Here is a 1029854-nt window from a genome sequence, read left to right on the forward strand (position 1 = left end):
AACATTCTTTACCTGTCAATGGCAGAGAATATAAGGGCGTTGGCTTGTCAAGTTTCAGAAATTCACAAGATCAAAGGGTGATTATTTAAAAATAACCACAATTTGGCTTCCTATCAAGAATTTATGTAGAAACAGAGTGACTTGATATCTGGTGTGTGCACCACCTGCCCAGATTGCAGGAGGTCCAGACCGGTAACAGCAAAGCAGATTGGGGACCAATGGGCACATCATAAAACAGACGTGAGAACTTATTGGACACCCCACATACTCTCATTTTGGACCCCACAAAGAGGAGGACACTAAACTTCCACAATCTGACTGCCTAGTGTGTGTTGTCAAAGGACCAGTAGGCAGAGAAATCCCAATTGTCCCCAGAGCTTCAGCTCAGCAGAGTCCCCAATGCCAGAGGTGGTACACTTGAACTTCTACCCAGCTGCCCTCCTGTTGAATTTGTTCATCTGGACCTGGTCCTGCCCTTTGCCTGTATGTTCTGTGCCTCACGTCCACAGTCCCATGCTTCGGCAGTTCAGTGAGACTCTGGGACCCCAAGGCTCAGCTCTGTGCTTCCAGCAGCTCTCCAGCTGGGTTTGTCAATATCTCATCCGACCACCTGCAGTGACTCTTAACACTGGTATTAACTCTCTGCCTCTGCCTCCAGTATGACTTCTGAACCCTGCAGATCCTTTAACCCTTTGTAGCCAGGCTTTCTGTAACTTACACACATACATATGGATGTTATTGCCGGGTGAGGTGTAATGTGTGATCTGTGAGTTAATATTTGTAGTTAAGATTGGGATAAAAGAACTCGTGTTTGCCAAAGGTCAGATATCAAAACAAATTGGGACACTTGCCAAGATGCAACCAATGGGAACTATGTAGCTTATGAACTGCTTGTTATTCAGTAAATTCCGACATTGTGGGAAGACACGTGTGTCAATGTTCCTGGCACAGTGTGCTCACAGGACTGGGGACTAAACCTAAGGCCTTGCATATGCTGTGTGTCAAATGCTCTACCCCAGCTACATTCCCGGTCTTGTGACTCACCTTTAATGCTCTTTGCATGCAGCATGAGACACATCTCATTTTCAGTGAGGATACTGTGGCCTTACTGCTTAGGTCCCTTCCCAAATCCATGTGTTCACAGTTGCCCATGTGATGGGGTTAAGAGGCTGGGCCAACAGGATGTGCTAAAGTCATGAAGACCAAGCTCTAGTGAATGAGATCATCAACCCCTCTCTCGAGGAGGATTCATCCAGCACCAGGGTGCCATCACCTCAGCAGAGGGCAGCCCTCAGCAGACTACAATGCTAGCACCTTGATCTTGGAGTCCTCTATCTCGAGAACTATGAAGAAAAAAAAATTCTTCTTTTACACATGACCCTGTCTCAAGCATTTTGTTACGGTGGCACAGATGAACTAAAGCAATGGCTACTCAGTTGGCGGAACACCATTTATTGAGAGGACTGCATTCCCTGCTGAATTACCAAGAGACCTTCCTTGTGCTGGACATGTAAACACAGGTGTGTAGTTCTGCTTCTTGACTCTGTTCAGGCAGTTCCTGCGCCAACACGACCCTCAAAATGCCATGTGAGGGTTTGAATCTACAGTATGTTAAAAGGACTTCTGTGAAATTAATCTTTTTCTCCGTAAGTGAAAGCTATCCAGCCTCCAATGTTTTCTTCTGGGGAAGATTTCAAAATGTGAATCCAATTTCTTTATTGTATGTAGGGTTGCTCGGATCTCAGTTCACTTTTGTCAGTTTTAATATTTTTTAAATTAAATTAGCATATTTCATAAGCCCACAAAATTTGTTGGCATGAGATTATTTATAATACCTTCTTATTATCACTTAAATGCATTTGGCATCTGCAGGGACATCTCTTTCAACTCTGATATTGAAAAATGAGGTTTTCTCTTTTTCTGACCTTCATTAATACATTTTATGAATCTTTTAAAAATCCAGCTCAGCTCTGTCAATGATCTCCACTTGTATTTGATCTCCATTTCATTGATTTATTTCCTAATCTCCTTCCTTCCCGCCTCACTTGGGCTCTGCCCACTGTTTTTTGTCCAGATCCTTAGGAAGAACGCTCTCTGCTTGGTCTTCCATCTTTTCCTTTTCTGCCATGTGAATTTACAGCTGCACATTTTCCACTCAGTAGTTTCAGCTTCGTCCCTTCCACTTTCAATCTGTTGTGTTTCGGGTGTAATTAAGTTAAAAATATTCTTAATTATCCTGATAACTTAGCCATGATCACTGGGTATCCAAGAAGGCCACTACTGAATTTCTAATTCTGGAAGCTTCTGTGGCTGTTTCCATGGTGAGTGTTTGGTCAGCTTCTTTTGTGGTAATAATTCCTCTAGAATCTGTGAAAGCCAGTTGGGTCAAGCTGTCAAGCTTTTCAGATCTTCTGGCTATGTCCTCAGCCACCTGAGTGGTGGTTTTGTAAATATGAATCATCATACTTGGCTGTTTGTCTGTTTACAGTGCTTGGAATACAATCCAGGGTCTTGAATGTGCTAGGCCAGTGCCTCATCCCTGGGCTTCATCCTCAGCTTTGGCGTGTCTTACGAGGACACTAAATACATGGCTTGGAACTCAGCTTTAAGATCTCCTTTCATACTATACCCACAAGGTCTGTATCTCCAGAGACAGTCAGTAGTCACTTGGAGCTCATGGGGTGAGCAGGTGTGTGGTGGTAGGAGGTGCAAACAGTCTACAATACCCATGTTCTCCATTGAGGTATTTTCTGTTTCATTACATAAAATGTACCACACACACATATTAATAGGATGCACCTCACATTATCTCGTTGCTTATTTTTTATGTCCTTATTTATTTAATGTTACCCCCTTGATCTGATTTATACTATGAATAATATTTTGAATTCTCCTGTTGTTGGTCTGTCTCTTTCTGTATGTCTTACCAACTTTCACAATTTTTAGTGTATAAAAGATGAAGTGATTGTGGCTCAGGTGTTGATGTTTCAATATTTTTATTATTAATTGTGGGTTTTAACACTATTCTTCTTTGCAACAATGAACTTTTATTTTAGCTCTTGGCTTTTTTTTTTTTTCAATTATGAGGAATTATCCCCAGTTCCTCATGTCTTTCATTTGCTTAGTGTTTTTGCTTGTTTGTTTGCTTGTTTGTTTGTTTGTTTTTGTCTGTCCCTTCATTTTAACCCTCCTAAATCACGGGCCCTGGGTATGCTTGTAAATAGGTCCTTTATATAAACAGTCTAGCTGGGACTTGCTTTGTGAATAAAATTAGGAAACCTTTTGTTTGGGGCAGTGGGTTCAGCTCCTTCACATTCACCAACATAACTGATGCCTTTGGTCACTAATGTGTCTGTGAGACTTCTGTCCATCCATGCCGTGTATGTAAACATCTGTCTCTGTTGCCATCTGTATGTGGTGTGTTCTTGGTATTTAAGACCATCTAGCTTTTGGTTTGAGTGCTTGTGTTACAGATTCAATCCTGTGTCTGGTCATGTGTTTGTCATTGGATGGATATTCCCTTTGGCGTCCCTGACTTCTGCTTCATATCCACACAGTCAGATGAGCGAACCCTCATATCTGTCCCTCTTCCCAATGCCCTTATTTCAGTGGGGTTATTTCTACTCCATCAGATGATACACCATCTGGATGGTGATTTCCTATTTTTGTTTTAATTTTACATCTATAGTTAAATACAATTAATTCCTCCTGTTGTTTTTGCAATATTTACTGCCTAGGACTGCATTAGATTCATGTCACTCATAATTTCAAAGGTTTTAGTCCACCATGAGGAGGAACACACACACACACACACACACACACACACACACACACACACACACACAAATTTCTGAAGACAGATTACAAGGACTCATCTGTGGCTGAATCAGTGGATGGATCAAATTTTGAATAGACTACTGGGAGATGGTAGAATGGTAGGAGGTGGAACCTGATCATAGATGAGTGTGTGTGTGTGTGTGTGTGTGTGTTTGGGCACTTCTCCCGGGCATTTCTCAGCCAAATCCTGTTGATAACAAGATCAGCCATACAAGGAAAAGACTCATTTTCTAGTAAAGTTTTCCAAGAATGATGGGCACAGAATTCCCATTGTTCTTACGTACTTTGTGGCTTAGTATTCAAAGGTCAGCTGGACTGAAAAATCAAGTCTTGAGCTTATTATTCTTTCCTTTGAGTTGATTTTTTTCTTTTAATGCAATCTTGATCACTTATTGACAATTAGTTAATTAGTTATTGTTTCTGTGAAACTCAGACCCAGGGGCGTGCCCACACCAGGCAGGCATCCTGCTGCTGACTACGCACAGCATTATTGCTCTGTTTTGTTCACTGTTGTGGTTTCTATGCTGCTCTTAGAAACCTGACCTTAGCTGGACTCTGTCCCCCTTATAAATAATTAGATCTTTATATTTTAACACTCTCTGACTGTTTTTCTTCACCTTTGCAGCTTAATTCCTTTTCTTATGTATGTATGTATCAGAATTAATCATTCTGTGTCTGTTCTATCAGGTGCTGGGGTAAGGGTATTCCCACTGGGCTGAGTCAAGTTTTCTTTCTAAAAGTTTAACTGGATTCTAAATATAAATTGTAGTTTTCTTTAATTATTTGATTTCCAACTGCCAGGATTCCGTTTATATCTGTGTTGGATCCTCCTTGTCTGCCCGCCAACTACTTTCCTGGCGAGCGTTTCTCCTCACCCTCTTTCCTCTCTGTATGTCTTATTTTTCTCTTTGGATTTTCTACTTTTATTTTCCTTTATGCCTCTGTTTGATTTCCACCATTTTTTCTTGGCCACTATGATTTCTTTTCTTTTTTCTTTTTTTCAGACTGTCCACAGTCCCGTCCAGTGGACCCAGGACTTGCTATGTGATCTCCCAAATGCTGGACTGCAGGTGTGGGCCACCACGCCTGATCACTACCAACTATTTCTGTTATGACATTTCTCTACTTCTCTTCTAATTGTTTTTGCTTTTCTAAATGTAATCATTGTTTCATTTATTCTTATAATTTAAAAAAATTAGTTTTTTTGTTTTTTAGTTACCAAATACTTACTTAATTGCATTTAATTTAGTTTAGGGTTTTTCTTTTCTCTTTTTTAAAGATTGACTTTATTTGTGTATTTGTGTGTGTGTGTTTGTGTGTGTGTGTGAGAGAAAGAGAGAGAGAGAGCGAGAGAGAGAGCGAGAGAGAGAGAGAGCGAGAGAGAGAGCGAGAGAGAGAGAGCGAGAGAGAGAGAGCGAGAGAGAGAGCGAGAGAGAGAGAGAGAGAGAGAGAGAGAGAGAGAGAGAGAGAGAAAGAGAGAGAGAGAGAGCATTCACACATCTGAGTGCAGGTACCTTTGGAGGAGAAGCAGTCTCCTGGAGCTGGAGTTATAGGAGGCTGTGGGTGCTGGGAACCAAACTCTGGCTCTCTGAAAGAGCAGTAATTGCTCTTAACTGCTAAGCCTTCTCTCCATCTTCTAGGACTTTTTCTTACTTATTTTCTGCTTTATGGTTATTTAGGGGAAGAGAGAAGCTTGTGTACTTTCACCTTGAGGTTGTGTTTTTCTCATGGGGTTTCATGAATAAAGATCCCCCATGCTCCTGACCTTTATGTACATGGATGGTGGCTTGGGATGACCCAGCAACACATACTTTCCTTATGCACAACGCCCCCTTCTGTATGGATTGAGCAGAAGGCGTGCACCTTTCTACATTTGGTTTACCTTACAGAGCCCTATATTTCAGTGGTTCTCAACCTCTGGGTCAAGATACCTTTGGGGTGGGGGGGGAATCACATATCATGTAACCTGTATATCAGATATTACATTGTGATTCATAACAGTAGCAAAGTTACAGTTATAAAGTAGCAACGAAATAATTCTATGGTTGGGGGGTCACCACAACATGAGGAACTGTGTTAAAGGGTCGCGGCATTAGGGAGGTTGAGAACCACTGCTGTATTTCTGCACCTCACTGTCTCTCTCCAGGCTGGGCTTGGTCTTCAGTTACTTCCCTCTGGTTATGGCCCCTGTCCACAGGGAGCCTTTGTCACATCTCATACTTGACTTCCTGTTTCCTAACCTTGACTTCCTGTTTCCTAACCTGTTCTTTCTGTTCTTTCCAGAGCGTCTGCTGATCCTTCACAGGAAGGATGATGGGAGAGACTTAGGCGATAGTCTGTGGGATCTTGACATTTACCTGTCATGCTAACCCGGAGTGTTCAGGGCCCCTTTTAATTTTGTATGCTGAATGCCTGGGGCGTAGTGGGTCTGTTTTCTCTTCCTGCTGTGGGGTGAAGTTTGTGGAGGGTGTGTGGAGAGATTTGCCTTTAAGGCATCTCCACTTTCTTCATGGCTGGGAGGCTCCTTCTTGCGGCCTTCCTGGGCACAACTTCCTCCGTTAGCTTTTCCTGTTCTCACGGCACAAAGAAGTTGCATGTGTAGAAGAAGAGGAGCTGCAGCTACAACATTTGACTTGTGTGAAACTAAAACTACTTGGCAGTAATATCCAAAACATGTTTAATAAACTTTTAGGAACAACAATCTGTTCAACTTCCAATAAAACCAGAACCTCAGATGGTATCATCATCACATGCTTACTTAAAATTTCAGTGCTCTAGGGGATTTGAAAGTTTGAACAAAAGGTAAATCCTCTATGTTGAAATTTATCAAGGTTTTAATAATATATCAAAAAAATATTGTGTTTGTTATGTTTTTCAAAGCTCCATACAGAAATGGAAGCAAACAGGGCTGAACAAGGATAAGGCTGTGTGATCCGCAGGTCTTAACCTTGATTGGAACTACTCAGTGCTCCATGCTCATAAATAATTCCTCAACAGTGATTAGAAATGTGTTTATATGATAAAGTTACATTTCATAATGAGTCTCCCCATTCCGCAGATGATAAAGACAACTAGGATACACTTGTAGAAAATGCTGAAGTTTATTAAAGAAATAAATTATGAATCCAGCCAATGTGAAATAATAAGTGTGAAGCATATTATTTATGTACTCAAGTAATTATTCTCCTATTTTCTTCTAATATCCTATTGTTATTAGAAATTTTATACCCTATTAATCTCCCCCTAACTTCTTCCCACAGCATAACATTTGATTTAAGCACACACACATTACCCCCGCCTCTCCCACACACCAGCATTTGCACACGAGCAGGATCCTCCAAAGAAGAGAGACTGGCATTGACAGAATACAGTAGGAAGACTAAGATTCAAGGTGATAGACACATTCCTAGCAGTTCAGTAGGCTAGTTTCTAGCTGTATGTTCAAAGTATGAATTAGGAAATATGGCTCTTGCAGAGGATCTGGGTTTGGTTCTCAGCACCCACATGGCAGCTCACAACCATCTGTAGCTCCAGTTTCAGGGAATCCAATGCCCTCTTCTGACCTCTGTCAGCACTGTGTGCACATGGCACACATTATACACACGCAGGCACAACACTTGTACACATAAGCAAATAAAAATAAAAACTGTTCTTTGTGGCTTTTCAAAGAATGTATGAGTCAGGAAAGCTCAACTTGGAGGGAGCCCACGTACACGTGAAATGAATGACTGGAAGTTGGGGTGATATTTTTTTGTGTGAATCTTTGAACTTGGAAGGAATTCAGATTAAAAGGATTTGAAGCTTGGTGGTGGTAGTGCATGCCTTTAATCCCAGCACGTGGGAGACAGAGCCAGGTGGATCTCAGTGAGTTCGAGGCCAGCCTGGTCTACAGAGAGAGATCCAGGATAGACACTAAAACTACACAGAGAAAACCTGTCTCGAAAAACCAAAAATAAATAAATAAATAAATAAATAAATAAATAAATAAATAAATAAATAAATGAAAGGATTTTGAACAACACCTGACAGCCTGCAGATTCCTTAAGTGTTTCCAGCCACAGAGAAGTCTTGATTAAACACTTCTTCCTCCTGGAACTTTGTAATCCCTCATGAAATGCATGATTCCAATTAGTTTGATGCCACTGGAGGAGGAAGGTGCAATTTATTGACTGAGAGGTAGAGTCAGTGTGGGGCATTTGTTCTCTAACCATGAATAGCCAGGGGCTGACAATAGGATCAGTTTGCCTGATGTTCAATCATACCTTCTCTCAAATGGAAACATACAAATAAAGGGGCTGAAAGGAAATGTTGACAGCTGCCATTTCTGTGATGTTTTAGAGCTTATTTTTAAAAATATTACTTATTTTTAATGTATATGAGTGTTTCGCCTGGGTTTATGTTATGTGCACAATAAGCATGCAGTGCTCAGAGAGGGTACAAGGAACTGGGTTACAGGCAGTTGTGAAACACCATGTGGCTGCTGGGAACTGAATCCAGGTCCTCTGCAAGAGCAGCAAATACTCTTAACTACTGATCTATCTCTTCAGCCTGTTTTTTACACTTTTAAAAGTTAAAGTTCATTTATGGGTCATGAGAGATGGTTCAATTGGTAAAGTGTTTGCTATGCCAGCCTGCGGACCTGAGTTTGGATCCTCAGCACTAGTGGTATACCACTATAACCCCACCATTGGGGGAGGGCAAAGACAGGAGAATAGTGAGCTCCGGGTTCAATAAGAGTCTACCTTAAAAACGTAAGTTGAGGAGCAATCAAGACAGGCAACTGACATCATCCACATGCACATATGTGCATGCCCATATGACACATACATCCAACACACACACACATTTATACACATTATCAATTGAGGCACTGGAATCCTTTGACTTATGCAGAATTGGGGTTACCACCCCTGTTTGATAAGTAAGGACCTGTAGTTAAAGTAAGTTATTAAGAACACTTGGCCAATATTCAGTTGATATTCCTGGGAGGCCTGCTCATTTTTTTTTTTAAGGGAAATGGAGGAGGAATAGATATGGGGAAGAGAGAAAATCGAGGGACTGGGAGGAGAGGAGGGAGGGAGACTGTGGTTGGGATGTAATGTATGAGAGAATAATAATTAAAGAAAAAAAGACATTTGGCCAGCCTTTCAGAATACTTTGCATATGAGATGTCCTGGACAGGGCCATGTGTTAATTGTTTAGTCCTCCAGCTGGTGAAACTTTTTGTTGGGGTGATCCTGTGGCTGCATTCCTGCTGAGCTACTCTTGGCCTGGCTCCAGAGAGTAGCATCTAGCCCTCATCCACCTTTTGTTTAACTGATACCTTTTGTACTAGTTACTTTTCTTTAGATTTGATAAGACATCAAGATTACAGCAATGTACAGAAGAGTTTATTTCAGCTTGTGGTTCCAGAGGGAGAGTCCATAATGACAGGAACATCATGGCAGCAGGTGGCAGGCATGGCAGCAGGTGGCAGGCATGAAGGCAGGTGGCAGGCATGGCAGCAGGAACAGGAAGTTGAGAGCTCACATCTTGAACAGCCAACATGAAGCAGAGAGAGCAATTGAAAAGGTCATACACCTTTAAACTCTTAAAACCTGCCTCCAGTGACACACTTTCTCCAAGGCCACACCTCTTGAACTTCCCCAAACAGCACCACCAATTGGGGGCCAAGTGTTCAGATGCCCGAGTCTGTGGAGGATAGCCTCATTCAAACATCCACAAACGGTATTGCTGTGGAACATTCTTTGGACACTGTAAATATGTATTACTCTCATTGGATAATAAAGAGCTGATTGGCCTATAACTGGGCAGGAGACATTGGGCAGGAGAGCCAGGCTAGGAGGATTCTGGGAAGAAGGGCAGAATCAGAAGAGTTGCCAGGGGATGCAGAGAGAGCAAGACATGCTGGAGGACAGGTAAAGCCACGAGCCCCATGGCAGCACATAGATTAATAGAAATGGGTTAATTTAAGTTGTAAGTGTTAGTTAGTAATAAGCCTAAGCTATCGACCAAGCGTTTATAATTAACATTGAGTTTCCATGTCGGTTATTTGGGAACTGGCAGAAAGGAAAGGAAAGTCCATCCACAGGCTATCTAGTCACTGGCTCTTTTCAGGCTACCTTCTCCCCCTTCTCAACTGTGCCCTTCCACCCTGTGATGGTCAGCCTCCTCTCAGGCCCATGGCAGTAGAAGTGGCTTGCCATGGACTGAAACCTTCAGCTAACGTAAACCCAAATTGCTTCTCTCAGGTGTCTCCACAGGTATGAAAGCCTGACTAAAATACCCTCTGTCTCCTCGGTCATCTCTCAGCTGACTCCTCTGACTTTGGTACTTGCAAACCCACCTAGCATTGCCTATTTAAAATGTGCTTAGGAAGTCAGCATTGAAGTCTTCCAGCCACAGAATGCTAACTGACTCAGTCTAGATCGCCTAGACTTCACAGACAGCTGGGGAAAAGATCAAGAGAAGAAATCACAAGTGAAGAAACAGAACCAGCAATTAACACACAACGGTGGACAAGACTCTTCGTCTTCACACAAATCCAGTAGGGCTGGTGTGAGTTCACTTCATTTTCTGATACCATTCAGATCTGGATGCTCCATCAAAGAAGCAAAAGTCCTTGAAATTTGGAGCCTCTGAGATGATGCCAGAGCAGTTTTCAGTCAACAGAGACTGCGATTTCCAAGAAAGGCTGAAATCACTGAGAGCATTTCTTTTCCAACTATTTTCTGGACTGAGTTTCACCTCTGCTCATAAGTCTTGATCAGGTCAATATGAGACCAGTGCTCACACTTTCTGACACCTTCATCTAAATCATTTTTATTTTTTCTTTCCACTTTGGGGTTAAAAAAAATCTATCTTTAAAACAGGAGCAAAGTGTATTTTCCTGAGTCGAAATAGTGTGCACAGAAAGCCGTTATTATTTTTTTGTCATGTGTAATAAACACTTATTATTTTACGCACAGAAGAGTCAAATTTGATTCCTGTCAAGGAAGGGTCAGTGATAAGAACTTTATGAATCTCAAATCCCCAGTCAGGTTTTGTCAAGTAAGGTCAATGCTTACAGATCTGCTCTGAAACCCACTACAAATGGGCATGCACTTACAGACACACAGACATATGGACACACACACCACAAGCATGCATGCATGCATGCACACACACATACATGCACAAACGTATGTGCACATATATGCACATGCACACATGCAAACACACACAAATATGCACACACAATACACCCAGGAGAATTCAAAGAATTTTAGAGCATAAGACAGATTCGGCAGTCCTTGTCCATTTTTACACTGACTTAAACTGTTATTGGGTTCTAACACCAGTATTTCTGAGATAAAATTCAGACAGGGAGAGTTATTTGGTATTACTCCTTTTATGCCACCCTGGGAGCTGCACACTGGAAGTTAACACCCAATTTCTGGATTCATAGCTTACCGAGAGGAATATATTTCAGACAGATATTTGATTTCTACTATAAGCATTGATTGATTGGAATCCACTTTATGCATTTTTGGAAACAGCTATGAGTTGAAAAATCAGGGGCAGGAATGTTAGTTATTTTGTGATGGCAAGTGTAATTAATATTTTTAAACATGTCCCTCTCAGATGCTTTGGATCATCTGCTGTCTAAGTTGTAGGTAAGTAAATCATGTCTCCTTTGCTGGGCTAAGAGTGAAGTTGGACTCAGGTGCAGAAACACAGCCACCCTCTGCATGCAGCTCGCCCATCTCACCAGACCTGTAACTGCTGTTTGATATGCATTAAGTGGGCTCTTCTGGAATAGCCACACTTTCCATTTATACACAGGTCATAAACTGGCTCCCCCAGCGTTCTCACTGGCTGCTCATGTTGGAAACAAATGACTGAAAGTTTGAAATTGTGGTTAAAAACTCCTTCTAATCAAGAAAACTCATTTCCTGAGATCTAGACCTTGGAATTCTGATACGAATGTAGCTGGAATGTGGCATTCTGATAACCTGAAGTGGCTGGAAAAGGAAGAAGAGAAGAATATGAAGGTACCTGCGTACTCTGGGGTGCTTCCCTCTGGACCCTGGATTAGGCACAGACCACACCAAAGCATCCATTTCCAAGCACAACCAAATGCCAAGAGATCCTTTATTAAGCAAGACAAAGAGACAGGAGGCTGGATCGGCATCGGGCAGAAACAGCAGCAAATGGCTCTGCAAGAGTTAATTTTAAGAGGGATAAAGGAGAGATCTGTGTGTTACAACGAACTTGGATGTGTAAGTAAGTTCTGATTGGGTATTTTAATTAGGTTAGTCAAAATAATGGATTTTGATTGCCAGACCTTGATGTTTTGATAGTTGGACCTTGGTGATCAGCCTCAGGAATGAGTCAGTGGCCAAATAAGGGAATAGACCTTGGTGGCTAACTTTAGGAATGCAATCTGTTAATTTGGCAAGGGAAAGAAAGGTAAAAGGCAAAACCTATGGGTGTCACGTTTGCCATGCTCGGGCCTGCTAGAGACGTTCAGAGTACACCCTTGTTTTCCTTTTGTCTAACGATAACCTACAAGTTGATGAGAACGTGTTTGCTTCATTTCAATGAAACACGGTACAGTGCTGGTTTGTTTCTGTCTTTGATGCAAGGTGAGCTACTCACTCTCTCCTTGGCCTCCTTGGCACACTATCGTAATTCCATTGAGATAATACTAACTTGGAAGTTTTGTGTTTGATATAACTTGGTTCCTGTCTCTGCCCTCTAAGTTGAGGACTTCAAGCTTCCTGTTTTTGTTTTTGTTTTTTTCCTGCGACCATTTTTCATCCTTCCTGAATTCATCATCCAGCAGAAGTTAGAGAGCTGAATTCCAAGCATAAATCCATTTTCTCAAGACTCAGAGGCTCACCTTCAGCTTCCAAATATAGCATTTCTAGCTGCACACCATTAAGGGAGTACTCTAAGTTCCTCAGTCTGTGGATGTTCTAGACCCTGGGACACGGCCCTCCTACTGGTTTGACTCTACCCGGAATAATAATATGAATAATTACTAGAAAAACAATCAACCCTCCAACATTTTAAATTCAACATCCAAATGCTTTGATTATATGTGTGAAGGACCAAAACAGGTGCAACCTTTAGACTTTCAGACATTATACATATTTACATCCTGGAGTGACAGCATTCTTGCTGTATCTAATGGTATCTGATAGTGTAGTGATTTGAGAGCCACCGTCACCCATTGGAAATCTACACAAAGTAAGACTAGATGTGCTCTTACACACCTGCCATCCCAGCACTTGGGAGGCCCGAGACAGGAGCATTGGGAGTTGGTGGACATCTTGAGCTACTAGGGTTCAAGGTCAACCTGAGCTGCAGGGTGAGACCTTATCCCAAGCAAACAGACATGCAGCCAACACGCCAAAAGAGCAATATGAAAGAAGCATGTGTGCTCTTGAACCGTTACAAACCCCATTTCTCCTCAACAGAACTCGTGTTTTCACGGCGGCTTAGAACTGTCTCTAAGCACCATTTCCTCTGTCATTGAGAGTATGCGGCAGCCTTCTCCACCATTTCAAACAGTTTTCAAATGATTGTGGTCAGATTGCTCTGTTAGGCTTATGCTGGTTGAAGATATTTTTAAAAGCTTTGCTAATATACCGTGGACCAAAACAGCCTTAACATAAATTCTAATTAGTAATTCTTGAATTCACATAAAATTTCATTGAGGATATTTTTTTAGTAAAATGGATGAGTACTTCTGCAATTGTTTATATGCCCATGTGTGACTGTGGATGGACATGACACAGGAAAAATGTGATACAGTTCATTCCAAAACAGTGAAGTGCTGTATATACAGCTTGCTAACATAAACCAAGAGACAGAGGAGTTTCACGGGGGTATAACTGGACCTAGTTTTAGTTTTGTGAGGTTTTTTTTGTGGCACTGCTCACAGGAGTCTCCCATATCAATCATCGATCAAGAAAACGCCCCACATATTTACTGTTAGGCCAATCTAATGGAGACATTTTCTTCACTGAGGTTTTCTCTTCCCAAATGACTCTGGCTCATGTCATGTCGACAAAAAAACCAACCGCGGGATATTTGTTCTTCACCTTTTGAGGATTGTCTGTTTACTTTATTATCTCATTTATAGACTGGGTTGTTTGATTTCCAGGCATTTGGTTTTTAAGGTTTTTATATATATACTCCAGATATTAGTCTGTGTCGGTAGCCAAGCTCTTGCTGTTAGTCTCTTTCCTCTTGATTTCACGAAATCCTGGCTGGCAGCTGGCATTATTTCCAGAGCAGTTGACATCCTTGCCTGTGCCCATGTCGTGGAGCCTCTCACTCTTTCCTCTCACGGCTGCAGAGTTTTGGATCCTGTTCCCTTGGAAGCTGATTTTTGTACGGAGAGAAAGATGAGGATGTCACTTCATCCTCTGCACGTGAACACTCAGTTTCCCACTTACTGAAGAAAGTGTCTTTTCTCCAAAGTGCATTTCTGGATTCTTTTGTCAAAAATCAGGCTGCTCTAGCTACAGAGATTCACATCTGGTCCTCTACTCCACTCAGTTGATGTATGTGTCCATTTCTGCGGCTGCTCAGTGTTCACTTTTCAAAAGGCTCTGTTTCCCTGGTGACTTGTGCTCTCCACGGGACAACTTCCATCCACTCTTGTCACTCTGAAGAGCCTCCCTCTCTACGGAGCAGGAGCAGTGAGGGGCCTTCATGGCCACCGTCACCTCCTATTGCTGCAGGTTGTTTTGACTTGTTTATCTTCTCTCTTTCTCTGCATTAACCAGATCCACGCTCACTCTCTGCTTGTAGATTCCACCAAGCCCAGATGGGAAGTGTTGGGGGAAAACTGCTTTCAGTGTTACCACAGCCATGTCTGCAGGGTCACGTGCAGATGTTCTGCTGTCAACCCCCAAACAATCCAGTACAACAGTGCCCACGTATTTACATTGTGTTACCTACTTACGATCATCTAGAGATGGTTGGAACTGTACAGGCAATGAAGAAGGTTGCTTGCAATACTACGCCATTTTACAAGCGAGATGGGAACATCTGTGGATTTTTTAAAATCCTGAAACCAATCCACATAACCCCAGATATTGAGGAGAAGTTTAAGTCTGAGGTCGAAATGAATCTCAATAGTAAGACCAGGTCAGTATTTCTCCTTCCCTCCCTCACTCCCTCCTTCCCTCCCTTTCTCTTTCTCTTCCTTCATTTCTTACTTTCCAGAATCTAGGACCTCATGCTTGGACCCAATTTCTAAAAACATCTATGCCTAGCTCGAGTGTCACCTCACTAAGAACAACACTGACCCCTCATCCCAGTTCAAGTTCAGAGTCCTGACCTCCCACCGCTCCAGAGCCACCTTCTTTTCTAGCTCTTTTTTTTAAAGCAGCAGTTAGTATATTAATATGCTTCAATTAATTTGTATATTAATTCACAGTTTATGAAGTTCCACACATTCAGGAGACTTTGAATCCGGGGTTTGCTAACATATCCCACACAACAAAACAGTGCTGGACACTTAGTGGGCACTCAATAAATATTCGCTGAATGAGCGAATAAGCTGTGAATGGTTCTGCTCACTCCTTAGTAAGTGAGACAGGGCCGACTTCCAATAAGCACATTAGGATTTCCAGTGGCTTGAAGCACAATCGATGCAGGAAGCTTCACCTGAATTAATAGCTTGTCTTCAGAATAAAAGTTTAAAGAGAAACTCTGCCAATGTTGTTTTATGACTATTCCCTTGCAGGAACAGACAGAAGAATAGCACAGGCTGCTGGCTCCCTTCCCAGCCTAGAACTGAAGATGCCGAGGAAGGAGGAAGGCACTGTATGGCTGTAGAGATGAGATCACAGGGAACTGCAGGTAGGCAGGTGAAGATGTGGCCTAATGTCAGGAGCAAATAACAGCCTAGCACAGGCATGTGACGGTGGGCAGCACTCACATGCAAACATATGCCCATGTGCATGAAGACACACACACACACACACACACACACACACACACACACACACACACAGAAGCCAGAAGTTGATGTTGAACATTGTGGTAGTTTGAAAGTGGCCCTATTGGAGTAGGTGTGATCTTGATGGACAAAGTGTATCACTGTGTAGTCAGGCTTTGAAGTCTCAAACATGCTCAAGATACCACCCAGTGTCTCAGACCACTTCCTGTTGCCTGTGAGTCAAGATATAAGAACTCTCAGCTACTCTCTAGCACCATGTCCACCTACATGCTGCCTTGCTTCCTGCTATGATGATAACGGACTAAACCTCTGAACTGCAAGCCAGCCACTACAATTAAATGTTTTCCTTTATAGGAGTCACCATGGTCACGGTGTCTCTTCACAGCAATAGAAACCCTGAGACAGGTATCTTCCTCAATTGCTCTCCACCCTCTATGCTGAGGCTAGCCAGCTTGTTTCAGAGATCCCTTGTCTTTCTCTCCTGAGGGCTGGGATTATATGCCACACCCACCCAGCATTATGGGGGTGTTGCAGATATATACCCCAGTCCTTGCCCTTATGTAGCAAGGGCTTTACCCACTGAGCCATTATCCCATCCTCTCCCTGTTTTTCAGGGTTTCACCAGGCAGCCTTTGGTGGCCTTGAGCTTCTAGCTGCTTAACTGAGTGAGTTTCCCTTTGCAGCACTGGCCTAGGCTGGGGGAGGTATGTGGGACAAAGCCATAATGTCAATACCCCAGCACTAGGGGACAGAGGCTGAGCAACGAGAGTGACAGCCCTCCTGTGTCAGGCAGGGGGTGTTCTGGAGGCCCTTTGAGGTTTGAATGTTAAAAAGAAGAGGAATGTCCCCCTAAGGAAAGTGGCAGTTGATATGGGCAGTGACTACTCATGACCCCTCCAAGGCACAGCAAGTGTGGCTGCCAGTCTTGGTCATGTTTCTATAGGCTTCCTTTTTGGAGAACCCTCGCTTCCTTAGTCTACTTAGAACAGGCAAGCTATGACCTTGGCTCTATTACTCCATAATAAAACTGACCTTCTAAGAAGACAACATTCTCGGCGGGGGAGAACGTCTCCCTAAGAAAAGTTATCCAGCTACTAAATAGAACAGAACATCCAAAGTGAAAGGAAAGGGAAGAGATGAGAGGTGGAGAAGGCGAAATAGAACACTCTGTCCTGGACCAGCAGGAAGAACGGGGACAGAGTGAGCAAGGCTCTGATCAGCAGAGTCCCAGGGAGGAGAGCAAGCACGGCCAAGTGGAAATGTTCCCTGCAAAGCCCTGAAGTTTTGAAACAAACGGCACAGCAATAAAGCAGAGGGTAGGTGAGGCCAAAAATGCATCAGTGACCCAGAAATTCAGATCGGGAAACCCGTCTAGCAGCAGGAAGGGATAAAAAAGATGAAAACTGTAATAGAAAAGTTGAGATGTAAAGGATAATGTGCGTGAGAACACGCCAGAGCACAAGGGACATGCAAGAATGTATACATATAAAGGATAGTATGTGCTCCAAAACCAAAAAAACACACTTTAGAAAGAGAAGCAATTTCTAAGAAGTTAAAATATTTAAGCATCTGGTTGCAAAATCTCATAGGCTCCTAACTATATGAATAAGAAAAGACCTCTACCACCTGTAATTTGACTCAAAGACGAAGATAGAATGCCGCGGGCTTTGGAGTAGGAAAGACTGATCACTCACAGGGTAATGAGGATCAGTATGTTCTACACTCCTACGAACAGTCGGGCAGTTAGAACATGATTCACAGCTAGCTCCAGGATGAGACCAACGTGGAGGCAACGCCAGCCAGTGCAGACGTAAGGCTCAGGAATCGTGTTTTGCAAAGATCTCCGAAAACCCCACTGGAGGATATTCCCCACAAGGGGGTTAAAAAGTCACAACAAGTAACTGAAACAAAGATGAATTACCAGGTAGATAAGTCACTTGATTAAAATAGAGTCCCCCAAACCAAGAAGCCCCAAAGAAAGTTGGGATGGAGGAATGAAGGATGAGGAGAGAATATGCAAGCCCTTCTGAACCCAAAATCCAAAGGATAAAAACTTCAAAAACAGTTCGGCTGAGTTGAGTTTTGATTTTAGAATGATTAGTATACATAAATGTCTGATGATTTCTTTTCAGAATTATTCACACTAAATGTCTTCTTGCCCTTAATCCAAGTCCGATCTCTTTTTAAAGTTCTTTCTAGAAATTAGTTCTTTGAGAATTTTGTACAGTGTGTTTTGGTCATATTCATCCCTCTCCAACTCCTCCCAAATACACGCGCCCCCCCCATACCCACCCTCCCCCAACTCTTCCCAAATACACTCCCCTCTCTCCCCACCCTCCCCCAAATCCTCCCAAATACACTCCCCTCTCTACCCACCCAATTTGTGTTCTTTTCTTTCTTTTCCCCCCACTCATCAAATCCAAGTGTACCCTTGTTAAGAGACATCTCAGGAAGTCGGTCAGGGTTCGATACTTGCTAATGCTCTATCAGTGGGCTTCTCTTCTTGCACTGGTTGACTGTGTACCAGTGTGTTGTCCCCAAGGCCAGGCAGGGATGGATGGGTTTATTTCAGCCCACAGCTCAATAATAGTCCATTATCATGGCGGGGAGGTCAAGTGGTAGGAGCTTGGAGCAGCTGGCTGCACAATGCACATAATCAGGAAGCAGAGAGTGATGGATGAATGTGTATCATGGCTCATGTGGGTCCCAGGAATCAAACCCAGGTCATCAGGCTTGGTAACAACAAGTGCCTTTACACACTGAGCTACTTTACTGGCCCCCCAAAAAAGTCCTTTCAAATTCAATCTGCAGGACCACACAAAGGAAAGACAAACTACTATAATAGCAACAATACCAAACCCCACCAGCTGTTGAAACATACCAAGATGAAGTCCAGCACTATACTACCAATGAACAAAGAAAGTGGTAACAGCAGGAAGGCTGGGAAGCTAAAAACTGATGAACTATGCATTTAAGCTTCACTGTCCAGGTATGTAAAAATTCAGATAAATAGCAGCTTATCAAAATTTAAATCTGACAGCTGACCATAAATTTCATCTTATCTAGTAAGTTCTGGACCTGCTTATCTTGTGTGACACACAGCACCAATTATTTCTAGCAAAATCAACACAGCGAACATTGTGTAAGGGCACATTGGATTGTTAGTCATATCCATGGATGTTCATGCCAAGAGCATCATTGTGTAAGAGTACATTGGTTTGTCGGTCATATCTATGGATGTTCGTGCCAAGGGTATCATGGAGTAAGGGCACATTATTTCGTCACATTCATGGACGTTCATGTCAAGAGCATGAAATCTTAGCTTCCAGTTTCTGAGCCTTGAATGGGCAAAGCATTGGGGAGTATCCCTCTGGGGCCCTAATGCTCAGCTCATAAGGAGGATCCCAGGACATCCACTGAGGGGGCAGCTGCAGCCCCTGCTTCCTGCACAAGACTTTCCAGACTGTTATAATTGTTTCTGATACACAAAGCCCCCAACCTCGTAATTCAAACACATCATAAAATAGCACTTGAGGAAGGAAGAGAAATAAACACAGGGTTATTTAAAGCCCTTTAAGTGGGTCCTAAGCTACAGTCTTGTGAACATTTAATGCTGGGCACAGTTCAGTGGGCAATAAATAAAATGGCCTGGGAAGAAGTGGGACATTTTCTGATAGAATGAGCATTCCCTGCCCCGAGGAAAGGTTCTGTAAAACAAGTGCCTCTCAGTATGTGATATGCAGACCATGCATCTGGCCGCTTCCTCTTATTTGACATTGTGTCCTGTAGTGTTCTGAAATACCACAGTAAGTGATAGGTTTTGGCTTGATGTAAATTCTCTTCTCCCTCCCTCCCTCCTCCCCTCTCTCCCTCCTTCTCTTCTTCCTTTCATGAATATTCCTAAATATACCATATACATTTCAATTTTTAAATTTACTTTCATTTTATGTGTATGGGTGTTTTGCCTTCGTGTATGTGTGTGTTTGTGTGTGTGTGCACTCTACATGTGTGCATAGTACCCATGGAAGACAGAAGAAGGCATTAGATTATCTGAAACTGAAATTATAGTGTGAGCTGCTGCTATGTGGGTGCTGGGAATCAACTCAGGGCCTCTGGAGGAGCAGCCAGTGCTTTTTACCACAAAGTCATCTCCCCAGCCCAAATATGTATAATTTAATATAAGCAATTAGAGTAGCAAGTAAAAAACAAAACTACCTCAAATCCCATGATCCACACAGGAAACCCAATACACAATCCCCTTTGGAATATTTCTCTCACTTCTTCACTTCTTCCCCTTGCTTCATCTCTCTCTCTCACACACACACACACACACACACACACACACACACACACACAGAGACAGAGACAGAGACAGAGAGAGACAGAGACAGAAACAGAGACAGAGACAGAGACAGAAACAGAGAGAGAGACACACACAGAGAACACAAATGTAAATTTCTAAAATAGGATAAGCATTCATTCAAACCTTCCAAATCTAGTCAACATTTAAACTGATTTTAGTTTTTCTAAGTCGTAAATAACACTGTATTGTGTATCTTTATGAAGACAGGTCTTCTTCATGCTCCCATCCGTATTTAGAATTGCTATCTTGGGCTAAATCCCAGCGGGGAATTAATTATTAAACCAAAGACTATAAACAGGTTAGAGTCTTAATACATTGCCCAACTGATTCCAAAGACAGTAACACTTATACACTGCAACCTACCGTGTGTGGGCTGCCCATGGCAACTCACTCTCACCAGCAGAGTAAAATTAAAATGGCCTTTTATTGTAGTGAGGCCATTCATTTAGTACCTGTTCTTATTCATTGCCTGCTGGAGATAGTGAGAAAGACCCACAGTTCTTCTTGAGGGATTTGCTAGCTAGTGGTGGAGACAGGAAGTCTCTGGAGTACAGGGCGTGTCACCTGACATTCATCCTCTCTTCTCCCTGAAACAGCCTGTTGAGTACCACCCCGTTCCAAGTGAGAGCCCTGACTCGGTTTCCCTCTCAAGGCTGCCTCTGCTCCAAAGTTGCTAGAATGGGCAGCAGCATCTTTTGAGGAGGGAGAAAGGGTATGGACACCCATGGCAAAAGAGAAGGCATTTGGGGAGGATGAAGAGTTGGCTCAGGGATTAAGAGTACTTGCTACTTTTGCAGAGGACCTAGGTTTGGTTTCTAGCACCTAGGTTTGGTTCACAGCCAGCTGTGAATTCACTTTCAGAGGATCTGATGCCCTCTCCTGGCCTCCATAGGTACCAGGTATGCATGTGGTGCACATACATGTATACAGGTGCTCATACATACACATAAGAATATTTTTTTAAAAGGAAGACAAGCGTTCTCCACAGTGCAGCTGGCTGGCTACATGAAGCCCACCCCTGAGCCGATGCAGCCCCCTCCAAGCCATGTTCGAGTGTAACCCCACACAGATATGAGTAGAAGGATCCTGCTTCCCTTCCCTAGTGCCAGGTCCTAGAGGACAGTTTGCTCTTTCCCAGATTTTTCCCACAGTCGGCCTGGTCAAAGAAGGTGAGAGAAGTTTTACAAAAACATGGGAGGAAGGTGATGCTGGACCAGGCTGAATTTACTGATATAAATTCAATTCAGCCCCACTAAGTAGAGATTCCATACTTAATGTTGATGTTTAAGGAGGTAGAAAAGGGCTTGTGTCTTTGACTGGATGGCTGATGCATGGATCAGAATGATGAGACCTGCCCCCAAGTTTACTACAGAGGAAGGAATAACAGGCTTGGGAAGTGAGTTTGTCATGGAAGACCTCATGCACATTGGGAAGGTCCAGAGAACACACCTTTTTAACCATGAGTGTGAAGAAAGTAAGTAGTGAAGGACCCTGGCATCTTCAAAGGCATCTGTGATTTCTCTCCAGGAAGCTTACATGCAAAGGGGGAGATTGGATCCTGGGAGGAAGGATTGAAACCAGGAGTAGTGACCAGAATGGACAACAGAGCTAAAGGTACCATGGGAGCTCTCTGGCCTGCACAGAGCACTGGTGTCAGACAATGACTTGTGGTATCTCTAGGAGTGAAATGGGAAAGCATCACATTCTTACTTTCTCTGCTATAGAACAGAAGAGGTCTAGGTCAAATGAAAACAGTCTGATCTGAGTCACTCAAAGTCAGCATCCTCCATCATCAGAACTGGAGCCAGAGAAGAACCATAAACCTTAGATGCAGAGACTAGGTCTCCTTGAGATGGGACCAGAACCTGTGGGTGAGGAGGCAGCTGGATCCCTATAGATGGGACCTACAAATCTTAAATGAGGATGATCTTGAGCCCCATTGAGGTGATCCATAACTCTTGAATGAAGAAGAGGTTGAGTCCCTCTCAAGGAGCCCAGTCACTGTTGCCAGATACTTACTGTGCTCATCTTCATCCCAGACTATTCAAAGGGACCTACAGAATTCCACAAAGGTAGCTGTACACTGGGGAACTGGAAGTAAAGACTTCTTGGGGACTGCTAGAAAAGGGCTGTGAACTGCTCTTCATCCCAGCAGACATGTAATATGATGACAATCCACCAGAGTAGGGCTATGGAGGTCAAATGGTTGTGCAGGTCCATCTAGCAGGAGGCCAGTGGGTCTTCAAACTATCCTGTACCTGTTTCTCCATTCAAGAGGAATACATCACCATAATGGGAACACCTTACTGTGGCAGGATCCCCATGTTATGGTCTTTGGAGTCAGAATGGAGTCAGTGGGTGATCACAGGCCAGTTCCTTAACCTCCTACAGGCTTCCAATCTGTAAGAGGGTGTAACCATCATAGCCACCTCCCAAGTGCTGTAAGGAATTAGTGAGGTCAGGTATGTGTAACTGTCTGTTCAACATTGATAAAACTATACTTCCACCTGCATATACCACAACACACGCAAACACACACACACACACACACACACACACACACAGCATATGGAACAAATCCTAGACAAGTAATTTATTCATAAACACTTTGGTGCATATATAATTAGTATCACCAGAGGGCTGGGCTATTGGACATGCTATAGGGCATTCATTATTTTGATTATGTTAACTGAGGGGGAAGACCTGTCCATCCTGGGCTGAGATCTTGCACTGTTTATTGTAGATGTAACCAACCATCTTATTAAATAAGAAACACAGAACCAATGCAAAGAAGAAAGCCAAGAGATCAGAGCTAAGAGCCTTACCCTGCAGCTAGCCTCTTCAACTAAGAGACCTCTCCGAAAGAGAGCTACTTCCTGTGTGTCTGTCTTTATATAGTCTTTCTGTTCTGCCTTCTCATTGGTTGTAAACCCAAACACATGACTGCCTCGTCACTGCCTGTCTGTAGAGACTTCCAGGTCTTCTATGGTTGGTATTGAGATTAAAGACGTGTGTCTCCAATGCTGGCTGTATCCCTGAACACACAGAGATCTACCTAGCTCTGCCTACCAAGTGCTGGGATTAAAGGCGTGCGCCACCACCGCCATGCTCTTGCTATGGCTCTAATAGCTTTGACCCCCAGGCAATTTTATTTATTAACATACAGTTAAAATCACATTTCAGTACAAATAAAATACCACCATAGTTTATTTAAGTGGAGAAAGAGGACTGAGCAGTGGCAAGCATCCACCACCCTGGGCTTCCAGATTGTGGATATTATGCAGTAATCTGCCCCAGGTTCCTGTCTTCTTGACCTCCCTGCCATGATAACAGACTACTGAAAGGTGAGCTGAAATAAACCCTTTCTCATTGGAGCTGCTTTTGTCTGGGTATTTTTATCACACTCACAGAAGAGTAACTAAGATAGTACCTATCTTTAAAAGTTAAAGTACATTTAACAAACACTTTACAGCCCAGTACATCTTTAATAGCAACTATCCAGAGTTTAAATTTCTACATTGTTAAAATTATTTTAAGTTAGAATATTTTTTTTCATTTCATCTTATGTGTATGTGTTTTGCCTGTGCACTGTGTATGCACCCTCAGAGGTCAGAAGAAGGTGTCTGATCCCCTGGGACTGAAGTTACAGACAGTTGCAAGGCATCACTGTGGGTGCTGGGAGCCAAACCTGGGTCCTTTGGAAAAGCAGACAGTGCTGTTAACTATTGAGCCATCTTTCCTGCCACGTATTTTAGTTTTTTTTTTTTTTTAATCAGGATTAACAGGAACTGGGAAGACGGCTCAGTGGGTAAAGCGCTTACTGTGCAAGCCTGAGGACCTGAGTTGGGATCTGCAGTGGTCACACACAGTGGGCTCAATGAACACACACCAGCAACCCCACTGCTGGGAGTGCAGACACAAACCAATCCCAGAGCCTCTCTGGGCAGCTAGCCTGGCCCAAACAGCAAGCTCAGATTCAGAGCGAGAACTTGTCCCAAACGTAAGTTGGAAAGCATTAGACAAAGATACCCAAAGACAGCTTCTGGCTTCTACACATGCACACACAAGTGATCAAACACATGCCTATACCACAGTACACACACACACACACACACACACACACACACACACACATACACACACACACCATATATATGTATATGTATATATGTACACACATGTCAGTACATAGCAATCAATAGATCAGTTCTCTTTGAATTCTCATTGATCTGTCTATTAATAATTTACTGTCCATTTGTCTGTTTCTATCTCTTTTTTATTTTTGTTTCTCTTGGATAAATGCCCACTTCTCACATGGCTATGTTATACAGTAAGTATATGTACAACTTTGAAAGACATTGCCCAGAAATTATCCACAGTGGCTGCACTGTTTCCCGTTCCACAAGCAGCATCCTGGCAGCCCTTGGCTGTCGGGCATTTTCTTTCAACCATCTGAAAGGTGTGCACTGGAATGGCCTCCCCTGTGACCATCACCAGCTGGGCATCACTTCAGCTGCTTCTCTTCTTCCATGAAGCATCTGGTCAAGGCATTTTTATTTTATTTGAGTTGTTTGCCTTTCATGATTATACATAATATATTTATTAATGCATATATGTCAAAGGGGTCATAGTCTTGCCCTTGCCTCTCTTTATCGTGTCCAGTATATCATATTTTCCTCCATGGGATTTGCCTAATTATTTTCTTACAAATATCTTTTGAATGTTAACATTTAAAAATTTTTTACAAATGGCAATTTATATAATCTTTTCCCTTTATAATTCAAAAGGCTTTCTTTCTTTCTTTTCTTTCTTTCTTTCTTTTTTTCTTTCCTTCTCTCCTTCCTTCCTTCCTCCCTCCCTCCCTCTCTTCCTTCCTTCCTTCCTTCCTGTCTGTCTGTCTTTTTTTTTTTTTGTCCAATTCTATATCTACCAATCTGGCCAGACACATCTCTTTACTCATTCCTGTTTCTCAGCAGCATTCTGAATATTCTCACATACAGACTTGCATTTGTTCTGTTTAATTGACTACTAAGTCAGTTGATACTGCGCTGACTAGTTTTATGTCAACTTGACACAAGGTAGAGTCATCTGAGAGGAGGGAGCTGTAATTGAGAAAATGCCTTCATAAGACTGGGCTGTAGGCAAACCTGTAGGGCAGTTTCTTAGTTGGTGATTGGTGGGGAAGAGTCCAGCGCATTGTGTGTGGTGATCCTGGGTTCTACAAGAAAGCCAGCTGAGCAAGCCCTGGGGAGCAAGCCAGTAAGTAGCACTCCTCCATGGCCTTTGCATCAGCTCCTGCCTCCAGGTTAATTCCTACTTTGAGTGCCTGCCTTGGCTTCCTTTAGCAGAATGTGACTTGGGATATATAAGCCAAATAAACCCTTTCCTCCCCAATTTGCTTTTTGGTCATGGTGTTTTATCACAGCAATAGTTACCCTAAGAATACTTCTGGTCTCATAAACAAGATGGTGTTTAAGTCATTTGTTGTTGTTCTTTTCTGTGTTTTGGGACTATCCCTCCCACCACCACTGCTTAGGTGTTGTCTCACTTGATAACAGAGTGACAGGTTGTGCTTTTCTGCCCTAGTCTGAAAAGACTCTCGCTTCAACCTCCAATCCAGTCACAATAGTTTCTCCCTACTGGAGGGCAGTATTTGGTCTTTGGAACTTAGTTGACTAGCGATGTAATCGTAAAATCAGTTGAAAGAATACATTCTCTTCATTATTACTCATTTCATACACAGACGGGTTTCTGTGATCTCACTTGTTTCTAACTTCAGGGTTTGCTTCTGTTGATTTAATTCTAGCATTTGAATGCAGGGTATTCATGAGTTCAAAGGCGTCTTGCTTCCTTTTGTCCTCCATCATCTCCCATTTAGTGATGACTTTATTAGCTTTAACTTTATTGTCCTCAAGGGTTTTCTTTTAGTCATTATAGTTTTTTTTTTCCAGTTCCCTCCTTTCTTTTACAAATTTAGCATGAAACACACCCCTCTGATTGATTCTTGCAAGTCACAGATCCTGGGGACTGCTTTACTCGTGTGCTCAGGTGACATTCTCCTGCGTGTGGATGGCTGTATAGTACTCCCTTGGTTGACGTGATATTTGGTTTGTGTTCTGACAAATAAAGCTTGCCTGAAGATCAGAGGGTAGAGCTAGCCACTAGTTAACCATAGAGGTCTGTGCAGACAGGAGACAGGAAGTGATGTGATTGGGCAGAGAGAGGAATATAAGGTGAGAGGAGATGAGAGCTCAACCCTTTTCGGTCTGAGGAGACAGAGAGGCAAGAGGTGACTGTGGCTGCCCCTTTGCTTCTCTGATCTTTCAGCTTCTATCCTAATATCTGATTCTGGGTTTTTATTGATAAGACCAATTAGACTTGCACTTCACTTGGTGTGTGTACTGTGATGGTCTTTTGCTGAGAGATACCTGAGTCACCTCAGGTCTGTCGTTAATACAAGCCAAGACGTGACAAGATTTTGGTGTATGTTGTCTCGTTCTTACAGGCATAAATCTTCAAGGTAAACTTCCAGAAGAGAGATTGCTGGCACAAAGGTAAATACATATTTGATTTTATGAGATATTGCCTAATGTCCCTATCAACAGGCTTTCTACAATTTTATGCCATCAGAACTATGTGAAACAGCACCTCCCCTGCATCCAGGGCTACACTGATGAGCATAATGATTCTTTTGGCTATACCTAAAATATTCCCCTAGACCACTACAGTTTCTCAGAACATAGAATAAATTTCACTTGCTGGTAGGTTCCAGTCAGTAAGGCAGTGCCCTAGATTATATGTGCTACTTTAACAAAATACCCAAGACTGAGTGATTTATAAGTAATCGATTTAGGTCTCATGGCTCTGGAGACTGGGAAACCCAAACACTGAGCACCCAGAAGATGGGTGTCAGGTTGCTGCTCCATGACAAAGTCTTGTCGCTGTGCCTTCTAGAGAAAAGGAAGGCTGTCTTCGAAGAACCAGAGAACACTGGCTCCAGCCTCCAACCCTTTTACAAAGGTGCAAAACTTTCAATCACTTGTGAGAGGCCCATATCTCACTCCTGTTCCAGCTTGGGTTTTGGAAGGAATACCATTGTTTTGACCACAGATGACAGGTAAGCCCTGCCCTCCTTGAATATTCAAATTATGTGGATATTTTAAGCCCTGCCCTCCACAAATATTCGAAGTATATGGCTATTTTTTTTCAAGCATTCTCATTAGAAACCTAAAATATTTTATATTTTCAACCTCTTGACACAATGACAAACAGAACACAACAGGCTAGTGGCTGAGCAGATTAGGTGTGGGCAATTCATCACTTTCACCACAAATATGTAGGAAAAGTTTAATTATAAATAATGCCAAGATTAATGGTGCTATTGCTAAGCTTGTATATAATTTTTACTTAATTACATTCTGAAGCCAAATGCAAGCATTGAGCACACAAGCATCTGTGACAGTCAGTTTTGATGGTTGACACAGTCTGGAATCCCCTGTGAGAGTCTCAATGAAGGAAATCATGTAGGCCAGGCTCTCTTGGGATATGCCTTTGAAAGTTTTCTTTCTTCTTTTTTAAAGATTTATTTATTTTATATTGTATGTATGAGTGTTTACCTGCATATTGGTATGTGTATCACATGCACGCTTGGTACCCACAGAGGCCAGAAGAGGGTGTCAGAGCTCCTGGAACTGGAGTGACAAATAATTAGGAGCCGCCATGTGGGTGCTGGGAACTAAACTTGAGTCTTCTGCAAGAGCAGAAAGCTTTCTAACTGCTAAGCCATCTTTCCCCCACTGTGAGGGATTTTCTTAATTGGATTAATTGAAGTGGGAAGGCTCACCCTGGATGTGGCCTGAACCATTTCATGGGACAGGTCCTGACTGCATGCAAAGGAGAAAGCAAGCTAAACACACAAAGGTTCTCTCTGGCTATCCTTGATGATGACTGTGACTAGTTGCTTCATGTCCCCACTGCTATGACTTTCCAGCAATGAGAGGTGGTAACCTGGAATTGTGAGCTGAAATAATCCTTTTCTCCCCCATTTGCTTCTATCAGGGTGTCAGTCACAGCATGAGGAAAGGAGACTAAGACGTCCATAAACATTTGCTGAAGGATGCCATGCCTTTTACTCTTCAACTGGATCTGACATGTAATTACAGTTACATGCCAGTTAATTATTACTATAATTACTTATCAATTTAGCTGCATATCACCGTGTTAATAAAAATTAAGTGATACGACATGACATGCTGATTTGTTTTATTTTAAAAATTAATACGTGGGTTAATGTCTTCAGATCTGTGTCATTTAAACTTAACAAGAGTTATCTATTCTGTAAGATACAATTTATAATTTATTTTGTGGTGATTTTAAAAACACTGTTAGTATTGGGATAAAGAGATGCCTCAGAGGTTAAAAGGACTTACTCTGGCAGATGGTGGTGGTGCATGCCTTTAATCCCAGCATGTGGGAGGCAAGGGCAGGTGGATCTCTGTGAGTTTGAGGCCAGTCTGATCTACGGAGCTAATTCCAGGACAACAAGGGGGAGCCTAGGACAGCACTGTGAGGACAGACACTAGCTGTGCAGGTGAATGCTATGGAATTCCAAGGACCTCCGGCCAACCACTCAAAGCTGGGAAGAGCCAAAGATACATTACAGAGCCTAGAAGGAGCCTGGCCCATACCCACAAGTGTGCTGACTCCAAAACTAATAACAATAAATTCGATTGCTTTAAACAATAATGGGGGAGGTTGCTGGCTAAGTGGGTAAAGACACTCAGCAATGAGACTGATGACCAGAGTTCAATTCCCTGGACCCACGTGATGGAAAGAAAGAACCCAGTCCCACAGGTTATCTCCTGGTCTCCAAGTGTCATGGCATGTACACATGCAGCACAGACACAATTAATTAGTGATGTAATAAAAACATGGGTAAACAATACATTCAGAACCACCCAGTTGTGACTCCTGGCTGTGACAGCCTAAGGAAACAAATAAGTGTGAAATATCCTACCGATCTAACCCACAAAGCAAGTTATTTATGATGGGAAGTAAACCTGAGTTGGCCGAGTTATTTGACAGCAAGGGTTGACTTTGCTGCTTAGGCTGAGTGGAGGGCTGCATCTATAAAATTTAATGAGCTTAATCAGCAGCTTGCATTTGATTATGGATACTTTACACATGGGGAAGGAAATGTAATGTTTTATCCAAAATGTTATCCTGGCAAAGGCATATTAATGAGTTTTAATTTTCCCCGTCTTCTGGATTTATCTTGTTAAGCAAGCTGCCTCTCAGCAAAGGGATAGAAAGGATGTTCAGGAGTGACTAGGTTTTTATTACATATTTTGGCTGTATTCTCCAAGTCTTCAGGAAGTAGTCAATCTTTTGGCAAATTATGATCACCCAAATGTTTTCTTTATTTTCAACAAAACTGAGCAAATCTAAAGCACATGATTACTGATTTGTGATTAAAAGTGTGTTTTATGCTGATCCACTGTGATTTATAGCATATAACTAATTAGTTATTGCTTGAATTTTAGCACTGTTTAGGATCAGTAGATCCTCACAGAAGTGCCCTTGGTGCCCATGAGGATAAAAACTTGACCCAGTTTCTGTCTTCTTCTCATTTCAAGTCACTCACATCTGAAGCAATTTGATAAAGCAGCCATGATTTAATTGGGACACACTTTTCCAACAACATCATGCCTTTCCCTTTAATAATTATGTACATCAAGTTCAAACCTGATTTGAAACAGGCACAAGTGTTTGGAAATGTAGGCATTAACGCTGCTTGTGACTGTACATGGAGACAGAAGAGAACTCTAGAGCCCGTGGTTTCAGAAAAAAACAACAACATTAAAACATTTCAATTCAGATATTCTTTTACTGTAAAGAATGAGGTGAGCAATCATTCTCCATTTATAAGTGTCTATTTGGACAAAAAGAGGGAGAAGCAACAGCAATTCAGGGAAGAGTAGACGTTAGAGTCAAGCTACGAAAGTATTTTCAAATGAGTGATGGGCCTCCACAGTCATCACACAGCACTTTGGTCCCTTGAGATACATGTGAATAGAGGAGACATTTTTAATGCTACTGCTGTGGTTCTTGAGAAGTTATTTTCTTTCCAAATATGTAAACAGAATTTTTAAAATTAGAAAGCAGCTTAACATGTACAAAGAAGGTAGTTGTCTTTCAAAGTCTGTGCAGGAGCTTCGATCCATCCTCCATAATCCATTCTCAGTCTCCTGCTAACAAGGGACTGTCCTTCTTGTTCTTTGTAATTGGGAATGGCAGGCTTGAAGCGGTGTGGGCTGGGCTGCTTCTGTGCTGTTGGGGAGAGTGGGGTCAACCCTGGGCATCTGACTAGAGGTTCTGTACTAGCTGTTCAATTGAAGAACTCTATGTGTGGTGAGCAGGAAGGGAACAGCTCTACGGGTTAGAAACGTATCTAATGAGGGAGAGACATGTTTGGAAAAGAATTCTGGTTAAAGGCAAGCACACTGGGAGAAGCACAGCAAAAATAATCCAAGTATTTGTAAGTGGGAAATGCCTGCCATGTTTCAAATGAAATGATAGGGAAACAATCACAGTTCTTCTCCTTTGGGACAGGGTTTTGCTGTGTAGCCCAAGCTTGGCCTCAAACTCACAGTCTTCCCTGCCCCTGTCTCTGGAGTCCTGAGATGAGAGGGAATGCCACTGCACCTGGTTTAGACTTTTAAAGAGGATATTAAGTTTTTAAAAATCCTAAAATCATCTACATAGACAAGATGTTGCCAAGAAGGACAGAAACCCCAGCGGACCTCAGACTCCATTGAAAAGCCACAGGCCAGAAAAGAGAGTGTGACATCTCATGGATTCTCAAGGGAAAGTGTGTATAGGGGACTAAGGACTGATTTTACACCCAGTCAAATTCTGACCATGTGTAAATGATGTGTTGAATACCGAAGGACCAAGGGATCCTTGTTAGAATTAATGCACTGGCTGGGGCACTGTAGTGATGCTTAGCAGAGAACATGGTTTCTATCTATCTGTGCAAGCATGCATGAGGGGCTAAGTTCAGATCTCAACACCCAGGAAAAAGCTGGGAGTGGAGGCAAGTGCCTGTAATCCTAGTGCAGAGACAGAAGCATACGTGGGCCTCACTGGACAGGCAGTATAGGTGAATTGGTGCACATCAAGTTCAGGGTAGACTATCTCAGTGGTTCTCAACCTTCCAATGCTGTGACCCTTTAATACTTCCTTATGTTGTGGTGACCCCAACCATGAAATTATTTTGTTGTTACTTCATAACTGTAATTTTGCTACCTTTATGAATCATAATATGGTATTTCTGATGATCTTTCGTGACCCCTGTGAAAGGGTCCTTCAACTCCCAAATGGTTGAGATGCACAGGTTGAGAAATGCTGCTCCATCTCAAAAAAGTGGAAAGTGAGCTTCTAGCCTCTACACACACCTGCACATATGAACACATGCGAACGCGCGCGCACACACACACACACACACACACACACACACACACACACACGGGGCGGGGGGGGCAGATCCACATGTAGACAACATCCAATTAGACATCTGTGATTTCATTGAATTCTCCTCCGTGTCGGGAGGTAGTTACAGTGTGTAGGGTAAGCTAACTAAGCAAGACAGCGCCCCCTGGGCACAAGCAGAATGATGGTGTGCAGCGGGTTGCAAAGACAGGTAGATGTTCTTGAGCAGGGAGTGAGACTGTAAAAAGTTCCTATGTTGATAAAAATAGTGATCTTAAACCAAGAATATGCCCGATTCTTCACATATCTGGGACAATAAGGAAGGAGAAGAAATAAACTCCTTCTTGACTTTATAATTAAAGATGTGCAAGTTTTAAAATGCTTCAGGGCATACTCCAGTGGGACTTAAAAACAGCAGACAGAAAAAAAAATTAATTACACAGCCCATGTGGTAAAAGAAAACAAAGCCAACAGGCATAAAGTGAAGCTGTGTGTAAGGCAAGATGAGAGAGACAAAAGTGGATCTTATCAGTCATGTCAAAGGGTGAGATCTGTGAGCAACGCCAGTGTTCCGTGAGCCCTTGGATGTTCCCCCAAGCTGGGTTCAGTGAGAGTGAGGACTCCTGGGTCCTCTGGTGCCTATGAAGAGGAAAGATCTTCAAGAGTAGAATAAGGAGCTGGTGTAGCTCTAATCCCCCCATGACGTCTGCCTGAGACCTTGCAGTGTGTATCTCCCAGCTTGGGGCTTCACGTAAGAAAACCCTGCGGCATGCTGCCTCAAGGCACAACCTATAAACAGCAGTGAGTTGCTAAAAACCTAAGGGTGGGGAAATGTATGTGCCATTAAAGGAAGGGGTGGCCAGATTCATCTAAAATGCTGCAAAATCCATTAAGTAGGAGAAAGGGCAATTTAATATTGACAAATGGTGTTATTTACAAGGGAAAATTTATAAACCATATTAATGCAAATAAAAATACATTAAAGAAATTACCAATGATTTTGGTAAGCACCCCTTACTTTTCTTTCTCTCTCTCCTTCTTCCTCTCTTCATCATTCTTTGTATCATAATTTAGGAAACATTTATAAATGTTAGGAACAGATAATAAATAAGATGAATAAGTTAAATAAAGCCTTAGAAGTCAAAATTAAAGCTTACATCATCATTCGCCATTAAAAGATAAATTACTAGAAAGATGCCCTGTGTCGGCACACTTGAATTTCGGTACAGTAGTTAGGATATCTGCATTATGTTTATTTTTCCATCTGTCCTTTTCAGATAAACAGTATTATTACAATCAATATAAGAAACGTCAATGTGTATGGGTGCTTCAAAATTTGCTCAGTAACACTGTGAAAACGGTTGAGAACTCAGAGCTGGCGGAGCTGACCCAGGCCTTTTCTGCTTCTGTAGCTCATCCTTCTGTTTGTTCAAACTATAGTTCTTCAGTGTCTGTAACAGTTCTTGATGCTGAGGGTCTATGGAAACAGAATTGAGCTGGACTGGCTAAGCAACTCTCACAGACAGTGGGGAAGACAACTGCGCGTGCGTGCGTGCGTGCGTGCGTGCGCGCGCGTGCGTGCGTGCGTGCGTGCGCGTGCGTGCGCGTGCGTGCACGTGCGCGCGTATGTGTGTGAGCGTGTGTACAACACATACTTACACAGATACACAGATACATGTATATGTATACATATATGTATACATTTACACACACATATGTGATTTGTGAGAAGACTAAAAGCAAAAAGAAGTCCGGGGGGGGGGGGATGCCCCATGAGATCTGGGGAGCAGTGAAGAGCCAACATACAGCAGTGGGAAAGGAGCACCCTGCAAGGAGCAGCCTGTGTGGAAGCCTCCGAGCAGGTTTCTCCGGTAAATAAATAGTCACCTCATCAGGAGTTTGCGGGCGAGAGGGAAGGAGGCAGCCCTGAGTGCAGATGGATCAAGGCTTGAGAGAGCCTAAAACTGTATTAGCTTGCTCAAATTTTATTTCAAGCAATTAGGAAGATCTCAGAGGATATTGATCAAGGGTTTAACGTCATCTAATTTATGCCTTGGACTGTTGCCTAGAGAATGGTTGGGAGGGAGAAGGAAGGACGGTTGGAGAGCCTCTCATTCAGTGGGACGGTGGCTGCAAGGGGCTTTGAAAAAGAACAGGGGGACCTGAAGGACTCCCAGCTGAGTGTGGGAAAGGGAACCCAGGGAAAGGAACTCTGTGTTCACCGTGATGTGGAAAGGCTCTTTGCTGTCTGCTCTGTGTAGGTAGTGAAGAATGGTGTGGTTTTCTCAGCTAAGAACCATTACTTAGTATTTTTAAGATACAAAGAAAAACAAATGAGATTACAAACAGCAGAATGAGGTGGACGACTCTTTAAAAAAATATTTTCTGTGTTTGTGTGTGTGTCCACGTGTGTACGTGAGTGTTCTCATTTGTACATGCATGGGCAAGTTGTTGTGAGCCATCCCGTGTGGGCAGCAAGCACTCTTAACCCCTGAGCCACCTCTTCAACCCCTACGAGGACTCTGAAAAAGGGATACCTTTTCTTCCCTCCCTCCCTCCCTCCCTCCCTCCCTCCCTCTCTCCCTTCTTCCCTCCCTCCCTCCCTTCCTCTTCCTTGCATTTTTTTTTTCCATTTTTGTCTTCCTTTCATGGTTTTGAGACAGTCTTACACTGTACATCAGGCTGGTTTTGAACTTACAATCTCACAAAACAGCACCACTGTCTATCTAGCGTGTAGACCAGAAAACAGAGTCTTCCCAGCATCATTTCTCTTCCTTTTTGCTGCTTTGAGACTGTCTCACACTGTAGCTCAGGCTGGCTTCAGACTCACAGTCTCCTCCTTCTGAGTGCTGGGATAACAGGACCTCGCTGCCACGTTTGCATCTTACAATGTATTTTACTTAGTGAAAGAAGCCAGTCCACAAAGGCTAATAGTGGTTTAGATTATAGGACAGTGTCTAAGATGAGAAATATGGCAATAATAAAAAGGACCAGTGGTTTACTGAGGAGACTGGAACAGAATGTGAATGAAAACGAGAGGGTTGTTGTTGTTTGTTTTTGTTTTCAGGGGAGTGGAGCTGTTCTGTATCATGGGGCCTTTGCCATGATATAATGTACCTGTCAAAACCCATAGGATTTTATAGCATGATGTATGAGCATTTGGAAATCACCAGTCAGGCAGTCAGGAGATCCTAGGACACAGTGCAGAATGCAACCATAGTACCTGACTCTTGCAAGCACGTGATCAGTATCACTGAAGGGGCCTGAGAGAGGTGCCGACACAGTGGCTCTGAAATGAGCAATCTGTCCACCTTGCTAAGAAGGGAAATGGATGAAATGCAGGTTCTAGTTTTTAATTTTTACGTGTGTGTATGGGGGGTATAGGCCATAAAACCAGAAAGCAGAACATGAAGGCAGTAGAGAAAAGAGGGTACTGGAATACACGTGTAATGAAAGCAGAAAGGGGTACTGGGAACAAGAAAGGTCATCAGGAGGAATCATTGATTTGGGGCCAGGGCGGGGTGGGGGGGTGGGGGGCAGGACAGGAGGCCCATTGACAATGTGCATATGAAAATGTTCTGTGAAAGCTGTTGCTTTGCATGATATTTTGAAAAACAAACTGTAAACTTTAGAAAGCTCACCTGGGGGCTAGAGATGGTTCAATGACCAAATGGACATATTGCTCTCCCAGAGGACCAGAGTTCAGTTCCAAGCACCAACTTTGGGTGGCTCACAACCGCCTGTAACTCCACTCCAGGTTATCCATCCTCTCCTGGACTTGGAAGGCACCTGCACTTAACATGTGCACCCCACTCACCCATAATTAAGAAAGAAAAATGAATATTAAAGAAAGAGACTAATTGGCAAATGAAATTGTGGAGAGCCCTGTGCCGGAGCCCAGAGAGCGGCTTCCTAGGAGGGCTGGATGGACAGATCCCCTCTGCTGGAGTGATGGATTAGGGGGTAGACTGCCGAAGGGGAGCCTGGCTTCCTGACTGACCTTCAAGTCTATACATTCATTATTTTCTCCTCCAGTGCCGTCTAAGCCAGTGATCTCACTCAGTGCAGCTTTCAACCCATGTGTTTGTTGTTGTTGCTTAATAGCCGAAATTTAGTTTGGGTCTTTTTTCTGTTCTATTTGTCTAATTTTTTCCCATTTTCTTCAATTCTCATCATGTACATGTTCACCTTACCTTCTGAATGATTAGAGCATGGTTTTAATAGACACTAGCATCTGTGTTTGCTGATTCCATCATCTCTATCACTCTGTCTTTGTTGCCATTCATTGAGTCTTTATTTTTAGTTTATAGATTGCATTTTCTTTAGTCTTCGCATGTAAGGCAATGTTTGCTTAGATGCTAGTCGTTAAGAAGTTTGCATTACTGGAGGTTGTTTCCCTGTATTCCTTTTACATATCTTTGGGTATCCTTTGGGGGGGGGTGGCTGTTAATTTGCATGAAACTAATTTGATCTGTTTGCAGCTAGCTTTAAATAGCAGCATTTAGGAAGCAGAATAATTCTAAGAGTATACAAACTTAATAACTAAGATTGAAATTAGCAGAGTTAAACACGAGCAGGACTAAGAGAAGGATGAAAAAAGTATACATTTGCAGCTGGAGAACTCAGCAGCTATCTCTCAGCAATCAATGGAATGAGTTAGATGTAACAATCAGTAGAAGATGGAAAGACTTGAAAACACTGTCAAACCAACTTAGTATAACTAATATCACAGAATGCAGAACTCAATACTGGAAAACGGGGGTGGCTGAAATTGCTAGCCCTGTCTTCCAAATTAAAATAAGGAAAATGAACATGAATAATCAATGGAAAGAGAATAATAAATACAAGAGCAGAGATCAATAACAGAAAACTAAGTCAGTTGCTTGGGAAGCTCAGTGAGTGTCTACTTACATTGAGCAAGGAAAAAAATTGAAAAAGGTGCAGAATACCGTTATCAGAAATGAGAGGACATTTCTACAGCTCTTACCGACTTCCCAACATAAAGTGGGAATACTGTGAACCATTTTAGATCAGTAAACTTAACTTAGGTAAAATGGAGGGAGTGTTTAAAGACATGGAACTTTCTCAAGAAAACTAGATGCCCTAAGTAGCTCTGTGGCCACACATCGTAGTGCCATGGTGGTTTCTACCCAGCATTTAAGAAGGAAAAAGCTTCTATGAAATTCCATGAAATCACAAGTACCATTATATCCAATCAAGAAAAGCCAGGGTGGGAAGAACTCTTCAAACCGTTTTCCTCATGAGTACACATACATACTATCTGGCTACTTTTCTGTTGCTGGCTGGAGAAGAACAGGATGCTGAGATGAAGCCACACACACACATAGCCAAGAAGAATGGACAGCTGAATTAAAAAAAACATCAATAATTTCCAGAATTTAAAATCCTGAATCATGACAGGACACTAGTGGAATTCAGGTGTTTTTGGTACAGGGACTGCTCTCACCCAATGTGACCTTGTGTACATCCTACTTCACAAATGAGTCTGTCAGATACGCTAAGCCTATAGGCTGAAGATGATGCCCCAACACTTCGGAGAAACCTCAGGTGACTGTCCAGGAAGCTGGCTGTTTCTGTCAACTCACATTTTTTTTTGGAAGTTGCTTGCATGCACTTCCTGTTTTATTTTTGTTAGGTAATATTATTTCCTTCTTGGGTCTCCGAGGGAGTTGAAGATTAGTTAGTTATAGTTGAAGATTAGTTAGGATAGAAAGTAAATTAGGTACATTTTGGACTTACCAAAATAGGATAGACAATGGAATTGTTTTCTCTGTGTTTGTCAAATACAAATGGAACTAGACATTGTTTAGGTATTTATTACTTGTATATATTGTATATAGCTATTATACTTTTGTATATAGTTTTTCTTATGGTAGTCATAACCTTTTTCCTTTTTTCTTTTTATTAAAATAGAAAAGGGGAAATATGGTGATATTTTATTTGTACTGAAATGTGATTTTATTTGTATGTTAATAAATAGAGTTGCCCGGGGATCAGAGCTTTTAGCAAGCCATAGCAAAAGCTGGGCGGTGGTGGTGCACGCCTTTAATCCCAGCACTTGGTAGGCAGAGCTAGGTAGATCTCTATGTGTTCAAGGATACATCCAGCATTGGAGACACATGCCTTTAATCTCAATACCAACCATAGAAGACCTGGAGGTCTGTATAGACAGGCAGTGATGAGGCGGTCATGTGGTTGGGTTTACAACCAATGAGAAGGCAGAACAGAAAGTCTTTATAAGTCAGAAACACAGGAAGTAGGTCTCTTTTGGAGAGATAGGACTACCGTGATAGTGAAGGGTAAGGTTTTTAGCTCTTAGCTATTGCTCTGACCTCTTGGCTTTTATCTCTGTATTGGCTCTGTGTTTCTTATTTAGTAAGATGGTTGGTTACTTCTACAGCTGGCTAGTAGCCAATTATGCAAAAGCTAAGGACTGGCTCTAACTTGATGGATGGAGTTGGGGCATCAATGGTGACTGTGTTTCCTGTTAATTTCTTTTCCTAGGCCTATAGCACACCTAGTCTAAAAGCCCTACTACAAGTTCAACATTTCTAAGGGCTAGTGTCAAAATAAAAATGCTAAAAAAAAATGGAAAAAGAAAAATAAAATGCTAATCAGTTTAGAACTAAATTTGAATCCTAATCTTATTAAAGCCATTAACTTGTTATAAAAAAATTAAGACATGCAATAGTCAGTCATCTTATAAATGATAAAATTCTTTAATATATTCAAAACTATGCCCATAACCATGTTAAATACAAATGGAATTTATTTACAGGAATAAGCTTTACTTAGCCTCCTGCATCTGTTTTCAAGGTTAAGCCTAAAGCAAATAACTAAAAACAAATAAGTTTTTAAAAATCAGGTATTCTTAGTAGATGCCCCTCAAAACTTTTCAGAGATTTTCTGGATATGGCATTTAAAATCTTTAATGAGAAAAAGCTTCCCATGATAGACAGAAATTCCATTTCCTAGCAGTGACCCTAAGGTCTCCAAAGAAGATACAGACTTGGATTGTAGTGACAAGAACTACTGGGCAAAACGATCCAATGCCTCACCTGATGCCAAGGTCCTGCACAAACTATGGACACTTTTGTGTCCTACCTACCCTGCCTAAGTCAAAGTAGGCCAATTTTCTCAAGTTCCTCCTCCACAGGAAAATCTCTCAGACCTTCTGGATTTGACAGCTAAAGGCCTATATTATTCTGTGCAGCAGCTAAAGAAGCAATGTTGTCCTGTGTGGCAGTTGAAAACTGACCTCTGCCCCCAGTGAAACTGCCCCTGGAGTCTAGGGTAACTGTCCAGGTAATGGTGGACATTAATCTGCCATTTTAATTGATATAGAGGCCATTTGGATTATACTTCCTGCTGTAATTTATCCTTCTCAGATCTCTGATGTTTTTGATGGCTAATGTTGGGAGGCCCCACAGGTCAGATGTTTCAATCTACCATAGCTTAGCTGCTCCCTCCCCAACCCCAGTGGGGTTTTCCTGCTCTCTACCTAGCCTTGTCTGGAGAATGTATCTAGGCCTGGGTGCCTGGCTTATCTGAAGGATGACCCTTGACACACTTCTCTGCAAACGCTTTTCTCCTGCTGTCCACGTGGTAATTAAGTAACACGTTCTAGCTATTTTCATAGGGCCATGCTGCCACTAATCTAGCTATATGATAGGAGCATGCCACCTAATGCAAATTAGGGTTTGCCCCGGCTACCACCCCGATCCTATGTGTCCCCTGTACTCTGGAGAAAAGTTGAGCTGTCTCACTGAAGTCACATCCTGGACAGCTATTTCCACCACGTTCACAGGCCATCCGAGGCTCTCTGTTGTCACTTCTGACCCTTTGTCCTTATGGAATGGTGGCCAATGGACTACAGTGAAAAAGGGGACCCCACGGGCCAGCTTTATCAACTTAACAACAGCTGCCTGGTTAATGGATTTCATATAAAAAAAAGTCAGCACTTGTTTTTCTAGAGCTATTAGGTCCTCTGATGTAAAAGGCAAGCACAGAGACAGGTTTGCCTTCCTAACAGTCTTCACATTAAAGGATAAACAGTTTTCTTTTTTTTTTCCCTTTTCTTTTTTTTATTTTATAATTAATTTAATTTTACATATCAGCCACAGATTCCCCCATCCTCCCTCCTTCCATCTACCAGCCCTCCCCCCAATTCACTCCCCATTCCCACCTCCTCCAAGGCAAGGTCTCCCTTGGGGAGTCAGCCCAGCCTGGTAGATTCAATTGAGTCAGGTCCAGTCCCCTCCTCCCTGCACCAAGGCTGAGCAAAGTGTCCCAGCATAGGCCCCAGGTTCCAAAAAGCCAGCTCATGCACCAAGGACAGGTCCTGGTCCCACTGTCCGGGGGCCTCCCAAACAATTCAAGCTCATCAACTGTCTCACTTATCCAGAGGGCCTGGTCCAGTTCCATGGGGGCTCCTCAGCTACTGGTTCACAGCTCATGTGTTTCTGCTAGTTTGGCTATTTGTCCAGGTGCTTTTTCCAATCATGGTCTTGATATCTCTTGCTCATATAATCCCTCCTCTCTCTCGCCTATTGGACTCCTGGAGCTCCACCTGGGATTTGGCTGTGGATCTCTGCATCTGCTTCCATCAGTCACTGGATGAGAGTTCTATCATGATAGTTAGGGTGTTCGGCCATCCAATCACCAGAGTAGGCCAGCTCAGGCATTCTCTCAACCATTGCCAGCTGTCCATAGTGGAGGTATCTTTGTGGATTTCTGGGGACCTCTCTAGTACTCTACCTCCTTACATTCCCATGGGGTCTTCATTTATCATGATATCTCTTTCCCTGTTTTCCCACTCTGTTCTTGATCCAGCTGGGACCCCTTGCTCCCCTAAGCTCCCTTTCTCCCCCACCCTTGCCCTCCATTACCTGCCCTCATCCCCAGTTTGCTCCTGTAGATCTCATCCATTTCTCTGTCACTGGGGGATCCCAAATGTAACTTTTTACTATCCCTTTATTTAAAAGAACTTACTTTGCATTGACTGTTCTCAGTAATCAACCACTTGTGTCTAATGATAAATAATTGGATTTTAAAAAATGTGGTTTATATGTTTAAAAGTCTAAAAATAATTTAAAATGTGTAAATGCAAATTATAAACATTTGGGGATATGAAAACAAATAATTTTTAAGGGTCTAAAAGTGATTTAAAATTTAAAAAATGTTTCAGAATTCCTTGCCCCTCTTTGCTTTTCTTATAATAAGGTTTCAAAAGTTCAGAGTTTTAACATTGATCAATGGAGTTCTGATAAACTGGTAAAATACTGACTACTATTATCAGTCACAAGCTAAAGACTTGAAATTTTCTTTACTTGTTTTTTAAGTATAGATTTAAAAGTCCTTCTCATCATGCTAAAATTGTCTATCTAATCTATATACTCATATAATCTATATATGGGTAGAGAAAAGAATATTCATGCTTTTTAATCCAAAGCCATAGCTTTTGCATGACTCAAAGGCATAAATCTACTCTAGTTGTTTTACAGACACCTTTAGATGCTTTTCCTACAATGTAGATTTCAATACAGATGACAAACAATGGTAATGCTTATCTATCTAAAACTTTTATCTTTTTGTAAACTTAAAGATTCATATAAACTTCAGGAAATTACAAATTGAATCCACCTGCTACAGGTCAAATGGACTCCAGATAAGTACTCCTGTCATATCAATCAGCAACATAAGCTTCCCTGCCTATGCCTGAGGGGGATTTTCCAAATATAAGAATTTTCCTTTAAGTTCCTTAACTTTAACTTCTGTCCCTAGTCTAGATCTGTCTCTGCAGATTTCCACTCAGCTGGTAGACACCATCCAGGAATCAGTTGTGGACTACAAACTGCTCCAAATTGTTATGAGCCGTGGACTTACTAAAAACTGATGTGAACCAGTCTAGCTAACATGATTGTTCCCTGTCTCTTCAGCTGGGTCAGTTAACCAGATGCTTCTGATGAATGTCCCATTGCCTGAATCCCCTCCCTGCCTTTAAATAACATTCTAGCCTTCCTAGGCCCTAACAACAACATCCTAATTTCAACTGAGAAGCAGTTGTAGAAGAGAATATATCACCCCTTATCCTCAACAAAGGCTGGAACGTTTGATCCAAAGGAAACTTCCTGGCAGGGAGTACAAAATGGCTGTATATAATGTTTATTGGCATGTCAGGAGCTCTCATTGTCAAAAGGTACTGTTAAAACCAAGTAGATCAAGATCTATCAACAGGTAAATTAATTAGCTAAAAAAATCTACATATAATAAGGCATTCAATCTGCTCTATGTAGAACAAAGAAAATGGCTTTAAAATAACTTATTCTAATCAGTCAGACATAGTCAGAGAGCCCCTAAGCATGATACAAATTTTGTCTCTTACAAAACAGAAAATGCTATCAGCCCCTACAACAGATAAAAATGACTGTTCCCTATGAAGGATTTGAAAGGGACACACAAGAAAAGGGGGGAATAATGGAGGAGCCTGACTCCCTCTTAAGATAAAAAGCCATCTTACTACAAGATCAAAATAAATTCATTCCTGTTTTCTGTAAAACTTAGATTTGACCAGGTCTTGACCCATTTTCTGGAATTTGACATGTTCCACACCCTATACCCTGACATCTACCCTGATAAGATGTTCTGCCAAATAATTTTGAAATGGTCAGTCATGTTCCTATGTAACCAAAATTCCTCTGGAAATCTCCAACCCTTGAAAACCTCTTACTCTAACAGTTTTGAGGGCTATATAAATCCCACTGTCTCCTCTGTTTGCTGCTATTTTTTCAAACCACACTTTAAGGAGATATCTCTGTCTGACAGAAAATAAAGCTTGTGTAACTTAACCAAAGAATCTGGGTAATCGTCTTTATTCTCTTCGGTGGGATTAATAGTATCCCAAGCTAATGGACAAGAAGACTCAAATTGTCAATATTTCTCAAATTGACCTATAAGTACAATGCCATGTATTACCAACTAAAACATAAGCAGCATCTTAAAACAAACTGAGCAAGTGGATGCCAAGAATATCCAAAACAGACTTTGTAAAAAATGAACAAAATTGACAGACTTACTATTTCCAATATCGAGAATTGTTTTAAAACTACAGTGACTGACACAATGATATTTCTTAGGTTTCAAGCCCAGGACAGATCTCACTCAGTACCTGTGCCTCCTCCCAGCTCTCCCAGCATCTCCCAGTATCTCTCAGCATCACTCAGTACCTGTGCCTCCTCCCAGCATCTCCCAGTATCTCTCAGCATCACTCAGTACCTGTGCCTCCTCCCAGCATTCCTCACTCTGGGCCCCCACCCTAAACCTCTTCCTCTGAGGGACTGGGCTTCTACTTCCCTTCCCCTCAGCCTGATCCCTATATAACTACCATTTTGGCTACGCCAGCCTTTTGGCCTCTTGGCCCAGGCTGCTCCCCTTGGTAGGTGCCTCCTCTTTTGCTTCCCCCTCTCTCCTCTCACGGTCTGGTTTAGTCTACTGAAGTCTAGACTCTTCCCTCTGCCTGCTTTCTCCCTGGTACTACAATCAAAATCTTCCCCGTGCTTTAGGGGTAGGCCTGTCCTTCTCCTTTTATTTTGTTTTTTCATTCAGTATTGAGAGTATACAGACAGACATATTAACTGGAGGGACAGAAGAGAGAGCTAAAAAATAAACACACAGATAATATGCAAAAACAATCAGTAATGAAAAGTATGTTTTGAACATATGCTGCCAGAGTAATTGCATAATATGCAAAGGAGGGCATATCTCATAATACATTGCAAAAGTAAGGACAATAGGCTCAAGTGCTGGAAATCACAAAATTTTTAAAGAATTTCTAACACCTTTTGCTTAGGCAATAAATAACTAAAATGCAGAAAGAACCTACTGTTAAAAAAAATTTACTACTTTGGACTGAAATTTAAATGACTTGCTCTCCAAAGGTCACTTTAATGAAATAAAAGGCCAAGCTTTAGATTGGGAGGAAATCTTTACAAGTGGATTTAAAAAAAATACACCACCTAAACAAACACGCACAAAAGTTTGGACAGCAGCAAGAAAGGTGTCCGAAGTGTGGGCGGGTACAGGAAAAGACGCAGCAGCAGCATCGTTGGTTACTTAGGGATGCAGACTCCAGTGGTCAGAGGGTGATGAGACCATGTGTCTAACTGAGTAACTTCAGCTTCCTGAGCCTGAAGTCACAGAAGTGTTTGTGAGGATGCGGAGCAACCGGAAAGCTATGCTTTGCTCAAAGGTATGAAGGAGTGCAAAAACTGGAGAGAAAACTTTGATGGATTTTTTTTAATAAGATAAGCCACCTTTAGGTGTGTGTTTAGTGAGAAGAGAAAACAAAAGATTCCCCAAGGCTGTTAGTGGAAAAGCCTGTCACAGTAGTCCAAAGGTAACAAAACTGACCTAAAAACAAAGCCCCAAACACTTTGTTGCAAATTTGTTCAAGAAAGCATAATAAAAATATCAGCTAGAAAACATTAGAGTCCTTTGGAAATTAATTCTAATATTGAATGGGTAGGTAGTGCCAACATGTTTTAACTTATGCCAGAGTCACTATTTTGTGAAAAATGAAATTTACTTGTTTTCAAGTAAACTTACTTTATTAGGCTAAATATGCAGGAGGTGACTTTAATAATGAGGATGTATTTTAATTAGCCTATCAATTCTGCATGCAAATGAATGCATGGAAAACACTTTGTTCTCCTGAGTAGCTTAAGCATTCCCTGTCTAATCTTATTTACATTCTTAATTTGCTTTGCAAATTTTTCATTACCCAGATAAAATTCAAGTGGTCACAAACTGAGACTAGAAACACCTGAATTAATGAGGCCTTCCCATATCTCGCTTTTAGACCTTGCACTTCAAGGCTTCTTAAGGAGAAGAGTTGGTTCGATGTTCCCCTGGTACCTGGCAGGCTCTCCAGTTTCCACACTCTGTGTATCTCTCTGTGCCAGGCTGATGTCAATGGCCTCGTCAGCAGAAAACAGCAATTTCACTGTTTTCCCCTTAGAGCTGAACTTACACATTATACACAACACAGAAAAGCATAACAAATGATATTTGAGGAGACTTCTCCAAAGATCATTTAGGTTGCACTGTGTTTAAAAATATACTGATTTCAATAAAATATTGACTCAGCTTTCCAGTAATCCTGGATTATTCCCAGCATCCTCATGTCCGTCTCAATTGTCTCAGTAATCTGAGCCCTTTGAATCTCCCCAGCCAGAAGTGCAGACCTCTTACCTGTCCAGGAATGTTCTGGAAGTCTCCTCTACTCCTGAGAAATTTCTTGTCTTGGATCTTCCATAATTCTGTCTTTATTTATTTTATGATTTATCCTCTTGCTGGGGCCACTTGAGAGCAGGATGAAAGTTCAACACTAGTCCAGTGGTTACCTAAATGAAAACTATAGGCTGTATCCCACATTGAGGAAACTTCTCTTTGAGATAGACAGAGACCAAAGAAGAAAAACACAACCAATCAAAATTCAGAGTTGCTGTAAGTTGTGTCTCTTAGAAACATGACAGCCTAAACATGAGCCGAAGAAGGACTATAACAATAGATATGCTTAAGCAGATAGGGGAAAGACCAGGAGGCCTCAACCCCAGACAAAGAACTACAGGCAACTGAAGAATGTTGAGCGTGGGAGAAATAGTCTTCTCCAGGGACGAGCACAGCAGTTAGCTATCCCATACCAAATGGTCAGCCTTGAAAGTACACATACAAGTAAGAGTATATAGATTGAGCAGGTTGTACTTATATATGTAAAAAATATATAATTATGTATAATATATAATATGTATACTATTTATCATAATTAATAATTATACATAATTAATGACAATAGAGGTCATGAACCAAGGAGGGGTATATGGGAAGGATTGGAGAGGGTAAAGTAAAGAGGGGAACAGCATTGCAAATTATATTATAATCTAGTCATCCAACAACATTTTTGTCAGGTTAATGGAATATACCATGAAAAACACATCCTGAATTTCACAGAGTTTTTGTTGGGCATACTAAGAACTGCCAAAAGTCCCTTGCCCACATTCTGGTACCAGGTTTCTCCCACCTTCAATGATTCAGCTCTGACAGCCTGGCCATCACTAACAGTCAACGAGACATGTTTTCACAGTCACTATGCACTTGCTCCATACCCCCTACCCCTATAAGCCTGCCATCATGGCCTGCCTTATTGCTGCCTCCATTCCTACTCAGAGGCAGCCATTTTGCTTCCCCCCACCCAGTAAATCTCTTGTGTGAGGTCTGTTGCATGGTGTGATTTTTTGTGGCATCCCTGGGCTCCCAACTATAGCTCAGATAGGCTCCCCCAATGTTTGTGCTCCCCTCAGGGTCTGAGCCATGCTGGGACCCTACCAGTCCTCTTCACCACCAACCAACTCACCTTTCAGTCCACCGATTGCTCAACCCTCTTTCCATTGCTGGCAATTGGTAAGTGATCCCTCTCAGTTGGTTTACACGCATCCCTAAGTCCGAGGAAGTGACCATTGAGTGTCTGGCACCCCCTAATACTCTTGTACTCTTGGAGGTAGAGGTACTCTAACCACAGTCTTTAAAGCTGTGGCTGGCCCTGTTCACTGACCCTGTTCCCAACCCTTTCCCTTGGGTGAGACTTCGTTCCTGAGCTCTTTTTTTTTTTTTTTTTTTGCCTTTTGGCTTCACTCAAAAGGTCTGGTACCAGGCACCGAGTCTCTTTGGGCTATGTGCCCCAAGCCCTGTTGAGTGTGATGACAACACATCAAGTATCCTGGTCTCTTGGTCCCCCTGAGTCCTGAGGATGCCCTCTACTACAGACTTAGGACCTTCCTCTCTCTCATCCATGGGAATGGCTTTGTCCATGCCTTCTGGCTCTCCCTTGGGATGCCTCTTAAGAACCTCTGACCCCTCCACCTAGTGGCCTACTTACGAGCCTCTAAACTTATCCATCTATGCAGTCAAATCTGGCCTCAGTATCCCTTAGATATCTCCAAACAGCTGCCTAATGGCCCCTTAGTTCCCAATATTATTTGGGACCTTTACGACTACTCTGAGAGTTTTGGAAAATGGAAGAGCTTCCCTACATCCAAGCTTTTTCTTTCCTCTGCTCCAAGTCTTCTCTGCTCTTTCTGTTCCCTGAGCTGCCCTTCCCTATATAATCCAGCTATGTTGGCTACCTGACCCTTTTGTCTACCCTTTACTCTCCTGGTCTCCTGGCTCTCCCCTCTCCTCACATGGCCTGACTCAGGGTTATATTCACTTTGGATTCTCCCACATGTCTCTGCCTCTGGCTATGCTTTCCCTTTTATCTACAATAAACCTCCTCCACCACACCTAGAAGTAGTCATATCCTTTTTTATTCCTTTTATTCATTCATCTGTTGCGGAAACCTGGGATTGGCACATATAAGTTCCCTTCCAAAGAACATATCCTTTCCAAACCAAGCTGCTGGTCTGACTCTCCTAGGGTATGTATGAGTCGTTTGTTTTTTCTGGCTTCTGCCATCCATCAAATTTGACTCTAAATTCTAGAGTCTGCCTTCTCAGCTACTTCTCCCTGTCTGGGCTCTAACCATTCCTCTCCTTGTCTATGCCATAAGTATCACTCTGGATCCTAGAGCCTTCTATACCCACCTACCCGCCTGGGCATCTCTGGTTTCTGGCCTGCTACAGCCACCTGGGTATCTCTACTACAGACACTTACCAGGTCCCTCTCCCTTTCTCTCTAGCTTTCTCTTGCCTCCCACTAGGAAATGCAATCCCACCTGCAGTCCCACTATGTAGCTAGAAGTTTTCCAGTGTCCCACCTGGTCCCGTGGCTGCTCGGTCCTAAGTAAACACACAGAGGCTTATGTTAATTACAAACTGTTGGGCCTATGACTCAGGCTCATTATTAACTAGCCTGTATAACTTAACTCAACCCATTTCTATTAATCTACGTTTTGCCACCTGGCTTCGTGGCATTACCTGTTCTCTCACATCTTGCTTTTCCTGGTCATGGCTCGCAGTGTCTGCCTGACTCCACCCTTCATCTCCGTCTTCAGTTTGAATGTACCACCTAACCTTATTCTGCCTCACTATTGGCCAAACAGCTTTATTTATCAACCAATGAGAGCAAACCACATTCACAGCATACAGAAAGACATCCCACAGCACTGCTATGCTATCTCTTGGCTTCCACCTGTGGTCTACAGCTTCTTCTCTGAGTTCCCTCCTAAAGTTTCCTCTCCCTTTCCAGAGCTACCTGCTCTGTCTCTTCTTTTAAGCCCTCCTAGGCCTCTCCTCCCTCAGGCTGACACCCTCCCAAAGCTCCTCTAAACCCGGGGTCCCTCTGGGATACAATGTGTTCTTTCTCACTCCCTCTTGGACCTTATAGAAATTTCCTCCAGCAGAGTTTCATTCTATGACCCTCTCTCTCTCCTCCTTGGACTACAAACAGCTTGGGCTCACTATAGATCAATGACCAAGAATTGGCTCACTTGATTTCCAAATTCTCACGAATCATAATGACTGCCACTGAAAAAAATAATTGATCTCAAAATTTCTAATACCTAACCTGCTCTGCTCTGCACTTCTTCTGCTTCCCATTCTTACAAATCTTTCATCTCTACAATTTCTGTGTCCTGCTCTCAAAAAGATCTCTCAAGACTATGATGTAAACTCTGTCTCAGGATTTGTAAGTTCATTGGGTATGGTTAAAAAAAATCTATAAAATCTGTAATAAAATTTGGCTTTAAATTTGTAACTAAAGGCTTATAATTAAAAAATCTATATGGTGGGTGTAATTGTTGTTTTTTTTTCTCTCTGGGGGCCCACCACCCATCTCTTAAATAAATACATAGAGACTTATTCTTACTTATGAATGCCCTGCCTTAGCTTGGCTTTTTTCTAGCCAGCTTTTATTACTTAAATTAACTTGTTTCTCTTCTTCTGTGTTCTGCCTCTTGGCTTTTTACCTTTCTTAATTCTATATGTCTTTCTTCCCTTCTTACTCCTTAGCTGGCTAGGTGGCTGGCCCCTGGTGTCCGCCCTCCTCCTTGTCTCATTCCTCCCTCTTCTTCCCTAGATTTCTCCTCCTATTTATTCTCTCTGCCTGGCAGCACCACCTATTTCTTTCTCCTGCCTAGCTGTTGGCTGTTCAGCTCTTTATTAAACCAATCAGGTGTTTTAGACAGGCAAAGTAACACAGAATTAATCAAGTGCAACATAAAAGAATGCAACATATCTTTGCATCATTAAACAAATACTCCACAGCATAAACAAATGTAACACATCTTAAACTAATATTCCACAACATGTTGGTAGTCTTAATTTGCTACAACATACTGTATATGAGATTCAGCTCTTGTTTGGAATATATTGTATACATAACTTAAATTCATTTTTTGTTTAGGAAAATAGATATATTTAAATAGCAACCATGTAGCTCTTCTCCATCTTGACTAATGACCTCATCAAAAATGGAAGCAACTACATGACTGGCAGCCATCTTTACTAAGGTTAAAGGGGCATATCCTATGACTTATGCATCTTATTATGACCACATAGTTTAAACCAACTAAGGCAACACCTGTGTAACTTTTCAGTCCTACAGAGCTCTCTGTTTCTCCTTTTAGACTGAGGAGACAGCAGCAGATCTCCAAAATATTTTGGATTGGTATGGATTTTTTTTATAATAAAAAATTCCTAAGGTTATAAAGGTATACTCAGGATAACAGAACCTAATTTAAGGATGTATGTGTAACCACTTACGTCTTTGGTAACTGCTCAACACCAGGCTTCTAGGTATATTTGATAAATAAGATTTATAAATTCTTAAGGTCTACTCAGGTTCACACTAATATTTGTCTAGCTTCTTTGTGTTTGCTCACTTCATAAGCTTTAGCTATTTTGATAAATTAAGTAAAAAAAAATAAAAATACCCTGATATTCTATAATGGTGCACTATAAAGAATTAGAAAAGTTCCCAGTCTCTCTATGGACTGTATTTATGGTTTAAAGTTTTATTTTGATGCTAAAGGTAATTCAATTAAAACTCCAACTCAAATTTTTAAAGCTCAAACTTAACAGGAATAAAGCTGTAAAATCCTAGTCTTATGAAAGCTATCAATTTAAACTAATAAAGATAATTAAGATTGCTGGGCAGTGGTGGTGCATGCCTTTAATCTCAGCACTCAGGAGGCAGAGGCAGGCAGATATCTGTGAATTCGAGGACAGCCTGGGCTACAGAGTGAGTTCCAGGATGGGCTCCAAATCTATACAGAGAAACCCTGTCCAAAAAAAAAAGATAATTAAGACATTCAAGTTATGTATTTCAAGGTTAAGGCTAAATTCACGTATACTTAATAGATGATCCTCAAACTCTTCAGAGATCTACTGAATAAGGCATTCAAAATGTTTAATGAGAAAGCTTCCTGTAATAGATATGCCAGCTCCTACCAGGAAGCCTAAGGTCTCCAAAGAAGATAGTTGGGACATGAGGACTCCACCGAACTGTGGTAACACTAACCACTGGGAAAAACTGCCCCATGCCTTGCCTGCTGCCAGGGCTCTGCCCAAGTTATGGACACTTATGGGTTGACTGCTCTACTCTATCTGCTCAAAATAGGTCAGTCCTATATCTAAATAGGTATAGATAGATAGATAGATAGATAGATAGATAGATAGATAGATAGATAGATATGATCTAGAGATAGATAGGTAGATAGATAGACAGACAGATAGATATGATCTTTATATAGATAGGTAGATAGATAGATAGATAGGTAGATAGATAGATAGATAGATAGATAGATAGATAGATAGATAGATAGATAGATATGTATACATGTGGTCAGCCCTAAAGCCATATACATACAAACAACAACACTGTAATTTAAATAAGATCTTGCTATGTTGTGCCCAGATTTCGGGGCTCCCCAAAAGACCACTATGGAGACCAAATCCCATATGTAAAAGCAAAGAGCCTTTATTTTTCAAGCTCTGAGGTTGGTCTCTCTGTCTGATGCAGCAGTGAGAGCAGAGAGCCCGGAGCCCAGGCAGGGTAGAGTTTTTATCATAGCAGAGGTTGAGGTGAGGGGATTTCCAGGGTTCAGGCTCCTGATTGGCTGACATTTGTCTAGGGGTATAGGGAATGTTTGGAATGTCAGGTATTTCCCCTTAGATGTAGGCCCTCCCTGGGTGGGGTCAGCTTATGGCTTTTCCTGGATCTGGGTGAAGCCTGTCACAGGAGCTGTGTCTGGGCCTCTAAGCCTGTCATGGCAGCTGTGTGGTCAATGTGTTTGCCCCCTACCCCAACAACTACACTTACAGGAATGTAGAAATACAGTGTGGCTTTCCCTCTTCTAGATGGGCTCTGCCAATCTCACCTGCTTCATTTATTGCCTTTCCCCACAGTTTTGGTAGGTGGACATAATATCATGACTGTCGAACTGTAGCTCGAATTTCTGTTCTTCAGAAAATCTGTTGCTAGCAGCATCCCTTTTTCTAAGTTCTTTTCAGGCTATGGGCACTTGTAAAGAAAGTCCCGTGGCCTCCTTCCCTAGCTGAGTCCATCACATATGCCTTTGTAACAGCCTCTTCTCGCTGTAGCTTAGGGTCTGCAGTAGAAATAGAACCCTTGTACCTGCTGATACCGAAAGGTCTCCTGGCCTTGTTCTAGATGAGCTTTTTCAGGCCAATGCTATTTAGGAGAAATGAAAACTTGTGTCTTTAAGTGTCTACATGATATGCAGATGCCATTCCAGTGCTGCGGATGTGCTCTGCTGTACCTGTGATTAGTTAGATTAGTTTTCTTCCAATAATCACAAAGAACAGTTTCTAGTATCTAAACTTGGAAGTGATTACAGAGCAGTGTGTAGCTATCTTCAACAATCTAACTTAGTGAGCACTTTTAAGTATCTACTATGCGCCATCCTTTATGTAATGTGCAAGGGAGGCTTCTGGGGTGAAGGAAGTGGTGTGTTACCCACCGAGAGGCTAAGGTGGGAAACAGCTCCTCTAACTAAAAGTAGACTGTTCAGACTGTCATGGAACAGGAGGATGAAGGTGCCCCTATAGACAGAGACCTGGGAGGCTCCATGGAAGAACATCATCAGCAAGGCCCTGAAGGGTAGGCAGAGTTTTGATCATCCAGGAAGGAAGTGGAACGACAGAGGCTTAGTAATGGGGAGCTGTTGGTGTCTTCAGGGAATGGGAGGGACAGGAAGATGCAATTATAGATCGGGAAGAGACTTCATTTCTATAGCCAACCAGAGAGCATCAGGCACAGGCTCAAAAGACTACAATCCTCCCCACAGCAGTGGATTCTCCATGCTCTTGCTAGGTCCAGCCTTCCCATCAGTGAAGGTTGCAACAGAACAGCCTCCACTGGAGATTCTCATGCTGAGAAGGTCTGTGCGGCACTCTCAATTTGTCTGACGAAACAGCAGCTGCAAAAACTAAATAAGCATGCATCTTCACACTGTGGGGAGCTCAAAACAGCTTGACCACACAGCCACCATGACAGGCTTAGAGGCCCAGACATAGCTTCTATGACAGGCTTACTGGCAGATGACACCCAGATCCAGGAAAAGCCATAAGCTGACCCCACCCAGGGAGGGCCTACATCTAAGGGTAAATACCTGATATTTCAAACATTCCCTATACCCCTAGACAAATATCAGCCAATCAGGAGCCTGAGCCCTGGAAATCCCTTCACCCCAATCTCTGCTATGATAAAAACTCTACCCTGCCTGGGTTCTGGGCTCTCTGCTTTCACTGCTGCATCAGACAGACAGAGAGACCAAGCTCAGAGCTTAAAAAATAAAGGCTCTTTGCTTTTATATATGGGATTTGGTCTCTGCGATGGTCTTTTGGGTGTCCCTGGGATCTGGACATAACACACATTTGTGGGGAAGAATATACTGGTGCTCAGATGTCAGATCTGGAGAAAGAGGTGTTTAGACTTCAGATCTGGGATAGGAAAATAGAGGTGTTCAGATGTTAAATATGAGGAGAAAGTATAGAGTTGTTCAGATGTCAGACCTGGGAGAGAGACTGGGCAGTTTCATTGTTTTCTCCTTACTCTTAATTTTAATGTATGGCTTTCAGGTTTTAGTATTTAGAATGATTTATGTCACCTGAAGAGGTCTGTAATCCTATCACTTGAGAGACTCAGGCAGGAGGACTGTGTTCAAAACTAGCCTGGGCTACAATAGCAAGACCCTATCTCAACAAATTAAACAGAAGAAACAAAAACTTAGTTTGTTTCTATGCCTGTTGTTGGTTTTAATGCAGCACTTTTACTCTGAGAGGAGAAGTCATGAGGCATGGCAAAACCCATTATCAGAGCAGAGTTTTATTAGGAGAAGGGAGGGACAGAAGAGAGCGTGACCAGGCCTGTGGAAGACATGTGCACAGAGAGAAGGGGTGGGGGAGGAGAAGAAGAAAAAGAAGGGGGAGGGGTCTGTGTCCTGTTTCTTATGGATTCCTCCACACATGTGCATATGGGTTTACAGATTGTGTGATCAGTTGGGTGCAAATTACGGATCATGCAGCACATGGATTATGTAGGACGTAAGGCCCCTTACTTGGCTACTGAACTGTGCATGTGCGATCATGTAGCTGGGGGAGTGACTAGGAATTCCAACACCTATGTTATTATTAAGAGTATTTCAGCCGGGCAGTGGTGGTGCATGCCTTTAATCCCAGCACTCAGGAGGCAGAGGCAGGCAGATCTCTGTGAGTTCGAGGCCAGCCTGGTCTACAGAGCGAGATCCAGGAAAGGCGCAAAACTATACAGAGAAACCCTGTCTCGAAAAACCAAAAAAAAAATTCAGGGGCTGGAGAGATGGCTCACGGATTAAGAGCACTGGCTGCTCTTCAGAGGTCCTGGGTTCAATTCCCAGCAACCACACAGTGGCTCACAATCATCCATAATGAGATCTGATGCCCTCTTCTGGCCTGCGGGTTCCATGCAGGAACACTGTATACATAATAAAAAAGAAATATTTCAAGGATTCAAAACAAAGAGAAGTGCAATAATCACTTGTTCCCAGCACCAATAGTCTCTAATTTGACATCGTTTGCCATGGTATCTGGTTTTAAAAACTCAATCTGATATTTTGTCATTTGTTTATTCTTTGTCTTATTTTTTATTAGCATGGATCAATTCTACTTCTTGAGTTTATAAGTCCTCACAGTAACAACTGTGAATAAAAAAAATCAAGTCATAAACAAATTGGTATGTGACCCCTGTTTGGGGATTCTAGGTCCAGGGCTGTCACACTACCAGCAAATACCTCTAGCTAAGGATTCCCAGCCGTCACCCTGAATTGTCAGACCTCAGACAAGACACTGAAATCACCAAAGCCTTGGTTTCTGCATCCTCCTAATCACTGCAATAAGACCAGCCAGGCATCTCAGGACAGTTGGGAAGGTCAAGGAGAGAACCCATGTGTAACACACATAAGGTGGGAGCTCCAGAGATGGAGGGTCCTGAACTGCTGTGATTGTTATTACCGGGCTATTGTTGTGATGGATTTTTAGCTCCCTTGTTTCTGCGTGCTGTTCCCCTTTCTGCCCAGCAGCCAGGATCAGCATTTGAGACTCAGAACATCCTCCCCATGGCTCTGTTGATGCCACAGTTTCCAATGAGGACTGAATTATGACTCCTCTGCTTGCTGCATGGAAAATGCTCTCTTCCTGCTCTGCTGATGCATTGTAACAGCCCCTCAAATTACACCAGGAAGCAGGGAGCCGATTGTTAGTATTTAGATCAGGTGTCTAGGACCTCAGTGGTGTGATCATTTGCTTTAAATTTTTCAAAATATGCAAATGTGGTGTGAAGGTGCTGCTGTGCCTCCCGTCCCCACTGGCAGCACCCCGGTCTTGTCAGAATTTATTGTTTTTAAACATATGAAACATTTTACAGTGTGACTATAAGTCACCCATAAACATGGCGTGATTGATGTGCACATGGTCAGAATGCCTCCAGAATCATCAGTTAATATTCTGGTCTTCTCCTTGTTCTTATAAAACTTTGAACAGGGTATAGGGAGGACTCTGCATTTGAAACAGGATGTTTCAGGGTATTTAGGCAAACACATGAGGTCATGTGAATGTCATGTTTGTGAATGTGACTACTCACACATCTGAAATAGTAAACAGAAGAAATTAAGGGTGACTTAGCCCACACAAGCTTATACAACTGCTGTGCTCTGAGAAGGTACAGTTCGGAAGACAAGCAAACAACACAGCTAGTGAGTGAAATGCCTTCAGATCAGCTCCGTGTAGTTTCCAGTTCACAGTTAAATTTCTAATTATCTTTTAAAAAGTCACTTTGTTTTTATAATGCTGTGATGGCTATTCTTGGCTGTCAACTTGACTATATCTGGAACGAACTATCATCCAGAAATTGAGGGCACACTTGGGATCCAGACCTTGAGGCAAGAAGAGGCTGGATGACACACACCTTTAATCCAGACCTTGAGGCTGGAAAGCATGCCTTTAATCTGGGTCACATCTTCGGTTGGAAGGACAATGGAAGAAGGAAGGAGGTATGTTCCTTCTTTGCCCTTGCCCTAGCCTTACCAGAACATTCATATCCTTCATTGGAATTAAAACCTACTTCTTTGGGATTCCAGCATATATAGAAAACTAGCTGAGACACCCAGCCTCATAGGACTGTGCAACTCTAGATTCTTGGACTTTCCATTCACAGCTTCCCATTGCTGGATTAGCTGGATTGCAGCCTATAAGTCATTCCAATAAATTCATATAGATAATATATATTTTATTATATTAATTTATATATATATATATATATATATATATAGAGAGAGAGAGAGAGAGAGAGAGAGAGAAATTCATTCCATAAGTTCTATGACTCTAGAGAACCCTGACTAATCCAAATACTTTTCCATTTGCAGGGAAAATGAGAAGCTAGGACAAAGAAATTCCACATCCCTCACTCACCTCCAGTTTTTCCCATGGTGTATCCCTTGAGGGTTGACTCATCTGTTATGGTGACAAGATTGACAGTGATGGCCTTGGCAGCTGAGACCACTATTCTCTTATGTCCTTGGGGTTCACCTACCATCGTTTCTGTTCCAAGATCCCATTGTGAGTCTCACCTTAGATTCCTATTTCCCTAGATATTTCTCGATTGTGGTGGTTTCTCAGATTTGCTCTTGATGACCTTGACAGTTTTGAGGTCTTCACATCTTATTGGCATCATTTGCCACTCATATTTGTTGTTGTTGCTGTGTAACAGGACCCCAGATCTTAGTAGGCTCCTAGACTTTAGCAAAACTGACTCCATGATGGAAGTACCATTCAGGCCATAGAATTCAGCAACGAGGCAGCATCACCTACTAAAGCTGCCCTGGCCAGCAGGGTCTTTAACAGGGACCTGAAGCGAGGGCCGGTGAATGAGAGAGACAAGAGATACAACGAGTGAGAGCAAGACAGGATGTCTGATCAAACTCCAAAATTTTACTTCCCTCTTAAGGCATATATAGGGAGAGGGGAGGGGGGAGGGAGGAGTGCAAGCAGGGAGGGGATTTTCTTAATCATGTGTTGTTCAGCCAACAGGGGATGTTGCTAAGGGGATTATCTATTCTTGCCTAACTGCCTAATCGCAGTGCAGTCACATGATTTCTGAGAAGAGGTTCTGGTATTTCTGAGAAGAGGTTCTCATGCTATGGAGACTTAAGCAAGGCCCAGATCTAGAAAAAGAGGAGAGAAGCCCAAATATGGTGGCATATATGTCAAGGGTCACTTAGGCTTATGGCTCCCATCAAAAACATGAACAAAAATCTAACCTATTAAAGTCCATAGTTCTGGACGTCATTAAAAACCTTGCTTTTTAGCTTCTGTAGTTCTGCTTCTGTCTAACTAACTGTTCTTGTTAACTAGAGTATGTCAACCCAGGGTGTGTGTGTGTGTGTGTGTGTGTGTGTGTGTGTGTGTGTGTGTGTGAAAGGCTCAGGGCTACACTGGGATCTTAAATACCCAGTGCAGTAGCCAGCCAGCTAATAAAGACTTCCTATTGGCTAAAACCCATGTCCAAGCAGTCTTCTCTGGTGGATACTCCACAACATTTCTTGTTTTGTTTTGTTGAAACAAGATCTCCAGGATCTCGCTATGTAGTCCGCTGGCCTGGAACATAAGGAACTCTGACCCAAGCCTCCCAAGCTCAGAGATTACCAGTATACATCATACTTTATCAGTTCCATCCCCTCTTAGAAAACTGGGAGCCCCAGTGTCCTGAGACACTTCGGATGGCCTTTGCAGAGATGCATATTCTAATGTCAAAAGCAACAGTAATTGGCTAGTAGTTCTTTTTACAAATGTGCTTGTGTTGAATAATAGATTAGGGCATTTCTATACAAAACTGCTTTCTAGTAATTAGATATTTTGAGATGTGTCATATAACCCTGATTTTCAATTTACTTAAAATTACAGTTTACTACAATTATAAACATAATCTGTTTATACTGGATTAATCTGGTGGCTATTATGCAATATGGGTACAATTACCATCACCCTGTATTCACTCACGTCTTCCTCACCCTGTCCAAATATACCAACTGCCAAAAATCTATAGTGTGTGTGTGTGTGGGGGGAGTCCTTAGAGGGGCCAGAGGACAGAAGGCACCCCACCCTCCTGTCTTCTTGCTTCCATGTCACTGAAATTCCAGACCCCAAAGCTAATACCAGGCCGTTGTCCCTGAATGGAGCTCTCAGGCCTTCACAGTCCAGTGAACTCTTTCTGTCAATTGTTTAAAATGACTTACTGAGCAGTTTCTCTGTTACAAGTTCTTTGTGAATGGGTCAAACACTTGTCTCTGTCTTCATGGATAAAGCTGGACAAGGAGAGAGACTCAGAGTAAATCAATCGGTAGAGACTTAGCACAAGATAGCTGTTCCCTAAGCTGGGGAGAGTCCCTTAGTGTGCTCTGATTCCATTTTCATCCTTGTGTTAGCACTCCACAGCTGTTACAAATGCCTGACAGGCTCGATGTAAGAAGAGGAAAAACTCATTTTCACGCATGGTTCTGGAGGTCACAGGGCATGGTCTGTTGTGCCCACAGCTTTGAGGCCTGTAGTTGGGGCGGGAAGGAACATGAAGCTGAGTAAAACTTCTGCCCATTTTCTAGTTGAGTACAAAATGAAAGAAGCTAGGACAAAGACCTCCCACACCCCTCACTCACCTGCAGTCTTTCCTGTCGGGGAAAGCATCCACAGGGCTCCTCCAAGGGCGTGCCGAGTGCCTCAAAGGCCTCCCATCAGGCTGCACTCAGAGTTCCCACCACCTTCCAATAAAGACCAAGTCTTTCACTTGGGGAACATGGAGACGTTCAAGATCGAAACTGCGTATCTCTGCTGCTATTTCTCTGGCCCTCACCTGTCACCCACGTGCTTGCCTTTCTCAGCTCCCCACCATTGACTCCCCTCAGCCTGCCCTGCCATGGCCAACCCCTCCAGACCATAAGGAGGGTCCACTTGACTCCACTGAGCCTTCTCAGCTTTAGCTGCACCACAGTTGTGAACCAGGCAACCTGCTGTGAGATGGCATGAGGGGTTACCCAAGGAGAACAGAGCAGTTGAAGACAGGAATGAATGATTCTCCAATGACAGAGAAAGACTGGAAAGCTTATAGAGAATCGGTGAGTTGAAGGAAAAGTCATAGTGTTTTAAGATGTGTAGAGTGGGAACCCTTGAACAGTCACAAAATAGGGGAGACAAGGCAAATAGTGGAATACACATTGGGCCAAGTTTCCCGTATCTGAAGGTTAAGGAGATACAAGGGTAAAAGAAATCAGAGATTATGAAATCACCACTTCAAAATGATTGAGGGATGAATTATTCAAGACAAAGTAACAGTCCTAAACACGTAAGGCCCCTGCAAATGTTCTTAGGAATGTGTGGAGCAAATCTGGTAGAAACAGAAGGAAAAAGAGACAAATTCACAGCTGTTACAAACCCCAGCACTGACTTTAAGTAATTATCAAGAAAACAGAGAATTTGATCTTTATTTTATTCTGAGAGAGCCAATTCAGCTGTCCTTTGGTTTGTGTAAGCATATCTTTTACCATTCAAATACTTTTTTGTGTGTTTTTAGACTGGGTCTCCAGCAGCTCAGGATGACCTTGAACTCCCTGTGTAGCGAAAGATGAACTTGAATTCTTGAACCTTCTGCCTCTACTTCCTGAGTGCTGGGAGTTACAAGCCTGTGCCACCACTCCCAGCTAACCTCCTACTTTTCAGCCACTGTGTGTCTTTATCCTTAGATTGGATTCCTTGTAGGCAGCACATACTTGAGTCCATCATCAACCAAGCTGGGAAATTTTAAAGAGGCAACATAGACAAAACCCATGCTCTTTTAAAGCACACAGGCTAATAACCCAAATCAGCCAAATTCTAAGATACAAAAAATGTCTGAATATATTTAAAGGGATTTGGTTAGTGAGCAATAGGTTACCTGGATATGATAGAATTACATTAGAAACATACCACAGAAAGATAACAGGTAAACCTCCAGGTATTTGCCAACAAATAACATAATTCCAAATAACCTACAGGCTAAAGAATAAATGAAAAGAAAATAAGTATTTTTAACAGAACAAAACTATGCTAATATGTCTGAAAATACAACACAGAACAATGTTTGAGATGCAACAGACTGCAAAGACCAAAGGAAATGTATAGCCCTGAATTCTTATTTGAGAAAAGAGAAAAGATCACAAATCCACAACCGCAGCCTCTGACTTAGGAAACACTTTAAAAGTCCAGTAAATGAGACCCACAGGAAGGAGAAAGAAGAAGCAAGGAATATTAGAGCAGACATATGGGAAACACCAAGCAGGAAATCTCACATTAAAAAAAAAAAATCAATGAAGCAAAAGCTGATTCTTGGAGGAAATCAATACCATTGATAAGCCTCCAGCCAAGATGCCTAAGAAAAAGAACACAGTCAGAAACAACTGATAATGACATTGAGATAGATGGTACCACAAGGGGATGCAGCTACATCTGGGATGATCAGGGGATATTACGAGCAGTTTTGTGCCAGAAAAGTCAACAACTTGGGTAAGACAGATGTTTCTTGAAAGGTGAAAACTCTAACAAAGCTCAGTCAAAACTAAATCCAATTTGTAGTCCTGATGGTCTCAATTGGGCCTGCACAAGCATGTACCAAGGCATAGAGAACAATGTCCTTTAAGTATGCAGAATTCATTGCAACTAAACAACACGTCAGCAGAGGCATTTCTAAGTCTAGGTTGAGTGAGTTAGTTGGCACCTGTAATTCCAGTGCTTTGGAGGCAGTGGCAGGAGGATTGCTCTTAGTTTGAGGCCAGCCTGCTCTACATAGTGAGTCTTGGGCCATCCAGAGATATAAAGGATGACTGTTTCTAAAAAACAAAGAATCTGAGTATTAAATTCGTCTTATCTCAAAATCCACCAACAGCCCCTTTCTGGTTCCCTGGCTATACTATAGAGGCTACAGGGACTCCAGAGCTAAAGCTCTGATGCCAGGATCTACAGGAGTGAGAACATGAGCCTTTGGTCTTTCAGGGTCTGGGTGACTTTACTCACAATATTTCCCAGTTCTACCCATTTGCTTGCAAATTTTATTTTTCTTTACTGCTGAATATCTCATTGTGTAAATACAGCACACTTCCATTGTTCGTTTGTCTGTTGATTGACATCTCGGCTGTTTCTATTTCCTGGTCATTGTAAAGATAGCAGCACTGAACACGAGTGAGCAAGTATCTCTGTAGTAGGATGTAGTGCACTTTGGTATGTACCCAAGAGAGCTAGAGCTGCATGATGCGGTGCATCTCTACCTAACTTTTTGAGAAATCTCCATGACGATTTCCACAGTGGCTACATCAGTTTGCACTTCTACCAAGAGTGAACAAGTGTTCTCCTTTCTCCACATCTACTCTAGCATTTCTTGTTATTTGGTTTCTAAATTATTTTTATTATTTCTTTTATTTTTGTGGCTACTTCCTAACTGTAATTTTGCTGCTGCTATGAGTTGTAATGTAAATCTCTGTGTTTTCCCGTGGTCTTAGACAACCCCTGTGAAAGGGTCATCTGACCTCCCCAAAGGGTCGAGATTCACAGGTTGAGAACCACTGGATTAGAATATAACTACATCATTTCCCCTTTTCCTCTCCTCCCTGCAAACTGTTTCATATACCTCTCCTTGCTCTTTTTCAAATTCATGGCCTTTCTTTTCATTAATTGCTGTTACATACATAAATGTGTATGTATATATGTATAAGTTCCTAAATACAACCTGCTCCATATAGTGTTACTTGTATGTATGTTTTCAGGGCTATTTGGCGTCTCGGCATTCCTTAATTGCCTGAAGTCCTTTGTGTAGAGTGAGGCCTCCCGAGCTTTCCCCCATCCACTTTGCCATGTCTGTTGTTGTCTTTGTTCACTTCATGTTTAGGCAGACATGTTGGTGAGACTTTATGAGTATAGCTTCTGTTATCACTAGGAGACACAATCTCACAGCAAACTCCCTGGTCCTCGGGATCTTACACTCTTTCTACCCCCTCTTCCACAATGTTCCCTGAGGTCTGGGAGTGTTTTGTAAGTGTATCCATCAGGACTGGGCTCCACAACTCACATTTTGATTGGTTGGGTTTTCTGTAACGGTCTTGTCTGTTGCAAAGAGAGATTTCCTTGATGAAAGGTGAGGGCTACACTTATCTGTAGGTACAAGGATATATATTTAGAAAGTAGTTAGGGATTATGCTGGTTTAATAAAATCATGGTTGTAGGTTCTCCTCCAAGACCCATGACTAGCCCTGGATAATTGGTTTCCAGTACCAGGTGTTATTTCTCTCTTGTTGAAAGGGTCTTAAGTCTAACTAGGCAATTGTTGGTTAGTACCAAGGTATGCATGCCACTACTACATCCTTAGGGTTATCGTGCCACACTGTTCGTTCATTGTTGTGGTTCCTAGGAGACATAGTTAGGTAGGACTGTTGGTTGCTTCCTTCTGTTGGAAGCTAGCATGGTACCTCCTGGAACCATGAAACCTAGTTCTCAGGGAGGAAGCTTTCAGGTCAGTTACAGCTTAGGGGCCGCTGAAGTGTGTGGTGTCTTCAAGCAATATGGACTTACCTTTCCTATATGGGGACAATCAAGGACGATAGCAATAACCTGTAAATTTTTTCAGAGTCTCTTGAACAGCCCTGACTAACAACTCAAAAGAGGGCTTCTCATGCCTGTTGCTGGGGTTTTTATTACATGGTCTTTGACTCTTGGAGGGAGCATTGTTAGCCTAGATAAGAAATTTTTATTTAAATTATGTGTACAGAGACTTATGTGTTTTCTTGATGACAGCCATTCTGACTGGGGCAAGATGAAATCTCAAAGTAGTTTCAATTTTCATTTTTCTGATAGATAAGGACATTATAGAGTTTTCAAAGTATTTCTTAGCCTCTTATATTTCTTCTTTTGAGCTTCCTGTTCAGTTCCATGGCCCAATTTTTAGTTAGATTGTTTGCTTTCTTGGTTTTTAATATTTTGAGTTCTTTGTATATTCTAACACTAATCCTCTTTCAGATGTATAGCTGACAAAGATTTTCTCCCATTCTGTAGGCTGCCTCTTCAGCAAATTAATACCTTCCTTTGTTTCTAATGTCATGAGGTTGAACCTGTTGATTACTGGTCTTATTTTCTGCATGACCGGGGTCCCACTCAGAAAGTCGTAACTGAAGCCCATATCCTAAAGTGTGTAACTGGAGAGCTTCTCTCCAGGTCCCACCAAGCCCCCGCAGTCCCACAACCCACGTATAAAATAATCACTCAGACACTTATATTACTTATAAACTGTATGGCCATGGCAGGCTTTTTGTTATCTACTTCTTCTATCTTAAATTAACCCATTCCTATTAATCTATAAGTTGCCATGTGGCTTGTGGCTTACCAGTACCTTACATCTTGCTTGTCATGGCGGCGGCTGGCAGTGTCTCTCTCTCTGCCTTCCTGTTTTCTCAATTCTCCTCTCTGTTAGTCCTGCCTATACTTCCTGCCTGGCTACTGGCCAATCAGTGTTTTATTTATTAACCAATCAGAACAATGCATTTGCCATACAGAACATCCCACAGCAAAAGTGTATTTCCTACTTCTCCCTCTAGAATTTAAGGTCTAATATGGAGATCTTTGATCCACCTAGAATTTGCTATTGTGCAAAGTAAGAGAAGGATCTAGTTTCATTCTTCTACACGTAGCTATCTGGTTTCTCTACTACCATTTGTTGAAGATGTTGTCTTTTCTCCAGTGATTATTTTTGGTCTCTGCAAAAATCAGAAAACTAAGACTGTAGGCTGATACCTGGGTTCTCGATTCTATTCCATTGATCAGTATGTCCATTTTTCTGCCAGTCCCATGTTTTTCCCCCACTATGGCTCTGTAGTATAACTTGAAATCAGGAATGGTAATCTCTCCAGTGGGTTTTATAGTTTAGGGGTTGTTTTGTCTATCAAGGTTCTTTTGTGGTTGCATGTGAATTTTAATAGTTTTTTTTAAAATTTCTGTGGTGAATTGAAATTTTTATCAAGGCTGTATAAAATGTGTAGATTGCTTTTGGTAGGATAGCCATTTTTACAATATTAATCTTACCAATCCATGTGCATGGGAAACCTATTGTTTTCAAGTTATTTCTTCAGTGTTTTAAAAGTTTTCATTGTATAGGTTTTTCATTTCTTAAGCTTATTCCAAAGTATTTTTTAGACTGACTGGGATTCTCTCCCTGGTGTCTTTCTCAGTCTGTCTTTGGTATAGGGGAAGACTCCTTATTTGTATATGTTAATTTTATAAATGATATTTTCCGAAAGTGTTCATCAACTGGTGGAGTGTTTGGGGTCTCTCATATATAGAATCATGTTATCTGTAAACAGGGATTATTTGACTTCTTCCTTTCCCATTTGTATCCCCTTTTATTTCCTTCTCTTGTCTTGTTGCACTAGCTAGCACTCCACGTACTATATTGAATGGACATGGCAAAAATGACACGCTTACCTTGTTCTGTATCTTATAAGAAAACTTTGACTTTTTTTCCATTTGACATGATTATGACTACCTGTTTGTCATGGGTAGCTTTATTTTGTTGATATATGTTCCCTCCACCCCTAGCCTCTCCAGGGTTTTTATCAGGAAGCATTGTTGGATTTTGTCAAAGGTATCTTATGCATTGATGATCTTGTGGTGTCTGTCCTTGGGTCCATTTATATAGTAAACTACACTTATTGATTTACATATGTTGAACCATACCTTCATTCCTAAATGAAACCAACTTGACCATGGTGATTGATCCTTCAGGTGTGTTTTTAAATTTGGTTTGCAGACAGTATTCTCACAAGCGGTCAGAGTGTAGAGAACAATTGTCCGTAGAGTGCTCATCCACAAATATGGTATCATAATCCCAACCCCCAAGACTTAGGGAACATGATGGAAGAGTGGGTGAAAGATCTTAAGAGCCAGAGGTTGAGGGGAACTGAGGCAAAAACAGTGTCCTGTAGACATAACAGGGCTTTTGTACTCACAAACTCACAACATCTGTGGTTTCCTGCATATGACCTGCACAAGATCAAGCCAGTCAACACTCTAGCATGGATGGACAAGGCACATGAGCCCTTACCCCTAGCTGAGGAGCAATTGGCAGGTGATGGCTGTTAAGGAGGGAGAGTCAGTTTTCTTTAGGGATGTGGCCCCTGTTCCAGTAGATGGCCCCACATTCATGCATATATGAGCCACACTGATTGGACTCACTGATTTATAAGAAGAAAAAAGAGGACATGATATTAGAGGGAGTGGTGGGACCCAGAAGAGGTTGGGATGTGGAAACAGAGGTGAATAAGTTCAAAATACATTGTACGTGTATATGGAATCCTCAAAGAATAAAGAAACTTTAAACTTAAAAAGTCATTTATATATATTTATAGGCAGTAATTCCCATTCAAAGATGCTCATCTTTGTATGGACCATGGGAAGGGATGCCACAACAATGATGTCTTATTGATTCAGGAGTGCTATCAGGGCAATGGTGTCTTGTTGATGAATGGGTAGGCACTACCAAAAGGAGGCACTACTATAAGAAGTGGAGCCTGGGGTGAGGATTGGATGATGCCACCTTCATAGCCTGTCCTTTCTATTTAAAGGAGCAGTTTAAGGAGTGTCGCAGTCAGCTCTTCTTTCAGGGTTTGCTGGAACTCACCAGGGAATCAGTCTGGGTCTGGGCTTTTCCTTTGTTGGGAGATTTTTATTCACCCCCCATTGTTTGTTGTAGATCTATTTAAGTTGTTTATGTCCTCTTGATTTAATTTTGGTAGATCCTGCATGTCTAGGAATTATCCATTTCTTCCAAATCTTCCAGTATTTTTTTTTTTAAAATATGTTGTCAAAATATTTTCCAATGATTTGTGGTTCTGAAAAGAGTCTCTGGCTGAAATCTTAAAATTGAATGTGCCATTATGTCCATCAGAGCTCTGGGTGGATGTCCTTGGGCAGGATAGTGATCTGCTTGGTACAGATACAGGAGGTTGGTGTCCTCAAAAAGACCCCGAGCAGGCTTCCCATGCCTCCTGCAGTGCCAAAGTGCAGGTTGGTCATGGAGTCTCGAGCAATCCTGAGCACCGGGCACTAGGACAAGAGCTTGCATTTCAGCAGCTCACTGGGCTTCTCCAGCAGCATCACGGTAATGCCAGGCCATCAGCAGTGGGGCTTCTTTGTGCCACTGCTGGCAAGTGCACTCTTCTGGGCAGCCTCAGGGGCCAGCTGTTTGTGTAGCAGCAAGGTACTGGTGGCTCTGCAGCTTAGTGCCAGCCATTAAGAGAAGCAGCTGGAACAACAAACCTTGAAGTGAGACAAATGGTCTTCAGACTTCTTTCTTAAGGCGTGCTTTCAGATGACTTGGCCAAAGGCAAGTTCCCCCTTTCCCCCACCCCGAAGCTTTGAACTTGGTTGTCAGAAAGTCACAGCAATTCCTGCTCTTACATAGTTTCAGTGATTTATAAAGCAGTGACAAACATTTCAAGGACAGTGGACAGAAGCAGATTTGGAGAGAGTGTCTGGAGCAGATGGCGCAGGTGAGGGAGCAGGGATGCTTTAGGAGCCTTTGGGTGAGTCTGTGGTGGGAGGCCCAGGAGGCACGGCCACCAGCAGCTCACCCTGAAAGTTTGCTCCCCGCAAGGCTCTCAAGCCGGGGAGGTGGTTACACCTGTGTTACCGAAGCTATAACTGGCCAGTTTGCAACACTTGGCATCCAGTCAGCTGATACAACTGTCTTGTTATGCACCAATCGCTCCTTACTTTAAGCAGAATTGAGTGGATACAAATGGTTCTCATTTTCTGTCTTTCTTTTCCAGGGGAGCTTTGCTCATGAAAGCTGAGTAGGGGATTCATTTAGTTTAGGTTGATCGGGCATGTGATGTGCAGTGGCTTTTGTGTATAAACCAGTTTCAAACACAAAGTGAGTCACACCCCAGTTTCTTAGTCTTGTATGCACAGTGGAATCTGTCTCAAAAAGAAAATAGTAAAGAAAAGAAAATGATATTTCAGGATTGTTTCTTTATGAAACCATGATCAGAATATGAAACCACAATCTGAAGGAAAATATGATATACTTTTCTGAATTCTGTGAGGTTTATGTAAAACTTGTCATTTGTGATGATTTTTTAAATCATTTTAAGTGATCGTTTACTCTTAAAACTATTGTTGTGTTTATGATCCTGCATTAATTTTTTTCAAGAAGCACCCATATTGCAACCTGCTATGTGTTTTATTAGTATCAAGAAGAGAGGAGCTTAAAACTGAGATTACAAAAATAAAACCAGGGAGAGGGAAAAGCTGGCGAACCCAGTGTGTAGGTGCACATTGTACGCACCCACGGAAAGGTCACATGAAACCCCACTCACGCATGCAATTATTATGTGCTAACAAAATCAAGTTTAGAAGCACCCTATCCAGGACCATAAACATCAGAGAAGGTGTGAGAGAAGAGGCCCAGCACTGACTAGTGAAGACACTGTCCTGGGGCAAATGAGGGCCGCAGAGCAGAAGCACATAGAGGCCCCTGAGGGAGTTGAAGATTAGTTAGTTATAGCTGAAGATTAATTAGAATAGAAAGTGAATTAGTTACATTTTGGACTTACCAAAATAGGATAGATAATGGAATTATTTCCTCTGAATTTGTCAAATACAAATGGACTAGACATTGTTTAGGTATTTATTACTTGTATATATTGTATATAGTTATTGTACTTTTGTATATAGTTTTTCTTATGTTAGTTATAACCTTTTTCCCTTTTTCTTTTTATTAAAATAGAAAAGGGGAAATATGGTGATATTTTATTTGTACTAAAATGTTATTTGTATGTTAATAAATAAAGTTGCCCAGGGGTCAGAGCTATTAGCAAGCCATAGGAAAGCTGGACGTTAGTGGTGCATGCCTTTAATCCCAGCACTTAGTAGGCAGAGCTAGGTAGATCTCTGTGTGTTCAAGGATACATCCAGCATTGGAGACACATGCCTTTAATCTCAATACCAACCATAGAAGACCTGGAGGTCTGTACAGACAGGCAGTGACTAGGAGGTCATGTGTTTGGGTTTACAACCAATGATAAGGCAGAACAGAAACTCTATAAAAAAAAAAAAAAGACAGACACAGGAAGTAGGTCTTTTTCGGAGAGGCAGTGTGGGAGCCCGTTCTCGGGTTCCTCGTGGCTTTACCCAGCAGGTCCACATAGAGGATGATTAGACCACGGGCCTGAGTGCAGGTGTCTGAGATGGTCTGCACTTGGCTGTGCTGGGGGAGGAGGTCTTTTGCGCCACCCCTTGGCGTCTCTATAAAAACCCTGGGGCAGAGACAGTCGGGGCCGTTGGAATAGGTTCCAGGCCCTCTCGAGGCTATCCTTTATTTTCTATCTGTTTATCTCCGCGATATTCTCCGCAATAAATCCTTCTATCTAATATTTCCTGCTGCTCGCACTCAAGAAAACTCTGGGGAACTGTGGGGGTGGTTGGGTAAACGCCCCACAAGGCAGGACCACCGCGAGAGGAAGGGTAAGGTTTTTAGCTCTTAGCTCTGACCTCTTGGTTTTCTTCTTTGCATTGGTTCTGTGTTTCTTATTTAATAAGATGGTTGGTTACATCTACAGGCCCCACCTTATCCCTTGCCAAGAGGAGGCGCCCCTACCTATGAGGAACCAACACCAGGCAGGGGAAGTGCTTCTGTCATATGAGCTTTGTGCCTGTGAAAGGGCCATGCTCTCTGAGTCCTGGAGGTGAGGTGGGGGTGAGGAAGCACTCTCAGTCCGGATGGTGAGAGGGTTGGAGGACCACTCTGAGTCCCTGGGGGGGGGGAGTGCTCTGAGATGGGGGTGGGGGGGCAGGGCAGGGGAAGAGTGCCAAAGCTCTGAGTTCCAGGATGAGGGGGAACTGAAAAGTCAGACAACTGTTGAGAGATGAGTGCTCATGGCTCTGTGGGCCCCACGTTCAGTCAAAGTCCTTTCTTTCCACAAGCACAGAGCCCAAGGGTCAGAGATAATGAGGAAATGGAATTTCCTTTGCAAATTTTCATTGCAAAGGAGGGAAGAACAGAACATCCCTTGAAAGAAAGAAAAATGTTATCACACAAGAGGCTCTACAGGCCTATGGGCAGCAGCAGCAATAGAGGGAACCAGACACAGCTCACTCGGGCACCTACCTATCCTTACAGGGCAGAGGGGCCACAGGAAACTTTCCAGTAACCAGATTCAAGGATGGTATGGTAAATATGGATTAAGAGAACAAGAGACTTCCTCAGACTGGGGTGTGGACTGCCTGATAGTGGGGCTGTGCTTTTGTGCCTCAGCAGGACAGAGCAAGAGAAGTAAATTGACAACAGTGAGGGTGCCAGGCAGCTCTGGTACAGAACCCCACAATAAACCCCATGAAATGGCCTAGAGTATGAGAATAGTACAGAATGCAGGCTGGAGAGATGGCTCAGAGGTTAAGAACACTGGCTGTTCTTCCAGAGGTCCTGAGTTCAATTCCCAGCAACTGCATGGTGGCTCACAACCATCTATAATGATATCTGGATACAGGCACACATGCAGATAGAACACTATACATAATAAATAAATAAATCTTTAAAAAAAAGAGAATAGCACAGAATGCAAGCATTAGTGCAGTATGTACCCTTTATACTGTTATGCCCAGATCAAGGGGAACCCCAAAAGACCACCATGGAGACCAAATCCCATATGTAAGAGCAAAGAGCCTTTATTTCAAGCTCAAACTTGGGCTCTCTGTCTGATGCAGTGGTGAGAGCAGAGAGCCCTGATCCCAGGCAGGGTAGGGTTTTTATCATAGCAGAGGTTGGGGCGAAGGGATTTCCAGGGTTCAGGACACCAATTGGCTGACATTTGTCTAGGGGAATAGGGAATGTTTAGAATGTCAGGTATTTCCTCTTAGATGCAGACCCCACTGCCTACAGTCAGCTTATGGCTTTTCCTGGATCCGGGTGTTGCCTGTCAGTAAGACTGTCACAGAAGCTGTGTCTGGGCCTCTAAGCCTGTCATGGCAGCTGTGTGGTCAAGTTGTTTTGCCCCCCCCCCACATATACAACCTGTTGCATGGTATGCAAATATTATAGTATGTGTTATCCGTATATAACATAATGCAGGACAGATGTATGTAATGTATATGTACATCACAGGGCATAGTAGAAACTGTAGCATGAATCTTAAAAGTTCTTATTAATAAAATCAAACCCGAGGCCAGTTATTGAGGTCAATGCTGGTAGATCAGAGAGACAGAACAAACCACAGCTAACCTCACCTGGCCAACTTCTCAGCTGGTCTTGTTTCCTCAGACTGGAAGGCTCTGTGTCCTCATATCCGAATGGCTCTCAGCTGAACTGTTGCTCCAAAGCCTGAAAGCTTAACCAGCCAAAATGCTTAACCAGGCCAAATGCTTCCAGTTTCTGGTCCTCGTGCCTTATATACCTTTCTGCTTTCTACCACCACTCCCTAGGGTTAAAGGCTTGCTTTCTGGGATTAAAGGCGTGAGTCACCATGCTTGGCTGTATCCTTGAACACATGGATTTCTGCCTCTGGAATGCTAGGATTAAAGGCGTGTGCTACCACTGCCTATCCTTTATGTTTAATATTGTGGCTGCTCTGTCTCTGACCCCAGATAAGTTTATTAGCATGCACAATATTTGGGGGAATACAATACCACATTGTATATGGCGGCATAGTGTGTAGAACATACATAAGGTATAATATGGGTATATACATATATAATATACTGTATGTAGCATGTAGTAGCGATACATAGTGTGGTGCACAGTAGATGTATGTAGGGTGGTGCATGGAGTATATACATACAGCACAGCACATAGTAGATACATACAGGATTATGTGTAACATATACACATGTATCATAATTCAACTATACTGCATAAGACATATATATATGGTAGGGTGCACAGAACACACATCTATCATGAGACTATGTGTATATAGTATAGTGTATAGAATGATTATATACATAGTTCATAATCATTTATATGACACAGTATGTAGAACATGTTAGTGACATGGTGTTTAACATATATACCACTATGAATATATACAACATATGGACATTAGTTTATAGTATATTGTACAGTAGGTATACATAGCATGAGCAATCTAGATGTGTACAGGATGGTGTAAGATGTGCATCACAGAGCATAGTAGCTGTGTATAGCGTGGTATGTAGTAAATGTAGCCAGCATAGTATATAGGTGCATGTAGCTCACTGTGTAGCACATATGAATAGCATAATATGTAGCATGTAAAAAACACTGTGAATGTGTATATGGTACATGTTTAATGTAAGCATATGCTTATTGTAGAGTGGATATATATAGCACAAAGCAATCTATCTATCTATCTATATACACATGTACACATATATGTGTATATAAATATATATATATATATATATATAAAATGGTGTTAGATGTATACACCACGGTGCATGGTAGTTGTATGTGGTACAGTATGTAGTGCATGTAGATAGTATGGTGTGTGGCATGTATATATGTATGTGGCACATATATATATCTCACAGTGTGTAGCAGATTATATAGCATAATGCACAGTAGATGTATATAGAATGGTGTGTAGTGTACATACACAGCACAGCATGTGGTAGATGAATGTGGGACAGTTGTAATATATGTGTATATATAGCATAGATATGTGACTATCACAGTGTATAGCATATGCATACAGCAGGGTATGTAATATACAAAATGCCATGTACAGAACACATTTACAGTACAGTGTATAAGCTATGCACACAGTACAGTGCATTCTAGGAACACAAAGTGCAGTATACAGCATGTATACATAGTATAGTGTGCAGACTGCCATATGTGACAGCACATGTGTAAGTATATGTTTACAATGCAGAGCTCATGTATGTAGTAGAATGTATAGTATGTTTTTAAAGGACCAAAGGGAAGGGTTCAGGACATAGTTTAGTGGGTAAAAGCACTTACTGTACATGCCTGGTTACCTGAGTTTGGATACTCAGAACCCAAGTGAAAATGGGACACAATTGAAACGTGAACCAAAAGGGTATATATAAGAATATATGTCCATTTATTAATAGGTGCTATGGAAATACAGACTCACGGGGACAGGGTAAGGTAGATCCAGTTGCAGAGTCCTTTCTCTTTGTCCAGAAAAGATGGAGATTGACACACACCGCTTCATACTGCCTGACTCGGTCTCCACAACCCAAGAGAGAGCACGACCCCCTCCCTCCTCTCATATAAAGGTCACATAGGCAGACAAGGAGCACCGCCTCTATCGGGCTATATAGCCCAAGGTCATTGGCTGAGTAATTACTCACTACACCACGTAATAGCACAAGTGCCTGTGATCTCGGCACATCCCAACAGGGAGATGGGAGGAGGAGACTCTCCAGAAGCTGGTGGGCCAGCTGGCTTGGTCTCCTCCTTATCTCAGCTGTCACCCTGACACAGTCCCGAGTTATCTGAGGAAGTCTCTATAAAGGACTTTCCCTGGTCAGATTGGCCTTTGGACATGTCTATGGAGACATTATATCAATTAACTAGTTGCTAGCTAATGTAAGAGGGCCAAGCCCCCTGTGGGTGGTGCCATCCCTAAGCAAGCAGGCCTGGGCTATGTACGAAAAGTAGTGACAAATAAGTGAGCAGCATTCCTCCACAGTTCCTGCCTCAGCTTCCCTTGGTGCTGGACTGCAACCCCTAAGGGGAAACAAACCAGAGCAGCTGGATCACACGACACGGGAGAAACCCTGTTTCTATCAAGGTGGAGAGGGATAGACTTAACACCCAAAGATTATCTTCTGATTTCCAAATATGCACCCTGGCACACATGTGCTTGTATCCACGCACATGAATAAGTACATACACGTTCACACACATCAGAAAAAAAGGTGGGGGGAGAATTTAAAGGGTGAAAGGGAAAGAAGGAGAAATGATGGACAGCTTCATGACAGATGACTAATGTTGCCAATTTGCAGGGAGAGGGCTCAGAAAGTCTGATCGTGAACTCCACTGCACTGTTAAGTCAAGCGGAATGCCTCAGTGGCACACCACTCAATTATCCCGATGGCAGTCATCGTGCCTGACCCCGCCAGTGACTCCTGAGACACTGTCTGTTATTGTGACTCTAAATATGGGGTCTGCCGTGATGCCTCCCTCGCTTCCAGCCCCACACAATCAGCTGTCCACTTTCACTGTCCTTTTCTTCGTTTCTCTAAGTTTTACACTTTTGTTATAGTCTGACTTCAAAATATAAATCTTAAAGCTGATATAACATTTAGAGAGATTGAGCCTTAACTTATTTTATACCCATATTTATATTTCTGTAGTAGATCACTTAGAATTTGATTTCAATTCATTCATCATTTCAACTTTTAATAACATATGAAGAAAATTGTCCCTTTTAAAGTTACTTATCTTATTTTAGAGATTATAACATAGTTACATCATTTCCTCTTTCTCCTTCCTCCCTCCAAACCCTCTCACGTATCCCTCCTTGCTCTCTTTCAAATCTATGGCCTCAGTGTGCATTAATTTATTGTTACATGCATACACACACACACACACACACACACACACACACACACACACACACACTCCTAAATATAACCTGCTGAGTCTGTATAATGTTACTTGGTTACTTGTATGACTGTCCTTTGTTTCCATGGTCTTGACTCATATCTTGGCAGATTTCAGAGTTGGGCAGCCAACCTTAGCACACTGTATTCAGTGCCCATGCAGGACAGTTTACAGACTTCTGACACTGAGAGACCAGCTTTTCTTCCTAGTTCAATGGTTTCCGTGTCCTCGGGGTAGAGCAGAGAACATCTTAGGATGACAGTCACTCCTGAGGCTGTGGCTTAGTGGCCTGCTGTGGTATTTGTACCCATCTTCACCCAGACTGTGCAGAGAGACTGTCTTATCCTTTTTCTGCCTGGGACAGCCCTTCACCTGGAGGGCAGAGAGGTAGGAACAACATAAGGACAAACACCAGATCATTGCTGCTCCATCGGGACTCAGGAGCAACCAGGAGCCACCTCTGCCCACTCTGTCTGAGGCAGTGGACAGACTCCTGCCCGCCTTTTTCTTCTCTGCAGCTTCAACTCCAACCAACCCTGACAAAGCCCACTGAGCCAGCTCTTCCCCAGAACTGAGGACACAGCCTGCTCTTTTCTCCCCAAGTCCTGCCTCCCCACTTATTCCAACCACCTTTGCCTTTTCCTCATCCCCTTCTACTGGTCTACCAGAGCAAAGGGAAGATCTCTTAACACCCACTCCCATTCTTCACTGAGCCTTCTTACTCCTGTAGGAAAGCCCATCTTTAGAGCTCCCTGTTTCTTGTTTCCAGAACCGTTCCCACTGTAGTTATAGGGCACTCCTCTCTATGCCGGGCTAATGCCTCGTTTTGCCGACCCAACAGTAGGAACCACAAGCTTCTCTTCCTTTGACTAGGACCCTCTGTATAGACATTGATGGAGAAAGTCCTAGAGTGTGTTCCAACTGGTGAGAAGAAATCCATCAAAGTATTACACTGATTGATAGCGATTTTTTTCTTTAAAAAAAATCATTAAATCCATTATTCAGAGACAACTTTCCACCCAAGTCCAAGGTCAGACACTTTAGGATGTAGTGGCAGCAGATTTCTCAGTATTCTTTAGTATTTCATATTCCCAGAATATGACAACCAGAGCTTCCTGTGAGATATTTCACGCCATACATACAGCCAGTTTTAGCACTTAGAGTCAGCCCTGGAGGGATGTTTCCTCCACCCTACCTTCCCATGGATGTTTATAGTGGTAAGTGGAGGTCTTGTTTTATAAATGCACAGAATCAGTGGGTTAGCCTGAGTTAGAAGGAAATGCCTAAAAGAAGCAGAAGTGGGCTCTGTTTATAAATATAACTATTGAAATTATAACATGGTAAGGTGAAGAGTCAGATGAAACTAGTTTAAGCAAAAATCAGGCTGTGTTGGTAGTTTCCATGGAAAGAATGGATGAAAGGACCAGCTCAAGTAAGTAGCCAGGATTGTCTCCTTCTGGACTCTTGTGGTTTCTACCCTGGCGCTGCTCTGAATGCTGCATAGACTCCAGCAGCATTGGGTATATTCTTGCAGTCACCAAGTTTCCTCTGCCACTCTCCATATATGACTTCTCATGGTAGACCCTGAGTGACTAGCTGTGGCCACAAGCTCATCCGTGGGTCATCAGTTGGCTGGCACTTGGAAAGGAGGACTGGCCGTGCCTGGGTCCCACCGTCACCTTGTGTTAAAGCAGAAAGGAATCAGGTTGAGTGGGTGAGGGGCAGTCAGGAAAGACCACCAATAGGGTAGATTGTGCAAAGGGCATATGAGGCCTATGAAAACCCAGAAATATCCCTCTGGGTTCAAGCCCGTAGCCAGCGCGGTGTCTGCTGGTCCCAGCACAGGTGCCATCTGGAGCTGCATTAGAAGCTACTGATTAAGGTGCATCTGTGAAATGCCCTCGGATCTCCACCAGACGACATCTATTAGCATTTAGTGCCACTTTGGTTTTTTTCCCATTCCAACCCCAGAAAAAATCTTTGGTCTCTTCCTTGTACACACCAGTTAGCAAAACGCCTGTCAGTGCAGTCATCTGCCACGGACTGCTGAATGGCTTCTCTGCCTGTCAAGGAGCTCCATCACCTTCCTACCGGATGGTTGCAGTGCTCCAGTACAGTGTGTCCTTCTCTGGAACTGTCTCTCTGACACTTCCAAAGCTCTCAGGGCCTGACGTTTTCCTTCTCTGCGGCTGCGACACTGAAGACAGGAATGACGGAACTGGTGAATCCAAAGAAGGAAGGCCCTGAAAAAACTCTGTCTATTCCTTTCAAATGCAACAATCTCTCTCTCTCTCTCTCTCTCTCTCTCTCTCTCTCTCTCTCTCTCTCTCTCTCTCTCTCTCTCTCTCTCTCTCTCTCTCTCTCTCTCTCTCTCTCTCTCTCTCTCTCTCTCTCTCTCTCTCTCTCTCTCTCTCTCTCTCTCTCTCTCTCTCCTTTCTTTTTCCATCATTTGCAACTCAACTTTTATATGTAGAAAAGAATTACTCTACTTTGAGCAGTTTCATACATGTATGTAATATACTACAATCATATTCACCCCCACCATCCCTTTTATCCTCCTCCCATTTCCATCCAATCCTTCTTCTTCCCAAATAGTCCCCCTTAGGCTTTCGCTTTTCCCCTACTCAGGTTAGCTAGGGTTGCTGGCATGAGCCTGGAGGGGAGGTTATTTATTAGAACACCAGCAACCTAGCAGTGGCTACGCCACGAAAGAAAGGGCATTTCCTTTCCTGACACAGTTAACTGCCGATGGCTCCTCGGGGAGGGTTGGGGTCTTATGAGCCACTCCCCAAGCCATGATGAAGGACCCACTCCTGTGCAAATCTTGTGTCATCAAAACTGCTGCACATTTGTGCATGTGACAGCCATGTCATGTCCAGAGGATGGCCTGAAACTCATTTCAAACATGAAGAGCCATGAAGAGTTGAAATTGAATGACACGGTGTTGAACTCAGATTCTCTCTTGTCTGCTTTTCTCTTTTTTGAAAATGTATTATATTAAAATCACGGAATTTTACCCTTTAGGGAACAGGAAGGTCCCCAGAATACTAAGGAAACAAACGAACCCTGGAACCATTTAGAATCTTCCCTGCCTTCATCCAAAGATTCTCTACTGAAGACACATCATCGTGTAACAAGGTCAAGGGCTGCCTGCTTGACTCAACACCTCACGGACCAGCCATCATCTTTTGAGTGTAGAGCTTACCATGAGACTGGTCCCCTGCCAGTTAACTACTCTCAGGGTTCACAACAGCCCCTAAGTTAGGTGTCAGCATCTTCACAAGACAAGAGAGGGCAGTGTGAGTGATGGAGGTGACACATCTTAACCCACATCAGCTAGCCATGATGAGGCCCAGATCCAGGGCCTACATAACCCTGAATGCTCCTTTGTCCAGCGAAAGGTTGTCTGGAGAGGCAGAGCTTCTGGTAGTATTTGGCTTTTAATTCTTTTCTACTTAACAGTTCCCTGCACTCTTCAAAGCGTCTCAGTCCTCAGTGTTTGTTAGCAGCAAAGCAGGTTCTTCATCTAGAGGCAAAGGGGCACCCAAAGAAATCCTGTATGCATCTAATTCTGAAAGAGAAATTGGGACAAGTGCTTCAGATTCTGATTCTGGGTTCAGTGTGGACCCATAGTGGAGCCAGTTGTGTGCCAATCTAGGGCTCAGGGGACTGCAGATTCTAGACTGCAGATTCTGTACTGGAGCACAGAGGAGAATTCCCTCAGATAGAGAATCTTGGACCAAATCATTTCAGTTTCCAACTCTTGTAGTTAAAAACCACACACACACACACACACACACACACACACACACACACACACACTCACACACACTCACTGACATCTCATTTTTAGCTACTAACATTTATGAAGACATAACCAATACAGTGTGATTGATCTGCACTTTCTAAAGTCCTCCTCAATATGAAGATGTGACAAAGGGGAAAGCTTTGACCTGTTAGGAATCATTAATGCTACATGGTGAGCAGGTGTGCTCATGAAGTAAGTTTACAAGTCTCCTGTAAACACCGCTATTGATTAGCTGTGATGAAGAAGAAATGAATGGATATTGGACCCATTAGTCACTATTAAGAAAGAATCATATTTTAATCAATTTATTAATCTTGCAATATTCCCTTCATATGATTGTCACATAGATGCAGAGGTGCTTCTCTGGGAAACTGTCCTGCAGTAGCACCTACCTGGAGTATTATTTTTAAAAGCTCATCTGAAGGCATGTAAAGTGAACGCAGTCTATGTAACTAAGGACACTGGTTGCTCAGTATGCAGTGTGGGGCCCATGTCGGATGAAAACCATTTCTTCATTCCAAAGGCTGTGCTTTTAAAGTACCTCTACCTGGGAAATGGTCTTGGCTCCCAGGTACTCAGTTCCCTTAACAAATAAATGGCGTGTAACAGTTAATCTTCACGGTCAACTTGGTGGACTGGAATCACCTGGGAGACATTTCTCTATATGTCTGTGAATATTACCAGAGATGTTTAACCTGAATGCGAGCAGTAGCACCCAGGGGCTGGGGATAGGGCCCAGAAAAAAAGAAGAAAGTGAGCTGAGCACCAGCATCTATCTGTCTGCTCCCTGACTGCAGACGAAGTGTGGCCAGCTGCCTCGCACTCCTGCTGCTGCTGCGGCTTCCTGCTATGATGTACTGTACTCCCTAACCGTGAGCCAACACAAGCCAATTCCTTACAGAAGTTGTTTTGTTACGGGATTTTTTTTTTTTTTTTTGAGAGCAGCAGAAGTTACTAAGACCCAAGTATTCCTTGTCTCGCTCCGCTTACATGTTGACCCTGATTGCTTGAGTCTGTCTTGTGTAGCCGGATATTTGTGAGCATCTACGGCCCCGCCCCTAGATATTAGTAATAGTCCTACTCCAGGTTGTTACAACCAAAGATGTCTGCATTGCCAAGTGCCCCACATGGGGAAGGAAGCCTACTTACCATTGAGAATCACTATTTGGTACCAGCCAGCACACCTCCTTGCCAGTTTGTTTTCAAGTTTTGACCTAGTGATACCCCTAATATGGAGAGAGAAAGTGTCATTCCCAGAACTTAAGGAAGAAAAAAGATGTGGAATTTTTGTTTTTAAAAGTTCTTTGTTATAAAAGTTCTGAAACTGTTCCCAACTCTAATAACTAAGTATTGTCCAACACCCACCTTCTGCACAGGGCAGAACTTCTCTGCCAAGTTCTTCAGGCTGTTCCTGTATTCTCTGAGCTAACAAATCATTCCCAATGCCAAACACAGACTCTGAAAATACCTCCCAGTTCTGGGAGTTGAACTTAGGGCCTCACACATTCAAGGGGAGTGATCTACCACTGAGCTATATTCCCAGGCCATGAGAAGACTGTTTATGTTTTGGGATGGGGGCTTGGATATTTTTCCGCCCTCCTCAGTGAAATCATTCACTTCCCTTGGAGGAAGAGACACAGAAACTGCCTCTGTGTTTTCAATCCAGGTCCTCTCTCTTCATGCTTTCATTATAACAATTTAATCTTGCAAAGTTTCCTTAGACCTGGCTTCAGAAGTTTCCACTGAAGAGGCGGGGAGAATTATAAATCTCAGAGATGTGCAGAGAGTCTGGGAAGTGCTCACCCATCTCTCATCTGTGTCCTGTGAGCATCACTGTAAGCAGCAGGTAAAGGGCAAGTAACTAAGGATGCCATGAGCCTTTCCCAACAGCTCTTGGACTGAATTTGCTTCATGCACACAGGACACTAGATGCTTCATCAAACAAATAAGGCTAAGGAAGAAATGACATCTGCTTCAGGATGAGTCTAAATCCAGCATGCCTTCCTCTGAAAACTCACTGGGATTATAAAACCAACATTTGTCAGCATTTTTTGCAGAAGATAAAACAGGAGTTTAGGAAGTCAAAACAAAACTTACTTGTTTTATCTGGTTGTGTGAAGACAAGAAACACCATCACAATTAAATCTGCAGAACCAGGAAAAATCTGTTCCTAGAAACAGGCTCAGAACAAGGACACTTTTAAGTTTAGCTCTCTTGATGACCAGTGGGCAAATGTTTCTATATAGTAATTTAATACTTACATAGAACCCCTTTTTCTGACCATCAAAGCATCTTGGGAACCAGTTTTTTTCTCCCCTATGGCCACTTAGAATTAACTTAGTTGTGCTGTGAAAAATTCCATTATGCTTCTTATTTGTATCACTTGTCCACTATGATATGTTCACCCCTCAGCTCCAACCATCTGTTTGCCATTCACCTATCTATCCATCAATCATCTCATCCATCTATCCACCCGTGCATCCATAATTCCATCATCCTGTCCTCTATCTATCTACCTCTACCTATCCATCCAATCTGTCCACCATTCCATGTATCCCTCTATCCTTCTACCCACCCACGACCTGAGCATCTATCATTCCATCATTCTACCTATCGACCATCATCTTTTTATTCATTCACCAATCCACCACCCCATCATTCCATCTATAACCCACCCACCTATCCATTCAACTACCCATCCTCCTTCCATCCACCCATTCATTAATCCATGTATTGAGCAGGAATTAGCTGAGTGGCTTTGTTATGCCCTGTGTGGTTTCTAAGCCAGTCACTGTGAGAGGTTTTGAGATTCAGAGGTGAAATAGACATAACCTAGTGTCTTACTGAGTGTGGACTTTCTGTACTCTATGGTTTCAGAAGATTTCAAGGCCATTTGTTTACTACGAGGAGTAGACATGTATCAGCTGAAGGCCTTTTTGATAGAACTGGATAATTTAGAGTCTTTTCCAACATTACATGAGGAAAGGACTGTCCTACCAATTAGACACCCATCACCTTCTGAGCCCTGCACAGGAGTAGAGGCAGCAACAAGAAGGGATTTCTTCTGACTTGACCTTACAGCTCTCTGCTTCTTGTATAAATTGTGTGTGTGTGTGTGTGTGTGTGTGTGTGTGTGCGCGTGTGTGTGTGTGTAGACACACTTGAGGTGCATATACATGTGTGTGCATATGTGTGTGAAGGCTAGAAGACAACCATAGGTGCCGTTCCTCAGGTGCTTCCCACCTTTACTTTTGAGACAAGGTCTCTCCCTGGCCTGGAAATGTCAAAGTAGCCTTGACTGAATGACTAGCAAGCTCCAGGACTCGCTTGTCCCGCCTCCCCAGTGCTCAGAAGACAAGTGCACACCATCGTTACCTGTTTGTTTGTTTGTTTGTTTGTTTGTTTGTTTGTTTGAAATATGGAGTCTAGGGATCAAAATCAGGTCTTTGTGTTTACAAGGCAAGCTCTTTACCAGCTGGACCATCTCCCCAGCTTCCTTGCCCAGGCCCCTTGACAGACTGGAGATTCAAGACGCTTTTACTTCATGATGATATAGTACAATGTAGATACCACCAATTTTCTCTAGTATTTCAGTGGCTTAATCAACGGAATTGAATGTAATAAAGGAAAGGATTAGTATTGTTTTCAGAATTCATCATAGCATAACTGACTAACCGAACAACTAATTAAAAAAAAAACCCTTCTCCTTCCAGAGAAGTTAATTCAGTGGAGTTCTGGGAAAGCTGAAAACAAACCAGTGTGGAGACAATTTGTTCCAAACAAGAGGAGTATTAGGAGCTTTGCAAGCATTGCATCTCCTCCTACAGCCACTCAGCAGCATCTCCTCCAACAGTATGCCCTCCCAAAGTATGTCCTCTCACAGCATCTTATCCCACAGAATGCCCTCCCACAGTGTGCCCTCCCACAGTGTGGCCTCCCACAGCATCTCCTCCCACAGTTTTTCCATCCCACAGCATCCCCTCCCGCAGCATCTCTTCCCACAATGTCCCCTCCCACAGTGTCTCCCACACTATCTCCTTAAGTAGCCTGTGGAACTTCTCATATAATATAACCTTCCCAGCACTTGATGTTATCAAATCTTAATGGTGACTAATCAGAGGAAAAAGTAAACGTGTCCATTAATGGTTTGTGATGATTAGTGTTAATTGTCAAATTAACAATCTAGAATCACCTGGAAAAAGAATCTCAATGAGAGAACACTAGATCATGTTGGCCTGTGGGCGTGTCTATAGGAAACTGTCATTATTATTATCATCATCATTGATATGGAAGACCTGCCCACTGTGGGTGGCTCCAGTCCCTGAGTTTGGTCCTGGACTGTGTGTGAAGTGGAAAAAGTGAGCTGAGGACAGGAGTGTATATTGTATATACTGATTCCTCTGCTCTTGAGTGTGGATGCCATGTGACTATTTTAAGTCCCTGCTATCTTGACCTTCCTGCTATGATAGATTGTAACGTGGAACCATGAGCTGAAATAAACACTTTCTTCCTCAAGGTGTTTTTTTTTTTTTTTTTTTTTTTTGGTCAGGGGATTTTGTCATAACAACAGAAATGAAGCCAAGGTGCTGTCTGCACACAATGCCCTGATTCCAAAGGAGCCATATTGCATATTCAACATTTTTTTAAATCAATGAATTGCCTGCTAGAAACTTCCATCTTTTTTATACCAGAATACTTGAGTTTTTTATAATTTAATTTTTTTTTTGCATTTTTCAAGACAGGTTTCCTTTGTGTAACAGCCCTGGCTGTCCTGGAACTCGCTCTGTAGACCAGGCTGGCCTCAAATTCACAGAGACCCGCCTGCTTCTTCCTCCTGAGTGCTGGGATTAAAGGTGTGCACCACCACGGCCCTGCTTTAATTTAGATTTTTTTTGATTATACATTCATTTTGTCATTTTTATTCATTATTGGTGTGTATGTGTCTGTGAGGTGTGTGTATGAGTGTAGAGATCAAAGGACAGCTTTTAGGAGTCCATTCTTTCCTTCCATGGTGGGGTCTGGGATGGAACTCAAGCCATCAGGTGTGAGCAGCAAACAACTGATTGCACATTCTCTCTCTCTCTCTCTCTCTCTCTCTCTCTCTCTCTCTCTCTCTCATTTTCCCTCCTTCTTCCCTGTCTCTCTCTCTTTTTCTCTGTAGGTGTCCTCACTACCAATATCAGGTGATTTCTTTAAAATGATGAGAGGAGTGGGTTTTGGTGTGCTGCAGCGTGGTAGAATAGCGAGAGACTACGGTAATATATGTGGCAGTTTAAGATAGCTGGGAAAGGCCAAAGTCCGCCAGCCCAGAGCAGTGCTAGAGGACAGTAGATGCTAACGCCTCTACAATGCCCCCAATGTGATCGTCACTCTGTGTACATCTTTGTGGAATTATCAGACTGCACCCCATAAATACATACAGATATTGTGTGTCAGTTTCTGAAATGCTGCTCTGGATATTCTTGGGACATTCAGACTTCTCAGAGGCATTCTAAGGAGTCAGTTGGTTCTGAATGTTCCTGGTACAGGCTACATTGGCCATTCCACACTGACGGATCAGAACAGAACAAGGTGCTGGTGTGTGGCTAAACCATCCATCTAACAAGCTTCTAAAGGTGCTAGGTTCCCAGTTAGTCAGTCAGTCATGGATATTTGAAGTTCTTCTGAGACAGATGGGTCGTGCACAAACTTCTCTGATGAGTCCTTCGGTTTTCTATTGAGAGCTGAGTTTGCTGAGCTCTTTGTTGATTGGCGTGGCCCAGTAACCCTTTGACGCATGTAAATTTGGAATGAGCTGCTGGCACACGGACAGTGGTTCCGATGGTACCCGGCAGATGGCTTGCTGCTTGCTAGAAATAGACAGTGTTGGGAGACGTTCTTGCTGCTCATCTGTGGTTTGCCTCACTGGATTCTGGAGGGCAGAGGCTGGCTCCTGGTGGCTAAAATTACTCTGCCTGTTCAGAGCTCTGGGATGGGGTTGGCGGGCTTCCCCAGGTGCTGCGCGGGGTGACATAGAGCTGTCAAGGTCATGTTTTCTCCTCCCTCTCCGCTCCCCTAGGCTATACCTAACACTCAGTTAGAATTTGACACCAGGCTCTTTCCCTGCAGGTGGTTCCATTCTGTGAGCGCAGAGGAAGTGATGACAGGGGAAGTGGGGTGGCACCCCACAGAGTCTCTCCTAAACACTATGTTTTCTTAGCCCAATCCCTGCTTTTCCTTTCACCAACTTGGTATCATCTCTATGAAAAGAAAAGTGCCCCCCCTAATTCCAGAACCCTGAGTGTATGGCTGAGTGGGCAGCCCTCTGCCTCAGATCATCCCATACTTGATTCATTGAATACTTCCCATGAACTAGGATCATTTCCTATGAATTCAGTGCATTTTCCTATTGGGTGTGCATCCGTGTGTGTGTGTGTGTGTGTGTGTGTGTGTGTGTGTGTGTGTGTATGTGTCCAGTTGAGCAGGCATGTGTGTATGTGAAGGCCACAGGTCACCCTTGGGTGTTATTCCTTAAGAACCATCCACCTTGGTTCCTGTCCTGGAACTCACCAATTCAGCTTGGCTGGCTGGCCACTGAGTCCTGGGGTTCCTCCCGTCTCTATCTCCCCAATGCTGTGATTACAAAGGCATGCCAATGCATCTGGCTTTGGGGACCAAACTCAGCTCCTCATGTTTGCCTAGCAAGTATTTTACAGACTGTGCCACCATTCTAGGCCTGACTCAATGCCTTTTCTGTTGGAAGGGAGTAGACAGGGAGCTCAGGCTCTCAAGTGGAGCTAAACGATGAGGTTTGGGAACAATGATCTCACCATGTAATGAGCTGGCGTTGAGGGAGAAAGAACCAATTGCTTCACTTTGTGGAAGTTGTGTGGGGCCACATTTGATTGAGGAACCCCTTGACTTAGCTCCAGGTCAGCCCAGGACGTGCCACCATGAACTGAAGGACTCAAAATCAAAGAGTTCTGGGAATTCCCACCACCTTTCCTGGGACATTTAAGGCAACTTCTCAAGTTTATTTTCTTTTGTGATTTTTATGAAACTGTCATTGGAGGTTTATCACGAGGGACCTAAAAACTTGTCCTCACTGTAAAATCTTGAGCCAGAAGCCATTTTTAAAGTGAATTTGTCGCTTGGGTCAGTGTTTGATGATAGAAAATAAAATTGGCCCAGACTAAAAAGTCTGTTTAGCTTCCTGCCATTGTTGTATTGGCTCAACATTCTGTTTACCAAAACAGTTTCCTCTGGTTCCAGCTGCAATGAATTCTCCTGACAGAAAGGACGGCGAGGTCCATACTCACTGCTGGGCGAGTGCCATTCCTCATCGGCTCTGGAAAAGGAGCAGAATTTTAAAGTTATGTTTTCATCTGAGAACCTGAAACATGTTGTTCCGATGAGGGACGTCTGAAAGCTGAGCCTGAAATAAATGAAAACACACCAGGTAATGAAGTTGTTCGGAGCCTCCAAAGTCACGGAGTCTGAAGTCAGGCATGCCTCTGAATGTGATAGCAGAAGGCATTTCCAGCCTGGCTGACACCAGAGCAACAGCAACGAAGGTTGACCTGGACACGTGAGTGTGCTTAGCAAGTCATTTCAGGGATACATTTGACAACTGGGGAAATGCAAACAAACATATTTTGTTGTCTCTTATATATAAAAACAGAGTTACCAAAACCAAGATCACAGAGGTATGTTTGCAAACGAACCCAAAGGCTTCAAAGAAAATCCAAGAATGTTGTAAAAACTGGAAAGGGTGATTTTTTTTTTTAAGTACAAACATTAAGTTTAAAAACATACAAACACTGTAAGTAAAATTTAATACAAAGTTACTGGGCCTGTCTATTGAGAGTCATCTTAGAAATGACTAACAGTGAACACTCCCATTATGAAGAGAAGCTGGTGATGTCCTATAATGTCACTATGATTGATTCTGGCTTGGAACAAATACAAGCAAATGTGCTGGACAATACCCTCTTCTTGAATGATAAGAGAAGAACACATTTTATTCCAATTAAAAGTCAAATAAATGGCTAAGAGACCGACTTTACTCAATTTGTTACTTGCAGTCAGTTGATCTCAAAGATGCTAATGATATAACCATTATATAAATATGTGTTTGCAGTGTTTATGATGATGATGGCTATAAACACAAATTATGCTGCAAAGTGCCTGATGGTTAGATAATGATACAAAAGTCTCTAAGCATGTGTGAGTGTTTTAGTGATTGCAGGATTGATTGGCTGTGGAACACACACATTGGATGTACCTAAGAAGCTAACATTTTGACAGTTGATGTGGTGATTCAGCTTGAGCTCCTGAGAGACTTCCTTGGAGGTGAAGCTATCTGTAGAAAGTTTATTAGGAAATGATCCCAAGAAGCCCTGGTAGAGGATTGGGACTGGGCAAGAAAATCACAGAAGGTGGGCTTCTGTCAGAGGCTCATAGTGTGATTTTGGACTCTAAATGTATACAACTCCCATTTCAGTTACTCCTGTTAGTATTATTTTTTAAAAAAGGAAATGTTTACACTGTTGGTTTTCAGTTGATACTGGGGCATGCATTTTCCCAGGCAGTATCCTTTTCTCCCTGTGAGGATGCCAGGCTCTTAAGCAGCCTCCCAACAAAGGGCCATGGATGCTTTCATGTCAGATTGAGAGTAGGTAGGCATAGAGGTGATGTGCAGCAGTGCCAATCATTTGGTGAACCTACGGCATACTCAGTATACCAAGTATACCTTGCCATGGAGACCTGCCCTAGGACTTCCATGTATAGGATAGGCAGTATCTCTTCCATTTATTTTCTCTCTAATGAACACTGCTTTCATTCTGGGTATGAAGAGCCCAGGTGAGGCATGCATGCTTCCAGGCTCCCTTGCAGCTAGAAGTGCACAAGCAACTCTTTAATACCTCTTGGGCCCTCCCTCTCTCACTAGAGAGTCATGTAGGAATAGTTTGGTCTGTAACAAGGTTAGTGGGTTTCTAAGACTGAAACCTAGGGACACATATGGTATCTGGTTCCTGGGGAACCTTCATCAGTCCAGATGGTTGAGCTCTAGTCCTCCTGAAAGTCAATTCAAGCTAAGCTACTGTCGCATGTGTTTCTTTTATCTCCTTCTGGAAGTATTCATAAACAATGCTGCATTGAGCAGAGATGCATAATAAATTATATGATGACTTTTGTTTCTTTTAGCTAAATATCCACATAATGAGGAGTGACCTTGCATGTGTGTCCTAACTCCACAGATACCAGCTGACATGGTAAAGAGATCTCATCATGGTTTTCTAATTTGTGGTTGGGTTGCTGTTTTTCTTCAAGGTAGATAAATAATAGGCAAATTTGGATAAGGGGAATGAATTCATTGTTCATCCAAATGATAAAGAATGTCTCCCAGATTTGGTTTATTTTAACAGATGTTGAACCGGCTTAATCAACAATCGCAAGGCAAAATGGAATATGTTTATTGCAGATGACAAGATTGTCGAAATGAAGATGAGCTTGGGAATTGGATGAAGACAATTGATCATGAAGACGATTAATCACTGGAGACTCTTGGCTCATTTACATGGGATGAGATTTACTGTATCTGAGGAAAATGCAACACATCATCTATCCTCTTTTTCCACTGAGAAATCATCCTGGTGACAGTGTGAAGGGCTGGCTGGGTGCTCTCCTGTCTGTCTCAGAGTCCTCAGCACCCCACATAGTCACGTGTGGTCACCAACTTAACCCCTCACCACTCACCACCACATCAGGCCTTGAGCTCCAGAAGAACCAGTGGCATCTCCCTGACTTCCTGTCTTAGCTCTTTCTTTGGGTGTGCAATGGGTTCGCATTTATCATATGTTGTTCAGACACACAGAGCATGGAGGCCCCTTCAATCAGCCTCATGCACAGATATGTGAACTCACATTTGCAATATTCACTGCTGAGCCTTCCACAGTGGACACTGACAGGGTGCTGGGACACATTCCAGTCATCCTTCATCAGTTGAGGTAGAGTGAGAACTCTGATGCCAGCCACACATCCTTGGATGGTGAGTTCCAAGTCAGGGAAGAAAAAGGGCCTTCAGATCCCTCTAGAACCCCATAGATGACTGCTTCTGGTTCAAGCCTGGTTCTAGAAATCCGTGGATTCACAGTGTCCGCCTCTTATCTGCTAAGCAGCTGAACAGGAGTCACCTTTGATTCCTGTTCCTCTTCATGGCATTTTTAAAGAATTATTTTCACATGAAATGTCTGGCAGAAAAAAAAATACAACTGAAAAAAAATTTCAGGAGTTTAAAATATCCTCCTGTGGTTGGAGGAATGAACTGGTGCCCCGAGGTGAAGGTGAAAAGGGCCCCACGGAAACCAGGTTCACGGAGATCACACACTTGTGATCTCCATGCACAGGAGACCGAGGCAGGAGGGATCATGAGTTTGAGGCCAGCCTGGGATACATAGCAAAACCCTTTCTCACTAAACAAAAACAAAAGGCCCTAAGACTAATACGAAATCTCCCTCAGAGTCCAATAGGAAAAAAAAATGAACACTGTCTATATATTGTTTCTTTTAATCAATAAAAGCCAGAAGAGCAGCATAAATAGTTTTGAAAGAACAAGAACAATGTAAAGGTTTATTAACTTTAGATGTACAACGTTAAATTCTAGGGACTGAAAGATTGGCAATTAAATGCCCCTTTAATCCAGACTTCCACCAGCAAAGGACGTCTTGCAAGAGCTCGACATCTGGCTTTCAGTTTTGCACTTTGCCAGAAAAAAAAAAAAAAAAAAAACAGCTGACAAACAACGTAAATGGGAGGCGACAATCACCAATCAAAATTACAGTAAGGTCCAGCGCATGCTCTGGAACGGCTCAAGGAAACAGACAGTATTAAATGCTGACGACCAATGCAAACGAATACAACTACTTTGAAAAGTGGTGTGGAGGTCTTTCAAAAGATCAAACGTACAGGCAGTATTATACCCAGAAACTGCAATTTTATATATTTACCTAAAAGAAATGAAGTATGCCGAAGAAGGCACACAAGTGTGTACTATCCCTGAAATTTAGGAACAACTCACATGTCTCTGAGCTAGCAAACGGGCAGATTGTGTAATATCATAAAAAGACAAACCATCCCTGGAAACCACAGCATGGATCACCCCAACAGTTTAACCCCATTTATAATACCTTCTAGGATCAGGCGTGGTGGCGCCCACTTTAATCCCACTGAATCCCCTGCAGAGGCGGCCAGATGGTTACTTTTCTCCCTCCTATGACCAAGTACCTGCCAAGGAGACACATGATGGAAAGTTATTTTGGCGTCATGTTTGAGGGTACGTACACGGTCTCCATGGGGAAGGCATGACATGGGGAGAAACTCTCCGCTGTGGCAGCAGAAACCTGAGGCTACCTGCTCATATGGAGATAGATGGAGAACCCAGGACAGGACAGGAGGTGGGGCCAGGCTAGAAACCTCACTGTCTACCACACAGCAATGAGATTCCCTTCAGGTAGGTCCTACCTCCCCATAGTTCCATAGCCCCAGTGCTTCAGTGCTACTAGCTAGGAGTCACGTTTTCAAACACATGAACCTGCAAGGTAGGTTTTATATCCAAACCTTAACAGCAGGGAAGGGGTCAGACAAGTGAGTGTAGGAGAGCCAGAGGAAGCTGTAGATGAATTTCTAAAACAGTCTTATTAAATAAGAAACACAGAGCCAAATACAGGGGTGAAAGTCGTAGAGATCAGAGTGATAGCCACCAACTAACCTTAGCTTACCACGTAGCTTCCCAAGAGAATCTCTTCCTGTCTAACCTGTGCCTTTATTGCCTTGTTGTTCTGCCATTTCAATGGCTCTTAACCCAGCCACCTTACTTCCTTGTCACTGCCTGTCTATATAGACCTCCAGGTTGGTACTAGGATTAAAGGCGTGTGTCACCATGCTTGGCTGTGTCCTTGAACACACAGAGACTCTGCCTGCCATGTGATCAGATTAAGGGCATGTGCTACCACCGCCTGACTTCTGTTTATGGCTGGCTATGACCTCTGGTCTACAGGAAAACTTTATTTATTAACATACAAATAAAATATCACCACATTTCAGCACCAATAAAGTATCACCACAGGAAGCCCTCAGTATCTTGAAGATGCATTCCTATGTAGAATGCATGGCATCTAAGCGTGAACGGAAGTTATGCAGTGAAAATTCTCCCTCAATATATTTATGTGGGAGGAAGGAATGAGACGTGACAGCAGTGTGTGGCCAGCTCCCAAGCTTACCAGTAAGCACAGAAGCAAACAGCATTTTAAAAACCAGCAGCTACTGTGGTATTATTGGGAGAGGTGGGAAAAGTCAAGTCTGAACTACAGCACCGTTAGTTTCTTCACTCTCAGATTCTTGGATGTGATGACGGTCACGTGGGCAATGAGAGAATGTCCATTCTTTAGAGATATCAGCAGAGCAAACAAAACGTCATGGTGGTCTCCAGCTACTTTTCCAAGATTCAAATTATTTAGAGAAAAGGTAAGGTATATGTGTGTGCGCAAGCATGTGTGTGTGAGTGTGTGAATGTGTGTGTGTGTGTACATGTGTGTGAATATACATGTGTGTGTGCTGTGCATGCAAGAGCATGGTTTTGTGCTTTTGGTCATGTGTACAGAGAGAGGGTAGGGAAGGGGGAAAGAGAGAGAGAGAGAGAGAGAGAGAGAGAGAGAGAGAGAGAGAGAGAACTTAGTGAACACAAATGAAATGCTCATACTATATTTTTGTTTTGATTTTCTATAGGTTTGAAATTTTTCCAAATAAAAAGTTGGCAGAAACATTTGTTAATCTTTGTGCAACCGTGACCAGAAGTGCAGAAGCTCATCCTAATCAAATGACCATACACAGATGCAGAGGGGTAGGGAGAAATAGACTCACCACTTGGACGTACACAAAGGTAAAAATACAAAGACTATGTCAGGCTGTGGTGGTGCACACTTTTAATCCCAGCACTCGGGAGGCAGAGGCAGGTGGATCTCAGTGAGTTCAAGACCAGCCTGGTCTACAGTGTGAGTTCCAGGACAGCCAGGGCTACATAGAGAAACCCTGTCTCAAAAACAAAAGGAAACAAACAAACAAAATAGCAAAATGTTCAGCCACACTCGCTACCTAACAGAGAGTGGAGTTTGCTACATTTTTTTGCCAAACAAGTGGGTGTTTGCCTTAAAGAATCATGAATAAATAAATAATAGTATATAAATATAACAGAATATTATGCTGACTTTAAATATGTTTTGTTAAATATTTAATAACACGGGGAATGCCTATGCCGTGCTAAATGAAAAATTCAGAATGCAAAACCTATATAGATGAAGTTATTCTCTTTAAACCATTTTTAATGCATGGAGAAAAAAGCTAGAAGAAAATGAACTAAAACGTAAAAGGAGGTTTTCTCTAGTGACAGGATTTTTTGCTCATTTCCTTTGCCCTACTTTCCAGTGTTCTCCACTGAATGTATACTTTGATTTTATTTTCTCAGCATCTGAAATAATGCACTTGAGTAGAGCCATGCAAAACACAGGGATAGAAACAAACGCACCTAGAAGACGCTCTTATGTGTGGCAGGTCTGTACAGAGCGGGTGACAACAGGGTGGAGACCACAGGAACACTGACAGTGTGACAAATACGGATGGAAGGCCGGATTCAGGCTCGCCACTTACTATGGTGAAGCCTCCAGATTTAAACTGAGTTGTTTTCTTCTCTTTGCTGAGACAACGTTATCAAACACGTTTTAAAAACTGGTAGCACTTTCCAACTGTGTGCTGCTCCTGCTGTTTAAGTACAGCGCGATATTAAGCCTTAAACTGTGAAAAGGCAGAACAAACACACAGCGTTGTGCCGTCTCCACAGAGCTTCCTGACACCCCTTTGACTATAGCCAGGCAGACTCTATGTGTGTACCATGGAGAACCAGCACCGAGTGTCAGGACGGCAAGCCCGTGAGGCTGCTTGCTCACATCTGGGTAGATATGGAAGCAGAGACTGAACAGAAAGCAGGGCCAGGCTAGAAACCTCAAGACCCACCCCACAGCCACCGACTTCCTCCAGGTAAGCCCTTCTGATGTATTTCCACCCGAGACTGCCTCTGGAAGGGCTGGGTGATGCCCCCCCCCCCCAGCTGTCAGAGCTTGTGTTTCAAGTTGTGTGGCTGGAGGGGATGCGCAGGAGCCAGCCGGAAACAGGGAGCCCAACAGAAAGGTCAAGTGGAAAATGTGTGAAATCGCAGAGCTGTTTGTCAGAATCTTCCTGAATCCTTGTCTCTGCAAATCAAGCCTGGATGAGAAATGGAAGCCTGGGGGTGGGGGGAGTTTCTGATTTCAGTAACAGCCCTTGGCACAGTTGTGGTTACATCATTCTCTGGAGAAAAGGGGGTTGTGTAGGTCCCAGGCTCGGAATACACTAGGAAGGGATTGAACTATCCTGGAGAAACACTGACCTTGGGAGGGTGAATCAGAATCCACAGGCATCTGATTTAAGGAAATTGAGGTGTCAAGAGTGTCTGTTTGGGGACATTCCTGTGGGTGAAGACTTGGCCACTAGAGCAAAAAAGCCATGTGACCAGCTCATGCCCAGTGGAGCTTGGAGGTCAGGACCTTGCTCTGGGTCTAAAATCACCCAGGAGAGGGCCAGGAGCATGTGGAGAATGAGCTGGGGGAAGTTGATATTCAGGGCTTTGTGATACTAAGGCAGTAGAGTGGTATGGTGCTCAGAGGTGGGCAGAGAACCTAGCCCAAGAATTTTTCAAGCAAATTGATTTAGGAACACTATAAGGCCTTATGCATCTGTTACTTTTGTCATTGCTATGACTAACACCCAACAAAAGCAGTTCAGGGAAGGAAGTGCTTCCTTTAGACTCCAGGGTATAGTCCATCATGATGGGGAAGGCAAGGTGGCAGGAGCAACCAGCAGCTTCCTGACTGTAAGCAGAGAGAACAGATGCCCACATTCAGGTTGCTTTCTCCTTTATATTCACTCTAGAACCCTAGCCTAGGGAATGACACCACCCACTTTTAGGACGAGGCTTCCTGCCTCAATTAACCAGGTCTAGAAACTTCCTCGCAGACATGGCAAGAGATTTGTCTTCTAGGTGATTTCAGATGCTGGCCAAGTAAAGAACTTACATTAACCATCATACCTTTTTTTTTTTAAAAAAAAAAACAAACATATTTTGAATGGACATTTTTGGCTAAGGACCATCCTGAAGCCCTGTGGGAAACTCTTACCAGTCAAAACGTTTGCTTTCTTCTCATCTTGACATGAACTACACTGCACTATTCCACTGTTCACAACACCCAGAACTGGACACATGCCCTTAAATAATGCAGTCACACTGAGTAAATACTTTCATGTCTTCAGACTCAAGTATTAAGTGGAAAGGGTCCTACAAAAGCCGTGTGGTGGTTAATAGATGATGTTACAGCTTAACACCAGCACTTAAAAACCTGGGAGACTTTTATCTTCATATTCTAAATACTTAATGATCCCTCCCCCTTTCTTATTAAAGCCACTTAGAGAAATGAATCTTTTTCTGCGGGAAACCCCGAACATTTTCCTCATTAGTTGGAGAGAAAGAGACTCCAGTGAGTTTCTCTCTTTTTCTCCCCATGCCCTTGAGTCTGTGCTCACTTGAAACAGTTAGAACTGAATTTTAGTGTGAACATTCAGTTTGTGTCAGGCTGGGGCATCATCATGGGTCCTCACACTGAAGTCTTCCTGCGGTGAGACCCATGGTGGGATGATTGCATCCACACATGCATACAAACGAGTGTGGGAAACCCCAGGACACAGGAGCAGCTGGATTCTTCCAGAGATCACTCCAGCCCTACCCCTTCCTGTGATCAGAGGGAAAATTGGGGTTCATTGAAGTGCATTGTTGGGTCACCAGCTCGCCTTGAGCATAGCACCGACCCCTTGATCTCTGCTGTATCCAGGAGTGTCAGGGTCGGCAGGATTCATGAGTTTGGATACTGCTTGTTTTCCAACCTCTAGCAGAGTCCACGTGCACCACAGGGAGGGAAGGAAAACACACCTTTCAAGCCTTCTGATGGGCCTCCTGGGAAACAGCTTCTGCAAATGTCAAAGATCACTCAGCCTTCCCCTTCAGGCCTCATTGTGCTGAGGCAGATTGAGATGGAAAAGAGCCATGGGTGAGAAGCACCGTGTGTTACCAGTCTCCTGGCACCTGTTCCTTAGGCAAAGGGACAACTGAATAATTTTAAAGGCGGCCCATCCCTTGCAGATTTTGAATGTTGGAGGTACCATTCAATGTACCAGAAACCTGAAATGAATAAAAAGGAGAAAGTGAGCTGAGAACCAGCGTTCTTCTCTCTCTGCTTCCTGACTGGATGGATGCACTGTGACCAGCTGCCTCATGTTCCTGCTGCACGCCTTCCCTGTCATAAATACCCTCCAACTACACGTGAGAGCAGATCCTTCTTTCCTAATTCGCTTCTGTCGGCAGTTTCGCTGCAGCTTGAGGAAAAGTAATGAATGTGCTGGGCTTTTCCTGTTTTTATGGACAGGAGATAATTGTGGCGTTAACAAGATGAGCTGGCCTGTGTGCTGTAGTGGACTGAAGTGAGAATCACCCACTTTCACGGGAAACCATCAGTGTCCCCGTGGGCTGCCGTGGCTCAGGAAACTGTAGGCACAGGGCCTCCTCAGGTCATTTTTTCACTCTGTAGAGGACAAGGAGGGCGAAGTTCTATGAATGTTTATGGAAAGAGAAAATAGTCTTTAGTACAATTTATGAGCCCCTTTTAAAATAACTCGCTTATTTCAGTCAACAAAAATCTAGTAGAAGCCATTTATTAACCAGCTGGTGGCACTGTTTTCATTAAGAAAAGACGGGGCGAGATTATGCACACTGGTCCTTTGTCAGGAGTGTAGAGGACAGACGTTTAGTTCCTTCTCACCAATGTGCATAAAACCCACCAGTATTTGGTGGGTTCAGCAGAGTCCTGAGAGGAAACAGAGTTTTGACAATTGTTAAGCGTCTAATAGCAGGACAAATTAAATTGTGCAGGTCAAAATTTAAATGTAATGTTTGGTGTGTTTTTTTTTTTTAATTTTAATTTTTATTTTCCTGTTACTGGCCCCTCAATTAAGATCAGTGAGAACACAAACAAGACAGCTAGTCGGGCAGCCCGGCTACTGACGGGCTGTGTTGCCTTGAGCTGCTGGGCAGAACTCATTTTTGACGGGCCAGCCATTCTCCTCTCCTGCTGTCTGTGGAAGATGAGCGCAACAAACGCAGCTTTCTTCTCTAAAATTATCCCGTGAGTTCCTGCCTCCCTCCCTCGCTGCAGAAAAGGAAGTCTGCCTGCGAAGAAGGGAGTCCTACGTCAGACCACAGAATGCCCCGGGTTTTATTTCTGTAACGCAGTCACGTGACGATATCCTTGCCAACGTTCCAATTCTATTATGTCAAAAAGAATTGCCAATCAGGTATGGGAATAATGTTGTCCTCCCACTGAAAAACACCCAAAATACTCACGGCCTTGACCTCTCCATCTGGGTACGCCAGTTCTTTCTTCTCCAAGGGACTGAACCTCCCACCCGACGCTCTGCTGGCGCCATCTGCACCTTCCTCATCTGGGACTGGATTTGCAGCCCTCGGATATACTCAAAGCCGGTGCTTGTACCCGGCAGACCCTCTGACTCCGGAGTAGGGCAGGAAACACTGGGGGCGGGGCACAAAACAGCTCCCGAGTCTGTGTTTACCCACCTTCCTTGGACCCATGCCTTCTTATTCTCCTGGGATGACAAGCTCTTTCTGTGTTCAGTTTTATTTACAAGGGAATGTTGATCTAATTAGCATTGCGTTTAGGGTGATCTTTACTAATTTCTATCGCAAGCCCTCTTGCCCTAGCAGCCCTAGAGAAGCAAAACCCTCCACACCCATGTGGGTGGAGAATGGGGGTCATCTGCCAAGGGTTACACAGCCAATTACAGGAGGATGAAGCTGGCAGCCTTGGATTTGTAGTTTCCAGCCCGTGAAAATCATTATTTGAGAATGAAATGTGTTCTGCTGATTTAATCAAGTAAGAATGCAAAGTCTGCCCCGAGGATAGGGAGGCCCGGCCAAGAGCAGCGGGCCTTGAACACTTTCCTATTGGATGGTTACTCCAATGTTCTCATGGGCCAACCTCATAGGAGCTTGTAAAGATGCCTAACTAAGCCTAATGCATGTAACAAAAGCTGCCACCAGGGCTTTGTGACAAGGCCATCTGAGGGATCAGAGAATCCCAAATCCTCTAGTATTCATGCAATCGCCACCAGAGGAGAACAAGCTTCCAGTATCCTTGAATGGATCTTGGATTCAGGAGCTTCTGCATGCTGGTGCTGGAAGACATCCAGCATTTGGCATGCAGATGGTGAGTCTTAGCTTCAAACCATGAGGTAGTAGGTCAGGGACTATGGGGGGCAGAGTAGCTGCTTTCAAATGCTCAAAGGGTGAGTGCATCAAAGAAGTTAGCCCGCTTTAGTGAGTGGCCTAGTGCAATAACTCAAACTGCCCCTGATAGGCAAAGAACTTTGGAATACAGCTGTAGAATGATTTTGTTCAACTCGTGTGTTCCTGCTGGATAACGTCCTCAGGCCTAATATCTTACTTGTTCTTTCTGCATCTTCTACTGGTCCTGTTAGAATGCGCAATGAGTTCCGGTGAATCATGTCATCATCTGAATCAGTTATCATTCTTAAGAAGAGGGAAGCCAGTGGCTACCAGTTAGAGACAAAGCAATTCCTAGATAATACAGTAGTTTAATTCATTAGTGCTTAACACACAGCCTCACACCCAGCCTCAGTGACACGGCTCCAGATAATACTTCCAAGAAACTTTGAAAGAAGGTTGAGATTCACATCTTTTAGGCAAGGGAGATTGCAGTTTAGAGCCGTGGAGTAAATTGACCAAATGAATGTAAAAATGTAAACCCACATCCTGGGCTCTGATCAGCTCCCCTGCCCCCGGCTGCTCCGGTTTCCCACATACCCTGTAGTAAGGGAAGATGTCTATACCAGCATGGAGAATGAAGGCTACAGGACAGAGAGAAGAAGCACATCTCATTCAAAGTCCCTGCCCACTGAGGTCCAAGGGTATGTGATTTAAGGTCATTTGCTTCTGAGGGGTCCACACAGCTGCCTACAAAGCTTCCCACTAGCCCAGCAGCCAAACCTACAGGTGTCTAAGGCTTGGGAAGATCAAAGGAGTGTCTTCTAAAGTATGTTCTGAATAGCTGTACAATTCTCCTTTAATCCGAATTGTAAATTCTACAAACATAACGTAGACCTCCCAAGTGTACCAGCAATGTGTGAACAGCTGGGCGAACTCCACCGTGGTGATAATTGACTGGCCTCACACAAGTCTGCTTTAGCCCAACGGGAACTGGAAGAATTTTCTCTTGGCTTGTTAATGAGTGATCACGGGCAGTCCAAGAGCAGGCTAAATCTTAAGACCAGTGCTGTGAAGACAGGGGGGGCGGGCTATGTATATCTCTATGGGCTCATGTCCAGAGTCCCATGCAGAACTGAAACCATGTGTTAAGCCAGTGAGACCTGTGTGTCCAGGGAGCTCAATGGTCTTATTGCCTTCCTCTCCCTCCCTTACTCACTTCTGTCTTGCCTCCCTCCTTTTCTTGTCTCCCTTTCTTTTCTCTGTTCCTCCTTCCTTCTTTCTGTCTCTCTCTCTCCTTCCTTTCCTTCTTCCCTCACTCCCTCCATTCCTTCCTTCCTATCTGCTTTCTTCTCTTCCTCCTTCCCTCCCTCCCCCTCTTTCCTCTTCTTCTCTCCCTTCTTGCCTCCTTCCCTCCAGTTCTTCCCCTCCTTCCTCCTTCTTTCCACCCCTCCCTTCCTCTCTCTCTCCCTCCCTCTCTCACTGATTCACCCCCTTCCTTCTAGTCGGTTGACTTCGTCTTGTCACACTTAACACACAGTATAGATAAATGGGCCTGTCGGCCACACACGTTTTCTTGAAAGAATGGCTGCTCCCACCTTTCATTCCTGCTCATTCCTCCTTCTTCCTTCCCAGGGGCTGTAATAATGATTCAATTCATTAATGCCTAATCCAACCGCATTCAACACCTTCGGCTGATCAATTTGATGTTCAGCTTCCCAATTCCAAACATAAACTTATATTCTTGCTCCGATTTTTCTGCTTGGGGAATTTTGTAGTTAAGTAGCTGTTTATTATTTATGCATCATGATTTTGTAACAATATTCACAGGCAATACATTTTCCATAATAGATGTGTCTGAGACTAAAGTTTGTAATGTTAGAACATTCATGTATTTATAAGAGCCAAATAGTAAACAAAGCTATTTTAAGGATACAAAATAAGAGTATCACTTATTAAATAAATCAATTATAATTGGTATATCTTTTCATTGGTCTTAAAAGCTGGCATAGAATGTGCTCCTAGCAACATAAAATGATGCCCAGAGGAGCAAATGGAAACTTAGGACTAAGGATGAACCTGTGAAGACTCTGGATACATTTGGCTATGAAGTTGCTAGATTTCCTAGTTGCAGGATTAAAGGAAAAGCCCTCAAAGTGTGCCCACTGTCTCTTGCTCATCTTGGAATCAGGTGAAGACTTGCTCCCCTAGGCTAGTGGCACTGGGCTCCCTCCTCCCTCAAAAGAAGGACAGAACATTTGTGCCAAGGAGGAGGACCTCAGGAACATCGTGAGGACAACACTGTCGTCCAGTCTCTCAGATCACTTATTGTGCTGGCTAGTCTTATGTCAACTTGACACAAACTAGAGTTATCTGAAAGGAGGGAAATTCAATTGAGAAAATGCCTCTGTAAGATGCAGCTGTAAGGCATGCTCTTAATTAGTGATTGATGGGGGAAGGCCCAACCCATTTTGGGTGGTGCTGCCCTTGGGCTAGTGGTCCTGGGTTCTATAAGAAAGCAGACTGAGCAAGCTATGGGGAGCAAGTCAGTAAGCAGGATTCCTCCATGGCCTCTGCCTCCAGGTTCCTGCCCTGCTTGAATTCCTGTTCTGACTTCCTTTGGTGGTGAACCACGACATGAAAGTGTGAGGTGAATAAACCCTTTCCTCCCCAACTTGTTTTTGGCCATGTTGTTGCATCACCACAAGAGTAACCCTAACTAAGACACTTGTCCTCTCTAAAGAGCTGAGGGGTTGTAATTAGACATATGAGTGGTCAAGTTGGAAAGTCAAGTACAGTCTACATGATATCAGAGCAAGGGGTTGCCTTAATATCTTGTTACTATTTCTTCCTGGCATTTTACTGCTTTGTAGACTCTGAAAAACTCAGAGGAAGCCTGTCTCTGAAAGAAAGGCCATGGACAAAGGACAAACTACCTTAGGAGGAGACTCCCATGGAGTACTCTGCTCTGAAATGCATCCTCACAGTGTCTGTCGACAACATGGTCTCATAGCTGCTAATCATGAGGATGGCTCAGACACACATGAGGCTCATATAGGAGGCTCATTGCATCAATCGATATGTTGATAGGGGCAGCTTTGGGGAACAGTCAAGGTGCCAGGCCAGCCAGGATTCTCCCACCAAGGCTCTCACTCAGAAAGGGCTCAGAAGTTGAGCTCCCTTCCTCCTGAGCAGCTGCAGTGGCTCTGAGCTCCCAGTGGCCCTGTGCCTGCTATGTGCGGGGTGCTCATCCAGAAAAGAGAAAGGGTGCTAAGAAAGAATGGTAGTACATTCTCCACACAGAGCCTACCTGGAACTGGGCCCTCATTCAGGGGCCTTGGAGGCTTACTTAGGCTCAGAACTCCATCCCTGTGGCAAATCTTCTATCCATGAAGTTCTGTTGGTTTGTTCTGGTGGCATGTCACTAAAGGAGTCTCAAGTTGTCTTCCCACCCAACCCAACAAATGCCAAGTGTTGTTCTTCAGGACTACATGTGTGAGTTCTCCATGGTTCTTTCTCCAGGATCAGAAGCCAGTAGCTATCATATTCTCTGGGGCACTGCTTGTTTCTCAAAGCTCATGTCAAGTGGTGCTTCAGTTACAGTAAAGAAGGAAAGAGTGTGTCCTCTGAATGAAACCCACAGAGAATGTCTGTATGATCCAGGACTGGCAAGTGTCTCCTTTGATGAGCAGTCAAGTCCCTTGGGAACTTCCTCCTTGGTCTCCTCAAAGACTCTTGATTGATCACGATGACACTGAGGAAGACACGCCATGTTTCTCCCTTTATTGCTTCACCAACTTTTGTAGCTCACACACTATGTTCACATGCCTCCTACTCAAGGTAGCTGTATGGAGACCGGATGTGCATTCTTGTCTTCCTCCATCTCTTTCCCTTTTGTCTTTAAATGCAGCAACACATAGTAGGAGAGGCACCCAACAGATTTCCACCCATTAATTGATGACCAAAGGTCTTTCTTCATCAAAGGTCTGATCACCATGTATTCAGCCAATATTCCTGATGCCCGTTTGTGTGGAAGGTGAGGGTCAAATTCATGATGATATTCAAGGAGCCAGAACTATTATACTGCGAGGGTTTATATTAATAGCTTCTCCTGCTTTAGTACCCAAGCCTGTTACATCACAGCTAAGGCAGACAGTCAAGACAAAGCCAATCCATGGCTTCAAAGGCTGAAGCTGCAGCCTCACAAAACTTAGGACTGGAGGGTTCATATTTGCAAAGAGATGCTGTGTGTGGACAAGGCAGGGTTGGTAATGGTGTGCTGAGTTTTCTGTGTGTACACTTCTGCAAACTTGAGTGCCATCCTAAAATTAAATGTGGCAAAAGAAGCCTGCACACATAACTTAAACAAGAGAGTGTAGATGGAAATAAACTTATGTCCCACACAGTCATTCCACACTGAGAACTCTAGAACACTTATGGTTTTTAAATATATATACAGTTTCATCTTACAATTGCTTTTTATTCTTTTGGCAACAAAATAGCTTACTATAGAAGAAAGGAAGGAAAGGAGAATGAAGTAGATATTTTAAATGTATTTTGAAATTTTAGCATGTTTTCCTACCATCTGTGTGAGACCATTTCGCCAGGTAGGAAGACTTGCTTTCATCTCATTAAGCCAAATTATACTTTGAAAGTACTAAAGCTGTGGTAGCACGTATCAGGAGTATTTTCTTAGTGAATATACACAGGTGGAGGGATATTCTAAAAGCAAATGATTTTTTAAGTCAGAGGTGCCTTATACATACGTAATACCTACAAACATAAAATTTCTACAACATGTGTTATATGGTATATCATATATATTTTGTGTAAAATGTATGTTCCAGAGAATTGCATACAGTTACATAATATATAATATATAATATATATATATATATTATATATTATATCCAATCGTTACAAGGGGTATTGGCAAAATCACAACAAAAGAAGCATCAGATTTAGTTCTTCAGAGAAATTCAAATACTGAGAAGCTTTTCTTTGTCCAGGGTTGCTACTGTAATGAATTCTTCTTGGACCAGGAAGTATTAGGGTCCCATGAGAAGCTGAAAGAGAAAACAGCATGGGAACTATACTCAGCAAATAAAGTCAATTTTAAGTCACTTGGGATTGTGGCTATAAATGGATTGTACCTACCTGACCCTCTGATTTCATCACACAATATTTGCATTGAGCCTGGATCATACAAGGTACAGTGTTCACATAAAAGTCCTCTCTCTTGTTCTGTTTGATTGTGACTCCTGTGTGGGATGCTGGTAGCTTGTCTCTGTATCACACACAGCAACAGACAAGGTCATGGACGGTGGATATCAAGACTTTAGATTGTGAGTAGCCACAGGATGATCAATAAAGAGAGAGCTGAGTTAGTTTGGAGGGCTCTGACAATGTCAGTGACCTCAGTACTACTGCTGTGATGAGGACCATGCTCAAAGTTCTACACACACTGTTGATCTTCTGTCAGGCACTGGACTGAGTGTTTTATGTGCATCAACTCAGTCTATAAACCCTGCAGAATAGTTATTACCATTCATAGTTATTGTTTGAACTGCGGAGATGCCTCGGCAGTTAAAGCACCTGCTACCCAAGCAGCATTTGTGAGGACAAGAGGTCAGATTTCCGGAACCTGCTTACATGTTGGCTGGGTGTGGAAGCCCGTTCATAATTCTAGCACTCTCAAGAGGAGACAAGAGATCCCCAGAGCAAGCCAATTAGCTCTGTCAGTGAGCTCTGGGTTCACCTGAGTGACCCTGCCTCAGTGAATAAGGTAGAGAGTGATCAAAGAAGATTCCTCAATGTTAGCCTCAGGCTGTCATATGCACATGCACACATGTGTGCACACAGATATGTAGACATGCATACACAAATGCACACACATATACAGACACATGAAAATAAAAGCTGTTGTTTTTATATTTTGCAAAATAAAGAACTCAGTCTTGGAGAGGGGACCTCCTCAAGGCTGCCAGCTAGTAAATGATGAGCTGCTGTTACCGGTGAACTCATAGTACCAGAACCCACAAACCAGACAGAATCTAGATGAAAGCCTACATGTTGCAAATTGACCTGATGTGCAAAAGGAACTACCTCTCTACACTCGTGCAATCCTGTGCTTTAAAGGGGAGATGCCAATCATAGCTCCTCCCACCTGGCACAAGTTGCTGCTTCTGAAATGGAAATCTTAAGTGGACAGCAGGTAGCGCATTTAAATGTCTCAACTGTTATTGAAAAAAAAAGGAAGGAGTGAGGGAAGGAAGGCAGGCAGGAAGGAATGAAAAGGAGAGAAAGGAAAAGAAGATAGTCTTCATAATCAACTGATTTTAAGATTTGCTGGTGAAAGCGGAAGAGCCCTGGGCTGCCGGCCTTTTGTCAAATCCTTATAGAGTCTGAGGTTTCTGGGATCTTGGACATATTCTCCATGGCAAGTTCATGCATAATTCTCTCAAAATCCAGTGCGAAAGCGCTATCTACAAATCAGGTAGTGAGGTTGTGCTTATCTTGAGAGCCCACTGAATACTAAATAATCAGTTGTGTGTCCTGGCTTATTTCTGCAGAGCTCAGTTACATTGCAAACACCTTTCTGCCTGCATCCCAGAACTACAAAGATTAGTTCCAATATGGGTGGGAAAGGTCTTTGCTGTCCTTATTCAGATGGAAGTGATGATGATGATGATGATGATGATGATGATGATGATGATGATTATAACCATAAAGTAAAACAAGTTAAAAGCTCTCATTCAATGCCCCCTTCCCATTTCCTGGGGATGCTGCCTTCTTCCTGCTCTCTGGCAGGAGTTTTAAAGCAAAGATGCACAGCCTTGATTATCTCTCTCAGCTCCCGATCGCTGGCAGGTAAGTACTCTGTGCACACAGGAGATGGAGTGTGCTCTGTAGGCTTTTCACAGTCATCATTCCCTGGGAATATATTAGTATTCCCTCCACACCAAGAAAAGGATGACGCCTCCCACCTACAAAGAAGGCAGCTTCATCTTAATTTTGTTCGTGGAAGGCTTTATGTAATGTTCCTAGTAAAACAACACCCTGAGGCAGGTCCCTGAGCAAAGGAAACATGGCTGAGATAGGACAGAACATCAAAGGAGAAGCCAGGCCATTGGAGGCAGGGCTGGCATGGGACTTCAGTCGAAATAAAGGACTGTGAGGCTTTCTCAAAGCCAGTAGAGCTGGGAGAACCCTCTTTGCCTGCTGCAGAGCCCTCTGCTCAAAGCTGTTCAAGGTAAAAAGATAAGACACTGGGTCACATCAAGTAATAGGTAAGAGGAGGTGAGACTTCACGTATGAAGAGCTCCAGGACTCCAGCCCATGTCTTCAGAGACTGCTCTTTTCCTGTATTCCCACTGTTACTCCCTATTGTCCAACTTTACCTCATTTATCCTGGGAAAATGGATGTCCTTGTCCTAACAGCTCCAACGTATCAGGGAAAAGAATCTTTCTTTCTGACAGGCTCAGCCTAAGTCCGGACTTCACACCTTCATCCTTGACCCATGCCTATGAGGGAGACTTGGTGGGCTGACTGGTCACAGTAAGGTGACACAGAAACCCTAGGACCCAGAGTCTCCAGCATCTCTTCATTATTCAGCACTCTAGGGTTTCTCTCAAGTTTTTCTTGGTCTGTGCCACCCTGGCTGTCCACATTGTCAAAACAGAGACCTCTAACCCCTGCAAAACAAACAAAAGGAGCTACTCACTGAACTTCCCATGGCAAAGGCATCCACATCATGCTTGGTAGAGACTCCAAGGTAAACAGTGGAGGGAGGCTGCAGCGGGGAAGAGGAGGGCTTCAGGGGCACTCTAGATGGAAAGCATCGGTGTGGAGGAGCCAGAAGCGGACTAGCTTCAGGTGATCAGAGTGCACACTTGGCTTTCTCTTCTGCTCTGGGTTGGAAGTGGGGCAGCACCATCAGTTACTGATCATGACTTACTGTTTGGAGCTGATTGCCACAGAGACTGGCTTGCCTTGTGCTGGCTGATTCAGAGATGAAGGTCTGTGTGGCTAGGTACCGGCATGACCATCACCTAATTTTACATTCAACTCCTTAGTGAGCTTCAGGTGATCTATGATTTCCAAAGAATACAGGGCTTTTCCCTGGGGAATCAGCCATGCTGGCACCATAGTAGGCTAGAACTTTCCTTGGGGCAATATTTGGGATAATTTCCACTTTGCATGTCTGTCATCAACAGCCATTATCTGCCTCCAGTTCCCCACCAACGTCGTTTATGATTGTGAATTAGACACCCACTTCTTCTAGTCAACAGCAATCCAGGTGGTCAGTGATGCCCCTGAGTGTGTAGCATCTCTTATTTTACTTTTTCCTGTCTGAGATGCTATTGTGCTATTACTTTGGGCTCATATTTTTATGGACAAGGAAACTGAGGCTGGAAAGATCTGGGAACCTGCCTATGGTTTGCTAAGTGAGTGCCATTTGAGCTTGCATGTACCTGACCACAAAGTCAGTGCTTATAAACCCAAGGAAAGTGAGGTGCCTGTGACGCACGTGCTCTGTCATAGCACACCCCATGGGAGCCTGGGACAGAACTCTGCATCAGCTTGAGCTGCACATCTTACTTCGAGACTATAAAAGAGCCATAACCCATAATTCTTGTATGTACCTGGAGGATTTCCATCATGGTGGCAGGAAGCACGACTCCAGCTAATGTCATTTCTTGGCAGTGACCATAAGTCATCTGATAATTACTGAACTGCTTGCCCAAGGATGTGCAAAGTCGCACTGTGGACACGAGCACAAAGCTCCCGGTTCACTGTAGGCTGGCTTCTCCAGGAGCCTGGTAGCCAGGTGCACAGGACACTGCTCTGTAACTTCTGACTTTTGAGTGGGATCCAGTCGTTTTCTACTTATCCCTGTAGTCCATCCTCAGGGGATACATTCCATCCCGGCTAATGCTTCCTGGACCTCCCAGCATGTCATTTCCTCCTGTGCCCTGGGCTGTCCTTTCTCTTCTTTATTCTTTACTGCCTCTACTGGCCCCTACCTGAGCCAGCTTTTCCTCACAGCCCTTGAGAATAAAAAGATGTTGAATGCTGTAGGAATCCTGCTGTCTTCCCAGAGTCCAAGAGAGTCAGAGGAAGAGCAGGGGAGTGAGGGGTGGGAAGAAGGGGGATAGGGGAAGGGAGAGAGAGGTCATGAATTCCTCTGTCATTCCAAGTGCCCTCAGCACCTTGGATATTGCCCAGTGTCCCTGCTAAAGACCTGACAAGTCATATCACAGCTGAACTGTTTCTGCCAGCTGTGGTAGCGCATTTTTTTTTTTATAACGGCATCCAGGAGGTGGAGGCAATCTAATCTGTATGAGTTCAAGGCCAGCCTGGTTTACACAGCAAGTTCCCAACCAGCCAGGGTCATACAGTGAGACCCTGTCTAAAAGCAAACAAACCAAAGAAGCCTCCCACCAGCCTGGCTAGTCTGAGAACACAATGGGAGCAGGCATGGAGGGAAGGTAGTGTGTGTCCCTGGGTGTCCTTCCTGCAGTGATTAACTTCTACTGTAGTTAGAACTGACCAGTATAAAGTCAGGAAGGCCAAAAACACAGGTCTGCCAGAAACCTTCCAGTGCTTCCCTGTGTCCCTCACAGGAAAAGCGGCAGTCTTATGAGACCCTCCAGAGACCCTCTTACCCTTCTGGCTTCTGTGTACTTTCTGCTTTTTAATCTCCCCTGTAGATACCTTCACTAACAACTATACCTGAAATTGCCCTCTTGCTCTTACCCCACAATCCTCCTGCTGTGAACCCTACTGCTCCTTTCTACTGTCGTCTAAGATACTACTTACATCTACATAATTGAAAATAATCATGTATATATATACATATACATGCTATCTGAATACATGTGCTATTTCTTGTATGTACTGAATATAATCCTCCCTCTGTCAACCCCACTGCTCCTTTTTACCATCATCTAAGATACTACCTACATCTATATAATTGAAAATAATCATATATATATATGATATACACACTATCTGAATACATGTGCTATTTCTTGTATGCATTGAATATAATCTACATATATGTACATGTTAAATAAGATCTACTAATCTATTACATTAGTTTCCCTACCAGTAATGCTAGATACATAATAAATATTAATTTCCCTGACTGATTCCTGCCAGTTGGTCTGTTTTACAGGGAGCACCTTGCTCTATGCTATCTTACGTGTATGTTACATACATCTCCATTTTGTCTAAGAGGTTTTTTTTTTTATTTTCTTCACCTCTGCATTCTCAGTGTCTGGAACACTATGTCTGAGTACAGTACAAGCTCAGCAAATGTTTTGAGCAAATGAATTATCAGTAAATGAAAAACAACCTGGTAAGATTTGTGATATGAGCTCTGACTTGTGCTGGGGAAGCTCAGTGTTAGAAGAATTCTAGAAGCTTGAGTGATGTGGGAAAACCGAGGACCTGTGGCCATGGGCTTTGAGGGCAGCCTGAGGTCAGGGGTTCTTGGCTTTCCTGCCTTCCTTGTCAGCTTTATGCTTAACTCCTCCACATTAGCATCCTCTCTCGGCAGATACCTGTGGCTCCCTCTGGCTCTTGTTCTTCCAAGCCACTAAAATTCTCCAGTAGAACATGAAACTCAATCCTGTTCAGGTAAGTCAGAAGGAAATACATAGGAATTCATTCATCTTGTGGGATGTTTATGTCTCAAGGGCTTCCAGAGCCTCTAGCTAGACAAACAAAATGCTGACCTCTACCAACACCTGTGGTGATGAGGGGGTGAAGGGTCACCAGTACCTTATCATCTCTACCCCGTCACACCAGGCATACAGCTTCTAGAGTAGTGGCCTTGTATGCCTCAGTGACCAAAACCAGTTGACTGTGTCAGGCTCACATTCCCCAAAGGTTTAAGTGACCTTCCTCAGCCACCTCTTTGGTAACTCAAAATATTGTTTTGTTGAAAACACTTCATTCCAGGAATCTGGGAAAGAAGTGTATAACTTTTCTCCCAAAAGAGAACCTCCCTGTCTGCCCATGTACAATCTCCTCTGGTCCTTTGATAGTAAACATTTTTTCATAGTTTCCCCCTTCTCCAAGGTTTAAATATTTTACGTTCAGAAGTGGCAAGAGAAAATTTCCAGTTATGTTTTTGGTGTTTTATTATTCCAACCCACATTAATGGAAACAGCAGAGAATTGGGGAGACTCTTCCCTGGAGTAGTCTTACTTTTCTCACACACAAGGAGCCTCATTCACACCACACATGGATGCAGCAATCTGCTTCCTGCCATTAGGCTGTAAATATCAACCATGAGGTCATCTCGTTAACTTCTCCATCAATAATTCTGAGAAGGCATGAAGCACCCAGCTCCCTGACACACTCCAGCCAGGCTTTCTACATTTTACTGGAAGTGCTTACCATGGTGACCGTCAGGACTCCGGGTGCCGCAGAGCCTCTGACCGCCACTGAAGGCAGATCTCTGGCTGTGTGGACGTTCTGAGAGTAGAGCCGTCACTGCCTGAGGCTTTAGATTTCTGAAGCCACTGCCTCAGACTCAGTAACAGAAAACAAAGGGCAAAGGGCAGTCAGTCCTGGCTGCACCGGGACTCCTTCCTTCCCGCTGTACCCACTGACAGTAAACTAGGAGGGCTGCATCCACTGGAAAGCTTTGTTTATTGTTTTAAAATATTTTAAAAATCTCAACTGTTTCAGTGCATTCCAGGACCCTTAGAAGGAAGGGAACCCAATTCAGATGGTGAAGAGGGGAGATGGTACCACGGGCACACACCAAGTCCTTCCATGCCTCAGGCTAATGTCTCCTTTCAACACCTTTAGAAAGGCTTCTGCCTTCCACCTCAGGTATTCTGAGAGCAGAAATGGCAGCTGAAGGGCTGAAGAGCCAGTCATGGGCTGGTGCTACTTTCACACAGCTGCTGGCTGGAGGAAGGCCCCGGGGAAACTATGGACAACATTGTGGTTGTGACTGAGTGAGCTCCAGGCTCATGGACAGGTGAGCAGTCAGCTACACGACCAATCTTGTGTTTGTTAGCTCTGTGTTTCATCATCACTGTCTGCACTGCCCTTCCTTGTCATGGGGATGATCAGAGGTCATGACCATAAGATGGAAGGCAGAAAGCCTTCCTAAAGCAGGTCCCAAAGCTGTGCCCTTGAAGATGGGTCACATCAACTGCGTATGTGTGTGTTTGTGTGTGTATGCATGTGTGTGGTGTATATGTGGGTATGTGTGTGATGTAAATGTGTATATAGGGTGTGTGTGTGTATGTGGTATGTGTGTAGTGTGTGTATATATATGAGATATGTGTACATGTATGTGGTGTTTGTATGTGTATGTGGTATATATGTTTGTGTGTAAGCTCTCCAGCATGTGTATGAGTGTTTGTATGTATATGTGTCTTTAGGGGGACAGAAATAATGAGTGGGTGGGGACCTTAGAAAGAGAGTGTAGATTTTCTAAGAATATTTCCAAATTGAGGCTAAAGTAAGCACTTACTGCTCTTGCAGAGAACCAGAGTTTGGCTCCCAGAACCTACACTAGCTCACAAAGGTCTCTAACTCCAGGTGCAGGAGGTCTGGCGTCCTCTCTAGCCTTGTAACCACCCTCACTCAGATGCACACACCACAGGCAGAGGCAGACACTTACACAGAAATAAAAATTAATCTAGAGCTAATTGTTTCAAACGATCAGAAACTCCATATGTCCCCTGTTACAATATGTAATGTGTGTTAATCAAAACCACAGCCCAGAAGGTGAAGGTTTCCTTTTCCATCCAAGGAACCAAGGGAGAGCACACCCAGTATCATGGTATGTGTGATGTCATCCTCCTCCCCAGTAGTCTTTCTCTGGGTCTGCCCTGGCACAGCCCTTTGACAGGGGACCCTGCACAGATGGCTCTGTGAACGGGACCAGCAACGAATACCTGACCAAAAGAAACGCAAAGGAGAAGGCCCAGGTATTAGGCACTGGAGTGGGGAGGTCACAGAATGATGCGAAGCTTGGGGCAGATAGACATCACAGGAGAGCACAGTCTTCACACCATTGGGTCCACAAGAAGGGACAGCTGCTGGGAAGACACAAGGGACAGTTGGTTTCAGGTGGGTACACACAGCAGCACACAAGACCTTCCGTTTTTGGATGTTCCCTCTGTGCTTCTCAAGTGTGTCTCCTTGAGGTTCCTAGATCCTGAAAAGCCCCTTTAGCAGGCAAACACATCGTCATGTCACTCCAATCTGAACTACTTCCTGTGTCTCTGGACAGCAAGAGTAAAGTGAACACACACAAACCAGGGAGTTGCTTGCTTGTACAACAAGCACGGCCAAGCGCCAGAGAGCCTTGCAAAGCCTCCTGTTTTCAGGCCAATTCTTCGACCCTTCTCCAGTCTGGAGGCGGCTGCACTCGTGGAGAGCAGGTTGAGCAGACCTGCCTGGCCACTGTGGGACCCGCTCACTGTGAGCTCCGATGCCTGAAGACTGTTTTCTCTCTGAAGCTGGTGACCAGAGACAAAGACTTTCAAAGCTGGCCATGTGAAACCTGTGTGAAGCATTCAGAGAACACGTGCAGTGTGTTCCAGAGTCTGACATGTGCGAACATGCTCATTCTCTTTTCACTTTGGAAGCAACTCCTCCTCCTCAACCAATGTCTGCCTGCTCCATCGCTCTGTGAATGTGTGTGTGTGTGTGTGTGTGTGTGTGTGTACACACATGTGTGTATGTGCATGCATGCCCTTATGGAGGTAAATCAACACCAGGCTTCTTCTTCTCTTGCTCTCTCCTTATTTTTTGAGGCAGGGTCTCCGACTGAGCTTGGAGCTCTCCCATCTGGCTAGACTCTCTGGCCAGTAAGCCCCAGTTAGCCTCCCTCCTCTGCCTCCTCAGCACTGAGATTACAAGCTCGCATTACCGCCTCTGGCTCTTAATATAGGTTCCAGGGATCCAAATCCATCAGCATTTTACCCACTGAGCCGCCACCAGCCCTGCATTGCCCTTTCTTTCTTTTTTTCTTTCCTCCTCCTCCTCTTCTTCTTATTTTTAAGCATCTCTTCATGGAAGAGTGCTTGGCCTGATCTGGCAAGGGTGGGGGTGGGGATCATCCAACAGGAAGGTTTTGGGAAATGTACCCCCTACCACACAAGTATCAGTGAGCTCTCTGGTATCACCATTATGATTGGCAGTGTCTCATGTTTTAAGATTTTGAAAGTCAAGACAAAACAAAATTTCCAAGACAAAACAAGCGGTTATCTTTATATATATTTGGAATCAGAAAAAGAGGGGGGTGGGGAACAGACCCAGAGGGCCCTGGGGGTTAATTGTTACAGGTACCAATTAATCAACTGGTAGATCCAGCTGCACCGTTCATCTTCACACTGGAATGCCACGAGACTCTTAGAAACAGAAGCAGCGCAACCGGCAAGAATCGGCTCAGCTGAGTCATTTGAGGAAATTGTATTTTAAGGGAGAAATAGCATATACCTACCACTGCATTTGGTGTTACAGCACAGCAAGACAGCAAAAGAAGAATCACACAAATATGACAGTAAAAAACGCCCACACATTGCGGCCAACTCAAGATCAAAGCCAGCGTGTCCCTCTGCAGTTGGGGAAGTAACTAGCTAAGCACAGAAATCGTTTTCCACTCACAGGTGGAAGTTTGAGACAGGTTTGCATTTTTTCCCCCAAAACTTAATTTACTCGGAGCCGGTTAGGATAAGAGGGCCTCGTCTGAGGATGAGGGAAGCAACAGCTCATGGTAAGATACAACCACTTTCTAGCACATCAGTCACACTCTACATAGCTTAAGATTAATTCCCAGAGTCCTTTGCACACTTATTCATTGCTTTGCTCTTCGAAATGAAGTTTTTTTCACCCCTGAGCCGACTCCGTTGCGAAAGGACCTTTTCATCGATGTCTTCTCCAAAACTGGCTTTAGAAAAGCTAGTCCGTCGCTCCCCTCCATCCTGGTTGGGCAGCTGCTCAGTAGGATGAGAAAGTAATCAGGTTTCCCAGTCACCTGGTGATTTAGATGGGAGAGGAGGGAGAGGATACAGCTTCTGGGTTAAAAGTTTATTTCAACAGCAACGGTTTTCAAAACCTTTATGACTATGAAGTCACTATGTCTCACCTTCTTAATGGTGAGAAATATTGCTGAAACACAACATGTACTCAACATAGATAGCATCTGGGTTACAGTTGGTTTGTCTACTTTTTATTCTGACATTCAGCATTTACACTGTATATAGTCACATAATGATCACATTGCCATTATTTCATAAGGAATGTTTGAAGGCTCTGATTAGCCCTGGGAATGCTACTGAAAATTCCCTCAGGGGCTAGGAATATGGCTCAGTAGGTAGGGCACCGGCTAGCATACCCAAAGTCCTTGGTTCAAGTCCCAGCACTGTATAAACTGGGTATGGTGGCATACACTTGAAATCTCAGCACTTGGAAGGTGGAGGGAAGGGGATAAGAAGTTTAAGGTCAGGGCTGGAGAGATTGCCCAGTGGCTAAGAGCACTGGCTGCTCTTCTGGAGGACTTGGGTACAACTCCCAGCATCCACATGGCAGCTCACAACTGTTGGTAACTCCAGGGTACCCAAAACCCTCATACAGACATAAATAAAAATAAATCATTAAATTTTTTTTTTAAGTTTAAGGTCATTTTTGGCTACTTAAAACTTAAAAAAAAAAAAAACCTCACTAAAATTGAATGAATTTTAGGCCAGCCTGGGCTGCATGACACCCTCTCGCAAAAGTTTCTATTGTCCTAAGTGTGTAAGGAAGCCTGCTGCTTTATAAGCTAGTTTTAAAATTAAATTAACTAAAAGAAACTCCCCCTGGCAAAACTCATCCAGTGTGACTCAACTCTAGGTTTGTCAAAGCACTGGACTTCCTTCTGGGCTGTCTGTGGCTGCCCACTAAGGTTTCCAGAAAGCGGTACCATTGAGTGACCCTGACATCTTCACCTTCAGCTGCGGTTCCGGTCCTCACCGTGGCTCAAGGCCTGGATAGCACATCATACGGCTGGAGCGCTGAGTGGTGGAATAAACAGATCCAGAACCCCGGAACTCAAATAGGGCCCCGGGAAGCTGCAGTCCAGTCCCACACTGTGTGGATGAGGAGGCAAACACCAAAGCCAAGGCCCCCTCCGGTCACAGCTGCTGAGACCTAGAGACAGCACTGATCCAGGGCTCTGGTGGGAGCTGCTGACACTTGCCAGCTCTCTCTCCCTTTCATGGCTTCAAAAGAAGTCTAACAACTGGCAAGGTGCTAACCAAATCCTGTCCTTGGTAGAGCAGTGACCTTGGTACAGCCTTCTCTGAGTGACACACTTTCTGAGCCTCCTCCCTGCAAAGAAAAGAGCTGGGTGAAGCCAGCACCACTGGCTCCCTGGTTCTCGGTGAGCAGAGCACATGCTTGCAGATGGTGCTGTTTACTGGCTGCTGACTCCAAGCCCTGGTTTCTCAGTTCCAGTAAAACAAGAGCTAAAGCATTTTACTAGAAATGAAGAGACAGCACGAAGTAAAATGCACAAAAGCTTACACCTTTTGCTGTTTGATGTAGAAGACAAGTTTGCCTTGAATTACTCTGTTTGGGTGTTGGGATGAAGCTTGCAATCCATCAAACTCCCTGGAACTCTTTGCCCTGGCTGGGTGAATGACTGGTCTCCAGTTCTCAGAGCTCCTAAGCAAACCTTCCCAAAGGCCCCTGGGGAAAGAAGATGTTCTCCCCACCCCACTGTGTGTGTGTGTGTGTGTGTGTGTGTGTGTGTGTGTGTCTTTCTCTCTCTCTCTGTCTCTCTCCCCTCTGTCTTTCTTTGTGTTTCTGTCTCTCTGTCTCTCTGTCTCTCTGTCTCTCTGTCTCTCTCTCTCTCTCTCTCTGTGTGTGTGTGTGTGTGTGTGTGTGTGTATCTGTCTTTCTCTCTCTCTGTCTCTCTCCTCTCTATCTGTCTTTCTTTGTGTTTCTGTCTCTCTGTCTCTGTGTGTGTGTGTGTGTGTGTGTGTGTGTGTGTGTGTGTGTGTGTGTTGTTGCTGTTGTTTTCTGTTTGATCTGAGAACAGTCAAAGATGGTTTCATAAATATTAGTTATGGTAAAAAAAAACAATAAAAAATTCAGAGTTTTCCCCTGTGTTAACATAACAGATAAATGCTTCCTATTTTAAATCTCCAGCAGGAGGGACCTATGCATCATTGCAGAAAGGAAGCAACTGACTCTTTCCAGAAATGCTCATGATGCTGCTTCTATCCCACGAAAGAAAAGTGCCAGTGCTGGTTATGAGACCCTTAAGACATCCCTAAAAAGACCTCAGCGTACTGGGCTGATCTGAAAGGAGCTGGGCCAACCCATTGTCAGGATACCACTGTGCTCTTGCCTAGCTGAAGGGCTCCATGAAGCTCTAAACAAGAGGATGAAATCCTATGTGATTAGACTACATCGTCACTCACCCCAAACAGTCAGGTTGCCATGAATACCATCCATGGCATTACTGCCTGACAGGGCTGTAACGAGAACAGCATCCTCATGAGCAAAGCTAGAAATATATGGGCAACACAGTAAAAAGAGAAACACTGCCTTACAGCCTAGGAGGTCTCTGCATACTTCAAAGAAAGAATTCTTAATTTAAAAACGGCTACGGACAAGTGCCTCTTGTTCAGAAGTGCTGTGAGCAAACCTTTAGAGCTAAGGAATAGAAAGCAACAGGAAGACACTTGAGAAGATATGCCCATTTACGGCTTGTGAGTCCCACACTTGATCAATGCCATGTCTTAAAAGATCAATGAGTAAATTAGTGTCGAATGCTCATAGGAGGGAAAGGCAAAAGAGAGGCTGTAGTCAGTAAACAGGAAATAGAAAAATGACAGATGCGGAGATCAATGAGAGGAACAGTTATATAAATAACTAGATCACGGTGCTTGAGGGAGTTGTCGTTTGGAATTTCTGTGACCTCTCTTTATCCTAAAACTAGTTCCTCAAATTATGGTGAGCTCAGTAATCACACCGTGACAGGTTAAATTTTAGTGAAGAAAGGTTAAAGTTCACAGTGTCATCAGCAACCAAAGATATTTTAATATTGTAAGATAATGACATAAAAACAAGGACAGATGTTGTAGAAGGGACGTAAATACCCTGAAGAAAGGCGATCATTTTTCTGGATGTCTTGAGCAGCTCCAGAAATATAGTTAGGACCTCCACCAATACTCTTGAATAAATACATGAGTAAATATTTTGGGCAATATTTTATTAGAATCTAACATGTTATCTACATTCTTCATTTGGAAAAAGAGCACACATTTTGGTAAAATTAGGAAATTTCTGCTTCTGAAAAATGACCATTGTGGGTTTTGTTTTGCTTTTGTACAATTTCAATGCAAAATATTTGCTATGATTAAGAGTGTATGCATGTGCAATAAATAAATTATCATGGGCCAAAATACAAACATTTTATATTGGAACTGCCATTTCCACATGCAGGACACAACCATCAAATAATTTACAACAAATTACTACATTCCAGAATTATCTACTGTCTCATATAAATTTCTGCCCTACTAATCTCATGAATCAGTTTACACGTACTTTCCCCTAAAGGTCTAAAAATAAAATAAATGATTTTTTGTCATATATTTCTTGAGATTCTCTTGAATTTGGGTACTCCACCACCCCAACCATTGATCTGACCATCAGAAACAGCCGTGAAACCCTTACCTTAGAAGAGAAAACTGGGTAACACCAAAAGGTGTGCACCATGGACAGCGACAGAACCAAGATGAGGTTGAGTTTTACAGCGCTGAAGAGCAGAAAGGGCAGAATCTCTGGTTAAGTCGCACATAAGCAAAACAAATTTAAGAAAATACAAAAATTCAACATTTCTCTAGGCAGAAATAGGCAGTACTTTACCTAATCATTTTGGATTTTCTGAGATCTGCACAGATGGGTTTTTATTGTCAAATTCCTCACGCTGGCTGTCTGATCTTCCTTGGGTGGCTCTTTTATATCAGAAAAGTTCAGAAGTAGAAATGTCACTGAGATCCATCCTGTATGACTGGTTGGCCTGGCTGTGGCCTTTTGTTCTTGTTAAGTAAGAAAAGGACAGTAACATGGGAGCTGTCGCTGAGTTACCGGGGGTTGACTTCATTCAAAGCTTGCCATTAAGAGTGCCCTTCAAAGGCTCAGTCCCCCACGCAGCTTCCCTGTGACATAGTGGCCAGAGGCCGCAAAAGGAACTTTAAGTATTGTTTTTATCTGGGATTTAAACACTTAGAAAGGATGACAGTGTTTCTTTGAATGTCAGAGTCCAATACAACTGAAATTACTGAGGGACTCGAGTGATCACACAATGATGCACAGATCAGACCTCTACACTCCATCTCCTTCCTTCAAGACTTCAACTGTCAAAGTAAAACAAATGGCACATCTGTTGTCTCTGGTCCCCAAGTCAAGGAATGACACTGTTTGTCCTTTTCTGTAGACACTGTCGAAGTCCTGTGTCTAGACTTCTGTGAGCCTCTACGTCCAACACTTCCTTTTCTCTCCAGGGACAGAGCCTGACTGTCCCTATTCATCAGTGGGTGATGGTGTTAAGAACTTGATTCAGGGGCACTAAGCAGGGACAGATGTTGCTGGGGGACACAATGGAGAAAAACAACAGGGGAGATGCTTCTGCTATTGCTTCTGAAATGGTGCCAATGTTTTCATCATAATAGAAAGATGGAGATGCCAAAGTGCTCGCCACACAAGCATAAGGACCCAAGTATGGACTCCTAGCAACCACATAAAAAAACAGGTGCAGTGGTGCACATTTGTGACTACAGAGCTGGGGAACTGGAGACAAGAAGACCTCTGGAGCTCACTGGCCATCCAGTCTAGACTAGTTGGTGAGCCTCTGGATGATGAGAGACCCCATCTCACACACAAGTAACAAGTCAGTGAGTAACATTAACCTCAGACTTAAACACGCATACAGTGTATAAATGTGTGTGTGCACCCACATACACAACACACACACACACACACACACACACACACACACACACACACACACACACACCAAACAACTGAAGAAAATCTTTTCCTCCTCAGGATCTTCATCTTTTGGAGGGCAAAGGTACCCTGAGTTTGGGACACAGCGACTTGTCACAGCTATATTCACTCCCTTCTCTTGGGAAATGTCTCTCTGTATGACTTTCAGGCAACTGTCAATCATATAGTTCCAGTATGACTACCACAAGGACGAGGAGGTGACCCAGCTCCTGAGAGAACTCAGATCATAGGACTAGAGCCAAGCCAGAGGCCTGGGGCAAGTGTTCCAAACACCTTTCTTAAGAGTTTATTTTGAGGATATCACATAGGCACTGGGAGATAAAGGGGGCCCAAGGAATTGAGGACATATTTTCTCTTTTGGTTATTCCTTAAGACCAGCTAAAATACACACACACACACACACACACACACACACACACACACACACACACACCAATAAACCCCACAAAACAACAAAAACATAATAGAGAAGAATGAGGTTATATCCAGCTGCAACCTTTTGTTGACTGATGAGCAGTAGACTAGCTAGATCTGGGACATGCTTGCTGCCAACTCTTAGTAGACTCCATTATGCTTAGGACTGCAGGCTTTCTTTACATGCAGTAAAATTAACACCAGAAGGAGAGCCAGTAGTAGTGTGCTTAAGGATCATGTAAATGCCACATCACTTCCCTTCTTCTTTGACTTGGCAGGAGACTAGAGAGTTTTAAGGAAGGGCTAAACAGAGGTCTATTAGCTATGTGGAGTCCTAAAAACAAAGGCACAACTCAATGTCATAACCCATGGATCTGTCTCCGATGCAGCTCAGCTCCTAGTACACTTCCAAATGGTCCCTCACCTCAAAACAGATGACAGAAGACCCCTTTCCAAAGCATCTGCCCAAGACAAAAGGAAAGAGCTGCAGGAACTTCAGGGATGCTAAACAAAACCATCTCAGCTGAATGCAGAATGCTAACCTCCCCTGTTGCCAGCTCTGGTAACACAAAACCCTTTTGTGAATGTTTTTAGTACCCGATCTTAAATATACACACATGACCAAGACAGAGGTCCAATAAGCAAAGAACACTTATAGAGCTGTGCCACAGTCAAGAGAAAGAGGATGGAGGACAACCATATGAAAAATTGTGAAGTAATGAAAGAAACAAGAAACATAAAAAATGTAAAGGGGGAAAACTTAAAGAAAACAACTTAATACTCTCAGAAGAAAGACAGAATATATTATATCTATGAAACAAGAAAAGAAAGCTATATAAAAGGAAAACTGCAGGTGACACATTATCAATGAAAATTAAAACAAAAGAAAACTTACAAGTATTGAAAACGAAGGTTAACTAAATCTTCCAGACATTAGACTTAAAAAGACAAAGGAGAAAGTGTGTGGTGCTGAAAGAGTAAGATCAGTGTGATTCCACACAGACATGATGGAAATTCTAGAAAAGAGAGCAGAAGGAATGAGAAGGCAGAGAACCACGGATGAAATATAATTTCTCCCAAAGCTTTCCAGGTGGAAAGGACTCAGCATTGTCTAACACAATGAGTAAAACTCAGCCCGTCCCAAAGCATACCACCAGAAAATTCGGTTCAATTAGCTTCTAAATATCTACAAAAACTCAACTCATGAATACTTTTAAACATCTCAAAAACAACACACAGAATGTAGAGGGCAGTGAAACAATGCTTTCAAAGTTCTGGCAGAATTGTCAACTGTTGTTTCCAATTATTGGAGTCCGATAATTCAGAAATAACCAGACTTTATTCCTCTTCATTAACTGTAAGGCTATGATAATATTTTCATATGTTTAAGTTTTCAAAACAATACTTCCTATAAATACTTTCTTAGAAAGCTACTTCAGGATCTGTTCCACTAAAGTGCACAAAACTATGAAGAAGAAGATGAAGGACACAGTCGAGAGGTAAATCAAGGAGATGAAGGAAATTCCCAGATGGCAGTCAAGAGCCAACCTTGAAAATGAACACTTTGTACTGAGAGCTTGCTGTGGTAGGTTGCATGTACCCAGGCTGCTCTCTGCAGCTCAGATCAATGTCTTCATTGCAGCTCTGGAACGACATGGTTACACCCCACTGTCTTCTACAACTGAGTCTCCGAGACATTAACCAACTTGCCCAAGGTCATGAAGCCAGTGGAGGAGAAAGAAGCTGCCACTCCACTTCTGTGAGACTTCACAGGCTGTCGACTCTTCCATGCATGGCTTTGATCATGGTTGAAATAGCCAGTACTTATGACAGTCAAGCCCTCACTTCCTAGACAACATACACAACACACTGAAGTTTGATTATCTCAGCGTTGAAATCAAGTGCATTTATCCCAATAAAAAATTTCAGATGTCCCCTCCCCCTATCAATACCCTGTCCTTTCTCTAGATCTGATGTGCATATCCCCAGTTGTATCTGTATAAAAGACCTGCAGGACCACAGTCATATTGGGGAGGGATAGAAGTCTCTGAAGGGGCCTTCTGCAAGAGGATAAAAGTCAAAGAATGACAAAATGCCTTGTAAGGAGAATTAGACCACTGGAGAATTGGAGATTGAGTTAGTGATGAGTCTATAGAAAACTAAACAAAAGAAAAAGAGAGATCCTCACTCCAGGGAAAATGGTGCCACATGTGAAGGAAAATAGTAAGCTAACTACTTGACTCAACTGGGAGGAAATGCGCCCAATTATAATGATGTTATTACCAAGGGGCTTCTAACCCAAAAGCGACTTAACTGCACTGAAAGTTATTTCTCGCGTGATCATGTGTCTGGTAAAGTGGATCTACTAATTTCTGTAGAGGGAACTCAAGACATAATGTTGAAAATGAAAATTCAAACCACACTATGTATTCAGAGATAAATACAGAGACAATCAGCTTTAAAAGGTTGAAAGTGGTCGCTCTGGAGGAGGAAACTGAACTGGAAATGGGCTATTACCATAAAGTGCTTCTTGGATGATTTGACTCTTTCAGTAGAGTCTACTGTTAGCTACGATGTAAAAAGTAAAGCTTTGAGAGTTTACAACATTATGAACTAGTTATGTCTGAACATGGCAGGGGTCATCTGTACTGCTGCGTAGAAAAACTTTGCCTGATTTAAAAGAAAAAAGGCCCATACCAGAAATCCAAACCTAGCAATGGAAAGGGAGAGAAAAGGAATAAAGGATGGGTGGACAGAAGGGGAAGGGAGGGAAGAAGAGACAGCTATCGGGAGATGGATGCAGATAAATGGAGAAAGATGGAAAGAGGTAAAAGGGTTGGTGTGGACAGATGCAGAGACAAAAAAGAACTTGAGCTATATGGAGAGGGAAATGAGGAAGTAGGCAAAAAGAGATGGCAAAGGAAGAAAAAAGATGGGGAGAGAGGTGAAGAAGGGACAGAAGGAAGAGAGATTGAGGTTAGCAGACAGATAGATGGAGAAATAGACGGAAGTGAAATTGTACAGCTTTTGAACTTAAATGCTTGAAACTCGTTTTCCTTCGATATTTCATTTACATAAGGCAACTCTCCTTTTAATACAAATTAGCCATTTTAGCTAGAATCATTTGGCTAACACACTAGGCTCAGTACCTAAGAATGGCAGTCAACACTTTGTACTGAGTGATTGCTGTGGTAGGTTGCATGCAGCCAGGCTGCTTTCTGCAGCTCAGATCAATGTTTTCATTACAGCTCTGAGACGGCATGGTTACACCCCACTGTCTTCTACAACTGAGTCTCAGAGATGTAAAGCAACTTGCCTGAGGTCATGAAGCCAACGGAGGCGAGAGAAGCTGTCACTCTACTTCTGTGGGACTTCACAGGCTGTCTACTCTTCAGTGCATGGTCTTGACCATGCTGGAATAGCCAGTTCTTATGACAGTCAAGCCCCCATTCTCTAGCCATCATACATACACAGTAAAGTTGGATTACCTCAGTGCTGAAATCAAGTGCGTTTGTTCCCAAGGAAAAGTTTCAGATGGCACCGCCTCCCATCAGTATCCTGTCCTTTCTCTAGATCTGGTGCGCATGTCGTCTCTTGTTCCCCCACTTCTCTAGGCCAGGCTAGCTCTGTAATTCTAGAATCTTTCCCCTACTTCTTCCCATTCCTTTTCCTCCCTCTTGTTCTTCAGAGACTCCACAAGACATGATCCAAGACACCTTCAGCTTTAGCTTCGATGATATCATCTGGATCCTCAGTCATGTTACCTTGCATGGCTTTGAAACAGTGCCCTTCTCTTTTATAAGCATCTTGCCTTATCCTAATGATTTTCCTTTGGAAGACTCTCATACCTGCAAAGATATTATTAGGTCTTTTGTTGGTGTTTTGTTAATAATAATAACAACAACAACAATAAAAGTTATACTATTTGGAATAATAAAGCCCTTTTTGGTGTCAGCAACCAGGGATCTCTTAAGGTAAGTTGTTAGTAGACTGGACTTTCCAGGCAATTTGAGATCAACTTGCTCTCCATAGGCCCTTGTGATAACTGGGGCCTAACTTGTTTCCTCTGTCCTTCTACACAGAGGAACTGAGACCAGCTGCTCTTAGACCTACGTGAACTGCCATTTTGATCTACATGTAGATGGTGGTAATTTCTCATTTTCTCCCCATCTTTTTCTTTCCTTCCTTCCTTCCTTCCTTCCTTCCTTCCTTCCCTCCCTCCCTCCCTCCTTCCTTCCTTCCTTCCTTCCTTCCTTCCTTCCTTCCTTCCTTCCCTCCTTCCTTCTGTAGTGTGATTTTTTTGAGACAGGATTTCATGTATCCCAGGCTAGCCTTGAATTTGCTATATAGCCAATCTTCTTGCCTCTATCTCCCAAATGCTAGTATCACAAGTATATAATACCATAACTGGTTTTATGTGATGCTGGAATGGAACACATGGTCCTGTACATGCTGGGTGTTCTTCTATTTGAGCCGCATCCCCAGCCTGGGACTGTGATAGTTTAGTAATAATAAAATAGTAATGATGTGGCTGATAGTTAAACACATTTCTTAGCTCTTTGATGCTTCCAGTCTGTATTAGTCTGCTTCTGCATCTCTGTGGTAAGCGCCTGAGAGACAACAACTTGAGGGAGGAAGGGTTTCTTTTGACTCAGTTTCCAGGTCTTGGTCAGTGGCTGGCTCCACTATTTCTTGGCCCATTGAGAGGCAGAACATCATGGTGGGAGGCTGTGTCAGGACAGAGCTGTTCAACTCATAAGATTAAAGACACAGAGTCCACAGGTGGGCTTCTCAGCCCTTGAGTCTCCTGAAACTACACACTGGTTATTGTGTTTATGTCCTTGTGGACATCTAGAGAGAGAAAGCAAGGTTATCATTAGACTTAGAGACTTCCCAAGATTCATGGTCCCTCTCTTCCAAAGAACAGGGCTGCCAGCTTAGGCATGTGCTTATAACCAAATGACTCAGACAGTATTACCTTAAGCCTTTGTGAGATCTTTCTCAGCAATTTGTCCCTATGACTGTTGTTTATTCATCCGTTTGTACAGCAGAGGGGTCAGTGTGTAATGTTTGCAGGGAAGAGAGCTGATGCGGTGGGTCTGGCATATGTTAGGGGTGGTGGATCTTTAGACACACCCATTCTTTCCCTCCTGTCTGCTGCCCCCATGGACAGAGCATCAGTGGATCTTAGATATCAGTCAGCAACAGACACAGGTCACACCTATTCTTTTATGTAAGAAGAAACATCCCACATGGCCCATCGATTCCAGGAGGAAGAGTCAGTCATGGAGCAAAGTTCCCCCATCCAGCCTAGCTGAAATATACCATCCAATTGGCCAAGGAGCCAGGGCTTTGGGCCCCTGAACTTTGGGATGCTTTGGTATACAGAAAACTTAGTGGATAGCTCTTCAGTCAACATTTACTTGTGGAGGAAACATCACGAGGCATCGCCTGCAGCTCCTTTTCAAACTCAGCCCGGGATTCTACTAGACATAGTGGCCATCCTCTAAACCCCAAAGACAACCTCTGTACGACTAACCTTGGTTATCAACAGAACACACCTAGAAAAAGGGAATCTTAACCGAGGAAGTACTTTTAACAGTTGGCCTGTGGGCACGTCTGTGGGATATTTTCTTAATTGATAGTTAATGTAGGAAAGGCCAGTCTAGGATGGGTGATGCCTGGGCTGTGTAAGAAAGACAGCTGAGCGTGAGACTGGGAGCAAGCCAATACACAGTGTTTGTCTATGACCTCTGCTCCAGTTCCTGCCTCCAGGATCCTGCTTGAGTTCTTGCCCCAGCTTTCCTCAAACCCTCTCCTCCCCCAAGTTAGTTTTGGCCAGTGCCTTCTCAGAGCAAGAGAAAGCAGGTTAGGATGCCTGTCACCATGATTCGGGCATGAACCACTCTTTCTGCATTGGCAACTGACCAAAAAATGATGGCTAACACACAGAGAGTCATAGATATGATGATGTGATGAGCGTGTTAAATGAGTTCTTCAAGGCCTGGATCGACCAATTCCACCTTTTACAGGTATTTCAGGTTCCTGGATCCCACAGTGCCATGCCTGGGACTAACAGGAAGGGTGTAGTCAGCCCACACCAAGACCATTGCCAACACCCTAAGTGAAAGCTAGCAGCAGTTAATTGTGTAAGAGGCACTCAGCCTGCCACTTGTCCCTGAAAACATGTTTTTGTGTTCATCCACTATGCTCTGGGCCCTGTGCTAGAAGCTGTGACTTCGAATTGATTATGACACCCTCAGTCCTGTCTTGTCCTCGGGGAATTCCCAGCTCAGATTCAAAAACAAGATTGGCTTTCTGATTCCAAGCTTATTAAAAACAGGTTTCAGCTGGGCAGCTGTTGTGGGGTGGCTGAGCAGAATATGCTCACTGCCTTGAGTTCTAGGCCAGGACTAAGAGCCCAGCACCTGAGCACCCTGACACCCCCCCACCCAGCACTCTTCCTGTAGCCCGATTTCTTATGCATGAGAAGCTGAGTCTTCCATTCCTCAATCTGGGCCAAAAATCAGAAGTCCTAACTCAGCCACAGAGTGCCTGGAGCCGCAAGATTTTCCTTTCAACAGCTCTGTGTGGGGAGGGGAGAAAAAGAATGTTGAACTCTAAGTGCACATAAATGTCAACTGTGCATCCAAAGGGAGGGAGAGAAGTTGGGGGAAGTCAGAAGCCTGGCACAGGCCTCCAAGGATCTCTTTGGATGATGAGTCCCATTGTGTGATGTCTCAGGCAGACAGGGAGGGTGCCACGTGCCAAGAACACTGTCAACACAGAAGTGAAGGTTAGTGCCAGCTCTGCCCTGGACCTCACCAGCCTTCTCATGGAAAGAGCACTGCCCTGTCTGTCACACCCAAAATTGTCTGAAAGTCCCAAGTACCCTTTGCACATGCTTCTTCCCAATGTTAGAGTCAAAGTGGGGGAAAGGAACCAATGCTTTATTTATTTATTTATCTATCTATCTATTTATTTATTTATTTTTCTATTATCAGCTTGATACAGTATAAATTCTTATCTTAATAGTGAAATGTTTCATTGAGGCTTGCTCAGTAATTGAGTAAAACCAAAACTTATTATAAGCCACAGTCATCCTAGGGTCCCCCCTTCTATATATATATAGCCTCCATGATTCTGTGGGTTGCAGTCTGATTGTTCTTTGCTTTATATCTAGAATCCACTTATGAGTGAGAACATACTATGTTTGTCCTTCTGGGTTTGGGTTACCTCACTCAGGATGATTTTTTATAGTTCCATCCATTTGCCTGCAAATTTCATGCTGTCATTGTTTTTCTCTGCTGAGTTGTATATATGTACCACATTTTCTTAATCCATTCTTCAGTTGACGGGCATCTAGGTTGTTTCCGGGTTCTGGCTATTACAAATAATGCTGCAATGAACATAGTTGAGCATGTATTTTTGTGGTATGATTGAGCATTCCTTGGGTATGTGCCCAAGAGTGGTATGACTGGGTCTTGAGGTAGTTTGATTCCCAATTTTCTGAGAAACAGCCATACTGATTTCCACAGTGGTTGTACAAGTTTGCATTCCCACCAACAGTGGAGGAGTGTTCCCTTTGCTCCACATCCTCTCCAACATTGACTGTCATTAGTGTTTTTTATCATAGCCATTCTGACAGGTGTAAGGTGGTATCTCAGAGTCGTTTTGATTTGCATTTCTCTGATGATTAAGGATGTTGAGCATTTCTTTAAATGTCTTTCAGCCATTTGTGATTCTTCTTTTGTGAATTCTCTGTTTAGTTCTTTAGCCCATTTTTTAATTGGCTTGTTCAGCATTTTGATGTCCAGTTTCTTGAGTTTTTTTATATACTGTGGAGATCAGTCCTCTGTCAGATGTGCCGGAACCAATGCTTTTTGACTTTTGTTTCTCATTGGCTGGCTCTGAAACATTCGGATGCATCTGCATCTCTGATGTACATCTCCCATCAGAAATTTGAGGACATCTGTTGAGAAACACTGTGGACAGAAGCCACTAAGGTCACTTTTCTTCTGCATCAAAGTGTCAAAAAAATCTCCTTCAGGACCAGGTTTATTACTTCTGGCTTTAGCAACTTACCAAAACTGGGACTTAGAAAGATGTTTTAATTATTCCATCATAAAAACAAGAAACAGACAGACAGACAGACAAACAAACAAAAAACAGGAAAGGTTATCAATTTGGTGCAATTGAAGACTTTGTTATCTTTAAAAATGTTCCACAATGGATCTCAGCAGCTCTAATTATAATATACATTAGGCCCCACGTCTTTCTGCATGTATGGAAAAATCAATTTCATTTTACTGCTCCTTAATTCATGGAACTGTTATATGCTCTGAAAGTGTAATTAAAACACAGAATGTGTTCTAGTACATTTTGTGGTTTACAGCAGAGTAGGAAGAAGCCTGGGTGAAGCCTAGGTTAATTTATTGAAGTCAGTCATTGCTCTGGTTCATGGCTGCTCCTCAGTATTTTGCTATGGTTTCCAAGCATCTGACCTGAAGAGTTAGTTAGCACCGAGTGTCAGTGTTCTATGGAAATAGGACCCAGGAGATGGTGAGACTCATCATAGCAGAATAAGAAGTGCAAACCACTCTGCCGATTTGCTTTTTTTTACTGTGGTCCTTCAACTTCAGAAGTATTGACATTTGGGGCTAGACATTCCTCTCTCTCTCTCTCTCTCTCTCTCTCTCTCTCTCTCTCTCTCTCTCTGTGTGTGTGTGTGTGTGTGTGTGTGTGTGTACTTGTGGAGGCCAGAGGTCACCTCAGGTGTCCTGCCTCATGAGTTGTCCATATATATGTGTGTGTTCTTTTTTAAAAAAATATTTGTGTTTAATCTTTGTGCAGGAATGTTTTGCCTGCATGTGTGTGTACCCCACTTATGTGCAGTTCCCATAGAGGCCAGAAGAGGGTGTCAGATCCCCTTGAACTGGCATAACAGTGGTTGTAAGCCACCACATGGATTCTGGGAACTAAACCCCAGTCCTTTGGACGATCAGCCAGTACTTTTAATGGCTGAGCCCTCTCTCCAGCCCCAGAAGCTGTCTGTCTTATTCATTGAGACAGTGTCTTTCACTGACCCAGAGCTCACAGATTGGACCAGGCTAACTGGCCATGAGCTCCAGACATCTGCCCATCTCTGTCTCTCCAATGCTGGGATTACAAATGTGCATCACCATGCCAGCTTTTTTATGTGGGTGCTGGGGGTCAAACACAGACAGGTCTTCATTTCTGTGCTGCAAGCTTTGCCCTGGTAGAGCCATCTCCTCAGCCCTGTAGGTTGGCATTCTTGATTGTGGAAGGTGCTTGCATGTATACTTTAAGGTTTTAAGCAGCATCCCTGGCCTACCCACTAGATACTGCTATACCAGCAGTGACAAATGAAAACCTCTCCAGAAACGGCCAAATGTCCCCTGGGGAAGCAGGTACAAAGTCCATGCTCCCCACCCCCCACCCCCACCCTCGACCCCAGTTAAGAACCACATGCTGGACATGAGAACGATATTCCCGGTAGGCATGCAGTTTACACGGTCAAAACAGAAGCATGGCTACCTGCCTGCCTGCCTGCCTTCCTCCTTCCCTATCTTCCTCTCTTCCTTCCTTCCTTCCTTCCTTCCTTCCTTCCTTCCTTCCTCCCTCCCTCCCTTCCTTCCTTCCTTCTTCCTTCCTTCCTTAATGCAAGTTCTCACTATGTAGCCCTGGCTGACCAAGAACTTGACCTGGAGCCAGGCTGGCCTCAAACTCATAGAGATAGGCCTATCTCTGCCTCTTGAATGCTGGGAATGCTTTACTTTCTTGATTATTCACAAACTAAGCAGTGAATTTTTTGTTCATCTGGTCTTAGATTCACTGAAATATGTTTCTTATTTGTGAGATAATACATGTAGCAATCATGACAAATGGCTTCTATGTTGATTGAATAATTAGTGATAAAATATGCTATCAGGTTTTCTCAGTGGCATATGCTCTTAGTTACAAACTTCTACATATAGATCCTGTTTTTCTTAACCTTTTTTTTTTTCTTTTTCTACTGATACTCTGAATTTGCTTCTAAGAAGGCAGATGATCTGTGAGGTGAGGTTTCCATGTATCAGAGCATTCTGTTTCAGGAGCCTCATGGACTAATGAAAGGTCCCTGGAGAAGACTCCTTAAACACCTGGGCAACAGCAGCTGGATCTTTCTGGATAAGCAAGTAGACTTTGTAAGGGCTCACTGTGGGAAAAGGAAACCCTATTGCAAGGAATCTTGTTCTGCCCAAGATGGGACAATCTCTTTAAAGCACTTTCTAGAATATTCTATAATAGCAGCCAAAAATTGCATGCATGGATTGATTTGTCAAAGAATCAACAGGGCCCATTGAATGCTAAAGACTACAGTGCCAAGAAAATACAACGAAGGGTGAAATGCCAGAGATAAGGAATGCCAAGGTCAGGGTGGCATGAGGCAGCACTTACCAGAACTCTGCCTTCACAGTGAGGGGGTCAGAGCTCCAGGGTATCTGAGGCCCTGCAAGTGGCTCCATCTTGCTACTTTTAGGGCCATTCAACAGTTATAGCAGGTTCCCACCTTGCAGGGAGAGTGTGCCAAGACTGGGCATCTGGACTTCATTCTGCCATCAAAGGATCACAGCAGAGGAGGCACCTCTCCGGAGTTGTAATCTTTAAAAAATGGCCAGAAGCAGAGGAAATGGGTATCTCAGCAAGTGTGCAGAGAGGGTCCTCAGTGAGCAATGGATGATCCACCTGAGAAGAGGGGGCGGAGCCCAGGTTGGTGCAACAGAGATGGGAGCGGGCAGACAGAGGAGCGTGTTTACAGACTGGCTGTGTGGGTGTGATGAGATGCTTGGAAGGGGCTGACTTCTTCATCAGCGTGCTGCGCTTACTCAAGAGTATGCCGTCTCCAAAACATCACCTCCACACCTGGCCTTAGCAGTCTTCCCCATGCTGCTTTTTCTTTGCTCCAGGATCTCCTTCAGGGGCTCCTTAACTGCACAAGGCCTCGCATCTCTGCTTTACCTCCTCACCACCCACCTATGCTCTGATCATGTCCTCATTGCCCCAGCTCTGCCGTGACTGCTCTTCACCCCTCATCTCTACTCTGACCACCTCCACACCCCACCTCTGCTCTGAACACCTCCACACCCCTACTTCTCCTCTGAACACCTCCACACTCCTACCTCTGCTCTGAACACCTCCACACCCCTACCTCTGCTCTGAACACCTCCACACCCCTACCTCTGCTCTGAACACCTCCACACCCCTACCTCTCCTCTGAACACCTCCACACCCCACCTCTGCTCTGAACACTTCCACACCCCACCTCTGCTCTGAACACCTCCACACCCCTACCTCTGCTCTGACCACCTCTTCACCCCTACCTCTGCTCGGAACACCTCCTCCACACCCGTCACTCACTGGAGCCTTCCCTCCTGTATTACTAGGAACAGGAATCCCCTGCTTAGGTGGAAAACCTCAGCCTCCCAGATGACCATGACCCGGGACTGTAAACAGGGTGGAAAACACACCCAGCCCCCTACCACCTGGGGTCTGAGGCAGTTTGGTTGTGATCACACATTAACTAAGTCCCTCTTCTCCTATCTGACATCTTTGTCACCTCTGCCATGTAGTCTATAATCCTATTCTCTTACCTTTGTCACATTGTATAGGTCACATATTTAACTAAGCCTACTTACTAAAACATTCAAGAGCAGATATCTAGCTTTGTCTAGAAGGACTGAAACCTATTCCTTTTGACCCCAAAGCTGTGCTGCCTGTCTGATGCCACAGTTTTAATAAATCTTGTACCTGAAGGGCAATTTGATTCAACATCTTTTTAAGTTCCCTTTCTCCTCCCCCTCCCCCAAACATCGCTATCATAAGTATTCCCTGAAACCCTCTGACTCTCCATCCAACACAGCTGTTGACATTGTCCCTGCATCCGTTTTGAGTGAAGCCACATTACCCCATGACGGAGATCCCCTCAGGTATCACCACAGGAAAATACTACATTTCCTAGTAAACATTTCTAGCTATAGATCTCCCTTCCTGGGTCGTACATTAACTGGGTCCAACTTGCCTACCCAGAGGAAGAATGGTTACCGTCACATAAGTCACAGATGAACTAAGCCTGCTTCTCTATCAGGCAAGACCCCCCTTTCTTGAAAACTTTAAAAGAAGACATCTTGCTTTGTCTAGATGTGTATGGGACCATTTCAGACTCCCCGGTCATGTTGCTGTTTGTGTTAGCAAACATCTTACCTAAATGATGTCACCTCAGAGCCTTTCTCTCTGACCTCCTCTCCTCTCCCTCCCTTAGAATGCCAGCTGTGACGGGTTCCTGCCTCTGGGAACGGACGGACATTGGAGAAGTATTTGGAGAGGCGCTTTAGGGACCAGGGAAGCATCCTGGGGTGAACGACTAGATGATCAGAGCAACCTGTGTCAAGCAAGCAGAGCCGGAGGAACCATGCGCTTGAGGGAAGGGAGGGCAAGGCGATATAGACAGAGATGTGCGGTGGGCTGGGCACAGCTGGCACGGACAAAGGAAGACGCTGTGCACCTGGCTTGGGGTTGTGGTGATGCCACAGGGAAATCCAACGGAAGTGAGCCAGGCAAAGCCTGAGTGATGGACAGGTCTCTCCAGAGGTCTGTGTGCTGCTGAGTCAGGTACAAGGCCCTGCTGCGAGGCACCAAATGTTCCCTTCTAATTCTCAGAGGAGCTGCCAGGTGACGGAGGCAAAGAGAACAACCTGTACAGCATTTCATTCTGAGCAGCTCAGTGCTCAAAGATGTGAACCCAGAGGCACAGCTGGACCCCAGCACTAATGTCCAAGGTCCCTCCCTGATCCCCCACCCAGGACCCCAAACATCCCCGCACAAGGAAAGTAAGAATCTGCCAAGACCATTGCCAGCTCCCAGGGCTCAGATCCACCTTCCTTCCTGCTTCTACCTGGAGCCCCAGGTCATCTCCTAAGCATGGTCACACACAGAGCAGGTGACAGGGTAAGGAGTGGTCCCTAGTGGTCCACTAAGATCCAACCAGCCCCTATTGTCTCACAGGCCCAGCTGAAAGGCTCTGAGGAGAACAAGCCTCAGCCCACCAGGACTGCTGAGGGGAGAAGCTGGGCTCTGAGATCCACCCTTCCACGGGGGTGGCCTCCTTGCAGGCCTCAGTAACACTCATCTTATATCCCATCTCTTGTCAGGGATGAACCCGCTAAATGTCTGCTTTAGGTCTCTTCCTTCACATTCTCCCTTCATCCACGGATTCTACTATCTAAATTTTACCAGGGCTGTGGTTATTTTCCTGCTATGTACCCATTTAAACTTTATATCTTTTATTAGGGTTACGTTCATGGATAAATAAACCCCAGGCACTTGAAACTTTATCTACTGGAAGCTTCTGCCTTGGCTTCCAAAATGCTCCTGATCGCCAGCTAAAATCACCAAGTCATTATCTCTGACGGATGGAGCTTTGTGAGTTTCCGACCCTGAACAGGTGAAGATGGATGTCTACATAACTCACACTCTTGCTATTCTGTGGAATTTTTAAATGCTTTTGAATGAGTTGATTTATAACAGTGAAGCTATCATAAAAATTATGTATATTTAATTTTCTATTAAAAATGAACATGACTAGGGCTGGAGAGTTGGCTTGCACCTGAGAGCACTTACCGCTCTTGTATTGAGTGGGCCAGGTTCAGTTCCCAAAACCCACACTGGGCAGCTCACAACTACCTCTAACTCCAGCTCCAGGGGACCAGACACCTTCATCTGGTCTCCACAGGCACCACCACACTTGTACACACACACACACACACACACACACACACACACACACACACACACGAAGTAATTCTTTAAAATATCAACACTACTGTCCAATTTCAAATATGAAATTGATGCTACACATTGTTTGGTTGTGGTGTATGCTAGGTTTTTAGGTGTGTGTGGCATATGCATACATATGTGTTTAGGTATGTGTGTGTGTGTGCATGTGTGTGTGTGTGTGTGTGTGTGTGTGTGCACAGAGAGGCCAGAAGTGCCTTTCTCTCTATCTTTTTCCACCTTTGTTTTGAGACAAGGTTTCTCACTATACCTGGACCTCACTGATTTTGCTAGAAGAGCTGGCCAGGGAGCTTCGGGGATGTGCCTGACTCTTTCCCACCACCTGGAAATAGATGTGTACATTGACACACCCAGAATTTACATGGGTGCCCAGAATCCAGGCTGGGGTCCTCATGTTTGTATAACAAACCCTCCTCATTGAGCTGTCTCCCCAGACCCCGGTGTATTGTTAAAGGTCATGATGTTATCTATAATTACACTACCACTACACTTGTAAACTAGACTATTCAAATGTGGTTTCTTGCCTATGAAAATTTCAAGGGCATTTGGCCAATGTTTTAAGCACTTAATTCCCTCTTAAATAAATGAAAAGTTGCTAAGCCCAACAAAAGCATCCCCTTTGCTTTAAAGACGCACTATGTCTATATTGTCAAATATTTGACTGAGAAACATTTGAAACACAGGGTACATGCAGCCAGGAGGAAAAAAATTTTAAACCTGAGAGGTTGTGGGTGGAGATGAGGGAGATTTGGGGGTCAGGAATGCAAAGCCAGGAAATCTCATTCCCCTGTATACGAAGCCAATGCAGGGGAGCAGCCCTCTCAGGACTGCAAGAGCAGAGTGGGAATCAGGAATTAGTTGTCTTCACTCTTGTTCTTTACTTTGGCCAGCTGGGGTTTCGTGATGCCAGATTCATCCGATCCTTCTCCAGGAATGGATGGGATTCTGTGACAGCTACCAGCTGCTTTTGTCTTTTATGCTGCAAGAAGAGCAAGAGGGCCTAAAAAGATGGCCCAGCAGATAGAGTGCTTGTTGTACAAGCATGGGGAGGGACCTGAGTTCAATCCCCAGGCCCCATGTATAAAGCCATTAAAGACATCTCAGTTGCTGGTGGGTCCCCTAGTTAAGCAGCCCTGTTGAATCAAGGGTGTTTGATAGCGTGACGGCTCTATCTGTGTGTTTCTCTGATTGCCTCCCTTTTCATCCCAGAGGCATCTGGGTAAGAGTGTTTCCAATGAGCTAGCTGGGGTCCCTTGGCTCTATAGAATAATAATTATGAGTAGGTAAAGAGAGACTCTTCCAGACAGTGAGTGCCCAAGCCCTAGGAGCCAGGCTAGTGGACACAGATGCTAGATTCCAGGCTTCCGAAGCCAGAGAGTTGTGCTGTAGGCACTTGGGTTGGATGCTTACTGCCCTGAGCTTTAACGAGGAGCTAACACTTGGCAGCTGCTCTAATTCTAGGCATCCAGGAGTACTGCCTTGCAGCAAGTGCCAAGGAGGTTCCTGCTACGGGCTGGTGTTTCCTGAGCAGGGCTGTCCACTGTAGGCCTACCACTGGCCTGTTCTGTTCTCTCCCTGTCCTGGCCACCCCACTGCATCCTGACTTTCTTGCCCTATACTTTGTGAAGGGGCCTCCCTTTCCTTGTTCTGGCTATCCCAACTAGAGCAATGGCTTCTCCCCTTCACTGCTGTCTATCTTGTGGTGATTTGAATGATATGTCTGCCCTCCCCCAAAGGCACATGTGTTTGAATACTAGTTCCCCAGCTTAGAACCGTTTGGGAGGGATTAAGGGGTGGGGCTTTGTTGGAGGAGGTGTGTCACTGGGAGCCGGCTTTGAGGTCACAAAAGACTGGATTCTCAGGATGCTCATTCCCTCTCTGGCTTCTACCTGCGGATCAAGATGTGAACCCCAGCTGCTGCTGCCACTGTGCTTTTATTCCTCCACAGTAGACTCTGACCCTCTTGGAACTGTAAACCTGATTAAATGCTTTCTTTTTTAAGTTGCCTTGGTCATGCTGTTTTGTCATAGAAATTTAAAAGTAACTCAGACATATCACTTTCTCTGAGAGCAGCAGGAAGGCTGCTGGAAAGCTGAGGCAGCTAGCTGAGGCTCTTTCTGGCCACAGAAACAGTAAGATGTACTTCCTGTTCTATGGTTTCCCACCCTCATTCACAAAGGCAATGGAAAAGTTCCTCAGGGACTGTCTTAGTTGGGGTTTTTATTGCTGTCACCAAACACTGTAACCAAAAAGCAAATTGTGGAGGAAAGGGTTTATTTGGCTTACACTTCCTTATTGCTGTTCATAGTGAAGGAAGTCAGGACAGAAACTCAAACAGGGCAGGATCCTGGAGGCAGGAGCTGATGCAGAAGCCATGGAGGGTACTGCTTACTGGCTTGCTTCTCATGGCTTGCTCAGCCTGCTTTCTTATAGAACCTAGGATCACCAGCCCAGGGATGGCACTACCCACCATGGGCGGGGCCCGGGCCCTCCCCCATTCATCACTAATTGAGAAACGCATTTCCTCAACTGAGGTTCCTTCCTCTCTGATGACTCTAGCTTGTGTCAAGTTGACGCACAAAACCAGCCAGTGCAAGGACTGAACAGAGATGGGGAAATCCATGCTTTTGCATCCTTTCTATGTACCTAGGAATTTTCTACTGAACAACTGCCTTCCTTCCTGGCCTCATGGTGAGTAGAGGGAAGGAAAGAAAGGGACATAGAGAGCTCACTCTGTACCTCCTTCCTTCCCCTAGAAACCAGAGAGTCCATTTGCCTCTCTGATGGTTAGTGTTTGTCAACTTGATACAAGCTAGAGTCACCTGGGAAGAGGAAACATCATTTGAGGAATTGGTGCCCTCAGATTGGCCAGTAAGCAAGTCTGTAGGGCAATCTCTTCAGTGATATAGGAGGCCCAGACTTTTGTTGGCAGTGCCACCCGTGGGCAGATGGTCCTGGGATTTATAAGAAAGTAGACTGAGAAAGCCATGAGAAGCAAGCCAATAAGCAGCACTCCTCCATGACCTCTGCATCAGCTCCTGCCCTGACTTTCTCTCAGTGATGGATTGTGACTTGAAAGTCTAAGTCCAAGAGACCCTTCCTTCCTCAGGTTTCTTTTGGTTATCATGTTTATTGAAGCTCTAAAAAGCAAACCAGGCCATCATCCAAGCTGCCAGACAGATCCTAATGTCAACTTCTGTCTTGTTTTTTGTTTGGAGATTGTGTGTATGTATGTGTGTTGGGGGAGGGGTTCCCAAAGAAATCAGAAGAGGGAATCAGATCCCCTAGAACTGGAGTTACAGACAGTTGTGAGCCACCTGACATTAACAGCGGGCACCAAACTCCAGTCTTCTGCAAGAGCAGGAAGTGCTCAAAACTACCGAATATCTCTCCAGCCCTGACTGCCTCTTGGAAGTGGGGGGGCACTCAATTCCTCCTAATGGAAATGGCAGAATAACGCCAAATGACCTTCCATCTGGGTTCCCTCCCTGGACGGTCTCAGAGTCCATGCTCGTCATCCTGAACTGAAGATTCACAGGCATCTAAAATCTGATTGCAGAGCTCTGTGTCCAGAAGGAAGGGGCGGGGCCACTGCCCACACTGAAGTCAAGAGAGCTTGGCTCAGTTTTGTAAACTGTGTTTGCATGGCTGTGACACACAGCTCAGGTGAAAGAAAAACTGTAATCTGGCTCTTCATGGTTGGAAATGATACAGTGTGATCCTATCCAAGGTCAAGTTGACTTCAAATACTAAAAGGCTGAGAAAGCCCCCGGTGGTCAAAGGAGATTTGGTGGAGAATTCCTTATCTGGGTTTCTGCCAGCTCCACGTTCAGCCCGTACATTCTACAAAGATTCTGCACAGTTCAGCTGAATTCTCAGATCTCAGCGGGACTTGCCAGCCAGAGATTTGCTTGGAGGTCAGTCATGGGGCCTCTGTTTGCTTTTAAGCTTCCCTAAGAGGGGTGTGAGCCTGCTCTTTGCTCCAGCACAGATCTTGCATACCCGTGTAAGACCTCCCGCAGCCTTCTAGATTATGGCAGGGCATGAGTTGGGGGCAACACTCCTGCTGGGATGGATTCCCCCCACCTTACTGATAGTCTGCTTCTTTTGGGGGGAGGGCTCTGCCCGTCCGCCTCAGGATGCTGCTGGCTTGAAGAACAGGCCACAAAAGCCCCCAAGGTGGACTTTGCCAATGAAAGGAGCTTGACAGTGAGGGTCACATTGAGAGGATGCTCATTGGCTTCCTGCCTAAGAACACAACCTGGGTACCACTACCCCCACAAATGTCTCACGGGGTTTTGGGAAGTGCATCCTGGCTCCTCGTCCCCTGCTTCCACCTTCCCGGTTGTTATGATTCCTCTAAGCTCATGGTCCTACAGTCTCATTCCTGGTTGCTTTTGTTTCCTTTCTGAAAATTCAGATTTCAGGGAGATGCCTCAAAACCAGGTGGAATGGAATACAACGTATTACATGAAAACCAGGAGTTTCTAGAGAAGACTATCGGAGACAGTGGCCTGGTGCCTGCTCAGGGCAGAATTCTTAATCTGCTTTCTCTGTTTCCTCACCACCTGCTCCAGGCTTCCCACTGGCTGCCATGTTGGACAGCAGCCAACTGAGAAGACCTTCCAGTTGGTGCCCCAGCCCTATCCTTGAACAGTACAGCTAGCCTGGTTTGGACAGCTTCGAGAGACATCGTTTTTTTCCGCTTTTTGCAATGATTTTCCCTAGGTTCCATGAAAGTCTTGTTAAAGACTCACCCAATCCAATCTAAGAGCACCTGCAGGGCGGTCCACCACTTCCTTCATGTTCATATGGCCACTTAGGGAGGAAGGCAGGGGCATTCAGGCAGAAAACATTACAGTCTTACGCTGGCTGGAGGGTGACATCAGGGATGTGCCACCTCTAACTGGTAGCAGACTGAGAACTGGAGGACCTGTAAGTGCCAGGCAGCATGGTGACAATTGCATGGGCTGCTTGGAGAATGTCTACAGAAAGGTGGTTCTTGAGAGAGAGGTGCCGTCACAGAGATGAAGACACCTGTCAAAGATGAAGCCTCATTTCACGTTAGAACAAACAGCTTCCTTTGGCTTCTCAGTCAAGCATGTGGAAAATGCAGGATTTCTTTGTGGCCACAGCACAGGCTGCCAATACTAATGGCACAAAGAGAAACTTCAAGTGGTGAAGTCCCTAGTCCTTGACATTGAGATCAAATGGCTACAACCATCTTGCTGTAAACATTTTCTGGGGAGGGGCGTACATAGTCAGCATTCTGCCACCAATATCTAGAATAGTAGGGATTGTCACCCATGCTCTGTAAGCAAGCCCCTGAGGTACCACACAAAAGAAGTCTCTGGTATGAAAAGCAGAGCCAGGCTAATTTAGAAGCTAAGTTGAGAGCTCATAGAAGCAAAGGATGAGTTGAAGACCATGCCTGGGGCGGCAGATCCAGCAATCTTGGGAGCCCAAACCCTGAATGTGCAAGATGGCCTTAGAGGAATTCCCAGAAAAGACAGCTGAATTGCTTTAGCTGGGTCATGAGAACTTACCTGGGATCCAGGTCAAGTTAGAACCACCCTACCCGAAACATCCCAAAAGGAGCTGCCTGCAAAGTCCCGCCAGATCACAGCTACTTCTGGAAAGCCAAGAATACTAGACAGTGAGCAGCACTGGCTAGCCTGGGCCGGTGCTTGCCCCAGGGGTCACTGGAGAGTGGGACTGTGAAAACAGACCTGGAACTTTGTGCAGACAGCTCCTAGCTTGGAGAGTAGACAGACGGGGGCTCAACCTCTCTGTGACTTCAGTTCCTCACCTGCAAAGCAGAGCCTGTAAGAGATACCAACCTTAGCTTATTGGCTTGCAGGGGACTCATGGATGAGCAGCTCCTAGTGTTTCTATACCAGGTCACTTTTTTTTTTTTTTTTGAGACAGGGTTTTTCTGTGTCATTTTGGTGCCTGTCCTGAATCTCACTCTGTAGACCAGGTTGACCTTGAACTTACAGAGATCCACCTGGCTCTGCCTCCCAAGTGCTGGGATTAAAGACATGTGCCATCACCGTCCGGCCAGGTCACTTTTTTAAAAAATACCATTTACTCAAGATCCAGGGCTGGTGACACAATTTGCAAAGTCCAGTAAAGATTAGAAGAATGGGGATTCTTGTGCAACAGTTATTAGGAATTTCCAGACATGAGTAACGGTTCATACCTGTAATCTTAGCACTGGGTAGGCAGAGGCAGGAAGACCTAGTGCTAGGTAGACTGTGGCAGGAAGATCCTGACAGCTAGAGCTATACAGTGAGATTTTAGGCCAGTCTGAGTTGTATGTGTCTCAAAAAAAAAAAATTGCAGAGAGTGGTAGCATAGAATTACATCCAAGGGTGGAGCCCTTTCAAGAACTAGTTTCCATGGGACTATGGGCATCCCATGTCCCCAGAGCCAGTCTTGCCTGGATCATCCATAAGGCCAGGCTTCATCTATTCACTGGTCTCCTTGGGAACCTGAGCCTTGCTGTTTTTCCAACAATACACTTTCCTGTGAGGCTTGTATTTCCCTTCTAAAGAACATGGGGAAGTGGCTGTCTTCTCCTTTGGAAGGAGAAAGGAGATAGGTAGGTGCTGGACGGCTCAGTCAGCGGGGGTCAGCTGGATGTCCTGGAGGCTCAGGACATGGGAATCTGGGGGAGAAAAATCTTGTAGGTGCAGGGCCAGTAGCAAGTGACAGGAAGAGAGCCAGGAAGAACAAAGGAGCCCAGCCCCTTGCCATTTTGAGGTGACATGCTTTATTAAGAAATGACTGGCAAGAGAAAGCCACACAACTGTAAATGTCAGCAGGAGGCCAGAGCCGATGCCTGTCATTGTCCATGAAAAGGTCCCTCTCAGAAAAGGCAGCCAGCACAGACAGTGTTCTGGCCCAAGTGATAGCCTGGCTGGCTCTGAGCTCCTGGCTGGGTGTCCACGCAAGAACAGACTCCTGTCCAAGAATATCATACTGCTCCAAGCAAGAACATCTCCCCACCTCACACTCCACACCAAATCCAAGACCTCTGCCTGACGTCTCTCTTTCTCAGGCCTCATTTTCTGGGACAGCCTCCCAGTCCCTAGGAGCACATGATGTCAGGGGCTTGTGTGCTCCAGCTCAGTCCCTACTTCTCTGACTCAGCTCCAAAATCTGTTTGTCAGCTCTACGGCCAATGGGCTTCCCACTGGGCTTCTGTACTGCAATGGGTTTCATGGCTAGCCTGCTATGGGACATTTCATGGAACCTCTCTCTCTCTCTCTCTCTCTCTCTCTCTCTCTCTCTCTCTCTCTCTCTCTCTGTGTGTGTGTGTGTGTGTGTGTGTGTGTGTGTGTGTGTGTGTGTGCAGAAATATAAAAGTTTATCAAAAGGAATCTAAAAAGTGGTATTGTATACCTGTTCAAATCTAAAGACAAATAGATTCCACCATTCGTCTATGCTTCTGCTTCTAAAGGAATTAGAAACATGTCCCTGGGCCAAAATCTCTGCACTGCGCTGCCTAGAAAAGACAGCCCTAGAGCCAGCTCCAGAATTTTCTGGAGCTCACAGCCTGCTAGACTTTCTCGTCCTGCTTGAGCTGCTTCTCTCATGTTCTCACCTGAGAGCTCTAGCCCACCTCCATCCATCCCAGGAGACACTCTATTGAGTTTGTAATGTTAACACCCCACACCTTCCCCAACAGCGACCATCAGTGGGGGAGTCTGCTCCCAACATCAGGACCATGGCTTGTCTAACTGCACAGCCCTAGACAGTGCTGGATCTGTGATAAAAGACATGGGAAAACACCCCAGGAAGGCTTGTTTCTTTCATTCATGAATTCATGAATTCACTCCTCAATCATGAATAATTCTTCGTGACAAACCCTAGCCCTCTGTCCTAGTTAGCTTTCTGTTGCTGCGGTAAGTACCATGACCAAAAGCAACCCGGGGAGGGGAGGGTTTATTTCGTCTTACAGCTTATGGTCTATCATGAAGGGAAGTCAGAGCAGAAACTTAGGGCAGGAACTTGGAGACAGAAATTAAAGTAGAAACCATGGAGGAACACTGCTTACTGGCTTGCTTCTCATGGCTTACTGAACTTGCTTTTTCAAACTGCTTGGGACCACCTGCTCAGAGGTGGCATGGCTCACGGTGGGCTGGGCCTCCCTCGTCAATCATCAATCAAGAAGATGCTCCATAGATTTGCCTACATTCTGATGGAGGTATTTCCTCCATTAATTGCTTCTTCCCAGAGTACCCTAGCTGTGTCAGTCAAGTTGATAAAAATTAGTCAGTACATCCACAAATACTTTATTAACCAAGCATTTTATCTGACTAAACCTTACTTCCAAGTTTGGGAAAATAATAAATATGACTCCTTTGAATGTCCTTGTTGTTCTCAACCATTTAGCCTTGCACAGGGTTGGATTTCACAAAGAGGAACAAGGTCACCAAGAACCAGGGCTGTGAACTTGGTAGGTACCAAACTGGTGTTATTAGGTTGAAATTGAGGCGTGGCAGGAAGCCACCAGAGTGATTTTTTGGAATTTCAGATAATGAGACTCTGACTGCCATGCTCAATTTATTTGAGCATGAGGAGACTCCGAAGGTGATGATTCTGACGGGAATGGGGTTGTACTAAAAATCACATTGTCTCTCCTCCCCCAAAATTGGTTCCATGAAAGCTAGATGCTCACACATGTGGTTCTTTAGGACATGATGGAGTCAGGCGTGGCGGTACACATCTGTAATCCCGACAATTGGGAAGTCAATTTAGGAGAGTAGCCTCATCATGAGTTTGAAGCCAGCCTGTGCTACATAGTGAGTTCTAAGCAAACTCTAATAGTGACCTGAGACCTTGACAACTTCTGATTTCTATAGTGCAGTGGAAATTTGACCTTGTGTGGTTACACACACACACACACACACACACACACACACACACACACACAGATACATACTGCACAGGGGTGGAGGGGTTTCCCCTCCTCAGCTGGATTCCTTGAAGAAGGAGCCATTTCTGTAGGTGTGTTATGCAGACTATCCTATATCCAATACAACTAAATGAGAATTTTCTGATTGGATCACTTGTACCTCTTGACGTTCTCAACTCCTATTCTCAGACTGGGGAACTAACTTGTGAGTTGGATAACAGCCATAGGACCCTCTCCAGCAGCATTTCACAGCTTATGGTCAGCTTTACTCTTTTAAAAGCCTCTTCCATGAGGGTTGGCTTCCTGTAGTATTTCCAACCTGGTGGTCTCATCCACAGCAGGTTCCCCTCCACAAAACTCAGCTAGCTTCCAGTACCCTTGTTCCTATACCATCGTCCTGGTGCAGTTTCTCCATGACAACAAAACAATGATGCAATCAAATACAGCCTGTAATGGTTAATTTGTAGGCTTGACCCAAACCTGGAATGGCTTGTGAAGAAAGTTTCAGTGAGGTGTAATCTACATCAGCTTGGCCTGTGGGGAATTATCTTGATAGCTTCAATTGATGTGGGAAGACTCAGCCCACTATGGGGAGCACCACTCCCTAGGCAGGGGTCTTGGACTGTGTAAGAGTAGAGAAGGGGACTTGAGAAAGCAAGTGAGCATGCATGCTCAGTAAGAGAAATGAAACTGGAGAGATGCACAAAGGATTAACAAGTACCCTCATGTATTGTATTTGCCTTTCTATTGCCGGAGGTGATTCCCTGACAAATACTTCATGGAACACAGGTAAACAGGAACAAATGTTGGGGTGGGTTCATCATCTCGGCAGATCCCATTGCCAGCTAATGAAGGCAGCTACTGCATTCTCTCTGAGAACTTCCTCTTCTTCTGTACAATGAGAGGGGTTTCTGCTTTCCGAAGATAACTTAGGCTCAGGAAGTTTAATTGCTCATCTAAAGAAACAGCTTTTCTTATTTCTAAAAGTTTCTGGAAGTTTCTTTCCTTCTTCACACACCCCAAGGAGTTCCTACCCTTTGTGTTGCCGAGTTGGAAGGTGGTAGGACAGGAAGCTGTAGGAAGGGCATGTGGGGGAGATGTTTGGGGTCCACAGCCTGGGAAAAAAACAGAAGAGGAGAAAGCTTTGAGGGAACTTACCCCACACTGCAGATGTTGCTCACAGATACCGAATATTTGAATTAGTTTGGAATGACTTGCTGGTCACTGAGTTGTTATTAGACCCTCTGAGATTTGGCTTTCTGAATTTTGGCTTCAGCAGAGTTCCATTTCCAACTTCACATGTCCTTGCTTCTCTGACCCTTCACTTCCAAGCTCCATCTGTCTTGGCGTCCTGTGGTCGTTGTCTCCACCCTGGCCTTGCGGTCCTCCGTGGTATGAGGTTCGGATGCTTTTCCTGCTCCATGTGCATGAGAGCAGTCTTCTCACAGTGGCCTCTGCTGCTGTGTCAGCCTGCCTCCCTCCACCTGCTCAGCACCTGCCAGGGACCTTGCAAAAGCCCTGGTCTCATCGGATCATTTGACGGTTTAAGACTATTCAGCACCTTATCACCTTGAATCATAAGGAAAATCCTCCATTTAGAGGCACACTGAGGCACATACCTGTAATCTCAGCAATGGGTAGATAAAGATAGGAGGCTCATAAATTCAAGACTAGCCTGGGCTACATGGTAAGGCTGTGTATGGAAAGGACAGGAAAGGAAAGGAGAGGGACAGAGAAAGGCTGGAGGTGGGAAGATGAGGAGGAAGAGGGAGAGGGAGAGAGAGAGATTCTCACTATGGCAACAAAGGCCTCCATCCATCCCTGGCATGTCCACTTTTGCAGCCTCATCCCACCCCTTCCCCTTTTCCAGGTGTGATTGTGCTCCAGGTACTGTGAGTGATCCAGGTACTGAGAGTCTCTGCAGTGCATTGGAAGCCCAGGCTTCATCTCTCTAGCTCTTTGGCATATCCACAAGAATATCTCTGAGAGACCTTACCATGTTCAAAACTGAACACTGGCCTTTGCACACTCACCTCCCTGCCTCTCCTTCTCACTGTCAACAAACCACCCAGATACTCATACAGAAAACCTAAAAGCTTCCCCTTCTCCAGACCCATGAGTTACCAAGACCTGGGCATTTAACTGCAAAATACAACTCAGTGTTCATTCACTCAGCAGGAACTGAAGTCAAGGCCTTTTACCTCTGACCTCGGTCCCAGCATGTCACTAACTGGAATCCCTGCTTCCCTGTGGGTCTTCTCCATCCATCTGCTAGAGTCCCCAGGAACCACGTGTCTGATGAGGTTCTTCTCCTCAGTGGCCCTTAGGTGAGATCCTAGCTCATGGTCACTTCAGCAATGCCCTGCTGGATCTAATCTCTGTTTTTTTCTGCTGCTTCTTTCTATGCTCTTTCCTGCCTCTGAGCTCTCACACATGATGGGCTTTTTGCCAAAACACTTTTCCCTCCCTATTTGTGACCCTGACCCCTTAACATCCTGTAGAGAAGCACAGACTACTTTTCTGTAAGTTCCTTAACACCTTACCCAAAGCACTGTGCCCACTTTCTCAATGATTTCACAGCACCTGGGGATTATTTTATATTTTTTTATTGATATAAGTTATATCCAACCACCTCTATGTAATTCTAATATCCATAGTGGTGGAAATCATATCTTGCCTACACACCGTGGTCTCCCCAAGGCAATCACACTGTGCATGGCACATTCTTGTTAAATAAATGTCCCACCATTTCCACTTCCAGAACTTGCGTGTGTTCATCAGGGTAGGACAGGATGCAGTGACAGGAAGACCTGCATCTGGACAACAGAGCTTCCCCATGCAACCATCCACATGGCCTTCCTGGGTAGGTAGTAGGACTTCCTTCCTTCTTTTGGTGTTCCTTTCTTTTCTTCCAACAGTGGTTGTAGAGATGAGGGAGAATGGCTCAGTTAGTAAAGTGATTGCCTTGAGAGTGTGAAGACCTGAGTTAAGGTTCCCAGAAGCGATATACAAAGTCAGGTGCCATCAGCTTTGATAAAGAACAGCCACAATATGAACCACAAGGCCCCCTGGGCTAGTAGAAGGGACCTGAAGAGACCCTCATTTTGGTCGCTGCCTACCCAAAGGACCCAGAGCACTTTACCTACAGGGTCTCAGGTGTTGCAGAAGACAGATCAAAGAGCCCATGCCTGAGCACCAGGAACTCTGGTCCCTGCCACACTACAGATGGCCCTGACTTCTTTGAAGCTGACCATTTGAGTCTGTTGTCATGATTGCCTTTTCTTTCTGGATGTCCCTGCTCTAAAATCTGTAGTCGAAATTATCAACTATGTCATGAGCTGCAGTTCTTTTCTGCTCCTATAGGTTTGAGCCCTCGTTTGCTGGGGCCTCCCCTTATTTTACAACCGTATCACCATGCCAGGTCGGACTTTCTAATACAGCTAATGGGAAGTGTGCCTCTCATAGCTAGGCACTAAGTAGAGAACCTGTCCATCTGTTGGCAGAGAGAGCTGGTGCAAGTTTTTTCACTGTCGTGTCTGCCCCTTGTACTTTGGGCAGCAGCCGGCACCATCTGCTTCCAAAATCCACTAATATGCAGTGGAGCAACATGGTGAGAACCTTCCTGGACCAGGTTCAGTCTCCCCCTTTCTAACCAGCCACTGTCCTCCCCATCCCATCTGTGAGCGAGACTTGAGCTAGCAGGCTGGCAGCCCAGAAAGCTTGGCCAGGACAGCCCCAACTTCCTCCCACAACAAAGATGCATCCCACATCCCACAGAAGCCACAGGTTCAGGGAGAACAGAGGTGGGAGAGGGACCCTGAACTCAACCAATATGAAGACATTTGTGTTGCCTGGGAAACGACTCCCTTTGTGTCCTGGGATCAGCTCAGGCATACTCTATGAGATTTTCTCTCTGTGCTACTCACCTTTGCCAGTGCGCAGTATTATCAGAAAAACCCTGACATTAATAAAATGTGGATATCAATCTGCTAAACCTGATTAAGCCTTTTTATCGTTAACTGTGCCTCTCTGACATCCACAGCAACCCTGGAAACTCCAAGCACAAGTTCAACTCATTGCCTCAGTTAGCGCAGCCTTCCCTTCCCCTGAGATTTGTGGGGTGTCAGGGGCAGAGTTAAACCATCTGGTGTGTATTTAGGACCAGGATGAACTCTGAAATGAAACATCTGGTCAGCAGCCAGGCCAAAGGAAGGTTTGGAGGGAATTAAGCTCCATCCATTCATTTAGCCTAATCCCCTGCAAAGGACAGTTAAATCGGGGTGGGTCATTTGGAAGGAGAGTTTCTTTGCTGGCATCCTTGCAGCAGCTGATTCATCCTTCATCATAACATGGTGTAGAACTGGGGATTACCATTTCCATTTATCCGAAAGTCACAGTTACCACATTGCCAGCATCCCATTTCACGTGCTTGATTCAGAATATGTAATAAAAGCTCGATTAGTGAGAACATACATTCTCAGCAGTTCATTCCCCAGATTGCTAACTACTGATGTGTCCGTCCAATTTAGAGATGCTGTCCCAGTGCAGCAGTAACCTGTGCAGACTGGCTCAAACACCAGAATTGGATCTCAGTTATCTGCAAATGCCTTGGACCCTAATAGGAGAGGTTTTGCCTCATGGAGAGCAGAATCGATGGAGCTGAAGTGAGGCGAGGGACATTCAGGAGAAAGACATTAACCACGGTCATTGGTCGGGTCCTTTGGGGCTTTCTTCTTCAGTGAAGAGAGGGTGGAAACCATGCAAGGTGGCTCTATAAGGGCTTTGATATGTAGGATAAGACCCTTCAGTGCTGCTTACTACTATTCAGTGAGCAAAATAATACACATCTATGAAGACCCCACTATGATGATCAGTGGGTAAAGTGCTTACTGCACCAACATGAAGATCTAGTTTGGCTCCACAGCATCCGTGCAAATGTCAGGCATAGAGGCCCACATGGGAAGGGGAAGACAGATGATCCCAGGGGCTTGGTAGTCAGCCAGCCTCGTGGAAGTGGTGGTTCCTGGTTCAATAAGAGACCATGTCTCAAAAAATAAGGTGGAGAACACTAGAAGATATCATCCAACATTGACTTCTGGCTTCCACATGGTACACACACACACACACACACACACACACACACACACACACACACACCAGACCCTACTATGTGTCAAGCATTGTGCTGAGTGCTGGGTGGACATAGAAGTCTATGTTCTGGTTTTGGGCTTCCAAGGCTTTATAATGTAGCTGGAGAGGGGAACCACAAACCATCAATGCTTCAACATAGTATAAAGTGCCCACAGGATGATGTAGAAATGAGAAATGTCACCTCCCCACCATTCACGGTTATGACAGCTGTCAGCCGCTAATAGATAGTGTCATTCCAGTGTGAACTGGAATATAGCCTCAAACATTTTCTCCACCCAGTCCTTCATGCAGCTATGATGGATCCTGAAAGCTGACAGGACACCCATGTGCCATTCCTGGGGTGGCTTTCCACTGCTGTAATGAGGAAGAGAAATCTCCGTAGGTCCATAGCTAGATGCCTCGCTTCTGCTGAACGAAGCCAGAAGTGACTGAGATGGCTGACATTCACAAGAGCAAAATGAGTGAACCCAGAAGGGTTGTCATAGCTACTCTGGACAAACTCTGATTTCCTGGTGCTGTGCTGATGAAGCTGGAGGTGTGGCTCTCATCCCATAAAAGGCAGGGCTGCGCGGACCACAACACTTGATGATCTTGCCTGGTTGTTGGGGGGTGGGGCAGCATTTGAACTGGCTGGTTCAGCATCCCAGACTTAGATGTTCTATGTTCCTCAGACATGAACTGGACCTGCAGAGGAGGGAGAAGACGGGTGTTTTGAGCTTACAAAACATATATGGTCCTGGGAAGGAAGAAGCATATGCCTTGTAGGAACCAGAGGCCTTACCTGGCCAGAGTGAATGGTTACTACACATTGGAGATGACCCACACTGCCTTTGGAGAAGGGACTAGGTCACTCATTAACAAACACTTAATTAATGCTTACCCTAGGTGGTTGAAGACAGCAAACAAGATAGAGCCACAGTCTTCCCTCATGGGATTCTGAACCCGTGAAAAGGAAGACCCACCTGGGCAACAGCGATGAGTCACCAGATAATAATAAAAATTCGGACACATCCCTTTGTTAGCCCCCTTTTCCTGCTGTGAGGAATTCCAATAGACACAGGGGTTAAAAATGAGTTAAAAAAAAATGAGACATCTATCCTGGAAGTTCAGTGGGATGGAGGCTCAGCTCTTTCTGGAGACTCCTTGGAGGAACCTGGGTACTTGCTCTGACCAGTTTCTGGAGGTGCTGAAACCCTTAGGCCCCATCTTCACATCTCTCCAGACAGTATTTGTGTTGTCAACTCTTCTCTTTTCCTAACTTTGTCACCGCCTCTTTGTGACATTGGGCACCCAAGTGATGAACAGTATTTAAATATTTCACCTGCAGATCTCCCTGTCCTACAGGGTGACTTCACTGGTTCCAAGGAGTCATATGTAACCTGTGTGTGTGTGTGTGTGTGTGTGTGTGTGTGTGTGTGTGTGTGTGTGTGTGTGTGTGTATCTGTCTGTCTGTCTGTCCGTCTATCTATATTCAGCTTATAGAAATGATCATCTACTTTTCCATTGGAATTTGTTGACTTCTTGCCTTACTTTCCTACAAAGACGTCATGAAAACTCTCCCAATGAACCCTGGCTCCCTCCAGGAGCACCTGGGAAGAGATGAGAGAGGTTGACTTAATGCCAATCCTGAAAGTCATGCTGTCGCTGGAACCAGGCTCTTGAGAGAGAAGAGATTGATCTGCATTCCAAAAACCTTCATTTGGAAAAAATCAAAGGCTGAAATCTGAGAGATGTGACCATAGAGTTAATCCATATAGAATAGATTAGAAAGAGGACTCAGCTGTTTCTGTCCAGAAGAGGATAAAGCTTTACTGGCTGGTCACAGGACAGAGACCAGAGGGTCCCAGCATGAATTTAGGAGTATGGCTCCCCAAAGGTTCTACAGCTTAGATCTGATGCTAAAGTCAAAACTCCAGATCAAGGACAAGCAATGGGGCTGTAGGTCACCAGGAGGCTGGGAAACTGTCTTCAGCTCACTCTCCCTAGGCAAAGCAAGGGCTTCTAGCCTCCCTAGAGCCTTGTCCTCCTAGGTGCTGGATCTCTGTGTACCCCTGTGGAGCTAAAAGCATCTGAGATGGTGTTACTTCTCTCAAGATGAATTCAGATGGACCTGAAGAGGAACCAGAGGCTCAAAATCTAAGAGCAAGATGGAGTCAGACTTCAGAAGCTACATAAGCACAGGGTCCCATACATCTACCACATCCAAGGAGGCCATGAGGAGCAAATGCAGCCCATGTAGGGCCCAGAATCTGGTACCAAGTGACACAGAGGCCTTCCTTCTACCCTGCTGTGGTGTCTACACTGCAACTTCAAGGAGCTGGAGACAAGGAGAAGGGAGACTTCTGGGACAGCCCAAGAGTAACTAAGTCAGTTTGGACCACATTTAGGGCAGGAGACAGCTGAGCGCTCCTTCACTGTGACTTTGGTGCAAGGGCTCTGGTGATTGGCTCAACATGTTTCTAACTGAAACAGCCCCCACTTGTTTTAATGACATTAGCCCTTCAACAATTCCAATGGTCATGAGTAATAACCTATATTCTAAATTTGTCTGATCATCTCTTAGAGGTGCTGATTAATTGGTGAGCTGCTAAACTTATAAATGATGCTTTTAAATGCACATGTTTGTAACCTTGCAACTGATATGTAATGATTAATAAAGGCATGAATTTTTCTTCACGGGAATTGTGTTGTTTCCTGCATTCTCTGATAAGAGCTTCGTAGTTCACAAAAAAGATATCCAGGTATTTTACCATGTCTGTCTTGAGGGTGACGACACTGGTCTTTGCTCGGTCACTTTCTCAAGACTTCAGAAGAGGGGCTAGGAATGTAGCTCAGTTGGTAAAGTATAAATGATGCCGTGAATCTGATCTGCAGGACCACATAAACTGGGGACAGTGTATGCGTGTGACCCCAGCACTCAGCAGGTGGAAATGGAAGACCGAAGAAGTTCGAGGTCATCCTCAGACTATCCTGTAAAGACCTTGCCTCAGTCACACAGACTTCAGAGGATATGGCTGAACAGGGAGGGAGTTTTAACCCTTCTCTGTCTCCAAATCCCAAACACACTACAGACCCTTGGACCCCAGCAGAGAAGATGATTTCAGTTCATAATGGCTGAAATCTGGGATTCCACATTGCTAAGACCTGGACATGGACATGCCTGAACATGGACTCACCTTGACACACCTGGAACGGGCACATCTGGACTTGGACACACCTGGACCTGGACACACTCATCATACTGTACTTTTGGGATATTTGAAAAGATTTTATGTGTTTGTTTTCTCCTGAGAATACAAAGTGCAAGGATGGCAGGGGGTGGGGAATGGGGCAGATTTGCCGCTGGAACACAGGCTATTATTTGTGGGGTTGGATATGAAATGTCCCCCACAGGCTCATGTGTCTGAGATTTAATCCTCAGCTGGCGATGCTGTTCAGAGAGGTTGTGTAGCCTTTGGAATGTGAGGATCCAGCTAGAAGAAGCAGGTCACTTGAGGGGTAGGCCTTGAGGTTTATATAGCCCTGCCAAACTTCTGATCTCTGACCCTCTCTGCTTCCTGATTCAAGCAAATATAAATTATGACTCTAACTGTGAGATGAACTCCCGTAATAATTTCTCCTACCCATCGTGGACCTTCCTCTCAAATTGTGAGCTACAATACACCTTCCTTCCTTTAAGTTACTTCTTGTCAGGTACTAGGTTAAACCAACAAGAAAAGTAATAAATATATAGGTTCCCTGAGGGTGAGGTCACAATGTAACTGCTCTGACCTCCCAACAACAGATACCTCTGCCTGCCTCAGAGGAGTCAGAAACATGAACACTTAGTTCAGTGCTCACCATACCCTGGAGTGATGCCTAAGACTATGAAATACACAGTTGTTGCATGAATGAATGAATGAATGAATGAATGCATCTTTGGGTCTTTGACTCAAGTAGAGATTTGAGGTAAATTAGTAGAAGACTTGTGGGAGAGCAATGAACAGGTCTGGTTCTCACCCTTGCCCCATGAGGCTATCCCAAAAGAGGATTTGTGTATCTCCAGGATGACAGCCAGAGCCTCCCAGTGATCCTGCAATCCCCGTTGTAAATGTCACAGATCTTTCAAAGAATGAATATCCATGAGTGATCAGGCGGGACACTTAAAATCTTGTCACAAATTCTGTTTCATCAGCCATTTTCTCAAAAAGTTGTATTTTCCTCCCACTGTCCCTGCCTCCTTGGATCCTCAAGAAACAGCACCCATGTGTAGTAGTGAGACCTACCTCCCAGATCAAATGATAGAAGGTAAGGCTTTGGGCCCCAGCAGGATGGATGCTTTCTGCTCAAGATGACTCAGAGGTGACTCCACATTGCTGCGAACTGGAGATGCAGGCATGTAACTGTTCATGTGCAAGACATTTGAAAAGATGTTATGTGTCTGTTTTCTTCTGGGAATATCAAGAGAAGAGAAAAATACAATAGTCTCCCAATAGTCTTCAACAGGCTCCAGAAAGAAGAGGTCTCGGGTCTCGGTGCTGGATTCATTGATGCTCTCCAGCAGGGACCTGCCCGGTGTCAGCCCTGGTCGGTGCCAGGGAACTAAAGGAATGACTTAACATGACTGTAAACAGCCGACTCAAGTTCCTCCTTTTCACTGTTGTTTTCAAGAAAGCAATCTAGACCCCCCACCTCCACCCCCACACATACACACCATCTCTTCCCTGATAAACAGTCTCTTGGGGGCAGTAGCCTTTCTCAGTTGTTGTTTCCATAATCACTGAGCCTTATAGCAGTTGTAAAAATGACTAAGATTTCTGGTCTCTGCTACTCTATGTTCTTATTTAGCAGACTTGGGATTTTACTGAGAAATTTTAGCTTTTAAAACACCATTTGGGATGGTTCAAAGCCTTGTTTGGGCATAACAGATTGATACTTATCCAAAGCCAGCATCGGGGTTCATCCACACTGTAGCAGGATTAATTCACTTTGAGGTGAACTATCCCAGGACCTCACAGTCAAACCAACTAGGCATCTCAGGAAACACTTGAGTCACTGAGGAGCTTTTGAACAACATGATACCTTACCTTCTCAACACTGTAATCAAAGTCCCTGTGGTGAGACCAGGGCTTTGTCAATTTTTAGAGCTGCACTAGAAAAGCCCAGAGCAGCTAAAGGTGAAGGTGACTGAGCTATGCAAAACTCTGAGCAATTTGGACACCTTTTGCAGATGCTTGAGGTCAGGGGTGTAGATTCTCACTTCTTAATTACCCCATGATGTCCTAGACCTTACCAGTTACATAGTATGGAACCTGAATGAGTAAGGCTGATTGTACCAACTCCATTGCATAGATAAAGAAGTGATGTTCTAAAAGGGCAAAAATGTTTCCCAAGTTACTTTAGTGGCCAGGGAGGCCCCAACAGGAGGGGACTGCCACTCTCAGGCTTGGCCATTGTACCATAACCTCTGAACTGGAGGGGCTTTGTGCTGAGTTTGACCTTACTCAAGTAGAGACTGTTTGATCATGGCGATTTTGTAGTTTTAGAGAGAAGTTTGTTATAGACTCATAGATGGATGCTTAAGAGGAAGAGAGGGAGCCGTGCCGTTCATGTTAGACATGGAGGTCAGCAATGGTTGAGATTAAAGAAAGAGTAAGTCAGCACAAAGTACTAGAAAACACACGCTTAGGTCTGGTCAACATCTGAAAGGAAGAAGAGGAAAAAAAGGAAAAGCTATGCTTCTCTGTACCAAGACTCATAAAGACAGGCAGACCCAACAGAATCTCATGGAAATTCTGGGAATTCTGGGAAGGAAGAGCACATGATCTCATTAAAGGATTAATTACTTCTTTTGAATTGCTTAAGGTCCTCAATGAGTCTCTTGGCTTGACTTGAGTGAGGAGTGGGTGTCTAGGGTAGGAATAAAAACTCACATAATCACACACTGTTCTAGAAGACAGCCAAGATGGATGGATGTTATTTGATGCTCCTAATTTACATCTTGTTAAAATATGATGCGAAAAAGAAAAAAAATAGAACCTTCAAAAACAAGCAGTTAAGTGAATGAAAGTTTGCGAGGAAAGGGGTAAACGACTCAGGGAAAGATAGAGTGAAAACAAGATAACATAATATATATATTTAGGATCAGACTTTCCAATTTACTGCAATCTGTGATTCTCCAGATTCGACTACATTGGGTATAATTATTTCTGTCTAAATAATTTTGCAGACTTGCAGCATAATAACTCAGGATCACAAATAAGAATCAGCTCCGCTGTGCTCACAACACAGCAATGATTATGTTCTTGAGTCGGTAGAGCTCTTTACAGCTTGGTACAAAGTAATTATGGTTTTTTCCCCTTGGTGTGAAGCATATTAACCTGCAGAAATTACAAACCAGAAAGTATAAGAAAAGTCTCTGTTTCTGATGGGAAGTACCAATACTGGTTGACTGGAAATTCCAAGCCGAGTGAATTAGGAGGAACTGGGAGATCTCCCTGGCGGAAGCTGCAGGTCATTGGTATAGTTACAGGCTTCCCATGTGGAAAGTAAGATAGTAATGCAGACTTCCATGTGATCAGTAGAGGTAAAAGTGTCTATTTTATAGAGGGGGCAAACACTAGAGTCCTGGAAGCCGGTCCCAACTGATACCTGGGCCTGTAGCCATTTGCCTTCGTGTTGCATATCTACTCTGTGACTAGATCATCAGGGTTTCTTGATTAGAGATCATGGGAATAGCAGGGTTTGTGTGGAGTTTCAAGGAACGTAACTGAAGGGGAGGTAGGCGCCTAGCAGGTTTCTGCTGCATTTGTGACCCTTTGCTTCATGAGCTAGATAATGACTTCGGGGTAGTTATCTTTTTTTTTTTTTTTTTTTTTTTTTTTTGGTTTTTCGAGACAGGGTTTCTCTGTGTAGCTTTGCGCCTTTCCTGGAACTCACTTGGTAGCCCAGGCTGGCCTCGAACTCGCAGAGATCCGCCTGGCTCTGCCTCCCGAGTGCTGGGATTAAAGGCGTGCGCCACCACAGCCCGGCGGGGTAGTTATCTTAATCTCCTTACTTTTTATTCATCTAAAATAATTTATACTTTCTTTTTCTCTTCAAAAATAATCAAAAATGCAATCCCAGAATCATCGAATAAGAGACAGAAAGAGCACAAGGTCAAACCAGGGGTGAAATTGGCAACAATACTAGACAGCAAAGTGTTCTGGCCTCAGGGATGTGGCGAGCCTCCCCAGGCCCCAGACTCTCCGCACCACTGTGGGGCAAAGAAGAAGAAAGTCCTGAGAACGGGAGGCCTCCCAACAGCCAGCTGCCATCCCCTGGGGTTCAAAGCATACCAAACAGTCATGGTTTGGTTCAAAGATGCCAAAAGTCGGGCCATCTGGGACTAGTGCCACCCTTGCTGAGAAGTTCGCAGGGTTGAAGGCTCCTGGGCTCCAGGAGCTCTCAGAGTTGCTCCTCCGGGTGCCCGTCAGGGCGGAGCTGCAAGGTGAGCGTGCTGTTAGAATTACAGCTAAGACGGAGCAGGGAAGGCGACTCTGAAATTGAAAGAGACAGAGAGAGAGAGAGAGAGAGAGAGAGAGAGAGAGAGAGAGAGAGAGAGAGACAGAGAGAGAGAGAGAGACAGAGAGAGAGACAGAGAGAGAGACAGAGAGAGAGAGACAGAGAGAGAGAGACAGACACAGAGAGAGACACACACACACATACACACAGAGAGAGAGAGAGAGAGAGAGAGAGAGAGAGAGAGAGAGAGAGAGAGAGAGAGAGAGAATTAGAGAGAATTGCAGTAGTGGAGAAACAGCCCGAACATGAAATAAAAAACCGAAGCCACATCTTTTTCAAATTTCTTTGATTTATTCCTGTGTCTTCCACATCATGCACCTCGGTCCCATTCGTTTCCCACCCCTGCGTATTGGCCCTCTGCCCTTGCAGCACTCCCCATAAAGTAAGAGAAAAAAGAAAAGGAAAAAAAGGGGGGGGGATGAGGGAGATTCTCGTCATGGAAGCTGTAGTATGGCACATGTAGCAAACCCTTTGCCCATTTATCTTTACTTGCAAGTGTTCATTGTGAAGAGTCATTGGTCTGGCGCGAGGCCTCTGGTTTCGGCTACACTATCGATGCCGGGCCCTCCCTGGAACTCCTCTTGGATATCCTGCTGTTGCCCTGTGTTGTGGAGATCCTGCAGCTTTGGGTCTGTAGGTCAAGCACCTTCACATGCTCCAGCAGAACATGAATGGGGCGGATATTGGAGTAGGCCAATCCATAACCATGGTTCTGGGTCTGAGTAGTTCCAGGGTTGGTCAGCCTGCCTGCCAGCTCTCCCTTGGTGTCACCACCAGGGTGAGCTCAAGGAGCCACATTTTGAAGAACACACTAAAGAAACAGGAGGAATAATACGCAACCAGAAAAACTTCATCTGACCCAAGCTTCCTTCTGAAATCTGGAAATAAACTCTGTGTTTAATATCTGATATGGGGCCAAATAGCATCCTAAAAGACCAAGAAAGTACTCTGTACATCATCGTGAGAAAAAAAAAAACAACCACAAAACAGGTCAAAATGAGTGGGAAAACGTTAAGGAAATAACACAAGACACAAAACAACAGTGTTAGAATTAGGAAGACTTAGGTGGTAAAACTCAATAAACACATAACCAAAAAAATTAATGTAATTTAAAAATGAAGTTTAGACTAGAAGAACGAAAGAGTAAATAAGCAGTTTTTGAATAAAAATAGGTCGTGATATAAAAAGAAATCAAGACTGTTAAAAGCAATTCAAGATGTTGTCAAAAGGCAGTGTGCAGGAAACCTTAAGGAAGAGAAGTATAGAGAAAAGAAGACACAGAATAAATATGACTGACTACAGCACAAGAGACTTCTTTGAGAAAGAGAAACACATATGAAGCTAATTATTGAAAGAGCACACTATTTACCCAAGAATAATGACACAGGACAACAAATAAAATTTGTTTCACTTATGTTACTAGAGTTATTAAAAGAAAAAAAATCTTCTAGCTATGTAGGCAAGAAGAAAATGTGGTTTAAAAATAAAATGAAATTAGATTATTATAAAACGATTTTTCCAGCACTGTTTTCTTCCAGAAGAAAATTAAATAACATCTTTAAGATATTTAGAGGGAAAATGGTCAGGGATTGTGGCACCTTCCTAACACAACACGCTGCAGGCGGAAGCAGGAAGTCTAGCCCAGGTTGGAGGTCAGCTTGGACTACCCACAAGGGTTGGGACTTTCCCTTAGTCAAGATAACCGCCCCTAAGATGTGCCCTCAGGCCAAGCTGATCTAAACAGCCTCTCACTGAGACTTTCTTCCCAGGTTGTAAACTAGATTGTATCAAGTGAACAATTAATGCTAGCAATCACAGACACCTCCCCACCCTCCCTCCCCACCCCAAAAGAAAAAAAAAGTGGGAGAAAAGAAGAGAAAGGAAAATGAAACAAGAAAGGAAGGAACAAGGAAGGAAGATGAGTCAGGATTTTACAACACACAAATCCGCTCCATAAGTACAGAAAGCACACACAAAGGGCTCCTCGTGGAAAAGATGGCAGGAGTATTGTTCACAGGAGAGCTTCCTGAGGGGACAATGGGGAGAAAACAAACCTTAGGCACTGAACACGGCCGGAGATTCCATCACAAGTACAACCATTAGCCGGGCGGTGGTGGCACACGCCTTTAATCCCAGCACTTGGGAGGCAGAGGCAGAGGCAGGCAGATCTTTGTGAGTTCGAGGCCAGCCTGGTCTACAGAGTGAGATCCAGGAAAGGCGCAAAGCTACACAGAGAAACCCTGTCTCGAAAAACCAAAAATAAATACATAAATAAAATAAAATAAAATAACAAGTACGAGCATTAACTATATGCTTCCCTATAACATGAGAAATAAGAAAGAGCAGAGAGAGAATTTTTAGTATACACAGGGCCCCTGCAGTGTATGCTGTGAAGGAGCTGAGATGTACCCAACAGCCCTAACTGGTGATGAGATTGGGTCTGCTGTCATTAGAAACGACAGTGGAAGGGGAACCAACAAGAAAGGGCGGGAGTTCTCATTTCATTCTCAATGGCACCTTAGAACCGAGACTCTTAACGTAATGGGAAGGATTCCTGGTATGACAGCATAAGCCGTCACAGCCCTGGAGCCAGGACTCTGGAAATAGCAGCAGGAACTTCTAAGTTATTCTACTTGTATTTGGAGGAAGGGAGGGAACACACACACACACACACACACACAAACACACACATATATAAATATACACATTCATATACATACACATAAATATACAAACACATACATATACACAGACATATGCATTCAGTCATACATATACATACATAGGTACACATATACACACATACATGTATATGTACACATACACATACAAAATACAGTCATAGACTCATACACACATACATATACAAACACATACAACACTTTTCAACTCTGTCCACTCTAGCTATAAAAACCTATTAGCAAGAATAGAAATATGATTATGGTCTCAAAATATCATCTTCTGTTGAAAGGAAAGGTATTGGAGAAGGAATAAATTCCATGCATAGAGCAGATATGTGGACTATTATGTAACCCAGAATAGCCAGAAAATTGGTGGGGATACTTTCTCTAGCCGAACACAGGACAATTAAAATAAGCTTCAATAATAATAAGAATTACAGTGGGAGTTGAAGAGGTGGCTCAGCAGTTAAGGGTGTCGACTTCTCCTGCATAGAAGTTGAATTCAGCTCCCAGCATCCAGGTTTGGGCAGCTCACAACTACCTGTATCTCCAACTCCAGGCGACCCAACACCACTTTCTGGATGCCCACACACATGTGCCCATACATACACGTAGATCAAACTCCAAACCACGTACTTAAACCCATTACTTCATAACTACTTTTTAAATTGTCATTTGTCCCTTAGCAAACCAGAAACCATTTTGTGATCCTAGAAACTAAGAAAAAAAAAAAAAGAGAAATGAATCAGACATTTCTTCTTTCTTTCTTGTAAGAACCATGCCACAAGATAGCTGCTTGTCATGTGGGAAAAGCACAGCTTTCCTTCCCAGGGAATCCATGCAAATGAAATGATAGTCTCAGGATTCGCCATTCTGCAGCCCCTGAATTATTGGATCTGGGTATGGAACACGATGGCTGCTAGAATTTGAAAAGAGCTTAAATCGTATCTCCTGCAGCCCCAATGAAAGAACACAGCCAATAATCTTGGCAAAGGGTCTGAACAGAGTCAGATTCAGCTGCCAAATTCTGGGAAATGCAGAGGACTAGGCACAGGCCGAGCTGCCATCACCATCATCATCAGGATTACAATCACCATCATCATCACCACTATCAGCAGCAGCAGCACCACCACCACACAAAGCCCATCCTATGGGAAGCTATAACTCATATGCCCTAGGCTCTCCTGGGTACAAGTTATAAGTGTGTATAAGTAACAATGTGCTGGGGCTCTGAACGAAGATGCTGCTGGAGTTGGTGAGAAACTTTGTATAGAACTCCATGTTTTACTAGGAGAAAGAGAAGGAAAAGGGTAAAAAAATGACCTTGAATAAATGCTGAAAAAGAGAAAGGAAGGAAGGAAGGAAGGAAGGAAGGAAGGAAGGAAGGAAGGAAGGAAGGAAGGAAGGAAGGAAAGAAAGAAGAGGAAGGGAGGTAGAGAGGAAGGAAGGGGGAGGGAGAGAGGGAAGAATGGAAGGAAGGAAAGAAAAAGGAAGGAAGAGAGAAAAAAGAGAGGGGGAAGGGAGGGATGGAGAAGGGAGGAAGGGAAAGAAAAAAAGGAAGGGAGGAAAAGAAAGAGGAAGGAAGGGAGAGAAAGAGGAAGGGAGGGAGGAAGAAAGGAAGAAGGAAGATACATCAGTTATACAAAACTTGAAGCATAATTGGAACCAAACTAACCTGTCTCCCAACAAGTGGGTGGCAAACACATCAAAACTCATGGCAGTGCTCATAAAAGCCAGGTAACAATGACTTTTAGAACAAGGAGGTTTGTGAGAGGAATGGCATAGATGGGGTACTCAGAAAGGTCTGGCAAAGTCCTCTTCTTGACTGAGGTGATGGTTGCAAAATAATGAACCTTCAAACTCTTCGTTAAGCTGCTCGGCAGGTGGGTGGGTAGATGGCAAAAGACAGAATGCTTGACATAGATTGAGGACCCAGGGGAAAGCCACGCCTCCCACCCTGTTCAGTTGTTTCCTAGGGCAGGGTTCTCAGCTCTGCTGAGCCTTCATTTCCCCATCATCAGGATGGAGTCCAATTTGCAGTGTTGTGGGTTTTTTTTTAAATGCTTCCTATCTCCATATTTTTGTCAAGATGGAATAAAATGTGATAGCGTAAGTAAGCCTCTCCAAGCTTTGCTGACGAGCAGGAAACTAGACCTGGGAATGATCTTTGAATGTGAATTGGGTTCTTTGCTTTTCTTTGCAAAAGGAGGTCTGAGTGTTCCCACTGGACCCTTGATGGTGATTCTAGAAGAGAAATAAGAATGACACCTGCCAGCCAGATGTGGTGGCACACATCTTTAGTCCTAGCCTTCTGGAGGCAGAGGCAGGTGGATCTATGAAAGTTTTAGTTCAGCCTGGTCTACATAGCAAGTTCCAGGCCATCCAGGGCTACATAGGAAGACTGTCTCAAAATTAAAAAAAAAAAGGTGCTTGTCATTCTCAGTGATTGTGACAACTGAGAAGGAGGTAGGCATAGACACATGGTGAACTGTCATGCCTTTGGAGAGAACAACCTGTGGATATCACCCTCTTGTACCTGAAAAGCGTGGTCTGCCTAAGCTACCGAGGTAGAGAGACTCACTGCAATGCTACAAATGCTCCAGGCTGTGCAATTTCAAAATAGGATGGTTGTGGTGATATTGTGTTCCCCAAAATATTGTGCACCCTAATAAACTTATCTGGCGTCAGAGAACAGAACAGCCACTAGATATAGAGGCCAGAAAATGGTGGCACACACACCTTTAATCCCAGCATTCCAGAGGCAGAGATCCATCTGGATCTCTATGAGTTCAAAGCTACACTGGAAACAGCCAGGCATGGTAACAAGAGCCTTTAATCCCAGGAAGTGATGGCAGGAAGCAGAAAGGTATTTAAGGTGTGAGGACGAGGAACTAGAGACTGGTTAAGCTTTTAGGCTTTTGAGCAGCAGTTCAGCTGAGATCCATTTGGATGAGTTCTCAGAAGCTTCCAGTCTGAGGAAACAGGATCAGCTGAGGAATTGGCGAGGTGAGGAAGCTGTGGCTTGTTCTGCTTCTCTGATCTTCCAGCATTCACCTCAATACCTGGCTCCAGGTTTGTTTTTATTAATAAGACCTTTTAAGATTTGTGCTTCAGATGGTTGGGAACATAACATGATGAGGAAACTTTCTTGAGTGGCACTGTGTTCAGGCAGGAGCATGAGGTCAGATTTACAGCCGAAAACATAAGCAGCATTCATAATACCGTCCTGGATTATGAATGGAGACACTGCCATGTTGACAAAGCCACAAGCTCAGGATGAGAGCTACAGAGAGCTGAAAGCAGGATCCAGTCCCAGGCTGCCTGGGAACACCGCCCAGCTCTTCACATCCAACAGACCCTGGGAAACGAAATGGAAAAGACTGGCTCAGCATGGTGTGCCTGCTGGCTGTTTTGACAGCCCAAGGCTCCCATCCCCAAGCACCCACTGTTGGCCCTGTGGCCCTACAAACACTCTGCTCTTAGCCCTCCATCACCCTGGGGTCACAGTCTTGCTCCAATCCTAAGGAGGGTGTATTTCTCTTTGAATTCACTTAGGAATGGAGGAGCAGAGTCCCGAGAAAGCTGGGTCCCTTTGTGGTCTTTCTCATGGGCACCTTGTACCCTGATGTTTCAACAGGCTTCTGTATGGACATGGGTGGGTATAAGCACCCTCTCACTGGAAAATCTCTAGCTGACTATACCCCTTTTTAGAGTATGATGTGAGTATTACACAAAGGGTTAGATTTCAGGGTCACATTAATTGGAGTTCAAATTCTGTCTCTAGCTCTTGGCTTGCTAGAGGGCCTTGGCCATGTTCCCTAAGTTGTTACATGTCTCAGTACCCTTGCTGGTATAGAACAGTTCTGCTGCCTACTGCACAGCTTTGGTAGGAAGAAAGAACACAAACGTTTTAGCGTGACACTGGGCTTGTGGCAAGGGCTCCTAATGGCTGCTATAGTTTGTTGAGAGGTCACCATCTCCCGCATCTCTCAAAAATCCTCCAAAGTATCACCAGAAAAGCTTTGTCCTTGTGCACCAACCCTAAGAGAGACAATGCTGCCAGCCTGATACTTCCTGTGCAGTATTCACATGACTCTGGAGCAGTGGTTCTCAACCTGTCAGTTACAATCCCTCCGGGGGCCAAATGGCCCTTTCACAGAGGTTGCCTAAGACCATCAGAAATATCAGATATTTACATTACTATTCATAACAGTAGCAAATTTACAAATGAAAACAACTTTCTGGTTGGGGTCACCACACATGAGGAACTGTATTAAAGAGTAGCAGTGTTAGGAAGGTTGAGAAGCACTGTTCTAGATTCTTTAGTTCCATGCTTTCTGGGAGGAGATGTCTGCATCTTGAATCTGAGGTAACTAGTTGAGAGGTGTCAGCAGCTTGAATCTGAATTGTCCTCCTCAGGTTTCTATTTTCAGTGCATGGTCCTCAGCTGGTGGCTCCAGTTCAGGAGGCTGTGGAACCAGTAGAAGGTAGAGTCTACCAGGAAGAAGTGGATCACTAAGCTTCTGAAGGGGACACAGGCTTCTGCTTCCTAGTCCATCCTGTTGTCAACAGCTTCCTCTATGTGATCCTAATGCCCTGAAATGAGTTGCTTTGGCATGCTTCCCTGGAAGGCTGGACTAAAGCTCTCTGAAACTGTGAGCCAAAATAAATCTTTCCTCTCATAAGTTGTCTCTGACAGGTATTGTGGTCAATGATATGAATAATTACTCAAATATGCTAACACATAAAAGTTCTCTTAAATAACACAGCCATAAATTCAGCTTTAAAATATATAAAACACAGATTAGACTAAATAATGTAAGAGAAAGACAAGTAAAAACAATATTAAGTTGTCATTTACTATTCACCATTGTATGAGGAGGTGTAAGAATGATATGGTAATTGACCTATAAAATTGCCATTCTGTAATTCACAATAAATTAATGGAGATAAGCAAGGAGAATCACATGATGCTAAAACAATACTGACACAATGCATCTTTTGGAAGGCTGACTTCTCACAAGGGGAGCCAGCCTTTATAAGGAGAAGGGTTAATTTAAGATGAAAGAGCTAGCTAGCAAGAATTCTTAGCTATGGGCCATACAGTTTGTAATTTTTAATATAAGCCTCTGAGTGATTGTTTTATAAGCGGCTGCAGGACCATGGGTGGGAGAGATTCGTCCCGACTGCAGGGCCGGGCAGGATGGAGACATTATGGCTACATGTATGTATGTGTGCATGTGTGTACACATGTGTGTTTTTGAATGTACATGTGGATGTTTTATGTGTATGTGTGTTTACAATTGTGTGTATGTCAGAGGTTGACATAAGGTGTCTTTCTCAATTGTTCTGCACCTTGTATATTGAAACAGGGCCTCTCACTTGAAGCCAGTGATTTGGCAAGTCTAGCTTGGTCTAGAAACCCCTATCTTCATCTCTCAACATCAGATCCACCCAGAATTTTCATAGTTACTAGGGATTTAAACTCCAGTCATCACTATTGTGTGACAGATGATTTACCCACTTATCCCTCTTCCTAGCACATAAAAACCACTTTCTACTGAGAACTATCAGACACCTACAGAAAGAGGCATAACAAAAAAAGTACAGCTTGCAGAGTTATAATAAAACACTTATGTAAACCCATTCACACTCAAACATAGTACATGACCAGCAGCTCAGAACATTTGTGCCAGGAAAGGCAACCATTGAAAGTAACTACTTCCATGGTAGTTACTTCCTTTACTTCCTTGTTGTTCTTACAATTAACTTTATGACATAAGAATAAATCTCTAACATTACAATTTATCCTTGTCAGATTTTTTAACCCATTTGCCCACGGACTAATGTGATATCTAGTTATATGGATTCATTTCCCCCACATTCCCTCATGTTATTGCTTATGGTTGAAGTTTATTTAAGTTGTTGTACAGGAACATTCATTGTAGGACTATGTAAAAATCATTTATCCCTTTGGGCTCTTTGGGCTTTCTCCGGGTCCTGGTTTTTACAGAAAGTGTCACCACAAGTGTTTTTGTTAGCCACTTGGTGTGTGTGTTCACACCCCTGTGGGGCATCTTCAGAAGAATGTTGTGGGGTCACTGACAGTCATGACGCTGAGGTGTTTCCTTTGTGGATATACCAAGTCAACCTACCTTTGACACTGTCCAAGAGGCCCTATTGCCTCACATTGTTGTCAATATTTGATATTGTTCATTTTGGTTATTCTGCTGAACTAGGGTGTTAATCTGGATTTCCATGATTAAAACGTTTGCATATGTACTTGGCCATTCCACTTTCTATTCTTGAAAATTACCAGGTCACATTTTTTTTTAATTTGTTGTCTGCTGAAATGTCTGCTTTTTATATTGATTCATGGAAGTTTTAAAAAATATTGTAAATGTTGCCTCTTTGTCAGTTTTACTAGCTGCAAATACTTTCTTACTTTTTTTCATGTAGGCTACTACACTATAAGTATGTCTAGATATACAAGACTCATCTGTTTTTTGAAAGGACTCATATTTTGAAGCATTTATGGATATTTATTTATTTATTTATTTATTTGGGTTTTTTTTGAGACAGGGTTTCTCTGTAGCTTTGGAGTCATCCTGGAACTCACTCTGTAGCCCAGGCTGGCCTCAAACTCATAGTGATCTGCCTGCCTCTGCCTCCCACCCAGTGCTGGGATTAAAGGCGTGTGCCACCACTGCTTGGTTCATTTATGGATTTTTTTTTAATCTACTGCTATTTTATAAGTAAAAAATTTTATTGTGACATGTTGTAAATTGATTTAAAGTGAACAACTTAGCATCATTTAGTGTATTCACAGGGTTGCACAGACAGACCCCATCCAATCTGAGAGCACTTGTCCACACTCACTGGCCTTTGGAAACTGACTTTCTTCCCTTAGCTTAAAGTTTTGAAGTGTCACCCACGGTGTAGTGTGCATACAAACCTCATATCTCGCAACAGTGGATTGATACCTTAGTATGTAGAGATACTGTGTTCACATATTTTTTAGGCAATCGACACTTCACCCAGTGACCATCCAAACATCTGAAATTGGCATGACTGACAGCTTGACATGACAGTTTATGTTCCAAATGATCTACCACCTGAATGGCAAACCCACAGGTGAGATGCATTCTGAAACTTGACAATTCTAGTCAGCTGGCATCTACTGCCTTTCAGAGCAAGGTCACCCAGCAGTAACTGTGGACGTATGGGTCAAATTGTGCCTCTCCAAATTCCTGTATAAATATCCCAATGCTAGTGGGTTAGTCTGCGATGGCATTGGAGATGGAGTCTTTAATAAGTAATTGAGGCAAAGCAAGGTCTTATAGTCAGTCCTTAATCCACAATGACTCGTGTTCTTATGAGAGGAGATTAAGATAGAGGTAACGTGACCATGTGAAGCCTTGGGGGAGAAGATGGCCATATGGAAACCAAGAGGAGAGGCATGAAGAAACCAAACTCATCCATCTTGGAGTTGTAGCTGACAGAAGTGTGAGATAATACTTTTTTTTAATTGTTTAAGCCATTCAGTCTGTGGTCATTTGTCACTGAAACCTTAGCAAATTGTACTGTAGCCATCTTTATCCTAATTTTATTGGAAACATTTCTAGTGTTTTCTTCACTGGCCAGCATTGGGTTTCTCATTATAGGAAAGCTTCCATCATTTCCTACTCCAGTAAGAGGATTTCATATTATCAAGCCTGGATGCGAGTGTAAGAAAAAATTTTTAGTACATTTATCTATCTATCTATCTATCTATCTATCTATCTATCTATCTATCTATTTATTTATTTTGGAGGGTGGGTATGCACGTGCCACAGCATGTGTGTAGAAGTCAGAAGATAACTTGAAGGAATAAGGTCTCGTCTTCCACCATGAGGGGCTCAGGAATCAAACTTGGACAACAGGCTTGGTGCCAAGGGCCTTTACCTACTGAATCATCTTGCTGGGCCAATATTATATGCTTTTTAAAAAGTGGTCTTTTGAGACAGGGTTTCTCTGTGTAGCCCTGGCTGTTCTGGAACTCACTCTGTAGACAAGGCTGGCCTCAAACTGAGAGATCCTCCTGCCTCTGACTCCCAAGTGCTGAGATTAAAGGTGTGCTACCATGCCCAACCCTATTATATATATTTTTTTAAATATACACATTTTGCTGCTGGTAGAGGTCAACCAATCATTCTTCATTAATTAATTGATTATCTTAATGAATTTCCTACTGTTTTGTTTTAATTCTGTGTGCATGTGTGTACGCACACATGAGTACAGGTATCCAAGGATCAAAAGTCTTATCCGCCTGGAGCTGGAGTTACAGGCAATTGCAAGCTACCAGATATGAGTGCTAGGAATAACCTAGGGTCTTCTGCAAGAGAAGCACATGCCTTTTAGTATCTAGCCATCTCCCCAGCCCCAAAATTACCCTCTACACAGATGTGTTTCCAGATTTGCATTATTTAATTAGCAGGTGAGGCTTCATGTGCAGAAGCATGAAAATGGCACCTGAACATTTGCCTCTGTTTGTCAAAGATGAGTGTCTCAACAGGAGTCCTGCCCTTTTACGTTCTTTTTGAGTTTCCACTTCTTTTAATTTCTGTAAGCCAAGGAAACCAGGCCATCCCATCTAATACTAACACATCTCATCTAATATTGTATTCATGATTATAGAGTCAACATTTACTGTCCATCCTTTCAGCCTGTTTTTTTTTTTTTCATTTTGCTGGATTTTAGAACTACAGGAGTTCAAATATTATCGATATTCTTAACAAATAAACAGCTTTTATTTCCTTTGTCTGGCACACATCTAATTTGTTCTGTAAGTTTCAACCTCTCAGGTTTTTGTTCTGTGCTGGCTTTTCTTGCTGAGGTCGATGATTCTTGTGAGACACTTTTCTTCTGCTCTACCCTTGGTTAAGCTTTCAGCTCCAGTTGGGCTTTCTCTAAGGGCACCTGCTTTATCATTTGTATCCCATTTGTCTGCCTTCCATGTATCACATGTGTCCTATAATCCTTTCAATTCTTCTCTTTCCCATTTTATTTCTTTGAGTTTCTCTTTCGTGTCTCTGATTGCAGTTTTAATGGCATTGATCTCCTTTTTACTGGTTTAAGTTTGACATCTATCTGTTCAGTGACCTGATTTTTCTCTCCGACCTCTTTCCTAGGCGCTTTCAGTTTGCCTTGTCACCTTCCATGGACTCATTGTGTCTGCTCTTGTGTGCTTGTTTCAGCATAAAAACACTGCCTTGTGGATGGTGCACTTGGAGAAAGTGCTTGCTAGGCAAGTGTGAAGACCAGAGTTTGGATTCTCAGAACCCACATAAAAGGGAGGCAAGAAAGTGGGGCTACTTGTAAACCGAGGACTCAGGAGGCAGACCCAGATCAGTGAACTCTGGGTTCAGCAAGAGACCTTCTCAACAAATGGAGTGTAGAGCAATAGAGAAAGACACCAAACGTCAACTGTAGACCTTGAGGTGCATTTGCACCTTCACACGTGTGAACATGCTTATGTGTATGCATTCCACACAGATATACAAAGACACAGGCCAGACACACAGAGAAAGACACACATACAAATACTACCTTTTCTTCAGTTGGTATTGTACAGAAGTCCTTGTCTACAAACGTCTGCTCTTACAAACATCTGCTCTTTTAAGGCTCAGTTCTTCAGTGATGAATTTTTGTCCTATATTCCATATAGTATGTTCCCTTCATCATTTTATTTTGCAGATTTACTATTGAGTCCTACCAAGATTCCTTTCTCGTTGGACCTCATTTTGAATATGTCCTTTCAAAGCTAGGCATTTCCCAAATACAGCAGAAAGGGTAGGCCAGCAGGATGGGTTGAGGTAGGAACTGAATGCTATGAGTACTAGGCAATCAGCCCTGGAGATGTGTCTCAGCTTTGGGCAGGCAGGAGGTGTGCCTAGCTCCACAAAGAGACCCAGCATGGAAAGGTCCTTCTGGTGTGAACTTGATGTTCAGATCTTGTCTACTGACTGAGATCACCAGCTGCCAGGCTCATCCTCACCAACTGCCTCTCTTCCACCCTGGCACTCACTCAATAGGCTTTCTGTAAAGCTGCTGTGTATGAGTAGGCCTCGGGTACCTCAAAGGGCATTCTGCAATGTCATGACACACTCAAGGACATTCCACCAAAGCCTGTTATTTTGTAGAATAATATTCACTGTCCAGCATTTTTGGAGTCCATGACCTTTCTTGGCATTCACACTGTACTCTCCTGCTGGTAAACTAGCAGGCACACAGGTGTGCATCTTCCCTAAGCATGTGTCCTGGCGAAGAGGAAGCCCTCTCTTTGGAAATCTGCTCTTTCCTCAATAAATCAAGACAGCCTGTGCTAAAACACGGCTTGGGCGTTCTTAATTAGCAGGTGAGGCTTCATGCGCAGAAGCATAAAAATGACACCTGGACATTTGCCTCTGTTTGTCAAAGATGAGTGGCTGAGCAGGAGTCCTGGCCTTTTATGTTCTTCCCAAGTTTCCACTTCTTTTAATTTCTGTAAACCAAGGAAACCAAGCTATGCCTTTTAATACCATCTGTGGGTCTTCCCATGCAGTTACTGGAAACACATGAGACCTGATGAGAGCCAGCTGTGGTGGTGATGTGTCTGATTTTAACCTCCTCAATGGTAATTGGGGAACTGCCCTGACACATAGCATAATGACTGGACATGACAGGCGTGGTAAATGATTACATGTCAGAGGCATCATCAGTAGTGTTCAGTGTCAAGATTTGCTTCCAACTAATGGCCAACGGGGTATCAGGAAGTCAGTGAGAGTTAGACACTGGGTCAGGCGAGCACACCGCAGTGAAATTGATGCAGTGTGAAAATCAAAACACAGCTACAGGCAAGAATTAAAAAGTGTGACTCCAGTAAGCAGAAAGGATGCTGGAGAAACACATCAAGTCAGAGTTCAGAGTCCAGGAACCATGTTCACAGACAGAAATAGAACAAACAGAAGCCATGGCTGCCCTGAGAGGCCATGGTGTGCTTATCCCAGTGCAATACAAACAGTCTTACAAGAATTAACGGCTGATTACAGAGAAGGCTATGCAAGAAATCAAATAGCTACAAGAAACATGAAGACATGCCCATCTTCTGTAGGAATCAGCTTCAGGCTCTGAATCTAGAGGAGACTTGTCTTCCTTTCCATGGCATTGGCCTTGGTAATGCACTTGTTTTGACTGAGGAGGTACCAGTAGATACAATGTGAGCAAAGACTTTGTGTGTGTTAGTGTGGTTGGCTTTGCCTCTTGCACTGTCATTGAAAGCCAAGCCCCATGTAGCTGGAGAAAAAATATGCTGAAAAAAGATCAGAGGCCAGTTCATACCAGGAACTGGGATCATCCCACTCTGATTCACAGGGCCACCCATCCCAGTTCTGTCTAGATCTCCGAATGCACCCCAATGTTTATTCCCAAGGATTTTCATGAACAAACACAAATGCAACTAAACATTCTGATATCCAGTCAAACAGGCTTTGCATTTTGCAATGATTTTACGCTTCATAAATATTCAAAACCTCAATTTCACAAAAGTTTAGTTTCCTTGGTGAGTTCTAGCTGCACTTATTATCTTTTAAAATTGTGATATAATGAGGCTCAAGAAACACCTCAGCAGGTAAGAATGCTTGCTGCTTTTGCAAAGGACCTACGTTTGGTTCCCAGCACTCAAGTTGGGTGGCTCACAACTGCCTGTAAATCCAGTTCCAGTGGGATCTGACACCCTCTTCTGGCCTCTGTGGGTATTGCACACTCCTGTGGCATATACACAAACCACATACATATACATAAAACAAATCTTTTAAAAAGTTTAAAACTGTGATAAAAATATACCTTATGTCAAATTATCCCCTCTGTCATTTTAAGGACTGAGGTTTTGGGGCACTACATGCACTTATATGGTTGAGCAACCATCAACATTGTCCATCCTCAGAACACTTAACCTTGCAAAACTGAAAGTGAGTCCCTGTAAAACAAAAAACCCTCCTTACCTGGGCCCAAAAACCACCTGGACCTACACCATTCTGCTACCTGTCCACATGAATTTGACTACTCTAAGGCCCTCACATGGGTGAAATCATATACAACTTATTTCAGTTAACACATGGCTTCAAAGTTCACCTGTAGTGTGCCAGGGGCCAGAAACCAAGTTTCAAAACTGAGTAATAGCCCACCACACAGATGGACCACATTTTTTTGTTCATCCATTCATCTGTCAGTGGACACTGGGGTCATTTCCACCCTTTTGAAAAATGCTATCTTTACAAGTATATAAATATCCGCTAAGTCTCTATTTTTATTTCATTGGGGTTTACAGCTGGATAGAATCACTTAGAATCATCTAAGTCTAATTCTCCTTCTTGAAGGACAGCCTTACTGTCTTGTAAGTTTTTTTTAAATTATTCACTTTGGGTGGGAAATTGGCTACAAAGACCCCTGGCTAGACCCTGTACATTTAAGATAATTTTAAAATTATTTTATATGTATGGGCATCTTGCCTGGATTTACATATGTGTACCATGGCTTTCATGGTACAGGCAGAGGCCTGATGGGGGCACTGGATCCCCTGGAACTCGAGTTACAGGTGGTTCTGAGACACTGTGTGGGTGCTGGGGATTGAACCCAAGCCCTCTGGAAGAGCAGCCAGTGCTCTTAACTGCTGAGCCATCGCTCCAGCCCTAACCCTGCATATTTTAAGTGAGCAGTTCACTCTAGCTCGCACAAACTTGCATTGCACCATAGAGAGCTAGATCTATGCAGATAGCTGTGCTCACTTGGTTTTGCCAGGGAGCTTTAAAAGCTTTCTTCAAGACACTTCTCTTTCGTGGCTTCTCTTGACTCACAAAGTAGGACAGCCCTGGCTCAGGCCATGACCCCATGTCCAAGTGTGCTCGTCCATCCTGCTCAGATGTGTCATTCTACCAGCGGTAAGCCCTGAGAGGGAGGGGGAGGGACTTCTTGATTTCCTTATTTGTTTTGGGGTTTTGTGTCTTGTGTTTTGTTATTGATTGCATTTTGTTTTCTTTTTAAAAAACTGTTTATATTTATTCTCTCTCTCTCTCTCTCTCTCTCTCTCTCTCTCTCTCTCTCTGTGTGTGTATGTGTTGTGTACATATTCATTCATGCCATGGTGTGCCTATTATGGAGGTCAGAGGACAACTTTCAGAAGTCAGTTCTTATCTTCTGCCATGTGAGTCTCAGGGAACAAACTCAGGTCATCAGGCTTGTTGGCAAATGCCATCCATTACCAGCTGATTCAGCCCACCTGCCTACACTGCCTTCTTTTTTGAGACAGGGTCTCCTTATATAGCCCAGGCTGCCCTTGAACTCGCTATGTAGCTGATGATGACCTTGGACTCCTGATTGGCCTGCACCATCTCCCAAATGCTGGGATGACAGCTATGTGCTGCCATACCTGGCTATCCTCTTCTCTGCATCTCTAGCGATTACCACAGTCTCAAAACGCTGTCCTGACACTTACTGGAGGATTTCTGGCATGCATTAGCTCCATGTCCTCAAATCCCCTCAGCCTTTAGTCCGATAGCATCTGGACACTGCTCTTCACATGCAAAAGCAGCTCTTCCATGACCAATCTCCCGTTTATCATCCCGGCCCACAAAGGAGCCAGGTGGCCAATCCCTCCACTAAAGTCTCTCTGTGAAATCCTCCCTCTCCCGCCTCTTGTCCCGTCTCTGGTTATTGTTTCTCAGTGTGGACCATGCTCCTTCATGGAGACCCTGATGATTTCTGTCCTTCTCTGTCAACTTTTCCTGCAAGCTGACTATCATGTGTCAGTCCCAGTTTCTAACTTTGCACCCTGGAACTCCTTTGTGGGCTCTCGCATCTGTATATCTGCCTGGCTGCTGTGCCCCAGGACCACTTTGTCTGGTGGCACAGCAGAAATGCCACATAAGGAGTCTACCACCTTCACTCTTATCTATGTCTCACCCCTTCCTCTCATCTGGAGCCACATAGGTTTGTTAAGGACCTTACCAGATTCCTTGTCTAGCACAGGGGTAGCTGACACCCCTCTCTACAATAGTAATTGTTTGTGGGAAGCTTTGGCTCATCTCCAGGAGCTCCCAAGCTGCTGGTCCCTTTATGTTGATGCTGCCACTGTGGTAGTTTAGGCATGGGTTGTCCATGCTGTTGCCTCCAGCGGATCCTGCACCTGGAAGCACAGTATGATTAGGCCAAACTGTTCAACTGTACCTGGCTGATTTTGTTCTTCTCTTGCAGGCAGACACCTGATCTGCCAGTGAGCTGGCTTGTCAGCCCTCAGCTGGGTAATAGAGTCAATGGGGAAGATATAATGTCTGTTTCAGGAGCAACTGAGTGACCCAAATCACTCCCCTATCCTAAGAAGATGCTGGTATTTCGTGGGACCCAAAGAAAGTGTGGTAGTTTTCAATGTAGGTTTGATGGGTTTTAGAGTCACTATAACTAGAAGTGTGTCTATGAGAATATATCCAAAGAAGTTTAACTGTGGAGAGAAGAGCTAACCTGAGCATGGGTGGCTTCATCCCATGGGTTGGAGTCCTGGACTGAAACAAAAAGAAGAAGTGATTGGGAAGCCAGCATTCTTCTCTATGCTTCCTGACTTAGGCTGTAATGTGGCCAGCTGCCTCACACTCCCGCCATGATGCCTTTCCCACCATGATGGACTGTATTCTCAAACTGTGAACCAACATGAGGCCTTCCTCCCTCAAGATGCTTTGACAGATATTCAGTCATAGTGACTGGAAGAGTAGCTAATACAAGGAGGTCTCAGAATGCCTTTCAGCTCTGCCCTAACTTCTTTTTGAAAGATTTATTTATTTTACATGTATATGTGAGTGCCTATGTGATGGTTTGAAAAAAAAAAGGTCCCCAAAAGGAGTGGCACTATTAGGTTGTATGGCTTTGTTAGAGTAGGTATAGTCTTGTTGGAGGGAGTGTGTCACAGTGGAAGGAGGCTTTGAGGTCTCATATATGCTCAAGCTACCGCCCAGTATCTCAGACCACTTCCTGTTGCCTATGAGTTAAGGTGTAAAGAAACTCAGCAACTTTTCAAGCACCTAGTCTGCCTACACATCACCATGTCATACCATGATGATAATAGACTAAACCTCTGAAAATGTAAGCCACCCCAGTTAAATGTTTTTCTTCTGTAAGAGTCATCATTGCTATGGTGTCTCTTCACAGCAATAGAAACCCTAAGACGGAAGTTGGTTCCTGGGACTGGGATATTGCTGTCATGGAACTAGCCATGCTTTTGTCTGAAGGAATATGAACCATGGACTATGGATAAGAAAAGCAGTGGAATGCTTTAAGCACTGCTTAGTGGGGCATGCTAGTAGGAGCATGGAAGACAGTGGTGCTGAGAATGATTTGAACCACAGGGGCCTGGCTCAAGAGGTTCCAGAGGAGAAGAATATTAATATGTGGCCCAGAGATTGTTCTTGTGATACTTTGGTGAGGAAAGTGGCTGCCTTTTGCCCTTGTCCAAAGAGTCTGCCTGAGGCTAAAGTGAAGAGTTTTGGATTAATTCTATTGGCAGAGGAAATCTCAGAACAGCATTGTATGGACTCTGTCATGTGGTTATTAGTGGTAACTTTAATGAAGATTTATAATGAAATGGAGCAAGCTGAGCAGGGTAAATTTCAAAATATAAAATTTAAGGAGAAAAGGAGCACCAGGAAGTGGAATGGAGCTAAGTTCTGTGACTCTAGAGAACCCTGACTAATACAGCCTGAGGCTGTCTGAGGTCAGATGAGGACATTGGATACCCTAGAACTGGAGTTACAGGTGGTTGTGAGCTGCCCAATACAGAATCAAACCTAGGTCCTCTGTAAGAGCAAAGTATTTATAACTCCTGAGACATCTCTCCAACCTGATTTGCCTTAATGTCTGTCCTTCCTTACCAACAAATTTTGTGGAGACAAGTCCTGATAGCCCCACTACTGCTGGCAGTTCCTTCTGCCTCAGTTGTCATAAAATTTTATCCCAGGAGGATTGAGATAAGTGTCTTTCCATCACTGCAGATGTTTGCGCTAGTCCTTGAGAAGCAAATTTCAGAAAGGCAGGAGTCTTTGCCATGTTAACCCATACCCTCGCCAGCAGCAGCTCTGGCCTCATGGGGTACATGCTGGAGTGACATAAGGCTGTCCCTGCCCAGTGCCATGCAGACTAGCAAGCATGGATGTACCTTCTCTCTGGAAACCTTCATATGCACTCAGGTCCAGCAGGCATTGTGGGGGTGATATCCTGGGCCTGACCAAAGTGGTTCTCTACCTGGGCGCAGTTGTGAGGCATGGCAGGCCAGGCCTGCAGGAGACACACTGTGACTCTTGAAGGTTGCAGTGGAAGGTCCCAGACTCTGGACTTCACAGTCTGCAATAGCTGCTAGTGTCTGGTGGCCAAGACCTCTTCAATCAGGTAAGGTTCAAGAGGCAAAGACTCTAGGGGGGAAGGACCAAATTCAGGGATGGTGCTTTCGTAGGAGCTGATACCTCTTGTGAGGGTAGGATCACTCTCGGGGTCTCAAATCATCTGCCAGGACCTTCAGGCCCAGAGAAAAAGCCAGAGACAGTGACAGACTGGATCTGAATTGCACCAGCTGGTTATTGGCTGGCATGAGAGAGTCATGTCTAGCCTGACCCAAAGGTGCATTCCAAGAATAAATTCAGCCCAGCAACTTTCTTCCTAGCATCATGAAAAACAGCTAAAGGCTGTGACTAGAAAGAGCAGCCAGGGGGGAGATGCTGTCAATAGGGCAGTGAGTGCCGGGAATTGACTCAGGTCCTCAAGTCTTAAGCGGGTTGAGTGTGGCCAGTGACTACGCATATGAAATCAATTTTTTGATTCTACAGGGGAGTCCTTCCAGACTGTTCCTTGTGCCAGGCTCCTGTGAAGGGAAAGAGCATGGACTATACAAGGGAAGGGAGAATGGGCTAGGTGTCAGATCATGACTTGAAACAGACATCACTTATCCCAGGAGGAGCCAAGACAATGCTTTGCCAGAGTCTCTGAGCCTCTACCGAGAGAAAGACTGACTGGACAAGAAGGAAACCAATGAGCTCCAAGCCCTCACACAGTGTGCAACACAGAGAGAGGGTCCCAAGAACATGATGGGGAGCTAGGGGTGCAAGCAGCAGTGATAACCATGAAAGAGTGATATAAAAGAAGCCTGGGGGTGATTTGGGTGCAGGATAGAAATGAACGACACCCAAGAACAAGGAGAGTGACTGGGACCCAAGCAGATACACAAGGCTCTCAAGGGAACAAGGACCTTGACCTGAGGATAGCTAGAACTCAAAGACCAGCCACAGGGTCCTCCAAAGGGCAGCACATGTGGTACTCCAGGGCAGAGAAGGGAGTCTTCACTGTCCTGTGATGGGGAGTACATGACGTCACATATGGATCAAACCCCATAGAACCATGTAGCACACACAGAAACTGGAGATGACCCTTAAGGAAACCTGCTTTCTGTTCTGTGCTCTCTGGTGAGCTGAAACCTGCTCTAGGATTTCTCTAGTCTCTGAAGAAGACTAGTTTTTTTTAAAAAAAAAAGCCTTCAAAGAAATAAGAGAGAGGCTGGAGAGATGGCTCAGCAGTTAAGAGCATCAGCTGCTCTTCCAGAGGACCTGGGTTCAATTCTCAGCCCCCAGATGGTGGCTCATAACCGTCTGTAATTCCAGTTTCAGGGGATCTGGTGACCTCTTCTGGCTTCCGTAGACACTAGCACACGTGTGGTGCATAAACATACATGCAGGTAAACCATCTATACACATAAAAGTTTTTTTAAATGTTTTGAAAGAACCTAGAGCAGCCACCTGGCCTCTCCCGTGGCTCTGATGAGGCTGCACAAGAACATGGGGGTGCCCCTAAGTGGTCAGGGCAGTTCCCAGCTCATTCCTTCCTTCACCTCAGTCTTGTTGGGAGAATTTCCTGTATTTAGATGTATGTGCTTAACTGAGGGAGCTCAGTTTTGGATTCCAGAATCCTGGAATTGGGATTTAGCATTGTATTTTCCTGGTAGATGTCACCTTGTTTGCCTAATGTCAGTGTCTTGTGGCTGGACACAGAGTAAGAGGGAAGTTTCACAAGTCAGGGGCATCCTTTTCTTATCTGCCAAAGAATGTGGCACTCTCCCCACAACTCAGGTGGAAATCTTCCTACCTGGTGTCTTGTTGGAACTGGACCTTGTTACTGGACTTTTCATCTGCAATCATAAACTAGACTGATTAGTGCCAAAGAGATGGCCCAGCAGGTAAAAAGCTCTTTCCACGTGTCTTAGTCGGGGTTACTAGTGTGTGACAAACACTCTGGCCAAAAGCAACTTGGGGAAGAAGGGATTTTATTTTGCTTACTCTTCCATATCACAGTTCATCGTCAAAGGCAGCCAGAGCAAGAACTCAAACAAGGCTGGAACCTGGAGGCAGCAGCTGATGCAGAAGCCATGGAGACGTACCGCTTACTGGCTTGCTCCTTGTGGCTTGCTCAGTTTGATTCATTATATTCCCTCAGGCACACTTACCTAGGCAGGGGTGGCCCCACTCACAATGGGCTGGGCCCCTCTACATCAATAACTACTTAAGAATGTGTTCCACAGGCTTGCCCACGGGGCAATCTGGTAGGGACAACTTCTCAATCGATGTTCTATTGTTCCATATGACTCTAGCTTGTGTCAAGTTGACATAAAGCTAGTCAGCACACCATGCAAAATAAGTGACCTGAGTTCCTTGCCCCAAATGCACCTATAAAGCCAGATGTGGTGGCACACACATATAATCCCAGCACTCCTATGGTCTAATAAAAGGTGGAGACAAAGAATAGCTTGAGCCAGGTGTGGTGGCACATGCCTTCAATCCCAGCACTCAGGGAGGCAGAGGCAGGCAGATCTCTGTGAGTTCCAGGTCAGCCTGGTCTATAAAGTGATTTCCAGGGCAGCCAGGGCTACACAGAGAAACTCTGTCTCAAAAAAACCCCAAAAGAATAGCTTGGACATTCACAAGCTAGCCAGCCTGGAGTGCAGTACATAGCAGAAACAAGAGAAACCCTGCTTTAACAAGGCAAGAGGAGAGAACTCCAAAGTTGTTCTCTGATCTGACCTCCACTCATACACCATGGCATGCACACACATGCACTCACATGCACACATCATAGACCCACATGCACAACAACAACAACAACAAAAAGCAAGACTGAAGAGAACCTGGCAACATTTCTACAGTCCTGCCTCGGGCTCACAGGTGAGCAAGCATAGCCCTCATCTCCTGAAATTGAGAACGCTATCTTGCATGGCTAGCAATTTGCTGCCAGTGATTATACTGAGCTGGTGTGGGAAGGATAAACAGAGTGGGCAAGCCCCTTCCTCAGGGTGTGTTCCAGCCGCGATCCAGATGTAAGGAAACACCAGGACAAAGCAGCCTGCTCGCCTGCCTGCCCTTGCTTCCTGCCAGTTTGTTTATCGGTCACTGCTGCTTCAGCCCTTCTTTCCCAACGTCAGACTCCTTGGCCTTCCAGTGCAGACTGCCCAAGAATATCCCCGGCCTTCAGCACTGGATTGGGATGGCTGAGGAATCCAGCCTTGCAGACTGAGCTGCTTCAGGGCGCTCAGTCCTTCCAACAGGTATACAGCCATTGTTGGACGACCTAGCCTGTATCCTGTAAGCCAGTCTAATAAGCCCCCTTTCTAATACCTATTCATTCAATCTGCCTTGTTCCTCCAGAAGGCTGTGACTAATACACAGCTCATCCTTCCGATCCACCCTCCGTCTCTACCTTCTGGCTCAGCAGATGCCCTCAGTGCTGAGTCTAGCAACAACAGGGAAGTGTAGGCTCTGGAGGCCTAGGCTCCAGCTGTCATTCCCCCCCTGTGACCACAGTCTGTATGCCTCTCTCTGGGCCTTCTTCATAGTTCTGGGTCAAGGCTGCATCTGTGCATCCAGCTGAGAAACAGCAAGCCCCGAGGCTGGGTCTTCCCCGGTAACAGTGTTAAGCCATGCTTCCCTACTCGAGACATACCACTCAGAAGGCTGCTACTCTTTCCACTTTTTAAAAAGTTGAAAAAGAATAGCTTCATTTTTTTTTACTGTGAAACATTCAAAATAGTGAGATCACAAGGGAAAAATTAAAACATGGTAAGCAAAATTCCTATTGTAATCTACCTAGAGGCCCCTTCTTTGTGTATTTTGAGTTACTCTGTACAATTACTTATTTTTCTAAAACTAGTAAGAAGAAAAACAGGGCACTTCCAGGTAGAGAGAGGGACCTTTCAAAATGGAAGCATTGCACACTTCCTTGGGGTTTCCAGAGGTAATGGTCATTATTGGATTAGCTCTGAATTTACAGAGGACATGAGGAGAACGAGATGCAGAGGAGAGGAGAGGAGAGGAGAGGAGAGGAGAGGAGAGGAGAGGAGAGGAGAGGAGAGGAGAGGAGAGGAGAGGGAAGAAGAATTGTGTCTCATCTCACAGGTGGGACACACCTGGGAGATGCACAGATGGGATGCTTGTGAGATATCTAGGAATAGAAAAAGGAATGTCACCTCCATGCTCCATCTAATCTAACTGAGAAAACCTGGCCTGGAATTTAAATGATGGACGCTATGACACACTGCAGCAGACATCATTGTGAGTTTGTAGTATGGCAGGGTCTCAGGATCAGACATGGTTCTACCCACAGGGGATTCATGCCTAATAGCCAGATGAGGTGAACCACGTGATAGACAGGGTGGGGACAGCACTGTAATTTATTACAGGAAGAGGTTAGTGAGAAGTGCATATGGTCATCTGTATAGGTGCCAGGAAAACAGTTGCTAAAACCACATATCCATTTCTGACACAAAATTTGAGTAGCCAGAGACTAGAAATACACTTGCTAAAATTAAGAGTATCCATTAGAAATATCTAGCAAACATCACACTTGGTAATAAATCATTTGACATTCCCATTAAATTCAGATTGGCAAGCTGCCAAAAGCAGACAGAAATTGGCACCATGTGCACATGTTCCTCTGTAGAATGGCTTTGGAATCTTCGCATCCATCTCCTGAACACTGGCTGGCCTTGCCATGTAGCTTGACATTGGAATGCAGAGAAAGTAATGTGCCACTCCAAACCAATGACCCTGGAGATGCCACACTCTCTGTTCTTGCCTTCTGGGAGCACTGTATGAGCAGCAGTCTGGGCAGGCCACAGCTGGAAGCCAAGCCACATAACACAGACTGCATTGATGCTGGTACCCAGCATTATGCATGTACTGTCAGTCGCCTCAGACACTCTGCCTTGGTCACATTGCAGATGGCTGCAGCTATAATGAGGGAGTCTTTAGAGGAGAGTAATCCAGCTCAGTGTGAAGCTGTGACCACATTGCTGACCTACAGAATGATGAACAGATACAAATTCCTGTTGCTTTGAGCATCTGTGTTTTGGATGTTCATTAGGTATTGTGACGGTTAGCTTTAATTGTCAATTTGACATGACCGAGAACAATGTGCAAAGAAAGTCTCTGTGAGGAACTGCCAACATTGGGTTGGACTGTGGGGGATTGTTTTCATTCATTTATGTGGAAAGTCCTAGCCCACTGTGAGTGTCGCCATCCCCTACATAGGGATGTCTGAACTGTGTAAATGTGAAGAAATCAAGCAAAGCACACACAGGCCGGTGAACAAGCATGCATTGACTTCTCTCTGCTCTAGACTGGATGTGCTTCCAGATTATACCACTGTGACTCCCCTACTTTCGTGGACTGAACCTGGAACTGTGAGGTAAAATAAACCCTTTCTCCCCTCTGTTGCTCTTTGTCAGAGTATCACAGCCACAGAAATGAAACCAGGACACACACACACACACACACACACACACACACACACACACACACACACATTTATATATTGGCTTGTTGGAAATATCATTCAAACCACAAAACAGTGTGGCTCCTTCAGTGGGATCTGGCAGTGGGAATTAGTGTCGGCTTCTTCTGTGGCCAAAGGTAGGACTGAAGGCTGCCTTGCTCTTGCACTTGCTGATGCTGTCCGCTGTTCCAGTGTCAGAAACTGTGTGTGTCTTCCCCAACCTCGACATTTTATAATATACTGATCATATTGGGTTGCTGCCTGCTTTAATGACCTCATTTTAGCTGATGACCTTTGTATAGAGGTAGCTCCAAATAAGGTCACATCCTGAAGCACAGGGCATTGAGACATACGAATTTTAGAGGCAACATCTCGGTGCAACAAGAGATGACTCATAGCTCACACGTTTGGGGACAGGGGTAATTGCTATTATTGATCTTTGCTCTGAAGTCTCTAACTAATATAACAAGACAAGGAAAAGAAGCTGATGCTTAATGCTGGGAAGGCAATGATAAGCATACCATTACTGAGAGATGTCCTTATTGTCTGCATGGAACTTGAGGGCTTAAGTGAAACACCACTATGATGATGCCTTTTAAGATAATTCCTTAGGATTCTGCATATATTAATATGCTTTCAAAGCACCTTTCCTTAGGTTAGAAGTAACTGAACATATAATTTTCAAAGTTACATTCACAAAAGGCATATATCAATGTTCGTATTAGCTTTATTAATAATACAACAATATGTTCTTTAGACCTTAAAATAAAAATAATAGCTGAGAGTGATGATATATGCTTATCATCATCCCAGTGTGTCAGGAGTTCAAGAGTAGGCCTGGCTATATAGCAAGTTTGAAGTCAGCCTGGGATACATAAGATCCTGTCTCAAAAAAAAAAAAAAAAAAGAAAAAGAAAAAGAAAAAGAAAAAAAGAAATGACACAAATAGCAATCAACAGCAGAATGTCTAATGAGCAGGATGGGCACAGTGTTAGTGACATTTCTCCATGTATGCAGGGTGAGTACGAAGATTTGTATATAAATATGTATTCATCAGGAACAGGAGCTCATCAAACTAACACTTAAAATGGAAATGGATACATTCATTTTGTTGCATATAAATTACACTTGAGGGAATAGCGTTTTAAGATTTATTTTTATTGTTTTTAATTTTGTGTATGTGTGTGTTAGGGGTGTGTGCATGTGAGTACAGATACCTGCAAAGACCAGAAAGGGTGCTGAATGCTTTGGAGCTGGAGTCACGGCCATTGTAAGCCTCTTGATGTGGGTGCTGGGACCTGAGCTCTGGTCCTTTGGAAGAGTAGCATGTACTCTTAACCAGTGAGCCATCCTTTGAGTCCCATAAGTAGTGTTTTAAAGTTTTGAATTTTATTAAAAGGATAAATCTTTAGCATAAAAATGAACACATTAAAATGTCCAAAGGAAATTTAAAAGAATGTTGTTAGAAACTTACTGTGAAAATATTTTAGTCAACATGACCAAGAGAAGCAAGACTCATAAGAGACATAAGACTCATAAGACCAAAAACTTAAAATGTTAAATTATGCATAATATATCACATGATTGTATAGCAAAGGATGCCATGAGGCCAGAGGACAGAGTTAAGTCGTAGAGCACTTACTTAAGGTTCAACACCCATTCCAGGAAAAAGAAAGACAACAATTGTTCAAAAATTGCAATCTATTTGCTGAACAATGGGACCACTTGAGAAACATTGTTCTCTGATTGAAGTGGGAGAAGAAAATCTCTGGAACTCCTGGAGCTTAGGATGTTCCCAAGCAGAGCAGGCAGAGACGATGCCTGCATGCAGAGGTCCAGGCTGCTGGGAAGACAGGAGGATGGGCAGAGACGCCTGGGAGCACAGTCAACACTGTTCAACCACAGCAGGAAGAATTGGCTGGAAGTGTCTTCACTTTCACTTTCATTAGTTACAACTTGGACCGAGCAGGCAATGCAATGTCATTTCTGGCCTGTCCTCTCCCAGCTCCTTATCCCTATTGGGAGGTGAAGAATGAGCCGAAAGGTGAGCTGTGCCCACTGGCCTTAGGTCCTTGGATCTCAGGGGCCCTCTCCCTCTAGATAGCTACCAAGGAATGAAAAGAGCTGTGGTTTGTGCGTTGAAGCGACAAGGCTTGCTGTGTTAATTACAAATTAAGACTGAGAATACATCAGAATGTTTGTGTTTTAAACACAAAAAAAGATGACAGAACTAAAGTCATGATGTGTTAACAGCAGAAAACTGGCACATGAAAAAGCATCTGGATTGCATTCACTATTATGAAAAGAGTTTGACCTTAAAGTTCCCCCAAAAGAACATCAGGGGCTTTTGGGGTTCCCATTTCTAGACATTCACTGAAACACTACTCCAAGGAAATCCTCAGAAGATTGGCCAAAGAGGTTTAATCAAGGGGGTTAATCTCAAGACACATACACATACACGCACAAAGAGAAAACAAAATGAATCGAGAAGAGTAGACTTCCTCCATGTTCTCCTAACGTCTGGCTTCACAGAAGACGGTTGGCTTCTCATAGCCACACTGCTGTGATGTGTTGCTTTGTAAGTACAGGAAGGAAGCCAGGCCTTCTGTCTGTAGGACAGTGGAGAAAAGAGGAGTTTTTCTTCATGCCTTTTCAGGTAACTCTAGGTCTTCTCCTTCCACACTTTATCAAATGTCAGAAGTCATAGTCACTCAAAATGTATTCAATGTGGAGGGGCTGGAGGGATGGCTCAGCAGTTAAGAGCGCATGCTGTTTTTTCAGAGGACCACAGTTTGGTTCCCGGCACCCCTGTGAGACAGCCCACAACCTCCTGTAACTCCAGGTGTAGGGGACCTAGCGCTCACTTCTTGTCTGGAGGCAGTGCACTCACACGCACATACCCAAACACAGATACACACATACACTTAATTCAAAATAAAAAATAAACCTCAAAATAAATAAATAAAAGCACTTTAAGATATAAATATGTATATAATTATTATGCACTGTATCAAATCTCAGTCGGCTGCAGGTTGCCAAGATGTATCTGTGGCAGAATCAGATGGCCCACCAATGAACTTGTACCTTGCTAGGGCTTTAAGTCTATAAGGTTATGGACTTCGATATGTTGCCACATGGCATCTTACATTGGTCATCATTAGGTCCCTGAGTTATGCAGAGCTTGCATCTGTTGCTATATTTCTTCATGCATGATTAGAAAATTCTCTTTGTTAAGTTCTCTACTATTCTCAAGAGGAAGGTGCCTACGTACTGGGAGCTGTCAGACTCAGGGCGGCTGCTACAAGTGTCCCAAAATTCCAATTTTCACTTGAAAGCTTGAATTTTATCACTGGCAAAAATATACTGTCAGTTGCTCTCCTTGAAGTGACAGGCTTGCTTCGTTCATTTTTTGAGAAAATGTCTAGCAAATATCCAAGTCTGAAGAGCCGTGGTGTGTCTGTCAGTCACTCTTTGAAATAAAAAACGGCGTTCCAAGGAAGGAGAAGTTCATTCAGCTCAAAACAGAAGCAATCACATGCAAGTGCTTCTCGGGAGAAAGCACAGAACACGTGGGCAGCAGAAACACTTGACGCACACAGCCCCTGTCACCAGGCAGAGGAGGAAGATACGAGCATACAAAGGCCAAGGCTTAATAAAGTTACTTTTTATTGCTTGGTCAAAAGCACTTTTCAATCCCCTTGGTGTATGTGCGTGCGTGCGTGCGTGCGTGCGTGCGTGCGTGCATGTCTGTGTGGAAGCCAGAGGTCAATCATGTGGGTCATTCTTCAGGTACTGTCCACCTTATTTCTTGATAGGTTTTCTCACTGGCATGGAACTCATCAAACAGGCCGGGCTGGCTGGCCAGAGACCACCCACCTATCACCAGGATGGCAAACACTCAATACCACACCCAGCTGTTTTTATATCTGTCCTGGGGATAGAACCTAGGTCTTCATGCTTGCTTGACATGCACTTAAGCTCCTGAGCTATCTCCCCAGATTTCTGAAACCAGCTTTCAGCATTACATAGACAACTGAAGCTAACTAGGACATCTTTCCACCCCTAGAGAACCTGATCCAGAGAAGCATAGGGGCCCAAGTCATGCAGGAGGAATTTGTGTCCCCAAGTATTGAATCTGTACTCTAGATTTCCCAAATGACATCAAGAGCCAAGGCATAGCTGCAGAGGGAAAGGAGGACACAGCAGGTGAGGAAGGATGTCTGGGATACGAGGACTGCTAAAGATAGAGAGAAGGACTCTAGCCGCCATGGGAAAGGCTCAGGCTCTGGGAGCCGACAGTCTAAGTGTGTTACTACAGGGGCGAGAAAGGGCCTCAGCAAAACTAGGGTTTGGCAGAAAGACCTGTCCCTGAAGCTGAGGCTGACAGCAGGGCCAGGGGTGTCATTGGAAGTTTCTAAAGGAGCCATCAATAATTCTGAGCTGCGAGTTGCATCCCAGGAAAATTGAACCAGCACCTCAGTTGTATGGAGAGACATAAAAAGACATAAAGGAAATACATGGATAGGAAATAAGCAAGAAATTAATTTATTTAGAGGGAAAGAATAGAGTCCCATAGCAAAGGAGACCCTTGAAGCTGTTTCAATGACAGTGTTTGGGGATATGATCCTAATACAGGTCCTTTCTGTGTCCAGTTATGCCTGTCACAGAAAGGACCATAATCAGAAAGGATTCACTCACCCCCAGCTAATTCATTCATTCATTCATTCATTCAACTCATTTCTATGAAGGACCTGCCATGTTCTAGGCAGGTGTGGGGTACCTGCGTATGCGTGTGTGAGTGTGTGTGTGTGTGTGTGTGTGTGTGTGTGTATGTGCGCATGCACACATGCATGAACACATGCATGCATGCTCAAGACCAGAGGAGAACATCAAGTGTCCTACTCTGTCACTCTTCACTTTATTCCTTTGAGACAGGGTCTCTCAATGAACCTGGAACTAGGTTTACTGGCAGCAAAGTCGGGTGATCCTCCTGTCTCCACACTCATAGCTTGGAAGTTACAGACACACAGATGACCACACCAGTTTTTTATAGGAGGGGAATGTTCTGGGGCTTTGAACTCAGATGTACATGGTTATACAGCAAGCACTGTTAGCCACTGATCCATCTCCCCAGCCCACTCCCGGCAAGTGCTTGATTAAGCATCACCTTTCAGACATACTTTAATTGTCACGTGGAGGTGACCCGAGAAAATGCTAGCTGCAAAACAAGAGATGGAAGCGTGTGGCCAGGAGCTTGGAGAAGCTTCAGTGGGCGTGACATTTCGTCTTGGAACACAGAGTCACCTCTGCGGAATTATTTCACCAAGAGGCTCATGCCGGAAGTGTAGGATCTACATCTTGTGATTCAGCATGAACAAGTGCAGAGGGGACAACTGGCAGGAGCCACTGACTCAGGGGTTACACCGTGAGGCTCAGCACCCAAAGCAGCCTCTGGGAAACCAGCAGAGCAGCCAGGCTGAGCAGGAAACCCCAGCCACCAAGGCAGAGAGAAAGAAAAACACCATGCTGAGCTGTTCTGGGGAAGAAAGCATGGGGCAGACACACAACTGCCTGGCCACAGGCAAGCCCTCTACTCACGGAAGCATCTGGTCACTCGCTGCACAGCCCACCTGAATACCAAGCTGTGTGCAGGGCTACTAGCTTAGGTAAAGACTGATGAGACTAATTCTTATTCTTGAACAGATCTGCATATCTGAGCTCCTCATCTAAACTGCCTTAGCCCAGGGAAGGTGGCGATAGTGACAGAGGGCTGGCAGAGCTGTAGGAGTCACCGGGAAAGATAATGGAGTCTGGGGATGCAGCTTCAGGGAGTCCTTGGCCTTACAGCTGAGCCCTTGGCCACTGCAGCTGATTCTAGGCAACAGGGGGTGTTGCAAAGAGTCCGAAGTGCACGGCACTTCTCGGCTTTTGAGCACGAAATAGTTTTAACACCTCTCTGTGAAGGTGTGATCCTGCATTGAGATGTGCCTGCTGCCTTCTCCTGTCCCCTAAACAATTGATTTGGAAATCCTGGGCCAAGTCACTGATGCTAAACAGTGCTTTTCCATGTCACCCCCAGGTCAAAAAGCTGCCGTGACTCCGCATTCAGAGTTGTTTTACAAATCGTCAGATCTGGGAAACATCTCAGACAAAAGTGGGACTTCTGCTCAGAAGGCGTGAGACTTGTCAAAACATAAGTCCCCTAAGAACTCAGGGGACAACTGTAGAAAGACTGGAGTGCATACAGGGTCAGACCGCGTCTAGATCTCAGAATGCTGTTAAGTCTGAAAAGTTCTGTGTCCCTCTGCATCTAAGGAGGACATGGCCACCTGGCCTCGCTTGTATGGGGGATACTGATGTGAAAGACTTTGCATGAGAAGAACCTGCGGAAGCTAGACCCCAGAGGGGAGGTGTGGTACCTTCTCTTTGCAGCTCCCCAAAAAGAGGAAGAACCCTGAGAACCAGACAATTCCCTTACTGAGATCCCCTTCCTCGGTGAGTCTAGACTGTGTCATGTGGAGACGTACAACTAACCATCACACTCACATACCTACAATATTTACACGGAGGACAGTTCTTCACCTTGAGTTCTAGGAAATGAGCTGCTAACCGTGACTCTGAGGGATTGTGTGATGGCTGATAGTAATTCGAAGGGCGTATTTACCACACCCTTGTCACATCATATGTCTGATCAGTCACAGCTACTGATGAGGAGGAAGTGGAGAAGGACACACAGCAAACAGCAGCTATGGGAGCGTGTGGGAAGGCTCCCTGGAAGACCTGATATCTGAGTGGAAATATCAAGGATAAGTTGTCATTAACGAGGAGACTTGGTTGCAGGGGTTAGGGATGCTATATTAGAACCAGAAGACACAGGAAACATAGTGCTTCAAAACAACCTCAGCACAGCTGGAGGGATGTCCTTGAGAGAAGATGCTAGGGTGGGAACAGCGATATGGGTTTTTAATCCCAGCACTTGGGAAGCAGGGACAGGTGGATCTATTAGATCAAGGGCAGCTACACAGTGAGAGGGGGGAAAAGCAGAGGGAAGAGAGAAGGATGGGGAGAAAGGAGAGGGCAGGGGAGGGGAAGAGATATACTGGGTACTCATTCAGAGGCATCAGAGTCAAATCATGTGTACTTTGTCCCATGACCAGCAGGAATTCAAAAACGTTGAGGGTTATTGAGATAATAAGGCTTACACAATCAAGCTCAGAAATGTTCTGACTGCTGGGGAGACATCAGAGAGCAGAAGTAGAGGTGGGGGGGGGCTTGTGAGAAGCCACTAAGATCAGCCAGGAGACAAAGGTGGTCTAGCTGAGAGCTGTGGCATCGAGAACCAAGACCTTAGGGACACCGTGTCAGAGGACCCTAGGTGGGATGGAGAAATGGGGTGCAGTGAAAACAAGCCCCAGTTTCCTTCCTGGGGCAAATGGTTGCTGGTGTATCGCTCCCCAAAATAAAGGACACAGATGATCAGGCTGGGCAAGGACTAATCAAGAATAAGAGGTGGGTGGGACCATTGTACTGGGGGCAGGAAGAAGAGGCCAAAGCATCAAGGTAGCTGATGGCGGGCAGTAAAGGCTGTGGTGATGCCGTGGGCAGGACTAAGAAGCAACGAAAGATGGTGGGAACTGCTGGAAACTGGGGATGGGATGCTAGATGTATTCCAGTGCCAAAAGACACTGACCATAACCCTAATCCTAACCGTTATTCCACTTCCAGTGCCCTCTTTCTATTTCCTGATGTGTCAATGAGAAGGGATCAGCCAGCTTCCTGTTCCAGCCGCCTGTCGCCATACTTCCCCATCATTACTGACTTAGCCCTCTGGAACTGTAAGCCAAAATGAACTTTCTTCTTCAAGTTGCTTCTGGTCATGACGTTTCATCACAGCAACTGAAAAGTACCTAATAATGCAGGTCATAACAAAACCCAACTGAACTAACCATGGAGTAAGATGACCCTGAGGACATCTAAGCCTACCCATTAACTCAAGGTCATGATTCTCTGTCCATCGGGTAATGGTAGCATTACATGAGATAAAGATTGTCATGCTGCAGTCAGGAACTGGTGTATCACAGTCCATAATCATGTGAATTGCTTCTCCCATCTCTGCAGAGGTTTCTGCAAATGTTTGCCTTATCTCCTCCGTTGACAAAGAAAAATTTTAAAACTATAAACCCAAAGGAAAGAGCTAAGGGAGATGAGCTAGAGACTAGGTCACCCTTCTTTGGAGATAAGACATAACTACGTGCCTCTTATGGCTTGTTTCGATCCCCAGTCTGCTTAACAGTGGTGCCTAGACCCCCACCAACAGGAGAGAAAGTGCTTAACGGGTAGCATTTCACTGGTACATAAAACAAATGGAATGGCTTTTTAGTTGGGTTAGTGAATCCTCACTTGGGTGTTTTTTTTAATTAGTTCAAGCTCTAGCTACCTAAATCAGAGTAAAATCAATCAATCAATCAATCAATCAATCAACCAATCACATTAGTGAGAGAGACGAGGAGGAGAAGGAGGATGGAGGAGGAGGAGGTTCAGCCACTAACTAAGAACTGAAGAGGACATTCTATTTTTTTCCCAGAATCTTTAAGCCATTCTAGTTTGACAGGAATTATTTTATCGTCAACAGATTTGTTACAGATTTATGAACCATTTTAACCTCTTTCTGCTGCACTGAAAACATTTTCTGGTAAGGAGTTGGAAGAGACGGTGCAAAGCACTTTGGTTTGTGGCAGCTCTCCCATCGTCCCTGGAGAGTTCCCAGGAGGACTCAGCTCTCCACCAAACTTTCCCAGAACCATCCTTCCAGTCTGTGGATGGCAGCAGATTTAGGACATTTGTAAGTCATCTTTATAATACAATAAACAGAACGAGGGCCGTGAGCTCATTCATGCCTACTGACCTATGAAAGTGAAAGAAATGATGTGCCCACATTTTAAAAAAAGGGAGAGAAATAAAGTTTCCTTTATGGAAGTATTTTTTTTAAGCACTTTATATTCCAGCCCTGGTCAAACACCCAAAAATGATCAGCTGATGTACTTTTCTTAACCAAAATTCACCACTGACATTCCACAGAGGGCAGAGCTGCATCAATTAGAAGCTGCTAGAAGGAGAAGTGCCAGAGCTTCAGCTGCAGATTCTGCTGTGCCACAAACTAGTAACCTTTCCAGAGAGTTCCAAAACCCAGAGGAAGGGTTTTACTCCTCACTAGCACTTACACTGCAAGTGGAAACATTTACTTTCATGCACAAATGTCATCATTTCACTCGGGCCTAGGGACTTAGAAAATCATCATTTAACCAACACCTACCCTCTTTTCCCCATAGAGCTAACTATCTCCATTCAAGTTGTCAAGCAATGATTAGATACCTTCTGTATGCCATACCTCTGATCTTATCTTTTCAGGACAGAGTTAAACCAGTGAGCCTCCAGGAATCCAAACAAGGTGTCTGCAGCTTTTCTGTGCTAGATCTACATACAGACAGACCCTAGTGAATAGAAACAAATCTTCATTTAAGAAAAAATCCTTAACATGACTGAGAAGTATAAAGAGGAGCACAATACAATCAAAGTCTCAGATCATAAAAATGTAAAAAGAATTGTGCTCATGCAATATTCAAAGAAATAGTAAGTCTTCTCTCTTATGAAAATACTGTGCATTTGGTTGCAAGGGGTGCATGAAAACTGTAGATCTTGATCCACTTCCTTGTGAACCCCAAACTGCTCTAAAAAGAAACCTCAGTGTCTTGTATATGGTATAAAACAGGACTTGATGAAATCAGTTCAAATCCTCCATTGTTTACAATGTTTACAATTGTTTACACTGCTTACAATGGAGGATTTAAGCCCACTGTGTCCCGGTCCTTGCAGGATTCATCTCATCTGTGGCAAGAAGGCAGGGTGTCTGGGAAAGACAGGAGGTGTCTCCTTCTTTGCTGCCTAGTAGACTGATTATGAGGCTGGCAGGGAGCAGCCTGGCAGGGCACAGGTTAGAAATGCTTCCTGTCACAGATCTGGGGCAGGTCTGAATCCTAACACAGAGCTGACACTGTGCTTTGCTCAAAACATTAGCTAATTCAGGCATTTCTCTATAGAACACAAGCCTGAACAAAGAAAATGCCAACCTATCTGACGTTACAGCCGGTGACCTTGGAGGTGTCTTCTTCCACATTTCCCTGTCACTGTTGGATGTTGAGTGTAGGGCTTAGCCCTGGGCAGGCAACTGGGCAGGAGACTAGCCAGTCTGGGGGCAGGGCAGGGACTCCCATCACAGTAATGGCAGTCAATGTTGCCGAGACTCAGAGACCATTTGGGACAATTATTTTCTACGCTGAAGGTCAGGAAGACTTTACAGAGATGAGGTTTGATTTCATCTTTGAAAGGAGCCTGGAGCCCAGGAACTGCGCAGAAAAGGACAGGTAGCTGCAATCATACACATGTGACATTTACAGTTTTGTATGTTTGTATCGAATCACACAATGAAATAAATGAATGTACACAGATATAAATAATATCTATTACTTAGGACTATTCATGGATTAGGCAAAATTTTTAAATAAGTTTTAGAATGTTTAGGTCAGTTTCTCAGACCACAAGATGATAAAATTGCAAATGTCTAATAATAAAAATTCAACCAGGAAATTAAAATGTTTCTGTCTTACAGATAACATCTGAGACAAGGGAAATCCAGACTGCAATTACAGAATGATTGCATGAAAACTGGAAATGCAAAGCCCATTCAGGCCAACTCACACTCACATATGTTCTTAATTAGTAAACCAAAAAGCTAGGCGTATACATGAGTTAGGGATATGCTTACTATTCACTAAAAAAGTAGGAAGTTTTGGGGTGGTGAGTGAGCACCCTGGGGATGCCATGGCAACAAAATTAAGGTACAATAATGAAACTAGAATGTATAAAAAAAACAAAAGTTCAAGACCTTGATGGACCTAAGCAATGTTTCTATTAAAAACACTCAAAGCCAGGTGAGGTAGTGCACATCTGTGTTCCCAGTATTCATGAGGCTAAGGCAGAGGAGTGCCATGAGTTGCCATGAGTTCAAGGCTAGCCAGAGTTAACAGATCATAAGTTTGCCTTGAGTCAAAAACTAAAATAAAAACAGCAGTGGCAGTAGCCACAACAAAATCAGTGGGACAGAACTTTCTAGAAAACCTAAGCAAGAAAGAAGACCGACAATGGAACCATATCCCAGTGAAGATCAAGAACCAACACACAGTCATTATAAATGCATGTTGTAAAGAATTCTATCATGAGACTTCAAAGTGTGAATGAAATAAGTGATTCTTCAGGAAGGCACGCACAAACCAAAATCAGCACGAAAAGAAATGGAAGGCTCAAATTAAGTCAAAATAATTACTACATCTACCACCCCCAACCCAAATGATCTGGAGGAAAAATTTCAATCTATAAAGGATCTATTTCCGAAGGTCAACAGGAAAACCCACCCTGTTCTAAATAGGCTCCATGAGTTCTGCCTGCATCCCAAGTTTCTGTATAATTTTAACTATTCATGATCAGAGGAAAACAAAAAAATGATTTATTTTCCCATCAAAATAGATTCATATTATTCATCGCTATGTAGAGAATTGTGGCTACATTGAGTGTCCTTAAATGACTACCGCTCATTATTATCACACAAGGCCTGTGGGTCAGGAACTCAGGAAGGAGTGGTGGGCAGTCCTGCCTTGGAGCTAACCCAGGGCTGCAGCTCTTTTCCCTGGTGATTTATTCTCAGGGTCCTTGGCAACACTCCATTTATGTCTGGCTTCTGGCCTCAGGTCTTAACCATGTAAGCTTCCCATTGACTGCTGCTTGAGTGCCCTCATGACATGGCAGTTGACTTCTCCCAGGATGAGGAATCTGAAAGAGAACCCAGGGATGGTCATTGTGGTTTTATGACTTAGGTTGAGCAATCACTCATATCATTCATTGAAGGGCGATCATTTAGCCCAGTTCATACTCAAGGGGTGACTTAAAAAAAAAAGTCTAGCTGTTAAAGGGAGATCTATCAAAGACTCATGGGTATATTTTAATTACTTGAAAATTTCATACATATGTAAAACATATTGATCATATCCACCCCCACTCCCCCATTCCAGATCCTCCCAATTCCTCCACTAGGCTTCTCTCAGCTTCATATTTTAATTATTTTACCCCCTCAAGTCCAATTAGAGCCACCCATATGTGCATGAGTGCAGGCCCATCCACTGAAGCGTGGACAACCTACAGTCCTTGAAGAACATTATCTGAAAATAGCCCCTCTCCAGAGGTGGAACATTTTGTGTGTGTCCCCATCTATGCTGGAAGTTTGGCTGGTTTGATTTTGTGCAGGCTGCCATAGTCACTATGAGTTCATGAATATAGTGACCTTGTTATGTCCAAAGAACACTTCCCCAGCAGTTCTCTGCAACCTCTGCCACTCATTCTGCTCCCAATTACACGATGAAGTGGGATACAGATGCCCCATTTGTGGCTGAGCACTCCATAGTCAATTAACTTGTTCTCTGCATTTTGACTAGCTGTATTAACTACTGCCCACCTTGGGGGCCAGAGCTTCTCTGATGAGGACAGAATGATGATGATGATGATAAATGTGTGGATGCGTTTTTAAACCCCTGCACAGCCTACTGATTGACTGCAAATCACCTACCTTTCTTCCACGTGTGAAACATACTCATACCTACCCTACTCCACTGCCTATTCTTTACAACATCACTGAGCAATCGAGGCTCTCTTCCTATAAGTTGGATCCTCATGGAAGTAGGTTCCTTGGATGTAACTTTCAGCACATCTGGAACACCCTTTCTATTGATGGAACTTGTGCACCAACACATGCAAAATGCAATCAGTGGAGCAGACTCAAACCAATTCCTATCATACTCATATTCAGAAGAAACAGTACACATGTTTAAACCCATCCAGGCAAGCTGTGGATTCTTGTGTGGGACTCAGTCTTGCTTTTGCCTGGGCTCTCTGACCTACCCTCTGGACTTCTGCCTCAACCATACTCCCTTTCTCATAACAGGCAATCATGCTCACACGTGTAATGTGTTGTCCACTTGCTGCCTGGTGTTGGAGCTTGTTGAGTCTGAAAGCGTCTCCTCCCCCTTTATCTGAAGAGCATTTCTGCCCTCTTCAGTCCAAGCTTGTGACATTTATGCCATGTATTTTTTTTTTAATGTTTATGGGTCTTTTACAGTCTTATTTGCAGATTGGATTCGTTAGGCCAAAGTCACAGTCACACATCTTTCTAAGATAAAATCTCTATTGGGTTTCTGCTAAGAGATACCTCCCTTAAGTTTCTTGGGAATCTTACTGTGTTGACCTGTTTTCTGAGGCATTGTTCTGTCCTTTTCACAGCTGAACAAAGAACTGGCCCTGCCCTGATAGGTAGGTATGTCCTCTCCTGCAATCCTCCAAGGCTGTTACCAGGCATCTTTGTTGGCTCTGTCCCCTGAAAGCTAGGGTAGTATGGACTCTGGACTAACCAGTGATCTTCTCACTGACAGATGCTACCCAGGTCTCAGCACTATGTGTTCTTCCCTGGAGAGCTGGTCTATTAATATGGTCTGAGGACACAGCTTGCTGCCTTCCCAAGAGCTCTGCGTTCACGCTGGGCAGAGTGCACTTAATGATCCAGTGAGTCTCAGGAGGCTGTGTAGGAAGGGGACCACGCCTGAGATCAGAGACCAGGGAACCCTGGGAAACCTCTCTGCCTCTGCAAAGCTCAGTGTGAATCAGATTCAGCATCCCTGAGCTGTTGAGGAGTGCTTCTCTGTACGTATGAGGTGGCTTTCACTACGGGCTTCTGAGGAGCTCCTGCCTTGCAAAGCATGGCTCCAGAAGGCCTGCCATGTGGATAGAGAGATGGACCTGATGGGCTCTGCAGAAGTCCTCTGAAAGAGTCAGAAGCCAAAGCTCTGATGGTGGTAGTGTTCACAGACTCTGGCTGGCATTGACCAGAACAGTCATCCTCTTAAATGCCAGGGCTGGACTCTCCATGGTTCAGCTTGTTCTTGCATAGCCAGTTGTTACCTGCTCAGGCCTTGGAGCAAAGCTCTCTCAGCAAGCACACTCTGGGATGGACAAAGGGGAAGAACTGGAGGTTGGACCACTACTCGGTTTCTGAAATGAAAGGCCCTGGATCATGAAGGTCAGAGTGTGGCTATGGATTTGGGCAGCATCTGAAAGAGGAGAGTTGATTGCTAATACTCACATTGTCTGTCTAGGCAGAGCAAATCTCAACATAGATGTACTTTAAATTTTAGATTTCATTTCTGACGACCTTGATATCTCACTATGAGAAGTTCATCTGGAGAAGGACTTAGATCTTTCTAAAGCTGTTAGGCTCATGAAAGAGTCACATGCTAGGGTTTGATTGATTGAGACAGAGTCTTACTACGTAGTCATAGGTGTCTGTACACTTACTATATATGGCTTAAATTCATTATTGTCCTGCTTCAGCCTCACAAATACTGAGATTACAGGCATGTACCACCCTGTCTGACTGGTGATGTTTTTGGCTGATCACAGTTTTTGAGGGTATAGTGCTTAATCTTGATTGCCATCTTACTTGGATCTGGAGTCAACTAAAAGGCATGCTTCTTGTGTGAGGATATTTCCAGGAAGGATTCAGTAAGGTGAGAAGACCCTCTCCCAGAAGCAGTGTTACCTATTGCCTTCACATCATGCTGGTGAGTGAGTCTACCCCATCACCCACCATTCTTCACAGCCGTCAGAACCCAGATCCTTTCAGGCTTCTGTTGGGGACTGAAGACCAGCAGCTCTCCACAAATCCTTCAAGCCTTCATTACCAGATAGGACACTGAGGCATCCAGCCTCCTGCATAACTGAGCAGCTACCGGCTCTCCCTGGCCTCTCGGTGTGCAAATGGCCATCACTGGACTTCTCAGCCCTATTGTGTAAGCTAATTTAATAAGCCGCTTTTATATATAATAGGTCTTTATTCTATCTATCTTGTTCTTCTAAAGAGCCCTGACTAACACAGAGAGTCTGCTTATTGTTGCCAATGGCAATGGTTTCTGATGCTCTTTTTTTTTTTTCTCATAATTTAGCACAATGGTTTACCCATCCAAACCATGGGTTGGCTAGTTTCTGCTGCTGTTCAGAGAACCATACTCTCCTCTGTGGCCTTCACTCACACAGGGTGAGGGCAGGTGTGTACTGGGTGGGCGGAGGGTAGGTTGCTGCACTTCTAGAACCACTCTCTGAGTTCTATGGGGGCATAATCTCTGTTGACCACTCTCCAGGGTATCTTGTGAGACACCTCAGAAGAAGCAGTGCTTGGGCCTGCAGTGAACCTTGCCATGCATTCCTGCTAAATTGCTTATGATTTTGAGTCTCCACTGGGGACGTGTGTGTCTTGTGTAAAACATGGCCTCCCTTGTGGGTGTGTCAGCCGGGACCTAGTCTCAGCTGACAGGACCGTATTCTCAGTGAACACTGTGACTCAGTAATGGGTAAGCAGGCCCCAGGGACTCTCTAAGATTTCAGGAGTAAATCTGTTCCACTGATGTGCAGGACAGGTTTCTAGATACTTTGAGGAACTCACCGACATGCTCAGAGCTCTCCAAGTAGGTGGGGAAATCATAGAATTTCAGACATCTTAGACATCCACGTCCCATCTCAGATACTAACAGCCCCACCCCTGACATCTTGCAAAGATAGTTGCTTTCCATGCATCCAAGCCTCTTCCTTAAGAGAGCACACCCACCCACACAAGACTGAAGGCAGGCGACCAACCAGTCACTTCCAATTACACTGCCCCATCACGTAACAGTCTTTGTCAGGTAGGAGAAGAGCAGTGGAGGCAAGGCAGGTCTATGGAGAAAATTGTTTCTTTTGTGTGACTGTGACCTGGAGAATAAGGAGCCATTCCCAGGAAGATACATAATGATGGGTTAGCAAGCGTTGTCAGAGTTTGGCCACGACTGTCAATGCCCTTGAGGGAAGCTGCCATCCTTCCTTTAGCATCCTACCAGCTCCTGTCCATAAGAAAGCTGTTATTTTGCTTGAGGACTCTCCCCTCCCGATAATGGGGAGAGAAGCAAGGCCAACCTGAACTAGGGACTCTGTCTCAAAAAGAAAAGGACAAAAGAGGAAGAAGAGGAAGATGAGAAGAAAGAGGAGGAGGAGGGGGAAGAAGAAACCAAGCTTAATCACATATCCAAAAATCAAATATTTGCATGCACTTGGTAAGTTTCAAAGCTAGAATTATGACTAGCATGAGGCTCCAGAGATGGGGTCATGAGCCACATGGAAGGACTTCTCTGCTTACCACCCTCCCCAGCACGTAGAGAAACAGGCCTGCGTTGAACAAACGAGCAAGGCCAGGTCCAGCCACATGATAGATATTGAGAGGACTCAGTGAGACAGTGTATGCTCTGAGCATCTGAGTGTATGCCTGCCTGGGCTTGTCGTCGGCCTGCAAAAAGTCACAGCCACATGCCACTCAGACTTGCCAGGGCTTGCACTCTCGTCATAAAGTGAGAAGGAAATACGTTGTTCCTCTTGTATACCCATGACAGTTTTGAGACTCCAATGAGATAATCGATGTGTTAAATATTTTTGGAATTATAGAGATCCATGTCAAAAATAAATATTCTCTTTTAGACACAATAAGAGCTTGCCAACATTATGATTTTTTTGGCTCACCACTAAGTGGCTCCAGGAAGCTGATGAGAGCAATTTAAGGTTTGGTTAGGATTTTTCTACCTTTCTCTCCTTCCCCTGCCCCTGCATTCCAAAGACAGTGTCTCTTTTACCACCAAAGAGATCTCTCAGCAGGAAAAAGTATGGGGCAGGGTGAGAATTGGCCTTCCCAGAGAGAAGCAAGCTGGGGCACTTGGTGGGCACTGGCTGGAGCTTGCCTTCCTTGTCTGCTTCCTCTCTAACTGTGCGGCAGACAACAGGCCCCACAGGATGTGTGAATTAGGTGAGGGCTGTGAACTAGGTGCTCCTTTTGCTCCTTCACCACTCTCTCCCTCACTTCTCTCTTCCCTTCTTCCCTTCACGTCTAACTCCCCATCTTTTCTACCTTCTTACATCTTCTTACATTTCTGCCGATCCTGCTTTCTCCCTGATGGACCAGTTTGTGATAACGAGTTCTCAAAGGTAATTGTCGGCTGATGCATCAGCATCGACTTCGGAAGCCTAGTGATCTTGTTGGTACAGGTACCTGCACTGAAGCAGCTTCCTGAGTGCCTATGGCCGCTTCTACACCTTCCTGACCTGGGTGGGGACTGGGTTAGTTCTTGCAACACGATTGACTGCACAGTGTTTTCATGAAAACGACTTCCTCTCACACTCCAAAAACCTTAGGGCCAACAAGGGTAGAAGTTGTGGTGGTGATGGCCTTGATGGTGGTGATCGTGGTGGTTGTAGTCAGGATGGTGGAGGTAGTGGTGGTGGTGGTGGTGGTGGTGGTGGTGGTGGTGGTGGTGATAGAAGCAATGATGGTGATGGTTGTGAATGTGGTTATTGTAGTAGTGATAGTGATAAGGACGTCAGCAGTGGTGAGGATGGTGATCGTGATAGTGATGATGGGGATGACAATGGTGGTTGGGGTAAAGATGGGGATATTGGAGACAGAGGTAAGGATGGTGATGAGAGTAATTATGGTACTGATGATGGTGTTGGAGGTGAGGGTGGAGATAGAGGTGACTGTGGTAATGATGATGGTCATGGTAGTGATAATGGTGGTGGTGGTGATGACTGTGCGCACAGTATTGATGATGGTGGTGGTGGAGTTGGTGGTAATGAAGATAGTGGTAACAGTGGTAATGTTGACAGAGAGCAACCTGTTTCCTCCTTCTAGTTACGCCTTCCTGATCACCTCTCCCATCCTTCTTCACTTCCCAAGGAGCAACTAGGGCCAAAGTACCTGCCTTCTGCCACTACAACCATAACCACGATCATCTGGCCCTGGTCTGTACATGGAAGTGGATACCTTATCTTAGCCAACAGGTACTGCCTCTACATTCCCTTAATCTTTTGCCTTCTTCTCTTATCTTCTTCCTAGATTTCCAGATGTTCTAGACACTGGTGTGCTGTTTCTTGCCTCCTCAAGACCCGTCCTTATTCTCTGGGGCTTCACTATCCCTGCTGAACCTCCATGCTTCCCCTGCAGGCTTGCAGCTCATGTCCGTCTACCTCACAGAGAATGCCAGAGGATATTCTCAGTATATCATGCCACATTCCCTGACCCAGCTATGACGTCATCACAGCTTAGGAGCTAACAGTACCCACCAATTATCTGGTGTTTGCAGGCCATCTCTGAGGCTGCAAGGTTTGGCTTAAGCTGGTGTGAGGCACAATTAACACCCAGGAGCAGCTCTTAATCTCTAGGACTAGAGTGTAGATGTTCCAAACTCACGGTGTGTAATCAGTATAATTTGTCTAGGGTTAGGAGTTAAGAAAAAAGAAATTATTGGTCATGAAAAAGGAAGGTGGCCTCAGGTTTGGACAGTTGGGACAATTGGACCCTGTGTGCTAAAACTACAGTGTGTACAGGTATATTCTTCCTGCATTAAGTGCCTCTGCCCCTGTGAAAGGACCGGGTAGCTTCCCTCTACAATCACCTAGCAGTAGGAGGCTATACCACCTCTCCAGCAGAAGTGTAAGAATTTGTGGAAGGTCCCAAGTGTGTTGCCCCAAGTGGAAGGGAAGGAGAGGGGCTTCTGGCTGATGGGGGGATTAGGAAAAAGGGGGAAATGAGAGGCACCAAGGCCCTGCTTTCCTGCCATTGTCCTCCTCCTATGCTTCTGTGTACGGTTCCCTCCCTGAATGGAACCCTGTGGTCACTGCTCAGCTCTCTGGGCTCTCCCAGTCTTATTCTGTGGGCTCTCAGCTGTGCTGACAGGAGCCTGGGACCTGAGCTGAGACCTGGAAGGAACAGGGGGCCTGTGACAGGGTGAGGGACACGTGGAGACACAAGTTAGCCATTCAGAACAGGAAGGGTGCTGTGCAGGGACTAGAGGGGATGCCAGTCTACCTCAGCACACCAGGGCACAGCTTACAGCTGTTGCTCAGGGTGAGGACGAGTCAGAATGGAGAAGACAAAGTCTCTGCTGTGTCAAAGGGATGTAAGAACTGTTGCTCCTAACTGTCTCCTAAATTCATGAGATTTCTACGAGCCTTGCTGGTTTTGAGTACTTTTTAAAAATTGAATTATTTATTCTTTGAATTCACCTTTCTCAGAGACTGGCTCACCATCAGACTAGCTGAAGACAGCCTGCCTGGATTCAGATGGAGTAAAGACTCCCCGGGGGCCTTGCCTCTTCCCCAGCCAAGGTGGGGCAGCCTTATTGGCCTTGCTGGAAGAAAGTGCTACCTACATGTAGCCAGAACCTTCTCACCACGAATACAATGTGGTCATCCACAGCAAGCTGTAAAAGGACTGATAGTCTACTCATTGGCAAGCTAGCTACTCAGGGCAGTTTATAGTCACGTGATATGGTGATACACTACAGAGGGAACCTGTGGTCAGTGATCCTCTCTGGCATTCATAGCCTTGGTTCACACTAACACGCTTGTCAGAAGGCGGCTGTATCAGGTAGAGGAGCTGGCTCAGCGGGTGAAGGGCTGCTGTGCAAGCATGAGGACCTGGGTTCCACCCCCCAGAACCCATGCTAAAAAAGGCCAAGCCCGGTGCACATACCTGTAACCCCAGCATTGAGGGGATGGAGACCAGTGGATCCTGGGAACTTTTTGGCCCGACAGTCTAAATGAAACAGTGAGTTCCAGGTTGAGTCAAAGATCCTGTCTCAAAAAAACAAGATGGAGAGCATAGAGACAACAAACAGGCCTTTCTTGAATATACGTACACACTTGAATGCACACACAAAAGCTGCTGTAGCCTGGAGGGTTGCTTTGTTGTCTTGGTAGAGCAAAGGAAGATGGCAGCCTGGTATCCAACACGTAGATGATGGTTGGAGAGTGAGTTGTGTAGAACATCTGTAGGAAAACTGAGACCCTTAAGGGAAGCAGAAGACCTGCCCATTAAACCATCCGTTCCTAACCCAACATGAGTTCTAAAGATGCCTTCACATAGAAAGCCAGCTGTGTGACCCTGGTAAATTGCATGGCCATTCTGTGCCTTGAGCTTCCAAATACTGTGACGAATGAAGAATCTAAAACTTGAGGATATTGCCTGAATCCTGAGAGTCTTTACTTAGAGAAAATTCTGGAATCCATTTTCTACTTTTTAACATCATAAGCTTCTTCTAGCTGGGGACCCAATTTCCTTTCCCCTCTGATCACAGCAAATAATGGAAGGATGCATACGTGAATATGTCTGAGAAAGGGCCTTTGTCTGAGTTAGGGATTCAAAAGCAGTAGAGGCCAGGCTCTGAGGCCCATCAGTCTCTTTTGACACATCCTTGACTCTGAGCTGTGGAGATCTGGGCCTGGAATCAGAGCTCTTCAATCAAATGTGTGCAAATCTGTCACAGCCAGGATGTCCAAGGCACCTGGAGACCACACTGGACCAGCTATGAGGCTTTACATTCCATACTGGCATTCTTCCCTCAAGGGAGTCCATATCCAAGGCTATAAAAACTGTGATCCTGACTCCTGGACACTGGGCATCTGGGCTGCCAATTGAGCACTTTCAAGCCATCAAAACCGAGGAAACTGTGAAGTCTTTACTCCAAGGCTAAAATAATAGGATGCTCGCATCGAAAACCACTCATTTCACTAACACTTCTGAAAAACTGGGGGATGGTTCTACCATAGCTTCACCATTATAATTGCTTTGCTTTTATGAAGTTTGCTTTTCATGTGAAAAAGCCTCCGCCAGGCAGTGAAAGCCTGCAGATGTTGTCTGTATACCCTGCCGAGAAACCAAAAATATGCAGGTGTTTAAAAATAACCCTGCCTTTTGCAGGTAGCTCCTTATTCAATATTAAGTGTCCTCCTCCCCAACAAGAGTGTGCATAATGTTAAATTAACTGTTAACAAGTATTTTTAAATAGCCTAATTTATGCTAATTCAAAAATATTCCGTTCCCAAACTGATTATTTTTGCCTCCCAAATTGCTGCACCTTTCCATTAGCAGCCGAGGAGTCTGGGTGCTGGGAGCCAGCAGCTTCCTGGGTGGCTTTCTGGATTCAGGTGCTTTCTGTGGATGTTTTCCACTGTGGCCACTGCACGGCTCACTTCAGAAGCCCAGAGTGATGATCAATTTGCGGATTTAGTAGTGGGTGGTGGATACGAATTGTTGGAGCTTCTGGGGACTGAGGGAATGCTACCAGTGTGGTGGAGGCAGAGGCTCACAGCATCATAGATGTGGGTGTGTCTTTATCTCTTAATGGCTAGAGCACCCCCAGACATTTTTCAGAGTCCTCACTCTCCTGCTCCACACCCTATCCCCAGCAAGAATATCTAATGATAAATACAAAACCCCAAAGCCAACTTGCACCTCTGGGGTTTCTTTCGCTTCCTCTGAGGTGTGGATGCCAGCTTCATCTAGCGATGGTGGAGATGCTAGGCCTCGTGGCCTGCCCTTCCATTTCCCTGTTATTGGCAGAAGAGCACCCTCCTACAGACCCCTCACCTGGGGTGGGGGGTGGTCACTCTTCTTCCTGCCTTTGAATTGAAATCATGGACAGTAGCTCCCCTCCCCCATGGCCTGGTCTCACTAAGTCTCTGGCCATGACTCTAGGCACTCCTTCCCAGCATGCCTCTCTCACCTCTTCCTCCTGCTTCGGAACCATTTTCTGTTCATTCTCTGACACAGTGCCCTGGATTCTTAGTTCCTTCCACAGTAGTTCAAGGCTCCATTCAAACACTGCAGCTTCAGGGAACAGAGCTCACCTTCCTCCTCACCCATGAGGATCATGGAGTCCTTTTATTTCTGTTTTTTTGCATAGAATAGCCTCCCTCGAGCATTACCTGTTTGCTCCCAGAGGAACTTCAGAGACATTGTTAGTTCTGCTCACAGCAGGCCAGGAGACTGAAGAAGGTTCTTCCTGGCAGGAACCCTGGAACATTTGACAGGGACAGGAAAGAATCTTGACCCTGACTTCACAAGCTCAGGAAGGGACTCACCTTTGCTCCTTGGGGTTCTGAGTGGAGACTTCAGTGTTAAGAGAAGTGTCAGTGGTGACTTCTCATCTGTGGTTCCAATGACACAGAACCTGAGGACTATCCTGAGGGAACTTGTTTGTGGTTGTGCTTAGGAGGCTCTCTCAGAGAAGTTGTTGAAAATCCTATCAATTCTCCTGAGAGAAAAGGTATTTCCAGCCTTTGAGTGATACTCTGTGGTAGGGCACAGTGCATTGCTCTCCCTGAATCCTTTGACGTAAGTTCTCCGCTGGGTAATGCACTATCCCTCTTGCTGTAGTGTGGTTTTTCTTCCAATGAGGATATTTTTGAACATGGCCTCAACATGAACATTAAAGCCAAGAATTCAACTTTGACTGTGTTGGCTTGACTACTTCTCTTTTTCCTGTGACCAAACAGCTGACCAGAAGCTACTTAAGAGAGGAAGGCAAGAGGAGAGAGGAGAGGAAGAGGGGAGAAGATGAGAGAGAAGTGGGGAGAGGAGAAGGAAGGCAAAGAGAGGGATAAAGAGTGAAGAGAAAGGAGTGATGAGAGAAGAGAGATGGAGAGGGAGAGAGAATGAGGAGGGAGGGTGTAAGGAGGAGAGTGGAGAGAGAATGAGGAGGGAGGGTGTAAGGAGGAGAGTCATGGAGAGAGAATGAGGAGGGAGGGTGTAAGGAGGAGAGTCACGGAGAGAGAATGAGGAGGGAGGGTGTAAGGAGGAGAGTGGGGGAGAGAGAGGAGAAAGCAGACAGGTGAAAGGGAAGAAGATGATGAGAAGGGAGTGGGGAGAGGAGAGGAAGAAGAAAGTGGAGAGAGAAGAATGGGGAGAAGGGAGAGAGGAAAAAAGAAGAGAAGGGAGATAGGAGAAAGGAAAGGAAAATGAGGAAAGAGAGAGAGGGGAGATGGGAAAGAGGGAAGAGGAGAGACGTGAGAGAGAAGACAGAAAAGAGATGGAAGTGGGAAGAGCAGAGGGAAAGAGGGAAGGAAAGAGATAGGGACAGAGGGAGAGACAGACAGAGACAGACAGACACAGACAGAGAGACACACACACACACACACACACACACAGAGAGAGAGAGAGAGAGAGAGAGAGAGAGAGAGAGAGAGAGAGAGAGAGAGAGAGAGAATAAATATAAACAGGTTAAGAAATTGCTCATACCCTGGTGAGTTCCAACTTGTGATGGACACCTGAGTACAAATCAGACTGAGAACGTCTAGTCTTAGGGCTGGAATTTTTTCTTCAGAAAATTGTTTTCCTTGTAAGGTCTTAGACTGATTTGCTGATGGCCACCCACATTATCAAGAGACTCCCCTTTATTAAGTCAATTGATTACAGATATTGATCCTGCCTACAGACACCTTCCTGGAAACACCCACCATAGCAATGAGTAAAGGATAAGATGCCAAGGAGGAGCACAGTGGGCCACATCTGTAATCTCAGCAATCAGGAAGCTGAAGTAGGAGGTTCGTCTTGAGTTCTGCGTCAGCCCAGGCTACCGAGCAAGGCCCTGTCCCAGGCTACAGAGCAAGGCCCTGTCTCAACAAACAAAACAACACAACCAAAAACTCAATGAAACCCAAACAAACAAGAAAGACTATATCACCCCTTTAATGTCCAGGGCTGAAACAAAGTCAGTGAATTTCAAAATGAATTCCACCTGAGTCCAACAGGAGGGCCACTGCCACTCTCTTTCAGGCCTAGGACACTAGCTTAGGCCCCAAGGCAAGTGGCAGGGACAGCAGATTTTGTAGGTGAGTCAGCCAAGTTTAGGACACTTGGGTCAAAGGATTAGAGAGTGCCCACTCTTCTGAGCACCCCCAACAAGACAGTAGGTATTTAAAGAGTTCTAAAAGGCATGTTGAGAAGAAAGAGGGAAAGTTACCAAATAGACTTTTAAAAAAGGAAAATAAAGCAATTAAACATAGAACTAAACAGCAAAGGCTGAAAGGCACTAAACCCACAAAGACTTCCAAGAACATGACCCGTGAAGCCCAGTGCCATAGAGGAATCCAGAGCAGAAGATAATATAATCTGTAAAGAATGAAAGAGATCCAATCTTTACATGAAAGAATAATCTTCAAATTGATTTTGAAATAATTTCTTTAGATACTGGGTGGCAATCTTCAGACGCCAAGGGTGGTTTTTAAATAGGAAAAAAAGATTTTTCCATTTATAGGATAAAGCTTATATACTATCTACTTTGAATAAAGATGTGGGGGAAGTGCATATTAAGTTGGGTAGTTAAAAGTAAAGGTGAGTTTTTAATAGGCCAGAGAGCATTCTGGAGGGCCAAGGAAATAAAACCAAAATTTAAGTAACTCTGTGAGAGCTAAATTTGGCCTTGAACTTCTTAATGATCAAAGAAAAATAGAATATAAGAGACTCACCTTCCAGTTTTAGAGTTTGCATTCACAGTGATACAATAACGCACCCTAGAGGGTAAAAACTGAATCTTGGTGAACAAAAGCGTCTTCTTATTCAATATATATTCATAAACCACACACATAGTAGTTGTGGTGGTTAATAACAACTGTCACTTTAATAAGATCTTGAGTCACCTAAGAGACAAAACTCTGGGCATGGCTAGAAGGTATTTTCTAGGCTGGGTTAATGGAAACAGGAAAGTCCGCTCTGAATGTGGACAGCGCCATCCCATGGGCTAGAGTCCGGGAGTGAATGAAAAGGAGAAAGTGAGCGTCTCCATTCATCTCCCCGTCCTTCTGGACTGCAGATGCAAAGTGACCAGCTGCCTCATGCTCTGACTGCCACGCCTGCCTTCCACACTGTGGTGGACTGAACTTTCAGACTGTGAGCCAAAACTCACCCTTCATCCCTAAGCCAGGTGTCTGGTCACAACAATGAGAAAATAGCTAACAAAGAACATTTGAAGAAAAATTTATCATGGGAAATGGTGTGGAAGAAAAGAATGTACTGAAAAGGCTCTCTAAAGGTGACTACGAAGATGTCGGGAACCCTGTCCTAGAGTAGAGGACCTATCACTGTATCCAGAGGCTAACCTTTCATGCAGCCTCATTCCCTGTGGTTTGAGGTTGAAATGTTCCAGATATTGCCCCTACATTAAAAGCTTGGTCTCTGGCCTTTGGTCCCATGGAGATGTGGTAACTGAGTTGGGGCCGAGTGGGATGCACTCCAATCACTAGAGAATTTTCAAAGGAGATATTGGGCACTCTGGGCCCTCCCCTATCTCTTCCCCTTTTGCACCTAGCTGTGAGGTGAACGGTCTTTCCTCCACTCTTGCCACAAAGGCACCATGTTGCCACAGGCCCAAAGTGTCACAGCTAATCTATGATGGGCTGAAACCTCAACTGTGAGGCCAAAGAGACCTTCCCCGTATTTTGGTTCACCTCAGGCATTTCTTACAGAAGGCTAACACAGGCAGGAAACTGTGAGACTGCACAGAGTTGGAGATCCCCCTCCATTTGTGAACATACAAGTATAATAAGCAAGTTCTGGGCCATGCTGGCTGTCTCCCTTTCCTTCCTCAGCAACTGTGCTATGTTCTCCATGTATCTCCCAGCATGGAGTGTGTGGTCTTGGAGATATTTTGGTTTCAACGAGCATGTCCCCCATAGGCTCAGGTATCTGAACACTTGGCCTCCACTTGGCACTGTTTGGGAAGGCTTAGGAGGAAGTACGTCACTAGAGGTGGGCTTTCAGAGTCTAAAGCCTTGGGTTGCTTTCCGGTCACTCTCTCTGCTTTGTACCTGAGGTGGACGAAGTGAGCTCCCTGCATGTCTGCCACTTGACAGAGAACTTAAGGAGTTTTCTGCTGCTAGTAAACAACTAAATAAAAAGGGAAGGGCAAGACCAGGGTAAGACCTCATCCACCCAGCTAAGGTTCCAACTCGTGAAGAATCTCCTTATATAAACTGCCTTGATCATAATGTCTTGACACAGTAACAGAAAAGTAACTAATACAAAGGTGTGTGTGTGTGTGTGTGTGTGTGTGTGTGTGTGTGTGTGTGTGTGTGTGTGTTGGGGGATTCCAGCTGGGGTGTGTCACAGGGGGGTCATCCTGGGAGATCAGGAACAGCCATGGCAGATACCACTCCCACAGTAAAATGCCATTCCCACAGGGGACTGATGCTCACAGATTTGGGGTGCTGCATGTATGAGACAGTGTAACGACACCAGCATCCTCCCAAATGACCCACAGCCAATGGCTGTTCTCTTGACATTCTCCCATACTGGTGTGCAAAAGCTGTTTATTTCAGGACTGTGGGTAGCGTCTTGTTTCTAATATACACGCTAGAGGATGAACGTTTATCTTGGTGGAAAAAAAAAGAGGTTCACAGAGAAAAGATTCCACCTTGACAACTGTCTACAGAGTCCTGGATATTTACATGCACACACACACACACACATACACACACACACACACACACACACACACACACACACACACACGTGTACTGCTCATGAGCTTGTGGGGGGGCCAGAAGATATCAAGTGTCCTGCTCTGTCACTTCCTTCCTCATTTGCTTGAGTTGAAAGTGGAGTCTCTCACTGAACCTAGAGCTGGACGGCAGCCAACAGTCCCCAGTGACCCTGTGGTCTCTGCCCTCCATACTGCTGGGGTTACAGGAACACATAGTCACACATGTATTTTTTTAATGTGGGTGTTGGAGATTCATGTAGGTATAGCAAGTGTTCTTACCATCTGAGGTATCTCTCCAGTCACCCAAACAGTTATATTATACTTAGAAGTTGTTGTAAGTTGTAACTGGACAGCTATTACACATGGGAAACATGCCCCAGGGCATTGAAGCTTCTGCAGAGGCCTCCTCCAGACTGGTGAGGGCAGACACATAAGCACTTTATTATGGACTGAACATGTTTTCAAAGGAGGGAGATGAGAGCCTTCACACTTCATGAAGGACCCACTGCCATCTAACATCTAGGGTGGTAGGTCCCAGAGAAGGCTCTCAAGCCCAATCACACACCTCATGACAAAGTCCTCTTTCAAATTATCAGCAACAGAGGCAGGAGAGAAAGAGGCACTGGTCACCCCCAGCCAGAGAGAAGGCCCCATTGAAGAGCAGGTGGGAGCCCACAGGTCCAGCGGGGGTGAAGTATGGGAGTGTGCAGCTCTGGTATAGACAGTGAGGACATGGACACACTCCTGGATGGGCATTTTGATGTAAACTGTGAAGACATGTTCATGGATGGGCATTTTCTACCTGGGTTCCAAACCAGAGGCAATGAAATGGGGCTGATTCAAAATTATAAGCGTACATATTTAGAAGGCACTTTGACAACATGGCCATTTAGCAATAACAATAGTAGGTTCTATGCTTGGGCCAATGACCTCCCCAGCCATGAGCTTTAGATCAAGAACTATTTATGCTTATTATACCCATAGACCTGGGCTGCTCTCCACCTTGGTCCGAGAAGCTTCTTTTTGCAGTGGGCAGCAGCCAATTCAGAGACACATAACTGATCAAAGGGCTACGAATAAACGATGCCGTGCTCAGCCCTAAGTGGGATATTTATGTTGGCTTCCCACCCTCCAAAGGAAGGCTCAGGGAGTATCACAGAAGAGGAGGCAGAAAGAATGTCAGAGCAGGAGGAAGTGGGGGTGGTGCTGTGAAAGGCTGTCTTCAGGACCTGACACAGCTAATGAGGCCATGAGCACACAGCAGCTGTGGTTACCTGCTCAAGTTCAAGCCAGTTAAAATCCTGGCATGGATAAATAGGTGATCTCTAGGCCCCACCTCTTAATGAGAAGCTATTGGGTGGAGGGAATATTTTTTTTTTTTTTTTTGAGGCTGTGGCCACTGCTAGATTTCCCATGCTCCTATGAATGGCCTCACACTCATGCACATACCAGTAGACTTAGTGTGCTATTAAAATAAAAAGCTGGGCGGTGGTGGCGCACGCCTTTAATCCCAGCACTCGGGAGGCAGAGCCAGGTGGATCTCTGTGAGTTCGAGGCCAGCCTGGGCTACCAAGTGAGTTCCAGGAAAGGCGCAAAGCTACACAGCGAAACCCTGTCTCGAAAAACAAAAACAAACAAACAAACAAACAAAAAAAACAGAAAGAAAGAAAAAAAAGACATTAAGTTGAGCTAGGGTATGTTGGGAGGATATGTATGGGAGGTTGGAGGTGGGAAATGAGGGGTAGTTATGGTTATTTCACTGTATGTATGCATGAGATTCTTAAAAATAAAGAAAAAAATTTTCAAAATTAAACAACGATTATGTTTAAGAGCTGAGGCGACGGCTCAGTTGGGAAAGTGTTGGCCACACAAACATGAGGGGCCTGAGCTCGAGCCCTAGGGTCCGTATACAAAAAGCTGGGGGCCAGTGAGATGTGCTTAGAGTCCCAGCTCTGGGGAATCCGAGACAAGGAGATCCCTGAGGCTTGCCGGCCATCCAGTCCATTTAATCCCTATGAGGTTACTGCTTAGCTTCTCACAGGAGTTGACCTCATTCTAGGCTTGAGGTTCATGAGAGACCTGCCTCAGATAACAAGGTAAAGAACAACTGAATAAGACACATGGGGTTTACTTCTGACCCTACATTCATGCACAGGCATGTGCACCCATGTACACACACACACACACACACACACACACACACACACACACACAATTATGAAAGATGGGTGGGTACACATGCAAGTGTGTTTTTCCATTAAGAAAGTAGTTTCTATATTTTATGTTAAGTGATAAAAGAGACCAGATACTAGGAGTCCTTTTTAAATAACATTTATTTTTTATTTGTCAGTGATTAACTTTGAACTCACCTAGAACAAACAGTATCATGATCATAGTGAATAAAAAAATATAGATGATCAAATAAAATATTAGGTTACACAAAGTTAGTTTTTTGTTTTGTTTTTTTGTTTTTTTTTTTAAGTCATTGTCCACCAAAATTTTTGGGACCTTGGGGATCTGGAAAACAATTTAATGTGTGGGATTTAAAAAACAAATATTTCCAGCAGTTAAACATGAAGAAGACACATTGGAGCTCATTTTCAGAGGCCCACTGGAGTAAACAAGGGTCACAGACACTCCCAGGAGCTCTAGAACCACCGTATATACAAACGTCTGTACACACTGAGAACACAGAGAAGCCACCGAATTCAAACCACCTCTGGGGGTAGACAGGGTCGTATTTAAAAAGAATGAAAATTTACCTTCCTATGCCCGTATTTATTTTCCATTTGATTCAGTACTCTTAATGGTGTCTCTACTCCATATATTAGTATCTCTTTAGTAACCGAGAGAGATCCCTACTTTAAATTATGCCAAGGGAAATCAAGATCTTCTCTGAAGGGGTACACTTAGTTGCTTGATGTCAGCTGAAGTGACACTCAACCACACAAGTCACACCGCAGATGCAGCAAGGATGGGGATGAGCAGTCATCCCTTGGGGGTGAGCTAGGGTCTGGGCTTCGGAGGCAGCGTGAGGATCCTTATAAAAGTTTACTGCATAGCTTCTCACGGGTGGGGACCGGTGGGAGGGAGGAGGGTTGGCCTCCTCCTCCCTCCCACTTGGCTAACTCACATCAGCCAAGCTCTCTGCAAATGAATGTAAGTCATTTGGCACGAAGGAAAGGATGTCAGGGCAAGACTGAGGCCATCTGAAAGGCTGACTGACATGTTCAGAGGCCCCAACTTAAAAAAAAAAAATCCAGAGTATGTATGACTTGGCCCCATTCCCACTGTGCTCTGAGATAACTTAGGGCTTCTGGTCCCGTGGCTAGGAAGGGCTCCTTTCTAGGAAAAGCCATCACACTAAGGTGAGGCATCCCAGGTCCTGGAGGAGGTAATCGTCAGGCACAGTAGATGTAAAAGGGAGGAAGGAGGATGGCTTCCTCATCCCAGGGCATTCACTGCACAATCCCGGAGTCCACTGAGGTCTGCTTGCGGGTTGTCTTCGGAGGGGGAGGAGGTGGCGTTTTGCTGGGCAGTGGAGGTGGCTGTTGCTAGGAAACAGGAGTATGAAGAAGCGGTCATGTTACTGGTGTCCTCGGAGAAGCACCTGTTTTTGTTTGTTTGTTTGTTTTTCTGGGGTCTTCCTTGACATAGCAGTGGGAAGTCAGTCTGAATACTTACGATGGGAACTGATGCCCCCTTGTGATCTGGCTCCACTCTGCCTGGCTTGGAGCCAGCCTGTCAGCACCCTGGCCGCCCTGCAGCCATGGAGTTTTCTGACATCTAAGTCTGTATACATGGTGTGTGAGCATTTGCAGTTTTAAATTCAGGTGTCATTGACCTAGCAACAGATCTGTGTCCAGAGAAAAGGCTCTCCAGGGTGTGATGAGGGACCCTCCTTTGCCTTCTGAACTGACAGCCAGGTTAGCAAGCTTTCCCTGGAAAGTAACGTTCTATGATTTGTGGGTCATGCTTGCTCTCACTCAGACTGGAAAGCAGCCAAAACCTGGACCAGCAGATGCTGTGGTCATAGCTGTGGGTGAAGGAAACTTATGAACAAAAGCAAGGGGCTGGTTGGATTGGTCCATGAACCAAGTACCTAGGGTTCCTGGTACGGTTTCACTGTCAATGTCCCCTCCCTTGCAGGCTCTTGACCCAAGCCAGTGGCACCGTTGTGCGTGTTTGTGTATTAGGGGGGAGGATTGTGTCAATCCTTGGGAGACAGAGCCTTGCTGGAGGAAGGAGGTTGCTGGTGGCAGGGGAGGCCTTGGAGTGTATCTCCAGGTTCTCCATCCTGTCCTTTATCTGCTCCCTGTTCAGCTGGGATATGAGCAAGCATTTTCCACAAGCTCCAGTCACTTCAGGGCTGGCTGTCACAATCCCTTCCCCTCTATAATCGACTGTGAGCCCTAAAACTGTGAGCTAAACAACTCTTCTCTTCCTCTGCTTCTTAGCACACATCATGGAGATTAGAAAAGTATTAAATGGAATATATCTTCCAAAGAAGAAAATGAACACACAGCTAGCTGCAAAGCCGGCAGAAAACCCAAGCACCACCTGCTGGCTGTGAGTGACTCAGGTGGCCACTGCCCTGCTGCTCTCGGGACCCTATGACCATCACAGACACTGACAAAAGATGCCTGGGAGATGTGCCTCTATCACCCAGGGGCACAGTGAGTGAGCAGATAAAGAAACTGGCAGACGGGGGGAGGTGGGAGCCCACTGCAGGCAGAAATCTGAAGAAATGTTCAAGAGCCACCATGTAATCTAAGGGCAAGTGTCCCGGTCTCTCAGCAGAGGCTGGAGTGTGGCTGAATGTGAAAGAAGTTCTCAAGGGCAGAATCATGACACAGGAGTCTCTTACTCACTGCCCAAGCCTGATCCTGATTCACAGACAGGTAAACACACCATCATTCCAGTGCTGAATACAGAGGGAAGGAGATCACCTATAGCTCCTTTACAGAGGGGAGTGGGGGCCTTGGGAGCTAGCTCAGTCATGCTGTGCTTGCCATGCAATCATAGGGACCTGAGTGCAGATCCCTGGAACCCATGTAAAAAACCAGGCACCGTAGCACAGGCCTATAAGCCCTGCCTGAGAGGCAGGAGGATTTGCGGGCTTTGCTGGCCATCCAGTCTAGCCCAATCAGCAAGACTCAGGTTTAGTGGGAGAGATGTCTCAAAAAATAAAATGGAGAGCAATTAAGTATGGCTTCCACATATAGATGTGCACATGTCCATATGCACCTATATACACACACACACAAACACATAACACACACACACACACACACACACACACACACACACACACACACACACCACATACACCCCAAAGGAAAGTAAAGAGTATATTTGTAAGTCTTTTTAAGGTTGGTGTGAACTGTGAAAAAATACACTGATTTGATGGCCTGAGAACATTCACTGTATGTTTATAGGTGAAAGCTACAGTGGTATCCAACAGAGAGTAACTGCTGTCAGGACCAACATGGTCTGAGGAAAATACAGTGTTAGATGCCAGAAGTGCCTTTAATACCAAGCAGGAGAATGCTGGGTTTATCACCATTAAGCAAAATTATAGCTCACATGACTGGTCATACGAACCATTCTGAAATGAATGACAGCTTAAAATGGCAACAGCTAGAGATAGAGTCACCTACAAGCCTGGGGCCGATCGATGGGAGTGACGGGAGGCTATCGATCACCTCCCACAGCAGATGAGCGATCATTATCCAAAAACGGCTCTCAAGGCCCGTGCAGAGGGAGGCACCTGAGAAGATGCCTTAACTAATTATGACACACTAACCACCGGCCTGTCACCCAAACTTGAGCTCAGGCTGCAAATTAAACCAGAAACAAATCGCAAAGAGAGTTGGGTAATTAATCTAATCGAATTTGCACCCGCTTTGTAAATGGAACCGCAGCTAGGGCATGCCGGTCCTTCACTTAATCACAAGAGGCACTGACAACTTAGGATGATAGGTCTGTCACCCCTCTGTGGATGTGTGACAGCAATGGACTTGTTTGCACTTCCAATGTTCAGAGGTTTCCGATTTTAGGAAGACCCGGGGAGGGGTTATTTTTGCTTTTCTAATAAAACAAGGATATAATCAATTAAATAGGATATAACACCCTAAGGAAGTAGAGGTTCCCCTCCCTGAGGCTCCTCGGGTCTCCTTTTGTGCTGGAGAGATCAAGTTTATATTTTAGTAGCTGCCTGAGCCCTCTAGCCTTACAGAATACCCCATTCTCCAGGGTCAGCTCCCCAGCTGGTATCTCTAGGGAGACCCTGTTCCTACAGAAATGACACTTCGGCTTTGGAAAAGCCACCTGTCTCTTGCAGGTCAGAGAAAAAGTCCGATGGCGTGTTTAGTTTCCTCACAGGAACAAAATCAAATGCACAGTTAACAAACACTTTCCTCCCTCACGACTTTCCTTTTGTATGTGCACATGCCTGTCTGCATGCATTCAAACACATGCTATTACAAACGTGTGTGTGCAAACACGCATGGGGCAGCCAGAGGTCAACATCAGGCATCTTCCTAAGTCGCTCTCCACCTTATTTATTTGAGATGAGATCTTCCACTGAACCTGGAGCTCACCCCTTTGGCTGGCATGGCTGGCCAGTGAGCTTCAGGGCCCTTCCTGTCTCCCCAGCGCTAGGATGACAGGTGCCTGCCAGCAGGCCTGGTACTTTCACATGGGTTCTGGTGGATCGAACTCAGGTCCTCTTACTTGCATGGTAAGCATTTTACCTACCGGGCCATCACCCCAGCCCTCCCTTACTGCTTCTACGAGGAAAGAAAAGTTTGCAGAACACCCAGCAAAAGGTCTTCCCCAAGAAAGAGAAAGAAAAGGCACGTAAGACTTTATTTTTACTATGACTGAAGAAAAAAAAAAATCTCTGTGCCTTGTAGTAACCACCAGTCAATTTCACATCAATTTCATATCATCAGGGGCTCTCGAGGGCTCTGGTGGCCATATCATTACGTTAAGGAGGCTGAACAACAAAAAGTATGACCAGTTGTATAAATATGGACTGGGGTGTTTTACTCTTCACCCCGAGTTGATTTAACTTTATAAGGCCATGAATAACGTGGCCTGGGAGTGGGGACTTTGGAGTGGACATTTCTGTCATGACTTGGTAAATCATAAATGTGTCTCCTCCCTGATCTAACCTTGTCTACTCACGTTTTGAGCTCTAAACAAGTGGATGGCCAGGGCCACAGGACCTGAGTAATGCATGACAGCCTCTGTGAGGACCCACTTCAGTGTGGCTGGTGGTTAGGACTTTTCTCTACTGTTTGCCTTAGCAAGCAGGCCTGAGGTGGCTCACCAGGGAGCACATTAGACAGGATTAATGACTTTAAAAACAGTGTCTGGTGGCGACCGGCCTGGGGACCAGTGCTGGAGAGGGAGGGGTTCAGGCTGGCTGCTCATGAATACTGCTAGAAGAAGCCAGGCCCAAAATTTAAATTTGGGGGGCACTTGAGAGCTGATGAAACAGTGAGGTGGGGCATGCAGTCTCTGCACCAAAGTGGACCCCTTCTGTGGACTGTCCCGGCAGCACGTGTCTGTGGTCACCAGGGACCTGTCTGTGTGACGGTAACATGGCCCAGAGGAACTACAGGGCCAAGGTGGCAGGAACAGAGGAGGCCTCCCCTATGGGACAACACTGTTATTTTAGTGTAGTCAGACAGACCTCTTGACATCAAGGCTGCTGGCAGTATTAACAGCTCAAAGATTGGCATTTCCATCAGAATGACTTTGGAGGGGGCAGCAATGGGGACAGCTGCAGCACTGTGTGGGAGGCAGGGCTGCCTGCAGCTAGAAGAGTCACAGATGGTGCACATCCCAGCCCTTACTCCTCAGCTCTTCCCTCAAAATCAAAATCCAGGTCCATCCTGGTTTTTTTTTTTTTTTTTTTACTCAAGGTCCAAGGTAAACCCACTAAGATTTGGAAGGTTGGGGGCAGTAACTAAAGACCCAAGGTTCAGATCCCACTTACCCGCTGTGGGGGTGGAGGAGGCGGAGATGTGGGGGAGCCCATCAAATCCTGGTTTTCCATCAGATTCCCATAATCTGCCATGTTGCCTTTGAGGGGCAGAGGAGGTGGGACGTCGGCCACATCCATCCCCGTCATGCCATTCAACTCCAGACCTGGAACGTGGAGAAACGGTTACAACGGAGCCAAAAAGTCTCCCGGGCCTGAAGGCTCTTGGGCTCCCCTGCTTCCCCGTTCTCCACAGAAACACTTGCCAAAAGAGCAGCGAAGAAGGCAAAGAGGAGTAGAGAATACCAAGTGGAATTTCCTCCTGGTGGAATGTTCTAGAAAAGTAGATTTGAGAGTAGCAGTACTTGAAGCCACATATCAATTCACTGTGTCCATGAGGCTCCTTCTCTTTGGTGGCAGCCACATAGTTGGTGTGACAAGGGCTGTGGACAGAGTGCCACTTGGGAAGCCTGACAGGCTTTGTGATCAGCCTGTTGCAGTTGCTACTGGGAGAGCTCAGTGGGTAAAGTCCAGTGCTGGGGCACACAGCCAGCCACTACCACACAGAGCTCATTCACCAGGGCAATCCCATGACTGTAGACAGAAAGGGGCCAGGGGATGCTCTGCAGAGCCAAGGGAGGTGCAATGGGCGGTTAACGTGGACAAGAGTGGCCATTTATAAACGGAGGGAGGATCACGAGGGTAATCTAATTTCATCAGCCTATGTTGAGACTCTTGGAAAAGATGCTTTATTTTTAAACCAAAGAGAAAATTGGACACATTTACTGGTGGGTGTTTCTGGAGTTTTCTTAAGTGGCTATCTGATAACAGGGAAAGGGCAGGGTAGTTGAAAAGTGAATGTGGAAGCCCTGGAATAGAGCTGGAAGAGCAGTGGTCCTCGGGAGTGGTACTTAGGCGCCTGCGTCATTGCAGTAAAGTGGATGTGACATAACACTTGTCATGTATCCTTTCTTTACCGTACAACCCTTGGTGGTGACAGGCTGACAGTGCTCTGTGGTCATCTGTCATCCCGAGTAGAAATTTCTATGCATTAAGCAATAATTCTTTCACTGTACATCCCACTAGACACAGAGCCTCAAGGCCCCAGAACACACTGGCACCCTGTGGCTCTCAAGACTCCTTTTTGAGGCAGGGGCTCTGGTCCTGGGTTGGGTCCTATGCTCTTTGTTTGCTGAGCTCTGGCATAAGGGTGGGAGGGTGGGTTTCTGCCTGAGTTGCTGAAGTCTACATTTCCCACCACAAACAGAGAGACGCCCCCAGGTGGCAGGTTCTCACCTAACTTTCAGTCTGCTGCTGGGGAAAGGGCCCTGAACAAAGCACCATGGTCAGGGGGGACCTTAAGGAAAAACATCTTAAGTTCCACTTACTGGGCTGAATGCTGAAACTGAGCTTGGCTCTGGGTGTGACGGGAGGGGGTGTCTGCTGCGAGGATGGTGACGTTGGAGACACAGAGAAGCGCCGTTCACTTCCAATGACATTGATGACCTGGCTCTTGGGTCTTTGGGGCCGCAGGGGACTTATCTATGTGGAGGGACAGAAAACACGAAGTTAAGGTCTAGAGAGGCTGATTATATCTTCTCCAAATTCCTGTGCTGAAGCCCCAACCCCAGTATCTCGCAAGCCTATCCAGATGTCGGGGTTTTGCAAAGGAAAGGACTCAGTTAAGATGACGTCAGCATGCCCCGTAATCCAACAGAACCTTATGAGCAAAGGAGGTTTGGACAGCATGCAAACGGGCAGAACACCATGGAAGACAAAAGCAGAGGTGGGGTATGCTGTTACAAGTCAAAGGACACCAAAGATGGCCAGCCAACCCAGAAGCCAGGGGCAGCGTGGAACAAAATCTCTCACTGCTGTGGCAGCAGGCAACCCCATCCACACCTTGATCTCAGACTTGGAGCTTCTAGAACTAGTAGTGAATGGGAAAAATCAGTAGCCCTCCTGAGAGTCGGCCCCCAGCTCAAGGTATCAGCTGACCTGCAAGTGAACCCAGAGCTGACCAGTAGGTGAACTCAGAGCTGACCAGTGACTGAACTGGGACAATAAATCTGAATGTATCTATATCCTGGACCCAGTGAAACAGGATATAGGGAGTAAAAATTTATGTCTCTATAGATGCTCTGCATCCTGTCAGCCATTAGTAATTTCACACTTATAGTTCAGCCAATAACTTCAAAGAACTACCTCACCCCTAGCTCCCTCGTCCAATCCTAAGACACTAAGATATGTAATCCACTGCTCGTAAACTTTTTCCTATATAACCCCCTTGTAATAAGTGCTCAGGGCTTCCTCCTTCACTAGCTGTAAGGGAGTGTCAGATGAAGACACTGCCCAGGCTTAGTTTGAATAAAGAAACCCTTTGTCTTTGCATAGGAAGTCGGCTTCTTGGTGGTCTTGTTGGTGTGTGTGTATGTGGCGGGGGAGGGACTCAAGATGCAGGCATAACAGTAGAGAACAACTTTCTGTTGTCTGAGTTGCTCACAGACAGTATAGCACTTTGTTATGGCAACCTGTCCCCACTAACACAGAACTTCATATGAAACCTCCGCCCAGCCTTTGGGAGTGGGCTGGCCTGGAACTTGCTATGTACCCAAGGATGACCTTGAACTTCTGATCCCGACTGTCTCCACCTTCTGGTTGCATGGAGTTACACCATGTGGGGGTTTACAAGTTATCGGGGATTGAACTCAGGGCCTCATGCATGCTAGGCAAGCACTCTACCCACCAAGCTATGGCCCCCGCCCTTTACAGGCTACTTAAAGACAATGTGAAAGTGGAAGAGTGTAGCTGAGAGCCACTTGTGGACCCCATGACAGCCAGCACCCAGGGATGCCCCCAAAGGATCAGGAATGGAATGGAAAGCCTGGCGTGGGGGGAGCCACACTTTCAGTCCCAGCACCCAGGAGGCAGAGGCAGAGGCAGGTGGATCTCTGTGAGTTTGAGGCCAACCTGGTCTACAGAGTGAGTTCGAGCTCCAGGACAATCAGGGCTACACAGAGAAACCCCAAAACCCAAACCCAAACCCAAACCTCCAAAACAACAACTACAAAACAAAAACCTAAAAGAATGGACCAGGAGTCTAGAGGCCTTGGGCAGGAAGGCAGGCATCTCCTTTGCCCCTGGTTCAGTTTCTTTGAGCTGTGTTATTATCAGGCAGGAATTTCTTTTCTCTCCCCTTCCTGCTGGCCTTGGGCTTTGGGTGTACTTGACTTTCCCCCACCCGAGCCCTTTCCCCTGTTTGTACCATCAGTAAATTTAATTTATATATTTCTTACACATCAGGGAACACCAGCAATTACAAAACATTCTGAGGTAGGATTATTCAGAAACGCTATTAACCTGACGAAAAAGCAGGAGAGGAAGCTGTCTCCCAGAGGGCTTGGCCTTGGTGTTTCAGCTTAATCCTGGGGCATGAGTTGGTTTTGCGGGGGAGGGAATGGCAAGAGCCAGAAGGTCTTTGTATCCACCTTACGAGTGACCCACAAAGCCAGCTGAGACTGGAGCTACTGAAACCAGAAGTAGGGGTGAGGTCCTGGGCAGGGAAGAGGCCCTCTGATGAATGAGGAGCACACAGCCTCAGTTTACACCTCAGAACCATTCCGGGCAGATGGTGTGAGTGCCATGCCCAAGTACTGGCCCTTCTCTGTGGAAATGGAGAGTCCCCACAGCCTTGCTGGGTGAGGTCAGGACTGCCTACATTCCTGTCTCTCTCAGGAAGATGTGCATATGGGCTGGTGAGAGATCCAGCTGTCAGGAGTTTCTCTCACTCTCCCTGCTCCTAACACAAAGCTTCAGGAGGATTTCCTGGGGAAATGCAAATGGGAGCCTGGAGGCCCAGCTTGGAGAGGCTCAGCTAAAGGTCAAGGTATTGTTAATGATGCAAATCAAGAAGGAAGCTGAGCCCAGCCCCAGAGGGAGGGGGGAAAGGTTGCTGAAGTCAGGGAGACCAGTTCATGTGTGTAGGTGTGTTGAAGGGGAGCCATAGCAACAGCAGCGTTCTGGGAACAATAGGGGGCGCTAGAGTCAGCATGGACCATGCAGTTGCTTTCCAGCGTGACTCTTTCCCAAGTGGCCACACAAACACCTGTGCCCAGCAGCCTGGAGGAGGCCTCCATGTGCATAGGTGTGCTGTGCACCATACCTGACCAGTGGGTAGGACTCTGCTTCGGCAGCCCTGGTCATTCTAAACAGCAGGCGCCTACTGATAGCAAAGTCAAGGTTCTGTACTCTGACCTTGTGTGGTTTCTGCGACCTGAGAGGCCCACATGGTGTTGCACCTGGCCCTGTCATCAGCAGGTGTTGTCCCAGGAACAGGTTCATCATCGAGAAGGACGGGAATCATACTGTGATGGCTCAGCATCAGCTGTGTCCTTGGATTTGTTCTCACACAGTTCAACTGTGGTCCTTTCGGACACTTGGCTCTACTTTCCCGAGGCCCAGTTTGAATATCTTAAAACAGAGCTTAAACAAAAACGTCTGCAGGACCACACAGTGCCTGACCCTGAGTAAATGTTTCATAGAAGGAAGCTGAGCCAACCAGTTAGGACGCTGTGGGACCAGGGAGGAGATCTTGGCTTGTGAGGGTGTCTGGAAGCACAGCTTTCTGGAAGAGTAAGCAGAAAATGCAGAGTGGTTCACCAGAACCTCTCAGGTTCTGCCTGAGGCCCAGTGCTCAAGCATTTAGTGCCAGCCTGACCAGCGCTTCCTGGGCCCGATGCCCTTGACCACCAAGGTCTGCACAGAGACACCAGGGCCCAGCTCCAGTGAGAGCACATGTCCACAAGCCAGAGAGCCAATGGCCTTCCTGAGCCATGCCACAGCTCCGGCACCTACATCTGCCTTCCACCTTGAGTCAAGCAGGCCGCAGATGACTGTTGTTGGTGCGGGAACGTTCCCTCAGACATGTTTTCGTATGACTTGTTAAGAAGTGTGACTGGTTCAGAATTTTGGTGAAATGCCCTTAATCACAACCAAAATGGAGCTGCTTCCCAGGGAAACATGTTCTGGCCAGTCAAACACCATCCATGTCTAGGGGAGGTGGCTCTGAGATTATGTCATTCTGGACACTGATGATGTCTGGGTCTCTCTCTCTCTCTTTCTGAAACACTCTCTCATTTCTACACTTAGCCCCTAGACACTAGGGTGCACCTCTGGCAGGCCTAGGTCCAAGACTCATTTTGGGATGAGAGCATGCTTACATTTACTTTACTTACTTTATATATGCATGCATGTATGTTTCCATGTGTCTGCACATGCCATGGGACATGCATGGAAGTCACAGGGCAACTTATGGGAGTCAGTTTTCTTCTATCACATGGATTCTGGAGATCAAACTGAGATCATCAAGTATGGGGCCATCTCACCAGCCCCACACTGAGTAGATTACAACCGTCAGGCAGTGACTATGGCTTCAGAATGCCAGTCAGGAAGGGGCAGAGGGGCCATTCGCTACCTGTGGGCAATGATTTGTGAAAGCAGTATGCTTCTGTTCTCTGAGGTGCTAGGTCATTGGAGGGCACCAAGTCCAATAGAGCTGTAAGGAGCCTAGACATGTGAGGGCCCTTCAGGGAACTGACCCATCCAGCCCCTCTGAAAGAGGATGAAAGCCAAGACAGCATGCATCCTGGGAGAAAAGACAGCTCGGCTCTGCATCTCTGACTGTCGGGCTATTTGAGGTCAGAGATGGGAAGACCTCAGGCTTTTAAGCTGCTATTTTTTTTCTGAAAATTCAATAAAATCCAACTGACAGCCCCCTCGGTTAGATGCAGAGCCCAGGTGGGTCCCAGGCACCCCTGCAGCGCTCCTCAGATCCCCAGTTAAATTACCGTTTCGGAAAGGATCACAGCCTCCGACTGCTGCAAGGAACTGTCAGCGGGCTTGAATTCCTTATCCAATATCTCTTGGTGTTTGCTGTTCCTTTTCTCCTTCTTCTTGTCCTTCTTCTCCTTATCTGGATCGTCCCTGTCCAGCTTGTCCTGGGACCTGGAGTGCATCTTCTTTGGCAGCAGAGGCTCTAGAGCAAACCTAGAAGAAAGAGGCATCTGAATCGATGTCTTAACACGACAGCTACTGCTCTTTACCCGGCCGGCAGAGACATGGAAAGTCAGGCACCACGCACCAGGCTGTCTGGTAACCACAGACTTCCACAAGGAAAGGGATGATTGAGAGAGGGAGGCGGCAGGGGCCTTTAGATGCATTGTGGCCCATCAGGGATGACGTTATAAAAGCACCTGTCTGGAGCGTCAGTTGGGTAAACGCTTTCCTTATAAGCACAAAGACCTGAGCTTGATCCTCAAAACCCCCATGAAAAACCCAAATGCGGTGTTGTGAACTTGTTTCTGGGTTTGCTCCCCAGTCAGTCTAGCTGAATTAGCGAGCTACAGGCCAATACCAGACCCTGTCTAAAAAAAAAAAAACAAAAAACAATGTAGATAGATCCTGAGGAACAACACTTGATCAGGTCCTTCAGCCTCCATGTACACATAATGCACTTGCACACGAGCACACATACAAGATGCACGCATGAACACACACGCACACCACACACATACACACCCACCAAACACACACACACACACACACACACACACACACACACACACATACATGAATGCACACATGATATCTATTGGAGATAATGACCATGGAGTGCCAAATCCCTGTTACATACCTGTAGCCTTTCCTGATCTAACAGAGCTGTGTGATGGGATTCACAGATGAGGCGTACATGCTATTTAAACTGTGATAGTGTTGAATCTGAGCATTGATTACCAATGGCCGCTAACATCACCAAGAGAGAGAAAATCAGCTCCTCTGATGTGCCTCCGAAAGGAAGGACCTAGAACTGCCTATGAGGTCAGCTGGCCCCAAATCAAACCTGAATTACACCAGACCTCTAGAGTCAGCTCCCAATATGTTGTTAGTAGGGAGGGCAAACACACATCAGACAGCACCCACACCATGGGGCAAAACGTCAATACAATCCACTCAGTGCAGACGCGGAAAGGTAAGCAATCGGGATTTTTCAACAAATTACAAGAAAAATGACAGTTTTTAAAAAGTGGATAGAGAGACTTAAGGAGATAATCTCAGCCAAGGGCATGGTGAGGGCTTCACTTAGTCTAGTTTCAGACAAACTATTAAAAAAAAAGTGAGGTAGGACCAGGGAGATGGTGCTGTGCAAAGCTGTTCAGCATCTGTGAGGATCTGAGCTCAAATTCACAGCACCCCCCTGGAGATGGGTGTGGTGTTGCCCATCTGTAATCCTAGCAACAACGAGATGGGAGCAGACACAGGAGAATACCCAGAAGTGAAGGGCAGCTAGCCTGGTGCACACAGTGACAAATGACAAGAAGAGACCTTGTCTCAAACATGGTGGAAGGTAAGGACCAACAGGTGAGATGGTCCTCTGACTGCTACATGCATGCCATGGCCTGTGCATCTGTGCATACTTGTTGTATTCATGCATGTAAGCACACACATACAAACACATACACACACACACACAAAGATACAAGTAATAAAATAAAAATATGATGCATATAAAATGAGAAATGATACCAATGTCATGGTGATTAGGAATTCATGTCAATATTTTATGTGATGTGTGCTTTCTAAAGGGGACTTATCATTTAGAAAGTCACATCAAAATATCAATGGATTACATTGGTACAAAGCTTAAAGCTTGCTACAGAATAAAGATGAAGTTGGGAGTGGGTGAGATACAGATGGAAACAAGATGAGAAGGGAGTTTATAAAGTTAAGGTTGACTGCTGGGGTGAGACACCCTAGATACTATCCAGTTCACACTCTGCATGCCCGAAAAATTCCCAAAATAAAAACTAAACGAAAGCATTAAACATGATTGGTGGTATACATATCAACTCTTGACTTTGGCCATGAAAGATTGTTGTGGCTTGGATGAAAAAAGTCCCCCATAGGCTCATGTATTTAAACACTTGGTGGCCAGTAGGTGGTGCTGTTTGCAGAGGTTATGGAACCTTTAGGAGGTGGAGTCTTGGTGGAGGAAGGATGCCACTGGGGTCAGGCTTTGATGGTCTATGGCCTTGACCCACTTTCTGTTCTCTCTCACTCCTTCCTAAGTGCAATGTGACCGGCCTCCTGCTGCCTCTGTCATGCCTTGGCTTCCTGTTGTCACCTTCCTTTCCATGATGGCTGCTATCTTTCTAGAACTGTGAGCCAACACAACCCTACTTCCCTAAGTTAATTTTTGTCAGGGTATTTTATCACAGCAACAGAGAAGGAACCAATACGAAGGCATTCTTATCTAGCATTCATCTATCTGTCTATTTATCTATCTATCTATCTATCTATCTATCTATCTATCTATCTATCTATCTATCTATCTTCTCTCTACCATCTATCTATCATCTATTATCTACCTATAGTCTATCTTCTATATTTATATATCAACAAATCAACATTCATGAGGCATGAAATATTATGTCTAAAATATTAAGAAGCAACAATAAAAATTTTTATCACTTTATTCCAGGTTTTTCTGAACTTGAGACAATTTAAGTAGGCAAAAGGAGGATTTGTGGCCCCCTTTGGACCCTAGGAGGAGGGTCTGTCCTGGTGAGTATTCAAGGAACTCAAAAGAGACAGGTAGCTATACATTTCTTTGCCTTAGGAGGCACCAGTGCAGCCAGGATGAACTTTATTCTGCATCTAATCTATGCCATTTGAGATCAAGCCTCACTTTGTCCACATTAGTCAGACAGTAAAGCATGGCAACCCAAGAGTGAACACAACTCTGGACTCTAATAGAGACACTTTCCAGTTAAAGGTTGAACAAACGCCTCCTGGGTGAGCTGACTGTAATACACCACTCCATCTAAAACCTCTCCATCAATTTCCACCTAACCCCTGTGTTCTCAGGAATATAAAAACCTCTTCCTAACTAGCCTGGGGATTCTCTTGAAGGGAAGCTGCATTAAATTTCCTTAGCTATCTTGCTCTAAGTGACAGGCACACATGATTTAAATACCTCTAAGTGGAGAATTTCCATATGGGTTTGGCCTGAATATCAGACACTGATAAAAATTACCGTTAAGAAAAGAACATGGGTAGATTTTGCAGTTCTCCATCGGGCATGTCAAATGCTGGAAAGAAAGGATGCTTAGAACTGAGCTGTCCCTGATACTTTCCGGAAGGCTGTGACTACACACCACAGAGGCCAGGAGCCTTCAGGTTTGATAGTGACTGTATTGTCAACTGAAAGGGCTAGGATAAACTGAGCAAAACTAAATGTTCAGAAGTTCTTTTCTGATACGAAAACTGTATGTGATATATTTTTTCTTTTTGCATAATAAGACATTTTTACATGGATTGGCACTCAAAAACAACAAGAAAACGCAAACGTCAAGTAGTCTTTGCAACGGTCTGAGCTAATGTCCAAGCCACACTGAGGGATCATGAGTGTTACTCAGCTCGTAGACTGGCAGGTTCATGCCCGCTTTTAGTTCCTATGAGGGGGTCTCCGAGATGGTCTTGCAGAACTAAGGCAGCCTACATCCTCCATTATGGGTGCTGGACTGGCTAATAAACTCAGTGGCAGAAAGAAGGGTGGCTGTTGCTGGGGGCGGTCTGAGTGAGGGGTGTGTGCAAGGAGTGGTTTCACAATGTGAGGTTTAGTTTTGTAAGATCAAGGAGTTCTGGGGGGTGTTTGTACAATAGTGTGAATGTATGAATATACTCATATATTTAAAGGTGTTTTTCTTTAATTTTTTATCATGTATTTATTTGGTGTGTGTATGTGTGTGTATGTGTGTGTGTGTGTGTGTGTGTGTGTGTGTGTGTATGTGTATGTGTGTGTGTGTGTGTGTGTGTACCACAGCATCCATGTGGTCAGAGGACAACTTGCTGGAATTAGCTCTCTCTTTGCACACATGGGTCCCAGGGATCACATTCAGGTCAGGCTTGGCAGCAGATGCCCTTACCTGCTAAGATACCTCGCCCACTCTTAAAGGTGGTTTTCATGGTGCAACTGACTGAAATAAAAAAGTGTGTGTGTGTGTGTGTGTGTGTGTGTGTGTGTGTGTGTGTGTGTGTGTGATAATATGATTTCTATTCTGCAGAGTAGCCAAATAAAATGGGGGACTTTTTAAAGTAGGGATGTTTTTCTTAGAAGTATTTAACTAAGAAGAATTTCTCTTTAAAAAGTGGTAAATCTAGGGCTAAAGAAATGGCCCAGCAGTTAAGAAAGAGCCTGCAGTGTTCTTGCAGAGGACTGTGTATGTGTGTGCATGTCTGTGTTCCAGAGGATCTGATGACCTCTTCTGGTCTCTGTGGGTACCAGGCATGCATGTGGTGGACATACACCTGTGTAGGCAGACACTCCTATACATAAAATAAAAATAAATCTTTCAAAAAAAGGAACAAATAGAAATAAACAATCTTTCTTTCTTTGTAAAAGAAAGCGAGTTAGCCAGTCAGATAAGCCTTGCTGTGAGAGTTGGCATGGACAGTGGAGGAGCTGGAATTCTGAGGTTTGCCAGACACCTTCCTGGCAATGCTACCCAGAGTAAGATGTTTCACCGTAACAGAAGCCTCCACTGTCATATTGGTGTCTTGGAGAGTCTCCGTTTCCAAAACAGCATGTCCAGGGGTGCTAAGTAACCCCAGGGCACTGGTGGCACTCCATGACACCCCATGCCCAGCCTTCCCTGCTTGAGCTTCCAGCTGCTAAGCCCACTCACCCATCGGAGCCTGGCCGGGAAGGGGTGCTGTCAGAGGAGAGGGAAGAGACGGAAGCCACAGACAGAGGCCGGGAGGATGATGGCATGGTGAAGGACCGCACCATGGACCGTGGACGGCTGCCTCTCCTGTCATCCAGACCTGAGGGCTGAGAGAGGAAGAGAATGTGTTAATACCCAGGCCACTGTGGCCAGATTCCTGTGCTGAGGCCACCTCGGCAGTGTTGGATCCAGACCCTGTGGGCCCACGCTTCATAAGCTGTTTTCTTTCTTGTTCTGAGCCGAGCTGAGAGTGAAGACAATTTCAACATCTTCTGAGACCTGACTCAACCGAAAAGAATACCAGAAAGAGCCTTCTTGGCCTTTTTATTCTAAGTATACTTTTCTTCTCCAAGACACTTCAACCTGTCCTACAATGGCATTACTCAACAGGAAGTTTAATGTGGAGTGCATCTAGAGTGTTGACTAAAGAATGTGTAAGATCCTTGTATGACCTTTGTTCAACTGTGCATTAACACCTGAGCCGGAAGTCCACACTCACAGAGCTATATTGGCTCAAAGGCCTCACTACAGAGGGTGCCTTCCCACACTCAAGGTAGATCTTCTCTGGTGAGTGATGGTGACAGAAGAGAAGCCTGGGCTAGGCTGTGAGATCTCCCCTTCCCGCAAGAGGACCAATGACACATTCCAAGGAAACAGTCACAAGGTGGAATTTTCTAGTCTCTCTGACAACTTGCTGTACATTACCAAAAACCAATGCCAACGGGATACAGCATATATCTGTATCTAATTAGGTAGGAGACACCAGTGTACCTGAGCCTGGAGTCAGATGTTGGCACATCTGGACCACAGCTATTTCCACAAACAATTTCCTTGGGCTGGCAGAAATCACATTTCTGGCTTACACTCCCCTTGTATTGCCTCAACCTTCCCACCCCACCTTGGGATGCTAGCATGTCACACAGCCAATCACCTACAGGACCCCGAGATGCTGGCATGTCACACAGCCAGTCACCCACAGGACCCCCGGATGCTGGCATGTCACACAGTCAATCACCTACAGGACACTTGATCTATATCGTAGTCCCAGCCCTTGGAGGTAGCAAGGTATTGGTTACATATTCTTCAGGGCCTCTGTTGAACTTATCCTGCTATGCTATGGTGGCACCAAGGTGACCATGGATGATGCAGAAGGGCATGTGGCTGTCTGTTAATAAAACTTTATTTATGAAACAAGAGGTGAGCCCTGGTCTAGTGAAGGCCACTGGCTCAATGCAATCAGCATCTGGGTTTGCCAGCAGAGTCATGAACTTAGCACCAATGTTGGTGCCAGAGGGCATCTCCATGGATGTCCACTATGCTTAATCACCACCAGGAGGAAGCTGCAAGGGCTAGGGTGACATGTAGATTCTCTCCACATGTGGAAATGTTTCCTATATGATATCTGGAGACTTGAAGTCTACACCACATCTTCTTCTAATCCTTTTTGAAGCACTTTTGCTGGTATGCAGAGTGGGACCTTGATCTATAGGTTCTCCCCTCTGCCTTGGTCTAGACCCAGAGATGCAGCTGTTTGTCCTTGCTATTCGCATTGATTCCAGGGTAGAGTTCTACCTAGTCCATTCTGACCTGCTCATCACCACCCAAACCCTGTCCTACCTACCAGGAAGCTATCTATTCTCTGGAATCTCTGGGGCCAATGGGAGATGAGCTTCGGAGGGTTGGAGGTAGAGGACCAGTTGGGGGAGGTGATTATATCTCTGAACATCTATCTAGCTGGAGAGGGACTGCTTTCCTGACTCCCATGAAAGTGTTTCAAGCTTGACTCCATTACTATCCATTTGGCGGATAGGTTGAGGAAGAAAGGCACACAAGCAGACTTCAGGCTCTGCTGACTTCTGGAACTTGGGGGTCTGTTGCCTTGGGTTTCACCACCACCTGGGCAGGTGGAGGATCAGCTAGGGAGACAATGCCAAGTGAACAGCTGGGAAGAAACTTGACCAGCTTGGTATGTGGGTGGGGGTGGAGTGCCATGGCACTGTGTGCCCCATTCTTGAGAGCATCCAGCATGTAGGCTACTCTATGCCTGTCATTTTCCCTAAAGACATGAGTGCTCACGAACGGATCCACAGAAGGAGACCGCTGGGGGCCAGAAGGTACAAAGGTCAGGGAAGCAGCTCAAGCCTCCTTTTGTCGCCCAGCAATGGCTGGCAAGGTGACCTTATGTCCTGGTTTGGATGTGCACATGCCTTGGGATGCATAAGAGGAGGATGTCAGGGGGAGGGTCTGGCCAAGGATGGGCAGGAGTCCTAGCTGGAGACTTGTACTTAAAGAGCACTCACTGAGGGGAGCTGAGGGCTCTTCTGGACCATTTGTCTCACCATTTCTTCTTCACTGAGTAGAGCCTCAGAATTCTAGAACCAAGAGGACTTTCATTTGTTCCATCTGAAGCAACTAGAATCTCACTCAGGACCAAGAGATAGGCTCATGGTCACCGTAACAGGAGGGCCTCGCTGTCTGCCTGTTCCAGCCATGGGGCCAAACAGCTTAGGATTAGGATGCTAGATCAGGCTAGATGGTTGTCTTTAGCAACAATTGTGTGATGGTGTGCAAAACATAGAACCACTGCAAGCTTCTTTCAAGACATGCAGAAAGCCCTCTCCCCACTGTGGCTCCAGTGTGAGGATTAACGATGAATGCCTATGGGAGTCATAAAGCTTGCCACAAGGCTGGGTCTGTTGCCCTTGGTATCCGGACAGAAAACTCATTTGGCCTTCCCAGCCAGAGTGCCCCTCTGGCCCTGTTCCTGTACCTCTGAACTTTGCATCTTTGCCTCCTGGCTGAAGTAAACTTTCCAACCATGACTATTGAGTGTTGACTGCCCACTGAGTCATAGACAAGGGGACTTCACGAAGGAAGAGAAGCAGATGCATTTGGGTCTACTTAAATGGCACCTGTGGGCAGGAGACTTGGGCATCATGTTGTTCCTGGAGGCAGCCAGGTTTGGGACCATGAGAAGCAGTCCTGGAGGAAGAGGCTGGTTTGAGTCTCCCACTAGGTAAAGTGGCCCAGCACTGCCCTGGAGATGCCGTCAGAGCTAACATGAGAGACAGATGACTGGACTCTGAAGCTGATAGGTAGAGTTGATGTACTGGGCTATGGGGTGGAAGCCACCTCACAGGGAATGTGTAGGGCCACCTGAGGCAACAGGTCCAGAAGTCCAACCAGCAGCTGGTCTGAATGGTGGTTCGTGTCAAGTGAGGAGATGGGTGGAGGGAAGAGAGCAGAGCCCAGCGAGGTGTCCTGGCCCTCACCAGACTCTAGGAAGAGGACAAGAGGGACAGTACAAAGAAAAAGCTTTCATGTGTGTGGAGGTGAAAGCAGAAGCCGTCGAGGGCTGTGGGCAGGAAAGGGAGAGGCCAGCGCTTGTTCTTTCCACTCTGTGAGTCTCTGGGAATGTGCTCTCTGTTCATCCAGGAGGCAGAGTCTCCTTGGATCTCCAGAATGGACAGAATAGATGCAGAGGGGACAAGCAGGAGAGGCCCTTGCATTATGCAGTCAGAGAGTGTCTAGAGCGTCCCTTTCTGGGGCTTAGGCTGGCTCAGAAAACATTGACAAAATGGCTTATGTCCTTTCTGTGGGTTTTTTACTTTAAAACCCATCCTTTTGGAAAGAGGATGATATAATATTGCTTTTCAAAGTAATCGGAGATGCTTGTAGGTTTCCAAAGTAGGTAAGACAAGACAGGCACCTCCCTCCCAGACCGCCTTTACGACCACATTCCTCATAGAATGACCAGCCGCAGCCTGTGCCATTGTCTACCCAGAAAGACTGGCTGCAGAGCCTCGTGCTGAGGCCCAGGATGGAGTAGGATGCAGAAAGGCTGCTTCCTGCATCAGAGTAGTACCATGGGTGCAAATGCTCCCTGAATTCTGTCTCCAGATCGCACTCTGAAAGCTTCACTGCCACTGGCTGGGATGTCTGGCTGCCCTCACCAAGAGTAGCACGACATTTGGAGAAGGTGATACAGAAATTGCTTGTCTTGAGCCAAGGATGGGTGCCAAGGTATGTGGTGGTATTGTGTTCCCCAAAATATTGTGTGCCTTAATAAACTTATCTGGGGTCAGAGAACAGAAAAGCCACAAGATACTTAGGCTAGAAAATGTTAGCACACACCTTTAATCCTAGCATTCCAGAGACAGAAATACCTCTGGATCTCTGTGAGTTCAAGGCCGCATTGGAAACAGCCAGGCATGGTGACTCACGCCTTTAATCCCAGAAAGCAGCCTTTAATCCCAGGGAGTGGTGGTAGAAAGCAGAAAGGTTTATAAGGTGTGAGGACCAGAAACTGGAAGCATTTGGCTGGTTAAGAATTTGCCTGGTTAAGCATTTGGCTGGTTAAGCACTCAGGCTTCTAGCAGCAGTTTAGCTGAGAGCCATTGGGATGAGGACACAGAAGCTTCCAGTCTGAGGAAACAGGACCAGCTGAGGAATTGGCAAGGTGAGATAGCTGTGGCTTGTTCTGGTACTCTGACCTTCCAGCATTTACCCCAATAACTGGCCTCGGGTTTGATCTTATTAATAAGAAATTTTTAAGAATCCTGCTACAAAGGTACCTGGGAGACCTGCCTGAAAAGCCACCCATAACCTTTATAAATGCCCCCTCCCCCCCACATGACTGCCGCCTTCCTGCCCTAGCTTTCTATTTTGACCTGTACCCAACAGCAAGCGTTCTCAATGATATTTCATAGCAGAGGAGGGATGTAAAGAGTGGTAGGCAAGATTGGCAGGTCTCTTTAATTGTGGAAGATGCACTAGATTCCTGATAAAACAGGAAGCTTTGTACGTAGTTAAAAAACTCGGAGCCTGAACAACTGTTTAATTCTTAGAAAACGTCAAAGCAGCATGAAACTTTGGAAGAGCTGCCTTCTGACACACCCACAAACTTTTTGCCACTCCACCCTGATTGTGACAAGCTGGGGGGCTCCGAGCTATCAAGCACTGCTCAAGTTTCTGACTTGCAGATGGGTCCTCCAGTGCAGCAGGGCGAGGCACCCTGTACCCTGGGCTGTTCTCCTGCAGTGGCACTCCCTGGGCTGTCAGGCTCAGCCTCTCCTAGGCTACTTTGCAGACCAGAGCCCAGGATGATTTTCTTCAGTCAGGCTTACATCCTGCTGCGTCCATGACAAAGCACTGGCCTTGGGTTTGGAGATGCAGGCTCCACCATGAGCTTTGCTCAGTGGGAGCTTGTCTATAAGAGCACATCTGCAGGGCTCTTTGCATTGCTGGAAATCAAAGCTGTCCATCTGTCATGCCTCTGACCCCAGCCCCAGTCCAGGAATTTTTCAAGAACTCATCACCAGGGCCATCCCGCTCCATGTCCTGGGCACAGCCTGCTGCCCCTGAGTGGTGCTTCTGGCTCTTGGAGGCTGCTTGCTTTCCATCAGCAGCCTTTTGTGCTCTTCTGTCAAACTTTGTCTGCACTAGCTCCAGCCTCTCACTCAAATCCCCGCCTGCCTCCCAGCCTGGATCATTTGTGCCATTTCTACCTCCTCCAACAGCTAAGTCTTTAGCAACAATTTAGAACACCAGTAACTCATCTCTTCTCCCTTCCTGGCCATGGTGTGTGTATGTGTGTGTGCGCGCTGATGTTTGAATATGCATGTGGAGGTTAAAAGACAACCTCAGGTAAATTTCTAGGGCTCTGTCCACCGTGTATTTTGAGACAGTATCTCTCACTTTGTCTGGAGCTCTACAAGTAGGCAAGGCTGGTTGGCTAGTGAGTTTTAGGGATCTGCATGTATCTGCCTTCCAAGCATTGGGATTACATGTGTGTGCCATCATACCTGGTTTTATTTTATTTCACATGACAATTGGGGGATTGAGCTTTGGTCCTCATTCTTGCAAGGAAAGCTTGGTACTAATAAGCTATCTCCCGTAGCCTACTGGCCATGATTTTTTGTTTGTTTGTTTGTTTCTTGTTTTCGAGACAGGGTTTCTCTGTGTAGCCCTGGCTGTCCTGAAACTCATTCTGTAGACCAGGCTGGCCTTGAACTCACAGAGACCTGCCTGCTTCTGCCTCCCAAGTGCTGAAATTAAAGTTGTGTGCCACACTTCAACCTCGAGCGAGGCATTGACTCACTCCATCTCTGCTTTGGGGTATCATGAGTGCTATTGCCTGAGGGTTATACAGCTCTCCAGGTATGGCATGTCTGGAGGCATGAGCTCTGTAACCCAAATGAGTCCCAAAGACCTCTGGGAAATTTCTCCATGGCTTTGAGGGACTAGGAGTTAGACAGACTCCCTGGTAGGCAGACAGACAGGGAGAGGGGCCATGACTAGGTAATAAGGGTGGCAAACTTTCCAAGACTGGCTTTTTCCTCACTCACTTGACCTGAGACGAAGGCCCGGCAGTTTAAAACAAAGACCTTGTAGCCTTCTCTCCCACCAGCCGGTCCTCTGCTGATGGACTAACTCTGCAAGTTCAAGGTCTGATGGGGACACAACAGTTGTGGGCCAAGCAGCCATCCTGTTTTTCCTCAAACTGACCCACCCTAAATTCGGGGAGGAAGACTCTTCAGAGACCAAAAAGAAAAAAAAAAAAAAAGAATGAAAGAAAAACAAACAAACAAACAGACAACAAAACAAACCAACTCCAGCTCTGGAGCAGATGAGCCTGGATTTTTCAGCTTCCTAACTCCCCACCTGCTTTGTGGAGGGTCTTTTTTTTTCTCTGTGAGCTGGCTGCATGCGTGTGTTTTCTCAACCCGATAAATGCCTTTCTTCCGCTGCTCTTTGTGGTGTTCAGGATTTCTCCTCTGCTACCTATCATACTCTAGATTCTGTTAATTCTGTAACTGGCCCTATCAAGACCCACGGGCTACATCAACCTCAACAGCACACTACTCAGAGAAAATGAGCAAGGTATCTGGTGACTGACAAATCTCCTAAAATGGGCTGATAAGGAGGTGGAGGTCTCTAACTCCCCATGTCCTAGCAGGCATTACTGAGGCCTCAGCCCCTCTGCTCCAATGGGACACTCCTCTTCTGTGACCTGCCCACTTACCATGGTCCTGACGCCGTATTGCTTTTCTACTTTTTCCTTCAGCTGCTTGAAGCAGGCTTCCATGCGCTCATGGAATGGCCTCAGTGCCTCAGTGACTTTGTCTCCGTGAATCCTAATCCCTTCAGCCAAGAACGGAATCTGAAAAACACAGGTTGGTATTCCTGATTTTGGAGTAAACAGTCTAGACAGAGCAATACAGAGGAGGAGGAGGAGGAGGAGGAGGAGGAGGAGGAGGAGGAGGAGGAGGAGGAGGGAGTGACTGCAGGCTGTTTGCACCTGCTTTTGTTCCCAAATCAGAGCGACTGGTTAAACTCATCAGCAGGCAGGTTACCCCCCAGAGATAGAGATGTAAGTAAGAATTGTTTGGGTCTTGAGGGGATCATATCCAGGGTGGAGCTCCCCACACGACAGGCACTCTGTAACTTTTTGGGGGTGGGAGGAGTCTTGTCACCCAATCTATCTCAGAACAGACTTAACACTAGTGTTTCTCACTGGAGTTGGGGGGACAGATGTGCTTTGAACGTGTTCACATTTCAAAGGTCGTGCCAGAGCCCATTTATCAGCTGAGAAGATTGTATTTATAGGCAATTGAGAAGCCTTACCCCAAACATAACAATCCAATTATGGGTGATCTATAGTCCTGACGGATATTCTTACTTAGAAAGGAAAACTAAATTTATTCTCCCTTAAAACCAAAAATAATCACTTCTCTGCCGACACTACTGTCACAAGACATCCGTGCCAACACTTCACTTCTGTAGAAATGATGCTGACCTTTAAAATCGTCACAGGAGACATTTTCATTCTCTCAGTGGCAGAGACCCCTGGAGCGGTTGTGGCTAGTGGGTGGGGCGTGGGAGCAGGCTCCATTCTGTCCCTGGACTCTGTTTCTCCCCTGGTCCCCAGACTGGAAGTTAGTCAGTCTTCAATGCAATCAAGCTAAGAGGCTTCTTCTTAATAATTTATAATTAAATAAAAATACTGATTAAAAACAGATTTTCCTAATAAGATAGAATACCAGTCCAAACCAGCATATTTATTAGTAAGAGGGATAATAAGTACACAATTGAATTTCATGTGAACAAACTCTAGGAACCTTAGGAAGATGAATCAACCCATGAGCTGTGTCTGCTTCCATTTATAGCACACAGCTGCTGCCTCTCTTGTACTCCAGGAAAGGAGGGGCACACAAGTAACCCCCATATTCAAAGCGCCCAGCCTGCTCAGGAGGCACAGACAGAAAAGTTTGCTCTGCTGATATTTGAGCCTAAACCCAAGGCACGAGACAGTTGTTACCCATTTCTGTCCAGTTATCAGGCCCGTGTGCAGGCGAACTTTCAGAACAAGGGTGTTCTCCTATTCCCTATGAATTCCTCATGCAGATGGCAGCTTCCCAAGAGCTTGCCACCACGCACCCAGGACCAGCCTTAGAAATAGTCACTACTAGTTTTTCTGCTCCCTGAGTTCTGCCTGGGGCGAGATGACAACAGTACTCTGGGACATCTTTGGGTGACACGGCAAATGTGTTGTCTGTGGAAGAGGGGAGGCGAGCTCATATGGGAAGGCAGTCTCTAGGTTAAACCGTAGTCACTGTAGATGCTAGGAGCATTTCTGATTTCCAATGGCTGTCTCAAACATGCAAAATGCAATCTAATCACTCTGGGTTTTGCGGTGGTGGTGGTGACGGTTGGGAGTGATAAAAATAGTCTTTGTATTCAAGAGGCTACGTTGATGGATGACAGGGAGGGTTGAGACCCCTGTTTGCACTGGGAGGGCTGGAACCTGTGGTCTGGCAGGTGAGACTAACAAGGTGAAAGAATACACCCCTCTCCGGCATCGCTGACACTGAGCAGATAAAGCCTTCTCATAGAATAGGATTTGGCCCCTGCTTCTACGTCTATTTGGAGCCGAGCTGCAGCTGTGATCCTAAATGCAAGGAAATAAAAAGCTATTCTGTGCAGCTCAGTCCAACAGACGAGGTGCTTAATATACAGAGGGAAACCATAGACCTAGGGCCTGAAATGGTCTTTGGAGGCTTTTTTGTTCCATATGTTCAAAATATCTCCGGCAGGCAGATTCCTAACCCCATTCAGGATTGTCACAATTGTCGTAGGACCCAGAAACTGTGCCCCACAGTTTTTGAGTCACCATGGGTACATTTTGGAATCTGTTGTTTCTAAAGAGACCCAGACTCTGGAAGAGAGAGAGAGAGGGCTTTCCCAGCCACACCTGGTTCAAAGCCAACCTTCAGCCCTTTCTCCTGAGTGCTCTCCTCAAGCATCATGTTATGTGTGCCCTGTACAGGTTCAAGCCTTGCCAGCGGCAGGGGACATCTGACAGCTTGTTTATCGCTTGAGGGCACCAGTCCCTGCAGAAAGGGGGATGATGAGTGAGGTTGCTCTCTCCTATTTGTACATTTCAAAGAAAATAAGTATGCTGCATAGCAGCTTAACAGGAGAAGGTGTGGGCTCCTCTTGGGACACTCTGCAGGTGGGTTTGAGGAAAGACAGAGGTGAGCCTTTGAGGAAGTAGGCCCTGACTGAGTATCAACCGCAAAGTCTGCAGGCTCCAGGCAGTCTGCATCATGCCCAGCCTTCCAGCTGGTGAGGGCCAGCTCATCACTGCCCTCATCTTCAGAATCGTGAAGTGGAGCTAAGGAGCAGGCTGGGGTTGACCAGCCAGTCTTACTGTTACTGTAGGCACTGGAGACATGCTTGTTTATGACTGTACACCTGTGATATAACTCAGCCAGCAAGTCCTGGGACTCCTCCCAGGAGAAACCCAGCTCTGCCTGGATAGAATTTCTGGAAAAACTCAAACTGAATAAACTAATGAGCAACACGAGAACAAGGGTAACTGTAAAGCTCTCATTTTTTAATGAACATACAACTCAATTACTGATACGAAGATATCAAAACACTTGCAAATGAGAGAAAATCACAGGTAATGTTCTGAATATGTATCTTTCCCTTTGCTCTTTGATTTAATGAAGTTGCTAGAAAACACTCTTTCAACTTTACCATGAGCTGCTTTAAAATTCATCTCTTAATATAGTTATTAGGGGCGATGACATGGTGTGGGCATAAAGTCTCTCTCTGGGGAACAAATTATTTTCCTCTGTATGACTTGAGACTCGTAAAATCCAATTTGCTGTAAAAGCTTACAGGGGGAAAAAAATCAATAGAACTTCTACAGACCAAACTAGTTTTTGTGTTATAGCATTCTGGGGGTATTTTGAGTTCTGTGCCCCCTTGGTTTCTAGGGCCTCAAATGGAATCATCCAAAATTTAAACTCTTTCCCACTTTTTCTTTATAAAACAAAATCCACAGGGAGACTATGGTCACGACTTACATTCTGTGCAAAGGAACCACTATTGAACAATAGTGTCCCTCCCTTGGTGTTCAGAGGGATCTTAGCATGTCACAAAACAATTCCAGGGCAACCAGACTTCAAGAGGTTTATGAAAAAACTCAAAATATCTCCTTTTCACATAATTCTCTTAAAAATATATAAAGCTGCACATGCACAAAAAATAGCCATGATATGAAAGAAGAAAACCCAAATAATAACAAGTCTTGGTGAAGATGCAGAAACTGGAGCCTTATACTCTAGTTTTTTGGTGTATAGGATGACTCAGCCACTGTGGATAAGTTTGGTAATGGCCGGAAACCTCAGTCCTTGAATTTTATATAGAAAATCTAGCCTCCAGTATATGCAGAGTACAGAACGCAGGGAGATGCCGGGCGTGTGTGCACTCCTGTTCACGGCATTAGTCACACCAGCCGCAAGGTGGACACAACCCAAATGCTCACCAACAGATAAATGGCTAAGTGGTGGTGTATCCACACTGAGGAATATTACTGAGCCCCCCAAAAAACATATTCTAATGTAAGTGACAGCATAGATGAACCTTGAAGTCATTATGTGGAGTAAAATAAAACATACCAAAGAACCAACTGCATACAATTCTACTCATGAGAGTGTCTTAGAGACAGCATGATCGATCACACAGACTGAAAGCAGAAGGACAGATGCCAGAAGCGGAGGGAAGAAGGGACCAGGGAACACAATTAAACCTGCTGTGTGTGTGTGTGTGTGTGTGTGTGTGTGCACGCACGTGCGTGCGTGCGTGCGTGCGTGTGTGTGTGTGTGTGTGTGTGTGTGTGTGTGTGTTTCACTGGAAGCTGTGAAAATCCAGTCATCTTATATATCTAGATGCCAAGTTTGAAGACTTCCACCTTGGCTGTAAACCATAACCCAGCCCCATACCCTAAGACATCTCACTGACCAATGTGCTGGTGACAGAGATGTCACAAGGATGAGACTCTTTTCGGAGTCACTATAGAATGCCAGAAAGGTCTCCTAGGAGGGGCAGCTCTGTGCTGAGCCTGGGTGTTCCTAGGCCCACTCAAGAGACGAGGGCCAGACTTAGCCATGTATGCAGCCTGGGCACCTGTCCAATTCTAGCACAAGTTGGCTAGCTCTCCACCTCCTACAGCTTGTGCACATTCCTAACTCCAGCACAGGCTGGCCCACTCTCTACCTTCTGCAGTCTGGCTAGTGGGGTTACGTGTGATGAAGATCATGGGGTAGGCATGTCTTTCCTGACTGTGTGGGATCTGGAGCAAGTTGCTCCAATGGCAGAGCAAATGTAGATGGAGTAAGTGTAGAACACCCAGCCTAGGAGTTCCAGGAAGCAGACACAGAGAAATACAAAGGGCCCTCTGGAGCTCCTTACTCTTGAAGTAGACAGCCTAGAAGGGCTCAGCCTAGAAGCAAGAATAGAAGTAGCAGAACCACATCTGGGCAGACACAAACAAAGATACTCATCCTTCAGAACTGCCTCCTCACAGCGGAAGGAGTGGGCAGGCTGCAGCCACCCTACCATCTCTCTCTCTCAAGGACCACAGTGGCTGAGGCATGAGCTTCTGCCGCTGAGTCCACCTTGATATCTGATAGTCTTCTATTAATTGCAGTCACACATAGGTTTCCTAGCAGATCTTGTTCATTAGTAACAGAACTTTTTGGGTGTTTAAGTGACTTTCTCATTGCCAATGTGTTAACCCAGAGGCCACCATGCTGGTAGGAATGTGTGTGAAGGGGCCCAGGTCACCCATCTTCCTTTTCTAGCCATACAAACCTGCCAGGCTATCAGGTCCTTGAGCCTCTCGATCTGCCCATGGGCCTCAGGATGCTCCTGCAGGTATCGGTCTGTGAAGAAAGCCTGTGGAGATAGGGAAAGCTGTTCACATGTGATTGCCTAGCACACCACTGCGCAACTGCGCACAGGAGTCTTGTGAAGAGATCCACGTACAACCTAGTCCCACAGACCTCATATGGCACTCCCTGTAGACCCAGGGTTGGACTCTTCCCAGGACCCAAGGTCAAACATAGTACATAGAGCACATAGGCATCAGGAGTCCAGAAAGGCCACAGCTGATCTGGACTGCTTGGTCCTATTGAGTAGCAGTGGCTATGGCTCTCTCAGCTGTACCAATGCCTGGAAGTTGACCCTGATAGCTGCTATTCTTCTCTATTGATTCCAGCCAGACAAATATTTGTCTGGAAGACACAGACATAGGGGGAGGGGGTACTAACTTTTGTTCCATGACCATTGTCAGCTCACTAGGAGACCCTTTTGATCTCAGGTTTCACTGTCTGTGTCATCAAGTTTCTTTTGTGTAGGGCCAGCAGACAAATGATTTTAGTCTCGTGGACCACACAGGCCTCTGTTTAGTGGCTCAAATATGTCATTGCTGTATCAGGGAAACTGTCACAGGCACGGAGTAAATAAATTCATGCAGCCCCAGCATTTGCAAAAATGGGCAGGGCTATGGTGGGCAGACCTGATTTAGCCCATACCCCATGATCTTCGATTTCTGCCCATTCCCACTGAGCTACGATGGAGAGAACTCAGAGGCCCCTCCGCTGTACCCATGCCATCTGTCTAGGGTAAATATCTGGACTCTTGTTTATCTCCAGAAGGAAATCTTTAGGTCCTTAATGACCCCAAGAGTTCTGGAAAGTGAAGATGACTCTCCAGGATAGTTTCTGGGTCCCCATCCCAGGTATGTCACATGCCTTCTCATAATTGGCAAAGCCACCCATGACGGCGGGATCCACAATGCCATTCAGGAGCATGGACAGGGGGTTGATGGGAAGGCCTGGGTCATCCAGGTGCTGCTGGACCATACTGCTGATCTTGTCATTGGTCAGCTGCATCGTCTCAATGGCATTCTCCAGCGGGCTGATCTCTACCTGCAGGGAAGAGAGCATGGTGGGCATCACTCGAGCTATTGCAGTGTGCCCAAGTGAGGCGGCCTCCCTGGCCTCCTGCACATTTTCCTTCTAACGCCTGGTTTCTATGCAAATACAGGCATTTGGACTTAGGAAAATCCAGTTGTCTTGTGCATGTTAATGCAGATCTATCTGGAGGACTTTTAACTTGGCTTCCCACCAGATCTCAGCCTGGCCACCCTACATGGTCTCGTTGGCTAATGTCCTGACTGCCTTCTGTCCATGTGGGTGGCCTTGGGATAGAGACTGAAGGTTTCAGGGTGGGAAGTGCTCATGTCCCCAGAAGGGGCAGGCAAAGGGTCCTGAGGGCTCTGAGTAGGGGTGGGGGGTCTCCATCTTGGCTGTTGTGGGGTGGAGAGGTCTGATGGAGCAGGGACATACATGTTCACGCAAGGGCCCAGAGCTCTCATTGGCATGAGCCAAAGAGAGGGGTGGGCACACAGAAGGGAAGAGCCAAATTGGCAAGCATTAGTCAAGTCCTTCAGCCAAGTCACCAGGTGTTTTAGGGACTCACTGTTAATTGAATGGCAGGAGCCATCTCCTGAGGTGGGATCCAGCCCAGTGAAGATACATGAACAAAAGCATATTGTAATTAGTTTTTTGTTTGTTTTTGTTTTTGTTTTTGTGAGACAGAATATCATGTGGCCAAGGCTGGCTTCACATTCAGCGTAGAGCTGAAAATAACGTTGGAACTTCTGATCCTCCTGTGTGCTAGGATTACAGGTGTGCACTGCCACACCTGTTGTATGTGGTGCAGGGGATAGAAGCCAAGACTTTGTGCATACAGAGGATGCATTCTACCATGTGGGCTACTGCATCCTTATTGGATTATTTTATATGGGCAATTGTCATAGGCCTGATATATTTCGGTCTTGGCAATAAACCTATGGCACAGCTCTGTTAGTGAAGCCATCCTGCAGCTCCCCATAAATGTGAGTTTCATGTAAATAAAATTGTCCCATAGTGCTAGAGATGGCTCAGTGGTTAAGAGAGCTAGCTGCTCTTCCAGAGGACCTGAGTTTGATTCTGAGCATCCACATGGTGGCTCACAACTACCTGCAACTCCAATCCCAAGGGATTCAACACCCTCTCCTTTGGCTTCAGCAGGCATTATACACACACAGCGTACACAGGACATATATACAGATAAAATACCTATTCATAAATAAAACCAAACAACAAAAATAACCCTGTCCCATAGCAAGGTAAAGTGTGGCTTATATAAAACGGGAATCATCATGTCTGTAAAAAATATGTCCAAGGAGGAATATAGTCTCACATGAAATGAGTAAATTCTACTCATTTATTTGTCATGCAAATGGTAACAAAACTACCAGAAAGAGGTTTTGTCAGATGTTTACGTCAGTGAGAACGTACTTTATGGTCTCTTCCATTTAGTGAAGAGAAAGAACTATCAAAGCATCGCAGCTACGGCTGACATTACTAATGTGTGAGAAGGAATGAATTTCTTGTCACCTAGCCCTGGGGTGGCCACACAGCTTTAGGAAGAATATGCAGGAGGCGACGGGGAGATATTGATGCTCTGAGGTACATACAAGGTGGTGACAGGCACTGAAGGGTCTGGAGCATGTAACAGGCCACAGTGATCACAAGGCTCTTGAGGACAAGGAGGGCATTGCCAAACACAATGGGAGAGAAAGGCAGGTACTCTCTTCCGGGGTGTCTCCTTACCATGAAGACAGATTTGACTTCAAACCACCTTAAAATTCCTGGCAGCTTGTAGGCCGTAGTGTAGATGGTTCTCTCGATCCACATATTCTGTAAGAAGAGCCCACACAATAAACGTCAGGAGGGGGGTGCCAGCAGGAGGGGGCTCTGTTCCCTTGGGTATCTATGTGACCCCAGCATGTGGGTCTTCTAGCAGGACAAGGTCTGCCTGTGTTCACAAGGGACAGGTGTGTGCTGAGGGAACCCCAGGAGCTGTGTTCCACTTGACAGCCCTAACTCATCAAAGCACCGTATTTCCTGCCTATTAAACATGTCTCTCTGCTGTTCAGCATGGAATTGTAGTGGGTTAGCAGGGGTGATGTAAATACCTCAGAATGATGGGTGTTCCCTCTTAAATTAGTGTGTTTGGGGGAATCATCCAATTGAGTTTTGTGTTAGCCTTACCTAGGATTTAAGAGGCACTCAAAGGCACAAATGCATCAAAAACAAAGCTTCCTAAAACTGACTTTTTAAATGCTGTGGAATCATCCTTTTGTACACTGTAAAGGTTTGTCACTTGAATTGGATTAATAAAAAGCTGACTCTTTGGTAGCCAGGCAGGAAGTATAGGTGGGAAAACCAAACTAAGGATGCTGGGAAGAAGGGTGGAGTCAGAGGAGACGCCATAAGATGCAGAGGAAGCAGGACATGCTGAAAATGAGGCAACAAGCCATGAGCCATGTGGCAGAGGGTGGATAAGAAATATGGGTTAATTGAAAATGTAAAATTTAGCTAGTAACAAGCCTGAGCTATCAACTAAGCATTTAAAATTAACATTAAACCTCTGAATGGTTATTTGAGAGTGGCTTGTGGGACATAACTTCTGCCTACACTCTTGTGTTTTAATAAAATCATTAAACAACATAATTATTATGTTTATATTCTATGGAAACATAGTGTGGAAATAGAAGGGAGACATGTACTACAAAGTACTGTTGAGGATCGACACACTATGGCATCCTTTGTTCAAGACTTCTCTTCTACTGTTATGGCTTTTCACATGCACATTTTGTTTCATCTTTTGAGACAGGATCTCATGTATCCCTTGCTGGCCCAAACTTGTTAGGTAGTTGAGGATAAACTTGAACTTCTGATCCTTAGTGCTGGGATTACAGGTGTGCACTACAATACCCACTCAGTTTATGCAATGCTGAGGATCAGACCTAGGTCTTTGTGTATTCTAGGTAAGCATTCTATCATCCAAGATACAGCCTCTACCCTTGGTATATTTTAAATAGAAGTCTTTTCCAACATGTATTCTTTACAAAGTGGCATCTCACACATTGCAAGAAATATTTTCAAACCAATGAGGCTAATTCTATGCCTCCTTAATGGTTGGTCTATAGCTCTAGCAGAGGGACAAACTATAAGCCACCATACAGCCACCTTCTCAGGACTAACAAGTCATGGGGTGACAATTACAGAAAGCTGGCCTGGCCTTTGGAACCTCTCTTCTGAGATTCTAGAGGAAAGCAATGAGACTGCAGGAGCTTCAGGGCCACAGGTTCTTCTGCCTGTGTCCTTGAGGACTTGCCAGAGAAAGGGTAGACTTTCAGAGCCTGTCCACTTTCCCCTTCATGTCAATACCCTTGTGAATACCCTGGGCTTATCTTGGGCTTTGTGGTCAGTTCTTAACTCAGGCCCCCTATCTTGGCTGGCTCCTCCTCAATGGCCCTTACTCCTGAAGTTTCACCCTCTGTCAGGCTTAGAGATGCTGAGCATAGCTCTTGGCCTCATAGGGCCATTTTCGTAGCATTTGTCCTTGGAGTTAGAAGCCTGTGGAAGAGGCCAGGATCAGGCTTCTCACTGCTGCAAATCATTCTGCTCTTTTCTGGAAGCCTGAACCTTTGTCAGGCTGTGAAGGGCTAAATCCAGGGCTTCTTAATGCTTCATCTATGTGTGAGGACCCAAATGGGGCCATCGGGGGATTTTGGGGCCATCTAGAAGCAGCACAAGCTCTGAGGCTTAGCACAGCTCAAAATGTCAGGTGTCTCGGTTATTCTTAGCTCTGCTGCCAGCTCGCTGAGCACTCTTCAGCAATTTGCTTGGCCTCCATGTGTCTGTTCCTTACAGTGTGAGAATATACATACTGCAAGATGGGGGAGGGAGGGGTGGGGAAAAGTCACTAAATCCCTGGGTCCCAGACACTGCAGGAAGAACAGCATGGTTTGTGGTCGTGAAAGAAATACTCAAGAAGCTGTTAATTCATTGTTAGCATGGATGTCCGGGTTGTCTGTGCCTAGGCTCTGACCCTAGTCATACTGCAAGGACCAGCCACTAAAGGGTTGGTATGTTAGCACTGGCCAAGGAAACCAACCTTCACCTTGAAACAAGGAGTCACCTCACTCCAAGTTCCTGTCAACACACAAAGACATTGGCATGGGGGCCAGAGGGGACATCACTAAGGTGACTCCTGGGAGCTGGGAAGGAAACTCAGGTTTTGCAGCAAGGGTTCCTGTAGAGGGAGGGTGAAAGTCCTCCTGCCCAAGGCAGCCCAGACAGAGGGCTCCAAAGTCGGCTTCAGGTTAGGTGTAGGTGATAGTCACCTTTGGCCTCCTGTGTCCCAAAGGCCTCTAGACTACAAAAGGAAGCTATTTTAGCAGAGTTGGTCCTTGCTGTCACTGAGGGGCTCAGGTCTCTTTGCACTAAAAGTCTGAAGAGGGATTCTGCAGGGAGGAGTTCCAATAAGAAAGGCTTGTCTGATGCCTTTTGATATGGGTTCATTAAATAGATTCACTTGTACAGTTTCTTTGAATGTGAGTGTGTGTGTGTGTGTGTGTGTGTGTGTGTGTGTGTGTGTGTGTGTGTATGTATGTGTGTGTGTGTGTGTGTGTGTATGTGTGTGTATAGGTAGCGAGCAGAGGTCAACCTTGGCTGGGTTCCTCTGGAACTGGTCACCTTGTTTTGTGACATAGGGTCTCTTATTGAGACCCGGGGACTTGCCTAGTAAGTTAGAGTAGCTGGCCAGTGAGCTGCAGTGTACCTTACCCTGTCACCTCGATGCTGGGGTTACAAGTATGCATCACTACACCTAGCCTTTTTGACATGGATTTGGGGGATGGAATTCAGGGCCTCATGTTTGTAATGACAAGCACATTACTGACTGAGCCGTCTCCCAGCCCTACATGTAAAATTTCTAAAAGACTATATGGATGTGTGCTACTATTTCCAGGGTCAATGTGATGTCTACAAAAAGGAAGAAATATCTGGCAGGGTCTAGAGCCCTGACTGGTTGTCATGACCAGGGAGATGATACTGTGTTCAGGTTAGAGATGGATGGCATGGCCCCACAGAGGATCACCCGCTCCAGAATGTCAGTGGGAACCCCGCTGCAGTGGGATAAGCTCCAGGGAGCCTGGTGCCAACCTTACCTGACTGCCATTGTCACCCAAGGCCAAATAAGCCTCTGCAGTTCTGAGCACTGAGACTCACTGGAAAGGAATACTCAGTGCCCTTAATGCCATTGGTCCATTATTAGGTGTCTCAGCGATCTCTCTAATAAGCTGTATGAAATGCTACTAGCTTTACTCAATCTGGAGTGTGATGCTTAGGCTGTCTGCATATAAGGTACAGAGACATTTAACATTGTCTGTGATGGCCTTGTGGGGATGTGCTCTCCGGGTCTTTCTGTGGCTGGGAGGATAGGTGAGGATTTTTGAGTTTTGTTACAATGTTGTAGGTGTTGATTTTTAATTACCGCAAATTCATTGTCTGGGTTCTTCTCCCCTTTCCGGATGGGTCGAGAATATTCAAATCGCTGGACCTCATTCACCCTATAAAAACTGTAGAGAGAGAAAAATCATTAGACTTTTAACCTGAAAGCAGCTGAATGGCTTTTAGACTTAGCGGGGGTGGGGTGGTTGGCTTCAGAACACAGTACTACATCTCAGGTGGGGTGGTTGGCTTCAGAACACAGTACTACATCTCAGGAAGTATCCCCAACCTTGATCTAAAGCCACAGCCTTGGCTCATTTGCCAGCGGGTCCCTGAAGAGAGATGGCAGCAGCAGAGAGATTGACAAGGGTCTCTGCCAGTGTCCAGGGGAGAAGAGATGCTGAGTAAGAGATGCATGCAGGTAGACCTGGCAAAGGCTTGGGAAGGTGATGTGAAGGAGAGAAAAAGGGTCCATGGATTCAATAGGTGTGTTCACATTTTAGTGATGTGTGTGTGTGTGTGTGTGTGTGTATATATATATATATATATATATATATATATATATATATATATATATATATATTTATTTTGAGACAGAGTTTCATTATATAGCCCGGGTTGGCCTGTACTTTGCTACTTGAACTCACAGAGATCCACCTGCCTCTGCCCCAGCTAGCTGAATAATTTAACAGTTAACTTTAGATAAATTGACAATATATTATCTTTTAAAAAGAACGGTATCATGCACTCTAGTTTCAGCTGCTGTGGATATCGCTATATGTAAATAAACTCTGATTGGCCAATAGCCAGACAGGAAGTATAGGCGGGACTAACAGAGAAGAGAATTGAGGGAACAGGAAGGGAAGAGAGAGAGTGCCTGGAGCCGCCGCCAGGAGAAGGAAGATGTAAGGTACCAGTAAGCCATGAGCCATGTGGCAAAGTAAAGATTAATAGAAATGGGCTAAATATAAGAGTAAGAGCTAGACAGTGACAGGCCTGAGCTAATGGCCAAGCAGTTTAAATAATATAAGAGTTCGTGTGTTTATTTTATAAGTGGGCTCTGGGACTGGCGGGACTTGGTGGCGGGAGCTGGAGAGAAATTCTCCAGCTACATTCAGCCTTTTGAGATAGAGATTTAGCAGATGTCCAGAGTGGTGTGCAGGGCCATAAACAGCCTGTTGTCTGTCTTCCTTAGGGAAGGGGTGGGCAGGCTCGTGCTTGTGAAGTGTGTGTGTGTGTGTGTGTGTGTGATTTAATCTTCCCCAAGAAGGAATGTACATGGTGCCATCTGAGAGGCTCCGTAATTCTCTAATTGCCTAATGCTGCATTTCTGTGAACACACTTGGTATAGACAGGCGGCCCTGGTTTGTGTCCATGACCGCCAAGGCAACAGTGATGGGAGGCTAAAGGGCCCACGGAGCTGCGGTAGGATGCCGAACAAATAGACCAGAGGAGGAGCAGGCATCCAAGAGGCTGCAGATCCCACCAGGACAGAGATCAAATGGAGAACTCACCACATCAAAGAGCCACAGAGAGGCTGACTCTCCAGAGCTGCGCCCCAGTCAGTCAGGTGCAGCTCAGCACAGGTGTGTGATCTCACCCCATGGGGCTAAGTGCGGTTTAAATGTCACTGCATGACGCTGTCTTGTGTGTTCATACGTGCGGGTGCACACGTGTGGAGGTGAACGTGGGCATGCGGAGGTCAGAGGACAGCCTTGGAAATGGTCCTTCAGGAACCTTCCACGTTTTGGTTGAGATCAGGTCTCTCAATAGCCTGGAATTTTGCTAAGCAGGTGCTGTTGGCCAAGTAGGGAGTTTATAGGGATCCCCCTGTCTTTGCTTCCCAACTCGCCATTGCTGGGTTAAAGCATGAAGCATCCTGCCCGGTGGTTTTTTGTTTTTGTTTTTAAATGTGGGTTCTCGGTATTGAACTGAGTCTTCAGGCTTGTAAGGTCAGTGCTTTACCAGTGGAATGATTCCTCTAACCCTAGGGCAAAAGGTTTCTATTTCATATGGAGCAAATACTGTGATCTCTGTTCATAAAGGCAGAGTCCACATCCGCCCAGGGCAGGGGCAGGGAGGGGTCTGAGCACTGTTGGGGATTCTATCCCGAATGTGTGGTCTCTAAGGAGACCCAAGGGCGACCTTTTTCCTCCCGGCTTTCATCCTTTCCAGACCCTGGGGGAGGAATCTTCTATGTACCCCTCTAATTACTTTCTTTCTCTTTTTGTGGGTGCCAGCAATCATTACCTTCCCTTGTTCTTGGGAGAAGGTAGAAAAAAAAAATCCAGGATGTTCTTCAAAGGTTAAAGTTCACACATAAAAGGCAGAATTCTTAGCAAGAGACCCATTGTTGGCATCTTGCCACCTCCTATTGGTAAGAAAGCTGGCATGGTTACCTTACAATCTGTTCAGACACTGGCCGGTGAAACTTCGGGGGCAAATCTAGCTTGGGCTTCACTGTGAAGCACTGGATGTCTGAAGGTGGAGAGTTAAGGACCAAATGACAGCATGCATACCAACCAAGAGAAGCCCTGCCACCTGAGGGCACCTGTCCATCACCTGTTCCCAGGAGTGGCCCTCCCGCTGTCTTAAAGGATACACTGGCCAGGAGAAGTCTTAATGTCATCGCCTGGTGGAGACGTCGTCTTCATTTTCTCAGCATTTGGAAACTGAGTTAATAGCCGAGCTTCAAAGTCTTCCCGTCGCTCATATTCCTTTCCTCGGTAAATGAACACTTTCCCCTGGAAACAACGACCTCTGTTAACTAATGCCACAGGTTCACACACAAGAGCGCTGGTCTTCAAAAACGTGTTTGACAGCTTTTTTTTTTCCTTTTTAAGTCACTGCATTTAAGAATAACTTGCAACTGCATTCTCTAATCAAGAACACCCAAATACATATGGCTGAGCACTCCCCATGAGCTTCATTCTTAGCGATAACAAGTTTAAAAAAACTATGGAGGAGGCCAACAGGAGGGCTTAGCAGGTGAAGGCACTTGTAGCCAAGGCTGACAGCCTGAGTTCAATCCCTGGAAGCCACACAGTGCAAGGAGAAATGACACCCACAAGTGATAGTTAAAGCTGAATCCCCCACGGAACTGTGACCACCGCAGGGTCTCTCAACCTCTACTTTCTTCTCTCCTCTTCCTCCTCCTTTTCTTTTCTTTTTTGGAGACAAGGTCTCTCTATTACGTATCTCTGGCTGTCCTGGAACTCACTATGTAGGCCAGGCTGACCCCAGACTCGTAGAGAGCCACCTGCCTCTGCCTCCCAGATGCTGGGATTAAAGGCACGCGCCACCAAACCTGTCAGCCTCTACCATCATTTTCAAGGAAGCAGTAAGGATTCTTACTTGGGGAGCCTTTCACACTCCACCCCAATCACATCGTGGATAACCAGCTATAAAGTAACCCGGGCCCTCCCCCAGCTTCTGTGTCCTGCCCCACCGTCTCTCTCAGTAACATCCCCAGAAGTTACTATCCTGTCAAGAGATCTGTTTGTCCTGCTTTTATTTTTTTAATTCATTGCTCTTTGTCAAAAAACCAAAACAAAACAAAACAAAACAAAAAGCATCAACTCTGGCCATATATCTGGGACACGCTCTCTTGTGACAATCCCCGTGTATATGTAAAATGAATTAATTTTTAAGTTTCTCTCATGTGAATTGAGTCCTGTGTTAACTGGGTTCCCAGGCACAGCAAAGAGCCTGCATGAGAATCTAGCGGCCAGCAGTGGCTGCCTCTCCCCTGTAGGACTCGTGAAGTCATCTTTCTCCTGCCCAAAAGAAGGTAGCACTGCAGGGGACTAAGGAGAGGTCCTAGAGCAGGACCCGACTCCTGGGTGTCACATGGAGATCAGCAGAGATGGAGGTAAAAAGAAGCAGGCCAACCATGAAGACCCTGAGCTCCTGGCCTCCCTGAAGCCTGGAGGCTGGGGACGAGTGGAAAGTAGGACTTCCTTCTGGCAGGAGGAGCTCTCTATAATCCTTAATCAACAATGACAAAGTTTACACAGCCCTTAGGACTGACTTTTGTCATTTCTAAGTAACATTCTCCAATCTAGATTTCACCGGAAGCTGTTATCAAAGGCCAGGTGACTCTGGTGTGGGCTTCGGTGGATGGGCGCTCTCCTTACATGGGCTACACTGTGGAGGTCTTCTCTAGGTGGGCTTGAGGCAGTTGCTCCATGTGCATCTGGAAGGAAGGGTCCTGAGACGTGTAACGGAGCGCTTCAAGGACCAGAGTGTTGTATGTGTCCTCTGAGTCACAAACAGGTGTCATGGCTAGCACAGAACACTGCTACTGTCATTTGAAGGCTGCTGCCTCTTCCACCTGCCTAGTCCTTCCCTTTGTTGCTTCTGTCTCCTCAGAAACGTCTCTGCATCAGCTCGTCATGCTAGGTGCAGCCTTGGCTTATTAGTGGCTGTCCACGGGCAGATACAGGTTGCTGGCAGCGAGAAGGAGGAAGACAGAGAAAGAGGTACAAGAAAGAGACAGAGGGGCAGCATTTTGCTACACACTCTTAGATCTGTGCTGACTCAGCCATAAGCCAAAACTTACCTAATTAACACATTTCCACAGAGATAAGGGGAGACTCCTAGGATATGCAATTAACCACCCCTGCTGCGGCCTAAATGCCCCTGCCACCTGTCTACCCTTTACACACTGAAACAGAGTCACCAAGGCAACGGCAGCTGAGTGGGTGTGAGCACTGGGAAGGGACCAGATCCACAAAGGTCTCAGAAGGTTTTTTTCTCCTACCCTAGAGGGCCACATCAGACACGGAATCTATTGGTCCCTTGAGCCTGGACTTTCCAGCCTCCAGATCTGTGAGCAATAAATTTTTGTTGTTTATAAATTACCCAGTCTAGGGTGTTTTGTTACAGCAGTCCAAACAGATCTGAACAACCCTCCTTTCAAATCTCAATTTATCCTGCAGTTTAACAAATTACTAAGAAAGTAACAGTTTAATGTTTGGATATTCCCCACCTCCCCGCTTTGTGCTTAGCTATGGCTTGAAGTATCATTATGGAAGAAAAAAAAAAATGCCCTATTTTTTTTCTGGAAGAAAAATGTCAAGCAGAAAGCAAAGTAATATGTAGTCTTAATTAGAAATATAAATACAGAGTCTGGGCCTCCTGTGAGGCTCTCGGAAGCCAAACATCTCAGGAAGGCAGAGATTTACTAGAGAGCAGACCACTCAGAAAGTAGCATGCATTTATTAAGCTTTACCCTCAAAGAAGGCACACTAATAAAAATACATAAAGGCTTTAATAGAAAAACACTAGAGTTATAGACGAAAACACTAATAGTATTTTCCAGAAATGTCCACTACTTTGCATTCTGCAGTAGTCCTTCCAAACACGAAAACGAGGGGGAAATGTACGTACAGTCAAAGATATTTATTCCTTGTGAGAATTATAAATATTAATAAGAATGCAAAAAAGCAATGAGCTCGATTTATGGAGAGAAACAGTGCCAAGGGGCCAGCGAGATAGCTCAGCGGCTGCTCTCTCGGCAGCGTGAAGTTGCTAAACATTCCGCCCACTTTTTGGTAACTGGTAATGTCATTGTCAGAGTGACCCCTGCCAGGTGATCTGTGAAGCGTAATGAATATATTGCCGCAGCCCGACAGAGTTATTCAGGTGTGTCGGGAAAGCCAGCTCAATATTAATCAAGCACGTTAAACTCTTTATTCTTACTTCACATTTTGTCCTTTGATGGTGGAAGTGACCCAGGATGGTCCCTGGAGCCGGCAGGAGCCAGTGCTTGAGACTGTATTGCAGTGAGCCTCCCTGGGGGCATTTCATCACATGCTCAGGCAGGCTGCTGTCTCGCGGTTGGAGTTAGATAACTACATCCACAGTTGGTATCACAGGGGGATTCTGTGTCTGGGGCCCGCACTCTAATACCCATGAGCAGGAGTGTGCCCAGCCCAAGGTTGGCCTCTCTTCCCTGGGCCACATACATGTTGGGGCACACATAAAGACACTAAAGTTTTTGTAAAATTGGGCAACTTTTAATCATGCCTTTTTTGTTGTATGTATTTTGTATGTGCATGTGTGTATGTGTATGTGTGGGGTACCCATGTATGTACTGGCATGTAGAGGTCATATATCAACCTTGGCTGTCCTTTCCCAGGTTGTTTATCTGAGGTAGGATCTTTTCCTGATGCATATAACAGTCATAGAAACATGTCATGAGACAGGGAAATCAAGACCAAGAATGTCTTCTTCAGAACTGTGAGCCGATTTGACTCATTGTGGGCAACATTTATTTACATATTCCAGCCTCACCTGGATATTGGGAAATGCTTGTCTAAAAGCACACCACTGCTATTTGTTGTAGAGTATTATTTTAAGGTTTATTACTTTTGTTTATGTTGCATTTGTTTAACTCTGTGAAGCTGTGTTACTTTGCCTGTCTAAAACACCTGATGGCCTAATAAAGAGCTGAATGGCCAATAGCAAGGCAGGAGAAAGAAATAGGCAAGGCTGGCAATCAGAGAGAAGATATAGAGGGAGAAATCTGGGAGGGGAAAAAGAAGTAGGCAGAGAAGGAGGACACCAGGGGCCAGCCACCCAGATTCACAGCAAGTCACAGAGTAAGAGTAAGATTAACAGAAGTAAGAGACACAGAGGCAAAAGGTAGATGAAACAATTTAAGTTAAGGAAAGCTGGCAAGCAACAAGCCAAGCTAAGGCGAGGCAGTCATAAGTAAGAATAAGCCCCTGTGTGTAATTTATTTGGGAGCTGGGTGGCAGGCCCCCCAAAAGAGCAGAAACAACCACAACAGCTATTGCTCTGGTTATGTGCAACAACACTCTGCTTTTCCAGGGAAGGGGCGGATTCAGTTTCAATCACTAGGGTTTTGAAAATCCACTTCCAATTTCTTCTAAAATTAAAATTTTTTATGTTCACAGCATCATTATTCCCATTAGTTAAAAGGTGGAAATAACTCAAATGTCCATCAATGGGTGAATGGACAAAGTATGGTATGTCCATGTAATAGAATATTATCCTACTTTGAAAAGGACTTAAGTTATGATACATGCTACAACATGGATAAAACTTGATGCTATCATGCACAGTGCAAGTAAGACACAAAAGGCCAAACATAGTATGACCCAAGTTATAACTAGGGTGGTTGACTCCCAGGGACAGACATAACAATGCTAGGTCCTAAAGCTGGGAGTAAAGAGATGGGGTACTATTGCTAAGAGGTATGGAGTTTTAGTTATTTTTTTTAAAGATACATACATATATAATATACATATAGATATATACACATAATATATGTATACATACACACATGCATGTATATATACACACACATATATATACATATACACACCACTCACATATATATACATACATGTGCGTATGTGTGTGTGTATGATTGTGCCTGTGGAGGCCAGAGGAAGATAGCTGAACCACTTGAGCTAGAGTTATAGGTGGTTTTGAGCCACCTCAGCTGGGTGTGGGAACCAAACTCTGGTCTCCTGGAAGATCAGCAAGCACTCATAACTGCTATCTCTCTGGGCCTAAGTTCTAGTTTCTTAAGCTGAGGCAATTCTGTAACTAGATGGTGGTGATGGTCTGTGTGTGTGTGTGTGTGTGTGTGTGTGTGTGTGTGTGTGTGTGTTTATGCCACTGAAAAATGCACAACTAAAAATGCCCCAAACAGTAAATTATATTATGTGTGTGTTTATGTGTATGCATGTTTGTGTGTAAATGTGTGTGCATAGAGCATATTTGGAGGTGAGAGGAGCCTTGGGTGTCGGTCAATGTCCTGGACCTTGTTTGAGGTGGGGTACCTTTGTTGTTTACTGCTATATATACCAGATTCGCTAGCCCATGAGCTTCCAGAGTCTCCTGTCTCCATAGCCTATCTTTTGGGAGGAGTGCTGGCATGATAGATGAGCGCCATTGAGTCTGACTTTATGTAGGTTCTGGAGATCTTAGGTCCTCAGACTTGTGGCAAGTGCTTTGCCCAAGGAGCCATCTCCCCAGCTTGCTATGTATATGTTGACACAATTAAACACAAATATAAATCTCTGAGGAGAGTTCTTTCAGAAAAAAAAAATCACACAAAAAGTGCATATGTAACCAGAGTCCTCATATAATTAAAGCAAATATTCTTGGTCCCTCTCTCTAGCACCCTAGAGTCAGCATAGGACTTTGCTGGGCCAAACACCACGACTGGAAGGGGTATCTCTGCTGAGTGAGTGATGCTGGTTCACAGCAAGAAGACTCAAACTTACCCGAAGGAACGAAGGGAATCCTTGCCCATAGTAACCAACAGCAAAATAGTCTGGCTTGGGTCTTATCACCTTGACGATGTTCTCATAAAATTGCGCCTGCTTTTTCTGGAGGGAAAAAATGAAAACTCATTTCAGGGCTGAGCAGAAAATTGGAGCATCTACCCTTCTGGATTCTTCTTGGGGTCCTGAGGCCTGTGCCTGGGAGAATCCGGTAGTTTTGACATTTTTCATACTGTCCAGCAAGGTATCCTAAATGAGCCACATTTGGTCACTAGTTGTGATTTGGGGGTATTTTCAATAATCCAAGGGGATGATTTTCCTTCACTCTTAGTGGTTTTGCTGCTGTTTTTTTTTTTTAAGGATACAGATCAGATACTGGGAGAATTTGAAGAACAGAATTACTCTGCTTTAAATTACATACAAATATTCCACCATAAACATGGTCTGCTGTGCACAGAAAAGGCATGGCTGAGAAGGCAGCGACTGATAACTTAGAGGATGCCCTGGCATGACAAGGCTCTGGCCACCACCTGTCCGCCTCCTCTCGTGGAAAGGGTGAGGGCTTTAAACTAGGTGAAACTCTCAGAGACTCTGGCTGTCAAGACCCCTGTACTTAGACTGTCGGGAGTTTGTAACGCGTCACTAATGGGAGCTTTAACGTCTTGGCCTATTTGAGAATACAAAGTGAATGCTCGTGGGCTGGAATCCACCAGCAGATAAAGGACGACCATTTCCCAAGATGACAAATAGGGAGCAAGTCAAAGCCAAGAGAACATCTGAGGTGGATCCCGATGTGAAGGCTGAAATGAGAAAATCCAGGAAAAAAAACAAAACAAAACCAAAAGCGAAGGCTTACCAGCAATTCACTCAGCTGTTCATAATCAAACATCTCCGTTTCATACTGTTCTGCAAGTTCCTTGCCCAGGGCAATGGCCTCTTCCCACATCTGTGAGTGACATAGATAAAACAGAGAGATCCAAGAATGAATCACGCATCCAGCCAAACAGTAGCATCATTATTCACAATGAGACATCTAGAAATCTGCTAGATTAACAGGCATGGGGCGGTGGGAGACATCAGGCAGGAAGTATACAAGTATTTTCTAGAGGTTCTGGCCTGTGGCTCAGGCCCTGCAGTCTTGACTAAACTGCTCAACCCCAGGCTCATCCGTCACACCACCTCTTACCACGGCATGGTGGTGCTGGCCCATCATAACCTGTCCTCACTCTCCAGTAGCCAGTACTGGCCGCCAAGGACCATCTGTCAGGGCAGCCTTGGAGCCAGGGAAAAGACACCACAGGGTGAAGACACATTGCTAGGAACATCTACTATGTGGCCACTTCCCAAATGTCCCCATTGCATAGCTGTCATGTTCCAGAATGCACACTGCCAGAAATGTCCATTCAAAGCTCCAGAATGCTTGCTTTTTGCAGATGACCTCCTCCTCCTCAGATTTTTCAAATCCTGCCAGTATCTGAAAAGGGACCTTTCCTACGGCAAATAGTTTAAAGGTGCTTCTTCAAGTAACTTACTTTAAAAACATGGATAAACTTTTACTTATTTTATTCGTGTGTGTGTGTGTGTGTGTGTGTGTGTGTGTGTGTGTGTGTGTGTGCTGTGGATATCACTCTATATAAATAAAACACTGATTGGCCAGTGGCCAGGCAGGAAGTATAGGCGGGACAAGGTGAGAGGAGAATTCTGGGAAGTGGAAGGCGGAGAGGGAGAGACACTGCCAGCCACCACCAGGACAAGTAGCATGTAAAGACGCTGGTAAGCCACAAGCCACGTGGCAAGGTATAGATTTATAGAAATGGGTTAATTTAAGATATAAGAACAGTTAGTAAGAAGCCTGCCATGGCCATACAGTTTATAAGTAATATAAGCGTCTGAGTGATTATTTTATACGTGGGTTGTGGGACTGCGGGGCTTGGTGGGACCTGGAGAGAAGCTCTCCAGCTACAGTGTGTGTGTGTGTGTGTGTGTGTGTGTGTGTGTGTGTGTGTGTGTGTGTGCCAGTGCCCTCTGAGGTGAGAGGCGATGAAACCCACTAAAGCTGGAGATATAAGCTGTTGTGAGGGGTACCCAGTATGGGTGCTGGGAACTGAACTTGGGACTCTGCAAGAACAGTACATACTCTTAACAGATGTGCCATCTCTTCAGCCCTTATCATCATCATGATCGCTGTTAGCATTTATTTTTTAAAGTGTGAACAAACTTTTGACATGCAGTAGTTTGATGCTAGGCCTGGATTTCCCCTGGGAAAGGTAAACTAGGAGGATTGAGAAGCATGGGTGGATTTGGGTGTAGAAGTTCCTCTAAGACGCCTCCCAGTTGCTGCTGACTCTTCTCCTTTGGACTTCGGTGACCCAGAACTTTCACTAGCGTATTAAAACTGGAACATGCTTGTCTTCCCTACCCAGACTGTATTCCCCCAAGCCAAGGGCTGGGTGTCACTCATATGAAATTTGAGGACATTTACCACCTGCTCCTCAAGGCTCAGTACACAGAACTGAAGGTTGATAGGAAACGACAAAGCTCAGGCAGTTCTCAACAAACTGTAATCCTAGCCTCAAATGTCTACATTTCCACAGTCCTGCTGTTCCCAAGGGATCACAGTGCTAATCCTCATGGGAGCTACTCATTCCTGCCCACTAATAGCTAGAAAAAGACCAAGACCTACTGGGGATAGTCTCTCCTTGACAAGGGGCATAGATCTTAACCTGTGGGTCCAGACCTCTTTGGGGGGGTGGTGTCACATATCAGATATCCTGCATATCAGATATTTACATTACAATTCACAACAGTAGCATAATTACAGTTATGAAGTAGCAACACAGTAATGTTATGGTTGGGGGTCACCACAACCTGAGGAACTGTATTAAAGGGTCGCAGCATCAGGAAGGTTGAGAGCCTCTGGCCTAGATGATCGAGGTGGGAGCAAAATAAAAGTGGAGCCTTTTAGCAGCTTCTAGCTTACATGATATTCCACCACCTGTGCTCCCTGGTTCAAGCTCTCCAACCACCTGGTAGGAGAATGTCATTTCCAGGCTGCAGACAGGGAAGTTGGGAGTCAGAGAGGGAAAGAGCTTGCTCAAGGTCACACAGCAGATACACAGGAGACTTTCATTCTTACTCTTGCAGGTCACATGCCAGCACTTCCAGGGCTGTCACTCGGCACACTCCTGTCACAGAGCCCAGTATCCTGCCTGCTAGAATGGGCCCACCACAGGTTTGGGGTATTAGTGACTCACTCAACTAACTGAAGGGCACTCCTATACCTACACCTACCAGAGATACTCTTTTCATACCACTACTTTATAAACTATTCCCCTTTGCCTCATTGTGGGTATTGAGAGAGAGACTCATAGAGTCCCAGGCTAGCTTCCAATTCACCATATAGATGAGGATGATGTTGAACTCCTGATTCTTCTGCCTCTACCTCCCAAGTGCTGGGATGACAGGAGTATTATGCATTTATGTCCAAAATCACTTGGTATTCTTGAGGAAGAAAAAAAAAAGATGGGGTTCTGAATTAATGGTTGTATTTTGAATAGTTTGAAAAGCAAAGTAAAAGTAAGTTGCTGTGGACTTCAGACATAGGGAGACCTGTCTGAAGAGGAGTCTAGAAGACAGGAATATTGTGTCTAGGGTCCACACTTCGCCCCTGTTCCCTTTGGGCTGATGTTATTTCATATTCTCTGTGTACTCACACTTGCCTCTCTAGACTTCTAATGTCCTCTTCTGAAGCCTGAGCTCACATTCCCTGAAGAACACTCTCCCCTGTAATGTTTCTTTTAGGCACCAGTGACCCATGTCTCCCTTAGTATATTTGCACTTCAAAGACAACATTCCCTTTCCTTGTAGGTCTCCTTTAGCAGCTTGTTCTTTAGTTTCTGCAAGCTAATATACCTTCTCTTAGCTGCTCAGAGTTTTCAGCCTTCTAATTCACTTCCGAGCAAAAGCTTAATCTGTCTTGATCCTAAATGACAGATGAAGTACTTTAGATACATAGCCAAGTAATTGTTTTTAAAAGAAATATAGGTCTCGAGTAAATATCTTATCCTGCTCACCCTGAGGTCTCATGGTTGTGTTTTCTATCAGATTTCCTATAAATACACACACCTCCTTCCATGCCCCTCCACTTGTGTTAAAGGATTCCACACTGGGCAGATTTTCATCTATCTTTAATTGGACCAGGGCTCTGCCGGGAGTGTGGGCAGTTCATACTTCCAACACGAATGCCTCGGAAAATATTTCAGCGTCACAGAGGAAGCAGATTCAATATGATCTAGATTTAGATTGTCTCTGAGAAAGAATCACTTTGACCTTTGGTGACTGAACCCGGGATCAGCTCCATTCTTACAAGAACTACAGGCTTAGCAGGCTTGAACAGCTCCAAATGAAAATGCCCGGATTTGCAGACAACTTTATTTTCTGATCTGAGGTCTTTAATCCAGTTTATAGCATCTGGGGAATTGTTGGCTAGCATCCAGAGGGGCACTTTGGCCTCTGGGCTCTTCCCCACGGGAAAGGTTCTCCCCTCTTCCTGGACCTTGGTCTCAGGATCTCCCATTTCTTTGAGCCCTGCTTGCAGAAAATATCCTTTTCTGATGAAACACCTTCCTGAGAGTCATGGCAGTGGTAGCAGAGGAGGCTGGGGAGCTGGTGCCATAAGGAAAGTGGGTGGCAGCCACAGAAGCAAGACGACATGTGTTCAAGTCCCAGAACCCTCACACAAAGTCAAGTATGGGACTTGGCAGACAGCTCAGCAGGTAAGAGCACTTGATGTGCAAGCAGGAGGAGCAGAGTTCAAATCCCCAGCATTCATATAAAAAAGCCTGGCGCGTTCTCACCAAACTGTAACTCCAGCTCTGTGAGGGAGTGGAGACAGGAGGATCAATGGGATTTGCTGACTGCCCATCTAGAGCTAGGTTACATGGGAGATCTTGTCAGGTGGGAATAAGAGTGTGTGTGTGTGGGGGCAACAGAGCAAAACACCCCCCCCCCCAGAGTGGTGGTAGAGAATATACCAAGTATTGATTTCTCACAGGCAGACATGAAGTGGATGACAAGGATGCAGACCCTCCAGGGTGGTGGTGGAGCAGCAGCAGATGACGAGACAGGTGTCATCAGACAGAAGGTCCTTCATCCTTAACATGGCCGACTCACCAGGACTCCCACGGGCCACTCTGGTATAGTGCACTCACCAGCTGTGAACAGCTCACTAGCAAAGGTGTTTTATGTGAAGCTTGACTTTCGGCCATTTTTCTACTGCTCATCCGTTTTCCCTGGCAGTTATTGGGAAGAGTCACACTCAATTACCTCCTGAATTTCCAGAGTCCCACACAGCTTTCTGGTGTTTAACGGATGAGGATCAACGGTGTGGAAGAGGCCACAGCTTTGCTTGAGGTCCCTCTGCACCAGAGGGACCAAGTGGCCCAGGACCAGCAGGAGGCCTTCATGCTCAGTGAGCATCTCTAGTCTCCAAATCTGAACAAGGGACCGTTTGCACGTGTGAAGTAGATCTACTCATGCCCACCTGTGTGACAGGCTCAAGGAAAGTTTTGCTATTTATCCACTCTTAGGGAAGTCTGATGCTAGCCACGAATCCCTTGAGTCTAACCATGTCCATCAGGGTGCAGAGTGGCCTGTGGCACACAGTAGGCTTGTTAGTGGAAAAACTTCCTATAGGTTAAAGCACAGCAGCATCGTTCTTAATCCTAATGCCTTAACAGAGAAGAATTCCTTTTAATAGCATCAAATCACCAAGAACCTAAGAGACCTGAATATTCAACACAGGTTGGGTCTGATGAGACAGAGTCTGGCTCACCCCGAGAGCTTGCAGAGTGTGAACACGAACTTAGGGCAGGGTTCTACAAGGCTTACCCACAGCCTTCATAAAGGGGACGTCACAGGATGTGAAAACGTCACCCTACTTAGAAAGAAAATCCAACCAGCTCGCCAAAAATGGAAACACATCTCTGAACTTCTATTTACAGCTCACAAGATGATGCAGGCCACATGCGCTTTGTTTCCCACAAATCCCCCATCCCAAGTTTGGCACAAGGTAAAGCGTGAACTTCATCAACGAGATCTTATTTTAAAGAAGAAACAGAACTCCAGTTGAAAACAGCTGTAGCTCCACATATCATCTGGGCCACAAATTACATATTGTCTTTGTTAATGGCCGACGGGGTCTGGGCTTCAGGCACTCAGAGTCACAGCCACCTGGGCTAGGAGCAGCGCCCATCCTCTAAATTCCCCCAACAGCATGGCTGCTATTTTCAACTCTCGTCCTCCACAGAGAAGCCTGGTAATTTTCAGTGAAGTACTCGGATTAAGGGCTTTATTGAAAATTACTAGGCCTCAGCCAAACACAATAAGACAGACAATTTGGAGCAGCTTCAGAAAAGAGCACTTGCCTCCCCGATAAAGCTGAACAGAGGGTTTTTGCAGGGAGAGGCCCAGGTGGGGGTAAAAATGGAGCAGGAAAGGAGTCTGCAGTAATTGTTGGGCCAAGGAAGGAAGAAATGTTGGAGAATGAAGACGAGAGTGAATGGAAATGACATTTTGTGGAGAGAAAGGAAAAGATTAAGATGCCAAGAGCTAGGCCGAAAGTCATTCAAAACACTAAAGAACGGAAGAAAAGCAAAAATAGAAAAGCGATTTTGTATGGGGGAAACACAGAAAGCTAACAGGTCATAATTTACCAGCCAGAGTGCCCAATATTAAAGGGCAAAAATTCCTGTTGCCCTTGTTGGCATCATGGCGCCAGGTAAAGAGAGAAGCTTTCCTAGAATTTGACCTCAGCCCAGTCCAATGGCCAAGGCTTCCCCACACACAGGATACAGCTGTGGATCGGAGAACGGGGCCTTCCTTCTGGTCCACCAGTAACACACTGTTACAAGTCACATTGCCTGGGATGCGTCGGGCCCAACCTCCCCAGGGTTACCACTCAAAGCCCTGACAGTGCATCAGCTCAAGGGTGTACACCATGTTTATCTAGTAAGCATAGAGTGAAGGTCTCCTTAAGTTCAAGGAAAACCAGACAAAAGGTGACAATCTATGTCTATGAGGTTGTGCTTGAACCATAGTTTGGTGAGACTGAGGTATCATTTAGCTTCAATCTAATCACCCTGTTAAAAATAATTTTAAGATATTTTTATTATATTTTATCTATTTTATGTGTACACACATAGGCATACAAATGAATAAATGTAATAAAAATTTTAAATGCATTTCAAAGTGCAAGATCAAACAAAGCTTGAGGTTTAAATGGTTATAAGCATGCTTGCACACATGCTCAGACACGAGCATGGCTGAGCCTGGGCCGTGAGTGCAGTTCGCAAATCTCATCTGTGTCGTGTCCTCCTGCATGCTTGCTGTCTGCTGATCCACCCAATAAGCTGCTGCCATCACTCAGACTGAAGGTGGTTGCTTTTAGCAGACAAATAGGACTCTATATAGAAATGGCCAGCCCTTCTCTTGCAAGGATCCACCTTTGTCCTATTAGCAACCTCTCTGTGAATGAATGAGGGGCTGGGTGCAATGCTGGTACAAAGGGTAGTACATTCCTTGGGGGACTGATGGGACAGAGCTGATCTGACAGGGTATCAGGTGTGGGGAAAGAAGAGTTATGCATTTGAGGTCTCCCCCAGACTCAGCGGTGGCTTGAAGCAGCAGCATGATCAAGCTATTGTATGAAGAACTTCATGGAATGCCTAAGTGATGGAGCCTCTTCAATCCCAAGGTATTGCTGCTCCAGCAGTGGCCAGAGGGGACTCAGCTGCAAAAATGTGACTGTGTTGACACTCTGGAGTCCTGGGGTGTCGGGCAGGGGGATAACGAAAACTCCATACTTTCTGCCCAGCTTTGCAATAAATCTAAACTGCTCTAAAAACACACTAGGGACAGTGACATAGCTCTGTGGATGGAAGCCCTTGCTGTTAAAGCTAAGGACAAAAGTTTGACCCTGGAACCCACATGGTGGTAGGAGAGAACCGCTCCTACAAGGTGTCCTCGGCCTCCACAGGCTGATGGTTACATCAGGTTGGCCTGTGGGCGTGTCTGTGAGGGACTGCCTTCACTGGTGTGGGAAGCCCCAACCTAAGGTGTCAGACCGGAAAAACACAGGGAAGAAAGCAAGCACTGCCTTTTTTCCTCCATTGATCTTCAGTCTCACTGGTGAGCTCATCTACCCTGCTGCTGCTGCTGCTGCTGCTGCTGCTGCTGCTGCTGCTGCTGCTGCTGCTGCTGATTCCTTCCCTGATATTGGAACCAGCTTCTCTGGGCTTCTAATGTGAACTGAAGATTAGTGGCTCTTCAGGTATCCAGCCTCATCTGCCAAGCAACTACTGGCCTCTCAGCTTCTCTGGTATGAGAATGGCATGGCTGGACTACTCTGAACACACTCTGAAGCCAATCTAGTAAGCCCCCTACTAGTATATGTTCATGCTATTGGTTCTGTTCGTCTAGAGGGCCCTGACTAATACAGACCCCCGTAGGCTCAAGTGGCCTCCAGATGGTGGCGCTGTTTTATGAAGCACTTGAGGAAGTGAGTCACTGAGTGTGGGCCTTGAAGCTTGCTAGCTTAGATTCACTTCCTGTCTTCCTTCTGCTTCCTGTCTTTGGGTCTAGGAGATGTAGCATGACCAGCCACTTTATGCTGCTGCTGAGCCTTCCCTACCATGTTGGACTGTAGTCTTTCTTAAGCTGTAATACAAAATAAGTCCTTCCTCTCTTAAGTGGCCATCTGTTAGGTGTTCATTCAGAGCAGGGAGCAAAGAAACTAGTCCAGTGCCCAAGGCAGAACCTGGTAGAACATGGAGGCAGGAATTAAGAGCAGTCAGTGGGTGGCTGGTGACAGGAGCCTCTTATCCCCTGAAGACAAGAATGCAGCTCTCCAGGAGACAGTGCAACCAGTCCTTACAAGTCCAGGAAATGACAACTGATCATGATGGACTCTGGTAAGCACAGGCAAATATACCATGGAAGGGAACAATTCTCAATCCAAATAATAAAACAGCGCCGTTCCAGGAAATGCCAACACATTCAACAAAATAACATAGCATTCCATGTGTGTGAAAGCACATGGGCACATATGTGTGTGTGGAGGCCAGAGCCCAGTGTCAGGAATCTTCCTATGGCTCTCCACCTTTTTTTTTGTTTTTGAGATAGGGTCTCTCATTGAACCTGGAGCTTTCCCATTTTGCTGGACTGGCCTGCCAGGAAGCCCAGGGGGTCCTCCTGGACTCTCTTCCCCAGTGCTGAGATTATAGCTCTGTAATTGCTCCATGCTTTTTACCTGCATGCTGGGGATGGAACTCGGGTCGTCGGGGTGGTGTGCAAACATCTCACCACCCACACCATCTCCCCAGCCCCGGGGCTGAGTTTCTTGGCTAGTCACTGTCACAGTGGCCTGCATCAGCCTCTCCTTTTTCCTTAGCCTCTGTCTTGTCCTTGTTCTGCAGGTTCAGTGAGTACCCCAGCTCACTCAACCCCCCAAATTCTCTAATACTGAAGACAGCTGTTTCATAATGACAGATATTGGGGTACAAGAGAAGAAAATCCTCTCATTTTGATGCATGCTATGTTTTCTTTTTATACCTTTCTGACATAAATTTTATAGTTTATGTCTTTAGTCTCCTCCTCCATCTTCTTGACACATGGTCTTCCTGTGTAGCTCAGAACTCAAGCTCTGGATTCTCCAGCCCCCACCTACCAACTACTGAGACAACAGGCATGCACCAGCAAGTCCATCCCATTTTCTAATTATTATTTTTATGTTTTTTTAACGATTTATTTATTCTTATCTTATGTGCATTGGTGTTTTGCTTGCATGTATGTCTGTATGAGGGTATCAGATCCTCTGGAACTGGAGTTATAGACAGTTGTGAACTGTCATGTGGGTGCTGGGAATTGAACCCAGGTGCTCAGGAAGAGCAGCCAGTGCTCTTAAACACTGAGCCATCTCTCCAGCCTGCGCGATTTTACAATTCTTTAGGACAGTTTCCAGCTTTTCAAGCACTCTAAAGTGTAGAAAATACATACGGATAGGCACACATGTGGTTCTGACTGCTTGCCATGGCCCTAAAGGACATGCAGCAAACTTTGGTTTCTCATCAGGACTGGATGGAGGTGTTCTATGGCTATGTATGTGATCTTAACTGTTCTACTTTTGACATTAGAAAACATGAAATTAATTTTAGTAATATCTTGTATACTTAAAATACCATTCAATGAGTAGTGAATATAAAAAATTATAATAAATCTAAAAAAATTAATGAAATACTTGACATTCATACTTATGTGCCAAGCCTACTGTAACAGAGCCCTGGTTTGTGGCTACATGCTTGGAGCAATAAAAATTCATTTTCTCATAGTACTAGGGACTCGAAGTCCAAGACCAAGGCTTCCTTCCATCTGTGTCTTCACATGGTTGTCCTTCTATGGATGCGGAGTTCCAGTCTTCTGTTTTGATGAGGATGGCAAACAGACTGGACTAGCATCTATCCTAATGATCTCAATTTGCCTTAGTTAGCACTTAGAAGACACTGTTTCTAGTCCACTCACATTCTAAGCTCCCAGGAACAGTTTTCACATACAGATTTTGGGAGGATACACTCTAACCTATAAGAATACTTATTTTATTTATAGATTTTTAGGGGCTGGGGGGATGGATTATTTGGTAAAGTACCTGACACAAAAGCATGAGGACCTGAGTTAGATCCTCATGAACTCACATGAGCCCCACAACCAACAAAACTGGATGTGGTGCTGTGTACATGTAATCCTAGGCCTGGGGAAGTTGAGACAGGTGCTTCCTGGGTAGCCAGTCTAGTCAAACTGGTAACTTCTAGTTTAGTGAGAGACACTGTTTCAAAAAACATGATGGACTGCCTCCTATGAGGAACAATATCTAGGCTGACCTTTGACCTTTACACACATGGCACATATGTGCACGTATGTACACATACAAAGTAAGTCCTAGAGCTACAATGTGAACTGTATACTGCTGACATACCCCAGCTTGACTGGCTGCACTGAAAGGCCCTGTGGCCCAAACGTGGCCTGTGACTCCGTCCCAGACAGCACAGAGTCCTGCCCAACTCAACGTTTGCAAGTTGTTTCCTCTTGTTGGTGCCAACCTTCTCTGAGGGGCCTCTTCTTGACCACGACCCTCCTTCATGTTCCCAATGGATACATCACAGGCTGACTATCACCTGTGATCCAACTGGGACTATTTTACAACTTAAGTTCAGGGTGAAGGGAGGACAGGTGTGTCTCTGGTCCTCATAAACATCAAAATCCTTAGTCCTCAGCAATGACCTTGGCCGCTTGTCTTATTCCAATTCTTTTAGGAAAGGTGCCCTAGTTACTCTCTGTCACTGTGATAAACACCCTGTCCAAGAGCAACATGGGAAGGAAGGTTTCATTTCACCCTATGGTTTGCAGTCCATCATCCAGGGAAGTCAGGGCAGAGACCTGGAGGCAGGAACTGAAGTAGAGGCCATGGAGGAGTGCTGCTTACTGGCTTGCTCTTCATGGCTTGCTCAGTTTGCTTTTTCATACAGCCCAGGACCACCTGCCCAGGGACGGCCCCCCCACAGTGGGCTAGGCCCTTCCCTATCAATCATCAATCAAGAAAAATTCCCCACAGGTTTGCCTTCAGCCCAATCTTATGGAGACGTTTTCTCAAGGAAGGTGCCCTCTTTTCAGATGACTCTAACCTGTGTCAAGTTGACGAAAACATGACGAAAATAAAACAACAACACAACAAAAGCAATCAGGACAACAGGCATGAAGAATGTCTGTTCTAAATGACTACCATGTGTTCCCATCTATAGCTCAGACCTGTTTCCCAAAGGAAAGTGAGTCAAAATCTTGAATAGTGTGTCAAATTGTCAGCATCTCTACTGTGACCTCCCCCAATCCCTGCCCTCACAGGACACTGGGACCCATTCTGCAGCACTTTTCCTATGTAGTCCTGCCTTCCAAGATCCCTCAAATGGAAGAAAGATACTCAACCAAGGAGAGGCCAGATGAACACCAGAGCCAAGTTCTCTTAGATAGAAGCAGCTCTTGTCCCTATCTCCAGCTGTGAGGAGTCATATCATTAGCTAACAGGCATGGGCACTTTTTTTAGAACATCTGTGTCTCTTGGACAAAGTCCAGATGAACAGTTCTAGGGCTGGTGAGATGGCTTAATGGGTGAACAAGCACAGAGACCTGTGTTTGGACCCCTAACACCCACCTAAAAAGTTAGGAGTTGTGGTTTGCATCTGTAACCCTCATACTGGGGAGACAGAGACAGGTAGACTCCAGGGCCTTCCTCACTACCAAGTCTAGCAAATTATGGAGCTCCATATTCATTGAGATACTCCATCTCAAAAGAAATTAGGTGGACAGTAATAGAGGAGAACATCCCTGAGGGCTTCTACATATGCTCAACATGGGTAAGTGCAACCACACACATATATATATATATATGTGTGTGGAGAGAGAGAGAGAGAGAGAGAGAGAGAGAGAGAGAGAGAGAGAGAGAGAGATATTAACTGCTTTACGTGCCATTAGCACACTTACCTAGAACTCATCTTCCTGATCAAGTGCTGTGGTGCATGGTGGGAGCAGGCTCCCCTCATGCTGTCCTGTCCCCCTAGGCACTTGCCCAGCCATGGAAGGTCTGTATGGCCGTGTGATTTGCCTCAGCAGATGAGAAGAGCAGAAGCAGTTCAGGGAAACTCCCCCTCTTACTCCATCCTTGGCTACATCCCCCTGATCAGAAAGACTCTCAGCCTTCCTGGGCTTAGTGCAGGGGGATGGCCACATAGTCTGAGCAGAAGTGGACCAGTGTTGTTGGGAGCTCTGGAAAGTTCCAGATCAAAACTCTAGAATATTCATGGTCCATTCCAGCCTACATAAAAGATAATGACTTCCTAGAACACATCCTGCTTGCTGATTGTGAGGATGAACCCTTTGCTGCCAGCGAATTACCCAGGCACTTCTCGCCCTACGCTCTGGAGTTCTCTCCAGCACCTGCATTGTGTAGTTTCATGTGGATGGGCGGCTTGGTTCCTTTTTAACATTCTGGTGGAAATGTCACAGGCACTCAGAAGTAGCTTTCCAATCTTCTTGTTTTATCAATACAACTGGAATGGCAGCTGGGAACACAGCCCTTCCAAGCTCACTCTGACTCAAGGTCAGCCAATGGAATACATCACCACGGTCTTCTTTCTGTTTCCACAACGTAGGGACATCTGAGGACAGTCCTTCTAGAAGCTTTCCTTTCTTGTCTATACTAGTTTGTCACATGGATTCTTTAATTTTGTTTGTTTGTTTTTTTAAACTGGGCTTTTGAACCTCAGTGCTATTGACATTCTGGGCTGGATGTTCTCTGTGTTGGGGACACCCTGTGCATTATGGGAAGCTCAGACTCAGCCACAGATTTCTAGTGACACTGGTTCTCACTCATGATAGCAGATGTCCTTGCAGATTGCAGTTGGATACCAACGTTCTAAACTGATTGCATTCTTTTTTGCCCCTTTATGTGATTTTGGTTTTTTTTTTTTCTTTTTTTTAGATGAACTATTGTTGTATAGAAAAAGTTACCAGGTTATCTTTCATCAAAACAAAACAAAACAAACAAACAACACCAAACAAAAGACTCCCCTTCTTGTGTCTCTCATTGCTGAAGGCCAATGGTCCTATTGAAAACGAGCAATTCCCATGGCAGGAAGCGCTGATAACTGCTGAGAATCCATTTGTTTGGTCAGCTAGTCTCCACCCAGCACGAGGCAGCCACTGTTCTGGGCATCAGGCTTGCTGGGGAACGAACAAGCGAGGTTTCTGTTTCTACTGCTCACAGCCTCTTTGGTGGGTCACTACAGAAGCAGCCACTGTTCTGGGCATTAGGCTTGCTGGGGAACGAACAAGTGAGGTTTCTGTTTCTACTGTTCATAGCCTCTTTGGTGGGTCACTACAGAAGCAGGCATGTAAACCTCTTGGAGCAAATTAAAACAAGTATTCCAAAGGAAGACCGAAGGTGGCTTAAGGGTGAGGAAGAGGTGACACTTAGGCTGAGCTGGAAAGGAAAGAGCTGTGGGGTGGGCAATAGATAGCTATTGGGCAGAGCAGGGAGGCTGGTGTACTCCAGACTCCAGCAAGGCTAGAACATAGAGTAAGGTGGACGGTGGAAGAGAGGAAGATAAAGTCAGAGAAACTGTAGGCTTTAAGGCCCTCCAAAGCTGTGCTGCTCACAGAGAGCTTGATTATGACTACCCATAGAGGCACGTGCGCCTCAGATTTGGTGGACCCTTGGAATCCTTGGGCCTCCTGCCTTGGCTCTCTATCCAGGCCTCATTGCACCCTGGTACAACACAAAGCCACAGGTTCAGGCTGAATCCACTGTGTTTCTCTAGCAATTTGCAAGGAAACAAAGTCCCCTTAGTCAAGTAAAGGGAGATGAGTCGAGGCCCACTGGTGAAAACTTCCCATCTCTATATTCTGTTCTACCACAGGGCCAAGCCACCTTCCAAGTGGCCTGAGTGGGGAATTTGGCCTTTTCCTGGTGTTATGAATGATAGGCGACATAGGTCTGTCATCCTAGTTGCTCAGAACACTGAAGCAGGAGGGTCACAAGTTCAAATTCAGCCTGGGAAACTTAGTGAGAAGGTATTTTGAAATAAAAAGGTTAACAGAAGGAATAGACATGTACTTTCGTGGCAAAGCACTTATTTAGCATGTATGAGGCCCTAGGTTCAATTCTCAGCAACACACATACACATACCATGCAAAAAGAAGACATACTATTACTTCAGATACAGAGAGAATCCTGAGCTTGTGTTCACAAAGAGTCTACTAAATGATCACTTTTAATAGGGTTTGGTTCCTGTGAAGGACGACAAAGGGGCAGTGTCCTTCTGTGCAATAGAGGTGCTGCTGTGGGTAGAAATGCATTCTAGAAAGACACTTGCAGTCCTAAGCCCTGGTATCTGTGAGTGAGCGCTTCATATGGAAATAGGCGTTTCAGACATAGTTCAGCTCTCTGGAGCAGGGTGGGCACCCTGCCAGGCCAGTGCCTGGTGTCCTCACAGGAGAAGGAATGTAGACACAGACACACTGTGAGCATGAGGAGGACACAGACAACAGGGTGATGGGTCAGCAAGGCATCAAGTACCGACAACTGCCCACCATGCCTGCCATAAGCCGCAGGCATAAAGCGTGTAGTCCTAGGAGGCCTTCAGAGAGAGCATGGGCTCACATGCACCCGGATTCCAGGCTAACGCTCCAGGCATTGAAAGGCGATCTGTTTATACTGTTCAAAGTGTTCTCTCAAGACAGTCGTAGGAAACAAAACACCAGTTCCTCTTGGGATCCTGCTGGAGTGACACAGAACAGCGTTGATATGACTGAAAACTTCAGTGGAATCCCAGAAGGAGCTTGGAAGTCATCTTGGTTTTATGAATTTTTTAAGCCAGAGTGACGAGTCCTTATATAACTACTATACATCTGGCCATAAGGACAGGGACAAAATATACGACTGTATAACGCTGATGAAAATAACGGCAGCTTTCCCTTAGCAGAAGTCACTTGAATATATCATTTTGCTTAAGCCAATTAATCTACAAACTGCCAAGGTGGAACAAAGCCTGTCTCATCACAGGGTTAATTTTTCAGTGATCACAGAAAAAATGCAAGATTCCAAAGGCATACACCAGCTCCAAGCACCCAGATATGTCCAAGCCACTCTCCCAAGTAGGAGCTATTAAAATAGTCGGATGTCTTCAGGCCTTACTATCCACAGAGGATCTAAAAGAGCTATTGATTTTTTTTTTTTAAATAGAAAGATTTCTCATAAGTACAAGCTGGAGGAACATGCATAAAATACTTCTGCACACAGTATGTAACACATCTCTGGTTCTTCAAACATCGTGTGTTAAGAATGGCGCTTCCGGTGCTGTAGGGGGCACGTGCAAAAAAGAGACCGAGGGACGGCGTGTGTCTTACCTTGCCTTTGTCAAAGTAGTGGATGATTTCTTGGTAGAGCTGCTCTTTCAGCTGTCCTTGTGTTGTCGCCTGGAACCCGTCCCGCTGAGTGAGGTGGGCTGCACACACGTCCTCTGACCACTGAGGCAAAAATGAGGAACAAACAATGCTGAGACAGGGGCATGTTCAATAATACCACTGAGCACCAAGGCAGGCATTGAGTATGTGTATGAGACCGTGATTCCAGAGACCCAGGGCTGCTGTCATTAGACTGCCAGGGCCTGGGAATGCCAGGGGTGCAACCTGCCTCTGGAGGGCCCAGGAAGGACAGATGGGAAGGCAGAGCCAGATATGTCCAGTAGAAGACCCGTGCAAAGCATGGGCTCCCAAGTTTGTATGCAGCTTCATAGTAGTTGGGGGTATAGTATAAGCAGGTGCTTGGTGACTGTCTTCAGTGGAAAACTAGAGCTTTTTCTCCTTGGTCAGAAGTCACTCAAAAGCTTAACAGACACTGTGTGTGGATCACAGGTCATCCAGAAAGGAACTCCATAGGCTACCAAGATCTGTAGGGAGGTAGAGGTATCTCTTCACCACCAGCTGTGGGTACCATTGCTGCCTAGCACAGGCTTCATCAGAAATTGTGGAAGTGCTGGCCAGTTTTTGTGTGAATTGACGAGGTACCAGAGTGGAGGCTAAGGCTATTTGACAGGCAAACCATGTGAACTTCTCAATATGAGCTTAACTAACCAACATGGTTGTTAAGGGCTTCAGTAACAATGAGCAACTACTTCTTGAGGTCCTTCCATGGGTCAAAGATGGGAAAGGAGCCTCACCCACAGGAGCCAACCAAAGACTGTTATCACACAAGTGTGTCATGAAACATAATAACCCTGAAGAAGATTCCATAGACACCTGAGGGTAGGAGGTGTGACTTTGCATGGGGTGGCCTGAGAGGCTCAGAGGAGGGTACAGTTGGAATGGGCTTCTCAGGTGGACCTGCAAGGTGCAGTGTGACCTTGCATTAAGATAGGACAGAGAAGGTATTACAAAGAAGCAACTGACTCCCAAGTCATAGTTTCCAAACAAATGTGGGTGGGATGTCCCAGTGAACTCTGCTAGAGTTAAACCATGGGACCAGGCGTGATGGCACTTGTTAGGAGCACGGCAATCAAGGGGAGCAGGGCAAGGAGTGGGGGCCTGGGTGATGCTGTGACAGAGGATGAAGGGGCCAAATGAACTGGCATGGTAAAATGGGAATGAGGCCTCAGTGAAGGCAGCGACACACTAATGGATGCTTATTTCTGGCAAACATCCTTTCCAAAGCCCTGGGCTACCTCAAGCTCAACTCTGTATACCTGAAGGACTTATTAGGAGCAGAAAGACCTTTCTATGGTCCACAAGATGCTCAGATTAACAGTGGACCTGCAGATCACACCTGCAAGCAAAATGGGAAACTCTATAATCTGACTTGGGTCACAGTTGGCTGTGTTGGAAGTAGACTCGTGGATGTAAATGTAAAATTCTGGCGATTCTGACATGTATCTAGTAAGAACCAGAAGGTTCAGGCTTATTTCAATGATTTCGGATCATAAAAGCAACGTATTGAATAGTGATGGGGAAGTCCCCTGCACTTCCCACTTCAGTTTGCAAATGAATAAATTCACTGCTAAGCTAAACACTCATGCTTTTAGTCATCCTTAGTTTTGGTAAAAAAAAATATATATAGTTAAAAAGAAGAGGACTACATTTAAGAACCTCTTAGTTAACAGATACAACAATACAGACTGTCTTGTTTAGTAAGTTGAATAACCAGCATGAATTCACATTGATAACAATATCAAACATATTTGGGGAAAAAAATCACAAAATGTAATAGTTTAAAAATATGGAGGCAGATCATGTTGCATTTACCACCTAATTGGCAAATTTGGAGCCCAGTGGAAGAGAGAATGCAATTGAGCCTATTGATCGAGGCTGTGGAACAAGTTATCACACGGCCTGTGACAAACCCATCTGTCCTCAATATATCCAAAGATTAAGCAAATGGTATGCTTATGCATATATATATATATATATATATATATATATATATATATATATATATATATATATATATATATATATATGTTTTACATTCATTCAGACTTGCAAAGTTTGTGTTCTAAGAGTGTGAGCAGTCTATCATGCCGTTTTCATTTCCCTGGTGTGAACAACAAGATCTTCACATTTTGCAAAAATACCCTGTTACTGACATTTGGATTTCTAATAAATACAGACATTGGACTTTACAAAAGGAAATGGCTGCTTCCAGAGGCATTCCCCGAAATCTCTATCTTCAGAAATGTTATTCCTTGGGAGAGCTTTAGATGGCCACAAGACGGGAGGTGTCCTTAGGCACCCAACCTCCAGGATTATGGAGGGGGAGCCAGAGGAAGCCAGCTCTTTGCCTTCTGCCTGCCAGGACTCTGCTCATCTCAGGCAAACGCTGCAGATCCACATACGTGTGTGTGTGTGTGTGTGTGTGTGTGTGTGTGTGTGTGTGTGTGTGTATGAGGACAGAGGCTGAAGGAGTCTGTCTGGGGTTTAATCTGTAACACTATCCTCCTTGACTCCCATGACCCAACAGGCATCTCCTAGTGCACATTTAAATGTAATTTTCTCTTGTGGGCCTATCTCTCTACTTCTGGTGTTGGAGGGGCAGGGGCTAGCCTAGATTTGGAAACAAGATTCCTTAACTAAGCACTCTAATGGTTCTTGTTTAGTGCAGGAATTTCTGATCTTTTTATAAGCATGTCATGAGAAAGATAATCAAAAGACTGGCTGAGATTCTCAAACATAAAACTTGAAGTTGCATAGCAGCTTCTCCATCAATTCACCTGTTTATCCACATCTACTACCATCTACCCATGCATCCTCATAGCTTTCATCCATCCATCTATCCATCTGTCTATCCATTCATCCATCCATCTGTCCATCCATCCATCCATCCATCCATCCATCCGTCCATCCATCTGTCAGTCTGTCCATCAACCCATCCATCCATCCATCCATCCATCCATCCATCCATCCATCCATCCATCCAACATCCAGCCATCCATGCATCTATCCCTTTCTTTTTCCACTTTCTTCCCCACATCCATCAATCTGTCTACTTACTAATCCACCCAACCATCTGTGCTCCCACCTATTTTAGTCATTTTATGAGGATCTACACAGTATTATTAACTATTCTGGAATTGGCCATGGGAGAGAACACAGACACATCAGCACAAGCAAAAGGCCAATGCCTTAGAGCGAGTTGAGTAATAAAGGAATCATCTAAAGTTGAAAGTTCTCATGCTACTGATCATTAGCAACACTCCTTAGACACTCAGCCAGCCAACACAGAAACTCTCAGCGTGGCCCGCTCTCCGGAAATGTCGATCTGCTTCCTCCCTCTGCCAGTGTGAGGAGGAGGATGACTTATCCTTCTTCCCGGCTGCTCTACCAGGGCCATTGCTTCTTATTGATACTGTTTGCCATCCTTACTCAGTCCTGTCAGCACAAGTACGGAGCTGTACAATATCTGACTCACTGTTGCTTCACAGCCCACTGAAGGTTTGCAAAACTCGACACCTTGTTAAATCGGCTTTCAGCTGGGCCGACTCTGTAATCAGAGCACTTCTTGAATATTCTTTGTTTATGTCACTGACTGTAGCCAATATCCATAAAAATCTCATGCCAGCGGTTTACTAAAATTTGTCATGGAAAAGGAAAGTTCGGAATCAACTCAGGATGTATAAGAAGAGCTTCACAGACATGTCCTGTGGTTTTTATTACCTTCAGAAGCTTTGCGTGGAGAAGCAAGGTGTAAGCCGCTTCTGTGTAGTTATCACACTCCTTGTGCAGGTCACAGAGCTTGTATAAGTACCTGGTGATGAAATAAGGCTACATTCTTAGAGCGTCACAAGGTCATTTGTGTGGAGGACAGCGGGTGCTCAATTCAACATTCAACAGTAACTCATGGCTATGCTTTCTTTACTATGTTCATAATTCACAATGCCTTGAAAACTGTTGGTGCAGAAATCACTAAAAGAACTGACAGAAATAAATGTAATAATAATAATAATAATACTACACACACACACACACACACACATACCAAACATATATAAATAAAAGTATATATTGGCATACGCATATACAAATATATAATATTAAGTTGTCTTTGTAGGAAAAAAATGTATATACTATATAAAAGTAAGAATTTTATTTCAAGGTTCCTTATTTCTTTCATCTTTTCCAGTTTTATTCCTCAAACGTTTGAAATGAGATCTAGACTGCATTTCTCTTGAGTCAAAATGCACACACACACACAAATCCATAAAGATCCAAATCCACAAGATAAAAAAACAAAAACAAAAAACCCATGATGACAGCAAATGCGATCAAAAGGAATGTCTGTGCTGTGGGAAGAAAGGGATGCTCTTTACTATAAAGCCAGACACATTTTGGATCAAAGAGGCTGGTTGTTTTCCTAAGTTTATTATATTCATACGGTATGTTTTAAAAGGAAAAAAAAAGATAAGAGCTAAAAAAAAAAAAAAAAAAAAACCCACACAAGTACACTCTGTGTAGCTAACAAACAGTCAAGCTTTCTGTCACGTAGATGCAAGGCTAACCTTGTTCTCTAAAGCGGTCCATCACCTTGCTGACAGTGACCACAGAATCTGAAAAGGGACATGAAATACAGTGCACCACTCTAAGAAAGTGCTTTGATCTCCCAGTGATGCTGGGGATCAAATCCAGGTCTTCCCCAAGCTCTACCAATGGTCTACGTCCTCACTATATCTTAAAACCAAAGAAAGAATCAAACCCAGCTGGCCACACAAAACATTTTTCTTTTCTGTGCGAAAAAGACAGGCATGTGGGAATAAGGTACTAGTTAAAGTAAGAGTGGACTGCAGAATTAGATTGTCTACTTTCGGAAACTTTATATTTCTCATTTGATCACATGATTGCTAGGAAACTTTAAGTTTTGTAATATATTTTTTAAATTTTTTTCCAGAACGGCTACATTTGTTGATCAACAAGCATGAAAACCTTAAATAACCATGGAGTTTGGCTTCCCAGCTGGCTAAATGTTGCCCCTCTTGGCCCAAACTTTACGTAGGTATGGACACCCTATATAAGGGCTGAGAGCACATCTGAGGCTCCACCAGATTCCATCTCAAAGTCACCATGATTTTCTACAGAAGACTCTTCAAGGTACAAACCACTAATTCACATGATTTGACACACAGTAATGACAATATGCACAGAAAGGGTGTGGCCTACCACACACACAGGATGCTGGCCAGTGTGGCACATGTGTACCTTATACACATCTCACAAAGGACTGCAATGCACACAGAGGGTTCCAGCCAGCACAGCCCATACATCCCTTATCTACATCTCACAGTGATTACAACACACACACACAGGATGCTGGCCAGTGTGGCACACATAGAGGATGCCAGCCAATATGGCACACGCCTACCTTATATATATCTCACAGTGATCACAATGCAGAGGGTACCACCAGAGTGACTCACACGTACCTTATGTACATCTCTTCTCTTTCAATTTCTTTGTAGAAATTCTGAAAAATTAAGCCATGGCATTGTTTTAAAAAACTCTATTATGTAACACAATACAGAAAACAACAAAGCAAAAATTAAAATAACTCATCAAAATGGTCCCATATTGTGAATCCATGGTTCAGTTATGATTGGCACATCCAGTGGACCAAGTCTATGCAGAGTAGAGCTCTCAATTTACCGGAGCTCTGAGCACCTCACAGTATTCCTGACTTTTGCTTTCGTAATGACCACCTCTCAGATGCTTGCGACACTTGAGGACTAAATCCATATGTGTCATTTGAAAGTCACCCTTCTGCAGTAAAAACAAAGTTCTAGCTGAAAAGAAGATCTCTTAATCATTGTAGTCTCATTTAAATAAACAATCCAAAAATTGGGAGTAAGGAAAGGCATCATCGATGATGTCAGTACTCTGGGATCACCATTTGTGAGAGGTACAGAAGCATGGGGACATTCTTGTCTTCACATGTCCCAAACCTCTAGCTACATCTATTTAAAGGTAAAGATATGTTAATTACATAGCACTGCCACCTACCCTGAGCAGTGTTGAAGCAGAACCCACCTTCCCCACCATCAACCCATATTTCCTAGAGAAAATCCATTGTTTTAGAGAGACAGACCTTCCAAACCACAGTGAGAACAATAGGGATTCACTTAAAAAAGAAAGGAAGGAAGGAGTGAAGGAAGGAGGAAGAAGGAAGGAAGCCCTTTGTACACAACCCTGGTGGGGAAAAGTTGGTTTGTGAATTCCAGTAAGAGGGCTATTTCTACACATTACTGCAAAATATCATCTAATTCAATGTTTATACCAAAATCACACTTCTGGTGAGCATGGCAGTACACATGTATAATGCCAGCACTTGGGAGGCTGAGGCAGAAGAATCATGAGTTTGGGCCAGCAAGGGCTATATAGAGAATCTCAGACTAGTCTAGGCGACACAGTGAAACTCTGTCTTACTCTTTCCTCCTGGTAACATTTCTTCTTCATGTGGACTTTATATACATGACATCATTCACTGGACACTACAAAGGTACAGAGTCAACTCACAGGGCCTGTAAGGATGCATTTCTTATCTGTATTAGTTTTTTTCATTTATCTGGTGAATTTCATATATGCATACAATGAAACATGATCACATCCAATGACTATTTTCCCCTTTAACTCCTTCCCAAATGCCCCCCTCTTAACTTTATGCCTTCTTATTCTCGTTTTAGATAACGCATTAAATCTAATTCATACTGTCACATATACATGGGTGAGGGCCCATCTATTGGAGCATATGAACTAGACTAGTGGCCACATATTCATTCTTTTTCTTTTAAACCTATAGATTTGTTATTTTTAAAGAATGATTTTCCCAGCCAGGCAGTGATGGTGCACACCTGTAATCCCAGCACTCAGGAAGCAGAGGCAGGTGGATCTGAGTCAAGGCCAGCCTGGTCTACAGAGTAAGTTCCAGGACAGCCAGGGCTACACAGAGAAAACCTGCCTCAAAAGCAAAACAAAACAAAAAAGGAATGATTCTCCCTCCCCCACCAGCTATCATCTGGTAATAACTCCTTAGTAAGGGATGGGACCTAGACAGCATCCTCTGCATGAAATTTAGCATCTGAGAATGATACTTCAAGCATCAACATTATAAAGGAACACAGTGACTCAATAAGATGATTTAATTTCATAGGTCAAAAAGGACACTGTTTCCAAGGTACAATCTCTTTGGAAAGAAAGGAGTATGTAGACAGCAGCAAAGAGGGCCATGGTCCAAAGAACCGGTTTTACCTGGTGCAGCACCTGACATTGGAACGAGCTTTGGTTCCTATGACGCACGCAGTAATGAGGATATTTTCGGCTACAAGTCAAAGACCTAACAAAAGATTCAGAGCGAGCACAGCGCTTCCTTCTCACTCACAGGCATTCAAAAGTTATGATGTCACAGCAGCCTCTTTTGTGCCCGTGTTTTCAATTCCCTCCTACTATTTTGCTCACTCATGGATTCTCCTTTATCCTCTGACCCTCACCCGCCTCTCAGACATGGGCTGCCTTTTATCTTCTGCCCTGGCTGGTTTGCTATCCTCTTTGGACTTCAAAACCCCTCTAGAGCTGAATATATAGTAAGTATGTAGTAATATATATGTAATATTATATAGTTATAGGTCATATATTCCTATATATGAGCTTGGCAATGAATGTTTAGAGATAGGAATTGTTAAATTATTATTTATTTTTGTTTTTAGTCTGTGTATGTGTGCGTTTAGTATATGAGTTTGTACAATAGTGGAATGTGCTCTTAGCTGCTCAGCCATCTCTTCAGCCCCTAGAGATAGGATTCTCATCTGTAATAGTCTAGTTTCTTTTCCTTATTCTCCCACATTTACATTCCACATGGACATGTCCAAACAGGGCAGGACCCATCCCATCACCCCTGGGCATGGGGAAAGACTAATGTTTCACTTTTCAGGCAACGACACAAACTGCTTCCAGGTGAAGAAGTTAATAATGTGAGATCACCTCGGGAATTCTGGATGGCTCTCGGCATGAGCCAGAGCTGACTACAGCCACAGTAGGTGGGCACTGAGTGAGTCTCCCAATAAAGGACAAATACACGTCAACATCAGAAACACGGCTGCAGATGTCATTCCAAAAGCCTGTTTCCCAACTGTGGCTGCTGGTGATAAGAACCCAAGTTCAGCATGGTGCCATCTCTCTACCAGGTTTCATGTCCCCCTGAGCAGAGATCTTGCTTAAAAACACACTGAAATCTTAGTCACCCAAGTTGGAAGCCTAATGAATCTATTAATACTTCTTCCTTCCAGATGCTAAGCAGTCTCACAGGCCCTCTTAAGGATCACAGTGCGCACGCACGCACGCACGCACGCACGCACGCATGCACGCACGCTACAAACACACCCAGAGTAGGAAACGATTTTGAAAAGGTCTCCATGTTTTTCCCACAGGAAAACTCCAGTCCGTACTTCATGTCAGGAAGGCTCATCGCTTAGGGCAGAGGTTAGAACGCACAAAAATGCTCAAACCAGGGCCAGCTGCTTTCCTGTGTCTACAGGCAAAGGCCATCTTAGCATTCAATCTACATGAACATAAAGAGCCAGATGGACAGATCTCAGGGACAGACATCACACATGTAGGAGCCATGTGCAGACCTATTAACCTAGTTAAATTTCTTTTTGAAAAACTTTTAACTGTACTTCCTTTTTTTTTTCGGTTGAGAATTACATACAATGAACTTTGATTATACTCACCACCACCCCCTCCAGCCACCCCCCCAACTCCTCCCAGATCCACTCTCCCTACATTCCCAACTTCGTGTCTAAAATTGTTTTAAACCCACCAGGTTATTTGTATTGCCCAGCTACTCCTGGACGGGTGGCCATCCACCAGAGTATGGTTGATTTGTAGGCACCAAACTCCTCCAGGATCAGAGGTAATGGAAGACCACAAAAAAACAAAAAAACAAAAAAAAAAAACCAAAAAACAAAACCAATGTTTTCTGGAAATAAAAGGGCAGTTGCACACATAAACTCTCAGCAATTGTGACAGCATGCACAAGGCTTGCACAAACTCTACCCAGACCCAACCCCAGCCTGGAGAGAGGAGGTGGGCTTGAACTCTTTCCCCTAGCTGCGGAGCTGCTGGCAATTGACAGCTGCTGGAAGAGGGCGAGCCAGGCAGTTTTCTTTAAGGGTGTAACATCTACTTGGACTTTCAAGTTCACTAAATTCTTCCCTGGTCATGTCCCAGTTATTGATGAGCTATCCAAGGGGTATTTCATTGTGTGGAAGTGCTTCAGGTTCCAGAATTTCTTTCTGATTCTTGGATGTTCTGCACACCTCATCCATCTGCTCTTGCACATTGCCACTTTTGTCATTAGCGTTCCCAGTTGTTTTTAATCTTTCTGTATGTGCTTGTATGCCTGAGTTCATATGTATGTGCACACCTGTGCATGCACATGTAGAATCCAGAGGACAACCTCAGATACTGTTCTGTAGATATTGGCCATCTTTTTAAAATATTATTTATTTATCATGTATACATGTGTGAGAATATACACATGTGTGTATGTGTACAATGGCACACTCATCTACCACGGCACATATGTGGAGGTGATGGGATAACTTGATGGGATAACTTCCATTATATGGGTCCTGAGGACTGGACACGGGTTGTCAGATGTAGCAACAGGCACCTGATGAACATCTTGCCCCTCCCACTTTTGAAGCACCAAGTATCTCTTACTGGTCTGGCTCTTGAGCTCCATCTGCCAGGGCTGGGATTACAAGCATGTGCCACCACACCCAGCTTTTTCAGTGTGAATTCTGGGGCTGCAGCTCAGCTCCTCAGCACCCCCAGTCTCCTCAGTCCCCAGAGTTGTCTGGGCCAGGAGCTATAAAACCTCTGTCGTGTCCATGTCTGGCTCTGATGGCTTCTCTGTCACTTAAACTGTGTTCTTTTTGAGTATGGCTATTTCAGGTTGAAAGGAATGTGACATCCAGCCACAGTTTCTACTCCTGGATTTCAGCTCCGACAGCTGTGACAGGGGATCTCCCTGCCTCTGCACCCACAGGAGCACTTGCTTGCCTAGGGAGATGGGGGTTAGAAGAACTGCTAGTCTTCCACTTTGTTCCTTTTTCCTTGCTGCGAAGAGAGTGATGATTCCCAAGCTCTTTCCACAACTGACAGACACAACAGGTCCCCATGTTTATGGAAGGGAAACTCTCCTTATCAGAAATGTTTGTCATCGGCCTTAACAGCTTGCTCAGACAGCATACCGGGGCTGCGATTGCACAGGCACTCTCAGGAGATGTCCCTCATGGCAAGACAGAGACGACACTGATGTTAAGGGAAGTCCCTTCTGCCGATCTTGTTTATTCAAATATCCCTAGGGCTTTTCTTCCTTCCTTGCTTGCTCTAAGATTTACTTTATTATTTATTTATATGAAAGTATGTATGTCTCTGTCCATGCACGAGTATCTGCAGACGCCAGAAGAGGACACTGGATTCCCTAGTGCCGGAGTTACAGGAGGTTCTGAAGTGTCCAATATGGGTGCTGAGAACTGAACTCTGGTCCTCTGCAAGAGCAATAGTCACTCTTAACCACCAAGTATCTCTCCAGCCCCTTCTGATTTTTCTTAATGTATGTGGTGTGTGTGTGTGTGTGTGTGTGTGTGTGTGTGTGTGTGTCTGTGCGTACACCTATGCACGTATTCAGAGGCCACAGGAGGAAGTCAGGTTTGCTGTTCTCCACCCTATCCCAGTGAGATAGGGCCTCTCTGGAGATCTGTTGGCTGATGGTCAGCAAGCCCCAGCAATCCTCCTGTCTCTGCCCCTCACAGTGCTGCAGCTATGAGCACATACGCCACTCTGCCCGACTTTTGAGTGGTACTGGGATACAAACTCAGGGTCTCAGGCTTATACAGCAAGTGCCATTACTCACTGGGCCATCTCTCCAACCCCTTTGGAAGAATGAATGCTGTACCACATTCTTCCTGGCATGAAAGTTCATTCCAGTGACCCTAGAAGACTTGCAAGTCACATAAATGGCAGATACAGAAGTGAGGGCTAAGTGTGTGCATGCTTCTCAATGACTAGGTCATGGCCTGAACTCAGGAGGCCAGTGACTGGAGAGAGCAGTGGAGAAAGTTAGGCAGATAGGAATAGCCTTGTCTTGCATTTCTGCCTAGAGACAGCCGAGAGAAACGGAGAAGAGCCCTCCATGGCCAGGAGTCAGCCATTATGGTTCCTGAGGAGGGTAGGAGTGCATAAAGAATCCGAGGGCTCTGAAGCAGGACTGGGAGGCACATCCACAGAGAGAGGCAGGACGTTGGCGAGCCACTCCTTGGATTTGAGCTTGTGTGTCACCAAGCTCCCTAAAAGTGCACTGGGCCTCAAGTTCTTCCCGGATACAACTTCAGAAGGGAGTGCACCAGGAAGGGTGTCCATAGACCTAACTACATTGCAGGAAAAGCAGCAACACCAAGGTCAACGATGACCAAATTCACCCAGCCACCTTCCACCTGTGCTGTCCTGTGGTGCTCTAACCAATGACCATTAGCGGGGTGGCTCCGAAGGACACAATCCTCATAGTCACGGGGTTCTGAAGTCAAGGTGTCAGTAGGCCAGCCATTCCTGTGAAGGCTCTCGGGGAGACTCAGTCCTTGACTCTTCCAGTGTCTAGAGATTCCTGGAGTTCTGGGGACTGTCTTCACCACTCTAACTGATGCTCTCTGCTCACATGGCTTCTTGTCTGTATGTGTTTGCTTTCATTTTCTGGGGCGGCACACTGAAACACAGTCTTCTGTGGCCTACACCGGTCTCACATACGCTATGTAGCTGAGGCTGGCTTTGAACTCTCGCTCCTCATGCCTCCACTTCCTAAGTGCACCATCGTGCCCAGCTTTTTCTTTTACCTCGTATGAAACTCCTGTGAATGGATTTAACCCTTATCCACCTAGGCATCCCCAGCTAATCTCATCTTAAGCTCAGCTGTCAGTGATTCCTCAGCGGCTGTCCACTTTGTTTTTCTTTTTCTTTTCCTTTGAGATAGAATCTCTCATTGACCTGGAGCATACCAAGCAGAATATGCTGGTTGCCTAGTAAGACCCAGAATGCAACTGCCCAACTGTCTTTTCTTTACCAGTGCTGAGATTATGTGTCACCACACTTGGGTTATTTTTACGGAGTTCTGAAGGATTGAACTTGGGTCTTCATGTTAGTATGGCAAGTATTTTACAGACTGAGCTTAACACCTACCCCCACCTCATCAGCAGAGACTCCTTTTTCCTAAAAGGGCCATATTCACAAAACTAATATATATCTTTGGGATGCTACCATTCAGGACACTCACTATAGTACCTGACTCTGACCTAATAAAAGTAAAGCCTTCACTTCTGGAACTCATGAGGTGCTACCTGGCTATGAAACTAGATGGCTTGCCACCCTCAGCCACAGCAGGTACATTGTGAAAACGTTCAGAAGGGGGCCAAGCTCTCAGCCTGGCTGAGAACAGATATGCAAGCAACTCTCTGTCCTTCCTTCCCTGCACCAAAGAGGACCCTGGGAGGGGGCAGCTCTGCTGTGCTGTGAAGTGTTCTATGGCCAGCTGTCCTCCGGGCTCCCAAGTCCCCTGGCTCCGTTTGCATGCGGCATGCTGTGAAGACGGCAAGTTTAATTGACTTCTGCTCACCAGCACGTTGACTGTGCAGCTCATGCGATTCTCTTTGTTTTCGTCATGCATGATGGTCCTGTAGTCCAGGAGCCTCTCCATCAGCCGCACCACCAGCTTCACGAACGTTTCCCCTGTCTTGGCCAGGTATTTATGCTTCCTGCAGTGCTCCAGGAGGCTGAAAAATAATTACATACACCTTGTGAATCACACGGCAAGAAAGGAACTTGAGGTGAGGTTTAAAATATTTCCCATTATTAACACATTTTAATTATTTCTGGGCTACAAAGTTCATTGTAGTCTAATTACAAGTCTCTCTGTCTCTCTCCTGACATAAATCCCACCACGAATCAACACTTACATTTTATCAAATAACACTTTGTACTGCTCGTCTCCTCTGCCTCCTTCCACTTCATGATCCAGCTTAGTGATGATCTCATTTTCAAACTATAATTAAACAGAGGAAGCATAAATAATTAGCATGGCAGATATTCCATTTGACAACGTGGGCCTCAATCACTTCTCCATCTTTGGGATCACTGTCGCGTGGTGACCCTCTGCCTTTGAAACCTGATTTCATCTCAGAGATGCTGTCCCCGAGCCCCTGCAGACATCTGACTCTCAGCCTCTGAGAGAACCTTTCTCTCCTCTTGCAGCTCCTGGAGCCTGAATGCCTGTCCCTCAATAGCGGGAGTGAGAGGCACGGAAGGAAGGCGAAGCCAACTGTAGGCAACGGAATCAAGGAGTAGCGGAAAGAGACACTAAACTTTATCTCTACCAACCAACACCACGTGAAATAGGGCGCCGATTCCTGGGAGAGCACAGATGGCATTTCATTTGCTAGGTTAGCGTTCTCAGCAATCTGAAAACATCCACGGGGCCACTTCACTGCCACAGCCGTGACGGATCTCCAATTCAAACAGGATTGCCGAAGAGCCCAGAAAGAAAGTTCAGCAGTCACCTCTACGTGGTCTATCTCCAGGCTCACCCTACACTCCAGAGCTGCTGACTGGATAGCGTGAGCATCAGTTGACTGAATATCTCTCAAATTCAGACTTAAAAAAAAAAAAAAACCTCTAAATTCCAGGGAGTCAGAATTTCCAAGAATGTTTCTAGGGCTCACTGGACTGGATATAAACACCTTGATAATGACAATGTCTCCCCATCTCCTTCCCTGATAGCTGGGTGACATGCAGTTTCAAAGAGAAACCAGGGTTACCCAGTGAGGGTGTTGGTAGGAGGAGGGACTAGGGGAGCGTGGGTTCTTACAAAGATGGAGATGTCCACACTCTAAACAAAGGAAGGTGAGCGAGAAGGAAGCAGACAACTAAATTCAAAGTCCAGAAAGAAAGCACGCAATAGCATGGATGTGAGGATCTCCAGGGACCCTTTAAAGATGTTCAACCATTCAGTTCTCAGCAGCAGTCATCAGGTCCCCCACAATGACAAGGTTCTTATAAGAATGACAGCCAGGTAAGAGCAGGCCTCCTCTCTTAGTGACTGCTATATTGAGGCTTTGAGACCAGCCTGAGACAGTTGTCCTCATGAAGTGACTATCATGAAGTGACTATGTTGCCCCTCCCACATAAAATACTTGTTTGGTGTCTTGTCATGTGTTTGGAAATAGGAATCTCATGTAGTTCAGGCTGGCTTCAAAGTCAGTATGTAACCAAGGATGGACTTTGGATCCTCCTGCCCCCACCTCCCAAGTGTTGGGATTATGGATATGTGCCAATATACCAGATTTTATGGGGTGCTGAGGATGGAACCAGAGTTTCCTTTATATCAGGCAAGCCCTTTTTACCAATGAGCTACATTCCTAGGGATGCAGGGAGTTGAGGCTTAACACAGATGGAGCTCAGGAGAGCTTAGTATGTCAGCGAAGAGTGGGCTGGTTGGTACTGAAACAATTGGCTCTCTGGGTCTTGTCCAACCAAGTGGTGACATGGATTAGCCACAGCAATAGACATGAGACACTGACATGGGGCATGCAAAGTGCTACTGTGGCAGTGGCAGCTGATGGTGAGCTCTGGAGAAGCAGAAAGCAAGGCCCAGGAGCCTGCAAGGCGGCATAGACTCTCCTGTAGCAGGCTTTCTTAGACCACCAGGCCCCAAATCAAGACACAGAGACTTACTATTAATATGAATGCTCAGCCTTAGCTTAGGCTTGTTTCTAGCTAGCTTTTTTCCCCCTGCAACTTAAATTAACCCATTTCTATTAATCTATGTGCTGCCCTGAGGCTAGTTTAACCTCATGTACGTACTGTCTATCCTGCCTTCCTGCTTCCTCCCTCCATGTCTGTCTGGCCCCCGGCTAGCTGGCTGGTTCTCATTTTCTGTCTCTCCCACCAGCCCTGCCTATCCCTCCTCTGCCTAGCTATTGGCTGTTCAGCTTTTTATTAGATCAATCATGTGCCTTAGGTAGGCAAAGCAAAACAGCAACATATCTTTACATAGTTAAACAAATGTGGTATAAATCAATGCAACACATCTTTACAATGTTAAACAAATATTCTATTCCACAACTCTCTCCCATCCTCATCAGGATGCCTCAGCACCCAGAGCCTCACTTTCATCCTGCGGCACAAACCTAAGATGGGGCAGGCGGGGTGGGAACGGGGCTGCTTCTTGCTTAGCACTAAGGACTTGGCAGCCTCCCAGCCACCTTGGCCTTTCTCAGCTCCTCATTCTTTCTGATCTTCTCACACTCTCCTCCCAGATAAATACCACTTTTTGATTGTCAGGCTTAAGAAGTTCAAGGCTTCTTTAGAAACAGAGACGGTTCCATTGAAGGAAGAGATTGACTTGGCTTATTTTCCTTTTTTCAACATGGAGCCTTAAGAAAAATACTTTCACTGCAAAATGACCACCTTCTGCTACTTGCCTGCAATGACTCTGGTCTTTACAATGGATTCCTTCAAGCAGCCATTCATTTGGGACTCTAATACAAGGGAGCTCTCTTGCAATTAGCCCTGAGATGGCATTTTAAGGCAGTCCTGTCTTTCAGGGGAAAACAGAGTGGGGTGACAAAGATCAAAAGTGTGACAAACAGGAGTGATTCCCAACAAACAGCTGAGATCTAACAGAGAACCAAATACCTTAATTCAGACACAGCACTCAAACATCCATGTTTGAGGACTACAAATGGGGAAGTAAAGAGAATTCAGAAAGGAAGGACTTATCCGAACACTGGCAAGCACACGCATTCAAAATTGTTCACCCCTCCCCAGTCAGCAGGTATTGGGATGTGGCTTCCACTTTCCAAAAACCTGCTTTCTCTGCTTCCGGGTGTAAACTTAGCTGTCACACACATTAGGACAATGAGGACGTCTTGGCTCCTTAAATACGCTGCTTATCAAACTGGTCTGAGGAATTTAATGTTTTCCAAAAGGAGTGGCCAAAGGGTAAGTGCACCAGAGCACAGCTGATTCTAGATTTACTGAATTCTAGATTTAGGTAGAACATCTGCACAAACAACTGGCAACTCTATCAGGTATCAGCCAGGCTCACGGCACCAGGGCTCTTCAGCTAGCCTCTCACTTCTGAGTCTTCATTCATTTTTACAGAATGTACTAGGATCAATATGCTAGTGTACTGTGACCTGTTATCATAACCAGAATTAAGCAGCCCCATCCTAATAAATTGGAGACAGTCAATTTGCTGACAGAGCAGGGCTGCTTTTCTATAAAGGTTGTGTTTATTGTGTCCCTTGTCAGCTTGCACTGTGGTAACAGGCAGCAGGGCTCGGTGGCTAGGATAAAATTAGAGTGTGTTTATTGTGCTACCCAAAAGGTGGCAGAGGCTCACTCACTGATGTAATAAGCAGAATCATTATATTTTCTTCTCTTTTTTGAATCACCAATATTGCTACAAAAATATCTACAGGGTATCCAACCTAAAATATTGAATAAAGCATCTCAAGTCTCTGATAGCAGTATCCACCTGAGAACATTAAATGTAAGAGATCATCAATTGAAGACATTTGGAAGGATGCTTTTCAACGGACTCTGATAGCCTCACAGTGGCACTGATGTTGTGAATTCAATTAACTCAGAAAAAAAGCTATTGCTTCCCATTCTTACTGCCAAAGTCAGCTCAGGGCTACTGGATACTATTTCAGAGACTACGAAGTAGGGATTCCAGCCATAGATAATCTTAAAGCCAATGATAATTCATTTGAGATGTATAATTTTGGGTTAGGTTTACTGCTATCAAAAATCGTGTGTGTGTGTTTTTACCCACTGAGCCACCTTCCCAGTCTTACTGCTATTGCTATGATATATTTATATGTGTATATAATCAGACCTGCATTGTATCCAGGATTATTTATCATAGAGATCTGGACACAACTAATTCGGCATCCAGATAAAGGCTCAGAGCGTATCACGAGCTGGTTGAAATCATGAACTGATGAGTGTAGCCTGCTGCATCTAATAGCAAAAGAGTTTCCTGGTAAATGTTACCCTTTGCCCAAAGTGCTCTCCTTTTCCCTTGTTTTCATGAAAACAAGCTCAGAAGACACTGCAGGGTAGGAGCTTGGTGCTTGGCCACTTCCTGGTTTCAGAGAACACTGAGGAATCTTCTCTATCGTCTCCTCTACCTCCAGATGGAGCTGGGCCAGCCTGCTGGAGCCATGGAACCTTCCTCATGGGATTTACCAGAGGGTACAAGAAACAGAAAGATGTTTGACTGAGTCTGGGTGGAAAATGTGTTCCCAAAGAAGCCTCCGCAGACATGAGCCATTGCTTAAGAACCTCTGTCTCCCAGCTCTCCCGATGACATCCTGACAGTGACAGGTTCTCCAATCTGTCACTTGGCCTTTAATCCCTGTGCTCAGACACACTAATATTTTTTATTTAGATTGCATTTATCTTCCCTAACCACTGTGTAAACTTAATTACACACTTAATTAATCTCTAGGATTTCATCCCATATTTAAAAACCTCCATATTCCCCATGTCTATTAAGTAGGCAGCTCCATGACCTTGAAGCTTCTCTGACCGGTTCATGAGCTGGGAGACCCCAAAACTGTACCCTTGGGGCAAGGAGGCCAGGCTGCCTGCACTGTCTGGCTGAGACACTCACAACTCAGCCTGGAGAGGGACTTTTAGCTGAGCACAATTACTGTGAACTGAGAGAAAATGGCCGCAGAGAGAGTCAAGGTTGATTTAGTTAAGGGAGACAATGAGAGGTTGAGAATGTCTTTGCTGGAAGGCTTTAAGGAACAGAATTCAATATAATAGGAAGTCTTGGAGTCAAAGGCATTGGTTGTCAGGATCTCTCAGACCACCTTCGGGAATGAACTCAATGAAATCAAATCTACTCCCCTTGCCATGGTTCTTCTAGAAGCCTCCAAAGCAATGTGACCACGCATTCTTTAGAAATGAGGAGCACAAATAAACAAGCCAACAAATAAAACTCCCAATGAATTGGAGAATAAGTAAGACAAAATTTCCACCCAATTTATTCACATTCATCGTATATTACAAATTGTACTGGCTTTTTAACTAAGAGGCAGAAGTTTCCCACATCCACTTGGGTTATTCAATTATTTGCTTAAGGTTAGCAGCATGGGCAGCAGAAGGAGATTATTCAAACAGACACTCAGGAACTGAGTTTTGGATGACACCAAGATTACTCATGTTTATATTGTTACTACTAAATGGGGGTGTCTGGAGGCAGTGGGGCAGTTTACCAAGCCTTGAAAAGATGACATGAAACAGCGCCATGACTGAGCATATGATTTTTCCTTTCCCACTGCAGTTTTTATCAATGGTATGTGGACTGTGTGGCTATTTGCTTACACTTTCTCAGCTGTTAGCACTGTATTTCCCAAAGCTGTAACAAATGGAATTCTTTAAAAAATATGTCAGGAGAGAATTTAAAGTGTAGTAGGGTTTTTTTTTTTCCATTTTTATGTTTTGGAAGTAAAATGCAGTGTGAGGCTAAGACTCTGAGGGTTTTGCATCTGGAAGGCTGTCAGTAAAATTGCAGGAAAGTCAGTGTAAGGCCAAGCGATGGTTCATCATCTCTTTACCAAGGCTGGGTGTGTTGAGGTGGGTGACCAATGGGGCAGAACAATCTGGACGCCTCCCCACCTCTCCTATGCTACTGTAGGATGGGGTGAAAGAGGAATCAGACAGAGGACCATGAAAACAGGGGTGAGTTGAGGTAACATGTTACAATGAGAGTTGTACAATGGACAGAGAATTCCTGGAGGGGAACCAATAGGAGGGAATGATTTAGATGGATGGGTGGGACAACCAGATCATGAAAGGGCCTTAGAGTGGACTGAAAGAACTGGAAAGCTGGAGTTTCAGAAGCAGTCAGAGATGAAGGAGGTAGAGAAAGAAAGAAATGGGCTTCTGCTGAGGGGAGATGGCAGAGCAATGACAGGGGAGTTCCTCTGTCAATGGCAGCTGCCACAGGTCAGGAGGGATCACCCCAGGGGCACATGAGAGGTCCGCAAGCTGAGACCCCCACATGTCTTCTTGCCTCTGCTACTTGGAGCACTCACAAAAAGGAGGAGGACATGCTCCAAAGACAGTATGGGGCAGGGAGGAAGAGTGAGAGTGGGGATGTGGGGATGGGACAGAGCATCTAGCCAACCATGTCTTCCTTCCGCTGCTGTACTGGCCCATAAGGACATACATGCCTACAGCCAGGAGGGATTTCTGAAAGAACCCTAGGCTGCCTTGTATTTCACATGCTTCTGCCTGGTCCAAGACCATGTTGGATCACAGCTCCACCCATTGGGATCCAGTCCCTGCACAACTTGGCCATAAACAGGTGGCTTTTACTTCAATAAGGGACCCTGTGTCCACAGACCTTCCTGTTATTGTTGTTGTTTTGCATTTTCTCGGCCTTTTTTGAGCCAGGGTTTCATGTATCCTAGGCTAGCTTCAAACTTGCTAGGCAGCTGAGGATGACCTTGAAATTTTGATCCTCCTGCCTCCACCTCTAAAGGGCTGGGATTAAACACGTACCACCACGCCTGGTTTATTCAGTGCTGGGGATCAAACCCATGGTTTTGTGCATGCCAGGTAAGCACTCTACCCACTGAGCCATATGCTCAGGTCTATAGACTTTCATAGAGCTGATGGCTCATGGTGAAATCTGCAGAACTGAAGAAACCAAGATGACTCAATGACCCAGGGTAAGAAATGCAGCCCTAGAAAGGTTGTCACAGGTTGCAGGGAGTCATAGTTCCTGAATGGGTAACTCTAGGCCTCCCCATCCTACCACTATAAGAGCCCAGCCAAAGGAAGGACCTTGGAGAGGCTGTACAGGGCAAGGGCACAGGGATCCTGAAGGAAGTTTTCTGTTCTTCCAAGAACTGCATTGGAAAGAACATGCTAATAAAATGCTAGCACTGTGGCTGAGGAGGGCAAGGGCAACAACTCCAGGCAACTCTGGGAGGGCCGATTTGCAGGACAGGCTTCTAAAGCTCCAGTCATGGGTAGATAACAATTTAATCTTAAGTCAAAACGGAGGTTGCCCCCTGAACCTGGTAGGTCACCTCCAAACTCCAATTACAAGTCAACAATACAACCTGGCCACGATGCAGATTTCACCAACATCAGCATATCCACCGCTCTGCTATGAAAGCACAATCTTTAGAAGATGCTGTGGCCTGTGACCAAAGCACTAAAGCTGCCTAAAAACAAAAAACCCTAATGCCTTCCCCTCACTCCATTAGGTTTGTGCATCTGCTATAAAAGTGGAGGCAATTTAAGCCCTCGCTGACGTGACTAATCAGGTTAGATAATTGCATTTGTGGTGGATTAGTTAAACAGCAGCCAACCATCCCCAGCCCAGCAGCTCCTGGATGGAGAGGCAGGCGGAACCAGCTGTTTCCTGGGGGCTGAGCGTGCATCCAGTCAGGGTGTACCCGCAGAGGTTGCCTATGAGGAACAGGGGCCATGCCTTCTGCTTTAAGAGAACAGGCTGACGAGGACTGTCAGACTTTCAGCCAGACTGACAGCAGGAAGGTGCCAGAAGGACAGAGGAAGTCAACAGACAAGTGCTGTGGTCCCGGAGGGAGAGCCCTGGTGTGGGGGAGCAGGGATGGAGAGAAGGATGAAGGTTGGAGATGAGAAAGGGTAAGGAATGGTGAGTCTTCTCGAATGAATGTGATCAGGAGGCAGAGAGGGCAAGCCAAGGACACCGTAACTAACTTATACCAGAAAACCAAATGACCAGGATACCAGCTGAAAAATAAGTGATGGGGAAGGTTTTGGGCACGGCATCTTCCTGGGAGGCTGAGGTAGCTGGTCTTTTCCCAGTCCTCAGGAACAGACTGACACAGAAGAGATCTGTACAGTTAGCACCTCTACAGTGCCCTCAAATTCCACGTGATGGGCGCTTGGTCTCCGGGAAACCTTTAGTGTGGGAGGTGTGTAGGCCAATAAGGTGCACCTTTGAGGGAGATCAGGGCCTCAGCTCTTCCCTGACTTCTTTTCTCTTCCTGGTCCTGGGGTGTGTGGAGGAGTGTGGTACCACTACTTCTCCAGGCCCTTATGATGAGCTGCCCTACTAAGGACCCCAAACAATAGGGACAGTTGATCATGAACAAAAACCCTCTCACGCTGCGAGCCAACACAGGATTGCCTCCTGTCTTTGTTCTGGTGAGGAGGGAAAGCGTGTGATCACGAGATTCTTCCAACAGACTTTATGGATTTTGTCTTTTGGGCTGCTTCACTTAAAGAGTCATCACTGCGTGCAACCCTGTGTCTCAACACAAATGGAAAACAGCCAGTGAGTTTTCCACCAAATGCTGGCGTATGAGAACATGCTTAGCCCGATACGTCTCTTTTGTGGATCTGCTTGCTCATGGCTGTGCTTTTATTTGCCTACATCCAAGCAAGGTGTGTTTTAAGTCCGTGAAATGCTTATAAAACAGGAGTGTGGGTTCAGGGAGCGTTGCTGCTCTGTGGTGTGACTCAGAAGTTTTGCTTCCTGCAAAAACCAAGGACAGAGTCTGAATGCCCCAAAGGAGGAAAGTGTTCAGACTGGAGACCCTGCTTCTGTGACTCTCACTAACTTCTACCATTTTCCAGCAAACCTGGAGGAAATCAGAGCATGGGAAGCACCTCCTTAGAAGATGATTGTAGGGTAGTTAGAAACGTCCACAACACAGCGACCAGACACAAAGACCACGAGGAGGCAAGGGAAACGCAGAAACCCACTGCTCATTCATCTTCATTTCAGCTACCCTTGACCTTTGTTTTGACCCAAAGACTACATTTAAAAATTGAGAAATGGTATAAATGGTTTTAATGGCTTTTGATTTTAGTTTCCTGGACTTGTGACATTTATCTATATAAACACTTTCTCTCCCTTTACCCAAGTTTTTAAATTAATAGCAATTTTCACGAGTCTTTCTTTGTGCTTGGTTCATATGAAATTCAAAAAGTCAGATGAATCTTATGCCTGGGAAAAGTATTTTAGATTATAATTTGTACTTTCAACAAGCCTGGAGTGACACTGGAGCCAGGCTTTAGAGGCGCCAGCAGTGAAGGCAGGTCAAAGCTTGTAGCAATAATATCAAACAATTTGGCAATAATGTCAAATGGTACAAAAGCATTTTGATTCCAAAATTGCATTTCTGAGTATGTATACTGGGGAAACATTCAATATGATTCAAGCTATGTGAATGAGCAGGTGCATAGTACACTTATTGGTAGTGGAAACTGAGCAGCCTAGGGCAAAAAAGTCAATCTGTTTCCAGAAGTGTTCTATCTCCATTAAAACCAGATTTAAAAATTACACACACACACACACACACACACACACACACACACACACACATACACACACCACATATATTAATGTATATTCATATATATTATATGTGTATGTGAGTAGGTATGTATGTGTGGGAGTGCACAGCCCATCTACAGAGGTCAGGAGTGCACAGCCCACCTGCAGAGGCCTGGAGTGCACAGCCCACCTGCAGAGGTCTGGAGTGCATACCCCACCTGCAGAGGCTTGGAGTGCATACCCCACCTGCAGAGGCCTGGAGGGCACAGCCCACCTGCAGAGGTCTGGAGTGCACAGCCTACCTGCAGAGGCCTGGAGTGCACAGTCCACTTGCAGAGGCCTGGAGTGCACAGCCCACCTGCAGAGGTCTGGAGTGCATACCCCACCTGCAGAGGCCTGGAGTGCATACCCTACCTGCAGAGGCCTGGAGTGCACAGCCCACCTGCAGAGGCCTGGAGTGCACAGCCCACCTGCAGAGGCCAAAGGGGGGTGTTGAGTATCCTGTTCTCAGTCTCCACCTTATTCCCTGAGACAAAACATCTCACTGTACCCAAAGCTCACTTTTTTGGTTAGGCTGGCCAGCCAGCAAGCTCCTAGGACCCATCTGTCTCCTGCCCCAGCAGTAGTATGTGTCACTATGCTGGGCTAAGCTTTTTTAAAAACAAGTGTTCTAGGGATTCAAACTCAGGTCTTCATGCTTGCACAGAAAATGCTCTAAACTCATTAAGCCCTCTTTCCAGCCTCAAGGGACTTTAATCTAGGATTTAATGTAAAGTCCATATAAATACCAGTAAGGGACAGCTAGAAACCAAGGACCACCCTCCCCAAAGAGGAAGACAGAAGAGGACAGATTCTTCAGTAAGGATGGTCACGGCCTTTTCTTTGAGGTGCGGAGAACTGTTTGTGTGTGTGTGTGTGTGTGTGTGTGTGTGTGTGTGTGTGTGTGAGACCTTTATCTGTAGAACCATCTGGGAGTGCCTTCCAGTTTTGTTTTTATCTGTCCCTGCAGTCCCCACACTCTTTGCACACTTACATCCTTACCATTTGGAAGCTCCGGGTGGAGTGGAATTCACACTGCATCATGTCAAAGAAGATGGGAATGGTGGCTTTTCGAAGCTCCGTCTCAGGAATCAATGTCATTTCCAATATCGGGCCGACCATTTCTGGGATGAATTTTATCTTATGTTGACCTTTCAATATAGAAATGTGACATCTATTATTTTTAAAAAGAAAGAGGTGGCTTTTCAAAGAGCGTTTAAGAACACAGAACACAGCAGCCCAGACCCTGTGATTTTGAATGGGAGTTTCCACGGTTGTGAACCCGATCTTGCTTGTAAGGAGTCTGAGCACTTCCAGTCATGTGTGGACTGAAGGCCGAGGAGGTGGCTCAATAGGCAAAGCATTTGGCACATAAGCATGCAGACTGGAGTTCAGAATCCCAGTACCCACACAAAAACGGGAGAGGCATGGCGGCACTCATCCAGCACATGAGAGGCAGACACTGGATCCCTGGGGCAGGATGATGAATCAGACTAGCCGAAACAGCAAGCTCTGAGTTCAGTGAGAGACCCTGCCTCAGTAAATAAATTAGAGGGTATGGAGAAATGACACTCAAAGCGAACCTATGGTTTCTACATCCGTGGAACACATGAGCATGCCAGCACCCATATATGCATGCAAAAAAAAAAAAAAAAAAAAGTGGATAGAATTCCTAGTGATACAAAGGAAGCGACTTAAAGACACATTCACTTTAAGTCTATTACAGAAGGGCAGGGAGGGTCCAATCTCCCATCTTAAAGTGGAGTTGAGAAAGTTGAATTGTGAGGAAATCATGAGCAAGCAACGAGACACTATCCTCTACATATGTCTCAGGCCAGCAAGATAGCACAGTAGGTAAAGGTGTTTGCCACCAAGCCTCATGACCCGAGCATGGTCCCAGAACCCACATAAAGGTAGAAGGAGAGAGCCGACCCTACAGGGCTATCCTCTCGTCTCCATTCAGGTACCATGGCATGCATACCACCCCCCCCCCTTATTATGCACACAATACAGTAATAATAAAAAAATACTCAGAAACTTGTTAACAGGGGCTGGAGAGATGGCTCAGCAGTTAAGAGCACTGGTTGCTCTTCCAGAGGACCAGGGTTCAATTCCCAGCACCCACATGGCAGCTCACAACTGCCTGTACCTTCAGGTACAAGGGATCTGGAACACTCTCACAGACATACATGCAGGCAAAAGACCAAGGCACACAAAATAAAAACTTGTCACCTATGGGCACATCTTGTTCAGTGTGTTTAGTGGTACTATCGTATTCTTCTAGAGCTCTTGTTTTGACGTTTGTTTTGAGACAAGATCTCCCAATATATTGACCAGACAGGCTGGTTTCACAAGAAGTCAATTGTAGCTGGTAAGTCAAGGACGTGATCACCATCTGCTGTTCAGTAGACTGAGCAGGGGACAGGGGCTGGGAGCACCAGCATCTGACAAGCATGGAGCTGACACAGGGAGAGTGCAGATGGTATCCTAGGTCCCTTCTGTCTCCGAGATGGCGTGGAAAGGTGGCACCTCCGTGAACGACCCAATGACTTATGAAGCACTCTGAATGGCGGCAGTCAAAGCACACAGAGCCCCTGCGGGGACACGGGACTGCAGAAATTGTAGGGTCTACCACCCCAGGCCACTGCTTGAGAGAGATGCATTAATGTACAGAACAGCTTTGCTGGGCTAAGGAGATGAAGGGTCTGCCACCCTGCAAGCATGGTGATCTGAGTTCCACCCTAGGAACTTAAAATAATGAAAAGCAAAGGTGTGGTGGAATCCACTTGCATCCCCTGCACTGGGGAGGTGGAGGGAGGTGGATTCCTAGAGCTCACTGGCCAGCCAAACCTACTTGGTGAGCTCCAGGCCCACTTGTACGTCACTGAATTCAGGACACCTGGGGAGTGGCATAGATACATGGGGCTTGAGAGCCAGGAAGATGGGGCGGCCGGAGGGGGGGGGGCGCAGCAGTGGCAAGCCCTAGCTCACACCCCTGCTGGTGTGCTGGAGTGAGGCTTCCAGGAAGCTTTCTATACAGATGCAAGGCTGGCTGGGATGGCTAATCTCTGTGGCTCATCAACAATATCTGGAATCAACTCAAGCAGCTGGGCACACCTGTGAGGGATGTTTCTTGATTAGATTATTTGAAGTAGGAAGACCCAGCCTAAATCTGGGCCATGCCTTCTAGTAGCAGTCCATATAAAGGAGCTGGAAGAAGGAAGCTTTTGCTTTTTGCCTGCTTGCCCTTGCTCTTGCTGGCAAGTTCATCTGTTCTGTTGCTGAGGCACTCCTCCGCTGGTATTAGAAGCTGCTTCTTTGAGATTCCAACATAGACTGAAGACCAGCAGCTCCCTAGGTCCTCCCTGGGATACCAGCACAAGACTGGGACTGCGAAGACATCCAGTTTCATGGACTGAACAATTATGGGAGTCTTGGCCTTTGTTTTTTTGTTTTGCTTTTTTTAATTTTTCGAGACAGGGTTTCTCTGTGTAGCTTTGCGCCTTTCCTGAAACTCACGCTGTAGCCCAGGTTGGCCTCGAACTCACAGAGATCCACCTGCCTCTGCCTCCCGAGTGCTGGGATTAAAGGCGTGCGCCACCACTGCCCGGCCGAGTCTTGGCCTTTGTATCATGAAATAGCCATATGCGACTTCTCAAACACGGCCCGTAAGCCACTCTAAAATGCATACGCATGCACACACATGCATGCACGCACACACACACAGAGTCCTTCTATCAGTTCTGTTCCTTTAGAGAACGCTGACTAATACACCAGCTCAGGGCTGAGGGGAGATGACGAGGCAGGAGTGGCGCTCCTCGGCAGCGGTCTCTCCTCTTACATTTCAGAACTCTTCCTTTATCTTCCAGCCACTGCGCTGTAACTAGCACTGTCTCATTCCGGCACGTAACAGGAGGGTGCATGAGAAACGATACGCCTGAGTGAATTATTTGTGACATTTTCTTATTAACACCAGCCAGCTGATCTGGAGTTAATTAATCTTATTAATACTTTGACACAATCGGGAAACACAATACGGAATTTGCTTTTCTTTATGGCTCAACGAACGCAGATTTCTGTCAAGAGAGTCATTAAGCAAATGTGTCTATTATAAATAACCATACATAAGAAAGTAGACCGTCCTCAGAAGCCAGAAGATGTTTTTATGGAATGGACACAGGTACAAATGTAATCTCCGATAAGGAACCTGAATTTAATTAGAATCCAAATTTCCACCTTTGGCTCAATAGTTAGTACCTTGTCTTGAAGCTGCAATGGTGTGATTCTGCCTATTTCCCTTAAGGCTTAGCACTTCTGAAAGGCATGCAAGTGCCGCAAAGTGGTCCCCTGAAAGTGCCATTATATTCAATTTCTCAGGTGACATTTTCCTTGTATTATGCCTAAAAGATGTCAGAGCCAATGCTTCAGAAAACAGGAGATCGTGACAGCAAGTTGTTCATCAACTGTAATTCCGGCATCATAAAGCTCTCTCTGTCACTCGCAGCCTTTACTGTTCCAAGCTGGGAGGATCATACAAGGCAGAGCAAGTGGTGGCAGGGCAGCCACTGGAAAACTAAGCTACAAAAAAATAAGGGCTTCATCCCCATGGATCATCACCCTTCCTTTTGGTACGGAAAACACATCAGGCTGGAGTAACCTGAGACCTCTGAGCAGTAACACCCCTAGGGATAGAGCTGTCACAAGTCCATAGTCCCTGGGCTTTCTGATGCTCACTATTTAATGATGTTTAATTATTTTGGACATCCACATTTTGGGTTTCCCCTGGTGCACATCAAGCTGAAGTCTGTTGACGGACCTAGATGGGGGTCAATGAGAGTCAAGGGCACTCCTGCAGGTTTCTTTTCCTTTGGAGAGAAAGGAGGAACAGGCTGATTGTGATGGTTTGAATGAGCAATGTCCCCATAGCTCAGGTATTTGCACACTTGGTCCCTAGTCAGTGGCTCTGTTTGGGAAGATTATGGAACCTTTAGGAGGTGCAGCCTTGCTGGAGGAAGTACGTCACTGGGGGCGGGCTTTGAGAGCATAGAGCCTTGCTCCACTTCCAGTTGGCTTTCTCTGCTTCCTGGGTATAGATAGGAATATGATCTCTCAGCTTCCCTTTACAGCAGCCTGCTGCCATTATGGGCTGTCTCTCTGGACCCTTGGGTGACACAGATCGTTTCTTCTCTAAGTTGTTTTTGGTCATTGTGTTTTATGACAGGGACAGAAAAGTACCTGAGGCTCTAATAACCACGGTACAAGGCAGACATTCTACCTTCGCCCCCCTGGTTGTATTCTCTACCCATTTAAGACCTGCCTGGAGTTTCTATTCTAGGGACAGGATGTAGTGCTAACTCCTCTGAAAGTGACACCTGGCTTTTCCCTGGAAGCCAGGCATTTCCCAGGCAGTACCTTCCCCAGGATCTGGATGTTCGCCTTGACACCTTAGATGTTCAGGAATAACATCTCTGCACACACAAGGACCACAGAACAGAACGTTCCAGCACCTTCTGTTAGGGTCTATCATGCTCTATCCAGGTTTAATGAAAAGCGGCCAGTTTGCACATTCGCAAAAACACCAGTGAAGGGGATCCTTGCATGAAAAATAGCCCAAGCCAAATAAGGCCCAAACAGTGCCTCTCTGTGAGCACTTTTGTTCCAGCCAGATCGGGTCAGGGAGCATGTGCTGGTTCCTGAGAGCTGGATGTAATAAACAAAAGTAGACGGTGGAACCAAGGCAAGAGGGAGATGAGGTGGCCCCGCAGGTTGCCTCAATCAGCTCCCCCAAACAACAGGAGAGTTGGGTAAATGAACACATTTTCTCCTACTTTTCTTTCAGAAGAGTATGGTTTTGACTTTCTCTTTTACATGCTGAGTTTGGGGAAGAAAAGGCCTGTTGCCCTGTCCCACCCAGCAGGGCTGCTGCAGCACCTCTGTGTGAGACACCCATCTCCAAAGACCCCACACAGCACTGGAAGGGCAGAGGGAAGGCATCCGGTGCTGCGGCGGAGTGGCAGGTGACTAATTCTAAGGTGAGGAACACATCTGATCCGACTTCTATTTTTATTTTCTTGGCAGAACTGGCTGTATGTGCCTGCCAACATATTCCCAAACCTGAGCCCATTGGAAAGAAAGAAAACAGGAAGCTCTGTGGAAAATAGGTTGTGCACATCCTGGGAAATCATGATGGGCTGCTATGAGTTTAGAGAGCAGCGACCTGCATAGTGCCATTGGCAGGCAGGCCTGAGTGCTGGAGAACCGCAGCAGGGAGGGTCCTTGCTGGCTATGATCACCCCACAGAGCGGTTCTTAGAGCCTGCTTGGGGAAGATCCCAGGAGGATCCAAGGACTTATTATTTGTCAAAACAAAAACAAAAACATACAAAATCCCATGAAATTCTCTGTTATTTGCCTAGCAGTTGTCCTTTCTTGTAGATTACAAATCTCTGCTCTTTAACTGGCCAAGGTCATGGCTTCCTTTGGATCTCCTGCTTGTTCTCATGCCCAAGTTGATGTCTGCTGTTGATGAGCAAGCTTTGAAACACTCAGGTGTTAGTCAGGTGTTCACACTAGTGAGTGACAATGGGGGGAGGAAGGGGGCCCGGGGAGGGGGCTGCTCCTCCTCAGTTAGCTTCCTTTTTGGCATGGTGCATCAAAAGTGTCTATTGCTGGGCTCATCTTATTAGAACATGACAGATAGTGTCCACCACTCTGAGACAGAACAAAAAGGCTGAGACTGCAGACTCCCAAGGAGGCTCTGTGGAGAGCCCCACTCTTCCCAAAGCCCATCTTTCCTTCCTTCGTGGCTGTCATGGCGAATGTCATGGAAGGAAATGGAGCTGGGTTCAAGATCAACCTCTGGAGCTTCGGAGGTGCCATTGATAGTACTTAAAGATGAACATGTAGCTTGGCTGCTGGAGGAGGAGAGATATCTTTAGAGATGCAGCTATGGGCAAGGTGCACGTGTTCCTGGAAATCATCCTCACTCATGCTTCTATAAGAGCCTTAATGAAACTCCTTGTGTAACCCATAAAAGATAAAAAATGGGCATAAAAGTGTGTGTGTGTGGGGGGGCAGAAGGGTATTAATGGAAGTGAGAGGGAAAAAGAGAGGGTAGTGGGAGTGAATATTTTTTAAAAAACCATGTATATGTATAAAACAATAAACCCATTATTATATAATTGAGATATTAAAATAAAAATTTAAAAATAAAACACAAAGATCAGGGTCAGTGCTAAAAATATAAGACAGAAAAACATACTAAGGTCAGTGCTAAAAGCAAAACAAAACAAAAACACAACTCTTAAAAAAAAGGTAAGACACAAATTGAAAAAGCAAGAAGACCCATTGGTTAGGATTATCTTTGGCCACCTGGAGCCAGAGCTCAGTACTGAAGTTTCCTTAGTTCCAACAAGTGACCCTGTCACTGCAGGACCACAGCAGGATGCTGGGGACGCCTAAGACAGCAGCCACTGCTTGGCAAGGAAGAAGAGGGCACCTCATTGTACACTGATCCCTCAGACCTCTGCTTGGGTGACCTCAGGATCTCTTTTTCTCTTTTGCTGTACTAGAGACTGAGTCCAGGGCCTTGTGCATGCAAGCCTATGTCCAGAGGAGCCAAAGGGACAGGCTCACACTGCAGCCTGCCAAGTGGAACGGAACTCGGGTATCTCCTTTGTGAATGGTGGGCCTAGAGAGGACCTGGACTCCCTGTCATTCGGCGGAGAACTACAGTGTGAGCCACCCACCTGCAGGCTTCTTTGCCTCTCGTTATTCTCCTTCTCACAGGCTAACACATTGTTTCCTGCCTGGCGTGAGTCTGGCCATCAGCCTTTCCAGGTCAAGTGACATATATGTCTGTCAGCATGTAATTTTGAGAAGGAACAGAGGAAAACTGGTTAAGATGACCCACGGATGGCCCCTGGCCTGTTCCAACAGCCTCAAAAATCTCACTACAGAGTTCATCCTATGTACATGTCACAGGGTCATTTGGCTTCTGGATTGGAAATCTGAAAAATCCTGCATAGTCCCCATAAGGTATAAACTAGATTGTTGAATGAGGGAGGCACAGAAGGATCTCATCACATGACAGAGGTCACAGAGGCAGGGCAGGACAGGGCAGGGCAGGGCAGAAAGAAAACTTAGTATGACTTAGCAAACTACCCACTCCATCCTTGGGTTCCTACACCAACTCAGGGATGGCAGAAAGTCAGGAAGGGCAGGATCATTCCTATAGTGTCCGTGTTGCAGAGATCAGTGGGCTGGAATACCCAAGAGCTAGAACTTAGGTCCTCCAAATACAGCTTGCTGTGGTCAGGTTAGTCTTATAGGGAGTATCCCTCAAGGGTCCTCAGCCTGCTCCAATTCTGATACCCAATACACACCAGATAGTTCAGGTTCTGCATGTACTGGGTGGGTACAGCAGACACAGATGCCTGACAGCTCTGCACTTCTACCAGGGAAAGTCTACCCTGCAACTCTAGGCCTAGAAGTTGAGCTGGGTCCCCAAGTGAAACACTTATGCTATAGGCATTACCTATAAAGTAACAGCACCTATAGAGTACTATCGCCTATAGAGTTTCTCAGAGTCTCATTTTCCCAGGTGTTTCACATTTCTATTCCAGGTGAAGACCCACTCGAGAAACCAAAACCCAAACCAAAATATCTAGCCAGGTGTGGTGGCACACATTGTCAAACCCAACTCTCAGGAAGCTGAGGCAGCCTAGACTGGGGTCCACGGTAAGACTCTTATCTCAAAATTCAACAATAACAACAAAAAGAAGAAAAGGAAAGAGCTCTATTTTTTTCATCTAAGCAGAAAGAAAAAGAACACTGGGGAAGTCTGACCTCCGCTGCAGATGAGACAGGATTTCCCTCCCCACATCTGACGACATTGAGGAGCTTGAAAGGGCGAGGAGTCAAAGGGACAGTGAGAATCTTGTTCACTTTGATCCTGCTGGTCATAGTAACAGGTGCAGCCCCTGCAAAGTCTGCTCCTGCCTGTCACAGAGTGTCCAGGTTTGTGATGGAGTCCAGGACCACACTTCCATCAAAAGCCATGCTTTGCTTTTGTCTTTCTAGACACACTTTCCAGGCACTGTGCTGATCCTGATGATCTCAGGTACCTGGGCAACCCCTCCATGGTCTGGGACACTTTGATGAGTGAGTGTAGAAGGCAGATGGCAATAAGGACCTGGTATCATGACCAGGCTCCCAGTAGGAACATTAAAGACAAAAGTTAAGTTCTTCTCTGTCACTAATTTTTAAGAAATGTATCTATGAGAAAAACATGTCCTATAGGTTTTAAAAAATAATTTTATCACCTTTATGTATCCTTAATATTTTGTTTTTATGTATATGGGTGTTCTGCCTGCATGTATATCTGCGTACCACATGCATGCAGTGTCTGAGAAGGAAGGAAGAGGGTGTTGGATCCCTGAGATTGGAGTTATAGATAGTTATGAGCCATCATGTGGGTGTTGGGAATCAAAAGCAGGTCTTTTGAAAGATTAGCCAATGATCCATCTCTCCAGCTCCCATTTATTCCGCTCTGTGTGTGTGTGTACACACACGTGTGTGCATGTGCATGCATGCACATTTGTGTGCAAATGCATCCTAGTATAGGCAGAGGAAAACTTTCAGGGCTTGGTTCTCTCTTTAACCACATGAGTCTTAGGATCAAATTCAGGTCATCAGGCCTGTTGGGAAGTTCCTTTAGCCCCAGAGTCATCTTACTGGCCCTTGGTTAAGAGTGCAATAGAGAATTCCTTATTCTGAATGATGAAATGCCCTGGGAACATAGTGTTAATGAGTTCATTCCTGGATAAAGTTATCTTCGGTTTATATTATCATTAAACAGATCTCACTGCTTTGATCACATCAGCACACCATGCTACCACCACCTGGTGGCAGGGTAAGCAAATGCAGAGTTTGAGCATGTGAATAAACCTTATAGAAGGTAGATTCTGCACAACTGAATACAAAGGTCATGGCCTGGTAAATGACTTACAGTAAATGTAACTGTAAGCAGAGCAGTACTGAGAAGCAATAGCACTCCAAGCTACGTGTCTACCTGATACCAGAGTGTGCTTTCTTGATTTCCTTATTTGCCACAGGGATACATTTTTCACTCTCTTTAATCTGTTTTCCTTACTGAAAATGGAACTAAGCAAGAAACAGTGATTGCTATCCAAGGAAGAGAAGGAATTAAGGTCTTTGAGATATCCCAAAGGGGCTGGGAAGATGGCTTGGTTTGTAAAGTACCTGCCATGTAACCATGAGGAGGACCGGAGTTCAAACCCAGAACCATATAAAACAAATCTGGGCAAAGCAGCCCATGCCTGTAACCCCAGTGCTGGGGAGGTGGAGACAAGTGGATCCCTGGGGCCTGGTAAGCAGGCACCTAGTCAACTTGGCAAGTTATAAGTAGATGAGAGATCCTGCTCTAAAATCAGGTAGACAGTCCCAACGAACCAAGGCTGAACTATGGCTTACACACACACACACACACACACACACACACACACACACACACACATGCGCGCGCGCGCACTCTCACACACTGTATCAACATTGAAAAATGGGGCTAATGTCACAAGGGAAGTCAAGGTGCTCACTCCATCCCCAAGATGATGCCCAGCTACTCACCCAGGTTGTACCACATGTCTCTTATCTCGAAGCCAATCTGCCTCCTCATGTCTCCATACCTAGAAACCAGGGAAGGAAAGAAGGCATGTCATTCTACAGAGCCATCAGAAAGCAAACCCCATGCTTCCATCACATACTCAGATGAAGGCTGTGTCAGAATTCCAACTACATCTGCCAGCAGCAGGATTTCAAGGAGAGCTCCAGGTGGGACTCAGGCTCGTCCCAGATGACAGTGCATTCCTGAGAGAGCACAGACAAGCTGTGAAGAACAGCCAAAGCATCTTGTGTTCTTCAATCACATGGCTCCTGGGCCCCAGGGAGTTTGTTTTTCCATGCATGCGGCTGTTAGCACATCCAGGCACCCATGAGCATCCTATCTACAGAGGCAGCAGCCTCCCCACAGGAAAACGAAACCCTGGAGTTGGGGAAGGCTGCTTCCAAATTTTCCCCATTCTTCTATATCACTTCAAATGTAAGCAAGAGCTTAACACCCAAATATGTCAACAAACATTCCACTGGTTTTTGTTTATCTGGGAAAATAAATGCTAATTTTCCTCCCGGTGGGCGAAGAGAGGAGGTGTGCATTTCATGAGTAAACAGAATTTGATGCTTCAGAAGATAAACCTTTATTAGTTTGTGAGCAATTTAACTTTTTCTTTTAGTGCCTAAGGAAAAAGCTGATTATATTAAAAATAATAATTTGCAAAATTATCATACAGCATTGCAGCCGAGCAGCTGCATCATCGAGCTCGCTCCCTTCGTTCATCCTTGTGCCGGCTGAGGCGCCAAGGAAAGCTGATCACAGATGATGGTGTCCTGGCTCTTCAGGCAAGCATCCTGGCTGCTAAATCAACAACTCCCAGCTGGCTGCCACCTTATTAAAGTCTCTGGTGCCCTAAGCACCTGCCTGTCACTCACAGCATAAGGGTTACAGTGGCATGTTCATCTCAGTGGTGGAGAAAGAATATAATCCAAACTATGTACACACGCTTTCTTTTTGAAGGATCTGGCATATATACAAACATAGGCATATGTATGTATGTGTTATACAATGTTCCTTTCCATATATATACATATACACACACACACAGGTGCAAGTATGTACATACTCTTCTCCATATTATATACACATATAAAGAAAATAGAAAGCAGGTTATGAGGGGTGATGAGATTTAAAGGGAGGGAAAAATAAGAGTTGGTAATGGTATATATAAGGTTAAAAAAATAGAAGGGGGACTGGATTGGGGGTAGGAAGGAAATCAAAGGAGGGGTCTTGGGGAAGAGCATTGTGGGTGGATAAGAACAAACTGTAATGATTGTGTGTGTGTGTGTGTGTGTGTGTGTGTGTGTGTACAGTCACAAACCCATTACTTTGTATGATAACTAATACGTGTATGTGTGATGTTTATCAGCCATGGAGTGTAGGACATCAAGGTGTAGGTGGAACAACAGAGTTGGGAGGTCAGCTACTTCCTCTCAGGCTAAGCTGGGATCTACAGACCCAGCCCAGCAAGCCAGTGAGCACTGACAGGTGTTCTCAGTAAATCAGGGGTTCTCAGCCAGCAGTGGACTCACGGTCAAGAAGAGTCACTCCCACAGCAATGGGAAGCCTGAGCCAGCCAGTAAGACCACCACCAGCAAAGCCTGTGGGTCTGGGGTCCTGGGTGACAGCGAGATACGGTTCCATGCTTGACTCTCCCTTCAAATTGCTCAAGTGTTCTGGGACCTGAACACATTAAGTTGTCCATCATTTTGAGGTTTCTCAGCAGCCACTGCCACCTGGGCCTGGGCACGATGCAGTTGGCATCTTCTGGCATTTATCAGGGGGAGAGGAATCACATTCAGACCCAGCCTTGACTATTTTTTTTCTGAGATTAATGGACTAGTCACTTTCAGCTCAAGGCCTCAGACAAGACAGGGACACATAGCATCATGGCAGGTGGCTACACAACATAAATATTCTCAGCTCTCTAGCCCCCTATGATCATGTGTTCATACCCTCAGGTGGCTACACAACATAAACATCCTCAGCTCTCTAGCCCCTTATAATCATGTGTTCATACCCTCAACCCACTAATGATGCCAGCGGTACCAAAAGTGGTATCATTAACTCTGGCTTTGAACATCTTGCATCCAGGCTAGGGAGAGGATTTCTTCTCAAAACACAAGAATGTCTAACAGTAGGCTTCATGGGTGTCTCTGTTTCTCTGCCCTCGACTCAACTTTCTTTCAGCCCTCTACTGATTACAATTTTAATAGTTTAAAGGAAGCTCTAGGATTTATTTTGCCAGCAGCAGGTTTAACATTTGTGACTCCGGGTGGTGACCTGCCTTTCTCCAGCTGTTTGGAAATGAAGAGTTCTGTGCCTGCTAGTCAGCACATGCCTTGCTGAAGGATGGTGAGGACCACAGGTTTCCTCTCACTGCTGCTTTCTGGACTCAGGTGATGATTTGGATGGCAGTATCTGAGAGCCAGGAGGCTGGTAGTTATCAGAGCAGGTGATTCTCATGAGAGCCAGGCCTACAGCACAAGGAGCTGAAAATACTGTTTAACAGTCAAATATGACAAGATGCCTGGAAACCCAGACAAGCAAGAGGGAGCTGCATGATGGAGGGCAGGACTGGAGTTCCCCAGCAGCGGGCATGATCCTTCCTTTACATTTAATGAGAAGGCAGATCTGATGAATCTATACATGCTTTTTAGTAATTCCCAAGTGGAGCACAGCAGCTGTCACCAGACCTCAAGAGGGCTTTCAGGGAACGCTTCCACCTTCTTCTCTTGGAAGAGAAAGATGATGATAATTGAGAGTGTCTGGTTGAAGCTCAATTCCTGCAGGCAGGCCTCGGAGCTGGGGGCAACCGTAGAGATCACAGTTAAGTGGCTCTCTCACAGTGTAGAGTCAGGGAGCTGGCCCAAGCCTGGAGGGGAGAAGCCAGATGACTTGGCTTGGATTACAGGGCAAAGAGAGAAGGGAGTCCAAGTCCTCAGATCACAAGCCCACATTGTCCCCTGCACTGTGCTCACTCCTGGGACCGGGTGTCACATCTCCTTCCAAAGTGCTTCCATCTCCTATCACCATTACAGTGCCATGCCACTCTCCCAACAAGGAACCCAGGACTCATGGTCCAAGCAGATGAGCCTAGCTCCACCAAGCTGTAAGGACAAAGAACTGGAGTGACCTCCCTCCTGTGTGTTCACCCACCAAGTGAGCATAAGAAAGTTGGCTTGAGAGGGAGCCCTTCCCTAGTCCAGGAAGCACTAAGTTCCTACATCCAGGCTTAATGCTAGCACATGGACTCCTGTATCTTTAACCCAAGAAGAGAATTACATCTACCACATTCAGCCCTCCTAAGAGATAAAGCAACCAGATCCCAAATCTAAGCACAGCTGGGCAAAGACTCGGGCCCTCTGGTCCCCACTGTCTTTCACAGCGTAGGGAAACAACTCCTGAATGGTGAGAGTAGGGTGGTACTCACTCTGTCCCAGACAACACTCCAGTGAGGAGATGCTGCAATTTAAAGGGCTTGCCTTAACCACAGCATCTTGCTCATGGCTGCAAGGGCCATTTACGGAAAACTCCAACAAGACCCACAGGCCTCGGGAGACACACGTCATGACAGGAGAGACAGACTTCAACTCCAGAATCACACAGGTTATCTACATATCTTCTACATATGATTCCTGTGGGTTGTGACCTTACTTGGAAATAGGATCTGTACGATGTAACCTAGTTGCAATGAAGCCGCACTGGAGTAGAGTGGGCCCTAAATGCAAGAAGTGCTGTTCCTATGTGGAGGGTACACTAAGTCACAGACACAGAAGGGAGCTATGAAAAGAACCTAACCTGGAGACGAGCAGAGCGTGGATTGACAACACAGGCTAGGGGATGCTGAGGACTGGGGACAGCCAGCGGAAGTGAATAGAACCTCCCCCAGCAGAAGAATCTACACTATCGCTTCTGGATTTCAGACTTCTGGCCTCTATAACTACCGGACGACAGATTGTGACTTTGTTGTGCCCACTGTGATGGCAGGGGAACCCAGGAAACATATGCAATGATCCATCTACTTCGTATCTGGCCCAGTCAACAATTAGAATCTAGAACCTGAAAAATGCTTCTCTAAGGAGAGAATAAACCAAGAATACTACGACTGAGGTTGGAGGGGGGTCTGACATGGGATGTGTGGGTCTAGAAATCTAAACCAGACAAGGAACCAGGCTGGAGAGGCAGAAGCAAGCCTAGAATGGAGTTCTAGGAGAGAAGGAGATGGAGTTCTTGAAGATGGAGTGCTGTGATTTGGACACTGTTGTCCCCAAAGGTCCATGTGCTGCAAGTCTGGTCTCCAAGGTAATAGGACAGAGAGATGGCAGACATTAAGACTTCTAGATGTGGTTATATCATGAGAATACTGCCTTCGGGGATGGATAAATGTCTTTCAAGAGACTGGCTTGGTTCTCTCAAGATTGCGTTAGTCAGATCTCTTGAGAGTGAGCTAGATCTCTCAGGACAGAGTTAGGTCTCCAAGAATAGATTAGTCATGGGGAGAGCATGTATTTATAAAGCAAATCTGCCTGCTTCTCTCTCAGGAACACTCCTTCTCTGTACTCCTTGCCCTCTCTCTTCACCACCATGCTGTTAGGCAGCACGAGGCTCTTTAGCAGACATTGGGAACATGCTGGCCTCATGTCCTTGAAGTCTCTTACCTCCAAGGTGATGAGCTAATGGCAACCCTTTACCAAGCAACCACACTCTGTGTGAGTGACCATGACATGAGTGAAGTAAAACAGCACTGAAGGACTTGGGGACAGCAATCAAAAGCACTAAATGTCCCACCCCGATTTAGTGCCTTGTCCCTTGGTCAGAGGTTCTGGAGGAATATACAGCATCGGTGGCCAGAGTGCCAAAGGGTAGATGGTTAGGACAAGAGAGAGGGAAAGGCGGGCCACCAAGAGTGGGGCTCATGGGTAGGATGAGGCATTTCTGTCTTAATGGAAAACAAAACAAACCAACAGAACCCCACAATAGGTAGGAGGGGATGAGACCACTGGGAATGAGCCCTGCTTGATACAAGGCTGATGTGAGCATTCTGTCTGTGTTCAGCTTTATTATGCTCCTCAGGACAAGGTCTCCTCAATGTATCTAATTAGCTTTGCCAACGCAAAGATGACACAGGGTTACTGCTCACACAGCTTGTTTCCCTGGGTCCCCCTCTAATCCTTACTGTGAATTTACTTGGAATAATTCGAATCTTTTGGAAAAAATAATTAGCATGAGGAGTGAATCGATCGTATTCTGCAATACAGAATCCTACCTTCTGATTAGACCATGCTGTAACACGGGACTTGTCACATCACATTTATCTCTTCACAGCTTCCCTCAAAACCCCATCTCTAGTTTGGTACCTTAGAAGCCAGTGTCTGATGAAATGGGGATACTTTTGTTATTGTGATGTTTTGGTCCAGCTGCCAAACACATCCTCTTAGGAGGTTATAGGTTTCACAAGGGAAAATAAGGGTAAGTAAAAGAGTTGGGTTTGTCCAGTCAATTGTCCCCTCCCCCTGCTGTGATGCCTTTGAAAGGAGGAGTCTCTTGTAAATACTTGAAAAAGAATTGTGCTTAGTGACATACACCTTTAATTCCAGCACTCTGGAGGCAGAGGCAGAGGCAGAGGCAGAGGCAGAGGCAGAGGCAGAGGCAGAGGCAGAGGCAGAGGCAGAGGCAGAGGCAGAGGCAGAGGCAGGAGAATCTCTGTGCCTTGAAGCTAGCCTGATGTACATAGTGAGTTCCAGGACAGTCAGAGCTATGTAGAAAGACCCTGTCTCAAACAAAAATAACAATACAAAAATAAACAAACAAAAACATGCAAAAGCAATTCACAAATTCTTTCTATCTCAGAACAAAGTTGGGTCTTGAGCATGGAGCTCTCTTGTAGTCATGTGACATATTAATGTTGTCCAAAAGGCTGTGAATTTAAAGTTAACTCTTCTGCTTTGTATTTCTATTTCCTCGACCCCAATAATGTAAAACGCTTGGGGAGAGTAGATGATAGTCCAAAGCAGCATTCTCCTGACGTCTGTCGCTGGGAGTCACTATCACCAAGGATATGTTCAGGTGGAATAACAGCATTTTATTATGGAGTTTGATTCCTTGCAGTTCCTTACTTTGGGAGTTATAAGCAAATCTTCCTCTTATTCGGGGGTCGATATACTCATTTCTGGGCCTGGTGTATATTGTTCTTCTTTTTTGTGTGTGTTTTATACCCAGGTACTTAGGGCATGAATAAGTAGATCTTCTGCTTCCAGAAATCTCTACTTTTCTGAGCCATGGTGAGGTAGAACAGGCAGGGGAAAAAAAAAGACAGAGGTTGTCCACTCAGATGTGTCCTAGAGAAGTTGACAGGCCAGGCAGAGAGAGTCCCGAGAGCAGGAGTTGGAGGGTCTGAGTCTACCTCAGACCCAAGGCTTTCCTCCAGACATAGTTAAACATATGCATTGTGCCCCAAGTACCTAAGATCAGCTACTACCTCGGGCTACTGGGGCTAACTCCATATCATTTCCCTACATGCTCTGCTCTCCAAGGAGCCAGCCCTTACCACTCCTTCACACTTCCAAGTCAGTGCATCTCTTTGCTAGAAGATCGGGCCATGCCCTTTGGGGTGCCACGTCAGTCAAATGGGCAGACAACTCAGCTTCCATCTAACCCTTGTCTGAAGTCCACACTACCTGGTAGCTTCTGCTCCCTGGGCTGTGCCTTGCAGGCCAGCCTCCAGTTTTCAAGGCCCCGGTGACCACCTTATGTTCTCCTGACTCCACTCACTGCTTTAGCTTAGCTTTCCACTAGACAATGAATATCTTCACCTTGAGATCTGCTTTCCCTCCTTCCCCTGCATCAGGACCATACTTGCCTGAGCACAGAAGAGGCTTAATCCTTTCCCACTAAATAAACTACAGAGATGACATCTAGGTGCTCAGTTCACCCAGTAAATTAAAGAGTTTGGGCAGGACACCCTGAGATACGTCTTAATCCGTTAGCTACTTAAGAATAATGAACTATGAAGCGATAAGTTCTATAAAGAGGCACAATTATCATGAACATTGGTGACACCCTGCATGATGCTGATGTCTCTTGGGGCTTATAAGTCATGTTGGGGAGCACACCATGCCCTCAGTGGCCAGTCACTGCCACATATAGTCTGAGGCCCAAATATCTCATGGAGTTTACAAAGACAACTTCTAATATGGTCAGGCTTTTCCTCTGAGAAATCCTTGAGAACACAGAGGCACAGCTCCAGAGTCTTGTTATTGTGTCCAAGAGAGACAGGAAAGACTGATCCAGAGGCACTGTGGGCTCTGGAAAGGGAGACACCAGATGGCTATGTTTAATTTCCTTTGGCTCTGTGGCCTTTGAATCCATAGAACAAAGACTTTCTCTGGAGAACAGGGGTCCTGCTAAACCAATTCCTGTGGCTGCTCTAGTTTATAAACTGTTAACACAGCAACATGAGGAGAAGCCAGCACAGAGCTACCACGGCAGTCTCCACAGTGTGTGGCATCAAGGCCTCCAGAAGGAGCATCTAATATAAAAGCATCTCTCCTCCAGCAGGCATCTGCGGTGGTTTGAATGAAAATGGCCCCCAGAGGGAGAGGCACTATTAGGAGGTGTGGCCTTGTCAGAGGAAGTGTATCACTGTGGGGGTGGGCTTTGAGGTCTCCCAGGTTCAAGCTATACCTAGTGTGGCACTCAGTCTCTTTCTACTGCCTGAGGATCAAGATGTAGGACTCTCAGCTCCTTCTCCAGCACCATGTCTGCCTGCACGCTGTCATGTCCCCACCATGATGATAATGGACTAAACCTCTGAAACCGTAAGGCAGTCCCAGTGAAATGTTTTTCTTTGTAAGAGTTGCTGTGGCCATGGTGTCTCTTCACAGCAACAGAACCCCTAACTAAGACAGCATCTATTTCTAAAAGCAGGAAGCAGAGGGGCTTCATATTGAATGGGTTCTAAACTCAGCCAGCACTAGGCTTGCATGCCAGAGTCTCCTCTCAGTGCGTACAACCCACATGGACTGCTGGACAAATGTAACAAATGGTGGGAGCCTGTGCTTCAAGGAGCTGAGGTAGCCTCAGTGACCCACACTGAGAGCTGCTAAGGGTACCCTGCTTCTAAAATGATGGTTCTATCACGTGGACAGCCACAACACCAGCAGTCATTCCTCCCTTCTCACAAGCCCTGTGACTGTCAGGAACAGGGAACTTTGTGTAGGGTCAGTCTCCAGCCCGCACAGCCTGCAAAGGTCTGTCCCTGGGCGCTGGGGGCCATGGTGAGCAAGAAAGTCTTGAAGAGGTTCCAAAGAGAGGCAATGTGCCAGCGGTCACAGGTGGGTGCTACTCTGCCCCACTGTGCTTGCTTTGGCAGGCACATCTGTCACTTCTAAATAATAGTCACTGTCTACACTTGTGGCTCTTGGGGTCAACCACCCGAGGGAACCAAAGGCGATCTGGTCAGGCACAGGTTTGCAGACAGGCTCTCTCTGAAAGTCAAGCAGCATAAGTTCACCGTGTGCACAGGGCTGCCTAGGCTGGAATCTGCCACCACGAGCTAGATAAGGTAGGTGGCCCAGGACGAGCCCTCCAGCTGTCTTTATCTTGTTCATATGGAAAACATGGATGATGGAAAGACTTACTGAATGAAAAAAATCATGCTCTTTAATGATTATATGTGAAACACACAGGCAAACAAACAAATGCATACATATACATACAGACATATACATACATGCATACACACACATATATGTATATATATACATATATATATATAATGCATGCACAGTGCTTAGAAGGCTGCTGGCTCGTGAACTAAGCTCAGTATTATATGCAGAAACATGTCTTACACTCCAGGGATCACATGCTTTCCATTTCCCAGTAAGGGAGATAGAAACTGCTGGACCATGAGAAGCAGAGCAGCTTCTCATTCCCAGACCCCCTCTGTACCCTCTGACCTCAGGAACTCATAGGGACTATGCAAAGCATATGCACAGTCAGAATATTGCAGAGGCATTATAAATATGATGACCCAGAAATATGGGCACCATTTCAGAATCTTCTGGGGAGTCCCCATTGAAGGGACACTTGGAACAGAGTGACATTGGTGGAACTGAGGCAGGAGAGGAGCTATAACCTCAGGACACCAAGACCTTGGGAAGGAACCTGAGCAATGATTTTTTTTTCTTTCTCTGTAAATTGTGTGCATGCATACGTGCATTCATGTGTGTGTGTGTGTGTGTGTGTGTATGTGTGTGTGTGTGTGCAGTGTGTGTGTGTGTGAACATGTGAGTGCTTGTGTGCCGAGATCAGAGGTGTTGGACACCCCCTTCCACGTGCTTTGAGGAAAGGTTTCCTGTTTGCTGCTGTAAGCCTGAAAGCTCTGGGGGAATTGTCCTGTCTCTCTTTCTCATCACATTATATGAGTTCTGGAGTGACAGATGTACACTATTGTGTCTGGCTTTACACGTGTTCTGGGGATGTGAACTCGGATACTTATGGTTGAGCAGCAAGCAATTGACCCACTGAGCCATCTCCTCAGCCCATGATCTTCTTTCTTGACGTGGGAACAGGATCATTCAGGATGGCCTCTGGTAGCAAAGAGCTGCCCAAGGATCTTGGCCTTCATGAAGCTTCTTCAATGACACCCAGGCTAATTTAGTCCACTCAAACCCAGAGGAAGACAGGGAACTTTTGTGCCAGAAGGAAACTATGGAGAGCTCTGTTTCAGCAGGCTGGACAGTTCCAGCAGGGCTGACAGCCTTCATCAGAACCCTCTTTTGTAGAAGCAGAATTGGAAAAGTAAGCAATAAAGTAAACCACATGTATAATGACATCAGGAGAGTGCTCAGCAAAAGTCATTATCTCCAGAAACTCAAATGCCGTGTAGCACTAACCATCTCCAATCACACTGACTTTGAACCTACCAGGATGAATCCTGCAATTTTTAGTTCTTGATTCACGGGTTATAAAGGCGACGCCGGATATGTGATTTGAAACCACCCTTCCCTTACACTGTGATTACATCTCAATTTGTATCCAGTTGGCTTAGAGGAGACATGGAAATTAGGGTAATAAGCAGGAGGCTCCTGCCCGGAGCAGCAGAGCTGGGGAGCGACTTACTTGTTGAAGATTTTGGCTCTCTTAGCACTTGAAAAATTCTCCAGCTGCAGGGACTCTTGAGTGAGGAAAGCCACGGCCAGGTGAAAATAGTTGTTCCACAGCTGAAAACCAAAAGACCAGAGACGAGGAGACACTTAAGTTGTGGAATAGCTTAACAATGGATCTCAGAAACGCTCTGGGCGGTTATCATCCTGAAATGCTTAAAACAGAGCATTGCAAGCCAGCCCTCAGGGTGTGATTCATAACTGAGTGTGAGGCTCAATTCACCAGGGCAAATTCCTCTAACCTCTGCTTGTGCCTCAGTTTCTTCAGCAATAACACGAGGTTGTTAGTAGTATCTACCTGGGTAGGCTTCCTGGAAGGCACAGGGATTATGACTTGCAGAAGTAGTGGCTACAGATATGGTGGTGCTGAGCATTCACTGAATGCTGCATGGTTTTAGCTTTGTTAGCATGTGATGGAGGCCCTCTCTGAAGAACAGTATACCCTTGCATGATTTACGACGTTTTATTATACCAAAATTATGCATACACCAGACAATTAGGGAAAACATGTAAAAAGATCAAACCTCCATTTCAAGGATTTATGGACTGTATATGATTTGAAGGATGATCTTTAGAAGACATTGTAGATGCCAGTTTTTCTCATTTACAAACCAGGGATAATATTCAAATGCGATAGCTACAAAGAGTCACATAAAGATAAGACGTTCCCATTACCAACTCTGAGCTTAATGACCTGTGAAAGGTAGGAATTCAAGAGCATTCCCAGGATTTAAGAGTGTATGTGGCCCCCTTTATCTGGCTCTCCCTAGGATGTAGCCTTGCCTACAGTGCTGCTGACCACCACAGAATTAGCCCAGGATGCCCTGATCACCCATCTCAGGATGCTCACAGCTACAGTAGGATGGAAGCCGAGCAGATGTCCCTAATCTCAGAATGCCCAGTGTTTAAGCTAGAGCAAGAAGACCAGCACAGGATGGGAGAAAGACAGACTACAAAAAAAAACCCTCAAATGCTGACACTTTTCTAAGTTCACAAGTCCAGTAATTCCACTTAACATCCAACTTCTCAGAAGAGAGGTTCAACTAGCTGATTTTAAACTACAGGTGCAAGAAGAAATGCACAAAAAGAGCCAGGGCAATTCTTTCTTTCTTTCTATCTATCTATCTATCTATCTATCTATCTATCTATCTATCTATCTATCTATCTTATTATTATTATTATTATTATTATTATTATTATTATTATTATTTTAGTTTTTTTATTTTGAGCCAGGGTTTCTTTGTGTAACCTTGGCACTGTCCTGGAACTCGCTCTGTAGACCAGGCTCACCTCAAACTCATAGAGAGCCTCGTATCTCTGCTTCCACAGTGCTGGAATTAAAGGCACGCACCACCACCCCCTGGCACTTTTTTTTTGGGGGGGGTAAGGCAATTCTTAAGAGAAAATAAACTTGGAGGTGCAGATTCCACTGTCTGTCTACAGAGCTGAAGTAATGAAACCACTGTGGTAAGAACACAGAAAACAGAATCCCTACAAAAGCAGGTTTGCAGTTTAGCCACGGGCAGCAAGCAAACTCACTGGAGACAGAAAAACCCAATCATGAAAGTGGGCAGAAGGAAGACAGACCCTGATCGTAACACTAGCTACAGAAATCTTAGGTGGATTAATAACTGGAAAGGAAAAAAAAATCAATCCATTAAGCAGAACTCTGAAGGTAATTGCTGATATTAACTACATTGCAGATAACTCAATCGACAACACTAAGGCCATTGAAGATTTACTGCACTAAACCTAAGACCACATAATCATAAGAGAAATGTCAGGTCTGACTACAGAAAAGTTAAATATTTTTATATAATAAACTTAAAACCATGAATAGGATATATAGAGTCCCAACTAAATTAAAAACACTAACAACCAACACAAGCGAAATAAATGGCCAGAGAGTTCACAGCAAAAATCCCCACAGCTGATAAATATGCTTAGCTTAATTGGTCATAGAAATGTATCGACCAGAAAAATTCATATAAACAAGAATCCAAAATTCTAAAGAAAGGCTGCAAAGAGCTGCTTCCTTCCAAAGAGGCTAGTGGGGATGTCCTGGTTAGCTCAGTGGGTCAGGAGACAAAACATAAAGACAGGAATGTGAGAAAGACACTTGTAATGTGGAAGGCAGGTTGACAGAGGTGGGAGGGAGCTAGGAGAAGATGGGCTTGACGAGTGAGAGGAACGAGAATGGACTACATCCATGGATGAAATTCTTTAAGAAGAAGATTAATAAAAGTTTTATAAACACACACACACACACACACACACACACACACACACACACACACACGGCCAGTGAAGGTGCTACTGCTAAAACATTTATTTTTAGGACATTTATTTTGAGGGCATTTCGACACTGTCCATCAAGTTTAAATGTTCATCCTGTTTGCCAGCAATCAGTCTTTCCTAGTGGGTGCATGCACTGACATCATGGAAGCCTGGCTCAGGACAGTGAGAAGCAGAAGCTCTGGACCATTTTGCAGGGGCAGCTGAGTAAGTGAAGGCACGTTCATGCTGTGGAGTAGGCCAAGACTGTAAAACACTCGGCATGAGCCAATGCATGTTAAAGGCAAGATGAAATCCTGCATCGGCCCACATAAATGCATCTGGTGTCAGAAAGAGGGCAGAGTGGTTAGTTACAAGTTACTCCTGCAGAGAGGGAATGTTGCAAAGAGTAGAGGAAATATTTCCTAGCAACTTATTTACTGCATGTGAATCTTTGTTTATGACATCTGAAAACAAGCATCAAGCAGAGAAAAACAATAAAAAAGTGAAAAAGAAAAAAAAAAAAGAAAGTAACGCTGCTAGGGCTGAGGATGTGGCTTAGTTGGTAGAGGGCCTAGTTGACGTGCACCTGCCCAGCACCCCTCCACACACACTTAGGCAGGGTGTATACAGAAGAGGTATTTGTGAAACAGGAGGACTCACTATGGACACCATAGGCGGCACAAGGCCAAGAGAGAGTCTGAGGGGGAGAGAGTTTCAGAAGCAATTAGCTCAGTGAAGCACACCCGATTCTCCTCCACTGAACCCTTCATCCTGTCTTAGGACAATTTGAGACGAGGCTGGCAGCCAGGCATAGTGGCACTCGGTGGCCTGCCTGCCTCCTGCCAGGAGAGTCCCTCCTTGCCACTCTGATTCAGTACTTTCTCTTGGAAACAACTCTATTTCCTAACTTGCTAAATGGAGCAAATACAATGGGAGCATAACTTTCACTCCTCGGGTTCCATTTCCACACACCCCCCCCCCCCCCCCCCCCCCGATGAGAGGTCCATTAGGATCCAGGGATTAGAGATACAGATGACTGGAGCTGACCAGCCGTTTGTTTTAACATGATTCTCTCACAAAGGGGCTGTCTACCTCCTTTTACCTGCAGCTCAAAGTTGGCTTGATCCAGAAATTTCTTGTTCAGCATATCTGCATACTGATTAATTGCTCGCAGGAAGACTCTGAAAGATCAAGAGAAAATGGCATAATTACATACTTAGGCTTTGGCACCTTTGTAGGTTTGGCATTTCAATTAGGATTCCAGACTGTCGAGAATGTGAAGTCTCCAAGTCCTGTGGGAAGTTGGGAGGTTTTGCCAGTGAAAAACTCTCAGAATTATATGCAGAATTTGTCCAAAATAATCCAGAAAATCAGCACGTATAGAATGAAAGAAACAGACCAAAATAAGAGCACCTGAAAGAACATTTAAAACGTATCACGAAAATACCCCACCTTTCAAAAAAGGAAGGAAAGGTGTAAATAAAATCCTTCCCTGAAGTTACAAATGTCTTACTGTTTCATAATCAAATCTTCTAGTTAGTTGGCCTTTGGTTTGAAAGCACTCTTTGTGTGTAAGCTATTAGGCTCAGCGCGGTTTGGTACAATGTTACTGTACGTGGAGGTACAGCCACTATCAGTACCTTCTGTCTTTGATCTAATTTCAATCATTATTCTCTTAATAAAAGAAAATTAAAAAGGCTTTAGTAGATAAGAAAGTGATCTGGCAAAGATTTTAGAGGCATGGGATCCTTTGATAAGATGATAAGTATAAGGGTGTGTGTGGTGTGGGTACAGAGAGGCCAGGTGAGGGCACCGGATGTCTGGCTCTATAACTGTGCCTTAGTCCCTTCACACAGTCTTTGACTGAACCTGGAGCTAGGATGGTGGCTGGTAAGCCCCGAGGAGCCTCCAGTAGCCTCTGTCCACTGAGTGCTGGGGTAACCAGTGCACACACCATCCCTAGCTTTTCACATAGGTGAGAGATTAGAACCCAGGTGTAAATACTTGTACAGCAAGGGCTGGACCCCACTGAGCCACCTCCCCAGCCCAAACAATGCCCAACTTCCAGTACATTTTTCAACACCTTGACTTCTATTTTTCTATGATAAAGTGTGCAATTTGGGCTGTCAGGGAGGACTCTGGAGTACTGTCTTTCCTTAGCTTGTTCACTGGTAGACTTGTTTTATAACCCTTGGGAGCATTGACAACAGAAAAGCTTAGTCCAGCTACTTCTTTGTAAATGGCATTCTCCCGTTGCACAAAGCAAGGATGCAAGAGGAATTAGCATTAGGTCACAGATAATAAACTTAATTACCTCTCCTCATTTAGACAGCAGGAAGCAGCTACAATGTGAGGGAAATCTGGGTTACTTGAAATCCCCATTCTCTGACAGCACTATCTCTTTAACTAAGCATGCTTGCAGAAGCTCCCTAGGTCCTGCCACCACAGAGTTCACTATAGATTAGTGGTTTTACGAGTACAGGGGAGGAAGGAAAGGACACTGCACTCGGGGCTTCAAGGGGCCTCTGGCAGTGCCCTTTCCATGGTACTTCTTGTCACTCTTTTTTTAAAATTTTATAATTAATTTAATTTTACATATCAGCCATGGATTCCCCTGTCCTCCCTCCTCCCAACCCTCCCTCCCCCCAACCCACTCCCCATTCCCACCTCCTCCAAGGCAAGGACTCCCCTGGGAATTCAGCTCAGCCTGGTAGATTCAGTTGAGGCAGGTCCAGTCCCCTCCTCCCTTCACCAAGGCTGAGCAAAGTGTCCCAGCATAGGCACTAGGTTCCAAAAAGTCAGCTTCATGCACCAAGGACAGGTCCCGGTCCCACTGCCTGGGGGCCTCCTAAATAGTTCAAGCTAATCAACTGTCTCACTTATGCAGAGGGCTTGGTCCAGTTCCATGGGGGCTCCTCAGCAATTGGTTTACAGTTCATGTGTTTCTGCTAGTTTGGCTATTTGTCCCTGTGCTTTTTCCATTCGTGGTCTTGATATCTCTTGCTCATATAATCCCTCCTCTCTCTCACCGATTCTCACTCTCTTGAATGCAGCACTGTGAGTCAGGAACTGCAAGCATCATTCCCTCAGAAAGCCAAACAGCAGGATGGAGGACCCACACAGGCATGCCGCATGACCCATGGTGGAGCATGCTACCTCAGTCACTAAAGAAACAGTTATCTGTATTCTTTCCTGGAGACATGAAGACATAACCAGATTGGAAGAATGGGTGTTTTTAAGTGTCTTGTAATGGAGGACCATGGGGATCACTGCCTTGTCCATTAACCAAGAGCCCAGACTCGGCAGCAGCATCCACTGTCCAGGATATTGCAAACCTAGGATGCCCAATTACGTTTGAGATACAGCTCTTGGTGGTGAACTCTGTTAAGTGACTTAGTCATTGCATTAAAGCTGAATGCAGGGTATTTGGAGATCCTGATGGATTACTACATGGAGCACAGAACTAAGGCCATTCCTTGTGTATGTATATAAGAAGCATGGCGAAGCTTGCTAGCTTCTAGTCTTGGGCTGGTACATATCACACCAGGCTCAGCCCTCAGGAGTACAACATGGGCCAAAAGAAGATGATCCCTTTATATACCCAAGTCTTGGCCTTTGTGTTCAGACAGGGGCCACATTGTACAATAACAGAATCCACAGACCCTGCCTCAAGCCTCCATGGAACACAATTTCCTGTTCTCACAAGAATGGGCTTGCATCAAGTCCAAGAACTCCAAGCTTATATAGCCGCAATAACTTTTCTATTTTTTTCCTTCAGCTTTTGTGGACATTCCCCAGAGTACCTTACTACCCTTAAGAGCTGTAAGTTGCTGTCCCCAGCCCTTGATGACAATAATGATGGGTTTAGCACAACATGGATTATTATTACAGGGTAATTATTTTGCCTCTAGACAACACCCAAACAGTTGCAATATGCTACTTCTAATTAAGCTCTGGAACAGTTTCAGCTAGTTAAATAAAGATATTTCTCAAATCTGCCCCCCCCACCTACCCTTTAAAGAAAAAGAAACCACATCAGGCTGAAACAATATGAAGGCTGAACACAAACTTTTTTTAATGAACTGTCAGCTGAGAAAGAGCAGTGCTGAAAGATAGATTCTATAATTTAGATTCCCTATAAATTTTTTAAAAAGCCAGGACAAAACTCCAAATAACACAGAATGCAAGTTGCATGAAGAAAACCAGGGGAATGATCAAATAAACACTACAATTAATGCTGTAAACAAGATACAACGGAACATGGGCTCAGTGCAGCAGGCTAGCGCGACTTGCACAGACGCACCAGGGACATGTGTAAATAATATCCGACAGTTCACAGTGATGGCATGCAAAAGCTGCTATGCCCCAAGTCTTCCTGAAATAAACCAATTAGCTAACTAGGAAAAAGGAAACATAAGCAGTGGCTATTTCTGGTAGGATGACCTATTAGGCATTGTAATCCCATGTTGTTTCTAATAAATCTCAAACTAAGAAGCATAAATGCACAAAATATATTAGAAGCTTTTGCACAGCACTTGCTTTGGGGCATAGAGGGGTGTAAAGAGGATCCCAAGTCGTTCAACTAGACTGATTCATGATGCCTTATTAGACTATATAGAATAAAGGCTTTCTTCCATGTGTGCCCAACCCAGCAAGATCTCAATTGGGTTTGAAAGGAAGTGACCATAGGGAAAGTGGACAGGTGAGTAGACAGAGGGGGGTTGCCTTTACACACTGGCGATTCTCTCTCTGCTCTACACTGCTGGAGTGGACTTAGAAGGAGAAACAGAAAAAGAAACACTCCCCTCTCTGACAATGAGTAAATGGTAGGGATTCAAATACACTGGTTTTGTCTGCTTATAAGGGTTGGTTGGACAGGTGGGTAGATGAATAGAAAGGTGGATAGATGCATGAGTGGGTGGGCCAATGGGTAAATGGATGAATAGGTAGGTGGGTGTATGATGAGTGGGTGATTGGTAAACGAGTGGGTGATGGACAGATAAGTGAGTCTATGGATGGATATGTGAGTGGATGAGCATCGGAGTGGATGGATAAATGGACAGGTAGGTAGGGAGATAAGTAGATGAGTGGATGATGAGTGGGTAGTAAGTGAGTGGGCAGTGGATGAATAAATGGGTAGACAGATAGGTGGGTTGATGGCAAATGAATGGATAAGATGGCCTAGAAGATCAAACTGACTCATATCAGAGGCTCAAGTATTTGGCATTTTCTCTCTGTGTCTGCAGTCCCTGCTTTCTAAGTTGATTTTCTATGGCAGGGTTTAATCATTTTCATTTTTGTTACCCAGGTTTCTTATGAGGCTTGGCAGCTGTAGCTGGGCATTATTCCCTTTTCTTCCTCTTCAACTCCAGAGCTCATTCCGTTACTCTCCTTATCTCTGGCTCATTTCTTGATGGAAAGAATCTTGCCTTTTCCACTTCAAGAACCTCCAAGGCATCTCAGTGGATCCCTTGCCAGCATGTATATTCTGAAAGGCTCTGTTCCAAGGAACCATATGTTTGCAAGTACAGTAAGAGATGCCTTTAAGTCAAGGTGAATGTTAGGAAACATCACCAATCCAAACAAAATCCTCCATCCCTCAGCTTGCTCCAGGACATATTAGTGGAGGCCAGGAACAATGTAAAAATATGAGAGCGATGCTTGCAGGGAAGAAGTACCAGAACAGCCAAGTGTTCTATTCGTGCCAAAGAGCTAGAGGCTCAGTAGGGGAAAACCATCAATCATTAGGCAAACAGATCAAGCTCTGTATTGTTTAGAGCCTGGGCTATTAGGTGGTAACTTCTAAACACCTAGCTAATGGTATAAACTTTCAAATGCATTCATAGATGCTCTCCCAAATGATTCAAATGATTAAGAAAAGGGTAAGCTTGCATTTAAATAGAGCTCTTTCCAATCATTTTTAATCTATGGAAGGATTAATTTATAATCTAAAACTTTGGGAGATAAAACCCTACACAGAGATAAATAATACAAAGAGAATCAGAGGCAAATCATGTCATCCTAAAAAGATTAAAAAATGTCATCAGGTCGAGAGCCTGCAAGTTTTATTTTCAAAAACCCAGTAGAAAGAAAATAATCTCCAGGTACTTGGTAAGCTAGTCATGTATCTAGGAATTCAGGCTACCATGCTCAAAGCCGTTACAGTATAATCTGTACACATTGTGTGTGTATGTGGGAGTGCACATACATAGCATGTGTGTAGAGGTCAGAGGATAAAGTAGAGTGTCTGTCCTCAATTGCTTTCTACCTTTTGTTTGAGATAGAGACTCTCATTGGTTGGAACCTCACCATGTATGTCAGGCTAGTTGGTCTGTGAGCTTCTAGATATCTGTCTGTCTCTACTACTGGGATTACATGCATGGGCACAACATAGCTCTTCTTACATGGGTTTTGGGGATCCATATGCAGGTCCACATACTTACAACAGAAGGGATGTACTGATTGAGCTACCTCCCTATCTCATATTACACAGTTGTTGTTGTTTTTTTAATTATGCTAATGAAAAGAAGAATTAATCCCCAAGCCAATATAATTCAACTAACCAAACAACAAAGGAGGTTTCTCTAATAAGCTCTTCTATCTGAGGCAGTCATTGCTGAGGGCTTTCTAGTAGAAACAATGCTCAAGTCTATCCTGTCAATCTCAACTAAGTTTAATTATAGTTGACACATTTACACATTTGTACAGTTAAAGTCTTAATCGAATTGTATCTACATATCTGTCAATCAATGCTTCCCTCTGCATATAAACATTTAGCTATGCACCAAGTAGCTCAACATCACAAAGACACAAGGAAGATATAAGGTGACAGATATATTAATAAGGGTAATTTAACCACTCCACAAGATGTACATATGCCACCAGAACACTCTACATCCTGTGAATATATGAAACAACTGCCAATTAAAATTAATTTAAAAAGGAAATGTTACATCAACTAAAGAGGCAATTTAAGTGTCTCAGTGGTTTATGAGAACACCAGTTCTTTGGTACTTTCACTCTACAAAGTTTGCCTAGGTCAAGATTTTGAGACTGAAAGTGAAGAAGAGACATCACTACATGTCCCACAGTCATCAAACACTGTCATCTCCTGCATGCCATGATGGTTACACCTTGGTTAACTTGGTTGGCTCTGGAAGCTATTGAGACTCACTTTGGGTTAGTCTGTGAAGGCATTTCTAGGAAGGGTTAACTGAGGGGGAAGACTTTCCCCAGAGTGAGTGGCATATTCCAGAGGCAGCCCATTTACAAAGTCGTCTTAGGGCATAGCGGTGCTGTTGTCATCCTTTGCTGACTTGGGAGCCCAGCTTCTCAAGCCTTATAATATGGACTAAAACCCAGCAGCTCTCCAGGAGTTTTCCAGGCCTTCAGCATCAGATTGGGACTACTGAGGCATCTAGCTACTGGATTCTCAACTTCTCCAGTAGCCAATGTTGAATTACCTAGTTCATATCATCTAAGCCAATCTAATAAATCCCCTTTGTACATATATTCACTCCATTGGTTCTGTTCTTCTAGAGAACCCTAGCTAATAGGAAACACTACAAAATCTTAAATTGTACTCATGATTATGTCTATGCTTGAATGTCTTTGTGGATGCACCTCCCAGAGGTGTTTGCTGAGTTCCAAGCCTCCCACCAATGTGAAGTTTGTAGAGAACTTTCCAGTGTTCTGGACTTTCTGCCTTAGTGCCTATTATGACCTGTACAAAAATGGTCAGGGTCAGGAGATTCTTCTGCTCTAGTAAGAGATCATCTGGAAAAGGCTGCCTACTGGGATAAGGCAGGTGATGTATGGAGCGCTAAAAGTAACCCAGCCCCATTCAACTGAGAAAGGAACTTAACAATTGGAAAGTCATCAGAAGCCAGTTTAATTACAAGGACTGGCTCTAAAATGACTATGGTGTCACAGCTTCAGACATCTCCATCGTCTCTGTTACTCAGTGCTTGCTGCTACTAAAACTCAAAACTAGATGCCTCATCACTAAAGAGGAAAAAAAAATATGAAGGATGGTGCAAAGCCTCCGGGAAATGCAAAGCCAGTTCCAAAATTGTGAGGCTGAGGGTTTTCCTAATTTCTTCCCCAAACTCACTTTAACTTATATAATTAGATTGCACAGTTCAATATGAGGGCATTTAAACACTTCTGGCATCAAAACAAGTCGCTTTGTGGGGAAAAACTGCATCCTTTACTAAAATGTTTTGCCCAAAGTGGGTAGAAAAAAACAAAACAAAACAAGAAATAAATTAGAAGTGACAGATCCCATCCCAGCAGGACAATGAGTCAAGTGCAAGAGTTGGAAACGTGCCTTCAAAGAATTTCTGCAGAATTCAGGAATGCTGGGGGGCGGTGGGGGGGGGGGAAAGAGGCAAGCTAAGGAGAAGTAACGAAGGAAAGGCAAAGAACATCACTTCAATTAAACGGGAAGGGGAGGTAGTAAATGCTTTATGTCGGCAAGTCAGTTCTGCTGTCCAGTCCCCAGCTTGGCAGAGCAGCTTTCCTGTCAAGCTAGTGACCAACTGGGGTCAGTGGCTTCCTCTTGTATGACCAAAGGCCTGGCTATCCAACACTGCCTCAGCAAAACTGTGTGGGAAGACCAATGTCAGCAGAGAGCCAGCTCAATTGAGATCATCATTAACTACGAATGTGGGGTAGAATCATGCTTGCACGTGGACAATGGAGGTAGGATGGGGTCCAAGGACTCTAATGCAGGGAAGGGTCATGGGTAGTTGGGAGCTCCAAAACCTAAAGATTCTGTCACCACCATTTCATGTCTGTGCAACTCTTGCTACAGTTCCCCAAGATTTCCTCATTTCTTTTTCAAAACAATGAAGACTTAAACATCCATCAAGCTCTTAACTAAAATCCTAATTGCCCTAAGGGTTTTTTTTCCTACTGGTCAGTGCTGGTAGAAGGCAGGGCTGAGTTGCAGACAGGAATACAGAGAATTTTCTGGGAGGTCCTGCCCTGGACCTAGGTTGTGCGGTCCTCACTGCAAGGTCTCCAGGAGCTGAGATACTGGGCTCTCCCCCTCTAGTCCTGTTCTTGCTAAAGGAGCAGGGCAGGATTCATGCCCAGCCCTACCTTCCACTGAAACACACTCCCCCTCAAGGAATCATGAGGGCTGAAGGCATCTCATGTTTCCTCAACACCTGACTACTCCGCTTCCTGCTGCTCTGCTGTTCCAGGTGTCCTCTCTGTTACAGGCACTGCTGTTACCCTCATACAAATTACGTTATTTAATGAGTTTAGGAGTTATGGGGTATAAATTATCTGATACTTTACACACACACAAATTGAGGCTAAGGGAGGCAGGAGATCACATTCCTGAAAGAGGTAGGTCCAGTCTTGGGTTGAACTCCAATGACCTCACACTGCTTTCCTTAGAACACAAACAGGGTAGCCAGCAGGACCCAAGTCAATTCCTGCACCTGCTTGCCTTTCACAATGTAGTAAGGATAGCTTCCAACAGAAACCTAAGCAGACAGTCCAACATGAGCCCCTCCTCAGGCTTCCAAAATGATTAGACTCTGCCTGTGGCTGCTTCCTACACCTCCATCCTTTATCTCTCCCACATTGTTTTTTATATTTTTATCTCCAGCAAAAATGGACTAGAAAGTACAGAGCTACTAGGTGCTCTGTGATGCCCCTCTCCCAAACAAGTCCAGCCTCTTCTAGTAATCTCCTTAGCTGAATTTTGACAATCTATGAACCTACATCAACTTCTGAATGCCAGTTCTCACCCAGAGTCCATGGTTTACATTCTTGCTCACTCCTTGTGCTGTGTGTTCTGGAGTTCACTAATGTATCGCAGACACCCCCCATTACAGTATCATAAAAATCATGCCCACTGCCCCCAACATATTCTGTGATCCACTTTACTCATTTCTCTTCTCTCGTCCCTGCCTGGCAGCCATCAATCTCATTATCTTCTGCATAGTTCTCTCAAGTTAAGGGAGAAGGGGTTTCTTCTGACTTACAGTTCAAGGGTGCAGTTCATCATGGTGGGGGGTCAGGGCAGCAGGAGCCTGAAGCACCTGGTCCCATCACATCCACAGTCAGTCAGGAATCAGAGAGGAATCAATGTGTGCTGCAGCTCAGCTCCCTCTCTCTACAGGCCAGCATTTCAGCCAGGGGATGTTGCTACCCACAATGGACAGATCTTCCCACCTTAATTAATGCAGTAAAGATAAGATAATCCCCCACAGGCATGTCCAGAGGCCCAAGTCCCAAGTGATACTAAAGTCTCTCAATTTGATAATAAATACTAACCATTAATCTAGGTATACGTGTGTGTTTACTCTTAAAAAAAAAACAGTGCAATATGAATAACATATGTTTGATCATCTTAGCAATTTTAAGGCATGCATTTCAGCAACACTGAACACACATACATCACTCTAAGCCATCATGGCTGTCTATCTGCAGAGCTTATCTTACAGGTGTGAAGCCTCAGCCATTAAACAGTGATTCCCTACTGTATCCATCTCCCTGCCTTTGGTAACTGCCTTTCCACTGTCTGAATTTGACAGCTCTCAGTACCAAATACGAGCGAAATCATAAAGAATTTATATTCCAGTGAGTGGTTTTCTTCACAAGCAAAACACCCTCAAGGTTTGTCTTTGTCGGTTTGGGTGTCACATCCCTTACTCTTAAGGCTGAATAATGCTTTATTGTAAAAGTCATATTGTGTTTGTTGCTGACCTGCTGACTGGACAGGAGTTGTTCTCAGCTTTTGGCTCTGTATAGTTATGAAGCTCAGTGTAAAAGTATCCGATTTCAATGCCTTTGGGTATCTACCTGGAAATGGCACTGGCCACTGTAGTGATGATACCATTACAGGCTTTCAAGGAACTACCATGCTATTTTACATGGTGGTTGCATGCACTATTTTATGCCTCTATTAACAGTACATTAATCCCAGCACTTGGGAGGCAGAGATAGGTGAGTTCAAAGCCAACCTGATCTACAAATTGAGTTCTAGCACAGCCAGTGCCGTTACACAGAGGAAACCCTGTCTCGAAAACTAAAAAAAGAGAGTTCTAACATCGCTAAGTCCTCATCAAGGCTTGCTTTCCCTTTTGAAATTCTGATAGTAGCTATCTTAAGATACCACTTGAGAAGAGAAGCAGTATAAAGTTGTATTAGAACACAGCCATGCCTACTCATTAGAGATGATCCATGGCTGTCTGCCCACCATAAATAGACTATGGCAATGGGTGTGGGTGGGGTGGAATAAAAAAATGCTGGCCAAGGAGTACATAATGAGTTAGGTAGAAAGAGTAGATGCCAAGAGATCTATGTACAGCAGGTGCCTATGGATAAATGTGTTCATGAAAAACCGTGAAGAAAGTGGCTGTTAAATGCCTAGCCACAAAAAGGACACTACTGTGGGTTAATTCATCTGTGAATTCATCTGTGAATCTACAACCCACAGATATTTCAAAACAATTGTGTTGCATAGGATCAAAAAATGCACTGTTATTCCTCAAATAAATAAAAATCCCGAGGGCACAAGCTGCCTTTCTCTCCAATCATCTCCTTCTTCTCACTCTCCTGGGTCTCCCACCCGTGCCCAGGCAACTTCACAGTAAATGCTGTATTTAGTGACAGACAGAGTAGTGAGGCAAATGTGATCCTCCAGTGAACACTGGAAAGCGGGGCAGTCTCTAGTGAGGGTGGAAACAGGGAAGAGAGTGAGTGCATGGTTTGATTCTACGAATCAATCATGGTAAAGAAGAAAGAAGGGTCCTGGCTGCTCCATAGGGTCCCTTTACCAACACCCAATGCCTTCACCCCACCCCTCTCAGGCTGGTCTAGTGGTTCCCCTCATCTCCCAGTTGGATGGTTAAAGGACCATGATGTTAGATGATGGAAGATGGGCTGGCTGGAGGCAGAGGCAGGATCGATGGGGGAGCAGTAATTCTTCAGGCTTAGACACAAGCCCACAGATCTTGTTAGGGTGTGGGTAGCATCCTGACCCATACCCGAGTTTTTTCTGATTTCCAGATACACATGAACGTGGGAGGGTTGGAACAGAGAGTTAGGAGTTAGGAGTTCAAGGAGATGAAATGTTTGGGGACTAAACAGCAATGTTGGCAGCAGAACTCTGCAGATGTAATTAATGCCACTGAACTGCATACCTGGAAATAGGAGAAAGGCAAAATTTTATGGCATATATATTTTAAAATAATAATGAAGAAAAACAGGAGAGGGAAAGGGAATGGCATTTTCTAGAAACTGCAGTAGTGGGAGTCAGGATTTTCCTCCACCATCACTGTGACTCGGTTCCATGCTTTAAAACAAAACAAAACAAAACAAAAAACCCTAACCTAAACAAACCAACAAGCCTGGGAATAAGAATGTGTGTCTTTCACTCTCCAAGCCCCAGGCTGTTCAGGTCCAGGAGTCTGAGGGGCGTTGATAACCAGGCATAAACAAAGATAACACCAGAAACCTAACAAGGATAACAACCAGAAGCCTGCAGCCTTGGGCCCTGGGGTGCCTGTCACAGGGCTCGTGAGAGGGGTCAGCCACATGCCTTGAGGTGCACTGGATCTTATCCCCACAGCAGGCAGCAGGGGGTCCTGTACAGAATCAAGTCTAGTACAGATAAATGCACCTTGTGAGGACCCCCGGGGTCTGCTGTAAAGTTTAAGGTGGAAATTCTTTAGAGAAGCCAGCAGAACAAAGGAGACAGCACCTTTCAAGTCAGCTCCTGCTCTCACAGCCCAGCTCTGCCTAGGACTTGTCCTGGTGCATCTGCAAGACTTGCTTAAGGGCACTTTAATCATTTAGCAAGCTAATGTAACTTGCTCCAGGCTCCTTTGCCACGGGCTAAAAACTGGGACAAGATTCTTTGGCCACTCCAGGGGCCTAGGTGCCTGAGAGCATTCTGTGAGCAGCTACCTGGCACTTGGCATTTTCTACATTTCCCTTATCCTCACTGGAGTGTGGCTAATTCTTCTCACTACCAGCTTCGTTTCCCAGGAACAGTGGCCTGCTGGGTCTCTGTGTGAGAGGAACCTGGAGGGTGTAGGAGGTAGGGGAGGAAGGTGGGGAAAGAGAAACTTCCATACTCCTCAGTATTATATAGACACACCTGCACTCCATATTGCAGAAAAGAATTGAAGGCTACTTTGTTAATAGCTTAGTGCTTTATAGTGCTAAGCCATTCATTTGTTCTGAGTTAACCCCGTCGAACCCCAGCTCCGAGGCCTAGAGGAGTCCAAGGTCAACATCAGCCTACTCTCACTAGGCTCGGGAATTCAAGAGCTGCCAGATTCCAGACATTTAAGGAACAAGGAAAGAGCAGGAGGGGTGACGACCGAGAAGCATAGACACCTCAGGTCTCAGAAAGGTGGCTCCCCACCTGGGCTACTTCTCTCGTTAGTCTGAGAAAAATGTTTGACAAAGCAACGCACAGATGGAAGGGCTGCTTTGGGCTTATTCTTTGAGGCTAAGACACCGTCTGCCACAGTGGGGAAGTCACAGAGACAGGAGCTTGAGGCAGCAGGTCACATCACACCCACAGTCCTGAGAAGAAAGGCAGACGAACGCTGGTGCTCCGCCCATTTTCCTCTTCGTCTCGAGTCTAGGACCCCAGAACATCACATGGTGTGCTCCCACACTGAGGGTGAGCCTTCCAACCTGAATTAACTCAGTCTGCAAACACCCTCGAAGACCTCACCAGAGGTGTGTTTCCATGGTGATTCTAAAGCCAGTAAAGTCGACAGTGAAGATCAGCCATCGCACCACCTGACCAGAGAGGGCAAGACTGAGCTCTGGAGTGACTGACCGCAAAACTGCTGTCAGGATGTTTTCCTCAACCGTTCCTCCACTTTAGTTTTGGAGATGGGGTTCTCTCACTGAACCCAGAGCTTGCTGTATCAGGTAAGAAGGCTGGCTAGTGGGCTCCTGGATACCACTGTCTCTGCCTCCATGCCTGATTTTTATATGGGTGCTGGTTATCCAAACCCAAAGTCCTTATGTTTGTGCCGCAGGCACTTTCCTCACTGAGGTGGCTCCCTAGCCCCTAAGTTGCTTGTTTTAAGGTCTGCTAATCAGTGATCTTAACATGGAAAGTCCCCTTTCAGTGCAAGGACCATTGCTGGCCTAACAATGTACATTATTTATGGTTCTGCCCATACTGAGGTGGTGGTGGATTGCCCCAGGACAAGGGTCCTTGTGGTCATGGTGGAACTCTGCTGACCATGGTAGACTTGCTCTTTTCTGCCCTGGTAACAACAGAGCCACAGAGCTCAAGGCCAAATGTGTTTTATAGGTCCTGCTGGCATTGTCCTGCAGCCTGGAACTCATGCAGAGAGAGGTTCTCCTTTCTTGACCCCAGTGCCGATATGAGTCTTTGAGAGAAAGTGGAGGAAAGGCCAGAAAGAGAAAGCAAGAAATACTAATGTGTACCAGGCTCGAGAGAAGGGACTGGCCCTTTCAGAAGCTGTTGTTCGGCCATCCTCTGAGTGACACTTCTTATTACCAGGCATAACCTTATTTGAAGCCTGTGAGGCCATCTCATTCCAAGCTCATTTGCTGGCTGGATTCAGTGTAGCAGCCTAGACCATGAGAGCTCAGGCATTGAATTATGATTTTGTTTTCCTTGCAGAAAAAAAAAAAAAAAAAAAAAAAAAAAAAAAAAAAAGTGCATCCCCGAAAAAGTTGTTTGTATTTATATAATTGCTCAGAGTCACAAGACAGGGATCAGCCTTCCTTCTTTCAGAGTGTAGTGTGATCTAGTTGAGTCAAAGCACCCTGTGCTGTGCATGTCACAACCCTAAGCAGACAGGAAGCTGGATAGAATCATGTCTCCGAGGTCCTCACACTGCAGCCCACAGACTAAGCCCACCATCTGCTTATATCTGTAGAGAAAATTTCATTGGCATAGAGTAAGCCTGTACAGAGCTGAAAATGTGCTCTATCATTTGAAACAGTTTTATGTAGCCTAGGCCGGTCTGAAACCCTTATATAGCAGAAGATGACCTTGAACCCCTGATGGTCTTGCCTCTACTTGCTGAGTGCTGAGATGAGAGATGGATACTGAAGTGCGCTCAGGCTCTAGTCTGGGGCTTTATGCCTGCCCAGCAAACACTCTATCAGTTGGACTACTATATCCTCAGCCCTGTGGTCTACCAATGATTTAACAAATTCATTTAGCAATTCATTTAACAAATTAAAGGAGAAGACATAGCCATTGACCCCAAACCCAAGATCACCTTCCAGTACTTACCCCAGTAAACTCATGAATCCATCCCCATTTCCAGATGAAAATCTGCTATCTCTTACTATTAAGGCCACTTGACCCTGCTTCATCTATCCCAGACATAGTCTTCTCATCCTTGGAACAAAGCTACCAAATGACCTTGACCTCTGTCTCATGAACCAGTCCTGAGATTTGGAAAATGGATTCCAGTCTTGCTTAGGGCTGAAAGTCAAGTCAGTGTGACAGTTAGATGAACAGCTTGAGATGTAACCCTGAGTGTCTTCATGAACCAGCAAGCTATGAGTGCCCTGACCATGGTCGTTCACTTCTTTATCTATCAAATGGGTCCCAAGTAGCAACAAAAAGTAAGCTAAAAGTGTGTCCAGTACCTAAAACAATGCACTGCACATAGACCCAACTGTAAGTGTGAGGAGCTGGGAGAATTGCTTCCACACAAACAATTCAACAGAAAGTGCTAGTTTAGAGCCATGGCATATTAGTGAGTTGGACAATGACCTTTAACTAGAAAAGTACATTCTAAAATGAGTGGCCTGGGAAGTGCTTTGGTTCTATTTCCTCCACTAAAAGCTGAAATGCGAGCATGATGTTAGAAATTATTTTATGAACTTTGAGCACAACTGATTATAAAAATAGCCATCCTTATTGAAATTGATGCTATGTGAAATATGCGGACACTCTTAGATGTTTTGGAAATTCTCCAGGCTTCTGTGGGAATAGGTTATGAGGATCTAAAGAACTCAGTGTCTGAGGATGGTACCCAAAGTCTGATCATATACTCTAGCATCGAGCCATGGGTCTGGAGGACTCAGCTGGCCTGATGATGACCATCAGTTGAAATCAGTCTTGCATCTGGCATATTTTCTCACCTGCCTGGAATGAGTTCCTTTATAAGGCACAGAAGAGCAGCCATCATGACAGAAGGAGCTTTGGGAAGCCCAAAGACACTGCATATGTATAGAGATATTCAGCTGACTTTGGCCAGAGAGCATCCTTCATGCCTGGTAGCAAAATGATGAGGACACAGCTCAGTAGCACCACTTTTGAAGATGGGCAGCTTGGGGCTGGGGAGATGGCTTGGCAAGTAAAGTGCTGACTATGCAGTATAAGGACCAGAATTCAGATCCAAGCACCCATGCAAAACCTGGGTGGGTCTGGTGGACCATCTGTAAGCCCAGGATGGGGGAGGTAGAGACCACATCTCTGGAGCAACCCAAGTAGCCAGACTAGTTAAATTGGGGTTGAGCCAGAGACCCCGCTTCAATATGTAAGGTAGAGACTGATCAAGAAAGACACTCAGTGTCAACCTCAAGCCTCCACATGCATTCACACACATGTGCATCTACACACTCAAACGTGCATATACACACACACACACATACACAGATAGATACCTCACAGTGTCTTAGCAGATACCACATGTATGTTTCAGCTCTTTGTCACTGTAACAACATATAACTGAGAGAAATTATTTCAGTGCAAGATTACTGATGGGTTCCAATTCAAAAGCATACTGGAAAGGCATGCACAACATGGCAGAAAGCCACTCACTTCATGGTGGCCAGGAGGCAAACAGAAAGCGAGGAAAGGGCCAAGCGCAGGATAAACCCTTCAAAAGCACCTCTACAGTGACCTACTTTCTCCATACAGGCTGCACTCCCTAATAGCTCACAGCTGGAAACCCATCAAAGAATTAGCCCATGCAGGAAGTCAGTGGTCACCTGAGTCAACCCAGCTCACTTAGTGTCACCAGTTGAGCATCATGCCTGACATACATAAGCCTTTTCGGTGGACGCATCTTGGCCAAGCCTCAACAATGACCGATTTTAGGTCCGACAATGGGACAGTCTCCCACACTAGCATCACTTGGGGGTGGCACAAAAGGCTTGGAGAGAATGCTGTTTGAGATGACCCTGCCCTGCCCTGGAACCTGACTGGGACCACTCAGCAGCAGTCCCTCATTCTGCCCCTTAGGAAATCCACCTTCCAGGTGTTTCTGAGTTCTGATATTGGCAAAATGCTTTAATGACTGCCTGATTAATGGTGAGGATGAGACACGTAGATGACAGTGAAGCTCATTCATGTTTCTCAGGAGACATGGCTGGAGCTTGGTTGTCAACTGAATTTGCAGCGGCTGATTTCTGCTCGGCCCATCTCTCTGTCATTTGAGGCTCAAGGGTGGAAGGTACCTCAAACAGATTTTCTTTCCACAAGGGGCTCCCAGGAGACAGTTGTTTCTTGATCCCATGACAACTGGCAGCTATCAGCTAAGCTACGGAGAGCACACAGCTCCCGCCTCTCAAGATCTGCGGCTCCAGATGAACCGCCTCTGCTCACCCTGAAGTGAATGCACCCAATTCTGAGGTACAGTGGCTTGTTGTGCCATTGCCTTTGGCTCCATCCACCAGCCAGGGGAACGCTGGACACATGCTCAGGTGCTGAGATGGACCTGGGAGAGGGGCAGACTCTGTTCTGGAGCAGAGGGAACAGCTCTGCTTGCCACCCTGCCATGCCACCTGCTAAACTCAGAGCTCACTCCGTCTCCCACTCACTCTCCTTGATTATCAGCGGGAGGAGGTAAAGGAGGTTCACTACACATTTGGGCAACCCAGCCAGGAGGTCCAAAACCCAGTCAAGCCTCCCACCTCCCTTTTCTGTACTCTGTGAATCGTTGCTCACAGGGATGAAAGGGGTGCTAAAATCCTGGTCCAGCCCCCTTCCCAGGGAACACCCTACAGACTCACTAAATTGCCTGATGGTGTCACAACGGTGCCTTGTGGGATTAACTCCAGCATTTAGACAACACGGCAGCACAACTACAATCAACCAGTTAACTAATTAATTAGAGACAGGGTGTCTTGTATCCTAGGTTGTCCTCAAACGTACTATGAAGTCAAGGGTGACCTTGAGCTTCTGATCCTCCTGCCTCCACTTCCTGAGGACTGGAATTACAAGTGCGCCGCACCATGCCTGGTTTGTATGGCACTGAGGATAGAAGCCAGGGCTTCCTGCATGCTATGCAAGCAAGCACACTCCCAACGGCTCCAGCGACCCCCTTCCCCATGCAGTACAATGTAAATGCCTTGCTTTTGCTTCAATGCACTTGGCTGGAAGGAAATTTGAGCATTTTGATCAAGTACCGGAAGTGCCCGTAGGAGGGACAGCCCACGCATCCCCAGGTGGCTGGAAGGAAGGCATGGGAGAGACAGAAAGATGCTGAAACAATGACATCTTTCAACTCACTTGGCAGAAAGGCTATGGGGAAGAGAGCAGCCCCAGTGGTCGAATGCTTGTGTCTCCCGAGTTCGGAGAGGGAAATCTTTATAGCATTAGGAAATGGGGCCTCAGGGAAGTGATGAGCTGATTGAGGGTGAAGCCCCCAGGACTAGGATTGTGGTCCTGGTAGAAGCAGTCAAAGAAAACTCTCTTAACCCTTACAGTACTAAGAACTTGTTAAAGTGTTATCTATGAAGCAGAAAGCCAGCATGACCAGATGGGAATCCGTCTCAACTTGACCTTGGATTTTCTGGTCTTTAGAACTATGAGAAATGAACTTCTGCTGTTTTTAACCCTACAGCCTTTGGGATTTTGTTACAGCAGTCCAAATGGGTCAAGACTCTGACCTTCCTAGGCATCATGAACAAGTGTACCTGAGAGCTGGGCTGGCCAGCCAAGCCTCTGCTGTCTAGGCCACTGGGACTCGAGGAGAGAACTGGATGCCTTTATTATTTGTGCTGTATCCCAAGGTGGGAAAGCAGGAGGATGATGGCAGTGGAGGAGGGCAAGTGGAGAGTCAGAAGGCCTGGGCTGAAGAAGGTTGACTTTCAACCCGTGGGAAGTGACTGTGAAGGTCATCGATTGAGTCTGATGTAGGGTGACTGTATGACATCCACAGCATCCACAGCTGGTGATACGGTCTGGGTCAACTCCAGGGAGAGGTACTCACATGGGCTCTAAGGCTGACAGCTTTGTGCCTACTACATGCTGCCCCAGAAAGTGAATAGGATACCTCTGTAGAGGTCAGAGGACGGGAGGGGAAGCAGCTCTGAGCCAGGTTGGGAGGGAGAAGCCACATTTGAAGGGAGAAGGCACACCTGTTGTCTGTTCTTGTCCTGAGTCATCCTATTCTCAGAAATGCTGAACAGGATCAAAAGATACCACCGCAAAGATTCTAATGGCAGAATCGAATGGCATTTCACACCTGGATGAAGAAAACCTCAACAGAATTGCTAGCTAGGGCAAACTCAGAAAGTAAGCCAAATCTACTGTGGGCACAGTAGTCCCTGTCTGCCCCAGTTATTATGAGGGCCATCAGCGGAAGCCAAGGACTGAGCCTCTGCTCCTCAATGGGAAATCAGGTAGCAGAGAAAAGAAAACCAGCATGGTTTCTGCACAGGGGAATCTTATTCTTAAAATAGCTACATAAAAAAAAATTAGAGAATACTTTAATAGTTTGTATAATCAAATTCATGCAGATAAGATCTTACATATTTAATACAGTGTGTTATCCTGTAGAAAAATAAGTTTAATGTTTCTTGACCAACATGGCCAATAATGTCTATATAATGCCAACCCAACATGGGAAACTGGGAGACTTTTTCTGAAATTGACCACACAGTTAAAGTTTCCAAAACTTTAAAGTACATACACACATACACACACACACACACACACACACACACACACACAGTCACTCCACCACTAATAGCACCATGGTCTATCTCGATAGCAGCATTAGCTTCTTGGGTTCTGTTGTCATTTGAGCAAAACTGTAGATATCCAGCATACTTCATTGAAAAAAGCCAAAGCAAAATTCCACAGAGCAGCACAGGTCTGTTACTACTATGGTAGCAGGCACCACTTTATTAGTTAGCTTTTCAGCATCATCTGGATAGTAAGTGCTCCGAGGAACATCATTGCACACAGCTCTGCAGAGGCACAGTCACTCTCATAAAGCAGCTACAAGACATTCATAGGGGTCTGACTTTTAAGTGGGGCATGCAGAGGGGTCGGGCGATCTTATTGAGTGCACTAGAATCCTGTGGTGCTGCGACACATCCTCACAGCACATATTTATGACCTTGTGGTTCTAGGGGTCAGATGTTTCAAAAGGGGCCCAAGTGCTAGAAGGGCTGTTTTCCTTTCAGAGGCTCCCAGAGAGAGTTCATTGTCTTAGCTTTTCCTGGAGGTTCCCATGTTCCACTGGTAACCTGAACACCTCAGGACACACAGCAGCACATTTGAGAGACCTGGGAACTAGGCTGTGCATATTTGGGGGATATCTGTATTTTGCTTGCCCTACTGAATGAGAAGTCACTGGGGATTCAAACTTCACTATGAGACCAAAGCACCAATGTGGAGTCTCTGCACTAGCTGCAGCCATGTGTGTGGCTGTCTGCCTTCCTATCACAGTGCATCGCTTGTTGTCTTTCTGTGGTCAGGGCCTTGTCTCCTGGAAGGCAAGTGGCTTAGTTCATTTCCTGTTGTGACAAAACGCCCTGACAAAAACAACTCAAAGGAGAAAGGCTTTATCTAGCTCACAATTCCAGGCTCCGGTCTATCACTTCAGAAAGTCAAGGCAGGCAGCAGGAACTTGAAGGAGTTAGTCATACCGCATCCATCATCAAAAGCAGAGGGCACTAGATTAATGCATGCTGGCTTGTGCTCAATTCACTCCTTTTGTTCACAGTCCAGGACCTAAATCTAGGGAGTGGTGACCTGGACTTTTAAGCTAGACTTGCCCACATCCATTAACATAATTGAGACAATCTTTCATTGATGCACCCACAGGCCAACCTAATCTAGACAGTTCTCATGAAGACGTCCTTCCCTACAGTGTGTCAAGTTGTCAATGAAAACTAACCATCATGACTGGCATTGACATGGGAGTCATTTCTGCATGCTCCATACTAGGTTTGCACCGGATCACAGCCTGGGGAGAATGTGTCTGTTCTCTGTACTGCATTTCCTCATCAAAGAGTTCAGCCCCAGATCAGCAGACTTGCTCTATTAAGAATCAGACCATAAAGAGATTAAGTCTCCCAGGCCATATGGTCTCTGTTGCCACTACTCAGCCACTGTGCAGAAGTGGCTGCGTGAACATGGATGAGGGGACTATGTGCCAAAGTGGCTGTATTCACAGACACAGAGCTTTGAATTTCATCTAATTTTCAGGGGATATAAAACACGTGGATTCTGACTTTCCTCTCAACCTTTAGGCACACAGCAGTGAAGGAATTTGGCTAACTTATCTACTCCCAGTGCAAGGTTTGTTTTTATTTATTTTAATATGGAAGAGTGTAGTATGTGCAGAGGCCAGAAGATGATATTGGATACCCTGGAACAGAAGTTACCTGTTCTATTGTGAACCATCTGATGAAGGTGCTGGGAATCAAACCTGGGTCCTTTGCAAGAGCATCAAATGTTCTTAACCACTGAGCCATCTCTCCAGCCACTTATTCCTAATGAGAAGTCATGTTGTGTCAGCCTCTGTTGACCCTCATCCTCTCCCACCCTTTGGGAAGGAGATTAGGCACCCTGTGTGTACCAGGATCTGCTGTAGAGTATTATTTTAAGGTGTGCTACTTTTGTTTATGTTGCATTTGTTTAACTCTGTGAAGCTGTGCTACTGTGCCTATCTAAAACACCTGATGATCTAATAAGGAACTGAATGGCCAATAGTGAGGCAGGAGAAAGGATAGGTGGGGCTGGCAGGCAGAGAGAATAAATAGAAGGAGAAATCTGGGAGGAGAGGAAAAGAGGAAGAGGAGCCAGAGAAGGAGGAGGACATCAGGGGCCAGCCACCCAGCTACACAGCAAGCCACAGAGTAAGAGTAAAGATTAACAGAAGTAAGAGAATGGGAAAAGCCCAGAGGCAAAAGATAGACGGGATAATTTAAGTTAAGGAAAGCTGGCAAGCAACAAGCCAAGCCAAGGCCAGACATTTATAATTAAGGATAAGCCTCTGTGTGATTTATTTGGGAGCTGGGTGGCAGACCCCCCAAAGGAGCAAAAACAACCAACAGCAATGATCTGTGCTGGTCAAGAAAGTATGAGAGGCTAAATTCCGGGAAAGGAGAGGGAGGAAAAAAATGCAAAGAGGAGGTGACACAATGGGAGGCAACACTCAGGACATAAGAGCACATACTTCCTCTCGGAATAATGCCTTGTGTTCAGCCCGGGGGACCCCAGGTGTTGTGGAGGTTCCAGTCAGGTGAAAGGAAAGGGTGGGAGGGATGTTGGAACTTGGAAATTGATCTGAATCTACCTGTAAATGGGAATGGATGCAGGGCACCAAGGAAGGGTATTTAGAAGAAGAGGGGGGAAAGAGCAGAACATAGAACCTGTTGGGACACTAGCCTTTCTTCTGGATAGAGGGGGAGGAGCCTGCTAGGGAAGAGAGCGAGAGAAGTGGGTAGGGGGGGAGAAGAGAGATGGGGTGAGGGAAGTGTGCAGTGGGGAGGCAGGGAGAAGAGATATACCAGAGACAGGAAACCAGGGCAATGTGGGTTTATGGGGTCAGGGGAAAGGGTGGGGACTGAGAGCGGAGTCTAGGACTGATGAGACAATGACAGGGCTTACTGACCTCACTGGTTGCATTAGGACAGATGTTAACAGTGGTTGGGGTGTTGTACAGCAGGAAGGAGGCAGAGACCTGGATTGAAGCAGCTCTGGGAAGTCTGCTCTGAAGACAAAGGCAGGGCCTCTGAGCAGAGGGCAGAGGGGAGGTCAAGGCCATGTCTGAAAGATGAGCTTGTACTAACCCTGAAGACACTGGAAGGGAGGGGCAATCTAAAGGAGAGGGTGCCAGCAGAAGCGGAGTCTCAGACGGTAGTTCTGGTGGGCTGGGCCTGGGGCTGACCTGTTTAGTACACAATAAGATATTTCTAGAACAAATAAACACCCAAGTGAGTGACGTCTCGGCCAGCTTTTAAACTCAGGATTGTCACCTTCCCATTGTCTTTGTTCCCATGGTCTCTTCCTCTGTGGTTTATAGCCCCCACTTCTCATATCGGGCTCTGACCTCATTCCCAGTTGGTTCCCCATCCCAGGCTACACTGTCTGATTTGATGCTATCAAACCTGACATGTTCCTAGCCACGTGGCTGGGCATGAGGGAGCCCTGGGCGCCTGTTCTACTTACACAACAGCTCTTCACTGGCACCAGCTCCTGTGTACTGGCTAGGCTGTGCTTCCCAGCCCACCCCGGAAAGGCTCACATTAGCCTTTAAACAATCGTACATCTGCCTCTGCTCTCCCTGTCAGAGTCATGCTCCCAATCTCCTTCTGACTCGCTCTCCTTTGGTCACTCTTCCTTTGTCTCGCCACCCAACACTCTAGTGTTACTCTGATGTCTGTGCTGAAGACAGGAGGAGATCACACAGAAAGCCAGCATCCTCAAAGCCTGAGCCCCTTACGTGGCTTCTAGAAAGAAGAAAGACAGGGAATGAGGTCCATGGGATGGTTACTTCTTATTGTCAACTTGATTGACAGGAAACAGGTGGGTCTTTCATGAGGCCCACCTCTGGGTGTGTCTGTGGTCTTGCCTCAGGGAGGATTAACTGGGGAAATGAGCCCTAGCCTGAATGCTGACACCATGGGGTCTTAACCCGAAGAAAAAAGAGAGAATGGCAGCTAAGCACCAGCATTCCTAGGTCTCTGCTGCCTGGTCTGTCAAGGCGTGAGCAAGCAGCCCCGTGCTCCCACTGCCATAACTTCCTTGTCTTGACTTCCTTGACTCCTAGAAAGAACTGGACCTTCCACTGAGGCTTCAGAGAGCCTGATTAAGTGACTGGAACTCCAATGACTGCTGGGAAAAATGGAATGCTGCAAATTGAGAGCCAACTAATCTTGGGTCGATCTCCAGCTGCCCTCTTAAGGCCTTTGTTAATCTCTTTGGCACTTGACCTAACATCTTTGTGACTGTTAGGCAAACCCTTTAGAATATCCAGATTACCAGAGTCCACCAGCCAAAAGGCTAAGAAGGCTCCAGGTTTCACTGAGGCCTATAGCTCAGATTTCTCTGCCTTTTGGGAGAAAAAAAAAAAACAAAACTACATGATGTTTTTGCCAATATATTTGAAAATCATCTAGTTTTTTTTATTGAATTTGTTCTGTTGCTATTAAAAATCATGAAACTCTTAGCATATTAGAATATGTAATTTGGGGTAACCTAAATCTGTGTTCCTGGGACATGGCTGCTCACATTTCATTTCTGAATAAATCATCTCCTTTGTTCTTTTGAGATGAGAGCTGTTTTCCTTCACTGACAGACCATACCCTCAAACTGTAAGCCAAAATAAGCCCTCTGCCTCTGAGGATGGGAAATGAGCTAACAGAGGGTGAGTGAGGAACTGTGAGCATGGCCTAGAATCAAGGGCGCCACGATCCTTGCTCACTCTTGTTACATGACAAGCCCTGGAGACAAATCCCAGTGATTGTAAAATGGAACTCATATGGTTTCATCTCAATGGTTGGCTTAAGATCAAACATGATCCAAAGCAAGAGGACATGGCTAGCATCTGAGTCCATTAGGCAGTGAGTGAGCAACTCCAAGGTCAGCCAAGAGCAGGCACAGAACAAAGACCAGTCCATCTGCTGCCAAGCCCCTGGTAGACACAATTAGCTAAGCAAAGCTGCCGGGACATAGCCTTCTGCTCAGCTCTGCTCTAGAGAGTAGGACAGACAGAGTCCAAAGACCTGACCATGAGGTTGGGGAAGTAGGCAGGGTTTTCTTGTCCTTTCTTTAAAAGACTTGTTTTTATCTTTTTTAAAAAAAATTATGTGTATGTGTGGGGGTGGGGTGGGGAAGGTGGGTCTGTGCACATGAGTACAGGTGCCCATGGAGGCCAAAAGAGGGCATGGGATTCCCTGGAGCTGGAGTTACAGGGGGTTATGAGTTATTCAATGTGGGCGCTGGCATCCCAATTTGTATCCTTTGCAAGAGCTGCAAGTGCCCTTAACCACCGCACTAACACTTCAGCCCTGAGGATTTTCTTGTTCTGATGAATACATCATGTTACCAATATAATAGGTCTATCTTTCCCATTACTACGTTTGTTACCACTCAAATAAAGCCATAGTAGCTGTGAACATTGACTCTGTTACTAGAGGGAAGCCACTGGGTGATCAGGGCTAATCACCATGTACCTTCTTAATGTTAAGTGACTTATTACCCACAAACACGTGGGAACGTGCTCTGGGAAGGGCCCTGCCAGTCGAACACGGGAACACAGGCACGTTAAGCTTCTTAATTGAAAATATAATCTGTATTGCGGAGATTAAAATATATTGGATTCATTTTGGCTCTATTCTTCCCCATTGTCCCACATACATTTTCTTTATGCTACACAATCAAATTAGTTCCCCTGCTACGGAAATTATTTCCACACAATAAATCAATTTTATAGTGAAGCTATGACTGAATGTCCCATTTAAAGGAAAAGCAAGCCAGGGAATGGAGACAATTTTCTAACTGATGCGATCAGTGTACCTGCCTCCCGCCTTTGGCGATCCCAGTTGCTTTTTCTCGTTTCTCTGCTAGTGCCTTCCTTGAAGAAAGCTTTAGTTCTGCGGGATGGAGGAGGAAGGTGGGTAGCTGCCTGCCCGTGAGAGTGCCAGAGCAAGCCTCCGAGGGAAACTCTTAGCTAGGCTGGCTTCATGATGTCCGTTGCTGGTCCAGGGAAACCCCGTTCTCAGGCCTCTGCAGAAGTTTTCCCAGACCCTTCTGTGAGATGCACATGCTATCCCGGAAATGCTTTACTTACTTGCATGGCAATAGTCCCCGATGCTATATGACTGAGTTGTACATCTGCGGAACCACTGCTCTGAACCTCTACCCATGTAGGAGGCAAGCTCCATGAAGACAGAGGTTTGGTCAGTCTGGTTAGCATTGAAACCAGGACCTGACACTTACATCCGTGAACAGCCAAAACACGTTATAAAATGAGACGGTATTACCACAGCAGAGTGAGCATCATTCTTGCTGGAGAGATGAAACTGGTCATTAGAGGCTGCCTTACGGGCACACGAACTGGAAGGATGGATGCAGCCCAAACTTCTCTTCCATTTCCCCCATGCTCTGGCAATTGTGTTGCCTCTGCTTCACCTAGGTGTCACCCAATTCTTATACATGCGGTGTACACCTTCCAACTTTTCTGCTCTCAGCCTTCCCATATCCATTCCCTTCTCCCAGGCTCCCACGGAACCATGTGAGTCTCTTTCAGGGAGCCCAGGTCACATTTGCTATTACATGGTCACTTGCTTGCTTGTCTGAGCAATGTCCAGGCTGTCCCCAAAGACTCTCAGCGATATGAGTACAGGCTCCACGTCCACCTTTGTCTGTGTTTGCTTAATTGGTGCTTAGCCTACAGCCTGGCCCTTAGGAGGCATTCAACAGCCATTTGAACTGAGAAAAACTGAATGAAGGTGGTATGAGACAAGGCAGCCCATTAGTCATCTATGTGTGTGCATGATGGGTACACATATGTGATTGTGGGCATGTGCCACTCTGCAGATGTGGAGGTCAGACAGTCCTCTTTTACCTTATCTGACACAGGGTCTCTCTGTTGTTTGCCACTGCACACTCTAGGATAGCTGACCTTCGAGCTCCTGGGATTCACCAGTCTCTACCTTCCATCTTAGCATAGATACACTGGGATTACAGGCACACTCCCACACCCCCCTGTACCGGGATTCACACTCATGTCCTCATGCTTGCAGGAGCCACCTGTCTAGCCTAACATTTGTCATGTTGCTATGGATGTCAGTGTAACTATTGTCATGTCAATATGGATGCTGTGGAACCAGAAAGTCAGTGTACATTGCATCCTTATGCAAACATGTTTAATTTGAAGTGGGAAAGAGAAGGGGAGTCACTAATGAGCATGAGTTGCCCCAAGAAAGACTGTCTTCCACATTAAAGAATTTATGACTCCATAGCCAGAACTTCTCTATCTTTGAACACTGTGGAATCAGAGCCTTGGGTGTGTGTGTGTGTGTGTGTGTGTGTGTGTGTGTGTGTGTGTGTGTGTATGCGTGTGTGCAAATTCTACTAATATCAACTAACTACTTTGCACGGATGCAGGATGTTGCTGTTGGTTAAACACTTGAGTGGGTGGGTGGGTAGGGGATTTGCTAAGAACTTAGGGGTTTGGCAGTAATGTACAGGAAAGGGCAGGTACCTCTAGCAGTCTGTGAGTGGCATACCCAGAACACACAAGAGTATTTATAAGCTTGAAAGACATAATGTGCTAATCCAACTGAGCTGGTTTTAACACATAGGCTAAATGGCTGTGTAAGAAACTCTGGTACAGATCGGCATTGGTGAACCAGCTCTTCTCTATCACCTAGTGAGTTAGTGTGAATTTCAACCCCAAGCTCTTTACTTCAAATGCAGTGTATTCTCCTGTGTCACAGTGAACTCTGTGATTAGGAGCAGAACTCTACATGAGGCTCAAGACACCTACATTCCAGGCTGGAGGGATGTGGTTCATATGTGGTAAGCACATGGAAATTAGAAAAAAAAATCTGTGTTTGAAACAAACCAATTCTGCACTGTACTAACACTTGGCAAAGCCGTTGTCTCAATGTCTTTGCTCAAGGTTGTCTTGGAACACCTTCTCTCTTAGTCCAAACTCTGATGCATGAAAATGACCCCCAAGAGTGAGTTGTTTTTGACTTGGGTCTTCTGAATATGAACACAAAAACCTGCCATTCCACCCATGCCCACAGGCTTAAACAAAAATATGCATTTAATGAGGTCACAGTATTAATACTGAAATGCCTAAAATACATGGTGTGAGCCTAGAAAAAAAAACTGTCAGCAAACTCTCAAAATAGCTTTACTAAGGTCTGTCAAGTTTTGGGAAATAATCCAAGAAAATGATCCAAGAATGAACACAGATGACTCAGCTCATTCTAACGACCAGCAGCCCAGGGATTGAGGGCTGGGGCAAAACAGTTCACTATCTAGAAGGAGTCTATGTTCCATGGTGACATTGTTCTTGCTCTTGGGGATGTCTCAGTTCTTGGTTATCTTGGTTTGGGTTTCTATTGTTATGACGAAACATCATGACCAAAAAGCAAGTTGGGGAGGAAAGGGTTTCATCTGGCTTACATTTCCATATCACTGTTCACCCTCAAAGGGAGTCAGGACAGGAACCTGGTGGCAGGAGGTGATGCAGAGGCTATGGAGGGGAGCTGCTTGACAGCTTGCTTCCCATGGCTTGCTTAGCTTGCTTTCTTATAAAACCCAGGACCATTGGCCCACAATTTCTCAATAGCTAATTAAGAAAATGCCTTCCAGTCAGATGTTATGGACACACTTTCTCAGTTGACACTTACCTCCTTTCAGACACCCTGAGTTTGTGTGTCAAGTTCACAGAAGACTAGCCAGCACATTGGTGAAGGGTGATGGTTTATTTCCAAGTCTGCACATGTGCCCTGCAAGTATTTTAGGGCCTGTGGGGCCAAAGTGTGAGTTGTGAGAGGTCTACTAGTGCCCTCGGACCCCTATCTGTGGATTTCTCCATCTCTGCGAGATGATATGTAGACCTGCATGCAGTCAGACCTCATGTCAACCCCACCTTTGCTCTGGGTACCATCACATAGCTTTCCAATGTCCTCTGGGTTCTCCAAAAATAGATGTCACAAATGTAAAATTCCAAGCAGAATGCCTTCCAATAGAAGAATGAAGGAGAAACTAAGTAAAGCCCGTTGCTTTTAAAAGGAACGTGGACGAAAAGCCAAACAATGCAGCAGCCCCTTTCTAATTCTCTCTCTTTCCACATGCTCTTTGCTTTCTAGAGCAAACCATTATCACAGAGCTTTATCAATGGATGAAAAATCCATCAGCTTTCTTCCTGCCAGACTTTAAGCAGTGGTCGCGAGAGGATGTGGTCAGTGGTACAGAGGTGTGGCCATGTGATAGGAAGTTGAGATCTGACATACAATTTGAAGGCAAGAGCTAATGGTATAGATTGTGCACTGGATTTTTGCTAAAAGAGTTTTTAGAAATGTTTATCATACACAAAAAGATACATAATCGGCTAAGCTGGATACATAGCTTTATTTGGCTGCAGTAACCACTTTGCTATAGATGAGTATCAAAACATTGTGTGTAGACCTTACACACACTGCTGTTGTTATTAGTACATCATCATTTCTTTATGTCAATCAATTCGTTGGCTTGGAACCTTGAGAGAGCAGAGCCCAGAACTTCATCTCCCAAGTAGAGGCACCAATCAAGGACTAGAGACATATTTTCTGAGTGCACACACATCTCACAGTGTGTTTGTTCACAGTGCTGGTGAGCTCTGGTCATCAAGCGCCTAGCCCCTTGCCAGGCCCAGGAGGGCTCTAGGCCAGAAGTGCACCTGGATGCCAACAGACAAGCTTCTTTTCCATAGCCATTCTTGGGGAATCTGAGGAGACCCTGAATAATAGCCTCCTTTGAATGGAATTCCTGGCAAGGGAAACAAGTCCTGACTTGAAGGCATGGAGATTTTGTCATGCTGTGAGTCTGAGTTTTCTAACAGAGAGAAACCTGGTCTGCAGACTTACGTGTGACTCCACTATGTCTGAAGGTCCTTACCAAATACACTGTTGAAATTTAACAGACCCTGGAAGGAGTTTGGAAGTGGAAACCAAACCCAGGGGCTACGGCATTTAAGGGAAAAACCAGAGACCTGAACTAGGCTGTTGTGGGTGTGGTCCTGTGATGCTCTGTGCCACCTTCAGACTCGGTAGAGAGTCTCTACTGGCAAGAAGGACCTCACCAGGTACAGTGGCCTGATCTTCAATTTCTCAGCCATCAGAACTGTATGTCAAATAAACCTCTCCCTTCTCAGACTCCCTGCCCTGTGGTGTTCAGTTACAACAGGGAACAGATAACTTCACATACTCCATGTCCCTTGCAGCTCCCAGGGAGCACACACATGGAGCAGCTCAGCACTGGAGGGAGCATGTATACAACAGGGCTGAACTGCTACAGACCCTCCTCAACCCCAGGTGATGCTCATCTTTCTTGTGTTTGAAGCTCGCCCAGAACCTACCTCAGGGAGCTATGATTCATCTCCAAGAGGCTGTTGGCTTTGGCTATGTATTATCCATTTTCCCTTTTCATTTATAGTTGAGAAAAAAAATAATCTATCACCCCTCACAATTCTGTCCAACTCTAAATATTCCCACTCTGAAAGAAATCATTCACATGCCTGTCTTTCCTTGTTTTCAGGATTCACTAAAAATAGATACCATTAGGGTAACTTGGCTCTCTGGGGAATGTCATGTCATGAGCAAACTCATCAGCTTAAGTGTGAAAACAGGTGCATGCTGGCCATCTGAGTTAAGAGAAATACTTCATTCCATTATTTGTAGGAAGGAAAAGTCCCTTTCTCTGAAGGGTACAGAGTTCCCCAAACTACCACATAAAAATCTACTTCACACAAAACCGCAGAAGAGAACAAGTCTGGGCATAGACTGGAGAAGGCCAGATGAAAAATGTCACACATAGGCCTGTATCAAACACAAATATGGATGCAGCCAGGCTGTGAGATCCAAACCACTGAGGGGACTATAGTCCTGGATTAAGTCCTCTGGCTCACAGGAACTGATCTTGGGCAGGTAATCCTAAGCACATCTTTAAAGGGAACTAGAAAGGAGGTGGAAGGAGCCTTGTAGGTATCTGCTGGGGGAGATGGAAGACCATGGTGTGTGCTGATAGGGATTGTTGCCTTTCTCTCAAGACCCGTTTGGGCTAGGGAAATGGCTCAGTTGGTAATGTGCTTGCCATATATGTGTTAACACCTGGGTTTAATTCCCAGAACACATGTGAAAAAGCATGGTATGGTGGACACTTGTAATCTTAGCATGGAGGGAGTAGAGATAGCAGATCCCTGAGGCTTACTGTTCAGCCAGCCTAGCTCAATCAGCAAATTTTATGCCAAATTTTTGAGACCCTGTCTCAAAAAGCAAGGTAAATGGCATCTTAGGAATGACACCCAAGGTCAACCTCTCACCTGCCACACAAACATACACACAGGTACAGGCACACTGCCCTCCCCATACACACAGGTGCAGGCACACTGCCCTCCCCATACACACAGGTGCATGCACACTGCCCTCCTCATACACACAGGTGATTACACACTGCCCGCCCCATACACACAGGTGCATGCACACCGCCCTACCCATACACACAGGTGCATGCACACTGCCCTCTCCATACACACAGGTGCATGCACACTGCCCTCCCCATACACACAGGTGTATGCACACTGCCCTCCCCATACACACAGGTAAATGCACACTGCCCTCCCTATACACACAGGTGCATCAGCACTGCCCTCCCCATACACACAGGTGTGTCAGCACTGCCCTCCCCATACACACAGGTGCATCAGCATTGCCCTCCCCATACACACAGGTGCATGCACACTGCCCTCCCCATATACACAGGTGCATGTACACTGCCCTCCCCATACACACAGGTGTGTCAGCACTGCCCTCCCCATATGCACAGGTGCATGCACACTGCCCTCCTCATACACACAGGTGCATCAGCATTGCCCTCCCCATACACACAGGTGCATGCACACCACCCTCCCCATATACACAGGTGCATGTACACTGCCCTCCCCATACACACAGGTGTGTCAGCACTGCCCTCCCCATATACACAGATGCATGCACACTGCCCTCCCCATACACACAGGTGCATCAGCATTGCCCTCCACATACACACAGGTGCATGCACACTGCCCTACCCATAGACATAGGTGCATATACACTGCCATCCCCATACACACAGGTGTGTCAGCACTGCCCTCTCCATATACACAGGTGCATGCATACTGTCCTCCCCATACATACAGGTGCATGCACACTGCCCTCCCCATACACAAAGGTGCATCAGTACTGCCCTCCCCATACACACAGGTGCACCAGCACTGCCCTCGCCATACATACAGGTGCATCAGCATTGCCGTCCCCATACACACAGGTGCATGCACACTGCCCTCCCCATACAGACAGGTGCATGGGCACTGCCCCTCTCCCCCAAAGGCTCTCTTCTTCTAAAGATGGTGAAGGGTGTGGTCAGCACTCAAGCAAGTCCACAAAAATAATAGATAATAAGAATTCAGCCTGTTGCTTCAAGTAACAACCATTTCACACTTCAAAATCCTTGGTAATAACAGATATGAAATCTGGATTGATTTCTTGTCTTTTTTTACATAATATGTGATTTTCTTGTCATTCCTTACATATCGTGTCCCAAAGTCCAGTGCTAGGAGGTAGCAAGCAGAGATGCATGTTAGTGACCTTCTCATATGTGTGCTCTTCTATTTTGTCAGTCAGGATCTCCTCAGGGCTTGTCTTTGGGTTGGAAAGCTCCTTAGGATACCATCCCTACCTGAGCAACAGGGCTATGGAAAGTGACTGCATTGCCTAAGGGGTCACTCAAGGGGCCGGGGAGGCGTGTCCACACTGTCATAGGAAGGGGAAAGAGGGTTTAGGGAGTGAGAACTTGAGTGAGAATCTGGACTCTGGTTCTCATGATAGAATAGCAAATGTTCTTAACCCTTAGGCACCTCTTCAGCCCTCATGACGCAGGTATTTTAATGAGAATAGACTACAGGTCATACCCATGAGAACTGCTACTATGGAAAACTTTGGAAATAATACAAGGACATGGAGAAGTTGGAAGCCTTGTGCTGCTGGGGATGCGAAACTGACTGCTGTAGAAAATACAAAGATAGCTTCTCAAAAATTCAAACACAGAACTACCATATGACCCAGAGCTTCTACTTCTGGTATTATTACACATCAGAAAGAACCAGAAGCAAAGCCAAAGAGCTCTGTACACCCACACTCAGAGCAGCCCTGCTCCCAGTATCCAAAAGCAAGTGGCAACCCTAGGGCTACTCAGTGATTCCACTGTGAACCACAATGTGGTAGCGGATATGGTGCGATGCTGGTCAGCCTTCACAAAGCAGGAAGGGCTGAGACACACTACAGCATGGATGGACCCTGAGGTCATTATAGCAAGTGAAACAAGTCAGGTGTGGTGTGAGTCCACATATAGGGGGGTCTAGAAGGGTCACCCCAGGAGGAAGGAGAGAGGAGGGTAGGAAGGGACAGGGACTAGTGTTTACGGGGTATGGTGTGAAGTGCCAAGGCTATGGTATGAGAAGGGAGTTATTCAACACCACTACACTGTACACTCGGCATTATCAAGATGGCAAATGTTTTGCATGTTTTATTGCAACAAATTGTTAAGAAGAAAACAGCTAGTATGCCTGTGGCATAAGAACTTTGTAAATGGTACCCGTGCTGTGATCAGCAGCACATGGACCACCAAGTTCATTTCCACTGGGCCCTTTAGTTCCTCTCCTAGGTAAAGAAGGAGCAGGTGATGGCCTCTTTTTCACTGTAAACCGGGGAGCCTCCATCACACTAGACATCAGGGGCACCAAGCAAAGGTACAATAAGACAGGATGAGCCCCAGAGGCTGAAGAACTGGGGAGTCTGTACAGGGTCAGTATGAACTAGAGGTGAGGCTCAAAGAACACTGTCTTAGTCACTGTCCTGTTGCTGTGAAGAGACAGCACGGTCACGGCAACTCTTAGGAAAGAAAGCATTTAATTGGGGGCTGGCTTACAGTTTCAGAGGCTGAGTCCATTGTCATCATGGTGGGGAGCATGGAAGCATGCATGGTGCTGGAGCAGTAGCTGAAAGTTACATCCTGGTCTACAGGCAGAGAGAGAGAGAGGGGGGGGGGGGGAGGGGGAGGGGGAGGGGGAGAGAGGGAGAGAGGGAGAGGGAGAGAGGGAGAGGGAGAGAGGGAGAGAGAGAGAGAGACAGAGACAGACAGAGACAGAGAGAGACAGAGACAGAGAGAGACAGAAAAAAATAGAGAGACAGACAGAGACAGAGACAGGGACAGAGACAGATTGGGCCTGGCATGGGCTTTTGATACTTCAAAGTCCACCCCCAGGGACAAAACCCCCTCTAACAAAGCCACACCTCCTTATCCTTCACATGTAGTGCCACTCCCTGATGACTAAGCATTCAAATACATGAGTCTATGGGGGGCATTCTTTTCCAAACCACCACAAACCCACAGCATGATTATTAACATACAGCCTAAAATCCTGAGAGAAAAGGCAAGGATGTCTGGGCTTGAGGAGAGAAAGGGAAAGCTGGATTTTCATGGTTGAATTTGACCCTGAGTCTGCTGAATGGAAAGGGTAGGCCTCCTTTTTTTTCCCAGTGAGTAGAAGGCACAGCCTGCTGAACAGAGATGAGCTGTCTGGGTTCAAATCCCATTGCTAGCTCAGCATCTACCATGAACAGAGAAGACTGTCCAGAAAGGATGACTAGGCAGGTTTAGAGGTCTGTCAGCCATCCTCAAGGGTGGATGGAACCTCTCTCCTCAAACAGCTCTGAATATTGGAAATCTAGAAACAGTCTCAGGTTCCCTTTGGACCACTAGACCTGAACCTGAATTCTGTAAGATCACGGGGGACTGGTGTACATGGCGAGATCTGGGCGACATCGGGTAGTCCATTTCACAGTCCATCCTAACTGACTCTACCACATTCAAATATCTGTGTACTACAAGGATGAAAACCACCGATAGGGAACCTGGCCCAAGCTAGACTGGAGCTCAAACCTGCCAGAACCTAGGGGACCGCAGGCCCATTGCCCTCCTGTGAGTTTGGTCATCCTAACTTTCCCCACCCCTTTTTCCTAAAGGTCATCTAATGAGACATAACAGAAGATAAATCAGCCTCCTAGTTTGGGACATTAAGAGATTGTAGCAACGTGTTCTAACTGGCCACTAGAGTTTATTTCCTAGTATTTCACGACAACTGGGGCATTAAATGGTCTTAAATCATTGGGCTGTCCCTCCCCTGCTCTGTGGCCACTCCTGTGGCTTTGGAAATCCAATATGAGAAATTATTCTTCATGGCAGACCCACATAGCTGCAAGCAAAGCAATTTAGAGAATGCTTCCACGAGGTCGGTTTCTCCATCCACTGCCTCGGTTACAAATTACTCCCTCGCTTTGACAACGCTTACAAAGTATTCAGTTTAAGTAATACAAATGGGTTATCAAAATTTCATGATGTAAACAGTCAAAAAGTTGTTTCCTATCAACAAATCCATAATCAGGTAGCAATGAAGCCTGGCTATTTACTCAGTGGCTGGTTATTCTAGCTAGTTTGGTCCGTATCTACAGAGGGAGAATTTTATACTTACTACTTCATTTCCCAGAGTAATCTGCTTAATGCTGGGCAAGCTGCTTCACACCCTCCTTATATTAGGAAGGGGAGAGGTTGTGCTGGGTGGAATACAGCAGGCAACTGGCTCTCATCCATGGAAAACCCCAATTTTAATTACAATTGCCACTAGAGTCTTAATAAAAAATATGCAGGATGTGGTATTTCCATAACCTAAGGGGATCTACCTGGGTAGAAGAGGATTTTTTTTTTTAATATTCTGACTCATCTCTTTGATTAAAATCATTTTGACTGATAAGAAAGTCACTGGAAATGGCTAGAGAAACTCAATCACGGCTGTGCACTTGGGGGTAGAGGGAGGCAATTTTAACTTGAGAGTGGGCCCAGCATCCCAGGTTACTGCCACCCATGGTTGGAAAGAAGGAGGCAGTTGCTAGGAGCCCAGCACACAGAGCATGAAATCCTGCCTGGTATTATCTTACTCAGTAGGGCTACAGGAGAGGGAGAGATCATAGGGTTGTCTTGCCAACAGAGAAAGGCAAATACCTCTTTTGTGTCCATAACACATGAAGTCAGTAGAAGGAATCTAGAAATACAACATGGGCTGGCCCCAACTCCTCACTGTAGGTCTTCTGAAATGGAACCAGCTAGTCTCCAGAAGGTGAGTTGGAAATCTGCTCAAATATAGTCTCAAAGGGTCCCAGACCATCAGGAGACTGTTCCATTGCCTCACAAGAGCCATTTACCAAGACTTCGGGCCCAAGCTCTAGCCCACCCTCGATAGAACCTTCCCTTTCATGTCGGGATCAACTCCAGAAAACTGGGAGGCAGAAGAAGCAGAGGGCCCTGCAGAGAAGAGGAACTCCCTGAAGAAAAGACACAGGTAGCCAGCAATAAATGTGCCCTGGGGGTCACAGGAGAAGGGCTAGGAACTCTGCTGAGAAGACTCACCACCACCGAGAGGGTGGCCAGCGGAAGCCAGGTCCTGGAGGGGCAGGACTTCCACCTAGGGCTGCACAGGTGTCGGGCATCTGCTTCTGTGTCAGGCACAGGGACATTATTGACAAGTCACCTCCTTGCATTTCAGAAAGGTGTACATGTTGCCTGGTGAACAGTAGATGTGTGCTTCTCAGTGTGTGTGTGTGTGTGGGGGGGCACTATTGAATAGGCTGATGCAAGGAACACAAGCATTTCCTTTATGGGTTTGGTGTCCCTGTTTAGGGACTTGACTGAAAACACAACCACAGGCTGACAGGAGAGATTGGCTGGCACTACAGAAAAAGTGGATACCCTGAGGATAACAGCAAAACAAGAGGGCGCAGTGCTTTGTGTTACGAGGCTACCCCAAGGCGGAGTCAAAACTGGCCAAATGTGTGAGAGCAAAAGAGATTTTCATCTGTCCTTCACAGCACGACAAAGGGGCCAACACGGAAGATTTACATATTCAAACGAATGGATGAAAGGCCTGGAAAATACAGACTATCCACAATCTGATTAGCACAGCTCCAGAGCAACTGGGAGGTTCCCTGTGCCCACCTTCAAAGCGATATACCGAAGCTATCAAATTAGCATTACGAAAACGAAAACATCGCCTTATAAATGAATCTTCTTTTAATCCTAAAACAAGTCCCCAGTTCGTCTCAGTGTTGCTGTTTTTCAATTATGGACAATCTAATGGCAACACTTTGCATAGAACACATGTAAATATTTTTCTTAATTCTCATCCAGAGAGAGATTTTTTTCTTAAGAAACCCAGACTTTCAGATTTTCATTTTCTTGTCCCTGTTACTTCATTTGGGGTTTAGTTTCATAACAGCTGAATATCTATCACATAAGATAAAGTTAAAAGCCCCCCAAGCACATATGCAGGTTTCCCATAATATAATCAGAACAAACAAACCACATTTCCCTGATAAATTCCAAGGACCACACTAAAGTCAGGGAAAGCTGATTGAATGCTGGCCTGGGGACAAACTTCTGTGTGACAAAAACAAAGTTATCATTGTTGTGAGAAGAAAGGTATTTCTGGGAAGTGACTCTCCTAGGTGCCACCAAGAGTCCCTCAGAGGGGTGAAAAAAAAAAGTCATGCTTTGACAGGTAGGTCGTTTTTTCTAAAAACTTTATTTTAATTATGAGTGGGAGTACAGGTACCTGCAGAGCCCAGAGGATCCCTGAATTTGGGTCCTCTGCTCAAACAGTACACACTGTTAACTGTTAACCTATCTCTCTACCCCTTCCACAGCCATTTTTGAACTGGCACCAAGATGGACATTAAGGCTTGGATCACACAGTACAAAATACCGAACATCTATTTGGACAAAGTCAGTGTACCTGGAGGTGTGTCTCTAAGAAGCAGTGTATCCTTTTTTTAATTGAAAATAATCTCTTCATACAGTATATTCTGATCATGTTTTCCCTCCATTGTCTCCTTCCAGATCCTCCCACCTCCCACCCATCCAACTCCGCACCTTTCTCTCTTTAGAGAACAAACAGGCAAATAAAAAGCAAACAGAACAGAATAAAACAAATCAAACAGAGAGAAAGGAAAACAAAACAAAACAAAGAAAAAGCACAACACACACACACACACACACACACACACACACACACACACACACACACACACACTGTTGATGTAGTTGGTGGAATGCATGAATCACTAGTTTGGTTCTCAGTACTACAGACTGAGTGTGGTGTTGCATGCCTGTAATTCCAGCACTCAAGAGGTAGAGGCAGGAGGATTAGAAGACATTCCCCAGCTACTGAGAGAGTTCGAGGCCAGTCTGGGATACAGGAGACCCCACCTCAAAAGCAAAGTGTCCTGAGACAAAATCTCTCTAAAAAGAGCATTGAGCTTGGTTTTATGTTGGCCATCTACTTCTGGGCATGGGGCCTCCCGTAAGCGCGGTTTATATAACCGGTGAGACTCCATTGGAGAAAAGTAATTTTTCACTTGCAAGTGGTTATCAATTGGACACAGCTCGTGGGTTAGGGATGGGAGCTTATGTCCACTTCTCCTCTTAGCACGGGGACCCATCTGTCTCGAACCCGTGCAGGCCCTGTGCATACTGCCCCGTCTCCGTGAGTTCATATGTGTGTCAGTCCTGCTGGGTTCAGAAGGCCTGTTTACCTGGGTGTCCTCTTCCCCCTCTGGCTCTTAGAGTCTTTCTGCTCCCCTGAGGTTCCCTGAGCCTTGAGGGTAAGGATTTGATGGAGACATCCCATTTAGGACTGAGTATTCCAAGGTCTCTCACACTCTGTACATTATCCAGTTGTGAGTCTCGGTATTAGTTCCCATGCCCTGCAGGAGGAAGCCTTCCTGGTGCTGGCTGAGCCACACACTGAGGTGATCCCCAGTGAGTGTGGACACAGAGGTAGCATTTCTGATTACTTTTCTCCCGATGAAGACCTAAGAGAAGCAGCTTGAAGGAGGAAGGATTTGTTTTAAGTCACAGTTCAGAAGGCTCAAATTCATCACGGTAGGAAAAGCTTGGCAGAAGGTGCTTCTGTTTGTTACATAGTAATGAGAAGGAAACGGCAGCTAGGGGCTGAAGCAAAGCTGGACTACAAACCTTAAGGTCAATCCTCTAGGGACCCATTTCTTGTGACCAGTTTCCCTTTCTACAGGTTCCACAACTTGGCAAAGTAACACTGCCCACTAGGGTCTCCAAATGTCCAAACGTGAGCTCAAGAGGTCACTTCAGATTTAAACCATAATATTACCTAAGGTGGTCATGTCCATCTTCCAATTCAAAATCAAATATTTGGAGCTGGAGATGTAGTTGGTGGAATGCATGAATCACTAGTTTGGTTCTCAGTACTACAGACTGAGTGTGGTGTTGCGTGCCTGTAATTCCAGCACTCCAGAGGTAGAGGCAGGAGGAGACAGAAGACATCCCCAGCTACAGATGGAGTTCGAGGCCAGCCTGGGATACAGGAGACCCCATCTCAAAAGCAACAACAACATCAAAAATTTGTGGTGTATATGAGGTGTGTGTGTGTGTGTGTGTGTGTGTGTGTGTGTGTGTGTGTGTGTGTGTAATAGCTACATAAAACTGTCAACCTTCAACCATAGTATTTACATAGTGGGTGCCACAATCTTGGATTCCAACCACCTGGTCCACTTAGGGGAGCAAAGTCAAGGTCCTGAATTATGAGAAAGTCCTACTCTGAAACCAATCACAAGAAATAAACCAACATGCTTCAACCTTGGCACAGTAGAAGTGTCAAAGCTGACCTCACTTGAGGTCTCTTTGCATGGTTTTCTGCTCCCAGACTGTCAGTCAAGTGCTCTTCTGTTCTTAAGGATGCTTTTGACGGCCTGATCATGAACACAGCTTCTCTGTTTGCTCTTTGTCTTATCTACCCGAGGACACAGCTCATCTGTCACACTGTTCCCAGAATGTCTTCCGTTGCCCCTCGAGGCCCAGCAAGGTAAGCCAGCAATAATGTGCAGCAGGGATCCTTCTAAGTGACTTAGAGGAAAACAAATCCCTGAGTTAACCCATACCCTGTGGTGCCTCAGCAACACACACTGATCATAGCCCATCTCAAAGACTCGGGATGCTCAGGCTCCATTGTGCCCATTCATCGAGCACAGATATCAGCCAAGGCCAGTATGTTTCACCCAAAACCTATTTTCAGCTATTCTTCATGGTACTATGTTGATGTTGGAATACAATATTAATCAATGGATTATGAGGATAAAAAGGGGAAGAATTTTTTTAGTTAGGTGGGTAAGTAGAAACTCAGCAATGCTCAATTGGACTTGACAGACTACTACAGGCTTTAAAAGTGAGCAGGTGGAAGCAAGTTCAAACAGACCTGCGTTTAGCAGGCAACAAAACCTAACAAAGAGGGACTCCTATGAGGTGTGTTTACAGCAAAAGCAAATGCTTAAGGTGTGTGATAGGTACAAAAACAGCTCCTGTTCAACAGTTCAGCTAACTTTTGGCCTTAGTGACGTGGTGTAAAAATCTCTTCTAAAAGGTTTTAAAATTTGGTTGAAAGTCACACGTGGATATAAGAAACTCCAGGAAAGGGTCTGGTATTTTTTTTAATTTGGTGTAGCTTGTGAAAAATACAAAAATAGTAGAATTTGGCATGTCATACAGGGGGAAATTATTAGCTACCAAAGTCATATCTAGTGGCAGAGAGCTGACTAACTGGTGGCCTTGGAAACACCTCCTAGAAGAGCAGGCTCTGGTCCATCTGTCAGGGCTGGCAGGTGCTTCTCTGACTGTCCCAGTCTTTGCCCCTGCCCTCTACTGTCCTGCAGCCCAGGATCAGACGCCCTTGTGAGTGACAGAAATAGAAGCCTTGTGTCTCCCGCAGCCTCATACAGACCATCACCACCGAGGGCCTTTCTGCTTTCAAGGCAGTTCTGCCTTTTATCATGGGGGGAGGAGCTTGAAACCCCCAATGGATGCCAAGACCACTGAAAGTCCTGAACTTGATGCTATGTTTTCTCCCCCATGTATAGGCACAATAAAGTTTAATTTGTACATTAGGTACAGCAGGAACTTAGCAATAACTTCTAATAAAATAGAACAATTATAACAATGTGTTATAGCAATAGTTATTTGAAACTATGCATTGTTCATCTCTGGAATTTTCCACTTAATATCTTTGGCCCATGGTTGACCATAGGTCACAGAATGTAGCTTTAGTGACATCCCACTAGCCTCGAATATAAGAAGTCCTGAGTTCCATACGCAGCAGTGAAAACAAACCAATAAAAAAATGGTAAGCGTGACTACTGTGTTCTCATCTTAGTGAATTGCTAGAACTCTCTTAGGAAGAAACCAGTGCCCACACGGTCTGAAAAGACTAAAAGCACATATATTTCCTCTCTCACTCTCTAACAGACATTTAAAAATATGCTTCAGTCAGTGCTGAACACAAATGATGTTTATTAACTGCAAGTAACTAGACTATGTCCAGACTGACAAAGAACGTCTTCTTGACTTAAGTACTGCCAAGCTCCTCTGGAGACTTTGTCTCCACCACGTCTCCACCTAGGCCCTGACTAGCCACCCCGAATAGAGAGAATTCCCCTTTCCCTATGTCTGTTCAATTTTCCTATCCTCACCCTGACCATCTAAGTCTGAGCCATTTTTTTTTTTTTATAAGAATTGGATGATGTTAGTCTGGAAGCATCACCCTACCCTTGAGGTCTCCTTAGTAATTTTTCATTCATCACCCTTCACCCCTCCTGCTTCTCGGCCATCAATCTCCACTGTTTAGAGTGGAGGCCAACCTCTCTCCTTTATTGCAAACATCCTGACACCTATAGCAATAACAGAATGAAGGCTTCTCTGTCTTTTGGGCAAGTGTTTAATGGTGAATGCGTTTGTTTTTTAATGAAATAAACACATGATTTAATCATTCTATATTTTGGTGAGAATTTTACTATCACACTGGAGTTCTAAAGAGTTACAAACTCAAAGCCCCAGTGCTGCTTCTCTGAAGGTGCCATGCCAGCCTTTTTATTGCAGAGCCATCCACGCTGCAAAGTGCTCTGAGAAGCCTCACTTGGAAATATTTCTCTCCCATCAGTTTTTAAGAATGCACACTCCGACATGCATACCGGTGCGCACGTACACACTTCAGACTTAGTTAGGAAAAGCTTCATCAATGTATGGAAACTGTACCCCAAACTCAAAACACTAACACATAGACATCAGTTGAAGTAATACATTCAGAAAACTAAGTTGTCTAAAATGCTCTTCCAGCGTTCGGTTTCCAAGATACAATTTCCCAGTCCTGTTTCAGACTGCAGGTCCATCACCAAAGACTAATGGATTCCTTTGGAGGAAAGTATCTTTTCTGTCCTCAAATTGCCTTTAAGTACAGACAGCAGGCCCAGCATTTACCCTGTGGCAAGTAGACAGATGTAACAGGATAATAAGCTAGACCCAGACCCCCAGCCAGCAGCTCCCCTCTAGAATCATTTAGCAGCTCTTGTTTCTCAGCACCTTCCTCTTCCTCCTGTATGTGGTGTGGAGAGGCAGGTTCCATGGGCTTCAGATACATGGCATTTCAGATTTGCCACATGATTAAAATTCCAAGAGGGAAGCCCAAAGAGTCCATGGAAATGAGCTGGGCCAGAAAGGAAGCTGAACCAGCTGGAAACACCACGCTGTATGCAGACTGAACCCTGGGTAGGATAGAGAAGCTTGCTAATGAGGGTCTGCCATGCAAAGCACAAGAACCCTGGCAAGAGAAAAGCCTATGAGACCACCCGAAAAGACAGGACCAAAGGCAACAGGCTGGTTTGTTGGGCACTTGGGCAAAAGTTTGCAATTTTTCTGTCTGTGAATCTTTAAGTGGTAGCTCATTATAATACTTGCTCTTGACACACAGGAATTCTTTTTCTTCCCACAAATACTAAACAAAGATGCACACGTGTAATGACCTCATGTCATTATAACAAAATATCTGACACGGGCACCTTAGCAAGCACAGTGGTTTCTTTTAGCTCCCAATGATAGTGACTCAATTCCAAGATTGGGTCTTGTATTGGTTTGGGTCCCTGACTACAAAGTAAATTACCATGGAACATGTGTCTGGGTGTTCATGTCTCAAGCAAGGAAGGAGAGGGAGGGAGGGAGGGAGGAAGGAAAGGGAAGAGAGAGTGAGAGTGAGAGTATGTGTGTGTGTGTGGTGTGTGTGAGAGAGAGAGAGAGAGAGAGAGAGAGAGAGAGAGAGAGAGAGAGAGAGAGAGAGAGACAGACAGACAGACAGACAGACAGACAGAGTTACATCCCTTCCAATAAGGCACCATCTCCTAAACGTTCTATTCCTAAATGTCTACAACACCTATCACCACCACACACTGGGGACAAAGCCTTTATAAATGGACTGCTTGGGAGACACCCATCTGAACCACAGCACCATATTCATGGGTGACCATGCAGCCTTGACAAGCTCTTCCTCTACACTTGACAAGGACAGCAAGGCGAAGTTGGTTTGCACACAGCCTGCATTTTTCCCTGAACAAAAGCATCCGAGTCCATGTTCATTGAAGCTGGCTTTGCTCGAACTCATCTGTTACATCAAGTGAACATTTGGGGTCCCTCTGCTAGGGCAGATATGCATGGCTCCATCGGTAGCAGCCCAAACAATACAAGTGAGGTTTACTTTTTCCAATTCCAGATGAACTAAGCTGGCATGGAAAGCAGCTGTGGAGAAAGCTAATCATTGGACCCCACACTCAAGAAGTACTGAGAAGTAAGGTCCAATGCTAGCTCAGAAGTGGACTTCAGTCTCCCACCAACATGACACAAAGCCTCAAAATCCTAGTCCTTCCCTTTGTAGGTTTTGGTGGCTTTCATGAAGATCAAGTGCCATGGATGTCAACTCCTCTTCCTGGAGTGCTATGCCTTGGACCTCTTTCAAACAGCTTTCAGATCAGAAAAGCCTGGAAGGTCAGGAGAGCAGGAAGCTGTGACAGATCAAAGAGGGAGGACATGCCCAGTCCTCATGTCACTTGGCTGGCTTTGTGTGCTAGATGCTACTGCTTACTGTGGCAGGTTCTCATCTAACTGCCTGGGGGCCTGGGGGCCTGGGGGCAGAGGAAGAGGGTGAAAAAAAAATCACCCTGTTGTCAGCTACCAGGCAGGGGTCAGGATTACCTGTCTCTTTTGAAGTGGCACATCATTCCACAGTTAATGGACTAGCTGTATCACGCCTCCCAACCACCCCAGGGTTTTTTGGAGTTACATTAGAAATTTTTGCTACCCTGAGGCCTTCCATAGCCAGCCCAAATGCAGGAGAATTCATAAAAGTGTGACCTACTCCTTTTCAATAGGGATGGTCCCCTAACTGCAGGCCTCGGGCTTTGTAAATCCAGACAAGTTTGCTAGGTATTGCTTTGAAAATTAACCACAGACCGTTTTTAAACATCTTCACGAGTAGCTCAACAAGGCCCAGACAGAGGATCAGCATCCTCCGGGCTCCGCAGGAGTGGACAGCAATCTTAGTTGGGAGAGGATTTACAGCCCAGTTGGAAGAGGGGAATGCCCAGGAAAATGATTTCCTGTTGACAATGGTCAAGGCAATCACTTGGTTTGTTCAAGGAGAACTGAAGGATAGCCCAGTAAATTTGGAAGAAAGGAAAGCTCGCTAATAACTGAACCATGAGAGGTAATTTAAGGAAAAGATTTCATTTCAGTTAATGAATGATTTATGAAAATGCAAACAAATGCAGCCCTCTGCTACAATTACAGTCACATTTCAAAACAGGGGACTCACTGTCTCATTAATCACAGATTCAAACTAATCCCCCCAAAAGGGACTCAACTGTGAAGCATTTGATTGGCTAACCCACGAATTTGTACACTCATTACCAAAGAGATGTTCATTGTTTGGGAATTTAGGTGCCAAGGTCACAGAACACGCTAGAACAAAGTATGCATGAGCAAATTCTCAAATTATGGTGCTCATAACCAAGAACGAGCTGATCTTCATAATAGTTTTTAAATTCACGTTGATTCATGCTTAATGGATTATTTTCCCTACAGATGGGTTATTACACATGGTGGGAATAATTGCTTTTCCAGTATAATGTTTGGTGGGATTAATTAAGTCCTGTTTGTTTCCTCTCAAGATAATACAAGCAGAATCTTGAAATGAGTAATATTCCGAGGAGGAAGTGGAGGAGACAGCATCACTGTAGGTAGCAGGAAGTGGGATTGCCTGGTCTGGCTCCAACCTGCCTGCAGAATGCATGGCAGCGGGGTGCTATGGCTCCTTCTCAAGAATGCTCCCCTCTTTTCCTCTCTCACTGAATGGATTTCCGCTGCAAGGGTTTCTCAAGTTAATGCCAGGAAGGCGTGTTTTATGTTTTCAATGCTCTGAAGTGCTTAAATAAAGTTGCAGAGAAACAAAATTCATTATTGTCACATAGGCAGGGGGGTATAGGGTGACTTGGAGGAGTCCTGTATGGCCCTAACATTTGTTAACATGTGTTAGTTAATTCTGAAGACTTGAGGAGAATTCCCCACATCGTACTCCTTCCTCAGCCTCATCAGCAAAGCCCTCGGCTGTTTCTCCTCTCCCCTTAACCTCGGCTTATCCTTTCTTCTCTTATTACACATCTCCCCTCTGAACTAGAATTCCTGACTTGGCTGGCCCTTCCATTGTCTCTCAGCCATCAACCAAGTATTCTGGGTGTCCCTTGCTTCTGAGTTGCAAGAGTCCTTCCAGGTTCCCACTGCTATGCCCTACTGTCCTGGAGGCATTGCAAACCACTCATGCCTGCAATGGAATTTCTGACTCAGGCACACAGTGTGCAGTCCCGGATAGCTGATCCAATCTTTCATGTGGAGACAACCACACGGCCCCACCTCTAGCCACCCACAAGCTCATAGGAGCTCATAGAAGATGCTCTGTGCAGATGTGTTTCCAAAGCTGCTCTCCTTCCTCATGTGTACAGACTCAACTCTACCAACTCTTCAACAAATTGCGAATAGCTTCCTTCTCTGTGCATGCTACCCAAGGACCTTCTCTGCTGCCCTGTTTCCGCTGGCCTTTATGGCTTTGACCTAGACCAGTCAGGTATAGGCTTGGCCTTTCTCTGGGCCAGACATTTAGAAATTCAGCACTGAAGTGGACAGAGGAGATGGTGCCTTTCCCAGAGGCTCTGGACTCAGACTGTGTCCTCATCATTCATGATGGAGTCTTGACAGAACACCTGGCCAAGCATTTTGACCTTGACCTAATAAGAGAACAACAGATGCAACCGGGAATAATCTGTCTTGCAAATCAGACCAGTGTCTGGATCAACTCACTGGGAAGTGGCAAGAGAAACAAAGGCCTGGGCCTGAGGACCCCCAAAAAGAACTGACCAGCAGTATTCTGCAGGGAAGAACCTGGCATCAGGTATCACATGTTCTGTCTGTCCTGGTGCAAAAGGGTGACATGTCCTTGTGTGTATGATGTGTGCTACCGCCAAAGGATATAAAGTGAGGCAAATGTACACTTTTTAAATGGGAAGAGGCCATGAGAATCTTGCAGCTTGCACAACACCCACCCCTTTAACAGATAAGGAAAGAAAATCCCAGGAAGATTAAGAAACTGTTCCCAAACTACATATTAGGCTGTAAGAAAGTCACCACCTGCTCCCCTAAACAGATCCCTGCTACATCATCGAGGTTTATTTAAAATCACAACTATCAGCATCCAAGAGAAAGAGATGTAAATATTTATCACAATGCTGACTTCAGCTTTTTCATGTTGTCAACACTTTAGTTACACTTCTAACAGTTTTTCAAAGAACAGAAGGAGCTACGTATATTATAGCAATCCAGTCCCGTACCTAGGCGTGAAGCAGGGATCCTGGCCCTGACTTAGCAGGTAGCTGCAGGCTGTGTTTATTCCAGGACTTCTCTTCCTGGCCCCGAGCCTTTCCCACCATGGTTCTGCATGTGACCTTTATTAAATAGGACAATTCACATAAAATACAACACTTGGTGCAGACTGCAGACTCAGGAATGAACAGGAAGTCCAACTGTAAATAAAACCATTCTCTTCTGTGACAATCCTGAGACATGTTTATCTTAGAATGAGCAGACCCACTGCAAGGAAGAAGGGGACAGACAGTGGGAATTGAGATGGGGTCAGAAGAAATGAGAAGAGACCCAGGTGGCCCCCACACCTGTACTAGAGGGAATATCACTCAACAGTTCTTCGAAAGAAGGGCCCAGTGTTGGAAGGAGAGATAACGACAAGGAAGTACATGACGCCCCACTGAAGACAGAGAGCCTGAGTAATAGATGGGTACTGCCAGAAGGATGGTCCCCTCTGGCATCACCAGGCTGTCAGAAATGAAAGTGCTTCCCACTTTTCTGCTTTCTTTTTCTTTCTCTACCAAGTGTGGTCCCAGCATCTTGCTGCTACCTAGAGCCAGCTCATTTGCTTCTTGAGCAAGCAAGTACTCCTCCTTTTCCTCCCCCGCCCATGACCCATCCCTCTAAGAGCAGACTGGATAGGACATGCTGTGTCATAGAGAGGTGGAGGGGTAGAGGAGCACGTTTTGGTGAAGGGTACATGTCTGTATGAAGGACAAGCATTGCCTCTATGCTCACAGAGAGAGGCCAGGAACCCAGTCCAGGCTGGGTATAGCAAGGGAAGATGCTGGTGACATATGAAAGCAGGAGTGACATTTTAGTGTCCAGACAATGACAGCTGTGTTTCTTCACAGGCCCAAAACAGTTCAGGGAGGGACCTAGGCAGCTCCATTGGTTTCTAGAGGAAGGTAAACACTGACTTCTTAGCTACTGCTCTCCTCTGCAGTGAAGAGTTAGCTTTTGGCTGCAGGGCTCTGTGCCACACAAGCAAGCCACTCCTGTTTGTCACAGGCTTTCTGGAAGATCGAAGATCCTCCAAAGGAGGCTTCGCCATCACCAAAGCCCTGGTACTTAGGTGTCACCAGCTCTCATCTTCTTTGTGCCATGCGTCAAGGCCTCTGTCCTGATACTCCACATCCCTCTCCAGCACTCTTGGAACTCACAGACCCCTCTCTCTGTCTTGCTAGGATTTGGGGCAGCAGGTCCGTTAGCTTCCTAGCTTTGCTATTGGAGACTTTCACATTACAAATTGAACCTGTCAAGAGGAGGCTTCTCATCTCTGTTTTTAATATCCTTAACAACTCAAAGGCAGCAAATGGGTGGCCAGGAGACAGGGCATGAAATCTGTCTGCCGATATCAACTCTCAGCAGGTCAAATGTCACTTCACATCACTGGCAGCTCTTCCTAGGGAAACAGGAAACTTAAAGCCCATGGCTGCAGGCAAGCTGCATGAATGACTTTATTTCTTTTTAAATAAATGTGATCAATAGCAGAGCTGACAAGCAGGCTTGCTATACCTTTAATCAATCAACAGGAATGCAAAGTTTACAATGATGCACACAGCCACTCTCCCAAGAACAAGCCGGTCACAGAGAACGACAGAGAACGACAACAAGCCGGTCACAGAGAACGACAGCACACCTGTATTTTGTTGGCTGTCAACTGTAGTTCCTTCTCAGCCTGCCTTCCACTGCTTTAGCACTATGCTTGATGCTGTCCCAGGCATGTTGCCCCAAAGGCCCTGTGACAAACACTAGTGGCCCATTTCCCTGTTAAAAGCTTGTAAAAGACCCTGTTCATTGTTCCACAGCACTGTGACCCATGAGGCTGACAGGAGAGCTTTTCAACAGCAGCAGCAGGGGACAGTGGATCCAGCACACTGCCTTAGTCTCCAACGTCCTGGGCCCAGGCAGAACACTGAGCTTTCTTCCCTGGAAATTGTTTCATGGGTGGCTAGGACCCACCTACAGCTGAGATGAGTATTTCCAGGCAAACACAGGATCCCCAGCAACCATTCCATAGAAGATTGTAATAGGACAAGAACAACGAAGCAGTGAGCTAGAATGGTCATACTGGGAAGAAGACATAACAAAAACTGTCCCACGTCAGAGCGGTCTATAAGAAGTGCTGTCAACAGCCACCCATGTCTCAGCTCAGACCACAGTGGACTATGTCTGGATGTTGTTGGTTTTTGTTTGTTCTGACTTGTTTTGAGTCAGGGTCTCATGTAGTCCAGGCTGGCCTCTAATTCACTCCAAAGGGGGAGCAAACTCGGAACTTCTGATCTTCTTGCCTCTACATCTGTCCTCTGAGCAAAGCAGCTCACATGTTCATCAGATCAACTGTGCCTTTGTGCAAGAGACTCTCAGTTGCTCTTGTTGACTGCTGGTGTTCCCGGAGAGATGGATGGGAGGGTCACCCGAGATTCCAGCTGTTCCTCTGAGCCATTAGCACACATTTCTGCCCTAATTATATCTGACCTCAAGGTTTTAGGATGTGCTGAAGTATATGGAATGGACAAAGTTAACTGAGGAGCAACCCCAGCTGTGCCTCTGTTGGGAAGTCATCTGTGCTACTAGGTGAGATGTTCTGGTCCGGCTGCTTTGGGTCAGCCATACTCTTGTAAATAACCACTCACTCATGCCCTAAGTAAGGCTGATACATTCACTGGTTCCCCAAGAGGAACTCTGGATGGTTCCCTAATGATCATATAACAGGTGGCTTTGAGTTTCAGCTAGCAATTCCATACTGAGCACATGTGCTTCCCAGGAGAGGGGACAGATGACACTTTCTCCATTTCATCCTTGCAACAGACCAGGGGGACCTACGTTAAAAATATTGCTAAAGCATTGTTCAAAATCTATTAAAATCACTGCTGATATTAATGATAACTTTTCTTTTTATTTTATTGCAAACCCTATCTGACAACCATTTTCCTGTAAAGAAGACAAGATTTGGAGTTGGGGCAAACCAACACTCCCTAATTATCAGCCATTGGACTCTTGAGCAACAGCAATGTCCAAGCAGCCTTGAGCAACAGCAATGCCAGTCACACAGCCTTGAGCAACAGCAATGCCAGTCACACAGCCTGCCAGACTCACTCTCAGTGCCTGTACCAGGCTTCTTAAATGCTCCAGGATGCCTTGAGAAAACTATGCAAAAGACTGCAGCTGCCCGCCTTGGCTCCTGCAGGCAGAGCCTGAGCCAGGACTGTTTGAACAGTTTGTACCAGGCTTTGTGCAATCAATCAGAGCCTGGATGGGTCATTTCCACCTTGGTCAGAGTGGAAGTACATCTCCTGGTGGAAAGATAGTAATTCTTGTGGCAAGGTTGTGATTGGTCTAAAGCACAAGCCTTAATAACTGTGATTGGTCCAAAATGAATAGCTGTGATTGGCAAGCAAATGGAGATTGGTTCCAACATTCCTATTCGGTCTATATAAGCAGGCTGCTCCGCTCACTCAGAGTTGACTGAGAGACACTTCCCTGCGCTGCCCACCTTGATATTGCAACATCAGATCCAATCGAGACTTCTTTTGAATTGTCTTTCTTTGTCTCCTTCCAGGAGTCCACACTGGGCTGGAAATAGGAAGGAGGAAGTGGCAGAAGCAACATCAGCCATGTTAGCAGTGGAGTCAGCTGGCAGCTGAACAAGCACTGGCCTGGGCAAGGGCAAAAGTCCCTGACTATGGCCTGATCCAGCCGATTCAATGAAAGCCCATCACAGGGAGGAACATGCACACTGCTGCCTGGTGCTCAATTGTTTCACAAGTGCCTTTCTCAGGTGACTGCATAGGCCTCTTCAGGTGGCAGCTTAATCCCACCAGCACCACTCAGGTGTCTGTCTAGAGGGGTGGCTTGATTCTGTGGGTTCTGTGCATACCAGATTTCTCTGGTCCAGAACAATGTGCGCCAGCAGCTTGACAAACTGAGTAGCTCAACAAACCAGACACAACCCAGACTGATGTCAGCATCCCTGTAATGGATACTGCTTCCGATGCCCTGTGATGGACACCCAAAGAGCCCAGCATGTATTCCCTAGGCCCTAGGCTCCCTTCTGCAAAAGCTGTGCAACCGTTCAACAGCTGAAGTGGTCCTCTGCCCTGGGGGCAGGGCAGGGGCAGTTACAGTGGCCCGTGTCCAGTTTCTGATACCAGCTTCCAGGTTCCTGAACTCTGAGTCCTAGCTCCTTCATGCGTGGAGCCTGCAACCACAGCTGAAGAAGCGGTGAGGCAGATAAGAAGCAGCTCTCACCTATCCAGGGGTAGGCCCTGCTCATCTGCAGCAAATAAAGGCCTAGAGCCCATGCTGTCTTAGGATCCTATCCTGGAAGCATGCCCCTGAATGCAGAGTGCCTGTCCTGAGTGATCATGGCTAAGTCTGGTGCCCAGGTGGAGCATGCAGATCCGACAGTGACAGGTACCCTGCACTGTTCAGGCAGCAGCTGAAGGGTTTGAGAACATCCTATTGAGAAGGGGGAAGTAGAAGCAGAAACCACAGGAGGCACGGGGGGGGGGGGAGCTGATATAAGGCTGCGTGGTGTAAGCTAGAAGAGAGCTATTAAGTCTTCAGAGCCAAGGGTCTCAGGCTCCAGGGTCCAGGTACCCCAAGTCTGTGCAGACACTGAAATGCTAGAAGGTGCTTCTTGCCACTGCTCTGCCTCCCTACTGCCCGCTTGCTGCTGTCAGACAGTGAGAGACAAAGGCTCCTCAGGACCAGTGTTCCCACAGCTTCTTTCTCGACCATGATTTCTATCAAGGAGAACCAAAGAGCCCTCAGCCAGCGGATCTATGCCACCCTGAGACAGGATCCTTGGAGGTCTGGCTGTTACAGTGAAAGCAGTGGGAGACGTGAAATACCAGGTACAGTGTGAACCCCAAAGAAAGCCCCCCTGACTGTGAGTCACAGGGTCCCAGACCTCTATCTTGATATGGGATCCTGGGCATTTATGCTAGAGAAATGAAAGCTTCTCTTCACACAGAAACTGTTCACAAATACTCATAACGCCCAAATCTTTAAAAAGAAAAATGACCTTCAGTTGTTACAAAAAAGATCATTTTATCCACATTATGAACTATTACTCAACAACACCAAAAGGAGTGAGTTGTTGTTACATCCAACTTAGATGGATTTCAAAGGAAGTATGATAGGTGGGGAAAAAAGCCAGTCTTGAAAGGTGACCAACTGTGCAATCCCATCTACATTCCTAGTCTAATAATGAAAAAATTACAGCTCTGGGGAGGAGACCACAGTTGTTAGGAAAGCAGCAAGGTGAGGGGGAGGCTGTGGCCATGCACACAAAAGGAGAATTCTGTTTCTTGGTGGGGATTCCAGTTATAAAGGATGTTAGCTCTGGAGGGGACTGAGCAAAGAGCTTATGGAATCCATCTGCGTTATTTCTTACAGTTGCAAGGAAACTTACAACTAGCTCTGAATAGAAAGCTCTAAAAATGTAACAAAAACCTGCTTCCCACCCAAAACACCTGTCACCTTCGTTTGGAGGATTACAGAAAAGGCTGTTTTATCTTATATAGATATACGAGACATAAAACCACAGGAAACTAGAGAAGAAGTAGGTTCTATACAAAGGAAGACAATATGATCATCTTTTTAAATGAATTTGTTGTTTGTTTAAAATAGGATCTCTGGCATCTATTTCTGAAAAATCCAGGCATACAGGAAGTCAACACAAGACCATAAGCCAAGACTTTCTCAATAGAAGCAGACCCACAGAACAGAGAAGCCAAGAACCACCCAGAGTATTTAAGAGACTGAAAGACTGAACAGAGAAGTTTAGTGTCTGGTTAGTGAAAACCAAATGAGAATTCTACGACCGTAGTGAGTGCGTTTACTAGCAGATCACAGGACAGGAAACAACTTGTGTATACACGGAAAAAGGATAGCTGGATTAACACAGAGACGGAAAGAATGGTAAATAACAGTAAAGCAAAGAAAGGGTCGGGGAGAATACCTAAAACACATGCTGAGTATGAACCCTCAGAACCCATGTAAAGCATGTCTGTTACCCTAGAGCTCCAATGGCAGGATGGGAGGGAGACAGGAGAATCCCTGGAAGCTTGTGGGCAGCTGGCTGAGTGTCCACAGTGATGAACAAGAGACTCTGTCTCAGACAAGGGGGAAGGTAAAGACAAGGCTGTCCTCTGACCTTCGTATGCACTTCATGGCACATCATATGCGTGCCTGCTCATACACACACACACACACACACACACACACACACACACACACACTTTTAAAAAAAGAAAAAAGGCCTTAGAAAGACATGTGATATGATGCCAAAGTCTACCACGTAAGTATAAGAGTCTCAGAAGAAGAGAAAGAGAATGGGGTAAAAGCAATAACAGATTTACTAGGGTTCTCCCAAGTCTTAATAATGGGAGCATAGAAACAAACACATAAATGTTCACACAGTAAGCCAAGCAAAACCACACTCACTTATAAAGGTGAATATCAGCAAGCTACTGAAGAATTAAATGTGCTTAGTTATTTCTGGTGAAATGATCAACTAAATAACCCTGTGGAGTGGCAGTGACCTGTCCCACCCGCATATCTACTGCAAAGAACCTATCTTAAAGACACACTGTCAACACTGCAAAGATAAATATCCAGGGCCACTAGATAAAGCCCTACCTAGTGAAGTCAAAGACTTAAAATACTAGAAGACTCAGTGGATCACTACACGCACACCCAACAGCCAACAGTACAGAGGAAGGGACAGTGAGAAAAAGCAGCATGCAGCTGCAGACCTGTCTTCAGAGTGCTCATTCACATGAAAGAGGGCAGCAGAAAAACATTGCCCACAAGTGTTGCTTGATGGCTCAACAGCCAGCCAGCCCAGCCCAAGCAGCAAGCTTCTTGTTCACTGAGGGACCTTGTCTTGAACACAATAAAGTGGGAGAGTAATAGAGCAAGACCGCAAATAACATGCACTGACCTCTGAATGTGCACACATGAGTGCATGCACCCACACATCATGTGTACACACACACACACACACACACACACACACACACACACCACTAACATTCAGTCATCTAATCAGAATAAAAATGGGATTGGGATTCTGTGCATTTATTTATATCAAAATTAAGCAGTGATGTATATGTAAACGAAAAACTAATAACAGTAGTTTTCTGTTGAGAAAGAAAGAGACAGAGATGAAAGTAGTGTGCAAACACCTGTTTATTATCTCTGAACCTCATAATTATAACAAAAATGATGAAGACAGAATCTTTTTTGCCCGAAAGTCAAAAGCAATATAAAATCATTCTAAAAGTCAGAATGGTGACTTTCACTCATGGGAATCATTTTGTGCACCTGAAAAGCACAGAGCTGACTGGCAGGATACAAGAAACAAAACAAACTTGGCATGGAGTGATGCGCCTGTCATCTAGAAATGAGTCTGCACCTAAGACATGTATATTTTATATAACATCCTGCATGTTGTGCATTATAATATTCACTATGTGCGACACACATACATACTACATGGAACATCCTAAGGACTGTGAGACACATACCACATATAATACCCTCAACTCTGAGAAACATACCACACACAACACTCTAGTGATTATGAAAAACATACAATATGTAAAATACTGAAGACTGTGAGAAAATACAATACCATGACATTGTGAGAAACATACCACATATAACATCCTAAAAGCAATAAGAAACACACTACATAACACCTTGACAACTGTGGGAAACACACTACATATTGCTTCCTTTTTTATTGTTTGTAGCCTATTTAGATTCTGAATTGACCTAGGAGAGAAAGTATTCATAAATGAACATTTTTTTTTGTGTGTGTGGGGGCAATCGTGCCTTGTGGTGGTGTGATAATCTTTTGTTTATGACAGAGAACTGAAATATTGGTGAATGGAAAGAAGCAATGTCTGAGTGTTCTTTAAAATAACAGTGAAAAAGGAAGGTGGGATAATAACAACAGGCAGCTTAGCTTGGCTTGAGAGTAGTTAAAATCAACAGATGGTTCTAGAAGGTCTTACTCCATCCTACCCTTCTACATGTATGAAAGATCCCTTAATAGAAAGTTATATAAATAAAAACAAAATGCCATTTGGATTAACAACCCCTCACCAGGAGAAAAGACAAACTACCATCAACAGAGATACAGAATCCCAAAGATGGCATGATATCTATAAGATGCTGATAGAAAATATGGGTATAAGACTCAGATTCTAAATCTGAAGTTAAACTGAAGACCTTTATAGACTACTGATGAGGAGAGAATTTCAAATCATAGGATCTTGATATTTCTCGAGCAGAAAAGCAAGGGCCACATCAAGGCTCATCACCTCCTTTATATGAGGAGGGCATGAGGCGAAGGCTGGATGCCATCTGAGAGACTGTAGGGAAGGGAGTATGGCAGTGGGCATCTTGGGGGACCAGTGTCATAGGAAGCCTGCTAGAAAAGCACACAGCACAATCCTATGAGCCAGCAAGAGGGAAACACCTGCTTGGCTTCTGAAAGATAGCTTGGAAGTAGGAAGCCAGCCTAGTCTCACCAGAGGCCCTTGATTTCCAGTCAGCTTATTGATCAGATCAATGTACTCAGGTCGGTTCACAGAGCCAAGATGGTGGCCTATTCAGCACAAAGCCACCACACTCATTCAAGGACAGTCCCCAGTAGTTGTTCCCAGCAACATTATGAAGACCCCCAATGTCTGGTAGATGGTTTGACTTCATGTGCTGAGACGCCTGTGCCGAGGGGACAGTCCCTGCCCTCCCCACTTTCCAGATCCGGCTGTCTCCTAAGGGGGCAGGGCACACTGGATCGCAAGCAGCAGCCCACCTGCAAGTCTGTGAGGGGAAACCAGGAAGTTTCTACTGGAAGCCAGAAGCTGTGGTCTTCTATTTTCTGCTATTACATGGTCATATAATGACTATGAATGCTTGAGGAGACCTAGAATAAGAGACATTGGGCATGAAATTCAGCACTCCAAACTGAGCCACGATTGCATGATACTTGAATGTAAATCCAAGCAGCATTTGAAATTAACTGCTTTCCATGGATTTCTCCAAATGATTTTCAATTTTCTTTGGTAAAACAATAGGCTCACTTATTAAGGAAAAGCCCAGAAGAGGAATAAGGAGGCAGAGCCGGGCCAACAAGCATTTAAATACCATAAAGCCAGAGCAGTGGCCTAACTGGAGAATAAGGGGTTAGTTGCATCTAACTAACCCCGATTTCCTCTAATGTTGTTTCAAAAGTTGAATTGAACAGATCACTTGAAACTACAGTGAGAAATTAATTTCATGAAAGGTGATGTAGTAACATGGACATTTTTAAAAGTTAATTTGACACACTCAGCACCAAATACCAAATTCCAGAAAAGTTAAAAATTAAAATCTATGATTAAAAAATAAAATAGGAAAACCCCAAACTGAATAGTAAATGTGAGGTGGAAGGATACCAATATAGTGAAATTATGCAGAAAAAGAAGGAATATGTGCTAAACATTATACCAGAAATACCAGACACAATTTTCCGGAAGCCATACAAGTGAGATGGTAAAGAGTAACACATACACACACACACACACACACACACACACACACACACACACACACACATCGATATGCAAAGATCAATGCTGGCATCATACAAAGTGCAGGGAAACTGCCTAAAAACAAGGTTCAAGGTTCGAGTGATGGTTCAGTGGTACAGAACACCAGGTGCTCTTGCAGAGGACCCAGGTTCAATTCCCAGCATCCACATGGTGGCTCACAACATCTGTAACTCCAGTTCCAGGGTACCCAACATCCCCTTCTGATCTCTGCAGGCAGGGCACACATGTAGTACACAGACATACATGCAGACATTCATACATACACAACATAAAAATAAATCTTTTTTAAAGGGAAAAAAGATTAAAATATAATCAATACAAAGAGCCAAAGCAGGAGTTATAAGGAAAGTGAGTGAGAACTATTTTATGTTGCAAACAATTGAAGAAATGCTAATTAAATCAATATAAGACAACTTTTATCATGGCATTAAACAAACTTTTCTTGTTTGAGATAATACTGGATTCTGGCACGGGTACAGTAAGTGGGAAAAATCCTTTTGGAAAGCAATTTGACAGTGTGTATCGAGCCCTAGTAATCCCACTTCTGGGAACGAATCCTAGGAAACAATCCAAAGTATAGAAACCATACGCAAGAATGCGCTTTCTACAACGTTATCTGCACCAGATGTAACTCGAGAGCAATTAAATGCACACAGAGAGAAGATGGGCTGGCAAGTGGTCCACCCATTGGACAACTCCTGCAGAGCAGAGGGTGGGGGAGCAGGAATCCAGGATTCTGTAGTGATGATGAAAAATGCTTGGTGCACAGTAAGTAAAAAGTACAGCACACCCAGGTTCCATTGTGATGGTGAGGAAGTAAAATACAGAGGAAAATCAAACTGTAGGAAACCATAAGAGTTGCCTGCATCACCGAAAGACCACACACTGTCCTCGCCTATGTCATCTTCAGACCAGTACAGGGTGGTGTAATTCCTTCTAGACTTAACACATGACCCACTGAAAGGAAACAGACTTCAGTGCTCCTGTACTTTGTAAGGTGTCTTCTACAAGTTTCTCTGATCTCCCTGGTGAGAAATCAAATCAGGACAGCAAAGCAGGACTGGGCTAGCCCCATTCAGCCAGTCTTTGGGACCCCAAATCACTGCCTTGGCAGACAAGAAGCCATCAGTTCCATCCAATAGCAGAGCAGGGGCCTAGCAGCCCAGCCCACAGAGGAAAGCAGGGGTTCCCTAAGCAAAGTCAAGAAATGGAATGCAGGCTGTGCTTCCAGAGACACTGGCAGTGGGCCTTGAGGTCTCTTTATGGAGTTAAGCAAAAGATGCTGTGTTCCAACACAGATTCAGAAACACCTGGCTTTGACAACAGGTCCCCAGGAATATGCTGCCTATCTAACCTGTGTTAGACTCTTGGGACAAAGGCCTGCTGTAGAGAAGGCTCTAGAAGCTGTATGTTTGCTTGTTCTCAGAAGACTGAAACAGAGCAGGGCATGTCCAAGAGTTACCCTGTTTGTTACCCTCAGGTAGTACCCCTCATCCACAGACTGCCTTGTCTCAATTTTCTAAAGTCACATCTGCCACTAAGAAGTGACAGCTGGCTGTCACCAGAACAGAGCTGGCTCTCAGGAAGAAGCTGTGGTAAAGAGACTCTGGGGCTGACTGAATGCCAGTGTCTGCTGAAGAAGCAAGCATGAGAGAGTGAGCAAGAGAAGGGAGGGAGAAAGGGAGGGAGGGAGGGAGAGAGGGAGGGAGGGGGGAGGGAAGGAGGGAAATGGAAGTAGCGTACAGTAGCAAGGGGAGAGAAGCCTCTTCGTGGGTTCACACCAACTTCAACATAATCCTTGCAGAATTCCTACCACAGTTCCTTCCTAGGTGGGCTATCAGCCAGGGTGAAGGCTCGCTCGGTGCTCTGAGGACAACTCTGTTCCCTCAGGCCAGGTTCTGATGACTTGCAAAGCTTAGAGTGAGGAAACCCCACCCTGTCTTAGGCTCACAGGCAGGACTTCATCTCACCAAGGAGCAAACCATCTGCCCTGGGTCTTTGGCCTCTTCCAAAGAACAGCAAGACAACAGCCCAGGCAGTCCCCCTGATGGCCATGGATGAATCCCTAATAGGATCTCTGACCTGGTGTGTAGAAGGACAGGATGTCGCTGGTAAGTCTCGTAACTACCAAAGCAATGGAGTCTTCCTTGCTTAACTTTGGTCAAAGCCACAACCTGGTGAGGTTTAATACGTGCGGGGAAGTCTGGAGTTGATTAAGCCAATAGAAACTAACTCATTTCCACAGAGGAAGACATCTCAGCCTTTCAGGGGCAGAAGAATGACCAGAAGAGGGGGACCTCTGTTGGAGTGGGTGTAGCAGGAATCTTAAAAGTTCTTATTAATAAAAACAAATCTGAGGCCAGTTATTGGGGTGAACACTGGAAGATCAGAGAGACAGAACAAGCCACAGCTAACCTCACCTGGCCAACTTCTCAGCTGGTCTTGTTTCCTCAGACTGGAAGCCTCTGTTTCCTCATATCCGAATGGCTCTCAGCTGAACTGTACTGCTCAAAACCTAAAAGCTTAACCAGCCAAATGCTTCTAGTTCCCGGTCCTCACGCCTTATATAACTTTCTGCTATCTGCCATCACTCCCTGGGATTAAAGGCTCGCTTTCTGGGATTAAAGGCGTGAGTCACCATGCTTGTTGGCTGTATCTTTGAACAGATGGATTTCTGCCTCTGGAATGCTAGGATTAAAGGTGTGTGCTACCACTGCCTATCCTAAGTATCTAGTGGTTTTTCTGTTCTCTGACCCCAGATAAGTTTATTAGGGTACACAATATTTTGGGGAACATATTACCACCACAAGTGGGTGGGGTTTACTTTGTTGCAAAGGAAGAGGGTGGGTCAGTCCACCCATAAACCATGTACCAGAGCTCTCCACAGCAAGGATCTCCAGAGGGAGTTTTAGTGGTAGAAGAGTCAAGGAGAGAGAGGAGAAGGAATATCCATGTTATACCTACCATATGCTCTGCAGCAGCAGGTTTGGGCACCATCCTGTTTTCAGAGAAACAAGATAAACCACAACTGCCTTGGTGAGCAGAAAGATAGCCAAAGCTCTCTTTTTCATCCCTCATGAAGCTTGGAGTGTATTATACCACATGGCAGGGAAACCAAGGCAGCAGGCAGAACTAGGGATGCCACTCAGCCAACAGCATGGTGGAGGATTTTGTCCTGAATCACACTCGTGGTCCCAGAGGCAAAATATGGAGACAGGTGTCAGAGGCAGTGAGTAAAAGAAGGTGAGAAAGATTTTACCTATCCTCTGGCTTGAAGATGGAAGAGGCCATAAGCCAAGAAAAGCAGGCAGCCTCTGGTTACTGGAGATGCTAGACAAGGGATTCTCCCCAGAGTCTCTTGGAACAAACGCCACCTGAGAAAATTTAACTTTACTCATGAGACCCTTTTGGATATTTGCTAATCAGACTGTAGAGAATACAGGTGTGCAATTTCAAGCAAGCCACTAAGATCAGGTACTCCATGATATGAAACTGGTCCACCAGTTTCCTTCAGGAGGAAATGTCACTTCCTGGCTAATACGGAACCATACATTCTGAGCTGGTCACACAGGGCTCCTGGGATGTGGCCCCAGCACTCCTCTATAGGATCTCACCCTGCTAAGTCCTACACCCTCCTGCTCTGGGTTAACAACTCATTACCTAGTCTAGCTGTTGTATATCTCTTGGTACTTGTATGTTCTGTTTCCTCCAACTATGGCAACTGTCCTATCTACTCACATCTATCAAACCTCATCCTTGAAGCTAGCATGCAGTTCAGCAGTAGAGCATCTGCCTAGCATGCACAAGACCCTGGGGTTGATCATTAACATCATACACACACTACTCTTCCTTTGCAGCCCAGGTCCTGGAGCAACTCTGATACTTTTTTCTGAACCCCCCCCCCCCCCCCCCGTGTCAGGGCACCCTGCTTGGGAAGCTTCCATTCAGCCTTAATCCCTTCCTGCACACAATGTATCACCCTTGGGTTCTTGCTTATCTTTCCTGGAACAGGATTTTTTCCAGAGAGAGAGAGAGAGATAGAAAGGGATGGGGGGTGGGGGTGGGGGTGGCTCACACACAGAACAGCCAACCGCTGTGGAATTCTTAAAACCAGTCCCCAAAGTCGCACTGAATCTAAGACCTGCAACTGGGGTAGGTCCAGGCGTCTCATGAGGCTGATAAACACAGGCTTCTCCAAACCAACATCTTCCCCATTTCAATGTACTTCTGAGGTACCCTGTAGGTGGGAAGCTCAAGATGACATCACAGTCCAACCTAGGACAGCTCTGATGCTTTCTTCTGGCCTCTGACAACCACAAGCACTCAGGGTCCCTTCCTAGGTGGTACCTGGGAAGCAGAGGTTCATGGGAAGAGTCTGCTGGCCTCTGACAACCAGGAGCACTCAGGGTCCTTTCCTCATGGTGCCTGGGAAGCAGTGGGTCATGAGATGAGGGGACCAGAAAACCACAAATGGGCAAGTTTTGCCAGGATATCCCATACCTGTCCAGCACCTGTGGCCCTGGGCAGCAAGGCCTCCTGGCCAACAGGGAGACTTTCTTCCTAGGCACTCTGGTATGATAAGTCCTTTTATGTTCCTCTAGGAAGGTCAGGAAATATCATTTACAAATTCTCCCTGCAAAGAGTATCTTCATGTCGAGGCTCTCTAATGTCACTGTATGGGGATGCATGCTAAACTCAGCATCATTTTCTCAACAAGCCACAGAACTACTCAAGACCATGACAATTTGCTATACCATGGCTCAACAAGCTAATCCCTCTTTCTTGCTAACTTCTTACCAATTACAACTTTGGCAGTGCATTTTAGGGCTGCCAAGGCTTTGTGAATTTGCTTCTTGGAGGACATTAAATAAATCCACTTTTCAATTTAAAAATAAAATTACATCAGGGGCAAAGCCCTGGAGCCTCTATTTCTAGCCACGCTGAAAATATAGAGGACCAGGCCCCCTTTCCCCAAATCAAATAAAGAGCCAAGGCAGTTATTGAGAACAAATACTTGCTAAATGGAAATATATTAAATGTGGCCTTACTGTAAATTCCAAAGGAATAGCTGGCTAATCTAAACAGTGTCGGCCATCGCTAACTCAAGGAAAGAAACATGGACCAGGCTGAGACTCATCATCTTGTACTTCTTATAGACAGAAGAGCTGAAAATTCTTTGGTTTGATGAATTTGTGTGTGTGTGTGTGTGTGTGTGTGTGTGTGTGTGTGTGTGTGTGTGGTGTATGTGTGTGCATGTGTGTGTGTGTGTGTACACCTGTGTATGGAGGCCAGGGGACAACTTGAGTTGTCATCCTCAAAAACACAGCCCATCTCCTACAAGTCAGGGTCTTTCACTGGCCTAACCCACCCAGTAGGCTCAGCTGGCTGGCAGCAAGTCCCAAGGTTCTACCTGAATCCTCCACACCAGCACCGGGATTACAAGCTCACTCCCCGACACTGGTTATTTTTTACCTAGGTTCTGGGGGCTCAACTCACATTATTGACTGAGCTCTCTCTCCAGCTTGTGAAATAGTCTTGATTTACCCCACTGTGGAGTCAGATAAAGCCACAGGAGAAAGAGAGCCACCTCTGCAGTATTGGAGCAGCACTGGGAATTGGCAAATCTGTGGAAGGATGGCGCGGCACATCTCCACCGCACACCACACCCTACCTGCCCACAATTCTCCGCACAGTCACGGTCAGAAGATCTATGCCCAAACTCGCTGGTGTCAAAGTTGTCTCCAGGCGCCTGAGTGCCTGCAAGAACAACTAACTGGTTTCCTACTTCATCCCCAGCAGCTCATGGATGGGTGAATTCCCATCACTCCACCTTCAATTTTCCAAGAGTCTGGAGTTGTCTCAATGCAAGGTGATGAGGACAGGAGAACTGGATGCGTGAAACATGAAGTATTTTTGTCTAACTTGAAAAGAAAATCCTTATAAGAAAAGAAAAGATATTCACTACCAGCACATTTTATTCAAAGAACAAAAGAACAAAGGTTTCTCTCCTTTAAAAAAAAAAGTATATGAAATAAATTTCCAAAACCACTGAAATTTTCTTGAAAAAACAAAACAAAACAAAACAAAAAAAACGAATATGTGGTATTTGATTCAATGCTAAGGTCACTTTCTTACAACTCTGCTATAAGGAGATATTGGGGGAAAGCCACTGCTGTGGGCGAATGAGAAATGAGGGAACGAAGCAAATATTGCCTTTGCGTGCGATAATCCTTTATAAATTGCTGGGCACGTCCGTTCCTCCTGAGCCATGAGCAGGAGGAGGAGGGCTGCAGCAACCTCTCACCACTGCGGTCTGGCAGGAGCTGGGCTGGGAGCCTGGGCTGGGAGCCTGCCTTCTGTGCTCCATCCAAAGCGCATTGAGCAAGGTGAGTACAGGCGCGGGCAGTGGTGAGGACCAACAGATTTCTTTGAATCTCAGCTATATATGCACGCCCAGACATTTGCTCAGCTGGCAGAGCAGAGGGGGCAGTGGTACAGAGCAGGGGATACAATGCTTGTCTATGTGACTACGTGGCCTGATGACCTCAGGTCTTGAACTTTCCTCCACCATGGCACAAGAATATGGCAAAGAAGATGTAACAGAGTAGGGGTGAGGGTATGAAAATGAAGTGGGGATTTTAAAAGGGAGGGAGTGTGCTTTGGAGCCAGGCAAACACGGTTCCAGACTGACTGATTAGCCAGGAGACCTTGCTGTGCTCAGAAGAGATTATCGAGGTCAGCTCCGTCACCTCTGAAATAAGGACCACACGACCTGACCTATGCGGCTACTGAGAGGATTTTAAATAAATAGTGCAAAGCGTGAAGAACAGACTAAAAGCTCAATAAATGCTAAATGCTTTGCTATAATTTTCATTATTTTTGATGACAGTCTATGTAAAAGTCACACAGAAATCTAACCATGTTCTCAAACATCACACATATGACTCATTGTGAGAAAACATGCATTTAGACTCATACCTGTATACGAAAAACACCACACTGGAAAATTACCAACTATAAAGCAGGAAGGAGGGTGTCTGTCAGTTCACCAAGTATTTCCCAGGAACCTGGCATGTTAGGGCATCTTTATCAGCTATAGAGAGCACAGGGGTCCAAGAGACTCTGTGCACTCAGATAGGCTTCAGGTTGCTCAATGCCTGAACACAGTTACTGATCTGTTTGGAACTCATGAAATACTCCACATGGTAAACAATGCTCAGAGCATCCTGGAGTTTGCCAAAATGAGTGACTACACATGGACCAGAAAGAACCTACCCAGTGGAAGGAGAACAAAATATTCTTCCCCCAATACCCAGCCCCCCCTCCCCTGCCAGGCAGGAAAGTACTTTACCTTGTCAGGGAGCACTCAGGCTCAGTGCCCTGGGATTAGGGGAGACTAGAAACCTGTGTAGTTATGCTGGCCTCTTCTATGAGTTTCTGAATTTAGTTACCCAGCGCTCCCTCACCTTTCCTTAATTCCCTCAGACTAGGCGGGAGATGTCAGGTGGAAACAGAGAGCTGAACTTCTGGTCCATTGAACTCAACTCCCGCTTCCTTGACAATATTTTCCCACATCTTTAAAAACCATGTTAAGATTTATTTCTGTGATTATGGATATGCTTATGTGTCTGTCTGGGGGTTCGTGCATGTGAGGGAGACACTGCCAGAGGCTGGAGGCACCAGATCCACCCCCCAGTGCTGAGGGACACATGGCTGTGAGGCACGCAAACGCATGCAGGTCTTGTGCAACAGCGCTTACCTGCTGAGCCATTTCCCTAACTCCATTTTCTTGTATCTTAAAGGAAAAATAAAAACTTTGCTCTCATCTTCCTGAGGCTCTAGAAGCTCAGCTGTCACCTTTCAGGGGCTCATGAGTCACGGCAAACCCAGCAGTGGGAGAACTGCAGAGGCTTATTCATTTGAACATATGATGGTCTACTTGGGCAAGGCAAACCCACGGCACTGAGGTCTCCTCCTTCTAAAAAGGAAGGGAACAAATTTAGGGACACCTACCTGCAAAACTGCTCACATTCAGCACTGAGCAAGGAGGTGCCGCCCTAGTTTCATTTCTGTTGCTTGGACAAAACACCCTGGTAAAAAGCAGCTAACGGGAGAAGAAAGGGGTTGTTTGGCTTACAAAGCCAGCTTGCAGTCTATCTTTGGGGGTAAATCAAGGCGGGAACGTCAAACAGCTAGTCACCTCATATACATAGTCAAGAGCGCAGGGAGAAATGAATACATACACGCTCATTTATTTGTGATGAATGTTTCTCCTATTTCTCCACTCTTACACAGTGCAGAACCACCTGCCTAGGGAATGGTGCTGCCCACAGTGGGCTGGTCCCTACATCAATGAACTTAAGATAATTTCCCACAGAAGCACACACAGCCCAGTCCAATGTAGACAACCCCTCAGGGAGACTCTTTCTCCCAGGAGACTCTAGGTTGTGTCAAATTGATAATTAAGTTATCCAACATAAATACAAATTTTATTTTAACAAGACACTTCCCTTTATCCTACACAAAATTGAAACCATAGGGTACCAATAACTAGCGCTGGGTGACAAGAACATGAAACTCCACAGGCGGCACAGAGCACACAGGCACTCTATATGCACAGTCCCCTACCTGATTCATGCAATTACGTCTGTTATTATAAGTTTGTTATTTACAGCAGTCTTATGTAAGACACAACTAAGGAAGTGGTAAAAATCTGCATAGGGTTCAAAGTCCTTTGTGAGTTGCCTTCTTTTCTTACTTGGCTTCTAAGGCATAAGAGTTGGCTTATTGGGGGTACCCAATCCCAGGAAGGCAATGTGAGCTGTGCACCAATATATCCGCACTAAGATCAACAAACCAACAAGGAAGCCGCCTGACTTATCAATGGCCTTTGGGAAGTGGGTGCACATTTATATATGCCGAGGGTCATAATAAAGCCTACCTGAGTTGTATATATTATTTTATTTATTATTTGCAATGATGGGGGTTGAACATAGAGTCTCATGCATGCTAGGGGAACACTCCACCACTCAGCTATGTCCCCACCCTCTATGTATTAGAATTTTTAAAGCTCAACCATCTTAGCAACTCTCTGATTAGCAACTGGGAGTATATATGATTGTACTGGGTGACATGATGCTACAATATATAAGTGCAGAAAGTGCATCAAAGGCCAGTGCCCCAAACCTATCTCTAGACTGTGATCCTTTTCCGGAAGGGAAACTAAGTGTGTGCTTGTGAGCTGGGCTCCCTACACAGAGGCAGCTGAGATAGGAGCCTCTTAGTCATGGCTGCTGGAGCTGGCACTAATAGTGTATAAGCATGATCAGTACAATGCATCTAGTCCAGTGGATTCCCCAGCACAGTGTGTGCTAATCAGCTGCTTGCTAGCTCTAGGGATATACATCATATGTCTCTGGGGAACTAGCAAGGCGAAGTCAGCCATAGGGAATGGTCTATAAAACTTACCCTCATGTGATTTATACATTCCCTTCCAGCACTCTGTAGTAGAGAAACTGGAAACGCAATGGCCTCCACCAAAGAGTGATTGGACTAATCAAAGTTTCATTTTGCTGCCTCCAAGATTGCTCAGCCCAGATGAAGAAGGTCTGAGAAGACATGTGTATTATATACCTCTAAACAAATGGAAAAGTGACAGAGAGTTGTGAGTCACCTGCCTGAAGCACACCATAGCTGGGTCCTGGGATACCCATGAGCCACCAAGCATCTGGAGTCATTTCTTAGTCCTTTGTGAGAATAAGAGGAATGGGAGTCAAGGAAAGACTTGGAGGCAGGGCCTCCCAGGAATTTCAAACTGGGGCAGTGGAGGAGCAGCAAGGCAGCTGGTCTGGGAAGACATCTGAGCATTGTGGAACTGGCTTTGAGAGCAGAAAACTAGCAACAGGATGTTTAAAACAGCCCTACTCCTCAAAGGGGGCATACTAAGGAAAGCCAGAGGCGCTTTAGACACAAGTCACCTTTTTGGGGAACTCTGGTTCCTGCATCCCATCCCAGCCCCAAGGCCAGGCTGCCATATACACCTGCAGAGGAGGAGCCAGAGAGGGCTATTTTGAGACAGCAGTGGGTTTTGATGGCTAATAGGGTTTGTTGAAGCTTAAAAGACAAAATCCATCTAGAAATGTTCATGGGAGGGTGACTTAGCAGCAGTTATTTAAAGTGATATATCTTTTTAGACTCCTGTACTCATGAGTCTCTCCTGGACATTACACAATTATAGCATGAGTCTCAGGGCGACACATGGGGCCATCCATGATGAGGGACACATGGTAAATGACCTAGGCAGAGTTAACATGGGTACCACATACATATAGATGGACCATTACGTCCTTGACCCCTTACTGCTAATGACTAAGCTTCAGTCTTGAGAAACAGAAGCCATATAAAGTTTTACTACATCTGTATACATGTTGACTCTGTCTCTCGAAGGGTCTCAGTAAATCAACTGTCCTTTCCTCAAGGCCAACCCTCTGTCGCTGTTACCATCCTAAATTTCATCAACTCTGCCTTCTGCATCACCTTTTTCTTCCTCCATCAGAGTACTCTAAACCCACACCCCCCCCCCCACCACCACACCAGAAAAGATACAAGAAATATAGAAAAACCACGTTAGTATCACAGGTCCCCAAACACACCCTTTCTATGAGCTAAAACACCATGAAACCCAGCTAGCGCTGCCCAAGATCAGTGCATACTCTTGCTAACTCCATGGGGACAGACATGGCTGACATCAGCAGTGACCTCTACTGTGGCCACTTCCTTAGGTCACATCTCGATTAATTTGCACACCATCTCTTAGGAGCTCAACACTGTCTTCTCTCTTCTGGTTTTCCTCCTGTTACTGGCTCCCATTCCCAGTCCCCTGTGTAAACATTTTTATCTGTCCCATCTACCTCGACTTCCCTTCTCTAGCTACCTTCTCTGCCCAGGGCATCTTGATGGCATCATGTCATTGTTAATGGCACACAAATTGTAACTTCTAACTTCTAGTTTCTCCTGGAAGGAGTGTGGAATGTCAACTTGCTGGCTGAGCCCTTCTACTGACTTTCTCCTCACAGTCCGCAGACCACGTATTCCTTACCTAAGGGCAATGGGTGAACATCAGTTCTTGGGGGGAGCAGCAAAAAGATTACAGATACGATCCTGTTGTGGCCCTCCACCATACACTCTACATATCATCATAGTTCTCAGTATTTAGTTTTCTTCATAATTGTCAACTTAGTGTAATTCCTCTCTGTAGGGAGGTGATAGTCAGGGGAATGGTGGAGAAACACTGAGCAAGATGGGAAAGAGTGCTTGTGAGCACCCCTACCCTGTTAATCTGCATCCCCACAACACTGAAAGACCTGTCAATCACCCTTGGCTACACTTGACAATAGAATGCCTTTTCTCTGACTCTTGGATCTCCTTTTTACTCCTTGTAGTCAGGTCATAACAGGTCCATTGGGTCCTGCTTGGAAAAGACTCCAAATGTCCCATTTTCTCCTCTTCAGAATGAGCACCTCAGTCTAGGACGAAACCATCTGTGATCTAGATTATTCCAGATGCTTCTTGCCAGCTCTCCAGCCTGTACCCCTGTCCATACTCCTTACTTTGATGCCAAGTCTCTAGGGAGCCTAACTTTAATATCATTTTTATGTTCTAAAGTCTGGATTTCCAAACAAACCCTGGAACTGCCTATAGTCGGAGCATCCTTCCTCCTGCCCCAGATGGCTACCTCCAGCTCCTGCCCCCAGGAGTCACCAGCTCCTGTAGACATCTATGTAGATATGGTTTCTTTAGTCTGTGAAACCACTCCAAATCCATCCTGTAGGCAGAACATCAGTGAGAAATAGAGCAATCCCTTTTGAAATAATTTCCGGCAGGTTTCAACCCTCATCACAATACCAGGAAGGAGTACCAGACTGTGACTTAAGAGCAAACCACATTTACTTGTAAGAGCATCTCATAAAAGACCAACACTCTATGCTCTCTGAATCCACCTGATGTCATAGGTTTAACATCAAAGACAAAGACACCTGCCCACTTTTCAGTTTGCCCCTTATCCTCCAAACCACCCGCAGGTTAGTAACTGACTAGAGCCCTTTTCTCCCAATAGTTACTAGCTTTAGTTACCCAGTAAAATTCAGTCTGAAGAAGTGAAGCAGACTCCCGATCCCTTAGTCCCAGGGACACTGGGGAGAGTGGCTAGGAGCCAGCTGTAGGGTTGGCAAGGGCTGTGCTTGGGAGTTTTCAGGAAGAGTTAAAACTGCCACCCACTGCTGCTGGTAGCCTGGCACTCTTCTTTAGGTCAAAGGGAGATGCCTATCGAGGATGTGAAGGCCAAAGGACCTAATGTAAAGCAAACGAAAAGTGGAAGGCCCTTGCAGTTCAGCCCCCACCAAAGGATCCCAGGTTTATAAAACACTAGTCACCACTCCAAAATCTCACAGCCCTCCTCAAGGTATCAGAAGTGCCGAGTTCAAGGTGGCAACCTCATGAGACGCCTTCCCTCTAAACACAGAGAATCATGGGCACAGGAAGGCTAAGAGTTTCACGATGGAAAAGCAAAGGGCTCTCTGACCGACCTTTACCTGTACACTCCAGCCAGCAGCTCCTGTAGGCATCTATACAACTACATCTATGTCGGCATTAAGTCAAGGAAACTGCAGTAACAAGTTAGCCAGACTAGGAACATCGGTACCTTCTTCCTGGAAAAAACATTGAGGCAAGAGGCCAGACATAGAGAGGCTTCCTTCCCCTAATGGGGATGGTGAGTACTTAGTTATATAGACAAATACAAACAGTCAGTGTGATCCAGCTCTTCCCAAGAGCCTGTGCACCCACAGCACGGAGCCGGTTGTCCTGGGTCTACAGTATGAGAAGAGCTTGCCGGCACACCACTTATAAACAGCCAGGGAAGAAAAGCCTGTGGTGTGGGCTTTTGTTTTGGACCATTAGAATCCACTGAACTGAAAAGATCAAGCTGTCAGAGTTCATTTTCTTCCTAAATCAACCAAACTGTAGAATAACACAAAATATTTCACTTTACAACATAATTTGTATCTTCAATTTACTCGCAGCTCTGGGAATTTGACAGGTACAATATTAAGTAAAACCCCTTCTCCGAAGTCTTATTGGAAAGGTTAACCATGAAGCAGCCAGCAGCTTCCTGCAGCTCCCTGCAGCTATGGGCCTGCAGCAGTGAGGCTGGTCTGAGCCACCTCTATGGACTCAGATCTGCAAGCAGATGTCACAGGTAAATGTGGGACAACTTTTGGTTAAGGAAATTCACTAATTACTAGATTGTCAGGAGCACAAGAGGGAGTGTTTGCTCACTGCATACTGGCATCCAAAATAATTTCTTCGTGGACTCAAATATAAAAAGCTTATGCGCACCTCCTTCCTGTAAAGAAGGTTTCATGTGCTTATCCGTTGACTTCTTGATATTTCCCATGGGCTGCAGATGTAACTGAGTTGGCAGAGTGCTTGCTTCACAGGCGCCAAGTCCTGAGTTCAAGCCTGGACACAGCATGAAGCAGGTGTGGTGGTGCATGCCTATAAACCTAGCACTTGGGAAATAGAGGCAGGAGGTTCAGAAGTTCAAGGTCATCCTCAACTATACCAGCAGGATTTCTACTGACGTTAATTATTTTAGATTGTCAGTCATACAACCACTGTGGAGCACCTACTGTGTGGGAGGCAAGGCACCCTGCAGTCTCTGAGGTTGTTGAGAGAGATTTCAAATATCTAGGTGCAACATTCCTACAGCAGTGTCCAGAATTTCCTATAAAACAGTGACTGCCATGTGAAAGGGGCCCATGTGAGAAACATGGACAGAGGATACTGCCACCCCATTCACGCTCTGATTCTCTAAAGGAATTACAGTGAGCACTGTTACAATTTCTTCATTGATTTGGGTATGCATCCCACCTTTAAATTTTTAAAATTTGAGAACATAGGGTCAGGTTGGACTGAAGATGAAGGCAATATATTACTCAACTTTATTTTCAGTCTTGTGACTAGCAGACAGAGAACTATGGACTCTCACGATTAGTATTTAAGACAAGCTCACTGTAAAAATAGCATCTTTTGGAGATGCTGCATTAGAGAAATGTGAAGCCTCACTACCTGGACAGTCACCAGAGGTGACTCCATTCAGTATCTTTCTGCAAGTCTTCATGACAAATTTTAAATGTCAACCAACAGAAACATTATGAGAGGAAAAGCTGCAGTCACTGAGCTGAGAAAAGTGTCTGCAGCACACACACACACAAGGTGCTTGCCTAGAACCTGTGTGTGTGTGAGTAAAGGGCTGTTAGCATAGAAAAGTACACAATTCTGAAGAGAAAATAATAATAATAACAATAACATTTTAAAAATAAATACACAGAACTGTGCTCAAAGTTAGATATCAAAGAAAGATGAGTTCAATGCTGTGATGCTATAGACCACCAGATTGACTAAAACAGAAAATGAATGGTATTAGCTATTACTGAGCATGTGTGGCAACAGAGATGCAGCTCTGTATGTGCATATATGTGTGTGCGTGAGCGTGTGTGCGTGCATGTGTGCATGTGCAGAAACCCTTCTCTGAAGTCTTGCTGGAAAGGAAGATGGCAGTATGTGTGGAAGGTGAAGATCCACAGCCCTCACGACTATAATCAACATGCATCTGTTAGATGGGAGGGAGAAAAGGAAGGTAGAGTAGGGAGAAGGAAGGGAAGGAAAAAGGAAGGAGGGAAGGGTGAATTGGAAGGAAGGAAGGTAGAAAGAAAGGAAGGAAGAGGAGTAGGGAGGGAGGACAGGAACAAGGATTCTATATAGTTACAATACCATTACCAAAATTAGACAGGGTCTATACCACCATCTCAGTAGCACAATACTGACTCCTGATTCCAGTCTTCAGTAGGGATTCACCTATGGCTAAGCCTTTGCCTTTCTCTGTTTCAATGGCTCTTCCCAAGGAGCTGTGAGGGCAGAAGAGGTCACTGGGAGCAAGACTGGGTTCCAATCTGCTCTGCTGCTCACACTTTTGGCAACCGATGTACCCTGCCACATCTCAAAGCCTCTTCTGAAGCCAGAGTAGGGTCATCCTCGGAGCCTGCAGCTCTGACATATTACAACACTGAGACAGGTCCCCGATCTCATAGACCATGCTTGGTAACAAAGGGCAACTGGGTAAGTCCTAGAGCTTTCCAAGTCCCCTCTACTCACACAAAGCTACCCACATGAGGAGAGCCAACAACACTGGCTGGCTTAATTACAATCCAAGTAAATCCGTAAATCGAATGTATTCAGATATCATAAGAAATGAATGGGTTTATGAAAACAAAGAGTTTCATTCTTCATAACACACCTTCAATGCATACAGGAAACATTTTCCATCTCCATGGAGACACTGATGTTCTTAATGATCAATATCTATGACCACTTTCTGGATATGGAGGATCAAAGACATGATATTATTCCCACATCCACAGAAATGGCCATGACCATAGTTCCTGTGGTCACTGTAGGCCAGGCTTCAGTGATCTGCTCTGTTCCCTTTAGCCCATTCATTCCCATGACACTCCTTCCATTTTTGTTCCAATTCTTAGCAGAGAAGTTGCAGCCTAGGATAAATTTTCCAACGGAGGAGTGTGGACTTGGATAGGGTGTTCTAGTTTCCTTTCTGTTGATGTGATAAAAATACTCTGGCCAAAAGTAACTTAGGGGAAGAAAGGATTTATTTCAGTGTATACTTTCAGAGAGCAGTCCATCAGGAACTAGAGGCAGGAACTGAAGCAGAAATCAAGACACTGCTTGCCAGCGCTCTCTCTGGCTCACATGCAGCCACCTTTCTTACACAGTCCAGGCTGACTAGCATAGAAATGGTTCTATCCAGAGTGGCTGCCTCCTACATCAATCATCAATCCACTTATTTTTCAATTGCTATAATAAAACACCACGACTAAAGCAACTTACAAAAAGCTCTTTTGTATTCTATGGGGTGCTGCCTTTGCAAAGGTCAGGAGCATCCCCGAACTGCTCTCAGTAGATACCATCAGCCCTTTCTCACCTACACATAGCAGCCAAAGTATGTCTGGACATAGCCCTCTGTCCTCGATGGGGGGAAAATCTCCACTTGTTCAGCCACTAAAAGGACACCCAAGGTATTATCAGGCAAACCAGAAGGTTTGCGGTTTTGGTTTCCATTCAAGTTTTTTTTTTTGTTGGTTTGTTTGCTTGCTTTGGGCAAGGTCTCACTATATAGTTCACACTAGCTCTCATCCACTGATAGCCCAGGCTGACCCCAAACTCAGATCTTTCTGCAGTAATGAATACTGGATTACTGAGCTCCGTCACCTGGTCATTCATAGCCCTGAGCCAGCTTCAGAGACCCTTCACCTGCATAGATTATTCTAGGTTCCAGGAGTGTAATGAACGAGAATTTAGGAAAGGTCTAACCTTGTGTGTGTGTGTGTGGGGGGAGCTGGTGGGGTTTTCAGATGGCTATGAGGAAATGTTTTCCCTCAATTTGTTTGGCTCTGAGAGATGCTTCATACACAGAACGGAGAGGATACTTGGCTTTTGTCCTCATGAAGTACAGTGCATCCTCCATGGCTAAGTGCCTGCAGGGACAGAGACAGACAGCAGCCAGGAGGTCACACATGGAGTGGGAGTGTGCACAGCTTGGGAATTCTCCAGCAGACTCAGCCTTTTCAAACTCCCTCTGAAGTGAGCGTCCCTAAGTAAGAGTCCTGAGAGCCCTTCATCACTGCCAGCCCTTGGAGAGTGGTTTGATTTTTCATCTTGGAATTAAATAAAGTGGCAATTCGAATCAACCTCACTGGTAGAAAATATCTGTGCTATGTGCAATAAATTAGTGATAAACAGCCAGGTAAAATCAGAAAGTGGTTTGTTTCAATTATGCAAAGAGCAAAACAATTAAAAACAGTCAAAAGAACACAAGGGGAAGAAAATCCCAATAGGTAGAAGGGGGTGGCCTGATAGCTCCCACAACTAAGGGAAGCTGGTTTCACTCTACCGTCCACACCACACACAGGTCCACAAGCTGCTGAGGGAGAATAGCTCACGCCGTTGTCCTCTGCTCCCACCAACTTCTGGGGACAAAAGGAAAACGACTGTGCAGTGCTGGCTTTGGTGCATGCTTTCTGGATGTGCCAGTTCTGGGCCAAAGCTATCTGTCTGGAAAGCCTAGCACACCAGGATGGCCAGTCTCAAAGGAACGTCCTGTGAGTTTGCTGGGGAAATGAGCTAGGAAACTAGGGACCCCTAGAGGACAGCCTGTGGTCTCCACTGGAGCACACCTCAGACCGAGTCAGTATCCTCGGAAAGGGTGAATGTTCCAGAACGCAGAGTGTGAGCCAAGGTCACAGGAAGCACACTGAGTTCCTGGGAATCTTTCTTCCAGAATGTTTGTGACACAGAGTCCCTTAGTGTCTTCCTTCATTGAAAGCCAGCCCCTAGCTTAGGCTGCTATGGTGCAGATGCCAATGACAAGAGGAAAAAGTAATTCTTAGGTGAGCTTAAAACTACTCAGCTGCCAGGAACGCAAAGCCTGGCTACAGCTAGGCAGTGCACATAAAAGTTAGCTAAATAAATACAAAGTAACAAGATAACTGAAACAGTAAAAGTTAGCTAAATAAATACAAAGTAACAAGATAACTGAAACAGTAAAAGTTAGCTAAATAAATACAAAGTAACAAGATAACTGAAACACCGGCTTCAAAGAAAGAAGAAAAGGTAATGTCAAGTCAGAATCCCAGAGCTGCTGCAGCCTGGAATGCTGTAACCAGGCTCTCAAGGTGCACAGAGTTTGGCAGCTGGGGCTTGCAGATTCCCCTCTCCCCATGCCATGGCTGAGGACAGACGCCCTGAGGCAGGTCTCCATTGGGCAGGTATCTCCACCTCCCTGTCTATCTCCCTAAGCTCTCAGCACAGTCAGGCTACCAACTACAGTTCCTCTAAGCAAGGAAGGCAGTGGCCATGTACTTAGGGACAGCTGGTGCTACCAATTTGCTTTCTGGGCACTGACATGATGTATTGTAGAAAACCCAGCATTGCTAAGGTGGAATCCATTCCTAAGGCTTAGGGCCTTTTCCTGTCCTGAGCACATGCCAGATTAACATTGGCAGAAAGATCAGCAAGCATGCCAGCTGGATGCCAACACATCTGATGGGTTTTACCTAAGAGTGGGAAAATATATAATATTTAAAAGGAGAAAAGTTACTACACAGAAAAAGTAGGCATGGCATCTTCCTTCATGAAATGTGATGATGTGTTGATTTGTACTGTGCATATTCAGTTGCTGAAAACCTAAGTGCTATATTCATACAAGGAGAATATACCATGGGCAAATGCTGTCTGAATCTGCAGGGGAAGATGGAGGATGAGGAGGGGAAGAAGTGGAAGAGGAAGAGGACTACTAGAAATTCCAACCCCCTCCATGACTCTATATCCATGGATTTTCAAACTCTTCAAGGCAAATGTGCAGGATATAAACCACGGTTTATAAACAGAGTCTCCTTTAGGCCCCAACTCAGCCTAGAAGAGACCAGTCAGCCTCCAACACAAAATCTACACTGACATGAAGGGATACTTGGAAACTATTGACAATCATAGCTGTCACCAGCAATGGTTCTGAGCAAGGGACAGTGTTGATTTCACTTACTTTCCTCCTGAGAGAGGAGGGCCAGCTCCTAGCAAGGTCTATGGTGGGATTTCAATGGGAGTGGTTTAGGTTTTAAAAATTCTATCCTAAGTGTCAATCATTGTTGACAAATGCAGAAAGTGTTCTGCTACCTTCTCTGCAGTCAGTTTGAACAGGAAGCTAAATTATAAGGGGGTGGAAATTATCCCCAATCCTTTTTCTCACATGCTGCATGAAGAAGAAATGTGCCTCACAGGCCAAATGAAAGCCGTGCAGGACACACATTTCTCTAGAGTGAACAAGAATTGTGTCCCATCTGACAGACTTTTACCTCTTCCCGTCCCATCCATGACAAAAATTCTAGTGTGCATGATGGGTACACAAACACAGTGCCACTGGGGTGAGCCCAAGCCCAGGACCAATGGAGAGAAGGCAAGTGGTCACGTTCCCATCAGCAGCTAACACATCCATGATACACAGTGTGCAGCTGTGTGCTGTGCTATACGCACTCAAAGAAACAATCCAGAAAAGATAGCCATGTGAGAGCCAGGGCAGCGGTAATGCCCAGCAGTGGAATGGAAAGGTGTTGGCTTCCAGTCATCCTGGGGGCTTGCTTCCAAGAAGCAAGCAGCCATGCTGCTCTGGATAAAGCACTTCGCACACAGACATACTCTGATTGCTTTTGAACTGTGTTTCTTTAAACGCCATCTTGCCAGCTGGCACACTCACACCCAAGCTCAGACCCATCATGCCAGGCCATTGTTAGTCCATCACTATCTTAACATGGCAACCGAGGAGGGGCTGGCCTTGGGATCTTCACTCAGTCCCAAGAGCCTTGATTTACAAGCTGTTGCCCCGCATCAAATGGGTGCTGTCTTTAATTCCGCTTTATGAGCCCTGAACACCAAGAGGCAGTTTGTTCACAGACAAAGCCAAAGGAGCACGCGGATATTTAAGAGACCAGAGAGGCTGATTTGGTCGATTTCTAAGCTGCGGGTGGTAAAACTGCATGTCCAGCTGTGCCATTAAAACTTAAATAGAGACTCCGGAAGCTTCTGGGAACCACAGCTTAGCGTGTCTAGGGAAGGAAGGCTACAGCGCACAGCAGGGGCAGTGACATGAGCAAATCTGGCAATGTGGATATAATCAACGACGGACGGACAGACAGACACACACACACACACACACACACACACACACACACACTCCAGAGTCAGACAGGAAACAATGGAGAAACCATATGTGACTGTTAATCTGGACTCTCAGCTTGATGGAATTTAGAATCGCCATGGAGACAAACCTCTGGGCTAATCTCTGAGGCACTTTGAAGACCGGAACAATTAAAGTGGGAAGGCCCACCACGGATCTGAGTGAGTGGGCTGAGGTCCCAGACTCAGGCGAAAGGAGCTGAGCACACAGGAGCTCATCCTGCCCTGCTTCTCGGTGATGCACACAATGTGACCGGCTGCCTCACCGACATGGCATCTCCTGCCATGCCTACCCTGCCAGGATGGACTGCACCTTCGAACCATGAGCCGGAATAGTGCCTTCCTCCCTTAAGTTGCTTCTGTCAGCTATTTTCTCACACCAACAAGAAAAAAATGACCATACCATATTATGTGCTCTCTGTATAGTTTCTGTGGGAATATTGTTTTAGTCCTTGTAAGATTTTGTCCTTGAAGAAACTCACAGCAGGCTGGTAGATGGCATCCTCTCTAGACACACAGCATTCAGTGCTAAAGAAAGGGGACGGGGGCAGGTGGGGGGGGGGCAGCAAGCCTGTGTTGAGCAGAAGTCAGCCGGGTAAGGAGCAAAGCCTTATGGGAAGCCTGTGCTCTAAGGGGGTGAAGGGTACAGTCAGCAAACTCTTGGGCAGATGGAGGCACAGCTCAGGTAAGGAGGGAGGGTACAGCATGGCTTAGAACCTGGCTCTGGGTGGTTGGCCTGGATTGAAACACTAACTCTACTACTTCTTTCTGTGTGCTTATAACTTGCCTCAGTTTCCCCATGTGTGAATCCCAGAGGATTCCAAGAGAACGAGGATACACTGGCATGTGACAGTCCTACCGTGGTCCCGGCACCTATGTGTAGCTCACTCTTTATCCCAGAACAAGTGTATTAGTCAGGACTCTCTAAAGGGACCGGAACTGATAGAATGAACTGATATACAGTACGTATGCAGTAGCTAGATCTGGTAGTTGTTCGGTCCACAGACTGATTATCTCGGAAGTCCCAATCTGATGATGGGAGTCCCAGAGAGGTCCTAGGGAGATGTCAGTTTACAGCCCACCTTGTAATTCCAAAGAAGCAGGTTCTAACACAGCAAAAGAATGGTTCAGGAAGAGGACAGATGAATTTCCCAGTGAAAGAGAGGGAAGCAGGCAAAAACCAAAGTCATGTGGCTCAGATTTAGGGTGAGTCTTCTGACCTTAAATGATCAGATTTAGGGTGGGTCTTCCACCTCAAATAATCCAACTAGGGAAAATCCCTCACAAGAGCACCCAGCTGCTTGGGTATAGATGTGCCCACAATACATGTACAGCAAGCAGCAAGACAGAATACACACACTGTCAACAGTGAAAAACTCTTTCTAGTGAAGCTGACATTTCAGGAAGGTTAAGGGCCACCAAACCAGCTGTCTCCAAAGAGCTGTAAGTGTCTGGCCCTCTAAGCTGGTGGAGGCAAGCAGTTTCTACTTCATTTTCTCTTTGAACTTTTGATCCTCCTGTCTGCATCTCCCAAGTGCTGGGATTACAGGCACATGCTCCCACACCCGGTTTCATGCAGCAGTGCTGGGGTCTGGGGTCTGGGGATCAAGTCTGGTGCTTAGCGTATGGTGGACATGCATGCTCCCAGCTGAGCTACAGCCGCAGCCTGGAAAAAGGCTCCCTTACACAACCTGGCTCGGCTTCTGCTCATCAATGTTGTGTATTCTGGCATTTGCATCCCATGGGGTACGGGAAAAACTTTCACAATCATCAGTGCCCATTTGTGAAGTGCATCAAAAAATGGGTTGTTCTTCCATAGGTCACCATGCTTTTGTATGTGTCCCTGTGCAAATAACTATGGATTTGATGTGACTTTTTAGGGGTTAGAGTTTCTTCAAAGAGAAGAGTCTTCATATGGAGCCAAGTCAGGCACAGATAGATAAGAAAACACACACACACACACACACACACACACACACACTCTTGCACACTAATATATGCACATGTGCACATATCTACAGGAAGCTCCAAGGGAGGAAACAGTGGACCCGGTGACTCAGAGTATTTGATTTTGTGACTAGACAATCTGGTGCAGTACTCCATGTAAGATAGGTCCCAGGCTGTGCAGACTGGACATTCACACTGCCCCCCACCCCCACGATTGCCTTAGGATTTCAGCCTCTATGCACAGTAAATCAGAGGCTGGGGCAGATGTCATTCTCTACACTTGGTGTCACCTATCTTATCCTCAAAAGTTTCAATGGTGCTACAGGAGCATGCAGTGACTGTTTCCTCTCAGCTCATTTTCCTAAAAAAAAAAGCCTGTGTGTAAGACACAATGGACACTTCTTGCTGCCACCCACGACAGTTCATCACATGGCTGGGCCAGCAGGGAGTCTCCAGTGAGCAGGAGAAGGCTGATGCTGCTTAGTCAGTCCACAACTCTGGGGACCACGAATCATACACTTCCTTGACACACAAAAAACAACAAGGCCACAAAGTGTCTTGACATCTTTAGACTCACAGTGGTGTGTGCATGGAGCTATGGGCCACAATGATTCCTTTACTTCGGGGGAAGTGGAGGCTTCCTCCAAGCCAGGGTTGGAGGGAGGAGGTATTTGATGCAGTGGCAAGAAGAGGGAGTAATACAAGGGTGATTTGAAAACTATAAACAAACTGTCAAACTTTTATGATTGGCATCACAAAAATAAATGCACAAAGCATATTTTATGCTCACCCCAACATACTGGTGGACCCTGAAAGGGCACCCTGAGATCAAAGACAGTGAACCAATCACATTTGAGCTTTGTTAGAGAAGTTACCACCCAAGGTATGGAACACACAACCTGAACACTGACTGAGACATGGCTGCCTTCCAGGGAGGCCAGAAACCATGTTCACCCTTGGGGTCAGGCAAGGAGTCCACAACTACTACCTCCTTGACTTGTGTTCAGGGACCTGTGTTCGATAATGCTGCCTGCTATCCCTAAGTCTCGGTCCACAGTACAATGGAGATGCTTCTGTGGACATGGGTCTAAGACAATGGGGGTTTGCTTCAGATAGCAATGTTGATTTGTTTGTTCTGTTGAATGAAAAAGAGGCCTATTAAAAACATTGTGTAGTGTTCCAGAAGAAGCTGGAACTTCCCATCACAAAAATAAATCCTAAGGGCAAAAATGTTGGAGCTCAGCTTCTATAACAGGATGGGGATCTCAAGAAACAGGCAGAGGGCTAACGTGACATGTCGAGTAGAAGGATGGAAGCAGAGGCCAAGACCAGAGGCTCCACAACCATCAGGGATGGCTGAAGCAGCTCCCAGCCTGCTGGCCAGGACTCCCTCCTCCATCCTGTCCACATGAGAGATCTTGGCCACACCAGTCTCTGACTTGAGAAATGCAGCATTCCCTCAGTGGAACTTTGTCAGAGGTCTGCTGGGAATCTAGTCACATGAGAAACACTGTCCCTGCTGTAGCAGGAGAAGAGGAACCCAGGAAAGCTCCAGGGAAGGCCCTGCTGCCATGGGTTTCTCCCTGGGGTGTACAAAAGGCAAACCAGGAAGGTGTGGAACTCCAAAGCTGTTCTCCCAGTGCTTGGGAGCTGGGGGCAGGAGGATCAGGAGTACAAGGCTAGATTTAACTACTTTGTGAGTCTGGGGATAGCCTGGACTACATGGGACTCTGGTGAACACAAAACAAAAACAAGGAAAAAGTCAAAGCCATAGGGAAACTATAAGCTAACATCACAAGGAGAAACACGTACCTATCAGAAGGGCTAAAATATACCCAAGCCTCTCATCTTTCCATTTATAACCAAACTGACCTCTGCCCACCAACAACTTTAATCTGTGGATGCCACTGAATTCTTCTTATCTCAGATTTTGTCAGTACCAGCTGTCCTCTCCAGGGACATAGCCTGATCTAGTGACAGAGCCCTATGGCAGCATAAGGACATTCCCATGATCTCCATATCCACATCTCCACAGAACCATAGGCACCACAGATGAAACAGAGTACATAAGCACAGACACCCTCAGTAGCCGGCCACATCACCTTTGCCACCAGATATGACGGAAGTGGGATGCGGGCTACACTTACTTGTTCTGCATCGTGTTCATTATCACCCAGTCGAAGGGGTAGACGTTCTTCCCAATGAGGTTCTTAAACATGATGAATGTCTCCATCAGAAAATCCTGCAAAGAGACAACATAGCAGTGAGGCAGCCCACCCAGGAGGAGGGTGAACACTCTTCCCGATGATGAGATTATAAAAGACCCCGTTATTTTTAGCTGAAGGAAAACACTCTAGAAGCAAATGAAGATGTATTTCACTGGGGCTGTGTGCTTCCGTCTTTCTGTTTACCTGGGCACCTCCTGCTTGAGATAGCTTTTTCAAGGATAGATGTTGAAACAGTCCCTGGGAATGTCTCACTGGCAGTTAAGAAAAGATCCCCAAGGGTTATAAATATACATTTGTGCCTTTTCTGCTTACAGGAAAACATGGATTTTACAAACCCATCAGCCAGGCTACAGCACTCTCTCATGTTTATCCTAAATCCATTTTTCACTATCAAAACCCCCACAGATTGGTATATTGTGATCCCTACCCTTTCGTTTTGTAATTTAAAGCTCGCCTCGACCCTCTGTACACATTCAGCTTGCAGCTGATCCTGTGAGTAAGGAGCCTATTTGCCCCAACAGCTCCATAGGCAACCACTCAGGGATGCTGCCATAATCTCATGGTCTTTGTGTGGAGCCCCCAGATCAACCTAGGGCAGCAGGATTCAAGGAGTTCCCTGCTGCTCTGTGCCACTCACATGTCCACAAGGAAGCCCCTGGCCACGGTGAGCTGGTAAGGGTGTACCAGCTCCCTCATGCTAGCTGGAATTAAGAGAAGTTCCTATTTGTGAGGGCAATGTAGTTTTGCTCTGTGCTGTTATCCTGAACCCTGGCAAGGTTTCCTGGGAAGTCCTCATGTGTGCTCAGGAACCAGGGTCAGTGGGAGACTGACAACAGGCAGTTAGTTTAGAAAGGGGATGCCATAGCTAGAGTTGGCCGAATGAGTGGGGCTTTCTCATTGTGTAACTTATGAATCATAATGAAGTGTTGGCAATGAAGGCCAAGGGAGAGAATGGAATTTAAGCAGCCAATAAAGCAATTTCCCAGTGGGAAATTCTCAAACCACATCCCTGGCAAAGAAGCACAGGTTGAACTTGATGATAACCATCAGGGGATGGGCAAGGTTCACATTCTTTGGGGACCTAGTCTACTTTCATTTTGTTGCTATGAGGAAACACTCTGACCAAAAGAAATTTGCAGGAGGAATAGGTTTATTTCAACATAACTTCATTATTCTACTGCTTAGCTTACCATTTTGTCAAGACTTCGGGACTTTGGATGGCCAGAGTGTACACTTGGTGAGCTACACCTCTGTTTGCATGGAACTGCTGGCTGTCCTCCCACCCCCCTCCTAAGCCTCATAACTGAGATGTAGCAATGGGTTTACACTCTCAAGAGAGAAGTCCTCTTTTCCCAGTGCCTTTCCTTTCCTTTCTATGAATCACAGGCCAGCACTTAATTAGTATTGCTTAGTTGATAAATGATGGAATTTGGCTAATCAAACAAAATGCGGTCTGAAGTGGGAGATGGCCTCTTGCAAGGGACTCAGTCGTCGGGTGGTCCAGAGGACCAACTGGTCTGGAATAGCTCATGAGGCTTCCCAGACTGCTCTGCCAAAGCCTCTTGTTCAGGAGAATTGAAAGAATGCTTCACTCAGTTTTCATTCACTTCTTCGGCAGTTTGCATTTGACTATTCGTAGGGTGCCCAAGACAGCAAGTGGTCAGCTCTAACAAAACCTGCAGGTAGGTTCTGGAGGCAAACAACTGCTTCTCTCTATCTCTAACCCCATTAATTTGACGAAATAGTCACTCAGAGCTGAAGGGCCTCTCCCCCCAATAAGAGCAGGTACTGCTCTCACAGAGGATCCAAACTCAGTTCCCAGCACCTATGTTGGGTGGGTCACGACTGCCTGTAACTCCAGCTCCAGGAGATTCCATGCCCTCTTATGGCCTCTGTGGGCACTATTCTCACACATTCTTTCTAACACACACACAAACAGTGTCACAGATGGAAGACAGAGAGCAAAGCAAAAATAAGAGCACAGAGACACAACAACGCTCAGTGTGGTGGTTGGCGACTGCAATCCCAACACCTGACAGACTGAGATGGGAGAGCTTCAGTAAGCTTAAGGCTACAAGCAAACTAGACAGGGCAATCTGGACTCTGAGCCTAGGGGGCCCTCTAAGAAAGGAGCAAATGTGGGAAAATAAGGTGTGAGCCCAGTGAGTAAGAGGGTGGCTGTCCCTCCCCTACGTTACGATGGGGACCAATGTAGATGCTTGCCCAGTCCCTTAGCAACAAGCATGCCTCTAGCCATGGCATTCTTTTTAAGGGCTTTGTAACACACACACACACACACACACACACACACACACACAGTGGGAGGGGAGGGGAGGGAGGGAGGGAGGGAGGGAGGGAGGGAGGGAGGGAAGAAGAGAGAAGCTGAAGTGCTAATCATTGACAGCTCAGACACGAACCACGGTTTTTCCAGCTTCTCCATTTGTGTGACGTTTTTTCATGATACATCATTAGGGTAAAGAATACAAGTCGTGCCCACAAGATTTGGATAAGGTGAGTGGATTGTATGAATGTCAAACCCTGGTTTTGATGTTATACGATAGTGTTGCAAGACATTCCTGTCAGGAAAAACCAAGAAAAGGGCATACAGAGTTCATTAAAGCCAACAGTTGTGTGTGACTCCGTAACGGCCTCAGAATGAAGTTCACTCAAAACATAACTGCCCTGCAAACAGATAGTCAACAAAGGATAGAAGGTTGCTAGCATAGCCCGGAGGAGGAGGTCCTGGCTGGTGTGATACCTCAGTGTCCTTTGGGTGCCTCCCGCAGGAAACTCCTGTCCAACATAGGATCAGAAGCCCCTCCTTTCACCTGCAACCCCTTTCCCTCCATCATCTGTCCAGAGAACAAGTCTCCCCACTGACTTAGCCTTGTCTGTTTGTCTGTCTGTTTGGTTTGTTTGCAGAGCTCAGATGATATGGGTTCCCTGGAAACACTATAAGGCATGAGAGTTTGTTCTGCCTGCCGTGGCCTTCCATGATGCTGACAAAAAAGGTCACTGGGAAAGGAATCTGCACCCCTAGATTGATAGTCCAGTGTGGAGAGCTTTCCTGAGGCTGCACTTGCAAGGCAATGTTCCAGGAATAGAAGCAGCAGGTGTGTGGAGCCTGCTTCCTCTTTCCACCTAGGATGCATACTCCACGGAGACTAAGGCAACACCTTCGCTGATGGGTTCTCATGGACAGCCACACCTTGGAGACCTCGAGGGTCTCAACGGCAGAATGTATCTGAAGCAGGCGCATTCACACTCCCGGCATTCTTCCTCACCAGCATTCTGCCTCACCACTTTCTACATCCTGGTCCACTCCAGAATGGGCTGATGGTCAAACGGGACAGACAAGGTAAGGTGCTATGAAGGGGAGGGGTCTGTATCTACCTATGGAGATCTGGACGGGTGTCAGAAAGGGGCTCCCAGAAGGTAAACACTGAAGCAGGTAGAAGTTGGGAAAGGATTCCAGCAAGAAGGCCTGGAATCGGTGGCGGTTCCCAGGCTTGCCTGACAGCGAACAAGCCTGGGGGAACTGCACAAGGAACCCAAGAACTAGGTAGCAGGCGAGAGGGCCTGCAGACCCCAGAGTCGGTATGCACTGTTCTCTCTCCTAACCTTTAACACACCCCTCCCCTCAGCATTGCCTCCAGCTGTTCTGCCCCTGAACACTCCCCTCTTCATCCAATACACAGTTACCAAAGGCACACAGTTACCAAAGGTATAATAGCACAAGGGTCCTAGGAACCAAGGATCAAATCACATCCCCCCCCCCCCCAGTGTCATTGAGTGTCATCACAGGTGCTATATCCACAATGTGCCCTATACATGAGTTCACCTTAAGGAGGTGTCAGGGTGGGGCTGGTCACCAGAAAGACTGGAAGATGAGAGAGCTGGAACTTCCAACCCTACATACTCCAATTGGGGGTAGATTATGCCAAGAGAAGTCGGAGACAGGACTGGAGGAGACTGGGCTTCTGGAGAGGATGCAGATGGTCTGAATGCCCACCCCTGCCCTCTCTGTCCTGTGCACCCCTGCCCTCTCTGTCCTGTGCACCCTTGCCCTGTCTATCCTGTGCACCCCTGCCCTCTCTGCCCTGTGCACCCTTGCCCTCTCTGCCCTGTGCAGCTCTTCCCATTGGTGTTTCTAGAATTGCATCCTTTATAATAAACAGGACAGAATATCCAAGTGTCTCCCGGAGTGCGGTGTGCTAGCTGGGCAAATTATGGACCTCAAGGCCAGGGTCAAGGGCCTCTTATTAACAGCTGCTTTGTCAAAAGCGTAGGAGCCTGGACTCACAGCTGGATCTAGGTGAGCCCTGTCACCTGTGGGAGCCATGGCTGTGTTCAGGCTGACAACACAGGGATGGAACTGAATTGCAGGACGTCCAGCAGGTGTCAGAGAACGGGCTGGTGTGGGTCGGAGTGTGGAGCAAAGAACAGGCTCTTCCAGAGCCACCCAGTGGAGGTCTGTGACACATGGCTAGAAGAGTCTCCCGAGGCTCTGGGCAAGCTCTTTGCTTCTATTCGTGATGCTGAGACAGCCCCAGGGCAGCACCCAGCATTGGGCATCAGTAAAGACAAGTTTGCTGAAGTGCTTAGTCTCGAAGCAACAGCTTGCCTGTCCTGTGAGGGGTGCTTGTGTGGCACCTGTCTGCTCTTCCCTTTCCTAGACCAGTCATTCTATGGAGATTCTCAGGCTACCCTGGGGACAGTGGACCATTTAGAAGGTGACAGCTCCAGCGCTATGGGGATGCTGGGGCAATGATAACTGTGAATCTATGGGAGACTGATTCACCCAGGGTCAGGGTTGGGGTTTGCATCTGAGAACCTGGAGCTGTGCTTGTTAGAAGCAAGCAAGACTCGGGAAGATGGCTTAGGCCATTTTCATATCGGAATACTAATTAACTTCCAATTATTTCACAGGAAATGATCTTTTCATTCTCGTGATAATTGGGAGAGTAGAAAAATAAAATATTCTCCGCATACAGTTGGTAGATGGGAACATATTTTCATGGAGGTTTTGATGAACTAACAACAATCAAAACCCTTGCCCTGGGAATTTGAGATATACAAATAACAATGCCATTTTATAATGGAAATCAAATTGTATGCAAATAATTGATTTTCTGGATGCCTGTGTCTGAGAGGAAAAAAAAAACCATCCCTTGGGAAATTAGACCCAGAACATGGAGTCTATAACTTGATCCTCCATTGTGAGGAAGGAGAGGGTACATGCCCAGCCCGGCAAGGCACACATTTGAACATTTGGTCTCCAGCTGGGAGCACTGTTTGGGGAGGTCTAGGTAGTGCAGCCTTGCTGGAGAGAGTGTGTCACTGGGAACAGGCTTTCAGAGTATCTAGGAAGCTCTCTCTGCTTCACGCTTGCAGTAAAAGATGTGATTTCTCAGCTTCCTGCCCCTGTCGCCATATCCCTGCCATGTGATGTGCCATGCCTCCCCGCCACCATCATGGTCTCTTATCCTTCTGGAACTATAAGCCAGAATACATTCTCCCTTCCTTAAGTTGACTTTGCTCATGGTGTTTTCTAGGAGCGACAGAAAAGCAACCAAGATGCATCCTTAGAAGCTATGTGGTATAACTATGTTTCATTCCACACCTTATCATTCATCTCAGAATACCATCTGTGAAGTCTCACAATGTCATACTATTATTTTCACTGGCCAAAGCAGGCCATAGAGGCACATTTAAGATTTAATGATGAAATTAAATACTAAGAATATAAAATAAGATTTTACTGTGCTATAATTTCAAGTTAATCTTAGGATATTGTGTGGTATTTATCATATATTTGAATATGTCCCTACTGTAAACTTTTCCTTGATAGTGAAAGAAAATTAAAACATATAGACATGAAAAAATGTATACATTTTTATAGCCTTTTATTTAAGGAATACTGCTATGATTTTGAGGTGAAGATTTCTTTTCTTCTTGGATATTATCTATTTGTCTGTCTGTCCATATTTATCTATCCATCATCTATCTATTAATCTATCCCCTACCACCTATCAATCTATCAGTCAATCTAGCTAGCTATCAATATATACATCATCTTGTTGTTTCCCTCCCTTAGCAAGGTAGAGGTCAAGTGCAATAAGCCTCGCTCTGGAAATACTATGCAAGCTAGATGTGCCCCTTGGGAATGTATGAGTATTCTACAGGACTAGTGAGTCCTTAGAAGTGGAATCCAAGAATTCGCATCAGCTTCTCACTAGGAAGCATGCCAACAGGTTTGGTGCAGCTTTACAAAGGATATTCACCATATGGCAGTGTAATTTCAGGCCATTAGGGAGGTAGCTCCTAAGCAATAAATTTCCCTATTACACTCTCCCAATTAAGTTGCATCATAGTTTGCATGAGGAGGACTAAGGAGTTATTAGGAGAAATGCTGGTGAGTGTCTATGATTAGCACTAATTAATAGCAAAGGATAGCTTAAGGTACAGGAGGGTGGCTCACAGGCTACTGTTATAGAGCGTCAATCAAGAAATGACAGGAACTAATGACTATGAGGGACATGATTGTTCATGACCCAGAAGCATGGGAAAAGGATGCTGTGACCAGAACAGATGGGATTTCTCCAGGCTCAGACCCAAGTTGTCTCCAGATAAAGTCCTAGTCAGAAGCTTCCGGGTACAGACTAAGGTGGCTTCAGAAAGCAACCTGAGAAGTTCCATACAAAACTCTATTATAAATGGAAACATGAATGTCGCCCTCCACGTCCACCACTGGCCCTGCGACAGAAAAGAAACGACACTTACCACGACATCTGTCCTCATTTTCCCAAAGGTCTTGATCAGGTGGGCGTAATGGTAGTCTTCCATCTGCCGTAAAATAGCGGTCATGCAAGCCACAAAGTTCCCCTGCAGGAGGATTGGAAGGCAGACTTAGATCTGGAAAGAACGATCCTCACGGGAGCCCGCTGACATAAAATATGGAGCTGGCTCTTGGACCCTTGGGGGAAGACATGGGACCTGGGCAGAAGCCCTAGTTCTGCTACATGGTACTCAAGGCCAACAGGGTCACTTCCTATCTCAGAAGATTGTTTATTTAAGGAGGTACAGTGAATTTTTTCTCTCTAATTGTATTAAATAATTAAGTGCATCTTGATAAAGGTTGTCCAGGCTGGAAAAATAAACTTTAAATGTTTTTTTCCCTTAATTAAGTTCACAAAAATTAAAGACAAGATTTAAACTCCAGTCACATATGTAGCATTCTTGGAAATCAGCAATCTGTATTAGACCAGGGCAAAGAGAGGCATTTTATTTTTCAAAATCTGCCTGTGTCCTCCTTGGTCGATTCAGAGTCAGTCACTACCAAGCAATCCCACGGTGAATTCTGCCCCTCCAGAACAGTCAGAGGAGAAAGGTAGTCTCATTGGAGTGTCCAGTGGGACAGATGGGAATTCTTCGTATCATACAGAGCTGGATAGAAAGGAAAATGAGGAAGAAAACAGAAACTACCGAACAAAAGCAGATGTGGAGAGAGTAAAGGACCAAAGCAATTGGCCAGGGAGTTTGGTCAGTGTGCAGCTGTGGGTGTGTGCACACTGTAACTCGAAAGGTGCATGCTTTGGAGAGAGACTCCAGGGCTGAGCAGTCTTGTTGCCATAAACACAATTTCTCACTTGCAGGCTGGGGAGCTGACATCACAGAGCCTTTCTTGCTTTTAACTATGTACCCATAAGTTAATGACATCTAAAGCCACACAGGACTTACACTAACTTCTGTTAAATTGTATGAGTCTGGCAGACTAATAAGAAGTATATAGTTTGAGACACATCCCTATTTTTCCTCTAGTAAATGAGCTCCCAAATTGCATTCTTTTCACTAATTCCACTTTTTCAAACAATATATTTGAATGCCTAAATGTTTTTTTATATTAATTTGGAACATGCACTCCACAGTGCATGTTAGAGTCCAATACATTTTCTATCTCTAGTATACACAGAGGCTTCCAAATGAGTCCTCAAAGGACACATTTTGCAAATTGAACAAATACAATAATGATGATATGGTATCTTCCATTTGCCCAGAAATGTAAATTATTTGTGAATAATGGTAATTGCTGAGCTTTAGATTCCAAGTTGGTGGTGTTCTGGGAAAGAGCTAAATGATGCTTGTTTTGCATCAGAAGGGCACTTATTTATGAATGGGAACTTTTGAAAGACATAAATATTTGGCACCCGAGTGGGCTCAAAAGAAGCTGCCTGTGCACCTCATCTCCTCCTTAGGAGATGCCATGCCCGGAGTGCTCATCACCGTCAGCTGGCTCACTGGCCAGGCTCTGAAGCCACATTCCCACTCGGTCATGGGAGACTTGCTGCTTGTTCATTCCTTAGGCAGCTAAGCTGAGATTCAGAGAGCATACCTTCAGAGGAGTAGGTGGCAAAGCGAGGTTGTGAAGCCAGTACTCCAGGGCTGGAGTGTGAGTCCTTGGTTGCAGACAACCAACATGAGTGAAAGATTCACCGTGCCCCATTCATACAGTTACCAGAGAGAGTTGGTGGAGGAGAAGGAAGGGCGTCTATAATACTATGCTTCAAATGCTCCTCTGAGGCAGCTGTCTCAAACCTGTTAACTCCTGTGAGAAGAGGGGCTTTCTAGAAAGCATCCATACAGGTGCACCCAGCACATGTTTAAATGAAAGGTGCCAGTCAAGACAGTTCAGCAATGCGCCTCACACTTCAGAATCACCAGAGCCATCCAGTCAGTGATTTAGAACCAGAAGGGTGACACCAACATGCCTGACGTGAAATATCAAACTGCGAGAAGACAGAAAAGAATGACTACCAAAGGGGCTTGAGGAGGTCCAGGGCTCTGGTTCCATAAGAAGAGCCAGCACACCTGAGTAATGCCAGAGGTTAGAAGAGGTGACACAGACGATTGCCAGATAATGCTTGAAAGTCCACAATAAGCAAAGAGAATGGTGGGGGAGGGCCCCCAAACCGAGAAGGCAGTGGTATCCACAAAGCAAGTCCGGGGAAGATATAAATGGCCAGTCCGGAGTCTTCTATCTGGATGAGAACATCTTGAAAAGTGCAGCCAAAGAGCCCCTTATTTAATGGCACTGGGGGCTAATTAAAACAGGCCCTGCAAGGGCAGAAAGAGGGCTAGCCCATGAGCTAGCAGAGTGCTGCCTGGCAGCCTGTGTGCCCCCTTTACTTAACCTAAGGAAATGGGCCAAAAGCAATTTGTACCATTCAGCCACCCCTCTCTTAGAGGAAGCAAGTTTCGCCAGCTCAGCGCAATTGTAAGTTGGAGCATGGGACTCCACTAGCTGAGGGGAAACATGCATACTACACTTCCAGACATAGCCCCTCTTCCATCCCTGCCCTTTGTGAACGGAGCCTCACCTAAGGGACACCAGTACATTATGGGGCAAGTATTGCTCACACCCTGGAGCTTCGTGTCTCACCTGAACCCAGGGCATGCACTTGTCTAGAAGAATGGATGGTGTGGCTTTTGTGAAAATGGAATGTGAAATCAGTTGTACACTAGGGCCAGAACCAGAAAGATCTGTGAAAAAAAAAGGACTTCTAATTCTATAGACTCTAAGGAAAATTACAATACTTTTCGGTTTAATTATTTTAAATGCATTTTAGGAGTCATCGGAGGCTTTTATTTTTAAACAGTATGGTAGGCTGTTTGTACAGAGCCGGTCCTCGGAACTTGAGTTTGGGGATTGAGCTCAAGCTCTAGCCATGGACTAAAAATAATTAACACAATAAAAATAAGAGATATTTCTATGATTTCAAAGTAAGGGCAGAGGAGTCAACTGTACTTAAAAACCAGGACACTGACTGCCTCATAAACAAAAATGTGAACCTCATTAGTAATCAAGACGAAAATGATACACCTTTATCTGCTGGCAGAACAGCAAGGCAGGATTTAAGTGTTGAGAGTGAAGACACAGAGGATGAGGACTCTCACACACATGGCTGGTGCGAGCGTAAATTGCTATAACCTTTTTAAAAAGCAATTTGGTGAGAGGTTTGAAAAGTCTTGGAAAGAAAATACTCATCCCCTGAGTAATTCTCCTTCTAACGACCCACCTGCATAGGTAATTCAGGAGAAGAAATTTTATGTCCAACAGTGTCCATTGCATCTCTGAAAAATATCTAAGCACTCAAAGCAAGAGATTGTGTAAGTCATATATTTTGTGGGGTTGAAAGATAAAATGCAGGATGCCACTTCCATTTGAATCTCGGGTAAACAACAACAAGACCAAATTCTCCAAGCATTGCCTTGGAAATATGACACAGGCCTTGGAGAGGCCAGAGAGAAAAGCCTGTTAGCTACAGTCCATATGCAACAGAGTGTCTGGTCTGTATCTGTTAATTTCCATCAGTCCTATCCCAGTGTTATGCTGGAATATTTCAAAGGCCCTGGATATTAACCACAGAACTATAAAATACTTTAGCAACACAAGAAGAGATAGTTGAGGAACAAAAATAGAGATTTTCTATGTACAATTCCACAGTATAAGGAACCTATAGGACAAGATAGAAGAGAGAAATGCCTAGAAGAAATAGACTTAGGCTGTTGCCAGGGAGGAAGGACAAGCACAGGCTAGTTTTATAAGCAGTATGTATGAGGGACTTTAAAAGACAGAGATGTCACTCATGAGGAAGGAAAGATGTCATCTGAGAAGAGGGAACACCTCTCCCTGTCCCTTTATTCCTACTCGTGTCTTCACATCTATCAAGGGTCTCCTATCTGGGAAGACAGAGCAAACACCTTACACCACTTCTTGACCCCGGAGCAATCACCACCTCCTCCATTTACACCTTACAGCTCCTCCAAAAACTAGCCTATGTGACTGGTTTTAAATCTCCTTGTGTCCTCGGTGCATTAGCAAGGTGGATGGTGTATGGAGGGGTGGGGCACACAGGCAGAATGGAGAAGTGGTCACAGGAGGAGAGAAGGCAGGAGGATCAGAAGCCAGGTAAGCCCGAGGGCAGGTCAAACCAAAGCCGCGCACTAAAGATGGGTGGAATGGGAAGACAGGCAGTACCAGAAACAGGTAGACAGGGCCCTGGTAGAGGTGCAGGGGATATTTTTGCAACAGGATAATTCAGTATAAGATGCTACAACAGGGTAGAACAGCTAGGGGGCAGAGAGGGGAGGGGAGAGGAGAGGAGACTAGGTACAGCAGAAGCAGAAAGAGAGGTGGCCCTAACACAGTGCCTTTGTCAGCTGTTCCCATTTAGGGTTTAAGGTTTGAGGCCAAGTACATGGATTAGAAGGAACCCCCCCCCCCCACCAGGGTATTCACTCCTGGTCTACAGGAGCTGCGGAGGTGCCAGACAAATGGGGGCAGCCTCATGACTGGTGAACTTAGTTTGGTGGTTCTATCAGCCTAGTGTGAGCTGATTCATCGGCCCTGGAGCTCCCACTTCCCATGTGCCATGTGTCTGCTGTCTGGGATGCCGAGCACAGGCAGAAATGTGAACATTTGACTAGGTTCCAAAAATTCCACGAGGTGTTTGAGCAGCTCCAGATCACAGAGGCTGCTGGAAGCAAGGACAGGCTAGTTCTGGTGACTTGAATCTAGGAGGATACTTAATGACGCCCAGCAGGGTCCTGGTTCAAAAAAAAAGCAACATGTTTTCATCAAGACAGTGACTTGAAAAGGAAAATCCCATTTAAAGATTTAAATCTCATTGGATACTGAGAATGGCCCTACCTCATAACCACATGTCAAAGTTAAAGAGACAGTGATCACCAGTGGCATTTAAAACATCTGTTGTGAGATAGCGCTGGGAAAGAACTGCAACCGAGGTGGTGGGGAGATGTGTAACCCAAGGGACTCAGAATGACTCATGCTTTGAGGAAGAGTCAAACTGAAGAATCAATAAGCAAGCAGCAATATGAGAACAGAATATAGGAGAGGGACGTGCCTGGGAGTCGTGCCCTCCACTGAGAAGTCAAAGGCAGCTCAAAATAAGGCCATATGGGTAATGTCTGGGTACTGACGCACTAAACAAATACGGTGCACAAAGGCTTTCTGCTTTTGAGATGAAAAGCCAAGGGTGAAATGTTTCTATGCTCTGGTTCCTAGCAAAAAATTACAAAATGAGAAAAACAGAAAGTCAAGAGTACAAAGAAAATCTCAAAATGTTAGAAACTAGTCCCCAAAGTCCCCAAAGTCTACACAGAGATAACATTTGCCAAAACATACTTGGGAATCCCGTGTACCACACTCAAAGCATAGATCTACCTCTGATTCCTCTCTTCATGCTGACAACAAGGAACATGACTCAGAAGCATAGATCACCTGGGCATGGTAGCGCACGCACACCTTTGATCCCAGCACTCAGGAGGCAGAGGCAGGCTGATGTGCATAAATTCTAGGTCAGCCTGGTCCACAGAGAGAGTTCCAGGACAGCCAGGGCTATGTAGAGAGACCCTGTCTCAAAAACACAACATCAACAACATGGAGTCAAAAGGACCAGGAAAGCCATGGAGGTCAAAAGAATTATGGAAGCTAGAAAGAGAATGATTGAGGTGACCAGGAACCTGAAGGCAGGAAGATGGTGCAGACCTAGCAACATAACCACTGACTCATCTGAATCCCAGAAAGATTTAGAAACCAGAGTTACCAGGAACTCAAACTGAGGCATGAGTTAGAAGCCAGCATGGGCTATAAAAAGGAAACCTTGTTGGAAGGAGGAGGAAGGGGAGGATTTTGGGAGGGGGAAGAAAAGGAAGAAAGAAGGGAGAGAGAGAAGGAGGGAGGGAGGGAGAGGGAGAGGGAGAATAAATTCAACACCATGATGTCTTTATTCAACAACATATGGTTAATTTTCACTCATTTAATTTCCAAAATATCATAATTTCCTTATTTTATGAAGAACCAAAGTGAAGACTATAAAAAGGCACAAAATAAAACTGAAAACAGCATGGTTGATAAACTACATTAATGCCATCTATTAGGGATTTTAAACTACTAGCAACAAAATTAAATATTAAAGTTAAATAGTGTGCTTGGTTGAATTCATAAAGTATTAGTATCTCATTTCATTCCAGACACTCAGAGGAAAGACATCTAATTTTAAAAACAAAATCAATTTCAATTTTACAGAGGCAGTAATTATGGAAAGATGTTTAAAGGACATATATATATATATACCAAAGGGGAATATTTGGATATGAAGTTACCTGTAACAATTATTTGCTGCTGATTGAATGTAATAATTTAAATAGCTATTCCCATTTGTTATAGATAATAAAAGATAAAAAGTATAAAAACTATGTTTTATGTTGTGTGGTGACCTGAGTGAGAAATAGCCCCCATAGGCTCATATACTAGAACACTTAGTCCCCAGCAGGTGGCGCTCGTTAGGGAAGTTAAGAAACCTTTAAGAAGTGGAGCCTCTCGGGAGGAAGTATGTCACTAGGGGTGGGCCTTGAGTCTGTAACCTCTCCCCACTTCCTGTTTACCCTCTCTGCTTCCTTGCTGTAGACTGAGATATGATTTCTGGTGGATTCTCCCTCTGGCACTGTAAGCTCAAATAGTCTTTTTCTTCCATAATTTGCTTTTGTTCATGGTATTTTATCACAGCAATAAAAAGCAACTGATACATGGTGCAATGAGGGTTATATACTATGTATGCAACCTCTTAATAAAGTTCATTTGATGTCAACACTAGAAAGACAGTAAAGCAGGGATTTTATATCTTATTTTTATAAACTCAATAAATCAGGAGATATTAGAGCCTTAGAGAGCTCAGGATTTCCCAGGTCTTAGGACATGACAGACAGTAACAGTGAAACAAGTAACAGAAACCAGAGTAACCGAGCCTTAATAAACTCCTGCTGGTGAATGGGGGAATCACTGTCCACACAGCTCTATAACTGATTTCTGTACACAAAGGGCTCTATTGCCATCACAGTTACAGATAAAATTGGAAACCGGCAAAACAGATGCATAGATCATAAAAATACATTGTCTTCAATTTTACTCACATTGGCTGAACGATAGAGGAAGAGAAATATGTCACATACTAAGTGTTAAAAAAAATCTAATGGGGGCCAGCAAGATGGTCTGACTGCCTGAGTTTGACCCACAGGATTCACATGGTGGGAGAAAAGGACTACCACAAATTACCCTCTGACGTACATGTGTGCTTTCGTACACACATGCAGTTAAATAAGCAACATTTCTAAAAAAATGAATAAATCAGCAGCTGAGTATGGTTGGTTCAAACCTTTAATCCCAGCACTTGGGAGGCAGAAGCAAGAGGATCATGGGTTTAACACCATCCTGGGCTATAAAGTAAGTTCTAGGTCAGCATGTCGTACTGGAAAAAAAAAAAGGACAAAATGAAGGAAGCACAGTGTTGGGAAGATATTCTCACTGCCACATAGACACACTGAGAAAAGTGAAAGTGACCAGGCAAGGTAATTTTTTTTTTGAAAAAAAAAATATTTTTTTCTTTTTTGTATCATGGCCCAAATGAGGTTAGTAAGCACACTGGGACTGGAAGTTCACTTTGTTTTTATTCTGACTGTGGTGACTGTGTCTCATTCCTTGCCTCTCAACCTGATGTGACTGGTTAATTCATTTTAAGTGCAAAGGCGATTAAGCCAAGGAGGAAAGGGTCAGCCACTTGGGGTCATCAAGCTCCAGGAATGCACAGGAGCCTTTTTGTGAACAACATTTTTACTGGGTTGGGGAGAGAATTAAAAGATTTGAGTAAAAGTTTTATAAAATGTTGGGGAGACTTGTGGAGGGCCCTTAGCAGGCTTGCCACTTTGGGAGACAAAAGCATTACGGTGGGTCGATGTTTTGAAATCTGATCTTTTACATAACAGAATGCAGCTATTGTAGGGTAATTCTGATGGAATTCTTATTACTGTATCGTTATGCAGACAGAGATGAGCATGGCTCTATGTACAAATGCTGTACAGCAGATCCGTCAAGAGCTCATCCGACTGAAACCATGTAAGAGAGCAAAGGGGATTTGACAATAAAACTCCCAGCATCTATTTTAAAAGCTGCCCATGTGAGCAGGGTGGTGGTGGTTGAACACCTTCAATCCCAGCACTCTGAGGCAGAGGCAGATGGATCTCTGTGGGTTCAAGGCCAACCTAGCCTAGTCTACAAAGTAAGTTCCAGGACATGCTCCAAACCCACACAGAGAAACCCTGCCTCAAAAAACAAAACAAAACAAAACAAAAACAAAAGAAAAAAAATCACCATTGTGGTGGAGTGTGACTCTGGGGACCCAAGAACAATTTGCTTGGGAAGAAGTGTGTAAAAGATAAGATAAAAGGCAGACACAGACTCAGCATTCCCGCCTGCCACCTCACCCTCCGCTGAGCCCTGAGGCTCTACAGGCCTCTGAGATCCTGTGGCCAGGACTTTACTGTGATGTGCCCTAAGCAACTGGAAGAACTCAGGCTGCAAGACAAGGGCGGAGCAGACTCAGGTGCCATTTTCAACTCATCTCGTGTGCAGTGTAGACAGCACCGAGCTCCTGGAGAAGGCCAGCAAAGAAGTAAAAAGGGCCACTGCCTAGGACGGAGTCATATACTAAGCCTCAGAGACACCCCAAATACCTGTTTCTTTATACCTAACCAACTGGGGCACATCCATGCAATGCAACATAACTCAGCAAAAAAAAAAAAAAAAAAAAAAAAAAACCTAATGACAATAAACAGATGAATTGCAAACACTATGCTAAGTCAAAGAAGCCAAATTTGAAGGTTGACATTGTGTGTATCTTTCTTCAAAAGTGAAAATAAGTGACGAGGGGAGAAGACTGAGAAATAGGGTACAAGGGATGTTTTGAGGGGCCTAGAAATAGGATATGTCTTGTATTTAGTCATAAAAGTGTACATATTATTTAAAGTTGAGAATTTATGCTTGTAGACTATATAAAGCCAGAGGGGGTGGTAGAGAGATTGATACCAATTCCCTATAAGCTATTGCGATACTGATTGCTTCAGCCAATATCCAAACACAGAAACAGACACAGACTAGTTTTAACTTAATTAATACTTCCTATATTAGAGCTGTCCAATGGGATTGTGGCTCATTATTGCAAATCTTAACTCGAGGCTCTTGTTTTTCATACTTTCTCCAGTTTTTCTGCCAATTTACCCTTTTTATAAAAGAAAGAAAGAAAGAAAGGAAGGAAAGAAGGGAGGGAGGGAGGGAGAGAGAAAATGGCCTTGTACCACAGCAGCATGTCTAACTAAAAAAAAAAAAAAGAAGTATTTTCTTTTCTGCACATGTCTGTGTGTATCGTGTGGGTGAGTGTATATACATACACACACACACATAGATAGATACACACACACATATATACATATATATATATGTGCATGCTCATATCATGTGGGTGAGTATATATACATACACAAACACATACATACATACACACACACATATATACATACATATATATATATATATATATATATATATATATATATATATGCATGCTCATCTGTGTGTGTATCTATGTGGTGGCCAGAGATTGATATTTAGTACTTACTAGATCTCTCTCTCTCGCTCTCTCTCTCTCTCTCTCTCTCTCTCTCTCTCTCTCTCTCTCTCTCTCTTATCTATCTTCTATATACTTATTTATTTATATTGAGGCTGGATGTCTCCTTGAGCCCGGAGTTCCCTGGCTCTAGAACAGCTAGCTTGCTATGGAGACTGTGTCTTCACTCTCAGTGTTCTGGGATTACAGCCAGGTGCTCGCAACCACTCAGCTTTCACCTGAGTTCTTGGATTTGAACTCAGGTCCTCCTGTTTGCCAGCCAAGCACCTTACCCTCTAAGCCTTCTCCCCACCCACTCTCAAGCCAATTTTGTCTTGTAAATAAACTTCACAACCACATATTTTAGTTTGATACAAATTCCACTGTGATTCAAACTGGACTTCCATCAAATTGTTACATGAACTGAGGAAGGCTTACAAAACAGCTCTCCCATTTAAATACACACACCAAACTGTCCCAGTCTATTTTTAGGCCCTGGGGGACTATTTCATGGCTGCTACTGGAGGGATCTTTAAAAGACCTTACTATTTCATATGCAAAAGAGTAAAGTGGCTTTTTTGTTTTGTTTTGTTTCACAATAAGTTTTCACTCTTTCTATATATTTGGGGAAACTCTTCCATTTAGTAGGTAATATTTGCATATTTTATGATACAACTTAATGGAATTCTCTTATGACTTTCAAAGTTTTTGCTCTTTCTCTGGGGAGAGTTTGTACATAAATCAAGGTGGTGACCATAAATCCTTTGGTGTTGTCTTTCCACATCTCAGTGTTTCTTGCCTCACTCCAGGCCAGCACCTGTCAGGACAACCTCAAGCTCTAAGTCCAACAGCAAGGACTTTGTGTTCCCAGTGACTTTATTTGTTCACTATTTTGAAGATTTATTTCTATTTGTGTGTGTGTGCAAATGTGTGGCATGCATGTGTCGGTACCTGTGAAGGCTAGAGGGGGGTGTCGGATGCTCTGGAGCTAAAGTTACAGGCAGTTCGGAGCTCCTTGATGTGGGTGCTGGGAACTGACTCGGGTCCTCTAAAAGAGTGAGTGGTATGTGCTCTTAACCTCGGAGCCATCTTCAGAGCACCTTAGGGATTTTTAATGGTCATCTCTTTGGGGGCTAATTTTTAACTACTACTTTGAACAGTAGTTTCAGAAAGAACTGATTTATCATGTTAAGCAAGTATTTATCAGCTAGGGACCAGCCATAATTAAACACAGCAGGCCAAACAAATATGGTCATGGATATTACTACAAAATAAAAATTTTACTATGGAAAAGTAATTAATTAACAGTAAAAGTGAGCACCAAGACATACGGGTGGTCCAGCACAGTGGGGCACACCTGGGTCCCCAGCACTCAAGAGGCTATGGCAAGAGGATGTCCATTTCAAGACCACGCCCGGGCTACACCGCTAGATCATGTCTCAAAAACCAAAGGAAGTACGCTGTAAGGATGCTTCCAACTTCTCGCTCAAATTGTAAAGGTAAGACAAAAAGGCCGAACCCAGGAGATCAGCATCATTTTGTCATTCACAGTCTGCCTACAGTGCCAAGGCCCCACTACGAAAATCTCACAGTCCTCTCAAGAGGCGCAGGGCTTATTGGCAGCTGAACCTAAGCATCAATTTCAATTGTCAGAGCTGACACTAATCAGTATCCTAAGAGGACCATCTGGCACCTGCACCAAGTGAACACCATGTACTGGTGAGCAAAGTTTATAGATGGTCCATGTTATATTTTATCCAGAAAGAAGATCTCGCGAATGTCCAGTCATTGAGTAAAATTCCCCAGAGCATATCTGTTAGCCATGGCCTCCCCATTTTGTACAGCCCCTCCATTTTGCTTGAACAAGGACAGTTCTTGAAATGAAAGTAATTTGGTTCTTATAACCACAGTGATTCATTTTTCTAGATTTCTGCCTGTCCCGCCCTCACAGCTGAATCAGACACTGACCCCTAGTACCTACTATGGACTACCAATCAATAACATGGCAAAGAACCTCCTCCACTTCTCTGAAACATATAAAAAGACTGGGCCACATAGTCCTGAATTCTCCTCAGAGGCTCCCACACCTCTGTCTATGGTATTGATAACTTCTAATAAATCTCTAAAACGGCAATCGGCCTTGGTGTCTTCCATGAACCCTAATATCCTATCCTCTTGATATCAATCTAAATAGGCAGCCCCTGACACAGTGCTTCATAACCGCTATTCATATTTCTAATGCCCACCTTATTATTTCTTACCCAGACACAAAGAAGATACTGGAGGAGGAGAGTCTACCCATTTCATCGAACTTTACAGCAGCTCCTGCAACTGGGAGATGGCCAGGATCGATCGTGATGCCGACCGTTGTAATTTTAATTACAAAATAAAAATGCTGCTTTTACTGAGATTATTCTCCTCAAACAAAATCCCTCTATTTTATAGAATTTCTTTTTTTAGTTATGAAAAGACACAGACATTTCAATCATTCATCCCACACATAAAATGGCGAAAGTATCATAATAACAAGAACCCAAGAAATTGATCTCCCCTCACAGGGATCCCAAACTTCAACCTCAAGTTACATGGACAGATGCAAACTGGAAGTCACTTTGGAACAGATGCTCAGCCAAGATTTTTTATTCCTTATTAATTTTGTTCAGACAAGATCTTAACAGCATGCGGTGGAAGGTAAACCCACAAAGTGGCACAATAATGACTAATTTTAATTACTTTCCAGAATCTCTACTTGTTTGCAAAATTGACTATGTTTCTCACAAGCTAATTATCTAGCTACATAGTTAAAATTTGCAAAATAGAATATTCCCCACTCCTGTCTAGCAGGAGGCTGCAGGCTAATGGGAAGAAGACCACTTGTACTGAATTTCAATGGGCTGCTCCAGTGTCCAGCAGGAGCACAATCCAGACATCCAGGGTGATCAGTCAAAGAGAAACACAGTTATTAGGTGGCATTTCTTTAAAGGAATTACATACCTCAAACGCTGCCCAGGGAAAAATCTTCCACATTTAGGTAAAACCATTATCGTAAGTCAAAAAGAAAAACAGGGCTTGGGAGATGGCTCAGTTGGTAAGGTGCTTGCTGAGGACCTGAGTTTAATCCTTTAAATCTACCTTAAAAACAACAACCAAACCAAAAAAACCGAAAACAAAACAACCACTTAAAAAATAGGGCATGATGGCCCAGCCACAGGAGGATGGCTGAGTCTTGGTGACCAGCCAGTCTAGCCAAACTGGTGAGTGGCAGGTAAGAAAAAGAAATGAGAGACCCTGCCTCAAAAATAAAGGTGAGTGATTGAGGAAGACACCCAAGGTTAACCGACCTTTATATGTAAACATAAATACATCCATGCATATGCTACACACACACACACACACACACACACACACACACACACACACACAGTCAGGACCATGCTAATTTGAACCCATGTATAGACCTATGAAGTCTCCCAGGAACTGTTCTGGCCTTTTCTTTTGCCTTCTCCAACTCAACCCCCTTCTGACCATTATTCTAACCACATTGTCAAATCACATAAATCACATTGTTCTTGCTCTTACCAACTGCATTCTTTAGGATTACTCTTCCTCTGTGTCTCAATAGGAGGTCCCTGTCCCAGACATCATCAGGCTAACCTTCCCTGCCTGCAAAATTGGGTGCCAAAATCTCCTTTGCAAGAATTTTGTCTATTGCCTTCCAACTCAAAGTGGGAGATATGTCTGGACCCAGTACACTCGGATCCCCATGTAGGGGCCACACACATGCAAGCTATACAGCTGTCTTGTATACCATCCATTGGCCCTCTTTACAAGGATGCTTACTCCCCCAGGACAGGCATCTTCCTTTTGTTTACAGACTGCCCTAGAGAGCCCAGAACACAGCTGTCCCTAAGAGGACTCTGCCACTGACCTAGGGGATATGCTGGGTCCTACTATTCTAAAGGCAGGACAGAAAGGAAGAAGCCCTGGTGTGCACAGCTGGAATGGAATTCTGCTCACTTTGACCATGACTCTAAGCAAGGAACAAGCCTGCCAACAATGGAAGGAATATGGCTTCATGTCTAGGCCCTTTAAAAATCTCAAACTAAATGGAATGCTCTAAGATTCCTGCACTGAAGGGCTTTTTGTCATGAATTTAAGATTCATATTGTCCTCTACTACTATACTGAATACACATTTTCAAAATATCTCTGAGAGGGGGCTATAGGGAAGGTAATAAAATATTAGGCAATCATTTCAAATTCAGCCTACCCCCTCTCTAAAGACACCCCTCTCCTCAACCATGTTGCCGTGAGCAACACTGTTTGAAAACTTGGAAATACAACATTTCTAGGTGCTTAATCAAGGACTCCAATAGGAACAATTCAACACACCAGAGAACCAGCTACTAAACCTTGGTTTAGTTTAACTACAATAAGGCAGATCTGAATGTTGTACATGGAAACACTCCTGGTAGATATAATACAAGGCACAGATACAGGGAATGAAACATCATGCTTAAAGCTAAAAGAATTAATTCTGCTAAAATGTTTAATGTAAGCCAAAGTGAGTTGTAGCCTCAATGCAAGCCCAATCAAAATCACAAGGGCAGTTGTCACAGAAATACAAAACAAAAACAAACATTTGTATGATGCCACAAGCAGATCTTGAATAGTCAATGCAATCTTGAGCAAAAAGAGCAAAACTAGAGGTAACATACTACCAGGGTTCAAAATATAAGGCAAAGCTACAGTAATCAAAACAGCATGGCACAGGCACAAAATCTGACACGTTCACCAAGGAATAGATTTGAAGAGAATTCAAGTGACTTTTTTTTGAGATTATAATTTAATTATGTTTCTCCCTTCCTTTTCCTCCCTCTGAACTCTCCCATATATCCCTCCCCACTCTCCTTCAAATTTGTAGCCTCTTTTTTTCATTTATTGTTATTGCACGCATATATGTATTTGCATATATATATATATATATATATATATATATATATATATATATATATATATATATACACACACACACACACACACACACACGCATATATAACCTAAATATAACCTAGTGAGTCCATGTAATGTTTTATATGTTTTCAGGGCTGACTATTAGGCACTGAACTGCCAATTGGTGTGCTCTTCCCTGGGGAAGACCACCTCTCCTGCTCCCAGCTTTCCTCAGTTGCCTGTAGTTCCTTATATAGGGTTGAGGCCTTGTGGGCTTTTTCCAACATAGTTTGGCAAGTGGCTTTGGATAAAGATGCCTAGAACACTCAGGGGAAAGTGATGTCTATTTAACAAAGTGTGGTGAGGGAATAGGAGACTCACCTGTAGAGACGTGAAATTTTAGGCCCTTATACCATAGGCAAAAGTCAACTCAAAGTATATTAAAAACCTTGGCTTGATGGATGGCATGCATACATAATCCGATCAAGAGAACTCAAGTGACAGAGGTAGAATGATCACTGTAGGTACTGGGCCAGTCCAGGCTACATAATGATAGAGTCCCTGCCTCAAAATCCACAAACTTTGTGTATGTGTATATGTGCTAATATATGACATATGTATTACATATAACAATTATATATACTATATATATAATGTATATGTGTGGGTGTGCATGCATATATATACGTATATATGCATACATAGTATACTGAAAGAAAACACAGGGGCAGGGAATTCAGGCAAAAATAAACAAACAGAATTGCATTAAACTAACAGGCTTCACAGCAAAACAAACAGTTACCATAACGAAACCATTTGTTAGACAAGAAATGTTTGGAGCCATCATTTAGAGGAAACTTTACTATCCAAAATGTTTAAGAAACTCGAACAATTCAATAGCAAGAAAACAAATGACCTAATTATCTATTGGGAAAGAATGTGAGCAGACACTTAAGCAGACATGCAGGGGTATGAAAAGATGCTCTGCTCACTCAGGAATGGGAAAATGTAAATCAGAAGCTGAGAAAGACGGATTACATGGGTTTGACTGGCTTATTGGTTCAAAGAGAACAGGAAGAATGCAGGCCAATGTGAGCGAAGAGAACCCCGACACACCAGTGGGGAGAAGGAAAGTTAGTACAGTCAGTATGGAGAACTGAGTTTCCTTAACCATGAAGCCCACTGGAGAAGGAGGCCGGCTATTAGGCATGAACTAAAGGAAATGAGACTGGGATACGTCTGGCTGGCGCACCTGCAAGCTCCCAGAGCTCCCGCTTCCGCTTTCAGTTTTGTCTTCAGAGATGCGGCCTGCCATGCCTGGTTTTCCACACGTCCTGCCTGGCAATTCACACTCACTGTTTATTCACTGAATCATCTCTCCAGTCCTCCACCTTATTTTTGGCACAGGATCTCTCACGGAACCCGGAACTGACTGATCAGATAACCTGGCTGGACCATAAACTGCAAGGATTCACCGGTTTCTGTAACTCCCTCCCACTGGCTGCTACATCCAGCTATTATATGGATGCTGGGATCCAAACTCAGGTCTCCAGGAAAAGGAGACAGACTCGTTACTGACTGAGCTCTCTCCTCATCCCGAGTGTTGCAAGCATGGACAACTTTCTGCAGTGTACAAATGTCTGCTCTCACGGCACTAAGTCTAGTCTATTGGGTAGGAAAGTTCTTCTCCAACGTTCCAAGTGCAGAAAGGGTGGGTTATTCAAGTATAGACAGTTCAGTGAGTGTTTGGGCCATCACCCAGTGTGGCCAGATGTTCCCAGGAAAGGCTACTAGAAAGTGCTTCAAAATGAAGGCAAGGAGAGTGTGACAGCTAAATCTTCACTGTTAACTTGGGGTTAGAAACACCTAGAAGGGGCACTTCAGGTGTATCTGTGAAGATGCCTCTAGGGAGGTTTAAGAGAAGACAAAAGACCTACCCTAAATATAGGTAGCACTTTCTCATGGGCTGGGGTCCCAGACTGAATAAAAAGAAGACAATAGTCTGAACGCCGGAGTTCATCTCTCGGCTTCCTGAGTACAGATACAGTGTGAACCATGGCTCAAGCTCCTGCACTATGACTTCTCTGCCAATATGGACTGTTCCCTTCAACTGTGAACTGAAAGGTACCTCCATCAACGATAAAAGAAAAAAAAAAAAAGCCTAACACAGTGAAGAAGAAGAAGCTTGAGGACCAGCTCACTCCCATCTTGCCTGTGTCTCCTGCCTGGCCAGACAGAGCTCAGGACACAGGGAGGTTTAAGAATGGAGACTCGGGTACCCTAGTGTATAGATATACTGTGTACAGATGGCATAGCCAGACCTGGTCACGATGTCCCCATCACCCCAATGCCATAGGAGCCCCCAGTGGTGGATCAGAAGAGAGGGCATCCAAGATGGATCCTCAGGAGCAGACATACCAAAAACTAAGTGAGGATCAGGTTGGAGAGTGTACCATACACAGGTGTGCTATCTAGAACAAGACCTAAGGCTGCAGGGTGGGCTGAATGAGCCAAAGGTGACCACTGGTTCTCAGGACCATCCACACATCCATTTAGACCCACTATGTTCCTAAGCATTTACTCCACTTGAGTGCTGTACTAAGGCACGGAAACGCACCACCTGGTCTCCCCTTCTGCATCTATTGAGAAATGACCTTTAAAGGGAAATGATACGCAGGGTGGCAGGGTCAAAATGGGGAGAGTTGTGAGCTATGAGGGAACACGATGAGTACCTAGCCAGGTAGAGACGGGTGTGGGAGGGGAGAAGGTCAGTCCTACGGAAGTGTGGCTGTGTAATCATAATGCTAAGGGCCTGAGAGCTGGAGCTCAACAGTGCTGGGAAAGGAGGGGGGGTGCACAGCCCGGAGAGACAGGAAATGACACAGCAGCAGAGGAGGAGTGGGCTCAGTGTGTGCAAAAACCAAGGGACTGGTTGGCAGAATAAGCTGATCCTCTTATGGGTGACCCTTTATCACAAGTCAAGAAATCATAGAAAGTAGGGCTGGGGATGGGAAAAGCACTATTCAATTTTCGTTGACTACAACTGTCCTCCATCTTATGCATAATCTTCTACTGGCAGATACTATATTTCTGTAGTCCACAGCATTCAGTGTGAGGGGGACCAGGCAGCATCTTGGGATGATCACACGCTACACACTAACTGCCAGGGGTATCAGCTTTAAACACAAGTTCCATGCCTGGCAGTTAATGAGCAAGAGGATGGGAAGGATGTGATGGTTTTCCTAAGCTGTATTTCCAACCACTGGTACCCCCAAAGCTAACTTCTCCAAATTACCCCTGCGTAACTCTCAATTCCCTGTTCAGTATGAGGGTTAGACGTGCTTGACTTGATGCTTGGCAGGACTTGGAACTCCCGGTTGTGTCTGTGAGGGTATTTCCAGAGAACTTTGACTAGGCCACCCTAAATGCGAGCTCAGGCTGGGCTCAGACTAAATAGAAAAGATAAAATAAGAGAGCTAGCTTAGCTCCAGCTGCCTACCACTACCTGACTGGATGCACTGTGACCAGTCACCTCAGGCTTCCGTCGTCATGTCTTCCTCACCCTGGTGGACTGTAACTGCAGATCATAAGCAAAAAGAGACCATCCTCTCCTCAAGTTGCCCTAGTCAGGGATTTCATCACAGAAATAAAAAAGTAATTGGTACATATGGAAATCCCCCACTTCGGCGTGTTGATCACTGGACATTGGGAGGGCAGCAGTCTCAAGGCAGGAAGACTTGGAGAAGGGCACACACCAAGAAGAGTGGAGTTCTTGGTTCTAAAGGGAGGGCGGTAAGCTCTCAGAGAAAAATGCCAGGGCTGTCAAGCGAGGAGATGTGCCAGGGGCGAAGTCCCCCTCCATGTTTCCTGGCAGGGAGTCCTTGTGGACACCCTCCTATGCCAGCAGCCTTGATGAGCAGGCTGGGCAAGCCCCGATCCTACGCTTGACAAACTAAACTGCTCATTTTCTATCTTTGCTAGTAAAGTTCGCAATTATGAAAAACTGTCAGTTCAGAACATGGTGATTGCAATTACACTGGACCCATGAAAGGAACTGCTGTTCTTATTCTCTTTCTCTTAGATTGTTTTCTATATTTTAGACATGTAAGAATATATGATGTTCCAACCTCTCTAACTCAGATTGCTAGTATGAAAGGCGTTAATTGGTAGAAAATGTGACTTTTAGGACGTACAAAAACTTTACTAAAAAGTAGACAATGCAGGGTGTAACCATACACTTTGGAGGCGGAGGCAGAAGAATCAGGAGTTTAACATCAGTCTTGACTATAACATGAGTTCAAACACAGCCTGGGCTATAGTAAACCACATATCAAGAACAGCAACAAACAACGGATAGAATGTGAGAGTATAAATGGTGATTCCTACCTGATATCTGCTTATAGTTCTATGAATAAGCATGTTCTTTGTCTCTTCTGAGAACACAAAAATAACATATTCCTACTCCCAATTCTTGCTTCACATTGCTGTTCAAATAACGTAAGCCATGGCTTCTGTAGTTATACATATCTAAACATTCTTATTTCTTTTTCCGTTGTCATTTTTGTTTTGTTTTGTTTTGGTTTTTCAAGACAAGCTTTCTCTGTGAAACATACTTAGCTGTCCTGGAACTCACTCTGTAGACCAGGCTGGCCTTGAACTCACAGACATCCGCCTGTCTCTGCCTCCTGAGTGCTGGGATTAAAGGTGTGTTCCACTATGCAGCAGCACCTTCTTATTTCTAAATAGCTTTTTATTACCTTAAATGACATGGCTTCAAATCACCTCTGGATATAATTAAAACAAAATCTTTTTTCATGCTAAGAAATAACTCAGGGAAAAACCCTTTTTATACACAAATGAGAAGCAAATAAACAGATGTTTTAAAGAGTCATGTCCAGGTTAGCCTCAAACCTGGCCACAGATACAAGTCTAAGTTACTGTGAATGTCTAACTTACATTGGTAGACTGAACACAAGAAAAGGAAAAAAAACAAAAACCCAAAGTACCCCTGCAAATAGCGCCAGGTCAACCCATTTTCATCATTTCCAAATCACCTCCTCATCCTTTCCAGCTGGATGAGATGACTCATATCGCCAGTGAAGATAGCGTGGGTCACTCCTACACAACAAAGGAGAGGTGGACTGAGAACAAAGAAGAGAGAAGCCAATGTCATGAAAACTGCTGGATAGTTATGTGTTCATTTGTTGAGAAAGGGCCTCATGTATCCAAGCCGGCCTCAAATTTACTCTACAGCCAAAGCTGGCTTATGAATGTCTCCTCCTACTGCCTTGAACTCACAAGTGTTGGGATTACAGGTGTGCACCACAGAATACTCTGTCTTTAAAAAAGAAAGAAGAAGAAGAAGCCAGGCAAGACAGCTCATGCCTCTAATAGACGCACTTGGGAGACAGGGAGAGAACATTGTCACAGCTCAGGTCTACAGAGTAAGCGCCAGGTCAGTTTAGTGATGGAGTGGGGCCCTGTCTCAATAAAGCTAAAAACAAACAACAGCCACTTTTTTCCCCATAGATAAGCATCACCCTGGAAGCAGTCAGTGCTCATGAGGCCCAGACTGGAAGCTACCGTCTTCCCATCATGCCTTTTCTAAATAAGGGAACCAGACTTCTACTTGATGAAAATATGTCACCAGACTAAAATTACCAAGCGCAAGAAAAATCCAAGTCAAACATTACCATATTATTAAGCTAAATGATAGTTTTAATGGGACTAATTGATTTTTAACTTTCTAAACAATAAGCACACACAATTTACCACTTAATTTGCTTTTGTATACATTTCTGAGCTACTCTCTTTCCAAATATCCTTGAAAGATGCTAATTTGTGTGGTTCTGAATTTTACAGATCATTAAATTATATAATCAAACATTTTCATAAATGCAGAGGTTCTCAGCAGTTACTTCTTAGCTGTGACCAATGTACCTCAGAATGTTGAAAAGAGGAGAAACTGAGGGGAGTCACATGGGAGTGGGCAGCTTGATCATTCCATCCTTTTTGTCAACCTACATTTTATCTTCATTTCTGTTGCTGTGACAAACACCTTGACAAAAATCAACACAAGGAGGAAAGGGGTTATTTGGCTTACAACCCCAAGTGACAGTATCATTTCAGGGAAGTTAAGAAAGGATCTCAAGCAGCTTGTCCCATCCCATCCACAGCCAAGAGCAGACAGGGAATAAATGCATCCCTGCTCTTTTGCTCTCTCCAAGCCTTCTCCTCTTACACTACTCCAGCCTAAGGAATGGTGCTGCCAACAATGGGCGGGGCCTTACCTTATCAATTAACCATCAAGATAACCCCCCATGGGCATGTCCACATATCAACCTAATCTAATCAATTCTTCATTAAGATTCTCTTCCAGACAATTCTAGATGGTCTCAAGTTGAGAGTTAAAACTAACCATCAAAGCCTACAGAATTATTTTGAAAGCAGAAGAATTGTATTACATGAGGTAGTGGACACCTGTCATTCCAGCATCCCAAGGGTGGAGGCAGGGGGACAATGAGTTGGAGGTCAGCCTGGGCAACATGTAAGACCTTGTTCCAAAGACACTAGGGCTTGGGGGAAGAAGGAGGCTGGGGAGGAGCAAGAAACAGGGCGGGAGGGAATATTGGGGCAGGGGAAAGTCTATATAAAGAGACCATAACACTAATCTCTCAAAGAAATATTTGTTTAGGATATGAGGCTGACAACTTGACCAATTGAGGCATCTTCTAAAAACCAAGATATAATGAAGAAACTGACACTTAAGGAAATATTTAAATCTCACAAAGCAGGTAAGCTGCACAGTTCTGTAGCTCAGTCAGGCTTACTTTAGGGACAGTAAACAGTGATGGTTTGTGGACTGATCTTCAAAGATGTGGAAAGAGCAACAAGAAAGGGGTGATTTAGTGGGTTAATTATACAATTACCTTGTACACCTGGGTTCATGTCATGGGTGCACGTGGAGGTGTATTGGCTGGAGCAAGTACGTACATGGTTCAAAGGTCAGTCTCAGATGTCATTCTTCAGGTACCCTCCAACTTGCTTTTAGAGATGGGGTCTTTTAGTGGCAGGAAACTTGCCAAGCTGGCTAACCTGGCTAAGCCTTGAGGAGCATCCCAGAAACACCTCCCCAGTGCTAGACTCCAGGTGTATACAGCCACACCTGGCTTTAAAAACAAAACAACAATAACAGAAAGAAAAGGGGGGGTTGGTTCTGGAGCACAAGTCAGGTCCTCATGCCTGCAGAGCAGCACTTTATAGACTGAGCTATCCCCAACCCCGAACTCCTGTTTTCTTTATTAATTACTCAGTCTTGGGGGATTTCATCATATCAGCACAAACAGTACTGCAGTTCTCAGAAATTAGAGGAGAAGTGTGGGATTGAATTCCACCTGGAACCAGTTGTGGGTAGCACACAGTCACACGAACTTTGAAATAATTTTGTCACAGCAAAGCGCAGAGGGTCACTGTCTTGAGGATATGCCTTTGATAAACAACAGGCAGAGCACGAGGGCTGGGCTTCTGCAGAGCCAACAAGCTATGAAGTCACCATTTTTGTCATTTAAAGAAGATTGCCCCACCTACCCCCAACCAAAAACATAAAAGATACTGTGCAATCCTAAGTTTGTAGGTTTACATTATTCTGTTTTGAATGTCAATTCTCTGTTTCTAAGGTCAATGGCAGAAAGAAAATGGATAGATGGTTTTTAGATAGAAAAATATTTTCAATTTTGTATCTCATACTGCAGATTAAGCCAAGTTGTGGTTACATTTTCATAAATGAGATCTCCATTCAAATTTATTATTTATTGTACTATTTATTATTATTATTATTATTATTATTATTATTATTATTATTATTATCATTATCGCACATGATGTGTATGTGGAGTACAGAGACCACAGCATCAGTGTGGAGGTCAGAAGACAACCTTGTGGAGTCAGTTATCACCTCCTACCTATACATGGGTAATGGCGATCAAATCAGGTTGCAAGGCTAGGTCAATAAGTATGTTAGCCATTGAGCATTTTCCCTGTCCCCACCATTCAAATATTTTAGTAGGGAATTCTCTTAATCAGTGAGAACCAGTGTGGTCCATAATTTCTAAAACTCATGAAGGTATTTTCCATGAGCTGCTGTTTTCTCAAATCAATGTCATCAAGTATGCACGGAGACTTTATTCTTCATTATGAAAGAGACTATTTGAGCATGCTTAGACTGCCAGCGTGTTAGCATTTCATGTCGAAAGCATTACTTGGCCTTTATTTCCACAGGGGTCTCAGAACAGACAAGAAATTGTTGAATGAAGTCAAACCTTAATAACCAGGAATACTTTAAAGCCCTGCCTTTGCTGTCTGAAGTTTTAAGAGGAGGAAGAGGAATTTCCAGGTGCTCGGAGTTTGGTAGCACATCACAGTGCCCCCTCTCCCCTGCCAGTAGGTTTCTGTCACATTGGTTTCCAGCAGAGCAGCATATTACGAGTCTGTGAGAACTGGAATCCATACATAGAACCACTAATGAAATAAAACCCTGTGTGGAACAACCTCAACCACTTACACTGTACAGTTTCAAAGAGCAATGGGCAGAAACCAATTAAAAAGCCAGTTTTCATTTACTAAACAGGCCGTCAAGGACAGCAGTGGAAGAAGGTGCTGTCAGTAGGTGTCTCCTTGGCACGGAAGTTGGCTGGACACCCGCTGTGATGCCTTGAGATGCCTGACTTTGGAAAGCTCCTGTTGTTGGCTGGTCATGGGCCTCCTCTCTTCCTCCCCTCCTCTGCTGGGATGCACTCAGTGAAGACAGAGAGCGGGCTGTAGGTTACAGACCTCACCATGAGCACTTTGAATATGGGGACACGGTGGACAAGGGGCCAGCCTACACCTGAAGGGATGGGGGAACAGGATGGCTGGTGTGCACCTATCTTCAGAGGAGAGCCAATCAGAGCTATGGTCTGAAAGACATCTGGATCCAAACTCTGTTGTCCACACAGACACTGAGAGGGAAAAGCACTGGATATAGCAGCTACCAGGAGCCCACAGTGCGACTGGAGGCCAGGGCCCCTTCTTAACAAGTAAAGGCATTTCCTCCTTGAAAATTCTGCTCATGCTGCCCGACTGTGGCCAGTTCTAAGCGAGCTCTCTCATCTAGTAACTCAAGCCTTCCATGAACACTTATGTCTGAAGATGGTCGGGAACACGGGGTTCTGAGACCAGTCCCTTGCAGCAGTGAGAAAGAACGTTTAAAAAAATTAATGAGCCGGAAGCCACAGCCAGCTGAGGCCTTCTTTAGCATACAACCCAATCGGAGTTGCGCACTGCACAATTTGGAACCTAGACAGAAAGGACAGGATGGTGGCATGTCATCAGGAGGGAATGGATAGAACTCAAAGACACTCACAGAGCACAAGTTCACAACTACTTACTGAGACCCCCTAACGGCTTCAAGTCAAGTCAACACATTGCTTACAAACAGGGCGAATAGAAACTAGCTATGTATGTAGGCATTTAAGTGTTTTTTTTTTTTTTCTGGTTTCAAATGCCATTTCCTCTTTAGCTTTTAAACATACAGTGTAAATTTAATTTTTCACTGTCACCCATCCACTCTCTCAAGCAGACAGACTAAAGTGCCACTTTTAAAATGCCATTGACTCTGTGGCCCTGCTCATGGGAGTCAATCCTCAGGAAATAAATCTGAACAGAGAATTGTGTGTCAGGGAACCGGGGGGGGGGGGGTCAGGATTCATTCAGCACTGCTGATTCCTGGCAGTAAAATTCTAACTATCTCATAATTATATATTTTTAAAAAGTTAAAATAAAGAACATGCTTTTGGCTGATAGAACAGATCACTTAAAACAGATGTTTGGAAGATAAAGTGATAGCAAAGAAACAAGTCCCTGTCATGGGACCTCAGGTATGTACTTCAGTTGAGAAGAAGCACAGGGGTAGAAATTCCAGAAATGACAGGAAATGTGTGAAGAACAGCATTCTGCACAGGTCAAGATGTGCTCATAAGAAACAGAACAAAGACAAATCAAGAGGATAATGAGTCAGCTCAGCAGTTAAGAGCACTTGTGGCTCTGGTAGATGATAGCCTGGTCCCTAGCACCTACAAGAGATGGCTCATGGCCACCTGTAACTCCAGCTCCTGGGATCTGTCGCCCTCTTCTGGCTTCCAAGGACACCTGCACTCACACTCACAAACCTATTCAGACACACACACATACAGACATAATTAAAAACAAAGTAAATCTTTAAGGAAAGAGGAGAGGAAAGGTGACAGACGACAGGGAGTCAAGGAGATGAGAGGATGCCATCCAAAGACAAGGAGATGCTTCATGCCTGTGACTCTAGCACTTGCAGGGAAGTGAGGCCAAGGTGATCAGGACTCAAGATCATCCTTGGCTCCGTATGAAGCTCGAAGCTCAGCCAGGATGTCATACTCTGTCTCAACATCCACAGCATAGAAGTGGGGTGCAGTGAGAGCAAGTGTTCAGAGAGACAAAGGCGAGAAAGAATTGGGGTTATAAAGAGGGCTCACAGAGAGAAAGGGAAGCCACTAGGGTTTAAGGTACTCTCCTAAACAGGACTTGGGGGCTCCATTCCTGTCTGATATTGTCAGGTTAACATTGGGGTGTCACTCAATCCAAGCACCCACTTAGCTGTGTGATGCTCAGGGTGATTCTTTTTCTTCACAGTTTTTTTGTTTCTGTTTTAAGTTTTTTTTGATGCAGCTCTTGCTGTATAGCCCTGAATGGTCTGACACTTGCTAAGTAGCCTAGGCAGGTCCTGAACTTACTGCAGTCCTCCTGACTAAGCATATTCCACTGTTAGAGAGAACACAGGAGACAGGCAGTCAGGCTACCAATCAGGAAAACTTGAGCATTCTCAAAAGGGAATAATCTACTCTGACCAAACAGATCCCAAGTGAACATGGTGGGGGGAGTATTTCAAACCCATCAATAGGGAGCCAGAGAATGGCTTAGACAAGACCAAGCAGAGAGGAGGAGAAGGCAGAAGCCCCAACCCTCTGGGCCAGTCCTCCTTGAACCAACAGCTTGTGCTTACGGGAGTGTTTACTCTCAGTTTAATCAATCTTGTTTTTTGCATTTTGTGAAATTCTTCTCAACCACCAGGGCAAAAGAACCGAGAGATACCAATGACATCACCACACTCGGTTGAAGGCGATTATTTCTGTTCTTTACTGATGATGTCGATGACAAACGTGTCCTTCTGTCTGGCCATTGTTGAGAAGAAAAAAGTACCAAAAGGCCCTGGGAGTATGAGGCCACTGTACAAGGCTATGAGGAACAGTTAGTGACTCTGGGAAGAAGGGGGCTCTGGTGGGGAGAAGGATCAAGGGGTGCACAGTAGAGGGAACAACTGGATATGAGGAGGCACCGAAGGGTGAGCAGGGCAGAGCACAGCATCAAGGATGAAGGTAAAGCATAGGTAATGCATTCTGGAGCACAGAGAGTACCAAGAAAAGGATGGCCAGGGACAGGGATGCAGCGGAGTGTGAGCATGAAGAGTGAACACATAAAAGCAGGAGGGGATGCAACCTAGGTCTGGAGGGAAGCGGGGAAGCAGACAGAATGCGTTTCCACCTCTAATGCAGGGACGGTGGAGGGGAGCCACAGAAACAGGTATGCTGTTGGGGTGTCAGAGAAGGACATGGGTCACCTGGAACAGCTGGGAGTAAGTGTATCTGTATGATCAAAATCTGTGGAGGGTCCTGTGCAACACAGCACTTAGACGACATGCTAGGGTGTGAATAAAAGTAATAGGACAAAAACACAGTCCCGAGGCAGCCTGAAGAACAGGGTCCAGGGCCCTGGACTCGCATGACTGAAGAAGAGAACTGACTCCTGAAAGTTGTCCTCTGATGACCAAAACAGTAAGAAATAGACAAGTGTAAGTAAAATGAAGGTACCACAGTCCTATTCTGAGAGCCTCTGTCCCCTGCAATGCGACCTGAGCACCTTGTGCAAACTTCTGCGCCTCTGGCGCTCTGCCCTTCACTTGCAGCAGGGTGAAGAAGCTGGGATTTTGGCCCAAGATATCAATGTCTGTCGGAGCTGGCAGACTCTGCACTGCCTGGAATATTGTGGCTACCTCAAAAAGAAAGCAGAAACAGCTTCCTGTACAGACCAGTATTTTTCTAAATTAGCAGTTTGACTTACGGCTTCACAATGTCTAGAAAAGTCCTCAAAATAAGTCAATACCTTTGAGAGCTAAAAGGAAAGGTACTTCTGGTACAAGCTTGTTTCAGGGGCAGTTGGCCCAGTTGCCTTGCAATGGTTCCACTACAGAAGCACGCTATTTGTCCCCATGTGGGAGGGGTGCTTGGCTCATTCGGTCTCCAACTGATTTAAAGGAAAGGTTGCCACTCAGAAGCCTCAGCACACAGCCATCTTGAAAACTCCCGGGCCTCTCTTCTAGCACCAGAATTTCCCTCTGAGGGCCTCCCTATGAAGGTCTTCGTCCCCGAAGCTGGCAAAGTTTATGGAAACACGCAGGAAATCTCTTCATCCAGTGACTTATAAGAAAGCACACTGAGGCTGTTTTCAAGGGTGAGTTTATGTCTCTTGTACTGAATTATCACTTCTGCATGAGGCTGGTAGGCAAGCTCATCTATGGCGGTGTCCCCCCTGGAGCACTGGAGCATCCTTGAAAGGCATGACACCTTCCCACATAGGACTCTTAGAGCTCACAGGTGACTTGGTTTTACTTTCCCTGTAGTCTCCGATGAAGCCAAGGACAACGGACAGCATGGCTTCTAGAAAACAATTTCAAGTCATAAATCCCACAGCCAGCCCCCTCCCTTCACCTTGGAGTATCAAGGATTCTATCACTCCAAATCCCAGAGAGGAAACTCAGCTGCTGAAGCTAAGATGTACTTACCGGGGGAATAACAACCCCATCAGTTCATTTCAGATAGAAGCAGTGGCCACATGGCTTGGGACCAGAGACATACCCCCATATCCAGGGCCAATCAAAGAAGCCTTTGGGCTGAAGGCACAGTGACAAGGAAGAAAGGGGTAGTCCGACTCTCACTGGGCATTTGGATGTTTCTTGTTACTGCTTCCTGGGTTCATTGTCTATTTTTTCCTACTATAGTGAAGGTGGGTTATGACTATTCTGGAAATTTCTATCTATCATCCCAGGTGCAAGTATGAACATTCCTTTTCTCTCCTTTGCCTTCATTTAAATTATCAGGGACTTAACGTTTGGGGAAGCCTGCGTTAGGATGTTAAGTGGGATTCAGGGACAAAGCGTGGCCATCATTCAAAAAGCATTATCTAAGCCATCTTGTCTGTGTCAGGGATTGAAAAACAAGGCAGACTTACGTGTTCAGTCCCACTTATCTGCACCTGCTCACAGAAACTCAAGATAAGCAGGGGCTAGAGCTCAGCTACGGATTCGGGTCTAACTTATCATGGCCATATGCACTGAATCTCTGCAGGAACAGGAGGTCATGTGCTCATGGTCACACCACACAGTTCTGCACTCTGAAGTAGAGCCAGTGTGGACAATGGGCAGGGATAAGCATGGCTGTGTTCCTCCTGCAACCACAGAAATGCCCAATCTGAAAGGATGGAGGGAGGGGGAAGCAGGGGGCAGAGATGATTGGATGCTTTATATCCACTTGCTATGGTATTTTTACTCATTAAAAAAGTATGCATTACTTACTGCTCAATATTTTAATTAGGGAGGAATTTTCTTTTCATGTGAAAGGAAGTGACTATAAGAAGCTGAGAACTAACACTGTGAGAGGCAGGAAGTCAGCGTGCAAGGAAGAGAAATACTTTCCCATCCTTAGTGGCGAAGAAAGGAAAAAGGGATGGGGTGAAATAATGTTGACCAAACACGCCCACTCTCTCAGCACCTCAAAGTCCTCAAGGAAAAAGCCTCTCTCATGGAAAGGTGCAAGTGTGAATTTGGTAAATTCATCCTTCAACGGAGAAAAGCCTGAAGAAGTATGTAGAACATTCCTAAAGGAGACAACTGCTTCAGAAGTGCGTTGAGGGGTGGCAGAGGCTCAGCCCTTGCAGGTGACTGGGAAGCTCAGAAGGTGCTGAGGGAAAGGAGGGGAGGTGCCCGGAGTGGGAAGCCTGGTCCTCCAGAGTAACCTGCAGCAGCAGGATCAAAGGCTGCTTATGTTAAGGAGACATGCTTTCAAAGTCAGTGGATTGTATATTCTCCCAAGCACACACAAACTAATGTGTGGAGAACGAGGACAACTGCATGGTGGTTTGGTACAAGTTTGCTTCTAAAAATACTTCCTTTTTTTTAAAGATTTGAGAGCTACATGACTCTTGAAATAATTTAACCCTTTACATTATTGAATGCCCTCTCACAGACGACTCCAAGGAATCAGTGAGCCAGAGTGAAGAGTTTCGCTTCCCTAAGGAAATTACTCTCAGTCTTTGGGAAAAAAAAAAAATGTACACACAATAAACTTGTACAAGCACTTACAATAGGTAGTTTTAAACAGACAAGTGAGATAAAACTGACTTCTGAAACCACGATGACAAAAACTAGCTTTGAGCAGCACGGAAATACAGATGCCTCGATACTTACGATGTGGTCGCATCCTGATTCATCCACCACGAAGACAGCACAAACTGGCATGCATTCCTTTACATACAGCATGCTAACACCCAGCTTAGTCATACAGTGCAGAGTTCAGTGTCCATGGCTTCCTTGGGGAGTAAGGGACTGACAGAAAGCTGGGTTTGTTACAAGAAAAGACTGTGCCATATGTTCATACTTTGGACAATGTTCAAAATTCAAGAATTGAGGTCTAGCTTCTACTGAATTGTGTATGAGTTTCCCAACATGGAAATGGCTAGAATTCATTAGGCTAACCATCATAGCTGGCAGATAGGTACATACTCTTCCACTGGGCACACTCCTTTTAGGCAGAAATAAAACTGGGTTAGCCAAAGTGAGCTTAATTTTATTTACAGATTCAAATAGCAGAAGTGACACTGGATGGAACAAGAGCCCCTGGGCAGTGTGTCAGGACACACGGATCACGAGGTACAGACAGGAATAGGTTTCCTATACAGTGAGAGGAAGATGGCGTGGGGAAAGGATGAGGGTCTGCAGGCATTCACTGGAATTCAGTGAGTATTTCAGGGAGGGTGCAGGCTCCCAGGCGGGGATAGATGGACAGCGGGAGGGCCCCCTGCTGCCTTTCCTCTTACTCCAAATGATCCTATTCCTGTCAGTGTGTTTTAAAAAGAAAATTATGGGATCAGGATTTTTCTTATTTGACCAATTATCTAATCTATAATTTCTACTATAGAAAAGTCAATGCCTTCAAAATCCAATACTATTAAAGGCTGCTAAATGTCAGAGGCAAGTCTGACAAGAATTAAAAGCACAAAGACTGTCTATGTTCTCTCAGGGGTACCCAGAGCTCAGAGGAAGAGACTGAAGTCCAGACCCCAAATTCTCAAACTTGGCGATGCTGTCTGTTAGAGCAGAAAACAGGGTGCCCAGTAGGACTGCCAAGGTCAGTAAGTGCCAGGAGAGGAGAATTCTCTCCAAATGCCTGAGGGCATCAACCCCAAACCCTAGAACTTTCATTTGGGAAGCACTCAGAGGAATGTGATGCAGATACACAAGACACATAAACACCATCTACCTACCAAGATACACTTGGCTCCCCTGCCCTTCCCACAGTCCAGGGCCTCCCCAACCCATCTGGGACCTTAAAGGAGAGAGGTCTGTCCACTGGCATGCTTCTAGAGGCCTGCCCTTCCAGCTAATTCCTGCAAATCAGCAATACTCTAATGCACACTTCCTGCAAAGAGGTTACATCTCCTGTGAAGTGTCCCAGATAAAATAAAACAATGAAAAGGCTGGCAGAGGGATCGGCAGGTAAGAGCACCTGCTGCGCAGCCTGACAATCAGCGTTGGATCCCCAGCACCCACTTGGTGGAAGGAGACAACCAGCTCCTAAATTGTCCTCTGCCCCCCCCCCCACATGCTGTGGCACCTGCAAGCCCCCCCTCCATAAATATAATAAAATCAAACAGTGGATTAAAAGAAAATAAAGCAAAAATCAAATGGATGACGTAACATTTTTAAGTCATCAGGTCACTTGTCACGTATTCAGAGAAGAGTATCCCAAGCTTTAACTGTATTTCAAAGAACTTAGTAATGCCTAGAGAGGGAAGAGGCAGGGAATTTCCTGAGGTGAGGAGAGGAAGAGAGAGAAAGGGGGAGATGGAGGGAGAAGGAATGTCCAAAGTCATCCTGCTCTTAACTTCTACCAGCCAAGGCAACAGCCAGGAGAGAACTAGGGACTTGACCTGGCCCCAGTACAGACCACAGTCATGGTCGATGGCATCCAGGAAGCAGTTTGGATACAGAGGAAAGGCCAGACAGGAGAACTGAAAATCCATAAGCCAGAAGCTACAGGAGAAAGAAACTGCCCTGTTCCGGCTCCCTACAGATAGACATGCCCCGGTTCTCTGGGAGTTACCTCCTGACATTCAGAGGGAGAAGCCCCTTCCTTATGACTCTACCGACATCAAGTCCCAACCAGGACTACATTTCTACAAGAAATTCTCAGTCATCAGTCCCTTTACAGCCCCTTAAGGCCCCATGTCAGATCCTAGACTCTCCAAGGCTTCAGTGGGAGTCATTTGCAGAGCCAAGCAGGGGCCATTCTTTCCAAGTTGAGCACAGGGGCCACCTTTCATGGCACAAATGATGCCTATGACAGGCTCTGATGGCAGCTGAATGAGGTCTTTATAGTAGTTTCCATAGGTAATGGGGCAATAACCACCAAATTTAAGACGACATAAAAAATTTCATTCTCTCAGCAAGGAAACCAAGGAACTGAGAGAAGAAATCTTTTTCTTTCTTTTTTTTTTCTTTTTTCCTGATTTTGGAAAAAAAAAATAAGGCAGACAGAGAGACGGGCAGTGCACAATAATAGTGCAGAACTGGCAATAAAGAGAGATTTATAACTGATTCCAGGAACACCACAACCGAGTATGGGGTTTCCCTAGCCAATGCTCAGTATCCTCAGAGGGTCAGAAGTACAAGAACTGCAGACCGAGGCAGGTCTGCTAAGGGGAGTGAAAATTAAAACGAGGTGTCACAGAGGCCCTTAGCTGAATTTGCAAGTTCAAGGGGTCTACACGCCTAGGTGGGGGTGCTACTGAAAGTTAGTGTGCATATACTTCTGAACTGCCTCCAAAATCCCCAGGATACTTGTGTTCTTCACATAAATTCAACTGCATCTTCGTGGGGAATGTTTATTTTTACAGCTTTTGATGGAGTGCTTATTGGTGTCAATCACTTTTTGTTGTTATTTTGTGCTGTTATTCTTTATCTATTCCCCAATCCATCATTTTAAAATTTGAGGGCGCTCCCGCCCTTGTAGCACCCACCTCTTGGGGAGCGCCATGACACCCTGGCTCAGCATTTTGATTCTGACAGTAGAAGAGAGATGGACCTTAACCCTCATGCACGCATCATGGAAACCACCAGGCAAGGACAGGTACATACTCTACACTCTCGCTCACCTGCTCTTACATTCTTCCACCCAGCCCCATCCCTCTGTCCAGTCTTCATTCTCTTTTTGTTTGTTTGTTTGTTTGTTTTTTCGAGACAGGGTTTCTCTGTGTAGTTTTGGTACCTGTCCTGGATCTCACTCTGTAGACCAGGCTGGCCTTGAACTCATAAAAATCCGCCTGGCTCTGCCTCCTGAGTGCTGGGATTAAAGGCGTGCACCACCACTGCCCAGCCAGTCTTCATTCCTGAAAGAGATTGTCCATTGTACAATGACCCCAGACTTTGCTCTCTTTCAGGAAAATCCAAGTTACGTGCCCCAACATGCCCCGCCCCCTACACACATACACTTGGATTTTCACTCTAAAATCCCAAAGGCATGCTCAGTCTCTAGACTATATGAGTTAAGTGTTCAGAGCCATCCCGGAAATCTCTGTGTAAGGACCATGAAAGCTGCTCTCCAAGGGACCACTTGATGGCTGAAAGAGAGAAAAATGGCCAAGGATGGTCCCAGGAATCCAAACAGATTTCAGACAAGATAAATGGCACTTGGGTTAGACACACTTGGGAAAATGCAGCGTAGGTAGGAAAGTCCTCACAGCCAGGTAAACAAGAAGCCTTCACCTAATGCAGTCTGTGTTGGCAACCCCTTAGTACTTTAGCGCTCTATGGAGAGGGAGCCGATTTTAATGTATAGTGATATTAAATAGAATTAATGGTAGCAACGCAGGAATACTGCCATATAAATTAAGTTTATCTTATACCCCTAGGGGATACTACATAGCACTACCAGACGACAGAATTTGGAAAAATTCCAAAGTGGGGTGGAAACACTCAAAGATGTCTGGGGAATTCACAGAGCATCATGTCACATTAGGGGCATGTTTTGAAATATATTGGCTGGGCAGACACTTGCCTAGTTGTAGAGCACTTGCCAAACAACTAGGAGGATCTGAGTTTGAACCTCCAGAACCCATGTAAAGTCAGGCACTGCAACCTATATTTATTATTCCAGTGCTTGCTGGGAATGAAGGAAGATGGAAACAGGAGAATCCACAGAAGCCCATGGGGCTGCTATCCTATTGTACATAGCAAAACAACAACAAAAAACAAAACAAAATAAAACAAAAAACCCCAAACCGAAACCAAACAAAAAACCCGGGAGAGACTACTGTAAACAAGGCAGAAGGTCAGGACTGACACCCACCGCTATGCTCTGATCTTTACATTCCAGTTGTGGTCCAGGCACAGCCGCACTCATGAATGAGCACGCATGCACACACACACACATACACACACACACACACACACACACACACACACACACACACTCACTCACACACACACTCACACACACAAGTACAAACTAATGCAGGTTCTGAGGATCTCAGCCTCCTGGAATAAAACTTACATCTATAGTATTAAGCATAACATTAAAAGAAGGACATTTGATTGATTATTGATTCTTACTCTAGTGAAAAAAAATAGGAAGCTTGTGCTTAATAATTTTTCATATGGTTACAGAAAACAATTATAGAAACTTAACTATTTATCTCAATTGTTTGGAAACTATCAAAACAAAAAAATCTATATATCATATCCGTCATCATAATGGCTCCCATATTAAAAGCCTACAGCCAAGACAGTACATTTGGCTGCGTGAAACATTTAAATAAATCAGCTAGAGATGAAAAGCCAATGTTAACAGTATTGTCTAGTGTTCTGGAGGAGCAAACAGCCTCAGCACACACAGATCTCCTTAAAGAGACACATTATTGCCACACAACTCTCCTGGTTCTCACTGAAAGCGATTTCAGGGGCTGACAAATATGGCTCACTAGTTAAGAGTGCTTATTGCTTATGCAGAGGACCAGGGTTCAGTTCCCAGCACCCATATCAGACAGCTCTAGGGGATCTGATGGCCTCTTCTGGTCCCCAAGAATACCTGAAGATACATAGTGCACATAAACTTACAGAGGTTTCTCCCCCCACCTCTCTCTCTCTCTCTCTCTCTCTCTCTCTCTCTCTCTCTCTCTCTCTCTCACACACACACACACACACACTAAATCTTTTAAAAAAGAAAAGAATTCCTCCTTTTGTAGCTGCTGTCTTGTTTTGTTTTCCTGAAAAACCTGAGTTTTGGGGTATGAAAATGTAATTTGTTACCCAAATACTAACAGATGAATGTCTCCATGAACATATGTATGTATGTATGTGTGTGTGTGTGTGTGTGTGTATACAGACATATGCACACACATATCTGACATCAGAAACAATCCTTGACAGAACACACTGTTCTACTGCCCAAATACCAAACGAGTTGGCTTTAGCTCAGAATGCACCGCAATGAGAAGCAAACAAGGAAAAACACCATAGTTTCCTAGGACGAACCAAATCCTTTAAGTCATTCTTAAAATTGGGAAGCATACATGATACCAGAAATGGGTTAAACAACTCGTGCTACGGAGCTCAAGGAGTGTGTGTCTATGCACTAAATCTGGTCTCTTTTCCTGGTTCTGTAGACATTTTTTAAAAAAGTTTTTATTAATTAATCTTCCTCTCTCTCTCTCTCTCTCTCTCTCTCTCTCTCACTCTCTGTCTCTGTCTCTCACTCTGTCTCTGTCTGTCTCTGTGTCTCTCTCTCTGTCTCTGTCTCTCTCTGTCTCTCACTCTGTCTCTGTCTCTCTCTCTCTCTCTGTATGTATGCCTACATGCACACCTGCACATGTATGTGCAGGTTCCTTCCCAAGGAGGCCAGCAGAAGGCACTGGATCCCTTGGAGCTAGAGTTACAGATGGTTATGAATTGCCCACTGTGAGTACTGGGAACTGAACTTGGGTCTTCTGCAAGAACAGCAAGCACTCTTAACCAAATAGCCATCACACCCACCCCACAAATAAAGTTTTATTGGAATGCAAACACAGCTCACTTTTTTACATACTTTCTTTTTCTTTCTTTCTTTCCTTTTTTTTTTTTTTTTTTTTTTTAAGACAGAATCTCTCTATGTAGTCCTGGCTATCCTGCAGCTCACTATGTAAACCAGGCTGGCTTGGAACTCATAGAGATTTACCTATCTCTTGAGTTCTGGGATTAAAGGCATATGCCACCATACTCAGCTTTTTTGTTTTGTTTTTAAAAGGTGTTTTCTATAGCTGTTCTGCTTCATCAGTCAAGACAGGTTCTCATAACAGAGATGTTATGGCCCATAAAGTCTTAGGATATTTTAATTAACATTTTAAGGAAAAGTTTGCAACACCTCTTACAAAAGATTTTTTTGAGCAGAGCTTAGAGAATGCTTGCACTCGTCTCAAAATATATGAGAAATGGCCAAGTCTTTAGTATGGGCAAGAATGCAAGATGCTCTCTTTCCTTGGAGAGGGAGGAAAGCCACAGTATTTTCAAGTCTTCCAAAAGTGCCACTGGTTCACTGGGGCTCATCCATGTTCATGTGGTAGACCTGGACAGCAAACATGGCTAGCTACAGCTATGCTTTGCCTGGCTAGAAGGTGAATTGCTTTATCTGATACTTCTATAGATGATTCTGAGTCCTTTCTGCTCCCGGGGAAGGGGTCTACATAAGATTCTTGATTTTTTTCTTGCTCACTGACCCACCTGAGCTTGCTTCTCCAGCTGGCACCTTGTGTTGGTAACCTTGAACCTGGTTTCACAACTAAGGAGAACTAAAATGTTGACCTCCGAGATTATCAGAAGTATAATGTGCAAAGAACAGAGTAACATGTATAGGAATAGCATAAGGAAGACTGGGGGATAAGGAAGGTGTAGCTTATTTTCCCAGACAAGGTCCAGACATGGATTACGAGTGAGTGGAGAAGTGATGCCTCCCAAACTTGCCTGTACTTCTCTAGGAACAGGACCTTAGATTCCCAAACTTGCAATTTATCCAAAAGACATCACTATGTCCTTTAGGCACCATGTATTAACAAGCTCCAACTCTGCAAAACATGAGAAAGCGGTGCAGACCAAGAATCTTGCCTGTGCTAAGCAATCTGCTCTTCAGTTTTCAGGCCCCATTAACAGTCCCTGGTTCAGGAGATGGCTGGAGACAAGGCTCTCTCTGTATGCCTGAAGGAGACAGACCACTTCCTCCAGAAGTCATGTGCTCTACCAGGTGTACCCAGCCTTTCCAAACCGGGAAGCCAGATTGCTACTACAAAGTTCATATTCACACACTGCACAATAGTATTTTTATTTTAAATCTCACAACATTTAAAGTATGTTTGCAATTTTGTGTTAAGTAGCACTAATAGCTATCCTCAGCTAAAAGCTGCTGCTCTGCACTCAGGTTGGCTACATCTGGTCAACCTCTGCCACTCACTCAACCAGATAAGGTGCTGAACCAAAGCACAGCATAGCCAAGCTCAGCTCCCATCTGCTCACCCCATGTCTTTATTAGCTGTGCTCTACAATATCAAACTGAATTTAAGGAATTTGCTTGTAGCAAGAATAGGGGAGCATGGAAGCCACAAGCTTGAACCCCAGAGCTTAACCAGGCAGTTGGAGCTCCATCCTTCTATCCATGCTTGAGTCAGCAGCAGAGAAATTTCCAGAACCCCAAAACTCTTCATTAACACCCTGAGACCAAAAAGGAAAGAAGCAGTAACTTGAATCCGCAAGTAAAGGAGGTTGCTTCTTCACTATTTCCACAGTGTGAATGAGTCAGAAGTCTTATTTTAAGGGATCTGGAAGCATCGCCAACAATTTCATGTGACAATATTTACTCCACTGGGAAGGAGAGGAAAAGGTGTCATTAAAATTAATTATTTTGTTTTCATACTTGGATGCAGGGAAATAAAATAAATTTCAAAATATTTGATCTTCCACGAGAACTTCAGGGCCTAACATTATTGCCCAAGATATCTAATAAAAGAGTGATTTTATGTTTTCCCATGCTCATCAAGTGTAACCAGATAACCCATGAGTGGACAGACCTGAGTTCAGGACTGCCTATAAGATTTCATCACTTACAAATATGGGGAGCTGAAGAAGCCCCCAGTGGCCACTGAGAACAACATCCATTTCAGTCTCCTGACTCACCCTTCCCCCTTCCCCATTTATTTATAAATTGCTTAACCTTAAGGAATTATTTTCAGTAGCCAATAAATTTTAAAACAAAACTTAGGGATTCATATCGAAAACACTCAGAATGAATCTGAATTAACTGCTGTCTTTACAGCAAGCAACAGACCTTATATAAATGCACGGATGCATGCATGCATGCATGCACACACTCACATCTATGTACATGTGTACATCATACACTATAAAGCATACTGACTTTCAGGTTTCTTTGCTTAATCTACTGAAATACTTAGCCAATGGATGCTAAAAGAAAAGGCCTCCATTACCTGGGGGAAAAAAAAAAAAAGAAGCCCAAGAACCTGGACCCTTCCTACCTTCAAGATTTATGGAGGTTTTGAGGACCCCACTGAAGTTCTCTTGCAGTAAAAGGGCTGTGACAGCTGTGACAAAGGGGTTCAGAATCATATTTTAACTATCCGTACTTCAAATTATTGACACTAGCTATTTATAAATGAAGAATGGTAGGCACCCTTTATCAGCACATTCCCATGCTATTGTTTGAATCCTAGGAGTAAAATTGCATGCAAAATGTGTTCATTGAAATGTTTGATTGTTGCTTTAGCTTGAGGGCACACTTGAACTAGCAGAAGAGCACTAAGACGTGAGGTCTACAGACACATGCTCCTTAAAGTGTAACACACCCACAGGTACCATGACCTGGATTATTAGGCTGAATGGAGAGATCCCTGGCCTGCAGTGCAGGAGGACTGTAGGAATGACCTGCTCACCTAATCCCCAAGAGTTCACAGTAGTTAAAAAAAAAAAATGTTAATGAACAAATTAGAACTGAAAATCTGTGTGTGGACTTAGAGATCACCAAATACAAATAAATATTTACAAAAACATTCATACTGTTTCAATGTGGACTTTGGCACTTAAATGCCTTCCTTTCCCATGCTTGGGAGCCACACTCCTTAGTAAACACAACACCCAAAGTCAGATAATCAATTCCTAGACCCAAATTAGCAAAATAATTTATTACATTGAGTATAAAAATGTCAAGGGTGGGTAATTAGAATTATATGCACAGCAAGCTTCTGGAGGAGGAGGAAGAGGAGGAGGAAGAGGAGGAGCAGGAGAAAGAGGAGCAGGAGAAAGAAGAGCAGCAGGAGGTGGTGCTGTCCAAATTGGCTGGGGCTCAGGGATGAAAGCAGGCAGGAATTCTGTATCATCAGTAAAGGCCACAGTAATAAAATATGACTTTATTACATGTGGCACAGAAAATTTTTGAAGAAGGGCTCTGTGGTGTATACAGAACATGTATGATGTGATGGATCATTTTAATAACTGTCATTCAAGGAAGACAACGTGTGCTCATGTTACTGAAATCATATGGGTGAAGCAGAGTGCTACCTAATTCACAGAGACCCTGGTCTTCTGCTGATTCCATGCCTGGTTTCACTCTACAGTGCAAATGACAGGTACCGTGAGGGAAGGATGTCTACCTAAGGAAGGAAAGGAAAACCTGGCCTGACTCTTACCAGCTTGCAGTGGAGAGCTCAGCAGAGGCAGAAGACTTGACTGGGGGTCAGAGTATGTCCCGGGAGAGCACTGGGCCGCTCCCATGATGGCCTGGAGCAGTGCAGTTTGCTCAGGGCAAAGGTCTCCAGTATTCCTTAGGGCAGGCAAAAACCTCAGAGGGGATGACAATGGATAGGGACATTCCTCACTCCTGAAAGATGCTCAGCCCAAGTCAAGCTGCACGAGCTTACCATATATATTCCACAGGAACGTCAAGGGCAGATAAAAATAAGGAATTGAGCAAAGCAGTTTGGCAATGTGCAGGACCTGCATTTGAGTCTAGGCTCCGGCATGTCCTAGCTGTGTGACCTTGGAGAAATGGCTTACCTTTTCTGGTTAATATCTGTGGAAAGTTGGCCCCTATCTATTTCACAGCCTTCTCATGAGGACCAAAGCAGACAATACGTGAAATGCCAGGGCACAGTATGCTGCAGGCTCATAACCAGAGTGGAGCATCATACACATCTAGTAGGAAGAGTCTAAAGAAGCAAACAAAGGGAACGGGAGACTCCCATAGTCTTCTTCCTGTTCTCCTATCCTCTCCAGCAAGCCCGGTAAGGCTGGGGACAAACAAGGACAAACCAGGAAACCCCTATGCCAGATGCTGCAAGATAAGTGCCACTCGGCTCTACTCTGACCTCAGGCCTCCTTGTCACGCCCCAAGCTGCCACCCAGCCTCTGTCTGAGGATAGACCTCCAAAGGGAAAGCAGAGGACAGTGTTAGCAGAGTAGACTGGAAGACACACACTGAAATTTGAGAGCAATTTTTATCCCTTTTTGACCCAGTTCTGATTAAAGGTGTCATCTTTGGCCTGAGCAGATGAGCTGCTTTATAGAAGCTGAGCTCCAGCGGGCTCAGAGAGAAGGCAGTGATAGTAAACACTGAGAACGGCCCTGTAGCCAGCCACCCCTTGTAGCAAAAGGCTTGCTCCTCAGACTCGACAAGGATGGTGAGAAAACCCTGTTGCTATCATAGCACAGGCTGAACAGAGAGAGGAGAGTCAGCCAAATAGCAATTGCAGACTTGCTTCCTTGGGGAGTCCTGAGGGTGGGGGCCATAGGGTGGCCAACCTAGAAGGGGAAGCCCGGGGTTGTTTTGAGGCAGGGTCTCACTCTGGAGCCCTGCAAGCCTTGAACTCCTGCCCCAGCCTCCAGATAGCTGGAATTACAGTCATGAACCACCATGGCCAGCTGCCTGTGGGTCTGACGAGAGAACCCAGCGCATGGAGGTTTGGGAGAGTGCCAGGAGTCCATGCCCATTCCATCCTTCCTGAGCGAGCACAGCTGCTCCAGTTGCTAAGGGGAGGCTAGAGCCACTAACATCCTCTTTAAAAGGGAAAACATCTCATTTCCCTTGGAAAGTTCTATTTGCACTGATTAGTTTAGAAAACCTGGGATTTTAACCAGTCTTCAAGATGTTCAGCTTTCTCCAAACTAATTAGATTAGCGGCTGATAAAGCATCCCTAGTCTCTCATCTTGGAAAGAAAAGATGGGGGAAAGGAGCATCTGAAGGGGGCCAAGTGGCTCTCCTCCAGAAGGGTAAGATTTGGTGACCAGGACAATAGGTGGTTATAGGTAGGGAGCTGGACACGGATGGAGACTCAAGCAAGACCCAAGTCGAGAAGGAAGAAGGGCAGGTGACATACGAAGTGATTGAGGAGGGCATCTCACCATTCTCCTGAGCTAAGGGGAGGCCTGGTCCAAATGCCTTTTGAGCATTGTGCCTGTCTTGTTGTTGAAAGAGAAAGTAGAGCTTGCATGCGTTACTGCTCCCATCCAACAGGGGCTCATCAGTGTGAGCTCCATCTCACACTGTGAAGGGCACTGTGGGTTGACCATGTCTGCAGCTGCAGCCTCTGAGCTGGAGGAGGTAAACTGCTTACCGCAGACAGGCAGACAGTCCCACCTTGAGTCACTTGAGAACATTAAAGTAGAACGTGGGAAAATCATTCCCAAGTGAGCTCTGTCACAGGGGCATCTGAGAGTCAGGAGGGCCGGGGTTCAGTGGCAGCTTCCCTCAGAACTTTCTCACCTGCAGCTAAGCGTGCAGCGAGTCTGCAGAGCCCTTCCTGTCCCTTTCCCTTGGGTTTTGGCTTCAGTGATGAAAGCTCATCTCACTGATGAATAAGCCTCTTTATTTCAAGAGATGTATTATAAGGCGTAGTGAGGACGCAGTAGCACCAGTCAGACAATATACAGTGAGATGAACGGACACCTGGCTTACATAGGTCAATGAATGTGCAAGGGGGTCCCCAGGCTCTGTGTCATTACCCTCCAAAGGTAGCCACCAGCTTCACACCAGGCACCAAAAACATCTTTCTTGGACTCCACTTGAATGAATCCTATGATACATACTCTCTTTTTCTGTCTTTTCTTTAAAAAAAAAAATGTATACGGGCAGTTTGCCTGCATGTATGTGTGTGGTGTGCACCTGGTGTGCACCGTATGCACACAATGCCCCCGGAGGCCAGAAGAGGGCATCAGAGTCCCTGGGACTGGAGTTACAGACTAATGTGAGATGTGGGGGCTGGGAATCAAGTCCAGATCCTTCCTAAGAGCAGCTAGTGCTCTTAACCACTGCTATCTCTCCAGCCAATTAGTGTTATACACCCTTGGTCTGCATGATGTTTCTAAAAGTCTTCTGGCCTCAGAAGGTAATAATTTTGTAGTGGTTGTTTCTAGATAATACTTCACATTTTGCCAGGATGAAGAAATTCCTACTCATTCACTTCTTGGTAGATATGTAGGTTACTTTCTGTTTGGAATTAAAACTGCTCAGAAAATTCTGGAAAACACTCCACCCCTCTCCCCATTGCAGTTTATCATACTTTTGGCTTTGTTTTCTTGTTTTTGTTTTTTTTTTTTTGAGGCAGGGTTTTTGGTAGTCCAGGCTTTGCTTCCAAATTGCTATATAACCAAGCATGGCCTTGAACTTCTAATCCTCCGTCTCCACCTCTTAAGCACTCATTTTGCATGTGTACACCACACCACCACATCTGGTTTCTGCAGGCTGAGGGTGGACCCTAGGGCTGTGCATGCTAGGCAAGTCCTCCATCAACCAAGCTACATCTTCTGGCCAATTAATTGGTTGGGAATTTCAAGATGTGCACACTTCCAGGAAGTCAAAGGAACAGACTCTATCTATTTGGGTTAGACAGTGTGAATTTCCTTCTAGTTTTATTCTCTGGATGCCTCTGCCTGTGGGAAATCTCTTTTAAAATGGCTATTTTCTTCATTGCAAGACTACCTTTTGTAGTGAAATTCTGAGGTAAAAAATCTAAGAAACCAATTTATACCTAATTGATTCCTAAAATGAGTCCACTTTCTTTTTCTGTGGAAGCTGAACCTAAGGGCTCATTATAAACTCTTAATATATACATCTGTTCTGTCCACGCAAAGACCACGATGCAGAGTATCTGTGGACAGCAAGAAGGCCATAGCTCCTTCCCTACAGACAGCCTGAATGCAAGACTTGCTTTAAGGATCTGAGGATGATGATGCAGCAACCTTACCCAGATGGAATAAATTCATCCCTAGTCAAAAGTCTAGTGAGACCTATTCTTATCAACATCTCAGTTTGTAATGCAATAGGTAAATGGGGTTGTACAATTTAAAAAAAAAAAGGAGGTGTATCAGTGGCTTGCTTATCACTGAGATGGAATTCATGACAAAAGCAACTTAAAGAGGAAGGATTTGTTTGCGCATGGTCTCAAGGAAGAGTCCCTCATGTTGGGGAAGGCTGGGTGGCAGGCAGGCTGCTCTGGGGTAGAAGGAGTTACATGGAAGCAGATGTACAGGGCTGGGACTTCTCAGACCTCCAGTAGGGGATGGGAAGCAAAACACAGCTAGAAACCTCAAGGACCACCCTCATACCCATGCCCCTGCAACCTATTCCCTCCAAATAAGTTCCACCTGCCAAAGCGCCCACAATTTCCCCAAACATCAGCAGCAGCTGGGGACCAAGTGAGGCATTTTACATCTAAACCAGGATAACAACAGACTTAGCAACAGCTGAAGTTACTGGTCCAGCCAAAGAACTCAGAGTATCGGTGGCTCAACTGGAGTCTTCCTTACAGGAGTGAGATTTCTAATCTGCCAACTATGGCATCTCCTCTTTTCCTCCTCTAGGTATCCACTGTGGGGATCTTCACTGACATTGTCTCTGCAGACACCTTCTAACCAGCTCACAGTGCCACATGTGGCTGAGCACTGACCTCCTCTGCAGGCCTTTCTATCTGATTTTATTCATGGACCCCAAATCTCTAGTTTCCATTATCACTGTTCCCATTCCCACATTGCCTGGCAGCTTTACGGTAACATGATTAAGAAATAGAAAGTAGATTTTAATTTTATGGATTTATAGTAGGGTTTACAGAAAGTTTCCTGGACACTGGACAGATTTCCCCAAGGCCAGAGCTGTAAGAGCGTATCTCTGAAGAGGCATTTCAGGCGGGAACCCTTGCCATCTGCTGTTACACAGGCCAAATCCTACACACATGCTTCTGGACCCCATCTGGGCAGCAGGGTCTATTCAGGGTTGCAGGCTGTCTTAAGGTTCGTATTGCGGTGATGAAACACCATGACCAAAGGGTTTATTTCCCTCACAGTTCCAAGCACTGTTCATCATCAAAAGCTGTGAGGGCAGGAACCTAAGCAGGGCAGGAACCTGGAGGCAGGAGCTGATGCAGAGGCCATGGAGTAATGCTGCTTACTGGCTTGCTCCTCATAGCTTGCTCAGCCTGCTCTTACAGAAACCAGAACCAGGAGCCTAGGGGTGGTCCCACCCATAATGGGCTGGGTCCTCCAGTATCAGTTGCTAATTAAGAAAATGCCTTACAGCTGATCTCACAGAGGCATTTTTCTCAGTTGAGGTTCCTTCCTTTCACATAACTTCAGCTTGTGTCAGTTCATCATAAAATCAGCCAGCACACAGATCCCAACGGCCTCCTGGGCCAGAGAAGAAAAGAGGTTATCACTCAGAATTAGGGGAAATCTAGGTTCCAAGGGTCATTTTAAAGAGTGAACGAGACAGAGTCTCGATTCCGCAGGTTTGGCATTCCCTCCCTAACCATCAGGCCCAGCTAGATTATCAGAGAGGACCCTGAGCCTGCAGCTGAGTGTCCACAAAACCAGACACTCCAGTGGAGCTGGGGTAGGGCACACAGCTGCAGGCTCAGGGTCCTTCTCTGATATCTAGCTGAGCCCGGTGGTACATTCTAGGAAACCTTCTCTTACCAGGATCTTGGGTCTGTAGCCCAAGGGATACCGAGAGAGACATGGAAAGGGAGGATATTTCAGAATATTTTCCTTCTGGAACATGTGGACACATGATCTTACATAGACAATACAGCACCTCATAGAAAGCCCTTTTAAAGAGCTGAGACTATATATAAAGCAGGGAGCTAGGTTCTATCAGCACACTGCATGAGGACAGAGCAATGGAGAGCCCTGGAATACTAAGATGGGATACAGAGATAGAGGGATATAGAGGAACAATCAAGAGCCTATCTCCTATTTGGCAAAATGTGGGGGGGGGGGGCGGTGGTGGTGGTGGTGGTGGTGGTGGTGGTGGTGGTGGTGGGAGTAGGGGGTGGATAAGTAAGAGCATTTCCCATCTGAATTCCCAATTCTCTGGCCAAAGCTTACCACTATGCTCTGTCCTTCTCTTGTAAACAGTGTGGCTACTCTCAAGTATGTCCTCGGTAGGGCTAGGAGACCTGCATCCAGGGAGGGATACTTAGTTCCAGGGCCTGCCACTCAGCCCTGCTAGGCATCAGGGAGCCCGCAGCTAAGAGCTCCCAAGACCAGATGACTCTGTTGGAGCTGGGGGTAAATGATGGGAGTTGTTCTTGGTTCATGCTAGAGAAATCTCTTCCCCAGGTGTAGTTAATTTTGATCAAAATAAACACAACTCCTACCTCCCCTCACTGCCTCTGAAGAGGGAGAGGGACAGAGGAACTAGGAGGTCCAGATGAAGGGGTAGTAGAAATGTCCCCAAAATTGTAAAATATGTCCCCAAATTGTCAGCATGCAAGAGACCTGGCAGGAAGGCAGGCACTCTCTACCTTGTCCCCTAGGCCACTAAACAGGTTTGCCTTACAGTTCTTATTTGAAGGCTGAACTCCTGGTTGATCAGACATAGAAATGCAGAAGGGCAATCCTAACCGCCAACCTCTCTAAAGACAGATCTGCAGGTGAGGGAGCAGGCGCCTTGTCCCCATGCCCACTCCCACCTAGGGAATTAACCGTCCAGCAGAGGTAGGTTGGTTGACAATTCAGAAAGCCATCAAGCAGGGTCTCCTGAAGACAGCCTGCTCCTCAGGGAGAAATCAAGAGGGCCCCCGCGCCTGTCTGCAGCTCCTGAGGTGGCTCCGGGGTAGACTCAACAAGTTCCAGGGGCCGCGCAGCGCCGCCTGCAGCCCAGAACCCCAGGATGTGGCAGTGGAGCTCCGCGCGCAGGCGGCAGCCAGCGGCTGCTTCCAGCACCTCCTCCTTCTCCTCCTCCTCCTCCTCCTCCTTCTGCCTGCGATCCGGCTCCGGCTGGAGGGGCTCCTCCACGCGCCGGGCCCCCGCCCCACGCACGCGGCCCGGCCCGCCCCCGCCCCACCCCCGCCCCACGGGCCCCGGGGCTCCGCCCGCCTCGGTGGCAGGCGAGCGCACAGGCGGCTGGCGCGCAGCTCCGGGCGCCCTCTCTTCAGTCCTCTGGCCGCCCGGTTCCACAGAGTGGCCGGGACCTGGAGCGGCGGCCAGGACTCCCTTCCCGCTCCCTCCCCCTCTCCGCCCCCTCCGCCCGGCCCGACTCCCGGATCTCGCCGAAGACAATTGCAGTAAATGAGGACATCTGAGGAGCACGGAGCCGGGTGGCTGTGGCTCGCTCCGCCGCGCCGCGATCGGGCGAGCGCGCGGGCGTCCCCGGAGCCGGCCGAGCCACTGCCTCCCCGCGCGCGTCGCTGAGCAGGAGCCGGAGAGACTCGAGCTGCGGCGCGGGGGCCGGCCGGGCCGGGCGGGCCGGGCCCGTGGCAGTGGAGGGGGCGGGCGGCGGGCACGCAGCTGGCCAAGTCCCCGAAGCCGAGCCTCCTTCGGCGCGAGCCCGGCGATCCTTGCCGTGGATGCTCTGCCCGGAGTGCTCTGTGCCGCGCCAGGCTTGCCAGGGTCCGCGGCAAGACATGCCCGAGCCAGGCGCTGCACCGACCTCCACTTATCAGTAAGCAGCCAAAGGTAAGCGGAGCCCAACATGCCCTCCTCACCGCCCCAGAGCTCGGTGTACTTGACCACAGGCAGATAGGCGCAGACCCTGGCTCGTGCGCACGCACTCGCCCCTAAACCTGCTTCGCCTGGGTCTGGGATGGGAGGACCCGGTGGCGGGCAGGGGCGGGGGTGGGGGGCGAGGTTACACAACTGCATCTGGCAGGACCCTTTCGCCCAGGGGTATCTGGCAACTTTGGCGACAGCCTGGGAGGAGCGGGAATGTGATGTCTGTTCTAGACAAACGCCACAGCCTTGTGAACACAGGGCATCCTTGGCCAGGCAGAACTGGGCAGGAGGGGGGTGAGGGGCTCTGGGGACGACCATCTCTCTGGAACGTTCGAGGTTTTGAAAGTATTATCCAAACTAAAGCGAACTGCCAAGTACAGTATAGCTGATTAACTTCAGGGAGATAGGGGGATAAGTCTGAGCAGAGGGGCCCTGCCGCCTGCCGTTGAGCAGAGACTGAAGCAGGAGCGAAGGCAAAAATGCCCACGTGAAATGTTGGTCTCCTCTCTTGCTTACTGGTATTGGCACCTTCTCCTGGCTGCGGGCTGGGGTCTGCACCCGCTGAGCTTCTGCATGTCTGGCATCCTATGTCTGACCTGCACAAGTGTGGGAAACCAACCGATGCTGCAGAACCTAGGGACCTAGGGAGGGCCGGAGAGAGGAGGGAACACGGGCCAGCCCCGAGCAGAGGCAGAGACTAGAGCCCAAAGTCAAGAACAAGACTCTCTGCATCTTGCTTGTTCATGCTCAGGGTTCCAGGCTAGTGTCTCGACTGCTTGAAAGAAGAGCCTCTCCTTGTGACCTCAACATTCTACTACCCTGAAAATATGCCACAAGGAGATGGAGCCAGTGATAAAGGGATGCCAGGCGTGGGGGAGGAAAGGCGCCCCTGGAGTAAATAAGGGAGAAAATGGGTGCTTTTCACTCTCTGCAGACCAGGGCTCAGGTCCCCTCCCCTCTCTTGGTGCAGGTCTGGGGCTGGGGGGGACTGGCTGCCCTCTTGGGCTTATGAGCTAGAAGCAGTAGCAGAAGCAGTTTAATTTGACCTTGTCTGCATGGGCGCTGAAATTCTGCCGAAGCATCCCGAGGTGAAACTGGCAAGAGTGGGAAGGAACTTTGGGCAAGCCCTGCCTTGGCTAAGAACCTAGAAGATCGTTTCAGAGCACCAAGGCAAGGGCTAACACAGGGTTGAGGTCAGCAGCTTGAAGGTTTTCTCTTGGAAAACGACTTGATGGGGGTTACTTTTTCACAACCTGACCAGGGCGCACAGTCAAGGTTACAGGGCTAGGGACTTGATTAAAAATACCATTCAAATCATAAAGCCTCGATTCTCCCCCCCCCACACACACGAGTAGCTCATAAATAAAAAGGATACCGCCTTATGAAGCTCATGGTAAAGGCTGAACAGACAGTAATCATTTCACTCCGCAGAGGCGGAACATGCTGGCTTTTACTATTCATGGTGTGCTATTTCTTACATTCACATCCTGTTGAATGTTACTTTTCAAAGTTCATATTTATCTTTGCATTTTTTTTGCAACAAGATTAGCAAACGTGCACAAAACAGCTCAAAGGAAAAAAAAATGGAAGTCCTGACATCTGCATACCTCACCAGATATTAATAATTTACTGTCCTTGTTTATTACTTCCATGAGAGGGTACCGCTCTTCAGAATGGGTTTATCAAAGTTGAATTTGGGAGGGAGGGAGCCTAGCAGAGCTGTCATATCACATGATTTGGTATGAATTATGTGAACTACAGAGAGTTTGATTTTCTTCATTAAATCCATCTTTTCCTTTAAAAGGTAGAGTGAATCAATTTATTTTTTAAAATCCGATGCAAAGGCTCCTCTTTAAAGATAGGATGTCCTTGAAAAGCAAAGAATGTCTTAAAATGACAACAGTTGCCATGATTTTCTGTTTTATTATCATGATTAAGACACTGGGGCTTTGATATAAATCAGATCCATTATCCCATCACAAAACATAACTAGTGGTTAAGAAGCAGGCTAATAAGGCAAGTACTAGAAAACTCCATATGAGCCTTCAGGGAGGCTCTCTGAAAATCCAGTCACCCTATTACCTCAGTTTACCACAGAGCTCCTGTGCTGTCACTGTTACTTTGCACCATGAAAGAAAAGGCAATTTTTGACTTCTGTTTTCCTTTTGTAGATAAAAATTTTAGGAGCTACATAAATAAATGAAAGACCCCCCCCCACCTTCTCCGAGGAAGACCCCTGCAGAGTAGAGTTCACAGAAAATAAAGAGGAGGCTGAGACATACCAGGCTATTCCAGTAAGAGGCCAGGTACTTATCCACATCACTAGATATCTGTATCCTCTCTTTTGCTCCATTGCATGGCTATCTAACTGAGAGAGACAGCCACCGAACTCCCTTGTAGAAGCAGATTACTTACGTTGGGGCCAGGCTGCTTCTCAGACAATAATGTTCAAAAATGATCGGAGGCATAGCACAGCACCGTGCAGCAGTTCTGAGGATAGGCCTTGCCGTAGAAGGGCAGTAAGTGGGGTCACCAAAGGCTTTAATTCTAACACTCTAGACCAATCCACCAGACACCTAAGCAAGTGCATGCCAGGGATGCTGTTAACAGATCATCTGGGGCACCACACCGATTATACAGAATGGTAGTGGCTCTCATTCTCCTGGGAATGAAAGGCCATAAGGACTTCCTGACGCAAGAAGGCCTGCTCTTCATAGAATCTTCATAAATGTGACAGCCACGTTCATCACCCTACCCTTTGTAATTCCAGAGACTGGCGTTCTCCAACCCCAAATTAGCTGACATAATTTATGATGTGGAACCTTCATGTTTGATTTTAATATTTCATAACATTATGGAGTGGCTTCAATATTTTAAAGCAAAATTTAATATGATTGATACAACATGACAACACACATATCTCCAAGATGTTCAGAGAAGCCTTTACCCAAACTTAAATTAAGCTATCTTTATGTAAATACAGTAAAACATCATGACCTTTAATCAGTTGACTTAAAAAAATGTTTATCTTATACATTGAGGATGGAATACAAATTTGTACAAGTTACAGTGGCCCTGGCAAATTCAGATAAACAAGTATTTGGACGACATTGCATACTAAGCAGTACGGCATTCAAGGTTTAGGTTTGAACTTCTCAACCATGTCTGAGGATGTAACCGTTTCATCCCCTGAAGGCATAGAAGGCATGGAGGTATCTCCAGGCAACCAAGATCCTGGTTTCAGATTAAGAAATACCGGAACTTCGGAGACATCTCCTGGTTGCTCAGTCACCTGGTTCCTAAGTTATCAGGATATTCAGCTTGAACTGCAGACTCAGTTCAAGCTGGGCATGAGAGAAACATGAACTTGAACATGGAGAAAGTAGAAATGGTTGACAAGAAAGAGTTGCATTTCTAAATTACTCTATAAATCTTTTGGATAGTATACCACTTCATGAGGATTTGGGAAGAGTTCTCTCTGAAGTAATCATTTGGGTATTGGTTTTGTAGAGTATGGAGCTGATGATTTCAAGTACTGCAAATTCATAGATGTGTCCAGTGGCCGCATCATCCTGGGATTAGGAAGGCTGAGAAAGAAAAGGCTGGAGACAGGCTCACCCGTGCAGAGGGAACAGTCACAGAAATTCTGCTGTTTTAACAAAGGAAATGAAGAAGCAATAAAAACAAACAATAGTGATCCTACCAGCATGTCAAAATGGTCCTTCAGGTTTGCACTGGAGTTACTATGGAAAATTCCAGTTCAGCCTTTGATAATCTAGCCTAGGGCATAAAATGAAAGCAGTAAACTATGGACCAGGAGGGGTGGGAGAGAAAGCTGCAGAATGCCGAAGGCATAATAAGCAGCTTTGCAAATGAAAGTTGATTTCTCTCCACTTCAGTGACCCGGAGAAGCAACAGGGCAGGCTGATGCTGGGGCCCTTCTGTCAGCTGCTGTGAAGAGGAAAGTCTCTGAGGAACAGCAGACCCATTGCTAACTTCGTGTTTCTAGTCCATTCCCTCAAGTAACACGGGTCCCTACACATTGTTCCTGGGAGGTATCCTAAACCGGGCAACTGTCGCATTGTAAAATCTCCTCCACATGTTTTCAGTGGTTAGATTCTGGACAGCCCATAGCATCTCCTTCTTGCCTCATGAGATCTGGAGCTTTTTTCTGGTGCTTTTAGCAGTCTTGGAAATTTAGTGGTTCTTAGAAGAGGGTGGACATGGGCAAGGTAGACAGAGAAGCAGGTGGCAGCTAGGAACCTAGGCAATGAGGAAGAGATTCCAAGACTGGAAGATAGGCCTTCAAGGAATTTGGCTCCAGCAGGAAGAGAAGAAGTGACTAAGGATGCGGCAAATATGCAAACACATCTGGACTCACAAGAGAGACTCAGGATGGAAGGTTCAGGCGTGAGTGACTCCAGGGCTGACAGCAAGTGTCAGGTGGAGAAAGGATCCTGGGCCCAGCACACAGAGACCCAGGGCTTAGGCCCAGTGGGTGCTGCAGTGACAGGAAGAGACTCACAGGGGACGGATGAGGAGTGACATTAGGCAAAGGTTTGAGTTGTAGCATCACAGGGTGACCAGACACAGTTTGAAGCCACTTTGAGAAGGAAGCAGAAGGGCGAGGCGGGTGTCACAGGATGCTTTCAACAAGAATGTGTGTTATGAGAAGAGGAAGTGTTGATATCCAGACAGAAAGCAGAGAAAAGGAACCAGAGCCCAGCTGAGAAGGTGCTATGAGTGAGAATTAACTAGTGCCAAAGGTGACCGGTAGCACTGGGGTTGGATAGAGAGGGGGCGAGCTAGGACCGACAGCTTCAACAGTGGAATCCTCTACCATGGCAGCCAGTAGAGGAAGGATTAAAGTTCTACCCAGGGGATGAGTGATTCTAATGAAAACCTGAGGCTGGGAGCCAGCTGGGAAAAGATGTGTTGATTCCCTGGAACTTGAGTCTGGGTTTTCAATTGGCAATATTACTTGAAAAGTGGAGGGTTGGTTTTATTTGTTTGTTTAAAATCATTTCTTCTAACCTCAAGTATCAAGAATGCTTTCAAAGAGGGGAGAGTGGACGGATGGGTCCTGGAGACTCACAACTCAGAGATCCTTAAAGGAAGAAACACTGTACTATCTAGTAACAGGTGCTCAATGAATATTTAATGAGGCTATTAACAGTAAACCTAGTCAGTCATTTCACTGGAAATTCAGGGAATCCTGGCTGGAAGCAACTCTTCCTGACTTTTTTTTTTTAAAGAGGACAAAACTTCCCAATGGAAGGTGATAAAGGAGAGCGTGCTTGCAGATGGATTTCCTCTGCCCAGCTCACACTCAGGATCTCCTCTGTTAAAAGTCCACTTGGGTAGGGATTGAGTTTTTAAAGGAAGAATGCCTTTGAACTGACTAACCTTGAGAAACAAACAAGAGGAAGACAGAGGCTAGCTCCCTGCTTTCATGTAGATGAAAGCTCTCACAGCCAAGAGCTGACATTCCAAGTCCAAGGGAATTTGTGCGGGAGTTCTCCCAGCTTGAAGAGTTCACTGGGCCAGGCTAGGACACCCAGAGTCTGTCTTCGGACCTTTAACCTAGTTTGACACTGTGACACCAGCTTCCTTCTCCTCTGCACCAGACCCATCTAGGTATTACTACTGTTTTAAAAGTCTGTACAGTTTAAAGAGTAGTACAAGTAGATCCCTCTCTCCCCTGTCTTCCCCTTGACACCACCAACACAAAGGGCTGCATTCCCCTGATGATGAATGACTCCCAAAGCTGGAACCCTGTGTCCAGGATTTAGTGCTCCCAAGAGTTCCTGGTACTCTGCAGGTGGAAGCATGGGGAGGTAGAAACTTTGAGGGCTCCCAGCTTCTTACTTTGAACTTCTAGCTTCTGTTTCACTTCTCAGGGCCGTTTAAGAGTGCAGCGTTACAACTTCTCCCAGTCAGATGGTGTGTGTGCCTGTTTGAATAGTAGTGGTTAGTTCTATGGCCTCACTAAATTTGTGCCTTCATTCAATTTAATTTTGTCTTGGTATTTGTGTTTCTCTTTGTATGTATTATATTAACTCTCCTTTGAGTACATCTCTGTTTACTGTGTCTATCAGGTTCACTGATGTGGCAAATTTACCCAGAGTTATGCAGAGTGATGACATCACTGAAACTGTGCAAATATGACCCCATCTTACTCAGCAGGGATGACGCCCCATGACCCTCTATGGGATGTGATCAAGTGCTAGCACCGACACACACACACATTAATAATAAATAAAAATTTTTAAATAAAAAAAAATGAAGTAGAAGATATCAAGCAGTTGGGGAAGAAAATAACAGAAGGCACAAGCTAGTGGTTTAACTTCATAAATGCACTATCAGAATGACCTGAGGAAGCCAGGGATGGTGGTGCATTTCTTTAATCCCAGCGCTGAGGGTTCTCAGGCAGGTGGATTTCTATGCATTCGAAACCAGCCTAGTCAATCAAAGCAAGCTCCAGAATGGCCAAAGCTACATAGTAAGATCCTGTCTCAAAAACAAAACAGAAACATATATATAATAGTCTGAGGAGTTTAAAAATATATAATGCTTCCCAGTCTCTACCCTCCAGGGTAGGGATGGGGACTAAATATATAGTCTCTTTCTTCTTTTGTAATACTCAGCTCTTAACCCAAAGTGTGCCATTGCAGAGAGCAAGTCCAGGGATCAGCCCTTAGGAAAAAGGCATGCTCTTTTCCTTCTGTGGGAGGACAGACACCCTCAGTCTTTGTTCTCCTACCAAGCCAGACTGCTCGTTTTAAACACACACACACACACACACACACACACACACACACACACACACGCACACGCATATGCGCACGCACCCACGCACACACATGACAAGGGTCCACCTCATCATCACTCAGGTCCTCCTCCAAGGAAAGCTTCAAGAAGAGCAACAGGGAGCAGGGCCCCTGAAGGACTGGGTGAGATCTACGTTTCCCTTGGATTCTGAAGTCTGCATGGAGCCCTCACACTGTCAAAACTATCAGTACCTCTCACTGCCTGCCTTGTGCTCAGGGTCTACACTGTTGTCCTCTCTTCTTGCCGTGCTCTTTGTAAAATACCACGGCACCTGCACCGTGGAGGGCTGTAGATGGAGGCAAACACAGCGATATCAGCTTGGCCTCCCCGCTAGACTGACACTTGAGCTTTCTGTATGTGGAGAATGCTATACCCAGATGCCTGCCCTTGCCTTGGTTCTGCCCCAGAATTATGTGTCAAGTTCCATTCTGGGTTGATGCAACTCTAACCAAGCTGCCAAAAACCTGACAGTGAGGCTGAAGGCCACTCAAGCTCTCTGCACCTCCTTTAAGTACAGAGCAAACAAAACACCATAATTCAACTGCCCCATCATTACTGAGTGCCCCTTCTTCTGTCAGGATGTGCCTGTCTCTGTCCACCAATGTGTCTTTCCACTCCTTGCTCTTTGTCATTCTATGTATGTTTTTCTGGCCTGCCATCTACACATTCATCTTAGTAGATAATTAATGGTAGAGAGTAATTACATTCCTAAGGACTGATGGTACTTAGTGAGTAAAAATTTACATCCACAGGTCACATACAAGGTGTGGAAAATGAATGTGATTCCATCCAGACTTTGATGTGCCTCTGGGGCACCAAAGTCCACTGTTGTGCTTTGGACCCTACAGTGTTGTTCGCCACTCAGAGGTCAAGGGTGCCTCCTCTATAGCCGGTTAGAATGCTGGGATTATGAAAGATGTTATGCTCTGAAATTTGTATATGACTCCAAGCCATTGTATGAGATGTATGAATTAAATTCTTAATTTATTTGGCAACTACATCATATTCCTAAGAAGGCAGTTGGAAATCATCAGAACAAATCTATTGTAAGTCAAAATGGCTGCAAGGAATATGTCATCAAGTTCCTGCTATGCTTCATAATTAAATGCAAAACTTGCCCCATTCATAGACCATCTCCTTATTCTCGTGAGTATGCATGCCATCTCTTTCTCTTGCATCAGCAGGAAAAAAAAAATGTTGCATAACTCCAGGTAGTGGTTTCTTCAAACTTAATAAAAAACTTGTCCTTTCTCTTATTCCTACCCAGAGTTTATTACACAGTCAAGATCTCCAGGGAAAGTAGACAGAATCCTTGGAAATCACTAATACTGCATACTCATCCAAAGGCTCTTTGACCAGATCCTGGGAAGGGCTTCTGCTCCAATGATGATGTATATTTATATTCTCAAATCAGTCAGCAAGTATTGAAGGATGGCTGGGCACAGGGCAGGGAAGTTGTTCAGTAGGGCTTGTCCAAACACTTAGGTTTAGGAGAAAGCACAGTTGGCTGCCTCCTGTATGCTTTCAAGTGCAACTGCCCACATTCTCAAGATCACACTCAGCAACTTCCCTAGTACCTCCAGGGGAGGGTCCATTGAGCATGTCACTCCCTGCTGGATGACATATTGCTGAGGATGTCATCTCATTGTTTTACATGTGCCCAGCACCCAGTAGGTACCTAGTTTTACCTTGGACATACAGTTGCCTGAAATAGCCCGAAGAAGCAAGACAAAATCTATGACATCTAAAAGCAGTGAGCCTTGAGTGGAAAATGAGGCTCAGCCCTGGAAAGTGAGCCAAGGGAAGGAATGATGCACAGCAGGAATGACCACAGTGTGTTCTAGAGATGGTGTGGGGATGTTAGAACTCCACTGTTGTGGATTCTTGAGTAGTGATGAGAAGGAAGAGCCTAGACCAGGGTAGGAAAGAGTAAAGAAGCCTTTAAAGACAACAAGGATTTCTACTCAACTGGGCTCTGCTGAGAGGAGAGGCCCATTCACTTACGTCTCCACAGACAGGCATGGGGAGTAAGAATGGCAGGCAGACCCCAGGAGAGGTACAAAGATGAAGATGAGGAAGGGGAAGGGATGGAAGGGATGTCAACAGAGAAACAACAGCACAGAAACATAAAAGTTAGTGGGGGATGCTTTGGGGCTATGCAGGATTGAACTGAAGAGATCAAACTTAGCAGCAAAATTTGCTGGAAGATGGTACAGCAATTCAAGTGGGGGGAAGGTGCAAGCCAGGTCCAGAGGCTGCCTCTAAGACCTTTGTCCAAGTGCAGTGGAGGTCACAATGACAGCTGTGTTCTAGGCTGAAGATGGACCACACTAACCACCTCTTAAGAAGCACCACAGGGCCCGTTCCATGCCATAGGGACATTGCTAAGGTCCATGCACCTGGGAGACCTACCTTCAAAGTGAAGACAGAACATGTGAGGGATGCCTGCATTTACATTCTCATGTAAAGCAGCAGCTAATTTTTGATATGAATAAAAAGGATGACAGTTCATTGTTGCTGCTGGTCAAGAAAGAAAATAATCAACTGACCTCTATAGAAAAGAAGAAAAAAATACCAGAATTTATGACAGATGAGCTTTTAATGAAAAAATTATGACAACTACTGGGGTGGCCCAATCTAAAAAGTGTACAACATGCAGGCAATTTTTTATTCTTTCTCTATTGCCCACTACTAGTCATAACCTGTTCCTTTTCTTTCTTTCAATTTTGTTTTGTTTTGTTTTGTTTTGTTTTGTTTTGTTTTCAAGACAAGGTTTCTCTGTGTAATCCAAGCTGTCCTGGAATTTGATCTTTAGACCAGGCTGGCCTCAAACTGCCTGCCTCTGACTCCCTAGTGCTAGGATTAAAGGCATGTACCACCATGCCCAACTTGCACTTACTTTTTTAGCACTGAAACTTGGCCCTTTTGCAGACCTGCAATAAATAACTGTCACTCACTCTGTTCAGAGTATTTCTTCAGTTTCCATATCCCAAGCAATTAACTATGCACACTCTCTGACTAACTTAAGCCTCCCCCACTCTGTGTGTGTGTGTGTGTGTGTGTGTGTGTGTGTGTGTGTGTGTGTGTGTGTGTGTTTGTGTTTCTGGGATCAGTTATACATACAAGTATAGGCAGTCATGCAAATGTGTGCATGTGCATGTCAAGTCAAAGGTTATCCTCAGGAGCCATCCACGTTGTTTTTGAGATGTGGTCTCTTGTCTATCTGGAGGGGCAGCCCCAGTGATCTGCTTGTCTGCAGTTCTCCCGTGCCGGCATTAGAAACCCACACACCTCTCCTGGCTTTTTTTACATTTGTTGTAAGATCAAACTCAGGCCCTTGAAAGCACTTTACCAACTAAGCCATCTCCCCAGCACTTAAGTCTTGTTTAAACTGACAAAACAATCTTCAGGGCAGTGAGCAATTTCTGAGGTCACCCTGATGGTCAGCCCTCAGATTCAGTGGAAAGAAGAAGAAAACAGCTCCCCTGTTCTAGACTGTGAGTTACTCCAAATTAAAACACCCTCTAACATTGGTAGCCCACATGTCAAAAAGGCCTTCAGAATTCAAAGCAGGATATCTTTCCACATTAGACCTTGGTCAAGGAAAAGTATGAGTGCTGGCCGGGTCACAGACACTACAGCTCTGTGCAGCCAGGGAACCGTCCACATGCATTCCCGGGACAGGCCATTTTCTCTACATTCAGCAATCAGCTTATAAATAGAAGCCGATTAAAGGAAGCACTCATGGCTCTTTCTTCTTGGCTTAGCTGCTTCTGCTATGAACCCAGACCTATTCAACATCCTGGCCAAACCAAGGAGAATATAGGGGTTGGGATCCTTTTGAGGCTAAGAGATAGAGACTTGCATGGCCTTGCCAGAAAGACAGATTGTATCTTCAATTATAAATGACTTCTATTGTACATGGTGGTTACTTCTATACTGAAATCCTGCCCTGGATGTCCCAATATGGTGTCCTGAGATGGAAGTGAAATGTAGCAGGAAAGGTTCTGCTCACATAAGGCAGTGTGGGGGAAAGGAAGGAAAAGTCAGTATTCAAGTTTGAGGTTCCAATGAATCAAGAGTTAAGTGCTGTGCACTGGGGCCAGGGAGATGGTTTGCTGAGTAAACTGTCTGTAGCACAAGCATGGAGAATCTGAGTTTTAATCCCCAGCACTCATGTTTTTGGTTTGTTTTGGTTTTGTTTTAAGATGCCAGGTGGAGCAGTGCATGTCTGTAAATCCAGCCCTCTGTTGGGAGAGACAGGTAGATCTGGGTCTTGCTGGCCAGCCAGTCCAGGCTCAGTGAGAGACCCTGTCTGGGAAAAAGTAAGGTAGAAGAAAAACTTAAAGAAAACATCCTAACATCAACTTTCTGCTTCCACACAGGCCCACAGGGACACACAGACCTAGGGAAGGACACACACACACACACACACACACACACACACCCCTTCAAAAAAGTTTGGATTTAACATAATTAAGACAAAAGACTCTCCAAGTATAGCCCAGTACACATGCACCTAGTTTTATGGAAAGAAGAATCCAATGAGACCTAAGAAAGGGAGGCCACACTTTAGTGTTTCACGAACTCTGAAAAGCTCCAACCTCTAATGAGCTTCACATGACAATCTGATGAGCTCTTCATTATCTAGAACCTCCAGGGAAAGTAGGGTGTCTGCTACAGTAGTGAAATGAATCCATGAGCCACATTCAGAACCACTGCCCCACACCTTGCCTTCTTGGGACTGGGATGCCCATGGGGGATTTGCAAGGACAAGAAAATGGGTTCCTTTTCCAAAGCTGACTGAACCTGGGGTTGCACAGGTGGAACCTGGTCTACGTAATTCTAGGCCACTAATGATTGTCAAGTTAACTGTTGCTAATGAGATGGGGGGGGGGCTGTGGGTTTTTTTTTGATGGACGTAACACCCCATTTGGAGGAGGCAGAGTTCCCAGCTAATTTTTCACAAACATCATAAAATTCTGCTAATTCCTTTCTGCTAGCTTAGATTCCATTTGGATAGTGGGTAACAAAGGTTACTCTCTTTTTTAGTGAAGACGAAAGTCTGCTTCCTTGAAGAGGGCCATTTTCTAGTTCTTCTAGAAGTTCTCAACTTTTCTAATGCTGTGACCCTTTAATACAGTTCCTCATGTTGTGGTGACCCCCAGCCACAAAATTACTTTCATTGCCACTCCATAAGTGTAATTTTTCTACTGTTATGAATCATAATGTAAATATCTGTGTTTTCTGATGGTCTGGGGTGACCTCTGTGAAAGGGTTGTTGTACTCCCAAAGGGTCAAAACTCACAGATTGAGAACCACTGTTCTGAAGCCTCCACATCAAACCCAAAGTGTCCCCTCCTGGATGAAGTACACAAATCATGCCTTTCTGCCCTCTCACTGTGAGCAGGACAGTGTGCGTCCATGACAGCAGTGGTTTGTAGGGTTGGAGTGACTTTTCCAAGGCTCCCTCTTGATGAGATATGTGTTTTAATGGCACAGATAAGAGCAAACCAGAGCCCCAGTTCACAAGGGGTTTCTTCTGCCTCACAGTCTACATTTTACCTCAAAAAGTATCCCTATTCCCAATTTCAGACTAGAGAGCCATGGATTCATAACGGTCCAGGTTACCCTTCAATATTCCATCCTGTAACAGAGGTAGGGGATGTAATTCAATAGGTAGATGGCTTGCCTTATATGCCCAACATACTGGATTCAATTCCTAGCATCAAGTAAACGAGCCATAAAGGCATATACCTATAATCCCAGCACCAGAGGTGGAGAATCAAGGTCACCCTGGAATACATATAGCAAGTTCAATGTCAGTCTAGGGAGTGAGAAGGAGAGGGGGAGGGAGAGGGAGAGGGAGAGGAGAGAGAGAGAGAGAGAGAGAGAGAGAGAGAGAGAGAGAGAGGGAGGCTGTGTCTTCCCTGATGTCCTCCTACAAGCCAGGTTGCTGTCCCGGAGCAGCTCCCTCCCTCACTTACTGTCCACCCTAGAAAGACATCTGAATGTATTTAGAGCCGTCCCTCTCCTGTCAGATCTGTGGCCTCTGAAGACGGAACGAATGTCTGGGAAAAGGGCATCTCCATGTGTTAAATTAACCTAGACCGTGGAGCTGAGACCCAGTCCGGCATCTATGCAGCTATCTCTGCCTCAAGGCGAGAGGGCTTCAGGACTGTGAACCAGGTTTCTGCATTAAAGCTTTCCCTGTACACAGGAGTCCCGGAGCGAGGGAGAGCCTGCCTCCCATCCCCACTGGAAAGCTCCATGATAAAGAACAGCTTAACCACTTGCCTCTTTTCCCCACTCTGAGGAGCCTAATGCACAGGCGTTCCCTCAGCATATGGAATAAAATGTTGACCCAATTAATCTTGAACAGCAGCCAGCATCCGTGGCTCCAAGGTGCCTCGACTGTGGGAGAGCCATTGGGAAGCTAGCAATTTCATGCAGTCCCTCTCCACATTCATGGGATGGCTTGCTGGCTCTTAGGCTACATACAGTAATGGAACACCCCAAGGCAGGTAGTTTCTCTACAGTCCCACCTGTCAGAGGACCAATCAAGGCACACATACTATCTTACAGCGACACATAGGAATCCTGGGAAGTATGAGACATTTTACAATGGCGGAATAGAAGCAAGAGTCTTCACTGATGAAACCCCAGACTTCAGGAGATGCTAATCACAGAGCATAAAGCAAATTGATTTGATTGTAAATTCAAACCAGTGGCAATTTTCTTCTTCACAGTAAGTTCTCTGCAATACTGGCACAGTATGCTAAATGTCCCAACCCATGTATTCACACAAGTTCTTATGTAGTAGGTATACGCATAGACATACAGCATGGACACATACATCACAACTTTAAAATTCAGCACTTTCTCAACAGAATCAAAGAAGGCCTTTGGGGATTGCTGGTACACCAACTTGATCCTTTCTGGGACTTTGAGATTGTTCACACAAAGGCCTGCAGAGGGGATCCTTTGCTGCATGAGTTTTAACTGGAAAAGTAAGGTGACAGCCTTGTGACAAAAAACCTGGATAAGACACTCTCCCTAAACGCAATGTTTTAATAAACAGAGACCATGTTGGCTTCTTTCTTTTTCCCTAGCCAAACTTGGTAGGCCATTTTCTTTCACTTAACATTAGCTCATGTATTGTGGAGATACCAAACCTTCTTTGTAATTGTTATTTTAATGGTCGCAGCAAGTGAGTATATACCATCACTGACTTGACTGTTTACCTATTGTTAGACTGTTAGCAGCTTCCATTTCTCATGCCTTCCAGTTGAACTGAGCATGTTTTTATCTGTGTTATTAATTTAAAACAGAACAGAGATGACACGGTCTCACTAATCTAAAACTACAGGGTTTATATATTTACAGCTCACATTTGATTATGAAATTTAATTCGAGAGTAATTAAGACATTTATATTCTACACAGCTCAACAGCATCTAGATCTCCCTGAGCCAGGGAGGCCCAACCATGACTTGCCACTTTCCATAGCATTTCCCCATGAAATCTAATACAAGTTATGGACTCTCACTGCTCTGCAGATAAGAGATTTGCCCAAAGTACTGGCACCTCCAGCTCTATGGAGTGACCTACCTAAGGAAGCCATGCTAGAAAGGCCATTCAAGTCTCACAGTCACCTCAAACTCCAAGGCACCCCTTCATTTGTGCACCAACAACAGACAATGTTCCAGGACCACTGGAGGTCTCCCATAACCCACACCTGATACATAATATGAGAAGGTCAGGAGACAGACTCATTCACTTTTCAGATGTCTAATGCTTTATTATTGTTGCTGTTGTTGTTGTTGTTATTATTATTATTATTATTATTATTATTATTATTATTAAAGAAAGGGCCTTAGTAAGTATCACTGGTTTTTATTATTATTATTATTATTATTATTATTATTATTATTATTATTATTATTAAAGAAAGGGCCTTAGTAAGTATCACTGGCTAGCCCAGAACCTGTTGTGTAGACCAGGCTGATTTCAAGCTTGCAATGATCCCCTTGTCCCTGGCTCTGTTTGTTGGTACTGCAGGTACATGCTACCATGCCTGGCTTAGCTGATGCTTTTTGAGGTCGACCAGGGGTCATGCCAAGTAACAGATTTCTTTGCTTAGGATAGTTCTTTAGTGAATGTTATTCAAAGAGACTTATGGTGCAGGCTACCAGCTGTGCCCTTCAAAGTCTCAACATATAGTATGAGGATAGCAATGGAGTCTTCCCAGCAGGCAAGGGGATCCCTAGGTTCAAATGAGAAGATGGGAGTGAAATGCACAGGCATAGGCTGGCATTTGTTAGCACACAGGAGTGCATGCATAGGATCTAGAGAGATGGCTCGGCACTCATACTGCCCTTGCAGAGGACCCAAGTTCAGTTCCCAGCACCCATGACAGGCAGCTCGTAAGAGCCCATAATTCCTGCTCCAGCGGCTTTCAACACCTCTGGCCTTTTGAAGCATCTCTACTCATACACAGACACATAATAAAAAAGACAATAAAAATCAATCTTCAAACCTGCCCGCAGGCACAAAGCCCTAGGGTCAACTCTCAGTACAGGCCCCCCAAAGCAAAGAACTTACTTATTATTTATCTTTATTTTCACTAATAAGGGAATAGTGTTTTACACACTTAGCAACTCTGTAAAACACGAAAAGCTGAGAGTTCTCTTTTTTACTATTTTCCTTTTACCACCAACAATTAATTCCTCTGATTTGTTTTATGAGTTTGATGGTCTGGTCTAACACTCAGCAAACCAGCGGAGTGATGTAAGAAAATTATTTCAGTGCAGTTCCTGGCAAATCCTGATGATGAATAGTGAGGCAGGACAAACTTACTCAGACACCCATTTTTCAGGACTGGCAGGGAAAAGGCTGAAAAATTACTCGTAAATTGCTTTTTGTAAAAATGCTCTCTCTTTCAAATTTCCCCTAGTATGAAGGTCTCCTTCAGAATGATGGCACAATACATTCTGACACACCTACATGACAAGAGAGCCAAAGAACACTCACAGATAAGAATGGGGGTTAGGATTTAATTTTCTCATTATGTCCCCAGTTTCCAATGCTCTTCCCCCACACCAACTTTGAGTATATGTCTTTTACTTGTTGGGGTAAGTGTCCCTGAAAGGTAGCTATTATCTGTGCTGGCAGGCTCACCCTAACCCCCCTCCCCGGACATAATCCCCTCCTCCACTGCATGAGCCTTGTTATTAATGTATTACATCTCCAGTCCATTCTACTCTGATTCTCTACTCTCTAAAACTGTCCCGGAGGTTGAGTTTCAGATTACAGACATCTGCTGATAGCTCTAGCACCTACTTGAAAGCCTTGATTCTGAGGACAAAACTCAGGACAATAGAAGCCTTGGGCATTCATGGTTGGAAAGGCTAATGCAGGGTTGTCATGGTGGTGATGTTCACTTGGCGACATTGCTGGTTGTCACACTGGGACAACCTTTCTGTTTGGGAGAAGCCAGGGATGGTGCTGACTGCTGCTGAGCATTCTGCACTGTGCTGAGCCCTTCCAGCATCAGTGGGTCATCTGCCTAACCTACCAGGAGAGCAGCAGCTGAGTAACCCTGGTCTAAATTGAACCAAAGGCTGCAGAGATGATTTTAGGGTATCCCCATATCTGACTACCCATTAGTGTGCAGCATTACTATGAAGAATTGGGAATTGGATTTGCCTCTGAGTCTTTCATGCTGTGTGTGTGTGGGGGGGGGGGGCTTGCAAGGTAGCAAAGGCCAGTGTAGCAGAAGTATAACCCACTGCAGAGAAGGCATAGGTCATGTGATACCGCTAAGTCAAGGGCTTGGAGTTCCTCTTTTCCTCTCCTTCAGCATGCCACTATGCCTACTGGCCTACAGTGCTGACTAAGGATTAAGGACAGAAGAAGCATTGGACCTGTGCGTTGGATATCTGGGTCTGTTGGACAGTGTGAGCCCAGGGTTTGGAGGGTCATGGCCTACCTGTGCTTTTCATCTGCTGTGTGAGATTTGAACAAGTGGCATACCATACCTCTGTGATATGGAAATGTTGACACCAAATGTAAGGAAAATAAACATCTACCCCCCCCCCCACTCCCTGACCCATTAAGTAGTGGCCACTCTGTAAATATCTCCATTGCCATGGTGTTTCCTAAGAATGTCTCCTCCAGGTCTCTGGGCTAGGGTCTTACCTATAGTGCTACCATGGTCGCCATGACTACCCCTGCAAATCCTCTGCCTCAGGACAGAGCTTGAGTTCTGTTGACAGTGGGCTGGATAATGTGGCTTTTACTGACCTTGGCTCATCTCTGACTTTGCATCCGTGAACACTTAGGTTCTGACGCCAGGGCCTCCTGTGTACTCATATCCAACCAGCCGACCACTTTACTCTCAAATGCCAGGAATCCAATGAAAGCTAGTTCACAAACAGCATGCTTATCTATCTTCTGTTTGCTTTTATTTTGCCAAACCCAGGATTGAACCCAGGTCCTCATATATACTATGAACATGCTCTACTACTGAGCTTTATCTCAGACCTGTTTTTACTTTATTTGGAGACAAGGGTTCATTAATCTGCTCTGCCTGGCCCCGAACTCACTCTGTAGCCCAAGTAGGTCTTATACTTGTGATCGGAAAGTTGTACCACAGGCCCAGCCTCACTGTATCTTGCTTCAAGTGCAGCCCCCAAGAAAGTTCCTCGGTGTGCAGCAAGCAGCTGCGAATCTGCTTATCTAATAAAGGGAAGGCACTTACCCTCCTGGTATTCCCCGGAGAATCATTGGCCACCTGCATCTCTTTAGCTGCATTTAATAGCTCAGCCCAAGATGAATCTGCATGATTAACAGAAAGGCTCCTGATTTTATTTTCTTTCAGCATTTAAATGCTAGAACAACTACCATTGTTGTCATTTTTTTCCAGGGGGGTGTGATCAAAACATAAAATTTGATTCGAGAATGAATAATTTATTTTTTTTAAGTAATTCCCAAATACCATTCTCCATGGAATCACAGAACAGAGATGGTATTGCTGCTTTTGTAGACTCAGGGAAACCCATGTTGTGTTCATGACTGATGTTTCTAGAAGCCATACTCCCCAACGTGACTTATCCCCGGAGAGATCCCTGTGGAGGAGTATGGCTGGCTCCCCACAGAGGCCATGTTGACTGACTCTGGGTCCTGCCTGCAAGGCTGTCCCTCTAGCTGTGTCTATCTGCTCAGGATCTAGAATCTTCAGGAAGTCTTTAATAACTGTTGGATTCCAATAATAGATTAATCACGTCATCCTCAAAAAAAAAAAAAAAGTAGTAAAAATCCTAAACTAAATAAGTTGCATTTGGTAAACCATCTGCCTTCAGAGTGGAGACACACATGTGAAAAGATAATTCGGAAAGCTGACGAAGCAGCGACATTGGGCTGCTTGATGAATATAGTAAAACAGGTTTGCCTAATGGGGAAACAAGCATTACTATCAAACGAAAAACGAGTGTATCCCACATGGAAAAGTAAGCAGCCTTTAATATCGAGAAGCAGTTCATGCTGTGCCTGCCAGCAACTCCCCGCCTGTCTGATTTTCCTTAACATAAAGGCCGACCTCACCTGTTTAAAAATAATTAGGAAGCTGGCAGCTGTAATTTGGCTGTAAGTCTATTCGGCTGCATTTGCGTGTGTGCTTCTGACCCACTGACGCTTCTGTTGCTGTCTCTGCATGCAGGCACCATGGTCAGCAAGGACTCCGGCAGATGCATACTCACGACACCAGAGCGGGAAGTGGAGCCAGCCGCCTGTCTGGCCCTGGAGATGAGATATGCCCTAGACCCCAACCGGCAGATCAAAAAGCGGAACAAAGCCCTGCAGGTGCGCTTTAAGGATATCTGTGAGGCCCAGAATGAGCAGAGGGACACACAGCTATCTTCAGGACCTCTGGGGGAGAAGCGAGAGGCCAAGGCTGTGTCCTGTAAGGCAGCATACCGTAAGTATATGACAGTGCCCGCACGCCGATCCATTCCCAACGTCACCAAGAGCACGGGTGTGCAGACCTCACCAGACCTTCGCAAGTGTTACCAGACATTTCCGCTGGACCGCAAGAAAGGCAGTCTCAAAGGCCTGCCAGCTGCAGATGCCTTCAAAAGCCAGAACAATGGGTTTCTAGCAGATTCGAAAGAGAAGAGCGAGGCAGGACCCATGGAGGACCCCCAGCCTTGCAGTGCAGGAAGGATTCACAAGACCACAGCATTGGTTTTCCATTCCAACGAGCATGTGAATGCGCTGGACCAACCTTCTGGGGTCAACTGTGCAGAGCTCTGCAAGACTCCAGACATGCTTGGCTACCCTGAAGCTCTATTGCAGAACTCTCGGCCTCCCTCTGAGGAGCCCATCCACCAGCTGCAGGGGAGAGCTAAGCTGGACAGGAGCACCCTGGACTCAGAGGAGCCCACTCAGCTTACCCATGGAAGGGTGTTTAAAACAGAGGTCGCCACTGTGTACCCTCCTGCCATCAGTACCAGGGCCCCTGAGCCTGGCTTGTCAAACTCTGCTGCTGCCAGCCAGTGGTCTCTCTGCCCTGCAGATGAGGAGCAGAGGAGGGCTGCCCACCTTAATGGACTGCAGGCATCCTCGGGCTCTGCTCTGGCCTGCTCACCCCCAGTGCAGTGCCTGTCCCCAGAATGTAGCGAACAGCCCCTGCAGAACCAGCCTAGCCCCACAGCTGGGGTGGGGGATGAAGAACGCCATCAAATTGTGCCTCACACAGAAGTGGTAGACCTCAAGGCCCAGCTGCAGGTGATGGAGAACTTAATCAGCTCTAGCCAGGAGACCATCAAAGTGCTGTTGGGAGTCATTCAGGAGCTGGAGAAAGGAGAGGCCCATCGGGAAGGGTATGTATATCAGCTGTGTCTTATTCCCTGCAGGCTTACCACCTGCTTCATCAACAGCCCCGAAGTCCCATCCCTAAGGAGTCCAATGCCAGTGTTTCTGTGTCAGGGCTACAGTCTGAAGAACTAGTGAGTTACAAGGGTCACAGGTGTGTCGAAGGCCAGGCTTCCTGGCACACTCACCTCTGACATTCATTTGTTGGTTAGTGTTTTACCCATCTGGACCTGGTTTCAAACTCTATCTGTATATCCAGAGTTGATGGTTCTTCCTTGTGATCTATTCAGATTCATGTTTCTGATCTTGATGAATTGTAATACATATACCAGTTCAAAATATCTATATAAGAGGCCATTTGATTCTTAGGAATCCCGTTATAGTAGAGGGGAAAAACAAATCAGATGGCATTAGGAAAAGTAAATGCTAGCAAGTGATAAATGATTTCAGTGGGATCGGCATTCTGGACCATATCGGGTTTTGTGTAATGGTCTTTGGTTTTCATTCTTTTCTGGAGCACACAGAGGCAGAGCCCCTCTTTAGGCAAGCCCTACCCATAGGTGATTAGGAGGCAGACACCCACACCCATGAGTAGCCTTTGGTATCCATTTGGATTACGACACAGTTCAACATCAACAAGGGCTTGTTGGACTTGACCAGCTCTTGATCATCCAAGCTGTGAAACACATCTCCCCCTGCCCTCACTGTGGACAAGGCTACCAGGGCTGGTTCTGGGCCTCTTCAAAAGGTCCCATGGCTCACCAGCCTTAGTCTGACCTGCCAAGCCTTCTCTTTTCCAACCCTTTGAAACTGCCTCATCCGCTCCGCCCTATGTTCTTGAGGTTGGATGTGAGTCTGTGCTCTCTTGTCCATGAGGCTGGTACCCTTTACTCTGTGGGTGAAGTGAGCTGGCAGCAGTGTGAAGGGAATCAGGTAATACATTATCGTGGCAGCAGAACACACAGACTCAAAGCTCCTGTAGAGGATGGCTGTGGTGGAATTAGGTAGAGTCTGCTTATTGCAAGCAGTGGAGAAGAAACAGCCTCTGCCTTCCAGGGCAAGAGGTGAAGCCAGTGCATGGCTTCAGTGGCAAGGTACTTGGTGTTTGTCCTACCCTTGACTTTGGCCATTCCAACTTTGAACAAGTGGCCTGTCCGCAAAAGAAAACTACTTAGTACCAACCCCACCTCTGACCAACAATAAGATTCCAGTTGCTTTGAAACAAAAAGCATGACCAGCCTTACGTAAAGTAACCTGATGGGATGCTAGTAGTCAATCTAATACCACGGAGTTGCAGAAAGCTCGTTAAGTGCTGAGAGGCCATCTCCATTTTCAACCATTTCAGTCATTTGTTCTTGAATCCATACACATCCAGAAGTCACACACTTAGGGAGAGGAACTTAGGCATTAGAAGGTCACCATTAAAGAGAGAGAGAGAGAGAGAGAGAGAGAGAGAGAGAGAGAGAGAGAGAGAGAGAGAGAGAGAGAGAGAGAGAGAGTGTCAAACAGGAACCAACTTTGATATAGCTGGTAGTTGCTGGAGCCAGACAGCAACATAAAAGGATGTCACTAACACCAGGTGGAAAACAAACCTCATCAAGTGGTATGAAGCCAGATGTACATAATATGGTAATGTGCGTACCCACTGGGAGTCACACTCAAAGAGAAACATCTAGGAGCACCCTATAAAGGGAAAACCATGCATATGCATATAGCTAGGCACTTCCTTGTGCTATTAGAACAAGCACGGACCTTTGCTTCTGTGGGGGCGTCTTCTAGCTTCCTAGCCAAGTGGGTTCAAGTCCAGTAAGGTATGTCTGGATGGGAGTTCTGGCTCTAGAGACTTGGACAAGGGTAACACCTCTCTGTAACTCATCTCTCCACCTAGAAATTGGGGTATTTGCTCATCCTGCAGTGGAGAGAGAGAGTTACAAATGTGACTCTCAGTTGTATTCATCCCACTGACAGATTCTGAACTGGATAATATCTGCCAGTGTCTGCGTGTTGGTCATTTATCTGATTATTGGTTTGGGGTAAGAGGAAAAGGGTCTGGGGAACATTTGGGCCCTATGTCTGAGTCCAGTGTAATGAATGCATCCCCATATGCTGAGCACAAACGGTGCTACTCAACATTGCCCTGGAAATCTTGGGGATTCTCTTTTGAGTGTGGTGGCTGCTAGCCATCTGTGCCTAATGAAACCCCTAAATTCAAGTCAGTTGCAGTTAGTTACATTGACCATTCACTCCTTGCCCACACTGGCCAGGGTTTAAGAGCTTGGTAGTGTTAAACAGAAGACAAAGAAAAGGGTCTCCTGTCACAAAAGGCCCTTCACTCCAGTATCCCAAAGTATGCACAGTGCCCTAGCCATCTTAAGACTTGACACCTCAAATCAAGGCCAGGAATTGTGGTCCCCTCCCTGGCCTTTAAAACAAACCTCTACTTAGGTCATTGTCCATACAGAAGAAGCTCAGGGTGTCAAGGCAGGTCCATAGTGTGAGTAGCCTCTCTCATCTGGTTCTAGAACAATCATTCCCACTCATCTCAGGGAACCAACCCTCTGGATACAGTAGTTTCCAATTAGAATTAGAAATTAGAAACTAATTGATTCAGATCATTTGGTTTCAAAATCAAGGCTACTTTGGTGGTAGCTCTTCCCACTCTACACCCAAGATCATTAATTTGACTAATACATTTCCCACCTGCCTTGTCCCAAGGAGTCTCCAGCAGTTGGAGGGCCAGCCATAGCCAGTTATACACCATGACACCTGTAATGACTCTGGGGAAGGAGAGTGTCTGCCCATTTCCCTTGTATAAATATTGCATTGCCAGGCAATTGCATCAGCTCCTGCATCCTGAAAATCTCGGCCCCTCTAATCACCCAAGGCAAGTCCTGAATGGTGCCCCTGTGGTCCTGAGGGAGGAAGGGGTTCTCAGGATTTATGTTCTTCATGGAGGCTGGAGATGGGACTATTTGGGTTGTATCCTAAGTTAAAACAACAGGAAATGCATTCTACTTTATACTGACTAATTTTAATATGTTAAAAATTATATTTTATTTCTCTCTCTCTCTCTCTCTCTCTCTGTGTGTGTGTGTGTGTGTGTGTGTGTGTGTGTGTGTGTGTGTTTGGGAGTTGGGGGCACGAAGGACAACCTGCAGAGATCACTTCTCTCCACCACGAGGGTCATGGGGATGGAACTTAGGTCACTGGGCTTGGTAGCAGATGCCTTTGTCCACTGAGCCATCTTGCCATCAATATACATATCATTGCATATTCATTTTCTGTGAAATGACAAAGAATTGAAGGACCCATCAAGCTAAAACCCTAAGTTGTCCTTAGGAAGTAGTCTCAAACCTATGAGTCACTAACTGTGAGAGATGCTTCTGAAGCAGTGGTTTCGTGTCAAGCCTTCCACTTGCTTTTCATGCCCAGAAAAGGACAGGGTGGCTCTGGATAAGCAGTCACCAGCATTAAGGAGGATCCCCTAATGAGGTGGGCCCAGTGGAGCCATGACTGCATCTAGGTGCCACACCTTATACCCACATTTCCATAATGCTCTCTGGGCTAGAACTGGGCCTTTGAGGGTCATGGATCTTCTCTTGGGTTAATGTCTAGGCAGTGTGAGGGGAAAGTGATGATCTTTGAGCCTGAGCAGCAGCCTCTACGTACCTTGGACCGTACTTAATGTATAATATCTGTGATGGGGCTTTCCATTATCCAGGATATCAGGCAAGCTCTTCCTGGTAGCTCTTTATCTCTGGAGGGATATGTGCATCACCAGGCAGTGGCTTTCAGTCCCTTCCAAGTTATTCTTCCTAAGAGACTCTTCCATTAATCCCCTTTGCTCATATGCGTGCCTGAAAGGCTTGAGCAGAGAAAGGTCTCATAGGCAACTGAGTTTCAGTTGGATCTTCGTCACGTAGGAGTGGTGGAGGCTGAAGTGTGGTTTCTAGGAAGCCCCTGCCTATAAGAGCACATAGTGGTACAGGATAAAAGGATGGGGCCTATGGACAGCATTTCAGAGGATGCCCTCTATAAGGAAGTGGGTTGTGCAAAAATTTTCTCACAGTCGTGCTTTTTAGTTCCCTGTAAAACGTTCGGGCAATTCACTCAAATCACCCTGCTTTATGCAGCACAGGCGGCATTTGCTTGCCCGGCTGGCATGAATGCCAAGAATTACCCTGCCTATTTCAGTGTTCTCAGTATTATTCTGGTCTCTTCTCAGGAAGTGCTGGGTCACACAGGCTACCTGCATGACTGATGTATTTGTTAAAGGTTGAGAGCAGGGCAAGCGGGATATGGAATTAAAAACCCAACCAGTTCTTGGAACAGTGGAAACTCCCTGTAGCTACCATAGGCTTCCTGAGCTGGAGAGCCACTGACTGGCTGTCTGAAGGGCCTCACCGCTTAGTGCATTGCAGCCCCAGCAGCACCCTGGGGGAGAGAGAGAGCTTTTCCTGGCTCTAAGCTTACCCATTCCAGACACTCTAGAGTAGTGGTTCTCAACTTTCCTAAGGCTGCAATCAGTTCCTCATGTTGTGGTGACCCCTCTCATCCATAATATTATTTTCACTGCTACTTCATAACTGTAATGTTGCTACTGCTATGAATTGTAAGGTACATACCTGATATGCAGGATATCTGATATGCAACCCCTGTAAAAGGGTCATTAACCCCCAGAGGAGTCACAACCCACACGTTGAGAACCGCTGTTCTAGAGAAGTAATTCAGTATTCACTGACTCCTAACAGCCCAGTGAAGCTTTCCCTGTCAGAGAAGACCGGAAACCTGTGAGAGAAGTTCCCTTCAAGGACGGTAAACGTAAGGCCAAGAGCAGCCATTCTCTAGACTGACAGCTTCTTCACTGGCCAGGCCCCTGGGAGCATCTCCCTTCAGGTTTGGGAAGTAAAGGGCATCCAGGCCATGCCAGACCTCAAAACATAGCTAATAGAAAAGCAAGGATGAAGTGTTGGACCGTTGTGACTAAACTAAGTCAGAAAATATGTAAGACCACAGCTTAAAAGAAGGCAAGCTAAGGTGTCTGATAGCTTGAGGAAAGGTTCTGAGTTCGAACACCTAATCAGAGGGACAATTTCCTGTTAGTGGGGTATCCTTTAGTGAGGCAGCAGGTGGCTTCCTGGTGGCCTGAGGCCCAGTTCTCCCCATTTGAGGCAAACAGTGGTTTAACTAATAATATTTTTGTGTTTAAAAATTAAACACACATACACTCATATAAAAATCCATTCATGGGAATGCTTTCAAGTTCAGGGGCTTGATGAGAGCAGCATTGCCATGCTTTCAAGACTTGGGAGACAGGAATAAAAAACAGTTAGCACACACCATTCAGTGGCCTATATTAATGTTTCCTCAAAGCCGTTTGTCCTGTTAATCAACATTAAAAAAAATGGGGGTAGTCAACAAGTAAGGAAGTCCTGTGCAGAGAAGTAGGTGAGAGATGAAGACTTAGGTCCTAGGCCCAGTGTCACTAGAGTACCTCAGAATCCCTTCCAATGGGCAGAGTTAGCCAGTGGTTTTGTTTTTTTCTTGGTGTGGGGAGCAGATTATACTTCTTTCGGATCCACATGATCAATATCCAGATGACTCTCACTCTCTCTTTATCCTAAAAACAGCCACAGGCCATCCACATGGTTATGTTGCTACAAACATTTACACAGAGTTAGACCAGAGACCACAGTGTGCTGACTATTAGGTGGTTAAGTGTTGGGACTACATCAGCTCAGTTGAAATGTAGGCTAACATTCAGGTACAGATAGTTCATTTGTGACTGCCAGACAGGAAGACGTGTACTCATTCACACAGAGAGCTTCTACTAAGCATCTCATTCATGGTGGACACCGAGTTAGGCAGTGAGTGAGCAGACTGAATTCAGGCCCAGCCTTTAACGAGTACATTATTAACTAACATTCAGTTTGTTTATGTATGTGTTTTACTTTTCTCCAGCATGTATGAACCGCTCCCCCCCAACACACACCAGCTAACTTTGAAACTGTGTGTGTGTGTATGTAACACAAAATTATAAATTGTATGGCAGCATCCTTTGTAGCCATGAAAAGGGTGTCCCACCTGTTTTTATTCCCTATGGGAATAAAAAGCCGTCTGTTTTCACTGACATATTGTTGCCAGATAGATAGAACTGATAGACAGGCTCTTTTTCTTGTTCTCATATGGACAACATACTCACAATCAGGCATTTCAGAACCTGTGAGGAGATGAGAAATCCCTTGGAATTTTCTCTAATTACCCAGGCCCAAATGGAATAAATACTGTGTCACAATAATGGAAAAAACAGAAGGGGCTAGTTTACTTCATCCAAGTTACAGAACAAGAGGGGCAGCATGGGATATGTACACCCTCATGGCAGCTGTAGCAGAGACCTGGGAATCATAAAGCTTTTCCATCACATCTAAGTTCCGGACTCCCAGGTTCCCCCTTCTGGAGCCCAGGCAAAGCTGGGTCCAGTCAGGTGATCCCATTTCTGCCCTGGCAATATACCCTGGGATGATGAGGTGAGGTATTCCGGCCTTAAGATCAAGGTCTTGAACCTGGTTAGCTGGGAAAGGTCCCAGGCAGAGCGGAGCGGGGTGGAGTAGACAGCGATCAACAGTGTGCTCTGGTGTCATTGGTCCTGAGACTTAACTCTTGTGGATTCTGCAAGTCTGAAGGGTGTCCTCCTCAGCTCTGGCAAGATGTTCCACAGGCAAGCAGGGCACTGTGAGCATCGAGAGAAGGCTGTGCTAAACGCCAGATCAGAGGCAGGAAGGTCCTTCATTCTGCCAAATGCTCTCCTGTTCCTTCATGTACTTTATTTGCAGTGAATGGGAATGTCAGCGCTCCATTTTCTAATGTTCTTGATGGATCTGTCTCGGTGGCTCTCTGCAGTTACTGTAACCCAAACATTTTAAAGTGGTACAGCCAGCACCGAGGGAGGTCAACCTCCATTGCACTTGCTTTTTCCTTCCTCAGAAAATGAGCTTTGGCAGGGCAGAAAAGCACAGTGACCAGGGCCCTGCGATCAGCAGGTCCCCAGCTAAGAAATTCACACTCACATGGCCTCCCCTGCTACTTCAGCAGGATCTCCAACCAGCAGGACCTCTGACTGTTCCTTTGTAACCAAGACCTCTAAAGGCCTTGCAGCCTGCATACCTGCCTGCCCAGGGGATTTGGGAAGTAAATGAAACTTGGAAGATAGGTGTGGTGGCTCACACTTGTAATCTCAGCACTTGGAAGGCTGAGGCAAGAGGATGGTGAGTCCAAGGCCAGAGTCGGCTATAAAGCCAGACTCTGTTTCCGAAATGGAAACTACAGAAGATAGGCATCTCAGACCCTGGGGTTGTCTGCAGACAGCCCTGCCTTCCTCTGAAGTCAGTTTCTTTGTCCAACTACCTGGCAGGAGCAAGCCGCCGGGAGGTCAAGGCGTGCAGGTTAGAACATGTGGGATGTCTCCTCTGACTGTTACACTGGTTAGATTATTCTGGAGGATGAGGAGGGGCTGAGGATTGCAGAATAGAGGCATTGTGCTTTGAACTTCCCTTCTGAGAGAAACACTGCACTCACTGAGAGCCATAGGGAGTTGGGATGCAGTCAGGGAACTTGGAGTCCTTTTCAGATCACCGTAGCTTTGACTTTCTGACATACATTTTTTTTTCCGCCTGGAAGAAGGCTCCTTTATGCCCTAAGAACATGTTCTGCCGAAATATCTAGAAGCAGCAGAACTTGAGCAGCCACCTGAAAATTCTCATAAAAATGTGCCGAGGAAAAGCCCACATGGATATGCACACATGACATGCACACGTAGAGAGCAAGCCCATCCTAATGCCCCCTTCCCATTCCTTTGCCATACTCTCCCAATGCCCCTTCTCTCCCATGACTACCAATGCTGGCTGTGAAGGCGGCATTCCATTAGCAGACTTTAGGAAGAGTATTGTTTTTCTCTTACAACACGTAGCTTTTATAGATTTGTGATAAAATAGTCACATCCCACATTCAAGTCTATTTATTATTTTTGTGACTTTTGAAATGAAAGTGCATGCCAGGGCCCTCCTAGTATGTGTTTTCATTTAACTTGCAGGGTCGTGGTGAGCCTTCTTTAAGGCTTATGTTTAGATAGCTTTGTAAATACTGGTCTGAAGTTCTTGGAAACGATAAGTCTTTCCCTCCCTAATACAAAATAAATAAATAAATAAATAAATAAAGCTAAATATATTTGTAAGTGTATAAAACACATTTCTCATTCTTGCTTTGGGCTTCGTGTACGTATCATACACACCTGAAAATGGAATTTAAATAATCTTCCTGAGCAGAATGCCAAAATAGCTTTCAAATACCTCCTCAGCCTTTCAAGTTGGCCAGTGAATAGAAACCTCACCACTGAGCCACTAGGCGACTCTGAAACCCCGTTTGCAGATAAAATGAGCAATTCAAGGCATGACATGAACATTTATGAAATTTATGGATTTGTGTTCCAGAATTCAGATTAAAAAAAGGAAGAAGAAATGTGAGTTCTGGTTTTCAAATACTTTTTTTCAAACCCCATGCAATGTCTTCTACGCAATGCAAAAATGCTCTACCCTCTAGAGTGGCACGGGAGTGAGAGCCTTCCCCCCACCCCCACCCCCGTCCTCAGCCCCCCACCTCGGTAGAGCCCCTCTGAGCTCAGCACATCAAGTGCACCTACATGAAGCAACCTGCAATGTGCACGGCCTTTCTGAGCCTCCACAGAATGATCTGAGGTAAAAGAACCTCCATCAGAGGACTAAAGCTTGGATGTGCTTCACAGGCTCTCCAAGGTCAAGAGGGAGGGCATGTCTGAGTTCACGGGTAGGTTGTGTGAGACTTGGCAATTCCCTGAAAATGGGGACACAGCAGGTCTGCCCATGGAAAGAGGAGCATAGCTCAGGCTAGGCCTAGGTTCTGCTCTGATTGAAGGGGATTCCGAGACTCCACTCCTGTCTCCACTCTCTTGGCTCACACAGAATTGAAATTCAACCTCTGGGGAAAGCAGCCTCCCAGTGCTAGAGGCAGCACAGGCCACCATTCCCCAACTAATGTATACTTTTAAGGATTCATCTTGACTAAGAGGAGTTTCCTTGGTGTGATCATTGCAAAAAAATCAAGATCATTTATCTCTAAGTCCAGGGACCTGGGCAACAACAAAGCTTGTGCTGTCTGAGGTAAAGAGCCCATCAGGTGAGTGGGTCATGGAGTGACTACCACCCCAAAGCCAGGCTTTTACATCCTCAAATTGATTCAAATTAGAGCAATGTGTGAACAACAAATCAAAACAAACTTTTCAAGGCAGCATAAAAACAAAACAAAAAAAAAGAAGCAGGTGACCACCAAGGCAGAAGTCTCTGATACAGTATAAAACAAACTCTGCATTATTCGAAAGCCCAGAGAGAAACAGTATTGGGAATGAGAAACCCTGGGGAAGGATGCTGTCAGAGTAGGCATGTTTCAACTACAAATTTTGACAGAGAGTCTTGTCATATAGCTTGGTTGGCCTTGCCTGATAGACCAGGCAGACAGAGAGCCAACAGCCTTGGCCTCCTGAGTGCTGTGATTAAAGCCATGTGCATCACCATTCTGGCTGGAGTAAAACTTTTTAGGTCACCATCTCATCAGTTATACAATAGATTGTATCCCCAGATAAGTCTCAAATTGGACAGTAAGGATTTCTACAGATCATCTCACATAATACAGAGATTTGTTCAAGACTGTGGTGGTTTGGAAGAAAATGGCCCCCAAAGGGAGGGACACTATTAAGAAGTGTTGCCTTGTTAGAGGAAGTGTGTCACTGTGGGAACAGGCTTTGAGCTCTCCTATGCTCAAGCTACTCCTAGTGAGACAGACCATTTCCTGTTGCCTGCAAGATGTAGGACTCTTAGCTACTCCTCCAGCACCACATCTGCCTGCATGCTGCCTCGCTCCCCACCATGATGATAATGGACTGAACCTCTGAACTGTAAGCCACCCCAATTAAATGTTTTCTTTTATAAGAGTTGCTGTGGTCATGCTGTCTCTTCACAGCAATAGAAACCCTAAGACAAAGATCTTATTTCTATCTTATGTACATGAGTGCTTTGCCTACATGTCTGCACACCATGAACATGCAGTGTTCGAGGAGTATGCAGTATCCATCAAAGAGGGTGTCAGATTTCCTGGAACTGGAGTTACAGATAGTTGTAAGCCGCCATGTGGATGCTGGGAATTGAACCCAGGTTCCTTGCAAGTGCAGTGGGTGTTCATAGCCACTAAGCCATCTCTCCTGCCTCTGATAGGAAGATTTTAATCTTTATCAAGGAGAATTCAGGTGCATTTGTTTCTCAAATAAATGCAAGTCCGCTTTGAAAAGGTACACAAGCTTCAAGAAGCAAAGGGCCTCACTTAAAATTGTTAACTAAGCTAATCTAAATACATCAAAAGAATCTATAAATAAAAGATAAAAGCCCTTGTGGGCATTTATCATCAAGACCTGAATATGCATAGTCACACTTTCAAACGGAAACCTCCATACATTGCAGCGTGTTTGACTGATAGGACTCAAGTGGAGAGAAATGGCAGGCCAGAAGGAAAATCCATCTTAGCACCACAAACTCACATCCTTATCTCTATTCCCTTTGTGTAGCTGGTACCACCAAAAATTCATTTTCATTAATTTTCAATAAACTATAGCTTAAGCATTAACTCGCCTCCCGGAACACAAATTAATCAAGCTTGCCTCTGCTCAGCCCTAAAAAGCCATCTTTCTTCTTATTAATAGATATTTCTAATGCCTTCTGGGGCAAGTGGCTTGTTTGCATCATGATTGTCATTATTTTGCAACTGGGCATCTCCTCCATTGCATAAATACATTAAAGAAAATGCAAACTTTGTAATTTATATTATAACTTGAAAATCCACACAGAACCTCCCCACAATGATAGGGTCACCACATTTGGGGAGATGCTAAGCCAGTAACAGTCTACAGAAAGCCATGGAGTTCATTGGGGTATTTCTCAGAGAGGGGTGTTTTACCTAGATTGCCTATGGGCTAAATGAGTGACCTTTCACAGGCCTGTGAAGAGGGCAGCTTAAGGTGTAAGGCTGAGCCATTATCTTCATAACTGGGTGTGGGGAGCAGAAAATGACTGACCTTTATCTCCACTTGTTTAGAAAAATTTAAAAGGGGATGATGCTAATAGTCTTTAGACAGGCTAGGAACATCACCAGATTGGCAAGTTTATTTTCCTTTCCAGGAGCAAAAAGGTATTTTGTGCCTGAACCCAAAAAGAATATATATACATATTATCCATTTGCTCATGCATCCATTCATCCAGTCATTGTTCAAAACATATTTCTTGGTCATCTACTATATTACCGGCATATACCGCACACTGCAAGTTCACCAGAACCTTGCCTACATTCTGGTGTTGGGAGACAGAAAAGGCCAAGTAGTATTAATGGACTCCTCTGAGGACTGGTGTGGTGAAGTTGAATATGGGGAAGGAAGCAGGTGTTTGCTTTCTATTCATCAGGAAAAAGGTATAGAGGCTATACCCAGATTCTTCTCATTAGAGGAGGACATAGGAAAGAAGAACAGAAGAAAGGGTCCTGGCCAGCAAAGTGGTCTCAAGTGGTGCACAGGAGAAAGTGACCCTATATCCCTAGCCCACTGTGGAGTGGTCTATGGAGACTCTCAGATCACTAGAACTTTTTGGAGGGTATGCAGGGCTGCCTGAAAACGGGGTGGTTAGCAAGAATCCTGGAGACTGGCTATGGGAGGATGCTGTTTTCAGAAGCATGCAAATCTGCTTCCGTAACAGACAAGCACATCCCTCAACTTGAAATATGGGCCTTGTAGATTCTAACTGCCCAAGCAGTTAAAACCAACACCCACCAAGGGTCATGCAGGACATAAAGACACAGCAAGTACTGGATGGACTCTTTGCAGGCAAGCATGCTGGAATCCTGTGCTGCAGAGTTCTTAAAGTCAATAATTAGAACACAAAATAGAAATAACCAGGACTATCAGGCACCATCTTGGAATTGAGCAAGAAGGCACATGGTTGGCATCTCAATTCTTGGTTTGAGAGAAATTACTTTTTTGTTTTCTTCTAAGAATTTCACCTATCATAGGGTTAAAAAGTAAGGCTAAGACCAATAGGATGGAGAGAGACCCAACTCAACTTCTTAGGGATATGTTCCAACTCGGCATTTCTGTATTATTCAGGTTGAAATTCCCAGCTTGGGCCCCCAACACTCCAAGCATAAGGAACTGAGCCACAAAATGCTATCGAACACACCATGTTCCGTTGGTAAGATGTTAGCTGCACAAACATAGGGTCCTGAGGTAGAGTCCTCAGCACCCACAGAACAGTGAGGCTTAGGACAACTGTACATCTGTAAGCTCAGAATGTGGGGGTGGGTGGGGGAGACAGGTGGTTCCCTGGAGCTTGTTTACCTGCCAGTGTAGATGAACTGCTGAGGGACACCAATAAGAGGTGGGTAGGTAGTGTTGACCACCGGGCTACATATGTGCATATGTGTGTGCACACAACACATACTAGAAGTCAGGAATTCACGTGTCTGTGTCCAGGGGAAATCCATGAGTATCTGAAAAAGGAGTTTGGTCTCAGTGAGAGCACCCCCTCACCACCACCAGATGATCCAGATAAAGGTAGGGAATCTAGGTTTATGTTTAGTTGGACTGGCCTTGCTGTTCACACCAGACCGTAGGAAACTAATCATGGAAGAGCCAGTAACAGCTGGAGTTCTCTAAATGCACGCAGTTCAGTGACTGCATTGGGGTAGCTAATAGACAAACCGCTACACCATGTCCATAAAACATCAAGGGGTTTTCTAGAGTTTTATTCAAAGGCCAGGTAAATTTCACTGGAACAGATCAAACTCACTCTCAATGATCCTCTTAGACAGTCATTTCTTGGTTCATTCACATTTCTACTTGCTCATTCATCCCAAGCTTCCACAGGCTTTAACTGCCACCTCTCATGGGACCTGCATGCTAGACATCAGCTGGGCAAACAGAAGGATGGATGCCACCATGTTGATAATGAACGCTGGAAGCTCTGGCAGCAAAGGCAAATGGAGAACAGATGAGAGCCAGCAAAGGGCTCGAGAAGGGCAGCTGCTAGGTGATCCTCCAGAGCTCTAAGAAGACGCCAGACCGGAAACTGCATAGGTGTCAATGTTAACCTCACTTACACATCAGGGTGGTAGGAATGAGTGCCTCAAACAGTTTCATCCTTAACAACCTACTTTGTCTGATTAGAGACGCAGGCCCAGAAAGGATCACACAACTGCTAAGCCTGACTCAACTGAGAGGCAGCTACTGGGGAAAGGAGCCTAGTTGGGCCATGAGCTAAGAGGGCCCACCCTGCTTTTGATGAACCAATGGGTGACCTTCGAGTTGGCATGAAAACCAACTTGATATTCTTTGTAAGAAGCTTAAAGCAATGGGCAAAGTGCTTGTTGTGCACGCATGAAGCCATGAGTTGGAATGCCTAGCACACAGTTGGGCACTGCAGTTTGCATCTGTAACACCCATGCTCAAGGGCAGGAGTACCGAGAAAGGGGAACCCCTGCTCTCAGCCAGTCAGGCTAGTTCATCAGTGAGCTCTAGATTCAGCGAGCAACCCTGTCTCACAAAAATAAGGTTGGGCGTGATGGAGAAGACACCTCATGTTAACATCTGGTCTCCACATATTCACACGTACATATTCACCACCACCACACAGACACACCACGAAGCTTTAGTCAGATACTCCCTAAATCTTGGCATATAGTAGTTCACATCTATGTAGGCTCCAATGCTTACAACAGATGTAGATGTTTCTATGGATATACTGGGAAAGTCTAAATTCACTTTAGCAACGGAAGAGCTGATATATAAACTTAGGTACACTTCCAGTACATGATCTAGCAAATTCCTAGTGAGGTTTCAGATGCAGAAACAAGCTGGGTCTGCTTCTTGGGAAGCTTCGAGATCTGTGAGGTTCCCCCACAACAGCCAACTCTGACTACTTTGGAAATTTAATTTCTTGACACTAGCAGAGGTATCCCGTGCCTCTAATTAATGTCACTTTGAGACTGTTATGTGGAAAAGCCCATTAAGAGGCTGACACAAACGATGGCTTAGCTATCAAGAAGGGACAGCTGGGCAGGGATGCAGAAGAAAAAGAAAAAAAAAATTGGCACCAGGTGAGAAAAAGCCCAAAGAAAAAAGAGAGATCAAAATTAGGATAAATTAGATAAGAACATAAATTATCACAGAGTAGAGATGGTCCTTGGGTTTTTGTTTTTCTTCAGGAAATGCCATCCCTGGCTGAGGGCCGTACCCACAGGACTAGGACACAGCCTTTGTGTTAATTCGGTGTGACAGTGCCAACACTCTATGTAACCAGTGTTTTGAAAAACCACACTTGGAGGGTCACCCCCAACGTTCCTATCATCCCGAATGCTTTTGTTTAGTGCTGGAAGTGTGACCTTGTTGAAAATTAATATGCCATTTAAAAGACAGTGAATAAGCTCCAAGGTCACTTGCTGTCCCCTGTACTGTGCAGAATGGGGGGGGGGGTACCCATAACACACTGCAGGCTGAGACACAGGCAGTGCTGAGAGGATTCGCCAGATGGCTGGAGCCAAATCAAACTTAGCACAAAGACTCATGTTGCCACCAAGACGGGAGCAAGTGAGTTTTAGGGTGAGAATTTAAGATCTCCTTTCCCTTCCTTTCTTCTTCTTCTTCTTCTTCTTCTTCTTCTTCTTCTTCTTCTTCTTCTTCTTCTTCTTCTTCTTCTTCTTCTTCTTCTTCTTCTTCTTCTTCTTCTATTCAGATCTGCTTGTTTTCATTTGCCCTGTATGGGCTTTTTGCCTGCATGTACGCATGTGCACCATGTGAAGTGCCTGGTGCTGTGGACGTCAGAAGAGGGTGCTAGATCCCCTGGAACTGGAGTTAACAAGTGATTGTGAACTGTCATGTGGGAGCTGGAAATGGAGCCTGGGTTCTCTGCAAGAACAGCAAGTGCTTGTAACGTCTGAGCCATTTCTCCAGCCCTCCTCTCCTCTTCTCTTCCTCCCTTTTTCTTCTCTCTCCCTTATTCCCAGTCTCCCTTCTCCCACTTCTGTGATAGTCTCGCTACGCCTCCCACTGTTTTGGAATTTCTAGACTTTGGCAGCTCTCCCCATCACCCATCTCTGCCTCGATGGTAGCTAGAGCTCCAATCATTCCCCCATGTTTGCATAATCCCTTGCAGTGGAGCTGAGGCTGTTGTCACAGTCGTGCAAGGCCATGAGTTTGAGTCTCAGTACCACGAAAATGAAAGGAGAGTACATCACTGTGGCTACAGGAACAACCAATCTCAGTCACAACAGTGTCGGCATTACTGTTTGATGCCAGAAAGCCAGCATCCCCTTCCCAGACAGTCGTTCCTTTGAGATCTTAGAACTTTATTGGGCTCTGCTTCTCATGAAAGCACAGGGAGGGGTGACCTCATCCTTGACCTCCCCCTCCCTGCCTTCCTCTCCTGCTCCTCTTCCCCATCCTCTTCATTCTCCTCGTCTTCCCTGCCCTCTCCTACTCCTCTCTACCCGTCCTCTTCTTTGACCTCCTCCTCCCCTTGCTCTTCTTCGTTCCTCCTCCTCTCCTTCTCCCTCTTCTTCCCTCCTCTTCCTCTCCCCTTCTCCCTGTTTTCCCCTGCCCTTTCTCTTCCACATTTCTTCCCGACTCCGCTCCTGCTCCTATGCCCCTCCTCCATTTTCCAATTCTTCTGCTCTTCTAGCCAGACCAGCAGTGTTCGGCTTTTGCTTCATCTTGTTTTACTCAAGAATCGTGGGTCTTGTCTCTTGCAGATCCTCCAGGGTGTCAGAGACCCCAAGAAGCTTGGATGTACAGTGACCTTCCCCCTGTACTCCTCATGCTGCTTCCTACCACCTAGCTTTCCCTGCTCCTCTAACAGATACAGGTCGCCTGTCACTCGCGCCCCTTGGCCTATGGAATCTCTGCAGCCCAGGACAGCACCTCGGTATATCCCAACTGACAATGGCAGCCATCCTTCTTGCTTTAGTCTCACTGTGGGGTGCTATAGAAATCACTGCAGCAGCTCAGCCCTCTGCCTCCCTTCCTTTTTCTTTGATAATTCAGCTCTGATAAAAAGAAACACTGGAGAACCCCACACAGGAACTGTTACCAATGCTTTCTCAAAAAGCACACACTAGTATGTATGAAAGGGGAATATACTTGTAAGAAAAACACATATTTATATTTATATATTCAGGGACTGTTACTAACAACTGAAGGACTGGAGCAAATTACTATAAAAGCATTCCGTAGCTGGGGGGCTGGAATGCTGAACTGAACTCAAGGAGCTCTGGCCACTACAAAGAGGAATCCATCTGGTTCCCTGAGCAGGGACACCATGAGAAGTGCCCTGTGGAACAAGCTTGTCTAAGTCCTATTTCTATAGAACAGTGAGTCCTTTCCAGGTTCCACTGAACTCACATTCTTTACATCTTTATCAAGCTTATAAATCATGTCTAATTAGCTGTACCATTCACACACACACACACACAGAGAGAGAGAGAGAGAGAGAGAGAGAGAGAGAGAGAGAGAGAGAGAGAGAGAGAGAGAGAGAGAGAGATCTTAGACTCCCTGAAAGATTGCCCCTGGGCTTGGTGCTGTCCTTGGTGCTAGATCCTATTTCCTCAAGTCTACAATCATCTATTGTTAAGTACAGAAAGCCCATTCCAACACAAGGATGTTTTAAAAGAGCAAAGAGAAAGAAGTTCTCAGTGACTGATTTGGGTTCTGAGTTGGAATGATGTACAAGAGTCAAGGAAAAAGGGTACACAGGGCCAAGGACATGGATCAGTCACTAAAGTACTTGCCTTGCAAGTGTGAGCGTTCAGTCACCAGAAGCCACATGAAAAGCTGGGTTTATTGGCATGCTCTTATAATCCCAGTGATCATGAGATGGGAAGTAAAGACAGACGGATCCCTAGGCACTCACGGACAGCCTTGTCTGCTTGTTCCAGGCAAACAACTGATTCTATTCTAAACAAACAGATGGAAGTGCCTGGGGCTTGACATTCAGAGCTATCTGGAACTACATGTGCATGATGCATGCAAGTTACATGTGCATGCTTACCTCTGCACACATACACACTCATGAATGGGGACGGCCACACACATGAGAAAATGATTTTAAACTGCTCCCTAAAAGCCTGCCCCTTGCCCTGAGTGCTGTCCTTGGTGCTGGATCTTATTTTCTCAAGTCTAATACTAATATTGTTAAGACTAAAAGCTTACAGGTCACTCCAGTGGGACAGCGTGAGTGCTGCACTGTCTTTACATGGGACAAACCAGAGGGGTTCATCTTGTGAGACTAGAACCATTCACAATGTATCCTTCCATTTCCTGTGGTGCTCACTCGTCATTTGATTCATGCGTTGTTCAGGACTTTAGAATAAGGAAAAACAAAACAAAAAAACTCAACCATAAGAGTTGGCCAGAGTCATATTAGCAGAACAAGCCAATGGGAGCAGATATTGAATAGAGGATGAACTTATAATTGAGTATAAAGCATGGGCACCCAAAAGCAAACAAGAAGAAAACTTTACAAAGTCAGCACCTACTCACACCCAACCCCACCCCACCCCCCCAAAAAAATCTGATCACAATGTCTGTCCCGGTTTCTTTTTAGGTCAGTAACTTAAGTTCTTATATCTGTGAACTTCTGATTCACCAGAGATCTATGCCTTACTGTTCTCAAGGAAGCTCTTGCAGTAATGGTCTGAGCTGTCAGTGTTCTTCTGGGTTACAAGAGTAAGACAGAGAGACAGCCCTTCCAGATACTGGCTTTATGGAAAGGGTTCTGAGGGGAGAGGGAGAAAGCGGGGATATTGTTGGTTGTCACTTGGTTTTCCTGCCCTCAGGAAGAGGGCATCTGGTCCATGGCCATGCCACCCTAAACATGCCTATCTTGTCTCATCTCAGAAGCTAAATAGGGTCAGGCCTGGTTAGTCCTTGAATGGAAAAACTCATCTGTTACATCTGTGTTTGCAGCACAGACCCAATTCAAATACTGCAGCCCAGTTATTAATGTGGCCTTAATATGATCAGTGAAGCCAAATCATGCAGCTTGGAAGGTCCAAGATCATTGAGCACAGAGCACAACAGATTCCTTGGTCAAAAGTCCTGTCTGAAGAACACTCCTTCAGTGGCTAAAATTTCAGTTGAGTCATTGATTGACAGGAGCTGCTGGCAAGAAGCCCTGGGGTGAGTTAGCCACAAAGCACAGGCCAACATTTTACATTTTACCTCAAGTTCATCCCTCTCTGACCTGGTTGGTTCCTTCAAATGACAACCACAGAGAGAGTAATAAAGAAACTGTTAGAAACATTCAGAAGGGACCCTCCAAAAGAGGTTCTGGTGCATAATCAAGTCTGGACAGGGAAAGCTGATGGAAAATACCACCAAGAGAACAGAAGTGTGCCTGACTACTATTAGGAGACCATCCAACCCTCCCTGTGGGGTGGCCACATGCCTCTACCTCTGTTGAGCACTTAATAAGGGCAAGAACTTAGCATCATCACAATTAGCTTCTGGACAGCCACAACCATACCTGACTTAGTAGGTACTTACTAACTGACTGGAATGGAAATGTGCATGTTCTACAAGTGATTAGCATAGTCTGCTCAAGAGAGCTTAGAAAGGACAGTTTCTTGCTAAAGTATGTCACCATCCTGGAGGAGGGTCCTCTTGTGACTTTCTGGTGCCTGAAGCCCTTGTCCTGTCAATTTCGGATTCACTGACTTTCCTAAGCTGCCAATTACATGTAGTGAAAAACACAGGTCCCTGGATAGAGGCAAGGCAGCACAGAACATCAGAAGCCTGGGGTCTAAGAATAATGAGATCCTGGGCCTGCAGTGTGGTTGGATTCTGTTCTATAAATGAGAAGAGAATAATTAATTGGAAGACTCCAGGCACTAATACAAGTGAGACCCTTGAGGCTTGGAGGTGACTGAACAAAGATGGGGTGTGATGCTGATCAGGCCCTGTAGAGGTTATAGTGAGGTCTAGGACAGGAAGGTTCTAGAAGCTTGAAGTGTTCCAGTGAGTGCCCCAGACAATGGTTAGGGTTCACAGGAGCCTTCTTTAAGCATTTAGAGTTGGGATGTGGCTAGCACAAAAAGCTGTTAGATGCACTCACTGCCTCTCTATGGCTCATTCATACCCATTAGGACAGCAGAACTTTGTGGGCAACCCAGCCCACCAGAGTGACAGCACATTGGACAGACATTGCTAGGATGTCACAGCAAGGATGTGGATTTAAGTACAGTGCTTACTTCTCACTGTATGGTGGCTATGATCAAGAAAAAGCTGAGGGCCAAGCTCACTAGAGTAAACTGAAAAGAGAATGGCCCTGTGCATTCCCAAGAGGCTAGAGAAGGGCCCTGGCTAGGATGGGACAAAGAGGCAGTGTTTATACTTGGGGCTTGCCCATGCGGGGAAAGAGCTAAGAACAAGAACTGCCATGTATAGGGAAGAACAGAGCAGGATTATGAGGCCCAGGTGGAAAGGCCAGATATGGTTGTCCAGAGGTGCCCAGTATAGCAGAGGGACAAGACAAACACAGCGATGGTATGATTCTAACTCTTTCAATGAATCATAGGAAATGTTTGGCAACATTTGGAAGCAGAATATGGTCCCTTGATTAACAAATAAGCTACGCCGAACTCAAATCAACTGCCCTGAACTCAGAGTTATGCCTGCATTTACTGAGTCCACAGAGACAATATCAGTATTGGGCAGCCAATGCCTTTGTCAGGTGTTTACATAACACAAAATATAAATGAGGAAACAAATGTTATTTTCAATTTGAAACTCATGATGCATATGCACGCAGTGTACACAGCAAAAGACAACACACACACTATTGGTGTTGACACAGCCACTGTATACATGGCTCCCTTGCTGGGTGATGCTGTCCATGCCAATCTGCCCCCAAAGTAATTAGAAATAAATCCAGATGGGAACGTTTCTCCCACCATCAACTAAACTGATTCAGTTGCTCCTGTTTGACCCTGGGTGCAAACAGAATACAGTATACATGCGTGTTAGAAGTAGCAGAAAGTCCAGCCAATGTAGAGTGTTTGGGAGGGAACATAATGCACCACACACAAGTTTCTTGGAGGTAGAATGGCCCCAGATATATTCCAGGTAAACCTGACTTGGTAAAGAAAATCTTCCCCATCAAAGCAAAGCAAGTTTCAATACTACACTAAAAAAGGAAAAAAAAAACCAAAAAAACAAAACAAAACAAAAAAACAAAAAAACAACCTCGAAGTTATTTTATTATGAGAAAGTCACAACCCTGACACGTATGTGTGTAACATACACATACACACACACACACACACACACACACACACACACACACACACACCTCAAATCTGCCATGTTATGTCCTCACAGAACCATTAATTAGTGGACAGGAGAGCCAGAGAATGCCTCAGAAGTCTTGACGTTAGGAGAGATACAGTCACTGACAACAGCAGCTGTTTTCTCTATAGACCCACTGAGGAAATATTCTCGGATTTATAGACCAAAAGGCAAAAACCAAAGAAATTATATGCATATTCACCTATGTTTTAAATCACAATCTTTATGGTTAGAATGAAACCCCTTGGAGACATACATAATTGAATCCTGTTATAGACAGTATTCTTTGGATTCTTTTTCAAGCATTTAACAATGTAAAATCCATTCTGGTAATGCTAAACAGATAAGTTATGGAGGCTGGGGTAGGATTTGAGCCAGAAGCCATGCATGTCAAACCCTGCTGTAGTAGGACAGGAGTTGGTAGGTCAAAAAACCAGGCATTTGTCACCCTCTAAACCCAAGGTTTTCTCCTGGCAGATTTTTAAAAAATACAATAAACATAAAGCTACTTTGAAACATTCCCACTCCTCATGGTTATAACGCAATCAGATTACACACGTCATCCGGGAGCGTATGTTCACATTCTAAATTTAATTTCAGTGACATCTTGGCTGTAGACGGGTACTGGCTGGTACTATAAAGGCAGAGACAGGAGCACAGTGGTAAACATGTAGGCGTCAGTTCCTATGATCACAAGCACCTCATGTCTGGAAGGCGTCTGAATTGAGGCTTCTGCTCTGTGAGGCCAGCAGCCGGCCCTGCACCCCCAGCCACCAATTGTAATGCTCTCCTGTTCTTATCTTGTAGGCTTTCATATCGGACGGGGCAAGACACAGCTAATTGTGACACGTGCAGGAACAGTGCATGTATTATCTATAGGTATGTTAACATTCTCTTCCCACTTTGTTATTCTGAGTGACAAATGTTTACCCACTAATGCAAGAATCACTGGGGCCATGCTGGGAAGATTCCATCAGACAAGAAAAAAAAAAAAAAGTAAAGTAAAGATCCTTCCTTGACCATAATTCTAAGCTATGCCTAAACAGCTATCCCTCCACCCCACCCCCACCCTCACCCCTGCCCCCAGGTATACAATCCCAAGATGAAGGAGAGTGTGAACATGTTTATCTTTCAAATGCACCTTTGTGGTCTCAGGAGCAAGTATCATTTTGATGGCTTGCTCCCTGGGAATCTATAGCCTTGAGCACAGAACTGTGCTCCAGCAAAGCAGTAAAATATATGCCCACCAGATGGTATAGATCAAAGGCCCGAATCCACACTGTATAGGCTAGCACAGCATGCCAGGTCCACTCTGCTCACATCACATGTATAGATTTAGGTCCTTGTCAGTGATTTAAGATTTTAAGGCGTGGTCAAAACTTTCAGAAATTGTTGTCATTTTTTTTTCTCGGTGGGGGGGTGTGAGATTTTTACTAACTGTGGCCACAGTGACAGATGTCATGCTTTAGTTCATTTGTAAACATGAAGAATGAAGTGGAGGGCCAAGGGGGATCCCATGTCTTGGCTGGTGTGAAGTGGGCTGCAGTGGTAAGTGCAGACATCTCTGAGATAACATTGACCTCATTTCCATTGGGTGTATACCTAGGAGCAATGATATATAACCCTTATGGTGGCAGTTCTGGTTTCCTGAGGACAATTCACAGTGTTTTCCAGTGTGGTTGTGGTGGCGCACATTCCCACCACCAGCATCCTCCTTTTCCCAAATCTTGGTCAACATTTAACAATAGTGTTGTCTTTGTAAACTGAGGCAGTGTCTCATTGGTGGTTTTGATTTACATTTCCTGATGGTTAGTAAGCATTATTTCCTATACCTAATAGTTATCTGTATATCTTCATTTGAAAAAAGAATAATTTTAGTAAGCTGTAAAATTATAAAAAAAAAAAACAGTAGTAACTAAGTAGTTTTCTGTGTCTAAACATACAGAGAGGATCCTCCTTGCTCCCCTATAAAATAAATAAATAAAAGTGAACAAAATGTCACTACCACTACAGGAAGAGGTCAAACCTGGACAGTGTAAGAAGGCTTCAGGCCACTTAGTCTCATGCTCACCAGCTCCTGTGCTAAGGTGTAACACAGATATGGCCATGACAACCCAAGCTGAGCATCCCAGATTGGGTCTGGGTTCTTTAAAAGCAGAGCTGGGTCACATGGCAATATTGTCAGGGAGCTGGCAGAAGAAACCACTCCTAGATGTAGGCACTGAGGTTCTGACTCCCACAGGACAATGGGCAGAATCAGAAGGGATTCACTGGTCGTGGGTGGGCATGCATGACTGGCATCTAGTGGGTAGGAGGAAGCCAGGGATGCTGCTGATGTCCTGTAATGCATAGGAACGCCCATGACAATAAAGTCACTGGATCCAAAGCATAAGTAGAGCTGGGGTTGAGAAGGCTGCCATATTGAACCCATCCTGCACCACGGTTTTGTAAGAGGCATAAGTAAAAGGCTAAGGGATGGACAACAGACAAGGAACCAGGAAGCTCCTAGCAGCCCTGCCAGAGTGTGAAGTTCTTGACTGTTCTTGGCTCTCATCAGCTGTTGAGGTGAAAATCAAGCACGCAAAGGTTTTTCTATCCAGAGCTCCATGGTCCAGGTCAGAGGGAGTGCCTTTCAGATGAGCATCCCCGATGGGAACTTTGTACCAAACTTTCAGATGAGCATGCCTGGTGGGATCTGAGTACTACATCCACACTGCAGATAAGGACTTTAAATCAACAGTGAGGGGCTTCAGCCAGGACATTCCATTTTTAACTGATGACATTAATAAAAACCAGGGCCTGCAAGTGTGCATCAGGTAATTCTTCCCTGGGTTCAGCTTACTTCCAGGGCCAGAGTTCATCCAGTCTTCTACTGTGACAAGACTGAAGTAGCAAAGATTTCCAGAGAAACTTCATGGGATGAGTGTGTTCAGCTTAAAACTATTTAACATTTTGTGGGTGATTGAAAAGAGAATTTATTAGGACACTGTCCAATGTAACTGAAATAATTTAAATAAATTTCGCTCTAAATCCAGGGGTGACTTACATAAAAAGTGAAATTAAAATTGATTTAATGAGTCAGAGAAGGATAAGAATTTGTCTTTCAGGTGAATTAGCTTAGAGTGGATACCATGTTGAATTGTCTTATCCAGCATGAACCCAAATACATTAACCAAAGGTCATCCAAAAGACCAGTGAGAGTCCAGGCACCAGAAGAATGTACCAGAACCTCAAGAAGACTCATGAAGTACAAAGGCAGAGGCAAAATGATCCCTTTGGTTCTCCTGCATAAACCAGTGGGTGTGCATCAACCCCAACAGGTCTGTTCATTGACAACAAGATATGGTGGGATGCATTTTCATAACCAGGATAGAGAAAAGGCTTTTCCTGCCTCATGGAGGCTCCATCAGACCCTAAATGAATGCAGAAGCATCATCAGAGGATGGGAGGAAAGAGGAGTGCAGCTTTGTCTCTCTCTTCCAGGAAAGTAGTTTAAAATAATTCCAGTCAGCAATAAAAAACAGACAAACAACAACAAAAAAACCATCAACTCCAATGACATGTTGCAAACAGAAGCTACTTTGGCTTAGTAAGCAAGTTCTGGAACATTCTTCATATTAACAGTTCAGCTAGAGTTCCCACAATACCTTAAGTCCCTATTTCATTGAATCTTGTTAACTAGTGTTCAGTAAGACATTACTGTTCCTATAAGTGGAACACACCAACTCATCCAACTCTCCCATCAATGTTCTATCATTCTTTCTTCAGTGTGGTTTTGAGACAAGGTATCATATGTAGCCCTGGCTGTCCTGGAACTCATGGTATAGACCAGGCTGACCTCAAACTAGCAGGATCCACTTGGCTCTGCCTCCTAAATGCTGCCATTAAAGGTGTATGCCACTACAACCAGCTCCTGTCATTCTTTACTAGAGGTAAAACACAACAGTTACTCTCATGGTGTCTGAAATGGCACAAAAGTTTCTTGAGGTTCATGAGAACAGATGTTAAAAGACAAGAAAAATGTAGCCTTGTCCATTAACTGAAAACCCACTGTCTTGGGGAAAACCACAGCAACTCTTATCTATCTGGCATGTCATATCAATTGAAATTATGAACATCGAAATCTTAAACCTCTATGATTTAAGGTGTTGGCAATCTATTGTAGTGAGGCCTGAGTGTTTCCTCTAAATGCAGATATTTCCAGCAAGAGTTTCAAATTATCTTCTAAGAGTCACAGCTGCTTTCCTGTCTTGAAAATAAAGCTATGCCATGTGACAGAACCTGACTTCAGAGTGGCCTGGGTATACCCCGGGGCTGCCCCTATCCTTTCTGTGCATTTTACTTGCTATTACCCCTTCCCAAAGACAAGAATAACTCACTGGTTTATACAATATTCAAATCACATTGTTTCAATTATAAACATAAAGGGCAGAAACAAGTCCAGGAACAAATACAGCATATTTTTTTGGCAAGCAGATAGTTGCAGAATACCAAAAAGTCTGGGCCAAAAGGAAAGGAGGGAAGGAAGCCTGTGAACTCAATAGCAATGGCCTTGGGCAGGTGTCAGCAACATCACAAAGGAAAAGCAATGATGGTCCATGAGGCACACCTGTTAAGGGTCCCATCTGAATACAAAAAAACTGATACATCATGGGAGATAGAAACTGTCTCTATGACAACAATCTGAGCAAAAGGGGAACACTTAGTTCAAGGTCAGAGTCCTTGTGGTTTGTTCAAGGCCTGCCTGGTTTTGGTACCAAGGAGAAGGAATCATATTCTTGAGTTGAGGACCTGTGGCTCTCCATTTTAGCCTCCGACTGCTAGGAGCATGTCTGGGATTGAGGAAGGATAAAGCAGATTCCAATGTGGGAGATTTTTAAAATGCCACATGGCCGTGGTTATCTTAGAAGCTAAAGTACACGAGGGGCCATGAAAGCTGCCAGTGTTCCCAAATTGCAATTTGTCATACCTGCTTGTTGGCAGACAGCCTTACAGGACAATGAACTTGACCCCATCTGTCTCGCATTTAAACACTGGAAACCCAGCTGTCTTCTCCACAAAGCAGAAACAATCATGTGGTCCTAGTAGAGGTCGGCTCAGGGAGGCAACAAGGCTGTTGTATCAAGACCAGGCTGCCTCCTTTGGGATGGAGAGGGACATGGTCTTATGTGTATGCCTTTGGGATGGGTGGCGGTACTTAAAGTAGGATTCTGATGTGGAAATACACAAGACTTGGGGGAAAATACCAAAAGGACAAAAGGTTTTAAAGCCTTTTCAGGAAATAAAAGCCAAAGGTTGGAAGCATTAGCCTGTCAGAGCGAGTCTCTCAGATCTGGGAGCCCTGGGTTCAGGGCTCAGCTGTTCCCTTTCTTGTGGGCTGGTATCCATTCACCTCTAAGTCCTGCAGAATTACAAAGAATCCTTTCCAACTATGAAATCCAAGAAGCTGCCTATTCACAAATACAAAATAAAAGAAGGGCCTGGGGACTCAGACTGGGCATGTGCATGGGATGAATATATTGACACTTATAAAGCAGCCCCCCCCCCAATCCTATCCCTCTAATGCCACCTGGATGTGCGGATCTAGCCGATAACTGATGGTTGTGCTCACTAGCTCATTGAAATGCTAAGCACCCAGAAGGTTCTATCTCCTACAACTGGAAATTTTGAGATGGTTGACATAATCACATTTCCCCCTAAGATGACACCCCTTTGATTGTGATCTGGACCAATTGAGATATTCAGATGAAGGGGAGGTTCTGCATGAAAGAAGATTAAAAGAGATTCCAGTTGGACTTTCCTTTAAGTAAAACTTTTTTTGCCTTATCATTCTTACTTCCTGTCAAAATATGCTTTAATTAGTTTAGAAGTGTTTTAAGAGTAAATGGTGAGGTTTTTTGTCTCCAGCCTATCTGGGTAACTCCCTTGCCAGACTCATCTGATGTCACCAATGATTCGCCGTGTGTTCAGACTTGGTTTCAAAGGGAACAATGAAAGAGGCCATTAGCAAATCCGCCCCTTCCCTCTTTTGCTGAACTGGTTAGTTCATAAAATAACAGCGCAAGGAAAGGGGGTGAATTCTAATGTGTGTGTTTTAATGAAAATAACAGTGAGCCAGACTTGATTCAAAGGCTTTGGGGGATAGTACCAAGATGTGAAAGATAATAATAATGTTGACTCAGATTAATTAAAGAGAATTGTTTCCAGAGAGGAAGTTCTTCTTGAGCGGGGTTAGAACAGACTCAGGAAGATGCTGCCCACTCCTGTTTCCATTTCTTTAGTATCAAGGCTACCATAAAAGTGGCCTCAGGTGACACCAGGCATCACTCACTAGGGCAGTGAGTAAGCAGAGTACAAGGAAGAAAGGGAAAGCCCTGGCCTACCCAGACCTTGTTTTAACACCAGAAGGAGACTTGTGAGCTGTCCTGTGGGGTGTCACATGTCCATCATCTGACACAGAGCAGATATGGAGGAGACAGGATACCATGGAGGGATGCCCACACTGGAGAGTGGGGGTGCAATGGTGGCTTCGATGTGTTCTCTAGAACTCCCTCTGCTGGAGAGTTAGGGACTGGCAGGTCCCAGAGCATTACTACGGTTGGCTCCATGTGAGCAATTGAGGACTTTGCAGTACATGAGTCTCAGGGAGGAAGCACCTTGAGTATATATGTCCTTACCCAAAATGATAGTCAGATTTTTAGGAAAGATGAGGGACACACGCTTTCGTATGATTAGATATGGTAAAGAATACACAGAGATTGTGACTGCATTCTCTTACATCATCCCAACTAATTTACCATACATTGAGCACACAAAATACATGGTAGTAACAAAGACATCCAGATACACATGAGAAGAGGAGTCTTCGCTGATTCCCAGTGTTGTGCAGAAGGAGCTGGTCAGGATGAGGGAGCAGGACAGCCACATGGCTAATGAAGTCTCATTATAGAGAGAGGTAATTGCATTTGTATGCAGAACCAGTGCCAGTCGGAGGCTGTCCGGCACCACTTGGAGCAGCAGCTCTCTGCAGCCTGTGTCATCCAACGATTATCTCCTCGTGGAAACACCCTGTCCAGTGTCCCTTCAATGATTCCACTTGTGCATATTGAGTTCTTTAGCAGTATGAGCCGAGGCGGCAGGGGAAAAAAATCCACCTTCCATCTAACATACATCGCCGTGTTCTTATTCACACGCTTTAAGTGGGGATGGGGGACAGGGACAGAATGGAATCCTTGAACAATACCTTACACAATGTTATTCTAGTATAAGAGAAATATTTTTTAATGAAATAAGTTAAGTCAGGGGGAAAAGAATAGCTTTGACAGGCCTCAAAATTCTCCTTGAAAATTCCCAAAGCTAATAATCCAATGTCTTTCAGTATTCTTTTAGAATCTAAAAATACGCTTATCTCTCCCCCCCCCCCCCCAGTACGTGAGGATTTTTAAAACCTTCAGCAACACCTTGCTTCCCTTCTGCAGACACTGTGAAACTAACAATGGCACTCAGAATGAAAACTGCTCCTAGCCCCACATCTCGTTTGCAAAGCAATGAGATTTTACTCAGGGCAGGAGAACCCACAGCAGCCGCAGTCCTCACCCTTGGTTAAACCAAAAGGTGAAAGTTAGGGAACCTTGTGCTGAAGTCCAAATTAGCACCAAGGAAGGAGGGAATTTGTCGAATTCAGAAAGGAAATAAATGCCCTACAGTTTTTAGGTGAGTGTGGGGACTTTCTAGGGCCCAAATACAGATTCAGACTTGCCCCTAATTCCTGAGTTGGGTTGCAAAAAATTCTGAGTAGATTTCAGTGATTTTTAGAGTGCAGTGGTTCCCAGGCCTACTCGGCAGCCTCTTCCTTTGACCAACTATCTGAAAACAGCATCCTGGAGACACACGGGGCCATCCCTAAGACTCCAGAGACCATGAATAGCCTAACACTGCTAACACCATTATGTATAAGAACTAAGATTGCTCCATGCTGGGGCTCTTGTGGCTGACACTGGGATGCAGCTTTTGTTCTAGAGGAGCAGAGTTCTGGCCAGGGGCTCAGTTGCTGGCTGCTTTACCAACTCCCAGCAGTGTGTCCAGGAAGCAGTCTATGTGTCTGAACAGAGGCGTGTCCATCTTCAAAATGAAAAAAGCAAGTGAGGCATGGACTATTATTATAACCAAATCCTGGTACTTGGGGGCACACTGGAGTGGATTTTAGGAAGGATGAAAGTCCTGCATTCTCAGAATTTCTCTGCAGTTACACCCCAAAGATAGAAAACTCTGTGCTCGTCACTGAGGCTAGAATGGTAGTGTGTGACTGGCTACCTTTGGGGTCTGTGGCCTGGCCATCTAGAGGGATGATGGTCACCAATCATGTGAGGGAAGATAGATGAGTGGACTTTAGAAAGACGGAGAGTGCCCCTTAGATGTTCTATGGGGAAATGTTCACATGAGAACAATGGTTACTTTGGGTTCTGGTTTTTCTACAGCCTAGAGAGATGGTTGAGGATGTAGATAAACAGGACCAGAAAGGACTGGCCTAGATTCCTTTAGCACACAAGGAGCATGGCCTGGGAAGGTGCCTAACTGTCACTTCCTCTGGACAATGCTGGTGTTTTCCCATGGGGCTGATGTCTAGATGTCCATACAGCAGACACCTTCGCTGCCACTTGGTGCTGTACTCAGAAACATTACTTAAGCTATCTGAAGCCACAGGATAAGAGCTCCCCCAGGCCCCCTGTGCATTGGTTCCTGGGGTTGCCTCTCAGTGGAAGACTCTTCATCACCACTTCACAGCCAAGGAAGTTCAGGTCCCCAAGGTGAGATGATTTATCCACAGTGGCAGAGCGAGACCTGAAGAGTCACCGTTAGCACCAGGGACTCTGTGATCTTACTCAAAGAGAATTAAAAACAGAGGCTAGGGATCTGAAGCTCACTGAGCCACAGGGCATTGGCAGGCAGGAGAAATGAAAAAGGTGGGCGTTTCTGCTTCAGAAAACAAGCAGGTGCTTGGGGGGCCACACTCACCTGCCTTTAACCCTTGCCTGCTAGAGTGAGAAGCTGAGAAAGATTTCACCTGGGGCATTCATTTAAGCTGAGGAGTAGACATCAGTTGACAGAGCCTAAGTTCTGCAGGAGCTTCAAATGGGGAGAAGAGTACAGAAGCACCAGGACCCTGAACTGCAACATCCCATGAAATGCTAGGAGAAGCATTAGGAAGGAAGTTAGTATCGTACTCAGGAAGAAAACAGACCTTGGTAGGGGCTGAGAGAGCAGCCTGAGACTTAGGGTAGGGCCAACTTTTACTCCTTTAGAAATATACAGACTATGCAGGAGAGATGGATATGTTGATAAAGTCCTTACCTTGCAAGCATGGGAACCTGAGCCCAGCCTCAGAGCACACATAAAAAACACAGGCATCCTGCAAATACTTAAAATCCCAGCAATGGGGAGGTGGAGACTGGCAGATTCTTGGAGCTCGCTAGCAACAAGCCTAGCCTTAGTTGGCAAGTTCCAGGCCAGTGAGATGATAGATAGATAGATAGATAGATAGATAGATAGATAGATAGATAGATGATAGACAGACAGTAAAACAAGGCAGATGTATCTCAGGCCTGTATGTATCTGTGTACATTTATATGTGTGTACATATACATACATGCATGTACAGGAGCATGTGTACATACATTAATACTTGTACACATATATAAAAAATATATAGAAAAATGATTTTATAAATTCATAATTAAGACTAATATTTAAGAGAAAAGAATTGACCAAAGAAATGAAATGTCTTTGCATCCTTTAATCATGAGCCACCAGGAGCTACAGAAGAATGTGGCCAAGGCGTTGCAACATTTACGTAGACACATGACTTCTGCCCACTGAGAATTCCTAATGGGAGGCAATGTTTTGGATGTCTGGAAAGAGAATAGAGGTGTAGACACAAAAAGGAAAGCTTCAGAGGGGTTCAATAACATGCTCCGGGCAATAGCTGTAAACATGGGACCCAGGGATCTTTCTCTTCCATTCAGTACAAGGTGTAGCCTGTTATCTGATGCCAAAGCCCACTTACCCAGAAAACCCTGGCCAGGTCCCAATACCTAAGCAAACACAGAATTCTCCACACTTAATGCCATGTGAAGAAAGAACTCAAAGATGGAGGATGAGGATTTGTGGTCAGGTTGCAGAAATTATGTGTAGCTGGGGTGGGGGTGGGGTGAGGAAATGGAGTGTGGCATCCCATGCTACCAGCCAGAGGAAGCACCAGAGCTGGGTATAGGAATGGCCACAAGGAAGCAGGCAAGGAGAAGTTGATGACACCACCATCAGCCTAGACGCAGGCCTCCCTGCACTGTATGTGGCCCACTGGTGGTCCTCGGAGAGGGAGGACTGGAGACAGAACAGCTGTACAGCTCTGCAATATCCAGAACTTCTGCTCCTAGCAGACACCAGTGGCCATTAAGATCAAAGAAACCTTTGCTCTAAGTAAGCCAGAGATAACCAGACTCTTGACCTTGCAATACTGCCCATGCAGCCACCATCTACTGCAGACCCCAAGTAACCCAGTGTGCACTTTGACAACAAGAAACTGCTAGCTGACAGCAATGGGCAAAAAAATACACAATTTTGTTACTTAACAGCCAGGGTTCACCTATCCGGAGTGTGGGTGGCTGATGCACACGTCACCCCCAGGCAGGTACACGGCAACCTGGACAATACAGAGCAAGCAGTAAGGAGAGGCAAGGATCATGGTCACTGTGCCATTGAACCCCACTGCCAGGCTTGGTGGCCCTCTCCTATCAAGGCTGCTCTGGGCTGTAGCATATTGGATGAACACAAACAGGAGTCTGCTCAACAGATAAAGTCGAGTCATTTCGTTAACAAGAACTCAGATTAGATTACTCTGTGATTACATGGTTCCGCGGTGTGATAAATTGGTTAATGACAGGATTCCCAGTGTAGTTGCTTAATGGGAATTCAATAATTACAGGTGCCCAGGATTGTATGGTAGCCTAGGAGATGCTAGCTACATGCTCTGTTCTAATAACTCAAAAACTACCTGGGACAGTTGCAATGGCCTTGACATGGAGGACATGTTACGGCATTAGCTTAGCTAAATGTCACATCTCACAGAACCCTGAAAGGCTCTTGTTGCCTGAATGTCCAGGCTGAGAATTCTTTAATCCTCTTCTTTATCAGCACCAGGCCCGATTGTAAAATCTGCAGTCAATACATAATAGTAAGAACAAAGTAATATTTGAACTATTCATTAATAGTTAAGGGACCTTTCATAGACCTGTATGTTTGAGAATGTGTTCTTCCTAGAATTTGGTAAGACAGCAATTATCTCTTTTTTTTTTTTTTTTTTTTTTTTTTTTTTTGGTTTTTCGAGACAGGGTTTCTCTGTGTAGCTTTGCGTCTTTCCTGGAACTCGCTTTGGAGACCAGGCTGGCCTCGAACTCACAGAGATCCGCCTGGCTCTGCCTCCCAAGTGCTGGGATTAAAGGCGTGCGCCACCACCGCCCGGCTAGCAATTATCTCTTATTGAACTGAAGTAAATGGAAGCTCACTGACGATGACAGAATTAACTCACCCCTGCTCCCCAGGCTCCTGCAACAAGACTGGATCTCCTACTTTCTTGGGTACCACAGCCCAGAAAAGCTGGAATGTCAAGAGTTCAGAACATTCTAAGATTTGCACTTTGCACAGCTGTCCCTAGAAGGGGTCTTGTCTCCACTGCCACACATTCTGGACAAGCAACACTTGACCTCACGGGCTTCACTTCTACTTCCTGGTACTGGGAGGATTTGAACAGACTCCTGACATTTGTTCTCTGACTTCCACACCTGTCATGTGTGTACAGACACACACACATACACACACACACACATTCTTAAAAATGAATGGAGAAGAGAATAAGCCTTCTTGTGGAAGAAACAGGAAAATAGCCATAAACTTCTCTTGACATTAAAAAAGAAAAACCCTCAGTGATATTACAGTCTCTGACAATAAGAAAAACGGTGTATGGGAATTAAAAATCATAAACTGGTACATTCAATAGGTCTTGAACTTATTTTTAAAACTCCAGATAATACGGCTTTGCTGGTTTGTGTTCCTGAAATGTCAGAATTTGGCTGGGATTAATGGTTCTCTAAATGGATAGGATTCCGTGTTTATAGATGGTTCATAGGCCCCCTGGCTAGATAAAGAATGGTATAAACATTCACTGAAATCTACTGACATTTAGTCTGGCATCTGGACATGAGGACAGGGTAGAAGACTCCATAGCCCTAGTGCAAACCACATGATCCAAAAAGCAGGGGGTGAGAAGAAAAGCTCCGCCGTGCCACATCACCACAGAAAGACACGTGGCCCAGGAGATCCATTAGGAGTGGGTTCCAGCGGCCCATCACTGCTTACCAAAGACGTAAGTAACAACTCTAGTACACTGACAGCATTCCTCATAGAACCATCCTAACGAGTGGTGTATATTCTGAAACACATCTTCAACCCTAGCTTTCTAACACAAACATCCTTGCACACCCCTGCTCCCACAGTATAATTATAATCTTGTATTCTTTTGACCAAACATGCTATGTGCTGCTTCCTGGGAAGCTGTCCTTGATAGCAAGGAGAACCTTTCAGTAGAGCTAAAGTGATAAATAGGAGAGTCCTCCCCAGGGTCTCCTCCTAGCTGTGGTCCTTAAGAATGTTTGAGACTAGTACGATTTTGCAAGACCAGAGTCATTTGATTCATGGTGCTTTCAGTCCATAGGCTTCTCTGGCAGTGGTGGCTGCATCTGAAGAGACAGCTGGATGCACTATGTGTCATGACTTCTGATAGACTTTGACTTAACTTCTTTGTGTAAGGTGTATGTATATTGTTCTTGTGACCAGGTGCGCATGTGCAGGTGTGCACGCATGTGGAAGCCAAAAGTGGAGTCACACATCTTCCTCTCCTGCCCTCCATTCTACTTAAATTTCATTTTTATTCATAACTTGAGAATTCTGAATAATGTATTTTTATCATATACACCCCCTACCCCCTACTTCCTCCCAAGTCTACTTCCCCAACACAACTTTGTGTCCTCCCCCCCCCCACACTCATCAAGTCCAATTTGTGCTACCCATTTATTTACTCTTGGATGTTTGGCCTTCCTCCCGAGGCTCAGGGGTCACTGAAGAGGGCACCATGGACAGGAGAGAGGGGTACGAAGTCCTTCCCCTAGCTGAGGCGCTACAGGCAAATGATAGCTGCTGGGAAAGGAGACAGCTGTCTTCAAGAGTAGCCTCTGGTGAATCGCCATCTTACTTTTGGACTCTCCAAACCTGGAGCTCATTGATTGCTAGACTGGCTGGCCAATGAGCTCAAGGATCTGCCTGAACTCCGCCCCCAGCACTGGAATTCTAGACATACACTTCCATGCCTGGCTCTGAAGTGAGAGTTCAGGGTTGAACTCACATCGTCATGCTGGCACGGCAAGCCCTAGCCCCATGCTATACTGTGAAACAACTGTGTACTTTGGAACTTTAAAGACTAGCCTGTGAACGTAAGTTCCTTTCCAAAGAAAACGAGTGAATTTGGACTCGATCACAGGGCTCTCAATAGTTTTCTTAAAAAAAAAAAAATGATAGAGTCAACAGTTTATTGCTAAACAGTGCAGATATATTATAAATAGACTCTGAATGAACATAACCCTGATGGAGGGGGTGGTCGGTCACCAGATCTCTATGGTCACACACTAACCCCTGTATTCTGTCTTTCTAGTGTGGAGCTGGATTTTAAGCAACAGGAGGACAAACTCCAGCCTGTGCTGAGAAAACTGCACCCTGTCGAGGAAACTCAGGTCATCCCTTCGCCTTACACTCAGGAGACTTACTCCTCCACGCCCAAGCAAAAATCCAAAACTGAGTCCAAAAAGCACGGAAGGTGGAAACTCTGGTTCCTCTAAGACTCGTGGGCTTGGGAGTCCCCAGGCCGTCTTTCCAACCCACTGCGATTTAAGTCAGTCCTTTTCCAAAACGGATAGGATCAAGGGGACGGCGGTGCCGACGCGTGCTCCCTGCTTCTCGCCCTGCGTACCAAAAAGGCCTTCGCACCAACTCATAATTAGCAGCAAGGGAGTGACTGTCACCCCTTGCCAGCTGTCCTTTGCAGTTCACTGGTGTGGGGTGTAAAGTCTGAAATAAAACTTACGTAATCAAAGATAAGGAAAAACTCTAACCCCTGGCACCCCCTGCCCCCCATCTATGAACAAGTATTGAGTTATCAACGTTCCATGCGCCAGGCTGTCCCTCTGCAGACAGTGGAACTTTCCATTATTTTTGGCCTTTTATTATTATTACTTTTTTTTTTTTTAATGAAAAGAGAAAGCAAGCCTCCTATGGGCAAAGGACTTCATTTTTACCTTTCGTTTTGCAAATAAGCAGGGGGCGAGTGCAGTTTTCAGCACATTTAATTCCGGAGAAAGCACAATTTTTTTCAAGTGGTCGGAGACCATGAATAATCTCGAAAATGTGACTCTATGTATATCTGCCTTCGTGTGCTGTAGCGCTAAGCCAAGTGACCACATCTCAGTGTCACATTGACACCACAGATTTAGCACCCTCTTCATCTCCAGATGGACGACATGTTTACTGCTCATTTTCCAAACGGCCAGCAGCCAGGAACCACCCCTCCCCCCAACCCCAAGTCAGGATATGCCTTCAATCATTGCAAGCTGACAGGGTCAGAGCTAATGGACACTAAGCTTTCTTAGGTCTTGTTTTTTTTAATCTTTGGGTACCCAAAGGCCAAATGATGAATCTGGCAAGAATTTGAGAAGAGACAAAGATACACAACGGGTAATATAGTTACCTATAAATCACCGGTGCCTGGGCTGCGGCAGAAAGTGTCTTTGCGGCTCAGTCCCCAGAGACGCTCTTCGTCCCTGAGCACAGCCAGGTGTTTTATACAGTTCTTTCTGCTTTGTCACGACTGTGCAAGATCTGACCGTCTCAGAGAGAAACAGTGTGTTTCCCTTAGCTGCTACCAATGGCCAAACTTACCATCGCCTACATCTAACCTATCAGTAAGTTGTATTAAATGGCATACTTAGGGGAAAGCTGTGAATCAAATGTTTTTAGGCATTTTTTTAAAATCTGCCGTCACACACAAGAGTTCTCTCTTGATTACACATGACAACGTAAACCTCCACTCCTTTATTTTTCACTCATTTCCCTGCACCTTTACAAGTATCTTTTTTATAGAAAACAAAATCCTCCTGTGAGTTAACTACATCTCTCAGTGTTCTGCTTCTCATATAGGAAGTAGGGGAGGGGTCTTCTTTTGCCTTTTATTTGTCTTTCTTTTTTGTATAACTTAAGATTTGAATAGTTGTGAGCATACCAGAAAAACCTAGTCTTCAGTGTCTGTCCAGCACTCTCAGCTGGAACTCCAGGCTGACGGCAGCCTCCTAGACCTGATGGCAAACCCACAGTGGCTCCGTTTGGGGAGAGGGTCATGGCCTGCTTTTGATGGGTAGGGGCCAAGGCTCACCATGCTTTTCCTCTGGACTCAACAGTTACATTAAGTTCTAAATATTTGAGTTATACAAGGATCTAGAGATCGGCAATCAGATCTGGTCTTTAAAAGAAAAAAAAAAGCTAAAAGAATATTTTGTGTGAATACTCTTTGGGGGTTACTCAAACCACACTACAGAGGTATGCTTAATTCGAAATGCACACAGACACACACACACACCACATGCAGGCACACGTGCACACATAGGCATGCACACAAACACATGCCTTTAAGGAAGTATGCTATAAGAATTCACATCCGTAGAAGAGCAGTAAACAGACATGTTGGAGAAGGACCCTGACCAAGCTGATCCTGTACCTTGAAGGAAGTGCAATTGTTTTTTGCATACTAAACCTTTAAACATGTCTTTCACGTTTTTATACTGTTTTTAACTGACGTTATAAAAATGTTGGCAACCAGTTTCCTCCTCATATGTTTGAAGAATTCCATGTTCTCAGCAAATGGAAGGAAGGGTTCAGCAGCTTTCTGTCCAGTGCTGCACATCTGTCTAAATGCAAATATATGTGATGTCACTGTTTTGAGTCTAGGTCCCCACATAAAAAAATTAAACATTTTAGAGTCAGAAATGAAACTCTGAAGATAAACTAATTCCTCTTCAAAAGAAAAAGCATCTCCCCAAACAGGAAACAAAATGTATTTTCAAGCTCATTTCATAGCCAATCACAATTGCCAACGACAGAGGATGACCCTTCTCCTGGAAAGATTGAAGTCAAAACTTTCATTAAAAAAAAAGTAAAAAGTTCAGTGTCCCCTCCTATGTAGATGTACACATGGCATTACGTATAGAGAGTAAATTATTATACTTGTCATTAAATATTTATTAATTTTTAAATAAAAAAATCAAAGTTAATGTTTTGTGTTGCTAGCAAACTTATTTCGCAGCCTCTATACTTTGGGAACATTCAAGAAAATAATAATGGGCAGATATTTGGCCTAGAAGGCATTCTGATGGGGTTTGGCAAGATGAGACTGTCATGTGCTCTGGGTACTCCCTATATCTCCAAACCCTGACCCAGAGAGGCCACTCTGAAATATTTACCCAGCACCCTGGCATGGGTTTAGCTACCAGGAACACAAGGTAACATTTTAAGGTATGCAGGGTACATGCTTACAGTAATATGTGCCTAACCTGGGTCTACTTTTTAAAGAGCATCCAAGACTACTAAACTCACACAGTGCTGCTGCCTTCCATGGCCTAGAGTAGGTGGTTTCTCTCAAGAGTAGCAGTTCTCAACCTGTAGGTTGAGGCCCCTTTGGCAATTGTCTGTCTCCAAAAATATTTATATTATGATTCATAACAGTAGCAAAATTACAGTTATAAAGTAGCAACACAATGATTTTATGGTCAGGGGTCACTACAGCATGAGGAACTATATTAAAGGGTCACAGCAGTAGGAGCATTGAGAGCCATTGCTCTGGGGTATCCATCAAGTAGGTCCCTGGTCCAAGGGGAGTGACTAGCTCTTTCTCCTCTTTCCTCTGTGTGGGAAACAATCACTCCAGCCTGGATGTACAGCCTCACCAGCTAAGTCCATCCCAATGTCACCCGGTATCTAGAGGTGGCCTACGCCCCCTGTAGGACAAGATGGCCCATCTACAAACACAGGTCACTGTGGATGTGGATATGAGACCTCACTGTCCCCACATTTGCCTTGGAATGCCTGGAAATGAAGGAGATGAAGACAAGTGCTTTGGGCAGAAGGAAGAGAGAGGTCCAGTGCATCAGCTCAGACAGATGAGAAGAATATTCAGGCAAATTCTAGAATCAGTTCTTAGCCACCTGCTAGGGTCACCTCAGAGTACCTCTCCTATAAACACCCAAGTATCCATTCTAGAAGACCATCAGAGTTTGAATGGGAGGGATCCAATGTCCAGAAAAGCTGTGCCATCTGAGCTCCTGTGTGTCCCACAAGGTTGTAGTCTCTGCTGCACAGCTGACAGACAAGATGCATGGGTTTTATAGCAGCTGTCCCAGATCAGCTGAAAGAAGTCCCAACCACAGGCAGACAGAGTGAGGTGGTGCCTGACCAACATCAACTTCCTTGTGGACCATGACAGGCATGTCACATCCCACACAGACCACCATTCACTGGAAGAGAAGAGATACCATCAGATAAAAGAGTTTGGCATGTTGCCTTTCCTAGAAGTGGGCAAGAATTGGAATCAGCCAAGGGCCATGAACTTCTCACACATCATCTGATAGCAGCAGGCCAGTGTATAACTGGCCCACACACTGGCGGGCGGATTTTATAGGACTGTTTTTATCTGACTCAGTTACCACCAGTGGAGGCAGTTTCATGGGTGCGTTCTTAGCTCAAGGCTTCAACAATAGCTTCCCTCATCCACATCTTTCATCTCTTAAAAAGGACCTTTCACACCTTTGGCCTCAGATAAGTGTGGAGCCAATTCATTTATTGGAAGAAAACACCTATGCAACACAACGATCAGAAATATCATCCAGTCTTGTGAATTAAAAAAAACTAATCAAGTCATAATGGGTGGCATGCATTATGGCAGGTCACAGGTCATGTGCTTTAACTCATTAGCTTTAAACACCTTATAATTAATATAAGGTACCTCTACAATCTGGTATGAACATGCAACAGTTTTACCTAGGCAATGACATGATTTTTATTTCCTCTGCTGTTAAGCCTACTGTTAGTGAGCAACCTTCATGGGAAAAACAAGAAACCCCAGGACACATCAATATTAAAAAAGCAAGAAAGATCACCCTGCCAACACCAAATATAAGTGAACTTACAAAGTCATTGCTCACACATATACATACTAGTATAGTTGGACAGCTGGTGTGATGCTTGTATTCAAAAGTCAAGCTCCCTCCATTTGAAACATCTATAATGCACTGTATTAAGTGAGCACTTTTAAAAGCATTTTCATACTTTAACTCCAAGAAATTATACATCTCAACACCAAAGCTCATGCCGAGAGAGGTAATATATTGGTTACAAAATTGTTTTGAGTCTAACAATTATAATTAACACCTTCCTTTCCAAATGCGGAAGCATTCCAGGTCCTTATAAATGACCTGGGATGCTAGTGAACTCCCCACCAAGGCTGCTGCTGCTCCTATCAAACACCTCTGCACCTATCCATGTCCACATAACAAGTATCCAAATACTGTCCATGGCTGAGTCCAGTGAGGCAGAGGCTCCCAAGGCCACAGTCAGAGAACAATCCAGAAGGACTTTCCCCACCCCTAAGCCCGCCTCTGTGAACTTCCCAGGGGACCCTTTCCTTAGAAGAGCTCACATCTCTGCCTAAGAGGTGTGGTAATTTTCAGTCTTCTGGTGTGTACCCAGACCAAAGAAACCTCTTTCACCCTCGTCCTCACTCAATTACCTTTTTAAAGGACTCATTATCAGAATGTAAACCTCATCATTTGAAAGAAACAACCAGCTAATGCAGCAGGAGAAGGAACGTCCCTACATGTTCATCATTGTTCCCTGGCTGTAGCTCATCTCATGAAAGATGCATGTGTGGAGCTCCAGGTCACACCAAATGGCTGATCTGGCCACCTGTGTACAGCTACATGGTCCCTGCATAGGATCATATATCCTGGGTGGGAACACTGTAATGCTGGAGCCTCAACAGGCTTCCACGAGGAAGAGAAAAAAAAAATGTAAAGTAAGATCTAATGCAACACAGAGTATTTTACTCGAGAGTCTCTGGTGGCAACCTGTTCCCCTGCCACCTGTTTCATGTGGAGGTGGCTGCAGATGTGGAAGGTCAAGGGCAGGCCCATGCTTCAAGGGTCCATCTTAAATTTCTAAACGGAGCAGAGATTACGAAGACCCTTTAATTCCACGGTAGGGTTACAGCCTAGCCCGTTTGGAGCAGTGACATGCTCTCCACTCGACAGCTGCTGAGGGGAGGGGCTTTGTTTATATTTTGTTAGTTAATTTACTGATTTATCTTAATTATGACATTTAGGACCCAGAAACATTTTCCTGTGCATGAGAAGCATTCCCGTGGACACTTCAAATGCAATGAGGTTAAACAAGTGCCAGATGACAGAGTGCAAGGCGGAGCTTATATAAAAGCACAGCAGATGTGGGTCAAAGTGGCTGTACGCTGTCTGTACAGCTTGTCCACTCCGGCGTGAGGTCGCCCACTCCTAACTCAGGCTATAACCAGGCAGAGACGGAATACCTAGTAAATACTCACCCCGTGGAAAGAGCAGGCCCGTTCCCAGTACCAACTTTAACAATGTCACAGAATAAGTCTTTTAATGAAATACGTCCACTCAGAAGTTTTTTTTTTTTAATAACTTCTATTAAAAAAAAATCCATTTTGAGCAATCACTTACAACTTTCCAGCTGATTCACAGTTATATAATTTCCACTACAGTTATGCAAAGTGAGTAACCCAAGAAGATGGGAATCTCTGGGGCACAATGGAATGGTACAGCTCACCTACAACAGATCTGTAAACCGTTTTCTGCTCTGTTTCCACCCTAGCAGACCCACTGATGAAGCTTTTGTCACCCTTGTCAGGGATGCTTTTGTGAAGATCCTCCACTAATCTAAATTCACAGAGCAACAGGGTAGCATTACGTTAATGCATGCATCCCCAGCTGGTGCAGGCAGGGACACCAAGGTGACACATGCTCACAGGGGGAGTTCTGCAGGCCCACTCCTCTGCAGACACTTGGGGATGGCAGATAACTGACAGACACTTCTCCACAATTCAAATATTAAATGGCCAACATCCTCCTTGATATATCTTGACACTGTCATCGCTCATTAAATAATTACAGCTCATCATTCACGTTTCTTTTTGTGATTTTCACCATGACAGCTTGGTTTCACAGGAACGAATTCAAAAGGAATCCTTGATTCTTTTTCATCTGAGATATTCAGAACTGGGAGACGTTGGCTGAAGGCCTCAATCCCCCCTTTGACTTCTGGAGACTTCTGCGAAGGTCAGGGATTTGGTAGGCGGTCCTGGATGTGGCACTCCCCGACAATGTCTTGCACCCCTGATACCTGTTCCCTGTGGATGTGGCTACAGATGGGTGAGGCCTAAGGGAGGTCCTTACTTCATAGCCACCTTAAGAAAAATCAAGAGTTCATCTCAAGGAATTGTTGAGATGTCCTCAGAATGTAAGAGCTACTCCCAGCTTGGACGCTAACCCATCGTGAAACTCAGCATCTGCATTCTACCTGCAGAAGACTGGGTAGGGATAGAAAAGGGCTTATTTCCCTGGGCAGCTGCCTACATGACTAGTGGAAACCAGAGGGGAGCTTTCATCATTCTTTGATACCTGCTGAAGTGAGCCACGGCCATCAGCACTCCACCTTGGTCTCACAGCAGAGACAAGCTGGCACTAGAACCAAGAACCACAGATGTTCTGGTCCAATATTCTGTAGTGGTTTAGGCAGTGGGGGTGGGGTAGGATAAGCCATAAACAAGAATCTTCCCAAAGGTTAGTTAATGCCCAGCTCAAGTGGTCAATGTAACTTGCTGTGGTTATTAGGACTCAGCTAGGAAAACATTCTAAACATTTTCGAACCCCATATTCTGAGAGCTCCACTCACTGCACTCTTCCCTTTATCAAGCTTTGTATGCTCTTTACCATCGCTCACATCCTACAGGACCTATGTGACCTTTTATAAGCCTCCTCTCTGCCCTCCTCCCCCAGGTTTAACTACTGGTCAGGGACTATAAGTCGAAAGACTACAGCTCTAAGATAGGAGTCCCTCACCATAGGGATGTAGCTCAGTTAGTGTCCAACTAGCCACAGGAAGAAAGGGATATATATCCCCAACAAAAGGTAGGATTGTGTTCCCTAAACAGAAAGAGAACCTTTGTTCCCTTAACAAGACACAGTCTTGTCTCCCTAACCAGAGACAAAACTGCCCCCCTCCCAAATAGAACACTATCCTTCCATCTCAGAGGCAAGGTAGTTTATCAGAACCTTGCACTCATACCACCTGCCAAGGGGACCACATCCAGATGCTGAAGCCTCCGCAGCATCTGAAAGCCTTCCATCTGACCTAGTCTAAGAAGGGCCACCGAGGACAGAACATGATGATGCCTGCTTCAGCTTCAAGCCACACTTCATCCATTCTACCTGGAGCCCCTTTCCTAGTTTCCATGTGAGCATATGCAAAGTACACCAGAGCCTGACTGCAGGGGAGCCCCCGACATACTGGAGCCTACCCCAATCTTGTTCATGGGGTTCAGCCCCCACTGACTGGTAATATACAGAGATGTTTCCAGGACCTGAGAAAGTCAAAATAGGAACACATGAAGAGTACCAAGCTGGAAAAGCCAACTTCAATGATAGCCCATTCACATGGAAGCCTGTTATTGCATTATTCCTACCTTTGACAGCCCAAACTTAGACTATACATGCTTATTCAAGGAAAAGCTGAACATGATCTGGAATTCAGAGACAAGAGGTTCACAGCTGCACCTTCTGGGCTACCTGCCTACTTCACCCACATAATACCCTCTGTTGTGAAGCCAGTACATAGGGACACAGGCTGTCTGTAGGGTTTCTATTGCTGTGAAGAGACACCATGGCCACAACAACTCTTACAAAAGAAAACATTTCATTGAGGTGGTGGCTGACCGTTCGGAGGTTCAGTCCAGTATCATATTGTCGGGGAGCATGGCAGTGTGCAGGCGGACATGGTGCTGGCTACATCTTGATCAGAAGGCAACAGGAAGTGGACTCAGTGTCACACTAAGGGAAGCTCGAGCAATTGAGACCTCAAAGCCCACCCCCACAGTGACATACTTCCTATAACAAGGCTACACCATACTTCAACAAGACCACACCTCCTAATAGTGCCAGTACTTTTGGGGGCCATTTTCTTTCAAACCACCATGCAGGGCTTGGGCTGGTATGGCTGGGCAACCCCACCTTCCCCTCATTTGTTCGTTCCCTGAATATATGGAAGGGATCAGGGTCACACACCAGCAAAGACCAAGGTGCCTTTCCTGACTGCAGGTGAAAAGGCTATAAAAGCTTTTGTTTCTTCAATTAAAGAGGTGACTTTGTTTTCCTCCCTCCAGAGAGGCCATCCGGTAAGGTTAGCTAAATAAGGATGTGCACTTGATGTAATAAAACTGAAACAGTAAATGTGTCGCACATAGGGATCTCATGCCTAAGTAACCAAATGTAACCATTTGGGGGAATGGGCATGACAAATTCTGCACACCAGTCACCATGACACCGACTTACAATGACCATTGGAATTTGATAAAAAGTTTTCGAAATAAATCATCTTCCACGAGTAACGATTCATTGTGAGAGAAACGAGTATACATCTAGTAGACAACAAAATTGCTAAGGTGGGTTACCACAATTACTTTTTAAGGTGTTTCATAAAGTGTTATCAAAAGTACCTTCAACGTGATAAAGACAAAGAATCTACCAGAAGAGTAAAGACTTAGAAGAAAAGATGCATCTTTGACAAAAAGTAATAACAAGAAACCCAGTTCCAAGCAGTCCGTTCTCTGACATTTGGTTAGTTTCCTCTTACTCTTGACTGGCACTTCCAGAATTATGGAAAATGGAAACAGATTGTTTCTCAACCACATGCTACCTTTTAAGAAAGTAAGTTCATGTCCCAGTGGCAGAGAGGAGAGATGGGACGGGTGTCTGGGGCAATAGCCTTCTTGGGAAGACACTCATGGCCTCACACAGGCATGTGTCTCTGTGCACTTACAATGAGTTCGGAGTCCCGCCCCATGGAAATGACCGTCCGGTTCACTGTCCTGAGAAGTTTCTCCATGATGATCTGGACGTGCCTCTGAGTCGGCCCCTGAAGGGAAGAGACAACAATAAAAGCCAAAAGCACAGACCATCAGGGTCTCACAAGCCCAAGTATTTGTCTCTGAACCCAGCTGCTCTGTACAGAGTCAATCAATTATAACCCTTAACAAGATGAAAAACGGTCTTTGTTGAAGGCAAATGCATTCCTGAAGAAAACTCGAGGCCCTTTATTAATTATAGCCCATTAATGATAATTTGTTATATAATCATAGTAAATTAATTTAAGCAAACCTTAAAACTAAAAGCAAATCCATTTAAACAATATAATGTTTATGATCCCTGGTGAGACCACCAATTAGTCTTCGAGAGATGCTTGGCCATCTGTAAACGGAAGACAGGCAGATAACGGCGCAGCCTGCTCGGCATGTCACATCCCGATAACTTAACTGCTCACAGAACAGAATGTTTGAGTACCAGTGCAGCAAATTATCTAAAACTCACAGTGCCATGGGCTTTTCCATTAGGGAGAATTTATTCCCTAGTTTAACGTGCAATGGGATTGTGGATTCTCTTCCATGCACATGGCTCGAGTAGGCAGGCACCTAGTCTCTGCACAGCCACAAGATCTTCCTGGAGGTTGCCCTACAAGCTCTTGTCCTGGCTTTACTCTGAGAAGTGCAAAGGGCCTAGCTGACGCTGGTCCCGAGGAAGCCATCCAAGCCCTTGGGCAAGGCTCATGCCCGTGATGAGTTGAATCCATCCCATCATCCAGCAGGGGTTGTATCTGACCCTGGGAGCACAAACCACTGGGAATGGGATAGTCAATCATCATTGTCACCTGCACTGGATTAAAAAATACTCAGGGCATTAGTAAGGTAAAGCTTTGACTGTGGGTGTTTCCACAGAGGACTGGCTGAGAGTGAGACCCACTCTAAGTACAGCTGGCACCGGCTCATGGGGTGGAGCCCTGGGCTGAATAAAAACTGAGAAAAGGAGAAAGCCAAATGAACACCAGCATTTCCCTTGTTCTGTTTCCTGATTGGCCCAGAGGGAAGCAAGCAGCCTCCTGTAGCTACAGACAGAAACTGGCCCAGCCTTCCTGAACCCCCACCCCAAAAATGTGGTTAGTGAAAGCAAGGAGAAGTAACCAATTCAGAGTAGAAGATTTATTGCCAAAAGGAAGGAATGAACAGAAGTATGTGTGTGTGTGTGTGTGTGTGTGTGTGTGTGTGTGTGTGTGTGTGTGTGTCTGTTGACCAGGAAGGTATTCAGGTAATGCAGGAAGGAGTTCTGGACAAACTCTATCTATTTAAAATCCTGACAGGCAGGGAAGCCCTCGGACTCCAGAGCCCACTCCTAGCCTTGCTCATGGGGTTCACTCTCCACTTACTGCTAACATACAGAGGTGTTTCTATCCTGATTCCAGACACACCTGGAAAATCAGTGACACCTCCTAAGTGTATACATGTGCACAAACATACATGAGATGCTGGTGATTGGGTGACAGGGCGGGGAGTGAGACATGCACAGACTTGCCTGACCCAGATTCAGATTAGAAAAATAAAAAGCCACTGGAAAAAAATAATAAAAACAAAACAAAACAAACAAACCAGGATTTAGAAATACAAGAGGGGGCTGCAAAGCTCAGAAGGCACTGGAAGCTTCTACCTGTGGGGAGCAGAGAGGAGAGCGGCCACAAGCACAGGTGGCCATGTTCACCCATCACTTAATAAATGCAAGAACTATAAAGATGGGCGGTCAGCCTCCACAGCCTTTATCTGACCTGCAGGATGAGAACTTTGGCCTTGGGAAACATCTCACCAGGAAAACAAAAACTTCATTTCAATTCAGAAGTCTGAATGCGGTGGATGTAAAAATCATGACAGACACATAAATGAAAATCATTCAAGGGTAAAACTCTACAGAGAGAAAGGCTGACAGTGAAGGCCACTGCTTTTTCAAAGAGGCAGTTCTGTCTGTAGCAGGTTTCCAAGGCTTGGGCTTGGCAGCCAAGTGAGGCTGCCCGGGGTCTGATCTCCATGACTCACCACATCCTTCCGGTAGAGCACCTCCAGGATGTTGCTGAGCAGCTGGCAGCATGCCTCCAGGTCCTCTTGCCTCTCCAGGTGGTACTTGAGCTGGTCTGTCATCATGGGGAGCAGGATCTCTCTGCAGTCTGCATAGAGCACAGGATTGTCAGTCAGTAGGAACCACCACTCGATCCCTCAGGTCTGCAAGAAACCCGTGTGTCCTCTCAAGTATCTGACTCACAAGGTGCAGAATGGAAACTGACATCTGCAGAGGCTGATGGCTTGACCACCAGGAAGCCATTTCCAATGCTGTCAATCATTCATAGATGAGTACCTGCATGTATTTGCAGGTCTCCATGTAAACACACGAGTCACAAACATGCATATCATACATAAACACACATCCTCCACAGTTGAGCATACCCTGCATTTGCACATATGATGGGTTATCTACTAGTGTCTCTTACTTTCAATCCATTGATTTGCAACAGTAAAAGGAGTACTTCCTCCGACAAAAACTATTCTAACAGTGGATTTCCAGTCATTTCCTAGAACAAGCAGACAGGATCCCCTTTGTTAAGTGAAAAAGCTGAGCTTGGGAGTGGGACAATGGTGTACAGCCCTTCCCAGACAAGCTCCCTGGAGTAGACTGAAGAGGCGAGAATGAGAAGACAGAAACCAGGGCAGAGAAACAGGACTGTAAAGGGACACTTGGGAGTTGAGGACCAGGTCAAAGAAGGTCTGTCTATGTTTTCATGTGTGGTTTAGTTAAGAACATAACCAGAATATTCAAAACAGAAACAGAAGAGCAACGTGGGCACAGATTGACAGTGAAATCAAATTCCTAATTGTCTCTTCCAGTTTGGAAAAGGAGCTGAATCCTGGCAGTATCCACTTTCCAAAATGACCTGCCTGTTGACAGCCCTTATTCTGACACCAGCCCAGCCATTATTGCCTCCTTGAAGATGCAAAGCAGGTGAGCAGCAGAGCTCTGCAACAGGAAATAGATGTAGCTGGTTTTCAGGATTGTACATTTTAGGATTTACAACATTAATGATACATAAAAGCATATTTTGCATTAATGTTCCCTGAGTTTTTATGGAAGGAAAAAGAAATCACACATAGCAATGGAAGGACTCCTCTGCACATTTAGAAATACATTCTGAAATCAAACACACTCAGTTGAACTTTCCTAAGGTCAGCAATTTAATGAAAGACTGGGGGGGGTGGGGGGGGAATAGGGCAAGAAGAATCAAAAATAATGCAAGCCCCTCTGCTCCATGGTCTCCCAGTGGGACATCTGTAGTTAGTTCAACCAGGGGATTCTCAAATTCCACTTAGATCTTCTCCCTTAGGGAGAGACTAGGAGGAAGTCCAGGTACCACAAGGAGTATGGCCCGGTGCATGTATGCATCATGATCAGTCTTCACTGTCAATTTGACAGGGTTTAGAATTGCCTCAACAACACATCTCTAGAGTGTCTGTGAAGGTTCTTCCAGAGAGCTATAACTCAGGAGGGAAGTGTCACTCTGATTATAGGTGGTGCTAGTCCATGAGTTCGGGTCCTGGAGTGAGTAAGAAAGCAAACAGTTGAAAAGCCAGCTGAGCCAGGATTCCCTGCCTTTTGCTTCCTGTTCTGTGGAAATGTGAGGTGGTGAGGAGAGACAGCTAGAGCTGTTCCTGCCATCATGCCCGCCTCCTCAAGTGGGACAAAATCAACCTTTCCTCCCCCAAGGTGATTGCTGTCAGGTATTTGGTCACAGAGATAAAAAAACAAAACAAAAACCTGAAGTAAGCCAGTGACCAATGACAATGTGTGGCTTCACTTGTTGACACCATATTTCAATAATCAATCCCTGTGCAGATGTAATGCATAAAATAATAAGAACTGCACCCCAGCACTGCTGGACATGACTGTGCAGAACCCTGCAGAAAGCCAGGGGCAGAGGGCACAGCACATAGCAAGGGTGCTGTCTGAGCCAGCAACTTGGTCCCTTTGTGTCTGGGTTTCCGGTGTCAGGGAGACTTCAACCCTACCGTCTTACCTATCCCTTCCAACAACCCCGACGGGAGGACTAAAGTGTTTGACAGATAGGACTGTGCCCTTTGAGCTTCAGAGGCATGCTCCAACATGCAAGGTATGCTGCCACTCAGGAGACTGCACAGATGTGAGAACTGCCCCAAGATAGACTATCCAAGAGACACAGTGTAACAAAATGACCCCTGGATCATGCTATCAACAACGAAACAGCCCCAGATGCCTTTGCCATAGAACCTCAACGTTCACAAGCTATATCCACTCTTATTTCTACTATATCTGCTGCCTCTAGCCATATGTAACACCTAATGCAGAGCAACCCTCCAAACCAATGTGTCAGAAGGATCCCTTGGAGAACAGTGCCCAAGCCCCTCCCTTCATGCTGGGACCTCCCAGGGAGCTCCAACTCAGTGCCTCTAATTGAGCCCTCTTTCACTTCCACTGGGAACACATGACCCCCCACCCCCCATGTGCTCAACTCAACGTGGAGCAAGCCCTGAGCTATGCCTGTCCATCTGGTTACTATCTATGTGACTACTACCATTCTGGAGGTCATGTAATGTCCAAAGTATAGGCACTGATTCTCAACCTGTGGGTCATGTTCACAGGGGTCACCTAAGAGTATGGGAAAACACAGATTATGTTATAGTTATGAAGTAGCAACATAAAATAATTTTATAGTTGGATATCATCACAACATGAGAGACTGTATTTAAGGGTTGCAGCATTAGGAAGGGTGAGAACCACTATGCTAAGACCTAATGGGTAGAAAGCCTTGTGAGCTGGCTAGCAAGGGCTGGAGGAAGGATATATCTCTGAACGGTTGTCAGAGCTGGCCCTTTAGGGTCTGGGACCCAATGTCTCTGGCCTAAGTCCTGGCCTTTGGCCCCACTTATCTGTTGTGCTGGGAAAGCGGTTGAGTGTGCTGTCAATTTGTCAGTATTACCTCAGGGTGAAGGAGGCAAGTCTTCATGCCCAGCTCAGACTACCTACCATGTTTGGTTCCCTCACAGGAGCACCTACCACTCACCCAGCCCCCAGGTCTTGTCAGCTTCACTTATGTGTTATGCTGTCTGTCTTGGTGAGAAGCAACTCCACAGACAGTTTGTCATGTTTAAAGATACTTGAAGCTGGATTTGAAGACTCACATTTGTAATTCCAACCTCAGAAGGCCAAGACAAGAGGGCAGCTGTGAGTTCAAGTCAGTCTGGGTTACTTAATGAGATCCAGGATAGCCTGGGTTACATTGTATTGAGAAAACAAAACACACACACACACACACACACACACACACACACACACACACACACACTCCAAAAATAGAACAATTTCCTTTGCTCAGCTCCCTGGGGAGATGAAAAGTCATTGCCTATCCTTTCTGACAGATGAATGTCGAGCTGTGCAGAGAAAACGGAGATGAGAAAACAGTAAATGTGAAGATAGGAGATAGTGTCTGAGGAAGGACTTGGCACAAAGCACTTTGCTGAGCCACTAGGAAAGCTGGCCCCAGGGCCAGCACCATCACCATCACAAAATTCCCTCTGCATTCAGTTCCACATCTGAACACAGACAGATAGATTCACCAGACAGTAGGTCTGTCAGATTTCCCAGATGGCCCGAAGCCACCCTGCCCAAACCAGGGATCTGGGGTAGGCCTCCAAGAATATAGAGTGCCTTGCAGTATTGCCCATCATTGTGTCATTAGAAACCCACTATATACCCTCAAAGGAAGAAACACATGTCCCCAGAGCCAGAGGGAAAAGAGTTATGCTCTACACCTCCAGGTCTAAGTTAATGAGACACCATAAATACTGACTGCTTTAACTATGCTTCTCTTAGGTGGAAAGTAAACTCTGTAAGAGGAGTTTCCTGTTCTCTTTAGGCAATAATCTCAGCGTTAAAACCAAGGTGTGAGTATGTGTGTGTGTGTGTGTGTGTGTGTGTGTGTGTGTGTGTGTGTGCAGGAGGTTTCTCTCCCTTCGAGGGGAGTTGGTTGGTATGTACCTCCATGCACATCCATTTCATCTGTGACCCATAGCAATTCACACCTTCTAAGTGGTGAGGAAGGCCCTGCTGTCCACAGTAGCCCAGCCCCATCCTTGGCAGACAGCTGAAGGACAAACACGCCTCAACAAGAGTGCTTCTACCTTCCTGGGAATCTGATTTTACTGGATGGTTTCCAAACCAGTCTGGACAACAGCGCACAGCTGAATGGGAGGGCATGTTTGTGTGTGCTGACTTCCTTTACTATGCAAGGACATGCAGAGGACATGGAAACTAAGGTGCATGTGATTAAAAGCGGATCTACTGTCCAGCACTATTCCCGGGCCTTAATGAATGGTTAACTGTTAACATTATAATTTGTACTATTGTGTGTGTGATTTGTATTATACCAGGCCAGGCTCTTTGAATGAATGTACACCAGGAAAATTAATGCCTTAAAATCACCTTAGAATGGATCTACCCACACTCTGCTTCCTGCTCACAAAGCACAAAATATTGCAAAAAAAAAAAAAATTGAGTTAAGGTCTGTTAATGTAGCCCAGGTTAGACTCCAACTCATAATCCTATCTCGGTTAACCAAATATTGGAGTTATAAGCACATACCATACCATATTCATAAAAAACTTTCATGTTTAATGGGTCTTTTCCTAGCCTATATTTCAATCTACAGAAGTTAAATATTCTTAAGAAATGTTAAATCATAGTAGGGTCTACAAAGTATATGCTACATCATGGATGGCGGTACACATCTGCAGGAGAGAATTTTACAGCCTCTGGAAGCTGAGGCAGAAGCTCTCCTGCCACACAATGGACATTCCAACTGGCCGTGTGCAATATCCTTTCACACAGACAGAAAATCACATCCATAAAGCCAGTAAAACAAAATAAATAGCCTGAAACCATTCCCCAGCACAATTTTTTTAAAAAAGCTTATTTTAAAGAAAAACCACATTCTACATGCTTTAAATCAACCATTGACACACAGCCTTTAGAAACTCAGAATGCTAGAGCCCAGAAGACTGAAATACTATTATTCAGCCCATGAAGTTCTGAGAAAGGCATTTGATCAGTTCATCCTTATATGTAAAGAAACAAAGTCATAATGCATACACGCACACATGAAGTTAAAAATAGGACAGATATTTTGGGAAGGGGAAGAGAATTAGCAGGAAGGGAGAAGGGACAAAGAATGTTAATATCAGTCAAACCATGTGACATACTTGAAAAACATATCATTGCAAAACTCATGACTTTTACAATAAACTTAATTCTAATAAAAATTAAAAATAAAAACAAGGACTTCTTGTTGAGCATGCATAAAGCCATATGTTCAATCACAGCATAGAAAATGAAACCAAAAAAAAAAAAAAAACCATAGAAAACAAAAAAAGTAGGGCTGGGATGCAGCCAGATTGGTAGAATGCCCGCCTAGCATGCAGGAGGCCCTGAGTTCAGCCCCCAGCAACAAACAAAATCAGACATGGTGGTTCATGCTTGTCATCCCAGCATTTGTGAGGTAGAGAGAGTGGAGGATCTGAAGCTCAAGGTCACCCTCTGCTCCATATTGAATTCTTGGCTAGCCTGGGCTATGTGAGACTTCATCTCAAAAAAAGGGTAGAGTAGGGCTGCCAGCAGTGAAGGAAGGAGATCGGGGCCTTGTTGCTAACAGCATAGCACTTGGAAGTCAATATCTTGGAAGTAAAGAGTGGGAGAGTTACTCCACTCTGTAATTAAACTAAGGAGAAAAAAAAAAAAACCTGAATTATACCTTTTGAATAGTATGCAAATTCTATCTGAATTAAAAAACTTCCAATTTGAAGATTTAATGAAAATGATAATTATAGCAATGATAAAGTCCCCCTGGCCCCTCTGTGGATCTTGGGCACAGTACTTAAATGCTCCAGGCCTCCCATTTTCATATCTACAAAATGACACTGCAGTCACTCACCTCCCCAGTTCATCCTGACACCTGAGGATACCTGCTGTGCTCAGCAGGTAGGGAGCACAAGCAAGCAGCAGCTCTTACAGAGGACAGAATCGGTGCAATGAAAAGTCTCCTCAATGAAAGGTACATTAGGACCAGTACTTCACAGCTGCACAATCCAGTGTGGTGGTCACTGGACATGAAGCTGAACTGGTGCATCCAAAGAACAGAATTATAATTGGACTTAATTTGATTATTCTTTGAGAAGTTCATATGTGTATGCTATAATATATGACCATATATGCCCTATCCCCATTCCTCCCTCTCTCAATATTATCCCCAGCAGCTCTCCTTCCAAACTTCATATCTTCCTTCCTTTTGTGATATGAATGGTCCCTGTGGTTTCAGATGTTTGAATATAAGATCCCCAGCTAGTGGAACTGTTTGGGAAGGATTAGGAGGTGTGGCCTTGTTGAAATAGATGTGGCCCTGGGGGGTGGATGGGCAATGAGGTTTTAAAAGCCCACACCACACTCCCACCTCTTTCTCCACCTGCCTGCCTGCCAATCAGGATGTAAGCTCTCAGCCCCTCTAGGCCTGACACCATGCTTCCTGTCATGAATGACAACCACAGACTAACGCTCTGAAACTATTAGTAAGCCCCAATTAAGAGCATTATTTTATGAGTTGCCTTGCTCATGGTGTCTCTTCACAGCAATAGAACAGTGACGAGGACAGAGTCCAGTTAGCACTGGCCATATGTGTATGGTTGTGGGGCATCATGGGAACACAGGAAAGCCACCAATGCCACTCCCTCAAAGAATGCCTGACTATCTCCAGCAGCTAACAGTTTTCAACAGATCCTCTGAAAGGGGTGGGGCCTGGGGAGCATCTCTCCCATCTCTAGGAGAACTCTGGCTGGCCCTTAATGCTACAATACCACCCTTCCAGGTAAGATGTACCCACTGGGGCAATAGTGGCAATACTGTTATAGAGGAAATAACTGCTTTCTGATTGGGCTTGAGGCCTGCTCAACAGGAGGGAATTTCATGCCCAGTACTGTAATTTTGCTCAAAAGTCCATGGCTGGGAGGTAATAGGCCCTAAGGCAGAACATTCTATTGTGATTTTGCTAAATGGTCATCTTGTCAAACTGCCTTCTAAATGTGTATGTTTACAACCACAGAACTGGATTTAATTATAATAAATGAATTGCAAGTTCAAATGTTTAAAGGTGGTATTTAATCTAGTTATTGCAAACAACTGTTAAGAAGAATAAATTATATTATGCAATGAAAACTAAAGATCCAAGGTCTCTGACAGAGTAAGAATTTAGCATTTAAATTGTGCTATAAGTTACAACACAATGAACTTCTCAGACTCGGCGTGGATAAAAGAATATAAAGCATGGCATTAGTGAGTTTTAGATAGAATTCACACTGCAATGACATTTTGGATAAAATATGTGACTGACTTACATTGCTTCAAACTACATTTGCTGAGGACTAGGGAATTTAAAATGATACCCAAGGCTCACAGTCTGCTTCTGCAGGAAGCACAGGCTAAGTATGTAAGGAAGCAGATGAGGAAGGGTTCACACAACTCTTCATTTTAATGAATAAAGGCTCCTGTGATTCAAGGTCACAGCTCTCTCGACCACTCACCCCATCACAGGAGAGCCCAGGACTTCTTGGTACCTGTCAGCACCCACTGGAGAAGTTGCTATAGGAAGCATAACTGTCCTATTTTTTTTTTTCTGCCACATACAGAGCCCAAGGAAGGCAGCTCAATCCAGAAACCAGGCAAAGGGAAGGCATTGCTATGGACCCACATTTCATACAAATTGTCATGGAAATGACACTACCCACTTCCATGCTCTCCCCTAACCATGTTCTGCAATGATCACAGACTTCAATCATTAACATCTGCTCATCTGCAGCTGTGAGGACCAAAGCCAGGATGATTAATGCTCTGGTAATGGGCACAGAGTAAAAAAAAAATATTAATCTTTATAAAAGGTATTCAACAGGCATCATCGGCTTATAAATGTCCAAGCAGAATATCCGTCTATAACCCCATTACAGCTCTACATTAAAATAAGACACAAAAATGAGAATGAATTTGTCCATTTAAAGCATTCATTTTTATGAACACTGAGTAATGTGCTTCTTAATTTTTAGTTCGGTCACATTAAACAAATGATCCATAAAGTGCATTTAATAACCTTGTGTGTGTTGCATAGTACCAAAAGCCAGAATAACACTTTTAATGAGAATTAAACAGTAAGAGCCATATTAATGGGAAATGCTTGCTATTCATCTTTTATAGACAATCATCTTGTTTTCCTACCATTTAGGAACCCTGTGCCCACGTTTCAATATGCTCAAGTGATTTTCTCCATCTACAGAAGTCTTTAAGCAGTTGTAGCTACAAGACTGTATCAGTGCTAGAGGGAGTCACAGAAGCCATCTACTGATCTCCAGACTTAACAGATGTGGGGATCAGGAACCTGGTGACAGACACAGTCAGCAACTGTACTGCTAAGCAAGAGCTGAGCCAGCATTAGCCACCACACTCCCAAGCCAGAGAGCTTAGTGATAAAAGACCCATGCCTGTGCACATACATGTGGGCATATTTAATGTCAAGTACTAAGGCATCTCCCCATGCATCATTTTTAAGTAAGAAATTATGAATCTAGGCAATGCCAGGAGAAGAAACCACCAGCAAATCACCCTTGATACAACAGTGTTCCTTTGGGAATGCTAAGCTTGCTGATCTGTGGGACTGAATCTACACATATACCTAGCCCAGCATTTTCACTCCAGACAGCTGGGTAGTACCTCGTAAAGTATTCCGGTCAGAACAGTGTCCCTTGCCTGTGTACTAAAAGGATCAGAAATGTGGCAATCTGTGATGCAGCCTTGAGGTACCTAGTGTTGTGGAATTTTAATTGAGAGGATGACAGAGCAAGTAAGAGGCTTTGGGAACTGGAAAGATAAGCAGAGAAGCATGGAGACTGTCAAACAAGAGGGAGCAAAACTCAGCGAGGAATGGTGATTGCTACCCAAACCCATGACCAGGATCCTATCCCCGAGGCTCACAAGGTTGAAAGAGAGACGTGACCCTCACAAGTAATCCTCTAGACAACCCCCCCATGCACACTGTGCATGCATTTGCATGCACACACAGAATAATACATAAAGGTAAAAAAATATATTTCAAAAACTTGTCAAATGTATGTCTCCTGTGTATGAGCATGAGATCTTGCTGAGAAGAAGTCATGTTTAAAATGAGCACTGGGCAAGAGACCCTCTTGACCTTTGAGACTGGCTAGGTATAACAGGAAAGGTGACATTCTAGTAGAATTGTTGTAAGCTATGATGTATCCTCAGTTAAATTGAAAGAAAAGCCAATGGAAAGGCTATAAATGAGCCCCATGTCAATACATGAAAAAACCATAGACTGAAATAAAATGACAAGAAAGACTGTCTAAGTCAAGAGAAGCAGGTCAAAGAGGTGGGTGGCTTGCTGATTTGACAAGGGATTCTATAATTCTGCTTGGCTATGCAGAGAATCTCAACACACAGAAGAGAAGAAAACAGACACAAAATCCAAGATTTGGCAGGGGATAGTCAGGCGGTGGGGGGCGGTGGAGGAGGCATGATGCTAGCTGATCTTTTAAGTGGCCACAAACACAGCACTTGGTCAGGGTGGTTCTGAATACATGCCACTCTTGCTGTGGCAGGGCAGAGTCATGACACAAAATCCTGACAGGTGCCAACTTGGGCTTTCCACTGTCCAGGATGTTATTTTATACAGTAAGAGCTGAACTCTCAGGACCTAGAAAGAATCAAGAGCTGTAGGGCTGAAGAATTAGCTTTCTAGGTACCTGGTGACAGCATGATTAGGTATCAGACAAATGAGGACAGCCACTTCTTAGACTCCCCTTTCTACATCAGCATTAAACAGTAGAGGCAGGAGCCTGCCCAGAGGTGGGCTCAAAGTAGAGTCAACAGAAGCTAATATTTAGATGAATAACGCCATAAGGAACTGTTGGTCCTAGCAGTGATCACAAACTACAACCCCCTACTGCCACCCTACAGAAAGAGAAGAGAAAAACTATTAAAACCCCATGAACATGAGAACCACACTATATGATTTATTTACGCTTAATTTACAGATGTGTTCATTTATCCATTTATTTGTAATTTTTTTTCTTGCTCCACATAGTGATGAAGTAAAATCAGCTTTCAGAGAGAATTACTCATGCAGTGGGCGTGAAACAGTTTAAGGAGTATGGATGATGGATCTTAAAACAAGCAGGAGCCATAATCAGCACCATGGTGGTGGACAGCTCCCTGCCTGGGCCTTTGCTTACAGACAGGGTTTCTTATTTAACACTGATGCCCTCATCTGTAAATTGAGTTAATTAGTCTTTTCCGAGTCTACATTTTTATGTTGATGACTCTGAAGGCTCTCAGAGGACTCAAACTGGCTAACCAAAAGTCCTGAGCACTTCGTTGGTGATCAATAAAAGACGGTGGACTTCAAATGGGTATAATTAAGAAACTTCCGTATCCAATAAGCTATTTGTAAAAGTGTGTACTGCTGTAACAAGTGGCCTCTGGACAAACACACATAATGAAAGATAGAGGAGAGACCCACAGAATGAGGGATGAAAAAGGTACTGGATAACAGACCAAGACTGAAAGTTTCCTTGAGGCATGGGGGGAGAAAAACAACATGGAAGAGAAAGTGATGTTTATATTCCAGCATTATTTAAAAGAGTTAGTCTTCAGGGTTCACAGCTGGCAACATTCATTAGAAGTCATCAGCACAGCTATCTAATTAAAGTGTTCCAGAATGCCGTACGAGTAGGACATTAAATGACTGTGGCAAACAAAATTAGCCCCAACCCCAATTTTTCCTCTGTGTACAACATCTATCAAGTTAACAAAACTACTTGAGAATAGCTCAGGGTTTAAGATCTGTTTTTTTGCAGTAGAAAAACTCAAGAAATATTATTTTGATTTGTTGAGGGATCAAAGCATTAAAACAATATATTTCATTACAGTTATGCATTAAACAGCTTCTTCTCATGTGTATGACCCAAAGAAACAGAAATTGATGAACAGGGCAATTTTTATAGATAGATGCTTCCTACTTAGAGGGTCTGGCTACTATGAAGAAACTGTGACTTCAATATTTCCTAATACCAAAATCCTGATAGGTTTGTGGGCATCGCCCAAGGCCTTGGAAAGGCTGCTGTAACTAATGTTCCCACCATTAGCAAAAGAGTTTTACTCCGTTTGAACACTGGGAGAATTATTCACCTTGAAAAGAAGAATGAAACACATCATTTACACTCCTTCGCCCTGAATTTTAAAGAGGCTTCCTATTATTCAAAACTGAGGATAAATGAGTTTCCATAGGGCAGGTGAGCTCTGCTGGAAAGGGGTCTGCCCTTAGTTTGATTTCTGTGGCTGTGATAAAAGACTCTGACAAGAAGCAACTTGGAGAGGAAAGGGTTTATTTACCTTCTACTTTCTGGCCACAGACAATCATTGGGGGCTATCAGAGCAGGAACTCAAAGCAGGACCCTGAAGAGAGGATGGCTTGCTATTCCACCTAGCATTCCCTCTGACCAGGGAATTCATTCACAGTCAGGATACAGCAGGAACCACAGAGGATGCTGCTTTGCGAGCTGGCTCTTACCCAGGCTTGTTCCTCCACTCATGATGATCTAGCTTTCTTATGTAGCTCAAGACCACTTGAGGAGAGATGGTGTTTCCCACAGTGAACTGGACACTCCTGAATCAATTAATAAACAAGATAATCCTCCATAACCAGGGTGATATAGGCATCTCCTGACTCAAGGCTTTCCTCTCAGTTGGCTTTAGGTTACGTCAAGTTAACAATTGTAGCCGGCTAGGACAGGGGGCTAAGGGGAAGAAGGAAGTGTAAGATGGCCAGGGTTTGAGAGAATAGCTACCTTCCTACTCCTGCTCACAGCATGAGTCCAGCCACCAGGAAAGCAATAGACAAAGCCTGTCAAGGAATAACAGGTCGATAAAAAGATCATCCACCAGGGTATTAAAACACTACCAAGAACCAAGACTTGCTACTATTCTACATGGATACCTTCAAATGTCACACATCCAATCTCAAAGTCCCCTCTAAAATTAACCAAACACACACACACACACACACACACACACACACACACACACACACACACGGAAAAGCAGGTGGCAAGCTGTAAAATGAAATCTGTCATTGCCTAGGCTATTGTAAGTGTGGGAACATGAAGAGACTATGTCTGGAAAAACAAGGAAACTGTTTCATGTTCATCAGAACAAGCTTTCCTATGGTCTAGGATCCAGGAGAGCAGGCATGTGTGGACAAGGAGAAAGTTCCAAAGGGAACCTCCCTTCCTTTAAAGGCTCCCTGTAAGTACAGGGAGTGCTCATGACTAGCCTACATGGTGATGCTAGTCAGGTGTACTCACTTTATCCCAATTCCTATACCATCAATGTAAAAGAATTTTGAGGGCCTAGATTCTACACTTGGTGTTCTGATGTCTAATTTAATTACACCAGAACTTCTCATTTCTATAATAGGATTTAAGCTTTAACTTTCCCAGCTTTCGTTAGATATGTGGGCAACAACATAATCACATGGGAACAAAGCCACGAACGCACAAATTATGAGACGTCGACCTTCCCTCTCTTTGTATCTTGCTTTGAAAATCTGCTCGCTCCACACCACGAATGATATCCACGAGTCATCATTCTGCGCAGCACATAATCCGTTTAGCCAGCTTTCAAGTAGGCAAGTCACATCGGAGACCAGGCCCGGAAGCCATTACCACCCATTCATTGGCTCTCATGCACAGCATGCTAATGAGTCCAAGGTCCTTCACCTCAGCATAGAAGCAAACACAGGACATCCAAGGCAGATGGACAGGGGATGGAAGGAGGATGCCAGCCTAGGGACTAGACCAAGGATAGATCCTCAGTCAGGAACAAGGTCATCCACCGAGTATCTGCTACCTGTACAAACATTGCAGAGACTTGGATTTGCTTCAGAGTCTGACCATGAGTTCACTATTGTTGGGTAATGGGGGCATAAGTATAGATTCTAGCCTTCTCTCCACTCTTCCATATTCTGGCAATTTCCCCCCTTTTTTTCCAATATAAAAGTATATTGAATCCAGAGGCGGATCCATCCTCTCACATGTGGCTTGACACCATGCACTTCTTGAACTAGAATAAAATACAACAGAAGGCTGGCCTCTGAGCAGAGGGCAGTTGACACTGTCCTCCGATGAGGCAGTTTCATAGAGACTGGGGCCCAGCACAACTTTTTGTGCCAAATGACCCCTCTCCTGTTGCAGCCCAATAAACTCCCACTGGGAGTCTGAAAATGGGAAAAGTGATGAGAGAAAGCAGAAACAGCCAGTGTGCCACCAGCCTGAGCCCACAGGAACCCGAGTCCAATGTAATAAGAGTGTGTGACTCACTGAGGTGAAGCAGGATTCTTGCAGCTGTGTGCTGTCTGGTTATCACCTACATGCATGCTGACCATAGGACTGGGCCAAACTTCAACTCCTGGCAACATAGCAAAACAACCCCACTGACTATCTGTGCAAACATGTTCCTTGCTCCCAAACACTCCAGACAATAAGACAGTACTCAGACATTTCCCACAAGATAACTTAGCTCAAGCCGGCACCGATTAGAATTCCTGACTGGCAGGAGGTGGAATCTGCAACCCCTTGAGAGTGTGAATCTATAAATATGGTCACCATTCTGAGTGTGGAACACATCTTCAAGACTGCTTGCACCTATGTTTTCCCAGAGAACAATCTTAATTAGGGCCTAAACTGAATAATTTTCTTGTTCTCAGCGAAGTGGAGAACTGGGGACAATGTCTTTCATGGTGTGGGGCAACAGAGGCTGAAACGTAGCCTCTGCGCTGGAGCTCCCAGTGACCTCAAGGATTCCATCACTGGTCACCAGGAGCACACCAAACACGGCAGTCCACAGGAGTGTAGCACGTTCCACAGCGCAGGCAGCAAAGCCAATTACTACAAAAGGGTAAGGACCCAGGAAAAACAAGAAAGCACGAACCACAGCTACCATATCTCATCCCAAAATGGCTTGACTTTAAATATTTATATAAATGTGGCATGGACTATTTTATAAAAGTAATGGCATCTTTGTGAGAACAGAGCAACCAGAGGATTTCAGCTGTTCATCTTTCCTGACAAGGAGAGAAGACAGCAGTTGGCTGCTCAAGAGAAGGCCAGAGCCTGCAAATGAGGAAAATAGTCACCTTCTAGGCTATTCCAACCCCGACACAAAGCCCATGCACAGGGGAATTTTCATATTGGTCAAAGCATTCTAAAAGGCTCAGAGGCAGCCACTCAGTGTTCAGGACACATTTGGAAAGCTGATTATAACACAGATGACAGATGCTGATTGGCTGCAATATGAGAAGCTCCAGACTGATTTTGTCTTGGCCTGGGATCATTTTGGATTTATATAGGCTGGGTACAACTTGCTATGGGCATCAACATTCCAGGCAGTGGATAGATGGCTCATTCAGTAAAGTGCTTGCCTTGCCAGCAACGAGGACCCAGCACCCACATAAAAAACTGGGCATGGTCACGTATACCTGTCAGTCCCGGATCTGGGAGACTGAGACAGGATACTACCTGGAGTGGGGGTGGGGTGGTCAATGAACCATATAATGTAAGAAACAAGTTCCAAGTTCAGTGAGAGATGACTGTCTCAAAAACCAAGGTAAAGAGTGACGGAGGAGGGTATCTGATGTTGACCTCTGGCCTTTACACTCATGTCATATATACAGATTCATGTGTGCATACACATACACACAGAGTCATAGTTATACTTAAAAAGATAGAGTATTTGAAAGGAAAATATTAACTCATTTATGAACTCAAGTCATTCATTTATATGCTGTTTGGTTCAAAAAGGATTCAAGATAGTGTATAAAAAACAAGAGTGGAAATAAATAGTGCAGCTAAATGGGAAGACATGTAGTCATCCAACAGCCAGGCTGAGATGGGCACCAGGTTGTCATCCAACAGCCAGGCTGAGATGGGCACCAGGTAGTCATCCAACAACCAGGCTGAGATGGGCACCAGGTAGTCATCCAACAGCCAGGCTGAGATGGGCACCAGGTAGTCATCCAACAGCCAGGCTGAGATGGGCACCAGGTAGTCATCCAACAGCCAGGCTGAGATGGGCACCAGGTATGAGCAGCGGGGTCTCCTTCGAGCTTACTCGTAGCTGAAGAAAGAGGATAACCCTCAGGGGGATGGAGGATTTCCCTTGAAACAGATCCCCAGGAGAAGTTCTGCTTTAAATGTTTTTCACTGGAGAGTGCATGTTTAGCTACTTATTCGGCTTGAGCCACATTGGCATGTACAAATTTTGCAATAAAAATCTCAAAAGACAAGTAAATAAGGTCTTCCTCCTGCCAACACTCAGGGAAGGCCCAGGGCAGTTCATGGGTCATTTTCAGAGTGCCTGTCATTCATTGACCTTTGACATTCACTGACTGTGGAAAACAGGAGCTGTGGGGAGCAAAATGAAGGGACTCACATCGATGAAAACCCACAGCAAGCAGATGAAGCCGGGCCGGGGGGAAGGGAGAGTCCTTAGGCAGGGGCTGCTTGATGGCTGGTGCTGGGGAGATGCTCCCTCAGCAGAAGAGCTTGCTATACAAGCATGAGGACCTGGTGAATACCCCCAAACCTGCACTAAAAACCTGTGTATAGTGGCATGTTGGTTTTGTTTTTTTTTTTAATCCCAGTCCTGGAGAAGTAGGAAAAAGTGGATCCCTCAGGCCTGCTAACCAGCCAATCTAGACAAATCAGCAAGTTCTAGGCCAGCAAGAGAACCTGATTGAAAAGACAAAGTGGACAGTATAAGAAACAGCACCTGAGGTTGATCTTTGGCCTCCACACACATGTGTACACATGAATATATACACAAACACACACACACACACACACACACACACACACACACACACACACACACAGAGGGAGAGAGAGAGTCTGATGGTAAGTATCGCAAAAGACTCCAACAGAGGCTACTGCAAACATACAAACATTCATAAGCAAATCTGGGTCAAAGTAATTCACCCTTGCCTTGGGTCCTGGCAACAGCTTTAGGCAGAATTCAATTCAAACCCACTAAGATGGTCCCAGAATTCCTGGGAATGATTTGAAATAGGTTCCCCTGGCCTCTGCACTGTGGTCCAGCAGGAATTTCTCCTTAACCTTTTAATATACTTGAGCTCAGGGTAACATCTTAGAGCCTTTTTATGACAAAATCTCTTTTGGTTCTAAACTCTTAATACTTTTGGAGGCAGGTTCTTCTTATGTAGCCCAAGTTGGTCTAGCATATACAACAACAATTCTCCTGCATCAGCTGCCTATGTACTGCAACATTTTTTTCTATATATCTAATTTAAAAATTCCTGTAAATATTCCTAAGATTATTCTTAAACTACAATTTCAGGATTCATATATGAAGGACTTTAAATCTGTCCATCTTTCTGTTTCCTCTGCCAATTTTCAATATGGTTCTTTTATATGTGTACATGTTGATTTTTGCCAACTTTATATAATTTTTGTGTGTTCATTTGTTTTCAAAGTCTCTCACATGGCCTAGCATGGGCTTAAACTCACATGTAGCTAAGAACAACCTTGAACTCATGACACTACTTCCTCTACCTGCCAAGTGATAAGCAGTATGCCATCACATCTGGCAAAATAATTTTTATTATTCAATGTTGCTTGGAACTTTTTTTTTTCAATTTCAGTTAGTCCTAACTAAAATGCAGGCTCTTAAACTTGAGACTGCAAGAATGGAGAGTGAGGAAAGGGTTACAGACAGAAGATATATAATCCTTTATAATCCAAGTTACTCTGGGGACAGCCTCACCAGATAATGCTGTTCTAAGACAGGCAAACGTAACTAGTTCCATATTACCTTCATTAATATAGCGCAGACTCAACTATATAGACAAGTGAGTTTGTATTCTGTATTACTCTGTCTCACCAAATTGTTGGTAGGTTAAAAATAAAGTTGTTTTCTGGACTGTTCACAAACAGGCTTGCCTGTATTTCATGGCTGGGCGGGGCTACCTTGACCTCTGTTGGATGTTTATGGTCATAAACATGCCAAGGACAGTGCTTTGAGCCTGCAGTCCCAGCACAGAAGCTGAGTTCTAGGCCAGCCTGGGCTGCATATTAAGACCCTCCCTCAGAAACCAAAAGCACAACTGTAAGTGTGATGGAAGAATAAATGCACAGATGAGAATATGACAGTGACCATAGCCTCCTGTCTATCAAGAAGAGAACGGGCATGTTGAGTTTTTCCATTGGGGGGAAAAAAGTTGTGAGTAAGCTTATGATATTTCTCAGTTTTCTTAAGTAAACCATGAATATTTGCTTAAAATGAATAAATTAAGGAAAATATTTCTAAATGCAAATTAAAACACACTTGTCTTCATATGTTCTTTTCAAAAGGCTAAATGTGGCCGGGCGGTGGTGGCGCACGCCTTTAATCCCAGCACTCGGGAGGCAGAGGCAGGCGGATCTCTGTGAGTTCGAGGCCATCCTGGTCTACAAAGCGAGTTCCAGGAAAGGTACAAAGCTACACAGAGAAACCCTGTCTCGAAAAACAAAAAAACAAAAAAACAAAAAAAAAAAAATTCAGTTCTGAGTATTTAAACCAACAAATTTCCTTGTTATAGATCTGCCCAAAGATTGTGTTTTATCAAGATGATTTCCAATATCTCTATTATACTTTTCATAAAAACATGGATTTCCACCCCTCAGAGACGCAAAGTGTTTCTCTGTGTAACAGCCCTGGCTGTCCTGGAACTCACTTTGTAAACCAGGCTGTCCTGGAACTCACAGAGATCCAGCTGTCTCTGCCTCCAGAGTCTTGGGATTAAAGGCATGGCCATCAGGCCTGGGTAAGACATGGAATCTTAAGGAAGTTTATAAGTGGCTGTTGCTGCTGCTGTGCTGTTCTGTGTGTACAGCTGGTTGGTTGGCTGGCTTTGTTTGGTTTTTGTTAGTTAGTTAGTTAGTTAGTTAGTTAGTTAGTTAGTTAGTTAGTTACTTAGTTAGTTAGTTACTTAGTTTGAGGGGGGCATCACACTCACTGTCATCCAGACTATCATCCTAGAATGGCAATATCTGGATGTGGGATGTCAATCCTTCTGCCTCAGCCTCCAGAGTGGTAGGATTACAGGTATAAGCAAGAGTGGAGGCTTATTAAGTATATATTTGTTTTAAAGTCTTTTGAGTGATTATTTTAGAACTCTGGCTAAATAAATGACTATTACTTTCCCATGATGCTTGATATTTATTTTTAATGCAAATGTTCTAAAGATCATATAAAATTTATAAAAGCCTGAAGGTCCTAGTGTGAGGCTGTCAGTCATGACCATTATCTTAAAATGATATGTGCAATAAAAATAACTAAACCATGTCAATTGCCAAACTCTCATCAAACTTTAAACTATGAATATTATATCCTTTTCAACCATAGTTTTGATTCCTCTTTGAAACATTTAGAACCAGATTCACTGGTGGGGTAGGGTCGGGAAGACCTCTAATACAACTTTCTGGGAACAATAAGCTATATAATTCACAACTAGTTTTCCTTTGACTATCTTTGGTTAAAATTAATATAATCTGAAAGGTAAACATTATGTTTCCTAGTTCCGGTGGACTTTGTTTTGTACTTTCCACTAACTCTGTACCTGTTATGTGTCACCATTCTGAAGAAGTGCCACTGTTCTGAAAAGATAACCCAGCCATGTCCCATGCTTCCACTACAGGCAGGCTGAACGTAACCATGGATTCCAGGGAAGACATACTGAGACCTACTCCAGTTTGGCCTCTTTCTGGCTCAAGTGTGACTGACGTGAGCACGACTCTGACTCTCCATCACTAGTCACTGTTGCCTTGATATGGTTGAGATGAGCAACTAGGGTGTCCACCCCAGCAGTGACAGATAATCAAAGTCTAAATACATTGATCAACAACATTTCCAGGGGGAAAAATAGTGAGGAGGAGGTGAACCTTTTTAGAATCAAAATGGAATCTATTGTGTCAATTCAAAGCAAAAACAAGTAAATCAAACCAGAAAGGAAGGAAGGAGATGTTTATACACAAGATTGCCTCACGGTGACTGGGATGGAAAACTGCCATAGCCAGGAGCCTGCACAGAGGCCAGCAAAACTTCACACAGAAGTACTTCCATAAACACATTTCCACACTTGTCAACAGTCAGCAATGAAGCCACTGGTACTACTCACTGTAGCCAAGGGCAATTTTTTTTCCCAAATACCTCCTGTGATTCTCTTAGTATTTGTGTTTAAGCATTCACCTCTTTGAACACACACACACCACTTAGAGTAGAGCATACAGTCCTTCTGCTGTGCTCTGAAATTCCCAAATAAATTTCGTAATCCAGAGGGGGAGGCTATCTCTGTTCTTTTGGCAACAAGTATTCATTCAGTGAAGATATTGCTGATTAGCATTTGGTGGTGATTGGGGGATCTGTGCTGTGTGAATGGGGTGTTATATGTCTAGGAATACAGGGCTGGTGTGGGGACTAGAGAATGAGACACAGAGTGATGAGGGGTAAGAAAGGGCTTTGGGGGTCTGAGGGCAAGTGTTAACTGTCAACTTGACAGGACCTAGGAGACAAGCCTCCAGGCACACCTGTGAGGGGACTGTGCTGATTAGGTTAAATGAGGTGGGAAGACCCACACTGAAGGTGGGCAGCACGGTTCTCTGGACTCGGGTCCTAGATTACATGAAGGGGAGAAAATGAGCTGTGTACCAGGACTCACTCACCTCTGCTTCCTGACTGTGGATGCAACGTGACCAGCTGCCTTGAGCTCTCCACCAGGGAGGACTGTATGCTTGACCTGTGCATTAAGATGAACCCTTTCTCACCTAAGTTGCTTTTGTTAAGATATTTTATCTCAGCAACAAGAAACGAAGGGGTGCCAGGTACCTGTATGAGTGGTGGGAGGGGCAGAGGAATGTGGGTGGAGTATGTGGGAGTGTGGAGATATTGAAGGGAGAATGCATACATATATGGGAAAGGTGGTGGCACATCTCTATTTCATTTTATTTTATTATTATTATTTTTTTAATTTTAATTTTTAGTTATTTATTTTTTTCCAAGACAGGGTTTCTCTGTAGTTTTGGTGCCTGTCCTCGATCTTGCTCTGTAGACCAGGCTGGCCTCAAACTCACAGAGATCTGCTTGGCTCTGCCTCCCTACTGCTGGGATTAAAGGCATGTGCCACCACTGCCCGGCTGGCACATTTCTCTAATAATGAACCTAATAAGACTTAAATATAAATTGGGACAGGGATGTATTTGCTATGGCTTCGGTTGTAGTCACCATGGGAACACCCGCTTGCAATGTCCCCAGTGGTCATCTTCTTAGCAACTTTCTATGGGCCCCATGGCATCCTGTAGCTTCTGAAGACACCTAAGCAATCACACCATTCAAGACTCAGTCCTTGAGTAAATGCCTGAATTATGGAAATCAGAACTAAGTGCTCAATTTAGATCATGTGATTCAAGTCCTTGACAATAGGACTTTTATAAATGAAATAAAGGGATTCTGCCCCAGAGACGAGTGTGAGGGAAAGAGCTTCAGAAAGCCACCTACATTTGGTCTCACCCTTTTTCGGGCAAGGGGGTGGAAAACTCCCACCCAGATGAAGGATAGACATTTTCCCCCCTCCATACAAGTACACATTCCAGTACATTCTTAAGAGTAAAACCAAAAAAGACAAGAGCAGCAAAGACACCCAGTGGCACAGTGGCCCAGCCAGGTGCACTGAGCTCCTGGTCAGGTCCAGCAGGACTAACTCAGGGCGCTTTCCATCCAGGGCTGCTCTATCACCAAAACAGCCCAAGGAAAAGAAGAAACAGTGCTGTGCCTGGGGACAGAAGGAAAAGAACAGAGCCACCAAATGTCTGGTCACAAACAGAAAAGAATAAATCTGTGTTACAACAGACAGGCTGTCACCCACTAGACCTCAAGTCGGCTCCGATAAATGAGGGCGGTTAGAGATTATGCAAAGGTTTTGCGCTTTCAATAAAATTGCTTGGCAGGTGTAAAATATTAATTCAATCTGTCCGAATAGAGAATGATTAACGAAAAGGATGGAGAAGCTAATGAAGAGGAATAGAAGGTTCCATGGGATGCAGGAGTCCTTAGGGCCCTCCTGGCTCTGAACAGGATTGGAGGAAGCCCTGTCAAAAACCAGGAGTTAGAACAGGATAGAGCCATTACTTCTAAATTTACAGAAAACTAGATATTTTTCCCCCATGCAATCATTTCAAGGATGTAAGTGATTGCCTCCCCAGGACAGACAATGGCCCATTTTAAGAGCTACAATGTATGCTGATTATACAGGGCTCTGATGTGCTCCCAAATTACAAACACTTTCACCTCCACTCTCAATGGCCTGTTACCTATACCTTAGGACAGCTGCCATTCTCTTGAAAGGGCTGAGCCCTGCCTAGAGCAACCAAGCTGTTTTAATTGCAAACCACCTCTCCTCCTTAGGGCCGACGAAGAGAACGGACTGAACAATCAGACAATTTCCTAATTCCCGGGGATCCACTCACCATGCTGTGTGAAGAGGTCACTATGAACAATCTCAATCAAGCAGTAGAGCTTCTGGACGGTCAGCAAGCCCGCAGGGACATTCAGGATGAATTCTGTGAACATTTTGCTACGAGGAGAAACGCAAGTGACATGGTTCAGAAGCATGGCCAGCCCCAGCACCCCACTCCGTCCCAAGGTGGTGCAGAATCACCAGGGTAGGAAATAGCCCTGAAATGTCAAGACCAGGTTTGCTAGGGGCCTTTACAAAAGCCAGGCCCGAATCTTATCCTGGGAATCTGTGTTTTAAAACATTGGTTCTTACCACAGAGTGGCTATGATTCAAATTACATACAATGGTAAGTGCTGGTAAGGGTATAAAGAAATTAGATCCTTCGGGCTATATGGGTAGGAAAGGAAAGGTGTGTGGCCACTTGAGAATTTCCTGAAAATGGAAAAACACATTACCCTGTGTTCAATATACACATATATACAAAACTTGTAAGCACTCAAAAAAGGAGAAACTGCCCAAAAATCTTATTAGCATATTCTACAAGGGTAAAAAACTGGGCACAATCAGCTAGGGTATGTTATCTGTAATCAAAACGACCAAGCAGGCATTGAATCTGAGGTACTCGCCAGCTTAGTTACCAAGGACAAGCAGATTTAGGCTAACATCAAACCAGTGCGCTGGCATTATCACAGAGGCTAACTGACTGATGCATGAACATTGTTTTGTGAAGCCTACTTTGTACGAGGAGAGATGCATGTTGTTGTAGCCGAAATAAATGGTGGGCCAGCATGGGAAAGTATGCCATGAAAGTCACTCCTAATTACATAATTATATAAGACATTATATCAGGAAAACAAGACGCCTTCAGTTTAGAAGCTGACTGTGAAGAAAAAATGCTTACTTGGACAGAGAGAGAGAGAGAGAGAGAGAGAGAGAGAGAGAGAGAGAGAGAGAGAGAGAGAGATATTTTAATGTCATTTGTAAAACTTGGTATAGAAGGCATTAATGAGGCACATTTAGGCACTGAGCAGCGAGTGAAGGCAGGCAGCCCAGGGGAAATAGGTCTTCCCCAGAGCTCCAAGCACACAGCACAACTGCCAACCACAAGCAGGGTTGGTGTCCCTCCACTGAATATGGCTCTGGCTCCCACCAAACAACTCTCTCCACTTTCTCTCACTGTCTCCAGCCCTGTGCATCTCAAACGTCTATCGGAATCCCTTGAGGGTTAATGGAAACCAGACACTAGGCAACCATGTCTAACTAAGAAGATTCAGGAAGAGCTTGGGGTTTGGCTTCTAATAAGTACTGGGGCCATGGGTGCTGCTTGTCCAGGGACCATCCTTTTTAAAATCATGCTCCAAGAAAAGGACTTTGCAGAGACACAGCTGAGCAAACCAACATCTGGATCACATAGGTTTCTCTTTCATCACTTGGAGGCTGCTAAGCTAGAACCCGAATGTCAGGGTCCTGGAAGCAGAAAATAAGTGTGTCCCTGTTGGACACTAAATCTCAGGCAAATCAGAGAGAGTGCTGCCCAGGAGCCCCCTTGCCCTTCAATTTCAAGACATTAATGGCTTAGGGTGGATATAAAGTGAAGGAAAGATGACCCCTCAGGGACAAATGTCCCCTCACAGATATTTGGAGGGTCTGGTTAGTACAAACGGTGCCATTTCCTGCACATGGTTCATTGTGTCAAACCTCAAACAAACATAAAGCAGAGATGGACCGGGCTGCTGGGGCTCACACGTGGGATCAAAGGCTAAACGTCCATCAAAGAACTTGTCAGAAAGCCACAGGATCTGCAGCTTACGCAACAAAGAAGACTGAAAGGGGGCATAACCCAAGAAGGGAAAACCTGGTCTCTAGACTAACATTCCACTCTGAATGATCAGTGGCCACCTCCTCAGAGGGTTCCCTGCCATGATGGGCTGTACCTTGAACTGTGAGCCATAATAAACACTTTCTCCCTCATGTTGTTTTTGTCAGGGTATTTTATCACAGGAACAGCCAGACAAACTAAAACAACATTGGGCCATAGTCCCATTGTACTGTAAACCATTTTCCAACAACAACAACAACAAAATAGTGGCTGTTGGCAGGTAAAGCCCTCTCTACAAAAAGGCAAATCAGTCGTATCCATTCCACCCAATCCAGGGCATTGACCTCTGTAGGGATGAGGCAGCCTAGAGCATCCTCCAAACTGAATGCTCTGACAAAAAGCAGCACGTGGCCAGCATTTGTTTCCAGGACAATTACCTGAGCTCCTTGGGATCAAACACCAACTTCACATCATTGACGATCGTCGGCAAGTACTTCAGGGCTGCCCCCTGTGAACCAGAAAGAGGGAGGTTAAACAGAATTAAGGCACGCAAATCTTAGCACAATCTTGTAATTCTGATAAAGATCCACAGAAAAATTGAGAGGAGAAAGACCGCTTCCAGAGGAGGCTTAACCACAATGACACATGAACAAAACTACCTCTTATGGGCATTTCTTTTGTGTCCACATGCTTAAGAGGGCAGAGAGATTGTAAGAGTCACAGAACAGGGAGTTTGCTGTGAGATTGTGCCTCACAAAATGTCAGAAGCTAAACCCATGAAGTCTAACTAACATGGCTACCTGAACAAGAACAACACCAATATGCATACCAATACCAGTGTGGATGGGGAAAGCTCATGGGTCCTCAATCCTAGACAAAGAACCACTGGCAACTAATGAACGTAGAGTGGAAGAAATCGTCTTCCTTAGGAAGAGCATACCAACTAATTATCCAAAACCAAATGATCAGCCCTCTAAACATGTATACAAGTAACATTACAGGGCCAAAGGGGGGAAGGTGACAATAGTGAACACCAACAAGCAATGCTTGTAAAACTAAGTGAAGTGACCAGAAATAGTCATCTCCTTTAACTGAATCAATGCCTCAGATAACAAAATGAACACCAATCACTTAGAAAACTACCCTTTTACCAAATCCGCTGTGGCACACAGAGGCAGTTCTGTTCTACCCCAAAGATGTCTTCCTGCTGTCTGTGTCCTTTAGTGAAAGACCATGTTGATCTTTACTCAGTCACCTCCGGCTTTCACCTCTGTGTCTTCCAGCTTCTTAAACTACAGGCAGTGACTCCATCTGGGTCCTCACACACAAACATGGAGGGCTTGAGAAGTCAGGCCACAGTCAAGGTTTGGGGAACATACAGGACCCCAAACTTGGTTCAAAATCAAGTGTGCAGTATGCCTGAGTGTTTCGTGTCTGCCCACACCACACCTCAGGACTTCACTGCAGCAGCCCTGGCTCTGCACACACAGCATGCCCACTGGGCACTGAGCACGCTATCACACCACACATGGGCAAGGAGCTCTGCCCCACCCCCAGATCCTCAGTTCAGATCCCGAACACTATATGTTAATGAATCAGAGTATTCTTACCATAATAACATTTTCTGCCTTTAAAGAAATAACAGTGGCTTGATTTACAGGAAGGAGAGACTTGTGATATTTCCCTACTATCACTCTTCAGCATGCATCTCATTAGCATATCCTTGAAATATTGAGATATATAAACAAGCATGTGTGTATCATTAATATGCACATTTGCTCTTCTCTTTGATGAGTAGTAAAATTCTATGCATATCCAATCATTGTTTTTAAATAAATTTTGAATGATGTATCCTCAGTACTTACTGATCTGGACATTCCCATATACCTGGGCTCACGTAAACATTTCCCAGGTGAAAGAGAGTTATGAGCACAAAGAAGTGAAGAACCCCTGTTCTAGAAAGCCCAGCACCTCACAGATGGAGAGCAGAGATCAAGTCTATTACCTGCCATTCTCCTTGCCAAGACCTGTCCACTCAAGTATTTATTGAAAACTTTAAATTAATACACATAATACTAAGTTTCATTACAGCACTTTCAAACAAACTTTATTTTTATTAATTCTCTTCCCCATGTCTCTCCTGTCTCCCTGACTGATCCCTACTCTGCTGGCTCCATAGTCTCCTTAACTCCCATCCTGTCACTTGTTTGAAATCTCCTCAATCCTCTTTTCTGCAGGCTCCTCAGTGGTTTCATAGCATATGTCCGTACACACACACACACACACACACACACACACTATAAGCTGGGATCCCCATAGAGAGAGAACATTCAATATTTGTGTTTTTGACTCTGGGTCACCTCACTTAATATATTTTTCATATCTATTCATTTTCTTGCAACGTTCATTATTTTATTTTTCTCTACTACTGAATAAAATTCAACTGGTTATACAAACCACAATTTCATTATCCATTCATCTGTTGATGGCTCGTTCCATTTCCTTCTTATTGTGATAAATTAAACAAGCAAAAAACTGCCAATCAACAAAACTGCCAGTCAACAAATGGGCTAATGAAATGAAAAGACTGTTTTCAAAAGAAGATAAATGAATGCCCAATATGTATTTTTTTTAATGTGCAACATCCTTAGCCATCAGAGAAATGAGAATTAAAACTACTTTGAGTTCCATCTCACCCCAGTCAGAACGGTTGTCATAAAAAAAGAGACAGTGCTGGTGAGGATGCAGAGAAAGAAGGCCCCATTCACTGTTGAGAGGAGTGTAAACAAGCAGTCACTACGAAAACCAGTATGAAGTTTTCTCCAGAAGTTCAAAGCCAAAGGGGGCAAGAAAGACAGCTTAGTGGGGTCATGGCACTTGCTATCAAACTTGATGACCTACGTCCAATCCCTAGGAGCCACATGATAGAAGGACAGAACTAATTCCTGTGAGCTGTACTCTGACTTCCACACATACTCCCTGGCATGTGTGCACATCCTACCCCCACACACACACACTAAATAAGTAAGTAAGTAAATAAGTAAATAGGTAAATAGATAAATAAATAGATGTAAATAAAATTTTTTTAATAGCAATATCATATGACCCAATTGTAGCACCCCTGAGCATATACCCAAGGAGCACACGCCACCACAAAGACATTTGTAACTCTTAGATCTCTTCTCTAATTCTGTCAGGATTCCCATGTGGATGGAAGTGAGAGGTATCAGAGGAAGAGAGTGACAATCCAGACATTAGTGACTTCGGCCTTATTCACAGAGAGCACTGAACAGTAGAAATACAAGTGAATCCAGGTGGAGCAGGAGACCCTACCCCTCAGATATATCGTGCTCGGAAAAGTTCCTGAGCATCAGTGTTGTGACCTGGCTTTGTCACATTCTGTCTGTGACTCTAAGTAGCACATGTGCCATACAGAGTCCTGCTTCTAATGCAATGCCATCTGACTCATGTCAATTACTTCAAGGAACTGCAGGAAAGTTCAAAATCAAATAGAAAAGAGAGAAAGCTGGCACTTAGAGTGCCGGAAACCACGATGGAATCAGTGTTTTCCTCCCCCAAACAAGCAGAACTCACTTTCAGAGTATCTCCCTGAACATACATGGTCAAGAGAGTTGTAACCAAGGCACCAACTCTCCAAACGCATCACCAAATGAATTCATTCCAGATCCACACATGATACAAAGGTAAACTTATAAATGCATCATTGGTCTTAAATGAAAAACGTAGAACTAGGAAACTTTTAAAAGAAGATGTTTATAACTTTGGACCTAGCTAAGATTTCTCACACACAATAATAACTGCACAGACTATAAAAGAATACACTCAAAACAAAGAGCCACATCTCTGAAATGCACAGTTTGGATAACAAAGCAGGAGTCATACACAGGGAGATGTTAGCTATGAATCTCCATCTGAAAGATTCATATCCAGGATGTTCAAAGAGCTCAGAAACTCAATAAGAAAACAACACTCTGTACTTAAAAAAAAAAAATGCAAAAGACTGGAAGAGACGCTTCTCAGAGGGAAGATGGACAGATGAAAAATGAGCACACTCGCAAAGATGCTGAGCACATGGTAGTGCACATCTGTAATCCCAGAACCTGGAGTGCACATCTGTAATCCCAGAACCTGGAAGTTGAAGGTAGATGGGTCAGGAGTTCAAGGTCATTGACAAGATCAAGGCCAGCTGGAGGAAAGACATAAAGAGGGACAGAGAAAGAGAAGGGGAGGAGGGAGAAAGGAGAGAAGGGAGAGGAGGAGGGGGGAGTAAGAGAAGAAGAGGGGAGGAGTAGAGAAGTGGAGGGAAGGGGAAGGAAGAGGAGAGAGATCTCAACACCACTACTCATCAGGAGAATGCAAAGCAAAACCCCGGGGAGGCACCACTCCATCTTGTAGAATTGCTAAAAGGGAACCAAAGTGTTCAGCAACATGCCTGTGCTGCTAGTCAGGGTGCAGAGATAGTAAAGCAAGGTCAGACACAATCTTGGCAGCTTGTTGCAGTGAGACAGAAAGAAGAATATGCCCATCAAGTGCACCCCTAGACGTTAGAATTAGAGAAACCCTGCATGTGATCATGCAGGACACCCTTACTGCTAATCAATTAAAAAAAAAAAAAAAAGAGTAAGTGACCAGAAAGTAAAAAGTCCCTCAAGAGATGAAGCCATACCATGAAGTACCACGGAGCACTGAAAGTAACAAACCACAGTTGCACACATGCAGATGAATCCCAGATGCACTGGACCAAGACGGGGGATCTAGAAGGTCACACAGACTATGACTACATTTTAAACATTCTGGAAAAGTCAAAATATCATGGAGCAGGTGAAAGTGAGGGGGAATCTCTTGCCAAAGAGGGTGGAGGAAAGTCACAGAGGCTGGCGCCCTTTCATGTGCCTGCATTTTTGGCTTTGTAGAAAGTGCCAGAACTGTCTGGCATTAAGATTAGCCTCTGAGAGAAGCCAGTTGGCAGAAAAATAGAAACCCCACCACACAGAGGCCGACATGTAATAGGAAAAAAATGAGCCCCTTACAAATGTCCCAGTCTGGCCCATGCAGGAGGCTTTCGCCTTAATTTTCAAAACCATTCGAAAACCAAAAAAAAAAAAAAAAAAAAAAAAAAAGAAAGAAAGAAAGAAATTAAATGGATATATGCCCATGTTCAGAATGAAAGCATATGGGGTAAAGGGGGGGCTGAGAATGGATCTGCACTCAGGTGTGGAAGGCTTCAGCAGCCAGATTCAAGTCACCTGACTAGAATCTTAATCTACACAATGCAAACATCCTGGCCCAACTGATACACTAAATGGTCACAACCTCTGGGGGGAGCCCTTGAGCGGGCCGCCACAGATGGAAAAGGGAAGTGCCGAGCAGTCTTGGAGTGCAGGTTAAAGGCCAGGTTTAGCAATGTTGAGATTGGTAGGTGGAGACAACGAGCCCCCAGAACCTTGCTAGCTAACTACCCTAGTCTACCTGGAGAAATTCCAGACCGTCTAGAAATCCTGTCTCAAGCAAAAAGTGAAAGACACCTGAGGAATAACTCTGAGGTGGTCCTCTGACCTCTGCACACATACCATGCATGTGAGTACGCATACAATCATGAAAACACACAGGGCAGATGAGCAACTTGTCCCCTAACTCTCCCTCATACATTTCGGGTGCCTGTTGTTCTTTGTAGGCATTAGTACTGCCTTTCAACACCAAACAGATCCAGGGTTTCCAATTAGTAACCCTGGGCTGCTATTGAAAAAAAAGCGCTAAATAGAAATCATTTCTTTCTGGTTTCAAATGTTCTGCTTCAACTCCCTCAGACTTGGTCTGGAAAACTAGAACGTATTTATGGTGACATTTAATAATGAGTATCTGCAAAGGCTGGCTGCTTGGTCTTTTAAAGTGTCTCATTTAGTTTGTGGACGTCCAGAGGGGAAGGCGTAGATGGGCTCGGCACATTTTATACCGAACCCAACAAAGTATTCAGCTGCCGGCAGCAACTCCATAAACAGCACCTCACAAGGATACAGCAGACAGCCATGAACCAGACAGGGCTTTATGAGCCACCATCCGCAAACAGCCTGGAGCCACCCAGCTCACTGTTCGGCAGGACAGTCAGAATGGCAAGTCAGAGACAGGGTCCCGGTAGGCTTCCCCAGTGAGGTTCTCTTGGGCCTCCTCACCCAAGGACGTCCTAGGAATGTGTACAGAAGTCAGCGTCTGCTGAGCAGAGCCTCAGAGACCAGTGATCTCACAAAGCCCATTAGCCTAGAACGCGGTTCATCGGACTAAGTATCGCAGAACTCCTATCTTACAAGAAAAAATGGTTTAAGGAGAAGAGAGTTAGACCACAAATCGGAATTGCTGTGACATGAGGCCTCTGCTTATGTGACCATCCTCGGGACCCTGCAGCCACCTCTTCTCACTCTGCCCTCCCTCCCAGCACCCTCTGTGGTACTTCCTTCTCCCTGCCCTCCTACATGTGGGGGGTCCCTCCACCTATGGGCTCTGGGATCTCACCCCCTTCCATCCCTAGCATGTACTCCCCCTTTCTCCTGAACTTCATACCTGCCCAAGGGCTTCTGGGCTTCGGATGCCTTCTTCCTCCACAGCCTTAGCTGTAGGCTATCCACTTGGATATCAGCCGCCCAAGCATTCCCCTTCTTCACAGCCCACTTCTGAGAACCACAAAGCTACCTGGTATTAAACTTGCCCCGACCCTGCCACCTTCTCCTTCTGTAAATATCCCATCTAATGCCTCAACCTCCTACCTCTGCTCTGACCCCCTCTAGCTCATTTTTTTCCTGGGAAATATATATATATATAGTGACAAATAGTGACATTCTCTGCTCTGGGGGTAAGGGTGACCTGGCCAGCATTGCCTCAGGATCCTGGGCTCTGGTCCACCTGAAGAACCCTCTTCAGAAAAATGTAGAGCCCCTATGGTTTCCTTTATGGGCTTATGCACTATACCCTCTCCCATGGCAACCCCACCACCACGACCTCAGTTAATCTGCTTAGTCTCCACACTTAGTTTAGACCCCACTCTCTCCAGGACACAGAAATGCTGAATTAAATAGCTAGAGGCATTCTTAAGGGCAGTAATCCAAAGTTGGCTTGCTCATGTGTCCATAGGAAAGGATGACCTCTGTTCTCCATTTTCCCAGAGAACAGGAGGCAATGACAGTCACCAGGACTCCCAAAAGAAAGGAAGCCTGGTGAGGTCTTCACTGGGTCCTGAAACAACCCCTGCCTCTCCGCTTGCAGCCATGTCTGTTGACACGCTCAGCGAAGAGAGAAAACCACCTTGTCTTATGTTCTGGACTCAGCAGCTCTGCTTCCCTCCCTCCCCGACTCACCCCTGGGCCAGTGTGAACCACCTGGCTGAGGACCACATCTTGCTTGTCTTGTTTCCAGTAAATACTCAGAGTTCACAGTGCTAGAGACGGGGCTTGAGCTTGCTAGAGGCATCAATGTCCTCTACAGAGTGGGGCCACTGCTCTGAGGGCAGGTCTTGGTCAAGTGGAAGGGCTGTTGCTTCAAAAAAAAAAAAAAAAGCCAAGACACAGCACACTGTGGGCAGATGACACTGGGCAGTCTTATCTAAAGAGACACCCATAGCAAAAAAGGTGATGGCTCACGGGTGTACTGATACCAGCAGTGTGGACAAGAGAGACAGTGCAGGGTGACTGAGGGCAGGGCTCCAGACTAGTATTAGGAACGATGATGGAGTCTACCATCTGCAATTCGAATGTACTACCAGGTAGTCACTAATGGCTGTGGTTGACAGGACCTGCCTCCCCGAGACACTGGAAGAAAGAAACGCCATGAGCAGATAAGCTTGCCCAGGGATGCCAAAGGGTGTCCAGTACACAACAGACTCTGGCCAGTTCCACCAGCACAGTGGCCCATAGGGCAGCATGCGGATGCAGCAAATGTTCATTCAGAAAGCACCCTGCCTGCAGGGCTCTCCACCCCGAGTCTGAACTCCCTGGAAATCTTATAACTAGTCAATCGGAGTTCTCAAGGAGCAATGAAAAGGCATTTGCATTTTCTTCTGGATTTGTTTGGTTTCTATTATTCTAGGAAAATCAGTGAAGGCTTTTCCTCACACAAAGAAAGGTCTGCTCAGAACGTGACAATCTCTCCTCAACAGTGGCCTCAGCACAGTAGTACAGGCTTCCTGGGCCTTGCACAGTGGGAGACCACTCACCCATTTCTGAGGCTGTGGAGTTGGGGGAATGGGATGGTGGACAAGCCTTTGGGATGTTGCCAAGAGACAGAGCTGAGTGGAGGGGCAGGGAGCGTATCTCTCTCAATCCATCCCATGAGGCTGGGTACCATGGGCCATTTACCCTATGCCCTGCTCTATCAAAGAACGGAAAAACCCCCTGCAGGAATTCAGACAAGCCCACTGATCTGGGTTCTGTTTACTCATCTGCTCTTCATTAAGTGAGAGGGGAACTTACAACTGAATGTCGATTTTTTTTAAGCCAGTTATTTCCTTCTATTTGGTTTGAAATACAGCTAAAGAAGCATCACAGCAGATTCGAGCCAGGCTTGAGGTTCTCTTTAAACTGGATAGAGCTTTTATCCATCCATCCTGATGGACAAGTCCAATTCTGAATACACTTGAGCCTGTGGGCAAACGTCCACTACCCAGGGATGTACTGAGAACAGAACACTCACTTGAGGCCTCACACGCAGGCATATGCAATGAGGGCCTGGGAGATGGCCCAGTTGGTAAAGTGTGTCTGGGTTTGGTTTTGTTCTGTTTTTTTTACAAACACAAGGATATGAGTTCGAGCTCCAAAACTCACGTAAAGAAAAGCTTGACATCATGGTGCGACACTTCTAATCTCAGCACTGGAGAGGTGAAGACAAGCAGATTCCTGGGGCTTAACTGATAATTAGCCTTGCTCGAGGCCAGTGAGAGATCCTGCCTCAAAGAAAAAACAAGGTGGGTGTGCCTGAGGGCACAAAACCCAAGGCTGACTTCTCATATAACTGCAGAAAGAGAGAGAGAGACAGAGACAGAGACAGAGACAGAGAGACAGAGAGATGTGGGGATGTGTATTGCGACACCGATCCACCGCTGAGGGCAGATGAAGGCCAGCAAGTGATATATGGTGTAAGACACAGAATCATGCTGCAGGAAAAGCTATTTCCACTTCTATGAGGAGACAGGCAGGCTGCCGAGTGTCCTTCCTAAAATTGGGTTCATCTCTTAATATCCAAGTAATCAGGAATTCAGAGCATTCGGCAATCAAAACCCCAAAGAAGGTAAATGAGGTCAAAAGGGATCCAAATGGACAAGGAACACAGAGAAACCAAAGTTTCGAAGGGAAAAACGGGAAACTCATTAAAAGGACCACAAAAGGGCAGAAGATGCTTTTAAAGTTTTCTCAACAGGAAAAGAGTTGGGGTTTAAAAAATTAAATAAATTTTATAGTTCACATAATTTCATTGTCATGCCTCTCATGAGAATGCTAACTTAATACAAACTGTAAAACAAAACAAAAAAACGCACTTTCTACCCAGTGTCAGTTTAATGCTAAGAGTGTCTCTCTGCCTAAAAATATTACTACTGATGACGATTAATAGATACTATTTTAGGGTAAAGTTCAGCTACATTATTCAGCATAATTATTTTAATTAAATCCATTAGCATATCTTTATATAAGATTACAAGAGCTATCGGTGATACAAAATAAGTTTTTCTTGAATAATGTATGAAGCAATTATTAATTTACATATTTCTGGAGAAAAACGCATATTAAAATGATTCCATTTGTAGATTTTTGAGCTAAAATATATATAAGTCAACAGAGTCTCCTCTCAGACTTCAGAGTTCTGGCTCTGGAAGACCTCAGAAATATCAGAAGATCTTGGTAAAGAAAACTGGAAATAACATGCCTGCCAGGAGCTACCCATGGGTGGAGGTCTTGAAACAGGGCACGTGGCTGTACACAGTGGGTTGACAGAGAATGGACAGGAGCCTGTGGCTTTCAGAGCAGAGCAGGAGGAGTGTGGGGGCATAGACAGAACCCACATAAATAGAAAGCAGAAGAAAATTCTATTAGATACCTACATCTTGAGTTTCTCACCTCTTTCCTTGTCCCCTGCCACAGGTCCTACCCTTCCTGACAGCATTCCTCATCTCTCCTGAGGCTTGGGTGTATTCCAGCCCTACTGTCCGTGGAGCTGCGGGAGTCACCTGTCCTAAGTATATCCGTCTATCCCCAAGTGCTACCAAAATTTAATAAAGAAATGGCAAATGTATGTATATTTCTCATTGAACCTAGACCATGCTTCCACACTTAACACCCAAAAAGGTTGCACCACTTTTGAGAATACTGACAATTGGGAAAGAGGTTTTTTACTATGTAGGAATGTTTTCAGCATCTTGGGATACTTCCCACTAAAAGCTTGAACAAGATGCGTGAACACACACACACACACACACACACACACACACACACACACACACACGAACTTCCTGATTCATGTGGCTGTGTCACATACAGGTCGCCACAGCACAGAGGTCCGAAGCCAAGTCCAGAGGCAGCAGACACTACAGTAGGTTGGCTCAAGTCACAATGACTTCTTTCTCTGTATCTAGCCCTAATTAGGTGAGCATACCCACCCCCTCGCCCATCTTCCCTTCCTCCCACACAACTCTCTAACACTATCAGACAGAAAGCTGGGACCAACATATGGTCCTTGTCCCCAGTGCCAGGCCTAAGAGAAACTAAAAGAGAATGAGTCAAGGGTAGAGTATAGAGAAGCCACCATGACTCAATGACTCAGGACAAAGCCGCAGTGGCCCAGAAGAGCAGGCATGCCTTGCAGATGGCAGGCACAAAAAGATCCATGACTAGAGGCAGAGGCAAGGCAAAGAGAGGAAGACCAAGGAGCCAAACACAGCAGAAAGGAAAAAATGTCTCTGTACCTTAGTCTCTCCTGTCAGTAATCTAGACATGCTAAACAGAGGAATTAGTGCATTTTAGCAGGAACAAACCTGAATTACATTACCGAACTTTTCAATTTTCCTTGCTTTTCTCTCTCTCTCTCTCTCTCTCTCTCTCTCTCTCTCTCTCTCTCTCTCTCTCTCTCTCTCTCTCTCTCTCTCCTTTCTTTTTAAACTTTCTACCAGCTCAGTCATGTTAGGGAGAGCTTGGAAAAAAGGAAAGCAATCGTGTGAGAAGGCCTGCTGATTGGTGCAAATTGGATACCTGTCTAGACAGTTTCCAGGAGGCAAAGCTTGACTTCTAAATGATGAGGACTATCTAAAACATACTTGAAATTCAGAAGAGGACAGGTGGGGAAACTGGTCCAGACCCACAGCCACCGAGGGGCCTAAACCTCAGTGAAGCAGTTTTGAAAACAGTAAGCAGAGAGTGAGCATAGCACATTACACTTGGGTTTTCTCATGACCTGAATAATCTGGAACAAAATGGAATCTTTTAGGAGCCCACCAGGGAACACAGCATGTGCCAGAGGGCAGAGGAGACCAAAGCAAGAAGGAAGTGGAGCCTCCAGATCATTCGTCCAAAGTAAGGCTGGCTATCCATCTCTACCCCATCTGCTGCCTTGCTGTCCCCACTAGGTCCCACTGTCCTACCCTCAGACAGTACAGAGAGGGAAGTCAAGGTGTACACAAAGTGCTAGACAGAGTAAAGAAAAGACCTGGGGATAGAAAAAACAGACACTGGCCAGGTAACCCACTACCACCCTTTCCAGCCAAACCAGCCTATCTGAACCTGAGGTACTGGAAGCTCATGCCCATCTCTCCTTGACCTCATCCAAAATATACGTGAGTCCTAACACCAGTCTTGTATTTGACTGTCCTCTTCAAAATTTAAGTTCAAGTACACTCATCATTGGGAAAATACTGGGAGTCTGTAAAGAGGTGATTAAGCTATAAGAGCTCCAGAGTCTGTCCTACAAAGGGGAGGGGCTATCGCTCGCTCCTCTTACCCATCACGTGATCACAGGAAGGGGAATGAGCCTTGTGCTTGAACTGTGAGCAATAATACACTTCTGCTTATCACATATGACTCAAGTCTCAAGGATCTCTGTTAGCAGCCCAGAGCAGACTGAGAAGCTTCAGCAGCATGGAGTGATGCAGGAATAGAATCTTTACATAGAAAAATCACATTTGTGTGAGGGGAGCCCCTAAAGACAATGGTAAGTGGGGAATCTGTATCAGAGAAGGGAAGGGTAGGCAGAAACACACACAGAAGGGTCACTAGGTACAGACAGCGATAGAGACTGTCTGAGACTCAGCTGCAAAGGGAGGGCCATGTGCTGGCTAGTTTTATGTCAACTTGACACAAGCTAGAGTCATCACAGAGGAGGGAGCCTCAATTGTGAAAAACATCTCCATAAGATTTGGGCGTAGGCAAGCCTCTAGGGCATTTTCTTCATTAGTGATTGATGTGAAAGGCCCCAGCCCATTGTGGATGGGCCCACCTCTGGGTGGGTGATCCTGGGTTCTACAAGAAAGCAGGCTGAGTAAACCGTGGTCAGTAAGTAACCCCTTCCACGGCCTCTGCATCAGCTCCTGCCTCCAGGTTCCTGCCCTGCTTGAGTTCCTATCCTGACATCCTTCAATGATGAACTATGATGTAGAAGTGTAAGCCAAATAAACCCCTTACTCCCCAACTTGTTTTTGGTCATGGCGTTTCATCACGGCAATAGAAACACTAAGTAAACCAAGGCCACCAGGAAAGACCCAAAGATGGAGGACAGCGAAAGTTTCCCCTCAAGTCCACGTGGCCATTCTGATGCTTTGTTCTTGGACTTCAGACCTCCTGAGCTGTACCAGGATGAACTGCCATCCTAAGTAAGTCATCTCCATTTTATTAGCACACTTGCCCTAAAACCCAGCAACTGCCAGTGCCAAAGCCAAAAGGCACTTCGAATGAGCATCCCTTTGCAGCGCGTACAGCAAGACCAGTTGGCTTTTATTTTCACTATTTCTGATGTACACTTTTGTAAAGTACAATGAAGACGAACTTTCAGGGAGCCAAAACACCACCTGTGAGACACAACTATTTCACAGCACTGTAAAACTGCCTCTCCGTTACTGTTCTGGGAGTCTGTCCTCATCTCCCAAGGGAGAACTAGTCAAGACCCACTCACAGACAATACCAGTGCCACACTGCCTATGCTGACAGCACTGTGGGCAGCACAGAACTTAAGCCACGGCGACACACAGGGACAGCCAGGCTGATGAGTCACACTTCTAAGATGGCAGCTCTGCTCTCCCTTGACTCATCCAGCACCCGGTGCCCAGTGCTTCTCAGCTCCCTAACACTGCCGCTACAGTCACTCCTGTAGCCACAGTCCTACCAATTTTGCCCAGGAGTACGTAGCACAGTGATGGAGGTACTCTGCAACTTCTCTGCCCAGCCCAGGAGCCTCTGCCCACAAGTGCCTACGAAGCAACTGATACACACCAGGGTAGCTGAAAAACAGAAAATCTGGCTTCATTCAATTTGAACAGGTTTAAATGTCAATAGAGAGGTACAAGTCTGGCAGATACACCACAACAGAATTCATGGGCCTGCTCATCTCATCCCTGGCTCATGGGTTCTTAAGTACCAATTTCTCTTGGTTTCTCCCGGAGCATATGGTGAGTGTTAACTGGGGTACTCTAGGGGAGGAAGTGGTTTGTAACAGTAGAAGAAGGCTTTCCTGGAGAACAGAACCAGTGTTCTTGGCCAGCCGGAGGCTCCTCCACAGAACAGGCACTATGATGCTCTGGGTCCTAAATGGATTCCAGCCTGCTCTCTTTAATTAAGAAGGCAGCAGCACTCCAATGCCTTGTACTCGGCAGTGATGCAGACATGTGAGCTGGAAACCCTTAGGACATATTTGCTGCCCTGAGACTTTGCCCTTCAGGATGCTGGACACATTTCCCTTTGCTCAGAGGCAAACAGTGTGAGCATCAGTTCCTTAACCCTTGATCCCCATGAAGATCTTGAACAGTAAAGAACATGAAAGAGACTCACATTGATCTTAGAGAGGATTATTAGCATGTTTCCTGTGCCTATAAAAAATACCTGCGGTAGCTGGGCAGTGGTGGTGCACACCTTTAATCCCAGCACTCGGGAGGCAGAGACAGGTGGATCTCTGTGAGTTCAAAGCCAGCCTGGCTACAGAGTGAATTCCAGGAGAGGCGCAAAGCTACACAGAGAAACCCTGTCTCGAAAAACCAAACAAAAAAACAAACAAACAAAAAAACAAAAAAACACCCTGAGGTAATTAAGGAATGTTATGCAGCCCCTCATCTGAGACAGGGTTTCTGGTGAGGGTTCCCAACAGCAATGGTAGGGAGTTCATGGTGGAACACACCACTCCACAGCCCTGATACACACACATGCACACATGCTTTTTGACCAGAAAGCAAATGATAAAGAAGAAGCCTCCAGAGCCTCACATTTCCTCCCGAACACACACCTCCCATTGGGTCCTGGCTCCTAAAGTCTTCACCATTTCCTAACATCATGATCCCAAGTAATAAGGCTGCAACACACATCTCATGGGGGGACAGTCAGTATTCAACTATAATGGATGTAAACTTTTGTTTTTAATTGAAAGGGGGAAATTTTGAGATCAATCTGTCACTCATCTGAACAACTTGGATGAAACCCACATAAATAAAACAAAAGAATGTCATTCTCAACAAAGTGGAGGGATTATTATATGATCTAGCATGGCCAAACCTAAGCATATACTACAGGAACTTAATTATTAAAATCCTATTTAGGACCCCTCCCAGAAGCTATGTTCACAACAGAAGCCACCCAAGTGCCCATCAAGGATGGATGTGTGAACAGAACATGGCTCATTTGCACACAGGACTCCCATTTAGCCTCCCATGAAGGGTTGCTAGGTGCCACCATCGCAGCAAATCCTGAACTATGTGAAGGAAAAGAAGTCAGACTGGAAAGGTCACTGGCTTCCTTGTGCCATTAATATGAAATATGCACAGTAGGTAACAGATGAGAGTGGTCAGGGGCTGGGGAAACAGAGAAGAGGGTAGCAACGGCTATGGGTATAGGGTTTCCTCTTGGTTACAGTGTTGTGGAACATTATTTTAAGATGTGTTACATTTGTTTATGCTGTGGAACATTTGTTTAATGATGCAAAGATGTGCTGCATTCTTTTATGCTGCATTTGTTTAACAGTGAAGCTGTGTTACTCTGCCTGTCTAAAACACTTGATGGTCTAATAAAGAGCTGACTGGCCAATAGCAAGGGAGGAGAAAGGATAGGTGGGGCTGGCAGGCAGAGAGAATAAACAGAAGGAGGAAAAAGATCAAGGAGCAAGAAAAGGAGAAGGAGAGGAGGACATCAGGGGCCAGCCACCCAGCTACACAACCAGCAACAGAGTAAGCAAGAAAGGTATACAGAATAGAGAAAGACAAAAGCCCAGAGGCAAAAGATCGATAGGACAATTTAAGTTAAGAAAAGCTGGCAAGACACAAGCCAAGCTAAGGCTGCGCATAAATAATAAGTCTCCGTGTGACTTATTTGGGAGCTGGGTGGTGGGCTCCCGCAAAGAACAAAGAGCCAAAAAATGTAAAACGACAACAACAACAACTAACAATATGACAGTGTTTTGTAACAGTGACATGGGCACATACTGTGAATGTCCCCAAAGCAGTGAAACTGCTCATGTTAAGTTGTCTTTAACAGGGCTAGAAACATGGCCCAGCAGTTAAGAGCATTTGCTGCTTTTCTAGAGGGACCTGAACTTGGTTCCCAGAACTATATCTGGTGCTGACAACTGCTTGTAACTCCAGCTCCAGGGCATCCAGTGCCAGCTCTGGCCTCCATAGACACCTGCACTCATACATGTGCATGCATGCACACATACAATTAAAGATAATAAAAATAAATATTTTAAAAGATGGTTATAACTCATTTAGCTTTATGTCAGACACATTTCATCACGATTTAAAAACAAACAAAAAACTCCACATGAATTGGGGGGTATGAGAACATCCTGTTGTCAGCGACTAACTCCCTGACTCCAAGCCACAACCTGCATCTCGACAGCTTGTGACTGACACAGACAATGGTCTCCAACAGTGACAGACACACATCTCAGACATAGCTGCATGGCTCAAAGTATCTCAGAAACGGAGCTGAGTGTGTTCATCTTGTTAATATGTTCCAATGCTGCTGCTCGGCATCCTGAATCAGCCGTGTCTCCTGAGCATCCACTGCTAATGTCATCCCTAGCTATCAATCCACCACGGCACCTACATGGTAGGAATCCAAGGAAACCAGAACGGAGAGCCACCCCATGTCCCAAACACTAGTCACTATGCAAAACTGCCCACATCTCAAAAGACCTCCTCCCCCTTCCAGAAGCTAACATGTTTCCATGGTCCTCTTCAAACAAGCTATAATTTGTGTCCCAAATATTTTGTATCAGAAGCTATAAAACAATAACACCCAAATTAATAACTTTTAAAAACCACACAGGGGCAAGGGCAATGGTTCAGTGGAAAAGTCACTCAGTGCACACACATAAGGATCAGAGTGCAGATCCCTAGCACCCACAATAAAAAACAGGCGGGCATGGTAGCTATTTGTAATCTTCCTAGCTCTTGGGAAGCAGGAAAAAGGGATTGCCCCAGAACAAGCTGGAGAGCTAGACTATCAGGAACTGGAGGGTTCAAGGCTCAGCAAGGGACCTGCCTGAGTAAATAAAGTAGAAAGAAATTGAGGAAGACATCTGATGTCAATTTATACTGAAATATATATAGAGAGGAATTTCTCTAAGGGTTGCCAAAATAGAGAGAGAAAAGCTTAGGCAATCTAAAGTATTTCTAAAGCCAGGTATGATGTCCCGTTCTTATAATCTCAGCATGCATGGGGCTAAGACTGGAAGACAGCCACAAATTCAAGACCCGCATGGCTACAGAGTGAATTCAGGGACAATACTGGGCTATAGTGTGAGACTCTCCCCCACCACCGCCACCAAATAAATAAGTAACTAAATAAATAGAAAAGTAAACAAACACACAAATAAATAAATAAAAAGACCATGAAACTAAACAAAAAACTTCCTCATGTCAAACAATATCTTGTATAGAGGAAAGGCTGGTGGCAAAGACGACTGTCGCTGGCAACAGACATCCCCTCTAAGGTGTCATCTCTCCCATCAGTGAGGTGACAGTGAGTTCCCAGAGATGAGTGGGACCGTTCCTGGACACAGAGGCCCTGGAGGCCTAGAGTAGTGGTGGTGTGGAAGGAGGAACCACAGAAAAGAGATGAAGAATGTAAAAGGGGCAGGAGAAGTCCACCAGACGGACTGCCACAGCCTGGCAGACCACAGTAAAAATGCCAACACAACCAAGTCATGAGAGGAGCTAGGAGACATTAGTGTCAGCCGAAGCCCCATGCGAGAAGAGAAGAGAAGCGAAGAAGGCCCAAAAGGCAGGAGTTTGGTTTCTGCAGTCTGGGTTAGTCAGCTCTGGTGTCCCAGTCTGAGTGGCTCACACTTCCAGTACCACGAGCACAGAGGATGAAAGTCTGAGGTTAAGTCAGTCAGGAGAACATGTTTCCTCTGGATTGTCTCCTTGTCATGTGACACCTACTTCTGGTGTCTTCCCTCCATCCTGTGCTGTGTCCCATGCCCCAAACCCACTAGCCACACCAGATTAGGGTCCATCTACTCTGTGACCTCATGTTATCTTAGTCAGGTTTGCAAAAACCCTTTCTCCAAAAGCAGGTGCAGATCACCCAGATTCCTAATGGGGTGTCTCTGGAGCACAACCAGAGGTCCCCCTTCTGTGCTGGCTAGCTTTATGTCAGGTTGATACAAACTGAAGTCATCTGAGAGGAGGAAACCTCAATTAAGAAAATGCCTCCATAAGATCAGGCTATAGATCAGCCTGTAGGACATTTTGTAAATTATTGACTGATGGGGAGGGCTCAGCCCATGGTGGGTGGTGCCATCCCTGGGCTGGTGGTCCTGAGTTCTATAAGAAAGCAGGCTGAGCAAGCCCCAGAGAACAAGCCAGTGAGCAGCACCCCTCTGTGGCCTCTGCATCAGCTCCTGCCTCCAGGTCCCTGCCCTGTGTGAGTTCCTATCCTCACTGCTTTGAGGATGAACTGTCATAGGGAAGTGTGAGTGAAATAAACCCTTGCCTTCCCAAGTTGTCTTTGGTCATGGTGTTTCATCACAGCTATAGCGATGCTAACTTACATACCTTCCAGCTTTTCTGATGCGGGGTTTTGCTTGTAAATAAGAATAGTTTGGCAATCTTGTGGTTGTAAATTGCTACAACACAGAACTAGAAAAGAGCCCTTGAATCAAAGCAAGCCCAAACTAAGGAGAGTTCAAAATCTTCCAGATACTATCTCCCTTTCCTAGTGCCTTCTCCAAGCATCCCCTTCCTGGCCATAGAGCACACAGCTTGCATCAAGGCCACAAGACCTACTGACCCGACTACAGGTTTGCTCTGAACTAGCCCTAGAATGAGAGCCATCCACCTTGAACCCTGAAGGCAGAGACTGTTCCTCACTCAGGACTAATCCACACACCAGCCACACAGGGTGATCCATACCCACTTGGGGAATAAGCCCTTCAAATTCACAACTCACTGTGGGCAAAGGGAACCCTATGGCCTGAAAGAGGAAAGCAGGATTACAGGAGGCTGAGGGGTACAAAGTAGGGAAGGGGAACAGGTAAAAGAGGAAGGAAGATAATCTACAAAAACAATTTTTTGGGGGGCACTCAGTGGTTAGGAGTGCTCACTGCTTTTGCAAAAGATCTAAGTTTGGGTTCCAACACCCAAATCAGGTGGCCAACAACCACCTACAACCCAGCTCTAGGGGTATCTGACACCTCTGGCCTCCATGGACACCTGAACTCAACCACATATACCCTTACACCAACACACAGACACAGACATATACATACACATAAAGAGACACACAGATACACACACACAAAATAAATATCTTAAAAAACAAATTTGGTTTTTAAAAAGGTAATTATGAAACATAATTGTTTTGATACTAATAATAAATGAATAAAAAAGAAAAAGTAAATAAAGAAGGGGAGGAGGCCCAGGGCACATGGGCAGGCAGTTGTGCATCCAGGGGTATCCATAGCCATCTGAGAGTGTGTAAGGTTGGAGTCCTCAGAGTCCCGACCCTAATGGCACTCAGTAGTCCACCCCGAGTGGGAGCAGTTCTGTGTGCTCTGATGGCACCACCTGACCTGGAAACAATGTCCCCAGTGCCCACAGGAGCCTTCTAGCACCCATGCATCATCCCTTCCTTTCCTTCTCCTTCCTGTCTTCTTGGTCTCCTACTATGCCTAGCACATGCCAGAAGGTATGCATCACAATTCAAGTCAAGGGTCTCTCCTCCTTCTAACCCACTGGGACTTGCCACCACAGCCCTCCACTGTTAGTACAGAGGATAGTGGCCCAGGGGAATGAAGCCTGTTCCTCATTTCCTAAAAGGAGATGCATAGAAGCCCTTTCCGGCTCTCTTCCATATGGAGCACCATCAAGGGTTAGTGACCCCTCCTCCCTGAGGCCCAAGTCCTGGCTTCTCTCCCTAACATACAAGACCCTCCACAGCTCACTGGCCCTGCCTAGCTCCTGCTCTACCCTAGAAGCTATAGACCCCTTGGCTGACTTCCACGTTCCTGGGGAAGGGAGATGCCTCCACTTCCTCCCCTCCAATCTGCTATCCTGTTCCCTGACTTACACACAAGGAAGCAAATGCCTGAGGGTGTCCATTGCCTCCTGCAGAGCCATGTTTTAGGTTCGGCTTGGCTATTCAATTAATCTAGGCATTGCTGTGAAGGCAACCTGTATTGTACTGTGACAAACATCTGCATTCAGCTGACTTGGTGGAAATTAACTTCCCTGGCAATTCAGGTGGACTTGAGGAACTCCACCTAAAACTGTGAGGAGCAGAAGAGGATTTTCCAAGGAGGAAGACAGTGGTACCATCTCCCCAGTGACCAGCTGTCTCACAGTCTAAGACTCGCTTATCTGGCACCCCACTACTTACATCAACTCCTCACAATAAACAATGAATGCACAGCCCAATGGATCCGTTTCCCATATGGCTCTGTCTTTCTGCCCTGTGTGGGCTGATCTTCTCATCAATTGATAACACATACCTGGAGAAAAGGGCTTCACTCAGATCTGCAGCATCCTTCCTACAACTGGTATCCATAGTGGGCTACCATGGAGCAAAGTAGATCAGATGCCCCCAAATCATAGGCTAAATTACTCCATATTAGACAAAGCCATCAAATACCCAGCCAACTCCTAAGGCAGTAGGTCTTCACAAGTTCCCATTCACTCAGTCAACCAAAGCATTTGTAAGTTGGATACACGTGTTACACTCAACAAGACAATAACTCATCACATCTACTGAAATCCTGTGGAGGGGCCTTCCTAAATGCAGGGCTTTCTCTTTGACCTTTGGGACAAGTGTGGTCACAGATCATCCAAGGGTGACAGGATTCTAAGTTTCTTTCAGGCTGGATGCCTCTGGCATGCAGAACCATTAAACATGAGAAACATGGAAAACTCAATGCATGTGAATTTATTTGTTTATTAATTGTATGTGGGGGTGGTATAAACGTGTGCATGCACAAGGCAAGAAAGTGTATACCCATGAATGCATGTGTAGAGGCTAGAAGGTTCAGTGTTCTCAATCACTCTTCACCTGATTATTTGAGTCTCTCAAGAACATAGAGTTTGCCATTTCAGTTGGTCCGGCTGTCCATCAAGCCCCTAGGATCTGGCTGTCTCTGTCTCTCAGCCCTGCCCCCAGTGTTAGAGTTATGAATGCATACCACCATGCCTGGGTTCAGATTCCCAGAACCCTTATGCTTTATGCAACAAACGTTCTTGCCCACTGAGCCATTTCCACAGCCCAAAATATGTGAATTCAAGCTCACTGTTCTGCGTAACAGTAAAAGAAAAAGAATACATCTTTTTAGGTTGCCATTCATCTATACACTTCAAACAAATGATAAGTTACTCAGAAATCGCCATAATCATTGTTATTTTCAGAGCAATAATAGAAGTGAGAGATTAACTTCAACCCAAACAAGCTTGCACGGAAAGACATAAGCTAGAGCAGACTGAAAAGGAATATTGAGGTTTCTGCTGGAACATGACCATGAGTCAGTTTGATGGCATTTAATAACTAGTGATGGGCACATTTAACGCAGGCGAGAGAACAACATCCTAGCTTTGCAATCTGGAAGAAAAAACAAAAAAGGTATTTTGCTCTGAAAAAATGTGCCTGCTTCTTCCACAAATGACTAAAGGAAGGAGAAAATGTCATTGGAGATGACGGTAAACAGTGAAATAATAAGAAAAAAGGACAAAAGATCCAGCAACCAATCTCTGAAAGGTTCAGTGTCTGATGGCTTCACCATGAGTCTGAAGAGATGATAATGGAAAAGATGAGATACTTGTTGACAACTAACTGAGTATCGAGTTAAATCAAATGAGGGCTAAGTTTTCCAGCTCCACCGTTAATTGGCATCATAAGCAGAGAAAATCTGCTGGCTTTCACTCTGCATTTGGAAAGGACCATTTACAACAAAGCAGAGAAAACGTAAACACACACACACACACACACACACACACACACACACACACACACGCAAGGGCAAGGAAATCATTTCATCTATTTGAAAATGAAATGAAATGGCCATCAGAGAAAATGAAGTGCCCTGGCTCTGGATCTTGGAAAATCTAGACATTGACAAGTACAATAATGCACAAAAACAGTTGTGACTAAAGCCCGGGATGAGATTTGTGACATATTCCAAAACATGCATTTGGAATCAAAATTATTATTTACCTAGATAGTGACCAACTAATACCAAAGCTATTAATCATTGCCGTGGGAGACCCTCAATGATGCCATTGCTAGCCATGAGGCCACGTGCCTTTCATCAGAATGACCTTACCAAAGCTTGCCTCAAATCTTCAACACCCCACAGAAGACTTGAGCAAGATAAGGGATAAGGGGTATTAGTATGAATCAGCCTGGAGGCTGATTTACTGACTTACTTGGCTGTCTTCATATTGGAGAATTCCTCAACCCCACCCCAGGGTAGCCCTTAATTAGTTTCTAGAAGGGTTAGCACCTGGGAATTCTCAGACTGCCAATAGCAGCTCCTCAAAGCTCCAGGAAGTAAGGCTCTGCTCCATATTCTCTTCAAGATCCACCCAGAGCAGCCATGCTCCCCTGCTGTCTTGCTCCCCCGTCTCAGCTTCCATGCTCCCAAGAGTACCATGTGAGTCTGAGCTCCATGTGAATTTCTTTGGCCTCACCAACTCAGATTCAATGTTATATAATACTGTTGAACTTGATGCTCTAACTACAGCAGAACTCAGCATCCACTTGAGAAGCTGATGTTTCTCCTGCTGCTTTAAAACGACAAAAAGCCATTTACCAAATGATTTCAAACTGTCACATATACTTTGGGGTGCTTGGTTGGTTGGTTGGTTTGGTTTGGTTTGATACAGGGTCTCACTATGCACCACTAGCTGGCCTGGAAGTTGATATGTAGACCAAGCTGGCCTGGAACTGCCAGAGATCCACCTGCATCTGTCTCCCAAGTGCTGGTACTAACCAAGCCACCATGTGTCACAGACACAGACTCCTGGTATAGGAAGCTGTCCAAATAAAGCATGGAAGGCAGTTAATTACACAGGAATCTAGGTGGAAGCTGTAGAGGGTCTTTTTCTTTCCTCCAAGCCCGACCTTCCTCCTTTACCTTCTAGAGGCTTCTGCAGCCGACTATGAACATCTTCCACCATATCCACCCAGCTGTATAGAAATATGCTTTGTCCCTGTACATAAAGTGACCCTGGAGATCTTGAGAATTTCACACTGGTAACCTGAATTACATCTACTTTATTAATATAGATGAGAGCCAAGTGTCTACATATAACACAATTAACATAACTCCCATGTAGCTAACATTCACATTATGTGCACATTTTGCACACTCCATCTCACAAAATGTTCTTTTTCTTTTTCTTCTGTTGAAAGTATTTTTTTCAGGATACATCCTGATTATGGTTTCCCCTCCCTCTACTCCTCCCTGTTCCTCTCTACCTCCCCTTCTATCCAGATCCATACCCTTTCGGTCTCTCATTAGAAAACAAACAGGCTTCTAAGGGATAATAATAAAATAAGACAAAACAAAGCTAACACATTGGAATTGAACAAGACAAACAAACAGAAGGAAAAGAGCCCAAGAAAAGGCACAAAAACAGACCCACTCACTTACACACTCAGCAATCCCATAAAAGCACAACACCAGAAGCCATTTTATATATATACACACACATACACACACACACACACACACACACACACACACACACACACACACACACACACACAAAGGATCTGTGAGGTGAAAAAGGAGAAAAAATAAAATAAAGATAAAGATAAAATTGAAACAAAGAAAAAGGAAAGAAAGAAAAGGCCCCGAGGCAACATTATAGACAAGGATGCTCCAAAGATGCTGTTGGAATCATTTCCTGTTGGCATCTACCATTGAGCATGAGCATCCCTTTAGCTTGTTTACCTAATGAAACTCCCTTGGAGAGAACTAAAATTCATTTCCAAGTGGTTATCAATTAGAGATAGCTTCTGTGTTAGGGATAGAGATGTGTGTCCACTTGTCCTCTCCACACTAGGACCCCATCTGGTGTAGATTCCTGCAGGCCCTGTGCATGTTACCTCAGTCTCAGAGTTTATGTGTGTATCCATCTTGTTGTGCTTAGAAAGACCCTTGTTTTTTTTTTTGTTTGTTCGTTTGTTTGTTTTTTGTTTTGTTTTGTTTTTTTGGTTTTTCGAGACAGGGTTTCTCTGTGTAGCTTTGGAGCCTGTCCTGGAACTCACTCTGTAGCCCTGGCTGGCCTCGAACTCACAGAGATCCACCTGACTCTGCTTCCCCAGTGCTGGGATTAAAGGTGTGCGCCACCACTGCCAGCTTTTTTTTTTTTAAGATTTATTTAGTTATTATGTATACAATGTTCTGTTTGCATGTATCCCTGCAGGCCAGAAGAGGGAGCCAGATCTCATTACAGATGGTTGTGAGCCACCATGTGGGTGCTGGGAATTGAACTCAGGACCTCAGGAAAAACAGCCAGTGTTCTTAACCTCTGAGCCATCTCTCCAGCCCCCCTTGTTTTCTTGGTGTCCACCATTCCCTTTGGCTGTGACATTCTTTCTGCCTCCTTTCCACAGGGTTCCCTGAGCCCAGGCATATTTTGATGGAGACATCCCTTTCAGGACTGAGTATTCCAAGGCCTGAGACTCTGCATATTGTGTGGCTGCAGGTCTCTGTATTTGTTCCCATCTGTCAGAATTTTTAGACATCAGTAACTTCATTATAACCAATATCTCTCTGGTCATCTTCATTACACCAATTTAGAGTGCTTAAGGCCTGGTACTTTTTAAGAACAATTTAAGGGACAATTTAACCAAAGCCACTGATACCTATTTTTATAGAATGAAGAGTGGTTGTTTTTAAAATTTATCACTTAGTTACATATTCATGATCTTTCATGAGCTGTACAACATAGCCAATTATTCTATTTTTAATGTGACCTTTAAAAGGCTTCTTTAAAATGACATCCAACAATTGTGTTCATGCCAGCAGGAAAATGCCAAGTATACATTATATTTCCTTGTTTCTTTTTTATTGATTTTGCCAGGTAACTTCTAAAATCATGCCAAACCAACATGGAGTTTTCAGGCAAATATGTTTTAGTATTTTGTTGCAGTTTTAAAGTAATATAGAGAAAAATGTTCAAAGGACTCCAAGAAAGCCAGTGAACTTCTGGCTGCTAACTGGAGGAAGTACAGAGAGTCTGTTTAAATGGGAGTGACATTATAAAGACCAAGTTGGGTCCCCTTTGACATGAAGGGGTGCTGTGGGATGGTCTGTATGACAAATGTGTTGCTGATTGGTCAATAAATAAATCACTGATTGGCCAGTGGCTAGGCAGGAAGTATAGGCGGAACTAATGGAGAGGAGAATTGAGAGAACAGGAAGCTGGGTGAGGGAGACACTGCCAGCCGCCATGATGACAAACAGCATGTGAAGATGCTGGTAAGCCACGAGCCATGTGGCAAGGTATAGATTTATGGAAATGGATTAATTTAAGCTGTAAGAACAGTTAGCAAGAAGCCTGCCACGGCCATACAGTTTGTAACCAATATAAGTCTCTGTGTTTACTTGGTCGGGTCTGAGCGGCTGTGGGACTGGCAGGTGAGAGAGATTTGTCCTGGCTGTGGGCCAGGCAGGAAAACTCTAGCTACAAAGGGGCTCTTCCAGATAGGGTTCATAAGACCTAGAGAGGCATCTCCTGTAACTACAGACCTACGGAAGCCTGGGGTAGGCCAGTGGTGGAAGAGAAGGTAACCTTCAATACATCTCCTCCTTGCCTCACCACTCCCCATACATGGGGACTCTAATACCCTCCTGCCTCCCCAGCATCTCCCAAAACATCTGCTCTTCATCAGATCCTGGGAAATATCTGTTGAATGAAAGCATGTAATTAGCAAAAACACACAAAAAAAGCTTTCTCAACAATTAAAAAAAATATATGGGGGGGAGGCTAGAGACAGGAATAGAGGACAAAAGTTGAGAGAATTCTGAACTCCAGCATCTCAAATGCCTCCATGCATCCTCAGATACTATATCATACCATGCCCACCTGGGAGCGAAGTCGATATAATAAAAATGCAATTTTATAGCAGACTAATGCTTTAAATTTTAGATCTGTTGCCTAATAAAGAGACTGGATGCCTTATGCTTTAAGATCATAAATGGAATGATAGTACCAATAAGCAGAGTGGACTTGCATTGTTTTACTGCCAAAGATGATGTGGTAAACTATGCCTCTCCGTCCTGACTTAAACACATAGCCAGCTTTGCATTACTCCCATCCTACCCTTGCCCAATGCAAGACGTTATGCCAGCAATACTACCTGGCCCACGCAGGGAGTTGCAGAGATATCTAATAACTTTTTTGTCAGATGGCAATTTGTTTCTTGATACTTACTGGTAGCTCATGAAAGCTTACTGACTGTGGGCAAAAAGATCCAGAAAGCTACACAAAAAAATAGGACAAAAGCTCTTCAAACACTGTAAACTCAAAGTCTCCCCCTTGTTGCAGAGGCCAGGTGAGAAGAAGCAATAAAACACCTGTTTTAAGAAGATAAGAGCTGAGTCCCCATAGAACTGGACCAGGCCCTCTGGATAAGTGAGACAGTTGATTAGCTTGAACTGTTTAGGAGGCCCCCAGGCAGTGGGACCAGAAACCTGTCCTTGGTGCATGATTTGGCTTTCTGGAACCTAGGGCCTGTGCTGAGACACTTTGCTCAGCCTTGGTGTAGGGAGGAGGGGACTGGGCCTGCCTCAACTGAATCTACCAGGCTGGGCTGACTCCACAGGGGAGACCTTGCCTTGGAGGAGGTGGGAATGGGGGGTGGATTGGGGGGAAAGGCTGGGGCCTGGGAGGAGGGAAGACAGGGGAATCTGTGGCTGATATGTAAAATTAAATTAATTATAAAATAAAAATATTTTTAAAAAAAAGAAAGAGAAGAAGAAGAAGAAGAAGAAGAAGAAGAAGAAGAAGAAGAAGAAGACGATGACGACAAGCGGCCAAGCATGGTGGTGCTCACCTTTAGTCCCAGCATTTGCCCCTGGGAGCCAGAGGCAGGTGGATCTCTGTGAGTTCCAGGCCAGCCTGGTCTACATACCAAGTTATAGGACAGTCAAGGCTACACAGTGAGGCCCTGTCTCAGAAAGGAAGGAAGGAAGGAAGGAAGGAAGGAAGGAAGGAAGGAAGGGGAAGAGAGGAGAGAAGGAAGAGGGGGAAACTTCCAGTCAAGGGGTAAAAGGTAGAGAACATACTACAATGCAGCAAACCAACCAGCAACAGATAAACAAGCTCTCTCCTCTTCCATGACAGACCAGGCTAAGGTGGTCTTAAAACACTTAGCAGCAGCCGGAATCCAGTACTGTCTCTCCGACCTGTCCAAGTGTTCCGGAGTTGGAGTCTCTCTGATTAGCCATCTTTCACAATGGAGATCCCATCCTTCATCCAACCCCCACCCTTTCCTCACCTTTCCTGGACTCTGTGACTCCTTCACAACAGACAGAGTATCATGAGAAACAATGCTCCCACCAAGAACACACAGTAAGTTTGAGCTCTGGTCCCAGGACAGGCAGTTTCTCACTTAAACTCACGGGGAGGCATGGCATCCCAGTGTTCTGCTCACTTCTTGGCCTGTTTTCACCAGCATCCGACACAGAAAACAACGGATGCTAGAAATGGAAACATTACCCACTTAGTATTTTTCCGTGTAGGCTACCAGGTCAGTGGCCCAACACCTTGAGCAAGGCCCCAACATGGTTCCATTCATCTAAAGGAAAGGTCTTTCATGATCCAACCAGACTTAATTCTGGGTTCAGTGTGATGAAGGGTCTTTGGACCAGATGTCATTACTTCAAACTATGGCCAGAGATAATTAAAATGTGATGTCTAGAGGCCTTGTGAACCCAAGCCCAGGGAAGAATACACATGGATCTCACTGTGGCTTTATATATTATCTTAATTGCAATGTGTAGCAACTGCTCACCAACAATGGATTAATTAAATGTAAGTCATGAGATACCCACAATTATGAAAAAGAGATTATTGGTGAAGGATTTAAGGATAAAAGATTTTTTTTTAAGTAGCATTATTTAATCATCAAATTACAGAACAATATTAAATAATGGGATCTGGAAGGATTTAGACACATTAATTATGAATCCTAATTTTCAGGAGTAATATAGTCAAAGATGGAAAATTACAGATATTTCCGATGTAAAAGCTCGCCACTGTATTTACGATCAGTGTCAGCAGCATGATACCGTGGTCAGAGCCGTGCCTGGAAATGCTGACCCTGGGTTAACACACAGCATAGCTCTTGGCTATGATTTGTTTTCTCTCCAGAGCCATAATCTACTAAAGGGACAGAAAGATTACTCATCTCTAAAGCCTTAAACAGCTTCTTAAAGGTTTAAAGTAACTTTTAATGGGTTTTTCTTGTCTCTCTATCATAAGAATTTATTTGGAAGATTAAGAAATCACCTCAGGAAAAAAACATTAAACAGAACTCACTAATCATCTTCCATTTAGCCTTTTATATGAGTAAATAGGGAAATCATTTCTAATCACATCCATTATACAGAATTCAAATTATTGCACTCTGTTTTATATCTATCAACAGGAAGCGTACATCTTCACAATGAAGTTGAGTTGGTAAATTTCTTATACGATTAACTCATATTTTAATAGCCCAAAGGATTTCTCAGATCAAAGTGGGCAGGTCGGGGGCCAAACGATACAGAGAACAGGATGAGATGAGGGCCCAGAACCCGAGTTTACTGTGACTGTCCTGGCAGGGATGCAGAGAGTCTAAGGAACTGTTTGAACGCCTTCTCCCCCCCCCTCCCCGCCTTAGCTGTCAAACTATTGAAATCATGGACCTGAGGGGCTGGAATTTCCCCAGGAATCTCACGCTGGGAAAAAGAAATGAGTGAAGCCTGGTGCCAATCAGAGGGGGAACTTGTCTCCAGGAAAGCAATTTCACACAATTCTGACAACTTGCCGGAGCACTTGACAGCAGTCACTATGAAAAAGGCAGGACCACACCTTGACCAGGACTGTTTAGTTATGCACTCCTCTTGCTGTCTATTTAAGCTTAGAGTGCATTGTCAGGACCCCAAAGTTGCACTTGAAGAGGGTTCTAGATCTCTTTGTTCCTCCTCCCAGTGTGGCCACATTGAATAAATCCTTTTCTGCCTTTCGCTGTGGTTCACCCTTTTAATTAGCCCACTGAAGATGACTGGCTGAGTCCAGCTTGTTAGTGCTAACAACTACAGCACCACTATCGCCAAGGCTCCCAAGATGAAGTATGCAAGGAGCCAGCCAGTGAATGACCTGGAATGTGACATATCACATTTAACATCTCGTGGATACCATGGCAGGGACAACTCCAGAGTCATTTTCTGACCCCTTGTTTATATGTTCATGATGTGTGATACATTTCCAACCACCAGTCAAAGTGCTCAATGGCCAGGAGCTCTGACATTTTGAAAAGTGACAGTCATATGACAGCCCCAACATATCTGCTCTGTATGGCTTATTGAAGAGTTCCTTGCTAAGGGCTCAGGGAAGGAGGGACTTGGTGTGAAGTACAGCATGCTAGGACCAATACAAAGAAAAAAGGGAATTCTGTGCTGAGTAGGAAGGAAAAGCTGACTGACTGGTAAGCAGGTCACCTGGGAGAGATGAGGGAACAGGCATTCTAGGACAGCTGATCTGTGGATGCAAAGGCTCAGACTAGTGAAGCTCAGCACTGTGAAATGAGTAACCAGGCCTTTGCTGAGATAGGAGTACAGGATGAGGGAAGGAGGAAGGACTACAAGGAGTAGATCAAGGAGGGAGTGTGGTGATACTGTGTTCCCTAAAATATTGTGCACCCTAATAAACTTATCTGGAGTCAGAGAACAGAACAGCCACTAGACACAGAGGCCAGAAAATGATGGCACTCACACCTTTAATCCTAGCATTCCGAAGGCAGAGATCCATGTGGATCTCTGTGAGTTCAAAGCCACACTGCAAACAGCCAGGCATGGTGACTCACGCCTTTAATCCCAGGAAGTGATGGCAGAAAGCAGAAAGGTATATAAGGTATGAGGACCAGGAACTAGAGCCTGGTTAAGCTTTTAGACTTTTAGCAGCAGTTCAGCTGAGATTCATTCTGGATGAGGACTCAGAGGCTTCCAGTCTAAGGAAACAGGATCAGCTGAGAAGTTGGTGAAGTGAGGTAGCTTTGGTTTGTTCTGCTTCTCTGATCTCCCAGCATTCACCCCAATGTCTGGTTCTGGGTTTGTTTTTATTAATAAGACCTCTTAATGTTTGTGCTACAAGGGAGATAGATGGGGACCAGAGGCCAAGGGGAAGGGTCTAGCTCCTTCCACTCTTGCCAGACAATCTGTCACTTCTCCTACAGAAGCCTCTTCTGGACCAATGCATAGACCCCCCCCTCGCTTACTGCTGGCAAGGTGCTTCGCTCGGGGTGAGCATCCTGCTCCTCCTCTTCCTGGGAGGGAGCAGCAGATGGCTAAGCACTGTTGACTCTTCACCAGAATGGTGAAGGCTGTGCAAGTTATCTCCATTGGCAAAGTGCTTCCAACACAGCCAACAACATTGCTGCTGTCTTAAAATGTAAATTACCTCCCCATAAAGGGGACTTTAAAAGGAGTTCATAAGAGGCTGCTGGTCAGTTAGTTCAAGGCAGGACAGGAGAACTCAGAGATTGCCTGGGATTCTGGGCCAGGACACAGATGCTCCCTCCCCCCATTCCATACTCCATCTTGGCTATTTCTGTTTTATAGTACCAGAGGCTATGTGAAGAAGAGATAGAAAGGGACAGGAAGACATAAGCAACATGCTGATCCTCTGGGTTGGGTGTCATATAGCAACATATCATTTTCTCAGCCCTAAGGACCATGAGAGCATTAAGCACCATATAAGAAGTCTCAAGCCCAAGGAGAAGCCCACTAGATGCATGTGGCCTACAAATCAGCCCTATGTACAGACAGCAAAACTGCCAGCAACAGTTCCTTGACCTAAAGGGGAGCATTGACTAACCATTGTTTGCCTGATAAAATCATTTTCTAGCCTAATAAAAAGAGACATGGGTTTTGATCAGTAAGGTTGAAACTCTCTGAAAATAGTATTTACTTTGCCAAAATATAGCACTGCAAGTTTGGGAACATTTCAAATCCACATGACATATTTAATTCATAGAGAAAGCGAAACCTCATTTAATGACCTTGGAGGGTCACAAAAGGTGGCCTATGAGATCACACCAGGCTGGGAGGAGGTTAGAGAAACAATCACAAGCTAATGAGTACATAGTGGAAGGCCAGAGAGAGAGAGGCAAATTGCAGGCTGGTTCCCTCGACCCTTCCCTGGTAAAGAACAAAAGACCAAAGGTATCATTTTTTAAATACTAAATTATTGAAAAGCAAAGTCCAAACTCAAGCATAGAATAAATGGCACTGATTTTAAATAGCCTCACATTCAACCCAGGCTGGTTATGACCAGACTCAGGGTACGCTGTGACACAGAAATTGAAGTTCACACTTAGGGTCTCCTTCTTCCTCAGAGCATGTTCAAGCTATGAGCAACATCCTGAGTCTGAAGTGCCAGAAATGTCCCTTAAATGAGGACCCCTCCCCTACCCCATCAGCTGAAGGTAAAGCAGCTGTGGTGAAGAACCCCTCAGGAACACTGGCTGTTAAATAGCTATTATAGCACAAAAGCCAACATCAGTCAGACCCCGGGGCCCATATGGGGTGGGGGAAGGCATTGGTGAAGTGTATGAAGAACAACAGATTTCCAAAAGAAATGCTCTTTCATGCAAGCTTTCAAGGAAATGAACACCCCAGCTTGGCATGATATTGGCAAGATCTCAGGCTTTCTGAGCTCCAGGGGACCTGAGCTCATCATTTCTAAAGTCCTTGTTGGCCATCTGGTGGAATAAGAGTCAAGAAGGACTCGTATCCCCTGCAGAGTGCACAAAGATCTCTTCCCCTTAGGAAGTGTAAGCATGCCAAGAGTAAGTTAATCTGCTTATGATACACATTTGACTGGCAGAGCCCTGCTTTCTGAAGCTCGAAGAGGTGAATGGCAGCCCAACTACTACATTAATTATCCCAAATTATGAATAAGTGGAGTATAAATGAGACTGCTCTACTGAACTTAACATGGCTTTAAAAAACTGAGCAAAGAAAAGATGTTAAATATTACACAAGCTGAAATGCTAATTTGAGAGCTACTACTCCTTCAAAATACAAAGGAATAACACTTCCAAGGAACAATTTCTCATTACAGGCTCCACGGATGAGAGAGAGAGAGAGAGAGAGAGAGAGAGAGAGAGAGAGAGAGAGAGAGAGAGAGAGGAAAGAGGAGGAGGGAGGGAAGGAAGGAAGGAAGGAAGGAAGGAAGGAAGGAAGGAAGGAAGGAAGGAAGGAAGGAAGGAAGGGAGTCTCTCTCTAGGGGGCTGGAGAGATGGAGCAACAGTTGGGAATGCTCTTGCCAAGGACCCAAGTTCAGTCCCCAGCACCTACACGGCAGCTCACAATCACCTACAACTCTTTTGTTTCTAGAGAGTGGCAAGGAGTAAGTGTAGCCGTTGGAACCTCAGGACACAGTTTAAACATTGTCTGGTACTTTATGGACAGAAACAAGAAAATTCAGTAGCTCACAGAGCTTAAGTCCACAGGAGGCGGGACTGCTGGTGCAGATTGTACTCAGGGGCTCCGATGTTGGGAGAACATAAAGAAAAGCCTACCGCTTCACCCACGGTGGGCACAGCAGACCCACTGCGAGCAGCAATGGAGCTGTCCTTTCCTCAGGTGGAGTGCAGACTCATGGCATAAGCATTTCGGAAAACTGATTGAGGCATCCTCTTCAGAGCTATGTGTTTCAGTGCCTACAAATTACACCTCAAGTTAAGATTCATCTGGTTTTGGTTTTGTTTGTTGTTGTTGTTTTTGTTGTTGTTGACTGAGGGATTATTTCAAAAGGATTGTGTGTGTGTATTAAAAAAGTCAAAGGACAGGTAGTCAGATCACGGAATCTAAAAGCAGTTTCGAGCCACTCACAATATCTTGTCCTTGAGCAAAGAAAAACTTCCAGCAAAAGGCTGAAATGGGATCTCATGGGACCACCAGCCCACAGAAAGCAGTGAGTCCAGTACCTCAAACCCAAACCTTAAAACTCATTAATGCTCAGAGGGCTCTGTCTAATTCCTCCCAGTCCCCAAACACAGCTTCTCTCACTTTACAGATGATGTTCTGGGGAGGAAAGGACTTGCCCAACATCCCTTCAACTAATGCTTATTGTGGCCTACTACACAGAACCAGCAACAGGGAAGGGCCTGGTGTGGGCTCAGTACGAACCAAGGCCCAGCTCAGGAGCTGTGTGTCCAGGGAGTGAAGGACAGCTATGATGTCTAGAGCTTGATGGCAGGATGTGACATCAGCACACACTTTGTCCTCCATCCAAGATAACCAACACATTGGAAAATGACCACATTTTCTACTCATGCATTTGATACACAAAGGAGGCCATGGTAGCCTTATCTGCTTTCTAGCTGATAGAGGAAACATGAATGAGGAACAGATGCCAGTCCACAAACCCCCAAAGCAGCTCCCAGAATGGAACATCAGTGTCCAGGGGGAATGAGAGGCTATGCACCCTACAAAGAGGCTCCCAGTGAAAGCCACAAAACTCTGAAAGGGGACAGGCAAGGTTCCAGGAAAACGCTTTTTCAATTAAAGACATATTTTATTTAAATATATAAATGAAGAAAGCTATCCCACGGTAAAAATAAAAGAACTAATAATGAAGTCTATAAGATAAAATTTTCAAGAACTCATATAATTTTCATACTGAGAGACCCCAATTTCCATCCCCCTATGTCTTCCCTGGGAAATCTTAACCTTTTCTAAAAGTGTAATTAAAAAATAAACTTATATGTCAATTTTCAGTATGTTAGCTGGGGCTCTCACACACCACCATCGGAGTATCAGAGCGCATCTCATCTCCACCCCCGTGTGAGATGGAGTGCTCTTCCCCATGTATTATCTTCAACCCCATATTCCAGGCCCTTCAACGTGCATTATCTTCAACCCTATATTTCATTGCAGCCAGAAACCCTGTACCCTACAAACAAGACATCCACACCATGCCTTTATCTCTCATTCTCCTTCCTCCCCGATCATCCTGCCCAACTCTACCTTGAAAACACAGGCCACCTCAATTCTTAGCCTCAAAGCTCAGAGCCAATACTATGAGCTGTAACCAAGCCCTTGATGGGGGTGTCAGGCCCATTTGCACTCTGGGCCCCTGTCTGGCCTGTAGTCTTTCATCCTGACAGCTAATAATGCAGTGACATACCACCTCACCTGTTACCTGCATTGGGGGGTCAAATGCCTGGCTTCCTCTCCTGAAGACAGAGCAGTACATCTTTCACTGTCTGTTACTTGCGGCCTCTGGCCAGTATGCGGACAAAGTTGGCACCAAATGAGCACTTAATATACTATAAAGGAAAGTAATCTAGTGCCCATTATGTATGCCCACACGCTGAAAGTAGGCATACATTAAAATGCTAGCCATGACACAAGCAGCCAGGGAGAGGGCAATGTCGGAAGCAGAATTGAAGGCTTACTTTAAGAACAATCATCAAGCCAGTCAAACATGCAGACAGTGAAGTTATCATGGCTTCCCTTCTTTTCTTTAAGACTTATCATTTTAGTTTATGTGTATGGGTATTTGTACCTGCATATATGTCTGCATGACAAATGTGTACCTGGTACCCATGGAGGCCAGAAGAGGGTGTCAATTCCACCTGGAACTGGAGTTATAGACAATTGTGAGCCACCATGTAGGTGCTAGGAACCAAGCTTGGGTTCTCTGCAAGAGCAGTAAGTCTTCTCAACTGCTGAGCCATCTCTCCAGCCCCATGACTTGTCCATTTAAGAACCATCCTAATGGCCATTCACTCCCCTAAGAGTATAGCCCTACTTGGTGTTGACACACAGGCTCCAGCCCCTGACTACCTTTACTCATGGAGGTCTGTAGACTGAAATATAACTCCAACCAGGCACAAGAGTGGGAGGGAAACCCTGAAGGCATTCATACATCCTGTTTCCAAAAAGGAACGTGTAGAGGAGATACCACCATGAAGGAAAAAGGAAGGCCAAGCCCTGGGGTAAGATGAGGAGGCTGGCTCTTTAGCAGTGGGCAAAGGTGAGGTGTGGAAAAGAACATTTATATAACAGAGCAGGCTCATCTGGCTGATCCACTGTGGAGTGGAAGAAGAAAAGAGGGGTGTTGCATAATATTTTGTTTGCACTCCAACACTCCCAATACCATTCACTTTGAATGAGAGGGCGGAGCTAGATCCTAGCAGACCAAAATTAACCAGAGACATTTTGGAGGACTGAGGACAGATGGAGAGGCACAAGAAGTAGCAGGGTGGGGCTTAGAGAGGGTCTTGACCCTTTTTAGATTGAGGAATAAGAGAGAGGAGGTCACTGATGGCTTCTCCACCGCTTCTCTGATCATTCAGGTTCTTACCCGGGTATCTGACTCCTGAGATTTTATTGACAAAGAATCATCAGATAAATCTTCAGAGGGAAATGGGGGAAGACCTTGGAGGAGCTGAGTATAGTGGCAGGAACTAGAATGCTGTGGAGATGCAGCCCACACATCCTTTAGGAGAGAGTCTGCCTTCGACATTGAAGTCCAAGGTTCTCTCAAGTTCTATACCATCAGCCCTGCTTTCCACTTCTTGGCGCTTTCTTGATGTATCCTTGCTATGCATTTTGGTTGCTTGTTTTCAGCTGTTCAAGTATTTTCCAATCATCAGCCATTCATTAGACACAAATTTGACCCAACTTTGGAGTTTCTCCATGGTAAAAACAAGATATTACCTCTTCACACGGCAAGGTCCCCCGGCACAGCGTGGGGAAGCAAAGCAGGAAAGAGCAAAGGCCATGTGTTTGCACTGGGCTCATCTAAGCCTCATTCATAAATGATCCTACCCAAGAGGCTGGCAGCAACCGCTGACTGGTACATCGGCTGGTGCATTTGATAGCACTTCATTATTCCACGGTCCTCCAGAGGCAATCAAGGGACAAAAGTCTCAACCTGAAAATAGTCCTCCTGCCATCTGTGTTGGGGTTGAGAGTCCATAATACATCAACTGATGACATTGAAGTACAAAGCCTAGCCATCCCCAGCCCACACTTACCAGAGCCATCTGCTGCACACAGGACACCTAGAGCTATAGCATGCCAGGGAAATGCTGGACACCCACAGACTAGAAAAAATCCAAGGGAGAACTCTCAGGAAGATAATCAGATAAATGGACCTGTGGGTTTGTTCCTGTGTCCCCAGTGATGGACATAGCAAAGATAGAAACAGGGAGAGGGACAAGGCGAGCCATGAAAAGTAGCAGAGACCTGCCAAAGAGATGGACGTGCAGGTATTGTAGGAGAAGCGCTTGGGCAGAGAACCACAGCCAACTGAGAAAGTATCCCATGAGGACAGGCCTGAGAAAGGAGAATCTGAAATGTTCTCTCTCTCTCTCTACTTTATTATGAAATGAATTATTTAAAAGAAAAGCAATAAAAGGAACCGGTGCTCACTGACTTTCTCAGACACACTATGCTTTGGATTGTAAATGTGCCCCCAAGGGTCCAGGTGGTTAAAAGCTTATTCCCTGGTGAGCTGCAACAGGGAGGTAGAGGAGCCTTGAAGAAGTGTAAACTAGCAAAGGAACTCAAGCATTGTGGGACCCTGGCCTGTGGTGAGGCAGTGAGTCACTGCAAAGACCTGTGACATATCAAGAGGAAGAACTGCCTAGTCACAGGTCCTAAGCAGCAGGGACAAGCCACTCTAGCTGGGGGCCTCAGAAATCACAAGCCAACCTAAACCTAAGGTACCTGTCACAGTGATGGGAAACTGACAAACAGTGCCTCCACCTTGGATTTTCAGTGGTAACCATGGAAAATGTTTTACGGCAAAATGAGTATTTCTCAGCATTCTATGAAAAGTTCTCTCTCCAAAGTTGATTACACTGTTGTTTTACCTAATCCAATGATAAGGAATGTTGTCCTTCCTTAATCATTTCCATAGATAGAAAAGGCTTTTTAAAAAGATAATGTACAGCTGGGAGATAGTTCAGTCAGTTTTGCACTTATGGACCCAAATTTCATCCCATTAAAAAAAACAAAAGGCTGAGTGATCCACTCCTTGTAGTATCAGCACTGGGGACCCAGAGACAGGTGAGTCCCTGGGGCTCACTGGCCAACCAGTCTAGCCTACTTGATGAGACCCAGGCTATGGAGAATCCCTGTCAAAAAACGAAGTGGATGGTATTTGAGAAAAGACACACAGGGTTGTCGCCTGGCTTCTGGCCTCCACATGAACACTCCTACACACACACACACACACACACACACACACACACACACACACACACGAGGGTAGATAGTCTCTAACAATGTACTGCTAAATTTAAAAGATGTGCAGGTAAGAAAGTCTGTTTCGTTTTAATGATATACCTTTCTTTTACAGCCCCCCCCCCAACTCTGTGTCTGCCTCTTTCCTAATCCAATGCACCATACTGAGTGCCTAGGATTTCCCAAGGGAAAAATAATTCTCCTTGAATTAAGGTGTCATGTCCACAGTTCACAGAGAATTACACTGCTGATCTTCTCATCAGAAGGACTAGGCTGAGTAGCTCAGAATTCTGAGGAAATCCAGCATAATGATTTAAAATCAGATTGGCACGATCTCATGGAAAGAGCAACACAGTGAAGAACAGAAATCTGGGGTCTGGTCCTCCCATCTGGAACCCCTGTACCCCTGTAGAAATACCTAAAAGCCTTCAGGACATGACTTCGCACTTCCTGACTCACCAACGCAACTCCTTGAGCAGTGCAGAAATCCAACTGGCCCTAGCGTGTAGTCTCCTCACTGCATAAACAAAGATGGCTTACTCGGTCATCACACTGCAAGGCATCTTAATATTTTATCAACATCCACTCCAACAGAGCCAATGAGCATGTGAAGCTCACATATCAAATGTGTCTTACCCTCACTTCCTTACACTATTCCTCCACAATACAACTCTTCCTGGGAAGGTTTAAGAGTCCCAACTCCTCTGGGTCCTAGGCCTGGGCTAATTGGCATGCTGGGTGAGCACCAGGCCTCAGTGAAGGCTTTAGTACATTAGCCCAGCAGTCAGGCCAGAACAGCTGCAGAACCCATCTCACCAAGTCACAGGTTCACAGTGGCTTCAGCTGCACTTGCCTGTCCCCAAGCCCTTCTCCTGACTGTTCTAACCCCTCACTCTCCAGTCCCTCCACTATGTCTCCATTTCTGTTTCAGCCTCATGGCCTATTCCTTCCCAGGATGACAGGTCCCACCACCCCCACTCCACTTATAGAAAGAGCTTCTAGAGTTCTAGGAATGTGAGTGCACACCAGTCTGTATATGCACTTGTGTGTGGATGTGTGGAGCCCAGAAGACAACTCTGAGTATCATACATCAGGTACCACCAACCCTCTTTTTCTTGAGACAGGATCTCTCAGCTTCAATTGCATTGAAGCTCAAGTAGGCAAGGCTGGCTGGCCAGTGAGGCCCAGGGATCCTTCTGGCTATCTATATTGACATGACAGCTATGCACCACCACACACCAACCAGCTTTTTCACATGGGTTCTGGGGAGCAAAGTTGGGTCCTCCGGCTGGCACAAGGACTTCACATGCTGAGCCATCTCCCCAGCCCAGAGAGAAGTACTTTATAAGGACTGACATTCTCATTCTCTCTCTCTCTCTCTCTCTCTCTCTCTCTCTCTCTCTCTCTCTCTCTCTCTCTCTCTCTCTCTTTGGTTTTTCGAGACAGGGTTTCTCTGTGTAGCTTTGCGCCTTTCCTGGAACTCGCTTTGGAGACCAGGCTGGCCTCGAACTCACAGAGATCCGCCTGGCTCTGCCTCCCGAGTGCTGAGATTAAAGGCGTGTGCCACCACCGCCCAGCCCGACTTTCTCTTAAAGAGACAATTGCTGTATGACCATCAGGCTCATTAAATAGTGCAAAGAACAGAACCTTCTGCCCACTGGTGGCCACTTCTCACTCTAGGAGAAAGGCAAGCACTGCATCAAGTAGGGGTGTAACTTTTAACCATGGATACATGCAGGCCTAGGACGCCAAGATCCCAGCTAGCTGAAGCAACATATATCTAGCTTTCTGAAGAGAATCTGAGTTTAGACTGTGCAATGAGATTACTGTAGCTTTACAGGACACTTATAGAGTTGAGTAAAGCCAGTCCTCCAGGGTTTTTTTCCTTCTGGTATTCTGGTCTTTTTCTTTCTCATATAAATTTCAGAACCATATAGTCAATAATGACATTGTAACTCTAAAGCAATTATTAGAACTGCATTGAATCTAGAATTGGCTTGTTAGTGGTATCTAGTTATCTGATCTATATACACAGGGAGTTTTTTTTTCTTCTTTCATTTAGGTCTTACTTAAGATACATGCAATATGAAATTGAAATATGCTCCCATACCCTAGAAACATAAAATACACATACAATTGATCAATACCTACAAGGACTGCATTGATGAATGTGCTTCTCTGAGTGACAGACACATCAGTTCTCCTAGGACTGGGAACGTCCGCTCTGCATCCCAAGAGACCTGTGCATTCCTGTGACTGCATCCCATCTCCCTGTGATCTAGCATCGCAAGAGACCTGTGCATCCCTCTGCCTGCATCCCATTTCTCTGTGATCTAGCATCCCAAGAGACCTGTGCATCCCTCTGCCTGCATCCCATCTCCCTGTGATCTAGCATCCCAAGAGACCTGTGCATCCCTCTGCCTGCATCCCATTTCTCTGTGATCTAGCATCCCAAGAGACCTGTGCATCCCCGTGACGGCATCCCATTTCTCTGTGATCTAGCATCCCAAGAGACCTGTGCATCCCTCTGCCTGCATCCCATCTCCCTGTGATCTAGTATCCCAAGAGACTTGTGCATATCAAGATCCCAGGCAAGAGCCAGTGGCTGTGAGGATAGAACTGTTTCCATCTACAATCCGGCTCTTACGACACACATACTCCACACAACTACTTTTTTCTTCCCTCACTTTAGAACCCTGCTCCATTATTGTTTTGCACAGTCACTTCAGTAGTACCGAAGGATCCTGAGAGATAACACGCATCAGAAGGCTTTTGGCCACTGAGAGGCTGCACAAATAGAAGGAATTAGGATTATTTCACACTACACAATCCATCAGGGCGAAAAAGCAGAAGATAAATTCTCCTAAACCATATGGGAGTTGAAATCTGGTACTTCTCCAGCTTATTATATAACCAGACATCCAATGATGACCAGCAATATTACAGCAGGAACTCTGACAGCCAGCCACTAACAATAAACACTAAAGGGATATCAGACAAGGAGCAGACATGAGATGTTAACCCAAGTGTTTAAAAAGAAAGAAAACAATGAGAAACTAGTCCACAAAGATAGTTTTGTGTTGGAAGTGGAGAGAGAGCTCAGTAGTTAAGAGCATTGTTGTTTTTTCAGAAGACCCAACTATGGTTGCCAATACCCATGTGGGGAGGATCAGAAACACCAGCTCCAAGGATCCAGTGCCCTCTTCTTGCCTCCAGAGGCACTGTACACACATGTGCACATAACTATGCACAGATTCATAAATAAAAATTTATCGCAATTTTATTACAATAAAATAAAGGAATTAAATCCACAACAACAACAACAAAAGACTGTACTGTCTATTAGAAGTGGCAAGTGAGTCAATACAAAGACAGCATGCAATACAGAGGCAGGTGGATGCACAGACCAGCATGCTGCTCTGAGCAAGTACAGGATCCTCATCACAGAGCGGGACAGCCTTGGCAACACTGTGGCTCATAAGCAAAGTCTCAGGGACCAACCATCCAAGATGTCCAGAAGTTCTGCTGTCTTCACTGTATCTTTAACTGTACCCCTGGTTGGAAGAGGTCTTGACAGTGCCCCCCCACATTTCTTCTCACCTTCCACCACAGATCCACCATAGCCTGCACATCAGACTAAGTACCTTAATCTCCTTCTCAGACTCCATCACCAGCCCTGCAGTTCATGGAGTCTCACCTGGGCAACACTAACAGAGATCATATGTAACATCTAAGAGATGTGTCTGATCATTGTGATGAAGATGGTTCCTGGGCGTGGGGCAGCAATGCTGCTAAGTGCCTGCCGTGGACAAGACAAACATCTCCAGATGTCATCAGGACTTATTTCACCCCTTGATTCCTTTCTCATCCTCTGTGCCCTCTTCTGCAGGCAACACTAAGACATCTCTTGGAAAAGCCAGTGGTGGCCTGACCAGAGCAGGACACAAATGCCAGCCTGGTCCTCCATGATTCCAGGAATCTCATTCCTCATTACTGATTCAAGCCGCTCACAACCATTGAACTATTTGTTTATTTGGGGGGGGCGGAGTTACACAGGGTCTCACTCCGTGGCCCCAAACTAGGCTTGAATGTAGCTCTGACCTGATCTTATTTCCCTTTTTTTTTTTTTTTTTTTTTTTTTTGGTTTTTCGAGACAGGGTTTCTCTGTGTAGCTTTGCGCCTTTCCTAGAACTCACTTGGTAGCCCAGGCTGGCCTCGAACTCACAGAGATCCGCCTGGCTCTGCCTCCCGAGTGCTGGGATTAAAGGCGTGCGCCACTTATTTCCCTTTTGTTTGGTGAATTTTCTTATTGTTTATTTGTTTTGTTTTGTTTTGCTTTTTTTCTGGTGGGGGTGGTTATTAAAGTCTAGGAAACAATTGAACCCTGGACAACTTTCCAGGGCCTTCTGCTGTTCTGTTCTTAAACAAGGTCTTGCTGTGTTCCCCAGTCTGTCCTCAGACCTGCCAATTTCCTGCCTCACATCTCTAGTGCACCAAGAACACACCAGATAAACAGGTAAATGTCTCACTTGTGAAGGCCACTGATGCCTTGCAGTCAGCTGCCTGTCTCCACCTCAGTTTCCCCATCCCACAGTTTCTTTTTACTCTTCCGTTAAAATTTCCAGAGTCCTCCAAAGTATTTCCATCCCCTGACATAATCTGTCATTTCAAACCTTATCTTTTTCTTAAAATCATTTACTACAAGTCATAAAGTGAGAACATGTGTGAATTTGGATAGACTCTCCTGCTGTGTAACTCTGCCTCTTTGGGTGGTTAATGGGTTCATCACCATCTTCCTTACTCAAATTTAGCCCTGGGGAACACAGACTGGAATGTATTATTCCTGTCTTGGCCTAGCACAGTGTCAGGCACACAGTAGAAATCTCTGACTCACTGAGCCACCTCTTTAACCCCAAATAAACTTTTGAAATAGCTGAACAAACGAATGATGGGTTGCTAAGCATAAGCTTGTCCGTATGGCCTGCTGCCACTCGGAGACACTGAAGGAATCCTGACCATGACTGAAGAAGAACAAAGGAGCTAAATGGTATGGGTGGCAGGAAGTCGGATGCAAGCCAGTACTACATGTGGAAGGAACATCAGTGGGTCCTGAAGGCCATGCTGGAAGGATAGGAAGTCATGGGCTCCCAAGCAGAAGCCCCAAAGTCAAGGGAGTGTCTACTTCCCAGTGAGCTTCGTACAAAAGGTGGGATGGTTACAGTGGCCAGAATTCTGAGATTCCAATTCAAACACTTGCCTCTAACACAAGGAGGGCCATGGTGATCCACACAGAAAAATCAGTCACAGGTTAAAGGAAAAGATGACTTTCTCCCACTACCTACTAATGAAATCACTCACTGTAGGCTTAAGATTCCAAAAGCAGAGCCCTTGCATCTGACAACAGGAAAATTAATTTGATAAAAAAATCACTGGAATGAGCAAATGAATGCACATCAGCTCAGGCATGTGCCCCAAACTGGCACACAGTGATTACAGCCATAATTATAGCTACTCTGGCAAGGAAAGGTGGCTGAGTTTTTGCAACAAAGCGAGAAAACACAAATGATAGATACTGTCCTTGTGACGAGTCTCTCACACTGCTGGAAGAAGACACTTGCAAAGGCAGGCTGGTTTAAGGAGGGTGGAAAGGCAGGGTCTGGCATGAAGCACAGGGTGGGGGGGTGGGAAGCAAAAGAGAAGTGCCCCTGGCAGGAGCCTCCAGATTAACCTTGCTCGTGCTTTGTGGTCCTGTAGAGAAGGTAAGAACCACGGTACAGCATCAACTAAGCAGAAAGTAGAGTCCTGGGCTGCCATGTCTCCTGAGTTCTCATCTTGTCTGGACTGTGGAAGCTCCTGAAGATGCGCAGAACAGACAGTACAGTAATGAACTTGGGGTATTCTATACCAAAGGCTCCCCCCACCACCATCTTCTTTTCTGCTGTTCGTTCTTTCCTGGCACATGCTATGGCTTTACTGGCAAGGGTCTCCCCAAGCATGGCAACTCAAAGCCGGGTAGTGGGGGTCAAAGCAAGCAGCACAGGTGAAGGCAGCCGGAAAGGCTATACCAGCCCAGACCCCAGCACTCCCCCTACTAGTGCCCCCAGCCACTGGAATGCAGCATTAGCCTGGCTTCTTCCAACTTACAGAGCAGGGAAGGTCCAGAGACATCAGGGTCACCTGAGAGCTGGGCCGGATCTCCCTCAGACTTAGAACCGGAATCTGTGTTCACATGGCCTCTTGTGTCCACACTAATCTGAGAAGGTTCTGCTCCACAGGTCATGTGTCAGGCTAATGACAGGTACCTAGCCCAAAGTCACAGTCTCTCCAGTGTTTTCCCACTCATGCCAACTGCCACTCATGCCGACTGTCACTGTGGATTGAGTCGATTGCATCGAAAGGATACATGCAAGCCCAAAGTACTTATGAGTGCAATGTGACTTGGAAACAGTGTCTTGTCTGATAACATTAAGTTGGCATGGAGTCAGGCATCAGGAGAGTGGGCACTGGTTCTACATGACCGAAGAGGAGAAAGGACACAAGACGCATACTCACAGGCAGAACCCCCATGAGAAGATGCAGACTAGAGCCAGATGGATGTGTCTATGGGGCAAGGGTGGCTGAGGACTGCCAGATTCTGTCCCAGACTACTCAGAAGGAATCCACCTGCTGGTGCTTTGATGCCAGGCTTCCAATCCACAGGCCCATGAGAGAACGAATTGATGCTGTTTCAAGTCACTGCATATGAAGAAGTCTTTGTGTGATCTCAGGAAATTAATACAGCTTCCATGTTAACTAGGTCTTTCACCTTCTGGACTCTGGCATCTTGTCAACACTACTCTCTAGAAGGCCTGGCCTGTGGCTGTTTCTCAACCAAGTGTAGCCATTCCTGTCACGGTTGGCTGCTCCTGGGCTGCCAGACTCAGCTGTTCCTCTATAAGTCTTTTTCCTTATGCAGTGACATGGCCTGCAAAGTCCCCATGAGGAACATCACATCCCGTGCCTGGGAAATAGGAGAAATCTGTGCATAAGGCCTGTATCATGTCCATGGCCGCCCTTCACTACCCACTGCCACACAGTTGAGCAACCCCAAAGGAAAGGAAAGGAAAAGAAAGGAAAGGAAAGGAAAGGAAAGGAAAGGAAAGGAAAGGAAAGGAAAGGAAAGGAAAGGAAAGGAAAGGAAAGGAAAGGAAAGGAAGGAAAGAGGATGTTGTTTGCTTTGGGCAAGACTCAAAACATGACTTTCTTAAGCTGCTTGCTGGTCTACCATGGTCCGGTCCCTCACTGGCTAACATCCTAAGCACAGCGCTCTTCTCCTCCCCAACATGGCCAATAACCAGAGGCACACAGGAGACAAAGGCAGGTGCTCAGAGACTAAATGGATCCCTCCCGACTTGATGCCTCTGAGAACGAAGTGGAAGCAAGCACAAGACGAGCCTCACAGGAAACCAAGTCACAAGCATCTTATTTAACAGCACCGGGTGGAGAGAAAGCACAGACGTCTCACGTGAGAGACAAGTCCTGAGAGAGCACAAGGGACAGCTTCGGGAGAGAAATGTGAGAGGGTTGGACACTGACGGCCTCAGGGTGGACCAGAGGTAACAAGGCTTCTGCCAGGACTAGAGATGGCCAGCCAAGCCCCTCAAGAGATGCTTATGAAAATGAAAAGGGGAAACCACCTCTGGATTCTGAAAGAGGAAGTGGATTAAATGAGCTACAGTACAACCAGCAAGTGAGAACAATGTGCTGGTGAAAAACATTGGTGGGTCAGGCTGGAGAGATGGCTCAGTGGTTAAGGACGCACACTGATTCTGCAGAGGACTCAAGATTGGTTCCCAGCACTCAAGTCAGGTGGCTCACACAACTGCCTGCAACTCTAGCTCCAAGGAGATCCTATGCTTCTGTACTCTTCACAAGTGCATGTGTGTGTGCAAGTGCATGCGCGCACGTGCACACATGGGGGGGGGGAGAGAAATTATTGGTTATATTGCAAATCTATGCTGAAGTTATTAAAGTCTACCTGTAAAAAGAAATACATAGCATATATGTTACATGTTGTCAGCACTGCCACTTTTAAGTTCTGAGTCAACACGTTTTTAACCAAGCACTGACCAAAATCAGATGTGAGGAAATGTGTCTGAACCAAAAATATACAGATTTTTTTTTTCTCATCATTCCCTATTCAGGACCACTATTTACATGGCATTTACACTGAATTAGGTAACATAAGCTATGCAAACAGAGAAGATTTGATGTAAACTGAGCACTCTCAGTGAGACAAAAGAAATCTTCCCTCTTCTTAAAAAATTAAGTTAATAATAAAAAATAGACTCTAGAGGGGGATGGACAAATGTTATTTGCAAATGCTATTTCATTTTTCTAAGGGATCTGAGCATCTCAGGTTTCCATCTGACTCTGTTGAGTCCTGGAAGCAATGTCCCATGTACACTGAGGAAGAACACTCTGCAGACATAGGGCTCGTCATTACAGATCTGTGTCTATGTGGGATCACTCCACATGCAGGGGAAAACCACATGACTGCAGGATGGAGTGCCCACAACAGCGGCTGTGAGAGCTGAGGTGATGAGTGGGCCTCCTGGGTCTTATGGACTTGAACCCAGGGAGGAAAATGAAAGAGCCTTGGAGGGAAGGTGTGAATGGGCACTGCTGTCATCACGGATGAAGCACTGCGCAGGTCAAAGCTCTGCGAAGCCTGACTTCTCATTTGTGGAAGCCATCACATCGGACCGTTAGTTGTCATCGCCCCTCACACATTCAGAGTTTCTTCTGGAGAAAACAAAACGACGAACTTTGAAATTTGTGAGAAGCAGTACAGACCCAAGATGCCAGCTTAGAAGTAGATAAATAAAAAGCAGTAAAACTTTCCCATGCAGAAGAATTTGTCATAAGACACAAGGCAAAGACGATTATCTTCAGGACATTATAATCAGGCCTCTTGGAGGGCAAAACCCACCCATCCACTCCAATTCAAGTGATTACAGAATGGCACCATTCCAACACTGCTCCTTTTAGGAAGGCCAGATGGAAGTCACACCAGGAGAGGGTGACAAAGGGGACACACAGGAGGGCTTCCCCCTAAGGGGAGTCCCTGGCAGGAGACAGACTCTCACATGCCTCTGTGTCATTCTCAATGCAGGAGCCTCAAATTCAATTAGTCTTCACTCCAGACCCAGCCACATGCCCAAGTGGGAGGGACCTGTGGCTCCACAAGACAGTGGAGAAAGTGCAGAGAACTATGGTAACATATTCATCCTGTTCTGTACAGGAAAGATGGGAAGGAGCCCCAAAGAATAGCAAAAAGCACTGCTTGCAGATGCGGGCTGACAGCCATTAGCCCTTGCTGAAACACACAGCCTCCCAGCAAGCAATTTTACTACTGAAAAACATTAGTCTAGAATAGACTAAAGGAGACTAAAAGAGAATAGAAAACGCCTGAGTGCATCATGTGGGATAAGAGCTGACACTTTTTCATGAGCCATTTCCAGCTTCATATATACAACAAAGGCACTACAAATGAATGGGCACAAAGAAATGAAGAAACATACACTGCAATCCACACACTCATACAGCACAAACATACATGCTCACTCATATATATTCACACGTGCATTCAAGCACAGACATACACAATGCTCACACCCCACACAGATGCACACATACATCAGTAAATTACATACAGACACATACTCACACAGCATTTACACGCACACACTTGGAGGCATAGGCACCATGAGAACATGACATGACCCACACCCCGGCACCAGCAAATCAAAGCAGTTACCCCTGGCAGTGCTTTGAGAAACAATATTTAATCCTAGGAAATGCCCCAGGAAAAGAAACACTTTCTCAACCTAAGACACTGCACGATTCTATGTCCATTTCAACGTGGCAAAAAAGGAAGAGTAAAAATAGTGTGTGAGCCAGGACTCAAGTCCAAGGACCCCTTAATTCAGCAATGCTGAAAGGGCAAGTGTGGGGAGATCATACAGTGCCAAATGAACAGTAAAGGAAGAAACTCGTCTTCCAACTTGCAGATGGAAGGCCTGCAGCAAGCCTGAGCGTCACTGAATTCACCCCTGTTTTACAATACAACACCCACCGGAGGGAAGGCTTTCCGGCTTCTACTGACAAACGCCTTGACTTCCAGGGAGGCAGGCAGACACCAGTCAAGCCCAATCAAACTTAATCATGTAAGAATATATTTAGGCAACTAAAATTACTTCTGGTCTCGAAACTTCCTGGAACTGTTTTTTTTATCTATTCTTGCACAATGCGTGTCTGTTTCGCTCCCATGCCACTGCATTCCTCAGTAAAACATACTGGTGGAAAGTTAATTTTAACCCTGGAAGGCTAAGGCAGCCTTGGGCAATTTCACACTGTCAAAAACTACCAACCTCAAACTTTTAATCTATGTAGGACACGGCTTTCTTCATAGATCACCAATTTAGGGGGAGATTCATGTCAAAATAGGGCGAGGGAATCTCAAGGCGTGGCCAGGAACCACCTTGGTGGCAGAAGGGAAGCCACAGCCTTACTCTTGCTTGACCAGGAGAGTCACCATGGTCACTGTGACAGGAACCACTTCTGAACACACATAACCTCGTCACAGACAGCATGGCAGAGCTTTACAGATGGGAGAGGACTCACTCAAAACACTTTCAACACAGTAATGACAAAGAACTCGTTTGAATTTATCCACTAAAAGAACACAAAGGAAGGAAAGATACTACTGCTTCTGTGTGGAGAGTGAAGCCACAAGGACTCACTTGGAAGGTTTGCTTTTGTTCCTCGCTGGAAGTGTTGCAGGCAGCAAACTCCGAAGTGCACAGCTTGCTTGGTCATAAATCAGCCCATAAAAGTCTACATAACAGAGATGCCCAAGGGTGCTGGAGCCAGGGACTGCTCCCCAGGGCCTCTCCACAGCCGGTCTCTGGGATGACTCCATGCCAGTTAAGTCCTAGAGGAGTCCTAAGCCTTCTTCCCAAGGACAACAGAACAAGAGGTGATCATAAATGTTTGAAGAAGGGCTGGGAAGATGGCTCAGCCACTCGAGTGCTTGCTTGCAAGCACTAAGACCTGAATTCAATCCCACAGAACTCATTTTATAAACAAAAACAAAATTGGGGGGAGGGGGAAGGGGGCGGGCAGCAAGATGGCTCAGCCATTAGAGGCCCTTGTATACATACAAGGCATGAAGAGCTAAGTTCCTGGGAGCATGCATATATATGCCAGGTACGGTGATGCACACTTAACATCTCAAAGACGAGCAGGCACAGAGAGGAAGATCCCTGAAGCTAACTAGTCAGCCAGATAGCCTAACTATCAAGCTCCAGGTTCAGTGATAGACCCTGTCTTGAAAACAGAAAGTGGGCTGGACGTGATGGTGCATGCCTTTAATTAATCCCAACACTTGGGAGACAAAGGCAGGTAGGTCTCTGTGAGTTCTAGGACAGCCTGGTTCACATAGTGAATTCCAGGCCAGCCAGTGAAACCTCATCTAAAACAAACAAACAAGGTGGACAATACTTGTGGAATGACAACCAAGGTCAAATTCTGGCCTCAACATACACACACACACACACACCTTACACATGCATCTATACATACACAGACATATACAAAAGAAATGGGTGAAGAGAAGGAGCAAAGGAACAATAGAATCATCCCCTCTTCACAGCCTGAGGCCTGACTAAAGCTCCATCTACCTCAGCATCCCTCCCAGAGTCTCCGGTGCCAGATGCCCTGACAGGCTGGCTGCTAAATTGACTTTAATAAACTTCCCTTATCTATATAAAGTAGATTCAGAACTTCTCTGGAATAGAGCCAAGAGATAAGCAATAGTTCAGCCACCTAGGAAGGAAGGAGATGAGAACTCACTGTATATAGACCAAGATCACACTCATGACTCAGGGGCTCTCAGGCCAGGAGGGACCTACCTTCACCCTGACTGTGAGCTCTGAGATGCTGCTCATCATATCGTTGATGGACCGGAACAGCTGCAACAAGGACTCCACGAAGTCGGCCTCCCCTTTGTTTTCATACAGCCTGCAAGAAACACACAACACTGTGGGGACCTGAGGAGACGCTCCCGCTGTGCACCCTGCACCCACAGTAACTAAGGGAGTTGGTGGGAGTGTGAGGTACCATTTCCAGCATCCATCAAACGGGAAATGGGATTTGATACACAACTATTGAGGTATGCATCAGAGTGGCGGACTTACAATACATATGGCTGACACAGTTCAGAAACAGAAAAAGTATGATATATACAAAGGGAAGTCTGGAAAGGAGACAGGAGGAAGGAAAGTGGGGGAGAGGATGGACCAATTTAGCTTTAATCAACCCCCCCACCAAAAAAAAACCCATATTCTCACTTGACATGCTTTGTGCCCACTTTCAATTATTCATTATCTGATTTTATGGACTGTGGATGGAGCCCAGGCCTGATGCATTCCAGACAAGTGTGCTATTGTAAGAGCTATATCTTTAAGCTTCTTGCCAATATTCCTAACACCTAATGTTACGTAACTAACATAAGGAAAGTTAATTGTCTAAATGTGACAGGCTCTTATAACTATTTGAAAAAAAATGACATTATAAGGGTAAATTCAAAATAATTTTGAGAAATAGCACTACACTCGTGCATCCATTTAAGAGGCAACAAGGCCCAGAAAGCTGTCAAGATCTTCAGCTCTACCTTAAATGGACAATAAGGCTCTTGAATGCTGCTTCCGTGGATGCTGATATATGCTGCTCATCATAAATAAGTCCCATCTATAAATTATTTATTAGCAGTTACTGCACGTTGCATTTACATTTTAAAATGTAGCAACTCAGATGTTTTATTAATGTAAACTAGTTTCCTGCCTAATTAAAAATATACCCCACCTGAAACTTGTACACAATGGAAAATTTCATAAACTCAGTGATAATTAATTACCCCAGAGGTAATCTTACATTTAAATGAGTTCCATTCTAAAGCAAGGAATTCTGTATAAAGTGGGAAATTGCAACCGAGTGCACCTGTTTTGTAAATAAAGGTTTTCAAATAGAGGTTTGCTTAAATGATGTACTGAACAATTAAAATTATAGAGTCATGAACTCCTGTTCGCAGGTGGTAAGGAAACAATGGTGGGTGCTGCTGCACATCCCTGGGAGGTGTCATGATGCTATAGAACGAACGTAAGGAGACTTAATTGTCTAAACGTAACGGGATCTTATAACCATCTGGAAATGACATTATAATGGGAAATCCAGTAATGGCACTACAGCAGTGCATTCACTTAAAAGGCAATGGGAACCAGGAAGCTGTCAAGAACTTCAGCTCTGCTTTAAATGAACAACAAGCAGTTTGGACGCCGGTTCCATGAAAGCTCATACATGCCACTTACTGTAAATAAGTTGTAGTTTTCTGTCACCCCAGGACATTTGCCAGTTCCTGGAGCTGCATGGTGTGTGAGACTAAACACTAAAATGAAAACTTCTAGAAAGCCAAGTGTAACTGGTACCAGTCTACAGAAGAAATAACTTGGGTTTCAAAAACCAAGGAACAGGACTTTCAATAACACAACAGATAAAAGATTAAAAAAAAATACAGCAGATTCTTTTTTAAAAAATATTATTTATTTTTTATTTATTATTTATTATTTGTCTGTGTGAGGGTTTTGGAGACCCTGGAACTGGAGTTACAGACAGTTATGAAGCTGTGATACATGTGCTGGGAACTGAACCTGGGTAGTCTGGGAGAGCAGCCAGTGCTCTTAACCACCAAGCCATCTCTCCAGCCCAACACAGCAGATTCTAGAGTGGGAACACTGGAGAACCTTGGAAAATAAAATGCAGACTGCAGCTCACCAGGTCTACAAGGCACATAGCCCACCATAAGCTCTTATGAAACCAAGTGCCCAGACAGATCAAGTCTAAAATGCAGGCTTTTTTTAGTTTTAAAAGTCAACCTAGGCTCATCAGGAAAGATGGTTTTAATGAGAAATTATCTAGACCAAGTTGGCCTGTGGGCATGTCTATGGAGGGCTACCTGGATTAGCTGGTGTGAGAAGACATAGCCCACTGTGGGTGGCTCCATTCCCCAGCCAGGGGTTCCGGAACAGTATTAGAGAAGACAAAGCTCGCTAACAGCAGACAGGGTCCATTTATTATCTCTTTGCTCTTGACTATGGCTGTGCCTGCCTTGACTTCTCAGAAATGATAAGATTGTGACCTAGAATTGAAAAACAAACCTTTTCTCCCAAAGCTGCCTTTTGTTGGGGGTATTTTCACCACAGCAACAGACATAAACAGGCTTACAGTACAGTGATGCCCAAGCACAGTGTCTGACAAGACCAAGAGGCTCAACCCAGGAGATGGGATGAACCAACTCAGGAAGACACATAGTCTGGAGCTTCCACAGTTTTGCATATGTGTAGTCCAGCCTTCAAACGGAACTCATTAACCTCAGCAAAAGTTGGTTCCCATGGCCAAACCGAAGAGGAAAAGAAGATAATGACCCAGAGCACAGGAGATTTCCTATAGTCAGTTGATGGGAACATCAAAATTAGAGGAAACGTGGGGGCTGGGGAGATGGGTCAGTGGTCAAGAGTGCTGCTACTATCGCAGAGGACCTGAGTTCGGTTCCCAGCACCCACATGGAAGCTCACCACAGGCTCCAGGGAATCCAACACCTTCTTTTGGCCACTGTGGGTACCAAATGCATGTGTTTACACACAGAGAAAAACACACAAGCAGTCACACAAGCAAAAAAATAAAACATTTTTTTTAACTAGAAAAAATAAAATGATGGAATGTCAGAAAAATAAAAGGTGGGGACAAAAACTGAAGTCAAGGTGGATCATTGCAGTGCACACATGGATCTTTAAAATGCAAAGTCTCACATTAAACAATGTAATAATATTAGGAATTCACTGTATGAGCTAACCAGAAACTAGGCAGAGCAAGAAATAAAAACAGCGAAATAGAAGACAACGTGGAGAAAAGTTACCAAGAACACAGATGAAGGAGGACAATAGAGAGAAGAGCATAGAACAGAGAGGCAGAGCAGAGAGATCTAGGACACACGTAACTGAAGTATCAGCAGAAAGCCAGGATCATGAGGGAGGGAAGTCATTAGAACGATGATCAAAGACTTCAAGCCTAAACCCCAAATAGTCAATGCAAAATAAATCCAAGGGAAAGCGTTCCTATGCAGCCCACACAGGTTATTTCCTATGCAAACAACCACAGAGATAAACCTTGAGGGCAGCCAGAGGCGGGGGACAGACACATATTACTCTATCTTTAAGGATGTAACAATAACAGTGAGTCGGAAAAGAGACTTCGCACCAGAAATGATGGAAAGCAGAAGAAAATAGAATAACACCTGGAGGAAGGAAACTGCCAATCTGGAGGGCTGTGTCAAATGAAAGTATCTTTCAAACACAGACATGAAATAAATCATTTTCATATACACAAAGCCTGTAGCTGATTTCTTCTAAAGGAAATTCTAAGGGGAACTCTTTTGACAGAAGGAAAACGACCCCTTAGGGAAACCTGAAGTTAAGAGAGAGATGAAAGCAATTCTATCCATAGAGCACAACCAATGAATGCCAACGATACCAAAGAGCCATGTGTGGCCGGGCTCAAAATATGTGTAGAATTAAAGTACGTGGCGATATCAATGCCAAGGACAGAAAGAATGCATGGAGTCTCCATGGTCTGCCGTTCTGAATGTAGCTATTTTCAAGGGATTGGAAACGGTCATTTAAACGATTCTTTAAATTTAGCAGGCATGTTTCCAGCTGGGATAATTATCAAAAAAAAAAAGTAATAAAAGATGTTTAGCATGTCAAGACAGCAAAAAATAAGATGGAAAATAGAAAACATTAACTGGTATTGAAGAAATCAAGGGGAGAAAGGAAGAAACAGGGAATGTGGTGCTTAAAAAGAGCATAGAAAAGTAACAGAAACAAACGTGTGAAAAAAATGTACAAGTTGAGATGATCAATATGGAATCATTTTGTGTTAAACCACTAAAAACAAGTAAATAGGGTTGGGGAGATGCACAGTGGTCAAGAGAGCACTGCTCTTGCAGAGGACCTGAATTCTATTCCTAGCACCTTGATCAGGGAACTCACAATTGCCTAGAATCCCAGATTCAGAGAATCTAGTACCCTCTTCAGCCATCTATGAGCACTAATTCACATGCACATACCCCCACACAGACACACAAGCATACACACAATTTTTAAAGTTTTTTTTTTCTTTAACTAAATAAGGCTGGGAAGCTATAAGAAAGGGATCCTATGCATAGTTACCAAATATTATCACCAGAAAGCCCACATCTGCACAGCAGCTGCAACGCCACCGTGCAGGTCCTCTCCCCAACACCTGACTGCTGTGGCTACTGATCACTCTGTATGCTGTGAATATGTTGCTCTGATTGGCTAATAAATAAAGTGCTGATTGGCCAGTAGCCAGGCAGGAAGTATAGGTGGGACAAAGAGAGAGGAGAATTCTGGGAAATGGAAGGCTGAGTCAGGAGACGCTGCCAGCCTCCGCCGCAATGAGAAGCAAGATATGAAAGCAGAACTGGGAAAAGGTACCAAGCCACGTGGCTAAACATAAAAAGAATTATGGGTTAATTTAAGTGTAAGAGCTAGTCAGTAATAAGCTTGAGCTAATGGCCATACAGTTTATAAATAATATAAGCCTCTGTGTCTTTACTTAGGTTCAAACAGTTGCAGGACTGGTGGTTGAGAGAGATTTGTCCTGACCACCGACAGGCTGGGACACAGAAAAACTTCAGCTACACCCGCCTCCTCAACCTCAGATTGATGCCACTCCTACTATGAATCTTCATGGCCAACAAGTACCATTTCAAGTGTCCGATGCCATTCCATGTCTTTGAGCTTGAAAATCACTCCCTTGCCTTACATTTAGAATGAAAATGTTCCTCACAGGCTTTGATGTTTGAAGGCTCGGTGCCCCGTTGTTGTTGTAGTTTGGGTAGGTTTAAGAAGGGTGACCTTGGAATAGGAAGTGTGTCACTGGGGGTTGCATAGGCACAACCATTACCAGGTCTCTCACTCCGCTTCCTGCTTGCAGTTAGAGATGGGAGCTGTCAAGTTCTTCTTGGCCACCATACCTGCTGTTTGCTGCCTATGTTCCACACTATAGAATCTGAGCCACTGGAACTCTAAGTTCAAATAAATGCTTTCTTCTACAGGTTGCTTTGGGAATGGTGTTTTATTACAGCAATAATAAAGTAATTAATAGAGATAGACAGATAGATAGATAGATAGATAGATAGATAGATAGATAGATAGATAGACGTAAGAGACAGATGAAAGATCAATGGATGAGAAATAGATAAATGATACAGAGAAATGATAAGCAGAGGGATAGATATGATTCATAGATGAGGACAGACATAAATATATACATAGAGATGATAGATGGATAGAGAACTATATATGAGAGATCTAGATAGATTACAGAGAAGATAAATAGACAAGATAGAACATGTAAGTAGTATTCTAGTTTCTTTTCCATTGCTGTAAGAAAACACTGACCAAAACTAACTTAGGGTAAAAGGGGTTTATTTAGCTTATACTTCAGGTCACAATCCTTACTGAGAGAAGTCTGGGCAGGAACTCAAGCAGAAACAATTGAAGACCTCTGCTTACTGGCTCACTCACTGGTTTATGCTCAGTTACATTTCTTAAATAACCCAGAACCATCTGGCCAGGGAATGGTGCTGCCCACAGTGGCATGGACCTCCTAGATCAGTGTTTCTCAACCTTCCTAATGCTCTGATCCCTTAATACAGTTTCTCATGTTGTGGTGACCTCAAACCAGAAAATTTTTTCATTACTTCTTCATAACTGTAATTTAGCTACTGTTATGAATCATAATATAAATAGCTGATGTGCAAATGGTCTTAGGTAACCCCTGTGAAAGGGTCATTTGACCCCCAAAGGGGTCACAACCCACAGGTTCAGAGCATGTGTCCTAGATTAACTGGCAAGAGAATATCTCATAGACATGGCCACAGACAGGACAATGTGATGGAGGCAATTCTTCAGCTGGGGTTCCTTCTCAGGCAACTCTAGGTTGTATCAAGTTGACAATAAAAATTAACCTGGATGGATGAATAGATGGATAGATAGACAGTAAGACAGGTAGAGAGACAATTAGGAGTTAATAGAAAGACAAGTAGGTAGATACGATAGATGATTGGTGAAGGATATGATAGATATGACAAACATGTTAGATAGTAGATGGCACATACATACAGACATGGATGGAAGGAAGAATGGATGGATGTCAATTTTTTTTTTTTAATTAAGCTGATATATGTGGTGATCACAAACGGGCCTGGAGCCTAGAGCATAACCCTTTGGAAAAAACAGCCAACTCTAGCAGACCCTATATGGAACCTGTAGTATTCTCCATTTCCACAACATAGCTGTTTCTAACTCACATGAATCTTTTCTCAGATCAAGATTCCCACTTTTTGGTAAAGGCACACACTGATTTTAAGCATTGGAAGGATCCCTCCACTAAGGCAGGCAGAACTCCATGAAGCCACGAACCATCGTTGAAGTGGAACTCCTATGAAGGGTCTTCTGCCAGGTGCTGCCTGTTTTCTTGGGGATGACTTTGCATAAAGGTGACTTTTCTTTCCTTGTGTCCTGGCAACAGCTCAGGGCAGAGTTAACTTAGCCAGGGTCGGCTGACCCTGCAATCCAATGGAATAACTTTAACAACAGCTCCTGCAGCAGTGATTTCTCCGCATTTTTAAAATACTTGAACTTGTGGTCACATTTATGTCTCTTGGTGGTAAATCTCTCTTGGCACTGTATCTCTAAAAACATTTTTTGACTGAATGCCTGATTTAAAATTCTCATGTCAATACTGTTATGATTATTCTACATCTGCAACTATATAATAAATATACTAATCATGTTAAGTTTCTGCTCTAATTTCTTTTTTGTCTCTATTTTCAATCCACCTTTTCCCCTCACATTAAAATAATCTTGTTATTCAAGAGAGTTTGGAAATGTATTTCACCCAATTCTAGTCAAAATGAAAACATCTAAGCTCTCACTCCTAAGTTCATTTGAGATGAAAGAAAAGGGGGAAAAATAAAATAAAAATAGAGAAGGTTTATTTGAAAACTGTAAGCTATATGAACTGCCAAGGCTGAACAATTTGGTCTCAGGCTTTATAAAACTACAAATAAGAATCTTAAAGTTTAGTTATGTAAGTGGGTGACCTTAACTTGTTCCATTCTATCACAAATATAATTTTCATTCAACTATCCTTTTATAAACTAATAAAGAGACATTACTGACCTACTTGCTTAGAAATTTTGACAAAAGAAAAACAGAGATGACTTTCGGTATTAGCACACACCTTGGCCTTGACTTCAGGGCTTGGCAAGATTGTAATTATCTCTGCTAGATACTGAAATCAAACCATAACTTTGACTTAAAAGTAAATACACAAATAAAAAGATAATGTAATGTCTATTGCCTCCTGCACATTAAACACAGCTATTTAACTTTTAGGGCTTGTCTTCAGCAAGGAAATAACTGAAAATAAAGACTATATATGTAACATCTCCAATTTCATATGTAATCAAGGAATAAATTAGCTGAGTGTGAAATAGTATGTTTAAAAATAAATTACCACACAAGTTAAAGTCTACAAGTGGCATTAAGTAAACAAAGGAACTATATGATTCCAATGTAAGTTATGGTAATAAAAGTAAGTTAAATATAAATGTGGTGGTATTGTGTTCCCCAAAATATTGTGCACCCTAATAAACTTATCTGGGGTCAGAGACAGAACAACCACTACATACAAAGGCTAGAAAATGGTGGCACTCATGCCTTTAATCCTAGCATTCCAGAGGCAGAAATCCATCTGTTCAAGGATACAGCCAAGCATGGTGACTCATGCCTTTAATCCCAGAAAGCGAGCCTTTAATCCCAGGGAGTGATGGTAGAAAGCAGAAAGGTATATAAGGCGTGAGAACCAGAAACTAGAAGCATTTGGCCAGTTAAGCATTTGGCTGATTAAGCATTCAGGCTTTTGAGCAACAGTTCAGCTGAGATTCATTCTGGATGAGGACTCAGAGGCATCCAGTCTAAGGAAACAAGATCAGCTGAGAAGTTGGCCAGGTGAGGTTAGCTGTGGCTTGTTCTGTCTCTCTGATCTTCCAGTGTTCACCCCAATACTTGGCTCCGGGTTTGTTTTATTAATAAAGACTCTTTAAGATTCATGCTACATATAAATTAAAATTTTCTTGGCTTTTTAAAATCTGTACAACACAGTAAAAAACTGGGTCTATTAAAATATACATTTCCATACATTGTCAGTACATGGAAAAAATTCAAGGTAGATTTCTTCTCTGGTCTTCACTAAAATGATTACTTGGGAGTTTCAAATTCAAGCTGATGGGTAATTCTATATGGAAAGAATAAAGCATGTTTTGATGAGGAAAACCTGTAAGCCATAAAATTCATCCCTTCATTGTGAAAAATGGTAACTGTCTTAATGCAGAGATTTTTAGAGGTTTATTGAAAAGTGTCAATTTAAGGAAGGAAACAAAGCCCAACTGGAACAAGGAAGCAGGAAGGGAAGAGACAAAGAGGATTATGAGGAGAAAGAGACATTTTTGGTAAAGAATGGCAAAGAGAGCATTTTGTTCAGATAAGAGGATCTGGTGTTACAAAATGAAGTTCACATTCAGTAGTAGAATGGCAGGCATTGTTCCAAAATGAGGAAGAAGAGAGAAAAGGGAAGAGTGAAAACTTAAGCCTGTTCTAGTCTGCAAGCTGGAGGTTTGGAAGGACACAGATTATAAAAGGAAACTTATGCACAGTCCAGGTTACAAAGCATTTCTAATATTCTCCAAACCTGAACCTACACACTGAAGCAAAGCCTGAATCCAAGTCTTTTTTACACTAATTAGTTTTCAATGTGTATCTGTTACTAGTAAAACTTAGAAAAACTGGCCTAGGGTAAAAAGACTTCTGTATTTTCCAGATAATTTTTCTGCTGTCTGTATTGGTTTTTCAATCATAAAAAAGCTAAATCTTAACGATTGTTTTCTTTGGGATATCTATAAAGTTTTTTTTCTGTTTTAAGATTATCTTTTGCCTGCATATATGTATGAAAACCATGTGTGTGCACTGTTGGTAGAGACCAGAAGAGGCCATCGGATCTCCCAGAACTGGACTTGAAGATGGCTGTGAGTGGCTGTGTGGTTGCTGGGAAGTGAACTTGGGCCCTCTGGAGAAGAGCAAGTGCTGTTGGCCTCTGAGCCGCCTCGACAACCTGACATCTGTTTGTTTTGAAGTCCTTGAAGTACTGCTTTTAAAGTAATTAAATCTGATTTGTGATTCTAGTTACATGAATAAGGATTATTTCTATAATGATGTTTGATTATTGGTGTGAATGTATTTAGGATTGCAAAAATTCTTAGAAGTCTAATGATCCATGCCATTTCCAAATTCTATATGCAAAGGGACTTTCCTTCTCCGTTTTTATTTTCAGACTTCCTGCACCTTTAGATTTACCGCTCTTTCTGTTTTGTTTATTTGTTGAGAGCCCTCTGCTTGAAAAGATAACCATTTCTAAAAAACAGAGGAATGAAACTTATCAACAGACTCCAGGGCAGCTTCTCAAGAAACGGCGGCTCCCCTGTGGCAGCAAGGGGTAGGACACTGATTCCCAGGCACCAATCACTTCTGCCACTGACATGGGACCAAACAAGCAACCAGGAGACCAATGTGTCTGCAACAATTTACAATCAAAGCCTAACTACAGGGCTGTTGATAAACAAGTATTTAGGAGAAAAAAAATCTTTATTTAAAATGAAAATGCAAAAGCTGTCAAAATCAAAATGTAGTTTCTGTGCAGACCCTATTTCCTCAAAGTCCCTAAAGCTGGAGGCTGTGAAAGGAAGAAATGTCCTCAGCATGAATGTCCCACAGAAGCTATCACAACAGAACATGCATAGCACAGGTGTCCATGGATGGCAACAAAGCTTTACATTTCTAACCGATATCCATTCACGAAGCGACCTTGGATTGAGGTCACTCCTGTCTATTCACAGTAGCCAAAGAGGATTATTCCAAAATATCTGATGTAATCTTCCTCACTTGGACCTTAAAAACTTCCCCTTGCTCATCCTCTTTAAAGATGTCTACAGTTTAACATGACTTGTGTTCTTATTACAATCCTTGACCATCTTCATTACAATGCTTTAGAAAATATCTGTTTGCTTCTTTTTATTATTTAGGTTGAGAAATGGAATCTCAAACCTCACAACATTATACGTAAACAAATAGAACGTTAATTTAAGGGATTGTGAGATTGATAAATAAAAATAGATACATGTTATTTATAAAAAGACATACCTTAAGTTGGGCATGGAAGTTCATGCCTGTAATCCTAGCTCTAAGGAGGCTGAGACAAGAGGACCACCATGAAATCCAGACCAACCTAAACTACACTATGAATTCCAAGACAAGCCTGGGCAAGGTGACGAGGGGATCTGAAATATGAAATATGTAGTGGAAAATAAAAGAATGAAGAAAGAAATGTACACACTAACCAAAACATTAGGGAGAACCTTCATGTCAACTAAGGACTAAATCCGTATGTCAGACAACAGTTATAAACCCATAGGCCAACAATAACTGTTTCAAAACCTCTAAAGCATAACAAATGAGCCTTTAATACATTTGAAACCCTACAAAGAAACTCTCAAGGATGAGATTTTAATAATGAGTTGCTCTCTTGGCAAACTATGCTTAGGCTAAAGAATGCTTAGCACTGTACAGTGACTCCTTTGAAACATCTCTCTGCAATGAAAGATCAGGAGGGAAGTCTCTAGAACTTTCCATCCTGGTTTTAGCAAATACATCAGGAAGAGTCACTCATTTGGCCTACTTTTAAGTGGAGGAAAGGATGGGAAGAAAGAACACAGAAACTTATCAATAAATAAATTGATGAGTAAGACCTCCTCATTCCTTGCTCTGTTTTCAATAAGAATTCATTAAACATGAATGATGACAGGCTCTTTGTCTATGAACTGCATTCTATTTTGTGACCCAAGGAAGGAGAGCACAAAGACAGATCGGCATAACTTATTCATGATCAATAACTAATTATTCACAGAGCTTAACTCCAGATGACAAGCAGAAACTGCATCTCACAAAAGGCAGTCAAGGCACCAAGCAATAGCTAGATGGAGGCCAGCATTCAGCAGGTCTGACGCAGGATCAGCTTCGGGCTTTCTAGTTAATATGGTCCACCCACACAGAGAAGGCAGAAAAACACTCAGCGAGAGGAGCCTCTGCCTAGAGTCTTTCTCTGAGTTCACCATGAACCAAATTTGTTTGGGCCGGAACTGCTGTTCTCATTTTCAAGACAAAAAGAGCTTCCTAACTAGAACAAAGAGTATGGGATGGAACTGTACCACAAAAAAAGCAGTGAGACAACACAGTAAGCATTAGTATTTCCCAAGTTTCAGCTCTTTGTTCTTTGGAAGAATAATTATTCACAATTATCACAGAATTTAACACAGCATCTATATTATACTTGAAAACACAGCAGACCATTTTGGAAGAAGAAAAAGAATAGACCTCAAAAGTTTATTCCAACTGAAAAAAACGAAAAAAAAAAAAAAACCCACTTGTCAATCCCAGTTGTGAGCACAACTGCTTTTCTCCCAAGGTCATGTGTACTGCAGGTAAAAAAAATGAGAACTTGGCTTTGTTCTTCTCCCCTCCTCTGAAAATAGCCCACAGGAGACCTGTTTAGAGCTTCTGATGATGAAGCATTCCAGACATCTGCCTGGGACGCCAGACTCTTGCCTCTTCAAGTAACCCATTCAAAACAGGAATGGGGCAAGACTCAATCAGGCCCTGGAAGTCAAAGATACATGTTGTGGAAGGCCGAGACATCATGACATCAAGGGCCGGAAATGAGGCCTCTGGCAGAAGCAGCTCTGGCAGGAAGGACATGAGTTTTTTTCAGTCCCTGGAATCCGCAAGATACCAAAACATCTCACAGTTTTCAGCCAACATACAAAGGAGTTATTTCTCGTACCCACACAATATGGCTACAAGTGCACTTTGCATTGTGAAAGGTACATATGTTCTTTCACCCCTCCGAAATCCTGGTTGGCAGCTAAAACCCACACTTAGGAACACGAAAAAGGGTTTCAAAAGGATGTGAAAATGGCTATACAGACAGGACTTAAGTTTAATACACATATATGGAAGAAGAAAAGAATAAAGGGGAGAGGGGAAAAGGAAAGGAGAAAGACAGGGGTGATCAAGACATCACTGTGACCCCCATGTGTCAGTAAGGAAGAGCATGAAAGCCTCTTAGAGATAGCTGACATTCGATGTGTGCCCTGGACAATCTCAGCTCTTAAAAAGAGCATGTTATTCTAGCAAAGAAATTCGGTTTGGGATGTGCTGCGAGATATTTGATGACAGTGTGAACCCTGAGATTGCTTTATTTACTGGAAAAAATCAGCTTCGGCCTGTGGTATGGATCAGCCCTAGCATACACCTTTAATCTAAGAGCTTTCTGCTTATATACTGCAAACAGGACTAAATAAAGTCAACTATAGGTCAGGAGGCGGAGCAAGCAACCAGTTGACAGGAAAAAAACAGAGTGTAAGAGGAGGTCAAGAGGTCAAAGAGAGAGAGAGACACACACACAGGAAGTAGAAGGGAGGGACATCCAGTTAGAGGAGTTCTTGTGTGAGATGGCATAGGGGAAAGCTCTCTTCTGGGACAATGGCAGAGGAAGAAGCAGCTGGGTGCTTTCTCTGCCTCCTGAGCTAGCAGGTTTTCACCCCAGCATCTGGCTCCTGAGTCTATATTGGTAAAATAGAATGATAGAGACTTAGTTAAAAAAAAAACAATCAAAAGGATGAGGCTGGCTCTTGCTGAGACTTAGATGGGAGAGAGGCAGGCTGAGGGCCCAGCACAGGAAAGAGAGCATTCCTGAGTAAATAAATGGGGTACTGCCTGTGTCATACTCAAGGTTCAGTGTTAGGTTTTAGTTGTGGCACATTGTTCAAGAGGACACTGAGGTAGACTCTGGGTACTATGTTATAATACCATGGACAGACAGAGAGGCAACAGCAAGGTAGGATCTCCAAGGAAAGTTCAGGCCCCAGCACCAGAGATGGACAACACGGTAGAGTCATGATGGAATCAGAGTCCATAGAGCTGAAGGCAATCTCTTCTTATACCTTCTGAGGATGGAAAAGATTCACAGCAAGAGCCTGAAGCCAGGCTCTGTGATTCCCAGGCAGAGGAAGGGAAAGGGGAAGGAGGTGGGGAACAGGATGTGGCAGCACTGCTTTGGTGTAGACTCATTTCCCGTGTAAGATATCCCATGTGGGGCTCACAACAGTGACCCAGTAGGATATGTGTCAGTATCTGTGAGAAGAGACCAGAGCAGAAGCTGTATTCTCACGCCCCATTTCTACAGGCAGCTGTGTGTTTCTAGGAGTCCATCCATCTGTTGGTCATCTAGGAGTCCAATGACTTTAAATCACAGAGATGCTGGTGACAAGAGTCTCTGATGAGAAAGAAAAGTTCCCTGAAGCCCACATGAAGATAATTCAGAACCTGAGGTGAGGTAGGGACATACGAAGCATTCAAAGCAACAGATACTCTGGGTTGAAGGTATGAGAATGAGAGTGGAAACTCTCTGCCCAAATCTACTTATTGTAGCAACTTTGATTTTGATGAAGTTACTGATAAACTGCCTCAGCTCTGTTCCCATCTCTTGCCCTTAAAGCTGGGGATGCTGTCATGTGACAGCATTCTGTCAAAGAGATGAGAATCACACACAGCATTTTGAAGGCTGGAAGAGGATCTTTCTAAGAGAACCTGGCATGGCGGCATACCCTACAGCTTGAGGGTACTGCACAAACTGCAAGTATTATGCCAGGAAGAGCAGAGGACCATTGAGGTCATAAGAAAAAGAGTCTCTAAAGATGATAGGATAAAAAGACACTGGATGCTGAGAACATGAGGATACCATGGAGCAGGTGAATGTGAGCCAAAGTCTTTTCCAGACTACAAGTTGTATACAGGGCAGGTGGGTGACATAAGCCTCACCAGGTAAAGCCATCTAAGTTGAGTTTTAATGTTGACAAGCAGCCAATTATATCCCTGACCACCACAAGACTGATCAAACTAAACAAATCTGAGACAACATGGTTCTAAGATCTTATGCCTGAAACTCTGTGTTCATATTCTACACTTAAAAAGGACTAAAGTGAGAGGTGGAGGATTTGCTACTGGTTCACCCAGCTGACGTCAGTAGACTAAGTAACCATGGTCATTTCTAATGCAGCACTGTTGTGTAAGAGTCATTTGCTGTGACAACCCAAATACACAGGCTGTTGTTAGGAATCTCGGAGGAATGAGGAAATCCTCCCTGTGGCTGCAGATCCCTGACTCAGCAGCACATGGATCAGACATTGGACAAGATTACAAATTTCCAAGTAAACATGATAAAAGCCACATCACCTGACTATGATGGGTCTTCTTTCTAACTCACTCATCTTCCTACCTTATTGTACGTAATGAGAGAACTGAAAGAAATGGGAAAAATAGGAGCTGGCAAGATGGCTCAGTTGGTAAGAGTGCTTGCTGCCAAGGCTGACCAAGGGAATCCGATTCCCAGGAACCACGTGGTGGAAGGAGAGAAGCAAGTCCTGCAAGTTGTTCACTGCCCTCTTCATGTCATGTATGCATGTGCAGTCATGACACGCACAGAGAGGGGAGAGGCATAATGGGAAAAATAATCAAAAATGCAGAGTCCCGGGGCCACAGAGTTCACTGTCGCACCGTCAGCATGACTGAATAAAACCAGACAATACACAGGAAAGCACAAGCAAGTTTACCTTGTCCTCATTCTCACTTAACAGAGAGAAAGTCACTGCCAGCTTAAACACCCCAAAACAGACAATCTGTCTCCACGAAGGGCCGTGCCAATCTCCAACACGTGAAAAGAAAGAACTTGCCTTTGAGATACTGCTCAAGGACAAAGCCCCATTTTTCCAACCTTGGGTCTTCATATGACTACTGGTCTACCCATGGGAAGCGCAGAGTGAACACAGCACACTCAGCCCTGTGCCCAACAGCACAGGGAGGGCTGCCCAGTCACTAGCAGCATCACCATTTCTGACCACGACTGTTCTACACAGTTAGCATGCTGCTGTGGATTTCTTTTTGCTTTCTTCCCCTTTCTTCTTGGTGCTTATGAACATATCCACTCAAGCAAGTGAACTTGAAGCTTAGAGGAAACAGGTGTTGATAGGGGGCCCAATGAACTTCATGCCCAGTTTTCACTGATCCCATGTGGTGCACCCTGTTCTATGCATAGGCGGCATGTTCTTTGATTGATGGGTTCACAGAGCCCATCTCTGTGTAGAAACCTATCACAAGAAGGTCAATTCATCCAGCACAGCCACCATGTGCTCACAACACTCACTGTAAGTCACCCACAAAATGGCACCCTCCAAAAATAAGCAGAGTCCACCCCACACCCTCCACCCCAACTATCCACCTCCACATCTCTTTTGCCAGTGTGAGAGTACTGGGGGAGACCAGAGAGCGATTTCATTTTAACAGCACAACTGTGGAGCTTAGAAATAGCCATTTATAAATGACCAGCATTCTCTAAAATAATCAAGTCATAAATATCCCAACTTGCTTTCAAGTTCAAAATTAACTCTAAAGGTGGTCAGTTGCCATGAACCACTCACAAGGCAGAGTGCCTGAGGGTGCTCTAGTATCTGTAGAAACACAGTATTCTCCTGGAAGGGGAAAAGTGGCCAGGGCCCTGCAGTGCTCCCATGTGAGGCAGTACAACTTGATTTTGGCTTTTCCTTCTCATTGCTTGTTTCATTTTTGTTTGCTCTTGTGGGGCTTTTTGCTCTATGAAGATATACTGAAAAGTACTGCCAAGCCCTTGGTGGATGCCCAGCGCTGCGTGAGAAGCATTACAAACGCTTTCAGCAGACAATGTTTGGCTCACAGGCACACTTCTGAACCTCGGAACAGCGCGAACTCTGCAGGGATGGCTATGAGAGCAGTCATACACACCCCTGCCCTTTATCTGTGAGTGTTGGGTCACAGGCACAGGGCAAGAAGAGGAAGGAGGAGGAGCCAAGGACAGAGAAGAGGACAAGGGGAGAGAAAGAGGGATGGAAAAAGAAGAGACAGGTGAGGATTTGCTCGGGCCTTGGCTGAACACTTACTGGTTGAACAGGACCCGTGAGCGCACGATGAACTTGAAGATGTACTCCAAGGCTTTTATGGCTTTGTACAGCTGCTCATTGATTCCCGGCTTCTCAGCACTGGCCATGTAGGTCCGTAGTACCTTGGTCAGCTTCCTAGGCCCAAGGGAAACATATGTCAATCAAAGAGTTCAGAAATCCCAACTCAACGCTTAACTGAGAGCAAAGCTCACAGGAGCATTACTTTTACTCTGGCTTCCATGTATGAATATATGCATGTTCATAAAGGCTTTCTAATCAGACAAAGCACCTGATGGAATGTCTTCTTGGTGGTGTAAGAATATTAAAGGGGTGGAATGAAAGGGTTCCTCCCTTGGGACCATCAGCCACCTTTCTGTAGGCTAGTTGATTTGCTGCCACTAAAGGCCTTACACTGAATAGGAAATTGTTAGATGACAATTTCCAAACAAGCAACACATAATTTTAAATGACTTTCCAAGGATCCCTATTAAGAGGATGAAAGTAAGATTTTTAGAATAGATGTTATATTTCTTAATAATTGAATTCCCCCAAAACATTTAATTTTAAAAACATAATTAATAACTGTACTACTCATGGTCATATTTATAAACTGGGAGTATGAAACAACTCACTGACATGAAAAAGTTTACACAAATCACAACACATACAAATTTATCAGAATTATTTTTCAAATTATCCATCCCATGACAGACATAAATATGAGAACTAAATACAAATGAATTCTTCACTTGGAGACTGTAATTCAGAACATCTTAAGGTTTTGTCAGTTTTCATTGAGGGGGGTGAAGTTGTTTGTTTGTTTTTATCTTTTGAGACAGAGTCTCCCTATGTAGTCCTGGGTGCCCTGGGACTATTCAGCAGTTCTCAACCTGTGGGTCTTAACCCCTTCTTAACTCCTTTGGGGGTTGCATATCACATATCTTACATATCAGATACTTACATCACAAATCACAACAGTAGCAAAGTTACAGTTATGACGTAGCAATGAAATAATTTTATGGTTGGGGGTCACCACAACATGAAGATCTGTATTAAAGGATCGAAGAATTAGAGGGTTGAGAACCACTGAAAGACAAGACTGGCCTCAAGAGTATTAGTATAAAAGGCATGTGCCACCACACCCAGCCATAGTACCTTTTTACAAAATTGTTGGCATAGGGAAAAGCTTCAAATTTTCCTTTTTTGCTTCATTACATATAACCAGAGAGTTCAAAGGGTAACCGGTTCATTCAGAACTTCAGGGTATGTGAGAAGTTCAATTTAAAAAAAAAAACAAAAATTGAGAAATATAATTGTTTTAAAGTAATCAACCTCATTAAGAAACAAATACATGTAAATTAAAACAAGACAGGGATGAGAAAGTATCTCAGTAGGAAGATGCCTGCAGCAGGTGCCAAGCCCAGCATCCCTGCCCATGGGGAAAGAAAGTAAATAATACAGTTATATAAACAAATAACAAGTAAGACATTTGCCTAGTAAAGACAAGGGGGGGGATAAACAGGAACAGTACTCTCTGGAGGGAAAACAACACACATATATCAAGGTATTTTATCACAGACACAGGCACAAAGAAAAAAAAAACAGTCAAGTTCTTTGCCCTCAGCACCTTCCCTTAGAGGAAGTCTCATAAAGCAGCAATTACAGGTGTAGTCAGTAGCATTTGCCTCAGTTTCGTCTGCAGTAGTGAAATATATAAGCAATACAATGCCGATCACCTGAGCTGTTAAATAATTTAATTATGAGAGAGAATGGAACACAGCTCAGCTGTTAAGCACAAAAAGGGAGAGGCCGGACAGGAGGATCCATCACCACTAACGTGGATTGGTGGAGCTGTTTCGTTTGTTTGGTTTATAAGGCCAGGTCTCCTGTGGCCCAGGCTGACACTGAACTTGCTGCTATGCAGCTGAGAAAGACCTTAGACCTCTGCTCTTCGGGCCTCCACCTCCAGAGTGCTGGGATTACAGGTGTGTGCCATCAGACCTTGTTTATAATGGGCTGAGACTCAAGCCACGGCTTCTGTGCACTCTCCCAACAGAGCTGCATCCACGGCCACACCCTGCCAATCTATGCAAAGGGATGTTTCTAAGTTGCTGGGGGAAATACAAAGTGAAACAATAATTTCATAAACTACATATGGGTCTCTCTAGTCCAGCAAATGGAGTTCCAAGTGTTCACCCAAGAGAAATGAACAGTGTGTCTATAAAACACAAGATTTCTCAGCCTTGTGCAGAATACCAGGAAACTGGTGGCCCCCAACCCATCTACCATTAATGACGGAACATGGGAGAGTCAATTACAACTAAGAAATATAAAAAAAGGACCCAATTCAAACAATGACACATACAGCAATATGGACAAATCTCAAAAGCATTATGTTGAAGGAAAGAGGCCAAGTGCACAGGAGTACATGATGTCCCAGAGAAGATGAAACAGAGCTGTGATATAGAAATGAGAACACAGATGCTTCTCTGTGAGTGACACCAACTCTGAGACCAAGAGGGGTCTTCCTTGGGTGTGAGACAGCAATGTGTTACAGTTATCTTGTCCCCAGTAGTGGAAACAAGGGTGAAAAAAAAAAAAAAAAAAAAACAACTGTCTGAATTCATAAAATGACTCTTCCTACATGTACATTATTGTAGCAATGAAAAAGCTTTTAAATTTTATTATCTTTAAAGATTTGTTTATTTTTATGTGTATGTGTGTGTACACATTCACCAGTTTATATATACCACGTGTGGGCAGATGCCCACAGAGGCATCAGGTCCCAGGGAACTGGAGTTACAGGCAGTTGTGAGGCACCACGTGATGCTAGGGATGAAATTCAGTGCCTCTGAAGGAGCATAAAGCACCTGTAATCACTGAGCCATTTTCCCAGGCCTACTTCCTGAATTTTAAGCAAGCAAAAATACCACAGTGTATGGTTTGTGGTAATGGATCAGTGGGTAAAGTGCTTGCCACACAAGCAAGAGGTTCAATCCCCCAAACCCACTGGAAAAAGCCAGGCATTGCTGTAGCATATGCTTGCAATACCAACACCGGTGAGGCAGAGACACGAGGATTTGTGGGATTTACAGGTCAGTGAGTCAAACCAAATCAGTGAGCTCTAGACTCATTGAGAGGCCTTGCCTCAAAAAACAAGATGGAGAGTGGAGAACCCCTGATATCACCATTTGATCTTTGCATGTACACACACCTACACAGACATATGTAGATATACAACACATACACACACACACACAACTTCTTTAGATTTCTTTAAAATTTTTTAAATTTTTTATTTGAGGGAGCTGGAGAGATGGCTCAGCAGCTAAGAGCATTAGCAGCACTTCCAAAGGTCCTGAGTTCAATTCCCAGCAACCACATGGTGGCTCACAACCATCTGTATGAGATCTGGCGCCCTCTTCTGGCATGTATGTTTATATTCATATAGAGCACCAGATACATAAAATAAATAAATTTTTTTAAAAAAAGAATGTGAACATTTAAAAATTTTATTTGATATGTATTTTTTTTTTTTGCTTTCATGTATGTCTGTGTACAACATGTGTGTCTGGCACCATCATAGTCCAGAAGAAGGCATCAGATTCCTGGAACTAGAGTTACAGACTGGCAGATTCATTGCTAAGGAACCAAAGTTTCCTTAGAATCAAGATTTTTATTGTTTTAGAGGCTGGTGAGATGGCTCAGTGGTTAGGATCACATCCTTCTCTTCCAGAGGAACCAGGTTTGGTTCCCAGCACCCATATAGGGCAGCTTACAAACTGCCTGCCACTCCAGCTCCAAGAGAACTGGTGCTCTCTTCTGGACTCCACAAACATCTGCACTCACATGCACATACCCAAACAAATACAGACACATGCAGACATCATTTAGATTTTTCTTTTAAAACTCTTAGGGAAAAAAGGTTCTACTGTTTTAAATGCAATGTCAAACATGTGGGTCCTATTTTTTATTATGTTACCTACATATGTGTTCTTATTATTTTTTACTAACTCTCTTGTAGTTAATGTAGAAAACAATGGATTAGCAGTTTATCAAAACATGGTAAAAATAAATATCTATTTTCCAAAACACAGACAGGACAGACACAACAGGAGGCTATTGATTCTTACCTCTATTTCATCTAAGCCTAAAGATAAACATGGTGCTTTAATTTCTCCCATTGACTAATTTCCCAAAAACTAAACACACGCACGCACGCATGCACACGCACACAAGCACACCACTTTTTCTCAAATGGGGTCTCCTACTGTCTTACAGACAGCAGATGTCTATGCATGTAGCAGGGTCCATCTTCCTTTTTTCCACCAGTGAGGATACCAACCCTTCTCTCAACAACCAAGCACAGAAGGCTGAGGTCCACACCAGGCAGTAGATACTCCAGGTAGAACTCAGCCCTGCTTTCAATACCTGAGTTCAAGTAGGAAGGCTACTCTCAAAACAGTTGATGAGTCATGCTTAGAAGGAAAACTTTGAAATCAGCTTTCAGATGGAGACCCTGCTACATGCATAGACATCTGCTGGCCTCATCCACAATCCCTGAGTAGCCATGCTTGGTCACTAGAGCAAGAAGACACCTCAAACTGTTTCTTTCCCAGAGAATCTATGAGAAAATGTCCAATATGCCAACCCACAGGACATCTTCACTGAGCCAATAGAGAGCTTTAAATAAACATTAACGGAAGACTAATAAAAGGCTCATCACAGCTTGCTTTGCAGGCTTCAAGAAGTTCTACAAATGCCACCCTTGCCAGGAACTCTGTCATAAACAGGCAGGACAGGACAGGAAGGGACCTGCAGAACAACACTGGGTTGGGCAACCCACTGGATTCACTGGCTGGTATCACTGGGCCTTGAGTTCACAGCTACATGCAGGCTTTTCTTTAATACAGGCTTTTACAAAGTCTCCTCAGAATCATAGATGGGGCCTTGGACTCATTTTATAGACTCTAACTTCTAAGTGTGGTGTTCTCAAAGAAATGGTGTGTATAACCTTTTTTTTTTTCATTTTCAATGCAATTACACAATACAAAATTTGAATGCATGTCATTAAATCCCAACATGAGAAAGCAGGTAAATGAACCTCAACAACTGCTTAGTGCTTGCTGTCTAAGGAGCAGGGTTTATTCTGAGCACTCTAATAACTCATTCAAATTCTCAAACAAGACTACAATTTTTTTTTTATATAGACAAAAAGGCTGAAGGCCAGAGAGGTTACACAAATTGCCTAAGATCACACAATTTATAAAGGACAGAACTGTCATTTAAGCCCATGTATCCTGCATCCAGAATTGTGTTAACAAACAGGAGGTAACCTGCCTTGCTGGCCCAGGCCCTATACATCCCCTGTGTGCTCAGACAGGGTTGGGGACAAAGGGCCCAGATGGACAGAAAAAAAAAATCTAAGTAGTTTAATAGCTAAAACTTGTGTAAGAAAAGGGAAGACAGACTTTACGAAGTAAGGAGACTGGTTGAAGAATACAAAATTGCATTTTATGTACACTAAAGGACCAATCACCTCAAAACAGACACACATCCATTTATTCATTCATCAGCTGCTTGCTGGGGAGCTGCAGCATGACAGGTGCATGCATCCATAGATCAGCTTCATCGAACATAAGCACAAATTTTCAAAGATAAATGGATGGTATGGAGGAGAAGGAAGATTCATTCCAGAACAGGAGGCTTATTTATCACATATCTCTTCCAACAAGATTTTTAGGTCTGTTAAGAAGGAAACAATGATACCAAGTATATGCCAGCAAACCCAGAGTTTGGAGTCAAGAAATGTATGGTCATAGGCCAAAGTCACAACATCAGAGAAGGCAGCAGTAGTTTTCAAGGAACCCAGGAGAACTCACGTGTAGGCCAAGGTTGCACTGAAGTGTTTCTTAATGTAAGTCTCCAGAACAGGATTAAAATGCTGAAATTTCCTATCAGCGATTAGTCCAATGATAAAGACCTGTCAATGGAACCAAAACAGTCTCAGTGGTGGCACAAGGAAAACCATTCTAGAATCTTCCTCTGTGCCTTGAGGAAATAAGCTGGAAATGTCCCTGCAGAGGCCATTCCCAGGTTTGTATCTCCCTACCCGCACAAGGGTATTAACATAACTATAGTTTCATATTCAAAGTATCTTTGCACTCCTCCAGGCTTCCGCTTTGATGGACTCTACAACTGAAAGGCTTTCAAGGTGACTGAGATGGGTCCCTTCCCCCTTCAAAGGCTGCAGCATGAAAGAACACCGCACCCTCTGAGCAGATGAAAAGGAGACCCCCTTACCAGAGCATCAAACACCAAGGTATCAAACGTCTCACTCTCAGAGTTCTCCATCATGATGTTGAAGAGGGCATCCAAGGTGTCCTGCAGGAACTGCAAAGACACAGAGGTCAGTGAACAGTCCCTGTACCCTACCTCCCCTAGCCTATGACAACCATGGTCTCTGGCAAGACTCCACTTAGCCACCTTTCCCCAGCCCTGGATATAGAACTTAAACTTTGCAGCCAGGAATGGTGGTACACACCTGTAATCCCAAAACTGGGGAGGCTAGGGCAGGAAGATTGTCCAAGGTATATAAGGAGTCCCAGGCCCACCTGAGCTATGGAGCGAGACCCTGTCGCAATAAATATATGAGTTAAGTTCTTGAACTACTAATTTCCAAGGTTTTATTAAGGTGGCAGGTGAGTGAGGCAAAATTTCATATGACTGAATTGCAGACAAAAGAAGGTCACCCTGGGCCAAGCAGAGGAAGACCAGAGCTGGAAAATGCCCTGTGTCACCCAACTCTACACAGAGACCCTTCTCAAGCCTCCTCTTGCATATTTTCATCAGGACGTATCAGATTCATCTATACAAGCCAAGTCTAAGAGGCCATGAGTGACAAGAAGATGCTATAGAGCACCAGGTTTCACGTGAGCGAGGAAAGACCTCCTACCAACGGAGCCATCAAGAAGAAACTGTGAGCGTATTCCTGCAGCTGAGGAATGAAGCAGTGTGCTGGAAAGTGTTTACGGACGACCAGTAATTGATGTATTGTTTGTATGGTCTGTTGAAACTCAAAGAAACATGGCCATACAGGAAAGCAAAGGCCATTCAATTAAGAAAAAAGTTAGACTTCAAAGGTATGTCACCCTAGAAGCCATCAAATCCCACATCCTAAAAGAGGTGTAAAGTGGACTAGACCAGTTTATACTGAAGTAGTGAGATCCCTGGTGGTGGAGATGCCCAAGAATAAGGAGAACGACATATGATACAATATTGGCCATAAAAGGAACAAAGTATAGATGCCTCATCATTAGTCAGGAGGAACACACAAACTGACTCCCACGCCACACCCACTATAAAGGCTATCACCAAAAAGGTGGACAGCCGTTCAGTGTGGGAGAAGATGCAGAGAAATGGGAGGAGCCTTTGTGTATTTACTGCTGGGAGAAATATAACATGGTCCAGGGGCTCTGGAGAGCAGCTTGACAATGCCTCAAAAACATAAACATACATTAACCCTATAACTGAACAACAGCATTCCTAGGTACACATTCCAAACAAAGGAAAACATAATGCTCACACAAAATCTGCCCATGAAGATCTGAAGCAGCACTGTTTACAACCGGAAAAAAAAAAAAAGTGAAATAAATGTCCATCAACTAAAGAATGGGTGAACAAAGTGAATGTTTTCTATCTACCTCTCTGTCCTCACAACGGACTGTCACTCAGTCACAAAGAGACATGAAGTTCCTAGGAAAGCTATAGCATGGATGCTCTGTCCACTAACTGAATATATGTGAATGGAAGGAGCCAGACACAGAAGCCACACTGCACAATTCCATTATATTAAATGTCCAGACTAGACAGACAGAGAAAAAGAAACTAGACAATAGGTGACAGAGACTCTGGGAAGTGATGGCTGACAGCTTTGAATTTCCTTTGTGGGTAAAGAAAGTAGGTATTTCTTAGCTAGTCCTGAGAACTACACAACTCTATAAATATACTAAAGCTATTGAACTGAACAGAGTAACGGGTGAAATCTTATGGTATGCAAGTTGTATCTCAAAAACAAAACCAAGAAAAGAAAGAGAAAAAAAAAAATCTGTTTTGAAGGGTCAGGTAGGTGAAGTGTCGCACAAGGAGAATCTCAAAGGGGTGGCTGCATCAGATGCTGGGTCCAGACTTTGAGCTGTCCCGCCTACACACCAGCACCCATAGGCTCTGGTAGACAATACAGGGGATCTTAAATGTCACAGCCTTTTGAAGACTGGGGAAGCAGGCCCTAGGAACCTGATCCCAAACTGGTGGTGGCTCCCACTGCCAACCCAGGCTTCGTGCTTTAAAATTAGAAGACCTGGCAGAACTGTGGCTCAGGGAGACATGAGTCCTGGTTGTCTGCCACTGTGCTACCCAACCTCTATGACACAGAGAAAATAGTACACACAACTGGCAGAAGATACACAACCCTCTCCATCAAGATCTCCAGTCTGGACATGACAAGATCTTAATCAACTCTGATTATTTGGGTCTGTACAACCTTGTTACGTTCCCCATCATTTTCAGATTGTAAATCTTGGCAAAGGTCAAAACTCCATGCCATCTGCTAACAGCCCAATGTCCCTGCCAACAGGCTCCCTGGGTACCAAGCTCATCACAGTTCACGCAGACTCCCTGCATTAGACCTACCAATGGTACTAAGACAGATGACAAGGCTCAGAGTCAGAACTGGAGAGAGCAGAGCCTCCTTCTCTGGGCACAGCACCTGGAAGTCAGGGACAAACATCTGGAAAGCATCCCCACATACAGTCAAAGGCCTGTTGCTCAGACACCTCCCCCTCCCCCTCCCTCTCTGAGTACCCGGTGAAGAATCAACAAGCCACCTTCATTCCCCACTTTTGTGGGAATCCATTGCTCTCCCTAAACATACAAATTTCTTTCTCAATCCATCAAATGCTGCTCAATCCATCAAATCCTCCTCCACCAGTTACGAAAATACACAAGAGAGTCATGGGATAAATAGAATACACCCCACTAGCTATCAAGAAGAAAGCACCCTGGACAACCAGACCCCTCAAGTCCTGCTGACCCTCAAGACTGCATGACGTAGGCAAGTCAGTTTGTCTCTCCAGGACCAGCATGGGTGAGGTGTGGTGGCAGAGGGGAAGGAAGAGTCAGGCACACCAGGTAAAGCCAGGTGAGGTCACCCCAGCCCAGGCAGGAGAACCAGCTCACCGGAAGGAGGGAGAGAGAGGAAAACCACTACCACGGATGAACATTCAGATAGAATAATACATTGGCTATGGGGAATAGAGAAGAGGACAAGATGATTCTAGATTTTTTTTTTCCTGGTGTGACACCAAATCAACAGAAGTACAATGAATCTGTGACACCGGGACTTCAAAATGAAAGACAAAATTTCATTAAATGCATGTCTTTTAAAGTGCGTTCATTTATCCACCCCGGTTTCCATCTGAACTGGGGATTTAGAACCCAAGGAAGTATAAAATGCAATTAACGTTGTCCAAGCCATTGGTATGAGAACAGGACTGAGGAGATGATTAAAATTTTAAGATTAGCGAGGGTACGTTGGAGTGGTTACACAACGGATGCAGGAAAGTAGTGCAACCAAATTAATTCACGCTGAAGTTAAGCACATTGCCGGTTAATTAAGGCCATTTTAAGTAATTAATTTTCCAGAGATAAGGCAGTCCCCTACTGCACACTCCTCTCACAGAGGGTGAAGAACTGAAGAGGACAAATCAGGCAGTAGAGAAATGATTTATGAAACACCACAGGCCACTGGCCAGCTTAGTGGCCCCTGGCCCAGAGGGATCGCCCTGACAACGATAACATATTTGAGCAAGGGAATGGCATTCAAGCACCTTCTATGGAACCTGGGAGAAGAACCCCAGGTAGAAAGGATGTCAGAAGCACAAACTATTAGAGAATAAGAGGGACAGAACTTGATGCTTAAAGAAGCTGGGATCACTGCTCGGACACAGGCTTCCAGGTCAGGACACCAAGCGGAGAGGGTCTACATAAACAGCAGTACCTATATCATGCAGAGTCCCTGTGGAGTGCTCAGCTACAAATCATACATCTATATCATATCCCCTCACCAAGGCTGAGGGGCCATTGGAGATGAGGGAGCAGAAAGATGTTAAAAGCCAGAGATCAGAAAGGTCCAGAGTGAAATAGTGTCTTCTGGATGGGACTGTTAGCTGCTCTCATGAATACACGGCAGCTGTGATTGTCTGCACAAGATCAGCATAAGATGAAGCCAGATAAGCCCCTCCTACTAAGTGAGGAGCGGTGGATAGTTGATGGTTTCTCAGGGAGAGTTTGTTTTCTTTAAGGTTGTGGCTCCTGGTGGATTAACAAAGCTCCAGGAAATGGTTCCCTGCCCAGGAGTTTATGGGCTTCACAAATTGGAATTTATGGGTTCTTAATAAATTTTTTGAAAAAGACATGAACTAGGGAAGGGGAGTAGGGAGGTGTGGGGACGAATCTGAGAGGAGTTGAGGGGAGGAGGAAGGTGAATGTAATAAAAATATATTGTATGAAATTCTCAAATAATGAAAATATTTCAAATAAATGCATACAAAAACAAACAAAACTAATTAATATCTAACATTTCTCCAGAGTCAAAACGTGAGGCTAGAAGATGAGCTCAATGCCACACAGGAAGGAAATAACCAGGTCAGACTCTTGGGGCTCATAATATTTCTACCACACACAGAGCTGACTATCCATGTCATTCTGAGTAACTTGAAGAATCATGAGTTAGTAATAAGAATGGTGACAATGACCTTGGTAAGAGTGAAACAGCGCAGTACACACAGACTATCCCCCATGGGTTAAAAGCAGGCTACCATGTCCCATGAAACCCCAAGAACCCAGAGAAGAAGAAGGCAATGTCATGGCTGAAAGAGGCCACCCAGCACCGTCAACACAGCATCAAGAACTCATCAAAAGAGGAAACAGCATCTAGCAGCAGGTGGATTCAAAGCCCATGCCTTCCAAGTTAAGCCAGATAGCCCTTCCGAAAGGAGCCCAGCAGCACTGCACACACATAGGCTTAAGTCACTGCCGAGAGACTATAACCAGAATCTTGCACTCCCCGGGGGTCAGTGCATGATAATGGAGACAAAACACATGACCAAGCCTCCCCCCCCGTAGCCCATGTTACCTTCACCACCTCACCACCGTCCACCTTCATCAACTGCCTCAAGTTCTGCTGTAGAAGGTTGGTGTTGGATCTCCACTTCAGCAATCCCAGGAGGTCCACTGCAAACAGAACGCAAGAATCAGCTCCCCATTCCCATGAGAACTTCGTCTCAAATTCATGCCGCACGTGGAGTCCTCTGCGAACACTTCTCAAAAGAAAGCGCAACTCAATTTCAAAAGGTTCGCCTGTTAAATATTTCATTACTGAGTACCAACATACTTAACACCAGGGAAGCTGAAGTCATTATTTCCAGCCACATTTACCAGGAAATGATGTTCATGTAGGAGCTTTCAAAATGCATTTGAGAACCAAAACAGGGGTAGTGTTTCCCACCTACTGGAGACTGCTGCCAACCACCGTAACACTTGAAAGATGTTGCCCACCCAGAAAGGGCTGCCAAGGCCTCGTCCCCCAAGTAGCTTTTCCTGCTCAAGAACAAATATCTACCTTTTTTAAAATAAAATAAAATAAATTTACGTCCTGAAACCGCAAGTTGAGCAATCTGTGGAGCCACAAACCAGGAGGAATTGAGAGTTCTTCTTAAACAGCTGCTTGCTGCCCTCAAAGCTGTTTGTAGTAGAAAAGGCCAAGATGGAATACACTAGATCTTAAAGATCCAAAGGAAGGGAGCACATCTGTATTAGAAGTACATGTTTGTGAGGGCATGAGGGGAGGAGGGGTGTGTCCGCAAGTGTATGTGTAGAGGCCCAAGGTCAACCTTGGGTATTTATTCCTCCTCAACCATTCTGCATGTTGCTTTTTAAGATAGGATCTCCCACGGAATCTGTAGTTTAACTCAACTCAATGGGCTGGGCAATGAGTTCCAGGAATCCACCTGCCTCCACCCACCCACTCCCAAGGGCTAAGGTTACAGGCACATGCCTCTGCTTTTATGTGGGTGCTAAGGACCCGCATGATTTCTTCATGTTTGCACAGCAGGCAGTCTACAGACAGAGACATTTTCCCAGGCCTCGGGTTCTTTTTGTTTTGCTTTGTTGTTAAAGCTTGAAGGATTTTGCTGAAGACATTAAGATGTTCTTTAAGGTAGGAAGACAGAATCTAAGTCCTGTCTAGGGAAGCACACGTGCCTGCACTCCTTCACCTGCGGTTTTTATCACTATGCCATTACTTGCAAAAATGCAACTAGCAAACTGCATCTAATCTACTGTTTATGTGCATCAGGAGCATCAGCTACAGAAGAGACTGCAAGCACCAAAATAAATAAATAAAAACGAATAAATAAAGTCAAGGCTCACACTAACACTGAAAGCAAGCATATAATTTTGGATCTAGGTAAGAATTCGGTAAACAGCCATGCATTCTAATTTCAGAATCAAGCCACACAAAAGCCATCTACAGCCCATACAGATTTTCATGTATTTCCCATCACCTCGGGCATCTCTGAGGACTAAAAGAGTAAAGAGGGGGGGGGGGGGGGACAGCGCAACAGCACCCACGTACACTGTGGGTTATGTAAAGCCAGCTGAGTCACACAGTATCTACAGCACACTGGGCAGGGAGTTTCCTTGTTTTCTTGTCTGAACAGCGGGTACAATGCTGCATAATTTGCAGCTCAGCTAAGAAGAATCCAATGATACAACACGTAGGCAAGCTTATCAAGACACGCAACACAAAATGCGACCAGCAGCAGCCCTTCAATTATGAAAGGAGCTAGAAATTTGGGGAGGAAGTTGACAAGTTGTCATTTCTAACTGAAAGCAAAGTAACAAGAAAGGATACGTCTTATCCTGACACACTCCTGGTCCCAGGGTTGGGGGTATTTCCATCTCACAAGTAAGTGATCAATGTTTCTTTAATGATGACCAGTGAACGTCACTCATTCCAAGTTGGTGTCACATGTGATACGACTGGCCTGAGCCTGAGTTCTATATTGCAACTTTCAATTTTTATCCATTGACTTATTCTTGGGTTTTGTACTTTTGTTTTATTTTGTTTGTTTGTTTGTTTGTTTGTTTGTTCTGTTTTGAAACAGGGCTTACTAGACAGGTCATTATAACACATGGACTGCCACTGTGGGTTCTGTACTGCAAATATGAGTAAAAAAAAAGTTCAAAAGAGTAAATTAATAGATCATCTCATGGAGTGGTGCTTAAGAAAACAACTTGCCCCACCCCCACAGAGCTACTAGTCAGAAAAGGCCTTCTTTGCTCCATCCCATATTCCCAGGGACTCAACACAGTTGGATTCATAATTATTCTTTGTTTCATGAGTCCTTTCTCTCTCATTACACAGTAAGCTAATTGAGACGAGGAATCACATCTCACAGCTCTTTTCCTATCCCCTATGGCAGCCTACACAGGGCTGAGGACAGAGATCTTTAATACAAACCTTGATGAATAATTCAGCCTCTGCTTTTTTCCCTAAGTAATGGAACTTTGCAGGAACAAATTATGGTTTCAGGAAAATGATTCCCTCAGAGGAGAATCTGGGACTCCACACTCAGATGCCAACTGGGGCACCCCCCATCTTATATACTCCTGGTATGGCACAATCCCAAAAAGGGGTATCAGTGCTGGCAAGAAATGAAAGCCAGATTCCTCCTTCTGTTCAGTGAGCAGCATCACTTTGGAATTTCCTTGTTGCTTGGCAACAGCTGCTGCTGAGACCAGGGCTCTCTCCCTGGGTACCAGGGAGGGAATCACCCTGCAGATGGTGAGATTCAAGGAGCTGGAAGGTGAAAGGAGGAATCCACACACCACCCTGGGAGGTTTCCTCCCCCTACCGCCCACACTCTCTCTGGAAGGGATGTGTGGTTTCAAAAAGATGCTGTGGATGAGACTTGTTTTGAAAGAAAATGATGATCAAATTTCAAATAATATCTAGCAATCAATACATCTGGAACATGACCGATATATAAGACAACGGCTTCCTCCGAAGTGAAAAGTGACACACAGCAGATCTCAGCACCTGCTGAAACACTAAAGCACCACATATAGGTGACCCCAATGATCCAACTAGGGACACCACCATTAGCCTGCATTAAATCAAGCACAAACACTAGTTTGTTGAGCATACCCACAAGAGTTTTATTCCTAGCACTGGAACATTCTTTCCACAGCCGAGTCACAAGCTGGAGCCCACACAGCTGACTCATGTACCCTAGGCACCAAACTCCTGCACATCCTCCCCTCCCCCACTGCTTGCACAAATCCAGTCCCTCTGGGAAGGAGTTTCATTTGCTGGTGGGGATTACCGCATGGCAGGAAGTTAGGACCCTTCAGAAATGATTCAGAAAACCCCATGATGACTTAGCAACCAGGAAGCGTCCAAATGGCCCCAGAGTATCAGTCGTCACAGCGACCCAAGCAACCCAAAAGTGTCTGGTAACTTAAGCCCCTCACTAATACTCAGGAAGCCAGTGGTGGGAAAGCACCTCTGGGTAAAGCTGAGAAAGAGAGACAGAAGAAGCAGACAGAGAACGTTTGGAAGACATTTGACCCAGGACTGGCATGCCTAAGCCCTCAGGACTCCAACATTTCTCCCCCCCAGAGTCCCATCTTCCAAAGGACAGGGTTACCTCTGTGCTAGGTTTACCCTGTCAGAGTCCAAAAGATGCCTGCCCCTCAGCAAATCTCAAACTCCAGCCATGACTGACAGACAACATGGAGATGTGATTCCTGATAATGGCAGACATTAATAATCACAATTCACATCAGGCAGTTAAGAGAGAAAAAAAATTGGATTTTCAAGCTCCATTTCAAGAGAGCATAAAGTCTCTGCACAGCTATGATACAGCCACATTAGGAGGATGCGGTTTTTAAATGAAGGATTTGTGCGGAGAGCCTCTGCCTCCTCCAGACGGAGTCACAGCAACAGCACTGGTGTGCTCTGAATAAGAAGTGTCTCCACTGGACTGCTGTGCTTCTGGGGAAGCGGCAAGCAGTGGGAAATGAACTCAGCCAGCCCAGGGACAAGGGGAACCCGCTGGTGAGTGACCTGCCACATTAGGCTGAGCTGAGTGTACGTGCATCAGCAAAGAGGCCTTATCTCACACCACCAGGGGCCTAGAAAATGTCGGGCAGACCAACTTCTCCAAAGAAAGATAACCTGGAACTATCTCAAGGAGAAGCAAAGACAGGGGAAGGCACAAAGATGGGAGGCACCTTGCACCAGAAGGCTTCACACCAGACGATCTACATACTAGTCAGAAAGTTCTGGAAGCAGATGTGATTCACATGGGTTCAGAGGACCTTAATTAAGGTCATTTCCAGGGTTAAGATAGGACCAAGGTTCAACTCCATTCTCTGGTCTGATTTCAAATCTTATGTACTTCCCCTGATGCCTTGTTTCTTTCTTTTGTCTGGAAAGTATCTTAAAGAGGAAGTCCAGAGCTGGCAAGATGGCTGAGTGGGTAACAAAGCTTGCTTGCCAACAAGCCTGATGAAACTAAGTTCAATTGCCCAGTATCCACAGAGGAAGGAGAGAACCAATTCCTAGAATTCTTCCTCTGACTATGACCACCACCACCACCACCACCCCGCCGCACACACACCTTAAATAAATACATGTTTAAAAATAAAAATAAGTCCTTTCATTGTTTAACCTCCCTGCAGAGTTAATCCTTAAACAAAAATAGAAGAGTGAATTTTAAACTATGACGGATGCCACCTCCTCTTCCCGAGTGCACTGACATCTATGTGGGTCCTTATCAAAGGACAGAGTGAATGACGTCCACGCACCCACAGCAAACGCCTCCGCTCAACCAGCAGCCAAAAGGGATGTGTTTGAGAGGGAGGAGTTCTAGAACTCACCATTCTGGGTCAGTTTGGTGGAGCACACCAGCGTGGAGATCTGGAAAGAGTCCTTGCTGATGGTGCAACTCCCCAGACTCTGCATGCCCTTGCCTGTGGCCGAGTGGCCCTTTTCTTCCAACTCCGCCTTGGTAGAAGGGAGGCTCAAGTATGTGGCTGCGTCTTCCAGCTTTTTGGCTTCAGCCTGTGGGTTTGATCATACAGTATGTCAAACAACACTCATCGAGGCCACCATCCAGGTTACACATGCTTTATTGTGTTGAATCCTTTCAAGCTTCACACCCCCTTCTATGCTGTGTTCTACGATGTCCTTTAACAATGTTCCCGCTTCCTGTGGATTAATTCACATCCCCAGCCTTCATAGACAGCACCGAATGTGTTATTGCCTGTCATCTTCTCTCGTTAGGAACAGCAAAAGGGCTGGTCATCATAACTGCTCATTTACATAATTAAATGTAGCTCAATGCTAGAGAGCAGCTCTCTCCTCCGGGTGGGAAATGTCAGCTGTGATGTTCATCTTGATCGCAGGCTTGGCTGGAGTGAGAAGCTATCGGAGTTTGGTAAAGCACACCTCTAAGTGTGTCTATGACAGAGACTTAACCAAGAGGGAAAAGTTACCTCCTGAAACCAGGTGCGCCCGAAGATTAGAGACTCTGAGGGAAGAAGAGAAAGTCTACCTCCACTGTACTCTCTCACTCGGCTTCCTGGCCACGATGATGTGAGTTGCCCCATCACATCCTCCCCATCACGAAGGACTGAAAGCTCTGGTATCTGTACCAGAATGCACCCTGCCTCACTTTAGCTGTTTTCCTCAGGTATTCAGTCACAGCCGTGTAAAACTAACAGCTCAGTTCAGGTGGCAAAGTCGCAAAGGAGCAACCACATTCAGTATCCCCAGTGTCCCAGGAATGATGCGCGTACCTTGTAGACAATAAGGTCATGCTCCCCATCTCTCAGGGTGGTCCCATCATATCTCATCAGCTTCACAAAGGCCAGTGCGAAGATTTTCTCAGATTTATCCTTAGCTACAAAGGAAACCAATAATCACCCTCCACAACACTTAGGACAAAGTGACATTAGCACGTTCTACCAAGGACACCTTTATGAAAACCATCACTACACTGCACTGGTGAAGCCAAAGGACGACGGAGAGAAGTGGACCCCAGTCACAACGAGGAAGATTGTATCACGGAAGGGGCAGCTGTCCTCAAAGCAGTTCAAACACTCAATTCCAAGCCCCAGGGAAGAAGACACTGTGGACTGTGAGAAGCGACTGACTCCAGAATAAAGAGCAGCAAAGTTCTGCAGAAGGCTACGGAGGAAGGCCCCTGATGCTACAATCCCAGAGCGATAAGGAACAGCCAAAGTGGACGTGGCATGCTGTGAGCAGGAACAAAGAGAGACTAGGGTGTGAACAGGGGTAGAAACCTAAGACATGGCAAAGGGCCAGCGCAGGGAAGGAAAACTCACCGTTGGGGGCCTGAAGACCTGATTGGAAAATTCTAATGCCTTTAGCAAGAAAGTACAACAGCCAGACCTGTGTGTGGGACTCATGCCCCTCCCCTTCATTCAAGTTTCTCCACAGCATTTAAGAGTCAGTAGCCCACCTGCTCATACATGTTCTCTGCATCTGATGGATTTTTCTTCATTGGTTCTCATCACTGGCAGATAAGTGTGTAGGGGAGGGGACTTGTCATTATTATTGCTAGTGTCAGTCTACTGAGCCCTGGACTCCAAAGGTTTGCGAGTATACATGTGTGTCTGTGTCTGTGTATACAGGTGTATATGTATATACATGCATATTTATATATAAGTGTGTATGTATTTCTATGTATGTGTGTGTGAACACATGTGTGTATGTATATATATATCTATATATATATATATCTATATATGTCCATATCTGTATGTCCATGTGTGTGTGTGTGAGTGTGTATGTTCATGTAGGTATAGGTATGTGTACAAAGGTAGGTGTGTACATGTGTATATGTGTATACAAATGTATGTGTGCATATGTTTGTATATTGTGTATGTATATGTGTAAATGTGTATATGTATGTATATATATGTGTGTGAGAGTATATGTGTGATTGCATATAGGTATATATGTGAACATGTGTATATGTGTATTGTACATGTGTATATGTATCTTATGTGTGTATGCACGTGTGTATATGAGTGTATATGTGTGCATATTTGTATATGGGTGTATATATGAGCATATATATGTATATATGGGTATATATGTGTGAATGTGTATATGTCTTTATGTATTTTTTTACTGCCATTTTCCAGTGTGTGAAATAAAACCTGGCAAACAATAGCTACTCAAAAACTACTAACTCTAGCTGGGGAGAGGACCAACAAACAGGTAAGATCTGTTAGGCCACAAAGAAAGCAAAACCCGGAAGCATGCACAGGAGTAAAGGAACAGAGGCCCTGTGGGTGGATGGTCAGAACAGGGGTCTCTGAGAAGGTGGACAAACCATGTGACAGGAAGAAAGAATGCAACACAGAGGTCAAGTGGCAACGAGGACCCAGCTCATGTGGGGACAGAAGACCAATGTGGCTGGTGAGTGGGCAGTGAGGCCACACATGGCAGGGACAGGGAAGGTGGGGACACAAACAGAGTCAAGACTAAAGAGATGAACTCCACAAGCTGCCACCTAAGCATGGCACGCAGACACTGAGGTGCAGAGCCAGAAAATGTGTCAAAGGTATACGTTCAAAAGTCTGTTTGGACAGGAAGGGATAGAAGAAGACATGGAAGAAGCACACATCCATCTTCCTCCAGTAAAGGGGCTCAAAACTCTCACCCCAGGACCTCACTTCCCCAGAAGTCATACCTTACTTATCCTGATAGTTACACTACCTTTCTTCTAGGCAACAGGGGCTCAGTAAATATGGCTAATGAGTTAGTTAAGGACAGTCAACCAACCAAAAACTAGAGACATAGAAATAGAAGAAATGCATCTTACTAATCTAAAACGCACCTTCCTGGAGGGGCAGCAGGACACGTGAAAGACACAGTGTCTGAGTGATAAGGACCGGCTCCTGCTAAGCTTGAGTCCTCAGGGGAGCAGCAATCTCTAGACATACGTTCAGTGGCACTTATCAGCAGACAGCTTCTACTAAGCCTACCACTGACTGGCACTAAAAGGGGGCATCGTTCATTAACCCTACATCTTCAAAACTCAAGGAAGGGTCACTGTCCATCACATGCTCACTAAGAGCCATCACAAAGTAGATGGATTATTCTCCCACAAACTCAGAGTCCTATATAGCAGGAACCAACATATTCTTGAAGAGTAGCCAAGGCTACCCTACCCACACAAGCCTGCTTCCAATTCAGAAAGACTCAGCTTCTAGCTAGACCATGAAGACACATCAACAACACATGAACCAGTATGTCCACATGGCCAACAAGCTGCCAGCAGGGCATGTCCTCACACGTCAGCACCAAGCTTTCTAGTCTAACCTAGATCATGGCAGGAGACACCCCATCACTTCTTCTTCTCCATCCCCAGCTCCAAGGCAGAAAGCTTGTATGTGGCTAGTGGGCAGCAAAGGGGGACAACATGTCCTGAATTCCTTCCTTCTCTGACCCAGGCTGTGTTTACTCCTGCCCAGCTGTAGAAGCCCCTATGGTTGCCCTCAGTAGCTGGCAAACAAGATCTCATGAGCGCCACGTTTACAATGCTCAACATGTCTCCAGAAGCCCACAAACTGTGGCCTTTGAGACTTCATTAATTATGCAAATGTGTTTGGCATGTCAGGTGATAGCATCTTGTCTATAATGAATACCTAAAACTGATGAGAAATACAAGGATTTTGAAAGTTAGCATGCTAGAGATCTTCCTCTGCCCTGGTATAATTCATTGGGGAATGAGTTTGTTAAGAAAGTGGCTCTGGAGTAATTCTGACACAGTCCTCTATGCAGTCTAGAACTCTTACCCACTGGGCTTCCTCCACGGAACCAGGAGGTTCCACAGCCCCTTACTGGCCTTGGGATAATGTGTGTCCAGGAAGCCAGGCCTGCTCTGCATGGCCTTCCCACCTTCCCAAGAGTGCCAAAGCTCTTCCTGCTGCCCCCTCAGCAAAGCTCTGGCCCAGACCTACAGCACACCTGGGCTGCTGAACCTGTGCAGGACACACCTGTGCCCAGAAAACCCTTTTCACCAGCCCCCATCTGTCCACACCCCACTTCAGGCAGTGCACATCTTAGTCCTGGCTACAGTTCCTCAGGTGGTCCTACACACTAACATCACGCTGCCACTTAGCCCATCGTCTACAAGAGGGGAGCCTTCCTCTCCTTGTTAAATAGACAGGTGCTGACAAAAGGCTAGGAAATGGAATTGGCCTTGCCATTTGCCACTGGCACTGGAGTGTAGCACTAAGGCATGGGTTCGACCCAAAGCTCTTTTAGAGGTCACTAACTCAAAAGCCTCTACCGAGAGTTCCACATGTATAACATGAGAAATCAGGCCAGGAACACTGACTCTGGGGGCTTCTGGTGAGGTTTGATCCAAACAACACAGTGAAGCACCGATATCAGCTTCAAGATTATGAGTTCACAATCAGTAACCCTGCCCATCATCCTGGGGTTTCAGCCATCCAGGGCATCGTGCACACTGAACAGAATTTGGCCTTCTGCCTGCTGCCCCTAACATGGCCTAGCCCTAAGGCAAACACAGTGGTGAAACTCCACATCTCTAGCTGGCCTTCACTAACCTGCTTCTCACCTTTAAAGTGACCTCTGATGGCCCTTCAACCCCCGAGCTTCTCACACTGTTTGGCTATGACTGGGAGAGGCGGCTGCCATGCTCTCCTTCTGTCCCACAATGGTCCATCGCAATGGTCCCCTGGCTGTTTTAGAGTCTTTGTTTAATCACTTCCTGGCCTTGAACACCCTAAGTAAGCACCCTTATAGGCTGATACTCACATATGGCTCTCCAGATCTTCAAAACCTATGCCCTCTCCCTCCTAACTCCTCCAAATGACAGCAGCCCAGGCTTCTCATTGGCCCTACCCAGAGGACTACACATCTCCCAGCAATAAGCCTCGGCACATGTTCAGCCCCCAGGCCACTGTCCCTCACCCTGCTGTCACACACACACCTGACCACAGCGAGGGTCTGAGCCCCCAGAAACTGTCAGATGGAGACAGATGAGCACTTCAACACAGCAACAGGGACCTCATCTGAGGCACACTATCACGCAGGTCACTCTTCTCATACCCAACTCAGTGTCACACATTTCATGCAATTGGAGGACAGGAAGTAATTGTATCATCCTTCTGTGATAGCTTAGTGCGATGTTTAGCATGGGGCTACATCTTTAGCAGGCTCTTAATTCAACCAATGTGATGGGACCAGCCTCAGTAGTCAGTGAGCAATTCTTTCAGGAGGGGGAAAGGGAAGATGTGAGAACAGGTCCCCTCATCTAGGCTTGGTATCAAGGTCAATGTTGCACCAATGTCTAGGAGAGCTCCAGCTAAGCTCCAGCAATCAAGAGCTATCAACAAAGACAAAGAGGGTTCAAGTTCTCCATTCTAAGACAAAGAGCACCAAGAGGCAATTTTCCAAATGATCGGTTGTGCTTTCGTGACTTTCCTAAGAGACTGGAATGGGGTAAGTAAAAGAAGAAAGAGGGCTGGAAAGATGGCTCACAGTTATGAGCTCCTACCAAGGACCTGAGCTCAGCTGACAGAACCCACAGAGGGCAGCCCCCAACAGTGTCCAACTCTAGCTCCAGAGTATCTGAAGTCCTCTTCTGTATCCACTGGCACGGCACTCACGTCCCCAAACCCAAACTCAGACACGCACACAGAAATATAGCTAAAAATAAAATCTTTAAAAACAAGGAAGAGAGGCATGAGGAAGAGGAGCAAGGAGCAGGTGCACAGACCATCCCAGACAGAAGCAGAAAAGGAACTCCCCTGAGATCTGGTCAGTGATGTTCTCCAGGGACAAGTTCAGGTGAAAGAAATGGCCAAGGAGCCACGACATCACTGTAAATGACAGCCATGTCCTAAAGCCATCCAGAGCAGGTGCTGCCTGCTAAGCTTTTCCCTTGAAATCAAACACTGATAAAGTGGCCCATTACTCACAGTCCTGCGAGGATCTATGGCGGAAGGTAAATCGAAGGTGACTCCGGTTCACATCCTCAATAGGGATGGCCACCTTGAAGAATCAAAAGGGGACATGTGAGTACCTCTCCCAACATCCTCTAGCAGGAAGTGCTTAATTCAGCCTAGTTACTGGCACCGATAAACATTCCAGCACCAGAGCAAGGGAAACACTGTCTATCTTATCCTTATATGATTTCCGCCAAAGGCAAAATGTCTTTTGAAAATTTAAACAAGATAATATTGTGAAGGACACCAAGCCAACTCTGCTAGACAGCCAGATATTTTTTGGTTTTAACACTCAGATGCACACTGCTCAGATTCTATTTTTGAAAGTCGCTGTCTTCATTGTAGCCCCCACATAGAGGTATCTACATCCCCTCTGCAGCTGCAGCAAGAAAGCTTTCTTGTTATGTTGTGGCCAAAGAACAAGGCCTGATGTGTGCTGCCTTCGAGCAAAGACTGCCCCTAAGGTTCATGTCAATATCTCTATCCCAGAGCCCACCCCTTATTTTCTGCGATTCAGATTCTTGGGGGTGAGAAGATAAACCACAGTGGGTACCGTGGCGCTGTGGATAGGCATTCTGTCAATACCAGAAGAAGCAGATCCTCCTCTCAACAAAAACCCACACATGCTGGCATCGCCACTTCTGCCCACTTGGTACAGAGGCAGGAGGCCACATATACACCAGACCCAAGGTGAGAAAGATAGCATCTATCCTGAAGATGTAACAATTCATCTCCATCGTAATCCTATCTTTACCTATCTTTATATTGGAAGGAGATAAGGATAAATCTATTAGAGGAACTACCAGGGAGGGTCCTTACACAACCTTGAACAACTTGGCTTCGTGTAGTGTGAGGGAGGATTTCACACTCAGCCCCCACCACCGGGGAGGGGATGAAAATGACCATAGAAACACAATACCTTGAGGGTCTCAAACCAGCGAGGCTGCTTCACTTGGTAATAAATCACTGATTTGTACTCTGAGATGGCCTCATCACCAGCACCAGGGAAAATCACATGCTTTAGGAGAAGATACGAAGGAAGAGTTCAAGTTAGGGCTGCTGAGGTGGGTAAAGGCAGTTGCTGCCAAGCCTGACAACCTGAGTTCCATCCCCAGGACCTACATGGTGGAAGGGGAGAACTGGCTCCCATATGCATGGGCATACACAGGCATACACACACACACACACACACCTCATATACGCACGGAAAATGATTATATACATATTAATGTTTATATACATATATATTTGTATATATTATATATGAATGTATATACGTATATAATACATATACACACATACATTTAGTTTTAAGAGTGTTGACAATGTCGCGCCTACATATTCATTCCTGTTGCACCCACCAGAGGAGAGGAAGCAATCCAAGGTGCCAATAAAGCACTGCATTTGGTAGGGATTCCCAGTAATGAAGGGGCAGGTCTGTCTGTGCTAGCGGCTGGTCTAAACCACAGTCTCAGACCCTGGAGGTACAGACAATTGTGACACACAGGGCTAACCTTGACTACCACTTCTCCTGTCCCCTCCCCAACTCACTTTGAGTTACAGTCTGAGGATACTTGCCTGATCTACTCAGTGGGTCCGGAAGCAAAGGTTGTCCACCAAACAGGAGGTGGCAAGACTCATCCCTCTAGACATGAGCACTGCTTGCCAAGCTTCAACCAGATTCATACCACTGAAGCCTAAGAGGCTAAGGCCGTATAGCTCAAGGCTTCTAGAGATATGAATGACACCAGACAAGGCCAGACAGGGAGAAAAGGTGTGAGCCCTGCTGAACACAGCTGAGCCCAGGCACAAGCCCAGCCACAGCTGTCCAATCCAATGGTACCTAGAGGGATACCTGCTCTGCTCATCAGAGGGAAGCACAGGCTCTGGGCCACTCTGGTAGAGTCTAGCCATGGGGAGGAGGTACTGGTCACCTCAGTCATGTGAGTTACAACCTGTTCAGATGATCCTACAAGCCCACATCACTCTCTGACCCTGAGCAAATAGCTTTATTTCTTGGATTCCATTTCCTCATCTCTTAAATATTGAAAGCAATGGTCTCTGACCTGTCACTGTGGTTGCTAGGTCTGTAGGATTATGCCAAGAAATAATAACCCTTTATAAAAACTGAGCAAGGAGTGTGGTCAAGATCTACAGGAATGTCCTGAGACAGGCTGCTAGCCTGGATCCCCAGGACACAATGGCAAGCAGGAAAAAAAGGAGGCCAACACCAACACACACACCCCCAACAGATGAGATGAGACAGTCAATCAAGAACCTTAGATCCTGCAGCAAAGCCAAGGTGGACACGTGCAAAGCTGAACTTGAACTCAGCAAAAAAGAGATACCTCCAATCGCTTCCCATCTTCATCATAGACAGACACTGTCACCTCCACATTCTTCGCAGTTGTTTTACTGCCTTTATCAAAATCCCCTTGAACTAACGTCACATAGATATCATTCCGAACATCACCTGGGGGAAAAAAATTATATCCTTAATAGTAATCCATCATTCATAGTGTAACCATGAATTTAGCCAAATTGTGGGAAGTGCTGCCTTAACGGAATATTATAAATACTGTATTAGGTAGTTCTGAAATATTTCCTACAAAACAGTCTGGGCTTCTAAGGCATGGCAAGACCAATTTGCATCAACTTCACTCCTGCACCTCCGTGAAGCGCCCAGAGTGGCTGCGATGCCACCGATGGAGCTACAAGCACCCAGCCCCTTTGTAGCATCCCGTGATCAACAGAGAACCTTATAAGCCCCCCATGGGATATCACTAACTGACACCGCCTGTGTCCTCAGCAGCCGGCTCGCACACGCAAAAGAGAACTGGCCAGGCCAGCTTCCTCTGCTTTCTTTGGACTGTTAGATTTCAAGCCTTGAACGAAAAGCCCACTGAGAATGAGAACAGTGAGCCAGGGACAGGCGACAAGTCACAGAGAAGTTTCTGTGCGGTTCTTCTCTTCTAGCAGCCATCAGGACCCCAAGTGGGGAGAATAAAACAAAACTATAGAGTGTGGGGGAGAAGGTTGTTTGGTTTTAGGTTTTTGTTTTGTTTTGCTTTATGATCTTGTAGCCCAGGAAGGCCTCCAATTTACAGCAATCCTCCTGCCTCAGCCAAGTGCTGAGATCACAAGGGTGCACCACCACGTACAACCCCATACATTTTAGATTAATTGTGATGAGGGCAGACTAGAACAAATGAACTGGGACCTCTTTCTGTTGCAAATGTGTGACCTGGGAAAACTTCAAGCTTCCTTAGCACCATGATGGAGAGGAAGCATCATTACTGATGGCTTGTTCCCAGGCTGCCTGGCCCCACCCATTCCCGACCCTGCTCTGCACAGAAGAGCTGAGTACAACAGACCCCTGTGGTGGTTAAGGATGAAGACTTCTTAAGGGGAAAAAAGCCTTTTCTTGCTTTCTTGTTTTTTTATTGTGCTTTTTAATAAAAAAAAAAAAAAGCTCTATTTTGGCTTTTAATGTATCCAACTATTAAATTAAAGTTGCATTTAAAAGTCATTATTGTAATGGTCCCAGTGGGTTGCTCCCACAGTCATGGAGGCTGCTCAGGAGGGAAGCACGGCTGCCATGGCAGACACTGCCCACAAGAGAGGTTAAAAAGACTGAAGCATAAAGTTGGGGGTAGGGGCTAGGGTGGGGGAGGGGGTGGTAGGAAGCAAGACTTCCCACCCAGGACCTACCATTACCAGCTGTGGGACCTCAGTTAAGCCCCTTCGCCTCCCGGGCTAATTCTCCACTTAACAGCCCCATTGGTGTGCCACATGTCAACTGTATGTTCCTTAGCCTGAAAATTCTATCAGAACACAAAAACCATAATCTTTATGTGTGTGCTATGCGTACACAACTGTATGTGCAGTTGTGTGTACATGCAGGTGGAGGCAGAGGACAACCTCAGCTGTTGTTCTCAAGGCACCATTTGCCTTGTGTTGTAGGACAGAACCTCTCGCTGGCCTAGGACTCACCAATTCAACTAGGCTGGCTAGCCAATGAGCCCCGGGGATCTGCCTCTCTCCAATGCACTGGGATGCAAGCACATGCAACCATGGCCAGCACTTTCGAGGTGGGTTCTGGGAATCTAAAACTCAGGTCCTTGCAAGCATTTTACTGTGTGAGCTCTCTCCCTAGCCCCTGAAACCATAATCTTTTATTTGAGGGCTGTAGAAGCGTCCTAAAAACCTCGGCAGGCAGAGAAGTAACACGGGCTACAAGGCCTCCAGGGGATGAAGGCCCACAGCCTCCCGCCTATGTTCACCATTCCTGCAGAGATTTGCTTCTGAGTCATCACAGCAAAAAGGACACTATTTGCAGTGGAGAAACCTCACTGAAGGGTGCCACATAGACCTTCAGCAAAGGCTGGGCTCACTAGAGGAGGAAGTTAGTTGTTCGAAGATTTGATTGGATGCCTCCACCTTTCCAGTTCCATGGATAACTCGACTTCTTCCCTTCTTGGATCCTTCAACACAGATCCAGGGTAGCATGGGTCGTGAGCCGGCAGAAGGGTCAGCAGGAGTGCGGTAGCACATGCTCTCCTACCACCCAAAGATACATGCCTCCCCAAGGCGGATGAAAAGGGATAATGGAAGGTTCCACTGTACTAAATACGAGAGTCTGACGGAAGAACACACGGCACTGTGGACTTGGTGCCCTCGCCTGGCCAGTGCTTACCCACCCAACAGAGAACAAGGGGGATTCACTCCAGCTAGAATCTGCCTCTCTAGCAGCCACTCAGCATGAGGAGTCTTGTTCTTGACCAGAACAATGGTCAGCAGCAGCATGGGTTCTCCAAAAGCCAACAATGGGTTCTCCAAAAGCCAATCATGTGATGATACACTGAAGAACTGGATTTAACTTTGCAAGCTTATCTACTACCAGGAAAACCCTATCAGCATAAGTAGGAAATTCCCAGTTTTCCCATTGGATGGTTCAGAGCGTTCAGAGTCATCTTGATGGGCTCCAGAGTTACCTGGAAGATGGGCTCTGGCCATGCCTGTGGGAGATTATCCTGATTAAAGTTGATGTGGGAGTATCTATATTAACTGTAGGTGGAACCATTCCCTAGGCTAGGCTTCCTGAACCATATGAGACAGAGGGAACTGAGCACTAGCTTGCATTCATTGCTCTCTTGTGTCTGCAGATGAATGTGACCAGCTGCTTCATCCTCCAGCTCTCCCGACTTCCCCACCATGTGAACTATACTGTGAATGCTGAGCTAAAAGAAACCCTTTCTCAGCAACAGAAGAGGAGCGACATTGAGACACCTGTAAACATGAGGATATCCTAAAGGACCAAACCAATGCAGCCATGAAGATGCACCTCAGTTCCAAATACAAACAGAAAGTCCACAAATCAGCTCATTTCCATGAATAAGACTGACATACCATACCTATACAGGGAGCAACAATGTCACCCAGGCTAGCCCACTTCGGTTAGCTGGCATGTCAGCAGACAGAGTAGCCAATAACCCATACTAGTCCTGAAAGGTAAATAGAATGGGAAGCATACATCCCATGGTCACATGAAATAAGAACAGTAATGCCTGTGGCAGCAGGACATTGGGCAGCCAGATGCCTCTCACCACAGTACGCAGCAATAGGGACCTGCAACAGAAAGCCACGCACGCCTGTTGACCTGGGAAATCACCATTCCCAATGCCCACTGCCCATGTGACTTTGAGCTGTGGTTTAATTTTTATTGGAATTAGTTCAACCACAATCTTTAAGGGCCCAAGACCCTTCTGTGGACCAGCCCTGACTATTCAAATGAACATTAGTTGCAAACCAAATCGTATACTAAGATAAAAATGAATATTTGTCCCAAGGGCAGATATCAATAATAATATCAGATTATTGATATAGATTTTATTTAGAAACTAGAAAGTGTCATTAAATAAGAGATTAATGTTAAAAAAAATAACCCAAATATCAGTTCATGCAGCCTAAAACACGTGACTGAGCCTGTGTTTCCTTCCTTCCTTTGATCAAATACCTAATCCCATGCTTGGAAGGTGTCCATGCCTCCCCACATGTGACCTTTGCCATTAGATGGAAACTAATCCTACAGCAAGCCCAGGGGCCAAAGTATGTGTCCCATCACTGTGTTTGGTCTCAGGCCCTGAACACTAAAGTTATTCATGTACCCTGAGCCTGACACAGTACTCGCCATATGCTCAACTTACTCTCACTGCAAGAGCTCTTGCACATCACTGTGCTGTGCACACATCACGCTTCCTGGCCGGCAACTTCTGCAGGGAGAACAAAGGCCCTGAGGGAGGCTAACCTTACCTGGCATGATAATCTCTGGAAAGCCCGTCTTGCGGGCCACAGCTGTGGTCCTGTCCACCAAGTGAGGAAACTCCTTCCGAATCTGATGTATGTCTCCAGGAAGTAATTTCAGGGTTACCCACAAACCTGAAAAAAGAAAGATTGCCTAAGTCACGTTTACCACAAGTGTGTTGCTGAAAACAATTTCAGTAGCTAAGAAACTTTTAATCCACAGAGCAGCATTACAAACAGGCAAATCTTCAGGCAAATGTCCAGGAAAGAGGCACAGGGGCGCACACTTGGTCTAGGTACAGACCTTGCCTATGAACTCAAACAGTAAGACCGTGGAATGGAAGGGGAGTGTTCCATATGTGTGCCAAGGACAAAACGTTCTTTTGAATTATCTCAATTTAGGAGAAATCAGAAGGTGGCATTTATGGCGGAAGGCTGAGAAGGGCAGGCAGAAACTTAGAGACCGGTGCCCACCATAGAGGTCTGCATATGGAGGCCAGGAGGGACAATGATGCTCTGAGGGTGTCCAGAGGGTTCAGAAGGGAGCCAGGGGTCTGACGTGAAAATAACGTATCAGCAGCAGGAGGAAGTTAAAGGGAAAATACTGAGTCAGGAGAGGCTACTGGAGGCTAGGATCTGAGCCTAACAATGGGGAAGGGTAGGGAAGACCAACACGGGGGTCAAAACCACAGGACTAGGGAGAGGAGAAGGGAAGGAAGGCGGTTCTCAGAGGTAGTGCCTGCTGTGGGCATGACCCTTAGAATGTGCTCGGCACCATCCCCCAACTGAAAGCCTGCTCCAGGTGATAGTCTAAGGAGCACAGGGTTGAGAGGAGAAAGAAAGTGTCTTGGAGCATGTGTGGAAGGTTCTCTTTACTTGCAGGTCAAGCTGAGGAGGAGCTGGAGAGAATGAGACACCAGGAAAGATTTCGTCTATATGGTCAAAGTGTGAAACCCAAGAGGGAAAGTGAGTGTGGGTGGCACTGAGCAGCAAGGATGTCCCCTTGGTCCTCCAGGTGGCAGGGAGGCAGAAACTGGCAAGAAAAGGACAAAGAGCAGATCCCAGGGGGCAAAACGAGATGAATGGAAAGGCAGACATAGTCAACAGAGATCTGGGAATGGCCAGCGCATCTTGTTTACGGTGGCCCTGTTTCTACAAGTTTCCTTTTCCTTTCTCTCTAAGATGCAGAATTCCAGATCATGGGAGAGTCTTAACGAGAGAGGGATGCCCAGTACAGGAATGTCCAATGACAAGAAAAGGGTGCATGTACCATGTCTCAGGAAATGCATTGCATGTGTTCACCAAGAAATGTGAAGGACCTGGATTGTATTCCCTAACCCGTGCTCCCAGGGATTGATTGCATCTCCACACACACCCAGACTATGGGGTTCCCTTTTCTAATTCACTCTAAAGTACAAAGGGCCAACAGGCAGCTCTGGGCACACAGAGAGTTAAACGTACCCTCAAGTGGCTGGGTACTTGATCTTGTCCCCCTTTCCCCTTTTTCTGCCATACAGTCAAGCAAACTAAACCTAGTCACATTAAATAACATCAGAAAGGCTGCCTTTCAAATACCCTAACCAACAGCCTGCTCAGATATCTAGGTGGATAAAGGAGAATATTGGTGACACAATTCAATCTGTTATAATTGAAGTACAGAGATTAAATTGTCCTGATTACACAGCATTCAAAGTACGTTCCTCACAGGGGAAAATGAGTCCAGTTTTCAAAGAATAGGTGTGTTTGGAGTTGATGTGTGTTTCACCAGAATGACAACACAAAATGGTTACTCATCACTTCTCAGACAAGGGAAGCAGGTGCGAGTGTGAGGCTCTGCTGTCCATACACACATGAGAACTCAGAGGCAGGGAGCAGAATCGTGTGGATTAAACAGAGAAGAACCAAAGGGCGATTACTGTGTATGTACAAGACCCTGTGTATGTACATCAACCAACAGCACTGCAAGATGTTCATGAGGTTCTGCCTTTGTGACAAGGAAAATGGATGCTACAGAGATGGAGCAATCTCAGAGGAGGCACGTGGGTGGTGAGCGTGGAAAACTCCACCGGCTCTCACAGAGATTACATCTCCTCCTTGTCTTCCATTCTGGGTCCTCTAACTGTGACTGGGAAGATGAGCAGGCATCAGGAGCTACCTGGGTCATCCTGATGGAAACAGGAACCCATGGGAAGAGCCCAGAACAACCAGCAGAGATTGCCCTTGCCCTGGCCAAGCCTCTCTCAACTCTCCGAGGAATGATCTAGACTCTTAAGTATGAGCACTAGAGGAAGGTTCAGGGTCAAGATAAAACTACCTCAGTGACACTGTTGGATCAGTGGTAGTGTTGAATGAGTCTTGATTCAGGAAGGCAATTGTAGCCCCCTTGAAAAATGCTATGGACATTCTTTTTTTTTTTATCATTATTAACTTGACTTGTGAAGTTATTTTATGCTTAAAAAGGTTATACACTTGTGTGTGCAACAATGTAAGGAAAACTGTATCTTGCTGAGATACAGGTTTAGGGTATGCCAGTTTTAACTATGGACTGGAGTTGAACAGCTATGGACATTCTTGTCTCTCATTCTCACTGCGGTCTAAAACCTCTCTCTCTCCTCTAGTAGTCCAAGGTACCAGGTGCTATTAGCCCCATCCAGGTACCAGCCGGTGTCCATGCCAGTGCTGTCCAGCTCGCAGATTCTGGCTATGACCTACAAGCCTGGCTGTTTAGATGTTTGCCTAACACCGTTTCTATTTCTCCTCTGTGATTCTGTAATAAACACCCTGTGTGAGAATGCTACAAAAGGAACGGAGATCCAGTGGGGGTAGGGGTTGCTGATCCAGGGGCAAGAGAGCAGCCAGGCCCTGCATTAGCTCCTACCTCAGACTCCCTGTGGTTTGCAAATACAGGGCAAACTGCAAGAGCTGTAATCTAGGGTGGGGCCTGGTTTAGTTTAAACTTGCTCCATGTATAAAGGCTATAATCCATGAACATTCTAGGTGGGGTTGGCCAGAGAGTGGGGTAAAGCCAAGGCTCACTACAGAGATCTGTAAGAACCTCCCTTTTCCAGAACATTCTTCAGACTCAATGAACACTGCTTGGGACAATGGAAAGGGTTAATTTGGAAGGCTGGAGGTGGAGGGCAGCTGTTCACTGAGCTCCTCTGAGTACAGTGTGGTGCACCAGATCAAGGACCAATATGATGCATAGGTTTTCCCTAATGTTAAAAGCAGGGTTAGAGTCTCCAATTTCTGAAGGTGACTTGCTTTCCTCCATGTAGGAAGTGGGGCTTGATAAGCAGTTGGTTTTTGGCAGGTCTCCTGGCCAGCCCAATGCCAACTGTCACCAGCCAAAGCTGATTGATTCATTAGCTCCGCCAGCAGAAGGTCAGCTGCTTGGACACGTCAGTGTGATATTAAAAAGATACAAGCAGGATGGGGAAGGGGGTGGTGGTGGGTGGGAGGAGGGAGTGAGGAGGATGACAGAAACAATAAGGAGTCACTTCCCTGCGGGGACAGAGGGGCAATTACAGACTGTTGGCAGTACTGTGACAACATGGAGACAAGAACCCATGCCAGAGGGAAGGGATATTGAATGAGGGGAGACCTTGGGTTTGGTGCAGGAGTTGCATTGATGGCTGTTTTGTCATTGCTATTGTGAGATTTGGGCTTGGTTAATTTTAATTGTTGAATTCCTTGCTTATTTGTTTTGACTTATTGTCACAGGGTCGAGAATAGCCTAAGACGGCCTTGAATTTCTGATCCCCCTAGCCTTTCAATTACCAGGGTTACAGGCACGCACCATCAAAGCCTATTTTATGTGGTGCTGGGGATAGAACCCGTGCATGCCCAGTTGGCACTCTACCATATGAGCTACATCCTCAGCCTTTCAGTTTTTTGTTAAGGGTAAGAAAAGAGAGGACAGGGAGTGCTGGGAAAGAGGAGGGGTCAAAGGCAGGAGCTGCTTCCCATGCTGCCAGGCTTCTCAGCCCTAGGTTCTTCATAGATAGCCCCAGCCACATCCCATTCCCCATCCTCGTCTGCACACATCTGGGAGGCTGGCTCCCAGGAACCTACAAAGGCTACCAGTGAGACAGCCCTACACAGGCTGCCCATTCAGTAGGAACAAGCATCACCCAGTCCCAAAAGTTCCACCAAGCAAGCCTCACCCCAGATTCCCTACATGCCCCAGCAGAAACAACAGAGATACATACCTTGACCCTTGTGGTTGACTTCTTTGGCTGCAATGACTTTGTTTATGACACTTTGAAGGAAGTCATTCTCCCCTGCCACCCTGGGTGAGAAACGGGATGACATGTTCAGCGGCTTGTGTCGAATGGCGTCGTCCAACGCGAGCCTGGAGGGCATGGGGCAACCAAGACCACAGGAGACAAAGGGGCACAGAGACCCGTGGGTCACAGTAACAGGGGGACACAAAAGAGCATCACCACCGAGTATGAGAGAGTCGTCATGAGTCAACGAAAGACAAAGGGCAGGATAGGTGACAAGAGAGACAGGGAAAGCATCGATCAGGAAAATGGTGAACCACAGGAGAGAAGTCCAGCCAAGGAGGGCGCCCCACTCCCAGGGAACATATGGACAGGGCTCCACTCCATTGCTAATGGACAGTCCAAAAGGGCTGGTCTGAGAGTAAAGTGGCTGAGAGGCCTTGCATTCCAAAGAACACTGATGGCCGTATGTGCCACTTGGATAGCACTGAACTAGTCTGGGGCAAGGGCCAGGTGCTATGAAGAAGAAAATGAAAACAAAACCCTATTTTCCCCCCAGATAGCCTTCAAACCTAATGACATAAGAAGCCCTGCCTTTGGTTCCTCAATGTGTGTTCACAAAAGAGTCTCCAATAGCTACATGTGAAGGTGACCCAGTCCCTGGAGAATAAGAATTAATGGTCACCACGTCTGGATGCTGAACCCTGGACATCGCTCAAAACACAGGCTACCAGTGTTCTTAGGCCCATGAGCCCATGCATGTGAGAGTGGTGAGCACAGGCAACATGCACCGTGAGAAATACCGTGCAATGCCACCCAGCACAATGGGAAAAGAGTGCAAAAACATACATCAGGTACGGAACGCTGAAAATCAATTCTAGGAACAAGGACTATGTCATCCATCACTTGAGCCAAGCAACTCAAAGGAGCTGAAAGCTGTTGTAATTTATTTCACCAAGTTAAAAAGAGATGAACGAGAGAGAGAAAGAGAATGCACACTGTTTCCCTCCCTAAAACCAACCCTGTGAGGCGATAAATCCATTTTAATGGAGCAAAAAACGTTCTCATTAGCATGACATTTCCCAAAGAATAGTTTCCAGGCTTATTTTGCTATTAGAAGCATGCTACTTTTTTCTTTTATCACTGCAGATATTAATCTGTGTAGCCATCGTCCTCCAGAGAAGCAAGACTCACAGCTGACAACAGGTGAGTGTGCCCTAATACTGTTGAAAGTGAACTTCCACTACCAGATAGGAAAGCGTGGTGGCAACATGCAGGTGATTTTATATTGATCTTAAAGGTCCAGGGAGATACTGATAAACCGTTTCTCTGACTTTTCCAATAATATTCAAAGCTAGTGTTTTGTTTTGGGTTTGGTTTTGATGTTTTTGTTGTTTTGTCTTGTTTACCTTCAGAGGGAACAAATAAGCAATAAAGAAAATCACTTAATAGGACCATTGGGTATTCCTAAACCCTGTGGTCTTGATGAAATTGAAGCCTTGGGAACAGTAGGGAACCCTGTCAACTTTCACAGGAAAAGAAGTAACTTGAGTATTATAATCTCACAATGGTATGTTTTGTTTATTACCACTGTATCAGCCAGTATGGGAATATTCCAGGATGGGAATATTCCCTTGTGTGCTAAAGAAGCTTCTAGGTTCTATAGAATGCTGCTATATCCTCTTGCCATGAGTGGGATTACCCATTATCACTGTCTACAAAGATGGGCTTCTGGGTTCTATAGAATGCTATTATATACTCTTGCCATTAGTGGGATTATCCATTATCACTGTCTATAGAGATGGGCTTCTGGGTTCCATAGAACGCTGCTATATACTCTTGCCATGAGTGGGATTACCCATTATAACTGTCTACAGAGATGGAAATGAGCACTTATACACCATCTGCAATGGTTAATGTTTATTGTCAACCTGACAGACTATAGAATCACTTGAGAAATAGGACTCTGGGCATGCACGGGGCGGGGGGGTGGGGGGGTATCTTGACAGCTTTAACTGAGGTGAGAGACCCACCCATTATGGGTGGCACCATTCCCTGGCTGGGAGCCTCGACTGTATAAAATGGAGAAGGTGATCTAAGCATAAGTATGCATTCCAATAATGGACTGTAACCTTGAACGGTGAGTTAAAAAAATCCTTTTTCCATTAAGTTGCTTGTGTTAGGGTATTTTATCACAGCCACAGGAAAAGAAACCAAGACACTAATATGGCAACAACAGCCCTGCATGGCAATAAACACTTGAAACAGACCGATGTGATTGAAGGGCTACATTTTAATTCTACGCAGCTGTAATTAATATGAAGAGCCACATGGGGCTAGTAGTTAGCAGACCAGACAGAAAAGTAAATGGAAAGCATTTAAGCCACCAGAGACCTCTGCCTCCAATTGTGTGTGGTGAAACACATGGTTTGAGCCCAACTTCAGGCTATACAATTCTGACTTTAATGCAACTCTCCATGCAACAAGATGCAAAAATCTTCTATAGAACTGCACGAGAAAAAGTATTTTTTTTCTTTAAATGCACAGAAAAGCCTCACTGCAGCCATCTCAAACAAGTGATTCTCAAGTCTGCAGGGAATGGGGATGGTCCGTCATGAAGAGTGCATGGGGCAAGAGAAGCCCATATCATGTCTCCCGTCCTCCCAAGGACAGGGCTCCTTCAGACACCCATTATCACCAGCCTCCCAGAGCTCAGCCTCCCCCAGCCAGCACCTTCAAAGCAAAGTAAACCTGCAAAAGTGAAATTCACCTTAAGCCTAAAAGTCTTTGAATAAAAACACACTGGAAAAGGAAAGAGTAAACAGGAAACTGCAGAGACCTGGGGCAGGTCACCCTAACCCCAAGCACTTACTCTCCTGGGAAGTCAGGCCCCAGAGAAGGCTGTCTCTGCAATCAACCCGAAGCACCCAGTTCTCTTTCCTCCTTCTTGAGGCAGGAGTGGCCCCATCAAGACCCACCCTCACTTCAATCACCCTGCCCACAGGCGTTAGCTTCAAATCAAAGAATAATCTCAAAAATTGGCCCCAAGTGCTTTCCCCATGTTCCCTCTCTAAGGACCTCAGGTCAGAAGTGGACAAAGCCTTTAAAAAAAAAAAAAAGGAAAAGCCAAAACCTGCTCATCTGAGAAAAAACCAAGACAGACAAATCAGCAGCCTGATTACAGGCTTTAAGGTGTTATTTCTCGCTTTACAAAAGAATTCATCATTACTTTGTTTGGTTTCTATTTTCAAAAGCTACAGCCTCTTGTGATGAATTTGAAAGTATTGTATTTTGAAAATGTGAATTGCTACAAGAATAAATCGATTATGTAAAGAAACATGCTCAGTGCAGAATTGTAATTCTTCTACTGATAAGGTAATTCTGGGACTACAAGGAACATCAGCTCTCGGGACCATACACAAACCTTATTCCATCGTCCTCACAGTCCCCGATTCCATGTGCCACAGCAGTGACTAAACAGATTTCATATTATTGTAAAATAAATGAATCCTGACTTGGGCTTAACAAATACCCTTAGTGGTGAATTATTAACTACGGGGTTTTCATGTTGTATCTGGTTAAGGACCGAATTATTTCATACTTACGGCTGAAAGGGAATGAAGTGTTGTTTGTCTTCATCATCTACTTTTCCATTTATTATGTCTGTTACGTCCATCACTGGGGAAAGGAAGGAACAGAAAGGGTTGTTTTGACTTAAGCGCCACCACTACAGAAAGTCAAAAACAAAGGAAGAGCAGACTGTGTTCCGGCGTGAACCATATGGTAGACTCCTCACACACATAAGTTTGTTATTCTGCAATGCTTGACAGATTGATTAAGTCATCTGAACACGCTGGCCCCAGTGGGCAAGGAACTCAAATAGCACAATTCCACTGAATAATTTCCTTGGCCTGTTCCCTAGAGGTCACTCTAGAGATCTGCTGTCCAACACAAACTCCTACATGAAGGAGATATTCTCTGCATCACTGGGCACCCAAGCAGGGGCAAGTGTGATGAGGAACTGCTTCCTATTCATTTCACCCACTTAACTTTATTCTAAACGGCACTTGGGGCAAGCGGCTAGCTTTCTCATAATAACATAGCACCCGGTGACAGTTCATACTGTCAACTTGACAGATCTGGAGTCCCATAGGAGACAAGGCTCCAGGCACACCTGTAAGAGATTAACAAAATTCAGTCAGCTTCCCGGTATGCCTGTGAGGGATTGTCTAGATCAGGTGAATTTAGGCGGGAAGATTGGCCATTCCATGGGCTGGGGTCCTGGATGATTAAAAGGAAGAAAGTGAGCTGAGCACCAGTACTCACCTCTCACTGCTTCCCAGCTAAGGATATAACGTGAGCAGCTGCCTCACAGTCCTGCAGCCTTGCCTTCCCAGTGTCCTTCCCATGCCATCCACACCATGGCGGACTGTATTCCCGAGTTGTAGGCCAAAATAAATGCTTGCTTCCTTATGTTACTGTTACTTCCTTATCCGGTTGGTTTGAGGTTTTTTTTGGTTTTTTGTTTTGTTTTGTTTTGTTTTCCATAGCAATAAGAAAAGTAACTCAGATGAAGTTGAAGTTCAACAATAGCATAATTACAAAGTGGTACCAGTCACCAAGAGCTGGTGTCTGGGTCAGTGGGACACTCAAGGCTGACCATCAGTTACCTTCCGACAGTTGAAACCACATCTTAACCATGACTTTGGCCATGTCAAGCACAGCTAGAAAACTCTAGAGGGAACTGGACAGGTAGTCTGCTGTGTCCCTTCTCTACCCCACACCTGGCTAAGAGAGCGCCACGGTTCTTTCCTAGTGACTAGCTTCCCTTACTGAAACTGTGGGTAAGGTTCATTTCCACACAACCACCGTCAATTCTGTGGAATGAACGTGAAGAGTTTCCCACAGTCCCATGTACTTGATACTTGGTCCCCAGCTGGTTGTGAAACTCTTAAGAAATGGAACCTTGCTGAAGTAAGGGGCCACTGGGAGTGGACCCTGAGGTTTTATAGCGTGGCCGTGCTTCCTGTCTGTCTTCTTGCTTTCTGACTATGGAAACAATGTAACCATCAGCCTCCAATTTCTACTGCCTTGATATTTCCCCATAGTGGCAGACTGTATCCTCCTTATACTGTTAATCAAAATAAGCCCTTCCTTACTTCTGCCACCATGTAGGGTATTTCTCATAACAACAACAAAAGTAACTATGACACCCAGCAAGCATAAAGGTCTGTAGTGTGAGAAAGGCAGCACTCTCATCTCCTGATTATCATGGCAGAGCCCAGGAAGCCCTGGGAAGAACTATCACACACAGTCCATTGAAACAATGGGACTGTTGGACTAAGAACCAACACGTGTGTCCAGAGATGCAGGTAAGCACATCCCAGATAACTGGAGCACTGGCTAACAACTGCTGAGAAGAGAGATTGGCAAAGATCAGGTCTTCTCTCGGCAGGGGACTCACAGCAGTCATCCAGCATTCACCTAATGCCACAGGCACACGTCCCCAGGTCTATCTTTTCACCATCAGCTCATAATGAAGAAACACCTAGTTTCTTGATTTTTCACTCAAACAGTCACATCCAGGACAGTCAGGCTGAACTCATCAGACCATCCACTCATACCACTTGGGGTGGTTTTCCTAGTTCCCTAGAGACTCCGCTGTCACAGGTCACATCTCACCAGCTAATGGTAGCTCTTCCAGTTTATCTGATGCCCTTGCTAAGTCTCCAGAGTCCTGGCCCAGAACACACTTAGGCTTAGCAAGAATTTGCAGGAACATAGCAAAGAAGCAAGACAGGAGCGAGGGCAAATACACACAAGGGAAACAGCCTTTGTCCAGCTTGCTATTAACTAATGACCATGCCTCCGGGCCCACCCATCCTAAGCCTGATGAGAAAGCCTCAAAGGCACAAGAATTTCCTCAGGGATCATCCATGCCAAGGTCTGTGCCCAGTATGAACCTCACTGTGGTCTGGATGGGGAAAGACACTTTCCCAGCATCATTTCTGTTGCTGTGATAAAATACCCTGACAGAAAGTAGCAAAGGGAAGAGTGGATTTCCTTGGCTTACTATTCCAGGTTACAGTCCATGATAGCAGAGAAGTCGCAGTGGCAGGAGCAATAAACAGCTAGTCATATCATACCCACAGTCAAGAGCAGCGACAAAACAAAAAAGGCATGCAGGCCTGATTACTCGCTTGCCTGCTTCTATCATATAGTTAAGGAACCCCTAAAGAATGATGCTACCCACAGTGGGCTGGCTGTTCCCTCATCAGTTAAAAACCAAAACTATCCCTGTTAGACATGTTCTTCCCAGGTAATTCTAGGTTATGTCAAGTTGACAATTGAAGCTATCACCACAGATACCCATTGCCAAAAGAGGACATGAAACTACCAGCCCTGAGTCTCTACATCTTGCCCGCAAGGGGTCTCCACCAGGGAGGAGGGGTATGCTGTGTTATGAACAGGGAAAGAAAGCATTACCCAAAGTGTCCAGCCTGGCTGCAGTCAACGTGATCATGTCCAAGGGTAAGGGAACGGCGGACCCAGTAACAGTGATACAGCAGAGGGCAGGGATACAAAGAGGAGGACAGCAATGGAAGATCAGGACTACAGCACAAGGGAGCAGGAGGCAAGAGGGAGGGAGGAGCAGGAGGCAAGAGGGAGGGAGGAGCAGGAGGCAAGAGAGAGGGAGCAAGATGGACCTACAGCTACAGCCACTGATGACATGACACGTCAGTGGGACGTATCCACATCATGTGGGCACAAAACAGGAGACACTGAGGGCCACGTACTCTCTTACTGAGCAACCTCAACAGAGCGACTTCCCCTATATGCAGTCAGTTGGGTGCCTGGGTTCAAGACCGCTCACCAAACACCTCTACCACGAAGCTGAACACCCTGAACCCCCAAGGTAAAAGGACTGTTAATGTGAGTGCACAACTATAGATCATAGCCCCCAAACCTCTAACTCTTGAAGCATCCATAATGATGCTAAGAGTTTTACCGTGTAAAAAGTGCACACTAACACACTACAAATAGTGAAGCTGGTAAAAAGAAACCAAGACATGAAAAGGGTCAGTGAAGAAACAAACTGGACACAGTACGTCCTAATACTGTCTAGTGTTTTGCTGCCATTGTCTTACATATCTCTATTAAACTGGGCATTGAACCCAGGGCTGCACACAGGATAATGGCACTACCCAGGCCTGATCCCCTGGCCAGGTTTTCCCACAAAAGCAAGGAGAAGTTAGGAAAAAAGCACATCAAGAAATTGATGTAATACCCTGGCTGTGTGGCTGTGTCAAACTATGAATGATTTATTTAATTATCCTTCTTTTTCCATAAAATTTCCATGATTTTTCCCACCACTGCCAATCACTTTCACATCAAATGTTTTAACAGAAAGGATCGCGACATATTATTTTCAATAAAAGACTGAAACTTGTGGGTTTAAAGGTGCATGAATTCGCAAGCACCAGTTCTGTTGACACAGACAAGCAGAGATAGTTCTGGAAAAATCCTCAAAATTAAATTTGTGCACATGGACACAGAGCTGCATATGAATGGGCAGAATCCCATTACCAAAAAATGAGTCTCCCTTTTCAAGTATGAAGAGGGGGTTCCCTAAAAAGAATGGAAACCTGTGGCTGGGGGAGGGGGTTGCTCTTTGGGGAGTGAGAAGACTGGGCCAGGAAAGGAGAACATGCCCGGTGCTGAATACCAACACATAAGGAGGGGACAGGGCAGGCTGGGGCACTGCAATGTGCCAATTAATTTGTTTTTTTAAGTCTACATAGTAAAAGCATAGGACAAAATGTTCACCCTCTGTCTCAGGGTAGAGAGCAGAAGGAAATATAAGTACGAGCTCCAGATATCAATTCAGAGAGCTGGGCCTCGGGTGACTGCAGAGGCCAGAGTGCTAGGTGCTGGGAATCAACACAAAGGAGCCTGCACTAAGCCTGAGTAGGCAGGCAATTACTGGGTTTCTGTGAAAGCAGCAGTGGTCCCTCTCAGAGGCCATGGGAATGGGCATTTGCACATCCAGACTACGGATGACACAACTGCCTCCAAGGACCTCTGCAGCACTTCATGTGGGAATATCACAGTGAGGTTCCACCAGATCAGACGCGAGGTTCCACCGGGCAATCAGACAGCACAGAGGAAGAGGCTCATCTCTCAAGAATTCAGACAGCAACAGGCCAGAGGGGCTAGAGTTGGTGTCAGGCTGGTTTCCAGCAGCCCTGAGCCTGCAGAGAACCAGGAAGAGGAGAGCCAAGAAGAGAGACTCGAAGATCAGTCCAGGTGGGTAACCAGGGATGGAAGTAAGCATCGCAGTGATCAGCAGGCATCAGGAGATGAGACCATGATAGTCTCACAACCAGAGATCTAAGTACCTGGGACAAGACAGTGGACCAGATGCCCTCTGACTTAACACAAGGGCACCTCGAAGGACAGAGGACTATCAGATCTGCTGGCCCTAATCCAGCACAGACTCTAGGCTCTGGCTCCAGAGAAGACCAGGAACAGAGAGGCTGTGACCCAACACCAGACTCCACCAAGCAAATGGAAAGCATGTTAAGGTACGGAGGAGCCACAGTAACACCAGCAAGTATCTGCCCACGCTACATCCCCCAGGACTTCCCAGAACATCACAACCGAACCAGAAAAAGCTAGGACAATCCCCATTTTAATATAAAGAGAGAGAGAGACTGTCCGCCTCAGGCTAAATCTTTGCTTTCAGAAATCTAACAATGCCCTCACAGGAACTTATCAGCAGGATCTCTCCAGAGATCTAATAACCAGAGAACCTGCGATATCCATGCCCTAAGATGTAACTTGCATTATCATGTCACAGATCTCTCTGATGGCCTTGGGAAAAACTAAAACATCTGAGACAAAAACTACAGTGTTTCCCTAAAACCATCCTGCAGGTGGGACCAAGGGAAGGAAAGTTCTGATCACAAGTGTCTCAGCTAAACATGAACATGATGCTACAGGCTTGGGGAAATAGGAGTAAGTTACAAGGTGTGTTCAAGGACTCAGGGAGGGAAATGCCAACTTTCCCTGGGGTACCTGAGAGAGCAAGCCCACCCTCAATATCTCACCATGGATAAGAAAGCCACCAGGACAGCCCATTGGAGAGCCCAAGAGTTCAACAGACTTCTCCAGGTTTATGACTGGGATGATGGATACCTGCCACTATTCATGTGTCAGAACTCATAGAACAGGGCTGAGAAGGATGACTCACTAGGTAAGCCGCTTGTCACACAAGCATGAGGACCAGTGTGATCCCAGCACCCACATAAAAGTCAGCCATGTTGGTGTGTGGCTGTCAGAGAGCTGGGGGTGGGAGGGAGACAAGCAGACCCCTAGGGCTCGATTGACAGAGCAATGAGAACCAAGTTCAGTGAGAGTCTTTGAAAAAGAAGGTGTCAAGTGGGGCTGGAGAGATGGCTCAGTGGTTAAGGAAGAGCACAGGTTGCTCTCCCAAAGGTCCTGAGTTCAATTCTCAGCCCCCACATGGTGGCTCACAACCATTTATAACTCTAAGCTCATAAGATCCAATGCCCTCTTTCTGGTATGCAGATGTACATGCAGACAAAGCATCTATATACATAAAATACATAAATAAATTCACAAGAAGGCATCAAACAAGTGATTGAGGAAGACATCTACCTTTGACCTCTGATGTCCACAGTCACACACATTCACATGTACACACACATGGACATGTAAACACATACACACACACAAAACCTGACAGAACACACAATGCCAATACCAAATGTCCCTGTAAACTGTAGACTCTAGGGAAGGTCATAGTATATGTTTATGGTGATATTTCATTTCACAATGAAATGTGATTTTATTTGTATGTTAATAAATAAAGTTGCCTGGGGGTCAGAGCTAATAGCAAACCATAGCAGAAGCCGGGCAGTGGTGGCGCACACCTTTAATCCCTATCATATGACAGACAGATCTCTGTGTGTTCAAGGACACCACCAGCATGGAGACACACGCCTTTAATCTCAATACCAACCATAGAAGACCTGGAGGTCTGTATAGACAGGCAGTGACACGGAGGTCATGTGGTTGGGTTTACAATCAATGAGAAGGCAGAACAGAAAGTCAATAAAAAGACAGATACACAGGAAGTAGGTCTCTTTCTGAGGGGAAGGACAACAGCGGGAGTGAAGGGTAAGAAAGGTTTTTAGTATCAGCTCTTAGCTACTGCTCTGACCTCTTGGGCTATTAACTCTGCATTTGGTTCTGTGTTTCTTATTTAATAAGACTGTTACATCTACATATGTTCAATGTCTGTCATAAACATAACAATCACTGGTGATACAGAAGAGGAGGATGCTGGGAGCTGGGTAAAGTGTATGGAAGCTGTTTTGTTTTTCCAGCCTAATTCTTCCAGGGCCTACAATTTTTCTGAAAATAAAAGTCTATTTAATAGAGTAAAACTTAAGTCTGACTTTCCTGGTAGCCAAGCAAAGACTGTCTTTGATCACTGTGTGTACAAGAAATAAGAGCTAGGTATCAGGATCAAGAATTCTCCCCATATACTGATTCTAGGTGTCCTGCTTAGCACTGTCAACTTGATACAGCCTAGAAGCACCTGAGAAGGGTGTTTCAGTTGAGTATTTCCTTTATCAGGTTGGTCTGAGGATATGTCTATGTGGGATGTCTTGATTCATAATTAAAATAGGAAGGCCCAGCCCACTATGAGTGTTACCATTCCCTGAGCTATATAAGAAAGCTAGCTGAGCATAAGCATGAGCAAGCCAGAGGATGAGCCAGCAAGCAGGTCCTCCAATGGTCCTGCCATGAACTTCTTGACTTGAACTGCCTTGACTTCCCAAACATGATGGATTGTGACCTGCAAGTGTAAGCCAAATAAACTCTCTCTCTCTCCTCTACAAGTTGCTTTTGGTGTTTTATCACAGCAACAGGATGAAACTAGAACAATAGGATTCCTAAAAACCAGGGACATTAAGTGTCAGAAAAGTGGGTGAAAAAATTCCCCTGCAACTCTAATAAAGAAAACTGCTTCTCCACATTATGAAGAAAGCGACTGACAACATGGAAAGAAGTCACCTAGTGGGGACACTTATCCTTCCTCGACACAGATAACCAGGCTCTCACTTTCTTGTACAACCACCAACACCAAGCAGAGATGGGGACAGTAACAAGCCCACATGCTGGCTGTGTGGCACCCTCATAGAGCCAGGCTGTGCCTGTCCACTACTGAATCAAGCACTGAGTCCATCGAGCCCCCCAGTGCTGACTTCTCCACAGTGTGGGCAAGTGATTCAGTGTCTCTCCCAGTAAAAGCTGGGATCTGCTTTCAAACTACACTAGATTGAATCTGAATCTGAAGCATTGTAGATGCAGCAAACAGGCCCCAAACTAAAGAAAAAAGAACTAATACATTGTTTTATCTCCAGCAGCCAAGTGCATAAATCAAAGTGGCCCTGCTGTCCTTCCTCAAAGTATACGGTCTGAAACTCTCAAGGAAAAACAGGGACGTGGATTTTACCAGCCACGCCAAAAGGTCGCCGCAGCCCAGAAGTCAGCTTCCTCGTGTTGCTGTCCCTCAGCTCCATGCGACCAACGCGGACGATCTGGCAGACAAAACTGATTTTCTCCCTTTTCAGGTCTTTGCTTCCAAGGTCCTAGAAACAATAATTTCCAGAAATTATTATGGAGAACCATGATTCAACCGAAGTCCAATTGAAAAGGACGTAAAAATGGACCGAGAGTTTGTTCTCAGACCAGCTAAGATATTTTAATGCTATTCACATGACAAGAAGAAATAAAGGAACAGCAGACACTTAGCTAAGTGAACTGAAGACATGAGCCAAAGAGACAGGTTCCGGGCAGATGAAGTAATCTCCCTCATAGTGATGGTAAACAAAGATAAAGCTCAGAACTTCCAAAAAGGGCTCAGTGATTCCTGGATTAACCGGTGTCACAGCCACCCCCAAGGCCTTCAGCCCATTGAGTGCTGAGAAGTCTCCCTAAAACAGACAGAAGAGCAGGACACAATGACACTCAGCCCACAGGCATGGATGGACTCACCGTAAACACAGCACGCAAGTTATGTAACCGATCGATGTCTTTCGGTAATCCTGAACTTGGCCAACGAACCAGGTAGTTTTCACTTTGAAAAAAAAAAAAAAAAAAGAGAAAATTAATCTTCCAAACATAGACAGGTACCCAATGTATCCCATAAGGCCTCATAATTAACAACATGGAGGTCCATTATGCACCTGACTGTGAGTTTATAAACACTGAGGTCACAAGAGAGACTCTGCCAAGCAGGCACTGTATGAACAGCCCTTTCACTTTCTACAACACGGGTTATCTGTGTAACAGAAATATTTGAGAATGACATCTCAATGTTTATAATGTGAAAAGCTTCTCTGTGTATTTAGAATGACAACAATACAGAGCTGTGTATTGAATTTGGAACAATGCGTATTTAATTCAGAGCCTTTGAAAAGCGAAGTAAGCTATAAAATACAAACTGCATCTCCATCAAAATTAAAGAAAGCACTTATCAAAAATGAGAATAAAAATTACCTGTGTGTTCTGTTTCCTGCAAATACTACATGTTTAAATTTTGATAGTTCAAGTGAAAGTATTGGGGTGTTGATACATAGATATACATAGATATGCACACATTTCACATAGTTTAATCATAATTTTTTCATCAGGATAAAGAGAAAGTTTTATTGAGGACCAATGTATTTACAGTATTTTTGTTCGACAGATATTTATTATGAGTCTTCATGTGACATACACTAGCCAACCAGCTTAGAGAAACAGCAAAGAGGTGAATGTCACAGAAGACATTCCTAGACCAAAAGTTTGCAAAAACCAAAGGTGATGCTTGAAGGGTAAATTCATTTGCTTTCTCTGGCTGTGATAAGCAGCATGACTTGAAGAGCCATGGGGAGCAAAGTGCTTATCTCATCTTACAGTTTACAGTCCTTCCTGACCAGAAGTCAGGGCAGGAACTCAAAGCAGGAACTCGCAGGCAGGCACTGAGGCAGAGGCCATGGAGGAACATTGCTTACTACCTTGCTCTCTATTGCCTTCTAAGCCTGTTTTTCTATGTGACCCAGGACCACTTGCCCACAGGTGGCACCATCCACATTGGGCTGGGCCCTCCCACATCAGTCATCAATCAAGAAAGCACACCACAGACTAGCCTACAAGACATGATAGAGGGATTTTCTCAATTAAAGATTCCCTCTTCCCAGATGACTCTAGCTTTTTTGTCAAGTTGACAAAACCCTAATCAGCACATTTACTTCAGCTGAGGGCTGCTTCCACTGCCAGGACATCACCATGCTAGATCACATCCCCACAGTGTGGGTCAGAATAAAGCCTTCCTGATGAAGATGCTTCTTGTTGGGGATTTCGGTCACAGCAATGAGGAAAGTAACTAAAGTCACCTACCTGATGAATTTTGACTCCATGGGGTCATAAAGAGACATGAGGACTTCAGCATCTTCTCCTATTTTACAAACCACATTTTTGAGGTTAATAAACAAGGCCAGAGACGGGGTTGCTGCGAACTTCGCTTGTCTGTTGATGTCCATATTCTGCTTTTGAGACTACAAAGAGAAAGGGAGAAAGCCAATGTGAGCAACCTGGATGACAGCCCTTGCTCTTTTTAGTCCCCTGTAGAACAGGGAAGAGGCACCGCCACCTGCCTCCACTCGGCCATGCTGCTCAGTCACTCTGTGTCCTCACTGCGTGTTCTCAAACCACACAGCCATCCTGCAGCAGCACACACTGAGTGTTCGCAAGGCCATGGGCCATCCCAGTGTCCTATCACCAAACTGGTTGCTGGATTAGTGGCTAGCTTTAATTTAGGGTTCTCACTAGGATAATGCCGCCAAGGAATCTGTGTCTGACTCTTCACTATGTCCTCAGTCTCTGGAATACAGCAGATGCCTGACCAATACTTGCTACATTAATAAGTTGTGTCATACCACTTGGCTCCACCCCACTCCTCCTTTTCTGAAACACACTGGGCACTTGCATTTTTTTTGGGGGGGGGCTCTTTTTAGTGCCCATTCAGTGCTTCCTTGACATCCTCTAATACTCGACACAGTTGCTAAGAAACAACCCCATGCAAAGCGCACGTTGAAGACGCGAACTCACCTTCTCTTCTTGCAGCCGTTCTTCCACTTGTTTAGAAGCTACTTCATGTGCTCGGAAGAGACTGATGGTGCTAGTCAGTTCTGGATCCAAAATGTTCCCATCTTCATCCCTCACCACCAGGTCCAAATCAAGAATTCTAGAATACCAAGAATCCAGAGTGGAGAGAGGATGAACCAAGGGAGTGAATCCCCTAGCAAAATGTCAGCCCCAGCCACTGAGCCCATGAAAATGCCTCAGAGACTTGGACTCATCCACAAATATCAGGAGACGTCATTCTGTGGCTCTGCTTTCTGTAACTCAAAATGGGTCATAATGGGGGAATGAGAATTACTCAGTGTTGCCTGCCATTTCAATAAAGCCTTCAGCTTCCAATCAGAACTCACAGATCTTCAAAGTGCAAGTGAAGTGTGCGTGTGGACAATGAGAGCTCACTACTGCACCCTGAACACACATACCTTGCACAGGCACATGAGGGCAGAAAGCCTTGCAAGATCTCATTAGCTAGCTCTATAACACACCTCACTAACAAAGCACAACCTCTCAAATCTGACCAACTCCTCCCAGCCCTGACCCTGCTCTAAAAGTCAATACCAATACCATGGGGTCAGCAGCATTGTGTGAATGAGGTCAGTGATGTATGGGTGGAGTCAACGCTGATGTGGGTGAGGTCAATGTTGTGTGGTCAGCACTGTGTGGGCATGGTCAATGGTAAGTGGATGGTATGGGTCAACGACTAGACCCTACAAGCCATACCTGGTGAGGTCTCCTCAAGGAAGATACAGATCAAGCCTTTTTGATAGGGGAATGTCTTTTTGGATGCTGTGAAAATGTTGCTCTGATTGGTTGATAAATAAAGCTGTTTGGCCAATGGTGAGGCAGGTGAGAATAGAGTTAGGCAGGATATTCTAACTAGAGAGGAGGAAGGAGAAAGACAGAGAGCTGAGGAGACACTGCCAGCCGCCACCATGAGAAGCAAGATGTAAAAATATTGGTAAGCCACAAGCCATGTGGCAAAGTATAGATTTATAGAAATGGGTTAATTTAAGATGTAAGATCTAGCTAGCGAAAAGCCTGAGCCAATAGGCCATACAGTTCGTAATTAATATAAGCCTCTGTGTGTCCATCTGGGTCTGAGCAGCTGTGGGACCGCAAGGACTTGGAAGCAGGGTGGGACACAGAAGAAAACTTCCAGCTACACCCTTTGCCAGCTTACCATGGGTATCATGTGATGTCATTATCACCTCAGTCCAGACGGAAAGCCTGGTCATACCCACTTCACAAAAAAGGAAACCAAAGTGCAGTAAAACTAGTTATGTGACTGAGACCAAACATCTAAAGAATAAGGAAGATGGCATGGACATGTTCTTGCCACACCACCACCACCATATAAGGTAGCCGGTCACATCAATCAGTGTGCATTGGTCTCGGCAATCAATACATAGCTAGTTCTGTTGAGGAGTGTTGGTCTAACCATAACAAAGTTAGAGACTAGTCCCAGTAGGATGGCAAAGGGTCTAAAGAAGAGGCTGGACATCTCCCCATAAAATCAGTGTGTGCATGTCCCTGTATCTCTGTGTATGTCTGGATGTGCATGCAGGTTTCTATGGGTAAGTGTGGCTGTGGACCTGTCTGGGTATATCTGAGTTTAGGTATGTGCATGTTTGTCTCCGTGTGTGTGCATGTGTGTGTGTGTGTGTGTGTGTGTGTGTGTGTGTGTGTGTCTTTTACATGGCCATCTTTGTAGCGAAACAGACCATGACCTTGACCACATTTTCCACAGTTCCCGGGACACTCCTCCACCCCAACCCCGCTCAGGTTAAAGGGAAAATTAGGAATGCATAAGTGATAATGATGAGAACAACAAACTGCTCCCCGAGAGACCAGACCAGCCTAAACTCAAACACTCTCCACTTTTATTGTATTTGTATTATTATTATTATTATGACTTCACTTTCTAAAGGAGGAAATAGGAAGATCAGTAGAGAGCATCGCACTTTAGAGGAATACTGGCCTGCAGTCCTCAGGCAAACTTGTCTTAATAAGGTTGTATTTCCTATCAAAGCAGTAAATTACATTTGGAAACACTTTCTGTCTTAACAAGATTGTTCCACAGTGTAATGTACTTAGGTTGTTTCCTGCAGCCAGATGAAGCAGGTGGTCTCTGAACCTGACTTCAAAAACAGCCTTCTCCAATAGAAAATTAAATCAGAGTTCCAAAGGTTTGCTTTTGTAAGCAGGGGGTCTTGTAATGGGTTTCATTGAAACAGTATCTAATATCCTATACCTGGAATCTCTGGCCTTGGAGGTGAAAATAAAAAAAATAAAGTCACACATAATGGGACATTAGGGAACTTTCATACATGGAAAAGGGGGGGATTACCAGAAAACAAAATTATGCAATAATTCAGTTATTACAGGAAGGTCCTATGGTTCACCTCAGGATCCTCTGAGCTGATGGGCAAGAGGCAAGCCCTGCTCTCACCTCCACATTCTCAGGTGTATAAATGGGGAAGGGTGTGGACTACACACCCTTAAGTTGTCCACTGCCGAAACAGCAGTATGACTGAACTCTACCTAGCCCCAGACAACAGAACTCAGGATCCCAGGAGTGGGTCCCCACATTCAGTATAGTGAAAACTCCCCAAGCGATTCTGAGGTAAAGAGGCATAGGGAAACGCAGGACCTGGTCACTTTTAAGGCTTCTTGTAGCTCTGACATCATATAAACTAGCACACAGGTACCAGGTAGGAAAGGCCATGACCTCATCATGGCTACTGATACAGCAGAACTAGGACCAGTCATGTTCCTGGCAGGTAACAACAGAGCATGCTCTCCTCAGGAATGAGTGAGCCATTCCTCAAGACACTCAAGTAAACCAGGGTGAATGCTTCCCCTAAATGGAAACATTTCCAAAACAAGATGTGTAACTGATCTCAACAGCAACTTAAGAGAGCTGTGCTTCTGTCTGTGAGATCAAGCACGTCAACTCTAGGGACAAGTTCCATGGTGACTCTTACCATCTCGTCTGGCATTCAGACCAAGGGAGCCACAGGAAATAATCTAGGACTCACTACCGCCCATCTACACTCAATGTCAAATGCTGTGAGTGGAAAGTAAGAGCTCACCGGAGCTCACAACAGGGGTGAGACCAAACAGCAAAAAACGACAGCTATCCCGAGCCAGTTTCCAGCTCTACCACTAACACAACGAAGACCTGGAAGCAAAGGTTTCAAGGGTGGCTGAGTGAACCAGATTAGAATGTAAACCACTCCATTACTTTGATATTAGAAATTTGGTTTTATGATAAAATGTAATTGAGACATCCTCCTGGCTTAGGGCTGTGCTGTTACATTGGACAATTTAAGCATGAAATCATCTTTTAAATAAACAAACCTGTTTCCATAATCAATTTTGGCTGTGACCTTCTTCTTCAGCTCTTTGAGCTCATCCTGGGGCAGAGTTCCAGAAAGAATTTGTGACCGCCACTCAATAAGGTCATAGATCATGTGTCGCACACTTCGAAACATCTCCCTATTATCTTGCTATAGAGAGGGGAGAAAAGGCAACTGTAAAGAGTCTGATTTCAATAAGCCAGCACAGTAGAGATCCTATCAAATGGGTAGTTCTTCAAATACAAAGACAGAATATACAGTGCTTTCCGGGATTCACTGACTGTCAAATGAAAAGCAGAGAATCACATCAAATAGAAAACATTCTATAGGATTTGGCTCCTATGAAACACTGAAAGAATAAGAAGTAACACACCTCCCCAGCCTGCATCCTACATTCCCAAGTACAGAACACACAGCAAGAATGGGACCTTGAGCCTCAGCATGGCCCAGAACTCCCACCATCATCCTGTGCATGGTCAATGCTTGAAGGTGTGTCCAAGCAGCCAAGGACCCCTGTGAATGTGGTCTAACACCAAAACTATTGACTCACTTAAAACATAAAGGGGTTTGTTTTTTCTAACTTCATTGCTCTATTGTGGAGACTGAAACTTATAGTTAACAAAGACTGGCATGTCACAATGTCAAAAGGTTGGACATGCCTGGAAACACTGACTATCCAACTCTCCATGACTGTGCTACCACACTGCTCACCTGGAGACGATCTTCAAAATACCCTGTGCCTGGGCCCCAAAACCATGCTGTCAGCTGACACATAGGCCATCCTGCACCAGCCTTCCCTGGGACACTGTGGCCCTGACAACACATAGTGGCAGCAAGTATCTATCCATGAATATTCTTGTCGCTTCTACATCAAAAGAAAACTGGCCCTTCTCATCTTTTGTGTATTGGATTTGCAGTCCAAAAAAATAAACCATTAGGTCTGCAATTGTTGGTATAACTCATCAAGGAGACTAAGGATGTCTGCGATGTTCTGCCTCTGAGCATCAAAGTAGGACTTAATAATTATATTTAAGCCTCATGATTCCATCAAAAATTAAAAAGTGGAATTGCTGTTTTAAAAAATGAGTGCCACTCTACATTATCTGAACCACTCCCTGTCTCTTATTTGAAAACCATTTGAAACTCTTCTTTCTAGAAATTTCTAAAACAGCCCTACCACCTACCCAAGCACTCTGACAAGTTATTTTATATTCTATGAGCTATATTGTTATAGTGTGGGTGAGTGAGTCTGTGTGTGTGAGAGAGAGAGACAGAGAGACAGAGAGAGAGAGAGGCAGAGACATGTGCAGCGAGGATAGTAGGGGGTGTATGACCCCCTGGAACTGGAGTTATGAGCTGCCTGGCACACCTGTTGGGAATCAAATTCTGGTCCTCTAGAAAGTGTTCTTAACTGCTGAGCCATCTCTACACTGTTTTCACAACATTACTCTAATTCTATTTCCTTCCTTTATTTTTTCTTTGTTTTTATTTGTTGTTGATGAGACAGGGTCTCATGTAGCCCTAGGCTAGCCTCATTCTTAAACTTTTTTTTTTTCAATTATTCAACAAATATTTGAGACCTGAAAATATGCCAAGAACTACAGAAAGTGAAACATAGCAGAAACTTCAGCCATCAACGCTTAATCGCTCTGCCTCCACCTACCTTCCAATGCATGCCAACATGCCAGACTCCTAATTCTGAGTCCTTACATGAAAGCGAAAAGAGGTCCAAATTAAGGATTCGCTGCAAAACATGTTTCTTTTCATCTCACTAACCCCCCACCCATCTCTCTAATAACATATAAAATACATACGTGTTTTGCTGACAAGGCTACAACCAGAGAGGAACTAAAAGAATCATCTAAATATTTAGAGCCACCTCTGACTTGGCCTTGTACAAATCTAACAATATAAACCCATCTGAGGTGAATTTGCAATTTGTAGAAGGAACCAGGTGATGGTTCAGGGTGCTGACTCCTCAGCACAAACCAATGCTGTCCACTCATGGGTTAGTCCCCGGCAACTCCTGTTTGTTGTGTGATCATATTTTTGTTTAAAAATTGCTAAGTTGAACATGAAATACCGACTATGAAATTGCTCAGATTTACACAAAACATTCATGGCTAACTTCGCGCTTTTAGGTTTGTGAGTACGTTTGATGAACAATTACCACAAGTGCTTATTACTGTGCATTTATAGGAAACCACTGTATAATCAAAAACAAGCCTGCCCAGAGAACAGCTGTGGAGACTTTAGGAAGTTTTCTATGTTCCCAAGAAATTAACGCACTGACTTCCTCCAGGGCCCTTGCTCGGTGATAATAACATTAGCATATGAGAAATCAACACTCTGAATAGAAATACGGGCTTAACAAAAGGTAATCTTCTGCAAATATGGATTTATGTGCAAAAAAATGCCCCGAGGGAAAATGAAATGGAAGATGTCAGAGCTCTGACATCTCTGCATTAATAAGAACCGGACAACTGCTCACAGAGCCAGAATTTGAAATGTTCCCCGCCTCACCTCGAACACGATACATCAAGACTATCATATTCCTCAGACCATAAGACCCATCACTTACAGGTAGTCAGTGACAAAAATACAATAATCAATAGTAATTCTCTACTAAGTCTTCAAAACCAAGTGAATTCCGTGCAAAAGTAGATTTTAATTTTCATGATCAAAATATACACTCAGAGGTGACATCAAATGGTCGCCTCCTTCAAAGGCCTGACAGCAGCTACATAACACAAAGCAAGAGGGATCTAAGACCAACTTCCATTTTACTTTAGTTTACTCAATACCAGTGAGCAAACTGCATCCCAATACAACAACAAAGGCCGCAGGGTCCCCCAAGAGTTGCAAGAGCAATGATCATATTGCTTGCTCTGTCCTGGAGAAGCAAGACCCTGCCTCAGAGGCTCTCCTCTCCAGGTTCCCAGGGAGGGAAAACCATGTGTCAGTACAAGGACCAGAAACACCATTCTCTATTTTTAAGGTTTAACGGAGCATCCCATTTTCTTACCACGTAAAGTTGTCTCCAGATGGTGGACCACTCTCGAAGCGTTGTGGTGACTTCCTGTATGAGGGGGAGGTCCCCCGGGATGACGGTTTCATGTTGCCTGGGATGAAAGAGGGAGAGAATAGCTGATTCTGTGGCTTACTGAGAGCTGCACCTGACTGAGTCCCTACAGGGGCTGGAGAGCTCAGTGGTTAAGCAAATAGAGAAAATACACAAACACAATTATGCTCACATGTGTGAAGAGACATCACCTATGAATGACAAGTTCTTCGTACAGAACATGGGGATATCTACATGTTGCCCTGCCTGTAAGCTATACAACTTGTGTGGTGGGGTAAGATGAAAAAGAGAAAGATTAGCCATCGAAAGTCTTCAGAATGCCAAGGGCTGAGAAGTGGATAGGATATTCAGGATATGTGTACACCCATCTATCTCAGAACATCATAAACCACACCTAGTAGGTGTGTGCCATTAAAATGCAGGTTTGAAGTTAAGATTATTTTTATATTTCGATCAAGTATAGAACTCATTATATGATGATGCAGGGAGCAATTATCCTTGCTGAAATGTGAATAAGATTACAGCTTTCAAGTGTTCTCAAAGACTCTATCCAGTCACACCCATGACTACTCACTGACCTTTTCCTTCTACCTCAAAAGACTTAGCCTTTAACTTGGCTTTAACTCTTTATCAATAGATGTATTACTTTGTAGTACTTATTTCCCTCGTTTTTAAAAATCACATCAGTGATCTGTGGCAGAGGTCAGAAAGGCCCAGACAACAATGTCTGCTTTATTAGCTATGGGCAAAACCATTGGATGGAGAGAAGGAGTCTCAGCTGAGCATCAGTTAAGTGTGAGGGAGTCACAAGGCCAGGAAGGAAGAGGATCAGGATGGTACCAACATCCTGCCCATCCGCTATGAGAACACAGGACGGAGAGAAAAAGACCAGGCTGTGTGCATCAGTACGTGCGAAGGGGACACATGCTGGAGAAAGGACACATCATTAAACAGAGAGAATGAATCCAAGAGTTGTGCTGTCCAGCATGGTGACTGGTGTCACTAAGGACACACTATAAACTTAAACATGGCTAGAAGCACGGACTTCAAGTGTTCTAGCCACAGATGAGTATGACCAGAGGCAGCCTCTCATAATTACCTGTGTGAACTAGCCCAGACTGCCACTCTGCAATGTACGTGTGCTGTAGAATACTACATGAGGCACCATAAATGCACACCATTTTTTTTTTAAGATCATTCTTTATAAGAATAAATGGGGCAGAGCAGGCACTGAGTCAGAAACAGTGACTCCGGTTTTCTAGGGAGGGGGTAGTGGTTGGGGGAGTGAAATAGGGTGACATGTAACCCACGTAGCCATGAGATGAACTCCTGACCCTCCTGCCTCTACCTCCCAATTAGGATTTGGGATTACAGGCATGTGACACCACTCCTGACTGGAGATTCTTAGGTCACTAACTTCTGCCCAAGTGAACCACAGGTCCAAAAGAGATCATGGTTAGAAGCCCAGATTCTAGCAATGCCTACAAGGAGAGACCCGTTCAAGGTGCAAGAGAAACAGACCATGTCACAGGGAGGAGCCCAGTAGAAATGTCCTAGCCCTGAAAGTAGTGTGTGAGGGGGCAAATGAGGAAGGATGTAAGGGCCTCAGTGCCCACAGGGGGCTTCACAGCAAATAGTGACCAATAGTAACCATTGCTGCAGGTAATGCTGTGTCAGCAGAGAAGAGGGGACAAAATGGGAATTGCTTTGTTATGACAAAATATAAAAAAAACATTATTATAGCCACAGGCATGAAACACACAGGAAGGGAGGGATGGTGGCCAGGGTTCTGAAAGAAGAAAGAGGCCAGGCAAGAGAGAAGACATGGAAAAAGAGGGCACAAAAGAAAAAAAAATCATGGGAGAAAGAGCAGGTAATACAGACAGATTGTGTGTGTGTGTGTGTGTGTGTGTGTGTGTGTGTGTGTGTGTGTGTAAGTGTGTAATGGGGGATAGAGTATGAATGAATACAATATGATAATAAATCTGAAAATAGGCAGGTGGAATGAGGTGAAGGAGTGGTCAAGTCAGTACTGGACAAGAGGAAGGACCAGCAGAAAAGAGAGCACATGTCTGCAAGCAGCCAGAGAGAGTGGTCACCTGTCAGGTCGTCCAGCAGAAGAACTTTACAGAGGGAACAGCTAGGCAGGCAGACACAGATACAGGAGTGAAGGTCAGAGCCTAGAAAGAAGTGTGGGGAACAAAGGCTGACAGCCAAAAGCATCATCAGGACATCTGTGCACTGTTCATCTCACACTGTTCTTGGTGCTCAAAACACTGAAACCTGATCCCAGAAGACCAGCGGGCCTTGGGTGTCTGCTGGCCGAATCCAGGGAATTCCACATGTCCCTAATAGTAGGCAGCTATATGTGAGTATGTGAAAACACACACTTTAACATACTTTAAAATGCTTTTGAAAAATCACTACTCCTGTACATCCAACTTATATAAGGATTTTGACCCTGGCAGGGAGAAGCACATTAAATGTACACTTCAGTTATTTCTGTCATAAGGTAAAACTTTCTCAACTTTCTTTTTAGAATTTTGCATACAAAACATTTTATCTGTCTGAACAAATGCCATCTTGCAGGTCAGCACCATCCATGCCTCTAAATTACTCCCTTGGCTCTAATTATGCGCTGGGGAAGTGCAGGAACCCAAGCCGTCCTTTTCATATGTTAAAAGTACAGTGCTCAGAAAGGCAATTTTGTAATCAGCCAAAGAGATGTCATTATGCAGTAATCATATGATTAGTAATTTTATAATTTACATATTTAACGGAGTGTGAAGATGAAGCAGAGACCAAAAAAGACAACATTTGAATGTTGTCTCCCCCAGTTCACACCTGGCACGGACGGGTTCCTGTTCTAGGAATGTCCTTTTAAGGACCTTACCCATCAGTCTAATGACCTCCAGGAGTTATACACCTCAATTAGCTGACACATGAATTCACACGAGTCCCAACTTAACAACCGCTCATACCCCCTCAACTCTGTATCACATCCTAAGATTTCCAGGAAAAAGAGACTCAGCTAAGCATCTAGTATGGCCACTGCCAAACGGGGTAGCTCATAAGGGAGGCCATCACTTCCCCTAATGGACCTCAGCTTCAAAGAGATGACCACAGCTAAGGCACTGACCTTGGACTCTTTAATGGATCAAAGACTAACATAACTGAATCCCAACTTCCTTTATTCTCCTAAACTATCATGATCAAACATGACTATTATCTTTTATAATGAGTTATTTTTACTATCTTAAAATACATACACACACACACACACACACACACACACACACACACACACACACACACGGGGCAGGGGGCTATGTATACATGAATACAAATGCCCTTTCTAGAGTTACAGGTAGTTGTGAACTACCAGACTACCAGACATGGGTACTGGAAACCAAACTGGAGTCCTCTGCAAAAATAGTCCCTGCTCTTAACCAATGAGCCATCTCTCCAGCCCCATTTAAACCCTGCATCTTAGCCTACCACGCATTTGGTAGCAATGTCATATCATTTTAAACTTCATTTAAAATATCAAGACAAGACTCACCCTTTTCCTTCAACAATCGCTTCTTTAAGATGGATATATGAAGCAGGAAATATACCCTTTGAAAGTAAAGAGAGAGAGTTTTTATTATCAATGTGATTGCAAATCAAACAATAGCCTTAAAACTTGAGGGTATAGGGGGTTGGTTCACCATTAATTTTGCAAGTGTAAGCATCACATACAACACAACGAAGAAAACACGAGGCACAGAAGAGAATGTCCCAATCAGCTTGTATTTCAGACTGTGCAGATGTCTTAGCAGAAAACAGAGACAACATGTTTGCAAAGCAACAATCTTACAAAGGCCCAGGAAAATATTCTCCTCCATAGGTTACCCCTCCTCTCCACCACTGACCTTGGCCCTGGCACACCCAACAAGTCTGCTGCTAGAAACCAATTCTGATGATGGGCTCTGACAGAGTTCCCCTTACAAAATGACAAGACTGTCCTCAAAAGTTGATTTAAACCACTGATTGCCACTTGTCCACTGAACACTGAGTGACAGCCATGGGGCCTTCCTGATCAGTCTCCATATGGGATGGACGATGGTAAAGGCCAGAAGATGGGATAAAATTCAACCCATCTGCAGAAATATTGGGAAAACATGCTAGATTATATTTCTAACCATCCTCTGACTCTCCCATGTGCAGTATAAACACATGTGTATGTATAGACATGTGGCCCAGCAGAGCCATGCTCAAAGGAGCTGGTCCCTTGAGAAGAAGTGCAGCATCAGACATGGTTTGCAAAATGCCAGGAGTTTATCAAGAGCTGGCTCATGGGGTCCAGGGCAGCACAAACCAGTGACTCCCAGAGGCTTGGGACGCACAAGTCAGAGACCACCAGTGCATACAGCATAAACTCAGAAAGTGCCCTGGTGCTTCAAGATACCTATTATAGAAAGAGAAGCTTCTGGTTGGATCCCCCAGACATCTGCCAAGAAGGGTCTACACTGCACATCCAGAAAGCAAGCTGTGAATCATGCTTGGAAGGAAATGGGACTCAAAGAGGGCCAAATGTGGCTAGCAGGTACTGCTGATCTCAGCTTCTATTGTCTACCAGCAAAGTGAGCAGATTTCACACAAAGAAATACTATTACATCAAGGGAAGGAGTGGAGGGAGGGGGAAGTCATGGCTAAGCCATCAAGAGGTCCAGGTTATTCAATCCAGGACCCAGGTGTCAAATACTTTCATATCCCAGAATGGCCTGTGGGTGCACGCGGAGCATGTAATTTCTATGTAATGCTAATAGGTGTGGGTTTGGATGGGGGTAAGACAACATACAAGCCACCCTAGCCCTGCCAGGTCCACAGACAGAAATTCCTCAGTCTCGGCACTCAACATCAGGAAGCCCAAGGAGAGATTATGGCTGTATGAGATGGGACGTGTCTGCAGGTTTGAAATGAGCAACTGCCCAGCCCAACTTCTGTAAATATCTAGACAGATGATGCTCATGCGGGGCTCTCAGCCACGTCACCTAAGAGCCTTGCTTCTCTCCCTTTGCTTGGAGGTACCTCACAAAACTGCAGGCAAACTACAGCCTCTGCAAGGCTTTGATTTCCCCATCCACCAATGAGGATCGCCAGCAGAAAACAACCACACCCTTTTGCAGTAGGGCATCACGAGGTAGAAGGCCTGGGTAGCCTAGGACCAGACACAAAATCCTGAGGTCCCAAAGCACTAGAAGAATGGGAGAGAGAGCCCAAGACAGGGATGGGAAGGTCAGACAACTAAGCACCAAGGAAACTGAGTAGTCTTCCTGGGCATGTGTTCATCATAGCAGTACAGCCTTGTCCTATGTAACGAGAGTAGGGAGGGGAGTGAGTCCACAATCCTAACCATGGGGGTGGATGCCTGTGCACGGACATGCATGTGAGTGTGCATATGGAGGTCCGCTTCAGGTGCTGATCCTCAGAAGCCATCCACCTTGGTTTTTGAGACTAGGTCTCTCACTACTACCTGGAGCTCACCGATTAGACAAGTCTGGCTGGCCAGTGAGCTCCAGATAAACTCCTGTCTCTGCCTTCCTAGTGCTTCAATTACAAGCATATGCCACCACCTGATTTTAAGGCTTTTAACATTGATGCTAGCAACATGAACTCTGGTCCTCAGGGGCAAGTACTTTTACCACTGAGAAACCCCTAATACTTCTAGTCTCTTGCCTCTTGAAATCTTCAACCGTGGCTCCCCTAACCTGGACTCTTCCGAGTAAAATCCATGAAGGGATGGGCAGCTTCACAGCCTTCATGAGGCTCTAGCCAGGCTGCAAAGGCCAGCCCAGGCCTCTGAGGATGCAGAGCAGGGAAGCCCTGGCATGGACACCACTGGGCTTCCAAAGCTCTATTACAGAGCAGGAAGGCTCTGGCATGGAAACCACTGGGCTTCCAAAGCCCTATTACAGACTCGAGATCACAACAGAGAGTCCAGTTGGATACAACAGTAATGAGAGGCCAATTCTGAGAAGCAAAATGAACCATCTGTCAAACACAATCAGATATTAAAACGTCCAAGTTAACATGGACAGACTAACCACAGCTTAGCATGGGTATTACTGCAATACTATAGCATTACAGAGAAAGAGGAAAGAGCCATAATTAGGTTTTGTGAAGCTAAGAATGTCAAAGCCACACAGCCTTGTGGATGGGAGTGCCCTCCGCAATATCTGAGGAGTAATAGCATGTTTTTGTTTCAGATATTCATAGAATCACACATGCAAATCACCCTAGAAAATCAGGGTTTTTCAACTTGACTAAGCCAGTCTGAAAACTGCCATAAGGCAAGAGGGAAATGGCCATGTGTGAGCTTTGCAAACTTGTTAATTTGTCAAAGACAATATGAAATTAAAAACTGTTCGCAGCACTTTAGTTTTCTGAAGTCATTACACTCAGTTCGTGGCTATACATAGTGGTTCAACGAGATACAAAGTTCTATCAGGACAAAAAGAATTCTCCCTTTTATGAGTAGAGGTCAATATCACATCATAGCTTAACAATTCACTCCTGGAACTAACCACCTAGCTGAAATGTCATTTGTTGTGACAGGGTCTCACTATGTAGACCAGGCTAACCTAGTACTGAAGTTATACATACATACCACCATTCCCAGATAAAACTGTGATGTCTATAGACATACATTATTCAGAAGAAGCCAACTCATGGTCATTTTTTATCTCAGCCCACATATTTGTTAAAATTTCAAGAGGGGGGATACGTAAGGAACATTCTTAGATGCAAATAAGACGGAATTGATTTCCTCTCATGGTTTGATTTATGATGAGACATGTTTAATGAAAAGAACTCACCTTCTTCGACTTTTTCCTTAAGGTGTAGCCTCTGTACCACCCTAAACAAACACAGAATTGAAATGGTTAGCACAGGAGACATGGAAGGGTCAAAGCAAAACCTTCAAGGTATGCAGAAGTCACTGCCCTGTAGACCAGGGAAAGACAACAATTCTAATGCCTCAGAGAAGTCCCACAGGGCATGCCTCACTCCCTGCACCGCCCCACTTCTCTGCCTGCCTCATCAGTCCCCCATAACAATCTGAAGTTAAGCCCTAAAGGAGGCCTTGTTCCCAGGAGGTTCCTTGGGTATGCACTTCCCCATCCTTCCCTCTGCGGATCTGGCTCAAGATCTCTCCAAGTGCAACTTCCAGAATCTCAGATCATCAAAGGCTGCCCAACAGAAAACCTATTGAGAGCCTACTTCCTCCCTCTGCAAGGCTCTGCCCTGAGGCAGCCATAATCTTCACAAAGTACTTCTGTGGCAAAGACAGCTCTCCAGGAAGCACCAGGGCCAAGTACTCACAGACCCCTGTCCCCTTAGGGGTTGGCCCAGCTCCAACTTCCTATGCCCTCCATGTGGCAAGAGAAGGAAATTAGACAGTTGGAAGGAAAGACCTTCAGAACTGTTCATTCACATCAAGTGCTGAAGGTAGAGACTAAAGAGAGTCCCGAAAGCAAGCTCTCGGGGAAGGAGGCAGAATGACACCACATGGCAGGGTGTCGGCAACACAATGTAAAAAGGGAGCAAACTACATAAATGATGCATCAAAGAAACCCGAGAACCTACACATGTGTGAAGAGAACCCAAACTTACATGGCAGCAGCTGGCCCTTCAACCCTCTCAGAAAGTAGTCATTAAGAGAGTGCCTATGAACCAGAAGTGATGCTGTTGACTTAACAAAACCCCAAAGTGGTAATGAAACAGATATATTCAGAAAGGGGGACAGGAACTCCAGGAATCTTGGAAGAATTTGCTGAGACCCAGTTAGGGCCAAATGAACCCACTCTGCCCTTTCAGTGTGAGGACTGAACACAATGAGCAGGGATACAGCCTGTTCTAACTGTCAAGCACCTGAATGTCCACACATCTGAAGGATGATCTCCAAATAGCCACTGTTAGTTCAGAGGTTTCAGCTAGACTAGCCTAGAGTCAGTGCCTACATGTTACAGCATTACGGACTCCAGGGAATGGGACTATAATCTAAGAGTTATTCAAAGGCTGTACCACTCAGTCTAAAAGGACCAATCCTCTCTACTACTGCTATGCTATGTCCTTCCCACACAAACAGCATTAGTATGCCCCTTTCTATCTGAAAATGACAAAGGATTGATGTCCTAGAATATCAAAGAAAGATCACATTGGGAGCAGGGAGTCAGCAACCCAATGTAAAAAGGGAGCAAACTACATAAATGATGCATCAAAGAAACCCGAGAACCTACACATGTGTGAAGAGAACCCAAACTTACTACTAATCACTGAAGTGAAAACTCAACAACCTCCTACCACTGACCCAAAATAAAAGTGGTGGAAATCAGAGGATTCGGGACATGGCAGCCAGGGCACAGAAAAGAGTACAGACAGCAGCTGTTGGTGCACACATCAGACACCACCACCACCACCCCAAAGACACATGAACCCCATACCCAACGCCAGCAACCTGTCCTGTGCAAACAGCCTGAAGACAGTTGTGCCCCTGCACAGCTGGACAGACACAAGATGCTCCTGACAACAGGAACCTGGAGACGGGAGTTGAGACCACCTGAGTCCCATTACTGTTTACAGAACATGAGGTGATGCTCACATGGCAGACAGGACCTAAGACTAAAGGGCCTCAGACAGAAGAGCAAAACAGGAAGAGGGGCCGGTGAGACACAGGAGAGCTGCAACACACTCATCTAACATGAAATATCCAGAACACGGAACGAGAGCCTAGGCACAGCAAAAGAGGTTTGTAGGGGAAGGTTGTTTGTCTTGTTTGGAGGGGCTGAGCTATGGAGGTCAGAGGAGGAATCTCTGACTTAGCATAGCTATCTGGCAGTTTCTTTTGTAATGGGGTTTCTAAGCTAAGTGCTTCCCGGCATGTTCTGCACAAATTATTGCTTCATCAAGCGGGGCCCATTCACTTGTCGCCAGAACCTTCCTACGCACACTGATTACAGACACAGCCTCTGCTCAGGACCCACAAGGCGCCTAAGACAAGCAGGGCCGAGCTACTCAGAGTGTGAAGAGGAGGGTGTCACCCTGAGAATTAAGGGATGTGACAAACTGGCTATGAGAGGAGGGGACAAGGCTGGGCAGGGAGATGCTTAGCGAGCAGGTAACACACTTAACTTCCCCCAGGCAGGGTGTGCTGCTGGCCTCCGTGTGTCCAACCCATCCACACCAAGAAGAGACACCCACTGAAAAGACAGGCAAACACAATAGAAATACAGTCCTGGGCTCAGGGAGGCCACAAGCCAGCATAGGCAGCTGGCCAACCATTTTGGATGAAAATATATTGTTACCACTTTAAAATCTGAATGAACCGGGTTTTAGTTGTGACAGCGACATCAAAAAGATAATTTCCTAACCTTTGCACAATACCTCCAGCTTCCCCTGGAACAGCTTCCAGCACTGGGGAAACACAGCACCAGAGTCACTTCCTAAGCACCTGAGTCTTTCGTTCACATGTGATTGGTTGGCCCTCAACAATGGACATGACTTCAAGGTAAGAGCCTGCACTGAGTAGCCATTGAAAGGTCTGCCCACCTCCACAGTGACATGACTTGAAGGTGGGTACCTTTCTTGGCTGTATCAGGCCTGGCCATACTTTTAACAATGCTGTTGTCTCCAGCATTCGTGCTGAGAGGTATATTCAAGTTTTTACAATCAGGAAAAAAAAAAAGAAAAGAAAAGAAATCTCACAATGTTTTGGCTAAGTTTATGGTTTTATGTTGGGCTGCACTTGTAACCATCTCCAGCTGCATGTGTGGCCTAAGGACTGCTGTTAGACACCCTCCACCTCCACAAGCCTCACAGGGCAATTAACCAGAACTTAAAGGTAAATGTGGTCTTTGAACTGTGTGTAATGAAGAGCAATCATCTTAAAAGGACAAAGAGGAAGAGGAGGAGGAGAAGGAGGAGCAATCCAGCCCCCCATGGGGCACAGGGAGACCGAGGGATCATTGAGAAGTTACAACTTTTGCAGCATCCTATATGATGATATGCCGGACCAGAAAGAAAAAGAAAGTCAAGGTTGATAAACAGGAGTGAGGGCAGAGGCAAGGGAGTGGGGAGAAAGGTAGAAACAGAGCCAAACTCCAAGACATGCCATGAGCCAAAACCAGAGCACAGGCAGGCACAGAGAAGCATCACAAGCAATGTCCTCCTTTAACGATGAAGTCACCCAGTGTCCGGAAGATGCAGTTAATGTATTTCTCAGACCAGAGTCTACCAAGAAGTTAGCTTTCCAGGAAGGGAAATAAATGCATTTTATGTTCAAGGGTCTCTCATAAAGACTGCAGTGGATTCATGGGAACCAGGACTGGCCTGCAAATCAACCCCAGCTGAAGACTCATCATGATGTCAGCCTGGGAGTGAACGCCACTAGCAGATAATTGTGAAGTTGGGATAAAAAGAGGCCCACTGATGTGACTCAGGATGGCACTGCTGGAAGGGGACAGTCTCCTCCTGAAGTAAAGAATGACACCCGCAGTTTCTGCACACCCAGACGCCCCAGGAAATCATTAACAATTCAGGAGAGACACCACTGCTCAGAGAAGATGACCCAGGAATTCCACATTCAAATGACTGGGGGCAATTAAAAAAACAAAAACAAGAATCAGAGAGAACATTTCCCTACAGATCAGAAAAGTGTCTGAGACGAGATGCCTGATCCTTCACCTCGACTTAATTTCTCTCTCTGTTTCCTCGAAGCCACTGGCAATATGTACTGAAAGCAGATAAGGAAAATCCAACTGTCAGCTGTCAAAAGTGAAAACAGGCAGACGGCGCCCATCACAGCCAGCCACTCATTCGCTTAAGGGCTCCTTTTTGCCAAGCTACAGCTGCTTCCAGGCTATGCCAATAAAGCCGGCTCCCCCACCCCCACCCCAATACATTTTGAAGAGTAAACGGTGCAAACAGAATGGAGTTCTACGTCTTCCTGCATCAGATGGAGAAATAAGGGCCAAGACATGGATTTTTATAGGGTTCTGAGTCTCTGCAACGTCTCTGAGGGATGTAGGAGGCAGTCGCTGCTTGCCTGGCTGGCGGGAGCGGAGCAGTTCACTCCTGTGCAAAGTGGAGTGTGAAGACCTTTCTGGAAGTTCAATTTGTTGGTTACTATGAGATGTCTACAATTTCTTCTCCCACTTGTAAGACTTTCGCTGAACCTGATCTAAAAGCAATTTGGTTATTTAAATCAGTTCCTGTGACTGAAACACAGCTTAGGAATTATCTTTTCAGGCAGAAAAGGAAACCAACGACACAAAAACACAGTCAGAACCACAGCAGAGCATCCGCCGTGGCTCAGATGCTGCGCAAGGCACTAACTAGGAAAGCCTATTGCAGAAACCAAGGGCACCAGAAAAGTCACAACAATTTCTTCCCTAAACCATATCCCACAGAACTGGTGATCTGTTCACCCCAAAGAAAATGGAGGTCACAGACAGGGGAAAGGGGCAACAAATAAGGCATAGCAATTCCAGTTTCCCCTGAGACATGCTGTTAACAAATTAAAGTGAAAACTTAAAAAAAAAAAAAAAAAAACACAACTGACAACTCAAAACACTCAACACACATCAGATCAACAAACGAAAATACCCCAAATCTGTTTCTCACCAAAGGGTCAGTTTCAGTCAAGATTTACACATGTGGGCAAAATAATGAGCCAGCAAGAAGCATTTAGGGGTTAAAAATATAATGTTTAGTTTTAAGTTGATCTTAACAAAACCTCGTTTAATTTAACAAATAGCTGCCCTACCACCTTTGCCTGGAAAAGCACCTGTCTACGGGAAAAGCATCCTGAGAACAGAGCACCCGCACAGGGAAAGGCTTTGCCCACGTAGGCCCTGAAGCATCCCAACTCCCCAGACAAGAAACATTAGCCGACACTCACCTTCGTAAGTTTCTAGGATGTGCACAGTGTCTCCTATTTGTAGGGACAGTTCGTCTGCTCCCCTGGCATCATAGTTATAAAAGGCTGTGTAAGAAGAGGTGGGAAGACGCATTAGCACAGGGAGAAGTGATTGTTTTCAATATTATGACGTATTCAGTCTTGTCCTGTGTCCACTCTGTCACCCTCACATGGGCAGCCTTTCCTTCCAGACACAAACAGGAAAGGGCATGTCTTCAACATGGGAATGCTTAACTATTCCATATCCAAGCCACCCTTTTCTTTATTGTGGGCAGAGAACATGATTTTTAAGAGTGCCATTTGGTGGCTTTAGTTAGATTCACAATGCTGTGCAACCATCACTCCTAATCTCTAAAATGCTTCCAAGACTACACGAAGAAACCCAGTATCCACCAAGCAGTAACCACTGCCTTAGTTTGCTTTTCTGTTGCTGTGAAAACACGGACCAAAACCAGTGTACAGAGGAGAGTGTTGATTTTAGTTACACATTGCAGGCCATCCCTGAGAGAAGCCAGAGCAAAAGCTCAAGGTGGGAACCTGGATGTAGCAATTGAAACAGCAACCCTGAAGAAGCATTGCTCATTGGACTGCTCCCAGCCTCATCTTCAGCTACCTTCCTTACACAGCCTACCTGCCTAGGGATGGTACTGCCTGCCGTGGGATTCCTAGGCAGGTAGGATAGGCCCTCCCACATTTATAGCAATCAAGAAAATGCCCACAGACATGCCCTCAAGCCATTTAGATGGAGGCTATTCCTCAACAGAGGTTCCCTTTTCTAGGTGTGTCCCGCTGACAGTTGAGGCTAACTGTGACGGACGCGTTAGGACCACTTGGCCCGCAGTGAGCTTGGCTGACTCGAAAGTATTCATTGTATTGGGAGGTGATTTGCTTTTGCTGCACAGAACATTGCTCAGCTTCCCAGTCCTTTCTAAAAAGTCAAAGCAAGGGCACTTGCACGGCTTCACAACATCTCAGGCATCAAAACCCACACATACCTAGAAAATTCCATTTTCTCAAGTATTCCCCCCAAATTCATAAAATGTAAGTGTCCCCAACCGACAAAGTAGGTTGTTACCAGTTATTAAGTTTATTTAGCGTTTTATAGTGACTCTTTAGCAGTCGATAACTGCATCGCGGAAAGCAGCCCAGAGCAGACGCTGAGCTTCTCCAGCGCAGCACCGCCATAGTCTTAAGCCTTTAGGAACCATAAATGCTTTTACCACCGCCATTAACAGCATCCCTTCTAGCATGCCTACTCAGTTAGAGATCCGGAAAAAACAAGTCAGACATCCTAAAAATGAAATAAAATGAACACATCAAGTGTAAATACATCTGGGCATGTGTGAACATGCAAGATGTATATACATAATTTTTTCCTAGTGTTTCCCCTTAACTACCTACCCAGAAGCAGTGAAAAGCAGGGCAAGACACTCATCGACAAAATCCAAAACCATAAATTTAACTTGGAAATGAGCCTACAGACCCACAATCTTATGTATGAAGGACAACACATCCCTATGAGTGAACATATGGCCCCAAATCACCAGAGTCAGGGTCACAGCACTGGCCCCAACCCTGCATGGAAGTTAATGCTGGTGACTAAATAACCCAAAATTATAATAAACCAAAAGTTATAGTAAACTAAAACACTCTACAACAGAAGACTATCTGACAAGGGAATGTGGTAGATCAAACAACGACCCTCGGAAGACACCGCCATCCGGCTTCCTAGAACTCTGTGTGCATGTTCCCAGCCAAAGAGCCCACTGCAGCTGTGACCAAGCATGGGATCTTCAGATTGGGTTAATTCATAATCGCATAATGGGTTCAAGGTTATCACAAAGACCCTTATGAGAGGGAGGCAGGAGGAACATCCCAGAATGGAGGAGACAAGGTCCAGATGATCCTATATGCTGAGGTCATGGAGGACATGCTCCCCACAGCCTTTCTAGACCATGACCCCGTGTGGACCTGGGATTCTGGGACTTTGGATCTCCAGGACTAGAAACCGTGATCAACGTGTGTTGTTTGAAGGCCCAAAATTTGTGGGATGTGTTTTAGAAGCAAAAGGAGACTGGCAGAAGAAAGAATGGGGGGAGCAGGTCAGAAGGCTAGTCTTGCAAGCATGAAGTTCTGACCCCACATTAAAAAAAAAAAAAGCCCAGCTGGACTACCTGGGGAGGCACAAACAGGAAAATCCCCGGGGCTGGCAGGCCAGCCAGTCTAGCCTACATGGCAAATTCCAGGTCACCGAGAGAGAGACCTGTCTCAAAAGACAAGGTGGATGGTGACTAAGGGTGACCGCCCAAGTTGTCTTTGGATATGCACAGGTGCACACATGCATGTGCACATACAAAAAATGTACAAAAGGATTGAAAAGTGGTATTTTGTAATTAACTTATTCACTCCTGGAGGCAGCTGGACTGGTCTCCATTGCAGGAACATGAATCCAGATAAGCACACACCTGCAGTTAAGTACAGAGGAGCAAAGCTACTTTTAAATAAGCCCCAACGTATTCATCTTAAGGCTACCCCTTCTTATGGCCAATCTTTCTCATTCCTTACAAAGAAAATCTCAGAAACAAAAAACTGGCTTATCATTCAAATCAAATCAACATAAATCATCACCTTTACAAAGCACCATGACCTCTTGAAGGGCACAGAGAAGGCATCTAACGACATGTAAATCCAACTGTATGGGAGAGCAGTCTACTCTCACATGAGAAAACTCCAATATAGCCCATCAACCCACTTAACAGATGGAAACACTAACTGGGCATAATAGATCACTCCTTTAATCTCAGCCACCCTAAGATTGGAGGATTACAAGTTCAAAGTCAGTGTGAATTCAAAGCCAGTCTGAATTCCTCAGTGACTTGTCTCAAAATAAAAAGTAAAAAGAGAGGTGAGGACATAGCTCTGTGATGGAGCAATGCCCACCAAATTCCAGGTCCTGAATTTAATCCTCAGTATTGAAAAAGAACAGAGGAAGGGAGGGAGGGAGGAAGGAAGGAAAGAAGGAGGGAGGGAGGAGGGAGGGAAAGAGGGAGGGAGGGGGAAGGAAAGAGAAACTGAGGTCCACAGCATGTTGGCAGGCTCAGGGTGGCACAGTGAGCTGAAGGCAGCCCTAGAGACCCATGTCTTCCCTTCCACACTGTCTCCCTCCCAAATTGTGTGTCCAACTCTCCACTGCCTCCATGAGAGTCATAAACTCTTCTCTTGCCCCCACCACTGACACCACTGCACACTGCCCCCACCACAGAGACCACTGCACACTGCCCCCACCACAAAGACCACTGCACACTGCCCCCACCACCACTGACACCACTGCACACTGCCCCCACCACAGAGACCACTGCACACTGCCCCCACCACAGAGACCACTGCACACTGCCCCCCACCACTGACACCACTGCACACTGCCCCCACCACCACTGATACCACTGCACACTGCCCCCACCACAGAGACCACTGCACACTGCCCCCACCACCACTGACACCACTGCACACTGCCCCCCACCACTGACACCACTGCACACTGCCCCCACCACCACTGATACCACTGCACACTGCCCCCACCACAGAGACCACTGCACACTGCCCCCCACCACTGACACCACTGCACACTGCCCCCACCACCACTGACACCACTGCACACTGCCCACAGCCTTTCTTCTGAGAGCAGCTACACAGCACAGCATACCAAGCCCTGTGGAATGGATGCCACTTCAACCCACACTGTCATCCGATTGCACCCCACTCATTCTTCTCCAGCTCCACCATACCTCCCACACAATGAGTTGTTCCTGCTACTGAGAAAAGTTCTGTAGCTGGAGAATTTCTCTCCAGCTCCCGCCACCAAGTCCCGCCAGTCCCAGAGCCCACTTATAAAATAAACACACAGACTCTTACATTATTTAAACTGCTTGGCCATTAGCTCAGGCCTGTTATTGTCTAGCTCTTACTCTTATATTTAGCCCATTTCTATTAATCTTTACTTTGACACATGGCTCATGGCTTACTGGTACCTTACATCTTCCTTGTCCTGATGGCGGATGGCAATGTCTCTCTCTCAGCCTTCCACTTCCCAGAATTCTTTTCCTTGTCCCGCCTATACTTCCTGCCTAGCCAATGGCCAATCAGTGATTTATTTACTGACCAATCAGCAACACACTTGACATACAGACCATCCCACAGCAAAGTTCCTTCCCCATACTTCCCTTGCTGTGAAGTATAGGGAAGGAACTTCATACCACTCATCTGCAAGGCCCACCCTTGACTCTATATCCTTGGCAACATCTAAGTGAATCATCAGAAGGTTCTATGCATACCTAGAATGAAGGCTACTGAGCCTTCTATAAACTGTCATCCCGTGACCTTGCCGAATTGTCTTCCTCTGCACCTCTCCATGACTCCTTACAGGAAGGGAACCTATATTAGCCTTGAAGGCCCTCAGCAAAAACCCTGACTTGAGTCAGTTCATCAAGTACCCATCCCGGGTGGTTTACAGTAGCATAAAAGAAAACTTGGATAGTTTCTTCCTCTTCAGTATGCTCTAGTCCATTCGTGAGCCCAGTCCATTGCAATTCTGTTTTGGGTCCAAGGATATATGCCTCACCCAGCCCCACCTCGTGGAGAGCCTCCTCACAGCATCCCAGGTGAAGGTTACCACCCCATCAGTTGGCTCAGAGATCTGTCCGGGTCCCACACATCCTTGAAACATGACATCAGGATTTCAGGCAGCGGCTTAAAAGATAATTAAATTCTTTCTTCAAGTCAGTCTGTGAAAATCAGTTGCTCTGTTTGTGAGCTCAGTCCCTTTATCTTGCCCTCAATGGGAAAAGTGTTCAAGAGTACTCATGTTCTCAGGGCTTGTTCTGGGAGGATGGGGGCCAGACTCGCTCCCTTCAGGCCTACCTGCCACAGGGCCTGTCCTCAGCTTCCAGAGCACTGTGTGTTTGCACAGTCTGTGCTGGCAACCTCCACTCAGCTTTTCCAAAGCCCACGTCCACTCCTGCTCTGGCCCACTCTGAGCTAGACGGGGCTAGAAAGAGTTGAATCCCCAGGAAGCAATCAGCCACACAGTCCTGCCTCTAAGGGACAACCTTTTTCCACACTGGGCCATTCAGAAAAGACTGTACAGAAAAAAATGAGGAAGCAGTAGACACATCCTTTGAATTTGGCCTTAAAGGACAAGGACTGCAAGGGAAGAAAGTTAAACTCTGCAGTCATGGAGGACTCAGCAAGTATCACTAGCAATAATGCCTGTGGGGTTTCAAGGCCATGCCACAAAGAAAGAGACAAACACATCAGGTCCCATAGGGGCTGCCGGCTGGAGTTCCTAAACTGTCCCTTCAAAGGGAGACACTACTGCATTACCCCCAAGTCAAGCAGCTGGAGGAGGCCACAGAGCAAATGTCTCAGCCAGGGCTAGAGCACCCAGTCATTTCTTCCTGGTGACTCCTCCCCTGGACTGTGAGTTCCTCAAAGACCTAATTGTGACCTCCTGGGGCAGGTTCCTCAAGCTCCTGGCACACAACAAACACCAGGTGGGAGCATGGATGGAAGGATGCTACAAGAAGGAGGAAGAATGGGAGGAAGATTCTAGAGCCAGGCAGAAATGGTACTGTTCAAGGTGCTGTTTCTACAGTGTTTTAAAGATAAAAACAGAAACCGAACCAGTGAGCTGCCTAAGTAGGTAAGGGCACTTGCTGTATGAGCTTGAGAAGTGGAGTCTGACCCCCAGAAGAGACAGCTGACTATCTAAAGTTGTCCTCTGACAGCAGAATGTGTGCATGAGTGCACACCTATGCATACATACATACATACATACACACACACACACACACACACACACACACACACACACCAATAATAATAACAAATTTTTAAAGAACAAAAATAATGAAATAGGAATACATCTAACCAAGGAAGAAAAAGGCAGCTGCACTCTTAAAACTACAAGATGCTGCAGAAAAAAAATGAAGAGACATGAGCAAATGGAAAGGTGTCCACGGTAAGACACCCACGGTCCTGGAGAGGAGGACTGCAAACTGTCAGCATGTCAGTGCCATCCAAAAGCAATCTACAGCTCGATGTAGTTCTACTGAACCCCCACAAACAGAAGCACCCAGCATCCGGACTCCAGAGCGGCTGAGATGATAAAGAAAGAGAAGAACAAAGCCGGGTCTCCCATGTTCCTGACTTCAAAGCCACAGCAGTAGTGTGGTACAGGCATAGACACCAGCACACAGCCCGAGGGGAAAGCCCTACACACAGGACAAGTGATTTCCACAAGACTTCAAGACCATCGTATGGGAAGAGGTCAGATTCCAACGAATGGTAGTGGGAACAACTGGATAGTGAGCGAAAAACCATACAACCCACAAAGCTGGATTCTCCGAGCACAAAGATCGACAAGGTAGAAATGCTGTAAGAGTCAACCCTGCAAAATTCTCGTGGGAAAACATGCCATTAAACCTGGAAGACTTCTTGGATATACTACCAAAAGCAGGTAACAAAGGGCAAAATCAAAATTAAAAAGAATACACCAGGAGATATTATTTATAGAATGACCCACAGAATGAGAGAAAACTTTCGCAAATCTAACAGGATGAAGTGTCTTGACTATGTAAATAATTTCAAGGCCAGTGAGGTGGCTCGGTTTGTAAAGATGCTTGCAGCCAAACCTCAAGGCCCAGGTTCAATCCCCAGGACACACATGGTGGAAGGAGAGAACTCACTTCTACAAACTGTCCTCTCACCTCTACATAGACAACATAATGTGTGCACATGAGTGCAAGCACGCACACACACACATACACACACACACACACACACACACACACACACACACACACACACTGTGGCACACACTATGCCCTGACACGTGTATCCTTCTCAATTAATAAATGTTTTTAAAACTTCCTACAAATCAATACCAAAAGTGGTTTTTAAATCCACAAAAGATTTGAACAGAAGTTTCTCCTATGAATATAGGCCAATAAGCTCACCACACCGAATCCTTCAAAACCCACAAGAAGCTATCACCTCACAGCCACCATGATTGCTGTTATCCTCTGTCCTACTAAAGTCAAAGTCTTGGTGAAAAAATTTCACCCTTTATACATGACATTGATAAGAATGCAAAACAATTCAGTTGCCACAGAAAACTGAACGATCATGACCTAGCAATGTGGACATGCACACACATCTATAACCAAAGGTCTATACTCATGTGTCAAATACGTATGCACCCAATGTGTAAATACCCAGATGAAGTAAAAAGCAGAACACTGTGTTTACGGGTACATTATTTACAGCAGTCTAATGACAGATGTGAGCCCAGCAACCTGTCCATCAACAGAAGAATGAGAAACAAATCTGGCACAGACAGTGGAGTACCGCTCAGCCTTCTGAGGAAGGGCACTCTAGCATGGTTTGCAACACAGACATTACACTCAGTGAAAGGAATGTCTCAGCCAAGTGCTGAAGCTCCTTAGATTCCTACAGAGAAGAGAGGCTGCTGGGACAAGGGATGGGGAGTTGGTGTTGAATGAGTTTTACTGGGGAAGATGAGAAGAGCTCTGGAGATGGATGGTGGAAATGGTTGTCCCTCAACCAGGATGTGCTTAACAAGCCTGAACTGGCTGCTTTTGATTGATCAAAATGGCAAATTTTATGGAATGTTTTCTTTTTTTCTTTTTTTTTTAATCACAATTTAAACAAAAGTAAAGATGTAGTGAAAAGGGTGTTGAGCCACAGGAGGAATGGCCTGACAGATGAGCCATGGACCACTAAGCCAGAATCATAAAACATTCCCCAAGTTCCCCGTGCAAACTCCAGTGGGTGGGGCAGTCTCCCTGCCCAGTTTAAATCACTAGGTTCAAAGCGGAAAGGGACAGAGAGGAAACCAGGGGAGAGGTGTCTAGCGTCAGAGCTCACCCCAGTCACATTTCTTTGCACACACGCCTCACAGAGCGTCCCAGATTCTCTGAGTGAGAAAACTACTTTCAAAGTCACCGTGTTACTCCTGCAGGGTTCACTATTCTTCAGGCTCATATCTTTCTTTCTTAGGAATAGAGAGATTGTTTCCCTGCCAATAAAATCCCCTGTGGCCGTATTTCATGAACTGTTTGGATATTAGAATCTAGAAACTCATCTAAATAATTTTTAAAAACAGAGCAGGGCACAGCAGGATAAAGGGACTGTCATTTGTTATTCAATATTTCTTTCTGCCTTTTAATGGAAACAGGTGGAAGGGCAGTGGAGATAAGAGTGTGAAAGGGAAAATATGAAAGCGTCTTTGCTCAAATTCTAATTGAACTGACAGACACAATTCAAAGACATTTTAATATCTTTCTTCAGAATAAAATATCACTGTCTGCCTTATCCATGGCTAGCCAGCAAGTATCTTATCACTATCTTGTCCAAAAGGCCACAGTGCCAAAACGCACAGGTCCACAGGAAGCATGGTGGTCGACAGGGAATGTCAGCTTTACTGCTTTTCCACGGTAGGAAAAGTAGAATCCTACATTTCTACATTTTCAGATTTCATGAAGTCAGTCCTAAAATAGAAAATTACCATCCTCATATATCAGTAGATTTGTGCAAACCCGCCCACAAAGAAGAAAGGACTCCGAAGGGTAAGAAATTGGCTCAGTCAAGGACCTAAATTCAATCCCCAAAACCCAAGTTAAAAAAGCTGGACATGCCAATAATCCTAGCACGAGGGAGTCAGAGGCAGAGGTTCCCTGAGGCTTAAGAGCCAGTCAGTGTGGCCTACTGGATGAGTTCCAGGTCACTAAGAGATCCTATCATTAAAAAAAGAAAAAAGTAGATAGGACCTGAGAAATGATACCTGCCTGAGGGGTTGTCCTCTGACTTCCATATGCGCAAGCGCACGCACACCAAGAACAGGCAAAAGAAAAGACTTGGCTGACCTGAAAATTATCTAACACTGAATTTTGTTTAATGACAAAGAGATGGAGAAACTAGATAGGGGGAAGATTTAATCTCTTTAATCACTTTCTTCAAGAAAGAACCTTGGGAGAACATAAGCTTCTGAAACGCCCAGGTGCTTGCTTGTTCCTCGTGCGTGGGTACTGTAGACCAGCCAGCAGCCAGGGGCACAAGACCCATGAACTGTAACACTAGTGAAGAACAGGGCATCCAGGACCTCCACTCTACTCATCTGGCTATAAATGTGGTCAGGAGCTGCGTTCTCCACAACCTGTCAACCTGGTCCTATATAAAAGGCATTGTTATAATAACATTGAGGGTCCTGGGATCTCCTGGGCAAAGACGAGCTGGTCTCCACCCTGGGAACAGACAAGTTCGGTTCAGAAGCATTTGTATCATATACTTGGTGATGATTCACTTTGTCATACTCCCTGACTTCTCTTCCTAAGCATCTGAAAAAAATTCTAACAATGTGTCCTGCAGAGCACTGGGCCACTCTTTCTCCTCTCCCCACCAATGCCAAATCATAAAGTCTAATATTAATGGTAACCAATAAAGGGAGGGCAAAAGAACTTTACAGAATATAATTGGCTTTTCTTTCCTTTTAAGAGTGTGTGCCTGTGTGCGTGCGTGCGTGCGTGCGTGCGTGCGTGCGTGTGTGTGTGTGTGTGTGTGTGTGAATGCAGGTGCACACAGAGAGCAGAAGAGGGCATTAGATCCCCTGATGCTGGAGTTACAGGCACTTGTGAGTAGCCTGATGTGGGTGCTGAGGATTAAACTTGAGTCTTCTCAAAGGGCAGCAAGCACATAACCACTGAGCCATCTTTACAGACCCTGTTCCTAATTGGCTTTTCTTAATAGCAGACTATGCACATAGTTCAAATCTTACATGTGTAGAAATCTACCAGCAAAGTCAACAATTAAGTGGGGGAGAGTCTATGTCACTTTTTGAAGAGAGGAGTCACCACATCAGAACCACTCAAGCCTCTATCCAGGGCTCACTTCTGCCTGGCCTGGCCTGGCCCCCACCACCTCAGTACAGAAACCTCCCCACATGCTGCCAATAGTGCCCCTGAACACCCTGACAGGTCGCTACAAAATGCTGTCCATTAGCTAACGCTCACTACCTATCATGAGCCAAATCCAAATAGCATAGAAGACATCAAACAGAAGGGCTTCATCCAGTGTCCAGTGTCACACTCCACAAAACTCCTGAGCCTCTCCTGTTTACATGACTCCCTTCCCTGTCACCCTGTGCCCTCCCCATCACAACCATGCTTCACAATACCCAGCACACAGGGTTTCACAAAGCTGTATATTAATAAGTCAACAAAGACTTCGAGGTGACCTAACCATGGTCACATTCCTAATCTCCTGTTGGCTTTAGTTCTTATTAGAACCTAATGAGCTAACCAGGGGCATGGCCAGCAGAGGCCACTTCCAAACATCTACCCAGATAACATGTCCTGAAGGTCCAGCCTCCACACCTGTAGCAGCACACTTCTGTCACTTGGGCAAGAGGTACCAAGTCCCCCAGGGAATGTGCCCAATGAACCACATTAGCAAGTATGAGACACAAAGGTCAGCTACCTCGTCTCCCATTAACACTCACAGGTGACCAACCATCCCTAGGAGAGTCCTGAGGGGACAAAACGATATGGGAATAAAGAGTCTCCAATCCACTGAAACCAGGAAGAAACCACACACGCCGCTGGGTGCTAACACTGTGAACAGACAGACAACTAGAAAAAAAAATCCCTGCATCAGCAGGTCCTGAACTTCCACTTCAGCTACACAATCATCTTTGAGTCAAGATGGCTTCATCATCTTCAATCAGCAATGGCACAGATTCCAGCAAACATGCTATGCCAAGGTTGCATGCTGAAGACACCTGCTGTGGTACCCACGCATGGCACCTCCCTCCCTACCTGCTGTGGTACCCATGAATGGCACCTCCCTCTCTTTCAAACCACTCTCCGTGGAGCTGGCTCCGCAATGACACAAGCTTCGGGGAATTCTGCCTCCGCCTCCCGTCTTGCCATAAGAGCACTGGGATTGCAGACATGTGTCACCATGTCTGGCTTTACATCGGTTCTGAAGATTCCACCTCAGGCCCTCTTCCACGGCAAGCACTTCAGCTGCCGAGTCACGTCCCCAGCACACATACCAACTTTTGAATGAATATATCCAAATGCCTATCTCAGACAGCCAGACCCATGATTCTATACATGATGCACACCAAAGTAAGATGAGTTCTGGGACGCTGCTGTGGTGAGATGGGAGTCAGAGGTAGTGCAATCCCAGAAAACCTGTGGGCCAGGGAGCCTGGTGTACTCAGCAACACACAGGAAGAGAGCCACCTCTCATACAAAGTAGGAGGCAAAGACTGACATGCAAGGCTGTCCTCTGACATCCACACATGGGTGTCCTCTAGGTCTCCCACAGCACTCTCTTCTATTAGGTGTGACATATGTTAATTCTTGATAGTCACACACATGGAAGCACATGTCTAGCTTCATGTCTGGCCTATTTACCTGACCTGTTGAGATACACGCATGCTCACTTTCATTACAGAATATATGTTGCCACGGGTTTACCCATTCCCCTGCTGAAGGGCATCTAAGGTACATTCTGTTGGAGCTTTTACAGATAAGGCTACAATTCCATTTCACCTTTTTGAGAACCTGCTTTCAATCAATGGGAATTCAACCTTGACCTGGACAGCCAACTTCTGGGAGAAGCTGCACACTGTAAAAGCATGTAGGGACACCACCAAGTCCCCCTAGGCCTGGGGGTGCCCTCCTTCCACCCACCTTACAAGTCAGAAAGGGACAGCAGTCACTAGACAGGAGTCTCTTATTACCAGAGATAAACTCTGTTTCACTATAGTTTGTTGAAATTCCTCCTCTGTAGTGTTACATTACTTAGCTTTGATAAAAAATAAAATTGAAGATTAAAAAACAATCAAGCACTCTTATGATAAACAATGAAGTGGAGCGCACAGGGGTGTTAATGAAGGGACCGCACACAGGCTGCTGCCGAGAGCCCTCCCTGCGGCTCGTCTTGGCGCCAAGCACAGAGCAGTTTTCAGCCAGCCTTCCTCCAGTTCGGCGACTTGTCAACGAGCCAAGTCCTCTGCCTCCTTCTTCCACGATGATCTGTCTCCTAAGAGAGCAGGATCCCTCCACATACTTTCCCACTGTGCACCTGGTGCGCAAGACAAGAGGAACATGTATCCCGTGCCTGAGAAACAGAGGGCCTCTCCACACCGCCTCCTTGAAGCAAATCCTCTCCTCCACGGCCTCCCTGTAAGGTCCTATTTCAAGGCTGGCTGGCCCCTGACTCTAGCTAAGACCAGCACTGGACCCTGCTGTCCCAACACCAACTCAACCCCAATCCCCAGCTCTGCACCTTCAGGCAGACGAGGAGCTCTGAGTGGTACAGTTTCTCACTCTGTGAAATGGGGTGACGAGAACCACCACCACACCTGTGGGTAAGGATGCGATGCTGCCTAAAAGGTCTTACCAGCCAATGCCACTCCAAGCCTGTACGCCCTGAACAATACCTTAAGCTTAAGGAAGGAAGAGGGGTGCTGGGGAGGGGGCTCAGTGGGTAAAGTGCTTGCTGTACAAGCATGAAGGCCTGAGTTTGGGTTCCCAGCACCTACATAAAAGCCAGGCCTGGTAGAATACATCTGTGAACCTGGAGCTGGGTGGTGGAAACTGGAGGATACCAGGGTCTGGCTGTCCAGCTGGAATGATGGTCAAGGTTCAGTGAGAGACCCTGTCTCAAAACATAAGGTAGAAAGTGATCCAGGAAGGTGTCAAATGTCAACCTCTGCACTCTATTGGTACACATATGGGCACATGCACCCACCCACCCAGCCTATCACACACACACACACACACACACACACACACACACACACTTCAAGGATTTATGAGGAGCTGTCTTCCCATAATATAAAGGCAGGTGAATGCAACAATACCAACATCTATATCCTCCTCCTGCTCCTGCTCCCTGCCCTGCCATAGGGCCTCTCTCCCATGTCACTCCGGCCCAGAAGAGGGTATTCATGTCTAAATGATCAGAGGGGAGATGTTTAAAGGACTATAAGATGCAGGTCCTCGGTGCATGTATGTCCAAGGTCACTCTTAGAGCTTGGAGGTCGGGACCAGTGCAAGCCTCACTCTTCTGGGTTAATCCCAAGCACTGGCTGAGCAAGGGCTGCACTGCAGAGGGAGAAGGCTGCTGGACTGTATTTGCATACTCAGATGCTAATGGCCCAGCAGCCCACACACTGCCCTCTTGTTCCCAGGCAGAATCAACACTGGGCACTGGCAGCTGGGGCTTGGCCCAGATGCTCTGCTGAGGAGAAGGGGGACAGCCTGCACTCCAGGAGAGCCCAGCATAGCCCACAGGAGAAAGCCCAGGGCCGGGCCGGGTTTGGTTGGATAGGGCACCTGTCTTTCCTGTCTGTCACATCAGGAACGAAGCCCAGTCGGAACCGACGCATGCCTTCAGCACTGCTGAGTGAGGAGCCTGTGTACAACTCTAGCTCCCGGAGGACACAAGACAAATCTTGCCTTGGTTAAACGCTTGATAAATTTGCCTTCCCTGGACAGTGCCCAAAAACACAGAGAAGACAATGCACAGTAATTGGGAGTGGTGTTTGCAGTGGGCTGCCTGAACACAGAGGGCAAAGAAACACTCACAAGCATTATGTAATGGGGACTCCCAGGAGTGAGCACAGAGGAGAAGTATTGAGCAACTCGTGGACCTGGGGAGAGTCACATCCTGCCTACAGTACACTGCCCAAAGAGACACTAGGAACTTGGCACATGGTGGAACATGCAAGACCCTATCTATTAAGGGGGATGGGGGAGGAAATACACTCAGCCCCAGGTCCTAGGTCTGCTAGGGACATCACTTAGACCTGGAAAGCAAGGGCATCCGTCTGTCTTCAGCAGGCTGGAAAACCCACTCTTAGTGAAAATCCCCTGGTCTTGAGCATGGATGGCACTGTACAGAATGCCCTGCCAATCCATGATGGTGTTTATTCCTGGGACTGGCTATATACCATTCAGAGCCCAACATAAAATACCAGGGCAAAGTCTCTTATTTAACAATTGTTATAAACTTCCAAACAGGATAACTGTAATTAAGAAGTAATAATTCAAACATCTGAAGAAGCCAGAAGCTTTTACAGACAAATTGTATACTGTACAGAGGCTGCTAGGGAAGCCACGCTGACAGTTCTCCCGAAAACTAAACATAGAATTGCCATAGAGCTGGGTAGGTGGCCTACACCTACCATCCTAGCACTCAAAAGGCTGAGGCAGGAGAATTGCCTTCAGGTCAACATGATCTACACAACAAATACCAGGCTATCTCCTGAGCTGCTTCCAAAGCCCAAAAAAGAATTACCAAATGATTTAGTTGATATGGGCCCAACAATACGAATGCGCTGACCACCCAGGAACCTGAATGGCCAGTGACAAGCAGGGATTGTTAAAAAGCGAAAGAAAGCCTACATATATTGGACCACAAGGAGAGAAGTTCAAGGTGTGACTGCAGGGTCTTAAACTAAGTGTGGGACCTTTGGGGTCCAGTTGTGATGCTTAGTCTAGATGGTCAACCTGAGGGAATCAGAAATCGCCTGCAGATAGACAAATCTGTGAAGGATTATCTAAATTGTGTTAGCTGAGGTAAAAAGACTCAACCACTGTGGGTGGCACCATGCCCTAGGCTAAGGCCCTGAACTTAATAAAAAAGAGAAAAAAAGCTGAGCACCAATATATTCTCTCTCTCTCTCTCTCTCTCTGACTATAGATACAATGTAACCAGCTGCCTTACACCCCGCCACCAGGTATTCCCCACCATAATGGACGGCCTGTATTCCCTCAAACTGTGAGCCCGCCTTCTTTAAGAAACTTTTGTTGAATATTTTGTTCCAGCAACAAGACAAGTAGCTAACACGGGGGCCCACAAGCAGGTATAGGCCTCAGGCCCAGAGTACAGGCCCTGATTCCCCAGAAGGCCTCTCTTTCCAGGACTCCGAAGCTGGCAAGGGCAGAGCTGCTAGGAGCCCTACAAGCAATGTTATATTTTAATAGTCGTTTCAATTGACTATAAAAATACAGCCTCACATAATAAAATTGCTTTTGCACTGTGGTAGAAATACTTAGCAAGAGATGAGAAATACTTAGCAAGAGGCTATAAAACCCTATTTGCTTGCTTATGGAGTAGCTGCTGAATAAGACGAAAGCCGGAACAGATAAGGGGCGGGCGGGCAGGCAGGCGAGAGCCGACAGCAAAACGCACACCGCAGCGTGTCTGCCATGATGCTCCCAGTAGACAAGAGTGCTCAAGATTGTCCTCAGTGGTTTGAACAGAAAAATGAGCATCTCTCCACCCCTGTTCTACCTGTAACCTTTAAAGCTGCATCAGATCGGACATGAGAAAACATATCTCCTTGCAGTTCCCTGCAGCTTCACACGGCCCTTCTTCCCAGTGCCGTGCATGGTATCAGAGCTGAGCACCAACAGCCACCTTGGTACCAACCCATGGGCAAGCTCTCCTCCACAAACCGTGCCCCGGAAGATTTCCCAGCCACAAAGAAGGGCAACACCATACTAATGACACAGAGAGAGGCCCAGGAGACATGTAGTGCAACAGTCAAGGAAGTCTATCACCATCACCATGTCCATGATCCACCACCACCAATATAAGCAGCACCACCAACATCACCACTGTCACTATCAATCATGTCCTGACAGCCCCATCACACCACCACCACTCACCATCAATCCCGTCATGTTAAAATGGTCCCATCTCTACAACATCACCACTGCTACCAATCATGTCAAATCAGCATCATTACCAACATCATCAACACGGCCCCCATTAATCACGTCCCATCAGTACCATCACAATTCCACAGTCACCATCAATGACATTTCACCAGCACCATCACCGACCTCACCACCACTGATCCCCATCAGCACCATCAATAGAGGACGATCACTGCCACCACCAGTCATCACCATCATCACCATCAACACTATTACATCAGTACTATCAGTAATGCCACATCGCCACCACCACCCCATCAATCATATCACTAGTCAGCACCTCTGCCATCACCGCAGTGGCACAACCAGAACCACAACTACATCACCCTCATAACCACCACTCGCCTCCACCATCAGCACCACCACAACAACTACATAATCACCATGGCCACCACTGACAGGGTTGCCACCATCAATTCCATTATCACACCACCCACACAACCACCACGGCTACCACCATCATCAACACCATCCCAGCACCCACATAACCACTGAAGTCACTACCGTTATCAATACTACAGCACCCAAACCAGCACCAATGCCTCCACCACTGCCAACACCAGTGTCACCATCATCTCCACTACTAACACCAACAACCAATAATATCCCTACAAGCAACACTACCAACCGCCATCACTGTCACCATGGAAATAAGCATAAGCTTCACTCTGACCAGGTAGGACCAGTCACTCCACAAACTACTCCTGCAAGCCTATGTAGCCAGTGCTGCAGGACTCCTATTTCTGAACAAAGACTCCGAGGCCAAGAGCAAGAGGAGGAAGTGCTGCCACCCAGCCTGGTGGCCCTACTTGTCCTGTTCTGGGAACATCTCCCTGCACATACCAAAGAAGTACTACCCCTCAGGATCCACTGCCAATTTCCCTCTGCTTCAAAAGGGCCATGACACTGCACTGTGCGCACGTCTCACTCAGAAAGCCCTGGAGACGGGAGGAAAAGACAAATTCCAGGAACAGAGAGCAGCCAGAGGAGAGAGGGCTGCACCATGTCCCCCCTGGGCAAAATTCACCTTCCAATAATCATAGCACAGGCTATTATCACACCATCAAATCAGCACGACACGCAGTAATTCTCACCAGATCTCAGCTCCATACCACAGGACACTACTAGATGGGGCCAGTATGGAAGCTCTCAGCCTATCCAGGAACCAGGTCTCCACCTAATGAAGCAAACCATGGTAAAAAGCCATGGAATTGTGACCATGGAACCTGACGGCTTCTGGAGGAATGCTGAATTTAATTGACCTAAGTTTACCACTACAGAAACACCCAAGTGAGGGGTTGCACTCAGCACAAAAAGTTAAGACATGGAAAAGGCATAAGGCTAGTACCTAAAGTCACTGAGGCAGGAGGTGGGAAAGTGCAGTGTTTATGTGTACCCCCTAAGCAGCACGCAGCATGGCTGACCACTGCCCAGCATGGCTGACCACAGCCCAGCTATGATGGTTAATGTTGACTGTCAACAAGATCATGAGTTAGGAGACAAGCCTCTGGGCACATCGGTAAAGGAGTCTCTAGACTGGATTAAAAGAGGTGAGAAAATCCACCCTAAATCTGTGGGCAGACCATTCCACGGGCTGGTGACCTAGATGAATAAAAAACGGGAGAAAGCTGGCTGAGCACCAGCATCCTCTCTCTGCTTCCTGTCTTTGGATACAATGTCTCCAACCACCTCTTGCCACACCCACCCCTAACCGCAATGACTGTACCTTCAAACTGGGAGCCAAAATTAACCCTTCTATCCTTCAACTGTGTTTGTTGGGTATTCTGTCACAAGAACAAGGAGATAAAGACTCTCGCACACTCTGGAGAAGCCCTGTCTCCCTGGGGCAGCTGAACACAGCTTCCATCTAGCCTCGGCTCTCCTGGTTTTTACAGAAAACCTCTCATAAAACTAGCCAGATGTCAAAACAAAAGTCGCACAAAACCCCATCTAACATCACACAAGGACTGTCACAAGCACACCTTGTCACAAAGTCCTTTTTAGATGAAATATTTTCAGTAATACTTTCCCCTCCAGATCCTTTCACCATCAGTCAAGCTCCAGCCACGCTCCTGTCTAACATAGATTGATAGTTACGGCACCAAAAGGACATTCAATACCCCATGCTCTGGTCACACAGAGATCCATCTGTGTCCCAGCTCTTTGTTCCTTTAAAATACAAGCAGGGGAGCTACTGGTGCCTGGGGGGAGGGTTTATAGCACACACTCCTATCATGGGAGCACCCCTTAACTACCTACCACACCCACCCAGATCTTCACGTTCAGTCAGTAAGTTGTCCACTGCACAAAGGTCCAAAAAGATCAGCTGGGGACTAAAACCAGGCCAAGTTATGGTTCCCAAGCAGCATGCCCACCCCAAGACCCTTAAAGGCATTGCATGATATGGGCACTGTCCAGAGAGCCAGCAGGGGCTGGGATGTATTAACCTCTGGTTCCACAGACCCAGCTCCACAGGCAATGAATATCTTCAAGGTCCATGTGAGGTAGATCATCCAGCAGGGCAGAACACGCTCCCTCCCCCACTGGGGATAGGTGTGGGGTAGATTTCCTTTGAGGAGTACAATAAAAATCAAACACAAAGGACCACAGGAGACCACCTTATGGATGGAAGAGGGGGCTCCTAAGGCATCTGAGTTTCAGCTTCATCTTTTCCCCAAGGACGGGGCTTCCTATCCCCCTGTTCAAGGTCAGAGTGGTGCCCACTCCATAGTCTGTCAATAGACAATGAACAGGGACAGAGGTGTGGCAGGGACTCCACGGCCTGTGTAGGAAACTGCACCCCCAGGCTGTGAGTGTGGGCTGCAACCACCTAGTACTGTGTACCCTTCCTGGGTGCCTTCAGAGCTGGGAGCCACCTTGCCAGGGGACATGCTGGTGGCCGGACCTTAACAATGACTGACAGATACAAGACAGACACAGTGAGGTAGGCCCCTGGCTGAGTCATATCTCAGGTGCCAACCTGACTCTGGAGCCTTGGTGGCAGCTAAGGCTGGACTCTCTTCTCTCATCGGGGCTCCCTCTAGCAACTGCTTGGCCAGCAATCCCAGGTTGGACCTCTGCTCCATGTATGGAATGCCTCTGACAGAAAAGTGCCTGAGGTGAGCATCCCCCTGGAAACTGAGGCTCTGTAGATACCACAGAAAGAGAAAATAAAGCACAGGACTAAGAGGGGGAAAGACAGAGAAGGGCTGGGAGAGAGACAGAGAGAGAGAAAGAGAAAAGGAGAGAGGGGGAGACAGGCAGAGAGAGAGGAAAAAGGAAGGGGAAGGCCAGAGCCTCTTCAATAGCAAAAAGGCAGCATGCTTTGGGAAGAAGATGAGGAAAGGCTGTAGGTCTCTCTGGCTATGGCAGGCAGCCTCTGTGTGTTATCTCCTCAGACTCACGTGTGGCCAAACTGTGCAGGTATTATGAAGCCATTTCCCCCGACCTTCTGGCTGCCACTCCTGGTAACCAGCCCTCCAACCACGCACCCTCAGATCGCACCCAGCCCTGTGCCTCTTACTAGGCAGAACTGACCCCACCTGCTCCAAGTCCTGCTTGCCATGCCCCCTCCTGCATGCTTCCATCAGGCAAAAAAGCCACTATCTCCACAGAGCAACCGTGCCTACTCACAAAAGTATCCCAAGCTCACTGACTGTTGGCACATCCGTCATAGAGGAGGCAGTGAATTGTGTCATTAGGCTCTCACTTAAGACCCCAGCAGTCACCCTAGCCACTTATACGCAATTCTAACATAATCACAAGTATCCTAGGAGTCTCAGAAGGGGGTGCCGTACATAGGCTGGGAAAGGGTAACTGAGGAGAACCCCATCTGCTTGGGATTCTATGGGGCAGCTATCACCCATTTTCCAATGTGGCTACCTTGTGTCACCATGCTCCTGTCCACAACCTCTCACCCATAAGTTGGCCCAATCAATTCATTGGTTCCCCAGGACAAGTGCTGGTGTCACTGCACTTTGGTTTGCCACTGCGACCTTAAGAGTAGGGGAAAGACCTTGTTTACATCACTCCAGGAAAAGGAAATTCTCACAGCACACTTGCTCTAGTATGTTCTGACAGCCCACCGAACGCTGCCTACCTCACTCTTCTGTGGGCCTACATGTAGCCCAGACACACTGAGGTATTGTCCAGGTGATACTGTCCGGTTCCCCGGACAAAGCTTTGCTGAGTTCATAGGGCAAGAACTGGCCTTTCACAGAAGTCTGCATCAGATACCCAGATGACTCTTTAGCCCTGACCTTGGAGACACTTATGCCCTATGGTTATTAGAATTTAATAGTAAACCCACAATGGGTAGCTTTCCTGAGGTCCTACAGACTGAATGTGTTTACAAACATCAATGTCCAGCCACCAAGTGTCCCAACCATTTCTATGGTGTCACACACAACTGTAACAGAGTCAGCCAAAGGCAGCCGGGCTACAACTGGGTGCCCACGTTCATCAGAGCAAAGTAACTGGGTGCTTCATTTGCTCTCTACACAGGCTAGAAGCCCACAACCAAAGCTGCAAGCCCATCTGTCCCGACACCCCTTTCGGCAAAGGGAGTTCTATTTAGTTACAAGATAAAGGGGAGTTGAGTGGTTGCCCAGAAGGAATCCAGCCATGGCTTTAAGATCATGCACAGAGCCTCCTGGAAGGGGACATCTGGGGTGTATCTCAGGAGCGGCTCCACCCATCCCCACTGCAGAATCTGCCCATGGCCAGGGCAGGACAAAACTTTCTAAGTGGATCCACCCAAACCTACCTAGGGTGAGCCCTGGCTCCACCCAGGCCTCTACTAAGGCTTGCCATCTCTCTACCACTCCCAAAAGGTTAACCCCTGTCATGTGAAAGGTTATAAAAAGGCAAGGCCTATGTCAGAGAACAGGCTCAGTATATGAAGTATACTGTTATGAAAATGTCCTTACATAACATACCGTATACATAAATAGACACAATGAAAAAAAATATTCTCAAAAAAAAAAAAAAATAGCCGGGCATTGGTGGTGCACGCCTTTAATCCCAGCACTTGGGAGGCAGAGGCAGGAGGATCTCTGCGAGTTCGAGGCCAGCCTGGTCTACAAAGGGAGTTCCAGGACAGGTTCCAAAGTTACACAGAGAAAACCTGTCTCAAAAAAAAAAAGAAGAAGAAAATAAAATAAAATAAATTCTCTAGCTCTAGCTAGCTTCAAACTCACTATGTGTAAATCACGCTGGCCTCAAACTCACAGAGATCTGCCTGCCTCTGCCTCATGAGCACTGGATTGAAGGTATAAGCTACCATACCTGGCAAGATACACACACACACACACACACACACACACACACTTTGGACTAAAGAAGTATGACAAGGGGCACCTAGGTATGCACAGGGGGCTGGTGGATCTGCAGTAAACTGTTCTATCATCAAGCTATATCTCCCAATTTTTTTTAATTCATATCAAAAAGAAGAGAATTTACTCAAACAAGTTGACTTCTAACCTCCACGTGTGCACTGTGGCATATGTGTCACACACACACACACACACACACACACACACACATTCACACAAATAATAAATGTTACAAAAGTGAAAAAAACTTAAGGCCACTGAGTTCCATGGTGCCATCTGTTTCTCCCCCACTGAAGGAGCTTTTGCCTTATAATCATAGGCTCCATGACAGTCAGGCCAGAGTCCACTGTCCCTTTTCTAACATGACTTCAACATGTTACCTGCTTCATCCATGTATCTATCATGTGTTATGTGCTGATAACCAGGCAAACAACACAGCTAGAGGAAGCAAGTGCCCGGTGATACCCCGGTTGGAAGACACAGCTTCAGAGACTAGAATAAATGAACTTCCAGGGTGACTGCCAAAGATACCCACTTCCTGCTGTTCGGAGGTCTCTCCCAGTCCCTGTGGGTCCCCCTAGCCAATATGGCAACTGACAAGTGTAGATCACAGAAGTACTGACTTCTATGTGTTCTTGCTATACTTGTCTACCCCTGCTCTCAACTCTCTTGCTGTTTTTGGCAAAGCCAGCCATGAGCTGTGGAGAAGCCCGTGTGGCAAAGATCACAGGTAGCCTCTGTCCACAGCCTCCAAGGAAGAGAGTCCTGCCAGCAGCCCTTGGGACTCAGAAGCCCATCCCACCACAGTGAATGGACAGTGATCTAAGCCTGGTACCTTCAGCACAGCCCACAAGAGAGCTCACCCCAGACACAGGGAAGCCATCCCAGGACCATGCTGCTGTGGGATGTCTTTCTGTATGCTGGGAATATGTGTGGCTGCCATTGGATGATAAACAAAGCTGTTTTGGCCTATGGCAAGAAAGCTTACAGCCAGGCGGGAAATCCAAGCAAAGATACAAAGAGAAGAAAAGCAGCATCGGAAGAGATGCCAGCCGCTGCCCAAGGAGCAACAAGATGCCAGCAGGCTGGTAAAGCCACGGCCACGTGGCCATGTGGCAACATATAGATTAATAGGAATGGGTTCATTTAAGATAAAAGAGCTAGCTAGCAAAAAGCTGAAGCCACAGGCCATACAGTTTGTAATTAATATAAGCCTCTGAGTAATTATTTTATAAAGGCGGGACCAAGAAACTTCCAGCTAACACACTGCCTCAGAAACTGAGGTAAGAAGAGTTTCTGGCCACAGAGCTTCGGTGCACCCTGTAACACAGCAGCAGGGATTAAGCTCTGCTGTCCCCACTCTATTCCCCAGTGCCCCCTTGTCCCAGCATCTCCCTCTAGCCACACATGAATAGAACATGCTCTAATCCCTGAGCCCACTGGGGCCAGGCCACCGAGCCACGGAGACACACCCACAGGACATCCTACCCACAGATTCTTTCCCTACGTTTTTCTTGTTCTGCAAGGTCTTCCTGGGTATTCACAAGGGGCATCCACACTACGCTTCCTCCTCCTCTGTCCTGCAGAGGGTCCTGGCTCCATGTCCCTTAGCTCCATGTTCTTTTCTCTTCTTCCAACTCCTCCCACCCAAGTCACATCCACAAAACTGTCACTGTCTATTTATGGACTCCCAACTCTATGAACTGCTCCAGAACCCCACAATTTCTCGGTCCAGGAGCTGGCAGCAAAGACGTCCTTCTCATCCACATGGCAAGGCCTGTGTCTGGGCTGGGAAAGCAGGGTCATCTCCCTCCACGACTGGACGCCTCCCTCATCACATACCACTCATCCTCAACCAATGGTACTTGGCTCACTGCTGGCTATTCCTGCTGCACCCACAGCTTCCCATCCGGCCCTCTTCTTTATCTACCTTCCACTGGGTCTTTCCTGTGACGGGTGGTCCTGGTTGTCAACCTGAATGGATTTTGAATCCACTAAGAGAGTCTGCTGGGTACGGCTGTGATGGATTTTATCAGGTTATTTGAAGTAGGAAAGACCCACCCTAAATGTGGGCAGCACCTTCCTCTGACAGCCAGATAAAAGGTGGCTCAAGGGGAAAGCTTGGCTTTTTACCTGCTTGTCCTCCCATCTAGCTGGTGAGTTCATCTACGCTGCTCCTGCCGCTGCTGCTGCTGCTGCGTTCTTTCCCTGACGTCAGAACCCAGCTTCTTTTGGCTTCCAACATGGACAGAAGACCAGTGGCTCTCCAGGAATCCTCCAGGTCTTCAGCTTGAGATTGGGACTGCTAAGGCAGCTACCAGGTTCTCAGCCTCTCTAGTGTTGAGACAGCTACTGGGGGACGACTCCGCCCCCAGCATGGAAGCCAGTCTTAGAAATTCCTTTTTAATATATATTCATTCTATCAATTCCCTTCATCTAGAAAACCCTGACCAATACATTGCCCAGTGTTATTCTGTGGCTCCAAGCCCTTCCACAACCACCCACTCGCTGCTGGGAGCAGAAGGTCCAGATCCCAAGAACACTTGGGAAGACCCTGCTTGGCTCCCACCAATGACTTCTCCTCTCAACTGAGCTAGGTGTCAGTCATACTCTCACACCTAGGGCCTTCAGGTAAACTGAGGCCATTTTGGCCTGGGCTTCTCCATATCATGAACTCACATCTCTACTTTAAAGCACCTTCTAACTGCTGCTGCTTCCAAGAGCCTTCCCTGGCAATCCTTCCTCCCTTCACTATTCAGTGTACCCCACTTGGTGAGCATTTACTGAATGTGAAATGCCCCCGGCAGACGCCCAGATGTAAACACCTGGCTCCCAGTTAGTGATGCTGTTTCAGGAGCTCATGGACCATTTGGAACCGTGGCTTACTTAGCAGAGGTGGGTCGCTGAGGGTGGGCCTTGAAGGAGATATCTGCTTCTGGTTCCAGCCCAAGGTCTCCGCCTCCTGATCCTCCAAGACATGAGCAGCTGTCTCACACTCTACCACTATGCACAGAGCCATCCCAGTTGCCTGGCCTCGCCCACCATGATGGCAGTATCTGTCCCCTGACACTATGAGCCAAAACACCTCCCCTCCCTTAACAAGTGCCTGTCAACTACTTTCTCATAGTGCAGATACAAGTAATTAATATATGTGCATTTAGCCAAAGCCCATTAAATAACTGCAGGCGTACATTATGGGAGGCCTGCAGACACCAACCCATGCAAACACCACCTCAAACCCATGTCACAACTACAATTACTAACCTCATTTCACAGAGGAGCAAACTAAGGCATGCAGAAGTGGCCCTACCCCATACACACGCCAGATCTGGGATATGAGCCCAGGCAATCTGGCCCCTGATCTATGCTCTTGACCACAGAAAATCAGCCCTCCAAAGGAAGCATAGCAGCAGGTTGGTGAACATCTTAGACCTTTTATTGGTTTGTTTTTAGTGATCATCTTTAAATGACCACGAAAAGGAAATCATTATTTTTTAAATGGTAATTAAAATCACAAGAGCTTGGGAAAGCCAAAGCAATCTATATATATTAAGGCCATGAAACCTGTCATCTCTGTAAGTGTTTTCTAGAAATACTTTGTAAACAAGTGCCCAGGCGGAGCAATCAGGAGCTGCCCCTACTCTCCCTTAGAAGCTTCCCAAAAGGACAGATCGCCGTTATCTTTTAATGAAATTTTGTAATGCCGAGTGTATTTATAGTAAAAAATAAGCTCCATCAAGACTCCTTGCTTCGTCCCAAGCCCCGGGTTCCCAGACGCTGCTCCCTGGAGGCTGGTTCATCCTATTAAGGCAGCTTCCTGCAGCTCAGAGGAAGCAGGGGCTGCTTCCATTCCACTCTGCTTGGGCGATCATGTGTCCTCTGAGATCTAGTCCTGCTGCCTCGGCACACAGCCCACCCCTTAGCTGAACCCACACCTGGCTCCCACTCAGGCCGGCTGGAAACAATTTCCTTCATGCTCACCCCTCAGGGCTCACATCTGAAAGTGGGCATTGACCAAGTGACAGCACACCACCCTCCTAGCCCACCCCACCTCTGGTGCCTAGAACCCTCAAAGGCAGGTAGTGAGTAACCACAGCATTCCCCGCACATGAGACTTCATTCTCTTAACCAACCCATCTGCAAGGGTGACTTGAGAAGAAGAGAACACTCCAGAAAGGGCAATCGATCACACTTCACTCAGTAGGGGAGAATCCACCATCACAATCTGATCAAGGCTATGTATGGGGGATTTCTGTAGTTGTTGGGCTATTTTTCTCATTGGCTTTTAGTTTTGTATTTTGGAAGAGGAGCCAAGTAGGGCTGCAGAGGTGGTTCAACAGTTAAGGAAGCTTACTGCTCTTCCAGAGGACCTGAGTTCAGTTCCCAGCACCAGAGTTAGAAAGCTCACAACCATCTCTAACTCCAGCTCCAGGGGACCTGAGACCCTCTTCTGGCCTCCACAGGCTGTACTCACATGCATGTGCACACATACACACACACACAATTAAAAGTAAAATTAAACTCTCTTTTAAAAGATCAATTCAAGGGGCTAGGAATATGGCTCAGTCAATAAGGTGCCGCACAAGAGTGAGGGTTTAAATTCTGCATCAGCACTAATGCCAAGAGGCATGTGTGACAGTGCACACCTGTTGTAGGATATTATTTTAAGGTGTGTTATTTTTGTTTATGTTGCATTTGATTACTCTGTGAAGCTGTGTTACTGTGCCTGTCTAAAACACCTGATGGTCTGATAAAGAGCTGAACGGCCAATAGCAAGGCAGGAGAAAGGATAGGTGGGGCTGGCAGGCAGAGAGGATAAATAGGAGGAGAAATCTGGGAAGAAAGAAGAAGGAACAAGAGAGGAAGAAGGAGGACTCCAGGGGCCAGCCACCCAGCCACCCAGCCACCCAGCCACCCAGCCACCCAGCCACCCAGCCACCCAGCCACCCAGCTACACAGCCAGGCAAGGAGTAAGAAGGAAAGAAAAGGTACACAGAAATAGAGAAAGATAAAAGCCCCGAGGCCAAAGGTACATGGGATAATTTAAAGTTAAGAAAAACTGGCAAGAAACAACCCAAGCTAAGGCTGGGCATTCATAAGAGAGAATAAGTCTCCATGTGTGATTTATTTGGGAGCTGGGTGGCAGGCTCCCCCAAAAGAGCAAAAACAAGCAACAACACAAACCTACAACCTCAGCACTGAGGGGTTAGAGACAGGAGGAATCAGTGTTGTTCAGTGAGAGACACTGTCTCAAAAAAAACAAGGTGGAAAGCCATAAAGGAAGAAACCTGCCACTGATCCCTGGCCTCCAAGCACACACCAGGTACACAAGATCTAGGTACACACCTATAGACCACACACAAAGACACACAGAAGCAGGGTTGATGCTAGCATCACACAGTCCAGATGTATCTCTTGAGGACTTCAATCTGCAAACAGAGTCCTCTTTACATTCCTTTGGGGGAATCCCTTCTAAGCTAGAGCACGCACCCACCATGGTTTGGATGGGTTCTCAGAACTTCACAGGCTAGAAACTTAATCTCCTCGTTAATGTGCTAAAGGGATTGGAAGGCAGAGCTCCAGGAGACAATGAGGGTTAGGAGAGGTCATGAGGTGGAGACCAAGGCATCAGTGTCTTTAAAGGAGGGGACACCTAAGCACACATGAGCTGACTCTCACCATGGCATCACAAGCCCCACACATAATCCCTCGTTAATGGACTTCACAACCTCCAGACCTGAAAGTGGTTAACTTTTCTTTACAAACAATCTAGACTGTGCTGTCCCCCTTATAACAACATAAGGCAGGGTGTCACTGTGACAAAATAAACTAAAAAGAGGAAATATTAACCTTGCCTCATGGTTAAGAGGGGACAGTCCACAGCTGCTCAGCCCTGGCATTTCAGCAGAGCATCATGGTGTCTGGAGTGTACAGCAGAGGACAGCTGTTCACATCACCGCAGACCAGAAAGCAGAGGGCAAACAGGACTAGAGACCTGGCAGGAAGTTCAAAGGTCCCTCCCTGGTGATCTGTGTCAGCCAGCTAGACCCCTACCTCCTAAAAGACCTTACAAAATCACTCCACCACCTGGGGACCAAGCGTCCATATCATGAGCCGACTGGAGACATTTCAGATTCAAATCCTAAGAGCAGACTCAAACACCACATCTTTTACAAAACCACTGAAGAGCGATGCAAAAGTAACCAAAGGTATTTCCTCTACCCACCAGACACTGGTTACGACAAGGAGTCTCCACAGAGCCTCTGGGAGTGCAATACCCCCTGCTAAGTTCACGGGCAAGACAATCCACCCATCCAAGTTTACAATATCATCCTCCCAGACAACGACAACGGGCAGATCACCCTGGACCAGCAGGTCCCTGAAACACTATGATAGAAAAATGTGAATGCATAGTTCATTACTGTGCCTGGGCATCCATCTGTTGGATTTCTCGTATCTATGCATTTCTGGTTGCGTCTAATCACCCTCGGGAGGATTAGCTTGATGGAGTGGCCGAGCAACATAACAGAGTCACTGTAATTCGATAGACACTTTTGATTTCCCTGATAAGATAGTTAGCTGTTGCTGCTTGCTATCCCAACCCCACTTCCCGTCGATACTAGTCAAATTTTCCCTGATAAACTAATTACACACAGCCTGCCAGCTACAGAGGGAGGCACTCTGATTTATTTGGGCTGAAGAGTTTGTTCCCTAGCATAGACACACTGGAAATGAATATTGAGTGTTGAGTGCCCCAGATTCTTTCTGTGATCTCACTGTGATTTGGAAGAATAAGCAGAACAGTGGTGTGCCTCTCCTCCATCCAGAACTGCTTTATTCTCCATCAATTCCCATCAATTGAAGCCAAAACTCCGAAGCAAGGAAAGTCACCAAGAGCGGTCCCAAATACCCAGACTCAGCCATCATCCCATCAACTATGAGTGCTTAATTCAGAACAAACTTCTCCTTACTAAAATGGGCAGGAAAAAAAAAATGGTACAACTTTCAAAAATCTCGAAGGGCATTGGGGAGGAAACATGAGTCGGAACACCTGCTTTCCAGGGTGTCCTTGAGAGAGGGGGATTTGGACACAGGCCAACATGGCAGGCAAAGGAGAACACAGTCTATGTGACGCTGCCACAAGCTGAGGGTCAAGTGCAATGACAAGACCATAACAGCAGCTAAGAAAGAAAGATTCCCTCTGGGTCCCTAAGGCCCATTATCTGTTCTGTGGACACCATGGGCGGGTGCTGAGGGCTTCCAGAACTGTGAGAGGGTGGGTGTGTGTGTGTGTGTGTGTGTGTGTGTGTGTGTGTGTGTGTGTGTGTGTTTGCACGGCTGGGGGTTAAATCACCCGGTTTTGTGAGCAGCTGCTGTTGCTTGATTACTTCAGGGGTGGCAGGCAGGCCTGTGGACATTACACACACAAGCTCATGCCATGTCCACAAGGGATTCCTATCACTCTGCTCGGAGGGGAAGAAGCAGAGAGGCCTGGAGCACGTGTTCCTTTCCCGGAAGAAGCAGAGGGGCCTGGAGCACATGATCCTTTCCCGAAGAGCAGTCTCCTTCCCTCCTTCCTAATGTCTCCCACTCAGGTCCTGTCAGACTTGGGACACATCTGCCTCCTATTCAGAGGCCCAACCCTTAGCAGTTGGCCACACAGATGCAGAACTGGGAGTGTAGGTAGAGACCTACAGCGGCTATTGTTCCTCTCCCCAGCCAGCCAGCCAGCCCTGGATGTCCGAGATGCACAGTCTCAGATCCCACGAAGAGTAGGGGCTGTGTACCAACCAGCAATGACTAACGGACCTCCCTCCGCTGGATATATGGGGACCAGGCCAGAGAACCCTTACTGCCAACAGCAACTCACCACTCTGGACATTGTTCACAGTGCAAGGACTCTGACCACAGCTTAAGAGATGCAGCCTTGTGCTACCTGGCAAGACAAGAAGACCTGTCCCCTTCAGTTCCTCTCACATCCTGGAAATCGAATGTCTGAACTACTAACAAAGCCATCGTAAGTTCCAAAGGCCAAGAAGAGGTCAAATGTAGAACTGAGAGCATAGATCCAGAGATGCAGGGTCCAGAACCCTGGGCACCCAGCTCCTTGGTTTGAACCCAGCACCTTTTTTGCTAAGGACATTGGCTCCCAGGCAGCACAGGCAGCAGCATCTCTGCGTGTTTTAGATCTATCCTTTGGCAAAACTTACCTTGGCCTGGATTCTTGTGGTCAAGGTAAGGAATCCCAGGGTCTCAGCAGTAAGCTCAGAACCTCCACTGCCCAAGTCCTGATTCCCAAAGAGGCAGAGAAGGGGCTCACCCTTCCCTAACTAAGCAAGAGAGCATGTGCAGGGAAGAGGACAGCTGGACAGACCAGCCAGGGAGGGCTCCCTCTCTGCCTCAGGGCTCAGGGAAGGCAGAGAGAGAAAGAGCTACAACACAGTGTACCTGGCCATATCCAGGCCTACCTCCAAAACAACTGCATACACGTCCAAACCAATATTTACACAGGAATGGTCAAGGCAGGTGAAACAGCCTGAAGACATAAATGGCCCATGTGTCCACTAACAGATGAATAAATACAAAGTTTATCCATAGAGTGGAATATGATTCAGCTATATAAAGGAAGGAAGTATTGACACATTACACAGAATGGATGAACTGCAAAGACATGTCAAGCTAAAGCAACCAGGTAACCAAGACTTGCATGCATTAGAAATACTCAGAATGCAGGGCTATGGGGCTGGCTCAACGGTTAGGTGCTTGCACTGCAAGCCTGAGGACTGGAGTTCAGATCTCCAGAACCCACTTAAATTCCAGGTGGGCACGTCAGCCTGCTGGCAACTCCAGCCTGAGAGAAAAGACACGAGGGGATCCCCAGAGTGAGTTGACTAGAGAAACTGACCACATCAGTGAGCTCTGGGTATGATTAATAGTCCCTGCCTCGCTGAATAAGGTAGAAAAACAAACAAGGAAAATTCACCTCCACATGCAGACATGAGGGGTTTACTCGGGTGTCAAAGCTGCTCTGACACTAGACAAGGTTAGCAGTCACATGGTACCTAAATGCGGTAAATACCACTGGATTGTTTCCACACAATAGCTAGTTGTATATTAGGCAAAACATCAATGCCTTTATTTTGAAAGTGCAAATGACTCAAAAAGTGGGCCACAGAGCCCCTTCCAGCTGCCTGCCTGACCCTCGGAAGTGTGCCCTGCCTGTCCCCTTTTTATCCTTACTCCCAGCATCCAAAGCCTGAGTCTGGGCAGCCCCACCAGAGTCTCCCGGGGTCATTACCCACCTCTGCTCTCCTCATGTCTTCATCATCCTCCCAAGTTCACCAGGGACCCTGTAGAGAGGCTGTCCCAGGCAGCCCTTCGCTTACAGGAGCCTCAGGCCCCTTCTTGGGCCAAGAACAATACCTTGCATGTTCAACCTTGTCCCTGTCAGCCGGCAAGATCCATTTCCCAACTAGACCATAGCAGGGAAAGTCCAATAAATCTTAATGTCTCCTGTGTTAGCATTTAATCTTCATGACAGCACCACAGGGTAGCAATGGCTATTGAGTCTACAGTCTACAGATGGAGGGCGCAGTAAATATCAGAAATTATACAAGCGGCCGAGTGCTGCCAGGACTCATCAGCCCACCTGCAAACAGTCCCGGAGCCCTCGGGATACCGGGTCATTCCAATGACCACAGAGTCCATAATGGGACCTGGCAACAGGATGCAGAGTCAATTCCAATGCAAATCAGCTTCCAGAGATTTCTACCCGCATCTGAGCCATCTATGGCTAGAAAGTGGTGCCTGCTACCAAATGAGACCCGTCTTCATATGTCTGAACGTACTTCCCACAATCCCTCGGGACCAAGAAGTTGTCCTCCCAACAGTACACACAAATGCCCCCAGAGACCAAACACCAACACCCAGCACTGATTAAATACTCACCCACAATACCCGTCTAGACTCAATAGATCAACCCTCAGGCTAGGGTGACATGGGCTACACAGCAATTGAGCAAAAAGATGCTTATAAATGGGAAGCAGGAAGCAGTTCTCCTCAGTTTCTGGTAAATTGGGATCTGGAGACTTAATAATGCTGAGCAAGTTTCCAAGTCCAGCTGCAGGAGGCCCCTGGGAGCAGAGCCCACCACCAGTCTGGAACACAGCAATCAATCATACTGAAGCCCAGGGCATGAGCCTGGGAAAATGGGTTCCATCAACCACGCCTTCTCCTCCAGCCCTCTAGTCTCTGAAGACTGTAGGCCCTTCCTCTGGTTTGGGTTTTACTCTGCATCTAGTAAAGGTCTCTCGTGTGTGTGTGTGTGTGTGTGTGTGTGTGTGTGTGTGTGTGTGTGTGTGTGAGTGTGTGTGTGTGTGTGTAAGCACATGCATATAGAGGTCAGAGGACAAGTGTGTTGCTTCTCAGCTGCCATCCACCTCTTCTTTGAAACAGGGTTCCTCACTAGCCTGAGGCTCCCCAGGTAAGACAGGCTGGCCAGCCAGTGAGCTCTGTAGCCTCCCGTCTCTGCCTCCCCAGCCCTGGGGTCACAAACATGCACCCACCCGCCTGACTTATTTTTTAAATGTGGATCGTAGGGTTCCAAACTCAGGTCCTCGGGCTTGACTACAACACTTACTTTACCAACTGAACTACCTCTCCAGTCCCTCCAGGGGGCTGTTCATTAGTTTATCTTCAGCTTTTTGGACCTCACCATCGAGCCTTGATCCTGTACTTAACCTCTGCTGAGGAGAATCTCCCGCCAGTCCCTCAGCTATCTAACAAGACTGGCTCTGTTACACCCTGGGGCAGGTGCCTTTCCTGAGAGCATTCACCTCAGCACTAAAACTGCCTGGTCCCAAGTCCGTCTCTGCCACAGCCAGCCAGTATTCCAAGGCAGATACTAAGATAGCCTTGTCCTTACCATGCTGGCAGCTCTAATTCAGCACTGGCTGAAGGAACATGTGAAAGATTGAATAAAGAAATTCAAACAAGGCCTGGTGAGATAGTTCCGTGTGTAAGAGCACTTGATGCTCTGGCATCGATCCCAGGTTTCGTCCCTAGCACCCAGAGTGGCTCACAACCATCTTTAACTCCAGGTCCAAGAGATCCGATGCCCTCTTCTGACCTCTGCAGGCACCAGGCACACATGTGGTGCATGTACATTCATGCAGACAAAACAACACTCATAAACATAAAAATAATAAATAAATCTAGGGGCTGGAGAGATGCTTGCTGCTCTTGAGGAGGACCTAGGTTCTGTTGCCCAGCACCCATGGGGTGGCTCACAATCCTCTTTACATATGCCCATATACAAAGATACAAATAAAATTAAATAAATACATAGTTTTGAATTAAGTACATAAATCTAAAGAGGAAAAGAACTCAGGATATCCTCTGGAAGCTAGAGACAGACCATCCTGTGATCTAGCCAGAACAACCTTCAAACCCTGCCCAGGGGAGGGACGGTGGCTGGTTAGCTCCCGTTCACCTAGAATTCACATCATATCCAAAGTGAAGAACCTGGAATCTGCTTACACTATCACACACCCAGCACGTTGGTGACTACCTCAATGCTCTAACTCACCCCCTTCTCCGCAGAACATGATTCAAATAGACAGGATTCTTCTTTCCATTCTGTGGCTGTGATCAAATACTCTGACTAGAAGCAGCTAAGGGGAAGAAAAGGATTTGGCTTACATTTCCGGGTCACAGCTCACCACTGAGGGAAGCCAGAGCAGGAACTCCAACAGAAATGTTAAGCACTGTGGAGCTCTGCTTGCTGGATTGCTGTGCAGCCTATGCTTAGCTAGCTCTCCGTCAGCCCAAGACCTAAGGTGCCATCCACAGTGGGTTGGTCTCTCCCACATCAATTCATATTCAAGGCAATCCCCCACAGACACACTCTGTACTGGCTGGTTTTGTGTGTCAACTTGACACAAGCTAGAGTCTTCAGAGAGGAAGGAGCCTCAGTTGAGCCAATGCTTCCATGAGACCCAGCTGTAAGGCATTTTTTCAATTAGTGATCCATGGTGGGTGGTGCCATCCCTGGGCTGCTGGTCCTGGGTTCTATAAGAAGGTGGGCTGAGCAAGTGAGGGAAACAAGCCAGGAAGCAGCAACTCTCCATGGCCTCTGCTTCAATTCCTGCCTCCAGGACCCTGCCCTGCTGGAGTTCCTGTCCTGACTTCCTTCAGTGATGAACAGCAATGCTGAAGGGTAAACCAAATAAACCCTTTCCTCCCCAACTTGCTTTATTGGCCATGGTGTTTCATTGCGGCAATAGAAACCCTAAGCCAATTCAATCTTGGTAATCCCTCCATTGAGACTCCCTCCTTAGGTAAGCCTTGGCTATGTCAAGATGATGGTCAAGTGAACTAAGACAACCTGGGTGGAACTCCTCTGTGCGTGTTTACTCCTCAGTTGGAGACAGGAGGTGAGGTAAGGTGAGGTGAGAAAATGGGGGCAAGTTTATGAGTCCAGCTGCATGTGGCCCAGGGAGCAGAGCCCACCACCAGTCCTAAACACAGCAATGAACCATACAAAAGCCCAGGGCTTGGCCCCAAGGAACTAGGTCCCATCAGTCAACACTCCTCTAGCTCACTGAAGTCTCTCTAGGCTCTGCGTCCCTCCTCTGACTCTGGCTTTATCCTGTATCTGATGAATGTCTTCACTGGGTGTCTTAGTTACCTTTCTATTGCTGTGACAAAACACCATGACCAAGGCATAAAAGAAAGCCCTTCCCTAAGACTCAGTCCATGAACATCATGGCAGGGAGCATAAAAGAATGTAGGCAGACAGGTATGGCACTAGAGCAGTAGCTGAGAGCCTGCATCTTAGGACACAACCATGAGGCAGAGAGAGCTAAATGGACATGGCTAGAGCTCTTGAAAACTCAAAGCCCAGCGCTAGTGACACCGCCTCCTCCAACAAAACCACACCTCCTCCAACAAGGCCACACTCCCTAGTCCTTCCCAAATAGTTCCACCAACTGAGGACCAAGTATCAATATATATGAACCTAATGGGAACATTGTCATTTAAACCACCACACTGGGCTCTTGTTTTATTTCTTCATGATTTCTCTCCTTCCAAATGGCCAACTGTTCCTGTGTCCTGACTGTATCTCTGTACCAGCTTTCTGCAGCTCCATAACCAAGTGTCACAGACTTGGGCACTTATAACAGGAATATTTTCTCACACAGCTTTGGAGCAGGGGTCAGCAGGGCTGTGCTTCAAGTCTTGACAAAAGGCCCTTCCTTGAGCCTTCCAGCTCCTGGTAGTTCTGGGTGTTCCACAGACCTTCCTCATCCTTTCTGGGCTTCCACAGCAAAACTCTACTTTCTCCCTGTTCACAGGTGGCCATCTTGTCCCTCACACTAGGACACAGTGCCACTGACTGAAAGGCCCACCTTCTCCATCATGACCTCATCCTAACTCACAATAATGATCCTATGCCAAACCAGGTCACATACTGGGATACTCAACTAGGACCTTAACCATTTTGAAGTTTAACCTGTAACATGCACTCTCTTCCATCACATAATATTTAAGAAATGATACAGCCATGGGACCCAGGCATAAGTAGCTAGGTTTTCCCTCAAGTTGATATGCAAATGTATGCAAATGGTGATGAGAAAATGGCTTTTAAAGTTCAATCTTTTTCCTTTTGTCTACTTTTCCTAGAAATCTCAATTCAGACTAGAGCATGTAAGTCGTAGAATGAGAACAAACAGCAAGTCATTTGGATGGAAATCTGGTGGTTGCGCAGCTCTCTGGTGCTCTTGGGGTTTTGTGGTGGGTTTTTGTCTTGTTGTTGTGGTTTTTTAAACAGAAGAAAACTTAGATGGCTCTGTCATGGGGAACAACTCTCAGGCTTCTTTATTGGGGGTGGCATTGCATGTGCAGGTGGTTACCAGGTGCCAGGCAGAGTGGAACACATGCGAAGCTCCTGTCATTCCTCTCGAGGAGCAAGAGGCAGGCGTTGTCTATCTCTGCTTACACACAAGTCAGGACAGCCAGGGCTTCAAACTGAGACAAGTGCCACCAAGGATTCAGCTTCTAGATCTTTCTAAACTGTTTCACGGTCCAACCTCCCCATACCCCAGCTATCACTTAGCCAACCTACAACTCACCACACCACCACGAGATAAACCCACCAAGGGCATTCCCCTCCTCCTATTCCAGTCCACCACAAGATCCTACAGCCATGATCACCTTGAGATGTCACCCACACTGGCCTCACTCACATCAGATTCCAAATCAGTACTGGCAATGTCCTGGCTTACAGGAGTCCTTTACAGCCCTTACATGCTCACCAGGGCAAGAGCTGAGTGAAGTTCAGTAAATAAGAGTATTTACTATGCAATCATGAGGATCTGAGTTCAAAACCCCAGCATCAACTCATGTAAAAAGCCAGGCACAGCCACATGTGCCGGTAACCCCAGTGCTACGTGTGGCAGAGACAGGAGCATCACGGGGCTTGCTGGCTGCCAGCCTGGCTCCAGGTTCAGTGAGAGACCCTGTCTCATGGGAATAAAGAGTGAAGGAGCAGGGCACCTGACATTCTCCTCTGATACCTATGTGCATACAACTGTACACACATGTGCACATACACTACCCACACACACACACATACACACAAAAGTAAAACAATAGATAAAAATCTCCAGAGTGCTTCATCCCAGTCATGGGCTCTCTGTAGATGCCCAGATGGCCTCTTATGATGGAGTCAGGGCTCAGGCATGGTCAGCCACCTGTCCATGACCACCCATCATCCCTTCTTTTCACCTTCACTTTCTGCAGGCAGAGGATGCCCACCTCATTCGGCATTGCACGGACGGGAAATTTCACCTCACAGTCAACAGTCACGTGTCTGGACAATCTGGGTATTTCCTCACCCCCCTTCCTCTCAGGGAAAGAGGTCAGAGCCCTCAAGATAGCTCAGCAGATAGAGGCACCTCCCGCCAAGCCTGGTGACCAGAGTTTGACCCCCAGACCTCCTACGGTGAAAAGAACACTCATGCACGATGCTCTCTGACCTCCCCATGCATAATGTGATGCCCATGCACCCCTCATACACACTTAAAATAAATAAAATGTAACAATAATTTAAAAAAAAAAAAGAAACTCTCAAGCTCTCAAGTGTTGGGGGAAAAAAAAACTTTTCTGACAGTGTAGTTGGATTTGGGTGCCAGGTGCACCCTGGTCTGAGGCTCCCTGTGCAGGGGCACCCACCCTCCTACACACACATGCACAGCAGTTCCCATTCATCCACAGGCATGTGTGCTACAACCCGGTGGGTGCCAGAAGGCAGAGAGTACCAAGCTACACATAAAATATGTTTCCCCTGCATGCAGGCACGCACACGCGCACACACACACACACACACACACACACACACACACACACACACACGATCAAGTTCACTTACAAAGCCAGCCAGGGAAGAAAGCAGCAGTAACTAGTAACAGAACAATTACAGCCATGGACAGTCCTCAATTATTTAAAGCATGAATCATTCATCTCTGGAATTTTCCATTTACCATTTTCAGGCTTCAGTTGATTGCAGGTAAAAACAAACATCAGGTAAGGTGGGGGAGGGTAATTCTGCAAATGGGTTTAGAAATGTACCCAAATGGCCTGGGTGACAGGAAGCAGCAAAAAGAAGTAGACCCGGGACCTGCCAAGGAGTCCACCCAATTTTTTTTTTTTTTTTTTTTTTTTTTTTTTTGTGTGTGTGTGTGTGTGTTACATATGCAGGTGGGTGTGCATACCCGTGTGTGTGCACATGGAGGCCAGAGGAGGACATCAGGTGTCTGCCTGTATTGCTCTCCACTCTTTTCTCTTTGAGGAACGGTTTCTCACTGAACAGGTGCCCACCAAGCTCCCGAGATCTGCTTGTCTGTACCCCACCCCCACCTCAATGCTACAGTAACAGGCATTCATGGCCCTGGCCAGCTCTTAGGGAGGTACTTAGGATTTGAACTCACATCCTCTTGTACTTACAACAAACACTCTACTGAGTGTCGCCCCAGTTTCCTGGTAAAGATTTTGTGAACTGGTAAAAACATAAAATGTCGACAGACAGATCTAAAAGCACATCGCAAAGCCGCTGGCCACATTTGCAAGCAACCCATCGACTTTGCAAATGTCACTGGGGCACTCAACAGCACAAGTCCTGATGCTGTACCCTGTGTGCCGCGGTCACTCCACCTCTGTCCTTAAGAAACACATTCACGCAATCCTTCATGTCCAGGCACGGTGATTTCTCACTCTGAAGGCTCATTCCATGCTAATCCCACCTTGACATTCCAGCCTATAAATCACAGAAATCAAAGGGAGATGCTGTGCAGACAAATGTCTTAGAGCCCTTGACCACATCTGGTCCCCACAGTCAACTGCCAGCCAGACAAAAACTGGGAATAGAGACTTTGCTTTTAGTTTATCCTGGCTGCAACAGGGCTGAAGAAAGTCTTTTACTCCATTTGTACACCACCCCAGCCCAAACTCCAGCACTGCAAAGCCCTCTTTCCTTGCTATGGCTCTAAACAGACATTTCCAGAGACAGCCCAACTCAGCTCCACCACCACAGCCAGATGGATGAGCAAGCTGCCTACTAGCTGAAAAGGGCCAGGGATCCTCCTGTTTTTCCACCTGCTTCTTACACATGGAAAGGTGTGATGGCCTGTTCTGACTACTATATCCATCAGTAACACAAATACATCATAGTTCTGGAAGCCAGAAGCCCAGCTTGAAAGCATCAGCACATTTGATATGTGGTGAAAGTCTGCGTCTGCTTCACAGATGTCCTAAGTCCTCACATGGAAGAAGACAACTCTTGGGGAGGCCTCCAACAGAGGCTCTGTGGTGTGTTAACTGTCAGTAGACAAACTCTAGAATCTTCTGGGAGACAGGCCTCTGGGCTTGCCTGTGGGGGATTATCTTGCTTGCCTTAACTGGTATGGGAAGAGCTGCCCACTGTGGGTGGCAGCATTCCCAGGGTTGAGTCCACTCAAAGGAGAGAGGAAGCTGAGCAGCAACGGCACTCATCTCTCTGAGCTTTCTGATCACAGAGGTGATGTAGACGTTCAACTGCTTCGAGCTCCTGTTCCCTGCACTCCCCCACCATGATGAATGGACCCCTTGAACTGTGAGCTAAATAACCCTGTCTTCCATAAGCTGCTTTTGTCAGAGTATTTCACCACAGCAGCAGAAAGGAAACTAAGACAGGCACTGATCCCTCACACCTTCCCACAGGCCAAAGGCCCACTTCCTACCACCACGCAGGCAGCCAGGTTTCAGGCCACAGAGACAGCAGTGTACTCAGAAGGCTGGTTACAGCTGAATGGAGAATACTGAATGGTTGTTGTTGTCGTCTAATGCCTTTACACTTTCTAGATCGCTCACATTCTTTTAATAACTAGCACAAAATAGTAACAGAAAATAATGGTAATTTGAGTGCCAGGGAGATGACTGAGTGGGTAATGTGACTGCCACACAAGTATGAGGGCCTGACTTGAGATTCCCAGCATCAACAGAAAGAAAAAGTCAGATGGCGTGTTGGACATCTATAACCAGGGTGCTGCGGAACGGAGAGAGACAGGCAGACCCAAGGACCTTGCTGGCCAGCCTGCCTAGCCTGTCAGTAAGCTCCAGGTTCAGTGAGAGACTGCTGTGGAATAATCTTTTTCTACACTATGAATATGCATTACTCTCATTGGTTAACAAAAAGCTGACAGGCCGGTAGGTGAGCAGGAAGTTAGGCCAGAAAGCCAAAGTGAGAATGATAGGAAGAGGGAGGGTGGAGTCTAGAGGGTGTGTGTGTGGGGGGGGGGGGGCCTGTGGGGAGTGGGGGGGAGGACACAGATTCTAAGACTGTAAGCCAGGTGTGAGCAATCCGAAGCCTGCAGACTAAATAGGGCCCAGAAGCTAAGACTAGTCTTAGCTGGGTACCAGCTACCAATCAGAAGTTCATAATATTGTGAGCCTCCAGTGACCTCCATCTATCTCTAAAATATTGTCATCCCTGTAAGAGGAAAGGGCTGTTAAGCAGTCCCTTGCCCCTCCTCTAGCCCCAAGCTAGCACTAATCTGCTCTGTGTCTATGGCTTTGCCTGTGGTAGATAACGCATATCGGCAGTCTTGCAAAACACGTCCTTCCGTGACTAGTTGTGGTCCCTTAGCATAATGTTTACCAAGTTCATCCACACCGTCCCATGCATGGATGCTTCATTCCTTTTTAAGACTCGGTAATATTTCACTGTAATATCCACTCACCAAAGGTGAACCCTTAGGTTGTTCATGTCTACTTGCGAGAACTGTGAACAGTGCCACTGTCAATGTTTGTGTTATTTCCATGGGGAACACGTGGGGGTGTGGGGGGGAGAGGGCGTCATTAGTTCTACAGTACTTCTTTGCGTGATTTTTTTTTTTTTTTTTAGTAACTGACAAACTGTTTTGATTGATATAACATTTTCCTGCAGTATCATTTGTCAGTGACTGAATTAGCGGCCCCAAGTGTCCTGGATCGTGTCCCCTGGTCTGCAGTCTAGTGCACTGATTCGCTGAACTGGACAGGAAAAGCGGCCCATCTCCCTTTGAACGGGGGCTGCTCACCGGTCCTTGTGGCTGTCTAATGTTTTGTGTCTACAAAGCCCGTGGACGTCGATTCTCTCCTTTGATACCTGTCTTTTTATCACATTGGGGGGCAGGAAAAGCTAGACCAGAACCTTCACTGACAGATCATCTGAGACCCCAGACAAGCTTCAGCCCCACTGGGTGGAGCTGAAGCCAGGACTCAACTGCCACCCCCTTCCTACAGTCACCTTCCCTCTACCCCCTCCCTAAGCCATCATTGGAGGAAGAGCTCTCTTTCATCTTCAAAAGAGACTTGAAAAGTAACCTTGTATCAAGCAACAGCAGGAGACATTCTAAGCCCAGAAAAATCACAAAAAATATAAGCGATGGCTCCAATTTACCTAGAGAATACCTGAGCTGTAAAGATTGCTCACCCCACCCGCCCATCTCCCCACTCATTCAGACAGCCAGGACACAGGGGAGGGAAGGTAGCTGTGAGATCACTGTCCCAGTCATCTGCCACTCAGTGGGGACTCCATACCAGGCTGGAAGCAGCCACAGGTCATCTCTCTCTCTCTCTCTCTCTCTCTCTCTCTCTCTCTCTCTCTCACACACACACACACACACACACACACACACACACACACACACACACACACGAGACTCCAGCCTCAGGGATATAGAGATGAAATCTGTCCCTTTACCTACATGCATGGATCATATCACATGCTGGGAACATGGGGACTGGAGCAGAAGTATACTGTGGTACTGCAGAGAGCAGAGAGCAACACAGGGTAGGCCACGCTTCACCAAGCTGGGTGGCAAGGCAGGGGTAAGCCTAGAAAATCAAGACAGATGGAAACAGAGAGCATGTCCAGACAGCATGGAAGGCTATGGAAACGCACTGTGTCCTATCAGAACACAGGACATTAAGCCCCCAGGGCAGGGGGCTCGGTGACCACTGAGCCTGTGGGTAGCCTAGGTGACCACTGAGCCTGTGGGTAGCCCCAGAAGACAGCTTGAGGCCAAGTTTCCTCCCTGAAACTGCTCTGACCTCAGTCCTCCATCTCTGTAGACTCATCAGGCTAGCCCTCAAAGCAATACTCACCAAGAACTAGCCAAGGGTTTGCAGTGGCCTGGTTTAAGGGCTGGACAACCCAACCCTTTGAGAAATGGGCAGCCAAACACACAAGACAGGCAGGACTTGAAATAAATCATGCTAAGTTCATAGAAGTGAGGCGATTAAGAAGAAAAATAACCACATTTTCTTCCTGCTAAATAATTATTTGCCCCTGGTAAAGTCAATTATGTTAAAGAAAATAAGTTATTATTTTAGAAAAATTAAAAAAAAAAATAAAAGAGGCTTGGAAAGTACTTTTATTTCTACAAATAAAACTCCGGGCGTAGTAGCACACGCCTTTAATCCCAGCACTCAGGAGGCAGAAGCAAACAGATCTCTGTGAGTTCAAGGCCAGCCTTGGTTTACAGAGTGAGTTCCAGATCAGTCAGAGCTGCTGTATCAAGAAACAAACTCTGAGCAGAGTGTCTGGGCCCCTACACTCCCAACAGGTCTCCAGTGCCTGGCTTGGGAGTACTTCTTACAGGAAATGCTGGCCTGGCTGGGTTGGTCCCCAGGTCATCCACATATCATCAGAGGCCTGACATCCAGAACACTCACAGGGCAGGTGGGATAGCTCAGTGGTTAAGGTCAATGTTACCAAGATTGATAATCTAAGTTTGTTCAACAGCACCCACATAGTAGAAGGAAAGAACCAATTACCACAAGTTGTCCTCTGACCCCCACATAACAGAATGGCACACAGACACATACATGCATGAAAATAAATGCAATTTAAAAACAAAAATTTTCAGGGCTGGATGGATAGGTCATCAATTAAAAGCACATACTGTTCTTGCAGAGGACCTGAGTTCAGTTCCCAGCACCCATATCAGGTATCCCACAATTGCCTATGACTCCAGCTCCAGAGGGAGTCCATGCCCTTGGCCTTTCAGGGACACCTACACACATGTGCATATAACACACACACACACACACACACACACACACACATATATATATACATATAATTAAAAAATAAATATTGTTAAGTAAGAAGCTTCTCTTTGCAGCAGATGATGTTTAACACAGAAACCCATAACTAACCATTAGCCACAGTGCAGAGAATAAGAGACTGAAAAATATTCAGCCCTAAAGGGAACATATATACTAAACACACACACACACACACACACACACACACACACACACACACACCTCCCCTTGGGGAGCACTACCACTTAGGGATCATTTTTGAGGGGTAGGAGGGGTGTAAGAGCCAGTGGCTGTGAATGAAACATTATCTTCTGGACACAGCAGAGGAGCTGCACATAGGAACTCTCAGGGGCTGTGACAGCATACACAAAGTGTGGACATATCTGTGGGGCATTTTCTTGATGGCTGATTTGATGTAGGAGGGCCAGCCCACTATGGACAGGTGGGCCTGAACTACAAAGCTACATAACTCAAGCCAGTAAGCTACACCCCTCCATGGTCTCTGCTTCAGTACCTGCCTCCAGGTTCCTGCCTCCAGGTTCCTACCCTGAGTTCCTGCCCTGACTTCCCTCAGTGATGAACTGTGTGACCTGGAAGTGTGAGATGAAACAAACCCTTCCCTCCCCCAAGGTGCTTTTGGTCTTGGTGTTGATCACAGGGACCGAAGAAATAACTAGAACATAGTTCAAGGTGTGTGGCTCACAGAAGACACTTTCCTGCCAGTAAGAGCAGACGCAGAAGCAGCAGTAACAGCGGTGAACACATCTGGGCTCCTGTGAGTTTGGCCATCTTGCCCCCAAGAAAACACTTGAGGATGTGTGAGACATTTGGGGGAGTTTCCCACCTAGAGCTGGAAAGTGCTACTGGGTTCCTGGATGAATACTGTAGAGCATCCTGCAAGGCCCAGGACAGCTCCTGTGACAAACACTGACCCAGCCCAGGAAGTCAGTACTGCCCAGGCTGAGAACCCTGCTTGGCATGAGTTAGCTCACGTGTCCCCAGAGTGTTTCCCTAGGAAGAAAGTTCTGCCACCCACACTCAGCACAAGGGGTGCACAATCTGGGCAACAGGGAGGCTGAGGGGACACCCTAGAGGCATGGGGTGTGGGAGCCCAGGCCGCAGGGTCTGCCAGCAGCAATTTCTCCTTTGCTCCATCTTGCAGGCAGCATGAGCTGCCTGTGTGGGCTGACCAGGAAGAGCTGGCTCTCTCCTCTTCAGATGGAGGCAGCTGGCTTCCTGGCCTGAGCTGTGAAGACTATGCCCCAGCCACAGAGATCCATCCCCCAGACTCACTGAGGGGATTCTGGTAAAGGAAATGTAGACAGAATCCTCCAACTCCAAGAGCCCATCCAGGGAGACACACCTGTTGGCTCCCATCCTGTCTCTGGTCTCCTCCGTTTTCCTTCCCCCACTCAGGAAGCTAGGGTCTGGGGACTCAGAATCATTCAAAATGGGTCCTCAACCTTCCCTCATGGCTGTCCCCACAGCCTGGCTCAGAGCAAGGGGAACAGTCAGGAGCAGCCATGACAAGGCCTACAATGCCAGGAGCTGAGCAGAAGCAGGCACAAAGGCGCCAAGCCAAGGAAGGAGAGCAGGATGGGGGGCTGTGACCCAGACCCCACCAGGCACCCAGCTGGAGAGGAAGCCAAGAGAGCCACAAGGGACATTCTGTGGCATTCAAGGTGCACCGACCACCCAGAGTCTGAGATCTGGAGAGCCAGGAACTCTAAGAGAAAGACTGTTGATGTCGCCATGAAAACAAGTAACATCTCAGAAACCCCCAAAGCTCCAGAACCCAGTAAGAATTCATTCAATGGCAGAACCCCAACCTGACTACAGAGCAAGGTCCCCGCATCAGATATGTCCACACCCCATGGCCAATGTACCTACATACTCAACAAGATTCCTGGGTGTCACTCAGCAGGGTGGGGTCTGGCACGTATGTGAGCCACCTACCAGTCAGTACCTGTCTGTCTGCATCATGACAACCCAATCCGCATAACACTGGCCTTGGCAGGTTCAGAGAGGGGACTGTGCTAGAGTATGGGACCCAGGAGGACAACTCTGGACCACCAGTGCCAAACAGAACTGAGATACAAACAGAAAGTGAGGGGAGGGAGGGAGGGAGGGAGGGAGGGAGGGAGGGAGGGAGGGAGGGAGGGGAAGGGAAAAGGGAGGGAGGAAAAGGAGGGGGGAGGAGGAGGGAGCAGTGAAGGGGGAAGGCACAGAGGGACAGGGAGGAGGAAAAGAAAAAGGAGAGGAAGACAGGGAGGAAGAGGAGGGAAGAAGGGGAGAGTGAGAAGAGGGAAGGAAGAGAGGGAGGACTGTGAGGAGGAGGGGGAGGGGAGAAGAATATGAGGGAAGGAAGAAAGGGAGAAGGGAGGAGAGGAGGAGGGAAGGAGGGAGGAGGGAAGGAGGGAGAGGGGAAAAGTGAGAAAAGAAAGGAAGACAGGGAGTAGTGTGAGGAGGAGGAAGGGGAGGAGAGGAGGAGGGAGAGAAGACAGGGAGGAGGGAGGGGAGGAGGGAGGGGAGGAGGGAGGGGAGGAAGGAAGAGGGAGGGGAGGGAGGGAGGGAGGGGAGGGAGGAGAGGAGGAGGGAGAGAGAGGAGGAGGGAGAGGAGGAGGGAGGGGAGAGAGAAGCAGCTCTTGAAAGCACTGGCTTTCCTCCCACCAGCACGGTTCTCCACACCCAGGCCCATCAGCCCAAGTGAGCTATAGGGAACATTCACCTCACAGAACAGCAACAGGTGACGTGAAATCTGACTAGCAGTCATTAAATGAAACTCTAAACATGAGGGGAAGTAAGCCCACAATGTCCTTTTCAGATTTAGAACAATTGCCAGAAATGGCATGTGTTCTCTAAGGAGTTAGCATGATGGGAGGAGGCAGCGCACTCCTCCCTCCTGAAAGTCCCAGGCATGGGGGAAGGGGCACGGGGGCTCCCGTGTGGAGCTGTCTCTAGGTGAGGTACTGAGGCTGCAAGGACTGGCCACACAGTCCTGAACGCAGACTCCCGACACAGTGCTCTGTGCTCCACCTCACAGCGTGCCCACATAACACTGTCGCAGGGTTCTCACCGCCTTTTCTGATGCACACTCCATCACAAGCACAAGGGTCACTTCAGAATACAGGTTCCAGGAAGTAACACGACAGAAACCAACACTTAGGAAAACGGGCAGTTCTCCCGCCCAGCCTGAGTGCACCACCCTCTGAGGCCAAAAGAAGCCCACAGCCACAGACGGGTTACGATGTGTTAGGAGGTCTAGAACACTCTTGAGGACACACTCAGAAGCTGCAGGGTCAATACAGAACAGGTGCTCAGCAGAGTTTGCTCCCTGGACTCAGCACCATAGGAAGAAGCATCCTGAAACCCACAGACACCAGAAAACAGACAGCCTCACTTCTCAGCTGCCCATCTCTGCCCATCTCTGGGGAATGCAAACATGTTTGCATGGAGTTTGCCATGGAGTTTCAGAAATAAAAAGAAGACCTGTGCTCATGGTCAGTGACACTAAAGGGCCTGTCCCAGGGCACTTCCTGTTTAAGAGACAATAAACGTCAACAGGAGTGGGTGGAGGGGACTACCAACTCCTGGGCGCACACTTCTCTCCACCTACCTGCTGTGGCCTGGCTAGCAACTGACTTCAGGGAAGAGAGCTGTGAGCCTCCGGACAGAAGGCACACTTTAACTGTAAGAAGCCAAAGCACTGTCGAGCTGGAGGCAGGGGGATCCCTGTGAGTCTAAGGCCAGCCTGGTCTATGAACTGAGTTCCAGGCCAGCCAAAGGTTACACAGGGAGACCCTGTCTCAAAAAAAGCCAAGAGCCAGCCAAATAGCAGAGCTGTTTGTGAGAGCAGCGAGCGGCCAAATTCAGAAAGGAAATCACGGCTGCTGCATTTCTCTACAAGCTTATCTAATGTTTCAGATTCAGTTAAACAAATCACTCAGGGTGGCACATGAATTGCATGCCACACTCCCAAGGTAATGGCAAATCAGGGCTTTAAACAGCACCTGGTAGAGGCTGAGCGACACTCCTGCTGACATACTCAAGCTGTGACTATGCCCCATTCTTTCGTGGTCCCCTGTGAACCAGTAAGAACTACGGCCACTCACCCCATCTCAGTAATACTTTCTAAAGCTCATTCTGCTGCGTCTCTCACTCTTGTGAGAGACAGAAGCTGTCAAAGCTACAAATCAAAACAAAAAAAACTAGCATGGTGACTCACAGCTATAATCCCAGCACTCAGGAGGGGGAGGCCTGAGAACCAGGAGTTCAAGGTCATCTTCAGCTACATAGTGAGTTTGAAGCCAACCTAGGCTGCACGGTGAGGTCTACGCCAGCAGACTACCGACTAAAAAATGTCTCAAAAAGCAGCTAACAAATAAATAAATGAAGCCACAACAGCGCTCTATGCCTCCGAAACCGAGACCTTTTTATGTCATCATTACATGCTAAGCACTGTAGGCACCCATAAGAAAATTTAACAAGCTGCTTTGTCTGTCTGGGAGGAACCACCTGCCTGTTGAAATCAGAGTGCCTGTGTGTACCCAGATTCCCTCCTGGGTGCAGCCGGGGTAACTTACTTGGTGGGTGCAGCGCCAGCATGGCTTCAAAATGATCACCAAGCTGAAGTCACTTATTTGCCCCAAGACAGTCCCCCTCCCCGCCCCTTTAGCTCCCCTATGACTCAGTGGTGCCTCATGAGTTTGCCCCGGGGAAAGAAGACAGCCTCCCGGGAAAGAAGACAGCCTCCCAAAGAATTCAGCCTCCCAAAGAAGACAGCCTCCCACTGCAGTACGCAGGGCAGTCCCTGGAATCAGGCAGTGAGTGGCCCAGGATGGCAGCCAGGGTGCAGTCTGAGCACCAAAGGCCATCCCTGCCATCACCACAGAGCTGCGGTTCAGGAAGCACTATGCACCTGGCCACTCTGCTCATGCCATAAAAACACACCTTGCTGAGAACCCAGAAATGAATCCCAGCAGGGTGTGTGAGCGCCCAGACCCAATGAAGCATTAAAGAACAACAGCACCAAATAGAGTTCTTCTCTGGGTCTAAAACCGCCTGAGCATACTGTTCCGGCACCAGCTTTACTGCTGACTTCCAGGTTGGCCCAAGGACAGGAGCCCCACACTTCATTTGCCACATCCTTCCAGGGACCTGCAGCTTACAGGACAGAACGAAACAAAACCCAAAGGCATGAAGACAAGGGAAACTCAGCTGAGTCATAAGGTACACTGCTGTGGGCTGGGTTGTGAGCCCCTAAATCTGAATTCTGGAGTTACAACCTCAGTTTGGAACTTATATTATTCACTTTTCTACTGCTGTGACAAAACACCATGAACAAGGCAACTTATAAAAGGAAGAGTTTATTTGGGCTTATGGTTCCAGAGGGATCAGAGTCCATCAACATGATGGTGGGGTGGCATGATATGGCAGACATGGCAGCTGGAACAGCAAGCTGACAGCTCACATCTCCAATCACAAACAAAAAGCCGAGAGAGAACACACTGGAAGCAGGGTGAGGCCTTCTGTTCTCAAGGCCCACCTCTAATTGATGTACTTCATTCAGCAAGGACACACCTCCTAGGCCTCCCCAAACAGCACCACTAAGTGGGGCCCAAGTGTTCAAATACACAAGCCTATGGGAGATATTCTCACCCAAACCACCACAAAGCCCCAGAATGGAATTGTGTGGGGTGCAAGGTCATTCTAAAGCCAAGTACACAAGTCGCCAAAAACAAACAACAACAACAAAAAAAAAAAATCATTATATGGCCACCTAAGACTCCCAGCTCAAGAACAGTGGTGAAATAAATATTTGCTACTTAAAGCACCCAGATTCTGGCACTTTGTCACAGCGGCCCGAGTACACTAATATACACACTGTACGCATGGATCATAATGACAGCCCCAAGGGCCTCCCCTCTGTTAGTAAAGCAAACTCAGAGCAGGGTTTTCAGTTCTGGTACCACCATGCTTCCAAACTGCCTTACAGAACATTAGCTCCTGTGAACCCCACATAACTATCAGTCTCCCCACTTTGGGGAAAGGTGGAAAGGAGGCTAGGAGAGGCTCAGAGGCTTTCCCCAGTCACATGAGACATCTCCACCTTGAAGATGTCAGATCTCATTTGGAAGCTGTGTGCATGGGGTGTAGTTGATGGTAGCTGATAGTGCACCCCCATGAACTCCAAGATGGCAACCTGTCAGGGCTAAAAGCCAACTCTGATGGACACATCCTCATTGCTTTGCTCTCTTTGCTGGTTAGTATTTCTCAACCTGACACAAACCTACATATATATGCCTAGGATAAGGGAATCTCAGTTGGGGAACTGCATCCATCAGTCATTGCTGGTTGATGTGAGAAGGCCTGGACCACTGTGGGCAGTACCAACACTAGGTAGGGGGGCCTGGGCTGTATGAGAAAAGTAGCTGAGCAAGCCTGGTGAAGCAAGCCAGTCTCTGCTTCAGCTCCTGCCTTGAGTTCCTGCCTCGGTTTCCCTGGATGATGGACTGTAATCTGTGAGGCAAATACACCCTTTCCTCTCCAAGTTGCTTTTGGTCTTGGTGTTTTATCACAGCAACAGAAAGCAAACTATAGCAGAAGGTCCCCTCAGACTTTCTCAGCACACTGAAATGGTTAGAAAAGTGACAGTGTGAATGATCAGCAGCCAGATGAGTGATCAGCAGCAAGGTTAAACACTGCTTGCTGGTCCTCCTACAGGGCTGGCCCACTAACTGTGCTGCCCACTCCAGGGTGTCCCTTCAGACTGAACAACTACCCCTCCATGAGAACGTGCATGGAACAATTTCTCTCCTTGTTGTTGGTAAACAAAGTATTATCTTTCTACGATTTCTTCATTTTTTTTAACATTATTTTATTTGGGGGAAGGGAACATGTATCTTGACACCCACCAGAGGCCAGAGGACAATTTGCAGGAACCAGTTCTTTCCTTTCTCCACGTGAGTCTAGGGCATCAAACTCGGGCTCTCAAGCAGAAAGTACCTTTAGTCACTGAGCCATCTTGAGGGGCCCCACCCTGAACAACCAGAGGCCCACCCCTGCTGGCCCTCCCTGGAGCACCTCCATCATCACCAGGCAGCTGCGTGCTGGCCTCCACGAATACATGATACCCAGACATCAGAGGAGGGCTAGCCTGGGGAAACGTGAACTCCACCCACACTAAGACACTGCTGTCCAAGTCAGCCTGGGTAAAGTGGACAAACTGCGACATCGCAGGAGCAGGAAGAAAGCAACAGTTGGCTGGTGAAGGCAGCCCCTGCAACCAGTGTGGTAAAGTCTGGCAGTTTCTTTTAAAAGCTAAATATCCAGGACTGCAGAGGTGGCTCTCTGGGTAAAGTGCTTGAGCCACACGCATGAGGACCTGAATTTGGGCCCTAGTACCCATGTACAGGCCAAGCACAGTGGCATGCATCTGTAAACACAGCAATGAGGAAGTGGAAACAGAGGGATCCTGTAGCTCAATAACCAGCCTGCCTAGTCCAAAAAGATAAGTTCCAGGTCTAGTAAGAGACCCTGCCTCAAAACATACGGTGGAGAGTGATGGAGAAAGGCACCCAACAATGGCCTCTGGCCTACACACACACACAGACACACACAGACACACACACACACACACACACACACACACACACACACACACACACACCTCACAAATGAAGACTTACATTCACAAAAATCTCTACAAGAGTGTTCACAGCAGCTTCATCTGTAACAGCCAAAACTCAGATATCCTTTGACAGACGAACAGTCATCTGTGGCAGAGCCACAAAGAACACTACTCAGCCGTGAATAGGAGCAAACTGGACAGACACAACAACCTGGTAGGCCAGCAAACAAGAAGCCACGGAGCATGTCTAGACACAGAAGAGACTAACAGTTGTCAGAACTTGGGGAGTGCCTTATGGAGGTAGAGAAGGCTGTTAAAGGCCAGCATGAGGGGGCCTGGGAACCTGAGTGCTCTGTAGCTTGGCTCAGAGATCGTGCGAGAAGGCTGGTAAGATGCAAACTTGAAGCAAACTGAAAAAGTGAGCAAAAGATCCCTTTGTGTTATTATTTTTTTTTTATGACTGCATGTGGCCATATTGCCTGAAAACAGAAACTTCAATGAAGGAAAAAAGAGGAAGAGAAAGGGAAAGGAAGAAGAGGAGAGAAAGGGAAGGAGAGCTGGAAGAAGGCAGAGCTCAAGTACTACTGAAAAGACCTGGTGGGTTCCGCCATTTCCACAGAGGACTCACCCCAACTCTGTTCCCTGCCTTCACGGCCTGCAGCCACAGAGGTGAGCAATGACCCAGAAACAAACTGAGACCGATTTCCACACCCTAACACAATCCTGATCAGACAGGTAATATTCCAGAATAGTGATCTAACAACACATTTAAAACATTTGTGCTTCAAGGTAAAATCCGCTTTGGAGAAATACTGTCTGTGTCCTAATTTGGTTTTTCTGCAACTCTAGTGAATGAAACCGTGTGCATTCCTACTTACTTAGGCTCAAATCTAATATTCTATCCCAAAGCAGCAGCCTGCTCACCTCTCTACATAATGAGAGGGATCTCCACCTCCCCTCTCCCCTGTACCCTCCCAGGGGTCTTTAGATTTTCCAGTACTTGAAGCAAAGACCATGGCAACATACTCCATGTTTCACATTAAGAAATCACTTGCCTGGGCTACAGAGTAAGGCTAGCCTAAGCAATTTGGTGAGATTCTGTCTCAAAATAAAGAAAAAAACAAAAAACAAATAAACAAACTTAAAATCACCTTTTGAAGAAAATCATTTTCCCAAGAACTATGGGTGTTATGTCTAAATAGGAAGTCTCTTGTCATTCATTTTCTCTCTCTCTCTCTCCCTCCCTCTCTCTCTCTCTCTCTCTCTCTCTCAGCTTTTTTGGCTTTCTGTCAAGACAAGATCTCCCTATGTAGCTCTGGTTATCCAGGAATTCACTATGTAGACCAGGCTGGCCTCAAACTCACAGAGATCCCCCTGCCTCTGCCTCCTGTTATGGGGTATTTGTACATTGTGTGAAGATGTGTCACTGTGATTGGTTTAATAAAGAGCTGAATGGCCAATAGCTAGGCAGAAAGAGGTTAGGCGGGACTTCCAGGGACAGAGAGGATTCTGGGAAGAATAAAGGTAGAGAAGCAGAGCAAGCAGGATGTGCAGGAGGAGAGGTAACAGCCACGAGCCACATGGCAGAATGTAGATGAATATTAACGGGTTAATTTAAGTTATAGGAGCTAGTTAGGAACAACTAAGCTATAGGCCAAGCTCTCACAATGAGTAAAAAGTCTCCATGTCATTACTTAGGAGCCGGCAGGACAGAGAAAGACTTGTTACAGACTCCCAAGTGCTATGACTAAAAAGGCATGCACCACTACACCCATTTCTTCGTTACTCCGTTTCTAAAAGCTGTACCTTATTAAATAATGAATAAAAGTAGAGGCCAGCAAGGTAGTTGAGGGGGTAAAAGCACTAAGTGTGATGACCTGAGTTTGATCGCTGGAACACAAAGCAGGAGGAGAAATCCAAGCCCTGTAAGCTATCCTGTGATATCCACATCTGCACCATGGCACACGCGTGCACGCACACACACACACACACACACACACACACACACACATAAATATAAGAATTTTTTCTTAAAAATAAAACAATAGTTGCTTGCTTTGAGCAGCTGGCGCACACCACTCACATGCTCCGAGCACATTATGTCAATGAATCCTTGCAAGACTCAGAAGTAAGCAGGCTCAGCTCCACTCTGCACATGGGAATATCAAGGTTGAGGGTCACATTAGGAGCAAGAGCCAAGAATAATTTAAGGTGCCTACCTTGCCAATGCCCTGACCCAGCTAGGGATGTCTACCTGGAAGGAGTGGGTGAGGAGTGCTGGGCTCACTTGAGCACCTAGCAGGGCTCAAGGGCAGAGAATCCTGGCCCAAGCTGCTGTCCACGCCTCCTACTCTGGTTTTCTACTGCTACCATAACAAACTACCCCAGTTAGGTCACCTTAAGCTCACCCAAGAGCATGGCTCCACACTTTTGCAGCTAGAGGCCCAGAGGCCCTGGGTCTCAAAACAGAAACACTGACCAGCAAGGCTCCCACCAGTAGATTCCAGGAGGAATCTACTTCCAAGCTCATTTGGGGTGTTTGCAGAATCATCCAGTTTAATGAAGTCATACTGCCTGGCAGTCCTTAGATCTCTGGGGCCTCAGTCTGGTCCCTGCAAGTGAGCCCCTATGTCTTGGGGCCAGCAGCTGCCCATCAAGTCATTCTCTGGTTTGGAACTTGACTTCCCATTCTATATGTCTCTCTTCCCACTCCCTCTGCCAGCCAAGCTCCATGAGCCCATGAGAGTCCATCCCAAACTTCCTAAGCTTGATCACACCTACAAAGTCTCTCTTCTGTATTAGCACATCAAAATTCTCAGGGTGGGGAGATCAGGCTGTGCACACCTCTACGGCCCTTACTCAGTCTTCAACAACTGTGAACACACTGTCCCAGGTGTGCCTCTAGCCTGTATGTACGAGATCCTGAGAAACAGGAGCCATCAAAACGTACTAATTCCAGAAGACAAGATCCTGCCAGATCTGAGGTGATGGAGAAGATTATGTTGCCCAGCACTTGGTATGACAGCTAAATCAAAGTTTATGCCTGCATGAGTAAGCCAGGTCCCCAACCATGGCCCACCAAACCATGCCCAAAAGAGAGAGAAAAAGCCAGCTGGCAGCCTTCACAAGCAGCAACCCCTCGAAATGAATCATGGGAACCCCCATTTCCTGCCTGGAAGGAGCCACACATCAGCTATTACTCTCATCTCAGCTTCCGAAATAAATAAATAAATAACTGGAGTGTCTCATTTACAAACAATGTTCTAAGAGTCCCCAAGCTCCTCTGAACAATGAGCTGTGATTCATGTTTCCAAAAGAGATGTCCTTTGATCGTTTTCTTTCCTTGTCCCTCGTGATTCATTCATGGGCCAAGTGGCTTGAGTGGAAGCAGGGTCCACCCACCAGAACTCAGGAGAGAAACACAGGCCTGTTGTTAAGGCTACCAAAGAGAATGCTGAGGCTGGTATGGGGAATCTTTAGTAATTTTCCCTTAGGGAGAACCAGCCAATCACCATGCATACAAGCATTTCCATCCTTCCCAGTGAGCATCTGCCTTGGGGACCACTAAGGTCCTCCTAATGCAAACTGTCAGACACACAGAGAGCTGGGATGCTTCGGTGGGTCCATCCTTGACTCCCCTCCACTCTGACACATTCTCATAGAGACTCTGATCTTCAAGGTTCCCTCTGATGCCCTGTTACATCCAAGTTCAGCTGTTTTACCTCATCCTGGTGAAGACAGACACGGCCCCATCCTCTCCTACACCAGACAGTCTTTCACACTTTTACTAGAATTTGCTGACAACCCCTAGACCAGCATTCTCATCCTGTAGGTCGCAATCCCTTTGATGTTCGAATGACCCTTTCACAGGGGTCAAATATATCCTGCATATCAGAGATTTACATTATGAATCATAACCATAGCAAAATTACAGTTATGAAGTAGCAATTAAAATAATTTTACGGTTGGGGGGGGTCACCACAACCTGAGAAACTGTATTAAAGGGTCTAAAGGGTCGCAGCATTAGGGAGGTTGAGGACCACTGCCCTAGACACTTCTCCTTTGAAAACTTTCCAAAAGAGTTTTCTTCTCCTTTGAGAACTTCCCAAAAGAGTTTTAAGATCAATGCACCAGCAAAAGACACGATGTTGGAAGTCATATCCAAGAGTAACTTCTGCAAGGTGTGTGACCTAACGGGGAAGATCACAGCCACCTGGGCTGTTTGCTTCCTCCTCTGGAGGGAAACCCTCCTGACCCTCTATAGGAATGTTTCCCCATCTTCTCCAGGTAAAGCCACACTACAGAACTACAGAAAGCACACTGACAACATCCAGGTCACGTTGGGAATCAAAATGGATGGACCTATCAATCTCTCTCTCTCTTTCTCTCTGAACTGAAGCCCCCACACTCAACAAAGGAACTCACAGACTTCCATTGCTAAATTCGCAGGTTTTCCTGGCTTTTCCCTCAGAAAATGTGACTTTTTTTTTTTTTGAGGTAAGATCCCACGTAGCCAGGGTTGGCCTCAAATTTATTATAATGCAGACGGTGACCTTCAACTTCTGATCCTCCTGCCTCCACCTCCCAAGTTCCTGCTTTACAGGTATGCACCACCACACTACCACCCTGGCCTACAAACCAGGTTTATGTGGCACTGGGTATTGAGTTCCCCTCCAGCATCCCCAGGCATTTTCTTTCCTATCTATCCCACACTCTCCACCCCACAGCTGCTGAGATCTCCAGCCTGCCTGCTTCTTCCTCTTACACGCCAATAAAACAGTCTTCCAGTTTTTCTTTAAAAAGGTGGAGGCTGGGGGCATAGACTCATCATGTGTGATGGCACATGCCTTTAAACCTAGCGCTCAGGAGGCAGAGACAAGTAGATCTCTGTGCTTACGAAGCCAGCTTGGTCTACACAGAGAGAAGTCCCAGACCAACCAAGGCTACATAGTGAAACTCCCTCTCACAAAATAAACAAAAATCAAAAAAGTAGACTCCCTTACCCAATAATGGTGGCAGCTGCACCAGCCAGGGATGAGTGTGAACTCACTCCTGCCAGGGTTCAAACCCACTCTCACTACTAGCTATACTTCTGCACCACGGGTGAAGTACAAGCAGCAACTTTCTTCACTGGTGGGGACTTCCCTGCAGGAGCAAGCATCCCTCCTTCCTCGCTGCTTCCTGGACATCTTGCCCCAGCTTCTGCCCACTCCCGATCCTTGTCTAACTGTTCCTTGAACAGTCCTGGGTAACCCCAGAAAGGAACCCATTGCTGCCACACCCTAAAGTCCTCCTAAGTGGAATCCCCATCCTAAATTAGATGCAGATGGATGGGCCTCTAACAGCCATGGCCCCATAAGGAGCCCATTAGGAGGTACACAGCATGCTTGTTAGCTCCTTGCCCACCCCGTCCGTCCTCAGAAAGCCCAGCTCTGCCATGGGCCTCAGGAAGGTCTGCCAAGTGAAGGCACAGCTCAGACCCAGTGTTCACTCCCAAAGCAGGGAAGCCCTCCAAACCTGCATGTGGGCCTAGAGTGGAGGTAAGGGCCCTAGGCTTTTCCAGCGCTGCCCCCAGGGCCACCGTCCCCGACACACTACAGAAATAAGTAACTGGAGTTCACAGGAAGGACACAGCCTTGTAGACGGGAGTCTCCAGGAAGCTTCCAGTCAGCGGGCTGGGACATGAACTAGGCCTGCAAGAGGGTGCTGAAGGCATGCCTGGAACAGACAGCTGCTGAGAAGGTGCCCCAGGGTAGCCCTTAGGGTGGAAGGCAGAAAGCTCCCGCTCCCAAAAAGCTTGCGTGCAATTCAAGGAGTCTGCTCAGGTGAGGCTGGGTGTCAAAGTCTCCTTAGGGAAAGAGCCTGGAAACAAAATAGGCAGATCTGGAATTCCAACGAGCCCTGCGGCCTAGACAGAACTGACATTTGATGGGGGCGAGCTGCGGAAGACAGGGTCTGCAGGGCCCAGGGACTGTCTGGCCACTGAGGAAAGCCGGGCTCCCTGGAACGTGCACTGAGTCAAGCGTAAGCTTGCAACCCGACTCCCTCCACCCGCTTGGGAAGCGACAAAGAGGCAAAACCAGGTCCCCGCCCTCGAGGTCGGTTTCCAGGGCCCCCGGGAACACCAAAGCACCCGGTTGTCCCCACTCTCCGGGGCGGGAAAAGCAGCGCCAGCCAGGGTGCAGCGGCCACTCCCCATGCGGGCAAGAGAGGCTTCTCAGATCCCAGCACAGCACAATGAAGTGTCCACCCGGAGTCCCGGATGCCAAACAGAAGTTTCCCGAAGAAGCCAAAACGCACGCAAACAATGACCCCGGGGGCCCCGCGCACGCCAGACCACAGGGGACGAGGACAGAGCGAGTGAGCGGGAATGAGGAGCGCGGGGGCCCCCCGGAGGGTCCCCGGGTTCCCCGCACGAGCTCCAGCCCCGGGCGGGCCGGGCTCCGCACCGCGCGGCAACAGGCTGGGTGCCGTGGCGGGGAAGTTGCGCGCGGGGCGGGCGCGGGGCGGCGCGCTGCTCACCCACGCCGTACTTCTCCTCTCGCTTGGTGGGGACCCAGCGCGTCATGGTGGCGCGGGCCACAGCCCCCGGGAGCCGCCGCCGCCGCTGCTCGGGCAGGAAACTCTGCGCCTAGGCCGCCATCTTCCATTCCTTCCCCGCCGCGACAGGATGGGGAGGAAAAAGTTTGCGGCGGAGGCGGTGTCATGTGGGACGGGGCGGGCGGAGCGTCGCGGGCCGGATGGGAAAGGCCGGGAGCTCCGGCGAGAGGCGGGACGGCGGCCCGTTGTAGCCCGCCCAGGCGCGCGTGCATTGGGCCCGGCCCGCCGCGGCCCTCGAGGGACCCCGGCGGCTGCCCCAAGTCCGCGGACGTCCTGCACTCTGCACCGTGCAACCTGCATCCTCTACTCTTTGCTGAACACCGTGCACTTCGCACCCTCTACTCTGCACTATACGCCTCTCACCGTGTACGCTCTACTCTGCACCGCACCCAGAACTCTTTATCATGTACCCTCCCCCCCCACCCCCGAGCGCGCTCTATAATGAACACCGTGCACCCTGTACCCTGCACACCCTGCACCGCGCAGAGGCGCTGTCTTTGCATGATTCGCAGTTGGCCCGAGGCCTTGCTGCCTTCCAGGCCTGGACCTAACACAAATAGTGGAGGGATAGTGCAGACTCAAACACCACACACCAATTCACTGGTGTGAAGCGCAGATACCCAGTTTCTATCCTTGCGTAGAGCGGCTGGAGCAGAGCTAGGAGTTCTTCCTGGTGCATTCATTCATTCATTCAGCAAAAGCAAAGTGGGCACCTATTTTGCCAGGGGCTGAGCGCACTGAGCACACCTGGTAGCTGATAAGAGAGGCGGTGGACAAGTGCCATCAGCACTGGTTAGAGACCTACCTAGGACAAGACTTTGCAGCCCCTGGGTGCTAACAGCCGAGCTCCCTTTGGGTGTTGAGAGCCTTGAGCTGCACAGAGAGGCCCCCTGCTTGCAGCAACTTTGGGACATTCAGTAGGACCTGGGCATGCTGAAGTGGGGAAAGAGAGGAAGTAGCAAGAGCTACTGGCAGAGAAAGGAAACCAGACCAAGCTTAGAACTCAGCCTCCTAGCAACCCTAATCTGAAGGAGGCTGGTCTCGGACTCACCCAATGCCAGGCCACAGCAAGTGTGAAACTTCCGAGTTCATCAAGGCCTGCACACAGACACACCCGAGTTTTCGATAGAATCCAAGAAAAGGTGAAAAGTAAGGAGAGAGGTGGGATGGGGCCTCAGGTCCACAGCCGTCAGTTAGAAGGGGTAAATGGGACTGCCTGTTTTACTGTGTGTCCGCCCTCTCTCCCTGGCATCCAAGAAACGATGACAAACGCAACGGCCTGGGAGCCTACGAGGGCTGAAGGAATGAAAACTTTAAAGAATGAAGGCTACGTAGTGTTAGGATTGAAGGTCGGAACCAAAGAGGGGGCCAGCTCACCTGCTGCAGACAAAGCCACTCTGGCCTGGAGCCATCTTGTCATCCCATCCAGAATGCAGCTTAAATAGCCAGGAGCTTCTGGAAGGAACCTCCCCAGTTCAGGATAATGTGCAACTAAGATTTCTAACAATTCAGCCACAGATTCATAGAAAGTCACAGGCTCCTCTCACTGATAAGGAACTTCAGAGGGAAAGAGTCTGGCCTCACCTCCCATGTGGTCTCCAGCTTGCACTTAAAACAGCCTGTGGCAATAGGAAACCTCAAGGGCTCAGGCCTGGTGGGTGTGGCCTGGTGACTCAGACCCCTCCAAGGAGAAGCAACTGAAGGTGCTAACCAGAAGCGGGGTGCTCAGAGCAGAGTGGCAGATGCCTGGCCTGCTCAATGCAGAAGGGTTTCCCTGAGAAAACTGCCTTGGGCCTTGACTTTAAGGATAAGCAGAAATGAGCAAGGTGAAGTGGGAGACTGAGTGGATGTGCAAAGGGCCCGCGGTGGGAAGAATGATGATCTTTTAAGGAAGGGAGAGGCCAGGAAGGCAAAAGTTCAGAGAGGTCACACACACACACAGACACACACACACACACACACAGACACACACACACACACACACACACACACACACACACACACACCACACACAGAAGCTCCTGGGAGTGGAGAGGAAAGGGAGTGAGGGCTTTCTGTGTCTTCCTGGGAATTTGGAACTATGTGAGGAAAAATGGGAAGATGTATACTCCATTTTGTGCCTCATTTCAATTCTGGTTTTGAGGCTCCACATGAAGAGAGGTGGCTTGTTGTACAGAACAGCCAGGGGCCTGAGAACCAGCAGTCCTTGAAAGTACGCCCTTCTGTGGCCAGCTGTGCAGTCCTTCTGCGGCTGCTTCTGACCAACCCCCCTGTTGCTCCTGACAGCCCTGCACATGAACCAGGGCTGCTGACACCAACCTCACGGGTCATCCTGGGACTCTCAAGAGAAGGTGTAGCTCTCTCAAGTCAACAGCAGACCTACAGCTAGCTGCCTCCTGACTGTCCTTCCCTCATAATCATTGCTCAATAACCTCATGGTACACCTTTTCACCCTGATAAAATGACTGGTACAGGAGGTTGGGGAGATGGTTCAGTGGGTGAAGGGCCTGATATAAATGCAGGAGGATCTGACCTTGGAGCCCCCCTCCCCTGCAGCAGCTGCATAAAAAGCTAAGCATGGCAGCACACATCTGTAGGCCCAGAGATGGGGAGCCAGAGCCAGGCAGTTCATCGGCCAGGCAGCTTAGCCCAACCTATGAGCTCCAGGTTTAGTGAGACACCTGGCCTCAAAAAAGGAGTTAGCAAGCCATTGACATATACACCAGATGTGGGCCTCTGCCTACACATGCATACATGTGCACATATACCTATGTGCACAGGAGCATACACCCACACAAATACATACATTCAACACACATCATGACTGATACAGGATTTGCATATTTTTGTAAGTGTGTCATATTAATACATTTATAAATCAGGGTTTTACATTTATGTTGCATCTTTATTATATTATTTGGGGAGCGGGGCATCTACCACAGCACACATGAGGAGGTCAGAAGACAACTTGCCGTAGTCAGTTCTCTCTTCCCACCATGTGGGTCCCAGATATCAAACTCAGGTCAAGAGCTTGGCGGCAGGCAGTTTCCCTCACTTACCCATTCCTCTGGCCTGTAAGTCAGAGTCGTAAGACTCCAGGTGGACCGTGGCCATGTGTTTGAGACAATAAGGTGGCTCAAAACATCACCGTTTCCTTGTCCTGTGGTCACAAGAGCTCAGTATTCTCTGCTTCCATGAGCCTTGGGATTGTGGCGGTGGCATTTTGAACTCCTGACTCATAGCCACAGATCTCCTGCCAAGCAGCACACCTCTGCCAACTGGCTGAAAGACGCAGAGCTCCTGAACTCAGAAATGGAGCTCATCCTCAGCTAATGTAACCACAGGGTAGCGAGCCAGGGCTGCAGACCATCCAGGATACATAGCCCAGCAGCCCAGCCCCAATCATCAGCAGCACAGACTGGCACCTCCCGCTGAAGCAGAGGCATGGCAGAAGCAGTGACCACCATTACAGTATTCCTTTTCAATCTGGATTTAAAAAAAAAAAATTTTTTTTTAAAGAGTCTCACTGTACAGCTTAAAACTTGAAATCCTCCTGTCTCAGCTTCCCAATGCTGGGGTTACAAGTGTGGGTACCACTCTGGATTAATTTTGTGTGTGAGAGGCAGAGTTTCATGGAGCCAAAGCTGCCCTCAAACTCGCTATACAGCCCGCTGAAGATGGCCTTGAACTCCTGATCCTGCTGCCTCCACCTCCTAAGTGCTAGGATTATGTGTCACCACACACAAATACTTTTAATTTGAACACCTTTACTATGCAAACCCAGGAGGTGGTAAAGTCAGTAAAAATCTGTTCCAGTAGCAGCGGTACCAGAAGGCCCTAGAAGTCAATGGGGCCGTGCTGGGAGAACAGATGGGAATGGACGAGGAAATGAAAGGTCTGTGCACAGAAGGAGACCTAAGCAAAGCCGGCTGGACTGCTGAAAGGAGAAGGGACAGACGCATGTGGCTGCTGGACCACTGACCCAGTGGCAGGTATGAACATCACACCAGATAAGCACTGAGGTCACAGTGTCATGAAGAGGCGTGATTGTGGACCAAACCTCCAGTTTATAGAAATAGAGGAAACTGAGAAATAAATTAAAAGAAACACAGTCAGAGGGCTGGGGGGATGGCTCAGTGGACAAGAGCACTTATTCTACAAGCATGGGGGCCTGAGTTGGAATCAAAATGGTGTTGTGGTTGTTGTTGTTTTTTAAAGCCAGTCCTGACTGCACAGGCCTGTTACACCAGCATGGGGGGAGGGGTGGAGACAGGCAGAGCCTGATAGCTCCCTGGCCTGTCATCCTAGGCCCAAACAGAAAGCTTCTGGTCCAATAAGAAACACTGTCTCAAAACAATAACTCAGAGTAGTAGAGGAAGATACACGATGTCCTGATCTGGCCTCCATGGGCAAAATGAGGCAAAATTATTCACATTTGGTGACGGGTATGAGAGTGTTTCATTTCTCCGCCTTATCTGTATGCTTGAAACTGTTTCTGAAGTGAGATCGAGATTAGGGGACCAGAGGGGTGGAATTCAAGCCCACCTTGAGAAACAGGGTCTGGGAGTGGCCCCACAGCAGCAGCCTAAGCTGGCCATGCCGACTGCCAGTGCCTTACCCTCAGCCAGCGCCAGCAGGTGCTCTGCTTAGCCATCTCGATAAAGATGAGTAAGGCTTACCCCAGGCATAAAGCTGTTACCGGCCACACAGAACAAATATGTTATTAAGTAGAGGATGCTGCACACAGGCTGCTGGTGTGCCCTAGGGGCCTATGTGATGTGACTCTAGGTGCAGACAAGGCTGTGCTTCCCTGTACACAGGAAATGAGCTCTGATTGGGGACAGGGACAGTTGCAAGAGGAGCTGCCTGGAATTAATGGAGCTTTGGATCTCGGTTGCCAGATCACCTCTGGGACCTCGGGGTCCTTCGAAGGGCTATATGTGTCCCCAGAGTCAACCAGAGCTTTGACCAAGACCTTGGTAGTTGTCTGACTCTGACGAAGTTACGTGACCTCTCTGCCTCCGGCACATCTCATGGCGTAACAGAAGCAGAGATTTACACAGGAAGGACCCAGATGAAGGGGCAGTGTTTCCAGCCTGGGCATAAGAGGTTCAGAATTTGGGGCTATAGAAACAAGTATGGTGCATCCTACCGCTGCCCCGCCCATTTAGGAAGGCAGACTCTGGGCGGCAGAACACAGGACAGAGAACTCTGGGAGCCTAAGGCTCCCTGAGTGGAGGCAGATTGGAAACTTGAGAGAAGCCACGTGGATTAGTTTTGTCACCGCTGTCACAGAATGTCTGACCAAAGCTGCTTAAGGAACTGGACCTGGCTGTGTGTGTCAGCCTGACACAAGCTAGAGTCATCAGGGGGAGGAGCCTCCGCTGAGGAAGTGCCTCCATGAGTTCCAGCTGTAAGGCATTTTCTCATTTGGTGATCAAGGTGGAAGGGTCCAGCCATGGTGAGTGGTACTATCCCTGGGCTGCTGGTCCTGGGTTCTATAAGGAAGCTGGCTGAGCAAGCCAGTGAGCAGCATGCCTCTATGGCCTCTGCATCAGCTCCTGGCCCTGGATTCCTGCCCTGCTTGAGTTCCTGTCCTGTCTTCTTCCAAAGATGGACTATGATCTGGAAGTGTAAGCCCAATAAACCCTTTCCTCCCCAACTTGCCTTGTGGTCATGGTGTTTCATCATAGCAACAAAAACCCTAACTAAGGTGGAAGGAAAGGTTTGTGTGGGTTCATAGTTTCAGGGTAGTGTCCACCATGGTGGGGGAAGTATATTAGCTGGAGCTTGGGGCAGCTGCTCACAGTGTGCCTCCAGCCAGGAAGCAGAACGGAGGTGAAAACTGGGGAGGTGGGAGGGCACAGCCCACTGTGGGTGGGGCCACCCCAGGGCTGGTGGTCCTGGGCTCTGTAAGAGAGCAGGCTGAGCAAGCCATGGGTAGCAAACCAGTAAGCAGCATCTCTCCATGGCTTCTGCATCAGCTCCTGCCTCCAGGTTCCTGCCCTGTTTTCCTTCCTGTCCTGACTTCCTTCAATGGTGGACTATTATGTAGAAGTGTAATCCAAATAAACCCTTTCTTTCCCAACTTGCATTTAGCAATGGTGTTTCATCGCATCAAGAGTGACCCTAAGTGGGACAAGTGCTCGGCTTTCTTTCTCCTTTTTAATCAAGCTGATGGAATGGCACTACCCCCATTAGGTTGGCCCTCCTATCTCAGATACCTAGATAATCTAATTTAGATAATCTCTCAGACATACCCTGAGGTTTGTCTCTTAGTGCTTCTAGATTTTGTTGCAGAGTGTTACTTTAAGGTGTGTTACATTTGTTTATGCTCTGGAACATTTGTTTAATGGTACAAAGATGTGTTACATTTGTTTGATTAAATAAAATTCAACTCGCTGACAGGAAGTGGTAGGGAGGAGCCAGATGGAGGAGGGCTTTTAAGTGGGGAGCCAGGAAAAGGACAAAGGCTTTTGGGGAAACATGAGCAAGAAGAGGATGTGAGTGACTTACTATTCAGCCTCTCTCTGAGGAGCAGAATTCCACCTATATCTTTGGATCTTGAGTTCTTCAGAGGGACAGAGATTTAGATAAGTTTTCTCAGTAGCTTTGAAAGAGTCGGTGCCTGAGGGAACAGAATCCCCTCAGGCTGCAGCCTTTGAAGCTGAACCACTGCTGGTAGGTGGAGCTGCAGTTGCTGATTAGGACAGCCGTGGCTTAAAAGGCAGCAACAGTTTAAAAGGACAACAGGAGCCTGTCAAATTGACTGTGTTAACCATCACTCCATGGTGCTGGGGTTGGTTAGTCAGAGTTCAAGGGGAGGAGGGGGGTTGGCCACCAGAGAGAGAGAGAGAGAGAGAGAGAGAGAGAGAGAGAGAGAGAGAGAGAGAGAGGAAGAGGAAGAGGAAGAGGAAGAGGAAGAGGAAGAGGAGGGAGATGCAGAATTTGGCTGAATATAGAATGTGTAGACTAAAGCTCAAAAGGCCTACCAGCCACAAAAAGAATACCAGAGGCCCCTGCCAGAAGTGTTCTCAGAGATGGCTCAGTAATGGAACTCTCCTGCAATCAGCATGGTAAACTCCTGCTTACACAAAAGATGCCAGGCTACGTCCTCCAAAGGAGGTCTCCCACCTTTGCAGAAAGGCCAACTCAGCAGTAAACTACAGGCTGCTCTGATCAGTTACAAAACTTAGAAGCAATGTCAGGGCAATGAAGCTGAGCCCAAGTGACTTAAGTGAACCCTAGGACGACGTCCAAGGATATGTTAAAGGAGGCGTGATGACTAATACAACATGAAATCCACAATGTCAGTGATCTGATCAGAAAAAAAAAAAAATCTGCCATGCAAAGAAACAGGAAAACATGTCCCTGAGCTAGGGGAAGGACAGGTCAGGAACAGATGAAGAAACTAAAAAAGTCTAAAAACCACATTACAAATAAGCTCTATGGCCAGGCGGTAGTGGCTGCCGGGTGGTGGTGGCGCATGCCCTTAATCCCAGCACTTGGGAGGCAGAGCCAGGCGGATCTCTGTGAGTTCGAGGCCAGCCTGGACTACCAAGTGAGTTCCAGGAAAGGCGCAAAGCTACACAGAGAAACCTGTCTCTAAAAACCAAAAAAAATAACAACAACAACATAAAATAAGCTCTATGTACCCCAAAAGAGAAGAAACTGTACCACAATGAGGTCCGTAAAGGGAACTGTAGAAGTCCATGTCCATGCTCACAAATGGCTCTTGATCCTAGTGAGTGCTCAGAGACACACTGCCAGCTCCCCCACCCCCACCCCTGCTGGCTTCCCTTGGGTTCCGAAACTAGAGCTCAGAGACCTCCTGATGTTACTCATCCTCACCCAGCACTTCTCCAGAGGATAGAGTTGGGGAAGCCCTCCCTGGGGCAGGCTGCATCTGACATGGTCTCTGCAGAAGAAGCAGCTTCCTCATCTCGGGTGAAGTCACCTCCATAAACCACCAGACCATTAATGCAGCCCTTTTGGGAAGCTGCTCTAACAGTCATAACTCACTCTTCCTTAAAAATATTTTTCCCCAGAGCTACCACTTTTCTGTAGGGGAGTCCGTCCTTGTGCATTAAGCTTTTGACTGCCACTTGCAGGGTAAAGACGCAAACACCAGTACTTAGGCTTGGGCCATGGGTCTTCTCTGAGGACTGCAATACTGCTGAACCCGGAATGTTCTGACGCTTCCTCTACGTCTTCCAGGCTGACCTCTTTGGCCAAAAACTCCCTGCCAGCCCTTTGGGCCACTCAATGTCCTGGCTACTATGAGCAGACTCAGGGGTGACAGCCCCTCGGCTCTAACTCGCAAACCTGAAGCATTGCTTGTCTGTGGACATGACCCAAGGCTTCAACATATCCAGGGGAAGGAGTGTGTCACGCCAGCTGGAGGAACTAGGGACAGGGGACATGGAGGTGACATCTGAAGTGAAAGGGAAGACATGTCTTGACCACGTGCTGCTTTGGCTATGCAAGGGCACAGTGGACACTCCCAGCGACTCCTTTTTGGAGGATGCATAAGTTGCCTGAAGCTAGCCACTCTGGAAAGCCTACTCCTGGACCCTCTTCCAGAAGAAAACAAGCCCAAGACCCTCATACATTTGTAGACGAGCCCAGTGTGTACCTGTGCCTGACTATTGTCTCCTCCACTTCCTCCGCCTGGGCACTTGGGAAGCCCAGCTTAGCCAGTGGCAATGAAGTAGGTGGTAAAGTGGAGGCTGGTGAGCACACTGTCCCTGCTTGCCCCTCACCCCAGGACCAAAAACACAGGCAATGAGAAAGTCACTTTGGGGCCAGTCCAGATGCATACCCAGGTCCATTCGAAAGGCTCGGAAGCACACACAATCCACCTCAGGCTGGTCACTTGCATGGGGGCCTGCTTGCCAGGCAGTGTGCAGGTCTGTAGGACACAGCTGATGGCCAAGAAAAACCGAAGGTCAGAGGGGTGACATGGGGAATCTCTAAAAGGCGGTGCTCTAGGAGGGAACATCACAGCCCCACTGAGATTGTGTGATACTGTGCCACACAGAAAGGATGAACGAGTGAGAAGAAATGAGTGGATGAGGTGGGCAGAGAAGGTCCCTGGTGGAAGAAGGCACGGACTCTGCCAGCAGAGAACGGCAAGGGTTGGTGATGATTTGAATGCACCCCTGGAGTTGTTGAACACTGAATCCCCTGAATTCCTATATTAATGATATGGGAGGTAGGGCCTTGGAAGACAACAAGGGTTAGGTGAGATCTGGAAGGTGGGACCCTCCCCCATGCTTCCCAGAGTGGATTTCTGAGGAGAAGAGAGAAGGGGCTGAACTAAGGAGCTGTTCTTAGTCCATCCCACCATGTCTTCTGCTATACAATAATGCAGCAAAAATCCCTCACCAGGTGCTGGGTAGAGCTGGCACCATGCTCTTGGACTTCCAGAGCTCCATTCTTTGTAAATTACCTGATTCCAGGGACGTTTGTGGTAGCAGCAGAAAATAGACTAAGACAGATGCAGACTGGCAGTTGGGAGCTATGTGTGCATGTGTGCATACATGTGTGTATACATTTGTGTGCATGCACATGTACAGGTCCCTATGGTCCCCAAAGGGAGTTGTTCACAGGGTATGGGTGCTCTGTGAAGCAGCTTGGGGCCAGGCTAATCCAAACACACCATGGGCCAGGTAAGCTGCAGGCTGGCTTTAGCAGCTGTGAGATGCCTTGGGCTAGCAAGAGAGAAGGCCAGCCTCTGTGTTCCCTCTGATAGCCAGCTGGGCCACCTGCAGTTAAAGCTAACATTTACCTAGAATTTGCTGCCATGTCAATTGAGATTCCAATGTGGCTAGTTCCTGCATGTTTCTGGATGCTGTCTTAGGAGCAGGCAGAGCCAGGAGACTTTAAGAATGAAGTGTATGTCGTACATGCTGGATACCATGGACAGCCATCTCCTAGCTCTCCCTTCAGCCTGTCCTCTGGTGAGAGATCAGGTCCATCCTGAAAGGTTGGGTTCTCTTGTGGAGAGGACGTGTGGAGTTCTTTCCTCCTATACCATACTCCACTTGAACTTGGAGGCACAAAAACCCCTCCAAATAAGCACCTGGGTGTCTTCCAAGGTTTCCCCAGGACTGCCTGCTTTTGATGCTGTCATAAAACTAACTTTCCAAACGTCTATTGCTGCTGTACTATACACAGAATTCGTTCCTGCTTTAAGTAAACCAAGCTTTCTTTTTCTTTTGCTAGCCAGAATAAAGCTGCTTTAAGAGACAGGGGCTTCTGGTGTGTTCTAGAAGCCTTTTCTTTGGGTAAGTGAAAATAACTAGGAATGGAGGAATTCTGCAAGAGCAGCACCTATTCAGGGGGATTTGCTAAGGCTGTATAGGCAGCTCCAGGCTCCCCTGAGGCTGGCAGAGCGGGGAGTGTGTTGCTGAGCAGAGTAGATGCTTCAGGGGAAAGGGTTTCCCTTCATCCAATCCTTTGAGTTGTGTAGGCCACAGGCAAGGAGGGTTGTAAAACTGACTTCAACTGCTAAAACCTAAGACAGGCAGGAGGAGCAGCCCAGCTTCTGTGTTCCCCTTGGACCGACAGCAGTTGCCTCCACAGCTGAGAAGGAAGGAACATTTCCCCTGCACTGCTGGCAGGGCACTGGAACTCACCTATGGCCCCCTGGTGTGTTCGTTCTCTGCTTGTTTTGCATTCTCCATTCAGGGCAAGACACATGCTGTCTGTTTGTCTTTGCTTCCTGGGGTCTTCACAGGCAGGATGCAAAAGATGCTGGATGTTAGCAGCCCTGGTGGTGCCTGTACTCAGCTGAACTCCAAAGCCCCATCCTGATTGGCAGCATCCTCCTTCCTGCCTGCAGATGGACTGCTCTGTGAGGCTGCACACACACACACACACACACACACACACACACACACACACACACACACACACACACACACACACACGGTCTGGGCTTTCAGGATGGAATCAGAGTGGCTGGGCTTCAAAGACCCCGTTTCTTGCTTCTTGCTGGGGTTCCCTCACCTGCTGCTTCCCTCCTCCTTTCCCAAACAGCACCCTGCCCTCCGTGTACCCCAAACAGGACTCTTACTTCCAGCATGACCTCTAGGCAACATGATCTAGCACACTTGTAAAAGAGTCTTCAGAGAAGGAGAAAGCGAGAGAGTCCGGCAAGAGGAGTTGCTGACCGCTAGAGGACCTAGGCAAACTGCGCTCCCATCTCTTCCAAGCTTTGTAAAGGATAGATGGGAGTCATTAACTCACAGGACATGAGTAAATGGGAGGGTAACAGGTGAGGGTCAGAGGTCACCTTCAACTTCTGGTGGCTGATTCTTGGAGCCTGTCCAAGTCTACAGACTCAGGATGTGAGTGGCAAGATCTGCTGAGAGGGATTATTCTCTCCAATGGGCAGGAAACAGGTCAGCCAGACCCCAGCATGAGGAGACAATGGCCCACTGTTACCCTCAGAGGCAAGCAAAGGCCATCTTGGGGAGTTCCATTGTGGCCTATTTAGGAGGGATTACCCCAGCTGGGTCTATTGACTGTTTATATCCCTTCACGGAGGGTGAGGAGGGTCATAAGACCCTCACCTAAGAACCCAGCTGCAACTCAGCCCTAATCACACATGGACTTGGGAGGGGCTGGAGGGTATAGACTGGGTAGGACTGCACCCACACTGCTTTAACCCCACACCTATGCTCTGTAAGGAGAACCATTGGTTCTGCAGAGTGAACTTGATGGAATCGTGCCTCACTTTGTCCTTAGAGCCTTAGGAAGAGGGATAGACATCGCTTTCCCCTGGGAAGGAATTTGAGTAACACCCACACATTGGGGAAACCCCGGGAAGTCAGGAAGGGGTGTTGAGTGGCATACTTGCCCATGCCCACTTTGTTTTGGGCAGTGCTAGGCAAATGCTCCACTTCTGTGCCAAGCACTCAGCTCTGGGTACACACTTTCTGCAGGGTCTTTCAGGAAAACCTGTGGAAAAGGATGGATTCAAGCTGAGACTTCAATGATAAGGAGAATCCCAAATGCCTAGGGCCATGGTGTTTTGAACTGATAACCCCACAGTACAAAGGCACCAAAGCAGCAGTGAGCCTGGAGATCCGAGGATCAAAGAAGGATGCTGGTGAACCGAGAAGGACTGGATGTGGGGAGAGCGGCTGTTGACACGGTAGGCAGCAGGCAGAGGGTACAACTCAACTACCCACACCTTAGTCATCTCCTGTGCATGGCCTTCAGCAGCCCCACTATACACACTCCCACCTAAAAAGAGCTTAGACGTTAAAATGCTGTTGTTGTACATTGTCACTCACTGACATACATAAGTATACACTTTATATATATATATATCCCACAGGATGTATTTCTCTATTGTTTGTCATTGAGTTCAGTGGACAGGGCTTGGGCAGGAGGACCCCTACCTCCTCCCACTATTCAGGATCCCCTCTAGTTTATGGTGGCTCTCTTCTCCAGCCCTACAAGTGCTTATTTTCAGTTCCAGTGGTGGGGCAAGTCGAGAAACAGTAGTAAAGATCTTTCACCTTGAGGGGCCTGCTGTCATTGCTAAGTTCCTACCCTGGAAGCTCCCAGTGAAGGTGAAGATGAAAGGGTCCTGATGCCAGGGCAAGACAGGGGAGTGTGAGCCACGCTATGATCTCAGGGAGGGTGGAGTCTCATTGAAACCTGTCGAACGCAAGTCATCCTCCCAGGCCAGAGTCTCCTTGGCTAGGTCAGGTCTGACCTCCAGGCGTGGCCTTTAGTAACCAGATAGGACCACCATTTCCCAAGGAAATCAAAGAATCTCAAATTGCCTTTCTAAGCAGATGATATCTAAGTGTGTATGTGTGAGATTACACGTGTGTTCACACAGGTTCCTATGTGTGTGGCTGCAGGTGCACACATGCACAGCACATCCATTTGGTGAGAGGAACAATTTTGGGTGTCAGTCCTCAAGTGCCTTCCACCTTTCATTTAAGACAAGGTCATTCATGGCCTTGAACTTTGCCCCATAGTGACCATAGCCCTGCAAGAGGCTAAGCTGCCTGGCCCTCAAGCTTCCAGGGATCTGCCAGTCTCCACCTCCTACCTCAGAGTCACTGAGATTGCATGCGTGCCATACCACACCCAGATGTTTATGTGAGTTCTAAGGAGCAAATTCGGGTTCTCATGCTTGTAAGGCAAGTGTTCTACTGACTGAGCCATATTGCAACCCAGAAAGAAGCCAGGCCAATGAGTCCTGTCCTGGGAGAAGGAACCACAATGTATGTTTGAGTCTCATTCCGAAGCCTGAAAAGGCCACAGTGAGCCATGAATTGAACAGTAAAAGAGTCTCATTCCAGTATAGGGTGCAGTTCCTGGAGGTTTTTCTAGAAATAGTTGTTTACGGAAGTATAGAAAAGCACAGGAGACAGAGGAAGTTTTAGCTTTCAAAATGGAAACTATCCTCTGGATGGACTCTTTTTTTGTTTGTTTGTTTTGTTTTGTTTTGTTTTTAAATCTTTATTGCAAAATATTGTGGTGGTTCATTTTTGGTCAACTTGACATAAATCAAAGTCATCTGAGCAGATGGCACCTCAATTTAGAAAATGCCTCCATCAGACTGCATGTAGGCAAGTCTGTAGGGCATTTTATTGATACCCTATGCCAATTCTTGATTAATGTGATTGATTTATGTGGGAGGGCTCAGCCCACTGTGAGTTGTACCACCCATGAGCAAGTGGTCCTAAAGAAAAAGAGTATCAACTGAGTAAGCCATAGAGAGCAAATCAGTAAACAGCATCCCTCTATGGATTCTGTTCGGTTCCTGCCGACTTCCCTTCATGATGAACTGGAAGCTGGAAGACGAAATGAACCCTTTCCTCCCCAAGCTGATTTGGGTCAATGTTTTGTCATGGCAATAGAAAGTAAGTTAGGACAAATATTAAATACAGAGACTGTCACAAATCAAATCTCAGAGAATGATAACAAAGCAAAGATGAGGCCACCTCCTATCCTGGCCCCTCTGCACATAGCCATGTCTCCCTGTTGCTGCTCAGTGCTGTGAAGCCAGCAAGCATGCCATGCTGCTTCCTGCCTTGGGGCCCAATCATTTCTGAAGTTTCACTTGGAACGCACTTTGAAAAAGCTATTCCCGTCATAAGCTTGGTTCCACAGTGAGATGACGTGTTTGGCAAAGAATTTATGCTAGTTTTGGCTTTCCACTGTCATCTTTTCCATGTGAAGAGTTTGTCCTGCCATACTCCTTTTTATTAAGAAGATGCTATGAAGTTATAGGTTCACACTAAGTGGTCCTTCGCTCTTGTTTTTGTTTGATGGTTCTGGGGATTGAACCCACAACCTTGGGAATGCTAGGCAAGTGCTCCACCCCTGAACTATAGCTTCAATCTCTTACTTAACTTTTTATTTTGAGATATAGACTCAGTAATTTGCCTGGGTAGGCTTTGAACTTACAATCTCTTGCCTCAGCCTCCTGAGTAGTTGGGACCACAGAACCTGGGCCACTAGACCTACCTCTTCACACGTACTACCATGCTTCCTGCTCATGGCCCTGTTTTTCATCAGTGGAAATCAGTTCACATTGGTTCCTGACTTCTTGGGATATGATATTAGCAATCTTTAAAAGCTTTGCCAGCTTCCATACAAGCTGCCATTCAATAATATTACAGGTCAACTGTGTTTTCTATGGAAGACCCATAGTCAGTCACTTCTTCACAAAGCATGAATGTCTTTCAGTGCGCTGCTGGATTTCAAAAAGACTGTGAGCTCTGAGGAAAGCTTGTTGCTATTGGATTTTTATTTTGAGGTGCTGGGGAAGGAACCCAGACATGGCATATGCTAGGCAAGTGCCCTACCACTAAGCTCACCTACCACTAAGCAAGCTTTTGAAGAGTTTATCTTTCTAGGCCTTCTGAGTAGACTGAAAAAAGAGCTTTCCTGTATTGGCATTAGCCTTCTCACTCAAACGCCAGGTGGCAGAATGTGGAATGATGTCTTCTCTAACCCTTTGTTGCCATGCCTATGCTTCATTTTATCTATTTGTATTTATTTATATTTTTTGATACTGAGAGTCCTCATGCCAAAGGACATGGGAGACAAAAGAATTTAATACACTGATACTGCTAATCCTGGTCACCAGCTTGGTGGGACTTAGAATCAGCCTGGAGACAGACCTCTGAAGATGTCTGTGAGGACATTTCTAGGGAGGATTTATAGCAGAAAGGAGGCACACCCTCAAAATGAGCACCCCTTTCCAATGGGCAGGCCAGGAAGAGACAAAGAGGTCCAAGAGAAGAGCAATGTTGCCTGGCTGGCTTTGCCTCTCCTTCCTGTGTGACCATTTCTGTCACTGCTGCTACTGCGACTCGTGCCACCAATGCCCTCCTCTGCTGCCCTCATTCTCTGTTGGATCCCTCCAGAAGAGCTGATGGCAACACTGTTCTTGTAGGTTCACAATGGCGTATGTGCATATTTGAAATCCAGTTTTGCTGGGTATAAAAATCCATGGCTTAGCACTTGTTCCCACCTGCTAGTCTTGCTGTGTTAATTTCCCCCCACAAACAAACCTTCTTGTAAGACTCTTGGGGTGTTTTAAAGATATGCAATCTTAGGAGTATGGTCACTAAATAATTTTTCATGTTCATAAGTATAGAAAGTATTTCTGGCTTTCTAATTTTTTTCCTTGAAATAGTGTTCCATCTTCACCTAGCAGGAAACATGGCAGGCAAAACCCTCTCAGTATCAGTGATCTGCCCTTCCCTTATAAGCCTGTAGTTTTTTCTAGATGCTCAAAACTTCGGTTTGTTTATGTTTTTCCAACTCAGCGATTTCACCAGCCAGTGTCTTGCTGTTGCTCATTAGAAACAGCAGTCGCTGAAGGGCAGCACACCCTCCCAATAAACACTGCACATCTCTTTTGTTCATTCCAGGGAGATTTTCTTGAATTATGTTTTTAATATTTGCTCTTTTTCTTAGATTTGATGGTCTTCTTAAGAGAGTCTTGTTACTGCATGTTGACTCCTTTCTTGCCCATTTTCAAAATTTGTTTCTTTTCTCAAACAATTCTTAACACTTCTTCATTTATTTTTCATTTAAAACCATTTTCTTTTATAGGATCCATAGTTTCTTTTTGGGCATTCTCTTTTGTTGGTCACCCTTGAATTCCTTGCTCCTCCTGACTTAGACTGAGATGTGAAATAACCTTCTCTGTGGTCTCTAATTCTTTCATGTGCTCTGCTGTCTCTTTCTGAGCTTTCCTAAAGGCTGCTCAGCCCTCATGTTATACCATTTTAGCTGATTTTTATGACCTATTAACTCTGAACTGTCTTGTGGTCACACCTTGCTGCTCTCCAGGGACTAATCACAGGTGGTTTATTCTGTTCTTTTCATTTTCCAATTCATGGCCCTTTGTGTGTAATTTGGGGTTTACATCTGTTTGTTTGCTTGTTTAATGTAATTTTTAAGAGAAATTTTATGTTTCCATAATTTTGTCTTTAGTGATCTAAACCTGTTCTACCTCCTAAGCTTCCTCCTGACTTCTTTATTTACATGCTTGTTCTCATGTTTTTTTGCTTTTAAGACATGCAGCTCAGTCCAGTATCAAACCTCTGATCCTCCTACCTCTACTTTTGGGGTTCTGGAATTACACTCAGCTTGTTTTTATGTATTACTAATATCCAGGGTAACATGCTTACTGAACCTTACAGATCATCTCCCATCCCTATTTTGAATTGGGATTTTTTTTATGTCTTCATGTTTCCATTATTCCTATTCCTACCAATTTTCATTCTATTCCCAACCTTTCTTTTCTGTCCTACCCCGTGTCAACAGAGAACTCAAGAAGGACAGTTATGAGAGTTTCCTGGACGTGGGTATGTCCACCCTCTCTGACCCTCTTTCCATTGGCCCCTTGGGCAAGTCATCTGCCTTTTGAAGAGGCAAAACCTTCTAGACCATATGACTACTCTCAGAATGTTATAAAGCCCAAGGCTGAGGATTTCTCATCAGTAAAACACTTGCCTTGCAAGCATTAAGACCTGAGTTTGGATCTCCGGCATGCTAACAAAGAATTAGGTTTTCATGTCTTTAATCTCAGTGCTGGGTAGGCCAGGCCAGGCAGATCCTGGAGCTTGCTGGCCAGCCAGCCAAATCAGTGAGCTCTAGGTTCAGTGAAAAATTTTGTCTCAAAAATTATGTTGGAGAGTGACTGAGGAAGACACTTGGTGATGACTTCTGACCTACACATAAACACATACACACATATCAAACACACATACACATGCACACACACAAACATGCACACATCACACACACAAACATGTACACACACATTACTCACACATGTACATATACATGCACACACACACAAACACATGCTGTGGGATGTATGGCAAATGTGTTGCTAATTAATCAATAAAACACTGATTGGCCATTGGCTAGGCAGGAAGTGTAGGCAGGGCAAGGAGGAGAATAAAGCTGGGAAGTGGAAGGCTGAGTGAGAGAGACACTGCCAGCCACCATGATGAGAAACAGCTTGTGAAGATGCTGGTAAGCCATGAGCCATGTGGCAAAGTAAAGATTAATAGAAATGGGCTAAATATAAGAGTAAGAGCTAGACAATGACAGGCCTGAGCTAATGGCCAAGCAGTTTAAATAATGTAAGAGTTTGTGTGTTTATTTTATAAGTGGGCTCTGGGACTGGCGGGACTTGGTGGCGGGAGCTGGAGAAAAATTCTCCAGCTACAAATGGCGTCCAACGTGGTGGCAAGAGTTTCCACCTAAAAACTGAGAAAAAAGATTCTAAAACGGAGCTAAAAACAGCTTCCTAATTGTCTCTCTCAAATGAGCGCCAGCTGCTGGTTTCAGCTACTGGTGGGTTCCTGGCGTGTGTGCTCAACCTGCAGTATGGCGGGAATCAGGCCTCTGCAAGTGGCACATTAAGCTGCGTGGTGGATTTAGCCTTTGCAGGTACAAAACAAAAAAGAGGTTTTAGGGCTACACGCTGCTTGGATAAAAGCATAGACCCAAGATAGCTCCCAGAGCTGGAGGTAAACGTAGCCATGTTGGGAAGCTGAGGTGGGCGGAGCCAGCAGCCACAGCTGCTACAGTTTAAGGCAAGAGATTCACAATAAGACAGATTCAGATGTAATAGTTTACAATGTGTGTACAAGATACGTAGGCTTGAAAGAGACAAAAAAGGTGATATATAGAGTTATAGAAACAAATACATAGTTTTAAAAAATAAAGTCATTAAAGAGACAGTAAAGGTAGTATAAAAAATAAGCCACGTAAAAATGGATATTACACAGAGAATCTGGATTGTGTTGTCTTTGGGATTTTTAACTGCAGAAAAACATTTGATTGTAAAAGCTGTTGAGTTACGGCAAAATGTATATTTTAGAGATACCTTGACTTCAAAATTTGGATATAAGGATATGTTGCTTTGGAAAAGAGTCTCTTTTGTTTCCACAGAAAGCCAGAGCCTATGGATTTGTTCAAGATTAAGATACATCAGGTTTGACCAGCCAAGACCCCCTGAAGGTCTCCAATGACACCATGGCCCAGATGATCCAACATCCAGAGTGGTTTGAAGGCAACTGGCTCAGATGATACAGCCTCACGGACTACTCCATGATCCCAAAATTTTCTTTGTTTCCCCATAAGATACAGCGCCCCCTTCCAGCAGGAAGTAGTAAGAGAAGCTACGCCCAAATTCCCAAATTATATGTAATTTTACTTTGTTAAGGTTAAAACCTTCCTTTTTGAAAAAAAAAAGGGGGAAGTGCTGTGGGATGTATGGCAAATGTGTTGCTAATTAATCAATAAAACACTGATTGGCCGTTGGCTAGGCAGGAAGTGTAGGCAGGGCAAGGAGGAGAATAAAGCTGGGAAGTGGAAGGCTGAGTGAGAGAGACACTGCCAGCCACCATGATGAGAAACAGCTTGTGAAGATGCTGGTAAGCCACGAGCCATGTGGCAAGGTATAGATTAAAGGAAATGGATTAATTTAAGCTATAAGAACAGTTAGCAAGAAGCCTGCCACGGCCATACAGTTTGAAAGCAACATAAGTCTCTGTGTTTACTTGGTCAGGTCTGAGTGGCTGGGGGACTGGCAGGTGAAAGAGATTTGTCCTGACTGTGGGCCAGGCAGGAAAACTCAAGCTACAAACACACACACACACACACACACACACACACACACACACACACACACTTTTGTTTTGTGCTTGTTTACTGAAATGGTCCAGTCCTAAAGTTGCACTGGGGTTATAGGCAGCAGATGCCAGAAATGTTGTCACTGTCGTTTGCCATTACAGTGGGTCGAGGAGCGATGAATCTATCTTAGATGCTCAAGCAGAAGCCGACAGTGCTTGGCAACTGTGCTTTCTCTAAAAATTAATAGTTTATAGCACGGTTGAGTGGATATCTAGATAAATAGCAGGTTGACTGTCTCTGTAATTACATTATGAACTGAAAGTAGTGATCAGTGTTTGCTTTGGTATCACATATTAATTTGAAAAAAATTGACTTGATTATAATTTAGGTCTAATTAATCATTTTTTAGTTTTCATTAATATTAGTAATAAATATTTAATTCCAAGATATTAAATGAGCAAAAGGGAAAAATTTTAAATCTTAGACAGGTCTGTTAATCTCAGCATTAAAATAGAATTGAACTGAAAGATGATGTTAAAACTCATTCTACATCTTTTAAAGGCTGATTTATGTTTATAAATTAATCTTTAAAAGGAACTAAAAAGTCACATTTTGTGGCAGGTAGAGAAAATCACATCATGAATCACATATGTTCGCAGCGAATGCAAACACTGTAGAATGAAGCATATACATTTTGTGGGCTGGTAGATATTTTATTCTTGGGGTTGGATTTTTTTTTCTGAAGGCAGTGGAATCTTCAACAGGGGCTGTTGGGAGACTTCAGCTCTTGGGAATAAGAAAAAAATCTAATAAGAGACAATTAGCCCCATTAGAGCAATTCGGCTAATTGTAAGTGGCACCCCAAATGATCTGATGACCCCCATCCCATGTGAATTCCCAGCACTGACCAGTGATCCCCCATGCCCTGAAGCTCCTTACTTTGAACACTGGTTTTTCTTCCTCCTCCTCTAGCATTTAAAGCAAACCCAGGTACACATGGGTACAATATGGGAGCAGGTAGACAGTAAATGTCTGAGGGACAAGCTTGAACCAATGGGGAACAGCCGGGAATAAATGTCTGAGGTTCTGGGAGACTCACTCAAGAGATGAAACCTGGCTGTGTGTGGGCAGGGAGCAGGGGAGAAGCCACCAGGAAGAAAGCTTGTGAGTGAGGGTGAACGGAGCAGACAAGAAGCATGGCGCTTGGAGAGCTCAGTGAATGATGAGAAAGAAGGGAGAGATGAAATGAGAGCCGACACAGGGAGCTTCCACATGCTAGGGATGCCCTCTCCTACTGAGCCCAAACTCCATCCCCACTTTTCCCTTTTTTGGGGTGTGTGTGTCGTGGTGATTACAGGGTCTTATTATCCCATACAGTCCTTCAAACTCACTTTGTAGCCAAGTATGACTTTGAATGTTCGATCCTTTTGCCTCCTCTTCCCAAATGCTGAAATTACAGGCATGTACCACCACATTCATGCCCGTGGTGCTGAGAATTCAGCCCAGGACTTCATGCATGCTGGGCAAGCACTCTACCTACTGAACTACACCATGGCCTTGTTTTCCCTTTCTCTTATGTGAAAAGGACTTTTTGAGCTATCCAAAGTAGCCTTGAACTCATTCTTAGCTCAGGAAGGCCTTGAACTGGGGATCCTCCTGCCCCTTGTACCTAAATAAGTGAGATAACAGGCCTGCGCCCCAAGGCCCAGCAACAAATTTTAACTCTCAGAGTTCTAATGAATGTCAAAGGGCAAAGGCTCCTGGACCTGGAAAGAAACACCTTCATCCCATTTAGAGGGTATTCATTTGAACAGCAGCAGCCAATGGGGGTTTTTGTTAAGTGCTTGCTTGGCAGTACTGGAGTTTGAGCCCAGGGTCTCATGCATGCTAGCCAAAAACTCTAGCACTGAGCTACAGCCCCAGCCCTAACAGCCCAAGTTTTAACATTGATTAGTTACTGGCCACTATGACCTTGGGTTATTACCTGATTGATTTCCACAGACCCTCTTTGTATTGGTGCCTTCTCTTTAATGTCTAGACAAAGGACCTATACTTTGGGCTTCAAATTGGTTTTCTGAGTGAAATATAATTCTGACATATAATTATAGAAACATGACTGATCAAAATCCAAATCCTGATGAAAGGAACCCAGGGCAGTGATGGATGACAGAGTAGTAAAGCTATTTCTCATGGCATGGTGGTGAACAGGCAGCTGCCAGGGTTGGGGCTGAAGTGGAAATAACCCTTTCTCTCAAGCTGGAATCTGATGATCAGACATCAGCCTATTGTTCTGCTGTTCCCATCCCTGGTATTACCAGTTGATGCTGCAATGATGGGGTTGGCTCCAATGAGGAGCTGGGAGAAACTGCCCTGGACTGGGCAGCTGGGCATGGCTTCCATTTTTTACTGGTCTTTGGAGATGGAAGGGCTGGTATCTCACTGTTCCTGCAGGTGGTTTAGTTCTCAGAACATGATTGGGAACACTTGCTTTTGAAGGAGTCTCCAAAGCCTGATTCCTCTCCGTTTGGGTCAGTTGGAATTTACTCCCCTCGCTAGTGAGATGGCTCAATGGGTAACAGCACCTGGCTACGTTAGCCTGACAACCTGAGTTCAATCCTGGAACCCACAGTTTCAGAGAGGAACAAAGAGAGCCAGCTCTTCACAGTTGTCCTCCGACCTCGACCTGTGCTCCATGGCATGGACATACATGCATTCACGTACACACATCACACACAGCATCCACACACAAGGATGACAAAATAAATAAATGAACAAGTCAGTGAACTGGAGCAGCTCAGGGCTGCACTGCTGAACACCACTTCAGCTAGAGTGGGTGAGATGGTGAAGAGAAATGAGAGAGAGCAGCAAGACAGATAGATTTAAGACTCGAGAGGATGAAAGTGGAGGAGGTGATAGATAGTATAAATGGTGGGAGGACAATACAGGTAAGATGTAGGGACACATGAGGAGAGGGACTGGAGATAGACCAGAGCTAGCACGAGGAGCTCACTGATAAAGGACCTTCTGTGACTGGTGAGGCAGGATGGGGGCAGGTGGCAGAGGGACTGGAGGACTGTGATTAGTGGGTGGGTTTATGTTTAAATGTAGTACCATGAGTCTTTAAACTGCCTCCACCTCCTGGCTGAAGAGTAGACTAACTGAGGACATGGAGCAGTTAGGAACTGTGGCCGGAGGAGCCCACAGGCCTGAGATTGCCAGAGACATGGACCCTGAGAGCTAAAAGTGACAACTCATCAATGGGCTACAAGAGGAAACAGGAAAAAGATTCTTTGTAGCTTCCTGAAATTGGGGTTTGGAAAGCAGATGGGTCACCATGATGTCCCCGAGAAGAAAGAGATAAGGGTGTCACAGCTGTGGTGGTGAGTGTGGGGAATACGAAGTCAAGTCTGCCCTGTTTCCTCTGAGGTCATTCCTAGGTGTTGAAGGAGCCTTGTCAAAAACAGAAGATAGACGAAGCAGGAGGGAGGATGAGGAAACCCAGAGCCTGGAGCTAGGATGGGATTCTTAGAGAAATGGGCAGAAAGCAAGGAAGGCCCAGGCAGAACTGAGTGTCCATCACTTAGAGCCAGAACCAGGAAATAGCCAGTTGAGGGGCTGAGCAAGAGCATCCCATCATCAAAAGGGATCGGAGGTCATGTTCTAGCAGTCAAGAAGGTATTTGAGCTGTTCAGTGTGTCCTGCTGTGGTGGAGGTTGCTGTGAAGGTAAGATGTGTACTCACTCAGGGGGGTCCACCAAAGCAGCCGTGTGGAGCTCTGGTGCAACCTTGGTGCCAGTGCCCTTCCTGGGTTGGGGAGGCTGGGCTGAGGTCAGAGGTCCTGAGAGGAGTGTGTTCCATGATATTGGGGAACAATGAAGCAGGAATGAGGCAGATACTGCAGCAATCCAGGCTGTGAGATGACTAGAGCCTAGGGAACCAAGAGTCCTAGGATGGGATGATCTCAAAGCCACTTGTCTTTGGCAGTGCAGCCACATGGCCAACAGCTCCAGGCAATGGCCTCACTGACCTGCCAACCATAGTCCCCAAATCCTCCACCGGGGTCAGGTTGGATACTGCATGAAGTTCTTGTTAAAGAGATTAGTCTGTGGTAACAGTGCTTGAGTCCCCATGTGGCCATGCACATCTCTAACTAAACAGCCCATTCTTAGAGATGACTCCAAGGCAAGGCGGTCTGGGGGACCAGAGTCCAAGAAGGCCCTCACTGTCATTAGGGCTCTGCTCTCTGGGGATGTCATGGGTTCCTTCTCTTATCTCCCTGATGGCTTTCTGCATCAATTTGCCTTCACTAACTCTGGCTTGATTAAGCAGAGGGCACCTCTTTTTTGCAAACATCACTGCTTCTTTCCCATCTATTTCTTGGTCCCTGATCCTGGCTTGCTTCTCGCCTTCAGCCTGTTATGACTCATGTGGCTCCATTGGTTGAGGCTGCTTTCTTCTTAGTTACATGTGTCGATCCTTTAAGCTGTGAGGCTGCATCATGACTCACTGTTGTCCCTAGGGACTGAGTTAAGATGTACATCCTCTCAGAGCACCATGCCATCATCGAGCAATTATGAAGCGCCTTCTCCAGGCCCTGATGGCAAAGAGGTAGGCAGGCAAAATTTGGCATCGACAGATGAAGCGTCTACTCTGCTGTTTCCTAGTGTGTGGATGTTTGGCAAGAGGCACAGTCTTCCTCACAGTATCCTGCACATTGCAAGGCTGTGTAAGGCACAGCCTAGGAGCATCCATCCACAGAGAAATCTGCTTGAGCAGTATCTCCTCCTGTGTGTACTGGACATAGCACCCAGGCACACATGTGCAGGAGATCTGACACCACACAAGCCTGTTTCCTCCTCTGTAAGAGACAATTGATGATCTCACACAGGACTGGCAGGGATGGGGTGCAGTAGGGGGCTGTGTGTATAATCTTCCAGATCTGACACTAGGCACATGTATGGGTCACATATGTGTCAGTCTGTGACTTGGATGCTGAGGAATATAGGAGTGGGTTTTGTCCTTGCTCAGTTTGTACTGTGAATTGAGAGGCAAGACAGACCCCTTACAAATAGTTACTGGGGATATGTGAGCCTTGATGAAGATATAATGAGTGCTCTGATCATACCCACTCACTATTACCATCCTCATGTACCCCATCAACACTTTACTTATGCCTCAGGCATCCTGCTTGCCTGTGTGGCAGGTGAGCAGTGTAGGGAATATCATTGGAGACCCTTGACTGTTGGCCCATGAGTCCCTCAGATTGGCCTCCCTCCATGTGACAACCTAGAGCATGTTCTATGATGGCTTCTCACATGTGAACCATTTTGATTGTGAGCTCGTATCCTAGGATCAAAGTCTGTCTTCCTGGTTGTGGCAGCTGTTCCTTGCCACTCCGGCATCCTGCATGGAACCTGACACCTTGATTTGGGGAAGAACAACCCACCTGTCCTGCTACCACTTCTTCTATCACCCCCTTTATCAAGGGGCCAGGAATGCTTGGGATCCAAATATTTTGGTTGCAGTTTTGATCCAATAGTCTGCCTAGTGGAACCTAATTTGGTCACTGCTGCCCCCAGCATGTTGCCACAGTGGCCCAGCACATGTCGATTTATGATGGTGTCATCCAGTCTCCTTGAGTTGTCTTCCTGCTGACATCACACAAGTCCTTGAGCAGGTCACCTAATCTTCACACACACTAATTTCCTTTATAGGAACATGCACATAACAGAGTCTATTGTGTAGTCATTGGAGGGTTAAATGAGATGACCTGTTGGGGAATATTATTTTAAGGTGTGTTACTTTTGTTCATGTTGCATTTGTTTAACTCTCTGAAGCTGTGTTACTGTGCCTGTCTAAAACACCTGATGGTCTAATAAAGAGCTGAATGGCCAATAGTGAGGCAGGAGAGAGAAATAGGCAGGGCTGGCAGGCAGAGAGGATAAATAGGAGGGGAAATTTGAGAGGAAAAAGAAGGAGCCAGAGATGGAGGAGGATATCAGAGGCCAGCCACCCAACTATACAGCAAGCCATGGAGTAAGAAACAAAGGATGGTATACAGGAATAGAAAAAAGATAAAAGCCTAGAGACAAAAGATAGACAGGATAATTTGTTAAGGAAAGCTGGCTAGAAACAAGCCAAGCTAAGACTGAGTATTAATAAGTAAGAATAAGCCTCTGTGAGTGATTTATTTGGGAGCTGGGTGGTGCCCCCCCCCCAAAAGAGCCCAAAGACCAAAAAAGCAACCAACAACAACAACCCATTTAAAAATGCTTAGTGAAAGGCTTGACCTACATGAAGTGTTGAGCCAATGTGAGTCAGGATATGATTGTCATCAGAGAAGCCATTTAGTCACATTTGTGTGTTAGGTTGGATGAAGATGCAATAAGAGGGCTGGGGAACCATGGAAACGAGCTGGAACTTGGGCACTGCTCTGGCATTCCCAAGCACCATAAGCAGCAAATAGCCCCAGGTGCTCAGGTAGGACTGCCTGACCTTAGCAACTTCCAAGGTTCCTTGTTCTTCCTGCCTGGGGACCCCAAACCAGACCCTGCCTTGAAATACTTTTGGTGCTGAGTCTCTGGGCCATCTCTCTCCATGACATATCCTGGAGCTCCTTAGACACTTTTTATCACCACAGCTGACATCTTAACACCACAGTCATATGCTACAGCAATATTTATAGGCTTGTGGATTGCAGGTCTGGGAAGGAGAAGGAGGAGATGGAGGTGAGTCTGTGGCTGGCATGAGGAGTTGAGCTGGGCAGGACTCCGCTCTCATTAATGCCTCTGTAAATCATACCATTCCTTCGGGATGTTCAATATTTTCATATTCATCTCCATTTTTCAAGAAGCAAATGTCCGACTTGTCAAGCCAATTCTTTATAAATCACCTGTCGGTTGTAGCGGCATCAGATTGAGTGTCTGTGGACCTGTGATCATATCAAGGAGCCAGAGGAGGCTTAATGCCTCCAGGAAACATCCCCCTTAGAGTCCTAATTGATACAGCAAGGTGCTCTGAGCCGTGGTCCTGGCCCAGGAACAGTGCTGAGGGTGGGGCTGCTGACCCTATCAGAGTCAGGTACAATTCCCTCCAGAGGCCACTATTTGCCGGAAGGAAGCACCTGGATAAGTAGTCACCACCGGATGACCATGACACCAGGGGGCATGCATCTCACTCACTGTAGGGACTCAAGGAATCCTTTGAGCAGCACAGACTTAGGTGTTAAATGGTTTTGTTTAAACAAAATAGAGGTAAAGACTGGAGAGGTGGTTCAGTGGTTAAGAGCACTAGCTGCTCTTTCAGAGGACCCAGGTTCTATTTCTGGCACCCACACAGCAGCTCATAACCATCTGTAGTTCTAGTTACAGGGCCTCTTCTGGCCTCCAGCAGCACCAGGCATGTGAGTGGTGCACAGACATACATGCAGGCAAAGCACCCATATGCATAAAATAAGAATATATTTGCAAAATTTAAAAAATAGTGGTAAGATACACATAGAAAACTTACCACTTAGGCTTTTTTAAAGATGGATTTTATTTTTATGTGTGGGTATTAATATGTATAGGTGTTTACGGGTACCTAGAGAGGCCAGAGGAAGGTGTTGGGTCCCCTCTGGAGTTACAGGTGGTTTTGTGCAGCCTGATGTGAGTTCTGGGAACTGGACTCTCATCCTGTACAAGAGCAGTGAGCATTCTTAACTCCTGAGCCATTCCTCCAGCCCCACATTTAGCCATCTTTACGTGTTTAGTTCAGTCATGTTGTTACTGAGGCTGGCTGGGGTTTCTTTGGCTCTACCTGATTACAAACTGTGGCTGGGAAGTGGGATGTAGTCACGTACATGCAATCCCAGCACTTGAGAGGTTGGAGCAAGTGGATTGTTGCAAGTTCAAGGCAAGTCTGGGCTGTAGAGTGAGTTTGAAGCATGCTTGGCTCAAATAACAAGAAAAGGCTTCCTTAGCATTTATTGGTGGTACCGAGCTCAGAGGCTCACAAGCTGGACTTCCTAATCCGGAGGCTCATAGCTTCAAGCCTTGAGAACCAGAGGCTTAGGACTCCAAGCTTTCAAAGCTGGAGTCTCTTGTTCTAGCATTCAAGGCAGAGCTTATTGCTCTAAGTTGTGACCACTAGAAGTTGCAGCCCCTGAGCCGGGGCTCCTCAGCTAACCCTTGGCAGCCTTCTCAGACTCCCCCAGAGGCCAGAGTTGTAGTGTTTGTCCTCAGCACCCACCTTTGCCCCTCCACCACCTCTTGTCGCCTAGAGTCCCAGCTTTGCTACTGTCTCTTGCTTCCCCAATGCATCTGCTGTTCTTCGTAGTTTCTGGTAATGTCTATACTCTGTCATCTTTGGAAACTCTTGAGCTGTCCTCTACTGTGACAGCTTGGCTTTGGGTACGGGGTCCTTGGCTGGCCAACAGCTTGCTGCAGCTCAGAGCTTCAGGTTCCAGAGCCCTTGGCCCTCGGGAACCCTCTACTCATTACTTCTTGATGCTGTGTCTGCTGCTTCCACAGCTAGGGAAGGGAGCCCTAGGTCTTTTCTTCTTCTTCTTCTTCTTCTTCTTCTTCTTCTTCTTCTTCTTCTTCTTCTTCTTCTTCTTCTTCTTCTTTTCTCTCTCTCTCTCTCTCTCTCTCTCTCTCTCTCTCTCTCTCTCGTTGTTTTTTGTCTTTTGTAAAACCAGCTCAACTCATTCTATCCAAGAACATGCAAAAAGACCCTCTGAGAGAGGCTTTTGTTAGTGCCTAATATTGCAACATCAGAGGCAAATACTCAGAAGGAACCTCCCATGCTAATCTGACAAAACTGAAGAACAGCCTCATTACAGAGCTGGATAGGTGCATGCCAAACCTGCCGGGAGATTGTAAATACACCAACCACACTGTGGCTTCTGACTCCACCCATCACAAACCTTATACTGTGACTGTGGCAATCACAGGATTTTGGCTGAGTCATTAGAGAGGTGTCCATCTTAGTCTTGAGAGAAAATGACTACAGGGTGAGCAGGGCCAGCTAGAATTCACTAAGGCTTCTCCTGCCAAGAGTGGAGTCTTCCAAAGTCTATGTTCATTGCCTGTAGTGGTTGTGACTAGAGCAAGGCCTCCCGAAGCAGAGGCTTGTGGCTTCAGCCACAGCTTTGTGCTCACTTGTCAGAGGCACAGAGCAAGGCACGTTGCCTGTTGGGCTGCTTAAATAGATTGCCTGAATCCAATGCAAGACCTGATACCAAAGCCTACTGAGTTGCTGGCAGAGGTCTGCTGTCACTGCTTAGGGCATTATGTCTTTTTTTTCCCCACAGTCCTGCGAGCTCCCTAGAATTTGGATCAAGATTAGCTTTAATGCCTCTGTGATTGAGAGGAGTTACTTAACCTCCCTGAGTCTCAGAGGCCTTATCAGTTAGTGAGTGATAAAGATCACATCTGAGAGCCGTTCAAGCTCTGAAAAGTCCGTTTTTATAAATTCTACTAAAGTTTGTGTTAACTATGCCGCCATTGTCCACTTTTGCCCTCTGGGAGTCTAATTCCACAAATCACTGGCCTTGCACAAGTGCCTTAACTTCTCTCTGGGTCTCGGTATGAATAACCATTGATACAAAGGTGGCTAGGAAAACATCTTCCCTGTTCCCCCAAATTGTCATCACACCAGTGCCTGGGGGGATCCCCAGCTTGTCATCACACCTGTGCCTGGGGGGATCCCCAGCTTGTCTTCACACCTGTGCATGGGAGAAATTCCCAGCTTGTCATCACACCTGTGCATGGGGGGATCCCCAGCTTGTCATCACACCTGTGCATGGGGGGAAATCCCCAGCTTGTCATCACACCTGTGCATGGGGGAAATCCCCAGCTTGTCATCACACCTGTGCATGGGGGGAAATCCCCAGCTTGTCATCACACCTCTGCATGGGGGGATCCCCAGCTTGTCATCACACCTGTGCATGGGGAAATCTCCAGCTTGTCTTCACACCTGTGCATGGGGGGAATCCCCAGCTTGTCATCACACCTGTGCATGGGGAAATCCCCAGCTTGTCTTCACACCTGTGCATGGGGGAAATCCCCAGCTTGTCTTCACATCTGTGCCTGGGGGAAATCCCCAGCTTGTCATCACACCTGTGCATGGGGGAAATCCCCAGCCTGTCATTACACCTGTGCATGGGGGAAATCCCCAGCTTGTCATCAGACCTGTGCATAGGGGGATCCCCAGCTTGTCATCACACCTGTGCATGGAGGAATGTGCATGAGAAAACCTTCAGAGAAAGACGATGCCAGGGCTTCATCCAAGTGTCTGGGGACATGAACTTTCTCCAGCTGGCACATCTGTACCCACACTTAGAACTTTCCCAGGTGCTTTTCCGTAAACTTTCTCGTCTTCCTCAAGCTCTGTCTCAGTTTCTTTCCAGTTGCTGTGATAAGATTATGTTAGAAAAGCAGCTTCAGGGTGTGGGGGATTTGTTCAGCTCACAGTTCAAGGTCCAGCCTATCACTGTGGAGGAAGTCACAGAAGGTGGGCTTGATGCAGGTCATCACGTCACATCTACAGCAAAGAAGCATAGGGCAAGGAGTGTGCATGGGCTTTCCTCTCTTTCTTCACTTCCACAGGCCAGGTTCCCAGTCAGGGAATGGTGCCATCAAAGGTGGCCAAGTCTTCCCACTTCAATGAATGTAATCAAGATAATCCCTCACAAGCATGGCCAGAAGCTATATTACCTCAAGTTGACAATTAATACTAACCACTAGAGGCCTTGATGCTCTCCTTATTGCTTAATGTGCAGGATGATATCTTCCTGACTGGTCCATGTACTGGTCAGGTCGGTGTGTGAGATGTCCCTTTGCCCCTGCAGCTTCCTGTGGTGGTATTGTGCTCCCCAAAATATTGTGCACTCTAATAAACTTATCTGGGGTCAGAGACAGAACAGCCACAATATTAAACATAGAGGATAGGCAGTTAATCCTAGCATTCCAGAGGCAGAAATCCATGTGTTCAAGGATACAGCCAAGCATGGTGACTCACGCCTTTAATCCCAGAAAGCAAGCCTTTAATCTCAGGGAGTGAGGCAGAAAGCAGAAAGATATATAAGGCGTGAGGACCAGAAACTAGAAGCATTTGGCTGGTTAAGCTTTAAGGCTTCTAGCAGCACAGTTCAGTTAGAGCCATTCGGATATAAGGACACACGGGCTTCCAGTCTGAGGAAACAAGATCAGCTGAGAAGTTGGCCAGGTGAGGTTAGCTGTGGTTTGTTCTGTCTCTCTGACCTTCCAGTGTTCACCCCAATACCTGGCTCAGGTTTGATTTTATTAATAAGAACTTTTAAGATTCATGCTACGGCTTCCCTCCACATATTGTCTCCACCATAGTAGGCTCTTCATTATCTCTGAAATGCATCCCTAATTTCTGCTCTTGCTTTGCTTTCTCTCCTTTGGGAATGCTCTTTCTTGTGGCTTCTAGAAGTTCCTTCTCCTCCTGTCTGGTTAATCTTGGTTGTCAGCTTGATTGGAAAGACAATCTAGGAGATTTGGAAAGCCTACCTCTCTGGGTGTGTTGGTGAGAATGGTTCTGGTGACAATTAACAAAAACTCTCCCTAAATGTGGACAGTATTGATAGGCTGGAAGCCCAGAGGAATAAAACGGCAAGGAGGAGGAAGCTTTCCAACACAGGATTCTCCTCTCTGCTTCCCAGCTGCCGAGAGATACACAGCTTTGCTGCACTCTGTCCTTCTGCTTGGATGTTGCTCCTCACAGCTGGCCCAAAACAACACAGCCAGTGAGAGAGGGACTCTCGACTCTGAAACTGTGAGTCCAAATTAATGCTTCTTTCAAGTAGTTTGGTCACAGCAAAGTAAAGCCAAATAATGCCTACTGTAATGCCCTATCCCGAGCTGAACAGAGTCACCTCTGGTCACCCAGGAAGAAAGTGTCCTCTTTCTCTTCAATGAGACCAATCAGGATTTGGCAGCACATGCTCATCCCCCCCTCCCCAACCCCCAGTATGTCAATGGGTGAAATTTTGCATATGTATGCCTGTGTTTCTTTAAGGAAGTGGCTTTGGCTTCGACAGATTCTCAAAGCATCTATCATCAACCAGAAATAAATGCTAAGAACTACTGAATTGTAAAATCAATGCAAAAAGTGAATTAGGAAAAATGAAGAAAATAGAGGGAATATTTATCTAGTGTCAATGGAAAGGAGCTCTAAGAATTATGGGAGAGAATACAACAAAGGAATTTATAAGAGTGAGCTTAGTAAAAATGTTTTGAATTGCTGTGTATTAAAAACAAACCAACAAACAAAAACCAAGTGAGGGCCAGAGGGAGGGCTCAGAGAGTAAAGAGTGCTTGCTGCCAAGCATGACAACCTGGTTTGATCATCAGATCTACCTAGTGGAAGGAGAGAACTGACTCCCAAAAGTTGCCCCTTGACCTCCACACCTATGCTATGGTATGCCTGCTCCTACATAAACAATACATAAGTACAAAAAAAAATTCAGGTTAACCTAAAAAGTCACAGAAAAAAATGTTCTTTTTTTGACACTATGTTTGAGGCTCATTTCTATTCTAACAAAGTCCCACAAATCTATTGGCATAATTGTTTTAAGGCCAACATCTAGGTTCCAGAGTACCACATTTTTTTCTAGAAGGTTTGGAGGAGAGTCTGTTTCTCTGCTTTCTGCAGTTTCCCAGCTCTGGCAGCTGCCTACATGTGTGCCTCTTGGCTCCTTCCTCCATGTCTTGAGCCAGCAATGGCCATGTGAGTCTGCATCTGTGATGGTGACTCTTCTCCCTTCTTGCATGCACATGGCTATGTTATTTTCCCAGACCATGTTATTTTTCCAGACCATCTGTAATGGGGGTTCAAAATGACTCCACTCTCACAGCTCTGGAGACCAGACTTTGGTAACCTGGAGCTGAAAGGCTGGCTGTGAAGGAGAATCCACTTCTTAGCTTCTGGTGGCTCCTGCATCCCTGTCAGTGCGTGGCTGGTGGCAGTGTAACTCAATCCTATCACCTGGTCCTTCCACGTTGTGTCTGTGTCCTTGTTTTCTTATCAGAACAATGGTCACAGATTAGGACCCACCACAACCCAAATTACATTGTCTTAATTTAACCAATTACATCTGCAGAAACCCCATTTCTACATAGGTTACCTTCTGAGACTCCAGGAGACATTCCCTTTTGGAAGACACTGTTCTACACGACACACTTGTGATTACATTGGGCCTTCTTGTGTAATCCCCAACTTCATGTTTTTGAGAAAGGGTCTTACTATGTATGTAGCTCATGTATCTTTGAACTCCATAGTGCCTGTCTTCACCTCTTGAATGCTAAGCATGTGCCTCACATTTGGTCACCTCCCCATTTATCGAGTTAGCTGAGTAGCCACCTTCATTTGATCAATAACCTTTGTGTCTACTTTTATATAACATAACATATTCCTGGATCTGGGAAATGGGATGTGGGTCTTTGGTAGAGAAAAAGCATTATTCTAGACTGGACAGACACCAGAGACCCCAGAGGACAAAGATATTCTTTTTGGGCTCTTTTGTTTCTTCATTCCAGACCATAGTATGCCTGCAGAAGAATCTGAGAAGGATCCCACAGGCCCATGTGGTCTTCTAGGTCCACACACCTAGGTGCCACACTAACTTCCTATCAATGTCTGAGACAATGCCTGGATGGAAAGCCCAAGAAAGTGGGTGTAGCACCAACATTTTCTGCCTGAAGCTGCAGGGAAACTTGTAAGTCCACACGAATAGCCATGTGACAGTCTGAAGTCTACTGCCTTCTCATGCCCAGCTGTCTTCTTATTTCAGTCATGAACAGTGATATCCTCAGTCCTCACAGTAGAATCATTTGGAGAGCTTTTCAATCTCTGATGGCCAGAGATTCTGGTTTACATTATACAGGGAGGACCTAGTTATTGTCATCTTCAAAATGTCCCCAGGCTGGTATTCAAATGCAGGCTGGGCTCCAAGCACTGCTTGCCCACATTATTGAGGGTCCTAGGTCCCAACTTTAGTCAGTACACTGACTACTGTCTCAGCCTTGAACACACTATACTGAAGGGTTTTGAGCACAGGAGCAATACAAGGTGACTCAAGATGTTCAAAATCTTCCTGCCTTCTGCATGAGAAATAGACTGTAGGGAGGGCTAGAAGCACAGTGACCAGCAATCCAGGTAGCAAGGATAGGCACCAATGTAGCAAAGGGAAAATTGTGCAAGGTGCTGGCAGAGCTAAAGAGTCAGTCCAGGAATGTGTGCTAATGGGGGCACTTCCAAGAATTACTGATGGAGTGGTCCTGATTTTGAGGAAAAGAGTGAGAAAGTGAGTCTATGCTTTCTCCTGAGCACCTGGGTACACTGTGCCATGTATAGATGAAAGTGTAGCACACTGCACAAGCAGAGATTGAGGGACCTGGGTGTGAGGTTGGGCATGTCAAGCTGGAGATGTCTATTGGAAGGCCAGGGAAGGTGATGAGTAAGAAGTTACACCACTCACTTCGCTCAGAGAGCTTGAGAGCAGAGCTGGGTATGAGATGTCCTCTGTAAATATGTAATGTGGTAGGGTCACATGATGTCCTCCAGGCAGTCACGCAGATGGAGTAAGAGGGATGAAGGAGCAGCTGATGACGTTAAATAAAGGAAGAGGCAAAGATGTCTAGGACCTCACAAGCATGGAGTTTTACAGAGCAGATAATGACCAGCTGACCCCTGCAGAGATATAACTGTAGGACTGAGACCCACTGGGTGTGGCTCTGTGGAGATCAGTGATGACAGGTTGGAGCCAGATACTGGTGGGTAGAGAATCAGCTGGGATAGGTTCAGAGAGAAAAAAAGAGAGTGGTTAATATAATGAAGGCCCACAGTATGTCACCTAGACTGTCAGAAGGGGTTCCTGCAGATGTGACTAACACAGGGGTCCTGTGGAAGAGGACGCCATCTTGGGACATTGAGGGGGCTCCAATTCTAAGAGTCCCGTCAAGAGAGGCAAGGAATTCCTAGTCAGAGGATGATTGGAAGTGACCCACTGTTAGCTTTTGATGGATCCAAGAGTCAATGGGCATGGAGATGGAGAGAGACCTTAACAAACTGGGGAGCTTGTAGAAGCTAGACATGGCTAGGGATGAATCCGTTCATTGGGCCTCAAGAAGGAATCCTGGTAACCTTGTGATTTTTCTTTAATCAGTCCTACTTTGGACTTCTGATGCCCAGATCTAAAGATAATAAATGTTGCTTATTTTAAACCTGGTTTCTGGTAATTTCTTCTAGCAGTTAAAGGAAATTAAGATAGGGAAATGAACATGTCTGTCTGAAGATGTAGGCAGAGGTGGCCAAGAGCTAAAGGAGCGATGTACTTGGTGAGGGAAGAGATGTGGGGTCTGTTTCCAGACAGGATTGAGCTTAACTATGTAGCCAGGAGCTAAGTTGTGTGTGAGCACGGATGGAGGGGTGCTATGACATTGGTTGGCCAAGGAAAGATGGGGTTCTTTGGACATTTTCTGCTCTTTTTATGAGAAAGGAAGGGAAGTTCCTACTGACTATTTTTCACAGTGCTAGAAGGTTCTGTGCTCACTACTGGAGGAGAAAAGTAATCATCAATCACACCAAGCTGTGACTCCTGTGAGTTATAGTAGTGAATGGTTTGGCAAGACATACCCACTGATGCGACAGTGGCATAAACATAATGGGAATAATCAACCACTTTCTTGTTGGATTTAAACTCTGCTTACAAGATGAAACCCATAGACAGTATCATTATTGAACCAAGAACCTGTCTAGACAGGTCCTAGGTCCTAGGGGAGAACCTACAATTATTATTCCACTAAACAGACATAGTATGAAACTGACTTCTAATGACCTATCATTATACCTATAGACCAATGCCTCTCTCAACACACATCTGAAAAGCTATTTTCAGTAGATGGCAATGAACACAGAGGCCCACAACCAGCCAAGGTGCAGAGATTACGAGACTCCAGAATGCTCAGCCCCAAAGGGAATATATACAAGGCATCCCTCCTCCCTCCTGTCCCAGGGATCATTTCAGAAAAAGGTGTGAAAAATTGCAAAAGTCAGAGGCAGTGGATGATGACAAGAAAACATTATCTTCTAGACACAGCAGGGCACTTACACACACGAACTTACAGCATCTATAAGACCCGTGCCAGACCAAATGCCAGCATGGAGAGAAGAGTTGAGCAAAATGTCCCACCCTAACCATGGAGTTGTTATTGACACTTGTTAGATGCTAGGAAAAGGAGGGAGAGTTTTCTCCAAGAGTGTAGTCCCTGTAAGCTGACCACACTCCAGTGGGAGATCACACATCCAAGAACATTTGGGCAACACAAATGGTCTTGATGGTTTGAGTAAAAGGACAAAGAGTTAGGGGGGTAGGGAAGTGGAAGGGGCCAGGTGGATCTGGGAAGGACTGGCAGGGTGAATGTGATGAAAACACATTGTACAAAATGCTCAAAGAGCTACTGCAAAAAAAAAAGGAGGGAGAGCCCTCAGTTGAGATGGACAACAAGAAAGAGATAGAGAGGAGTTGTGAAGTGGTCATTGAGAGAGGAGACTTAAGTAATTCTACTTTTTACAGCTTTTCCAAAACAAATTATCAAAGAGCTACACAGAATCTTATAGGTAAGAATGTCCTCCACAGTATTGTCTAAAATAGTGAAAAATATTAAAATAAACAATATTAAAGGGTGGAGAGAAGTCTCAGTAGTTAAGAATGCTCGCTGCACAATCGTGATGTCCAACCAGTGTTCAGATACTTGCATCCACATAACAAGATAGGCGTCTTGGGTACTCCAATAACTTCAGCTCCAAGGTGTCCAATGCTGTCTTCTGTCCTAAACACTTATTCAAGTGCACAGATAGCCCTCACATGTATGTGCATATATTCATGCAAACACAGACACAGACCCCCCCTCAAAAACAGTTTGAAAAATATTGGACCAGCAAAATGACTCAGTATACAAAGTGCCTGCTGCTAAGCCTGAAGACCTGAGTTCAATCCTCAGACCCTATATGGTGGAAATGGAGAACCAACTCTCCCAAGCTGTCCTTGATCTGGACATGCATGTTATGACATTCAACTGCACATACTCATATGTTCTCTCTCTCTCTCTCTCTCTCTCTCTCTCTCTCTCTCTCTCTCTCTCTCTCTCTCTCTCTCTTCTCTCCTTCTATTTCTCTCTCCCTCTCTCCCAGACATACACATACATGCATACACACATACACTAAATAAATAAATGTAAAAAATACTGGGAACAGCTCAAATGACAGGAAAATGTACTAATTATGAAGAAATTATGTCATATCGGGATGTATTACTCTGCAGACATTATGAGCTAGGCTGTAGAAGACCTACATGTAATTAAATATGAAAATGTATTATCCTGTTAAATGGAGGTGGTAACAAAACAAACACGAGCAGAATGAAAGCAATTTTACAGAAGAGCTATGTGTAAATATATGCATTTAAAAAGACCCAGGAAAAACACCAAAGCTTAAATATAATTATCTTGCAGTGGGAGAATTGCAGATATTTTAATTTACTCTTCTTGTTTGTATTTTAACACTAAATAGAATTTGTTTTTTAATAAGAACCCATTCATATATGTGAAAATATGAAAGGAAAATGTCAAAAATGAAAGATTTCGGAATTAGCACTCACTCAGCACTTAATTGCCCAGTGTGTTATTTAATGATCTTAACAACCCTGTGAAGGAGCCATTCCATCACGAGCCACTGATGAGGAAATTGACCCGAATATGACCTTGCCTATTGTCACATGAAGCAATGATGGTTTGGAATTAAATCCTCCTCCTCTTATTCTGTTGCGTCCCCTCTACCCATGTGCCCACTGTGTTCTAGCAATTCCTCTGGAGCCACAGGTGCAGGAGGCACCACAGCCCTGCCTTGGGAGCCTACCTTGCAGCAAAAGGAGAGGAGTCTTGGCTGGATGCTGAGGCTCGGTGATGGGAAGCTCTGACTGGGATCATTATTTGCCAAGATGACATTGGTGTCATGACGAAGCTGCTGTACTGGAAACATAGAACACACACACACACACACACACACACACACACACACACATACATACATACAAATGCAAGCACACAAACACTTGAAGACTGTCAGAACTGAAGCCATCCTGAGCTAGTATAGTCCATCCTGCAGGAAGGTATTCTGCTTCAAAGGTGGCAATGGTCTCTAGGGGTGAATTATATCTATAAAAAGCTCTGTTCCGTTCCTGGTACCTGTGACTATGGCCTTTTCAGAACTGGATCTTTGCAGATGTGGTCAAGTCAAGTTGAGGTTTCGCTGGGTCAGGCTCAGTCATCAACTGACCGATGCCCTTTAAGAAGAAGGACATGAGGCAGAGACAGAGAAGAGAAATCTGTGTATGTGGAGGCAGAGGCTGGAAGGAGGTTACCGCAAGCCCAGAACACATAGGGAATTCTGGAAAGCACCAAAAGGGAGATGGCAGACCTGCAGTAGATTCTTTCTTGATGGCTCCAAGAGGGAATCAACCCTGCTGACCCCTGGCTTTCAGGTTTTTGGCCTTCAGAGCTGCAACAAATACATTTTCTACTGTTTTAAAGCACCCAGCTTGTGAAACAGTTAGGAGAGCCTTGGGAAATTATCAGAGCCAAAAGGGAAAGAGTTGGAGTTGCATTTAAGAGTCAACAGGAGCCTGGGAGATAGCTTCTGTAAGAAACAATGGTCCTCACTTCATAATAAGAGTTCTGGAGACTCAGAGTAACCAAAGTGAAGTAATTCATTTACGGTCTTTCAAAGCTGGACATCATCCTAGGGAAAAAGTAAAAGTAGACAACATGCAGATTTGGTACAAAACAGTGTTTTTTAATGTTTCTAACTGCATTTCTCTGCCCCTAAATTTCTCATTGGCTGAGTTCTTCAGGGAGTTCCAAATCTTCCTTCCTGATGTCTAGTATTACCCCCTCCCTAGATTCGCCATCCTATTGTTTCAGGACACAAAGCCTTATCTGATGTATATCCCGGGACTTGAGATCCCTCCTTTCCTGATACATGAGTTTAGTCACATAGCAGACTGCCTGCAAATTTTCCACCCTAGGATGAACTGAGAGTACATGTGTAAGCAGACACCAGCTGCCAACTAAGGAAGAAGGGGTCCAGTGCCTCCTGCTCATCTGATTCTCTGATGACCTCTACACAAACACTGTACTGAAAATGAACAATAATGAATTATTTCTTACACTTACAAGCAAGGTGCCTATTGGTGTGGGTGGAAGCTACCATTGAGATAGCTGTACGGTTGGATCACCTTGCTTATTTGGTTGTCTGAAGGACTCTCCATCCAAGCCTGGATGAGAACCTGGGATACTAATTTAGACTTCCCATAAGAATCGTCTGCTTGCCAAGTAGGATTGGCCTTACTCAGTGGGCATGGAAAGAACTGAGTGGGAAGTCGGTGTGCCCTTTGAGGCTGCTCTTTGTTGGTGTTTGTTGTTTTGGCTCTTTTGGGGGGCCCTCCACCCAGCTCCCAAATAAATCACACACGGAGGCTTATTCTTAACTATCAACTCCCAGCCTTAGCTTGGCTTGTTTCTTGCCAACTTTCCTTAACTTATCCCATCTACCTTTTGCCTCTGGGTTTTCCTTTTTCTTACCTCTGTTTACTTTATTCTTACTCCATGGCTGGCTGTGTAGCTGAGTGGCAGGGCCCTAGAGTCCTCCTCCTTCTCTGGCTACTTCTTTTCTACCTAGATCTTTTCTCCCAGATTTCTCCTTCTATTTATCCTTTCTGCCTGCCAACCCTGCCTATTTCTCTCTCCTGCCTCACTATTGGCTATTCAGCTCTTTATCAGACCATCAGGTGTTTTAGACAGGCACAGTAACACAGCTTCAGAGAGTTAAACAAATGTAACATAAACAAAAGTAACACACCTTAAAATAATATTCTACAACAGCTCTTTTCTGGGAGGCAGGAATGCTCTTGATTCTGGCAACTTGGGGACACAATGTTTCAGCTGACACATCTGATGGGTAGGAAAGTCCAGCTGAGTCAGAGCTGGCACATGTACCTGGAGGCTTTTAAAGAAGTGACAGTCTGCAGTTACATATCCAGTGTGCCAGCCAGAGCCACACACAGCTAATTACAGTTTTCAGTTTGCCAGTGACAGAACTCACCATTTTTTGACATTTTGGTTATGAGCTTAGCCTTTAGTGGCTAAGAACTTTAGCGGTCCAGGACTCACTCTTGTGTGTGTGTGTGTGTTTCCCCAGGAGTTTTGAAGTCACATAATAACCAGCAAGAATGAGATACAGAAGACTGTTGGTCCAACATGTCCCCTGGACAGCTCCTTGTGCTTAGCCTTCTCCCAGTCCCTGCTGCTGGCTGTCCTTCATCTCTTCTGCATCTCTCAAGTTTTGCTCTTTCAGATTTAAATATTGTGTGTGCAGGTGCATGTGTCCATGCATGTGCAAATATGGATGTGGAGGCCAGAGGACAACCTCATCTGCCGTTCGTTAGGTGCCGTCTACCTACTTTAAAATATATATAATATTTTTATTAATTCTCTGAAAATTTCATAAGTGCATACAATGTATTTTTATCACATTCATACTCCCTCCTCCCTCCAACTCTCCCCACAGCCACCCGAAACCCCTCTTCCAACTTCATGTTCTCTTCTTTTTCTTTAGTAGCCCATGAGTCTGTTTTTTTTTTTTTGTGCCTCCCATACACCCATGAGTATTGGACCACCTACTAGAGCACATCCACCTTCTTTTTGAGATAGACCTGTCCATAAAGCTTGGCTAAGTAGGCGAGGCTGGCTGGACAGAGAGTCCCAGGGATCTACCTGTGTCTGCCTCTCCAGTGATGGGATTACAAGAATATGTCATCCCACTTGAAGTTTTTACAAGGGCTTTAGGGATCCACCTCAGACTACTATGCTTGCAAAGCAAACTCTTGGCCAGCTGAGCCATGTCCCTAGCCCTTGAAAATTAAATTTACTTAATTAAAATAAAATAAACCACTTTATGCCTTAATATTCACTTGCCACTGATGGTCACAAGTCTGGACAATGCACATTTTCATCAATGCAGAAAGCTATCTGGGACAGTGGTTATAAAGCACAGCCATTCAGTGGTTCTTAGGGGCTATGAGACCTCTTCTCAGAGGAAAAAAAAAAAGGATACAGTCCTAAAAATGTCTGGTGTAGATTTCAGTGTATCCATTGGGCCATCCCAGCTCTTCTCTGGGGCTTAATCAGGAAAAGCCATAGGGCAACTTCCTATAGAGCAACTTGAGCTTTGTCTGTCTTTCATTTGAGCGTCTGGGGGAGGCTCGCTCATCTTGGGTGTGTGGTAGTCTCTTCATGGGGTCAGCAACAGGGAAGTGTTCCTGGAGGTTGCTCTGTGCACAGCACCCTGCCCACTGAGCTGCCTGGGAGCCATCATTATTGCTACTCCTGTGCTGGGGCATTCGGAAGATGTTGTGGAAATGCAGTTTCTTTCTTGTCAAATCTCCTTGGTTAGAAAAGAGTGACAAAGTAGTTTCAGATAAGTTTAGCATGTTAAAAGAGTAGATTCCCTATCCTCTTTAATCAATAACCCTGGTAACTCTAGTCCTGATCAGTTTCAACCCGGAAGCTGTTCTCTTTTGTTCCACAGCCTAGGTGTGATATTTGTGTTTTTACTGATGCTCCTCTAACCACAATTCCAGTTTTACCTGGCTGCTGCCTGGCTTGGTTCTCCATGGATGTGGAGAACATGATCCTGCATCTTACATACCCAGGGTTATAGAAGGCCTCACATTCAGATGTGAGTGGATGCTCAGGTCCAGATCTTAGATCACTGTGCAACCTTATCCCACCAAAGGCAAACCCCCCATGACGTAGATGCCTTAGGGGACTCCAGATTCCAGCACATCCAGCTAACAGTACCTGTGTTGGCTAGTTTTATGTCAACATGACATGGACTAGAGTCATTTGAGAGATGGGAACCTCAATTGAGAAAACTCTTCCATAAGACTAGGCTATAAGCAAACCTGTAGGGTGTTTTCTTAATTAGTGAGTAATGGGGGAGGGCTCAGCCCATTGTCAGTAGGGTCACCACTGGGCTAGTGGTCCTGGGTTCTATAACATAGCAGGTTAAGCAAGCTATGCCAGCAAGCCAGTAAGCAGGACTCCTCCATGGCCTCTGCATCAGCTCCTGACTCCAGGTTTCCACCCTGTTTGAGTTTCTGCTCTGACTTCCTTCAGTGATAGACTATGATGATTCATAAGTATAAACCTGTTGTATGATATTTTGTTTGTGTTCTGACAAATAAAGGTTATCTGGAGATCAGAGGGCAGAGCTAGACCCTAGTTAACTATATACGCTGGGTAGTGGTGGAGCACACCTTTAATCCCAGCACTTGGGAGGCTCACACCTTTGATCCCAGTACAATTGGGAGGTGGAGACAGGAATATAAGGAAGGTAGAGACAGGATCTTGGGCACCCCTTTTAGTTTGAGGATCCAGAGAGTAAGAAGTACCTGGTAAGTCCCTGGTGACTGCTCCTTTTCTTTTCTTCTCTTTCTTTCTTTCTTTCTTTCTTTCTTTCTTTCTTTCTTTCTTTCTTTCTTTCTTTCTCCTTTCTTTCTTTCTTTCTTTCTTTCTTTCTTTCTTTCTTTCTTTCTTTCTTTCTTTCTTGTTACTCCCCCATTATCTGACTCCTAGTTTTTAATTGATAAGACTAATTAGGTTCACACTTCATAAACCTAACAAACCCTTTCCTCCCCAAATTGCCTTTGGTTATGGTGTTTCATCACAGCAATAGAAACCCTAAGTAGGATAGTACCTCAGAGGCCAACCTCAGGTTCTCAAGGAATCAAAAGCCATACTTAAGGCTCTGCCTCCCCAGTACTCAGGTAAGCAGATTCCACATGGAGACGGAAAGGAGGGTGAGGTTGGTGAATGAGTGCAATAGCTGGTGTTGATAGAAAGTGTTCAGCACTGTGTCCTCACAAAGATGTCTCCAAACAGGAAACAGGTTCTGCAGGGACTGCATTGCAGGCTCTCCCACAGGAGGAGGAAAGTCAGAACCAGATCTCCATGTGGTGTTTGAATCCTTTCAAAACTCTTCTCAGCCTCTAGAAGAAGCACGTTAGGACATTTGCATTGCTGTGACCAAAACACCTGAGCAACTTAAAGGAAGGAAGGCACTGTGTTGACTCAGTTTAAGAGGGGTCTGTCCATGTCAGCCCCATGTTCTTGAGCAGAACATCACTTCTCAGTCAGTTTTCTTATTGTTAGGACAAAATATCCAAGAAAAGCAACTCAAGAAGAAGGAAGGGTTTATTCTGGCTCTTAGTTCAAGGCTATACAGTCCATCCTTGTGGAGAAGCCATGGAGGCAGGAACTTGAGGTCGCTGGTCACATGTATCCATAGTTGTATTAGTCAGGGTTCTGTAGAGGAACAGACATTATGGAACTAATATATATATATATATATATATATATATATATATATATATATATATATGTGTGTGTGTGTGTGTATGTATATATGTATATGTGTGTGTGTGAGTGAAAAATATATATGAAAGTGATTTATTAGAATGGCTTACAAGTTGTGGTCTAGCTAGTCCAACAATGGCTGTCTATAAACCATAGGTCCAAGAATTCAGTAGTTGTTCAGTCCATGAGACTGGATATCTCAGCTGGTCTTCAGTATAACATCAGAATCCCAAAGAAGTAGATTCTAATAACAGTGAGAGTGAGAACAAACAGGCAAAGAGAAAAACCTTCCTTCTTCCATGTCCTTTATATAGGCTGCCAGCAGAAGGTGTGATCCAGATTTAAAAAGGTGGTTCCTCCCACCACAAAGATTCTAATTAAAAGTGGGTCTTCCCACTTCAAATGATTTAATTAAGTAATCAGTCCCCACCCCCAACCCCCGCAGGTGTATTCAGCTACTTGGGTTTTAGTTAATTCCAGATGTAGTAAAGTTGACAACTAAAAATAGCCATCACAACAGTCAAGATGCAAAGAAAATAAACACTGGTGCTCCGCTTCCTTTCTCCTTTTTATTCAGTCCTGGACCCCAGCCCATTGAACTGTCCATACTTAGGGAAGGCCTTCCCATTTCAATTAACCCAACACTAGAAAACCCCCACAGACATGCTAAGGTTTTTATTTGCAAGGAGATACTAGATCTCCCACAGCTGATGGTCAAGATTAACCATCCCAGCGAACATTGCAGAGGAGGGCTGTCTACATTACACCAGACAAGAAAAAGAAACAAGAAGGAGCCAGATACAGAACATCCTAAGGACCTGTTTCAAGTTACTTAATTTCTGTAGAGACATTTCCAGAACTTTCCAAAATAGCCCAGTTAGCTGGAGAGCAAGAGTCTAACATATGAGACTGGGGAGGATTTTTCACATCCAAACCACAATATAGAGCAGGTAGAATGCAGACAGGAGGAAGGCTGGGAAGGCTCCTGGTGCTTTGCTTCCTGGCCCCACAAGAGATGCCGTGCAACTACAAAAAGGTGGAAGATGTTTTGGAGATAGAGTCACTCAGATATCTCCTAAAATTAGTGGGGCCAATGACTAGTTTTGCCCCATAGTCATTTCCCCAAAAGGTCCTGCTGTGACCTCATGATGCCAAGCTCATCTGGAAATCCCTATTTTCCTACAGAAACCCTTCCTTGTGTGACTCAGGGTCATTTCTGCTCAGGAAAGGGAGACTAGATGGTCTGTGTCTCACATGAAATATGAATTCCCCAGACTCGGTGAACAGCTATGTAATCTTTTTATTCTCTGGATTAAATATCCTTAATTTTGTTTGATTTTTTTTTTTAAATTTAAGTCTTGTTCTCTAATTTCCAAATTGCCTGAACCTCTTTTCTGTTGGAAGATACTGGGGATCTTGAAGTTATTCAATATATAGCTAATGTATGTGATCGTGTGTGTGTGAGTGTGTGCATGTTTGTATGTGCTGGGTACATGTGGTGGTCAGAGGTCAACACTAGGTATCTTTCTCAATTGCTCTCCACCTTAGTTTTTGAGACAATATCTCTGACCCTGAAGCTTACTGATACTGGCCAGCTAGCCTCAGTGATTCCCTTGTCTCGGCCTCCTTGATGCTGAGATCACAGGCACAAGCATCATACATGTGTGGCAAGCACTTTGGCAACTCAGCAGTGTCCCCAGCCCATCAGTCTTTATGTGCTAGTTATAAAGAAAAGGACAGGCAAAGACATTTTTAGTGTTAAGTGTAACTGGCTCCTGAACAGAACCCTCACGGAGATGTCCTTCGTCTCATGAAGTTGGTTATGTGGGGCCCATCCTTACTTAACTAGACATTCTTTGGAGCAACAACAGGAGGCTCTGAACACAAAGGACAGGAAGCTAGAGATGCTAGCCATTCTGCTATGATAGCTATAGGTAGAACACACGTACTGAATCACCGCACTAGGCTCTGATTACGTACCATTACAAAGAAAAACGAATCTTGTCAGGAATAAGTAAGCAATAACAGGTGTCAACTCATTGTTTATTCATTCCTATTCTATTTGCAAGACTTTTAAAAAAGCTATTGTAAATCATTTGTTAGAATGGAATTGTTTATCCCCTGGGCTGAAAGTAAGAGAGCATTTCATGTGCCATTTCAATCCTGGTTGGTAGCAGGGCTGGCTCTGGAGAAACCACTTCACGCCCTTCTGCTTGGCAATAGAAATGCATCAGGTAGGATTGGAGGAGCTGTTGTAGACTTTTCTCAAGTGCACATTTCCAATTGTATACATATGAGCATAACACACACACACACACACACACACACACACACACACACACACCCCTACCTGGTGATCAGGGCAGAACAGATTCCAATCCACATGCCTTAGAGTGAAAAAAAAAAGATGTTCCCTGGAACCAGTATGTGGGAAGAGAAACACTACCCTTTGCCTGATGGTGAGTTCTCAAATAGCCAGGGATGGCAGATGGAGGAGCCCTGCTTTCCCATGGGCACAGGGAAACCTTTGAGGCACCTAAGGGCACTGTGGGAGAGTCTGCCACATACAAAGGAGGAGGGGGATGACTGGCTTGGTGGTGGCAATCTTTTTCTTTGCACTGTTGAGGTTGAAACCAGGAACCTCATGCATTTAGGGCAAGTCACCACGAGCTACACCCCAATCCAGGCAAGACCATGTAGGGCTCAGAACTCATTCTCCTCCTTAGCTGTTCTCTCTGGGGGTTGCACAGGGGGACTCTACTTCTTTCCGTGACAACTTCTGAAGGACTTACAGTGATGTGGGTTGTCTACTGTGCAACCCCAGCAGGTACCTTCTACATCATTCCCTATGGGAAATGAGCACCCTGCAGCTGTTCGGTGCATACCCTCAATGGCTGTACACAATGCTCTCACCCATTTTGAGACCCAACACTCATGCCGTGCGCAGATCTGCACACAGGCTGCACACAAACAGCAGGTGTCTTCTCGGGTGCTGCTTTCTGAGTGTCATATACAAAACACAAATGTTGACTCAGTTCTGGTTGATTTCTTTTGCTATTTGTGGACCTCTACCACCTCATGAAGTTTGCTTCACTTGTGTACGCTCCTAAACAGTCCCATTTTTGATATATTTAGGAATACTTTTTATACATTTTCAGAACTACAATAATTTCCCATAAAATGTCTGATTGTGAAAATTTGTATCTCTACAATGCAAATAACATTAACAGCCAACAAACCATGTGACCTATTGCCTTCCTTTACCCAGTAGTTATGCAATTAAGGCTCTCCAAACAGCTGTGTTCAGCATCATAAATGGAGCTCTGTGGGTGCAGGATATGTGTAAGAATGCACATAAGGAGATAAATAGGAAGAGTGAGAAGACAACTGTAGAGGGGTCTGAGGAGAGAATGCAGGAATGGTTCAACATATTGAAATCAGGAAGTTGAATACATCTTTCTACTTTTCCTTTTGTTGCTTTGCTCCATGAGACAGGATCTTCCCATGTAGCCCAGACTGGCCTTGAACCCATGATTAAGCCTCCTGAGTGCTGGAATTCCAGGCACATGCTGTCATGCCTGGCTCACATTGTGTTTTTTTTTTTTTTTTCCCCAGTTCGGTTTTGTCATTCATGTTGGTATGGAGGTAGAGTTCTCACTTAGCAGCAGGTATGGTGGGTAGAGAAACCTGAGGGCAGGACTAGGGTGTGGGGTAGACTCCATGTAGGAGTGTGGCTGGAGCTGATCTGTGCAGGGGCGAGACTTGGTAAGAGCTATGCGGTACCTTTCTACAGCCCAATCCCAGCAGTGGGCATTTCACTTTCATGAAGGGTCAGTGGTTCACAGAATGTGACTAGGAAGGGTGGACATGCTTGGACCTGAAGCCTGGCTATATTAATCTGTGTATGGCATGGGCTGTTCTTGGAAGGGTCTCTTATTTTTTCCTCTTTTATTGAAAATAGATTCTTTTCTCATACAATATATCCTGACTATAGTTTCCCCTCCCTCCAGTCCTCCCAGTTTCTCCCCATCTCCCCTCCAGATCCACACCCCTTTTGTCTCTCACTAAAAAGGAACAGGCTTCTGAGAGATAACAATCTAACATGACAAAACACAATATAGTAAGATGAAGCAAAAACTACCATCTCAAAGTTGGACACAGCAACCCAACAAAAGAAAAAGTGTCCCAAGAGTAGGCACAAGAGTCAGAGACCCACTCGTTCTCACAGTCAGGAGTTCTGAAAAGTACTAAACTAAAAGCTCTAATACACATGCAGAGGACCTGATGCAGACTCATGCAGGCCCGTGCTTGCTGCTCCAGTCTCTGTGAGCTCATATGCACCTTGCTTAGTTGATTCAGAGGGCCTTGTTCTCCTGGTGTCCTCTATCCCCTCTGGTTCTTTTACTCTTTCTGCCTCCTCTTCTGTTCCCTGAGCTCTGAGGGGAGGTATTTGATGGAGACATCCCACTCTCTGCATAATGTCTGGCTGTGGGTCTCTGCATCTATTGCCATCTGCTGCCAGAGGAAGCTTCTCTGATCTGTGAGTACAGAAGAAGACCATTAGGAGTCATTTTATTGATACCCAGGCACAGGTTCTAGAAGGGTCTCTACTCTTAAGGAAGGAGGAAGTAGAGGGAAGAGGGTCTTTAAGGAACAATGGAATGCCCCCTGGGTACATGAGACAGGCTCAGTTGGTGTCCAGTAGTGTGGACATATTCTGTTTTGAAAGGGATCCTCTATCCCAGCAGTCCAAACTCTGTCTTCCTCTTTGGTCTACTCACACCTCTTTCTCCTCTACTGGAGGCTCCCAGGGGCCTGGCTGTGCTGGCCTCCCTTGGATGAGGAAAAAACAGACACCATTTTGATGATGAATGCTGGTGTTTTCTCAACCACCCCTTCGTTTTTTCTCTTGTTCATCTACCCACAGGGCCACCAGCACAAAGTGTGAGAAAGACGGACAGCTGGTAGCTGAGGTCCCATGACTGCTGCCCCAGGTATGCACCTGTCCAACAGCGCAGCAATGGGAGAGGAAAGGCATAAAGACTACTGCAAGAGGCTGGTGGACTGTCAGGGAGGTGAGACCCATCAGGACCCGAGAAACCGTGCCACAAGAGAGTCCATGCAGAAAGAGAAAGCTCTCTGAGCTGTCTGTAAAGGTCTAACCTGACCTCCTCCTAGAGGAACTGTCTCAGTCACTTTCTGTTGCCTTGAAGAGATACCATGACCAAGCAACTCTTATAAAAAGGAAGCATTTAACTGGGGGCTTTCTTGTAGTTAGAAAAGGTTAGTCCTTTTTTTTTTTTTTTTTTTGGTTTTTCGAGACAGGGTTTCTCTGTGTAGCTTTGCGCCTTTCCTGGGACTCACTTGGTAGCCCAGGCTGGCCTCGAACTCACAGAGATCCGCCTGGCTCTGCCTCCCGAGTGCTGGGATTAAAGGCATGCGCCACCACCGCCCGGCAGGTTAGTCCATTATTATCATGGCAGGGAGCGTGGCAGCAGGTAGGCTTGGGGCAGAAGTAGCTGAGAACTTTACATCCTGATCTGCAGGCAGCAGGCAGAGAGAGAGAGAGAGAGAGAGAGAGAGAGAGAGAGAGAGAGAGAGAGAGAGAGAGAAAGAGAGAGAGACTGGGCCTGGTGTTTGCTTTTGAAATCTCAAAGCCCACTCCCAAAAAGGCCATATCTTCTCCGTCAAGGCCACACCCCCTAATCCTTCCCTCACAGCTCATCAGCTAGAGACTAAGCATGCAAACATATGAGCCTTTTGGGGGCCAATCTCATTTAAACCATCACAGGAACAGGACAGGTTTGGCCATTTTAATCAATTTTGTATGATTTTCCAAGGCCAAATCTGCAATCACCTCACCACCGATGGCTCTCTATTTAATCTGCATAATGAAGTACCTAAGTGCTGGCATTGTGTTCGGGGGCACTCAAAAGTGACTCCTCCACTTTCTGCAGCAACTTCCTTTCTTCCTTTTATTTCTCAACTTGATAGTTTCACTGTCTTTTTTTTTTTTTTTTTCCTTTTTTGGAATGTTGATTCTTCCCCATGCCTCAGCTTTTTTCAAAAGCTAGCATCGGGATGGTCCCCAAGGATGAAGGCTCCCCATCCCATTCTGTGATGTTAGTAGGAGGGGTTCACACAGTGAGGATGAGGGGTGACAGAGACACTGAGGAAAAAACGCCCCCAGCTCCCTGTAGCTTGTGGAGGATCACCGTACAAGGAGCATACAGACTGGACAAGCCTGAGAGATGTTGAGATTTGGGCTCTGGCAACATTTGCCTGGCATCTTAACAAAGCAAGTTTAGTGGCTGGTATTCAGTTACTCCAATAAATCAAAGGAAATCTGTACTGGAAGTTTGGGGGTAGCTGTATGGCAAAGCTTTTCTAATGCAATAGTATTTTAAAAAAATTTTATTATATCTTTGGGACTTTGGATGATTAATGTTTCAATAAGCTACTTAAAAGGGGGTTTTGTCCCCATGACAGTAATGTTTTACATGCTGTTAAATAAAACCTATTAAGCTTTAAAGATTTTTCCTTAAAAATGAAGCCCTGCAGGAGTACAAGAAAATACTCAGGCTTCTCCAGGCTTGCCCTCTGGGGGGTGTGACGTATGACCATGACAATATGATAGCCTCTTATAGCTCTGTGTGTTTCTACCAGTAGAAGGATTAAGGAGAATCTTGAAGGGTTTTCTCTGCACACCCACTTACACATACTGCTGTCTACTGTATGCTTAAGAAAAGATTTATTATGATTTTTAAAAATAATTTTGAATGAGTATGTGTGTGTGTGTGTGTGTGTGTGTGTGTGTGTGTGTGTGTGTGTGTTCTGAGTACATGTGAGTACAGGTGCCCTTGGAGGTCAGAAGAAGGTTTTGAATCCCTGGAGCTAGAGTTACAGGTAATGGTGAGCTGTCCCAGGTGGATGCTGGGAACTGAACTAAGAGTCTGCAAGCACAGTATGCACTCTCAACTCGTGAGGCATCTTTCTAGCCCAACGGCTGTACTTAAAATAATTTTTCACTTATTCTTTGACAATTTCATACATGTCTATAATATATTTTGATCATCTTCATTCCACCCTCTGTCTTATCCCCCTCCCACTCTCTCTCTCTGAGGTCCTTTGTTCCAAAATATCCCCTTTCTACCGTCATGTCTTTAAAAACCAAAAAAACAAAAAACAAAAACTTCACTGAGTTTATTTAGGGATACTGGCATGTGCATGGGTGTGGAGTTATTTCCTGTGTCATGGGCAATTTACTGGTGGCTCCGCCCCAGAAGAGAAAGGACTTGCCTGCCTGCCTGCCTGCCTGGCAGTGGCTTCTGTACTTTGTGTAGTGGGACAGCGCACAGGAGGAGCCACCACTCTGGACATGGAGTAGTGCTTCGGCTGGTGACCACAGTGGCTTCAGTGTTGGGCCAAGTGTGTAGGACTTTCTGCCCAGAGCCTTCTGCACCTTCCTTACACTCTCCTGCTGGAGTCTCCATCCATGTGTCTCTCACCTGAGCTAGATCTCAGACCCACTCATTGTACACTCCAGCTGCATTGGAACGAGATGAAATAACTCCCGCCAAGAGGGCCATACATAAATTAGTTATTGATTTCCAAACATCTTGGCTGTGTAGTGTGAGTTGTAGTGCTGAATAATTAACAGGAGCTCCCTGTTGTTTACCACCAACTCTGCTGGGGGCCCAACAATATAACACAGCTGTTGATGTGGAGGTGACTATGAACCAGGGAATAACAAAGAAACTTCATGATTCCCTTTCTCCTTCTGTCCCCCGGCCCCCATCTGCCTTCCTTCCTTCCACCCTTCCCTCCTTCTTTCCTTCAGTCCTTGCTTCTTTTTAGTGTGGAGGATTGAACTTGGGTCCTGAAGCATGCCGGGTAACACTCTATCACTGAGCCGACCCCTATGATTTCTTCGTGTTACAAAATAAAAAGCGCTCACTGTCAGGTGTGCCCAAGCTTTCCACAGCAGCTGGACACTGTCACCTACAAAGTTACCAAAGAGAAACCCCAAACAAATCTTGTAACGTCTTCACTAAATTGACTACTTTGTGTTAGGTCACACTCACAGCTATTGTTGGCTCCCTGGTTCAAGGGACAGCTGGCGTCCTGCGGTTCCTTTCAGCACTGTTAGGATGCTCCAACCTTGTGAAAACTGCCTTTGCCACCACTGTCTTCACGTTCTGTTGGCTGGCACCCACTAATTTGTTTTTTATTAATATGATATTCCTTAGGTTAGTGCAAGCTCTTTATAAATATCATTTTACCTAGCAACTTAGCCATTGAAATGCTATTGTTTCCACAACTCTTTTGTCCATTGCTGGATGTTTAAGCCACAGATCATCTGGCTAGGGCAGTGATAAGCAAGTGAAGGAACAGACCTTCCTAGTAAAAGACTAAGAAATGAAGGCACCCGTGTCAATGCTATGGCACATACCTGGACTTCCAGCATTCAGAAGGCGGAGGCAGGAAGGTCAGGAGTTCAAGGTCATTCTGAGCTAGATAGTGAGTGAAAGGGCAACTTGGGCTACATGAGACCCTGTAACAACAATAATGATGACAATGATGAAAGACCAAAAGAAAGGAGGAAAGAAAAGAACTAAACATATAGTCCTAGGCAGGAGAATCATTCCCTACTCAGCCTCCAGGGGGAGTACTCACCAGGTCCTAGTTGTTTGCCAGTTATTATTGATTACCTCCTATCCTACTGTGTGGTCCTTGTTATACCACAGGAGAGATTTACTGCATTCCTTCATTTACCATCCATCCATCCATCCATCCATTCATGTACCCAGTTGTTCTTCTGTTTCTTCATCAACAGACAACTCCTGAGCACATCCTTGCTCTGAGCAACCTGTGCTGAGGCTCACCGTGAAGTAAAGGGTGGAGAGGGGAAGGTGGGGATGGGGGAACTAGGGAAGATTGACCTAGGTAGTGGGATTAGCTAAAGCCTAATGTGAGAGTACATCAGTGTTACATAGGCAGAGGAGCTCCAGGGTCAGGGTTTGACATGGGAGCCATACTTGGTGTCCCCAGAGCCCATCTGAAAGCCAAATAGTACCTGGGGGTGAGGGCTGATCAAATGGGACCAGTGAGGCTCAGAGGTGTCAGGGGACAGGGTGGATCAGAGGGTCCCCAGGGCCCTGGTGCCCATTCAGCAAAAAGAAGCTCGAGAGAGGTGGGTGGTCAGGATTTTGTCTCCCAGCCTTGTTCTAGCCCTGGGTGGATGGGCGCTGCAGTGAACAGGCCAGGGGAGGGCCTGATACATGCTGCTGTCACTCCAAGGTGTAATTAAAGAGATGTATGCTAATTTTTAACTTGGTTAAGGGATATTAACTTAGACAAATGAACTTCTCCTTTCCCAATAATTAGATAGCCAAACAAACACACACTTTCTCCCCAATTAAATGAATGGAAAATTTAAGCTGTGGAGCCCAATTTCAATATGCCCTATTTGTTATGAGTTTCCACTTCGCTGCTTTCCTTAACTTCACAAAAGCAAACTGCCCTATCAAGAAGCATAATAAAATCATAACAGTAAAAATATCATTTTGATTTTGGGAGGGCATAAAATGCTCATTTACAGTTAGGGGGGAAAAGATACTTGTGTTCAGCGAAAATGTCATGCTGTATCCAAGAGAATATTGCTTAAAGGGCTTAGGGGACCATAGTATCCAGGTGGCACATCTCAATATTATATTTAATTTAAAGGAATAATGCCCATCCCTTAGGTATCAAAAGGATGGGTTCTATCAAGCAAAGCTGATATTTTAAAATTAAATTACAGAATTAGAGGGGGAAAGGAAGAACAATTAATGAATTATGCATTTTTTTTGCTTGCCTGTGTTGTTCTCTCTCTCTCTCTCTCTCTCTCTCTCTCTCTCTCTCTCTCTCTCTCTCTCTCTGTGTGTGTGTGTGTGTGTGTGTGTGTGTGTGTGTGTGTGGTGTATGAACATGTGGGGGTGGGGATGGAAGAACTCATGTGAGCACAGGCAGAGGCCAAAAGAGTACATTGGGTGTCTTGCTCTAACATGCTCCACCTTATTTCTTTGAGACTTTTGGTGAGCCCAGAGCTGGAGGCCAGCAAGCCCTAGAAATCCTTCTGTCTCTGCTCCCACAGAACTGGGATTATAAGCATGTGAGCTTTTTATGTGGGTGCTGGGATTTGAACTTGGGATATCATGCTTGCACAGCAAGCAATTATTATCCTCTTGTCCATCTCCCCAGCCTCAGATTATACATTATTTAGTGCAGGCTATCACCTCCCTGTGTGACACACTATGGCGAGATGCCTTTTATTTTCATGGCCATGATTGCAGCATGGGTGTGCCCATGGCCGGATAAACTAATATGGAACAGAGTGCCTATCACTTCTGCAAACCTCAGGGCTTGGGAGCTTTCTAGAATGTCTCAGTGTAAGACAAGCTGTGTGTGTTGTAGGCTACCCCTCTCTTCCCAGAACACACTATGGCATGCATGGGGTCCTGGTGTGCCACAGAGCACCAGGCCAGTGAGTGCATCCAAAGTGACACACGTGAGATTTTTAAAGAATTAGATGCAATGGGCAATGTGCTCTAAATATGTTAGAGACTTACGTAACCCCATATAATAATAAAATAAAATCAAAAGATGGGAGCATTTTGAAAGTTATTACATATAATTATGGGGAAACCTGTGCGAAGAAGGCTGCCATTTGCTTGCTAAACCTCAATAAAAATAAACTATTTTACATATAGTAATACATTATTGAACTAATACATTTTACAAACCAAAAATAAAAAAAAATAAGAAGGATTAGATGTACATGAGTTTGCAGTAGGGAAAGCTGTGACACTGTTACCTGTGGGTGATCTATCTGGAGCTGGTTGTGGCCTTCCTGGTGTCAGGCAGAGCCTATGCAAAGAGAAATCCCACCTCTCTCCCTCTGTGGTCTGTAGCAGCAGCACCAACTACTATTGGAATGAAAACACCAGATTCCAACCCAGATGGATAGGATTCTTCTGGTGCAAGTGTGTCACAGGAGTTGAGTCTGGATATAACAAGTCTCGGGGAAAGGAACAATGACTTGGTACCATAGAGAAGCTCTAGATATCTGGAGCTACCAACGAGTGGGGCTCACCTCAAGACAGATAAGAGGCAGGAGCAGGAGTGCTCTGTGCACTGAATGTGAGAGTGGGCTCCTGCTCTCCTGAACCCTGTGAGGTCCCATCCCTTGGTGGATCTGAAAGGTTAAGCCTTTTCCTAGGCAGGGAGAAGACCTGCTGTGTGATGAAAAGAGAAATGGTAGAGTCAAGGCTGGGCTACAGGAGGTAACTGATGGCTGCAGCTGACTTGAGGCTTTCTCAAATGCCAAAGTACATGGGAACTAAACAGATTGTCATGACCAACAGCAATGACAAATCCTGCCCAGGTATGAGGCAGCATCGTGGTGTATTTCCTATACTTTTAAAAATAGTGTTTGTTTTGTTTTGAGACACTCCTTCTGTGTAGTCCATGCTGGTCTTTCTACCTCAGCCTTGGAGTGCTGTACAGACATGTACCCATAAACTCAGATCTCTCATTCACTCATTTCCCCCAAATTATCTTTCAGGATAGGAACTGTTATTATCATTTCCATTTCATGGACAAAAGATGGGTACGTGGATGGAATAGATGAGTGGGTGTATGGATAGATGGGAGTGGATGGGATAAATAGATGGATGGATGAACAAGTAGTAGATGGGTCAATGAGTGGATGGATGGATGGATGGATGGATGGATGGATGGATGGATGATAGGCAGTACATGTGAGCTCATAGAACAGATAAAAGTGAAACACTGGGTTTCACCTTTACAGTCAGAGTCTAGGTGCATCATTCTCAACTTCTCTGCCATGATCTGTCTAGCCAACAGAGGATAGGAAGAGAACAAAGACATCTCAGATGCTCTGTCAGAAGGGCTGGATGCACTGTCCCTTTCCATCTGCAGGTGCACTTTGTCCATGACCAAGTGCAGTGTCCCTCTTCTTTAGGTATGGTTACATGATAGCAAGAGCACAATAATTCCTCCAATGCAAACTACAAAGTATCAGGTCCGGTAGGATTCCTGCACCCACTCCTTGCCAAGCACACTATCCTGAGTCTGTCCCTCACTGACTTTGTATATAAATAGAATATTGCATTTCACCCATGATGCCCTGAGGGTGGGCAGTTCTCATGTCTGATGCCTAGCTTGTAGCAACTACTCAGCAGTATGCTCCCTTGATAGGTCTTGAGAGAGGTCTGTGGTATTCATGTGATCTGTCTCCTCCATAGACTTCCTAAGAATTGGCCTGGGCTCAGTTAATTGGCAGTAAACTAGTGATGGTCTGTAGTGGGTAGCCATTCCAGCTTTGATCTGGAAGTTCCAACCCCCATTGAGGCTTCCGTAACTGTCACGCCTATGAGGCGGGGCAGAGAGAGGACCCTGAAGACCCGAGAACCAGATACGCAGGCTCTCTTGGATACTGGACCCTGAACGCTGGAAGTAGACGCAGCAGAGTTCTCCAGAGAACACCACCAGACTGCACTACACCTTTCTCAGACCCTGTAAACTATCCCTTCACTTATAAGTTACCCCACAAAATAAACCTCCCTTTTAAATACATGGAGTGGCCTTAATAATTTCACCAATAATGGTCCTTCAAGAAAGAATGAACTCAAGACCTTGTCATCATTCAAACAGCATTTGATGTTGCGGCTATAGACCCCAGAAGGAGAGTGGTGGGTCTGCTCTATGCATAGGCTTTGCCTGCCATCAGGAGTTCCACAGACCACTCTTGAATGTTCCATGGTTATGGCCAGTTGGGCTCTGAGTATCTACTCCTGCCGGGAAGTGCTCGCTTATGACATCCCTGTCCCATGCCTCCATGTCATCTGCCTTCAACATTGTACTATGTCCACCTTCTGGGTCTCACTTAAGTCCTGGCAGTGGCTGAGGGAGTTGATGTTATAGTAAAAGCACTGTACCACTGTCATCATTTTTGACCTTCAAGGCTACTGGTTATGATGCCCCAGACATATCTCATTAGTTATCAGCCTTGGCTTTGCTGGTCTAGCTGCACCTTCTCCCACTCTAGTCTCAGTTCTGACTGTATAGGATGGATCAGAGACTAATTTGTGTTTCCATCTCTTTCTGAATGGCAATCACAAACCATGGCCTACAGACAAGATGCATGCAACTCACAAGTGTGCATTGTTTGAATTGAACCTTTAAACATTTTAAAAAATAGAAGCCAATTTTAAACATGAAGAAAAAACCCCACTGGCCAGCAAGATAACACAGGAGCTTTTCCTGTGGGAGTCCCTGTCTCTCATTGATGGGATGCTCTGTCTAGTTAGACAGTCTGCCACCTTGCCATCTTACAGCAACTATCTGGAGCGTCCTTTCCGTGGACTGGTCCCATGGCATTAGAGCTTCTGTTTGCATGACTTAGAAAGCTCCTAGGGGGTGTTATCCTAAGCAAATGTGATAGATCATGGCAGTTGCTAGTCTATGATCTATTTAAATATGAATCTATAATCTATGTATATATCTATTTATCAGCTATATTTACCTGTCATGTTATCTACTTATCTATCATCCACCTACCTGTCACCTAATTATCAACCTATCATCTATATATCATTTATCTGTCTATCTATCTATCTATCTATCTATCTATCTATCTATCTATCTATCTATCTATTTATCTGTCTATCTATTTATCAATCTATCTATCTTTACTTATCTCTGTACATGTCTATTTTTCTAACTATCATCTATCTATTTTATCTAATATCTTTCTTATCTATCTGGCCTAACCACCTACTTTTTAAGATTGTAATTCTTTTCTATTTCACTTGTTATTATTGTGTGTGTGTGTGTGTGTGTGTGTGTGTGTGTGTGTGTGTGTGTGCATACATGCTATATGTGCTTGTGGAGAAGGTCAGAGGACAACTTTTAGGAGTTGATTCTCTCTTCCCACTCTTGTTTCTGGACCGGCATACTCCACGCTAGCTAGCTTTCTGGTGATTTGCCTGTCTCTACTTTCTGTCTTGCCACAAAAGTGCTGGGGTTATAGCTATGAGCCCTGCATCTGGCTTTTGTGTGTGGGTCTCGGGGATTGAACTCATGTTCTCAGGCTTACATGGAAAGTACTTTTACCTGCTGAGCCATCTCTCCAGCTCCCAACCATCTACATTTTTAGCAACATTTGTGTGCTAGAACCTAACACAGTCAGCAGCTGGCACACACAGAGCAGATAACTAATAAATATTTGTTAGCTCCGTGAACTTCCTGGATGCAGAACCAAGACTCACCTACTAGCTTAAGCTTGTAAATGAGAGATCCCAACTCTCATTCCAGTGTTCTCGGGACTTCTTGATGCTTTTCAACACCTCCAGGTCAGGGCTGAAGTGGACTTTGTTCTGGCCAGAGTAGCTCTTCTTTACTTTCTCACACCTTCTGACATGGTGCAATGCTGGTTTGAGCTTCTTGGAGGCTTCCTGTTAACCATATTGAAGGCACCCACACTCCTCCAAGGAGCTCCCCAATCTCACTGATTCTCATACAATGGCAACCTGAGTCCTCATTGGGGAATTTTGGTCTTTCTTTCTTGTTTGTTTCCATTGGCTTATTCTAGAGTTTTGCCTCTACATTTTGGATATTTTGTTATCTATCTCAGAAGTATCCTCTCATTCGACCTTGATCATAATCCACTATGGGAGAGGACGAGTACCTATAATGTCATTTAACAGAAGATAGTACTAGGCCATAGCGTCGTCCTTGGTCTCTGGACAGGCCTAATCTGTACTGCCTGAAAGATTAAAAAAAAAACTTTTATATTATATATGGTTGAAAAAAATTCATAAATACACTAATCACGAGAATCAAAGGCAGTGGCCATAAATAAAGTTTTATGGGACATAGCCACTCCCATTTCTTTACATCTTGTCAGATGCTTTCAAACCCCATTGACTGATAAGCAGATGTGCACCTATGACCTGCCATGGCTAAGATTTTAACCACTTGGCCCATTGTAGAAAAAGCCTACTCTAGATAGCTGAAATCTGAAGAATCTGGGTTCCTAGTAGTACCAGAGGCCTTTTTGGAAGGAACCTGGGGATGCTGATCTGTGTTCCACAGACAGTGGAGTGAAGGAGTTGGAGTGAAGGTAGGCCTGAGCAGCACTGTGAGCATTTCATCTTACAAGCAGAAGCAGTGTGTCACTATGTGTCCTTGACCAGCAGCCTTTAGATAACACCCAAATATTCATGAGGCATATGTATGTTCAAGGTCTTGATGTGTATCAAGATGGAAGAAGATCAATGAGTTAAGATGGTGACCGCCTTCCTCATAAACACAAGTTCAATGTGTACCTCAAAGACAAATGAAGGCTGTGTGTGGTTCCTGGTGCAGTTGGCTCAGTGCTAACATTCCTGGCTCTTGTGCTACCATGTGTGACGTCTATTTCAGTGCAGTTTTGTGCAGGGCGGATTGAGAGCGAGTAAGTTGAGGTTAGCCTCTCCCCACTTTTCCAATTTCAAAGCACATGATTGCGCCTGCACATCAGGAACTACCTGACCATGAAATTAGCTGAATCCCGGGTCTGGAAGAACCTTACATCATATCCAATGGTGCTTCTCAAACTTTAATGTGCACAAAAGACACCCAGAGAGTCTGCTTCACAGTTGATTCTGAATCTATAGGTCTCTAGTGGGTCTGTGATTGTGCAATTCCAAGGATAACCTGGGGGCTGCTGAGGCTCTTGGTCAAGGACCACACATGGAGCAAAGATGCTCTCCTGAAGCTGTTTTCTGGAAGTGTGGTTTCTAGGCCAGCAGTTTGGGGGACTTACAAGTCATACAAATGCTCACGTTGGATCACACTTGCCATCACACTCCTGCAGGTGCAGCCCTGCAGCCTGAGCTCAACCGCCCTGTAGGTGATGTGTTTGCAAGGTCAAGTTTGGGAACTGCTGCCCATTTGTTCTTGTGCATTCTTTCTTTGCCCTAGACTTCTCCCGGTCTGCTTACAGCCACCTGGGCGTCCTGCCATTCCTTGAGAGAATCATTAACCATCCTTTCACATCTAAATCCCTGAGCCCTCTCACCCAGAGCCTCTGTAGGTGTGCAGACACCCTTGGGATAAGCAGCCATATTACAAGCCAATCCCCGCAATCTGGAACCCAGGCTTGGGGAATTTTCCACTGGAGGCTCATTTTGGAAATTACTGTTTGCTTCCTCTGTTTACAGTGTCTTAGTATGCAGGACCTGTTCCTCTCCTGGGAATGAGTCACATGGGCTATGCTTTGGGCCAGTTTTAGCTACACTAGGATGCCAGTCTGGTCCTGGTGGTCACCCACCAGTGCCCCAAAGACGTTTTCTCAGTGATGTCATTCTAGGTCTGTTCTCCCAACCTTGTGATCATCTGTAGACAATAAAAGAGACACAACTGTATCTTTAAGGGAAGCATCAATTATCTGTTTTGCACAGTAGAAAGTTATTGTGGAGCTAAAAGGTGTTAGTTTCCCAGGAGCCTATACAAATCCATCTGCTGTGGAGCCAGGAGTTAACCCACATCCTATTGAAGAGTCTGTATTTGTCCTGTCTCATCCTGTTATGAGAATATTAAATTTTTATTTGTGTAATAGGTTCTAATTTGTAGAGTTGTGCCCTTGCATGGCAGGTAGAGCATTGGGATTCCTGAAGCCCTTATTTTGACTTTTGGCTCTTAAATAAATGAAGCTTTAAAAATGTTGAGAGTCATGTTGCAATAGAATGTAGTTAGATTTCACAGTGACTATAATTGTGATTACAATCAGATGGCTGTAACGATACAAAAGACACATTATCTTTATAATTTATGATCCTCCTGGACCAAGCTCAGCATCTTAAAAATGCAACATTTCAGCACCATCTGGGAGATTTGCCCAACAAAATTATGTATAAACAAAGTTCTTTATTGACTCCCTGAGATCCAAGTGGAATCAATTATACATTATTGTTGTCTTTGTCGGCATTGCGAAGTGTCATACGGCTAAAGACCCACATTCCATAAATCATCCAAGCGTAATTTCCCCGGGGGTTGAGTTTTGCGTGGAAACAACGCCTTGTCAGTATTTTATGCTTAGATTTCTTTGGTGATATTCAGCGTGGGAGCTGGTGCATTTCCTTTGAGCTCCCAGAGAGTAGTGCCAGGCTGGCTGAGTTTGGTATAAAGAGCTGTCCCAGAAGTGTCAGACTGGGAGCATGTGGTGGGGTGGGGACCGGGATCTGGGGGAGGGGATGCGGGTAAATCCAGAGTCTCTCAAGTCTATTACTTTTGCTTCTACTGAACCCTCAGCATCGAAATGCTGAGACATCGATATTTTGTAGCTGAAGTGAAAGATTGTTCTGAGCTGTCTGAAAATGAAGGAAAAATGACTCTCTTTCAAAAATGTGGTCCCCAAATCCCAAACCATGGGAACCTGAATGTACTATATCATTCCATGGCTGGTCATTTCAGAACACTCAAAGGAGAATATGCTGGGATTGACGGCACCCCTGCCAGGAATGTGCCTATAGTATCAAAGGGGGAGGAGGGTGGGTGTGGGGTGTGTGTGTGTGGGGGGGGAAGCCTGGCGTGTGCTGCAGTAAACTAAGAGGTACAAGGGCAAGGAATGGGCCTGTCCCACCCAAAAGCTGAGTATTGTCTGACTTTTCCTGTGGAGATGTAGGGGGAGAAAGTGTCTATTTATCCCAGATAAACATGGCATCAACAGACCAAAGAAAGGATTCCATCCAAATCCAGACTGGAGAACCAATGAGTTTACTAGGGAGTTTGCAAGAGCCTGGGCTACTCCGAGGTGGCCATAGCCTGGACATGTCCAAACAAGTTCATCATTTACCTCTTTCTTAGTAGGATCTTGGGGCGGGAAGGGGGTTCAGTGAGTTTCCTCGCACAGAGAATGTCCATCTGCTCAATGTTGGAAGGGCTTCAAGTGGTCACCAGGCTGCTGTGCTTCAAGGTGATGATGATCATGTCTACTTGGGAAGAGATAGCGGCACTGTGATGATTTACTAGTTACTTTTCTTGTTACTACTCCTGTATCCACAGCCAGGATATGGAGAGAGAGAGAGAGAGAGAGAGAGAGAGAGAGAGAGAGAGAGAGAGAGAGAGAGAGAGAGAGAGAAGAGAGAGAGAGAGAAGAGAGAAATACTCTGGTGTTCAATTCTCCTTCTTTCAGTCTGGGACTTCAGCCTGAGGCTGATCTGACTCCAAGCAGAGGCCAGGAGTCTGTTGATCTGAGATGGTCACTTATTCCATGGCCTCTCAACTTGCTCATGTATAAATCCTGATTCAGTCAGGCATCCACTTACTCAGTGGTCTCTGCCTGTTCTCTTTAACATGTTCATTCCACCTCATTGCCCAGAACCTAGGAGGAATCTGCACTGTGCGCATTTACTAGTTACTTTTCTTGTTACTGCTTCTGTATCTACAGCCAGGATATGGAGACAGACAGATAGATAGATAGATAGATAGATAGATAGATAGATAGATAGATAGATATAGAGAGATTAATCTGGTGCTCAACTCATCTTCTTTCATTCTGGGACTCCAGCCTGTGGAATAGGATCACACACATACAGGATGGATTTGCCCACCTTAATTTACCCAATCTAGAAATTCCTTCATAGACATACCCAGAGGTTTGTTTCCATGGTGATTCTGTCAGGTTGGCAATCTAGATCAGCTCACCACAGATCACCTGTTATCCATAGCAGACAGATGCAGATGGGCAATGACAGTCATTGTCATATTCATGGTGTCTCATTATCCCAAGCATCAGAGAGGTTCTCTATAGTATGATCCAGGAATTGGAACAATGGGAAGAGTGAGCAGATCATGGAGGGGGAGCAGGAGAGGACAAAGCTCTCTTATTCTGGGAAATGAGACTCCAGAAGGGAAGCACCAAGACTGAGCAGGTCTGTGGGACAAGAAGGATCATAGACACAGAGCCTGGGGAGATGTGTGGGAATAGATCTGATGCCTCACAGACCTTGTGAAAAGCCGGCCTTATCATGGGGTGCTTTGTGGATTAACTTCAAGTAGGGTGGGGATAATGGACAGAGAGAGGGGCATTTAGGAAGCAGTGGTCATTGCCACTATCTGAGAGCGAGAGTGGGAGTGAGAGCAAGAGCAAACACTCCATAGGTTCTATGGGTTTGGGAGAGAGGTAGTTTAGATCAAGGAGAAGGTTCTAGACACATATGCACATGTTGCAGCATTTAACTGAGATAACTCCAATGCAGATCTGGCTTCTATGCATGAAAGGCTAATACTTGAACCTCTGCCTTCACAACAGGGATTGCCTCCTTTCTGAATATGTCCTCATCTGCAGTGATTTTGGGTGGTTGAGACTGGCTGTACCCATTTTGGGCTACAAGATCCACTTCTATTCTCCCAGCTGCAGAGCGCTCCTTCCTCCCTCTCCAAGGGCAAACTCCGAATATCATCTCTACGCATACATATGCTCTGCGTACCAAGGCCTGATGCTTATCCAGGAAAATGATTCACCAGGTTGTCCAACCTTCTTTCAGTCCCACAGATCCCTCTGTCAGCTTTGGATAGGCAGGATGGTATTTTCTTCATGGGCATTTCTGTTCCACTTAGAGAGGCTGCCTTCTGGTCTGATGTCACTGTGCTTGGATAAGGGGGGGAACTTTCTCTTTCTGGGAGGGCTACTTAGCCTGCATGGTGCCAACTCAACACACGTTAGAGATGATGGGCAGGAGGAAGGAGCAGCCCCTTGCAGCTCAGAGGAAAGCTGCTGTTTGTAAGAAGTGCCCAGAGAAAACATTCTCCCTGGTCCCAGTATGGCCATAGCTTACAGAAGCTTCAACGCATGCACATACAAGTGCCATGGCTTTCCCGTGGTGTTGCAGATGGAAGCGAGGTTCTCAAGCATCATAGGCAAGGCCTCTAACCACGATCTGCATGTCTAACCCTTTGCCAGTATTTTTTAAAAGCCCTTTAATACCCAGAATTGTTCCTTGGCTCATAGAGAGGGCTCCATGAGTGTTTGCTATTGCTTTCATTATATGCTTTTTATTAAAAATAATATCATTGAGGCTGATGGAAGATGCCCAGTAGATATTTACTGAATATTTGCACATTAGGCAAATGAGAATTACACCCATTGGTATGAATTGTGGCTTAATAATTTACTTTGGAGCAAGGACATACCTTAGCAAGGGATTTTTCTCTTGGAAAATCTTTAGTTGGGGATTTTTCTCTCTATATCCTTGTAAAGGTTTTAATCTCCTTCTAGCTTGTCAAATAAGACAGTTAGAGGAAATTGTGGATCACTGATTCTTAGCTCTATGAATAAATGGGGCTGACAGCAGAGGAATAGTCTTCTCCTCCCCTCTTCCTCTCTCTCCTCCCTTACTCCAGTCCTTTGGAGGATTGTCTGTAATGAAGCCATTCTCCAATAGGGAGAGCTTCTGAAGGCTGAGAAAGGGCTCAGCAAGGATCATATATCTGCATTCCAGGAACCTCTCTGCCAATTGGCTACCTGGCACGAGACCCTTGACTTTGATAAGGTGTCTGTGAGGAAGCCTCCCCAGGAAGCACAACTTGTTCCTACAATGTCCCTTTCACAATATTCCTCAGGAACTGCTGGTCTCCTGTGTGCATTCACAGAGCCAATTCCCCAATGCATTCAGTGTTAAAATTTCTGTCTTAAAAAAAGTGGTTGAGTTTCCTTTTACTAAGCACTGAAAATGGCAGAAACTGGGTTTCCCCAGTGACCAGGTACTCGGGGTGCTCTGAAATGTGTTTGGTGAACAGTTGCATTAGTGCAGTGCCAGGAACCTCTCTGAAGTCCTGCTTTCTTCTGTGCTAATAGACACCATGGCATTCAGTTCCTAACTGAATCCTTCGACCATTTTTTTTTTTTTCAGGATCAATGCGGTTGTCTCCATTTTACAGATGACAAATAAAGGCTGTCATGGGTTTATTCATTTATTTAAAATTCCACTCTGAAAGGTGGTACTGACCAGGGCTCTGAGAACCGAACCATGCTCTTTCATGGTTCATTCATTCATTCATTCATTCATTCATTCATTCATAGTATTAGTTATTCTTCTGTTGCTGTGATAAAACACTATGACCAAAGGCAACTTCAGGAAGACAGAATTCATTTCATTTTTCAGTTCCAGAGGGATAAGAGCTCATCATGGCAAAGAGGAAGGAACATCTGCATGCAGCATGCACGGCGGCAGGTGCGGGAGGCTAAGAGATCACATCTCCAGCACAAGCATGAAGTAGAGAGAATGAACTGAAATAGGGTAAGCTACAAACTTTCAAAACTTACCCCAAGTGACATCCCTCTGCAGCACGACCACACCTCTTAAACCTTTCGAAACACACTGCCAATTTGTGACCAAGTGTTCAAATATATGAGGTTATGGGGCACATTCCTCATTTAAATCACCACATCCACTCATCCTTCAAGACTGTGTCTTATTGATTAGCCTATCCAAATAAATAAATAAATAAATAAATAAATAAATAAATAAATAAATAAAACATCAATATCATCATCATCATCAACAACAACAACAACTTTCTTTTAGTTTTTTAGACAGCCCATAACTGTGTTTCTAGGATGGTCTAGAATGCCTGAACTCAAGAAATCCTCCTGTGTCAGTCTCCTGAAGAGCCTTTTCTCTACTCAACGTCTCCATGCTAGTAGCTACAGAGATATCAGGACAAGGTGATGCATTCTTAATAACTAACCAGACTATGAGAAATTAAGTTGGTTGACTCCAAACATTCACAGAAATTATGCCCGGGAGGATTCTTTATGAGACCCTTAGGCTCAATAAATATCGACACAAATACAAACTCCTGCTAGAGACTTAAAAGCTCTTGCAAAGACCATTTCTAACAGTTAATAAGCTTGAATCATTTTTATTGTATTAAATATATATATTCTGAGAGACAGACTGGAGATAAGGGGATGTCTATATATTAGTTCCCTGTTCTGGGAGATTAATGTTTAGTTCCATTAAACAGGCAGTAACAGATGCACTATGTTTCCAGAATGAGTAAACAACTGGTCCATTAGTGTGTTTCATGCAACCCAGCCCTAGCCCTGGTAACTCAGGGAATCCTCATTCCCTGGCAGAGGAGATGGGTTGGAAGAAGGAGGGCCACACAGATAGTCTCTCTATATTCTCAGAGGAGTCTTCCTGACTGGACACTGTTGCTGTGTTTACAGAAAGAGACCCAACTGTGCACCCATGCTCAGGTGGTCAGTGAGGAGAAGAACTTAGAGCGAGTCTCCAGTGGGGACCCCTCCATGCCTGCCAGGGCTCCTGAATCCTCCTCCTGCTTTCCAGGGTGCTGATGCAGGCACTAGGAGTTAAGGGATGCAGGAAAGCAAGTGCAGACATGGGGGAAAGGGGACAAATTTCTCTGGAGAGGTTGGTGGCCTGTGAGCACTACCCTGAGAAAGCATTGGTTTTCAGTGGACTCAGTGTGGGATGCAAGTTTTACAGCAGAAGCTGAAAGACACGCACAAGGGAGCTCAGGATCCTGCAAGGAGAGCACTCGATGTTGAGAGCAAAGGCCACATGGGTGAACGCTCTAGGGCGGGAGCAAAGACTCCTTGAGTGGGAGCATGAGCAGCTCAGGTCCACATCCTGACTTTGGCTTCAATCAGCACTCTGACCAGGTGCTAAGAACCATGTCTGGAAGCTAGAGTGTGACTTGGGCAAGCCCGAGGACCCGAGTTCAATCCCAAGAACCCTCTGGGGGAGATGGGGCATCCTTAGCCTAGTCTCATTGGTGAGCTCCAGGCTGATGAGAGACCTCATTACAAGGAGGTAAATGGCATTTCTGAAGAGGTACCCAAGGTTGTTCTCTGGCCTTCACAGAGTTCACTGATGTATATTGTGTGACAGCATGCGCAGTACAAAGTGCTCATGTTGTGTGTTCAGAACCAAGGCTGCAGGGAAGTCATGTAATGCAATATGAGTGATTTCAGATTTAGGACACATTTGAGTTTGAATTATTTTTTTTTTGTCATTGATAAGAGTGTGTTCTCTTTCTTCAAAAACAATTTTATTCTTCCTCATGGTGCAGGTATTTGAAGCTGTAGAATGTAAACCCTTGGATAAGGGGTGACAAGTGTTCAGCCAAGAGCAGCCACATGGGTTACACAATTGATAGCTACTTTGCTTGACAACCATACAACTATATCATCTTTTTTAAGTTTAAGAAATATATGGGCATTTCTCACAGCATTTTACTTTCAATGTGTCTATATCTTTATATTTAAAGTTCTTTTCCTATAAACAGCATATTGTGAGTCTTCCTTTATAATCCAGATTGATACTTTCTGTCTTTTTAAAAAATAATAAATTTATTTTTATTTTATGTTCATTTGTGTTTTGCCTGTATGTATGCCTGTGTGAGGATCTTGGGTTTCCTAGAACTGTATTACAGACAGTTATGAGCTGCCATGTGGGTGCTGGGAATTGAACCTGGGTCTTCTGGAAGAGCAGTCAGTGCTCTTAACTGCTGAACCATCTCTCCAGCCCCAGGAATCTCTCTCTTTTTTAATTAGACTATCTCATTTATATTTAATGTACTTATTGATACAGTTGAGTTTAAGTCTTCAGCTTCTGTATTTTGTGCCTTTGTACTTCCATGTTACGTTTCTATTTTTTTTTTTTGTGTGTGTGTGTGTGTTAACTGAATATTTCTTATTCTTGCTCCCTTATTGACTTTCTAGTGATTTCTGCCTAAAAGTGTATTTTTTGGTTGTTCTAGGGATATCATACACAGTCTCAATTTATCTACGTTTTATGCTCATATATTTTGCTTTTGTCTTTGTTCCAAGCCATAAAATGTTTCCATTTTGTTTTAAGCTCTGAATGTTATTTTAACAAGGTAAAAGTAGTAAAACAGTTGTTATTATAACTGTTGTTAGTGCTTGGGTTTGAACTCAGATCCTTGCACATTCTAAATATGAGTGTGCACTGAGCTATCCCTGCAGCCTTAAGAGTCTCTTACATTGTGCACAAGTCGACACTTCTAGCAACCTGCATTCCTGCCTACTGACCTGAATTTCTACCTACTTTTATTTCCCGATAACCTGAAAAACTTCCTTTAAAATTTTTGTTTTGTGTGTGCTTTTGACAAGCTCCTCACTTTTTTCATATCTAGAAAACTCTTCATTTTAGAAGGTTGCCTCCAGTGGACACACAGTCCTAGCTTGAGAGGTTTTTTTTTGCTTCTATAATGTTTGGTAAGAACTCAGCCATTGTTCTTACAGAGTTCTTACCTCTGTGCAAGTCTCTCTTTCCTAGGTCCTTAGCTGCCTCCCTAGAGACAACCACTATCAATTTCTAATGGCTTCTTCTAGCAAAATCCTATGCATATGTAAGGATTACAATGTATTTGCACTAGATACATGACTCAGTTGGTAGAGTACTTGCCTAGGATACCTGGAGGTCAACCATCTTAGCCTATATGGCAAGGTTCAGGACAGTAAGAGGCGCTGTCTAAAACAAAACAAACAAAAATCCAATACCAACCAACCTAAAACAAAAATGAAGATGGGAGACCCCTAAAGAATGACAATGACATTGTTTTCTGGCCTCCACACAGACGAATGAGCACATACATGCACATGCTGCAGTTCACACATTAACACATCACATGAAACTGGACATAGAGCCCCTATAATTGTAGCAATGGGGAGGTGGAGGCAGGTGGATCAGAAGTTCAAAGTTACCCTTGGCTGAGTTTGTGGCCAGTTTTGGATATATGAGAGCAACTCAGTGTGGGATAGGCAAGAACTTGTCAAAAGTAAAACAAAACAAAAAACAAAAGAATGGAAGGAAAAAGGAAAGCATTATAACACACACACACACACACACACACACACACACACACACACACACACCCATCTTCATACCACACTCCCTGTTCATGGCCTGGCTCTTTTTACTTAATAAGATGCTGATTTGGAAAATAGCCCATATTAGTAGCCCTACCTCATTTGAAATAGCTTGGTGACAATCAGCAGTGTGTATGTCAACATTTATTTCACCAGTCCAGAGCATCTGCGCTCAGCGCATCTCAGCTCATTTGCTCTTTGGCTGTGTCTTCCTGATTGTTACCTCATTCTCAGGAAGTCTAGGCCCCTCTGATGCTCCAAAGCAGGAGGTGAATTTTCTGTTTAGACAGAATGGTGTTCTACAGTGGGGTTTCACATTCATGGAAGAGAAGGAGACTTCCTATAGTGCAAAGGAATGGCCACCAAGATAGAATGACATCACAAGCAACTCCTATGAATCAGAAGCAGTGCTTCTCGGGGTCTAGTTTAACAATGGAGTGAGATTGTCGCATTTCCACAAAATACTGCATTGAAGACACTGCTTCTGACAGGGACTTCTGTTTCTGTCCCCCTGTGGCAAGTACAGCTTACTTGTCAAGCAGTCCTATGGACTTGGACAGAAAGACTTTCTTACAGCCACAAATGTAGCTGTTTTGTTGAAACTCATGCAAACGGAGAAGAGAAGAGCTATGCTGCCATCAGATTTTTTGGTTTGTGTTACTGCCAGCAAGGCTGAGTATTCAGACCACTGACCAACTTGTAGTAGATACAATAAGGTTGCAGACCATGATAAAGGCCATGATAAAATGTGGGTGCTTTGGAGCCAGGAGATGCCTCAGTCAGTAAAGGGCAGGCATGAAGCCCTGAGTTTGATTCCCAAAACCTATGTAAGACACCCAGGAGTGATGCAGTACAGTTGAAATCACAATCCTGGGAGGTGGAAACGGTGGCCCTGGGCCTGTCTAGCTTAGCTTGTTTGGAGCGTCTTAGGTCAGAGAAAGATCCTGTCTTAAAACAAAACAAAACAACATCCAAACCCCAAAAATGTGGTGATATTTTGTTTGTGATCTAACAAATAAAGCTTGCCTAAAAATCAGAGTGCAGAGCTAAGCCACTAGTTAGCCAAAGAAGCCAGGCAGTGGTGGCACACACCTTTGAGCCCAGCACTTGGGATCTCACTTTTAATCCCAGCACTAGGGAGGTGGAGACTATGGCTGGGCAAAGAGAGGAGTATAAGGCAGGAGGGGACAGGAGTTCAGCCCCTTTCAGGCTGAGGATTCGGTAGAGGTAAGAAGTCTTTCTAGTGGCTGGCTGCTTTGCTTCTCTGATCTTTCAGCTTTTACCCTGATAGCTGGCTCTGGGTTTTTATTATTAAGACCAGTTAGGATTCGTGCTATATCTGGCATCCAACTTGTGGGGCATGAATTCACAAAAATTCCACTTGCCCATGACTTGGCAGCCATCGGCACAGGCTGGAGCTGCACATGGCTGGAGTCGCTACCCCACCAGCTAAGTTTCTGTTGCAGCCTCTCTGCAGCAAACTCCATAGGCTTTTGGGCTCCACAAACCACAGGAGTTAGCCGCTTTCTCACGTTACCCCGTGCAGACGGCTGGCTCGTTGACGTCTTGTCTCCCGGTGGGTTGTAGGTTCTCCCTGGAACTCCTCTGGGGGCTGCTGTCACACTAGGTAGCTGCCTTGAAACCTGCTCGGGCTTCTACTGCTCTGCTTCTCTGATCTTTCAACCCAATATCTGGTTCTGGTTTTTATTAGACCAGTTAGGATTTGTGCTATACCAAACAACCCAAACAACCGAAGATATGTAGGGCCTAAGGAATGATAGGCCAAGTTGTCTTCTGGCCCCCATAGGTGCATGCACACACACAGACACACACACACACACACAGACACACACACACACACACACACACACACGTGAACATGCCTGAACAGGCTCTTGACATGTACACAGAGACCTGGGCACCTTGTCTCCCCCTACATACATACACACACACACACACACACACATACACACACACACATACACACACACACACACACACACACACACACACACACACACACACGCACGCCACAGAGCCTGGGACTAATATTTAACATTAGAGGAAAGACAGCAATGTCAAAATCAGAAAGTCAAATCCTTTATTGTCTGTGAAATGTGACAAGGCAGGAGAGGTTAATCATGTCTCATAACCAATGTCACCCTCATGACTTCACTCCGAGGAAATGCTTGCTTTCCTGAGTTCAAAGTCATTGGCTCAAAACATTTCAGTCTTCAAAGCTGAGAGTCTCATACAGGTGGACGAACGCTGCCTGGCATGTGTATGCCGTGGCACCAGGTTAAGTTTGGCTTATGCAATTTACATGGCAGAGGGTTCTGGAAGGGAAAAAGAAAGATTCCTCGCTTTGATTAAGCTAGATGGGTCATTAGGTCTCTATTATGTTTTCCACAGTTGGCTGTGGTGGAATGAAGATCCATTGTGTTTATGACCTGAGAACTCTTTCCGCTAAATGGAAATGATATGAGTTCAATGACACAATTACCCTCCTTGGTTCTGGGAGCAAATATGGAATCTGTCCCTAATGTGTTTTAATTGCTCATGCAACTTTATGGAATTGTTAAGAGTCTGCAGCAGCTGTATGCATCTCTCCCTGCTCAGATAACTATCTGAGGGGCACTTTGAACAGACTATTCTGAATTCTTTGTTCTTCTGAAAATTGGAAATTTCCTGTCTTGAAACAGGTTGACAGCATCTTTGGATGTTGTAGAAACTGTTAGCAATGGCCATGTGCTGTGTCTTTACCATACATTGAGCTTTGCTCTAGGCGTGAGAGCAGGAAATCAATGATTCTATTTGCTGCTGTTCATTTTTAAAACTTATTTGTGTGTGTGTGTGTGTGTGTGTGTGTGTGTGTGTGTGTGTGTGTGTGTGTTGTATGTAAGTGTGCTGCCTCTGAAGACCAGAAGAGGGCATTGTGTCCCCTGAAGCTGAAGTTACAGGTGATTGTGAGCTGCCATGTGAGTGCTGGGAATTGAACCTGGGTCCTCTGGCAGAGCAGCAAGCACTCTTAATGGCTGGGCCACCTCTCCAGTCCCAACTGGACACTGTTATCCATGGCTTAGGGTGCATGACCCACTCAGTTCTCACAAACCCCTGTGAAGTTGTGTTAGAGTTACTTCTCTTGTTTCATGCTCAAATTTCGGACTAGAAGAGCTCAAGCAGGAAGAGTTTGAAGATATAGTCCATTATGATGAGGGAGGCATGGTGGCAGGAGCAGTTTTCAGCTGCGGCAGGGTGAGGCTGCTTGCTCATATCGCAGCGGATCAGGAAGCAGAGGAAGGGAAACATGGGAATTCAATTGACTTTCATTGACTTCAGCCCACAAAGATGGCCCCACCTACTTTCAAGGCGGATTCTACCTCCTCAGTTAATCCTGTATGGAAAAGGCCTGAAAGATACATTCAAAGGTATGTCTTACCAATCCCTTAGGTAATTGTGTGTGTGTGTGTGTGTGTGTGTGTGTGTGTGTGTGTGTCTGCGTGTGTCTGTGTGTGTGTATGTGTGTGTGTCTGTGTGTGTGTATGTGTGTGTGCTTATGTGGAAGCCAGAGGTGGTTGATACCTAGTATTTTCCTCCACTGTTCCCTACCTGGTTTTATGAGTTTGGATCTGTCTTTGAACTCAGAGCTCATTGATTTGACTAGGCTGGCTGGGTAGCCAGCCCCAGGGTTCTACTTGTTTCCATCTTCCCAATGCTGGGATTACAGGTTAGGACTTTACTTGGGTGCTGGGATCTCAACTCAGGCCCTCATGCTTGCATGCAAAGAATTTTACCAAATGAGCCACCTATCTGTCTAGTACCCCTAGGTGGTTCTTAACCTAATAAAGTTGATGATTGAAATTGACCATCATAGGCAGGTAATATTATTAGCCCTATTATCCAGACAGGAGAGGCAGTGAAGAGGACACCTAAGCCAGGCAATTCGTAAGTGGGAAAGACAGAGACCCAGGCAGGCCACCTTTGAGATGATGATCTGGCCCACTGTGGCTGGCCTTTCCCACATGAGAAGAGAGCGAAGCTGAATGAAGCTATGGCAAGTGTTTGAGCTAGAAAGTCATGGGGCAGAAACCAGGGATGTACTGCAGTATCCCAATCACAGAGCTTGGAACCATTCATTCCACAAGCACTGTTGAGTTCTATACTCATCCATGGAAATGAAAGACCAGTTACTCAGGAGTCCTACAAGATGTGTGTTACATACAGGGTCAGGAAAGAAAATGATTTCCTTAGGGGTAAAAAAGCCTGCTGGGAAGCCAGAAGCTGAGGAGGTCGTGTGGGATGTACCTGACCAGGATATCCAGAGGAGGGGAGGCAGCAATTTCTACACGAGAGAGAAGTGGCTTAAACCAGCTGCTTGGATGCCATAGTTCTTCGTTTCTTTTTATGAAAATCACATGTAAAATGAGAAAGTTAAATTTAGTGACCTTCCCGGTCACTTCCACCTTTGAAAATCTCAGATTCTCTTGGCTTATGCCTTATGGGCACTGATTAATGGACCTGACAGTACCCTGAAGAATTCAATGAGAAATTTATTTAATTGTATCTTAACTATCTTCACTCCAGGAAGTCATTGGCCAGCTCTTATTTGTTGAAAGAACGGAGAGTTCTATCAAAGTTTCTCTGTCCATTAGCCCCTTCCCTGCAGCCCCAACCCATTGGCTTTTATCCATCCTCACAACACCATTTGAGTTATAGAATCCTTCTGCTTGGGCACATGACTTAATGTCTTCATTTGCCCATTAAATATACTGCATGCCAGACCCTCTCTATAAATAATTGATGGACATTAAAATATTAAAATATATCGTGTCCTCTCAATTAGTTCATAGTAATATTTTTTTATCTCAGGTATGTGTTAATAACAGTGAGTTCAGCAGCAAACATTTAACATTGCCTCCTGGTAGCTTGGATTCTATACTCTAGTGTAGCATGTTATTGCTGGAGGCCCAGAACTCAGACATTATTCAGACTTTACCTTTTAGAGCAGTGTGACCCTGAGCAAGATGCTTATCCTTTCTAGATATCACTTTCCACATATGCAAATGGAAGACATTTATATATAACCTCATAGGATTTCTTAGGAAGAACAAATAATTTGGAAAATTATTTGATATTTCAAAAGGGCTTAGGAAAATACCCAAGACATGGTTGGTTTTTAAGTTAGCAAAACTAATAATAATCTAATTAATAAGTAGGCTAAAGACCTTAGGAGGCATCTTTCAAAAGAAGACATACAAATGGCTGAGAAATATATACAATATAGTCAACATTACTGTCGGTCAACACTCTGCTTCTGTGACAAAACACCCGAGATACACAAGTGATAACGAGGAAAGATTTGCCTCTGCTTAGAGTTCCAGAGGCTTCAGCCCATGATTCCTTGCTCTGATTGCCTTGGGCACAAGAATGAAGGGAATATGTGATAGAGGAGGGTGCTCACCTCATGGTGCTTGGGAAGCAAAGAATGAGAGAAACAAAGGCTGAGTCCCAATGTCTCCTTCTAGGGCACAACTCAAGACTTTCCTTCTAGTTAGCCCAGTTTCTGAGGGTTCTATCCTCTCCACAAAGTGACGCACTGATGACTAAACTTTTAAGCAGGGGCCTTTGAGACAACCAGCTCTAAACTGTAGTTATAATCACTAGGGAAATGAAGATGCAAATAGTTTTGAGACAGCAGCTCAGCCAGGTTAGGAAGGTCATTACCAAAAAGACAAAAGGGAATGTGTGCTGAGAGGGTGTGCAGAAAGGAGAGTGCTTACACAACGTAGGTGGGGATATAAACCAGTTCCAGCTACTGTGGAAAACAGTCCTGGGGTTCCTCTGAAAAGTAAGGTGAGGGGTTGATAAGATGGCTTAGTGACTGCCAAGATGGCTCACTGGTTAAGAGGGCCGGATGTGGTGCTGTGCATGGCAGTTAACACAGATGCTCAGAACTGAGTGCTCAGCCACAAATGAGACATCTACTTCACCCCCCTCTCCGAGGCTCAGGGACCATTGCAGGAGAGGGGTGGAAAGATTTTAAGAGTCAAAGGTGGGGGAGGACTAGAGAGAAACAGTGTCTTTTGGACATTACAGGATTGCTCATGAACTACAGCTACTGTGGTTGCCTGAAAAAGACCTGAACATGATCAATCCAGTCAACACTCCAGCATGGAGTGAGAAGGGGCTCACAAACCCCCATCAGTAGCTGAGGAGCTGAGGAGAGCTGAGCTTTCTTGGGGAGGAGGGAAAATCAGTTTTTTTTTAAGGATGGTTGACCATGCTCCAATGGATGGGGCCTCACCCAGGAGTATATGGGCAGTACAAATTGGACTCAGTGGGTTATTTAAAAAAGATGTGTGAAGTTGGAAAAGGTTGGCAGGTGGGAGTGGATCTTGGAGGAGTTAGGGAAAGTGACTATAATTAAAATACGTCATATGAAATTCTCAAAGAATTAAAAAGCATTATATTTAAAAGAGTGCTTGTTGTGTAACCGTGAGCACACACAAGTGTACAGACATTCACACAGACAGATAAAATAAATAGAATAATTCTAACCCCCATGACTGAGCAACACCACTGCTGGGTGTATAGTTAAAGGAGATAACATCAGCATGTTGAAGAGACACACACTCTTCCAAGATTATTGGGAGATTAGTGGATACTATCTAAATATCCACCAGTGGATGAAAGTTGGAGGCCAGCCCAAGTTACAGAGTAAGACCTACTTCAAAAACCCAAACAAACATAAAAGTTTGATGTGGTATACATGCTAGTTACCTTGTTTAATCATTACTCAATGAGTAGCTAAGGCTACAGAGTAAGGCTCTGTCTTTAAAAAACAAAAAGTCTACAACATGGGCTAGAGAGATGGCTCAGTGATTAAGAACATTTGTTGCTCTTGTAGAGGACCTAGGTTCAATTCCCAGCACTCAGATGGCAGCTCACAACTATCTGTAACTCCAGCTCCAGGGGATCTGATGTCCTCTTCTGATCTCCATAGACACCAGACACACACATGGTGCACACACATGCAGGCAAAACATTCATAAAATAAATTAACTTCAACAAAAAATAATCAAAAAACCTCATCCCTTCAAAATAATCACAAAATAATTTTTGTAAGACAATGTCTTTCTAGGTAGCCCTGGCTGTCCTGGAACTCTTTATGTAGGCCAAGCTGGCCTGGAACTCAGAGAGAGCTTCCTGCCTTTACCTCCTAACTTCTGGGACTAAAGGCATGTGCCACCATGCCTGGCAAGAACATTTTGATAATGTATTAGTTGTTCATATTAATGGGGCTCATGTAATACATATATACACTGTATATGGGTTAGCTCCAACCTCCTCCTTTGCACTTCCCCACAACGTAATCTTTCCAATATCCAGTAATCTCTATTGTATTATCAGGTCATGTTAGCTTCTGCATATGAGCCACGTATGGTGGCATGGGCCTGTAATCACCACACTGGGCAGGATGACAACTTAGTGAGACTCGGCCTCAAAAACACAACAGAAAACAAAGATTCTATACGTGGGGAAGATGGCGTGGTGCCCGTCTTTCTCCAGCTGGCTTATATCACATCTTCCTTCCAGATCCGTCTGCCTTGCTGAAAATAATAGGACTTCATTCTTCTTTATAAGCAGCCAGACCTCAAAGAAGATTTAAAGGCGTGCAGGCCACAGAGAACATGAAGGTAATAAAAGCAATGAAGAGCAGAAGGCAATGGAGACCTGAAGGGAATGAAGACCAGGAAGGCCATGGAGAACTGAAGATCATGAAAACAATGGAGACCATGAAAGCCATGGAGACCTGAAGGAGATGAAAATGAAGGAGACAATAGGGCGCTGGTAGAAATTGAGACTTGATGAAATGGGCACTTGAAGGCATCATAGACAACTGAGGGATTCTGTCATGAGGAATTTAACCTTTGCCCCGGAAGAGGTCTGGTCTTTGCCTTCAGCCTCTGGGCAGTCAACTCCAGGCCTCTGGAATGTGCATACTTTCATTCAGTGTTTAGCTTTTGATATTACCCACATATTATAATGTAATGTTAAATGAAAACTTTGAGTCATGTGGTATCAGTTGACCTTTCAAGACACTGGAAATAAAGTAGCTTCTTGGACTATCAGTTGTGCCCCCATGCTGAAGCCCCAGGAAAGGCTCCAGACATGAAGACTCGCTATCTCAGTCAGGGGTTCTATTGCTGTAAGAGACACCATGGCCATGGCCACTCTTATAAAGGAAAATGTCTCACTGGGTCTGGCTAATTGCTCAGAGGTTTAGTCCACTGTCTCCATGGTGGGAAGCATGGTGGCACATAGGTAGACATGGTGCTGGAGAAGGAGCTGAGAGTTTTACATCTGGATATGTAGGCAACAGGAAGAGAGATTGACCCTGGGCTTGACTTGAGGATTTGAAACTTCAAAGCCCACTCCCATAGTGACACACTTCCTCTAACAAGGCCACACCTACTCCAACAAAGCCACACCTCCTGATAGTACCACTCCCTATGGAACCCTGGGGGCCATTTTCATTCAAACCACCATACTTGCATAGACAACCATTGTTGGTAACGCTTTCTACACATTATCTTACTCATCAGAACCAGGAAGATAATACTGTCCCTCATCTACAGCAAGAGGCAACACAAGCTCCAATTCACCCTTTTCCCTGGCTTCCCCCAGGAGTCTCTTGCCTTGACTAATTTTAAAGTGTATCCTTCCCTGTAGTAACCTTGCGTTTATTAGCATTCAGTGAGATCTGCGAGCTCTTCGGGAGGGTTAGCGAAGGCGAAGGTAATTTTGGGAATTCCCCTAAACCTGTTGGTGTCAGACATGTGGGCAGTCTCATAGACTGTGTTCTGTCTACCTTTGCAGTTTGCTGTTTTTCGTGGGGTGGTTAAAATTATAAGTGGAAAACTCCAAAAAAAAAAAAAATAGCTTCAGGTACCATAAATGTAGTTATATCCATTATTAAATTTAACAAGTCTTTTTTTTCTCATCATTGGAACCAAAATACCTGGCAAAAAACATCTTAAGGTAGAACAAATATATCTTGGCTGAGACCCCAGCTCATGAGATGGTGCTGTGCAGACTCAGGGTAGGTTTTCCCTATCCAATCGTCTTTCTGGAGATGTCATCATGGGCATACCCAAAGGCGTATCTCAATCAGGGTTTAAGCTTGCTTAGTACAATCAGGTGACAATCAAAATCAAAGTGACGCATCACAACAAACATGCACGATAGAGGCTAGCTTTTGTTCCTTTCCCCTAGAGGCCTTTCCGGAATGTGCATTCCCAGGGTGGCAACAGTGAGGGGAGAGAGAAGGCGAAGCCTTACTGAGCTATGAAGAACTCCCAAAGCAAACACAGCCGGCTGTGTCGGGCTACCGAGGGCAGAAGGAACGGCTCTCCACAGAAGGTGCTTTTGGTTTCTTGTCTTTATTATAGGTCAGATTTTCCCCATGGGACATTGGCTCCGGAATCTGTTCTTTTTCAGCTTCTAGAGGCAGCCATTGGGAAAGCCAGTTCCCATTCCCAGGCTCAGTGCTTCTTTGGGGTATACAGGGGTGGGAGGTGCTGTGGCCTATGAGTTCTTTTTTTAATGCAGAGCTGGCTCCTGGAAGTGGGACTAATGGCAAGTCTAGCCCTTGCCTGGAGACACTGATACAGTAGGCGCCACAGGACACCAGGGTGGGTGGCAGTATCTGGGACTCTCCTTGAGTGAGCATCCAAGGCCCAAAGGGAGGGGAAGCCATCTAAACTCAATCCACTGTAATATTTTTTCTTTTAACTGTATGCATTAGTATGTTATTAACATATATCTGATGATGACATGTATTATTTAATGGCTATATAGCTTATCATTAGTGATGAATTATGTATTCATGCCATATTCCCAGACATTTAAATTGTTTTCAATTTTTGGTACTTAATCAGTGCTCTGATGAACATCATTATGCATGCATTTGGGGGACCATATTTCCTTGGGGCGTATTTCTAGAAGTAGAAGAGCTGGGTCATGAAGAAAAATTGTCTTTAAAATTAAATGAGGTGTGTATGTGTCCTGGACTCTGAATTTCTTGAGCACCTGTTGGAATCTCTGCTCTTGAAATGCAGACAAGTTCCACTGGGAAACTGCTGAAGTGTCTCAACTGGACAGGGACATCATACCTCTACGTGAAGTCACTGGCTAATGAGGCAGATACTCGACTTCCACAAGAACCAGTGCACTGGGCTACCAACCATATGGTCAGGTGGGGATGGGCTAATGGATGTTGATGGACTTGTCAAAGTTGGAGAATGTGTATTTGCATGGTCTTCTACTGGGAGATGAGATCAGCTGAATTCAGGTTTATAATTCAGGGCTGGAGCTACATCTCAGTTCATTCCTGGCATGCATGGAGATGCATAGTGAATCTATGCTTGTCATTCCAGCTTTGGGAGAACCAGACATTTAAGATCATTCTTAGGTGTATAGCATGTTTGAGGCCAGTCTGGGATATGTGAGAACAAAAACGAAGAAACCCACAGAAACACAAAACTCCAGAGCTGGACAAATAAAAATTAGCTTGAGATAAATCTGTAACCCAGTTCTTTCTTAAAATTTTATTTTTATTGAATATGGATAAGTGATTGCCTACATGTATGTATGTGCACCACTTGTGTGCCTGGTCCCTGCAGAGGCCAGAAGAAGATATGGGGTCCCTTGTAGTTACAGATACTTGTAAGCCACCATGGGTACTCGGCACGGAACCCAGGTCCCCTGCAACAGCAGTAAACACTCTTAACTGTGGACCCATCTCTCCAGCCCCAACCACAAGTTTGCAGTATAAACTTAGCCAGCTCTCTAACTTCTCCATGCATTAGGCTCAGGATGGCAGGTGACCCTTGTTCATCAGGGCATCTTCTAGAACTGCTCCTTCCCATGAGAGCATGCTGGGAAAGACTTCATATCCACAGTGCATTTATTAAGCAGAAGTTAATAGCCAGTGTACCACACTGCATTGTTATAGGGCCAACCAAAACAATTTTGAAAATGGATATTTTAATGAGCACATGCAGCCTTATGTCTGGTAAGCACATATGAAATGCAGACAGGAGACCCAGTTATTACCTTTTGGCCATGTGGGAACCACTGGCGGGGGCGATGAAGCTGTTTCTCAAAGCTGACTTGGCTGGCTTCCTTTGACAGTGAGTGGGGTCTTGAGAGTGGCTCTGCCCCCGCCCCATTGAATCCTTGGTAGGGCACTGCCAAACTTGTCACTGGTGATGGACAGGTGGTGGCATGCAAGCTGCCAGCTTGATGGCTGGGGTTTACCTATTGATCAACTCTACACTTTTTGACTATTGGGCAGAAAGCTTTCAATAGCACTCAAGGTGGAAAAATAGCATTCATCTACGGGAAGTGGAAAACCCTGCTTGAATTATATTGCTGTTACAAAAATAAAGCCATGTGAATGGTTAGATTCCCTATCTGGGTGTTAACCATCCACTCTCCACTGTGGTAAATGGGGGTCAGGGGAGGCTCTGAGGAGGAGGTGAGCTGAGTCAGGAAAGGATATTGGACATTGCCAGGTCATCAAGAGAACCTGATATCCCCAACAGAGGGGATATATTTGTATATACATACATGCATGCAATAACAATTAGTGAAAAAAAGAGGCCATGCATTTGAAGGAGGGTGGAAGGGGTATATGTGAGGATCTAGAAGAACGAAAGGGAAGGGGAAACTATTGTAATTACAATCTCAAAAAACAAAACAAAACAAAACGAAAACAACAAAACAGTGGAGTCTCTCTTCAAATTAGTTTGTCCTGCCCTTTGGATAGGATTTTTGCCCAGTGGGCTTCAGAGGTTTGGGGAAAAGCCTTTAGAAGGCTGGTATGACCTGAGTGCTCTGGTCCATTGTGGCCTTTTAGGCATTGCTGAGCAGTTACTTAGGGGCAGAGCTTCCCCTACCCGACTGGGTATCTGCTAGAGGTTTCAAATCTGCTTGGGATGGGTAAGTGAAGATTGAAAGGCCTGGCCTGGACCTCTGTTAGCTCCATGCCCTTTGTCCTGAACTGTGCTCTAAGTACTCAGGCATGGCCTGACCTTCTTTCCCCACCTCATCCCTTGGCTGAAGGTAGGCCCTAGCTTGGCTGACTTCTGCTTCTCACTTGGCCCAGGAGGAAGACCACTGTGCCTTTCACCTGTGATGACTTCATCCCAGGTGCCATCAAAGCCTATGACACCCCGTCTCATACACATACCCACTGGTTTCTCCTCTTCCTTCCTTGTCTAGACCAAGTCACTCTTGCCTATGTCACTTAGTCCTGCGTTCCATTATTCTCGGAGGTCTTCAGCAGGATGCTTTATCTCCATGGTGTGCTGACATCTCAGGGTAAGGCTGTCCCCTGCTCCCAGACAGCATTCAGGACCTTGTAACACGAATCTTAAAGGGTCATATTAATAAAAAACCTGGAGCCAGATATTAAGGTAAAAGTTGAGAAATAAGAGGAATAGAACAAGCCAGCCACAAGTTCTTACTGCTAGGAAATTCTCAGCCCAAGAGAGCTACTTCCTGTATACTCACGCCTGTATACCTTTCTGAGACCTGCCATCTTACTTCCCTTCTCTGCCCAGCTACATCACTTCCTCTTTCTGCCCAGCTCTATCACTTCCTATCTGTCTGTACAGACCTCCAGCCCTCTATGGTTAATTAGCACTGAGATTAAAGGCATGTGCCACCACGCCTGGCTCTCTTCCCAATGTGGCCTTGAACTCACAGAGATCTGGATGAATCTCTGCCTCCCGAAAGCTAGGATTAAAGGTGTGTGCTACCACTGCCTGACTTCTACGTTTAATATAGTGGCTAGCTTTGTCCTCAGATCCCCAGGCAAGCTTTATTTGCTAGAGCACAAATAAAATATCACCACAGGACCTTCTGATATAGTAGTCACACACTGGCAAAATGGCAGCCATGGATGGCTTTCTTAAAGTGCAACCTGCCATGTTTTCCTTAGTATATGGTTAGATCAGTGCCCAGTGTGAATGAAAACACCCCCAAAGAAGCTTCATCTGGCTGTAAATAAAAGTTCCTGAGAGGAATCTGAAGAGAATGGTTGGCTGATCAGAATTTTAGTACTGAGGGGAGATTGGGATGTTACGGGTCCAGAGGCTAATTACCTCATATTGGGCTAAGTTCTGGCTCTCTGGAACAGCCATTCCTTGCCCACTTTTGTGTCAAGACTGACAGCTTGTGACAACAGATAAAAGCCTTTTTTGGAATCTATTAACTTAGCAGACCGCTAGTGTGCTGGCTAGTCTTATGTCAACTTGACATAAGCTAAAGTCATCTGAGGAAGGAACCTCAATTAAGAAAATGCCTTAAAAAATTAAGATCAGGCTGTAAGCAAGCCCATAGGGCATTTTCTTAATTAGTTACTGATAGGGGAAGGCATAGCCCGTTATGGACGTTAGATTTTGCCGAGTGCCTTTCTGATGTAAGTTAATATGATCATAGATTTTTTTTTCCTTAGCATCCCAATGTGATGGATTGTCTTGTGATTGTCTTGTGATGTGATTTTCAAATGTTGAACCATCCTTGCATACCTGAAATAAATTCTACTTGGCTGTGGAATAGAGTTCTCTTTATATCGTTGGATTTTATTTGTTCTTGTGTTGGGGACTTTGAGCTTATGTCCACGTATTGGTTTGCAGTTTCTCTTCCCTGTAACATAATTGTATTATCTAGTTATTAATGTAATGCTGACCTCATAGTATGTTTTAGGAAGTGATCTCATTGCCTCTGTTTGGAGGGTATTGTGGAGAACTGTCTTTATTTTTCCCTTATGTTTTTTTTTGTGAAACTATCTGTAGTTGTTGTTGTTTTTTTTTTATTTTTAACAACTTTTGCTCATTTATTCTGATCCTCTGTTGTCAGACAACATTTAAGTTATCATCCATTGGTGTTAGCTATGATGTTAGGCCATTATTGGTTAAGAATGAGGCGGGTGATCTGCCTGGCATTTTTTAAGCCTGGCCCAGCCTGATGTATAAAAATAACAGGTAAGGCCTGGGGGGATAGATAGGAAGGGAAAATATCCACTTTGCTTTGTAGTTGCTGTGGTTTTGGCTGATTGAGTTTGGGCACCACATTTTTAAGGAACAGGGCCAGGACCCTCATTCCTGGGTCTAATTCCTTTCAATGAGGGGCGGGCTCACTGGGAAGGTGTTGTTTTGGAACCCAAGCTGCTGGCTGATGCAGACACTGCAGATTCCATCACACTGGGCATTGGCCCTCTTTGCCTGTTTTCTGGTTTGTGAGTCGGTGCTGTTGAAGGCTGGTTGAGGTCAAAAGTGAAAGCAGCAGCTCCATGTTGATGCCCTAAGCTCCAGTGCACAGTGACCACAGAGGGTAATAGGCTAGGTTCTCCTCAGAGCCTCTGGGGAGCAGACACCACAAACACAAGTAACTTTCAGCCCTCCAGCTAGGAACTGGGTCAGTTTACAACTAGGTCCAGCCAGAGAGTCAGGGATACTCCCAGGACTGGAATGATGTGAAGTCAGGGGGCACATGTGGGCAGCTTCGATTCTCCAGGCCCCCCAAACACTAACACAGGGCCTTCCAGGGCTCCATGAATGTTGGAGGATGCCCTGCTATGAAGACAGTCCAGCATACCTCCCTACTTCATCTTCTAAAATCCCCCCAAAGACTTCCTGCAGGAAGAGAATCTCAGATTATTAGGCTCAGGAAGTTGGTCAGCCTGGGACAGGACCTAGCGCCTTGTCTTGTGTGGATCCTTCTGACTGGAGGGCTTCTGTTCTTCATATTGTAATTCAGATATGAGACGGTACACAGCTTTGTCACCATGCAGGTGACACCTTCAGTGCTCACAGTGGCTGTGATGTTGGTTACCTGCTCCCTCCAACAGCTGGTGTTTTCACCTAGCTATTCAGAATACTGTTGGTGGCTTTGTCAGGCTCAACACTCTTGTTGGTAAGAAATACGGAGACTGAGGCCAAATGTCATATATGTATTGAGCAGAGGCACTCAAATCAAGTCACTGGTCGGACATGGGACGGCAGCATTGGGCCCGCCCCTTTCCTGTAGAACACAGATGCTCTGTATAGTTTGTGCCATGAGAGTTTTGCTTCTGTTGTTACCAAAGGGACATTCTGACAGCTCCAATTTAAAGTCTGTTCACAGGGGTGTTGTAAATGGTGGCAACCCTTGTGCCCTAACAGCATGGGCTCCAAGGAGGCAATTACACCTCCTAAGGTATAGTTTATTAACCTCAAAAATAGAATATGTGAACCGCAGATGCAGGGCATTTGTTCGGCACTTCCATGAGTTCTCATGCACACCACAGAAGCACAGCTAGACAGCTGCTTCAACCTGCAGCCACCCTCCGACCTGGTGGATGCCAGAAACGCTCTCTGGAGAGAATTCCAGGTATGAGTCTGACTGGGAAAATTGGTTTCCTGGGATAAAGGGGTTTCCACAGAACTCCCAAATGGTTAGTTATCATGACCTGCTTCTGGCCACGAGTTGCTTTCCTGCAAGAAGGAGCAGCTCAGGCTCATGAGCTACAGGGTCTGCAAGCCCCTGTGTATCTGTGGCACCCATAGTACCGTACTTTCAGATACAGTTCAGAAAGCTAAAGACTTCATGTAGCCCCTCTTCCCAGGGCTCACATTCCCTGGAACCCCAGCCTTCAACTTGCCCCAGAGCCTTAAGCAGCCACACCTCTTTTTCCTAGGACTGAAAGTCATTTCACCTTGGAGTCAGAGTGGGAACTTGTGTTTTCAGAAAGTTGACTCTTCTGCCTTGCTTTTCCCTTCTGGTGGGTAAGGGAGTGAATTCACAGTCGATTCTTTCCTGGTTGCTTTCTTCCAGCTAACGGCTTTGCATGTCTGAGCTCTGGTGTTTTATGTTTGAAGGGATGAAAACTAACATGTGACTGTGGTTGGATTCTAAAAGTAACCCCACATCCCAATTATGGGGATGATTCAGAATTACCCGGCAGTCCCCATCAGCACCTCTCTGACTGCTCGGGCCTCTAGGTCTAGAGAATTTGCTGCATTGGCTATGTGTAGGGCTCAGGCCAGGGTTGCCCTACCCAGAAGGCCACCAGCAGTCAAGTGTATCTAATGAGCACTGGGACTATATTCTCTAACTCAGAGATGCACTAGGAAAAATAAAACATAATAATATGTCTTTAATGTTTCCTGTGTTGATTACATGTTATACAGATCATGCTTCGGATATATTGAACAAAATGAAATATATTATAATTAACCTTGTCTGTTTTTACTTTTCTTAATGTGGCTGCCAGATAATCCATAATTATGTGTGACTGCCATTATTTCTGTTGGACAGGCTTGGTCTAGACCAGTAGTTCTCAACCTGTGTGTGGGTCATGACCCCTTTGGGGGTCTAGCAACCTTTTCACAGGGGTCATATATCAGATATCCTGCATATCAGGTATTTACATTATGATTAATACCAGTAGCAAAATTACAGTTATGAAATACTAATGAACATAATTTTATGGTTGGGGGTCACCACAACATGAGGAACTGTATTAAAGGGTCACAGGTCTGGATAGTTCAGGCTATTATCAGTAAGTTGGTCTTGTTCAGAATTGTTTGCCCACTGCTGAGGAAAGGGCTTCATGACACATCAGTTTGCTGGAAACTATTTTCAGTACCCGGGCTATAATGCTGTTGGAAGAATTATAGCCTCTTATCAAAGACCTCTGGGGATTTTCGGATGCACAAGGAATATAACTGGCTGTTAACGTGAATTTCATCTTCCTGACAACTGGGAGGAATCCTAATAGCAAATGGCTCGATCATGAGTTTGGATGAGCCACACATCTGTTTATTGAAGGCAACAGGTGGTGGCTTTGCTTTATGGAAATACAAAATTTAGTCAGCTACATTGGTTGGAAACATAGCTTTGAAACATATATTTGGTATCTGGGTAAAATTGGACAAATTTCAGGCAGGCAGAAGCCTAAGTTAGAGCAGATAATAAAATTCAGATCATAAAGCTATTAATGGAGAAATAAGAAAGTGTTAAGGAAATCATGACTGTAATTTATAAAATTGACAAATCCTGTGTGTAATGTACATTGCAGCCACAAAACCCTTTGGTGGCTTAATCATGAGACACTGGCTCCCTCACAACATCTGCCCCAGATGTTTCCAGACCATTTCTATGACAGCCCTAAGGGTTTCCAGATTTTGTAACTAACAATAAAGGGCACTCAATGAAGTTAGAATATCAGACAAATAAGGAATAATTTTCAGCAAAGTCTGCCCCATGTAATATTTGTATCTTAGGTTAAAGTGTCACAGCTGCTAATCTGAAACCATTTTCTTTCTTTATTATTAAGAAATTTTTTATTCATTTTACATACCAATGACAGATCCCCCTCTTCCCTCCTCCTGCCCCTTCAGCCTCCCCCAACAACCAACCCCCCCCCCCCATTCCCTCCTACAAGAAGGTAAGGCCTCCCATGGGGAGTCAGCAGAGCCTGGTACATTCAGCAGAGGCAGGTCCAAGCTCCTCCCCTTGCCTCAAGGCTGTATGAGGTGTCCCACCATAGGTAGTGGGCTCCAAAAAGCCAGCTCATGCACCAGGGATGGATCCTGATCCTACTGCCAAGTGGCCCCTTAAGCAGATCAAGCTACACAACTGTCTTGCTTATGCAGTGGACCTGCATAAGTCCAGTCCCGTGGAGGCTCCACGGGTGTTGGCCTAAATTTCTTGAGTGTCCACTAGTTTGGTTTGGTTGTCTCTGTAGGTTTCCCCATCATGATCTTTATGCCCCTTGCTCATGGAATCCCTCTTCTCTCTCTTTGACTGGACTCCTGGCGCTCGACCTGGTGTTTGGCTGTGGATCTCTGCTTCTGCTTCCATCAGTTACTGGAGAAAGGCTCTATGATGACAGTTAGGGTATCCACTGATCTGATTACTGGGGTAGGCCAGTTCAGGCACCCTCTCTGCTATTGCTAGTAGTCTAAGCTGAGGCGAAAGCATTTTCTTACATAGCAAACGAGTAAACTCAGAATCTTGCCTCTGGAGAGTCCCCTGCATGATCTGGGCCCAGGGTAACCGTGAATGTCAGAACCAGAAGCTAGAGAGGTTGGAGTCAGGCAGGTTGGAGCCAGAGGAGTCAGGGCACACACATTCTCTTGATGGCACCACAGGAAGCAGAGAACTCGACTCGAAGGCCAGTGAGACCCATTCTTGACTTCTACAATACAGAACCATGGCAATGCATCTGTTTCAAATTACTCAGTTCTCAAGAAGAGCAACAGCAAGCTCCTACCCTGACTTTCTACTGGATCCCCTGAAGTCCAGGGGAAACATAATTATAGACAATCACTTCATTTGCTTTCAGTTGACTTTAAAAGCTACTATTTTGGGTTGAGGAGATGGCTCAGGAGGCAAAGTGCTCTTCAAGTCAGTGTGGTGAGCTGAGTTTGGATCCCCAGAATCCACGTGAAGCCAGACACAGCACCAGTAAGCAAGCATCCGTAATAGTAGCAAGCTTCTAGAACCCCAGCACTCCTATAGCAAGAAGGGAGGTGGAGACAGGGGGATCTCTGGAAGGCTTATGAGCCAGCTAGCCTGGCATGTGTAGCAGTGAACATCAGGAAATTGGTCCTCAAACAAATTCTAGGGAGCAGTTAGGGGAAAGGGAAAAGACAGACGTAAGGACTTCCTGAGCAAGGAAGATGCTGCCCTGGGCTGTTGTTGTTTTTCCATAGGGTTTGGGAGTACAACATCTGAGCAGCTGTATGTAGTCCATGTCGAGGGGAGGCAGCACTCATGGAGAGGTGGTGGGAGAACTCTGCCTTCTCACCCAGTACCCACTGGCCTTGTTTGCAGTGTTTTGTTTTTTCCTTCCCAGGCACTGAAGTCACAGTAGACTTTTCACACCACACATACAAAGAGCAAAGCCCCAGATCTCAGATGTGAGTTTTCCCCTTTAGAAAGGGAACAGCAGTCCTGAAAGACTGAGAAAGGCAGGGCAGCCCTGTGAAACAGCCTTCTCCCTCCATCCATTCACTGAAGTTTTGCTCCTGCAGAACCCCAGGGGTACTGTGCTACAAGCTAATGGTCTGCAGCTCTGAACCCTCCCCTGGTTTCTATACTCAAGGCCCAAGAGGCTTGAAGGGGGAAAATAATTGCATTATAAAATGGGAAGGTAGCTATTTGAGGTCCTTCAAAGGTAGCTCCTCCGTATCCAATTCTCCCTTTCATGACTTCTTGACCCCAAAGCAACAGCAACTTACTTGAAGTTTTGATTAACTTCTGAGTTTTTCTGTACACCCACAGGCAGCTTGTCAAGGCATTCCCATGATGCAAATCAGTACAATATATTTACACTCTGTGTGTGTGTGTGTGTGTGTGTGTGTGTGTGTGTGTGTGTGTGTGTCCTGGCTAGTTTTGCATCAATTTGACATAAACTAGAGTCATCAAGAGGAGGGAGCTTCAGTAGAGAAAATGCCTGCATAATATCAGGCTGTACACAAACCTGTAGGGCATTTTTTAAATTAACAATTGATGTGAAGGGCCCAGCTCAATGTGGATGGTGCTACCCCTGGGCTGGTGGTCCTTGGTTCTATAAGAAAGCAGGCTGAGCAAGTCATTAGGAGCAAGCCAGTAAGCAGCACCCCTCCATGGCCTCTGCATCAGCTCCTGTCTTCAAGTCCCTGCCCTGTGTGAGTTCCTGTCCTGACTTCCTTCAATGATAGTCTATAATGTGGAAATACAAATCAAATTCTTTCCTCACCACTTGCTTTTGGCCATGGTGTTTCATCCTAGCAATAGAAACTCCAAATAAGACAATATGCATGCCAATGAGTCATATGCATATAGTAGCAATGTGCATGTGCATTTGGAAGCCAGAGGTTGATTTCACTATCTTTTTCAATTGCCATTCACTTTATTTTTTATTTTGTTTTATGGTTTTTTGAGACAGGGTTTCTCTGTGTAGTTTTGGTGCCTGTCCTGGATCTTGCTCTGTAGACCAAGCTGGCCTCAGACTCACAGAGGTCTACCTGACTCTTCTTCCCAAGTGCTGAGATTAAAGGCGTGTGCCACTGCCGCCTAGCCACTTTAATTTTTGAGTCAGGGTCTCTTATTGAGTGTGGAACCCACAGATTCAGCTAGACACTCTGACCAATGAGCCCTAAGGATCCTCTTATCTCCTTCTTCCAGTGCTCAGATTATACAACTGTGCCTGATTTTTTAAGTGAGTGCTGGGTATTGAACTCAGGTCTTCATGCTTGCACAACAAACTCTTTATTGACTGAACCATCTCTCCAGATCCACATCTGAACTAAAAAACATATTGACATGTTGTGAAGCACATTGTTTTTAAAACACAGTGTGGTGGTTTGAACGGGATATTCTCCATAGTCTTGGCCATTTGAATACTTGGCCCCAGTTGGTGGCTCTATTTAGGGGATATGGTCTTGACGGAGGAAACATGGCTTTCAAAGTTTGAACAAAGAGTTCAAAGCTTTGCAATATTCCCAGTGTACTCTCAACTCTCTGCTTGTGATTTAAGGTGTGAGTTGTCAGCTTACTACTTCAGACAGAATGCCTACCTTCTGCTCTGCTGCCCACCATGATGATCACAGACTCTTACCCATCTTATGGAATCAAAAGCCCCAAATAAAGCCTTCCTTCTCTGAGTTGCCTTGCTTCCACTTTGTAATGCAAGAGCAAAGTGACTGATATACATGGATACACCACACACACACACACACACACACACACACACACACACACACACATATACATATATATATATACATATACATATATATATATATATATATATATATATATATATATATATATATATATATATATATATATAGAGAGAGAGAGAGAGAGAGAGGGTGTCTGGTTTGCCTCTGTCTAATAACATCTTTGTTCTCCCTCTCTGATTGTGAGTGAGCATAATGGATTAAAAAGACTCAACAGCAAAGTTCAGTTGCATTATTGCATTATCTTTATTAACTATTCCCTAAGAAAGTGTTAATTACTTTAGTCAGTTTTCAAAGGCAAAATGAGTCACAAGTATGGTGCTCAAACACTCAAGCTCCTTCAGAGTAGGCACTTACTCGAGGCACTGAGGTTTCTAAGTTCTTCTGGTGAGCAGAGGAGAGCTCATACAGATGTGAGAAATAGGATCTCCCACCAAGACAGTAAATCTTGCAGATCATAGATATAAACTATTTATGGCCATGTAATGTCATTTTCTAAAACAGGATTTTGAAGACTATTCTAGAAGGCAGAAGTTGCTTCATTGGCAGTCAAGGCAGGCCACCTTGGAGTATTTGCAAACGTATTTATGAGCATAAATGCCAGAGAAATTTGCATATTATACTTTTTAATTGGTCCTGTGATTCCACGTGGAAGCCTCTATTTGAAGGGAAATGTTATCTCTCCCCTCTCTAGACAAGAAAATCTTTCCTAAGACACCTTCAATGGCTGCCTTGCAAAAGAGAGGAGTGTGCACTTGAATCAGAGATGTCAAGGCCTTTTGAACATCCCTTTATCTGCTAGTCCTCTGACATCAAAGGCCACAGGCCTGGACCAGCAATGTGACTTGTGTGGTCCAAGGTAATATGGCTACTTCTAGATATGGGCAGAAAGGATGATGCCAACAGACTATTTTGAGAGATGCACTTTTCTCTGTCATTTCACATCCCACCATATCTTAGCCATATTGTCTTTCGGACACACAGTTTGAATCAATGTATGTTGAAATGACGAGTTCTGTACAATCAGACCCCTTCCTGTGACACTTGAGCCAAAAGTGCAGCAGAGTGTAGCTGGAAGGTTCTCTGGTCCCACCTGGCCCTGCTGTCCCACAGATGCTTATAAAGTAATCACTCTGAGGCTTAATAATAATTACAAACTGTATGGCCTATGGCTTCTTGCTTCTTGCTAGCTAGCTTGCATAACTTAATTCAACCCTATTAATTATTAATTACTATTAATCTATGTATCGCCACATGTTCTGTGGCTTTACCTGTGTCCCATTACATGTTGCTCCCTAGATAGCAAACTGGTGTCTTTCCCGACTTCACCCTTCTCTCTGTATCTCTGCTTGGATTTCCCACCTGCCTCTAAGCTGCCTTGCCGTAGGCCAAAGCTGCTTTATTTATTATCCAATGGGATCCACACATAATCACAGTGTACAGAAAGACATCCTACAGAAGCAGAGGGCGAGCCTACTGGGTGAGACCAGAAGTCCCACCCCACATTGAAAGTGAAAGGAATTTTATTAACCCAGTCGGCCCTCCTCTTCTCTGATGCTCTCTCAGATCGCTGTAGTGACTGCCTTTGCATTTACATATTGACGATAATTTCTGTGTTTTAGGATCTGTTTTGCTTGCATGGAGTTTTCACATTCATTTGATCCTTGTAACAACTGTGTGAAGAAATGAAGCTCTAGGTGGCTGTGAGCTACCTAATGTTGGTGCTGGGAACCAAACTCAGTTTCTCTGTAAGAGCCACCTAGAGCTTCAGGGGGACCAACACCCCTAGCTGTGGTAGACACCTGCACTCACACACGTGTGTATGCACACACACACAAAAATTAATCCTGGGCAGTGATAGCCCACACCTTTAATCCCAGCATTTGGGGAAGCAGAGGCAAGTGGATCTCTGTGAGTTTGAGGCCAGCCTGGTCTACGGAGTTAGTTCTAAGACAGCCAGGGCTACACAGAGAAACCCTATTTCAAAAAAACAAAAATCCCAGCTGTTGCTTGCTGTTGTGGGCAAGGAAGCTTCTTTTGCAGTGGTATCAATGACTTCAGACTCACAGTTGAGAATTAGAGACACTGAAGTCTTCTGTGATAACCAACCACCAAGTCATCACTCCAGCTCCCGACTCCCTCTTTCTACAACCTGGGACATGGGTGGGTTTTCTCCACTGAGACTTCCTGACAAGGTATTTTTTGAGAGAGAGAGAGAGCAATCAAGTCAAGCTCTTCTTCATAGAATTGAACTAGAGGTCAGTCCTGTAACAGGGAATGCTGTTGGAGTGCATTCTCTTTGCAATCACCCGAGGAGTGGCTTTTCTCCCCCTAAGGTGTCATACCCAGGAGAGTGATGGGTGAGTTTTATGGTTATATACACCATTACTCTTGTATGAAGGCTCTATCTGATGAGAAAGAATAAGCAGGGTTTGGGAGAAGAGAAAGCCAGGGAGATGGAGAAGGACAGAAGGTGCCAGTGTGTGCTTAGCATCACAATAGGGGCAGCATCAAGAGCACGTGGGTCCCATTTATTTTTCTGATTAATAACTGTTACTCATGTCAATGCACAGCGGTATCAGGCTCCCTTCATGCACCGGCTGCTTTCGCAAAGAATCCATTAGTCTCGCATGAATCTTCAATTATCCCTCTACTCAGCGAGGAAGCGAAGCTCTTCCAGTTGATGGAAAATCTTTTTACTCTCCTAACCATTTAACCAGACCCAGAACACTAATAACTTTTACTAAATCTCATGAAACAGGGGTGGGGGCCCTGCATCATGTGGGTTATCATATGTAGCCAGTGGGTAGATAACTGTATATAGACTTCTATTACTGTCCATTCACTCATTCACAAAATATCCATAAAGTGTCTGCTGTGTGTTAGGAATTAGGACAAATCCTGATTACTTTTGCCCATTGACAAGGGTTCTATCTGCCTTGTGCAAGAGAATGAATACATTTAGGGTCACTTCAAACTAATCTCAAAAGGAAGGACATTACCAGTAGTAACACCACTGTGAAGCTCCTTATACAAATAGCTTATTGAAGAGATAAGTGTGTGTGTGTGTGTGTGTGTGTGTATGTGTGTGTGTGTGTGTGTGTGTGTGTGTGTGTGTGTGAGAGAGAGAGAGAGAGAGAGAGAGAGAGAGAGAGAGAGAGAGAGAAATTGATTTTAGGTCTCTTCATCAATGACTCCCTACCTTGTTTATTTGAGGCAGGGTCTCTCACTGAACCTGGAGCTTACCTTTTCAGCTAGGCTGGCTGGCCAGTGAGCTCCAATTATCTGTCTGTCTCTGTCCTCTCAACATTGGGATTATAGACACCCTCTGCCATGTGGAGTGTGGGTGCTGGAGATCTGAACATGGGGCCTCATGCTTGCTCAGTAGGCACTTTTTCAACTGAGGTATTTCCCAGGCTTTAAATTTTTGTAATGGTTATTTTTTATTTTATTTTATTTTTTATTTTATAAAAAATTTAATTTTACATATCAGCCACGGATTCCCCTGTCCTCTCTCCTCCCACCCACCCCCGCCTTCCCCCTAATCCATGCCCCATTCCCACCTCCTCCAAGACAAGGACTCCCCTGGGGATTCAGCTCAGCCTGGTAGATTCAGTTGAGGCAGGTCCAGTCCCCTCCTCCCTTCACCAAGGCTGAGCAAAGTGTCTCATCATAGGCCCTAGGTTCCAAAAAGCCAGCTTATGCACTAAAACAGGTCCTGGTTCCACTGCCTGGGGGCCTCCTAAACAGTTCAAGCTTATCAACTGTCTCACTTATCCAGAGGGCCTGATCCAGTTCCATGGGGGCTCCTCAGCTATTGGTTCACAGTTCATGTGTTTCTACTAGTTTGGCTATTTGTCCCTGTGCTTTTTCCAATCATGGTCTCAATATCTCTTGCTCATATAATCCCTCCTTTCTCTCACCTATTGGACTCCTGGAGCTCCACCTGGGGCCTGGCCATGGATCTCTGCATCTGCTTCCGTCAGTCACTGGATGAGAGTTTTATCACGACAGTTAGGGTGTTCTTTTTAAGAGCTTAAAACAGTTGGAAAGTTTTATGAAAGTTGCAAGGGTGATATAAAGAACATTGATTTCTTAGACTATTTAAAAATGTTGAAGACTAGAGAGATGGCTTGGTGGGTAAGAACACTTGCTGCTCCTGCAGAGGACCAGGATTGACTCCCAACACCCAAATAGGCAATTTACAATGATCTAAATCCAGTTTCTGGGGATCTGATGCCCTGTTCTGGCCTCTGTGTACACTTGCATGCAGATGGTACACGTACAGAAATGTTAACTAAATCACCCAGTCAATCAATCAACCAATTAATCAATCTTTAAAAACACATTGTGAATCAATACCCTATGGCTCAGTTTTTCGGAGGCATTCTTTATAGAGCAGGTGCTATTTGAAATCACAGGTAATCAGAATGTGGCTATCAAAGGGATGTCACAGACAGATGGATTAGTAGGGGCCTAGATGGGAACATAGAAGATTGGAGCATTCATGCAGAAGACAGAAAACCATATGAGCTTCAAGACTGGGCTGGGAATCACTTCTACCACTGACCAGCTGGAGCCAAACCAAATGTATGGGTTCATGTAAGTGAAAACTCAAGTGGCTTGAAACATGGCTTAAAAAAAGAAAAAAGAAAGAAAAAAAATTTGTCCACATCTTCCTTGTCACCATCTTGTTACCTGGCTTCAAGGAGTTCAAAGGCCCCTGCGAAGAACTCTTGTGATATACAAAGGATCACATTGTATGGAATTTTCTTCCTTGACATAAAATTCCTGGAAAGTATACAGTGAAAGAGGAAATGTAATATGTATAGATCACAATCATGTTCTAGCAAAAACCTTGAGAGTTTTAAGAAATGTCATTTGGAAACGAAAAATAGTCTTCAGGCATTTGAATGAAAAGATCAAGTCATTGCCAGGAAAGAAGTGATGAAACTTTTCAACAGCAACAAATCATACTAAAAGGTAAATGAATATATATTTAAGGTACTCATGGGAGAAAAATTGAGCCAAGAACTTCATTCCTAGCCAAGCTCTCCTTTGAGGATAAAGGCATAGGTGAACTGTCAGAAACCATGGACTATGGTAGATAGAGACTTGTGTAGATAGAGACAGCTGGAGTCATAGCTTAGTGGAGTATGTGTTCAGCATGCACAAATTCCTGGGTTTGATCCCTAGCACTTACAAACCAGGTGTGGTGGTACACACCCTTCATCCCAGCACTTGGGAGGTGGAGGCAGAAGAACTGGAAGTCCAAGGTCATCTCTGGCTACATAGGAAGTATGAAGTCATCCTGGGCTACAGAAGACCTTGTCTCAAAGTAAAAATAAAATGAAGCAAAATAAAACAACAGGAGAGACATTGGCAGAAGGACTGATGTTGGGTCTCCATGGATAAGCAATGGTCATGAGGGAAACACAAGCACAGTGCTGTCGCTGTGCCGACAGTCGTACAGCTGTCCAAAACAGAAGGAGTTGATGGAGAAAGGAATCAGCTCATTGGTTCCTTTATTGATATTGTCTGGGAATAAAATCCTCATTCCAAATTAGAAGCTAAGGAGAAAAATGGGAGTAGAAAGAAGAAAAGTTGCAAATTATATTTTAGAGTAGGAGATCAAGAGATAAAACTCCCAAAGGGACAGATTAAAATATTGTTAAAAAGTATGATAAGAGTATAAAAACCTTTTGCACAGAAATGCAAGCCTTCCTAAACTCTAAAGCACAGATTGAAAAACAGAAAGTTAACTGAAATCACAAACACATAAAGACTTTTGCCTATGTTTCAGTATGCACATATATCCATGTCTAGGCATTTCATCTCTGCATGTAATTTAATATACACACCATTATGTGTCAGAAAAGAGATAAAATATGTTGACTAACTGGACATGGTGATGCATGCCTTGCTTTTAATCCCAGCACTGGGGAGGCTAAGGCAAGAAGATGGAGATTCAAGGCCAGCTTGGGTACAAGCCTGAAAAGTGTACTGATAAGCACAAGATCTCACTATTGAAAGAAACGTTTTTGTTTTTGTTTTAACTAAAGGAAAATTCAACATTGTGCTCTATATTAGAGATTTGTAAAGAGAAGTCTTGTAAAATAAAATAATAAAAAGGATGAAATGTAAGACAGACAGCTTGGCATTGGGTAGGATGGAATTCAGACCAGAAAACACCACAGGAGACAAAGAAGATAATTTACAATGTCAGGGCCTGCCTCTCACAATGCAGCCAGTCACTGTGATTAATGTTTAGTCATCGGTAGCACACGTCAGTTTTCATACCGCAGAATCAATAAGAGATTCAAGGAGAAGCCATCAAATGCATTAATATTAGTCTTAATCCACCTCTGTCAATTGAAGGATTTGCACACAGAGAAAAAATCAGGAGGAATATAGCAGGCCTAATCAACACAACCAGTAAGGTAAATCTTATATATTAAAAATCTAGATAATAGATATTTATTTATTTATTACTTTTATTTATTCGGTCTTTTGAGATAGGATCTCATTGTGTATCCCTGAGTGGCCTGGGTATATAGATTAGGCTGGCCTTGAAATGATAGAGATTGATTGCCTCTGCATCCCAAGTGCTGTAATCAAAGGTGTGCTCCACCAGGCCCAGCTGTTTTTAATCTTTAATTATCTCCATGCATGTGTGTCTGCATGTGAGTTTGGGTTCCTGGAAAGGCTAGAAAAGGATGTTAGATCCCTTGGAACTGGAATTGCAGGCAGATGCAAGCTGCCCACAGTGGTGTTGGAAACCAATATTGGGTCCTCTACAAGAGTAACAAATGCTCTTAATCACTGAGTCATCTCTCCAGCCCCAAGACATAGTTTCTAAAAGTTTACACGATGCTGTAGTTTGGATATAATATGATATGGGCTTGGTCCCCAGCTGATGATGACATTTTGGGAGATTGTGGAAACTTTAGGAGGTGGGCCTTGCTGGAGGAAGTAGGTCACTAAGGGTGTATCTTTAGGGATATCTTGTCCCTGGCCATTTTCTGTTTGTCTTTCTTTGTTTCCTGTCCACAGTGGTGTGGACAACTTTTCTATACCATACTTTCTCCATGATGTTCTACCAGAGTACACAAGACAAAATATCTGAGCCCTCTGAGGCCATGAGGCAAATGAAACCTTCCCTTCTTCAGGTTGCCCATATCAGGGACTCTGTTATCACTATGATAAAATTGACTAACATACATGGGACAGTAGAGAAGTAGCTATGCTTGCCAGTTGGTGGTGGCACATGCCTTTAATCCCAGCACTCAGGAGGCAGAGGCAGGCAGATCACTGAGTTCAAGACCAGCCTTGTCTACAGAGCAAGTTCCAGGACAGCCAGGGAACACGAGAAACCTTACCTCAAACACACATACACACACACACACACACACACACACACACACACACACACACACACAGTGTCTGTGCTTTATCCCACAAAAGCGATCATAATGGATTTTGAAGGAGAGAAATAATACGGAACTTTCTGCTCCAGGCAGCTCAATAAAGGAACTATTATTTATTTTTTAAGTGAAGCAAAATGATTAGGAAGTTTATTTAGAAGTAAACTAAGGAAATCCTACAGGAGAACCTGGGAGAGGATAAGTAGTAAGTGTTGGAGACAGATGTTAAATATATTGTAGATCTTTTATATGAAAGCCTGTAAACAAATCATAAGGCTTCCAAACCTAGCTTAGTGCAGAATTAATACACACATGCAAAGGCTTGCCAGTAGAACAGGACAGAAAAGTATGGGTAGAGATTCAACTGCCCATGGATATTTACTATCTACTTGCTTAAGAACTAGATTCTCAAGTCAGTATGGGATCAGCAGTGTCTCTATCATGGTAGGGAGCTTGGTAGCAGGCAGACAGGCATGGTGCTGGGACAGTAGCTGAGAGCATACACCTTGATACACAACCATGAGGCAGAGATACACAGACAGAGAAAGCCAACTGTTAATGGTGTGGGTCTTTGAAACCTCCTCCCACAAGGCCACACCCCCTAATCCTTCCCAAGTAGTCCCAACAAATGGGGACCAAGTATTTAAATATATGAGCCTCTGGGGCCATTCTCATTCAAACCACCACAAGAAGGGACTTGCTCCTCCTCTGGTCAGAGCTTCTTGCTGTTTGGGAGTGTACGGGTTAGATGACATTTCTCCAAATTCTTCCCTTTTCTGGAGTCTCAGAATGCACCTGAATTTGGAAGCAGGTTGTTGCAGGTGTAAAGAGTTTGGGTCAGGTGAGACTGGAGTTAGGTAAGACCTCAATCCAATATGATGGATGCCATTTCAACAAGAGGGCTGGGGATGTAGTTTGTTTCATAGAGTGCTTGCCTAGCATGCACTAGATCTTGAGTTTATGCCCAGCACTGCATAAATCAGGTGTGGTAATACATGCTTATAACCCAGAACCTGGAGGTGAAAGCAAGAGGAAGTTCAAGACCATCCTCAGGTACATTGAGTTGAAGGTCAGTGTGGACTACCTGAGACCCTGTCCAAATAATAACAAAGAGTGACGTATGAGGAGAAGGACAGGTGACCACAGTGTGTCTACTAGTCAAGGAACACCAAGGACTGCTAGCATCATAAGAAGCTAAAGGCCAAACTCTTCTAGAAACATTGAGAGAGAGAGAGAGAGAGAGAGAGAGAGAGAGAGAGAGAGAGAGAGAAGTCTTGTTCATAACTCAACCTCACTCTTCTAGAATTAGGGATGAAGAAAGAATACAAGAGCCTGTAGCAGGCTTTTTTGGACCAACAGACCACAAATCATGCCACAGAGACTTATTACTAATTATGAATGCTTGGCCTTAGCTTAGGCTTGTTCCACTAGCTCTTAATAACTTAATATAACCTATTTCTTCTCATCTATATTTTGCCTTGGGGCTTTTTACCTTTCTTTCATTCTGTATGTCCTACTTTCCTGCTTCCTCTGTCTGTCTGTCTGGCCCCTGGCATCTCCCTCTCTTTCTCCCCTGTTCTCTCCTCCTTGAGCCTAGATTCCTCCTCCTACTTTTTCTCTCTGCTTGCCAGCCTGGCTTATCCCTCTCCTGCCTGGCTATTGGACGTTCAGCTTTTTATTAGACCAACCAGGTGCCTTAGGCAGGCAAAGCAACACATCTTTACATCATTAAAGGCAGCATAAACAAATGTAACACATCCTTACATAGTTAAACAAATATGGCATAAACAAATGTAACACATCTTTACATAGTTAAACAAATGTAGCATAAACAAATGTAACACATCTTTAAATAGTTAAACAAATGCAGCATAAACAAATGTAACACATCTTTACATAGTTAAAGTAATAGTCCACAATAGGAGCCAGATTCACTGGAGGTGGAACAATACTGTGACACTAGCAGTGACCCACAAGGCTGGGGCTGATACTGAGCCTACTCTCAACTTACTCTCTTTCTGCCTCTGGCCTCCTGATCCAAGCTGCCCAGTCTGGCGACTTGTCTCCTATGATCACAAGGCATATGCAATGTGACAAGTTCAAACCAAGATGCGCTCTCAGAGCAACCTACACACTGGATTGTGAAGACTTAGTGAAAATAGACTGTAAAATATTTCAGTAATTATGTACTTTTAAAATATTGATTACAGCCGGGCGGTGGTGGCGCACGCCTTTAATCCCAGCACTCGGGAGGCAGAGCCAGGCGGATCTCTGTGAGTTCAAGGCCAGCCTGGGCTACCAAGTGAGTTCCAGGAAAAGGCGCAAAGCTACACAGAGAAACCCTGTCTCGAAAAACCAAAAAAAAAAAAAAAATATTGATTACATGTTGATTTGGTAATATGTTAGATATATTGGGTTCAATAAAACATATTGTTAACATTACCTTCACCTATTTCTTTTTACTTTTAAAAACATGACTATGAGAACATGTTAAATTATACATGTGGTATGACACTGTGGTTTGTATTTCATTTTCTTTCATTGCTGCTCTGCAGACAAAATCAGAAGCAGGGCAAGCTACTGTGATGGACCACCAAGGTGGCCTCCTGGGCCCAGGGAAGGGGTGAGCAGAGGAGCATAGCTTTTGAGGGACACAGAGAGATCTTGTGTAAGCACCTACTATGTGCCAGAGAGGCAACCTAGAGGGGAACCGAGCAGTGAATATCCCGTGAGCAATTAGAGCTTCATGGGGTAAGAGCTACAGGGTTGGGTATACAAGATGGTTGTAGGCATGTCCAACATGTGACCCAGGATAGCTGTGAAATCAACCAAACACAAAATAGTAAATTAACTTAAAATATGATAAGATTTTTCTCCAGCATAAGCTTTGTCAATGACAATGCCACGTTGCAAAGACACTCCTGGTTTGAAGTATGTCCAAGAGGTGGGATGAACTTTGTAGAGAGATTGGGCTGGTGAAGAGGCAGGGGCCAGTCTTGTTGATGGGAATACTTACAAGGAGCCATTTTGTGTTGGAAAGGGAGGTTGGCTTCCATGCTATAAAGAAAAGTATCCTGTGGAAACAGCTGGACATGCAGAACCACTGGCAGATTTCAATTTCAACCACTGGTAGATAATTCTGGAATTATCAGCATGTGTTTTTGATCACTGATACTAGTTGTCAAAGGGACAAATGACATCCCCACCCCCAGCCACCAGATACAGTCTTCCTATGTAACTTAGGCAGACCCTAAACTCATCATCCTCCCGATTCAGACACCTCAGGGCTAGTTACAGGAAGAGTCACCTTCCCATCTTAAGAAACATTTTGAACCACGAAAAATAGCTCACTGTCCAAAGAAATTCTGAGGTGATTATTTATATAACAACTAACTAATAATAAGTATTTGTCATTATATAATTACCTGTAATGGTGTCTCACAAATCTTAGCAACGGGAATCTGAAGGGCTCATATTTGTTCTGTGATACACAGCGCTAAATCTGGGCACTGGAAAATTATGGACCCAAAATGTCACAGATGCTAATAGATTGTCTCATTATATAACAAACCAAATAGCTCACAAGAAAGTACAGTGATAATGATGAAGGCAAACCCATAAAGATTTCTAATTAAAATGGAATAAAAAGAGCCGCTGAAGTCACAGCCATGCCAGGCCACGCTGATGGTGCAGGAATAAGAGAATCTTGCACATTCCTGTGCTTAGTAGCCTAGGAAGTACTGTCAAATGGAAGCCGAGAAGGGTGCTTGGTAGCTCTAAAACAAGCTTGATTTTGTCTGAGAACTCTGGCTTAAAAGCACCATGTCTGGGAAACTCACAGTCTTATAAAACAAAAAAATAGGAATTGCATGTCACTTGTCTGTTAGGGAAGAAAATGAGTGTGAGTTTTCAATCTCCCATTCTCCATCCACTTCTTCCTGCTCTCCTTTCTCTGGTCTACAATCTTCTATAACCTGTACAAGAATAGTGTGCATGGACGGCATGACGATAGTGTTAATAAGTAGGCGATAACATGAGCGGCAGTTTTCAAACACTTAAGTTATTGAGAACCCTGAGACCTTTTGTGCTTTGAGCTACATCTGCCGAGATGCACCATGTTTGAACTGAGATGCTAAGAACACCGACTTATTTAAAATAACAGTGACAGACCAGTGCGTAGCATATTAGCTTAATACATGAATCAAAACAAGCTCTGATTTCCAAGAGAAGGTAGGAAGAAGACCAGCATTGCTGTGGCAATCTGAAAATCCACATAGTGTCTGATTTAGCAGAAGAGCTTTGTTCTCCTAGCTGCTGCTTCCTGTAGCAGGCTGTGATGTTTGGCTGAAGCAAACGGGGAAAGTTTAGCCTCAGTATCTCGAGAAAGATTACTGCTCCAATTCTGGTCGCTGCTCTTCTACTATCCTTTGCTCAGTGAGACAGTACCAGCTTCCCAAAAGTTAGTGACAGTGTGGAAGATGGAGTATCAATGAACCTTTCGTCCTTGCTTATATTAAAATCCATTTTTCTGCCTTGGGATCTTTTTACCCACACAAAATTTTTTGGTAACACTGTGCACTAGCCAATTGAAATACAATCACTTCCTGATCAAGGTGGTTCTTACTAGTGTTGACATGCTCTATTAAAAATGATAAAATAAGTATTTGTTGTCTTCAGCACTGACTACATCAGAAAGTATTTAATTATGAGTGCAGTCTGTCCAGCCTGTGGCAGCATATATACGTATTTTCCAAAATCTGATATTCATCTCAAAACCTCAGTTGTGTCTTTGGCAACACATTGTTTACCTCGGAGTGGCAGGCTTACCTGGTCCACTCCTGAGAAAGGACAAGGCTGAATAACTAGGTTGTCAGTGCTTCTTACACACATCTAGAGGGTTCCCCGGGAATGTTCTGGGCACAACTCAAATAATTACCCAAGATCTTTTATTCAAGACAGTGATCAGATTACAGTACATAGCCTAAGTATTTTATGTGTGGCTACAAGGGATATTAAGGCACATGGCATTAATCTGTACTGACTCATCAAGGGTAGTTTTCTTTCCTTTCTTTGAGCATGGCAGCCGAGAACAGGGCCATCAAGTTAGGTGGACACATGACCACTCAACACAGGGGTGTTAAGACACTTGCTTTTCACCTTTCATACAAAACAAGCAACAGTGTCTGGATCAAGGCAGATGGCTCCTTGGCGGGGCCATGAATGCTGATCAGCCTTTGGGTCTTCAGATTGGAAATTTGCAGGGAGGAGGAGTAGGGATTGAACCAAGGCCTTAGGCCTTCCCAGCAAGCTCTCTACCCACATGCTACATTGTTCCCAGCACAAATCCTCTGTGACTCTTGTTATCTTGGTACTCCAGATAGATGTCTTACTTCCTAAACTTCTGGAGCAACAAAACCTCTTTCCTTAGGTTCAGTGTATGTAAACTCACCTCCTCTCTAAGGTCTGTTCGTAAGCCCACATCAGTGCTTCTGGGCTAAGCTTGTCGTTCACAGAGACTCACGGGCACCATGTCTCAGAGAGGTCAGCCAGCATGCTCGGTCCCAGCCAACGCTGAAAGCTGCTGCTCATCTTCTCTGCTGTGGTGAATGAGTGTTCCTCATGCCGCTTAATTTGTGCCATAATTTTTCAGGTATCATTTGTGATTTGTTGTTGTTGTTGTTGTTGTTGGTAGTTTTGCTGTTTAGAATGACACAGAAGAAAACTATGAAACTTTCACAGAGAAACTATGTCGATAAGACGAAGCTCTGATCTGGCCTGGCTTGCTACTCTTGGCTGTGCTTCATATTACAAGTGAAAAAAAAATACATTAACTACGGGCAGAAACACATGTAAGGCAAGCTTATGTGCTGCTCAGTTGATGAAAATGTTACCATCCAAGGCATGCGGAACCGCACTCCATCTGACTTGCAGTGCCGCTGACAGAGCTTCACGTTAACAAGTGGAAAGCAAGTATTAGGCGAGGCATCTTCTAATGAACACCGAAAGCAAGGTTAGGTAGTTCTTGGTTAAAATGGTATGACCTTGAGTTTGCAAGAACCTGACTTTCGATTTTCCCTGGGCACAGTGAGTCAGTATTCACTCCTCCAGTGGTCAGTGTTTTGACTGAGCATAGTTATCATGAGTAGTAAGAACTGGCTATGTAATGGAACATGCCTCTCCTTGGCCATCCCTTCATTATAAAGGCTAGGCCACACTGTGCTTCAATAACAACATGCCCTCGATCTTAGTGTCTCAGAGTGATAATGGTTTCTTCTCTGATAATGGTTTCTTTTCTTTTAAATTCTTTAGAAACAATTGTGTTTGTGTGTGTGTGTGTGTATGTGTGTGTGTGTGTGTGTGTGTATGTGTGTGTGTGTGTGTTGTGTTGAGTGTACATGTACCTGTGGGTATACATAACTGTGAACTCTCACAAAGGCCACAGAAGGGCATTGGGTGCCTTCTCCCATTCTCCACGTTATTCTTTAGAGGCAGGGGTCCCTCCCTGAACCAGGAGCTTATGTGTTTTGGCTAGGCTGGGAGCCAGCAAGTCCTAGAAATTCCCCATCTCTGCTCCCAGAGTTAAGATTACATACAGGTATACACAAGACCATACTCAGCTTGTTTTATGGGCGCTGGGATCTGCACTCAGGTCCTCATGCCTGTGCAGCAAGTACTCTCAACCACTGAGCCATCAGCATAGCACCCATAATAATGCCATTCATGTGTAGCTCCTGCTTCACATTCATTGTTAAGTATAGGGCTCTTGGGCATGCTTCTTTCTCTTTGTGATGTGGACTGGCACAGATCCCAGCTCTTGGAACACAGCTGATCACAACAGCTCTAAGTGCACTAGGATGCATCTCACGGGGATCTAAAGGTGTTCTTCTGCAGAGCACATTGTTTCTGTTGATGTTTGGTTGAAGTCAATCCCACAGCCACACCAAATTCCCAGAGGGAAGCTAAGAGCAATCCTATCTGAAGCCAGGAGGACAGCAGGTGATGTCAGGCAAACACTGCTAAGGGTGGTCTCATTTGTTATGTGTCATTTGATGAAGGAGGCCAACAGTTGAAGATGCATTGCTATGTGTTGTGTTGTCAGTGATCAACTAAGCAGGATGCTGAAGTGTCAAAGATAGTGTGAAATAACTGTTGCAATAGAGAACCCATGGAAATCAACTGGGATCTGCATGGAGGAAGCGTGTGTGTGTGTGTGTGTGTGTGTGTGTGTGTGTGTGTGTGTGTGTGTTTGTGTGTTCACCATATCACTATATAGCTCTGGCTTTCCTGGTATCCACTGCATAGCTCAGGTTGATCTCAAACTCACAGCAATCCTCCTGCCTCAGCTTCTCAAGTGCTGGGATTACAGACATATATGGCCTTTTCCAACTTGTGGATTGGGCATTTTAAAGGACAAGAGAGGGTGAGTGGGACTCTAGTGGTGCCCAAGCAGAGAGCAATCAGAGAGTGACCATGCCATTCGGCCAGCTGCCACTGCAGCTGCCAGTCATCCAAGAAGGGTGCTCCTTCCGGTGTGCTTCAGAGTGAGTAGTAGACTCAGCCCTAGTGATGTACTCAGACAGGCTTTAAGGGTCGCCTTAGGGACATGACCTGAACTGGGCCTATCAGTAGTTTCTAGTCTTTATGGTTAAGATTCAAGTTATGGAGAGGGCTCAGGAAAGCCTGGGTAGTTTGTTCATAACTCTTTTCTCTCATCACCAGTAAGAAAAAAAAGAAATGCAGCTAATTAAACCATAGCAAACATCTACCATGTGATTCATCTTCATTTCAAGGTTAAAATGCAAATATTCTAAAACCTAAACAAGAGGGTGATGGAGAAAACCTCTGTACTTGAATGTAAAATGTAACATAAATCATTGTAATTTATGTTCACAGCTTACTCTTAATATTTTACTACCTCAAAGGATAATAATTATTTTATTTATAAGTAGTCATAATTTTGGCAAACTTATCAGTACGTTGTTACTTTAATGTTTTTATTCTGATACAATTACAAGTTCATCATTAATCATAAGATCCATATTAGTGAGTCCCACATACTATTCACTCAGTCACCCTAAGGGTAACATCTTGTCTTATGTTAGTATAATGCCACTACAGGGTGTTCACATTGGCATGATGTACCAATGGACTGTATGTGTTTGTATGCGTCTCTGCAATTAGTTGATGTGTAGGTCTGTGTAACTACCCCCCCCCCAACCGATATACAAACCATTGGTGCATTTTATGTGACATTAGAATACATTTTACATGTAGGATCTCAGTGCTTAAACTGATGACCCATGCCAGGTAGTGGGGGCACACACCTTTAATCCCAGCACTCGGGAGGCAGAGGCAGGCAGATCTCTGTGAGTTTGAGACCAGCTTGGTCTACAGAGATAGTTGCAGGACAGCTAGGACTGTTACACAGAGAAATCCTTTCTTGAAAACCAAAACAAATAAAAGTTGATGACTCATATAAGCATTGACTGCATCTTAAAATTGATGATCACATGTTTGATTCCCTGGACCCCAGGAAGTACTTTTTGGATCATTTTGAGCAAGTAAGCTTAGTGAAAATAGGAATTCTCTGACTGGAATACTGCAAGAGATTGCTAAAAAGATTTTTTAGAAGTCTGCTAATTTTAGACTCAAATGAATGAGTCAGTGGAGCATGTGGTTTGAATGAGAATGCCCCACCCCACAGGTTTACACACTTGAACACTTGGTCCCCTGTTAGTGGAACTATTTGGGAAAGACTAGGAGGCGTGGCCTTGTTGGAGGAAGTGTGTCCCTAGGGGTGGGCTTTGAGGTTTCAAAAACTCAATCCAGGCCCAGTCTCTCTCTTTGTCTCTGTCTTTGTCTCTCTCTCATGCCTATGGATCAGGATGTAAAGCTCTCAGTTACTGCTCCAGTACCCATACCTCTCTGCTTCCCACCACGATATCATGGCCTAACTAACCCTCTGAAACTGAACAAGCCCCCTGTTAAATGCTTTCTTTTCTAAGAGCTGCCTCGGCCCGTGGTGTCTCTTCACAACAATAGAATTAGTAACTAAGACAGGAAGTTTGGGGAAGAAAAATTAAGGGGCACTCTGACGGTTCATACTGGATTCTCTGTAGTTTGGGGCTTCATAGAGGAAACAGGACATGAGTTTGGTGACACCACTGGTTTTAAAACGACTATGACCTTCCAGTCTCACCGAGTGACATCAAGATTGTAAAACAGCATTCACCCTGCAGTCCACTTTCAGTACAGTGCCCACCTAGGGACCGTTCACTCTCTAAGAGCCTCTGCCTTGAGCCCTTACCCATGTTGCCTTGTTTGTTTTGAATGCTGACTTCATTAGATGGCTTTCCACCAACCCCGTTATGGCTTGAATATGAAATGTCCCTACCGGGCTGATGTGTTTGAAAACTTGGTTCCCAGATAGTGGCAATCTGTGGGAAGTTTGTGGAACCTTGAGGAGGTAAAGCCTTGCTGGAGGTTTTGTAGCCCAGTCCCACTTCTGGTCCACTCTCTAACTGTAGCTACAATGTAGCCAGCTGGTTTTCTGCTCTGTCGCCTTCCCCACCTGAAACTGTAATCCAGAATTAACCTTTCTTCCCTTACATTGTTTCTTGCTAGGTATTTTATTGCAGCCATACCCTCATCTGTCTTAGGTATTGTTTATATGCTGTGATAAACACCGTAACCAAAAGCAACTTAAAGAGGAAAGGGTTCATTTCATCTTACAGCTTGTAGTTCATCATCCAGGGATAGCAGGGCAGGGACTCAAGGCAGGATCCTAGAGGCAGATGGAGGAATGCTGCCTCCTGGCTTGCTCTCCATGGCTTGTTCAGCCTGCTTCCTTACACACCCCAGGACCAACTGCCCAGGGTTGGTACCACCCACAATGGTCTAGGCCCTCCTACATCAATCACTAAGAAAATGCCCCACTGCCAATCTTATGGAGGTATTTTTTTTCAGTTGTGGTTCCCTGTTCTCAGATAAATCTATCTTCTGTCTAGTTGACAAACAACAACAACAATAACAAACAAACAAACAAAAACCTCAAAATAAACAAACAAAAGCCATCCAAAACAAAACCCAAAGATAACCAGGGTACCACCTCATAGTTGAGTGAACTTATCGGCAAACTGTAGACTCTAAGTGACTCCCTCCCTTGTCATGTGACCATCATGGGGCTAAGCCAGACCTACCCCAGCTCCTCTTACTCCTTGGTCTGTATGTTTGTCTTTTTGTGCCCTGGATGATTTCTTGACCCTGTTTTCTCCAAAGCTCTGGAGAGGAAGCCACGAGAGCTTTCACATCCTCTTCTCTCATCTGCCAGGGGTCAATTCTCAGTATGACACACAGGAGCAGTGTCTGAACATACCTGTTGTTCTCACCTGGCTTTTGGACACCAGTCGCTTCAATTTCCATCTCAGAGTCCCTTCTTCAGGACTGTCCACACGCACTTGTAGACTTCTGGACTTCCCCGGGCTGTCCAGCTGTTGGGTGCCCTGAAAGTATAAATGGGAGTGCCTTGGTCTTCCAGGGGCCTGAATGGAAGCAGGCCATTACACAGGGCAAATAAAAGCAGCTGCCACCAGGGGGCATTCTAACCCTTACGTGGTTGTGGTTTGTTCCTGGAGGACAAAAGGGCCCATCTCCTTCCCTACACAGGAAGGTGATTTTGCTGAGATTTACACTCTCCTTTGGCTCAGACACTGCTATGTGGGGATAAATCTCTGTGGTTTCTACATGCTATGGAATCCTTATGCGCTCTGCTGGCATATTGCAGTTGAAAAAAAAAATGAGCCTCTTGAAGGCATTTCCCCCTTGTATCTTACAGTGATGGATGACTATGGCTGAAGCTGTCTTCTCCCAGAGCACAAATGTATTCAGTTGTTCTCTTTTGAACCCACCATTCAATTGATTCCGACACTAAAATATAATAAGTGGTGTCAGGGAAAGGTTGGTGGGTGGCTTGGAATTGCAAGCCAAACCCGCTGCCTTCTGGCCCTGGTTGAGTTTAGTTAAATGCAGTGCTCAGGTGCCAGTCAGTAGCTCAGTCAAGTGGAAGGAGAGCCAGGGCTTGGGAGTGGGGAGTGAAAGATTGTATTATGTAATGGAAATTACTTTTATCTCTAGCTGCCCAAATGTAACTGGCTTGAAATTCCTCTGACCAAGATTGCGATATTGGAAAATACAAGGTGATTGGGGCCTCACAGAAGGGAAAGCCCAGCTGAGTCTGGGCCAGTGTGTTTGCAGTTTGTCCAATGGTTTTCATATGCTGCTTGGGCAGCGGCCTTTGCAATAAATCCTCGAGTGGAGGCAGGGCATGGATGGCTAGAACTGGCCAGTGGTGCATCTTGGTTCTATCCAAGACAGGAGGCCAGGCTACCAGGCAGTGCTCCATCACTGATGTGGGCTGACATATGGTGTGTCTGGTGTACTAGTAACAAGACAGAAAATGGTTCTAGCAGGGCACCCTCACCATGCAGATTCTCCCATCTCCTTTCTGGGCTGGAGCATTCTTTGAGCTCATGGACCCTGGCCTCCCCAGGGCTAGAAAGCCTGCTAAGGGATGTTTTAGGTCCCAGGACAATTCTTAGCACATTGGTTAATGAATGCTCCATCCTGGGCTCACTCAGATATAGGCTAGAGTCCTGGACACAGTGTGAAATGACCTGTCCTGTAGCAGTCTGGATTTCTGAAGAGTAAGAATTTTACAAATCACATGTTAGCCAATACTAATAAAAAGCAAAAGTATCCTCCTTTATAGCCCCTCTCTTCCTGCCACCACCATCCTCTGGGGTGATTCTACTACATCCTTCCATGACTTTATCCAGCACAGGAACTGATGTATTCTAATACATACTGATATGTACTCTTAATTTTTTTGAACAAAACTGTCCATACACTATTGATGGTGGTCTTTTATTAATTGAATGACACTGTAGCATGGGTGTCTGTCTGACATAACACCTATCCCATTTTGATGGTTGCACAGACTTTCAGAGCTAACAATGTTTGACTTATTGAGCAGGTTTTATTGGTGAGTCTTACCACCAGTACTTACAAACCTGGTCCTTGGGCTGTATCAAGTTGCTGAAGGGAAGGGTATGTGCATTGAATTATTTGTGGGCTTACCAAAACAGCCCCAGCTTATTCAGTAGGTAGATTCTGAAGAGAAATAAGTGTTACTGCTGAGAAAAGTGACCATGGATGTTGGCCATGGAAGACTGGTCCTGGTCACCAAGGGTGATCATGCAGCTGTCCAACATCTGGTGGTCCTTGAAGATATATGTTACAGGGAAAATGTTTCACATCTGGAGACTTGTCATCTTGGTTCTCTAATGAGAAACATCACTATAGCATCTTTGGTTCATCTCCTGGGCTGACAGAGCTTACGTTCTAGGCAAGTAAGCAGCCCCCACCCGGCATTAGAGAAGTCATTTCCTCTAGGGAAAGAGTCTGTTTCACATTCTTCCTTGGTGCAGTTGCTTAGGGGGACTCTTTCTCTCTCTTTCTCCCTCTCTTCCTCTTCCTGTCCCTCCATCTCTCTCTCTCTCTCTCTCTCTCTCTCTCTCTCTCTCTCTCTCTCTCTCTCTTTCTCTGTCTCACACACACACAGACACACACACACACACACACACACACACACACACACACACACACACACTGGCCATCATACTTGTCATCTATACTTTGCTTTCATGAATTTTTGCTTCCACCTTCCTTAAATCCGTGGTCTGTAGTGTCTCTTCTCCCAGTAAACAGTCATCAATGAACTCATCTCCCATAGCTAAAACGAAGCCCAAGAAACCCTACTTCTGTGTGCTTGTGAGTGTAATACCTGCTGGTTCCAGACCACATTTCCAAAGACCGAAAACTAAAACTCAACTGTACTGGTTGTTTTTTTTTTTTTTTTTTGTCAACTTTACACAAGCTGGAGTCATCTGGGAAGGGAGAACCTCAGTTGAGGAAATCTCTCCATCAGACTGGCCTATAGGTAAATCTGTAGGGACAGTTTCTTGATTAACAATTAATGTGGGGGGGCCCACTCCCTGTGGGCAGTGCCACCCTTGGGAAGGTGGTCCTAGAAGGAATAAGAAAGGCAGGGAAATGTGATCCCAAGGAGCAAGCAGTCTCCTCCATGGCCTCTGCTTCCGTTCCTGCCTCCAGGTTCCTGCCTTGCCTGAGATTCTGCCTTGGCTTCCCTCAATGATGGCTCATGGTCAGCATGTATAAGCCAAATGGACCCTTTCTTTCCCAAGTTGCTTTTGGTCTTGACCCTTATCCCAAGGATAGAAAGTAAACTAGGATATCTGTCAGCATGCTGTCAGTTGATTGGCATAAGCATCATCTGTGAGAATGAGCTTCCAGGTGTCCAACCAAAGCTGAGGTTGACATTAACAGCACCTTTTACTTAGGTCCCTTCTAATACTCCAGAGCAGCATCTTGCTAAATCATGTTGTCTATAGGAAGCCCCAAGTTGTGGATTGTGTAAATGGGTTAGCATTGATTTGTAAAATCTCACTTTGAGAGGCTCAACCCATAGACAAATACATTCAAGTCAGAGATACTCTTAATGGGATCTGTCTCTATGGAGTACATGGCATAATGCCCCTCTGTCCTGATTCCAGGAGCTTTCCTTACAGTAAATCCAGCAAAGTGGTGGGGACAATATTATCCAGGCAGAGTATTGTTAGTGGGAATTTTAAAAAGTATGTTTCATAACCCCAGGAGTCCACACTGGTTTTAGTGGAGTCCTGCACAGATCTGTGATCTCTTGGTGCGTTGTTTAAGGAGTGTTTGTTGTTCCTTTAAGGGAACTTGCAGAGCCTTAGATCAAGGTGCTCCTGCATTCATAAAGAACAGTCGGGATTCCTTGTTGAGGAGGGAGTATATTGAGCATGAAAGAGCAGCTGTGGGGAAGCTGGTTCCGTGCCTGTGAGTCTTCATTTCAAGACGTTAGCCACTGTGCTAAGCTCTTGCTGTTCTGATCTTTTGTCCAGTACATCGGGAACACTTCAGATGCGGGCGTCTTTGGTGGACTTTTCAAACCTGCATGCCAGTCCTTTAACACTACATTACAACCAACCATACTGTGTAGACGTACTTTTCATTTAGAAAGTACCATCCACAGGAGCCACAGTGGGAAAGAAATCTAAAGCCTGGTGATTGGGAGCCCACAGCCTCAGGCATCCCAACAGCCAGTTCAGGACAGGGAAAGATGGCAGGCATTCCCTCAGGGTTCCTGATCCGAATGCATTCATTACTGTCACGCATTTGTGGTCGTTTGCTGGCACGGTGAGCTCTCAAGAAATTCAAAGAAATGATCAACAAAGCTCAGCTAAAGGCTTTGTTAAATTCAATATATTTTGAGGAGATTTCTCTACAATTATGACTTATGTGGCTGGTCTAACATTTTTGGTCATGGCTGATTATGCACGCTCAGGAGGTCCTTCTGGTTCTAAGCAGGAGATATACCTACTTTTGACCTCTGACTTTATAGATACAACTTCTCTCAAAGCCCTGAGCTCTGCTGGCTTGTAGTTTGTGTTTTGTAGCTGCTGAGTCTCCTTCTTTCTCTGATCTGCTCAAATGCCCCAAGTCACTGAGGGGATATTGGACTCAAAGTCAAAGCAGAGTGAAGTCTTTCAATTCACTAAACTCAGTCCAGTTCTGTCCTGAAGCACTGACAGAGAATAGCATGTATGTGGATGAAACTAGTAGATGGCTATGATACCAGCATGTCAAGGCATGTTTATGCAGCCAAGGAGATGCTAAAGATGAATTCGATGTGGGAGGGACCTACGCCATGGCATCCCTCTTCCTCTTAGGTTGATTGGCTTTACAAATGGATCGTAAGTGTGGAATGTTCCTAAGTCATGGACACCTTCGAAGGCTGCACTGTTATTCAGAAGCTGGTGACATTTCCCATGGGTCTCTTCTAGCAGGTGTAGGGTTTGTTCAGTATGTAGACTTGAGTGTTTCCTGGCTGCCCTGGACCTAGGGAAGAGGCTCTATAGAGAAGCAGCCTGGGAAGTATGTAATTGGAGCTCATGCATGTTAAACTTTGGGAATCTATTGATTGTGTGTGTGTGTGTGTGTGTGTGTGTGTGTGTGTGTGTGTGTGTGTAGTTTGCCTATGTATGTTTGGGTGCTCATGCATGTGTGTGCTTCTGCATATGGAGGTCAAAAGACAGCCTTCAGTGTGGTTCTTCAGGTGCCATTCAGATATATAGTTATGAGACGAGGTCTTTCACTGAACCTGAAACCCACAGTTTCCTTGGCTAAGAAGGCTGGCCAGTGAGTTCCAGAGGTCCACCTGCCTCCATCTCCCCAGTACTGGGGTTACAGGTGTGCATCACCAGCATGCTATGCTTTTTACATGGTTACTGGGGCTTAAAGTCACACCCTCAGGTCTGAAAAGCAATCACTTTACCAACTCAGGGGACAGTTCTGATCGTCTCAAATCCTGTGAGCCTGTGTCCGGTGAGACTGACACAGGAAACAACAGGAGTTCACAGCACTGGGAATTTCCAGCCTGGTTGAGACCCCGTGTCACTGACTGCTAAATGACTTGAGTCTTAAGTCCTTTAAATGGTTCAACACGTGTCTTCCCTTCTAGCGAATGCCTTCTTTTGGCTTCACCTCGAGCAAGATTAAATGAGTTATTTAATCTACTTCGAATTCAATTTTGTTTTTCTCATTAAAGAAAGCAGTGGTAGAAAGAGTTGAATTTTAATTCTTACCTTCATTTAGCATGAAGGCTAAGGGCAAGAGGGTCACTTTGTAAAGCTGAACTTTTTGCTACAGTACAGATCATCTAAATGTCTCCATAAACCATTGTTCTCCAATCTTTCAGTGATACGGACACCTATGTAGGAAGAGAGACCAAATCCAAAGCTAAGTGAGATGTCAGTTGTCTTGGTCACTTTTCCACTGCTGTGATGGAGCACTGTGATCAAAAGCAAGTTGAGGAGGGAAGGGTTTATTTGGCTTACACTGCTTCTTCACTGTTCATCATCGAAGGAAGTCAGGACAAGAACTTAAACCAGGCAGGATCCTGGTGGCAAGAGCTGATGCAGAGGACATGGAGGGGTGCTGCTTACTGGCTTGTTCTTCATGGCTTGCTCAGCTTGCTTTCTTATAGAACCCAGGACCACCAGCCCTGGGGTGGCACCACCCACCCACAGTAGGCTAGGTCCTCCCTATTAGTAACTAATTAAGAAAATGTCCTACAGCCAGATAATACAGAAGCATTTTATCAGCGGAAGTTCTCTCCTTTCAGGTGACTATAGCTTGTGTCAAGTTGACATAAAACCAGTCAGCACATTGGTCTAAACACAGTGATGGGGGAAGCTCAGGGTTCTTCAGGACTGTGTCTTATGCCAGCATCCCCAATGTTTCCTTCCCTATCCTTGCGGTTACTGGGATATTGGAAGATGAAATCTGTGGAGATAGTGACTGGAGAGATGGCTCCGACTCGAATAGCACTTGCTGTTTGTGCAAAGGACCTGGGTTCCAGCACCCACAAGGAAGGCTCACAACCTTAGGTAACTTCAGTTCTTGGGGATTCAGCACCCTCTTTTGGCCTCTTCAGGCTCCAGGCATGTGCTCAGCACACATACCTGCAAGCAAAACACTCATACACATAAATGAAAATAATCTTTAGAAAAATCTATAAGGGTAGAAGGGAGATGAGAGAAGAAAAAGCAAGAGAGGAATAACTCCTCCCAGATGTGCCCAGAGGCTTGTCTCCTAGGTGATCCCAGCTCTTGTCAAGTTGACAGTCAACACTAACCACCATCATTGTGGTCTTGTACCCTAATGTGGGATTCAGCATGACAGTCACTTTGTCAGTGTTAAGTGTAAGCAGGGAGTCTGTTGAGGAAGAGCCCCCTGGTGGGAGGGCTATGTACTGAGTGCTGGTTGCCTTCTGGGTATAGCAAGGTCTTATTCTGTAAGCACTGTTCTCCTCAAAGGGAGTGTCTTGCTTTTCTTCTGAAGCCCACTCTACTTCCTACTTCCATCTTACCACAGGGCTGCTAGGATTATAGATGTGCATCACTGCATCTGATTTTACGTGGGCTCCTGGACATTTGTGGAGTGCTCTGGTGCTCTGTGGAGTACACCGTGCACTGCTCAAAACAGAGCAGTGATTAGTTGCTGGGGGTCCAGAGCCTGCTCATAATTACCAGTCTCAGAGAAATGATGACTGGTTCCTTCTGCAGTGTCTTTGTTCTGTTTGTCACCAGTGGCCTCAACACTGAGCTGCTCAGATTCAAAGCAGAATTGGACAAATGGGAATCCCTTGCCCAGGGTGAAAATGAACGCACTTTGATGCAATCGAACCCTGTCAGCCAACTTCTCCACATTCAATCAACCACCAAATAACCCGTAGAAATTTTAGGCTCATAAATAGAGTTCAGTGTGTTCGCTAGATAGACTCTTGTCTTTTACTTTATGTGTCCTTTGCCCCAAAGAATATAAAATATCTGAAAATTGGCCGTGCATATGGTAAATCCTCTAGTCAAGTAAAGCGTATTCCCATGGCAGATGTGGGAACTTACAAGACAAACGTCAGAAGCAGAAGAGATAATGGTTGGCTGAGGCCATTTGGAAACATAAATGTGATTCATTCGTTAGTAAAAGGTTATTTAGCAGGAGTTGTGTGAAAACATACATAATTGGTAGTTACAACAAGCTTAAAAGACACAATTATTTTAATAACATATCCATACCCCCAAACTCTTATTTAACAAATAAACAGAAGTCATAATTGCTCTTACTAGAATTTGTCATAACAGTTTCATAAAGTACACAATTAACCTTCGTGACAGCCTGTGAGGCGAGGATTATTTCATTTTACGGAGGAGAAAATGCACATGTCTTGCTTCAAGTCATTTGGTTGGTGAGTGGGGGGATCAACCTCACTGTATGAATCCTAAGACCTTTCTTGTGGTGTCCGTAATTTTTTTCTAGAAAGATCATCATTGAACATAATAGAAAAGAATTTCTTTTTTCTAAAATTTAAAAATAATTTTTAAGTGTGCGTGGCGGTGGTGGGGATGGGTGCTTGCTCCGTGTACGTGTGAGTGTCAGAGGATGTTCTGAAATGCTGGTTCTTGTCTGTCTGAGATAGATCTGCTGCTCCCTAGGCAGTCTGTGAGCTTGGGGATTTTGTCTCTGACTCCCATCCCCCTGGAGGAGTGCTAGCATTCACAGAGGCATGCTATCATGGGTTTACATGGGTTCTGAGGATCTGAATTCAAGCCTTCCCATTTCCACAGCAAGTGTTTGCCCACCAAGCCATCTCCCCAGACCTAAATTCTTTTCTTTTTCTTTTTCTTTTTTTTTTTTTTTTTTTTAAATCAAGTGATCATGGCTCAAACAATTGCCTTGGAGAAACTTTAAGATCTGGTAATGTATACCATTTTCTCTCATGTTGCATCCTTGGTTTTTAATCCCAGTATCTATTGTTCAAAAATTGAGAAAACCCAACAAGAATCCAGGTCAGATGAAAGGCCTATATCCTTTTTTTTTAAAGTTTATCTGCCAACATCACTATCTAATTGGGAAAAAAACACATCATGAAGTGTGCCCAGTCTTATTTTTTTCTTTTCTATAATGAGTTGTCACGATTCCTTAAAATAGAAGATAAATGTCTCCTAATTGAATGTGTGGATAATGGAGTGTGTAATAAGGGACCATCAGGGACTCAGGACATGAAAAAGCAGTTTGATTCCCCAAGAAGAGAAGCATCACTGTCTATGTTTCCATTTGTCCACAGCTCACATTATAGACTCACTTAGCTGGTAAGAGAGGTGTTTCTGAATTAACCATTTTAAATCCCTTTTAAAACCTTTTAAATCCCGTTTTAAAACCCTTTTTAAATCAGCGGCTAACATAAAACACCATGACGCAAACAACTTCAGGGAGAAACGATTATTTCAGCTCCTAGGTCAAAGGTACATCTTGATGGGGGGAGTCAAGGCAGCAGGAGCCTGAAGCAGCTGCTCACATCACACTCACATATCGAGAAGCAGAGAGTGGTGAATGCATGCTGCTGCCCAGCTCCCTTTCTCCACATACAGAGTCCAGGATTCCAGCCTAGGGAATGGTGCTGCCCACTTTCGGGATGTATCTTTAGACCTCATTAACATGGTGAAGATAATTCCCACAGGAATGCCCAGGGGCTAAATCACCCCTCACAGGTGTGCCCAGAGGCTTGTCTCCTAGATGATTCCCGACCCTGTCAAATTGACAGTCAACACTAACCACCCCAATGGTCTTGTAGCCTAAATTGAGGTTCAATATGATGGCCACTTTGTTGGTGCTAAGTGCAAGCAAGGAGTCTGGTGGGAAGGCAGCTGAGCCACACACACAGGCTCTTCATTGAGTACCAGTTGCCTTCTGGGCACTACTCTCCAAGCACCACTCTCCTCGAAGGAAGTGCCTTACTTCTCTTTCCAAGCCCATATCTTGTCATTGGTTTTATGCTCCAGCTCCTGGTGCTATTGTCTGCAGTGTGTGGTGATGCTATGTCTTGTTCCTCCCATTGTTTAGGTCCCAGCACCCCTCCATGCAGCCACTACTCAGGTAGTGTCCATCATCTGTTGGTATGATTGTCCATCATCTGCAGGTATGATTGTCCATCATCTGCAGGTACAATTGCACCTCTCCCCCTCCTTTTTTTTCCTCCAAGCTTGTATGATCCCTAGACCTTGTTGTATTACAGACTTTTCCTGAGGAGAGGCAACACACACACACACACACACACACACACACACACACACACACACACACTGACTCACTTCAGATAGGGAGTCCCATGGCAGACCAAAGTATGGATATCACTCAAGTACAATTTGGTGAGCCAATGAGTTTTATTGAGGCTAATTAAAGGACTGTGGATGAGCAGAAATCACGCAAAGACAGCTGCATCACCAAAGCCCACTCTAGCATTGGTTACATCTCACAAAAGCTGGAAACCTGGAGCACACTGCTCTACAACAGGCTGGAGATTGTCCTTTCCAAGTGATTCAGTTGGTCTAAACCTCTTCCAGGCAGATCAGCTGGCCTTTGTTTCTTCCAAGCTGGGTTGGTTTGAGAGTCTTCTTTGCAGCTTGACTCAGTCTTTACTGCTTTGGGGGAGGGAGGGGGCCTAGTGTAGCTGGTCTGTTTCAGGGACTTCCTGAAGCTATTATGAATTGTTTACCTCTTGACTTCTTCTCTATGGGATGGAGTGTTACACACACACACACACACACACACACACACACACACACACACACACCCTGTTGTTTTATTTCCTTTTTACAGTCTATGTGTTAAGAATTTTTCCTCCAAGACAAAAGGCTTTAGCTATGTAACAGTCCCATGTGACAGTGCTTGACTATTCCTTCTGATCTTAGACTTGATCTAGCTGACACTTGAACTCATCTGCTCCATGGCATCTCTAGACTCCTAATGTTTAGCAGGAAGTTTTAGACATCAATGTCATCCAGGTGACTATAGCGGTCTCCTTTCATGGAGCTCTCAACTGTGTTTTCAGTTTTGGCTTTTACATATTGTAAGTATAAGAACCCTAAAGAGGTGCATGTCCACTGTTTGAAATATCACATTGAGAAAGGACATGAAATTAAATTGTGGACATTTAATGGTGGTCTGAATGAGAAATGTTCCCATAGGCTTATCCCCAGTTGGTGGCTTTGTTCGGGGATGTTATGGGATCTTTAGTACATGGAGCCTTGCTAGAGGAAGTACATCATAGAAGGCAGGCCTTGGGAGTTTATAGCATTGTCCACTTCCAGTTCAGTCTCTCTTTTCCTAGTATGCACAAAAATGTGATCAGTGGCTTCCTGCTCTGGCCATCTGCTACTGTGACTCTCCTGCCATCCTGGACTCTGGAACTGTAAGACAAAATGAACTTTCTTCTGTAAGTTGTGTCTAGTCATGGCATTTCATCACGGCAGCAGAAAAGGGACTAATGCCGAATTCTATACTCTGTGCAACCATTTTGTAAATACATATGTATATACCTACATATGTTATATACATTATTTTATGATGTTTAACAGTTTAGTCTTTCAGGCTTAGTTTTTTGTGTAGTTGCAAATACAGATCTATCTTTTTATCTCTTTTCTTTTATGTGATATATTTCACTGTATGAAATATTTACTGGAAAATCAATTTAAGTCATAGAGTGACCTATTACATGTATTTATGAACTTGTTCAACAAATATATATTGAATGTCCTCAACAGGCCAGATACTGTTCCTGATGCAGGAGAAGAAGTACATTAAACAAAGTTCTTGTTTTTATGGAGTTGACATTCTGGAAGAGAAACACAAATTGTAATCAGATGTTACGTGTATAGTTTGTCAGGCAGTTGGCAGTGATGGAAAGTGGAGGAGAGCATGTAAGGATTGTTACTATATATCTAGTATGAGCTAGATGGACGTCTTTACTGAGGCTGTGTTTCAGACATCAGGAATCCAAGAGGTAAGAGGGAAACTTGGGACCATTGATCCCGGGCAGAGGCGCGGTGTGCCGGCAGACAACAGCAACCCGCTCTCCAGGGTTTATTTGCAGAACATTCTGATTCCTGTGATGTAAACATGGCTGCTGTGGCTCATTTCTAGCTGCCCCCCACCCCACCCTCATCAACAAATGCACAGCAGGAGTGAGAGAGGCTTGTCATTTCCATGGGGCCGATGGGTTTGAAGTATACCATGGATGGACACAGAAGGTGTATTCTATGGGTTCCAGGGACAGGCAGAAGGACCACATAGCTGGAGCAGGCTGAACAAGGAGGAGAGTAGCAGCTGAATTTTAAAAGGCAGCCTGGGGCTAAGTGAAATAAGCCAGCTTCAAAAGGCCAAAGACTGTGTGGTTCTACTTGTGTAGACAGTGGAATTCCTAGAGAGGTAAGTAGAATGATGTTTGCCTGGTGCTGAGGGGGTGGGGGAAGGGAGAGAAGTTTCATGGGTATGGAGTTGATGGTTTCTTTTTGTTACACTTGTGATAATAAAGTTTACTTAGTGTGTGTATACATGCCAGTGTGTGTGTGTGTGTGTGTGTGTGTGTGTGTGTGTGTGTGTGTATAGGTCAGAGGATACCTTGTGAAGATTTGTTCTCATCTTCATGTATATCCCAGGGATTGAACTCAAGCAGTGTTAGGCTTGGCAGCAAATGCCCACTAAGCCATCTCTCCAGCCCAAGTTTCAGACATGAAAGATGAAAACCACTCTTGAGGTCTGTTTATCAACAATGAATATCCTTGACACTACTGAACTGTGTACTTAAAGTTGATTAAGACAGTGGATTTTGTATAATGCATTTAAAAAATATAATAGTTCAAATTAAAAACAAGAGCGGCTCAGGGCCAGAACAAGTAGATCCTACAGGTGAAGGTAAGAATCTGATTTTCCCTTTGTGTAAAAGGAAAATGTTTGCGGTAGGAAGGGACTTGCTCTAATTTACATTTTTGAAGTGACAAGAAGAGACTATGGCATATCAATTTATTTTTTCTTACTGTAATGAGATGCCAAAGGCTGGAAACTTTATAAAGAAGAAGCTTCTTAACTTACAGTTCTGGGACTCCAAGAGCATAATGCTAGCTAGCATCAACTCCATGTGAATGACTTATGGTAGGAGTGTGTGATCATACAGTAGATAGGAAGCCAGACTGAGACAGTGTGTGTGTGTCTGTGTGTGTGTGTGTAAATCAGTGGGGTTCCATGAGTACTGCATTAATCTCTTCTGAGGAGACATCCTTAATGACCTAAAGACCACTCACTAGGCCCTGCCTCTTAAAAACCCACTACCTCTCAACATAGTCAGATGAGGACCAGGTTCATAAGACACAAGCCCTTGATGGGTTGCCTTCAAATCATATCAAGAGGGAAGGAAAGGGGTAGGGGAAGGATGCTATAATAACCCAGGAGAGCTGGGCAGTGGCGGCGCATGCCTTTAATCCCAGCACTCAGGAGGCAGAGCCAGGCAGATCTCTGTGAGTTCGAGGCCAGCCTGGTCTGTATACAGTACGAGATCCAGGACAGGCACCAAAACTACATAGAGAAACCCTATCTCAAAAAACCAAATGATGATAATAATAATAATAATAATAATAATGATAATAATGATAATAATAATTATAATAATAACCCAGGAGAGAGATATGGATAGCTTGACCCCAGGTATCCATAATGGAGATGCTGAACTGTATGTTGTTTGTGTATGAAGGTGTGTCAGGAAACCTAAAAGACTCAGCTAACTGGTCATGAGGTGAGAAAGAAATGGAAGAACCAGATGATTCCATAGTTTTTTGACCCAGCAACGGAAATGATGGTGTTGCCATTTAATAGGGCTATGAGCCTGCAGGAGGAACAGATTCAGAGAGGACATCCATTCAGGTTTGGGTGTGACGTGTCCCAGATGTCCATCAGACATGAAGATGGAGTAAGGGAATAGGAATTCCTGACAGATGCCTCAACCGGAGCTTTAAAGGTGGTGTCATCAACTTGTACTGGGTATTACATATTTACACACAAGGCACAGCATTCTTTTCTTCTTTTTCTTCTTCTTCTTCTTCTTCTTCTTCTTCTTCTTCTTCTTCTTCTTCTTCTTCTTCTTCTTCTTCTTCTTCTTCTTTTTGAGACAGGGTTTCTCTGTGTGTAGCTTTGTGCCTATCCTGGAACTCACTCTTTAGTCCAGGCTGGCCTTAAACCTCGAACTCACAGAGACCCACCTGCCTCTGCCTCCCAAGCATTGGGATTAAAGGCATGTGCCACCACCACCCGGCTAAGGCACAGCTTTCTTATGCTGCTAGCACTTAATGCAACTCTGAAATCAAATTGAGTGATTAACTAAATACAAGCAGAATTACAATTGCAATAAAGTTCAAACCACAACGGTATTGTGACAGATGATGGTGTTTTGCTGAAACGAGACATTGATGTTAGGTTTCCCAGGAGAAAGGTGTGTTTTCACATTTTCAATTGCTTTTGTTTCTAGTTCATCTTTCAGAGTTATTTTCCTTTGAGCCCTGTGGACCTTGCTCTCCCCTGCTCCACCCCATCTCTACTCCTTCCAGACTGGAAATCACAGCACATTTGAAGGCTGCTATAGACAGAAGCAACAGGCCATTGTTGACTCTGTTCGTGAGTGTCTACCTGGTCATCTGCTTCTCCATTGTTTCTTTGCTATTCTCCATACTGTTACCATGTTATTCTTCTTAGAGCACAGCTGGGATGACATCATTGCTGTACTTCAGTTTAAAGGCATCCAGCTGGCTCACTTTCAACTAAACAATGTCGAATGTCTTAGCTGTCATTCACAGAGTCACCATCTGTCATTCTGTGGGCTGTGCATGTGATATGCCCCAGACAGGGCCCGTTCATGTTTCAGAATCATGGATTCTCCACCACAGACCTCAGCCCACACCCAAGGGTCCAGTTGCCCTAGAGTTTTTTCAGTTCTGAGAAATCCCTTCAGGTGTGTGTTCTGTAGACTCCAATTCTTGTTTCTCCATTGAATATCTGTTGATGCCGAGGTCTCCCAATGCCATGTCCCATTTGCGTCATCTGGAGCTTTCTCTGAGTTCTCTATGGCTTTAAACCCATTAGGAATGTTCTCCAGGCCAAAGCTGTAGGTGTAGTTTTATTCTTCTCTATCTTAGTCCCCAGGGGTCTTGCCCACAAGATGCACACAGCAAATTCTTTGTAGCAGTACATGACATTCACCTCTTTGCCCAGAGCTGGGTTTGCTGTGCTTATGCATTACGTAACTAACTGTAAACTGATGTCTGAAGTTGAATGCTGCCCAAAATTCCTATGTTAAGGAGATCCTGCCCCAAGGCTAAGTACTCAGTGAGAAGGGAGAGCTGGCATGGAATATGAGTGGACAGTTCCCTTCTAGAAAGCTCTACAGAGGCAGGCAAGCATAAGGATTGCTCTGCAACCTGGAACTCTGCTTGGCTTGGACTGTGCACACATTCCTTTTTTAAGACAATTCACCTTGAAGCTTGGCCCTTCCATCTGCATCCAGCTGCACATGTACCCTGTTCCAAACAACGTGGCTGTCACTGACAACCCTTCTGAGTCATTCATTCATTTGTGAAAAAAAGTTGAGTTGTATTAGGAGCATTTGAGTGGGAAAAGAGGGGTGCTTCACGGAAGCTGTTGCTAACTTTAGGAACAACACAAAGCTTGTGGCTTCTGACAGCAGGGCTGAAGCCCTGCTGTGCTTTACTGGCATGGCAGGTTGTGATGGGATGAAGGCTCTAAAGGGGGGGGGGGGCGCGTGGAGATGAGAGAGCTGCTTCTAGGACGCTCACAGCTCATCTCACCACCTGTATCCTTGCACACTTGCATACATCACTGCTCCAACCCACACAGCCCATAGAACAGGAAGCTATTCAGAAGTAATTTCTTCGCCTCTTGATAGAGCATCTTCATTCTGAAAGAATCAATAGCCTGAAAATGAATTTTAAAAGGACTTCTTTGCAAGTCAGTGTTGTTTGGGAGAAGTGGGAGGGAACCTCGTATCTAACCCAGAGATAAATACATACAATCTGAGGCTCTCATGGTATTTCACCCTCCTAGACTACAAGTTATCAAACACTTAAATATTTAAAGCCTCGAATTAACTTCAAGATAACAGTAAAGTGCACCAATATCCTTTACCCTGATAAGAAGTGCGATGAATGGCTCTAAATTAATGCCAGTGCACAAGCTCGGAATCTATTAAGGAAACACAGCAATTTGTATGCCCGGCTAAGCCTGGGCCGGCTCATTCTGCAGTCAAGGAGGGTTGGAGCTGTTGAACAATGCCAAAGAGGAAGCAGCAGCGTGGCTTCTAAACAGCAACAGGAGCAGGCCGGCCACAGCCTGGGTCTGCCCAGCGCAGCTGCACTGGAGCCAGCTGCCTTTTTCAATCCTCTCTGGTGACTAATCCCTGACATTGGCATTCTGTGTTGTGTTTTCCCAGTGAGGCCACACAGTAGATCTGATCTTGTTCTCATCCCCCTTTGCTGGGGCATCGGCAGGGGGTGGATGACCGGTTGTCGTATTATAAGTCAGGAAACTGAGGCATACAAAGGTTAAGCCGCTTACCCACGCTTATGAGCTCTTCTACCAGCCTGTCATGTCAGCCCCCTGTGGATTTTTGGAGATCTACTTGACATTGCCTTTTAAAAGTAAAACGTGTGTAACTGTGACTCTGCAGTTGTAGTTCTTGGTATCCGTCCTGTACACACTGGCATGGGGAGCTCTTCCAGGAGGCAGGAGGAAAGAGCAAAAATGTCAAGCTGCAGACTAGTAGATACAGTAGTTATATAATAACAGACAAACACTGATTTTCATGTGCAGAGACAGGTTCTGGTCAGTGACCCTGCAAGAAGACACAGCAGCAGCCAGCAACAACAGCTTCTTGGAAGGAAAACGAGGAGTTTATTGGTGAGCATAGCTGTGTGATGGGCATTCTTGGTTCCTGGCTGATTGAGAGCTCCAGCATCAGATAGAAAAGGCTCAGAGCAGCTGTGTTTTCTACCCCTTTTCTCCTGTGTTACAAAAGTGACCTTGAATGAAGTCCATATCTGGGCTTGGGCATCTCCAGAGCATTTTATGAAACATGTGAAATCACTTACAGCCGGACCCCAGACAGTGATGAAGGCATCCCGAATTCCAACTCCAGGCACTGTCAGGGAGAAACATTCTACACTGGCCTCATCACCTACCACATGTGCAGGGCATATTTTTGCCCCCCTGAGGCTTACAGATTAAAAGTGGCCAGGTGATGTCATTCTTAATTGTCCAGAAGGCTTGTCAAAGTCTATAAAAGACTTCAGGAAGAGTCTGATACCATGCCAAGAACCCCGCTTTCCCTCTCCCTTCCTTGGGCTCCCGGGAAGGCTCTGGCTGCACTGTGCATTGGGAAGAGGTCTTTGACTCTGCATGAGAAACAAGAGTGCAGATGTGTCCCAGATGTAAACTGGCTCACGGGGTACAGGACATCTGTAAGCTCTGTGAACTCGCCGGACCACATTCTCTCAGCTTCGCAGTCTGTCTAGAACACAGGCTACTTTTGCACAGTTCCCTGGAAAAATGGCTACACTCCATCAGACTGCAGAACTGTCTTGGCAATGATAAAAACGGAGACTATTTGCCAAATAGTCACGTGAGTGACTGGTTTGGAAGTGCCCAGCATCTAACAGCCCCGCATGTTTGGAACTGGACTAGCAGGATTTGAAGGTCAGGTTTTCTACTTCATAGAAGCCACAGTCTTCTGTAGAGGTTTTAGATCTGGGTCTCACAGGTTTAGAATCTCAGTTTTTAAGGTTTATGGAAAAACTAAACCTTTTTTTTTTAAAGACAGCATTTAATATATCTCAGGATGACTTTAAACTCTCTGTGTAGCCAAGGATGACCTTGAACATCTGATTTTCTTGCTTCTACTTCTGGTGTGCTGTACTGTATATGTGATACTGAAAATGGAATACAGAATTGTGCATCCTAGGCAAATATTCTACTAACTGAGTTATAATCTCAGATTTTATATATTTTTTAAGATAGCATCTTGCTGTGTAACCCAGGCTGGCCTTAAACTTAGGATGCTCCAAGCTCAGTTTCCTGAGCGCTGGTATCACAGACTTGCACCGCCATGCCCAGCTCACTTGTAAAAGTTCTGACAGAGTTTTTGTGTGTGTGGAGGGAATTTGTGGCCCCACCAACCTCACCATTCTGAGTGCTTGCTCTGAATGCAGAAGTCTGATCTAGATATCCTTGCTAATAATTTTTTTTATCTCTCCATTTTTATGCTCCCTTCATGATCTTTCTAGTTTAAATGGATCTGCTGGAAGCCACACAAAGATTTTGGTTTTTTGCTCTATCACCTAAACCAGTGTTGCTAGTGATGGTGAACATTCTTTTCCTGATGGAAATTCTACAGAAGACACTCGGCATCTTAAAAGAACAGCCATACTCATATCTGTATATGTTCCTCAGAGTCACCTGGGAGAATTTTCAGCGACAACAGGAATGTCCAGGCTCCCCAAACCCTAAGATTCAAGATGGGATTTCTTTCATCTCTGAATTAGCCACCTTGCTAGGGCACAGTTGGCTGCAGAATACCCCTGAGGCAAGGGCAGAGGTGACTACAGTCTCTGAAGGCATGGAGGCCTTCACACCCAGGAAAGCCTGGGCTTTGGATAACACAGGAGGAGTGGTGACAGGCACCACAGAGAACAGGGAGACAACCTTCCAAAATCCTCCCTCATGGCCCATCTTCCTGCTACTGAGTGACCAGGGAAAGGAAGCTTGGCTGGGTGGGGAAAGTGGGGTTTTCCATGCAGTTGGGACCGAGGTGCACCCTTGAACCTGTTGGGGATGTTTCAGATGCGAACTGGAGCATGCCCCTTGCTGGTTTCTTCTGTGTCTGTATCTCTAGCTTTTTAATCAGTGTTATTGTGGTTGTTTTTTCTTTGCTTTTTCTCCCTACGTGGGTCTTCCATCAGTCATGGAAACACCCCCCGCCATCTTGAAACTTCTACTCTGTCCCATTCTTTTTCTCCTCTTGCTCTAGACCATGGATTTTTTTTTTTTTACATGTATTAGACATTTTGATGATGTCCTACATATTTAGTCCCTTCTTCCCTTTGGAGATCAAACCTAGCAAACCAGGCCTGGTGTTTTATGTCCTGTCAGCAATTCCCAGTCCCTGTTGTATATGCTCCAATTCTGAGATATGTTTTTTTATATTGTCTTCCATTTCCATGCCTCGGTTTGAATGTTTCCTATTGGATATAGTCAGTGCAAATCGGAGCCTTGTATTCTGCGTGTTGAACTTGCTAGTAACTCCAGCTAATGAGCTCCTAATTCAAACATTATCGTTTCTATCAGGGAACATCCATTTAGTTAATATTTTTTGTAGATTATGAGCTATGTTAAAATCATCTTTATTATCATATTGAATATCCATCTTTTTCTATCATCATAAACTTGTTGAAAATAGTTATTTTATAAAGTTTGTCAAATAACTTTAACATCTGGATCCTGTGTCACATCCTGGTTTTGTGGTCTCTCTCTTGGTTCTGGATCATATGGTTCCTTCTTTTGCTGTAGCTAGTAATTTTCAATTTTTTTTTTTCATTTTTTAGATAGGACTTAATCCTTTCCTCTGGTGAAAACAGAGGCGTGGCAGATGCTTCATCACAGCCAAGGTCAGAGCTGAGGTGGTAGTTGGTTAGTAAATGGATTTAATAAAGAGTGATTAATCTTGGACCTTCCAGGATGCTTTGTTCTCTTTTGCCTTCAATTTTTTTTTAAAAAATTAATTGCTTGTATATGTCTGTGTATGGATTTGTGTATGTGAATGCAGTACCTGTGGTGGCCAGAAGAGGGCATCAGACCCCCTACAGAGCTGGAGTTACAGGTGGTTGTGAGTCACCCAATGTAGGTGCTGGGAACCGAACCTCGATTCTCTGTATGAGTAACAAGCTCTCTTAAATGCTGAAGCCGGCTCTCTGGCTCCTCATTTTGTATTAAATAGAGATACAGCGTTGTTTCTGCAAGACATGTTTAATTGAAATTGCAAAGTTCAAATTCTTATATCATGAATCCATGCTTTCCAGAAGTTTCCATCCATGTTTGCATTGGTGTTCTATGTAGACCCAGAACTCAGTTAATATCAAGAAGCAATAGATCTGTGCTTTTGAGGACTCCCAAGTGTCTGAACTCCACTGCCTTTGCAGTGACCCCTACACAGCTTCTTGTTGTACTGTACACAGACTCCTCACTCACCTTTCCAGACCCAGATTCAAGCTGCCCTCCCAGGGTGGTTTCCCTCTCCACAGTCTCTCCTTTGTGAGCTGTTGACTCTGCCAATTCTCAGGCATGGCTTCTTTCTACGGCTCCCAAACACAAGGCTGTCAGAGGCACAAGAATGGACGTTGTGGACCACCAAGTATTGGAACTATAATTGATGGCAATCTCTAGTTGCCAGCTTCTGAAATCATGCCCTTGTGCTGAGGCCACTCCTTACAGGGGCTGCCATAGCCAGTGAAGGAGAATCTCAAGGCTGTAAGGCATACCCAGGACTCCCCTCCCCATTGACTGTGGCTGAGGGCTCCCTAATGGCTTAGACTGAACTTCCTTCTGCACCAAAGCTGAGCTCTGCTCTGCCAGCCTTGACAGGCATCATGGTGTGATGAGTGTCCCCTCCCCAGCTCCTTCCTTCACAGGCATCATGGAGTGATGAGTGTCCCTTCCCCAGCTCCTTTCTTATGTTCCCTTATATGAGGTCACTGCAAGAATGATGTCATCTTTTCCGCTTCTTTGGAGACTTGAATTCTTATAGGTTGTTTCTGTATTTGAATCATCTGGGTGTCTGTCCCAGGTGGGATAGCTGGTCAGCCACATTTGGAAGCCTGTGTCTCAATATTTTGAATGATTGATCTGTCTACCCCCCAGTATTTCTCTCATCTTTTCTAAACTTGTCTTCAAGCTAGGATTAATAGTGTTATTTACGCAAAAGGCCAAGAAATTAAGAGAGTCAAATTTCCCCTTTGCTTTCAAATTTGAGGTAAGATAAGTAAGATAAATAAGACACATAATAGGACATAAAAGTCCTATTTTCTTGTTCCTTTCTTGAAAAAAAAATGTATCAGGGTGTTGGTCAATGCAGTTCAGAGGGGATTCCCAGAGACAGATGCTAGGGTAGGTTGGTAAATTAAGATGAACTTTCTTTGAGACAGGGTCTCATTATATAGCCCAAGGTGGCCTTGAACTCATGATCCTCCTGCCTCAGTATCCCAAGTACTGGCACACAGATGTGTACACCACGACCCATTGAAGGTTGAGTCAGTTTTTGTCTCAAAGGGGCTTCCTCTCACAAGGTGCCAATGGGCAAATCTTCACAAGACAGCCCCTACATTGTAACTAAGTTCATTTGCGGTCCTGAGAGAAGCCACAAATCTTCCAAGAGACCCAACAACCCTGCTGGAGAGCGAGGCAGGTTGCAAGGACCAGACCTTTGAGCCAGACCTCCTGGCTGAGACTTCCCTCATCTAGACCTAGGGCTGGGCAGAGCACGAAGAACGAAGAACGAGATTCAGGCTATCCGGATGCGCTTCCCTGTGGGAGTGGGGAGCAACTCGGTGGCTTTTGCCTTGAGGATGGATCTAAGTTACTTAACGTTCTGAGGTGTTAGATAAAGCATCTTATCTCTCCATTCTTCCCCTAATTAATTATGACACTGCCGCTGTTTCATTACTCTCGGTTTAAGCCTTCAGAGTCACAGTAACCTTGTCTTTTACAAGAATAATGTTGTTGCCCTTTGCAGAGAACACCTCTTGGTGGGGGTAAGCACAGAAGTGGGACCCGACTTGCAGAAAAGGCACAAGTTGCCTGTGCCCTGTACCCTGGGAAGTTCTGTTAATACCTCAAGGCCATTGGGGCTGAATGCGTGGGAGAAGCTGCTGCTAACACTTACCTTGAAGTTCCTTTGGGTAGCAAGGACTTCCAAAGCTGCATGGTACTTCAGCTTAGGGAGCTGCATGGGGCTCTGGGAACTCCTCACCCTGTTTTAGGAGCAAGGTCCTTTACTTTACTTGGGCCTTCTAGAATCCCACCTAAAGTGGGGACAGACTCCACCTCCCCCACCCCTCACCCCCGGGATGCACAGGGCCTGAGGCCTGTGCAGAAAAGAAAGCCTTTCAGAAGAATGACAGCCCAGGACTAGGCACTGCAGGACTGCTAAAAGTAAGCTGTGAGTATGTTGTGTGGATTTTCCCATGGAGACATGGACAAATGTCTACTCACCCCAGATAGGGCACAGACAGCTGACCAGAGGAACGGTTCCACTCAAGTCTGGTTTGGTGAGCCAGTGAGTTACTTGAGGTAACATCTCAGGGGGAGTGAGGGATTCCTTACAGGAGCATGGGTGCCTCAAAGGCAGCTTTATCACCCCAAAGCCCATCTAGCATGGGTGAGGACCCCAAAAAGCTGCATCCCTGGAACTCTCTGCACAACTTGAAGGCAGCTTGGCTGGCCAGTCGGGGTGTGGGTGTGGGGGATCTTGTCACTTTCTGAGTTGCCTAAGCCTGGGAAGTTGAGTGAGTTTCTCCCCTCCCACCAGGAGGCACGGCACATTCTAGTTCAGAGGAAACAGCAATGGGGGGGGGGACGGGGACAGGGGACTGGAGATGATAGAAGAAATGTCAAAGCACGTGGGGTTTAACTGCTGTCTGACGCCGGGGGCTACCTTTCAGACAAAGGGTTAGGTCTTTGTCATCTGTCCCTCTCACACCCACTTCCCCAGCTTCACCCTACACATAGAGCACACAGGACCTGGCTCGCTCTTTGTGTCCCATTGCTGAAGACCCACGGAATTCTAAGGAGTCTTTAACATGTCTGAGTCCCATTGTCCCCACTGGCCGACTGGACCGACTGTCAGCAGTACAGCCCCAGAATCCGAGTCCCTGTGTCATTGTTCCTTCAGAGGGCTCCTGAGCCCATTTCTGCTCTATTTCCTCAGTCCCCAGGGGCTGGGGCAGGAGGAGGAGGTGGGAGCCCAGCAGAGGGGCTGATGTGACTGGAATGTTCTCCTGGCTTCTGCAGTCCTTCCCAGACATTTTTGCCTGAAGTTATCACAGCAGTTGCCCTGGATGTCTTTTGAGCCCAGGTCAGCAGATATAGGACAATGGTGAGTTAGAACCCACAGACACCAGCAGAGTGAGCACCATTCAGAGCCGGGTCAACTCCCTTCACTTCACACCACATCGCCAAACCTGGAAGACTTGGGGGCCGGTGCAGCCCTGGCCTATCTCTGTACCTGCTGCATTTCCTTAGCTTCTCATTCCATATCCTTCTCCACACCGCATCCCTGCATCTTAGGTCCCAGCCTGATCAACTCCACCCTCTTTTTCCTTCCTTTCCAGCTGGATGCCACTTACTGTCTGGACATCTTCCTTGCTGATACCCTTGTTGGGTCCAAGTTCTAAGCCAAATTCCAGTGCCCAAGGAGTCTGACTTTCTCCACTGATGCCTTTATCACATGGGTTTCATGGCTAATTGGCCTTGTTTCTCTCTTTGATTCTAACCTCTGCCTGGTAATGTCCTGCTTATTTATTTATTTTTGTGCATAATGTGTATATATGTTACACAGTAACTTCTCTCTCCTCACATCTACATGGGTTCTGGGATTGAACTCAGGTTGACAGGCTTGCACAGGCTTTACCCACTGATCCATCTTGCCAGTCCTAGATTTCAATTTTTAATTTATTATGGTGTTGCTTAAATTCTTTCCCTGGGAGAGAGGTAAACAATTTCCACTCCTTCTCCTGGGGTCCCAATGACTAAACCAATGTATGAGTCCACCAAAGCTCACTCTGAGCAGCAGTGTGTTTATTAGACTTTCTTACAGCGCATGGATGAGGGGGTCATGGCAGGCACATAAGTGATCATCAAGCAGCCACACTGGATGGTTGGCACCCACAAGGGGTGATGGCTACCGTGTGGCTGTGTAGATAGAGCCCCTCCCCTTCAGTATTCCCCACCTACATCCTCTTACTCTTCCAATAAGACACAAGCAATCACACTGGAACTACGTATTACTGCTGGGAAGGGGCGGCTGGATATTCAGGTGAAGGTCCCATGACCCTCCTGGCCCCTTTTCTATGAGGGAGGGTAAATAGTCAATAGACCCAGCTGTGATGATCTTTTGCAAGCAGGCCCAGAGGAATGCCTAAAGATGGTGACAGTTAGGCTTGAAGGATAATCCTGTACAACGTGTGGTAAAATACATGTAGCATAAAATTGACCACTTTAACTGTGGTAAGTTAACAATTCTGTGGCATTTACTATGCTCCTGATGCTGTACAGCCTTCACCTCTAGTGTGCAAGGCTTGCATCCTGTCACCAGGGGCAAAAGTCCTCTCTTTCTAGCCCCAAGAACCCCTACTCTACATTGTGTCTCTATAAACTTGCCTTAGAAAGGTCATACGTGTAGAATCATTGGCGTCTTGTGTCTTATACCTCGAATACTATCAAGATGAGTCATGTTGTAATCAGTCTCAGCATGGCCTTTAGTAAAAGGCCAGATACAATCCTATCATGTGGACAAATCACATTTCATGCCTGTATCTGTTGACAAGCTTCCGGAAGTTTCCACCATTGGGCTTTTGGGAATAGTGCTGCTTTGGACATTCATGGTTGGGTTTTGGTTCGGGTGCTGTTTTCAGTTCTTTTAGGTAGACACCTTGCAGTGGACTTGCTGGGTTAGAAAGCCTGAGTTTGATTCATTGAGGAGCCCCCATGCTGCTTTCTCCAGCAGCTGCTTGTAGCAGGCTTTCTTTGGGCAGCCAACCAGCTCCCAAATCATGACACGGAGACTTTTTATTAGTTATTAATGTTCAGCCTTATTTTATACTTGACCCACTAGCTCTTATAACTTAATTTAACCTGTTTCTCTTCATCTACATTTTGCCTCAGAGCTTTTTACCTTTCTTTCATTCGGTATGTCCTACTCTATGTCTGTCTGTCTGGCGGCTGCCTGGCTAGCCGTGGGTGTCTCCCTTTTTTCCCCCCTCCATCTCTACTCTCTCTCCAGCCTAGATTTCTCGTCTTACTTATTCTCTTTGCCTGCCAGCCCTGCCTATCCCTCTGCTGCCTAGCTATTGGCCATTCAGCTTTTTATTAGACCAATCAGGTGCCTACATAATTAAACAAATACAGCATAAACAAGTGTAACACATCTTTACCTAGTTAAACAAATACAGCATAAACAAATACAACACACCTTTACATAGTTAAAGTAATAGTCCACAACATAAACAAATGTAACACATCTTTACCTAGTTAAACAAATACAGCATAAACAAATGTAGCACAAGTTTACATAATTAAAGTAATAGTCCACAACATACAGATGTAATACATCTTTACCTACTTAAACAAACACAACAGAAACTAATGTAACAACCTTTGCCTAGTTAAACAAATACAGCATACACAAATGCAACACACCTTTACATAAAGTAATATTCTGCAACATAAACAAATGTAATCTATCTTTACATAGTTAAATACAACACAAACAAATGTAACACACCTTTACATAGTTAAATAGTCCACAACATAAGCAAATGTCACACATCTTTACATAGTTAAAGTAATAGTCCACAACAGTTGCACCTGGCCACATTCACATGCAGTGTTGGAAGATCCCAGTCTGTCCATCTTCACCAACACTTGCTGCTTTTCTTCCTTTTAACATCATTGCCATTGCAGTTATACCCATGGGCAGGTGGGATGCAGTCCACAGTTACAGTCTCAGGAAGTGTCTAGCAAGTGGTAGGGCCCAGAGGGGAATCATGGTTTCCTTCCCTTGCCACAGGAAAGGCTGCCTCCTACCCCATCAGACTCACTGAGCTTCCATGGGTGACTCGGAGAAAGGTCACTGTGTTAGACCTTCTGCTGTGACTAAATATCTGACAGACAGCTGGTGACAGGGCTCAGCAGGTAGAAGTAATTGTCTCCAAGTCTGTTGACCTGAATCTAATCCCTGGGACACACACAGCAAAAGGAGAGAACTGAGTCCCACAGGTTTTCCTCTGACCTACATACACACACTGTAGCACCCCCTCAAAACCAGCAAGTGCAAAAAGTTTTTAAAAAAATATTTGACAATTTTAAGGAAGGAAGGATTTATTTTGCTCCTGGTTTCAATCCTTCATGGCTGCCTCCATCACGGCTGACTCTGTTGTTTCTGGGCCCATGGTAATGTAGAACATCACAGTGGTAATATCATATGTCAGAGTCTATTATCCTCATGGTGGATAGGAAATAGAGAAATGGGAGATAAGCCAGGGCTGGGGCAAGATGTAGCTCAAGGACATGGCCCCAGTGACCTACATCCTCCAACTAGTTCTTGCATACTACTTCTTACTATATGCCAAAAACATGACCCTATTATGAATCCATCAAGAGATCAATTCAGTCATTAGGTCAGAGCCCATCAGCTGACATCCAAGTCCCTAATACATTAGTAGGCTGGAGACATTGCATATTGGAAACACAGTAGTCACCTTCCACACCTCCTGTCACAGGGCTATTGGAGCATACTGTCATGCCCATGGGTGGGGTTGCTCTTTGCAGGGGTCTAGATCCATAGTATCTCTTCCATCTTGTGTCCATCTGCTCCACATGGAATCTTTTAGAGGTGTGTGTGTGTGTGTGTGTGTGTGTGTGTGTGTGTGTGTGTGTGTGTGTTTTAAAAAGGGGTTCATGAAGCTAAGGCTGGCCATGAACTCCTGATACTCCAGCCTCTGCCTCCCAAGTGCTGGCATTACAGGCATGCACCACCACACCTGGCTCCATACAGAATCTAGACCTGGGGGACAATCCTCCTGGTATCTAATGTGCCTGCATGCTAAGGCAAGCTCACACACAAACCACAGATTCCTGCCTTCTGTTTCTTTTCCCTTTCCTGCTGTGACTTCCCACTCACTGTGACTCCAGGATCCTGAGTTTCTTCTTCAAACGCTGTGTGCAACAGTCAGGTCACTGCCTTCAAGGGCTGCTTTCATGTTAGATCACCTGAAAGTAGTTTGGGTATCGGAGCTGTTACAGAAGCCTAGGGCACAGCCCAGTGTAGCACGAATCTTAAAAGGTCTTAGTAATAAAAACAAAGCTGGACCGAGGTATTGAGGTAAAGGCTGGAAGATCAGAAAAGCAGAACAAGCCACAGCCTCCTCACCTTGCCAATTCCTCAGCTGATCCTGTTTCCTCAGACTGGAAGCCTCTGAGTTCTCATCCAAATGGATCTCAGCTGAATTGCTGCTCAAAAGCCTAAAAGCTTAACCAGGCTCTAGTTCCTGGTTTTCATGCCTTATATATCTTTCTGCCTTCTGCCCTCATTTTCTGGGATTAAAGGCATGAGTCACCATGCCTGGCTGTTTCCAGTGTGGCTTTGAACTCACAGAGATCTGGATGGATCTCTGCCTCTGGAATGCTAGGATTAAAGGTATGAGTGCCACCATTTTCTGGCCTCTGTATCTAGTGACTGTTCTGTTCTCTGACCCCAGATAAGTTTATTAGGGTGCACAGTATTTTGGGAAACACAATATCATCACAGCCCAGCACTTTAGGTGTTTTCCTTTTCCTTCTTTGGGAGGTAACCCTTACTGGAAAACCTCTCGGCCAACACTATCATATTCTTGTCCCTGTAGCTCAGCTGGGGTCACAAGCCCTATGTCACATTGTTTCAGGTGGTTGTTTAGAAGCAATGCAAGCCAGCATCAGTTAGCCTAAAACAGGAATTCAAATTCACCTGGAAGGTGCAATAGGTCACAAATGGATGGAAAACTGAAGGGTAAAGCTTCTGATGAGCTGAATATCAAAGGGGTAGCCTATAATCCAGTGGTTCTCAACCTGTGGGTAGTGACACCCTTGGGAGTTGAATGACCCTTTTACAGGGTCACCCAAGACCATCAGGAAACACAGACATTTACATTACAATACATAGCCGTAGCAAAATTACAGTTATGAAATAGCAACAAAAATAATTTTATGGTTGGGGGTCACCACAGCACGAGGAACTGTATTAAAGGGTTGCAGCATTAGGAAGGTTGAGAACTACTTCTGTAATAGGTACCACTTTGAGGTAGACCATGCTAGGTGGCTAGGCAGAAGAATGGGGGCTGCAGTTTTTAATCCCACCATCACTGTGTCCATTGTCTGAGGGCTAAGTCCTCAAGGCCAAGGGTAGTTTGAGTAGGAGAGCAGGCAATTGTCCTGCCTACAGACCCTAGGCATACTGGGAATTCTTTAGTGGTTGATTTCTGCAGAAATGCTAGACAGACCCCCAAGAAGGGTCTTCATGACAGATGTTTCTTCTTTGAACCGGAGTTTTCAGAGGAAGACATACGTGTGTTAAAGATTTAAGGGTAATTGACTAATTAGAAGTGCAGTTGTAGAGAGTTGGAATGGCACAGATCCAGGCTCAGTTATCTTGGGCTTTCTCTGGTCCCCTTGATAGACATTCACTGCTAACCTCTGTGCCAGAATTAATGTCCTTGTGACTGACAGGTGAGGCCTGTGGAATGTATTAATTTAGCAGATCAGGAGCTTCCAACCTATCCCAGAGCTAAGAATGTCATCAGACGGCATCTGTCTGTAACCTGCCTACATACTGTTCCCACCAATGTGCTGGAAAAGTACCCTGAGTGTTGATTTTCTTTTGTCCTATATTTGTAAAAGCAACATGAAACTATTTCCACATTAGAACATGGTATTTGGCTTGACCTGGATCTATGTTCCTGGGCCATGCTCACTCCTGTTTCAATCAGGAATAAACCATAACTTATTTCCTTTGAGGTGAGTGCTGTGTTTGGGGTGACACTCTAACTGTGCTCTGTGGTGGGTGCACCATGCACCAATATCTCATGGAGAAGTTTAAGTGCAGTGTCTCACCCAGCCCATGGATTCAAAAATCTCTGAGGGTGGGAAAAGGGCTGGAGAGATAACTCAGTGGTTAAGAGCACTTGCTGCTCTTGCAAAGGACCTGAATTTGATTTATAACCCCAGGGAATCTCAATGCCCTCTTTTGGCCTCTGCAGGCATACATCTATACACATATATTCACATAAACAAAAATAAATAAGAAAATAACCCTTGAGACTAGAGAAATGGCTCAGGGATTACTTGATGTTTGTGCAGAGATGTGGGTTTGGTTCCCAGCACCCACGCAGCAGCTAACAACCATCTGTAACTTCAGTTCCAGGAATCTGATGGCTTTTTCTGGCCTCCGTTGACACCAGGTATGTATGTAGTACACAGACATCACAGGCAGGCAAAACAGGCTCTAAGTCTGGATTTCAGCACGTTTTCCTCTGTGATTATGAATGTGGGCCTGGCCCTGGCACACCCTTTGAGTATCTCAGGTTCAAGATCAATGCTCTGACAGCCCTCTCGCCCCCTGAATATTGCAATTCAGAAATCTCTGTGTGAGAAGCAAACTCTACCAGAAGCCAGTGTGTGTGGGTGTGGGTGACAAAGAAGATACTGTATCAAGGAGAGGCAGCAGAGCCCTAGTGGCCATGAAAACATTTTCTCCATTAGCCAAAGCTAAAACTTATGTCATTTTGGGGATTTAGCAAAATGGGAGCTTCTTTTTCCGCACCAAACATTAATACAATGTGTTGGTTGAGTGACTAACCTTTGTATTGTACCCAAGAGTTCAGAAATGGTGATGCTCTCTCTATACTGCCTTGGATATTCTAAGCCAGGAAAGAGAGGCACAGAGACAGGCTGGAGTGTGCCCTTGGGTGCACAGCTGGTGGTGACTGAGCTGCTAGGCAGTCCAGGCACAACCAGCCTCTTGGGACACACTGCCTCTGATTAGCTGATGGATGCTTTTTTTACAGCTGGTAGAAGGCCTGCCAGCAGGGGTCATGTGACAATGTCCTGGTACTCTGGCTCCTTCTACTCTGTTCTGTCAGGGCAGTGTGGCTCAGGTACTTACTGAAAGCCAGATGCTGGTAGCGAGGGGTACCAGGGACACTGCCACTGCCTTCATGGGTCTGGGGAGGGCTACAGAAGAGCTAGGCCAGAATGCTGGTAGAAAGTGTAGTCCCCTGACTCCTCAGCTTGGTGTGGTCATCTTCCTGTATTCAGGCCTTGTGTCTTACACCGGACCAATGTGTAGCTGGCCTGGTGTGTGCCTTCTGATAGGGATTACCCTTTGGTACCATGCCCAGAGACTCGCCCCACCCACTTATTTGGGTTTTATACTCAGCCTTTCTTTGGTCTTCCCAGGCTCCCTTCACAAAAACACATACCATGTGTCTTAAGCAATGGAAATTGGTACCTTGTCGCTCTAAGATTCCAATAGCAAGGGTAAAAACCCCAGCTCTGAGAGCCCCAGTGGGTTCTGGCTTGGCCACCTTATTCAACTCACCAATTAGAGACCAGTAATGGCTGAAAGCAAAGAGAAGATCTAAGTAATAGGTTGGGAAGAGGACCAAATGAGTGGTTCTGACAATTCCCAAGTCTGTCTCTAGCTTTATACAGAGGAAGAATGGGGACAGGAACCAGGAAGTACGTACACTCAAGCAGCCATGTCTAGGTGGAGACTGGTTGACTGTTGTTCTCAGTTTGGTTCAGCAATGTAGTCTGGGAACATTGACACTGATGCCACTGCATGGGGGTGGGTGCTAGTTTTGTTCCTTTGAGAAGATGGTGAAGCCTCACCATGGGAGAGAACCATTGTCAGTTGAGGAGTAGTGTGACCTGGGTCTATGAGACTTTGTAGCTCCTAGGCTCCAAGGTGACTGCAGGTTTGGGACAATAACTCTGAGCCTTCAGCCTTTCAGGGAGTTGAGGTGGGTTTGGTCAATGACACCATTTATAGATAGACATTGTTGTATTACTATCATATCTATGCAGGATCCAGCAAAAGTATGACCAAATTAAAGGAGACAGGACCAACATGAAGCTAGGTCCTCTGTTTGCTGTGATCTTGTGGGCCCTGCTGAGGAGTGCTTCTAGCAAAGGCAGTTTCTGATGCCTGTCACAGTAGGTTCTATGCAGCAGCTTCTCCTTGCTTGGAGGTGGCTGCCATATTGCCAAATACTTGTAGGAACAGCTCACTGGTGTCTGTTCTTATAAGGTCACTAATGCCATCATGGGGACTTCCCTGGTAACTTCATCCTACCCAATTATTGACCTCCCAAAGGTCCTGTCTCTAAATAACATCACACGACATTAGGACTTCAACACAGGCACTTGGGGATGGGACAGACCACAGGCACAGTCCATAGAAGTCCGTCTGATGCTGGCTCCCCTGCCATGGCCAGATATGGAAGACTCTCTGTAGTTTTTATTTAATGCTCCACGACTAGCTCTCTACACTACAGTGCTGTGTGCTTTGACTGTGGGTCAAGTCCACAGCCTAGCTAATGTGTTGGTGGAATGGATTCAAAACTATAATTTGGGACTTCCTAGCAAGAGGGAAGGCAGTTCCATTTTTGGAGAAAACTGAAAAGCAACTTTCTCTTAGCATCTTGTTGAGCCCTTGGGCGTTCATATTTACACATTTTTATCTGATTGAGACATCATTCAGAAAAGAACATTAGCAATCCCAGGCCATTGCTGGCCTCCCATGTGTGATTTGTTTTCTGTTTGTATTGAACATGGAAGTTTTAGTAATTTCTGATGTATGTTGTAGGTTTTTATTTTTTCCCTGATTTTTAAAATCAAAATTAGTATGTAGCACTTTTTCCAAAATTTATAAAATAACTTAAAAAATCTTACAAAGAAGTATAAATCACCTCAAATACCACTTTAAAATCACTACTTATATTTCTTTAAATTTTTCAGTGTTTTCCCCCAGTACATGTATTTAATGTAGGACCTTGAGAATGCAAGGCAAGCACTCTGCTGCTGAGCTACATTCCCAGTCCTTCTCAATGTGCTTAGGATAAGCAAGGCTTGTTCTTTAAAATGCTGATCATTCCAATACAAGCCAGGTGGAGTGTGGCGTGGACCTTTGATCCCAAGACTCAGGAGGCAGAAGCAGGTAGATCTCAAGAGTTTTAGGCATACACACACTACATTAACTTCAAGGGTGGTTTTTTTTTTTTCCTTAGCCTCTGATGTGTAACTGGTTGTCATAGTTTTGTTTCTGTTGCTGAGATAAAAATACCCCTACAAAAGCAAATTATTAAAGGAGAAAGGGTTTATTTGTCTCATAATTCCAGATTATAGTCCATTGTTGCAGAGAGGCTGAGTCAGCAGAAGCTTAAAGCATTTGGCCAAAGTTAAGCAGAAAGCAATGGATCAATGAATTCACGCTAGTGCTCAGCTCACTTTCTCCTCTCCAGGGTCCCCTACATAGGGAATAGTGCTACCCACAGTTGGCAGGTCTTCCCATATCAACTACCATAATCAATGTAACTCCCCACAGACCTAGTCTAGACAGTCCCTCATTGAGACTTCCTTCCCCTAGATAGCTCAAGTTGATAACTAAAACTAACCATTACACTGAGTAAACTGAGATTAGCCATGGTTACCTTAGTCAGCTGCACATAACTCTGCATTGTATCTTGTTTCATAAACTTCCATTTCCTAACGTCATTGTGATATTATGGTTGGCAAATACCAGTCATCATTTTTTAAACAAACAAGGGCCTTACTCCTGAAAAGCATTTGTCCACTCAGCTTCTAGTCTGATTGCAACCTTCCTCCTCCCCTTGTGCCTGGTGTTACTTTTCTCCTATCCAGAAGAAGAATGAGAAATGACTGAGAGAGGGGTCTCCTCAGCCACCAGATCTCTTCATTACTTCCATATTAAGAAATGAGATGAGGAAATGCTTATAGTCTCAAGAGTCTCATGATTCAACTTGAAATTGAAAGTAATTGCAGCTGTACAGATGAGTGTACTACCGGTAGATTTCCCGAGGCCCTGGCCCACTTTCTGCCTATGTGAGCACCTTATCTAATGATGGTATATTTGTCAAAACTAAGAATCTGGTGTTGGCATAGTGTTGTTAATGAAGCTATAAACTTGGTTGGATAGCCACAGATTTTCCATTAACATCCCTTTTGGTTCCAGGATTGAATTCAGGATCCCCATAGCTTACAGCTCCCAAGGCACCTTTTTGGCAGCTTGAGAAATGCCCTCAGTTTCCCTTGAGGTCCTTAACATTGTTGCTTAGAGGATGTGGCCAATGGTATTATAGGATGTTTGTTCGTGAGGAGGCTGGAGATATAGATTTAGTGGCAGAATATCACAGTGACTCTGTACTCTTCTTCATGTCATATGATGGTCATGTGATAACACCCTGATTCATTACAGTTGATGTCAGCCTTGGTGCTCAGGGACAGGATTTTTCACAATACCGTGAATACATTTTCCTCTTTATACACAGCTTGTTGAGAAATCTCATTTAAAGGGGTGCATTGATTGTTAATCAAACTGAGGCACAGGGCCTGGGGAAATGGCCCAGCTGGGAAATTGCTTGTCATCAAGCACAAGGACCTGAGTTTGAGCCCCAGAGACCCAGATAAAAAAGATAGAAAACTGGGAGAGATGGCTCATGCTTGAAACACCAGCACTAGGGAGATAGAAACAGGTGGATTCCTAGGGCTTGCTGGGCAGATGGCCTAGTCTACTTGCTGAATTTCAGGCCAACTTGAGTGACAAATGACACCCAAGTTGTTGTCTGGCTTCCACACAAATGTACACACACACACACACACACACACACACACACACAGACTCACTTCACTTTGTTGGTTATTCTTGCCAATCAGGGAGAAGCCAGCCCCATAGATTGTCAGCAGGTAGCTTCACTGGAAGTCTGGGTCTGCCCCATAGTCGTGGATCTTGAGTGTGGATCTCAGCAACACTGGGAAACTTTCAGAAATGCAAACTGGCAGGTTCTACCCAACTATAACTTGGACCATGAGTAGCTGGGAACGGCGGTCTAAATTATGAGCAGCCCCCCCCCCCCCAACCTCCGGGGGTTTCTGAGGAAGCTCTTGGGGTTGAACCCTTCATTGTCCTGGTGGTTCTTCATGCGACCCAGCACTGAGAGCTCTCGGTCTCCTCAGTGATTTTCCTGTACAGTTACTGAGAATTTGGGCTCCCTAGCCACGGGCAGCTTTGTGAACTTGCAGTTGAAACAGACCGTCTTCATCTGAATAATGGTGCCTTCTATTGTTTATGGCAGATTTTTCTTCATCTCTCTAATCTGTATCATAAAAGAGTGGAAATGTAATTTCCCAGTTAACTTGTATTTAACATGAAAAATGCCTCGCTCGAGTCAGAACAAAGGGAAGGCATCCTTCCAGGGCTAACTGCCTCTGTTTAGTGGAGGGACAGCCTGCCCCCTCAATTTGCTTTTCCTAAATTGATTATCTTCAGGGTGCCTTTCTCCTACACAGGCTTACTTCCACAGATCTGGCCTGGTAGATAAAGTGAGGCAGTCCTCTGGCTTTAGGCCACTCTGTTCCTAGTATGAGTGTTTGCACAGGTTGATCTGACTTAAGACCCTCCCTCTCTCTCTTTCTCCTTTTTTTCCTCCTCCTCCTCCTTTTCTGAGTCAATGTGTCTTTGTTGCCCAAGCTGGTCTGAAAGCCTGGGCTCCAGTACTCTTTCTCACCAGTGCGCCTCCTGAGTGTCCTGGCTAGATCAGGAATTCTGAGGAGGAATTCTAAAAGGTGATGGTGATGTCCGTCGGGGAGCAGGTGCAGTGTTATTTGGTATATTCACTTTCAGTGACCTCTGTGGTCTTAAGCAGGCCTTGTTAGGTAGCTAGATAAGTCTCAGCATGTTTGAGGGGCCCTGGGGTGGTCCCTCCCTCATATGATGAGCAGCCTGTAAGACTCGACATTGAAACTGCAGGATTCTGATAATTCTTCTAAAGCATGGGCTCTGAGTCTTGTCTTTGGCCTTGAGTGGAGACACGGCATCTGCCTAAAGTTCATATGAATACCATAGAGCTGGAGGCGTTCTGGTTAAGAAAAAGGCATACCATCACCCCTTCCCTGACCAATCCAAACGGGCCTGCCAATCGTCTGGGCGGGAAAAACACCCCTCAGAAAGGCCATTTCTTTCAGAGATTTTTACCAAATAAGATAAAACCCACCTAAACATGTGGGTCAGCACAATGGTCCCTTTGACTATTTACCCCTGAGTGTTCCCTACACAGTGAACTCTCTGTCCAGTGTTCACTCTTACCCCTCAAGTGTGTTGTCCTCTGCATTAGCCCCTTTGCCTATTGTCTACTCTCATCCCTCAAGAGTATGCCCTACACAGTGGTCGCTCTGTCCACCCCTACCCCTGGAGTCTGTTTTCCTCTGCTACAGGCTCTTTGGGCATGACTTGTTGTCACCCTCGAGAGCTGCCCGTTATTCTGTGATACAGTCTGCCTTTCCTTCTGCATCATGCTCTGTGTATCCCTCTGAAATCATTTGAGGGAACTCATAGGGACTAGAGAACTGAGGGCATGTGAGTGGGGTCCTGAGGCACATGAATAACACCCTCAGCCTTAGCCTGGTGATGCTGGGGGCAGAGTCATCTTGCACATCTTTTGTAGGAAGATATAACCTGGGTATTAATAGTAGGATGTTAGGCTGCCTCCTTGGCCTCTGCTACCAGATGCCAGTTGTGACAGTCACAGATATTGTTAAATGTTCCTGGACAATAGAGACACAAAATCAACGCCAGCCCTATACACCACCTGTCTCAGGTGACATATGCCATAGCTCTGCCAATATATGTCTACTTAGCTGTTCTAGGGGATCAGAGTCTTCAAGAGTCTGGGTTGGCCAGCTACCACTCAGGCCCAGAACCAGAGCTATGAAGTGGTCCATCCCAACATCCACCTCATCTATGGACTGTTGGAGCATGTGAAGGGGATGAACTTACAGATGCAAAACGGCAAAACACAGGACAACAACAAGATATCCAAGAGAAGCCCTAGCAGATGCCAATGACCCATGGCAATGAACACTTGCAGATAAAGATGAAGGAACCAAAGGATACACTGTTTCCACAAGATTCTCCTTTTTTGTTTTTGGTTTTTCTTTTAAATTTGGTTCTGTTTTTTGGTGGGGAGGTTGCAAGGGCATGGGGCGAATGCAAGGGGTTGGGGAAATAAGTGGGATCAGAAGGCATGATGTGAAATCCATAAAGAATCAATAAAAGTTAAAAAAACAAGAGTTTGGGTTGGCTCTGGGGCCTCCCCATTCCTCCTCCATGTGGTCTCTGGGCCAGCTTCCACCTCCACACCTACAAAATATTCCCTGTGGGGCTTCCTGGAAGTCCTGGGAGTAGAGGTGGGTATCCTCCAGATGGAGTGGCAGGAGTGGAGCATCCCTTGGATCCTGAGATGGCCTAACATCACCCCTAAAGGGATAGCAGCCCTGCTTTTCCGACTGGCTCTCTGTAACCCTCCCATCCCTGGTCTGTCCTGCAGCAGCCCTGGTCATCCTTTCCGAGCCCACTCTTACCAAGCACTTGGCACCCCTGCCTGTCCACTGTGTTATCTGGCCTCAGTGGCTCCTTATTGATGGTGTCAAGGCTGCCAGCCCCTGGCGAGGTACTGTGCTTTACTGAGCCACTAGTCCTGGGGCACCTCGGGTAGAGTGGCTGCCAGGTGGTAGATAAGGCCCAGGAGTGATCGTGGACCCTCTTGCTTATGTCCTTCCCCCGAAGGCAGTGCTGGGGCTTTGATAATAGGAATGTGGGGAGGGAGGATTAGCACACTAAAAGCAGGACCCTAGGGGAGAGTCACTCTCGGACCAGCATGAATCAGGTGCCTAGAAGCTGCTTTTCCTGAAGAACATGGAGTCCTCACTTGGGCCCATAAAATCACCAAACACAGGATGGAAGATACATTTACCTCCCTTTCATGTTCTCCTTCTCTTGGTTCCCTTACTCACCTCCTCATAGGCATGTTTATCTCTCAAGGAATGTCCTTCTAACCCAGCTCACCCCCTTCAAATCTGAAGACACAGAGATAAGCCATTGCCCTAAGCCGCAGGCATCTTGCATTCTAAGAACAGCGGAGTCTAGCAGGACAGACCTCCTACCCCACCATCCTCAAGAGGGCAGTTATCCATCACATCAAGACTGCACCCTAAAGCAGCAGGAACCATCTCCTGAGAACCAGGCTTGTCCCCTGAAACAAAGACAGCAAGAAGAACTTCTTTGGATCACCTTGGGATACTGTTGGTGAGAGGATGGGTGGGGCCAGACTGGTTACCTTAGAAACTCTTCTTGTCCTATCTACCCTAACCTTTTCCTCATTTAAGTCTGAGGCTCATGAAAGCACCTTGAGTGTGGACTTGGGAGCACTGGACCTCTTTATCCGTTCTTCCCAGCTAAGCCTCCTCTGCCTTTCGGTCCCACTTAGCCCTTCCCTTTCGTTGGTATGTTGGTGACAGGTGGATGAGCCTAGTTTTGGGGATTCTGGAGTCCAGGCTTTTATTTTTCTTTCTCAAATCTCCAATAGCACGTGTACTTATCCTCACTTCTGTTCTATTAAAGCCATGGAAACGAGCTGAGAGCAAGCTGTTTCTCATGCCTGCTTATCTTATTCTGACATGTGTTTCCCACGCGCGTCCTGAGGCCTACATTTGCCCCCTTTATATAAATATCTGTGTGGCTTCTTTGAAGAGGGTTTCCTTTTACTCAGCTTAGAGGTTAATAGAATCAAATCTTCAAGGCTCTCACTACCCTGCAGGCCTATCCCGCTTCCATTTGAGTCTTTACCTTGCGGGCTACTTTGATTCTATTAGTCAACCCGCTGCTGGCCTCTCCCAGTGAGTTTAGTGTAGAGAGCAGGTGTCCGTCCTTGGCCTGCTGATAGGATTTCATTGATGCCTCTGAGGGGCAATCCTAGTTTTTCTTTTAAAGATTTCACACTTGGAAGAAAAAAGGCAGTTGTCAGTGGGCATTCCCAGCTGTGACACAGGCCAGGATGTTCCCAGCCCTTCATCCTCATAGGAGCAATCCAGACAAGTGGCAGGTTCTGCTTTCTCAACAAAATTTCCTCCCAGAAGACCAACGAACACTTTCTAGTCCACACCTGAAGCCTGGAGCCTGGCAGCCCCACAGAACCAAATGTCTGTGAAGATGCTCAGGCAGGTGTCTCCAAGAAACTGACCAGGGAGACTTGTTAGGGTGGCCGGCTAAGGCTACACTGCAGAGCAGCCCTGGTACCTGGTAAAGAGAGCGTGAGACAAAGGAGTGGGATCCTCCAAGATCTGTCTACATTCTTTCCTCTCAGGATGATTGTGATTATGAGTCTGGACATGTCCAAGATCCACTGGCTTTGGGGTATGGATTTGGTGTTTGTTTTATCTGAATGTAGATGAGAGCCTCAGCTGAAGGTAAGTGAATCAGTAGGGTTGGAATAGGTTACTCCTATCTGGTGGGAAGCCAAGGTAAGGGAGAGGCTTCCACCTCCCTGTCCCAACACAGGATGGGGACAAATAGACATTTTCTGGAGGCCAATTCTGGCTGGTAAACATTTTCTTCCTGGGATAATAATTAATGTTGATGAGCCTCCATCCAGGGTCAGTAGGACCCATGTTATGATTGTCCCACAAGGGCTCACTGAGTCCTCAAAGGGAATGTGAGATATGTGGAGTATGGAGGGTGAGATAACACAGAAACAACTAGAGAATGAGACCAACAAGACATGGATATCAGGGCTTGTAAAATCCCAGGGGCTTGAGTGGGAATGAGTTTGGAGATCCAGGAAGGCTTTGTTTAGGAAAAGAGCCTTCTTGGCTTTGCAAGCATGGCTTGTGGACAATGTTAGTGTCTCCAAATGCTACAGTGCTCTTCAATTCCCCAATGACCTAACAACAGGAAACTCTGTCTCTGTTGGCTCATGTTCCTATCATGTGTGAAGAATCTGCAGGCAGAAGCCATAGAGGGAAGAAAGCGTTGGCTTATTGGACAGATCGTTTCCATACATGATCAGCTGGTTGGCACCTACCTGGTCTGGATCCTATTGTATTAGGCTGAGGACCACTGAGCACACACAGAGCCTTGGTTTCTTCTTTGTGTGAAGCCTGCTCTTGGTTGGAATTTGTTCTCCCCCCTGGGTTCTGGGTCCTGGACCTTCTAAGTTTACCTGCTGTTATGCTTCTGTAAACACTAGTCTTCCTGATGGGGAACAATGCACTGGAAAGCTGCATCGCAGGAGTGCCCAGGTGGCCCAAGCAGCCAGTTTTCTTAGAGATGCTCTCAGAGCATAGAGGAGCTTTTCACATATTGAGGGCTCCTCTATGCTCAGAATCAATTAGCACAGCCTGGATGGATGGAACTAGGGGCTCCCCCCTACTATGAAGGGACTGTACAAGAACCTCCTGGACACTGACTGTGGCCATTACTCTGATGGTAGGACCAGTCCCCAGTGATCCACTGAGTACTTGCCTATTAGATAGGATGGTGGCTACAAGTAATTAACCAGTGTTCTGTGAAGCTCCTTGTTTCTTGGAGATTTAAGAGCCTGAAGAGTGTGTGTTTGGTTTGATCAGGGTTAAAATGCTAACTATATGACTGTAGTAGCTATTTAACAAACTATTGCTAACTAACTCTCATGGCAATTGATGAGCTAGATAGATACATTATAAAGGTCTGTGTACATAGTTCTCGACATCTTCCTGATGTGCATACAGTTAGCTTGGCCAAGCTTTCATCAGGCCCCTCTGGGCCTTCTCTTTGATCTAGCTTTGTCTCGACTGTTCTCTTGTCTATGACTTGTCCAGTCTTAGCAAGAATCTCCCTACCCTTGATATCTGATCAAGTTCTTTATCTCTCAGCTTTGAAGTTTAGAGTCCTTGGCCTTTGACAAGAATCTTGTTGGGCCCATTTAGTAAGAAGTGCTGACCCTTGGTGCTTGCTCTAGTAATTTTCCACTACCCCCTTGCCTTGCCTCTTGGCCATAAATCCCCCTTGACCTTGTTTGGTTTGAAGTGGAGCTCACGTGCTTGCTCTCCCTTTGGTGCAATACAGTTCAATCTATTGCCACAGTCTTACAGAAGGACACAGTTTTATCATGTGCCCGAATCCCTTTTCCTTTAATAAGCTACTTTTCAAGACGAATAAGACAGTTTTGCCCCCTTTTACTCTAATGAAACCAAGAATCCCATTGTTCAGCAGATTATAACTCTGGGACTAGAGCCTAGAGCCTGGTTTCTGATTGGTGGGCTCTCTGCTGGCTGGGAGAACTGCACCTTCCACCCACATCTCTTCAAGCCAGAAGCCTTGATGTCCTTCTTTACTCCAGGTGACAAGAAAGCCCACCCCAGAAAGGGCAGTGAGGACTGATCTCTGCTGTCAGCTTGACTGGACTTAGAATTACCTGAGGAACATACTGCTCGGTGTGCTTTTTTTGTAGATGTTCCCCAAAAAACGTTTGAGGAAGGAAGACCCCGCGCTAAAGGTGAGCAGCACTGTCCAGTGGATTCAGGTCTTCTTGGGACTGACTTAAAAGAAAAAGAAGGAAGCCAGCCGAGAAGCCGCATTCACCTCTCTCTGCTTTCTAAATGAAGACATGAGGTGACCAGCTGCCTCAGATTTCCACTGGCACACCTTCATCATCAGGGTGAACTGCATCCTTGAACCGTGAGTTAACACAGACCCTCAAGTTGTTTCTTGTATTTGGTCTAGCGGTGAGAAAATGAACTGATACAGGGAGGCAGGGAGGAAGGAAGAGGAGCAGCCAGATCCTAAGGTATGAACAGAAAACAAGTTTCAAGTAAGTCAGGCTCCTGGGCTGGGGGATGGTTCGGTGGCTTTTGGTCCCCCAGGACCTTCCATGAGCAGCAGAGGAGGCTGTGGTTTTTCTTCTGTTTCTGTAAATACTTGGAGTCTTCACCCCCAGCCAGCCTGCATTTAGCGGAAGTAGAAAGGGCGCCTCCAGCTGTTGGTGTGGCCTTGAGTATGTTGTTTAATCCCTTTGTGTTTCAGTTTTCTCTTACGCTCAGTGCAGGAGGCAGCCAGCTATAAGGCTGGCTACGGTGATATTTTATTTGTATTAAAATGTTAATTGTATGTTAATAAATAAAGTTGCCCAGGGGTCAGAGCTATTAGCAAGCCATAGGAAAGCTGGGCAGTGGTGGCGTATGTTTGTAATCCCAGCATTTGGTAGGCAGAGCTAGGTAAGTCTCTGTGTGTTCAGGGATACAGCCAGCATTGGATACTCACGCCTTTAATCTCAATACCAACCATAGAAGACCTGGAGGTCTATACAGACAGGCAGTGATGAGGCGGTCATGTGGTTGGGTTTACAACCAATGAGAAGGCAGAACAGAAAGTCTATATAAAGACTTTAACACAGGAAGTAGCTCTCTTACGGAGAGGTAGGACCATCGCAGGAGGAAGGGTAAGGTTTTTGCTCTTGGCTCTGACCTCTTGGCTTTCTTCTTTGCATTGGTTCTGTGTTTCTTATTTAATAAGACGGTTGGTTACATCTACAGCTGGTGATTCCCACTATAAAATATAGGCACCTAATAGTCAATACCACTTTGGGTTTTGGGAACCAGATTGGGATAGACAGGGGAGAGAGCCCTATCCCTGGCAGAGTGGAAATCGGAGACTTACCTCCTCTGTTCATGGACCTTTCTTCTCTATTTATCCATATCAGCTCACAGTGGGCTTTCAGCAAATCTACCTAATACTATGGAGTGCTGGCTACAATTGGCCATTTGGGATGCGAGGCCAGGAACCCGGCGCTAGCCTCCAGCAGGGAGCTTGCTTCTTCCAACTGTTCCTCTGCCTAGCACCATCCATGCAGCCTGGGGCACATGGTGGGAGAAGTCTGAATAATAGTGGTGCAAACAGAGTGACGGGGAAGGCAGGAGGGAAATGAGGCAGGACATGCCTCTGAATTCCGTGTTCAACCGACTCTCCTGCCGGTGCCCTGACCACAGACTCTCAGGACATGGACAGGCAAGTCAATTTTCATTGGCTGGCTCATCACAAACTCCTTCCGTCATTGTTGGCAGCAGTTATGAGTCCCCGTCACCACTTTTCCTTCCTGTGGTGGGCACACATACCCCATTAGAATATGGTGTGTTCCTAGAAAGAGAGGCATTGCCTCTATCTTTAGACCCTTGGTCATTAGGATGGGCCTTAATGAACAGCTCTTGATGAATGTGCTATTAAATTTCCTGGATAAAAACCCTGGTCAGGGAGGGTTAGAACACAGCTGGAATTCCAGCCTTTCTGGTGATGAAGGGTGTGTCACACTGTGAGAGAACGAGGCTGTATGCTTGTTCTGTCCCTACCTATGGTGAGATAGTGCACCCACCTGACACCCCCCCCCCCCCGTGTGTGTGTGTGTGTGTGTGTGTGTGTGTGTGTGTGCTGGTACATGTGCACACATGTGCATGTTCATATGGAAACCAGAGGACAACCTCAGATGTCCTTCCTAACCCTTGAGCCCCAGGATCTACTTGCTCTCTCTCTGCTCAGCACTGGTATTCCAAGCATGCACCACCAAGTCTGGATTTTTTACGTGTCTGCTGGTGACTGAGCTTCGGCCTCGTGCTTGCAAAGCAAACACTTTACCCACCGAGCCATCCCCTAGCCCAGGAGCCTGACTTCTTTGAAACTTGTTTTCTGTCTGTACCTTAGGATCTGTCTGAGAGCTCAAGGAATAATACTCTTAGTTAATTAGTTTATTTATTTATCTATCATGTGTATGTGTGCTCACAGGTGTGGAGGTGTCACAGTGCACACGTGGAGGTCAGAGGACAACTTGCAGGAGCCGGTTCTCTTCTACGACATGGGCCCTGGACATAAAACTCAGGTCATAAGGGTTGGCAGCAGGTGCCTTTACTTGCTGAACCATCTTGCTGGCCCAGGAATATTTTCTGTGATACTTTGAATGGATCTTCTTTCCAAACACATGGCCTTGAATGCAGACACTTGCTCCATCCTGAGTTTGGAGGGATGATTCAGGATTGGGCGGACATGAGTCTACCTACTGGCTGTCCTTGTGCCCAGGTCACTCAAGTAGAATAAGGAACATCTGGGGGTTGGAGTGTGGATACTGTCTTCATGGTGCCTGGTGACCACCGTTACACACTAGTGTATGTCACCCATCTCATCTGAATCCAGGCTGACCTTCCAGGTACTCTCTGAGCAGTAACGGGAGCCATCTTAAAAATATTTCTTAAAATTATTTTAATGAAGAATAATGCATATTCATTATAGAAAAGGGCAGGAAGAGCGTATTGGCTCAGTGATCCTACACAAATGGCCCATCATGAACGTGCATGAGTATGTTCTCATTAAGTGGCTTTCCTAGTAGAAGTGCATTAGATAGTACAAAATTGACAACTTTTCATGCATTCTAGTCCTTGTCTTTTTATATAATAATACTGTGTATGTGTGTGTATACAGTATGATGTATGTAGGATGATGTTCTCGTGTGTGTGTGTGTGTGTGTGTGTGTGTGTGTGTGTGTATGTGTGTGCATGTGGAGGCCAAAGGTTGATGCTAGGACTCTTTCTTGAATTCTCTCCACTCTATATACTGAGGCAGGATCTTTCTCTTGAACCCAGAGCTTGCTGACTCACCTACTCTAGCTTACCCTAGGGATCCTCTGTTTTTGCCGATAGAGTACTACATGAGCTGCCAAGTCGACCCAGAACTTACCTGGGTCCTGCCGATCTGAACTCAGTCTTCATGCCTGCCGGGCAAGCACTCGGCTTGGTGAGCTGTCTCCCACTGTTCTTTTACTTTCTAAACAATACTGCTTCAGCCTTTCTCAGTGCTGTCTCGGTGGGTCATTCTGTGGTGAATCGTTAGCTCGACATGGCGAGGGCGGTTTTGTTCCGAGGACTTTTACATCCTCTTTGTCTCCTTGAAAATCTTCTACTCGCAGCCTTCTAATCAGCATCAGTTCCAAGCCACTTGATTTCAGAATACTCACTTATTTTTAATATGCTAATTCCAGAGGGCTATTGGCATCTCTGAGTGATTTCAGATTCCTTCGTGGATCTTTAGAAAGTCCCTGATTCCATCCAAGGGCATTATGAATGTCCCCTTTTCTCTAGCTCTCTCTGCATGTTCTATTTTAATATTTAGCATATCCTTCAATGGTTGGAAATTCAGGAGGCATGATTTGCTTTTGATAACCTCCACTTTTTGATAATCTCCTGTAAGTGTCCCGGGTGGGAGAGGTTGGCTCTAGCTCCCTGGCTTTATGGGGAGAGAGTGCCTCTTGCTGAAATGGAAGAGCCTGGAAGACCCTCCACAGCCACTCACAGCTTCAGTTGGTTCTGGTTTTTCCCTCTTTCCTTGTGTCTTGTACTTCCATCTCGCTCTACCTAACATGTGCCTAGTAACAACAATGGACTCTTTAGCCCGCTTGCATTTTGGTCCCTAGTGTCTCACGAGCACAGTGGAATTTGTGTAAAGGAAAGTGGGACATTTATTCACTCTTCTCACACTTCTGGGATATTTAAGTTTCAGCCTTTATCTGGCTTTCTAGGGCCCAGGTGATCTTCCCACTTGATTGACAAGAGCCCAGGAGGAGGATCCAGTGGGCCCTGCCTTCCTGATGGGTCCTGGCCATATTAATTCTTTATTGTGTTCTTGGATTCCTTAAGACAGCAAGCTCCCCTCTGCCATAGTTTGACGATAAAATGTCCCCCACAGGCTCGTTTCTTAGAACTCTTTGTCTCCAACTGATGGTAATATTTGGGGACATTGTGAAACTTTTAGTAGGTGGGGCCTGGCTGGATAGAGTGGGTCCCTGGGAGGTGAGCTTTAAGCTTGTGTAGCCTGGCCCCACTTTCTATCTCCTCCCTGCTTCTCGATTCAAATAGATCAGAGGAGTCTCAGCTACACACTGTGGCCACCATTGAACAGACAGCTGCCACGCCTTCCCTGCCATTGTGGATTTATGTACACTCACACTGAGAGACAAAACAAGTCCTTTCACCTAGAAGTTGCTTCTTGTCATGTTTTGGGTCACAGCAGTGAGATAAGTAACTAGTACAGTCCTGTTCTGTGTGAACTTCTGTCACCTGCAACACAAGAGTCCCAGTGACACGTGAACTTCTGTAAACTCTTGGAGATTGTTCCCTCCAGGGCTGGAATGTAGCTCAGCCTGAGTACTTGCCTAACATGAAGGAGGAGGAGAGGGGAGAGAGGGAGAGAAAGAGAGAGAGAGAGAGAGAGAGAGAGAGAGAGAGAGAGAGAGAGAGAGATTGTTTTCTGTATCTGCATTTATCTACTGATCCCAACTGAAGGAAAGGAACTACTTTCTGAAACAAATATTAGATTAGATTGGTCGCAAATTAAACAGAGGGTTTGCAGCCAGGATTATCTTGAAGAATTTGGTTATATGGTCTTTGAGTATAAAGTTCTTTTCAACTTGCAAATTCTGTTGGTTATAAAGTAAGGCATAAAATGTACTAAGCTTTAGAGATTCCCACCATGAAGACTTAGGCATCTTTTTAGAATATAGCGGGCTGTGTGTGCCTGAAGCCTTCTCCAGAGGTCATTCCCGAAGAGCAGGTAACTGAGGAAGGAGCAGAGAGAGCAGAGGGAACGAGGCTGCCAGCCTCAGAGAAGCTTCTGGTGTTGAGAAAGATGGAGAAATGTCAGGCTGATGGATGTTTATGCTGCATCATCTGAAGCATCTTCTGATGCTCCATAGCCAGGGCAACTGTTTGACGGTTTGAGGCAGAGGCAGGCATCTCATTGTGCAAGTCACATAGGACTTACCATTAAAATAAAGCCGGGATGTGTTCCAGGGAACCTAGACAAGATGCTCTGGCCATCTTTGCTGCTTAACTGTTCGCTATCCTCTCCACAACCTAGCTTCTCACCATCCCAGTGTGCATAGTTCTGTGCAGTGATGGGACTCAGTTGCCATCAGTGTCTTGATTAGTCACTGGAACTGACTGACTCCGTCTCTTTGTCCCTCATTTCAACACTTCTTTGAGAGAATTTAACTACACTTGAATCAAACCTCCATCCTTTATCCAATTATCTGTGGTAACCTGCCGCCAGACGACTTAGGGGCCACTCCTATGGAGAGGCCAACTACCCTCAACTTGCTTAGGAAAGCAGTGAGAAAAAGCCAGGCATGGTGGTTCTTGCCTATGTTACTATTTCTTTAGAGGCTGAGACAAAAGGATTGCCATGAGTTCCAGGCCAGCCTGGGCTATGTAGAAAGTTTTGAGGGCAGCCTGTGCTACATAGCACAGTTCCAGGTCAGTATGGCCTATATAACAAATTCTGGGATAATCTGGGCTACAGATTGAGACCCTGTATCAAAAAAAAAAAAAAAAAAGTAAAACACCAAACAAAAGAAACAATACAAATAAAACTGGGTGCTATCTTTGTATATAATAAACATTTCCATAAGAATTCATTCTTCACCACAGAAAATAACTTACTTTTAGTTTACTTTTTTTTTTTAAGCAATCCAAAACCTTTCACGTATTTCAAGAATGACCCAACTACAACATCCTTGACTTAGAGGGAGATTCCCGGGAGGCTGCCAGCTGTGTTTGCCGAGGCGGCCTTCAACTTCACCATTAAGCTTGTCTTGTCTACAAGCTTACAAGGCTGTCAGGCGGTCGTCCCTTCTGCAAACGATAGCTGCTTCTTAGAAGGTTGCTGTGTTGTTCTCATTCAACACATGGGGATGTTTATGTAACCCTTGAAAGAGAGGAGGTGAAGGAACAGCAGCCAGATAAGGACGCCAGGACATATGCACTGGAGGAAAACCTGCCGCTCTTAGCTGGGTTACTTTCTACAGCGACGTGATTGATAGAACAACCACAGGACAAGGCAAGAGGAAATAAAGCCAGAGTGTGAGCCTATTCATCGGATTAAAGATCGCAGCCCAGGAAGCACTCTGTGGACACAACAGGCTGAGATACAAGACAGAAACACATCCTTATGTCTACCAAGAGGGAGACAGGTAGGACATGAAGGTCATGTGGCCACTGTAGGAAATCTAGTGAGAGTAACAGATGTTTCACCTCGTAGTGCTGGGTTCTTTCCTTTGCCCTAAGTAAACATACAGCATCTTCTTATCTCTTTCTGCTCTATCTGTCTCCTTTTAGACATGGGTAGCTAGAAATGGCGTTGAAACAGGAAATACAGTTAATGGCTGCATATAAAGTGTGTTTTACATAAATTTCATGATAACTACAGAGCAACCGCTTAGAACCGGAGGAACTGGAGACGGGTCAGCAGATAAAGGCACTGACCATCACGCCTGATGACCTGAGTTTGATCCACATATTGGATGGAGTTGCCATCTGACCTCCACACAGGCACAGTAGCATGAACCTGCACACTTACAGGCAACATCCAAACACACCCTTGTACCCACACGATGTTTAAAATGTTTAAAGAAAGGAAGTGAAGCCCACCACTCAATCCCCAAAGAACTTCACAAGAAGGATTTACAAAATAACTAGAAAACAACAACTGAGTCAGTCTTTATCTATCAATGGTTACACTGAATGTAAGTAGGTTAAATTTTCCTATAAAAAGACACGGAGTGGATGAAAGGATTAAATAAAACCAGACCCAGCTATGTGCTACCTACAAGAGACTCACTTCCACTTAAGGACAAGTATAGACTGGCTGTAAGAGGTGGAAAAAAATACTCTGGAGACAAACGAAAATTAAGAGGCCAAAGATAGTTAGGATGGCTAATCTTGATTGTCAACCTGTCCTGACTTAGAGTCACCTAGGAGACGAGCTTTTGGTGATGTCTGTGAGGATGTGAGCAGAAAGGTTTAGCTGAAGAGAGGAGGTCATCTCTGTGGGTGTCCAACAATATGTATTCCCCTCTTGAAGCAAAGTAAAGGCTTCAGACGTCTTCTTCATGTCTCTTTGAACAGGCTGCTCACCTAGCCTGGCCTTATACTCCCCAGTTCCTCTCAGCTCTCCAGCACAAGGTTGTTTTCTTCACTTAAAAACAGGGCTGCCTTCCGATTTGAATTTAAACTGTGAGGTGAGGAACAGACAGAGCTGTGGCTGAGGCAGACCTGGATCAGGGAAACCGAAGCCAGGGTAGAGAAAGCGCCGTTGAAAACAGAGAAAGGAATGCTTTGTGAGCCCTGGGCAGGGAGGAGAAATTGAATCTGAGGCCCACTTCCCCTTGGTGACCAGGCTGGCTGGGAACACACCCCTGGAGGTGCAGCTGAGAGTAAAGAGCTGCAGGGCTGAGAACCTGGAGCGAGGGGTCCACACGGTGTGGTGGCCTTGCCCCCAGGCCCTTGTGAGCGCACACAGCAAGGGGGCAAGGGACAGATTCATCCAGGTGGCCTTACCTTCCCGATGCTCAGCAAACATGCTGCGGTGCACTGTGGGTCTCCTAGCAGGGTATAAGGTCACCTCGAACACCTCAGAGAAATGGGATCTGCTAGGAAGACTGGAGTGCTCTGTCACGCTTTAGCCCATCAGTTAATCAGAAGCCTGTTGTCTCGCAAGGGAGAATCCTTGTGATGGTTTGGGTACACACTGTCACAGCAAATGCTCGTGTATTGATGGTTTGATCCCCAATGCAAGTAGTGTTGGGAAAGTGACATCCCTGAGGTGCTTGGGACACTACAGGTGAAGGTCGAGGATGAACTGGGCCATGCACCAGTGGTGAGCTGTGGCAGGACATAAGGAGGAGTTGGAATAGGGCTCCGCCAAGTTCTCCAGAGAATGCCCAGCAGCAGCCGTTGACCTGAGGAGCCTATTTCAGGAATGCAGGAGGTAGGGGATCAGGAGCCTGAAGCCAGGGATCACAGCAAGGAAGGGGAGCCATAGGTGGCCACTCAAAAGCTATTAGCATGTCATCCACAAGCCCCTGAAGCAAGCTTTTGAACAGTGCTTCAGACTTATGCTCTGGGAGCCATCAAACTCCATGTTCCAATAGCCCTGCACAAAGCTAATCAAGATGTGCACAAAACAGGCGGGAAATTGGCTTGAAGAGATTGGCTGGGGCCATAATGGCCTTCGCATACACACCCAAGGGCTGCTGCAGTGACCAGATGCTGTGAATACCTTTCGTTTCCCCACATGACTGAGACTGTCTAAACCTCATGATTCCTTTGTTTAGGGGAACACTCCCCTCAGTACCTGTATTCTTCATACCCTATGCATTCTGCATCATGTTTAGCAACGCAAACAATGCCTAGGAGGTGTGGAACGGGGACTAGAGGAAGGAGGGGGAGGATCTAATTTGGAAACCCGCCACTGTGGAGTGAGCTGGTGCCCTGCTGCCTTGGAGCAAGTGAGAGACTGTAGAAACCAGCCATAAAAATACCTCCTAGGGCAAGAACTATCTTCAGAAAACCCAGGTCAAGGAAGGGAGTTGGCAGGAAGGTCACTTTGGGAAGTGGCTTCTGGGCTGAGTCTGTGAAGAATGAAGGTGGAGCCAGCCAAGAGTGTGGACTGAGAAGCAAGGGTCTGGGTGGGAGAATCATTGGCAAATCCCAATTGCAAGGGAGCCTTTGTTGAATTATTTGGACAAATCCTCCCTATACCCCTTGCTGTGAGGAGGGGGCTTGCCATCTTTTTCTTGGTTAATGACCCATCAGTTTGATTTGCTTATATCTTAGTTAGCATGCAAACTGATTTGTTTTTATTGGTGTTGTTTTTGAGGCAGGGTCTCTAGTCCTGAAATTCACTGTGTAGATCAGACTGGCCTTGAACTCACAGAGTTCTGCCTGCCTTTGCCTCCAGAGCTGGGATTAAAGGTGTGCCCCACTATGCCTGGCTACAAGTAGGTTTTATAATAGAACTTTCAAAACAGTTTGTTTGTATTTCTTCTCTTCCCCCCAGCTCTTCCCCATCGTCCCCTTATATTTTCATATCACATGTTATATTTTACCCTCCCTTAATACCTTTTCACTCCTCTCTAGTTCTCTTTCTAGTTTCAAAACATTATCTATTCTCACACTCTTGCACACCCACAGTTATATACATGTGCAAAGATTAAAAGCTAGGATCCACATGAAAGAGCTGTGTGGTATTTGTCCTTCTGAGTCTGAGTTACTCTCTTGATGTACGGAATTCCAGATCTGTCCTCTTTCATGCAACTTTAAAATTTTCATTCTTCTTAACAGCTGAATAAAATTCTATCATGTATATGTAACACACTTTCATTATCCGTTCATCTGTCCACAGACTTTCAGGTTGATTCTATTTCCTTCTTATCCTCAATGAAACAGCAGTAGACATAATGTACAAGTATTTTTGTGGTTGGATATAGAGTCTTTGGGCTATATATTTAAGAATGGTATACCTTGGTCATATGATAGTTCTATTTTTAGTTTTTTTGAGAAACCTCCATACTGATTTCCAGAGTGACTGAACTAGCTTACATTCCTATCAGCAGTGAATAAGGATTCTACTTTCCATAAATCAATCCTCACCATCATTTGTTGTTATTATTATTTTTTTAATGATAGCAAAGATCTCCAGATATTTAATGGTAGCATCCAGATGCTTAGGTGGTATCCCTAGGCAGTTTTGATTGGCATTTCCCTGGTGGGAAAAGATGTGGGATAGTTTTAAAGATATTGACCATCTTTGTTTCTTCCTTTAAGTATAGTCTGTTAAGTGTTTTTTGTTGGTTTGTTTTGCCAGGTAGCTATTGTTGCTATGAGTTCATGGGAGAATTTGGAAGCCAAAATGCTATTCATATCAGTTGTCAGTATTGGTATATGAGGATAACCCATTGAGCCACATCTGTCTGGCCCCCATCATCTTGAAAAGAAAAATCTTTGGGTTATCACCTTGGCACAAAAAAAGTGGGTCTTTGAGTGTTCAAGGAGGTCCCTTACAACCATGATAAGACTTGCTGCTATGGGGTGTGGGATGCCTGAGAGGTAGGGGCATATAGAAAGTCATTTTTATTACTAACAATCCAGAACAAAGCACACATATTGGCCAAAGAGCTAGGCTTTACCTATCAGGAGCCCAAAGACACACACTTCAGGTCAGCTGTTCCCACCTGTCACATGACATGATGAGAGTTCAGGAGGCTGGCAGTGGTTGTAAGCCAGTAAAACTTTATTTAAGAAGATGAGGAGGCTAAGCTTAATATTGCCCATGGGTATTTTGCTGGTAAATATTGCATTTCAGAAGTCTGTTTATGTAAACTCATTAAAAAATTAATTTACTCGCATAAGAAAACATGGCTGGGAGAGATGGTGGATGTGTTTGTGTGGAGTTCATTGGAACAAGTGGCATGTCCACTCTCAGGCCACAGCAATAGGTCTCTGTCCTTTGCTCCTCTCACCAGGCTTGTAACCAAAGAGCTGCCTTGAGTGCATTGGCAGAGGAAGGCACAGCCGTCCTTTGTGGAGAGGAAAGTGGCAGCCAACTAACTCTTCTTGTTGAGTTAAATTGCTCTAGGATGTAAACAGGAAATCGGGTTTAATATTTCCGGAAAAAGTCAGCTGCAACCCTCCTCCCTCCTGCTTGTCGAGATCTGCTCTCTAAAATCAAATGCAATTTCTAAAGTCATGGCTTTTCTTTGTTAAGACCCATTAGAGATGTTGGAGGGAAAATAGGAAAACACCGTGCATTGTCTTCAAATAACTCTCTCCTCCCGGTGGATCTGAAGAAGAAAAATATGATTTTCCCCTAACCGCAGGTTGCTTTGGTTTTCAGCAACATTAGAAGTGGCTTTGAATATTTAATCAGAGCAGTTGGCACAGCACTGAACACCCAGTGGGTGCTAAATAAATGATTCTCAATTGTTTGCAGAAGTGGGGGCAAGTGAATGATGTTGGTGAATGTGCCAATATTGTTGGGATTCCTGTTGTAGTCCCCACACCCAATCCCTGTGTCTGCCACTTCCCAAACATCAAATTATCATGATTTCCAAACACTCCAAAGGAAGTAGGGGAAAGTTTCTGTTCCCAGTAGAGAGAGTGGTGCATAAAACCATCAACTCTTTTTGTTGCTGACTTTTCCTGGGAAGACATAAACGATGTTTATTTACCCCACATGACGATAGAACAAGGAGATGACTTTACTCAAATCTAGCTTGGAAGTAGTGAGTTTATTGGGGTTACTTACAGTGGCATGTATGAGGAGTTACTTACAGGAATGTGGGTCACTCGAAAGCAGCCACATCATGGAAAGCCCACCTGGTACGGCTGGTGCCTGCATCCATGGAGCTCCATGCACATCTTACAGGTGGCTCCACCAGAGAGTCTCCTCTCCTTGTCCATTGGTTGCTTACTGCTTATAGAACCCTAGGGACCAGCCTGTGAGTCTTGTGTTGTTCTGAGCTTGTGGAGTCTTGAGGAGCCTCAGGAACACCCCAAGGAGTGAGTGTTTCAATCAGGAGGAAATATCTATATAACATCTCTTATTTCCCATATCTACTGAACAAATAACTTAGTTTCTTTTCCCATTACTGTGATGAAATATGCTGACAAAAGGGTTTATTCTGAGTCATATCTCAAAAGTATAATCCATCGTGGTGGGGAGTCAAAGTGGCAAGGTCACATCGAATTCACACTGGGGAAGCAGAGACCAATGCATGCTGCTGCTCAGCGTCCTTTCTTCACTTATACTGTCTAGAATCCCAATAGGGAATGGTGCCACCCAGAGTGGGCAAGTCTTTCCAAACATCTCAGTGAACACAATCAAGATAATCCCCCACAGACATGCCCAGAGGCCACTCTCCTAGATGATTCTAGATTCTGTCAAGTGTACAATTAATACTAACCATCCCACACTTACACTTGATGACCAAAAGATTCCCCCTTTCCTACTACATTGAGGCAATGACTCAACACAGCCCAAATATGTAGCAACAGATGGAAGTACCAAATAAACCCACAGTTCCTTCCTCTTATGTTAAAAAGCCCAGTTCCCCCACCCCATAGACACAGTACTCTCAATCCTTCTCTTTTGTTCTAGCAGGAACAACTAACAGAAGGGTATTTGGGTTTGCCACGGTCCTGTGTGGCTCCCACACATCTGTTTGTGTTAAAAGATGCTCCGGCAATCAGCCCTTGTACCAGGAGGCAAACTTCAGTTCCCACCTGATGAATGAAGCAGTTATAGGTGAAGTGTCTTCCCCTCCAAAAGGGAGACTTGGTTATGCATTCAGAACTTCATAGTCATCTCTTTTTATTGTTGCCTAATGCCTTTTAGATCAGCACAGGCCTTGCAGGAAATCAACGCTGAAGCTGCATAATTAGGACGTCTTTCATAGTTGTAAACGGTAATCCCACCGGAGAACAGATTAAGAATTCACAAGCATGGATTTCTGGCACCAGGTACCCACAGTTCCCTTTCTTTTTGAATAATTCATTATTTAAATACTTCGATGCATGTTCTATGCAACCCTGTATATCACATCCAGGGAACACAGAGTAAGAGTCTCGTTTCCCATCTGTCCCGACTGTGAACATATTTGAGGCTCATTGCTGGGGCTGGTTGTCATGGAATAGCAATGGCCACCAATATCAGTGTTAGTCACTTTTAGGGCCCATTTAGGAAGATTCAATTGGACCTTCCACAGGACATTAGCAAAGCAGAGGTCTACTTTTCATAGTGAACAAGATGTTCACTTTAAGGAAAAGAGGGGCTGGGGAGATGACTCATAAGCATGAGGACCTGAGTTGAAATTCCCAGAACCCTTGTAAAGCCAGGTGTGGGGATGTGCATCTGTAATCCCAGTGTAGTCAGGAGGTGAGACTCTGCCTCAGGTGGGTAGAGAAGCTCTCTGCTGATCTATGTCTGCAATGGTGTGAACTGATATACTCTTAAGTCTAAGGCTGTCAAAACAACCAGGGGGCCACTGACAAAGGGGACTGATGCTGGAGCCATGGAGCCTCATCCAAATCCATGTGTTTGTTAGGTCATCCATGCAAACTCATCTCCCAACTGTCTATCAGTGGTTGCTCCAGCTTCTCATTCAACTTCCCTGCTCTCTGGCCTTCCGTCCTGACTCCCTACACTGACGACCTCCAGACTCCAGTTCAGCCCTCTTGGCCAAGACTCTTGAGATCTTTATTTGGCCACACTACAACTGTGTCCTGTGACCAGCCACCGTAGCACTCAGTGGAGGGGGAGGAGTCACCCACAAGCCAGGTGAGCTCATCATCTGCCTCAGAGAGCTGGTTACCATAACAACCAGCCAACCTTGAGTAAATTTCCCCTGGCTAGTCTTGGAACTTCTGGATAGGTAGCTCTGGTAGCTTCTACATGGCTCAGAGTCCTTCAGTATGTTGTGGTACTAGAAGAAAAATCTCGATTGTTCTCAGATCTGCAGGACCTGCTGGGCAGGAACTCAGAGGTACCAGAAGCAGATTTTGAGGAGGCAGTGGGTTAGACCTTCAGAGCCCAAACCAGGTATGCAGATCCCTTTCTTTGTTGAGGTCTTTGATAAAATAAATTACTTTATTTTTTTTCCCCTGACTGCCTTCATCCTATTGCTTCTGAAATCCAACATGGCATTCTCTGCCTCCCTGGAGAGTTTCCAGTGTGAATAAAGCCTGCTACCAGCTGGGTTTTATGCTCTTATTGATGTCTTTAGGAAAGCCAGAGTCAATGATGAAAACAGTAGACATGCTGTTGTGACCTTGGGCTGGTATTTAGTCTGTGCATACTGTTTTCACACTCAGTTGCAAACACTGGTGGAAATGACCTCAAGCCTTTCCCATCTCCTCCTGAGCTTCAATTCTCAGCTTCAACATTCAACTCTTGGCCCCAGTAACAGGAGTCTAAAACCCCATCGTCCAGGCCCTAGCCATGGACTATGACTTGCAGAGACCCTGAACACAGCAGGAAGAAGCAAGGTGTTAGCTGACATTGAGCTTTGCTTCTGGGAAAGTCACCTTCCTTCACCCTTCCCTGGCTTGCAATGTGGGGTGAGGTAAAGTTTCCCCAAGGTCATCCTTGGAGAAAGCCAAGCAGAAGTCCCCTGCAAGAAGAGTTCTGTGCCTTGCCATCTGCTTTGTCTTGTGTACACCCTTGACTAACGGCTCCCAAGACCAGCTGAATAGAAACCGCCCCAACACAGGAAATGAAAATGGGCGGCACTCCTTCAACTGTATTCCAAGCAGCCTGACATTCAGAATCTAATAACTTCTTGCATAAAGTAAACCTTCATAAGCATGGCACTATTAGGTTCTGCTATGGAGAGAGAAGTGTGCAAAATAATTTTTGAGCAGAAACTGTAACTATCTCTTAAGAGCCATGTGTACACAGCTCTGGCACGTTCGCCAGCTCCGGCACACACAGCTCTTTCCTCGTCCTGTAGCTCACCTGATCCTCATAACCTGGGGAGGGGCAGGGAGGGAGGGCCATTCTATCCCAGTGCTCTTCCTGGGGGAAACTGAGGCTCAGAGTTCAAGAAGACGTCCACGGTTGACTCTGGATGAGAGCCCCTACCCGAGCCTTCCGGGCATGGTGTCTCGGCATGCCCACCTCCAGCTGTCACTTCTGTGAGCCCCCTTTCCCCTGAGTGTACTCCGGCTTTTTGCAGGGCTGAGGCCACGCTTTGTGCCTGCTGGTGGGCAGTCTGTACGAGTTCCTTTCAGGCCCCTGGCAAGCAAAAGCAGACATTCTAAAAGAGCAGCAATTATCCCTCCTGGTTCCTTTGTTCAGAGCTCTGTAAATAATTTATTTGGATTCGAGGGTCTAGAGACGGAAACCCATATCGAACCTCTCAGTAACCAGGCGAATTCAGAGTCTGGAACTTAAAGGCCAGCAGAAAGCAAGTGAGAAAGAAGCGTGCCTCTTTGAAATCAGAGAAGACAGCAAGACCTCAGAGCCCAGGCAGGAGGCTGGAGTTGGCCAGGCTGCAGCAGAGGAAGTTTTCTCGTGGCATTTAAAGGTCACCCAAGGGGTTTCCACAACTCTCTCGTGAGCCCCCCGTAGCAAGGGTTTTTGGATCAACTGTCCGTGAAGTTGGAAAACACAGGCCTGCACTGGAGCTGGTCCGAAACCCTCCTGCTGCACTCAATACCTGCATCTAACAAAGAAAATTGTGTTTGCCAGGCTGGCTCGCTGAAGTCACAAGATTCCCAGAGTCACACAGTGCTCCGGAATGCCTGTGAAACCTCCCGAGGAGAGGAAGATTGTGCTCCCCACCTTTCAGATAACTGCCTTTAGTACCAGCCTGAAAAACCATGTAATGGTCATGGATTTGGTGAAGAGGGACTGGCTTCCTTCCCAGAGAAGAGCCAAAGTTTGTTTCATCCAAATGTGCCCCGGGCTGAAGGTGGCTGAGCAGCAAGTCAGCAGATATGAGGTACAGCTGGGGCTGGCTCGGCAGGGTGGGAGGGCAGCTGCACCCTGAGCTTGGAGATACTGATGGAGGGCTATGTGGGAGACCCTCTGGCCATGTGTCTTCTCTGGTCTTGCAAAAATATTGCTTTGTTTGTATCTTGGAAAATACTTTTTAAAATCCTTTAACATATTTCAGTTTTTGCAGTATGTTGGAGGGGATAACACCCTGGGTGAATGTGATCTATATACAACTGACAACAAAAATCTGCTCCAAGGTTTCCGAGGTGGGTCGCTGGTATCCACACCTGGGGACTGCAGTGCGCCTGTGATTTCACTGCTGTTAGCCCTGGGAGTCTCCACTTATCTGTCTCTCGGAAGAAACGTCTATTTGTCTGCCTGTGTGTTTAGAGGGAGCATATTCATGACTTTCTTGCTCGAGTTGAGATAGTAAGATTCCAGACTGGTCTTTTCTTTTTAAAGACTTTAGTTTTCAAGCCCAGACAACTTTTTTAGAAAATGGGGAGGACTTTTGAAAATTGAAAATGTCAACCTGAGATAAACACATCACCCTGAAAGATATCTGTATTCTACTCTGGGTACCAGCCATAAGTGCTTATCTTTCCAGAAAGTAAACACACATGAAATCTGATCAGCGTTTCATTGTACATGGAATAAATTATGAATGACACTGTAATTGACTCCCAGATAGCTCACTTATCCGACTCTTTGGATGATTGTAACATGCACATTGCTAATGCTTTATGAAAAAGTAAGTGTTTGAATATTGAGGCTGTTATTAGGAAAGCCCTCCCCTGCGTTTAGGCAGATACTTGAGACCTTTAGTCACCCACACTTGGCAGCAGAGAAGCCAGCCTGACTGGAAGGAACAGGTTTTGCAGGGTTCAAGGCTAGCCTTCTTCCAGTTCCAGCCCTGGGAGAGTGAATTTCCATGTTCACAACAGATATGTAAAGGCCACAGGAAAAATGGTGTTAATTAAATTCAGTAGTAGTCCTTATTCATTAATTCATTGCCCAATCAGCCAGAGCAAAAGGTGTGCAATTAGAATATAATTGAAAGGAACCAGAGAAGTTATTATTCACAAGTAATTAATCGGATGGGGACAGAATTTTATCATTGTATAATTTTCGTTGTGGCTATTTTCCAGTCCCCCAGAGAGGAGAAAACTTGTTGAATGATCTCATCATGCATTTTACAGTAGTGCTCATGGCTCCGTTTTAAACCTTCTAGTGAATACCCTCTCTTGCATTCCATTTTTCATAAATAAGACTTCCTCATTCCTTTATTATTGTAGCCACACTGAAAGCAATGTGAAAAAGGTGTTTTGCAAGAGTTGGTGGGAAAACTTCAAATATGCTGATTGCTACAACTACATGTTTCTGTGGCTGAACTGTTTACTATCATTAACAACCAACAGCCTAGCCATGTGTGTTAAATGAACCCTAGGCCACTTCCCAGCTAACAGTCCAACCAGGTGGGTAGTTTTTACTGAATCTATAGATAAAACATCGTGTATACAGGGCTTGCTTCCTGAGCTCAAGGGCTGGCCAAGTTTGAAGACAATGAATAGGATCCAGGTTTCCTGACCTTCTGAATTTTAGAGCGGGGAGACAGGGATGGAGGTGATGGAGGTGTACCCAGGAGGCCCACAAGCCAGGCATCTTCTCTAGTCTGGTAAACACATCACATCTGTCTGCTGCCTGGGAGTGCAGTTTATTCTGTGTACGATCTCGTTTCTTATCAGATTTCATGTGTTTACTTTCTGAAGAGATAGCCGTTTGTGGCTGGTACCATTTGCAGAATACAGATCTCTTTTAGGGGTCCTGTGTTTATCGCAGGTTGACATTTTTCACCTCCAAAGTTCAGTAGTAAACATTTCAAGAATTTAAAATAGTCTAAAGCCATTGAGCTGTTACAGTTATCCTGGCTGGGGCGTGTCAGTACTGTTTAGATAGGAAGGAGTAGGAGAAAGAACCCCCGGTGTTCTATTTCCCAAGCTGAACATACCCGAAAGACCAATTAACAGCCCAGCCTGCCATTGGACTCAGCTCAGTGACTTCTCCCCCTCCGTCAACTCAGAGGTTTCCTGTTAACCTGGGCTTTGGCCATGAAGCGACTGATGAGGTAGAAAATGAGCAAGGTCGCAGGGATGAACTCTCAATCCACAGGGGTACTAGATTAAAGAAATGGGTTCATTTTTCAACAAAAGTGAATTTTGTTTTTTTTTACTGATGTCAAGTTCCTGGGGGAAACTGTGAGTCTGCTAATCTGAGGATGAGTTCTACAGATGGGGAATTCTCTCACACCATGGTCTTAGTCCTGAGCTGTGTTAATGCTTGGAGTCATCGCCATTCATTTGGGAGAACAGTGATTGGTTAACTCCAGCCCAGGCATGGTCCAGGTGTATCTAGTCTCTTACTTAAACTGCCTTCAGTTGGAACCATGAGAGGAACCTGTGCTGAGAGAGGGCCAAGGCAGGAAGCAGATGAGAGTGGGAATGTTGTAGATCCCGGTGCCTGATATTTGCAAAGCTTGGATTCCTCTTGACTCCAAATGTACCCCAAAGTAACAGGAACATGTGTGTTAAGGAAATTCTTCTTTAAGTGTTCTCTATGGTTAAGAAATTAACCAAGCCATATCTGGACATGGACAGTCCCATTTGAAAACTATGTTTGCTGTTCACATTATGAGCATGCCTTCCTGAGGTGCCCCATGAAAAGGCTCCAATGGCTTCACCAACCATGGGAGGAGAAGCCATAGAGTTGTACGATTGATATGCATCTCCCAGGGTGGGTGTGTTTAAGTATCTCTGTTCTACAGGGTGCAGGGAATAAGGTACAGCATCCATACATTTGGTTTTGAGTAAGTTATTAAGTATACAACAAGCCAAACTAAAAGAGTAAATAGCAATTATCAGATAAAGAAATAGATACATAGTTGGCAAAACATTACCAAACTGGGCATTCAGAACATCCTGCCAAAATGGGGAAGCCCCTTTAAAGCAGTCAGCTGGTGTTCCCTGTAGAGACTGCGCTGGGCAAAGCAGACTGACCCATCCAGAGATGCTTCCAAGGAAAAGAATGAATAACAACAAAAAGGTGACGTCACCAAATCAAGGTTTACAAACGCCCAGCAGAAACCAACTAGGGAAGCCCTGATAAGGCAGTCCGTTGAAGTTCCCAGCAGAGCGGGGTAGGGGGGTTGGCGGGTGGGGGGGTGACCCTCAGGTGAGGTTTCCAAAGGAAAAGGAGCAGATAATGTTATGGAATCGGGTGCTCCCAACATCCAACAGAAACTGATCGGGGAGGCTGAGGCAGTCAGCAGAAGTTCTCCATTGAGCATTTTCTCCATGGTTGGCCGTCCAGCTTCTCCTTCCCACTGCAGACACTTTTATATCCCAAGATAAGCAACAGTAACCTCTGTTGGAAACAGTTCACCTTCTCACTGTTCTAAAGGTCACAACAGTTTTGCTCATGGGCTGTTCTGTGTTCCCTGAAACAGAATTGGGGTGGGTGACTCATCCCCAGACAGAGGGCCTCAGAGAAGTCTTTGAGACAAACATGCTTTGGTCTAAAATGGGGTTGGGAATGTACAATCCAGAGCCAGCCCTGGTGATCTCAAATAAAACATGACAATTTGCCATTATCATATTCATTACAACCTCTCAAAAGGTTATTGAGACCTATCTGGTAATAGGTGCATGCCAGAGCTTGAAGGTTGAGGCTTGCCTATCTGTTTTCTGATGAGTGACAATTTTAAACATTGTCTTCAGGAAATGAGCTAGGGGAAGGTGTTATATGTGGAAAACACTATTTACCTAAGCCTCTTTCACCATCTGCTTTTTTATTTTCTACTTACTTTATTATTAATTTTTACAATCTAGTGAGGAGACTTTTGCCAGCCAAAGTCTGGCTACCTAGAAGAGTCATGGTGACATTTGAAAGTTCCTCTATATGTGTGACCCAGCTAAGACCACTGTGACTCAGTGGGCCCAGAGCAATATCAGAGCATTAACACCAAATAGCAAACAAAATAAAACAATTCCTAGGCGGCTCCTTACAACTCCTACTTCTCTCTGGTTCATGATTCTCTTTACCTTCCCAAGTACGTGAGGCAAACACTAACGGGGGTCCAAGGCTCTTGCTGGTGACACCCACCCTCCTTTCTTACTTCCCCATCTATTTCTACTGATCGGTTTGCCTCCTGGTTATGAGTTGTGTTTTCTTTCTTCGTTACGTACGAGGCAGTTTTTCAGTTGGATGTCAGCTATTGTGGCTTTTGCATTGTTGGATGTCTGATCTTGTTCTACTTCTGTAAAGAGTATTGGCTGGGTTCTGGTAGTAGACTAAGCAGCTTGCAGACAGCTTGGACCTGCTGGCGTTTACCTGGGAGATCTGTGAAAGGTCTAGCTGAGGCTCTGGTGCAGAGTAATGGTCCTCAAGTACCATGGCTTTGCTCCATGGTGATACCCGGAGACAGTTTTGGTGATGGATGCTTGGAGGAGGATGCCACTGCTAATGGTCATAGATGCTGCTATCTTCCTTGTGTGTAAACGTGTGTGTGCATGACTGTGTGCATGTGTGTGTGTGTGAATATCTACGAATTCCAGAAGTCAACTTTGGATGATGCCATTCACCTTGCTTTTTTTTGAGACAGGGTCTCTCTATCACTTTTACCTGGAAACCACTGGTTTGGCTAGACTGGCAAACCCTAGGAACTTACCTTTCTCAGAATCTTGAAGTCTGAGACTATGAGAGAGCATATCACCAGTCCAACTATTTTTTTTAAAATATATTTTCTAGGGATCAGGTTTTGGTTTGCATAGCATGCACTTTACTGACTTATTCCCCAAGCTCCAATGGTGTTAACTTCCTCCAATACACAGCACAGCTCCCTTCCTTCTGATGGAGAACACTCCAGCCTAAAATGCCTGCAGTATTGAGCGGGAGAAGTCTTATTATAGGGCATATTTAGTCCCACCATTAAGACACAGCCCTTCTGAGGAGTCTCTCTGGCTTTTCTGGTGTGATGAGATCTTCCCACAGGTGGGAACGTGAATTCTTTCTGCCTGTTTGAGGCCCTACTCCTTTCTGGAATTTCTTTCCCCTTGCTATCAGAGAGTTTTCTCTCAAACAGATGCAGGTCAGAAACCTTGAGGGGTCCCTTGTGATCAGCCGACACTCCCTTTTCTTACAGTTCCTACCCTTCATGAATGTCAACCCCAGCCACCTGAGCCCTGCCCATGTCTCCTGTGCTCAGTGAAAACTCAGTGTCTACTGAGTCTCCACTCCCAGGGTCACAATCTGGAAGCCACACATGTAGGGATAATTGTGGAGTTCTTCTCTCTCATTTCCCTTCTATCAGGGATCATAGGCCTGTATTGCTGGCTTACAATGAAAAAAAAAGTATTGTTTTGCAGCTTTTACTATTCTGTTATGCTGTATTTGTAGATAGAAGTAAATGCCTGCCCATATGGTTTGGGTGTTGTACCAGGGCTGGGAAAGTTTGCTCGTGTGTGTGTGTGTGTGTGTGTGTGTGTGTGTGTGTGTGTGTGTGTGTTCAGGTACTTGTAAAGGCCACCAGCAAGGCATCATCCCTCATCCCTCTGTAACTTTGTATCTATTTTGGTTTTGGATATGTCTTAATGGCCTGGAACTTACCAAATAGGCTAAGGTGAGCCCTAGACATCCGCTTGTTTCTACCTCCCCATTGTAGGAATTGTAACCACATACTATCACACTTGGCTTTTTAAAAATGTGGGTTCTGGGGATCTAACTCGGGTCCCCAAGCTTGCAAGACAAGCACTTCACCAACTAAACCTCCTCCCCAGCCCCTCTACTATGGACTTTGAGGAAGGCTTTCAAGTGACTGGGATGTGTCTCGAGGCCTTGAGTAACAAAAACACTCAAATTCGAAGCGCTCAGGCTTCATGATGACTTGATTCATGGAATGATGAGGTCACAGAGACCAAACGCAAGGGAAAACAAATGCTTTCTTCTCTTGCTTATCAAAAGGGATGTAGCAGAATTACCCAGCAGCTAGCTGAGTTGACAAGCCTGAGCGAGATCAAAGTCTTCCGAATCTCGATTTTCTTCCTGGCCTCAAAGCAATGATTTTGCTGGAGGAGTGTGCTGGAGATTCCTGTTGGAATGGAGGCCCAAGCACTCTAAGGCAAGCAGGCAGAGAAAAGCCAAGTAGATAGCACTGAGGCTCAAGATGATCGTTTCATTTCCTCTTCACTCCAGGGCTTTCTCTCCTCCTCCACTGTCCATGGCTGGTTCAGAAATCCATGGGCTGTTGAATTTGTATGTGTGGTGCTGGGAATTAAAGCAAGAACCACTGAGCTGCACATCTAGTTCCAGAAGTCTGTACTTTAAACATGCAACTGTGATCTGAAGTTCTAGAACCATCCTTTGTATCCCTAGGATCCAGTGGAAGGCAACAAAGACGCCAGTATAAAGCACTCCACTGGGAGAGCTGGTGCGAGGAGGGTGGGGGTGGGCGCTGTGCACCAGAGGGGAGAATGGCCAGGCCAGGATCCCTGTATGTGGGGAGCTCAGTGGAGGCAGAGATGGAACAATGGAGCCTGGTGTGGCTGATCCCTGAAAAGCCTCATTCATCCTCGCCACAGCTGTGTGAGACATATGAGCCCCATTTTTTTTTCCAAAGAGAAAATTCTGAGAGGCTTCGAGAGTTGATACAAGAATCACAGAGACACAGCTAGTGTGGCCAGGAGGACTCTGGCCTCATGATGTCCTACTCTGAGGTCTGTGTTTCTCATGTGGTGCTCAGGAAGAGAGAAGAGGCAAGGTTTCCCCCCCCACCCCCACCCCCCCACACTGACAATAACTGCTGGAGAGTGGATCCAGGGTCATCACAGACACAGGGAAAGCCAGTCCTGACTACAGCCAGGGTCAGACAGTGGAAGGTCAAGTCAGGGTCTTCCACTGCCCTTCGGCCTCCTGCTGAAGACACAGTTCTTTGTCACCCCTTTCTTGCCTGGCACTTCCATCCCTCTATTTTTGCTGCCCCGATTTCTACTCAGGCAGAGAGTAGAGGAAGTTAAGAGGAAACACTTGGGCTGGCTTGCTGTAAAATATCTACCAACCAGCAAAAATCATTGTATGGTTTTAATACAGCTTTTTAGAAGTTTGTTTTCCAAGCAGATGATAATAGTCAAAAGTTACAATATCTATGATGTGTGTAAAGAAAGCCAAATTCTGTCACATGCTGATTCCACCGTAAGCAGCTCCTCTAGAATTATAGACAACCTTCACAAGTTTAGCACAGAGAGCAACAAACTATTTCTGATAGTGAATGTGGTAGTTTTGTGGCAGGCTAGACTTGATTTGTGAGTTGAACCCATACTTTATGTACTGTGTAAAATGATCTTTATAACTTTGGTACTTTTTTTTTAAATATAATATTTTCTATTAAAATATAAACACCAGGTTTGGTGAGATGGCTCAGCAGATAAAGGTCCTTGCTGGCAACCTGACCACCTGAGTTTGATCCCTGGAGCTCACATGATTGAAAGAGAGAACTGACTCCTACAAGTTGTTCTCTGGCCTTCACATGTGTTCTGTGGCATGTGCATACCACACCCATACAATAAAAACCTAAATAAAGATAATAAAATTGAATAACAACACTAATAACTCATATGCACATATCATCTGATAGCTGGACAGTGAATCACAAGAGCATAATTAAAATTATGGGAAAACTGGACAAGTTCAATATGGAGGCATACAGCTTAAACTCCACGTGGAACACTGTAAGATTTCAAGTGCTTAACAATATTGATTTTGGCTTGTGAGGCTTTATTATCTACATGATAAAGATATCTCTTGCAAACACTAATGAGGAAGGCTGGAGAGATGGCTCAGCCGTTAAGAGTACTTGGTATTCTTACAGAGAATGTGGGTTCTGTTTCCAGCGCCCACAAGGCAGCTCACACTCACCAGTAACTCCAATTCCAGGGGTCTGATGACCTCTTCTGGCCTCCTTGGGCACTGCAGACATCTGCTGGCCATAACTTACCTGTCATATATGTAGGCAAACATTCTGACACATAAAATATGAATAAACCTTATTTAAAAAGGGAAACAGTAGTAGGGAAGCCATGCATTCATATGAAACAAACACAAGAGTGCAGAAGTCTTGCAACCCAAAGCTTGCAATTGTGTCAGCATTTTTAGCATGAGTAAATGTATCTGGGGCTTTCTTTTATGACTATAAAATAAAATAGAATAAAATAAAATATTTACCCGGAACCCCCCATGAGCCAGTAAACTATGCTAGGTGCTGGGAACACAGTACTGAAGTCTGGTTCCTGTGCCTGCTCATCCTCTGGTAAATGTCTATACAGAACTTTGAGTGCAAAGGACCCAAAAGACTGTTCAGAAATGGAGACATTTGGCCGTGTTCCTCTTGTAAGACTGGGAGGGTTTTGAGGCTTAGTTTTAAGAGTGAGGTATGGGCTAAAACTGAGTAAGAGGAAAATGTTTCTGGCAAAAAGACCAACAATTTCCAAATAGTTATTCGGGTCAGGAAAACCTAAACAGAGCCCAGCAGTCTCTCTCAGCTGAGGAGGCTTGAAGTTATAGATAGAATTCGAGGTCACAGTTTTTGAGAGGAGGAGGCCAGCACAGAAATAGCTCCAAAACGGTTGCTTTAGGTCTCCTTGACTCTGGCTGCAAACCTGCCTGTGCTTTGCTGAGCTGTAGAGCCGGGAAAGAGCAGCTCTTGAGAGGTCTGAGAGGAACGGTTCTCAGCACTCTCCCAGGGCTATTGGCCACTCAGGTCTTCAACCATCTGGAACATAGAGACCTCCTTTCCTTTGGAAGCATTCTAGTAGGGCCACCAAATGTCAGGCCTTTGTTGTGTGTCTAAAATAGTTTCTAGATTCAAGCCTCAGATTCATTTCACTACAATTTAAAAACACTGAAAAAAAAACCAAAGCTATTTCTTACATAGTTTAACTGGTTAGCAAAACAAAGTTCATGTAAATATAAGAATACAAAAAAATCAGCAATGGATAATGTAAAATTTATAATATCTAGCATCCACTTAAAAATGACTAGACATTCAAAAAATTCAAAAGACTGAATCATGAGCAAGATAAATGCCAGTCAATAGAATTGTTCATTGAAATGATAGAATCAGCAAACATGGACTTTCACAAAGGCTATTATCAACATTATAAGTATATTGTTTTTTCTTGGAATTCCTTGTATTTAAAGGGAGCCATCATCAGGATGGAGAGACACATGGATGATATATCGAAAGAGCAATACAGAATGTCTGGGGAAGAAAAAAAGAAATAAACTAGCAATTTTACTGGGTGTAATCAATTGTAGACTTGATACTACAGAAGGCAAGATCATTGAGCTTCCCAAACTCAGGATGGGAGAGTTTAAAGAGTAGAGGGACCAAGAGAAAGAAAGAGAGTGAGAGACTCTACGCAGGAGACAGAGAGCAGACTCAGTGACCAATCTGATGATGTTGAGTCCAGTACATGCATTATGAGAGTCTCAGAAGGAGTGAAGAATGGATGAGGAGAATCCAAGAAGGAGATGATGGCCTTAAAGTTTACAGTTAATGAAATGTATAAAGAATTGCCTGCCAAGCATCTTTATTCCCCAATGGTGGTGCACAGGGTGACCAGCTGGGGTACCCCAATCTAGGGAAAGTGGGTTCTTGTGGCCATCCTGCATTGATGACTGGGTCATCCAGCTTGCTTTCTTAAGGCCAGGATTACAGCAACACAATGCATCACTGCAGATGGCTTTAACTTGTATTGGCTCTCAGAGACAGGAAACACACCCTGGCAAGGACCATCTGTATTTGTTTTGTATTGCTGTGCAGCACATGGTCATGTCTGACAGTTGTGTAGACTACAAGTCCTTGTGTGGCTTAGATGGCTCCTCTGCATAGAGAAGCCCTCCCCAGTCTGAATAGGTGTCAGCCTCTCACCAAATGCTCAGGGTCCTCTTTCAAGGATACTGGTAATCGGAGGAATTTAGTTCCTTGTTGCAGTACCAACATCTCCATTTCCTTGTGGGTAACAGACAGCTATCAACTAACAGAGGCTATCTGTAGGTCCCTGCCATGTGACTCCAGCCAGAGAGAACATTAGTTTGTCCTTTAAAAATTATTTATGTTTAGCCGGGCGGTGGTGGCGCACGCCTTTAATCCCAGCACTCGGGAGGCAGAGCCAGGCGGATCTCCGTGAGTTCAAGGCCAGCCTGGGCTACCAAGTGAGTTCCAGGAGAGGCGCAAAGCTACACAGAGAAACCCTGTCTCGAAAAACCAAAAAAAAAAAAAAAATTATTTATGTTTACTTACATGAGTCTGAGTGAAGATATGTGTACCACATTCATGTAGGAGCCCTCAGAGTCCAGAAGAGGGCATCAGAGGGAGTTAAAGGCTGGTGGGAGCCACCATGCAGGTGCTGGGAACCGAACCTGGGTCATCAGCAAGAGAGAGATCTCTAGTTCTGTGTTTGCCTTTTCAAGGTCATCTGGAAAAATATTTCTGCATTGGATCTCTCTTGACTTCTTTACACATTCCACCTGTTAGGTCAGGCCCTCCTAATATATTCTCTAATTCTATTGATTCAATGACAACAGATTTGTAACTTCAGTATCGTCAGCAAAACCATTTTTCAATGTAACATAGCTTAGCCATAGGAACAGGAGCCGGCTCTGTCCACAGCTGCTGCTCATACTCCAGGGAAGATGACTATGCAAGGTATACACAGCAAGGGTAGGAGTCTCAGTGGCTGGCTGAGTTGTCTGTTCTCCAACGAATTTTCAATTATTTGTGTAGGTGAAGAAAAGAAAATATAAGGAGTCTTTGGGAAAAGCCACATAGGTTGGAGTCTATTTGAGAGCAGCATGGGAAAGGGTTTTATACATTGCTGTATGGAACCACACTCTTACTTCTGACACCAGATCAGCCTTGAGTAGATACTTTAGGATTGTGCCATAAATAAATGATGAACAAAAGCTCATTAAATATATCTTGGGTGCAAACTGGCAGCCAGGGAAAGTGACAGTTACTGCACAGACGGTGTCTTCTCTGACTCGATGCTTACAGTTGCCTCCCTTGCACACTCAGGCTTTTGAGTGATTAGCAGAGGAACAGAAGGATGATGGGCAGCTGAGTACCAGCTCCAGTTGGCCCAAGTGAAACTGCAAAGTGGAAGTCACCTGTTCCATTATCCTCTTTGTTAATAGGATTCTGAAATAGGGAAATAATCTCAAGTGTAATTCACATCCTCTCTCTGTCTCAACAAGACAACACTAAAATTGAGTATCTTCAGCAAACCCCACAATTGGGAAATGACAATGTGTCTGAGAAGCAAATAGAGCTGACAGCAAATGGAGAGAATAGTTTTCCAAAGTAGATAGCTAACTGCTTACCACCTTGTATGGAAGACAAGAAGTCGCTTCATGTTAAAGCAACCTCTGACCTAGAGCAAGGGACTGGCCACATAAGGGACTCACCCACACAGAGGCCCAGATGCCTCTAATTCAGTCATGTGTTTACAGGAACTTTATGAAAACTGTGATTTAGCTTATCTTTCCACTGATTCATTCTAGGTGCTACTGGGTTCTCTGTACTCGGCTTTGCCCACTGGTTCCTCAGTACTCTGCTCTGTCCTCTGTCCTGTGTTGCTCTCTAGTCCCCGAGTGGCGCAGCTGTTGACTGATGATGGGCCAGGTCAAGCATGCAGAAGAATTGCATCTTGGTTGAAGCATATGCGGAGAAGGTTCTGTGAGTGTAGGGGAGAGATGTGTTTCCTGGGATGGAACAAGCTTTGTTGGCTTTTTTGTGCATACCACTCACTGCACTAGGAATTCAGGAGTACAGGTAGGAAGGTTCTCCTAAGCAGTCTCAGAATAATGGCCACTTGTATTGGGCTATGTAATCTGTGGAGATGTTGCAAAATGAAACCATGGGTAGTCTTGTTTGAAAACAGGGAGAGCTGTCAGAAAAAGGTCTTTAAATAGATTTCAAACTTTAAAAAAATATTTTTCCTTTCTTTCGATTTTCCACGATGTTTTAAATTTTTTTTAGTGAATGATCTCTATAAAGACAAATTACAATTTTACATTAAAAGTGTGGAGTTTACTGCTCATATTTATAATGTCCAATGAATGCTGCCTTTAGCAAAAATTGAGTTACAACATTAACTCTTAAGTGGAATCGACACAATAACAATTAGGTCACAGCTCATCTATGGGCACATGCGCTTCATTCTTACAAGAACTATGGGCTTGCTGCATGAACCAGCTCAGCTGTCTTATTCCCATCCTTGAATACAGTCACTTCCCACGAATGCTCACTGCCTCTAGCTTGCTGGGAAGAAGGCAAGGACTGCACACGTGGTTTGGGTTTTCTGAGCTTTCCTTCTTTCTCTACCATCGTCTCAATATGCATGGTTGATCACCCCCGGGGAAGTGACGTAAGCATGTTGGTCAGATTTTCTGTCCCTGTTGTAGAAGCATGGCCTAGAGTAAGCTTTGCAGAAACCAGAATTGTTAAGCATGCAGGTCTGCTTCCTTCAAGGAAGAAGATGACAGCTGGACATCTGTGATGCTGGAGTAAGTGGTCAAACAACCCCATGATCCTTTGCTCTTAGGAGCCAGCCTCTACCCAAATTTCCCCCAGATCCTGAGAATTGTTTAGACCCTAATCCTTTGTCTCTCAGTGAACAGAACTCCTCCTTGTGAAAGAGGCCCAATGTACTTTGCATCCTCCATCAACAGAATCCGTCCTTAAGCTTATTACAAATCCTTCCTCTCTAGGCCTTAGTCTAGAGCACTGTTTCCCAGTCAATAGAGTTCATTCTTGTAATAAAGGTCTCAGGAACTTTGCTATAGCTGGTATTTTGCAAGAGAATTTTGATGCGGCCATCCCTGGAGCTTTGTTATAAGAATTGTCACATGGAGACTTTCCCCAAAGTTTGACTGTGTTTAAATGTTATGAAAATTAAATCATGGGATCAGACTGTCTAGAAGTTTTAATCGAGTCTGACTGACCAAGTTCAGCTATACTGCATGTCCATTCTCACCTCTTCAGGGTTCATTTCCCAGCCAACTGTGATATCTGCAGGTACCCCAAAGCCCGAACACTTTAAACCAAAATATTTGTCAGAATCCTCTAAAAGGAGGAGGATTTATTTTAGCATGCAGTTTCAAAGTATAAAGGTTAATCTTCATTTCCAACTTGACTAGATTTGGGGTCATGTGGGTGACATACTTCTGGACTGTGGTCAGGAATGCTTTCAGAGAGCTTTAACTGAAGGGGAAGAACCTAACCTGAATGTGGGCAGCACTGTGCCATGGACTGTGGTCAGGACTGAACAAAAAAGGGAAAAGGGAGGAAGCCAGGGAGTGCTGACCTCCCTTGTTCCCCGCTTCCCTGTCAGTGTGTGGACTAAGGTATGTCCGCTGCTGGGGCTCCCCACCCCAGTGGCCTGCCTCCCTCCGAGCTGTGAGTCAGAATAAACCTCCCTCCTCTAAATTGTTTCTTATGAGGTATTTATCCACAGCAGTGAGGAGAGCAGCTAGTATAGTGTTGAAGTCCTTGGCGCCATGGATGATGGGCCTGCCTCAGGAACTATCAGAGTGGGAGAAGCATACGGCAGAGTCCACTTACTTCATAGTAGACAGGAATCAGGAAGAGCAACAGAATGAGGTCTGGGACAAGATACAGCCCCTAAGAACACACCTCCAATGACCCACTTCCTCCAGCCAAGCCCTACTGCCTCCTAAAGTTTCTAGACTCTCCCAAAATAGTGCCACCAGCTGGGACTAAGTCCTCAATACCTCAACACTTTTGGGGGCAGACTTCTTATCTATACCATGCCAGTGAGTAAGCCACCATCAGGCTGTTTGGTGATTTGTGTCATTTGAACACTCTTGATACCTGGCTAAGTCTGCAGTGAGTCAGGAGGTATGGTCTCTGTTGTTCTCCATCTCAGCCCCTGTCATCCATATCATAGACCCAAAGAGTTTGGGATGATTAGATGGAAGCCCTACCTCTCTCTCTCCCCAGACCCTGCCCTCGAGAAAGCCCGCCAAACAGCAGCCCCTCCCCTAGAGCTGCCCTCCCCATTCTAGACCCCTCAATCTGTGAGAAAGCCCACCAAAAGCCAGGCCTTCCCTGGAGCTACTCAAGACCATGCCGACAGGTTACTTAAGACCTGGTAGCCATATTTGCCACGTGACTCTTTTCCTGCCTGCCTTTCCAAGCATTACCCAGGATTGCTTTGCTCTCCTCATTAAACCTGGATTTATTAATTTGGCTTGATTGGCTTATTACATTGACCGTGGAGGAACCCAGCAACTGGGGGTTTAAAACTTAACAGGTATGTGGACACATTGAAGTCTAGACATGACCTGCTCATCTTGCATTCACTGCGAGTCTATCCAACTCCAGAGTACCACAGGCTTCTGGGACTCTGACCCTGAGGGATTCCTTATGTCAAGGCCACCATTCCCTTTACCCACAAGCCAGCTCCACATCCTATCAGACTTAGCTTCTGAGTTGTAAATTTAAAAATAAATTTATTGAAAATTTCAATATGGTAATACTAGAAGCAGAGACCTACAAAAGAAAAAATGAATAAACTAGACTTAATAAAAATTGAAGGTATCTGGGTCAAAGGGTGCTAGCAACCATGGAATGGATGCACTTTGAAGATATTATGCCAAGTCAAAGAAGTCAGTATTAGTGGACTCCAGCTTCACCAGACAGCTGGCAGAGTCAAATTCACACAAACATAAAGAAGAACAGGGGCTAGGAGGGACTGGTGGAGAATGTACAGAACTATCTAATGGCTACAGAGCTTCCTTCTGGGGAAGACAACGTTCTGGAAACTGACAGTGGCTGTATTACTTACTTTACTATTTCTGTGACAAAACACCAACCAAAGGGAGCTTAGAGAAGAAAGTTTATTGCAGCTTACAGCCCTGGTAGGAGAGCACTGGAAACCATGGCATGGTGGCAGGAGCAGGAAGCTGGCTGATGATGTGTCATTGGTACAGGAAGCAGAGGGGGAGGGGAAGTGGTCTGGAGCCATAAACCCTCAATAACCCCTGCTCCTGCATCGGTGACATACTTCCTCCAGCCAGGCTCCACCTCCTAAAGGTGCAGGTCTTCAAATACATGAGCCTGTGGTGGACATTTCCTATTCAACCACAACAGTGATGATGTCTGAATGACATCACAGAGGCGCTTGATGACCTTTAAGAATGATTGCAAGGGGAGCTGGGGAACTGGTTTAGTTGGTAGAGTGCTTGCTTGACTGTGTAGCTCGGAGACCTGAGTTCAGATCTCCAGTACCCATATAAAACCTTAAACCCCAGTGCTGTGTGAGAGGGCACAAACAGGCATATCCCTAGAGCTCACTGGCTAGCCAGGCTCACCAAATTGATGAGCTCCAGGTTCAGCCAGAGAGCCTGCCTCAAAACATATTATGGAAGATGATTTGGAAGGCATTTACATTTGACCTCTGGCTTCCTTAGGCATATGCACACATGTATGACCTCCCCCACATGTACACCCACATATACACACATGAAAAAGTACACACATATACCCATGCATGCACACACACGCGCACACACACGTTGCAATGTTGAATTTTATACTATGTTATGTTTTACTACCATAAGAAGTCATTTGAGATGGCAGCATTAAGGCGATTGTGGAGCTTCTGTGTACAGACACTTGGGTAAACACAGGTCCCACACTCACAAAGCTGGCCTTTCACTTACTTGTGCTTAAGGTCCATGAACTCTAGGCACACATCTTAGTCCTCACTTGTAGGTTTTTCCAGTGAGTGGTAAGATACCCAAGGGCGACCTACTGACCTGGTTTATTTCCTGTTAGACATGCTGGTTGAATCAAACTCTAAGCTAAATCAGAGCATATTCAGGATATGCTATTTTTTTTTAAAGCTCACCCTTATTAAAAAAAAAAATTTCCATATATCAATATTCATGGATTTTAAAAAGCACGTAGTTCATTTTGTTTGGGCAGATGCAGTGGTATAACCAGTACCAAATTGCGATCTGAGACATTTCCACTGACCTCAAGATTCCTCCTGCCTTGTGCTCTCTGAGCTCAGCACCCACCCACACCAGGTACCTGGCAGCCACTTGCTTGCTTTCTAGAAATGACCAACAGCAGAAACCCTGTAGTCTACAGTGTTTTATGCCATGACAAATGTTACTTTTATGTTTGTGTGTGGTATTCGTATGTACATGTTTGTATATGCACATGTATGTACGAGACATGTGTTTCTGTATAGGCAGAGATTGGCACTCTGATATCCAGTCATTCTTAACCTTATTTTTTAATTACATTTGTGTGTGTGTATGTGTGTGTGTGTGTGTGTGTGTGTGTGTGTGTGTGTGCATGCCTGCCCACATGTGTCACAGCACACATATGAAGGGTAGAGGGCAGCTTTTAGGAGTCAGTTCTCTCCTCCTATCACATGGGTTCTGGAGCTTGAACTCAGATCAGCAGACTTGGTGGCAAGCACCTTTAGCTGCTGAGCCATCTTGGCAGCCCTCTACCTTGTTTTTTGAAATACAGTCTCTTACTGAACCTGGAACTCCTTGATTGATCCAGACTGTCTAAATAACCAGCTCCAAGATCCTCCTGTACCCACTACCTCAGCCCTGGGATTACAAGGGCATGCTGTTGGGGATTATTATTTTAAGATGTGTTACTTTTGTTTATGTTGCATTTGTTTAACTCTGTGAAGCTGTGTTACTGTGCCTGTGTAAAACACCTGATGGTCTAATACAGAACTGAAAGGCCAATATCAAATCAGGAGAGAGAGATAGATGGGGCTGGCAGTCAGAGAGAAGATATGGAGGGAGAAATCTGGGAGGAAGAAAGGAGCCAAAGGAGGGGGAGGACTCCAGGGGCCAGCCACCCAGCTACACAGCAAGCCACGGAGTTAAGAGTAAGATTTTCAGAAGTAAGAGAACAGGAAAAGTCCAGAGGCATAAGGGTGATGGGATAATTTAAGATAAGAAACAAGCCAAGCTAAGGGTGGGCCTTTATAATTAAGAATAAGCCTCTGTGTGTTATTTATTTGGGAGCTGGGTGGCGGGCCCCCCAAAAGAGCAAAAACAACAACAGCGCGCTGTTGCACACAGCTTTTGATGTGAGTCCTGGGGACCCCAAATCAGGTCCTTATGCTCATGTGGCAGGCACTTTACCCAATGACTCACCTCCTCAGCCCCAAGTGTGTTTATTTTATCATCATCATGACCAAATTCTGGGCAAAAGCAGTACAAGAGAGAAAAGATTTGTTTAGCTCAGGGTTCGGAAGTCTCAGCTGATTATGGAGAGGGCATGGCAGAGCAGAGACTCACATCAGGACACCCAGAAAGCAGAGTACGGTTATGATCAGAAGGCAAGAGTGGGATACAGCCCTCAAGGACACGTCCCTTGTGACCTACTTCCTCCAATCAGCTGCCCACCACCTGACAATCTAGTCACAGCTTGAATCCAACAATGGATTAAACTGTTCAGTAGGTCAGAGCCCTCATGATTTAATGATCTCTGGAAAGGCTCTCCTAGACACACCCAGAAGTGTGCTTTACAATCTCCCAGGAGTTTCTTCATCAAGTCAAGTTGACAGTCGAGATTAACAGTCACTCCAAATTTCCAGGGCAACTTCTCATCATCGTAATCAAATCAATCATTCCCTCCTGAGACAGCAGAAGGCTGGATGTGTGGGGCCCTGATACAGGCAAGTTTGTCTCTTAACATGGCCAAGTTTAATGCTGAAACTGGCCATGGACGGTTGCTCTCTCCGTCATCAGTTGCTTCCAAGAGCTAACCATTACATTGTGGGAGCCCCTTCGACACTTGCTTCTTATATAAGACGTTTTTGTCATGATGCCTTCAAGGAATGCTGCTATGGGGCTGCGATATGGTCACGTGTAGAAGGGGCTCAAGATGGAGTTTGGTGCACAGTAGGGACTCAAGGATACTTCCCTGTTGACCACACTGTTGCTGACAGTTTGACAAACAACAATATTAGAAATGGCACTTCCATGCTGTGAAGATGGGGTTATGGTAGACCCTTTCTTCTAGGGTTGCTATGGAAACCACATAATACCTCAAGCATTTAGCACTGCTCAGTTCATGGTAAACCCTCAAGAGCACAGCTGTGATCATTTTCTTGTGATAAAGTCATTAAGGACCAAATTGTGCTCTCCTCCAACAAGTAGAAGGTATAAGTGTCTCCCCCCTTAATTCCTAAAAAGTGTGAAAGTCAGGTATAAAAAGGCTCTCTCTAGATTGCTTTCTGTAAATTTAGTTTTTACATATACCAAACAAAAACAAACAAACACCACTCAAGCAGCTACTAGCTTAAAATGTCAATCTCTTCCTCTTAGGCCAGAGGAGGAGTTCCAGGCAGGCAGGTCAGTGAAGGGCCTGGAATTGCCCTGATCTTGCTCAGTGTTTTTGATTTTTGTCTTTGTTGCCTTGAATAAAGGAAAACATAAACGGCTGAGTTATTACCAGTCATAGATTGGAGAGGACTATTGAAATCTCAGAACTTTCTGGGGTGTTCCAAAGTCAGAGTGACTTTGCTGTTCTTGATTCTCAAGTAGTTCACACTGGGGGATGAGAGGAGGGCCAGTCGCTGGGGAAAGCAGGAAGTGGCACTAAATGATCACTGGGAGAAAAGTTTCCTCTTGGTACAAGAAACAGATTCAGCTCCTTAAGAGTCATCATCTCATGGGAAGTAAGAGAAAAGGAGAAGGATAATAGCAAATGTGATAGAACATGCTGGAAGGAATACTTAAGGAATCAGGGGATGACATCTTCTGAAATACACAACAGTTTAGTTAAATTTGACCTTGTAGCAGGGTCATCAGCATCCCTGCACTTTGGAATGATTCTACCCACCATGCCTGGTGCTCATATAGGAATTTCCCGTCAACGGCTCTGTTCTTGGCTGCTGTCACATCTACCCGCAGAAGGCAGCTGACACTGCCCTGGTGGGAAGATGAAGAACAGGGTATTCTCTGCAGACCACTTCTCATTAAGCAGCCGGGGAAGAGACAGATGCCCTTCATGTGCCTCCAAGAGGAGGGGTAATGGAGATTATACCCTGATTTGATGAATTCTCAAACCAGAACCCCACCAGCTTCCACTTTCACAAAGGAGAATGCAGGAAAAGCAAGGAGAGACTGAACCATGCCATCTTCCTTCAGATCCTAACAAGGGAACAATCCTCCATTTGCAATCAGATAAGGGGAATTATCTTCGGTAATAAAAGTCAATTGAGAATCTAAATGAAAAAATCTAATGCTTTTCATGCTGATTTATTTTAGATTAGAAAAAGTTAAACCAGAAGTAAACACGAAGAGACGGAGCATGGAGAGGGAGGCATGGTAGAGAGAGAAAGCGCAGATTTGAGCTATTATAGGTGCGGGGTTGCATTAACCAGAAAATACACTGTCTGACATTAATTACTGTTGCTGAAAAGAGTTCAGAAGATTGAAAACAAATATGTACCACTGGCAAAGATCAATCATGCATCTGACTGGCGGAGGAGAGTGTGTGCTGTTCTAACAGAGCCCTCACTAAACAGTGGTCCAAGGCAACCCAACCACGCCACCCCACGTACTTCCTGCCCCCTAGTGGAACTTCATGTATTCCCAGGAAAAGATATTTTTGTGTTGGAAAGAGATGGTCATTTCTTTGGACTTCCAACAACTTCTGTCATTATCCTAAAGATAAGACCCGGCCCTAAACCTCTTGGTCTTAGGTTCCTTGGGATACAAGTAGACTTGGGATATTCTTTCCTTTGCTCTGATGACTAATCACCATCGGCAACTTGACTGGATTTAGAATCACTGTAGACAGCCCATAGATGTGTTTATAAATGGGTGTTTCCAGAAGAGCTTAAGAGAGTAGAGAAGACCTACCCTGAATGTGCATGGCACCATCTCTTGGGCTGGGGATCCTGGTGGAAGAATCAAGGAAAGTGAGCAGAGGACCAGTATCGTCCTTGTCTGCTTCCTGATTGCAGATGTAATGTGATCAGCTGCCTCATGCACCTGCTGCCCTGTCGTGCTCAGCATGATGGACTGTATCCCCTTGAACTCTGAGCCCAAATAAGCCCTCCCTTCCCTTTAGTTGACTGCTGGGCATTTTGTCATAGCAATAAGAAAAGTACCTAAGACACATGTGTCTGGAGAGGCAGCGTTAAGGAACTGGGCATAGGCAGCTGGGTTGCATCTAGACTGGAAATTCCCAACTGTTTTTCCCTACTCTCTTCTTTCCTGGGGTGTGAGGTTCAGTGTCTGGTTTGCTGACTTGATGTTTTCCAAGCTCAGGAATCGTCTCCAAGGCTGTTAGGCAAATACACGTGCACACATGTCACACACTTGTGGACACTGCATTCTAGCCACAGAAAGAGAAGCTGGAGTCCTTGAGTGCAGAGGTGCAGGGAGAGTGTGTGAACTAGGCCGGAGCTGCTTCTGGCGTGGTGCTGAGGAGGTCCACAATCACCCACTCTCTGAAGACCTGTTTGGGTGCCATCTCCAGTAGGAAGCACAGAAGTTTACTGAGAGTCTGAGGAATCAAAGGAATTGTATTAATTTTGTGTGTCTTTTCACTGTTTGGAATAATGTTTTCACAAGCGAGCAAGGGTTTTTACTTGTGTAGCTGTCATAGTGAACACCTTCAGTGCTTCCTGTTGTGTTGATGGTGGATCACGAGCGTTTCTGCTCTCACCACTCATCTGTTTATCCATCCATCCATTGTTCTGTTTGTATTTGGGGGATAAACCATGGACCCAGGGCTGTTGTGGATTTTGAAGTGTGGTTGTGAACGAAGAACTGACCTGTTAGGGGTTGCTTTTCTTGGGGAGGAAATGGAGCACACACCGATCAATATGCTGTGTATCTTACAGAGTTAAAACAGAGCTGAGGAGTGTTGTCTGTAAAAAAAAAGCAGCCATCAGGGGCAGCTCACAGGTGATGACTACCATGAAGTTCAGATCTTATCTCTATGCAGGACCAAGTTTGTATAAAAAAATGTAAGTTTGTTAAAAAAAAAAAACTGTCCTTTAATAAGACGCATTCAGATTAGCTTAGCATTTGAGATCACTCGTGACATATTGTAATAGACAGAGGAGGTAGATGTAGCCAGGATCACAGGCAATGTCATAATGGTGGCAGATGTCTGGGTTTCATTGTACACATGTGCTGTGACCTACAAAGCTGTTCTCTGATGTTGGCTAATTCAGATACTTCTGACATTTTGATATAATGAACTACTCTATTCAGAAAAAGCTCATGAAAATGAATGGCCTTTACTAGGTTTTTAATCTATTGGAATAAAAAAACTGGAAGCTGGGGAGATACAGAGCTAGGATTGCTTTATGGAAATGTCACAGGTGATGGAGGAGAGAGAGTAGGACGCTGCACAGGTTTTCATCAAGGCTATGGGAGACATGGATATGGGATGGTGAGATGCTTAGGAAGGGTAGCCAATAGGAGCAGCTGGTAGGAGCCCTCCAGGAGAGTTGGCAGCATGGGCCACTGGAGAGCAGAACAAGAGGAACTCTGGGATGTGGGGCAGAGTCTCAATGAATACTGACAAACTGAAGAGTGAGTGGGGATCACTGGAGTGGATGGCACCCTCAGATGGGTTTGTCGAGAGTAGAAAGTCAAGGAGGAGAACGTCTGGGAGGTGGGGGGGGGCATTGTTCATTTAAGAGTCAGGGGCAGGTGGGGATGTTGAGGAAGGTGTGGCTGGACATCCTGATGGGGGAGGTCCCTATGGAGTCAAGCCAATGGATCCTGGAGCACTGTGCACTGTGCTCCTGGGAAGGGAGGCTCTGTTTTGGTTTATTCACACACTCATTCATTCCTTTACCTCCCCCCAACCAGTTCTAATTGAGGGCTCTAATGTGTCCAGCCATATATTTGGAGCTAGGAATTTGTTGGCAAGCAGGGTACAATGTATTTTATTCTCACAGGCACTACAGTTGAGAAACAGACAGGTGTAGCCCCATGCTTTCCACTGTATTTAGAAAGGAAGGCATGTGTTCTGAAGGTAAAGAATGGTAGGTGAGGGCATACAGAGTATGATCCTGACCTGGTTTTGAAGGTAATGTCAGGAAAGACTCATAAGGGCAGGTCATGTGAGATAAGTTCCATAGGAAGGCCTGGAAAGCACATTAAACAAATTCCTAAGTACTAGAAAAGACCCTGTGATGGGTATATAAGCGTGTGCAGTCAGGGGGATGGAGAAGCTCACAGAGTGTGACCTGGGGATGGACTGAAACTATCAGGGGCAGACACACAGGGTCCTCTTGACACTTTGCCTTCATCACAGTGAAGGGGCTGTTCTTCTGTATAAAGGGGTGGCTGTGAAAGACCTACAGAGAGTAGAGCCAAAGCTAGAACTTTCCAAACATTGTGAGTGGGTCAGGCTGACCAAAGGAGTTCCAGAGTCACCTGTCACTGGGAATCCTTAGATCCCTAGTGGCCAGAGCTGCTTTGGAGAAGCAGGGCGTTTGCAGAGGGGCCTAGTCTCTTAGTGACTCATCTGCTGCGATATCTAGGGTCCAACAGACAGAAGCCATCCTCAATCCAAACTGTCACACTTAAGTGTTGGTTAGTTCACAGTGCCCCTGAGGCCTTGATGGAATGTACATCAGAGTAAATAAGTGAAGGTGACACCTGTGATGTCACATCCCAGCTGCAGTGACTTGATAGGTACCCTCAAAACCGTGTACATCAGTCTCCTTAAAACAGCCGCACAAGACCACAGCCCAGGAGAGAAGCAGCTAGCTCTAAGCTCACGCTGGGCAGGTCCCCACCTCATCCCTCTACCTCCTGGCTGTTTGGGTTGCAGCTGCTGTTGAACTTGGCATTTCAATTGTTTTCTAACACCATACTCAGGGCATCTTTTTCCCCTTCCTGAAAACATTTCACACGTTATCCTGTATTTCCTGTGACATGTCCACACTAAGTGTGAGACTAGAACGGAGAGGAATATGGTGGATATGTGAGCATTGCCGGAGTCTGCTGGTCAAACACTAACATTCAGTGCTCATGGTGACAGCCATGATGGAACTGATGACAGTGGCCTCAATGATGATCGTGGCAGTAATGGTGATCATGCGTGTCTCAGTTCATGCATGAGCCATGTCCCAGCCCCATTATGAGATTTTAGTGTGTGTGATTTTTTTTTTTTTGAGCAACTTGGTGCATGGTTCCTGATCATGAACACCCTTTTGCCGTGTCAAATAAAGTTGGACATACCTTTTGCAGCCTCAGTCTCATCATAACCAGATCCAACAGTGTCACTCATGGTAACTGCTTTTACAAAGACTGGCAGAACTTCAACCATTTGCCTCTGAAGGGGAAAATCGGTGTGATAATGTGCTTACAGACAATAGAACTCTTTCGTGGACATTAATCTTATTTTCATTGGACTTTACAAGCTAATTCTTGAAATTTAATTGCTCAGTTAGTCGATTTACCAATATTTATTGAATGTTCAGGTTTAGCATCCACCCAACACTGGGAGGTGGTTTTTTTGATCTACTAACAAAATCCACCTGGAATCAATGTTAGCTGATTTCAACACCTTCCCCCCTCCCTTCCCTTCCTCTCTCCCTCCTTCCCTCTCTCTTCTTCTTCTGGTCTTCTGTCTCTCTCCTCCTTCCCTCTTGGACATTTTGAAGTAATCAGAAACCTATGCTTTACTTCATTGGCAGTGCTAATTCGGTGGAGATATGCTCATAACACTCTCTGGTTCTTTCTTGGGAGAACAGACAGATGCCAGGGATGTTTCTAGTTTTAAAAATAATGTATGCTCTCTCTTGGACTCTCTTACCCTGCCCCGTGTGTGATGTATACACACGTGTGTGTGTGTGTGTGTGTGTGTGTGTGTGTGTGTGTGTATGTGTGTGTGTGTATACAGGCATGCATATGCCACAGTGCATATGGAGGTCAGAGGACAACCTTGGGTGTCAGTCCTCACTTCCTACCTTGCTTGGGACAGGGTCCCTTTCTTTTGCACTGCGGTGTGTGCTAAGCCAGCTGGGTTCTTGGAATTCTCCTGTCCTCCATCTTTCCAGAGAAGCCCTGGGGATGACAGATGCTCTCACCCCGTGCTCAGCTGAACATGTATTATGGGGATCTGACTCAGGTTGTCAGGCTTACACAGCAGCTGCTTTTCCCAGTCAGCCGTCTTCCCAGCACTCGGATGTGTGCTATTGGTCAGAAAAAAACAAAAAACAAAAAACAGAACTGGAAAAGTTTCTGTTGTTTTCCAGATGAACAGTCGACTTTTCTCATCCCCCAATGATGACTCTGCCTGGAAAAGAAATGAAACTCTTTCAAAAGCAGGTAAAGACTGAGCCTCTCAGATCCTCCCCGCTCCCCCGCCCTCCTCTCCCCTCCTGTCCCTTCCTCTGTCTTATTAATATGAGGTGCTAGCTAAGTGGCTGATTGGAAGGTCTAGCCTTCAGGCTTTCAGACTGGCAATCTCTGAGAAACCAACAAAGCAGTGGTCACCCCAAGTGGCATCTCTGGAACCTATGGTGAGCACAGGGCACCACAGCTTAGTTAGTGTACAGAGCCGGGCCAGCGTAGACTCAGATTCTACCAGGACTGAGCAACAGGGCAAATGGGCAGCATTCTCAGAATGTGCTGGGTGTGGCTTAAATGTAGGAATGATAACCGTATGGCTGTAAATCATTTTTATGAGGCTTAAACTCAGAGTCACTACATTGTAAAAACAGGAGGTGAGACGGTTACAGTTCATAATATTTATGAAGTCTGCTAATATAAATTATGTGAGAAGAGCTCATCCCTGCTGCCTTCCTGGTAGAAATCATATGGATTTAGGTCAAATGTTCTGATGGTCCTGAATAATAAGACTACTGGGTTAATAAAATATTCAATTCGGAGACACAAGCAAAAACAAATTTTAAAAGAATGTTTTAATGTTGCAAATTATGTTTCTGAATCCTCATTTTAATCTTAATTCATAAGCATGACACATGAATAGCTAGAGATGCAAAGTAGGTATATGTTTGTATAGAAATGTATGCATATATATGTATGTGCATTATATATCGTATCTGTCTGTCTCCATATATCTCTTTTCTTTCCATTATCTGCTACTGCCTGACCATATAAAAGATATCAAGCACCCGAATGTCTTCCCTGACCAGCATAGTCAACCCAAGACAAAAATGTTATTAGAAAGAAGCCTTCATACTTAATCCTCCCTGGAAGCCCCCAGAGTGTCCTTTGCCACTTGTTCTTTAATAACGGCAGCTATTTAGTTTGGGAACATATGAAAATGTAGCCAAGAAGCTGCCCGGAGTGAGGGCATGACTCTGTTGATGGATGAATCTGCCTGGACAGCAAATGCCATCCCTGGAAGCAGAGCTGGCCATCGGCAGCTCCAGGGAGTTCGGTGACATTGAGAGGAGTGATGCATTGTCGCCAGGACAGCCATGGTGGCTGTGAGAGCAATCACACTGGGTAACTGCAGTGTGTGCCTGTGGTACTAGATCTCAGAAATGGGTCATCTCTGGAGGAGCTAATTAGGCTTTCCATCGAGGATGCTGCTCCAGAGCAACCAAGACTGTGATAGCTCCAGATGGGGGTTTGATGGTCCAGGCTGCAGAAAATGTGACCAAGACATTCTGGGTGTGTCAGTGGAAGGGAAAACACAGCCTGAGATACTGGCTGTGCAGCCTGAGGAGTTCACCTTAGAAGTCTCTGCTTAGATAGGGCCAGGATCTTGACTGATATCACAGAAAGTAATTTTGCAGTGAGTCAGTGTGTGAACTGCTTTTTGTCTCTGTGATAAAACACTAGGTGACCAAAAGTGACTTATATAAGAAATAATTTGTTTTGGTTTATGGTTCCAGAGGGCTAGAGTCTATAATGGTGGAGAAGGCCTAGGCAGCCAGAATAGGAGACTGAGAAATCACATCTTTAACCACAGACATGAAGCAGAGAGAGTGAACGGAAGTGGGATGGGCTATGAACTCTCAAAGCCCTCTCCCAGCAATGCGCTTTCTTCAGTAAGGCTCCACCTCTTAAAGGTTCCATAGTGTCCTCAAAACAGCACATCTGCTGCACCAGGTCTTCAAACACATGAGCCTATGGGGGTATGGGGGGGATATGTCTCATACAAACCACCACAGGCAGTATGAAGCAAAGTTGGGTTTAATTAAGAAAATAAGAGTAGCCACCCAGGAGTGAGTGTGTTTTTCTCTAGAAAGAATCACCCTTAGGTGGCTTTACAGTAGTTAGGCGTCTGATTTTGAAGTCACAAAAATGTTTCAGGATATAATTTGCAGTCAGGTTCAAAGTTTATAAGTTAAGTAAAGTTTAAGTAAGAATAATGAGCTGGCTTACACACTTCTCATCTCTTAAGAATGTCCTTTGTGATGGAGGCTGTAAGCAGGGGTTCTGAGGTGAGTTGTTTAGGTGTATGGGCGAGAGATGGGGCAAGAGTTGAGAATAAGCTCAAAAGTCACATATGTTGAATTTGTGGTTTGAATACTTCACGCCAGAAGTCAATGTGACATCTGCTCTAGATGTCCAGAAAATGGGGGCAGCTTGGTGTAGTGTTTAAGGTAGAGTTACAGAATTTTGTAAAAATGTATTTATCTGTCTATATATGGAGGGGCATGCTTGTGCTGGTGCATGTGAATAGGTCAGGGATAACTTATAAGAGTTGATTCTCGTTCTGGGGATCAAACTCATATTGTCAGGCTTCGTGGTAAGCATACCTACTCCAGGTGCCATCTTGTAGACTTAGGTTACTTTCTTGCACAGCTTGGCTGAGGAAGCACCAGAAAAGCAGCTGAGAAGAACACAGGAGAAAAGGGGAGCTGGGAAGTGTGTAGGGCTGGGAACCATGGAGTCCACATGTGTAGCTAGGAAGAGACCAGCATTCTTGAGTGTGTTTTTCTAGTTGAGACATCTCTCATGCCAATGGGGGACTTAGCCATCAATCGGATTTCACCTTATGGAAGGCCCTGCCATTTCCTCATTTCTTGGGTTCCTGAGATTGGGTGAGCATAAGATTTTTAGTCTCCGTGGGGTTGCTCTAAAGCTCATCAATGAGGGGGTAGCCCCTGCTGTAAGAGCTTGATCAGGGTACTGGACCATAGGCTAGCAAGGTCTTGGTGCTCAGTCAGGAAGACTCAAGTAATACAGCTTGGGATCTTCATTTCTGCATCCCCATTAGCACCATGTAACTACTCATTCACTCATGTGAATTTCCATCATGCGAGGGCGGAGAGTTGAAGCCTTATGGTTAAATTGCCTTCTTGGCAAGACCTTGAGAATCTGTTGGCTTGAGTAACATTTCAGTTTCCTATGATTAATAGGATCTGAACACGAAGCGAGAAAGAATGTGGGAAAGATGACTATTTCTACCCAAATTCACATCTGCTTTTAAAATCAGAAGACTGTGGGAAGTCTCTTCCAAAGTCCAGTTCTCCGTGTTCTAGAACAGTCCCTTTGTCCCTCACTCATCGCCCTGTGGCCTGGCTGCAGGCAAGGCTGCAGGTGTTAGGAAGGGGTGGTGGGGAGTCAGTAGTCTAGCTGGAGTACACCTGGGAAACAGGTTAGCAGCAATGTCTGCGAAGGGAACAGACGGAGGTTGCCTGAACTCGCCATTACGGATTCTAGTGGCTTAGGGAGGAAAGCGGGGTGAAGGTGGCATGAATTTCCCGCCTCCTGATCAATTAGGGCTGACCTTTATGACTGGCAGTTTTTAAAGGGTGGGTCTGTGATGAATGAGAAGGATCAAGTCTCTGTAGTAGTTCCCTTAAACGAGGAGAATAATGGTTCCTCTGCCCAGCTCTCCTAAGAACAGAGTCTCATCATCTTTCCAATGATGGTTTTGGCTCTGGGTATGAGTGGAACAGTAATCCACACCACACACAAACCTTGGGTTCTTCTTTGAGGAGTACTGTCCCATTTCTCCATAACTACAATCCCATTGCAGTTCCCACCACCATCTCTCTCTATGGGCGGGGGGCTCCGCGGCCTCACAGCCCCTGTTCAGCTTCTCCAGGGAGTTTTATGTTTCTTCCACAGTTTTGGGCATCATCTCCCGGTTTATCTTGTCCATTGATCATCCTGTCTTCAGTGCTGTGGGAACCGAGGACAAGGTATCCTCCCTTTCTTCCTTGCTCCGTCTACTGATGTGTAGAAGTTGTTCAATAGATTAAACGGCAGGATTGATATCAGGCAGCTTCTTGGAGCCATTTCTATGTGAGGGAATCTTATTGAAGCCCAAGTCTCATAGATGAGCAGGGAGGGAACCTGATTGTGTCACAGTGGTTCAGAGTCTGGCAGGGAAAAATCTGCTTTTGGAAAACACCTGCTTTTAGGTTTCTCCAAGATTCTTTTACACACTTGTTAAGAGGCACCTGACTGTGTGTTGGCCCGCTTTGTCAACAGCGATGGGGGCTGATTTAAGTCTGCTGGGCGCTTCCTCTGTGCAGTGCCCACCCTGTTCTGGTGGGGGGAGGTGTCCTTGCTTTTCTGACCCCTTAGAAGAAGCATCTGCTGCTGCTACCCACAGACAGCCCGAGGAGACACACGTGAGCTTATTGTACCCACTGAGGTAGGCCATTTACTGAAAAGGATGCATCCCTGTCACCCAGGGCTGTGTGACAGCCCTATCTGCTGTGTTGTGAAGAATCACGACGGCTGTGTCCCTTTCTGAATTCTACCTACTGGCTGCCTGAGCCTTGGTTTTTTGTTGTATCACACTCTTCTATAAGTAGTACAGTTAGCAGTTCTCTCCGCCCTGTGAGAGTTTCTCTCTGTAGCCTCGTCTTGGCCTTTATCACCTAGTACATAATCTAATTTAAGAATTAAATTAGCTTCCCAGCCCCAGCTTTCTGTCAGGCAGAGCTGCAGTCAGAGGTTTCAGTGTTTTCTCTTGAACTCACCAAAGCTTACCACTGCTTTGGGAAGACGAAAGGGATGTGGCCATGGTACCTTACCAAGAGCTGGCATGAGGCAGCCAGTCCATGAGGCCACTGCCTTTCATTCTTAAAAGGCTAGAACTTTTCTCTGCAATTTTTTTCTTTCTCTTCCTTTTGTAAAACACAACACAACACAACAACCAACCAGCAAACAGTTTTTTGTTGTCTTGAGACAAGATCTCGTTGTGTAGCCCAGGATAGCCTGGAACTTAACTGTGTAGCCCAAGCTGACCCTGGACTTGTGGTAGCCTTCCTGCCTCAGTTTCCCAAGTGATGGTATCACAGGTTCAAGCTGTGTACCTGCTTTCTATCTATAATTTCAATTCATGTTCTCCCTGAAGCACACAAGTTCTGCCTTGACCCAGGTGTTAGGGAGGTGCCTCTGATCAGGGAGTGTCCTGAGGGACAGACTGCTCTCTGGGCTGTTTCTTCAGGGGGAAGCATCACTGAGAAGCCCGAGGGTACTATTGAGTAGCAGCTCTGTGTTACTCAGCATAGAGTCAAGATCTCTTAAAAATTGCATGGTGAGCTGCTTCTGGCCTCAGAGTAGTTCCTACCCAGGGAAGATGAACCTGAACCATCAGTAAAGCTCATAGCATAAGGGTCTCCAAGCCCCACCCAGAACCTACAGTATCTGAACCTATAGGGGCAGAGCCCATCTTCTTACCATGAAGGTCCCTGCTAAAATCCCTACTCCATGTCTTCTAGAATATCGCGGTTAGAGCATGAAGAGTCCCCCACAGGCTTATTGTCGTACACTTGGTTCCCAGCTGGTGGCGCTGTCTGGGAAGGTTGTGGAACCTTTAGCTGGGGAAGCCTTGCTGGAAGAAGTGGGTCACTGGGAACAGGTCCGAGATTTGATAGTGCAGCCTTTACTTCCTACCTTCTCTCTGCTTCCTAATTGTGGGTGGAATGTGACCAGTTGCCTCACACCCCTGCCATCACTGTCCCTGCCATGATGGACTGCATCCTTTCTTAAATCATGAGCCAAATTACATCCTTCCTTCTTTAGGATTCAGTTAGCAATTTTGTCACAGCATCTAGGTAAGTGACTAGTCCATAGGCTCATCGGCTGCTGCATTTTTAAGAACGAAAAGGGTAACAGTTGCTAGTCTTGTGACTCCCATTGTATTGTGGAGAAGAGTCATGCAGAATAGTGTTTAATAAAGGGATGTCTTACCCATATCCTCTTCAGGTCAGAGGTGAGAGAGAATTCATGCTCTGGCATTATGGGATAGTCTGACAAGATACCCAACTCTGGTCAGAGAAAAATGGCATAAGTAATTACTGGAAGTCACATACCCTTTCCAGAGCTGTGTGTTATCAGGGTGAACCTGCACAAGGAGACATGTGAACCTCCAAATTCACATGGATCCTGATGGGTAGAAACTGCTTGTATGAGTGAAACGTTGTTAATAAGATGTGGAAAGAATGGACTTGGTTATGAACTAAAGTGGGATTTTTTTTTTCTTACCCAGTTGGCCATTTAAGGAGAGAATTTTTTCCCCCATGAATAAATGCAACATTAACTTAAAGCAACACATGGGATCTAATACATTTGAAACCCATTGTGATGTGTAATCTAACAGTCACAGTAGTATCCGGCTTGCCAGGACAAAATGAACATTTACTGGGCAGTTGAGCTGTGACAGAGTCAGATGAAACCAAACCCTCAATGCTTCTACTGTGCACCAGGGCGCTCCTGACTTGTATTACATCTGGGACTGATCGAGCGAGCATGCTGCTTTGGAGGAAAGTACCCTTCTGCCTGCAACCCTTGCTCTTGTGAGGTCCAAGTCCCTCTACCTGTACAGGTGAATGGTGTCAAGTGGCACATGGTGGGGGTTGAGGTGATGGGCTATGCAGGAAGCCCTGAGTCTGGCCAAGAGAGAGCTTGCCAGTGGAAGTAGCACAAGAGGCTATACTCCTTTGTAGCTGCCAAAATTTGATGACCCAGTGATGTCACGTGTCCAGAGACAGACTGTATCACCTTGTTTGAGCAAGAGACAGGGACGATCTGGCTTCCCATTCATAGGTGCCATGGGTCTTTAAAAAAGCCTTGGTCTTATGTCATATGCCTACCTTGGGCATACAAGGAAACATGATTATAAAACCTTCTGGAATGTTTCTCTGACTGGTATTTGACACCCTGCCTCTGACTTCTGTATAGAGAGGAAAGCTCCCGAGTAGTATTTTAAGATTCTGCTGTGATGATTTTGTTTTCTGAAAACTGCCTTAACCATTTGAGGTGAGCACAGATCACAGAGGGCTGACTTTCCCTAAAGCAGTGTGTGTTATTTTTAAATGAAGTCTTTTTGAAAGCATGCCCTTATGTGAAGCCAATGTATGAAACAGATGAAAGCAGATGGGCTCAGACTAAAGGGGTCAGTGAGCCTTGCCTCAAGTGGGCCTTTGCCCCTAAAGAATATGGCCATCCAATGGCATGCTTTGCAAACTGCCCATTACAGCACTCTAAGGAAAGAATGGGCCATTTGAATAAGAACTGATTGGCTTTTTTTTTTTGAATGTGGAGATGTCCCATAGTTAACCTGGAGCCCCCATGGACCATATAATTTATCACCGTGGGCAGTCCATTTGACCAGTCACATCCCTCTTCCTTATGGATCTGTATACCATTTTCTGAAGCACATGTCACTTTATTGTATATTTTCCTGGGCACCTCAGAGCCTCAATCCAGAGCTCATATTATACAATATTTCCCTCTTCATGGGTGGAGGGCTTCCCTAACAGGTGTAGAGGTGGTGGAGATGTGCTCTGGGATTTTAGCTGCAAGATGGACAGAGCCATCATTCATGATAAGTTTGTGCTTTTAAAATTCTCTTCCTTTTCCAGTCTCCAAAAGCTTTGCATTAATGATATGCAGCTATGGTTTCTTCTAGAGCCTTCTTACTCATGTTGGCATGAGCCCAGCTCCCCACTCCACTCTGAATGTGGCTTTTCATGATGCTTCTTATATGCTTAGGTTTGATTTGTTCTTCTTTTGAGATTTAGGAGGTAATCTGTGAGGGTGATTAAAGGCCTAGATTTGTTTCCTGGTGTGTGTTTGGGAGTGGGAGTAGGGAAGATAGACAATGTAAGGGTGGAGTCGATTTTAGGATGTGGACTCTGTGCACCAGTTAGAGTTTGGGTCAAAGAATAATGTCCTTGCTTTTAGACATGCGACAACCTCAGACCCTGATGGTCAGAAGGCTTGCTGTAGCTTTGATCCTGAGTCATCATAATTACTGGTTTTTAAACTAGCATTTCTTGAGGTCAGTATCCTCACCAGCCAAAACAGTACATATGCTTGTGGGGTGTTACCAGGATTGTCTTCTTTTCTGAAGCATTCGGTTTGTGCTGTTTGGAGAAGCTGAGAGGTTAGGAGAGAGGTGGAGAGGAAGGGCATGGAAGGGCAGGACAACTTGCTAGATGAACTGTGGGCTGGTGCCAGGTCATTTGTTTTAACATAGGAAGATTAGGGGTGGGGGCAGGTAAATCTGGAGGATTGTAGCGGGTACCAGAGACAGCCCAGGCTCCGTGTGGCCTTGGAGATCCGATAATGTCAGAGGACCCATGAGAGAGACAGGAGCCCATGCCGTGGTTCTTCTCTCTCTCTTCTCCCTCTCTCCCTCCACACTCCTCTCCCGACTCCTGGCTCCCACCATCACATTCCCTCTGTTCCGTATCAGAGCTGCTCGGCTCTCCTTCCTCCTCTGCTCTCACCCCCCAGCCCCTCAGCTCATCCCCAGTGACCGTATCATGCTGCTCTCGTCTGCTCCACCAGCATCTTTGTGACTCAGTACCTGGTAGGGTTTGGGCTGTGTTGGTGCATTGTCTCCTGCAGGAACATTGAGTGGCAGGATGGTAGGTGCGTCAGAGGGTAAAAATCTCTTAGACCTTCTTGTCAAAATGGAGCAATAGTACTCTCTGCAAGCCAGGGACACTGTGCGAATAAAATGAGTTTGCCCTGGCATAGGACTTCCTGCATAGTGCACATGTACACAGTGAATGGTTTTATTTCTTTTTTCTTTTTCTTTTTCCAAGACAGGGTTTCTCTGTGTAGCTTTGGAGCCTGCCCTGGAACTTGCTCTGTAGACCAGGCTGGCCTCACAGAGATCCACTTGGCTCTGCTTTCCAAGTACTGGGATTAAAGGCAAGCACCACCACCCTTCCGGCAGTAGATGGTTTTATTATCTGTGTTTTGAAAGGAAAGAAATCTGCAAAGTGTCACATGTTCTAATTTAGGAGAAATCTCTAAGGAATGTTTGCAAGATAAAAGAGAAGTTGGGGTCTGGGTAGATGGCTCAGTGATTGTGAAGCGAGGGCTTGAATTCAGATTCTCAGGACTCACATAATTCTGAAGGTATCAGTGTATGTCTGTGAGCCTGTGTTCCCAGGATCTTTGTGTTCCCACAGTGAGATGTGAGGCAGAAACAGGAGAATCCTCAGAAACTCATGGGCCAGCTAGCCTGGCAGATGGTATCCAATAAAGAGAAAGGTGAGGACCAACACCTAGGGTTTTCCTCCGATCTCCACACATGCATAAAAACATAGAGGTACATGTCAACACACACACACACACACACACACACACACACACACACACACACACACACACACGACAGAAAGGGAGAAGGATGGAGAGGGGGAGAGAGGGAGAGAGAAAGATTAAAGGATATAAAAGCAAGGCTTGTCTATGAAGTTCATGGATGACTCCTGGGTACTGGAGACCTCCAGCATGTTTAACTTTCCCAGCAGCCAGCATTCATCAAGCCCTGCTCTGCCCGGCCCCATCCCTGGACAGTGCTTTATAGTGCTGCTGGCTCCTGTCTCTACTGAATACTAAGTGTGGTTATGGACTTCCTAATGGAGAGGGTTGCTGCATCCACACAGAATACAAAGCATGGACTGCCACAGCGCTCACAAACCTATCTCCTCACAAATCTCACATGAGCATCCTCCCTCCATCAAGTTTAACTCAACATTTAAGTGTGCAGAATTTAAAATTACTTTGAAAACTTCCCCCTTTTCAAGTCTCTGCGTAAAAAATAGATATCTTTAGAGGTCCACATCTGTCAGACAGCTGGAAGGTCCATCCCCTGCTCTTGCTTCCACACCTGCCATTTGTCTCTGCACAGGCATTCTTGATAATTGAGATGTGTTGTGCATGAGGCCTTACTCAAGGGTGCCAAGGGCACAGTTCCTGGCCAGCTGCTTTCCCTTCATTAGGATGTGTCCATCAGACACTGCTCATGAGAAATTCTTGCCAGGGGGTATCCGCCTATGTCATCCTATTAGCCGGGGTAAGCTGGGCTTCTTGTTCCCTCACCAAAAAGATGAAGTTAGTTCATAAGAAGCTGCTGTCGTAAGAGTTTTCACCCTTTACAATTAAAGCAGGAAGAGGTCAATGATGGGAGATTAATGCAGCAGTAGTCAGCCTTCATCATTCATGAGCAGTTAGGGCCCTAAATGCCACGTTTGAAGGCTATTCTGCCTTCCAGTTCTGAGGAGGAGAATGTAATTGTATAGAACACTGGCTGTGTTTGGAATTTTAATTTGTCCATTGGCGGTGTCACAAGGAGTTCATTTAAGACCCCAGATATCCTTGTGATACATGTTTAGTGTGTGTGTGTGTGTGTGTGTGTGTGTGTGTGTTTGTGTGTGTGTACACATACATGTTTTTGTGGAGACCATGTCCACGTGACACTTGTTTGCAGAGGCCAGAGATCAATATTAGGTGTCGACATCTCAGGAGCTGTCCATCTTGTTTTTTTTGAGACAGAATCTCTCATTGGTCTAGAGCTTGCTAAGCAGTCTAGGCTGGCTATTCAGCAAGTCCTAGGAATTCTCTCATCTCTCCCTCACTACTGCTGAGATTACAAGTGTGCACTGCCATCCCTGGCATTTTTTTTTAAACCTGGCTTCTGAGGACTGAATTCAGGTCCTCATGATTGCATGGCAGCTACTTTACTGATGGATCTCTCTCTCTAGCTCAAGATCCTAGATGCTTACAGAAGGGCCATCCACAGGTGTCTTTGAGGCCAAGGTGGGCCACAGGGCAGAGCAAATGGCTACCTACACAGCCGGGATAGGGAAACAAAGGAGCACAGTGTTTAGAAGAAACAGAATAGCTCAGAGCCCAGCCCCTTGTGATGACACAGGCGACCAGATGACCTCTGCCAATGAGGAAGTCAAGGATGCATGGTAGGGTAAACAGGTGAACCTGGCCCCTAAGAAGCTGTAGGAACAGGTGGACAGCGTGACTGCAGAGATGACAGCTGCCACCAGAATTGCCCACTAAGCAAAGCAGATTCAAATTACTCATTCAAATTGCTCTAACTGCTAAAAAGCTAAACCAGTGGAAAGCATCTACTTGCTTGAGACTTACCCCTAGCAAGGTTGTCACTATACCCTGGGCTCTGCTTAGTTTTCCATTCACAGTCAAAATACACAAAGAGGCCTCAGCAGGAGTCGTAGAATTCTTCACAAATAAAGAACCCACGAAAAATATTCAATGCAGCATGCAGTCTCCTAATTCCACCCACCCACCTATCCACCCATCCATCCACCTACCCACCCCCACACCTTTCCACTCATCCATCCATCCACACATCCATCCAACATCTAATAGGTACCAACTTTGGGTATGGTCTTGAAAATACATAAGTAAACAAGACATATACTTTGGCATTTTGCATTTCCTACAGTAAATGGGCATCTGGAGGTGTCAGGGATATCAAAGGCAAAGTGATCTTCATGGAAATTTGCTTGTCCACTTTGACCAATAAGAAGTCCCTAAGCCACAGAGTAGATGAGTGACCACCCTGGGAATGAGAACCAGGACTGGAGATGAGGATTCCTCACTGCCAGATGAAGGGTTTTCCACCAGTCACATCGAGTGACTCATCTTCATGAGTTGAGAACAGACTTATATCCTCTAGATTGGATGTCATTCCGTGAGTTTTCCCAAGACATACGTATTGTTTCTGACAAAGAGCATGAGCAGGCCCCATAGTCAGGGAACACTAAGTCATTACCTTGCTAAATGAGCCAGGTATATTCTCACTCTGACATGGGTGGTGCCCAGCAAGAGAAATGAAAGCACACGCCCTTGCCTGTTGATCTCAAATCCTCTACCTTGAACTGCCTAGAGGTCAGAATGAAGTAGGAGTGATTTTTTTCCCCTAACAGTTGATCTCTCTGGATCTAAGCATCAACTTTAAAACAATCAATCAATCGAGCAAGCAAGCAAACAAGCAAATAAACAAAATCAAATCACTCTGGAGCAAGTTCTGGGCTGAAGGCATGAATCATAGAGACAAGAAGAAGCTGCTCTCTTGCAGGGCTGCCCTTTGGTGCCCATGCTCTGTATGTCAATGTCATAACATTGCTGTCCATCAAGGTGGACCATAGCAAAGGTCTTCCAGCCACCCACTGGACATGCCACAGTGGGACCACACCTTAGGATTTTAAACCACTTCTTCTGCCCATTATCCTTTTTAGAAAAATCCTCATTCCTATATGGCCCTGCCAGGCTTCTGAGCCTTCATTAGATGTAGTGGAATGGCCATCACTGTAGCACCCAGGCATCTGTGAGATGGAACCCCACTCGCAGACAGTCAGAAGAATTGAGAAGTTGTGACGGCCCCAAGGACAGGTACACTTTCACTTACAAATCAAGGTTATGTGCTCATGGTGAAGCACTTTTAAAGTCGACCCGTTTCTTTAATTGCCAGTATCAGCCTGCCCGGGAAGCCTGCAGCCATTGCACCAATATAGCTCAGGTTATTGATCCCTGCGATGCAGGGCTTCTGCTCCAGGCACACTGCAGCACTTTCAACAGATCAGCACAATAGTTCAGAGATCAATCATTATTTCTCCCTACCGGTCCATTTTAATTGTGAAATCAAAGGTGTGGTAATCGCTTTTTAAGTTGGGAGAACACATGTGAAACCAAGGGACGATGTGTCCTCCTGGTAACAAGCCTTTCACATAGAAGGCAAGCTGTAAGTTTTCCTGAACTGATCCCAAGTGTTCCAGCACCCTTGAGCTTAGTGGAGGTTGGGAGCCTGCAGTTTTCCATCTACATGATCCGTTTTCCTCCCTCCATGTCAGGAAGACAGGGGTCCAGGAGACATGGTCCCCACAAGACAGTAGGAACACAAGGTGAAAAGGAACAGTCTGGTTCCAGGATTTACCTCCTATGAGGGATGAACAGAGTTGCTGAGGTTGAGGCTACCTTCCTTCCATGAGAAGCTAGCCTCAATGAACAGAGCTCTCTGAGCCTCCCCACATTTTGGGAAGAGACTTAGCACTCTCTAACAGCTCTCTATTAAGAAACAAAGTGGTTGGATTTTGTCTCAAGAGAATGCCCATGTTGCCACCCACCCACTCCATTTTGAGGCTTTGATATCTTTTAGAAAATGTCAACTTGAGGTCAGCCAACTGAATTTCTCCTAGGCATTTTGGAACCAATCAGATACAAGAAAGGACTTTATCTTCTTACTCTCTCCTGGAACTAGTTTCTCAAAGGATGTGCAGCTGGATACTAGTTAAGCAGGGTGCTGAATTCTAGTCATATTTTATTAAAACAAGGTTTATTAAAGCCTTGGTTCTGAGCTGTTTCCTTTGCTGGGTCCCCAGTGTACTGATGGGCCCATTTGCTCGAGTTCTGCAAGCCATTGTGGTGGCCTTTGCATGATGCCTGTTTGTGTCATGTGAATATGGAGGTGCGGGGAGTGCAGCTCTGGCTTCATGGCCGCTGGGACATTTGTAGAACAGTGCTTATGCTAGGCCAGCCTTGGGGAGATGGAAGGAAATGAGCAAACATCTTCTTAGGTAGATCCTCTGAGCGTCCATGGGCGAAGCTTGTGGGGAATTCTGTATTTCTTCCAGGCACTCCTCTCAGAACCCCTCAAATCCTCACATTGGCCTCCTCTGGTTGAGGTTCAGCAGGAATGAGCAGCCAGCACTTGGAGGGTAAGGTCAAAGAAGATCTTTTCCAGTCTCTGGCTGCTCAGAACATACCACCATTTCTCACAAGTGTGCCAGATTCTTCCCGAGGATTCCTTGACCCACGGCTCACCGCCCTGTTGGGAAAATATCTGGATGCCCATTTCCTCTTGTGGAAGCTGAAGGAGCCCTTGGCCAGATAATTCTGCTGGATCTTTCCTCTTCCTGCTGTGCATTTGGAATGGGTTCACAAGGTAACCCCTGGATGTCCTTTCCTGGGCCTTTGACCCTGAAATGATTAGCATAAGGAGGGTCTAAACCACAGAAGGCCTTTTGGCACCATCCTCCTCTCCTGCCTGTCTACTTGGCAGTGAAGTCATAACTAACTGAGCTGTGAGGTTCCCTGGGGCCCACTTGGCTCCTGCCAGGTGCCAAATCTGTTTTCAGTCTCCTTAGCAATTCTATGAGCTCTGCAAATCCCACTGGCATAGGTTAGCCAGAGGCAGATTCTGATGAGGCCTCTTAATAGAAAACAAGACAAAAAAGAGACCAGGTTGTATTATCTTGTAATCATCCTACAGGGCTGGCACTTGATAATGTGCAGTGGAAACACCTAGTGAAATTTCAGAGTATTCCTGTTGAGTGGATTGGCCAAGTTCCCCATCTCTTTGTAGTATGAGGATAGACCCCTCCCAGGAATGATGATGGGGTGATCATTCAAAAGCCATTTAATAAACATCCACCATGTCCTAGATTCCATTCTGGGATTGGGAATATGACTTTAAATCAAAGACTCAGCCACCCAAACCTGTTTGGGGGTGGGGCAGATAAATGTGGATGTAAATTGTCAAGAGGGGGGCAGACTCTACAAAGAGTCCATGTGCATGGGTAGAATGAAGCGGGAACACACTCCATCTTTAGGTGGTCAGGGAAGGCCTCTTGGATAGAGAGCTATTATGAGAATTTAGCAACCAAGAAAGTAGAAATTTAGGGAAGGCATATGGGGCCAGATCCATGCAGCCTAAAGATCAAGGCTAGCCTAATGATGACCAAGGGCAGAGTAGGCACAGCAATATGGGGGTTGGGAGATCTAAGACCATCAGGATCCAGGAAAGGGCCAAACAGAAGGGAGCATGAAGTCTACAGTGACATCCATTGCAAGCTCTTTTAGCAAATCTCCAGGTGGCTGATAGGCAGGTGTGGTCCGAGTTTTGAGAGAGAGGTGCTTCATCCTGCTTCCACATCACCCCTAGAGGAAATTCACATAAAACACTAGGAAATCAAATTATATTGTTAATACTGCATGTCAAACCTTCCAATATTGGTACTTAACTTGTGGAATGAGGAGTATGTGTGAAAATATGTGCTTGCACATGTAAATGAAATAATTTCATATCAAGCAGGCATCTGAGGGTTATTGAAGTTTCTTTACAGGATAGGCGTGTATTTTTTTTTTTTTTTTTTTTTAGTATTACAGCATGTTGGTGCTGGCAGAAATAGGGTTTTTTGACTGTAATGGGTTTGGCCAACCCCAATGAAATCTCTCCCTGCTATTTATTCAGGCTTCCAGAAAATGGTGAAGGCAGAAAGATGTAAAGAGACAGTGAGGGTTGAAGTCCCTGGGAAGGATGGAAGGGAACAGGGTTTCTTGTCTTCAGCACTGCTGACGTGGGGAACAGACCTTTCTTTGTGGTGTTTGGCTGTCCTGGGAGCCATGTGTTAGTTACATGGCTGGCTTCTGTCTCCTAGAGCCAGTAGTGCCTCTGTCCTCCAGTCATGAAAGACAAACTGGTCTCTAGACTCCCACAGATGACCCTGGAGAAGGCACATCACTGGCTGAGAACTGCCATGTGTCAGGGAAAGGAACCTAGCCACTGGGTAAGGAGTTTTAAAAGTGGAAACCAGGGGCTGGGTCTCCTTTCTGATAGGATTACACTAGCTGAGCTGCAGAGATGAGAAACCTGGAATGTATTTCAGGAATTTCCATCCACCCATGTGGCTGGGGTTAATAAAGTCTCGGGGTCTAGAGTAGACTTAGATGAGATTTAAGGTGAAAGGGTAGAAGCCAGGAGGAGAGTAAGCAGGAACACCTTGAGTACCAATGATGGAGGCAAGGTCTAGGTGGAAGTGAGGGAGGAACACTACAGTTTGCCCCATGGGAGGACTAGGCTAGGAGGATGTGAGCTAATCTGGAGTTAAAGGTTCTAGGGGTGAGTCAGTAAGAGGTGGGGATGGAGCAGCATGATTGAAAAGGTAGAGAATGCCATTCCTTCAGTATTGATGAAAGGGGAGGTAACTGCCTGACATTTAAAGCAAAGTGTAACACACCCTCACCTGTGTGTGTCTCTCTGCGTATGAGTGTGTTGTCAACTGACACATCTGGGAAGAGGGAGTCTCAACTGAGGAAATGCTTCTCTCAGATTGGCCTTTAGCCATGTCTGTGGAGGCATTTTCTTGCTTGTTAATTGACTTAGGAGGGTTCAGCCCACGGTGGGGGTGTCATTCCCTAGCAGGTGGGCCTGGAGTGTATAAGAAAGGTGACTGAACATGATTCTGGGAGCAAGCCAATAAGCGGTGTTCCTCCAGAGTTACTGCTTTAAGCATCTGCCTTGATTTTCTTTTTGTTTCCCTTGATAATCTACAAAGTGTAAGATGAAATAAACACTTTCCTCCTCCAAGTTACTTTTTTTGGTCATGGTGTTTATCATAGCAACAGAAAGCAAACTAGAATAGTACTGATGAGTTAAGGTCAATTTAAGAGAATTCTATCTAAAGCTTCCATATTTATATGTAGTAACCATGTAGGGGTATTTGTTTGTTTTAAAACAGCCTGATTCTTTATCTTAGGCCCACCTGGAACTCATTATGTAGCTTAGACTGGCCTTGAAATCATGCAGTCTTCCCATTCCAACCTCTCAAGTGCTGTGATAGGCATGAGCCATCACACCTAATGGGATTTTTATTAATATCAAAAATAAGTGGGATAGCTTTAGAAAGAAATCTGTAAGATTCTTGAATTAAAAATGAACAAATTAGGGAGTCTTATTTATAACAAATGCCACTGGAAATAAATATACCATATGTCATAATTATCACAACAAGCAATCAGTGTTCATCAGTTGTCCATGAACAGACACAGATGGAGACAATGTATGGAAAACACTGGGAACAGGCAGGCTGCATTCACTCTATAAATGTTGATTAAGCACATGCTGTGTGCTAGTTGCATTGTCACCAGCAGTGACAGGAAGATAATCTGGGTCGTCCTTGACCTGAAGGGTGCCAAAATTCTAAATAAAGACAAACAGCTATGAGTTTTGTCCAAGAGGTGCCCTGCAGTCAATAAGAAAAGCATCAAGAAATCGTTCTATCAGGCACAAATGAAGAGGAGACACAATCGGAAAACGCATCAAAAAATCATTAATCTCATTAAAATGTAAATTAATTCACAATTAATATAGCAAAACAGAGGGGCTGGGAAGATGATTTAGTCAGTAATGCCCTTAATCTGTAGGTATGAAAACCTGAGTTTGAATTCCCAGCACCCATGTAAGAAGCTGTGTATAATGGTGTATGCCTAGAATCCCAGTGCTGGGAAGGTAGAGAGAGGAGGATCCTGGGAGCTTGTGGACTAGCCGGCTAAATCAACAAACTTCAGGTTCAGTGAGAGATCCTGCCTCAAAAAAAGTCAGGTGAAGAGCCTAAAGAATGGTATCTGACAACTTCTGTCTACATGTGCATGCACCCACCCACCTCTCTCCTTTTCTCTCCCTCTCCCCCTCCTAACTCCTTCCCTTCTCCCCTTCTCCTCTCCCTCCCCAGCTCATTCCCTCTTTCTCTCTCTTCCGGAACTGAATATTACCACTGGTCATCTAAACTGGTAAATATTCACTGGGAGGAAAAAAAAACTCAGTAGAGGGGAAACAACCATTTTTGTTGCTATGTTAAATCTATTCCACAAAGAGCCTGAAGCAACCTAAAATATGAGAGTAATGAAAGGATTACATAAATTTTCATAATTTATTCCATCAGTTATTATATTTCATTTTTAATGGAAATTATGGCGTTGCCAAAAAATCATAAAGCTATGAAAAATTAGAAAGCAAAAACTGACTGTGTGTGCAGAATAAAAACCAGGGTGAGGCACAGATAGTTTACAGTCAGTGAGTTAATTTGGAAGAGAGGCCATAGCTCCCTTCCATCCACTGAAATTTAGAAGAGAGATTTTCTTTCTTTCTTTCTTGTTTTGGTTTATTTTTGTTTCCATAATTTTTAAAAATAATTTTCTCTCCTTTTATTGTTTTTTTCCTTTTATTTATTCTTCTCAAATACAATATATCCTGACCACAGCCTCCCCTCTCCCCACTCCTCCCAGTCCCTCCCCACCGTCCCTCTCCCCCAGATCCAATCCTCCTCCATTTCCTTTCAGAAAGAGCAGGCCTCCCAACTGAACATGGCATAACAAGATGCAATAAGACTAGGCACAAACCTTCTGATCAAGGCTAGATGAGGAAAAGAGTCCCACAAGCAGGCAAAAGAATCAGAGACACCCCCACTCCTACTGCTAGGAGTCTCACAAAAACCAAGATAAACAACTGTAGCATGTATGCAGAGCATATAGCATAGATTCATGCAGGCTCTGTGGTTGCTGCTTCAGTCTCTGTGAGCCCCTATAAGCCCTGCTTAGTTGATTCTGTGGACCATGTTCTCCTGGTGCCTCAAACCCTCTGGCTCCTACAATCCTTCTTCCCCCTCTTCTGCAGGGTTCCCCAAGCTCCACCTAATGTTTGGCTGTGGGTCTCTGCATCTGCTCCCATCAGCTGCCAAAGGAAGTCTCTCTGATGACAATTGGGCTAGGCACAGATCTATGAATATAGCAGAATATCTTTAAGAATCATTTCTTTGGTCAGTCATGTTTGGTTCTACCCCTAGGTCTCTGAGCCATCCAGCCTCTGGTTCCTGGGCATCCAGACTGTGTCTGGCATGGGCTCCCTCTTGTGGCTTGGGCCTCAAGTTATACCAGTCATTGGCTGGCCACTCTCACAAGCTCTGAGCCATTATTGCTCCAGGACACTTGTAGGCAGGGAGGGTATGTCTTGTGGCTGGGTTGGTGTGCCAGGCCCACCACTGGGAGCGTAGCCTAGCTAAAGAAGATGGCTGGTTCAGGCTCCGTATCCTCCATTACTCACAGTTCTTACTAGGGTCACCCTCATAGGTTCCAGGGAGTTTCCACTGCACTAGGTTTTCACATCACCCAGTAAATGCTCCCCTATTGTCTCTCCTTGTACTCTCTCCCATTGTTCCTCCTTCTCCCATCTGGTCCCCCCATTCCCATCCTTACCCACCCCCAATCTACCTACAAAATGTAATCTATCTCTCCTTCTTAGGTAGATCCATGTGTCCCCCTCAGAGTACTCCTTGTTACTTATCCTCCCTGGGTCTGTGGATTGGATCATGTTTATCCTTTACTTAACAGCTAATGTCTACTTATAAGTGAGTACATATCTTGTTTGTCTTTCTGGGTATGGTTTGCCTCCTTCAGGATAATATTTTTTTCTAGTTCCATTCATTTGCCTGCAATTTTCATGATCTCATTTTTTTTCTAACAGCTGAGCAATACTACATTGTTTAAATATACAATATTTTCTTTATCCATTCTTCAGTTGAGGGACATCTAGGCTGTTTGCAGTTTCTGGCTGTTATGAATAAAGCCACTATGAACATAGTTGAGCAAATGTCCTTGTGGCAGGATGGAGCATTTTTTTTTGAGACAGGGTTTCTCTTTGTAGTTTTGGTGCCTGCCCTGGATCTCACTCTGTAGACCAGGCTAGCCTTGAACTCACAGAGATCAGCCTGGCTCTGCCTCCCAAGTGCTGGGATTAAAGGCATGTGCTACCACTGCCCAGCTCAGGATGGAGCATCTTTTGGGTAAATGCCCAAGAGTGTTATAGCTGGGTCTTCAGGTAGATTGACTCCCAAATTTCTGAGGAACCACCATATTGATTTCCATAGTGACTGTACAAGTTTCACTCCCACAAGCAATGGAGGAGTGTTCCCCTTATTTCACATCTCAACAGCATGAGCTGTTACTTGTGTGATCTTAGTCATTCTAACAGATATAAGATGGAATCTCAAAGTTTTGGTTTGCACTTCCCTGATGGTAGGGGGGTAAAGAGAGCTTCGGGGGGCGGGAGGTCCCAGCTAGATCAGGAGCAGAGTGGGAGAACAGGGAGGGAGATACCATGATGAGTGAAGACCCCAGGGGAATATGAAGAACCAGAGTGCTAGAGAGGTCCCCAGAAATCCACAAAGATACCTCTACTGTAGACTACTGGCAATGGTCGAGAGAGTGCCTGAGCTGACCTGCTCTGGTGATTGAGTGGCGGAACACCCTGACTGTCGTGATAGAACTCTCATCCAGTGACTGATGGAAGCAGATGCAGAGATCCATGGCCGAGCCCCAGGTGGAGCTCTGGGAGTCCAATCGGCGGGAGAGAGGAGGGACTGTATGAGTGAGAGATATTGAGACCATGATTGGGAAAAGCACAGGGACAAATAGCCAAACTAGTGGAAACGCATGAACTGTGAACCAGTGGCTGAGGAGTCCCCATGGAACTAGATCAAGTGCTCTGGATAAGTGAGACAGTCAATTAGCTTGATCTGTTTGGGAGGCCCCCAGGCAGTGGAGCCGGGACCAATCCTTGGTGCATGGGCCGGCTTTTTGGAGCTTGGGGCCTATGCTGGGGCACTTTGCTCAGCCTTGGTATAGGGAGGAGGGGACTGGACCTGCCTCTGCTGAGTCTACAAGGCTGGGCTGACTCCCCAGGGGAGACATTGCCCTGGAGGAGGTAGGAATGGGGGGTGGGTTGGAGGGCAGGACTGGGGGTTGGGAGGAGGGAGGGCGGGGGAATCCATGGCTGATATGTGAAATTAAGTTAATTATAAAATAAAAGTATTAAAAAAAAACAAAAAAAGATGTTGAACATTTTTTAAAGTATTTTTTATCCATTTGAGATTCCTTTATTGCAAATTCTGTTTAGATCTCTACCCCATTTTTTAAGTTGGATTATTTGCTTTTTGGTTTTGTTTTGTTTTGTTTTGTTTTGTTTTTTGATGTTTGGTTTCTTGAGTTCTTTATATATTTTGGATTTTAGCCCTCTGTCCAATGTGGAGTTGGTGAAACCTTTTCCTATTTTGTAGGATGCCATTTTGCCCCATTGATGATGACTTCTGCCTTACAGAAGCTTTTCAGTTTCATGAGGTCGATCTTAATGCCTACACTATAGGTGTTCTGGTCAGGAAGCTGTTTCCTATGCTAGTGCATTCAAGGCCATTCCCTACTTCTCTTCTACCAGGTTCAGTGTGTCTGGTTTAATTTTGAGGTCTTTGATTCTCTTGGACTTGAGTTTTGTGCAGGGTGATAAATATGGATATATTTGCAGATATATTGTAGATATATCTGCTACATGAAGATATCCAGTTAGACCAGCACCATTTGTTGGAGATACTTTCCTTTTTCCATTGTTTATTTCTGGCAACTTTATCAAAAATCAAGTGTCCATAGGTGTGTGGTTTTATGTCTGGGTATTTGATTCAATTCCATTGATTAACTTGTCTGTTTTTATGTCAGTATCATATGTTTTTTATTACTATAGTTCTGTAGTACAGCTTGAAATCAGGGATGGTGATATCTTTGGAAGTTCTTTTATTGTTCCAGGTTGTTTCAGCTATCCTGTTTCCACCCCCCCCCCCCCCGTATGAAATTGAGTATTGTCTTTTTCAAGGTCTGTAAAGAATTGTGTTGGAATTTTGATGGGGATTGCATTGAATATGTAGATTACTTTTGGTAAAATGGCCATTTTTACTATGTTAATTCTACTGACCCATGAGCATGGGAGATCTTTCTGTCTTTTGATATCAATTCAATTTTTTTCTTCAAAAACTTTAACTTTTTGTTATAGATGTCTTTCACTTGCTTGGTTAGACTTACCCCAAGATAATTTATATTTTTTTGTGGCTAATGTGAAGGGTATTGTTTCCCTGATTTCTTTCTCAATCCATTTGTCATTTGTATATGGGTGGGATAGTGATTTTTTTTTGAGTCAATCTTCTATCCAGCCACATCACTAAAATTGTTTATTGGCTGTAGGAGTTCCCTAGTAGAATTTTTGGGTTGCTTATGTATTGTCTTAGGGTTTCTATTACTGTGAAGAGACACCATGACCATGGCAACTCTTATAGAGGAAAACATTTAATTGGGATTGGCTTATAGTTTCAGAGGTTTAGTCCATTATTATCATGGTGGGACATGGCAGCATGCAGGCAGACATGGTGCTGGAGGAGTTGAGAGTTCTACATCTTGATCCACAGGCAGCAGAAGAGAATATGACATTGGGCATGGCCTGAGCATAAATGAGACCTCAAAGCCTTCCTACACAGTGACACATTCTTCCAACAACACCACACCTACTCCAACAAGGCCACACTTCCTAATAGTGCCACTCCCTATGGGCCAAGCATTCAAACCTGTAAGTCCATGGGGGCCCATACCTGTTCAAACCACCACATGTACTATCATATCATCTGCAAATAATAATACTTTGACTTCTTCCTCTCTAATTTGTATCCTCTTGATACCTTCAGTTGTCTTATTGCTCTATCTAATACTTAAGTAACTATATTGAATAGACCTGGAAAGAGTGGACATCCTTGTCTTGTTCCCAATTTTAGTGGAATTACATTGTTTCTCTCCAGTTAATTTGATGTTGGCTATAGGCTTGCTGTAAAATTACTTTATTATGTTTAGATATGTCCTTTGTATCCTTAATCTCTCAAGACTTTTATCATGAAGCGGAATTGAATTTTGTCAAAGGCTTTTTCACCATCTAGTGAGATGATCATGAGGTTTTTTTCTTTCGGTTTGTTTATATGGTCAGTTTACATTGACTGACTTTCATATATTGAACCAGCCCTGTATCTCTGGGATAAAGCCCATCTCATCATGGTGGATGATCTTTTTGATATGTTCTTGGATTTAGTTTTTCTTAAATATTTTTCCATAAGGGAAATTGGTCTGTAATTCTCTTTCTTTGTTGAAACTTTACATAGTTTGGGTATCAGGGTGACTGTGACCTCATAAAATGAATTTGCAATTTTCCTTCTATTTCTATTTTGTGGAATAATTTGAGTAGTATTGGCATTAAATCTTCTTTGAAAGTCTGGTAGAATTCTGTGCTGAAACAATCTGGTCCTGGGCTTTTTTATTTGAGAGACTTTTAATGACTGCTTCTATTTCCTTAAGGGTTTATTTAGGTTGTCTATCTAATCTTGATTTAACTTTGGTGAGTGATACCTATCAAGAAAATTATTCATTTCTTTTAGATTTTCCAATTTTGTGGAGTATAGGTTTTTAAAATGTGGCTGATGATTCTTTGAATTTCCTCGGTGTCTGTTATGGCCCTCTTTTCATTTCTGATTTTATTAATTTGGATATTTTCTCTCTGCCTTTTAGTTAGTTTGAATGAGGTTTGTCTAACTTGTTGATTTTCTCAAAGAGCCATCTCTTGGTTTCATTGATTCTTTATACTGTTCTATTTCTAATTATTGATTTTAACTCTTAGTTTGATTATTTCCTGCTGGCTATTTCTCTTGGGTGTGTTTGCTTATTTTTGTTCTAGAGCTTTCAGGTGTCCTATTAACTTGCTGGTATGAGATCTCTCCATTTTTTTTTTTAAATGTAGGCACTTAGTGCTATGAACTTTCCTCTTAGCACTGCTTTCATAGTGTCCCATAAGTTTGGGCATGCTGTGCATTCATTTTCATTGAATTCTAGGAGGTCTTTAATTTCTTAATTTATTTCTGTCTTGACCTAGTAGTCATTCAGGAGAGAGTTGTTCAGTTTCTATGAGTTTGTAGGCTTTCTGTTATTTCTGTTGTTGTTGAAATTCAGCTTTAATCCATGGTAGTCTGATACAATGCAGGGGGTGATTTCAATTTTCTGATATCTATTGAAACTTGCTTTGTGACTGAGTATGTGGTCAATTTTGGAGTATGTTCCATGAGGTGCTGAGAAGAAGGTATATTCTTTTGTGTTTGGGTAAAATGTTCTGTAAATATCTGTTAGGTCTATTTAATTCACAACAACTGTTAGCTCCAGTATTTCTATGTTTAGTTTTTGTCTAGACGACCTGTACATTGATGAGAGAGGGATATTAAGTCTCTCACTGTCAATTTGTGAGGGTTGATTGGGGATACGGTAGGTGGGGACTGAGAGATGGGGGGGGGCAGTCCTTGGGTGGCGGCCTACCGGGAGTTCTGACAGCCAGCATGGCCTCTGGTTGAGCAGGAGGCTATGATTCTACAAGTTTTAATATCAAGAAAACAACTGCAAACAAACAGTTAACTCTTCATCTAATTTTTAAAATCATTTTATTTATTTATTTTACTTTTTAGCAGCTCCTTCCTCCCCAACAGTAAAAATGATCTTGAATCTACTAACTTTTCTTTCCTCTTCTCTTCAACAAGAAGAATCCTTGGTATTGTCATCTCTTCCTTCTCCTCCCCTCTCCCTCCTTCTCTTTCTTTTCTTCTCTCTCCCATCACTTCCTTCTTCTCCTGGCTTCTGAGAGGGAAAATAGAAGGTCAGACTTCTAAGGGAGAGGGAAAAGCTGCTGAATAAATAACATTCAAGATGTGCAAACAAGTTGTTGAATCAATATGAAGTTCCTTTTTGTGTGTTCTTTTGACTAGGAGAGTGAGGTAGTGACTCTCGTGAGTGACATTTAACATAGAATTTACACCATTAACTTAAGGCAACCAAGAGAGTGTGGGGCTGATGCAGTAACAGAAGAGCAAGCCCAGAGGTAGGCCACTGTGTGGTCACCTGAAGTACCACAAGAAGGTACCACAACGGGGAAGATGGTCCTGAGCTCTTGGATATTTACCCAGGATTCTCTTCTTCGTGGTTTGCTTACCCTAGCTGAAGAACTATTGGCAGTTGATAGCTGCTGGGGAGGGAGGCTCATTTTCCTTTGGGAGCGTGGCTGCTGGTAGGTACCCCACAGTCAGGTGACTGCCCCCCTCCAGGTGCATGCAGATAGCACTAATTGTACTCAGTGAGTTAGTAAAAGAGAAGAAGACAGGGACATTAAGACAGTAGGGAGTACTGTGGGGGGGGTCAGAGTAGAGTGTGGGAGGGATATAGGCTGCATTTGATCCAGATGTATTGTATACATGAAGGAAATCGCCAAAACGAATGAATACTCTAAAAAATAATTGACTTTAGAAGATCATATGGTAAATGAGAGTATTACAGTTCTGGAGGAAAAGGTATCCTGACTTATTGGGAAGTCAGATTATACCTGGAGTCACAATAGGACAGCTCTGAAGGGTAGAGCTGTTCTGGGACAGCTCTGGAGGCTGGAGCTGCAACAGGACAGCTTAGCTCTTGGGGGAAAGGTATCCTGACTTACAGGAAGCCAGGCTATACCTAGAGCTGCAATACCATAGCTCTGGAGGGAGAGGTATCCTGAATTGTCGGGAAGTCAGGTGACACCTGAAGCTGGGGTGCGGTAGGGAATGGTCTCCCCACAGGATATAGCAATCCTGCTGCTCTCCTGGAGAACTTTGCTGGGCTTTGCCCCCACCCTTAAGGGGGTCCTCCCAGCAGAGCTCTGCTTCTACTCTCTGGCCCAAGATGTTGCTTCTTCTGCTTCACTCTGCTAACCCGGAAACCCCTGCAGAAATGTAGCAATCTTCTCTTCTCTGCTGAAAAGTTGTTACTTTTTTTCTGCTCAGCATTGTTCAACCCTCCATAAGGGGACGTCTCAGCAAGGTTTTTCTGCTCAGTCCATAAGGGGCATCTCAGCAATGTTCTTCTTCTCTGTGCTGTTAAATGAAGATCTTCACTCAAGACTCTTTTGAGAAAGAGATTTATTTGGGAAGGAGGAGTCCAGGAGAGTGGGTACCTCTGCCAGGGTAAGAAAGCATAGCCAACAACTGAACAGGCAGAGGGCCTTATATAGGGCTTCTTAGGGGCAGAGTTTCTCCAGGGAGATTTTCTGCTCAGGGTTTGGTTAGTTTCCTTGGCCAGGGGCAGAGATGGCTCAGATTTCAGGGCCAAACTGTACTTCTTTCACTGGCCCTTTTTAGCTTTTTGGCTTTAGTTTACCAGGACATATTTCTTTCACTGGCTCTGATTCTAGGGACAAAGTGTGTTTCTTTGGCTCTGGTTTCAGTGTCAGGGTATGTTTCTTAGGTTCTGGGTTCAGGGCTAAAGTGTTTCTTTCACTGGGGTGGGTCTCAGGGCCAGGGTGGGTTTCTTTCACTGGTTCTTGGTTCAAGGTCAGGGTGCTCAGGGATTGGTTGGTTTCATTGGTCAGTTGGTCAGGGCAGAGATGGCTCTGATTTCAAGGCCAAATTGTGTTTATTTCATTGGTCCTTTTTAGCCTTTTGGTCTAATTTCAGGGCCAGGGCATATTTCTTTCACTGGCTCTGATTCTAAGGACAAAGTGTGTTTCTTTGGCTCTGGTTTCAGGGTCAGGGTATGTTTCTTGGGTTCTGGGTTCAGGGCTAAAGCATTTCTTTCACTGGCTCTATTTCAGGGCCAGGGTGGGTTTCTTTGCCTGGCCCCCTTTCCCCTACTGTAAATATTTTTTTATAATTGGGGAAAATGTAGAACAACCACCAATAAAAAAGTTATAGAGTTGAATTACTTTAAGATTAAGTTAAAATCAGAGTTCTTACCCATCAAAATATACTATGTAAGAAAAAAAAAATCAGGCCAGCGAAATGGTGCAGCTTTGGATAAAGGTACTTGCCACCAGGCATGATGACCTGAGTTTGGGCCCCAGAACCCACATGGTAGAGGAAGAGAATCCAGCTGCTCTCTGATTTCCATGCATGAGCTGTGTCATGTCCCCCATCTTATGTAAAATAAATAAATGCAATAAAGTTTTCAAAAATAGTAAGCATCATGTAATTTATTCTGCCAGCTGCTGTGTTTCATTTATATATTTTATTTCATTATGTATTTCATTTATATAATTTATGATATACATAACTGAGTGATATATCAAATATAGTTATATATAATTGAATATGTAAAATATATACACAGACAATACAAATGAATTATAGCCAATATGCATAATGTATAAGGAATTTCTAAAAATCAGCATGAAAAATAATGCAGTTTTCATTTATTTATATAATTTTTTTTTAAAGACTAATCTTGCACTATAGCCAAGTCTGGCCCAGAACATACTAAGCACCCGAGGCTGGCCTTGAACTCATGGTGAGCCTCCTGTCTAAGTCCTGGGATTCCAGGTGTTAGCTACCATACCCTGCTATTGAGAAGTTTTTAGAAGGGTCAAAGACTTGAACAGGTTCTTCAGTGGGGAGGACAGACAACGAGCAAGAAGCAAATGAAAATATTCTCACGGCCATTCATTCATCCTGGGGAGAACACAGCACGGGCCATGCATAGACACGTCATTGAGTGCTGATGCTTGTGTGGGGCAGTTCTGCTTGTTCATTGCTCGAGAGGGTTGGAAAAGGCAGGGCTCCTTGGGAAACTATGGAGTGGTCAGTACTGGAACTAAACACATAAGGCCCTGCCATCGGGTGACTGAACCCCTCCTTATAGTCCCAGCAGCAGCAGCGGTTCTCTCCTGGGGGACAGGTGTGAGAACACCTAAGACAGCGGTACTTAGAACAGGTGTGAATGGAAAAGTCCAAGAGGGAAACATGCAGGTCTGACCAGGAAGTGGGTACCGCTGCGCACTCTTGAAGGCTGCAGAATGCCACGAGACACTGTGCACTTCATTTATGTCTCGCCCAGAGGAGTCAAATGAGGCTGAGGCTGGTTCCGAGTGAAATGGGAGTGGTTAGTTTGGCAGTGAGCCTAAAGCAGACCGGCGTGAAGGTGGCTCAGTCTCTCTTTTTTAATCAGTGTCGGGACTCCCCAGATGTGTTTCCTTCATGAAAATTGCCGGCTTATACACTTGAGACCCACTCCCGCTCTGGACGTATAAGTCCTGTACCAGTAAAAAGGAATAGGGGTTGTTTGACATACGGGAGGAAATATGATGGGTAGCATTAAGCAAATACAAGATTTTATTTCAAATAGGGAAAGAGAGGCTTAGCTTACATTCAAGAACAAGGAGGCTCAGGCAAATGCAAATTAAAATACTAAACAATGCGGCTGAGTGAGAGGAAGAATTTCTTGGGATCAGGGGTGATTCTAACATAACAATGTTTTTTGGGGAGGTGGAGGGTACTCTCTGACCTGGATTGTCAGTAAGAAGAGTCAGTGGCCAGTTGCCAATAGTTTGGCAACTCCACACTGATGTCAGGGGCAAAGCTAGAGAAAAATAGCCTATCTCATTTTATACACCTCTGCAATTGGGATGCATCCCACGGTACAGAGCCCTTTACAATTAATGATAGTGTCTTTTCTTTCTTAGGTCCAAAAAAATATAATAATGGCGCATCAATCTAAGATTGCAAGATTGAAAGGCACCTTCAAATTGATGAAATATGGTAATAGAATTACATCTAGCTGTAAGATTCCCTTCCAAGCATCACAGTGAGAGAGGCTTATTCCCACGGGAAAGCACTCTCTGTCCTTATGGACGGCTGTTCCACAAGAGGGGTCAGAGGGCCCTCGTCCATTATGGGCACTCAATAAATATTAAGCATCAACCCATGGCCCACAGCCAGCTGTGAATAAAAATTGGCATATGTTAGCATTTATTGCTCATGGATTCCGTGAGTGATGATCTCAAATCTCTCTCTCTCTCTCTCTCTCTCTCTCTCTCTCTCTCTCTCTCTCTCTCTCTCTCTCTCTCACACACACACACACACACACACACACACACACACACACACCTGTGCTAAAAATGGCAAATCCCAAGGAAGATGCTTTTTGGTACAGAGATGAATTGTGTGAGGGAGAAGTCAGTCAGTCTGCTACATCTTCTCTGAGGGAGGTGACCAGACAGAGGCAAGAGCACGGGTTTTTGTATCAGAACTCCTCGTCCTAGCAAAGACCTTGGAAGTCATCACAGCAAATGAGGCAGAGTGTTGGAATGCTTTTCCTACAGACAGCTGAGGACTCTCTCTCTCTCTCTCTCTCTCTCTCTCTCTCTCTCTCTCTCTCTCTCTCTCTCTCTGTGTGTGTGTGTGTGTGTGTGTGTGTGTGTGTGTGTGTGCCCGCCCAAAGACTGAATATTCAGCCCTGATACAGACACCTGTTAAGTAAACTGGCTCTGGCTTACAGTGGTCTCACCCCAAGTCAGTAATTCCAAGTGGGAATCCATGGCATCTCTTCAGGGTGTGTTAGGCCCACAGAGGTATCTTGCCATGAGATGCCCATGTTTGCCAATTTGCAAATACAACCTTCTTCTCACTGGTGCACCAGGGAAAGGGTTACAAAGCAGTCACTAGCCTTATATTCTAGGCCTGGATATCAAATTAGAGCATAAATTTTCTTAGTGGGTTAGAAATCATTTAGGGGGAACCAAACAGAAAGCAGGAGGAAAATTAGCCCAACATCCACACAGAAGCCTGCAGTATTTAATTAGGCACAGTGTTTTTATTTTCTGTGTCTTTGGGTTATAAGAAAGAGGGAGATGTTTCTCAAGGAAGGGATTGAAGAATTTGGTTTCTGAGAGCCATTTAGTACAAGTGCAAATTGGGAGGTTAGTCTTTTATTAACATTGCTTTCAAGTCAGACTAAATGGGTCTGGATAGAAAGGAGATGTGTGTGGTATAGAAGAGAGGCCACATAGCACTTTCCAGGTCCTATGTTGCTGGGGCACTGAAGGTCACAGGATCCAGGAAGAGAGACCTGCTATTATTTGTCTTTCTCCCTGAGATTCAGTTAGAAGGAGACAGGCAAAGAGCAAGGATCAAAAGGTTTTGCTCTTGAAGTGGCCTGAATTGCCACAAGCTCAGCTTCAATCCTGAGTAGCTATTAATTAAAGAGATGAATTGTTAAGATCAGAACGATGAGGCACACATACCCCACAGCCCTGCATCTGACCTCCAGAGCAAAGTCGGACAGAGAGTCACTCTTTCCCCCACTGAGAATGTTCCCGAAGCTGCCAGGTGATCCTGCCACATGATCCACTTGGTATCTTTGCCCGTGCGGGTGGTCAAATCATCCTAAAGACTTAGCTCGCGGGCAGGCACCTCCTACAGGAACAGATGCTCACTGGATGCCAGGCTTTCTAGGAGATGCCAGGGAGTAGGTGAGAGCATGCTGGAGTGACTAATGGTTGTACTTCTCCTCTACCTCCTGCCTACATGGTCATCAGACTTTTCAGGGCAACTCTGCAAAACATTTCCCTGGGATGGGGAGAGTCCACTGCAGAAATGGGCCATGGCTGGCGCTAAATGCTAGTTATTGGGCTCAAAAGCCGTTAGTTTAACTGTGGGACCAGCAGATTTGGATGCTTGTCTTTACCGACCCCAGAACAGATAAAACACTCAGGTGCTGGCAAGACAGCCTGCTCAGACAGGAGCAGCAGACAGTGCAGGCCACCAGCTTCAGCAGGGCAGGCTGCATAGCATATTGCTGGCCGGAAGTCCAGGAGAAACAATACTCATTTGTGCCCCAATATTGATAACCCAATATCCAGGTAATCTCAGGGAATGCTCTTCTGGTCAATAGGACCCATCAGTCAGAAGTCCCCTGCCGTGGATGTGGAGATATTGGACTCCAATAATGATGGTGGGCTGATGGGAAGGCCCTGGTACCTGGCCAAATTGGGCCCAGATGGAAATTGCCTGGGGATCCTATGAGGTAAGCAGTGAGGCACCATGGGATATTGGCAGAGTACAATCTCAAGCCATTTGGGTTTTCCTTTGTCCCTCTACTCCCACAATGCCTTTCCTCCTGTTTTATGGCAAGTGTTACGACAATCTGGGCACAGATCTTTCTCCCTCCCAGTGGGGTAGAGATCACAGCTCTGGTTGGGCGCTTGTTCTCTGCCATGCTTTATACATCCTAGGATCTGAAAAGAGACATTTGCAGAACAGCTGCAAGAAAACTTGAGGGAATAAAATACTGGGATTCGATTAGCACATACGAGGAAATTAAAAGTACGAACTAAATCTTAAATTGCATATTTTTATAACCTTGCTTTCAAAGGCATCATGCTATAAAATCTTATTAATCAGTATAACTCAGCTTGAGGCATCATCTGTCAGTGTTCCGAACACTATCTCATTCAGAGGGGATATGCTTTCTGGTTTGTAATACCTAGGACCTCACATCTGTGGCAACATCCGGAACTGTAGAACTGTCCTCCAATGTGTTGAACCCTTGCGGCTGCACTGTTGAATATTCCTCCCATGACCACAGGTTGTGTGGCTTGCTTTAGTCAAAGGGACATTAGCAAATGAGCATTAAGGGAGCAGCTGGGAGGTGGGGCTTCTCACTTCTAGTTTCTGGGAAGCTTTGTGTCTCCCTGGGACAGAGCTTGAGCTCATTGCCTGCTGGGTGCGAGCATGTGGAGAGAAATTCACTGCACCGGGTAGGGCCCAGACACCTTAGGAAGGCCATTCTGGATCGCACAGCTTCAGCCAGAGCAAGAAATAAAGGGGCACCCCGTGAGTACACAAAGCCACAAAGAGTGACGCGGGTGTCACCTCTGGATTTGGAGTTTTGTTATACAGGAGTTTTGTCCGCCTCTTGTAAGGTGCACACACAGCTGAGTCTGATAGTCAACATCAAAGCAGGGTATTCAGCTACTGCCCTTCCCAGATAAAGTCAGATACTGTCAAACATGTAGATGTGATACATAGGAGCTGAGAATCGGAGTCAGTGCCAGACCTCTTAACAGTAGTTCTCAACCTGTGGGCCGTGATGCCTCTGGCAAACCTCTGTCTCCAAGAATGTTTACATTATTATTTGTAACAGTAGCAAAATTACAGTTATGAAAATAATTTTATGGTGTGTGTGTGGGGGGGGGGGTCACCACAACATGAGGAACTGTATTAAAGGCTCACAGCATTAGGAAGGTTGAGAACAGCTGTCTGAGAAGGAAGAGGCCCTTTGGGGTCACCATGCAGTGATTCTCCTAGTCAGTACCACTCCTCAAGTCTGGTGGATCTTTCTTGTGTTGAAAGTTTGAGCTTAGTGTATAAAACCACAATGGAGATTGGCCCTGGCCTCCAGAGTGTGCTGAGGATGAAGCGGGGGATTCCTCATCTAGCTTCCCCATGCCCTCCTCAGTCTGTAGAAAAGGCAGAGGTGACCTCATCCTGCTTGGCTCCCAGGTTGAGCAGAAGGAGGTACAAGGTGTGTGGGCTTTCTTATGCCTTTCTCTCGAGTCCCTGGGACATGGTCTTGACCTTGAGGCATCCTTTGAAGGTGCTAACTATATTTTAAAAGTGCTTTTGATGGTGTCAGACTACCTTGATTTCTGTCTTATCCTGGTGACCTTGGGTGACTTGTTCAATGTTGGTGGCTTTCTCTGTAAAGCAAGGATGAAATTCTAGCCTTGCCTTCTTGGAAGTGGGCAGAGTGAGTGTAGGGGCTTTGTGCTGTGACCTCACCCCACACTCTTCCCCCAGCTCTTCAGTCACTTTGGAATCTGTGTTATAACCAGTGTCACTGATATTTCCTGACATTATTTTGTCTCACTGGGATCCTCCCAACCAATTGGAGGAGGTTAAAAGGTTCTTGAAGGAAGAAGTCTGGCCTTAATTTCCTTAGTGCCTACCTCCTTTGTAGTTGAGGTGGTCAGTCTGCTGACATCTCTCAGCTGAGCAGTGAGGATTGGGCTGTGTTCCTAGATGTTTTATTCAGGTAGGAAACATTGAGACTGGCTCCTGTGATCCCTGAAGCAGGAAGAACTAGGAAGAGTTCTGTCTAGTCAATACTTGGTGCTCACTTTCTGTGACTTTGATTTCTTCCGGTGGAGAGGGGACTGGCTGTCAATTGAACTTCAGATCTATCAATAATACACTTATGCATCAACTTAAAGGAAGCAGAGTTTGATTTTTCAAGTTTCTTTATGCTTTTTGTTGTTGTTGTTTTGTCTGAGATTTTGTGACACTGGATTAAAATGGTCACTTGCAGCTTTGGTCCTTGGTCGTCCTTGAGTTTGTGACAAACGATGAAACTGAATTCTTGAGACAGGTCTAATGACCACTGATAGCTCACGCACAGGTACTAAGAGCTCTTGCTTTCATTCCAAGGTGTAAATGAATGAACTCTGAATAATAATCATCAATGGTGTGTAAAATTCGGAATTTGGTATGCTGCACGGCTTCCGGGGCTGGAATCCAAGGCCGCCGACTCCACTTCTGTATGTGACACACATTGCCGCTGCAAGGGCACACTTTTCTCTCATAAATGGCTCCGTTAACATTTCTAACATGCTGGAAGTGGAAAATGTTAATTGACTGCTAATTATTAATAACACTTTATGCAGCAGATTCTGTTTTTAGAAATGTGCCAATGCTGGAGCCTTGAATTCACAGAAGAACCTTAGGAAAAAGATCGCTGGAAATGTTTAATATTCCTCATCCCGATACCAAGCCTTGGGCAGTCGGATTTGAGGAATGAAGAGAATACTTAAATGCCATGCCAATTAGAAAATAGCATGGTCTAACTTTTTATATTTCCACATAAAACTCACTGAACTCCCTTTTATCTGCCATCTCCAAGGATGTTGAGCTTCACTGGGTGATTGGCAAAAATGGGCCATGGTGAGGAGTGGCATGTGGGCTGAGTAACTTAAGTGAAGGGGTCTAGAGACAGAGCCATTCACACAGGCTAGTGCTATGTGGTGTAGCTGAAGTTTCTTGTGTCCCGGCCAGGCCTGCGGTCAGGACAAATCTCTCTCACCCACCAGTCTCACAGCCGCTTGGACCCAAGTAAACACACAGAGGCTTATATTAATTAAAACTGCTAGGTCATTAGCTCAGGCCTAACACTGACTAGCTCTTACATTTAAACTCAGCCCATTTTTGATAATCTGTATGTTGCTACGTTTTCTGTGGCTTTACCAGTGTGCCATTGCATGCTGCTCCCTGGACGGCAGGCTGGTGTCTCCTGACTTCACCCTTCCTCTTCACAGAATTCTCCTTGTCTGCTTATCCTGCCTATACTTCCTGCCTGGCTACTGGCCAATCAGCATTTTATTTATCAACCAGTCAGAACAACATAGATTCACAGCATACAGAACATCCCACAGCAGTGTGGTGCCTGTTGTCTGTCTCCTTTGATTTTGCCTAGTAGAACACTCGAATAGCTGAATATGTTTTATGCCCTCATGGTCCAATATGGAAAACATCAGTCACACATAACTCTCAGAATGTAAAAGGTTACCATTACAATGGAGGAAAGGCATGTGTAGCAGTGTATGGTCCTCCATACTGGACAGAGCAGCCCCAGAACATCTAAGAGTTCTTTGTGTAATTTGTCTGGATTCAAAGGTACTGCTTCATCCTTGGTGACAAGAGTGGACTCTGAATGGTCAGGTGCTGGGGAAGCAACTCCAGAACAAACCCTCAGCATGTGGCTGTATATGTGGGGTGGGGTTGGACAGCTAACTAAAGCCATTTTCAGTGAGAACCCCCTCTCTTTGGAATGTTTAAGAGGAAACATAACTGTGTCATAGAAAATAGAGGCAATAATATGTGTGGGAAGGATGTGAAAGAATTAGAGGCCTCACTTCGCTCCCTCAGGTGGGGAGGGAAACTGATGCTACCACCCTGGAAAATGATGTGGAAATTTCAAAGACTGTGATGGTCACCACATGCTTCAGAACTTGTCCTCAAGAGAAATGAAAATGAAAGTCCACATGAAGCTTGGACACGTGTCCAGAGCAGTGGTTTTCACAGTAGCTTGAAAATGGAAACAATTCAAATCTGTGGATGGGGGGAAATGACAGGAAATGGGCGTGATTTCCAATGGATATGTGGTGTCTCTTAGAGTTGTGAAAACATTCAAAACCAAGAGGTAAGCTTGGAACAACTCTGTGGGTAGTCTAAAAAGCATCAGGGTACACAATTCCAGTGGGTGAACTGTATTATATATTCACTATGGATCCATCAAATTGCTAGGTTAAAATAGTATATGAGCAAGCATAAAACAGAAATGAAGAATCTGGAAGAAAACAGAGTGCAGTGTTTGCCCTGTACCTCCAGTTGTAACGATTTGGGGGTAGCGATTTCAGGGCCTTAGGGGAGTGCTCCTCATTGCTCCTTTGCTGTATGTCTACATTTCATTTGTTAACTCTGGGTGAGTGGAGATTTGATCACAAGCCATGGATTGAAATAATGACTAGAGGAGGCAATTAATTCCCATTCTAAAGAATTCTGGAGCCTTTCATTTAGCGTGTGAGAGAATCCCAATGAAATCCATTCTTCATTCATTCATGCAGTATTTAACAAGTGAGTACTAGGTGCCAGGAATTCTTCCTGGCCCTGGAGGATAGCAGAGAGAAGCAGGACAGGGGACATGTTGTCCTCCCTGAGGGCCTCCATGTTAAGGGAATCCTCAGTCAGAATCATGGGGAAAACAAAGAACACATTCCAGATGGATTATTGTGTATTTCAGAATAGGACGGTTTGTAAGCTATGGGCAGGCAAGAGACAGAGTACAGGACTCCTGTCAATAGTCTCTGATGCTGCTGACAGTGATGGGTGATGTCAGGTTGAAGAGGGTGGAGTGTGGATGGTGGAAGAGCCACCTGTGGGACCTCAACTAAGGACAGAGAAGGGCAGCAAGGAAGAAGAGGAGTAACAATCTCAACTCTCTCCCTCTTGCAACCTATCTGGGATTCCCTTTGGGAGGACACAGTGGAAGCTGGAGGCAAGCGAGCCTAGGAACATGGTCCCTGTGAGTCAGCATATCTGGGCTGTGTGAGCAAGAAAGCTGGACAGGGTTTAGAGAGGTGGGAGGGAAGGAGAGACGGGTAGAGCTTAAGAAATTCGAGCACCAGATTAAGAAGACAGGCTTTCAGAGACACTTGTCTCCAGGACCCATGGAGCAGCAATGTGATGGCATATTCTGCCTAGAGGTCCCTGAGAAAGCTCCACATACAGAGCCCCTGTGATGGGAGGGGTTTGCGGTCAGAGCTTGGGGGTACACATCCTGCTGTAACCTGGTCGTACTTAGATGCGAATCCCAGCACCCTTTCTCAGCGTCTCCTGTGCCCCACATATCACCAGGCACAGGCCAGTCTCTTTGCTATGTGGGCTGCCCAGGCTATCCTGTGTGGCCTCCTGCTCAACGCCTGCCCCTTCTGCTGCCCAAGCACATGCTGCCTTCTGTAGGCACGCTTACTCATACTGCCTTAGTACAACGCAGCCTGCCACCCACATAGACCTTCCGCTGTCACGCATAGCCACCTTGTGTGGTGGAGGTGGCTCTCTCTCTCTCTGGCAAAATGAGAAACTGTGAGCTGGGATGTGTGTTGCTTTATCTGTGGGGGCCTCCCCAGCACATGGGACACTTCCGACAATGAGGTGCCTTATACATAAGTCCTAGGTAAGTAACAAGAGCTGGCATCATTGATCACTTACCACGAAACAGGTGCAGTACCACATGTGATTGACATGTTATCTCCTTATGACCCTGTTTTCAACATGAAGAAACTAAAGCAGATGAAGTTTAAATCTCTGGTCTAAGGCCACACTGCCTGTAAGTGGCAGAGGCAGGAAATGTTAAGCCAGTCATTTTCTAGGTTTTGGGTTAGGATTTCTACACTGTGTGTATGTGTGTGTGTATGTGTGTGTGTGTGTGTGTGTGTGTGTGTGTGTGTGTATGTGTCTACATTGTATGTGTACATTTGTATATGTATATGTGGCATATGTCTATTGTGTTTGCATGTGCATGTATGCATGCCTCTAGGTATATTCATGCAGAGTCCAGAGGAAGACACTGGGTGTCCTGCTTTATCATACTCTGCCTTGTGTCTCTCACTGAACCTGGAGCTGTGCTGGCAGCCAGAAAGCCCCAGAAATCCTTCTGTCTTTCCCCCCACCAATGCTGGGTTTATTACCATATGCCTTCCTATATGGGTCCTGGGTATTTGAACAGGGGTCCTCAATCCTTATACAGCAAATGCTCTTTCCCACTGAGCCACCTCCCTTGAGCTTTGGTTCATGTAGTCTATATCTGTCCACTTTCTGAACCAGAAATTAAAACCAAGAGCAATGAAAATACAAATGTCTCAGTTTACTTGAAGTATACACTTCTTACTACTTCTAATAAGTAAAGACAAACCTAATTGTGATGACACAAACACATTTTGATTTTTTAAAAAAAAACTGTGTTTTTTAAGATGAAGATTGTAAGAACCCTGGTAATGGTTTGTGTTCTCACACTGTCTTTAAATGTCCGGGTTGATAGAAAACAACCAGATTCACGTAGCAGCTTTGGTTTGTGTTTTCTTTGTTTATGTTATTTTTAGGTTTTTATGTGTGCATTGTATGTGCATGTTCATGGATATGTGTGCATTGTATGTGCATGTTCATGGATATGTGTGCATGCATGTGTGCAGATGCATGTTGAGGTAAGGTTGATGTTATGTCTTCCTCCATTGCTCTCCACCTCATCTTTTGAGGCAGAGTCTCTCACTGAGTCTTGACCTTCATTGGTTTGGCTAAGCTGGCTTGCCAGTGAGCTCCAGAGACATACCTGTCTCCACCCTGCAACACCCAGACATTTAAGACTATGTGAGAACACAGAACAATGCTGGGCTTCTTACAATCTTTGCCTTTAAAAAAATATATAGTTGTTTTTTAAATTAAAATGTTTTTGTTTCATCACACCCAGACACATGCTACCACATCCAGAGATTTAGCTTTTCTATGTGGGGTCTGGGGATCTGAACTCGGGTTCTCTATCTTGTGCTACAGGCACATTATTGACTGGGGCATTTCCCTTGCCCCTTATTTGTGCTTCTGCATGCATTTGCTGCAACCTGTTGTCTAGATTGTATAAGATGAAGAAAACCAGATGTCTTTCTAGGTTGTAGCTGTGGGGGCATAGTGTGAGAGTTTTTTTTCAGATCACAGTGGGAGTTCTCCCTCCATACTACATCTCAAGTTGGGCAAAAGGTATTCTCTTTTTGGAAGTGTGTGTGTGTGTGTGTGTGTGTGTGTGTGTGTGTGTGTGTGTGTGTGTTAAAATAAACTTACCACCTTAAGAAGTATTAAGTGCGCAGTAAATGCGGAGACCATGTATGATGTTGGGCAGTTATCACGGCCACCCATTTCTGGATGCCTTTTTACCTTGTAAAACTAATATTTTCTCCATTAAACACCCCACTGTCGCCACTGCAGTCCTTGACCACCATTTCACTTCCTGTCTCTGTGCTGCCACTTCCTGTCTCTATGCTGCCTCCAAGTGGAATCCCTAGTCATTGTCATTTTGCAGCTGGCTTATTTGACTTCCCATGATGTGATGAATGGCATTTGATAACTATGGATCCATGATGATGAGTCTTTCTTACTTTGTCACTTTAAAACTCACTGGTAGATTGCACACTCGGAATGCATCTTTTATGTATGGGTCTAAGTATGAGTTTATGATGTCCTGCACTGGTGAATCAGAACACATACAGTTACATGGATCTTCAACACAGTGGCACATTTTATTTTACAAAACAAAACTGAGTTTGTTAATATCAGTAAACTCATCCCAAAAGCTTCTAATTATTGAGAATCTGTCAGGCTTGATGTGGCATAAGCAAGCTTTCAAAATTCGAAGTTGACTTGAAAGTTCAAATTTGAGTGTTGACAACTAGGATTTTCAGCTGTTTTCTTGAAAATGACAGGCTCACTTTGTTTTCGGAAAAAAACAACATCTGAGAAATCATGGTTTGTCAGCCCTTCTTTCAAGTTAAAATGATGTTTTAACTATGTTTCATGGAAACAGTGGCAAGTCAGGTTTGCGTCTGCGACCACCGACAGCTGTGCAGATGATTTTCATAAAGATATAGATGTGCAGTGGCTAGCAAAGCATCCCAGCTTGTCACATGGGATGGTGACGTGATAGGCACTCCAGGGCACCTGTGTTATCAAATTAGGAATTTTTCTTGCTTCATCAGGAATGTTGGTGAGGCAAGTTGGCATTTAGATTTTGTTTTGTCTTGTGAATATACAGTCGTGAAGAATACAAAGGCCACCATGGAATTTGGTGCCTCGGCCTTACTCACTATTACTATACGCCCCTCAGTGCAAAGAATATCTTGGTAATATTAAGCAATTAAAACCATATGGAATTTAAGGATTATAGGTACTATAGATCCAATGTATCCCACAACACCAATGGGTCAGAAACTCATTGTTCAGTACCACAAGGTTGAGAAATGGGGGTCTTCATGGTTGACTTAGTGTTGCTAAGTGGGGGAAGTGGGTTGTTTACTGTAGGAATTCATGGGGACAGTGAGGTTACCTCCTCTTCTCCTGTGACCTTGTGATTTACAGTCCTTCTTCCCTCCTCCATGGCAGATGCAGATTGGGAGCTCTGTGGGCTGGATAAAGCTACTTGCACTTCCCAGTCTGCATTACTCTGAGAGCTATACTTTGCGAACATGTGCATGCATGTGTGTGTATGTGTGTGCACATGTGGCAGCCACAGGTCAGTGCCATGTATCTTCCTCAATTTCTTATGATTTTGAGACAGGGTTTCTTAGAACTTGCTGATTCATCTAGATTAGCTGGCCAGTGAACCCTGGGGACTCAACTGTCAATACTTCCTCACTGCCCAGCTGACAGGAACATGCCATTATGCCGTGCTTTTAAAATGTGGGTTCCAGGAACCAAACCCAGGTCTTCATGCTTGTGTGGTAAACATTTTACTGACTGAACCAACTTCCCAGCCCAAATTTCTTCTTTTCATTCCTTTTCTCTTATTTTCTCTTCCTTCCTTCCTTCCTTCCTTCCTTCCTTCCTTCCTTCCTTCCTTCCTTTCTTTTCTTTTCTTTCTATAAATTATTTAGTTGGTTGTATTCTGTATAACAATTCTGAGCTAGAGGAAGAAAAAATTTGGGACAGAGAAGTGGAGTTGTTGCTACAACCAACACCTGGTGATGTGGATGTGGATTTGCATCTGGGTTATAGAGAGAGCTGGGAGAATTTGGAGGAACAGCTAGAAAAGCCTAGACCATGTGAATGGTGATTCCAGGGTGATTCTGATGAGGGCGCCAAGGAAGAGGAGAAAAGTTGGGATGCATACTGCAAATATTGTGAATGTAATTTCGGAAGTGTGGACAGAAACGCAGTTCAGAGGTCTAAGATGGAAGTGAGGGTCAAGGAATTGGAAGGGGAAGAAAGGCCATGTTTTTTTTTTTTGCAGGGTTGCAAAGAACCCTGCAGAACTGGGTCACTTTCTAGGCCTTTACGGAAGGAAGGATTTAAGAGTGATGAGCTGGGAAACCTGGTAGAAGGGGCCCCAGGAAGATGAAGGGTATCATGGAGCTGTGTGCTGTATACAGTAAGAGGCCTATGGGAGAGCAACTTACAGGTGAGACATTCAGCAAAAAGTGGAGCTGATCAGAAAGACTTTGCAAAAGTGAAGCCTGATTACAGGAGTGTAAAGAGGGGCCGAGATGTGGCTCAGAAGGTAGAGTGCTTGCCTAGCATGCACAAAGTCCTGGGTTTAGTCCCCAACACTGCATAAACGGGCATGGTGGTGTACACCTGTAATCCCAATACTGTGGAGGTAGAGGCAGGAATACCAGCGTTCAAGGCCATCCTTGGCTAACATAGCAAGTTTGATGCTAGCCTGGGATACATGAGAGCCTGTCTCAACAAAACTAAAGGAAAACTGAAAAGAAAAGGAGTTCAAAGCTAGGCTCGGAGCAAGTGAGGGAGGAGTCATGACCACTTGCTAAGGCTTTTAGTAGAGTTAGAAGAAGGTAAGACAGTGCCTTTGAAGACATTTCAGGGAATTCCTACCACACTCGCAGGAGACAGATCTGGATTACCGTGCACAGACTGTCCAGGGTTGCCTCTCACAGGTCTCTGCTGCTCCCTGCATCCCAGTATAGACCACTGTCACTGTTCTCTGTCACTGTCCTAACCATGCTTAAGCAGACCCAGGCATCGCTCACCACATTGCTCCAGGAAGTACAAACTGTAAGTCTTGGTGGTATCTGTGTTAGGTTTATTCTGAATGTTTGTAGGATGCACGGTCTGTTGGGGAGCATTGAAAGCAATTAGTCCATCACGTGTCACAACCAATGTGTAGCACACCCAGCAGCAGTGGGAGCCATGGTAAGGGACTGCAATTCTTTTCTCCCACCAGCATTTAAAAGCAGAATCATTTATCCTACTGGTAATAGCCTACAGGGGTGACATTATTCATCTTATTAATATCATTTTGTGTTCTGGATGACATAATCATTTTCTTTCTTCAGAATCTCAATCCAGTCACCTACGAGCACTCTCCTTTCTTGGCCACTGTGTCATGTACTGTGAGTGAATGCTTGAGTCTCTGGGATACAGTGGAACAGTGCTCATATGCTAGTCTCTCTTGTGAGTGTAAGGTCACTAACTCTAGTCTCAATGATGAGCATCCTTTCATTTCATAGGTACAGTTTCCAAATTTACTGGTTACTCTTTATCTTAAGAAATCCTTTCCCTTCTTTAAGCTGCATTTGAATTCATCCATCCACCCATCCATCCATTATCTGTCCATCCATCCATCTTCCATCCAACCATCCATCCATCCATCCATCCATCCATCCATCCTCCATCCATCCATCCATCCACCCATCCTCCATCCATCCATCTTCTGTCCATTCATCTATCCATCTATCTATCCATCCTCCATCCGTCCATCCTCTGCCAATCCATCCATCCGTCCGTCTGTCCGTCTGTCCGTCCATCTGTCCATCCATCCATCCATGCATTTATCCATCCATCCATCTATCCACCTATTCTGTTAGTTGGTTGGTTAGTTATTTTGGTTTTGTGGGGTGTTTTGTTTGTTGTTGTTTTTAATCTATATCCTTTTGGAGTTCTGTTTCACAGGAAGCCACCTTTACAGGCTACTGGATGCTTCTCTACTTTGGGGCTTATGGACTTCTTAATCTTACGCTCTGGTGATTTCCCCAAGTCTAGGTGAACATGAGAGGAAGCAATGCCACTCCCTCTCTAAGCACATATGTCCTTAGGGACCTGTAGGAGACCTTGAAAGCCACCTATGGTAGTTTTAATGAGAATGGCCCCCAGAGACTCATATGTTTGAATACTTGGTCCCCAGCTGGTAGAACTGTCTGAGAATGATTAGGAGGTATGACCTTGTTGGAGGAGGTGCATCACTGAGGTTGGACTTAGAGGTTTCAAAATCTCACACCACTCCCAGTTAACTTCCTATTTGCCTTGTGCTTGTGGACGAGATGTGAAGTTTCAGCTGCTGCTCCAGCTTGCCTGTCTGCCGCCATGCTTCCTGCCATGATGGTCACAGACCCTAACCTCCTGGAACTGTGGACTCCCTATAAACTCTTTCTTCTTTAAGTTGCCTTAGTTATGGTTGCTCTTCACAGCAATAGAAAAGTAACTAAAATGCCATATCCTTCTCCTGAGTGCAGAAGCTTCAACCATCGTTTACCATCTCCTTTGTGTCCTCACTGGACCACTATACAGATTCTTCCTGCCAAGGCCTGACAGATAACCAAGGGACATCTATTCTCCAGTGTCTGTAGCTGGCCCTGGAGGTAACAGCATCTCATTTTGTGGCCTACAGGGCTTCAAGACATAGCATCATACAAGCGCATGGGTTGTGTCTTTCAAAGTTGAGGCTTGGGCTTGCATAGTGCTTGGAAGAAGAGTGTTAGACTTTAAGAACCCTGTTCTGTCTTCCCCCAGCCTTGGGCTTGTCATGCCAATGTGTATGTACCTTGTAGAGTGTTAACTTCAATTGTCAACTTGATTGGACTGGGGCATGCTTAGGAGATGAGCATTTCACACCATTGGGTGTTTCTAAAGAGAGGAACCAAGAGTTGACGCCCTGCCCTGAGTGTGGATGGTACTATCAACAGTTGGATGGTATAAAAGGGGAGAAAGGAGAAACAGTACTGGCACTCTCTCTTTCTGTTTCCTGGCCACCGTGATGAGCTGCTATCCTCCATCCTCTCACACCACCATGGACTGAAACCTCTGGAGCCACGAGCTAGATGAAATCTTTCTGTTTCTAAGTTTGTACAAGGCATTCTGTAACAGCAGTGTGAAAGCCAGCACAGAGGGTGTGTACAGTTGTTTTTATATATATATATATATATATATATATATATATATATATATATATGACTTTTGGTCCAGATTCTGGATGTCTTTAAAATAGTATGAAGCTATTTCACCACGAAGTATTTTTGCTATCCTCATGACAGGGTCAAAAGTGGTCACTGGAGTAGCAGCTGAGTTGGTAGAGTGTTTGCCTATCAGGCACAGGGCACTGGATCCCATCTCAGTACCACATAAACCAGGTATGGCATCACATACCTGCTATCTTAGCACTGGGAAGGTGGGGACAGGAGGATCAGAAGTTCAAAGTCACCTTTAGCTATACCTTTAGCAACTTGGAGTCTAGCCAATGATATAGAAAACTCTTACAAAAAAAAAACCATTAAGTCATAAGTTAGCGAAGGCATAAAGTCATCTTTAGTTGAAAATCAATTTCTAGTAATGTGTGCGAGTAGAGTACCTTCTGTCAGTAGTGTTGGCTGTTTTCTGGGCTCTCCTGGTGCTCCAGTTCAGGAGGGTGTACTTTAGTGAAATGCCCCCCTCTTATGCAGAAATTCTGTGACCAAATCCAAAGATCCGTTAATAGAAAACTATGCACGCCACTCACGACCCATTATGGAAATGTGCCTGATCTACCTGAGTAAGCTGTCAGCTCCCATTAATGAAGATCTGCTTGGGTGCGGAGATCCCTGGTTGGTGGAGCTTTCGGGAAAGTGTGGGTAACCAGCTGCCTCTGCAAGATCCCTGAACCCTTGGGATGTTGAGAGACACTTAAAGGGAGAAGCAAGCCCTGCCCCATGGTCATTGCTGGCTGTGGAGGGGAAGATCATCTCCCATGCGTGCATTCTGGGTCTTGTGCGGTATCTCCCATCTGCAGTGACAGGCTGAGGAGCAGCCTGAAGGAGGACCCCCTGATGTGGCAATTTGCATCCTTCTTTGAAAAAGCAAACATATATGGATGGGTTCATAACTTTCTCTTTCATTTAAAGATTAAGACTGAGAAAGGAAACAAGAATGAAGCCATCCAACAACACGTGCAAACGGATCAGCTAACTCACTGGAAGGCCTTTCCCTTCTGGGTTCTGTACTGTGGGAACATGGCTGAGGAGTGGACAGCTCTTAGCTGAGGTCCAGGGATGTGGGGGCCTGATGCTTTCCGTGGTCCAGTTTCACAGAGGGGTTGAAGGTCAGTTGAGTAGAAGGACAGGCTTGAGTAACGGCAGGGGACTGGTGAAGAAGGCCACGTGGCTTCTTCCAACCTGTGTTCCTGGATGGAGCCTAGCCTTGACCTGGGACAGGTCCCACCATGGTGTATGGACATACAGTCCTTGTGAGGGTCCAAGTATGGACAGCGCTGGGTCTCTTTCTTTTCCAGCTGACAGCTGACAGAGGGGTTGCTCTGTGCCAACTACTGCTGGCCAGCATGGGTGTATCTATTTGACCTTCTGTCATCTCCAACATCAAGCTCCTTCCCTTCAGAACTTACCCACTGCTGAACACAGGCCTTGGTGGCACACAGCCAATGTTTCTGTCATTTCCCAAGGTTTGTGTTGACTGAACCACACCCAGCTGATGACCTTGAGGATATCTCCCCCTTGATAGTGTCTGTGAACCCTGACCTCCTTGCATAGACAGCAGGAGGGCTACGTGACCCTCAGAAGGCTTGGTGAGGGGCAGGGCCACTGCACCCTGGATGCCAGCCTTGGGACAACTGCCACACACTCAGCAGCTGTGTATCATGATGGATGCTCATGGTTAAGGGAGAAACTTACAGGCAGAGCACCAAGCACCCTGTTGTACTCAGAGCCTAGGAGAAGGTGGTATGGACTCCAGCACACGCCTCTGATATGACATGGCTCTTCAGAATAGTTGGCACTGAGAGGGGAGCCTCATCCAGGATTGAGGTCCTGCATCTCCTTAGAAGGCCAGCTGTACTCCTGAGAGTAGAAAGCAGTTTGAGAGAGGATGCTCACAGAGCTACACAGATGGCAGTTTAAGTCTCCTAGCTTTGCATCCTGAAAGGCACTTGCTGGTGTTTTGTCCCAGGGAGCATGCACATCGAGACAGCTACAGAAGAGCAAGAGGCCAGGCTGTAGAACATGACACGGTCCTTGCCTGCCCCTCTCCCATATTGTGCCACACCGTACATGCCAAGGTGCCATCCAGTCTCAGCATCTGCCCTCTGAGCTTTGTGTCCTAATCCTTCCCAGGAAGGTGGCTTGCTGGTTCTTCTGAATCCAGGTAGGAGGCAGAATGTGGGGAGCCTCCTACATGGAATTTAATTCACCAGACCCCAGATTCAACACAGAACCATAGAATATTTTTATTAAGACCAAAGAGCCACAGAAAGCAAATGCAATGTTGGTGGGCAAATATGCCAAAATAACACGAAACTGGAGAACTGGCCATTTGAGATCAAGTGTCAACTAGATGGGAGATTAATTTAAGGGAAACACAGCCCAATTTTGTTCTTAATGTCTCTTAATTAAGGCAAGACACTGCATTTAAACATATGGTAAAGAACATACACACACATACAAGTACCAAGATGCTGGTGTACATATGCTTGAATACATAATCCCACAAACATATACACACATATGCCTGTGTAAACATACACACCCATGCATACCCATGTGCAATTGTACATGTGTGCAGTGTCATACATGTACACACATACCCCTGCATATAAACACATATATTTATATATATATGTATATACATATAGCTGAGAAGACACACATGTGGATACAAATGTACATACCCACTGAAGATATACACATATACGTCTATGCATATACAATGTGCAAGTTTACATGACTGCAAATGCACATATGTATGCACAAATACCCCAGTATATGTGTGCATTTGTATAAACACATATGCCTGAGCCAACATACATATATACTAATGCATAATGCATGTGCAAGTGAACACATGTGTAACTGTGCACATATATACACATATCTCCTTCACACATATGTGTACATTTGTATAGATGTACCTGTATATACCTGAGGAAACACACATAGTCACAAAAATGCACACATATGCTGACAGGCACCCATACCTAGGGACACACATATGCATGTGCATGTACATGCCACACATATATGCATAGACATATTCACGCACATGCACATGACATACACATGCCTGGAGACACACATATGTACACACTAACACTTGCATATCCACACATACATAAGCATTCTGCCTGATGAGACAAACACACACACATACACACATACAATGTGTACACACACATACTCAGTCTTAGAATGCATTTGAGCCTGCAATGTCTTGGAAATCCTCTGGTCTGAGCAGAAAGGAAGCCAGGGGCAGCTTTTTCCCATTTGAACTTCAGAGCCTGACAGACTTCACAGAAATGGTCCAGGGGTGGGGGTAGCTCATCTCTGCTGTCTCCTGAATCAGGCACATAGCGGGGCTCAAACACATTCCATGGGTGTTGCCATGGGCGCAGCAAATGCTCCGTGCTGCTTGGTCATGAGTAGCTTGCTTCTGCACATAGACGCCTGGGGCAGGGATCTGTCTGCCTGGCCCTCGGAGAAAAGAAAGCTTTTGATATGTTGCCTAGCATCTCCCACGACAACAGAAACTCACACAGCTTGGGAACCCGTGTTCCCCATGAACCTGTTGGCTGCGTGCTCTAGACCATCTCAGCCATGAGGAAAGTCACTCCCTGCATGCACACACTCACATGCATGTACACTCACAGGCCCCTCATGGGGCACTGCCCACACCACGGATCCCCTTCAGTCTTAATCCAGATAATTTGCCCACAGTGGCTGGAGTAAAATTCTTGTGGGGCAAGACAAGCATTTGTGTTTTTGAATTTAAAAAGTCTGACGAATAACATTCTCCCTTCCTCTTCCCAGTGTCTCCCAGGGACCACAAAGTTTGTGTTCAGAAATAACAATAAACACACAGAGCCTCCTACATGGAAAAAAAAAAGCCAGATACTTCCCTGCCATGTGACATTTTCTCTTCTTCCCTCTAATGAAAGAGTTAGTATTTGTTACATAAGGAGAGGGAAGAGCACTTTAATTAATATTAACAACCGGAAGGGGATTAGTGTCCAAATCCCCCATTACCAGTTAGTCTAATCCACCTAATTGTCTGTGCAGTTACTGGGGAAGTACTTGGAAGCCAGCCGGCTAAGCTTAGGGACCAGCAGATGGAGGCAGGCCACACTCACCTCTCAGGAGGGCCTGCGACAGACATCCCTCCTTCCTGTTTGTCCCCACGGTGGTCTGCTCCTCCACCCATTCAACAGCTCTGCAGGCATTTCCAGCTCCGCAGAGCGCTGATGGGCCAAGCTGGGCCTAGCGTGGCTGTCTCTGAGGAGCACGATGAGATCTGCTTCCTGCACAGGTGACCACCACCCTTCCACCACAGAAAGATCCCAGACTGGGGGCAATTACAGGCAGGATTAAGTTGAAGCTACAACTGAAGAAAGGTCTTCAAGTTACTGGGCTCGGGAGATGGCTGTACTGGTGAAGTGCATGCTGCACAAGTTCGATCCCCAGAACCAACGTGAGAACACCAGGTGTGGCAGCCCACACTCATGAACCAAGCGTTGGGTACATGGAGGCCACTGAGTCCCTGGGGCACCGGGCTAACAACCAGTGTTGTTGCAGATTCAATAAGAGGCCTTGTCTAAAAGGAGGCAGACAGTATTCCTGAGGATAACACCGGGGAGGCTGTCCTCTGACCACACCCATGTTCACACACGTGCATGCACACCACACATGCTTGTACCCTTTCGCTGCATACACACAAGAATTTTTTTTAAATGTGTCTCAAGTTTCTAAGTCACTGTTAGCAAAATACCAATAAGAAGTTAGCCAGCATGGATGTATAACAGTTACCTTGGGAAACAGAGCCAAGAAGGCTGAGAGATACCTAGAACCAGCAGATCAATGGGAAAGGAAGAGGAAATAGAGGGAGGAGTGGAGGGAAAGGGGAAGGGAGGAGGAAAAAAGGAAGGTAGGAGGGGGCAGAAGGAGAGAGGGAGGGCAGCTCTGACTACTCCAGTGCCTACTTCCTATTCCGAGGGCTAATGCCAAGGACAGGGTCACATCCCAGTAACCTCGATAATTTCACCTCATTTTGACATCCTGTTTAAATCCGCTTAGACACGCCACTGCTGAATAAGCGTATCTACGAGTTGATTCACGCTTCCCTCAGAAAGTCCAGCTCACATGGCAAGTCCAAGTGAAACAGTGTGCGCACAGTGACTTCATTACAGGGCTAGGGGGAGACGACACAGAGAATGTGTGAGATACAGGAAGGGAGCGGGCTGAGGGTGTAACACCAGACCAGTGTGATGGATGTTTAAACAACTCGTTTGGTGGCGTGGCTGGAAGACAAGATGGATTTTGTTCTAAATACCTACTTTCAGTGGATTTGGTGTTCAAAGATACTAGTTGCTATGTGGCCAGACTGTCAGATGTGTACATACACACATACACCAGGAAGTGGGTGGGGGCAGGGGCGGGGAGGACATCTCATTGGAGGATATTTGTTCTTTCTGTCCCTCTTCCAAGAAGAGCACAGCAGATGTAATTATGGACCTGTTTACCACACACTGACAGGAGGACTGAAGGTTTCCTCAGCAAGTGCTCTCATTTGAGACTAAAGCTACTGAGAAAGGGTGGGTGTGATGAGAACTTAGCATCTCACATGGATAGGGGCATCTCTGCCACTGACTGTGGACCAGGACCACAAGGATGTGCTGAGAGATCTTTGGTGGCGGAGGGGTAAGGACCGTTTACAAGAAGGGGAGGTTGTGTGATGCCACCCACCTGCATTAGGTACTACACACGGAACTGGGACAGAACATGTGACAAAGGGCAATTTAAGGAAGAGATGGTTCATTCTGGTCCACTGTGGTGGCAAAATCATGGTGGCTGGAATGTGAGGCAGCTGGCGACATAGCATCCACAATCAGGAGGCAGAGAGAGGTGGATGCTGCATTCAGCTTTTCATTCAGTCCAGGGCCCCAGCCCATGGGATGGTGCCCCCCACATTTAGGGTGAGTCTTCCCTCATAGGCATGCCCAGAAGTTTGCATTCTAAGTGATTCTGGACCTGTCAAGTTAACCACAAATACTAACAGCTACTGCCCTTCATTTTTGTTGATACGCTTACTAGAGCAGTAGTGTGTGTGTGTGTGTGTGTGTGTGTGTGTGTGTGTGTGTGTGTGTGTAGGCAATGCCATGGGAATGGAGCCTCTGAGAGCCCATGAGGCATCTGACTAGGTTCCTCACAATACCTTGGACAGAAGAGTAGAGAGACATGGCTGAGTGGGTTCTTGGCTGAGAGAGTTGTAACTGGGTACTCTTCTTGTTGAGTTCATTTTCTGGCATAAAGAAAGAATTAAACATCGAGAATGGCAGAAAGACCAACCCATAAAGAAAGGGGAAGTAACAGCTTTATTCCTTCAGGATGGGAGGGGTTCCTAAGGCTGGGAGTCTGCTACACTGATGCTGTTTGGATACTTTATAGGGCTCCTGGATCCTCCCCTTTCTCGATTATTGGACCTGTTTAGAAACCCACCCCTGCCTTCCTGCTGTTTCTCCTCACAACGCCTTCCGAGAACAAGACGTCATCACATCAGGGAGCCCACTTCACTTGCCTTGTCTGCCCGTGTCTCTCTCATTCTCCTTCAAGAATGAGAGTTTTGTTCTGAGTCAGCTCAGTGGCGTGCCCCATGTCCCAGTGTTCCTCCTGAAGTTTCAATGGTAGTAGCAATGAACCAGATGACACCAGTCAGAACTGATCAGACATGGTGCGGATCCTCAGGGATTGTCCATGTGCCAGAGTCCCAGGTGAAGACTTGAAGAAGACCTTCCCAAGGGCCAGTGGAGCACCTACTCATCTCAGACATTGTGATGTTTTTCAGATACTCTTGTCCTCTCACAACAATTCCACACACACACCTTCTCTACAGCCCCATCCTGCCCCAGCTGGTATCAACTTGTCTCCCAGCAGGTCTGCCAGCCCTCCACTCTTCCTTCCTTCTAGCTTTTAATCTTGCCAGTGTCCATCTGTATCTTAAAAATACAAACCTGATCAGGTTGGGCAGCTGGTGCTTGCTGCCTTCATCCTTAGGAAAGGTCTAAGCTGATGAGCATGGCCCCAGGCCCTCCTCCCTGCCCCTTTCCCAGCCCTTTCTACTCCAGCCTTCTCTTAACTTCCTCTCCAGCCTCCATGCCCTCGGGTTTATCCTTATTCAGGCATACTGCATGGTCTCTCACCTCCAGGTTCAGGAACACACCGTTCTTCTGCTCACAAGATATGGCTATTCATTTTCATTGCAGAGTAATATTTTAGTACATGGATGCACCACTATTGTGATCGACAGTTCCATACTTTTTCATGTAACTCTTTAAGTGCACGATATTTGGGGGTAGAGTGGTAGGTGGATGGATAGGGGTGAATCCCTAGAAGTGGATTTACTGGGTTGTGTGATAATATATGTTTGACCTTATAACAAACTTCCATACTTCTTTTCAGAGTGACCCATGTCTCACTTTATACCGCCAACAGCAAAGTATGGAAGTTTGACTGTCTATACCCTCATCTACCCTTGATGTATTATTGTTGTACTCTATCTATTAGTAGATACTATTAGTTTGGGTCCTTTCAGACAGTGACTAATGAAGTTTCCCTATGGGAGTCTTGTGACCCTCTCATAAGTTGCCTATCACTGTTTAGCACCGCCTCATTTCTTAATTTCTAGTTATTTGTCCTCTCATTAAGTTAGGAGAAATCTTTATATAATGTGAGCACATTTTTTTTGCCTAATCTGTGTAAGGCAAATATCTCCTTCTGGTTTGGGGCTTGCTCTTTATTTCCTTACTGATCATTTGAGGTACAGAAACACATAATGCAGTGAAATTTTCCTTTTGTGGTTAGTGTTTCTGGCATTCTGATAAACAACATCTCTGCCTTCCCTGAGGCATAAAGATTTCCCCCCTAGATGGCATTTTATAAATTGTGTAGTTGACAGTTTTTGCCTTCAAGTCTATAATCTATTTCAAGTTCATTTTTGTATGTGGTGTGAGGTAAGGGCTAGGTTCATTTACCCCACCCCTGTCCTGAACAGGTAGTCCACCGTGTATGAAGAGTAAGAGGCACCACGTTTAGGGATCATGATGACATCTGTATGTTTGTTTGGAGGAGGGGTGGGGACTATGTTAGTCTGAAGCCTCCCAGGTGTTCCCCAACCTCCAACTGTGCCTTTTCACTTTTATGTGTAGTTTGAGGGGTCACCTGTATAGTTGAACCAGTGGGTCTCACATTTATTAATACAGACAGCTATCCAATCCCTAAGGTACAAGATGAGATCCAGGGCTGCAGGAAAACTGAAGCTTGCTCAGTTGCACCCACACCAGACCTGGAGGCAAGGACCAGGCCTTCTCCCACACCAAACTGATCCTGCTTCAGGTACCCTATTCTGACTCTCATTGGGAGACTCTGGAGGTACCCCCAAACCCGCCACTGTGCAGCACACCCTTTAGCAGTTTAAATACTGAAACCAGGAGGCTTGTAAGCTAAATAATTTAGACGCTCTTTTCTGCTGCTGTCAGTTGCAGGGGAGATAGTGATGGGGCTGTCAGGAGGGGGGGGGCAGCCATCCAAAGGCTGCACAAGCACATCCTGGATCTCCAGGGAAGAGCCCAATCTATCAAGCCCCGTGGAGCAGAGGTCAGCACCACGGGTATCAGTTAAAGATTGCCCCTACCTTCTGCAATGTGGTGTGACAGTCTAAGGATCTGCTTATGTTTCCAAAGTCTCCACATTCCTGCTACTCAGCCAGTACCTGTGAGAGCAGGTGGGCTCACAAAGAAGGCTAAATTCCACCATTCCACTGTCAAGGAGAAGGCCAGAGAGTCTGGACACCTTAGTGAGGCTTTCAGGTGGTCATTTCAATGGTGCCACCACCTCCTGCATCATTCGGGTCTCTGAAAAGTTTAGCTCTGGGTGAAAGGACATGTGCTCATTAATCTTGCATAGCTGTGATCAAAAAGCCCAAGAGAACAACTTAAAAGAAAGAAGGTTTATTTCAGCTCATAATTGCAAAGGGTTTGGTTCATAGTCCCTTGGCCCCATGTACTATCCGAACATCATGGCGATGGGAGCCTGTGGTATGAGGGACATCTTTGCTTCTGCATTTGTACCCTCAAGGACCTGCTCTCAGAAACCCACTTCCTCTACTTGCTTCCCATGTCCTAGAGTTTCCAGAACCTCTCAGCTTGGCATCACCAGCTTGAAAGCAAAACTGGCCTCTGACCCCAGCTCTTCTATGAGCTCAACTAGGGGACATTCAGTCTTCCTGGATGCCACTTCCTGTGTTGTACCTCAGGGGTGGGACAGAATTCTAGCATCATTTAATACAAAAGCCATTTGCATTTATTATTTTGGGTATAGGTTATTCAAGTGTACATGCATATATGTGTGCAGATCCATGTGTGTACTTGTGTGTGGAGGGCAAAGTTCAATGTCAGGTGTCCTTCTCAGTTACTTTCCACTTGGTTTTGGACAGTCTATCCATGAGCTGGAGATCACTGATTTAGCTAGACTGGCTTGCCAGGTGGTCCTAGGCATCCTCCTGTCTCCACTTCCCTAGTTCTGGGATTCAAGTGTCTGGCTTTTTGATGTAGGTTCTGGCAATTCAAATTTAGGTCTTTATGCCCATGTGACATGTGACAAGTACTTTCCCTACGGAGCCATCTCTCCAGCCCTCAAATCTATCTTTCAAGTGGAACTTTATGAGCCTGTGAGGGGAATTTTACGTTCAAACCATCGAGGTGCACACACAAGACATGCATCTTCTCTCAATGTGCTCAGAGCATCACCTAAGCATGGTAGTTGAAATCTTCCTTCAGAAATCACTCCTAAAAACAACCACTTTACAACATTACAACTGCTTCTTCCCAGCTCCATCATCCGCACCAGGGTACCAGGCCTCCTTCTCATGGGCCAGTGTCCTGACCTTCAGAATATTGTTCTCAGGAAGCTGGTCACACCTCTCTGCCTCCGTCTTCATCTCTACAGGCCCTTCCCTGTTTCAGGAAGGAAGCGGTCCAGACACCCATTCTTCCTGTAAGACTCTCACATATGTTTTGGAAGCCTGTTTGCCCCATTCCCTCTGTCAAGGACCCTCTGGCTTACATGGATCTTCAACAGAGAAAAATCTTCTTGGAGCCTTTGCCCTGGTGAAGCTGTTGTCTAGGATGTTCTTGTTCTGAGGCTCTCAGGATTCTATCTTCAGCATCAGCCAGCTGCTTGGAAGCACTGGTGAAGTTGAGAAATGTTTGTTGAAGGCTGGGACGATGGCTCAGTTGGTAAAGTATTTGCCGCATGAGCAGAAGGGCATGAATTTGGTCCTCCAGAAATGATGTAAAAAGGCAGGTGCATGCTTCTAATCCCTGCACCAGGGAGGCAGAGACAAGCAGGTTCCCGGTGTCTGCTGCCAGCCAGCCCTGCCAAATCAGAAATCTCCAGGTCAATGAGAGAATCTGTCCTAACACAACAACAAAAAACAACAGTCAATGAAATAACTGACGAGAGACAGCTGAGGTTGTCCTTTGACCTTTGCCTACGTGTGTGCGTGCGTGCACGTGTGTGTGTGCGTGTGTGTGTGCGTGCGCACAAACGAGAAACATACATAACTTACTCTCTGCTTCTTTTTGGTTCCTCAGAAAGTGACCTCTCACCACCCTGTCATACAGTTGCTCCTTTCACTTGGAAATGGGCCACTGGCCTCTTGCCCTCAGCACAAGGATGTATGCATACTGTGCTCAGCCTGTGCACTTGGCCTGGCTTTCTGTATGTTGGTGACTGATTGGCCATGGATGTATGGGTGCTTTTTGCTCAGTAACTCTAGACCACAACCAGTGATGTTGCCCTGGGTCGCCTCTGCTTCCTGGTGCTGACTAGACTTCTCCTGGGCATGTCTTTCCTAGAATACTACTCCTGGAGCATAGAGAAGAGAACCTCCCTACCACTTGCCAAGTATAGTATTTGAAAATATGTAATACCAACAAAAGACTTTAAGATGGCAAGGTTGCTGAGAACACGCACGTAAGGAAACAAACTTGAAATAGCATACCTCTGTAGCCAGGCCTGGTGGCACAGCTCAGAAACCCTAGCTGCTTTGGAGGCTGACTCGGGCAGCTCACGAGTACAAAGCCAGCCTGAGCTGTGGTGTGAACACGAGGCTAGCATGGGCAGCTGAACAAGACCTCATCTCAAAATAAGGAAGAGAGATGGGGAGCTAGCTCAGTGCATGAGTACTTGTTGAGTATGTGCAGGGTCCTGCGATCAATTCCCAGTAAAAAATGAATGAATGAATGAATGAATGAATGAATGAATCATATTTCTGAAAAAAAATAATCTTAGTCTTGACAGATCTGAGCCACCCTTCCCTGGGGTCCCCTGATGTCCTCTGTGGGCTGTGAGTGCATGAGGTTCTGTGGATACACCCTTTCTCATCTTGTCCCCTCTTGCTCCCCTGAAAGCACTCTAGATTTCCCCTCAGCATCTCATTTCATCCACAGCTATGCAGCGGCTGCACAGCATTTTGAACAGAAGTTCATGGGGGCTTTTACATTGTATCCTGAGGGTGCAGTGCTTTAGCCTCCTGATTTCATAGATTTTTATGAAAGGGCTGAGGCCCACAGAATCGTCTCACCAACTTCACAATGTGGAATAGCAAGCACAAAAATTAATATTACAAATGATTGATTGCCTACAGAATACCCTGTTACATCACTGTGATGGTTGATGGACATGGTCACCTTGATTGAGGAAAGACCTTGGGCTTGATGGTGTCCACCTTTAGGTTATTTCCAGATAGATAGGCTCCATTGTCTGGAGCCCCTCTGTCTGTCTGTCTCCACACTGGAACAGAGACTATGTGATGGTCCTTTTCAATGCAGGCCTCTCAGAACGTGCCTGGCTTGGCCCTTGGTCCCCGGGGTCAGATCCCGAGGTCCACTGAGAAGCAGTCCTCCTGAGATGGGTCGGGTAAGCACATACTTCGCAAGTGAACAGTGTCCTCATTAAAGCCCTGCATCGTACTCCTTCAGCTATTGCCTCGCCTCTTCCCTGCAGGGGATTTAAAAGCCTTGGAGTCCCTGACCTTCCACACCTGACACCTCTCTCTGAACTTCTGGGGATTAAGGGACCCAATTAAGAAAGTGTTCTGTAGGTATGCTCTAAGAAGTAGCCTGAAGTTTAATACTTGAGGAAAGAGAAGAATGCAAATGGCCATTCTGAAGGTGCTGGGCAGCAATTACAGATGTGGCCTCTCATCTCTTTTTGTGTGAATGGCATGAGGCAAAGAGAGGTGTCACCCACAGCTGCACCAAACCTCCAGGTGCCTCACACAATGGCATCATGCTGCCTCAGAATGAGGCTACATTTCTTTCACATTGCAGACTTGGGGCTCTATAGCCCCAGCCCCGCAGATACTCTGTTACTTAATGAAGGCTGAGGTGTCATGGGCTGCAGCTTCAGGGAGCATCAGCATGTAGGATCCTCATAGCTTAAGCCTTAAGACAGCTTCCATGAATCTCTTTCTGCCCAAACAGGCTTACTGTTGCTCTCTCTCTCTCTCTCTCTCTCTCTCTCTCTCTCTCTCTCTCTCTCTCTCTCTCTCTCTCTCTGTGTGTGTGTCTGTCTGTCTGTCTGTCTGTCCGTCTATGTGTGTATGTCTATGTACAGTCACCCATTCCTGTGTGTATGTGTGTGTGTATGTGTTTGTCTGTCTGTCTATGTGTGTATGTCTGTGTACAGTCACCCATTCCTGTGTATATGTGTGTGTGTGTGTGTCTGTCTGTCTATGTGTATATGTCTATGTACAGTCACCTATTCCTGTGTGTATGTGTGTGTGTGTGTGTGTGTGTCTGTCTGTCTGTCTGTCTACGTGTGTATGTCTGTGTACAGTCACCCATTCCTGTGTGTGTGTATAGGTCAGATGTAGATGCTGGGATGTCTTCCACTATTTTTGAGACAGGGTCCCTCATTGTATTCGGGCTAACCATTTTAGCTAGACTTGCTGGCCGGCAAGCCTCTCAGGATCTTCCTGTCTCTGCCCCTCACTGTTAGGGTTATAGACATAAAGCCTCACCCGGCATTTTGTGGGTGCTGGGGGTTTGGTGGGGGCCCTCATGCTTGCACAGCCAGTACTTTTCCCACGGAGTCATTTTCCCACCCCATCGTCATGGTTTTCATCCTCCCTTGCTCTTTGATGGATGTTTCTATGATGTAAACATCCTGGCCCAGCCACTCCTAGAATAATGAAGAGTGCATATTTAAAAATGTAGCAGAGACCTTTAAAGTTGTGGAATTAGGACATGGCATGAAACTACTGAAACAGAATTAGCCATTCATACTTTGTGTAGCTGAGAAAAAATAATTGCCTGGGTTCTGATGACAATGTGCTTCTCGACTTTGTGATCACAGGCTCCGTTGGGGGCAGATGTGTCCTGAACTTTAGCAAACATCAGAATCACTGGGTTCTGGACCCACTCAGGGATGGGTCTGGGCAAGGGAGGGGTCACTAGAGAACTGACATTTCTGCCTAGCTCCTGGGTCATGCTTCTGCAGCTGAGACTGGGACCAGCTGACCTTCAAGGAACAGACAATAGCTATGGCACAAGTGCCCCAGCTTGGCACTGCAAGTATGCTGTTCTGCCCACGGCTTGCCTCTCCTGTGTGGTCTGTTTTCATCAGTTCCTTGCTTTATTTAGTCCCTCTGTTCTTTGCACTTGACCCAGCATTTCCCCTCCTCTCTTTTTGCCCCCTTCTCTTTCTGCCCACACCCCTTTCCAATTTTGTTCCAAGACCAAATCCTACCTTCAAGGATCCAAAAATTATTCTGATCTTTGCCCTCATCAGTCTTGCCCGAGTAGCTGGAATTTCTGTCACTTGTGCTATTAAATACCATAGAAGAGGGATAAAATGTGCCCACGCCCATAATGGATGTCTGCCCTGGATGGGGACATCCAGACTAGCATTGCTTGGTATTTTCTATGTGCTATTAGGTGTGTCTATAACCTGCACACGGCTCTGCTTTTCCACCTGGTCCTCAATCCAGGTGGAGATGCTCACTGGGCAGGTGGGACAGCTTGCAAGATCAGCACACTGGCCATTGCATTTCTTTTTGTTTTGTTTTGTTTTTCTCTTGGAGAAGAGCCCTGACTTCTATGCAGTTCTGATTATCATTTCAGTGAGACTTTTGGGATGAGGAAATTGGGCAGCTTGGGCTGCTTGTCTTGAGAAAGTGTCCCTGGTGGCCCTTCAGCACTGGAAGGGCTGGCAAAACTGAACAGAGAAACTGCAGCCAGTCATGGTGAGCTGGGACTCATAGGTAGCTTTGGAGGGTGGCCCCTCCCATCCCAGGCTCTGTCAGGGCATGCCTCCCTCCAAATGATAAGAGAAGCTGCCTACCACGCTGAGCTTCGGTCTGAGCAGAGAACGCCGGGATGATTATTTGAACAGAGATGATAACAATTGCCCTCATAAATATGAAACAGAATGCAATTTAAGAATATAAATCCAGAACTTTTAAACCTGAAATATTACATTGGATAAGGATCTTTTAGACAACTGAGAATCTGTTTCCAATATAAAATCCCAGGTAGAAAGTGACGATGTTTGAGGATGGGAGGCTTTTGAGCCCTGCCTTAGAATTCATAATCATTTTTCTCTTGGAATGTTTTAGAGATAAAAGAAAATTACCTTGAGATTGAGTGGGCCACTTGTGAGTTTTTCTCAGGCTACAGGCTTTGGATACATGTACACAGACACATAGACACAAGGGTTCTGAACTTCATCTTAGCAGGCTGGTCTAGCATTCCTACATCTAAGGAAGTTATCTGGAGGTAGCTTTGTCCCTTGGGAAGGGTTCTCCTGGCATCTGGTGTTGGGGGCATTACCAAACAAAAGACAAGACGGACTTCACAGCTGAGGCATAGCCAAGTGTCAATCATGTCAACCAAGGCTGAGACTGTCTTGTAGAGTGACGTTGAACTGTTGTGGGGAGCAGTCCTTGTTCTGTGACTTTGTGATACCACCCATCTCTTCCTATCCCTGATGAGTGGTGTACACTCTCCTGTTTAGGAGTCCTTTTTTTCCAAGGATTCCTGCTGAATCCTTAAGGTGATTGGAATCAGCATGGGAGATTGCTCGCATTTCTAGATTCCATCACTTTTATGGTATTTCAAAAACAGGAAAGAAGTCTAATCACAAGGAGAAAGTGAAGAGATGCAAATACGAAGATGGGCGTTTTCTCTCTTGTTTCCATAGTTACATCATCACCTAAAAACTCCACTTTTTAACCTCAGTATTTAAAACGGGACTCAGAGGCGCCAGCTCCTGCTTGCTGGTCTCCAAGATCATGGCAGATGCTCTGAGCAGATGTAGTTGTGCATATCCACATGCCTTGTTTTATATACCTTTGTGTGGGTTTCATTAGAGGCCCTGCAGGGGAACCTAAGGGAATCTGAAAGAGATGGACCAAGGGAGTAGTGTAAAGAAGGTCACTGAACACTTCAAATCAAACATGCAGATATTGTTGAGAGGCCTGGAGGCGGGGGCAGGAGAAACAGCTGTGTTCTCTCTAGGTGTCCTTAGCACATGTCACACTGAAGTGTGGCATTGGTCACAGTTCTTAGTTTTAGAACGAAGAGCCTGATGCTGTTGGTTCAGGGGTTTTGTTAAAGGCTGTCACTGGAGGCCACTGGAGCAGTCTACAGGCTCATTCTAAGAACTGCTCCTGGCTGTAGCTCCACTGCAGAACGCCCAGGTAAAGGAGCTGCCTCTGTTACTAGGTACATGCTGTTTCTACCATAGTTAGGAAGCTATTGTCTGTCTCCTCTCGTCACCTCAATGCTGCAAGCAGATGGTGACTACACGGTTGCCAGCTTCAGAATAGCATCACCCTTCTATGACCAGGATGCTGCCGCTGTGAAGCTGCGAAGTAGCCTTTATGTTTCCTTCTACAGCTTGCTCCGAGTCAGTCCTCAGGGCATATTTAAAATTTTTGTTGTTGTTGTTCTCATACCCTACATGTAGGGAACTTCTTCAAAGCATGAAGTGTTTTAGTTATTTATTTATTTTTTTACATAGCCACTCACGATACCTGTGCACTGTGTCCGTGTTTAATGCTAGTTAATGAGATACTGGTTAGCTTGTGTCTGTGGAGGAGATGACCAGCTTGTGAGAAGGCAAAAGCAGAGCTTGGCCCTAAGAAGGCTGAGAAGTCTGGCAGCCTGGATCACCTGATGGTGGAGTCCCACAGAAGGCTTAGGGCCCCCGAGAACAAAGGTTCTCAACCTATGGGTCACGACCCCTTTGTATGCCGGATATCCTGCCTGTCAGATTTTTACGTTATGATTCATAACAGTGGTGAAATTACAGTTATGAAGTAGCAGCACAATAAATGTATGGTTGGGGGTCACCACCAATATGAAGAACTGTATTAAAGGGTCACGGCATTAGGAAGGTTGAGAACTACTGTCTTAGGGGCCATCAGGAATCTTCAGTTTGTCCAGGAGTGAGAGCATGGTCAGATGGTATATACGTCACACCACTGGGAATCTGCCTAACAGCCATGGTTGACTTTCCCAACTAGAGGATATATCTGAAGATGACCAGAGGGTCCAGCTGCCTAGCCCCCTCTTCCCAACACACATGTGCTGGTCAAGCAAACTCTCCAGCTGGGATTCCTGCTCTCCCTTTGATTTTCCTTCTGGGTCCATTGAGTTCTTCAGAAGAATAACCCTGCATGAACATTCCTGCTTGTCCCTCTCTGTGAAGAGAATCACTGTGAGAAGTCTGTCTGGCCCAGGCCTTGGCTAAGCAAGCAATAGAAGACACAGTGTGTCTCCCCAGTTTTCTACTCTGCACAGCAGTGAGTCTAAATGGGTTGTGGTTAGACAAGCTACGCCTGCATTCTCTGGTTAGACACCTGGAGTTTTGCCTTGTAAGGTAAATTAGTGCCTCCTGTTACAGATGTAAATGTCAATCATAATGCTGGAAAAGCAGGACCAAGAAAAAGGAAGAACACCGACAATGCCACTAGCAGCTAGTCAGGGGGCAGAGAGGGGCATGCGCAGAGGGCAGAGGGAGGATGGGAATCTGTTCAGGAAAACATAGGCACATGCAGAGACACAGGCTCACAAAATCCTCCTATACTTGCATACACGCAGATGCAAGCATGCACACTGGAACAGGTGTGTGCATAAGAATTCACAAATATTCTTTGATCACATATTCTCTGACATGCACATGCATGCATGCACACTTGAACACATGTGTGCATGATAATCCATAAACATTCATTGATCATACATTCTTTGGTACACAGTGCACACAAGGAGTGCACACACATTTCTTGTTTATGTTACTGAGGAACATATAACACAGTTCTTGTCTTAGTGGAATTCTCTCAAACCTCTTCCCCCATTGTTGGTTTTTTTGTTTCATTTTGTTTTTTTTTACTTTGGGAGCCTGCCACCTAGCTCCCAAATAAATACACAGAGACTTATTCTTACTTATGAATACCCAGCCTTAGCTTGGCTTATTTCTAGCCAACTTTTCTAACTTAGATTATCCCGTTTCTCTTTTACTAGGTTGTGCCTTTAGGCTTTTTACCTTTCTTTATTCTCTATATCTTTCTTTCCTCCTTATTCCATGGCTGGCTGGGTGGCCCCTTGGCATTCTCCTCTCCTCTTTTTCTTGCTCCCCCTCCTCTTTCTTTTTGAGCCTAGATTTCTCCTCCTATTTATTTTCTCTGCCTAGCAGCCCCGCCTAATCTTCTCCTGCCTAGCTATTTTGGCCATTCAGCTCTTTATTAGACCCATCAGGTGTTTTAGACAGGCAAAGTAACACAGCTTCACAGAGTTAAACAAATGCAACATGAAAGAATGTAACACATCTTTGCATCATTAAACAAATATTTCACAGCATAAATGAATGTAACACATTTTGAACTAATATTCTACAACATCTCACCATGGTCAGATAAACCAATCCAAATTAACTTTTAGAAAAAAAAATGGATTTAATGGATAAGCTCACAGGACCCCAGGATGAATTGAATAGCTAAGCCAGAAGAGAGAAGGCCAAGGAATCTTAGGATCATGGCAGGGGGAGCCTGGGCCTTCTTTCTCCTGGGGGTTTGTCTCTACTGTGCCCATATCTCTCATATGGCAACTTTCACACTGACCATGAAATAGAGTCATTCAAATTGATCAGATTTCTGCCCCCAGCAAATCTCCCACAGCCCAGGAAGAGAGCAAGCTGATAGAGTAGCAGGTGCACAGCTTTCACTGTGAGCCAAGGTCATTCCCAAGCAGCATGAGAGCATGAGCCAGGCATCCTGGGCTTGTGTCCCATCCATTTTGTAGAAGAGATTGGCAGTCTTGAATGAGCTCTTTAATCCCTCACTTTCCCCACCTATACAGTGTAGATGATAATCCCTGCATTATGGGGTCACCGGAAGAATAAAAATCACTGACAGCAATACCTGACTTTCATCACTTCACCAACATTTGTTTATAGGTAAGATAATTTGAAGTATAATGTAAAAACTTAGTGGCGCCCATTTCAGAGATTGCTCCCAGGAAATCTTGTTAGTTTTTTTTTTTCTTTTCCTTTTTGTCTTATCTGTAGCCAGGAATAATATGCACGCTAAACTCTAAAAGGTTTCAAAGGATCTTTGATATGAACAGAGTTCATTGAAATTTGCTCAGTGTAAAATTGCATCAAGAAATACAGATTTGCAAAACCCTTCCAAAATGAAATCTCACAGAAACACCTGTCTGCAAGCGGTTGATAAGTCTGACCTAGTGGCTGCTGTGTCCACTGAGAAAGGATATGGAGTGTGCTGTTTCAGCTGGGGCAGGTGGTTCTAACTGCCTCTGCATAGAACAGAGCTGGCACATCCTAACTGAAGTGTGCTATTTATATGGTGCAATGTGCTTATCCTACAAGTACAGTTTCATGAATCTTCAGTGACAACAACTCTGTGACTATGACCCAGACATTCTTGAAGCTTCTCCCCTCTTCTCTTCTCTTCTCCCCTCTTCTCTTCTCTTCTCTTCCCCTTCTCCTCTTCTGTCCCCTTTCCCCTTTCTCCTCTCCCCTCCCCTCCTTTCCCTTCCCCTCTCCCTCACTCCTTTCCTCTCCACGCACTCTAATATAGCCCTTCCTGATGAACTGTTTTGTGTCCTACATCACTGGGACTGAGGACATTGGGTTCTCTTCATTAGGCACCATGACTTAGAGATGCTTATATTGTTGTAGCTCATTGTACTGGCCACCTAGCTCATCTCTGTGATAAAATACCAGACAAAAGCAACTGAGAAAAGAAAGGGCTACTTTGGCTCACAGTTTGAGGACACAGTCTACCACAGTGGAGAAATGGTAGTAGGAACCAACTGGTCACATTGTATCCCTAGTCAGAAAGTAGAGAGAACACTGATGCTGAGTGGACTCTGGCCTTTGTGCAGCCCAGGACCCCACCCCTGGCATGGTGTTAGCCATAGGTAGTATAAGTCTTCCCACCTTAATTAACCCAATATGGAAACTTCCTCATTGACATGTTCAGAGGCTTGACCCACAGACAATTCTAGGTCTTGTCAGGTTGACAATATTAACCATCACATTCATTGTGCTTCTTGCTAAGTGTGATTTACTTGTGTGGAACATATGGTTTACTGATGTTGTGTGCTGTCGTTGCTGAGCGTCTGAATGCTTTCCAGTTTGAGGTTATACTCAGTGGAGCCACTGTGGACATTCTCCTGCAGAGCAGGTAAGCAGGAGTGACTTGCTGGGACTGAGGGAACCACACAGTTTGATAAACTGACTTGGCTGGTGTACCAGCTCACCAGCACACTACTGAATGTCTGCATCTCTGTCAGCCCTTGGCATTTCCCCACTACTTTCATATTAGCCATTCTGATGGTTCATGGTGGCTCCTCCTGGGGTTTTAATTATCCTTTCCCTGGTGATTAACAAGGATCAGCACATTCCCTTTTATTAGCCATTAGGATATTCTCTTTTGAGAGAACTATGTTCAGCTTCATTAAAAAAAGATTGTTTGAGCCAGATATGAGCTGTATGATTATAATCTCAGTGCCCAGGAGGTAAAAATAGAAGAATCAAAAGTTCAAAACCAACCTCAGCTACAGAACAAATTTGAGGTCTGCCTGGGGTACATTTTTATTTCTAAAAATAAAAAATAGGTATTAATCTTTTTCTTACTAACACATAGATGCTATCCATATATTCAGGTTACAAATTCTTTGCTGACTGTATGCAGTGTAAACACTTTTCACATAGTATGGATTGCATTTTCATTTTTCTCAATGATATCTTTTTATTTGGAGTTCTTAATTTGTAAACATACAATTTACTAATTTTTTGCTGATAAAATATGAAGGAAAATGAAGGAAAGGCAGGGAAATAAGGAAGGAAGAACAGAAGGAGGAATAAATAAAAACTCTCATTGCTTAACAATAACATGTTTATATTGCAGAAGGCATGTTACTCTCATTCTTGCCTTGAACTTGGAGAGAAGTTTTTCATTGTTTCACTGTCCAGAATGAAATTTGTTATGGAAGCCACAACCATATTCCCTGCATTAAACCCCACTTCATATATCATTTTTTAAAAAATTCTATCATTCCTTTGGCTTTACTAATCTGTTTAATTTGTTTTCAATTTTTAAAGATTTATTTTATTCTTAGTTATGCGTGCGTGTGTGTGTGTGTGTGTGTGTGTGTGTGTGTGTGTGTGTGTGTGTTATGTCTGTGTGTGGGTATGTGCACATGAGTGCAGGTGCCCAAAGAGTCCAGAAGAGGGCATTGGATTCCCTGGAGCTGGAGTTACAGGTGGTTGTGAGCGTAATGTGGGTTCCAGGAAGTAAACTCAGGTCCTCTGTGAGAGCAGCAATCACTTTGAACCCCTGGGCCACCCTCCCAGCCTCTACTTGTTTCTATTTTAAGGATGCTTCAAGCATTAATGAAATTTGCCTTTTATCTAACACAGGAGTTGGTGGCACATGCCTTTAATCCCAGCATTCAGGAGGCAGAGGCAGGTGGTGGATCTCTGAGTTGAAGGCCAGCCTGTCCTACAGAGAGAGTTCTAGGACAGCCAGGGCTGTTACACAGAGAAACACTGTCTTGAAAAAAATAAATAAAATAAAATAAAATAAAATAAAATAAAATAAAAAACCAACAACAAAAACAAAAAGGGCAAAATAAACAACAAACAAAACCTTCTGATCCTTTGAAGCATGATCCTAACCAGTCTTATTAAATAAAAACCCTGAATCAGATATTAGGGTGAAAGCTGAAAGATCTGAGAAGCAGAGCAGCAGCAGCCACCAGAGAGTTCTTATCTCTGTGAAATTTCATATCTCAGACCAAATTGGGGGGGGGGGGGGCGAGATCCTGTTCTGCCTCAGCCTCCCTGGTGCTGGGATTGAAGGTGTGAGCCACCACTGCCTGGCCTCCCTGGCTAACTAGTGGCTAGCTCTGCCTGCAGATCTCCAGGTAAGCTTTGTTTGTCAGAACACAAACAAAATAACATATAACAGAATTTGGAGTCTTGCTTTGGAATTATTTTCTTATGAAGATTATAAAAATATACCCCCGATGGTTCTTCTATTGTGTTAATTCTTGATCTCTAAGTCTTGGTTATTACAGTTTAATTAGGAACAAGGAAAAGAACACAGTTTTGCTACCCCAGAGAGAATTTCAATAAATCACCAATACAACTGAAGGGCCGGCCCTCCCAGCAGAGCTGGGCTGGGTTCATTTTCTTCTCCTCACCCATTCTGTCTGCATGAGGAGGAATTTGAACAAACATTCAAAACACAACCATTTACTAAAGTTAAAAATACGAGTTTAGAGACTTTGGAACCCAAACTAATGTCAAGCATGGGAATGTCTGATTTCATGTCTAGGAGCAGGTGGGGAGCCATTGGAACTTCTGGTCTGGTATCTATAGGTTCCGTGCAGGGCAAGTTGCTCTCTGTCTCCCCACATAGGCAGGGCGTTTGCACAACGCGGAGAAAGGCTCATCAAAAAGCACGCTAGAAATTCAGGGTTACAGAGATACTGTAGGGAGAAGATGCCACATTAGGACAAATGGGGCTACAGAAACACTGTAGGGAGAAGATGCCGTGTTAGGACATCCCTCAGAAGATGGTTTGCTGGTTCTCTTTCCTTTGTAAGTACTCAGGCCCTGGCTGCCTGTACCATTGCCAGTGTGTGGTTTGTGTTTGGTGGCTAGAGGCCAGAGGTGGCTGGTTTGCTTTGATGCAGTCCTAGGTTCCCAGGACATGCCATGCCTCTCTCATAGTGAGTTGCAGAGGGGTCAGCCCAGGTGGGGGTCCTCCTAGGTCCCTCTTCCCAGCTCACTCTGGCTATCCCCTGAGGGGAGCACTTTTCCTTTGAAGCTGGGAAGAGAAATGGATGCCTTAGTTAAGTAATTTGAATGGAATGCTAATGAAGAGAGGTGAGAAGCCTCTCACTCATTCATTATTCATATATTGCCTCCTGCCCCAGCCTCCTCCCAGACATGGGACATCCCAGCAGCTTCCTGGAGGCAGAACAGCAGGTGACTGTGGGTCCCTAGCACCTGCAGTTTCTGCTGCAGGACCAGCCTGGCTGCCTAGGTTCCAAACTAAGCTGTCCTAGGTAAGTGGAACCCCTGGCTCAGAGCCTGCCTTCCCTGGTCCTGGTGGTTCTTACCTACTCCCTGGTTCGGAAGTAGATCATGGAGCTCCTTGGTGGGTAAGAAGGCAGCATTCTTATCTTTGAAAAGCAACCACTTGTACTCTTCAGGAAGGACTCTGCAGGGCAGTGCCTGAATGCTCCCAGTTCTGGCTGGCCCCTTCTTTCTGCTTGCGACTTCTCCAGGAGCAACGGGTGCCAAAGCCAACATTTATTTCCTTGGCAATCTTCTGCTGGTGAGTGCATGTATTTTAGCAGAAGCGTAGAAAGCTGTGTGCCAAGGATGGGGTGTGCAGAAGGAAGGAATCAGAATGCATTGGAGGTCACCCCACTGCAGAGGGCCGCACTGAGAAATTGTGTTCTAGAAGAGATTCTATAAGGACCCAAATAGTTTCACTCATTTTTTTTACCCCTCTTTTTAAATGAGATCACATTCATTTGAAAGACTCAGAGAAAGCCTGGAAGTATGACAAGGAAGTTAATGTAGCATTGGGGGAAAAAGCAGCCAAGGGTACTGACAGGGCTCTGCTGAGGACCCAGACAAGGGACTGAATTACCAGATTTGCTGCTCCCAGGACCCTGGCATCTTTCTTGTCTCACTTCTTTGCAGCAAAATAGCTTCGGTGAGTCTGTAAGACATAGTACCCTTGAGAGTGATTTGCAAGAGCTCAAAAACCCTTCCTGGGATTTCCCTGAGATAAATCTCATGAATATTAGTGCGCCATTCCCGTCTTCTGAAATTTGCTAAGAACCTTAGATAGTCTCTAAATTTTCCTAATTAAGTTTTAAAGTCACTTCTTTTATTGCTTAAAAATCACTAAGTGCTACATCATGGTACCATGAAATAAAGCCGTACTAACTGGGTAATAATGTATTAACTTCTTGGGGTCCATTTAAATGCATTCATGTCCTGAAACTTAAAGAAACTGGCTCAGGATACTGAAGGAAAGCAGGACAGTACCCAAGGTTCAGTGTGTGCCATGCGGTAGAGCCAGGGATTTCTCGCTGATTGGCAGCAACCATAATGAAGTGCCTGCCCTAAGGGGTTCCAGGGACTGCCGGCATCCAGTGTGCCGGGCAGGAGAATTAAAAAGAAGAACGATAACACAGCATCAACTAGATCTACTATAAAATGGGAGAATATGATTAGTATGGAGTGAGGCCAGGAGGGTACCACCAGCCCTCCTGGTGAGTTCCCAGCTTTATTTAATTTTTAAAGAGATATTTCTTTTAGATGCACACAGCTGTCTCTGGTTCTGAAGATTATAATAAATCATTGACTATAGCCACCCATGCCATGGGCTGGGTCCCCAGCTAAAAAGAACCATCATGTTGCTTTTCTCCCTGCTCTTCTATTTTACTTTATTTTTAAAAGAAATCTTGGAGGTGATAACATCCTTTATTTTTTCCCCCTCCCTGCAATGTTGAGGATAGAACACAGGGCCTTACGGATGCTTATTGGTGGTGTCCCCAGTCCCACGCTTGCTTCCTCTCTGGCTCAGAGAGGCTTCGGGAGTGGTAGGGTATGTTCTAAATTGATTTCCTCTTGCTAAGGGTTGGTTTTAATGAGGCTAAGTACAAGAACCGCTTTCAGCGTGGTTTTGGTTGGCAGAGATCTTCCGGCACTCATTACCATCTGGCTATGTAGCTGCCCAGCAGGTTTTTCTGTGAGATCAGGTGACACACCTCTGTGAACTTCTCTTTCTTGTCATTTTCTCAGGATACACCCTTCTGTTTGTTCATGCCATCCCCTGCTTCTTGAGTTTTACTTCTACACATCTTTAAAACTGTTTTGATCAGATGCCTCCTTGGTTTGTGCCTTACCCCATTGTTCTGTGACTTTTGCTTAGCTCGGACCAGGTCAGGGTATCCTCCTGTAAGAGTTGGGTACCAGATGAGCACATGCTCAGTACAAAGTCTGGCACAGGCTTGGGATGAGCTGTGCCTGGCAGGTCACGAGGAACAGTCTGTCTTGGCTGCTTTCCTCGGTGATGGCTGATTGGGAGGTTTGAATTGTGATGGAGGAAGCTGGCATCATGTGGGACCCCAGTAGGAGATGCCGCTTTGGTCTCCTTGACTTTGAGCCCCAGAAAGCCACAAACCTGTGCCTAATCAACACAACTGTCTTTTGGCTATGTCTTTCCCCAGTAGTCATGCTTGGAATTAGAGGAGGTGTCCTTGTCCCCTCTGGCCCCACTACAGTTGTCAGGTTGTGTGTGTGTGTGTGTGTGTGTGTGTGTGTGTGTGTGTGTGTGTGTGAGAGAGAGAGAGAGAGAGAGAGAGAGAGAGAGAGAGAGAGAGAGAGAGAGAGAGAGAGAATGTGGGTACAGGTGAGCCCTCAAGTATCATTCCTCAGAGGCCATCTACCTTGGTTTTCTGAACAGGATCTCTCATTGGTACCTTGGACTTGACCATACAGTTAGACTGGTTGGTTGACAGATCCATAGATCAACTTGTCTCCATCTCGCCAGCTCTCATTCCTGACTTTGTACATGGGTGCTGCAGCTTAAATCCAGGTCTTCTTCCTTAGACATCAAGAGATTTACAGTCTGAGCCATTTCTCCTGCTGCCAGGCCTTCTTCATGCCCTTCTTGCAAAGCCCGAGTGAGTGAAATACCATCATACTAACGCCACTCATGCCCCAGGCAATCCCCACCCACCCACCCACCCATCATGGCTCTGTTCCCTCCTTTTCCTCTATGCCCAGCCTCCCACTTCTTCAACTTCCTCATCTTAACTCTTCATCCCTATGTACTTTCTCATCTCTTCCCTGGGTAGATGGACTTGTCTCTTGTGAAATAAGCCACTAAGAAGAGCTGTTTCTTGTCCTTCTTTCCTCCAGAGGTAGAATTCTAAGAACCTGATGGCCTGGTGTACATGCCCTTTAATTGGTGGCCAAGCCTGTGAGCATGATGGGATACTAGTTATTGCGATAGTAAGATGAGTCGTTGGTCAGAGTGAACTTAACCAGAAGGTGCCTCATCTGGTGGGCCTAACCCAGCTGGGTGAACCCTGGGAAGGTCCAGAGACCCTTAGTGTGAGGGATTCTGTGTGCTGAGTCACATGGCGAGGACTTGAGAGGCAACACTGACCCACATTAAGAAAACAGGGGCCCTCAATCTTATATTCAAAAGGAATTTAATGCTTCCTATTAACTCTCTGAATGAGCCTCTAAGCCTTGGAGTCTAAGGGGCCTCAAACTGCAGATGAAAGGCATCTCCAGCTGACAGCTTTTCCAGCTTTGCAGAACCTTGAGGTTGAGTCTTGTCTTCTGCCCTTAAGAACAGAGCAATCATCAGCTATTATGAGCTTAGGTTAAGGTGGTGCTTGGCTGTGGTATGGTCGCAGAGAATGGTGCAGGCTACAAGTAGGCCTTCTCTTGCTAGAGAGATTGGCAGCAAATGGATTGATGTGTGGATTTTAATGCATATAAATTCAAGCTTGGTCTGGAGTCTTACTCCTAAACTTATCACTGAGTCAACACAAAGGGGTCTTGATTTTAATATTTAAGTGCATGCCTCAGGGAAGGTGAGGTGAGCAGAGGGCGCTGAGCAGACATGCTGCTGAGGAGCAAGGAGGAGGTTGCTATGGTTTCAGTCAGCCACTGTCTCCAGACTGCTGAAGGCAAACTCTTTCCTTTCTGTTAGAGGCAAGCCCTAGGAAAGCACGTGATCCCAGGAACATGGAAGTCCACTAAAGTAGAGTTAAAGGTAAGGGTTGGTGGTAGTGTGTAGAACCTGTGTGTTCTGCCCACCAATGATTCCTTTTCTTGCGGCAGCCTGGGGCAGGGAGCACGGGGGGGGGGGGGTGGCGGGGGGGGGAGGGGGCTCCATGTTGTTTTAGAGAGACAAGTGGAACATGGGCTCTGACTTCCAACTCTATCACTTGACATTTGTGTGGTATGGGGACAATTTGTCAAGCTTGGTGAGCATGGCTGTTCTATATCATGATTTTTCTCATTCCTTATTTGGTTTACTACTGACACATTCTGTGACCTTAAAAAGTCATTTGGAGGACCACAGATTCTTTGTAAGAAAGGAAGGATGCATTTACCCCATGTGGACACGGTTGCAACAGTAAGCCTGGGATACAAATGTGAATGACACTTTACTCTGCCCAGACAAGACTGTGGTTCCTGAAGGTTAAGTTATCGGCTCCTTGACTATTGGCATGCACAGAGGCTGGCATCCTGAAGAGCTTTGTCTCTATGGCTGCTTCATGGTAGATTACCCTTGTTGACTTTTAGGGGTCACCATAAGGATCCAGGTCAAGGTTATGCCCCCCAAGAGTGGCTTGCTGTGCTCACTCAAGTCTGGTGAGCAGCTGCCTGTAAGGGTCACCAAGCTTACTGAAACCAAATGCTCAGCCTGGAAAGAAGAGCGCAGGTGACACTTTGTCTTTTGTCTTTTCCAAATGTCTTTAGAGCCTACAGCCCACGGAGGCCATGGGTCAGATGCCCTGCTGTGTCCCCACAGCCCATTGAGCAAGTAGCTGTCTAGGAGATGGTTCTTAAGCAGAGCAAGTTTGAGACTTTTGTGATAAACTGGTGGCCCAGGGAGATGTGGAGACTACTGGCATCTAGTGGGTAGAGCCTAGGGATGGTGTTAAAGTTCTCATCTCAGCTGCTCAGAGAATGCACTGGGACCATATGTCCATAGGACTGAGTTTGGGAGACCTGTCACCTGGTTGGTCCCTGGGAAGTGTCAGTTAAAGAATAAACAATGTTTTCTTTCAGCCTTAGCAGCCAACTTCTCTGGTCTAAGGACCAAATAAGCAAAGCCTGGATGCAGGATGCCCTGAGCTATGTTCCATCTGTGTGGAGTTCACAGATTGCTCAGCAGCATCCCAGCAGGGTGTTCACTCATCACAGTCACTGATTCAGACTGGGATCCATGCCATGTGCTGGCCGACATGTTTCCATGTGGATAATCTCATGTAATCCCCATGGCAGCATCTAAGGAGGCAACTGCAATTGTGCTGGAGAGAGGAAAATGGCTTCCTTCTGCCCTTCTGGGTTCTTTGGCTGGGCTACAAATTGAATTGGCAAAAGACAGATGAACAAGAGAAAAACCGGTTTTAATTACATGCATACACATGGGAGTCAGATGACCGAAGTGTCTCTAAGCCTCATGAGGGCATGGAGCTCGAGCTTCTGAGGAGCGACGGAGACCAGCTGTGAGGAGGGAGAAGGAAGGTGCATATGAAGGAAACTGACCTTGTTATGCAGATAAAGTCTCCCAGCATCTGCTGATCACAGTTACCCCCAAAACATCTCCTCTCTGGTATCTAGACTTTTGCTACTGCAGAGAGTCCTCAGGTTTTCTTCACAGAGAAATTTTTTTTTTCAACAAAGAGTCAGCTTTTCAAAGTCATGCCTGAGCTTGTGCTTGAGATTTTTGTCACTTGAGATTTCCTGAAGTTTCTTTTGGGATGGTATGTTCTGGTCCCCCACAGCTGTGTTTTGAGAGGAATGTGTCCTGAGACCCAATACCTGTCTCTCTGTTACAGATAGAAGTTTCATGTGGCCAGACTCTCACTCCAGTACACATCTGGACTTATATTTGGCCATTTGCATGCCCTGGTATGACCTGGTGAGACCTAGTAAAGCCACAGCAGGGCTCCGCTCATAGAGTGAGTTTCTGTTTCACTGTGACCTTGTAGCAGAAGCTGGAGTCTTGGGCCTTTCTGTCACATGTCAGTAAGCACTCTGGGGTGGTTGCTCTGGCTTGGGATGCTTGCATTTCCTGTGTTATAAGCTCTCCACTGTGGCCAGTGTCTAGCTGCCAGTCTGACGCCTTTGAGCACAGACATGGGAAGCTTCTAAAAGCTGGGCTGCTGGGCTCTGGCAGGCTTCACTGTGTGATGGGAGCACCTCTCGGGTGGGCCATGGGCACTCAGTGTCTGCTGTAACAGTGCCATCTCTAACACTGCAGACAATGTCCATGGAAACTGACTGGCTCTGTAATCCCAGGAAAAGGATAGAGCCACAGATAGAACCCCTGAATGTTTTATACACATGGCTCTCTGCCCATTGAAGGCAAGGCAATCTGCACACCAGAAAGGACACTTTGTGCTACTGTGGAGAGCACAAAGCCTCGAGCAGAACTAGACACTTCTCTCTGGTGTGTCTGAGACTATCGTATCTCAGTCTTTATGCAGACAGCAGCTTTCTGTCATTGCTTTGGGAGCTAGGAGGCTCCATTCCCCACACATCCTAGGGTCTTAGTAGAGGACGACTATACATGGCATTAGTTATGAGTGAAATGTTGATCCTTGCACAGGGTCCCAGCCTGTGGACTTTACTTACACACTGGCTATGAGTGTGTGTGTGGGGGGGGGTGGGGGGGGGTTGTAGGGCAGGGTGGGCAAAGCTGGCCAGGCAAACCCATGTGGATCTAAGAAGCTGCCAGATGCTAGTGTGAGCAGGCAGACAGAGGAGGGATGCTGGCTAGCCCATCAGGGTTCCTCTAGGTGATGCCCACAAAATCCCATGGATCAATGCTGGCCATCAGCTGCTGAGCAGATAGCTTCCTCTGGGCAGCCTGGCCTGCTGGGCCAGAGGCAGCAGAAGCAGTCAGCACCTCTCCCAGAGGGTGGTCTGACCATCTCTTCAGCAGCTGCCAAGCATGAGTATTGGAGTGGAGGCCGTGGCAGGTGGCGGGACTGCCTGTTTGTTGATCAGTAGAACTTACAGGACATGGCTTTCACCTCCCCAGCTCAGCTCCCAGTGCTGGGGATTCTTCCTCACTCAACTTTCAAATTTGCGCCTCTGATTTCTTCATGGAGCACTTCTAACAGCAGGTGTTGATGGGTGCTTAGCAGGCCACCTGAGGTGGGGGAAGGAGGGCAGAGCTGGCTGGCTCCAGCACCCACACATCTGTGCCTACTGCTCCACTGGCCTCCCTTCCTGCCTTTGGCTCTGTATGGACCATGGATGCTGCTTTTTCTGAGAGCTCCTTGTTTAAACCACAGCTGTGGTTCCATGAGGTGACATCCTTGGTCACATCCAAGCCTCACTGGGCTGCTGACATATTGTGGCTCCCCTGGCACAGAGAACAAAATATCCCTTCCTCATTGTCAGCCAGGCTACCAAATTTCCACATTTCCACAACCCGATTCTGGGAGCGAATTTTAATGAATTCGCCTGAAACTTGTGCAGCAGTGATAAAATGTAATTGAGTGCAATTTCACTCCCACACCCGCCTCTGAGCTGCAGAACCCCAGCCAGCTCTCTGGTAGGCAATTTCATCACCATGGAGTTGCTGTGTCCTAAGGTATGTGAGCCTTGTGCAGGCTTGAATGAAATGTGAGGTGAATTTTCATCAGGACATTACAAGAGGAGGCAGGCAGCACCACCATTAAGATTAATTAGAGGGTGAGAGCTCCCACTTGGGAGCAGCGACAGTCCTGTGCACTTCTCACAGATGTGTTCTCCCAGACCATCCCTGGATTATTTTTCCAGCTGTTCTGGTACTCTACAGTACACATGTAGATTCTTCTTCTTTTTTAATCCACTCTGTTCTTTATCAGAAAGGTTGAAAAGCGATTTCTGGTCTATCATGAACACATCTTTGCCCAAGGCCAGGTAAAAGTCCCTGACAGGAAGCGGGGACTCTATATTGCTTTTGTCTGGTATTTCCCATGTGAGCTGAGTTTATCCCAGGTGGCTTGAGGGATGTCTGAGACCTGTCTATACGGTTCTAGGAAACCAAACTACTGCCTGATGTGTGAGACCTCTAGGGTAAGAATGTCTTCTACATGTTTACGTGTTTTGGAGAAGAACGAGAAACCTAAACTTACGTGGCCTATGAAAATTAGATCAAATTTACATCTCAATGTAGAGTAATAAAATTGAGAGAAATTCACCCATGGTTACCCAATGTGTCCCCAGATTCATAGCTACTTATTTATATGTTGCTAATTAGCCACACCCACCTACTTGCATACTACCCACACACTTTCATACTACCCACTTACTTGTATAATACCCACCAGCTATGTTCACAATTTACATACCACCCTAAAGCCACACCCATTATTTATATATCACCCCAACCATGTTCACCTGTTTACATACTTCTCACAAGCCACACCTACTTATTTATATATTGTCCTTTCCTGTCACTTTGGAACAGTTGAATCCTTGCTATGGAGACAGGATGACACACAACAGCAGTGGTGTTTATTCCCTGACCCTTTGAGACAGTATTTACTTCCAGCCCCTGATAGAGAAGCACACTGTCTCTATGGGGGTGGCTTTGGTTCCTTGGCCAGTCCAGAAAAGCCTCCTATTGAGTGCAAAGGTATGTTTTTTAGTGATGATTGTGAATTAGATCCCTCTGGTTTGGGATTTGTGCCCTCCGGGGGCATTGATGGCCCCTGGGAGTCAGGCGGGACCAGGGAGCAAGGTTTGCTGTGGGAGAGAGCCTCATGGCTGTGGGCCTCCAGCCACGCACCGAGTGTGGTGGCAGCTTATTATTTGCTGTTTGTCACTGTGCTTTGAATGTTCAGCAAAGTGAAAAAATAGTTTGCCAATGAGGTAAAGCGGAAAATTAATTTCAGTTTTCCCCATTCCAAGTAAAATGCTGCAACCAGACAATGAAGCCTCCAGTCCCTAGGATGTCTTCACCTTTAGTGGAATCTTCCCCATGTAAAAATCAGGGAAGGCACACTTATTTAATTTTAAAAATAATATTTTCTGGGAAGTGGGAATCATATAGCAAAAAGGGAAATAGTCTCTTTGCTATGTGGCTTTGCCCTAAGAACAAACTGAAGATGGGAACCATGGGGTGACTATACAGGCATTTGGGCACCGACTTTGAAGATCAAATAGTATACATTGAAAACCTGAATCTTCATACAGTACAGCCTCTACAGCTGGCAGGCATGGGGGGAAATAAGAAAAGGACTCAGACTTAATTAAAACCTTTTTTTTTCAGTTCTGGCAATTGAATCCAGGGCCTTGCTTATGCTAGGCAAGTGCTCTCTGCCACTGAGCCATCCCCAGGCAGGCCCAGGACTCTACAAGGCCAAATGCTGTGCAGTTCTCCAAGGTGCCTCACTTTACACTCCCTATTATAAATAATGAGCTGTAGCTTGCTCCTGAGGGTCTGATTCTAGTAGAATTCCCACCAAGCATCATGAGCTTGACTAATGTTAGCAAGTGCTTAGAAATACATCCCTGACTCCCTTACTGAGAAGAGCAGCTCTGGGTAAAGGCATATAAAATGTCCTGAGTTGGCCTGCTAGAGTGGATCTCCCTAAAATGTCCTCCCTCAGTATAGTGATGTTGGTCTACAGTGCCTAGAGGGATGTGTAGGGGTATGAGGAGGAATGTCAAGGATGGGTCTTGGCCAACCTCACTGATGAGTCCTCATTCATAAGTGACTCTACTAGTTGCCATGAGAGCAGGCTGCTGAGAGGCAAGACCACACCCCATGGTTTTGCTAGCAGCATAGGTCTGCTCCCTTCATCCTCTGTCAAGAGATGAAGCATCACCATGCCCTTACCTGCACCATGCCCCAGGATGACCCAACCTCAGACCACGAGCACAAGTCAGCCTCTTTTCTTCACACATTTCTTAGACGTGGATATTCTGTGACAACAACAGAAAACAAACCAAAATGGTATCCCCTGAGGACAAGGAAAGTTTGTTGGTTATTTGGTTTGGATTTTTTCTTTTTTTTTTTTTTTGTAGTTTTTTTATTTACTGTTGGTGGTGTTTTTGTGTATGGTATATGAATATATGCATATATGCCCATATGTGTGCATGAGTATACTTATGCATGTGTGGAGGCCAGAGGTTGACATTAGATGTCTTCCTCAATCTCTTCCCTGCCTATTAAAAAACAAAACAAACAACAACAAAAACAGGATCTCTCACTGAACTTGGATCTTGCTGCTTTGGCTAGACTTGTTGGCCAGTGAGGCACCAGACCCACTTATCTGTATCCCCTACTGGTAGGGTTCCAGATACACGTCACCATGCCTGGGTTTTATATGGGTGCTGGGGATCTGAACTCATGCTTCCATAGAACATACTTTTCCTGCTGAGGCATCTCCGCTGCCCATGGTCTGGTTTTTAAGGCACCAGTAGCTGCTTAGGCACAGCAGAGATGCTCTGGTATCCCTGGTTCCATCTTAGATCATTTTATCCACACAAACCAGTAGCAGCAATTGTGAGAGGCTCTGACTGTCCCTGGGGCAGCAGGCAGGAGAGGAAGAAGGTTAGGAAGGGTAAGCACAGCCCCGCAACCATGCTGAAGTAGTGGCTTTTCCAGCTGCTTTGAGACCTGTGCTCAGTGGCAGCTTGAGCAGCGCAGTAAGAGGCATGGTGTGAGCACTTGACCTTTGGTTGACTGAGAAGTGATGGATGGGGAAGAGTGAATGCCATCTACAGAAAGGAAACCAAGTGGCTGTAGAAGTGAGACGCCATCCCTGCTTAAATACCAGAGGCTGAAAGATTCTGTAACAGAGAGCGTCATTGTCCTCAGGTGCCCAGTGGTAAGCTCGAGAAGCTCCAATGGGTAATTCCAAACCCATGATCACACAGATGGCCTTGGTAGGTTACAAAATAAAACACGAAGACATGAGCAGGGGAAAGGGGCTTGTGGGGAGGGGGTTTGGCAGGGTGGGAGTGCAGAGAAATTCAAATGCATTTTATACCTGTCTGAAAGTGTTAAGGAAGAATGTTTAACAAACAAAAGGAAGCTTGCTGGGACCTGATGGGACAAACCTCGTGGGGATCCTGTGAGGAGGCTGGTTCTAATGAGGATTCAGGAAATATGGGAGATTTCACCAATGCCTATCTTAAAAATTCCAGAGAGCATTTAGTCAGGAGTGACCCTGCCAGTGTGAGCAATGGGAGGGTGAGGCAGTGAACTGTGGGGAGATAGTGGCTATACACAGCTCTTGTAAAGTGTTATCCTCTGAGCCAGACTGCTGCCATGACCATCTGTGTCTACTTTTGAGGGTCTATCATGATGGGGCCTGTAGGCTGTTGACATTCCCTACTAGAAGGAGTGGGTGGGGAGGGCCATTGGACCTTTTCCAGCATCTGGCCACTCCTCTCAGCCGTTGCATGCAGTGGCCAGATGAGACTTTTTTTCTTTAAGAAAAGCAAATACAGAGATCCACAACCAAGCACCAGGTCAAGCTCTGGGATTCCAGTCAAAGGGAGGGAAGAGGGATTCTATGAGCAAGGGGCATCAAGATCATGATGGGCAAATCCACAGAGACAACTGAACCAAGCTCATAGGAACTCATGAACTTTAGACCTTAGAACCTGCATGGGACCAGACTAGACCCTCTGCATAAGAGAGACAGTTGTGTAGCTGGGTCTGTTTGAGGGGCCCCTGGCAGTATGATCAGGATCGATTCCTGGTGCATGAGCTGGCTTTCTGGATCCCATTACCTATGGCGGAACACTTTGCTCACCCTTGCTGCGGGGGGGGGGGGGGGGGGGGGGCTTGGTCCTGCCTCAACTGAATGTACCAGGCTTTGCTGTCCCCCCCATGGGAGGGGATGAGGGTGGGTTGGGGGGAGGGTAGGTGGGAGTGGGGTGAGTAGGAGGAGGGATGAGAAAAGGATCTGTGGTTGGTATATAAAATGAATTTAAAAAGTTTTAAATTAAAAAAAGTAATTTTTCTATATAAATTACTAAGTATGGGTATTCTAGCTCAAAGGGATGAACTTCAGTGATGTGGAAAAGCCATGTATTCCAAGTTCCATTTTCTTAGTAATTCACATAATGAGATCAAGGCCCTTCAGAATCTCTGGTGGCACATTGCCCTCATATTCTGCAGGTGGCCTGATGAAGTTCACACACATTTTCCTATCACTGCCAGGGGTAAAATGAACTGGGTCCTAGGGACATGGGGTGTATGAGCACAGCTGGGTATTGGAGACATGGGGTATATGAGCATAGCTGGATCCTGGGGACATGGAGTGTATGAGCACAGCTGGATCCTGGGGCCACAGGGTATATGAGCACAGCTGGGTCCTGGGGACATGGGCTATATGAGCACAGCTGGGTCCTGGGGACATGGGGTATATGAACACAGCTGGGGTCTATAGACATGGGGTATATGAGCACAGCTGGGGTCTATAGATATGTGGTATATGAGCACAGCTGTGTCCTGGGGACATGGGGTATATGAACACATCTGGGGTCTATAGACATGGGGTATATGAGCACAGCTAGGGTCTATAGACATGGGGTATATGAGCACAGCTGTGTCCTGGGGTCGTGGGGTATATAAGCACAGCTGGGTCCTGGGGACATGGGGTATATGAGCACAGCTGGGTCCTGGGGACATGGGATATATGAGCACAGCTGGGTCCTGGGGACATGGGATATATGAGCACAGCTTGGTCCTGGGGTCCTGGGGTATATAAGCACAGCTGGGTCCTGGGGACATGGGGTATATGAGCACAGCTGGGTCCTGGGAAATGGGGTGTATGAATAGCCCTTCTCATTGGTTGTCCATCTTGTGGGAAGAATATATCAGGTGAATAAAAGCTCATGGGCAGATGGCATGCAAAAGACACATGTGATGCTGAGGGTCATGCAGCAGGCCCCTCCCCCCAGTTCAGATAGGGTATTACTTTTATCAATGTTATCAAATACCAGACAAAGTGATTTAAAGATTTATATTGGTTCCGAGTTGGAGGGGATTATTATAGGGGAAAGGCATGGTGGCAGGCACATCTATGGAGTCAGGATGTATGACTGGGACCCTTTACATGTTGGTGGAACAGGAAGCAGAGAAAAGGAGAATGGCAGCATTCATGTAGCTTTCTCCTCTTCCCTTTTAATTTGGTCCAGGACCACAGTCAATGGAAAGTGCCACCTACATTCAGGATGGATCTTCCCTCCCCAGTCTTCTCTAAAAACACCCTTAAAGATATATCTAAGGGTGTGTCTCCTAGGTGATTCTGAATCCACTGAACTTCATAATGAAGATTAGCTATTGTCTTAGTTAGAGTTTATATTACTGTGAAGAAACACCATGACCACGGCAACTCTTATAAAGGAAAACATTTAATCGAAGTGGCTTATAGTTCAGAGGTTTAGTCCATTATCATAATGGCAGAAAGCATGGCAGCATGCAGGCAGACATGGTGCTGGAGAAGGAGCTGAGAATTCTATACTTGACTCACAGGCAACAGGAAGTGGTCTGAGACACTGGGCATGGCTTGAGCATATATGAGACCTCAAAGCCTGCCTCCACAATGACACACTTCCTCCAAGGCCATACCTTCTCCAACAAAGCCACACACCGTAATAGTTCCACTCCCTTTGGGGGTCATTTCCTTTCAAACCACCACAGCTGTCTTGTATGGAAAAGGCTCAGGAAATGCCTGCTAAGGATACTTGGAGGATCTTGAGGGGTCAGTAGCCATCACTGGCTGAGCTGGGGAGGGAGGGAAGGAGAGGGAAGAACATATAGAAGAATTGTGTGTGGCCAGAACATGTGGCCAGGGTGTAGGGTTTCACAGTTCTTTAGGGCAGAAGTCTCAGGGGATATATCTGCCCAGGTAGGCAGAGATAGGATCACAAAGTATCTTATATGACATGTTTTGGGGATTGGATTTTACCTTGAAGGCGGTGAGAGACACAGGAGGATTTTAGGAGCAGCGGTGGGGTGTGTGTGTGTGTGTGTGTGTGTGTGTGATAAGATTCATGTTTCTGACTTAGAAAGATATTCTCCCATTGAGACTGGAGGCTGGTAAGGTAGGAAATACAAGTGTGAGGTCATGGTAGCCTGGCCTGGGATATTTGTAGTTGAGATGAATGAAGATGAACTTGAACCACAAGAAGGCAAGGAGACAGCTGGTAGGTGCATTCCTACAATGCAGTGAAGAAGGGTGGACTTCTGATGTTAGCATGAGGTTGAGGAGGGATGGCAGATGCCCGGAGACAGCTGAGAGGGGATGCTGATGTGACCTGTTAGTCTTGGTTTGACACAGGGATTTGCTGTATACTTCAGGCTGGCCTCAGCCTCCTGAGTGCTGAGATTACACGTATGAGCCACATTACCTGGTCATTTTTTGTTTTGTTTTCTTGCGGTGCTGGGGATTGAACCTAGGATCTGTGTGTACTAGGCAGGATGTTACCACTAAGCTATATCCCAGTCCCTCCCAAGATTCTTTAAAACAAACAAACAAACAAACAAACAAACAAAACCTATGTATGTATGTATATATGTTGGGAAGTCAGAGGATAACTCTCAGGAGTGGTTTCTCTCCTCCCACCATATGGGTCCTGGGGATTGAATTTAGGTCATCAGAGCCATCTCACCAGCCCCCTCCCAAGTTTCAACACTAGGAGGGGTGGAAGGTGGAGAGGCAGCTTGTGTGCCTGATGGCCTTCCTCCCCAAGCACCTGTCTTCTATAGGAAATCTGGAAACTGAAGAGAGAGAGAGAGAGAGAGAGAGAGAGAGAGAGAGAGAGAGAGAGAGAGAAACAGAAAGAGGTTTCCTGAGTGGAAAGGAATCGACTGCAGCTGCAAGTGTTAGCCTGGGTGAATCTCAGAGCACTGAGCATCAAAAGGGAAGTCTAATGGGATTCAATAGAATAACACTATTGGTAGTCATTAATAACAGGCGAGGTGATGCCTGGTATTGCTCAGAGCTTCACACATGGTAGGACCATGGGAAGCATAAACATGAATTCAGGATGGGGTTCGCTGGGGGAGGATATGACTAGGGAAAGGATCAGGTGTTAATACTTTGATAACATCTTTTTCTCAGTCTAGGGGGTGCCTCTACACTTTCCTATGCACTATACTCTCATATGTCTTAAGTATTGCATGATATCATTTTATTTTATACTGGAGATCCCACCTAGGGCCTCCTGCGTGCCAGGCAAGCCTTCCATCCTTAGCACCCCTTTTTGCTTTTTATTATGACACAGGATCTACTAAGTTGCCCAGGGTAGTCTTGAGTCTATTTTGTAGCCCAGACAGGCTTCGAACTCTCCATCTCCTCCCTGCCTCAGCCTCCTGAGTTGCCGGAATTATAGGTCTCCATCACCAACCTCGAAGCTCTCAGAACAGTTTCACCACCTGAGATGATCATCTGAACGGATTTCCTAGAAGCAGCCCTATTGTCTCTGTAGAGCCCCCATAGAGGCCCCAGGTGTAATAGTACTGCCTGCTACTTGGGTTCAGAGCTGTAGGTCTCCCTCAGGTTATTTGGGGGTCACAGTGGGGTGTGTAGAGATGCTCGTGAGCTCTCACCCTCCCTGTTCCTTCTATTCCTCCAAGGAATAGACTGAGTTGCCATTAGTGACTGAGACTCCTGACTGCAACCCTCTGGCAATGAACTTGAAGAACATCCCACCCCTAAAGGGTTATTTGTTCTCTCTCCCAGAAGCTTGGTCCTCCAGCTAGCAATAGGCTGCTGGCGCGTTATGGCTGTGCTCTGCTGGAGTTCCACACACTGGCTCATAAATTGAATTTCATTTTCAGAACTGGGATGAAATGAGGAAATAATTTCACATTCTATACATTTATTGAAATTATATCAAAATAAGCAATGAAGGAAAATTTCTCTTGGTAATATAATTTCAAGGATCATTTCTTGAGTTTGCAGCTAGGAAAGCGTCCACAAATGTCCAGGTTTGATAAGCATGGGGAGGAACCGTCTGTCTGGGCTCTGTTTTGAACTTGAAGGGGATAGACAGCATCATACAATGGTTCCCTTTGTGGAATCTCACCTCAGTGTTACCCCTGCCCACCCCCCTTTTAAGTTGTAGTGTGTGTGTGTGTGTGTGTGTGTGTGCATGTGCGTGCTTGTGCCCACAATCATGTGTGCACCATTGCACACGTTTGGAGGTCAGAGGACAACCTATAGAAGTTTCTTTTCTCCTTCTATCGTGAAAACCTGGGCCCTGGGGGGCATCTGCCTTTACCCACTGAGCTAGCTAGGCCACTGTTCCCCCTTAGCTTTCCTTTAAATAACATACAAAACCATTGGTAAATCCACTCTCCCAGTTCCCCACTTCTTTCTCTTCCCCTCTCCCTCCCTCTCTTTGTTTTTTCTTCATTTATTTGTTTTGCCTTTTTTTTTTTTTTTTTTTTTTTGAGACAGCCTCACTCTGCAGCCCAGGTTGGCCTTGATTTCACAGCACTCCTCCTCCCTCAGCCCACGAATGCCTGAATTCCGGCATGTGTCACTGTGTCTGGTTTCCCAGTTCATTTTTCTGTCCTGGATCTGGTGCTCAGATCCCACTACACTTGGGGTTTTCTATACTCTCCCTGCTCTCTCTACTCCCCCACCCCTACATCAAGCTCCATCCATTCATTTTGTAAACAGGCAAAGTCAACTCAAAGTCCAATTGTGATTTAGTGAGAGATGAAGCCCTGAGGAGTCAGGTGGGACCAACTCCCTTGCTGTCCCAGCCTTCCCTGTTTAATTGGTTCCAAGGTGAAATCCTTCCCGGTAATACACATGTGGCACATATCAGCAGAAGCTGCTCCTTTTGTGGGCATCACATTCAGATTGCCTTTCCTGGAGTCATGAGATGTTCAGGGGAGGCTTTCAAACATGTTAAACATCCTCAAGGGAGGCGAGTGCCTAGGTTGTCCCAGGCTCTCAATTACCTGCCATTTTCATGCCTTCCTTCCAGTTTGGTGCTGGCCTGGCTGTGCCACACATTCTGTGGAATATCTAATGCAGGTATCATCAGCGGGAGAAGTCGTTTGAAATAAAAGTGTCTTTGGCTTTCACACACGTTTTCTGAAACAAAAGGGAAAGCAGAAGTTATTTTTAGCTTAGAAAGTATTGTGTTGTCTCTGCAGTGTTCCTGGGGGAAATTGGTAGTGGGGAATGTGCTAGAAGAGGAATCCATCATTGTGACGACAAAATTAACAGAAACGATAGATCGCTAACTTTCCCTGTGATCACTGCATGTCTTGCATAGCACTTAATGGATTTCTGTTATGTTTAATGAGATATAGCAATGTGTGTGATGTGTATGCAAATGTGTATATATACGCATGTACACACCCCCATAGCAACCACCAAGATCAAGAGTGAAAATGCACAGTGATCTCAGCCCCTTCATGTCCTTTCCTGGGCTATACTACTCACCAAGGTCGCCCTGTTCTTTTTTCTGTGACACTACATTATCTTTTTCCCTTGAACTTGATGGAACCAAAATAATATAACACGTACTCTGGCGTCTGATTTTGTTTGCTTTACACAATGTCCAAGGTTTAACTTTGTCGTAGTGTGGTTCCATGTTCTAGTGTTCTTTTTCATGAGCTATAATATTCTATTGCATGAGTCTCTATCTGTCTAATATAGTCTATATCTATATCTAATTCTTAACTATCTCTATCTATCTATCTATCTATCTATCTATCTATCTATCTATCTAAATCCATCCATCCATCCGTCCATCACCCCCTGCTATTTCTCTCTTCTGCAGTTGGTCAGTATTTGGCTTATTTCCACAGTTTGGATGTGATGAACAAAGCTACCACAAGCATTCCTGAGTGCATCTTCTGTAGACATGTTAATCCACTTTTCTTGGATACATGCCTGCAAGTGAGATGGCTGATTCTAGGGTAGGCGCAGGGGCTTGCTGTGTGGATAAGGTCTGGCTGTTTCCCAAAGTGGCTGTCTTACTTCTCAGTGGCAGCACTGGCGAGCTGGAGTTGCCCTCATCCTCTCTAAACCTGGACACTGTCCAAAACTTTAATCTGAGCTCTTCTGCTCTGTTTCTCTGCTCTAGTTACACAGGTGACTGGCAGTGCTCAGCATCTGTTCCTCTGCTTGCTAGATATCTAAAACCTTTAGCCAGGCTTTAACGCTGTGTCCTTTGCTTATTTATTCTCAGACATTCTTAAGATATTCATGGCTAAAGATATATGTATTATGGATACCCTTTCTCCATCTATGGCTTGAATTTTCCTTTCTTAATGGTGCCTTGTGATGAATATGGTTTTGATTTTTTCTGAAGTCCAATTTATCTTTTAAAGTCCAAGCTTTCTTTTGTATCCTTTGAAAGAAATCTATACTAGCCCCAAAGTGATGACAATATTCTCCTTTGTTTTCTTCCGGAAGTATTAGTGTCTGACCTTTCTTCTGCAGGTCTATCACGTATCTGGAATTGATTGGTGTTGATGGTGCGAGGCAAGGTCAAGGTTTCTTCCCACCTCCCAGGCAGATGTCCATTTGACCCACAACAATTGATTGAAAATATCTCCTCCTATTCAGTGCACTTTGATGACATACTAAGAGTCTTATGTGTTTTGTTATTTAATTCTCACAGCAACTTTAAAATACAGGTATTAGTTCTGGCAAGATGATTCAGTGGGTAAAAGCATTTGTTGCTGAGTCTGATGCTTTGATCAATCCCTGAGACACAGAAGTAGAAGGAGAGAACCGACTCCTGAAAGTTGTCCTCTGACTTCCACATGTGTAGCACGGCTTGTGTGTGCCCCCTGCAAATGAATGGATGAGTGAACAAATAATTTAATTAAAATATAGACACTGAATTTATCTCCGTCATATGCACAAGGAAAGAGAGGCTTAGAGAGACTGAGGAAGGTATCCTGATGGTACAGTAGGAGCTTCAAGTCTTCCTCCTTCATTCCTGGTCTCTGTTCAGAGACACTGCTGTCACACTTCTTGTCAAGCTGTGAGTGGTGTGACCAGCAGAGAGGAAAAGGCTAATGGAGGGCATCTTCAGACTACAGGGCAATGGGATGGCTTTGCATTCCTGAGAATTGTCTTACCAGCCAGAGTTTCCTGCTTTGGCTTACTCTGGCCTCAGATCAAATCAGACCCAGTCTCTGTCCCCCTCCCCCAACTCCCCCCTCCACTCCTCCTTTTCTCCCTTCCTTCCTCCCTCCTTCTATCTTTCTCTCTTAGTTTTGAGAGAGAGAAAAGAGAGAAAGATCACTTATGAGTGTGTGCCCCAAAGAAGAGCCATCACTGGGTTTAAGAGTTTAGCAGGTGTAGCTGGGCTCCACCTCTGCAGAGAGATGCTAGGATGATTTCCTAGAGTTCCTCTGCTGCCAGCAAGATGCTCCTGACTGATCATGCTCATTTCTGCCATGGTGGTTGCTCAAATGTGGTGGTCATAAGGATATGTCAGGCCATTATGGAGAAAAGACAAATGTGGATCCCAGTATTGCTACACCCAGTAACCCTGACTACCTGGGCATAACAAAGGCAAACTCTCCAAAAATCTAATGAATATTTGAGGATCAGTTGTGTGGTTCTAGGCACTGGAAAAAATAGCAGTGTGTTAAAGAGATGGAGACCATTGCAGTCAAGGATCTCCCGGACAAAGGAACATCTCTAAGAGTTCTTCCAAGCAGGTAGACCTGAAGCTCTACACACAAGTAACATTATATGAACTGAACAGGTTATATTTAGGGATATATGTATATACCTATATGTGTGCAATAACAGTGAAAAAAGAGGCCATGGATCAGGAGATAAGGGAGGGTATGTGGGAGGGTTTGGAGGAAAGGAAGGGAGAAATGTAATTATATGATAATCTCAAAAATAAAATCAACCAACTTTAAAAACCCACTTCGCTTGCCCCAGAGGTCTCCACTACCAAGAACAGTGACAACTTAGTTCATCTCAACTCTAGCCACAGGTAGTCTTTGAGACCTTTAGCTGCTTCTAGTATATTACCTTTGCTCTAACTCTAGACTGGAAAGCAAAACAGGGCAGCTGGAAGCGCCTTGGAAAGGGACTGTGTCTTTCTTGCTCTAGCACACGAACTCAGATACCAGCATTGCTATCTCTGGTTGTAGCAATGCATGGACATGTAGCTGTCTTCCTTCCTATTCTGCAGACCTTTTCAAGTTCATATGCAGCAAGACTACATGGCTCTCCTTAGTAATAAGGAAGTCAGGCTAGGACTTATTCCTGTATGGTGATTAATTTTAACCCTCAACTTTCCACAACCTGGAATCACCTGGGAGAGAGTCCCAATGAAGCATTGCCTAGATCAGGTTGGCCTGATTGAGCATGTCTTTGGGGATAGTCTTGATTGACTTAACTTCCATGGGCAGACCCAGACTGAAAGTGAGCATGCCCTGGTTTGGGAGGCCTGGACTGTGTAAAAGCAGAGATACTAGGTGAGAACTAAGCTTGCCCACATTTACTCTCTCTGCTCTTGGCTGTGTGTGTGTGTGTGTGTGTGTGTGTGTGTGTGTGTGTGTGTGTGTAACTAGCTGCCTTGACTTCCCTGCAATAGTGGACTCTAATCTGGAATCAAAGACAAATTAACCCCTTCCTCCCCTAAGCTGCTTGTCATCAGGGTGTTTTATTACAGTAACAGAAAAAAAGTTAGGATACCCTGTAAACTGCTCTCTACTGTGCCTCTCTCTTTGAGACATTATATAAATGATGTCAAGTGCAGTTGGTAGCTTCAGACATGAACTTGGAATAATTGTATTAGGTGTCAGAATCATATGCTTTCTTTGGTTTACTGAGATACAGTCAATTTCATTTAACAGAGTCATTTTCATTCTATTTACTAATTCTTAGTTTTTCAGCCTGAAAATTTGTTTTCGCTCTTGTATTTCCCATACGATACTTTATACCATGAACTCAGTCCAGCACACATCTCTGAGACAGCTAGCATGTAAAAGAATGTTCCTAGAGGAAGAGCAGGTGAACAGAGCCTAGTACATTGCTTAAGGAACTCCCAGTCCTGTACTAAGGAATTTAAATCCCACCATCCATGGTACCAAGTGAGGTGGACAGAGTCCACGCGGAGGTGATGGTAACAGTTACTTGTTACTAAGCATTTGTTATTCTTCAAGCCTCCATGAACATTTTGCAAACATTCTCTCTAACCTTGGGATTTTTTTTTAAGTAGATTTATTTATTCCTCTTTTGCAAGAGATAATAGCATACTCTACATTTTACATCTGGTATATAAAGAGCAAAAGACTTAAGCCCCCAAACACCCAGTCCTAAGGCTGACTCACATTCCATCTTCCAACCTCCCCCGATGCCTTCAGGAAAAAGCAAAGGGGAAAGGCACATTGATCCTGGTTGAAGGATAGTAGTGGCGTTGGAACTGGTTTTAATTAAACTGTTAAAACATTTAAGACCAGTGCAGGCTCACTGCAAGTTTAAGAACTGATGCACAAAGACCCCCTGTACTGTTTATCCTGCTTACCACCACTCCCTTGCCACGATCCTAACATCTTACAGAGAGACAGTTCAGTCTCACAACCTGCATATGGCCATGGGTATAGTCAGGGCAGAAGATTCCCCTCTGAGCTAGCACCCCCTGCTGTTGACCTTATAAATTCATTCAGGGCAGACCCCTTTCTCTTGTTCCTATGTCCCTAATCCCAGACAAGCACCCATCTCTTTCCCATGTAAAGAACATTAGAAGGGTGAAATCACAGAGCCCATAGCCTCTGGGAATAGCTTCTTCACCCAGCATTATTCTTCAGGAATCCATCTGGGTTGTGGTGTAGTTAGCTCCTGTTTGCTGCAGAGTGGGTTCCACAACTGGATGCACTACTGTCTGTCTGTTCACTCACTGCAGGATGTCTGGGTTGCTTCAAGCTTTCTGCCATTGCAAATTAAGCTGCTGTAAACATTCAGACACAGGCCTTTTGTGTACTCATTTCTTTATTTCTATGAGAGAAGTATCCAGGATTATAATTTTCAACACACACACACAACACACACCCTTTTTATATTTTGTTAGAGTTAGACTGGAGTATTATATTATTTTGAGCAACTGTAAATACTATTAAAAAAATGGGCCTTGAGTTCTTTCCAATATATCAAAATAGAATTTTTTTTGTATATTTATTTTTATCTTACAACGTTACTGAATTCTCTCATTAGTTCTGGAAAATATTTTTTGACTCCATGGGATAGTCCTTGGAAAGTCATGTCATCTGAAAGCAGGGATCTCTCTCTCTCTCTCTCTCTCTCTCTCTCTCTCTCTCTCTCTCTCTCTCTCTCCCCTCCCCCTCCTCCTCTCCCTTTCTCTCTCTCTCTCCTTTTCCCTCCCTTCCTTCCTTTCTGAATATGTGTGTGCCTTAACCACCCACCCTTCCTTCCTTCCTTCCTTCCTTCCTTCATTCCTTCCTTCCTTCCTCCTTCCTCTCCCTCTCCCTTCCTATCTGTGCTGGGAACCAAAACAAGGACTTAAATGTATGTATCTCCATCACTAAGTCACATCCTTATCCCTATTTATTTTTCAATATGCATTGTTTTCTTACCCCATTATATTGGTGAGAAATTCTCATATTATCTTGACTAAGAATGGTAGAAACAAAACACACTTTTTCCTGATCAGGAAATGTTCAGTCTTTCATGAGGCTTAATGTGACTCAGGTTATTTTAAGCATTTTGTAGATTATTTTGATAATACTGTTTTTACGAGGGGGCATTCAATTTGTGAACTGGATGAATTTGGACAGTGAGGTTATTTTTAGCCTCAACTATAGTAGGTTACACAGAGTTTTAATATTGACCAATAGCTTATATTTCTGTTTTAAGCCCAACTTGGTCACAAATGTCCTCTAAAATATTATGAATTCCATTTGCTAACAATTTCTGAAGAGACTTTTTGCTGTGTTCACCAGAGATTGTATTGTAGCATTCTGTCTTATGCATCTTTCTGGGTTGGATATTTCAGGGTAATAACAGTAGATTAATAAAATGGGAGAGTTGTCTTCTACCATTTTGATGGAATTGTGTAGAATTGATGTTAAGAATTTTTTAATTGATAGAATTCTTCAATGAGATCATCTAGGCATGGACTATTTGTTTAAAAAGAGTTTTAAATTATGAGCTTTAAAATTCCTTGGATATCTATCAGGCTAGTCAATTATGTATTTGACATCAAATGAGCTGTGGTAATCTGTTTCTCAAAGGGGTTGGTTGTTATGTCCTGGTCTGTCAAGGCTTTGTGTGTAGAGCTTGTGATGTTCTCTAGTTGTCTTTTTGGCATCTGTTGGGTCTTTTGGTATGCTGCAAGTTTGTAGAGTTGACTATAGCATTCTCTAATTGTCTTTCTAGTCTGTTGGCTCTGTGAGTATCCTGTATGCTTGTTCTTGATTTTTTTTTGTTCTTTTTCTTCTCTATTTTTTTAGAATCTTATCAATGTTACTGATATATTAAAAATACCAGTGGTTAAGCATGCTTAATCACTAAGTCATCTTGCCAATCATATTTTTAAATTGTCATTGAAGTCAGTTACTTTAACATCAAAACACCAGCTGTTTTTAAAAATCAAAATGAGTTTCTTATAGGCAGCAAATAGTTGAATTTTGTAATACATTCTGCTAAATTCTGACTTCTAATTTGTGTATTTAGACCATTTATATTGAATACAATTATTTATCTATAAGGGCTTAAGTCAAGTATCTCTTTTATTCTCTATTTTTAATTTCTTTGTGTTATTTTAAAATGTGTTTGTGTGTCTCCATGTATGTGTGAGAAGGGAGTATACACATGTGAGTATAGGTGCCAGAAGAGGCCAGAAGTGTAGAGTCCCTTAGAGTTGGGGTCACAGGCAGTTGTGAGACATCTGTCATGGGTGTTGGGAACCACATTCAGGTCCTTGGAATGGCAGCAAGTACTCATAGCCACTGAGTCATCTCGCCAACCCTATTTTTAATCAAGTCAGTTACTTTAACATTTTAAAGCAATTCCATTATAACTTTTGTGTTTTTGAATGACTTTATATAGCTTTATCAGTGGTTATTCTGGGTGTCAGTATACACATACTGATACCATCATTTTACAGCTTGGGTAAAACATAGACACTTTCCTGAACTCTCCTTCCCCTTGTTTATAATATACTAGTTTTAAACACTTCTCCATACATTTAGACCACATCAAGCAGCACCGTTATTCTTTTCTTCATCAAATGTAATCACAGAAGTCAAGCGGAGAAAGCAGCTGTTGCCTTCAGTCAGACTGACACCAGTCAGCTATGCGCTCCCTTCCTTCCTTCCGGGTGTGTTGGCTGTGTGCTTCCTTCCAGTGTGTTGGCTGTGCGCTCCCTCCCTTCCGGTGTGTTGGCTGTATGCTCCCTCCCTTCCGGTGTGTTGGCTGTATGCTCCCTCCCTTCCGGGTGTGTTGGCTGTGCGCTCCCTTCCTTCCGGTGTGTTGGCTGTATGTTCCTTCCCTTCTGGTGTGTTGGCTGTGCGCTCCCTCCCTTCTGGTGTGTTGGCTGTGCGCTCCCTCCCTCCCTTCTGGTGTGTTGGCTGTGTGCTCCCTCCTTTCCGGTGTGTTGGCTGACCCCTTGCTCTCACTTGTCCCTCCACTGCCTTTGGCCCTTCTCTTAGGGTTAGTCCGATGGTCACAAATTCTTTCAGTTTCTTTCTCTTACAAGAGTATCTTGACACCACTTCCATTTCTGAGCGATGCTGTCGTTGAGTTTGAGAGTCTGGATTTGACAGTTCTTTGGAAAACTCAGTGTTATCTTTGGGTCGCCAGGACTTATGGACAGAAATCTACTACATAAAAGCGAATTTTCCCCATAGGTGAGACACATTTTCACCTTCTGCCTTAAGATCTTATTTTTGCCTTCTTTACCTTTCAGAAGTTTAGCCATGATGCGTTTGCTGTGTTGTTTTTTTTTTTTTTTCTTTTGCTTTATTATCATTGGATTTACCCCAAATTTTTATACTGTAGGTTTAGGTCTCGTGTAACATGTAAGATGTTTCCAGCCTGTATTTCTTGAAGTACACCCCCCCCCCCCCCCCCCGCCATTCTCATCTTCTAGAACAATACTGGCGTGTGTGCTAGAGCTGTGATTAGAATCTCGTAGGTCCTTGAGCCATTGTTCAATTTTGCTTTTGATCCCCCTGCTTTGTGTTGTTCAGTTTGGGTAATTTCAATTGCTCTGTCTTCTAGGTTACTGACTCCTCTGCCGCCTCCCCTCTGAGCTGCTGGTTCCGTTATTGTATCTTTTGATTCTAATGTAGTTTCTAGTTCTTTGATAAGACTGTTTCCCTACTAAGCTCCTTTCCCACTTACTTCAAGTGTGCTTGGTACTGATTGTCGTAATGTTTTTTATCATGGCAACTTTAACAAAATTTTCAGATAATTCTCACGTATCTTTCATGTTGACTGGCATCCATTGACTGTATTTTTCTTTTTCCTCCTTAGTTTGAGATTGGTTCTTGTAATGACAACCGAGCTTTTCAGTTAAAATCTGAGCATTTGCATTTTGGCATGAAATGCTAAGTCTTATTTACCAGCCCCTCCGCCCCCAGTTCTGAAATTGACTTCTTCTGACAGTGTTTTTGCCTGTGAAAAGTGGGGTGCTACCTTGCGTCTGTTGGGTGCAGGTAAAACTGCAAGCTTTCCACTTGGGGTCTGTTGTTCCTAACAGGGCTCTTCTTGATGGCTGGGCACTAGAAGTAATCAGACATCTGACTTCCCATTAGACCTTCTCTGACCCTCCCCTGGCTGAAGTAGTTTGTTGCTGTAGCTCATGTTTCCACCAACACTGTAGTGAGGTGGCCTTGTTACTTCTAGCAGCTGGGAAGGCTTTAAATCTCCATTTGGCCCCATTGGGTACTACCACAGAGGGGAGTGGAGGGGTACCTCACTCCTGCCTCGTGACAATGGAGGTCCAAGCGTTCTTCACCCACACATGAGGTGGACACATTGCTGGCAGAGATGGAAATTCTAGTTCTCTGCTTGGCTTGGCTTTCCACTATACCGTGCTGTTAGTGGTGTGAACATGAGACAGCTTCATCCTCCAGGGTAGTAGAGCTGTGCTTGTCCTTTCAAAGCTTCCTGCCTAGTTAGAGTGAATCTCCTTTGATCACTGGGCTACAGAGCAGGCTTTGGGGGACTTTAAAACTAATCTTCACCCCTCAGCATTTTCAGGCTACTGTTTGTGCAGCTCCAGGTCTGAGTTACAGGAGACAAAAGGTAAAACCCAGGGAGTTTATCACTGTGTCATTCCATGGGTCCTGAGGTCTCTGGCTTGTTTACTTCTTCTCTCCTTTCTGAGTCTCCCTGTGCATATAGATATATCATGCAATACATTGGTTATATATAGTAGGTGAATACAAAGCATGCCTTTCCATCTTCAGGGGCCCAAAGCAATGACTTGAAGTCATTACAGCCATCTTGGTCCTTTAAAAACATGACTTTTAAGTCTCTGATTTTTCTTTCTTTGTTGTATTTGCTAAATATATTTTATTGAAACATACTTTCTTATTCAAGGGGACTGGAGCCCAACACAGACAGCCTAGTGAGTTTTCACAAATAAGCATAAACGTGGGGCACAATTTGGATGTGAAATGACCCTTACAGGCACATGTGTTAGAACATTTGGTCTCCATGTTGTGTCACTGTTTTGGAAGCTGGGTTCTGGCTGGAGGAAGTGGATGTCTTGGATGACAGGTCTTGAGGCTCATAGCTCGGCCCCTCTCCTGTTCCACCTGTGTTTCTTGATCAACCCAGCTGTGAGCAAGCAGCCTCACACCCCTGCTTCCACAACCATGAGCTACTTCTGCCATCATGTCTTCCTTTTCATGATGACTGTTCCCTCAGACCATGAGCCAGAACAAAGCTTTCTTCATTTAAGTCGGGGGTTTGGTCACAGGGACAAGACAGAGAACCAATGGACATTTGCAACCCAGCCATTGGACTCCCCCAGACCACTCCATCCTAGGGCATTCACTACCCTTTCCTCCTGCCTTCCACCTTGGAGGGGAGAGGAAGGGGCATCCTGTGTTGAGTGCTGCACAATGAAGTTGGAGCATCCTCATATGTAATCTTAGGATTTTCAAAGAATGGATTTGCCAATGAGAGAAATGGAGAGAGGTCAGTATTCCAATAAGGATTTTACTTAAGTGTTGTGTGAGCACCTGCCTCCAAGCTCCACAACTATCTTGAGATCTCAGGCAATGGATAGAGCTGAGCCCGAAGTAGCTGTAGCCTGATTGGTCAGAATAAACAAATAATTAGAAAAAGCAAATTAGAAAAGTTTCTTTACCATGACTCTGAAAAGTGAAGCTTTGTGTTTTCATGCTCCAAGGATACTTTCTTTAACATAGCACAAAGAGAATGATAAGAATTAACTGTGATTATAGAGACTTATTGATCAAGACTAGTAGAGAAAGAATCAGAGGGGCTTGAGAGACTAGGGACACGGAGCTGAAGTGTGAGGGGTCCCTGGGGCAGGACTGGAGTGTTAGGCACAGCCTCCTAGGCAAGGTATCCTTTATTTTCTTGTAAGGACAGTGTGCATAGATCAGCGTTTATTTCTTTTAGAAATGATGGTCATGTTTAAAAACCCTCGTGCCCACACCAGGGGTAGGAAATCCATCTTAGGAGTTCACTTTAGCATCCTTTGCCCAACATCTGTGCTGATCAAGGAGGGACAGGTGCTGAAAATCACCAGATGTGCATAGGTCTCCACCCGCTGGCGGTGCATGGCGGAGAGCAATAGGTCCGGGATGGTCACCATGCCACTGGGATGGAATGGGTTTCTGAGTAACCCTCCCAGGTGTGAATTATGCAATTATTCACTCACCTCACTTAGGAAAAATCGATGCTCTCCTGGCATTGCCTGTTGGCTTTAGAGTTCCTTCCTGACCGACACCATTATTCTTTATTTCACTTCAGATAATCTTCCCGAGCGCTCCACTCACCAAGTAGAGATGCTAGGTGTCACACATTCTGCTGTCAGTTTTAGCAGAAAGGAAAACAACTCCCTAGCATGAAGCCTGGCTGGAGAACATGTGCTGTGGTCTGTTTCCGGTGTGTTTTCAAGGGTTGACTTTCATCTTGGGGAGGTAGACTGGGACCACTTTGAGGTAGGGAGGATGGGCAGGTGTTAGAGGTAGGGAAGCCATCTCCCGTGGCAGCATGGGCTGGTCACCACTCAAAGTCACAACTGATGGTTTCCCCAAGACACACACAGACATGACATGCCACATAAGTCACCACTGGCCCCCTCCTGGGCCAAAAGTATTAAACTGACCTTGAAGACTTGATATTTGTTATGGATTTGTTGAAACATTCAGACTGAGAATTTCTTTTACTTTTTGTTTTAGATTTATTTATTTTATGCGTATGACTATTATACCTGCGTGTATGTATATATGTATGTATGTATATGTCACATATGGCAATACATATGTATGTATGTATTACATATGGTACCTGGTGCCTGTGGAGGTTGGAATTGGGTACTGGATCCCCTGGAACTGGATTTGCAGATGGTGGTGAGTCACAATATTGGTGCTGGGTCTTCTGTGGGAACAAGTTCTCTTAACCACTGTATCATCTCCCCAGACCCAAGAGAATTTCTCTTTAAAAACCAGAAGATTTGAAAATCCCAGACTTATGCTGAATTGAGCTGAGTCAGCTGAACTGCATAGGGCCATTCCTAGGCAAGGGCCTGTCCAGTTAGCCATACCCCAGCTGCCTGCCTTTCATATCTGTGGCACCTCCTTGTGGGTGACTTGTCTTCTTGTGACCCTGGTACCTGGTCCGTGTAAGATGACAGCCAGGAAGCTCCAGTTGGCAGCATGCTGAGTCCTTCAAGGAAGGTCAAGTTGATATCTGCTTTCAGGGTGTCCTTTCTACTTTTATTTGAGAAAGGATTTTCCTGAAAGTAATGGCACTGCTAATGAAAATTGATTTTTCTTCCCAACAGTTTATTTTCCAGGGAACAAACACAGGAAACTGGTAAGCATATGCGTTAATGGAGATAGCAGGGGTGTGTAAAAGATGAATCTGACCCCTGTGGCGGGGAGGGGGACATGTTAGCTTTCAGTCTCAGTGGTGAGCCCTTGACTTGGTCACAAGGGATGGGTTGATTTGTAGCTCCTGTAAGGTTAGGGCGGTGGTGAGAAAGTGGGCCCATCATGACCTTGCTTTTCTCCCCATGGTACCCAGGCCCACAGCTGCACAGCCCTCCTCACTTTGAACTACAGGAAAATTTCAATTAGCTACTTCTTTCCAAATGTCAACCACTCAGTACCTAATAACATCCCACATTTGCAGGTGCTTAAGACACACCAGCTCTGACATTAAGTACTTTATCTGAGAGGACTCACTGCACCCTCTCAATAACCCATTGAGGCAGGTATGTCAATCATCCTGCTTTTCAGATGAGAGAACAGAGCTGGAGAGATGCTTGGCTATCTGTCAACAGCCAGAGCTGGCAAGTTTGAAGAGTTACAGACCAGACCTTCTGAGGTCTGAGCAGTGTAGCACTTGAGTGGCTTGACTTTATTATATCCACTTTGTGGAGACACACACTATACATCATAGTGTAAATTAATATATGTGTACATTTTTATTGCTTGTGCAGTTGTTGGGACAAATCATGTCTCTGGAATTTATGGGTGGTGTAAAAGTGTTCAAGGGCAATTAGAGACCAATTGGTTATTTAGTTTTTTTTCTGGGGCTCTCAGCATAACCAACAACACACATTGTTAGATGTTTTTTTAATTGTTTCACTTTGTAAACAAATAAAATATTTGTGGGCATATATAGCTAATACTTATGTGGAATTATGTCTTCTAAGTGAAGATGATGGACACAAGGAATGTGCATTTCAAAGATTTATTTTAATTTTATGTCTGTGTGTTTTGTCTACTTGTACCTATGTCCACCACATGAGTGTAGCCACAAGTTTTCTTAGGCCCTGCATTCCTCCGGTTCTGCCTGGCCCCTGCAGTCTTTAAGTCACTTATAAAATAATCACCAGAGGCTTAATTATCAACAGTATGGCCTATGGCAGGACTCTTGCTAGCTAGCTCTTTCATCTTATATTAACTCATTTCTATTAATCTATGTATTGCCACATGGCCATGGCATTACCGGTCTGCTGGCATGTTGCTCCTTGGGCAGCAGGCTAGCATCTCCTCTACCTCTGCCTTTCTTCTTCCTGTCTCTCTCTTGGCTGGCTATAACCTGCCTGGCTATAACCTGACTCACCATAGGCCAAAGCAGCTTCTTTATTAACCAATCGTAGTGACACATATTCACATCCCACAGAAAGACATCCCACAGCACTTCCCCTTTTCTGTCTAATCAAAACGGAAGGTTTTAACTTTAATAGTAAAATTACATATAATAAAACAGTTATTAAGCAAGAATTACAGTTACAATATCTAGTCTATTTGTATTTGGCAAAATTAAAGAAAATACTCTATCATCTATCTTATTTCTATGAGTCTAAATTTTCATATCTAATTTACCTTTCTTCATAACTAAGGATAACTATAATTATAACTATATCAAAGACCCCAGAAGGATATAATATTACCTAAGTAAACAGGAAGTGCTTTGTAAGCAACTTCCAAAATTCTGGAAATGACAGAGACATCTGGCTGCCTGGACAGTCACCCCAAGTTCCTCTGCAACATTGGGGCATCCATCTTCAGCCTTTAGGCCTAGAGTCTCTAAGTCACTTTTCCCTGGGTCCTAAAGAATGTCTGGCAGTCTCCTCTGTGAAGCAGGGACCTGAAGGACCATTTTGCCTTATTTTGGCAAATTTAGTGGTCATTTTCCTATGGGTCCTATATATCCAGTTTACGCAACATATTATCAAGCAGTCTAGATAAGAGCAGTTTCTTGCCCAAATGGCTAACTTTTGCCATAAAGAAAGCCCATCCTCTTCAATGCCCATCCTCTTCTCTGAAGTAAATCTGTGCTGCCAGGAGCAGATATGTCTCACTGTCCAGAAAGTCTAAGCTTTTAAAATATTTTAAATGCCATATTCTGTAGGTCTTTGAAGTGTTTGAAGATTACCTATGTAATTGAAATATATCTGTGTATACCTAGAAAACTTAACTATCATGACTATAAGTTTGACCATCATAGAAGACTAATTATTAATCTGTATTTCTTAACTATATATTAAAATTTCAAATGAGTTGTACAAACATAATACCTTAAACAAGAGTAGAAATATACATATAGTATAACAAAATTAACTCTAAATTTGTATCAATAAACTAAAATCTATAGCAATGTAAACAAGTTATAGCTCTTTAAAAGTAGATTCAATAATCTACTCTTTTATCCTATCATATCTATATCCTGCATTTCTATATCATATCCCCCTTTCTTCTTTTAGAAAGAGATTGACTATGACCAATAACAATTTGTAACCAAACCCCTGCTATATAAGATGTTAGGAAACAGGAACACATGCTCTTTAGACTAAGGATTTTCTGGAGGTAAGCTAGTGGCAGCAGCAGTTCAACTGAGACCCTTCAGGTGAGGACACAGAGGCTTTTAGTCTGAAGATTCATGGAAACAGGATCAGTTGAGGAATTGGCAAGGTGAGGTTGGCTGTGGCTTGTTTTGTTTCTCTGATCTTTCAGCTTTCACCCCAAAATCTGGTTCCATTTTTTTTTATTAATAAGACCTTTTAAGACTCGTGTTACAACGTGGGTGCCTAATGCCTATGGAGGTCATAGAGGGGATCAGATCCCCTGGAACTGGAATAATAGGTGCGTGGGAGCTGCGATGTGGGAGCTTGGAATCTTACCTAGGTCTCTGTAAGAGCAACAAGAATTAACTGCTGAGCTATCTCTTCTGTCCCAGGAAAATGCATTTCAGATTTCAATAATCATTGTGGAATTTCCCTCCCTACAATGCTCTGCTGTTCACATCTGAGCAGAGAGCCTACATCTCAATTAGGGATTCTACAGGAGAGTATGTGTATAAGTGTAAATGTGTATGTGGAGTGGGTGTATGTACACACTTGTGCTTGTGTGAAGGCACACATGTGTTATGAGTGTGCATACTGTATCTGGGGGATATTTGATTATATGTGCACACTTGTGCTGTGTGTGTGCATGTGAGTGGTATGAGTATGCACACTGTAGTCATATGTGTGCACACTTGTGTATGGTATGTGTATATGTGTTTGTGTATATGTGCTTATGTGTGTAAACTTGCGTATTTAGCATGTTGTGGTTGTGGAAGGTGTGAGGCTGTGTGTTTGCTAAATAAAGGAAAGACAACATCTTGTCATTCCTTTGTACAATGAGGTAAATTCCACTCAGCATCATCTTAAGCAGTTTGTTGTGCAGTATTGAGCAGCTGCTACTTATATCTAGTTTCAAAAGATTCTAATTACCTCCAAAGACAGCCTTCCATTAATATGTATGTGGTCATCCCTCTCCATCCGGCCCTGAGAATGATGAACCCACTCTTCTCTGGGAATTCACCTAGTCTGGGTGTCCTGTATAAGGGAATGCTATCATCTGACTTACCAACTTTGGCAGCATTCTCTAGCATCCTGTTTTTTAGGTTTACCCACAGTAGTACGTAGTACTTCATTCCTTTTTGTGCTTAAATAGTACTCCCTTGCGTGTAGGCACAGCAGCTTGTTTACCATCATTGTTCACAGACTGAGGTTTGGTTCCACCTTTAAACTGCTGTGCACAGTGCTGGTGAGAATGTCTTTATGACTGTCGCCAAGAACCTAGCCACTCTGAGTTTAGCTCTTTGGGGAGGTGCCAAACTGCCACAGCCTTTGCACCCCCTTGCCTCCCATCCACAACACATGGGGTTGCCCTTTCCCCACAGCCTGCCAGCACTTGCTACTTTCTGTCTTAGTAAACAGCCCACAGGAGTGAAATGGTGTCTCATTGTGTTTGTTTGTTTTTATACTCTAGTCACCCAGGCTGGCCCTTGAACTCATGGCGATCCCTCTGCCTCCATCTCCTAGTGCTCAGATTGTGCTACCACACCCAGTTTCACTATGGTTTTCATTTATTAATTAATTTATTAATTAATCTGGGCTCTTGCAGAGGGCCCAGATTCGATTCCCAGCACCCAAATGGCAGCTCACAAGCACCTGTAATTCCATTTCCAGGGAATCTGACTCCCTCTTTTGACCCTCTACAGGTACTAGGCATGCACGTGGTGCACAGACCTGCATGCAGACAAAACACTCATATACATAAAATAAAAGTGAAAGATAAGTAAATGTAGGCTGTGGCATGATCTTATTCCCAAACACATTACTATTTCTATGCTTCTCTGCTCTTTGGCTTGAGATCTCTTGGGCATAAACTAAATTCTTGAAAATTGCTCTCTGCTAAGTTTCCCTGGTCTGTCCATCTCTTCCTGGGCTGAGACCACATCCTTTTACTTGACACCACTCTGAAGTAAGCTTTGATAAGTGGTGTAGCCATCACCTACTCTCTCTATACATCTTTAAAATAACCCTGACTCTTGCAGTGTGTTCTCTTCCCTACATACCTTCACAATTTAGATTATGAGCTAAATATGGAATCCTATAAATTAATCTGGGCAGGATGGATTTCCATCCTCTTTGCATCCAGGAACATGTCACATCTCCAATGTTTAGTTAGTCTTTCATTTTTCTCTGGTATGATTTTACCACACTTTAAATGCAGGTTGTGCATATTTCATTTTCAAGGTGTTTCCAGATATGCTGGCATTTTGCTGCTAGTGTTAATTTGTTTTCTCCTAGTGTTTTCTTGTTGAATACTGCTGTTCTTCATGGGTAACTGTCCTGTTCTTCACGGGTAACTGTCCTTTGACTCTGGCTCAATGGCTCCCACTCTCTTTTTAATTAATTAATTTATTTTTTAATTTATGCATATGTGTCTATATTCCTACAGATGTGTAGGGGCCTGTAGAGGCCAGGACAGGGCATCAGATCTTCTGGATTTGGAATTGTAGGCAGGCATGAGTTGCTTGAGTTGGGAATTAAACTTGGGTCCTGAGAAAGAGCTACAAGCTCCCTTAGCTGCTGAGCATCTCTCCAGCCCACCTCTCATTCTCCAGTCTCACTGCTCATGGGTCCCATGGTCTTGCTTCCCAGCTTCTGATGTCTTGTTTGGCTTTTCATAACTTGCCACATTGAGCCTCACTGTTTGTAATGAGTCCCCCCAATCCCTAAGTCATATAACACATTTAATAAGCACCTGCTGGAAAAAATAATTCACAGACTTTTAGAGTATGTTGCTTTTAGAAATTTTGCCCATTTAATAGAAATTACCAAAACCCATTACATTTATTTTGCTTTATTTTCAGTTTTTTCTCAGATTTTAATGTTTGGCCATTTTGTTCTAGTTATGGGATGGATTTACTTCTACACTATTTAGCCTGTGTGAGTAGAAGAGGAAAAAATGCAAGACAAGTGCATTTAGTCCTATCACCTTGAATTTTAAATAAGAGCAGTAGCTGGAGGCGACTGCTTTGAATGAAACCTTTGTCCTGTCATAAAGTATGACTGAAGAGGCTCCCATGAGCAATTAAGAATCCTTACCTGGTACACACACACTCACACACACACACACACACACACACACACACACACACACACAGAGAGAGACAGAGAGACAGAGAGACAGAGAGAGAGACAGAGAGAGAGAGACAGAGAGAGAGAGACAGAGAGAACACTATTTCAGCCTCTCTGCTGCAGAACAAGACCCTGGCAGGGATGTGTTATTCCACTCATGGCAGGGCTCTTTTCCCTGCTAAATACACTAATCCTAACTACAATGGGGTTTCTGAGCATTCTGATGTGAAAAGCACTTCCAAGTATCCCCACAAGCCATCATGGTGCAAAGGTCCCTGAGAACTGTTCTGTTCGGTGTCCGGACTGCGGGGGCCTCCTCGAGCCTCATACTCCCTGGAGCCCTGGAGGTTTAATCAACTTCAAAGCTAATTTAGCTCCAGGCTCAGCTTTCTGTAGCAAGAGTCTCTTGCCATCAGCAAAGACCAGTTCCTGGCAGCGGCACAGCTGGCAAGATGCCTCCTACCATCATATTAAATATTTCATAATGCTTTGGCTTGGGGGTTTCCCCGCCTAGTTAGCAGATGGCCTTGCTTTTAGTTACTTCAGGGGGGAACCCTTCAAGTCTAGAACAAGAAGAGGCCCTTTGGGCAAGGGTCACAGTATGGGCTTCCAGATAGAGCTTCTTTTGTTTAAATTTCCACCCCTTTTCGTGGGGGCTGGAGGAGCCACAGCCATTTATTTGCTCCTGTGAGCCACAGCTTCCTGAAATGTCAAATAGTTAGATGAGAAGGCGACAAGGACCTATGACCACAGGTGCCAAGTGCACACTTCTCAGAGATGCTGGGACAGAATGCCACAACTGTGAAGAGGCGGAGACAGACACAGAAAAACTCTCAGACACAGACAAACTCATGCCTGTACCTTACCAGATAGCCGAGATCAAGCTAATGGCAAGGTTGGTTGATTCCTTCCAACATCCAGGGATCTGCCTCAGGCCTCTGTCAGGATTCTAGTGGCTTCTAAGTAATCCTTGGGATCCCTTGTCTGGTAGAAACATCACCTCATCTCTACTCCTATCATTTTGTTTTTGAGGCAGTCTTATGTAGCCGAGGCTGGCCTCAAGCTCATCAAATAGGCAAGAATGACTTTTTAATAAGCCAAAACTTCCTGATCACCCTGCCTCTGTTTTCTGAGTGCTGGGATTATGGGTGTGTGCCACTATGCTTGGATTTTATAGTGCCAGGGATCCAACTAAGGGCTTCATGCTAGGCAATGACTCTACCAACCGGCCCCTTCTGCTGGCATCTCCACTTGTCATGTTCCTTGTATGTTTCTGCCTCTAGCTTTCCACTTTTACACACTAGTCAGATTTTAGGAGCCACCCTGCCCCAAGACCTCATTTAAACTTGTTTATGTCTTTAAGACATAATCTGCCCACATAGGGTCACAATCTAAGGTGCTGGGACTAGTATTTGAACACAAGGGTTTTGAGAGCACACGGTTCAACCCACAACAACAGTCAATAAACATGATGAATGTCAATTTTTTTCAGGAAGACGCCACAGCCTGGGCAATCAAGTCCATATGAAAGAGTGCAATCCGTGCTGAGGAGAAATCAAAGAACCATAGACAGGAAGGAGTTAGCAGCTGTTGAGCCAAACTGTAGGGAAACTTGAAAGTGGTGGGAACCTGGGGCTCTAAATCTTGCAGGAGAATGATCTGTGAAGCTGGGATCAGAGGCCTCTGGGCTCCTTGTGCACCACAGAGTTGACATCTAAGGAGGCGCTTCACTCTGGTTGCTCCATCTGTGGGAGATGTTCCATTTTCGTGGGCCAGGTAACCCATGGAGCCGGGAATGAGGGGATTTCCAGGTTTCTAAGCAACAGCATTTACCTTCCCTGGGAAGTGCCCTGCCCCCTTGTCCAAACATCTCTCTTTAGGTAAAGGGTACCTTGGGACCATTGATGGCAGTTTACAACGTCTTTTCCACATGTGCTATCCACTGCAGGAAGCCCTCCTGTTGGACGGGACTGGCTGACACTTCTTTGCCAGACCTTGGCTGTTTTTCTCATTAAATTGTGTTAGAACATCTGGGAGACTTGACTCAGGGTCCTCAGAAGAAGTGGCCCTTGAGGATCTGTGTGCTGCACAGCGTAGGTGTGATATCAAGCCACCTTCCTTCTTTACTTTCAAATTCTATGTGCAAGTGATAAAAAAGCAATTACTTCTTATCTGAGTTGGGAAGGAAGATAAGCGCTGACCTCACTTTCAGGCCTCTGGAGTTTTACTCTCCTGTGTTGTTAAATCTCAATGTACCTGTGGTCCTAGGCCTGGCCAAGGGAATGGTAGAATTGCCTAATTCAACCCTCGGTGGCCTTGTTTTGGGAGAGACACAAAGCTCTTGTGAGCAAAGACCCCTGAGCCTCTGAGCCTGGCTGGGCCCCTCACCTATGGGATTTTCAGGCAACTTTTGAGTGGGGGACATTTTTTTTTAAAATCAGAGTCAGACAGAGTTGTGGATGACTTAAGAGCATCTGGTTGGTGAACACACAGCTGAGCTTCATCCCCGGTCTTAGGTTGGAAGGACAGGATGAAGGTGCTTTATTTCAGTGAAGTCGGCTTAGCTTGGAGGGGCTGTGCACACATTTGGAGACCTTGGGTCTGGCTTGAATTCCTCTCTTCCAGCTGCCCTGAGAATCAGCTTCCTTTTTTTTTTTTTTTTTTTTTTACATTTAATTGAGTTTAATTCATGCTTTGTTTGTTTTCCTTTTTTTTTAAGACAGAATTTCACTGTGTAGCACAAGCTGGACTGGAACTTAATACATAGAGCAGGCTAGCTTCACCCAGCCTTATCTCCTCAGTGCTAGGATTGAAGGTTTGTACCATTATACCAGATCTTTTTGGTTGTTGTGCTTTTTGTTTGTTTGTTTTGAGATAGTCTCATGTAGTGCACATTGGCTTCTATGGCTGCTATGTATCCAAGGATAGCCTTGAACTCCTGCTCCTCCTGGCCCTAGCCCTAAGTGCTATACTTTGTATACTACCATCCCTGGTTCCTCTTTTTTAAAATGGGGTCCCACAGACATAAGGACTACGGAGATGATAGTGCAGGTCAGCTCCTTCACAGTGCTCGCACACTCAGGGAAGCAGGGCACCCTGACCTTCCCCTGAGGTCTTAGCAGCACCAAGACCAGGGCTGAGACTGAGTGTGGCTAGCCAGTGGGTACTTTTCTATGCTGTGTGGTATAAGGAAGACCCCTTCCCCATCCACCTGTGCCCACATCTGGAGGAAGGATGTTTGTATCCAAGAATAGAAGGGATTGTTTCTTAATTGAGGAGGGCCCCTTCACAGTGTTCATCGCAGAGCCCTCTGGGAAATGGGTAACAAGCACAGCTTAGGTACTGCTATTGGCTGTGGTGCTCCTGTGACGCCATGGTCCTGCACAGAGCTGGAGCAAACTGTGGGTACAAACCAAGGTTCTGCACCACTGTAACATCCTCAGGGACCCACAGTGCCTGGCTCAGCTTGTTTCTGGTTAAGAGCAGCCACAGGCAAGGATCTGAGCACTCATGCCTCTTGTGGCAGGTGTTCCAGGACAGCCCTCGTTTTCCGGGCTTTATGGTTCACTGATATTCATGCTGTGTTCCCTAATGAGGAGGTTCAGGAGGGAAAGGCCTGCAGGCTAAGGCTGATGAAAATGTGCTGCTGCTGCCTAGTTAGGAGATAGCTATGATTTCTCCATGTTGACTTCCAACTGGAAAATCCAAAGAAAACTAAACATTTCTTTTAGAATTTCATGTATATTTTCGTATATATACACACATATCACCATGAATTTTAAACTTCTTAGAACTATAAACCCAGATAAACTCTTTCGTCTATAAGTTGCCTCGGTCATGGTATTTTATATCACAGCAACAGAAAAGTAATTAATACATCATCTATGCTAGGGTGCAGCATTTTGAAACTATGGTTGCTTTGGGGCCACCCACACTTCTGTAAGTAACCCTTCACCCATGCTTTATAAGTAAGTCCAATAAACTAATTGGACTTGAGTGCATCATTTCTTTAGTCCAGGGGTTCTCAACTTTTCTGATGCTGTGACCCTTTAATATAGTTCCTCATGTTGTGGTGACGCCCAACCATAAAATTATTTTCATTGCTACTTCATAACTATAATTCTGCTACTGTTATGAATCATGATGCAAATATCTATGCAGAAGGTCTTAGGCAACCCTGGTGAAAGGGTCATTCAGTCCCCAAAGGGGTCATGGCTCACAGGTTGAGTACCCATGCTTTAGTGTTTCCTTGATGCCTCATCTGTGCTGACATCTCCCCAGGAAAACAAGGCAGAACAAAGCAAGAGGCCTCCATGAGCCTCAAGCTGGCAAGCACTAGTCATTTCACAAGAGGGTAGAGGGATGGAGAAACAGCAGGTTCATGCCTCTCACAGTGGGCTCCGGCATGCCTTCTCCATCTCCTTTATGCAGCTTCTGCTGCAAGCTTGTTCCAGTACCCACAGGGTCTGGATCTCATAGGAAAGATGCTGTCTGAACACTCTGGACTGAGTACCTCACTGGAGACCCAGAGCTTGTCATTCAGCCCAGCTCAGCAAACATTTAATTAGCTCTTATCCCTGTTGGCAGCTGCTGCTCCTTAGCTTCTGCAATGTGGCAGGCACTTGTGCTAAGAACTTTCCAGGCAGTAATCAACTCCAGAAAGGGAATGGGAGTCATTTTCTCATTTACAGAAGAAGAGGGGCATTGACAGGGCCAGGATGCTGAAGTCATAGCTGGTGGCAAGCCTGTGTTGAACCCAATTCCTGGTAGTCTTACCTCCTCGAGTCCAGGACCAGTGACTCCTGCCAAAGGGAGGGGGCTACAGTACATCCAGAGAGGCAACTATGTAGCTGATGCAGTGTGACATGGGGACAGAAACATGGAACAACTGAAATAGTTGATGTTGGGGCAAAAGCTCCTTGGAAGAACCTGAACCAATCCTTAAATGGTAGGGTAGATTTCTCTGAGTTGGCTAATGTCTATGGACTTAGAAAAGCTGTCAATTTGGCCTTCAGTGTGCAGGGCTAAAGTACGTAGCCTGACTAGGAGGAGATTAAGCACATTGTCTATGAAGCTAAGTGTGAACCCCACACTTCCACAGTTGAGAGTTGGGTGAGGTTAACAAGACAGAAGCATTTGCTTCACACTCACTCAGAGGAAGCTGAGTCCAGACTTCACTGACTGGGAGTTGAATTGGGGTGACTCTTCTTTGAGCAGGTCCGGGGAAGTACCCAAGCTAAATCCTAGAGTTTAAGGTTGCTTTCAGTGAGGTTTCTAGAGCCAAGAGCAGTGATGGGGAAAGGGATAAAGATGCAGTTGGAATTGCTACCAATTGAGGGAGGGCAGCTTCAGCTCCTAGCTTCAATGCCCTCAGGGAAAATCATGTTTACAATGAAAATGCAAAGACTGAGCATTGAAGGTTGTCTGAGTTTGGCTTCTATTTCTGTGATAAATGCCATGAACAAAAGCAAAGTGGGAAGAAATGGTTTATTTGACTTACGGGTTAGACAGTCCATCATCAAGGGAAGCCAAGGCAGAAACTAGAGGCAGGAACCTGGAGGCAGGAACTGAAGCAGAGACCATGGAAGAATGCTGCTTAATGGTTCTATTCCATAGCTTACTCAGTTTGCTTTCTTATATACCCATAACCACCTTCCCAGTGCTGGCACTCTTCACAGTAGACTAGGCCCTTCTGCATCAACTGTCAACCAAGAAAATGCATCACACACTTGCCTACAGTCCAATAGGATGGGGGCATCTACTCAATTGAGATTCCCACTTCTCAGATCATTCTAGCTTGTGTCAAGTTGACAAAAAACTAAGTAATACAAAGCTCATGATAAAGTAATCCATCATATGGATACAGAAATTAAGCCATAGGTCAAGGTAGTGAATGGGAGGCCTGAGGGAATAGATATGGAAGAAACCAGACATAGTCCGGAATCCTGCAAGCGCAGTTGAGAAGGGTTGGCAGCCCATCCTTCCTCCATAACCAAGTTGTAGAGGACCCAGTAGTTTGATGCCCTGGGTGAGGTGGCCAGAGTTTGTATGTCACTCCCAGCTGCCTAGCAACATCCAGAGAAAGGGAACTTGTTGCCAACCCAGGGAAGACAAGCAGATGTTTGGTAACTCCATTTTACATTGAGCTAGTTGTCGTTTTGTTAATACTTTGAATGGCCTTGTCAATTAAATATCCTGGATATCCATCCTTTGTTAGAATTATAGATTGCAATATTTCATTCCTGTCTGTAGCAGCCTTTTCATTTTTATTATATCTCCTTGTGAACAGAAAATATAGCTTTACTGAAGTTCAATTTATACTCCCCCCCCCCCAGTTTATTGCTGTTTCCTGAGTCTGACTCCTGATTCACAAAAAGTTTTGCCATGTTGTATTCTAAAAGGTGTTGGTCTGTGATTTGTCCCAGATTAATATCTGTGAAGTATAAGAGGAAAAGGTTCAGGTGAGCCTTTCCCCAGTGAACTCTATGCCTGTAAGGAAGTTTACTTGGTCAGGATGAGTCAGTCCTGTGTAAGGATTGTTGGATTGTCTTTGTAAATCTCATAGGATTTTTGTGTCTGTGTTAGGGTTCCTGCTTTGAGAACTATTGATATTCTGGCCAACTAATCCCTTGTTATAGCTATCTGCTTTGTGTATCATATGATGGTTAGGGGCATTCTTGGCCTCAACCAATAGCATCTCCCTCCCCAGTGGTAACAACTGAAAATGATGATTTTTTTTTAAAGAATAGATCATGAGATATTTATTTAGCTGCCAAATAGTGAAAGTGAATAAACTTGAGATACAAATGTGGGCATAGGTAACAAAAGCAAATCAAAATAATAACAGAAGTCAATGAAATATAAAAAAATTACAAGAATGCTAAAGGTTAGTTCTTCACTAAAAAAAAAAATCAATAGAACTTTATCAGAAAAAAAAATGTTTTAAAACATACCAAGAGCCACTGTCAGGGATGAGAAGCGAGGCACCACTACAGAGCCTATAGATGCTGCCTATCTTTTGAGTTGCTTAAGGACCATGTCTCCTTTGAGGAAGATCTGTTTTGATTTCATCACTTTTCCCATTGGCTTTCCCCAGATTAATTTTCAGAAGATTTTAAAAATTAATTTTGATGCTAAACTTTCAATATGTTACATGAGTATCAATATTGTTTTTCTAATCTATGATTTAGCCTCTTTCTACATGGGATTGCTTAGTGATGAGAAATTATTCAAAATAGTTGGCTCTATTCAACATTTATTTAATATTATTTTCTTTGAGAACTTTCTAAAGACATCCTTTCCTACCCAGGGTGACAAAAGTATTAACTATTCTATATTTTTATTTATTTTTATTTTGAGCTAGGCTTTCATCTTCCTATTCTACCTCCCTAGTGTTGAGGTGTTAGGCATATACCACCATTCCTGGCTTTGAAAAAGAAATGTTTACTTTCACATTTTTTAATTTATCAGTAGTTGATTGCTGGGTTTGGTAAGCAATAGGGATGCTATTTGAGTTTTCAAAATAATATGGATAATTTTGTCATCATTTACTGCCATTCACTTTGTTTTTATTGCTAATATCTACTAATATGCTATGCCTGCTCATTATTTTCTACATTTCCACGTGTCTCATGTTGCCTTTTGTGTTTTTTTTTTCTTTTCTGCCAGTTCAGTGTTGTTTTTTTTCTCTAGTAATATGCTTCATCTCCCCTCACTTTTATAGAATTTACCATTTGATAGGACAAGTCCTTGGCTGTTTCTCATCTGTCTTTCTGCAAATGCAGCCTTATTGGTTCCTTGATATCCCCTATGCCACACTCTCACCCTCCCACACACATAGAGATTATAGTCATCAGACTTCAGAGAATCCCACAGGGACCCTGGAAATCAGCTGCAGCTCATGTTGAAAGGCTGTCCCAATGGAATGTTCTGGAAGGACCTGGCATCCAAGTACCTGGTTAGGGCAGAATTGCTGGGCAGGTAAGGGAAATTGGAGAAGTTCAGAGGCTTGCAAAATTCTCAGAAGTGGCCTTAAGTGGAACTGGCAGTGAGTGTTGGTCCATGGGACATGTTTCTATCATGGCTTTCCAACTTCTGAACAAAGCAATCTGGCTTTGAGACCTCATTGGCTAGCGGTCCTAGGGGTACTCTTTGCGTGGTCAGGTTTTCTTCTTCCTTTAGTAGCTTCACCTGGCCCTGCTGTATATGTCCCAAGCCCCCACCTAGCCCTGCTGCAAGTCCCAAGGCCCCACCCTACCATCCTCTGTATCCAAGCCCCCACTTAGCTCTGCTGTGCATCCCAAACAGCTTGAGTCATTTCCCTTGTCCTTTGTTCCCCACACAACCTTTTCATTTGATTTTGTATCCTATCATTTTATGCCTCTAAATTACTCCTAGCTTGGAAAGTGTTTCAGGACTCCTTTGTATAGATATCTAGAGATGCTAAATACTCCCCCCAACCCTGTGCATGTGTAAGTGTGTGTGTGTGTGTGTGTGTGTGTGTGTGTGTGTAAACTTTTTACAGCCCTGATAACAAGTGGCTTCTTGGGCCTCTTCCCTTTCAGGCTCAGAGAGGAAGGCAAGGCCACACCTGGAGCTGACAGAGAGCTATAATTACTGAAGCTAAGGCTTGGGTTCTCACTAAAGTTCAAGTTCATTAGTGAAACTCCCTTTGTCTTGTCCTCTGCTTTCTGATGAACTGGTACTTATTTTGCAATCAAGAGTAAAAACGTTGAATTATAATAATAACTAGCCTCATTAACTCTTTTGAGAATGTTAGAGCTCACATAAGCTCCAGGAGGGCAGAGATTTTTCTGTCTGCTGTGTCCATCACTGTGACCTCAGTACCCAGGCCGGCACCTCATCATGGTGGATGCTGCAGTAATGCTTACTGTGGAGGTAAAGAAATGAAATTCAACTGATGTTTCTACCAGCAGGCAGAATGCTGAGTGCCTCCTCTCCTCCACCTCTCTCCGCACTCATAATAATCCAGTAAAATAGAAAGCATAATGCCTCCTTTGTAGATAGGGAAACTGAGGCACAGAGAAGGAAAGTGACTTATCTAGGTTGAGAATTTCAGAAGCTGTGCAGGATGCAAGTCCACATCTGTGGCATTTCCTCAGCCTCATTTACAATACCTGGCCCTGCATGTGGAGTTCTCCTGTCCCAACTGCCAGCTCCAAAATAACAACAAAGAGACTTAATATTAATTACAAATGCTCAACCAACAGCTCAGGCTTGTTACTAACTAGCTCTTACAACTTAATCCATTTCTATTCATCTATGTACTGCCCCAAGGCTCATAGCTTTTACCTCTATCCCATTTTGTGGGTCCAACTTGTTCTGCATCTAGCTGGCAACTCCAGACTCCACCCTTCTTCTTCTCAGCATTCTCCTAGTCTGGCTTTTCCACTTAACCTTATTTTGTTCAGCTATTGACCAGTCAGCTTCTTTATTAAACCAGTCACAGCAATATACATTCACACAGTGTAAAGTAATATTTCACAGCAAGCCCCATCTTTGACTGTCCACTGCTGTCATTTCTCTTCCCAGAAATACATGGCAGGGGCAGGGGGAGGATTAAGCACATGAGAAGATGCTCAATGTTGTCAGCCATCAAAGAAATGCAACCACAATGGGCTATCAGTTCACATGCATTTGGGAAGGTATAAGGAAGAATGTGACAATAATAGGTGTTGGCAAGGATGGGAAAACAACAACAACAAAAAAAATGGAACCTGCCTATGCTATCACCCATGACAGAAGATGATCCAGTCACTTTGGAAAGCAATTAGTTTGGCAATTCTTCAAAATGTAAACACAGAGTTACAATACACCTCAGCATTTCAGTATATGTGGGCACACAGCTGCATGAAAATCTGTACACAAATGTTCACAGTAGTCTGGGTCAGCCTAAGTGCCCATCAGCTGATGAATGGATATCAGCTCACATGCGGCCTCTCCATGTAACGGAGTATTACTCAGCTGTGAAAATGAATAAAGTCCCAGTGTGTGGTACAACATGAGGCAACTGTATAAATGAGGCTAAGTGAAAGAAGCCAAACAAGAAAGTCACATATCCCACCATCCCATTAAACGGAGTGTCCAGGATAGGCTAACCAGAGAGCAAAAGCAGGTTAGCGTGTAACAAGGGCTGGGGTGACGGGGCCTTAGGGAGTAACTGCTAACGGGTCTGGGGCTGCTTTGGGAGGTGATAGAGGTGTCCTGGAGGCACTGAACTGTGCCTGTTCAAGATGGAAGCTTTAAGGAACCTAAGTTGTACTCCATAAAACTGTTGTTTTAAACATACAGTCAATCATCTGGAGATGGGAGAAGGCATAGCTCAGCTCAGCAGGAAGTGGTGTGGTTAGAGAAAAACTGGAATGTCGAAGATCCAGGCCTTTGTTTCTAGTTTCATTTCTATTGCTGTGATAAAATATCCTGAGCAAAAGTGACTTAGGAGAGGAAAGGATTTGTTTGGCTTAATTCCAGGTTACAGTCAATCATCTTGGAAAAGTCGGGGTAGAAACTCAAAGCTGCAGCTAGTCATGCCATATCTATGGTCAGGGAATGAAGCCACCATGCTGCCTACTCGCTGCTGCTTTCATCTAGCTTTCTGCTGTCCTGTAGAGTTCAGGACTCCCTGCCTAGAGAATGATGCCACCCACAATGGGCTAGGTCTACATCAACTAGCAATCAAAACCAAGGCCATCCTCCGCAGACATGCCCACAAGCCAGCTTGGTCTAGATAATTTCTCATTAAGACTTCCCAGATGATTCTGGATTGTGTCAAGTTGACCCTTAAAGCTAACAGACATGATGTCATTGACTGAGTGACATCATCAGGCTTGACTGAGTGAGACTGATTCTGCTGCTTCCTGCCTGAGGCTTTTGGGGGAAGCCCTGCCTATCTCAGGGCTACCATTTCCTTCTTTGTGTTGAAGTAAGAGTGGCTAGGAGAATGTCTCTGGAGGCTTTGAATTCTTATGTGCTTCTCACTTCCAGGGGCAGTTTCTGTGATTCTTGTCCCAGAGTGAGGTTTATTTTAAGCAGGAGGGCAGGGTAGAGAGGACAGGGACCACTGAGTGCTGTGGCTGCATTCAACCATGACAAAAAGCCTGAGGACTCAAGGGGCAAGCCTTCCAGGTGAGAGCAACCTCATTCTAATTGTTCAGCATGGCTGATAAGCTGTTAGAGAGTCATCCTGCAGAGGCTCCTTCGCCTTCTAAGCAGGGATCCAGCTAATGGCAGGAGTGTGGGCAGGTCTCTCCAAGCCTGGGCTTTTCCTCTCGTGTTGGGCTCTCAGATCCAGCCCAGCGATGGTGCCTCTCCCCACTCCCTACCCCAGCTGCTTGATGTGCTGTGTGGAGCTAATGGCTCTTCTAATGACAGACTTACCACGTGGGGCTTTCAGACGCAGCACTAGCCTCATTTGTCCGGCTCTTGGTGGAGCCCGTAATCATCTCACTGGGCTCTGGGAACCAGGCTTGCTGCTCTGGCCAATTCAGCCAAACAGACTAACAACAAGAAGCCGCTAGTCCCATACCCATGTGTCACATTGCTCCACCCTGACATCTTATGGGAATATTTTTGCATCTTATTTCTCTAATGAACCTGAGTTGACAGGTTCCTCTGATGTCCCTGGAGTGCATACTTGGCAACTGGGCTTAGGCCATCTCTGGTCCTCTTCTGAAGAGGTTTCAAGACAGTCCCATTTTCTGTCCCCATGTTTGGTCATCCTTTAGCCTTGAACCCTTGCTCATCCTCTAGAAAACTACATGCCTATGCCTAATGACCTGGGCAACTGGGCTTCCCTTACAGGGCTGGATGTCACGTGGGCTGAAGCTGCAGAGGAGGCTTCCTCTACTTGGTCACCATTGTCCCCACTTTTTTGCAGCTACCCACCTGAATAATGGTTTCCCCTGAAAACAAATGGCTGAATGACTTCAATATGGTATAAAAATGATTTGTGTTTGGCAAGCTTGATGAAGAAGCAAGTATAGCATGAGAAGCCCAATGCAAACTAGGCCAGTTTCTTCTTACTGAAAGGACAAAGTTCAAGTGGAGACTGCCACCTTCTCCCATACACCTTGGCTCACCTGTCCTCAACACTTTATGTCCCAGCCATGGTAGGACAGGACTCCATGAGAGAACAGGGCATTTCTCTGCAGCCCAAGCAGAGATGGGGCAGTGAGCCTCCACTGGCTTAGGCTACAGCTGAATGGGGTCTGGAACCTAGTGTCCTTGCAGCCTGCCTGCACTCTTCCCAGATGACCATGCTGTGCCCTCATAGAGCCAGAGGAACAAAGACAAGAGTCTCTCCTTCCATCTTCTTCCATCAAGTCTTCCTATGATATGAGTCATGGCTCTCCACTTAGGTTCCTGAGGAATGGCAGGATGTTTAGTACCCACACCTGGGCCCCGATTTCCCTAATTGGGCTACCCACTAACTCTGAAGACTACTCAGGAAAAGACAAGTCTCTCCTTCCTTTTCATCTCCAAATCCATTTTGAAAGAGTATGGGCCACATGACACTAATTGCCTATGTTCAGTTGCAGCCATCTGTCACCACTGATCAGGACCTTAATCATGATCCTACCTCACATTTCCCCCTCACTCCATGCAAGCAGTAGCCTAGGAGGGAAAGATAACTCTTTTAAAATGGTGGTTTTCATGTGGCTGCTAATACGGTCTATGTATCTGCCTCTCTCCCCTACAGATTTTCCAAGTAAATACTGTAGGGCTGGGGTGATTGAAAGACCTGAGTTCAACCCCCGTGAACCAACATAAAAAAACCTGGGCACAGTTGTACGTGAAGTCATCCCAATGCTGGGGAGACAAAGGCAGGCAATTCCCTTGAGCTGGCTGGCCAGCCAGCCTACCTTCTGTAGTGGCCAAGGACACTGTCAGAAACTAAAGCTGGTTAAAGTCTGAGGAATGATGCTCGAGATAGCTCCCTAATCTCCACGTATGAAAGAACTGTGGTCTACCTAAGAGAATATCACATAAGATCAAGACAGAGCCACAGAATGAAAGGCAAAGCGAAGCTGCAAGAAAGAATGAGAAACCAAGACCCAGATATTTGTGTATCCACTGTATTCAGCATTATTCAAGCAGCCAAAATGCAGAGGCATTCCAAGTGCTAGCTAATAGACAAATAGATAGGCAGATTGCCATCTATCTGTACAACAGGATGCTACGGCATTCAAAGGGACAGGGAATTCCAGCACATATATAATCCCAAGGACGTTATATTATGTGAAACATACCAGTCAACAATGTTGCTTGTATATTCAACTCAGATGCTGTTCCTAATGCTGGGGACTCATAAAGGCAGGAGGCTAGGTGCCAGAGGCTGGAGGAGTGTCAACAGAGAGTTAGTATTGTGTAAGGATGACTTCAGTTCTGCAAGATGGGAAATTCTAGGAGCTAGATGGAGTAACTGTTGTGTAGCAACATGACTACTCTTAGTGCCACCAAATCTCATGCTTTAAAATGAAAGAGATGGGAAATGTTACATTGTGTATGTTTACAACAGATTTTTACACCCCTAAGAGGCAAAGATCTCCATGTCACCTCCCCTTCCCCATTAGGCTATGGACTCTTCAGGGACAGGGACTTCTGAGTGCTGTGTGTCTATGTTCTTCTGGTACTATACTGTACCAAGGCTAGGGGTGGTGGTGCTGATGCTGTGCATGTGAGCAAGCCTCACTATGAATGTGGGATTTGTACATGCCTATCATGTCGGGTGGTCTTCACAGTTGAGGATAGTGCCCTTGCTCTGTCCCCCCAGAGGAGACTCACATTCCTGCCACATAGCAACAGAGCCACTGCATCAGATTTCCAAGAAACTGTGCCTCACACTCTGGGGGTCTTGCTCAATTAGATTCCCTGGGACTGAAAAAATCCACAGGCTTTTTAAATGTCTTTGTTTTACTCTGTAATTGACAAATTATATGGACGGTGCCTAGCCAACATCTGCCTCGAGGTCAGCCCTCCATCCAATTCAGCCATTGTGACCTGATGGTGACACACCTCGAGTTCAGCCAGTGACATTCACATTGCCCAACTGCTTACAAAGGCACTGCTCATCTAGATAATGACCACGCTGTGGATGCCTCATCCCAGAGCATAAAGCTGTCACCATCCCAAATGATCCGTTTCATTGAAGCTTCTGAATTATGCAGCTGGCCAGATCTCCCCGTTTGGCCTTAGCCATTGCATCTCATGCTTGAGTAGTGATTCATGTGTGCCAGGGCCATCTCAGCCCAGGGTTTTCAGTTCAGTAACTTCTGTAGTGTTACTCGCTCTTATCACAGTTTAAACAGTGCATCTCTATGTGGTTGACCACAATCATCTCCCTTACCTGTGCGTTCACTGTTATGGTTTGTTTCCTGTAACCAACCGTAGTCTGAGAGTATCAAGTGGCAAACTGCAAAAGGAAACAACTCATGTTTTAGAAGTTGGATAACGTGCATGTGCTGAGGAGATGGCTTGATGGGTAAAGTGGCTACAGCACAAGCATGAGGACCTGCGTTTGATTCCCCAGAATCTACATTTGAAAATAAAGGAAGAATCCAGAGTTAGGGCTGGAGAGAGGACTCAGTAGATTGAGCTCTTATTGAGCAGTGTGAGGACTGGAGTTCAGATCCTGGCACCCAGGTTAACAAGCTGGGCATTGTCCCATGCACGTCTGTAACCCCAGCACTAAGGAGGTTAGAGGTAGGGGGATCACTGGGGCTTACCAGCCGCCAGTCTAGCTGGAAACTGACCAGATCCAGGTTCAGCTAGAGATCCCACCACAGAAGAATAAGGTAGGCAGGTAGTGGTGGTGCACGCCTTTCAATCTGAGCAATTGGGAGGCAGAGCCAGATGGATCTCTGTGAGTTTGAGGCCAGCCTGGTCTACAGAGGGAGATCCAGGACAGCCAGGGCTGTTACACAGAGAAACCCCCTGTCTCTGAAAAACAAAACCAAACAACAACAACAACAACAAAAAAGAATAAGGTAGAGAGTGATAGAGAACTGTAGCTAGAGTTTTTCTGCATGGCCCACAGTCAGGACAAATCTCTCTCACCTGCCAGTCTCATAGCCGTTCAGACCCAACCAAGTAAACACAGAGACTTATATTGGTTACAAACTGTATGGCCATGGCAGGCTTCTTGCTAACTGTTCTTAGCACTTGGGAGGCAGAGTCAGATGGATCTCTGTGAGTTTGAGGCCAGCCTGGTCTACAGAGGGAGCTTAAATTAATCCATTTCCACAAATCTATACCTTGCCACGTGGCTCGTGGCTTACCGGCATCTTCACATGCTGTTTGTCATCGTGGCGGCTGGCAGTATCTCTGACTCAGCCTTCCACTTCCCAGCTTTATTCTCCTCCTTGTCCCGCCTATACTTCCTGCCTAGCCACTGGCCAATCAGTGTTTTATTTATTGATCAATCAGAGCAACACATTTGCCATACAGAACATCCCATAGCAGAGAACCCTCCTTTGGGTTCTGACTACACACATAGGCATGTGTACCAATACACACATGGGCATATACAACACACACACACACACACACACACACACACACACACACACACACACACATCCCAGCATGATGGTGCATATTTGTAATCCCAACACTGAGAAGGCAGAGACAGGCAGATCCATGGAGATTATTGGCTGGTCAGCCTAGCCTACTTGGTGAGTTCTAGGCTAATGAAAGACCCTTGTCTCAAAAAAAAAAAAAAAACCAAACAAACAAACAAAAAAGACAACAACAACAAAAAAAAAAGTATAAATGTTACCCAAGGATTGATAATGGAGACTGTCTTCTAGCCTCCACCTGCACGCGCGCACGCGTGCGCACACACACACACACACACACACACACACACACACACCACCCCACAGAGTTTTACTACAGCATATTATTGTGATTGTTCATGCTTTGTCATTGGTTACTGTTGCCAATCTAGTATTTCTCTGATTTTTCAATTGCATTTGTCATAGGTCACTTAGTACAGGAAAGGCACAGTATGTAGATAATTGATACCATCTGCAATTCTAAGACTCTAGTTGTGTCTTGGACTACTCCCCTTGCTAAAAAAGGGGGAATAACTGTAGAAGCCACTTCAAATTGAGTCACATCTAAATCACAAGATAATGTACTTCATATCTTAGGGTCAAAGATAGTTTATTTGATTGTATAAAAGCCAACCACAATAGCTATTACAATAGATGGAATGTCATATTCCTGAAATTGAGCTAGACTAACTTATAAAAAACTATCAATAAGTAGATTAAATTGTTTAACATTGTGATGTTAGCTGAATATATTTAGTCTTAAGGAACTTTAAAAATGATTTATTTTTATTTTTTAAAATTATACATATCTGTACAAGTCTGTGTACATGTGAGTACAGGTCTCCACAGAGTCCAGAAGAGGGTGTTAGATGCCTTCGAGCTAGATTTACCAGTGGTTGTGACACCCCTGGTGTGGGTGCTAAGAACTCAGCTTTCTTCATCTGCAAGAGTGGTCCATGCTCTTAACCTCTGAGACATCTCTGCAGACCTCCTGAGGAACTTTTATACTGACCGACTCACTGCTTTAGTAAGTAACTGACATTGTCACGGCAAATGAAACACAAGAAAGTAGAGGCAGGTTTGGAAGAAATCTTCTGGCTCTGGATGGTACTTAAAGGTTTTTTTCTCAGGTCTAACTGTTCCCTGTAGGAAGCTTTTAAACAATCCTCATGAAACTCATTGTACTTGTCAAATGAGTCTCAGATATTAACCCCAAATTAGTGGTGACAAGAAGTGGCCTTGAAGTGGCTATACACCACCTGGTTGCTAGGTAAACATTCCAATGATTTCATCAGCCAGACCAGGGTGGAACGTTGGAAGCCTGACTCATTCTGAGAGTAGCAACAGATACAAACTGTGGCTGTGTTCCTTGATTTGGCAAAGCACATCTTCATCATTAGATGGTCTCTGAAATGAAGTAAGATGGCTTTTAAGCATCAGTGGGACATGATCAAAGTGTCTAGGGAAGGTATGTTCTGGTTTTTCCCCTTCACAGATATCAGAGTGTAAATGTTATGTTTGTCTGATGTATACTTGGTGTCTTCAACTGACCAGACATCATTGAAACCAAGTTCCAGGAAGAGATGAGATGTTAAGAGTCAAACTGATTGTCAGGCACAGGAGGATGTGTGCCTGAAACACATTTGTCTGGGACAGGGCTGCAAGTTGACTTGTTTCCCCCTGAAAGGTGTGTCAAGCCTAACCCTTGATGGTTTATGCGTAACCTTATTGAAAAGCAGAGTCTCTAAAGATATGGCTGTGTTAAGGGGAAATCACACTGAATTAGGGTAGTCCCTAGACCTAGTATCTTTACAGAGGCAAAAGGATTTAGAGAAAGATGGCTGTGGGAAGACGGAGGCAGAGGTCTGAGCCAGGTGGCTACAAGTCAAGAAAACGAAGGGATTCCAGCAACATCCAGAGTCTGGGAGTCACAAGAAGGATCATCCCCAGCAGCCAGCAGCAGAAACACAGCTTTCCTCAGTTTCCTACAGACTCCTCAGTTTCCAGCCTCAGGGCTATAAGAGAATAAATTATTGTTGTTGTGAGCCCCATAGTTTATGGCAATCTGTTATGCCATTTATGAACAACCTGTATAGACTCCAACACAGCCTTGAATGTGCAGATAGATGCATGTCAGAGTCCTTCTGAGAGGAGGTAACTTTGAACTGTGTCAGAGGTGAGGGGTTAGGAGTTATCCCAAGGAAAGGCTGGGAGCCAGTACGTGTAATCAAGTTGTGGGACAGTACAAGACTGTAAAGAAGTTTATGGTACCCACATCCAGGGTGTGAAGTAGCCTTATTTCAAGGGTTCCTGTCCTGGTTCTCTTGAGCCTCTGAGTACCCATACATGTGCACTCCAATGTCATATTTTCTAAGCCATGAAGCCTCTGTATGAAGTTACTGCTGGTGGTGTTCAGGGGTTTTAGCCAAGCTCACCAGGAGCTTTGGTTGGTGGCCACTGGTCCAGGAGTTAGCTTGCCAAGACCAGGGAGCACAGGAAAAATATACTGGTGCCTTGGAGAGGAGCCTTTCCACAAGACCAGCTTTGCCTTTGGGGAGGATCCTAGGGGTGAGAGAAGGCAGGAATGCAAAAGGTAATGCTTCTATTTGTACTGTAGGTAGACGTGGGTATGACTGCTCACCAAGAACGTAGGCAGAGGGATGGAGTGGTGAACTCTAGGGAGGTTAATTGATAGCCTTTTGGGAAAGGCTGAGTCAGGGATAACTTGGAGCAGCTGAGCTTAAAGATGGTGCTCACGAAGGGGATCTGACTAGATTGTTCCAGGTGGGTGTGTTAAGAAGCAGAGGTGAACAGAAGGCATCAAGGAGAGAACCCAGAAAAGTAGACAAAAGGCCACATTGTTCTAGAAGTCCCAAATGGAAACCTCTAGAAGCTTAACTGAGGTTAAATCTCACAGAGACAGTGAAATCTAAATCTTCAAAGTGATTTTTCTCTATGAAATGTGTTTTAAAACAGTGAAAGGAGATTGAGTAAGCCGTGACTCCTGTCAGATTAGAAATGCTCTTCTACAAAACCCACCAGGACAGGGAGAGGGGTCTGAGGGCACCTTGCCTATGACACCGTGGCTGAGATGTGAAAGGAAGTGCACTCAGGCACACACCCAGGACCCATACACTCCCCTGTTTGCATATGGCATTGATGGATTGATTCATTAAGCTATACACAATGGCTCTTGTCGGCTGTTTGTAGGGACACCTCGAGTGGTGTTGGACAATGTGTTGGAATTTATTTTTCTGTATGTACATCCTGTGAGTCATCAGAGTATGACTAGCTCTTGTCTCTGTTCTTCACCCTGCTCCACTTTCCCCCTTCCTTTTGTCTTCTGCTTGGTTGTGAAGCTTTCTCCCCACCCATACCTTTTTTTTTTTTTGTTTCCATTCTCCTATGATAATCTTCCTAGTCATCTTGACCTAATTCAGAATCACCTAGGAGACATACCTTTGGATATGTCTATGAAAGTGTTTCCAGAGAGATTTAACTGAGGTCAGAAGACCCCCTGAACATGGGCAGCACCATCCCATGGCCTGGGATTCTAGACTCAATAAAAAGAGACAAAGGAGAAAGTGAGCTGAGCCACCAGCGTTAATCTCTGTTTTCTGACAGTGGACAGCATGTCTCAGTGTGGCCAGCCTTTCCCCAGCTAAGATCCCTCTCCCTGATGCAACATGATAGACTGTAACTTATGACTATGAGCCAGAACAAATCTTCCTTAGTTCCTTTTGTCATTATTTTGTCACAGCAATAAGGAAAGTCACTAAGGCATGCCATACCTGGCGAGGCCACTTCTTGTATCCTAAACGTTTCCTTGTCCTCTCAACTGGAAGAGCTTCCTGTGGCATTTTGAGGCCCATGACAACAAGTCCATGACATTGCCTTGATGTCCTTTGGAGGGGAGGGCATCCCTCCTACCTCTGCTGCTCAGCCCAGGGCCTGTCTCTGGCAGGATGGCTTAGTTTGTTGGTATTGGCTCAGCCTGCTGTGGCCTCTTGGAGAGAGATCAAGTGTTAGATCAGCTTTGGGTATGTGGCTCAGGCTGAGTTGAGATACAAGTGTGATTCTTCCAACAGACTCAGGAGAGATCACCTCCTGGCATATGCTAGTGAGTTAGTGAGTAGACAAACTGCCTGATCACAAAGGACCAGACCACTGAATACCATGCATCAACAAAGATTACTGTAGATCATAGGATGATTTTAACTAGCTGCATCATAAATATCAGCTGGCTTGTGGTTGCAGTAGGTTTATACTAATTGAAGCCTCGTTTTATCCCCATGCACAGAGGTGGGACACAGATCCTTGCAAGTCACAGGGTCATTTTAAAATCAAAACATCATGGTTCCCTTCTGGGTCATCAGACTTATCATCTTTTCAGGGATGTTGTTAGTCTAAGACCATGTTGTACTTGAGCTACCTCAAGTGTGCTGGAAAACTGGCTGAAGCATGGATGGAAGTCTAAGCTCCTCAATAGGATCCTCATTTGGTGGATCTGGGGGTGGTACCCCCAGAACAGATGTTCCTTATCAATTCCTCTAATGCTGGCCCTGTTGCTGGAGGGTCACACTTGGAGAAACTCTGCTCTGGGATAGAATTAAGGGATGGCTAGCCATCATAGCTTTCCCCCCAAAAACCAAAGCATGGAGACAGAGGTTAAGGGCACTCAAGAGTAGATAGAGCATTCCCTAAGAGATGATCCACAGGCAAGTGAAGGGCACTCAGCAGAAGGGGACCTGAGCGAAGGTGTTGTCCAAGGTCAAGTTTGGCCTTTTGTCAATGTTCTGTCTTGGCCTGTTATATCATAATCACAGCAGTTATGGTCCACTGTGAAGAATTATGCTCAGGGAAGAAGGGGTGGTCTGCATAATTGACAGCAAGTTCCTAACAGCAAAGGGATGGAGTAGCAGTCCAGCAAAAGGATAGAGTAGCAGTCCAGCAAAGGGATGGAGTAGTAGTTCAGCAAAGGGATAGAGTAGCAGTCCAGCAAAGGGATGGAGTAGCAATCTAGCAAAGGGATGGAGTAGTAATTCAGCAAAGGGATGGAGTAGTAATTCAGCAAAGGGATGGAGTAGCAGTCCAGCAAAGGGATGGAGTAGCAGTCCAGCAAAGGGATGGAGTGGTAGTTTAGCTAAGGGATGGAGTAGAAATCCAGCAAAGGGATGGAGTAGAAATCCAGCAAAGGAATGGAGTAGAAATCCAGCAAAGGGATGGAGTAGAAGTCCAGCAAAGGGATGGAGTAGTAGTCCAGCAAAGGGATGGAGTAGCCGTCCAGCAAAGGGATGGAGTAGCAGTCCAGCAAAGGGATGGAGTAGCAGTCCAGCAAAGGGATGGATAGTAGTCCAACAAAGGGATGGAGTAGCAGTCCAGCAAAGGGATGGAGTAGCAGTCCAGCAAAGGGATGAAGTAGAAATCCAGCAAAGGGGACTATGAGGGCTCAGCAGCATCAGCCCCCTATTCTGACTTTGTAGCTAGAGAAAACAGAAGCAGTGAGGCAATAAAAGTTGTGTGCAGTCACATGACTACAATTGATACCTCAGCTGTGAGTCTTGAAACACAAAGCCTAACTGGGCATGAATCCTTCAGTTGGTCAGGCCCCACAACCTAGGCCATTCTTTTCACCCAAGGCCATTTCTCCATGAGTCACTTTATTGTCTTTGTAGGTTGCCTCATACACTGTATTAATGTCACAGTCACATGTTCCATAAGCTTTTGGTTCTTTTCCATAGTGTGTCCTTGTGTTTTTCTGTGTTGTTACATAGACTTAGTATGCATATTTGAAGGTTCCCCAGTCTCTCTACCTGAATCTCCCCAATTATTGTGGTACAGGAAATAGGATACCCCAGAATGTGTCCATGTTCTGATCCATCCTTGAGATGAAGACAGTACCTTGGATTGTCCAGGTGGGCTCACTCTAGTCCAGGAACCCTCGTTCAAGGGAAACACTGAGTAGGGCAGAGTCAAGGAGAAGGAGCAGCAGCCAGCACAGAGGCTGGAGGGAGGCAGGCTCAGGTTAAGGAATATGGACAGTGTGTAGCAGCAAGAAATCCTGGGATCAAGGACAGTAATCCCCACCGCCCAGCATCCTCAGAAAGCAACGCTGGCCTGCTCATTTGATTTTAGCCCGGTGTTGGACTTGACTTCCACAACTGTAGAGGATTCATTTGTCCTGTGGCCATTTTTTACAGCAGGCATAGGAAGCTTATACTTACTCAATCACTCATGCTTCCCAATCCCAGCAGCCTTTCCTTTTCCCCACTAGAAACGTGCTTATTATGATATGATATTACGTTCTGCAATAAGCAGCCTTCCCTTTTCCCCACTAGAAACGTGTTTATTATGATATGATATTACATTCTGCACATTGCACTGAAATCAACTTAGTTCTGTCACTCAAATGTTCCTAGTAACCCTGTGAAGTAGCCACCTCCATATTCTCCATCACACAGGGAGGAACCAGGGTATGCCAGGCAATGTGTTCAAAGCTATCCATGTACCCAGAGCTGGGACCCAAGCCCTGGGACTCTGTGGTCCAATTTTAGTGGCTGCGTGACCACTGGTACTACAACATTAGTGATGCTGAACTTTGGCAAGACCTTGGGCTGTAACATTGTCACCCTCTGCCATTTATGGCATATTTACCTGGTACTCCATCCTTACCCAAGTGCTTTGATGAGGATCTCCCAGGGCAGCAAGGGCAAGGCCTGTGTTTCTGTAGGAGATACCATTGTCTGCATTTATGGATGAAGGCAGGGTCCACAGCTGATTCACTAAGGGTCAGTTAGGGCCAAACCAGAGAAGATGATAACCCATCTGGTTTTCAAGACTGTGCTGATTCGAAAGTCCTCACTCCCATGCCATGTTACACAAGCAGGCCAGGTGACTTCTGTCTTCATCGCTGTCAGATCATCATGAAGCAGCAACGTTTTACAGGAACACCAGGCCTTTCAGGTCTGATAGTAGTGCTTCACAGAAAGTAATCAGTGCACGTCACCTTGAATGACCCTCTGTCATTCAGTGACAGTCATAGATGGAGTCACAGCCCAAGTCAGAATGTGATGGAAGTTCATTGTCACTCAAAGACAGGATGTAATGGAGGTAGGATTTGGGTGGGTTAGAGGTGACCCTTGAAAACCCCCAGAGTCAAATCCTAGCCCCTTCATAAATCTGCCAAACTTGACAGTACTGTGGTATATGATTTTTCTCCAAAAAATGCTGTAACCTTTATCTAAACAAGCAGGGAATCCTTTTTATGGTACTGGAGATGGAGTCCTCACCCCTACCCTAATTCTATCATATTCTAGAATTCTGACATATAGGATATTAAGTTTAGAGAGCCTGTTTTTGACATTTCTAATCTCTAGGACCATCATCATCCATTGTAGTGTTTTGAAAAGTCACATTCTAAAGAATGTGGTTTAGAGAGACAAAGATTTGCCTCTGGTCTGAAGAGAATAGATCTCTGGCTATTCTTGCACAGGCTCCTCCAGCCAGCTTTTCCTATGTCTGACTCATATTTCTGTAGGAACATCCTGGCAATATTACTGTGAGAGATCTCAGGGTCCTTTGCTGTCACTGTGGACCCTCAGCCAAACTTGTCTCAATTCTGCCTCAGGACACAGGTTAGCTTTAAGAAGCTCCTTGCTTCCATCCAAAGATGCTTTTCCCAAAAGCACCTCTGCTTGGAGTTCCAGGAGTCAGGCAGGGCAGGTTCCATCCATCAGGAAGCTTAAGCTTCCTTACCACAGCCTCAGTTGTCTTTACAGCAAAAACTCCTTATGTCATCCCCAAAATATCTTCACAGTCTCTAAAGCAGCTAGACAGCCAGTGTCTGGTCACCCACTGTCCCTCTAATTATGGTTGCATTGAGAAACTGGCCGAAGTCAGTCCTGTATTTATGCCTTGATGCTAGAGGTGGCAGGAAATGTAGAAATGTGGTTTTCTCTTTCTCTCTCTGACTGTAAACTTGAGACAATGGAAACATGATTAGAGCCACATCTGGCCAACCACTTACTGAATCTGAAGAATAGAAACAACTGTAGGGGGAAGGACTTTTGTACCCGAATCAATAATAATGAGCTCTGAGAGTGACTAGAACAGTAAAGGCAGGACACAGGTTTTGTTGCAGCTTGTAATATGCTGGAGCTGCTATTGGCTGCTGTGTTGTGTGAGTGGGGGACATTAAATTTGATAGTAAAATTGAAGTTGTGCATTCTATTTTATCCTTTAGTGTACTAAAAGTAGCCGTGTCATCTCCTTTCATCTAGGATTACTGGACACGCGCTATAGTACAAACGATCAAATCGCCCTTAAAAATCTCCAGTCTGATGTTACAGAGAGGAAGTTGGACTTCGCCAAGGTAACATATGTTTGTGACTTCCAGACTAGTCAGCAAAAGGTGTTGGTTGGACTATAAAACACGATTGCTGGCCTGCTAGAGATAGGTTTGTGGTTTGTTTTCTTTAATCGAATGCCGAGTTAGTGAATCCTGAAAAATCCAACCACATGTGATTAGGAATTTTACAGGAAACTATAGAATATATATGTACATTTTAAAGTAACTCTTCTATAGTCTTCAACAATTTGTAAGTTTGCAGAGTATGACAGTCTACCTCCATTTGAAAGTAGGAGAGGGGATCCAGACTATCATGCCACGCAGCCTCCTGAAGGTCAGGAGGAAGTACTTTGAAATATAACAAGCTAGTACAGGTGTTTTAACTAAAAAAAAAAAAAAAAGTCAGCAGTGTGAAATAGAAACAAAAATTAGAAGTCATGTTTGCATAATGAAGCGATTCAAACCAGAGGGCGAAGAACTCTGCACACAGTGGTTAACATGGATGTCAGTGTCTTTGCAACTGGTTGGCTCATTTGATGCTTCTGTTGGCCCACAATGGGAGTCCTGATGTTGAGCCCTTTGTCCAGAAGCCAAAATGAAGCTTCCACGTAGAGCCATGCACTTCACACATGCAAATCTTGAAGTGCCTAAGCCTGGGACCCCAGAGCTCTCATTTCCTCCTTGGCTTTGGAGGTCTGCCCCACAGGAGAGCTCACCTGCCGTGTGTTGCAAATATTTTCTTATCACAGAGTTAAATGGTAAACATGTCTGGTTTTTTTCTCAAAAAAAAAATGTGTGTGTTTTATTTAACACCGCATTTAGTTAAGATCTACAGCTCATCTAGGGATCCCTGGCCCCAGTCTCCCAAGATAAAGGATGCTATTCTAGTTTGGTTTCTGTTGCTGTGACAAAACCAACTTGGGAAGGAAAGAGTTTATTTGGCATACAGTCCATCATCAAGAGGAGCAAGGGCAGGAGTGCAAGGCAGGAACCTAGAGGCAGGAACTGACTCAGAGACATGGAGGAGTGCTACTTACTGGCTTGCTCCCCTGCTTTGCTCAGCCTGCTTTCTTACACAGCCCAGGCCCACCTGCCTAGGGATTCACTGCTCATAGTGGGCTGGGCCCTCCCACATCAATCATTGATCAAGAAAATGCCTGACAGATACACCCATAGGCCAATATGATGGGGGCATTTTCTCAATTGAGATTCCCACTTCTCATATGGCTCTGGTGTGTGTCATTAACAAAAACTAACCAGTGTAGATGCTATTTTGGCCCCCAAGATGTGAGATGTAGTTGTTGGCATTCAAAGCCTGTTCTAGAGGGGCATACCATGTTTACTGTGACAAAACTTCAACATGCCTTGATGGGCTTGATTTGTTCCCTGGGAGCACAGCAAGTACACAGGGTAGAAACAGGTAGG

The 1029854-nt window shown here is 45.2% G+C and overlaps 3 protein-coding genes and 2 long non-coding RNA genes across 9 annotated transcripts in view; 3 read left to right on the top strand and 2 right to left on the bottom strand.

Moving 5' to 3' along the window:
- The first annotated feature begins 2375 nt into the window (after positions 1-2375).
- LOC131899130 (uncharacterized) lies at positions 2376-28410 on the top strand. Of its 2 annotated transcripts, XR_009376059.1 has the most exons (8): positions 2376-2636; positions 15584-15699; positions 18611-18788; positions 21690-21776; positions 23346-23506; positions 26668-26716; positions 27117-27279; positions 28221-28410. It is a non-coding gene; the product is annotated as an uncharacterized LOC131899130 (long non-coding RNA). The 2 variants fall into 2 exon arrangements; XR_009376058.1 differs by lacking the exon at positions 23346-23506.
- An 81483-nt stretch (positions 28411-109893) lies between these two features.
- On the bottom strand, positions 109894-117170 carry Nps (neuropeptide S). Its single transcript, XM_059256523.1, has 3 exons — positions 117063-117170; positions 113766-113870; positions 109894-110073 (listed from the first exon to the last, which is right to left on the bottom strand). Exons 1-3 carry the CDS (start codon positions 117168-117170, stop codon positions 109894-109896), a joined length of 393 nt encoding a protein of 130 aa, XP_059112506.1.
- An 87202-nt stretch (positions 117171-204372) lies between these two features.
- On the bottom strand, positions 204373-718704 carry Dock1 (dedicator of cytokinesis 1). Its single transcript, XM_059265078.1, has 52 exons — positions 718563-718704; positions 662617-662700; positions 657536-657576; positions 654238-654293; positions 650619-650715; positions 647595-647743; positions 644202-644337; positions 643491-643648; positions 642105-642186; positions 641563-641698; positions 633620-633692; positions 630000-630142; positions 625798-625923; positions 621834-621958; positions 620405-620503; positions 619459-619531; positions 614272-614375; positions 613351-613534; positions 608540-608637; positions 603649-603738; positions 603228-603328; positions 597346-597480; positions 580973-581081; positions 532304-532374; positions 530058-530164; positions 508392-508519; positions 506297-506392; positions 396764-396865; positions 389900-389994; positions 310585-310663; positions 307162-307262; positions 296994-297052; positions 287350-287498; positions 276908-276993; positions 276568-276724; positions 269330-269370; positions 267570-267660; positions 263772-263891; positions 248620-248709; positions 247764-247868; positions 242102-242243; positions 241899-241977; positions 239543-239627; positions 235810-235896; positions 233902-234078; positions 232961-233044; positions 227820-227957; positions 220757-220902; positions 215861-216059; positions 211403-211556; positions 210030-210181; positions 204373-205575 (listed from the first exon to the last, which is right to left on the bottom strand). The coding sequence occupies exons 1-52, from the start codon at positions 718606-718608 to the stop codon at positions 205480-205482; spliced, it is 5661 nt and encodes a 1886-aa protein (XP_059121061.1). The 5' UTR covers positions 718609-718704; the 3' UTR covers positions 204373-205479.
- On the top strand, positions 323240-353433 carry LOC131912830 (uncharacterized). 3 transcript variants are annotated; one of them, XR_009379720.1, is made up of 5 exons: positions 323240-323396; positions 326950-327099; positions 347220-347314; positions 349284-349411; positions 353135-353433. It is a non-coding gene; the product is annotated as an uncharacterized LOC131912830 (long non-coding RNA). The 3 variants fall into 3 exon arrangements; XR_009379721.1 differs by lacking the exon at positions 353135-353433 and adding an exon at positions 350256-350406; XR_009379722.1 differs by lacking the exon at positions 326950-327099.
- Positions 718705-1021402: 302698 nt separating the features above from the next.
- Positions 1021403-1029854, top strand: part of C1H10orf90 (chromosome 1 C10orf90 homolog) — an 89560-nt gene continuing 81108 nt past the window's right edge. The window contains exons 1-2 of one of the 2 annotated variants that reach the window (XM_059265095.1): positions 1021403-1021550; positions 1028362-1028453. In XM_059265095.1, coding sequence (XP_059121078.1) covers positions 1021505-1021550; positions 1028362-1028453 — 138 coding nt within the window. In that variant the 5' untranslated portion in view covers positions 1021403-1021504. The remainder of the gene's footprint in view (positions 1021551-1028361; positions 1028454-1029854) is intronic. The other variant, XM_059265091.1, reaches the window with a different exon arrangement.

This window comes from Peromyscus eremicus, chromosome 1 (assembly GCF_949786415.1).
Source record: "Peromyscus eremicus chromosome 1, PerEre_H2_v1, whole genome shotgun sequence".
Classification (NCBI taxonomy): Eukaryota; Metazoa; Chordata; class Mammalia; order Rodentia; family Cricetidae; genus Peromyscus; species Peromyscus eremicus.

Coding starts and splice junctions, on each gene's coding strand:
- Nps (XM_059256523.1), bottom strand. CDS start 117,170: ATGTCGTTCCAGAGCTGCAATGAAGACATTGATCTGAGCTGCAGAGAG. Junction 113,871..117,062: donor ACAAAGTGTTCATTTTCAAG/GTTGGCTCTTGA, acceptor ACTTAACCAGAG/ATTCTGCCCTTTCTGCTCTT. Junction 110,074..113,765: donor ACCCAGTTTTCTCTTCTAAG/GTAAGGGTTTCA, acceptor CTAAATCACCAG/GTGACTGGGAAACCTGATTA.
- Dock1 (XM_059265078.1), bottom strand. CDS start 718,608: ATGACGCGCTGGGTCCCCACCAAGCGAGAGGAGAAGTACGGCGTGG. Junction 643,649..644,201: donor AACGGCTGCAAGAAGAGAAG/GTGAGTTCGCGT, acceptor TTCTCTTTGTAG/TCTCAAAAGCAGAATATGGA. Junction 267,661..269,329: donor AGAGAAGAGATGTACATAAG/GTACGTGTGAGT, acceptor TTTCATCACCAG/GTACTTATACAAGCTCTGTG.